This window comes from Tamandua tetradactyla, chromosome 9, assembly GCF_023851605.1.
Source record: "Tamandua tetradactyla isolate mTamTet1 chromosome 9, mTamTet1.pri, whole genome shotgun sequence".
Classification (NCBI taxonomy): domain Eukaryota; kingdom Metazoa; phylum Chordata; class Mammalia; order Pilosa; family Myrmecophagidae; genus Tamandua; species Tamandua tetradactyla.
This window is the reverse complement of record NC_135335.1, coordinates 114,320,682-115,474,114: the sequence shown is the minus strand read 5'-3', so window position 1 is coordinate 115,474,114 and position 1,153,433 is coordinate 114,320,682. Positions and strand designations below refer to the sequence as shown.

The 1,153,433-nt window shown below is 40.5% G+C and overlaps 2 protein-coding genes, 3 long non-coding RNA genes and 1 other non-coding gene across 38 annotated transcripts; 4 read left to right on the top strand and 2 right to left on the bottom strand.

Annotated features, from left to right (window-relative positions):
- Positions 1-157,267: 157,267 nt before the first annotated feature.
- LOC143647394 (uncharacterized) lies at positions 157,268-161,225 on the bottom strand. Its single transcript, XR_013158029.1, has 2 exons — positions 160,921-161,225; positions 157,268-158,553 (listed from the first exon to the last, which is right to left on the bottom strand). It is a non-coding gene; the product is annotated as an uncharacterized LOC143647394 (long non-coding RNA).
- Positions 161,226-191,430: 30,205 nt separating this feature from the next.
- On the top strand, positions 191,431-221,046 carry CD180 (CD180 molecule). Its single transcript, XM_077117396.1, has 3 exons — positions 191,431-191,660; positions 206,476-206,642; positions 218,652-221,046. Exons 1-3 carry the CDS (start codon positions 191,571-191,573, stop codon positions 220,378-220,380), a joined length of 1,986 nt encoding a protein of 661 aa, XP_076973511.1. The 5' UTR covers positions 191,431-191,570; the 3' UTR covers positions 220,381-221,046.
- An 11,522-nt stretch (positions 221,047-232,568) lies between these two features.
- Positions 232,569-865,317, bottom strand: MAST4 (microtubule associated serine/threonine kinase family member 4). Of its 33 annotated transcripts, XM_077117367.1 has the most exons (35): positions 782,412-782,660; positions 741,846-741,975; positions 741,322-741,444; positions 736,870-736,934; positions 735,037-735,730; positions 730,715-730,757; positions 705,757-705,910; positions 668,652-668,776; positions 541,644-541,675; positions 514,551-514,586; positions 346,190-346,278; positions 314,800-314,869; positions 309,624-309,702; positions 303,771-303,928; positions 300,224-300,299; positions 298,626-298,835; positions 292,889-292,990; positions 290,378-290,510; positions 282,489-282,556; positions 280,119-280,204; positions 273,899-274,107; positions 272,360-272,498; positions 270,860-270,992; positions 269,822-269,987; positions 267,872-267,973; positions 260,691-260,813; positions 260,378-260,490; positions 258,270-258,397; positions 257,680-257,915; positions 253,069-253,269; positions 250,517-250,746; positions 249,845-249,967; positions 241,561-241,697; positions 239,381-239,562; positions 232,569-239,038 (listed from the first exon to the last, which is right to left on the bottom strand). In XM_077117367.1, exons 7-35 carry the CDS (start codon positions 705,881-705,883, stop codon positions 235,140-235,142), a joined length of 7,512 nt encoding a protein of 2,503 aa, XP_076973482.1. In that variant the 5' UTR covers positions 705,884-705,910; positions 730,715-730,757; positions 735,037-735,730; positions 736,870-736,934; positions 741,322-741,444; positions 741,846-741,975; positions 782,412-782,660; the 3' UTR covers positions 232,569-235,139. The 33 variants fall into 33 exon arrangements, 32 of the variants coding, with proteins under 32 accessions (XP_076973482.1, XP_076973488.1, XP_076973481.1 ...); XM_077117373.1 differs by lacking the exons at positions 735,037-735,730; positions 782,412-782,660 and adding an exon at positions 862,311-864,255; XM_077117366.1 differs by lacking the exon at positions 735,037-735,730.
- Positions 238,543-240,761, top strand: LOC143647391 (uncharacterized). The gene is made up of 3 exons (XR_013158027.1): positions 238,543-238,625; positions 239,091-239,191; positions 239,296-240,761. It is a non-coding gene; the product is annotated as an uncharacterized LOC143647391 (long non-coding RNA).
- LOC143647392 (uncharacterized) lies at positions 557,574-574,010 on the top strand. The gene is made up of 3 exons (XR_013158028.1): positions 557,574-557,756; positions 568,668-568,734; positions 573,679-574,010. It is a non-coding gene; the product is annotated as an uncharacterized LOC143647392 (long non-coding RNA).
- Positions 622,449-622,519, top strand: TRNAV-CAC (transfer RNA valine (anticodon CAC)). Its single transcript has one exon. It is a non-coding gene; the product is annotated as a tRNA-Val (tRNA).
- Positions 865,318-1,153,433: the final 288,116 nt, after the last annotated feature.

Genomic DNA, 1,153,433 nt, shown 5'->3' with positions numbered 1-1,153,433 from the left:
TCATGTCCATGTTTTCTCTTCAGTACCCAATGTTACTCTGAAGCTCTGGTCTTAACCATCTCTCCACTAGTCTACTGTTATTATTGCCTAGAGAAGTCCCTGCTCTGCATCTCATCCCTGAACATAATTATTTTTACATTTTTCCCAAGTTTACTGAGGTATATTTGACATTAAAAGATAAATTGCACAGTAGACATTCACAGAGTTAGAGTCTAGAATACAGGTTACCAGGGGATAAATTGGGGTTAGAGAATGAGGAATTGATGCTTAATTTTCACAGAATTTCAATTTAGGTTGATGGTAAAGGTTTGGAAATGGACAGTGGTGATGGTGGCACATTACTGTGAGTGTAATTCACAGCACTGATCTATGTATGTGAATGTGGTTGAAAGGGGAAGTTTGGGTGGTGTATGCGGCTAAAATGAAAGTTGGAAGATGAAAATGAGACTGTATAACATAGTAAACCCTTTGGTGAATGACAGACTGCGGTTAATAACACAACTGTAAGATTTTTGTTCCTGCATTATAACAAATTACACACCACTAATACCAGGTCTTAATAATAGGGTAATATATGGGAAAAATACACCTAATATAAATAATGGATAATAATTAATAGTGCTATTTTAATAGTTTTTCACCAATTATAACAAAGGTACCACACTAATGCAAAGTGCCAACCATAGATGAAAATGCTGTATATTTACATTATTTTTCTAGAAACCTACAACTTCTCTAATTAAATAATAATAATTGTAATAGAACAAATTTCACAGCTCTGTATACTGGGTGTTTTAAATGAGGTAATCCATGTAAATTGCTTCACACAGGGACTAGAAACTAGAATCCCTCCATAAATGCTGGCTCCTACTGTAAAAAAAAAATAGTACAATTATAAAAAAAGTGCTACCATCAATTGTAAAAGTGTTCCACACCAAAGTGAACATTTTTGGTGGCGGAGTGGTATATACAAATCCCATAGTTAATGCAGGGTTGTTCATGAAACTCACAACTTCTCTAACAAAAAAATGAAAAAGAAGAGTAAATGAGATAATGCACACAAAGTGCTTAGCTCAAATTCTGGAGCATGGGAAGTACTGAGCACATGATAATTTTCATTATTTTGATTTGTAAATAATTTGATTTCCCCACTCAGCTCTCCCCATGCCAAGATATATCTCAGCTCTAGTCTGAGGCATCTTTCCAGTTCTCAGAAGGAAGTTAATCTTGAATTCCACTGCTCACCTATTTCAGACCTTGGCATCTCACATTCTCTCAGTCTCAGACCCAGGACTCTGTCACCCCCAGACTTCCAAGGCGAGGATGGCTGAAAAGAACTTGGCTCCATGTATTTTCAACCCTCTTCTGTCCTCCACCTGCCCAGGCACATAGTCATTTTTCCCTTCATGATAATCAGCACAATCCTTGAAAGACTTTGCTTGCCTGGAAGAGCTAAAGCCACAGCTCAGACTTGGTCCAGGGTACCAGAGTCACATTTGGGGACGACATTCACTGTGTGCTCAAAGAAAATTACTTCTCCCTAAAATAGTGTCATCCCTAAAATAAAACTGAGGCCGGATAAAAGCCCATCGCCTCTCTCCCAGCCCCCAACTTCAAAAGCAGTGACATCGGAACTCTTAATTTTCCACAGAAAGAGGCTATGAGTTTTGGATGATACAACTCACTAATGTCCCTCTGAGGGTGACAGTTTTCAAACTTTCCCCCCATTATTCTTTCATTTATGATGACCTTCAGGTTTAATCACAGTAAAGTCACAAACAAGGGAAGAGGCTCTGAGCAGACATCTAATCTGCCAGAGAGTACAGAGATGATGGAGAACCCACTTGCTCCAAATCCTTTGTTCTTTACACCAAATTGGAGCTGGCAAACTTCTTCTAGAAAGGGAAAAACAGCAAATATTTTAGGCCTTGTGGGCCACACATGGTGCCTGTCACATATTTGTCTTTATTATGCTTTTTTGCAACCATTTATAAATATCACCAGTTATTTAGCTCACTGGTTGTATACAAATGGGGATGGGTTGGATTTGGTCTACAGGCCATAGTTTGTCAAACCCTGGACCAAAATTTTGATGCGGTGTTATTTGCATTGTAATTTTCACCCTGTTCTGTGAATCTCAAAGAATGAAAAATACCTCCAGCTTTTACAAACTGTTTGTTTCTTTTTTGATTGGGTATTATTTATTTGTTTAATAACAACCATAGGATTTTAGTCTTTGTTTCCATAGTCAGTTCTCTTCCCAAAGGTTTTAAAAATAAATTTAGAATTCATAGGTCCCGCAACTAACAGGCCGTTCTGCTAAAAATACCTACAAAATTTACTATATTTCTATGACATTTCAGTCTAACTCCTTGGATTAAAAAATATCTTATGTAGTCTAAAACTCCCAAGGATTTTGTATGGAGTCCTTACTTCCAAAATTTTCTGGATAGAAAAGGGTAAGAAAATGGGACTTCTGAGCTTTTTAAAGCTAAATGTTATTACTGGTCAGCACTTTGTGTCTTCCTCTGAAAAATTCATCAAGCCATATGAACAACTCACAGAGCAGTCAAAATGAACATAAAGAATGAGTTTCTTTCATCAACATTCACTCATCTGACTAACTTTTATGACTTTTTTAAGGGTTAAAGATCATTTTCCATGTCAATTCAGGGAAAGCAAATAGGAAATCAGTACCATATTAATAATTACAAGGGTCACCTTGGTAAAAAAAAAGTCATTCTTCATGCGTTATTGACCTTAGTCTGTTATGGGAATCGCTCTTCTCCTGTCCGAGGGTTATAGGAAATGAGAAGTTTTAGTAAGCCAGATGCTAAAACGACCTTAATCATAATCTATTCCATATGCTAATTGTTTTGCAAATCCACTCATTTCTATAACCAGGTGAGTCAAATCTTTTTGGCATAGTGTTGATAAAAAATAAAACATCCCATATGCTGTGCATTACACAATTGGCATCTACACAACAGAGGCAGACCACAGAGGGTCCATCCTTCGGAGAAGTAAAGATTGTCTACAGCAAGAAGTTGTATTTTATGTGTTCTCAAACAATTAAAAATCCTACAAGAGCATTTTTAAAACAGGTGCCAGGTTGTTTGCCTGCTCTTTCTTCATCATAGACCTTAGTGTCACTTTCCACTCTCTCTGGCATCTTTTGTACATATCTTTAGTATTTTCCCCATTTCTTCCTAAATGAAAGAATTGCACTTTGGGCTATTTCTGTTGATGTTTGGGAAACCAATTTTAGTCTGTCATATAATCCCACTCAGTAACAACAGCTAGGTCCCATATTTATAAGAAATGAATAACCAATGCATAACACATATTTAGAAGGGCAAACATAGCCCATGTAGAATTTATCATCTAAATAGTTGTGATTCTCACTACTTAAGCCTTCTTCAGCTACTAGTTTGAGTCTTAATTATAATTCTCTTCCCCAACAATTTTACTTTCCAGGCAATATCAGAAACATGGACCATAGAAACCAATGTTTCTCAAACTTTCACATACACAAGATCCAGCAGTTCCAGAAACCTACAACCTCCAGATGGGTCCCTGGACCAGATAAGTTCTGAAACCTAGAGGGCCTAACCTCTCCAGAACATCAGCTAGTTCCATCTCCCTACCCCATATTATTGACAGACCCTTCCAACATGAACAAGTTAGAATGGCCATAGCCCAAACAGCCCTAAAGAGAGGGATAGAAAGATGGTGATGGTGGAGTTATACAGAGAAGATAGGATCTAACAAATGAATATGACTGCTGAATCATTAGATTGATATCTTTTTTAGTGTCTGGTATCTTAGAGCAGCTAAACCAAAAATTGTGGAATTGTAACCCATGTCAAAGTCTGGAATCTGTTCTACAACTAATTGTGGGGCTGTGCTTTGAAATTTTTTTTTTTATATACGTTGCTTTTCACAAAAAAAAAGAAGAAAAAAGTTGATTGTGATGATAAAAAAAAATATTTACTCCTAGCTTCCTATATTCTGGAGCAGCTAGAAGGAAAAATCTGAGAGGATCATATGGTAGCCCATGACAAACTCTGGGATCTGTCCTGTAACTACTTGTTGAAGAGTGCTTTGAAAACTATTGCTTTTTTCTTTCTTTGCTTTGTGAATATGTTATATTATACAATAAAGAAAAGTTAAACAAAAAAAAGAACTTCAGAAGCACATGTCAAAGATACAGATCACAAAGCACCCCCCTCCCCTCACACACACAGAGATTCTGAGTCAGTATGTCTGAGGCACAGCGCGGAAATCTGAACGTTACCAAGCCTCTCAGGTGACTTCAATGCAGGCAGTCCTTGGACAGGTGCATAGTCTAACAGGTAAGGATCATTTAGGAAACACTCTGAAAACCATAGAGTAAAAGTTGGGCTGAGTTTGATTAATGATGCTGCAAGAAAAAAGTAACAAAATGATCATCAATTCATAAAATTATAGGACTAAAATATCGAAGTACCTAGTACAATGGAGTGAAATTCAGGAGCCATGGGTTATAATCCTGTCACCATCTGATTATCTGATGCAACAGTGTTCCAGCTTTAGTGCCATCTCTAGGGTATAACTTCTAATGTAAAATTCCTACCTTTAATATGTACTGATGACTGTTGAGTATTTTAAGCATTTGGGGGCAAATCATATCTAATCACTCAAATTGCCAAGAGTGATGGCAAGCATTTCTAAACAATTCCCTATGGTTAAGAATACCACTAGTGACTTTGAAAAAATGCAATTTCTTCTTCATTTGGGAATCAAAGATCGTGACATCTTTATTTTCATGCTCTAACCAATTGAATAACCTGATTATAAAGAAAAAAAGACTGCAACAGGTTTTGGAAATGGGCATGAGATTTTCACACCACTTTAAAATTATACATCTTAAGTGGAGGATTTGGGGGGCAGTTTTACTTAATTTCGGATACTTTGCCATTCAACCACTTAACCCTTGTTAAGTCACTACAGTGCCTGAAATTTTTGCATGTTGGGCATGTGAACATGGTTAAAACAGTGTCTGACCTTAAGTAGGTGAAAATGTAATGAGAAACAAACATATTATGCAGCAAAAGTTCTCATAACCATTTAATGAATGTCTACTAGGTGCTAGTTACTGGGCTGTATATTATTTATTTTTAACCCTCACAAACTTCTTGTAAGTAGTTGATGGGCAGGTTCATGTGTCACCTTGGTCAGGGGATAGTGCCCAGTTGTCTGGGCAAGCATGCACTGGCCTATCTGTTGCTGTGAGGACATTTCGAGGACTTAAATCATCAGCATGCTGGTTGCATGTATGCCTGATTACGTCTGCAGGCAACTAAGGGGAGTGCCTTTCTCATTTAATCTAATCAATTGAAGCCTTTAAAGGAGAAGTCAGAAGAGAGAATCTCCTCTCTTTTTTTTGCATGGACAGGCACCAGGTGTGGAGCCCGGTCTCCTGCATGGCAGTGAGAACTCTGCCACTGAGCCACAGTGGCCCACCTAAATCTCCCCTCTTCTGACTTGAGCCAGACAGCCTCTCTTGAGGAATTCGTTGGAGACCTTCATCAGAATTGTCAGCACATTACCTGCCCTACAGAATTTGGAGTCATGCATTCCTTCAGTTGTGTGAGACACTTTTATAAAATCTCATATTTACAAATATCTCCTATTGGTTCTGTTTCACTAGAGAACACTGGCTGCTACAGCTCGTGAATCCCATTTTACTTTGAGAGAAAAAACTAGGAGTAGTTAAGTAGCTTGCCTAAGATTTCACAGCCAGTTTCTAAGAGTCTGAGCTATGTATCTAATCCTATATATTTCTAACTTCAAAATCTACATTCTCTTTGTTCTATAGAGCTATTGAAAAATAAGAAGCCAGCAACAGTGTCGTGGTGACAGTGGCAGAGGAAAAGAAACACAACAATGATTAATCGGTCCAGAGGAAATGTCATGAAGAACATAACATTTAAACTGGCCCAAAATGAGCAAAATTTTAGCAAGCTGATATGGTAAGGAAAGTTATTCTAAATAATGTAACAGCTTAAAAAGTTGTATGGTAAAGTGGAAGTGCCTATTTGTAAGTATCTATGGGTAGACTATTATAGTAAAATGAAGTACATGAAGAAGAAAAAAATGAAGAAGATGCTCATGATGTGTAAAATCTTAAATACTGATGTTTCCCTACATATATGGGGTGCTCTGAATTAAGAATTTGCCATTACCAGACTGATAGCCATCCTCCCGTACTGACAATGTCATCCGAACAGCCAGGAATCAACTGTAGGTGTATATAGTTACTGAGTCATTAACGTTTTCCATTCAATCAACATTTACAAGGGGGTGGGGTACATTCTTAACTTAAATATAACAACATTAAAACAAGCGTGCTCTTTAAATACAATGATAGTTGCAAGTTATAAAATGTTAAACACCAGAAAGTTATCATAAAATGTTCAAAATAATTATTGTTTCAATGGAGGAAATCACATAGAAAATGCAAAATTTCATATTTCCATAATAAAATTTTCCTGTTCCTTTAGTGTTTTCAATTATAAATGAATATTTAATTGTTTAACTATACTTTGTTATTGCAATACAAAAATAAATTGTTGAACAAGGCAAATGCTTTCTTGTCAGCCTTCAGTCCACACCCTCAGGTACTCCCCATTCTTTCTGCCATCTCTTCTCTCGTCAGTGTTGCTTGTAATTCCATTATAACCGACAAGGAGAAATGAAAACACAAAGGCCCATTGTTTCACATAATTTAGCCATAACCTGGAGTTCAGAGATGCATTCATTTTGTATAGCCTGGCATTTGATATCTTTGGGTATTAGTGAATAAATGGTATGCATGAACACATCTATGTATATATGAAACAGCAGGTTTATAAATCAGATATAACATATATATTTAGAGCTCTATTTGGCCATATAAATTGAATGAATGGAAGCCATTTGCCCAATCAGAACTTTTTCTTCATAAAATGTTACCAAGGTTTGCCACCCTATTGACTCTGTTCCTCAAAAAAACTTAGTTCTGTCCAAATCTTGATTCGGTGTGTTTCTCTTCTTTCTAGCATAAACTTCTTATGACACAGTTGTCATAAACTTTTATAGGCCTCTCAAGCCTTTGCGTGTGTGATTTTGTTCATATGTGCATTTTTTGCTCTTCCAAACTGCGAAGTGATTCATTTTTGTCTCTTGAAAGCCTGAATAAATTCTGGGATTAAGGCAGTCAAATCAAATTGCCAGTTTCAAATTTTGGCTAAAACACCAGAACAAACACTTTTGTACTTGTGGAAAGTGTCCTGGGGTTATTGGTCAGAACCACTTTGGATGTTGGCTTGGTTTCTCGCATAGCGCCTTGGAAAGGGTCCATGCTTCTTAGGGAAAAAAATCCCTTCAGAGCCATCTACTTTGCTTGTTTTTTAATAGAGAAATTGAAGGTTTACAGAAAAATCATGCATAAAATACAGGCTTCCCATAAATCACCCTAATACTAACATCTTGCCTTAGCGTGGTACATTTGTTACAATTGATGGAAACACAGTTTTGTAATTGTACTATTAGCAATAGCTCATGGTTTCCCTTGGGATTTACTGTATTGTAAAGTCCCATGGATTTAAAAAAAAATTTTAATCTACTAACATATGCAACCTAAACCATCTAGTTTTGAAAAAGTTAAGGGTTTCATGTATATTCTGAAATGGATGATTTGTTTACCCGTTATAAACCTGTTGTACTTAAGGGTAGCAAGCATAAAATTGTCCACTGAACTCTTCTTCGAGCATCTGCTCTCAGTGACTAGGATTCACAGATGAACTGAATGTATTTCTCTCCTTGAAGTACTAAAATCTACTTAAAAGAGACAGGCACATAAACAGATAATTATAGTACCATATAATAAGTACAATAAGGATATGCGAATACAGTGAAATGGGAACCCAAGGACGGGGTGTATGTTTTGGTCTTCCCCTTTATTGGCATTTCTTTCAAGAAAACTCATGAAAAACAAAGAAATTCTGAATATGCATCTGAAAGTATCACTTAGAGATGAGGGCTTCATTGTATTGGGATTGAATAAGGTGATCATTATATAATTGTTACCTGCCTGTGTTGAGCTTTGACTATTTCCAGCACATTGCTAAGAGCAGAGGCTTCTCAGTGGCAATGCCAAAGAAACTGTTGGAGGTTGCCAGTCATTTTAGAGAAATGCCACAATGCCGCATGCCAGATGGCTACTGATGAAAGTGATGAAGTTTCACTCTTGGAAATGAAGTCTAATTCCATACTTGGTCCTTCTTTCCTCCTTTATCTTTTGAATGCTTAAGAGAGCACAAACTCAGCGCTTTATTTTTGCCCTATAAAATCCCATTATCCCTTCTTTTTTAAGTAAGATCCTGGAGAGTTGCAGCCAAGTTAAAGCCGCTTCACGCCCACGCCTCAGAGAAATTGCAAAGACCTGTCTCTTGCTGAGCCAGGTTTTTCCTTTTACCTTTCCTTAATTATGACTGCCAGAAACTATTTTCAATAGGATCCACTCAGTGTTGGCTTGTCCAGGACTCAAGTAAGATTTTTCTATCTCTATGCCTCATGGAAGGGGTGAAAAAGAAATGCCACCATTGAAATGTTTCATGGCATCTCTGCTTTGTGAGAGAACTTCACATTGTTTCTTTTTGGGGTCATCCATTCTGCACAACCACAATCTCATGGTCACCTTTTCTTTCCCTAACCAGTGAGTGAGTAGTAATAGTGCTGAAAGTTTCTTCCTCTAACACCCTAGGTGAAGGGGGTGCCACTGGGGCAGCAATTCTGCTGTCTACTCTCTACCTTTCTCACTCCACTCTGGGGACATGATGTGGTAATGGAAGAATAAACCAAGCCTGCTTCTCTCAACATCTTGCTTCTCTTTCTCTAGGGGCAAAGCCTCCACTGATCCTTCATGCCAGTGCTTGGATGGGTGGGTCTGCTTAGTCTGGGTTCTACATCAGTAGCACATCTTGCCTATAGACATACAACCACCCTCCAAGTAAGGCTTTATCGGTAGTAAAGGTGACATTTCTTTATCTATTATTGGGTCCTTCCAAAGATCCTCTACAGGTGAGAAGTAGTGGTGTGAACTGCACAAAAACTTAGCTTTCACTGTCTCTAAGCACATTCTCTGAGCCAGGTTTTTCCTTTTACCTTTCCTTAATTATGACTGCCAGAAACTATTCTCAATAGGACCCACTCAGTGTTGGCTTGTCCAGGACTCAAGTAAGATTTTTCTATCTCTATGCCTCATGGAAGGGGTAAAAAAGACAAAAACCATTTTATCACTTTCTGTTCTATAGCCTTGCAGTCTGAGGCCTCATCAGGAGAAAGGGAACGGAAGCATATTTCTCAGTCCATCTTGAGGGCTACAGGAAGGGCTTGAATCGGGACAGAACAGGTTAAAAGAATCCCACTTCTTTGATGGCTTTAATTCAGTTCTTGTCTTTTAAGGTGGGTAAATGTATTCTAACGTTTTAGAATGACTGCCTTGCATTACCCCCTTCCTTCCATCTAGCCCCGCGTCCTCATATCTACATCTCTCAAATCCTTCCTAAAGTTTTCCAAAAAGTGTTCCCTGAACTCCACAGTTTTAGTGATGTTTCTTTCTAATTTTCCATTGTACTTGCTTTATAAGGGCATTTGGATGACTAATGAAATGTTCATGCGTAATGATAAAAGCAATGGAGTATCCCTTGCATGCCCATCTGTAAAAGGAGGATAAAAGTTTCCCTGATCATCTTCAGAGTTGCTTTTTCCCTGCTGCTTTAAGCCCCATTAAAATGCCTCAAGGCAACAGGAGCCCAAGAGCCTAATAAAAAGTGTGAAGAACAAAGCAGTTCAAGTGTGTTTTCATCACACTGGACTTTGATTTGCATTGCCTTGGACTTCAGGGTCATCACAGGGAGACATTAGGGCCTGGAGTCTTTCAATTTGGGCCAGGTAACTCTGCAGCCTAGCCTGAGACCAGGTCTCCCCTGGCACAGGATGGTGAGGCAGAGGGCAGTGTTCCAGGTAATTCGAAGGAACAGAAACTGACTTTGGCCAGGAGAGACCTGAGGAAAGCAATTTTGATGCCTGGATAATCGCCCCCATTGCTTGCAACGCTTGCCAGTGGAAACCTGTCTCAGGGGTTCCAAGCTTAGAAAGTAAAGTGATTGAAGCTCAATCCAGAATGAGGGTAGTGAGGCAATTAAGCCAGGGAAACAAGTGGGGCCTTTGCCTAGAGCAACTTCTGTTCCATCAATTGAGAGAATTTACTTGCCCTGGAAGAAAGGTTATTTCAGCACTTGGCACCAGAATTCTCAAAATATAAGCTTTTCAGTGTCCTTTGATCTATACTTAATAGTTCCTGGATTATCAGGCAGTAACCAGGGAAAGGAACATGTTCCCTACCAGCTTTTGGCCCTTGATTTGTGACTATTTCTGAGTTGTGACTATTTCTCACATGGTTAGCCTATTTTAAGTATGAGTTTACTTATCATGGTTGCTTCCAAAAGCCCAAAGTTACTTCTTTAGAAACAGAATTTAGTAACTTCTAAAGTTAGACTATCTCTATGCCATGGGCTGCCTTTGGCTTCTTGCATCTTCCATCTTCTAGCCCTACAATGATGTCCCAGCACATGGTGATTTTCAAAAAGCTGCAAGGTACTATTTTTGGGGGTGGGGGAAGGGTTGTGGTGGGATGAGGGGGATGGGGGGGATGTTGGTTCCAGTGGTCCTGGATTCAAATCCCAGTTGTATTACTCAGAACTTGTCTCACTACTCAATTTCCTCACCTGAAATAATGGAAATAGCAAGACATGTTTCATGGATTTGTTATGAGCACCAAATGACACATTTTTGTCAAGGACCTGAGCAGCGATGGGCATATAGTATTATACGATTAGTGACTGCTCCCTTTCTCAACTCTCTCTTCCAAGCAGGACCTGGAGAGCTGGTTCAGACCAGTGGTTTCAGCAGTGTGCCCATGAGAACCCAATTGTTAAATTTTCAAGAATTTTATAATTTGGTGGATATCATGATGGTAGCTTGAAATTGACCCTGGTAAGAATATTCACCTCACAGAACTCAACAAACACTATAAATCAGGGCTTCCTCCCCCAGGCCACCCACCCATCCAGCCTACCACTAAGTGTGTGGTCCCTGGAATGCCAGCAACAACATCCCCTGGTGGGGGGTAGGATCGTTTGATCCTGCATGTGCCCCAGAAAACCCATTCCTGTGGGTGGGAACTTCTGGTTAGTTTACTTCAATTAAGGAGTGACCCATGGTAGGTCTTAATCCTCTTACTGGAGTCCTTTAAAACAAGATGAATTTGGAGAGAAAGGCAGACAGAGAAAGCCACAGAAGCAAAAGGCTGAAAGAAGGAAACCTAGAAGAGGAGGGAGAGACTAGCAGACGCTGCCCTGGACCTCGCCATGTGACAGAGGAGCCAAGGATCGCCGGCAGCCATTCTTTGGGGAGAAAGCATTCCCTAATTATACCTTGATTTGGATATTTTTCTCAACTTCAAAACTGTAAGCTTATAAGACAATAAGTCCCCATTGTGAAAGTCAACCCATTTCATGCTATCTGCAATTTGGCAGCCTAACAGACTCAAACAGCTGAGGACCTGTTAAAAATGCAAATTATCCAGCCAATCCAGACCTGTATGAATCAGAGACTCTGGGTGTGGGGTCCAGTGGCCCAGCAATCCATATTTAGCAAACTCTTTTAGCGATTCTGATGCACACTCAACTTTAGGGGCCAGTGTCCAATATCACAACACTGTGAGTACATGGCAACACTCAACTAAGGTGAGAGAAAGGAAGTGTTATTTCAGGATGTGATAGCTGAGAAAAGGAAAGAGAAGGATGATTTGGGAAAATAGAGAAGAGTTAGCTCCTAGTCATTTTCCCTGCCCCTTCTTTCCAAGGATGCATTGTTTTCCCGCCCTCATCCCTGGGTCAGAAGCTTGAACAAGCCCCTGGAATCCATAGTCACATAGGGCTATTTACATCTCCTACAGAGTCAAGTGGGCAATTTGGAGCTTCTTTCCCAAAGCTCAGATATGTGAGGGAGAGTAGATGTGACAAAAAAATTCCAGGGGATGATGGGGAAAGCAAAAGCCTAAAAAGATGGAGTAGGAAGTTTCACAAATCACTCTCTCCCACTAGAAAAATGTAATAGCTGGAAAAAGAGACTGGAATTAACTGGGAAACAAAATGGACATTTAGAATAACTGCAGGAGCCAGAAGAGAAGCTGCTGGGAGTTCAACTTTTCTAAGTGACTGCAAGAGCCAACAACAAGCCACCAGTGGTCTGCTCTGTGGCAGTGACAAATAGCCCAGAATCCGGGAGTGGCCAGCTAGACCAGGTCTGGGAGAGGAAACTTCCTCCTTTAAAAGTTGGGGTTGAGGGTCAAGGCTGGTCTGGGTGATCTGTGAGGATCAGCTTGGAAGCATTTTCACCCTTCTGGGTGAGGATAGCTTGGAAGCATTTTCACCCTTTTGGGCAGCAGCACTTCCAGCCTCCCACCAGCATTCACCAGGACTTAAAAAGCAAATTTTGTTCCATTCTGTGTGTGGGCATCTCCTGGTCTGACAGAACCCTAAGGATATAGCATAGACACTGGCCTTGGCTTCTGCCCTCCCTGCAGTAGTGCCTTCTGACCCCACATCACATCCACCAGCACTCTAAGACCCAATGTGCTTTTCCATTGATTGGGTTGCTTCTTTCTCTTTCTTCTGTCCCTTGATCTGGCAGATTCCCTAACAGCTAATCACAGACACTACTCTCAGTTCTCTGAGAAGCAGCATCTTCTATCCTTAAACTATTTATATTTTTGGGTCTGGTGGACCCAAAAAGCAAATTCTTCTGTCCTTAAACTATTTATAGTTTTGGGTCTGGTGGATCCCTGAGGAACGAGATGCAAACCTAGGTTTTGGTCACCAAAGTAGCAACTTCTGGCCTCCTACTGGCACGTAACAAGAGATTTCAAGAGGCAGTGCACTTCACTATTTTTTCCCTTGTTTTGTGTGGATTTTTTTCTGCTTGTTAGTATTTCCCTCCTTTTTTCCTTCTCTTTATCTTTCTTTCATTCCTTAATTTTTTCTTGTTCTTAGTCTAGGGGACTGAAGAGTGAGAGGAATAGATTTCCACAGTGACAACAACATAACACTCAGAAGGTCCAGTTTTCAACAAAGAAATTACAAAACATACAAAGAGACAAGAAAGTATGGCCCTGACTCAGGAAGAAAAGAATGTGATGGAAAATATTCTGGAGGAAGTGCAGTCTCTGGAATTACTAGACAAAGATCTTAGAAAAATTCTCCTAAATAGGATCAATGAACTAAAATAAAACATAGGCAAATAACTGAAGGAAATCAGGAAACATTATAGGAACAAAAAGAGAATTTCTATAATGAGAAATTATAAAGAAGAACCAAATGGAAATTCTGGAATTCAAAATACAATAACTGAAGAAAAATTTTAATGAAGGACTTCAAGAGCAGATTGGAAGATGCAGAAGAAAGGATCATGAAATTCAAAGAAGTAATTGAAGATGTCCCGGTTGAGGAGTATAAAGACCGAGAGTGGAAGAAAATGAAGGGAGCCTGAGGGGCTAGTGGGACTCCATCAAGCAAACCAATATACATCTCCTAGGGTCCCGGAAGGGAAAAAGAGAAAGGGCCAGAAAAAGGTATTTGAAGAAATAATGGCAAAAAACTTCCCAAATCTAATGAAAGATACAAAACTTACAAATCCAGGATGCTCAACAAATGCCAAACGGGCTGAAGGCAAACACATTTATATTAAAACACTTGATCTCTGCCCAATGCCAAGAACAAAGACAGAAACTTAAAAACAATAAGAGAGAAGAGACGTATCATATAGACGGGATCCTTAATAAGATTAGCGTGTGATTTATCAATAGAAACCATGGAAGCCAGAAGGCAGTAGATGGACATACTTAAAATGCTAAAAAAAAAAAAAAAAAAAAAACTGCTACCCAAGAATAATATATTCAGCAAAGTTGTTCTTCAAAAATGAAGGACATTCAGCCTTACAGGAAATGCTAAAGGAAATCCTCCATGTTGAAAGGAAAGGATGCTAGAGAGTTTCCTTTCTTTTTTTTTTTTTTTTTTGCATGGGCAGGCACCAGGAATTGAATCCAGGTCTCTGGCATGGCAGGTGAGAACTCTGCCGCTGTGCCGCCATCACCCGCCCTAGAGAGTTTCTTAATGCTGAATGAAGAAATAAAGATCTCCACTGTAAATAGCATTATGGGTAAATGTATATGCCAGTATCTCTTATAAGGACAGCTGTCAGTGCATTCAGGGCCCACCCTAATCCAGGATGATCTCATTTGAAGATCCTTATCTTAATTATATCTACAAAGACCTCTATTCCAAATAAGTCCTATCATGAGGTTTCAGTCAGATTTTTGGGGGAGTCTCTAGTCAACCCACTACGGACTCACAATATGATATCATCATCTCATTTTCACAAAAGAAGGATCATACTTCACCTCATGCAATTCTGTGAAAATGAATGCCAAAGTAATGTTTTCTACTGCGAATCCAAGATTTGGGTATTACACTCTATTCTCATCTCCAAACAAGCCAGAGAATATCAGTTTGCTGGGTCTGGGCCAAGGCTCAGACCTGATTAGCATGTAGAGACTAAGCCATGTCTTTACTAAAGCTATCATATTGTTTAAATTGCGTTCTGCCTCTGTGTTTGTATCCCCATTTGGCTGTCCAATTCCTCTTCTTAATAATATTAGGTCTTTGTACTCAACCTGTGCTCCATGGACTAGCAGCTTCATCATCATTTGAGAGCTTCTTAGATATGTACTCTAAGGCTTCACCCCATACCTACTGAATAAGAATCAGATTTTACAAGATCCTCAGGTGATTCGAATGCATATCAACTTTAGAAAAGCATCATATTGAATATTTTGTTGGCAGCTGTACAAGGGAAAGTATCAGGGGTCAAGACAGGTCATAATAAAAAGTACTAATATGATTGTAGATCCCAGCACTCCCATGCATATCTGAAACGTTGTTTCTGAATTCACTCATGTGAAGGAGTTCTCCATCACTTCTCCCCCAGCTGCAGCCATGCCTGAGCTCCTTAGCTTCATAATCTGCATTAATTTTTTTTAATTTAGCAGATTAGACATGAGCTAGACTTGCGTTCTCATTCAAATCTGTACTGACTGTTTCCCCAGCCTCTTCTGAGCAATCCACGTTGCAGTAGTTAGAAGATGTCTTTGAAAGTAAGTCCAAGTAAAATTACCATATTTCACACTATTTCAGCCTTGACCCCAGCCCCAAACAAAGAGGCTGCAGGTACCTCAGCCACATGCCTCACCCCTTGCGAAGAGAAGAGCCCTGACCTAACCCCAAGCCTATCTGCATGGAGCATTTATCTAGATGTTTGCACACCACAGGTTAACACTGCCGCAGGCCTGGACTTAGTAATGAGTAAATAGACCAGGACCTTGGCCTCATATGTTCCAACGAGTGACTCCAAAGCAGGTACTGTTCACAGTACATTTCCACCTTTGTGATTCTGTAATCCAAGACTTGGGTGGGTTAGATGCCCTTCACACCTGATCAAACTAGAAATTGTTGCCGCAGTCTCTTGAATTGGGCCGCAAAACCACAAGGGAGAAGGAAACACAGTTTATCCATTATGACTTATCAGTATGGATGTGTTCTTCCTCTGAAGGAACTTTGTCATTATATGCACCAGAGATGGTGCCAGATTTGCCCTTTTAGCTACCTCTCTCTCTCTCTACAGCTTGGGCCCTGGAGAAAGGGAAGCTGTTTGCTGTAGTTATGTTGTAGATATGCCATGAAAACTCTCCTTTTCCCTTTTGCATCTTTAAAACTCTTAAATTGGGCGGGCCGCGGTGGCTCAGCGGGCAAAGTGCTTGCCTGCTATGCCGGAGGACCTCGGTTCGATTCCCGGCCCCACCCCATGTAACAAAAACGGAGAAACAGAATACAAGAAAATGTTTAAAAATGTTTCCCTTTCCTCCTTCCTTCCTTCCTTCTATCCTTCCTTCCTTCTCTCTGTCTTTCCTTTAAAAAAAAAAAAAAAAAAAAAAAAAAAAAAAAACTCTTAAATTATTTCCTCGGTGATTTTCTAAGACCTTGTCTGGAAACACCTACATCCTGAAATTCTGAAGATGGATACCTGTTCAGCCCCAGATTCTCCAGAGAATTCAGCTGACCCTTGGCAGATGTCCTCTTAGATGTTATTGCCCATGCCTCCTAAGGGTCTCGCCATGGAAAGATCTACAAGGTCAGGACCGATAACAAATAACAAGAGCTTTGGATTTAGATGGCCTGGCTTTGGACCCCTGGGAGAGTCACTTTACCTTTCTGAGACCTTCTACACGAATGAGGACACAGTCTTAGAGAGGTAAAGGGACTTTCTGGATTTCATAGCTGGGCTGATAATAGTGTGCAAATTGAGATCATGTATATAATCTGTTTAGCACAGTACCAGGCATATAAAATGCACTTATTCCACAAGTATTTGGGCATCAACCACGTGCTTCACACTGTCCTAGACAGTAGAGATGGCAGTGAACAAAATTCCCTTGTGACGTTTGCTATCAATTGGAGCAGCCAACTATGCATATTTTTGCTTGGTTAATTTACTTTGATGAATAATGATAAGATCTATAGAGAAAATCATTCATGGTAGGAAAGCAGGAAGGGCTGGGGTAGACAAGGAGTAATTTTCAGTGGGAGGACCTGGAAGTTCTTGAGAGTGTGCCTGGCATGTGCAGTGATGAGCGAGCAGAAGAATGTGGCTGGGACGCAGGGAGCCGGAGGGACACTGGTAAGGGCTATGAGCAGAGAGGAAACACGTGGAGGGTGGGAAGTAGATGGCAAGGAGGACTGCCAACCACTGTAAGGGCTCCGATTTCCACTCTGTTTGGTTGGCCAGGACTGCTACAACAAATATCACACACCAGTTGGTTGAGGCAACAGCACTTTGTTGTCTCATTTTGAAGGCTAGAAGTCCGAAATCATGATGTCAGCAGGTCATGCCTTTGGAAGTCCTCTGTCACATGGCCATCTTTGTCCTCTGTCTTCTCTTGTGGATTCATCTGCCGGCCCAAATTTTCTCTCCTTATTAGACCTCTAGTCTTGGGATTTGGTCACACCTGAATAGGACCTTCAAATTCACAAATGGGACTGCACCCTTACTTACTGTAGCTAGTTTGAAACTATTATGGACCCCAGAAAAGCCATGTTCTTTAATCGTCATTCAATATTGATGGGTGGAATCATTTCTATTGTTTCCATGGAGATATGACCCACTCAATTCTGGGTGGTAACTTTTGATTAGATGGTTTCTTGGAGACGTGTCTCCACCCATTCAAAGTGGGACTGCTTATTGGGGCCCTTCAAGAGGGAACCATTTTGGAAAAAGCTTGAAAGCCACCAGAACCGACAGAATCCCCACAGCCAGAAACCTCTGGAGATGAAAAAGGAACACCCCTAGGAGAACATCATGAAACAAAAAGCCAGGAGAGAAAGTTAGCAGACTTTGTTATGTGCTCTCCCAGCTAAGAGAGAAGCCTTGAACTTCATCGGCCTTCCTTTAGTGAAAGCAACCTCTTGTTGATGCCTTAATTTGGACATTTTTATAGCCTTGCTTTAATTTGGACATTTTCATGGCCTTAGAACTTGCAGCTTGATAAATTCCCCTTTTTAAAAGCTGTTCCATTTTTGGCATACTGCATTCCAGCAGCTTACAAGCTAGAATGCTTTTCTTAACATATTCAAAAGTAATATTTACAAACGGGTTTTAAACCCACTCTACTACTCTACTCTACTCTGTACAGTAGCACAGAGTTAGACTTGAACATATCTTTTGTGGGGTACTTGATTCAATCCCAATATGTTCCAATTAATAGGAAAGCCATTGAAGGTTTGTAAGCAACAGAAGAAGATAATCTCTTTTAAATCTCATTTAAAAGGATTTCTCTGCTTCATTGAGAGTGTAACCTGTAGGGCCAAGAGTGGTAAGAGGTGACTGTGACTTGGGCCAGGATGATAGAGGGACATGTGGTAAGAGGTGGTTGACTTCCAGATGTATTTTGGAGATAGAATCAATAGCATTTTCTGATTATTTGATTGTGCAGAATGAGAGAAAGGGGTCAAGGATGACTAAAAAGTTCTTTAGCCTGAGCAACTGGGAAGACAGATTTTACTAGTATATAGGAAAAGTATCCTGATAAAGGTTGATGATTTGGGGATCTGTCCATTTTGGAGTTTAAGAAGTTTAAGATGTCTATTAGCTATCAAAAGGTAATGTCAAGGGGGTCATTAGATATGAGGTTGGAGTTTGAGGTAGAGATTAGGCCGAAGAGATAACTTTGGGAGTCACTTGTTTCTAGATATTACTTAATAACGCAGGTATGATAGCTCCATTTGTGAGTATAGAGAGTAAAATAGGTCCTGGGCCCTGCAAAGCATAGAGTTCTGGCAGATGAAGAAGAACCAGCAAAAGATACAGAGAAGGAAGTACTTTCTCTGAATAGTCTCATAATATTCAATGTATATTATGGAAACACTCAGAGAATTAAAATAATACACTGCAAGTGGTTATATAATCTTAGTTGTTGTTTCCCAGAGCCTCCTGTGTGCTATTTCTTAACCATCTCTTTGCAGCATTGACTCATGGCCTTCCAAGTTAAAGCATTAGATTCTGAAGGCAGTGTTGAATTACATGTAAAGCATAGTCCACTGAGTGATCTATTCTTCCTTCCCTGCTCAGATCCACATGACCCAATTCTCCCTAGGGAGTGGAAGACTCATTACTGCAGCAATCAGCCAGCTGATTCAGACCAGTCTGAAACAATGTTTGTGTTTGCAAATGTTTTTGCTTTGTCAAAAAGAACACATCATTATCTTAAAAATATAATTCCCCATCTTTAACATAAGATGGAACAATCAAACCTCCTTAAACCCAGAGTACTTTTACAAGGACAGTTTATTCAATTACCTTTTGAGTTTTTAAAAATCTCTGACTCACTTGAGCAAGTGGGGGGAAAAGACAAAGAAATATCTCTCTGGAAAAATATTATGGTATTGGCACTAACACAAAAATAATGCTATGACAAAGGCATTGTGTTCCCCAAATCAAGCATACACCTCAAACTTTACCTAAGATACATTCCTGCATTGAGGACTTCATGAATCATGAATTTCTGCAAACCACACTGTGTGGCCTTGGACAAATTCATTTCTTTGCACTTCAGTTCCCTCCTGGGCAAAGTGGGGATAAAAATACCTACACAATAAGTTTATGTGAAGCACTCAACACAAGGCCTGATATTCACTAAATCCCTTCCATTGACCTTAAAACAAACATGGTCATGAGCAGCTTACAGGACTGCTCTGCATGAGTGACTGCTGCTGCTTTCTGTCTACCCATTCCAACCTCATAGCACCTTCCCAATCTGCAAGGCCATAAGATATGTGCTCAGGATTATTCTTACCACAGCAGTACATTTGGACTTGGTGGTTTGGTTATTGAGACTACTGAGGCATAGCCCTAAACAGCCATAAACAAAATGTGAGGTGACTTTAAAAAAATATACGAGGTGATGTGCAAAGCAGACATCACTGACCTTCTAATCCAAAGGAACTCCATCTTTACCTCAACCTCAATCCCTTCCCCAAGAGATGGGTTGATGATGGCTATTTCCCACATTACTTGAGGTTTTCTAAGTTGAAAATTTAGTTGTTGAATTTGTAGCATAGTAGAAACATAGGGTTGCACATCACCTCAAAGTATCATGTACCCATTTTTGTGGTTCTTAGGGGGCTCAGTGATAATCAAGGTAAGCTTTCACAAATGAGACCCCATCAAAGACCAACCCATGCTTAGGGCAGCAGCCATGCTCAAGACTGAAAGCCAATGACGTAAAAGCTGGTTGAGTCTCCTATCCAAGATAGGGCTTCGTATGTGAATCACCATAAGCAAAGCTTTCACCAATTGTTGATATTGCCATATATTAATCACCCCCAAGGGAAATCTTTCATTTTATTTCTCTTTGGCTCCTTCTAGAGATTTCATGAAAGATGAAGAGATAACATACCCAATGACAAGCAATAGGTCGATTACAATCTCTCTCTTCTGGGAGAATGCATCTGAGGTGATCCAGATTTTACCAGCTCTGGAGGAAATCCAAAGGAACTGCTTTTTGGCTGTCTCCCCTCTTGAAGCTCTTCCCCTTTAGCTTCTGTGTCGTGTGTTCTTGTGAAGTCCTTCCTGATTTTCTGGGAGGTCCTTCTCTGTTTTCCCAGTGGGTTCCTCTTTCTCCACGTACCTCTGAAATGTAAGGGCTCCTATGCCTTTCTCATCCTAGACGTACTCATTCTCTGGTTCTCCTTCCCAGACACAGAGATGTACCTAAGTTTCTGCCTGTGCTGGGGTTTCAGTACAATGTAATGGATCCACGAGGGGGAACCTGTTTTGGAAATTTGAAGCAAAGGGGAAGAAGGGCAGAATGGGGGACCCTTGCCTACACTACCAGTTGTAGAGAAAACTAAGAGTCTTTTTTGTTGTTGTTTTTCCCTGATTTCAGTTACCATGTTTATGATGAAGAACACCACATCGCTAGCTCAATATTTCTCGTGAGTTTCACACCTTTATATCCTGAAGGACACATCCACCCGAATATCCACAGGGAACTCAGTCTAAAATTGCATTAATCATATTTCACCTTCAAACCTGCTTTGGGTTATGTTCCCTCTATTCTTTGTGGAATCACCAACTGTCAAGTCATCTAAGCTAGAAACCTACTCCTGCCTCCTCCCTGTTATCCCTCACAACCAATCAGAAGTCCTACAAGCTTTGCATTCCAAATATTTCTTGGGCCCCTCACACCACTCCATCCTTAAGTCAAAACAACAAGGCATTCTAGAAGCTTCCCTGATCCACCCCCAGGCTAGCCCTACTGGTGAAAGCCAGGACACATAGAGTCTTATTCATGGTGGTACCCAGAACGCCAGCTCAAGAGACACATCACCCTCTTACCACACAGAGTTTCTGCTGTCAGTAATTAGTTTTTGTCCCTGTAGGAAAGTGTTGGGTATTTTTAATTTTCCCCCAAATTTTATAATCTTCTCTTTTAGCATCTGTGCCAGTTTGAAAGAATTACATACCCTAGAAAACTTTTAATCCTGACCCGATCTTGTGGGATTATATTTTTTATAATCCGCATTCAATAATGTAGGTTGGAATCTTTTTACTAGATTATGTCCATGGACATGTGACATGCCAAATTGTGGGTATTAACTTTTTGATTAGATGGAGATGTGACTCCATCCATTCCAGGAGAGTCTTGATTAGTTCACTGGAATCCCAAAAAAGGGAAGTATTTTGGAAAGAACAACAGAGCTGCGAGAGAGGAGACCCATGAAAACCATGAGATCCCATGCAGCCAAAGACCTTTGGAGATGAAGAAGCAATTCGCCCCTGGGGGAGCCTGATGAGAAAGCGAGCAGGCATCACCATGTTTGCCATGTGCCTTCACAGTCGAGAGAAACACTGAAGTTCATCAGCCTTTCTTAAATGAAGGTACCTCTTATGAGTGCTTTAATCTGGACTTTTAATACATCCGCTTTAATTGGGACATTTTTATGTCCATAAAGCTGTAAACTTGCAACTTAATAAATTCCCTCTTTTAAAAGCCATTCCATTTCTGGTGTGTCATATTTCGGAAGCTAGCAAACTAGAACGGCATGTAATGAACTCTTGAGAATTCTAGGATTCAGGTCTTTGCTAGGCCAATGCCATGATTACCTTTTAACTATGATGAGGGGCCCACCAAGAGCCGGAATGAGCTGCAGCCTCAGGACTGTGGCAAGTTTCACATGTGGAGGTTTGCCAAGAACGTGGCCATGGGCCCTCTGAGCCCTGGTGGGACACCACCACAGAAGAGATGTGCATATAAACTAGGGTGAAAGCTGGAAGGGTGATTAGGCATTTTTTAATTCCATTGAGGATCTAGAAGTTCAGTCCCTATTTGATTCCCTGAAGATATAAAATGGTGTAGGCAAGGATTATTAGAAAGGAAGGATACAGCACAAGTACATCTCCATCCCAGGCAACAAAAAGAAAACCAGGAAAGGATTGTCAGTTCTCAAAAGTTAAGACATCACTTCATGGTTCTGGATTCTTTTCCAAGCCAACAGCAGAGTAATTTAGAGCTTGTATATCGATACCTATGATAAAAATACAGTCTCTTTAATATCTTTATCGTGCAAAGCAAGTACATGTTATAGAAAAAAGTTTATGCTCTGTTATGAAATTAGTGCTTTTGAAGGGATTACATTTACATCTAGATCACTTTTTGAATTATAAATAGTTTCTTCCTTATTTACAGTCAAGAAGTCATTCAATACAGTAACATTAATTTATCTTGCTTACCTTGCTGTGAGTTTCTAGAGGACAGGTTTTATGAGTGGTTTGTCTTTATATACTTGCACTCAGCCCAAGGCCCAGAGAAGAGTCAGTGTTCAATAATGTTTAAAGAATAAACTAATGTAATCCTGAAAATAAACGTTGCTACTTTAACTGAAATACATTGCCACCCAACATTTAAAATATATATATATGTACATATATAAATTGCTGCAAAAATATAATTTTTGAAAGCCTAAAATAAAAGCCATTGCAAGGGTGCTCTGAGGAATGGGAAGGAAAGAAAGGCTACAAAAGCTCAACTGTGAAGACTATCCATATGTATTTATTGCATATTGCCCAACTCAGCGTTAGCCATGACTTCAAAATAATAGCACACGTTAATGCATTTTCACACCTCAAATAAAGGTTACACTCTTCCTGTCAGCCTGCTGTGCACAATTATAGGAGAGAAACCACAGGGAGTAACCAGTTGCTAAAAAAGTATCCTCCGGAACATCAAAGGATTTTTACCAATACATTCACTCACCAGAGCTGCCCAACACAAATTCAGTCAGACCTGTCGTTTAGAAATTGTGCATCCTGGATGGCAGACTCAGCTCCTGAAGGACCAGATTGCTCCAAGGGATTAAAAGGATGTGGAGGTTTGCATGTTTAAATAACTGGCTGCATTTTTTTCTCCTGCTTGGCTATAATTATGCTTCACGACCGTCTGAAGGCTATTACCAGTCTGCATAAAAGGAGTTAAATTTTGAGCTAACAGATTGGAAGCATGTCCACATAACACGATTTTCTCTCCCCCCGGCACTCATAACAGCAATCTAGAAAAAGGGCCAAGGATCCAATGCATCACGTCTACTTAGTTGCACCCCTACGTGGCACAGCTCCGAGGGGTAAGGCAGACGTCTGATTATGGATGGGTACTTCTTGCATTTACTCACTAGGAAGAAGACCTTCCAGGAGTATTAAATTTATTTCAAAAAGGAAATTGAAAAGCTGGTCTTCTGCACAGAGCATTGCCCAAATAAAACATGGAGATTGCCTTATGACGACCACGTATGAAGACTGGAGTGGTTTCGCTGAGGTATCATGTCAGAAAAATACCCTGCTTCCTTCTGCTCTCATTACTGCTACAAGCTTGTCATTAGCGCTCAGAGTAAGTTAGTACTCTGGTAATCTTTTTCTTCTGCCAAGTTTAAGAGATTTGAGAAGCAAAATTAAAAAGGAAACAAAAAGCAAGGGAAAAAGTGAGGCAATGACACAAAAGGGTAAGTAGATGGGAGTTTTGACATATATGTATGACATCTTTCTTCTGAGGGATTTAAGGCAAAAACATATGAACTCACCTAAATTCCCATGTATATTTATGGCATAAGAATTTATCACCTCATAAAAGTGGAGAAGCCATTGTGTGACATTTTGTCCCAACTTTAGAGTCTCAACTTCTTCATCTGCAAAATGGAAATAATGCGTACTCAGGAGAATTAAATGAGATCACCTAGTCATGTGCTTAGCATAGGACCTAATGATGCAAAAGCATTCCATCAATTATGATGATACTTATGATCAAGCAACGTTGGAATCTTACCTTTAGACTGCAAGATAAACTGCCAAGTTTTCTTGATCTCTGAAGTACAATAAAAGGCTTGGGTGTTGATTCATAGCAGATACCAGAATGGTCTGGTTTTTATTAAACATTGCAAATGATTGGATTATTCTCAATGAAATGGGTCACAGCAAGCTGCAAAATGCAAGAGAACAAAGCGGGCCCCTGTGGCTCAGCAGGCAGAGTTCTTGCCTGCCATGCCAGAGACCTGGATTCAATTCCCGGTTCCTATCCATGCGGGGAAAAAAATATGCAAGAGAATAGGCATCCTCCACCACTCTCTAGGCTCCACCCCAATCCACAAGCGGTTTGGTGAAACCACCCAGTACAGCAGGCCCTATTTGTGTCTCACCCGCATCTCCCCAGCACTAACCAACCTGGCTTCCAACCACAGGTGCCTATGGCTCTTTGCCTGAGGGCTTCCCCTGGCCCACAGAACTGGGTGGAGGAGCAGGAGGAAGTATCAGGCAGAAAGCCTCTCCATCACCCTCACCTCATCTTGGAATCATCGTGGGCATTAGAGAAATTGCCATTTCCATTTTGGATTCCCAATTTAGGGACATCACATACGTTTTCAAAACAAGCTCTACACTGTGGGAAGTAACAGCAGTCAATATTTCCTAAGAACTTACCTTGTACCAAACGTCATATGAATCAATTATCAAGGACTATTTTTAACTGTCACAATAAATTAGGTGTCCTTGTTATCTGAACTTCACAGATGTAGAATGGTAAGTTAAGGGAAGTTAAATCACTTGTCAAAGTCAAACAGCAAGTGAGAGATAGATGCTGGGTTGGAACTCATGTGGCTTTGGTATCAAAGCCCAAAGAAGTTTTAATACTTATGTACCCCATAAAACCTTCAGAGTGGGAATTTTGTGGTCTGCATATTTACAGGGCATGCATCAAGTAACTGACATATTTGGATGTATTGGTACAATTTATTGTTTCTTCCTTCTTTCCCATTTGCAACTGTTGCATACTAGAGAATTTGGTTGGCCTTTGGCCTCAGTTCCTAGAAGATGCCCTCCAAATCCTTGAAATTTCCTGAGTGAAAGCAGTGCCTTTATTATTCATGGTGTCCCGCCACCACACCTGAGCATTTATACTGAGAAGATGACTCAAGGTGGGGCCAGGTCATGCCAGGAGGACCAGCCATGTGATTACAGGGTTGGAGCTTCAAGCTGACTCCTGGGGAGGGGAGGAGGGTTGGAGATTGAGTTCAACCAGTGGACATTGACTCAACCCATCATGTCTACAATATGAAACTCTAATAAAACTTCTGGACACCAAAACTCAGATAAACTTCCCAGGTTGGAAATATACATAGATATGCCAGGTCAGAGACATCCTGACTACAGGCAGAGTACATTGGAAACTTCCTATTTGGACCCCTCCCAGACTTTGTTCTATGTGTCTCTTCTTTTGGCTCCTTATAATTTGCATTCTTATTGCTATAATAAAACCATAATCATAACTATGACACTTTTCTAAGACATTCTAGTGAATTATCAAACCAGAGGGTGTAGGGGAACCCCCAAATTTGCCAATTGGTTGGAAGTAAGGATGGCCCTAGGAACTTGCAGCAGGTGTTTGGCACAGGGCTGTGCTCTGGAAGGCTGGGCCATTAACCTGTGAAGTCAGTACTAATTCTGGGTAGTTAGTTTCTGAATGCATTGCAGCAACATGCAGGCTAACTACTTTATTCCAGTCATCAATCAGTTTCAATCCATAATTTAATAATATGGGCTATGTAACCAAAACTGATTTGTCCCCTCACACCATTCTCTCTTTCCTTCCTTTGAAAATAGAAACCTTTGAGTTTTAACTCATGCCCATGCTCTAGAGGCTTCCTCTCCCAACCTCTCTTGCAGATGGATGTCACCATATGAGTAAATTCTGGCCTAAAGAATGTAAATGAAAGTGCTAAGGGAAATCCCCAGGACCTACCAAATGGTGTTTTGCTTCCACATCTTCCTCTCCCTTCTGTGGGAAACAGTTCACATGTGGTGGGTCATGAAATGTGAACATGAACCGGGAGATGACAGTGACACCTCCAAGGGGTGGCAGGACCAGAGGAGAAGGAGGATGGGTCCCTAGATCCCCACCAGGGCAGACTGGCCCTGTCCTTCTGATCGCCTACCAGCTCACATTTTATGTGAGAGCGAAATAAACTTTTATCTAGGTTTCAGCCACTGTTGCTTGCTCTCTTTTAAAGCCTCCAAACCCAATCCCTTAATTAAAGGAGAGAGAGAGAGAGAGAGAAGGGAAAGAAGGAACTAAGAAGAAAGTCGGCAGGAGAATAGTGTATGATAATAGAGGGGCAAAACATCAGAAAGGACAGCCTGAGTGGGATTGAGTTATGTTTTAATTTGTTTGCTTGTTTTAAAGTTTTGAGAAACACAAAGAAAATGGAGGAAATCAAAGCCAGAGAAGAAGGGAAAAGCAGCGACATTCTCTTTTATCCTGCCTCTTGGGAGGTTGTGGGTGGCAGGAAAATAGAAGAGAAAGGAATCTCCAGCTGTTATCAGAGCCCATAAAAAGCTCAAACTCAAACTTCCGTGAGGGAGCAAAAAAAGTCATTGGCTCAGAAGCACAGGAGTTTCCTGGATTAACTAGGCATCCCGGAGGCCGTTGCACATGCAAAACCCTCAGTTCACCCTGGGGCCCCTTGCACTGGCACTGAGCGAACCATCTCACGTCAGCAAGCTGGTATAGGTCAATCACTACCATTGGGCATGTTTGCCCTTTACCCACAAGTATGATTCTCATACAATGCAAATGTGTGCAAATTCCCAGTTATTTTCTAAGAGGGCCCATGCTTTTAGGCATCTCCTTTCCAGAATCCATTGAGCACAACATTGTCAGTTATTTGCTTAAAAAAAAAAAACAAACTGACTCAATTAAAAATTATGTTTAAATCACATGCACATCGTGCTTGCATGCAGTGTATTATCACGGTCTGTACTTCTGTGTGTGAGCATCAAGAGTCAATTGCAAGACCTGGCAAAGCCACAGTCACACGTAGGTCCCACCAACCGCTGTCAGACCTCGGCAGCTAAGCAGCCCTCTGCTGGGGTGATTGTTGATGTGACACCTCATAAGCAGCACTCAGATCCATCAGTGAAGTGAATGCGCCATGGTCAGGAATAATGATAAGTGAGAAAAAATCTTACAACAGCAGGAAATTTCAATCAGCCATTCTGGAAGAATTTGAATTAGCACTTGAAACCCAGATTCCCTGTTTCTTCAGTTGTCATAAGTCATCTTTGCCTTTAATACCTAGTAGTTTGAGAACCCATCCTGAAGCGTTTCAAGAAACCCAGTCTTTTCCAGGATTTTCCACCCTCAACTATTTCTGGATATCTCTGGAAATAATGACACATCAATAAATCTGTGCTACTGTCACCTGCTACCTCAATCAGCCATCTTCCCTTCCAGTGGGTCATTTTTTTCCAGCTCACATTATATTGTCCAGGCTGCTGTCTTTTTCCCTGACCTACTTCTCTCTGAGCATGACTACCCTAGAGAATGGTTTGGACCAGGGTATAATGTCTAAGAAAAGATCGACTAGCAGATACTCAAGGGAAATGAAGGAAACATTCAAACAGGCCATCCGAGGTACCCATCTAAGGACCAGAGACCCCTCAGGTGGGATGGTCAGTTTGTACCTCAGCTCAGTCAGGCCTGGCAAAATGTTTTGGGGAGGAGAGAGGGGGAGTTCACTGCTCTCTAATTGTACTTCAGGTAGTGTCTAGGACCCCCAAGCATCTCTCCCTAGAACACTGCTTCCTCTTTGTCCTTAGTCTCTGGTCAGTCCTTCCAATCAGCATTCCTCAGAGGCACAACTCTGACCTCATGGAAGGTGGTTCCCATGTCTTCATGCAGAGTCTCTTTTCTCTTCATTGTCCTAAAGCTGATTTTGTCTTTATCTTCCATAAACAAACCCACTGACTTGAGTAATCTACTTAAAATCTGTAGAAACTGTGCACATCTTAGAAAGGGCAGTTCTTCCTCTGCCTCCAACTTTATCCTGATCAAGTTTTCAGAAATATTGTAGTTCAATAGAGACTGAATTTAAACTATTGGGGAACACCAAGAACTTGTTGGTGCCCCAAGTCTATATGTTGATCAAAATAAAAACAGCCCTTAACCATAATAAAAATATAAAGAATTCTAGCTAAATTTTCATATTTCTCATGATGATTTTTGTGCTTTATTTATTTTTTAATTCAAATGTTCTCACCTTTTTTAGCATCCTTCATTGCTGGTGCCCTAAGCCCACTCTTAGCTTATGGGAAGCGCAGCACTGGGCCCCATGTCAGAGCTCCCAGTTACACAGGGGTAGGTTTCGTTCTTCAGTCATGCTAAAGTTACAGCTGCCTCTGCTTTCCTAGAGTAAAGAACAAGTTTTACTCCCCAACATCTTCCTGCTGGAGATTTCCTGAGAACCTTGGGACTTTCTTACTCAGAAACAAAGTTGTGTTGCCCCCTGGATTTTTTGGAACCAAAGGTTGTCCTTCCTTTCTTTTGGTTCTCTATTTCCTCTGAGTTTAAATCTGACGTCCAGAGGAAACCAAGAGCCTCATATGACTCATTCATTCAACAGCATTTGTTAAGCAAATAATCTTTCCTACTCACGGTGCTAAACACTAGATGTGTGATGATGAGGAAGACATGTTCTCATGTAGCTTACATGTTGGTGGAGAAGACAAGCAGTAAACAAGCAATCAAATAAATAAATACGATTACTTCATAAAATGATCACCTCTAAGAAAAAGGGGGGAAAAGCCACAACAGGGTTTCATGGCAGAGACTGAGCAGATTAGGGGCGGGCACTATGACCTATCAGGATGGGATATTTCTGGGATGATTCACACAGAGATGGTTGAAATCTCCAGCTAAAACTCTCTCAAATCCAGCCACTTCTCCCCAGGCAGTGTGCGCCCTTCTACTTAGGTATGTTCTCACTCCAACCACAGAGACCTGAAGTGGTATCTCACTGGGGTCAGGAAGAGATGCCTCATTAGGAAGAGCTCCGTGGGCAAATCTGCTTCTGACAGATCTCTCTGTTTCGGTCCACAGGAGTATGGCTTCCTTTACACACTCCCCAGCTTAAACTGTATTGCATACATCAAAACTGACAAGAATGATGTTTTTCTCCCCATCCGGCTCACACATAATGGATGTCAGTGTATTTCCTCACAATGTAAAGAGAGCAGATCCAATTTGACTCAATTACAGCCAGAGCTCCATACACAGCTGCTAGTTACTGCAGAGAAGAGTATGAGGAGACCACCACAAATGCTGGTAAACTGCACGGGGAAAAATAGCTGAGCTGCCTTTGGCATGCTCATCTTTTAGTACAAATACTTCCATTCGTCAATAGGGACATTTATGAAATCTGACCTACCAAGATAGTATTCTGGGGAGGAAAACCAGAGGCCCACCATGGTCCAAGTGTAATTACGGGGCCATCTCTGCACAGAAGGCTCGTGTCTAGAATAAGATGGTCCCCTGGAGCCAGAATCAGCCAGATGCATGGAACCAGCCGAGGAGTGAATTTCAGTGCAACAGTTCCCTCTACCACCTATCTCGGCTCTCAGGAAGGAGTGTAGACCACAAAGCAAATTAATTCAGCCAGAACTTCCTAAGACAAAAATTTCCACCCAACAGTATGTGGTTTCACAAGATGAGAGATGCCACGCCACCATCCGATAGACTGCAACTTGCAGGATGGGCACAGAGGGGAAAAGTGGAGCGGGAGGAGAGCAGCACCTCCCGAGCGCAGGGCCTCACGGCAAGTGCCGTGGAGAGCCCGATGAAGGGTGTACTCAGAGATCATCATGGAAAGATCTGTGTCGGGGATTTATTTAAACGCAGATTCTGGTTCACTGGGTTCAGAGTGGAGGCCTAGAGTTCTGCATTCTGACAAGCTCCCAGAGACACGGGCGTCACAGGCCACCAGGAGCTAGAGAGTCTGCTTGGTGTGAGGCTGGAGCATGGGGGAGAGGCCACTTAGGAGGCTGCTTCCATTCTGTGAGTCCACACCGCAAGCAATCCTGCACTTCGCCATTCTGCTTCTCGTGCACTACCTGAATTGGGGCAATTTTAAACTTTATTACATGTTACATGCAGTTTATCATTTTCAAAAATCTTTTTTTTTTTGAAGAATGAAGACATTTGGAGAAATGCACATCAAAACTCTAATGAGATGCCACTTCACACCCACTAGAAAGAGTGTTATTTGAAGGACAGAAAGCTAACAGCATTGGTGAGGGCATGGAGGACGTGGAGGAACAGGAGCCCTCATCTACTGCTCGTGGAAAGGCACATGGGGCAGCCTCTGTGAAAAACGGTTTGGTAGCTTCTTACAAAGTTAAGTATAGGGTTACTGTATGACCCAGTAATCCTACTTCTAGGTATATGTCCCAAAGAATTAAAACCAGGGATATGAACAGATATTTGCACACCTATGTTTATAGCCACATTATTGACAATAGCCAAAAGGGGGCAGCAACCCAGTGACCACGAACTGATGAGTGAATAGATAAAATGTGTTAGATACACACAATGAAATATTGTTCAGCCCTAAAAAGGAATGAAGTTCTGAATCATGCTACAACATGGATGAAACTTCATTTCATCATATTAAATAAAGTAAGCCAGACATGAAAGGATAAATATTGTATGATCACACTTACATTATGATGCATTATAGACACTTATAATAATTAGAATATTCAGATCCATAGAGTCAAAATGGAAGAGGGGAATGGGGTGTTAATGTTTAATTGGCAGAGTTTTTGTTTGATGTGATGGAAAAGTTTTGATTATGGAAGGTGTTGATAGTAGCACAGATTGTGAGTGCAATTAAAGCCATTGAAAATGATTAAGATGGGAAACTTTAGATTGTATATATGTTACCACAATAAAAAAAAATTTAAATCCTTACCACTAGTATAACACAGAGAATTAACCTTAATGTAAATTATGACCTTTAGTTAATAATATAATCTAATAATATTGGTTCCTCCATTGTAACAAAGGTAGCACGTTAATGTCACATGATAATAATAGGGAAAACTACGTGTGTTAGGGTAGGGGAGTATATGGGAATTCTACTTTTTGCATGATTTTTCTGTAAACCAATTACTGCTCTAAAGAATAAATAAAAAAATAAAAATGTAATTGGATTTAACAATGTTATGTGCTGAATCAGACAGGATCAAGGATAAATATAGGTTTTTTTTAAAGATGATAATTCAGTGTATTTCAAATCTGTCTGCCTGCCATAGCCATCTGAAAAGCCTTTAAAAGTAACAATAGCTGGTTCCAACCTAGAGCAATTGAATCAGAACCTTTTGGCTTGTGGGGGTTGGTGGCCAGGGGGCGGGGATGGGGGACAGGCGGGCAGGGATGGGAAGAGGCAGTTATCAATAATTTTTTTACACACTGGCCTTAGTTGAAAACCATAAAATAAGTAATCTACATTTATGCTAATAGTGGTGGCCTTTGCTTTTGGCAGCTCATCTGTAATGACCTAGGTTCATGGTGTTATAAATGCAGGAGATAAAGGCAGCCCATGACTTAGCTCAGGAGCTCAGCCGTGTGAGATGTTCCAGGACCACCTGCACTTGACACCAGCCCTGGCCTGGGCTCATGTGCCACTGGGTGAGAAAAGGATATACACCGATGAAAGAGAAGGGAGGAAAGGGGAGCAGAGGGGGAAGTAGAGAAGAAATGGCCTGGGCTGTAGGGAGGAAAAAAATCCACTTCCTGACGCAAGCATGTTTGTCTTGTGCTGCACAGCTCTATTTTGTCTGACTTGCTTTCAGGCATGAGTCTACACTGTCCCAAATAACTGAGCCAAAAACAGCAGATTATATGGTACAGGCTATTTAGTTCCAAGGAGATGGAACTATTAAAAAAATTGTTGCCATGATGTAAAAATGTAAATTATTTCTGTTTTTCTTAAATATTGTATAATGTATTTCTGTGAGAGTTTTGGAAAACCTAAATAACTTTTAACTGTTTAGTTTAATATTGCCCCCCTTCTCCCCTTCTCCCACTGCTGCTGTTCCTTGTTCCCGTTGGTTAGGATCTCCATGACAGTGAGAAAGCTCCCAGAAATACATCCTAGTGCCTGGAGTGGCCTGTACTTTTATTTCTACACATTGGGGATGTACTCCCCAATCCTTTTCCCAGCCCCCTAACAGCCTCCTGGACCATAAAATTGATGCTACGTATCTGGTCCTAAGGTCAATTCTGAAGAGAGGGAAGAGAAAATAATTTTTTTTTTAAGTAGAGGAAGTGCAAGCACTGGAAAAAATAATTAAAGCTATACTTCTCTTCCTTCAATAGTTACTTCTTTCGAATTCCACTTAACACTCCACTTGATAGATTCCCCTTCTCCCCGGTACACTTCTAAACAAAGTGCGGTCCATGGGTCAGCAACACCAGCATCACTGGGAGCTTGTTAGACAGCCAGACTCTCAGGCTTCTCCTGCACCTGCTGGATCAGAATCTAATTTACCAAGCTCCCCAGGTAATGACCATGCAAAATAAAGTCTGAAAGCCCTGCTGTAGGTGGACTGAGACCCGAGCTTTCTTGCACAGACCCATGCAAGTCACAAAGGCACGCAAGAACCCACCTTGGCTCTTTCGGTAGAGCAATGCACACTGCAATCGGTCGCTAGTTAGACCCCAGCCAGGCGGCTGTAAGGAGAAGGTGCCAGAGAACAAGTAATTGATTTACAGCATCATCTGGCTGAAACTTGAGTGAAAGCCAAGTTGTCTCTTTCTCTGTATTGTAATTACTGAGATGAAGGGAAAGCAGGTTTTCTCTTCAGATCAAATAACCTTGCTTTCCCTGTGCTAGCTCCGCTTCTGATTAGCAATTTGTTTGGGGTGACTTTTGAGTGACCCCACTTGGCTGCCATGATTCATTGTGTTTCCCACCAGCTATAACTATTTAGCTCTCTGGGTGATGGAAACGAAAGTGTAGTTCTACGTATTTGCATTATCTGTGTGTTTTTCTATGTTTCTTGCCCAGTTCTACAGACGGAGTGCTACTTCAGGACCATGATTGCTGTCTAACTCCTCACTACATCCAGCAGAGCAGCACTCACTGGAGAATTTGTTGGAGGCTGCAAGGAGGTGCCAGGAACCCTTCTTAACACTGTTCACCTCAATTCTTCATCTCATGAGCTAGAAAAAAATTGTTTTAAAGCTGCAGTGGAGTATACTAAATTCAGCAGCATTTGCCAATTGCTTCTGTGCATCAACTCTATGCTGTAAGTCAATCATAAAAAAGCATAATGCTAAATTACAACCCAAATGTGTTTTCATTCAACTCGATGTCTGTGCCTAAGGAAGAGCTCAAATCAGAATATTATGAGGTAGGAACAGATACTGCAGATTCTGACTTTCGCATATTTGTAAGCGTTCTAAGGAAAGATAGCATTAGTTCTTCATGGCGTCTAGTCCTTATGAACACTTTTTGTATGCATTTCTTGCAGAATAAGTGACCATGCCCCAATTTTTATAAAATTGTGTTAGAGAAGTTGTAAGTTCATAAAAAAATCATGCGGAAAATACAGAGTTCCCATTGACCTTCCCCCATGATTGTATTAATACCTTGCATTAGTATGGCACCTTTGTTACAATTATGAAAAAATATTATTGTAATTGAACTACTAACTACAGTCTTATGGTTTTTTGGAAAAAATATTTGTTCTAGTAACATATATTCAAACTAAAGTTTCTCTTTTAACTACACTCAAATATTCAATTCAGTGGCGTTGATGACATTCGCAATGTTGTGCTACTATCACCACCGTCCACTGCTAAAGCTTTTCCATCACCTGGACAGAAATTCTGCACCAATTAAAATGAACTCCCCATCCCCTACCTCCACTGCAGCCTCCGGAAACCTATACTCCAGTTTCTGACTTTACAAAGTTGCTTCTAATTATTTCATACCAGTAAGATCATATGATATTTGTTCTTTTTGCACAGGGGCATTCTTGACCCCATAGCAAAGCTCTTTATAAATTCACTTTGTCTCCTGACTTTTCTCTTATTTTCTTGTTTTCTGCCTTCTGCTTTTTAGTCCTTCCTTCCTGCAGGCTTCTAGTGGTATGCACTCTGCCCTTCGTCTTTCTCTATAATGGCATATTCTGTGCCCTGTATTAAATTGCTGTTGCTGCTACTAATTCCACAATACTCCTGCCTCCTGAGTGCTTCAATTTTTGCAATTATTGTCCATGAGCATCACCATTCTGTGATGGTGATAGAATAAGAAGAGGTGGAGAAATTGAGAGAGAAAAAAAAGAGGAAGGAAAAATACCCGACCACAAGTCAAACGTGACAGAAGAAATTAAAAGGTTGGTGTGTCAGTTTTTAACTGTCCTGTACCCCAGAGAAGACTTGTTCTTTAATCCTCATTCAGTACTGCTGTGTGGGGTCTTTTTGGTTGTTTTCATGGAGATGTGACCCATCCAACTGTGGGTGGTAGCTATTGACTAGGTGTTTTCCGTGGAGGTGTGTCTCCAGCCACTCCAGGTGGGATGGCTGACTGGAGCCTTTAAGAGGGAACCATTTTGGAAAAAACTCAGAACTTTTTTAGAGCGCAGAGCCCGCACAGCCAGAGACCTTTGGAGATGCGAAGGAAAACACCCCCAGAGAAGACCTATAAAATGAAGAGAGAAAGCTAACAGACGTTACCACAGGCCTTCCCAGCTAAAAGAGGTGTTTCAGACCCACCCACCTTTCTCGAGTGAAGGTAACCTCTTATTCGTGCCTTAATTGGGACATTTTCACAGCTGAAGCTTGCAGCTTAATAATTTCCCTTTTTAAAAGCCATTCCATTTCTGGTATATTGCATTCTGGCTTTACCAAACTCAAATAGCTGGCTATCCATATGAGTGAAGGATTGCTTAAAGGAGATAAAAAATAATTTAATGTCAGACCTGGCAGGAACCATAGTCACAGTCACTACAGTTTCCTAAGGGTCGTGTTTATCAAATTGGGATAACTTTGCCCCACCCCCACCCTGGAGCACTTGGTAATGTCTGAAGACATTTTTGGTTGTCCCAACTTGGGAAGGACTTTTGGCAACTGTCTGTAGAAGTCAGGGAGGCTGCTAAGCATCCTACAATGCAACCTCACAACAACAAATAATGTGGCCCAAAGTGTCAATAATGCCAAGGTTGAGAAACTCTGCCTTGGAGATTAAAAGCAGCAGAATAAGATGGTCATGGGTCTGGGTAAATAGTGAGAGACATTCCTCAAGTTATTCTCCAAAACAGACAGTGAGATAGAGATTTGGAATCTGGCAATCCCAGGTGTAATGTAGTTGGGAAAATGATATTGTACATCAAATACTTAGAATGTGACAAAAATGTAAAAGGAGCAAATTGTGATGTTGGGAAAGTTATGGGTAGGGAAAAACAAGGTGAAAAGAACGGGTCATGAGGAGCAGTTCCAGTCTGGGTGCCAGAATAGTGTCTCTGGGATTGGTGGAGGCGGATAGTGTGATAGCTTGAAAGAGTTCATCCGGCTGGTCAAAAATGCCCTTCATGTCAAGCATGACATCTTGATTGAATTTCAAAGTTGGGAGTGGTGAAGAATGGGCCAGCTACTGTGTAACAATGCATTTATAAAAAGGAAGCGTTATCTGCAAGGAAGATCAGTGTGACTTGCAGTGAATCAGTAGGTAAGATGGCCTCTGACCGCCAATCAATCTCATTGAGATAGAATTTACATATCTGTGCCGGTGACTCCCAAATTTATATCTTTAGCCAGACCTCTTCTCCTCTGAACTCCAGAATCATGCATCAAATGCCAATTTCCATTCTTTACTTAAATATCTAATAGACATTTCAAAGTTAGCAGGGCTAAAATAAATTCTTGCTAATCCCCCTACAGTGTTCCCCATCTCAGCTGCTAAAGCAAAAATCTTGGAATTATTCTTGGTTCTCTTTTTCTTCTCACTAAACATCTAATCAGTCAGAAAATTCTCTGCTTTTAAAATATATCCAGAATGAAAACATTCTGCCAAGTGAAAGAAGCCAGTCACAAAGACCACATACTGTATGACAGCATTTATACAAAATGTCCAGAATAGGCAAATCTATAAAAAAGAACATAAATTAGTGATTTCCTACAGCTGAGGGTGATGTGATCTGAGGGATGATGGCTAAGGAAAAAGAATTTCTCCCTGGGGTGATGAAAGTGTTCTAAATTTGATTGTAATGTTGGTTGCACAGCTCTGTGAATATACTACAAGCCATTTGAATTGTATATGTTAAATGAGTAAATTGCATGTGCACAAATTATATCACAAAGTTGTTACCAAAAAAAGAAAACCACACCACGTTTCCAGAATCTGACCTCTTCTTACCGCTGGCACCATGTCTACCACCCCTCCCTTCCCATCTGAGTTATTATAGCAGCTTTCTGTTTCTATACAGAAAGCTTGGACTCTTCTCCACAAGTAGCCAGAATGGCCCTTTTAAAACATAAAATGGATCATGGCGTTCCTCTTCTTAAAACCTGATGGCTCCCATCTTGCTGCTGTTAGTGCCAAAATGGTCCAGAAGGCCCCACCCAAACTGGTCCTCACGTACCTGGTCTCACCTGCTGTGACTCTGCCGCTCTTACTGTGCCCTGGCCACTGCCATACTCCCTGTGTGTTCTCAAACACACCGGTTCGTGCCTTCTGGAAGCTGGAACTCGACATTTTCTATGCCCTTTCTCCACATCTAAATGCCTTATCCTTCATTTAATCAAATGTTACCTTAGCAGTAAGACCTCCCTTAACCTTCCTATCTAAGCAAAAACTCTTCCACCGCCAACTCCAGCACATCCAAGCCCTGTGTCCCTGTCTTATTTTCTCTTTAACGCTTCTCAGTATCTAATGGAATGTGTATTTTACTTATGTATTTGTATTGTATGGGTGCCTTTAAATGGAAACTTCATAAGGGCAATTTTTTTTGACTATTCATTGACTGCTATATTCTCAGCCATCTGGAGCACAGACTGACATAGTAGATGCTTAACATACATTTATGGAATGAATGATAAAAATGAAACAACAGTGCAAGATAAATTATAATTAAATGTTAAACTATGAGATGTAAATCATACATTACGGAAGTTTTATAGTGAATACATGTCTTATCTCTGCAAACTTCGTTATATTTTAGTATTTTTTAGGTAATCTTTTTATAGCCACAGTGACCTTATTTTCCAAACAAATAATTAGTAAGCAGAGAAAAGGTTATATTGACATAAATCTGTAGAAAACCAAAGCTATAATAAATAAAGGAAAGAAAAAAATCCTTAGTTCCTGGGCAGGCCACGGTGGCTCAGCAGGTAAGAGCGCTTTCCTGCCATGCCCGAGGACCCAGGTTCGATTCCCGGTGCCTGCCCATGTAAAAAAAAAAAAAAAGTCCTTAGTTCCTAATGAGTGACCCTACACATCATATGGAAGAAATGTTCTTGTGACAGACAAAAGACAGTGTTGGGAGGGTCAAGAAAGGGGGAGCAAGAGTTCCTTTCAACCTGGACATCATCCTCTAGCTAACTTCAGCCCTCTCTGTAGATCTTAGCTCTTCCTCCAAGTGAAAAAGCCGTTCCCAGAAAGATCCTGAAACTATTAGAAAGAGGAGAGTTAAATACTCACTTGTGGCAGGGGAAGAATTGTGGCCATTAAGAGCCAATTAATCTCTTTGATTAGCACATTAGTATAGAGTTTCGATACCTCCAGGGGTTGTTTGAAACCCTAGAGTTCCTTGTCTCCCTTCAAATGAGCTTTGGAGGCCGACCCCAATCAAAATGACATTGTGAGATGCCTAAGGTCATCAGGCCCCACAAAAGGTTTGAACAAGCAGGAAGCACAGGCAGAAACATCTTTCTCAAAAGTCCCAGAAAACAGTTAGATGACTGTTATAGCAGGACAAGTGCTGAACCAAGAGAAAGCCACTAAAAAATGGTGCCCTCTTACAGCACCCTGGCTGGCAGGAGCCCCATCCCTTACCAGCTGCACATGGAGCCAGCCTGCACTCTCACTGACCCCTGATCCCGGTTCTGGAAGGAGAAGATAACCCTCTCACACATACAGCGATTGGGATGTCTGGCCCAATCTGCCTGCTGATGGCCTGAGAGACTTGCTGAGCTAGAATTTGCCCTGCATGTAGAAGGAGGATCACCAAGTTTCCTACAGAACACTATGGGAAAGCATTCAAGTAGCTGCCTGGGGCAAGGGATTGCAGGATATAGGATACTCAGTACAGGGCCAGGGACCATAAGGAAACAGTTTCCTAGAGAAGAGGGGACATTTAAATCCACGGAAACAGGGGAACCCTGGGATCACATGTGCATGCCCCAATGAGACACAGCTGTACAGAAAAGATCAGGGAAGCTCCTATGTTTGACCTTGAGCGTTTCTTGAAATTTTTTATAAGAAGAAGCCCAGCAGGATGGCAGCAGCACAGGACAATCTATAAGACCTAAAGAGGGGGAAGGGGGACTTTTTCCTCTTCCTCCTCCTCATCCTTCCTCCTCCTCTCCCTCCTCCTCTTCTTTTTCTTCTTTTTCTTCGTGTAGTTTCCATCGTTCAAGGAGAATTTTGTCACAACACTAGTGGGACACAAGCTTAAGGAACAGATGCCTCAGAGTCTAAATTCTAGTGATGACACATTAAAGTATCAAAATACCTAGGTTTCACAAAAAGATTTTAAAACCTACAAAGAAAGAGAGAGGGATGACCCTGGCAAAGGAGAAAATTAAAGCATTAGAAACCATCAATGAAGAATGCCAGACCTGGGGAATTCCAGACAAAGACTTTTTAAAAGTAGTTCTAAATATGCTCAAAGAACTAAAGGAAAAGATGGACAACAAACTAAAGGAAATCAGGAAAATGATAGATGAATACAAAGAGTATATAGAGGGAAAGACGGAATTTATGAAAACGAACCGAACAGAGCTGAAGACCACAGTGACAGATGTTAAAAATTCCCTAGAGGGGTTCAACACCAGATTGGAGCTGGAACAAGAAAACATCAATGAAGATAAGAACATTGAAATCATCCAGTCTGATGAACAGAAGGAATAAAGAACGAAGAAGCATGAACAGACCCTGAAGAACCTATGGTACATCATCAAACACACAAATATACACATTGCAGGAGTCCCAGAAGGAGAGGAAAGAGAGAAAGGGGCAGAGAGAATAGTCAATGAAATAAAGGCTGAAAATTTCCCAAATTTAAAGAAAGACACCCAAGATGTTCAATGAACTCCAAACAGGATAAACCCAAATAGATCCATGACATGGTGTGCTGGTTTGAAATGATGTCTGTACCCTAGAAAAACCATGTTTTAATCCCAATCCCATTTTGTAAAGGCAGCCATTTCTTCTAATCCCTATTCAGCATTGTATGTTTGAAACTGTAATTGGATCATCTCCCTGGAGATGTGATTTCATCAAGAGTGGTTGTTAAGCTGAACTAGGTGGAGGTGTGTCTCCACCCATTTGGGTGGGTCTTGATTAGTTTCTGAAGTCCTCTAAAAGAGGAAACATTTTGGAGAATGAGAGAGATTTGGAGAGAGCAGAAAGACAGAGCCACAAGAAGCAAAGAGTCCATCAGCCAGCAACCTTTGGAAATGAAAAAAGAAAATACCTCCCAGGAAGCTTCATGAAACCAGAAGCCAGGAGAGAAAGCTAGCAGATGATGCTGTGTTCACCACATGCCTTTCCAGATGAGAAACCCTGACCCTGTTCGCCATGTGCCTTCTCACTTGAAAGAGAAACCCTGAACCTCATTGGCCTTCTTGAACCAGGGTGTCTTTCCCTGGATGCCTTAGATTGGACATTTCTGTAGACTTGCTATAATTGGGACATTTTCTTGGCCTTAGAATAAGTTGTAAACTAACAACTTATTAAATTCCCCCTTTTAAAAGCCATTCTGTTTCTAGTATATTGCATTCCAGCAGCTAGCAAACTAGAACACTTGATACATTATAATGAAACTCTCAAATGACAAAAATAAGGAGAGAATTCTAAAAGCCACAGACAGAAGCAACATTGCACTTACAAGAGAACCTCAATAAAATTAAGAGCTGCTTTCTCATTAAAAACCATGGAGGAATATACAAAACTCAACTCAAAATGGACCAAATACCTAAATATAAGAGACAGCACTATAAAACTACCACAAGAAAATATAGGGAAGAATCTTCAGAACCTTTATGGGGCAATGGTTTCTTAGACTTTACACCCAAAGCACAGAATAAAAATAGATAGATGGGACTTTATCAAACTTTTAAAATTTTAAGTCTCAAATGACATTATCATAAAAGTAAAACAACAACCTATATAATGGGAAAACAATATTTGGAAACCACATATTCAGTAAGATTTTAATGTCCAGAATATATAAAGAAATCATTCAACCCAAAACAAAAGACGAGCAATCCAATTCAAAAATGAGCAAAAGACTTGAATTGACATTTCTCCAAAGAAGGTATACAAATGACCAAATAGCACATGAAAAGATGCTCAATATCATTAGCCATTAATGAAATGCAATCAAAACCACAATGAGGGGCAGACCATGGTGGCTTAGCAGGCAGAGTTCTTGCCTGCAATACCAGAGATCTGGGTTCAATTCCCAGTGCCTGCCCATGCATAATAATAACAATAATAATAATAATAATAAAACCACAATGAGAGACCATTACACATGCCCTTGAATGGCTACAACTGAAAAAATTTTTAAAAAAACAGAAAATCACAAATGTTAGAGAGGATTTGGAGAAATAGGAGCCTTCATGCATGGCCGATGGGAAGGTAAGATGGTGCAGTCACTATGGAAGACAGTTTAGCGTTTCCTCAGGAAGTTAAGTCCAGAAGTACCAAATGACCTGGCAATCTCAAAGGATTGAAAGCTGGAACTCAAAAAGATATTTGCACACTATTTTCCTAGCAACCTTGTTCACAACTGCCAAAAGTGGAAGTAACTCAAGTATCCATCAACTGATGAATGGATAAACAATGTCTGGAATATACACACAATAAAATATCATTCAGTGAAAAAAGGAATGAAGCTCTAATACAGGCAACAATATGGGTGAACCTTGAAGACATCATGTCAAGTGACATAAGCCAGACAGAAAAGGACAAATATTGTTTGAGCTCAATATTTTTGATATGAAAATATATGAAAAAAATATTGTTTGATATGAGATAATTAGAATAAGAAAACTCACAGAATCCGAAATTAGAATATAGGTTACCAGGGGACAGAGTTGGGGTAGGGAATAGGGAGTTATGACTTAAAATGTCCATAGTTTCTATTTTGATAATGGATGATGATGGTGGCCCAACATTGTGAACATAAGTAACAGGACTGATTTACACATTTGGATGTGGTTAAAAGGCAACATTTTAGTTTGTATATAAGGTGCTAGAATAAAAATGTTTAAAAAAATCTATGGAACTGCACAACACAAACAATGAACCCTAAGTTAAGCCTTAGACTATAGTTAATAGTATAATTATTAAAATGTGCTTTAATCAATTGTAACAAATGTATCACACTAATGTAAGGTGTTAATAATAGGGTAATATATGGGAATACTGTATTTTATGCATGATTGGTCTGTAAACCTACAACTTTTCTAGAAAAAAAAGTAATCAAGGGAAGAGAAGCCACAAAACAATGAGAAATGTTTTTTTGAAGTTGTTTTTTTTAAAAAAAATAAACATATATAGGGCTGATGAGTTTATGAATGAAAATTAAGGAAGGAAGGAAGGATGGAAGGAAAGAAGAAAGGAACCATGGAGGCAAGAAGGCAGAGAGGTGACATATTTAAAGTGTTCAGAGCAAAAAAACTGCCAAACAAGAATTGTATACCCAGCAAAATGCCTTTCAAAATTGAGGACAAGATAAGACATTCCCAGATAAACAAAAGCTGAGCATATTCGGTCACCTCTAGACTGACCCTACAAGAAATGCTAAAGAGAATTCTGCAAGTTAAAAGGAAAAGACAACAGACAGCAGATCAAAGCCACATAAAGAAAGAACGATATCTATTAAGGATAACAGCTAGGGTAAATACAAATGCCAGAACTATTATATTTTTAGTTTGTAACTCCACTTTTTTACTTCCTTCAGGATCTAGAAGACAAATGCATAACATGTGTTGGAAATTAATGGGTTTTTAAAATTTATAATGTGCAAACATGTAGTCTGTAATAAGCACTACCTAATGGTGTGGGGCTGGAAGGGTATAGGGGCATAGCTGTGTATGCTATTGAAATTGATTTAGTATCAAAACAAATGAGGTCGCTGTGGATTTAGGATGTTAAACTTAAGACCCATGGCAACTACAAAGAGTATGCAAGCTCAGAGACAGAAAGTAGAGTACAGGGGGAATGAGGAATTAATGCATAATGAGTGCAGAGTTTCTGCCTGGGGAGGTGGGAAAGTTTTAGTGATGGAAGGTGGTGAGGTACTGCAACCCAGTTAATGTGATTAGCCCCATTTAATAATATGCTTCGAGGCGGCTGAAATAAGAAGGTTTGTTTGTATATATGTTCCCACAATTAAAAAGAAAGAGCAATTAAAGGGACAACGACAATTAGTTGCCAGATGAGATCTAACACAGGAGAAGAGAATGCTCAAAAAGACATTATTGGGACATATGAAAAAAATGGAGTATGGACTGTACTCAAGTATTCAGAAAATGGATTGATAAATCAGTAGAGACAGAAGACAGAGAGAAAGATGGATAGATTGATAGATTGTTGAATATATACCTAGAATGATACAACAAATGTGGCAAAATGTTAAAATTTGTGAATTTAGGTATCTGGGATGGATAAGAGTATGTTGGGATTCTTTGTATAGTGTTGGTATTATTTTTGTAACTCTCCCATAAGTTTGAAAGTATTTCAAAATAAAAAGTTTAAAGTTAAAGCAAAAAAAGAGATCTTTTGAATCAGATAAGCAATAGCAGATGAACTACAGAAAACAAACCTAGGAGAAAAATATTACATGATTAATAAATCAATCATCATTAATAAATAACCATTTATTTGTTCCCAGTTGTGCCTATTCTTGAGGATTTCTCTCAGCTGTGCTTTAATTGTATATTTTATTTAAAAAGATTTTTAAAGTAGAATATTTATATTTGGTCTTTGAGTGGAGATCTATGCTAAGTTCTCAGTTAACTGTGCCTTAGAAGCTGGCTGTTGGAGCCACATGGCACCCTAATGTATTTACTGATGGCTGCTTTCAAAGTGGTACCCAAAATACCTAGAGGAAAGGGGAGCAGCCTATGGAAACCCACAACTGGAAATGAGTAACAATATCACATTTCAGAAGAGCTTTTTGAATCAAAGAAAACATCGTGGAAGAAATAGATCATTGAAGGTTGGTTGGTGGATAAAGGGACATTTAGGTAGACAAAAGAGAAGACAACCTATCATTGAGAGAGCAGATAAACCATCTTAAGGAATTTGAAGGAAACTGTGGGCCCCAAGGAAGTCTCTGCAGGAATAGCAGTAGCTGACGTCTTGAGGGCACAGCATTCCAGAGTCCTGGAGGTGGGGGGCAGATTTATAGCCAATAGCCTTGATAGTTTCTCTATTTAATTTTCTGCATAATAGGCCTGCCTCAAATATTTTTAGAGCCTAAAGCAAGAGTTCAAATGGAGGCCCATAGGCCATATGTCTAAATTATAAATCAAGCTAGGAAACTATTAAATAGAATATTTTCTATACACTTGTCTGAACAAATATACCCTCTCAATAACATGTAAGTACTGATTCAAAATTAGAATTTCAAAATTTATACCAGAACATGACATCTGGGAGAACCAACCCAATGTACGGTTTCCTTTCTTCCTGCACCTCTGTCCACACCCAAGAGGACGCCCAGGCTTGCAGAACTGACCTCTATCCCCAGCAGCCATCGATTGTCCCTCAGGCCTAGGAGCATGACATCAGGGGCCCAGCCTGCCTTCTGGAGAACAGATCTGGAGAAGAGAAACATGATGCTCTGGAAGTGGACTCAGGGCCACTCTTGATCTGGAAGGGGCGGCACAGGCTCTAAATGGGCATGACCACTTGGCCCCAGGGGGATCCCATGGGGACGATTATGCCTTGATGTGGGCAAGGGAAGAGCCACTTTGGCCTTGGTGTTACTAAAATGACTAGCCAGAAATTCTTCATTTCTCCTGATGTTCCCAAGGGAACTGGTGGGAAAATATAAATGTATCCTTTCCATTATATAAACATCTCAAAAAATCATTCAGGGGAGAGGGGACAACTCTTACTTGTAGAATTCCAACTACTCTAAGTAGATAGTCTTTCTTCCAGGAGTTAATCCTCCTCCCCTTTAGGTACGGGCTGGGCTTAGTGACTTTCACTAAAAAAAAACAAAAACAGAGAATAGAAAGGGGAAATTAGAGCTCTACAGTGGAGAGACCTGGCAAGCACTATCTTAACTGAATCATCCAGGCTAACCTCATCAAGTGGTCAGTCATGTTGGTGTGATATACCCCTAATATGATGTGATAAGTAGTGAACCTCTCCCTTCCGATATTCTTCCCCAAAACTCATAACACCAATCCAACTATGAGAAAAACACTGGAAAAATTCAAAATGAGGAACATTCTACAAAACACCTGGCCAGGACTCCTCAAAACTATCAAGGTCATAAAAAATAAGGGAGACCATGAAACAGTCGGAGAGCAGAGCTGACAGAGACATGAAAAGTCAGTGCAACCCAGTACACTGGACTGGCTCCTGGAGCATAAAAAGACACTCATGCGAAAACCTGTGAAACACAAATAAAATCTGAAGTTTACTTAAGACCAATGTTGTTTTGTTCACTTTGACAAATGTACCATGATAACGGAGGATGTTAACAATGGGGAAAATTGAGGGAGAAGTCCATGGGAACTCACTGTATTCTCTTTGCAATTTTTATGTAAATCTAACTCCATGCCAAAATAGAAATCTGTTTTAATAATAACTGCTCACCCACAGCATCAGAGAATTATAGTACATTCACCATTCTTCTCACTGAGTCCCACATTTAGTCGTTGGAACATGGAATGGCATTTCCAGATCTGGATGCTCTGAACTGAAGCCTCACTTTCATGAAGTCTCCAAGATGCCAGTTTTCACAGTCAAAACTGTCACAGGTGACAGTTCCACACACACCAAGATGTGCCTGTAAGAATTCCAAAGACAATACGTATTGTTTCAAAGAAGAGGAGAAAGGGAAATTGCCTGTGGCATGTTTACATTTTGGAACAGCATAAAATAGAAAACAAATGACATATACAAAACCCCAGTGATAACTCTGGGGAAGAATTCTAAACCAGACCACAGCAACGGTGATGCTCTGGGAAAGGACAACCAGCCACAGCAGACACTCCACAAAACTGAGTGAAAATTAAAGGAATTGTTTAATTTTCCTTTTACTGATTTCCTTAAATTAAAGGAAAACTAAAGGAATTTTCCTTCTTCATCTCCAAAGGTCGCTGACCGGTTCTCTCTGCTTCTCATGGCCATGTCATTCTACTCTGCTCTTTCCGAATCTCCCTCATTCTCCAAAATGTTTCCTCTTTCATAGGACTTCAGAAACTAATCTAGACCCACCCAAGTGGGTGGAGACACACCTCTATCTAATGCAGTTTAACAGATTAAATCACATCTCCAGGGAGATGATCTAATTACAGATTCAAACATACTGTACTGAATAAAGATTAGAAGAAACAGCTGCCTTTACAAAATGGGATTAGGTTTAAAACATGGCTTTTCTAGGGTACATACATCATTTCAAACCAGCACACAGGGAAACAAAATCTTGTAGAAAAAAACTATAGGATAGCCTTTCAAAATGAAAAACAAATATCAGAAAATTTGCAGTACTTCTTTCAAAAGCCATTTTTCCTCTCTAATTGGACCTTCAATTGTGGAGAAGTTGTTTTGAAAAATGATTAGTTAATTACATGAAATGCTAGGCTTATAAAATTTGGCAGAGATTTAGAAACACCATTTACATTGGATTAACTACTTTTCAAAAAATTTTCAAAATCCATCTAGGGCTTAATTGTTAACGCTTCCTTTGCCAGATTACCAAAGCCAGAGAAAGGGGGCAGATTGATCTTTGTCGAGCCTCTGCATTGCAAACGCCGTATCTTAGTTTTTCCATTCCTCCCTGTCATGGTCAGATTCATATGTCAACCTGGCCAGGTAGTGGTGCCCAGTCATCTGGTTGGTCAAGCACTGGCCTGTCTGTTGAAGGACATTTCATGGACTTCATCCAAAGATGATTGCGTTTGTAATCAACGAAGGGGAGTGTCTTCTGCAGTGAGTGATGCTTAATCTGGTCATCAGAAGGCTTTTAAGGAGGATTCAGAAGAGACAGTCACCTTCTTACTTCAGCTGGTGAGCCTCTCCTGTGGAGTTCATCCAGACCCTTCATTGGAGTTGCCAGCTTCACAGCCTGCCCTGTGGATTTGAACTCTTCCACTCCCATGGATGTCCAGCCAGCCTCTCCTGAGAGTTTGCTGAGGACCTTCATCCGTCGTCAGCTTGCAGCCTGCCCTACAGACCTTGGACACTTGCATCCCCACAGTTCCCAGCCAGCCTCTCCTGAGAATTCATTGAGGACCCTCATCAGAGTTGCCAGCTTGCTGCCTGCCCTACAGTTCCTGGACTCTGCATTCCCACGGTTACATGAGACACTTTTATCAATTTTGTATCTACAGATATCTCCTGCTGACTCCGTTTCTCCAGAGAACCTTAGCTAGTATACTCCTACATCCCTAAGAAGTGGGTATTATCCTTCTTTTACACACAAGGAAACCAAGTCAGTGAGAGTTTAAGTCCTAGAATAGGCCACACTCCTGGGAGTGCTCCATAAGGGATTCAAACTCAGCACCACTTCTTATCAAAGAGAAAGTCACTGCCATGAGCCCAGGCTGCCCTCACAGAAATACTTTGATAGATCAGAGTGGTTAATGAGAAAATGAGAGTTGGGACTAAGACCTGCTGTGGACAAAACGTTGAAAGCAAATAAAATGTATCTGCCCCTGCTCCCAGCTCTTGCCTTATCCTCTTCTTTTCCTTCCAGATTCCAAACTGCCTTGTCTTGGATCTCATCCCCATAGTTTACAGTCAATTCAGTTGCAATTGACAGAAGTCCCAGCTCAAAGTGGTTTAGATAAAGGAAAATTAGTGATATCAATTATAGAAAATTCATAAGTAGGGCAGGTTTGGGGCCAGGCTTGATCCTGGGCTCAAACAATGGGGCTGGGGACCTATTTGGTCTCCCTAAACCTCTTCTCTCCAATTTCTCAGTGTTGTCTGCATTTTCCCAGAGACCTTCCCACATGCAGCAGCCAGGGATACATTTTTTTTCTGATTTGTATCCTGTAGAATAGAAGTGTTAATTCATATGGAATAGACATCATAATTCAATGAACAATATGCCCTTTAATTTCAGGTACATGTAACTAATACTGAAGAACAATAAAGCAGGGTAAAGAAAGAGAGAATGAAAGAGGGAGGGAAGAAGGAAGGAAGGGAAAGAGAGATGCACCATTTGAGAATAGAACGCAGATTAGCAAAAGAGTGTACACCTTACCCCTAACATTTTATGCTTCAGGCTCAGAATTTGTAGGTATTTTCTCAGAAAATAATGTTGGCTAATTCATCAAAAAGGGTAACTCTGTCTCCAATATGTGTTGTCTCTCACGAATTGATGATGGCTACCAGATGAAGGATATCGAGGGAGAGTTTGAAGCCACATGAGGCTTGGCTGAAAACAAGGATATGATCAGTTTTCAATTTGCTATGGATGCAGAATTCAGAAGGTCTTCCTCCAGGAATTTACCTTACACCACACTTTGAGAACCTCTGTTAAACTCAGCAAATTTCTTTAAAAGTGTTTTTTTTTCCCCCTCTGTCAGAAGAGAAACACTTTAGAAGTTTAGATGAGAGAGCCAGAATAATCCAGAAAGGTCCAAATTCTGCTTTGGCTCAGTAAGCTTCCCCTCTCCCCCTTCCCTATTCCCAGTTCCGTAGCTTCCTGGAGTACGTATCTGCACTGGACAATGTGAAAGAAGCCTCCGTTTTGCTGCTTGCCAAGTGCACATTATCAGCAAAATATAGTTCCCTGGTAAATTCCAAATACGTCCTTGACACGGGCTCAAGATCTCAGTATAGCCTTTTCCTTTTAGCCACTGAGTTAAATGTGATGAGAACTCCCCAACACTTAAATGTTTCAGTGAGAAGAAAGAGATCCAGACACGTTCTTAGATCCAACTGGCAACATGGTGAGAGGCGACAAAGAGCGAACAGGTCCAGGGCACCATTGTTTAGACGGAGGAAGCAGCAGAGAGAGCCCATGCATGTGACGTCTCTCACTGGAGAAATGTGGCTTCATCATGCCCTGAACGTAGTTATGCTCAAGTCCTAACCTTCTCTCTGTGAATGTGAGCTTACTGGAAATCGAGTTCTTTGTAGATGTAATCAAATTAAAATGAGGTCATCCTGAAGGAGTGTGGGCCTAATCCCATATGACTGGTGTCTTTATAAGGGGAGGAGAACAGACACCAGGGAAGGGCCACGTGAGGAGGCAGAGACTGGAGTGATGCATCTTTAAGTCAAGGAATGCCCAAGATTGCCAGCAAGTACCAAGTGCTAGTGGGGAAAAGAAGAATCCTCCCTTATGGGTTCTGAGGGAGCATGGTCCTATTGACAATTTGATTTCAGACTTCTGGGCTCCAGAACTATAAGGCTATATGTTTCTGTTGTTATAAACTACCTAACTTATGATATTTTGTTATGGTAGCCATATGAAAATTCTTCTTGGAGAGGGAAATACATTATTATTAGGTACTACCTCCAAGGCTAGTTCCTTCCTAGGAGGGACTTTCTAGCCTCATTGGTGAGATGACTGAAATTTATTATGTCTTATGATACTTCTAGGACATGGGACACACATTAGAACTCTCTGTGGACTTTGCTTTGTATCTCCATTCAAGGAAGACAGCTCTTAAGCAGCAAGTCACCTTCATTTGATTTTTCACAGAGAAGTAAATCTGACAAACTTCATCTGTATTTGTGGTGCAGAAATCTGCCAAGTAGTGTCTTCAAGATAAAGTCTGGTCTTCACATCTGTCTTAGTTTTCCAGGCTTCTATGACAAATACTATGCAATAAGTTGGCTTAAACAATGGGAATTTATTGACTCACAGTCTCAGAGGTGAGGAGGATGCATTCCTTCCATCACATGGCCATGATCTCTCCTTTCTCTTCCCAGTTCCAGGTCCCATTGACTTTTGACTTATGGCTCCTCTCAGTAGCTTTCTCTCTATGTCTGAATTTTTTCTGCTTATAAAGGACTCCAGTAATCAGATTAAGGTCTGTCCAGCACCCTAACTACAACATCTTCAAGAGATCCCACTTATAATAGACTCATACCCACAGAAGCACAAAGACCAAGAATGTGTAGTTTTTGGATTGCAAAGTGCAACCAACCACAATATCCAAGTTACTGAGAGCCTAGAGGCCATCACGTACTGGGTAAGTCTGAAAAAAACACTTCTCTTCTCTCTGCTTCAGTTGTCTCATCTATACACTAAGAGAGGTTGGTGTTGGCTGAACCTTAAGGTTTTCTCAGAACTCGCAGGTATGAAAAGGAAGAACATTTACATATATATAGAGAGAGAGCATATATATATATATATATATATATATATAGAGAGAGAGAGAGAGAGAGAGAGAGAGCTAGAACAAGAGAGAGATTCTAGTATTGTTTGTTAAGAACTAACACTTATTTTTGTGGGGGCCATGGTGGCTCAGCAGGCAGAGTTCTCGCCTGCCATGCCAGAGGACCCGGGTTCGATTCCTGGTGCCTGCCCATGTAAAAAAATAAAACTAAAAAACTGACACTTATTCCTATACTGTCTTGCTTTATAAGAGGCATAAACTTTTATTATATCTTAAGGGCAACAGGAAAGATACCCCTAAAGTAACATTTAGTGCCTTATGTTCAGAAAGTCCTGGTGAATATTTAATAATGGAGCTAATGAGGATGAAATTATTCAGGGATCTGATAAAGAAAAAGATCTTAATCACAAACCAGGTATATAAACTCTCCCTATGCTTGTGTGAATTAACCGACTCAAATACCAAAAATGAATTATAAAAATTGATGTAGTTGAGTCTACAGCAAAGTCCATAATATTTTATGTCCAGGTAGATACGTACAACTTAGCTTGTGGCTTGCCATAGAAGTGGGAATATTTCTTCTTGCTTGCTTTCTCTTTCCTCATAGAGTACACTACTCTTTCTGCCCCAACACAAGCAATTTATTTAATATGTCCTTGATTTTCATGCTTTTTCCTCCATCATTAGTATTTTTAATGGACCATAAAACAATCATCGGTTGTCATGATGAAACAACTATAGTGTCAAAACAACTAGTTTCAGGGCCCAATTTTTCCCCTTAGTAGATATGTGACTTAGGTAAGTGACTTCTCGTATGTAAAAGAAAGATAATGATGACCTCTACCTTAAAGGGTCATTATAAAAAATTTTATTTATTTCTTATGATCTTCCAGAAAGGAGTTAAGGCAATTCACATGAATATTTAATGATAAAAAGACGAAACAAGAAATGGGTCTGGGAAAAATTGAATAAACAATATTTGGGGTATAAAACAAAGTGAAAATAGCTCATCCCATAAAGACCAAAATATTTGCTATAGATATGCCACAGATTGGACAGTTGTGCCCAGTAAATAACGTGATGGCAGAAGAGTGCCTATTAAGTAACAAGCTGTATGCAATTGTTACTTGTTTTTATGGAAAAATAAAACTCTGGCTTTGAAATCATGCCAGTCTCTGTGTTACCACTTTGCTGCATTTTACTTTTCCAACTTCTAAGAACTTCAAATTTTCTAGCCTATACAATAGAGAGAATAACTCCTACTTTGCCAGGTTGTGGAGCTATGAAGTGCCTCATATATAGTTGACACTCAGTGAATACTAGCCCCCGTCTTTCCACCACCCCGCCCACCCACCCCTGCTTCAATATCTCCTCTCTACTTATTTCATGTAGTAAGCACTCTCGTGTGAAGCTCTTTTGTAGTTCACTAAATTACCATCTGTTCATCATCATTTATTTATAATAATTATTAACAGCAATGCAATGCTGATATCAACCTCAAACAGTTGCATACAACTGTATTTGCTAGTAAAAAAATTTATTTCCTCTCAAGGTGTCAATGATAATAACAAAACAGAAAAATGCCTTTAAAAACTTGCCCTGAAACACACAGAGCCATTAGTGTCACATGCAATATAGCAGAGTTGATTTCTTGACAGAAGGTTAATTAGTTCTCTCCCATAGGATAGCATTGCCATAATTAAACCAATAACAACAAGGAAATAAAACACTCCTGGGCAATTTAAGACATTCTGACAATAATGAGACATGACAATGGGTACTGTGTACCAAGGCTATTTTCTAGCTGCTGTTGTTTAATCATCATTGGCACAAGAAAGCAAGTCCTCCAGTGGCAAATAATGTCTGTCCCTGGAAGAGCCCTGTCTTCAACAGAAGGTGGGTATGTCACCCCTATACCAGATCTTCCTTTAAATTCTCTTGGTAATTGAAAGCAAGAAGATTCAGATGTGGATAAATCATTATGCTCATTATTATGCAGAACCATGTATCATTTCCCCTGATAATGATGTGATTAATAGCATCTGTTCTGTTGCCTAATTATAGCCAAATTCATGCATATTCATCTCTAGCCTGTGACAGGGAGGGGTGGAGTGGAGCCTGTACACATTTGGAGCTCACCTGCATGGGCAGGTTCCCTAAAGGCTAAATGAGTGATATAAAGAACACTCATCAGCAGAAATGGCTGGAGAGCATGTATTCTCTCTTCCATTCAGTCATGTGACCAAGAGCCACTTTGCTCAAAACCCTGGAGAGGATCCAGAAAAGCCATGTTAGACAGTTTGGACACCCTGGGATACCCTCAGGAAAGGTAAGGGGGGTGGTTCAAAACTCAAAGAAGAAAAACCATACCATGTCATCGCACATACTTTATGCCACCACCTCAGGAAGCAAGGAAACAGACATATGCTATTTGAATAATTTTGAAATGACGACAAAGACAATAACCTTCCCAGTGTAAAAAGAATGAAAGGTTGGGTATCTCAATAGCAAAGCCCTCCACCTGGTTTACATTCAAGATCCCATCGGTCTGAAGAATGACTGCTGGAATCCAGTCTGACCTTGACCCAAACACCATCCCCTCCAAGACTCAGCTGGAAGCCCAGGGACTCATGGCGCAAAGTAACCTAGGAAAACAGAACCAAACAAAGATGACTCTTCAGAATATGTAAACACTGCTCAAAGGGAATTTAGTCTGAATTCCGGAGCTCTGTCTCTCTGCTGAGCCTTGTCTCTTAACATAACTTTGAAAGAACATTGGTGTTACATGTACAAGACCAAATCAACAATGATACAATCTGAAACTTGGCTCCATGGGAAATTGGATACCTGGTCTTTTTGTGTGTTGATTTTTTTTTTTTTCAGAAGTACTCCTGAGTCTTCCTGTCAGTCCCCCAGGCTCAGCTTGGTTTATAAGGTAACAGATGAACTAGTGTTTGCCAAACAAATAAACGAGTTGGCTCAAAGGAAGTAGATATGTAAGTGGTTATGGTTTCCTTTTGGATCTAGGACATGTGCAGACATAATCAATGGGCCTCGTCATCATGCGCCTTTGGAGAATATCCTCAGTGTCATCCAGAAGTCGTAAGTCAGTGATGCTCACAGATGGTTTCTTGCACATGATATTTTTTAAAAGGTCACTTGCTTGGAATGGATTTATAAGAATCTTTATTGAAAGGTAATTCAAGGCAAGCTGCTACAATGGTTTTTAAAAGCTGCAGAGTTCTGAGGAAACTGAAATATACTCTTAGCTAATCCTACATAACTTACTAGATATATTAGTTCATATACGATTGAGAAGCATGAATTATTAAATTCAAGCCCCTATGAAAGATACAGCAGAGGTTAAGACATAATCACTGATCTCAAGGTGCTTAAAATCTAGGGGAAAAGTGAGTGATGTAAAACAAATAGCTTCAATATGAAGCAAGATGTGACAGACACTACAGGTACTACAGAAAATAAGTACCTATCTTGTCCAGGCAGAGAAATAGAGGAAACTAGCAAAACCCAGTGACCATCTTGATATCTATTATTCCACCTCTAAATAATATGAAATTACCTCTACACATGCAAAAATACTTATTTTCTTATTCTTCATTGATTGAGTCCTAATTGATAAACATTTCAAATCAATAATTCATCTTGTGGCCTAAAGCTATTACCCTATCAAGTAGCCACAGCAATAAATTCCCCAAGATGACCAGGCCAGTTAAAAAGATTACAAATGAGATGCTCTGGTGGCATCATAAACCCAGAAGGCAAACCAAGCCCTCAAGATGGAAAGTGTTTAATATTATTAGAATTAAATCTTGCTATCTTATAACATTATTAGAATTTAATCTTGCTATCTTATATTCAACTGATGGCACCTGTGGGAGAAATGCCAGACATCCTAAGTGGAAAGTGCATTGATTGGATTTAGCCTCAAAGTTTAAAAAAACATATGATCAAGATAAAAACCCCAATCTGGGCCTAAACCAAAGACCATATAAAACTCAATTTAGTACAGAGTAAATATTTTTTGGTGATTGACTGAAAGAATATAATTGTCATTCACATCATATATTTTAATCACTCGGATTTTCTGTAGTCAATTATTATTTATTCCCCCAAACAGCATGGCACCTATGAACTAATATATTAGGGCTGAGGAAGGATATGGATCCCAGTGCCCTTGACTTAGAGACATATCATTTGCTGCTAAAAGCTAAATAATTTGAATGCATAACACCCAATACATGTGCTGAGCCCTCCAAATTTTTATTTCTACATCACTGGTGCGATCACGTGTTTTATTGACTAAAACAAAATCACTACTAAAGATCATTTAAATGATAAGTCCCTATTTATTTTATTTTTCCCCTTTCTGGTTCTTTCTTCTTAATTCAACAAAGGGATTCACTCATAATTTGATCAAGTTGCATGGATTATTAAAGATAAATAGGTTTCGACCGGATAAGCCCTGAAACCTAGAGGGTCCAGCCTCTCCAGAACATCAGCTAGTTCACTCTCTCTATCCCATATTATTGACAGCCTCATCCAACATAAAAAAGTTAGAATGGCCATAGCCCAAATACCCCTAAAGAGTGGGAGAAAGATCAAAGGTGATGGTGGGGTTATACAGAAGGTGAGGTTTAACAAACGAATATGATTGCTGAATTATTAAACTCATATTTCTTTAGTCCCCAGTATCTTAGAGCAGCTACAAGTAAAACTTAAAATTGTGGAATTGTAACCCATACCAAACTCTGAAATCTATTCTACAACTAATTGTGTTATGCCTTGAAATGTATTGCCTGTTTGTATATAGCTATTTTTCACGATAAAAAAGTCAATTGTGATGATAAAAAAACATTTAAGCCTCCTAACCTCCTGTGTTTTGGAGCAACTAAAAGGAAAGATCTGAGAGGATCATTTGGGAGCCCATGACAAACTCTGGGATCTGATCTGTAACTATTTGTTGAAGAATGCTTTGAAAACTATTGCTTTTTTCTTTCTTTGCTTTGTGTATGTGCTATATTATACAATAAAAAAGTTTTGTTTTTTTTAAAGTGTTAATAACACCAAAAAAAATCAGTAGGTCTCATTTTAAAATATTTTCATTAAAGGATTCCAAGCTCCCTTATCAAGAGTGAGTGACTATCTTTCATCTCCTGCCTCTGAAGAGTTCAAGACTTCAAGACTGCCAGCTCAGCACGGAATCAGTTATGGCCATCATCTTCATGGGAAGCAAAACACTAAATCTAAGCACCTGGATCCTCAGATGGATGCTCAGGCCATCTTGGCTGCTGCTGCCACTGCTGGAATCACTGCTCGCTAGTGGTGTTAAGAATAAGTGGTCTTGCAGCTCAGCACAGTCCTCACCAATTGCTGGGGAATAGTGCAGTACGCTAGACACGTCCCTCCAGCCCACTGAAATTGGGCATCCCCAAAAATGTGATGAAATCCTTATTTGCTGAATACAGGCTAGGGAAGCTGTAGCGCCCACCTGACCTGGACTATTCACCCCCAACCAGCTCTGCTCAGACCCACCTCCTCCCCCTTAGGCCTCAGCGATGTGTCTTAGTTCTTAGCCAAAGAAGCCCTAGCAATGGCTCCAGGGTTCCCATTGTTGGAGAGGTGAGATCTCTGCTGGTGCTGGTACTGCTGCCTCCACTGTCACCACCACAAATAAAGGCCCCCATGCCACAACCGACAAGGAGAGTCCGACATCCCGTGAGCTGGCTGGCTGGGCCTCCAGAGGCTGTAGTTTCCCCTGCAGCTTCCCAGAGGAAGCAGGTACACAGCCTGCAAGCACAGAGTTCTATTCTTGTTCTTATGTCTTCGTAAGGCCTTTATGATGGCATCCCGAAAGACTGAGCAGTCCCCTGTGCTGGGTGGGAAGCGGTACTCCCCTCAGTAACACATCCCCTATTTTCTCTCCCTTCTTCCTTACCACGCATCTTTATTTTATCCTCTTTTTTTTTTACCTCTCTGGAATGGTGTCCTTTCCATAAAGTACAGAGGAGCACATAAGCTTTTGCTTTAGGCTGTTTGGTAGTAAACCGTGGCTATGACTCCCCCTTTGCTGATTAAACTGAAGATTCTCAGGTTTCCAGTAAACAGGAAATCTCTTCATCTATACGTTATGCCCAGCTTTATTTACTCTACATCATTTTAGCCAGCCCACCCAAGTCTACTGCAGTTAGCCACACTGTATTTACAACACACACACACACTCTCACACACACAGTCCCATTTTCCCCAAGAAAATGCCACACCCCCGCCTCAGTACCCAAGTAGCTAGGACAGAAGGAGTTTCAGTCCTCTATGCCAGCCAGCTCAGAAATGTCCCCTCCAAACCCAGGATGTTGAAGTCACCTTTGACAGATACAGAGAAAGTATCTCCCTCTTCCAATCTTGAATGCCATGGTTATCTCCTGCCTTAAAAATGATGGGTATTTCTTTCAGGGAAATCTCAGCTTATGATATGTGGATGTGAGAGAATAGCAACCATGCAGAACTCTGTTTCAATTTAACCCCTTGTGTGGCTTTCTATTCCCTGTTGGCTCCCACAGGGCATCAAAAGGGGATGACAACGAGGAGATGTCATTCTCCCCTCATTACTGTTTTGTCAGGGTAAGCCCTCCTGGAAAACCTCTATTCTGCCATCTCCACCATAAAATTTTAATGACAAATAAAGGACTTTCTCACCAAGACCATCCAGTTCCTTTCTCTTCCAGCCCTTTCCTGGCATGTTGTTTTAAATTCCTAGAATTGAATTCATATCTGAAGAACCCCTTGGGTAAACCATTAAGTGGGAGAGGCAGGAAAGTGGAATTGTTATGCATGTCAGCTGGCCAGTACACTGCGAAGATGGGTCAGGCTGGCAGCCCGATCCTAATGCCACAGGTGTCATTCAACAACTTTCCCCTGAAATACACTGAGTGTTGGCTGTGTGCCAGACGCTTGGGAAAAAGAGAAGCAAAAATTTTCCCCACTGGAAAATTGTTAGGGCTTATTTGTTTGCTTTGTTATTACCAACTTTACTATAAAACTTCATGCTTCGTAGTACATAGACTATTAAAACAAGTTTATATCAATGTACATCACTCCAAGTGCATTTTGGGGAGCCATAAGGACACAAAGATGTGTTTTTACAGTTATAATCAATGTGTACTAAATATTTTTCCATAAATACTCTGCCACCCGTCTCATGACCTTGAATGAACCCAAATGTTAATCTTTTCAATCATTGTACCCAGAGATAATCTTTATCCTTCTTTCTGCTCCAATATATCTTATGTAGATGACAACTTCCTATCAATGGCAGTGGCTTGTTTGAGTAACCCCTTGACTCCCACCTCCTGTTCCCGGAGCCACAGACACGAACATCCCATTGGATGATGAGGATCCAATGTTTCCTTACCTATTACCTTGCCGATTATCATTTGTGTGATTGTTCCCTTTGTATGTATTAATTGGTTACTCACTGCTATGATCATTGTTTAATAAATCACTCTTTTTTCCACTTTGGAGCATATTCCTCAAAATTTGTAACTTTCATTAGGCAATGCCAGATCACTGCCTGGAACTGAAACAATAGAGACCCAGTAAGACGCAAACAACATGGGTGCATCCCATATCCATTAGATTTGAGCAGTTACAGTTTCTGCTAACTCAAGTTGTTTTCATTTTCATTCCCTCAATATTTCCAAGGCTGTGTATTTCTTCCATGTGATGTTTTACTTACTATACATCCTTCTATGTAAACCATCTATTCAAATCCTTTGCCACTTGGAACTGGGTTTTTATGACAAGCAGGAGGAGGTAAGAGCAATGTAGGACTGATAGGGTCTGGGAGCCAATCATGGGGCCAAGATCCCACCAGGAAGTGGAGGGGATCAGGGGATTCCTACCTTACATTCTGCCTAGAAAACCACTGACCTCCACCGAAGAAAGAGGAATTCCCTAGCCTTAGTGCCAGCTCCCAAACCATAGAATATAGCCAGTCATTCTATACAAGCTGGCATTTTCAAAGGCTTTTTCAAACATGCCTCACAGCTCCTGAATAAATCCTGACCATTTCCAATTTGCACCGGAAGGAGCTGAGTCACAGAGGGTTTGGCCAACTTACCCAAGAGCCAAAACCCATTTGTGGGAGATCTGGAGGCAAGACGCAAAGGTCCTGAATTCTTGTCCTGGGCTCAGGGAAAAGCGGTCACCCTGCCCTTTATTGTTTCCGTCAAGGAATAGATCACCAATTGTGACTACCCCAATTCCCACAAAGAGCAACACCCTGCTTTGCCAACACTTGGACCTTAACAAACTGACCTTTGTGCTGAGAGAATGCTAGACCCAATCCTCTACACCAGGTCAAGGGCAACTTCAGCATGCTCATCAGCTACATTAAATGCAAATTGATTTCCCCTGGGTGGTGGTAAATCCTCTTGTGTCACTGGAGATGGCTTGGCTATGAATGATGGAGCTGATGGTGACTTTGCCGTGCTCTCTATGATATGGAAACAGAAAATGAAAAAATGCATAATGCCCAAAACCCATGGTTGGTTTTTTTGTTTGTTTGTTTGTTTTTTGCATAAATTAATCTTATTTTCTGAATCAAACATTTGGATTCATTGGCTCTCCTGTGGCACTGAAACACCAGGTCAGTTAAGTTGACCCCCAAGTTGCTCAGCGTTTTGCCCAAATGTCCAGACTGATTGTAAGACTAAATTTTGGTGCCCAACACACCAGACATTTAGCAATAATGGGCATTTTCTTAAAAACTCAGGGCCTTTAAAAACCACTTCTTCTATTTGCTGTTTCCCATTTTTTACATCAGCTGGAGGTGAGAGAAGACAGAACCATTTACTTCCAAATTGACTCTTTCCAACTCAATGAAGGGCAGTTTGGGTGCTACTTAATGAGTGAATGCACTCTCCCACATAGAACCAAATGAGATTCTGTGGTTAGGTTTTTATTTCATGTTTTGGCTTGGGGTCCTATTACTGAATAAGCATATGGGGATAGAAGAGATGATAGCTAACAAAAAGTAGACCAAGACTTCATGAAACCAAGATTCATTCCTCCCCTCAAAAATTCATCACAAAGCATTTACAATGGGAGTCTTGGGAATGAAGATAAATCTTTAAAAGTCCATCCTTCAAAATGTTGCAATCATTCTAAACAAATAAGTAAAGTAGCATTCCCTCCCATCCTCATCTGCAGCTGGTCACAGAGAACCACAAAGAAGGCCAGTGCTACTGTGGTCCCAAGCCAGACCCTCCTGTCTCCCATTTGCTGCCCTGCTCTTCACGTACAAACCCAGACTGTGCATTCTTTGCTGGCAAAGTCCCAAACTCCACCTTGATGGGAATGCATTCCATGGGTTTTATTCTCTGGCTCTAGGAACCACTGGGCTGGGGAGCGGGGGGCAGGGGGGCAGGGAGGTAGGTGTGAAATGCTTCCATTTACTATTAGACTCCCAAGCAACCAGCTCTTGCATCTTGCATGCTTACTCTGTCCAGAAGGGCAGGCACATGGGTGACAGATTGCTTACAGTGACACCCAGGGCTGCTCAAGCATGGCTTGGGCTGCTATTCCATTTGCCCCCACATGCCCTGGCACAGAAAGCCTTAACTCAAATGGAATTAATGGAGTGCCTATGTGTGCAGGGTTTGGTGTAAGTGCTGGGGATTTAGCAGTGAACAAAAGAAGACAAGGTCTTTACTCTAGAAGAAATTATTTCTTGCTAGAGGGATACAGATGATCAGCAAGAAAGGAATAAATGAAAGTGATCACAGTACGGACCTTGGCGAAAATGAAACTGGGTGATGTGAGAGTGAGTCACGTGTGCTACACTGGAAGTCAAGGGAGGTGTGTCTGAAGGGGTGACAGGGGAGCTCCCTGAGACTGAGTGATGAAAGCAGAGAGAATAGTACGTTCAAAGACCTTAACGTTCATTAGAATAGGCAGAGGGCAGAAGCAATTGTAAACGTAGAGAAAGATCCACAAACTCTGGAAAGCGCACTGCCAGAATGGGTCCTAGGAGACAACTTACCACTGAGACCCATAATTTGAGCTCCCACTGTGGCCTGGGGGGTCACTTCCTCCAAGGGCTCTTTTTTAACAGTGAGTGCAAAGGTTCAGACAGGCAGTGATTTGCCCTAAGCCTCTCAGGTAGGTATGACAAACTCAGGGAAAGAGTGGCAGCTATAAGGAGGTGGTGATATTCAAGGCATAAACAATAACCTTTCTAGAACCCTTAAAACCCCAGATAACTGCTCCGCAATAGGAAAAGAAGACTGACCCCTCATGAAAGGTAACCACCTATATTGGTCATGACAAACCAAGTTACACTGCAGTAGCAAAGACTCCAAAATCTTAGCGGGTGAAAGCAATGCAGGTTTGCTCATTATGGGTTAGCAGAAAGGCTCTGTTTATGGTAGTCAACAATGTTACATTTTTCAGTGTTACCAGTTGCCCTAGCAGAAGGAAGGGAGAGTTCTGGAGAGTCTCACCTTGGCAATAAAATACTCTAACTCAGGGATGGCACATGCCCCTTTACTAACAGCTCATTGGCTAGATTTTCTTAAATGCCCCTCTCCCCTATAAGGGGGCTGGGAAATGCAGCCCAGGAGAGAGAACTGAAAGTATTTAGCAAATGACATTTATGAACATACACTGTGTTGCATATTCTACAGGTTGCCCCAACAAAGAGGAAATGCCCCACCCAAAACCAAGCATCAGGGCGGTGCGAAGGTAACGCAGTGGCAGAGTTCTCGCCTGCCATGCTGGAGAGCTGGGTTCGATTCCCAGTGCCTGCCCATGCAAAAAAATAGAAAATACAAAACCAAGCAACAAGACTTTCACTTTGCAGTTAGTAAAGCTTAGGTCCTACCAGGAATGAAGCAACCAGAGAATACCATGAGGAGAGAAATACCCAAAAGGCAATAATAGTGACTTAACGATAGGAGGGAGGGAAAGAGAGTGGCGGGGTCAGGGTGACTGCAATGCTAAACGCTGACAGGCAGATTCCAGGGCTCTCAGGGAGCTGGACCTTGGCTCTGAGTCCCGTACTGTTGTGAATAAGAACGCGGAAAGGCATCTGAACACACAGTAAGTGGCAAGTCTTAATGTTCCCTTAGGAGACAGCTTCAATGAGGACTGACTCCAGCAAGCAACTTGGCTCTGACACAGAATTTGCTCACCTTAAACCTCCTAAAGCTGTTGCCCTGCCAGGTAAGGCCTCTTATTTGTCTGAACAGGTAAATTCAGTCTTACACATCCCCCAGGACAATAAATACTGAAATAAGACCCACCCACTCACCCACATACACACACCAACCCGTCCTTACCTTAAAAATAGGCACATATACCAGCCAGCCTCAGGCACCACCACACTCCCCTGAAGTTTCCATCGACAATCTCTTCTCGCCTTGACAATCTTGGGCAAACAGGTGATTGTTGCATAATTGCTGCATCCTATAAGAGACAGAAATGCAACACACACACACACACACACACCTCTTAAATGACAGCTCATTCTCTCCAATCAAAACTAGTGTGAATATAAGGAATAAGGAATAAAATTATCTTCAGTTCATTTTCCCCCAGCATAAACATGCCCAAAGGAGAGCTAATACCTTGTTTCCAAAAGCCATGGCGAACTGAATTTAGCAACTCCTTCCAAGGACACAACACTTCAAAGAAATGGCACAGTGCAGTTCTAGTCACATGAACCCCAAGAATGCGTTGGCTATTTTCGTATCTACCCACTTTTTCCACATACATTACTCTCTTATAATTCTGAATACAAAAATTTCATCTGCAAGAAAGAGGAACTCTTCCAAAATCATCATGGGTATAAAATTCTTCACCCGTTTTTATCATAGAAATTGGGGGAAGGTTGGGGGAAGCTGTCTCTACAGCCAGATGTCAAAATGGCTTCAGCTTGCCGGCCTCTCTGTGTGAAACACTGGAATCCTTTTTAAGGGAATGCCACCCAATGACCTTTATTTCAGCACATAATTAGAGCGTGAGGCTTTCTTAAGCCTTGTGCTAAGATGTTTCTGGTTTAAACCCACTGGCGATCTGAAATCTCCTGTGATTCCTGGAGCCTGCTGTGCCACTTCTCAGAGTTCAAAAGCCAAGCAGGCAAATACCGCTGAGCCTTGGGGACACACGGCATTGATGTGTTTGCCAAACTTAAACGTTTTCTCATTAGAACTACACAAAATCTGCAATTACTGGCCTGCTGAAGCCTTTTAGAGAATTCATATACATTTTCTTCACCTCACAAAGAAGCTGCAGGAGTTCACAGACCCCCAACCCCAATCACAGCCATGAGGATCAACTTTGTCAAGGCTTGTTTTAATCTTATTAAAATGTCACATCTGGAGATAAACTTCTTCATGGGGCTCACATTTGGCCTTCACGAGGGACTTCTAATGCTGATGCATGACATGTCTGTGGTTGAGTTGTTCTGGTTGTGTTTCAAGCCAATGGTTTTCCATCCCCAGCCCCATTCTCCTTCTTTCTCTCTCCATCTCACTCCTCAACCCCTTTACCACTGAGATTTTGTCTAGAATTTTACCAGTCCACAGCCGGACAGGAAATTTTCACTCCTCTGCTAGGCAGCTTACTTCCCCCACTGAGTAATCCAAGAGCATCCACATCATCAGCTAATAAGTAATTTCTCAGGAGGGCTACACCCTAAACTCCTCCAGGCAGTCTGCCAAAATTCGCTCTTTCTAAGCTCGGCCCCTTCAAAATAACCCCATTTTATTTCAGCGTCGCCCTCCCGGGATTGATATGAGAAATGACTCTTTGCTAATAGGAATATGGGTAGGAGTACAGGATTGGTATTGACTAAACCGTTATCATCCCTGCAGTCGCAGTGAACATTTGTGAAGGCTTCATAATCAATAATCAGGCAATAACCTTGCCCCTTCCTATATTAACTCACGTAATCTGAAAAACTAATCCATATGGCATCAACAATTAATGTCCCCTTTTTAAAGATGTGAATGCTGAGGTTCATGGAGATTAAATAACTTGCCCAAGATCATGCAGCCAGTTAGTTGTGGAGCCAAGATAAAAACTCAGACATTCCAATTCCAGTGCTCATTCTCTTAACAGCAGTCTTTCTAAGAGATAGGTGGAAACACCCACAGGTGTTCCAGAGAAGGATGCTCTCTTGACTTTTGACCTACCCATTTTCTGCTCTCTCCTACTTCTCCCCTGTGGAGCCAAAGAACTCATCCATGTCGCAGAATATAAGGACTCTGACGAGGGAGAAGATGGTCCACCCTTAAACCTGGCCCAGGGCTAGCATTTCATGTTTCCATCTCTCCTGCTATATGAGAACAAAGCAGACACAACCCCCAGCTCTCATGGTTTGGGGCTCCTCCAGGATCTGTGGAGGTCTACAAAATTCAGTACCTGCATCAGAAGAAAAGACCAGTCATCATTTACGGTTATACCATATTGAAAAGCAAAGTCCCCTCTCTGAGGCCAGCTGTAGCCCACTTCCAAAGAGGCATCCAAACAAATCTGGAACCAAATCCTAGTTCCAACATGTACAGAATCAGCATGGATAAGCCCATGTAAATTACTGAACCTCTCTAAGATGTTCACTTGCATGGAGTTAGGGTTGCTATAAGCTTGAGTGAGCCAGTGAGCCTACGGCACAGTGCCTGGTCTACTGCGTCAACACTTTGGGGCTCTTACTCACGCCATCTCTGTGCTGCCCCCCTTTCCTAGCCTTAATGAGCTGCACTATGAGAATCTCCAATTCCACATGCTCCTCAGCTCCTGACTGATCATGATTCTGTGAATTTTGACATTTTCTCTAATTCCACTCTCGCTTTATTTCTTCACTTCTGACCTCTGCTTCACCTCTCTCATTTCTGGCACCACAGTCTTCTTTTCTGATCAATCCTTGCCTTTGGCTCAGCCTCTCCAGCCCCACCACGTATATTGGGAGACTCCAGAGAGCTAGGGTAAAGATTGTCATTGTTTGAGCACCAAACTCATGGTAAGCCCAAGGCAAAATCGCCAACCAGATGCTCTGTTTCAGCACACCTGGCAAAATATACCTAGGGTGTCCCATTCCCGGCTTGTCTCTGAGCAAACCTGGCTCGCTCACTCATACTCAGAGACTATGAGTAATGGTCTATGAGAATTAAGCACAAATTTTTGCTGAGGCATTCCAGCCCACCCCTACCCTTTCGTTTGGTTAGCTTTTATCTTTATTGTTGTTAAATCTTTTCTTGGAAACCCTGCTCCAGCCAAGTACAAGTAACTTCCCCTTTACAACCAGTGACCTTGAGCAAGTTGCTTCATCTCCCTGGACTTCAAGCCCATCTACAAATTGAATAGCAAGTCTGAAGGCCATTCTCAGACTTGAGAAATGGGGACACATTTGACAGCAACGAGGTTAGACAGACGAACATTTCTAAACCTTGGTGGAAGTTATTTTTGAGTCTCCTTTAAAAAAAAAAAAGATGCTGTTTATTTTTGTCTAACCTCAACTTGACCTCTGTTTCAGGACAATAGTCTATCTCAGATCCTGGAGTGGCCACTTCTCCATGGACAGGCTGCTGGGCAATAAAAAGTATCCTCACTCCCTCCAGACCTTGCCAAAGACTCATGATGGTATGGAATGCTCCAGTAATGCTGAAGTAACTGTGAGTGAGAGAAGGTTTATGAATTAGAATTTCCTTACAGCACTAATGTCAGGAAGTGAATCACTCAACCTCCCACTGGACAGAAATTCCTCCCTTTAGATCTACAGAATTCACTATCCAACATTTTTATACCCAGTGGGGGAACAGGAAGATGGGTCTCCCTATGGTGGGTGTTAAAATAAACAGGTTCTGGCAATGTGAAGGACCTCTTGTTTCTCTAAGCTGAAGCAGCGAAGGAAGTGCATGGCTGTAACTGCAGAGTTTTTATACAGTGCCCTGGTGCATAAGCCAAACTCAATTTCCAAACTACAGCGTGAATGTCAGCACCCCTTTCTACACAAAGCCGCAAACCTTTTTCTATTTCTTTAAGAGTTTATGCAACTCTTTCTTACAGGCAAGGAGATAGGGACTGACAAAATAAAATATCATGGAAGTTACAAACTGCAGAAACCACTCAAGTCCCGTTTTTATCAGTTACGCATGTTCTCTCTGCTCAGAGACAGATAGGTCCTGCCTCACTGTCAGCCACTTGCAGGATTTGCTCTCTCCCTTCTTTTGCTCTTTCTTCCCAGAGGTGGAGATCAGAGGACAAATGAACCCCCTCAAACAGTGCCCACACTTTTGTATTTACGTGTGTATGTGCATTTGTTCAGGAAGGTATACTAGGTTGAATAGTGTTGCTCAACAACGCATACCCACCAGAACTGACGGCTGTGACCTTATTTAGAAATACAGTCTTTACAGAAGTAATCAAATCAAGATGAGGTTACACTGGATTAGGGTGGACTTTAAATTCAATTCGGCGTCTTCATAAGAAGAAAATTTGGACACAGAGACACAGACACACAGGGAAGAAGGCCGAAGGAAGACAGTGGCAGAGATTGGAGTCATACCGCCACAAGCCAGGAAATGCCAAGGACTGCCAGCAATCACCAAGAAGCTGGAAGAAGCGAGGAAAGATTCTTCCGTAGAGTCTTAGCGGTGATGTAGCCTGTGGACACATTGATTTTAGACTCTAGCTTCCCAAGCTCTGAAAGAATAACATTCTATTGTTTTAAGTCAACCACTTTGTGGGCATTTGATATGCAGCCCTAAGAAGCTGATACAAAAAAAAGGATCATAACATTCATTAAACACCAAAAAAGATTTAAAAAAAAAACCAACATAGGTCAAGCACCATTCTGATAGGAGGTCCCCATCCATCTTTTAGGGCAGTGGAGTGGGCCAAAAGAGCCCTGATGGATGTCTCTAGACTCCAGGAACTATTTACACCAGGGGAGACTCCAAACAGATATCTACAATTTCTACCCTGTGTTCTAGTTTGCTACTGCCAGAATGCAATATACCAGAAACTGAATGGCTTTTAAAAGGGGGAATTTAATAAGTTGCTAGTTTACAATTTTAAGGCTGAGGAAATGTCCCAATTAAAACATGTCTATAGAAATGTCCAATCTAAGGCATCCAGGGAAAGATATCTTGATTCAAGAAGGCTGATGAAGTTCAGCCATCTCTCTGAAGTGAGATGGCACATGATAAACCAGGTCAGGGTTTCTCTCTCCTTCGGAAAGGCATGTGGTGAACACAGCATCATCTCCTAATTTTAACTCCTGGCTTCTGGTTTCATGATGCTGCCCAGGAGGTGTTTTCCTTCTTCATCTCCAAAGGTCACTGGTTGATGGACTCTCTGCTTCTCTTGGCTATGTCATCCACTCTCTCAGAATCTCTTTTTCTCCAAAATATTTCCTCTTTTATAGGATTCCACTAAACTAATCAAGACCCACCCAAATGGGGGGAGACATCTCCCCTAATCCATTTTAACAACCACTCTTGATTGAGTCACATCTCCAGGGAGATGATCTAATTAGTTTCAAGCATACAGCCCTCAATAGGGATTAGAAGAAATGGCTGCCTTTACAAAATAGAATTAGGATTATAACATGGCTTTTTTAGGGTACATATATCCTTTCAAAACAGCATACCCTCAGTGCTCAATCAGGACCCTAACTTCCTTAGGTTCAAATTATCTGGATTCCATTGAAAAAAAAATGTATTACACACTGACTTGTACCAAGACGATGCTGAAAACTAGTGATGGAATTTAGATCGTATCTATCTCAATTTGATTGCCAGGTAAATGCCTGGCAAGGCAGAGGGCCTCCAGGACTCTCCTCAGTGGTGGCTGTGAGACTGAACCTCTCGGTGTCATCACAGTGGTTAACATTCTGAATATCACCTCAGGATAGAACCATGAGCAGCGACTGACCTGGTTCTTGCCCTCTTTCCACTTAACTGTCTGTATTGGTCAGAATAATTGACAGTGGCTGCTTTGGAAACACTCCCAAATCTCATAAAATTCTTGTCTCATGGTTCTGTGCCATCTGGCATTGTAACTGCCAGGGCTGAGGCTTTGGTGTGGATGGTCTTACTTCCATCACACCCCACTGGCCAGGACCCAATCACAAAGCCTTGATCTCACTGCAAGGGAGGCTGGGAGCTGTCGCGTCCTTCCTGTGTGCCCAAGAAGAGTGAACCAGACTGGTAAGCATTTAGCCAGTGTCTGGTACAGCATCTGAACCTAAGTCTGGTATGGCATAGGGCTACTAACCAAATAATCTTATTAACAAGTGTAAAATTATCCTGGTGACAAGCTTCCCTCTCACCGCCTTGTGAAGAGTTCATTTGGTTGACTCTACATGTCTTAAAGCAGTACTTCTTGAAGATCAGATGCATCAAAAACCTGGAGAACTTGCTAAAACCCAAGATTTTTGGGTCCCCCTTAGCATTTCTGATTCAATAGTTCTGAGATGAAGCCTGAGAATTGATGTGATACTGGGAACCACACTTTGAAAACCAGCACTGTAGAGGAAAGGGTTGAGGGGGCACTAATACCTCATCCCAATTTGATTTCCAAGTCAGAGTCTTCCTAGACGACTCAAGAGAGGCTGAGCCAGAACAAAGACTCGCATCCCATCCCCTGCATGGCATTCCTAGAACTCCTCTCTGGTCTCTTTGATTTTAATTGTTTTGTTTTCTAGGATTTTGGCATTTAAGTGGTATTACTGTATTTCTGAGGGAAGTTAGGAGGATGCTGGAACACGTAAAAGGTCAATACATCTTGGTAATGGCTGTGCTAAATTCCCCTTCTCTCTCTGTCTCTCTGCCCAGGGTCATTGCACAAATCAGATGTCTCCAACCCCAACAGGCCAAGATCCGCTATAAGGATGTTGTCTTCAGTGACCCTTCTTCCCTTTTTATGCTCCTTTCTGTCCGCGACTTCTCGCTCAGCGTCAAGCCCCCGGCCGGCGGGTGAGACAATGAGGAGAGACAGACGCAGACAAATCCGCGCTGGTGAGAAACACAGATCCAAGACACGCAGCAGTTGTGAGCACAGACCTTTACTGGAGTTAAGCTTGCATTCTCTGTTACAGGTTCCACGCGGGCGAAATTTCCCGCGGGGGGACAACCTCTATGCGGCCGTCAGGCACGGCTCCCTGTGGGTCGTCTCCACCCACCCCGTCCGGGTAACCTCTTATATACTGTGCCCAAACCCAATAGGTTAGTGCCACGTATACAGAGGTGATTGGAAGATAGGGTTGGTGGGCGTGTGCGTCATTTGCGGAAGCAGGATGTGAGCGCCATCTTGGCTCACTCGATGGGCGGGGGGAACTCTAGAGCAGGCTGCAGCGTGTCCACTAGGCCAAACCCGGAAAGCGGCTCTCTACATCTCCCCCTTTTTGTTTTTATAAGAGGCATGGTCCGTAGACCGTATTCTTGTACCCAGTGTCTCTATTGATGATGGTGCTCCCGTGGGCCTGAGTGGCTCACAACATAGTTTAGTGCTTTGGGGAGTCTGGACTAGGCTCGCGTCATCACACGACGGAGCCTCTGGCACCGACCAGAATGCTCACCTCATATAGAGACCGGAGAGTCCGTGAACTGGATACCACGTGACTCCTCCCTGCAGTGCTTCGCCTCGCAACTGGGTCAAGCGGGGATTATGAGAGCGACAGCCAGGGCATAGGAAACGCTGCGGAGGCCTCGGTGCAATGGCTAGAGCCAAGCCCAGTCTGGCCAGGACTGCGGCCGCAGCTCCACCGTCGAGGCGGCTAGGCGCGCAAAATTAACAGCCTCTGGTGCCTAGCTAAACACGGGTAGTGGCCAGGGAGCCTGCAACAAACCTTGCTGACAAGAGCTTTGCCCCAGGTGATTCAGACGGGCTATCTATCGAGGAGGGACGCACACCCACATTTGACTGGGAAGACATAGCTAACATGGTAGAAACACGTAGTTGCTGCTGTGTCTGGAACAAGCGTTCTAACAAACATTTAACAGTGACTAAGCCCACTAATAGTCCCACTGCCACGAGAATCCAAGTAGTCAAATTGGGCCAAGAGAACCATGAGGTGACTCGGTTCCACAGACTTTGTACAGTCTCGCCCAGTTTGGAAAGGTCGAAGGCAACGGGGGTTATTAAAACTGGTCCCCCTTCTAAACAATCGAAGGGTGACCGGCGCTTTCGTTGCTATCTCGTCAGTCGCCGCCGTCATCAGCAGAGTTGGAGGCCTGATCTGATGGTTCAGGTTGAAGGCTTGTTGGTTTTTTAGGCAACAGCTCCGTGGCCTCCTCGGGCGATGTCACGGTTCTCACCAGTCTTTCCGGAACCCACACTGGCTGGCGTCCTGGCTCCTGGGGAAAAACACAAACAGAGCCTCTGGCCCAGCTGAGCACTGGGTCAGGGCCTTGCCATTGTCCTGACAGGACATCCTTCCAACGGACTAGACCTCTATGTGGAGGACTCGGAGTGGTGTGCTGTAGGGCAGGTGTCATTCCTTGTGCATTTTCATTTAAAAAATTATATGTAAATAAGGCTACAGACAGTTGAGCCTTCGGGGACAGGCCGTGGCCTATTCCCCCTTTCTGTTTTTTGAGCAAGTCTTTAAGAGACCTGTGTGCTCTTTCAATGATTCCTTGCCCTTGAGGGTTGTAAGGGATACCATGTTTTAATTGCACTTCCATATTTGCACAAAATCTTTGGAAGGCTTTGCTGGTGTAAGCAGGTCCGTTATCTGTTTTTAATATTTTCGGCTTACCCCAAGCTGCCCAAGCGGCAAGGCAGTGTGCAATTACTTGGTGGACTCTTTCTCCTGATTCGGCAGAGGCAAATAAAACTTGAGAACAAGTATCCACTGACACATGCAGGTATTTAACTTTACCATACTCTGAGTGATGGGTGACATCCATTTGCCAAATGTCTCCCGGGATGAGACCTTTAGGGTTAACTCCAACTGAAGGGACTACCCTCTGTTCTGCACAATTATTGCAGGCTCTGACTATATCTCTGGCAGCTGCACGCGGTATGTGAAACTGTCTGACTAAGGTGCTTGCATTGACATGAAATTTAGTATGAAACTCTTGGGCCTGTTGACACGGTGTCAGCGCAGGGAAGATGTGTGGCTGTCGAGTGGCTACATCTACTATGTGATTTCCTTGTGCCATGGGGCCAGGCAGGCCTGTATGCGCTCTAATGTGAGTTATGTAGAAAGGATGTTGTCTGGCACATATTGTCTCTTGAAGTTTGATAAAGAATGGTCTTACTGAGGAGGAATATTTTATAATGCCCACCGTCTCTAAAATATTTACAGAATTTACGACATAAATCGAATCAGATATAATATTTAGGGGATCGGTAATTTCTTTCAGGACTGTAATAATGACCTGTAATTCTACCCATTGAGGTCTCTGTGGTTGGAAGAACACAGTTTTAGGAGAGCCTCCTTCTACGCAATATGCTCCTGAACCGGAGCTGGAACCGTCCGTGTACACGGTGAGGGCGTTCACTAGTGGCTTAGATGAAGTTACCTTAGGAAAGATTACTGGGTGACGGGTGACGAATTGTAAGAGGGGATCTTTTGGGTATTGGTTATCAATTTCTCCCAAAAAGGTACATCGGAGGATGGCCCACTGATCTATACATCCAGTAAGTATCTCAAGTTGCTGAGAAGAGTAAGGTACTCTGAGGTACTTAGGCTGTTGGCCAAAATGCTGTATGGCCTTCTTGATGGCCTCCAATGCCAACTCTGCAATTGCTGTAGGAAAATGCTCTAAACTTTTCTTAGGGGAAATTCCAGGGTGGACCCAGAGTAATGGTCCCTGTTGCCACAGCACCGCCGTGGGCTGTAGTTTTGTTGGCAGTAAGCAGGCTTCGAATGGCTTTTGGGGGTCTATTCTTTTTAAAGCAGCACTACTGAGCGCCTGTTCTACCTGACGTAGTGCTTGCCTCGCCTCTGGGGTGAGACACCGGGGCGAGTGTAGGTCTGAATCTCCTTTTAGCAAATCAAACAAAGGTGTTAATTTGGCATTGGTGATCTTTAAGTACGGACGAACCCAATTGATATCTCCCATAAGTTTTTGCAGATCATTAAGGGTATGTATGTCATCTACTCTGAGAGACACTTTTTGGGGGGAAACATGCTGAGGCATGATTTTTGCCCCCAGGAAGGTGGTAATTTCTGTCATCTGGATTTTTTCAGGGGCCACTTCCAGGTTGGCTTCTCTAAGACTAAGGACTAAATGTGATAAAGCTGTTTTAAGAAGATCTGTGTCTTTATGGGCTAAGAGAATGTCATCCATATAATGGATGATTTTCACTTGGGGGAACTGCTGCCGAGTGCTAGCTAGCTTTGTAGCAACATACAGCTGGCACATGGTGGGACTATTAGTCATGCCCTGGGGCAGGACCGTCCACTCGAAGCGTTGACAGGGCTCCTCTTGGTTAAGAGAGGGCACAGTAAAAGCAAATTTTGGAGTATCTTCAGGGTGAAGTGGGATGGAAAAGAAGCAATCCTTAAGATCTAGGATGATAATGGGCCAGTGTTCTGGCAAAGCTGAGAGGAGGGGTAACCCCATTTGAACAGGTCCTAAAGGCTCCATACAGTTATTGATGGTTCTTAAATCATGTAACAATCTCCATCTGCCTGATTTTTTCTTTATGACAAATACGGGTGTGTTCCAAGGCGATGTGGAGGGAATGATATGGCTCTCTTTTAGCTGTATAGACACTAGAGTATGCAATGCTAACAGTTTTTCCTGTGATAATGGCCACTGAGGCACCCACACCGGGGTACTGGTCTTCCATTTTAGTTTTATAGGTGTGGGTGGGAATCTCCCCTCAGTGGCCCCTAGGAAAAACCCAGGCCTCGTCTGTCAGAATTGGAGACAGCTTGTATAGGCCTTGCGCGCCCGTGCAATGAGGCTCCTAAGCCTTTGCCGGGGACATATCCCATTCCTTTTAACAAGCACTTAGAAGTTGGAGAGCAGCCACTGTAATTACCTGATTCGGCCACCAGAGGGAGCCCGTGGTGAGGGTTTTTGGCGAGATCACCAAAACCATTCACCGGAAGCCGCCGCGCCCCTGCAGCAGGCGCTGGCGGGGCGGAAGGCTGCGTGGGTGAGACAGGGGGCCTCCCCCAATCGATCAGCGGAGGCGCGTCTGCACCCTCGGTCTCATCACCATCTGACTCTGAGTCAGAGGTGTCTGAACTATCGCTTGACTCTGGCGGCTTGCCTTTACGGGAGCCGTCCGCAGACGAAACTGACTGAGTTTCTTGGAGCGCGTGCCGTGCCTGCAGCAGGGCGGAAGACGGACTTAGGCCTGCAGCATTCTCCGCCTCAGGGCAAGCACGGACGGTTTCCCAGATAGGGACTAGGATCGGGTCCATACAAAGGCCCGTCCGGCGCGCCCGTTCTATGTCATTACCAAGTTTCAGCCGAGAAGGCAGGCTGAGGCTCCCGGAGTGGGCGAACCAAAGGGCAAAGGTAACAACATCGTCAAGGAACCGCAGGAGGGAACTCTTCTTAACTGAGATGCCCCACTGCTTCAAAAGGGTTTTTAAAGGGGGTAATAAAGGTGAACTTCCTGACTGCCCCATGCTTGCAGTCGGCACTGTACTTTAATCAATCGGGGAGCTCTCCCGATTCACTGGGGCTACCTGAACGCCCACAGCCCTTAACTCTCACGTAATAAGAAGCACTCACCTTCTCGCGGTGATCAAACGCGGGAAGTCCGCTGCGAGCTCAGGATGCGCGTCCTCACCAGCTCGAGAAAAGGCAGCAGAAGGGTTCCCCGTACGGGCCACCACTTGTCCGCGACTTCTCGCTCAGCGTCAAGCCCCCGGCCGGCGGGTGAGACAATGAGGAGAGACAGACGCAGACAAATCCGCGCTGGTGAGAAACACAGATCCAAGACACGCAGCAGTTGTGAGCACAGACCTTTACTGGAGTTAAGCTTGCATTCTCTGTTACAGGTTCCACGCGGGCGAAATTTCCCGCGGGGGAACAACCTCTATGCGGCCGTCAGGCACGGCTCCCTGTGGGTCGTCTCCACCCACCCCGTCCGGGTAACCTCTTATATACTGTGCCCAAACCCAATAGGTTAGTGCCACGTATACAGAGGTGATTGGAAGATAGGGTTGGTGGGCGTGTGCGTCATACGCGGAAACAGGATGCGGGCGCCATCTTGACTCACTCGATGGGCGGGGGGAACTCTAGAGCAGGCTGCAGCGCGACCACTAGGCCAAACCCGGAAAGCGGCTCTCTACATCTTTCCTTTCTCTACTTATAATAAAACCCCACCTGCAGCAACCCTCACTTTCTTTTAGAAATTAACTCTGGCCAGAAGAAAACACATACTGACAATTTTATCAAAACCAGCATCTAATAAATAAAATTGCATCTGGAATGTTCACCCATTAGTATCTTTTAGAATACTGACTCCTCACATGTCAGTCAACCCACTGCCTGTTGTATCTGTTTCACATCTAGATATTTTTGTTTTTTTTGTGTTCCAGAGGGGGCTTATATAGTGGAGTCAAAGTTGAGTTCAAACCCTAACACTACCTCCAGCTAGGAGTGACCTTGGGTCTCAGCCTTCTCATTTGTGAAATGAGGAGAGCAAGTGCTCACCTCATAAGGCTCTTGTGGTGATGAAGTGAGATGAACCCTGGGGGGGGGGACTGGGCATAAATGAGGCTGAACCCCAGTCTGGGAACTGTGGTGGATTTTCAGGTACCCCATGAACAGAGATTATCACTCACTCGAGATAGGGTACTATTGTCAGGTGCAGACAGCATTAAACTGGGAGAAAGCAGACATGCTTTTACACCCAGATCCCTCCTCTAACTGTGTGACCCTGGGCAAATCACTTAGCCTCTCTGATTCTAAGCCCTTTGTCAGCTGTAAGAAGGAAAATTTAGTTGCCATCTTCTTTCTCCCGAGGGCATTCTGCAAGTAAATAGGAATGAATTTCAATCCTTTGAGCTCCTTGAAAAAGACTATTCTATAAATTCAGTTATGATGGTATACTCCTGCAATGTCAAAAAAAAGTGATTAACAAAATAAGCCAGAAACAAACAAACAAAAAAAAACAATGTATAGTCACCTTTAGAAAATGTTTATAAGAAAACAGGGTCCTAGATTGTAAGCTTTTAGAGCAGACCCATTAAGTCTCAAAATTTCTGGATTTTGAGAGGCTGTTTTATATATATAACCTGACATTTGGAGATAAGAATGAAGCCGAACCGGTTGGGGATAAAGTAATTCAGAGCACAGGGCTAAGGAAGACAGTGTCTATATTTTAGAACCACACATACTCTTTGAGACGCATGTAGGAAAGGTTTATTTGATCTGGAACTGAAATTTTTTGTAGTGCATAATCTAATTCAACCTATCTGTATAACTCATTTGAACAACTGAAACACAGGAAGCATAGAAAAAGAAAGAGGTCCTTTAATCCTGTATAGATTGTTATAATGCCTGGAAATATCCTAGAGTATATTAAGCAGATAATTTAAAAGTATTGGAAAAGTCCCCTGAGGGAGGGGAGAAAGAATATGAGACTATTAAACCTTACCATCAGGGAATCCCCTGAAACTGTGTCAAACTTTAGGGATACCCAAATCAACAGGCCATGCCCTCGATCATGAGGCTTACTCTTGTGAAGCTTATGTAGGTAGTGGAGAAGCTTAGACTACCCATAGGCATGCCTAAGAGTTACTTCTGGAGGACCTCTGTGGTTGCTCAGATGTGGCCTCAGTCTCTCTAAACCCAACTCTGCAAGTGAAATCATTACCCTCCTCCCTACATGGGACATGACATCCAGGGGTGAAAGTCTCCCTGGCAACGTAGGAGATGACTCCCAGGAATGTATCCAGACCTGGCACCATGGGATCAACAATTCCATCCTGAACGAAAGGGGGAAAAGAAGTGTAATTAATAAAATATCAATGGCAGAGAGAGTTCAAATACAGTGGAGAAGCTACTCTGGAGGTTGCTTTTATGCAAACTTCGAGTAGAACTTGTTGCTTATCATAGCCTGCCAACCCCAACCAGGACCATTCCAGCCAATCCTAAAAAAAACACCTAGGGCAATATATAAGATTTCACAAGGGTTCATTGCACTAGAGTAACTTTCCAGAAACCTACAACCTCCAGATGGGTCCCTGGTCCAGACAAGTCCTGACACCTAGCCCAGCCTCTCTAGAACATCAGATGGTTCCACTGCCCTAGCCCATATTTGTGACAGAGCCCTCCAATATAAAAAAAATTTAGAATGGCCATAGCCCAAACAACCCCAATGAGAGGTATGGAAAGATCAAAGGTGATGGTGGAATTATACACAGAAGATAGGAGTTTTAAAATGACTATGAACGCTGAATCATTAAATGGATATCTTTTAGTCTTTGGTATTTTAGAGCAGCTAGAAGTAAAAACTTAAAATTGTGCAATTGTAACCCATGTCAAAGTCAGAAATATGTTCTACAAACAATTGTGGTGTTTTGCTTGGAAATTTATAGCTTTTTTGTATGTATGTTATTGTTCACAAAAGAAGAAGGAAAAAAGTCTATTGCGATGATAAAAAAGTACTTAAGCCCTCTAGCCTCCTATATTCTGGAACAGTTAGAAGGAAAAATAGCAGAGGATCGTATGGTAGCTCTTGACAAACTCTGGGGTCTGTCCTGTAACCACTTGTTGAAGAGTGCTTTGAAAACTATTACTTTTTTATTTCTTTTTTTTTGTATATATGTTATACTATACAATAAAAAATGTTTAAAAAAACTAATAAAATGGACTATTTGGTGCAAATTTTTTAAGGGAAATATTTCTCTCTCAAAAAGGGATTTTCTACAAATGATACAATTAAATTTAAATTCATTTTAGCTGATTATATACTTAGGTGAGCCTGGACACGAAAGTTATAACCTGAGATAACCAATTCAAATCCCTAAATATTTAGAAAAGTTCAATAGCAACTTGAGAATTAAAGGTTGATACATCTTTCAGGAGGAAACAGAGGTCCCTATTTTAACCCAGGACTAGTTAACCTAATGTCCTCTCTCCCTCTTTTTCCCAGGAACACCTGGACCACTCCACATACGCTCCACTAGCCTCCAGAATGTGGACACATCCAAGAGCAGCTGCTGCTGAAAGGTAATTAGGGGAGTTGATGCCATCAGTCAGGAAATTGAGTGTTTAACATAATGTGCTTTTCAAGCTTAAAGAACTGTTGTGAAGGATGTCTTTTTCCCTCTGTTAACGACAGGAAATGAATCATTCCCTGCTTCAGTTGGCTAGTGAAGTTGTATTTTCCAATTCTAGGGAAGTTATCCTGCAGCAGGATTTCTCTCTCTCTCCTGAGGGGTGCCCTGGGAAGGCTTCCCAACACTCAGAATTTCACAGCAGGCCTTGACCATACAGTGTAGCTGATACAACTCAGCAGGTGAGTAACAAATGGGCCGGGCTGGGAATTGGAAAACTTGGTATCCTTTTCCATCAAGCTCAGTGGAGCCATGGATCATTGGAGAATTTTTTCGTATATTTTGGTTGCTCCCTGTCCCTCCCTATACCCCACAAACTGAGAGAATGAGACTTAAATACCCTCGTATCAATCATGATTCATAGAGAAAATGAGAACTTGGTAGCATAGAAACTAGCAAGCAACATTGCATCACCAGCAAGTGAATTCTGTCTTCATCTTCTCCCCTGCATCACCACCAAAACATTCCTCTCCCCGGGAAGCCTGAGCAGGACTTAACTTTGGAGAAGAAAAAGAGTTACGGAGCAGTGAAAAGGGGGAAAGGACATTGGCTAGTGCCTAATACGATAAACCATTTTCTAAGTACCCTGCGGAGCTCATCTCATTTATCAGAGCAAATCAAGCCTAGGGCTGGTCCAGCCCACAAATGAGTGACTTCTTCCATTCCAATATCTTTCCCTAATTCTTGGGAGGAACCCATCCCATAATGTATGCCTTTCAAGAAGGGACACTTAATTGTAGGCATAAATGTAGACCCACAAAGCAATAGGCCAACTGGAAGGAAGGGCGTGGACACCCGTGCACACGTAGTACAAGCCATGGTGGACACGCTTTGGCCACCTTGGCCCGGGAGAGTAGGTCCTCCCCCAGCCATGGCAGGTGGCTGTCCCCAGCACACGTGTCACATAGAACATTGTATGCCATGCAGGTAGTGTGGAGGGAAGCAGACACTCAGATGCCCAGTGGGCCTTCTAGTTGGGTAGAGAACACACAAACACCCAAAACAACCCCAGAACAAATGCAGGGGAACAACAAACTGATAAGGAAGAACAGGTAGGCTAACTGCAGACAACCCATGGGGTAGAAGGGGTAAGAGACAGAGAGAAGGAAAAAACAGGACAAATAAGAAAGATCTGTAGGACATCCTATGCTATATTTGACACAAAAAGACCCTTTTTTTCGTTACTGATGGTTAACCCTAATGCTGAAAGTGAATTTGATTTTATTCTATTCCTTCTGCCTGCTCCTGTCCCACCCCAACACACACACACACACACACACACACACACACACACCACTCATGCACACACATACAGCAGAAAGGTTAGTGATTTTAAGCATGAGGGTTTGGAAAACTCAGACTCCCTGGAGCCTCGGGTTCAAATTCCAGCAGAATAATTACAGCCCCCCCCTCCTACAATAACCGGTGATGGGGATACTTTCATTTTCCTCCTCAGGATCCAAGTTGGTGAATTATCAGTACTGGAAGTTTCTCAGTTACTTAAAGGGTAAGTAGGATAAAGATGTGTGTTATTACCAGAGTAAAAGAGAAACAGATTTAATGTGCACAATGGGGAAAACATTTTTAGCTGATTTGTGACTCAGATCTCCTGTCACCCCTCTTCGTGAGGAGTAATCATTTGCTAACTTAAGTAAGTGTCAGATGAAATGTTTCGATTACAAATATTAATAAAAGAATGTGTTGATAAGGATTGAGTGCCAGCTAGAAGATGCCAGAAGCAGGAAATCCAAACATATCCCTATTTGCTCCTGACCACTAATGATTTTAATGGAGGTGTAACATCTTCTGTAAAAACAAGTGATTAACTGTGACTCTAAGGTGAAATGGAGGCCATCATCAGTGGTCCCAGGGCCCATTCACGGTGACATCATTATCACTGGATCAGGACAGCCTGGGTTCAAGTCCCTGCTCTATCACTTACTAGGTGGTTTGATCTTGGGCAAGTTATTTAAATTCTTTGTGCTTCAATCTCTTCATTTGCAAGCTGGGAAAACTATAGTACCCAGACTGTTGAGTTGTTGAAATAGTTAAATTGAGTTAATGCATGTACAGCAATAAAGACAGGATCTGGTACACAGTAAGAACCAGAAAATGCTAGTCACTGTAATTTCTCACATGCCTACTGGCATGGAGCAGTGATTGCAAGGAATAGGGAAGGAGGAGGGGTAGTGAAAAGGTACCATATGTGCCCTACACAAAATAAGGCAATCGCTACACAAAATAAGAGTTGTCACTAAAGGGACTGGTTTGCCTATATGAAGGTATAAAGGCTAAAAAAAAGAAAGTTAAGAACAACTGAAAACATAGACATTGGTTGGTTTTATATTTAGTCAAACATAGATATACTGGTGAAATAAGTTATTTCATTTCCAACATCACATATTGAGAGTCCTCTGCATCCAGATGCTACTAGCTAAATGGGAGATACAGCACACGATCTTCACAGTTTAGAGAATGGTTTTAGATGATATATTGAAGAAGATGACCTCTATCCTGTAGGAATTGGAAACTCTTCAACAGTTTACTCAGTGAAGTAACACGACCTTATCTGTATTTCAGAAAGATACTTTCATTGGAATGTGGAGGGTAGGTTTGATGACAGACAGATGAGAGAAAGAGGGCCAGACAAAGACTGTCGAAAGAGCCCAAGCATGAAAGTATGAAAGCTGAACTAGGACGAGTTCAATAGAGATGAAGAGATGAAGATGACTGGGAAAGGACAAGTAGAAATATCAGGACATGGTGACTAATTAGATATCAGTTGTGAATTAAGAGTCAAAATGATTTCAAGAGCTCCATCTTGGAATGTAAGGATTCCATCTCGGATCATGGTGTCCCAAGAGCTCCATCTGTGGAATGTAAGAATTCCGTCTTGGATGGTGGTGTCCCAAGCTCTGGAAAAAGTCTATGGAACAGACATCATTTTGTTTTCAGTGTGTGGCAGTGAAGGGAGATACAAGTGAGTCAGGGGAACCTATGGAGGTGATCAAAGTGTCCTTAGGTAGTGGTAACAAGTTCTGGAGTTTAAGCTAAAGGCAGATCTGAAACACTGACATGAAGCTATGTTTGAAGACATAGTCAGGGAAAGCATGTAAAGTGAGAGGAAGGTAAAGGATGGAAGCCTGGGGCACAAGGAGGGAAAGCAGCCAATGGAGCTGTCAGAGAGAAAGGAATGTGGTCAGAGCACTGATAGTCAGAGAGAAGTGTGGTTCTAACCTGGGACCTCAGGCTATACTTCATCTCTCCAAGATTCTCCATTTCATCATATGTAGTGATGAGAAGAGTGCTTACCTCCATTTGCTCTTATGATAAATATCTAAGTAAACATCTGTGAAGTAAATACAGCCAGAGATGGAATGGGACATATCATGTTGTATGATGGGGATACTACTTCTTGTCTTACTATCCTTTCAACAGCATGGATTCTGGCTTAAAGCTAAACCTGTTCTTTGTACAACCTGTCACTGTTGAAGGATCAGCCTTTTCACCTCCTCAGTATTCCGGAGTCAACCTCATTTCTGGCCTTGTGCCAAATCACTTTAGCTGCATCCATTTTCCACATTGCTAAGTGTTAGGCTATATTCTGTTCATAGCTTTCTACAAACTCCTAAAGGAATCTTGCTTCAAATGCACTCTCCTCGTCTGTGCATTTGCAAAGAACACAGGCCAGTTGCATACTTACCTGTATGTATGTTTTACAGATGTGTAATCAGTGGAATTAGATTAATCATGGATTAGAATTTTGTCTCTGACCCTTGCTAGCCACAGGACACCAGCACATTTACTTAAGCCTCTTGATCACCAGTTTCTTTGTCTGAAAAATAGTGATGAGCCTTTTATTGGGTGCCAACCCTGCATCCATTCTTCCTTCTTAATGAAAGCCCAGTTTTGCCAGGTATCCATTTAGCAATGGCTCTCTTGCAGCCATGACTGGCCCTCAGTCTTGGGACAGCTAATTCTACCCTCAACTCCAAGGAATGAATTCATTTGCTTTTCCAAGGATTAGTTCAGAAACAGACAAAGTTATGAACAATAAAATGTAGAGGAAAATCTGCTGCAGACATTTGGGGAAATTTTTCTCACTTCCAAAAGAGAGCCATATGAAGAGATAGTTTCACTCTAGACTTTTCTGTATTTGGCCGTGCTGTCCAGAACTACTGCCACCATCTTGCATCTAGTTTAAGGATGAAGCCAACATTAGGCATAGCGTAACAGAAAGAATCAAGTTTGCACTTGACGGTTTGGGTCACTGGATCAACTAACTCTGCAGAGTGCTCTAATTCTGAACTTCCTGGCATGAAAAAGAACAGATTCTCATACTGTTTGAACTGAAAAAGTAGTAGTATCTACTTCACAGTAATGCAGTGAAAATTAAATGAAACTCTGGGAGGTGTTTGCAACAGAGAAAGTACTAAAGCAGCTATTACTAGTATTGTTTTATACTATTGCTACCACTTCATCACACCCTGGGTGTTGGGCATTGTTTGCAAGAAGTTCCATCCGGTGTGGTTCATTCTGGGAAAATATCACTTGGATACTATACATTACTTTGTCCTACAGTATTGCTACTGATGAACCATTATATTCAAAATTAACTGAGCATTCTCTACAAGCTGTGCATGGTGCTCAGCACATTTCCCGGGCTGTCTCATTGACTCCTTACAACAATCCCCAGTAAAGTACCCACTTTTAATATCCCAGTTAGCACATGATGAGACTGAGGCTAAAGGGAATTAAGTATCCAGGCCATGGGTAGAAATGGACTTGAATCTAAGTACCCTGCCTCCAAAGATTGTCTCTCCATGTTCCCTATTATACTGCTTTGCTTTTTTTTTTTTCTGCTTTGCTTCTAAATGTTGAAATGATCGTTTTCAGTGGCACCTGATAAGGAACGCAAGGTGTCTCCTCTAGCTCATTCATGTGTAAAACCTTTTGTAAATAGGCAGGACTAGCTAGGAATCTCCCATTGGGGCCTGCTGAGGTACAGAATTAACAAAAGGGTCAAGGAAACATCTTGAAAGAAAACAAGCAGGAATGCAAACATCTGGACACACTTGACTACAGTCAGGCAAATTAACAAAATGGTGAGCTCCCTGGAAAGGAGCATAGGTTCTGAGAACATGGTAAGGAGCAGAGAAGGGCCATCAATAAGTTCCTTGTCTCAGATTTATTTATTCTGCTTTGGCCTAAATAGCATTATCAATAATGGACAGAGAGATGCATGATCATTTCCAGTCTGAAATATATGAGGTGTGTGTGTGACAGAGAGACACTGGGAAGTAATATAGCAATATTTCAGCAAAGATTTCCCTTCTAGATGATGAAATTATAGATATTTTTATTTAATTTCCATTGTTTTTTGTTCAAATTGTCTATCCAAAATTACTTTATATGCATTAATTTGATAATTAAAAGAATAATTATACAAATAATTGTGTATGTGTGTGTGTGCACACACTTTATATTAAAGTCTGCAAGGCCAGGACAGCTTTAACCTCTTCCTCCTTTCTTTCCCCAGCTCTCTCCTCTTTTCTCTTGAAACCACTTTCTACCTATGCCCTGCTCTTCCCCCATTGTTTGCTTGTTCCCTGCCTCTCTTTCCCTTAGGGATTTCCCTGCCTTGAAGGGGTGGGGCAGTGGGAAGGTGTTCCTCTGACCCCAACCAGTTGTCCCTCTCAAGCAGCTATGAGCCGGGAGGCCAAGAGAAGGTACTGTTAGTTTGTAAAAGGCTCCACCTGCTGAATACCGGTGTGCAGGGTGTGTTAGATTCGTTAGCAGATCTATTATGCTAAATTGAATTTTAGCACTTTTCTTATGTTAGGAAGGAGGGTGGGAGGAAGGAAAAGGAAGGACAGAAGAAGGAAGGAAGGAAGGAAGGAAGGAAGGAAGGAAGGAAGGAAGGAAGGAAGAAGGAAAGAAGGGAGGGAGGGAGGGAGGGAGGGAGGGAGGGAGGGAAGGAAGGAAGGATCAAAGTCAAGGTGAACATCAAGCAACACTAAAAAGGCTTCCCTTTCTTGAGTCAGTGTAAGAGTTAAAAAAGAAATGACCTTAATAGCCCAGCTCCAGGATTCTTTTTGGGAAACTGTTTCTTCTGGAAAATGTCCTGATTCGGTGGAGTGTAAGACCGAGGGCCTAGCAGGGGACAGAGCCACAACACAAATGACATGAGCAACACGGACTTTTAAGAAAAGAAAGTGCATCAAATTTACAACTGAAATCACATGTTTTGCTGAGCTGTGAAGATTAAATTCCCCTCTGATCCCCTCAAACCCTTGGTAAATCTTTTAGATGCACATACAGACACACATACACAGACAAAGGCCTGGAGAAATAGCAGTAGTCTGGGAAAATCTAAAGAACTGAGTTCTACGTCATGGTTGACATGGGATGGGACACGGGCACCCAAAGATGAAACAATCCATAACTGAATTTACTGAGCAGAGGCAGGAGCTCTAGACCAGAAGTGACATCCATAATACTAATCACCAGACAGGCACCCCCAATACTGCTGTGTGCAAAGGATGCCCCAAACCTCGCATGAGCTAGTTTAATTCTCACGAATAAGAATGGTAGACACTATTCTCATCTCCATGTTACAGGCGAGCAAGGGGAGGCAGGAAGGGGTTAGATGACATTTCCACCGGGGTACAATTCTGTACCACCTGTTTGGGCTTGTTACAGCTAGCAAAATGCAACATACCAGAAATGGACTGGCTTTTAAAATGGAGATTTATTAGTTTACGATACACAGTCCTCAGGTCATGAAGATGTCCAACTCAAGGCACCAGCAGGACAACACCTGGATTCTGAAGACAGACTGCCGGCCCTGGAGCCCCTCTCTCATGGGGGAAGGCACATGGCCGGCATCGGCTGGGCCTTCTCTCCCAGGTTCCATTGCTTTCAGCTGCTGGCTGCTCAATCTCTCAGCTTCTCTGGGTGCTTCTCTGAATTTCATGTCTTAGTGTCTTATCTTCTTATAAAGGACTCCAGCAGGAAGATTAAGATCCACCTTGAATGGGGTGGGTCACATCTCAATTGAAATCGCCTAACCAAAAGATCCCGCCCACAACAGGTCTGTACCCACAGGATGGGTTAAAAGAGCATGGCCTTTTCATGGGTACAAAACAACTTCAAACTACCACACCGTCTTTCCTGAAGATAGGCCACCTCTCAGGAACAAACAAAAGGCTATTGGGTTTTCCCCTTTGGAATGGGCACAGGTTTCAAGGCCATCTTGGCTATCCATATCTGAAGTGGCTGGAAGGGCCCAACTTATGTTTGGGTCAAAGTGATATAACTTAGTAATGGCCTACAGTTGGACACCCCAAGTTTGCTTTCTCCTTTGTAGCTCTCTGACATTGGAAAAAGTATTTCTCTCCTCTGACCCTTGGTTTTCTCCTCAATAAAATGTTGGGCTAGTAAGAAGACCTACCACATAAGAACACATAAGTAATGTTAAAATAAAATATTAGCAAGTTATTATTTATGGCAGTTTGTTTATACTTCATGAATTGGGTAGCATCAAAGCTGCATGTGGAAAGGACTTCCATGGAGGGAGAAGAAGGGGGAAGCTTATATAGGCCAAATTCAGAAGCAACTAAGGAAATGTTCTGATTGACCGACTTTCTTTCCATTATACAGGAGGAGGCCCTACAAGGTGGGGAGCAGATATACATTGATTAGATAACCTACTACAACTTACCCAAAACTGGTTTATCACCAGGTGTTGCTTATATGCAGTTCTGCGGGGCGCATTCCATTGTTCCATTTTCTTGGAATGCTTCTGTAGTCAATCATTTTTGTCTTCTGGAAAATCCTTTCTCAGAAAGGGTCCCTCCTGGCAATGCCCAACGGCTGCTTTAATTTACTTAGTGTAATAAATGTGCAAATGAATCGAGAGCACACAGCACAGGACCTGGCACACGAGTGCTCAGCAAGTGGAGCCTTTTATTTATTCCCTGCTATTAAAATATATAGTGATGCTGGGAGGTGAGCGAACAGCTGGCCACCAGCAAACCTGCTCAGACTCTGTCAGGTGCACCATCTGTAAATGGAAAACATCTGGTTTAACTTCATTTATGCCACTAGGGTTTCAGTCAAATAAAATAAATAGAGGCCTAAAGAAAATTCAGGGGGAATATCCACACATAAGGTCACTTTTATGCATGATCGTGTGAACTGAGTATTAAAATGGAAAGTAAAATGTTCCTGCCCCTGCCTGAATGATTCTGATTAGTCGCATTCAGGAATTTACGCAATACCGTTTTCCCAAGGATTAAAGTTTCTTATTCCAAGTTCAACACACATGTTGAAACTTCACTTGCTTTCTCCCATCAGGATTTTTATAAGGGAGGCTGAACTAAGATTAAACAAACATATAACCAACCCATATCACATTTTCAGCTGGAAAAAAATAGCCTGAGTCAGTCACTGCCCCTCTCTCCTTCCAGCTGGGTTATAAATGTCAGTTGTTCTACTTAAACAGAAACAGGGGGCCTGGCTCAGTGCTCCATGGAGAACCAAGTGAGATGAGAAACGGATGGTAGAATAGAGCCGATTGTTCAAAATGCTGCAGTGCTGGATGTCCTTGGAGCTCTCAAAAAGCAATAATTGCTGAACATCGCATTTTTAGCTCTCAAAGGGCCACTGTTCAAGAATTAAACCTTATCCCACAAGAGGGCTCTGACAACATGTGATGTGAATAGAAATGTTCCTGTACATTTCCTTTCTTAAGATATTCCAGAGAAGATGACTGAAGCTAGTAAAAAAGAATTAGAGTGGAAGGGAAAAGGTTAACTCTCTCAGACCCCAGCTTTCCAAAGTCCTTAAAGTGCAGCCTTCATAGATAGTGAAATGAACGGTGGGGTCATATGTACTTGCACTGACATGTCCAGGAAGCGTTAAGGATAAGTGTAAAATGGGGTTCATGAGTTTGTATCCACAAAATAATTTCTAAAAACTAATCATGGGCTTACTGTGTCCTAGCGGGGAAGAACTTTCGGTTAAAAAAAAAAAAAGGTCATGGTTTACCAGAATTCCAGATGGTTTCGCTTGAATTTTTGTCCTCTGAAAACAAAAATCAAATTGCTTCTGGGAGAACATAGGAAGGTCTCACTTTAGTACCACCCAACTCATGCTTTAGCAACTTTCCCAGGACGTTCACATGCCAACCTTTAAAAGCTACCATCTTTTGTCAGCTCACATCACCCTGTGCCTTAAAAATGAACAACCCCCAGTGCCATCTCAGGGAAATAGTTTTTCCACAATTCAACGAAACCAAAGCTGTCAGTGATATGTAATGAACATGGGAGCTGCTATAGGCAGAATTAACCCCACCCCAGGTGCAGCCCCCAGCCCCATTCCTGTTCTCCTTTTAAGAAGACCCATGCTCCTTCTGTGACCATTTTTGGCCCATGGCATCTTTCTGAGGTCACACTCAGGGCAGAAGATGCAATTCCCAGAATATTCAATAATTCTACTGCTGGGCAGGGCAAAGTATTTGGAAGGAGAAATTTAAAGGAGGAAAAATCACATCGAAAGTGTTCTTGAAACAGTGAATTTTGTGTATGTTGGACGGAAGGTCATTTGATTTCATTTTGTTTGTTTAAATGCCAGTGGGCAGAGTGGTCTGAGGAAGGTAGATGTTCCAAGCAAGTTCATCAAGCAGGAAAATGTGCCCCAGGGGAGTTTTCCCTTCAGAAGGAATGCTTCCCTCCATCTCTGCTCCCTTCCGCATGTGCAGAAGTTAATGATTTAGCAATAGACGCTCCCATGCCAGTGGCAGAGGGGACCCTGGAGGTATTGAAAGTTCTGCCTCCCCAAAGGTCACACCTGACTTAGCTTTTCAATTAAAGTCAGTTGTTTAAAGAAGAGTTTATAGAATAGGTGGAGGGTGGGAATGGTGGAGGGTAGGAAAGGACAGCAGAGGAGGGATTGAGAAGCCTGGTTGGACATCAAGAGGTGGCTGTATGAGACCCCTGCAGAATTGGGATGAACAGATGCAATCAGGATCTAAAAAGATAAAAGGGGCTAAAGATTTGTGTTTCCTACCTCTTAATTATATTTCCCCAGAGAGTCCAGCTGAGAACAGGAAACGAGAGGGAACCAGAGGCATCCATGGAACTGCAACTGTTCTCCCATTACAATGAAAATGACATTTTTGGAGAAAACATCAGCCGCCTTTAGGAAAAAAACAGAATAGCCTTGGAATCACAGATGGGCAACAGCAGAGTCAGAGAGGGAGTTCTAGCCCAGATCTGAACACTTGGTGGTCCAGGGACCACTTCAGGGACTGTGGTAAAGGCAATGGCCCTTGTCTGCAGAAAAATGTCCATACACACCAAAATACAATGTATTGCAAACTATCTCAGACGGTTCACAAGCTCTCTGAAGCCCTGTCAATCATGGGTAAAGGACCTACCACTCGGTTTCCTCCCGCTCACTCCCACCCCATTATAAAATGAGGAAGCACGGTGCCCCACGGGAAAAATAATATATCTATTTTAGATATCCTAGCCAAATTTAATTCCATTTCCCCTGACTCTTAAAGCAGAATTCTTTCTTTGTGAATCAGCAAAACAAATGTATATCCTTTCTGTTTACACCTCACACCCAAGATAACATAAGCATCGGTATTTTCTGCTGCCAACCATCTCTAAAGTTACCACAGGTCAAAATGGAAGAGACTCAGACGCTTAAACAACAGCAGCCTTGTTTTTACATGCAGACTGTTCTTTTTCATTTTAATTCTGAGAAAAGAACATTCTGGTGAATGCTGCCTGGATGGTTAAAATGAGTGTCACATTTAACCCCTGTAAGACTGCTCTGGTGGGGACCTGCTGTAAGCATCCATCGCATACGTGAGTGCACTCTTCTACTGCTGGCAGAACATCTTGCTGGAGCATTTTTGCCTTATTTATCTCTCATTAGCATCCAGCTGAGAACTTTGTCCCCCTTTTCCTCTTTCTGTTCAGAACATGGACTGCTGTTCTTTCCAAATCACAGCAAAGCTTCCAAGTTGTCAAGGGGCCAACCTTCCTCCCTTCCCCCGCTCACCACCTAGCACCACTGACTAATGAATCCTCTTGAAATCCAGGCCTGAAGTGTGAGCTATTTTATTGTGAAGAGCCTCAGCCTGCAGCCTAGGCAATGAAGCAGGGGTTTGGGTGGGCTTTCATAGAATTTCTGAGCATGCATTATATCTTTATCACTTGGCTAGTGGTGCTAATTGAAACTTATTGTGCACCATTATTTTTTGGATCCCTTTCTTCCTAAACGTTGCAAGAGCAAGAAATAGTCTTCAGAGAGGCAAAGATTCTTGGAAAAAGTAGAACACCAAATTACATAATTTTTTTTTAAACCAAGTATGTAGAATGCTAATCTTTCCAAGACTGGTCATCAGTTATACTGGCTATGGTCATTGCCTGATGGGAGAGGCGCATGGGAGAAGAATGCAGGTCCTTCAGACACTGACCCAGGGCCAGCTCAGACCAGTCCAGGCCACCAAGGGTGATCACCACCCTAACCTTTGATGTCACTTCCAAGCCTGTGTCCACTTCACTAGCCCTTTGTCCCCAAAACTTTTCACAGCAGGGTGGGCTACGCACAGAAGAGTCGCTCCTCAGGAACCATGTGTTAGACATGGAGTGGGATTCGGCTCCCCAGTGTTGACTGAATCCCATAAACTGTAGGAAACATGTCCGTCCTTAGCACCCCAGAGCAGCCTCAAGCCCAGAACACTCAGATCCCACCCTTTTCTCACATGGGACTGAACAATCCCAGGGCAACCAACGGGCATTCTGTTGCTGGGCAAGGGCAGAGCTGTGCTCTGCAGGCCCTCACCCCAGAGGGAGAGGGAAGAAGAGCTGCCATGGGTTCCTGAGCGCAGATGCCTGGGTGATGCACATCCTGATGGCTCCTAGAGCAGCTTTCAGGGCCCCCTCTGTGCCAACTGCAACCTCGCTAAGGATTTCAAGTTCTAGTCCTCACCTCTGCAGTTACCAGTTGTCCTTCGAGAACAAGCCCACCCTCTCTCCTTCCCTGCCTTGCCTGGGAGATGGCCTCCATCAGTCTCACTAGGTTCCGTTACTGGATCATCTACCCCCGCTCTTCTCTTTCCAACTTGTTGATACAGTATGAATTGTATGACTGACCCATTCTCCTCAGAACTTTCCCTTTTCATTTTTAAGTCTACTTTTTGAAGCAAAACAAAAACAAAAACTAAACCTGACAGGGACATGTGTGGTGAAGTCATACAATTGAAACTGAGAAATAGAAGCCCCTTCTCCAAGGTTCAGCACGCGTCACTCCCTGCTGTTATAAAGTTGGTCAAGTTATAAAGGTGGTCACTATAAGTAGCATTGGTCATATTTAATGCAAGATTTCAACTCTAAATGTGATGTGAGCTGGACTTATCTCTGTGCCTCGACAGCTGTTCTTAAATTGCTGGTGCCTCCTGGCGGCCTGTGAGGCAGGGACACGGCTCTGGGAGACAGCATCCCTGCAGACCCAGGAAGACACGAGCTTCCCCACACATCTCTGCTGGGTTGATAAGTATTCACAGCGTGACATTCTGAGAAAAAATTACATAAAAGCAATTTTCCTCAGTACTATTTCTGGGCCCTGCATGAGTCACCACTGCCTTCTGAAGTGCTTGCATTGCTAATGAGGGTTTTCAATGTACAGTACAGCAAGAATCCTTCTATAATTCTAGTGGGATGGGGAGTTAAGAAATTGCTGTTTCATTCTTGAGTTCACCCCGAAGGGCTAAATGGAACAGCCAACCGCATATGCTGTGCTATGTTCTTTATCCATAAAGCCGGCCATGCAGAACGTGCTTACTCACTGCATCTAGAATCCTCCATGCAGAGAACTCATTGTGCCAGTTATAAAAAATGCTGGAGACCTCCAGGAGCCACTGGCAACTTGAGAACAGCTGTTGATGCACAAAGATAAATCCAGCTCACATCACGTTTAGAGTTGCAATCCTCCGTTAAATATGACCAAGGCTACTTACAGTGACCACCTTTATAATTGTGATGATATTTAGGGACCTTAAAGTTCAATGCCCCCTAAAGGATCAATTCAAAAGTCCTGGCTGTTCCCAGGACGGGCCATCATCAAAGGATTTGTCCATATCAGTACCTGCGTCCTTTCTATTTACCACCCTCGTGGAGTCATTGTGATGATTAAATAAAGATGATTAAGAAACTCTTTCAAAATTATAAATTATTGCCCAAACAGGAAGAATTCCCAGTAACCCCCCCTTGTAAAAATGAAAACAGAGAGACACATCAAGATTAAACAGTTTGCCCAAGATGGTACGGGAAGCAACTTCAACCCCTTTATAGGCCTTCACTTTTCCTCCTACACTCCACTTCAGTCTAAATTCTCAAAACCCAAGGAGCACCTACATGATGAGGGCTACTTGGTTCCCTTGGTGTATTTAAGGGAGGGGCCGAGTCCAAGGTGGCGGCCAGCAAAGCAGGAGAACTGCCCCTCCCACTGTCCAGTGGAAAGAGGCCTACAAAGGCAGAAGAGCTCCTTATTTGAAAGAAGCAAATGATCTTTTTTTGAGTGAGATCTCCACATCTAGTTAACAACCTTGACAATGGACTGCTCTCTCCTTATACCCAGGTGGGCCTTAATTTACTTACTGCTTCCTTATTCCTTCCTCTGGGTTGTACTGTCCCTGAACAGAGCAGGCTCTCTGATGTCCTTTCCAACACTGGCACCAAAGTGGCCCCTCCCTCCAATTACTAGAGCAAGCAGCGATGATAGAGGGTCTCTGCAACGCCTTCTGTTACAGGTGAGGCAGTCTAGAACCAGAGAAGTTAATTACTTAACTTGTCTGTGGTCACACAGCTAATTAGAACACAGCATGTGCCTTTTGTTCTCATCATTCTATCCCTCATCCTTACCTCAGTGCCTGGCATATGTAGTGACTTAATCAATGTTTGATATAGTCAATGAATACTTTTTGTATCTTACATAAAACTAATCATTCTATTTCTTGATGGGAGTAGGATAGGGAGCAGAAATGCAAACCACTTTTATTCCATGAGTTTGGCCAACAAATGAGAGCAACAGGTGTCCAGAGCTAAAAGCTTTGAGGGTGCGTTTGCTCCATTTAGAATTGAAGATTGCCTTTCCTATCACCTGCACCTCTAGGTGTAATTGTGCTTTGGTCTTACCTGGGGAACTGTGTGCATGTGTATGCACGCATGCCTGTGCCTGTGGGTCTGTATGTGTGGATGATGCGAGACAGAAGTAAAAGCAGAACGACTACCTTTGGCAGGTAGGGACAACAGGTGGTCAGAAAGAACAGGGAGTGTGTCTGAGGCTGCAGTTTCTGTGCTGTCATGTCATTCTTGGCAGGCAGGTTGGCAGAAGGCACCATGTCACATTTGCAGGTAAAAATGGAATTGAAGAAGAGCAAATTCTTGGTTGCTGTTATGAAATCCCATCCATATTCCTTCCCTCTAGGCTGGGAACAACAGGTCTGCACTCAAGGCTGTCTCCACCCACCTGTGAGTACATGGAGCACAGCGAAGCTGCTTTCCTTTTATTGGAAAATGGTCACAAACATTACCAGCGAGGACATCTGGGGGCTGGACCCTTTGGGGCCACTGATGGCCCCATGGCCAAGAGCCGTGCTCAGCTGTATATGTAAGCAGAGTAGGCTAAGGGTTAGGGGCTTGCTTGGTTGCTTGCTGATGTTTTGCTGTGGCTTATAACGCTATGGGTGTTTTCAGAGTCTAGGTGTCATTTAAGTGTGGAATGACACTGACAATGCGATATATGATCTAATTGCACTACAAGCTGCACTCCAAAATCCTTTCCAAACCTCAGTGCATTTAAGAAGGACAACTATTGCTTTCTGTCTGCCTTTGCCAAAGAAAATCAGGGAAGGGACCAGTGTTGGGGCATTCCTATTCTCTGCCAAAGGGATGACAAAATGTTGCAAGCTTATCTTTTGGTTCCTTTGTAGGGACAGAATCAGTGCAGACAAAGGTAAAAGGGGGCCCTTTGTGATCTCTTCTCACTTTCCTTATCCCTATATATTGGTCTTTTATATGAGGTCATGGCTCGTGAAACCCTCTGGACAGAAATAGCAAAATTAAAAGCATGCTGGTTGTGAGGAATGCAACGATATGAATGAACATGTGGGACATTTGGTGAGACAAAATAAGCCACAAGCTAAAAAACAACAATGGTATGGTCTCCTTTAGAAAATGCTTAAAAGAAAACAGGGGCCTAGACTGTAAGCTTTTAGAGCAGACACATTAAGTCCAGAGTGGTGATTATTATTTCTGGATTTTGAGAGGCTGTTTTATAGATAACCTGATATTTAGAAATAAGAACGAAGCTGAACAGGTTGGGGTTAAAGTAATTCAGAACACAGGGGTAAGGAAGACAGTGTCTATGTTTTAGAGCAGCACATACTCTTTGAGACCAATGGAAGAAAGTTTTATTGGGTCTGGAACTGAAATTCTCTATGGTGCATAATCTAATTCAACCTATCTGTATGGCTTATTTGAACAACTGAATCACAGGGAGCTCAGAATAAGAAAGAGGCCCTTTAATCCTGTGTAGATTATTGTAATACCTGGATACATCCTAGAGTATATTAAGCAGATAATCAAGAAGTATTGGCAAAGTCCCCTGAGGGAGGGAAGTAAAACTATGGAACTATTAAACCTAACCATCAGGGAATCCCTTGATACTGTGTCAAACTTTAGGGACATCCAAATCAATAGGCCATGCCCTCGATCATGAGGCTTACTCTTGTGAAGTTTATGTAGGTAGCAGAGAAGCTTAGACTACCTATAGGCATGCCTAAGAGTTACTTCTGGAGGACCTCTGCTGTTGCTCGGATGTGGCCTCACTCTCTCTAAGGTCAACTCTGCAAGTGACACCATGGCCCTCCCCTCTACGTGGGACAAGACATCCGGGGGGTGAAAGTCTCCCTGGTGACATGGGAGATGACTCCCAGGCATGAATTCAGACCTGGCACCACGGGACCAACAATTCCATCCTGAACAAAAAGGGGGAAAAGAAGTATAATTAATAAGGTATCAGTGGCAGAGAGAGTTCAGATAGAGTTGAGAGGTTACTCGGAGGTTTTTCTTACACAAGCTTCAGTTAGGCCTTGCTACCTATCATAACTTACTGAACCCCAACCAGGAGCGTTCTAGCCAATCCTAAAGAATAACTAGGACAATATATAAGATTCCACAACAATATATAAGGTTCCATGCACTAGGGTAATTTTCCAGAAGCCTACAACCTCCAGATGGGTCCTCGGTCCAGGTAAGTCCTGAAACCTAGAGGGCCCAGCCTCTCCAGAACATCAGATAGTTTCATCTCCCTACCCCATATTAGTGACAGACCCTCCCAATAGCAAAAATTTAGAATTGTCATAGCCCAAACAACCCCAAAGAGAGGTATGGAAAGATCAAAGGTGATGGTGGAGTTATACATAGAAGATAGGACTTAACAAATGAATATGAGTGCTGAATCATTAAATTGATATCTCTTTTACTCTCCAGTATTTTAGAGCAGCTAGAAGTAAAAACCTAAAATTGTGAAATTGTAACCCATGTCAAAGTTTGAAATATGTTCTACAGCTATTGTGGTGCTGTGCTTGGAAATTTATACTTTTTTGTATATGTGTTATTGTTCACAAAAAAAGAAGGAAAAGAAGTCGATTGTGATGATAAAAAAAGATTTAAACTCCTTAGCCTCCTATATTCTGGAGCAGCTAGAAAGAAAAATCTGAGCCAGAAAGAAACTCTGGGATCTGTCCTGTAACCACTTATTGAAGAGTGCTTTGAAAACTATTGCTTTTTTATTTCTTTGCTTTGTATATATGTTATACTTTGCAATAAAAAAGTTAAAAAAAAAAAAAGTATGCTAAAGGCTGTTCAGCCCTTGCAGGAAAAAAAAAAATACAAGTTGTGGTTAAACTCTTAACAAAGAATCAAATCCAAAGAGGTTATTATATTTTCCAGTATACAATGTTGCCTGACACATAGGAGATGTTCTAAAGTATTTCTTTCACTGACAACTTCACAAAAGCAATAGTGCAACAACAGAAAGATATCTGAGAATAGGGCTTTTTCTACCCAGAGACTGGAGCAGGCAAATGGACGAGATAAAGCTTTAAAAAGGGCTCCATTAGGCGCTTGGCCTGGCTGAAATAGCACTGGCAGGACCTCAAATGGCCCATCGTCCTGTTGACATTCAAGGACTTTTCACCCGTTCCTTGGCTTAAAAGTCGAAGTGACAAGCTTATCTCATTGAAACCACCGCAATCCTCAAATTTGAATAAAAAAGTTCAAAGCCACAATGAACACTAAAAAAGTGGAAATCAAAAAAAAATCTTTTAAAAGATGCTTAAACTTAAATTCTTGGTTCTTTGAAGACTTTGCAATCATTAATTGATTTTGACATCAGGCTGCTAGGAAGATAAGGGGGGCCCCAGAGAGAGACTCTGAAACAAGGCAACTCTAGCCCTCAGCCAAATTCAATCGGCTGCCTGTTTTAGTATGGCCTGCAAGCTGAGAATTCTTTTCAATTTTTTAAATGGCTGAAAAAAAATCAAAAGAATGTTTTGTCACATGCAAAAAGATTACATCTAATTCAAATATTTCAGCGTCTATAACTAAAGTTTTATTGGAACACCAATAGTGTTCCAAATTCATGTACATAGTTCTGCAGAGCTATGGAGGGCTGTTTTTTGTGCTATAATGACAGGAGCTGAGTAGTTGCAACAGAGAACCATAGAGCTCCCAAAGCCTAAGATTTGGATTGTCTGGCTCTGCAGAAAGGTTGCCCACTCCACTCTAAAATCACTGGAGGGAAAGAGCTAAGGACAGAGAACGTTCCGAAAGCCTCTGCCAGAGATTGGGAGGAAAGGGGTTTGTTTTCCCCACAAAAGATTTCTCCAGAAAGACTGAGAACCCGGAGGCCATGCTGCATAGTGCTAAGGGCTGAAATGAGCTGCACGGTCATGAAATTCTGACCCTTCTGATAATTTCCAAGGTTATGCAGGCATTAAAGTAAAGGATTTGTGCATTTGCAGCTCCCACACTCAAGCTGCCTGGGCCACCCTACCATCTCATGGTAAATAAAAGACTGTAATCATACAACCATGCAATTATACCGCTAAACACCAAAGAGGGAAAAGAGGCAAATGGCCCCCAGTTTGTGTCTTTGGGCTGAGTTATCTGTCAGATATTCCACAAACCCCCCAGGGCGGACTTCTGGACTTGCCTCGTTGATAAAAGGTCTTCCCAAGATGAAAATTGCTTGGATTAAAGGTTTTGATGCTGCCCTATTTTCGTCATGTTTGGATCGAATGTAGAAGTCCCTTAGGGTCCTGGAGAGAGGGTGGTTGGCGTCTATCGCTGACTCTCTCCCAGGGACTTGACACCCAAGGCTTCAGTGCTTCATAGAGCACAGAGAAGGCTGCCCACACGGGGAAGCAAGGGAAGACAATGTTGTATTGTTTACCAACAAGAAATTTGGTTCTTCTCTTTGTTAAAATGGATCTGAAAAAAAAAAAAAAAAGGCTGCATCTGTGTGTGCTGCGAAGTCAGCACAATTGACACTGATTGCAGCCCCATTTGTTGTGGCTGTGCCACGTGCACAACCGCGTTTAGGGAAGAGGATTCCGTCCTAAAGCCAGGCTTCGGGGTGCTTGCCCCGTTGGCCCCCTGGTGACATTAAGCTCTGCCTATCCTGCTCCTGGGCTCGGCAGCCCAGGCTGGAATTTTGGGGGGTGGGAGGGCATGTAGCACAGAAAGCAGACAATGCCTTGAGTCTGAGGATGGACAGGACCTTGAGATGGAGGGAAAAGACCACAAGGGCACCCTGACATGGGAGACACATATAGGCTGGCATAGTTCTATAGTACAGATTGAGTCTTTCCCAAAAAAAAAGATTCTAAAAATGCAGTGCGCACATTGAAAATGATTGAATTCCAAGCATCAGGTAAAAATCTTTCAAATATTTTAAGGAAAGAATGACAGAGAGAAGGCAGGAACGAGAAGAGGGAATGAGGGATGAAGTGCGTTTGAAGGGGGTTAATAATGGTTTCATGATGTGTCCACCTGGCTAGGCTAAGCCATGAGCACAGCAAGGAGGAAAGCAATCATTCTGTAGCACACATACACACCCTCTTCCAGCTATCCAACCCAACACGAATCTAGGTACTGCTGTGAAGAGATTTTGCAGATGTAGTCAAAGTTCTTATTCAGTTGAATTTATGTAAGAGTACCCTGGTAGGCCCGACTTAATCAGAAGAAGCTCTATCAAAAGTTTGGGCATCCCCTAAGCCAGACTTCAAACAGCAGCTGGGTCCACGATTGCTCCCCCTCACTGGATGCGCCCTTCCAGATGGCCTCCCCCCTCACTGGATGCTCCTTCCTGATGGCCTCCCCCTTACTGGATGTTCCCTTCCTGATGGCCTCCCCCTCACTGGATGCTCCCTTCCTGATGGCCTTCCCCCTCACTGGATGCTCCCTTCCTGATGGCCTTCCCCCTCACTGGATGTTCCCTTCCTGATGGCCTTCCCCCTCACTGGATGCTCCTTCCTGATGGCCTCCCCCCTCACTGGATGCTCCTTCCTGATGGCCTCCCCCCTTACTGGATGTTCCCTTCCTGATGGCCTCCCCCTCACTGGATGCTCCCTTCCTGATGGCCTTCCCCCTCACTGGATGCTCCCTTCCTGATGGCCTTCCCCCTCACTGGATGCTCCCTTCCTGATGGCCTCCCCCTCACTGGATGCTCCTTCCTGATGGCCTCCCCCCTCACTGGATGCTCCCTTCCTAATGGCCCAGGAGCAATAACCTCAGCCCGTGCACATGGGGTTCCTGTCTGCTCCTGAGCTTGTTACTGAGCCACTGCCCCATGGATTTCAGACCCCCTTGTCAGCTCCCACAACTCCTTAAGCCAGTTTGTTGTAATACTATCCATCCATCTATCTAATTTTTTTGTTGTTGTATCTATCCATCCATCTATCTAATTCTACTGGCTCTGCTTCTCTGGTTGAGCCCCGACTCATACAGAGCACAGGCTAGTCTAACCATGCAACCAGGCACAAGATCTCAGGCCCATGACATTATGATGTCCACTAGCAAAGTTGTTCTCACCTTTTCTCCATCCCCAACCTACCTAAGGGATGTAACACTTTTCTCTCTAACACATGGCTCTCTAAGGTCGTGATTCTCTACAAAGGAATTAGTTAGCGGCTACAGCAGAAAGTCTGGTATATGGTTCACAAAACCTCCCTGGGGCTCTGCTATTCCTCCTCCTACATCTCATGGTTTTGACAGAGGTAGGTCTAGCCTGTGTTATGTGTAGAGTTGGGATCTTGTGTTGAGTATGACCAATGATATGTACAATGACCACCTTCATAACCGCTGTAAGGTAGAGGGAACTCTAAGAATCCCTGCAGTGAGGGGCCTCTGTAGGGCTGGGAGGAGCCCTTTGGTCTCATTTCTTTCCATGGTATTGCATTCAAGCAGCAGTGTATCCAGGTACAAAAATGCCAGGACCTGGCAATGATAACTGCATCACTGGCCACCGGCTCTTGATTCAGTACAAGCTTCTCTTTGTTCTACCCACTTCCAGCACCTGGAAGCAGGCATTGTTGACTGTTTGCCTGCTCCTTGAGTCATCTACCCATGAACCATCTGTTGATAACCTTTTTTTATTTTCTGTATTTAGATTGTCTGGGTCCTAACCCCCCCACCTGGACTTGGATTACAATCCAAGGAGAGTACAGCTTTGCATGGCGGGTCAAGCTTCTGCATTCCCTAAGGAAGGATGTAGAAGGCCTGAGAGTGGTGGAAAAGAAGAGTGGATACAAGAGGGGAGGAGGGTGGCAGGAATGAGGAAGAACATGATTTCTTTCTGCCTCCTCACTCAATTTCCAGAATCCCCAGCCAGGGAGGCCTCAGAATCCAGGTGCATTTCCCCGAGGCAAGAAACTCCTGTTTTTGACTTTGTGTATGTTTATATCAGTTACACACAAATCAACAGGCCATCAAAAACTCAACTTAGGAGATTTCTGCTTGTTGCTTATTTCAGAAAAGACCAGGAAGAAGTTGACAGGCAAGATATATGATTTTAATGATGCATTCATTTAAAATCTTACATGTGAGATATATGGTGCACATATCCCCAACTCAAATCAGTTTGAATTGTGGCTGTTCTGCATCAGAGAACTCAAAACTGTGGCCACTGCAGCCACTGAGAATAAGGCTCCTTCCTTTTTAGTGTCCCCATTTGTGTGGACAGCAATGAGCTCATCTTGCTGCCCAACTCGACAGTATCAGAGACAAAGTAAAGCAGGATGCAGTTTCTTTGTGAAAATGCTTTCTTTTATAGAACCTTCTCTTCAGCAAAAGTATTTCTTTCAGGATGAGACCAAAGGGTCGTATCAGTTTGAGGGCAAACTTTTGGCTGAGATTGAGGATTCCCGTTTGGCTGGATCAAGTGTCAAGTTACTGAAAAGTTAAGAAAAAAAAAAAAGAAAGAAAGAAAGAAACCATTTGAGACAAGACACTTCTTTGTGCTTAGTTGATTCCAAATCAAATCAACAGGAAAATGAAACAGATCATGTGACTACCATTCCCCAAAGAAAATAAAGCATTTTTTACAATTAAATATATGTATGTATGAATATATATTTACACACACACATATCCTAGGTGTCAGGCTCACTGAAAGCAAAGGGTGTATGACATTCTTACACAATTAAACTTTTTCCATCTCTCAAAGTAAAAAAAACTTATTGCAGAAATAATCCCTAAGCCTATTAACCTTAATGAAATGTATGAACTTTCCTGTAAAACATGTTACATCAGTGATTAATGTATCTCTGAACCAAAACTTGAGATGCACTCTCCAACACTTAGAATTTGTGGGGGGGAGGGTGCACTAGTTCCAGGGAATCTGGGACACATGGTTTCTGTAATGATGACACATGGAGAATATCACCATACTTGGGCGTTCTTCAGTTGTAAGAATTATGTTCTTTATATCCCTTACATCTTCCTTCCCTGACATCCTAGAGGATTAGTGGTCACACAGCAGGGCCCAATATGCTTGGACGATGCTTTAGTGTTTCCAAAATACTTTTTACATGTGTTATTCCGTTTAATTATCAAAAGGACCTAGAAGGATGCTGGAGGTATACAGAGAAGGTGGGGTTTAACAAACGAATACAATTGCTGAATCATTAAACTGATTTTTCTTTTAGTCTCCAGAATTTTAGAGCAACTAGAAATAAAAACCAAAACTTGTAGAATCGTAACTCATACCAAAATTCTGAAATCTGTTCTGCAACTAACTGTTACCATGTGCTTTTTTGTAGACATGTTGTTTTTCACAAAAAAGAGGAAAAAAAAGTTGATTGTGATGATAAATGCACAGCTATATGATGATATTGTGAACCACTCTAGATGATTACATGGCATGGCAATATATAATATATAAAAATAGAAAATAATTAATTAAAAATTAAAAAGCACCTTGAAATGAAAGCAAAGAAGCTTTTTTGGAAGCACTATTAAATTTTCCATTTTACTGTTATACAAAAAGAGGCTCAACACCAAAAGTCATCCTCATAGTAATTAATAGAGCTGAGATGATTAAACATCTATTTATTGATTAATGAATTAATTCAAGAAATTTCTCTGCATTAGCTATGTAGTTGGCAATGATAAAAATAGAACTAATAGAACTAAGTAGGTTACTGATGTGTGGAGATGTACATTCCCCAGTGCCACTGCTGTGAGCATATGTTGAGACCACCTCTCTGTAAAGAAATTTGGCAACACACACCAGAAGTCTTTGAATTATTCCAGTTTTCCCAATAATCCCAATTCTAGGAATCTATCTTATAAGCAATCCAAATGCCCAACAGTGGGGGACTAACTAAATAAATTTTGTTGTCGCTATACAGTGGAATACTCTATAACCACTAATAATTTATTGTCAAATGCTATTTAAAGACACAGGAAAATACTCTTGATAAAATATTAAGTTACAAAAAAACAGGATATAAACTTTGATTATAGAATGCTTTCTTAAAAAGTAAGATAAGAAACAAGTAGGGGGTGCAAGGGTAGTTCAGTGGTAGAATTCTCACCTGCCATGCTGGAGACCCAGGTTCGATTCCCAGTCCATGTACTTCCCAAAAAAAACAAACAAGCAAAGAAAGAGAGAAAAACAAACAAAAATTCAACAAACGGTACTGCAACAGTTGGATACTCACATGGAAAAAGAATGAAATGTGACCCCCTGCCATACACAATACAAAAAAAAAGAAAGATATACAACAAATTACTAGTGCTCTCTAGGTAGAATCTTATGGGTAACTTTTATCTCCATTTTTGTTTTCTTCATTTCCACATTTTCGTGTGGTCCGAAAATAGTCCTTTTCCCCTTCAGAAACAAGGGGAGTGGCTGGCTCTGGCCATTCTAGGAACTTGAGAATCCACAATTTTCAGAACTAAAATTTTTGGCTATTAGGAAACAGTGGGACCAAAAAATGGTAGACATAAATTAAGGTGAGAGGGAATTGGGGGATTTCAGGGTCCAGGACCTCCAGGGCAGCGGGCCTTCCAGGAAAGAGGGAAGCAGGAGGCACTTCTGGAATAGGGGAGAATATTAGCAGGTCCCTGATGCTGCAGGCTCAGAGTAGGAGGGTCTGTGGAAATGTCATTGGAGACAGCAAAAGGGGGTGTGTCCAGGAAGAGGAAGAGATTTTCTCCAGCCTTTCCCAACTCTGAGCTGAACAGGCCTCATGGACATATCAAGTCAGCTTTCAAAAACCAGTGTAGGAGCTGCATATGGGGAGATGGGATGGGAGAGCCTCTCTTTAGTGGTTAAATCTTCTCAGCTTTTCTAATCCCAGCAAATGCCCCACTCCACAGTCTCTGTTTCCTAAATCTTGGCCTTTTCCCAAGAGGTAGCTTCTACCCTTCTCTTCACCTTAGGGTTCCATTACTGAGAAACCCAGTGGGCCCCTCTCATTCTGCCTAGAAAGACACTCCACACCTCCCAGGCCTCAGGGCTACACATTCTACATAAATGAGAAAGGAGACATCAGCATTCCCTCTCACTAATCCCTTTTCCATCAACTCAGCTGCTGCAAATATTTTAGCACTTCATTCTTCCCTCTTCCCATTTCTACCCCTGGTTCTCTGCCCTTAACAGAGACCTAAAATGGGGAGGAGGGGGCAGGAGGGAGAGGCTGGGGGCCTCTGCTAAGCACGTCACAGATCTCTTATGCATGGCGTTTACCAGACCACAGGTATTTCCCTGCTATCAGAAGAGAGCAGTGCCTCCTGTTTCTAGAGGACAGTGGTACTAAAAGGAAAGTGTTGTGACATCTGCTTCACAACTTCTTCATTGCAGGACTTTCAGCCTGTCCCTGCACACCAGAGAAGACAGTGGGGGGACGTAGGGCAGGCTCACTCACGCAGGTCACACGACGCATGGACGAGCACCAGGCAGAGGCAGTGGACACAGACATCAAATGCCGGAGCCCATCTGGAGGCGGTTTGGCATAATGGATAAAGTGAAGGTGGCTTCAAATACCTGCCGGAAGTATCTTTGCCCAAGCTAGTTAATGCCTCTGAATCTCGGTTTCCTCAGCTATGAAACAGACAAGACGCAGACCCCGTGTAAGGATAGTGCACAGAAGAATATGAGGCCAAGTATATAAAGTGAGCCTAGACGCAGTTTCTGGGACACAGAATTCACCCAGGCAGGGGGGGCTAATCGACAAGGACTGAAACCCACAACTCTTGGCATACAAGTATTGCTCTCCCCACTTTACTGTTCTCTCCGCTTGCTGCTGACATTAGTAGAGAAAATAGGATTACACAGATAAGAGGAGAAGTGACGCTTTGTGTTTTCATCATGCTTATTTGTGATATAGGTTTGCTGTTCATGCTACAGTAAAAGGCATCTCCAAAGTTCAAACTGGTCATGGTGGTCCTAGTGGCAACATAAAGGTATCTTGATTTTGGTGGGATTATGTAACTATATACATTTGTCAAAACTCATAGAATTGTCTGCAGTTTGTTGTATGTAAAATATATCTCAATAAATCTGACTGTAAAAGAAAATAATGCACAGGAAAAAAAGATTTACACCAAAAAAAACTGAACAAAAAAATACAAAATCATAGTAGATAATAGGTCAATTTAGCACTAGCTGATGTCTATAATATATGAGAAGGTAAATCTCATATAATTTTGATTACAGCTGTATAATATGTTTTCATATACTTGGGAAAAAAACAACTGGTCTTAGGACTGTCAACAAGGAAAAATGTACACAGATTACAGGCAAAGTAATTTAAGAGTCAAACTATTCCCCATTTATGATGATGTAGTAATACAAGGAGATGGATAAACACACCTTATTTGGGCCCAGAAGTAGGTCCAGTGTTAATTATCCTGATGCTACAGTGACCCAGGCAGCTGGTGGCTTGAGTTGTGTTCCCTGCCCTTACCATCCCCTCAGAGGGCTGGACCTGCCAGCGTGGGAACTGCGGGAGAAGCTGCCATTTGCCCATCCAAGAGCCACTCTGCCATCTTCCTTAGAAATAGACACCGACACTGGTAGGCATGCCGCGTGCTCCACTGCAAATTCTTATTTCTAAGCCTCTCTATCAGATATAGGTAACACATTTAAGCAGAAGTTATTGGTTGATGCTTTGGGGAAAAGTCTGTGAAAAAAGTTGATTTAACTGGGATGCAAATGCCCTTTGTCTTTCTCTTCCTAAATCTGCAAGGCAGAGGTGATGAATAGAGCTCCAGCAGCCAGTTCTTCCCCGTGGGGTGACCTTGAACACAGAAAGTAGGTACTGTCATAGAGCTTCCATACCAGTCCTGGGCTACTTAGCTCTGTTTTAAATGTAAGGGGGAAAAAATGCATTTGCTTTGTTAAAGCCATTGTTATTTCGAATTTATATTGATTTTCTAATGGTAGCAGTTAAAAGCAATTCCTAACAGATTCGGGGATCTAGCTTTAGAGATTGATACTGAAAGCAGGAGAAAAGAAAGCCAAAAATGAGGAAAATTATTGATAACATGGTTTCTACCCTGGTTTAGATTTCAAAGAACAATTTGTTAATCTCATAAAAGATTTCTATTATTTTAATCCCCAATCTTTGCTCCTTTTTTTTTTCAGATAAACTGAAAATGAATGGAAATGTACAAGTTATGTCACACCATTATACATCCCTAGAACCGCATGAAAAGAGTATTCAGCTCAGTTACTTGCTCCAAATCAGGAAATAGTTACCGTAGCAACAAAATTACTAACATCTTCCATCCTCCTGTATTAATATTCCATGTTCTCAAAGAACATTACAATACTTCCTTACTGAAGTATGCCAGCTTTTTTTTTTTCAATTTTTATAGCCTGACTTATTTGGACTCTAAAGAATCCAATTTTCCCCTGATCACTGAAAACATGATTACGTCTGTAATCTGTAGACCCTTTGCTTGTTCGCTGTTTTGGGAAGTGCATGGGCCGGGAATTGAACCCGGGTCTTCCGCGTGGCAGGCAAGAATTCCACCTACCACTGAACTACCCTTGCACCCCCTACTTGTTTCTTATCTTACTTTTTAAGAAAGCATTCTATAATCAAAGTTTATATCCTGTTTTTTTGTAACTTAATATTTTATCAAGAGTATTTTCCTGTCTTTAAATAGCATTTGACAATAAATTATTAGTGGTTATAGAGTATTCCATTGGATAGCGACAACAAAATTTATTTAGTCAGTCCCCCAATGTTGGGCATTTAGATTGCTTATAAGACAGATTCCTAGAATTGGGATTATTGAGAAAATTGGAATAATTCAAAGACTTCTGATGTGTGTTGCCAAATTTCTTTACAGAGAGGTGGTCTCAACATATGCTCATAGCAGTGGCACTGGGGAATGTACATCTCCACACATCAGTAACCTACTTAGTTCTATTAGTTCTAGTTTTACCATTGCCAATTACATAGGTAATGCAGAGAAATTTCTTGAATTAATTCATTAATCAATAAGATGTTTATGCCTGATTACATCTACAAAACAGGTATAGAGGTGTAAGTTCCAAAACCTCAAATGCAAAAAAAAATCAATGAAGCCCCAGATGAGTGGAAAGACTAGGGAAAATTGCTCATTAGAGTGATCAAAGGCAGATTTATGAAAGAATAACCAGAAATAAATTATTTTTAAAAATTAAATAAAAGAGCTTCTTCGAGTCTAAACTGTGAGAGGATCAGCAGCCAGTGTGTCCCATTGTCGATGTGTCTGAAGCTTCTCAGCCTCATTTCTATTTAAAGAGCCCCAATCACGCCACTTTCTAAATCGACCATTAACACCACCTTGCAGACTGTCCTGAGGGAGCAATTTGGGATATGCAGGCACTATAAACAGGAAGCATAATAAACAAGATTGCAAGCACTGCCAGGTACAGGACGTAAGGCAGACAGTTCATCTACTCTGGGTTTATAATATAATTTTACCCTCACTTGAGTTTCCTTCATCCTCTTAATGGCTCTTAAAGGGGGTTGTTCCAACCAGGACAGGGGGTCCCAGCTGAAATCTTTTGTCCCGTGCTCTTTCGGTGGAAAGGAAGCCATGGCACAGACACGGAGGATGGGCTCTGTGGGACGGTGTATGGGGAGCCACCCAGGGAAACATCTCAAACAGTCATGAAAATAACTGTGTTCAGTTGGTTTATACCCCTGGGTATGAGCTGAAAAGAATGAGGATATTGCACTTCAATTTCAGCTCTGAAGAATTCTCTCTGAGGAAAACTGAAAGATTACCCTCGAGAGCAGTGGCCTTGGCTTGGTAAGGTGGAAAGAATAGAGATTTAGGCATCTGAAGAGCTGGGTGCGGATGCCACATCTGCACTTTTCTGGTCTATGATCTCAGACCAGTTACTTAACCTCCCTGAGTTTCAGTTTCCTCATCAAGAGTATTAGGTCAAAAAAGTTTGTATCTGAGGATTAGGTGAAAAACAATAACCCGTATGCACTTGGTACTTGCTGATCCATTTTCCCTTCTATGCCACATTCCTGTAGCCCCAAACTGGCAGCCTGAAGTCCACTGCAGCACTCACGTAAGGGCCATTCCTCTACCCGGACAGTGTCAAGGCCTTTTGCATCCACACTCTCATTCCCAGTCCTCCTGCTACCTCCCAGCTCAAACACTCATCTCCTCGTCCTTAAAACAAAACAAAACAAAAAAAAGCAGGTCTAGATCACGTTTCTGTTCAGCTTGGGTATTGTCATTGTTGTCTTAAGGAGCTAAAATTAAAGAGTTCCTAAAATTCAATTTCAGCTTATCTTGAAAAACTGTAATGTCAACACAGGCCCTGCATTCCTCCACATAAACAGCCACATGACTGCTGGAGTTGACTGTTTTGACAGGGCATGTGATAGTCACCTCATCGGCTTCCTAACCCAAGCAGGTGCACTCACTTGCATTATCTGCCTGACAGCATGTAAACATTTGGATTTGCCAGATCTGCTAGAAATTGCAGAGGAGTCCACTCAAACCACCATTCCCCCACCCGCTGTAAGTTCCTTTGGTGTTCTGCTCTGACACTGAAGTTAAACATGCCATTGGGGCTACTTTATTCATCATAGAGTAATAGGTTAAATGTTAATTCAGTCAATCAGTTACATGAAGCCAAGTTATTGAGGTAGGTATGGAGGAGACACACCCAACCATGTGCTCACATGCAGATGCCCAACCCATGTAGCTTGGTGAGATTCAGTGAGATTCATTTGTTTCCCTCAGTGAATTCAATAAATTGAATTTGTGTAAATGAAGAATAAATCATGCAGTTTGATTTGTCAAGGGTTAACAGTTAAATTTATTCCTTTATTCCAAGAGAATATGTCAACTTCCACTTAAATATGTACAATAAAAGATTTAAGTTAATTGAAATTATCAAATAAACAGGTAATGAAAACAAATTGTTAAAAGACCATGGGGAGAAACAGGCACTCACTTATTTTGCCGATGGGAGATGTTACAACCCTTATGAAGGGGAATCTGGCATTACACTATCCAATTTCAGATGAATTTATGAACTGGACCCCAAAAATTCTTCAGATGAATTTATGAACTGGACCCCAAAAATTCTATCTTGAAGATACAACTTGCATATGTGTATTAGTTATCTATTGCTGCAAAACAAATAAGGTGGCCAACACTCTCACTCTCAGTTTACCCAAGATTTACTAGAAGTCTGGATTTTCAATGCTAAAATTGTTGGCAGAATTTTGTTCCTCAAGGGTTATGCGACTGAGGGCCTCCATTTCTTGTGGTTCCTTGATGGCTATGGGCCTCTGCAACGGACCACTTCCTTCATCAAAGCCACCAGGAAAGAGTCTACTGGCAAGGCACAGTCATTATTTTTCGTACCCTAATCAAGAAAGTTGGAATTATTGGGGGTCATCAACCCCTGATCTAAGGGTTTCAGTTCAAATCCTCTTGACTCCCATCTCTCACCCCAACTACCACTGCGGGAAATGTCCTAAACTGGGGGGATTAAAAGGTAAAAAATTGGGTAGATTGAAATACTGGTGGTCAATGATAGGGAGGGGTACAGGATATTGGATGTATACATTTTTTCTGTATTTTTTCTTTTTCTGGAGTGATGCAAATGTTCTAAAAATGATCATGGTGATGAATGCAGAACTAGGTGATGATACTGTGAGCAACGCGTTGATTGTACACCATGAGTGGACTATATGTGTGTGAAGATTTCTCAATAAAAATATTTTTTTAAATGTACCTGACTTTGGACAGCTTTACACAGGTGCATCTGACAGTGCATTGCCTCAAGCCTGCAGTGCTGCAGCAGTGTCTAGTATAGAGCATAGTGTCCCAAGGGGCAGGAGAGACAGAAAGTTGAGTAGGGTCTATACTAAAGAAAATTTTGAGAGAGTGGAGATAAAGAAAAAAGATAGAGAGCAAGAAGCTGAAGTCAGTTGCTACAAAAGGAAAAACATGATTTTCCACCTTTGCTCCAGGTGTCAAGTCAGTTCATAGACCCAGAGCCCATTGACCTAAAGGAAGGTTGGGTCCCCTTGAGAAAAGGCCCTGAAAATCCATGACAAGTGTATGCAATAAACATACCACCTATCTTTCCCCCCAAGAAATCTCTAGCCATTTTCCAGAGTGGCTGTTTACTGCGGCAAGGGGGAATACCAGATGTTTCATGAAATGTTGCATGTCTAAACTTACACTGATACTAGAAAACCATAAATTCCATGTACTTTTCTACAGTTAGAGCAGAAACTTATGGAGGGCAGGTGATAAATGGAATTATAGCCAACAATCCTCTCACAGTGGAACCAGCAATTATTTCTCTGATGACCGAGCTTATAAATACAATGGATGTACTTAGAACATGGAAAATCCCAACTTTGGTTCTCTATACTGTGAAGTTAGAGCCCATATGGGAAGGAGGGCTGAGTGGAAGGCCAGGGGCAAGTTTTGCAACTTTAATAACTTTGGGTGACGCGTGCATGCAAAGCAGAATCAGATGCCACCCCTTTTCTTCCTGGGTATCATCCAGAATTGGACAGAAAGTCTGAAACGAGAGGATGCCCAATGGATGGGGCAGCAGGCAAATTTCTGGCAGCTTAAATATGTCACCCTTCTTCTGGCACCTTAAATGTGTCACCCTTCCATCAGTCTATCTTTTTAAAAGACATTTACCCCTGAGAGGAGTAGCACATGACAGCTAGTCAGTTACGCCCCTTATAACACCCATCAAGGGGTATTAGAGTCAACTAAGCATCCAGGCTCACAAGACAATCAGAGCTCATAATTGGTCCCAGTTGACTGAGAAGGATGTGGAGCAGGAGCCACAGGTCAGCAGGGATTGAGTCAGTGAAAGTCCATGCTGGAGCCCACACAGCCATCCAGCACAATGGTCTCCCCAGGGACAGCTCAGGTACAAGGGAATGCGACCCACATCAGGCAGGTGTAAGAACTAACCTAACTTCAAGTCATCGTTCCCCAGAGGAGGTAACTCCCTAGTCATGGCTTTCGTGCCTCCAAGGGGCACCCCTTTGCCCAGAGCATGGCACCCCCAGAAGGTATTTACGGTTCATTTATATTTTTCTAATCAACCAGAGATCATATTTATCATCAGCAGTGTTGCCTAGAGATACAGTTTGCATTCAACCTTTGCAACGTTGCCAGAGCAACAGAGCTACACAGTTTCGTACAGGTCAAACTCATGTGCAGAAAGTAAAAGATCATTTACCCTTTATCCTCCCACCCTTAAATGAAAGAGTCTACAGATTCCTCTCTTCTTTAGGAAGGGGCCAACATAGCTGCAGGAGAATTGCAATGTGCTTGGGAGAACTACAAGGGAAAAAGGGAACCCGACAGGACGTTGGTGGGAGAAGAGGAATTCTAAAACCAGCTTTATCTCCTTGCTTTGTATTTCCAGAGCAAGCACTGCTTGAAGCATAGGGGCTGGCTGATATGTTTTTAATAGGGAAGCTAACGTGGCAGTCACCTAGCCAAATCTGAAAGCTAGAGGCTGAAGCTCTTGGGACTATTAAAGCAGAATGTAAATGTCACCTCTTCTCTATTACGCCCTTCATGGAAGAGGGTGAGGTAGTCTTACTAGTGTTTCAGTTTGTTAAAGTTGTTGGAATGCAATATAGGAGAAATGGATTGGCTTTTATATAGCGGATTTACTAAGTTGAAAGTTACAATTCTAAAGGCACGAAAATGTCCAAATTAAGGCACCCAACAAGCAGATACCTTCTTGGAGGAATGGCCGATTTTCTCTGTCTGGGGATTCTCTGTCACGTGGGAAGCCACATGGCAAAGTCTATGGCCCTCCTTCCTGGCTTCTAGTTTCAAACGGCTCTCTCAGCGTCTGGCATCTCCTGTGGCTTCTGGCATCTTCTGCATCTCCAAACGTCTGTTTCTTAGTTTCATTTCTCTGTTCTCCGTGTCAATTCTCCAAGCATCTCCACACATGTGTGCCTGTGGATGTCTCCCCTCTGTGAGCATTTTTAAGGACTCTAGTAAACTGATTAAGACCCCTCTTGAAAGGGCAAGGGTCACATCTCCACGGAAGTAATCTACTCAAAGGGCTACACAATTGGGTGAGTCACATCTCCATGGAAACAACCTAATCAAAAGATCCCATCCTGCAGTGGGTCTGCTCCCAAAAGATTGGATTAGCATTTACAAGCATGACTTTTCTGGGGTACATAATAGTTTCAAACCTACACACCTAGGTTTCAGAAACCAGGCCCTCTCTCGGCGCTCAGGAGCAGTTCTTCTTCACCCAGAGAGCTCTGCTGTCTCCGGGGGGCCCTGCATGCCTTCAGCACCGCAGCCCCCTGCCAGGCCTGCAGGGACCTCTCATCTAGAGCTGCTCCTCACAGGCCCCCGAGCCCATAGGCCCCTCTAACACTGCTCCCTTCCACGGTGTCCCCTCTTCCTCTGTAACTCAGCTCCATTTCTCGTGTGCTGGACTGGAGCTGGGGAAGGTTTAGGGTTCAGGCAGATGAAGGGTAGAATGCAGGTCTGACCTCAGGGTCAAGCACTCACAAAGCAATCTAACAGTTCCCAGAACTAAGAGCAAACACCTCAGTAAAAAACGTCTTCTTTATTACACAGAAAGGGTTGAGTTGCATTAAGAACAGGTCTTCTTCCTTCCTCTTAGCTTGATGCATGCCTTGCCCAAAGGGGTGGGGTAGAGGCAAAGACACATACTACCACATAAACATTTCCAATTTTATAGAAGCTTGCCTTGTTTGTTCAAGAAACTGAATGCCTATGGAAAAAGGTACACCCTAAAAGAAGATCTCATCTTTTCAAAAAAAAAAAAGCACAGATGGCAACCACTTACTGAAGACCCACATTTTCTTCTCTAGGATCCTGCTCTGACAGCCTCATGGTCAAACTCATCCCTTGTAGCTTGGGGGCTGGCACCAGCCCAAGGGAGAAAACTCAAGTTTTTTTCTCCTTCAGCAAGTCCAATAAACTTCTTTAATAATTCCAGTGACACTCTGGTCAACTGGCCAAAGAGCCAAGGGCAGTCTCTAAAGTGAGAGAGACGTGCTGGCATCTGCAGGCCAAGAAAGCATTGTGCAGCAATCCTTGAATTAATTTCTTTAAGGGAGGAGATGAAATATAGGGCAAAGACTGAGAAAGCAGGGAGGGAAAGCTGGGAAAAGACAGCAGATGTTGCAAAAGATACTTTTTCATGTTTCCTGTGCACTAGAAATCTGCAGATGTATGTTGGCTGCAGGCAGAGGACAGAGGAAGGCGAGAGCTGACACATCTGGAAATCATTTGGCAGGGTACAGAGTTCAAACGCGTTCTGCTTCAGCTGGTTTTGGACATGCCTTGTCGGGCAGGCTGTTGTTGAGTGAGGGGCTGGCCGTTTGCTGAGGTGTCTCTCTGGCCTTGCTCCTTGGACCCCCTACCTAAGCTGACTGGTTTTCCTCTGTGCCAGTTCAGTCACACGGAAAAGTGGAAATGATTATGAAAAGAGAAGAGGGGAAAGGGTGGGGTGGGGGGGTGGGGAGGAGGAGAGGGAAGCAGAGAATGCACCACAACTGAGAGAAGCCTGGCTGGAAATCAAGAAACAAAATGTACTTGGCCCAAATCCAGTGCATGAGTTAACTTGAAAGCAAAGAACACCATTCAGGGCAGGGGAAAAAAAAAAAGCCTTCTCTGCTGCTGCATAGTAACACCCAGGGATCATGCTCACATCACATTTACTTTTCTCAGAAATCCCTGTACATTTCGCCTTCATTTATTTCAAGAATGTAAGGGCTCTCTTGATCCCGAGGGAATTACTGACCCCTTTTGGAAAGATTTATGGGGTTCGTAGAGAGAGAGAGCAGGGTCTCCGAGGGACTGGCCATCACCCTCCTGACCCCCAGCCTCCTGCTGCCAAATGTGAGGCGTGGCCCTCTCTCCCAGAAGGGGGTAAGGTCACCTCGGGTATTTAGCTTCCCTCAGAGGAGAAACACATCTCTGGGTTGAAATCGTGTCCCAGCTCAAAGTCCCTGCCCTGTTCAGCAGGGCAGACGATATTGGTTGCAGCTGCTCACAGGCTTAGCTCGCAGAATTCACATCCCCAAGTTCAGCAAGTTGAACTTACAAGGAGTGGTGATGAGTTGGAGGCATGAGGCATACTCAGATCCGTGCATATGATCCGGGACCCCCAAGGGATCACAGTCCACCTGGGGAGAGAGCACAGCACACAAAAAAAGGTGATGAATAAAACACAGCAAAATATAACAAGTGCCAAATAGGGGATAAAATATGTTCAGAGGGATCACTTCATAATTCCCACCCCTAAAACCTGCTTATAGCCTCCAACTTGACAAACGTCTCTGCCATCCATGCAGTTGCCTGAGCCAGCAACGTTGATTTCTCCTGCTCCATTGCCCTGCATGTCCAATCTGGACACCAGATCTTGTTGATTTTACCCCCATAACATCCATTGAATGTGCCCCCACTCCAACCCCACCACCCTCAGCATCTCTAGCCTAAATTAGAGCAGCTTCCTCCAAACTGGTCTCCACGCTGCCAGTTTTGCCCACCAGAATCCATTCTCTGAGTTCTTTTTCTGAACTAGAAATTGGAAATTGGAACCTGTCACTTCTGCTAATGGCTCAATAGTCCTTCACAGATTTCAGAATAGGGTCCTGCCTCCTGAGAATGACATACAAAGTCTTTGGGATCTGGTTTTTGTCTACTTTCCTGAGCTCATCTTCCATGGTGTGCTGGTAAATGTTCAACAACCAGATGTTGGGACACGCCACTGCGTTATATCATGCAACTCACGCAACTCCTGGAACAGCAATGAACTTCTTTTGACTTCCTTCATCGGGGACTTGGCTCATCTTTTCGCCCTACTCAGAAAGACCTTCTCCCCACCTGCCCCCGACCTGTACCTAGTCATTCCCCAAGACCTAGTTCCTCCATGGAGCCTCCCCACAGCACAGTCGGCCTCTGCGGCTCCGGAGATGTGCATTGTAACCGTGTGCTGGCGAGCCAGGCTGCAGTAGTGCTGTGAGCACAGAGACCATCTTTTATCTTTGCATCCACGGTCCCTTACACCCTTCCTAGCACATAGTAGGTTTCCAGTAACAGCTGGATTAAAGAAAACAGTGCTAGTTTTTAATGTACTTGGTTATACTCTACACTCTTGTAAAAACTCCCAAGGCTGTTAGAAGGTACTGGAGTGTGTATAAGTGCTACAGCTCTTCCATGGAGACCAAACTCTAGAAGTTTATAAAGTATTCAGGGAAGACTTCTTGGAGTAGGGTTGTCAGATACAGCAAATAAAAATATAGGATTCCCAGAGAAATACAAATTTCTGATAAACAGTGAATAATTTCTTAGAATAAGCATGTTATATGCAATGTTTGGGACATGCTTACACTAAAAAAAATTATTGGTTCTTGATCTAAAATTCATATTCCTCTGGATGTTTTATATCTTATCTGGCAACTCTATCTTTGTAGAAGTTGCATTCAAGCAAGAACTTGAAGAATGAGTCAGATTTAAAGAAGGCAGAACTTAGGGGGCTGATTCTCCAAACTGGGAACTGATGGGAGGGGCAGTAAACAAAGTGCATGAGCATGGAAACACGCAAGGCATTTTCAGTTTGATCTGTTTAGAGCACAAAGGTTGAGCCCGCTGTAGATGGGAGACATAAAAGAAGAACACTAAGATTGAGAATGCCCAGACATGAGTTTAAAAGTCCTGACCTAGTCCAGAGAGAGTTGGGAAAAAAGGACAGAAAGAATGGACAGATTTCTAAACGTATGAGGGGGTAGGTGAGGGTGGAAGATCTAAGGAATCCTTAGAGACTTAAGACTCAAGAGGAGAAGTCAGGTTGGAAGGGACTGGGGGCGGGGGGGAGATGAGCTTCATTTAGACAGGTTGAATTTGATATGAAATTAGGACTACGAGGGAGAAATGTACAGCAGAGCTGTAGTGCGGTGCTACAGTTTGGTGGCGATGGCAATTGTCGAAATGTCCCTACATACATGACTGCAATCGTTTACAAGGACTCATTCCTTATATGCCTCTGAGGGTGAGAACTGATGTCTATTTTTGTTCATAGCTCGCTCTCCATGCCCCAGTAGTGCTTATTTTTGATTCAATGAATTCACGTTAGTTTTCAGAGAGATGGCTGAGCTTGCATTGATCTATCTTGGTACCAGGAAGTCCCAAAAGACAAATGAGAAAAAAATCTCAGAATCACAACATCCATTGCCGTTTAACTGGCATCAAACTGCCAGTCAGGCCTGTGAGGAGACATTTGTCTGAAGAAACTGATTGTGGTGATTTCTCTACCCTTCCTCACCACAAGCAATTATAAGCCAATGCCTGAGTCCTTCCTGGTAAAGTCATCCTCACATCTCATGACCCTACTGGGCTGAGTGGTTTGATATTTCCCTCCTACCTCAAGATGCCTTCAGAGCTTCGTTTCACTCCAATCTTACTGAAGACTGACTTGATAAAGGCACCTTGTGGACCACACTTTCCCCAGCCTCCCTGGGTATTGTGTTCCCTTCAAAAGCCAGAGAACAGCCACATTTGCATTAAGATTTCAGAGTTCAGCATATCTATTTGAGCCCATGATTTTTTTTTTGGTATAATCCACTCCCATGTTTCTGAAGAAATCCTAACTACCTTAGAGTGCTGCAAATACTTCCTTGCGCATGGGGTTCAGCAAAGTAAATGGCAAAGGAAGGGCTCCTGCTCAATGTTCCAGCCTGGATAGGCATCCCCAAAGTAGACAAACACAAAAAAGCATGTTGCAGCTGCAGTTAAGATGGGTCTTGAAAGGCATCCAGCTGCATTCTTAAGCCCAACTGGTATGTGTCCTGGTTATATAATGGAACAGACTGGCAGGCCTTGGAGAACCCAGTGCTGGAGTCCAAAATGCTGTCATCCCTGAGCATGCTTGGCCCTCCCTGGGAAGCAAAAGGCTGGGGGAGGGGGAGAGGGGATGAAGTAACAGGATGTTAAGGAAGTTGCACTGGTCATAGCCAAAAAGGACACTACTAAATGGCTGAGTCTTTCTCCAAGTCTAATTTCAATGATGTGGATATAAATTGGCCATGATAAGTAGGCCACACAGAGAGCAAACTGAAGTGTCTAAAGAAGTCATGGGCTGTGGTGCATGACGTCCCAACACTATGATGGACGGCCCCCTGCCAATCCTTCACCATTCTCTCCTTTTCTTCTTTTCTGTCTTCTGTGTCTTCTCCTGTGTATCAATCACCTGACCATCCACAAAAAGGTTAGAGAGAAGGCTTTCCTTCTTTCCCCTTCTAAGTTGAGGGACCGTGTTGTGCAAGCACGTCCTTCATCTGTAACAGCATCCTACTTCACAGAGCCTCCCCAGCCTTTCTCTTTTCCATTCTGGTCCTCAGTTGATTTATCACAACACTCCTTTGGCCTCCTAATTACAACCAGACATGAAACTGATGAGTTGGAGTTTACAGATACTATTGCTGTCAGATCGTCTTCCCTTCGTTGTCTGGAAGCCTGCCTCCATTTAAGCCCTAATTCTCTTTGCCGTTTTTGACCCAGGTCCCATTATTTTTTATTTTTCCATATCAAGTTAAACAAAGTTACTGTCAGCTTGCATACATCTGATTGGATCTAGCTCTTCTATTGTGACTCAAATGAATGCCTAAGAGAAAAAAACCCGTATGCCAGTCCCAAGGATTTATCCATTTCTTAACTTAAAGCACTAGATGAGAAATCCCCTTAAAAAATTTAACTAAGCGAAGAGGTGCTATAACTCATTAATATTCTACTCCCTGAAGCTTTCAGATGCAAGAATGTGTTTAAATACATAAAAAAAAAATTATGAAGCAATTGTGGATAAAGTACTCTTTTACAACTGTTAAGCCTACCCATTCCTGGATGAAAAATCGACAGATGTGTTTCACAGATAAGAACAACGAAAAAAACTAAGCAAGAGAAGAAAGAGTGGGTAATCAAGAGCTTGAGCCACAATAATCAGGTACTCACCTGAGCCATAATTTATCCTCCCCCCTTACCTTAAGCCCCAGCTTACTACATGCGCAACTGAACAAAAGCTTAAGATGTACAACTTTGGAAAATATCATTTCTTGCAACGCACATAGCATGACCACAGGTTTTAACAAAGATGTCTTTGATAACAAATAACCCACAGACTGACCCCCCCCACCCCTTCTAGGACCTATTTCAGAGGGAATCATCTGTGCTATGTTTATACCACAAACTATTAGAACAAAACTAAGCTTTCAAAGTCTCTCACTGATGCTTTAATATACTATGTCTTGCTGATTCAGCATTTAGAAGAAGAAACGTTAGCACTACTTCCAGAGTGTTTTCAGGTACTATTCTTAGCCTCGTTTTTCTTGTTCAGGATCAAGTGTTCTATAGCTGACCATCTTACAAGATAGGGCATGTGAGACCCGAGGGGATCACACCTATAAATATTAATGGGGTGGTTTTATAATCCCAGCAACAAGTGGTAACTGTCTTGCCCTGGCTGATAGCAACTCACATTTTGTAATCCAGAGACAATGTCTGACACGGGCAATAAGTAAGAAATATCATCTACAATTTTCCTCCTAAGAAGAGGAGCTTATGGCAATTTTTGCAATTCTCATTGGATCATACAGTCGATTCATTCTATTTTAAAACAATTTATTACTGATAAAATATTAACAACAATAACTTTAACAAACATATGCTATGTCCTCTTTCAGGTAGGTATTATTATTATGTGACATTTTTAGGTCAGAATGAGGTTTAGTAGTAACTTGCACAATGTCATACAGAACTTGGAAGAGTCAGATGGATTATGCACAGCTCCATCTGAACCCAGATGCCAAGTGCTAAACTATCAAGCTATAAGACATGTTCATGACAGAAAATTTGTTAATTAGATAAGTAAAATAGTGAGCAAAAGCAACTATAGCCATATTCACTAAGAAACAAGTTTATAAAACCACTTCTACATACATACTTCCTAGTTCACCCACAATTTAACAGGAGCGGGAGGTGGCAGTCCTGTTCAATATACTGTTGTATAACTTCATGTTTTCTTTTGAAATGTATTGTGTGGGTCTTTTTTTTTTTTTGTATGCTGTTTGGTGGGGTCACATCTCATTATTTTTCCATGTGAGTATCCCGTTACTGCAGCACCGTTTGTTGAATTTTTGTTTGTTTGTCATATTTTGTTTGTTTGTTTGTTTTGTTTGTTTTGTTTTGGGGGAAGTGCACGGACCAGGAGTCGAACCCAGGTCTCCCACAAGGCACACGAGAATTCTACCACTGAACTCCCCTTGGACCTCTATTGTGTGGGTCATTTTACAACAATAAACACATTTCACATCATGTTTAATGACAATTTTTTCCATTGTAAAGATGTACAATAATCTACTTTATTAATCCTTAATGTTGGTCATTATGGTTCCTAGAGTGCTGTGACAAATGTCCTCATAGCTGAATTTTTGCGCACAACTATAATTTTATCTGTAGGATGAATTTTAGAAACAGGAAACACATTTCCAAATTGCCTTGTGAGAAAGATATAATATGAATTTTTCATTCCTGTCATCAGTGAACTAAAGTGGCATTTTCCTCACACCATCACCAACACTGCATGTTAGCATGTTTGCCGACTTAGGAAGGGAAATAATAGGATCTTACTATTTTAATGTGCTCTTCTTTAGTTTTTAGTGGGTATGATGGTTAGGTTTCAGGTGACCAGGTGATGGTGTCCGGTTGTCTGGTTAGGCAAGCACTGGCCTAACGTTACTGAAGGGATATGTCATGGCTGGTTAGTAGACCAGAAGGCTAGTTTATTAAACTATCAATCAATTGATTGCATCTGTGGCTGATTATATGTACAATCAACTAAGGGTGTGTCTCCCACAAATGATATAATTTTACCTGCTGAATTTGATCTAATCAGTTGAAACCTTAAGGGAGGAGAGAGAATTTCCACTGTTTCTTCAATCAACCAGTCTCTCCTGTGGAGTTCGTCAAGACCCTTCATCAGAGCTGCCAGCCTTGTGGCCTGCTCTACGGATTTTGGGCTCTTGCATTCCCACAGTTGCATGAGACACTTTTATAAATCCTATATTTACAGATATTTCTTGTTGGTTCTACTTCTCTAGAGAACCCTGACTAATACAGTGGGGTTGGGCATTTTCCGTATGTTTGTTGACATTTGTATTAGTTTTTTGCAAATTTTTTACTCATATCCATAGTTCATTTTTCATTCATGTCTCACTTTAAATATAATATATAAATACATTATATGTAATTAATATTGTTCAAATTTTATATAACTTATTTATGAAAAAGTTTAATATAAATATATATAACTTGCCAAAATAATGTATCAGATATATTTCCCCCAATTTTTTTCATTTCTTTTAAATTTTTAAATTGCAGGGAACTTTAAATTTTTCTTTTCTTTTCTGGGTACTTTTTCTGGTATTGACATCATCCTTTAAAAAATTCTGTCTCTACTTCAACGTTATATTATAGTCACCTAAATTTTCTTCTTGCACCTTCAAAGTATTTTTACATTTAATTCTTTAATTTGTGTAATATTTCTTGGTGTAAGGTGTATCTTATTTCTTACAATTTATTAAACCAAATATCCCAACACCATTTACTAAGTAATCTGTTAGTTCTTAACTCATTTGAAATTACATATTTTACATCTTTACTTTTATACCAGAAGTTTATATATACTTATGTATATATTTTTGGATTTATTCTTTAGCTTTTTCTCTGGATTCCTGTGTCACTATTATCTATTTTAGTTATATTAACTTTATAAGCCATAGCAATGTCTCAGAAGACAATTTTCTTTCATTATTACTGTTTGCTAATTGAAATGCATTTAAGAACCATTCTGTAAGGTACCCTCCCACCCACCCCCCCCCCCAAAATAGTATTATGGTTACAATTGTGTTATGCCATTCAAACAATTTCAGAAGAATAACAGACTTACAATTTGAGCAAAATGTTCCTTTGAGGAACAAGCAGGGCATGTCTATTCAAGTTTTCTTTGATTTCTCTCAATAGGGTATTCATTTCTTCATATATATTATGATCTGTGTTGTTGTACCAATAGAATTTTCTTTTCCCAGTCATATTTTAGGACTGGTTAGTATTAAATTTAGACTTATACCACTGGAATTCGAATTGTCCTCACATTTACAGAGTCAAGTTAGCATCCAGAGATATCATCATTCAAAAGTCACCCACTTACATTTACGACACAACCTCATCTAGAACCAAGGCATCAGCCAGTCCTGATGATTCCATTTCCAGGACTCATCCTTAAATAAACTGCTTATCCCACCTCCATGATCAGGACATCAAAACTTTGTCTGGATTATTACCATACGTTCTTACTGGTCTTCCCAACTCTATACTTCCCCAATATAATCCAGTCTTTGGATTTCAAAGTTGAACACATCGTATCACCCACCTGCTTAAAACCCTACAATGAAATAAACTCTCAAACTTTTGGCCAGTCGATCTATGGAAAGGGTGCCAAGTCCACTCTGAGGGGAGAGATAGAGCATCTTCAACAAATGGTGATGGGAGAACTGGACCGCCATATGAAAAAGAACTAAACGGAGCCCTACTTCATACCATATACAAAAATTAACTCAAAATGGATCAAAGACTTAAATATAAGAACTAAAACTATAAAAATCCTAAGAGAAAACATAGGGAAGCTTCACCAGGACCCTGTGTTACACAGTGGTTTCTTAGCCTTTACACCAAAAGCCAAAGCAAAAAAGAAAAAAATGATAAATGGGACTTGAAATTTAAAAACTTTGTACATTGAAGGACTTCTTCCATTAAGTAAAAAGACAATGTATAGAATGGGAGAAAATATTGGAAACCACATATCCTATCAGTGTTTAATATCCAGAATATATACAGAATTCCTACAACTCAATAACAAAAGGACAAACACTTCAATTTAAAAACGGCAAAAAAACCTGAATAGACATTTCTCCAAAGAAGATATACAAATGACCAATAAATACAAGGAAAGATGCTCAAAGTCATTAGCCATCAGGGAAATGCACATCAAAACTACAATGAGATACCATCTCACACCTAGGAGAATGGCTACTGCTAAAAACAAAAACCAGAAAACAACAAGTGTTGGAAAAGATGTAGATAAATGGGAACACTTGTGCATTTGTTAGTGGGAATGTGCAACTTGGTGATTGTAATTAACACCTCTGAATTGCATGTTTAAAAAGGATACAAAGGGAACATTAAGATTGTATATTTTATCCCCCTCAAAAAATCCCATAGAACTTTACAACAGAAAGTGAACATAATGTAAACAGTGGACTAAAGTTAATAGCATAATTATGATAATATTTTTCATCAATCGTTAACAAAGGTACCACGCTAATGCGAAATGTTAACAGGGAAAACTGTATGTGTGGGAAGAGGTAGATGGGAATTCAGTACTTTCTGCATTTTTTTTTTTTTGTAAATCTAAAGCTACTCTAATTTAAAAAAAAAAGAAAGAAGAAATATCAAGAATAAAATTTAAAAACCCTACAGTGGGTTCTAAGCTCTAATTGTCTTACTCTGATTTACCAGGCTCTACATGATCTGTCCTCTAAACACCTTTCCAGTCACATCTCTCAGCCTCCTTACATTCTTTCAGTTCCTCACAGAACCATTTCTTCCTTATAGCAATTTCTATGAGCCTCGCCCTCGGCCGGAAAGTCTGTTCTCAAATGGCCACTACGCTGGTCATCCAGAGCTCAGCTTACATGTCACCTGCCCAGCAAGGTCCTCCCTGATCACCCACTCTAGCGTAGACGCCCATCACCCTCTCATCACAAGTCCTGACTTGTTTTCATAAAATATTTATCCTGAAATCTTATTTGTTTTGCTATTTATTGCTCCCCTCAGCCTGTCGACCACTGCCCACATCTTAAAGTCAAGATCCTGGAGCTGTCACAATTTCTGTCTTGTACAGCAATGGATCATCAAGGATGCATGCACACAGAGTAGGTGTTCAGAAAAATCTGTGGAATGAATGAACGACTTAGCTCAGGTCTTGTTAGCAATTGGTTCACATTGTTGGGTGGAAGCTGCATTTGGTAGACAGGCAAAGCTGGTCTTATGCTTTTGGAAAAATACTCAACCTCTTAGAATTTTGCTTTCTTGGGCCATAAAATAGAGCAATTAGTAACTGCTTGATAGTTTCGGTTTGAAAATTAAATAAGAAAATATGTACAATGTACTAACATAATTCCTGACATACAGTAGATACTCAAGAAAATAAATATGTTACGTTTTCCATTTCCTGAGCTCCTTTCACCAACCAACTAGCTAGAACCTTTCAATGTTGCCCTTTATAACTGGTAAAATGTGGGATTTAGTGCCCAAAGTGTCCTGATCTTAGATTGAATGAGACTTTCAAATTAGGAACAAAACAGGAAGTGCTACCACCTGGGATAGGTCTTGGCTGCAATTTGTTTTCTCAAATTCAGAGGGAATAGGCATTTCAGCAAATTATTCCCTACTCTAAACTGGAGCACAGAGTCCAAGACCAGGACAAGTGAACAAGTCAACAAATAACTGCCACTTTGCTACAGATCAACACAATTCGGCTCTCTCATCTTAACACCACATTAGGGAGAAATACACGTTGCTCAGATGTCACATAGTGCATTGGAATTATAAAAGGGAGACGTTAAACATGATCCTCAGAGGAGCATCCAACATTCAAATAAATCGATGATTATGGTTTCTTAGAGCCATTTCACCGAATTTCCATGAGCCTCCAACATCAGGGGAGTACATAAATTATATAAAGCCATAAAGTTTGACACAGTAAAAGTGGTTCATTCTGAAAAAGGAAATGAATTCTTCGACCTTGACTGTCAAAACAGCACTATTGGTTATTCTCTACTTCGGAGCGTACAACAGAGAAGCAGGTTCACTTAGTTTCTTTCTGCTTGTTTGTTTATATTATGGGGGGTTAAACCCATGGATACAAGTTTGCTAAATCTTAGAAAGGGTAGCCTGATCATCAAGGAGGCCAGCAATCTCATTTAGTGACACCCTCTGAATCCTGAACAGTCCTACTTAGGATTGGTGCTCACTCTACTTGAAATAGTATCTAGAAAATAACAGGTGCAAAATTACAGGTCATTTCTATTATGGAGCGGTTGCATGAGCAGTTTTGTTTGAAACAAACACGTAGCATACATTTTCCTAAGAAGGATCAAAGAAGAACCAGTAAGCAACAGGCAGGAGTGCCAGCCGAGAGCAGAATTAAGAACACAGACACAGAGCAGAAAGCTTGTTTGGAGTCCTTGCTCCACATCTTTCTAGCTGTATGACCTCAGGTAAGTCATTTCACCTTCTGTGCCTCAGTTTCCTTGTCTGTGAAATGGGAATAAAAATAATACTACCAGCCTTGTATGGTGGTAATGAGGGTCAAATGAGTTAGGATTTGTAAAGAACTCAGAAAAATTTAGTAAAGCCTTCATATAACTAAAATTATAAGTCAAGGGACATTTTTAATGTTTTTGTTCTGCCTGTGAATTTGTGACCTAAGTGGGAATTCAGAGATAATTGAGATGATGGACAGGGACTTTCGTTACTTTGTCCCACAAAGTAGAAGAGGGAAACCTGAGTCATCCACTCACTTTTATATATGTAAAAATGGGTGCAAGTGAAATAACTAAAAGAAAAAATCCAGTCCAACTCACCTTAAAACTCAAAGGGTGATGCAGAAATTGAACCCTGGTTCTCTAGTTTCCAGACACCCCTGCTATTCTCTGCAAGTGCCACTGCAAATTGTAACCTGTTCTGTTCACAGAGCAACAGTCTATTGCTCAGCAAAGCGCAGGATTATAAAACTCTTCACCTTCATTGGGCCACCACAGAGTCAAGAGAACACATCATTCTTCTGCCCCTGGGAATATAAAGTCTCGGCAGGAAAAAAGAACTCTTAAACATCTTAAATGTAGAATTGATTGTGCCCTGCAAATTACCTACTAGCTGCCTTGTTAGGTCTTACCTTTACCCACTGAGTCCTCTATGGTCTCTGAGATCTGGAAATAAATTTCAATAAAGTCCAGAAAATCAGCTTATCTGCTGAGAAGAAATTTAAGTGAAACTTCTGAATGAACTTCTTTACTATGTGATGGGAAATTTTAAAACTGAGGTCTGTGAATGGGGAGACGCAGTGTAGTCTGTAGACTGAATCCATGGAACTCACAAAACAAGTCTGTTCATGGATTTCAGCCCAGTCCAGAAGAGGTGTGGATTTCCCAACACCCAGAGCAGACTCTCCTAACTAGAGGATAGTTCCAGAGAGAGATCATTCCAGAAAGTGAGAACAGACAACATTGCCCTGTTCATCACAACTATAATAATGAATAGGCATAAGGACCATGGCAGGAGAGAACAGAGAAAATAAAATGTTACAAGATGGAGAGACAGTTAGGAAAACTGCATACTGATTATTTCTCATCCAGACTCACCATTGAGAAAAATTAAGTCTTTAAGCTTTCTGATGACTTCCTGTGGTTAATCCACAGAAACCTAGCTGAGACACTCAGGTTCCACAGAAAACATGTTATTACAAGCCTTTGACTCAATTACTGTAAGAAACAATGAACTGTTACTTATAGCATCATTATATAGACCATATACCCGAATGATGCTTTTCTAATCTTTGTTTACTAGTCTTTTATCATCTGCAGCAAACAGATGAAGGAGGAATCTCGGTGCATTCTATATTCTATTAGTTCTATTTTGTTTTTGCCAAATGCACTTTGCATTTCACTAAGAAAAGACATAAGATTGAGTACTTGTATAACAGATAGAAAACAACTAACTTCTCCTGGAATAGCATTGCAATGATATTGGTATTACAGGGATTCTTTTAATCCTTTAAGTTAGTAAAGATGTTTGAACCACAACAGCTTCTCCCAATTAGGTTTTGCTCATTATATCTGTACATTGTACCTTCTGAGATGATATACATGTATTTTCATTTGATACCCCATTTTTTCATAAAATTTAGCTCCAACAGTATTTACACAGAATAAACTCCAGCCTAGGGCTATATAGAATAAATTGAGCAGAGTTTCACATTCTTTCATTTTCTAGCTTGCAACCGATATAAGCAACTTGAAAACACCAAGCAGGCTTTCAGAGAGGACAAAAAATAGTCTCAGACTTCCGGAGAAGATGGCGGCTTAGTAAGACACGTGGGTCTTAGTTCCTCCTCCAGAACAGCAACTAAAGAAACAGAAACAATATGAAACAGCTCCCGGAGCCACAACAGAGACCAAAAAGGCAGCGTACCCCATTCTGGAATGGCGGAACCAGCTGGGAGAATCCGATGCGGTGAGATCCCCGAGGGGCGCACGCTTCCCCGGGACGTGGTGGCTGGTGGCCGGAGCCCCTCCCTCCCTCCTTCCCGGGCTGGCTGGGAGATTTGGACAGGCGGTCCCCTCAAGCCGTGGTGGCCAGCGTCCCCCCCACGCGCGGATTCCCGGGCCGTCTGGGAGATTCGGATTGGCGCTCCCCAAAGCCGCTTCGGCTGGTGACCCTCCCCCACAGCGAGAGTTTTCCAAAGTTAAAGGACCCACAGCATCTTTTACTGGTGGGAACCGCAGACAGACGAACGCCACGAGCGCCACTTACCGGGCAGGATAAGAAAAACAGAGCCCAGAGATTTCACAGAAAAACCTTTCAACCTCCTGGGTCCCACACCCAGGGAAATCTGATTAAATGCGCAGACGCCAGCAAAAAATAACGGATCATGCCAGGAAAATTGAAGATATGGCTCAGTCAAAGGAACAAACCAATAGTTCAAATGAGATAAGGAGCTGAGACAACTAATTCTGAATATACGAACAGAAATGGAAAACCTCTTCAAAAACCAAATCAATAAATTGAAGAAGGACATGAAAAAGACATGGGCTGAACAAAAAGAAGAAATAGGAAGTCTGAAAAAACAAATCACAGAACTTATGGGATTGAAGGACAAAGTAGAAAAGATGGAAAAAACAATGGATACCTACAATGGTAGATTTAAAGAGACAGAGGCTAGAATTAGTGAACTGAAGGATGGAACATCTGAATGCCAAAAAGAAACAGAAACTATAGGGAAAAGAATGGAAAAATTTGAGCACGGGATCAGGGAACTGAATGATAATATTAAGTGCACAAATATACGTGTTGTGGGTGTCCCAGAAAGAGAAGAGAAGGGAAAAGGAGGAGAAAAACTAATGGAAGAAATTTTCACTGAAAATTTCCCAACTCTTATGAAAGACCTAAAATTACAGATCCAAGAAGTGCAGCGCACCCCAAAGAGAATAGACCCAAATAGGTGTTCTCCAAGACACTTACTAGTTAGAATGTCAGAGGTCAAAGAGAAAGAGAGGATCTTGAAAGCAGCAAGAGAAAAACAATCCATCACATACAAGGGAAACCCAATAAGACTATGTGTAGATTTCTCAGCAGAAACCATGGAAGCTAGAAGATAGTGGGATGATATATTTAAATTACTAAAAGAGAAAAACTGCCAACCAAGACTTCTATATCCAGCAAAATTGCCCTTTCAAAAATGAGGGAGAAATTAAAACATTCTCAGACAAAAAGTCACTGAGAGAATTTGTGACCAAGAGACCAGCTCTGCAAGAAATACTAAAGGGAACACTAGAGTCAGATACAAAAAGACAGAAGAGAGAGATATGGAGAAGAGTGTAGAAAGAAGGAAAATCAGATATGATATATATGATACAAAAGGCAAAATGTTAGAGGAAAATATTATCCAAACAGTAATAACACTAAATGTCAATGGACTGAATTCCCCAATCAAAAGACATAGATTGGCAGAATGGATTAAAAAACAGGATCCTTCTATATGCTGTCTACAGGAAACACATCTTAGACCCAAAGATAAACATAGGTTGAAAGTGAAAGGTTGGGAAAAGATATTTCATGCAAATAACAACCAGAAAAGAGCAGGAGTGGCTATACTAATATCCAACAAATTAGACATCAAATGTATAACAGTTAAAAGAGACAAAGAAGGACACTATCTACTAATAAAAGGAACAATTAAACAAGAAGACATAACAATCATAAATATTTATGCACCGAACCAGAAGGCCCCAAAATACGTGAGGAATACACTGTAATCACTGAAAAGGGAAATAGACACATATACCATAATAGTTGGAGACTTCAATTCACCACTCTCATCAATGGACAGAACATCTAGACAGAGGATCAATAAAGAAATAGAGAATTTGAATATTACAATAGATGAGCTAGACTTAACAGACATTTATAGGACATTACATCCCACAACAGCAGGATACACCTTTTTCTCAAGTGCTCATGAATCATTCTCAAAGATAGACCATATGCTGGGTCACAAAGCAAGTCTTAACAAATTCAAAAAGATTGAAATCATACACAACACTTTCTCAGATCATAAAGGAATGAAGTTGGAAATCAATAATAGGCAGAGTGCCAGAAAATTCACAAATACATGAAGGCTCAACAACACACTCTTAAACAACAAGTGGGTCAAGGAAGAAATTGCAAGAGAAATTAGTAAGTATCTCGAGGCGAATGAAAACAAAAACACAACATATCAAAACCTATGGGACGCAGCAAAGGCAGTGCTAAGAGGGAAATTTATTGCCCTAAATGCCTATATCAGAAAAGAAGAAAAGGCAAAAATTCAGGAATTAACTGTCCACTTGGAAGAACTGGAGAAAAAACAGCAAACTTACCCCAAAGCAAGCAAAAGGAAAAAAATAACAAAGATTAGAGCAGAAATAAATGAAATTGAAAACAATAGAGAAAATCAATAAGACCAGAAGTTGGTTCTATGAGAAAATCAATAAGATTGATGGGCCCTTAACCAGATTGACAAAAAGAAAAAGAGAGAGGATGCAAATAAATAAGATCAGAAATGGAAGAGGAGACATAACCACTGACCTCACAGAAATAAAGGAGGTAATAACAGGATACTATGAACAACTTTATGCTAATAAATACAATTTAGATGAAATGGACGGGTTCCTGGAAAGGCATGAACAACCAAGTTTGACTCAAGAAGAAATAGATGACCTCAACAAACCAATCACAAGTAAAGAAATTGAATCAGTCATTCAAAAGCTTTCCAAAAAGAAAAGTCCAGGACCAGATGGCTTCACATGTGAATCCTACCAAACATTCCAGAAAGAATTAGTACCAACTCTCCTCAAACTCTTCAAAAAAATCGAAGTGGAGGGAAAGCTACCTAATTCATTCTATGAAGCCAACATCACCCTCATACCAAAACCAGGCAAAGATATTACAAGAAAAGAAAACTGCAGACCAATCTCTCTAATGAATATAGATGCAAAAATCCTCAATAAAATTCTAGCAAATTGAATCCAACAACACATTAAAAGAATTATACATCATGACCAAGTAGGATTCACCCCAGGTATGCAAGGATGGTTCAACATAAGAAAATCAATTAATGTAATACACCATATCAACAAATCAAAGCAGAAAAATCACATGATCATCTCAATTGATACAGAGAAGGCATTTGACAAGATTCAACATCCTTTCCTGTTGAAAACACTTCAAAAGATAGGAATACAAGGGAATTTCCTTAAAATGATAGAGGGAATATATGAAAAACCCACAGCTAATATCATCCTCAATGGGGAAAAATTGAAAACTTTCCCCCTAAGATCAGGAACAAGACAAGGATGTCCATTATCACCACTATTATTCAACATCGTGTTGGCAGTTCTAGCCAGAGCAATTAGACAAGAAAAAGAAATACAAAGCATCAAAATTGGAAAGGAAGAAGTAAAACTATCACTGTTTGCAGACGATATGATACTATACGTCGAAAACCCGGAAAAATCCACAACAAAACTACTAGAGTTAATAAATGAGTACGGCAAAGTAGCAGGTTACAAGACCAACATTCAAAAATATGTAGCATTTCTATACACTAGCAATGAACAAGCGGAGGGGGAAATCAAGAAACGAATTCCATTTACAATTGCAACTAAAAGAATAAAATACCTAGGAATAAATTTAACTAAAGAGACAAAAAACCTGTACAAAGAAAACTACAAAAAACTGTTAAAATAAATCACATAAGACCTAAATAGATGGAAAGGCATACAGTGTTCATGGATTGGAAGACTAAATATAGTTAAGATGTCAATCCTACCTAAATTGATTTACAGATTCAACGCAATACCAATCAAAATCCCAACAACTTATTTTTCAGAAATAGAAAAACCAATAAGCAAATTTATCTGGAAGGGAAGGGTACCCCGAATTACTAAAAGTATCTTGAGGAAAAAAACGGAAGCTGGAGGTCTCACACTGCCGGACTTTAAGGCATATTATGAAGCCACAGTGGTCAAAACAGCATGGTATTGGCATAAAGATAGATATATCGACCAATGGAATCAAATAGAGTGCTCAGATATAGACCCTCACATCTATGGACATTTGATCTTTGATAAGGCAGTCAAGCCAACTCACCTGGGACAGAGCAGTCTCTTCAATAAATGGTGCCTAGAGAACTAGATATCCATATGCAAAAGAATGAAAGAGGACCCATATCTCACACCCTATACAAAAGTTAACTCAAAATGGATCAAAGATCTAAACATTAGGTCTAAGACCATAAAACAGTTAGAGAAAAATATAGGGAGATATCTTATGGATCTTACAACTGGAAGCAGTTTTATGGACCTTAAACCTAAAGCAAGAGCACTGAAGAAAGAAATAAATAAATGGGAGCTCCTCAAAATTAAACACTTTTGTGCATCAAAGAACTTCATCAAGAAAGTAGAAAGACAGCCTACACAATGGGAGACAATATTTGGAAATGACATATCAGATAAAGGTCTAGTATCCAGAATTTATAAAAAGATTGTTCAACTCAACAACAAAAAGACAGCCAACCCAATTACAAAATGGGAAAAAGACTTGAACAGACACCTCTCAGAAGAGGAAATACAAATGGCCAAAAGGCACATGAAGAGATGCTCAATGTCCCTGGCCATTAGAGAAATGCAAATCAAAACCACAATGAGATATCATCTCACACCCACCAGAATGGCCATTATCAACAAAATAGGAAATGACAAGTGCTGGAGAGGATGCGGAGAAAGAGGCACACTTATCCACTGTTAGTGGGAATGTCAAATGGTGCAACCATTGTGGAAGGCAGTTTGGCGGTTCCTCAAAAAGCTGAATATAGAATTGCCATACGACCCAGCAATACCATTGCTAGGTATCTACTCAAAGGACTTAAGGGCAAAGACACAAACGGACATTTGCACACCAATGTTTATAGCAGCGTTATTTACAATTGCAAAGAGATGGAAACAGCCAAAATGTCCATCAACAGATGAGTGGCTAAACAAACTGTGGTATATACATATGATGGAATATTATGCAGCTTTAAGACAGAATAAACTTATGAAGCATGTAATAACATGGATGGACCTAGAGAACATTATGCTGAGTGAGTCTAGCCAAAAACTAAAAGACAAATACTGTATGGTCCCACTGATGTGAACCGACATTCGAGAATAAACTTGGAATATGTCATTGGTAACAGAGACCATCAGAAGTTAGAAACAGGGTAAGATAATGGGTAATTGGAGCTGAAGGGATACAGACTGTGCAACAGGACTAGATACTAAAACTCAAAAATGGACAGCACAATACTACCTAATTGTAATGTAATTATGTTAAAACACTGAATGAAGCTGCATCTGAGCTATAGTTTTTGTTTGTTTGTTTGTTTGTGTTTTTTGTTTTTTTCTTTTTCCTTTTTTCTTTTTTATATATTTTTTCTATTTTTTATTTTTATTATTATTTTTATTTTTTTCTCTGTATTATCATTCTATATCTTTTTCTGTTGTTTTGCTAGTTCTTTTCCTAAATCGATGCAAATGTACTAAGAAATGATGATCATACATCTATGTGATGATATTAAGAATTACTGATTGCATATGTAGAATGGAATGATTTCTAAATGTTGTGTTAGTTAATTTTTTTTAATTAATTAAAAAAAAAGAAAAAAAATAGTCTCAGAGGTCTTTAAAGTAGCTATCCCAGTTTGAAATGGTTGTGTACCTCAGAAAAACCATGTTCTTTAGTCCTGATTAGATATTGTTAGGTAGGATCTTTTAGATTAAGTTGTTTCCATGGAGATGTTTATTAAGTTGCAAGTTTACAGCTCTAAGGCTATAAAAAATGTCCAAACTGAGGCATCCGTTGAAAGATACCTTGACTCAAGATAGGTTGATGGGTCTGGAGCACCTCTGTCAGCTGGGAAGGCACTGGCTGGTGTCTACTGGTCCTTTGGCTTCCTAGCTTCTTCAAACAGCTTCCCCAGGGGCATTCTCCAGCTCTAAATGTCTGGGTCTTTTGGTGGCTCTGTCCGCTTTGAAGCTTTTTCCAAAAGGGTTCCCTCTGAAAGGACTCTGGTGGTGGAGACACATCTCCATGGAAAATGGGTGGAGACATGGCATCACTTAATCCAGTTTAACAACCACTCTTGATTAAATCACATCTCCAGGGAGATGATCTGATTACAGTTTCAAACATACAGTATTGAATAGGGATTATTCTGCATTTATGAAATGGGATTTAGATTAAAACTTTTCTAGGGTCCATATATCCTTTCAAACCAGCACAGTTGCTCAAACAACCCCCTTTGCATGGAGCTTTTCTCACACCCATAACTTAGAATTATGGTGCTCTCTCTATCACTCTGCCCCCACCACCCTTGCCACTTCGCATTTGAAATCCATGCACCAAGCTCAGTGCCTTACAAGCAGTATCTGGTGCTTAAGAAATGTTCTCTGAATAAATTAATGGATGAAGGACTTAATCAACCAAAGTGTCTTATTTTGCCAAAGCTGTTATGAAAATACCATACAATCTGTTGACTTAAACAACAAGAATTTGTTGACTCAGCTTGAATTCTAGCTGTCCAAAATCAAGATGTCAGTGGGGCTGTACTTTCTCCCAGAGTCAGTAGTGTCCTGGCCATGGCAGTGCTTGGTCACACAGCATCTATCTCTCCTCCTTGGCTTCTTCTGACTCTTGACTTCTACTTACTCATGGCTTCTTCCTGTGGCTTATCTCTGATTGACTGGGCCCAAACTGCTTCTCTTTATAAGGTTTCCAGTTAAACAGATTAAGACCCACTCTGATTCAATTTGGCCACACCTTAATTAATAATCACATCTTCAGAAAGTCCAATAGACAAATTGTTCACACCCACAGAGATGTGAACTACCACTGAACATGTCTTCATAAGGGACAAGATTCACACTTCTAGCACATGAATTGCAACTCAATGATGAGTAAACCCCAGGAGCACAGGCTGTTTATACCTACTAGGAGTACAGTTTTCTCATTAATGAGCAGTTTAGGCTGCTATATCAAGTAGAGGTGTCCCCAGGGAACATGATCCTTTTTGATAGAACCAAAGTATCAAATGTTGGTCATATTAACTTAATCCTATATGGCGTTGAGCTCTATTTGCAGCCTGCAAAACCTATAGGGGTAACATTTAATATTAATTTTTTTAATTTAACATTTTTTAATATTATATTTTAAAATATATTTTTTAAATCTATCTTAAAATGTTGCTTAGTCACAAGGAAATAATGATGGTAATGATAGTGATGCAACCAGTATGGACAATAAAGTTAATTTACATAAAAAAGTGAAAGTAACAGTAGATTTTGATGATTTCCTTGCTCTGGGGTTGTGCAGTGATTTCACAGCTGTTACATTATTAAAAATATTGAAACCTATATAAGATTATGATCAATGATCAATACAATTTTGTGCACTTACAGGTTAAAAATAAAGAAACCAAATTTTCTTTGATGTATAATCCTCAATCCATCATGAAAAAGCCTATTTACATTTCTTCATAAAATTCTAAATCTGTATAACAGTTTGACTGATATCACTCAGTTCCCTATTCAATTACTGATTTAGATTTTTGTCTGAAATGTAATCAAATTCTCATTAATATTGAAAATAGGAGATACACAAAGCTCTATATCCATAAGAGAGCTGAACGTGTGATAGGAGGCTTTGAGTATAAACAGACACTCTGATTTAGGGGAATTATAGATTCATGACCTATTTGAATGTCCGTAATAATCTACAGTTTAAAAAACCAGGGCTCTACTATATTCAGTCACAAAGCTTACAAGAAAGACTATGAAAACAGAGGGAATCCTTGTTTTCCCTCATCTGTGAGCAATGTTCTTAGGTATCATAAAAAAACCAACCTGGTTAAAGTTCAATTCAGAGGACAGAATTGAATTAACCAATGTCCCAGTAATGACAACAACAATGACAAAGAATAATAAGGCTTGCATAAGGTTTTACTGTTGTCATGACACTTGAACCCAGATTTGTTACCAATGCTAGGATTCACGCAGCAGGCAGCCAGCAGAGAGGGTCCCTCATCAGAGCTGGATAAATAATCCTTGTTGACATTGATTGCATTGATGAGTCCTTCCACAGTGCTCCGCATCATTTACTCAGGAGTCTGAAATTTGACCATAAACACCATGACCCATTAGCAGTAATGAGGTTAGAATCCAAGTAGAGGGAATACTCTACCCTGTGAGGCAGTAATGGTACCTAACAAGAGTTAATTAGCTCCAGGTTGAGAGCTAACCCTGAATACGAGAGGATTTTTAATAATAAAGTCCATGTCATTTTGCTCTGTTATTTGAGGGACCTCTAGACCACAATTTAAACTTGGGCTGTGAAAGAAGATTACTCCTGTTGTCTTTAGAGCAATTATTATAAAGATGGGTCTCTTGCAGATTGCCACCTGTCATGCTCACATCTCCAAGGGAAAGCCACCATGCCAAAGACTATGGGTTCAGGAATGGGATTTACTGGGGAAAATGGAGACTTGCACAACTAGGGTTAGCAAGCGGTGAGGAGGCCCAGGTCTCCTATTATCTCCATGAGTGGTTTGCCAGGGCCAGGCCCCCTGCTGAGAAAACAGCATGGTTTACACAGTTTTACATACCAGTGCAGTGACAACCCATGCCCCTTGTCTCTATACCACTTCCAGAGGCACTTGTGAGAAAGTGGCCTTGTCAGAGAGGTTCAGACTCCCGACTGCTGTGCGGTCTGGGCTTCGATGCCAGCTGTTTACTGGAATTGTCTGGGAAAGCCAGCTTCCCAGCATCTCCTGATCCTGAGGCCCATGAGGGGTTGCAGGCCTCTCAGCTGGGGAGAAAACCGTGCATTCCACGAGAAGCTGAGCTTGGGGGCAGCATCTCCTGCTGGGAGAGGGGAAGGCCCGAGTCGTGGATGAATCATTGTCCAGGCAACTCAGAGTGGGCATCCAAGGTCATTCGTACATGCCTGTGCCTTGCGTCACAACGTGACACAAACATTTTCGAAACTGAAGCAAAATCATGCTAGCCTGAGTCCTTTGCTTTCCTGAGTCTTAGCTTGGCTTTATTAGATAGAACAGTTCTGCTATTGCAGCATAGCAGAAACCGAGGCACACGGGGAGAAGGCCTTGTGATGACAGGTGCAGAGACGGGGGTGAAACAGCTACGCACCTCGGAACAGCAAGGACTGCTGGCCGCCACCAGAACCTGGGGAGAGGCAAGAAAGGATGCTGCCCTGGAGCCATCGGAGAATGCATGGCCTTGCTGACCCCTGGATCCCACACTCATGGGCCTCGGGAACTGTGCGAGATTAAATCTCTGTTGTTTTAAGCAACCATGTTTGTGGTCATTTGTTATGGTAGCCCTAGGAAATTAACCCAAAGTTCATCCCTTGCCCATTTCTTCCTTTTGGCTTAGGAACTGAACATACAGACTTTACTACAAAGCAGTTACAAATTCTTTGGTCCCTGCAACGATTTGGTACCTTCTACACTCGCATCAACTCCAGAGAAAAACGGTGATATGAATCACATGTGTCGCCGAAGCCCCCCTGCTCCACACGGCTGCCTCTCTCCCAGGTGCCAGAGCCTGTGGGTTCCCATCGGGGTTTCAGCTGCAGCACCCAATCCCCACAGTCTGATCTGACCTCCTTCTGCCAAAAACCACCTAACTGCTTCCTGCCCCGTTTCCCAACAGTAAATAGTGATTTGACATATGGATAAATTAACCCCATTAAACTTTTTCACTAGGTAGTGTTCAGTAAAATGAGTGATGAGTGGAGTGATGAAAATTCCAAACACACAGGTGAATTTTTTCCATCCGGGAAAGCCTCTGTGCTCCCTACTTTTTCATCTTGTGCTCCTTTTTGTGCTTGATTTGCTGTCAGATATGGAGCTAGGTTGCATGTGACATACTTGCACTCCTTTTATCAAGCTCTGAACAGCCTTTTATCAAGCTTTGACCCTGACCTGCATCTTTGGATCCTCATCTTTTATCTCATCACTACATTTTTATATGTCATTGTTGCAGACCATTTTCAATCCTTTATAAAAGATGTTTTGTATAAATACATTAGTAATAAATGTATGCCTTGCCACTTGCTCCCTAAGAGTTGTTTTTGGTGTGAGTGGATCTCAAAAATGGAGCCATAATCTCAAGTTCTTGGTTATTTTCTATTAAATATGCTGTGCCATGAAAATTTGATATCAGTCAGGTGATGGAATTCTTCCTCCTATTTATAGTGCCAAAATGGTATGCTGAACTTGGAGCTCAAAAAATCCCATTTTCAGTCTTGACCCTGCATTCTGTAACTTTCCCAAAATTTTCCTTTTTCCCCACTATTTCTCCATACTAGGATGGGGGGGGGGGGGGGGTTGTAATAAAAATAAATGCAAAAGGCACATTCTACCAGAAATCACCAAAGATTCTGTTATACTCTTGGCAACCCTTTACTATGAGGGGAAAAGCTTTATTTTTTAAGAAGGAAAGGAAATGCCATATCAAAATGATTTAATTGATTAAATACCAAGATAAAGTGACCTTTCAATCTCATGAGCAAATCAACTGGTAGCCACTCCTTTAAACATCTTTTATGAGACCTTTAAATATTTCTTAAACTAAAATCTACTAAGGTTTCTAAAACAGATTGCTTGACCTTGAGTCCAAATCAACAAAAAAGTCTCCCAAGAGTACCCCCAAGCCTTCTGCGGTAAGGGCCTGGCAGCTGAATGTGGGCACGACACGGGAAGTACAGTGTGTACTGCCGACATGCCCCAAGGAACGTCTGCAGCCTCAGAGAACAAAGCAGGTACCTGTCTGTGCTTCCTGTGGTCTCGAGGAACTGGAAAATGTGCCAGGCCACACCGTGGTTCAACTGAAGCAAATCATTAGCAAAAAGTGCCATTGGTACGAGCAGGTGGCACTCTTCTCACACCAACACATTGTCCTGAAAACAAAACTAAAAGGCCAGAGCGTATGCAACATGCCTTTCTCATAAGCAAAGAAATCTTGCATCTGGCAGTTGGTTCAAGTCTCCTGCTTCAAAGCAGAAGACTAATTTGTCACATATATATGAACGAGCAAATGAGCAAAAAACCAAATAAATGTGTGCAACGCTTGTCAGTGTTTCAGCACCACTAGAGGACACAACTGGGAACCTCAATGTAAACCCCAGTTCTTCTGCTTCTGTGAAAATGCTTCTGGGCTGCTCTTACTTCAGCATGAATCAGCCTCCAGCTGATCCGCTGTAGAATCAGAATCTTTACATTTATTATCAAATTAGACACTCGATTCCTTTGAGATGCATCTCTCTGGAGACTATAATGACTGTTTTTTCCTCTCAGTTATGTGCCACCTTTGATTCTGATAGCCATTGGATACAACAGATCTTTTCTCACTTTTTCAAAAAATCATTAAAGTGTCTGAATATCTAAAGAATAACTGTGGGATGAACTGTTCTAAATAAATCACTTACATCCCTGATATGCTATGGGACTTGGCACATACAAAGGTCTGTACATGTATCAGAAATAGCCTCACTGCTTTAGTATAAGCTGGGTGGGGTGGGGGGTAAACCAGAAGCCCACTCCCCCCATTACATTCCTTACACACACACACCACCAACCCCCTCCACACACACAATCTTTCCCTCCACATAACTTCCCAGCTAGACTCAGAAAGGTCTCTGCAAAATATAAGATAAAAATAACTACCCCAGGGCAGTGCAATGGTGGCTCAGTGGCAGAGTTCTCGCCTGCCATGCCTGAGACCCAGGTTTGATTCCCAGTGCCTGCCCATGCAAAAAATAAAATAGCTACTCCAAATAGGACTTAATTAGAAAGTTGAATAAATATCTAGTTCTTTCAGTCACCTTGAAAGAAATTTAAAATATTGGGTTTTTTTAATGCTATAGACTTATATTTTGTGAGCATGTTGAGTATCTAGTATATGCCAGGCACAGCCCTTGATTTCAAATATATTATCATTAATGCAATTTTCCTTAAGAAGGAACCAGCTAATTTCTTTATCATGAATTGCATTACCAGTTAGGCGAATGTCTCCACAATATGAATGATCTGGAAGATACAGCAATTACAATTCTCACGAGCAGCTTATATTGCTTTCCCCAGATATGGCAAATCCAGCAATTTCCTTAGGTCGCTGACTTCGTAGATGGTGAAAAATGCTATCATTATGCTGAGACAGAAGCTGAAAAAAATTAAATGAGAAGTAGAAAAATTATAAACATGTGAGATGAGATGTGTCCAGCCCTCCTCTAGTTGGCGGAAGGCACTGGAACATAGCAGATCTGTCCTCTCTTCCAAGGCCATCCACATGGTTCATTTTACCAAGTTGCATCTAAATACACATTACAAGCCAACCTAGATCTTTTTTCTTTCACTATCCTGCATTTTCTTCCTTAGAATAATTTCTGGACTCAACTCTTGCTTTTGCCACTTGGTGGCTTTAGGACAGTTGATAGGTTACTTAACTTCTTGGCGCCTCGCCCTGAGAGTTGCTCTGGGAATGAAATGAGGGCGCATCAGTGTAAAATTCTGGGCACTTCTAATTATTAGTGTTATATCACTTTCCACTCCTGGCCTTTCTTCCAGAGTAAGATTATCTGGACCATTATATCAACACCCCACCATCAATGTAAAAACGTGTGAAACACTAGCTTTTCATCTCCCTGCCTGTTGGTAAATGGATATCCTACGCACATACAGAATGCACAAATGTGGAAATGTTCGCTTTTCATAACAATTGTACCCCCATCAAGGGAGTCACATAACAGACAACATGTTTTAAAGTAAAGAATGATTTTCCACAGAGTATTAATTTACCAAATTTCCACAAGCCGAGTTCCCAGAGCAGCTAAGAACATCTGAGACCCTGCAGGCTTCGTGTTTCCCCTCACAAGATCCTAACTGTGTTCATATAAATGCCCCCAGTGTGCAGCCTCCTCCTGTAGAATCAAAGTGGATTGAAGAACGACACACACTTAAGTCATCACTCTGAGTCTAGAACGTCACACTGGGAGACTCCAGGAAAGGTCTGGTTTGGATTGAGTAGATGTAATATTACGATCTAAACTTTTAATTTTGGAATTACAAGAGTATCAATTGGGAAACTCCTTTTTCAAAAAGAAAAAAAATAATCCTCCCATAACATTTACGTCTTCCTAAAATGATGTCATCTTCAACACATACACACGCCTACACACACCACACACGCACACTCCACTCTTTTTATACCAAGTATTTTCTCTGTGAAAAACTCTTTAATTTTGTTTTCCTTCTTTATTTGTAACCATTTTAGGACATTAAAATGAGGCGTTTTAACACCGCCACCTTGTGGCAATGAGCCATTTCAGACTCATTCACCCAACAGCACTTCTCTTCCTTCTCTTCAACCCCCTGTTCTCACTCTTGTTTTGTGAGCTGTTTTTTAGTTGTATTCATTAGTCATTTCTTGGCATTAATATTACCAAAGAAGATAAGGATTTCATCAAAACAAAATAGGTCATTAAAATTTAACAGAAAAAGCATTAATGTGAATCAAACCGTAGAACCTGTAAGAACCTGTCAACTTTTCTCTTGAGAAGAAAAAAAAAACATAGCTAAAAATCAACCGGGGGGGGTTGCTAAGAAGAAACTAGAGAGAAAGGTAGGAATTCCAAAGTAGGCTTTAAAGGAAAAGCTAACCTGATTTAAAGGGTTTTTTTTTGCTGGGCTTTTCCCCTTCTACCCTCCACGTTTTCTGCCTTGTTACCAGCCTGAGAACAGGCAGCTCAGAACCGCAAGCAAATGCTTCCCAGTCACAAACAATGGGACATTAAAATCATTGATATGCTTCTCACAGCAGCAGAAACCACAGCCAGACGCTAAAGGAACTGGTTGTTTATGAAGAAATAATCAAATATTCCTTCCTTCCTTCCTCTTTGTTTCTGCTGCCTCTCAGACAGCCAGTAGCATCTCTCTCCCAAGGGGACAGAGTACTACTGGGAAAAGATGATAATAGCAGGATTTTTCCCCCCTAAACCACTTCAGCTCCAGGGACTGTCACGAGGAACCTGTGCCTAGTAACATGTCTGACCAGTTAGTTACTCATCAAAACAGGTAAGGTACCTACCTGCTTGTAGATTCGATTTTTAAATCCATTGAAAACTGCATCTAGCCTTTGAAAGTCCTTCTCTCTTTCAACTTTTAAATGGGCCATGATGTGGATTTACATGGTGAAAAATGAGAGAGAAGGAGTGGAGAGACTTGAACATGATAGCCAGAGAAAATCCACTCACAGGGCCAAGAGCCCTGAAGCTGCTGAAGGACCTGCCCAGAAGAGAGGGGCCCAAAGGACAGGTGAGCTCCTGATTTAAAGGTCAAGCTCAACCTTTAGTTGCACGTGCACACACCCATGTGCACACACACACCTACACGTACAAGCAAGCCATCCAGCCCATTGACATAGGCATGGGATTTTAAACCCACATCCTTGAATTAACCTTCCATGGAACAAAGGTTTGTTCCTCTGGGGTCAGACCTGGGACCAGGTCCCAGAGGTGGGGTGCGTGGTTGGAAACCCAAACATGGAGTTCTGAAGCTCTATGGAATGTGAAATTGAGAGAAAACAACCTTTATTTATCTGCTACTTTGATCAGGAACAATAGATTTTCCCTGGCAGATGACAGCTGAGGGTGGAAGAACAGCGGTAGGAGTCTTGTACCTGACTGTGAGGACAGCAGGACAGAAAGGAAGCACGGACTGGACCACAGAAGTCACCAAAACCGAATGTCGTATCCCATGAATGTAGGGCCCTGGAAGCCTGCCAAAGTCAGACATGCCTTGTAACTGACCTTTCCAGGTCCGATTGGTTCCCAACCAGACTGCAAAGACTGTGACTGAGGACTGAATTCCTGTTCCTTCCTGGTGACCCTGCATTACTTTCCAGTAAGTTCTCCCATGATACAATTGTTCCTTTATCTACACAGGAAGGGAATTTGGGATTCCTTCTGGAAACCAGAGTACCGTGGGTGCCAGGCTCACACTCCTGGCTTCTGGCTCAGAGTCTGAGCACACAGGGGCGTGGAAGGAAGCCCAGTCTTACCGGCCATGATGCAACAGCCTGTCTCACCACCAGGCTAGGTGGAGGTTTTAACTCTCTAAGCCCCAGTCATCTTTTGGATGCCACTAGGCAGAAATCACCCAAGTTATCAATGGTTTTAAACAGGGGCTAACAAACTGCAGCCCACAGGACAAATTAGGCTGTCCACCACCGTGCTGGCTTGAAAGGATATATGAACCCTAGAAAAGCCAGGTTTTAATAAAATCCCATTTCATAAAGATAGAATAATCCCTGTTCAATACTGTATGTTTGAAACTGTAATCAGATTATCTCCCTGGAGATGTAATTTAATCAAGAGTGGTCGTTAAATTGGATTAGGTGATGATGTGTCTCCACCCATTTGGGTGGGTCTTGATTAGTTTCTGAAGTCCTATAAAAGAGGAAACATTTTGGAGAATGAAGGAGATTCGAGAGAGCAGAGCAGAATGACATAGCCATGAGAAGCAGAGTCCACGAGCCAGTGACCTTTGGAGATGAAGAAGGAAAATGCCTCCCAGGGAGCTTCATGAAACAGGAAGCCAGGAGAGAAGGCTCGCAGACGACGCTGTATTCACCATGTGCCTTTCCAGATGAGAGAGGAGCCCTGACTGTGTTCGCCATGTGTCTTCTCACTTGAGAGAGCAACCCTGAACTTCATTGGCCTTCTTGAACCAAGGTACATTTCCCTGGATGCCTTTGATTGGACATTTCTATAGACTTGTTAATTGGGACATTTTCCCAGTCTTAGAACTGTAAACTAGCAACTCATTAAATTCCCCTTTTGAAAAGTCATTCCGTTTCTGGTATATTGCATTCTGGCAGCTAGCAACCTAGAACAACCATTTTTATAAATAAAACTTTATTGGCACACAGCCACGCTCATTCATTTAAGTGTTTGTCTGTGGATCCTTTTATACAACAATGTCAGAGTTGAGTGCTTAGGACCGTCTGGCCTGAAAAGCCTTACGTTTTTACCGTCTGGCCCTTTACAGAAAGTTTGTCCACCCCTGGTATAAAAGAGGGATCATCAAAGGAAGGCCATGTGGTCCACTAGAAGGACCTTGAAAAGGAGAATCCAAGGTCGTGGGTTCTAGTCCCGGCTATGTCAGAAACCATCTCAGCCCCAAGTTCTGAGTGCCCTTGAAGGTCTCGTCTAGCTCCAAACGATTCAGAAATTCTGTGATTTAAGCGTTTGATATTGTATAGCATTTCAGATGCCGATCTGTTTCAGATGCCGATTTTACTACTCAGTATTTTCCATTTTCAAAAAAAAATGTCATTTTTATATTTGTAATCCAAAGAACATAATATTTAAAATAAATGAAATTGGAACTCATATCTTCTGCTTATGAAAATACATACACACATACAGAAGCATGCACAGATGCATGCACACACTCACGCACACACACCAGAGCAAGCCATCCGGCCCACTGGCATCAGCACAGGGTTTCACACTCAAACTTCTTGCACTGACCTTCTCATGGGAAGATGTTTGTCTTCTAGGGCCCCACCACTTGCTCAGAGAAAGCTGCTTCTGTCTGGGGCCTCGCCATCTGTAAAGCTGTGATAAAAACATTACTCTTCAGTTACCAGCTAAGACACAGCTGTAGAATTATGGAGAAGAGTTTTTTATAAAACTAAGCAATTGTCTGCACCTGTCTCTGGACAGAATAAAGGAGAATGCTTAATTCACAAAACTTTCTCATGCTTTACATTTATATATAATATAGTTCATGCTTTCCTACTTATTTGTATTCTATACCATCTTTATTTAGTGTCAACTTTATGAGACTTCCAAATAGTTCCCAAACATCTCTCAAGCAAAGAAAAATTTAACCTAAGTGAAGTTGATTTTAAATTAGGGCTTCTGTCTTAGTCTGGTTTCCCCCAAAGAGCAGAGCCTGAGATAAGATAGTTTATTTGGGGAAGTGATTCCAAAGACTAGGAGCGGAAGACTAGGAGGGTTGGCACGGAAAGGGGGAAGCCAATCCAAGGGTCCTTTACTGGGCTCAGCACGGTTAAGGAAATTGAGGCTCCACCCCCGTGGGGGCCTCTGAATTGCCTTGTGGAATGGGCCCGCAGTGTGTCTTCCTGAGCCATGCAGGAAGGAAGTACTTATCCACCAACTCCTGTCATTGCCCCAGCGGATTTGAGCTCACTCCCACTTCCACTTTGTGCCTGCAGCAGCACGACCGGCCTGGCCTCTGCAAGGTCAACCGCAGCAGCAAGGAAGCCTCGGTTCGGAGAACGAGAACCTATGGCGCAGCTGAGACAAGCACCTGGCAGGTACTGACAGCACGAAGTTGCCACAGTAATGGCTGGAGTCAAAGGGGAGACTAAGGGGATGTGAGGAAGGGCCAAAGAAGTGTCCCATTACAGCGTGCAAGGCTTAAATTTTAGTACTGCACCCTCCCAATACCCAACCAATAATGTTCACTAAAACATTATTTTAGTTTTAGTTTAGTGTTTTATTTTAGTTTATTGTTTAGTGACTAAAACATTATTTTTCATCCAATATCAAGTGAGTGCTTGCCAGATGGCATGCACCTGGCATAGAGAGATGAAGAGAATTCTATTATTTTAAAGGAGGATACAGCCCTGTAAATATACCATTATTTTCAAGAAAGACAAAGCCCTGTAAATATAGCATTTTAATGCATTAAGAGCGACACCATCAGTCAAAATGTGGATATACACAAATTCTCTTATCTCCATTGGATGGGTGGTGATGATAGTGGTCAACAAAAGAGAAGTCTTTTGAAAGAGGGAGATGCCTGAGAGGTGTTTCAAAGGATGAATAGGAGTTTTCCAGGGTGTAAAGCAGGAAGAAAGAGTGACTCTGCCTGTGCAGAGTCATGGAAAGTTGGAGAAATCAGAATGTGCGATTATAAGGACCTTAGAATGATTGAAGTAGAGATCCATGTGAGGAAATGGACAGCTGTGAGGTTTTAAGAGGTACGTAGGGTCCCAACCATGAAAATTCTGAATAGCATCCTAACCACCGCAGGGTCCATCCTATTGACAACAGGAAAACATAGAAAGATCATAAAGAAGGCGGGAAGGGATTCAATTTGTTCTGAAGGAAGATAACTCTGATAACATGATGGAAAGGAGTTTATATCATGTGAAAGGAATTTCAGAGGCAAAATAATTTTGAGTAATTTGATGATCCTAAGATCTAAAAAATTCAGCTGTGTCAAACATCTCAATTCATAGAACATACAATAAACTGTTTTTCAAAATGTACAGATCATTAAGGCTAAATTTAACACAATGCCAAATAAAAACTCTAACAAGCCTTCATCAAAGCACAGACTTCTGGGACGCTGTGTGTCTTTTATTTGTTAGTTAGTATACGTAAGTACTTTACATTGCAGACCTAGAAATCATTTAAACCAGTGGTCACTTCTGTAGCTCTTTACTTCTGCAAAGAGATTATAGTGAGACTAATGCTGGGCCCAGTCCAGAAACGTAAGTGTTTCTCACCAGTGTGGAGAGAAAATTAGCAATTTGGGTGTCCTGTTGAGTCAATGAGCAATGAGCACCCAACAAACCAAGTTAATTTTTCCATGTAAGTTCGGCAAAACCAAGTCCTTCTAAAGCTCCTTGTATGAATTTTTGTGTCAAAAGCAAGAAGCAAAGGTTTATCAAGAGAGGAAGATGAAAGTGAAGATATGAAATTATGGCACAAGAGAGAGAAGACACAGAGCCAAAAGAGAAACTTAAAGGACCAAAGGGCTCGCTGTGCCTCAGTTCCCACATCTCCTAGAAAAGGCAAGTGCCTCCATTTCTCCCTTTACCAGACTGGCCACAATAATTGATGCTGATGTTGAGTGGCTGGAAAAATGCCCATTCCCGAAGAGGCAATCTGTGGACCATCAGGCTATGTTCAAGCCCCTCCCTGCCTCTAGCCCAGACCTTCTTCTATTTTGGTGCCAGGGATCCCTTTTGGAAGTCTGGTGAGACTTTTCTGACTAATGTATTTATATGCATAAAATAGCATTATATTGAAACACGATTACCAAAATATTATAAAACAAATTTTGTGGTATACTAATATATGCTTCTTTACTGAAACATCAAATATAAGAATCTAATGACAAATCCAAAATTAGCATAATGTTGATGTAGTGATGTGAAATATCTGCATTATCTCTGATGTGATATGAAAATGTCAGTGGTTACCACTGGTGACAAAGTCACATGTGCTGTCAATACTCTTGTGGTTTGTGACCTACTAATAATTGATGCATATGCTAATTTCAGCTAGAGGTTGGTGCAACTAACGATGTAATTCACAATTCCCAGGTGAGACCTGTTAGCCAAACTTCTGACAGTGCTTCCCTCCATGTTTCATTTATTTCCTGGGAAATGCAATTCCAATTTCAAAGAACTCCTCAATCCCCATTTGATAGAAGTTGTACTTTTCTAATCATTTGATTAAAAACATGCATAATAACTAAAAGCTATCATGAATTTAGAGGCATTTAGAAATATTTGAATTTCATGAATTATACTATCTGCAAATATTAGACTTACGGCAATATCCATTTATCCTTATGAGCAAGATCTTTTATTTATGCAGTCCACAGACAATGCCCTAAGCATATAAGAATTTGGAAATCTGGATTTATACCATAAATGAAGTCTGTTTTGAAAAGAAGTATAATATAAAGTCTAAGCCATGAATTTTGGTGTCTCTGTGGGGCCTTTGGCAAATTACTTAACTCAGTTTTGTCATATGTAAAATGGGTATTAAAATTATATTGACTTCATAAAATGACTTGAAATCTAAAATGAGTTGTAAACATGTTTCCCAAAATTTGGGTTATGACTTCCGGAGAAGATGGCGGCTTAGTAAGACGCGCGGGTCTTAGTTCCACCTCCAGAAAAGCAACTAAAGAAACAGAAACAATACAAAACAGCTCCCGGAGTCACGACAGAGACCAAAAAAGACAGCGTACCCCATTCTGGAACGGCTGAACGGGTAGGGAGAATCCACTGCTGTGAGATACCCGAGGGGTGCACGTTTTCCCGGCTGGGGTGGCTGGCGTCTGGGGTCCCCTCCACGCACGTGGCTCCCCGGTCTGACTGGGAACATTGGATAGCGGGGCCCTCCCGTCACGCTTGGCGTCTGGGGCCAGCTGGGCAATTAGGACCGGCACTCCCCCAAGCCACGGCCAGCGACCCCCGCTTCCACGCGCGGTTTCCCGGGCCGACTGCCCCACAGACAGACGAGCGCCACGAGCGCCACCTACTGGGCAGGAAAAGAAAAACAGAGCCCAGAGATTCCACAGAAAAACCTTTCAACCAGCTGGGTCCCACACCCAGGGAGATCTGATCAAATGCCCAGACACCAGCAGAAAATAATGGATGACGCTCGGAAAATTGAAGATATGGCCCAATCGAAGGAACAAACCAATAGTTCAAATGAGATACAGGAGCTGAGACAACTAATGCTGAATATACGAACAGAAATGGAAAACCTCTTCAAAAACCAAATCAATAAATTGAGGGAGGACATGAAGAAGATATGGGCTGAACAAAAAGAAGAAATAGAAAATCTGAAAAAACAAATCACAGAACTTGTGGGAGTGAAGGACAAAGAAGAAAAAATGGAAAAAACAATGGATACCTACAATGGTAGATCTAAAGAGACAGAAGCTACAATTAGTGAACTGGAGGATGGAACAACTGAATTCCAAAAAGAAAAAGAAACTATAGGGAAAAGAATGGAAAAACTTGAGCAGGGAATCAGGGAACTGAATGACAATATGAAGCGCACAAATATACGTGTTGTGGGTGTCCCAGAAGGAGAAGAGAAGGGAAAAGGAGGAGAAAAACTAATGGAAGAAATTATCACTGAAAATTTCCCAACTCTTATGAAAGACCTAAATATACAGATCCAAGAAGTGCAGCGCACCCCAAAGAGAATAGACCCAAATAGGCGTTCTCCAAGACATTTACTAGTTAGAATGTCAGAGGTCAAAGAGAAAGAGAGGATCTTGAAAGCAGCAAGAGAAAAACAATCCGTCACATACAAGGGAAACCCAATAAGACTATGTGTAGATTTCTCAGCAGAAACCATGGAAGCTAGAAGACAGTGGGATGATATATTTAAATCACTAAAAGAGAAAAACTGCCAACCAAGACTCCTATATCCAGCAAAATTGTCCTTCAAAAATGAAGGAGAAATTAAAACATTTATAGACAAAAAGTCACTGAGAGAATTTGTGACCAAGAGACCAGCTCTGCAAGAAATACTAAAGGGAGCACTAGAGTCAGATACGAAAAGACAGAAGAGAGAGGTATGGAGTAAAGTGTAGAAAGAAGGAAAATCAGATATGATATATATAATACAAAAGCCAAAATGGTAGAGGAAAATATTATCCAAACAGTAATAACACTAAAAGTTAATGGACTGAATTTCCCAATCAAAAGACATAGAATGGCAGAATGGATTACGACCCAGCAATACCACTGCTAGGTATCTACTCAAAGGACTTAAGGGCAAAGACACAGACGGACATTTGCACACCAGTGTTTATAGCAGCATTATCTACAACTTCAAAGAGATGGAAACAGCCAAAATGCCCATCAACAGACGAGTGGCTAAACTGTGGCGTATACCTACGATGGAATATTATGCAGCTTTAAGACAGACTAAACTTATGAAGCATGTAATAACATAGATGGACCTAGAGAACATTATGCTGAGTGAGTCTAGCCAAAAACTAAAGGACAAATACTGTATGGTCCCACTGATGTGAACCGACATTCGAGAATCAGCTTGGACTATATCATTGGTAACAGAGACCAGCAGGAGTTAGAAACAGGGTAAGATAATGGGTAATTGGAGCTGAAGGGGTACAGACTGTGCAACAGGACTAGATACAAAAACTCAAAAATGGACAGCACAATAATACCTAAGTGTAATGTAACTAGGTTGGAACACTGAATGAAGCTGCACCTGAAATATGGTTTTTTGTTTGTTTGTTTGTGTGTTTGTATCTTTTGTTTTTGTTTTTTTCTTTTTCCTTTTTATATATATATATATTATTAGTATTATTATTTTAATTCTCTTCTCTATATTAACATTCTATATCTTTTTCTGCTGTTTTGCTAGTTCTTTTCCTAAATCGATGCAAATGTACTAAGAAATGATGATCATACATCTATGTGATGATACTAAGAATTACTGAGTGCATGTGTAGAATGGAATGATTTCTAAATGTTGTGTTAATTTCTTTTCTTTTTTTTTGATTAATAAAAAAATTTAAAAAAAAAAATTGGGGTTATGAACCATTTAGTAGGACATAAAATCAATATTGCATGTCTCAACCAGCACTTTTTTTAATAAAAGAGAATAAAATGGAAAATAGCAAAGTGCATCCCACATAGTAAGTATAAGCGTTATGTGACATTTTTATTCAAATATTTTATGTATATGTATAACTTAGTCCTACTTTGCAACCCAAATTTTTTTTGTGACTACAAGTCATAAAAAAATGTTTTAAACTAAGATAAAAGTGTGTAACAGAAGACATAGCACTTATGAAGCTATTGTTAGTGACCAACGTAAATTATTGGTGCTCCAAAATCAAGAGTTATAGATTGGGGATCATTCCTCTAAAGAGGCTACTTAGTGACCTGGCTTCCTAGGAATGTAATGTGTAGGACCAGCATCAAATCCTCCAGAGGGAACCAGACCAAACCCTACCATAGAGAGAGGAGGCAATAAAAAGAAGACTCTAGAAAAATAGGATAGCTTAATTTAGCTGACCTCGAGATGGTCTGAACACCATCTTTGTTGATTATTGACCATGTGAGCTTATTGAGTTATTTATCTTCTCTGGGCCTCAGTTTCCTAAAATTGAGGCTAGTAATAGTGTGTTCTCATAGTAAATACTCAGTGAAAAAAAAATATCAACTGTAGTTGAAGTGGTTGCTGCCGTCATTATCGCTGTGCCAAGAGGAGACAAATTTACAAAGAAAACTTCTACTTCTGCCCTTAGTTTCAAGTGATTTTTATCTTTTATTGTTATTTCTACAGCAAAGCAAATGATTTTTTATCAAATGAGAGGCCGTGGGCAATTTTAAGTCTTTAGGGAATCTTTTATATATTTCCACCTATACTCTTCTTTTCTCTAAGATCTAGTTATTTTTCTAGGGCTACCTTTTTTCTCTGTTTTGGCTGGCCGGAACAGGGTGCGTATGTGTATAACATACTAACAAAAGGCTGAAATTTCATCAGGAGATCCAAAGACCTCAGGCCCAGCTTTCTGGAGGTGCTATTTCTCACTTCCACATGGAAAATGCTGTATGGAATTGATCTGATCCACATAAAGGGCAGATGAGCTTTTTTGATATTCACAGACATATTGGCCCCTGGATTGAATTTAGTATTTAATACACCAGACCTCAATCCCCTGACATTGCCTGGTAACCGCCTGGCTGGAAATAGACTTTCTGGATGGCCGCTGAGTTTCTAAATTGTATTACCCTTTTGTCAAGTCACACAGCAGGTAAATAGTGGAATAATTTAGAACCTCGAGATCAGGGCAAAGCATGCACTCCAGAGAGGCATTAGCCTCTCGCAGCTGCATTTTCTTCTGTGCCTTCCCTTGCTCGGAAAGTGTCTTTTAAAGTTGTGAGGAATTCATTATCCTTGGACTCACTCGTGGCCCTGTCCTGCAGGCCCCACCAGTCAAAAGGTCTGGAACGCCAGCTACACCGACATCCTCACCAAATCTCGAAATCCAGGGTCTTCTCCTCCAGAGACAAACATTTTCTGATCCAGGGTGAATAGATTGCGTAGGGGGCTGGGCTGAATCTCATGAGAATGAACAAGAGCAGCGAAAGCGGGGCCAAAGGCAATGGAACAAAGCATAGATGTTTGTCCACCTTTGTAACTTGAAGGTTTTCTAAAACGAAAGTTGAAAAGACTAGTACAACACACATTTGCATACCCACTACCAATGAATAATAAATAACAGTGCCTTCTTCAATAACTGGTCCTGTTTTGGCACATTTACTTTATCTATCCACTTATCCATGTTTGTGTGTGTGTGTGTGTGTACGCATGCCAAACCATTCATTTCAAAGTCAGTTGCAGATATCATGACACTTCACTCCTAAATATTTTTGCAAGTGTCTTCTCAGAATAAGGATGCTCTGCTACCTAACCTTAATACCATTGTCACAATTAAGAAAATTAAAAATATTTCCGATATTAGTCCACATCCCAATTTCCTTCAATATCCTATGAATGTTTTTCTTTGAACCAACCCAATCAAGACTATTGCTATCTCTTTAAACCCTTTTAACATACAGCAGTACTTACAATGATGTTGATTTTTACAAGCATCCAGGCCAGTTCTCTCATGTCCTACATGGGACACTGGTGAGTCCTTTTTAACTTTTCTTTTTTTTTTTTGTATAACATAACATATATACAAAGCAAAGAAAGAAAAAAAAGCAATAATTTTCAAAACACTCTTCAACAAGTAGTTACAGAAAAGATCCCAGAGTTTGTCATGGGCTACTGTACCATCATCTCAGATTTTTCCTTCCAGCTGCTCCAGAATATAGGAGGCTAGAAGGAATAAATGCTTTTTTTATCATCACAATTGACTTTTTTTGCATTTGAAAAATGGCAAATATACAGAAAAGTGTTACATTTCAAAGCACAGCACCACAATTAGTTGTAGAACAAATTTTAGAGCTTGACATATGTTACAATTCCACAATTTTAGGTTTTTACTTCTAGCTGCTCTAAGACACTGGAGACTAAAAGAGATGTCAATTTGATGCTACAGCGCTCATATTCATTTGTTAAACCAGAGCTTCTCTGTATAACTCCACCATCAGCACTGGTGGTTTTCTGCTGGAAGGGCAGGAGAAGGGGAAGGTCCACAGCACAGTATATTAGGGAGAAGGAATTTAACTTCCCATCTCACTCAGAGTGGAAGACAAAGTGTACTCTTCCCTGCACAGGCTGTTTTCACCTCTCCACACCCTCCTCACTTCTCTGCCCTCCTAACATCCATTCCAGCCACATTGGCCTCCTGGCTGCTGCCGCACATGCTAAGCGCTTGCCCAGCTTGAGGTCTTGACCCTGACTCTTCCCTCTGGGGAAGGCATTTCTCCCACCGATCAAAGTGCACACCCCTCCCCTCCAGCAGGTCTTTTCTCAGGGACATCTTCCTTGACCACCTTATTTAAAGTCACAAACCACTTTTTCTTTATGGCATGTTTCACCATCTAACTTTCTATATACATTGCTTCCTTTACGTACTGTTTTTCTCACTACCTGAAAATATATGCTTCCTGAGGACAGGGATTTTTGTGGTTTGGTTCCCTCTTTTATCCCCAGCTCCCATACCAGTGCCTAACTCAATTTGATCAACAGACATCCTACTGTGCTGTAGGCATAAGTAAGCCCGTGTTCTAAATCCAGTGGGAAGAGAGGTCTGAACAGGTAAACTGCAAACACACTGATGTTTATGAATGAGAACAGCAGAGTGCGTTGGAAGCATCACTTAGCTGGCACCTAACCAATCTGCAGCTCTCCGCTGCAGCATTACTTCCTCCTGGAAGCCACTCTGACCTGTCTCCTGCCCACGCGAAGAGTGAGGGGCATGCACATGCCAATAATATGGAAGCACATACCTGGAGGCTGTGAGGTGGTAAAGAACCTGGCCCAATTGAGAAATCTAAGAAAAGTGTCCTGTGGCTTGGTATAAAGTCCAAGGGAGGGAGGGGGCCTGAATGAGGAGGACAAAGGAGGATTGGGCCAGCCAAAAGACTCAGGGCCTGTAGGCACTCATTGCAACCCAAATGTTCGGGACTTTATCAGGCTTGGCGTTCCAAGTAGGATCTGAGCTAGTCTTTCATTGGTCTTCAGGTAGCAAGGATGGCTATGTACCTAGGACGGCTTTCCCTGCCTGATCTGGGAAAGAAGCAGGACATCAGATGCTCCCTCAGAGCCTAGCACACAATCTGGCTATTCAACCCCTACAGCCCCAAAACAGTGGTGGGCCCAAAGCCCAGCACTGAGACTGGTGAAGCCCTGCACATGTCTTACTCCTTAGCCCCATTTCCCTCCTCACAATCCCTGCAGCCACCTGCACAGGTCTCTCACTCTTCACCTGAGCCTCAGTGTCTCCCAGTCAGGGTATCTGCTGCACTGTGGACCTCCGTTTCCCTCACAAGACTAGTTCGACATCCTCCAGTCATCCACCCTTCAACGTCTTCTCCTTAAGGCCATCTCACTGATTTTTCTAATAAGCAAACATGGCCAAATCATTCGCTCTGCTCAAGATATTTCACCAGCATCTCTTTCCCACAGGATAGAATGAAAGCACCATAGCTTGGCATGTGCACATGACACTTCTTGATCTGGCAATCTTCTCCCTCACCCCGCTCCCCCCCAACCCCCATCTCCTGCCTTCTCCACCTCAAGCTTGACAGTACTGAGTTAATTTTAGTAGTTTGTAGAATGTCCATGTTTCTGGCACTTTGCACTTGCTTTTCCTGTGGTCCAGAATGCACCTCCATTCCTACCTCATCACCCACACTTCACGGGGTAAACGTCTCTTCCTTCAAGTTTCACCTCCTCTGGGAACTTTTTCTGACTCCTTAAGTCAACTCAGTCCCTCCCTTCTGTTATGCTTACACAAGGTATTTTGTTTACAATACAGATCACTATAGCAATTATCACTTCACCGTCATTTCTTCTCTGTCTCCCAGCTACACTTCAGCATGGTCCTTGAAGTTATGCCATGTGAAGAGGTTTGGTGTCTTCATCTTTGTATCCACAGAGGCTTTGGCAAAATAGTAGGTGTTTATGAATTTCGAAGACTTGTATGGGACAGCTGGGCAGAGCTGTTTGTTGAGGATCTTAAAGATCAGAGTTAGTGACCCTGAAGGTCTCCATCCCATTTTATGGCTCAGGACTGGAGTAAATGTCCACATGGTTTCAGGTTGCTGAAACATTGTGTAAACCCAAGGTCAGGAGACTGTTTGACTGGCGACAAAGAATTCTGCATTCCAGAGCATGCTGACCTCCTGTGCAGTTTGTTTGGTTTGGTTTTCACTAACAAAGAGACTCTCATTTGAGACTCCAAAAGTTAAACCACTTTCTCTGTCCCCATTTGTCTTCCCTATACAATCGTGTGTGTGTGTATGTGTGTGTGTGCACACATGTGCATGAGAGACACAGAGACAGAAACAGACAGAGAAGATGGCAGAGAATCAGAGAAGGAGGGAGAGAGAGAAACCATAGGATTGGCCTGGCTGTTCGGCTTTAAGTAAACATCTCAAAGGACTGTTTATTGCAGCAGGATTAGGCATTAGGTCCACAGGGCCAGCCATGGTGGGCTGCCACCAGCCTTAGCAGACCACCTGCCACCGGAGTATTGGCAAGCATGGACAAAGCCCTTGCCAATTCTCCCCTCCATTTTATTCCATCTTAGGGGACATTTGTCATTCATTTGGGTCCAGACAATTAATGTGCCTAACATCTGGTCACGGCCAGCACTCAATAAATGGCACCATTTCTCTAGGAAGTTTAGGCTTATTGTCTACAGCCTAAGAATCTCTTGCATTGTAAATATGCTTCTACATATCCACATGGCTACACTTTCACTTAATATGATTCCTTATAAATCTCAACCACTATTCTTTCCCATAAGAGATACCATATCCATAATTCTACATAGCAAGGGAATCCAGAAAGGCTCTTGGACGATGAACTACTTATGCTGAGTCTATAGACTAAACTTTTGGGTTGAAGGTGAGTAAGCATTTCTTGGGTCTGGAGGTTCCTTCCCCAGCTATTAGCATTGTTTTAGTTTGTCTGGTTTGAACCAAAGCCAGTTGAATCTCCTCCAAGTTCCAGTTTTGGTCAGATCTCAGGAGACAGTCTGTCTGGTTGCTCATAAAAACAATTATCTGCCTGGATATCTACCCCAACCTGGAGTCATGGCATATCACGGATGCCTTCTGACCCTGCCAAGTGTCTCCAGGATGGAGATGAGGCTAACAGCATTCAGGCTCCTCACCTCCACATCTGAGGTCACTGAAGCCCAAATAAGTAGTCTAAGAAGCCGACAGGAAGGCTGCAGAGCCTGCTTCCCTCTTGCACAATCAGTCTCTCCCACCAGGCATCGATGTCATCTTCATTTAATCCCCTATTCACTCATAGATGTCTCCTCTCATGAACTCAAAGCACTTTTGCCTGTGTACCAATATCTAATGATAGTTAATGGATCTGATCTGATAAATTCACCAGAAAGATGTGAAAGAACTAGGAGAGGGTCTCTGCTTTCAAGAAGAGTGAAAGAAAAAATGTAGCAACATTAAAAACAATAGAGAAATGTGGTTAGTTTATTGCACACACACACAGGGTAGGACCCTTTTGACCAATAGGTTTTTCTGTGAATGGATGAGATCACCTTCAGATTGGCCTTCAGGACCTATCCATTAGGCAGGCAGGGAGAGGTTGGGATTGGTTTTGGTGCCTTGAAAATCTACTTTTAACATATTAAAATATTTTGAGATTCAATAGGAATGACTGCAAATATTTGTCATTTAATTTAATTTAATTCTGTTATTTTTAATTAAGTGAAAATTACCCATCAAGTTTGCCATTTCAAACATATGTTCAGTGGCTCAGTGGCAGAATTCTTACCTGCCATGCTGGAGACCTGGGTTCAATTCCGGGTGCCTGCCCATGCAAAAAAAAAAAAAACATATGCTTAAATATGTCAGAGTATTTATATTGTATTAACATATGCTTCTCTCTCTCTCTTTCTATCTCTCATTCTTCCCCTTTCTCTTTCTTTCTCTTGTTTTTCTTTTCTACCAGGAAGCTCAGAATAAACTTTAATGCTACTCTCTAAATATCAGCATAACATAGGTGCTTGGTAATTTATATTACAAAATTTTGTGTATGATTTATATTTTTAATTATCTTCTTTGCATGTGGTAGAAAAGCAGGTGGGGGTGGTAGAAAGTAGTTGGCACTGGGGAAAAGGAGCGTGAATTTGAACTTGCTCCTTTCTCATTCTGTGGACTTGAAAAAGAATAACAATCCTTATCTCATGGATTTTTATGAGGAAGTGAATTAACGTACATAAAGTTCCTAGCCCCATCATAAACATGCTGTTTGCAGATGCCTGGTATAGTTTTTGAAACTAGACAGGTGTAAATCATCAAAAACCATGATAACTTCACTCTCTGTTTTTTCAAAGTTAAGCATTTATTAATTAACTGCATTATCTTGAAGCACAAAGTCAAAATCTCAGGTCCCATCTGCAGAGCTGCAGTAACGAGACCACCTGCGACGGGCCAAGTTAATCATAGTCAGGTAAGGCTTAGTTCATAATAGTTTTGAGGAGGAGTTGAGATTTTAACAGAGGTTTAAATTGGGAGGGATGTGTTCAGACAGGAAGGAAGAGGGAGGACATTCTGTATGCAAAGCACACAGAGACAACTAAGAAGTGAATGAGATGGAAGGATAAGAAGAAAGCTAGAGAAAAGAGAAAACAAATCCATCAACTCAATTAGAACCGGCTGAAGCCCTCCGGAGAGACAACCTGGTACAGCGAGTTCCTGATCAGTCTCTGAGAGCTGTGTGTGTCTAAGCCAGACATGTAACCTTTCTGAACCTCCATTTCATCATGACAAAGTTGGCAAAATAATTCCTTCTTAGCATCGAAGACTAGAGATGATTTGTGTGAAGTGCATGATAAAATACTCAGTGCGGGGAGAAGCTTAACCAGCCATCACTAGCTATTAGTCATTACCAGCTATTATAATTCTCTAACATTAGTGTGAAGCAGATCCCCTAACCAAACAAAACCATGAACAAAACAAGCAGAATAAGAGTAAATACTGACGAGCTAGAAATCAAGCGACAACAGACAACGATGTGCTTTAAATTACTAATAAAGCAAAAAAGAAAAAATTCTAGGAAGATCAATCAAGAAAAACATAGAAAATACAAATTACCAATAACAGAATGAAAGAGGGACTAGCCCCGTAATTACCAGAGCAATAGTTAAAAGAAAAATAAAGGAAGGTTAGGAAAAGGTGTTATGACAATAAATTCAGCAACTTAGATGTACAAATTTCTGAAAATGCCACTTATCATAGCACAAGAATAAATAGAAAACCTAAATTGTAACTGTATATCAAATTTTGTTTTATTGAAATTTTCTGTATCTAGTTATTAAAGATTTATTTTCAATTACTTTACCACAAAGAAAACTGCAGGCTCAGAAAACTTAACTAATGAATTCCATCAAACATTCAAGGAAGAAATGACACCAGTCTTACACAAACTCAGAAAATCGGATGCCAGTCTAACAGTGATACAAAAATCTGGCATATTTACAAGAAAAATATAGACTAATATATCCTATGAACATAGTTGCAAACATCTTTAAATGTCAGAAATACACAAAAGAGATAGTTCCTCAAGACCTTATCCTTAGGTCTTATCCTAGGATTGCAAAGTTAGCCCAGCCTTTAAAAACAGCTAGATGTAATTTACCAAATTACAGGAAAAAAAAGAAAAATCATATAATCATCTCCATGATGCAGCAAAACTTTTGCCAAAATTCCACATCTATTCATTATAAAAGCTACAGTGAACCAAGAATGGAAAGGAACCTACTAATTCTAATAAAGATTTTTCTTGGAAAAACCTACAGCTAACATCATTCTGGATGTCGAAATATCGAGCACGTTTCTCCTGTGATCTGGAGTAAGGCAAGGATATTTGCTCACACCATTTGGAGTCAATGTTGCCCTAACCAGTACCTACAACAGGCTAAGTCTGAAAATCATTGCACTCACGACAATATAATGCATAGTCCTGTCAGTCTGTCCAACCTCACTGAACGGGGCTGACACTTCTGAAATGAGACAGCAAATGAGGCTGGTGGGGGTGGAGAAGAGCGCCATAATAATAAAAACACATTGTATTTACAAGTCCCTTCACATAAAGGCAACTTCAATGTACACCTAATTGAAATTCTCTTATTGTTAGATTTAAAAAGGGGGAAGTGGCATCTTTTCCTCAGTTGTGCAGACATATAACCCCAAATCAGAGAGACAAGGGACTTTGCTGAAGGTCATGCAATCAGTAGGTAAGGAAGTAGAAACTGAAGCCCAGGTTTTCCTGGTGCCATGTCTAGTGTGCTTCCATGTCCACAGTGTCCCTGCCTGAATTCTAAAAAGTTATTTACATTTAGATTCAGGGGTCAAAACTGCATGGAATGATTGGGGATGGGCCACGGTGGCTCAGCAGGCAGAGTTCTCGCCTGCCGTGCTGAAGACCCGGGTTCGATTCCCAGTGCCTGCCCAGGCAAAAAAAAAAAAGAAAAAACTGCATGGAATGATTGGGAACCTACAATTACATTAGAAAGTAAAAAGGATGTATCACTTCTAGATATATTTTAATAAAGTCCTCAAAGTACATGCTATAGAAATCCAGCAGCGAGAAGTCCACAATTATGCTGTTACTGTGGATGAGGATAATAATCTTGCTTTTCTGGTTATCGTGGGAGTTATATCATGCATCATAAGCTTGTCAGATAAATAAATAGGCCCTGAGCAGAAAAAAGCAAATGCAGGATTATGAGCCACTGCAATAGCCACCAGTATGATTAATAAAGCAATCAGCAAAAATATAATACAATTGTGTTAAAACCACGCCTTCTAAAACACAATGAAATGGACCCAGGTTCGATTCCCAGACCATGAACCCTAAAAAAAAAAAAAAAAAGAATATTTAGAAAAGAAAGGCAAGGAATAAAACACAATGAAATGATCAAAAGAACAGCTTTCCATAATCTCTCTTTCTTTCTCAGACACATGCACACACACAGAGACACACTTACCTTGTTGTTTATAACTCAACTCAACTGAAGGCCCCGTAACTTCAAAACGTAAACTTTTACATCCCTGGGCACCAGGAGCATTTCAGAGTCTTTAAGTCCAGTCCCACAGAGTCCGAGAGAGAGGATCACGTCGGATCTCTAGTCCTTGCTTCAGGAGGAGAAACCAGCAGTCTGTGCTATGTGGCAATGAAGCAGATGATTAAATGGTAGCATGTTGCGCTATGGGATTCAGACAATGTGCCCACGTAGGATGAGGTTTTAGGAGACCTGGATGACACGTTAAGACATCAGACTTCACTTCTGCTCCTTGTGGTCTTCAGTAAGTGCAACCAGTGAGACACGCTCCAGTGCAGAGCTGCCCAGCAGAAGTACACAGGGAAAAAGCTGGGTGACTGTGCCAGTTCCAAAATATTCTGCACCCCAGAAAAGCCATGTTTTAACCCTGATCCAATCTTGTGGAGGTAGCCATTTCTTTCAATTCTGATTCAACAATGTAAACTGGAAACTTTTGATTCGATTATCTCCACAGAGATGTGGTACGCCCAATTGATTAGACGGAGATATGACTCCACCCATTCCAGGTAGGTCTTGATCAGTTTACCAGAATCCTTTAAAAGAGGAAGTGTTTTGGAGAGAGTCAGAACCAACAGAAACCTCAGAGCTGACAGTGAGAAAACCAGAAGAAACTTCAGAGCTGAGCTGAAATAGATGCCGACATTTAGAGAACAGAGACACAGATGACTGGAGATGCTTGGAGCCCAGCAGACATTGCCACAAAATGTTAAGCACACTAGAGCCTGGAGAGAGCCAAGGGAAGCCAAGAGAGGAAAGCCAGCCCTGGAGAAGCAAAGTGAGGAACCCCACAGGAACAGAGGCCGAAGCAATGGAGCCCAGGAGTAAGGGAGCAGCAGATGCAGCCACATGACCACCCAGCAGAGGTATTCCAGACCTATCGACCTTCCTTGAACTAGGGTGTCTTTCCCTGGATGCCTTAGTTGGACATTTTTCTAGGCTTGGAACTGTAAACTTGTAACTTAGTGAATTCCCTTTATAAAAGCCATTCCAGTTCTGGTGTATCGCATCCTGGCAGCTTGGAAACTACGACAGCAACCAAAACCAAAATACGGATGCCCTGATCAAGAAATACCTTATGTACCTGACAGGACAGCTGCTGGTGATAGCTCTGCATGGATAACATAAATACGCTGATTTGGAAAGTGTGGGGTTCTGGGTTTGGAAAGGGGCATCCAGATGGAGCCAAGTGAGGATTTTTCTCTAGCTTCTCCCATGATGACCCACAGTACAACCTTGATAAGGAGCAGAAGAACGGCGCTTAGAAGCTGACTGCGCCAAAACAGACAGGGAAAATCGGTAAAACTACATCATTGGGACCTGTGACATTCCTTGGGAATTTCTCTAAGAAAGTTTCAGTTCCTGCAGGGGCCCTAGTGTGGGATAATTTCAGGGAAGACACATGCCCTTGACAGACTCTGCATTCTGGACTCCGGGGAGCTGGATCAAACGGCTGCACATCAGAAAACAAGGAGGCAAAACCATAAGCCTCGGGGATCATTTGAAGTGGCGGCACCATGTCCTAAAGCCTAAAATGTAAGAATAAATGCATTGAGCGCATGATTGTACCAGACCTTCCCATGTTCTCTAAACAGCTTGACTTAATTAGCCTAAACATGTACATTCTCGCTATAAACATTAATTGACAATAATTCTCTTCTGGGAAGCCGGAAGAGTTTTTTGAGATAATGACATGAATAGTCTAGCTCTCCTAACAAAAACCCAACACATACAAACCCCAACCCAAGAAGTCTGGGCTGCTTAACTTCATGGCATTCAAACTCAGCCCTTAACTATCACCCTAAGCTCATGTCATCAGACATTGAAAAGGGGTAAGATACTTTAGAGACCCTCTGGCCCATCTCCCTAGGTCTTGGGGAGGTTACCCCCGTGGTGGTGATCATAATGATGTTGGCTTCCATCCCTCTGTGTATACTGACTAAATCATTTTAATAGGACAACTCTGTTCACAAAGGTTGCCGCTACCCTCAGTACGTGTGAGTGGCCAATGCCACCCAGTTACGACTGATGGAAAACTAGAAGGAAAATTAAAGTGACATGGCACATGAGATATCTATTACTTTGAAGGCTGCCACCGGGCACTACAACTTGGATGTTCATTTCAACCAAAGACACTTTGGAAACAGGAAGTGTTTTTAATCACACGAAGCTTTTTGTGACAGCCCTCAGAGCAATTCACACATCATAGAGGAGAGTCTTAAAAGTTACCATTTATTCAACTGCATTTTAAACAGAAACCTTAAAAATATTTCACTGACACAGTGATAATGGCCTGAAATTTTGCAATCTCCTGATTACAGGGTGTCCGCGACTTCTCGCTCAGCGTCAAGCCCCCGGCCGGCGGGTGAGACAATGAGGAGAGACAGAGAGACGCAGACAAATCCGCGCTGGTGAGAAACACAGATCCAAGACACGTAGCAGTTGTAAGCACAGACCTTTACTGGAGTTAAGCTTGCATTCTCTGTTACAGGTTCCACGCGGGCCTAAGCACCCCGCGGGGAGACAACCTCTGTGCGGCCGTCAGGTACGGCTCCCTGTGGGTCGTCTCCACCCACTCCGTCCGGGTAACCTCTTATATACTGTGCCCAAACCCAATAGGTTAGTGCCACGTATACAGAGGTGATTGGAAGATAGGGTTGGTGGGCGTGTGCGTCATTTGCAGAAGCAGGATGTGAGCGCCATCTTGGCTCACTCGATGGGCGGGGGGAACTCTAGAGCAGGCTGCAGCGTGTCCACTAGGCCAAACCCGGAAAGCGGCTCTCTACATCTCCCCCTTTTTGTTTTTATAAGAGGCATGGTCCGTAGACCGTATTCTTGTACCCAGTGTCTCTATTGATGATGGTGCTCCCGTGGGCCTGAGTGGCTCACAACATAGTTTGGTGCTTTGGGGAGTCTGGACTAGGCTCGCGTCATCACACGACGGAGCCTCTGGCACCGACCAGAATGCTCACCTCATATAGAGACCGGAGAGTCCGTGAACTGGATACCACGTGACTCCTCCCTGCAGTGCTTCGCCTCGCAACTGGGTCAAGCGGGGATTATGAGAGCGACAGCCAGGGCATAGGAAACGCTGCGGAGGCCTCGGTGCAATGGCTAGAGCCAAGCCCAGTCTGGCCAGGACTGCGGCCGCAGCTCCACCGTCGAGGCGGCTAGGCGCGCAAAATTAACAGCCTCTGGTGCCTAGCTAAACACGGGTAGTGGCCAGGGAGCCTGCAACAAACCTTGCTGACAAGAGCTTTGCCCCAGGTGATTCAGACGGGCTATCTATCGAGGAGGGACGCACACCCACATTTGACTGGGAAGACATAGCTAACATGGTAGAAACACGTAGTTGCTGTTGTGTCTGGAACAAGCGTTCTAACAAACATTTAACAATGAGCAGAGTTACTAAGAGTCCCACTGCTAAAAGAATCCAAGTGGTCAACCTGGGCCAAGAGAACCATGAGGTGACTTGGTCCCACAGTAGCTCGTAGTGGGAAAAGTGGGGTTAAAGTTAGTCTCTCTTCTACTCGGTCGGAGGGTCACTTGCACTGTTGTTGTCATCTTTTCGGTCGTCGCCATCATCAGCAGAGTTGGAGACCGGATCCGGTGGCTCTGGTTGGAGGCTTATCAATTTTCTGGGCAACAGTTCCTTGGCGTCCTCGGGTGACGTCACGGTTCTCACCAGTCTTTCCGGAACCCACACAGGTTGACGTCCTGGTTCCTGGGGAAAAACACAAACAGAGCCTCTGGCCCAGCTGAGCACTGGGTCAGGGCCTTGCCATTGTCCTGACAGGACATCCTTCCAATGGACTAGACCTCTATGTGGAGGACTCGGAGTAGTGTGCTGAAGAGCAGGTGTCATTCCTTGTGAGTTTTCATTTAAAAAATTATATGTAAATAAGGCTACAGACAGTTGAGCCTTCGGGGACAGGCCGTGGCCTATTCCCCCTTTCTGTTTTTTGAGCAAGTCTTTAAGAGACCTGTGTGCTCTTTCAATGATTCCTTGCCCTTGAGGGTTGTAAGGGATACCATGTTTTAATTGCACTTCCATATTTGCACAAAATCTTTGGAAGGCTTTGCTGGTGCAAGCAGGTCCGTTATCTGTTTTTAATATTTTCGGCTTACCCCAAGCTGCCCAAGCGGCAAGGCAGTGTGCAATTACTTGGTGGACTCTTTCTCCTGATTCGGCAGAGGCAAATAAAACTTGAGAACAAGTATCCACTGACACATGCAGGTATTTAACTTTACCATACTCTGAGTGATGGGTGACATCCATTTGCCAAATGTCTCCCGGGATGAGACCTTTAGGGTTAACTCCAACTGAAGGGACTACCCTCTGTTCTGCACAATTATTGCAGGCTCTGACTATATCTCTGGCAGCTGCACGCGGTATGTGAAACCGTCTGGCTAAGGTGCTTGCATTGACATGAAATTTAGTATGAAACTCTTGGGCCTGTTGATACGGTGTCAGCGCAGGGAAGATATGTGGCTGTCGAGTGGCCACATCCACTACGTGATTTCCCTGTGCCATGGGGCCTGGCAGGCCTGTGTGGGCTCTAATGTGAGTTATGTAAAAAGGATTTTGTCTGGCATATATTATTTCCTGAAGTTTGGCAAAGAATGGTCTAACTGAAGAGGAATGCCTTATGATGCCTACCGTTTCTAAAACTGCAACAGAGTTCACAACATAAAGGGAATCGGATACAATATTTAGCGGATTGGTATATTCCTCTAGGACTGTAATAATGACTTGTAATTCTACCCATTGAGGTCTTTGTGGTTGGTAGAGTACTGTTTTGGGAGTACCCCCTTCTGTACAGTATGCTCCTGAACCGGAGCTGGAACCATCTGTGTACACGGTGAGTGCGTTCACTAGTGGCTTAGATGAAGTCACTTTAGGAAAGATCACTGGGTGTCGGGTAACGAATTGTAAGAGGGGATCTTTTGGGTATTGGTTATCAATATTTCCTGAAAAGGTACATCGGAGAATGGCCCACTGATCTATACATCCAGTAAGTATCTCAAGTTGCTGAGAAGAGTAAGGTACTCTGAGGTACTTAGGCTGTTGGCCAAAATGCTGTATGGCCTTTTTAATTGATTCTAAGGCCAGATCTGCAACAGCTGTAGGATAGTGCTCTAGGACCTTTTTTGGGGAAACTCCAGGGTGAACCCAGAGTAATGGTTCTTGCTGCCATAGCACTGCCGTGGGCTGTAACTCTGTCGGCAGCACGCAGGCTTCAAAAGGCTCACTGGGGTTTATTCTTTTCAGAGTAGCGCTGCTGAGCGCCTGCTCCACTCGGGCGGGGGGCACGGCCGTAACTGCCCCTCCCCTGACCAGCCCGCTGGGGGTTCCGGGTCTCGCAAAGGAGGGCCACTGTAATTACTTGATTCGGCCACCAGAGGGAGCCCGTGGTGAGGGTTTTTGGCGAGATCACCAAAACCATTCACCGGAAACTGTTGCATCCCCGCAGCAGGCGCTGGCGGGGCGGAAGGCTGTGTGGGTGAGACAGGGGGCCTCCCCCAATCGATCAGCGGAGGCGCGTCTGCCCCATTGGTCTCATCGCCATCTGACTCTGAGTCAGAGCTGTCTGAACTGGCGTTTGACTCCGGCGGCTTGCCCTTACAGGAGCCGTCCGCAGACGAAGCTGACTGAGTTTCTTGGAGCGCGTGCCGTGCCTGCAGCAGGGCGGAAGACGGACTTAGGCCTGCAGCATTCTCCGCCTCAGGGCAAGCACGGACGGTTTCCCAGATAGGGACCAGGATCGGGTCCATACAAAGGCCCGTCCGGCGCGCCCGTTCTATGTCATTACCAAGTTTTAACCAAGAGGGCAGACTAAGGCTCCCGGAGTGGGCGAACCAAGGTGCAAAAGCAGCAACATCGTCTAAGAACCGCAGGAGGGAACTCTTCCTAACCGAGATACCCCACTGCTTCAAAAGGGTCTTTAAAGGAGCTAACAAAGGTGAACTTCCTGACTGCCCCATGCTTGCAGTCGGCACTGTACTTTAATCAATCGGGGAGCTCTCCCGATTCACTGGGGCTACCTGAACGCCCACAGCCCTTAACTCTCACGTAATAAGAAGTACTCACCTTCTCGCGGTGATCAAGCGCGGGAAGTCCGCTGCGAGCTCAGGATGCGCGTCCTCACCAGCTCGGGGAAAGGCAGCAGAAGGGTTCCCCGTACGGGCCACCACTTGTCCGCGACTTCTCGCTCAGCGTCAAGCCCCCGGCCGGCGGGTGAGACAATGAGGAGAGACAGAGAGACGCAGACAAATCCGCGCTGGTGAGAAACACAGATCCAAGACACGTAGCAGTTGTAAGCACAGACCTTTACTGGAGTTAAGCTTGCATTCTCTGTTACAGGTTCCGCGCGGGACAAGATACCCCGCGGGGGAGCAACCTCTATGCGGCCGTCAGGCACGGCTCCCTGTGGGTCGTCTCCACCCACTCCGTCCGGGTAACCTCTTATATACTGTGCCCAAACCCAATAGGTTAGTGCCACGTATACAGAGGTGATTGGAAGATAGGGTTGGTGGGCGTGTGCGTCATTTGCAGAAGCAGGATGTGAGCGCCATCTTGGCTCACTCGATGGGCGGGGGGAACTCTAGAGCAGGCTGCAGCGTGTCCACTAGGCCAAACCCGGAAAGCGGCTCTCTACAACAGGGTCCTGTTCTCCCACTCATTTGTTTCATTCATTTCCCCTCCTCCTCAATATCCTTGAAAATTCTCTCGTTCTCTAAGCCACACTCTTCATTCTGGTCCCATTTTCCTGGTAAAAGTGTGCAGGATCCATCCTTTCGACAACGCTCACCCCGCTAAACGTCTTAAAGAAATCATTCTGGTCCCTGTCTCTCTGCCACAGATCAGCCAACCCCTCTCTGAGGTGTCGTCATCCTCTGGTTTACTTGAAGAAACTCCTTTCACACCCTCTCTAATACCTACAGCAAACTGATTCCATATTAAAGCCCAAATCCTATCAAATGCAGAAGAAGGGGTGAGCCAGCTAAACATCTTCTGCAGGAGCCAATTTATCAGGAAGGGACACTCAACCAGGGTGGGAATAAGTCTGAAAGAAGCTGTATAAACTGACAAATATCATCCTACGCCTGGCTCCCGCCAAAGCGTAAATTCAAAAATGTCCCTCATGCCACTGACTTCTCTCTGCAGGGTGTTCCAGTGAGTTGAACTGTCATGGTCAGGTTCACGTGTCAACTTGACCAGGTGGTGGTGCCCAGTTGTCTGGTTGGGCAAGCGCTGGTCTGTCTGTTGCGATGAGGACATTTCATAGAATTAAATCATGATCACATCGGCTGCATCCACAGCTGATTTCATTTGTAATCAGCCAAAGGGAGTGTCTTCTGCAATGTCTGATGCTCAATCTAATCACTGGTAGCCTTTAAAGGAGAATTCAGAAGAGACAGGCTCTCTTCCTGCCTCAGCTGGTGAGCTTCTCCTGTGGAGTTTGTCCAGACCCTCCATTGGAATTGTCAGTTTCACAGCCTGCCCTGCAGATTTTGGACTCTACCTTCCCATGGTTATGTGAGACACTTTTATAAATTTTATATTTATGAATATCTCCTGTTGATTTTGTTTCTCTAGAGAACCCTAACTAATACACCCACTCAACTTGAGAATCATAGATTTTGAGATTAGCTGATAGTAAAACCGAGGTCAACACCAAGGAAACAGCAAAATGCAGAAATCTGGTATTATTACTCGTATTATTTACCTGTAACAAGTGATTCATTTTATTATTTCAATTTGAAACACTCCATCATCCTAGATTGGCTGAAAAAAGTTTCTCGTGAGTTCCCTCCTTTTCTTGACAGAGTTGCCCCTGCTCTTGCCATTTCTCTCTCCATTCCAAAGTTCACTTCTCTCTAAGCTGCCGTATATACTTTTGACTTCATCAATCATCCCTCCCCTCATTGCCTCTTCAGTCTTCTGATTGTTTACTAAAACCTTTGCTCAGAGTTTGTGTCTCCATTATCCTAACACGACCCTTTCCTCCTCTCCTCTGGACCCAGAATCAGCATCCTCTGTCCCTTCTGCCCTTCATCTCCAGACTTTCCCCAGACTAGTCTGTGTAAATAACCTATATTTCCCCCCTTCCTCTACATGCTTTAACCAAAGGTGCAAACAGACAGCAGAAATAAGACAACCAGACTGGAGGAAGCTGTGACAAGCTGCAGCCCTGCCCCATACCTGCCGCCCCACTCTAGAGGGGCTCCAGCCAGCATCTTCCTGGAGAGGAAGGAGGTCCCTGAGCAGCCAAATCTATAGTTCGGAACTATAAATTTTTATGTGAAATCTACCAATTTTTAAATATTAGCAATTAATTTAATTTTTAAAATTTTGAGGATCTGTAGGTTGGATTTGGTATATTGAGTTGAACTTTGCAACCTCTGCTTTAAACCTTTGGCTTCCTTTATCCAACACTCCCTGATGGCAGTTCTGTTAAAGGTCACCAGTGAACACTTAGTTGTCATGAACAATGTTCTGTCTCTTCCAGTTCTCCTCAACTCTCTGAGTCCAGCATTTTATCACAAACTCCTCTGTCAAACTGCCATAACTAAGATTCTATCACTCCAACCTTTCCTCATTTTTCTGTCCTGTCTACTCCCTCTAGAGCTTATTTTGCTATTTTTCTTCCTTGAATATTTTCTTTTTCCTCTTTCAAAAACCTGTGATTGCAAAGATCAGCGATTCTCAGGGTGTGGTAGACTGAATCATATACCTCAACAAAGGGCATGTTCTTAATCTTATCTTAATCCAATTTCCCTCGGGTGTGAACCCATTATAAATAGGATCTTCTGAAGATGAATCAGGGTGGGTCTTAATCCGTATCACTGGAGGACTTGTAAAGAAAGGAAATTCAGACAGAATCAGTGAGTAGAAACCAGGAATCAGAAGAAACCAGACAAGTAAAAGCCAGAAGTCAGAGAGAGACACAAGAAGAATCCAGAAGTCAGCAGAAACTAGGAGAGCACACCCAAGGGGAAAGAGAGAGTTCACCACGAGACAGGAGGCAGAGATGCAAGCCAAGGAGCACCGCGGACTGTGGCAAGCCAGCACCAGAATGCTACAGACATCTGGGAAAAAGCATGGCCTTCCTGAGGCCTCGATTTTGGACCTCTAGCCTCCAAAAGAGGAGCCAAAAAACCTCTGTTGTTTAGGCCAACCCACTGCGTGGTATTTGTGATAGCAGCTTGGCAAACCTAGATAATGTCCTTCGACAATCCTACTCCAGAACTCACTCCAAAAGAAAAAATCTCTAGCTTCTATCCCTAGCTCCCATGTCAGACTTCTACGTATTTTGTGCAAGAACCCCCAGAATACCCTGTGCTGACTCATCATCTCCCTCACCACTACTGCCACCAAACATACTTATTCTATCTCTTTCTTTTTAGTCAATGGGCTCAAAACTTAACCAATTGCTCCCTCTTTCCTGACACCCAATCAGTTGCCACTTCTCTTCTGTGTTCTTTTAAAAATCCACCATGACTATCTCCCTCTCTTCATCCTTCTGCCCTTGTTAAGGCTCAGCTACATTATTAATCCCAAAACCTTCAAGTCCATCTCCCAGGCCTGGCTCTTTGTCTCTTCACTACCACTCTGTCTCCAGAGTCATATTCCTTAAGGGCAGCTCAAGACCTGTCATTCTTTTGCTCAGAAAAATTAATTGATTCGCTATTGCTCATACAAAATGGAACTCAAGATACCCTGCAAGTGACCCTTCCCAACCTTTCTAGTTTATTCTCCCTGCACTCCCTCTCAAGCACCCTGCATTCCAACCAGTCTTAATTATCTGTTCCTTGTTTCTCTTTAAGTCACTCTCTACCTGAAAGATCCTCCCTCCCCTATTCCAAAACCCAAAATGGCAAGTGACTTAGTTTGCCAAGGTTGCTGTGAAAAATGTCACAGAGTGGTTGGCTTAAAAAATAGGAATTTATTGCCTCACAGTTTTGGGGGCTAGAAGTCCAACATCAGTTACTGAGCTGTGCTTTCTCCAGAGTCTATACAGTTCTGGCAACAGCTTGCTGGCAATCCTTGGTATTCCCCAGCTTTAGATGCATCTCTGCCCCCATTGCATGGTGCTCTCCCTCTTCTTCTCTGGCTGTAACCTCTGGCTTCCCTTCACTGGCTATGTCTGAATTTTCTTTGCCTAAAAGGACTTTAGTTATATGAGATTAAGGCCCATCCTGATTCAATTTGACCTGGTCTGCGTTGGATCTGAGAAGGTCCTATTTACAATTGAATCTGCACTTATCGGACCAGAGGTTAGGACTTGGGCATATCTTTTGGGGGACATGATTCTTTCTATTACAGCAAGCAAAGCCAATAATAAACGCTCCGATTGCCTACCGACTAATGCATTCCTTCTCTCCTGAAATCTTATCACCTGCTTCTGTTCCTCTGGTGGCACTTAACACAGTTGACCCATTAGAATTTGGGTGGCTGTGTTACTTCTGTAAGAGCACGGGTTCCTTAAGAGTGTTGGACTTTGGGCTTAATCCATCTTGGCTCCTCCCAGCCCCAGCACGTTGACTTTCATACACACATTTGAAGCTTAGATGCCTGGGACAGTATTCCGCTGGCATGCAGTAATAACAAAGGCATAGGTTTTCATCAGCAGGGTTGAGTCTAGTCGTATGGGAAAGTGAGGTCTGCTTGTCTTTTATTGTAGGGTAAGGACAACTTGGGATCAGAATGATGTACACATAATAGTGCAGCTTCACATCTCTCATTTTAGCTTGGCACTAGTTACATCAAGTGAATTTAACTGCTATTTCTAGTTCTCCTCCTAGAAGAATATTTCCAAGCACCAAGCTGAGACGAATGCTATTGCTAAATTACCAGGATAGCAACTCCTCTGTGTCTACCTCTCTGTCTGAGAACACGACGGTTCTCAGACTTCCCCTTTCTTCTTGTCCCCTTAGATTCTATCTGCGGAATTAAACCTGGACAAGACTTAACCTTCTGCTGGATTAAGCCTCCTGGAGCTGGCTCTCAACTCTGACTTGGCCTATAAAGTTTTCACTTTTTTCACTTTAAAAATATGTGCAATATTTTTATTGAAATAGAAATGCATCCCATGCAATCAAAAATCATTCAAACTAGGAAAAACAGTGTGTGTGTGTGTGTATATATAGGGGAAGTGTATGGAACTCAGTAGTTTCTGCATAATTTTTCAGTAAACTTACAGCAGGTCTAATTTTTTAAAAAGCAAATGCATAAATCAGAACAAATAATGTATTCAGTGAGAAGGCTCCCTATACCAGAGTCCCTCACTTTCTCTCCCTAGACACAACTGCTGTACCATTTTATCACGTACCCGTCCAGAGGTTTCCTATCACTTGCAAATGTATATAATGCAAATATGCTTTTTACTTTTTTATAAGAACAAAAGAACACAATTCACACTCCTGTGCTCCTTGAATATTGAACAACAATATGCAGTACTTATAAGTCTAAATTAACCCTTGCAAAGCTTTTATAACAAAGTCTGGCACATGGTAAATGCTGAATAAACATCCCTTGACATAAGGTACATCAGAGGACACCTAAAGTTCTAGAGTTTATGCCAATTAGAGCCCAGGAACACTCAGGAAGATGATGTGATTCTGCTGAACAGGAGCCCAGAGACACTTCTTTCCACTCACCTTACCAAAGATAATGCTCCCTGCAGGCTTGATTGTCACCTGTCCCCTTGCATGGCGTTTGGGGAAAAACCACAGCTTTTTGAGCTTCTGCCCCTCTTAATGAAGCCGCACACCCTCTCGCCAATTCTTCCCAGTGCTGACAAGACCAGGAACAGCAAAGGCATCAAATCAGGCTGAGCTGCAACCGCTTTTGGAGCACTGACAAAAATGCCATCTTGCACTTAAATTGGATCACATCATAATGAAAGAAAAGTTCACCGAGTTATAACGAGCTCTGTTGATTCAGCATCCCTAACAGTGCTGCTAAAGCTGGCTCAGCTCTGCATTAGGCCACAGGGTGTTTCTGAAAGGTAATGTAGGAAGTCCCTCGCATTTGGCTTCTGTCCCAACCTCTTCAACCCCAGTCGTCTAATTAGATGGTCACTCACAGGAAGAGTCCATTAAGAAGTTAATCAGGTAGGAGGGCAAGGCTACATCAAGGGGCATCGTGAGGAGAGCAAAAGAGTCTGTTTCCCTCATGGGCACTTTTCAGTTCCAATGACTTTGTCCGAAACCTCTGGGGAGCGCGTCCTCTGCTCTAGTCACGTGCAGCTCCCTAATCACGGAGGTCTGCAGCTGCTCCTGCTGTTTCCCGGAATACCTGAGCCCTTTCACTTCCCCTTACCCAGAAGGGACTTTGTCAGACTCTCAACCAAGTCTGAGGGGTGGGGAGGGGAAAAGTTCTTCGAATATTTAAGTATTGGGGTATTTGTGGAAGTTGAGAGAGCTTGTGAGTCGATTTAGAAGAGAAGCTGGTGACTTAAATAAACATTCATAGCTTCCGAACAAAAAGAGTCGGGAGTTCATTCAAATTCACCCTCTCCGAGACTTTTCTTTCTTTCCAAATACGCACATGTGTGTGGACTCACAGAAGACACACACACAGGGTTCACCCGGCAACTGAATGCTGAGAGAAATGCCCTCGCCCTGGCACTCCTGATTCTCACGAGGGGAAGGAATATGAGAGCCCTGACCCTCTCATGGTACTCGCTGAGAGGCTCATGTGTGGTGAGGGACTGGGTCAAAGCAGGGCCAAACCGCCACAGACAACTGTTCCTGCCACTGATTCTCCAAAACATTTCCCAAAGTCCTCTAGCCCCCCATGCACATACCCACATAGCTGCACATACGCATTTGAAAATGAGCCTTGTTTGAGAACAGCTGCAGCTTTTTAATGGAATGGCTTTTCCACTGAGCCTGTCGTACAGCCTATCCCAAAGCTCCTGACAAGGAGAATATGAAAAATACAGGAAGAGATTGAGTCTACAGGGCAAAGTTGCCTCAAGTGGCACTTGGCCAGGCCACTTTGAGATCCAGGGGCTACTGATTGATGTCAACTGTTCAGGACCAGAACAAGCAGACACTTTTGTGAACAAATTAATAATCAGACCAAATTTCTAGAGGCCTGGTGTGAACACAATGCCAGGAGCCAGAAAAGCACCCCAAAGCGTGTCAAGGTTCAGACCGACAGTGACATGAAGGTCAAGGGCACATCACTGCTGATTAACACGGGGAGAACGTGAGCTGTGGGCCCAGCGTTGTATGGGCGCAGAGCTGGACAATGCGCCCATGCGCAGATGTGGGAGAGGAGCCGGGGCATGAGCAGGGAGAAAGGAGCAGACACTCTCCAGGGAAGGATGGATAACAACTCCCTGCAGCTGTCTGGAAAGTTCAGGGCTGTTGAGCCATTCCAGTGACTTTAAGGAATTAAGATGTTTAGGGTAGAAGTTCCAGACAAAACTAGGAATTTAGTCTAGCTTCCAGGTGCTTAAGCCAAAAGTTTCGCACTCATTCTTGACACCTCTCTCTCTCTCACCCCACATCCAATCTGTCAGGAAATCCTATCGGGCCAACTTTCAAAATATATCCAAAATCTGACCATTTTTCACCCCTTCCATGCCTCTCCCCTGACCCAAGCCACTGGCATCTGTCATGTGGATCACCAAAGCAACTTGCCAGTGGTTCCCACCTCGACCCTTGCTCCACTACGATCTGCATAGCAGCCAGAGAGTTCATTTTAAATTGTTACTTCCTGGTTGAAAACCCTCCAAAGTTTCCCCTTCTTACTCATTGGAGAAATCGATGTCCTTCCATAGCCCAGGAGATCCTATACAATCTGCCCCAAATACAGATATACATATATATATTACGCATTTTTACTATGCTTTCTGTCTCCCCCCACACTAAATTGTAAAGCTCCACGAGAAGAAGTAGTTCTGTGCGTCTTGTTCATTGACGGATCCTCTGAGCCCAGTAGACTGCTTGGAATACAGATGACTCTGCATATAAATATTTTAAATGAACATACAAAGTGATTTCCTAAGGGTAAAAGCTGTTAAGACCCTCCCTTCACCAGACTGGGACCTCTTCCATGGCAAGCAATGCACCATCCCTCCATTCACCTGCCCACACCTTTCCGTTCCACACGTAAGGATTTATTGAGCCCCTACTCTGCATCAATCACTATGCTGAGGCCTAAGAGATAATAATGAACTGCCTTTGAGGAGGCAAATGGTCCCTGTCTTCAAAGAGGTTATCATCTAGTGACTAGGAACATAGATTTAAGAAATCACACTAACAAGGAGACAATTACAGTGGACAAGGACAATAGAGTAAAAAATGCCGAATACTGCAGGAACACATGATGAGGGGATCTGGGAGAGTCTTGGAGTCAAGAAGGCGTCTGTAAGGAGCTGATGGACAGCTGGAAACTGTGATGTGTTTGTTCAGTGGAGGGTTGGGCAGGGGGGACATCAGGAGAGAGATGATGATTCCAGGTTGGGGAAACAGTTTATGTGACGGTCCTGGGTGGAAGGGAATTTGGCCCTTTTGCAGAAAAAATAGAAAGTACAAGTTCTAGTTTGCTAGCTGCCACAATGCAATATACCAGAAACAGAACAGCTTCTAAAAAGGAGAATTTAATAGGCTGCTAATTTACAATTTTAAGGCTGAGAAAATGTCCCAGTGAAAGCAAGTCTATAGAAATGTCCAATCTAAGGTATCCAGGGTAAGATACCCTCAGTTCAAGAAGGCCAATGAAGTTCAGGGTTTCTCTCTCAAGTGGAAGGGCACATGGTGAACACAGTCAGGGTCCCTCTCTCATCTGGAAGGGCATGTGGCAAACATGGCCTCATCTGCTAGCTTTTCTCTCCTGGCTTCTGGTTTCATGAAGCTCCCTGGGAGGTGTTTTCCTTCTTCATCTCCAAAGGTCACTGGCTGGTGGACTCTGCTTCTCATGGCTATGTCATTCTGCTCTGCTCTCTCTGAATCTTTTCATTCTCCAAAATGTTTCCTCTTTTATAGGACTTCAGAAACTAATCAAGATCCGTCTAAATGGGTGGAGTCCCACCTCCACCTAATCCAACTTAACAACCACTCTTGATTAAATCACGTCTCCAGGGAGATGATCTAATTACAGTTTCAAACCTACAATACTGAATAGGGATTAGAAGAAACAGCTACCTTTACAAAATGGGATTAGGATTAAAACATGGCTTTTCTAGGGTCCATACATCATTTCAAACCAGCACAGTACATGAGATGTGAGTCATGGAGGGAGAATGTGGCAAAATGAGCAGGAAAGGACAGGGGCCAGCTCATACAACATTTGATTTACAAGTCGTCTTAAAAATATTTGTCATTATCCCAAGAGCAATGGGAGAACACCGTAAGGGCGTTTTTTAAGGAATTAAGCTGGGCGACTGTGAGAAACATAAATAAAGGAAGTGGCAGAAGTGGATACGAAAGAACAAGTGAGAATTATTCAAATAGTCCAGTAAAGACATATATAGTTTGAGCTAGGTTGATGACAGAGGAGAAGGAAAGTGTTGAGCAGATTGACAATTTATTTGGGAGATCAAAAATACAGGAGTTGTCAATGGAATGGATGGAAGTTCAGGAGAATTTTATAACAAAAATGAGTCTTGAACTTCTGGGTTAAGAAACTGGGCAGATTAAAGTGTCATTTGCATGAATTGGTATAGTAGGTGTTCTAGTTTTCTAGCTGCCAGAATACAATATACCAGAAACAGAACAGCTTTTAAAGGGGGGAATTAAGTAAGTTACAAGTTTATACTTCTAAGCTGAGAAAATGTCCCAGATCAAACAAGTCTATAGAAATGTCCAATCTAAGGCATCCAGGGAAAGTTAGGGTTAGGGTTAGGGTTAGGGTTAGGGTTAGGGTTAGGGTTAGGGTTAGGGTTAGGGTTAGGGTTAGGGTTAGGGTTAGGGTTAGGGTTAGGGTTAGGGTTAGGGTTAGGGTTGGCCGTTGACATTAAGTGTTTCTCTCTCAGCTGGAAGGGCACATGGTGAACATGGCAGCCTCTGCTGGCTTTCTCTCCAGGCCTCTTGTTTCATAAAGCTCCCCTGGGAGGTGTTTTTCTTCTTCATTTCCGAAAGTCACTGGCTGGTGGACTCTCTGCTTCATGGTTCTGCCATGTTCTGAAGCTTTCTCCAAAATATCTTCTTTTATAGGATTCCAGTGAACTAATCAAGACCTATGTAGAATGGATGGAGACACATCTCCATCTAACCAAGTTTAATACCCACAATTGATTGAGTCACGTCTCTGTGGAGATAACCTAATCAAGTTTCCAGCCTATAGTACTGAATAGGGATTAGAAGAAACCATTGCTCCCACAAGATTGATTAAGATTAAAACATGGCTTTTCTGTGGTACATAAATTCTTTCAAAAAAGCACAGTAGGTTAAATAATGGGTCCCCAAAAGATATCTATGTCCTAACCCTGGTCCTTATCAACATTAACTTATTTGGAAAAGGGTCTTTGCAGATGTGATTAGGTTAAGGATCTTGAGATGGGAAGGTTACCCTGCTGGATACAGTTATGAGAGAGAGGGATGAGCTGAAGGCTACAGATTTGCAGCTAAAGTGTCATATGGAAAATGTAAAATTCTCTATTTGTGCCCTGAAAGAAATTCTTATTTCCTGTAGTCACAGACCTCAGATTTCTGAAAACCAGACCCAGAGTCTCATGTGCAAGTAGCAAATTTACAAGATGAACTGAATTCTCAACCTTGCAGAGTATCTGCTGTTAAAGTAAGGGCTTTGATTGAAAAGCACGGGATCCTGAAACTTGGAATGGGGACACAGGGGTCAATAATGCTGGAAGTGGGACACAGAAACCCTGGATTCTGATGAATCTTTGCTAGATAGGCCTCGTAATAGTCTGTCCTGAAGAAACGGCCACCCAATCTCCAGCCTGCCCTGAGGAGACAGATTCCCAGTCTCCAGTCTGCCCTGAGGAGTCTGCCATCCAACCTCCACATAAAGAGATCAACGCCTCAGTTCCTGCTAAACCTGTAACCACCTCGCCTGGTGAAACAACCCTCACTCCTCTGTCTGGAGTGATTACCCCTGTTTCACCAGATAAAACTGCAATGGAAGGCCCCGAGGTAACCGGCTTGAAAGACGCTTCTAATTGTTTTCATGATCCACCCTCACCACCCCTCTTTTCTTCAAGCCCTATGACTAGACCAAAGCCCCGGCAGGCTCCCAAGGTGAGGTGCAAAGCGTGGTTCATGAGGAGGTATGCCAAACTCCAAAGAACCGCAAGCATTTTCCAATTTATATGACAGAAATCAGGGGAACATGTGTGGGAATGGATATTAAGGGTGTGGGATAATGGTGGAAGGAATATAAAGTTGGATCAAGCTGAATGTATTGATATAGGTCCACTAAGCAGAGATTCTGCATTCAGTGCTGTGGTTTGAGGAGTTGGGATGGGTATTAGCAGTTTGTTTCTTTAGCTGGCTGAACATGGATCAAAACGTGGCTGACATTACCTGGGGTCGAGATGCCAGAACTGCCTTGATATAATTAATGCAGACGAAGGGATCCAACGGCTTAGAGAGACTGGAATGTTAGAGTGGATTTATCATGGAAGACCTACTCACACATCTCAGGAATGTCCAGAGGACACACCTTTTACCAGGGCTTTGAGGAATTTTGTGAGACTAACTCCACAGTCCCAGAGGAGCTCTGTAGTCACCCTTCTCTGCAGGTCAGATATTCCTCTGGGAACTGCTATGAATGGCTGGAATCCTTATACACAATGGGGATGATTAGATCCTGAGTTGGCAGAAGCCATATGGCAACAGTTATTTGCCATAGACAAGGTGGGCAAGGGTACCATAACAGACAGTAGATTCAAAGCAGCAGTCAACTTAATCTGACTCACAAGAGACTTATGGCACTGACTAGTAGATCACAGAATACATAGAAATAAAATAGGTAGTATTCTAGTTTGCTAGCTGCCAGAATGCAATATACCAAGAACGGAATGGCTTTTAAAAAGGGGAATTTAATAAGTTGCTAGTTTACAGTTCTAAGGCTGAGAAAATGTCCCAATTAAAGCAAGTCCATAGAAATGTCCAATCAAAGACATCCAGAGAAAGATACCTTGGTTCAAGAAGGCCAATGAAGTTCAGGGTTTCTCTCTCAAGTGAGAAGGCTCATGGCGAACACAGTGTCATCTGCTAGCTTTCTCTCCTGGCTTCCCTTCAAGAAGCTCCCCAGGAGGTGTTTTCCTTCTTCATTTCCAAAGGTCACTGGCTGGTGGACTCTCTGCTTCTTGTGACTATGTCGTTCTGCTCTCTCCAAATCTCCTGCTTTCTCCAAAATGTTTCCTCTGTTATAAGATTCCAGTAAACTAATCAAGACCCACCCAAATGGGTGGAGACACGCCTCCACCAAATCCAGTTTAACAACCACTCTTGATTAAATCACTTCTCCAGGGAGATGATCTAATTACAGTTTCAAACATACAATACTGAATAGGGATTAGAAGAAACAACTGCCTTTACAAATGGGATTAGGATTGAAGCATGGTTTTTCTACGGTACATACATCCTTTCAAACCAGCACAGATGGGAAGCTACCAAGTTCTTGTTTGAGCTGTATAAGCCAAAGAATTCTAGATCAAGTGAAGAGAAGTCTAACTTGAATTATAACAATAGAGTTATGGCCCCTTAATCAACTAAGACTTGAGATGGTTTACAGGACCAAAGCACCTTGAATGAAGAGAAAGACAGGTACCCTTGGGGAGGGACCATGACAAATTGCCAAGAATTTACACTGTGAACTGTCCCCCCAGCCTTCTCCAAGAAAACCTATGGCCTTTTTCCAGGGTAACTATATATTGGGGGAAAGGAAAAGAATAGTTCAGGTCCATCTCACATTGGATCCAGTGGGTCTCTGGCCCTTTTCTTTGACTATTTTCCCAGTTCTGGGATACTTAATTAGAATCAGCATATGCAGAAACTGACAGAATCCCTACATTGGTTCCCTGACTCATGGGGCAAGGGCTATTATGGTAAGGAAGGCTTAGGGGAAGCCACTAGCACTGTCCTTATTTTAGCAAAATAGTAAATCAGAAGAAATAGTGGATTTCTGGAGGGATTGCAGAGATTAACGCCATTGTTAAGGACCCGAAGGATGCAGAAGTGGTGATTTCCAACACATCCCTGGTCAACAATTCTATCTGGCCTATGTGGAAAACAGATGCGTCTTAGAGGATGGTGGTTGATTATCGTAAACTTAACCAGGTGGTGACTCCAATTGCAGCCGCTGTTTCAGATGTGGTAACATTGCTTAAGCAAATCAGCACATCCCCTGGTAACTGGTATGCACTATTTGATATGGCAAATGCTTTTCCTCAATAGCTATTAGTAAAGACCACCAGAAACAGTTTGCATTCAACTGACAAGACCAGCAACATACCTTCACTGTTCCACCGTAGGGGTATATCAAATCTCCATCCCAGAGTCATTATCTTGTCCATAGGGAACTTGATTGTTTCTCCCTCCCACAAGACATCACATTGGTCCATTATATTGATGATATCATGGTGATTGGACCTAGAGAGCAAGAAATAGCAACTATTCTGGACTTAATGATCAGACATTTGAGTGTCAGGGGATGGGAGATAAATCCAACAAAAATACAGGGGCTTCTACTTCAGTGAAATTTCTAGGTGTGCAGTGGTGTGGGGCATGCCAAGCTATCTCTTCTAAAGTAAAGGATAAGCTATTACATCTGGCTGCTCCTATGACCAAATATAGGTGCAACACCAAATTGGTCTCTTTGGATTTTGGAGACAACATATTGTTCATTTGGGTGTGCTACTCTGTCCCATTTACCGATTGACGAGAAAAACTGCTAGTTTTCAGTGGGGACCATAAAAAGAGGAGGTTCTGCAACAGATCCAGGCTGCTATGGAAGCTGCTCTGCCACTCAGGCCATGTAATCAAACAAATCCAATGATGCTAAAAGTGAGAGTGGCTGTTCAGAGAGGCTGTCTGCAGCCTTTGTCAGACCCCTATAGGAGAATCAAAATGCAGACCCTTAGGATTTTGGAGTAAAGCCTTACCATCCTCTGTAGAAAACTAGTCTTCTTTTGAGAAACAGCTTTTGGCCTGCTACTGGGCTTTAGTAGAGATTGAACATTTTACCATGGGCCATCAAGTTATCATGAGACTTGAGTTGCCTATCATAAGCTGGATGTTGTTTGACCCACTAAACCATAAAGTTGGGTGTACACAGCAACACTCCATCATAAAATGGAAATGGTATATAAGAGATGGGACTCATACAGGTCCTGAAGGCACAAGTAAGTTAATGTGGAAATGTTGTCCAAATGCCTATGGCTCCCACCCCTGCCACATTACCTTCTCTTTCTTAGCCCAAAGCTATAGCGTTACAGTGAGTTGACTGCAGAAGAAAAAACTTGGGCCTGGTTTACAGATGTTTCTGCGTGATGTGCAGGTACCACCCAGGAGTGGACAGCTGCAGCACTACAGCCCCAAAATGGGAGGTCCCTGAAGGACAGTGGGGAAATCCTCCCAGTATGCAGAACTTTGAGCAGTGCACCTGGTTGTTCATTTTGCTTGGAAGGAGAACTGTCCAAAGGTATGTTTGTATACTGACCCATGGGCTGTTGCTAATGGTTTGGCTGGACAGTCAAGGACTTGGAAGGCACATGATTGGAAAACTGGCAACAAAGAGGTCAGGGAAGAGGTACGTGGACTGACCTTTCTGAGTGGGCAAAAAACATGAAGACATTTGTATCCTACATGAGTGCTCACCAGATGGTGACTTCAGCAGAAGGTTTTAATAATCAAGTAGATAAGATGACCTATTCTGTGGATACAAGTCATCCTCTTTCCCCAATCACTCCTGCCATTGTCCAATGGGCTTATGAACAAAATGGTCATGGTGGTAGGGATGGAGGTTATGCATGGGCTCAGCAACATGGAATTCCACTCACCAAGGCTGACCTGGCTATGGCCACTGGTGAGTGCCCAAACTGCCAGCAGCAGAGACCTACACTCAATCCACGATATGGCACCATTCCCCAGTGATCAGCCTTCTACCTGGTGGCAGGTTGATTATATTGGACCACTTCCATCATGGAAGGGGCAGCGATTTGTTCTAACTGGAATAGATACATACTCCTGATATGGGTTTGCTTTCCCTGCACGCAATACTTCTGCCAAAACTACAATATGTGGACTTACAGAATGCCTTACCCATCATCATGGTATTCCACACAGGATTGCTTCTGATCAAGGAATCTACCTCACAACAAATGAAGTGTGGGAATGCACACGTGCTCATGGAATTCTCTGGTCTTAGCATGTTCCCCATCATCCACAGACGGCTGAGTTGATAGAATGGTGAAACAGCCTTTTGAAGACTCAATTATGGCACCAACTAGATGGCAATACCTAGCAGGACTGTAGTAGTGGTCTCCAGGAGGGTGTGTATGTCCTAAATCAGCATTCACTCTATGGTGCTAATTCTCCCGAAGCCAAGATTCACAGGTCCAGGAATCAAGGGTGGAAATGGGAGTGGAACCATTCGCTATCACCCCTAGTGATCTGCTGGAAAAATTTTTGCTTCCTGTCCCTGAAACCTTAAGTCTGCTGGTCTACAGGGCATAATTCCAAAAGGCGGAGTGCTCTTACCAAGAGACACAACAAAGGTTCCGTTGAAGTGGAAGTTTAAGACAGCCGCCTGGTCACTTTGTTCTCCTCATGCCTCTGAATCAACAGGCAAGGGAGGGAATTACTGTGCTGGGTGGGGTGATTGATCCCTACCATCAAGGGGAAATAGGACTGCAACTACACAATGAAGGTAAAGAAGAGTTTTCCTGGAATACACAAGATCCCCTAGGGCATTGTTTAGTACTACCATGCCCTGTGATTAAATTCAATGGAAAACTGTAACAACCAAATCCAGGCAGGACTACCAAAGGCCCAGGAACTTCAAGAATGAAGGTTTGGGTTGCCCCACCAGGCAAAGAACCACAACCAGCTGCAGTGTTTGCTGAGGGTAAAGGGAACATGGAATGGGGAGTGGAAGAAGGAAGTGATAAATATGAACTGTGACCATGTAACCAGTTACAGAAACAAGGACTGTGATGTATGAATATTTCCTTCTTGTTCTGTTATGAGTATGTTTGTATTTGTACATAAAGCAAATATCTTGCTTTCTTCTTGTCATATGACATAAGTTGCATTGTTCATGTTATAGTATTTAAGTTATAGGATATCGAGTTTAAAAGTGAATGTTACCTAAGGGCTTGCACTTTATTCTGGAGAGATTTAGTGTGTTTCTGTTTCTACACAGGACACCTGGAAAGCACATGTCTATTATTGTGCTCTATTTAGAAATTAAGTGTGGTTTAAGTTGATGTATATAACTGCCAACTTGATGAGGGGTGGATTGTGACAGTTAGGTTTAGGTGTCAACTTAGCCAGGTGATGGTGCCCAGTTGTCTGGTCAGGTAAGCACTGACCTAATCATTACTGCGAGGATATTTCACAGATAGTTAATAAACCAGAAATCTGGTTTATTAAATCATCAGTCAGTTGATTGCATCTGTGACATCTATAATCAACTAAGGACCTACCTGACTTCCACAACAAGAGAATCCAACCAATTGGACTTAATCCAACAGTTGAAGACTTTTAAGGAATAGCAGAGATTTTTCACTACCCCTTCAGCCAGCCCCAATTTCCTGTAGAGTTCCTCAAGGAACTCAATTGGGATTGCCAGCCTCATGGCCTACCCTATGGATTTTGGGCTCTGTTGTATGAAACACTTTTATATTTACAGATTTCTCCTGTAGGTTCTGTTTCTCTAGAGAACCTTGACTAATTCAAGATGTAACTAAAGAATTAGGATTTAGCAAATGATTATGGCTCCTGACTATAGAGATATTTCTTTTTAGTTTCTAGTTTATCAGAGTAGCCAGAACAAACTGCCTGAAATTGTTGAACTGTAATCCAGTGGCCTTGATCTTTGATAATGATTACATAAAAATGTAGCTTTTATCATGTGGCCATGTGATTGCAAAAATCATATGACTGAACCTTCCTTTATCCCATGTATGGGTAGATGAGTAATAAAATAAAGATGCGCATGAAAAGCAGTAACAGGTCAGGAATATGGGGGAAAATACCCCTATGTACACTATGGACAAGAATATAGTACTGCTTTAATAATCCTTCATCAACTGTAACAAATGCATCTACTGTTAAAAAATAGTGGAATTATAAAAAATATCTTATCATGAATTGTAAAAAATTTCCATACCAATGTAAGTGTTGGCGGTGGGATGGTATATGAGAATCCTGTATTTTATGCATGATTGTTCTATAAATCCAAAACTTCTCTCATAAAAATATCAAAAAAATTTTAAAAAGCAGAGGATTCAGAATTTCAGGGAAAAAAAAGAGTAAATGGGTGCTGAGGAAGCAGAGGCAGCCTGTAGGGGACACCTTATTCTCAAAACTTGGAAACAGAGTAAAGAGAGTGGACAGATGCTGCGGATATTGTCCCCAGGGAAGCGCTTTCATTCTTAGTTCCGGGTGATGGAATGTAGGGCATTGTGTGTGGTTTGGAAAATGGCACAGTAGACTGGAAATGGTTGGGAGGGAACGTGAGGGTGGGATAGCTGCTGGAACCCGAGATGGCTGAGAAGAGGGGGAGGCAGAGGGCAAGGTCTCAGTCATGGCCATGGTTTAGGATTTCCTAGCGAGATTTTAAAAATCCCAAGGCCCAACCTGCTCCTGAGAGCAGCGCTACATGATCCTCTGGGGGTAGGACCAGGCTCGGCCATGCTTCCAGCTCCACAGCTGGTCCCGGAGGTCCAGGGACTCGGAGCACACTAGAAGGCGTGGCAGCGGGCCCAAGGAGGATAAAGGTGCAGGCAGGTTTGGAGGTTTGGAGGGTGTAAGTGAGGGAAATCCCAACTTCACCTTTGCTTTTCCAATGCTGAAGGCAAGGTTGTATGCTGAGCATGCAATGAAATAAGGGAGAGACAGAGACCTGAAGCAAAGGAAGGTAAGATGGCCCAGTTCGTATTGGGGGTGGAAAGGAGAAGATGCCCTACCTGGGAAAATGCTGGAAAGGGATGTGAATTTATAGGTATACTATCCATGCATTCATTCAACGGGCATTTGTTGAGGGTTTACCACATGTCAGACGGGGATCAAACTCCGGACAAAGTATAACACTGTTCCTGACCCCACAGCTTTTTCAGTTTACTGGGGGAGGGAGATAAAAGAAGATTGAGGAGTCGTCATCGATAGAGTCACGAAGGATGCCACTAAGTCATGCTCATTGTACTCCAAGCTCCTACTGTTGTGGAGAAATAAAAGGGAAAATGAAAATTCAGTTCTTATTCTCCAAGGGCAGACTAAAGGAGCCCTAAAACTGTAATGACTTAGCAGCAGCAGAGTGTGATATGGAGTGTTTGAGTCAGGGAATGGCTCAGAGCTGTCAGGGAAGGCTGCAGTGCTGAGGTTTTCTACGTGGCACTCTCCTCGTGACATTCAGAAAGTGGGCACTAGGTGGCAGGGTGAACATTTGCAAAAGAACTGCCACCATCCTGCTACTACTCAGCAGCTACTCAAAGCACCTGGGGTGGGACTCCCAAACTTCCCAGCCTGCAGACAGAGTTTTCTGTGCCAACTTCACCAGCAAGGGAAAAGAGGACTCAATAAATGATGCTTTTAGATCGCTGTTTAATCTAGGCCTTTTAATTTAGATGGCTGAGAAGGATGTGGTGTGTTAACCTAGGCAATGACTTCTGCTTACAGAGACAAGAGGACCGGGTGACAGGAACACAAGAAAAATCTGTGGGATTGGACTGGAGTGGGGTTACAGAGCAGCAGGGCGGCATTTATTCACCTTGTTGAGCTTTCGATTATGAAGCCCTGCCCAGGAGGACATTTTTCATTTCTAACCCAAAGGGAAAGTGGATCCAAGTTCTGGGGGAGACAGGGTAAGTGCAAAGGCTCCTAAATTTCAGCCAGAGTCTCCCCCAAACCCAACCCCTCACTTCTGATGCTGGAGCCCTCTCTGTTTCCAGGGACACTGGCCTCAGCACAGACCCTCTCCTGAGAACAAGTTCAGAAGGAGCTGGCAGGGGACAAGGAAAATGGGGTCAAAGATTTCTCAGGGCATTTGTCCAAATGGCTGTTCTGATGACTTTCCCTTTCAGATTCGCCTGTCACCTTCCTTCCCGTTTTAGCTCTGCTGCCAGATTCCTTGGGTTCAAACTCCGCCTCAGCCACATAGCTGAATGACTTGGAGCAATTTACTTCACTTCCTGGTGTTTCTTTACCTAGAAGTGGTTCCTCACGGGGTGGTCACACAGATTAATTGAATTACTGTTTGTAAAATATTTAGACCAGTTCCTGACGATTGTAAGACTAAGCAGTACAAATACAAATTCATAGCATTATTTTCTCAGGAAAAAAAAAAATCACCTCTTCCCCACTTCCTTATTTATGAAGATGGTAAGCATTTTAAGTCAAAACTGAAGGAAAAACAACGTTCCAATCCCAGTGCTGCAGATGAAAATATAAAGAAAAAAAAAGCAATGAGTCAACAAAGGTGCATCTTTTATGGAACGGCAAACCTCGGCCAATTTCTTCTGCAGGTAGAATTCTGGACTCCAGCCCCTGCAGAGACACAGAGCCTGGTGCCTGGAGCCAGCCTATGGGTCGACACCCTGCAGGGCTCAGGTCTGGACGGGCAGGTAGCTCAGTCATTTCCCGTCTTGGCACACCATCGAGAATCGCCACTGACCTCGCCTGACATGACACAGAAAACCCCAGTGTGGGAGACCTCAAAGTCAGTTCCAAGAGTAGTTCTGACATGACTGCCACGTATCAAGCAAGCATTTTTCATTTGTTTGGTTTCTTACCGGTTCTTGACTATTTAAAGGGCGCATGCTTCAAGGCTGCAAATCAGCCTCACTTTGCCCAGCAGTTACATTTTGATACACTGAGTCACAGGAAAACGCACTCGAGTTGGTTATCATTAGAGGAGCTCCATGGTACAGTGCAGTCATAATCTGAAGCCTTGGATAAAAGAAATCATTTTATTTGATCAGTGTTACACATTCAAATTTCTGTGACAGATTTGTTTAAAATGAATTTAACCTGTATTTTAAAAAATGAAAAGGGAATGTAAGAATTTCCTCTTTTTTTTCGGTTTGTTAAATATAGAGTGCAAACGGAACTAGCTGCATTCCGAAGAGGAAGACCATGTTAGAATCTGAAGCCACGTTTTACAATTCTCCCCTACTTGGCCACTGATGAATGCATTACCGTGTAAGGAAATCTTTCTCTACCTTGATGTCCATTTACGGCTGATCTTATACCATATGCTTATTCAGCAATATAAATATTGTTATATTGCTTGTTAAAAATCCCGAAATGCACCAGTTCTTAGCTTCCTATTTTCTTCTTCACGTGTTCTACGTATTTGCATCTCATTATAAAAAAATGCTAAAAACTAGATGTGCTCCATCTTGGAAGGGAGCTGTCCATCACACTGGCCAATGTCAAGTCCATGGGGCAGCTGCCCCCAGATGTTCATGGTCCACCGCTGCCTGACTCACCCTCCAACCAGGCACATCCTAGTGGCTGGGCTCAGCCGCCACCAGGCGCAGGCCCTGAACTGGCAGAAACTCAGAGCTGGGATCTAGGCAGGTTTCCTTGCTAACAGTGCCGACTGCTGCTCAGATCAGGCTTCCAGGCAACCCACAAAGACTCAGAAGAGTGGGGCCCTGTTTCAATTCCCTGGCTGCTCAAACAAAATATCGAGCAATGTGTTAGATTAACAACGGGAATGCATCAGTTCACAGTTTCAGAAGCTGGAAGGTTGCTTCCTCCTGGGGTCAGTACCATCTGGTTGGCCAGCAATCTTTGAGGTTCCTTTGCTTCGCTGGAGTCCACATGGCAATGCGCATGGCAATGTCTTCTCCTTTCCCTTCTGGGGCCAATTGACTTCCAGCTCTGGTCACCCTTCCTGGCTTCTCCTTTTGGGTCCAATTTTCTTTGCTTCTGTGGACTTCAGTCATGTTGGCTTAAGCCTTAAGGCCCACCCTCAGTCATTGTTGGCACACCTCAGCTAATCACATCTTCCAAGGTCCTTTTTATGAACGGGTTCACAACCGACAGGACCAGGGGCTGGGCCCTGAGCATGCTTTTATTGGAGGATGTGGTAGTTAGATTCGATTGTCAACTTGGCCAGGTGAAGACACCTAGTTCTGTTGCTGGGAACATGAGCCAATGTACATGAACCTCACCTGTTGCTGATTACACCTGCAGTCGGCTAGGAGGTGTGCCTGCTGCAATGAAGGATGTTTGACTTAATTGGCTGGTGCTTAAATAAGAGACTCAATGTAGCACAGCCCAAGTAGCTCAGCATTCCTCATCTCAGCACTCCCAGTTCAGCCCAGGCCTTTGGAGATGCAGAAAGAAGTCACCCCGGGGAAAGTTGTTGGAACCCAGAGGCCTGGAGAGAAGACCAGCAGAGATTTCAAGAAAGAACTTAAGAAAGAACCTCAGAGGAAAGTTAGCTGCCTTTCCTCTGAAGAACTAACGAAATAAATCCCCTTTTGTTATAAGCCAATCTGTCTCTGGTGTGTTGCATTCCAGCAGTTAGCAAACTAGAACAGAGGACATGATTCAATTCCCAACAGTCTGGTACAAAACAAAGTTCTTAGCAGAAAAAACAAATGGGTGCTGCCTGAGCCTTCTAGAGAGCAAGAAATATGAGGAGCTCACAGAAACAAAAATCTGGAGAATGAGGAATATTTGGGGTAGTAGGACTATGAAAAGATACAACTGAAGCTGAGGTTGAAAAAAAAAGGAAACGTAAAAGTCTGAGGGGAAGAGAAGTTATAGAGATCAGCACAATTGAAGCAAGAGCCGACTGCTAACAAAACAGAAAAACCTTGTCTGCAGAAAGGAAACACAATACATGGGAAATGGGTGACAAGCAAAAGAATAAATGCAATTTCTAAAAGAGATAAGGAAAAAAATGAAAATGTCTTTTCCTGGGCACCAAGCCCAGAGGGATTGCTAGGTTTTGGTCAGCTCTGCACCTATCTCCAAGTAATAATAAATTCCTATGACTTGGGGTTGGCTTGTGTTTTGTTTTTAAACCAGAAACAATAGTTGGTTCAAGATCTTAGGCTAGAACTGAAACCTTGGTAATCACTTATACATGCAATATTTTTCATTATTTTTACATTTAAAAACTCTGTAGTGTGATTGTCCCAAAGCAACAAATCTTCCCCCTGCCCTCAAAAAAAAAAAAACAAACAAAAAAAAAACAGATTTTATCAGGGCTATCTACAGGAAATGGAATTTCACAAGACTACTTGGAACAAATAATGCTTTTCTCTGAGAGATCATATAGGAGAGAGGTTTGATTCCAGCCCTGCCAATACTGATGGCTCTGGGCATTTAAAATCTGCTTTAAAATAGACAGTTCGCGGCCCATGAGATTCAAGCCATCTCTAGTAATGTGTTTTAAAAGCAGGTCTAAATGTTCAGATGTTGCAATAATAAATATCCTCGGTGCAGAATCTTAGCCTTTTACTTCTAGTGCCTCCGCTTTCCCCCCGCACTCGTTCATCCTTCACCCAGGGCACCTCCACTCAGGTTGACAGCTCAAGATCTTATGCGATTGGAGAGAGCCCCCCCGTCACAGGAGGGGGGAGCAGCGATAAGTGTGGATTCAGTATGCAAACCTGGCAAGCCACTTAATTAGCTTCTTCATATGTGCAAACATTTCCTCTCAACCCTGCTTAATGATCAGCAGTCACCGTGTGCCCCAACTCAGAGATGCTGTATCAAGTGCAAATTGGGCCTGGGGCGGCCACTTCCTGCTCCATCATTAAAGAGTGCTATTGAGAGTGACCTTTGCAGTCAATCCATCTCCTTAGCACTGGAAAGTCACCAGCGTCTCCCTGGCTGTTCCATTATCAACAGCATCAGGCACTCAGCCGCCTCAGCAGTCGCTCAGAGCTACCCGGAACTCAGATTCCGTACAATTAAGAAAATGTGTCTGTGTGAAGCAAGCAGCGGCCCACAATCTTGGGGACCAAGTCAGCATGTCCTTGGCATTTACTAAGTCCAGATGTCTTTATCTTCTGGGCAGGAAGTCAAAGTCTGTCCAGATGGCATCTTGATTGCTTTCGACCCAGCTGATTACATTTCTAAAGCTGAAATCCCTTCCAAATACCCTCTCCGTCCTATGGAAATGTGGTTGTCAAATACATGCCAGGGAGATTCCCTGCAGAGGACTGCAAACTAGGGTGGGGGTGGGGGCGGGGGTGAGTGTGCAACCTGAATGGGGGCCTGAGAGCCTGGGACTTCTACATACTATGCATATCTCCTGCTACATGGCCAAGGTTCTGGGGCTCTTCCTGCAAGCAAGGGGACTTCTTGGGAGGCAAAGTAGGGGGTCAGGGGGCTGGGGTTGGAAAGCATGAGCATAACAAGGACCAGACAGAGCTGAATAGAGTAGAGTATCCTCTACTTTCTGACCTGTGACCTTGCGCAAATTCACGGAGCCACCGTAGCCTCAGTTTACTCGTCCATTAATAAGGGATAAGAGTATCTACCTCAACAAGTCATTCTGAAAATTATATGCGATAATGTACCTCTGTCACATAACCCAGAAAAACCGTGTTCTTTAATCCTAATTCAGTATTGCTGGGTAGGATTTTTTGATTGTTTCCATGGAGATGTGACCCACCCCATTGTGGGTGGTAACTTTTGATTAGATGGTTTCCATGGAAACGTGTCTCCACCCATTCAAGGAGGGGTTGCTTTACTGGAGCCCTTTGAAAGAGAACCATTTTGGGAAAAGCTTGAGAGCCACCAGAACCCACAGAGCCCATGCAGCCAGAGACCTTTGGAGCAGAAGGAAATGCCCCCAGGGGAGCCTCATGAGATGAGAAGAGAAAGCTAGCAGATGTCACCATGAACTCTCCCAGCTGAGAGAGAAACCGCAAACATCACTGGTCCTTATTTTGGAGTCGAGGTATCTTTCCCTTGATGCCTTAATTTGGACATTTTCACGGCCTTAGAACTGTGAACTTGCAACTTAATAAATTCCCTTTGTAAAAGCCGTTCTGTTTCTGGTATATTGCATTCTGCAACTTTTGGAAACTAGAGCAGTTCCCTGCACATATTTTATTAATAGGTTGTTTATTTTTGCCCCAGCTTTACTGTGCCCTCTGAGGAGCTGCTCCTTAAAAATGCAAACCTGAATGAGGGCATAGGACCCTTTGTCCCTCACACACATTTTACATTATATACAACAATAGACAATTCTTCACAGCCTTTTACAGGCCAAGCTTTTTTTCACAAGCGTGCATGGGAGGTACAGAAAAAGGTGAGCCTCTAAGGCTAATGTCTTGTCCAAGGTCTCACAGATAGCCGTGCCTGAAAATGGAACTCATTTTGAACTCCCGTCTGTTGCTGATCCTATCCGTGAGAAGAAGTGAATGCTGCAAATACAGCAAAGGAAGCACAAAATCTCCCCCTACTTGGGGGTTTGTTAGAGTTCTCTGCATCAGGTTTGCATTACTTTTGTAACTGTTCCATAAGTCCGAAAGTATTTTAAAATAAAAAGTTAAAAAAAAAAAACAACCTCCCCTTACACCACCACCACTGATCCCGACAAATGCCCCAGACATGTGAATGGGATGTTTCTGAGGTCCATCAGAAGGAGAAAAGGATGCCGTATTGCCATGTACAGAAAGCATCGCCCACCTTTTGCTAGTTCAGGAAATTCTTTCCTTCCATTCTTTACTATAAAGGGATGTTGGGATTTAATCTAATATGATGCTCACAGTAAAAAGCCTGACAGCAGGCAGAACGTGGAAAGTGTTCCAGAAGGACTAAAAGTAAATGACTTAATAATAATGTGAATAATCTCAACTCTTGGGACCTTTAGACTCATATGTTGTTCTTTTAAATTCTTAAAGGGGAAAAATGGCAGGACTGGATTAGATTGTTTTGAAGCTTACTTTTGGCTTTCAAATTTCTGATTTTAATGCACCTCTTTTAGGATCACTTTATAACAGGGTTGAGAGTTTACCTCAGAATCTTAATTCCCAGTTGTATGTTCTAGTCCCTGTATCCCATTGCCTGTTAATATTATATTCACTTAAAGCTTGAGAGAAAAACCCTAAGGATGCTTTAAGCATTTCTGCCTTTATAAAACACAGCAAATGAAAGAAAAGTTAGTGAATGGAACTGACTTTGTAGTTAAATTGAAGTTAAAGCTTGACAAATATTCTAATATTTTAAACATATTTCCAGGATCATATACGTATAACTGGAAGACCACAGATAATAGTGAAACCCGTATTCGGGAACACATTTCCAACACTAGACGATTTTGAAATTGTTATAGGAGGGCCCAAGAGAACAGATATTTCCAGTATCAATCACCTTAGGAAGAGGTGAATCTTGGGACAGGAAATGGAAACTGTCCCTGCATCAGAACTCTCTCCCTACTCTGTGGACAGAAGCCAAGGGTCAGCTTGGGTTCCAAGATGTGAAAAGGCTTACCGCACTTTTTTGTGATGGGCATGAGCTGGCTAGGCTGTGGGGAGACACTGTCTGCCTCTGCTGGTGGTGGGAGTGGCAGTGCCACAGCAGTAGGGCCAGGGGTGGTAATGCAAAGCCGGAGAGGACACACTGAGCTTGTGATCAAGCAGGAAGAGAACCACGTCCCCTCTCATAGTGGAAGAACAATATCAGCTTTGCTGCTTTGTCTAGCCTGGTGACCTCGCGAGTGTCATCAGTGACAAAACATCAGCATGGCAGGATTGGAGAAACCGAGTGCCGAGTGCTCTGCTTTAATGAGCCCATGAGGCAGTACGCCAGGATAAGTGGGGACAACTTGAAAGACAGCTTTACTTCTGGCCTTCATGGCTCTGAGCCTGGAGTCATTAAAATCTGGTAAATCATAAGTTAATGAACAAGTGTTGGGAAATACAATGGTAAGGTGCACAATAGACTGTGAAATATAATAAAATATTCAAGTTAAGAAGCATTTTGGCTACAAGTAGATTTAACCATCTGGGGTGGAGATTGGGGAACAGATTTGAAACAAAAGCAGAACAAAAACTAGAAGTACAGCAGGAAAAAAAGAAAATATAGGTCAGTTTAACACCAGCCGGTGTCCATAAGATAGTGGAAATTAAACATCTGCTTTGAGAAGCATATTATGGTTTGCACTCCGCTGAAAGAAAGTAAATTAGCGTTTAGGTGATCACCAAGGAAAGCTTGAAGAACCGAGCAAGTTCTCCTAGGACCCCAAGCCACTCCCCAGACTATAATCATGGGGAAACACAGGGAAATGAGAGCCTACACCTCCCCAGATGTAAAATTGGGCAGTACAGTGGGAGCACCCATGGAGTGACAAACTGCATGGAAACCTGGTGAAGTCAAAAGAAGAACCAAAAGATGAACACTTCGGGATCTGTATGAAAATACCTGTAAATATGTGATATAAGGATTCCTACACTTCAGGAGAAATTCAGGGATCAGCAGACCTGTTGTTTTCCCCACTGATGTGTTTGCTGGTCACTGGAAGTAAATGAGTTTCCATTGCCATGCTTTATGCTTCTCCTTTCCCTCTCCCTGTCTCCACAGGGCTGGTCCTTAGAAGGGGAGACAGCAGTTCCATCCCTTGGTGGCACAGTGAGTGAATTTTTTTTACAGCAATCATGATGCTCGTTGCTCCAGCCAAGTCTCCTTCTCTATTTTGCGTGCTTGCCAACAAGGGGCAAGGCCAGTTGGAGTAAGGAAGAAAGAGCAGATTTTCAAAAAAAAAAAAAAAAGCAAGTTTCACTGCATTTTCTTGGCTCAAGCCGATGGCTTTGCTACATAAATGAATAAATTGGAAATCATTCCTTTATGTTTGGCATAAAGCAATGGAATTGTATATAAAGATGGTTCCGTATAGATAGGCCAGTCCAACTCCATCATTTACATCTGAGGAAATTGAGACCAGGGCTGTCTCAATGAAACACACCTAGTTAATTGCAAAACTAAAACTGGAATTCAAATCAGTGCTTCTCTTGGGAGATCTGGAAAATGTTTAGATCAACAGGTCTTCTAATGCATGAACTTCTGATGCAGTTAGAGAAACTAGGGATTTTTAACCTAGAAAGGGGAAGTTTTGGGAACACAGCAACTGTCTTCAAATACCCGAAGAACTGAAAGTAGGAAAGGGCTTGAACCTGTTGTACTGGCTCAAGGAAATGAGGAACAATGTAGGGAAACTGGAGGGAAGATATTTGCAGTTTAATTTAAGAAAGAACACTTTCAATAGTCAAAATTGGCTAAAAGAATTTGGAGGGGAGGGGAAAATAAGTGTTTTGTCACCTGAGATATTTCAGAATAGACTGGAAGATCATTTAGTGTGTATGTGTTTTCTACAGAGAGATAGGGTGGAGAGAATTCAGGCATGGTAGTCATTTGTGTGGGGTGACTTTTTTTAGAGTATGTGAGACTTTACAACCTTTAACCAAATAAGGGTTTCACTCTTGCCTCTGAACTCTAAAACCTATCTTCGCATCTGTTTGAAATAGTTTCAGTTTTAATCTATTTCATATTTCAAGGTATTATACCCCGAATATTTGATGTGAATGCTATGGCACAGGGTCACTCATATTCATTTATTTTCTTTTACTCTTATACACTGGCAGTGAATCTTCTGAATCTATTATGCAAACACATGCAAATCATATGCAAACTGTGTAGCCTCAGAAAATGGCAAAATCTCATGGCCTTAACTGAGCCATCAAACCTTTCCTTAAGAAAAAAAATAATATGCCTTTTCATTGTCTCTGGGGCAGAAGACGGTTTTCCGAGGGTGATATTTACATGAGATTGAAACTGATTCCTCAGAGGAGTCTTTGCCACACATTCTTCATATTTATGTAGAGCTTTAAGGTTGAGAAACATTTTCACATTTTGATCCTGTTTGATCCTCATAATTACCTTGCGATGTAGGCAGAACAGGAATTATACTTCCTGGCGTCAGATGAGGAAATAGAGAAATGCAGTGGCCTACCCAAGGTGGCCTGGCTGACACGTGACGGAGCCGAGGCTAGAACCAGGTCTCCTTCCAGTCCAGAACCTTTCAAACACCGCGACGGATGCCCTCCTTAGGCAAGGCTGGCTGTCACCAGTCGGGGATTGCTAAGACTGCTTTACCAAAAGCATCTTCAGAAGTGCTTTTGTTGTTGAGGATGGCATCTTTAAAAAATTATTTATTTTTTATTGATGTATATTATATATTCCCGTACCATGTAACCATCCAAAGTGTACAATCAGTGGTTCACCATGTCGGCGTATAGCTCTGCACAATTGACTTTCAGTTTTTGTGAAGAACAACATATATACAAAAAAGCAATATATTTCAAAGCACAGCACAACCATTAGTTGTAGAACAGATTTCAGCGTTCATTATGCATTACATGTCCACAATTTTAGGTTTTTACTTCTAGCTGCCCCAAGGTATTGGAGACTAAAAGAAATATCAGTAAAATGATTCAGCAATCAGACATATTTGCTAAACCCTACCTTCTCTTTCTCCCACTCTTTAGGGGATTTTGGACTATGCCCATGCTAACTTTTTCATGTTGGAAGGGGCTGTTGATAGTATGGGATAGGGGGATGGAACCTGTTGATGTTCTGAAGAGGTTGGCCCCTCTGTTTCAGGACTTATCTGGTCCAGGGACCCACCTGAGGGTTGCAAGTTTCTGGAAAGTTACCCTAGTGCATGGAACCTTTGTAGAATCTTAACTAGTGCCCTAGGTGTTCTTTAGGATTGGTTGGAATGGTTTGTTTGGGGTTTGGCAACCTATGATAGGTAGCAGTGTCTAATTGAAGCTTGCTTAAGAGTGACCTCCAGAGTAGCCTCTCCAGTCTATTTGAACTCTCCCAGCCACTGATACCTTATTTGTTATACTTCTTTTCCTCCTTTTGCTTAGGATGGCATTGTTGATCCCATAGTGCCAGGGCAAATCTCACCCCAGAGGATGACATTTTAAGGGTGAACAGAAAATCCTAAATATTCGTGGTAGCCCTACCACAGTGTCACATACATAGGTTTTCACCTCCCACTGCTTTTTAGCATCTACTCTACAATCTCCAGAGAAAAAACATCATTCACCCCATTCACTTTTCAGCTCCTTCCAGAAGCAAAATTTTTTCTTGGAAATTACATTTTGGGAGGGCGGGGGTGGAGGGATGCATGGTCGGGAATTGAACCTGGATCTCCTGCATGGAAGGTGAGCATTCTACCACTGAACCACCCGTGCACCCTTATTGGAGATTAATAGGACAGGCTCTGCAGTGAGATTGTTAAGATCTGAAGCTCTAATTCACCATTTTCTAATAATGTGACCTTGGAGAGTTTGTTTAACTTCTCTAAGATCAGTTTCCACAGCAGTGAAATGGGGGGAATAATAGCACCTTTTTCATGGAATATATAGGTCGGGAACTGTATAAGCAAACAAACAAAAACCTGGCCCAGTGCCTGATGTGTACTAAGTACTCAATAAATGGTAGCTACTATAATTATTTTATTACTGGTAGTAATGTACAAATGGAGGTGGTAGTAGAAGTAATAGTAGTAATATCAGATGTCATTGTGCACTCTGATACAAAAATTGGGTTCTTGGAAATGGAATGGGATCACAGTAGCACCAGTATCTTGTGTATTGCACGTGGTTGGAGCCCAGACAATGTCTGAGGTAGCTATGTTCAACCCATTAAGGAATACTTGAGCCCTGACTTTAATTCACCTTACTCACTGCCACAACTTGCACCGTAATGAGGCAATTGCCGTCTTCCTTCCTAGTTATTTCTAAGAAGAATCAGAGCCAAGGCTGGCGCTCATCTCTCCTCCCTCTTCACCAGCTTCCTCTGTTGATCGCAGGGTACCTCACTTCCCAGTGCTAGGTTGGAAGAGAAAAAGAGGAGGTTCCACCCCAGCTGCTGCAACCTGCTTGAATCACCAGGTTGTGTGATAGGTTTGCTCTCCTCCTCTGCTAAGAACACAGGTGGGGGTGGGTGAGCAGAGGAGCCTAGAGAGCTGCTGAGGCACAAGGACAGGCACAGTCCCTTCCTAAGGATGACCTTGTCCCCTCTCATAGTGCCTGGGGCCAGCCAGTGCCACCACTGGGTTCACTTCTTCTATCTGTCCCCACCGAGTGCTATGCCCTTCCCGCAAACTCCTGCAACTTTCTTAGTCACCCACCTAGGACAGCTAACAAAGTGGCTTCCTTTGTTAGTATGACTTCTTGCTTCCACAGCCTCTCTCACTGAAAGGAACTGGAAGATGTTGGAGTTAGCCAAACACTTAAAAGTGGCCTTAAATCGATAGGAACTGTCAAACTGAGAGGCCACGTGACCAGCCCAAGAGAGCTGCACAATAGATTCATGTTTGCCCGGAAATGATCTGGGCTAATCTAAGACTGGGTCTTCAGCTATTTTTGGCCAGAAAGCGTGGTATGCAAAAGGGACTTCCCCTTTTTTTGCAACGTGGAGACACTGAATGCTGAACAGCCGCTGCATTTCTGTCCTGAGATCACCCTCTGAGCACCTCTCTGGTTGCCAAATTGCTGGGGTCATCATATCATGATTTGACCAAGCTGAGGTTGTCCTAGTCTCAGGATGGCTCTCACTGGCAGCTGCTTCCTTTTGGCTGTGCTGTCTTCTGTGAGCTGTAATGCCCTCGCTTCTTCAGTTCAGACATGCACTGAGGTGAGTCCAAACTCTGTATTTTTCCAGGAAAAACTGCCTGGCAATTTGGAGATTAAGCATGCAGTCCCATCTGAGCTTTGGTGTCCTAATATGCACTGTCTTTCGTAGGGGAATGGGTGTATAAAAGTTTTTCGTTAATATAAGAATTGAGCCAAAGCACTCAGCTGGGGGCTGGTCTGATGGAGTATTAGTAGAAAGAAGTAAGAGTCTTCCTTTTTCTCAAACAACTGCCCCCAAACAATCCCATTTGGAATACAAGATACCAACAGAGTCTCCATGCAGAACTCTCAACCTTACCTGGGGAGAGCTGTTTGTCCAACATGCCCTCACATGGCCACTACCACAAACAGCCCTTTGGTTTCCTGGCTCTCAGGGTGGGGATTAGTAGAGAAATTTGTACCAAGTTAAGTGTATTTAAAAGATTACTCTAAATGAGTTGGATTTCTCCTTGAGTTGGACAACTCTTCATCTGTTTTACTAACCCACAGGAGTAAAATCTAAGAAAAGAGCCATATTACACCTTCTTTTTTTTCTTTTGACCATAACAATATTTGTCAACCTATGGGACGCTCTTGGAGGAGGTAGTGAGAGAAAGAATGGAGAAAAGTCTCAGTCTCTTGCCATCTTCTAAAATACTTTAACCTTCCTTCGCTATATCTGACCCGGGCAAGTGTCCACTTACTCACAACCTGTCTGGCCATGGGCCTCTCTCCAGGTGGTTTGGTGGGCTGCTTTACTGGGCTGGGGCTGGAAGAAGGCCAAAAGTCAGGAGAGGCCACTTCTGAAAAGGCAGAAGATGCCGAGAAAACACTGAGGCAAGGCCCAGAAGCCCTGTTCAGTAAAATTAAAAGACAAGGCAGGTCAAAGATGGACCAAACAAGAGCAAGACTCAAGGTCAGTTCTGGAATTAGGCCTGGAAGCAAAGATGAGCATATGCTTGTTGGTCTTGTGTTAGAGTAAAATCAGGATGGACTCAGGTCAAGAGAAGACACCACTGTTCAGGGAAATTAAGACTGAGAAGGGGAACAGTGGAAGGTTTCTATCAGCCCTGGAAGGCGGTCTCTTCATTTTTCAGGTTGGAATGGCCATTTCACACCAGCATGTAGGTGGTGTGGTAGGAAGTGGGGAGATCACCCCTCAGTGACTGGGCACATGGTCACCCACCTCACGGCCATGAGGTCACAGGTAATACTGTCAACATCAGAGCCCCGCTCTCTGAGAAGCAAGCTATTTTAAATGCCTTCTTTGTAAGCCCGCCAGTCCAACTCTCAAATCCTTACCCAGAGCACAGCATGTGTCGCCGTCCTGCCGCTCTCAGGGGCATCCACGGGAAGGGCCAGGCTGGCTGGGAGATTTTAGAAAGACCGTGGAAATAACAGACCAGTCCAGTTTCCCCCTGAGGATAGCAGGTCCCGGAGTTGCCAGTCCCTTTTAGCGAATGGCTCCTGCTTTGGCAAAGGAAAGACAAGAGCCAGGGACAAGAACCTGGTCCTTTCTTTGCCTGTTCTGGGGACTTCAGCGCTATTCCGGTCTCAGGAATGGGAGGGTGCCAGGTTCTCCAGGCTGGGCCCTGTGCTGCTGGGTGCCAGGTTCTCCAGGCTGGGCCCTGTGCTGCTGGGAGAGATTTCCTTTTTGCATAAGACAGGCAAGACTGGGACCTTCCAAAGCAACAACCTCCCTGCATCCCTCCTACCGAAAGGATTCTGATTTTAAATGGTCTTGTGACCTATTCAATCAACACTGGATCTGTATTTCCTTTTGCCTCTTCTGTCATGTATGAGGAGTTTTCGGCAACAGGACTGTAAGGCTGTTTATGGAGCTCTTACTGTGCAGCAAATGCAAGGGAGGGATCAGGGAGATACAAAAACGAAGGAGGCCTTGTCCTAACCATAAGGAACTTCTAGGCTGCAGGCAAGTGGGAGGAAAGTGGGAGGGGTGGAAAGGCGAACCTTTCCAAAGGCCTGTCTTTGATTTGAGGATTTGACCCCTTTTCTAGTGCAAATTACCCCAGCTCTGCCCACCCCTTTCCTTTGCTTTCCTTTCCTCTTTTCTTCTTCCCCTCAGGTTTAAGCATAATTAACCACAAGACCATGTGACCATCTTTAGTTCATCAGACCCTGTTCTGAAAACCAGATTTTGGTTTTGCTCTGCTTTGTTTGGAGTTTAGTAAACGTTTTATGGAAAGAATGCATGCATACAAAAAAGTTCACATAAAATGGTTGAGAGCTGGGATTTGAACCTAAGAATACCGAGTCTAAGACGAACAGGAAATGAACTGCATAAACCAGAATGACCTTTGCCTGGAGACCTCAGATTGGCAACAAAGGTTTAGGACATGCGCTCTTGGGAGGGTTTTATTTTGTTTTCAGAAAGTAATTATCACTCAGGGATGCAGCTTAGTCAAATTGCTTTCTCTGAGGTAAAAGAGTGATTAATGAGTGAGGGTTGAGGTTCAGCGTCTCAGACATGGGGGAAGCAGGCTGCTGTGTGTGCCAAGTGCAAATGAGACATCCAAAAAGGTAGAAATCAGCACTTGAGTGAAATTCAGAGGGTTCTAAATTAGAAAATGATTCCACCGTTTGCAAGGAGAGAGAAAATACAGTGGGCTGGCAAGGAGTTACAGATACAACAGAAAGAAGCAAAATAAGATCCTGATTGAAAAAATGCAAATGACTACCTGGAGGGAAAAGGGATTGAGAATCCAGATGTAGCACTTGGGAGCCTGGGCTTCCCGGCTCTTGTAAACAGAGCCAAAGGCAGTGCACGGGCCCTACATAAATGGCCTTTGAATTGAATGGGGTGCGTGTTGGGGGGCAGCTGTGAATATCCCGTGGTCATGAACAGTTCACATCAAGAAGGTTCCAGGCTGCAATGGAGCAGCCAAAGCCAGAAGAAATGAGAAGGAGACTTTGGAAATTGACCATACATTGAGCTCTAAAGACAGGAGGATGGGTTCGTGGGAAGTGGTCACGCAGAGCTCAGAGTAACCACAGGGACTGCAGCAGCGGGTGGGTGTGTGCCTGGAGAAGCAACCGAAACACGGGCACCTGGCAGGGGGCTCAGGCCCGGGCCAAATGGCCATGGCCGTGCTCTCAGGTTCCGGTCTCCCCTGTGTCCAGCGTGTCCCTCCGTCCTCTGTGGCGTGTCACTCTCTGTCCTGGAGCCTGATCTCTGCCACCAAAACTTGCTCTCCAAAAGCTTGGATGTGAAGCTTAATGAGAAAGACACAAACCTCACAAAATTGTACAGCCTGAATCAAATCATGAGGAAGCACAACAAACCCAATATGAGGGACCGTCTGCAAAACACGAGTCTGTAACGCTCCAAAAAAAATCAATGTCATGAAAGACAGGGAGAAACTGAGGCACTGTCTCAGATCAAAGGAGGCTAAGGAGACAAGGCAACTGAATGGAATGTGTGAGCCAGGGCTGGAACAACAAAAATTATTATGAAGGAAAATATTGGGACAACTGGCAACAATTGAGTATAGAATGTGGTTTAGATAGTAACATTGCATCAATGTTAAATATTCTGAATTTGATAATGGCACTGTGGTTGCACACCAGAATGAAAGTCCTTCCTCTTAGGAGATACTGGCCAAAGCAGGTAAGGGTGAAAGGTCATAATGTCTATAAATTACTCTCAAATAAAAAAGGAGAATCATGTGTGAGCATAGATATGTATGTATGTGTGTGTGTGTGTGTGTGTATGTATATCCTTCCTGCCTAAAATAATACAACAGATGGAAGGCAAATAAATGCTTCCAGGATGATTACAGATCAGGTCGCATTTTGGCATCATCATTCTCAGTGACAATTTTGGTTGTCCAGGGTTGCACAGGTTGTACAGGAAAGGGGGCCACATGCTGTTGAGCCCAGGACATTCTCTGAAATGTGTTTGGTTTTTAAACTTTCTTACCAGCTGTGTTTCTTGAAATTTGCCTATTTCTCCTCGGACTCAAAGGCAGAAAGTTCATTGCGGTTTCCACCTAACTGCAGGCTATTTACTGTCACGACACAGGCTGGAGATGGGCGTCTAGAGTCTCCTGGGAAGTGTTATCAGCCGGTTCTCATTTTCCCTCTGGGTTGAAATTTGGAGATTTCATTTACCTACCTTACCAGGCCACTGGCTCACTGGAGCAACTTCTCAATTCTCCACTTTCTGAATCACATTACTTCAGTAAAGTGCTTAATAAAGCACACTAGAGGCGGAGGCACGGAATAGTACAGGTTTCAGGCACTTATATATTCAGGAGAAGAGGGAATTGCCAGTGGAGAGCCTTTTGCTCTAAGGTCAGAGTAGAGCAAGACAAATCGAGAAAGCACCTTTTCTCCAAGTGTGTGTGACATCAGTTACGCCAATGGAAACCAGAAAAGAAAACTGTCTCCTTAAAACTAATACCATCCTCAGCAGCTATAGGGGAACCGCTGCACATCCTATTCTCTGTGGGCCTCCATATCCGTGGGCACAAAGGGGGTGTTTGGCAACATGTATCTTTTCCCACCAGTCAGCTAAACCCGAGTTTTAAATGCAAAGTGCGCATTTCAAGGGCATTATGTGGATTTGTTACAGGGCTGGAGGGCTCTGCATCTATAAAACAAAGACTGAATTATGGGGAAATATAAATATGGCATTTTCATCAGTGGCAGTTATAATATTGCCGCAATCTACAAGAAATCTGATGGTTTCCTGTAGATGAGCGTGCTGTCACTACCAAAAAAAAAAAAAAAGAAGTGCATCACTAAGCAGAAATGGGAATGAGTAAAGCAAAAAGCAATTAAAATAGTGACATCTCTACAACATCACACTTCAGAGCAAAGGAGGGTGTGTGCAGTCTTCTGTTTCTAGTTAAGTAGTTCTGCTTGCAGCTCAGCAGGAGGAGAACTGCTCATCTGGAGTGCGATGGAGCACTCTGGGTGAGCAGAGACCTTCCCAGACCTGGAGAGACCACTTAGCATGGTCAAGGTAACGTGGGAAATAGAAGCCTCGGATAAAAGTCTCATGGAGCCAACAAGCAGAGCTTCACTAGCAGCAAAAGAGACACGTGAATTGCTGAAAAGTAGTAAGAGTAGAAATGATAGTAAGAAGCAAAAAGAAGGAGGTCAGTGATGGGAGGAGAAGGGACAGGGAAGTTGAAAAAAGGAACGAGAACAAAATAGGGAGATTCCTAAATTCCTACTATGTACACAGAAAAACTTTAAGCCAAGCCACAATAAAATTTGCCATAAAAATGCTTAAAACTCCCAGCAGCACATATGATAATAGATTCAAAAAAAAGCTAGATTTTTTTTTTTTACATGGGCAGGCACCGGGAATCAAACCCAGGTTCTTGCCTGCTGAGCCTGCCCAAAAGCTAGATTTTTTAAAAAGCAGATGTCATCAAATGATGTGTCACTTTTTTAAAAAAATAAAATTTATCCTGTACATCATACCTTTCAATAAACAAAATATTATTCAAGATGGGCAGTAATTTTCCAAATATTCCCATCTATTGCTCCTTGCCCAAATCTGAACCATTAGTAATTACATAGAAAACACATGCATGCTGATATTTCAAGGGCATAGAGGGGAATAGAACATTTACACGGTAAGGGGAGCTTGCTCCCTGTTTGGGGTCATCATTCAAATCAGCCCACTCATCATGCAGGTTCAAAAGTACCTGTGACAGGTGCTTAGAGTTATGGTTTTTCAATAACATCTCTTCCAGGATGACTTATGGTAGAACATTCACTCACCGTTAGGGAAAGTCCACATAGCTCATAAAAGTAAGCCAAGTAAAAAAATCCTAGGCTATTCTGTGAGCTGCACATTTCCAAAGACCTGGTAATTCAGTCTTGTCCAGCACTCCCTTCTACTGATCTGGCTCTAGCGGGGAGTGTTGTTGACAAGGTCACCAATCCCCAGGAGTAGGGTGTCATTACCTCCATGAAGCCCCAATTGAATTTTATGACACCACAATCTACCATCATCTCCAAAGTCAGGTGACTTTGCATTGAGTCCCCTGTGCATTGAGTCCCCTGATGCCACCTCACACTCTTAGCATCCCATGGAGAGTTCAGCATAAGAGCTTTTGGATTTTCCTTATTCCTCAGTGGTAGACTTTCCTTCTCCATTGCATTCTGCATGAATACACCATGTACTCTGAGTTAGGAGACAATCAGATGAATGACAGATACTGCTGCACTCAGAATCCCATGGCCCTGGGACATCCATGTGCTTGTGTCCCAAGTGCGCTTTCCCTGGGGATCATTTCTTTCTGTCTTAGAAGACTTTTGTGCAAATTATACCCCATCAGATCTTCATATATGCCATACTATCCTTCGTCCCAAAGCATTACCTAGATAAATTGTGGCCCCCACATTCCTACAGGTTTCCAGCCAATTCCTTTCTATTTTATCTAGTTAGGCCAAGATTTATAACTTGAATAATTATGAATCTAAAAAGTAGTGATTGGCAGACTTCGGAATACTCAGATATCTTGGGAGACAGGATGGAAAAATCCTCAACACTTGTGTGCAGAGCTGTGCCCAAATGTGTATGGTTAGGTATCATCGTCTGCACATCTAGAAATTCAAACTTAATTCATGCTTCAAAGTTACAGTAACACATGACATAAAGTCTGTGTAACACGATAGTTTTTAAAAACATTTATTAGTAAAATTTTTAAACATATTCAAAAGTAGTTCAAAGAACCTTCATGGATCTATCACTCAGCATTCAATAACCATCAACATTTTGACACACTAGCTTCCTCTAACTTCTCTTAGATGATATGGCGTAATTATGAATTCATTAGTCTTTATTATCATCTAATATCCTGTTCATATTTAAAGTTCCCTCATAGTCTATAAAATGTCTTCTTGAAACTGCTTTCTTTGAATCAGAGTCTAAACAAAGGCAACTCTCAGTATTTGTTAGCTATACCTTTTAAGTAGTTTTTTGTTATCTCTTTTCTCTTTTAACAAGAAGAGTCTCTTCTTATCTGTCATCTATATTTCATTTTTCTATGTATCTATCTACTCTCCATCTCTGTCATTCCCAGACTGATAAAAATCAAGTTAATGGTTTTATAGAATGTCACACATCCTGAATCTGGCTGATTGTAGCTTGTACTGCTGTTTAACTTAAATCCCCACATTCCTTGTGAACTGGAAGTAAGATCCAAAGGCTTGATTGGATTCAGGTTTTGCCAAGAATGCTCCATCCATAGCTGGTACTTTGTACTTCACATTCTATCACAACAGAAAGTATGCAACATCTGATTGTCTCATGTTAGTGATACTGGTGTTGATCAATAGGAAAAATTGATATTTCCACTGTAAAATTTCCCTCAACTTCTCACCATATGTTTTTGCCAACTATTGATGACAATTGCCTGACTCAGATATTTCATGATGATTTTCAACGTCCAATTTTCCTTCCATATTTATTACCTAGAAATCCTCTGTATCGAACTTTTCTTCATTCACTACAGCTATTTGGTTACCCTGAAAAAAAATTCTTACCAGAAAGGAAAAATAAATGCTTACATTTTTCAGAATAACAATTTTTCAGAATAACAATTGAAGCCATAGCAACCTCCAATGATGGACAATGAGTTTTGTTCTGTGTCTCCTCTCTTTCCTTTGTGTGTGAGTGTGTTTGTATAGGTGTATCATGTTGAACCATGACTTTTTATATATCCAATGTATTTTACACAGTCACTCGTTGGTTGTTTATGATGTTTAAATCATCTTATTTATAGCCAGTGAGAACCGCTCTAAGCTGGTTCCTATGTCCTTTTGTCATTATGCCATTGTCCTTTCACAGATTTTCTTGGCACATCTTGTGTATTTCCTCCTCCATATTTGCAATTTGACATGCAAGGAGCTCTGATTCCCTTTGGAGAAGAATGGTATTTAGAGACCACAACCCAGGCACTTGAGATGCTCATGACTACTAGGTAGTCATTGCTTATAGGCCTTTTCATAAATAAAGCAAATAAATAATCTGTACTACCGCTACAATGCATTTAAAAAAAACACCAATAGATCATATGCAATAGGGAAATAATGTCATTATAAGACAGAAGTCATATAGGTTGATATGTGATTTACCAACGTTTTAATGTTTTGACATGATCAAGAGTAAGATTTGTGACAATTAAATATGATATATTAACAATATATGAAGACCTTAAATAAAAGGTGAAAATCTACAGAAATTTCTACCTTTAGTAATTGCTTTAATGACTTCAACAATTGCTATAGTGTTCAGGATGCTTAACTATCTGGAAATGCTGAAAGTACAAATGAAAAAGATGTTGTCATTTTCCCCCTGTGTGAAAGGAAAGGAAGGAGGGAAGGAAGGAAGGAAGGGAGGGAGGGAGGGAGGGAGGGAGGGAAGGAGGGAAGGAAGGAGGAAGGAGAGAGTTTATGAAGAAGTCTGTATTCCGGATGAAAGCTTCAATTTTGATAAAACTGAGGTGGTTAAAAAGGAAAGCTGGAAGATGGCAGAATGGGATAGGCTAGGATCACCCCTTCTCCTTGGAACAACTAGAGAAGTGACAGAAGTGACTGAGACAGCGGTTCCAGGGTATGAGTAACCACAGAGGGATTTCTACATTACAGGAGAACCTGGGTAAAAAAGCAGAGAAATTATGATGGAGAGGATGAGATGAGTTTTCCCCACCTGGCATGTGCTGCAATGTGCAGTCAGGAGCGAGAATCAAAGGCACACACTCTTGCATTCCCACCGCCATTATCAGCCTGAGAGGTCTTCCCCACCGGGCACTCTGGGTGGGCCGTGAACAGAGGGCCTGAAATACCCAGCCTTACAGCCCGAGGTCACACCACACCGAGGTCACACCACACCGAGGTCACACCACACCGAGGTCACACCACACAGGATCTTAGGGACCGACAGACCCATCGTGCCCACAAATGAGGCGCACTCTGCCCGACCCCCAACCCTGTGGTTGGCGGCTTTAGATGACACAAAGACCTGCAGCCTTGACTGGTTTGGCACCTGGTTGGGTCCTTGCCCAGCCGGCTGACTTAGCTGGGGAGAGGTGGGCCTGAGGGGAAGACATGGCCCAAGGATGCTATCTGCTGAGAAGACACAGAAAGTGCACTCTGGCAAACTATCTTTCTGTTTAGCTTTTAACAGACCTCCAATCCGAATTGCACCTCCTGCTTGAGGTTCCAGCCTTGTCAGTAATTCCCTGCAAACCAAATGCAAAAGAAGACCTTCAATAAAAGTCCAAGCAACTACAAAATCTTACACAAGTGAGGGAAATCAACTTTCAAGATAATCAAATGTCTCGAAGGCAGCAGAAACTCACAAAGCACCTGAAGATGCAAGAAAATAGGGCCCAGCCAAATAACCAAATTAAAACACTTTGAGGAGACACAGAATTTGGAAAAATTGTCCATACAAATTTCCTGAATAAGTTCAATGGGTTGGCTAAAGACATAAAGGATATCAAGAAGACACTAGAAGAGTATAAAGAAGAATTTGAAAGAATAAATAGAAAAGATAATAGATTTTATGGTAATGGAAGATACTGTAGACCAAGTTAAAAATATACGAGAAACACACAATAGCAGATTTGAAGAGGTAGAAGAAAGAATAAGTGAACAAGAGAACAGCACAACTGAATTTGAACAAGAAAAAGAACAGATGACAAAAAAGATGGAAAATTTGTATTGGATCTCAGGGAAATGATGAATATGAAGTACACAAACATAAGACTCATTGGTGTCCCAGAAGGAGAAGAGAAGAGCAAAGGGCTAGGAAGATTATATAAGGACATAATTGGGGAAAACTTCCCAAACCTTATAAAAGACACAAATATGCAAATCAAAAAAGCCCAACTCCAAATAGAATTAGAATAAATCCAAATAGACATACACCAAGACACAGACTGTCAGATATGGAAAAGCAGCAGGCAGTCTTGAAAGCAGCAAGAGAAAAGTGATACACTACATACAAGCAGCGCCACATAAGGTTAAGTTTGCAGAGCTTAACAGGCACCATGGGGGCAAGAAGGCAATGGTATGATAGATTTAAGATTCTGAAAGAGCGAAATTTCCAACCAAGAATTCTGTATCCAGTAAACTTGTTCTTCAGTAGTGAGGGAGAGATTAAAATTTTCACAGACAGGGCGGGCCACAGTGGCTCAGCAGGTAAGAATGCTTGCCTGCCATGCCCGAGGACCTGGGTTCGGTTCCCGGTGCCTGCCCATGTGAAAAAAAAAAAAAAATTTCACAGACAAACAAATGCTGAGAGAATTTGTTAACAAGAGATTGGCCTTGCTAGAAGTACTTAAAAGGAGTTCCGTTAGCTAAAAAAAAAGAGAGAGAGAGAGAGAGAGAGAGAGGTCTGGAGGAGAGCACAGGATTGAAGAATATCGGTAAGGACAACCTAAAAGATTAAGTAAGAGTATTAGTAATGAAAATTTAAAGAAAGAGAGAAAAAAATGTATAGGTCTGACAAAACCCAAAGGATTAGATGGTAGTGTGCCAGTTTAAAAGTATTATGTATCCCAGAAATGCCATGTTTTAATCCTGATCCAATTTTGAGAGGGCAGCTGTTTCTTTTAATTTTGATTCAATACTCTAGGTTGGAAACTTTTGATTAAGTTAATCTCCACAGAGCTGTGACACACCCAATTGTGGGTGTGACCTTTGATTAGATGGAGATTTGACTCCACCCAATCCATGGGTCTTGATTCATTTACTGAAATCCTTTGAAAGTGGAAACATTTTGAAGAGATCCATAAATGACAGAAACCTCAGAGCCAACAGAGAGCCTACAAAAATGACAGGTGTCTACAGAGAGAAAACCGATAGAAACTTCAGAGCAGAGCTGACACAGATATTGGTAACTTGGAGAACAGAGACACAGATGTTTGGAGATGCTTCGAGCCCAGCAGACATCGCTATGAAATGCTAAGAAAATCAGAAACTGGAGAGAGCCAAAGGAAGCCAAGAGGTGAAAGCCAGCCCTGGAGAATCAAAGTGAGGAATTCGCACAGGAACAGAAGCTGACAGCACCAAGCCCAGGAGCAAGGGACCAGCAGATGCCACTCACATGACTTCCAGCTTATAGAGTGTTCTAGGCCATTGGCCAGTTTTGAGAGATGATAACCTCTTGTTGGTGCCTTGATTTGGACACTTTTACTTCCTTAAAACTGTAAACTTGTAGCTTATTATAAAAGCCATTCCATTTCTGGTATACTGCATTCTGGTAGCTTTCAAATGAATACTGGTAGATTCAAGAACTATGTTTATAGTAAGAGCTTTGAAAACTGTTAAAAGATACAGATTGGCAGAATTACCAGTTAATTTTTTTAACTGCTTGTCAGAATGGATTTAAAAATATGACCCATCTATACGCTGTTTACAAGAGATGAATTTTAGACCTAAGGATACAAATAGATAGAAAGTGAAAGGATGCAAAAAGATTTTCTATGCAAGCTGTAACCAAAAGAAAGCAAAAGCCAAGGAAGAATGCTACATATTAATAAAAGGGACAATTCAGCAAGAAGAAATAATCATAAATATTTGTGCACCCAATCAAGTTGCTCCTAAGCACATGAGGCAGACATTAACAAAACTGAAGGGAGCAATAGATGTTTCAAAAATAATAATGGGAGACTTCAATACATCACTCTCTTCTATAGATTGAACAACCAAACAGAGGATCAATGAGGAAATAGAGAACCTAAACAATGTGATAAATGAACTAGACCTAACAGACATTATTTAAAGTACTTTCTCTGACGATAACGGAATGAAGCTGGAAATCAATAACCACCAAAGAACCAGAATTTTCACAAATATTTGGAGATTATATAACACACTCTTGAACAATCAGTGGGTCAAAGAAGAAATTGCAAAAGAAATTGGTAAATATCTGGAGACTAGTTAAAATGAGATTACAACATATCAAAACTTGTAGGATATGGCAAAGATAGTGCTGAGAAGGAAATGTATTGCTCTAAATGCCTATATTTAAAAAGAAGAGCAAAAATCAAAGACTTAACTGCTCACCTGGAGAAACTAGAGAAAGAACAACAAACTAACCCCAAAGCAAACAGAAGAGAAATAACAAAGGTTAAAGCATAAATAAATGAATTTTGGAGAATAACAAAAATAAGAATCAATAAAATCAAAAGTTGGTTCTTTGAGAAAATCAGTAAAATAGATGGACCTTTTCCTAGGGTGACAAAGAAAAACAAGAGAGAGGATACAAATTAATAAAATCAGAAATGAGAGGTCCATTACCATAGACCCTGAAGAAATAAAAAATATCGTAAGAGTATACTATGAACAACTATATGCCAACAAATTCGACAATTTAGATGAAATGGACAAATACCTGGAAACACATGAACAACCTATACCGACTTGAGAAGAGATGGAAGACCTCGGCAAATGAATCACAAGTAAAGAGATTCTATCAGTCATCAAAACCTCCCTACAAAGAAAAGCCCAGGGCCTGACGGCTTCACAGGGGAAGTTTACCAAATATTACAAAAAGAATTAACACCATTCCTGCTTAAACTCTTCCAAAAACTTGATGAATAATGAGCACTACCAAACTCACTTTATGAAGCTAGCAACACTCTAATATCAAAACCGGATAAGAATAACTACAAAAAAGGAAAACCACAGGCCAATCTCCCTAATAAATAAAGATACAAAAATTCTCAACAAAATACTTGCAAATTGAATCCAATGGCACATTGAAAGAATTATACACAATGACCAAGTGGGGTCCATTCTAGGCATGCAAGGTGAATCAACGCAAGAAAATCAATCCATGTAAGAAAACATATGAACAAGTCAAACGGGAAAAATTACGATTATCTCAATTGATGCTGAGAGAGCTTTTGACAAAATTCAGCATCCTTTTCTGATAAAAACACTTCAAAAAGTAGGAATCGAAGGAAACTTCTGCAATATGATAAAGGGCATATCTGGAAAACTACGGCTGGCATCATACTCAATGGTGAGAAACTAAAAGTCTTTCCCCTGAGATCAGGAATGAACAAGGATGCCCGCTGTCACCACTATTATTCAACATAGTGCTGGAAGTTCTAGCCAGAGCAATCAGGCAAGACCAAGAAATAAAAGACATCCAGATATGAAAGGAAGTAGTAAAATTTTCATTGTTTGCAGATGACATGAGCCTGTATTTGGAAAAATCCTGAGAAATCTATAACAAAGCTACTTGAGGTAATAAACAAATTCAGTGAAGTGGCAGGATACAAGTTTAATGTGCAAATGTCAGTAATGTTCCCATAAGCAAGTAATGACTTAACTGAGGAGACAATTTAGAAAAAAATCCATTCACAATAACAACTAAAAGAATCAAGTATCTAGGAATAAACTTAACTAGGGATGTAAGGGACCTGTACATAGAAAACTACAAAACATAGCTAAAAGAAAACAAAGAAGATCTAAATTTTAGGGTGGAAAGACATTCCATGTTCATGGATAGAAAGGCTTAATATTAAGATGTCAATTCTATGCAAATTGATCTACAGCTTCAAGGTAATAATAAAAGTTCCAACAATCTACTCTGAAGACTTGGAAAATCTAGTCATCAAATTTATTTGGAAGGAAAAAGGATCCCAAATGGCTAAAACATCCTAAAAAAGAAGAATGAAGTGGGAAGACTCACACTTCCTGACTTTAAAACTTATTATAAAGCCACAGTGGTCAAAACAGAATGGTATTGGCACAAAAATAGACATATTGACCAATGGAAGTGAATTGAGAGTTCAGAAATAGACCCTCAGATCTATGGTCAATTGATCTTTGACAAGGCCCCCAAATCTACTGAACTGGGGTTAGCATAGTCTTTTCAATAAATAGCGCTGTGAGAACTATGGTCTGTAATGTACATATAACAGTTTCGAAGTAATGATACCAGGATTAAATGAAAATAGAGTGGTTTTGCAATATTTATTCCTCCCTGCATTCCTTGCAGTAGCTCTTTTCCACTTTTCTCCTCCAACTGACGCTTCTGCAGAGTGGGAGAATGTTCCCATCCATAAGAGTATCTCATCTTTACTCACACTAAGGCTGTGTGGTCACAGTGTTGTGTTCTCAGATCGGTTGTAATAAAAATGTTATTTGTGGCTATCTCACAAATGATATACAGTTAGCCTCATTTATTTCAGTTTGCTTTTGAAATTTAGGAATTGCTTTATGTAATTTTTGCTTTTCTATTAGGTAGAATATTAACATGTGTCCAAATTAAAAATGGTAAAGCAAGATACATTCAAAGAAGTCTTGCCTCCAAACCTGTCCTTGGTTAATTCCTTCCCTTCCCTTAAAGACAACCAGTTTTTATTAGTTTTTGGGTTTTCTTCCATGGTTTCTTTTTTCAAAATATAGGAAAATACTTGCATACCTTTCTTAGACAAAAGGTAGCGTAATGTAAAGTATATACTGTATGTTATATACACAAAATATACAGTTATGTGCCTTGCTTTTCTACCGAAGATTAGATACTGGCTAACACTCCGTATTAGAGTCTGGAGATTTTCCTCATTCTTTTTTCAGTTGCAAAGGGCTCCATAATGAGTTCAACTAGTCCTATCCTGATGGATATTTTAGTTATTGCCAACTTTTTGCTATTACAAAATATATCATAATGAATAACCCTGAGTATATGTCATTTTGTGTTTTTGCAAGTGTGTATTTCATAAAGACTCCTAGAAGTGGTATTGCTACTCAAATGGTAGAACATATATATAATGTTGCCATATATTCAATCAAATTATTACAGCCAATATAATTAATATTGCTTCTCTCATCAGAAAGAAGCCAACAGAACATACAACTGCGAAAATTTAGGTCTAAGCAAAATTCCTGACACTCTACCAGACACAACAGAAGTTCTGGAATTCAGTTTTAATTTCTTGCCTACCCTTCAAAATACAACCTTCAGCAGACTCCTAAATCTTATTTTTCTGGATTTAACCAGGTATGTATCTGAGTTCCTTATGCTCCCTGGGTGTTTTACTGGAATAATAACAGAACTTGCATTCAAATTGTTTCCAGAACCTTCTTCTAAATTGCAGTGATAATCTGCTTACTTTGTGTGCTTATCTTTTCCCACAAAAATGTTTTTATGCAGATGAAACATCACTTGAATGAACATCAGTCAATGAAAAGGAGGGTGGATGCTTTTCAAATTCGTTGCAGCAACAGTACTATTTAAAAAGTTCTAAGGACTACAGAAAACAAAATAAAAATAACTATCTTATACTAAATTAGATGCTATATCTTACTACATTTTAACATAGTTGAGCATTATTGGGTGACAACATTTCAAGAAAAATTTATCGGAGAAATACAGACACTCTTCACAAACTTTTCTTCCCTACAAGTTGGGAAAAGTGAGCCAAAGCTCAAAGAGTATTTAAGAACCTCTAGGCAGATGTATTCCCAGGACATAACGGATGAAAACAAAAGGGTTTTGCAGGTTGTGTGTGTGTATGTGGAAGAGGGGAAAGAGCCTTGCATTCCTTGCAGTAGCTCTTTTCCTCCACTTTGCTCCTTCAAATGAAGCTTCTGCAGAGTGGGAGAATGTTCACATCCATTGGACTGTTTCATCTTTAGAACAACCACTGTGAAGTAGCCACGGGGAGAATTATCCCCATCTATGGTTAGATGAGGACACGGAGATTTGAGGAGGTTCTGTGAAGGTGTTTAAGGTCACAGAGCGAGGAAACTAGGACTCTGCTCTCCTGGCTCTCAGTCCAGAATCCATCAAACAAATCCAGGTCACGTTCGCAGCAAAGCTCCAACTATGTGCTTGCCAATGCTTGCCTGGGAGACAGCGTTACTCCTTAAGGTACAGACCAAGTTCAGGCTGTTACCTACTCTTTATTCCCCAAGGAAATTTACTTCCTTCTCCTTTCCGGTTCTTCCTTTTTAAGTAAAATGGCATTTGCTGCAGTTTTAAAGAGCTAGTGCTCTTTACATCCGGATAGGTTTCTGTTTTCAGGGTTTCAGAGTTTCCTCTTCTGTTGTTTCCAAACGTGATAAAAATATGAACTCATATTTTGTAAAACCCTCATCCTCTGTCCTTCTCACTGTTTTTTTTTGTTTGTTTGTTTGTTTGCATGGGCAGGCACTGGGAATGGAACCCAGGTCTCTGGCAAGGCAGGCGAGAACTCTGCCACTGAGCCACTGTGGCCCGCCCTTCACTGTCTTTTATTTGACCAAAAATTGGACTTTATTTTTATTTCTTTAAGCAGTTATCATCTTTAGCTTTACCAGCGCCCTCTATTTCTCTTTGCTCATTTTTCCAGCTTGTTTTTCAGACCTTGCTCTCTGGAATGATTATTATTCTTTAACTTCACATATATCCTTAGAAACTCCTTTAGTGCGGTTCTGTTACCAGACACTTCCTCGGTTTTGCTCTTCTGAAAATGTATATATTTTACTCTGGTTCTTGAAAGATAGTATTTATTGTGTGATGCAGAATTCTACGTTACAGCTGTTTCTTCTCAGCCCTTGGATGCTGCCACCTTCCATGGTGGGTGCTGAGCAGTCTCCTACCCAGTCAATTTCACATGTAGGTAACCCATCCTTTCTCTTCGTATTTTTTTTAATTTATTTTTTATTGTGGTAACATATACACACCATAAAATTCGATATTTTAACTATTTTTAAGTGCACAGTTCCATGCCATTAATTATATGTACAATGTTGTGCTGCTGTCACAAACATCCCTCACCAGCTCTGTGCTCCTGCCGGACTCAGCTGGACTTGGGAAGATTGTGGACTAGGCTAAGCCAAGTTCGGACCTCTACCATGGAACAACGTGAGAAACGGCAGAGAACGACCAGGGACAGCAGTTCGTGGGTTCAGGTGACCAGAGAAGAACTTCCACACTATATCAGGAAGATGTGGATGAAAAAGCCGAGAAACCATGGCCGGGAAGTTGGGGAGCTTGGGACCCACCAAACCTATTGTGGCTACCAGCGGGTTCTAGGCCGAGGTGCACAGCGCCGGCCCCCACGCCCAGAGCCGGCGGCTTCCAGCATGCACGGAGCCCGGTGGCCTTGGCTGTGTTGTTGCCTGGTCAGGCCCCTGCCCAGTGGGCTGCCACAGTCAGGGAAAGTGGGGGAATTACTGACCATCCAAGAGCCAAAGGAGACCTTCACTGCAAACCCAAACAACTACAAAACTGTAGATGAAAAAGGGGAGTCAACTTTCAAATTCACCTTATCGTGCTTTTCCCACTCTGCTCCAGACACACGGACCCTGCTGTTTCTTGTATGCTGATCACTTTGCCGACTTGGAATCTATGCACTTGTTTTCTCCCCTGAACTCTTCTCCCCTTGTGTATATATTCTGTTCCTCCTTCGCTTCCTTCAGGTCTCTGGTCAAATGTTCCTGTCTTAATGAGGACACCTATATAAAATAGCAACCCCCTTCACCCCTTTGGCGATCCCTTACCCCTTCCTTTACCTTATTTTCTCCATAGTCTTTATCTCTATCTGACATATATTTACTTGTGCATTTATATATAAATACTCTATAATACAAACTCTATGTAGGCAGAGTCTGCATTTGTTTTGTTCTAAGCTTTTTATTTAGAACCTGGGTCACACTCAATAAATAAATCTTTTCTGACTGAATGAAAAAATAAATCAATAACCTTATCAAGATGCCAAGAAAAAAATTACAAAGCATATGAAGAAACAAGAAGATATGGCCAAGCCAAATGACCAAATTAAAACACTGGAGGAAACACAGAGTTTGGAATAACTAATCGAAGACGTTCAAACAAATCTCCTAAATAACTTCAATGAGTTGACTAAAGAGATTAAGGTATCAAGAAGACACCAGAAAAGCATAAGAAGAATTTGAAAGAATAAATAGAAAAATAGCAAATCTTATGGAAATGAAAGATACTGTGTATCAAATTAAAAATGTACTAGAGACTCACAACAGCAGATTTCAAGAGGTAGTAGAAATAAGCAAACTAGAGGACAGAGCCAACTGAATGTAAATGCATGAAAGAACAAATGGTGAAAAAATGGAAAGATTTCAATCGGATCTCAGGGGAATGTTTGACAACATGGAGCGCACAACTACAAGAATCACTGGTTTTCCAGAATGAAGAGATGAGTAAAGGGGTAGGAATATTGTTTATTACATAATTGGGGGAAACTTCCCAACCCTTTTAAAAGACATAAATATGAAATAAAAGTAGCCCAATGAACTCCAAATTGGATAAATCCAAATAGACACATGCCAAGACACATACTAATCAGACAGTCAAATTCTGAAGAGAAGGAGAGAGTCCTGAAAGCAGTAAGAGAAAAGTGATTCAACACATACAAGGGAAGCCAAATAAGGCTAAGCATTAACTAATACTGGGCACCACGGAGGCAAGAAGGCAGTGGTATGATATATTTAAGATTCTGAAGGAGAAAAATGGCCAGAGAAGAATTCTTTATCCAGCAATTCTGTCTTTCAAAAGTGAGAGAGAATTTAGAATTTTCACAGGTAAACAAATACTGAGAAAATTTGTTAACAAGGGATCTGCTCTGCAAGAAATCCTAAAGAGAATTTTGTCAGCTGAAAAAAATATATATACAGATAAACAGGAGAGATGTCTGGAGGAGGATACAGAATTGAAGAGTATTAGTAAGGTTGACTTAAAGGATAAAAAGAGAGAGGGAAAATAAATGAGACAAATAAAAACCAAAGGATAGGATGGTTGAATCAAGAATTGCCTTTATAGTAATAACTTTGAATATTAATGGATTAAACTCTCCAATCAAAAGACACAGATTCACAGAATGCAGAATGGATTAAAAAATATAATCCGTCTTTGTGCTGTTTAAAAGAGACTCATCTTAGACCTAAAGATACAAATAGGCTGAAAGTGAAAGGATAGGAAAAGATATTCCATACAAGTATTAACCAAAAGAAAACTGGGGTAACTATGCTAATATCAGACAAAATAGACTTTAAATACAAAGAAGTCATAAGATACAAGGAAGGACACTATTTATTAATAAAAGGGTAATACTAATAATGGTAATTATAATAGTTATAATAATATTAATTGCCGAGGAGTAATAAAAGGGGTAATTCACCAAGAAGAAATAACAATCATAAATGTGTATGTACCCCATCAAGGTTCTCCAAAGTAAATGAGGCAAATATTGGCAAAATTGAAAAGAGCAATAGATGTTTCTACAATAATAGTGGGAGACTTCACCACACCACTCTCTTCTATAGATAGAACAACAGGACAGAGGATAAATAAGCAGATAGAGGACCTAAACATCATGATAAATGAATTAGACTTATTAGACGTACATAGATCATTCCACCCCTCAACACCAGGATACACGTTCTTCTCAAGTGCTCCTGAAACATTCTCTAGGCTACATCATATGCTGGGGCATAAAACAGGTCTTCTAAGTTTAAAAAGATAGAAATTACTCTAAGCATTTTCTCTCATAATAATGAAGTGAAGCTGGAAATCAATAACCACCAAACATCTGGAACTTTCACCAATATATGGAGGTCAAACAATGCACTCTTAACAATCCGTGGTCATAGAATAAATTGCAAGAGAAATCAGTAAATATTTGGAAATGAATGAAAACAAGAAAGAACATAGAGCCTATAGGATGCAGAACAGTCAGTGCTGAGAGGGAAATTTATAGCTCTAAGCACCTACATTAAAAAGGAAGAATGAGCTAAAATCAAAGAATTAACTGAAGAAACTAGAGAAAAAACAGTAAACTAAACCTAAAACAAGTAGAGGAAAAGAAATGAGAGAGATCAAAGTGGAAATAAGTGAATCAGAGAACAACAACAACAAAAAGCAATGGGGAAACAACAAAATTGATTCTTGGTAAAGATCAACAAGATTGATAAACCCTTAGCTAGAATGATAATGTCAAAAAGAGAGAAGATGCAAATAAATAAAATCAGAAGTGAAAGGGGGATCATTACCATGGACTTCAAAAAAATTAAAAAAAAAAAACATGAGGATTCATGTATACCAACAAACTAGACAACTTAGGGGAAACAGACAAATTCCTAGAAACACACAAACAACCTACACTGACTCAAGAAGAAAATAGAAGACCTCAACAATCAATCACAAGAGATTTCATCAGTCATCAAAAACCTCCCTACAAAGAAAAGCACAGGGCCAGATGGCTTCACAGGGGAATTTTACCAAACATTACAAAAAGAACTAGCACCATTCTTTCTCAAACTCTTCCAAAAAATTGAAGCAAAGGGAATACAACCTAACTCATTCTATGAAGTTAATATCACTCTATTAGCAAAACCTGATAAAGACATTACAAGAAAGGAAAACTACAGACCAATTTCTCTAATGAATATAGATGCAAAAATTCTCAACAAAATATTTACAAATTGAATCCAGCAGCACCTTAAAAGAATTATACACCAGATGAAGTGGGTTTATTCCAGGTACACAAGAGTAGTTCAGCACAAGAAAACTGATCAATGTGATAACACACATTAACAAATTGAAAGGGAAAAATCACTTTTCATCTCAACTGATGTTGAAAAGGCATTCAACAAAATAATCAACGAAAACTTACTCAGTATCATAAAGAGCATATATGAAAAACATATAACCAGCATTGTACTCAAAGGTGTGAGACTGAAAGCCTTCCCCCTAAGATCAGGAATGAGACAAGCATGCCCACTGTCACCACTGTTATTTAACATTATGCTAAAACTTCTAACTAGAGCATTTAGGCAAGAAAAAGAAAAAAAAAACATCCAATTCAGAAAGGAAGAAGTAAAACTCTCATTATTTGCAGGTGACATGATTCTGTATTTGGAAAATCCCGAGTAATCAATGACAAATCTACTTGAAACTAATAAACAAATACAGCAAAAAGTCAGGATACAAGATTAATGCACAAAATTCAATAGTATTTCTATACACTAGTAATGAGCTAACTGAAGAGGCAATTAAGAAAAACATTCCATTCACAATAACAACTAAAAGAATCAAGTATCTAGGAATAAACTCAACCTAGTATGTAAAGGAAATGAACACAGAAAACTACAAAACATTGCTAAAAGATATCAAAGATGATCTAAATAGGTGGAAAGACATTCCGTGTTCATAGATAAGAAGGTTAAATGTTGTAAGATGTCAATTCTACCCAAATTAATCTACAAAATCTACAAAATACCAATAAAAATTCCAACAACCTACTGTGAAGACTTGTAAAAGTTATCAAATTGGAAGGGAAAAGGCCCCCAAATAGCCAAGACATACTACAAAAAGAATGATGTGGGAGGACTTACAATTCCTGACTTTAAAGCTTATTATTATAAAGCCTCAGTGGTCAAAACAACACAATATTGGCACAAAGGTAGATATAGTGATCAATGGAACTGAATTGAGAGTTCAGAAATAGACCTTCAGCTCTATGGTCAATTGATTTTAGACAAGAATCCCAAATTCACTGAACTGGGACAGAATAGTCTCTCCAATAAATGGTGCTGGAGAACTGGATATGCATAGTGAGAGGAATGAAAGAGGTCTCCCACCTCATACCCTATTCAAAAATTAACTCCAAGTGGATCAAAGACATATATAAAAGCCAGTACCATAAAACTCCTAGAAGAATATATAGGGAAACGTCTTCAAGACCTAGCAATAGGAGATAGCATCTTAGACTTTACACCCAAAGCACAAGCAAAAAAAGAAAAAATAGATAAATGGCAATTCATCAAGATTGACATTTCTGTGTTTCACACTTTGTCTAACAGGGCGAAGAGGTAGCCAGCTCACTGGGAGAAAATATTTGCTATCCATATATCTGATAAGGGTTTGATATCCAGTATATATAAAGAAACCCTACAACTCAATAGTAGAAGGACAAACAACCCAACTATAAAATGGGTGAAAGAAATGCATAGGCATTTTTCTATAGAGAAAAAAGAAATGGCTAAAAAGCACATGAAAAGATGTTCATCTTCATTAGCTATTAGGGAAATGGAAATCAAAACCACAATGTGGTATCATCTCACACGTAAAAGAATGGCTGCTATTAAACAAGCAGGAAACTACAAATGTTGAAAAGAATGTAGAGAAATAGAAATACTTATTCACTGCTGGTGAGAATGTAAAATGGTAAAGCCACTGTGGAAGACAGTTTGCAGTTCCTCAGAAAACTAAATATTGAGTTGCCCAATGACCCAGCAATTCTGCTACTCAATAAATACCCAGAAGACCTAAATGCAGGGACATGAATGGACATTTGTACAACGTTGTTCATAGTGGTATTATTTACAATTCCCAAAAGATGGAAACAATCCAAGTGTCCATCAATGGATGAGTGGATAAACAAAATATGGGATATCCATGTGATGAAATATTATGAGGCACTAAGAAGGAATGAGGTCCTGAAGCATGCGACAATGTGGATGAACTTTGGGGACATAATGCTGAGGGAAATGTCAGACACAAAAGGGCAGATATTGTATGATTTCACTAGTATGAACTAACTAGAACACTTAAACTCAGAGTCTTAAAACATGGATTATAGGGTACTTAGAAATAGATGCAAGCTAGGGAAAGGGGAGCCGTTACTTAACATGTGCAGAATTGTTGCCAGAATTGAACTAAAATGCTTGGGAATGGATAGAGGTGATGGTAGTTCATTAGTGGGATTATAAGTAATAGTGTCATATAGTAGGTGAATTTGGTTGAAAGGGGCTGTTTAGAATCATGTATATCACTAATAAACCCTACAAGTATAAAGAAGTTCTTGCTTGAACTACTACAAAGGTAGAGCACTTGTACAGTGAGTTAGTAGTAGAGTGGTATAGGAGGGAAAATTACTTATTGTAAGCTATGGACTATAGTTACCAATAATACCTTATTATTTCATCAACAGTAACAGGTGTACCACACCAATACTATGGCTCAATAATAGGAAAGGGAGTTAAGGGATATGGGGTGTTTGACGTTTTCTTGTTTGTGTCTATCTGCTATTTTTCTTTTTGGATCAATGAAAATGGTCTAAAACTGAGTGTGATGATGATGGCACAACCAAGATGTGATACTGTGAGACATTGTTTGTATACTTTGGATGGAATAAATGGTTTGTGAATATGTCTCAATAAAATCTGTAGATAAAAAAACTTCAATTACTAAAAGTTTTTAATTACCCCAAACAGAAACCAAGTACCCATTCAAGCAGTATCAGGGAGAACTTCTTTCTCCTATTCTATAGGTTGTATTTTCATCTTCTATTTAATGTACTTTGATGTGCAAATGTGCTTTTTAATGTGCAAACATGTTTATTTTATTAAAGTCTAGTTTATTTTTTATTTTGTTGCTCACGCTTTGGCATTATATCTAAGAAATCATTTCCAAATTCAAAAATTCTCCCTTAAGTATTCTTCTAAGATTTATGGTTTTAGCTCTTATATTGATACATTTTGAGTGATTTTTATTTTCTTTTTTGGCATATGTTGTGATGTAGTGGTCTTTCTGGATTTTTTTTTTTTTTTTTTTTTAACATGGGCACGCACTGGAAATCGAACCTGGGTCTCCAGCATGGCAGCTGAGAATTCTGCCTGCTGAGCCACTGTGGCCTGCCCTTCAATGTTTTTTAAACTTTATTATTATTACTTTTTTACATGGGCAGACACTGGGAATTGAACCCGGGTCTCCAGCATGGCAGGCAAGAACTCTGCCACTGAGCCCTGGTTGCATGTCCTCTCTGGATGTTTTTATGGCTCTTCTTTGTCTTTGATACTCTGTAATTTCACAGTGATGCATCCGTTGTTGAATTTCTTGAATCGGAGATTGGCATCTTCCATAAATTCAAAGCTATTCCAGCCATTATCTGTTTGAATTTTGACTTGTTCTTGTTCACTCTTTTATCAGCTTCTGGATTTCTGATCAGATTTACATTGGGTCTTCTCATCTATCTTTCATATATCTTAATATATCTTTCCTAGTTTCCATCTCATCTCTGGTTTGTTGGACTATAATCTAGATAATTCCTTAAATCTACTACTAGCCCATCAATGCACTTTTCAGATATGACTAATCTACTATAGAAACTATCCATTGATTTTCAAGTTTTAATTTTTTTCCATTAAGTTTCACTGAGTAGTTTTTTTTACAAATATGACTGGTCTGTTTGACATTTTTTTCCCTTCATCATACTTTTGATTCCTCCTATTTTCTTTAAGCATATTGAACATATTTACCATATATTCTGTTATTATAAATCAGGTATACCAGATAATTCTGGTATCTGCTGTCTCTGTGAGTCTGTAGAATTTTTTTTTTCCTGTTGACTTTGGCTAATGCATTTCCCTTAAGTGTCCAGTGAATTTTTACATGGAGTTCACTTTTCAGAACTTTATTTGTGGAATCTTTCATTCAAGCGAGATGAATGAAGCAAAGAAACAAATATGGCAAAATTTTGATAATTGCTGTGGGTGATAGACATATGAGGGTTCATTGTCTATCCTCTCTACTATTATGTATGTAGGGAAGTGTTCTAGTTTGCTAGCTGCTGGAGTGCAATATACCAGAACAGAATGGCTTTTAAAAAGAGGAATTTAATAAGTTGCTACCTTACAGTTCTAAGGCCTGGAAAATGTTCCAATTAAACAAGTCTATAGAAATGTTCAATCAAAGGCATCCAGGGAAAGATACTGTATTAGTCAGAGTTCTCTAGAGAAACAGAATCAACAGGGAACACTTGCAAATATAAAATTTATGAAAGTGTCTCACGTGACCGTAGGAATGCAGAGTCCAAAATCCACAGGGCAGGCGACGAAGCTGATGACTCCACTGGATGAACTCCACAGGAGAGGCTTACCAGCCAAAGCAGGAATGCAACCTGTCTCCTCTGAGTCCTCCTTAAAAGGCTTCCCATGATTGGATTTAGCATCACTAATTGCAGAAGACACTCCCCTTTGGCTGATTACAAATGGAATCAGCTGTGGATGTAGCTGACGTGATCATGACCTAATCCTATGAAATGTCCTCATTGCAACAGACAGGCCAGCGCTTGCCCAATCAGATGAACAGGTACCACAACTTGGCCAAGTTGACACCTGTCCCTAACCATGACAGATACCTTGGTTCAAGAAGGCCAATGAAGTTCAGGGTTTCTCTCTCAAGTGGAAAGGCACATGGTGAACATGGCGTCATCTGCTAGCTTTCTCTCCTGGCTTCCGGTTTCATGAAGCTCCCCGGGAGGCGTTTTCCTTCTTCTTCTCCAAAGGTTGCTGGCTCGTGGACTCTCTGCTTTGTAGTGCTGCAGCATTCTCTGCTCTCTCCGAATCTCCTTCATTCTCCAAAATGTTTCCTCTTTTATAGGACTCCAGAAAATAATCAATACCCACCCAAATGGGTGGAGACATGCCTCCAGTTAATACAGTTTAACAACCACTCTTGATTAAATCACATCTCCAGGGAGATTGAATTACAGTTCCAAATTTACAGTACTGAATAGGGATTAGAAGAAACAGCTACCTTTACAAAATGGGATTAAGATTAAAACATGGCTTTTCTAGGGTCCATACATCATTTCAAACCAGCACAGGAAGTTTACCTTACAAAACATTAATTAAGTAAACACGCAACTCCAGAAAAGGTTTGTATTTGCTTTTGCCAGCTACCTGAAGTTACTAATAGCCTGTTTCACTTTAAACTAATTTTTAGCTTGGGTTTCTTTGGAGAAGGGCATAGGGTAGTATGAGTTCAGACCACAGTCTGCAGGAGTGGAAGCTCATGGTTAGGTGTCCTCGGAGGAGACTTTGTTGATATTCTCCTACCCGAGCCAGAGTCCGGACCAGTCGCATGTCCTTGAGGTCTCCCTCTGCGAGTATCTTTTGTTTTAAGTTCACCCCCTGAAGACAATGCTGTCGACGTTCCCGGCACTTTGCTTCTGATACAACCTCCTATCCTGCTCAGGCATTTGCTTATTCTAATTATTTCACATCTGAGATCATAAAATAGAATGGGGAGTTGATGTTCAAATTGTGCAGTTTCTATTTGTGATGAATGGTCTTGGTAATGGATGGAGGTGATGCAAGCACAACACTGTGAATATAACTAACAACACTGAATTTTGTGTTTGAATGTTGTAAAAGGGGACATTTTAGGCTGTATATATGTTACTAGAATGAAAATGAGCAACAGCGTAGGGCTGTACATCACAAACGGGGAGCCCTAATGTAAATAACCACGGAGTCTTGTTAATAGTACAATTACAATAATGTTATTTCATCACTTGTAACAGATGTTCCACACTAATCCAAGGTGTTAATAATAGGGAGGATATATGAGGAACTCTGTATTTTCTGCATGACTTTTCAGTAAACCTACAACTTCTCTAATTAAACAAACAAACAAAACAGACTTCGGGCAACTAAGGTTTGGCAGATATTTACCCAGGACAAAGGCTAGTTCCAGTTACTGTCATGCATTTGTGTTTCCTTTTCACTAAATATTTCCAAGGAATTCCCTTAGAATTCCCTCCAGGGGAGCTAAGCATATATATGATATTTGCATATATATAAGCATATATATGATATTTGCATATATATAAGCATATATATGATATATGTATTCCAGTATTTTTAGGTGTGAAATACCCAATGGGTTTCAATATGATATATTAAATAAGGCATATTACGTATTTTTCAAAGCACTAAGTAATAGTTTGGTTTTACCTTTGATCAAGCCACTAATTGTCCCCTTGATTATAAATATAAACCTTTAATGGTTGAGGCTGCAGGTAAGTGATATCTGGAAATAACTCAGGTCATCTGTGAGTAATGAAGAAAGTTGCTTATGTTTGACTTTGAAAATAATGTGTAGCTTTTACTAGATACAAAGGTAGCTTTGTGGCAAAAAAAATTGTGATGGAGTTTTAATTTTTTTTTCAAATTCATTATTGTTGAATATTACTATCTTTTTAAGGTGCCAGATTAACTGGGTACATGAAGACACTTTCCAGAGCCATCATCAACTGAACACAGTCGTGCTGACCGGAAATCCACTGGTATTCATGGCGGAGACCTCACTTCAGGGGCCCAAGTCTCTGAAGCATCTCTTCTTAATCCAAACAGGAATATCCAATCTCGAGTTCATCCCAGTGCACGGTCTGGAGCATTTGGAGAGTTTACATCTTGGAAGCAACCATATTTCCTCCATGAACCTCCCGACGGACTTCCCAACCCAGAATCTGAAAGTCCTGGATTTTCAGAATAACGCCATCCACCACATCACGGGAAAGGACGTGGACACACTGACACGGGCCACCAACCTCAGCCTGAACCTCAACGCCAACGACATCAGAGTTATCGAGCCAGGGGCGTTCCGGTCAAAAGTCTTCAGCAGTCTGAACTTTGGAGGGACCTTTGACTTGTCCGTTATTTTAAGAGGTCTGCAAAATGCTACTCTTCAGTCTCTCTGGCTTGGCACATTTGAGGACCTCGATGACCAAGACCTCAGTGCAGACACGCTTCAGGGACTTTGTGAAATGTCTGTCGAGAGCATCAACTTGCAGAAGCACCACTTTGCTGACTTCTCCTCCGCCACCTTCCAGTGTCTCACCGGGCTCCGGGAATTGGATCTGACGGCTACTTACTTGGAGGAGTTACCCTCTGGGATTAAGGGCATGGATTCACTCAAGAAATTAGTTCTCAATGCAAATAAATTTGACCAGTTGTGTCAAATCAATGCCGCCAATTTCCCCTCCCTTACACACCTCTCCATCAAAGGTAACCTGAAGAGGCTCGACCTCGGTGCTGGCTGTTTGGAAAAACTAACAAATCTTCAGGAACTCGATTTAAGCCACAGTGACATAGAGGCTTCTAACTGCTGCAATCTACAACTTAAAAGCCTGCCTCATTTGCAGTGCCTTAACCTGAGCTACAACCAGCCGCTGGGTCTCCAGAGTCAGGCATTCAAGGAATGCCCTCGGCTAGAACTCCTGGATCTGGCATTCACTCGCTTACAAGTTGATGCTCCACAAAGTCCTTTCCAAAACCTCCGACTGCTGCAGGTTCTCAATCTCTCCTACTGCTTTCTTGATACAAGCAATCAGCACCTCCTAGCAGGCTTGCAGAACCTCAGGCATCTGAACTTGCGGGGGAATCGCTTTCAACATGGGAACATCCCAAAGGCCAACCTACTTCAGACAGTGGGCAGCTTGGAGACCCTGATTTTATCCTCCTGTGACCTCCTCTCCATAGACCAGCAAGCTTTCCTTGGCCTTGGAAAAATGAGTCATGTAGACTTAAGCCGCAACAACCTGACGGGCAACAGCCTTGCTGCTCTCAGCCGTCTGCGGGGGACCTACCTCCACCTGGCTGCTAACAGCATCCGCATCATTCCGCCTCATCTCCTCCCCACCTTGTCCCAGCAGCACACCATTGATTTGAGTGACAACCCCCTGGAATGCTCATGTTCTAATATTCGTTTCTTAACCTGGTTCAAAGAAAACCTGAAAAAATTCGAGAGCTTGGAGGAGACGGTGTGTGCAGACCCCCCCCATTTAAGGGGAGTCAAGCTGTCTGTTGTCAAGCTGTCCTGTGGAATGACAGCCCTGGGCATTTTCTTTCTCATTGTCGTTTTATTCTCACTTGCCATTCTGCTCATTTGCACAGTTAAATTCATTCTTAGGTGGAAATACCAACACATTTAGCACCAAAGATTTCCAGAGGAGGTGAATGTATGTGCTTAGCGAAACCGTCCTAAGTGAAGAAACTGTTGTTTGTTGCTAGCCAGACTTTGCATGGAGCTGGGCAGAGGTTCGCTGTGCTTTTCTGAGCATCTTACCCTTGTGAGTTCCAGAGCTAATGAGTGTCCCTAGTAAGAAATTCGACTGGGTTCAGACACAGCTGGGAAAGTCACAGATCCATTTCTTCACATTGAAGGTGGGTGGAAATTGCGGGGAGGACCCAAGGCAGGGAAAGGCCAGGAGAGGGACACTCTGGGGGTCCCCTCTTCCTCCATCCCCCCCATTCCCTCCCAGCACCCCTCACCCATCCTTAAAAGGAGGTGAACCCACTGAACGTGGTCTTGCTGAAGTTCTCTTGCTCACTCTCACATGCCCGCAGCATGGAAACCGGGCTTGGATTGGGGTTCTCCACAATGGAACCATCTGGAAAACTTAAGTTGTGGCCAGCCTCTCAATGCTTATTTTAAATGGAAAAGGAAATACACAATGACTTAGAAGAAAAGGCTGAGAAAGAAGTTCTGCGATCGGACTCCACTGAACTCCTTAATCCTTAGTTTTCTACAATGCCCCCGGGGTTCAAGTATCTACCAAAATAAAATAAATAAATAAATAAAATAAGGCCACCTTCCCCTACCCCTTGAGGTTTAGGATTTCTGCAACATTTTTTTTTTTTTTTTTTTTTGAGGGAGGAAGGGAAGGAAAGACAGAGAGAAGGAAGGAAGGGAGGAAGAAAGGGAAACATCTTTAAACATTTTCTTGTTTTATTGTATTTTGTTTGTTTGTTTGTTTTTTACATGGGCTGGGGCCGGGAATCGAACCGAGGTCCTCCGGCATAGCAGGCAAGCACTTTGCCCGCTGAGCCACCGCGGCCCGCCCAGGATTTCTGCAACATTTGCCTCATTTATTTGAGAGCAGGGGAGGCTCGCCTCTGCCTGCTGGCGCTCTTGCGCTCAGGTGCCAGGACCTAATTTAGAGGTGCGCCGTGGTTAAAAGGCTTTTCTCCTTTGGGTGTCTGGTCCTAGAAACCTCTTTCCCACGGGAATGGTGAAATAAGTGGCGGTTTGGTTCCCACACTGACCTTCAAAAGCCTATTTATCTCAGAGACCGTTTGAGAGAGCACATCTACAATGAAAACCAGGGGAAGAAAAGGTGACTGTGCATTGGCTGCCAGGAGCACGGAAAGGTAAGCACAGTGAGCAGGGGTTCCAGCTGAGGTTGGGGGTGCCAGCAAAGGTCAGATCAGCGCCAGACAGGGGACAGGACCGCCAAGTGCAGACAGAGAAAGAGGACAGAGATGCTGTCGACATTAAGACTTAGGCCTTCCCAAGGCCCAAGGGATCACCCTCATGCATGCAGGGCTGGGTCTGCTAAAATCTCCTAAGGGCGCCCAGGGCTCTCAGCCTCAGGCGTGGCTCTTGTGTGCAGGTGTCGCATTTATGAAGCCTTAAGCTCTGGACCCAGTTTGAAGTTACAGGTGGTGATTTACAGTTTTGAAATATGATTGAATATTGAAGAAAAAAATTCATGAACTCTGATATTCATTCAGAATTTGTTAACCCTTAGGTTGAGGGCATAATTGTGGGACATAATAGAGTTGAAAATTGGGGGGACAACTCTGTCTCTTTACCCCAGGAAAAGCAGGACAGGCAGGGGAATAGCAGTGAAATGAGACTCTTTCAAGCCTCAGAAATCTCTAGGCCTTAGCACATGTTTCCTTTGCCTGGAAGATGCTGCCACCTTCCATATATTCCTTGACAACCCTGAAATTTAAGAGCTAATATTTTCTACTCAGAGGGGAGCCCTTTCCTGAATATCCATTCTAAACCAACCCCTGTGACCATGCCTAATTCACTTTTTTTTTCTGCTTCGGCAGGCACTGAGACTCGAACCAGACTCTCCGGCATGGCAGGCAAACCCTCTGCCTGCTGAGCTACTGTGGCCCACCCCTTAATTCACTTTTATAGCGTCCTGCTGTATTGTCTTCACATGCCTATCTGTGTTGGAATTATCTTGTTCGCTTGTTTTCATGCATTCATCTCCCTCAAATGTGCTCTGCCTGAAAGCTGGGTCATTGTGCTATTTACCCAATGGTCTCCCAGAACATGCCTGGGATATAGTAAAAACTCAATATATTTTTGTTTAATAATTGCTAACATTTTGCCTGGAGTCTAATTCCAGTCCCACCTCCCCTCAGCCTCCATATCCACCTCGCATTGAGTCCCGGGTCTTGTATTTGCTTGTCACCCGAAATTACCTAGAGAAATCTTTGAAAGATGGATTCCTGGAACCCACCCCTGGATATCAGGAGTCTGTTAAACTGGGTTTGGCCCAGGATTACTCAGACAAATGATTGTATGCAAACACACTCCCGATTTTTGTTTGTTTGTTTTCTTTTGTTTTTGCATGGGCAGGCTCCGGGAATAGAACCCGAGTCTCCGGCACATCAGGTGAGAACTCTGCCCCTGAGCCACCGTGGCACCACCCTCCTTCCCTATTTTTAATGATAATTTTATTCCTCCAGCTTCTCCCACCTCACAGTGTGGAAGGTCCACGCCCCAAGAACTCAGTTTCAGCACCAAGCCACTGAGTTCCCCATGTACTCGTCAAATTTAAGCTCTTTCCTGCCTTAGGGATTTATGGTGAGTTGGGAAATAGTCATTTCTGATCTATCACCCACGGCCGCACATAACATTAAATGTGTAATTTAGAAAAGCAAAAAAAATTCTGTACAAAAGTTCTGATGCAAATTGCGTTACGCTAACGTCGACAGGGTCCGAAGCCTTAGCAAAGCCGAATTGTTCCATCTTGCTTTCTAAGGCACACGCCTCGTTCCACGCAATGCGACTTGCTACTCCATAACTTCTCACTGATTTAAGGCTTTGTGGCGGTTCCTCTGTTTTAAGCAATAGTAAATTCACAGCACAAAGTCAGAAAGGGAGCTTTTTGATGGCTGCTGTCAATTTTATGGCTTTATCATGGTTACTAGGACAGAATCTGCAGACCTGGTGTGTTTATTGGTTTTATGTATCGCATGTTGTTGCTGCTCTGACAGGCTAGTCCTATAAAAATGTGTTATTATTGCACGTTGTAGCTCAGTGAGCTGACCCCGCATTTCAAAGTGTACTGAAGCAAATAGCATTGAAGTCCATAAAAGCTGACTGGCCTCCATCACAGCAGACTCCCTGTGTGAGTTGCAACTCCTACAATCAGGGAGCAAATGCTACCTTTCCCGATGCCAGCAGCCATCACTGATAACTGAATATAGCCGAGAACCAATGCAGGCATTATCCGCAAAATTTCAAGACAAGCAACTGTCGTATCATTCCTACTTGTCCTATTCTCCAATGTGTTGTTTGCAGTTTTGAAGTTTACAAAAGTGTGAAATAAATGACTTTTTAATATTGTTTATTCAACATATTACTATAGGATGCAAGAGGGATGGATGGCATTGGTTTCCCTCTGCCTTGAATGCTGAAGATAAAATTGGTGAGCAGTTGTGTTTGGCTCGAATGAAGTTGCAGGACGAGGTCCTGGTGGGTTAGAGCACTGCCTTGATATTTTAAGTTTGCAAGTCTAACATGACCAGAGTTGGCTGAAGGCTGCTGAGGGGTAGACCAGCTCTATGTGTGGCTCCCAGAAACCCAACCTACATAGGTTTATCACCAGAACCAGCTGGGGGGATTTTTGATAAAATGGATTCTTGAGCCTTACCCCTAGATGTTGGGGTTCTGTTAGAGTCGGGCGGACCTGTACTCCCAGCCAGATGCTTTCATGTAAAATCCTTCCCTAATCTCAATTCCAGCAACAAATAGCAATAGCAGAAGCAGGCGTTAGGCTGCCTGAGTTGAATGAGCTGGAGAACCGTTCCACATGCCTTGAGAAGAGTTTGCCTAACAAACTGGCTGCAAAGGGCAGTGGAACCCTAGATCTAAGGGTGAAAAATTCTGGGCAGGCAGCTTGGTAGTCTCTTCTGCCACCACTGCCAGTCAACATGAATTTGCTCCTAAAACTTCCCTGCTGACCAAAATTTAGAATGGCCATAGCCCAAACAACCCCAAAGAGAGGGATGGAAAGATCAAAGGTGATGGTGGAGTTATAGAGAGAAGATAGGACTTAACAAATGAATAAGAATGCTGAATCATTAAATTGATATCTCTTTTAGTCTCCAGTTTTTTAGAGCAGCTAGAAGTAAAAACCTAAAATTGTGAAATTGTAACCCATGTCAAAGTTTGAATTATGTTCTACAACTAATTGTGGTGCTGTGCTTTGAAATTTATAGCATTTTTGCATATATGTTATTGTTCACAAAAAAAAGAAGGAAAAAAAAAGTCGATTGTGATGATAAAAAAAAAATTAAGCCCTTTAGCCTCCTATATTCTGGAGCAGCTAGAAGGAAAAATAAGAGAGGATCGTATGGTAGCCCATGACAAACTCTGGGATCTGTTCTGCAACTGCTTTTTTGAAGAGTGCTTTGAAAACTATTGCTTTTTTATTTCTTTGCTTTGTATATATGTTATACTATACAATAAAAAAAAAGTTAAAAACAAACAAATAAACCAAAAACACTTCCCTGCTGTCCCACCTAGCTTACCCATTCCCCCCACCTCCATCCCAGCCATTTACAAATTGGTATTATTTGCTGAATAAGATAGCATTTGAACGAACGCAACAACTAATTTTCAGGTAACTTAAAAGCATTACTGATTATGAGAGATTCAGCAGTGACCTGCCTCCTCCCTTTTCCCCCATCTTCAGTGAATATCCTCTAAGCACTTGACTGTGGAGGAAATGGTGCTCAATTCCACAAATGTAAATAGAGGAGATGTGGCCACCAGAGCACCTGGCCTCTCCCTCTCTTCCTTTCATGCTGGTTCAGGGGCTTTCTAATTGGCTTGGGTTTCTCTTTTTCTGTTTTTTTCCTTAGCAGTCTAAACATTCAATAAATATATGATTAAATAAATTAGGGATAATCATAATAAATGGGGAGAAATTCCATGCTGTACAGTGGGATAACTTAATAAGTATGTTAATTCTGTCAGCAGTTAAGAGAAATACATATTGAAATGAGAGAAAAATTTGTATCTATTAGAATGTTAAAAAGAGAAAGCTGGATAGCATTCCATGTGGGTGGGACGTGGGATTATAGGAACTGCATGCGTGGTGTTCTAGTTTGCAAGCTGCCGGAATGCAGTATCCCAGAAACGGAAAAAGGGGAATTTATTAAGTTGCAAGTTTACAGTTCTAAGGCCATGAAAATGTCCAAATTAAGGCAAGACTATAAAGGTGTCCAAATTAATGCATCAACAAGAGGTTACCTTCACTCAAGGAAGGCTGATGAAATTTGGGGTTTCTGTATCATCTAGGAGCACATATGGTTCAAAGCCTGCTGGCATTCTCTCCGGGCTTCCTGTTTCATGGAATCCCCTGGGAGCATTTTCCTTCTTCATTTCCAGACAGCTCTTGCTGTGTGGACTCTTTTGGTTTTCGTGGCTCTGGTGGCTCTAAAGTTTTTTCTACAATGGTCCCCTCTTAGAAGGGTCCAGTAGCAACCTTGCCTTGAATGGGTAGAGACACATTTCCATGGAAACCATCTAATCAAAAGTTACCACCCACAATTGGGTGGGTCACATCTCCACGGAAACTATCTAAAAGATTCCACCCAGCAATACTGAATGAGGATTAAAGAACTTGGCTTTTCTGGGGTACACAACAGATTCAAACCAGCACACACGGCATGGTGCAGCCATTCTAGGACCATCTGGCAATAATGAGCCAAATTAAATATATGACCCACACGTTCTGCTCTGGGTATACATCCCAAGAAAGTTTCACTTCACACAAGAGTATTCACTGTAGCATTATTTATGGAAGGAGAAATGCAAAGCAACTTGAGTGTTCATCAGAAGAAGAGAGGGGAGGTAATGGTGGAAGATTCATACCATGGGGTATCATATAGTGATTAGAGGCGAGGAAATAGACGCTGCCATGAACAGTATAATTGAATCTTAAACATCTAGGGCTTAATGAGAAAAACACCAATATGATATATTAACACGAGCATTTACATAAATTAGAAATGCATGCATACAAAACAATGATGCTTATATTTTACAAGGACACACTCAAAAAGATATCCCATTAATAGTTGCCTGTGGGATGGCGGAAGGAGAAAGAAGGGAGTGCAGGGATAAATGAAATGAACTTGGCATAGGCCAATGTTGGCGCCCCGAGAACTGGAGATTTGGAAGATCTCGCTCGCTGGTCCCTGAGCCTCCCTACCACCTGCACACACAGGGACAGAGCAGGGCGTGTCCACGTGGTGAACGGCCACGTGCGCATCGTAAAACAACCCAGCAGTTCACACTTACAGACATTGAGACATAACTTGTGATTTAGTCTTAAACAAAAGAGGACATTCCCAAAAAGCTTGCTTGCTCTGATTCCAGGTTCTGGAAAAATTTTTTAAATAACATAAATTATAGAATGACAGTGGCAGGTGGGATTGCCGTGATTCAAATATTCTCTTTTTCTGCTTATCTCTATTTTTAATTTGACTTCATTGGCCACTTATTTGGTAATTGAGAGAAACTGAGTGTTTTTTTTCCTTAAAGAAGAGTTTTTTGTTTTGTTTTGTTTTGTTATGCAGAGGTAAAAGAAGAAAAAAGAGGTCATGAGTTGTGAGAATTTACGGATTCTGAAAGAGCACGGGTAGTCTTTTTCTAAGGTTTTGTGTTTTCAAATGCAGCTCAGCAAGCCTGAGTCTTATGGGTTGCATCTTCCTTTTCTGTGAGAAGACTGAGGGAGTCCCACTTGTCTAAGGCCCCCATTTGAATGGGTACAGGACCTGGGACCCTATGACAGTGGGGTGCTGCCCTGACTGCACAGGGGAGCTTCCACAGAAGCCATCTCTGGCCTTAAGTAGATATGACTCCAGCCTGGAAAATCACTTCAGCATAGCACACTGTTTAGCACAGCATATTTATTCCAAAGGGACAGAACTTTTTGGCAAAAAATTTTTATTTAGACCGGTTAGAGCTTCAGGATATGGCAGTGCCAGCCTGACATATGAAGACATTGTAGCTACGACATGCTTGCTTCAGGCTGGGCACACATCTTCATTCTTTACTTGCTGGCTGCTGACAGCCATGTCCCAGCAGTGCCTAATGAAACAATGCATGAATATTTGTTCGAGGCTTTCAGCTTTAAAATATTAATAAACATTTGTAAAACTGTGTGGGATGATAACGAATAACCATATGCAACAGACCTTTATTTTCCCACATCTGAACAGACTTGGGTGATATGTCACGAAATACAGACAATGCCAATCTGGAGAACAGATCCCCTTTTTGAAGAGCTTGCCTGTACTTGGGACTGACAGCCCAACTGTCAGCATGTGACATCAGACAGGGTGACCTTGTCCTCTGGAATACACAGAAATCAGAGAGATCTGCATTTTCTAAGTACCAGTGAGTGCTATGAGGTGGCTGAAACCACAATAGGATTTGAACCTGGGCTAGCCTGATTGGCTATCAATTTGCTAAAAGTAATGGAATCGAAGTTCAGCAAAGCATTGACCATTTCTAGCTTTTCTAGATACGAGATGTATGCAATATTAACCAGAGTTGTAGGTAGTGAAAGAAAGGAATATCACAAAATGATTGCTTTCAGCAATGATTTAAAAACATACTGGAGGAAGGGAAATAAATTTAGAGAACTCAACTCCCGTTGAGTTCCTTAATGTCAGGCCTACACTGAAGGAAGCAAATGTCCGTAGTTAATATAGCTGCACTTTTTCATGTTACATTTGTGTTGTGAACTGAAAATACTAGATGGGAAATTGCATTCTGATTAATTAGAACTAATAAAGGAGTCCTATTAAGGAGAACTATTAGCTTCCTTGGCCCATGGTTTCCCACCAATCATCAAATTTGTAATTTAATGCCAAATGGCTTTTTTAGCATGTCAAGAAAGAAGAAATGAGACGGTTTAGATCATTCACAGAGCGGCCTGGACCTGAATTCAGTTACAGGACACCTGGGAATATCTAGAAAGGTCAAGAACTTTTTAGAACCTGATGAATCTGGGTTCTAATTAAACTTCTCTTTACAGGCTGCACATTAAACAAGTCACATAGCCTAACCAGGCCTTGATTTCCTCATCTGTAAACTGGAGATGCTATGACCACCACCACATGGTTTGAGGGGTGTGCTGAGGCTCAGATGAGAAGGTGGCTGGAAAGCATCTTGTCTAGTGCTAGTAGTATTTATAATAGGTCTCATATAAATGTTTCGGCTGCTTCCTTCCTTCCTGATGCTGTCAATGGTTTTTAAGTAAGAGCTTTCTATGGCCAAGGGCTTATAGTTAAAGAGACACTAATCATCACAGTAGGTTTAGCTGTAGACAAATTTGGGTGCAGATAATTAATGTTCTCTTTAACCATATTTCCCATGACTCCCCAATGACAATTACCTGTCTCTCCCATTCACTTACTAGAAACTTAGTTTCCCAGGACCCTCCTTAGAGATATTTGAAATAGTTGGAGCTAAGATGGGATTTTGTATTTTTAACAAATACCCCAATTAATTCTTATCTTCCAGAAAGCTTGGGAATTAGTGATAAAACAGAGGTTTTCGAACCATTGTACAAACGAGTTACTTGGGGAACTTGTTACAACGCAGAATCTCATTCAGTAGGTCAGGGGTCGGCTGAGGTGGTGAACTCTGAACCAGCTCCCGGGGCATCCGAGGCTGCTGGTCTGAACTCGGAACCAGCTCCCGGGGCATCCGAGGCTGCTGGTCTGAACTCGGAACCAGCTCCCGGGGCATCCGAGGCTGCTGGTCTGAACTCTGAACCAGCTCCCGGGGCATCCGAGGCTGCTGGTCTGAACTCGGAACCAGCTCCCGGGGCATCCGGGGCTGCTGGTCTGAGAACCGTGCTCTGAATTGGCAAGCAGCCTCAGTATACTGGTGCCCCAGATACATGGGAGATTTTTAAAGTTCTGTTCGTGGTGGTTTCACTTCAAGGTAGATAAGAGAGTAAAGCAGAATAAAGTATCAACCTCTGGGTAGGGGATTCCTTCCTATTTTGGTTTCCCAACTTGCTTGGCTGCACACTGGAAACGCCCAAGGAGGAGGTTATTTTGTTTGTTTTTTATTATTGATGCCTGGTGGAGTGGGCAGGGCATTAGAAAAGGCCAAGCATCTGAGTCACCCAAGAGCTTGTTAGACTCCCAGAATCTTTGGCCATACCTTCTAGGTCAGAATGTACTAGACCCCATGTGAATCAGGCACAAACCTCAGAGTTTGAGGAATGCCACTCTGAAGTCAGGCATCTTTCCTTTCTGATGTGAGTACTTGACTGTTGATGCCCAATTTGCCCCATGTGCATGGGTCAGCGCCGGTTTCTGTTTTGCTTTTCAAGAAGTGATTTTCTCCTTATCTTAATTCTGAACTCACCATTTATAAATTCTCTGGTTCTCTGAATAGTCTTGACCCCCCTCTCCACAATTCCATTCCAAAAAGGAAAGATTGACATTTCTGTGGGCTGCACGTCACTGTACTTACATTTGGGCTGTAAACATTTATTTAAAATAATGCATTGGTCTCAAAAGAAAAGACTTTCCCTCACAGCTTGTTGGGAAAATACTACCCCTGCAAACACATATTTAATCACTTTTGCATTAAAATCTATCCCAAGTAATATAACACTGGACAGATGCTAAGAATATTGGATAAGAAATTATGCCTCAGAGTGCACAGAGCACAAGATGATTTGTCCAGAGTCGGCAGGCCCTTTAACAACCTCAGTAGTTTCTCTAGTCTAAACCAGGGGGAACACTTTTAAAACTCCAACATTTGTGCTTGTTTTCATTAAGAAGTTTATCTTTCGCATTCTCTCTGAATTGGTTTCTTATTGAACAGCTATTGCTGTGGCTGTGATCGTTTCTGTGGTAGGCGTGCTCACTATCTTTTGTGGTTGCTTTTTCTTTTATGGTGAAAACTGGTTTTTCTGCACAGCATCATCTAAAGTACCCACGTATATGATCATTTCCATAATTATATTTCAGAATAAAAGTGTATCTTAGCAGAGTGAATTCCCCTCTGCAGGATACAGTATTATGCAAACACTGAAAATCATTATGTCATGGTTCTATCTTCTTTCATCTTGTAACTTATAGCACAGTAGAGGCAAGTCTAGTCTAATGTAGAGATTAAACGTGCATGGCTTTGGAGTCAGGTTGCTTGAATCCACGTCCCAGCCTGGTCAATTACTAGGGTAAGTCACTTAACCACGCTGAGTCTTGGTCTCCTAGACTATAAAATGTGGCAAGAACACATAGGTCAAAGGGTATGGAGCTTACATGAGGTAATGCTTGGTGCATAGTGAACATGTCACAAATGGCATCCACACCAACATTTCCTTTCTCCTTCCATTCTAGTTCACCAAACATTTACTGACATTCCCTATATGCCTGGTCCTAGAAATAAAAGCAAACTGGACATGAAGTCATGGAACTCGGAGTCAATAATTCCATGGAACCTGGAGTCAATAATTCCAAAATAATGCAGCGTCCCATAGGGGAGACACACGGGCCAGCCCAGGCGCCCTCGAGATGCCTGAGTCCAGCAGAGAGGCTGAGCTGGAGTCAGCCAGGCTAAGGTGAGAATTGCAGATTTAAGGAGCTGGGCTTTATTCCCAAGAAAACAGGAAATATTCAAAGGTCTAAAGCAGGGCAGTAAAAGGGGGTGCTTTGCATTTCAGAAATGTCTCTTTGGGAACATTGTGAAGAACAAATGAGAGGGGCACGAGCAGAGGCAGTGAGAACAGTTAGGAGGCTACTGAAGTAATCTGGGAGAGAGAATACGAGGAACTAAGCTAAGGCTGTGGGTAGTAGAATAGTGGGGGGGGATGGGTTGTAGAGATGAGCATTTTGTGAAATTGTGGGGCTGTGGGGACGGTTGATGTGCAGGAGAAAGAGGTTAGGGAGAAGGCTCGGGTGGGGCTGTGGGGACGGTTGATGTGCAGGAGAAAGAAGAGGTCAGGGAGAAGGCTCGGGTGGGGCTGTGGGGACGGTTGATGTGCAGGAGAAAGAGGTCAGGGAGAAGGCTCGGGTGGGGCTGTGGGGACGGTTGATGTGCAGGAGAAAGAGGTCAGGGAGAAGGCTCGGGTGGGGCTGTGGGGACGGTTGATGTGCAGGAGAAAGAAGAGGTCAGGGAGAAGGCTCGGGTGGGGCTGTGGGGACGGTTGATGTGCAGGAGAAAGAAGAGGTCAGGGAGAAGGCTCGGATCTGGCTTGGATGGAAGAAGGAGGGGCACCGAAGACTGTGAGGCCACTTGTGGCCATTTTGAGTTTGAGGTGTTTGAGGAGGAACCAGGTGGGAAATGGCCATGAGGGAATGGAAAGCCCAAGGAGAGTGGGTGGAGAGAAATGCCACAGACCAAGAATGAACTCAGGGAAACATCAAGATTTAAGGGGACAGGTATCCAGAGGGGGAGGAGGAATCCTTAAAAGAGACAAAAAAGAATAGATTAAGGAAGGTAGAGAACTGGGAGAGAGGTCGGTCAAGGAAGACTGAACTTCCAAGGAGATGGCCTACTTTAAGTGATGTCTGGAAAGGTGGGCTTCTGGGGTCCCTGGTGACCCTCACGAGAGCAATGTCAATGTGCCGTGGGCAAAAGCCAGGTTTCAGTGGGGCGAGGAACGCTGAGAACTGTGGGAAATCGCAAATGTAGAGACTATTCTTTCAGGGAGTCAGCTGAGGAGGGAAGGAGGGAAAAGACAAGGTCAAGGAACAGGTGTTCTGAGAGGAAAGAGACAGTAGGGAGGAAGAGAAAGGGTGAGGGCAGAAAACAGTGGTGGATGGAGCAAGATGGCAGGGGAAGCAGAGGAGGTGGTGTCACATAGAAAGGGACTGCAGGGAAGGGCGGTGGGGAAGCTGCTAAGTTCTGAGGGTAAGGAAAAACAGAACAGAGTTAGAGGACTTAATCTTGAAGAATAGACTGTGTATGTGCAAGTTAAAATTAATTAGCAAACCTTTCTAATCAGCAAGAAAAGCAAAAATCCATACTTTCCCTAATAGAGTTATAATCAGTAACGTTTTTGGAGGTGGCATGTAAATGTGCACGTGGGGGAAAAAAACTTATTAGTCATTATCTTTTCATGCTAAATTTTTATTTCAATGTTATGCAACAGCATAAGTATAAATATTTGTTCAATATACAACAATTATGACATCCATAGGGAATTTCTTAAGAGAAAATAAGACTGCAAACACTTTATTGCACAGATCCTAACAAACTTTTAAGCTGGTAAATCTACAGCTGGGAGAACTACCGAGGGGCACATCTTACAATCACACAGAGACTGACCAAGTAGAAACACAGGAGGATTTTTTACCAGCTGATTGGAGAGGTTTAGAACAACAAACAGGTATTACATGAATGCACCCTCAAGTACTCTTTACTCACCCAAAATGCAAAAAAAAAAAAAAGAACACATTTGGCAGAAATGATAATACACTATACAAAATATACATAAAAATATCATTTGTAAACAAGCAGCTAGTTGTGCTTTAAAGGAAACTGGACAGTTAAAAAGCAAAGGCTGTAAACCATGAACTACCTCCCCGACAGACCTGTCCTGATGCCTGAGCACAGAAAGACGGGCTGTGACAACAGCCAAACACAGATATGTATTATAAATGTCGAGACCACTTTTGAAACCCATTTGTGTTCCTGTAAAATGTTTGTTTCTTCTACAGTTTTACAGAGTAGTGACGGGAAATGGCTGGAGCCATATTGGAAACCAAAATGTACGGGCAAGAAGGAGACTTTTTTCCTTTTTCTTGCCATTGCCAACTCATTTTACAATGAAGCACAACCAAAAGAGCTGATAAAATTATGCCTTTGTTTTAGGAGCAGCGTTTACAGCCTTGCTAGATGATTTACAACCCACAGGGCTGTAAGATGATGCTGTGCTCAGACGAACAGTTTTATAGCCTGAAGATACTAAGACATCCCCGAGGGAGTTGGGGTGCTGGATTAGTCGTTGATTAGTTAATTTTCTTTCTCTTCCACCAAAACACAAAACAAAATGAAACGAAAGAGCCTACTATAGATCCCAAGCAACTTATAAATACGTGTCTGTGTGTGTTTTCTCTCAGTGCCTTGGTACTTATGTCAGCAAGTGCCTCTTACAATATACAAAACAAGCCACCAGTAAAACTGCAACAGTTAAAAAAACAAACAAAAAAAGGAAAACCTCAGCACTAAAATGATTTGACAAATTGTACGTATCCCAAGGTATACAAAATTTAAATAAGGCTTAGCAAAAGTAAAAAGGACAGTCACATTCAAGCACCAAATAGCTCCAACAAGTCTCTTTGTTACAAAAATGCTGCTCTTTATTAATCCAGTATTTTTTGCATACAAATAAAGAGATCATGTTATGAAATGTATGGAGCTACTCGATGCATCAGAAATGAATGTGAACCCCAGGAACTTGCTAAAAACAGCAAGCTTCATCTACAACATAAGGCCCCAGCTATGTATTAAAATGTATCTGATGTCCTGATTATTCCTTAATATTTATGCTATGATGCCAAAATCCAACACCCCCCCCCCCCCCCTTTTCCTCAAGAAAGCAAATTTAAAACCTCTTCCAATGCCTGATGCTTATTACTCGACCTAAGTACTCGCGGGTTTGTGTGCGGTCAGTAATTTCTCTTTTTTATTCAAGAGCAGGGCTGGTATAGGCTACTACGAGACACGTGCTTCTTGGACCAGTGGCCCACAGCATAAAGGCCTGAGTTTAAGAGCACAAAAAGAAGGGAAAGGAAGAGCAGAAATAAAGTTGAAGTGTGTCTGTCATCCCCACTCCACCTAGGGCCAAGCCCAGCGTCCACACCCAAGGACAACTAGCCTTGCAGACAGTCGGACCCAGGATGCAAGCAGCCACTGGGATGGGCCGGTCCATGGAAGCAGCTCGCTCCATCAGCCCCTCGATCCCTAACGGAGGACGCCTTCCACATGCAGCGGTTAGGGTAGTTCTTGCTGTATTTAGATCTGCACGCAGCCAGATACAGTACTATCAAACTCTGGTTAGAAACACACAGGAAAAACTCACAATCTAATGTATTCAGGGATTGCTTTCATCTTTAACTCTACTTAGAATGTTTTAACTTATAAAAATGTAGCCTTCAGATGTCCTCTTAACCCACAGACCAGAGCATACGCGTGGACGTGGAGGTACACAGATATGGGTGTGTGTGTGTATATACACACACACACACACACACACACACAGTTTTAACCGTTTCGTCCATTACTATATCATGATAAGTAAATGGCAAAGCAAAAATCTAATAAACAAAACAAAAAAATAAGCTGTGGTAATTGATGTGATCAGCAGCAAGGAATAGACTCTACATTCAAAACCAAACACATTGCTAGTTATCTACAGAGAAGAATCTTTTTTCCTCAGTGACCTCAACCCTAAAGGTACTTCTTATGCAAACACTATATGGTAACAGTTTTACCGGTTACAACTGGGAAGGCATTTGCAAGAAGGTTCCCTCTTTCTGCCCTTCTCTCCCCGCTTCCTTAGTGAGGCTCTGAGCTCTGCCTGGAGGACACGCCCACACAGTGCTGGTTTCGAAAGGTAGTCAAGACACAGTGACACGTTCAGGCTGGGTGTCCAGTCTTGCCCGGCACTCTGCCCCATTACGAGGCCTTCTTGTGGGGGCTGCTACGCAAACTCTCTTTCCCCCGCCTCTGCCGCACCACAGAGTCCTTCTCAGAGGAGAGGGTGATGGGGCGGTCAGCACTGGGAGCTGGGGCTGGCCTGGTCACTTCCCTGCCTGCGTTCTGTCTCCTGGTGGTGGGAGGCTGGCCTGGGGCAGGCTCTTTCCCTTTGGTTTCTCCTGGGGTGGCAGTTACAGAAAGGGCCCTGTCCCGGTGGCCGGAGCCCCCAGCCAGATTTGGGTCGAGATGGTGAGACTGCAGAGCGATAGCGGCGCTCGGAAAAGATGGCAAAGAGTCGCTCTTTGTCATTTGGGTTTTGCCACCTGCCCCTGGCAGGGACTTCCTGGGGTCCCTGGTGCCAGGGACGGCTGGCTCAGCCATGCCCACGCGGGCCTCAGTGGGAGCGGTGTCGCCGCCAGCTGTGGAGATGTCTGGAACTCCTAGCCTGGCTGCAGGGACGCTGGAGGAGGAGCTCAGACACTTCTCTGGGAGGGCAGGGGGCAAGAAAGAACTCTGCCCGGTGGCCGAGGGGGACCGTTTCATGCCTCCAGGCTTGCCTGGCTCGGCCAGTGGCTTCTGGGGACTGCGCCCTTTCCCCTTGGCCTCTGGTAAGCCCTTCCCCATCGCCACCGCTGGCTTCTCTGCACCTTTCGGCCAAGCCTCGCTGTGCGCAGGGGAAAGGCTGGCCTCAAGCTTCCCGCTCTCTGCCAGAGCATAAAGTGCTTCTGTGCATCTTTTCCCTTCCGGCTTCCTGTCTGGGGCGGCGGCCTGCTGGCTTGGGCTCTTGTCTGTCTGCTTACACAGAGGGAGGCAATCTTTCACAGTGGATGGTTTGGGGTGCTTTGGAGACAGGTTCTGTTTGTCACCCACAGGCGGACATTTCTGGTCTACCAGGCCGCTGAAACCCAGCTGTCCTTGCCTTGGCAGCTGCGTGGGCTTCTCCAGCATCTCTGGGACACGCCCACTGTTGGCGGGCTTCAGCTGGGTGTTCTGAGGACCGCCTGGGGTCTGCAGTGGGAGGGGAGACCCACTTCCTCCCTGGCCAGTCCCATCGCTAGCTCTGTTCTGAGAGCCTGAGGCGGCGGGGCACACATCCAACACCCCCTTACAACTGCTCTTTCCCTCTTTGCTGGAGCCGCTCGGGGGCGGAGGGGCGGGCTCTTTGCCCTTGGCAGTTCCAGCGCTTGGTTTCAGTGAGGAGAGGGGCCTGTCTGGGTGCTGAGCCTTTGAAGGGGAGGGGTCGGAGCCAGGCCTGGGCATGTGGCTGCTGCTTTCATGGTGCACAGCAGCGGGCCTGGGAGGGCTCTGGAGGTCCTGGCTGGGGTCAGCAGCAGGGAGCTCAATCCCAGGTTCTCCCCCTGGAGCACGGCTTGGCAGACTGCAATGCTGCTGAGCGGCCAGGCTGGGGAGTTCTTTGGTGGTCGGTGGGAGCTGAGGGCTGCCGTTGAGAGGTCTTTGTAGAGGTGGTTCTTTCCTTTCGGGTTCCTTGGGACTATCTTTCTGCAAGGAAGGGAAACTGGAGAGCTTTGCACTCCTGCCGCTTTCCACACCTGGTGGCTGCAGGCCCCGCCTGGCGGGGAGGGCCTCGGGCTGGGGCTCTGCACCTCCTGCAGCCTTGCTCGGCTGCCTCTCGCAAGGAGCCCCCACTGGGCGCCAAGGGGGGTCCTCTCTGGCTGGGGACCTCATCTCGTCCTGGCCTTCCTTGTGGTTCGTGTTTCCACAGGGCCCCTCAGCTTTCTCCGGGGCTTGGGTCTGGGTACAGCCATCTGGGCAGGCCCTTCCCGCAGAAGGGAGATTTTTGGAGTTGTCGCTGGTTCTAGCAGTTTCTGGAGAATTCAGCTCCTTGGAGGGGTCTCTGCGAGCGTCGGCCCTCATGGTAGGCCGCTCCCTTCTGGCGGAGGAAGGATCCCTCTCAGGTGACTCCCTTGGGCTCGGCTTCTCCCTCCAGGGGCTCCCTTCAGGCTGGAGAGGGCCGCGGGGCGGGGCCAGGGTGGGACCCACAGCACTATGGGGGCTCTGGCCTGGGAAGGGGGGGAGCTTGGTGTCAGGGGTAGGGTCTTGGGGCTTGGAGAGGCCGCCCTCCGTCCTCTGAGGATGGCTTTCTGTGACTGTCACTGGGTTCCTGGCAGCAGAATGAGAAACTTTCCTGTCCCGCTTGATTTCTGGGTCAGGCTGGGGAGCTGCTGGAGAATTCTGGAAAGCCCAGCTGGGAGGCTGGAACCGAGGCTCCAGCAGGTAGGATTTGTTCATTTTTAAGCTGGCAGGGCAAGGCTCCCTCTGACCGGCCGAGAAGCCCTTGTTGGTGCCTCCAGGGAGGGCAGGGGACCCCAAATGCCCCAGGTCACCGCCCAGGCTGGGGCTCTGCACAGGCTCTGGGGAAGGCAGCTCAGTCTTGGAGGCCTGAGGTCCAGACAGGAGAGCAATGTCCAAAGTGCCCTCAATCGGCTTCAGGCATGACACAGACCTACCCTCCAGCTTATACTCTGAGGGGCTTTTCCTGACAGGGGACTCAGGGGCAGCCAAGCCTGCCTTTTCCGCTCCGTTTTCCACCCGGCCGGCTAAGGTCTTGAGTGGAACAAAAGAGGCCACGCTCATCTGAGCCGCGTGGGCGCCGCTGACACAGGCTCGGGTCTCGGGGGCCGGCGGGCTGTCCTGCTGCCCCACCCCAGGCCTGGCTGCGTGCCCCGGCGGGCATTCATGGGGGCCGGGTGTCGCCTTGGGCTTGAGCACGGGGCCGAGGCTGCCGTCCTTGCCTTCGAGTGACACTTTCTTTCGAAGGTGATCGATATTGGCAAGCCTGCCGTCTAACTTCTCGCATCGAGGCAATTCCCTGGCCTGGGCCGCCTTCTCTGGGTTTTCGACCTTCCCGGGGGCCGGCCGGTCGGCAGGGTGCCGGGGTCCCTCCCGGAGGGGGCCGGGCGCGGAGGCTCTTTGGAAGTCGCAGGCGCCCTGGCGGCTGGCTGCGGTCGCGTCCGAGGAGGCCCCGCCGTCGCCGGCCCGCGCGCTGGCCGTTTTGTGCAGAGCGCCCTTCAACAGGCTGCCCGCGGGCTGGGCCTCCGGCACGGGCGCTTTGCCTTCGAAGTGACCTGCCCCGCCTAGAGCCTTCGCGGGCACTTTCTTCCCCCTCTCGTCTGGCCTCGAGGCGGCGAGGTTTTCCAAATCGCTGCCCGAGCCGTGGGCTTTCGATTTCGGGTGGGCGTCGGGTTTCTCCGCGAGGCCGTCCGGCTTCTTCACCAGCGCCTTGGCCGCCGGCTTCTCCCGGTCCACGTCGTCCGCCGACTCCTGCCTCCCCAGCTTCCGCGCCGCGGGGCGCTTCAGGCAGCCCTGCTCCACCGGCCGCGCCCGGCTCAGGGGGGGCGCGTCGCACACGCTCTCCTCCAGGCTCGGCCACGCCGCGTCCCGCGGGGGCTGCTCCCGCGGCACCTCCTCCTGGGTCACCTCCAGGCTGTGCTTGCGGGAGCACAGGTGCTTCTTGTCGCTGCCGTAGGAGGGGGACAGCTTCTCCTCCGACTGCACGCGCTTGAGCAGCGGGGACCGCGGGGGCTCGGCGCTCTTGGGCCTCACGATGTGCCTGACGATGGTGGGCGGGGAGTGCATTTTGCTGGGAAAGGCCTGGGTGATCTTGGAATTGCCCAGGGAGTGGCCCAGCAGGGGGGACGGCGACCGCTGGGGGGAGGTGGGCTGCGGCGTCGGGGAGGGGGTCCGGGCCAGAGGAGAGAGCGGGATGCTGCCGGCCGACTTCCGCCTTCCGGACCGGTACCTCTGCCCCCCGAGCTTGGGGGCCAGACCGTGGAGAGTGCTGGGCCGGATGTGCCCTGACCCCGCCGGAGAGTTCGGGCCACTTGAACTCGGGGAGCTGCTCTGGGAGGAATTAGTACCTGGGGGTGAGAAACAAACACTTGTTTTTCCCTTGTATCGACCCCCCCCCAGCCCAGACGATGTCAGGTTAACAGAGGTAGAGGTCAGCAAACTGGGTCAGCAACTCACTCTGGTGAAATAACCCTGTTCAGAGAAACCTCACCTGCACCAAGGTGAGCCCCAGCTCTTCTTCTCTTACTTAATGGCCAGGATATGTTATGACCTTCCTATAAATCCTGCTCTATGCCACTTACATCCTCTACCTGCTCTCCTACAGATGAAAGAAGCGTCATGGTTTTGGGACCTGAGATGATGCCTCTCACCTGCCCTCCACTCCATCGTCCTCCAGACTGGGGACTCACCAGATGGGAAGTCAGGGGTGGAGCGACAGCTTGGCGTGGGAGACCGGGGAGACAGACTGTGGGTGGGGGAGCCGGGGAGGCTTTCTCCCGATGACAGGGATCGGTTCAGGCAGGAGAAGCTCCGGCTGGTCTGGAGTAAAGGAGAAGGCTGCTTGGCTAGCTTTTTGAAAAGGGATCTCCTCCTAGAGTGAAAACAGGAGAAAGCTGGTCAGAAGACGAACCAAAACAACTCACCGCCCCATCTGCTCTCAGCACGTCTCCCTGGCTCCCATAATACCCATGGATTCGGTTTAGCAACTAACTCTGTGCTGGAGACATTCGTTTGATGGCTGGCACAGTCATTTTCAAGACTAGGATACCACGCTTATATTCAAAAACTGCTTTTATGATTTAGAGTGGAGTATTCTTTGATAACATACAATGGAGGCTTTCTCAATTGCAAACCCTTTAAATAGAGCTGGGAAGATAGAAAATGAGATACTAAAAATACATTTTTTCTTATTTGTTAGGTTTATGAGGAGTATAACCTTTGCCTGAAAGCTTCTGAATACATACCCCTAAATACATGGAAGCTATTTAATTAAGAGATAATGCAAAGCAAGTTTCTTCTGGAGGGAAGACCATTATCTTGGACTATTGTTCTTTAAGGTGATACACTGGGCAGGGGGCTTCATCTACTGAGCTTGTGTGCTGTGCTTATTCCATGAGGATGTAGACTGTACAGTTAAATAGAAACATCCAGACAGGTAAAGGTGAGGCTTTTCATCCTGGCAGGACAGCAGGCAGCATGTAGCAGCCATAAAAGCATGTGTGCATTTAGTCGATGAGCACATCTTGCTGCAAAAAGCACAGCTTATAAGTGCACGTAGCTGCACCAAGTTCTTCTACCATCAGATAAGCCTAACTCACCCCTGGTCAGCTTAAACAGAAAGTTTAGACATTGTTACTCCTTGAAACAATTTATTCTACATGACTTAAAGCGCAATGAAAATAGAAAACACAACATAAAAGAGAAAGATCCCAGAGCTTGTGTATGTGTGTGTGTATAATTTTAACCAAAATAATAAACAGGCTTGGGTTAAAAAGTCAAATAGTTCTATAAACTTATAATGAAAAACAGCAACTCCCTGTGTACTTTTCCCCCACTTCCGAGAGACAGTACTTTCAACTCTTTTGGCTGTTTTTTCCTTCTATTTGTCTGCATATTGCAAAATAATGTGCTTACACTGCTGTTTTCTAGTTTTTCAGTTTTAGAAATAATCTGTCAATATCCTACTATAAAAGATAAGAATTAAGTTCTCTGATACAGCACGCTTCCATCTTCCAACAAAATAAACTTTCCGTTTCCTATTCCTCCCAACACAGTTAGATCACTGGTCTTTTCTTATTTCACATTATAAATACTGTTCACACTCGGGCATGTAAAATACAATTCGATCTCCTTTCTTTTATAACTTTGTTGTCCTGGAGTTAGTGAATCAGTCCTTTTTCATTTGCTATTTTTCCACATTTCTATCAACAAAGATCCTTTTCATATGATCTGAGGCATCATACCTGAGAGGGTTAAAGAAGGAATGCTTTGCTTTGTACAGGTTGCAAGCAATATTCCTACCAGGTTCACACACACCCATCTCACTAGTGCTGGTATAGAGCACAAAAGATATTCACCATTGCTTCCCAGGATGCGAACACTGAATTAGATTTTCATTCAGTAAAATAAAATCCTTTTATTTCTACACTTATCTGAAAGCTTTAAAGAAATAATTATTTTAGAATATCTAGCATTTAAAATAGAGCAACTGTTTGGTTTTAGATAATACAAAGGACAGAACTGAATGTAGATTCAATGTTAAAAAGTGCCTGAAGATCCAGGCCCTCACATCCAACTCCAATGAAATGAGGTCTACGGGCTTAAGCAGAGCAAAGAGCTTCTCATGGTATCCACAAATGGTGAGAGCAATTTAAATCCTTCTCCAGTGTAAATACATAAATCCTATTACTATGAAAAGGAATGCATTTAGGAATATGAACTTTAATGTATAAATACATGTAAACCATACCATAAAATCTCTTACAGAGAAATACATCTTTCTCATATGTAAGCATGCAAATTAAGTAACAAATAACTTTTTTCCAACATGGGTATACACCAAATTTCACAGAACACTGATTTAACTAACCTTTCTAGACTTTCTTTCTTCTTGGATTTCTTACTCCGCCTCACCATCCGGCTCTTATAGCTGTTTTTCCTGGCTGGTCCTGTTTTGATAGATGTGTTTTCAAATGGGGTAGCAGTGATTGACACCTTATTTCCACTCTGTAAAAAAGAGGGAAGTGGTATTAAAGAGAAATGCCTTCATGAAACCAGATCAGAGCAGAGATAAGGGACTCAAAGAGAAGACAGAGGAATATATATATATGGCCCTTCCTTTCCTAAATAGCCGTTCAGTGAAGTCCTGACACTACAGAGACTGGGTGGAAGGAAAAATGTGCAGTTGATTTAAGACGGCAGGCTCTGAAGTCCACAGATCTGAGTTCAAAATCTGAGCTCTGTGACCTTCACAGTTGGCTCACCCTCCCTTGGCCTCCCTTTCCTGTATTACCCAACAATGTAATCATACATGTCTCCCAGGGCTCATCCGGGGATTAAATGAGATCAAGTTTGTAAAGCCTTCAGCACCTAGTATGTGTGACACGTGGAAAAGGCTCTACAAATAACAACTGTCTCCTCCATATGTATTAAGTATAAATGTGCCTGGGGGACTGTCTGCTTTTTGTTGCTTTCTTTTTCTTTTTTCTCTTCTTTTGTGTGTTTTCCTTCGGCCTAGAAATTAATTATAAAGCAGCAAAACTGAATGGAACTTTTACTTTTAATGATATTATCGCCATAAAGCCTGGCAGTATGCAGAGCTGGGAAAAGTTTATGCCAACAAGTATGAAACAGCCCCTCTTTAACCAGGTCACACATGGAGAAATAATTCCTGGTTTCTGGGCCCTTTCGCTCAGTCCTGGCACAGGGCTTGCTCAGCAGGTCCTGGGGATGGGTTTGGGAATGCAACCAGAAGCCAGGCTCTGGGTGCCTGGGCAGGTGGGCACGGCTAAGTTCCATCACCCCAGCATCAAAGACCTCTTCTGCTTGAATTTCTTCATAACCAGGGGAGAAACAGGTGCTTTCAGAGTCAGAGATGGCTTTGATGACCTTGAAAACACTAAACATAAGTAAGGAGAAGGACCATTCTAAAGGACTGTGCCTGGTAGAAACCTAGCAACTTGGCTGGGTCTAAGGGTTCCACATTATGGGGAGTTAAATATGGTTGAGTCCAGAAGCAGAAGAACAGGGAATGACTGTTTGAGGCTAATGCCTCCCTCTTCCTACCTCCCTCACCCCTGATTTTGGAAGTAATACATGCTCATTGTAAGAAGAAAACAGTACAGTATAAATAAAAATATAAAAATCATTGAAAAACCTACTACTTAGCTACCACTGATAATTCAGTATATTTCCTTCTGGGTTTTTTTTTGTGCACATAATATATGTGCACAAATATAGATATACTTTATAAATATAATTTTAATCTTACTATATTTACAGTTTTAGGCTGTTTTTTTATATTTTACCCGATATAATTTGGATGAAATTTCCCTTCATTAAATATTCTTTAAAAACATGATTTTTATTGGCTATATAATATATTCCTTTAGATGAATCAAAATTTATTTAACTATTTCCCTTTTGCTATTACTTTACATTCTTCAATTCTTATAAGATAGAGATAAATTTCCTTATCTATAAATCATTTTCCTTAGGTATGTAATCAGACCTAATAAAATGAATCAAAGGGTCTACGTGAATTTTTTAAAGACGCTGACTACATACTGAAACACTATTTTCCAGCAGGATTGTGTCAATGTATAGTCTTGCTAACAGGACATGAGTCATTTTATCATATAGGCTTATGAGAACTGAATATTAACATTAAACAAGTTACCAATTTTATGGGTAAAATCATAACTTGTTTATATCTCATTTGACTATTGAAAAGACTAGAGGCTATCTCGTTCATTTTAGTAATTTGTATTTCTTTAGAGAATCGTTTGTTCATGTGCTAATTCATTTTAATATTAGCATATTCTTATTGATTATAAAGAGTTCTTTAATATTAAGAATATATAACCTTATACCTAATGTTAAATTTGTAGGAAATATTTTAGGGAAATGGGATTTGAACTTGCACAAGAGGAAAAATATTTTTTAATTCTTTTAAAAGAATAAATTGTACATTTCATGTACAAATGTAAAAGCTTTAAAATAGACCTTTATCTCATAATAGAAATTGACATCCTATTTATTCCTTAAATGGAAAATCCAGCTTCTAAGCACGTAAGGTCTACTAACGAAGGTTCCTTAGCATGGGGTCTTCTCTCACAAACTGAGTAAGGCCATGCTGACATTTTTGTTTTCCTGATATGCCTCAGGTGAACGAAAGGGACAACAACCTTGGTTGGGAGTCTGTCTGTCATTAAAGTACTTTCAATCCTTTTCCAAATTCATGCACAGAGGGGGCATGGAAGGGCAGTAATGACCACTGGAATTGTTCTACTGTGGGAGCCAATTGAGACTGAATTCAGTGCTTTCATATAATCAGCATGAACTTTTTAATCTTTATCTAAGAGGCCAAAAATGCCACCTAGCATTTGAAAACATTCGATTTTCAAAGAATTGTTCACATATATTCTCTTATTTTATTTTCACAATGCTTTGGAAGGATCTGAAAGGTGGGAAGTGATTGCTATCCTTGCTTTATAGATGAGGACACTGAGATCCTCCTCCAGGTGCTGAGCTCAGTGGAAGCCCTACCTTCCTAGGGCTGACTCTCTAGGCCCCCACACCCCAATGCCCTTCCTACCAAACCCACCCTCATTAAGGGCAGGAAATACCCCGACCCTCTCCAAGCTCTCCTGTGCCCAGCAGAATGCACGGCTCAGAGGTACTTTCTAACTAGGTACTTGACAGACATGACAAATGATCAAATTATCAGTCCACCAAAAAGAAAGTGATATAAAGCTATCATAAACATTGCATAAGAAATGCAAACAGTGAACATTTCTCATCAGAAAATAGTGAGGCTAGGGCTTGCTGGATCAGAGCGAATCACTATGTTTTGTACAATTGTACCTTTCCCCTTTAAAAACCAACTCCAGTTTTCTCTTTCTTGTTCCTACATATGACCATTCCAGAGCACAGTTCCTTCGACTTTTGAAAAGAAATGTCAAGGTGACTTCCTTAAAGAGCAATACAGACACAAAGGATACACAGTGCAAAATTTTTTTGGAAACATTAATGATGAAGACAATATTAAATGATTGGAAAAATACCTTTATAAAGAATAGGCAAGAACAGTGAAGCCCGCCACCTGGTGGGTCTATCCAGCTACACGAGGGCAACCTAAACTTGGCTCACTGTGGCTTACTGGGGTCAGGTATATTCCACTGCTTTCAGAGAACGAGTGACCTCCTAGAGCGATTCTGGGGCACTTGTTTTAAAAATAACAAAAACTTGGGGCCAGTAGATTATTAAATGTTCAATAAGTTCTCTTTTACTTTAAACTATTGATGTGATTACTGCATGGTATGAGGGAAATTATTTTAAGCTGTTGAGCTGAATATGATGGCAAAAGTAAGGATACTCAATTTCTTCTCTCTGTCTTGCTATATGACAGCTGATTGGCTGGCCTCAGGCTCCTCACTGAGCTAGACTGTTTTTACATCGCCTTCTCTGTCTACCTGCATCCCAGTCCTAATCCACATCCCTGACAATGCAATCCCAGCTATCTTGAGCATTTTATTCCATATGTGAACTCCATACTGGTCCACTCATGTATCTTCTGCCCTTGCACTTTTACACACCTTCTTCTTTTTGCCTAGACTGCCTTGCACTCCCATCCTGTACACTGAATCTCCACCCATTCTTCCATGCCCTGCTTGGACAACCCTGGATTCTTCGAAGCTACCCTTGTCCACCCTGGTGGACAGCCGTCTTTCCTTCAGAACTTCTGCAGTATTTCCAGACTGCTCCCTGTGTTTAGCACTGTGACTGCAGGCTGGTATTACCACTGTCTTCCTGTGTGAACATCAGACCACCAGCTTTTGGGAGTCGAAGACTCCATGCACGGGGCAGTGTGTTGTTGGAGGTGAAAGCACAGGCTCTGCAGCCACACTGCCTGTGTGGTTCAAATCCTCTTCTCCTTCCTAGCAGCAAAACATGGCTGATTTGTTAACTTCTCCCTGCTTTAGTTTTTTCACCTGTAAATGGGCACATTTACATTTATAGCACCTATCTCACAGGGTAATTGTGAGGATTACATGTGTTTATTTGTGTAAAGTGTTTAGAACAGAGCCTGGCAGGGGGACATATTCCCTCTCTCTAGGCCATTATTCTCATGTGTCATTTGCTGTGCAACCTTGCAGTAGTTAGCCCAATACTCTGCACACATCAGGGGCTCTGCAAATGTGAAGACAGTAAAAACACTGCCGTATGACAGTCTCCATTCTAGAGGCTACCCTGAGTTCATGGAAAGGAACTTCCGAAGCAGGGGCTGGTAGTTTTATGGCTTCTCTTATGGATCGGGAATTTAAACTAGTGCTATACTAAGGAAGAAAGATGACTGATGGAAAGTATCTGGGATTAGCGATGTTAAGTTAGGCAGGTTATCCCATAGAGAAGGAGAGATGACTGGGTCATCATGACCTCTACTCACCACTCTAGTGGGTGAAGTAAGATTTTGGTCCATTTAAGAAATTCTTTTCTAAAGACTGATGCTGCCTAAAAGCTGAACAGAGATGGTTAACTCCTTGTGGCAGGCGAGGTTTGAAGCAAAGCTGAAATAGCACCTTTTAAGGGATTAACATATCCAATGGGGGTTGAACTGGATAACCCTGAGATTCTATAATTCCATGGATAAAAGAGCTGTGTGATTTAGGATGAGTTTCCCTGTCCATGTACATCGGCCCTTCCACGCCAGGTTCACTTTGAAGATGTGAGGGTGCATGAGACCAAATGTGAAGCTGTGAAACATGGAAAATGCTGTCTGTGTTCTTATATTTCAACAGATAAATAATGTGCATGCCTTTCTAAACATATTCACACAGCCCTATTTGATGGGTCTTCCACCTTTTTCTGAAGGTGGCCTGAAATTTTACAAAGTGGTCTGCAAGTATAAACCATGCAAACAGCACCCAAGGGTACTAAAATACAGTCACTACCCTGCTGTTAAGCCAACGATGGCACACAGAAGCCTGGGGTTGGTACTAGTCACTTTATTCATTTTGTCCAAGAATCATTGGTTAAATTTGGAAGATAGCTGCATGATTACACAGTTCACTGAGAAGATAATTAAATCCCTTGTCTCCTCTTTGTTTCATTACCCCTCTTGAGTGTTTCCTTTATGAACCAGAGGCAGGATCTTCTGCTTGGATTTGCGGCAGAGAATGCCATGGCCTCAAAGGGTGCCTAAGGCTCACCAATTAACCACTGACGCAAGGGATTTCAGTAACACGCACTTGACTAGACCCAGGAATAAAGGGTTTAGGTTCTGGAAGGTACTCGGCAACCAGATGAGGGCAAGACGTTGTAAACAGCATTCGATTCTGCTAAGAGACCTTGCTGGCTTTAAAGGAAATGAACACTCAGATTTCACAGAAGCAGGGATAAAGATTTTATAATGCAGAATCACATTAAAATGCTTTAGAAAATAAATAATGAAAATGGTTAATTATGTCTCAGCAAAATAAATGCCTATTTTCTAAATACATACTCTAGTTTATTATTTCACATTCTGACTTTATTTCTCATTCTGATATATGATACAAAGTATGCTGTGGCAAGACATAATACTGTTATAAAGAACGTAAAAAGCAAAACATATATTACTTTTTAAAGCCCCATTGACTTTCTTTTAGTCCCTGCTGCCGAGATTTGGAAAAAGGTTCCAGTTGGATGAATGACAACTAAGTGAAACTCACTTATAACACACGCTTATTTCTAACACAAAGGATCAAGTGAGCTCCTAAGAAAGCTCGAGGAACATTTTTGAGATAGTAGGTACCTCTGTCTGCCTATTTTTAAAATTCATGACCACCTAGAAAGGGATATATAGAAATGGATATAGGGGACAAAGGACAAAAGTGTCTCTGGACTCTTTTGCACTAAGGGTGGATCCACGAACCAGCAATGGGGCAAGCCTGGACAGCAGATCAAGTGTGCTAAGAGATGAAGCTAGTATCTTTGTATCTTTGCTTGAATTTTATCTTAGGCAACTGAGGTCATTTCAGGTGACTTTCACAGTCTAGGAATCTCAAAGTCAGCAGTCCTGTTCCGCCTCCCCTTTCTTGGACACTTACTCTGAAACAGTCGTCTCACCCCAGTTAGACAAAGAATATTATCGGAGGCAGATGGTGAATGAAACTAAAGATTCAGATATTTTCCATGTAGGCGTCAGAAGAGGCATCTGTTTCTAGTCAATAGCCATATAAAAAAATTGTGGGCCAACTCCGGCCATCATAAGGCTTTCACTACCAAATGGAATGGCATATACATCAAGATATGGGTCAGGACACAACAAAAGCAGTTTTGTGTTGCTTGACTCCTCCCATGGCAACTGTTTGACAGCAAGCAAAGGAAATTAGTCCACCCCAATTTCACAAACATTTATCGAGTGCTCCCTGTATACCAGGGACTGAGCTAAAATGGCAGGGTTTTGCAGGAAGCTTGACCATAACTCCACATTTAACATGCAAGGCTGCTGTCAGATTTGCTATGGCCACAGGCTGATGTCCAATGCTGCCTGGAACTCTGTAATGTCTCAAGATTCAATCCTATCCCTCTGTGCTCAGGAGCATGAATTCGTGAGGAAGCTGGCTAGTGTTAGGGGAATATGCATGGGTGCGGCAGACAGCAAAGCCAGTCACCAACTCCCAAGGGGCCTGAGCCCAAGGCCAAAACCTCACCAATGCTGTAATCTAAGTAACAACAGTACTCGCCTGCGACCTACTACTTGACACGGGATCTTTGGATATACCCACTATTTACTACTCCTGAAAACTAGACTGGACCCCAAATCTCCTGAGGAACACACTTGTGTTGCTAGGGGAAAGACAGGGAAAGGGGGGAAAAGCCATTGAAGTGCACTTGCTATTGAAAACTTCTGCATACCCACTTCCCCATAGGGCCTTCCAAATTTCTAATTTTCTTTCAAGTTCCAGCTCAATGTCACTTTCCCGTGACGCCTTTCCCCACTCTTAGAACGTTCTCTCTAAAACTATTTCATTCCTCCCTTGCTATGACCCTAATTACATTGCATTTTATCTGCTTACCTATGTCTCTCATACGTCTCGAGGACAAGGACCACATCTCAATTCCTGCGTTACAAACATCTATGGTACCTGCCTCAGTGCGAGTGCTTCAGAATGCTCTGAATAAGTGCTATTTATATGACGTGTATGTATTTATGCTTTGTCTCCCTAAATGGGCTGTAGGTTCCTTGAAGCTATGGCTCATGTCTCTATGCCTGGTAGCCCCCTTACAGAGTCTAAAGCAGAGTGCTTGAGAAGAGATAAGAGGTCATACACACATTTCTTCATTTGTAAAGTAATTCTATTAGAGATAATGACAAATCACAGGTCATAGATAGTCTTTTCTCACTGAAAAAAATTAAAATCAAACTCAAAGTCATCTTTGTTTTAAGTCAAACCTACCTTTTGGAGTTATGATGTCATATTTTAGATGCCAAAGCAAATAACTCAACAGAATTGTCTGAGATTCAGTATACATACTTCCTCTCTCTCTTTCACTCATATTCATGCTTCCTGTGACTCTCTATCCTCTTACATCATTGGCTTTATTTGTCTTAAATTTTAAATAGAAATTGGTCTTCATTCAAATTCATTTGTCTGGGGGGGGGGCAGGCCTAATAATTAATGGAAACTTTTTTCTATTACCACAGATTTTTCTAATTTTTAGTGCCTGTGTATAGTCACAATTCTGTCTTTCAAAGGAAATGAAATTCTCAGACTCATCCCTCAGATCCACCTCACAGCTCATTACCACTGAGTCCCATTCTACTGAATGTCCCTGAAGGAAATCACCTTTAGGACAGTTAATTTCCAAACAGATTTCACTGTGTGAGGTACACAAAAAGAGGAGAACTCTTACTATGCATAATTTAGAATGAGAATCAAAACTAAATTAGGGAGTTAAGTGTGGACATATAAAAACATTTTTTCATGATATAAAACTAGAAAATTCTTAGTATCTCTGTCTTTCCATTAAACTCTGGGCTACTGAAGACTTCTGCACTGATGACACTGAGGGCACGTGCATGTGCCATAGAGATGTCAATCTCTTGCTACTAGTTCTTTCTGGCAACTGACCTCATCTGCACGACCATGAGGTAAAAGAGACATCACCTTTAGTAGGAGCTCTATGACTTCAGTGTGGACAAGGCCATGCACTGGTTCTCCATTGACGTGTGTGATCAGATCCCCAGCTTTCAGTCCCGCCTGGCAAGCTGGACTTCCTTCCTCCACATTCTAAAGTCAAAGAAGAGAGTATATTTTTGTAAGAAAACAAATGACAACCCCAACACCTACTATTTCTTCTCTACAGAATATTCTGAATTAATTAGCAAATGATCCTAAACTCTTAATGGGAAATCAAAAAGGCATGGTTCCTACTCCAGTTCTGGTATAACTGTAAAGTAGGATAATCCCTGTGGTTCCTAAAAAAAATCCAGGTCAATGGAGAAGGTAGTTTGTAAAAAGGCCAGGAAAAGAACTAAGAAAAGGAGAATGAGGGAAGGATGGAAATAGAACTTCTTTTGACTGTTTCCACCAGGATGGTACACAAGTGTGGACAATCAAATACGGAAATGGACAGAATGATGAGAACGCATTAGTTGTTGCTCAATTCAATTCTACCATATAGGTAAAGAGAAAGAACATTAAAAGAGAAATTAAAGAGGTCCTCAAGGCCAGCCTCAGAGAAAGTGCCTTTGATCCTGCTAGGCCTTTGCCAATAGGTCCATTCTCCAATATGGCGGGAAGTGGAAGCTGACAAGTAAGAGAGGTTGTCGGTCCTACCCAGACGATGTGATGCACTGTGTAGATGTCGCTGTCTCCCACGTACACCCTGATGGCTCGAATGGTGAAGCCATAGTTCTTCCCTGAGCTGTGGATCACAATGGGCTGATGTGGACTGGCAGAAGCTGCTGGAGAATCTCGGCTGGGAGAGGAATCCCGTGAAGAAGAAGGGTCCGAGGACAGGGAGTGGGGAGACATTGGGCTTCCCAGGGGGGACACCGCAAACATATCTGCAACAAGAAGCCCATCATCACAGCCCGTCCGGTTACCCAAATGTCCACGCGGCCACCCTGGCCGCCTTAGCCCTGCCAAGACTGGGAACTCGGTCACACAACAAATCCTTTCATTTGCAGTAGCCAAATAAAGAATCATACCAAAATGTTGTTAACTAGCAGGGACCGTGGAAGAGAAGATGGCCAAGGAAACTCTGAAATTGTTTCTACTTCAATAACTTTTAAATTCATACTCTAAAGCTAAAAGTTTTTAGTTTTTTACATCAATTAAATCATGCACATAGATTAGCTACTTTCTGCCTTTGCTATTTTTAGCTAATACATGTTAATTAAAGAAAGAAGTCATAGGTATGTTTATTTCAAGTGCATCCTCACCCAGAGAGGACTGTGTGGACTATGGTAAAAGGCACTAGGACTCCAAATCTCACACTTGTCTTTAGCCTAGTTCTTTTCATACATGGGTCAGGAAAGCAATTTATCAATCCACCAATAATTTTTACATTATTGAACTAGTATCGATTAGAAAACCTCAATGAAGGTAACACTGAAATAGCAACTTCTCTATAAAGAGTGTCTCCTTATTACTGTAACAACTGGTTCTCTTCACATATTACCTGCCATTTTAATAATTATGTTTCTGAGAGCATTTTAATAATTATGTCATTCAGGTGAGAGCCATAACAGAACTTTTAAGAAAAACTGAGTTCATGTTCCATAACTCCAACTCTAGTCCGTGCTTTCCCTGTCTTATAAGCGAACACATTTTGAATTTGTAGTGCATAATACTGTTCCGTCTGCATGCATCTAAACAGATCTTACATGCCATGTGGCACTATTTGGGTGTGTCAGTGTGTGTATGCATGGGTATTTCTGAGAAAAAAAGACAGCAGAACAGTCTACAAAGGATGCTGAGGTTTAAATGTGAACTCGGGGTAAAAATGCCCAGTGCTGTTGAAGATTCACCAGGTGTGGTGAGCCCCACTGTGGCCACAGTAAGCCAAACGTACTCATACTAACTTCTGTTCCAATTCTTTTGTTTGTCCAGAATGGAACAAAGCCAGATGTATTGTTACCCGTGGTCCTTTGCTCTCTGACTTCATGTGACATCGACATCTTGCTTCTCTTTTGCTGGTTACCTTCTGTCTGATTAAAATGCCAGGTAAAGAAAAGCACATTGATGGGCAGAGAACTTCAAAATATGCCAGTGGGAAGGAGAATGGACACACGTATCCAAACTGCTGAAAATCCAGGCCCCCATTCTTGCTAACAATTTCCCTACTTTACCAAAGTGTGGAATTTTCCACCAGCTTTCCGAACCGGACGGGACCACATCAAACTTACCTTCCTTACTGTGCAGCTGCACTGGGACCATCATCTTTGGAGAGGAATAGTTATTCAAACTAGGGGAACAGGTGTTTGTTTTATGCTGACATGCCCAGAAAACTGGATCCATGAAAGCAAGCACTATCTGCAAATGCGCATTTGTTTACATCAAATTTCCTTCTGCACAAATATGAAATTTTAAAAATTAAGCAGTCTCTTTTAGACAGGGTCTGCATTCTTCCAAATGCAAACCATCTGCAATACAAATCAACTGCTCCTCGCATTCTCTTGTCATTTGAGTGATACGCCTCACCTACAAAGGAGCATATTTCATCTCTGCTGGTGGAATTATTACAGATTTTGCAATCGGCAGAGACAAAACCAGGTTATGGAAAGATACTGCAATTTAACAAAACGATAATTAAACCCAGTTTTCCAGTACAGGGCAGAAAATGATGTGACCACCAGTAGGAGGAAGCACAGCTCAACAGACAGGGATTTCTGTGCTGTCTGTGGTTCTCTGCATCCCCAGGAATGAAAGCTTACGTTCTCTGTGTCTATTTCCTCATTAATTAGATGAGAGAAACTGTACTTAGCTTTCTAACACAGATGCAGTAAAGAGCTCTGTAAAGTATGTGGATACTGCATAGTCTAGGGAAGAAAAATTATTCAGAGGAGGGAAATTTATCACAAGTTATGGTGGGGGAGTGGAAAGAAAACAGCAATAACAAAACTAAGACTTTTGGAAAGAAGGCCTTTCTCATCCCCTAACACAGAAAGAAGTGAGGTGAAAGAAGCCACACATGCTCTTTGGGAGCTTGGCAGGTCCTGTGGGGAGACCTCAGAGGTCTGCAGGCAGAAGCTCTCGAGAGCTGTGCTGGCGATACCACCCATTATTGCTTTAAGCAAGTTTACATCAGTCAGCACCCACAGGGGGGTGGGAGAGGGACGACATGCACACATCACACAATTTCATGCAAGTAGATGTCTCTCTACCTCCTGGGATCATGAGGGACAGAGCACTGGCAGAAAGGGACTTTGTGACTTTCCCCGAGATTTTCTTTTTTTCTGTGCTTTCTAATCGCTGCCGAGCCATGTGAGAAGCGGGTTCACTGGATGGCTTTGAGGAATTATCTGTACTGTCCACACACTCGTTTCGTCCATTTATCTGATCCAAATGCTCTGAAAAACTGCCAACTGTACAAAGAAGAAGGGATAAACATGTTCAGGAAAATCTTTGATAGGAGAGGTGGGGAAAAGAGAGAAAAGGAAGGACAAAAGCTGGGCAGCATACTCCCCCACGGCTAATGAATCCAAATGGAGTCTGGGGAGCACTAGACACACGTGCCTGGTTTGCAAAAGGTGCTGTAAAGGAGGAAGAGAGGAAGAGGTGTCCATTCGGGTCTTGTTTTAATTGCACGCGAGTCTGTCAATTTTCAATCAACAGCTCCATTTAACTAGACAACCAGTAATCCTCCCACAGACAAGAACCACAAATAACTACTCTCCGGAATCCCTATTTTGAAGCCCTTGCAGAATGAACTCTTTCCCAAACCCCAAGGCCCATGAAAGGCTGTGCTTCAAACCAAATACTACCTTATGAACACCATGACCTACCAATTTATACTATGATCATCATCATTAACAGGGTTGTTAATAATAATCATTCACAGGCTTATCCTGTGATATCTCCTAGGCATACCTCATCCTAGGTTCAGACACATCACCTATACATACCTTAAGTATCTCCCTTTTCTTGTCATACCACATACCTCCTTTCTCTCTAAGGCCCTTATAAATTTAATAGAAAAGACAAAGATACTACTCAACATGTTACTCACAAGCTCACTTCATCTTCCTGGCATTTAACCGAGATGGCACATCACAGGCCAAACTTCTCTGATGCAACCCGGCTGTGAGAAAGCCCCTTCCCCTCTAACTCATGCTTCCTTTATTTTGAATGTTAACCCCTGATGCAAACTGGAGTTACTTTTGAATGAAAAATTTAGGACTTCCCTCACAAGTGGACAAAAGATCATAATCATATAGAAGGATGCAGAAATGGAAAATCACTGATGGCAGTTAGTCCGGCGACAGCAGAGGCCAAGCGTAAAGAAAATTCTCAAGTAGGAGTGACATCTTGAGCTGAACAGCCACACCTTTTGGTCCCTCCTGATCTTTCATTCACAGGCTGTCAGTTTTCTTTTTTTTTTCCTACTCACTGATAACACATCTTTGTCCATCTAGAAAAATACAATGCTCACCTGATTTTTACTTCTATATGGTAAATTACAAGTCCCCTGCACTTTAAAAGTCATCAACTCTATTATCATCTTTAGATGTGCAATCTCTGGAGAGAATATAATGCTATTAGAAATGACCCTCTGAATGACCAGCCAGCACATTAAAGTGCTGGCCACATGGCATTCTCTGCCTAGGAAAGAGGTAGGAAAACCAGCATTTGTGTTGCACTGGTTTATATACACCACCTGACTGTACATTCAGGCTTGGCCCTGCTTCACGGGAGGTAGAACAGATGCTACGGATCTGAGCTGAGCACATGGTAGCCCGGGACTGGGGAGAGCAGGTGTGGACACAGCCTACTTCCTGGCCACCCGCTGCATAGTCTATTCAGGTAAACATCATGGACTTCCATGTGACACCCATCTGTCCAATGAAAGAAGCCAGCGTTAAGGTCACTGCCAACAGCCTTTTAACCTGCAAATGCCGAACTCAATCTCACTTAAGAGTATACATATTCCACTCACTCTGAATAAAGCGCTGTCCATTCTTGATAAAAACTGCTTCACAAGTCAAAAATCTCATCTTAATAAACTGAAGCCTACCTTTGGATATGTTACACACTTTCCATTTCCTTTTCTACTTGGGTTTGGATGGGTTCACTGGCAAGTATAAAAGGAAGAGCTGAAGCTCTTCGCATTCAAGGACTACACCTAAGATTTGGGACTCGGACTTTTCCCTGATTCAAATACAATTTAGTCTGATAAAAGAGAAACAGGTGTAAAGTACTTTCCTAAGTGCCATAATGTGAGTATAAAATTTTCTCTCTTCTCATGCCCTTCCTCTTGCCTCCGCCACCTCATTTCACCAGCATCCCTCTTTTCTGCCAATGGTGGATAATGTCATCTTAATGTTCTCTAAATGTCAGGGGTTCTTTCTTTTTGATGGTGGAGCAATATAAAAATCAACAAATTAAATTTTACTACAGTCATGGTTTTCAGATCCCCTAATTACCCTTGGCTATGAGTAAATCAGATCATCTCTCTAGTCTCTATAGCCCCCAAGGTCTTTGGTTATTTTTAGTGTGCATATGGGGGAGAGAGGGGAAGGTGGTTTGAATCTTTTAATCAAAATGCATGGCAGGACCTAAGCAGGTCCGTTTTTAATTATGTAAGTAATCAATCAAATGCTTAGACACGGTTCCTCTTCCTTAACCTCCTACCTTTCTGATAATGAGTAGGCTTAGAGAGTAAACAATTTACAATATAAAGAACACATTTTAAATGGAGGTAAATACACCGTTTACAAAATAAAATAACCAAGAAACAGGCAGAGACTTTTGTAATCAGGAGTACAAAATACTGAGATGTCTACATTTGATTTGAAGATCGATATGAACTAAAAATGGTCAGCAGTTTTCAACTAATTGTGTATCTCGCCTCCACTTCTAAACTGCTACTCTCTTGGCTTTATGGAGATGGACTTAGGAGAAATGGAATTACCAACATGGAAGGAGAACAGAGGTAAAGGAAGAGAAACTGAAAATCCACCATTATTTTTCCCATGACAAACTATAGGGACATGAGAAACTCCACAGAACCAGTTTTTAGTGAAGCTGAAATAAATCCAGCCTGAAAAAAAAATTCTCTTCTTGAGATGCTTTTTAAAAATCAGAAAAGCTCACATCATGAATATTCAGTCAATTAAAAAAGTGTTCACGAAAAATCTTGGAATGAATGGTTTTCACGATAGCACACTGAATATGGCTTTCTGAGAACATTTATTGTAGCAACCCTAAGTTCTATATCCATGGTTTATTTCTCAAAAAAAAAAATAGCACAAATGCATACTGTTCTGTAAAAGGATATGCTTGCATAAAATACTTATAAACCAAATAATAATTTAAATGCATGCACAGGTCTTGCTCTGAGGGAAGCAAGGTTGACTCTCTAGTGAGAACACTCCCATTACTAGGGATAAGCAAGTATCTGTGATACATTAAGCATGTTAAAAACCTCTGAGTAACCAACACCACCCCCCCCCACAAAAAAAATTGAAAACAGGGACTCAAACAAATCCTGTATGCTAACATACATAGCAGCATTTGCCAGAAGGTGGAAACGCCTCTGTGCCCATCAGCAGATGAGTGGATGAACGAAAGGAGATGCTCACCCACAGTGGAATACTATTCAGTCATAAGGAGGAATGAAATGTTTTCAGGGATGGACCTTGGAAACATTATGGTAATTGGAGTATGATAGACACTAAAGGATAAACATTGTATAATTCCATTGACATGAAATATCTAGAATCGTCAAATTCATAGAGACAGAAAGTAGATACAGGTGATCAGGGCTTGGGAGAGGAATGGGGGATGGTTACTGCTTGATGGGTACAGAGTTCCCGTTTGAAGTGATGAAAAATTTTGGAAACAGACAGTGGCAATGGCTACACAGAATTGTAATTAATGCCACTGAATTATATACTTAAAAATGATTAAACTGATAAAATTTACGTTATATAACTTTTACCACAATTTTTTAAAAAAAAGGTACAACTGTGAGGATATTGTTCCTGTTGTGAGGAAGGTTATTTTATGCAAAAATATCGTTGCAAAATGCTTTCAAAGAAAGCACATAAGACCCTTGCCAAGACCACCTCTAAACAGACCGTGATGTCTCAGGACCTTCTCACTCCATTTGCTCACATACTGAAGGGTAACTTCTGTTTGCAGTGCAGTTGCATCACAGGCACACAAATACCAATTTAAATTGTGTATCATCTGTGACGCTTCTACCCAGCCTGTCTGGAAAGTCCATGTCCTAGATGCACGAGACGGCATCTGCGGATCTCACAACATAAACACCCTGCTGTCCTCAGTGTGAGTGAATCTAGTGTGAAAAGCTGTCACTTGGTACAACAGGGCCTCCTAACCGAAATCAACCACCTCAAAGAAACAACCATTCTTTTCAATGCTGGAGGGAAAACTGATTTTAGATGGAACCATAAAGGTGATTCAAAGACATTTCTCACAATTGGACTATTGGCTATTTCCCCTTCTAATTCTGAGTTGGAGGCAACGCCATAAGACTTGCCTTTGTATCAACAACTGAGAACGTGCTCCCTTAGCATGTCCTTACTGACATCAAAAGATCCTAACGAAACCCAGCTGTGAAAGCTAATGACAGTGCTGAGGGATCTAAGGTTGTTCTTAGGGGATCCTTCCCTAAGCCCAAGAGGTGGGGCCATGGTTGGAGCTTTGGGGTTTAAAATACCCACTATTAACCGCCTGGCCTTGGGCAGTCCTGGATCTCAGGGCACAGGGGGTCACTCATCCCATGGCAGGTGCCAGGCCTGGCAGCTCACCTGACAGGGTGGAGCTGCTGATGGTGCTGGCTGGGGTGGTGACCTCGGGCTCCTCCTGAGCACTCTCTTCAGCAGGAAGGACGGGCTTTTCTGGCTCTTCCTCCGGGGCTCTAGGGCAGGGGGCAGCTTCTTCTTGCTCTCCCTCTGTTGAAATAGCCAGTTTGGGGAGTGGGCCAGAACTGAGTTTATGTCTGTTGCTTTCAGTATCTGAAGAGTTGGATGTGGATAACTGTTGCCTTAATTAAAAACAAACAAACAAAAAGTCAGATATACCCACTGGGAAGCTGTGTTAAAGGTGGGTCTTGGAGGGAAGCAGGTAAAAATGGGACTTGGATAGCCTAACCAAAGACAAGTCTAGTGCAGTGGTTCTCAGTGTGGTTCCCAGACCAGGGGCATCTGTATCCCTTGAGGAGTTGCCAAAAAATGCCAATTCTCAGAACCATCCCAGATCTACTGGATCAGAAACTCTGGAGGTGGGGCTCAGCAATTTCAATAAGCCTCCAGGTAATTCTAGGCTCATTACACTTTGAGACTACTGCTCCAACAGCTACTGCTTCTGACATTACTTAAAAGGCATTTAACATACATACATTTCAGAGTATTCTGAACTCCAGCTTAACGTTTCCGTGGATGGCAATGTTGTACTTTTGGTTTTGCCTCCAGAGTCTTCTTTATCTTCTCCTAGATTCTGAGTTATTCGATCTATACTGCTGAAAACCTAGAAGGCAAATAATCAGTGCTTAGTAATACTTTCTTAAAAGAGTCTGTTAGGTAAAAAGCAGAATCTTTGCAGAAAAAACTGAAGGTACGAATGAATTTTGAATTTGGACCATGTATTCAGAAAGTGCTTTCCCATGCTGTTTACTTGAGCTCTGAAATGAAGGGCCAATATATATGTATATATTTGGAGGAGAAAGCTGTGAGTTCATCCTGTTCTCTCATCATATCTCAGCTGCAAGTAAAATCCACACATGCAATGGCATTTCTAGACCTGCAAATCAATGCATATCTTAGATTACTTTTTTTAACCATAAAGTCAATCAGAAAAAAGAAAATTACCAAGAAAAAAATTCAGTGGCCACCAGTCAGAGTAGGAAGGAGAAAAATGAGTTGGAATTGACTGTACAGAGGAGAGTAAGTAACAGTTTCAAGTATTAGCCGGGAAAAGCAATAGATATTTGGTCATAAAAAGTCAGAGATACTTGTTAGCCATAGAAATCACATTGACAGACAGGCCACATCATATGTTGTCCCTGGGATGCCCGAAGAGGATCAGAGGTTAAGCAAACCTAAGGTTTCAGTCTACCTCTGAATCTTACTGTTCCACAAGGAAGATGGAAGGTAAAACAGGAGGCTGCAAAGCCGGGGCAGGCAGCACTCCCTACTGCTTTGGCCATGTGCTGGGCTCATGGCGGTGGCCCTCAGACCACCTACAATCTACCTGCCTGGATCAAGGACCTCGATGGGGAACCTGCACGGGGAGGAAGATGGCTAAAGGACAGGAGACAGAGGGGAAATGAAATACTATCCAGAGGTAGAGGCGGAAGCAGTGGTTAAGGAGGCAGCTTCGATGGCTCAGAGACCAGGGGCTGGTCTGAGCCCATCACCCAGTGTCACTGAATCTTTATCCTTGCCCCAGGACAGATGTGCCACCACAGTTTCCAGGGAAATCTCTGTTTCTCTATGCTATTCTAATCAACAGGGATGGTAGCGGTGGCCAGTTTTACTGGTACACTCCAGGTAGTCACTCAGAAAAGGCTTCAGAACACTTTAAAGTCACTACCTGCTATAGAAAGGCTGAACAATAACCATGCAAAACGCCATGGTAACAGAAAATACGTAGCTACTGAAAACAGCAAAAGGGAGGCAGGCTGCCCTCTATATTCATTCCCAGTTTGTTAGGGTTCTGCCCTGGCTCAGGACTATCAGGTTTTTTAAAATTTGCTTTTTTAAAATCTTACCACTCTAAATAAAAACAAAAACATTGTTCTCAAGTTTCAGTTTTTATTATCTTTCACTGTTTCTATGGTGCTAGCTTCGCTTCCTACTGCCTGTTTAAGATAAATTACAATTTCTAGTACTGGTTACAAGACCTTCTCATTGCACAGTCAGCTATCCCCAAGTGCCGTTATTTATGTGAAGGACCAAGTGCTGTATCCACAGTCACACCTAGTAGAGGCCTCCACACACATTGAAGCTCGACATTTCTGATTAAAAGATGAAAGAAATGGAGGGATGGCTCTACAGCCTGGCACCAAGGGCGTGCAAAGGAAGGTCATCATATAACTGGCTCTCACACATTCGAGAGATCTTGGCCCTGACAGCAAGCCCGTGCTTCCAAGAAAAAAGGGTCTTAATTTGTGGAGTGAAACAGGGAAACATACACTCACAGTGGTGTAGGGACTCAGACTGGGTTATCAAGATATGAAGTCACTTTTCCTACAGCAAAAAGGAATTTTAAGCCCAGACAATTGCTAAAAACCAAAACCGTGGTGGTTTTTACCGTTCTGTTCAACTATTTAGAGGTCCCAATTAATTAGCTTGTAGGAGATTCCATCAGAGAGATTCTGTATATTTATGTCACATGTCACCTTTTTTTTTTGCATGGGCAGGCACTGCGAACTGAACCCGGGTCTCCAGCATGGCAGTGAGAACTCTGTCTGCTGAGCCATCGTGGCCCGCCCCACATTTCACTTACTTTTGAAAACCTATGTGAACACGAGGAAAACTGCCTTATTTCCACATTAAAGTCTTCATCATTTGTATCATCTTCTTCTTCAGTTTCCATATGGTGATACTTTTCTGACCGAGCTGCAGAGAAATGTTTGGGAAAAGCTCCAATTACTCAGAATTTCACTTTTAATTTGGACATTTTGCTATAAGTTTTTATATCAAATCAACATCCTGTTTAAGAACTCATATGTTCTAGATTGGAAGTTTCCATCAAAAGTGTAGATAACGTTGTATAAAGAAAACACCAAATAATGTTTTATATCAGATAACACACATACTATCAAAATAACTTGTGTCGTCTTCTGATTCCAGTTGCGGGATAAATTCTGCCTTCTGTCTCAGCAAACTGTTCCAGTCTAAGGAACGGAAGAACCGGTGCTGTTTGACTTCATAGGCACCACCTGGGGGAGCAGAGGGGGACATAGTGAACTATCCACTCAAGAGAAGGCAGACATCAGTGTTCAAGCATACAACTTACCCGCGGACCAGTAAGGAAGTCATGGAGATCTCACGTTTTCATTCTAACTTACCCGCGGACCAGTAAGGAAGCCATGGAGATCTCACGTTTTCATTCTAACTTACCCGCGGACCAGTAAGGAAGCCATGGAGATCTCACGTTTTCATTCTAACTTACCCGCGGACCAGTAAGGAAGCCATGGAGATCTCACGTTTTCATTCTAACTTACCCGCGGACCAGTAAGGAAGCCATGGAGATCTCACGTTTTCATTCTAACTTACCCGCGGACCAGTAAGGAAGCCATGGAGATCTCACGTTTTCATTCTAACTTACCCGCGGACCAGTAAGGAAGTCATGGAGATCTCACGTTTTCATTCTACAACCCAAACCCCGAAATTCCGCCCCCCCCCCAATTTATCAGCAGGAGATTTGATTTTGCTCACAACAGTTTTATGGCACAGTTTTTCTTTTTTGACTTTTCCATGAGTTCCTCTATTTTTCCAAGTTTAATGATGTGGCCAATTAAATTCATATTATACCGAACCCGGGGATGTGGGCATGGGTTGGCCCAAAGCAGACTCACTCATTCCAGACTCAAAGAAATTCTAAGAAGGTGCAAAAGGTGTTCACTGCAATATTTCCTCTGGAGATAAGGTTAATAACGATGGTTGCCCTAAATATTACGCGACAGTTAACATCACTCGTACTGGACTGCTCATTAACACAGGCAGGAATTAGATCCTATGAATGACAGATTCTTAAGTAAGAAACTGGTGAAAATCAATCACAGTTCTTAAGTTCATGCCAAGTTTGGTAACATAGTTAAATGAAATAAAGTTTTTAATTCTGTTTATGATTTTCAAGAACGATTTTGAAGGACATATCCCATCCAAAATACTACTGCTTGTAAAGAGAAAACAGTACACACACTATGGAGTCACAGCCCTCTCCCTGCCACCAGCACACACACTGCTGATGAGAGAGCTAACAAAGAACCAATCGCGAAAAATACGCTGGGAAGAGGGATTTCTCCCAAGACCACGACCGACCGAGGTCTACCCGGCTTCACTGCCAGGCGATGCTCCTCCAGTTGTGATGCAAACGCCTCTTTATTGTCTTGTCACCCACTCCTCTCATCGTGTCCTCTGTGGGGCACAGAGGGACAAGGACGAAACGCAAGCTGGTTTGAAAATGGGCTATGGATCGGGGAGGGGAGCTCTCCGTGAGCTTCAGAGAAATGTGGGGAGGGCTTGGCCCCCTACAGGCCCCTCTAACACTTGCAATGTTGCTATAGCTCCAAATCCAGCCAAATCCATTGTTCTGAAAACAATGGAAATGGAGAGAAAAGCGGGAAATTGCCAAAGAAAGCGAGAATTATTCTTTTTTACAAAGCATTTGACTGGAATCCTTATTCAGGACTTTATCCAGGCGTTTTCCACATTTATAGCACCATGCTAAAGTCCGAGGGTAGTCACAACCACAAGTGCATCAGAAGCTATGATCTGAGGTCTGTCTGAATTTGTGGCAAACTGCACTAGATGTCCTAGGTACCTCGCTTCCTTTAAGTCGCTGAGGATGAATAACTCCATGGGCTAAGCATAATCAACCCCAATTTGGGATGGAGAAACTAGGGGTAAACAATAAAGGAGACCAGACCAAGTTCACCGAGAGAGGAAGTATCAGGGGGCCAGGGCCAATGCTAGGCTGTCTACAGACACCCACGCCCAACCCCAGTGCCACAGGATTATGGACCACATAAAAGGAGGCATATTTCAATGTGGGCTCCACTCAGCTATCTCTTTTGTATTCCACTGAAAACAGATTCACAACTGCCAACAATGGAGAACCAAATGTTCGCCCAGTTCACGTGGCTGCTCTCACGGCACCTCTGCAGAGTCTGACTCCAGCCCACCTGCATGCCAGCTCCCCGCTAGCTCCAGTCAATGTCCCCAAACACAGGTGTCTGAACCATCTTCTTCTAGAGCCCTTTCCTTGCAAAGAAGCACAAAGGACTTCGATGTTTATCTATCCAACTCCCTCGCTGTGCTTAGACACTCCATCCCTAATTTGTGGCCAAAAGCATATAGACTCTTAGACCAGGGATGGTTCCATAATGACCAACACTTCAGCTGCTGCTCATGGGCCCATATCAAAGGACATGGCTCTGACCCTCCAGGCTGCTCCACTCCACCCAGAAAAACACAGTTTCTCTATAGAGTTAAGGGCACTCCAGACCAAAGTGTCAGGCTTTTCACTCTCCTGACTGCTACCCTTTGGGCCACGAGTTGGTGAGAGCCTTTCCTTCATCTCTATGGATGATGACAAATGGGACCTCCCCAAAGTGTCCCAGCCCATTGCTGATTCAGTTCACATTTCCCATCCTTTGCCCTCTGGACCCCACTGAGAAGCTGGTTATCACTGGATCCTGTTTTTCAAGCCCTTTTGGAAAGACAGGGAAGGAAAGAAAGTTATCAAACTGGGGAAAAATGATCTCTGGGTTCACTATTTGTGAAATACAAATGCTAGCAGTATGAACCAGATAAAAATCACCAGAGACAGGAACTCACGTGAATGAGAACTCTCATTGTAAAAATGCACAATGAATAAAAAAAATAAAAAGAACAATGAAGGGAAGGGAAACTGATATTTCTTAAGCTTCTACTATGCACTAAGCGCATATACTAGATGCCTTCATGAACGTTTTTGCATTTACTGCCCATGACAGTTCTGTGAGATGTATACAAGATGCCTATTTTCACAGCAAAGGACACTGAGACTCAGGGTATCGAAGTGACTACTCAAGACTTCATAGCTGGTACAGGGATGCTAGCCACATCTGAGTAGCTCTAAAGTCCAGTGAGCCCAGGCTGCCACTCAATACACTGAGCTCAAAAGTATAGCTCTAGTAGGACAAGCTCCCAAATGGCAAGTTATGTTTTAGCATTAATGCTCGCCTTTGAGTTTTTCTCTCCTTTTGTGGAAGTTTCTCAAACATCCATTATGTTCTTCACACTCCTTTTCTCAGCCTTTCTAGTCTCTAGGGCAAATGTGCATTTGCACATTTTCACGGTGCATTATTTTGCCTGCTAAATACGCATTAAATACAAATTGCTGTCATTGGAAGAAGCGTGGCAGACCTGTGGGAGTCTCAGCCTCATTCGCTGGGCCCTTCTGGGACCTGTCACGTTGGACCAGCCTGTTTGGCAAGCGCTTCTTGATAATGCTGAGAGCTTGGGGAGGGTCTTTTATATGTCTCTTTTGGGCTTGTTAGGGGATTAGTTCCTCAGGTTGTAAAACCCTTAAATGACCAAAAGTAGCAGTTAAGGGAAACTGCAGAGAAATAACTTGCATTATCTGATACATATACATGGGATGTGCTGACCATTATCTTAGAACCGTCTCATTAAATTAAGCCCAATCAAGAATCCAAGTACCTGAAGGAGGAAAACGGCAGTAAAATATTAACTGAGAAAACTCTTCTCACTGACACTTGAAAACTGAAGTGACTTCTGAGTCTCCTTTTGAAGGAGTATACACATTCTAATATATTTTTAGTGATAATAAAGGACAACGAATTTCTGGGACAGTGGAACCGGATGTATAAATGGATACTTGTTTTATAGCAGTGCAATCTTTAAATGCCTCTGCTTCTCATACTTGGCTCAAGCGGGGAAAAACTGTTCTGCAAAATTCCGCCCCATCCACAAACTTGACACAAATTTTTGACAGCTACATATATTTCTTGAGCCATAAAACAAGCCTGACTGCAGGGCACAGAGAAATAACAAGTTGGCTAGTCACTTCAGATAAGTGGAAAACTACATAGGGTGGGAAGAAATTCAAAGCACTCTTTTCAAAGAGTTTAATCAGCTCAAAAGTAGGGGCCCCGTCAACATTTCTGCACATTATATGTCCCAAAGGGAAAGCATGGATTATACACACAGCAAATTAAAAACAAGAATACAAGCAACAGCAGCAGCATCCTCATTCTTAGCGCCCTACATAGATTAACTCATTTTATCCTCACAGTAATCCTTTGAGATGGTACCGCTAACAGCTCCACTTTACAGATGGGAAATGAGGCACAAAAAGTGAAGTAACTTGCCCATCATCACACAGTCAAGATTTAAACTCAGGCAATCTGACTCTTGGGTTTATATTTTTAACCTCATTGCTATTTTACAGACGTTTGGAGTCAAGTATCCACTTGTTCACTAAAAAAGACAGAAAAGTACATACTCCTTTAGGGAAAGGCTCAACTCAAAGAAGTTTTCCCAGTTGAGCCCTTCTGATGACTGATTCCACATGTCAACTTGGCCTGGTTTTGGTGCCCACTTGTGTGGCCAAGCAAGCACTGGCTTGACTGTTTCTGTGAGGGTATTTCATAGACAGATTTAAATCATTAGTCAGTTGATTGCATCTATGGCTGATTACATCCACAGTCAGTCAACAAAGGAGACTGACTTCAGCAAGGAGAGGAATCTCCTCATGCAATCAGTTGAAGGCCTTAAAGGGAGAATGGATGATTTCGGCAATCAGAAAGAAAAATTTCTATCTCACTTCACCAGCCAGCTTCTCCTAGGCAATTTATTACCACCTTCATTGGCCTTCCCAACTTGTGGCTTCTCCTGGGAAATCTGGTGTCACCACTGACTTCCCAACTTTCAGTCTGCCCTATGGAATTCAGACAAGCCAGTTCCCACAGTCGTCACATGACCCAATTCCTATAAAAATCCTTAACATTTACATTTGCATGTATACATGTGTACACGTGTGTGTATATCCTGTTAGTTCTGTTCTTCTGAAGAACTCTGATTAATACAGTCTTTGCATTAAATCTTCTTGGATTCTCTAACGCAGGGCTGGCAAAATTCTTCTGCAAAGGGTCAGACAGTAAATATTTAGGCTTTGTTGGGCATACAGTCTGTTGTGAAAACTCAATTCTGGCAATGCAGCATAAAGTTGCCATAGACAATATGTAAATGACTGGGCACTACCGTGTTTCAATAAAACTTTATTTGCAAAAATAGGTGGTAGAACAGATTTGACTCAGGGACAGTAGTTTACTGATCCCTGCTTTAATGCATCATCATTAACTCTTGTAATACAGCATTCCAAACTGCAAAAGCAGCCTTTCAAGGAAAGATTCAACATCTCCAGTTGGAGAATTTCTGATATTCTTGCAAGCAATGGGGATGACCAAATCAACAGGCTGGGCCCTCAATCTTGGGGTTTGCCTGAGTGAAACTTATTCCTGCAAAGAAGAGGCTAAGCCTACTTCAAATCATGTCTAACAGTCAACTCCTGAGAACCTATTTTATTGCTCAGATGTGGCTTCTCTAAGCCAACTTGGCAGGTGAACTAACTGCCCTCCCCCCTACATGGGACATGACTTCCAGGACTGTACCCTGGCAATGTAGGACAGAACCCCTGGGATGAGCTGGCACCTGGCATTAAGGCACTGAGAAAACCTTCCTGATCAAAAGGGGGAAGAGAGAAATGAGACAAAATAAAGTTGCAGGGGCTGAGAGATTTCAGAGTCAAAAGGTTATCCTGGAGGTTATTTTTACGTATTATATAGATATCCCTTTTTAGTTTATGGTGTATTGGAGTGGCTGGAGGGAAGTACCTGAAACTGTTGAGCTGTGTTCCAGTAGCCTTGATTCTTGAAGATGATTGTACAGAGATATAACTTACACAATGTGACCATGTAATTGTGTAAACCTTTTGTCTGATGCTCCTTTTATCCAGGGTATGGACAGATGAGTAAAAAAATACGGAAAATAAATAAATAAATAATAGGGAGGACAAGGGGTAAAATAAATTGAGTAAATGGAAATATTAGTGGTTAATGAGAGGGAGGGGTAAAGGGTATGGTATGTATGAGTTTTTTGTTTTTATTTCTTTTTCTGGAGTGATGCAAATGTTCTAAAAAATGATCATGGTGATGAATATACAACTACGTGATGATATTGTGAGCCATTGATTCTACATCATGCATAGGATGTATGTGTGAAGATTTATCAATAAAAATATTAAAGAAAAAAGTAGGACCCTCTGAAAGGGGAATCTACGGGCAAACGTAGAGAACAATGTAAGATAAATATTTGGAACTGTTGCAACTAGGGGAGGGAATTATTTTGTCAATATTTTCTGATACTTCTATTTAAAAAGCTCAAAGTAAAAAAGCTACTAAGGAGTCAAAAACACTTAGGAAAATTAAGGATGCTGGCTAGACTTTATGGGTGTGTGGGTTTCTATGCTTATCATTTAAGTTTAATTTAGATACATTCACATATTGGGGCAGCCTGGACACTGTACTTGGATCTGTAAATCTGTCCGTTCAGAATATAAGAAAGAAAAAGGAAGAGGAGCAGAAACAAGAAGAGACTGGCAAAGCCTAACTGGTAACAGAACAGTCAGAAAAAAATAATCAGTGAGAAACAAATCTACTATCTTCTCAATACTGAAAGGCAGGGGTTTTTAAGTCACCTGTCTGAGCTGTGATGCTGATCACCTTGATGGGTCAGCAGGGTTCAAACCCAGGCAGGCATCGCTAGTAATCAGCTCGAGAACTGATAAGCCATTGCAAAGCCTGTGGATAGTAATTTGCTGGGTCCACATCCTATTATTTAAAAAAAAAAGGACATCCACATCTGAAGTCCCCTATTTCAAATTATTTAAGGTGCATGCTTTCTGAGAAAGAAGATTTGCATGTGGCTTTGAGGAGTGCTTCCAGAGAAGTTGTGTTTATCAAAACAAATTCCAAATAATACCTGCTTTACAAAAACAAAAACAAATAACAACAAACACTCTTCGTGTCCATTCCACTCTAAATCAGAAGAAAACAAAAACATCATTGCTGTAACGTGCTGTGATCATGTTTTACATCAACTAACAGATGTTACCCAAGCAAAAGCAAAACACAAACAAAAGCGTCAGCAAGCTCAACACAGACATTATTTCTTGCATATTAGCAAAATTAAAACACTGTGCTCTAACCTGTTCCTAGCCTCTCCAGGGGATTCTGCCTGAGAAGCAAGGTAATGAGGTCCTGGGCATCTGGTGGTGGCGCCTCCTCCTTTTCAGGCCAGTTGATCTCATCTAGAAGGAAGAAATGTAGTTTACAACTTCACTGCTTAGTAGGTCATCTGCGTTCCAACGGCAGCAGCATCACCTGGGAGCTTATTACAAATGCAGATTCTCAGGCACCACCCCTTGTCTACTAAGTCAAAGTCTACACTCCAACAAGACCATGAGCTGATTATGAAGCACGGTCAAGTTTGAGAAATCCTGTTTTGTGAGACATGGAGCTTTCATAAAGGAGAGAACATTTCAATTAGTGTATCTGAATTTCATTTGCTTTTTCGATTCATTTTTCTTTGGGAGACTTGGTTCCCAACATGTGGACGCTTCTAATTAGTAAGAGGATTTAACACGAAACTAAAAGCTCTTGTGCTTCTGATAGTCACCCATTTAGGGTTCATCTAAGAACAAGACTTTCTCTCCCATCCTCAACTGAGCATTTGGCCATAAGCTATAGAGTTCTTTAGCTCCAAGAAGCAAAATACAAGTTTGCAAAAATAAATATTTCTACAGACAAAGGAAAGCTCAAAATGGTAAGACTGAAGAAGGAAAGAAAACATTCAAAGTGAGCCTAGTAACGGAGGTATTTAAAACCTGCCGTAAATATTAGAACATGCTCTACATTCTAAAGGAGTTTGCCTGAAGATAGGTGTGTATGCTCGTGAGTATGGGAATGCAATAAAAGCATGAGTTATTTCTGTGTGTGCCTGCCTCTGGCTTCCTCCGCTGCAGTTTAAATCTGATTTGGAAAATAAAACATGAATATGCATCTGAGCCGTAAGGCATGGAGAGAGAACAAAGCCAGCATTTGCTGCTTGTGTTAATTAAACAGTTGATTCCCTACCATTCAGGCCTTGGTATATCAGAAAACAGCCTAGTTATAAATCCATAAACTGCTCAGCTACTGTATAAAGGGGTTACACACTGCAGGCAACTCACAAATCTACTCCGTTAAAAGTTTACAAATATGCCTGGCTCGCAACGTCAATGACAGAGAATAATGTGATCAAGAGTCTCCTCGGATGCAAAATGTATGTTTCCCTATTTTCAGGGCTGGACCTTGTAAGCACAGATGAGAACAGACTGGAGGGGCTGATGGGGTGTCAGTGGTGACTGACAAACTTTCAGGAAGAGAAAGGCAGTTCAGATTTATGCTTCTGGGGAATTTATAAAAACAGCAGGTAGGGCAGTGAATAGATTCTACTTAATTATCATTTAGTTTTGCCACAAGCTGCATAACAACAGTTAGGGTCAGCTTGCAGGTTAAGATCTAAAGGTTATTGAATTTTAAATGAAAGATGAACAGCTGCTACAGAAATAACATGACACTATAACAACTACCGATGAAATCATTAACAATCTGTGGATTACATTGGCTTCCTTCTCATTCTCATTATTTATTATTTGGTAGACACTCGTTTTAGGGTTTATTACGTTTTTGTTAATTTCTTCATTGTGCCATTAGCCATTTTTCCCATTTATGTAAATGTAACCCACATTAACCTTTTCTTCCCTGGTGCAACTTCCCTGGAATGAAAAAGGGAGACTGGATGGCAATTAAATCATTTGTAAATCCCACGCCAATTTCTTTCGTGAAAAAAGCACACCATAAAAGTTGGTTACATCGCTAGTGCATTTCCAAATTCCATGTTAACAAAACTTTCTCAGATCAATTTTCAACACAAATTGCCCTCTGGAGGTTGTGAAAGCCCGTTATGTGCTATGATGAGTGAGTTCTTTTAATTTGCTGGCTCAACTGCTTGATAAAGGTTAACATTTCAGTAGCAAAACTGCAACTCTACACAGATTTACCCTGAATAGCTGCTTCCCAACAGTGGCTTAAAAATAATTCCTGATGATATTTACCACTGATGACTTGTCCAAATAGCTCTTCTGGAGTGTCCCCAAAGAACGGCACGCATCCAACCAGAAATTCATAGAGGATCACCCCCATGGCCCACCAGTCCACTGGCTTCCCATAGCCCTGCCGCAGAATCACTTCTGGTGCGATGTACTCAGGTGTGCCGCAGACCTAGAAAATGAGTGAAATATTAGAATAACTGGAATAACACACATGGATTAAGATGAGCAGGAGGGCCAAACGCCAATCACCCTGCCCACACTGCACCTGCTGAAGCACGCAGACCCTCATGGACAAAGAGCTGAAAAACAGCGATTATAACAACAAAGTCTCTAAAATAACAAAGGCCACAGATCACTTCAATACGAAAGAAGGGAAAATTTAAAAGTCTATCTAATGTGAAATGATGTGCAATGTTTTATTTCAAAATTAAAAATAGGACCCTGCTTCGTAATATGACCTGTTTTACCATTTTAAAACATTTATAATCCTTAGATTTAAAATAATAATGCATTTTTATTAGTCACTAGCAAAGATGCTTTAAGCAGTCACATGACCAAAATATATTCGTACCCTGGTTATTTCATAAAAGCCTGACAGTGAGATGGGTTTACCTTAAGTAACTTTACATGAACAGATTGTGGGCACATGGTAATGAGGCATGCTTAAAGGGAAATGGGCCATGGCTCCGATTTTAGCACTCGGGATTGTACACTGCATCACGAGCTTTGCAAGCACTCTACCGAGACTCTCGAATTACTTACAAAAACAGTTCTCCATTTGTCTCTCTCACACTTTCACTCGTGTGCAATTAGATCGTTCATCTTATTAATAGACCATAATGTCGGGGGAAGGATGTGGAGGGACTGGACAGTTCCAAGAGGCCCAGGGAGAGAAATGGGAGCCATTCGCACTTTACTAAAGGTAAAGCTTATACAGTCATCTAAGATGCCAGGAGCAGAGCGAAGATTGCCTGCACAGGTTGATTCATACTTTCCCTGGACCACACTTTGCACGTGTCTCCAGAACAGCATCAAGCTTACCTGTTTATCCAGGAACTCGCGAGCATCCTTCTCAATATGGCCCTCATAAAGGTTGGTAGTCATGCTCATCAGTCCCACCTTTGACAGTCCAAAATCGGTCAGCTTTATGTGTCCCATGGAGGTGACCAACAAGCTATGAATCAGAAGGACATACATTACGACAACTGCTTTGAAGGCTGGTTCTTTCATTTCGGTTCCCCCGACCTTTCCTCATCATCAATTTGTAAGACTATTTAATAACACTGGTATGGTATCAACTTCATTACCAAACCTAGTCTGGAGAGAGATGAAGTCATACAAAGACATCACATACTTGCCTCTGGCAGCTGAATATAATTCACAAGGGAGGGTCAGTGACCAGGCTTAGCTCATTTGTGTTGGAACAGCCACATATGGCATAATTTACAACGCAATGGAACTCCTTGGAAAAATTAAAATATGGACCCCTGACTTCTTTCAATTTTCAGAATAAGGGAACACTTAAGAAGGGGTACCCAGTAATACTTATGCATCAACCACTAATCCATTTGCAAGAAAAATGCAGTATTGTTTTAAATTTCAACTTCCAGCTCTAATTTAAATTTCTACTAATTAGGCAAAAAAAACCTAAATTTTTGAGTACACAAATATTCTCATCTGACAGTTTTATGAATTTACATACTTAAAATTTTCATTTCAAGTGGGACTATCTCATTTTAAACCGTATATACAGTATTACATTAATTTCATTAAAAATTAAAGGAAAAGTGAGGGGCAAACAACTGGAGGGAAATTTGCCAAAATTCTAACAGTGTTTGTCTCTGTGTGGTGATATTACGACTTAAATTTTTTTTCTTTTTTTATGCTTTTCTGCACTTTCCAAATTCTTTGTAATGAACGTGAGTCAATTTTATCATAAAAATTTTAGCACGCTTAAAATCTTAACATATTAACATGTAATGGGTCTAGAGGCATCTCAAATTAGTAAAGAAGGCATGAAACATTTAATAAATGGTGTCAAAATGAACAGCAAGTCATTCTGCCAAAAAAGAGTTCATATCTCAAATCAGACACTAAAATGCACTCCAGATAGATTAAAAATTAAATAAAAAATTAAACCGTGAAGAAAACAGAATATGATACTATGTTTAACATCATGGATTCGGAAGTATTATCCAAGTATGATGCTAAATACAGAAACAACCAAGAAAACAATTAGCAGCATTCCATGTAGCAATATTTAAAAGTTTAGATAGTGAAAAGCAACCTTTTAAATTAACCGTGGCTTTCTATCCACCTTTTTCTCTTGTTTCTTGGAAGTTATTATTATAAGTATCACAGTGTTTAAAAAATACTATATAAAAACTACCATATATACTGTTAAAATAACCCATTCGGCCATTAGGGAGAATTTTTAAATGTACAAGGTAGCATTAAAAGAAAAGATTTTCATAGAAATGAAGAAGAAAGCTTTTTTATTGTGCAACAAAAGAACTGCGTGTGCTTCACCAGTGTACCTACTTGTCCGGTTTCAAATCCCTGTGTACAATTCCGTAATTATGTAGATACTCCAAGGCCAGGACTGTCTCAGCAAAGTACATCCTGGCCATATCAACAGGGAGAGGACCCATGTTTTTCATTAAGGTAGCACAATCTCCCCCTACAAAACATAAGAAAAAGATTTAGCAGGTATGGTATCAGCTACGATTAAAGACCATCAGTGCAGGTTGCAAAATTTCATAGCAAAATCATCCCTGTACACAGATACAGCATATCATATTCATAAATGGACTATGTTTTAAGAAATCATGTTTTTAATTAAGAAGTGATGTGGAGAAAATACACATTTTTATTTGCGGATAGTACCCATAAAAGAGCAGGTTTGTTTCTGAAGTGGAGCTGTGCTTTGAAGAAATGCACACAGTATTAGGAACATGGTGACAACTTAAAATATGCCAGTATAAAAACAGGGTTCTGGAATCAGGCTGCCAAAGTTCAGATCTTATTCTGTCACTTACAGGCTGAGAGGTCACAGGCAAAACTATTTAATCTCTCTGGGTCTTGGTTCCCTCATCTGGAATGTCAGGAGAGTAACAACATCCTTTTAGGATCTTTATGAGGGTTGAAGAAGAAAAGCCAACACACACTGAACATGTGATGATGTTAGTCACCACCGCTGTCGTTGTTAAATGACACAACGAAAGGCTAATAAAGCAAAGCCTTGGCATGGTGGAAATCAAGCAAGCTATGCTTTTGTCTTGTTTTACCACTAAATACCTACTAAGTTTTTCCTTCTTGGGCTTCAGTTCATTTGTCTGCAAAATAAAAAGTTTGAACTAAAGGATATTTAGTGCTTCTCTAGTTTCAGGATTCTGTTTGAACAACAACAATAGCTGAAGTTAGATGCTTTGTAAACTGCTTTGCCTCTGCCTCATCTGCTCATTTTATTAACCTCAAACATGTCAACAAGTCATGGCCACTCAAACACTGAGAAAACTAATGTACGATTGATGAATAAGATTACTTGGAACACTTTAAAAAAGGGAGTGAGTCCACAAACCTTATTTAAAAGACCCAGAATAAAAAAGAGTTGAAAATCGGAAAGACTGGTGGGGTTTCCTTGAATTTATTTCCTTTCCCCTAACCCATTTTTAATTTCATACCATAACGCTAAAGACCAAAAGGATATAGTTTTGAGTTCTTTAAGAAGACCAACTGTAGTGAATGCTTTTATGATATGCGGTAAAAGTAGTAGGAAAATCCCATCACCTATATTAATGATCAATTGCAAAGCAATATTTGGAATTAGAGGCTATTAAAAAAAAAAGAAAAACAGCCTTTTCTCAAATAGCGCTGATTCTCCCAATGTTACTGTAGCATATGCACTTTACGAGCAATTATCAGAAGACAATGACTGGAATTGCAGCCATCTCATTGCCTGGCTCCAGTTCCCAGGTGGATGCAGCCTTCAGGTGACACAAAGACAGAAAGCTTCAACAACACAGAGTGAGGAATCTCTGGGTACAGGTGTGACGTGTCCAACATCAGAGACTGATTTACCTTCCACATATTCCATGACCATGCACAAATGGCGTCTTGTTTCAAAGGAGCAATACATGCTGACAACAAAGGGGTTTTCTGCAAAAGTCAGGATATCCCGTTCCACAAAGGCTTGCTGGATCTGGTTTCGGAGGATGAGGTTCTGTTTATTAATCTTCTTCATGGCAAACCTCTGCCGTGACTCCTTATGCCGAACGAAGTAGACTGCCCTGAAATGGAAAACAGGCGTTGGAAAAGGGACATAAGACAGGAGGTAAGGATGCTCCTGGGAGATAGTAAACCATTTATGCTCACGATGAGCTGAAATTCAGCTCACACAAGCTGTGCCAGCAGCTACCAACATTCCGACCAGGCCAAAGTGCTTTAGCCAGAATTGATTTATTCTGATATTCTTTCACAGGTCATACATATGGCATCAAATTTGTCCCCACTGTTGAAAAAAGGAAATGTACAGTCCCTCAGAGTGAGCTGTTTTTCAATAGCTAGCTGACGTTTTTAGTTTTTCATTAAAACCACAACAAAATCCAACCTATGTCAGAAGAGAAAAGAATTAACAAAATTACATACATATCAGAGCCTATCTAGTGTTAGGTATATATTAGATACTTTCCCTTGACTAACTAAAGCACTGATTTTCTCAATGCTACCCTTAGGACCTGTAAAACAGGAGCACAGTCTCTTAAGGTAGCTGGCTTCCCAACTTGAGAGTAATGCACTTCTCACGAAATTTCTAGATAAATGAGAAGTATGTAATAAGCTACAGGGGGCTCTCCTGCAGCAAAGAGCAGCATATTTTCTCACAAGGAATTGCAGCATCTGACACACCTACTCCTGTTTCAACAGGAAATGCACTTCCCAAAACAGAGGGTCTTTCTGCTCACTCAGACTCCTGGGACAAGGTGTGTTAACTTTACGGTGAAATGACCAGGTTACACCCAAATGCTCTACAGGGCCAATTTTGGCTGGGTAAAGAGAACAGATTCCCTGAGGCTTGGAATGATCTAGGAGAAAAAAAAAAAGGGATTAGGTAGGGATTTAAGGAGGAGTTTTTAAACCCCATCTGAAAATGATAAGCAATAAGAAAAATGTCTTGGATGGGCTTCCATTCTCATAAGCCTGTCCTCAGGTTTAACAGGGTTTGGATTCTCAGTTAGGCTGTGCTCAAATAAGTGACAATTTACCTGAAAAGCTATCAATCATGGTAGTGCATATCAAGTGATCTGCCTCCCCAAAATTAAGGGGTTATCTGAACCGATATGTATTTTGTTCACGAAGCTATTTTCATTGTCCTTTAAAAATGAATCAGTGGCTTAAGGAGAGTGATTAATTTTTCTTTCAAGTATATATACTTTTACTTTTGTCTTTTCATTTAATCTATCTTTTTCCTCCACATACAAAATCATGTATGTCTTTGTCTCTGTATAAAGATTACTTTGTGTGTGTGTTGCTTTATTCCTTTTCTCCTCTCTCATTTCTCTGGTTTTCTAAGTAAAAGCACCATTAACCAAATTCCACATAACCAATTCACTGAATAACATGGTGCAATTATTCCCTGTAAAAGAAACTCACACAGGAGTTGGCCTGGCACGTGCCAAACACTTTCCATATGTGATTGGCATTCCTCTCCAGGATTCCTGAACACTTGGGTACCCACCTGTTTATGCTGGCTGGATCTGATATCACAATTAACTAATTTAAACAAATATTTAAACTGACGAACCATGAGCGTGCAAAGGAAAGGCTTTATTTATAGGAAAACCAAACTGAATGATTTGGAAGGTCTTGGCTGGAAAATATCATAAAAATCTAGAATTCTACATTTAGATGGCTTCAAGTTCTTGCTTTCAGTTCTAGCTTTACCTTTAAAGAGACTACAATCAGAAAACAAAATCAATGTATGGTAAGTATGGTTTATATTGGCTGATAGAAAGAGGCCTGACCTTAAACAAGCAGTAAATTTATATGTACCTATATGTGTTATTAAAATGTTTAAAGTATGTATCTTTTTCATGATTTCCTACTTTGGCCAACTTTTAAAACTAACCATTAAACTACCTGCTCTCTCTGCATCAGATTAAAAGCTCTAACTGTGTTTTTCTTCTTCTAGTTACTGATTGGGTAAAAGCAAGAATCCAAAGAAAACTGAGTTGTCCTTAATCAGATGAGGTGACAGTATAGATAGAGATAAAGAAGAACAGAAATATAACAGTCTCCTCTTAAAAACAAACACTGGTAAACAAATAGTCATAGAGACTTTTTAACATAGAAAATCTATGTATAAAAAATGGACTTTAAAATTCAAAATGTTTAAAAGAAAAAAAACAGTACATTTACAAAATCACTTGTCTATCTTGATAGTTAAGTGGAATAAATTTTATTTTTTATATCTCTCTTTAATATTTCAAATTAAGGAAATTTAGTGCTGAGTATTCTTAGACATATGATATTGTGATTTTCACCTTAGATTATCAGAAGGTTCTCATTCTGATTTTCAACCAAGTATCACTGGTTTTTATATAAATAACTGCTCAGTGATATGTTTGAGGATAATAAAGTGGAGGAAGAACAGAGTTGGACATGGTTTTATGAAAGAGTAAAAGAGAAAGATATCTCAGACACAATTTGACACTCATTCTGACTTGCTCTTTCTGTGACACTATGTAAAAAAGATGGCTTTGGTCTCTATTTTCAGATTTGCAATTCATAAAATGTGATTTGACTTTCTGCTTTCCCTTGCTGTGAGAGATTTAATCAATCCGTCTTTAGGGAAACTTACTTAAACCAACTGCAATTAGTCTTATTCGTAGTCTGAGATATTACTGCCTCCGGACATTTATCTTGATCAAGTTGCAGAAGGAATGTGTTTGCATTTTTCTGTAGCCGAGTTGTTTTTGCTGCTTGTTTGTATGGTTTTATGTTCTTGGGTTTTTTACAATTCTTTTTTGCTTTGGGAATATTATTCTTAATGTTGCAATTTGTTTATTTAGTGATAATTTTCTCTCACATACCTTTTTTTTCTTTTCTGTATGTCAACAGATGTTCTAAAGGTACTTAAGTCAGCAGAGAAACAGAGAGTGAGAGGCAGGGAGAGGAAAAGAAACCAAGGAGGGACAGACAGACAGTGTTGAGAGATAGATGTCTAACAGCATTAGGCAGAACTGTAAACCTTCCCAGGTTATAAAACTGACTGAACTGACCTGGCCCCATACTTCTCTTTCTGGTCCCTTTCTCTGAGCAGATTGCTCAGTCTTGCTTTCTACACTGATCTCCCCAAGAAATAGGAAAAGCCAAGGCTGGGAGGCGATTTGGGGGGAGGGAAAACAGGGATCCGTGTTCTCTCTGGGCTAAGCTTCACTCCTCCCGAGCAGAACTGAGGTGTGGGAGGGTGGGGGGGATATGGCATCCGCTGGTAACAGGATCCAGAGCGGAATGAATCAGCCCTACTGGAAGCCAGAACATCTAATGTATATAAAATTATGCCTGAATCACAGCCAATACATGAATCTACACTTGTGAAACTGCAGGTGGGAAGGAGAGTATGCGTGTGTTAGAGGAAAGCTGAGGGGATCAGGCTTGGGGAGTGTGGTGGAGAGGAACGCACATCAGCTTGCACAGGTGAATCTCTCAGATAAATGCCCCTGTTCCTTGGAGGGGTAAAAGAAAAAGACGTGCATCGATGTCAGAAAGAAAAGCAAAATGGGGAAGAAACCTTGTACCATTCAAATTTAGTTTTTTCACTTTTAAAATTTTAAGTCAATTTAATCTTTTGAAAATATTTACAGCTGTAATTTAAAAATCCAGGAGGAAGCGCTCAATGGAAGGAGGACATCTATACCTCAATTAAGACGGTTAAAAGTTGTAAGAATGGGGTGGAAGGAAGAGGGTCTGTGCTTGGAATCAGAGTACCTGTAACTACGTCTCTGGACCTCCACTTCCTCGCGTGTAAGTGGAAATAACATCAACTACCACACGGGCTCTTTTTTTGCTTTTTTTTTTTTTTCCTATTTTAACATTTGTTCCCCCTTTTATTTATTTTTATTCCATATGTTCTACTCTTCTGTTGATATGGTAGTTAAAAGGAGCATCACACACAAGGTTTTCACAATCACAGAGTCACATTGTGACAGCTGTATCATTGTTCAATCCACACAGGCTCTTGTGAGAAGAGAGCACAATAAGGAAACTAGCACAGGGCCTGGCACACAGTAAATGCTGACTTTCCACAATGGGCTCAGGTGGCATAAAGTGATGTTCGGCTCAGTCAGGGATCTGGAACATGTTAGAGTAGGAAATCTACATTCACCGAATTGGCAAATCACCTTACAACATGGACTGTCACTAAGTACGATGTTGAGAAAACGATGGAATGTGCTTTAGTATAACAAGTAGAAGCGCTTCCAACAAGAGTTAGTCCTCAGCACCACCATGTTTTGAGAAGTGGCCGGCATGACTGTTAGGCTCTGTGACAAGCGTGCCTGAGAAAGTCTCTAATTTCTGAAGTTCATCCACCCACAGAGAGCTTCCTCTGTCCAACCAGCTCACATAAGCCTCCAATCAGCATCCTGAATGGGTGTTCAAGGGGTGTAGCTCCATTCGACTTACAAATGGAAAACAGAGGAAATCAGTTGTAAATGTAATGAGAGACTGACTCTGGGAAGAGCAAAAGGGGGGAAAAAAGGTTTGGCTGAATAGTCGAGTCTCACACAGGCAGCTTGTGAGCCCATTAATGACTTGGCCTGTGTCCTGGGAGTTTACTGATGCACAGCTTGTTTAACTTCTTGTATATTCCCAATCATTCCCCAAAGTGTGATACACCTCATCGGCTATACAGTTGTTTAATTGTACTACAAATTAGTTTGCTCAACCAATTAAAATTCCAAATACTGCTAAGATGTACGCCCAAGTTTCATGTAAGCAGTTTCTCACAGATAATCTTATCCCAGAATTACACTGCTAAAAAATCTAGGCGTGCTCAAACCCATAGACCCATCAAATCAAAGTTCATTCTTCTCCCCAATGAAGGAAGAGATCCTCAGATTATCTCCAAAACTAAATAGAACTAAAAAACAAACAAAAGTCACAAGCAACTGCATGCTAGAAAAATTTTCCTGCATAGGAAAGTTTCAATGAGGTCCTCAAAAGAATTAAAATATTGCAAAAATATTTCATGGGGAAGCATTTATAAACCACGTCAAGAAATATGCCATTTGACATAATCCTGAAAACAAATCAGTGAGTCATGGAAAGCACTCACACATGTTTAAGTTCTTCACTAAGTTAATGGTGTGGAAAATATTACAGGTGAAAAAAAAAAAAAGGAAGGGGGAACATCCCTCGTGGCACAACAAAAATAGCTTTTATCTCATCTGCTCATATGTGTGATAAATGGCAATAAATGTCTGTTGGATTGTTTATGGCTTTTCACATGCAGATGGAACTGGGATTAATATTTAATTAAACTGAAGTTCCATGGCTGTCTAAAATGGGTCAGGAAATAGTTTGTGCATTAATTACCCTTCCAAACTATTTACTAACGACTCAGAATGGTCCTGTCACTCTTGACCCTATGCCATGAGAAAGGAATCATGTCTCTATAAAAACAGATCAAGGAAGGGGCACTACTATTAGGATCATATTATAGCCTATAGTTCACTTTTTAAAAATCCTGGGGTAATAGAAAGAGTAAAAGAAACGTATTACCCTCAGTTTTCCAACCCACCTTCTTATGTAAATGCTTCTCTCACAGAGTCAACTCTGGGGTCAGATGGAGAGTACTGGCCATCATTTCAAATAATATGACACACATTAAATGATATGTTACTTAGTATATATTACATAGAGTAATTATACAACATCATGTATTAAATAAATACATTCAGCATAATACATGTGTTAAACACCCACACAATGCATGCACATACGAAGAAGAGTCAGGTACTTCTGAACCCTAAAGGGCAGAATCAGGGAGTCAGAGGCAGGAGTATATAAAATATTTCCCTTACTTTATAAATTTTTTCTTATCTTCTTCCTCTCCATCCTTCTAAAATAACTCCTTCTAGTCACTGAATATGTTTTCTGATGGGTATCCAATAAGATATCATTTTGGCTTATATGACACCCCTCAAGAAAGGAGTGATGATCTGAAAAATAAAGTTCCTACATAACATATATTTGGCCTAAGATAAAAGTGAAGTTATATTACTTTTCTTAAAGTACTCACCCATAGGCTCCATTGCTAATCAATTTGATCGTTTCAAAATCACTTTCCCTAGGTTTCCTTCGAAGTTTCAGGGAAGCATTAGGGCTCTTGGAAACAAAATATGGAAGTTAAAAGAGAGTTTGGAATTTGAGAAACTCATTTTAATAGCAGATTAAATAATTCATGAATGCTATGCTTTGCTCCTTAATATGCTGAAGTGCAGTGCTCTAGCCAAAGGAACCTGTCAGACTGTGTTAAAGCTCAATCTTTCTTAGTAATGCCGACAAACTGCTCTTCATGACACTGGCTCAGTTTCATTTAAGCAAACCCACATTTCTAGGAGATAAGGATATCAGATTTTAATTTCCTCTGTAAACTATCCAAGCTTGGCCTCAATTTAGTGTTTTAAAGTTTTGAAATTTAAGTGAAACATATCATACCTTCTTCCGGTTTCAGTTAGCCCCAAAAGAGTGGGCTCTGGAGGGGCCACACGTGGGCTGGTGGACGAGAGGCCTTTCTGTCCCTGACCAAGGCATTGACAGAGGCAATGTCTGTGCCATCCCCAAGGCAGCCTCTCGTATTTGAAAAAAGTAGCAGCCAGTGAATGGAATGACCGAAGTTAGAACTCTTGCCTTCCTTTACTTTCATACCATAACTTTTACCATGGTTAAGATAGCAATTCTCAAAAAATCAGCTCTTTAAAAAAATATATAGCTCAAAGGATAGGCTCTAATAAAGTGGTTTTTAGTTTTAATTCTCTCACCACCCAAATGTCTTGACTACTCTTGGCCTCTCTGCATCCTTTTGTTAGAGACTGTGTGGCTCCGAGGCACCTGCTATCTGCATGTGCTGTCATTAGCTGACCCTTCCGTCCCACTCACCTGGGCACCTTCCCACCTTGCCCTCTGCCCGTTTTCTCACTATCCAAGATGACTTCAGGGTCTACCCAGATAACTCATCCAACGCATTGGCCTCTGGGTTTCTTGACTTCTGCAACTCCTCTTCTCTCTCCTCTACTTCCATTGACCGCCAGCCTCATGACCTGGGCCTAGCCACCACCTGCCAATGTCCCATCTCAGAAAACGGGCTTTGAGACTGGAACCGCTGACTTATTCAGCAGCTGCACTATGACTGCTCTCCCATTGCTGTGGACAGCGAGGCTCTGAACCCGTCTCCTGCCTCATGCTCTCTTCCCTAGCCATGATCTCATTCATGCCCACGGATGACTCCTTAAGTCATCTAGGCCTCCACCAAAACCCTTCTTCCATTTGCCAAGGGATACCAGATTTGGATAGTTCTTATTGAACAACCTATTTGGATAGTTCTTACTGAACATTTCAAAGTAACTTCTGTCTCATCACAATCAAAATTACAGCAATTTTAAAAATTCAAATTTAAGGCATTAATAAAAATAACAAAAATAGCTATCATATATTTAACACTTAGTATGTAGTCTGTTCTAATAATTTTACATGACCTACCTCATTAAATCTTTAATCATCCTTGACTATATCTATTTCAATGATGAAACTGAGGCACAAAGAGATCCCCCAGCTGGTAAGAGGTAGAGCCAGGTCTCAAACCCAGGCAATCTAATTCCAGAGTCTGGATTCGTAGCTACCAGGCTACACAGCTGCCCATCCTGGTTCTTCTCCTGTGTTCACAATTAGGGAGAATGGCACCAGCATCCACCACCTCTCACCTATACGACTGGAGCAGTCTCTGAACTGCTTCCCTATGATCATACACCCACTCCATCTGCTTTCTATATTATAGTGATTTTTTTCAAGCCATAACTCTGATTGTCTCTCCCCCAACCCTTTACACACACACATACACATATACTTCCCCCAAAGCTCAACAGTGTCCTATTGCTCTTAAGAAAAAGGAGAAAACTGACAAACATGAGCCACAAGGACTTTATGTCCAGTCCTTCCCCTTATGGCCTCCCTCGCTCTAGGCTCTCAGGTGGACCCTGTTTCTTTGGGTCCTAAGGCCCTACCCATGATGTTCCCTTGTCCTGGAATGTCCCCTCTGCCCCTCCCAGTCTTCTCTTCCTAGGAACTGCGCACATCCTAGCTCAACCACCGTTTACTTGGAAAGTCATTTTGGACCCACTCGACTAAGGTAAACCTCTTTACGTTATGCTTTCATAGCATGTAGTCCTTTTCTTTAATAGACCATATTTACATTGATCACTTTTGCATGTTTTGTGTGATTTCTTTGTATTAATTTCTGTTTCTCTTGGGGGAAGGGACTAAAAATTATATGCCTAGTGTGTTGAAATGGTAGAAGCATCATAAATATTTGTCAAATAAAGTAACAGCCAAAACTTACAGATGCTAATAAATAGAAAAACCAACATCATATTTCATCAAAAACGATACTTACACTGACTGATTCATCTGTTTCTGGTGTTTCTGCTGTCCCACTGTCATAGTTTCCCAACTGTGCCATTTCTAAGTTTACAAAAAATTAAAAAATAAATAAATAAAATAAGACAACTACAATTAGGCAGGCATTTTAAGTAGAAACACAAGAAAATACTTTTCCCAATCTTAAAAACAACACAAAATAATTTCATCCTATATTCCCATGTATCCCTGGGAAAATCTTAAGTGAAAATGACAAGAACCAGCAACTAACATTTTGAAACTGCTCATTACACGAACTTCCTGGGCTTCCATTCCTTATGAATACCTAGACATAGGAGCTCTGCTCCAGCTAGCTGGGATCAGTGGCTATTGCAAATATTACAGCTTGAGAAGGACTTTGAGGAGCAATGACTCTGCTGATAATCAGACAAGAGAGGCAAGTCTTCCCAGATACTGCTGTGCAGCCAAGATAATGACTACAGCTTGGAGATGATTCTCAAGTTGTGGACAGTGAGCCCTCATCTTATAGAGGTCGTCTAGAGCCACTGAGAGATAAACCTCCAAGTAAACTAAGACGTTGTCATCTGACAAAGAGGAAGTAACGGTATTGGTTAAGAGAGAAGCCTGGAGAGGGACCTTCCAGGGCAGATGGTGGAGGAGGGCGCTCCAGGACTCACTCCTCTTCCCAAATGTGAGTAAACAGACAGGAGCTGAGTGAAACAACTACTCTGAAACTGAAAAATTCACAAATATATGGAAGATAAACAACCCATTCTTAAGCAAATCAGTGGGTGAGCCAAAGAAGAAACTACAAGAGAAATGAGTAAATGTCTTGAGAGGGATGAAAATAAGAACACGACATATCAAAACTTATGTGATGCAGCAAAGTTAGTGCTGAGAGGGAAATTTATAGCACTAAATGCTTACATTAAAAAAAGAAGAAACAGCTAAAATCAATGACCTGACTGTATACCTGGAGGAATTAGAGAAAGAACAGCAAACTAATCCCAAAGCAAGCAGAAGAAAAGAAAATAACAAAGATTAGAGCAGAAATAAATGAAATTGAGAATAAGAAATTACAATAGAGGGTATTAACAAAACCAAAAGTTTTTCTTTTTTTTTTGAGAAGACCAATAAAATTGACAAAACGTTAGCTAGACAGCCAAAGACAAGAAATGAAAATCAATAAAATCAGAAATGAGAAGGGGGACAATTACTAATCTCAAAGAAATAAAAAGGGGAGAGCCACGGTGGCTCAGCAGGCAAGAATGCTTGCCTGCCATGCCAGAGGACCCGGGTTCGATTCCTGATGCCTGCCCATGTTAAAAAAAAAAAAGAAAGAAAAAGATTCATAAGAGGATATTTTGAACAACTATACGTCAACAAATTAGACAACGCAGATGAAATGGGATAAATTACTAAAAACGTGAATAACCTATACTGATTCTAGAAGAAACAGATTTCTCCTGATGAGCTACAAAAATAGATTGTGAATCAGTCATCAAGAACCTCCCCAAAAAGAAAAGCCAAGGACCAGATGGCTTCACAGGTGAATTCTATTCAGTTTTCCAAGAAAGAATTAAACCTATCCTGTTCAAACACTTCCATAAAACTGAAGAGGAGAGAACACCACCTAATTCATTCTATTGAGGCCAACATCACCCTAATACCTAAGCCAGAAAAAGATACTACAGGAAAAGAATATTACAGACTGATATCTCTTATGAATATAGATAGTTGAGTATTTTTACTCAACAAAATGCTTACAAATTTAATCCAACAGCACACTGAAAGAATTACATACCATGATTAAGTGGGTTTTAGCTCAGATATGCAAGGGTGGTTCAATGCTAGAAAATCAATTAACATAATATATCACATTAACAAATTGAGGAGGAAAACCACAGGATCATCTCGATTGATGTAGAAAAGGCATTTGACAAAATCCAGTATCCTTTCTTGATAACACTTCAAAACATATAAACAGAAGGAAACTTCTTCCACATGATAAAGGACATATATGAAAAAACATAGAGCTAACATCATTCTTAACAGTGAAAGACTGAAAGCTTTCCTTCTAAGATCTGGAACAAGACAAGAATGCCCACTATTATTCAACATTATGCTAGAAGTTCTAGCTAAAGCAGTGAGGCAAGAAAAAGAAATAAAAAGCATCCAAAATAGAAAGGAAGAAGTAAAACTTTCACTACTTGCAGAAGACATAATCCTATATACAGAAAGTCTTGAAAAATATAAAAAAAAGTTACTAGAGCTAATAAATGAGTTCAGAAAAGTGGCAGGATACAGAATCAACATGCAAAAATTGGTAGTGTTTCTATACACTAGTAATGAGTAACCTAAGGAGGAAATCAAGAAAAAATCCATTTACAATAGCAACTGAAAGAATCAAATATCTAAGAATAAGTTTAAATAAGAATGTAGAGGACTTGTACACAAAATGACTACAAAACATTGATAAAAGAAATCAAAGACATCCTAAATAAATGGAAGGTCATCCCATTTTCATGGATTGCAAGACTAAATGTTGTTGATATCAGTTCTACACAAATTGATTTAAAGATTCAACACAATCCCAATCAAAATTCTAATAGCCTACTTTGCAGAAGTGGAAAAGTCAATTATCAATTTTTTTGGAAGGGTAAGGGGCCCTGAATAGCCAAAAACATCTTGAAAAAGAAGAACAAGCTGGGGGACTGACACTTCCTGACTTTAAAGCACATCACAAAGCTACAGAGGTCAAAACAGTATGGTACTGGCATAAAGCCAAATAGATTGGCCAACGGAATTGAACAGAGATTTCAGAAAAAGACCCTTACATCTATGGCCAATTGGTAGTTGACAAGGCTGCTACAGCCACTCAACTGGGACAGAAGAGTCTCTTTAACAAATGGTGCTGAGAGAAATCAGATATCCATACACAAAAAAATGAAAGAGAACCCTTATCTCACATCTTACATAAAAATTAACTCAAAATGGACCAAAGACCTAAATATAAAACCAGAACCATAAAAATCCTATAAGAAAATACAGGAAAGCATCTTCAATGTCTTGTGGTAGACAATCATTCCTTAGACCTTATATCCAAAGCACAAACAATAAGAGAAAAAAATAGATAAATGGGACATCCTCAAAATTGAAATATTTTGGGCTTCAAAGGAATTTGTTAAGAAAGTGAGAAGGCAACCTATTCAATGGGAGAAAATATTTGGAAACCAATTATCCAATCAAGATTTAATATCCAGAATATATAAAGAAATCCTAAAACTCAACAATAGAAAGACAAACAACCCAATTGAAAAATGGGTAAAAGATTTGATGTACATTTTTCCAAAGAAGAAATACAAATGGCTAAGAAGCACATGAAAAGATGCCCAGGATCACTAGCTATTAGGGAAAGGCAGATTGAAACCACAATGAGACACCATTTTACACCTACTAGAATGGCCACTAGGAAACAACAGAAAACAAAGAGTCTTGGAGAGGATGTGGAGAAATAGGAACACTTATTCATTGCTGGTGGAAATGGAAATGGGACAGCTGCTGTGGAATACAGTTTGGAAGTTCCTCAGGAAGCTAAGTTTAGAACTGCCATATGACCTGGCAATCCTGCTACTTACATACCAAGGAGACTTGAAAGCAGGGGTTTGAACAGAGATTTGTGCACTGATGTTCATAGTGACATTATTCACAATTGGCAACAGATGTAAGTAACCCAAGTGTCCATTCACCAATGAATGGATAAACAAAATGTGGTGTGTGTGTATATATATATATAAAATGGAATTTTGTTATTCAGCTACTAGAAGGAATGAAGTCCTGTTGCATGCAACAGCATAGATGGGCTTGGATGATATTATGTTGAGTGAAATAAGTCAGGCACAAAAGGACAAATATTATATGGTCTCACTGATATGAACTAATTATAATAAGCAAATATAGAGTTAGAATCTATATTCATAGAGTTAGAATCTATAATATAGGTTAACATGGGATAGAATGGGGGTAAAGAATGGGGATCTGATGCTTAATTTGCACAGTATTTCTATTAAGGTTGATGGTAAATGTTTGGAAATGAATGGTGGTGATAGCAGCAAATTATTTTGAGGATAATTAACAACACTGAATTATGTTTATGAATGTAGTTGAAAGGGAAAGTTTTGAGTTTGTTTGTTACTAGAATGAAAGTTAGAAGATAAAACACGGGTTTGTATAATGCAGTGAACCTTATTTTGGACAATGGACTGTGGTTAATGGTACAAGTACAGTTCCTTAATGAATCATAACAAATGTACACTATGACAAGGTGTTAATAATAGTATGGGAAAAATACACCTAATGTAAACCATGGACTACAGTTAGTAATAGTTTAATATTCTTCCATTAACTGTAACAACTAACTAATGCACAGAGTCAACAATAGAGGGGCTATGGGAACACTGTAATTTTTTTTTTTTTTTTTTTTTTTTTTTTTTTTTTTTTTAAAGAGGGAGGAAGGGAAGGAAAGACAGAGAGAAGGAAGGAAGGAAGGAAGAAAGGGAAACATCTTTAAACATTTTCTTGTTTTATTGTATTTTGTTTGTTTGTTTGTTTTTTACATGGGCTGGGGCCGGGAATCGAACCGAGGTCCTCCGGCATGGCAGGCAAGCACTTTGCCCGCTAAGCCACCGCGGCCCGCCCCGGAACACTGTAATTTTTACATGATTTTCTGTAAACCTATAACTTCTCTAATTTAAAAAAAACAATAAGAGAGAGAGAGGGGTTTGGAACTGAAAAGCACTGTGCCCACACCAGTATCAGCACTTATTAGCCAGGTGACCTTTCAACCTGTTTGAGGTCTAGGCTCCTGACCTGACCTGTACACTGGGGACAATATTGTTTATAACTCAGAGCTTTTATGAGTATTACCTGTGACAACACATGGAGAGCACTTAGCATGTTGCCCAATGAAAACTAAGTGCTCATTAAATATTGCCTAGTATGTGTACTATTATTATTAATTATGTCTTTTAAGTAGTTCATCCTGGGTGGGATGCCTCATGGTTGACCCCATTTTAAGCATTGCCATGTGGTCCAGATTAGAGACCCACTGGACAGCATCCCTGAGTTTATATAAATAAATGAGAAAACCAAATTCATTTTACCATTCATTTTCATCTTAAAAAAAAAAAAAGAGCATGAAAGAGTTTGTTCCAAACTTTTGATGGGTTAGGTATCTCTGTGTAGTACAATCATAGGTAATTTGTACTTTCTTTGCATTACCTGCATTTTTCAACTTTTCAAAACTGAACATGCCGAATAAAAAGTTAGAAATTTTAGTTACATGTTTTTTGCCTCTAAAATTATTTATTAGGTTCTTATTTCATGTATTTATGCTCTTATAATATACGCATCTTTTTTAAGAGGGTGATTATGCACAACGGATATGAAAAAAAAACACAGTGGAGTGTTGTCCTTAGATAAAAATCAATTTTCAAGGTTTTGAAGTAACATTTTAAATGATTACAAGTGGATATAAAAATATCCTCAGATCTGAATCAAAAAAATTGGGTCAACACACCAATACTATGGGTCAATGGGTAGGTGGTGGGGGAGGCTTAAAGGGCATGAGAGGATTTGGGTTTTATTTTTTTTTTTTATTTTTATTTCCTTTCTGGAGTAATGAAAATGTTCCAAAATTGATCATGGGGATGTGTGCACAACTTCGTGATGATACTGTGAGCCAGTGATTGTATACTTCAGATGGTTTGTATGGTGTGTGAGTGTATCTCAATAATACTGTATTGAAAAAAAAAAGAAAATTGGGTCAAGAGATTAAAAACACAACTCCCAGTGATAACTTGTACTAGAATAGGGGTTGGCAAGTGTTTCCCCCAAATCATGGCCAACCAGAACCTCAGCATATGACTTCTAGAATAAGGGTCTTTGTGGATACAACTATTTAGGGGATCTTGAGATGAAGTTATTCTGGATGAACCATCCTGAAATCCAATGACTGGTGTCCTTATAAGAAGAGAAGACAGAGACAGAGATATAAGGAGAAAGCAGAGATTGGAATGGTGCATCTAAGAGCCCAAGACTGCCAAGGATTGCCAGCAACTACAAGAAGCTAGGAGGAGAGGAACGGGGTGGTTCTGTCCTTCAAAGCCTTGAGAAGGACCCAACTATGTCAGTACCTTTATTTCAGACTTCTCAACTGCTGAACAGTAAAAGAAAACATTTCTGTTGTTTTAAGCTACCCAGCTTATGTTAATTTGTCATGGCAACTCTAGCAAACTGATACAATTCCTGAAGTCAAAACCTGTCAGTCACTATTATTTTTTTCTTTTAAGTTTCTGTAGGATACATATATGGGCCTCAGATTATTCACCAGAGTTCAGGCTGCAGGGATATTTACTGGCAGGTAAGAAAACTGTAAAGAGCTCACTCAATCTACAATTCAAGCGTTGATATCACCACCTTTACTGTATCAGCATGAAGAGTCACTGTAATATACTTTGACAGCTCCCTTACTCCAATTACTTTAATAAAAAAGCAAATTAAAAGTTCATTCTGTTTTAAATAGAATTTCTGCTAAATAACTATTATCTGGCAAATACATATTATTTGTAAGCAGTGGGTAGTAATGGAATGGAACCAAGAGTGAGCTTTTGAAGCAGAAAGCTAAGGCATCGTTTTGTAATGCCTGAAGAGATTTTTAAAACTCATCTAAATACCATTAAGCATCTGCCCTTTTTATTTCATTGATTTAAACCATTTCTGAAGACTCATGATTCAAAAAGGTAAAGGTGGTAATTTAAAAGCCATGGGGGAAAAATCTCTCCCCAGGGAACTTTTCAGCAAAGCAGCCACCAGTCTCTGATAAGTGATGAATCTGTTGTGGTATTGCTTTCAGTACAGTATAAATTTATCTGGCATTATCTCCCAGTAATGAATGCATCATTTCACTGGAAGCAAAGATACAACGGCCATAAGAGCAAACAAAGCAGGGGAAAATGGGAGAGCAGGGCATCAAGCACCAGGTTTCCTGGCTTTAGAAGGAAAAATTCTCTGTGCCAACATTTACCACCATTACAAACAATTTAGCAAGATAAACACTGTTTGCAAATCCAGTTCAATGAATCAGGAAGACAGTTTTGAATGGAGGATTCTATGATTGGTTTTTGAGTCTTTTTAGGCAGTATATAACCTAAGTGTTTTCAATGACAACCTCAACCAACAATAAACAGAAAAAGGGAGGAGAGAGAGAGGTGGATTACTAATACTAGATTTAAAAAAAAACCTAACAGGGTGATTTCTATTCTCTGTATTTAATATAATTACATCTACATTTCATTTAAATCAAACATAAATGCATTTACAAGCTTCAAAAACACTTCTTTCATTGGCTCTCCTGTATTACTCTTTTTATACTTTATTGGAACAAATAAGCAAAAATATACCCACCGCTATTGCTCCCAGTTTAAAGCAATCTACAATCAGTACTATTTCTCCCAAATTACTTCAAGTTTAAATGTCATTTAAAAATTAATGATAATTAATTTCTTTAGCAACATTTTCAAAGTTAAAAGTGCCCTGGAAAAGAACCCAACTGAGCTTTGCAAGGGGGGAAATTTACCCTGAGAAGATTGAAACCTAAATACTTCTGGGACACTCTGGCATTCTCAGGCAGACAGGCCTCTAGCATTTCTGTCTTTGTACTCTATAGGTAAACACAAAATGGGTCATATTCATTTGTTCCTCCAGACTCAGCTTATGGCTAATTCTTTCAGCTCACAGTTGGCTTCTAAATAGGGAATTATCAATTGAGCCCAAAAAAAAAAAGAAGACTTGCCACTAATTTCTATATGAGTCATGGTATAAGGTCAGCCCAGCGGAGGCACTCACCTTCCAAAGGATCCTTATTGAGCCCCAGCTGGCTAATGATGTACCTGGGAATGTCAGTTTTAATACCCTGTCCTTCTTTTGCATGGCCCTCTGCTGCCTCCAGTAGGTAGTAAAATTCTTCGGGATCAAATTCCTAGCAGAAGACAAACACAGATGGATACTTGTTTGAGCCAAAATTTTCTGAGATTTTATTACACAAATCTCATTCATAACCAAATTGCTGGGTATACATGGTTGTGGGTTATTTATGCATAACAGGAAGCAAACGGTTTTTAAAAAGTTTATAATTCTCACTTCATTTTCCAAGCTTTAGGGAAAAATCAACTCATTTATGCACTTGGACACCCCAAGATAATAAACATTTCATTTTTTAATGCAACTTGGAAGGTACGATGCTCCATTCACATCAATCTACCTGTCTCACTGCAAATGTGCAGGACTGAATTTTTAACTGTGCGTTTTTAGCAGAGTTTTAAAATCTGGGAACCTCATCCAGAAGACTTAGGTTCTTTTCCCGCCCAACTAACCACAAAAGTAGTATTGTCAGGATACATATTTTCTCAAAGGTTTTGAGGAAATCTCTCTTATTTCAAAGGTACCTCAAATTAGTATTTCTTTTTGACAGTGAACACTAAACTTCAGTTATTAATAATATCCACATAATGTGAAGATGTGAAATAAGAAAAATATGAAATTGATATTTCCAATCACTTCTTTAAAACTCTGATCCTACATTTTTCCCACATTATTTTATTTTGGGGGCATGCCTTTGCTGCTAGTATGTAATTAAAATCCTAAGGATCACATCACTCTAGATGGCAATCCATAAAGGTTATGTGTTGTAGACAATATGCTTACAGAGTTAAATCACACTTGCTATTTTCAAGTATTTTTTCCCAAGATTGTTTTGCATTTTGATTAATGCCCAAATTAGGCTACTTTGGAATATCAGTATTTCTCCTAAGAATTACACAAGAGTTTCTAAAGGCCATACAAAACTACTTACTGCAAAGGAAGTAAAATCAAATCAATGTATCTACTCAGTGTTCTTCATACAAATGTATAGTTTGTATGAAGCAAGTTTGGGCATAGTAGCCATTCGACGGGGGAAACACCTCCCTTCACTCTGAAACTCCAGCTTCACTTGACCTTCAAACAGTACTGAAAGCAACCAGATCTTCAAAGCTACTTGAAGATTTCTATCTTTGAGAGGATCTACTTCTAATTTTTCTCTTCTGATTATGTGTTACTGCTATAAAAATTATTCCTTTTCTGTTTTAGGCAACATCTGCTGCTGCCTGGACAAACAGGTTTTTCATGCCAGAGGACATTTTTTCCTAAATTAAACAATTGTAGGAAGTACAAGCATATGGTACAAATTTCAAAAGGTATAATAGGAGAAGCAGTAAATAGTAAGTCTCCCTTTTATCCCATTCACTAGCTTACAGGTCTCCCCAGAGGCATGCACGGTATTTTTTTTTTCCTTATCCTTCCAGAGACACTTAATGCCAAGTAGTAATTTTTAATTCCATGATTCAGTCCAGCATCCTGAGCATTGATGGAAAGTCTGACCTCACCACTCCTGTACCTTTCTACTCAAAATTTTCCCTGTAATATGTCTCAAAATGGATTGGTATACATTTATGGGGTGGTGAACATTTCACTAGTATAAAAAATTATGAATGTTAAAATAAGGGCAAAAATACGAAAGCAATATAACCATTTATGTACATATCTATGCATCTATGGATGTGTGTGTGTGCGTATTTCTGAAAAGCTGTGCTGTGTAAGGTATTATAAACATTCATCAGTAGAACATAAAAGTAAGTTTATGATGCTATATTAAGCACCTTAAAACAATTCTTATGTTCATAGCTTCATATTTATTCACAGTTTTGACTGATATCTCAATCAAAATGAGAAAATAAAAAAAAATCAAAACAGGAGAACGATCACTGGTCAAAGAAAATATAACTGAAAAAATGAACTGATCTCTGAAAGTTCCAACCCACCAAGACTGAAGGAGGCTTTATTGCATTTTCCAAAAGGGGTTCCTAGCTAGCACTTACTTCTAATGTGCTGTATTTCAAAGATAAATAACAACTGTAACCAAAGGTCAGTTTAAAAACATCATTTCTCTGATTTTTCTTCCTCCACATCAAGGCAACCCCCCCAAAGGGAAGCTCAGAAAGGATTTTAAATTAGCTGTTTCAGAAAGTGATTATGAGATAAGCTCAAGCATATTTCATGATCATCTTTTAGGTTTGACCAGAATGTGATATGACTATCACTTAATATCACCCGAGCCCTAGAGTTATGATTTTAAATAGTTAGAGAAAAAGAAATCACTTTTGGATGTCATTAAAACATTCACAAGTTGCAGTGCCTCTCGACTCCTCCTATTCACCGCTGGGTTTGAAGATGAATGAAACTGGAGCTTGCTGATGGTTACTACATTCTGCCTTCCCAGAGTTAATGTTAAATAATAAGCCACTTCCTGGAGCAACTTACCAGGCACTCTAGTAACCGAGCAGGGCGGGCAATGACGATCAGAATCTTTCGGACAAGCTGTTTAATAAATGCCAACTCTCCACTTTCTGAACGATCATGAGCCTATGAGAGAGGAACGAAAAGAAGGATGATACAGAGCGGTTCCTTTAAACGGAAAAGAAAATCAGCAAAGCATACTAATTAGATAGTTAAAAAACAAGTAAAAATTTAAATAATAAAAAAATTATTTTAAGAAATAATAATTTAAAAATATTTAAAAATTAAGTGGTTTAGAAAATACTTTTTAAAGATTGGCACAATTGATAGACACTATTTCTACATAAATGGACACTATTAAATTTCTGTCTCTACAAAGTGACTCTATTAGCTATTTTTTTTGAAAAAAACTTTTCAAAAACCTGTTTTAAAACTCATATGTTTTTAAAAACATAATTTTTCATGAAAGTGAAGCATGAAAGAAGGAGGCAAAACGTTTATGGCACAGTGAGTACACGGTACAAGTAGAGTGGGCAGCTGTTTAGAGGCCTTGATATTCCAGATGAGCATCTTAAATCTATGAAATGACCAACACAGTGAAGGACTGTGTTTGTAATCCTGGGTATTTAACACATACACAAAATATATTTCAAATGTACAATACGATTAATCTATAAATTAGTCATTTCAGAACATGTAAAAAAACATGCGATGCATATTTCAAATATTAGCTGGATAATATTTATATTTGGATATATATATATATATATGCACTGAATTTCACATTTTGAACAATACTTTTCAAAGTATTCAATCAATAAAAGTGAAAGTGAACTGACTTAAATATTTTACATATTGCCTACAAGTGAAATTTACTAGAGTAAAGTTTGGTTTAATAGGCATTTTTATTTCCAATGACATTTTATTGAAAGAAGATAAATCTGTATGAAGGCAGGCATAAAAACCAAAGTTTTAATGTTAAATCTCTACACATACTTAGTTTTAGGCTTTCTTAATTTGTAAATTTTTATGATTTACTTTCCTCTAAAGATTAAAAAAAACATATATTAGGGTGATGCTGGTGCAATAAAATATAATTTCATAGCCACAGTGATAAACATTTACAAGCATTCTTGAAGGTGTTTTATAGTAACAAGAACCAGCCTCGTCCACGAACCACCCCACACAGGCCAATGTGTGAAAAATAATTACACTTAGCAGTACTCTGTCTACTGATTTTAAGCTGTGAAAACAAAGGTAATTTCCCAAAATACAGATTCAGAAACCATACAGGCAAAACCAAAACTGCTAATATTTGAAAGAAACGTAGGGAAAATGACCACTGGTGAATAATGAATGGTAGAACAGAACATGTTCAAAGAAAATCAAGTGGTAAATATAACTATAGACATGAGTAACCAGTAAGAATGCTAGGATACATATGTAAAACTACATATATAAAATACATATACACATAGAAAGATCAAATATTTAAACTATCTTTACAATTTCTTTCCAATTTTTGTCATTAACAAAAACAGATTTTGGATGAGGCAATGAATGCCAAGAAATATAGTTAATATGGCTTATTTATAGTTTAGCAGCAACCAAAACAAAACAGAAAACCTAAAAGATGAAGCACAAATATACCTAACTTCTAGGTTGACAATTTAAGCTGGACAATGAAGTTTATTCTTACTATAATAATTATTGTTTTGTAAATTAATGAACTATAGAAAACTTGAAAATGTCTGAACAACTTTGGATGGTCTCTCCAAAGGGAAAAGAGAACTCTCTACCTTAAATGTAAAAGTCCATTTAGATTATAAAAATTCCATTTAAAAAACTTTAAATTTATGCATTTCATCCCACTTCTTATTTCTAAGAATGATAAGCTACAACAAAGGCCAAGACATGAAACGAGTTAGCTCAATATCTTATCTACAGAAGTTACTGGAAGGTAGAGGTAGGGGTAGCTTTGTAAGAACAATATCAAACAAAATATCACAAAATTAGCATGAGAAGAGAAATTATTTCCTAGTTGTTGGCAGCAATCGCCAATGGATGTCCTGTATGTGTTGTATTATAAGTATTGGCAACTATAAAAAATACTGTGACCCAGATTTGAGAGTAGGTTATAGCTTCCTATGTATTTTATTCTTTGGTCAAATGCACCTAAGTGAAAAAATGGATTGAGACATAAAAGCATTCATCTGGAATTGACTTACACCTCTAGACTTTAAAGAGACATCCGTTAAATCATCTCAGACCTCTTGGGTTAAGCAAAATATTGACAATGGGTAAAGTGGCTGGGAGACTGGCTCACCAGACACTGAATGTCACAGCTGGGAGCTGACAACTGCATCACAGGGAAACCAAAGCGAGTCCCCAAGCTTTGTTCTATCTACGAAGGGCAAATGTTCCCAGTACAGTTTAGTCTTCAACCTCAGAAAGACTTGAAGATAGTTTAATTTTCACAAAAGGACTAAAGGAAAATGTTTATCTGTGAAGATATACAAGAAAGCATTCTTATTCTCATCCAACAATGACCTTTTTATGCTACAAGGATACACGCTTTTCTGTTCCCCCCCAAAAAAAGTTTCTCTAAAAACCAATGATTTTTCATCCATTCTACAGCCAATTCAGATGGTTGCTGAAACCTTACTTTTTTTTTTTTTTCTAGTGCCATGAAACAATCTGCCAAGTCTGACATACAGAGCCATTCCACAAGCCATACAGTTTGTGGAAACTCCTTATGTCTGATGGGCATGATCCGAGGCTACTGCATAGAAAGCCGACGAGAGTGCTGTGGGACCTGTATAGACAGAGCCCCTGCCAGTCTGGACTGGGGGGTTCAGAGAAGGGACACACTGGAGGAAAAATAACCTCAGAGGCAAAACCATGGAGGCTGAGGTCTGGAGTCAAGAAGCCTCGGGCCAGGACAGCGGACCCACCCATGCCCCTGGAGAGGGTGAGTTTGCCCCAAAGGCAGAGGATGGGCCTTAAGTGAGGGATTTCAATGTATTAGGTTTGGATATCAATTCTAACCATTTCAGGGAATGCCTATGAATGAATGATAACACAGAACAAAGCTGGTAATTACGGTGGGATCCTTATAGGGACCGACTACAGAGTTCTTCTCTGATTTGCCTCTTCTGTTCAAAACACACCATTTAACAAATGATGTTTCTCAAGGTATTCTCATAAATAGTAATATGTATAGTGTTTCCAGCACCTTCTGGAAGCTGATTTGATTAAAGGGAACAGCAGAATGAGATTACTTGATGAAAATCATAATAGATTAAATGCTTTGGTATGCATGTAAATGTATATTCTTCTATGCTTCCTTCTTTCTTCCTGTCCTCCTTTCTTTCCTTTCTTCCATAGTTACTGAGGAACTGACAAACACCAGGTGCTGTGCAAGGCACTGGAAATTAGAGATAACTAAGATGTGATTCCTGTTCCTCAAAAAGCCCACTATCTGATGGTGAAGGGAGACCCACAAATGGATCATGACATCGCATTGTGGTTAAATGCACTGAGAAAGAGGGGATGGCTGTGGGCCCCTTGTGCCGTTCTATGGTTTTCACCTGTACACAGAATGGACCCACCGAAGAGTACAAGGCAGATGTTCTGGAAGCTGCACAGAAACAGGGATGTGAGGGTTAGACCTGGAGGGAGGCAGACCCACGAGAATGAAGGCCTGAGCTAGAGAGTGCTTGTAGAGCAGAAGAGAAGAGTTGGAAAAATATTTAAGAAGTAAACTATGACAGCCACGTGGTTGCCTGGTGGGGGGAAAGAGGGAGTTCAGAATGACTCAGAGTTCTAGCCAGTGACTGAGAGATGGTGGGACCAATGATAGAGGCAAAGAATGCAAGGGAAACAGGTTTGGTTGAGAAAATGGTGAGTCCACCTTGACAGGTTGAGTCTGTTGCCTTGTTGGGTTGTCCAGGTGGAAAACATTTAGTGTGCAGGCAGACACCTGAATCTGAAATTTGAGAGCTGCTGATCTGCGATACAGATTGGAAGTTATTAGAGTCCACAGAAGTTTAATCTAAGACAGCCAAGGAGACTACAGGAGAGAGTGGAAGGAGTGGTGGACCAAAGACGAAATAGAGGGAAAATGAACTTTTAGAAAACGTGTTAAAAGAGACAGAGAAGAGGGTGGGTCACAGTGGCTCAGTGGCAGAGTTCTCACCTGCCATATCGGAGACCCAGGTTCGATTCCCAGTGCCTGCCCATGCAAAAAAAGGAAAAAAAAAAAGAGAGAGAGAAGAAAAGGTCAAAGAGGACCAAGAATACGAGTGTCTTGGGGGAAGGCGGGGGGTGAGAGAAAGAAGGTTTTAACACCACCAAATGCAATAATGTTCCAGTAAAACAGGCCTGCTCCAATAAAACGTGCAACGGATCAATGGATGGCTATGACAGTAAGAAATCACCAATGAATTCAGGGATAGGAAGTCAGAAGCCATTTAATCAACAACTATTTATTGAATACTTTGATGTGTCACACACCATTCTCAGCCAACAAAATAGGCAACATCCCTGCCCACATGAAGTTCATACTCAGATTGTGGTCTGAAGACTGGGGGGGCCAGCCCATGAGCCGTTATCACTCGGTGATTAAATACAATTCACACTGCTGCGACACGGTCATTTTCCTAGAAACTTATACACACTTTAGTTTAATTTATAAGAGAATTGGTCGACGACAGATTGGAAATAAACCACCAACAACAAACGAAACTGAAACCCAAACCAGAATGTGCTCGACTATCTTTGGGTCAGTGTTTCAGTGGACTGCAGTAGGCTGGAACGTGAGAAACAGGGACAAAGTCTAGAAAACTCTGTTGGGAAGTTTGGATGCAAAAGGGAAGAAAACAATTGGCTGCTAGCCAGAAAGGAATCTTCTCATCCTGCCAGAGTGAAATTCAGCAGGGGCAAGGACAGATGGATTTCTAGAAAACCAGGATGCTTATTTCCTTTCAGTTCCACACAATTATTTATATATTCATGCTGAGATAAAACCATCTAAATTGTGTTTACATGTGCATAACTTATGCCCTAGGAGACACAGAAACGCAATATATCCAAACGTACAGGTTAAATAGGTTTTACTTGCAGGCTGCGGCTGATCAGTTTCAGTCAGAAGATCAATATTAGGCATGGATTCTGTCCCACCCCACCTGGTGGCTTTCTGTCCTGAGTGTCATCAGGAGCTGCCCTGATACGTTAGTCCTAGACTGGGGCTGTGTTTATCTGTCATTTTGGAAATCGGATATTTTCTTAGAAGAACTGACACTAATGAAAATGTAAGTTGCCATTTACTACCCAGCGCCAAGCAAGTTAATGAATAGGACACATGGTTTGGAAGAAACCAGCAATTTTCCATTGAGCATTTCCCAATATTAGAAACTAAGCAGCGTCATCAAATAACGCACATACCCCCAGGTAATTAATAACTTTATGGTTCAGGGCAGGTGGGGAAACCACTGCTTCCAAATCCTTCACAATATACTTATTCTAGACTCATAGATTATTGGGTCCCAAGGATTCTGTAAAGGTGATCACATTAACTTCCTGCTATTATAAATAATGACCATAATCAATTTAGAGTATGTAGCCATTTTTTTTTTCTTCATTGCTTCCCTGGAATATGAACTCCATATCCTGGTAACAACTTAAGCAAATGTCCTCATAATTTATTTTCAGGGGAAAAACAAAACAGACCAGAAACCTTTACATGGTGGATAGTTCGTACCTCCTGTAGCAGTTTGTCTAATTTGTGCTGTAATTCAAGGAAGTATCGTGAGGTGATGAGACCCTGGTGGGATTTATCCAAGCAGTCTCGAGCCAGTTCAATAATCTGATGGTGAGTGAAACTAAGTACTCCATCTGCTAGGGGAAGGACGTTGTCAGGAGAGTAGCTGGTGATGATTTCCTTTAGACGCTCTTCCATCTGAGCCGTGGCCTATTTAGAGGATACACACACACACATACACAGATGTAATACAAGGAAACACACACATGGACAGCCTAATCACCACACCTATCTAGCATTTTCAGAGAACTCTACAAGTAGTTTAATAAAATTCTAGAAATTAAAGTTAAAAGAAAAAGTATTTGAGGTATATAAGGGAAATTGACTATCCCAAGATGAAAATCACTTTCCTTTTTTCTAGGTTCTGTCAAATGTAAAATGGCCATGTAACCTTCTTCAGATAACTCAAACAATAGCTGTGACTTGGTGTGATTTCCTTTCAGATCTTGGGCTCTTTCAGATGGGTTGGCATAAATACCAAACAGTTCTTTATGTATTTACCTAGTCAAAAATCAGGACTATTGCCACAAGTTCCACACGGCCAGCCAACAGTTTGTTTTCTTGGGTAGGTCTTATTGCAGTGTGAGCAAGCATCTTCTATCACCTTCATCCTTACCTCAAAAACCTATCCCATGTGTAAAATCAAAATTAAGAAGCTCCTTTCCTACTTTTATTTCAGCCTTTGTAATCACCTACTGCCTAATAATCATTACTCCTTTCTGAAATTGATTGTCTACATAGAGAGATTCCCTCTTCCTCCTTCCTGCTTCCCACTAAAATCTTAACCAACGTTAACTAGAGTCAGCATCTGTTTTCCTGGTAAATAAATGCACGTGATAAATAGCTAAAACCACTTTAATCATTGGCATCTATATTGGTTCATTGAAAATAAGAAGTACTGTACTCCTGATCTATGGAACCAAGGCTTTCCTTCTGTTCTCTCGTCCAGGACAGCAAAGGTGGCGAGGGAGGTGCAGGAGTGCCACGGCGAGATCCTCTTCTGACAACCACGGAGAAACACTTTGGTGGGGAAGGCGTGGAAGCGAGGGGATGGGAACGAGGGAACAGACCAGGGTTCTTGGTTGCCAGGGGGTTTGGCAACATCCCTGCACAATTCTTCTCTGGCTCAGTTCAAAAGTAAAGGGGAGGAGGGGGTTAAAAAACCTTTTGTGATGCACTGAATTATAGGCTTCTGAGTGATAAAAAGGGTCTCTGCCTGCGAATACAGCAGCAGGCACTGAATGTGGTACAAGCAGGCCTTTCAAAGCGGATCCTTCGTGAGGCCTGCCCAGTGTGCTTTACACCACCAGGGGATTCGCTTTGGAGCCAGCTCAGCACACAGAGAGAATAGCTAGTTCTCAGTAGTTCTTAGTTTAAAAATTTTAGTTGCTTCCTCTTTCTAAAAAAGCTTTGATGCTGTTTTCTGGAACTCATTACTGGATTGTACCATTACTTTCCACAACAAAACCACCTCACAAACTCCAAACCTATGCTGCCTATTTGTTTAGATACTAGGCATCTTAAATTCAATTCATTACCTTTGGGAACCTTTCTTTGTAGACATGGTTCATCATAATTATTTCATGGTCACAGCAGGCGGGAGAACGTCCAGGACTGCAAGTAAAGCAAATTACCCTTTCAAACTTGTCACAGCATGGAATGAAAATAAGCTTTTTATTTATAAACAACAAGTGGCATGAAAAATACAGTACAACCTTCATAAAAAAAGTATGTTGGGTAATAAACTAAAAAATCAGTCATTAGTACGCATGCACACATACAGACCCACAGACACAGAGATTCCCTGCATGGGATTCAAAAACAAAGCTCAAGAAGAGGAATGTTGCAAAATAATTATAGATACAATACACACTTGCACAGAAAATGTTCTGAAATTAAGATTTCTACTCTGCATTTAGCATGAGATTGTACAGTTCTGTAAGCCAATTAATGAACTGCAATGTAAAACCAAATCGGTAGCTACATTTAAGCAAGCTGAAACATCCTGGACACATCTAACAGTATAATTTCACACTTTTTATCGTACACCTGCGCTCTGCCACGTACCCTGAAGCAGTCTGAGAGCTTCCCACAGCACAGGTATCCTAATTGAAATCAATTTTCTAGCCTATATTTATTTGGGGTGCTGAGGTAGGTATTATGTATAATATGAGACAGAGGCATACAACCGTTGCAGATTTTTCTTTATTTACTTCAATAGTATCATGTTTCTTTCTAGTGGTATATAGTTGTGCAATTTCAGTGTGAATATTATATTTCTGTGAGATCCAGCTTGTAGGGAGATATCCTAGGAACTCCTCTCATAAAACCAAAAATGGCACCCATGTAGAACAGTAGCATACTGCGGTTCTAGAGGAAGTAGTAAAAATTGGTCTTTTATTCCATATTTCTTAATAATGTAACACAATTAGCCAATGTGACTATATTTAGTTATCAGTTTATGATACCAAACAAAGAGGAAAGGAACAAAGGGAAAATCCTTCTCAGTAGACTTTGGTAATTCAACAGAACACCTAACCAACAAGCTATACTCTATACTAAGATCTTACTCCATTCAAATCTCTCAGTTCTGCACCCTCAAGATCTCCTGTTGCATTGGACAAGAAGATGCACTGCTCTGACTCCCGTTCAGAGAAGGACCTGTTGTCTGGGTGCTGGAAGTGCTGTGGGCAGATGCTTCCAGTTTTCAAACACCTTCAGCTATCAGCCCCTTCAGAGATGGTGTCAGGTGCAGAGAACTGCCTGCCAAGGTCATGCCCTTGTCGGTGACCCACATCCAGGGACAATCCCAATGGCTGAGGCTGGGGTATAAAGCCCTGGCCATTTTGCCCCAGAAAATAAACCGTGATGCCTCATAGCTTCTGAGATCTAAACCTCTGGGTGTCAGCTATGGCTGATGGGCCTGGAGGGCAGCTCAATGTCTCCCTCTACCCCATGCTGCCTCCTGTCCTCCCTTCCACATGTGTGCATCCCTAAGACGCTCCCTAATACACCCTGAGTGCTGACAACTGTCTTAAAGTCTGTTTCTTAAAGAATCAAAGTGTGATATACATTATTTTAATTTCTCCCTCATTTTTGAAGGACAATTTGCTGGATATAGAATTCTTGGTCGGCAGTTTTTATCTTTTAGTAATTTAAATATATCATCCCACTGTCTTCTTGCCTCCATGGTTTCTACTGAGAAATCTACACATAGTCTTATTAGGCTTCCCTTGTATGTGATGGATTGTTTTTCTCTTGCTGCTTTCAAGATCCTCTCTTTCTCTTTGACCTCTGACATTCTAACTAGTAAGTGTCTTGGAGAATGCCTATTTGGGTCTATTCTCTTTGGGGTGCGCTGCACTTCTTGGATCTGTAATTTTAGGTCTTTCATAAGAGTTGGGAAATTTTCAGTGATAATTTCTTCCATTAGTTTTTCTCCTCCTTTTCCCTTCTCTTCTCCTTCTGGGACACCCACAACACGTATATTTGTGCGTTTCATATTATCATTCAATTCCCTGAGCCCCTGCTCAAATTTTTCCATTCTTTTCCCTATAGTTTCTGTTTTTTTTTGGATTTCAGATGTTCCATCCTCCAGTTCACTAATTCTAACCTGTCTCTTGAAATCTACCATTGTAGGTTTCCATTGTTTTTTTCATCTCTTCTACTGTATCTTTAATTCCCATAAGTTGTGTGATTTGTTTTTTCAGACTTTCCATTTCTTCTTTTTGTTCATCCCTTGCCTTCTTCATGTCCTCCCTCAATTTATTGATTTGGTTTTTGAAGAGGTTTTCCATTTCTGTTCGTATATTCAAAATTAGATGTCTCAGCTCCTGTATCTCATTTGAACTATTGGTTTGTTCCTTTGACTGGGCCATATCTTCAATTTTCCTGGTGTGATTTGTTATTTTTTGCTGGCATCTGGACATCTAATCAGATTTCCCTGAGTGTGAGACCCAGCAGGTTGAAAGACTTTCCTGTGAAGTCTCTGGGCTCTTTTTTTTTTATCCTGCCCAGTAGGTGGCGCTTGTCTGTCTGTGGGTCCCACCAGCAAAAGATGTTGTGGCTCCTTTATTAATGCCACTATTGATGTTTGGTTGTACCCAGTCCCTGCCACTGTTGGAAACTCCCTCCTCTCCCTCTGGGCAGCCGCTTGTTGGGGAGGGGCGCCGGCCGCTGGCCACCACGGCTTGGGGAACTCACTGATCTGAGACACCGCCGGACCGGGAAGCCGCCTGTGGGGGAGGGGCACCGGCTGCTGGCCGCCGCGGCTTGGGGAACTTGCTTCTCCGAGACTCTCAGCTGGTCCGGGAAGGAGGGAGGGAGGGGCGCCGGCCGCCAGCCGCTGTGGCCTGGGGAAGCGCGTGCCGCTCGGGGAGCTCACCGCAGCGGAGTTTCGCAGCCAGTCCAGCCAGTCCAGACTGGGGTACGCTGTGTGTCCGTTCCCTGCCGTGGCCCCAGGAGCTGTTCTGCACTGTTTCTGGTCACCTAGTAGTTGCTCTGGAGGAGGAACTAAGATGCGTGCATCTTACTAAGCCGCCATCTTGGCCCCGAGCCTCTATACATTATTTTATAAGGTCAAAATTAAACTGGCTCCATGCTACTATGACGTTGACAAAATTCAGCTTTCAGAAATTCCTAAAGATGTGTTCAAAATCCTTGCGAGAGTAAAACTATAACAGGAAGAAAGAATTAAAGAGCTGAGTGGATTTCTATAATGTGAAATCTGAAAAAAAATACTCTTGCTGCTCTTCCTTTTCAACTAAGCCTCTCCCTCTCAGCATAAGAATATTACTGTTCTGGTTCCATAATCTGACTACCCTGAAATTCCTAATAGCTAGAAGATTTTATAGGAGTTCTTTTAAGGCCAATATGTATATTGCCACTACAGTTATTAGCAAATTGTCAGGATTTAAAAGAAATATGTTTTTCAATGATAATTAATAATATGTACAGATGGAAAAATCACACCACATTTATAGTAGTTCACAAATCAATTAGCAAAAGATTTATGAAGCACAGGGCCAAAAAAATCCTTGGAAACAGACAATCCAAACAAGTAAGCTTGTGCTCAGGTCTACCCACCTTAGACTTCGGGAACGGGGACGCATGGGCGTATTCCTACATCTGTTCTCAGCAGCAATACTTTCTGTGGTACAAAAATGTTTCGATAAGAAGTGTAACTCGTCTGGCGTTGGTTGGTATGGTAACTGATGCAATTTCTCTTGGGAGGAACAGGATGACTACAACAAATCAAAGTGCAGTTATGTAAAATTCTTCAAATGAGTTGAGATCAAAGCACTAAACTTGGTGACACCACCATTTTATACTGTTTCTTTTTCATAGTGTAATTGCAGTAACTATTGCCTCAATGGACATCCCGATTGCTCTCTCTGGGAGGTCAACATGCCTTCCAAATTTTATCTCATTTGTTAGAAGGAAAGTTTTCCAAAAGACAGTTTCTTCTCTGGAGAAACCAAGGCTCAGAAAATGGAGAGGGCCCAATTAAAGCCGAAGCAAGGAGGTGACCCCTGGAGTGAGAGTTTGGTGCATCTAAATCACAGATTAGTTCTCAACTGAGTGTGGTTCCCTAGTTTTGACTGTTGCTCATGATCAAGCACTGTGATTTTTAGGTCACATAAAAAAATCATATGATATACTAGTATAGAAAGAAGGTAATCAGAGCTCTTACATGCTGTCCCTTTGATATGGTCACCGTCAACATATGCCCTAAGTATAAAGGGGAAGATACTTTTTCAATAAGGCCACTGTTTTAAAAAATTGGCAGTTTTCCCATTTTCTTTTTTGGCTGAGATTACCACTTTAAAAAATAATAACAGCCACGATGGTAGTGAGTTTTTTTTTTTAATCCCTTATATGTAGATCTGTTTTGAAAATAGCTGCTCAGCACTAGGAGCAAGGTAAGGTAGATAAGGGAAAAAACCCTGCTTTTAGTCAGTCTGACATATATACATATAAAGGAAAGAGACTTTTTTAGTGAGAGGTAAATAATTCTATTAAAAGAGATCAAGAAAATTTTGAATTGCAGAAACATTGTGAGAATGGTTACATTTGAAAGATAACCACTCATTTGGGAATATAAGTTCTAGCAGGCTTTTCTTACTAAAAAATGTCCACAACTGTCATTACATTAAGACCACACTTCATAAATACTAAAGCACTACAATGCAGCAACACTAGAAATTAACGACTAAAGCTTAAAAATAGGGCAGGCCACGGTGGCTCAGTGGCAGAGTTCTCGCCTGCCATGCCGGAGACCCGGGTTCAATTCCCGGTGCCTGCCCATGTTAAAAATATACCAATACCTTGAAAATTTTAGAATGTAATGAGATTATTTAATAAACGATAAAGAGAACACTTCTTGAAAGATGTACAAGATACAACTAAAGCTCTGTTCAGAAAGTATGGGCATAACAGAACACTTTCACTATGAATAAAGAGAATATGTGAGCTAAAGAGTCAACTCAAGAAACCAGGAAAAGGATAATAAAAGCCATGCCAGCAGGAAATAGGTAGTGTTAGTAAAAGCAAAGATAAAGAAATTAGCAAAGAGAAAAACAGAGTTAAGAATCTGTACATATATCTCAAAGGTAAACAGTTGTTTACAGTCCTATATCCAAGATTTCAAAATCCAAAGCTTCAAAACTTAGAAACTTGTCAAGAACTTTGCAATAATCTCTTTTGGTAGCAAAACATCAATGGAAATGATGGGAAGCTATTTAAAATGTTTCTTTACTCCACTAAGTGTGTCACTCAGGTTGCTATAAAAATATCAATAATATATTAATAATATAATATATATCTGTTTGATTATGAGCTGCTGGATTGTTACATACAGTACAGGGATCAAGCTTATTAAAAAAAGTTTATAAAATCTGAAAGTAAATTTTAAAACACACTGGGGCTCAATGGTTTCAGATAAGGGATTATGGATCTGTACTGGTACAGAAACAATACCAAAGGATTTCAGGAAAGTCATTCTCTCTGGGAGGCAAAGGAAGGGGAAGGGGTTGAGTAGGGAGGTGCCTTGGCTGTGTCTTTAACATTTTACTTACTTAAAATTTAAAATGCATTAAAAAACAGTTGAACTAAATTTGGCAAAATGTTAACATCTGTGACACCTAAGAGGAAAATGTTGTGATGACTTCTTTTTAGCATTAGGAATGCGCCTAATATTTCCTGCTGGAGAATAAAACGCACTGAATGATGCAGTGGTGTAAGTAAGTGTTATAGACTACAACAGTGTTACAGGAAGTAGGAAGCAAGGAGTTTCTCTGGGGAGGGAGCCTCCCCTCATTTCAGCTGGAACAAGTAAGATAGTCATGGGATTAAGACGGTACCAGACTGGTCTGAGTGTGGGTAACTGGGAACAACTGCAGGCAAGCACAGTGACGTGGGGTGGATTCACAAGGCACTAAATGGGGCACAAAAAAGTGATGTCAATGTTGAACAACAAAGGGATATGGAGACTTCGAAAGCCAGAGAAAAGGACTGCCAGCCAACAGAGAGGAATGTGCTGCCCCCTAAGACTTATTTTCTTATTGCAAAGATACTTACATTGGTCAAAATGTCCTAGAGTACCACTTCTAGAAGAGCTTCAAGAATTAATATGGGAATTTCACAATAAACCGAGGCTTGTTACGTTTATAGCAGCTTCTCTCAGTGTGGTGCCAGTGAGTCTCAGTACCCAACTAGCTTGCAAAGGTCTTTTGACTGAACCATAAATCAAATCCACTATCAAAGGATGAAGATTTACACAAAATACTGTGCTGCCAGTGTCCAAGGCACTTAAGAGTATTTCAAAAAAATGTTCTGGGTAGTGATATTGTTTCAATAAGTATTTAGTCTCTGAAGATAACCATTTTGCAAAGGACAATATTTATATGCATACCTAAGTCTCTAGCTGTTATTTACTAAAAGCAAGATCATTTTATAGTGATTCCTCATACATATTCTTATTTGCATTCTTTCACTCAGATAATTTTTCTGTTAAGAAATATATTTGGGAATGTCTTTCTACTGGTGCAATTCCATATGAATTTATTTTAAAATTAAAACTATGACTTGAATATTACCATGGAATAGTTCCACATATTAACATTTGCAGCAAAATTTGAACTAAAAAGAAGCTGCAATACTAAGTATTATCTATGAAGACCAAACCAATTAATTTCATATGGCCAAATATTTCCAATTTCACAATATAGCAGTTTAACACCTGCCAGTTATTCAGTTTCCATAATATACAAAGGGTAAAGACATATAATGTTTACATTTCAGCACAAGCATTTCTGGATTTCAGCTAAAAGCATAATTATCTATAAAATTTAAACTATATTGCCAAAGTGTATGTAACTTAATTTGTATATCTTCTATATTTTTGTTTAAAAATTAATTAAAATGTCTTTCTGATAAATGACTGTTAACCTACGGAAAATAAGAGAGATTCAGAGCATATTTAGAAAAGAAAAAAATGCAACTTCTAAGGCAAACAAAAAAATGGAAGAAAATAACAAGTAGCTTTTCTTGTTCTCATTTACCACTTTTATCAATAACCAACAAAGAAAAAAGAAAATGGGGCTTTTGTGCAACAGCATCTTCCACAGATTAAACATTTTCCTACTTCCCTAGACCAAAAAAGTAATATTGAAGGCTAAAATTTCATTTTGAAGAAAAAAATAGCTAACCTGAGATCAACAGTTATATGATACTACCTTCTTCAGTAAAACAAACGAAGAAAAGCTGCCTTGTTCCTGATCAAAAGCTGCTAGAAACACAGAATATGTGTATTTGGCTTAGGAGTCTCCTTTTTAAGACAGATACGGAAGTCAGGGGCAGCAAAGATTAAATTATGCCAGGCAGGCTGGTAAAGTTTATTAATTACAAGGGTTGTTTTAAGAAACATGCATAAATTTCTTAAAAGAGTCAAAAGGTTAGACCACTTACTGTAAGCTTATTGATTAAAAAAAGGGGGTGGGGTGGGATTCATAAACAGCCTCTCAGTTATTTCTCTGCCTCGGATTTCTAATCCATAAAATAAAGAAAGTAATAGCAACTACCTTGCAAGGGTATGCCGCTAGGATTAAATGAGTCAACGCATTTAAGATAAGTTAGATTACGGTTTAGGACATAAATATTTGTAAAAAAATCATTATCTTTTAAAGTAGTCCCAAATGGGGTCTGGTTCTAGCCAGCTCACCCTTTCTTTACAGATTCACTTTAAAAGTTGTGTATGATTTACTAGATAGAGCTGGGAAGAAGGAAGAGCCTACATTAGAGAGATTTCTGAATCAACACCGGTGTAAAAGTTGACTGAAGAGCAATGCAAGGTGATAAAGTTGAAAGAAAAGAGGATTTGGAGTCAGGATACATGAATTCAAATTTCTGGCATGGGGAGGGTTAAATGTGCACGAGTGTGGGAAAGCTTCAGAATTAAGACCCAAACACTACTCTTTTAGTCTTGGCACTGAGGGCCTGGGGAAGAAGAGCGTCTAAAACTTAGAAAATCACTCCCTTTTTGTTAATCAATTTTGGCATTCACTTTTATACTAGGTTTTCTGTTTTTTCAACATTTAAAATGTGGGTCCAAAACCAGTGAAGTTTACTGTCAAAAACTGAGAGGATAGCTCTACCATCACTTAGGGACATCTTTTTCCATGCCATTTGGGATTTCTAAGCATCCTGATAGGAGGCCAATGTGCCACTGAAGGTACTCAAGCTTGTCAGGATGTTTCTCAAAGATGATCTAAATGGACATAAACTCACATGCCGTAACGAAATGGAATAATGGATTGGAAAAGAAATGACCTCTTCTCAATACAATACTGTAACTCCTATATAAGGAGATGGTAAAAAAAAAAAAGCAACTAATAGATTTTAAAAAGTAGGTATTAAAAGTGCTCCAGAATTAGATGACACCTGGGATTCTGGACACAAAATATAAGGCAGGGGTGATATCAGTTGGAGCTTATCTATTTAATTGTAGTTTCTTGTCAATTCAGGTATTATTAAGTGGTTTAATATGTGCTTGGCACAGTGCAGGCTGCTGTCAAAAACACAGTATATAGCTAGTCCTAAAAAGTAAACCACAGATTTTGACAAAACGGAGAAGTAAATTAATCAGAAGAGGCTCTAAAACCCTGGTGTGGTACACAAGTGTCCAAACCACCTCATTAGAGATTTATTGAATACCTACACGTTTTGAAGCCCTCAAATGACCATCTGGTTCCTAAATCTCTGCAGAGACAGTAATCCCACAATATCACTAATTCAAACTGAGAAATCATTTATCTACATTACTGAATCGTTTCCGGTGACTGCCAAGCCTCTTGTCGCAACGTTACGGTCGGAGGCAACAGTATTCTTATATCCTAGTTCCATCTTGTCTCTTCATTTACCTTAACTTTCTCCGAAGAGTAATTCTTTTAATCTATTCCTAAGAGAAAGCTCTTACCTGGAAGGTACAGACTAGTTTAAGACTTACCATTTTTTTTATTTGAAGGAGAAAAAGACAAAACAAAACACACACCTCTATCTAAACCATGCGAGAAAAAGATGCAGGCCATCAAAGTTTAATGGCATTTTTCAGGACTAACATCACTGGCGTGCAACCAAAGCAATAAAACCAGATTGCATTTTTTCCCCCAAACTACACCAAATGGTTTTAAAGCAAAAGCTCCCAATCTTCCCCAAACCTGCAATCCTGTGACTTTCTCAATTTATGCACCACAGTTTAAAAGCTTGCAGCAAAAGTCTGACTTTTTTATGTTTGTCAGCACATCATTTAATGCGTAACCTATTTCGAGCAGCAGATGTGCAGAATTTATCTTCTCCCTCTTACCAGGAAACATCTAGAGAAGACACTGCCTGCGGATACCTCTGTGGTAGCGAGGGAATGGGAAAAAGTCAGGCACTTACAGAAACCGTGGAGCTGGGGGTGTTTGTCCCGTAGCCAGAGGAGGGGAGGGAAGCCAGGGACCAGCGGCGTCCATCAGTCCTGTTGAAAAAGTGAATTTAGTTTAGGCCAACACTGGAGCACTGCTCCACGGAAACTCAGGGAAACCAAGCATTTTTAGTCAAACAAATGACACAAACGTAGTCTGTGAGGGTGTGGAAATGTTCGGCAAGGGTCACGGGAAACAAGCATTTTACAGCAGGTTGACTTTTATTTAAACAGAACCAATACACCCAAACAAGTAGCCAGTGGATGGGCACACTCATATTACTCAACTCTCACTAACACACTTTGACAAAATGAATACCAGGAATAATTACAACTGTCAGACTCAGCAGACGCAAAGGGATAAAAACAGGAGGGAAGAGGAAAACACTCTAATGTGGAAACTGCTAGCCTGTGGTGGACACTCCTGGGAAGGGTCTCCACGACACAGCATCCAGCCTGGAGGGGCTTTTGCTGCAGCCTTAGCCTGCCTATTGTGTTCATGGGAACAGTCCTACTCAGCACACCTAGTGGAGAAGGGGTTGGTGGGGGCTCACGGCTGGCTCGAGCCTGAAGCGGCATTAAGAAAGTGGCTGACCTTTTGCTCGGAATCTCTTAAGAGTTAATGCCTTCTGGCACGACCTGGCTTCACAAAGAGTTGTGGGATGAGGAGGTGCTGAGTGGGACTCCGGGTTATAAATTAGGGTCATTACAAGGGTCTCAGATGAGTTAATGCAGTAGAGGAGACAGCACTGCTGCTAAGAAAAGGGGACACCAGAAAGCAAAGTCTCAGAAATCTCTAGCATTCTGGAGCATTCACATAAGTTGAAGTCAACAAATTGAAGGACGTTAGACTTGAATTTGAGAAATGTCACAATTAAGTATTCATGTAAAAAGCTCACAGTTTAGCCTATATTTACATTCAAGGGAACATATAATAATAGGCTACCATGGTTGTTGCTTCTAATAAATGCGGATGGTCCACAAAGACAAAATGGAGAAATTCAAGTGGACAAGTCACAGAACTACTATGAAGTTAAGATTTTAGTAAACTTTACCTGTCATTTCTGTGCCCATGATTGGAGTACAATTGAGTCAAGTATGTTTTAAAAAACAGAAGCAAAATAAGATGGATGTAAATATACCAGAGAAAAGGAATTGTGAGAATTGAGTTGCATATGTTGCTTAAAAATATTTTTAAACAACTGAAAAAAGATTAGTTAGAGACTTAAGAAAGAATAATTATAACACCATATAAAGACATTTTGACTATGAATTAAATGGACATAAGTTGTTCCTATTTTATTTGGCTACTCATAAAAGACTTAAAAAATTCCATGCCTGTACTTTATACATAAAACCTCATCAATTTTAAAAAGTAAGGAAAGGATAGGATTTAAAAAGAATTATTCAGTTCATTTAAAAGCAATTATCAGAAACTAGTCTCTGGAAAGAGTGAGAGACACAATTTCCCCCCCAACATGATTTTGTTTTGTGATTCATTAACTCTCCTTTCCCTCAGGTATCAATGAACACATTTCAGATGAATGAACAATTCCAAGAGGAGGCATGTTCTTATTATTTCTTAAGCATAAATTATATTTGCTTACTCTGGAAAACACACAAGTAGAAAGATGTTTAAACAAGAGTGCTCTGTGCAGCCATGAACCAGAAATAATTTATGTCTCATAAAGTCACCCACATTGTGTTCAGGTACTCAAAAGGGGCATGTAGGACCATTGCGCTTTCATTACCATGACAACCGCACATGATAAGTTAATATACACAGTAGAGAGAATATGCGCTTTTTTTCCCCAAGAAAGACACCACACAAGTGCACTGCGGGTCGTACTAACAATGTTGTTTTTTCTTTGCAGTAGCTACCAATAAAAGGTAGTCTGAAGGAAAGACTACATACTTGCAAAAGCAACAAGGCTTTTTCAAAAAAAGTCTTTCCATTATTTTGGAAATCTCAAAGTTACTTTTCAATGAAATGTCAGAAGGAAACATCTGATGGGAACACAGGGCACAAAAAGATTACCAAAAACAAAACAACCCAAAACTCTACTATTTCACTAGTAGTTGCAAAAATATAGATTAATATAGTCAACCACCAGGAAAGAATGAAGTCCCAATATCAACCTGGTGATCACAATGACATTTATATTATAACGGTATGAAGAAGCAGCAGATTTCTTCACTTGTTTAATAATTCCAGTTACCTGGGGTGGTGCACTGGTATTCTCGCTGATGTTGGCAAAATAATGCAACTAATTAAAATGCACTTCTGCATTTAGAAGGGCACTTCTGGGGGAGTGACCAGCAGGCTGCTCTGATGACCGGAACTCAGCAGGTAAAGTGAGCCCTAAGTGTAGCTCTTCCAGTCATCGGTTTAAGAAAAAATATTCTGAGATTTAACCTGGTGAGTAACGACTGAGGCACCGAGGAGAGACCCATGCTATTCATACAGGACTCCAGACTTCCAATGGAAGTGAAAGCAATTTACGATACGTAAAACTTCCACAAGTTCTGTGAAAGGCAGGACAAAGCTATTACCTTCATCTCACAACCAAGAAAAAATTTGTCAAATAATGCCAAAATCGGATGAATTATAAATCAGTATCATAATTATTTGAGAAAGTATGTGTCCTTGCTTCAGACAAAAATCTACTTTACTCTGATGCTCATTTTCATCCTTTTATTTTAATCAGTATTTAGCAATTAACTAGGTTATTTTACCCTAAAAGATGTATTAGAAAATACAGAAAGCAAGCATTGTGCCATCATGCTTTCCAATCTGTAAATAGACTTACATCACAGGGGTTATCTACTGGGAGAGCATTACACGTGGTTCAAGTAAGATCAGAAAAGATTAATAAGCCAGTAAACCTTTATTCTCTTACCCAAGTGTAATTTCAAAAACAGAGCAATATTTTTTATATCAATGCTCCATTGAACTAAATTAATAAAATAATGGAATGTGGGCATCTCAAAATGGCATTTATTCTTAAAGGCTCAGAAATGCATACCAAGCGGAATGGAAAGGTAGACTCCTGAGTGGAATATCTGTGTTTCCTGGATGAAATTAACTCTGAATCAGAAGGGAAAGATCCCATATGTAAAATTTTAGAATATATCAATCTGAGTTTTTATAACTAACGTGTGTTTCTCTTTACTGGAATAAAAGTTTAAAAAGATGACCCATCATGCCCTACTTTAAATTAATACATTTTGAAGGGTGCGGAGGGAGCTCCACCCAGAAGTTCATGCGAAATGAACTAGAGGCTTCCCGGAATAATCTTCTGCCACAGTTTAAGGTTTATTTGTCAAAATTAACATGCCTGGGGGTTTGTGTATTTTTTTAATAGCAGAGTAACCAGATTCATCTGTCCTCCAACCACCCACTTAATTATCAGATTCTCTTCATTTTATCAATGTGGCAGGATTAAGAGGCTTGATTTCTGTCATGTTTAAATGCACACTGTAATGAGATGTGTATTCATCTTATTACTTAAAGGAATGAAATGCATCATCCCCTGCCCCACCCGAGTTTTAGAATGTGCTTTAAAGTCTATGGAGGGCTCTTGCCTATCAATTTTTACAAAGATTTTCTTTCACTTGGAATAGTAGTACCATCATGAATTATTCTCATTGGGTGAACATAGGCTTTTTTTTATAGTGCTCAAAGAGTGAAGTCAGAGTGGAGGAAAACGAGAGGTGGGCCTCCGTAAGTTCTGGAGCGTCAAATATTGTTCATTTTGTATCTTCCCCATGTCGGGGGCACCAGCACCATATCCACACAGGCATTTAACACAGGATGGGAAACGAACTAATGAAAGCTTAAATAAATAAATAAACCAACGAATGAAAGAATAAACATTTTTTGTGTGAGCCACTTAAAAGAGAATTGGAATTATAAAGAACTAGGAAGGTGCTGCAAAGGTTCCCTTTCCCTGCATTTAGCACAAGAAAATATATCACAAGTTGACAAAATGTAGTGAGGGTGCTTCAAGTTTTGCTGGTTAGTGAGATGTGTTAGAACAAATATACATTTCCTAACCCATTTACATGTCTTTATTAAGTGCTGCTCTAATCCATGTCAGAGCATGGTTAGGTGTCCGAGGAAAATTTAGCAAATGCTGAGGACATCTGGAGCACAAACCGAATTCACTCTGAGTATTCATCCTGGCTGTTAAGGGCCCTCTGTTTACTGTTTCCCTGGATGCAGGAGGCCAGGATATACATGTGAGAGGGGAGAAAGGGTCCAAAGTACGAGCCTGATAGGCTTAAGTTTCCTAGTGTCACACAGAAACACCTAGGAGATGCCTTGGGTAGATTTCTCTGGTTTGACTAAATCTAAGAACAGTATCTGTGATTAAAAAGATGTGACAGCAAGTGACATGTCCAGCATCCTCTGAGCAACAACATTTCTTTCTGTTTTAATGACATGGATATGAAACATGCATCTTTGCTCTTTGGTGCCCAATTCTAACCATAACGGGAAGGGGAAACAGAAGGCATGCTATATTCCTGCATGGCTTGTTCTCAGAAGACCAATAAATTGCTGGCTTAATGATCTCAAGTAAAGGGTAACTTGGAATGTATACCTGTGATCCCAAGAGACATCATTTTTTTTGTTTTTGCATGGGCAGGTACCTGGAATCAAACCCGGGTCTCTGGCATGGCAGGTGAGAATTGTGCCAATGATCCACTGTTGCACCGCCCAAAAGAGGTCATTCTTGTAAAAACTATTTCAACAACAACTACAAAAACATTGCACTACTGCACATAGATGAATCAAAAACTTATGATATAAATTCAAACAATTCAGTAAAAATCTTTTGAACACCAACCACGTACAACACACTGGACTAGTGATGGGAGAAAAGCTGAAAACGGTAATTCTCTGCCGCCATAAGGAGCTTACCATCTACTAGAGACAACGACAGGTCCACAGAGAAGTATAACTGTAGCATAAGGCACAGACCATTATCAAAACTGTTAAACAGGTGTGTCCTAACAAAGCTTTGGGCTGCTAAAAGACGGACTGGGTTATCTTTGGCTAAAAGAGAGTCAGAGAAGACCTTAGGCTCTCATGAGCAGGACTTCATAAGTAATATAACACTTTATATCCTACTCACAAGACGCTCTTACCTCCGTGCAAATGAAAAATGGGCTGAGGCACTGGGGGAGAAATTTCTTGGACTATCTTGAGGGCTGTTTCCTATAGAGAGAGAAAGAAGAGAATATTTTACAACATGATTTTCCTTTTGTATCATTATTCATTTCCAGAATCTTCTCCCAAGTACTGAGTTTCTTTACATTTTTGTAAATTATTCCTCCTTCCCCCAAATAAAGTTTCAGTTTTACTTGGAGCAGGGGTTACCTGGAGCTCCAGCACAGTTAGCAATTCTGAGTGTGTAAGATATATGTGAAGAAACACATTCACCCACATCACCAATCAGCAGTCCTCCATGTATTTAATAATCCATGTCTTGGGATGTTACCAGATGCTAACATTTTAAACAACAGGACAGATGGTAAAGTATATGCCTGTAATTGGGGGAGGGAGTGCTTTGGGGGACGCAGCCTTAGTCTTTTTTATTTAAGGGAGCACGAATAAAAGTTTAAGCTCTTGAAAACAGACCCTCATGTTCTAAAACACATATTTTAAAGAAGGATGTGTCAGACTCATTGTAAAGTGCTGGGAAGAGTCCAGGAATTTGGTCTTATTTCTAAAACGACACAGCTCCATTGGAGCATCGCCAGAGGGACCCAGCAGGATTTGTCCTTGTCAATATTTTCTTGACAATCCCTCTGCTCTTACACAGCTGGACTGTGACTGGCCATAGCCCCACAAAGCCCAGCAGACCTCACTGTCCCCACCCCGGAAGACAAAGGCTAAGGAGGCGGCTGCCTTCAGAGGTGGTGTGGGGCAGTGAGCGCTCACTGCAGAGAGGGCAGCTCCACCGAGGGCTTGTTACTCCCTCCATCAGACCATTCACCCTGCTGCAGATCATGGAGGCAGCGTGGCAGGCAGCTGGTGAGGGCAAGTTCGGCACACTCCACACCACTCTGCATCCCTCTGTTTGCTTAACCAGACTGGCCGAATTGTCTGAGGACAAGATGGGACTGCAACTGGTTTAAAGAAGGAGAGGAAAGGCTGCAAATTAATTCTGTACCTTCCCGACAAACAGAAAATAAACCAGGAAGATTCCTTAACGGTTGTCATATTACTGGTCTTTTCATGAAAATGACATTTGTAATTAGGTATAAGGAATACAAGGCTTCAGGTTAAAGTCAGGACCTGCTATAAAGATAAGCAATTTATTACCCGTGTGCAAAAAAGAAGAGGCGAGCACATTAAGGAGGATAAATTTAGTGTTACCTTGAGGACTTGCAGCCTGGCTACAGCGCTACTGAAATTTCCCAATTAACTTAAGGCTGCAAATTTTATAGTGATGTTTCAACAGATGCCATTAACTTGATGACAGCACAATCAAAGCCATGTTAACTGGGAAGCGCTGAGATGCCCACTTCTTTATGGATAAAGAATCAAGAAGAATTCCCCCCCTGCTGCAATGAAATGCATCATGCTTTTGCATCTGTTGTTCCTGGGCCCCTGCAGAAATGGGTTCTGCTTGTGCTATCGGTAATCCTGGACCCGATTTCCCCCTTTATCTACACAGCTAAGCTACATTGTTTCAATTCAACAACCTCATCCCCTCCCCTTAGCTTGTACACTGCTTTTCATCTTTAAGAGATCTGGGTCACTTCAAGATGGCTAAGACGTTTCTTTCCTAAAGGGAATAATCTAATGCCAGAAATCTTGATTTTTGGGAACATGCCCACTTTGCTTATACCCACAGAGCAAATTATCTGTAAGTTATTAGGAACAACTACCACAAAAATATCGATTGTTTGAAGACAAGGTATTTGAGAACAATCCTTGCACCCCTACTCACTTAGAATGAAATAATAAGGCCAATAAAACTGTGTTTTTTGTAAAGTAAAGGCTGTACTTGGAGAATCACAGGGACAGAGACTGGAACAACTAAGGGGAGTTTATTAAGTATTTTTAAAAATCAGAAGAAGAGAGTGACAAGGAATGAACTCAAAACCTTTTTCATTTCTAGAGATTTTATGAGTGGTGCCCAGGAAGCCGCGCAACACACCTGGGGATACATGGCAACCCGCAACCTTGTGGGGGAATGGGCAGAGGTGGGCTAATTTAATCGTTATTAAGAAAAAAAAAGAATAACAGCTGCCAATAACCATTTCTGTTCTTTGGAGTTAGCCTTTCCGTCCTGCGCTGTCTTGCTAAGTCCATCGGTAGAAGATATCCTCTTTTTCCTCTCATCTAGTCCTCTGCTACTGAGAAACCAAACTCACATCTTCAAGAATCCAGAGTCATCTGTATTATTTTACTAATCACAAATTTCTTCTTGTTCCTTGTCAGATTGAAGGGATAAATTGGAATGCAAAAACAGAATATGGTGAAGCACCAAAATAAATTATAATAAAGCCTCTGCGTGTCTTGAGAGGTGAGAGAAAAAGGTTACATGAGCTAGAAGACCTGCTTATTCTTTAAGGACAAGAGACTTTAGCTTAATTTGAGAGTCATTTCAGCAGGCAATAGAGAAGCAAAAAACAGACTTCAGGAAGAGAGGTCAGAAATATGACACATACCCAAGGGCAATGTGGTGGAAACAAAGCTTTTTGGCATCAGGGAATTCAGACCAGAAGAGGCTATGAACTTTGAATTGTTGGTTGGTACTCAACATTGCTAGAGGTTTTAGCCTGACTTGGGGGTACTGAGTGAACAAGAAGCGGGGGAGGGAGAGTTTGATTAGGACACGAAAGGTCAACAGAAAAAATGGCTGGACAAACCAAACATAAATGATGATAGATTAGAAATCAGTGATGAAAAAGAGGACAGACTAAAACAGCGACAGAAGTTTCCAGCGTGGGTGGGCTGGGAGAATGAATGCCCAATTAATGTGGGAATTTTGAAAGAGAAATAGGGTAGTAGTGGTGGTGACAGAGGAAAAGGGTAGGTGAGTGATTTATAGAGTTCTGTGTCATGTATTATAGAAAATTCCTCAATTTTCCTAGGGAGAAATTACAAGATTAGCAGATTAGATAGATACAAGTCAATATTTGAAGTCTCTGTTCTTATTTGAACTAAAAATTGATTTCTATGTTATCTACCTAGTCTCTGAAGACTTAGCAACACTATTTCATTATACAGTGATCGAAATACTGTTAATTCGGAAGTCATGAATGAATAAAGTCCACGTTCTATATTCTTAACTCAGAGTGGGGCCACTCTGGGTGCTGGGTGCTGAGAAAGCATGATGAATTGCAACCAGAGTCCTGTGCATGACCCTCACTCCCCCCCAGCACTGCTCTCTGAATTCATCTGCCCATCTGCAAACCAACACCTGAGAGATGCTCAAATGAAAACGGGTGCCAGTTAATTCTCTGCCCATATGTGCAGCACTTGCTTATAACTCAAATCCTGCTGTTCCCAGGGATTTCTTGGTTCTTGGATGTCTGAGTGCTAGGACACTTTGTAGACTGCTGGTATCGCTGCTGATGTTTCTGACCTGGCAAAGCAAACCTTAGCAGTGGTCAGGCATTAGTTAGGTAATTAACTCCACAATCTCTAGGGAGAACTAGGTCGGCAAACCCATAAGCAGTATACCAAAATGCTACTTTATCAAACAGCTGCACAGGGTGCCTCATTTTAGCGGCAGCTATTGTTAAGAAAGTGATTTCCAGATTAACTAAATTGTTTGATTGCTTTGTAATTAGGTTGGAGAAGTCCTGTGTCTTCACCACAGAGAAGTAAGCTGCAAATCTTTTGAAAAGGCATATGCTTTTACCCGCTATAGATTATTAATGCACTTTTAATAGCTGTCTGTTCACAAAATGATAGTTTCTGACACCTTGATTTTCCATCAAGACTGAGGGAAACCAAGAATTAATGATAATTGTCATTTGAAACTCCTGGTGGATCAAAGAGTAAGCCCCCACTTGAATCCTTGCTGTCTTTACTTGATGATCCCCTTAAGTGAGTTGTGACATTTCCACCATAACAATCGATGCTGTGTTTCTTGCTGCTTTGTAGGAAATTCTCAGCAATGTTTAAAAACCCTAGGACCGAACTCTGCAGACTAAAATCCAGAGTCTCCCTGCACGATGAGCACCAGTAGACGAACCAGGCGCTGGGACAGTTATGCAGGAGCCTCAAGCTGCATGAATTTTGTAAAATAATAGCTCAAGTCGCACAGAAGTTTGAGGCTATTCCACTGGACCCAGGGAGGTGATGCAGGAAAGAGAGTCAGAAATCTTCCTTTCAATTCAGACATTTGTCTTGGAAACTGGCTCCTTTCCAGATTTAATTATAGAATATTAATTAAACCTGAACAGCTGTTTAGACTCTTAGTGGCCAAGGAAAAGGCTTGGTTGGCCTCCAGTGGAACTGTCCCTGCATAAGCAGTGAGGGCAATGAACAGAATTAGACTTACACGTTTGGGTTTTCAAGTAGAGAGGGCATTTTATACCAGGAATCAAGGCTGCATCATAATCTGGGCTCCCAGGGTCTCTTTTGCCTTCCCCCTTCCTGCCTGACTGATGTCTCCGTAGCCACACTCCTACTTATGGACATCTCTGACTGACTGATCCATCCATTCGTTCAACAAATATTTATTAAACTTCTACATGGAGGGAATGACATGATTTGGTTTACATTTTAGAAGATTCTTCCGGCTCTTCTGTCGCCGATGGACTATAGGGGGACATGGTAGCTTGAATCATGGCCCCACAAAGATATTTTCAAACCTAAACCCCGTGCTGTGGGTGTGGACGCATTTGTAAGCAGCACCTTTGAAGATCCCATGTGGATGAAGCCAGTGTGCATCAGGGCGGGTGTTAATCCATACAACCGGGTTGCCAGAAGCAGAGGAAATTCAGGTGGAGACATTCAGCGGAAACCAGAGGAGGAGACGCAAGGAGAGGGACTGCTGTGTGCTGGAGGATCCCCGGAAAGCTAGCCACCAGAACGCTGCAGACTCCAGGAGAAAGCATACCTGGTGATACCCCGGCGGTGGCTGCAGCACCCCCAAACCACGAGACAGCCAATGCCTGTTGTTGAAACCAACCCATGAGGGCATTTGCATCGTGGCCCGGCATATTAAGAAGTCAGGCAAGAGCGGAAGCAGGGAGATTGGTTAGGAGGCCACCCACATAGATAAGGGGAGATAGTGGTGGTGTGGAAATGGGGAGTGCAGATCTGAAGTATGCTGTGGCAGTCAAGCCAACAGGATTTGGTGAAAAATTGAAGTAGGTGGAATGATGGGAGAAAGAAAGGAAGAAACAAGGGTGACTACTAGATTATAGGATTGAGCAGAGGGTAGGTGGTGGCAGTCCCTGAAATAGGAAGACTGAGGGAGGAGACGGTTTGGGAGTGTGAGAAAGAATTATGAGCAAAACTTGAAAACCTGGGTAGGCTTTAGATACTTTTACTTACTGAGGCTTCACCTCAAATAATTTCAACTATATAAAACTATACACATAGTCTACGTTGTATACAGTTATATATAATGATGTTACATGTAGCTGCAGTCCTCATATGTCACATTTTAATTACTTAAACATTCAAAATTCTGTTACAGTTTCCTTACTGCACTTTAGAGCAAATAACACATTTTTTCCCCCAGCTCTCACATATTTAGGTCTTAACAGATTCAATAGCCTAATCTATCTCAGACACTCAAACAATTTGATAGCACCAGTAAAGGGTTTGAAGAGAAGGAAAATTCCATAGGATAAATCTTGAAGTCTTGGTAATGATAATTTCATTTGTCTTGTCTTTTGTCTTTATAGGTAAAAATGAATTGAAAATAATGGTATGTGTACAAGTCTCTCTTCCTCTCCTAATTTATAATTCTAAATGCTCAATAGATATGCAAAAAGTATCTACTGAGTTCTTAGTACCTAATCTAGTCCCTGATATACAGTAAACTAGAAATGTATCGATTTTGTTTCTCTAATTAAATAATTATATATTAACTTCCTTTTATTCACAGAGCTCAGAGATATATGGTAGGACAGATTAAATAAATGAACAAAACCCAAAGAGCTAAAAACCTATTGGGGGAAGCAGATCTGTACATCACCAACTCTGGAGTCAGCTTACAGAACTAATTCTGGATTCTTCATTCATGTGAAAAAGAAATTTCTTAAGCATTAGTGAAATTACTTACAAGAAAAACACAAAAATAAATTTTCAATAACTATGGAATATAGAGAATGTAACGTTCCACAATAGACTCTTGACAAAGGCACATTTAATGCTTTCTAAGGAATGACTGACAAGGTTATAGGATGGAAAACATGTAGGGAGTAGAAGAGAATGCCAGTAACAGGTCAATTTCTATGTCATAAGACTCTCAAAGATGCCTGGTGTCTCCATTTCATGAAGCTGTTACTCTGGAATTTGTGTACTGTACTTGAATTGCTGTGGCATTGACACGAATCCCTCAGAGATGTGTTATAATAGGTTCCTGAGAATGTTTTAACTTTTCATTGACCCTTCCTTATTACTTTGAATTGATGTCACATCTCAAGGTGATCCCCAGTAAAGACTTGTGAATGTCAAGAGTGATGAACAAAGTTGATTTTTCGTTGTATATTTTCCTCCCACCTGCAGTAATTCATCTTCCTAGCAATAATAAAGAAGAGATTACTTTTACCCTTTGTTTAAAGTTAGTAACATTTATAAGGTCAAATACAGGGAAGCAAAAAAACAGCCACGTAACAGATAATCTCAAATTTCATGCAAGTTTATGAAACAAGGCAGTTTATTAATCTTAGATAATTAGTTTCTGAACCTGGATAAAGACTGAATTAAAGAATGCAACTTAATGTGCGCATATTATTGTCTTCTATTTTACACGAAGAGATTTTAATTCTTTAACATAATTAGAAAAAAAAGTGTCTCTGTTTTACCTAAAAGAGAGGTGGATTCTATCAGGAAATTGGTTTTTCTCAGACTGCTTCAACTGCTGACTAATTTCTAGTCAAAGAGGAAGTATTTAAATGAAATGCTGCACATCCTATAACTTCCTAAATGTAATCTAAATGTATCCTCTTTTGTACTCCTTTCAGCTCCTTCTAATTAACAAAAATGCATAAAGCTAACGTAGTCCCATTTAACAAATGCCATGGCCTCTGGTACACAGGAATTCTATCTGAAAGAACTAAAATATGTGCAAGTTGTTTTTTTCTTTTAAATAGCTACTCAACCAGTTTTCAGCTTCTAATTCAAGAAATCTGCTCATACTTAAGAGAAGCTAAGACATACAATTTCACTATTTCATAATGAAATCATAAGTTATGTGCCAAGTACCTAACAAATCAGAATTCTGACTTTCAATTCCTATACAACACAAAGGAAATCTTGAAAATTCGCTGGCCCTGAGAATCTTACTGCTCTAATATTGTTCTTTCACTCTCACCTTCCATTTCTTTGGATCAGTAAATAGTTCTCAACCTGCACTGCATATTATAATCACTAGGGAAGCTTTAAAAAAATGCTGAACTCCAGGTCTCACCTTGCCCCAGAGATTCTGAGTGTTTTCTAAGAGCCCCTTTCAAATGAGGTGATTCTAACATGCAAACAGATTTTTTTCACTTCCCCCGCTTCCTTACTCCCTCCTTCTTCACTTCAGGTATGCTAGTTCAATGTCCCTTTTGTACATTCACCTCACTCTGACCTCCAAGTAATCTCAAAACTGAAACTTGAAGTCCCTTCCTTATCAACCCAAACAAACAGAGCATCCTACCATGTCAACACTTCAGAAATCCCATCCATGTCCTTCTAGGTTAATCAGCTAAGTTATGGCACTTTTCCCACCCAAATCCTATTGGTATTCTCCTCAGAGCTCATCTAACTAAACGTACAACCACCTTTTCCTTCCTCTAAAATACAAACACCCAACCTGTATATCATTCCTGGGCTCCTAGGTCAAGACTGCAATCTCTGTAGAAGGAAAATACAAGAAAAAATATTCATGAACCATAATCTTGTTTACACTTTCACTGTTAATCATTTTTTGTACAAAGTCAAAACATCAGTCTTCATTTTAATCAGTATCTAATAATACACGAATGACATATTTGATTTTCTTCAAATCTACATGTTTCATACTTTCATTTACCAGAAGCAGAATACCTATTTGGTCCATGTAATAACATTAGGGCATTCCAGGCATATCTCAAGCCAAAAGCTGATTATCAGAAGCAATATTATGATTATTATTGTAATCATTCTTTCTTGTGGAATACATCAGTTGCACTTATCCCTGAAAGAAAACATGCCTGTTCAGATCCTTATTCTGCATGTGTGTCCATGACTTTTTAACATGAAGTCCTGAAGCAACTGGTGAGTTGGGTAAAGGGAGCTTGTTTCAAACCACCCACAACCCTAAGATTTTGTAAGCATAGATACCTACCTTTAGAGAACTCTACCTTAAGTCATGGTTGCTGCTTAGAATGTGTTGAACCCTTTGGGTATGTTGGGGCATAAAAAAGATAGTTATGATTACTCTCTTAAAGACTGCAGTAGGGTGTTTAAGGTCCTCTTTGAATAACGACCTAAAGAATTAGGTACATAAAATGTGCACATTTGGGGACAATAAATCACTGGTCAAACATTTATCAAGAGCCAATATATGCTAGACACTTCGCTAGGCACAGAGTGAATATGAGGGCTTCCCTTCAAGGGAGGGTGGTAATGACAATGGATGAAACATGGAATCCTGGCAATTCTGGAGACTATGTTAGAACCAGAATTTTGTATTCTAAGAATACTCAAGGGGTCAGAAATGGCCACTTACTTTGGGTGTCAGGTAACATGAGACTGTAAGACAGACTAGAGCCGATAGAGTAATTATATAGGGAATTACTGCCACATTTCCCTCCTTTTTGGCTACAATGGGGCTGACTCCATAGTCTCTGGAGAAAGAAGGATGAGCCAAACCATACCTAACTGCATGGCTCTGTCCCACGAGGCAGGAAGAAAGAGCCAACAAAACATAATGGGACATCGCAATCATGGTGGCCATGTAAGAAAGCGATGACTCGAAAAGATGAGCAATGGATGGTTCCAGAAAGCCATTCTCGAAGAAAGCAGAAGGGAAAGAGGCTTCTGAGGCACAGGAAACTGAATGAGCAAAGGCACAGGGACCCAAAATGGAGGAGCACATTTTTGACGTTTTATTAAAGCAAATAAATGGTTTTAAAAATTTTCAAATACTTCAAAGAAGTACACAATAAAGACTAAAAAAGTTTCTTGACCTGACTCCCACTGCTTGATTCACTCAAATATTTATTACGAACTCATTATGTGCCAGGCCCAGTTCTACTTTTCAGATGTAACTGCTCTTGAAAGGATAATTATCCAGAAACACACACATACTTACATTCACATGTAACACTTTAGTATGCCTATAAAATATCCTCCCCCAAAAAATACCATGCTATATTCTCTGTTTCTTAATACTCTATCTAGAACTTTCTATATGAGTCCATCTGAGTCACCATCATTTCTAAGCACTGAATATTAATATGCTAGCATATCACATACCAAAATTGTATTGGCCTCCAAAGATAGTGCACTAATTTGCGGTCCCATCTGGTGTCATATGGGGTGTCAACTCCCATCAACCTTACCTATAGTGATTTTTTTTCAGATTGTAGGCAATTTGATATTAAATTGTTTTGTTTTGTTTTTGACACAGGCAGGCTCCGGGAATCGAATCCAGGTCTCTGGAATGGCAGGAGAGAACTCTGCCACCAAGCCACTGTTGTACTGCCCAGCATTATATTGTTTTGATATGCCTTTCTTTACATTATGAGTGAATATAATGTGTTTATTGGCCATTTGTATTTATTTCAGTACTAGCTACCTTGTTCATAATTTATTCTGTTGAGTTATTAGTCTTCTTTCCTTATTAATTTCTTTTTTTTGCATGTTGAGGCAATCAATCCTTTCTCTCAACACTGTAAAGATGCCGCTCCCATTTTAATATTGTTTATGGTTTATTTATCAATCATTTACCATATTTATCAATCATTTTCTTTTATGGCTTTTAGGTTTTCTACTTTGTTTAGAAGGGCCTTCCCTAAACCCAAATTATTTTCTAAATATACCCACATTTTCTTCTAGTACTTTTATGGTTTGTTTTAAAATTTAATTTAAAAAATTGTATATGGGATTTAATTATATACAATTTAAATTGTAAAAATACAATTTAATGTCATATAATTAAAAATATAAAAATATATAATATATATATCTATAATTATATGGTGTGAAATAAGTCCAAATAACCTCTTTCTTTAAATGGCTACTCAATTAACTCAAGCTCATTTGTTGACTGAATAATTTACATTTTCACCAGTGATTTAAGCAGGGCATATTTAAGGAGTGCCAAGTAATATGATGGAGGAGTTGTAGGAAATCAAAGCAGGTCAGTAAATGGTGGAAGGCAGAGGATGAAGGAAATCAAATTACAAAAGTCTGAGGGTCAGTTGTAAATATCTCTTAGAACAGTGATTCTAAATTTTGAACCCCTAGGGGCCCTTGGGATCAAAATTGTTATCAAATACTCCAGGTGATTCTTGACACATGAGAGTTTCAGAATCCTAGCTCTAGAGCAGTAATTCTTAATCTTGACGTTATATATAATAGCCTAGGGAACTTTGAAAACCCCAATGCCCAAGCCACACTGCAGACATAAGTCTGTTTTTAAAACTTCCCAGGTAATTCTAATGTGCAATCAAGTTTGAGAACCACTGCTTTAGATCCTGCTAAAGAAAATGAATTTCACTGTTTAAGTTGTTCTCTACCCTTATTATGTATGAAAATCCCATGGGGAGCTTTTAAAAAGATATACACTGATGTCAGGCCAGACACCTGAAGTTTTCTGATTTAATTGGTCTGGGGCTTGGGTATTTTTTTAAGCTCCTCAGGTGCTTCTAACGTGCAGCAGGCTTTAAAACTACACTGCAATACTTCTTAAGCTGTAGAGTACAACAAACCTAGAGGATTTGGTAAACCACAGATTGCTGGGCATTGTCCCCATTGTTATGAATTTACATCCGCAGCGGAGCTTGAGAATTTGTATGTCCAGTTGCCTAGTGATGCGGGATCCTGTTCACCAGGGGAATCACACTTGGGGAACCACTGCTCTCCTGTGTATCGTGATAACCACAAAATGTTTTACTTCAGCCAAAACCATAATTAAATGCATTTCTTTAAAAAAAAATTAGCTTCAACATAGCAGAGGTTAGATGGGGGTGAGACACGGGAAGTGAAAGTGTGCGGAAAGAGAGATCTCAGTTCTCAATCCGGGGCAACAGCCCTGAGCCAGTGGCTGGGGTACTGGGGAGAAGGGATGGATATAAAATGCATTTGAGAGAAGGAGCAAGACCTAGTGAGAGGGAGTGCCAGGAGGTGGCAGTGAGGTTTCCAGTTCAGATGACTAGGTGGGATGATGTTGCTAATAAAGCAGAGAGAATAAACAAAATTGGTGATAATAAGTTTGGTGCCACGGGTGGATTTGAGGGTGGTGGGCCATATTCCAAAGGAGAGAGCTCCAGTACGCAGACACATGCATCTGTGTTCAGGAAAAATGTCCGAGCCCAAGAGAGCTGAGAGAAAAATTAGCACATGAGTAGAGAGCAGAAGACCCTGCCTGGTAAGGGAGAGTGTGTCACAAGTAAGAAGATGGCAGAGAATGTACCCAAGGACAGTTAAAAATGGATGAGGGAGCAAAAAGGAACCAATACAAAGGAAGGAAACACAGAAGAAGGTGTCACAGGAGATAAGGCAAGAGGGATATTCGAGAAGTAGGAAATGACTGCTGGTATCCTGTAATGTGCTCAGAATAATAATTTTTACAAAGAGGTCATAGAATTCGGTGCCTAGAGATCATGGTTTTAGTGGAGCAGTGGTACTGGAGAGGTTTCAAGCCTGAGAACGTCATTAATAATCTTGATGAGATTATACCTGAGCCAACTCATCTGCGTTTGGTTATTAATTTAATCAAGCTGTGATTTTACAAACAAGACATTCCAAATATGTTATAATAGCTAATGGTTTCAGAGTATGATTTAAAAGCTAATAATAAAAATGTGCTAGAAGCTGGAAAGTGATTGATATAATACCTCAGTGAGGAGTTAGTTTTTGCATTTCATGATATGAAGCTATAGCAAACAAAAGTTCAATCCTTCCCTTATAGGGTTAAAGGAATTCAGATTCTGGAATCCTAGCTCAGAACAATTTTACTTAGGGCATTTTAACTAAAAAAGAAAAAAGGAAAACATTCTGCCAAATAATTTCATAGTAGTTTCCAACAGCAATTAAATTAGACCAAAAAAAAAAAAAAAAAAGCGGACATTTCCATTCAGTAAGCAGTACGTGTGATGAAGCAGTTATACTCTGTCATCTTGACTCAGATTCTCTGCTACCCTCTGGCAGATGCACCTTTTCTAGGTGGACGTTAGGTAGAAAGTAGAGTAGCATGCATCCATCTCAACCACAGCGGCTGACTTAGGATGAACGAGATGATGGGATAATTTTAGTACTGCTACTAATATTGGAAAATGCTAAGCATGAAACCATTTAACTGCTTTAAACTAGAGGCAGATGGTAAGGATGAAAGCAATATGTACATGGGCTTTTTCTGGCTAAACACTTAAAATCCTTAGAAAAGGAGTTGATCACCCTTAAAATAATTTATTAAAACCTGATCCTAAAGAGCGAAATGAGACAAAGTGTCAATGGCTGAGAGATTCCAAACAGAGTCGAGAGGTTATCCTGGAGGTTATTCTTATGCATGAACTAGATATCACCTTTTTAGTTAAGGTGTAACAGAGAGGCTGGAGCGAAGTGCCTGAAAATGTAGAGCTGTGTTCCAAGTTATTGGAAGCCATGTTTCTTGATGATGATTGTATAATGATAAAGCTTTCACAATGTGACTGTGAAAACCTTGTGTCTGATGCTCCTTGTATCTACCTTATCAACAAATGAGTAAAACATATGGATTAAAAATTAATTAATTAATTAACAAATGTTAAAATAAATTTAGTAGATTGAAATGCTAGTGATCAACGAAAGGGAGAGGTATGCATGAATCTTTTTCCGTTTTCTTTTCATTTCTTTTTCTGAATTGATGCAAATATTCTTAGAAATGATCATGATGATGAATATATAACTATGTGATGATAGTGTCAGTTATTGATTATATAACAAGAATGGAATGATCATATGGTAAGAATATTTGTGTTTGTAGGTTATGTTTAATAAACTAATTAATTAATTAATTTTAAAAAAAACCTGATCTTAAAGGTAACATGTTTATGGCAGAGGATGTAGAAAATATATTAGAAGATAAAAAAGAAATAGGTAATCCTACCAATGTAATATTGTGGTTATTATTCTCTAACCTATTTTTTTTTTGAGAATATGTATAGTATATACAAATAACTTTTAAATGGAATCATCAATCATACTCAGTTTTGTGTCCTGCTCTTTATATTTTGATTGTAGATATAATTTCCCTATGCTATTAAATATTTTCCAAAAATTTGATGATTTTAATGGCTATAAATTCTTCTATTTTACAGATAACCATTTAACCATAACTCTTCTAACCAATGTTTAAATTGTTTCCAGTTCTATGCTATCATAAATAATGCTGCATTAACATCCTGAAATATATATTTATGAATTCATTTCTGATTGTCTCCTTATATTTCTTGAAGTGCAAATAATAGCTCAAGCAAAATGAACAATTTTCAGGGTTCTTGACATACTTTCAATCCACTCTCTAAAAAGTGCTGTAAATTTATATTTATGTAGTGATTTCACTAACCCATCACCAGAAATGAATATTGCCATGATTTCTTTTTAATATTTGCAAATTGGGTAAAAACTGCTGTTTCATTGTTTTGATTTGTATTTATTTGATTAGTGAGAGGTAAAACTTTTCATTTGCTTACTTGCCATATCTATTTTTCATTTGTGAACTATCTGCTCATGATACTTGCCTATCTATTTACTGGGCATTTCAATTTTTCTTACAGTAATTTAAAATAAGAGTTCCTTATGGCTTAACAATAGTAACCTTCTGCTTATTATATTTGTTGCAGATATGTTCTCAGTTATTAGTGTTTTAATTTTGTTTCTGGAGTTTAATTTACAGAATTTTAAACTTTGGAAACAGTCAAATTATCAGTCTTTTCCTTAGTGGTTTCCTCTACTTTTTCATGCTCAGAAATTATTTCTCCATTCTAACCACATTAAGTGTCCAACTATATATTAATCTTACATTTTAAGATTTTAATTTTTGTATGGGTTTAATTAAAAATCCATACACAAATGATTTCAGTTCATAGTACAAAGAGTATATTTTTCACAGAGGTAACTGATTCTTCCAATACCATGTTGATTAAACTACTCCTTTCTCAATGGTTCATGATGTTTCCCTCATCATACCATCAACAATCTCTCTCAATTTTTACTCCATATACGAACGACATTTGGATTGTTGTCACTTTAAGATATGTTTATTTAATATCTGGAGTCAGGGCCAACTCATCAAATGACCTGGCTAATCACATCTACTCAGTCTTCCAGTTGTACTCGAGATTTATTATGTCAAGTTAGCATGGAGAGCATCTGTCATCTTTACCGTACCCCAGATTTTCAGAGCATCCTCCCTATAAAAAAGGAATTTCCCCTATCATGAATCCGGCCTCTAGCTCACAGCCCCACCCACTTTTCCTGCTTTCTTGGTAGTTAGGGCATGGGCTCTGACAATTACGTCTAACCCTTATATTGGCTTGAAATGGACCATATGAGGAAGTAGGTGCCAAAGGAATCAAGTTTTAATGACAAAAATGGTGGCAGAGACATGCTTCCTGGAGTGGAAGGGAAGCCAGGGTTTCTGAAATACAGGTACCACAGTGGCAGCAGTGCAAAGGCAGTGCTTTCTCCCACAGGCCTGGCACAGTGCCACTGAGAGGTCCACGTGCTTTCCCAGGCTGGGTGGCCTCCATGCTTGCTCTCTGGTCCTCCTGAACATCCCACGAACTACCTAATACACTTTAATAAATTCTCCCTCTATTTAAAGTATATAGAGTGAATTTGGTGTTCACAATGAAAGGAACAGAGTTATAAAAAAACTACCCCACAAATCATTAGGATTCTGATTAGAATTATGGGAGTGCTATAATTTAATTTAGGGAAAATGACAATATTTAGCTTTTTCTCCAAATAACATGGCATGTCTTTCTATTATTCAAAATAGTCTAGCCTAAAAATAAAGTTTTGTTGTTTCTTCATAGTGAACCCTTCCAGGTCTCTCTTGGGTTATTTTTAGGCATGGTATTTTCTGCCCTTTTTTGGGGGAGATGGGAAGGAGATGTGGGGAAAAGGTGTGGAATGTTGTCATGACTGGATTCCTTTCTTCCATTACTATAGTTGGTAATAAACAAAACTATTAATTCTATGTATTTATTCCATGTAAAGTCTATTTAATGAATACACTTTTCAATTTTAAGACTTAATTATCTGGGTTTTTTAAGTTATTTATATCATTTGAATATAACAAATTTTATCTTCTTTGAAATTATAGATTTTTTTCAGTTCTATGTGTTAATTGCAAAAAACCCAGAGAATAAAATTAAATATTAATGACAATAGATATTAATGGAATGCCTCTAGTATTTCATTAGTGAAGGAGGAAATGGCCATTAGTCTAAATTAGATATACCTTACTAAATTATGGAATTCTCCATTCATTTTCATTTTCTAAAGAATTTTTATCAGGAGTGGATGTTTAATTTCATCAGTGCTTTAGCAACATCAGATGAACATTTGACCAATTGCTATGACATATTAATAGTGTTCATAATAGTAAATCAATCAGCATTCTTAGAATAAATCCCAGTAGTTCATTTTCAACAACTTTTATAATGTCTATTACTTTTCTTTGCATGGGCAGACTCTGGGAATTGAATTCAGGTCTCCAGCATGGCAGGAAAGAATTCTGCTACTGAACCCCGTTGCACCACCTATTACATTTTTTAAAAAATTTTCATTAATAAAACCAATCAACATACAATATGAACATTCTTTTTTTCATCACATAGTTGTATATCATCATGATGATCATTTCTTAGAACATTTGCATCAATTCAGAAAAAGAAATAAAAGGAAAAGAGAAAAAAATTCATACATATTATACTCCTTCCCCCTCCCTTTCATTGATCACTAGAATTTCAATCTACTAAATTTATTTTAATATGTCTATTACATTTTAACATTTATTTTTCAAAGTAGGTTGATAGTTCTCTACTCTGTGCCATACGCATATTTTCTTCTGTGACATACATGGAAATAATTTTTTCATGCTAGCAACTTTTCATCATTTTTTGGGGGGGGTGGGGGGTGCATGGTCCAGGAATTCCGGGGTAAGCATTCTACCACTGAACCACTCATGCATCCGTAACTTATTATTTTTAAATGTTTAAAAATATTTTACGTAGTTAATGAATTCAGAAGAAATACAGTATAACTCTAATTCCTCCCTTAATCCCCAAAATAAGTCAAGGAACTCAGCACACGTGTACCTCCGCCACACTGTCTTTTCTAATTTTAATCAATACAACCATAAGTTCTAGATCTATATTGCTATTATTAATGAATCTTTATTTATATTATAACACTTAAAGAATCTTTTCAAACTTTCAATTTTATATCAGTGCTCACCATAGTACTTCTATATCTCCTCTTCCCAGTTTTTGAGTTCTTTAAATTTAATGCTCAGACACCTTGCTTCTATCTTTGAGTTTCTCAAGAAAGACAGTTTATATCTTTGCATTTCTCAAGAAAGACACACGGAATATATAGTTTATGTTTTCTTGACTATATGATTACACATATATATTACTTCAGCATATAGAGTCTTCAGACATGACATGATTTGTGGAAGGGAAGTCTGAGGCCAGCATGGATTGTTTTCCTTTGTAGCAATCGGTTTTTTTGTGTTTTTGTTTTTCTGTTCAGATGTTTCAAATACTGACAGGTGTTTTCTCTTGTTTTAAAATGCATATAACAGTACAGATATCTAGGACAGAATTTCTTGTTTTGTGTGTCTCAATTTTTTTCCAACTTGGGAAAGTTTTCAAAAACCATTGATTATTCCTCTTGGTCCCCCAAGAAAAATATATTAAACATTGTTGAATAAATCCCCAGTTATCTGACATCATATTCATGTTTAATACTAGAAAGTATAGTTTCTCAAATCTATTAGCGTAAGACAAGACTGTTGAGAAGACAATGGATGTCTCTGGCCAGCTCAAAAAGCAGCTTTCTGTTGGTGGGAGGTGACTGCAAGATATTCTGGTCCTCGGCGTAGCTACAATACATCTCTGATGTCTGGTTATGCAGTACAGGAAGGTGAACTTGACCTTCTGTCGCCTTCAATTCTGACTGTCACACTGCTCCATGAGTTGACTGCTGATTGTTTTTCAATCACAAGATTTTAAACTATGCATAGGGGCCAATTCCTCCTAAAGATATGGCCGATCATTGATATATTCTTTGATATTATTGCAATTTTACATTTTCTGGTATTACTGCGATTTTACATTTTAGAGGTAGTGGGGTGTTACGGATATTTCAATGAAAAGCACATTTTGTTATCAAACACACAGTTTGAAGTATATGGATGTCACTGCTTTAAGCTAGTACTGTAACTTCTACTCTGCTAGAGAAGAGAATTTTAGGGAACAAAATTGTAAGGAGGACTCAGGTAGACAGGCACGTTCTCATTACAGAAAGGTTAAGGCCTCACATCACCAGAAGATATGAACGTCTATCATTTATGCCAACCGAAAGGGGAGGGATGAACTAAAACAGCTTCACAGAACCACTGACAAAGCAGACTGTCAACGCTTATGTGAAACTCATTGTCAGGAAAGGTACGCACATCTTTTCATGTTAAAAGAAGTCTGCCTGGTTCTCTGGAGAAGAGAAGAATATGCATTTGGCCCCTTTCTCTTGAAAATCAAAACTCAAATGAAACTTCTAGTGATGAGCTTAAAACCTACATTTCCTACTTGAAATAATGGCACAAAAAGTACTTAATGTGAACTAGTTCACATATTTTTTCTTTCAATTTCAAGAATGCTAGAATGTGTCCATTCCCCAAATTACTGATCCCACAAAGCAGTGGTTTTTCACCAATTAAGGAACTTGTTTCATTTCCTGCATGTGTCCTATTTAAGACCATTTGCATTACTCACCACTGAAGTGAGGCAGGTTATTTGCCTGAGGCTCTCTTACTCACATGTACATAAACAAAATGAAAACATTCAAAACTAAATTATCTCTTCACCCTGGATACCCAGGTACCAACTGCAGAGTTCCAAAATTTTCCCACATGCAAAAACTGGCTTTTAGACCAATTAGGTATTCTAGCTTATAGATATAATTATCGCAAATTCCTATGTATCGCTGGTCCAGATAAACAAGGGAATATCTTTAGAACATGACTGAGAGACCCACTGAAACCCCTTCAGATGGAACACCCATCCTCAGAGGCAGATAAAATGAAAAAAGCGACCACAGTCAGAATGCACTGGGGGTCATGTTTTCCCATCTCAGGTCCACAGAGTTCAATCTGCTGGGTCACCCAAACTCCTTTCCTTAATATTTTAGATGTTGGGAGTCTCTTTGTCATTAGACCCTAGAATATTGAGAACATGTCTCCCATAAAGAACACAAGGCCGACACACATTAACCCTGAAAACACAAGACGAAAGACGTCTCTTTTAAAACCAGAGCACTAGAAATACGGAATTATAGCCTTGAAAATAGTATTTTAAAAAGGGCATATAAGTCAATTTACTCCTTTAACTGAAAAGGGAATTCAGGCCAAGTGAAGGTAATTGTTTGAAGTCATATTTGATTGTTAGCAAACCACCATACATCTTTAAGGAAATTAGCCTGAAACCCAATTTCTTATATCTGAGGAAACAACGAATACAGTTCATGAAGTTAAATGAGAGTCTTTTTTGTTCACTAACATCTGAAATCTTAATAGATGGAACATTTCAATATGTTCATGCACTAAGGAAATACTTAGGTGTACCCAAATTAGCAATTCTCCACCAATGAAGGAGCGATACGCGATTTCGCAGCAGTATATTCAGGGAATGTAGAATTTTTAAAAATGGTCAAGGATTTTCTTTCTCTCAACCCACATGTTTAGCAGGTAAGTGCCACCCCCCGCTGACCATCCTTGGCCTGACTGAGCCACGGGGGACCTGTTAGCAGACTATTCTCAGCTACTTCTTGATTACCAGCTGCTCCATCAAAGTGTCACAGCAATATAGTCCATTCCCAAAACAATACTAGAACTTGTCTATATCGTTTAAATACACTATAAATGATAACTAAAACAACAAAATGCCTATCAGCATATATGTGCTTTTTTAGAAAAGTATAATCTTTTTTTACCCACTTAGGTGGGAGACCCACGTACTGTGACAGAGTAGGACAGGAGAAACAAAAACGAAGAAAATCAAGACCAAGCCACTGTGTGCAGGCCCCAGAGAGGCGAGTGAATCAAAACCCACTCTAGAGACATCCCCGATTTTCTGATCCCTCCAAAGGGGTTCTCAGGCCCAGGTCCCATGGCCTTCCTGGGCAGAGGCAACCACCCAGGAAGCAAGATTCCAAACCTGGCTCTGACACCAACAAGCCGAGATCTCCAACACTTAGCTGTGCTGTCTCTCACTTTCCTAGGGTGGATTTGAAACTTATATATAGGTATGTGTGTATGTGTTTCACCACCAAATTTTTAGCTGAAACAAAAGATTATTCTTTAGTCAAAAATATAACAAAAGCAGAGGCGGGAGGTGTACAAACTCGGCTCCCAGATCACCCTCTCCCCTCCCCGTCACTGAAGGAGCCCCTCTGGAATCCTTGTAGTTCTGATCCCCTGCAGTTTAGTTTTTCAAAATGCTGTAATTTTCCAGATCAGTCCTAAGCCAGAGTAAGTACACCAGCAGAGGCACCTCCAAAACACACTAGAATGAAAATATCACAGTCTCCTGCCAATGCGTCCCAGCAGAGACTTCACATGGAAGCCATATTCCACTGTCAGCCACCCACCTGCACTGCGAAATAAGCCTGTGTTCTTCTAATAAGCTTCGTAGTTACACACTGCAGTATCCTATCCTCTCATTCCTAACCACTTATGAATTCAGATTAGTTACAATAACATTTTAGTTATTTCTTAATGCCCCACTCACACTGTTACAGCACTTTATAATACTGCAAATACTTTCACATTTAAGCTACCATATGAGGTTGCAAGGGCAGGCTTTATTACTTTCATTTTATATATGATAGGGAGGGTTGGAACCCAGAGAGCAATTTGCTCAAAGTATCACTGCTGATAAGTGGTGGAGTTGAGGCTAAAATCTGTACCTTTTTACTGCCAAGGTCCAGTGCTTAATACACCATTTAGCAATTTATCATCTATTAGAGATCTCAAAATTAAAAGGGTTCATGTAAGCAGGACTACTAAATTATACAGCATTTGAGATTTCTACACTAGAGTCCAGTCCCCACTGCCTATTTACCTCACTAACATCACCAGGACATAATGATGTCACTCGGTACAAATTTACAGGAAGTTCGATAGAACTATTGTTTCATGCTGAGAGAACACACTTGAGATGTACTAAGATATGCACAAAATTATTTTGGTGCCAACACAACACATTCTTGATGCTTATTAAATGTCATTGAAGCAGGCATTAAAGAGCATTTCCTGTGGACACAATCTCTGACTCCTAGGGACTCAGAAATCCAAGCCCGACAACAATGGAGCCCAGCAGCACAGACAAAACAATAAAAGGCCAGCACTTAGAAAAATAAACCTAAACACCTTCCCAGATTAGGCTAAGAAACTAACCAGAGTTGATCACAAACACTTACATGTGCTATCCATCACTACACTATTTATAAGAATGAAAACCTGGGGCAGATAAAATGTTCATAAGGGGGAGAAAGGGTGCATTCATGAAGTAGAATACTGTGTATCTATTAAAAAACAAGTATTTGGAAAAAAATTAATGACATAGAAAAATACTTAAAATACAATACCAAAAAGAAAATGATCTTGACACAGAACTATCTGTTTGATCCCATACCTAATACATGCATCTATAATGAATGTATAAGCACATGAATTTATATTACAAATTTCTGTATAAATAGTAAATTAGATATATAAAAATGTACATACTTAGACATATATGTATACTTAATATAAATTAACTAACTAAATTAAAGATGATTAAATTACATATTTAATTCTGGGTAATAAATAAGAATATAGATGGTTTTTATATTCTTCTTTGTACTTCCTTGTATTTTCCAAACTTTCTACAATCAGTATGCACAGCTTTCGTAAACAGATGTTTAAAAATACACTTTAAAACACCCATGTATTTCAATTTTCTTTCAAGCAAAGATCGTCTCTTCCTCTTAAAACTACATGACTTGTCTTGTATTTGTAGTATTCTAAATTTTTTCCACCCTGGTCTGGGGCAAACAGAATCTGCTATTGACTCCAAAGCAGGAGAGATAATGGATTCCTCTTTTCCACAGGTGAACCCTCTAAGCATCTGATGGTTAGTTACCACAGGGTACGGGAACCCTCACGCTCCAGGATAAGCTCTAATTACCCAGTGTTCCTCCTAACATAAAAGGTCCGGACTTGAAGAGCCTGCGATGTACATGGCTTCTGCTCAGAAGTACTTACACATTGCTGCAGTAAATACAACAATCTGCACAGAGCGTCACGAAAGCTGATACTGTGATTATGGCAGAGTAAGTTCCATGACAGAGATGGCATTGCTGTGCATGACATTTAAACATGTCGGGAAAGGAAGATGTTCTTGAGCATACGCACTTGAATTTAAAATACAAACTTTTAAACCTTACTCAGAGGAATGCCAAGTGGGTACAGGCCACGTTGGTTGCGTTGGGCATCTGGCCTTCCTTCTAGGGCACAGGGCACAGAATGAAGACAGCTGTAAAGGGCCCCTGCCTCGAGTTCTTTTCTCTCCATAGAAAAGTTAGTTTTTCTGTGATATAAATCCACACGCTCCATAAGACCAGGAACAGTGGAGCCATAGGTGAAGTCAATGGTTGCCCAGCCTGAGACCATCATGCTCTGAAAACCTCGAGGGTGAGGGGAGCAGTGATTCAGCAAGTATTTTAAATGCACCTTTATTCACTTTGACTCTCTAGGTGATCGTTTATCGTACATGTTAGAATAACTCTGGACATAAGGCACTCTCCTGTTTTCTCAATTAGTAGATTCAAAAAAGTTTTTTTCCACCCCCTTCATCAATTTAAATGTATAAACTCTCAGGGATTTAAAAGAAATAAGTACACGTTATTTATACTACTTAATGCATTAACTTAATTATATGTATAAACATTTTTAAACAATGAAATGTAAAATTATCATCACACAGTATGAGATTTAAATCTGGAAAATGTCTACTCCAAAGAGACAAAGTTGACAAACCAATTATTTCAATTTCTGATATTAATATTTTACAGACATTAAAATTAAAAAAATTTTCTACCAGAAAACTTACACCAGAAAGTCTTAATAATTTTCAAGAAATCTGACTCTCTTGAGGCTAAACTTCTCAAGAACTTTCTTCTCCAAAATTTCTAAGAATCTCTTTACACACACACACACACAAACACACACACACACACATCCCTCGAAGATTCCTAATTGTCTCTTTTTTATCAGAAAGATAAAATTTCAGATGTTTCCTTATTTTACATAAAGCACTACCTGTTTTCTCTTCAGATTTGGGAGGCTGAGTTAACACCTGCTCAACCAAAGTGTAGGAAAGGCCATAGATTGCTCTCCCAACTTTCAGCAATGGTTGAAGCAGATGAGATTATAGACAAGATAAATAAAAGATCTGCTAAAATTACTTTCAAAATAAAGAAATTAAGATAATGGAGTATAAATATGTGAGACTGCATGACTATCTGAATATAAGAGGACATCCTCTTTGGGGGCAAAAGTAAGCCTTACCTCATATTTGGGTATAAACTATATCGTTGGTTATAAAAGTAAAATGATGTGCATTTCTTCATAAACATTGAAGAAATTGTTCAACTGATTATTGTTAAGTGCTTGATAGGCCTTGCCGGCTTGACAATAAAATGTTACCAGTCTCTCTTTGTAGGCATCTCCTCTTCCCTTGTATTTGTATCACCACACTCTCTTATCTGCCCTTCTTGCTCATCTCGGTGTCTTGCTGGCTACTTGTCCTCTAGAGATCTTTAGATACTGGCATTGGTAGGTCCAGACAAGACTCTCTTCCTCAATTGGTTTCATTCCCTCCTGAGGTTTAAAATACCATCTATGTACTACATGGCTCCCTAATTACACTGCCAGCACAGACCCAACCTCCGAGTTTCTGACCCCTTTATCTACAACTGCCTATTTATGTCACTTTAAGTTCTCATGGATAGCTTAAGCCCAATTTGCTGCAAAGAGAACTCTTGAGCATTAGATCAAGTCTGGTTTTCTGGTCTTGTCCCTCCTGGTAAATGGCCCTTCCATCCATCCACATCCTCAGCAAGAACCTTGGAGCCACCTTTGAGCAGTTGCAAATTTGTTTAAAATAAATAAATAACTAAGAATGAAGAAACTTTTCCAATGGATAGGGGGATAAAATCTCACTGGCTGGCTACTAAGGGGGCCCAAGTTTTTAAGAAAATGGGGAGAGAAGTTGACACACCTTTGATAACACTAATGAACTTTAAAATTAAATTTAGGAGTCAGGTTCCCATAGTTCCAATTTATAATGAAAGAGAATAAAAAGCCAAACTGAAGAAGAATTAAATTATTCTACATTTATAGATTAGTGGAATGTGAAAGATACCGGTCATTAACTTATTATTAGGAAGAGCTCATATGTAAACATTGCAGTTTTCTCAGAGGACCAAAATGGTAAACCCAAGTCACAAGGCAAGTTGATTCACATGAAGGAACTAATACCAATCTTATGGGCATAGACCCTCATTAGTAACTCAACAGAAAGCAATAGCAAAATTCAGAAAACACACTGTCTGACGTCAGTTCATCAGATTTTATCATTCTTTTCCTTAAGCAGGAAGGGCAAGATATGTCACAGTCAAACCAACAATTGGCAAATACACAAAGGCCAAGAATTAAAAAGTAAAACTAGAAGTATACCGTGGAACAAGAAAGAAGGCATTCAGAGAAAACTTGAAATCAAAGAACAGACGCATTTGTGAAATTGTATAGCCTGGGCACACACCCTAAACTAACAAAGCTAGCCTACCGAAGGTTTTAATAAAATCAGATGATTCCAAGCTGATGCTCCACCCAAAGTTGACTAAGGAAACCAACCGGATAAAATGTAGTCATATTATTTGACTATCTTAACCAGCACAAAATGAAACTCTAAGAGAACAACATCAAGGTGCTCTGGACTAAACACAAGGCTTTGCAAGTTTATGCATATTTTGTGGAGATCTGCTTATAATCAGAAAAGAATCACAATGGGTGATCAAGTCAGAGATTCCTCTGGGGCGAAAAAAGAAAGTTTCTATCATTTTAAAGAAAGAGTGTTATACAAGGCATCAGGAAACCCAATTTCTATTAAGGCTAACAATGGATTTGCTATAACTCTGCAGGCACAGAATCCTGTTTTGTCCTATTCCCCAGGCATAAACAAGCAAGAGAACGATTCGTCTTCTGCTATCTACACAGGGATGTGTATGGGTGGTTCAGTACCTTGCTGAATGAACATTTAATTAAAGATCTATAAAGAAGGCTCAAATGGTTTGGTAAATAATATTTCACGCATGGAAAACCAGCTGAAGGCTTTTGAATTAAAGTCACGAAGCAAATGGAACCAAGGCTGTGTGCGTTCCCAGCCTCATCTTAACCAAGGAAAAATCTTTCCCCGTACTTAAAAGTCATTCGTCTCTATTGACTAAGCTGTTCCCACTAGCAAACTGAAATTCATGAGTCACAGCTTCCTCTTTGCATGCCTGATGGTACCACAAACATTTGAGCAGAGATGCATAAAAGTATACTCTCCTCTGGGAGCCTGGCAGTTGGCAGAAACTGTTTCAGTGCCTTCACTGCTTTTGCACACTTCCTCTCTTTGTTGACTAACCTATAAAGTTAGGAAGCGTTCAAAAAAAACTGTTGCTCAAAAACTTGCTTAGTCATTGGGAAACTGTCACCCTGTACTGACAGACCTCAGAGCATGAGGCAGTAAAGAAACACGTCACTGATACTAAACATTTCTAGCATTAAGAGGGCAAGGGAGGTGGTGAGATCTGAGAAGGCCTTAGAGCAACACCCGCTTTGTTAAAAAATGAAATCTGACAACAACCACAAAAAATAAGAAGCCAGAGAGAAAGTCTGACAAGACTGGACTATGTGCCAGTTTGAAAGTATTATGTACCCCAGAAAAGCCACGTTTTAATCCTGATTCCATCTTGTGGAGGCAAGATTCAATAACGTAGGATGGAATTGTTTGATGTGACACACTCAATTGTGGGTATTAACTTTGATTAGATGGAGACGTGACTCCATTCATTCCAGGTGGGCCTTAGTTTTCTGGAATCCTTTAAAAGAGGAAATATTTTGGAGAGAGTCAGAAATGACAGAGCTGAGAGAAATGTCAGAAGCCTGAGAGTTGACAGAAACTTCCCAACAGAGATGACACAGATGTGGATATATGTGGAGAGCAGAGACACGGATGTTTGGAGATGCCTGGAGCCCAGCAGAAATCAACATGAGATGTAAAGCAAGACAGAACCTGGAGAGAGCCAAGGGAAGCCCAGAGATGAAAGCCAGCCCCAGAGAAGCAAAGTGAGGAGCCCTCACAGGACAGAGGCTGAAAGCAACGGAGCCCAGGAGCAGGGGCCCAGCAGATGCAGCCACGTGACTTCCCGGAGGACAGAGGTGTTCCTGACCCACTGGCCTTCCTTGAGTGAGGGTGACCTCTTGTGGGTGCCTTAATTTGGACACTTGCACTTCCTTAGAACAGTAAATTTGTAACTTATTAAATTCCCCTTTTGAAAAGCTGTCTCATTTCTGGTATATTGCATTCGGGCAGCTTTCAAACTAACGCAGGGGACAAACAAAATTTAAAATAACAAAAGGAAAACTTTTTGGTTAAAAAACAACAACAAACAAAAACACCGTGCAAAGGCAAGTAGCAAACTGGAAAAGAATCATGGTGGGATTACAAAAGATTAATATCTTTATATCTCAGTTCTTATAAGCCAATAAGAAAAAAATCAAACAAAATACAGGAATGATGGATGAAAATACAAATAACAAAAAGAAGAGATACAAATGGCTAATGAGTATGGGAAATTTAAAAATTTCATAATAAAATACATTAAAAATATTAAGTTACAATGCTGAAACTTAAAAACTATAACATTCAGTGCTGGCAAGAGGAGAGTAAAATAAAAAGGTTTCAGCACATGCATTTCAGTCACATGTATAAATGGACAGGCATGTATATACATACATATATATAAAGAAAAAATGACTTAAGAGAGCAAATAAAATGTTATCAGTGGGATTTATATTTTTTGTGTAATTATTCATATTTTCTATAATCAGCTTTACTGCTGTTACCATCAGAAAATCGCATTTTGATTTTTAACCAAACCAGCCCTGAAGATTAGAGGCGTGAGAACATAGCCTGCAAAATTGCTTGTGAAACTTCACCATATCCTTAAAATTATACCAAGTCACGGGGATATTGGTAAACAGAGTCAGTACTTGGTTGGCATCATAGGCCAAAATTTCAGGTCTTACCAAATCCCTTACTGTCCAACTACACCTCTTCCAAGCTCATGGTCAGGGCAATGGGTTGTTATAAAGTTATAAAGTTCCTTGCTGTGTTATAATACAGTGAAGCTCTGAGGGACTTCTCTGGCACATGGGAATATTTATTTACTCTGCTCTATCCTACATTGCCTTCTTCGAATTCATTAGTCTTCTCTTACTTTTTCCTATCTCTTCCTCACTGTCAGACTATTAACTTGCAATTCGTTGCACAGCAGGCTTGTCTGCAAAACCACTGCCTTTACCCCCATCCAATTTAGTATCACGGCTGATGAATGAGAAGAACTGACAGAGCCCAAATGCGAGGTGAGGAAGTTGTTAAGTGGAAAGACCAATTTTCACATGTGGCTCGTAAAGAGACCCCAAGACAATTCCAAAAGAGGAAGGTCTTCACAATTCTCTGATATAATAACAATTGCTGGCAAAACATGCATGGTGTCTCTAAGTTACTATTTAGAAGCCACCTTAATTTATACACTGGGTTGTGTTTATTAAGCCAAAGGACATGGAGATAATGAAGGGATGTGTATCAAAATGTTCACAGTGATTCACTTTGAATAGTGGGATTTAGGATGGTCTTTCGCCCAACTCCCATGTGCCCGCCCTTATGCTTTTTCCGGGTTTTCCAAATTTCTACTTGGGTACTGTGCTGTTGAATATAATCTCCATTTCTCTGCTTATCTTTGACTCTCTGGGCCACCCTTATAGCTCAATTTTATCTGAGGAGACAGGCTTGGTGAACAGAGCTGTGTCAAATAAAGTGAAAACTAATCCTTCAGAAATGAGGTCCCTTTATAACCCAAATTACATATATATACATATATGTATACATATATAATTTATAAATTATATATTTACATATACATATAAAACTTTAAAACTAAATATACATATATATATATATTTTTAATAATTTACCAAAGTTTTTCCAACTAGACTCTGACCTGACAGTTTATATAGACTTAGAAGTTTAGGGATATTTCCTGTCTTTAATAATTCCTAGGGCTGACCAACAGAAAAGTGAGAGTCCTTATCATCTTTTCTTTTTAGAAACCTCTGAATCAAAGTAGCCACCTGCAAATTCCTGGTAAAAGGATTTTTAAAATCATAGAAGTTAGGTATTTTAGCCAACAGGGTCATATTTGCCACCTTAGGGCTTTAAAAACCTGGCATCATTAGGTCTCAGTTGTTAATCTACACGTAGTCTGTGCCTCATCATCTGTTGCACTCTTAAAACTCATACTTTCTCCCTTTTGAGTTAAAATGCAATGTGAAAGGGATACTGTGACAGGCAAAATTCTAAAGATGGTCTCCCGCTCCTGTCCTGTGGTTATTCAATCAAACGCTAATCTAGATACTGCTGGGAAGGGATTTTGCAGATGTAAACAAAATTCCAAGTCAGCTGACTTTAAAATACAGAGATTATTTGGGTAAGCTAGACTCAGCCAGATGAGCCCTTAAGAATTTTCTCTGACCAGTGGCAGGGGGAGAAGTCAGAGAGATCTGAAGCATGAGAATGGTTTGATGTGCCATTTGCTGACTTGAAGATGGAAGAGGGCAGCTTCTAGAGGCTGAAAGTGGTTCCTGTCTGACGTCAGCAAGAAAGATTTTATCAGTCCCACAACTGCAAGGACCTGAATTCTACCAAAACTCTGAGTGAACCTGGAAGTGGATTCTTTCCCAGAGCCTCTAAATAATAGCCCAGCTCAGTCTGCACCTTTTTTTGACCTTGTGAATTCCCGAACAGAGAACCAGTAGAGTCTGCCTGGATTTCGGAAGTTGTAAGCTTAATAAATGGGTGTTATTTTAAGCCAAATTATGTTACACAGCAATAGAAGACTAATACAAATATTATTGTTTTCTTTTATTGGTTTCATTATTAGAGCCCTATTTTTATCTTAAAATACTAGATGCTAATTTTCTTATCCTATATCCCTGTTACCCAAATATAACATTTCTGAAATTACTTCTGACATATCTACACAGATGAAGGAATGTTCTCATCTCTACTGACTTATTCGTTAAGTAGCAGTTCATGAGTTGGTGATGAGTGGCCTGACCCACATAATTCCTACTAAGCAAAACCAGAAAATGGAACTTTAAATAAGCACCAAGCGGTGGTGATTTTTCTTTCTCCTGTTTATCATGGAGCTAGGAGGAACCCTCATGTGGCATTCTGAGTATCACACACAGCAGAGAATGTGGTAGTTCAAAGGAAGGGGTAAAAGGCATAACAAGTGAAGAGGCATTTCACATTATTGAGACATGAGGGCTGGTCCTTTATTTCATTTACATCTTTTCTTCTTCTTATACAGAAATAGGAATCTAACAGACTGTGATAAATGCCACTTCTCACAAAAAAGTCTGACAGATTTCCTAGTGAGTAACAACCTGAAGGTTCCATAACACAAGGAAAAATAGTTTCAGAACCTGCCCACTCTCCTGATTTAACTCTAAAATTATAGTTAAAGGGGAAAGAATTCAAGCTAAGTCTATATAGAGAAAAGATGCAGCTTCTACAGAATGCTACCAAAAGGAGTAAGATAAAATGTTATTTTTATTCAACACTATTGAATTAAAAATAATAAATAAAATTCACCAATCACTAAGTACCTACAGCAAACTTTCAGGCACTGAGCTGGGTGCTGGAGGGATGCAAAGATAAAAAAATAAATAAATAAATACAATTCCAGGGTGCCCAGGTGGTTCAGCGTTAGAATGCTCACCTTCCATGCAGGAGACCTGGGTTCGATTCTTGGACCATGCAGCTGTCCGCCCCCCCCCCCCCCCAAGAAAAGATACAATTCCAGCAGCGCCAAGTTCTTGGTTTTTGACTCTCTGTAGGCTTTTACTGTTATGGTAAAGATGCACTATAAATGCTTAAAATGGAAAGGGAACTAATGTAAATGATTGGGTGCTCAACACACAGCTTTAAAACTAAAATATTACCAACTTCTTACCCCTCTCTCCAATTATATCACTCTCATTCCTCAGTGGTAACTACTATTATGAAATTGGTCTTTTAAATTACAATGTTTTCCTCTAGACTTTTACCGCAAACATAGACATATTTATAAAAATGAAACAAAATATTGTATGTGGCATGGTTTTACCTTTACATAAGTGGCTTAAATAATACCCTTACAACTTGCTTTTGTTGGCCAATACTACATTTGAGGTTCATCCATGTACATACATGCACCTCCAGCTTCTTTGTTTTCTATGCTGCACTGTTCTGTGCATGATTATGCCATATTTTCCAATCCATTTTCCAGTTGATTTAGGTTGATTAGAAATTATTTGCTATTATAAACAATTCTGCTGAACATTTCTTTCCATGTGTAAGTGTTTCTCTATGGTTTCAGATGGGAAGGGCATCTCTAGACTTCAATGGACTTTCTAAATGTATAGAATTTATTTTTTAACTTTTCACTTGAACTCTAAATTTTTTTTACTATGAGTAAAATAAAACTTCATCCAAAAGATGCAACCCCCTCTTTGTCCCTTCTCCTTCAACATATCACAAATGACTTCTACTCTTAACTCGACAGTCTCTTGGAGCTCAAGCTTTCCTGAGAAGAGTGAATCTTACATTTAAATATAAAAACACCATCTGAGAGTCCGCCAGTGTCAAATGAGAGTTTTCTCAAAAACACCCTATAGGTTTTCATAGGGTTTAACCTGTCACCCTTTCAACTCACCTTCCTCCTCATTGCTGAAGATACCTTTGTAAACACCCATCATCCACCAAGCACTTAAAAGGTGCTCAGAGTAAAAATTCCTTCCACTCTCTGACCCCCATCTGCCTTTCAGTCTTTATTTCATCCTCCTGTACAATCACCCCCCTGCCCCCCACCTCACACGCCAGCCATATACGCAGAATTTCCTTTCTCTCATCCCATTTCTACCTGCTGAAGTCTTGCCCATCTTTCAACATCTTGGGCAAGTTTCCGTCAAGCCCTCCCAGACCTCCCGAAGTGGAATTAAGTTCTCTCCTTTGCACCGTGGATAGCACTTTGTATAAAAAAATAGAATGCTAAAGCCGTCTTCATTGCATGGTCTTTTTAAAAATATGGGTCTATAAAGTACTTAAAGCCAAGAATCTCATTTCTTGAACCTTCATTGTCCCTAGAATGCCTGTTACGATATAATAGAAAAGTTCAATTTTAGGGATAAATAACGGAATAGTTCTAAACTCTAATCCTCTTCACGTGAGCTACAATGTCTGCACTTCTCAAAGGTAATTCTAACATGAACTGCATCATCCACAAATTCGGAAATGGAGAAAGAAATCATTGAAAAAGGACTGAATATTTCAGAGTCCAACCTCTGGAACAGAGTCTAAGGTTTGGGTTAACCTATTTGAAAGAGTAACTCAGTGATAAAAGAATAGGTAAACAAAAATACTAAGATGCAGAGACACTTGAATTTCATAATGCCCGGATTATTTTAAAATTAGCAAAAAGAAATAAAACAAAACTTCAGAAAGGACAATTTGTTACCTGCGTGCGCAGAGAGAGGGGAGTGCGGCCGAGGCAATGCTGGTGGCTGCCCATTGCCTACCAAGCTTTTCCGATTGCTCGTTCGGCAGCTGTCAAAAGGAAAGGAAAAACCAAGTTTAAAAAAGAGGATACAGCACCAGTAAGGTTCGAAATATCCCCTAAGTAGATATACCTTGGGTTAAACAACCTATCCCTCATATTATTGCTAAAATTATTGCAAGTTAATGCACACTCGCTAATATGGGGGGGCTACATCGTGACTATTAGAAAATAGAATGTATTCATGTAGCATAACACCATCAGTATTCCTCACCATCAGTGAAACTGTAATCAAATAACTCCTTCCAGCTCTTGACTTCAAGTGTGTGACATGTCATACACCCAAATGATAAATTAAGAATTCAAATCAGAAAACCACAGGTAGCATCTTTGTTGACATGAATTTTTCTAACGCAAAATTATATGCAGTGAAGCACAATGATATTAATCTTACAATAATGCACTAATTAAAAATCTAATTATTTAGACAAATTTCACGTTTGTGTCTTTTGTCAGCAGAACAACCGATGCCAAAGATAAATGTATTTCACTACTCCTTCATTTTTCATCTTGTATAATGCATCCAAATTCCTTATTAAAGTCAGTGTTTTGGAATCAGAAAACAGATCCCAGTTTGTATTAAAATAAAAGTGGTGTTCTTGTAGGTAGGCAAGCTACCTACTACTGGGGAGCAGAAATAAATTGCTATATATTGACACAGGGCAATTATTCCTTCCTGCTTTTGCTAACAGAATGTTTTAAAATTGCTAATTTGATTTCCAAGTAACTTCCACAAGTTTTAAAGCGTAAAACAAACACAAAACTAGTTCACAGAGAAGAAAATATGCTCTTATCTTCAGTTGCTTTTCTTCAATACAGATAGGAACTTTAATCTCTGTTATCGATTGTCTGGACTGAGGAAAGGGTGATAAAGCCAGCAAGGCACTTCATTGAATTCTCTGCTTATAAGGCTTAGGGCAAAACGACTCCATTCTCCTACATAGACGCTGCCCTCAACAACCAGGAAGGGCTCACAGCAATGTACTCTCAATTCAGAACAGGAATTTTCACCTGACTTCACAATTCTAAATTAGGTAGAGTGAGTGGATATATTTTAGGATTTTTACAAATTATTTGAAAGGAATATTTCTAAATGTTCAAACAATACATTTCGAAAACAACTGTTCTTTCAGCAATACTGACTCAGGAGAGAATCCTTTTTTTTAGATGTTTGCTGCTTATTATCATTTGTCAACATTCCCATATTTATAATTTCTTAAGGTCAGGCTGCATCATTTTATTTTCCTTACTGGAGCTATCAACATCCCCTAATGTCATCTGTGAGTATAATTAAGAGTGTGTTTACTCAGCCTTAAAGAAGTTGCTGAATAAGAATAGACCCTTGATGCTTAATTATGAAGGTGGCTTGAGATAGTATCAACTCATCTATCAAGAACCATATTCAACCTATTAAATTTATAATCATTAAATCAGACAGCCTGTTTAAAAACGATACTGCATAATGTGTTATTCAAATTAATGTCTCTTTTCATTTCATTACAGGACTATAAATATATCAACTTGCTAATATTAATAAACTATAAATGACAGGTTTATATCCCGGAAGTCTCAGGATCTTGAGATAATAAATTGAAATATAGGCCAATTATTATTAAAATGGCTACTTGCATTATATATATATATATTTTTGGGGGGTGTCTGTGTGTGTGTGTGCATGGTCCAGGAATCAAACCTGGGTCTCCTGCATGGAAGGTGGGTATTCTAACCACTGAACTACCCGTGCACCCCAACTTGTATTATATTTCTACATTCAGTATTTGATAACTCATTTATAAAGATTTCCATTTGATATATTTCATTTAATAATTAATGTTTATATAGGTAAATAGAATAAGAAATGTGAATCAGTAAAAATAGTGAACTAATAAATATCTTAAATAGCAGTATCAGTGAAAAATGTTGCTATTTAAAATGAAAATTTATAAAATTATATTTCTTAAATAAAATTTGTAAAATTTGTCTCTTGCCAAGAAACATTTAGAATGACTAACATACAACCTCAACAAGCAAACTCAATAGCCAACAAATAAGATTTAAAATAAATAAACAAAAATACCACAACTGTATCAGTTATTTAAAGTCTCCAGCAAAAGAATGGAAATGTTATTTCAAAGACATGATTAAAACATACACACACAATACACATAAAGAAATGTCTAAATAAAATCTAAAATGTCTAAATAAATAAACTTGTATGACCCACTACTATTTTAAACAGTCCTCTTGTGTTTGCTGCTTCCCTTCAAAGATGTATCATCTTCGAAAACAGATGATTAATTATGAATGCAATTTAGGGTGAATGAAAAGACACAGGCTACTTCATCTATGAATACATCAACAAGTTAAAAGGCGAGAATTTATAAACAAATTGCCTCAGAACTTAAACATAATTTACACTATTTAAAGACTGTGGTATGTTAAACAAAACCTTAAATAACCAGAGGCATGTCTTTTTGAAAAAGTCTATGTACATTCAAAACACACCACATAATTGAAAGTGTCTTCCCTGATGTCCCGCTCGGTCTTCGACATGAAGCTGGAAGCTCAAGATGGCAGGACCAGTCTTTATAAACACAGGTTAAGACAGAGACGAAACTGATTTCACGTCTATACAAAATAAATCTCTATCCTCACCAACCTGGGTTTTGGTCTCGCAAATGAATTTCTTGTCCATATTTTTAATGGTAAAGGGGCATTTTATACTGCACTCAACCCCCAAATACCTGCACCTTGGTGTTTATCAATATTTCTTAAATCCTGGGACCCTACTGAAATTTCTCCTAGATTCCTTTCCAAGGTGGGGGGAATGGTCATCTGATCTCAGTGTGATTGCTCCACTACCCGCTTATTGTTATAGGTTCCTGATTCCCAATAAGTGAATTAACATCTACACTTCACCCTGCAGTAAGAAAATTCCTAGTGGGAAGGACCTGTGAGTATTTAGTACCTAGATTGCCAAAGAACCTGGTACTGCCCACATTAATAATGATGCTGGTGCAAAATGCTGACATCTGTTGTCAGTATTTATTCATCCAGGTATGCATACGTCTCTGCCCACTAAGGGACATGTGAGGAAGGCTCCCCAGGTGTTGGTGACCACATCAATCCATCTAACCCACAAACTGATAAATAATGGGAGCACCTCCTCTCAGGCAAAATAAAGGCCCCTTTCCTTTCACCAGCATAACTACGTAGATTCTGCCTTGCTTTTTCTTAAGCAGAGCCACCCAGAGAAAAGCAGGTGATGTCCTACCAACTGAAACAGGAAGGTAACTTCTATTATGGTGGAAAACTCTTAAACTTTATAATTGACCCCCATCCAAGTATTTGAGTTTGTCATGATTCATCTTCTAGCTTTCAACCTTCACTGCAAAAATGAAACTGAAGAACAGTTACAAGCCCTAGTTTCAGCTATTTCATCTCAAAACACATTCTTTATGTTTCACTCTTCATGAAGAAATGGGAGCCATTCATTCTGCAAGTGTTCAGACTTGAAAGTCCAACATAGGAATGTGTCCACCTGCCACAAAGCCTCCCTTCCTGTTCAGTTCTCCAGGGAAACCACCTCAAGAAAAACTTCCTTTTCCTGTGCATAACATGTTCAGTTCGCCCTCTGAATTTGGAAGGTGACGGCCATCACTCTATTAATGCAGTGGCACAGTGAGATGCTTTGCTTATAAAATATGAATTTGGTCTGAGAAGGCTTGAGACCAGGGCAAAGATAAACAATCGACGAGGGCAGGGTCAGATGGTTCCAGGTAAGCCTTTCCTTTGACCTCATTCATTTGGCTCCTCCCCTGAAACACACACCCATGGATGACAAGGAAGCAAAGAAAGAGGCTCCTACGCTCACATAGGGACGTGCTGCGACAAGTTCTCCACTGCGGACCTGGGATCTGAGAAGAAGGGGGAAGTGGAAAAACAGTGACATTACTTTTGACTAAGTAGGACTGGCTGGTCCCTTGCGGCTGGGAGGTGAGACAGGCAGGGACAGAACCCTCTGTACCGCTGGAAGAGCACCGGTGGAGATGCTTTAGGGTGAAATGAGGCCACCACAAGGAAGATTTTATTGGTCTCAGGCAAGTGAAGCAACAATTGAATAGGACACATCCCTGCCCCCCGAGTTCACTGTTGCCGTTCAAAGCAGACACGCACGGAGCTTCTCTATCTCCCACCTATCAGCAGGACCTTACACATGTAAGGAAGAGAAAGAGATGGACGCTCCATTTCACCATTTCTATCAGGCTTGATTAGGTGGGAGGGACGTAGAGGGATATGGGCTGCTAAGCCAAAGGCGCAGTGGCAGTATATGTATTTTTGGTCCAAATCATCCGTCTTCCATCCCTGCCAAAGTTGTCCTTGTGCTCAGGGTTCTGAGTGAAAGGCGTGGAGGGACCTGCAAACATTTCACATCTGGATCTGCCACGAGCAGCTCCTGGCAAAGGAGCCTGTTAATCGTCCCTTTCTAGGCCTGTAAAGGCTCTGAGGGCTTTTGCAATTGCTCTGGGTAGCTGAAAGCCAGCTTCATTCTAAGTCAACATTCGCTTGGAGATACTGAGACCAAGGAACGTGTCTGATCACGGCAAGACGGCGTGAGCGGGAAAACCCCAACAGGCAGTAATTCTTACATCCACAGCTGATCTGAAAGGCCGATACTCGGGCTGACACATGGCGAACCACCACTGAGAGCAGTAATAAGAGAGTGAATTGAGCAAGAAGGGCTGCGGTAATTCTGGACAGCTAGGTTACAATTTATTAATTCATCGTGATGAAAAATTTCATAAATTTGCACAGGAGACCAATTATAGACCTAAGCTCTACTGTACATGAACATCTGCTAACTCTCTCCTAATACTTTAAAGGAATCTGAACATCTGAATATTCCTTAAACAAAGAGGAAGACTGAGGTGGAGGAAACTGGGCACGACTAAGAGGTAGTGTGGTACTGATGAGTAAATGTTATAAATTAGGCAGGCTTCTGTTTGCACAGCTTAATAATGAAGGGGTCCAACTGGATGATAAAAAAAAACCTCATACGGTTAATTTTTTTAGCCATGGAAATTTTGAAAAGATAGAAAATATTTAAAAATTATCCAAAAAATTCCCACCAGCAAAAATTAATAGCTGTATTATTTTGTTATATTTGTTTTCAACCTTTTAAATATATAGAGAGAGCTAAACCTACCTTGTAAAGACCAAACCAGTTCTGTTTTCTACTTTTCAACCAGGCAGCCACTAAGAGAATTGTGATTTGTAAATTTCCAGTCCATTTTTGGTACTTTAGCATATATGCATGTATACCTATGAACAATATTTGTGTGCATTCTTACATTTTTATTAATGGTATCACATATCAGGAAAAACTGACAGAGACTTGGAATTGTGCAAAAGAGCTTAACTGGTTTCCTTGCAGAAGTTCGCTGGGCTTTGTGAAGTGGACTCCCCTGTGATTTTATGTAAGGGTACATGCCTTTCTTTCTCTGTCTTTCTGTTGACTATGCCATTTCAAAACATTGTATGGGAAGAAAACTCATAGTAATACAAAGTATCTTTCTTTTTGGTAGACATACAATTAATATCCACTTCATAGAAAAGAGGATCTCAAACATTTAAGTCCCTTGATACTACAACACATTAACCAGTTTGGCATCTATTAGCAAATCCACTTCCGCATTCCTGATTACATATGTGTGCATGAATGTGCACACACACACACACATGCACGCACACTTACACAAACATACGTCTGCTTTTCAAAATCTCCTTTGAATCTGTTTTAGCATGTTACTGGTGCTCCCACAAAATTACTGAGTTAAATCCTTGATATGTGCTCATTTTATTTGTATGGCACTCATATTTTAGTCCTCTGGAAAAATTCATTTTCAGACACCCATTATAAGTATCCCACACTTACTTTTTTCACTTAACATCATATTTTTGAGATTTAACCATGGCAACATAAATATGGGTCTAATTCACTCCTTTTTTAGATTATTCACTTGAAGCAAACTTTAGGGTTCTAAAATGCACTAAAATTATATGTCACAGGCATTATTTTTTCCTCTGTGCAACATTAAAAATATAGGCCCTTGTGCAATTTCTGATTGCAAAAATCCTTGGAACTGTTTTAATGAAGAGAATGTATTTGAAAGAAAAATTACATTACCCAACATACAGCAAATCTTCCTTAAAAATCTCTGGATTCCTCTCCCCCAAATCCCACTCATTCCTTCAGATGCAGCCTTTCCCCTCTTCTCATCTTCCACTTCAAACTATTGTCTTCTTCCAGAAATCACTTTCTGCCTTTCTTAAGTAACTCAACGTACCCTTTATCATGGTTTCTTCGGGTCTGCAGCTCCACTCCATTTCCTGAAAAGCATGGCAAGACCAGACCTAGTAACGGGATGGATAAATCCCACTCCTCTACTGGAGACAGAAGGGAAACGAAGCTCTGCACAAACTTCAGTTTTAATATTTCTGTTCTTTTCACACATGCTTTGCTTCTTGTCTGAAATTAAAGCACGGCCAGGGTCTTCCCTGTGGTCTATGAAATCCAGGCTCCTTCCATGCCTTCATTAACTCACTCAACAAAGTACTTTCTGATTGCCTAAAATATGCTCGATATTATGCTAAACGAATGAAAATCCCTGCCTTCGAGGGGCTGACATTCCAGAAGGGAAAGCAGACGATAAAGAAGGTAAATTAGTAAAATGCACAGTGTGTGAGACCACAGCGGAGAAAAACAATGCAGAAGGTAGGATAGGGAATGCAGGTGTGGGAGGTCACATTTTTAAATAAATGTTCAAGAAAGGCCTCATTGGGGAAGTGATACACAGATAAGACCAGAAGGTGAGGGACTGAGTCCTGTAGCTATCTGAGGGGAGGGCCTGGAGTCAGGGCAAAGGCCCTGGGGCAGAAGTATTCAGGGAAGCGGCAGTAGGCCAGTGTGGCAGGAGAAGAGTGAACCGGGGGGAGAGTGGCAGAAAAGATGCCAGGAGGCAGATCAGTGGCCAAATGCAGGCCATTATATGGGGATTGTCTCTAGTCTGGGTCAAAAGAGAAGCTGTGACCTGAGAGGATGGTTTGGTAGCCCAGGACAAACTCTGGGATCTGTCCTATAACTGCTTGTTGAAGAGTACTTTGAAAACTATTGCTTTTTTCTTTCTTTGCTTTGAATATATGTTACACCATGCCATTAAAAAGCTCAAAAAAAAAAAAAGGGAAGCTGTTAGAAAGTTTTGAAGAGGAATGACATCACCTGATTTATGCTGTCAGAGGATTCTTCTGGTTACTAAATTGAAAAGATCAAGAGAAGAAGGGAAACCAGTGTGGAAGTTAAATTGATGTGCATCCCGAATGTACTCTCCTAACCTGTGATTCTGCCTTAAAATATAGTTTATTTTGTAAATTAATTAATGCAAAATTGGCCCTCAAAGCCAGTGCAAGCATTACATTAGCCTATGCTCTTTTGCATCATTACCAAACACTGCAGAAATGGCAAATGGTGATTCTGTGGTGACCAGCAAATCCCTGAGCGCTTCAGGCTGTGCTGTATTGGCATCCATGCCAAGAATCAGCTCACAGATTTCCGGTGTGTAATTAGGAATGCTCACTTTTGATACTATCAGCTTGATACCTGAACATAACTTTTCCTTTAGTAGAAAAACTCTTTCAGTTATAATGGGAATGAATGGTTGCTCATACTGTTTTCACCAAGGAGCAAAAAAATTTAGGCCAATTACACACCAAGAGAAAGAGGTGTTCTAAGCATTCGAAAATTCTGAGGAAAGTCAACAGGAAAATTCCTGATACATATTTCCATATAAAGACTTCTTAGAAACACAGCTATCCATTAAGATACACCTGTAGTGTGGTTTGGCCCAATTTTCTGTCTTCATAGAGGAAGAAGAAATGGTGGACACATGTAGATTTTACCATGGTTAGGAAAAAATGCTGTTCCACAATTCATGGTAAGAAATACTGATTGCCTATACCTATGTGTGAACGACTGTGGGAGAGAAAAAAGTGAAGAGGACATTCCCAAACTGCTTAAAGAACAAAAGAAGAGATAAGACTGATTCACAGATAACTGTATTCTAAGGCAGAATCTGGAAGAGAGGTACAAACAGAAATTTGTTGCTATCTAAAGTGTGGGATAAATTCTAAATCAGTTTTTAAATATGTCTTCATAAATAATAAACACTATAATTGTATAGCATATACTATGCATTGCAAATCATCCTTCAATTTCCTAGGCCTTCTCTAAATTAATCCCTTAATCTCTGTGACCTACCTGTCACAAACAAATTGTTTTAAAACCTGTTTTTCTAAGTCATTCTCCATTCTGTGGTTATTTCGAAGTGTCCATGCCAATACAGCTATTCCTATATGGCTGACTTGGTGAGCTCTGATACCGTTTTATCAGCACATGAGTGGATGACTGGCAGCTGGAATTCACCATATTGTACAACAGTAATCCTGGCAAACAGAGGATCACTCTACGATCATTCATTCCTTCAGTAAACCCAACCAGGGATGACATCATTCATTCCTTTAATAAACACAACCAGGGATTACACATGGAGTTTACAATCCAGGAGGGGAAGGGGGATAAATCCCTTGAGGGCAAAGATTATATTTGATATAAAATTGAATCCCTTTGGATCCCTCTAAAAATACAGAAAATAAAAATGATTCAAATAGAGATTTAATAAATATTTTTGAAAGACTAAATTCGGTTCCTACATTTAAGAAGTTTATAACTTCACTCAGAGGACAATCAAACTTAGTCTAATTAAAGGACTAAACTGATCCAAGATGACATTATAATATAGTCTAATAGTACTGAACTGATCAAGGTAATATACATTACTCAATGGTTAAAGCCATGTATAACCATGAAAACACATGAAGAGCTGACAAGGCTTGTGGTGCTGATGAGGCCTCGACTAAAAGTGAAATATCTCATTGGGAAAACGTACACATACAGCACTCTGAATAAAATTACAACATGATAAACATTCTAACTAAAGTTGGGAGGGGGCATAATACAATGGTCAAAGTTAAGTAGGAGCTAGGAATGAAACGATGGGATTTATAGTAGCTGAGTAAGTTCAACTGCTAAAAATGTTAGAAGTAAAAAGAAGGAATTCAAGTTTCAAAAAGTCAAACACAGAATAACGATATGACCCACAAATGTCATTTCAAGGACTCAGATCCACGTATGCCAGTGCTCATAATGGTATTACTCACAGTAGTCAAAGGTGGAAACAACTCACTTCCATCAGCAGATGAGCGGATAAACAAAATATGGCGCATGACAATGGAATATTATTTGGTCATAAATAGGACTGAAGTTCTTACACATGCTACAACACGGATGAATGCTGAAAACATTATGGAAGTGAAAGCAGCTGGACAAAAAGGACAAACATTATATGATTCCCCACACATGAAATATCTAGAACAGACAAAGTCACAGACAGCAAGTTGATTAGAGGGACAGGAGGGCAGGGAAGGAGGCGTTGCTGCTTCATGGGTACAGAGTTCCTGTTTTGGTAAGGGATGGTGGTGACGGCTGCAACAACACTGCGAATGTAATTAATGCCACTGAACTGTACACTTAAAAGTATGGCACATTTTGTGTTTTATATGTTTACCACAATAAAATTATCTTTTAAAAAAATAAAGTGAGAAGGTCCTATTCCTCCATCCCTGTGAATTTTTTAGTGCAATTTTATCTGCAACTCAAGTCACAAGAAGTGCCTAATCTTCATACCCACTCCAGCAACCCTGAGGCACTGGGGTAGGTCATCTTTTTGTAAGTGACCATTAATGGCTGGGAGATTAAAGGATGAGGATGATTTCTGGACTTCTGATTCATCACTAGGGCCCAACACCTCAAAATTCTGACTAAAGGTCCGTAATGAAGATTGTTTCTACATGGGATGAAGGTGAGAAGAGGGTGCTGGGAAGGCAAGGTCATCAATTCTGATCTGAGAATTGAAATACATGCGCTACACCTTAGGAAACTGCTCCAAGGGATGATGCTGGCCAAAATTCTGTGTGGAGTCATTCAAAACTATGGTCTAATTTGTTTGTCCTTTTGCAAGGGTAAAGAGTGGCCACTAGCTGGCTACATCTATCTATAACTGGGTTAAAGCGGTGATGAGAAGGAGCTGGGGTCAGATGGGGAGATGGCGGACCCAATGGCATAAGTGAGTAAAGGATCAGAGCCAAACATCTCTGAGACTGACACCGAAGGCTTTGGCTGTGCTAAAGGCAGCTGTGATCACAGACCAAAGGAAAGTCTACATGCATTCTGGATAGTTAAGAGAAAACAAATCATAAAACCAATGTTTTCCTAATCCTCCACTTTACAAGTGTGTGGGGGTGTGGGATAAGCATGACATAAACAAGTGTTTTTGAACTTCCACTCCCATGTTTCTTACTCAGTATGGATAAAAGTTACAATTGATCATTTTTTCTAAGAAGCAGAAAACCCAGTTCAAAGTCCATCAAATTATAAAATTTGTTCTTATAATCAATTTTATTTAATAGTATTGCATTATCCTCAGTTGACCAGTGATACAAAAGTAAATCTAAAAAAAGGCCTTAGACAGTGTTTGTAAGCCACAAAGGATGGAGGTGGGCTAAAGGTACAAGGACTGAGGAATGGAAGGGAGCTGTGGTGTATATACACAACGGACGACTGAGTGGCAGCAAGAGGAACAACACTGTGAGGCATGCAACTAGGTGAATAGACCTTAAGAGCTGTATGCTGACTGACATGTCAGAAACAAAAAGACAAATATTTTCTTGCCTCTCTCATATGAACTAATTATAATATAAAAACTCAGGGAACTGAATTCGAGAGTATGGGTTATCAGGTTAAGGCCTATTGTAAAGGGTCTTAGACTGTAAGCTCTCACAGCAATGGCACATATTCACGAGTTGTAATTGTATTTCTAAATTCTGAGATACTGAGCTGTTTGTTTATATCCTGGTTGTTCCCAGAAACTTTGTGTATTTATGTGACACCTGAGACTCAGAATTAGAGCTCTGAAGCTATGAAAGTCAGGCATATCCCATACAGGAAATGTTTAAAAGGTTCAAAAACGGATCTGATTTCAAATAGAGGTATGAATGAAGCTGATTTGGATAGGACTAAGGTAAATCAGAATACAGGGTAAAGGATGATACAATCCTATTTAAAACTTCAACTTCTGTGTGAGACCAAAGAGAGAGAGGTTTATTTGATACAAAATTTATATTTTGGGTAGTATATTTCCTAATTGAACTTGTATGGTCAGTTTGGTTGAACACCGTAAGTAATGGAATCTTGAATAGTGCATGAGAATTTGTTGGTCTGTACAGGTGACTATGATGCCCTGATACATCCCAGAGTAATTTGGGCAATGAATAAAGAAGTATTTGCAAGGTCCCCTTGGGAAAGGAGGAAATATTCAACTTCCTCATTTGGAGAAATTCTGATATTCTCGCAAGCAGTGGAGACAACCAAATCAATAGGCTAAGCTCTCGATTTTGGAGTTCGCACCTATGAAACTTATTCTTACAAAGAATAGGCTAAGCCTACTTAAAATTATGCCTAAGAGTCACCCCCAGAGAACCTCTTTTGTTGCTCAGATGTGGCTTCTCTCTGTAAGGTGACGTGGCAAATGAGCTCCCTGCCCCCCCTCCCTGACCCCACCATATGGGACATAACTTCTAGGGGTGTAAATCTCCCTGGCAAGGCAGGACAAAAATCCTGGGATGAGCTGGGACCTGGCATCAAGGGATTGAGAAAACCTTCTTGACCAAAAGGGGAAAGAGAGATAGGAGAAAAAAGCGTCAGTGGCTGAGAGATTTCAAACAGAGTCGAGAGGTTATCCTGGAGGTTATTCTTATGCATTATATAGACATCCCCTTTTTAGTTTAAGGTGTATTGGAGTGGCTTGAGAGAAGTATCTGAAACTGTGGAGCAGTGTTCCAGTAGCCTTGATTCTTGAAGACGACTGCAGAACTATGTAGCTTTTACAATGTGACTGACTGTGTGATTGTGAAAACCTTGTGTTTGATACTCCTTTTATCTAGGGTATGGATAGATGAGTAAAAAATATGGATAAAAAATAAAGTATGGGGGGACAAAGGTTAAAATAAATCGGGTAGATGGAAATACTAATGGTCAATGAGAGGGAGGGGTGAGGGGTGTGGTATGTATGAGTTTCTTCTATTTTCTTCTGTTTCTTCTGTATTTCTTTTTCTGGAGTGATGCAAATGTACCAAAAAATGATCACGGTGATGAATGCACAGCTATGTGATGAAACTGTGAGCCACTGACTGTACACCATGTATGGAATGTTTGCATGTTGAGATTTATCAACAACAAAAAAATATATATATATTTTAAAAGGCCTTAGAAATTGGCGGCAGCACAAAACCAGAGCGAACACCATGGCTTAAATCTAGCTTTCCAACCTTCCTTTAGGGAAGCCCCATAACGGTGATTTTACTATGAACGTCTTTGCCCTGTCCTCTTCTCCCCCTTTTACTGCTTTTCAGATGGGCTTTAGAACGCTAGAGTCTAAAATCAGATTTTCTGAAGCGATATGATACTGTTTTACCCATTCTACTGCTCCCCACACTGAAATTAAATCTCAGTTTAACTTGCTAAACCTAGAAATTATTAATTTGTCAAATAAATTTTAGTCTACTTGTATAATTTAGCTACATAGTGAAAGACTCCCCATAAAAATAAAAAATGTTCCTTCTTTCTGGATCAGAGAATTCCAGGACCACACCTTCCGGACCCACGAAAGGAAGGGGAATCTGCTTCTGAGACCACTGAACCTCCTTTCACGACACTCAACAGAAATTCATTTCAGGCCTAGAACGAAGAACCCGACTATTTAGCACCTTTCCCGTTCTAAAGCATTTTGCTTTCATTTAACAGTTTGGCATAACACTTTGCCCACTAGCGAAGTGTCCCTGATTCCATGTGTCTCACAATCAGAGCACAAACACAGAAACCTGTAAAGCAGACATCAGCGCTCTGCTTTGTTCTTCTCTGTGAGGAAAAGCGATGTGGCAAACAGCGAGTAAGTTTCTGTCCAGTATTTCCTACTAGCTGCTCCTAATTCAGTCTCGTGCAAAATGACATTCCGTTAATGACATGAATGCCAAAGCTGTGAGAACAAGCAGAAGTAGAAGAAATTTTTTTCTAAATGGAGAAATAGCAGGAATACTGCCAAATGAATATTAAGATTATTTGTATCTTCAGTCCTCAGTCCCCTCCAACTTGTTTCCACCATGAAAGAAAAGAACCTCTTTAAGGAGAAAGGAATAGTAACCCTTGGTGAAAACACAGAAAAAAACCAAAAAACAAAAAACAAGAGGTCAAAGCAATGCTATCCCTTAATTAACTTGACAGATATCTTTTCTTTTTCTCATATGTATCCATTGACGCTTTCTTCTTCAGTCTTAGATTTTGCAAAACATGAATTTGGCCACAAGGCTAAAGAGAGGAGGGGGAGGCAGATAACAGAGGATGCTGGTCTCTACGTTGCTGAGTACTGAGTTTGGGTAATGAAGGCTCCTAGTGCTGTCATTTGCATGCTGTGTAATAGAATTTCAAGCCTGCAAGATGAGGCAGTAACTTGCCAAAGCAGCAGCACTAATCACTGGTAAAACAGGGCACAAGAAGTGAGGTCAGGTGATCCACAGCCAGGACTCATTCCAAGTTAGAAATCTGCATTACATATACAGACACATTCAACTGCTTCTCATGTGAATGTTTAATTTTATACAGAGGAAGAGGTAATTCTGTTTTAGATTATATGGATTGGCTATTTCTTAGGAGAGGACAGTGATGTAACTTAAGGCCTTTGTTATTGGTAGACCTAGCTTCAAATTCCAGCCACTCACAAGCTATAAAACCTCTCTTTAAGCTTCAATTCGCTTATCTGTAGAATGGAGAAAGAACATCAACAAACTCAGACTGTCATGAAGAATAAATGAGATAAAGCATGTAAAGAAATTATCATATGGCTGGGCACAAAGCAAGTGCTTCATAAATATTACATTTGGTCAAAATAAAACATTTGGTCTTTCTTTCTCGCACACGTTTTCATGCATGTAGGTTTTTCACACTTGGAATGCTATACTAAGACTTCCCCTCAAGAACTTGGAACAAGAAGCATAAGACTGCCCATAAAATTAACTTCTAACATCAATATAACGAAACATGCAAAATCTAAAGAGGCTGGATCTATAGCAGCCAGGCATGAGAGTAACCCAAATGAAATATTAACATAAATATAGAAAGAGTATATCAAAGGATGGGTGATGCGTTGTTGGCTTTAGAAACAGAAAAACAAAAGTTTCAGACCCACAATTTTAAAATGTCCATCCAAACACTTAAGGGCTTCAAAGTGGCAAACTCAAGGAGAAGCGACATGCAAGGAAATGAGCCCATCAGACTTCAGTGTTTCAAACCAATTGTCAAGACCATGTGCATCAGCTCACTTTAGCCCAATGCCCTTCATTCTTGAACGTAACTCCGCTGCTACTACACTCCCCAAACAGACTTTCTAGGGATGTCTGCCCAAATGTGAGAGACGAGAACAATGATAACTGCTAATATTGACTAAGTGTTTAATCCATGACAGACAATGGTTTCGTCTTCATACGACAATCCAGTGAAGCGGGATTTATTTTTATCCACATTTTGTAGATGTGAAAACTGGGGAATTGTTGTGCCAAGTAACGCGTCCATGAAGATCACAGGGTCGTTAAGTGGCATAACCATAATGCCAACCTAGGCAGTCTCTCTTCAGAGCCTGGGGCTTTAACCATTCTGTTAGACTGTTTACAAAGTAAAGAGTAAGAATTTTGAGAGGCTTAAGCCCTATAAAGATTTTTTTTTTTACTTGTCAATACAGCACCCCACCATTTGCATAAATCTTGTGAGTATGATTACTATGCGTCCATGCCTAAGAGGTGGAGCTGTTCCCAGGATACCAACCAAACCAGATTTCTGAGCCTGCCGCCGAAGGACCACACGCAGGACGTGGGTTAAGTTATCAAGGCTCCACTGTACTGTGAGGTTTGGGGGCCATGGAGTCTTACCACAGGAACTGACACCCCAACCTCATCAAGTGTTGCAAGCACTGCTCAGGCTGTGGTAGAATAGAAGGACAGGGAAGATGCCAAGATCTAGACAACCTGCTCCACACGGGATTCTCCAGGACCCTCGGACAGCTGGCCCAACACCTGGATTATCCACGGCAAGCAGGCATTTCCTCCTGATCCCTGCCCTAACCGGCTGCTCTAGTCAGACACCACAGGGGAGAGAGCTGTGTTTAAGCATGTGTGCAACAGATTTTCTTGTTTCACTGTTACTAAGTGGATTTCAAAATCAAATCCAAATGCCTGGATTATGTGTCCTTTAATATGGCTTCTTTGCGTCTCTATTTTCAGTTAATCGACCCTTTAAATAATGACAAGAACACAGACATTTTACCTGTGATGTGAAGTGCCTTTGTATGTGCTGGCTCTGAAGGAAAGGACTAATTGACAAATTGTACTATACATTAGGAAGCCTATTTGATCACAGCAGATCTAAAGCTATCATTAGATAAGCTATATTAATGGTATCATTGAGACACTTTTTCAAAAATTCAAGTATTTGAAAAATATATTCCTCAAAATAAAAGAAACTCAACACTGTACGATTAATATATTTACAGCTTCTATAACCTTGTGACCTGAAATCTTGGATTCTTATGTTATAGTTGTTCCTTGAAAATGTCATTCCTCTAGCCTGGTTTCCCCCTTTTGGCTCCCAAAGACCCCCAATTCTAAGAGAGCATGTGTGGGGCTGTGTCTGTGTGTAGAAAGAGGTTAATTGTGTGAATAAGATTATTAATTGTGTGAATTAGATTAAAACTATGGCAGGAGTGCAGACAAAGTAGAGGGTCATGAAGATGTCAGAACTAAAGAAAAGTTTAAATCTGGCTGCACTCACCTTTAAATCTCTGTCTTGCTGATGATGGGCATGGCCACCTGTTTCTCACAGGTCCTGCCTTGTGTTAAAAGAGGTGACCTCATCTGTCCCTAGCCAGGGATCTGGCCCTTATTTGTAAGTTCCCTGAGATCAAGGGTAACACATCAACCCCTCCTCCTCGCTGCATCCACTAGACGCTCAACCTCAACTCATTCTGTACTCACTGCAGTGATTCAGCGAGTTCCTGCTCATTGTGCCCCTGGATTCCTGTTTGTTAAAACTATGGAATCCCTGACCTTCACACGGAAACCATTCTAAGGGGAAGTTCAATGGTATAGAGTGATGACATCCTACTATGTAAACTTCTTCATACTGAAAAGGATCCTGAGCAACTCATTCACACGAAATTAAATTGTAAATCAAGACCAGAATGAGGACAGCTTCACGTATTAAAAACAAATCGTTCTGGCACCGTGGGATCGATAATGCCTACCTGACCAAAAGGGGGAAAAAGAAATATAACAAAATATAGTATCAGTGGCTATGAGATTTCAAATAGAGGAGAGAGGCTATTCTACTCCTACACAAGCTTCAGCTAGTCATTGCTAACTGCCATGACATGCTAAGTCCCAACCTACAGTATTCCTGTAAACCCTAAAGAATACACCCAGGGCTCTATCTGAGACTCTGGGTAAAAGTTTTACTCATTAAGTTTAGACCTCCAGATGGTTCCTAGGACAGATAAGTCCTGAAACCCAGTTACCAGACTCTCCAAGAAAAGCAACCAATTGCATCCTCCTACCCCACAATGTTGACATCCCTTTTCAACACGAAGAAGTTAAAATGGTCATTACCCAAATATTCCTAAAGACTGGGAGAAGGATCGAACGAGGAGGAGTTGTTTTAACAAAAGAATATGACTGCTGAATCATTACATTGATATTTCTTTTTAGTCTCCAACGTCTTAAAGCAGCTAGAAGGAAATATGGAATTATAACTTACACCACACTTTGAAATTTGTTCTATAACTACTTGTAAAAACGTATTTTGAAATTTATTGTTTTTGCATATGTTATATTTCACAATTTAAAACGTTAAAAAAATCATTGAGACTATGAAAGAAATGAATGTAAACTCTTCCGTAGGCTACTTTCGCTCATTATTTTTCCAAATAGACCTTAAATCCTATTGAAAGAGCAAAATATATCTATGAAAACAACAATGGAGTTAACTCACCTTGAAAATAAAATTTGTCAACACCTAACAAGTGAATCACTTCTTTGGATTTGTAGTTGATGTCATATTTTCATTTATAGTATAATCATAAAATTACAGGGCTCACATATAACAAAGAGAATGCTTTCTACATCCGCACATTGACCATTGTCTCTTCAGAGGCCTGGGTCTTTGGATGCTAGCGTCACTGACCATTTATTAGGTGGGACCAATGGTTCTGAGCTCACAAAATTATATACCAAGGAACCAAAACACACTGTGGTTATCAGCTAGTTTGCCTTATGGACAGTAAAACAAAAATTTTATGCTCTGTTCTTCAAACAGAAAGAATCAGTTTCTCATTTTCCTTAAGTGTAAACACACACACAAACTCAGCTATTTATTTTTGCATTTCAAAGATTCAATACTATATAATAATTTAGTAGAAGAAAACAGGCGAACTATAAGCAAAATAGCAACGAGCATACTTTGCTAAACAAGTTTATAGGACCAAGTTAAATCCCACTCCTCTCCCCCAATACAACCATCAACTTGGTTTTCGTGTTTTAACTCTGAACTTGTTTTTCCAAGGTGTTGCCTAATACTCTAACAAAAATCCCCCAACATCTTTTCAGAGCATCTCTGCCCCAGGCAGAAGGAGGACGGGTTCAAAGACCCAAGGAGACGTACTTATGACTTTGCAATCAGGAAATCTGGGGAGGGAGATACTTCCCTGAGTTTTTAAATAGCTCTATTGTTCAGTTAGGAGACATTGTGTAATTGGAAGTACAAAATAAAAGCCTGCCTACCCAAGGTTTGACAGAAACCAGGCAGCCATGTTAAAAATCAAAACTAAAGACAAAAATAAATAAATAAATAAACCAATCCAGAAATAAAAACATCTAAACTAGAAATGTAGTTGTTAGAGAAAGTTTTCAATTTTGGGGTGGGCGAAGCGTTTCCTTCTCAGTCAGGTTAAGGTATTTTCTGAAGTAGAAAGTAAAGATACATCACAAGGGAGTAATTAGATCATTGCGGAATATAAAATAAGAAGTGAGGGGACAGGTCCTAAGAAGATTAACATGTCAATATATATTATTAATGTAAATATATATCATTTAACTTATAAGATAATTTTTAAAATTGCTGTGTTACATCAAACACTGGGAGAACCCATTATTAATGTTTGTGTTCTAGTTCTTAAAACTGTCCTGGCAATGAGTTGGGCACCACTGCTAGGGAGAATTAAACGACAACTCTTCCCCGACTCGTCCTAGCTCTCAGAGCCGCAGTGCTGCTTCAAAGATTAGTTATCTTCTCAGCTGTTAAAACTTCTTACAGAAAGGACTTGGCTTAGTTTTCTACTTCCTCTTCTAAGATACAGCTTTACCTCAAAAAAATTAATCTCTAACTCATCCAAGAGAGTTCATCAATTTGTATAGAAATGAAGAAAAGTGCTTCCCTAATATTTAAAAGGTTTCATTAAAAATGGATACGATCCAGTAATAGAAACAGGGATGGCAACTTCTCATAGAATAATACATCTTTTACTTCTTCTGTCCTCCATATGAAAGCAAATACTTTTATGAACTACATGAAACATGTATTTTTTTTTAATTTTTTTATTAATCAAAAAAAAGAAAAGAAATTAACACAACATTTAGAAATCATTCCATTCTACACATGCACTCAGTAATTCTTAGTATCATCACATAGATGTATGCTCATCATTTCTTAGTACATTTGCATCGATTTAGGAAAAGAACTAGCAAAACAGCAGAAAAAGATATAGAATGTTAATATAGAGAAGAGAATTAAAATAATAATACTAATAATATATATATATATAAAGGAAAAAGAAAAAAACAAAAACAAAAGATACAAACACACAAACAAACAAACAAAAAACCATATTTCAGGTGCAGCTTCATTCAGTGTTCCAACCTAGTTACATTACACTTAGGTATTATTGTGCTGTCCATTTTTGAGTTTTTGTATCTAGTCCTGTTGCACAGTCTGTATCCCTTCAGCTCCAATTACCCATTATCTTACCCTGTTTCTAACTCCTGCTGGTCTCTGTTACCAATGATATATTCCAAGCTGATTCTCGAATGTCGGTTCACATCAGTGGGACCTTACAGTATTTGTCCTTTAGTTTTGGGCTAGACTCACTCAGCATAATGTTCTCTAGGTCCATCCATGTTATTACATGCTTCATAAGTTTAGTCTGTCTTACAGCTGCATAATATTTCATCATAGGTATACGCCACAGTTTGTTTAGCCACTCGTCTGTTGATGAACATTTTGGCTGTTTCCATCTCTTTGCAATTGTAGATAATGCTGCTATAAACACTGGTGTGCAAATGTCTGTCTGTGTCTTTGCCCTTAAGTCCCTTGAGTAGATACCTAGCAGTGGTATTGCTGGGTCGTAATCCATTCTGCCATTCTATGTCTTTTGATTGGGAAATTCAGTCCATTAACTTTTAGTATTATTACTGTTTGGATAATATTTTCCTCTACCATTTTGCCTTTTGTATTATATATATCATATCTGATTTTCCTTCTTTCTACACTTTACTCCATACCTCTCTCTTCTGTCTTTTCGTATCTGACTCTAGTGCTCCCTTTAGTATTTCTTGCAGAGCTGGTCTCTTGGTCACAAATTCTCTCAGTGACTTTTTGTCTATAAATGTTTTAATTTCTCCTTCATTTTTGAAGGACAATTTTGCTGGATATAGGAGTCTTGGTTGGCAGTTTTTCTCTTTTAGTAATTTAAATATATCATCCCACTGTCTTCTAGCTTCCATGGTTTCTGCTGAGAAATCTACACATAGTCTTATTGGGTTTCCCTTGTATGTGACAGATTGTTTTTCTCTTGCTGCTTTCAAGATCCTCTCTTTCTCTTTGACCTCTGACATTCTAACTAGTAAGTGTCTTGGAGAACGCCTATTTGGGTCTATTCTCTTTGGGGTGCGCTGCACTTCTTGGATCTGTAAATTTAGGTCTTTCATAAGAGTTGGGAAATTTTCAGTGATAATTTCTTCCATTAGTTTTTCTCCTCCTTTTCTCTTCTCTTCTCCTTCTGGGACTCCCACAACACGTATATTTGTGCGCTTCATATTGTCATTCAGTTCCCTGATCCCCTGCTCAAGTTTTTCCATTCTTTTCCCTATAGTTTCTGTTTCTTTTTGGAATTCAGATGTTCCATCCTCCAGTTCACTAATTGTAGCTTCTGTCTCTTTAGATCTACCATTGTAGGTATCCATTGTTTTTTCCATTTTTTCTTCTTTGTCCTTCACTCCCATAAGTTCTGTGCTTTGTTTTTTCAGATGTTCTATTTCTTCTTTTTGTTCAGCCCATGTCTTCTTCATGTCCTCCCTCAATTTATTGATTTGGTTTTTGAAGAGTTTTTCCATTTCTGTTTGTATATTCAGCATTAGTTGTCTCAGCTCCTGTATCTCATTTGAACTATTGGTTTGTTCCTTTGACTGGGCCATATCTTCAATTTTCCGAGCGTCATCCATTATTTTCTGCTGGTGTCTGGGCATTTGATCAGATTTCCTTGGGTGTGGGACCCAGCTGGTTGAAAGGTTTTTCTGTGAAATCTCTGGGCTCTGTTTTCTTTTCCTGACCAGTAGGTGGCGCTCGTGGCGCTCGTCTGTCTGCACGGCAGTGGGCCCGGGAAACCGCGCGTGGAGGCCGGGGTCGCTGGCCGCCGCGGCTTGGGAGAGTGCCGGTCCTAATTGCCCAGCTGGCCTGAAACGCCAAGCGTGACGGGAGGGCCCCGCTATCCAACGTTCCCAGTCAGACCGGGGAGCCACGTGCGTGGAGGGGACCCCAGTCGCCAGCCGCCCCGGCTGGGAAAACGCGCGCCCGTCGGGTATCTCACCGCAGCAGATTCTCCCTGCCCGTTCAGCTGTTCCAGAATGGGGTACGCTGTCTTTTTGGTCTCTGTCGTGACTCCGGGAGCTGTTTCGTATTGTTTCTGTTTCTTTAGTTGCTTTTCTGGAGGAGGAACTAAGACCCGCGCGTCTTACTAAGCCGCCATCTTCTCCGGAAGTCCGAAACATGTATTTTAAAACATCTACCCCACAACAAAGACCTAATGTTGTCTGGGTCACACTTGCCTGAAATCAAATGATGAGGAAGTGCAGACTTGAGGAAAGAAAGAGCAGCATGAAGTGTAAGGACTGAGCCTTCTGAGCACGTTCTGAGAATGAAAAGCTGTCCAAGGGTTCAGACAACACCCTCTCCGCCCGACCACTCATTTCTCTCTGTCCTTCCTTGAGGTCATTAACTGCTCTCCAGTTACACTCCTCCACTAAGCGGAAGCGACTGATTCCTAATCAAGAAAATTTAACACACACATACTCATTTTGGGACCTCCTTCTGAGAAGATAGAGAACAAAGGATGATGTAGAACAAATGATAAGCCTTCTTCTCCTAAAAATGCTGAATAAAGTAGTTCAATAAGCTGTGCTACAACTACAAAATGGGATGTTATTTAAAAAAATGGCTGCAAAGGTATAGATGGAAATGTAGCCTCCAAACTCCAATATCAATCCAGCATGGTATGTTAAAAAAACATAGAATGCAGGGGTGCAAGGGTAGTTCAGTGGTAGAATGCTCACCTGCCATGTGGGAGACCTGGGTTTGATCTTGGCCCCTGCACTTTCCAAAACAAACAAACAACAAACAAACAAAAACCCAACCAACCAAACAAAAATCCAACAAATGGTGCTGCAATGGAAAAAGAATGAAATGTGACCCCCACCAAACAGCATACAAATATATATCTATTCTATATATATATATATATAGAGAGAGAGAGAGAGAGAGAATGCAAAGAAAACTAATTGGAAGGAAATGTACATAAACAGTAATAATGTTTACTTCTCAGTGGTGGGAATATATAGGTAAGTGTGTGTATACTTTCATTAAAAAAATTAATCCGGCATATGGTTGCCTGTTAATCTAGAAAAATATGTGCGTATGTTTTACAGAGAAAAGCCAATGTCTTTCTTTGAATGTTGCTAGCTATGATTCCTAAAAGGAAAGGAGGGCGGTACCGAGAAATAACAAGCATATCCAGGGACTGGATAATTTATTGAGATATTATTTTGAGGTATTCTCTCTGATGGAGAAAAATGGAAATTATTTTTTTTCCTTACCACATTCCACGAAGTCTCTGGGCGCAGTCTGGGCTCCTGAGCGCAGTCTGGGCTCCTGAGCATCTTTAATGGCTTTAGGGTTCAGGGTGGAAACCAGAAGCTGAGAAGCTGCCTGAAGGGCAAGGTCTCCTCATCTCCCAATGCTTTAGAGACTGTCAACTGAGAGAGGCCCCAAAGGGGACGGAATGGGTGGAAGAGGGGGCTCCCTTTCTGGAAACAGAAGTGGGGTGTGCGGGGTGGCGGTGTGTCTGCTTGCGAACCTGACTGTGTGAGTAACCACTCTGTCCACTCTGCTCTCACAAAGGATTCCAAGAGACTGGAGACAGAGGTGAAGAGGATCCTGGGAAACACCAATTGATGATGTCTCTGGGCAGTTTAGTCATCCAGGAGCCCCCAAAACAACCTTAGAACAGACCATTCATTCCATGTGCACCTGGATTACAAGCATCTCAGATGACAAGGAAGCCATTCCTGGTTTCCACATCACTTCATTCTATCACAGAAGAGGCTACAGCAAGCAGGTATAGTAGGAAAAAAAACAACACACCAACTCCTCCTTTGGCAGTTGTCAATCAATGCCAAACCTTCAGAACGTGACTTTAAACATGAAAACAGAAATAAAGCACAGGATGCTGACCACACTGTTTACTAATGGAAGGGATTGTTTGCTCCCCTTTAATTACAATCCGATGGCTGATGGCTGGGTAGTCACAGCATTGCTAATCAAAGGCAGGTCAGACCCAATGCTAATAGTTATTAATGATGTAGGGGTGACACAGTCAGATTTTGGCAGGTTTGGTCAACTCAACAAATAAAACGGCCAAAAGTAAAAAGGTCTCCTTGACCTCAAATGCCAATAAAAGCCCCTCTTACAACTCTGGAGCTTTGGAGTGTTGAAAGTGAAAACTTGAAACTAGCAGTCCTTCCTGTTGAACCTTTTTTTGTTTTATTTAAAATAATCCCTGGAGTTACATGAGTGCACTAATAAATGAAGACTTATCTTTTTAGAATATCCACATAGAGACACAATTTATATAGTGCTAGACATAACCAGCTACTGCAAAATAATCAGAACTCTACAGATGCCATCTTTTCCCAGCATTCATTGTCAAATATATTCACTCCTTTTTGGAGCTTTAATTGCTGAATTTATATTCGAATGGTGATTACCATATTGCACTGGAATATAACGTGTCTCACATTCAATTCGCAGAAAACTTACAAAATTGAATCTGCAATGCCGAGTCTCACTAGAATCACACTGTCACATGCTTAAAAAGCATAAAGCTCTGGCACTGGGGTTAGTGAGTCAGAATGGATCACCTATGTTTACAGTGCCTGGGATTTCAGAAAGGCACCTGGTCCACACTACAGAACTTGAAGCCACAGGACTGAAGGGAAAAACCATGTCATCTAGCAGTGAGGAAAATGGAGGAGCTTGTGCTTTGGGAATCATTGTTAGGTATCGCACCCACCCAGCACCACAATGCTTGGCATAGACACCCATCCATTTCCCTCTTGCAGTTTTTCCAAAGGTTGTGGTAATGCTATGCTTTTGTGGAGACCAAGGGCATTTCTGTCAGATTAGGAGCTGAGCCCAGAAAGGATATGTTTTTCAACATATCCACTGAATATAAAGGCAACTGAGCAGAAAACAACCCAACAACCTCTAAGGAATGATTCTAAATTCTTCAGGTGTGGCTTATAATGAACCACAACAAAAGACATAAGCCTTTTAAGTAAATTGCTTTAAATAACAAGATTGCCTAAAGTCAGGTAACACAATTTATACTTAAGTCACTAGCCAGCTGAATTATGCTCTAGTTTCCTGTTTGAAGTGTGGTTTGGTTGTGCAAAATACACTGCATGACTGGCTTCACTGAGAACCAACAGATAAACAGAGTAATACGTATAATGAAATGAAATATAGTTTAAAAACCTGTTCTCAGATTTCATTGTGTATATGCATGACATATACGTAGATGCAAATTCACAATGCCTTATTACTTTATAAGCAATTGATACTTTGCTTCAAAAAAATCTTAAATAGTTTATCACAGAAAGTGGGGCAAAAACAAAACTAAAGGTGACCACTATAAAGAGAAAGTGATCATGGGTGGTTTGTCATCCCACAGTAGAGTCAAAGTCAATCAGTTTCTCATATTACAAATCTAGAACATTCTAACATGACAAGATTCATAGGACACCACACACCATGCTCCAGCACTGTAATGCTGCTTGACTGATGCAAACTAGTTCTCTGTTACTTTAGAATTGGCTGCTTCTCTTATAACTTTGATCAGCAGCTTGTCTCTTGGTCTAAAAGGCCATTTTCTAGAATTTAAACTATGCCTGTGTTGCAATAGACAAAGGCAAACCAGCTCAATCCAGCCCTGAATATTTTTCTCTACTCAGCTTCCCCAAGAGGAGAGAGATCCGTTAATAATCTGAAAAAAAGTGCAAAGAAATTAAGACCCAAATAAAGAAACACTCACAACTATCAGTTAGCAGAGAACAAAATTCCATCGTTATTTTATGTTACTTGTTGCCACTTTTTAAAAAGTGCTATGAAGCCAGCAAGAGGGTTTTTTACGGGTGAGTCGTTCACAGTAAGAACTAATTAACCGTCAAAATTCTATTCATCAAATGCTTTTTCCCATTTAATTCCTTCATATACACTGACTTTAATAAGAATTTTCGTTTCTAATCTGAGAGTCTTTATATGGTTAGACCAGGGCAAAAAGGATAAGAAATAGAAAAAAATATTTATGTCTGTTATTTTTTCTAAGATATATTATAATTGTCTAAATTAATGCTGTATTGAAATTCATCTTGTGTAGTTATAAATATGGAATATCCCTCCTTATACTTTGCTGTCTAAACACTATTGGGTATGAAACAAACAGTAGTAAATCTGACCTGATATGTTATTTGAAGTTGTTATACATATGTGTGCTTGTGTATTTATACTTAATAAAAAAGATACAATATACTTCATTTTCTTGTTTCTAGTGTTTTGAATTATGTTACTCTAAGTATTCTTTTCACTATTTACATAAAGTCCCAAGATAGTAACCATTCTACATACTGACATATATGATTGATCTGGAGAAACAAGTTTTTTTTTGTCTTTGTTTTTTTCTTTTTGAGAAATAAGTTATTGATGCTGAGAAAAGACTGGGCTAGGTAAGAGGTACCCCTTATTTTGATCCCATATAAAAAATGGTGTTTAATACCGGTCTCATGCTAAAGTGATTCCTTGTAGCCCTCCTATTAAAGACCACAAAAACCCTTTGCAGGCAAGCATATATTTTGATTCTTTTTGTGACCCTAGTGCAATACCTGGTCAAAAAAGGGGTGCTCAAGAAAACCTTGTGAAACAAATGAGTTATATATAAGAAAAAGCTAATAAAAATGATAAAAGGAAAGGTTTGCTGAAAATGAGGGAGGGTTGGTAAAAAATTAACCTTGCCCTATTAAAACTTTCTTAAATTAATGAAACTTACCATTGTACAATTTCTCCCCAGAATCCTAGACGCTTCATAGAAAGCAGTGCTATGGTTCAGTTAGGCTGAGAGCTGAATCTGATTTATAGGAAGCCAGATTCTACCCTGCCCTCCAGGGCCTCACTCTAAAACTGATTACCTGGACAATGGGATATTCTTTTGAAAGATTTTGGAAACTGTAACGATCCCAACAGAGTCTACAGATTAAGGAGTTAAAGCAAAAGGGGCAAGAGTTTTGGGAATGGGGGAGATCAGATTGCGTTAGACAAATAAGAGCATCTTCAACGCAAGTGGCAGAAGTAGGTCACGATGAGTAAGTGAATTTTCCACTGACTCATTTCCACATGCATCGTGGACAGCAAAGTCTACCGGTGATCTGGTCATCTACCTGGAAGAGCTGTACAAAGCAGTGTGCTAGAGAAAGAAGCTGGAATTAAAACTGACTCGGCAGGGAGAGCCACCTCCCTGATCTATAAACAGGTCAACAGGCAGTCCTGCCAAGAAGCCTGACCAAAAAATACTCTGGATAAAAATCTTCATGTATTTAAACATTTTAACCACTTAGATTGTGGGTTTGTGGAAGTGATTCCTGCTCTTTCTCCTGCTAAGAGATCCGCGTAATGAGGTTTAATATGGACACACCAATTAACCTTCAGTTGACAAATCTTCACTAGGCCTGCATGCGGTTTTTTAATGTTTAACTTTGGATGCAAAATTACCTCTATTTTAGGTTTGATAGGAAAATAATTGGTAATTTTTTTTGGACAATGACTTCAATACAAATTCATTTATTTTAGTGCAGATGGAGCATAGCATTGCGAATGTCAAACAGTCACCATTCCTTGTAACAGGGCCCGGCCAGTCTTTCCGATCATCCCGAGTTCACCGCATGAATGAACGGAGCCCTCCGTCCCCAGACAGCACTTAAAATATGTCCTTATTTAAAAATTCAAGGGCAATATATGAGGTTAAAGAGGTGTCAAGAGATGACCCTCCTCTGCAATCTACTTGGGGAAGTGCCCTGCACTTGCTGCCGGAGCAGCCAGTGTGCTGGTAGCTTCTCGCCTCTGCAGAGGGCAAGAGAGAGGACTGTGGGGGCTGGGGTCTCCACCCCCAGGAATTTACATTAAAATAAGTCTGCGGAATAAATGCCTACATTTTATACTTCCAGGAGATCATCCACAGATGAAAGGAGACACTTTCCTTCACACAGGAAAAAAACAATCTGCACATTTGGAAGGAGTCCACCCAATGGACATCAGTTTTATTTTTCCAAACCAAGTGAAAGCATCACCCACACTTCTAAGAACAGCAGTCAAATAATCTGAGCTCTGAAGCACCAGGTGAAGCTAAAGGGGGAGAAAATCACTGTACGAACTGGCCTGGCATGGGATCAACGTGATGGCCTCAGCTTCTTTAGCACAATGTTCTACTGGACTAAGATACTGAACCAAAACAACAACAAAGTACAGCTATTGAGATATTCAGTGCTCTAGAAAACGAGACATTGTACGAGTGAAATAAATACCCAAGATAGGAAAGTGCTGAGGTACAGAACTTTGAGAAGGCATTAGGCACTCTAAGTACATAATGCTCATACAGTTTTAATGTTTCAAACTAAAGACTCTTGAAACTATGAAACAGAATGGAGGGGCTTAAATCCACAATCTCATGACTATATACAAAACAGGTCGTATTCCAAATTTCACCCCTGAGTCTCTGACCGATTTGCCTCAGGCCCACTGCGGACCGATTTACAGAAAGGGAGAGGTATTTGCTTTCTGATGATCTATTTCTGACACCAGTGCTATGGTTACTTCTTCAGGAACTAAACTGATGAATATGTCATTTCACAAAAGCTATCCAATAACCATCAGATGGTCATCTCAGAGCTCTCAGTACTAAGCTGACTCAAGCCAGCGTTCAAAAGAAAAACAACCCTAAGTATAGAATACTGCCTCTAAGACTGGAAAAACAAAGAAGATTTGGAATAAAAATATCATACAATGGTAGCACTAAATTTACTTTTATATTGTGTTGTCTTAGGAAATTTTTTATTAAATGAAGATCTCTAAGGAAATGAATGACATTTATCCACATATATCCAAAATATAGATAATAAAAATACATATTTAATTTAGAATTTACAATTCCCTAGAAAACATTTAACATGTACCATGTAAAATCTCGGTAAATTTCAACTTTAAACATGTTTACATTTTTTCATTTAAATGAAAAAATTTCGTTAAATGAAATTTGGCAGTATGTAATTCAGAGAAGTTCAAAGTATCAAAAATAATGTATGAGCTTAGGATGAACTTTATACAGTCCTGTTCATAGCACAAACTTTTCCAGTCCACAGACACAGTCATCTCAATTACGTAGTTAACAGATTATAAATACAAAAGGAAGGAGATTACATTTTTTTCCTTCTTCCTATCCTTTACCCATATGAGGAAATATGCTTTTCTCACAAAACTCCTATGATTCTATTCGCCTAATTTATGCTCTTCATGGAAACAAAAATCACAGAGATTTGCTAAATTGAAAATGTTTTCATTCTCATAAAAAAAAAAAGTAAAAACAACACAAAACCCAATAATCAAAACACTATCTATCAACTGCCATGTAATTTTGCCACTCCGGTTGTCTAGTCAATTCCTATCATCCCTTCTTCTTCCTTATTTCCTTTTTTATCAGAAATAGAAAATACAGGTCAGTGAGATCCCCCAATATACTTTTAACTAAGCACACTGCTGGAAGTACAGAAAAACTTCAGCAGCTATCTGATGTTCCTATTATCAAAGATGCTTACATCCCAAATACTACTGTAAAGCAAAGAAAATGCATATGCCTATGGAAAAGAAATTTTAGGCTCTATGGTTTGCCCTTCATAGAGAACACTACTTACAACCACAGGCAAGTCACCTCCCCACACCTACCTCCATTTCTCTTGGGAATACAGAGTGCCAGAAAGCTCAGAAACTTTCATTCAGTCTCTGGAGTTAAGCAGCCCTTAGTCCTTGAGGCTCCTGGAACAGAAATACTCAACACCGTTGAACTTTGGTACCTTTGATTATTCTTTACATGGATGACTGTTAAACCCTAACCTGGAACTCTTGCCTGCACTCCAGAAGCACACAGCTAGCTGTCAGCAGCACATCTCCAAATGCATGTCTACAGAAGACCACAATTAAGTGGGTCCCACACTGAAGTTACCATCTTCACCTCCACCTGTCCTGCTACCTGTGTCCCCAATTTCAGTGACTGACACCATTATTCAACAACCTAAAGCAGAAACTGAAACACAAACTTCTTTGCTCTTCCTCACTTCAGTCATCCAATTAATCACCACTCTTATAGATTCTATGAACTCATGGGAACCATCACCAACGTTGTGGCATCCTCACCATTTCCAGCCTGGAGGCCCAGGAGGCTTGTTCTACCTGGAACCCCAGCCTCTTCCTTGCCCTCCTCCAGTTCAACCTCCAGTGCCAGGAATCTTTCCAATGGGCAAATGTGATCTTATCATTGCCCTGCGTAAAACTCTTCGAGGCTCTTCCTGCCCTCAAGAGTTGATTCCAAACCTCAGCATAAATTCCAGTCCCCTGTTTATCACTCTAATTGAATCTCTCAACTCTCAATACTCCAAGATCTCTCTGAATAGCTATTTGTACTCTTTGCCTGGAATAGTATCTTCCACTATTCACTGACCCATCTCTCACACACCTGGAAACAATCTAGTTTACTTCCTTGAGAGCCCAATTTTTTGTCATATGTCCCTTGGATGTTCACAAAGCTCTCTACACTCCCCCACCACAGCAAAGACATACAAACAGACATAAACACAATGTCACTTCTTGTTCATCTTCTGTGTCCTTCTCACTCTATGCCCATCCCACACATTCTCCATGAAATGGCAAGATTTCAAGAGGGTGGGAACTATCTATCTCATTTGCCTTGTCTCCCCGGTGATGTCTGATACACAAAAGGTGCTCAACTGATATTTATTGAATCAGAGGATGCAGAGCAGACTGTACTCAGTTCCATAGTCCAAGCTTCATCCCCCAAGTGAAATCTCTCCTGCTTTAGGCAGATATTCTTAGTCTCTATTGAAGTAAAAGTCACTTTGAGAACATTAGAACAGATACAAATGACTGATGAAACTGAGTATCCTAACTCACTCAGAGGTATTTTTATTTCCACAGGGGGGGAAACAGTCATCATCTATTTAGATACAGACATATGTAAAGATCTACACACCCATGTGGCTTCTGACATCAGTGCACCACCAGGAAAGGGACTACCCTCTGCAAATGGTCTTAAACTCAGAGGTGGCCCTAACAACAGATCCTCATAAAGGGTACCTTCCAGGAAGTAAGGATATTTTATACTTCAGTTGTTTGAAATAGACTAGGACCCCCTCAAATTCCTTCTTCACCCAACTCAATCAATTGACAAGCCACAAACCACACAAACCATTTTTTTTTTTTTTAAGTGAAAACCTGTCTGGGGAAAAGGCTAACTATCCTTAGTTTCAACTTTTCCTTCTGGCATATAACGCTTATATTTGAAATACTCAATGGAAGACTAGAAGGAAGTTCTTCTGTCTTTCATGCTGTCCCATAGTCAAAGGCAAGGGTGCATTCAGGCACCATGTCTAAAGCCCGTTACTAAATGGTGTTTCTTTTTGTAGTCGCACCAGCAGGTACCATGAGTCTTCTAGACCCAGACATACACAAGTTGACTTAACAGTCACCTGCTGGCATAGGTAGGGATGCTATGCAGTTAGAGTCAACGCAACTCCCACAGCACAGATGGGACTCTGATGAGAACAAAGCACATTCATATGAGCTACTGGTCAAGACAGACAAAGCCTACTTTGTTTTTGCAATAGTATCTCTTCCTTTTTCTTTAATTGACAAACCAAAACAACACACAGACATGAACATTCTTTTTTTTTTCACATGGGCAGGCACCAGGAATCGAACCTGGGTCCTCGGGCATGGCAGGCGAGCACTCTTACCTGCTGAGCCACCGTGGCCCGCCCAAGAACACACCTAACATAAAACATTCTATACATGGTGTACAATCCATGGCTCACAACACCATCACATAGTAGTAAATAGTATATATTTCAGTGAGTTTTGTACTATAAATTAAAGAGAACAGTGGTCAAACTATCTTAGCACAACATCAAAGTAAAAAACTGCTGTCTTCTATGCTAATTATCTGAATCCTATCATTAAAAATGTAGATAAATATCCCCATATATCTTCTAGCAATAACTGATAATTTACAATAATTATACAGACATTCCTTCCTGATGAAGGTAACTTATTAAGCTCATGCAAAAACATTAAAACAGGACAAATTAGAATTATTCTACCTACCACGTTTAACATGATATATTTTGACTTTCACAAATAACAGGCTCATTAAAAGCTGCTTTCTTTTCAGAGAGAGTTTCACCTTCAATTGCCATCAGAATTAAATAGAAGGTGACGCACAAAGAAAAGGAGGGAAAGAGTCCCTGCCATGCATGTCCACGTCAGTTCCATAAGCCACTCACTAAAAGTGAAGGATTATTTTTTCACGCCTCTTCTGAACAGAATTCTGTGGTCTTAAGTATTACAGGAGGGAAAAATGTGCCTAAAGGGTTATGATTTACAATTATTCTGCTTCATGCTGATTAGCATAAACCACCATGACAGAAAATCATATGCATACTTTAAAAGAGTCAATAAAAGTTATTGACCCAGAGCAGAAACCAAGGGAGGAAAAATTGCTTGTAGCCTATGCATCAAACATCCCATCTAATTTGGTGGAGGATCTTTTAACCTGAAAATAATTCCATGTTTACAAAGCATTTTTCTTATGGTTGATCAATTACCTTTTACAAGACAGACAAATTGAAGCTCTGCATTTTGCTCCACTCTCCACTCTATTAGGCTAAGAGTCTGTACCCAGGTTAACATGGCTAGAGGCACTTGTATAGCACTTGCAAAGTTGGAAAGAATCTTAGAAACTAGTACTGCGAAATGATCTCTAACAGGCAAGCTACATAACATTTGAAATCATTTGTTTTTTTCTCCCTTTTAGAAACAATATCCCCCTAAAATGCAAAAATGATAGGTAATAAGAAGAAATGACTTCCCTTTTCTGAAAGCGCAATAATAATTTTTGCTTCCCACTCTTCTTACTCAGAACATACTCAGACCTCAATCACTAAAAGTCTTATAAACTCCAGGAAAGAAAACTACAGAAAGATGATAAGATGAGACGTATTTTACCATTATTATTACTTAACTTTTTCAAATTTCAAAGACTTTACTTTCTGGCTGGACAATACAATTCAAGCCTGGTAAGCAGGTAAGTGCAATGGGAAGGCAACCTTTGTACATTCATGACTGTGCTTCACTAGGGAAAGCACGTGGTTGTGACAAAGGGATGTGATATTAATGATGGTCATCTGTTAAGAGACACAGGCTCCTTTAATGTTAGTAAAGCACATGACTTAGCTATACATAGAGCAGGGGACACTGCAACATTCTCAATTGGAGGAGATAGCTCCCCTGGCCTTTGGATCCCCCAAAGACAAATATACTGCCTGACCAGGGTGATAACTGTCTACCAATCTCATGGTTTTGTTGTCGTTTTGTTTATTTGTTTGAATAAACTTCCAAGTTTTCCTTGGTGCTAGGCAAAAGTAACTGATGGAAACCCAGCACCCTTCTAACAGCTGCTTACTTCTCAGCCCAGTGAAGCCAAGATCCCTTTCCTCACATCACATCATCTTAGTTAGGTCAGGCCTCAGAATCAGGGTCATGCTCAACTCCAGAGAGCGTCTAGGTTAGCCTTTCTCTACATGACGGCAGTGCCTGAGCTCCCAGGGACTTCACAGAGCTTCGAATTTAGGTGTTCCTAACCTGGGGCCATGCACATACAACAGGTGTGAAAAGAACTCAGTGGGTCTGTGAACCCAGATATTAAAAAAAAAAACTGCATCTTTATTTATACTAACCATAAACAGAAATATATTGCTTCCTTTACTTATGCATGTCCATTTTAAGTAATATAGTCAGTACTAGTGGTTTTGTCACCAACAGATATCGCACATATTTTCATATCATGTTAAAGTTGTTACAGATGTCTTGAAAAATCAGTTAAACTCATTACCACTTGAAAATTATGGCAGCTATTAGATCCACCTCTAGATTTGAATATCTGATGTGTTAATAAAGCACAACATATATCACAAATTTATTGCTTTAATAACTATTACAATATAACTGGTTTCTTTTGGCATTCTTTGGGTTTTATTTATGCCTTTTAAAACCTTATTCTGAAAAGGAGTGACAATGGTCCATCTCGTGTCAACTTGGTTAGGCTGTAGTGTTCAGCCGTCTGATCGAGAAAGCACTGGCCTGAAAAAATCGTTGTGAACAGAATTCCCTATGATATACATTATATAACATATCCACCTGTGTGTGTCTGTATCGATACAGAAATACATATATGCACAGAGACACACACGCACACACACAAAAGGAAAGCTCTGGGCTGATATCGTGAGGGTACTTTGTAGATTTAAATCATTAGTCAGTTGGTTGCATCAATGGCTGATAACATCTATAATTAACAGAGGAGATTGCCTTCAGCGAAGAGAGATGATACTTCATCCAATTATTACAAGAAGGCCTTAAATGGGGAAATGATGTTTTCAACAGTCAGAAAGATGAAGTTCTCTCTCTACTCCAACCAGCCAGCTTCTCCTGGGGAGTTCATCATTACTATCATCGGCATTTCCAACTTGGAGCTTCTCCTGGGAAATTCAATGTCATTTTATCAACTTTCCAGCTGGCAGCTAGCCTCATGGAATATGGACTTGACAATTCCCATGACTCCTATGATAAATTCTTACAATAAATTGCTTTAATATTTATATACATTTACTATCTGTCCTATTTTTTTGGAGAACAGTAACTAATGCAGAGGTCTACAGGCTTTACCATATTGCCAAAGGAATCCATGATTTGGGGGGGGAACATCCAAAACAGTATAAGCAGTGGAGGGTTGAGATAGTCTTGCCAATGTCATACAACTTGTTAGTTGCAGAAATGTGACTAGAAACAAGGTCCTCTGAGTCATACTTCAAAGCTCCTTTCATTACACTGTCTCACTTCAGCTGACCCTACCTATAAACTAAGGGTATCCTGAAAGAGACCGCATGCAATGGAAGCATGCTCTAGGCACAGCATGAGGCTCTGGGTTCTGGATTCCATCATCTCTTCCCTTTTTACATTCAGCAGCAGCAGCACATGTGGAATCAGGAGTTTCTTCTCCTCTTTCAAGGTATAAAACAGCTAGTTTAGACATAGATAAATGGGTAGCAGAATGTAAACATCTAAGAAACAGAAAACCAATTTACCTATTTGCCATCAAAGAGGATTATCTTTAACCACCCCAAATAATATTTAAACATTATTTTGAATGAAGATTTAACATCTTATCTAGAAAATACCTTCAAAAGTCTTTCCCACTGGCCACTAAGAGGTAAGAAGGTACATGTGAGTATATTATAAGCCTTGATTGGAATTATGAAGAGCTAAGCCAATGATAAGACAAAAAAAAAAAGTGGAGAATATAATGAAGTTAAGGAGGCATACTTATTCTACATTTGTTAAAAAGTTTATCAAACACTCAAAATATCACTAGCCATAATCGGTGCACTATGCTGTCCCCCTAATGAGTTTGTGGATAACTCAATAAAAATACTCTTGCACCAAATGAATTAACATTGAGCTACTTGGGTTAAAAGGATCTCTTTGTTGTTTTCCACCATGTTCATTCCCAGCAATAGTTACATCATTGCTGGGTCTGAAAAACAGGACCCAGGGTTTATGGAAAGAGTTGCTCACTTTGATTCTCTACAGGCTACCTATCCATATGGCCTTGAGATGGCAGGGGTCTGAAACACTGCCTTCATTCACCACTGAGTCCTACTCAGCTGCTGTGGCTTGGAATGACCAGCCCACCATCATGTGCTACAACAGGATTATTGGCAGGAGCTTCTCAGAGATTCGCCTAAAAAATGTCTAACTAGGTGTGGTAGTTAAGTTCAGGTGTCAACTTGGCCAGGTGAAGGCACCTAGCTCTGTTGCTGTGGCCATGAGCCAATGGTATGTGAACCTCACCTGTCGCTGATTACACCTTCCAGTCGGCTAGGAGGCATGCCTGCTGCAATGAATGATGTTTGATTTAATTGGCTGGTGCTTAAATGAGAGACTCAACGTAGCACAGCCCAAGCAGCTCAGCATACCTCATCTCAGAACTTGCAGCTCGGCCCAGGCCTTTGGAGATGCAGAAAGGAATCATCCTGGAGAAAGCCGTTGGAACCCAGAGGCCTGGAGAGGAGGCCAGCAGAGATCACCCTGTGCCTTCCCATGTAAGAAAGAACCTCAGTTGAAAGTTAGCTGCCTTTCCTCTGAAGAACTATATGTTTTTAACTAAATAAATCCCCTTTTATTAAAAGCCAGTCCATCTCTGGTGTGTTGCATTCCGGCAGCTTTGGTAGACTCGAAAACTAGGTCAAGGCCCACTGACTCTAGTTCTCTGGAAATATTAGGGACATTTTCTGAGAGCTAGATCTAGCAAGTAGGAAGTTTTTCTAACTCTTTCATCTCACTCTCTTTCCAGTGACATTGCCATGGCATTGAATATGGATTGATGCTAAGCTGAAAGAGAATATAGGTACAGAACAATCATAAATTCCTAAGAATATATGTTCAAGCCTCCAATTCACTGGAATTCTCAATCTTCATAGGATATTTCTAACTGAACTTTCTTTGCTCCATTCAGCTAGGACCCCACAAACTTTGTAAGACATCTGATAAGGTAGTATTTACATAACTCTCTATGTTCATCAATAGCATACTTATTCCAAAAGGTAAGGTAGAGCTATTTATCAGTAGTAATTTATGAGTCTGTCAAATAACTAGGAGATGGGGGAAGGGAAAATATCAAACTCGACAAAAAGTCTCCTTTGTTGCCCAAGGTCACAGCATGGAGGCTCAATCTTATTTCACACAAGACAAATCAGATCAATTCAAGACGGAAATGCATTATACATTAGCCAGTTTCAAACCTTGATAAAAGCAGACCTTGGAATGGGTATTAGCAGCAATTTGCATTTAATAATGTTTCATATTTGAACATTAAATGCTTTGAGGGGAATAAGCAAATAAAAAATACCCAATTGCTTTCTTGAAATATTTATGACAATATAGTAAATGTTCAGAACATAAAAAAAAAAATTCCAAGAGTTATTTGCCCTTAACAGCACCTTTTATCCTACACCTTGCCTCTGCTACCCACCTCCCTACCTGTTTCCCCAAACTCCACACGAGGAAGATTTTTATTCTTTTAGATGTCTTCATTCTAAAGTATATGCACTGTTCATTCCAGACTTGAATTTGGCAATGATGTACCCTAGACTGTCATTTTTTTTTCCCCTAGAGAAAATATGGAACACCAGACTGACAATCTAGCAATAATGTACCATGCGATATGAGAGTCACATACTTGGAAGGAACCTAAAGTAGACATAAATGCTACTTGGCACTATGTACCAAGATTCATCAATATGTTCACGTCACTTTGGCCTAGAAATCTCTATTCTGGGAACTTATTCTAAGGAAATAATCCAAAAGACAGAAAAAGCTATATGCATGAATATGCTCACTGCAGAGTGCATTCATTCAATAAGCTGTTATTAAGTGTCTATTATGGCATTATATCTATTAGGCATTATGTTGGCATAATGCCTCTGTCTCTACCTTGAGGCATTGGCAATCAGCTGGGAATATAGACAACTACACACAGAATCACAATATGGTGAGATAAAGAGAGGGCAGTACAGAAACAACAGCAACACAAAATGTGCTGGGACAGAGGTGAGGAGAGTCAAGGAGGATTTTACAAAATTTTATATATTACTCATGCCTTCTTCATAATATATATTTTTAAAGACACATTGTAATGTTAAAGAATTGAAAATATCTAATTTTATGGGAAAAAAACACCATTCCTCAACACCTACATTTTTTATAATGACAAGCAAACAGAACTGCCCATAGTAGCACTTGGGGGTCCCTCATTTACCTCCCCACTGCACGTGAGATCCACGTGTGGCAAGCACACAGTCCTGATCTACTGCCTTCTACCACCGTCTATTCCTGCCTGAAGTTTTCCTCTAAACACCGGGAGCCCCTAATCAAAACTGCTTAGGCGTTCTCAGTTCACTTTGCTTAAAAAACAAAATAAAATGAAAACAAACCAACCATATCCCTCCTGTGAGAACTCAGCTTCAAAAGGCCCAAAGTTGTTTCAGAAACTCCTGCTATATGATTTCAAAGGTTTCTTTGCTAAATATGGCATTTAAAATTCGGAATTATTTTTTAGTGTGCTTACAGATGAGAAAGTTCCGGAGCTTGAACAGTGGCATCGTGTTGGGAAGCTACTGGACAAGTAAATAGAGTGGGGACACGCAAAGTAATAGAGCGAGAAATAATCTCACAAAAATGGAGTACATTGCTAATCTAAATAGCATGCCCATACTTAAATGTGGATAAGATGAAATTCTATTCCTGCAGCATGTACAGCCCCAATTCAAGACAGGACATGTCATATGTCACGGCGTGGGCGCTGCGGCAATGCGTCTCTCAACAAGCTCCATCCTGCACACAGCTCCAGCATTTGGCCATTGTCCAGAAGTGGGGCAGGAACTTTAGAAGGGTTACCAGAGAAGGCCACACCTTAACTATCTTTCTTGAAAAAATCCCCAGAGAGAATGATGGAAATAACCAATGGGAAGAGAGCAAAATGAACATTTATTGATTACCTATACGTACAAGGCATTGCCGTAGGTGAGGAGTTGCCGGATTTTCTTCCCTAAAGGGTCACATAGTAAATATTTTCAGTTGGTGGGCCATACAGTCTCTGCTGCAACTACTCAATCCTGCCGTTGTAGCACAAGCAGTCACGGGCAATACCTAAAGGAACTGATGTGCTTGGGTTCGAGTAAAACTCCATGTACAAAAAGCAGATAATGGGCCAGGTTGGGTCTGCAGGATGCAGTTTGCCTACCCCTGCCCTAAATGCTTCACATTTATTTTATTTAAGGCAAAAAAATGGTTTGCCAGTTATTTCCCTTACTTAAAGATGAGGAAACCAAGTGCCAGAGGTAAAGCGACAATGTCATACGTCAAGGTCATATGTCTAAAGTGTGGCAGAGTCAGGATTCTAACCAAGCTCTGTCTGAATCCAAAATCTGAGCTTTTTCCATGTGGCAAGGGATTCTTAGGCTGCCTATTGATGAAAAGAGAAGTCAACTCGAGGAAAGAAAGGAATGTCAAGTCTAAATCCTTAGTTTTTTGGCTAGGATTAACTGATCTAAGTCTATTCATAACACAAAATCTGGATGACATAAAAAATGCTGGTAGTCAGGGTGAAACATGAAACATTCATTCCAACAGAAGCTTCTGGAACAGTCCTACTGCACTCCTTTGTACCATAAGGGAAGAGCAACCAAATTCTGTGTTATAATACGTAAGTTTTATGGTGGCAAAGCTATAATGCAGTCACCCTCCTGGAATTCCAGCGTTCCCTGAGGGAATTTTATAGAACAGCCTCACTGATATTCAAACGTATTCAGTAATTCATTCACTTCCTGCCTAGACAGTACTACGCTAACTGCTAAAAAAGGGTGAGTTACTTGTTCTTCAGGAAATTTCAACCGAGTTGAGAGGCAGTGCACAGACATTAAACAGTTAATACCAGGCAGATCTGAATTGTCACTTGAGTGAGAAAACAAACTTTAGAGGAGCTCTTTCAGGTCAGTGATTGAAACTCAAATGACAATAGGCAATACATATACATAGGCATACTTCTGGTGTTTGAACCTTAATCTAGTTAACTACTAAAGTCTTTCTTCCCCTTGAGAGAGCAAAGATTCTACTTGGTTTGTGGCAGTCCTAACTTGGAACCAGGTCAGGTTCCAATCCCATCTCTGTTAATCACCAGCTTGAAATTTTGGTACTACAACTTCAATTTCCCCATGTTACAATGAGGAGACTGCATTAGAAGCTTCAGAAAGTCTCTTTCAGGTTAAGTTTCTTCAACATATGAATCTGTATGCCTAACTTTCAAAAATACATATCCTAGATGAAACTTAGATGGCCACACATTTTAATCTGTAATACAGAGTTCTTTAAGTCATTATAAGTAAAATTAAAAGTTTCCATTATTAAGACTACCTCCCTGAAAAAGCACAAAGTATCATTTAGAGAGTTGCACAATTTATTTCTGGAAATTAAATAATGAATTTCCCCAAAGGACAGAGCGGAAAGGAAGATGTGGAACAGATGGATTCATTGTTCCCCTATGGAGAAAAACCATTTCTACACCTTGCAAAAATATATTAATTGGCCTGCCATCTGGCAAGTCTGCACACATCCAGAAGGAATAAAGTTTAGGTCCTGAGGTTTTACATTTAAGCCTGTGGGGAGATGGTAACTGGAATTTTTCTGAGTTAGCAGTAGTACTTTTAAGGAATCATTTCTTCTTTTTTTTTTCTTTTAATTTTTAAATTTTTTTTAAACATAACAACACATAAAAATGAACATTCTTACCATATGATCATTCCATTCTCGGTATATAATCAATAACTCACAATATCATCACACAGTTGTATATTCATCACCATGATCATTTCTTAGAACATTTGCATCAATTCAGAAAAAGAAATAAAAAGAAAAAAGAAAAAAACTCATACATACCATACCCCTTATCCCTCCCTCTCATTGGTTGCTAGTATTTCCATCTACCCAGTATATTTTAGCCTTCATTTCCCTTTTTTTTCTATACCCCTTATCAGTCCCTTTCATTGATCACTAGCATTTCAATCTACTAAATTTATTTTAACACTTGTTCCCCCTATTTTTAATTTATTTTTAATCCCTATGTTTTACTCATCTGTCCATCATAGATAAAAGGAGCATCAGACACAAGGTTTTCACAATCACAGTCACATTGTGAAAGCTATATTGTTATACAATCATTTTCAAGAAACATGGCTACTGAAACACAGCTCTACATTTTCAGACACTTTCCTCCAGCCTCTCCAACATACCTTAACTAAAAAAGGTGATATCTAGATAATGTGTAGAATAACCTCGACTCTGTTTGGAATCTCTCAACCATTGATACTTTACTTTGTCTCATTTCACTCTTTCCCCTTTTGGTCTAGAAGGTTTTCTCAATCCCGTGATGCCAAGTCTCAGCTCATTCTAGGGGTTTTCTCAATCCCTTGATGCTTATTTTCAGCTCAATCTAGGATTTCTGTCCCACGTTGCCAGGAAGGTCCACACCCCGGAGTCACGTCCCACAAAGAGAAGGGGAGGGTGGTGAGTTTGCTTGTCATGTTGGCTGAGAGAGAGAGAGGCCACATCTGAGCAACAAAAGAGGTTCTCTGGGGGTGACTCTTAGGCCTAATTTTAAGTAGACTTGACCTATCCTTTGTGGGGTTAAGTTTCATACGAACAAACCTCAAGATGGGGGTCTCAGCCTATTGCTTTGGTTGTCCCCCCTGCTTGTGAGAATATCAGGAATTCTCCACATGGGGAAGTTGAATTTTCTGCCTTTCTTGCCATCCTCCCAAGGCGACTTTGCAAATACTTTTTTATTTACTGTTGAAATCACTCTGGGATTTATTCGGGCATCACTGTGGACAAATCTACAAACTCTCATGCCCTGCTCAAGGTTCCATGTACTTGTGGTATTCAATTAAACTGACCCCATAAGTCATATTAGGAAACGCAATAGTCAAATTATAAATTTTGTACCAAATAAACATTTTTTGCTTTAGTCTTACACATATGTTAAAGTTTTAAAATATGAATTACCATTTAAGGAAGCATTTCAAGAGAGATGAATGCAGGTGGAGAAAAGCAGGTTTGAAAATGTGACACCATCCAGGCTGACATCACTAACATCGGTGCCCCATCCTCAGTCTGCACCGGCTGGGGCTGCACCTACAACAGCAGCTTTCAGTTCTTCAGAAACTTTCTGAAGAACAACCTTATGCTTATGATCCTGTGACTTCTTATGTACTACAGATATTTTTCAAGATTTCTGGAAACCACATAGTTGTAAAGCTGGCTTTCTAAAATAATCTCATTAAGAGAAAAGAGCAGATCAAAAAACAGGAGCTAACAACAAGACGTGAGTTTTGTGTTGTATGTACATATATGTACATGTAAATGCACACAGAAAAAAAAAAACCTGAAACAGTAACTCTAAAATGTTAACAGCAAAAAAATAATAAGATATGAAAAAAAAAGAAAGAAAAAAATGACAAATGACAAAAAAAATTTTTTTAATAAAAAATGCTAACAGCAGTTATCTCTGAGTACTAGAGCATTGGGGAAATGCTTTTTTTCATGGCTGTTTATCTTTTTCTAATTCTCTGTCTTGAGCATGTATTACGTTTGTAATTTATTCTAAAAGTTTCACATAAATTCAAATACAGTAAAAATAGTGGAAGAACTTGCTGTAAGTTCTTTTACAAGGCAAATAAGATACCTTGAATTTATCTTTCAGAAAAAAGTATACTTTGTCCAGTCTTCACTTGCATAGAGAAAATCTAAAGATTTATTCTGAATCTCTATACTTACTTTCCAACAGCCATAATCTATGTCAACGACACCCCTTCCAAATCCTTCACTTCATGGGCCGGTTTCTTTCCTAATAAACAAACCCTCATTATTTTTAACCATCTCCTGTTAGTCAAATTGTTTGTATGATTTCTTATAATTTCTTCACTTATGTAGTATTGGAGGGGCTATCATATATTTATAAGGGGCCTCAAATTTAATTAGTTTATGGTTTTCTTTCAATCATCTCATTCTGATTCACTTTCCTGGTACCGTACTTAATGACCAAGTCTGTACTCAAAGTATAATTAAACATCTCATAAAAATGAATTTTAAAAAGCGCGACTAAAGGTAACGTGGTTTCTCGGAGGTGCGCCTGGACTAGAAGAAGTGACATTATGGACAAACTAGTGAAATCCAAATAAAGTATGAAGCATGGAGGTTTTGGTGAGTAAAACAAAACATTGTGTTCTAATTCTCTAGTAACATTGTCAACTATTAAAAAATATTTAAACGCTATTGAAGTAATGGTAATATTCTATATCTTAATTGTGACGGTGGTTATATGACCATGTTTTGACAAAACTCATAGAATTGAACACATAACAAAGATGATTTTACTACATACAAATGATAATCTCAATAAACCTGAGTTAAAAAAAAAAAGTTTAACAACAACTACAAAAACCCTAGCTTTTATGGACTTTCCTTTTTTAATGTGAGCAAATACTAGTGACAAAATCTATTCCTAAACCAGTATGAATCTGAATAAGTCTTGGACCTGGATTAATGTCCATAAAAACAAACAAACAAAAAACCCCCCGCCTTTTAACATTTCAAAAGTATTTAAATGAAAGATTTCTTTCTTTTGCCCCAATCCTTAGGATGGGAGGGTCATTTCTCAGAAGCAGCTCACATATTGTACCAGTGGCCAGGAGCCAAAGGACTGTCATGTTAGGAATTCTGTCATTTAGAGAATTCTGGAGGATACATGTGTCCTTTGCATGTTGTAGAGTATTTATAGTTTATTCTTACACAACCATTTCATGCAGACAAAGAAGTTACGTCTAGTTCTCTAACTACAATTTTCCCCAAAGGAAAAGATGCATTTAAGTGAGTGGCATCAACTCATCTCCTTAAAAAGATAGTTCGCATTGGCATATTTGGGAGGACTTAGCATATTTTAAAAAATAAAGAAGTCTACTCATGTGACCTCACAGGATTTTATAACACAAAGAGAATTCTCAGAAAAATAAGCACGGGAGCAGTGGGGTATTATTTTTTCAAAAAGCCTATAAGATAGCATCTGTTCAGAGCCATGCTATAAGTAAAGCTTCGATTTTAAAAGCCAAAACCCACTGAAATACCATCATAAACTGCGATAATTTTAAGATGAGGAAATTACAGGAGAATACATATACAATTTCCATTAATGGGAAAGAGGTTCAGCAAGTGGTAATTTTAAAACAAAGTAAAACATTTCTATTTTTTACTCTTTTTCCTCAGACTGCAGGTGGCATTTCTATAGCACAGACAGAAATGACAAAAGTACTATACTCCTCCAATAACTTTTGAAATGCCAGTAGGCTACTGTTCAATAAAAATTACGGTACGAAACTGTTACTTTACAACATTATTTATATTAGTCAGAATATTACTGGAGCTACATTTCCTTTGGAGACAGGATAGCATTAGTTAGGTTTGTATCCGGGTTCCCTCCTTACTACTGGTGATAACTGGAGCCAGTTATACAACTTCTCCAAGTCTCACTTTTTTCACCTGTATAACAGATACGATACTACATCCTTCACAGTGTCGTTGTGAGGATTAAATGAGACAACAGCCATCTAACTTCCTCAGCAGGTGTTTGCCCTGTCTCCCTGCTCCTTGGAGCCATCTAACTTCCTCAGCAGGTGTTTGCCCTGTCTCCCTGCTCCTTGGCTGACACGAGCAGAGCTCTGCGTTCTCCTATGCCACTACAATTATCTGGTTACATTACTTTCTAAACCCACCAGATGAGCTACTTGAAGAAAAAGAACATGCCACATTCATCTTTGTTTCCTAGGTGATAATCATAGGCCCCATCCCATAGCAGGTACTTGATGAATGTTCAATACATAAATGAATAAATGAGGTGATGCAATAAATCCCCAAGCTGTCTTCACAGAATTCAAACTTAGTCAAACTAGGTTATTAGGTCATCAGGTTTCCAAAAGGTGATTCTAGATGATGCACAAATTCCCAGTAAAAGGTTCACACAGAAATGCACGATTCACAAATAATCCTCTCCAAGTATTGTCAAATATAAGCAACCTCCTATTTTTCAGAGGTTAATCCTCCAACTCTTGGCTTCTGGTTTTTCTGTCTTTTAGCCCACTTCATAATTATCTGACTCCTCCTTAGTGTCACTAAGACTGCCAAGGAAAAGAAATTAAAAGAGGAGATGCACAGCTTTCAGAATTGAGAGCTAGCTGCTCTGAATCCAATTCCTAAGACATATTAACAAATTCAATCTGTGATTAACAGGCAAAACCAAAACCAAAAACCAAAAAAACAGCCAAAGAACCATCTTAATCTAACAGGCCTTAAGACAGAGTTTTAAGATATATACACACCTGGAACTTCCCAACAAAATCCATAAATGTTGGGCCATGAATTCCCTCCAAACATGTTAGTTTCCCTAATAAATAGATTTGAAACCAAACCTGTTAAGTGGCTGAAGGAACAGCTACAAGCCACTGCCTGCTGGACACACCTATAAGAATGGAAGGTCTGAAAGGCCAAGGCTGTTTCCCCAGCACCAGGCTGGGCCTGCCACTTACATGGGAACTAGAGAACTGGCTTAAAATGAGGACTATAAACTTTCTGGAACAATAGGTCATGACGAGCTTCCTTAATGCCAAAATAAGTATTCAGGGGCGACTTCGCTAACAGAAAGAAGTGTAAAGGGCATATATATTTACTCTGGCATGAGTACAACATTTCTGAATATATCTATCAGTGCCAAGAGTCAGAACTCTTTTTCTCATAGATTTTAAACCTGGAACCCATTTGAATGAATGTCCTTACTTCCTAGGAATGGCACTGAAAAGTTGTATTGTGTTAATATCTAATGAGTTCAAAATCTGTGAGAGGGTAAACTAATGTCAGAGGTCAAATATCAAAAGGTAAGAAAAAGCACAACTGCTCTTATTTAAAGAGTTTCATCCGAGAAGATCTGATAAGAAATCAATTCCAATTCCGTAGAAACCTGAGGCCTATCTGCCCGGAAGGCATCTTGGCAGTGGCTAACCTGGTACGATGGCATCAGAACCAGAACCGGTGAGAATCAAGAACTGTGCTGAAGACAACCGGTTTTTAATCTGAAGCCTGAATTCCTACGCCAAGAAGCCTGTATTTATATGATGATTCATATAAATCAGTACTGATGTTACAGCAGAAAAATCCTTGATTTAAAGGTTAACTCGCCTGACCTAGACAGGAGAGAGGAGGGCATCAACTGGGAAATGACACTACATAAAGGTTTCACAGGTCATGCAGGGAGAAGAGGGGTAATTGTATTCTTCACTAACTGCATTTCTTTACTAACTCCATGCACAGTGTTTGATTTAGGAAATCTATTTGGGAAAGTCTATGGTTCTTGAGATTAGCCAAGTGAAAGTAATATTTTTAAAGGAATTATAGTTCAAGTTCCAAAATCAACAAGCCACCAAATCAGACTTAAGAAATAACATTACATAATAGCCACTTAACGCTATTGTTTTACAATAACAAAGGTTTCTTTTACCGTATTTCCTAGAGTGCCTTATTCAGCTGGCAGATTTTCCCACGACAGACTGCTTTTTCCTTAACCCCTTCATACAGCTGTAAAAGCGAAACATTAAATAACTTCCAATTTAAAAATACCCATCATATAGCATTTTAAAATACACGCACATTAAAGGGTGTAGGTGATTGTTATGCAAGCTATGGGTTCAATGATTTTCTCAGATTTAGTAGCTGTGAAATCCAACAGTGCCTACATAGTATTCAAACAGTGACTGTTAAGGAAGGCAGTAAGGCCAAGCAAGATGAGGGGCCCAAGGCATCAACATGCACTGGAGTATTTAAAATTAGCAGAATAACACATAGCTAAGACAGTTTCAACAAGTACTCATATGGGCAAAATGAGCCTGGTGACTCCATCAGTTTTCTTCCATCTCTAATTCTATGCCCTAGGAGAACTCAGCAAGTTTCACTCATCTTCATGTGACCTGTCACTTCCTCACCTCCACCCGACTGACTCATTCAGAACCTAATGCATTCCCATCAAAAGCTACCTGCAATTTGAACATTTAAGTCAGATTAAAAAGTTTCCAGGGATATGAAGCTGGCTCTTACTTTATAGAGCCAAAACTTCTTCAAGAATAAAAATAGTGTTTGGCCTACCACATATCAAGATTATGCCTGTATTTTTGCCAGCAGTCACAGTTTCCTAAGAGACCCAAAACCCTAACAAAATCAAAGTCACTGTTAAATGTAAGACCGCAAAATCAGTAGAATGTAGAAAAAAACAGGTTCTCAATGGGATGCCCAAAATAAGAGATAAACATTAATGACTGTCTATTCTTCTTTCCAATATTTTTTACCTTCAAGTGGTGATGAAAGGGTACATTCTCTGCTTGGATCCTTCTTCTTTAAAACAAAACAACGTGACTTTTCAGTTTGATATTTTTATAATTACCTTTCTCCAATAAGCATGTCCAACAGCTATTAATTTAGCTAGAACTCCCTCAGGTCCTCTCATTCTATTAACAAGGTCTAAGGTCAAAGGTCAACATTTTCAGGGTTTACAGCCAAGTTCGCGATGGAGCTTTCCTAATTACCAGGCAGACAGAAGAAAAGAAAATAAAGTACCTGGACTACTAGTATTAATAACCATGTGAACTTTTATTTAGAGAGCCCTATAATTACAAAATGTGCCAGGTGCCACAAAAACCAAATTGTTACTACACAGCTAAGACTTGAACTGATAGAGATGGACTATGCACATTTTTAATAAATGGTTTTATGCACACCCTGTGCCTACTTTCATCCGGGTAGCCCCAGGACATTTTAATACCCTGGCTCTACTACTTAACTTTCAAAGGGATTACTCAATTACCATGATGTCAGTCACAAATAACTAGGTTACAAGCAGCGAGGACAGCTCAGATTAAAATAGCTTTGTATACGCTCACTCACACTAGAGATGGGTGTGTACCAGTGGGTGGATGGGGGTTCAGCGTCTCTAGTTCTAATCTCCCCAAGAGACCAGCCTATTTCCATTGCAACCAACAAAATGAGGCAATCTCTCAAATTACTCAGAACAGGCCAGGTTTTCTCCTCTATAGGCAATCCCCACACAGGCACTCAAATGATTTCGCAACCCCAGTACCTGTCAGTTATTAGCTCAGATGGAAGATGTTCTCTACCTTGAAGTTTATATAGGAGTCCCCTATTTTTTAAAGACATTTACTTAGGCTTCTGATAACTGGATTTGTGTGTAAAGAGAAGCAAGCAAAGTCACGAAAGCACATCCTGTTCTACCCTCTCACTGAACTTACCAATCTACTACACAGTTTCTCTCTGTGCTCTGGGAGGGAAGACACACACACACACCACTCACGCTGTCGTCCCATGACAGCAGCGAATAGGCCATGCCTCCCCACGGAGCATGTGCTCCAGATTTTAATAGTTTATTTTTAATGAACTTCTTTTTGAAATCTACTTTTTGCTCCCTCCCTCTCTCTCTCTCTCTTTCTCTCAGACCTACATATTCAAGGAGCAAACATACAATCTGTACTCTCCCTATTGTCAGCTTCACACTAGACGCTAAAAGCAATATTTTTGAAATGTGCCTATTCTTGCTCCTGTCCTTTGTATTACACATGCTTTACCAGGGTACATGATGCCTGCTGAGTCTGTGAGAACACACTGCTATGGAGGGAGGCCACCAGGCTCTCGAGAGAAATCACTCAGGGAAATAGCTAACTGCCTGAGGCCCGCTGAAAGCTCTTGGCTTGGGGTGCTGGCCTTCTCCTCTCCTCCAGGATATCCTTTGAAGGTTGGGGGGAGGGAGGTTCATGAATGAGGGCAGATGAGGCTGCTGGATGCCTTCGTGGACTATTACCAATGTTAGGAGATAACTAGAGATGAGAGAAGGACTGAAGGGCAAGCCCTGAGTGATATGCAAACCTGTCCCAGCTGCAGAAAACACAGGTTGGAGCATGAAGGAAGGAGAAGGATGAAAGGGAGCAATTATGAAACAGGCCTGGGCAAAGCAAGGAATGGGAGGAAATGTGCACAGAGACTCTGGGAGGGGCAGAGCCTGCAGGTCAGGTGTGGAGAGGATGAGAGGAGGAGCAAAAAGCATAGGTGAGTTTCAGGAATCTCCAGACTAGGCTAGAGGGAAAAGGGTGAGTGACAGAAGATCTCAGGAGGAGAGAAATTAGCAGCAGATGGGAGCTGGAGTCGCTCAGAGCCAGAGTTCAAGAGAGAGACTGCAAAACATGGTAGAAATGAGATACTCATAAGACTGTGGAAAGAGCTTGAGCTTCCCAAGAGAAGGTGAAAAGGAAACTGTCATTGCCAATTTGGGCGATGAAGCCAACAGACAATAAAGTGAGCAAGAGTGAGTAAAGGGATATGAGTCAGGGAAGACGAGCCCACAGGCCAGCGGGGATGTGCACGGGCTGGGGCAGGATGATGTGTGGCTGCTGTACTTACCCTTACCTCCTGCAGAGAGCTGCTACCACCCATGGTCTCCAGTTCTTCACTTTGCTGCTGTTTCCTGGTTGGTCATCACGCCACCCTCCCCCACCTCTCTGCTGAGACCGCTCATGCGGAAGTCATTGACGATTTCCCAGCTGCCAGAACCAGACTTGTTTCATCTCTCCGGAAGGGCAGCGCTGACCGTTCCCTCATACCCCAGGGTGGCTCTGACCGTGCTCTTGTGGTCCCCTTCCCTCTCCTGGCACTCCCCTCCCTCATCTTCTTTCCTGTACCTATGCAGATCCCTGCCCAACTCCTAGAGGGTGGTGCTCTTAGTTCTCCCACAGATTAGTTTGGAGTACTCCTCTGGGGTCTTACCAGTGACTCCCAGGCCTGTCATTTCCGGCCCAGCCCTCTCTGAGTGGCCTGGACCTTACTCACATTCACCTGCCAACCCAGGGCACGCATTCTTTCCTGCTTCAAAACCTTCGCCGTGCCCCATACCTGTCCCCAACTCTTCTCATGGATGGCTCTTTCTCAGCTTGAGGTCTTCCCTTAAATAGCGTCTCCTAGAAAGAGCTCCTCCAGCATTACGATACCTTCTTCTCAGTTCTTGCTCAAAGCCTTCAAAACACTGGCCACATCTGGCAACTAGCTTATTTAGACGATGGTTTGGATGCGAGGCAGAAGCCCTCTGTACGTCTTTGTTCACCACTGAATCTCTAGCCCAGCACCATGTACACGATGTGGATGTTGGCTTGATGAAGGAATGAATAGCCCCCCATGAAACCAGCACATAATAGGTATTCAATAAACATGGATTTCTGAGCTTAGGTCCATAAAAGGGGCAAAGACAAGTCCAAGTACTTGGGGCTCCCCTTCCCCTGCTCTGATGTTTACAGGCGGTTCCTCTATCTCTCTGTCCTCCAAGTCAAAAACCCCAGGGCCATCATGGAACCTTTCTTCATTCCTCAGAGCCAACGACTCACCAGCTTCTATCAATTTTGGATCCTTGGGCATAATCTCACCACATTCTTTATTCAGGCTTGCATAAACTTTCAGATGGGCGATTGCAATTACTTATTAATTGGTTTCTAGGTCTCACTGTGGCCCAGCCCTCCACCTCCAACCCTAACACCTAAACTCCCCAATGTCACTAGACATGCAATGTCTCTCACCCATAAAGGCCCACCTCCCCGTAAAACCAAATGGTTCTCCTCCCAAGTTTCATTGCCTGTTATTCATCCCCTTGCTTTAATGATAGCAGCAATAGCAAAAGTTAAGATTTATTGAGAGTTTTTATGTGCCAGTCACTGAATTAACATTTTGCATATATGAACACACTTCAATTTTCACAACGCTGTGTGATAAGTGATTTAATCATACTCATCTCACAGATGGGGCAACTGAAGTCCAATGAAATTAACTTACCCAGTTTCAAAGTGTCAAGACCCTAGATTTCAGATGAGGTGAAGTGCCTTCAGTCTGTCCTAGCCACTATGCTCTATCACCTCACCAAACTTGATGCTTCTGGCTCTTTACGCTCCAGTAATACTGAGCTATGAATAGTTTCTTGATCTCTATGTCACCAAGGCGTCCATAACTCATTCCAACCTATCTTTCAAAACCTCCCCCAGGTGGTACCTCCTCTCTCGAGTACTCTCCTGGTTCCCTGAAACCAAAGTCTCCCTTTCCCATTAACTACTTCTATGGCTTGTATGTACCTTGTATATAGTTCTTTAATTGTGCTGGTTTGCGATGATTCACCTACAAGTTTTACTTCCTCCAAGACTGTGAGCTCACTGAAGTCATGCCTATGAATTTTGTTTCTGAGTCACAGTCCCCAGCACAGAACAGATGCTCAGTGGATGTACATTTAACTGAGCTTCACGGTGTGACAAAGGCAAGTTCAATAACACCCAGAATGCCAGGACAGGAGAAACGTCTACTTCCCGTATGCTTTTAAGATGTATATTCATGAGCAGAACAAAAGGAAAAAGAAACTCACCAAACACTATAGATGTTTCTGAAGGAAAGAATGCAGTGGCATAAAAATGCAATACATTCTGACAATTTACAGAAGTTAAAGATCCCTGAATATACCTGTGGTTCATAGCGACTGCTGAGTAATATGAATTCAGAAAAACAAACAAACAACAACAAAAAAAATTTCTTTGTCCCATGGGTCCTCAGAATTTTCAGTTTTCAGAAAAATACAATTGGGAATCTCCTCAAAGTGATTACCTGATTACAAACTGCCCATCTGCATGGATAAATACTATTGATTTAGGTGTCATTGAGGTTTGAAGATTATCATTGAAGCCAAATGAAAACATGGCACATGCTGAACATTAGGATTAAACATCAAGGATCTTCTAGAGTCTCTAGATTGTACTTCAGTAAAATTACAGGCCTACCTCAAACTTAGCAGCAACATTTAGAAATCAACTGCTGCCCTGTACATACACTGTGACAGAGAAGAGATAAAAGTGAGAGAGAAGCGGGATACTTGCCCTCTTCCTACACCAAAAGTTTTTAATCTAATGGGAAAAGAAAAGATGTTTTAAACACGGGTGGAAACATATAAATGTAGGCAAAACAATTTCCATTCTAAGTTGTGGAAGATGCTCAAGTGAATGGAATATTCACAGAACCGTGCAATTTCAAGTTGCTAAAGCATGCAATTATGACTTTAGTTTAAAACAGCAAGAACAAAACCTTTTTATCGATACGGATCTGTCCGTTCAGTCTAGATAGATGTCCCTCAAAGTAAGAGGTGAATAGCTGTACTAGACTACTGTGAGGAAACGAGGAAGGGGAGAAAAAGGTGAAACCCATCATTAAAAAAAATGAATAATTTCCAATGGAACATGCAAGCTTTCCAGCAAAACAGCAGACAAGAGTAACCATGCATCCAGACAACCCAATGTCTGCTCAGTCAAGGCTGAAAAAGATGGAAAGGCACAATTACCATCTTTGGGATGAGGAACAGCAAACTTTCAATTAGGTCTGTGTAGTCTTAGAGTCCTGGCCTGAGAGGAAGCCTGCAGGTTCATTTTCCCAGAACTCTGTAGTTATGGGCCCAAGTAGGGCTCTGATTTGGGGGAGAAACCTTAAAAGCTTTCTTATGAGAGAATAAACCAACAAACCAGGTGTCAGGCTAAACTGGCAAGGCAGATGTGATGTAGCAAATCGAAAGGTTTCCGTGATGATCATAATAAAGGTTTAAGGTTAAGGAGTCTGAAACCATTCAACTTCGCTTTCTTTGGTTTAAGTGTACAAACCCCTATCCCTACGAGCTCTGAGACGCTCGTTCACAGGCTCAGCGCAGGATTTTACTATGTGGTAGAGTCAAGAAGCTGAAATTAAAGAAAAGGAAGCCCTGTGGATTACAAAGTTAGGCAGAACAAGCAGCGAGGATAAAATACGCAAACTGAATGATCTGTCAAAGTCAGAGAGTGTGCAGAAAAGAAGCTGGGTCTCCGCAGCATCAACAGTCAAAGGGCCACTGCAGATCTGCCGAGGGTGACAGCGCGGCCTCATGAAGGCTGGCGACTTGGGAATGGAGAGGTCTTTTTAAGAATGGATCTGATCAGCCAGGTAAGGAATAGGGTGATGCGTGGGGCTTGGAAGAGACAGGATTTACAGCAGTTAGGAAGGTCACAGAAGCGGGGAGAGCCACCATCTAAGCACATGTTGCACAGCCTTAAGGGAAGGACGCACAGCTAGAACTGATCACCTTGCACAGAATGCAACAAGCACAGGGCCCTGAGATACCTGCCCTTTCTCTTTCTGAATCTCCATAACAGTAAATATAAAGTAGTGCCAGCCCTTTGGAACAAATGACTAGATGGATGTAGAAATGATCTTTGGGACACAGATTTCCAAATTCCATGGATACTGTAACTCCCCAGTCACAAACAGGCTGCAGCAACCTCAGCGCTTCGAGGGGAGGGGAGAAAATCTGCCTCCTCCTTTGTTTCGCCAGGCCAGATGACATGGATCCTTGACACTGGGAATGGAAATGGCCCTCCCACTCTCTCCCACTTTGCTGGGAAGAATCCAGGTCAGTTTGAGACACAGGTTCTCTGACAGTATGAGCTGCTGAATGGGCTGGTTCCAGGCTGAACAGATATCGACTTAATGCCAGGGTTAGAGCAGCCTAGAATTCTTCATCTAGTTTGCCCTCTCAGGAATGTTATCAACAGGTAGGCAGAGAGAAGAAAAGCTCCAACAGTTTTTAGGTTCAGACCGGCGGGGTGCCAGAACAGACTCATTTCTCCAAGAACAGGCTGCCCCACAGCCAGGACCACTCCACCCAAATATTTCAGGGGTCCTGATCAACTGAAAGTGTATGAAGTTACAGGAGTCACCCACTATGAGGACGAAAGACCCTCTTCATATACAGAACATGGACCTGTTCAGCTTTATTAAGTGCTTTGGGGCTTGCGTATGGCTGACACATCTCTAATAAAATGACCAATACTGAGACAGTGTTTGTATGTATAATATGGCAGCATAAGAGAAATATATTGAAAGCATATTTGAACGGCACAGCATTAGAATGTAGCATGGTTTAATGGCACCAACATTTGAAGTTGCATTAAAAGGTAAGCATGGCTTGTCATACATACACACACATGCCACATACGCACAAACTATTTATATAGATAGTGCATGTGAAAGTATTCAAAGATGTTTCTGAACTGTAAGAAATACCATGGGGAATTTCAAAAGGAAAAACTATTAAATTACCCAAAATGTTACATGCTACAAAAAGATACAGGTGTAACAAAACAGAAAGGACCACTGACACTGGCACACAGACGATGAAGTTCCAGATGTGATAGTTTGTATTCTGTTTTCTTGCTTGCACCACTGCTCTCATGCAGGCTCACACTTTGCAAGGCAAGTTTGTGAGAAAAACAAAAATCTGCAATCACACAACTCGGAAGGTGTGCCTCTCTAAACTCATGAAAATGCCACCTTTCTCTGTGAGACACAGATGTGGGGAGAGGAGAAACACCTCCTTTAAAATCGTATTCACTCAACCCAAATGTCAGTAAGTAACTCGGAACCTGTCCTACCCACTTCATCTTGAATGCAAAGTTCTTTTTCCGCCCACCCATTCTGTCAAATATGTGTTACAGAATGAATGAAAAGGCCAGCTCTGTATTAGTAATAAATGTCATCAAACCAGTAGAAACCAAAATGGCAAAGTTAGGCAGACTGTCTCCTTACGCCGGCAATATGCAATGGGCTAACAGGCTGTCTTTCCATCATACATCTGCATCCTAAAAAGGCCAACATCGTATAAAGGGGAACCGGCCCACGTGGGAAAGGTTCTACAAAGAGAACCCGAAGCCCCGCGCGGGCGCCTGGAGAATGAAATGCATCAACAGGATCAGATCAAAGGGGCAGACTTACACTGAGTATCTCCTCCCCCTTTCCCTTCTTCTCTGACCACCACTTACAACTGAAACTCTCTTATTACCCACGTTTCAAAAGGAGAGCACTCAGACGCACACTGCTCGGGTTCCGCCCGGGCACCCACAAGGACCATGAAACACCCGAGACAGTGCCGCCCCCTGCATGGCCCCCGGTAGGGTACAAACTTTGTAAAGAGTCACCCAACAAACAGGAGCCCAGCTGCCGGCGCGCGCGGGGAGGGCGCCAGGGAAGCAGAAGCGTTCCCTCTGCACGCACAGCCGCGCCGCCTCCTTACCTCTGCGTTCGCCGAAGCCTGTTCCCGCTCCTCAAATGGGGCAAAGTAAAGTTGGAGAGGACAGTCCAAAAATTGGGGTCAGACATATCCATTTCTTTCTCTCTTCAATTCACGGGAGGTTCAAGGCCATAAGACCAAAACGGGGGCTGGGCAGGGGCGGGGAGGAGGGGTGGGAGAACAGAAAAAAAGGCAAAAGAAAAAATAAAATAAAAAATAAATACAAACAAAAAAATCCCAGTGATCTCCTCACTCCCTCCAGGGAAAACGAGGCGCGAACTGCGATCTCAGGAGCACCTCGGGGCCTGTCTGAGCGGCCCGGTGTCCGGACCTGACTTAGCGCGCGCACTTCCCCGCGGCTCGGGGACTCCTGGGCACTGGCGCGCCGAGCCTCGGCCGGGCGCTGTCCTCCCCGGCGGCTTCCACTCGCCGCGCCCGCGGGGGGGGCTGCTATTCTAAGCCTTGTTTCCGGCAGGCTGCTGCTTATCTGCACAGCCGTCCGCATCTCCGCAGGCCCGGGGCTGACTTCCTTTTGCTATCTGTATCCAGTGAAAAGAATTTAAATAGGAAAAAAATAAACAAAAATAAACCCAAATCTCCTCTTCCCCTCCCCTCCTGGAAAAAAAGAGCACTTACAAGCACTTTCAGAGCTTGGCCTCTCGGAGGCCCTGAACCCGACCCCTCTGTCTCAACGTCCCGGCGTCTGGCTGCAGCTTGCACCGCGCCTTCCAAGCGGAGCCCGGCGCCCCCCACCCCACCCCCAGTTCCCCCGAGGCGCGGGGGCCAGCGGCACCCAGGCATCTTCCGCCGCCTCTACCCCCCCCCAACACCCCCCTCCCAGGGCCCCGAATGGATCCTTCCTCCAAAATAAATAAATAAAGTGGAGCTGCTGCCGGGGAGCAAGTTGCAACGCGCTGCATGCACACACCTGGAGGTGACTCACGTCAGAATGTCCCAATTACAGCACAGCGAGGGAAGTCGGTAATCACTCTACACCCAGACGCAGTGTGTCCGACAGGAAAGCCACACAAATGGGATGCCACACTCGCCTAAAATCTCCGTAAACCCAATTTATGAGTTTGCATTCGGATAAATTACCACGCTGCCGTCTGCGTCACGGACTGCAAACTACCTATCTGGGTAAGTAATGGTCAACTCACTACACGTAAAGACATTATCTGGCATTTATTGAACAAAATGCCAGATTTATTTTCCTTCCAAGTATGTTCGAGGAAGGAAGGAAGCTGGTGTGAATTAATGTTATGGTCATTTACTTTCAAGAAAGGCATGGTATCCAAATAACTTCCAACATCCCCAAAATACTTGTTAAAACTATAAAGACAAAAAAACACGAGTTAAATTAGCTGTCTTAAATCTGGTGTAATATAGTAAGAGAAGTCAAATTTTTAAAAAATGAAAGCAAAAATAACTTCTAAAACATGGTTTAGTCCACCCAGTAAATACTGGGAGCAAACTGGTCATAGAAATATGAGGGTGAAGAGAAGGCGTGAAGGGTAAACAGCAAACAGGAGTCTGCTGTGGAGATCCTCCTTAACCTAGTTTTTGTGACCCACAAATGTTTTCTCACCAAGGACTCAGAGTTTCTGATAATTCTTGGGCAGGGTGTGTTCTATTTGTTTTCTCCTCACATTCTCGTAGAGCCTCCTCAAATCCCTGAAACCCAGCCAGGTAGGCAAAGAAGGGAATGCTTCCATTTCACATTTGAGAAACTGAGGCTTAGAGAACTGAAGTGACAAACACACTTGGCTGGCTTTTTAGGAGCCTGGTCCAGAACTATTATTATTCTTATTTTTATCCCATACTAAGCCATCTCTTCTTAAAAAAAAAATTTTAAGCATTAAAAAAAGTTTTGTTTTGTTTTTTAAGGGCTGACACTAAGAGCATCCTCGTGTTCTAGAACAGAGTTTCCTGACCTTGGCACTAACGACATTTCAGACTGGATAGTTCTTTGTAACTGGGGGAGGACATGGGGCATTTTTGCACATCTGGAGGATGTTTCAAAAGCATCCCAGGCCTCTACCTAGCAGAAGCCAGCACAGATGATCAAAAATGTCTCCAGATATTACCAAATATCCTTCAGAGGACAAAATTACTCCCACGTGGGAACCACTGTGCTGGATAGAGGCCCCTTCTAAGAAAGGTGGTATAAAGCACTTGTTAAAAAGCAAATATCTTGGGTTTGAATTCCTGATCCAACACTTACTGTGACTTTAAGCAAGTCACAGAATTTCTGCCAATTTTCCCCAATTGCAAAATGGGTCAAAAATAGGACCAACATCTCTAAGAGGATTAAATGAGACGATGAACTTACAGCCCTTCACGGTGTAAAATATGCATTGCACATAAATGCTGATGATGTGCAGAAGCTGAAAGAATCCCGTCCCGAGAGATGGCAGGCAGGGGTCCCCACCCCAGGCCCTTGGCTCTGATGTGCCCTGAACACGCATGCATAGAGGTGTTGAGCACACAGTGTTACAACTGAGTCTGTTCACTGCCGTCCTCCCTATTGGTCTGTGAGTCCCCAGGGCCAGCCCTGTTTTATTAATACGTGTGTTTCTAGAACCTGACAGCTTGTGGTTAATATGGGTATATAAGAAATGCTTTTTGAATGCAAGTAACTTTAGATGCCTAGGCATCTATTATTTCTTACAGTGTCCTAAAATTTTCAGGATTCACAGGTCAATTGATTTTCTCAAAAAATCCTGAATTGCTTAAAAGCCTATGAAGATTTGTTTTCTTAATTCTAAAGACTTTCTCTTATTGACTCTTTTATCTCTATACAGTAACTGGAAAGATAGTGCTAATATTTCTCAAGTCTTAACATGGCTCTAAAAAATGTCATGACCAAATTCAAGGGAAATTCCCTTTGAATACACTCCTCCCAGCCCCCAAACATGAGCCCAGGGAAAAACTTTTGTGCTCACTTTTAGGTATCTGCTTTTAAGAAGGAAAATTACATAGTAGAGAAGAAGCAATGCTGTCCTCATACATCAAAAGACTATTTGGTGGAAAAGGGTTTGGATCCAAAGATGAAAAAGGCTGAAACAAAAGGGCGCGACTTCCTACGGGGCCTGATCAGAGGTTACATGAGCACATGAAGGAGACACTGTGGGTGGGACTTGAGCTCTGGATGGGATCAAGTTCTGATGACTTCTGTACCTCCCAACTCTAATGGTCCTTACTGTCCTTGTAGAAGAGCCCACAGATTTGGGCAGCCTTCATCAAGATGACAGCAACTAAAATGGACACATCGGCGACATTAAAGATTATTCTCTTGATTGAATGATGCATATCCTGGACTGTGGGCAGCAGATCCATTACTATCTCAGCTCTGTGCATTTTGTGAAATGCAACATGTCAATTCTCAGAAGCATGACAGAAGACAGCAGTGTTTTTAACCACATGTATTTTAATTTTTCTTCTATTTTTACATTTAAAAGGCTTGGAAGAATCTGACTTGTATTCAAGTTGAAAAAAAATTTAAGAGGTAAAGTGCATGAGGAGGTGAAAAATGACTTAGCTGATCTGGTGAAAGCGGTTGATACAGTCCCACATTCATTTAAGAGAAGAGTAGGTGTGACACTTTTGTGACATGTCTTCTAACCTGTTTGACTTGACTTGGGAACCTGTGATTCAGAAGGTAATACAGACAGTAAACACAGAATTATAATTGTCAGAACTACTGACATTTTCTTACAGATGAAATAATTATATGGGCTGAAACTAGAATATAGTTTAGTTGCAAATTGTGGTAAAACCCCTGCTGCAGAACTACGAGGGAACTGAGATCACTGGAAAGCTTTGTCTGGGTTAACGTACAGATATTCAGCAAGATTTTCCACTCACTGCACAACAACTGAGCCTACACAGCAATGGAGCAACTTTATGACCCAGAATGCTCATTCGTTCAATCGGATGACATCAGCCATTGTTTTTATGAGAAAGGTAAATAAGATACTGAAATATGCTACTGTCACGCTACTGAGATGCTAGTTTGAGATGGAATGAGTATTTAAGAAAGAGTCAAATCCTTCATTATTCACCTCCCTCCAACCTACAAAAAAAAAAAGCCTGGTCCTTTTTACTGACCCAAATCCTTCTAATTACCACCACTACCTCATGCCCATTCAGTTGGGTTTTCTTTCCTTTTTCTGCAAAGAATGTGTTATGGATAAGTCCCTTCAACCTTGTCTTAGACTCCAGACACTATCAGAGACTAAGCTATGGGACGTAAGGCCTGGAAAGCGCTCAGCAGCCTGCACAGGACGCTGACCACGAGGCCACGTCCAGTGAGAAGACACTCGGGAACCAAGAGCTGAAACCAAATTCCCAGAAGTCTTCCACCTGACCCTAGCCTGATTCTGCTATAGCCTGTTACTTCTCCCCCACCTCCATCTTCAGAACACCTGGAAGCGACTGCTTCCCCAGAGCTGACTGCACCTGTAGCCCCACTTCAGTTACACTTTTAGATGCTGTCTTGGGAACAGGGGGCTAGAGCAGGAATAACAAACTGCCCGTTATGAATGAACAATCTTTGAAACCACTTTGCACATCCTAGGAAACAAAGCTTAGGAACTAGGCTAGAAATGTGTGGTAAGTTTTATCACTGGGGGAGCAGGCTGAAAGAAAAGCTCTTCCAGTGTTATTCAATAAATTTGTGCTAGACTGTTCAAATATAGAGGAATACAAAAAGGTAAAAGAGAATTAACTTGTAAGCTAAACAGTAGAGATAGATGTGAATGCTGAATACCAGGAGTCCATAAGTAGGGTTACAGCATCCCAGGAAGATTAAAGAAATTAACAAACAAAAACTGCACCAAATAATGTCACAAGGTTAAAGAGATTCAGATTGACAAAGCAAAGAATACAAGATAAAATTGATTTCTCTTTCCGGATAGGTTGAGCTGGAATTATATGGTCTGAAAGGGTAGGGAAAAGGATTAAGGCCTGAGAGGGAAAAAGAGAGGCTTAAGACTTTCCAGAATGAGAGAAGTATGCAATATTTTCCTTACGTAGCCCCTGGGTCCCAGGAGAATCACAGGCTTAGAAAAGATAGAAAATAACCAATAACTTTACAAAATCTTTCTAAGAGGGGAAAATAGGTAGATGCTATAATCAGCCAGGTGCTGAAATACAACAGATCAGAAATGGTCTGGCTTTTAACAATGGGAATTTATTAGTTTACAAGCTTACAGTTCTGAGACCATGAAAATATCAAATTGAGCTATCATCACTGAATTGATACCTTCTTCCAGAAGGCAGGCTGCTGGTGCTCCTGAACTCCTGTCACACGGCAGGCACATGGTGGTACCTCCTCTCGCATGCTCTTCCAGGTTTCCTTGCTTCCAGCTTCTTGCTTCCCCAGCTTTCTCTTTGTATGTGAATTTCATTATCTTATAAAGGTCTCCAGGAAGTGGATTAGGGCCTACCCTGGATGACGTGGGTCATGTCTTAAGCCTACCAAGAGGTCCTACTGTCAATAGGTCCACTGCCACAGGAATGGATTAACATTAAGAACATACTTTTCTGGGGTCCATAAAGCCTCTAAACCATCACAGTAGATATGGGAAATGAAGTGCTTTCTCCCCAAACTGGTGACTCCTTGATTTGTATGATCTATAAGAAGAGAGTAGAATGCACAGTTGCAGTCCAGCACAGAGGGCTGTGTATGGTTTCAGAATCACTGCTGTTAGCTACTAGCCTAGGACCATCCTCTGACTTCTAGTGGGGAAGATCCCAGGAGAAGCCCCATTGCCAAGTATGGAAGAGCTCCGTCACGTGGGCGAGGAGCTGGACAGGCTGCCTCGAAAGATATGGCATCTTTACAGCACTGGTGGGCCGTGCTGTAGGACAGAGGCTACAGGGAGAGACCCAGAGATGTGTGCCTCCGTTCCTAAATCAGCTGTCCAGACGATCAAGCCACACAGAACAGGGCCTCTAAATGTGCTCGGAATCCCGATTATGGAGCTGAGAACAACAGCCCTCACCTGAAACCTAGGAAGGCTAACTCCTACCTTGCTTTAAGACTGAATTTAGGTGCTCCTTAGTCGGGACAGCCTTCCTGAGAGCCCCCCACCCAACTGGGTGAGGTACCCCTCTATTGGGCTCTGCTCCAGAGAGCTTGTGCTGGAAACAGTTCTCACACTGTATCAGAATCAAAACCCATTTGTGTGCAGATCTGCCCTCCTTAGAGTATGGGCTCCTGCAGGGCAGGGGCTGTTTCTCATTCGTCTTTAAATCCTTTATACCCATTGGGATGAATGTTAAGAGGAGGGGGACAAGGGAGGGAGGGAAGAGGGAGAGACTGGAGAAAGGAGAGAAGGAGGGAAAATGGATTTGCTCAGGGTTAAAAAGATATCTTACAGGGAAATTAGGGCTAGAATTTGATATCTTGAGGACTGACCCTGTCTTTATTCCTATTTGCATTTCATGAGTCCATTCTATTATCTATATATTCTGTACTCATTGGGAAGTATCACTATTGTCTCAGATTTCAAAATCCCAGAAAACAGACGGTGCATATGTTTGCGTGTATTCATACATATATATATTATAACTAGTTATGCATGAAATGTCCCATGCTTTTTGTGGTTACCAGTGAACCTCAGTGACTAATCATTACAACTAATCCAATCCCAATCCAGAGTTAACCTCAAGGACATGATATTTCTTGATCCAGAAGCTGGGGTCTAAGGCACATCGTTTCTCTTACAGGTCCTGAGCATAAAGTACAGTGCAATTATAAGAAGTGTCAATTGGGTTTAAGTGGGTCAGTGTGGTTATATTTAGCCATTTAGTAGCTGACACTAAGACCTTTCTGTAATATAAGATTAAGGTTAATTTATCAGTTCTTTTTTTTTTGAATATTTTTTCCAGGTCAGACATCCAAGGCTAAGGAAAATTGTCCTATTAATAGGAGAAGTAAGAGTTTCCATTAAAGTATCACACAGGAACCATATATAGATATAAGTGGAAACCATGTGCTTTTGTAACAAATCAGAAATTTATTGTTATCATTACAGTTGATACAAATTATTCTCCTGATCAGAAGGCAATGTAAGTGAAGACATGGAAAGTTTTTAACCAAGGAATTCTCAAGCAAACTTCAGTACTTCTATAAATTAAGCTCTATCATTTTTATACTAACAAATTTTTTTAAAGAATTAATTCGTAGAATAAATATAATGCCAGGTATGACAAGTATTCACTCTAGTTTTCATAGAACTGCAATTAAAACATTAATCAGATGTTTTTGCCTGTTAAACTGGTAAGAAAAAAAAGAGAGATAATATTCAATGCTGGTGAGAGTGTGGAGAGATACTCTACCAATTTTCTGGAAGGCAATTTAGAGAATGAAAAGAAAGTACGTGTGTGTGTATATATATATATATATATATATATATACATGTTTATTATATATGCATGTGTATATAGTCTATATACATATGCAAACAAATACACGTATGAACAACTGATTCCACATTCTAGAATTATACAAAGAATATTAACAAATGAACAATTATTCAAAGATTTATGCATATGGGAAACTAATCTCAAAATTCCTTATAATTTTATGTTATACTAATTCCTTATTAATACAACATAATACTAGGAGGGAGAAAACCAAAGATACAAGGGAAAAGCAACAGTTAATAAATCCTAAAACAGCCAAACAATGCAGTAACATAAAACAAAGTCCATTGTGGGAGGGCTGAATAATAGTCCCCAAATATATCCAAGTTATAATAATTGGAACTTGTGAATATACTGCCTTAAATGACAAAAGGAACTTTGCAGATGTGGTTAATTTAAGAATCTTGAGACTGGGGGGTGGGGAAAAGGAGCACGGGAAGAGATAATTTTGGATTATCCTGTTGGGCAAATGTAATTACAGGTGTCCTTAAGAGTGGGAAGCAAAAGGAGATTTGACACTGAAGCAAGAAGCTATGCTATGCTGCTGACTCTGCAGATGAAGGAAGCTGCCATGAGCCAAGGAATACAACTTTAGAAGCTGGAAATGGCAGGGAAATAGATTTTCCCTCTAGAGTCTCCAAAGGGAGCTCAGTCCAGCTGACACTGACATCATTCCAGTGAAAGTGATTTTGGACTTCTGGCCTCCAAATATCTAAGAAAATAAATGTATCTTGATTTTAGTGACCAAGATTGTAGTAATTTGTTATAGCAGCCAGAGGAAACCAACATAAGGACACTTTCAAAAGAATATGTAATAAATGGGAAGTGCTCCAGAAATGATGTAGAAAAAGAATCGGAAAAAAATGAAGCATGTGTATGATATAAATTTTGTTTGAAATATAATGTATATGAATGTATTTGAATTTTAAATGATGGAAATAAACACAAATTATTTCTAGTAGGCATCTATGAGTGTGGGATTATGGTTGATTTTATTCTTCTTTATATTTTTAATATTTTTATGAGTCCAAATTATTTTTTATAATTTTTTTTTTTAATTTCCAGAAGTCCCACATTTGACGGAGACTCTTGTTGTCACAGCCTTAGAGGATGAGTTTCTGAGAATATTAGAATACTTTGAAGAGTTTACAAACTTAAGAACACGCACTTTTGCTCAGACATATTCATAAAATTTGACTGCTCTGGCATGTAAAAAATAACATACAGGAGGTGTAATGGTGGTTCAGTGGTAGAATTCCCACCTGCCATGCAGGAGACCTGGGTTCGATTCCCGGCCCATGCAGTTCCCCAAAACAAACTAACTAAAAAACAGACAAAAATTCAACAAATAGTACTGCATATTCACATGGAAAAAGAATGAAATGTGACCCCACCATACAGCGTACAAAAAAAAAAAAAACATACGAAATTAAGTAAGTAAAATTTCTGCAAGCCTTGGAAATAAATACTAAAATTGCTTTTAAAAAGAAGTCTTTCCTACTCCCATGAATTTTATAACATAAAAATGAAAAATATCTCTGTTTCCTGGACATAAATCCTTACGTGTCTGTGGCAAGTGGGCAATGGATATTTTCAAAGCTGACTGGGGTATAAATCCAGACAGGTTTTGGTTTGGGCTGAAAATACGCATTATTATTTGCAGATGGATCAGGCTGTACATTCTATGCAAGCAGTTTTGAATTCCAGACCAGCTTCCCTCCCTTGTGCTTTATTCCTTCACTGCTCAGAAATATCATATACTCTTAGAAAGCAAATTCATTTTATCAGGCAGACATGTATTCCGCAAAAAGATGATATTCCTAATTTCAAAGAATTGTATTAACTATAATTCGAGATTACCAGTCTTCCATCCCACTAACTTGTTATTTTTTATGAGTCTAGGTAATTCAGATTTTACTTAGCTACCATGAGGATCTTGAAGGAAAGGACCAAATTTCTGGTACCTACCATAGAAACGTTCTTTGAATCAATGTATTGTCACATACGCTGTAGAAGACAAATCATATTAAAGTGTGGTTATCAAATAACTATCAAAAAGGAGTTTTCCCTGTTAACAAGGGTTATAGCAACAGTCAGTCAAGTCACCCAGGACAGAGACAGATGGATGAATATTGATCAGCGTGAACCGTCATCTCCAGTAGCGGCTCTAGTAAATGGAGGGCACACAGAATTTTAAAGGACATTGATACAACAGGAATAAACGAAAAACCTGGCCAGATGACATGCACATGGAAGATACAGAAAATGGATGAGAACAGAGCAAATCCCATCAAAAGTGGCAGAAAAACATACTTGTTTGGGAAATTGGAAAATGGGAGAAAAATAAATTGGGTAGAAGTTTTCTTCCCATTCCTTGGTTGTGGCCTCCATTATCTCTTGTGTGGATTAGTGCCAGCCACTTTCTGCCTCTCGGTGTTCCCCACTCCAAACCATTCTTCGAAAGCCACCCAGCTCTAATGCAACCACGCTGCTACGTTACAATTCAACACTCCTCACTGGTCACTGAGGAGCAATATTTCTCCAAGTGTATTTTTTGTCATCCCATCATCAAATTGGCTGGAATGCTTGTTAGACATGCAGACTGGGGTCTTCTCCTCTATCTACTGGCTCAGGATTTCTGTGCGTGATGCCTAGGAGTCTGCATTTTACCAGAGTGGCCTGGTGATTCTCATGTAGGTTTGAGAAGCACTGCACAGGAAAATCAAAACCTCTCTAAGTGGAATACTTTATGATGCAGTCCCTTGTTATCTCTCCCACTTCATCCCCTGACACTTGTCCCCTCATGGTTTATGCTCCAGTAATAGTAAAATATGTACTTGTCAGAAATATTGAATTACTTGAAGCTCCCCAGACACAGCAAGCTCTGCCACATCTCATTGCCTTTGCACCTCCTGTTCCCTGTACCTAGAATTTCTACCTCCTTTGCCTGGAAAACTTCTGCTCATCTTTCAATTGTGAGCTATAAGGTCACCTCTCCGGCAAAGTTCGCCTGATGTTCTCTTGCAGACATAAAGTACTTTTTTCCTCCTGGATCCCCAATGAGTTTTATGCATATCCATGCCACTATTTACAGCAATCATTCCATTGCAGCATGATTACGTGTCTACAGGTATAATTTTCCACAAGGGTTTTAAGCTCTCTAAGTTTCTCTAGTAGAAACAAGGACAATTTCTATTTATCTGTGAATGCCTCAAAGTATACAGTAGATGCTCAGGAGTATGAATGGGTGCAAACCCATTTTTTCTAAAGTTAGTTTTTTTAAAAAAACGGTTATTTCTCCATCTTCTCCATTTTTCCAATGTCTACACACAAACTTACAAAAACATGTTGCTTTTTGCCAATTAGTTGGATAGTTTTTCCTTGAAAGCACTGTTGCTAAAAATAAAAAATTAATGTTCTTTAGGCAAATTTAATGTAAATTAAGAAACAAACCAAAATAACAACAACAACATTATTAGCTTTTTACTTTCCTTTAAAAGTATGGCTGAAGTAGAGTGTTACTTTGTCTCCCCTGTGAACCTTCTTCCAAGGTCAGAAACTCCGTCCTGCGGGGACATGACCAACATACACTACCCACCCAGTGGGCACCCCGTGGAGACATGTGAAATGAGAGTGCAACATCAGTAGTGCTCGAGGTTTGCAATCCTTAGCTACCAACTCACAGATCAGGCTCCTGGCCCAGATATGCCAACTCTTAACAGCAAGGGACAGCATCCCATTTAGGAGGAGGCAGGAAGTTGAACAAGCATAGCTAATCAATTGTCAACATGCAGGGAGAATTCCACAGATGTCACCTTTAAAGAAAAGACATACATGGTCCTGGGAAGTAGAACATGCTTGGATGCCTGGGTAGCATATCATGAAACCTTGAGCCAAGAGCGGTGAAAGCTAAGCAATGTTTTTTTTACAATATATATTTTTGAACAAGGCAACATGTGTGCAGCATAAAAACGTCAAAAAGCACAAAAGCATACAGTGAAAAAATCCATCTCCCTTACAGCAACAGTTCTAAGCCTCTCAGTTGTCCTCTGGGCAGAAAAGAGGTGACATAGCAGGTCTGAGTCTGCTATCCATCAAAAACCAGCTTGCAAGGTTTGACCATGGCTGGCCTGCAGGAACTTGGATGCCGGGAGTGTTCTGACGAGGTCCTACCAGAGAAGGATGGTTTACTGTGCCCGAACTGTACAATGGGCTGTGTGCTGTGCCCTGCTCTGTGAGTCTGGAATTTGGATAGTGCTAGGCAGAGGCTACCTACATGACAAGTCCCCAGTAAAAACCTTGGTCACCGAATCTCCAATAGCTTTCCTTGCAGGCAACACCTCACCCAAGGCTCACCTCCCAGTGCGTTCACACATACACTCGTGACTGCACTGGGAGGGGAGTCTTGGAAGATTGTGTCAGGTTTCCTCTCAATTTGGCCCCATGCACCTTTTCTCTTTGTTGATTTTGTTTTATATCCTTTCACTGCAATAAATCTTAGCTGTGAGTACCACTGAATCTGGTGGTGGCACTGGGAACCCTCAACACAACCTACTCAGAAGCAATTTCTGAAGACAAATTCTTATTAGAGCTTTCAGAGATATTCTATGCATATATAAAACAAATATGCATTTATTCTGCTATTTCTAAGGGTATAGTTTGAATAAATAACCTAGTCAAAATGCTGCTTTGGGACGAAGAAATGCTTTTACCAATACTGTGTCAACCCCCCATTTGCCAAGAATACAGTCCACCATATCTCTGCAGAAAGAATAAAAATAACATTTTTCAATAAAATACCGTAGAAGCAATGCTGATAAGAGTTAGAATCGTCATAGGTTGTAACAGCAGAGAGAACCCCAGGGCAAGCTTTGCTTATATATGATTAGAAGACGTCTTTGATAGTAATACCAGATCTGAGCGACATCTGACAATCATGTCTCTTCTCCTAGCAACTCTTCCTCTTTGACAAATGCCCATCCCTATGCCTTGTTCTTGCTTTTATTCTTGAGTCAACCAATCCCCCCTAAAGTCTTAACTGAGAATTAACATTTCAGTGGATAGTGCTGAAGATGTGACCATGAAGCTGTGCTTGCATTTTAAAGGGGATTGAAAAGTCTGAGAAAGAAATAGGTATAGATGAAGTGGGGAGTCCACCCCACAACTGAAGGGGTCTGAGGTTTAGTGGATGATGCTTCTGGTCAAAATCTGCCAAGAGGCTTCCGAAAGAGAGGGGCCACCACACCATCCCTCCATCACTCCACCCTTTTCATTTGATAGGAAAAGGAGTGAAGACGCATTGGAAAGACTATCAATCTTTGGCTTAGTTGGAAACTTCTGCCTCTTATTTTCCACATATGTATTAAGGGTAGATGACTTCTTTACTAATGATGCAGCCACCAGATATGACCAATATGAAGACTATATAGCAACATGGTGATACATTACATGAAAAAGAACACTGGAACTTAAAAGGCAAACCATGGTATGATCACAATCGCATGAAATCACATATGCATATGGAAAAGGATTGGTAGACAACCTGGAAGACTGAAAACAGTTCATCCCAAGGGATTATTTTATTCTTTTCCTTCTGCTTTTGTTGTTTCAATACATCATATCTTTAAAAATATATATTTTATATTACATATTTTAAATTATTTCCTAGTCTTTAAGAACTTGCTCTAAGATTATATCAATTTGCCCTGTTGCCAACTCATTTTCCTGAAGCCAATGAACTAACCTCTAATGTTACAAAAAATTGATGCAAAAATACAAGGGCCCAGGGTGTCCCTTACATCGGGGGCTCACAGTATCACTGTTCAAAAATGCCAACCTATAAATCTCCAAGGGCTAAAAAAGGTAAACACAATCATCATTTAACATCTTTAAGTGCATCTTGTACTATCCAAGTCCTTTTCCTCCCCTTCAAAATGATCACGTCTTCTATTTACCCTTGGTGCCTAGTGCTACAGCTTTAAAATCATCAATCCATAAAAAAAATAAAATAATAAAATAAAAACATCCATCCAGTGGTTCAGTCCCAGAAATAGGATTGAATCCACATCAGTGAGCTGCCAGGCCTCTACAGAGCACCTAACACCTGAGGTTTTGGTACTTTTGGCTTTACTGGGGAGCAAAGTCTGCACATAACTTTCCTAATGGGAAAACTGTGGCCCAGTTCCTCAAATCACAAAGGATATTTTAGTATATGCTTCAAAAAAACCAGAGAGGAAATTGAAGCTCTGTGTGGGTCTAATGCCCATTGGTCAACAAGTGGCAAAAAAGTTGAACATATTATTTAACTTGTAAGTATCCAAACAAGGAAAATTTGGGAGGTTATTTTAGTTTATAAAAGCTGCTGGAATGCAATATACCAGAACTGGAATGGCTTTTTAAAAGAGGATATAATAAGTTACAAGTTTACAGCTCTAAGCCTATAAAAATGTCCAAACTCAGGTATCCAGGGAAAGATACTTTAATTCAAAGAAGACAGATGGGTACAGAACACCTTTGTCAGCTGGGAAGGCACAGGACTGGCATCTGCTGGTCCCTTGCTCCTGGGCTCTGTTGCTTTCAGACTCTGTTCCTGTGGGGGTTCTTCACTTTGCTTCTCCCGGCCTAGCTTTCATCTCTTGGCTTCCTTGGGCTCTCTCCAAGTTCTGCCTTGCTTAACAGCTTATTGGTGACATCTGCTGGGCTCCAAGAGTCTCCAGACATCTGTGTCTCTGTTCTACAAGTGTCAGCATCTATGTCAGCTCTGCTTTGAAGTTTCCACTGGCTGTGTCATTTTCTGAGGTTTCTCCAAAATGTCTCCCCTTTTAAAGACTCTAGTAAACTAATCAAAACCCAAGTGGAATGGATGGAGTCACATCTCCATCTAATCAAAAGGGTCACATCCACAATTGGGATAATCTAATCAAAAGTTTCCAACCTACAGTGTTGGATCAGGATCAAATGAAATAGGTGCTTCTACACGATGGAATCAGGATTAAAACATGCCTTTTCTGGGGTACATAATACTTTCAAACCAGCACAGAGGTGAAGGAGAAAAGAAGTACTGGTGGCATCTCATAAATGTGGACCATGTCATAAGTGAAAGTTTTTAAGTACCACTCAACAAGTGATGTAAATGAAAGAATAAGTGAGAAAAAGTGAACAGATGAACAGGACAGAGTACAATCCAGACAGCCAGTTTTTATAACATACAGTATCAGAAAAATGTCTCATGTCTAGAGTCTCTGTAGCATGCCTTTTCACATCCCTCTTCCTACCTCAGAGTAGATTAGAGCATAATTGCTCTTTTAGTGAAGTAGCAATTTGAGGTCTTGTATTTCAGAGCCATTATGTCTCAAGAAGCTTTCATTAAAACAAGTCTGGACAAAGAAAAATGCGGTACATATGAGAAACAGAATAGTTTTAGAGTTGAGTATGTTTGAATGGAAGTCAGGGAAAAGGTGTTGAAAAGGTTCACTTTTGAAAGTATTTAAATACCATACTCAGTAGTTTGAATTTTATTCTGCAGACAGTACATAATCATTGAAAGTTTTTGAGGAGGTAGAACTATTAAAATTTTACTTTGTGTATAACTATGTATATAAATCTGAAGGCTAACTGAAACTTTGGTGTTATTTAAAAATTTGTAAAACCATTATCAGACATATTCCAGCAGGTTGAATCTGAGATTTTTTTTACCTTTTACACTACTATATATTTAGGTTTGTTGGACGTTTACTATAGTATGATGTGCTTTGTTTTTTTTTCTTTTAACTTTTTATTGTATCGTATAACATACATACAAAAGAAAGAAATAAAAAAGCAATAGTTTTCAAAGCAAAAAAAAAAAAACAAGTCTGGATCTTGTTTTCTTTTCTCATCCAAAAAATCAGCATTTCAGGAGGCAATAACTCAAATCATAAAAATGTTATTCTCCTAGAAATTGAACAGTAAATAAAACAGTAATAACATATTTCTCCTATGAAATCAGATCTAATCAACCTGCCAGTTTCCAGGAAACTCTAGAGTAGAGATTCATACCTAAAAGTTTAAAGTTCAATTAAGTAAGTTAAAAAATATATCTCATAGAGAAAACGTGAACAGATAAATTTATCATCAATCTAAACGCAAATTAATAAAGAATGGTTGTAGTTATACATCTATTATGCCATTGACTCTAAACTGAAAACAATAAGTTTAATGAAATTAAATAAAAATATCCTTAAAAACACAGTTAAAATAGATGGCCTAAAAATTCTTTAATAGTTTGTTAACTTCAAATTTTTCTATCTTACCTTTCTGTAGAAAATTTTTTCCTATTCCTTTGATTCAAGAACATTTTTTTTTTTTTGGCCTACTGTGATTATGCTTTTAATTGTATTTTCTTGGGAATGCCTTTAAAAAGTTTATCTCAAATTATATTTCTTTTCTTATGGGAGCTGCTTTTCAAAATGTCAGTAGAAAAGACAAGTAACACTTTACCATATAAGTAGTATCTTCACAGGGCTGCACTGGTGTGCCCAAGTGATCAAACCCACACCCCTGTATAATTACCCTACCTCCTTTCCCAAATACCACAGACCCTGCCCAATTTGCTTGAATAATTCTGGGCTGTCACATACTTCACTGAAATATCGAGAACTTCACAGGATCAATTACTGGGCAAAACCACTCTGAAGATAGGACGTTCGCCAGATGATAAACACTGTCGCTATTTTTGAAATCTTAATGAGAATAACTGGATTCCTAAAGGGAATATTAGGAGCCTAAAACCAGATTATGATCACAGAGGAACAGGGAGAGGCTGACACGATGTAAATAAAGGCCAAGAGACAGGCAAGAGGCCCAATTCAGAGAATGAAGCATTTCCTCTTTCCCAGAATAAATGCTAGAGTCACTTCCCTCTCGTGGCCGAGAGATGCAATCACAACGCCCCCAGGCAACTGTACTTCTTCAGACCTGCTGTAATGGAAATAATTCTGAGGATGGGAAACTGGAGCGAAAAGTCAAATTTTAAGCTAGAGGGGAACAAGGCACACACTAACAAACCACTGAATTGGTTTTTTCTTCACATAGAAACATTTGCACCATGTCCTAACTACTGACCTATGCATCACAAAAAGAGCAACTTTAATTAAATGTAACCCCATTGTAAGTATTTAATATCTTAGTGTCCTCTAAATAGAGTCAGTGCAATCCACATGATAAATAGCTCTTTTGTCCCCTAAGTTTTTAATGGATGGGACTCATTAGTTTACATAATCATCCCTCAAACTAGGACAGCACTCCCACTGTCACTCTGCAGTAAAATATTAATCCTACCAAACCAAATATTTGACAAGATCCATTGAGCTTGGATTATTTTCCTTAAACCATTAACTTCCCGGGTTAGGGGAAGAAAGAGACAAAAAAAAAAGTACCACACCTATTACTACAGTTATATTACATAAGGACTGTGGTACAGAGGGGAACAGATTTTCTTTTAGAGAGTGGAAATTATTTTTTAGCACTTTATGTCCTAAGCTATTTTAGCCAGTCGGGCACCCAGATCTTCTTCAAGGTTCTGATTTTAAAAACACATTGCACATGATTAATCAGCACATACTCTGTGTACTGAAGAAGGAAGGTTACAGCCAAATAAGCTGTAAAATTGTAACTCATTTTTCATTTATAAATTCACTGAAGAAGGCTGAAAATCTCACCTAAAAGACATAGAAATTCTTCTTAAAACAAGCCACACAACATATAAACACACATGCATTAAAATACCTCTGACTGAAAATAGCTATAAAGATTGTAATTTATTTTTTATACTATTAAACATACAGGAATCGAGAATTATTTGCTTTAGCCAGTACCATACTGTATTAGTCACAGTAGTCCATAGAAACAGAAATGGCATATACCTCATAATATTATGTGTGGTGAGATAAATTATAAGAGTTGGTTCACATAACCTTAGGGATTGGTGATCCTAGGGCAGGCTACAATTTGGGAACTCCAATGAGGGTGCTGATAAAATTCCCAGGAGAAGCTGGCTGACTGAAGTAGAAAATTTTTCTTTCCAACTGTTGAAATCATCAGTTCTCCCTTTCAGACCATCAAATGAAGTTGCCAAAGACAATCTTCTTTGTTGACTGTAGATATCATCAGCCACAGATACAATCAACTGATAATTAAAATTCATGAAATATCCTCACAGTAACAATCAGGTGAGTTCTTCCTTGACCACACAACTGACAGCATCACGTGGCCAAGCTGACATGTTTCATATGACCAGACACATTTCTGCATCTGGCCATATGAACGGACCTTGTATTTATAGGTACCTTCTTCCACTACCCATCCTATATTTCCTTTACTCTCAGCAAGTACCACAGCTAGTTGTGGTTCTTCGCCTGGTGGGGTGACCCAAACCCTCATTCCTGAAGTTTCTGAGCCATTAATCGTCCTGTCTGGATTGGGTTGTTGCAGTTTTCCATCTTTAATCACAGGGCATGGTAGTACTAAGAGACATCCTAAGGAATCTCCTGTATTCCAGGCAAATGCTTCTTTATCTCAATGTAGTGGCAGTCCTATTTTCCCCTTGGTAATCAGGATCAACCATCCTAGCCAGTACAGGAATTCCATTCCTTGCCTGTTGATTCATAGGCATGAAGAGCCCATAGGGGCCAGGTATCAGAATTAACTTCCAGTTTCACGGAGTCATTGTTGTGTCTCCTGGTGGAAGCACTCCTCCTTGCAACTAAGACTTGTAGAACAGCAGAGCTTAAGGTCACAGGGACAGGAAAAACAATTTTTTTTGTAGTGGGTCACTAAAGACAATGATGAATGGCACCAATCCCATTTCCAACCCTTGATTCCTGGACCTGTGAACCCTGGCTGTGGGAAAAGAAGCACCAAGGAGTGGATGCTGATGTAAAGAATATATAGTCTCCTGATTGCCCCAGTTCTGAAAGGTATTGCTAACTAGTTGGTACCATAACTGAGTCTTCAAAAGGCTATTCTACTATTCTATCAATCCAGCTGCTTCAGGATAATGCGGCACCAGGAAAGACTAGTTCCATGTGTCCATTCCCACACTTCATTTGTTGTGAGGTGGGCTTCTGGATCAGAAAGAGGCGAAGCTATATGAAATCCCATGGTGGTGGATAAGGCACTCTGTAAGCCCATGGATGGTAGTTTTGGCAGAAACATCACAAGTAGGGAAGGCAAAAAACAGCTCCTTCAACAAATGGAAGTAGTTGAATGCAATCAACCCATCCCCAAGTAGCAGGGTGATCAGCTGGAGAATGGTGCTCTATCGGGGACTGAGTATGGGTCTCTACTGCTGGAAGGCTAAGCACTCAGTAGCAGCTGTAGCCAGGTGGGCCTTAGGGAGTAGAAGTCCATGTTGCTGAGCCCATGCATAACCTCTACCCTTATCACCATGGCCACATTGTTCATGGCCCATTGGGCAATGACAGGTGTGGCTAGGGAAAGAGGCCTACTGATAAATAAAAATGAGTTGTCTTATTCTTTTTTTTTAGTCATCCTATCCTTTCGGTTATTAAAATCCTCCTCTGTTGAAGTCATGCTCTGGAGAGCATTCAAATGGGAACACAAATATGTTCATGTGTTTCATCCACTCAGAAAGGTCTATCCACATATTTTTCCCCCAGACTTCTTGTCACCAATTCTCCAAACATATTCCTTCAAAATCTCTGACCACCCAGCGTAATCATTGACCATACAGCCCATGAATCAATATATATGGTGGTTTGAAGCTGTTTGTACCCTATAGGAAACATGTTCTTAAATCTAACACCGAATGGAATTCGAATGTAAGTAGGAACTTTTGATGAGGTTACTTCAGGTAAGCTGTGATCTACTTCATTTAAGATTGGTCTAAACCCTATTAGTGGAATGCTTTATAAACAGAATGAAAGCAGAGAGAAGGAAGAGAGAGCCATAGAAGCAAGAAGCTGAAAGCAATGAAACTGGGAGAAAAGGGAGAGATCAACATGGTAGGGGAGCCAAGAATTGCCAATAGATAGTTGGTCTTCAAGAAGAAAGCATCACCTTGATGATGCCTTGATCTGGACATTTTCACAGCTGCAAAACTGCAAGCTAATCAAATCCCCTTTGATTAAACCAACCCATTTCATGGTATTTGCTTGGAGCAGCCTAGGAAACTAACATAGTATACAAACACACCTCTGGCCATTTCTCCTTCCAGCCATGTGCTTGATTGGTCTACTGCACACTGGGAGGCTTTCCCTTCCTTCAGGGATGGCCCAGAAAGAGGCCGTACTACTGTACCAGTCCACTTTCATGTGGTACCTGTATATCATGCAGAACCATTGTAAACCAGGCTTGAGTCTTCTCCTCCTCAAACAACTGATTGTAGGGAATTCCCCAAGAGGCCATAATTGTGGGCTGGGAAATAGAAGGTGGCAGAGTGGGGGCCATAGGCATTTGGGCCACTTCGTTGCATAACTTACTTATCCCTTCAGGGCCTGCTAGAACCTGACCACTTCCATTTGATGATGGAGCACTTCTATGCATGCCCAACTTCATGGCTTGGTAGGTCAAACAGCACCCAGTTCATGATGGGCAACTCAGGTCTCATGGTAACTTGGTGGCCCATGGTTAAGCATCTGGTCTCTACAAAGCCCAGTAGCAGGTCAAAATCTGTTTCTCAAAAGAAGAGTAGTTATCTGCAGAAGATGGCATGGCTTTGCTTCAGAATCCTAAAGGTCTGCATTGTGATTTTCCTTTAGGAGCCTGCCAAAGTGCTAAACAGCATTTCTCTTTGCCACTGGCACTTCTAACACCATCAGATCTGCTGGATCATATGGCCCAAGTGGCAGAGCAGCTTAAATGGTAGCTTGGAACTGTTGCTTAGCCTATTCTTGTTCCAGCCCTCACTCAAAACTAGCAAATTTTCAGGTCGCTCAATAGCACACCCAAATGAAGAATATGCTGCTTCCAAAATCCAAAGAGACCAACCAGACATTGTACCTCTTTTGTGGTTGTAGGATAGGCCAGATGCAACATCTTATCCTTCACCTTAGAAGGGATATCTTGACATGCTCCACACCACTGGTTGCCTAGAAATGTCACTGAGGTGAAAGACTTCTGGATTTTTGTTGGATTTATCTCCAATCCTCTGACATGCAGATTTCTTACCAATAAGTCTACAGTAATTGCTACCTCTTACTCACAAGGTCCAATCAGCACAGTCATCAATATAATGGATCACTGTGTTATCTTGTGGAAGGGACAGTCAATCAAAGTCCCTGTGGACTAGTTTATGACACAGGACTGAAGAGTTGATATGTTCTTGAAGTAGGACAGTGAAAATGTATTGCTGGCCTTGCCAGCTGAAAGCAAACTATTTTTCATGGTCTTTTCTAACAGGTATTGAAAAAAAGCTTTTATCAGATTGATAGCAGGTATCAGGCGATATGTTGATTTGCTCAAACTATGCCATTACATCTGGAACAGCAGCTACAATTGGAGTCACTTCCTGGTTAACTTCATGATAACCCACTGTCATCCCCCAAGATCCATCTTTTCCTTTAGAGGCCAAATAGGAAAGTTGAATGGGGATGTGCTGGGAACCACCACCCCTGCTTCCTTCAAGCCCTTGAGAGTGGCATTAATTTCTGCAATCCCTCCAGAAATGCAGTATTGCTTTCCAGTTACTCTTCTGTTAGGTAGGGCAGTTCCAGTGGCTTCCACTTGGCCTTTCCTGCCACAATAGCCTTTGCTCCTCAAAACATAAGGCCACGTAGGGATTCTGCCAGTTGGTGAGTATGTGTGTTCCAGTGATGCACTCTGGAACCGGGGTAACCATCACAGAAAGGCTCTGGGGACCCACTCAACCCACTGAGAGAAACGGCCCTGATCTAAACTGCACTGACCACCTGCCCTCCATAAGCCCCTCCTCTGACTGGCCGACCACAGTGATATTTTGGGTCTCCTGGAATTAATGTCAGTTCTGAGCCAATATCTGATAATCTCCGGTATGTCTGATCATTTTCTTTTACCCAATGCACAGTCACCCTAGCAAAAGGCCTAAGGTTCCTCTGGGGGAAGCCGGGAGGAAGAACAAATAAATAGCACACATTTGTAGTAATGTAGCCAGGTCCTTCCCTTCATTCTAGGGGTCCTGGAGCTGTAAACTATTTCAAGTCTGGGAATTGACTAAGGGACCGTGATTCTCCATGTTTTGACTCAAGTGATATTTTGTTCCCTAGACCTAGAACTCTTCTGCATATACAGATCAAGTATGACTGACCATCTATTTCATTTCTAGTCATATGTCTCTGTGAGTCACACTATGGGATTACTGCTTTGACTCTCCTGCCCATTACTGTGGCCAGGCCCGTTTTGTCTGTGGTAATTAGGTGCTGCCACCTGGCTTCTGCCAACCTGGGATCCCATCATCCCCATTGTGTTTAAGGACCCAAGTTCAGTGGCAGCAGTTCCCACAGTAATATCTGACCTTCAGAGAAGAGTGAAAACAGCTCTTCAGGGATGATGCAGCTGTTCTCAGAAACGACTCCTCACAGTCCCAGTGGAAGATGTGTTGTCTGGATATCCGTGGGGCGGGTAGGCAGGTCTTACAGGATGCATTCACTCTCACATTCCAGTCTCTCCAAGCCTTTGGAGCCCCTCATCTACATTATACCAGGACAGTTCTACCATTTCAACATCAGTTAATATAGGCCACATTTTGGACCAACCACCCAAACAAACCATTAGAGCCCCTTTTAACCCCTTAAGCTGTGACATTGAGCCAGAATCTCTGCTTAGTGGACACATATCAAGAAATTCAGCCTGATCCAACTTCATGTTCCTTCTTCTATAACTCACTTCCTTCAAATCCATTTCCACACATATTCTTTTGCTTTTTATCTATATAAATTGGAAAAATCATGCCATTCTTTTCAAGTATGGCATCCCTCCTCATGGGTCTCCTTCCCGGGCCTGTTGGGACTTTAGTTTAGTTATAGGTCTGGAAGAAAATCAAGGTGGTGGGGGTGCATTATGAGAGGAATTAGCAGTCTTATAAGCTAACTATCTCAGGGTATTTCATGAAGGTTTCATTTGCTGAAACAGGGTTCATCTCTTCAGAAGGTGGTGTGAGGGCTGTTTCCTCATTACAGGTTTATCAGGCACAGCAGGGCAAATCTCTTATTGTGGAGATGGGATGGCTGATTCCTCAGGGTAGATCCTTACAGGTTTATCTGGCAAAGAAGACTTAGCAGACTCTGGGCTTTTAATGTTATCAGCCCATACATTCCCACTTTAAATTTCAACACCCCATTTCTTCCCCGTCAGTGCCCTCACTTTAATAGCAGAAACCCTACAAGGCCAGGATTCAATTTTACACCGTAATTCAGCCACTCGCAAAATGGGCTTTCAAGTCCTTCGTGTGGCATTTGAAATGAGAATGTCAAGTCCTGTGCGCATCGTCCCTTTCTTTAATATCATCACACCTTTAACTCTACAGAACTCTGGTGAGTTATCAAACACACGACAGCCCACAGCCTTGCCTCCTATAAGCATTTGAGTAGCAGTAACAAATCATGATATCTTGCACATCTGCAGTGCCAACTCATATCAGGGATTGTCAGTGCCGTAACGGTCATGGGAAAGAGAGTCATTAGTGGCTTTTAATCTAATCAGATTAGAGAACCAATTTCCAATCTCTAATCTAATCAGATTAGAGAACTCAGAAACCTCATCCTTAAGATTCTCTTTCTCAAGAACCAATCTTGGTACCAAAATCTATATTAGCCAGGGTTTTTCAAAGAAATATAACCAACATAGAAAAACATATATATGAGTATGTAAATATTATAAGATTTATTGTAGGAATTGGCTTATGTGACTATGGGGATTGGCAAATCCAAATTTCATAGGGAAGGCCACAAGTTGGGAATTTTGAATAAGCCAGGAGAAGCTGACTGACTGAAGTAGAGATGTACATTTTTCTTTCTGACTGCTGAAATCATCAGTTCTCTCTTTAAGGTGATCATCTGACTGCATAAGACTTCTTTCATTGCTGAAGACAATCTCCTTTGCTGGTTGTAGATGCACTCTTCTTCCATTGTTGAAGGCAATTTCCTTTGTTGGTTGTAGATGCATTCAACTAACTAATGATTTATATCCATGAAACACCCCCCAGTAACAATCAGGCCAAACAACTAGGCGCCTAAGCCAGGATGACACATGAACTTAACCATCACAAGTACCATCAAAAATGTAATGAATCTACATAATATCATGCTCACTGAAGATACTGAGTGATACATAAGAGTACACAGATATGTAACCATATTTGTATGAAACAAAATATAAATGGTATTGGAGAGGGAAGAAAATGAGTATGAAAACAGATTTCATTTGATGTGCTGGCAATTCATCTGAGTGGTAATGTACTCAGCATTAGGAAACATGGGTCTAGAAATAATCTGGGGGAAGGACATAATGATATGATACACATTTACAAATTCTCTTTGTAGAAAAAAGATGAATTATTTCACTGCTTAAAACCCTGTATATTCTTACTGCCTATAAAATAAAGTCCTGGTAGGTCTCAATTGTCCTTCTTAGCCTCAGCTCTTTGCTTTTCTAACCTACCCTTCTCCACCACTTGTGCTCACCAGGAATCATGGCTGACTACGCTGTAACCACAACACATGCTCACAACCCCCAGCCCGTCCCCCTACACTGCTCCTGCTGTTCCCTCCACCTGGGACGGGTTTTCCTGTGAACTTTTCTTCTCTTCCTAATCGGCAGCTTTTCATTCTTCTACAGTCAAATAGCATCTCCTGTGGGAGCTCCCTACTGAAATAGAATCAGACAGTACTAATCTCGTCTCTGCTTGTCCATTATTATATGACAATGAACTGCTTTTCGGTCTCTCTTCCTTGAGGGAGGGTCATGGGCTGCTTGTCTTGGCAGTCTCAGCCTCTATTGTGGGGTCCTTATGAGCAATCAATAAGCGTTTGTAGGATGAATGAGGGGTTCTACAATGGGCATCTATGAGTTAGCTACTTCAAATCCTTTTTAGAGGGAGCTAGAATGCAAATAATAAATGAAGCTGAGCATCCCATTGTTCCTTGGAATTTTCATGATGAAGTTAAATACGCTGCTGATTTTTTTTTTTTTTTTGCCTATTTCAATGATAAAGAGTGGCCCCACATTTGGAAAACAACTTTTGTCTCTCTGCCTTTATATTTATCTCTTTCTCCATCCCACACATTCTCATTCCACCTACCAAAGCTTATCCATCCTCCAAGCCTGGGCTACTATTTTAACTATTCCAAATGTCTTTCTTTAACTACACAGGCACAGGAGGCAGGTTAGAGGCTGAAGGAAAGGAAACTGGTAAATTGTAAAATCACCTCAGGCCTATATGGCTGGTACTAAAGATAAAACTGATTTGATAAAAGAGAAGGGAAAGGCATCAAATAGGATCATTTCCAGGCATCCTGCAAGGGCCAAGAGTCCAATTTTCCCAGATGAAAAATCTAGCACCTCTTAACCTGCTAGTACAAGAAGAACCTTTGTCCTTTGTTGAAGGGTTTCTCCTCATACCCGTATCTACCTTCCATCCCACAATAGGCCCCTTAATTCCAAGCCCTATGCACAGATCAGCCTGGCCAGTCTACTTAGGGAACCACTCTCTCACCTGAAACCCCTTCATTTTGCAAACCACTCTCCTGGATTTCCTCCTACTTTCCTCCTCCACCCATGTCTCCTCCAGCTCCTTGGCCTTGCATCTAAATCTGCGAAGTCTCAGACTGGAAATGTTTCTCGCTAGTTGACTTCATCCAGTCCCATGGCCTTATATACCACTTACTTGTCTAAAAGCCTCAAATTAATTTCTCCAGAATGAACCTCTCCTCGGAATTCTAGACTCTACAAGGTCATCACAAAAGCATCTCAGATTTAACATGGGCAAAATAAACTTATTGATTTTTTGCCACAAGTATGCTTCTCTCTACGTCTTCCCCACCTGGTAAATCTGTCAGGCCATCTAGGAACCATCCTTGATCTATCTTTTCCTCAAACCACCCCCAACCCATCCCACTCATCCAGACAAGCCAATGCATCCTCTCTCCAGAACACAGCCCCAATTCATTCCCTTCCATCATTACTACTAACCACCCTACTCTAAGCCACATTATCGTTTGCCTAGACAACTTCTTATGCCTCTAAATGGAGCTCAATAATACATCCTCCAGGAAGGAGCGAGAAGAAACTTCACAAAGGCAAATCATGTCATGTCACTTTCCTAATTCAAAACCTTCAGTGTTTCTTATCATGCTTAGAGGACACCAGTCTCCTTTCTCCGACCAAGGAGCCCTCTGGATACGGTCTCTCCTGACTCATCCACACCAGCCACGCTGCAGCCACGCTGGTCTTCATCAGGCTGCCCTTATCCCAGCTGGTGTGCATCCCTTCTGCTCAGGGATTCTACAGCTGTTGTCTTCTGGTCACTCAGTCCCAGCTTATGTGTCACACCCAGAGAGAAAGATGTCCCCTGACCACACTTCTTATTTTTCCTCTGCAGATCACCTGCCACTCCCCAGGGTTCTCTGGTTGGTTTGTTTACGGTGGGTCCTCTTCCCTCCCTCACCCTCCCTCCATGCTCCTATAGGATGGAAGGTCTGCATGAGCAGAGACCTTCTCTGTCCTGTTTACTGACTTATCCCCAGAGCTAGAACACAGCCTGGCCAGCAGTAGATGCTCAATCGTCTTTGATGACATGAATGAGGCACGGATGAAAGTCAAGCCCATGCTTCCTCGTCACCCCCAATCAGTGCTAAACCTTTTCAGCCAAGCGACTCTCAGGCACAAGGGCCAGGATTTCTCTTTCGATCGTACCCCGTTTATACTTAACGATATTCCACACTCCAACCGCCATTACCTAATGTCCTAGGTGTGACATCTTTGTACCTCTCCAGGACTTCCACCTCTAACAAGGCTTTGCAGAAGACATATAACTGGAGTATACCCCATCAATGAATCACAACCCTACATAAGGAAACAATCCCAAGCCCCCCTCTCCTGATCAGTTTCATAGCTACAATGTATGAAGTACCTTCTCTGTACCAGACACTTAATCACCTTCAAACATGGAAAGGTATTTCCTATTACACAGATGAGAAAACTGGGACTCAGGGAAACTATGTAACTATACCAAAGTCCCTTAGAGAAACTACATAACTATCCCAAAGTCCCTTAGAGCAAGTGACAAAGCTATCTGTGCCTTGCAAATGGCAAGTTAAAAAGTCTCAGAGGGAGACTCAGATATACTGAACTGAATAACTTTTGTTCACCTTTAAATTAGTGTCCCAAATCCCAGCTTCTGATAAAAATCACAAGAACGATCAGCTCCAGAGTCACACATTCAGATTTCTGGAATAAAGCTAACTCGCCACCATCTGTGACCACAGAGAAGCACCACGCAAACAAGAGACATGGACTAATGTCTCCGAGACAAAGCCTACACACTGGCTTTACCTTGGGGCTAACTCAAAAATACTGCCAAGGAGCAGAAATTGACCACTTATGGCATTTCAAATCCTCCTAATGAAGAAGCTGCACACAGGCGGTCAGAGCATGAAAACAGCACACTGAACAGAGGGGATGGAAACTTAAACTGCATATTACTCCCATGAAATGAAGTCAGCTACATGGTCAAAATAATACTCACCACTGCCGTCTAAAAAATAATGCTATGTAAATGCTACATACTAAATAACTCCCTGGTTTATGAGGCAGCATTCCTAGATATATATGTTAGTGCACTTTAAATTGATATAAAAATTAAACTATACAATGAACCTGAGTAATTGAGCAAACTAATAACCAGCAAAAGGGTACAACACTCCAACATTGGTTGTAGGCTGGAAACCTCCTTTGAACAAATTGCAGAGAGGCATTTTAATGAGGGCAAAGATATGGGCTAACATAGCTGTAGTCAAACCAGTTCCTCCAGGAGGGAAAGCACGTGAGCTGATGCACTGATTTGCACGGCCAAAACATCAGCTAGGAAGAGCCAAGGCTGTGAGAGCGAGAGTCTGTTACTAAGCCAAGACGGCTCAGAGTTTGGGCTTATGCTGCAATACGACATTCTCAGACTGAACATGAGTTTGGTTCCTATGTCAGCTTTGTTAGCGGTTTTGATTGATGTTGTATTATTAGGACCCAGCGGCTCCCTCTGATTACTAACAGGAGATTCCAGTAGATTGTCATGATGCTTTCAGGTATACACAACTTTGAAAAGTAATAAAATTCTCCTTTTATCCTTACTCTTTCATGACATAGTTTTCCCACTTCTGCAGAAACTGTGTTCAGACCCGTTCGCATAACTACTACATCACTGAGTGACCCCCAACTCAAGTGAGACACTTTGCCAAATCCTTCTTAACTCAACTTGTCTCCTTAAAAAAAGAAAAACATGAAGATGTTAAATGCAAGCACACACTCTCTCACACACACACAGATACCCACGGTTCAGATGGGGACATGGCTTCTGATTTTAAAGGAAAAAGAACATGTACCCATACAAAGCTGAGATGAGTAAGGCCATTACGCAAGGAGGGGCAAGTCCCAGCCCCGCTGCCACCTTCTAGCTTGCGATACTATGAACAAGTTACTTAAATTCTGCAAAGCCCAAGTTCCTCACTCATAAAATGGGAATAACACTACTGAATAACTCCACCTGTTCTACCTATCCTCACGAAGTTGAGGCTTCGGATGTTTGGGGGTTGCATTAAATACTATAAAGATATAAATGATGTAATAAAGTTCAAATAAATAAATAGTAAGAACGACTGCATTGAGATTTTATGAGTGTGTGTATGAGAGGGGTCCTTAAATTTTACAGTTACTGAGCCAAATTTATCCTGGCAGAGAAACTGAGTTTTTAATGCTCCAGAATCAGTACCACAGTATGGCTACCAAAATCAAAGCTGGTCAGAAGAGTCTCTTGAAAAATGAAATCCCAAATTAAAACAGGACAAAAATAAGTCTGGCACTAGCCCTCCTTATCTCTCAACAACAAAGTCAATTTATAGGGTGATGGAATGAATGTACACTCTCCAAGCACAAAAAACTAGGAGGAAGCATTCGAATCTTCTGACCAAATTCTTTCAAAATGAATTCACTTCCAACTATACCAAAATTGGAACACAATTTCCACTGGTAAATCTATGGTACGTGTGCTGCCACTCCCCCCCCCCACCGCCACTACCATCACAGTAACTACTGATTACATACCTCTAGCCACTAAGTTCCAGAGGCAACCTCAGAATCCTTCTCAGCACACAGTTCTGAGCAGATCTTAAAAATTTTCGTTTTGGAAAGCAATTTGACTATAAGGAAATCGCTTTATTCTAGGATGGCTAATAGTAGGTTCTTCTTTCTGACAATGTTTTTGAACCTTGGACAGATAATTTCCAATAAATAAAAATATCCATACCAATTTCATTCATCAACACATTTAGCAATTATAGGTAATATGTGCATGTAATTCATATTAGGAGGGTTAAAAACAACCAACATTACCCAAATGACACAAGCTCTACTGTATTTATGTTGTTTATTCCATGGGACAGACGGTTAATAAATTTCACCTTTAAAATTTTGGGGCCCAAATGACCTCCCCCAAATTTCACTGCACAGAACTCTAGTGTCTCAATCTGGCATTACTCTTTTTTAATGGCCTAGCTGGCAGACATCCCTGAAGTCCACCTGCACATGTAAGACTTACGCTAATGCTAGAGTTCATCAGGAGCCTCACTGGAATCAAAAGCAGAAGGATCTTTTGTCAAAGCCACAGTATGTTGACAAGAGTGATACTTGAAAGATAATGAAACATGCCACATATACATTTTTCTAAGTTCTAGCACTAGATTAATGAAACACAGCTGGAAAGCAATGTTCTTGCAATAAATGTAGAATTTATACTCTTTGCTGAACCACAATAAAAAATATTCATTAAAAACATACTTTGACTTTGGACATTATACATGATGCCCAATGAATGGAGGTGGCTGAAGGATGCATTGACTGAGAAGCAGACTGGTGAACAACACTGTATACATGTGATAGAACAATTTGCTGCTACAAAAAGAACTGAAGTTGTGAGGCATGCAACACTGGGAATGAACCTGTGGAACATTTGGTGAGGCAAAATAAACCAGAAACAAAAGAGCAATTATTGTACCATTTCATTTAGAAAATGTTTACATAAGAGAACAGGGGTCTTATAGCGGTCACATTTAGTCTGGAGCGGTAACTGTTATTTCTCGGTTTTGAGAGCCTGTTTTATATATGCATAACCTGGCATTTAGAGAAAAGAATGAAGCCAATCAGGTTGGGATGAAGGTAATTCAGAATACAGGGTAAGGAAGACATTGTCTGTATTTTAGAACTTCATCTACTCCTTGAGACCAAAGGAAGAAAGATTTATTTCATCCAGAAATTTCTATGGCACATAATCTAATTCAACCTGTCTGTATAGATCATTTAAACAATTCCAACACAGGATAAGAAAGAGGTACTTTAATCCTGTATAGCTTAATGTAATGTCTGGATACATCCCAAGTATATTAAGCAGATGATAAGAAAATCCCTTGAGAGATGGGAGAAAAAATATGGAAGTATTAAACTTTACCACCAGGGAAACCCCTGATACTGTGTCAAACATTAGGACACCCAAATCAATAGGTCAAACCCTTGATCTTGAAGCTTGCTCTTGTGAAGCTTATGTAGCTTAGCCTACCTATAAGTATACCTAAGAGTTACTTCTGGAGAACCTCTTCTGTTGCTCAGATGTGGCCTCAGTTTCTCTAAACCCAACTCTGCAAGTGAAATCATTGCCCTCCCCTCTACGTGGGACATGACATCCAGGGGTGAAAGTCTCTCTGGAAGTATGGGAGATGACTCCTAGGGATGAGCTTGGCCCTGGCACCATGGGATCAACAATTCCATCCTGACCAGAAGGTGGAAAAGAAATGCAACAAATAAGGTATCAATGGCTGAGAGAGTTCAAATAGAGTCGAGAAGTTACTCTGGAGGTCGCTCTTACACAAGCTTCAGTTAGACATTGCTACCTATCATAGCTTGCCAAACCCCAACCAAAACCATTCCCACCAATCCTAAAGAACACCTAGGGCATTATATAAGACTCTACAAAGGTTCATGAACTAGGGTAACTTTACAGAAACCTACAACTTCCAAATCGGCCCCTGGACTAGATGAATCCTGAAACGCAGAGTAGCCAGCCTCTCTAAAATATCAACTAGTTCTATCCCCCAAACCCGTGTTATCGACAACCCCTTCCAGCATGAATAAGTTAGAAGAGGCAAAGCCCAAATGCCCCTAAAGAGTGGGAGAAAGATCAAAGGTGATGGTGGAGCTATACAGAGAAGGTAGGGTTTAAAAAATGTGACTGCTGAAGCATCATATTGATATTTCTTTTAGTCTCCAGTATCTTAGAGCAGCTAGAAGTAAAAACCTAAAACTGTGGAATTGTAACCCATACCAAAATCTGAAATCTGTTCTACAATTAATTGTTGTGATGTGCTTTTTTTTTTTTTCGCATGGGCAGGCACCGGGAAATGAAGCGATGCACTTTGAAATTTATTGTTTTGTATATATGTTATTTTTCACATGCAAAAAGAAATAAAATGTCAATTGTGATGACTGTACAGCTATATGATATTATGAATCATTGAACACTGGATGATTAAATGGTATGTTAATATATATCAATAAAAATAATTTTAAAAAAGATTGTGGGGAACTGGGGAAGTCAAGAGATTTTTAAATAAAGGATCACAGGTAGAGATGAAATAGGTATGGGAGAACTCAAGGAGCTTTCATCTTTGGCCATGTGTATGAAGAGAAAAACAGAAAGAAAGCATGTGAAAGCAGAATTAGGGCTCGCTGCAGGGTATGAATTGTCCTAGTTTTTTTGAATGATATTTAGTTTTACTATGCAAAAGTAATAACGTTCCTATTTCTGAGGAACAAAATAGGAGAAATGAATTTGTAAAAGATACTTTGACTCTTTTTGATGAATTGTCAAGGTCACTTGCCATTAGCTTGAAGAATTCTTGTAAAATTCTATGTGGGGAAAAGGCACACAGCTCCAAAAAACTAATGCTTTTCTTTTGTTAGACAGTAGGATCAATCCTGTTGCCCTTTTTGCCTTGATTACCAGGAAACTCTCAGTTCAATTTTAGATCTCAATTATAGTAGTTATCTCACTTAAGTGTCACAGCAAAGTATCTCACATCAAGTTCTTGCTTATCTGTATTTTAGCAACTTTGAGAATGTCTGTTTCCACTGTAAATGAGCTCAATCATTTTTCAAAGAGGTGGGTAATAAATTATCAATGAACAGATGACTGTGAGGTGAAATGCATTCAGCTTCCTGGCTGTAGCTCCCTATACTTACCAGGCCACATTTGACACTTGGGGCTTTAGGTCTGGCAGAAGGACACGTCAGAGCATGTTAGAGACAGTCATTTAAGTCTGGTCACCCAGATGTTCAGAACTGATGAGCATTTCCTTACATCCAAATGTAATTTTGTGTCCAACAAACAGCTTGAAGTTAAAAAGGCAGGTGATTCCTGCTTTGGCTGGTGAGCCTCTCCTATGGAGTTCATCCAGGCCATCCATCGGAGTCATCAGCTTCGCAGCCTGCCCTGTGGATTTTGGATGCTGCATTCCTACGGTCACGTGGCAACAGTGAGGTTTCTCCTCCCTCAGGCTCCCCCCTCCCAGTCGGGTGCAGCCGATCTGCATTTACTGCATCTGGTTAGCAGGTTAGCAGATGCTGCAATGAATCCTGTTCTTGACTCATCTCAGAGAATCCTCACACTAGCCCTGTGTGTTTAGAGTCCTGGTATCAACCCTTCTGGCACCTATGGAGATGGAGGCACCCTGAGAGTACACCCATCATTCATTCAATTCTACTCAGCCTCATTAAGAATATATGACTGGGACTTCCTGGAAGATGGCGGCTTAGTAAGACGCGCGGATCTTAGTTTCTTCTCCAGGACAGCTACTAGGGGAGTAGAAACGATACAGAAAGCGCCCAAAGCCACAACAGAGATAAAAAAGACAGTGTACCCCATCCTGGAACGGCTGGCTGGCTGAGAGAAGCAGCTCGGATGAGAGCACCGAGGCGCGCGGGCCTCACCGGGTGGGGTGGCAAGCGGCCGGAGTTACTCCCTTCCCCCTTCCCAGGCCGGCTGGGAGAATTGGAGAGGCGGTCCCCTGAAACCAAGGCAGCTGGCGCCCACACCACGCGCAGCCCCCCGGACCAACTGAGAGAATTGGATCGGAAATCCCCAGGCTGCGGAGAACGGTGATGGGTGGGGGAGGCCCCTTCCAAACCCGTGACTCCCGGGGAACGTGCACTCTCTCGGGCGGGCCGCTGCCGCTGGCGCCCTCCCGCCATGCTTGTCGCCCTGACGACTAGGAAATTCGGACGGGCTCTTTCCCGGGCTGCGGCGACCAGCAACCCTCCCTGCGTTCGGACCCCGGGCCGGCTCAAGCCGCTTCGGCTAGCGAACCCCCCGGACGGTGAGAGTTTTCCAAAGTTTAAGGTCCCACAGCACCTTTTACTGGTGGGACCCGCAGACAAACGTGTGCCACGAGCGCCACCTACTGGGCAGGATAAGAAAAACAGAACCCAGAGATTTCACAGGAAAAACTTCTAAACCTTTGGATCCAATACCCAGGGAAATCTGTCTAAATGCGCAGACGCCAACAGAAGATAACGGATCACGCTCAAATAATTGAAAATATGGCCCAGTCAAAGGAACAAACCAATAGTTCAAATGAGATACAGGAGCTGAGACAACTAATGCTAAATATACGAACAGAAATGGAAAACCTCTTCAAAAACGAAATCGATAAATTGAGGGAGGACATGAAGAAGACATGGGCTGAACATAAAGAAGAAATAGAAAAACTGAAAAAACAAATCACAGAACTTATGGAAGTGAAGGACAAAGTAGAAAAGATAGAAAAAACAATGGATACCTACAATGATAGATTCAAAGAGACAGAAGATGAATTAGTGATTTGGAGGACGGAACATCTGAATTCCAAAAACAAACAGAAACTATCGGGAAAAGAATGGAAAAATTTGAACAGGGTATCAGGGAACTCAAGGACAATATGAACCGCACAAATATACGTGTTGTGGGTGTCCCAGAAGGAGAAGAGAAGGGAAAAGGAGGAGAAAAACTAATGGAAGAAATTTTCACTGAAAATTTCCCAACTCTTATGAAAGACCTAAAATTACAGATCCAAGAAGTGCAGCATACCCCAAAGAGATTAGACCCAAATAGGCGTTCTCCAAGACACTTACTAGTTAGAATGTCAGAGGTCAAAGAGAAAGAGAGGATCTTGAAAGCAGCAAGAGAAAAACAATCCATCACATACAAGGGAAACCCAATAAGACTGTGTAGATTTCTCAGCAGAAACCAGGGAGGCTAGAAGACAGTGGGATGATATATTTAAATTACTAAAAGAGAAAAACTGCCAACCAAGACTCCTATATCCAGCAAAATTGTCCTTCAAAAATGAGGGAGAAATTAAAACATTCTCAGACAAAAAGTCACTGAGAGAATTTGTGACCAAGAGACCAGCTCTGCAAGAAATACTAAAGGGAGCACTAGAGTCAGAACCGAAAAGACAGAAGAGAGAGGTATGGAGAAGAGTGTAGAAAGAAGGAAAGTCAGATATGATATATATAATACAAAAGGCAAAATGGCAGAGGAAAATATTATCCAAACAGTAATAACACTAAATGTTAATGGACTGAATTCCCCAATCAAAAGACATAGATTGGCAGAATGGATTAAAAAACAGGATCCTTCTATATGCTGTCTACAGGAAACACATCTTAGACCCAAAGATAAACATAGGTTGAAAGTGAAAGTTGGGAAAAGATATTTCATGCAAATAACAACCAGAAAAGAGCAGGAGTGGCTATACTAATATCCAACAAGTTAGACTTCAAATGTAAAACAGTTAAAAGAGACAAAGAAGGACACTATATACTAATAAAAGGAACAATTAAACAAGAAGACATAACAATCATAAATATTTATGCACCGAACCAGAATGCCCCAAAATACGTGAGGAATACACTGCAAACACTGAAAAGGGAAATAGACACAAATACCATAATAGTTGGAGACTTCAATTCCCCACTCTCATCAATGGACAGAACATCTAGACAGAGGATCAATAAAGAAATAGAGAATCTGAATATTACTATAAAGGAGCTAGACTTAACAGACATTTATAGAACATTACATCCCACAACAGCAGGATACACCTTTTTCTCAAGTGCTCATGGATCATTCTCAAAGATAGACCATATGCTGGGTCACAAAGCAAGTCTTAACAAATTTAAAAAGATTGAAATCATACACAACACTTTCTCGGATCATAAAGGAATGAAGTTGGAAATCAATAATAGGCGGAATGCCAGAAAATTCACAAATACCTGGAGGCTCAACAACACACTCTTAAACAACGAGTGGGTCAAAGAAGAAATTGCAAGAGAAATTAGTAAATACCTCGAGGCAAATGAAAATGAAAACACAACATATCAAAACCTATGGGATGCAGCAAAGGCAGTGCTAAGAGGGAAATTTATTGCCCTAAATGCCTATATCAGAAAAGAAGAAAAGGCAAAAATGCAGGAATTAACTGTTCAATTGGAAGAACTGGAGAAAGAACAGCAAACTAATCCCAAAGCAAGCAAAAGGAAAGAAATAACAAAGATCAGAGCAGAAATAAATGAAATTGAAAATATGAAAACAGTAGAGAAAATCAATAAGACCAGAAGTTGGTTCTATGAGAAAATCAATAAGATTGATGGGCCCCTATCAAGATTGACAAAAAGAAGAAGAGAGAGGATGCAAATAAATAAGATCAGAAATGGAAGAGGAGACATAACTACTGACCTCACAGAAATAAAGGAGGTAATAACAGGATACTATGAACAACTTTACGCTAATAAATACAACAATTTAGATGAAATGGACGGGTTCCTGGAAAGACATGAACAACCAACTTTGACTCAAGAAGACATAGATGACCTCAACAAACCAATCACAAGTAAAGAAATTGAATGTCATTCAAAAGCTTCCTAAAAAGAAAAGTCCAGGACCAGATGGCTTCACATGTGAATTCTACCAAACGTTCCAGAAAGAATTAGTACCAATTCTCCTCAAACTCTTCAAAAAAATCGAAGTGGAGGGAAAACTGCCTAATTCAATCTATGAAGCCAACATCACCCTCATACCAAAACCAGGCAAAGATATTACAAAAAAAGAAAACTACAGACCAATCTCTCTAATGAATACAGATGCAAAAATCCTCAATAAAATTCTAGCAAATCGTATCCAACAACACATTAAAAGAATTATACATCATGACCAAGTAGGATTCATCCCAGGTATGCAAGGATGGTTCAACATAAGAAAATCAATTAATGTAATACACCATATCAACAAATCAAAGCAGAAAAATCACATGATTATCTCAATTGATGCAGAGAAGGCATTCGACAAGATTCAACATCCTTTCCTGTTGAAAACACTTCAAAAGATAGGAATACAAGGGAACTTCCTTAAAATGATAGAGGGAATATATGAAAAACCCACAGCTAATATCATCCTCAATGGGGAAAAATTGAAAACTTTCCCCCTAAGATCAGGAACAAGACAAGGATGTCCACTATCACCACTATTATTCAACATTGTGTTGGAGGTTCTAGCCAGAGCAATTAGACAAGAAAAAGCAATACAAGGCATCAAAATTGGAAAGGAAGAAGTAAAACTATCACTGTTTGCAGACGATATGATACTATACGTCGAAAACCCGGAAAAATCCACAACAAAACTACTAGAGCTAATAAATGAGTACAGCAAAGTAGCAGGTTACAAGATCAACATTCAAAAATCTGTAGCATTTCTATACACTAGTAATGAACAAGCTGAGGGGGAAATCAAGAAACGAATCCCATTTACAATTGCAACTAAAAGAATAAAATACCTAGGAATAAATTTAACTAAAGAGACAAAAAACCTATATAAAGAAAACTACAAAAAACTGCTAAAAGAAATCACAGAAGACCTAAATAGATGGAAGGGCATACCGTGTTCATGGATTGGAAGACTAAATATAGTTAAGATGGCAATCCTACCTAAATTGATTTACAGATTCAATGCAATACCAATCAAAATCCCAACAACTTATTTTTCAGAAATAGAAAAACCAATAAGCAAATTTATCTGGAAGGGCAGGGTGCCCCGAATTGGTAAAAGCATCTTGAGGAAAAAAAACGAAGCTGGAGGTCTTGCGCTGCCTGACTTTAAGGCATATTATGAAGCCACAGTGGTCAAAACAGCATGGTATTGGCATAAAGATAGATACATCGAGCAATGGAATCGAATAGAGTGCTCAGATATAGACCCTCTCATCTATGGACATTTGATCTTTGATAAGGCAGTCAAGCCAACTCACCTGGGACAAAGAAGTCTCTTCAATAAACGGTGCCTAGAGAACTGGATATCCATATGCAAAAGAATGAAAGAAGACCCATCTCTCACACCCTATACAAAAGTTAACTCAAAATGGATCAAAGATCTAAACATTAGGTCTAAGACCATAAAACAGTTAGAGGAAAATGTTGGGAGATATCTTATGGATCTTACAACTGGAGGCGGTTTTATGGACCTTAAACCTAAAGCAAGAGCACTGAAGAAGGAAATAAATAAATGGGAACTCCTCAAAATTAAACACTTTTGTGCATCAAAGAACTTCATCAAGAAAGTAGAAAGACAGCCTTCACAATGGGAGACAATATTTGGAAATGATATATCAGATAAAGGTCTAGTATCCAGAATTTATAAAGAGATTGTTCATCTCAACAACAAAAAGACAGCCAACCCAATTACAAAATGGGAAAAAGACTTGAACAGACACCTATCAGAAGAGGAAATACAAATGGCCAAAAGGCACATGAAGAGATGCTCAATGTCCCTGGCCATTAGAGAAATGCAAATCAAAACCACAATGAGATATCATCTCACACCCACCAGAATGGCCATTATCAACAAAACAGAAAATGACAAGTGCTGGAGAGGATGCGGAGAAAGAGGCACACTTATCCACTGTTGGTGGGAATGTCAAATGGTGCAACCACTGTGGAAGGCAGTTTGGCGGTTCCTCAAAAAGCTGAATATAGAATTGCCATATGACCCAGCAATACCATTGCTAGGTATCTACACAAAGGACCTAAGGGCAAAGACACAAACGGACATTTGCACACCAATGTTTATAGCAGCGTTATTTACAATTGCAAAGAGATGGAAACAGCCGAAATCTCCATCAACAGAAGAGTGGCTAAACAAACTGTGGTATATACATACGATGGAATACTATGCAGCTTTAAGACAGGATAAACTTATGAAGCATGTAATAACATGGATGGACCTAGAGAATATTATGCTGAGTGAGTCTAGCCAAAAACTAAAGGACAAATACTGTATGGTCCCACTGATGTGAACAGACATTCGAGAATAAATTTGGAATATGTCCTTGATAACAGAGTCCAGCAGGAGGTAGAAACAGGGTAAGATAATGGCCAATTGGAGTTGAAGGGATACAGACGGTTTAACAGGACTAGATACAAAAACTCAAAAATGGACAGCACAATAATACCTAATTGTAAAGTAATCATGTTAAAACACTGAATGAAGCTGCATCTGAGCTATAGGTTTTTGTTTTGTTTTGTTTTGTTCTTACTATTATTACTTTTATTTTTTTCTCTATATTAACAGTCTATATCTTTCTCGGTTATGTTGCTAGTTCTTCTAAACCAATGCATATGTACTAAGAAATGATGATCATGCATCTATGTGATGATGTTAAGAATTAATGATTGCATATGTAGAATGGTATGATCTCTAAATGTTGGGTTAATTTCTTTTTTTCCGTTAATAAAAAAAAAAAAAAAGAGAAGGGATAATTGGAGCTGAAGGGATACAGACTGTACAACGGGACTGGATATAAAAACTCAGAAATGGACAGCACAATACTACCCAATTGTAATGCAATTATGTTAAAACACTGAATGAAGCTGCATGTGAGGTATAGGTTTTTTTTGTTTGTTTGTTCGTTTTCTTTCTATTATTGTTTTAATTCTTATTCTGTTGTCTTTTTATTTCTTTTTCTAAATCGATGCAAATGTACTAAGAAATTATGAATATGCAACTATGTGATGTTATTAAGAATTACTGATTGTACATGTAGATTGGAATGATTTCTAATTGTTTTGTTAATTCTTTTTTTAATTAATAAAAAAAAAATGTAAAAAAAAAAAAAAAGGCAGGTGACCTCCTCACATGATTTTTACACCCAGAAAGCTTAACATCCATGGTTTTCCCTTGACAAATTAAATATGACAGCATTCAGAATTACTCTGCACAACTCATCTGGATGCATAATGACTGACTTCACTCACGATCTGCAAACAGCTCTGCACTGAATTTATTCTTATATACCCACACTCTCATGCAAACTTAATGACTGACAGCTACAAGTCTGGCAGAGCTTTGGTGGCTAGTCTCTCAAAAAGTTCAATGACATTCTCTAACATTGTCTGTAGAGCATCTGAAAGGTGGCCAGATTATTGCCCAAAAGCTCAATAACTCAGATATGTCAAGGATCTGAAAGAAAAGCTTGTTTGGGCTCTTGACACTGAGCTTGATATATGTTAACCCTCAATGCTGTGTGGTCCAGCCTGCCCCAGCAGCCTGAACCTAGTGGTAGGAAATGCAGATAAAAGTGTCCCTCCTCCACACCCTAGAGCATGTGGGCCCAAACTGGAGCATTAATTAGCTCATTCAGGTGTTTCTCCAAACGGGAGCACTAGGTTTACTCCCTAGCGAACTGGCTACAAGAAATCTCAGTTGCAGGTTGCAGCTGAACACAGCTCCAGGGCTGCTCCCTGCTCCCTGGAGCACCACTGGCTTTGCTGAGTCCAGACCCAACTTGCAGGAACAGGAGTAAGATGGATTTTGCAGAATATCCGCCTCTCCTAAAAGAGGCCTCAGCATTTCTGTGGATAAATGCCAACCTTCACCCACTCTATACCTGAAGTCCTGAAAACCCCAGCGGTACCTTTCTGGTGTAGCTACTCCTTTCCTGCACTTTCCCAGGGTAGATACTGATCTACCACGTTCATCATTCCATTTCCTGGGTTTAAAATCTTCAGGCACATTCTCCACCGAAAAGAAAAAAAAAAAACAAAAGGGAAGGCTTCTACCCTGGTGTTTGAGACACTCTAGCCTGACTTCACCTTCCTTTCTCATGAAAACCCCTCTCCTTCCACTCTAGCATCACTTAAGCTCTCAGGCAAACTGGCTGATTGCTCACCCCTGAACATGTCACAGCCATTCTTTCAATTCGTACCCCTCTGCTCATCTCTGATGACCTGTACTCTTTCTTCCCTAATCAACTTTCACATCCCAGTTCAAATTCTATTCTAAAACAAATTCCTACATCTGGCTGCACTACTCATGTGGCATTCATACCATAAACCTTTGAAAAATGTTATTTTTTTCAGGTGTCCAGGCTTGGCTAAATCATTACTTGCAACCAAAATAAGTTTCTAGAAAATAAATATACCTTATCTTCTTGGTATTTCCTATGGCATTAGTGGAGCAACCTAACCAGAGTCAGTTATATTCGCTGATTAATGTGATGCAACTTACAAATAGTTTGAAGATGACTTCCTGATTTTAAAACACAGATAAACAACAAAGGGCCATTTTTGGTCTTGATTCCTTCAGTAAACCCTACTCTTATTATTATAACTCACTCAAGGATCACCTAAACCTTAGAAGCACCTAAGAAATTGTATAATTTTTGGAGGTGAGGGGAGAAACGTAATTTCAGTTATCAAATATAATTTCATTTACTTCTCTATGATCATTTACAGTCTTTTTTCCTTTTGGAATGGTTCATTTTACTTTACTGGAAAGATTATTTCTGATTTTATTACCATGTTAAAATGATCACAACAATTTCACAGTAGATTGTCTCTCATGTTCATTCATAATCAAACTTAGAAACTTATGTATGGAATACAGCAGGGTCTCAAAATAAGCAAACAACATAAAAATTTATGTGTGTGATTTTACAGCAGCACTACTTTAGGCAACTGACTCTATACCGAAAAAGAAATTCAACTTGAAGCGCCAAAGAGGCCCAGAATAAAAATGAAAATGCCTTAGAAAACAAGATAATCACAGGGTTCCAAATACTGAGTTCAAATCCTCAGCAGTCACTACCATCTTACCAAGACACCACTCAGAAAACACAAAAGTATGCAGGAAATTGACAAAACAATAAAATATATTTTCTCTCAAACCCTGTTTCTCTCAAACAGTTCTGTTTTCACCAAAGCGTATGGTGTCAAATGTAATTTCAATTATTTCTATAAGCACGGTAACTTACAATATATTATTTTTCCTTTTGGAAAAGAAGCAATGGCCCATGTGAACTCAGAGTACAACCTGACAGGGACATCAAGGTGAAAAAAACTGATTTACTCCTGTGAGGCTGTCATGAGGGGTCTCTGAACCCAAACACCGCCAGTCAACTGAACAGAGAGCGTCCCACTTAGCAGAGGCATGACTACTTTCTTTTTTAAATGTCTAGAGCTGCTGTTGTGTTCAATAAAATATATATTTTTTAATGTTCTGTAATTCACAGTCACTTTCTTCTTTCTGTATTTTCTCAATCAAGAGATGTATCGGCTTTCATTTCATGATTTCTAAAAACCACCTAACATTTAAAAGAATCTCTATAGTCACAAAGGTGAGACCACCTACATCAGAGCCCCGGTGCCAACCCCACAACAAACACCCAATGCCACGCAGGCCTGTTGCTTCAAGGTTTGAGGCTCCTGATTTCTGTTCAATGCCTATAAAAATTAGCTCCTTTGATGCTTTCGACCATTATCTATAAATAAATATATATGTGAAGGAATGGAGGATGGGGGTCAGTGGCTAATTTTAAAAGAAATGAAAGGTGGGTGCAATTACTGATACTGTTCCATCTCAGCCTCAGCTAAACAGGCAGCCCATTCAATCCAGGCTTCCAGACAGCGCCCTGGTTTCTAGAAAGCTAAGGGGTGAAGGATGGATAAACCCAAAGCACATTGTAATCACACCCAAAATGTCCTTATCTATGCTGGGGGGTGCTACTGTCCAGCTCCTCCTGTCAGATGCCACAGTCCAGGGATTTTCTCCCACATCCTGGCTCCAGTGTGACCCTGCAAAGACCCTTTATTAAACACAACTTTTCTTTCCTCTTCTCGTAATGTCTGGGCAGAGGGTACAGCCTGAAATTAATCTATTCTTCTGCTATTACACTCCAGTCAGGCTGTTAGCTGTTTCCCTGCTGGTTCTCCGCACGCGTCCGAGAGCTCCCTGAGGGGAGACACTGAATCCCATTTATCGTCACCTCCCGCACAGTACCGGCTCACAAAAGTAGAGTTACTGTGGGCTACAACAGGAGTTTGGCGCTCCCATCACTGGGTAGCAGCAGTGCAGGCCATGCGGCCTAGAGCAGACCTGTAGCAAAAGTTGAATTACTGACAGGGAGAGAGATTGAGCCACACTGAGAGCTTTCTGGGATGGAGTAAGGGCTCAGAGGACTGCTGTTCATTGCGTGGTTTTAATCTGGCCCCTTTCGTTTGGGTTACCCATAACCCGCTGCTTGTCCCGTGCCACACAGCTGCCATGCACGTGGAAACTAAAGAGGCAATGACACCAGGTGAGGGGGCTAAAATTTAGCATCAACTAGACTGTGGGGCATTCTCCCCTCCATGACATACAGACATACACATCAGTGAATGCACATACCCTCAATGGCATCCAAAACCTGGAAGGCTAAAACAGCATGTGAAATAAGAATAAGTCTCCTGGACAATGGGAAACAGGGCTGGTCAACTTCTGATTCTTTAAATATCTTCATTCTTTAAGGATGCCCTTGCATTCCCACCTCTCACATGTTTGTCTGGGTCTCTCCTCCCACAGTCGTTTTCTTTTATGAAATATGCTGGGTCTGTGCTGTTTCACTGGCTCCGATTATTAGAAGAAGGCAGATGCCACAGTGAAGGGAGCCCTGGAGTACGACTCAGAAAAGCTGGTGCATACTCACATGGCTCATTCAGTCCTCGCCTCTTTTACTGTTAAATAGGGGTAAAGATACTCGCCAAACCTCCCTTACAGGGTCATTTGATGGTCAAAACAGAGATGAGGAAATGTACAGTTAACTGCTGTATTATAGTTTCCTACAGCTACTGTAAGAAATTACTTGGTGGCTGTAAAACAATAGAAATTCATTCCCTTCCAGTACCAGGGGCCCAAAGCCTGAACTCAGCAGTATCCAAAGGCTCTAGGGGAGAATGCTTCCTTGCCTCTTCCAACTTCTCCATGTGCGTCAAACCCCCTCTGAGTCTCTCTTATAAAGGCCACTTGTGATTGGATTTGGGATCACCCAGATAAGCCAAGAAACTCTCTCCATCCCCAAATCCTTAACTAAATCACATCTGCAAAGACTCTATTTTGCAATTAAGGTAATATTTACAGAATCCAAGGATTAGGAACTGCTGTATTTTGGATCACCACTCAGCTCACAATACCCATCACCACGTTAAGTGTTAAAGTACAATTCTTGGTTCACATTTTTTTCTTAATTCTCATCATTTCAGATTATACATTCTTTGAGAAGAAGAACCAACTCTTATACTTCGCCAAACTCATTCAGGATTTTAAGGTATTAGGTTCAGAATAAATCATTATTTGTTCATATAGGAATTAAATTATTCTACTCATTATTTTAGTTCCCAGCATTAGATTCCATTAAAAAAATTCTAGCCTGTTAAGTGTTTCATTTTTTACTTCTAAAATAGCCAGACCTTCTGTTCAGAGAAGCTGGAGAAGAAGGAACTGCATCAAAAATGCTTCTGCTATCATTGCCAGGTGCCTTGGAGTGCCATTTGCAAGGCACTGTTAGTTATAATTTAGAATGCCACCAGAATCCAAGGATAGAAAAACTATGAGATGCAAAATTACAACGAAGGCCAGGTGAATAATATCCTGAAGTGTGAATCATCTCAGTGACAAGAAATAAAACAGTTAACAGCGAACCTGGAAAAGCTGGACAAGAGCTGAAGAGGGGAATAAATTCATTCATTTCCTCAATAAATATTTATTAAGCATGTACTAGGGAACCAGTGATGCATACCATAGGCAAAATCTCTACCAATTTACAGGTTGTATTCTAGTTGGGTAAGATAAACAGTAGACAAAAAATCGTTACATATCAGGTGGGGCTATGCTCCCTGGTGAGTATCATGAAGCAGGGTGCCCTCCGCTGCAGTACTATTTGGATACAAATGTTACATATCAGGTGGGGATATGCTCCCTGGTGAGTATCATGAAGCAGGGCGTCCTCTGCTGCAGTACTATTTGAATACAAACGTTAAGGGTGGGAAGGAGAGAACCACTGGGGTATCAGGAAGAAAAATGTTCCTCTAGCTCCAGAGCAGCTAGAACCTCTTATTGTGCTGCTGTGATGGTTGGGTTCTGGTATCAGCTTGGCCATGTGATAACACCCAGTTGTCTGGTCAAGCAAGCACTGGTCTGACCATTGCTGCAAGGAGATTTTGTGGCTGGTTGATACACCAGAAGGCTGGTGTATTAAATCATCAGTCAGTTGACTGCATCTGTAGCTGATTACATCTGAGATCAACTAAAACATCTTACCCACAATGAGATAATCCAAACAGTTAGAGGCCTTTAAAGAAGAGAGACTCTTTCACTGCTTCTTCAGCCAGCGAGCCTCTCCTGTCGAGTTCGTCCAGACCCTTCATCGGAGTGCCAACTTGCAGTCAGCCCTACAAATTTTGGACTCCTCCATTCTTGTAGTTGTGTGAGACACACTTTATAAACCTCATATTTACAGATCTCTCCTGATGGTTCTGTTTCTCTAGAGAACTCTAATACAGCCAAAAAGTGAGGAACTACTAAGACTAACAGGGTTATGTCAAAAGGACCCAGGAGCTGGCTTGAGGAGCTCCCCGTGTCCAAATTTAGGGACAACCTGACCGACAAAAAAGGAGTAATGGCAATGAATTAAACATTTGTTTTTTTTATTTTATTCTTTTTTAAAATTGCATCAGTCTCGTAGTAATACTCCTAAGAATTCTTTTATAATTGAAAACTGCCAGCTAATGGTAGAATTAGAAAACTGCCATTTGATCAACAGCAAAGGACTAACTCATTCAAGCAAGGGTCATCAATGATGCTAAAATCACTGGGAGTGAGAGTGTTGGAAAAGGATATTCACTGTTTCAAAATATCAGCCCAGAGATTACTTGATAAAGCAAAAGGGACATCACTATGATGAAAAAAATCTCACAGACACAAGATCCAGGGCTTCTTGATTACGATGCAGTGGGTTGGGGGGTGGGGGGAACAGCCTCATCTGTTCTCACCAAATAGACTTAAGCTGAAACTAATAACAAAAAGTCCATCAGCCAGATTGAGATTGTGGTATAGCAAAAAAACAGTTGTCCCGTATGCCTCAAAAATGTTAACATTATGAAAAGACACAAAAAGATGTGGTGGACTGTTCTAAATTAAAGGAAACTAAAGAGATACAGCAATTAAATGGAATATGTGATCTTTAATTGGATTCTGAAGTTTTAAAAAACTCTAAAGAGCTTTCTGGGGACATTTGGGGGAAGTTGATATGAACCCTATATCAGATACTACTATTGCAATAATGTTCAGTTTTGAGGGTGCAACCAGAACATTGTGCTTATGTTCTTATCTGTGTTCTTAGGAGTCACAGTGCTTAGGGGAGAATTTCTGAATGTCTGAAACTTAATCTCAAATGGTTCTTCAAAATTGAAATAATAATAAGAAGAAGAAGGATATATATGGGGGAGGTGGGGAGGCAGCAGGAAGCCCAGCCATGGAAGATGCATGGGCAGCCTCTGGAAGGTTCTGAGCCAGAGCAGTAATTTACATCCTCTCCACTCTGGAGAGGGAACAGACTATGGAAGGGAAAAGGCTAAAACAGGAGGATAAGTGTGGAGGCTAGTTCAAAGATACAAGGGAGAGAGGACAGGGATTCAGACCAAAGTAGTATATTAGGAGCAGTGAGAAAAGTATATTGCAAAGGTAGACTCAAAGGATTTCCTGATGGATGACCTAAACGAACAAATATGCACAAACAGAAACAAAAGAAGAACAATAAAAAATGACTTTTGATTCAGAACCTCATTAAGATTGAACCAAATTCCTATTTTACATAAAAAGGAGGGGAAAAGAAAACAATTCCGATAACACTGCAGGAAAATAAATGTTCTTCTCACTTGGTGTATCTCCATAATGTTTTATTAAGTGGAGCCAGTAATAATTCAGCTGAGCAAACTGTCATGGGAAAAAAAGTAGAAAAGCCTAAGAACTCAAATAATAGGGGGAAGAAATGTTAAAATAAATTTACTAGATTGAAATGCTAGTGATCAGTGAAAGGGGGGGGTAAGGGGTATGGTATGTATCAGTATTTTTTTCTGTTTTCTTTTTATTTCTTTTTCTGAATTGATGCAAATGTTCTGAGAAATGATCATGATGATGAATATACAACTATGTGATGATTTTGTGAGTTATTGATTATATAAGAAGAATGGAGTGATCATATGGTAAGATTGTGTTTGTATGTGATTATGTTTCATAAAAAATGATTATGGTGAAGAATATACAACTATGTCATGATATTGTGAGCCACTGATTGTATACCATGTATGGACTGTATGTTTGTGAAGATTTTGAAGATTTGTCAATAAAAATGTTAAAAAAAAAAAAAAAACTCATGAAATTTAGCTCATATCCTTTTTACCCAGGACCATTCGCACAGCCATCCCAGTTTCATAATATCTCATCATTCACTGTCACATTCAATTAGAACATGCAATATCCTTGATAAAAAAGCTTCAGGTTTTGTAGATTATTTTGAAAGCTCGCTTCCAAGAACAATATGAAGCTAATAATAATAAAATAGAGCACTCATTTTGAAACGTTTAACAAATGTTACCTAATTAATTCTTATAACGCCTCTAAGAGATATTATTGTCCCCATGTTACTGCTGGAGAAACTTGAGAAAAATTTTTTTTCTGATTCCGCACTTGTATCACTCCTCTTACTGAGACACCTCTGCTTCACATTATCATCACCACCTTATGCTTTCAAGGAATATCACAACTTAATTCTTTTATCAACAGGGTGGGTGTTAATGGCTGTATCCTCATTTTAAATGTAGGAAACAGGTTTTGAGAAATGATGTCAAGTGTCTTTTTCTCTAGTTGCAAAGTAAGACAGTAACAAAATGGAATGGAATGCAGAACTTTCCACCCTGCCCAGCCCCTCCCTCTCTCAAAGAAGACCTAATAAAAAATAAGAGACAACCATTAAGGTTAGGTTTTCAAACCAAAATTCAAAACATGGATTAATTAGGAAAACAGTTTGGCAGTGCCTTAAAAGAGTTAAACTTACCACGTATCCAGCAATCCAAGTCTTAGGTATGTACTCACAAGACCTGAAAACCAGGAACCCAGACAGACACATGGACGCACGTGTCCATAGGAGCGCTGTGTGCAAGACCCAAAAGGTGGAAACAACCCCCTGATCCATCAATAGATGAATGGATCAACAAGCGTGGTATATCCAGGCGACAAAATATCATTCAGCCATGAAAAGGAATGAAGTTCTGAAACACATGCCAACGCTGAGGAATCACAAACAAATTCTGCTAAGTGCGAGAAGTCAGACACCAGGATTAAACATCGCACACTTCCATTTTATGCAGTATCCAGAACAGGTGAATTCATTGAGACAAAAAGCAGACCGGTGGGTGCTAGGGGCGGAGGAGAGCGGGGGAGGGGCGTGGGGGAGGAGCAGTTCGCAGGTACAGAGTTTTATTCCGGAGTGATAGAAATCTTATTGCGAATGTCCTAAATGCCCTTGAATTGTTCGCTTTAGGATGGTTTCATTTCATGGTGTGTGAATTTCGCCTCAATACCTTTTTTAGAACACTGCATTAAAATAAGAAAGATGGTTAAGTAGAATAGTCAGAAAGACCCAGAAAGACTAGATAGCAATGGGCACTCCAGGTTACGGGCCAAAGGGTTTTTTTTTTTAATCTTGCAAAGGGGCTTTAATGTCGGGTGGTTCAAAGGAAGTATTGTGGCTCGTCCTTCAGACTGAAGAGGCTCGAAGGGCACCTGCAGGCAGGTCACCCCAGGGGAGCTGAGTCCGCCAGGTGCAGGGGCTTGGCTTAGAGAACCTGCGGGGAGCAGGGGCCACTGCAGCCCACGGCCCGGGTTCCAAAGTGAAGCAAACTCCACCCCCATGTATCAACTATGCTCTGTCCCAAAATGAGGATGTAAATCAGAAAGACAGGATACCACAACTCTAACCGTGTCGCCGCCCCCACTAGCTTGCTCGCAATGGAGGGCTGAAAGATTCAAGTTCACAGTGAACCAAGCACAGGTGCTCCAGACACGTGACGAAACCAGCTCTCCTGCAAATGGAACAGGATGTCCGGAATGAAAATTTAAAGTGACTGTAAATTGTGGAAGTACGTGAGAGAAAATGTAGGCAGCAGCAGCTTCTTGCCACAGAAGAAGAGTGTGGGCTCTCCGGCCAAACGCTTGACTCTGAACTGGACGTGGTCACTTTCTCGACACTGGAAAGTGGATATAATTTGCTGTCCAAACTAGGGGGGTTTGAGAGTGAAAGGAGGGCACTATCAATAAGTCAGACCACCCCTGGGCAAACTTATTTACATGGTCACCCTAGATACGTCCGTCTCTCCGTGTCTCAGTTTTTGCATCTATAAAATGAAGACAGTAGCAGTACCTTAGGAGAACTAAGCCAGTTAATACAGGTGAAGCACTAAGGCCAGCACCGGGCAAGTAACAAGCTCTCTATAAAGCTGGAAACTGAGTCACTGCGCATGCAAATAGCTAGGTTAGTAAGTTTGCCCTTTAAACCAAGTCAGCAGACTGAACCAATACGTTCCTAACAGAAGAAATAAGAATCGTCAGGAGAAACAAGGCCCCGGGATGGGCCTCAGACCCAGCAGGTACAGGTACCTATGGATGCTAGAGAGGACGCTCCGAAAGGACCACCACATTCCGGGGACGCGCGCAGCCTTCAGAGCTGTGCTCACCATCTGATTTCACAGGACCCCTCCCCCCCGGCCTCTGCCAAGCCTTAGCAGGAAAGCTTATGATATCAGTTTCAATAATGTGCTCCCGTAGACTCTAAGGAAAGCACCTACGCACCAGGGGTCTTCTGCCGTAAGTTTATTTTACTCCCCCTCCACCATGACCGCTAACCACCGGAAGTCTGTGCCCAACCCCACCCTCTCACCCTGCGGGCTCCTGCAAAGCCATCATCCCCTTCTCCCTTCTTTAGGTTCTCACAAGCAGCACAACCACACAGTGGTGGGATCAGCAGAGACCGAGGAAAGGGAGGGTCCATGCCCCCAGTCAGCACCCCAGCGGGGTTCCCCGTCTCAGACCAGCCCCACACCCACAGGTCAGCAAACCCCTCACACCAGGCTCATCTCTGCTCAGCACAGCCACTCCCGGGAGTGTCTGCAGAAAACCGATCCAGTCCTACCTAACAATTCAGAAGGAAATTCAGAGATGCAAAAGGCAATCTGTTAAACCACCACATTCATAAAGGCATAGGAACTGGGGTCTGCAGAATACATAAAAAAATCTCTACCTGGTACTCAATTCTTCCGATTCTTTCAATGTTCTCCACAAAGTGAAAGGGAGAAAAGAGAGAATGAAAAGGACACATGGCCCTGCTCATTCTAAAAAGGAAATGAAACGAAAAGGGTTCGGCAGTCAGGTGATTTTTGGACACCTCCCGGTTCCCTGTGAATAAGCGATACACAATAACAACACGTTGGGACGGGTTTGGTAGATGCTTGTCTGCCCCTCACCATGGCAACAAGTAACAGAAGGGGATCAAGGCAGCCACGGATACCCACTCACCTTCCCAGCAATGACAGGACAAAAGAATGAGCACGTGGCAAAACCAAGTTGGGGGACAACTGTCCCTGACAAGCACTGTCTCCTTTCCTGCCCATGACCTTAGGACCATCATACATCATATTCTTGCCAATACAAAGTTAGGCACAAAATACCTAGAAGCTCTTATTCATGTGCTTTTGGTGAGGCAGGGCATTCAGAGACACAGGCGATGAGGGTCCAGGCAGGGAATGACCAGTCCAAGATCCCAAAGACTGGAAGGCGGAGGGGCAGTGACAAGACTCAGGGACTCTGCCCTAGGCCATGCGAGTCACAAACCCAAATGCCTCCAAGGCGGGTAAGGAGAAGTGAACGAATGAAGGGAGCTGGGTGGGGTCTGCAGTGAACTGAAGAAGAGAATCACAGAAAAAAGGGCAGCAGTGACCCAGCTGTAGAGAGGACATCACCACAAGGACTGCGGGCTCTCAGAAGAGGCTGGTTTTTCAAAAGGAGCCCCAACCTTGATTTTTATGTGCGATCTCTCAATTCAGAACAACTCTCTTAAAGCTGGAAAACACATTTATTGACAACAACGAATTCATTTATTAAGTATGTACTATAAACCAAATACTGAAACAGGTGCTAGGGAAATAGCAATAAGCAGGTTAGACAGGCTTTGGCCCCTGTGGAGCTTAGAGTCTCTCCCCTTTCCTTACAGGAACCTTCCCTGTTCAGGGTGTGATTTGCCAAGACAACTAGATTATTTTCTCCTGTTTCTCACCTTAGCCAGGTTTAGTCTCTTATGTATTGTTCTAGTTTGCTAGCTGCTGGAATGCAACACACCAGAGATGGATTGGCTTTTAATAAAAGGGGATTTATTTTGTTAGTTCTTCAGAGGAAAGGCAGCTAACTTTCAACTGAGGTTCTTTCCTATGTGGGAAGGCACAGGATGGTCTCTGCTGGTCTTCTCTCCAGCCCTCTGGGTTCCAACAACTTTCCCCAGGGTGATTCCTTTCTGCATCTCCAAAGGCCTGGGCTGAGCTGTGAGTGCTGAGATGAGGTATGCTGAGCTGCTGGGGCTGTGCTACGTTGAGCTCTCTCATTTAAGCACCAGCCGATTAAGTCAAACATCATTCACTGCAGCAGGCACAACTCCTAGCCGACTGCGGATGTAATGAACAACAGATGAGGTTCATGTACCATTGGCTCATGTCCACAGCAATAGAACTTTACCTGGCCAAGTTGACAACTGACTCTTAACTATCACATGTCCTGTGGGGATTACTTTTCTTTAATAATTTCTTTCTACTTTGTCCTTGAATCTTGCCCTGTTTAGAACTGATGTCTGGACAGTTTTTACTTCTTTTTGGGTGGGTGCATGGTTCGGGAATCAAATCTGGGTCTCCTGCATACAAGGCGAGCATTCTACCACTCGACAACCCAGGCACCCAGTTTTTACATTTCGACTGCTGTAATTTAATATTTAAGGAAGACTCAGCATCTCTGCCCTATTTCTCAAGGTGTCAGCACCACTCTGAAAGAATACCTATTGTATGTCTCTATGTTTGTCATGTTTTGAGCTCAGATAAAAATATCAAAACAGGTCGGTCCCAGGAAATAACAGTTATTCATTCAATCAATACATATGTATGGAGCCCCTATTCCTTGTATCAGGCATTATTTTAGGTTTCGTGGGTACATTTGTTAAGAAAAAAAAAGGACAAGAATTGCTGTCACCCTGGATTTTATAGCATGTGACACCACTCTTCTCCAAAACCAGTACTGTGTTCTACCAGCAATGCGGCATGCACGCTTTCAGTTATACTGGGGAAAGATAAGAAGAAATGGGATAACCTCACTCTTCACTCTGCCCATATCTGACCGTGCATCTACTACCTTAAGACTCAAGAAGCCTAAAGGAAAGGCAAAGAAAAGGATGAACAAAGTAAAAGAGAAGGAGCTCAGGAAGTACAACAGGTACCCTAATGACTGCCACCCACTCAGAAGTCAGCAAATGAAAGCGAAATAGGAAAGAACATCACTACATCATGGCAGGTGTGTGGTCACTCCGTAAAGGTAGCCAGCTACCAGCTACTCACTGGGTCCCTATCGATGGCAAGCTAGGTGCCAAAAAAGATGCACTGAATGTAAACAGAGCAACTTCCTTTACAAGCCTGCAATTTCACCACAGTCCAGATTACAAGATGACACAGGTTACATCTAAATTACACACAAGGCACTGTTATCACCATTGCAGACAGCTCTTAAATGGTAATCAGTTTATTAGGTGCTGGGTTTTATGAGAAATTCTGAGGGCCTTGGAAAGGGTAAAAGGAAGGCAAACATAATGCCACTTAAGGTCTTAAAGACGCTCTCTATCACACAGCAGCTGAGCAACTGATATTTGGGCCACATTGTTTTTCAGTTTGTGAGAAACTATGTATTTTGCCTCTGTCTCTAGCCCTGCTCAAAGATAAAAACGTGTCAGAATTTCAGGATGGAAGGGCCTTTGGGAATCATGTATTCCAGCTAATTGAGTACCTTACCTCCCTGGAGACTTTTAATGGCATGAAACACCATGGTCTGGTGAGACAGTCCATTCCATATTCAGAACACTTTATTAGGAAGTTCTTCCTTCCATACAGAGCCAAAATAATGCTCGCTCTAACTTCCATGGAACAGTTCAAAATTTCATTCCCCAAACAAAGCAAACCAAACGAATTTCAATTAACAACGGAGCCATCCCAGAAGCTGCAGCGCTCTCCTTTCTGGGCAGCCTTCAGGAAGTCTGAGCTAGAGAGGCCCACGGAGCCCGCTGGGGACGGAGAGCCAACCCACGCCTCAGCACAGCCTGCCTCCAGTGCCGTACTTAGAAATTCCGAGTGTCAGCACCTCAAGAGGCACAGACACTGTTAATGATCACCGCCATCACTCGCCCCCAACCTTCAACCTCCATTCATAAGGAACAAAGAAATCTGATTGATCCATCACAGTCAATAGAAGAGGCACCAAATAATTTCTGTGCAGGGAACAATACTGCTTTTTTGTGGTTAACAGTGTGAGCATATCTGGAATCTCTAAAATGTATAGAATTAGACCAACGTTTTCAGGCACACTGTCAGAGACCCTCAATTCCAAGGTGCCAACTGGATATCTTAATCTACAGCTGTCTCAGTATGTTCAAGACCAGACTCATCATTGTTATAGCTTTCTCCATTCCCAACTTGTTCCTCTTGAATTCCATTCAAGCCATCCAAAGCTAGAAATCTCGAGGGCAGTCATTCATTCACCTATGTCTACTAAGTACCTTCTATGGGCACCTTACTTTCATTGCCTTCTGAGCCAGAAGTCAATTTTCTCCTTTTCCCAGCTGCAATTAAGTTACATTTCGCAGCCTCTCCTGTAGTTAGAACACTACATCTAGGCAGTGGAATGTGAGCAGAAGTGGGGTGTGCCATGCTCAAGTCTGGCAGTGAGCCATCCTCCAAGTGCCTCCCTTTTCTACCAGCTGGATGGTGATGCCCGGAGCCACCTGGAAGCCCTATAGGGATCTCCCTGGATCCCTGGGTGACTGCGTGGAGGAGAGATCCTGCTCTATCCCCTTTGTCTGTAAGTGAGAAATACAATTTTACTGTATTTAAGCCTTTGTACATTTGGGGATCGATTTGTTAGTAGTACTTTAACCACTCACTACACCTTTGGTTTCTAACGTATTCATTCATTCACCCTTTAGTAAGCATTTCTCGAACATTTACTAAGTTCTAGGCACTGAGAGTCGCACCAGGTGTATAGAAGTGACTCAAGGAGGTCACAAGGTCTATCTAAACCAGATAACTAAAATTCAACACATGCTATCATCGGAAAAGCGAATGTCTCAAGTTAATCTCAATGGAAAGATGCAAGACTGCATTTTGAGTCCTAGGCTAGGTAAGCTATTTAATCTCTATGTATGTCAGCATCTTCACGTGTAGTCAGAAGCAATATTCCTTTCTGTCTCAGAGTAGTGGCAGGAGGATTAAATTGAATGTGGTAATGTATAGGAAAGCATTTGGTCAGCTATAAAGTACTTTTCAAATGTTAATTTAACTCATTGCAGTTATCCTTATCCACCACCTATTACTTATGACATAGTGTCCCAGCGTCCTCATTGGAGTTTCAGTCTAAAATTCAATCTCGTCTTAATATCTGTGAGGGTCAATTTTCTCAGCTAGGTCATTTCCTTATTCAAAAACATCTTCTATGACTCCTGAATACATACAAAATGAAATTCAAACTTCTTATTAGCTCAGTAATCAACTAGTCTTTAAGTCCACATCAATCTCTATATAACTCCACGCTTCCCTCCTACTTCACCCCCCACGTTGCAGTGACGCACATCATTTCTATAGCAGATCACCTTTTCTCACCTCCTTACTTTTGTTTATTCTCTGTCTGATTTTGTCCTCCACCTCCATCCATCCTTCTCCATTGAAACCTCAAGAGTTTTTCAAGATCTGGCTCAAATGTCATCAGTTCCATAGAGCTTTCTCCAAAACGCTCTTCAGAACATCACCCTCCTCTACACACCATAGCATTTATCTGAGTAACTTGTGTTCTTCCTAAAGTGATGGCGCCTTCATCCTTGAATAGCCTTTTGTCTTTTGGTAGGAAAAAAGAAAAGGAACTGTGAGCATTTAATGAAGAAATATTACAATGAAGAAAATAAAGTTCAAGAGACGATTCAGTTTCTATGGTTGCATCAACAAAAATACACACATTACAAGTGCAATGAGATTTTCCAGATGGACAGAAAACTCCTCCTGCACTTTAGGATCTATTCTATTCAGAGGATACTTTGTAAAAGCTATTCCATGGGACATGCATGTTGAAAGTCAATTTTACAGTAATAAATATAATCCTAACAGAAGAATAGAACCAAAATCCACAGCCCTTAATCCATTTTCCTAGTCAGTGCTTCCTCACAGGTTTCAGTTCCGCCTTATTTTATGAGAGAAACAAATTTGCTAAATTTGTCTCATTGATATCATCTAAGCATTAAGTTTATACATATTGGTATTTTTAAGTTGCTTGTCATGACTGGCAATTTTTTTTTGTACATTTGAGCATATGAAGGAAACAGTGTTTGTGAATAGAAAGTAATTTAAGTTCAGAGAGTTAGATGTGACTAGGGATAAAGAAAAACTATGCTGAGTACTCTATGTACATCTTTTGGTTAAGAAAAGGGGAAACCCACTATATTCACAGATGCGAATTCATGAAAAGTCTATCAGAACATGTGTAGTCTACATTTAATCCTAGCAGTATTTTCTATTGTTTTTCTTGTCATCAATTAGGATAAAATCCAAGAAGACTTCCTGGGGGATTTTTCCCTAAAGAACAAAGATCACATTTAAATCAGCCTATGAGTAAGGGAGTAAGGTAAGAATATATAACTGGGGAGTCTAAAAAGATTGAAAAATACGAATCCTTTGTGGTGATCTAAATGCTTTCACCTATGTAAATAATAACATATAAAATAATCTGTGGCACCAGATATTATGATACTACAGCACAGATTGGGAATTGTTTTCTAAAAGTTGGAATAAATTGTATCACAATAAAAGATTAATCAAAATTTATGGAATTTAGTGCAGATCATCTCCTCAGGAAACAATATGAAAACCTGTAATGTAGACACAGGGGTCAAACAACTAATCCCCAACCCTGAGCGAAATATTAGTAAGATACGCTAAATGGAACAAGCACAATACATTTTCTTGGTGTTTCTGTCAGTCATCAAGTAATTTCCTCACCCTATATTTTAACCCTATGGTAACAATTAAGTAAAAAGAAAATAAAAATTATTGCATATTACAGAGTCCATAGTGTTCAAATACTCATAACGAGAACTGGAGGGAGGGGGAGCAAAAGCAAAGCAGCTCTGGGCAGGCGGTGCAGAATGCTTACCTCCAAAAGTGGAACGCGAGGAGAGGGCTACAAGGGCTGCCCGGGCTGGATGGCGCTGGACTCAGGCTTCTTGGAGTGAGACTGAAAGTTAGAACGACGTCATTCCAAGTGGGGAAAATGATTGCAGTAAAGACAGCATGGCTCATTTAAGGGACTGTGCTCCCTTCAGAGCAGAATCACTATGGCATGCTTATCAATATCACTAGGTAATCAATCATCGAATGGGCGGTCCCCGTTCAGTTCTAAAAGACAGAATAAGTAAAATGCTTCTTGTCGAAATTTACGTTTTAAAAACCACAGCTGCCATTTTTATTTGTGCCTTATCAATGTGACAAAGCAATGTGAAAGAGATCTTCAAAATCTGATTTTTGCATCGAAGAATATCCAATGCCCTTTTTTTTCCCCAATGCCCTTTTTATATTGAATATATTATTTTCCTGATTAAGAATCAATGATAAATCTTCAGCATAGCTGACAAGTATTTATCAAACAATGCAAATGAAAATTCAGGTTAAATAGTGTAGTTTTTTTGTTTTTGTTTTTGTTTTTCTTTGGCATGGGCAGGCACCGGGAATCAAACCCGGGTCTCTGGCATGGCAGGTGAGAACTCTGCCACTGAGCCACCAGGGCCTGCCCAATACTGTAGTTTTTAAAAAGCAAAACAACAAACATTTCTATATGGGAAGATAAGTTTTTAAGCACTTTGCAGTGAAAAGTAAGTAAGGGAAAACACATTTTCTCTAATCCTCAGGGGCAATGATAAAAGGTGTTCCTAAACATATATTCAAGGCAAGTAATTTTAAAAGTTCTTAAATATAGCTACAAATTATATTACTTTCTACAGAGGTTTTCTCAACTTCAACTGCCAATGGACCATTATAGTTCCCATCTCCCCCCCAACCCACCCAAACCACCACTGTTATCCACCAGCCAACTCCCAAATACCCATCACAGGGCAGACAGCTTACAGTCTGGTTATCGTTTTACTTTTGGGCTTCTTATCTCTTCAATTTAAGCAAGGAAGTGAAGCGCATTAGTCAAATATCTTCTAGGAATTTTATAAACAGATCTATCAAACAATGAAGTTGATACTGCATAGTTTCCAAATTAGTTTTATAAGGCAAAGTCAACTTAAGAATTAGTTGGGTATTCTGGTACCAACTCTTAGGACTGAAGTGAGTTACAAACTCCGGCTATACTGCAATCAGTTCCTTAAAGAACATTCTTCTGCCTTGCCATTGGACCAGGGCTCTAAACTATATCATGTTTTCCTACCTTAGAGAATGGGGTCTTGGAATGGAGCTACGTATTTATACATAGCTGATTCAAGTTGTTTGTGCCCTTCATTGGTATAAAGAAGTTGGTAACAGCAGCCGGAACCAGATTTCAACTTAATATTATGGTTTGCAAATTCTTAATGCCACTCTTAAATCCCATTAAATGGATAGTTGAAACTTGGCTGAACTTGTCTTAAACTAAAATATAAAACCATTGCTCAAAATGCTCCAGTCAATTTCATAAAAGATCTTCCAAAACCTGCTTCTGGTTTGGTGTCAGTACTTGGTAAGCTAAGAATGGTCTGCTGCTCTGAAACATACTGTGCCTAACTTAGCAGCTCATTGGGAAATTCTCAGGAATGTCCGCTGATGTAGCCATCATTTTATCTAAGTACAGTCTTACCTATTCCTTCCAGTCCTAAAATAGGCATGTATGACGTCACTCCCTGCCTCCAGGCAGAGACGCATATGATGTGTGCTAAGAAATGACTATTAGCCTAATTCCATACTTAAAAAAAAAAAATGAAAACACCTTATCTTCTTTCTCAAAAATTAGAAATCTAGTCATAACATTCTGAATACATTAATGACCCACTAATTTCTGAAACACGTATCTATTTTGGTATCTTATATCCAGGATTCCAATTTCTGATATAGGGATTAGAATCTGTGCCATGTTATTGATAACTGAAAAGGAAAATTCTGGATTGCTTCTACAGAGTATAAAATACGGAAGCATGGATGCAGTGCCTACAGAATAACTATTCTAAAAGATAAGCAGTAATGTCTGATGACAGAACATCCCCAAACTATCCTCCATACATTCGGTCTGTGAGATAGGACCCTGTTATGGGCTACTCAAATAGTTAAAATTATATATACATTAAATCTACTCAGTAAAATCAGTAACAGAGAACTTTTCAATATAACATTTCTCTGCAGTGGTTATAAGCAGGATATACTCAAAGACTGCAGGATTCACTTTCTCTGTGAATGAATATAAAAATTAGCGATATCTACCTAAGAGTAATTTTGTATCTGAAGGTAAACAAAATGTTCAAAGTAAATTACATACTAATACCATAATGATATTTATACATGATCCCCGAATCTACTGTCTAAAGCTCTATAGCTGAGTTTATTTTCAATGCACAGTGACACTTAACCAGGGTACAAGGCTGAAGGAGTACCGCCTGACACCACAATAAAAAGCCAGGAACCCATCGTAACCTGCACTATCTCTGGTAAACTCATAAAACTTGTGGGATACCACAAGTCTTTCAGATTATAAAATGAAATAACTGATACTACTGAGGGTGTGTTTTAAAAAGTTATCCTTTTAATGAAATGTCTCCTTTGAATGTGAACAAGATACTAAAAATGCAAAAAAAAAAAAAAACCAAAAAGCAGCTTGATGTGAAATGATACATACTAAGTTTAAAATAAACAACAAAAAAGTGGCACAATCAAAAGCAGGAGTAAAACAAAACTGGGGGTTAATGCTCCTTGTTTTGGTCAGAGTTATGTGCAGCTTAACTGTACATTTCCAGAAAATTAAAGAGAGAAGGGTTAGAATGAGTGCAGGCCATTCAAATATTTCCACATAGATGGTGAGGGTAAACTATCGGGGAGTGGAGACAGGGACAGCATATGAGGGCAATAGATAAATATTGTCTGCATCTCTATTTGGAAGAATGCCACATCTAGCACAAAGGTTTTAAGAGCCCTCTAACTTTTTATAAGTGAGGTACTCATTAGTATAAAATTAGTGTACTATTTTTAGAGCAAGGACTGATTAGGAAAGTATTCAAATCACTTCAAAAATGTTATTTTAATTAATTAATTAATTAATTAACTAGGGAAATAATTTATTTTGCATGACGCAGCTAAAGAATTCAAGAGGAATAATGAATACTCAGAATTGGGCATAGGTCTTCCTCTTTCCGGAGATGGTCTAGTACAAGAAAACTGGGATTGTACAGCTTTCACCAATGTGTAATTTTATATCTGTACTGCAAGTTTCAAAAGGGGATATCTACATTTTCCTGTCAGATTTATATTTTAATGTTTATTATTTTAAGTGTGCCAGCACAGACCGACTCACAGATTCTGCATCTTTGACTAATAGATTTAAAATAAAAATTTGCTGACACTTCCTGCACAGCAGATGTTTAACTTCTGCGCCACACATTAAATGTGGACATTTTGATGTAGCTACATCAAATCAAAAGGCAGTCAAATGAGTCAAATGGGTTAAAAATAAAAAATAAATTAAGAAAAAAAACAAACAAAAAAAAAACCCAGCTGAACTAGGTAAACAAATTGCATGCAGTGGCCGGAGACTCTGCAGAGAGGATTCAAAATGCACTACAGTTCATTAATATTCTGTTGCCCAGATAAAACATGGATCATAGCTAACGAATGCCACAAATAACCCTTCTCTTGCAATCTAATCCAATGTAATGTCTTCTATTATTCAATGCAGAGAGAGGCCTTCCTTCAGAAAAAGGCAGCATGGGGACAAACAAACAGTGAGAGAGGAGAAAGACAGATACACCGTGGCCTACTGATACATTCTTTCACAATGAGCTGTTAAGATGTTTCCAGAACTGAGGCTCAGTAACTTTAAATATGCAGCAATGTTTTTCCTCCAACTGCAATGCAAAATCCTGGGTCTGGGTTTCCACATTAAGCTGAAACCAAATGCCATGCATTTAAGACGTGTTCTTGCACCTCACACTGCGGTGCTCTGAAGCTGTCAGTACAAACAAATGCTAAATAGCTATTGGTCGCAGGAAAGCGAGTGCCATGCAGAAAGCATTAAAATATTAAAGACAGACAATACTTACTCCAAGGTCAGCCCCGGAATCTGCAGCCTTTCCCGCTGGGCTTTCATGGTTGTTATATGTTACCACACTCTATTGTAACCATGACACACATTCGCTGCCAGAATCCCGGTGATGACAGAGAGCCAAAACAAACCTCTATAAAGGACTGGACTAACAATCTCTCAAGGGGGAGGGGGGATCCTGCAAGTTTGGGTCCTTCCACCTCTAGCCGTAATCAAGAGATGTCAGCTGCTTTCTTCAGGTTAGCGGCAGTGCACACTGCACTGATTTCCTTAAGGGAATGGGGCTTTCAGCGCTGCATATCAAGTAATTGGTTTCTGATTTTTTTTTTTTTAAAGAAAGTCGCTCCACTCACAGACCCACTTTTCACCTCAGCGAAATGAAGTCTTTTTTCACCATGCATACTGGAAAAAAATTAAAATGAAGCATGAGCACCATACTTGTAACAGAGCTCATCTCCACAGATGGCAATTATCCCCACCTCCCTGCAATGCACTCAGATAGAATTCGGCCACCCTGAGTAAGTTATGGTTATTCTTTCCCTTGGTGGACTTAACAGTCATTCACATTCCACCAGAAAAAGATGGGGAATGGTGCCAGATTGAGAAAAAAAAATTCTTTTCTATATATGGTAAACATCTGAAAAAGGAATAAACTATTAACTTGGGGGAAGTTGAGCTGTTTCGAAGCAGAGACTTCTGTGACTAGGCAATACTTCACGATGGGAAAATACCACGTGGATGCACAAGAGCTCAAATTTAACTTTTTTGGAAAAGCTGATTTTAAAAAAGCATTTCAGTGCTATATACTTTACCAAACAATCTAACAGGAATAAAAAAGGAAAAGGAGAAAGTAAATTTTTAAAGCCTGAAAATTTCATTCTGTCTTCATCCTGTATTTTATTCCGAGAACACAATTTTTCACAGTATTCATGACTTGGAACTAAGTGTACTTCCATCGTAGTGGCTGAAGGACGTATTTGACTCACTTCCTCTAATGAATTTTAAAATGTTTCAAAATTTGGCAACCACTGGTTTGAGAAGAAACAACAGCACAAATCAGAATTTTAGGAAGAATTATGATTTTCAAGCACTACAACCCTCCAGCCCCCCACCTCCACACAGCCTTACTGTGGCCACATGGTCACTGCACTCAGAATTACATTTAAAAGGCTATTGCAGGTATGATGGAATATTATTCAGTCATAAAAAGGAAAGAAGTTCTGATACATGCTACAGTAAGGATGAACCTTGAAGACATCAAGCTAGGTCAAAATGCCAGACACAAAAGGACGAATAGAGTACGACTCCACCTACAGGAAATATTTAGAAAAAGCAAATGCACAGAGACAGAAAGTAGACTAGAGAGTACCCAGGGGTGGGAGGGACAGGGACTTACTGTTCAATACGCACAGGATCTGTTCTGGGCTGATGTAAAAGTTCTGTTCATGGGCTTTGGCGATGGTAGTAGCATAAAAATTGTAAATGCAATTAATGCCACTGAATTGTATACTTAAAAATGGCTAAAATGACAAGTTTTGTTGTATGTATTACCACAACTAAAAATAAAAAGGCCATTGAGTTGAAAGCTATCGTCTGGCAGGTGAAGAAACCGAGTGTCGCACCGTTGGTGGCAGTGTCAGGATAAGGTCCTGGTGGGCTCCCTCCCACCCCAGGAGCCTTCCCATCAGGACAACGTGCAGCTGTTGAAGCTGCACCCTGCACGCGGTGCTAGGCAAGGAGGGAACTGGGAGTTAGAATCCAGCCTGCTTCCCACTTTGCCAGGCTGGCACCCTGATTTTCAGCTCTGTGTCTGTCTACAGGGCTACCCGAGGGCCACCTGTGTGCAACTCTGCAAAGCTGCAAGGTCAGCTAGTGGAGGTTCAGATGATATGCCCCAAAACCTCCTGCAAAAGCTCTAACTTCCGATGGGGCACTTATTGTCAACTAGCTACCATCTTCCTCTTTAGTGTGGACTCACAGAACTAACAAATCCTCCTACGTTTTGGAGACAATAAACCCACACTCGGATCTATCCAATGATTACTGATGATAGTGAGGCACACAGAAATGTGGACAAATGAGCATCAGTTAGGAGAAGGAGAAGAATGGAACCCAAATTCTGCCTATGAAAATCAGGGAAGGCTTGAAAGCACAAGTGGCATCAGCCATGTTATGATTAAATTAGAAAAAGATAAGAAAAGAAAATATCAATTCCCACTTTATACCATAAAAAGAAAGCCAAGTTCTCTAATTCTTTAAACCTTTAAGGTAGACCCCATCTTAAGAAAGCACATTAAATTTTATTCAGTAGGCTTCTAAATACAGATCTTCTTAAATGAATTTATTCCTTATTGCCTACTGATATGGGCTAATAGTCATGTTCACTTGGATTTCCTTTTTTTGGAGGGGGAGAATTTCCTTGTAATTTTCCTAATTTAACATGTCTAAAACCAACTATCTGCTGAAATAGGCCTCCTTTCAATATTCAAATATTCAGAATTTCATCATTCTTTTCACATAAACCACCCTTATCCAAGCTACATCACCTCTTGGTGAGGTTACTCCAGTGTCCTCCCAAATGATCTACCTACTTCTTCCCTGGTGACCTCTACACTTTGTTGGCCACACAAGTTCTGATCTTTACCAGAATATGTCTCTCATCTGTTCAAAGCCCTCCAATGGCTTCCCCCTCACTCAGAATAAAAGCCAACATCCTAACCAATTTGACCAAAGATGGGGTGACTGAACATCAATAGGGGGATACTGGCAACATATTAAATGACATATCAAGTGTTTAAATCCCTTGAGGTCAAGAAGATACAAAAGGAAGGAAGGAGCCATCCAGGTCACCTCTGGAGGAAGCTCGGGAAATATCCCATCACCTTGGAAAAGTGGTTTAAGTAAAGGGAAAGAATCAAGCATCTCTCCTGCTTTCCTTACGAGCGGTGCCTCATACGCGAGGGAATGAATCACTGTATAGAATTATTCCAACTAATAAGTGAAGAAGGAATGACAGAAGTGGATTTTTCAAACTAGAGAATCAATGGGTCAAGGCAATGATATCAATGGATCGAGACAATGGTCATCAATGAGTCGAGGCAATAGAGAACAAAGGAAAATGAGGCACACTAAGGTGGGCATTTACCTCTCCTCTTTCCCTGTTTAAACTCTGTTTGTCCTTTAAGGCTCACCAAAGGAGCCACTTCCTCTTGGGAGCATTCTGTGATCAAGTCTTACACTTGAAAGACCATTCTGTGTCTAGGGCATCTGGTTTCCAGTTGTTTGATCCAACACTACTCTAGATATTGCCATGCAGGTATTTCAGAGACATGCTTAGCGTCTATAATCAGTTGACTGTAAGTAAGAGAGATTACATAAAATAACATGATGGGCCTCGTCCAATCAGCTGAAGGCCTTAAGAACAAAAAAACTGAAGTTTCCTGGAAAAGAAGAAATTCTGCATCAAAATCACTATATCAACTCTTGTCTCAATTTCCAGCCTGACCTACAGATTTTAGACTTGCCAGCCCCTATAACCATGTGAGCCAATTCCTTAAAATAAATCTTTGAATACCAATATGCATATATCCTATCGGTTTTGTTTCTCTGCAGAACCCTGTCTGGTGCAGATGTTGGTATCTACTTGTGACTCTCCCCTTGTACTGAATTCAGTGAGAACAGAAACTGGGTGCTGCTGCTTTGCATCCCCAGAGCCTGGCACTGTGCCTGGCCTAAAGTGTCCTCATCCCCATGTGGAAGGAAGGATCTGGCAGTGAGGAAACTGACCATGACAGAGGGTGTTTTTGCAGAATGGTTCATTTATGGGGCTCCTTCTTATACAAAAATAGGTTAAAAAAAATGGTAGGCTATTGTTAGTTATAAAAAAGCTAACTTGGTAAGGTAAATCCTGTCTCTTAATTATGTTAAACAGACAGATACATAATATATAAAAAGAAGTAAACTGGAAATTGAGAAGTGAGCTACTGGGGTCTTTGATGTTAAAGCTACCTTGGTTATCAATCCAGTTTTGTCTGGAGGTCATTTGTTTAATAAAGTTTTAGAAGACAAACATGAATAGAGTGAAAGTGCTATGGTGAGACAGCTAGAAATGTGCATGGTATGCTAAAAGTATGACTGATTTCAAAACTTACTTCAAAGGAATAATCCATTTGGGATTTGCTTAAATTTATTGGTTTTAAGAGATGTTTTTAAATGAAAAGCACTTGGCAGTATAAGACATTAGGCATATTTGGGTAGATTAGAGTAGAAAGTTCCCATCTTAAATTCCAAGAAAAAAATAAAACCAGACTCCTTACAGTTCACACCTTCCCAATGGTAGGTAATATTCCTTATTCTTGGGATTGGTGATGTCAATTATCAAATTCAGGTATGTGAAGTTCCAAGTGAGAAAACAACAAAAGCAAATGCCATGAGAGGACAGTCTCACGCATAAGGGCTAAGCAACTTTCAAGAGATACATGTGAGTCAAATAGGGGGAGAAAGGAAGAAAGCTAGCAGGGCTACATTCACCTGCCAGATTCATGTTATGAATTTCCATTCCTCAACACTCCACCTCTTCTCAACCCACGGGTAGAACCTCACTGCTTGAGGAGCCAGCCTCTCCAAGCACATCAACTATTCCATAGTATCAACACCCCTTTCCAACATGAAAACTCAGAAAGGACAAAACCCAAATACCCCTAAAATTTGGGGGAAGGATCAAAACAGAAGGAGGAGTTGTAACAGAGAAGACAGAATTCAACAAATGAGTAGGACTGCTGAATCAGTATAGTGATATCTCTTTTGGTCTCCAGTGTCTTGGAGCAGCTAGAAGGAAAAACCTAAAATTGGGCAACTGTAACCCATATCAAACTCTGAAATATGTCCTACAACTTGTTGTAATGTGCTTTGAAATTTATTGTTTTTTGTATTTATATTTCATAAGAAAAAATGTTAAAAAAAAAAAAGAAAGAAAGAAAACACCTTACCTCCTACTCGATGCAGAAAATAAAGGTGGGTGACTAAAAGTTCCCTCAAGTTTGCTTCTCTTGTCCAAAATAATTCCTCTCCCCTCTGAGTACTGGCTCTTTGATTAAATTAATGCAATAAACATTAACTGATCGTTGATCTTTGTGCAAGATATTGGGGGATATGTCTGGGAACGATGAGACATGGTGCCTATGTTCCTTTTATTTGCTCCATACTTATGTCATAGGCTAAAACAGAAAATGTTGCATTTGTCAATTTAAAACACAGGTTTGGGTTAGAGTGAGGAGACTGAAGAAAGAGGGACAATGACAGGCACAAGATAAAAAAGAACATGATATGTGTGCCAGGCTGTGTGATTTAAGAGCAACAGTGTGCTTTGGGGGCCATCCCTGTGCCCGGGGCTCGAGGCAGGGCCAACGGAGCACGCTGAAAGGAGATTGGCTCGCCATTTACCGCATGTGTATAAATGTCCTCCCTTGGAGTTTCACTTTCTTGGGCAAATTACCTGACCTCTCTCTAAATCTCAGATTCTTCTTCTATAAAATGGAGATAATGAAAGACTGTGCTAATAAAACCAAACTACTAAAACTATAGTCCTTTGCAGTGTCAGAACAACGAGCTCAGAGAGTGGCTTCCAAGGAACTCCAAGGAACTGAGACATGTTCAAGTACCACGTGAAGACCCGGAGAGGACCCCATCATGGATGTTTGCAAACACGTGCATGCATGCAGAAGGGCAGCCTAAGCATTATACCAGAGCAGAGTGCTATGTTTTGACAGGGGTCGGTGGGAGGGAGGACACTGGTTTAAACTGGGTATGACTAAGAAAACCCGTGTATAGGGTTCAAGTAGCTCCTGTTCTTATAAGAAAAGGGCATCACTGTCTCATCAATGGTAGAAATGTGTGTTTTGAACAAGCCAAGGGTATGATTTAAGATAGGTCAATTCATGAATTCTCTGGAGCAGGGTTCTCCACCAGGGGTGGTTGTATTCCTCAAGAGACATCAGTAACACCTGGAGATGTTTTTGGTTGACTCACCTGGGGTAAGATGTTAGTGGTATCGAGTGAGTCGAGTCCAGGGATGCTGCTAAACATCCTACAATGCACAAGGCAAGCCCTCCTCAACCAAGAATCATCTAGCCCCAAACTGGTAGTGCTGAGACTGAGAAACCATGCTCTGGAGACAATTTCTGTAGGACCCTCTGCATATTTATCCAGTTTTAAGCATTTGGTTCTGATTTCATTGCACCCTTAAACAAAAACAACAGAAGCAAAATCTTATTGTTTCAGTTCTCATTCTACATTTCCTCTCTCAGCAACATTACTAACCTAAATCTAAATGCTTCTGTCCTATTTTCAAGGAAATGCCTTTTAAAATAAGAAGCATCTCTAAGTCACAGAAACCCAGTTACCAGGGTTTCCATGCTATACAAGAGCAGCAACCTAGAAATGGGATTCTGCAAAGCAAGACGCCTCACACTATATAGAAAATAAGCTGCACTGCTTCTCTGGGGCCACCGTTCAGGGCTCTGATGCAAAAGCAGAGTCAGGTATATGGAACTGAGGCAGATGGGCAGATGGGATTGAAACATAGGAGTTTTGGCTTCTCAGATGAAATTCAAGGGACAGATCTCCCCGATATGATATTTTTTCTTTTTTACTCTTTCTCACAAGTTTCAAGACTTCCACAAGAGTATATGAAACTCAAAGGCAAGAGTGAAAATTAGCATCACTCTCCCTGAATGTTCAATTTATATAATCTTAATAAGTATGCACCGTTGAGGAAGTTTTTCAAAAAAGGTGCATGTGTGTGCATGTGTTCTCCTCTTTTATCACTCCCATAACCCACTTGAGTTTAGACAAAGTCATTCATTGTCTCAGTAACTGATATCATTCAATAAATTTTTTTCAGCAGTCCCTGTTCTAGGAGTGAGAACTATAGCATGGATGAAGCAGAAAGGCCCATTTAAATGAGGGAATGAAAATAAGGAAATAAATAATTTCTGATAGCAATAGGCAATGTGTGGATGTGCCATCACAGATGGTTTGAAGGTCTGAGGCTCGGTGAGCAAACAATGCCTTTAGATCCAGGAATACGAGGTGACACGCAAGCTTCATTTGCAGGAAGAGAAGAAGTCAGCTCATGATGAGTTGGGAAAAGAGTGCTGCAGGCAGACAGAACAGCAATTGGACAGTCTCTGAGGCTGGCTCATTTAATGAACATAAAGAAGAACATGGGTTTGATGTGTGATGTTTCACCCAATATTTCCTGAGCATTTATATAATGCATGGCACTACTGGGGATGCAAAGACAAATTCGACACCAGTTCAGATTTTAAGAACTATACCATTTGGTGAAGCAGAGGGAAACAGCATGAAAGTTAAAGAGGGAATTAGATTTATCATTTATATGCCAAAGATATTTAAGAAAACAGTTTGATTTGAGTGGCACTTTGGAATGACTGGAGTTAACTTTTTCCAGTATGCCATTTAAGAAGCTGGTTAATGGCCTCTAAGGGCTCTTCATTACTGCACAGAGCAGATAACACGTGAATGAGGCTACCTTCCTGTGTTTGACCATCAAAGAATATATGACATGCTTCCTGTGTGCAAGGCCGTAGAGAAAACAGGTGACCAAGTCATGTTCCTGCCCTAGAGGGCTGTCATGAGGAAGAAGCATCCTCCCCCTTTCTGTCCTTGCCCTCTCCTCCCCTGTCTTGTTCTTCTTCCTTCTAGAAAAACTATGAGGCCCTTTCTCCTCCAGGCAGGAAGTGCTTATCAAAGGATCTACACAGTCTGCTAAAGATATTTTAAGATATGTAAGGTATTAAAGTTACCACTCATGCATCTTTTCTCAGGAAGTTCCTGAAGGATATGCCCCATCAAGACAATGAAGTAAACCATTTAAGAGAAATACATGAGACCAAAGAAAGGGCAGAGCATGGGGGAGAGGTGAAGGGGGTTACCTGGATGATGGTAATGGGGGTGAAGGGAAATCCCAAGAAAACAGTCATACAGCAGAACTAACGAGCCCCCAGTCCAATTTGGAACAGAAAGAAGGAGGGATCAGGAAGAGACTTTAAGAAAAAAAAAAAAAAAAGACTATCCGATAATGTAGAAGATGTTAACCAAGGTCTTGAAGTTGGAGAGTAGGGAAACAAGGTGTGATAGCTGCAGGAAAAACAGGAAGAGGAGGAACAACACAGTTATTAGCTCCAGGAAAATCACAAGGTGAAAAGGAGAGGGAACACAATCACTGGCTCATCGGTGAACAAGGAAATAGAGAGAGTAGTAGTAGGAAAAATAATGACCCTTCATAGATGCCCTAATCCTCAGAATTTTTTAATGCATCACTTCATATAGCAAAAGGGATTTTGTAGATGTGATTGAGTTTATAATCTTGAGATAAGGGGATAATCTGGTGGGCTCAAGGTAACCACAAGAGTTCCTACAAGAAGAGGCAAGAGAGTCAGAGTCGAAGAAGGAGATGTGACAGATGCAGAGCTCAAGAGTGATGTGGTCCCGAGCCAGGGAATGTGGGCAGCTTTTAGAAAATACAGAGGGCACAGAACAGATCTTTCCCTCCAAAAGTAATGCAGCCTCTGATTTCAGCTAAGATCCGTTTCAGACTTTTTTTTTGGGGGGGGGGGTGAATGGTCTGGGAATCAAACCTGGGTCTCTCGCATGGAAGGTGGGCATGCATTCTGCCACTGAACCACCTGTCCATCCCATTTCAGAGTTCTGAGCTCCAGAAGTTAAGATAATACATTTGTCTTGTTTTAAGTCACTAAATTGGTGGTAACTTGTAATAGCAGCAGAAGGAAGCAACAACTGACATAAACAGCATAATATAAATGTGAATATTGACTTAACTAAAAATGGTCCTATAACAGTATTATAACTATTTTGAGAAGTTGATGAATGGAAAAATGAGACAGAGGATGTAGTACTATGAGTTAAGTCCTCAAGTAAAATAATAGGAAGTCAATATAGTGTACGAAATTAACAAAAAAGAGCAGCAGGCATGATGCATCACTGAGGAAGACGGAGAAATTTTAAAAGAAAGCACTTTTCTCTGGGAAGCAGGAGAAGGAGGGGAAGAGTAATGCAGGATTCTTTCATTTTCACAAGTCGGAACAACTGGATAAGTATTATCCAGTTTTTAAAAACTATGTACATATTTTGCTTTATAAGAATATAAATTTATTTTAAAAGAAAGGAAAAATTAGCTGCTAGAGATAACAGTAATTGTTTGCTATACCTCTAAATTGTATTGTACTCACTTTTATTGAAAAATCATCTAATTTTCATGCACTCATTGTCTACCATATTCAGTTAGATGCACTAGATTTTAAAAATGGGAGAGAGGGGGACAGTTTCCCTCTAAGATTTAGTGCTTTTTTTTCCTCACCACAGTATCTCCCATATAATCTACATAACTCAGAAACTCTGTAGACAGAAAGAAAATGGACAACAGACCAAAAAATCCACACTTACACCCACATTCGGTACAGTCTCCAGGACACAATGCTATATACAGCTGGTTAAGACACTTCTCCAATGTGGCTGCCTTTCGATCCCAAGTTCCAATTTGGGACTATGACTACTGATTGGTTTCAATTTTCACTCTAGAGTGAGGCTTTATGTCACTCACCAGGCCTGCAATAAAATTCTTTTTTTCTCCTACTAGCTGAAGGCCAAGAGTGTGAACTATTTCTATGATGCTGACCCCAGCTCCCCTGAGGTATTCCTGGAACTCAAAAGCATGGGGACTACTCTACATTCTTGCAGCAACTACACTCTATTTTGCTTTGGAGATATCACTCCCGCCCCCACATCCCAAAGGATTTGGGTGAAACTGACCCCACTCACAAGTTTCACACTAACCCTGTAGCATAATCCATTCCCTGGGTTTAGAAATGTGCATATCATATAAGTCAGATGGAAGATGAGATATCAAAGAAACAGATTCTTTTCCAGTTATATTTGGAGTGATCTTACATATCAACAACCATGGTGGTCCATACGGACAGCTAAAAGTTCCTTAATGGAACCCACATGAACAAGAGAAGAGTTGGGTAGTAATAAAATTGTTCATGCCATGGGTCAGGCCATGCCTGAAGCCAAACACCTAAAGTTTTCATTTATATGATCTAACAAGTCCCTTTCCTTATGCCAACTTGGTTTAGATTTTCTGCCACTTGTGATACTAAAAATTATCAAATGATGTAATCAGAAAGCTTTTTCAGTTGTGAAATAATTTCTTCAATTTATATTAGGAAATGTACTTTTCCATAATATAAGAAAATAAAACAACTAAACAAAGCAATAGTATCTTTGGACCTCATTTTAAAATGCATTGCAATAGCAGCACTACCTGTAATAGCCCCAAGCTGGAAATTATCCAAATGTCCATCAACAATAGAATGAATGACACACTGTGGCCCATTCATATAATGAAATGCTAGCCAACAATGAAAATGAATGACCTACAACTGTGGGCAGTCATGTGGATGGATTTCACAAATGTAGCACAGAGTGAAAGAAAGTACATGTATCATAACTCCGCTTTCATGAAGTTCAAAATGAGGAAAAACAAATCTATCCTATTAGAAATTAGGGGTGGAATAGCAGTGATAGAAAGTATGAAGAGGGCTTCTGAGGTATAAGCAATGTTCTCTTTCTTGACCCCAAATACTGGTTATATGGATGTGCCTGGTCTGTGAAAATTCCTTGAGGTTATGAGTTTGAGAATTCTTTAAACTCTCAAGTTGCATTTCTCACAAAAGTCGTGTCTATTTTAGAGGTTTTCCAGCTGATTAGACATTTCTCAAATATACTTCTTCCATTTAAAAGGTTATTTATACTCTGTTATCATACCATGTAGGATTTGAGGCAATACAAAAGAATTCATATATAAACTACTCAACAACTATCTGCTAAATTATCAAAAGCGGTGCAGTAGAAAAATAAAAGTAAATGAAATCAGCACCAGGGAAAATAAAAAATGGAATAAAATTACTATTCCATTGTGTTGGTTTGAAACGATGGATGTACCCTAGAAAAGCCATGTTTAAATCTTAATCCCATTTTATAAAGGCAACAGTTTCTTCTAATCCCTATTCAGTATTGTATGTTTGAAACTGTAATTAGATCAACTTCCTGGAGATGTGATTTAATCAAGAGTGGTTGTAAAACAGGATTAGGTTGAGGTGTGTCTCCACCCATTTGGGTGGGTCTTGATTAGTTTCTGAAGTTCTATAAAAGAGGAAACATTTTGGAGAACGAGAGAGATTCAGAGAGAGCAAAGAAGAATAACACAGCCATGAGAAGCAGAGTCCACCAGCCAGCAATTTTTAGAGATGAAGAAGGAAAATGCCTCCCAGGGAACTTCATGAAACAGGAAGCCAGGAGAAGCTAGCAGATGAGGCTGTGTTCGACATGTGCCCTTTCAGATGAGAGAGGAGCCCTGACTGTGTTCACCATGTGCCTTCTCACTTGAGAGAGAAACCCTGAACTTCATTGGCCTTCTTGAACCAAGGTATCTCTCCCTGGATGCCTTAGATTGGACATTTCTATAGACTTGCTTTGATTGGGACAATTTCTCGGCCTTAGAATTGTAAACTAGTAACTTATTAAGTTCCCTTTTTAAAAGTCATTCCATTTCTGCTATGTTGCATTCTGGAAGCTAGCAAACTAGAACATCCATGTAAAAATATAGAACCCAGATGTATGGAAAATAGGGAATTCTAAAGTAAAGAGGGAAATTTTATTGAGCAATCTATGACCAAATGTGCCAGTTTGCATCTGTCATGTACCCCAGAAAAGCCATGTTCTTTAATCCTAATTCAATATTGTTGGGTGGGATATTTTTTAGAGATATGACCTACCCAATTGTGGGTGCTAATTTTTGATTAGGTGGCTTCCATGGAGATGTGCCTCCACCAATTCAAGGTGGGGTTGCTTACTAGAGCCCTTTAAGAGGGAACTATTTTGGAAAAGCCCTCAGAGCCAACAGAGCCCATACAGCCAGAGACTGTTGGAGATATAGAAAAAAAACCACCCCCGGTAAGTGGTTAAAGAATCCTAGAGAGAAAGCTAGCAGACATAGCCATGTGCCTTTCCAGCTGAGAGAGAAACCCAGCATGTCAGTGGCCTTCTTGAGCCATTGTTTCTTTCCCTGGATGCATTAGTTTGGACATTTTTATAGCCTTGTCTTAATTTGGACATTTTCATGGCCTTCGAACTGTAAACTTGCAACTTAATATATTCCCTTTTTAAAAAAAGATTCTATTTCTCGTATATTGCATTCCAGCAGCTTACAAACTAAAACACCAAAATAATTAACTACTGTCCAACACTAATCAGTTAGTAAGTGATTACAGCAGGACTTGATAGAAGGTATTCAGACTTCAACTGCTGGGTTCTGTCTTCCATGTTACAATACATTTTTCTGTATTGTAGAGTACAGACAATTAATTGTTGGTAAAGTATTTCCAAGTAAAATTTTTCTAGGTAGTGTACTCAACATATTTAATTCACACCAAAAATAATGATATTTAATGGCATTTATGAAAACATATTGCATCAATTCAGATAAGGATCAGGTATATGACTCAAAAGTAAGGTGGAGACACTTGTTGAAGAATTTTATATGCCAAAATGACCAGTAGACAAAAATATAAATGAAACAACATAGGTCATGTGGAAAAACTTCAAATATACCACAAAGCACTCTCTACAGGATATAACTGATAAAATAAGAGCTCTTCTATTTCCATACTTAGTGACATCAGGTCGTCACCTGCTCAGACGGATCTTCACAGGTATGAATGCAGCAACGGCCTTACTGTTCTGCATTGTTGCTGAACGCTTAGTTACATGTTATGACTTAGTTGTAAGGCCATCCTCTTGCGAAGCGCTCAGCCCACATTAGCCTGTTCGAGCTCCGCCCTCTTTCACGGGCCGCCCCAATGCTGCCTGACTTTTAACGATTTTTTAGTTTTCAAGTTGTGAATTATACAGCTTCAGCACTTTTCACAGCTGAAATACTGCATGAATAAGTTGCAAACCCTCTCATTTCAGGACTACGGTGAGCTCAGGCAGGGCGGTGCCTGCTACGCCCTCATTGTCCACGCAGGAGCGCGGCCGCCTTCCCGGCAGACTTCCCGGGGTCAGAGCAGAGCAGAGGCGGGAGGGGTCAGCGCACGGTTCTTACGGAGAGTTATTCTAAACCCTCCACTTACGAGACACCTATGAAGTGGACGAGAGATGAGAGCTATCCTTTTTCGCCTTCAAAGACAGAAAGGAGAAAAAGGAGACAACGTTTCTGAGGTCAGGGAGTGAAAAGATTTCTTCATTGATCCAAAGCACAGGATTTTAAGAAATAATTCACAGAAGAGGGTTTTTTAAAAGGATTAAAGGCCAAGAGAGGCCAGGTGAGTCGGGATCACAGAAACCTATAAGGAGTATGGTTAAGATTTAAAATAAATTTTTTAAAAACCCTTTCCTTTTAAATGGGTGGAGAAAACTGGTAAACTTACAATAGTGGAAAGAAGAAAGGAAAAATTCAGATGTCTACCAGTGAATTTTAAACATAAAAAGTTTTTGAAAACAAAGATTTTGAAAAATGTTATCAAAATTTTTGGACACGAGGTTTTAAAAAACCTGGGGAAGACTATGTGTAAAGAAGAGGTGAAGTGTCTGCCTCCCCAGAGGAGAGCTATATTCTTCTTTTTTAAATGTTCATGTTTCTGAAATTTCTCCAGTGCATCACTGCAAGTCAAGCACAGCCCCTTAGTTATTATGAAATTCTATGGCGCCCTAAAACTGATCATCAATTACTCATCCACAAGTACGCAAAGCCACGGTAACCAAAACGACCGGATTCACGTGGCTGGGGTAGCCTGCAACGTGGCGCTTCCAGGGTGATGGAAACTCAAATGCCATTTCTTCACACTGCCCGCCTGCTGACTACCAGTCGATCGGCAAACAAACTTCTAATAAAATGCTTTCTTGGCTAATAAAATAAAAGACTTTATGGCTGCATTCTGGGTGAAGGAAAAGAAGGAAAGGAGGTTGGGCCGGTTGGAGAGAAGGAGGGAAGGAGAACAGGAAGGATGAAGGATAAATTGGCCCAAATTTATTTGCCATGATAGCATCTTTATATTAACTTTCATTCTGATGTCATTCAAATATTAACGGAAGTAAGTCCTACTATACAGTAATATTTGGGAAACAAGAATAGAAAGATTAAAATTTTCTTTGTGGTCACAACATTTGCTTGAACTTCAGGCATTTTATGAGAACACAACAGAAAATGAGTTATTCCCGTCTAACTGCAGTGCACAGAGATTTACATGCTCTTGTCAACATATTTTCACACCTGTCAACAGATATTTTTGAAAGGTTTTATAGTGTTTTCTGCCTCACCTCCCTCACAGTTAACTATTTCTTTGCAGCTTCCAAGAACTTCTCCCACCACTTGCCCCCCAAGAAGTAAGGCACATTTGGCATCAACTGTCCACAGAAAAAAAAACGAAAACAAAAAGAGAATGCAATCCAGAAAACACACATCTGTTTTTTTGGTAACATGGAAAGTCTTGTCCAATTCCTATCTTTTCAAGAAATAGCTGATTAAAATTATAAACATTCATTACAAAGTAGCACCTTTCCTTTTAAATAGGCAGAAGAAATTCCAAGAACTCTAGGAATTGCTAAAACATGCACCTTATAAAAATCTAGAGACCAATGAACTTCCCAAGCTGTTAGCAACATGGTGAGAACATGAAGCAATCACTAAGATGGATGAGGAGACTGGTGGTCTGCAAACACAAAGTGCATTCTATAGAAACACACTGAAAAACAAATACAAGATTATGGATTTTCTTCAGAGCAGAACTTGACTGAATTTTAAAATCTGTAAGATTTGGGATTATCATTACTATTCTCTTTAGAGTAACTGAAGTTTTGGACAGGCCACGGTGGCTCAGTGGCAGAGTTCTCGCCTGCCATGCTGGAGACCTCGGTTCGATTCCCAGTGCCTGCCCATGTTTAAAAAAAAAAAAAAAAGAGTAATTGACATTTTAACTTTTTTCTTTCAGCCAAAATTTATTTAGGAGAATATTATTTCCAATACTTAAAAATATTTTTAACATTATCAATTTCTAGCATTGTATCAGAAATAATATCTAACTTGCAGCACTTCTTTGACAGTTTGGTATATCCAACCTATTATCATTATCCCATTTTATAGTTGAGGAAAGGGAGGCAGAGAGATGGTAATCAACTTGCCCAAGCATACCTAGCTAGGAAAAGAACAGAATTTTTAAAAAATATTCTTTGGATCATTTATTTAGGACTGCTTTATGTAGCCAAGTAAAACACAAATTTGATGATGTTCCTTAAGTATCGGAAAGTGGGAGGGGAAGATACAATCTCCATTTATATATATATAACAAGGAGTATAGATCCATTCAAATATGCATTAGCTTTATTTTTATTAACTTGACTAATACTGATAAAATTGTATTAATATCTGCCCCCCAGTATACACAAGTATATCGTAGAATAAGATGCTGAATGCTTTTGGTTTTTAGGATTGTTGGAGGATAATAATCTCGTTTTTGAACTAACCTGCACATTTGCAGAAGGCTAAAACCATGTTTTATTCATCTCCTAGAACACTCTCTGACACATAATACTTCCTCAATGTCTGTTGCATTTTCCATACTCAACCATTTTTTTGCCCTTCCCCTATATTATTCCCCTTAATGTGAATTGTTATTATAAAGATTTTATATATTTTAACTTATTTCATTTATATTATTGGTAGCATCTAAATGTTACTGCTTGCTCAGTACTGTAAGATTAAAATACATATGTATAAGGATCTATTATTTCAACTGCTTGCAGAACCCTATGATGAAATCAAACTCCCCAAATTTTATCTTAAAAAATATCTTTTACTTTGTCAAATTAAAATATTTACCCATGCTTAACTATCACTGTGATACTCTGATCTAAATTAGATGCACTGTGATCCTTACCTATAGTAGCCTGTTCATTTCTTACAAAGAATCTATCACATTTAACATAAATTTTAAATATGTGTGTGTGTGTATAAAAACCCCATGAGGGCAGGAGTATGCCCTTTCCAGTCATGGCTTATAATAAGTGCTCATACACAGTAGGTACTAAATAAATGCCTGACAAAGCAAATTAATTACTAAAAGTGGTTATTAGTAATCATTAGTAATTACTACTAAATGTATAGTGACATGGAGTGGAAATGTCAGATTCAACTAGGATATTACTTCTAGATGGTTTAGCTACCATTCTTGACTGTAGAAGTCAGAATTACTCCAGGATGGCTTAAGAAGTCCAGTTGCCATGTTTTATTCCGCTCCATCTTAGCCAGCAGTGCAGATGGCATTTTAAAGCCCAAGGACATCTTGCTGAGTACCAATAACACTAATGCAGCTTGCAAACTGCTTTGGAAGAAAGCTGAGAGCTACCTTGAGAGGTGGAGGCTGAAGTGCTCTGCCCTTCCAGGAGGAGCAACAAAAAGATTTTGGGTCAGGAGGTGGACAGTAGAAGTGTAAAACCACAAATTATAATAATTCTGTAGTTATGCCCTGGGTGTAAGTGGTAGCTGCTTCTGATTGCCAAGCAGCAGAGAACTACTCAAGAGGAATCTCTGGTCACTTTACACAGAATGTAGCTGTGAACCAGTAAAGCCTTAACCTTCCCCAGACAAGGAGCCAGATTGAGCATATATCTTAGCATCCCAACACTCCAGTAGAATTCAGTCTTTACTTCCATCAATTGGCCAGTGCTGCTAAGAAAAATACCACATGCTGGTTGGTTAAAAAAAAAGAAAAGAAAAGAAAAGAAAACAACCAGGAATTAACTGTCTCATGTTTTTAGAGGCTAGAAGTCCAATATCAGTTATCGGCAGGGCTTGATTTTGGCCAGAGTCTAGCATTCCAGTAATCTTCCATCACACGGTGATTTCTCTTTCCCTGTGTCTGCTCCTCTGATTTCCACTGTCTTCTGGCTTCTCCTGACTAACTTTATCTGAAATTCTTTTGCTTTTAAGGACTCCAAACATATGGATTAAGATGTATCCTGATTTGGCCTCACTAAAATAGGATATTTGGAGCTCTAATTCGCAAATGATCCACACCCTAATAATAACAACTTCAAAAGTCCTATTTTTAAAAATCAGTTTTATTTACACACCATACAATCCATGCAAACTGTACCATCATTGGCTCTTGGTATAATCACAGAGTTGTGCATTCATCACCACAATCAATTTGAGAACATTTTCACTGCTTCAAAAAGAAAAATCCCACAGCCCTTATATGCCCCTATTATTGACACTTAGCATTGGTATGGTACCGTTAGTACCACTGATGAGAGAATATGTATGCTGTTAACCGGAGCCCATAGCTCGCATTAGTTTTTTTCCATATTCCACCCAGTCCCTAACACCTTGTAATAGTGATGCACATTTGTTCTAGGTCATGGAAGAATGGTCGTGCACTGGTACTGTTAACTAAAAGGTCCTATTCACAAATGGATTCATACCCACAGGAATGCAAATTGAGATTTGAACATAGTTTTGTGAGAGACATGACTCAATCCCCAACAGGTTCCATAATAGGTAATACAGCTCAGAATATGACATGGATTCTCGTTTTTGCCTTTCTTTTTCTATCTCCTCAGCCAACTTGACAACTCAGTCCTTTGAACATCTTTAAGTCTTATAAGTCATCAGGCTCCTTCCTCAGTACCCCCACCCTTTACAAATTTACTCAAGATGGGAAGGGCCTGTCAACACCTGACTAACGCGTAAGAGGGACAGTCACTACATACGCAAAGCCTGTCATCTAGATACTCGATTTTCTTTCTTATCTTGCAGTGGAGAAAAATCGAATCTTAAAAAAAAAGTCCCCCGGCTACATAAGATCATTAAATAAATGTCAATAATCCTTTATCAGCTTCTGTCCCATGCTGCCTCCTCCTTACAGGTTACTGGCTCTAAGAGCAGGGGATTCTTGAGATCCAACATGAAGAACTGAAATGTATCTATGATCTCAAATCTAGGTTAAAATTCAAAGAGGGGGCCTATGACAAGCTGTCCAACCGGACTTTGCTAACATGCATAGAAGCTTTAATGGCTATTCTGTCTCTTGTCAAAGAAAAAGCTTTGCAGGTTGGGCAAGGGTTAGGGCAGGAAAGAGACTGCCTGACAGATATTTCATGATAACAAATCTTCTAGAATGAAGAGGCTGCAGGGAAAGTAACGTGGAGTAGTCAAGTGAGTGGAGGCTGGGTTCCACATCTAAACAGCAGAGGAGAAAAATGCAAAATATTTGAAATCTCTAGTACTCAGAGAATAGGGTTAACCCAAGACTCTGTGATTTCCATACAAGTGCAGACTTGAAATTAGACTGGCTTTATAAGAAAAGGAAGAAGAAAGAAACGTTAATATTTTTTCTATATGGGGAGATGGATATGGCATAGGAAGGAAAAAGAAAAGCTGTTCTCTTTTATTTCAGTGGTCCCTTGACAGGTCAGGATCAGGCAGCAACTCAGGTCTGGCCCATTCCCTACAGGGACCATAAACGTCATCCAGAAAAAATACATCTCTTTTCCAAGGTCCTACTTCTTCAAGGGAAGAAACAACAATAAAGAATTCAGAGGTGAAAAGAATTAGTACATCATAAAAAATAGGAAAGAAAAATAAAATATGCTCACATTGACCGTCCCCAAGAGAATTTACTCTCATACTTAAATTTATGCAGCAAGTTACCAAGAGCTTCATAAATACTGGACCCATAATCAAGCTGTAATCATTCATTTTATTTACATTTCATTAGGGGGCACTAAGGTAATGATCTTCTAAAGATTTCCCGGCAGCCAAGGAAAAAGGAAGTGGATGTCCTAAAAAGGGAGGGCATAAAAAGAGAAGGCCGTTTGTCCCAAAGGCACAGAATTATTAAAAACAATCTGTTTTTAAAGTTACTATATGCTTTTTATGTGTTCCCCACTAATGTAATTGCATTCTAAATTGTTTTTAACTTCACACGTTACAGGTGAGGTAAGAACCTGCATCTATCTAAAGAACTCAGCCTGAACTCAGTATTACGCAGGAGACAAACTTCCGTGAAATAGAGGCTGCAGTAGTAATCTCCAGTACACCTAGAACACTCACCATACATATTGCCACTTGTCATTTACTGTTGGCAAAACCCATGACCACCTTTCTGCTACTTCCGTAGCAATTTGAATAACTGGACAAAAGGGCAGAGCTGTAATACACCAAATAAACTGTCCAAGGCCAGCATTGTTCCTTTGAAGGCTGTCAGCCAGACATTTCAAATAACCCAAAATGAAGATCAAAAGAGAACAGAACTCATTTATTTATTTATTCTACCTGAGATACTGAATGAAAAGTAAGTTAAATTTTGCATTTTTTGAAAAAAAAGTCTATATTTAGACAAACATCAGTATCTTGTTGCTAAGATTCATAAAGAAAATAATTTCTACCCAAGTTACAAAGCTCGACTCTGAGGTCTAAAACTGGGGCCAAGGCAACAGAAAGAGTTAAAGAAAAAGAAAGCTGATGTCTCCCTCTCATTTCTTCTTCCTTAGTCACCTTCTAGCTGATCTTCCACAGACAGCTTTTCCCACATTCTAGGCATGCTTACCATCGTGACTACAATTCTCTTCAATCATTTCAGCCTGAGAGAAAGTTCTCTTCCTGTGGGGATTCCCCGGGAATCGTTCGTGTTTCTGCCTCTTTTCTCAAGCTCTTTTTAAAAGCAGAAAGAATGTGATGGGACTCAAGATGGGGAGAAGAGAAAGAGACTGGCGGCATTACTTGAAACTACACCACCTAACAAGGACATGCAGGTTTGATATAACCCTTAGAAACCATCTCTTTACACAGATTTAAAAGAACTTGGTTAAAAAAGACGAGAATAGAAATGGCTGCTGAATGGCTAAGCACGCAGCACTGCGAGTTAACACTCACCACCGCAGACTGAGTCATGTGCCCACAAGGACATGTTCAAGGGCTAACCCTGGCCGTGCGGATGTGAATCTATTTGTAAATAAGATCTTTGAGGATCCTATGAAGACGAGGCCACCCTATAGCAGGACGGGGCTGAATTCAATATGGCTGGAGACCTCATAAGCAGAAGAAATGTAGACACGGTACTAAATAAGGAGACGTTGTCACGTGGCAGAGGCAGACGGAGGTTGAACTGTGATAACTGGCAAGTCACCAGTAGAAGGCTTCAGCCTTCAGAGAAAGCATGGCCTGCCAATACCTTGATTTTGGATTTTTAGCAGCCCTAGCAAACTAAGACAGATACCATGTAAAAACCTGGTATCCCTGGGTAACTGATTCTATATAAAAGATAATTCATCTAATAGAGTCTCTATATAAAGTATCAAATAACTACCTCACTGATAAACGAAATATGTTCCTCATCCTCAATGCTGGGAGCTTTCCCTCCCATAGCTGAAGCCAATGCTGCAGCTGTCCCCACCTACTGCCTGGACAGAGCAAGGGGCAGCACCCACACTTCCCGTCCAGGGGTGGCCCTGACCTTCAGACTCTCACCTTCACAGAGATGCCCCACCCTAGGCAGCAGCAGCAGCTGCCCAGCAGCAGTGCTTCCACCACCTCCACAGCGTTCAGAGCCAGGACCTAAGAAGACAACACTTTTCCCAAGAATACATGTTAGCTGCATTTTGTGGAGGAGCCTGCCAACTTATCCACCCTTTATGGTGTAGCTTCACTGAGGAAATGCGTTTATGGTTTTAAAACCACCATGAGCCCAGGATGTGGCAGGCAGAAATGCAGGCTGATCCCCAGTGACTCACATCCTTGTACTGAGTGTGGGCAGAGCCTCCAAATATGAGGGAACACGGTTCCCATAATTAGGTCATTAATCGGCTGACTTTGAATCAAAAGGGAGATTATCCTAATCTGATAGGTCCTTTAAAGAAGGTGAAGCACGAGAGAGACACTTCTGGTGGCCTGGAAGAAGACAGAAGCTGCCATGAATTCTGTTCTGGCAAGGAACCGAACTCTGCCAACCACAATGGGAGCTGAGAAAAGACCCCAACTAAGCTCTGTCCAGACTCTGGGTCTACATAACTATGTGGTAATAAACAGATATTGTTTTAAGCCACTAAATTTATGGCAATTTGTTGCACAGCAGTATAAAACTAATGCAGATCATAGCTACATATGTATGTGTTTCCATAACTATAAGGAAAGGAGGCATCAGAAGTAACATATAATACACATACTATAAAGAAAAAGGAAGAGGAAGGGGAGACATAAAGATTTATTGTGTCAGACACCCTGGCAAATGCTTTACAAATGTTATCTCCTATAAAGAAAAATTCTAAAAAAAAATTTTAAAAAGTCCTAGCATCCTCTACTACTCTGATACAGAAAAACTTGATTTAAAACCAAATTACCAGGGGTGTAAGGGTAGTTCAGTGGCAGAATTCTTGCCTGCAATGAGGAAGACCTGGGTTTGATGTCCAATCCATGAAAAACTTGATTTAAAACCAAATTACCAGGGGTGTAAGGGTAGTTCAGTGGCAGAATTCTTGCCTGCAATGAGGAAGACCTGGGTTTGATGTCCAATCCATGCACTTCCCAAAAAACAAACAAGCAAAGAACAAAGAAACAAACAAAAATTCAACAAATGGTGCTGCAATAACAGGATAGTCACATAGGAAAATAATGAAATGTGATCCCGCCATGCAGCATACACACACAAAAAAATTACTGCCAAAAAAAGTTTTAACTTCATCATTATGATAGAAATGTTTTAACTAGCAAAAGACAGTGTCATCCAAAGATGGATTTGGAGATTTTTATTTTAAAAACACTCAGAATAATAACCAAAGGGTAGGTGATTGTGACCTTTGTAACAACCATAGAAAGCTATTGGTTTATTAGAAAGACTAGTCACAGACGATTTTTTTCTAATAATGGGGAAATAAGCATGATTTTAGGAACAAATCCACAAGATCTGTGCAGTAATACAGAAAGTAATTAGCTGCACCAAAGAAATTCAGAAGAAAATATTAATTGTGAATTATTTTTAAAAAAACATCAAAAATCAGAATATACCTCCAATAATTTTTAAAAAGAGAAATAGAGCATAGTACTTCCTACAAATCATTCTTAAAAAAAGGAGAAGAGATCACCAGTTTTTAAAAAGTCTTGACCCACCTGTAAGATATAACTTTAACATTACAAGAGACTTTGAGATCCCTTGAAAACAGAAATGGAATTACTGGAAAAGATGGGTGACAAAACATGCCTCTACTACTTTGGAGTTATTTTGAAATTTCTACCTTTCATCGTTGTCTTGAGTTTGATTCTTTAAAAAAACAAAAAGCTTTAAAACATTTCAGAATGCTACCATGGTGTGTCAGCTTGAAAGGATATATGTACCCTAGAAAAGACATGTTTTAATCTTAATCCCATTTTGTAAAGGCAGCTATTTCTTCTAATTCCTATTCAGTACTGTATGTTTGAAATTTCAATTAGATCATTTCCCTGGAGACATGACTCAATCAAATGTAGGCATTAAACTTGATTAGATGGAGACCTGTCTCCACCCATTCCAGGTGAGTCTTGATTAGTTTACTGGAATTCTATAAAAGAGGAAACATTTCGGAGAAAGTGGGAAATTCAGAGTGAGCAGAAAAGAACGACTGAGTCACGAGAAAGGCACAACAGAACGCTGCAGAACCACAAAGCAGAGAGCCCACCAGCCAGCGACTTCTGGAGATGCAGAAGGAAAACTCTTTCCGGGGAGCTGGAAAGGAAGCTAGCAGATGATGCCGTGTTCACCATGTGTCCTTCCAGCCGATAGAGAAGCCCTAACCATAGTCGCCATGCGCCTTTCCACATGAGAGAGAAACCCTGAACTTCATCGGCCTTGTTGAACCAAGGTATCTTTCCCTGGATGCCTTAGATTGGACATTTCTATAGGTTTGCTTTAACTGGGACATTTCCATGGCCTAAAAACTGTTAACTTGCAACTTATTAAATTCCCCTTTCTAAAAGCCGTTCCATTTCTGGTATACTGCATTCCAGCAGCTAGCAGACTAGAACATATGGGGAAAAGGTAGCACTTTTTTTCTTTAAGCATATATGTGTTAGCTGCTATACCTAATAGCCCAGTGCTTAAGAGGATAGAATGAAATATTCAAATAAGTCCACAAATAAATAAATACTTTTTAACACTATCAGTAATAATTTTTGCTTAAAGACAAAACTCGAGGAAATTAATTCACCACACAATCTCAGGGTCTCTGGGAACCTGTTATCTTAATTTTACATAAATATATTTCTGTTGTTATGCTAGAGATTACACAAGATAGTGACAATGACAGTTAAGGCACCTCAGACTTCCCCACAGTCACTGTTCACACTTTAAAAGCAGTACCCACTTTACAGAAACATGGAAGAATCTTCAAATACTCCTGAATCTCAGAGCCTGACCTCTAGATTTTTTCCTTTGACAATGGTTTGTTCAACATTTTGCTTTCTAACCACAATGTGACCCGGTACATTTTACTAGACAGTTCACCACAGCTTCCATCCATGAATGGGCTTGCTCTGGGATGTAGTATCACGTTTAAGCCCATGAGGAAGATGCCATAAGCAACCTCATTTCACTGGTACTGAGACTGAGACCAGGAAAAGTCACTCATCTAAGGTGATATGGCAAGTAGTAGAGTTGGGGTGATTAGCTTCCAAGCCAACATAAGTAATCTTTTTGTGAAACGGTCTTCATGACATCACTACCTTTATGAAACATTAGAGACATGGCATCTTCATACATTATGATGATAAGATGAAATGAATGGAATTTTTCATTCCATTTATATCGGCTAATCACACAGTTTAAGATCTGGAAGGGAACCTTCCTCTCTCACCTTCACATATAGACACACGGACACACTCATACTAATATCATAGAGAACTACTGAAAACCACTAGCTATTTAATTATACCTAAGTAACAGGTTTAATTTGCAATTCAGATAGTGGTTTAATTTCTTAGCAAAACAATAACAAAACATAAGTAATCTGACATAATTAATCCAAAAACCAAGAGGGAAGTCATTAAGACATTTAAATAAGAACATGAAATTATTTCCAGCAGCTTTTGTCATGCAAGCGAAATTACCATGGGTAAATATGAAGTATATGCACATACAAATGTGTCTGTATGACAGTGTGGGATACAGAAAATAATGACAATATTCCTATGAAAGCAGTTTAGAGTCATGCGGTAAACGTGAATCTTTTATCATCTCATGTATATTTCCAGTATAAATCTCAGGACACAAACAGACCCAAATTTCTTTGCTGCAAAATATAACAGCATATTAATCACAAATGTTATATATATAATATCACACTTTCATTTATTGGCAGGCACTAAGGATTTAAATGTAGGCACGGGCTTGTTAAGTTAAATACAGTAACAAAAAAATATGTATGCCAGACACTGATCAAGGGACTTGAATATGAACGAATTTAAAATGAACAGACATATGGACCTTAATATATGAACCTTTGAGCAGTTTTTGCCTGAGGACCCAGTTCTGAAACTATTTGGTTCAAGACTCTCACCATCCATGGAAAAGTCAGAGTTCCAACACCCTGTCCTCCCATCTACACTTTTTATCTATATTTTTGACACCTACCAGGTATTCAATAAACATATTTCATCATCTGTAATACAGAAAATAAAAGGTTATCTCATATACAAAACACATATAAATTGATACAAATATAAACGATCCCAGAGACATAAGGGCAAATGGGATAAACATATTTCTCAGAAGGAAGACTATAAATTAGCAAAAATATAGGAAAACATGATAAAATGTTTTGTTAATGAGGGAAATACAAATTAAAATAACAATAAGAAATCATTTTACACAACTGGCAAAATATAAACAGCCTTAAAATGCCCATTACTGGCAACATACCAGTCAATGCTTATTTAACATATTAACCGATACTTACTTTTATTTATTTTTATTGTGGTAACATATGTGTAACAAAAGTTGCTATTTTAACCATTATTTAGTGGCATTCATTATTTTTGCAATATTGTGCTACCATCACCACTTTCCAAAACGAAAACTTTGTCATTATCCAAAACAGAACTCTTTATCTATTAAGAAGTAACCTCCTATGCCACCTCCCCCAGATCCTGGTAACTTCTAATCCACTTTCTGTCTCTGTAAATTGGTTTCTTCTAGATATCTGAAATAAGTGGACTCATACAATATTTGTCCTTTGGTGTCTGGCTTCTTTCACTCAGCATGATGTTTTCAAGGTCTATCCATATTGTAGCATGAATCAGAATTTCATTTTTTTTCATAGCTGAATAGTATCCCATTGTACAGACATACCATGCTTATTTATCAGTTACTTGGCTTTGCACTAATTACATACATTCACAATATTCTCCTGCCATAACAGCCATCCCCTTCCAAAATGCTTCCATCACCCCAAGCAGAAACTCTGTACCTATTAAGCACTGACTCCCCATTTCTTCTCTCCTAGTAACAGGTTACTTTATTCAACATGATGTCTTCAAAGTTCATCCATGTGGTAGCCTTCTTTAGGGCTGAATAATATTCTACTGTATGGATATACCACATTTTATCTATTGCATCTGTTGACAGACACTTGAGTTGCTTCTGCCTTTTGACTATTGTGAATCCAATGCCACTATGAACGTTAGCACGCGAACATCTGTTCTAGTTCCTGCTTTCAGTTCTTCTGTGTATAAACCTAGAAGTGGGATTGCCAAGTCATATGCTAATCTTCAGTTTAACTTTTGAGGAATTGTCAAACTACTTTCCACAGCAGCCACATCATTTTACATTCCTTCTAACAATGTACAAGGGTTTCTATTCCTCTGCACCCTGGTCAATATTGTTTTCTGTTTTTGTTTTAATATTACTCATTCTATGGGTGAATCAGTGGTGATTTTTAAGTTCGTGTCTGCTAACTCCAATGTCTGGAGCAGATACAGGACTGTTTATGCTTTCTTTTTTCTTGTCTTTTCATCAGGTGTGGTTCTAGGAGTCTCTTAGCATACCTATAAATTCTAATTGATTATCAGGTACTGTGTTTAAAAAACTAAAGAGGCTCTAAAGCAGTGTTTCTTAGCCTTTTTTTTCCCATTATTTTCCTTAGAACGAATTTTTTAAGAATTTTTTCTAATTGCCCCTTCCACCATTGAAATTAATAACACAGATAAACTGTATATATTTCTGTATACACATAAAGAGTTTCAAAGGGCCACAAACCACTGTAAGTTCTAATATAATATTTTTCCATTCTTCAAGAATCAATTTTTCATGCTGACTAAATGGGGGAAAAGAAATGTAATTAATAAAGTATCAGTGGCCGAGAGAGTTCACATAGAATCAGGAGGCTCCTCTGGGGGTTGCTCTTACACAAGCTTCAGGTAGACCTTGCTACCTATCATAAACTGCCAATCCCCAACCAGGACCATTCCAGCCAATCCTAAAGAACACCTAGGGCAATATATAAGATTCCACAAGGGTCCCAGGCATGAGAGTAACTTTCCAGAAACCTACAACCTCCAGATGTATTACTGGTCCAGAGAAGTCCTGACACCTAGCCCAGCCTCTCCAGAGCATCAGATAGTTCTATCTCCGTACCCCATATTAGTGACAGACCCTTCCAATATCAAAAATTTAGAACTGCCATAACCCAAACACCCCTAAAGAGAGGTATGGAAAGATCAAAGGTGATGGTGGAATTATGCATAGAAGATATAACTTAACAAGTGAATATGAATGCTGAATCATTAAATTGATATCTCTTTTAATCTCCAGTATTTTAGAGCAACTAGAAGTAAAAACCTAAAATTGTGAAATTGTAACCCATGTCAGAGTCTGAAATACATTCTACAACTTATTGTGGTGCTGTGCTTGGAAATTTATAGCTTTTTTGTATATATGCTATTGTTCACCAAAAAAAAAGGAAAAAAAGTTGATTGTGGTGATAAAAAAAATATTTAAGCCCTCTAGCTTCCTATATTCTGGAGCAGCTAGAAGGAAAAATAGGAGAGGATGGTATGGTAGCCCATGACAAACTCTGGGATCTGCCCTGTAACCACTTGTTGAAGAGCGCTTTGAAAACGATTACTTTTTTATTTCTTTGCTTTCTATATATGTTATACTACACAATAAAAAAAGTTTTTAAAAAAAGACTCAATTTTCACTCCATTGAAACATCATTGTCCCCTATTAAGAATATATGTTTTAAATGATGCTATTTCATTTAATCAGAGAGGGTTACCTTATCTTTTTCTAGGCAGACAGAATAGAGAATTAATCACTTTAATTCAATCACAGCCTGAGTGCAGTCGAGGCAAGGCTACAATTTTGGTATAATTTGGCATACCTTTGATTTTTCCCCTATTTTTAGAGTGTATATCCACTGGGGCTTTCGACTGACAGCCTGGTAGGTTTTTGCTCAACTCCTCTCTAAGCTCAAGAGCAGAACATAGTAATTCTCATTCTCATTGTAGAACTAACCAAGACAGGGTTCTGATGGAAAGGGAGGGACCTATTATACTCGGGCAATTTACTAATCATCTTGAAAGCATTTTTTCTGTCTGGATAGCAAACAATTCTCAATTAAACATGAACAAGACACTGTGCAAAATTGCTACATAACTTTAAAAAAAGTTCAGTTATATGGTCCAAAATCATAGTATTTCTTACAGTAGAGAACATATTTCACACTAACAGTTTACATTTATTTTAATAAGGCACTTGAAGCATTCCAGGAGAAATCACCCACCACCATTATTTTTTACTGCTGAATTAGGAATGGGGTATAATAAAGTTTGGCAATTAGAATGGTGGTTAAAAACACTGGATGAGATGAATAAAAATTAGCTTATTTGTACATAATATAATTTTATAGTAGAAAATCAAACAATCAATTAAAAACTATTGGACTTAATAAGAGTTAAGTAGCCAAGACAAATTCCAGAAAAATATGCAAAATTTAATAGTTTTCTACTGGTGACAAAAAAAAGTGTGGGTTTAGAAAAGATCTTATTCACAAATTATTCACAAACAAAAATAAAAATACTTCAGGTACGTATAATCTTAATGAGAAACATTTGTGATCCATAAGAAAAAAACAAACTAGAAAGAGAAACTGTCAGTGTCATTAAATTGAATATAATAAATGTTCTTCGAAGGAAAAGTTAGATACCAGGATAACATTTCCTTCTAAATGGAATGTATAGTTTTAATGGTATTCTACTTAGGAAAACATGACACAGTAGATGAAAGAGTAATACAATTCTAAAATTTTCCTAGAAAAAAATTAACAGATGACAAAAAGTACATAGATAGACCCAAATCTGTCACACAAAATCTAGAGAAAGAAGAGCAAATATGAAAACATAGTATGTCTACAATTGTTAACAGCAGTTTAGTACTGGATAAAAGAAAAGGACATAAATTAAATATAATGAGACATAACAAATTAGTGGGGAGAGGAGAATTATTCAGTACTAGGGGGAGGGAAATGGCTAGCAAAATGGGAAGGAAATTATATTCTATTATGTACCAAAATAAAAATAGATAACAAAGCCTTTTAATCAACAAACCTTTATTTTGCATGTAGCATGTATAAGACCATGTGTTAGCAACTGGAGAGTCAAAGATGAGAAGACAACCCAGTAAGATGGTGAATGAAGTAACACATGTAAGAGTACACTCAAGTTCCCCTAAATCCCTTCTAGTGGGAAATTTTTGCTATCCTAATTTGAAGGAGCACTTAACCTGAGAGAGAAGGAGCCAGGTTCGTCCCATTCATTGCATCTCTGCAAAATGCACACTGCCAACACACAGTAGGTGCTAACATATTTGCTGAATAATGAATGACATATGTCTTTAAATAACATGCTGCTCTTCCGTGCCCTTTTTTTCCTCGTAGACAAGCATGAGTTCTTACATTACAGCTCCAGTGAACGATTTACTATATAATTTGTCATCTGCAAAATGATTAGGGAGAAATAAAACAACAGGAGGTTTCATTAAGGGAAAAAAATTAATATGTATTTTTTTGTACTTTAGACCAAGTGAGGAGAAAAGAGAGGATCCAGGCAAAGGAACTGAGTAAATAAGAAACGGATGAAAGTAACAAAGAAGATATTGCTAAGATCAAGAGCATAAAACCAAGGACCCAAACACTTCACACTTTCTAAGAACAGGAATTGGCAGCACAGGAGCTCAGAGCTGAAGACATTGCTGGGAAAATAAATTTCTAAAAGACTTTTTTATGGACTTACATTGTGAAGTCTTTTTTTTTTTTTTTGTATTTGTTTAACAAGCACTTAAGTAATGCTTAATATATGCCAGGAACTACTCAAGGTACTTTCACAAACATAAATCATTTGAATTTTATAAGAATCCCATGATTCCAGGTGCCATTTTACAGGTGAGGAAACTGCGGATTAGAGATTTTAAGGTGTTTGCCCAAGATTAGGTAGTTAATTAGTGGCAAAGCTGGAATTTAAATCAGGCTGTTATAAATGTGTTTCCCATCGGTGCAATTCATTCCAAACACATGAGCCCACAGTTAACAGTTAACCCCCTAAAGAGGAGAATGAAGGGGGCAGAGAAGGAGTGGTCAAGACCAGAGTTTGAATCCTCTATCAAGTCTGTGCTGTGAGACTCCGGGCAATTTAAGTGACCTTTCTGAGCCTCGGTTTTCAGATGAATTAAATAGAGATAATACAACCTAACCTCAAAATTAAGGTCTGAGAGAAAAACGGTATGTGGGCTCCAACTGAGGAACACCAAGCTCAAGCAGTGGCAACGAAGGCAGTTCCAACTGCATTGGTGTGAAGTGCCAAACCCACCGAGTACAGAGTGGCAAAGCTGGTCTTGGCGTCCCGGAAGTCAGAGAGGGAAGAAAGGACAGAACTAGAAAGGTAAGAGCTGAGGGATAACTAGGTTGGAAAAAGCAAAGGGCTGATTCAGTGGATAGCACAGGATATGTTCATTTCTATGCTAAAAACATCATACTGCTTAGTACCACAATCAAGCAATTAATAACAAGTTGAGAAATGAGGAAGCCATATCTCAGAGCTTTACTTGTCCTGTGTATAAAATGAATTCAGCACTAGTTACTTTGATTACTTTCTCTGAAGGACCAGCAGTAACATTAGAGCCCGTGAAGATTTGTGGATATTTAGTACAGGCTGAGCACTCTAGAGCATGTCACATGCACCGTCTCACTGGATTCTCAAAACAGTCCATCTCCATCATTTCTGTTTTAAAAGAGACTCAATTACACAGCCACCGAGTGGGAGCCTGGAGTGGAAGACGGCCTTCCTGCCCGAGGCGGCACCTCTGCAGTGGCCCTGGCTTTCACACACAGAGTCTTGGTCAAGGACAGAATCACCAAGTGGGGAGCAGCAGCGTCCACCTACTGCAGGGGGCACCTCTGTGCTCGCCGGCATGCGCTTTGCCAGGACACCCACCCTTTGGGTCCTTCCTTCGCTGCCAGGCGTGCAGCCGCTGAGACAGCTACACTCAGGCAGGTTTTCAAATAAAAAACAACGAAGAAAAAAACAACAACCCCAAAACACAAAGCTTAGATACAAATACTTATTTCCACAGAAGACAAGGGCCAATTAAGCCAAGGCTCACCTATATCAAGTTCATATATGAAATCACCCTATCTATAAACCAAGTCACATCCAGTTAATATACTAAAATTAATTTGTAGCAGTTCTGGTCTGTAGTATATTTTATGCCATCTTTCCTCAAACTAGACTCTAACAAGGGATTCTTTCAGATATATGAACAGTTATATAAAGTTTTAAAAATGTGCGGGGCCATTTCATTGATAGTCTTAAAGAATATGAACTGTGTGATAGCCCCATGATTATCAGAACACCCCATGACTTCAGTGCCAAATTTCCAGTTTGTGCTAATGATCAAGTTGGCCAAGTATTGCACCATCAACTGCTCTGAGGTAACAAGAAAATATCAGAGGCCTAATACACAAATGAAGAGAAAGCCAAAGGAAAAAACGGAGTACTGTGGAACCATCACCAAAGGCATTTTCACCAAAAAGGTCACAGGAGAGTTGAGCTTCACATGATAAATACGGCAGCTCAAACAAGCAAACAAATGCAGAAAGCCTGTGCCATGGCGGGTCAATGGATATTCAAATTGTGAAGGGACGTTCAACAAGGTTTCCTTACTAACATGGTATTAAACTGATTTTAGGGATTAAAATGCTACTCCTTCTGCAGTTTTGTTGGTATCTGACTTAGTTTTAACCGTTAAACACTAAAGGTGTTACCTGACTTTTTTTCAGCGTGCATAAGTAAGTAGCATTAAAATAAAATTATTTCTCAACATGAGTGTGCAGAAAACGTTTATTCTTTTAAAGATGTTCATATATTATTCAGATTTGAACAGCCCCTGTAAGTGGAAGGTAGCTCTCAAGCACAGTGGTTTGTGAGGCCCTGAAACCAATCAGCTATGTTACTTCCTACACCACAAGCCTAAGGCAAAATCCCTTCCCACAAGAAGCCCTCAACTTAGGTAGCAAGAAAAGATAACTGAGGGAAACAAAATGATCCTTCTTAACTTTAGAGATTCAGATGAAACACAGAAAATGCACACACAAATAAAAGTTTATGTATAATTTCAAGGAGTTCATAGACTTCAGAAATCTGCCCCTGGGTCCCAGGATAAGAATATCTAAAATATTAGAGAATAAGAGTAGTTTACAAGAGGTGAAATCATCCCAATTGATCAATAAGTGGAAATGAAAAGATGATATGCAGTCAGAGAAGAAATTTTAAAAAATAACATGCCAGAACAATAAAAGAAATTGGACTACTATTAATAGGCTTGGCTGAATAAACTGAAATATATGTAAACACCAACCTAAATAAATGAACATGTATACACAATTCCAAATCTCATGCTCTCATTTAAAGAGTGAAACAACAAAGATATGTCATCATCACTGAAATAATGGTCAGAAATTTTTCTAAATAAGGGGGTCATATAAGCATAATGTAAGCATAGAGAGTTATCAGAAATACATGTACTTAGTTTGCTTCAACTAAAGAGAAATGGAAAGAATCCATGGATGGTTAAATGTAGTAATAAATTAAAATAAACTTGAGAATATGCTAAAGGTCAGTCATATTAGGCCTTCGAAGGGCCAAAGAAATCTCTGGCTCTCACTGCATAAGGGTTTAAAACTATGATTCCTGTTTGATGAGAATTAAAGGATATAACTATCAAAAAATCAAATAATTACAAAGGGCTACATTTACTGCTTGCCAAACAGCCACTACGGAATATTTGGAAAAACCCAACACAATGTTTTGTGGGGATTTATTTTAACCAAGTGCAGGCTTTGAATAAGTGAAAAGATTTAATGGCTAAATTTCATGGTTTGTCACAGAGAAAATATCAAATTTCACTCTGCCAAAGATTAATAGAAAAATCAAAATAAAAACTGTGTAAATTATTTACATAGTTTAAGTAGATATCAAAGATTGCAGACATGCTCAAAGGAACAAAACTAATCATCAACCCCTGAGCCACACATAGCTAATTACCAATCCCAATATGGAAAAAACTTCATCATCTCTTCAGTTTATATTGCAGCTTTCAAGATTTCATCACTCTCATCTTAAATAAGAACCAGCCATGCAGGGAATTTAATTTAAAGTGCAAGCACAATTTCAACACAAGTTTATTTCACCTCCTTTTTTCTCTACTTTTTCCTTTTTATTTTCACGAGAAAACATACTGTGTTAATTCTTAAATTACAAACTGTGTGGGATGGCCTAGAGCTCTCAGTTACCTCCATTTTTGAAATCATACAATCCAACTTTAATAATATAATGACAATAAAGTCTTCCATGGAGAAGGCAACTTAGGAAATCACTATCTGAATAAGCAAACGAGGTTAAAACGCAACATCCCCTTCTAAGATTGAAGCCCCAGAAAATCCCTATGACAAGACAAACCTCATATAGCCTGGTGAGGTGTTGGCAGCTTTTCCCATCAGTCTTCCTAATGAAGAATTCTCACCTATTCCCCTTCAGGACCTCTCAAATTGTTTATAAATTGCAGTTTGACAGACTTATCTATAAAAGGCCTTGAGTGGTTAAGATTTTATGTGCGACAATTCAGAAGGGGTGGCTAACTGAAGAAGTCAATATGTTTTATTTCTTATCAACTAGGCTATTTTTTTAAAAAACCCTCCCCACTCCTACCCCAACCCGTGGAAAAAAATTGCTGGATATTAACTCTTTTGATAGTATTGCCATAATTCCCGGAAGACAATATGGCTTCAGGAACCTTTAAAACTTTGGTGATAGCATCTCAACAGGATCACCAGATATCAGTATCCCACATGGGTCGGTATTTCAATGGGAAAGTATTATGGTCCCGAGTTTGAGAAATTGGATGTTGTCCCTTTTCTATAGTCCTTAATATACACATACCTCTCTGGTAATCACACTGCCTTTGATATAATCTGAATGTTTGGGGACAGAGGGCAGGGATAGCAGAGATAAATAAAACCCAAATAATTTTCAAACTTGGCAGACTACTGCAGAATAATAAATGGTGATTAGTAAATGAAATCCGGTGTAATATCTTGCCTAATCTTGTTTTACCTATAAATGACAACCATAATAACTTCCTCAGGAATGTATTAAGAAAAGCATTTGGATCAGAGAAGGCTGGGCTCCTTTTACCTCTCCCTATCTCTCTCTCTCTCTGTCTCTCTCTCTCACACACACATACACACACACCCGCACGTGACTATAAGAAAGGAAGACATTTATCCAAAGCCAGAACAGAAATTCCTCCCTTACCACAAAGAATTAGGCTGCTAATAAGCACCAAGTTAGAACTCACAATTGATAAAATTAAGAATTTGGGGGGGGGGGGGAAACAGGGTGATAGGAACTGAGGTTAGGAGTAAACCTTTAAAAGGCCTTATAAGGGTGCACGGTGGTTCAGTGGTTAGAACGCCTGCCTTCCATGCGGGAGACCTGGGTTCGATTTCTGGACCATGCACCCCCCCAAAAAATCCTTATAAGTATTTATAACTTGAAAAAATAAAATAAGGGAAACACACTCAACGAGAAAATATGAAATTTTATATAGTTTTAAGCAAGAAGTCAGGTTGCTGTGATCCCCTGGTCGTGGACAGCTCCATTTCCCCATCTCACTACTGTACAAGGCTGTGCACTGTGGGAGTATCTATAAGTTAAAGGTGCCAAAACACATTCTCAGAAGGTGGGGCTTTATCCACAAAGGCCTATTTAACAGGGAATGTAGTAGAGTAGTATTCCTTTGCTATCATCCAGACTGGAATTGGTTGTATTTCATTAGGTTCATCTTTGCTCTGATAAGGAGAAATATGTGGATAGAAAAAGAAGCAGTGACAAGGAACTTCGATTTCATCCTGGCTGTGTTCTCTGACAACCCATCCACTTTAGAACTTTCAACTGCTCTTTCCCTGGCAAGTAACCTGTCTTAGTGCTGTGCTTTTCAAAAATCCTACCACTCTCTATTGGTCGGGCGATGGAGCCCATTTTGAGAAATTTAGTGAGAAAAGGAAGGGACATTCCCCAGCCCACAATGAGGTCCGGCTGAGGAAGGTGAAATCTGACCCCAGCACCGGGGATGAGGATGGAGGCATGAAAGTAGCATGTCCACCTACTTTCCTAGGTCAGGCGCAGGCTTCCCTTTCTCTTGAGTGTCGGCATCCTGGGTGCACTTCTTCCCTTACTCATTGTCTCGGCCTCAAGTTACTTCATAAGCCCCACAATTTTCAGTCCCATCATCCGCACACTCACAGCTCCAGCCATGCAGTTACCAGCAGTGGTTCCAGAAACATGAGTTGATGGTCTGGGTGAGAGTGAGGGGACGCCAAAAGGGCCCTCCACCCCAACAAGGGCCCTCCACTGTGGCCAGCAAATTAGACGTCTGTCAGACACTGCTGAATCAAAGTCTGTGTGCATGATGCAACTGCACAGATGTGGAGCTGTTAGAGATTTTGTATAAATTGAAATAATCTGAGTGAGAGAAGAGTAAATGATTATGTATCAGGAGGTTTTATAATTGCTTCCTTTTGGTGATTCAGGTTCAAACACCTTAGTGTGTTCTGTTCCCGAGTGTCTCTAAACCAAGATTCTGGGCTTCCATAATAATTCCCTTTCCTTTTTTCCTCTTCCTGGCCAACTTGCCACTGGGCTTCCTTGGAAGATGTGGAAATGGCAAAGGCTGTTGAAGCAAGCCAAACCCTGTAACCATATAGTGGACTGAACTGTGTATCTTGGTTTGGACATGTTCTTGGACAGCATTTTGGTGGGAGTGAACCCATTGTTAATAAGATCTCTCCACGATGTAGCTTCAGTTAAGGTATGGCCCCACCGCATCAGGCTGGGTTTTCATCAGATTACTGGAGTCCTTTATGAACAGGATGAAAGTCAGAAAGAGAAAGAAGCCATGGGTAACAGCCAAAAATGGAAGTCAACGGAACCCAGAAGAGAAAGGAAAGGATGTCATCATGTGCACTGCCATGTGACAGAACAGCCAAGAATGAAGGTCTGCCAGCAGTCAGTTCCACGATGCCACAGTCTTCTGAAAGAAAGCATCACCTTGCTGATGCCTCAATTCTGGACTTATGCTAGTCCCAAACTATGAAAGAATAAATTCCCATTGTTTAAGCCTACCCACTGTATGGTGTGATGGTCAGGTTCAGGTGAAACTTGGCCAGGTGATGGTGCCCACGTGTCGTCAGGCAAGTAAAAGCCTGAGCATTACTGCAAGGATATTCATAGCAGTTTATTAAGTCAGCCAATTGATTGCATTTGTGACTGAGTACATCTATGATCAACTAATGATGTGTTTTCTGCAAGGAGAGAACCCCAATCAGCTGAAGACTTTCAAGGGAGAAGAGAGAATTTTCAGTTTTTCTTCACCCAACCCTCAGCATCTCCTGTGGAGTGTGTCAAAGATCTTTAATGGAATTGTTTGCCTCACAGCCTGCCCCATGGACTCTGGACCAGGCACCTCCTTGTTTGCGTGAAACACTTTCATAAACCTCATATTTTACAGATATCTCCTGTTGGTTCTGTTTCTCTAGAGAACCCTGACCAAAGCATGTTGGTACCAGGAGTGGTTCTTGAGACACAGAATTAAATGGTTTTTTGCAACTGGTTTTCCACTCTGACTAGATTCAAAGGCACTGATGACTCTGTTTCCAATAATCAAGATGGCACTGACAGCCACAGCATGAGATGGCAATACAGACACACAAAATATCACCGCTTGATTCTCCTAATCAGTTTTATACAAGGCAAGGCTCTGGGTGGCAATGTTTATGACACCTTAACAGAATTTTGTGGACTTAAGAAGTATAATGATTTTGCTTGGTTGTTCTTAGAAACAATGGACACAGTTATGAGAGAAAGGGATGAGCTGAATACTTGAAGTTGCAACTTTAACACTATATGAAACATGTAAAATTTCTATGTGTGCCCTAAAAGAAAATCTTATTTCCTGTGGTGGCAGACTTTCAGATCTCTGAAAACCAGACCCAGAGTCTCACTGTGCAAGTAGCAGATTTACAATGTAAATATAAATACATAAATTCTCAACCTTGCAGGGTGTCTGCTGTTAAAGTAAAGACTTTGATTGGAAAAGACAGGATCCCAAAACTTGGGATGGGGACATAGGGATTGATAATGGGGGCAATGAGGATATGGAAACAATGGATTCTGCTGAGTCTTGGCTAGACAGACCCTTAACGGTCTGTCCTGAGGAAACAGTCACCCCACCTCCAGCCAGCCCTGAAGAGACTACCTGACCTCCAGCGTGCCCTGAACAGCCACCCAATCCCCAGCCTTCCCTGAGGAAATAGCTTCCCGACTTCCAGTCTGCCATGAGGAAACAACTTCTTGGCTTCTGTCTGCCTTAAGGAGTCTGCCTTCCAACCCGCACCGAAAGAGGCACTTCAGTGCCTGCTAAACCTGTAACCACCTCCCGTAGGACAACAGCCCTCATTTCTCTATCTGGAATGATTAATCCTGTTTCACTAGATGAAACTGCAACAGAACGCCTTGAGGCAGCTGGCTTAAAAGACACTTCTAAAATTCTTTTTATGACCCACCCCACTACCCCTCTTTTCTTCAAGACTGAAGTCCCAGGAGGCCCTGAAAGATGAGCTCCGAAGTATGATCCATGAAGAGGTATGCTCTACTCCAAAAGAACTGCATGAGTTTTCCAATTTATACAGACAGAAATCAGGAAATGGATATTAAGGGTGTGGGATAATACTGGAAGGAACATAAAATTGGGTCAGGGTGAATATACTGATATGACCCACTAAGCAGAGATTCTGCATTCAATGTTGTAGTTCAAGGGGTTAACACTTGGAGTGATTGGCTGAAACAGAGATCAAAAAGTGGGTGATGTTACCTGAAGCAGAAATGCCAGAACTACCCTGGTATAATGTACATGAGGGAATCCAAAGGCTTAGAGAGACTGGAATGTTAGAGTGGATGTATCATGGAAGACCTGTTCATACACTCCAGGAATATCAAGAGAATACACCTTTTACCAGGGCTTTGAGAAGTAAATTTGTTAGACTAGCTGCATCATCCCTGAAGAGCTCTGTGGTCACCCTTCTCTATGGGATATTACTAGGGAACTGCTATGACTGAGCAGGAATGCTTAAATACAATGGGAAGGATCAGATCCCAAGTTGGCAGAAGCCATGTGGCAACAGTTAATCACCACAGACAAGGTGGGCGTGGCTACCATAAAGGACAGCAGACTCAAAGCAGCAGTCAAAATAATCTTACTCACAGAGACTTGTTGCTAGTAGATCATGGCATAACTAGAAGCAAAATATAGTTGGGTTCTTGTTTGAGTTGTATAAGCAGAAGAGTTCTAGGTCAAGTGAACAGGAGTCTGACTTGAATTACAAAAACCGAGTCATGGTCTCTTAATCAATTCCCACACTTGACACAGTTTACAGACCCAGAGCCCCTCGAATGATAAAAAGGCGAGGCACCCTTAGAGAAGAACCCTGTTAAAATACCAAACATTTACAGTTAACCTTCCTCAGAGCCTTCCCCAAGGAGACTTAAAGCCTTTTACAGGGTTACTGTGCATTGGGGAAAAGGAAATAATAAGATATTTCATGGATTACTAGACACTGACTCAGAAGTGACCCTACTTCCAAGAGACCCAAAACATCACTCTGGCCCACCAATCAGAGTAGGGGCTTATAGAGGTCAGGTGATCAATGGAGTTTTAGCTCAGAGTAAGGGCTTATAGAGGTCAGGTTGATCAATGGAGTTTTAGCTCAGGTCCAACTCACAGTGGGTTCAGTGGGTCCCTGGACCCATTCTGTGGTTATTTCCCCAGTTCTAGAATGCATATCTGGAATCTACATATTCAGCAACTGGCAGAATCCCCACATTGGTTCACAGACTCATGGAGTGAGGGTTGTTATGGTAGGAAAGGCCAAAGGCCAAGTGGAAGCCATTAGAACTGCCCCTACTTAGCAAAATAGTAAGTCAGAAGCAATACTGGATTCCTGGAAGGACTGCAGAGATTAGTGCCACTGTTAAGGACTTGAAGGATGGACAGGCAGTGATTCCAACCACATCCCCATTGAACTCTCCTAATTAGCCTCTGTAGAAAACAAATACACCTTAAAGGACGACAGTGGATTATTGTAAACTTAACCAGGTGGTGACTCCAACTGTAGCTGCTGTTCCAGATGTGGCATCAATGCTTGAGCAAATCTACACATCTCCTTGACCTTGTATGCAGCTACTGATCTGGCAAATGTTTTTATCTCAATAGCTGTTAATAAGGACCTCCAGAAACAGTTAGCTTTCAGCTGACAAGGCCAGCAGTATACCTTCACTGACCTACCTCAGACCTTGATCATTTCTCCCTCCCACAAGACATCACACTGGTCCATAATATTGATGATATCATGTTGACTGGACCTAGTGAGCAAGACATAGCAACTACTCTAGACTTATTGGTAAGGCATTTGCATGTGAGGGCATGGGAGATAAATCCCTCAAAAATACAGGGGCCTTCCACCTCAGTGAAACTTCTAGGCATCCAGTGGCATGGGCATGTTGAGCTGTACCTTCAAGGGTAAAGGATAAGCTGTTGTATGTGGCCCCTCTTATGACCAAAAAAGAGGCACACTGCCTAGTTGGCCTCTTTTGTATTTTTGAGACAACATATTCCTCATTTGGGTGTGCTACTCTAGCTCATTTACTGAGTGACCAGAAAAGCTGCTGGTTTTGAGTGGGGATCAGAACAAGGAGAGGTTCTACCCCAGGTCCAGGCTGCTGTGCCACTAGGGCCCTATTATACAGCAGATCCAGTGGTGCTGGAAGTGTCAGTGACCAACAGAGGTGCTGTCTAGAGCCTCTGGCAGGCCCTTATAGGAGAATCACAACACAGGTCCTTAGGATTTTGGAGTAAAGCTTTACCATCCTCTGCACATAAGTACTCTCCTTTTGAGAAATAGCTTTTGGCCTGCTACTGGGCCTTAGAAGAGTCTGAACGCTTAACCATAGGCCACCAGGTTACCATGAGACCTGAGTTGCCTATCATGAGCTGGGTGTTGTCTGACCCACTAAGCCATAAAGTTGGGAGTGCACAGCAGCACTCCATCATAAAACGACAACAAATATAAGACATGGCTTGAGCAGGTCCTGAAGGCATAAGTAAGTTACATCAGGAAGTGGCCCAAATGCCCATGGCCCCCACACCTGCCATATTACCACCTCCTTCCCAGCCCAGAGCTATGACCTCTTGAAGACTTCCTTATTATCAGTTAACTAAGGAAGAGAAAACTCAGGCCCAGTTCACTGATGGTTCTGCCTGATATACAGGTACTACCTATAAACGGACAACTGCAGCACTGCAGTACCATTCTGGGATATCCCTGGAGGACAGTGGTGATAGGGAAATCCTCCCAAGGGGCAGAAGTTTGACAGTGCACTGGTTGTTCATTTTGCTTAGAAGGAGAACTGGCCAGAGGTGCATTTGTATATTGACTCTTGGGCTGTTGCTAATGATTTGGCTGGATGATCCGGGACTTGGAAAGAGCATGATTGGAAAATTGGAGACAAAGAGGTCTGGGGAAGACCAGTGAGCAAAAAATATGAAGATATTTGTGTACCATGTGAATGCTCACCAGAGGGTGACTTCAGCAGAGGAAGGTTTTAATAATCAAGTGGATAAGATGACCCGTTCTGTGGATACAAGCCATCCTCTTTCCCCAGCCACTCTTGTCATTACCCAGTGTGCTCATGAACAAAGTGGTCATGGTGGTAGGGACAGAGGTTATGAATTGGCTCAGCAACATGGACTTCCATTCACCAAAGCTGATCTGGCTATGGCTACTGCTGAGTGCCCAATTTGCCAGCAGCAGAGACCCACACTCAGTCCGCGATAGGTCACCATCCCCTGAGGTGAACAGCCTGCTACCTGGTGGCAGGTTGATTACATTGGACCACTTCCATTATGGAAGAGGCAGTGATTTATTTTAGCTGGAATAGACACATATTCCAGATAGGGGTTTGCCTTCCCTCCATGCCATGCTTCTGCCAAAACTACACCCATGGACTTAAAGAATACCTTATCCAACGTCATGGTATTCCACACAGCATTACTTCTGATGAAGGAACCCACATCTCAGCAAATGAAGTTTAAGAATGGGCACTTGCTCATGGAATTCTCTGATCTTAGCATGTTCCCCATCATCCAGAGGCAGCTGGGTTGATAGAATGGTGGAATGGCCTTTTGAAAACTCAATTATAGCACCAAATAGGTGGTAATACTTTACAGGACTGGGCAATGTTCTCCAGGAAGCTGTGTATGCTATATGAATCAGTGTCCACTGTATGGTGCTGTTTCTCCGATAGCCAGGATTCATGCATTCAGGAATCTGGGGTGGAAATGGGAGTGGCACCATTCACTACCACCTTTAGTGATTCACTAGAAAAAGTTTTGCTTCCTGTCTTTGCAACATTAAGCTCTGCTAGTCTATAGGTCTTAGTTACAGAAAGAGGAGTGCTCCTACCAGCAGACACAATAAAGATTCTACTGAAATGGAAGTTAAGACTCTCTGGCCACTTTGGGCTCCTCATACCTCTGAAGCAACAGGCAAGGAAGGGGATTACTGTACTGCATGGGTGATCCTGACTATCAAGGGGAAATAGGAATGCAGTTACAATGGAGGTAAAGAAGAGTTTTCCTGTTATACAGGAGATCCCCTAGGGCATCACATAGTACTACCATGCCCTGTGAATTAAAGTCAATGGAGAATTGCAGCAACCCAATCCATGCAAGGACTACCAATGGCCCAGAAACATCAGGAATGAAGGTTTGGGTCACCCCACCAAGCAAAGAACCATGGCCAGCTAAAGTGCTTGCTGAGGGTAAAGGGAACATGGAATGGGTAGAGGAAGTAGGTAGTGATCAATATGAACTATGACCATATAACCAGTTATAGAAACAAGGACTGTGATGTATGAATATTTCCTCCTTGTTTTGTTATGAATATGTTTGTATTTGCAAATAAAGCAAATATCTTATTTTCTTATCATATGACATAAGTTGTATTTTTCATGTTATAGTATTTAAGTTATAGGATATCAAGTTTAAGAATGAATGTTATCTAAGGACTTGCACCTATTTGGGACAGATACAGTGTGTTTCCAGTTGTAAGAAGGCAGTTAAGTATTGTTAGGAAAGACATAAGTCTGTTACTGGTTCTATTTAAAGATTCAGTATGGTTTAAGTTGATGTGTATAGCTGCCAAGTTGACAAGGGTTAGACTGTGATGGTTAAGCTCAGGTGTCAACTTGGCCAGGTAAGGGTACCCGTTGTCTGGTCAGGCAACTAGTGGCCTAACTGTTACTGCAAGGATATTTCATGTCTGGTTAATACACCAGAGGCTGGTTTATTAAATCATTGGTCAGTTGACTACATCTGTGGTTGATTACATCTATGGCCAACTAAGGGTATGCCTTCTGCAAGGAGAGAATCCAATCAGTTGGATGTAATCCAATCAGTTGGAGACTTTCAAGGGGGAAGAGAGAATTTTCATTCTTTCTTCAAGCAGCCTGCCTATCCTGTGGAATCTGCTGAGGACTCTCATCAGAGCTGCCAGCCTTGTGGCCTGCCCTACAGACTCTGGACTCTTGCATCCCCAAGGTAGCATGAGACACTTTCATAAATCTCATACTTACAGGTATCTCCTACTGCTTCTGCTTCTCTAGAGGATCCTAATATATATAGCATTTTTTTAGTATCTAGGAAAATAAAGCAAACAAAAAATATGAAAAGGTGACTCAATTCTACGTGGATCGTTTCTTCCTTTTGGTGTTTATTATTCACACACACACCTTTCTATTTTTACTTTAAAGACTGCCCACCCCAAAATTATCTGCTCCTTGGCACAGTCACATCATTTATATATATATATATTTTCTTGTTTTTCTAACTGTTTCCTTTCTTTCCCTCATCTAGCATAAGAATAAATAGCTGATCAGACCAACATACTTAAGCCATAGAAGAAGTAACTGAAAATAGCTTGATTTAATATCATCAGCTAATATCTTTTTTTTTCCACCTATGCTACCACCCAATAAAACATAAGGAATTCAAGCTGGGCCAATGGGAAAGAAACTTTGCATAGGTACCTATTTATGGCACTACTCCATTCAGATTAGTAACTGAAAGTGCACATTACCCATGGTGAAAACTCTTAAACTTTGAAAACTAAAAACAAGATAGAAAAAATAGAATTTATGACAATATTAAATTAAATTGCACTCCTTTATATAGAAGACAGAGGACTGAAAAATATTAATCTGCAATTACTCCATCACTCTTATCTGTTCTCATTAAACACAAATAAAGATAAAATAAAACAGAAATTTCACTACACAGCTAATTTGTACGGGAAGGAGCCAATATCCACCATTATAGCAGAAGCATAACAAGTTCTTATTCAAAGTTTGACTAACATAATATAAAATTTCAATTAATTATTTAACCAATTAATGGATTCGTTCATGAAAGTGATGAGCAGTAAGGGAGGTGATAATTTTAAATCACACAGAACAATAATCTACAATTATTTATGATCACCTGTTACATGCCAGGTATGGTTCAAGGCACTGAAGGTAGAGCAGGGAACAAAATTCCCTGTCCCTAGGCAGCCTCCATTCCTGCAGGACAAAATATACCAAATCACACTCATGACAAAGCCTGAGAAATTTAGGAAACCCTCCATGATCAATCAATCACTCTACAAATTAAAACTTGGCTGGGAAATTCTACAGTGCTGGTTTCTGGGGAAACTTTATAAAGTCCCAATTGTTAAAGCAAGACAAAGAAAATCTGTTCTGTTCCCTAAGTGAACACAGGATCTCTTTGTTGATTCTTGGAACCTATTAGAATGTATTGTTCAGAGTGTTTTTGTACACATAAAAAGTAAAAGCTTCCCTGAACTTCAACAAATAATGCCACAAGCTATAGGAAAAATGTTAACATTTGGAATTTCATAAAACAAATTAGTGAAAAGAAGGAAAGGCTTCAGTACCGTAAAAACTGTACATGGCTCTTAGAAATAGACTGGCAATTTGTTCTCCTCACTATTTCTGTTTGAAGATATAGGAAATTTTGTGGGCAAACAAGGCCCTCAACTCATGTATAACTGGTCAATTCCAGAAAGTACTTCTCAGATGGAAAAGGAACACAAGCCAAAAATCGATCATCATCAACTAGCGAGAATTCAGAAAAAAGCCTGGGAAGAAATAGACTAAAATATAAATGTGGGCTGTCTGTACATGGTGAAATTACAGTGAAATTACAGTGGGTCAATGGCCCACTTTTAATTTTTTACTTTCATTTATTTTACTTATCTTTGCATTTTATTTTTCTACAATGGAAATAATTTTCAGGGATTAACGTTTTATGATTTAAGAATTTTCACAGTATAATAAAATGTCATCTCATCTTCTGAAATGATAGAAGAGCTTTTTAAGCTCCTTTTTCAATAAATAAATGGTAAGATATGGTTGTAAATTTGAATACCTATTTTTCCTATTTCTGTTTTCTACAATTATCACATTATTATCTATGTGATTAAACTGGAACTATTACTTTAACTATTATTTTCTACTAAGGTCAGTTAGCTCTAACTTACACAATTACTACAAATTCTACTCTAAAGGTAGACCACAACACTACCTTCGTGGGATGCACACATCAGTTCATTCTCTAAAACGTTCTTGGAAATGCCTCCAGATTTGAATTACTTCCCTCTTTGAAACGATCCATAGAAGTTCACAGAGGTCAAAATGTACAAACTCTTCTGAAATTAGCTATTTCAACAGAACACACACGCCACAATCCTTTGCCACCTTTACTCTGCAAGCAAATCAGCACCAAATCTGATGAGCCAGGGAGAGGAGGTGGCAATGGGGAAAAACTGGAAGAGTGAGGGAGTTTGCTTTTTAAACCCCAAGGTATGTCACGCAGGGCAAGATTAAAGATTTTCCCATTATGGAAAAGCAACTGAACCCAGGGCCAGCTAACTCTTTTATGACAGATTTTTAAAGCTCATCCCAAGAAGAGCTTTCTTTCAATTTGTTCCCAAACCCATTTCCCAATAACCTATTGATAGGTTATGAAGCCTAAGGACTGTTTGTCACATCTATGAATCCTTCTACCTGCAAGGCCAAGTTTCATCAGTACCTCCCTAAGCAACTTTGAAATATATGACTGTGTTCTCAGGTTAAGGTCAGTGTAAAGGGTTACACACACACAATGAATTCTAAGCCAGCAACAAAAAAGAAGGAGCTCCAGCATGCACAATACAAGTCACGTATAGAGGAAAAGAGGTGTGAGTTAGAATTGCCCTTCTGCATAAGAAAATGGAAGCTTCGAGGTTTAAAGACGATGCATTTCTAGCAACACAATTAAAAGAAGCCAAACAGGAGAAGAAAACTTGAAGCATGTAAGCCACAACTTCAGAAAGTATCTACAACCCTCAAAGCACTTCCCTCACTGGCCAGTTCAACTACTTTTTTGAAGCAGTTTACTTATAGTGGTTGGCTAGAGTTATTTTTTCAGCCTTCATTTTGAAGGCTCCTGCTTCCAACATCTGTCTCAATTGTCTTTGGCTGACCTCTGGAGATGGGAGAGTGAGATTCCCCAACATTAATACACCCTAAGAGAACAATTCTTTCTGCCAAGCTCACACTGGGTATGAGAGCCTTCATCTACCTGGCATTTCTTTTAATCAGTTTTACTGCTTTGGGGCTCCCTTTCCAAAGCCATCTGGCTTTGTAGACATCAATGCAAGGACTATGAAAGACCCCACTTTTCATTGTGGTAGCTTCACCATAGGGAGCAATCCACTTCAAAGTTTGTTAAACTCCCAGGGTTCTGGTGCAGAAATGGCTCCGCTAGCTCAGATTCTTCATTATTCAGATATCCAAGGAGCCTGGCCATCCAGAAGATAAAAGGATTCTTCTGAAACACCATGTAAAAGAAAATGTTTGTTCAATCACAATGTCCCTACAAATGTGATCTCACGCTCCACAGCCAGACACTTAAGAAGAAGAAAATGAAGGGGCCTTAACAGATCCAGTGGAGATCTGGTCAGATAAACTGAAGGTTAGAGGACATGTGTGGCCTAATTTGGAGAACACTGAGGTGCCACCTGCTTCCTGTGAATACCCTATTCATTCTTACAAAATGTTCCACAACCCAGGGCGGCATTAAGTAGACATGCTTTAACTTTTTTTTTTTTTTTGCACTTTTGAATACAACTGCAATTATTTTTAAAATATCTTTACTTTCAATTGCTTTGGCAGGTTCGTTTTTGAAGTTCTCTGTTCACTGTATTTCAATATTCCTACTCTTTCTGAGAGATATCAAGGTGGGGTCTTTTTTCACATTTTTATTCACACATCATACAGTCCATCCTAAGTGTACAGTCATTGGTTCTTGGCATAAACACATAGTTACACATTCATCATTACTGTCAATATGAGAGCACTGTCATTTCTTCCAAAGAAAATAGATCCCACACCATTTATACCCCTCTATTTTTGGTACAGTGTCTTTGCTATGGTTAACCAAAGAATATTACAATGTTACTGTCAACCGCAGATCTTAGTGTACTAAGGTGGGGCCTTTACATAAGAAGATCCAATATTAGGATTAAGTACCAATGGTAGTTTTTTCTTTATTTGGCAGGCAGTTTTTTTCATACATTGTAATTTGAATGTTAGAGAAATGGCAGCAGAAAAACTCATAGAGGATTGACATTTAAACGTTAAGATGTATAAAAATGTTGTGGGAATTAATAGCTGGGGGCCAAATATAACGTCATTTTAAAAGGTAATTAGGATGGCTAATTTCAAGTGTCAACTTGATTAGGTTATGTGCTCAGTAGCTTTGCCAAGTCAGCACTGACCTCTTACTGTTAGTGGCAGGATATCTGGGGATTTAGTCAGTTGAATGCATTGAAGACTAATTTCATCCACAGCCAACAATTGCCCTCAGGGTAACAGAAGTCTCATTCAGACTGATTGTAAAAATTCAGAAATGGATAGCACAATACTACCTAACTGTAATACAATTATGTTAAAACACTGAATGAAGCTGAATGTGAGAATGATAGAGGGAGGAGGGCTGGGAGCACAAGTGAAATCAGAAAGAATGAGAGACAATAAAGACTGAGATAGTATAATCTAGGAATGCCTAGAGTGCATAATGATAGTGACTAAATGTACAAATTTAAAAAACATTTTTGCATGAGGAATAACAAAGGAATGTCATTACTAAAGGGTGTTGAAAATAGATGGCAACTGATATTTTAAAATTTTAACTTATGTATGGAATAAAGCAAAAAATGCTTATTTGGTACAAAATTTATATTTTGACTAGCGTATTTCCTAATATAACTTATGTAGACAGCTTAACTGAACACCGTAAGTACATGGAACCTTGAGTAGGGCATGAGATTTCGTTGGTTTGTTCAGAGTGATGCCCCGATAAATCCCAGAGTGATTTGAACAGTGAATAAAAAAGTATTTGCAAAGTCCCCTTTGGGGAATGGTGAGAAAGGGGGAAAATTCAATTTCCCCAAGTTGAATTCTTGATATTCTCACAAGCAGTGGGGACAACCAAAGGTATAGGCCGAGCCCCCGATCTTGGGGTTTGTTCATATGAAACTTAACCCCAAAAAGGATAGGTCAAGCCTACTTAAAATTAGGCCTAAGAATCACCCCCTAAAAGAACCTCTTTTGTTGCTCAGATGTGGCCTCTCTCTTTCAGCCAACACAACAAGCAAACTCACCACCCTCCCCCTGTCTATGTGGGACATGACTCCCAGGGGTGTGGACCTTCCTGGCAATGTGGGACAGAAATCCTAGAATGAGCTGAGACTCAGCATGAAGGGATTGAAAAAACCTTCTCGACCAAAAGGGGGAAGAGAGAAATGAGACAAAATAAAGTGTCAATGGCTGAGAGATTCCACACAGAGTTGAGAGGTTATCCTGGAGGTTATTCTTACACATTAAATAGATATCACCTTGTTAGTCAAGATGTAATAGAGAGGCTGGAGGGAACTGCCTGAAAATGTAGAGCTGTGTTCCAGTAGCCATGTTTCTTGAAGATGATTGTATAATGATATAGCTTTCACAACGTGACTGTGTGATTGTGAAACTCGTGTCTGATGCTTCTTTTATCTACCTCATGGACAGATGAGTAAAACATATGGAATAAAAATAAATAATAGGGGGAACAAATGTTAAAAAAAAAAAAAGAAGTCTCATCCAATCAGTTGATGACATTAAAGGGAGAACTGATTATTTCAGCAACCAGAAAGAAGAATTTTCATCTCTTCTTCAGCTAGTCAGCTTCTCTGGGAGAATTAATCAAACCACTGGAGTTTCCATCTTACAGCCTGCTCTATGAAATGTGGACTCGTCAATCCCCAAGGTCACATGAGTCAACTCCTATAATCTTCTAATATTTACACACACACACATACACGCACATATTCTCTTGGTTCTCTTTCTCTGAAGAACACTGATTAATACAGATTTTGGTACCAAGAATGGTTCTTGAGAAACAGAATCTTAAGGCTGAGATTTCTGAGCTGGTTCTGGGGGTTTTGAAATTGGTTCTTGAGTCTCATTTGATTAATAATCACTAATGACACTACATCAAGTGCCCCAGATGGCAGTAGGCATAGAGATATGCAAATTATCACCACTGGATGCTGATACGCAAATGCTTATAAGAGGCAAAGCTATGTATAGGTGAGAGTGTATTTGATACCTTATTATGAGTTTTGTGCAGTTAAAATATATAATTGTTCCTAATTATGCTGGATACAGTTGTTAAAGCAAGGGAGAAGCTCAAGGCTTTAAATTCTCATTTCAAACGCCATATGAAAGTTTCTATGTGTGCCCTGAAAGAAATTCATTGTTTCTTGTAGCCACAGACTTGAGATTTCTGTGCAAGTGGTTGAACTGCAATGTAACTAAACTTCCGATTTTGCAGGGTGTCTGCTGTAAGAGGCACCACTGATTAAGAAGGAATGGGATCCTGCAAATTGGAACGGGGACATATGGGCTGATGATGATGGTGGGGTCACTGAAACCCTAGATTTTGCTGAGTCTTCTCTGTAATGGCCTGCACTGAGGAAACAGTTACCCCATCTCCACCTGAAGAGATTACATTTCTGTGCTTCATAACTGCCTGATAACCTGAGGAAACAGCCCTCACACTTCTGTCGGAAGAAAGTAACCCTGCTTCACCAGATGAAATTATAATGGAATGCCCTGGTGTAGTCGGCCTGCAAAACTGCTAATTCCTCTCACAACCAACCCACATCATCTTTCTTTACTTCTAGAGCTATAACTAGATTAAAATTTCAACAGGCCCCAAAGTGTGGCCCCTAAAGAGGTGTGCTAAACTCTAAAAGAATTTACTGAGTGACCCAAATTGGCGCTAAACTCTAAAAGAATTTACTGAGTGACCCAAATTGTTGCTAGTTTTGATGGGGAGGGGACTAGAAATGGACTAGAACTGTAACAGTTCCAAGTGCCATGCACGCTGCTCTGCCACTTGGACCACATGTTCCAGCAGATCCAACGGTGTGGAAGTGCCAGTGGCAACCAGAGATGCTGTTTGGTGCCTCTGGTATTTCCCTAAGGGATAATCACTGTGTAGACCCTTAGGATTTTGGAGCAATGCCCTGTCATTCTCTGTAGATAACTATTCTCCTTTTGAGAAAGCGCTCCTGGTTTGTTACTGGGCTTAGCAGAGACTGAACGCTTAACCATGGGCCATAAAATTACTCTAAGACCTGAGTTGCCCACCATGAACTGGGTATTGTCTGTCCTACCAACCATAAAGTCAAGCATACACAGCACACTCCATCATCAAACGGAAGTGGTATATACAAGGCCAGGCTTGATTAAGCCCTAAAGGCCCAAGTAAATCACACAAGGAAGTGGCCAAAATTTCTCAGCTTGTAGCAACAGCCTCTTGGAGTTCCCTATGATCAGGTCACTGTGGAAGAGAAAACTTGAACCTGGTTTACAGATAGTTCTGCATGATATACAGGTACCACCCAAAGGTGGACAGGGTGAAGGGAAATCCTCACAGGTGGCAGAACTTTGAGCAAGCACCTGGTTGTTCATTTTGCCTGGAAGGAGAAATGGTTGGGGATGCATTTACTCACTGATTCATGGTCTGTGACAAATCGTTTGGCTGTCTGGTCAGGGATTGGGAAGGAAATGACCAGAGAATTGGTGACTAAGAGGTATGGGAGAGAGTTATAAGGAAAGTTCCTTCTGAGGGTGAACTCCATGAAGATACTCACGTGCCATGCGAATGGTCATCAGAATGTAACATCGGCAGAAGGAGATTTTAATAATCAAGAGGATAGAATGACCTGTTCTGCGCATACTGGTCATCCTCTTTCCCAAGCCATTCTTGTCACTGCCGAATGGGCTCATGAACAAAGTGGTCATGGTGGTAGACAGGGAGGCGATGCCTCGGCTCAGCAACATGAATTTCCACTTATCCAGGCCGACCTGGCTATAGCTACTGCTGAGTGCCCAATCTGCTACTAGCAGAAACCAACACTCAGGCCCCAATAGAACACTATTCTCCAAGGTGATCAGCCTGCTACCTGGTGGCAGATTGATTACACTGGACCACTTCCATCATGGAAGTGGCAGCAATTTGTTCTTACTGGAATAGATACATACTTCAGATACGGATTTGCCTTTCCTGCACAACAATGCTCTCACAAAACTACAGAGCTTACAGAATGCCTTACCTACCATCATGTTAATCCACATAGCTTTGCTTCTGATCAAGGAGTCCATATTCCGCCATCTTTAAGCAGCTGGATTAACAGACAGCTAGAATGGCCTTTTGAAGACATTCTAGCTGTCTGTTAATCCAGCTGCTTAAAGATGGCGGAACATGGTAAGACTGAGTTGCATGTGCCCATTCCTGGACTTCACTTGCTATAAAGTGGACTCCTGTTTCATTCACTTCCCCTGGAGAAGCTGACTAGCTGAAATAGAAATAGAAGTTCTTTCTGAATGCTGAAATCATCAGTTATTCCTTTAAGGCCTTTCAACTCATTGGATGAGATGTCTCTCACTGTTGAAGGTGGTCTCCTTTGTGGATTGTAGATGGAATCAGCCAGAGATGCAGTCAACTGATGATTTAATCCACGAAATACCTTTAGAGTAACAACCAGCCCAGTGCCTGCTTGACCAAACAACTGGGTACCATAACCTATCCGAGTTGAGACATGACCTTCACTATCACAGCCCAATAGAAAATTGCTTTGAACAAAACACCTGGAAATGTTTTTGGAGGTGTCATTTTTTGGTTACATGGTAATGCCATCACTTGTTCACATGGTGGCCTTGGAAGGCCTGTAACACAACCTTAGTTCATTCATTTAAATCAATACATATGATACTTTTCGCCCAGTGTTGCCATTTTGGCCTCCACCCCCACCCCATCCCATTGTTAAGTCCTGTGGACATGATTTTAATTACTTGAGTGCTGATCTAGTTCCCAATTTATCACATCAAGCCCTCTGGCCATAAGTGGCTTTTTGAATATCTTGGTCAGGCCGCAGCAACTCAGATTTTCTCACCTCAAGAATAATAAACCCCACAACCACAGTTTTGCCTTTAGGCTGCTACAGTCAATTCAACCTCTGACTGTGGTCAGAGGTGGTTGTTTTTGTTTATTTTATAAAAATAGAGAGATTCTCTGTCCTAATCTATACAATTCTATCCTCCGAGACTCCAAATCTTTAGGGATTAGGCAGCTCTGGAGCAATTTAAAGGCTTAAATATCTGACAGTATTATATAAGAAATATTCTTTGCTGATCTTATGATGACTGCTGTTTTGTTTTTCATCCATTGTATATATCTGATATTTTTATTGGTCTTAACTGTGGTTTTAAGTTTCCAGGATAACCAACATCTAATTTAAAATAATTTTACTTCAAGATTAACCATATAGAATTTATATTCACAAACATTTAAAATACAGGCTAAATATATCTTCTTACATTTATGTTTATTAGTTGTGTCATTTCTGAGGATGATTAAAACTTGAGAGCAGAACATACAATTTGGGTTGATTGGAATATACCTTATCTGGAAACACTGGAAACATGATATGACTTTTTTTTTAGTTTATATGGTCACCTTTGTGTATATCATGATTCACTCTTGGCTTTTGTTTGGCTCAACTTATAATCACTTATAAGTGTTCTAATCACTTACCATTACCATTTCCTTTTTGTCATGTAAATATTCTGCTGTCCAGCAGAAGTCCTTTCAATTTGGTTCATCTGTCCTTGATGGCACACCCTCCCTGCATTGCTGAAAGCATCTGTGCTCTTTAGTAAAAAACTGTTTTCAAACCAACGCAATTTTCCCTATTCCAATCATGCCATTCAGATATGTTCCAAATAAAAAATCCTGACTCCTTTTAGTGGAAAGTGACATTAGAGAACAAATGTGAAACATCCAAGGGTTTCATATAACTGAGCAGGAAAACCATATTTGGCTTCAATTTAAAAAAGATTATGAGTTAATAATGAAGATTTCAGTTTAACTCTAACTTTAGCAAGTCCTTCTTTTGATCTTCATGGGAATGATTTAAATTAATTTCCCTCTCTTTTTTTAAACTACTCTTTTAACATTTATATACCATGCAAAAATGCCATACAACCCATTTGTTTGAATTATAATACTACTAAAAGTCTTAGGAATCTTCATTTTAAAGCGTAATTGCATTTTATCCAAGTACATCATTCAACAATAATCACAACACATTCATTACTTCACTATTACTTAGCTTAGAACAAAATGTTTTCTTTCCCTTATCCAGGTAAACACAAGTACACCTTACATGGGGATATCCCTCTTACTTCCATAAACAAAATGCAGTCTTTGGGTCAATTTATGTATGTGTTTATTTATAAATCAGTATTATTATTTTTTAAACTCCAGGGAGCTTGTGTTGAGCTTCGATTTTTCGAAGGCCTTTAGAAAAATGCAAATATTTTATTACTTCACCATTTAACCAGGTAAGATTTCCAAAAAGCAATTAAGATGTCAGGGAATACAATTAAAATAATATTATACTAATATTAGATTACAAATTAAGAACTGTCAGAAAATATATTAAATATTAGACAACGTCACCCAAGTTTCAAATGGGACAATTTCTATAAATCCACGTAAAATTCAATATTGCATAAGTTTAAAAAGAACCAAATCATTAAAAGATCCCAACATACATACTTTATTATGCATTTCAGTTGTAGTTTTTGTGCACATCATTGCATTTGTATATCTCTCCACCAATTCAGGAATGGGTACACTTTATATTTTGGTATATAACAATAAATGCAAGTTATTTATAAAATTATAGTCACTAAAAGCTTTAATCACTTTACTGCAATAAACAGATCTTTCTAAGGTAAATAATGTTATATCTGTGTCCCAGTTTTTGGATCTTGTGGTAATTGTACAATTAACACAGAGATAAAAATAAAATCTCATTTAAAAAATTGAAATCCACAATAGAAATAATCCTTAATATGCCATTATTTATTTTTCCAACTAGCAGTATCAGGTAAAGAGATCCTGTATTGAGAAATGTTAATTATTAGGTTCCATTTACTATAATATTATATTGCCATCTATTAAAAACACTTAAGGTCTGCCATGCCAGAGAACTGGGTTCGATTCCTGGTGCCTGCCCATAAAAAAAGAAACAAAAAACACTTACAGTAGCACTCTCCCAATTTTAACTTTTTAAATTTAATTTAACCAGAATATGTAAAAATAAATGGATAAAAACAGTTATGAATATGTATGGGGAACAAAAGGCTAGTGAAGGAGAACTTACCAGATCGTACAACTCACTAGAAAGGGACTGCATTCAAAACAGAATGATGTTGGCACAGAAACAGACAGATAGGGATCAGAACAGAGAGTCCAGAAATAGATCCAAATATATATGGCATCTTTATATTTGACAAGGGTCACTTTCCAATCCCATGGAAAATAAATGCTCTTGTAATAACTAGAACTTAAGTAACCAGTTATCCATCTAGGAAAAAAAAAAGAAAGATAAAATCCTACCTCACAACATGCACAAAACTTAAAAATGGAATTGGATTTCAATGTTAAAAAAATGGGGGAGAAAATTTGAATGGCCTTGGCATGGGAGATACCACCTTGAGGAAAACAGATAACTCAGAAGCAATAAAGAAAAAGACAAGCATATTTGACTGCATAATACTTAGCATTAGCAATTTTCCTTGAACAAAAGGCATCCTAAACAGAGACGAAATTTGTGAAGATACATTTGCACACATGAAACAAAGGATGAATATTGGTAATACACAAGAGCTCCTAAAAATTGAAAAAGGAAAACACTACCAAATAGAAAAGTGAATGGTGGAAAATGAACATGAAATGAGAAAAAGAGAAATTCAAATGGGTAATTCTCTTGTGAAAATATATTCAACATCAACAGTAGTAAAGGAAATGCAAATTAGAGTAATGATCACAGCAATACTGGCAAAAACTAAAAAAAAGAGCAGAAGCATCCAATGCTGGTGAGAATGTACCAAATGGGCACTCTTATACATTGTAGGTGTGAAGGTGATTTGCTTTTCCTTTGGGGAAATTAATGTAGCAATATCTATTAAATTTAAAAATGCACATACCGTTTGACCAAGCAATTCCACTTCTGGGAATCTATCCTATAGGGAAAAAAAGGACCAGTATGTAAGGATATAGGCACAAAGATGTTTATTGCAGTATTACTCTTGGGGGGAGGGAGGGAGGTTGGGAAATTTTACATCAATGACTATCAATGGGGAAATGACTAAATGAAATGTGGCATATCTATAATATATATAATGTATATAATTTTTTAAAAGAATGGGTTAAGTCTATATTTATCGATCTAGAATAGTGATAAGGTGAGGAAAACAAACTGAAGAGTGAACACTAGAATCCCATTCTTGTTAACACAAGCAACACAACAACTGCAACAGAACAATGCATGCAAACGCAGTTTTACACATGAAATATGGAATGGAAGAATGCACATCAGTCTGACAATGGTTCACCAGTTTGACAATGGCTTCCTAGGGCTGTGAGTGGAGGCAGGAATTGGAGGGGTTGGAGGTTATTCAGTTTTTGTATAACTTTGCACTATTTTACTGGTTACTGTGAGCACCGCATTAATTTTATAATTTTCAAAAAATATACTTAAAAATCTTTTAGCTTTTATTAGTGGCAGTAGAGCTGTAGTGCTTTCAAATATTCATCTTTAGTAAAGTAGTAACAAATGAACAAACATTCCTTCTTTGCTTATCTCAGTCTCAGCATAAGGTTTTTACTTTTGTTTGCCTCCCCAGTATCCATTCCATCTCTTCCCTCAATACGTGCATCAGTCTTTCGGTTTAGGAGGCGCTGCCTCCCAACCCCATTTCCAAGGATTCCTGTGAGGTCTAAGCCAGGGCTGTCCAACAGAAATACAATGTGAACCATTTATGTATTTTTAAATTTTCTAGTAGACACATTAACTTTCGTAATTTCACCTATCCCAATATATCCAAAATCTCATTCAACATGTGATTAACATAAAAATCATTGAGAGATTTCAAATTCTCTTTTGGTATCTCAATTCAGACAGGATTAATAAATACATGAGGTTAATGGCTACTATTTTGGATAGCAGAGATCTAAGTTAAAACACATGACCATCCTCATGGGTGGACACATAATTTAAGGTGGCCCCATCAAAGAGAAAGCCATCACGGTAGGAGGAGATCCCCTCCTCAGGAGGGCAAAGAAGGAAAAGAAAAGTAAGTCTGGGAACTGCTTGCAGTGATCTTGGACCCACTAGAAGGGAGCCAGAAGCAGGCTAGCAGAGGAGCTGAGTCGGGGTGAGAACACTGAATCTTGGATCAAGCCCTGAATGAAGTCTGGAATTTTAGTTATGTGGGCATAAAATTTCTTTATGTTTTCAACACAATTTCACCAGTTATCTGAGCTGGGAAAATTTCTTTATTTTAAATTGACAAATAAAATCATCCTTTTAAGTGAATTAACTTAAATGTTCAAATTTTTTCCATTTATTGGTAGTCAATCTATATTTTTATTAAACTAGCACCATTTGATAACATTTTTAGGCACCTTCCCAGAAACATCCTCAAAGATTCCCACAGACTAATTTCTGATCATCTAGAATAACTTTCCACAGTCCCCACACAATAGAGTATTTCTTAAGGCACACATGCATGAGATCTCAGAGTAACTGTCAGTTTCCAAATTTCACCTTCTTTTTGGTCCTCCTTGTCTACACAATTGTTTCTCAATCTGGGTAAGACATCTGGCATCCTGGGGAAGACACTTCTTTGTTGCTGGGGGCTGTCCTGAGCATATCAAGATGTTTAGCTGCATCCACGGCCTCAACACACCGGATGCTAGAAGCATTCCTTTCCTAATCATGACAACCAAAAATGTCTCGAGACATTGTCAAATGTCCCCTTGTGGGGACAAAATTTCCCTGACTGGGAACCACTGCTGCAGATCATCAATCAGTTCAAAAGCACAACTGACCTTCATTGTCTTATAGGACTCTTCATTCCAGTATTCATTAAGGAAGGACAGCACCTTCCACATGCCCTCTGCATCACAATCTTTCCAGACCTCACAGCCCTCTCCTCTGGCCCCAGAACCTCATCTGCTCAGGCTCCATATAGTCCTTATTTCCTGAAGAAATGGGGCTGGATCCTCTGCCCTCGGTTGAAATCACTCCCAAAGCTGCTCCAAGAGCAACTCAGCCCACCGTTGCCCTCGGGCTTCTCTGAGGAGAATTCCTGACAACACATTTGCTCACTTTTGGTCACTCATGGCTTAGCTCAGTCTCCACAGGCTGGGCCAATTCATCCCAGTCTCCTCACTGATGTCAACTCGCACATCATCACCATAATCACCCCCAAATCTGGGGGTTTCATTAAAATCACTGGGAAACTCTCAACAGCAATCTAAACTGATCTACAGAATCAACACAATTCTAATAAAATCACAAAAGGTTTCTCTTTTTTTTTTGTAGAAACTGACAAACGGATTCTAAAGTTAATATAGGAGTACAAAGGACCTAGAATAGCCAAAACAACTTCGGAAAAATAAGAACCAAATTGGGAGACTTACACTATCTGTGCTGGTTTGAATCTGTAGTGGACCCCAGAAAAGCCATGTCCTTTAATCCTATTCAATATTGCTGGCTGGAAGCATTTTGATTGTTCCCATGGAGATGTGACCCACCAGAAAGTGGTACCTTTGGATTAGATGGGTTCCATGGAGCTGTGACTCCACCCATTCCAGGTGGGTCTTGATTATGCTACTGGAATCCTCTAAAAAAGGAAACATTTTGGAGAGAGTCCCTTTTAGAGCCAGGACAGAGCCTGCACAGCCAAAGACCTTTTGAGATGAAGAAGGAAAATGCCCCCAGGGGAGCTTCATGAAACAAGAGGCCAGGAGAGAAAGCTAGCAGATGTAACCAAGTTCACCATTTGCTTTTCCAGTTGAGAGAGAAACCCTGAACTTCATTGGCCTTTCTTGAATGAAAGTAACCTCTTTTTGGTACTTTAATTTGGATATTTTTTAGACTTGCTTTAAATGGGACAATTTCATGGCCTTAGGACTGTATACTTATAACTTAATAAATTCCCCCTGTTAAAAGCCATTCCATTTCGGGTATATCACATTCCAGCATCTAGCAAACTAGAATACTATCTAAGCTCAAGAATTATTATAAAGCTGGAGTAACCAAGACAGTGCAGTATTGGTGAAAGGACAGACAAACAGATCAACAGAACAAAACAGAAAGTCCGGAAATAGATTCATACATGGACAACTGATTTCAACAAAGGTGCAAAGGCAATTTAACAGAGAAGGGATAGTCTGTTCAACAAACGATAGTGGAGCAATTAAATAACTATATACAAAAACATGGATCTCAATTCATACTGCTCTCCATATACAAAAATTAACTCAAAATGGACAACAGTGTTAAATGTAAAATCTAAAACTACAAGACTTCCAGAAGAATACAGAGGAGAAAATTTTTGTAACCTTGGATTAAGCAAGATAACACCAAAAGCATGATCATATAAAAATCAAATTGGTAAATAAGAATTCCTCAAAATTATGAACATCTGCTCTTCAACAGATACTATAAAGAAAATGAAAAAACAAGCCACGGGCTGGAAGAAAATATTTTCAGATCATGTATCTAATAAAGCTCTTATACCGAGACTATAATGTAAAAACTCTCAGAACTCAATAAGAAAATAAACCAATTATTAAAAATGAGCACACCACAGAACATATTCAAATGGTAAATAAGCACATAAAAATGTGCTCAACATCACAAATCATTAAAGGAAGACAAATTAAAACCAAAAGGAGATCTAATCTAATAGATTATACATCTATTATAATGCCTAATACTCTAAAAATAAAAAGAATCGACTGTAACAAATGTAAGGATGCAGAAGAACGAGAGCTCAGACACACTGCTAGTAGGAATGTAAAACTTCGGAAAAGATTTGGCAGATCCTTATAAAGTTAAAAATGTACCCTTCATATAATCCAGTGATTCCGCTCCTATGTGGTTACCCAAGGAAAAGCAAAAGCATGTGTCTGCACAAAGATTTATACATGAATATGCACAGCAACTTTACTTGTAATAGCCAAAAATATAAAGAACCCAAATGGCATCAATAAGTAAATGGATATATAAACTGTGGTGTGCTGGTTCAATGGGATCTTCCTTAGCAATAAAAAGTAATGAACTATTAACATATGGTACAATATGGATGAATCTCAACATAATTATGCTGAGTGATACAAATCAGACAATACAAAGAAGATTACAGCATGATTCCATTTAAATAACATTTCAGAAAATAAAAACTAATAGTGGCAGAAGGCATCAGTGGTTGCCTAATTAGGGGGCTGGGATGAAGGGAGGTATCATACAGAGAGCAAAAGTATTTTGGGGATAGAAGTGTATTTCGTTATCTTGATGGTGGTTGTAACTGAGAAATGGGGATTTAGAGAAGATTTTGAGTACTGAATTATTGCATAGATGTTTACTTTTGCTTTTTGGTGTGTTAGAGTACACAGAGGGAAATACCTGATATCTTTGAATTGTAATCCAGCTGCCTTGATCTTTGATAATGATTGTATAGCCTTATCTTGTGCCCTTGTGAATGTAAAAACCTTATAAATAACTTTCACTTGTACCTATTTATCCAGTTTTTCAACTTTAGAGTCTTGTAATCACTAAAGACAGCCCCTAATGTTTACTAACGAAGGGTCTTGGGTCAGCCCAGAACTAACCCAGCCCAAGTCAAAAGTTATCCTGACAGCCAAAACTGGATCTAGCCAAAATGGGCCCGCCTGTCACACAACTAGCTTAGACTTTAACCTATAAGACACCTATACCTCATTTTAATACAAAAAAACCACACCCATCATCATATTAAGGTTGCCATTTTCTTACATATGTTCTGTAATAAACCTGCACATGCTCAATAATTAAATTGCCTCTAATTACATTATCTGGTGCCATTGTGCTCATTACCCTAAAACCTGTCTGTGCAGGTTTGAAACCGTTATTCATCCCAGAAAAGCCATGTCCTTTTACCTAATCCAATCTTGTGGAGCAGCCATGTTTCTTTTAATCCTAAATCAACATTGTGGAGTGAAAACTTTGATTGGATTATTTCCATGGAGATGTGGGGCGAAGCTGTGGGTATGACATTTTGATTAAAAGATGTGACTCCACCCACTTTAAGGTGTGTCATTATTAGTTTACTGGAGTCCTTTATAAAGGGTAGCATTTTGGAAAAAGTTCAGAGCCAACCTGAGACCCAGACGTTTGTATATGCAAAAAGAGTATGCCCTAGGGAGGCTGCTGGAAACCAGAAGCCAAAGGTCCAGCAGACACCAGCAATGTGCCTTCCAAGCTGACAGAGCTGTTCCAGATCCACTGGCCTTTCTTGATCAAGGTATCTTTCCATAGATGCCCTAGTTTGGACATTTTTATGGCCCCAGAACTGTAAACTTGTAACTTAATAAATTCCCCTTTTAAAAGCTGTTCCACTTTCCGATATATTGCATTCCGGCAGCTTTAACAAACCAAAACACTGCCCATCTTTTAGTGGTATAAAACTATCAGAATTACTGCAATTTGGGGAGCCCAAATAGACAAGAATCTACCATCCTTGTCTGGGAACAACTTGGTTACTCTGGTGGGATGAAAAAGACCCAAAGGAACAAGGAGGCCACCTGCCCGAGGTGCTGGGGCCCTGGTAGAACAGGCAAGCATGGAAATCCAGCCTTTTGTGGCTGCTGGACACTCTTTGGTCTAGGGGCTCGGCAACCGAACTTCCTCTGTTCTGCCGGCACTCCAGACCCTTTGGTACCTCAAGAGCCTTCGAAGACAGAAATCATTTCCAGTTCCAAGCCCGGATATCTGACTAGGTGAGTGGGTCACCAGGGTAAATGTGGGTTGGGGAGTTAAGACAGTGGTTTGAGTCCCCTAGGACCTGGCTTTAAGGGCTGGCCCTACTTCCAGAACGCGCCCCTTAACTCTGACCTCCCCACCTTTCTGGTTTCTGGGTACCATGCTGTACAAGGTTGGAAGCCCTGACCTAAATTCGCCTACTGAGAATACTCCTGGAAAATGGGTCATCCGACAATTAACTGGTATTTAATGAAATTAAGTAGGGCTGTTTAAGTGCTACTGGCGCGTTACCTAGGCATAGTAAGTGTTTAATGCTTGTTTAATTGGGAATTGGTATGTTAAGCATTTAATGCCTTTTTAATCGTTAGTTGGAATGTTCGGTCTAGTTATTAATTGGTGTGTTACTTAAATATAATCTGTGTCAAGTGTTTGTTTAAATTTGTTAGCTGGTGTCTTACTGCATTTATATTGGTCAGGTGTTCCTAATTAGTTGTTGATGATGGAAAGTCTTTAAAAAGGGAACCTTTGGGCTGTTTTGAAAATTGACAAGATTTCGTTATGAGCCTATAGGAAAAAGGTTTATTTCTGCAACATAATCTGGCCTCAATATGATTTAGGATGAGAAACACAACATTACAGTTTAAATTAGATATTGTTTTGTGACAATCAGAGAAGCTGGCAGTGATTCCTAAGTCCAAGACAGTCCCCATGGGCATTGATGAGACGATCGACAAGTTGAAGAGGACGGCGGGCAGGAGCGCCAGCATTCGAAGGCCACGCGGTCTCTGTGCCATGAACCACCTGAGCCAGGGACAGCTGGTCAGCGACCACAGCGACCTCAGTGACACTGAGTAGCCCCTCGGCCCGAGGGGCCCCTCCTGTCCTGTCCATCCTGTCCACAGCCTGTACCTCTGTGCACATGGTTCAAAACTTAACTTATTCTGGATTTCAGCCAAAGGTCTTTCATTCTTTTTTCTCTTGCAGAGGGGGAGGTTTTATTTCCATGTTTTCTCTGTGTAGCATCACCCAGCTCCGTGGGCTTCAGCACATGGGCCTGTCTGCGGAGACCCTCACCACGCCAGACTGTGCTGCCATCTCATGTTCTGGGATCAGTAGCTTTTTGAAAAAAGACTTTTGAATGTTTTCAAAAGTAAATCTTACTCTTTATATAGAGTGCCACTTATTTAATAGGATGGGTGTGCAGTGACAAATGTGTATTTTAAGAAAGAAATGATATTATTTTGAATGGTATTCTGTGCAAAGAGATGGAGAATAAATTGATGTTGTGTACATCACCTGAAAATCACCAAAAACCCTCCGCCGGCCATCGGGCAGAGCTGCCAGGGATTTGAGTCCGGGTTCATCTCAGTCCTTCTGTTGACCCACTGTCCCCAAGCGTCCACCTCAGATCACATGGGTGCAACCTCCCAGCAGATTATTTATTGCAGAAAATATATTCATTTGCTTTATGATGGAAAATAAACTTGCAAAAGTATATTGCATACATTTTTATACAGGCACATAAAATCCAATTTGCTTTGGGAAAAAGATGTCTCAGCATCACTGTATAAATGATTGGATGACTTTGCGTACTCTGATTTTATAACTTGTAATCTGTTTACAAGGAGGGACTTTCCTTAACTTGTTTTAATTTAAAACACATTGGTAACAGTAGAGACTTCGGATACATTTTTGTATGGTTCATGTGATGTACATAGAATTAGTACCTCATTTTTTATTAAAGAGATAAAGCATTATGCTTGGAGGGAAAGAGCAGGGTGGGTTTTCAGAATTGCATTTTATATTAAAAAAATAAAGTCAAGATTTGGGGAAAGAAGTTAACGATATTACAGTCAAAATTGTTCTGCAAAAAGGCAGAAATGGGATAAGATATTCAATTCTTTATTTGTCCCTCTCAAAAATATTTGTGTTTCTGTTTCTGTGTAACTAACTTTCTATTTGTGTCTGTCTATTCAATGTATATTCTCATATGTATGGATGATAAATAGCAAATTAGCAAAAAATTCTTAAAGGGCCCTATGTGAATTGCTTAGAAATAAACAGACGCCTTTATATAAATATGCAAATACATAAAATGATACTTTTGAAAAAAACCTCTCTTGGCAGCAAAATTCAAAACCTTGGTTTTGTAAGCATTGTAAACAAACTTGGGCATTACAAACACCCCCCACCCCACCCCCAGGAATTTCCTTAAGGCATCAGAAATCTGCCAAAAGGCTGCCTCTGGAAAAAGCAAAGACCTTTTCCAATTGTTCTGGTCACAACTTTTAATGAAAAGGATCTAATCACTGAAAATAGTTTTAAAAAGTGTGTAAGTATAACTTCCAGAGGGTTCCTAAGCCAAATAAATCTTGAAACCTAGAGAGACCAGCCTCTTCAAAATCATCAACTACTGACATCACCCTATCCTTTACTGTCAATGCCTCTCCTCAGCCTGAAAAAGTCAGAATGGGCATTTCCCAAAGACCCTATGGATTGGGAGAAGGATCAAAGGAGAAGGAGGAGTTCTAGCAGAGAAAACAGAATTTAGCAAATAAGTATGACTGCTGAATCACGACATCAATACTCCTTTTAGCCTCTAGTGTTTTGGAGCAAGTAGAAGGAAAAATGTCAAATAGTGGAATGGTAACTCATAACACACTCTGATATCTGCACTAGAACTACTTGTTGAAGTGTACTTTGACAATTAATGATTTTTCTTTCTCTTCTTTGTCTCTATATTATATTTCACAATACACAATATTTTTTTTAAATGGCCACTAATTATAGCTGTTAAGCTGGGTGACAGGGACAAGGCTTTCAATTATATTAATTCCTACACTTCTAAAGATATTTGAAATTTTCCATAATAAATATTTTTTAAAGGTTAAAAAAAAAAAGGCATAGGAACTCTTAAATCTCACCCCCACCCCAGACCTAAAATTTTCAAATCCAAGCTCAACAAGCCAGGCTTCTTTTTTCTATTCCAGCTATGCCTGCCTCAGGGCCTAAGCACCTAAGGCAGCCATGAGGGTGGTGGGGGAGGTGGGGTTCATAATTTGGGTAGCTGTATCACTGGGTTTGGAGATTAGAAATGGTAAGCACAGAAAATGCTACAGAGTAGGGCATGTCTGCTAATACCTTTGCAATAGTAACCGTGATAATCAGACCATTATTAAACTATGAGTAGCTCAGGGATAGGAATAACTGAATAAAATCTAACTTCCAAATTTCAGTACGTAAAATGAATCCTAATCCCATTTTGTAATAGCAGCCATTTCTTCTAATCCCTATTCAGTACTGTATGTTGGAAACTTTAAATTATCTCCATGGAGATATGATTTAATCAAGTGTGGTTATTAATCTTTATTAGGCAGAGATGTGTCTCCACCCATTACAGGTCGGTCTTGATTAGTTCACTGGAATCTTTTAAAAGAAGAAGCATTTTGGAGAAAGCTCCAGATCGCCGTAGAACCATGAAGCAGAGAGTCCACACGCCAGCGACTTTTGGAGACGAAGAAGGAAAACGCCTCCCGGAGAGTTTCAAGAAGAAAAAGGCCTGGAGAGGAAGCTAGCAGACTTTGCCATGTGCCCTTCCAGTTGAAAGAGAAACCCTAAACATCACTGGCATTGTTGAGCCAAGGTATCTTTCCCTGGATGCCTTAGATTGGACATTTCTATAGACTTGTTTTAATAGGGACATTTTCTCGGCCTTAGAACTGTAAACTAGCAACTTTTTAAATTCCCCTTTTTAAAAGCCATTCTGTTTCTGACATATTGCATTCTGGCAGGCAGCAAATTAGAACACCTGGCTTTCAAAGAATCTGACTTTTCAGTTAGTTTACCATTTGTTACTTCAGTATGTGGAAGAATTTGAATTTGTAGTGGCTCTGTTAATGTCAATCAGTGTATTTTTGTTCATAAATAATGTCATGAATAAAGAAGACTTAATTCTTAGTTTCAAACAGTTTATATTCTAGTTTAGACTATACAGGTACTAGGGTATAAATAAGACAATAGTAATAAAGAAATAAAAATGCTGGAAGGGTTTAAAAAGCAGATAGATAAAGAATAATGAAAGAATACTTCATAGAAGAGATGATATTTATAAGAGCTTTAAATAAGAAAGTAGTACTTCAATAAATAGTGCTCTGAACTAGTTTTTTTTAAGAAGTCATAATTTTGTGAACTAACACATTCCTGGTATTATTTAGCATTTAGGAATAATGTTAAAAAAATTTGAGTCTCTTTCTGTATGTAAATACCTTAAATATTGAAAAACTGATTATATTTTAAACTTGGGGCTTTCTGACCATTGAAAGTGGTGCTGGAATGGACTGAGAAATTTTAAGCATATTATAAAGTAATCATTTGTGTGTTGTGAATATAAAGTATGTAAATGCCTGGCTGTGTTCCAAACCCAAGCATAAATTTCTTTCTTCTTCCATTAATTTATACTATCTCTGTCTCTTCTCTCCTTCGTGAATACTTTTATTAGAAGGAAGCATGCAAGTTCAAAAAGCTTTGTGAATTTGTTATCAATTTTATTTCTGATTATCTGCCATCTGAATAAATTAAAACTATAGATGGGATACATAGTACCTTTATTATTTTCCACACTAAGATGACCTGATTAAGAGTGAATTCTGTTTGCACAATAACTACAAGCCCTGAATAAATATAGAAAGTTATAGAAGGTTTATAGAAGTGAATTCTGTCATAGTCAATGCTGACCAAAAATTTAACAAGCCTGTTTATCATATATTAAAAAAAAAATTTGTGTCAAACCATGATTTCATACAAAACTAAAGTTTAGTTTTCTCCCTGTTAAAATAATGAGGATTGGGTGGGCCATGGCGGCTCAGCAGGCAACCCGAATCCTGATGCCACCCCAGGAAAAAGAAAGAAAGAAAGAGAGAAAGAGAGAGAGAGATTGTTAGTCTGCTCTAAATGAATAAATAAATAATAAGGATTATTAGTCTGCTCTTAATATAAAGTTTTAAAGAGTCTGTCTAGAAAACAAAGATTTTATACCAGAATAATATCTTGTTAATGTTTATATTACCCTTATCCTTTATTTCAGAAGACAAGTCTCCTCAAGTTTAAGTGAAAAACTGTTCCAGTGATTTTTTTTCTTTCAACTTATAAAAGTAAGACACTGAAACAGTTTAACATATTGCATGGGAGGTGTCTGGGAACTATTACAGGTATTAAGTGGTTAAAAAAGATTTTCTATCCTGTTCACTAAATAAACTATGAGTAGTCGTCATGAGATATCCCTCATGATTGAGAGATAATTATCAAATGAGAGGGAAGAATTATAACCAAGAAACTGGGATTTAAGGGATCATTTTGATTACTGAATTATTGTATAGATGATCTCTTTTGCTTTCTGGTTTGTCAGAGTAGACAGAGGGAAATATCTGAAGTCTCTGAATTGTAATCCAGGTGCCTTGATCTTTGATAATGATTGTATAACCTTTGTCTTGTGCCCTTGAGAATGTAAAAACCTTATAAATAACCTTCACTTGTAACCTGTTTATCCAGGTTTTCAACTTTAGGGTTTTGCAATCACTAAAGTCAGCCCCTAATGTTTACTAATGATAATGCAGGGTCTTGGGTCGGCCCAGAACTAACCCACTCCGAATCCAAAGTTATTTTGATTACCAAAATTAATCAAAGTGGGCCCACCTGACATGCACAGTAGCTTAGAGTTTAACCTTTAAGCCACTTATACCTCATTTTAATACTAAAAATCATACCCATCAACGTATTAAGGCCGACATTTTCTTACACAAACACTGTGATTAAGCATGGAATGACTCGGTGCATGCTCAATAATCAGGTCACCTCTGATTACATCACCTGGGGCCATCATGCCCATTATCCTAAAACCTGACCATCTTTTGATGCTATAAAACCATCACAATTACTGCAGTTTGGAGACATGGATTTGGGGGCTGATTGGGCATCTGTTCTCCTACTACGTGCCTAGTAACAAAACTTTTTCTCTCTCAGAAACCCCAGTGCGCCCCGGGAATTGGTCATGATGTGAGCCATGGGCAAAAATGCACTGCCTTTGTCCAAAAACATGTGTTGGCTGCACAGGAGCAGGCAAATGCCAAAATTCATGAAACTCTGCACTTTATGTGCAGTCTACTATATTTCAATTATACCTCAATAAAACTTTTTTTAAAAGTTTTGTTAAACTAATTAGGGAAAACCGTAACTGCTACACCATGCAGAGTATCCTGCTTTTGAGACAAGTGTTAAGTGGTTTATGCTGCACTGGATTTCATGAGACAAAATGGTTTTTGAGGTTTTGTTTTGTTGTTCTGAATGCTGCTGTGGGTTAATTAAAACATAATTCGCAGTGTCTGGGAGGCTTAACATAATACAGCCTAGGCAATGTCAAACAGCAGATAAAGTTGCATGCTAGGGTTAGGGAAAGACTAAAGTTTTATGAAGTAGCACTTTGAACTCTGTTTTAATTCTCCTTTTAAACACCTGTAAAGACAATAACTGCCACCACTATACCTAATGTGGTATTAAAGGTATGTCAGACCAACATTTTTCAACAACAAGAAATCAGAATAGAGCTAAGAGGCCTGGATTCTCAAAGAAAATAATTATCATACTTTTAACCAGATGTTTGATGACAATGTTTCTCCCTGTGATTCTATGAAAATTAACTGTATTTACATACAAATTGATAATACTATAAAATTCCACCTAAAAAAAGCCACTACTGTACCCCTAAGACATGAAACCTTGTGTACAGATCTATTAATTTCATTTCAGTATATGATGCCAAGCGCATTTTAAAAATATACTCTATTGCTTCCAAGTGCTTCTTTAATCCACAAGGAGTGGTTTTAGCATTTAAACTCATTTATCCCAGACATAAAAAACCTTTTGCTTATCCTACCCGATAACTGATTCTTGATTTGTTAAGATGTTAACAGGACGCTTTACACCCTGAATTAAAAAACCCCTGGTGAGCTCATACATGTGCCCCATGCAGAGCAAACACTAATGTTTACTGCCAGAGGCCAAGGGAACTGAGGAAAGGAATAAAATTCTCCCTCCTTCTGTCCTGCTTCCAGCCCAGGGGGAAAGTCCACCATCCCTGGACATGCTCCACAGCAGCTACATTCTGATGCTGTTAAATTAAACAGAGGAGCCCATTAGACTGATATGACCAGCCTTGGTCAGTCCCTAACTAATAAACCCAAGGAACAGGCCAGAACCTGGGGGAGGCAGCCATCCGTAAAGCCCTGCTGTACCATGAGATGGAGCTTTAATGCCAACCAGTGAGAAACAGCTCAGGAAGGGACTTTCCACAAGAAGCAACCCAAGTAAAGCAATGCAGCTTAGCCATCCAATCAGAAAATGCAGTGCCCTTGCTTGCTCATTTGCCCTGTATAAACTTGCCCTTTTCACCCTCTCTGTAGAGTTTCCTACCACTTCTGGTTTGGTGCTGCCCAACTGGGCAATTGTTTGTTTTCCACATAAACTTTAACAAAAATTTGAAATTGCCCCGATCTTTTACAGCGTCCACTTCTCAAAGCAAATGCTTTTCTCAATTAAAGAAAAAAAAATCCAAATGATAATCTCTGCCTCCAGACTGACCTTTCTAAGTTAAAGGACACCATCAACAGCCATAAAGGACTGCACTGGAAAATCAGAGTTTAGGAAAAGGTAGGCACTACGTACTGATGTCACAAGGTAATCCCACTGATCTAGACAACACACCAAAAGTCCGTTTTCTCCTGCACTATAGAGAGCAAAAAGCATATGCCAAATTAGTATTTTCTAAGAGTAAGGATACATTCATATAAACATCTATATAAGATTTGCAAATACTTCTTGAAAGATTAATTTATATTTCTAGAATACAGATTTACAAATCTTTCCCTCAATACAACTGCATTAGTTTGCTGATGCTGCCAGAAAGCAATATACCAGAAAATAAATAAAAACAAATTAAAAAAAGGAAAGTAATATACCAGAAATGGATCGGCCTTTATAAAGGGAATTTATTCCTTTATAAATTTACAGGTCTAAGGCCATGAAGTGTCAAACTTAAGGCACCAACAAGAGGTCACCTTCGGTCCAGGAAGGCTGATGCCATCTGGAACACCTCTGTCAGCTGCGAAGGCATGTGGTCAGTGTCTGCTGGTCCTTGTTTCTGGTTCCTGGTTCTGTTGCTTCCAGCTTCTGGTATCAGTGGTTTCCTCTCTAAGCATCTGTGGGCCTTCACTTAGCGCCTGTGGGACACAACACTGGGTTCTGTCTTGCTTAGTGTCTCACGGGAAGGTACATGGCGACGTCAGCTGGGCTTTACCCATTCTTAGACATTTACTCTCTGTCAGCACTCCAAGCATCTCTAAATATTCATTGTCTCTGTCAGCTCTGAAGCAACAGTTCTCCAAGCGTCTACATCTGAGGTTTCTTCAAAATGTCTCCCTTTTTAAAGGACTCCAGTAAACTAATCAAGACCCACCTTGAATGGAGGGAGTCCTGTTTCCATCTAACCAGAAGGCCACACCCACAACTGGGCTTGCCACATTTCTGTGGTGATAATCTACTCAAAACGGCACAGCCACCTCTCTGCAGAGATAATCTAATCAAAAGGGGTCCTACCCTATGATGTTGAATCAGCTTTAAAGGACATGGTTTTTCTGGGGTACACAACACTTTCAAACTAGCACAACTATATACATGTGACATTATTACAAATACTAGAGTTTTTCTGTTCATTCTTTTATAAAAAGGATTAAAATTAATCCTTCCATGCTAGACCAAATTCATGTCACCCATTTCCACACGCAAATCAAATTCACAGAGTATTCTCAATAAGACTGTTTCCTCTCATGCAGTCTGTTTGCAGAGACATCTCCAGTAAACCTGCACTACACAGACTTATCACCATGCAAGTAGGTAAAGCTGTGGGATCTCCCAGGTAACAGGTTCTCCTCAACTTCCTACAGCAAGAGGGGACTTTAGCAAACATTTTAAAAGACAATGCATGTGTATTCAGATGAAAGAAATGACCTTCAAAATTCTCAGAGGGCAAGGCTTTTATTGCAGAAAAAACAGAGAGAGGATTTCAAAAATTCATTTGTTTTTCCCTCCAGTTGCTTAGGGTCTGACAGTCTGCTGCCACAGAGAGTAAAAGAGAAGGGAGTTGAATTCTCAAGAGTCAGGATGGCAGCAGATTCTAAGGGGAAATTGCAAGAAACAAGTTCAGTCCTCCAGCTGCCACTCACCTCTTCCGGGTTCCCCAGCAGGGACACAGAGGTCCCGACTCAGGACCGCACAACAGGGTAAAGACAGGACAGTACAGAATGCAGCTGCTCTGCTCCTGTGCCCAACTGGATAATGGACCCACACCCAGGCCCTGCAGCTGGGTGGTTACCTCAAGTGGAGCTCACACTCCTGTCTTTATTAGTTTGGGGTAAAGTTAGCCTCCTGTCGGGCTCGGTGTGTGACTTCAGGTCTCTCTTTGGTTTTCCTCTGGGTGCTTTTAAGCAGTCCATGCTCTGAAATACTACCTGCTTTCCAAAATATTCAAAGACACCATGACAAGGACAGGCACTCCATGAACTCTACCCCACAGATAGTTCACACTGTGGGTGTCAATGCTAAAAGTCTTGTCTTTACGGGACAAAACGTACCCAAGCCCCTCCGGACACCCGCCCCTCCAAAAGAAGCATACTGGCCTCAAAAAAGGAATTATCTGCTGCAAGTTGACAGCAAAGCGCCCCTTATATGTAGACTTGCCCCTCAGGTTTTAAGTGATATAAAATAGTCATAATATTTTTTTTTTCAAATCACAAAACATCCTGCTTAAACTGAGCTTCAGAAAATTTTTAAAAGGGACTTTTGCTCAGAACTCAGAAAATCAATTTATTAGGAGCCATATTCTTAAAAAAAAAATTAACACATTTCAGTTCTTTACAAGCCAAATAAATGTGTAAATGTTTCTAGTATTTTAAAGAAAAGATTATGAGAAGTTGTTCAATGTGATGTAATATGTTCTAACTGGTTAAGTAGCTTAGTGATCAGACAAACTAGATGAAAGGATGGGGGCTACCACACTGCATATCTGCGTATGTGACACACGCACAACCACACACGCACACAGATGTGGGGTATGCGGATCTTCAGAGCCCAGAAGAATAGAATCACATTTTCTGGCTAGCAGAAAAGGAAATTGTCTTTATCTTTTTTTTTTTTTTTTCTTTATTTGAGAGTGTACAGTAAAAAGGATTCTTCAGAATATTTTTATATTATTTTAGCTTTAATTGTGCTGTCGTTCATGAAACTGAGTTGCTCTGCTTTTCTGTCAGAGATGACACGGGCTTCTCGGCATCTCATTTAAAAAGAATGAAGTTTAATTCCATTCAAAAAAAAAAGGAAGGACTGGTTGCTTTCCAGTTAAAAACCCTAAATTCTGGTCTCAGTCTAGGTACTATATATACAAAAACACATCTCAACGGCGATACTTGGGTGGCTCAGTGTAGGAATTCTTGCCTGTCATGCCGGAGACCAGGTTCCAACTTCAGAGCCTGCATATGCCAAAAAAAAAAATCCTTAAAAAAAAAAAACACATCTAAAATAAATTGGGTAGAGGGAAATACTAGTGGTCAGTGAGAGGGAGGGGTAAGGAGTATGGTATGTATGAGTTTTTCCTTTTTTCTTTTTATTTCTTTTTCTGGAGTGATGCAAATGTTCTGAGAAATGATCATGGTGATGAATACACAACTATGTGATGATATTGTGAGCAATTGATTGCACACCAAGTATGAAATGTTCATACGTTAAGAATGTTCATGTTGTATGTTGATTGGTTTTATTAACAAAAAATTTTTTAAAAATTATATTGAACGTAAAAAAAAAACCCTCATCTTTTCTGAGAAATTCCTTATTTATCAAACAAAGGTGCTAAATCAGATTTCTCAAGCTCTGAAATACTGTGATTAAATTTTTTTTTCATATGAATAATATCTCACATCGTTTCCCTAAATATTTGCATGGCCCCAAACACGATTTCAAGGCATGACCTGCATACCATGATGAGAAGAAGGATGGGCACGTCTAAAGTGACGGATTATTCTGGAACAGGAGCCACAGCACAGGTGTGACACAGAACAGGACATGTCCATCCTGTGGGGTCTACCCCCACAGCACACGGGGAAACTTGTCACCTGGGTTGGCTATCACATGCTCCAAGTGAAGGATCTGCAGAGGACATGGGGTCAACTGTCCCGTTAGGACTTTTCTATTGATGGGAGAGTTGGCAACCAAAACAGCCCGCAGAAAACATTATCCAAATGAGGAGGCTTCAAAGGAACTTTCCCAGCCTACCTTGTGGTCGTTGTCTGACAAAAGAAACCAAAGGAAGGTCAAAACAAGTGATTCAGTAGGAAGAGCGGGAAGCAGAATGATTTGCAATATGTTTTATTTCATTAATAAAACACATAATACTTACTGCGCTTCATATATTATTACAAGTACTTTACAAATATTAACTAATATAATACTCAAAACCATCCGAGGATACAGCAGTACTCCCATTTTACAGATGAGGAATGTAAGTCACAAAGAGGTTAAGTAACTTTCTGAAGGTCACACGGCTAATTAAATGGTAGACAGGATTCAGACCTAGGCAGGGTGGCTCCTGGGGCCATGCTCTGAAATACCATGCCAAGAGGTTGCTTCTAGCGAGAAAACACCGGCATCTGCCTGCCTCAGTGGGCCACTCTACACAAGCCTTGATGAAAAGGATTGCTTGTGGGAAGACCCTACCCCAAAGCCTGTTTGATTCAGATTGGCTAAAAAGCTATTCTAGTGAGCATGAAATGGACATCCATAAGCCAACACCACACACACATCCTGATGCTCTCCTAAGAACAGCAGGGCTCAGCTGCGGGTGGCATTTTAGAGTCACCTTGAGAATTGGGTAAAAGTACACAAGCCTCAGTCCTTCCCTTATTCCACCCCCAGCAAAGATGCACGGGGATTCTGATTTGCGCTCTGAGGATGTTTGGAAAGGCACACATTTTTATAAGCCTTTCCAAGTGACCTCACTCTCTCCACTGGGGGAAAATTAAGGTCTTCCTGTATTTTCCAAAGGTAAGAAGATCAATCGTACATTGTTTCTATCTCGCAGATCTATTCCCCCACCTGCTTCACAAAGACAAATGCTTGCAACATAAGGACTACTGCAAATACATACCAAATACCAAGGTGGCTATTCAATGAATATATAAATGCAATTGACATTCTTTCACAGTCTGAAATCTTCTCTTTACTCTCAGGATATATTACACCATTCCCTTTTTATATAAACACGCCACTTTAAATGCTAATTCAGATGCAACCCAATTTTTTCTTCTTTTTGTTTTTGGGTTTCTAACAGTCAAAATGGTACTAGACTTCCTTTTTAGCTTCAACAACAGATATTTTGAATTCTTGCTTCAGTATTTGTGGAGGTGAAAGGGTATGGAAGCACTAAGAAGAAAACTAAATTTATTTTAAAACGTATCCAAATAAGATTCACATCTTTTATTTTGCTGGAATTAAATTCATTCCCTCCCTTTCAGGAAATGTTGCCTTGACCTTGCTGAAAATCTCATAAATCTAATTCAACTCAGTTGTAAAACAAGGTGATTCTCTCTCCTTGCGTTCTAGAAATAACCTCATTCTATTTAAACTACTTTTCTAAATAGCCAGTCAAAGTAGTAGGTGCTGACTGAAACACAACAGGCCTGAATGTTAGTCTTAAAAAAATAATAGTAATATACAAACTTATAAAGAAAACCAATGACATCTACCCAAGCCTACTCAATTACACAGAAGGTCACTTCCTATCTTGCTTCAAAAGAAGAAATTCTAACTTTACTAATTTCTAACTCCAATCTGTTCAGTGCAATAAGACAAACTCTACCTTCTTTTTCTACCAGACCCACCTCTACCCACAAGCTTCCAGTAACCATTAGGTGTCCTCTCCCTTTAGTCTTAACCACTCTTTAACCATCCTCTCTCCCTCTGCGGCTCAATCTTACCTTCCATCCCATCCTTGAACTCCCTCCTCTGCCTCACTACCCAGGAGAGGAAAAATTAGAAAGAGATGAAATAAGTTTATGACATTTTCACCACACTTTTTAAACTTTTTATTTTGAAATATTTTCAAACTTGCAGGACAGCTACAAAAATAATACAAACCTCGTATAGGTCATTCGAACACACCCCTTCCCCCTACCGAGATCAGCCGATTTGAACATTCTGTTACACTTGTCCTATCAGTCTCTCTGTCCTTCTATCCATCCAGCCAATTAGCTAGCTGGCTGTCTGCCTACTTGTCAACCCATTTTATAAACACATGCGTATTTTATACATGTAGGTTGCATACATCTTGCTCCTTAAACAACACTGCTATGTAAATTTCCTAAAAACAGGGTCATTTACTTATGTTCCCAGCTTAAATGCAGTTAGCAAGTTCAAACATATTTAACATTGATATGAAGCTTACAGTCTGTAGTCCATTTTTTTGATACTTCCCAATAATGTACCTTTAAGGCTTTTCTCTTCCCTTGTTAGATCCCATCCAGGATCATGCACTGCATTTAACTGTCATTGTTTCTTTAATTGCCTATTTTATTTTTTTAATTGTGGGAACATATATACAACATACCTTCCAATCTCAACCACTCCTAGGCATTCCGGTCACTGGGACTAAGCACATTCACAATACTATGACACGCTCACCACCTTCCATCACTAAAACTTTCCGTCTCCCCAAATGGAAACCCTACACCCATCGTGCATTAACTCCTCACCCCCTGCCCCCGACTCCTGGAAACCTGTAATCAAATTTGTGTATGAACTTGCATGTTCTCTGACACTGTCTTTGTAGTCACCATGGGACTTAAATATAACATGTTAAATCTACGACAGCCTAGTTTGCTTTGGTATCAACTTAACTTCAAAAGTATATACAAACTGTGTTCCTATACCCCTCCGTGTCCCCCTATCTTTATGGAGTTATTGTCACAAATTACCTGTTTATACATCCAGTCCCAAACTACCAATTTATGATTACATTTTCAGCATATGCCTTTTAGATCCTGTAGGAAGTAAAAAGTGGCTTTACACATCTAAAATACAACAGAACTAGCATTTATATTTACCCATGTCATTACCCCTCACTGGAGATCCTTATATTTTCATGCAGTTTCAATCTGTTGTCTGTTTTCTTTCCTTTAAACATGCAGAACTACCTTCAGCATTTCTTATAGGGCTTGTCTGTAGTGACAAATTCCCTCAGCTTTTGTTTATGGGCGAATGTCTTAATCTCACCTTCATTTTCAAAACAGAGTTTTGCCGGGTATAGAAACCTTGGGTGCTAATTTTTTTGTCTTTAAATATGTTATCCCACTTTCCTGCCTCCATGGTTTCTGGTGAGAAATCAATGCTTCATCTTATTGAGGCTCCCTTGAATATGACACATTGCTTCTCTCCTGCAGCTTTCAGAATTCTCTGTTTTTCATTATAATATGGTACAGCTGAGACTGTTTGGGTGCATCCTGTTTGAAGTTAGTTCAGCCTCTGGAAAGTGCATATTACTCTTTTTCTTTAAATTTAAGAAGTTTTCAGGCATTATTTCTGTATCTTTTCTCTACCCCTTTCTTAATTCTCCTTCTGGGATTTCTACAATGCATATATTGGTACAATGGATGGTGTCCCCAAAATTCACTTTTCTTTATTTTCTCCTTTTTCTGCTCCTCAGACTGAATGAATAATTTAAATAGTCTTATGTTTAAGCTCACTGATTCTCTCTCCTGCCAGCTCCAACGTATTGTTGAACCACTTTAAAGGATTTTAAATTTTTGGTAGTGTGGTCTTCAGCTCTGTTTATCTCCTTTTCATAATTTCCATCTCTCTATTGATATTCTCTTTATGTGCATTTATCATTTTCCTGATTTCCTTTAGTTCTTTGTCCATGTTTTCCTTTAGCTCTCTGAACACATTTAGAAACATTTTGTTCAAGTCTTTGGCTGATATGTCCAGATCTGGTCATTCTCATTGGTGGTTTCTAATGTTTTAATCTTTTTTTTTGCCTGGGCTATCCCTTCCTGTTGCTTTGTATGTTTTGTAATCTTTTGCAGAAACCTAGATGTTCTGATATTTTAAAGTATTATCGCTGGAATCTGGACTCTGAGGTAACTATTCCTTAAGCTTGAATGCCAGGAGCTAATGAAAAAGAAGGAGAAGGAAAAGCAAAAGGAGGAAGAGGAAAAGGAAGTGGTGGTAAAGAAGAAGAAAACACATTTTCTAGCCTGTGCAGACTGACCTGTACAAATGCTCTCCTTCAGGACTTACCCATGCAGAGATTTTAGAGAACAGCTCAAAGCCAAGCCATAGGCAGGCACTGCCCTGATCCTTTTATGCCCAACATGTGTCTTGTCTTGGGCATGTGCATGTGGCCCTGAAAACTCCCCCATTTACATGGATATGCAGTCCCAGATACTGCACCATGTGTGCTACAGCCAGCATTCCCCAGTCAGCTACTTGACTGCTTGCCCGGTGTTCTGTAGGAGACTTCTCTGAGATGCCTTGTACACGCAGAGCAAGTTCTGGGGTGGAGAGTCCCTCAGACCATCACCAGGCACACTGGGCCAGACGTAAAAGGTCCCAGTATGTGCACAACGGTTACTCTTCTCCTTCTAGTAACAAGACCAGTGATCCACATCCATGAGGGCTGGGGCAGGGGCCAGCCAGGGCATATGAAATCCTACCACTTTTAAGTGGTCTTTTTCTTGATTTGGCACTTGCCCCATTACTGCAGTCTTTTAACTATTTTCTGGAGCCTTGAGAAAGATGTTTCTGCCAGGTCTTGCTGGTCGTTCAAAGCTTCTGCGTCTTACTCTGCCATCTCGATCAAGGTCCTCACCACCCTTTTAGGGCATTTACTCATTTAATTATGTGGCAAAATGGTTCTTGACACCTGCTCCCCTATCCTGGTCTCTTGCCAACCCACCAAAGACATCCTGCTAATGAACGAATCCCCATATGATGTACTGGTTGAACGTCTGAGGGTTCATTTCAATACGGCACTGAGAAGATCCTTCAAGATCCAACTAAACGAACTTCTAATGCAGGATGTCTGGCACCATGGGAGGTGTGTCTGAGATGAAGGCCTTGGTGGGGGATGTGGAGTGGGCTTCCCAGTACACATGAAACTATTCAGTAGGTATGTTTATCCCATCATCAGCCCAACTAATCAGATAATGAATAACAATGAAAGTCTAGGATGAATGGAGAAGGAATGTTAAAAATATCAATAAAGAAGATTATTGTTACTAGATATTAGTATCATTGCTAGATCAAGAAATCAAAACAAGCCAAAATAACCCTTAAATTGCCTCTCCCACTTGTATCAGGTAATTCCCATGCACTTTTCTGGGACTTCTGTGTACACAGGACCTGATTCTGCATTGGGTTCCTGCTGCCAGGTACCTCTTAAAAAGCCTGTGTAAGGCTTGTATGGTCAAAGAAAATAAAGCTAAGAAACTGCCCAAGTGTCAGTCATGGTTTCTATTAAAATAAAGTAATAATTGCATATGACTTTATGGATCTCAGATTTATAGGACTCCATGAAACAATGCACTAATTTAAAAAGTTAGAGGAAGGACCATTAACAGTACCAGAAAGTATTTATTTGCTAAGAATAGATAATACAGTTGCCACTTTCTTCTGTGTGGAGAAATCTGAAAGACATTATAAAGCAAGATTGGAGGATACAAGGGAGTGAATTCCAGCTGGCTTCCTAGTCTTCTCTCTGGGGTCTAATCAGGACTGAGGTAGCATAGGGAATTCCATGAAAAAGCAGTTTTCTGTCCTGGAGAGCTGTTTATTTGCGCAATTAACAAAACACAAAGGGGTTCCCAGCTTTTCTCTTAACCATTCATTAGTTTAGAACTCCAAGGTCACATCTTGGGTTTTACCCTTTTTCCACACTCCTTATCTGAAAACACCTCCCAGAGAGTTTTTACACATAGAAATATCACTTCAGGACTTAAGTCCTAAACACGGGACACTAGGTAAGAGGCCCAGAAATCTAACGGCACTTTCACAAACATAGCAGACTAGGTTCATTGTTATTAGAATCATCAAAATAACATCAAAAGTGTCTATATATTTCATAGTGAATTTAAGCCATGAAGGATTTTAACATCAACCATCCAGCCCCCCAATAAATGCTTGTCATCATGTAGCAGGCCCTGTAATGGGAACCAGAGATAAAAAGCAGGGCATGTTCACTCTGCTGGAGCGTCACAGCTAAGTGAGAAGAGACAGACTTGTGTGCATTCTGCAAACAGCTACGCCCTGTAAGCTACTGAACTGGACGCCACACTGAATACAAAGAACAGCTGGAGTCACTTCTTTCAAGACGGCCAAAAATCAACGCAACAAATCCAGCTCTTACGTTAAATGTTATAATGCACCATTATATCACTTCATTTGCTTTCCTCTCCTCCCCCTCTCCCCAACCAGCCTCGAGCATTTCAGGAATATCAAAGTTTATTGTCACAATTTTCTTTATGATGATTCTGCATTAACCAATTAGGTGCCTGACAGAGAAGACATCCTGAACATTGTAAAACCTTACTCTTTGGGGCCAGTCTTCATCATGGGGCCAAAAAAAATTTTTTTCAGCTCTTATATATTCTTCTTCAAATAGATTAATATTTATATATTTTTCTTCAAATTTTTGAGTACACATAAATATTTGGTTAAAATACTTTGAATTTTTATACAATTACTGAGCATTAAAAAAAATACTTAGGAATACCAAAATGTAGAGGGAATATTATAAACACTCGCGTACACACCACAATAATGGCAGAACGAACTTCCTATGGAACTCCCTCCGGTCCCATTCTCCACACTCCCTCCATCCTAGTTAGTAACCTGTATCTGAAATTTGCTTCAATTTCATGATTTTATACTTCTACTGTATCCAGAAATAATATATTGCTTTGTACATTTAAAAAATTTTCATGCAAATGGTATCCTGCACCTAGAATTTACTTTTATCTTTTGCTCCACATTATACTTTTATAATTACACCTGTTGATACATATAGTTCATTTACCTGCTAAATAGTATTTCATTGTATACCTATATCATGATTTATTCAAAGGAGATTTTGATAGGTGGCTGGGAGAAGGGGGAACAGAGAATACAAGAACTTTAGTTCCAAGGCAAAAGAGATGGAAAGCACGAGAAGAACCTGGGATCAAGAACCTTGAAGGAATGGCTACTCTTTGAAAGGAGGCAGACTTGTTGGGAAGAATGGAGAGAAGGAGCTGAAATCGGCTACGCGGGGAGTTTAGAATAAAGACGGGATCTGGGCCTTGGAAAAGACAGTAAGAAGACTAATAAAGTCTCTGAAAATCAATCTGGGGTCACTTGGGTATTTAGTAACATCGTATCTGGAAGTCAGACTTTTCTTGTGTACTGCCCATTACACCATTTTAAAAAAAGGCACCGTGATCTCATCACTGCCTTTGAAACCTTTTAAAACATATACGAAACAATGTTCAAGTTAATTCTTGTCAAAATGGCCGTAAATTATAAATTAGTGAAGATCTGAATTTATTTTTTCTCTAGACAGATTAGAGGTTGCTTTCAATAAAAAGAAAAGAATATTGGCTATGTTCTTCCATTATGAAAGGTTTGCCTTTCATATATTTTTAAGTATGGTTTTGGACATAAATATTATCTTTAAGTTTATTTAAAACAACACTCAAATTTTTTAAAAATCTGATAAACCCAAAGGTTTCAGATTAATGTACATGCATTTTCTAATATTATCTATCAAGATATACTAATTAGAAGCAGTGGATATACTAAAGTGCCTTCTTCCAAAGCCCAGCTCTCTGAAAGGACATCCCTCTGACAAGTCAATCACACGGCTGCATCACCAAAACAAGGAAGAATAAATCAGACTCTGTGAGGTGGTTTATCGTCAACATGGAAAAAAGTCATCAAATTCTCCATCTTTCTGGAAAGAAGGTATACAAAGACTTGAAAGCAATATCAGAGGAATTTATGTGGTAAATAAACTAAAGTGTTAACATGTTTAGTAATCGGATACCATTAGGTTGGCTTACACTAATACCTAATAAAGACACATTTGTGCCCTTCGTCATTAGATTTGTATTAAAATCAGTCTAGCATTTTTTAAAAAAAGTATTTCTTTAACTGAAAGTCACAAAAGAGCCTTGGATGAGGAGAGCAATTGCCGGTATTCTTATAGTGGTTGACTGAAAATACTAAGCAATGTTGAGTTACAAAACATCTATATCAGGCATCATTAATCCTTTTGGGAATATCTGTATTTAACAGAAAATTCAAATATCATATTTATTTTCATTTGGCTTCACTGGGAAGTATTAATTTTACTAAAATTCACAAAAAAGTTATATTCATGCTGATATATATAGTGTGCTATATTCCCATCATCTGATTGATACATCAATTGATTTTTACAGGGAGGGAATTATAAATGGCTCCGATGTCATTCTGTCTTTCTCTTCCTACATATTCAAAGCATGGGCTCCAAACAAACTTATGTCATCATCCTTTTCTCATTAAAAATTCTATTCTCTCAAGTAGAGAAATTTAAATAATTTCTTTGCCATGTATTTCCTCATCAACTCATGGCTATCAGATACATTAATAGACTTGAGAATTACTCAGGTGCAAAGGAGAAATAGTCCTTAAATGGATATGAGGGATCTAATTTTGCTAACTAGTATTACCTGTTAATTCATAGGAATAGTACTAACGTGATAACTCAGAAATGGGGCGGGGGCAGGGACTAAGGTGAAAGGAACATCTGACTCAAATTCTAAAATTTCCAATTAAAATACAAAAGAAAAACCTAGGGTGCCTTAAGCTTTAAATAAAACTATAAAGTAAATGAGGTTTATTTTTCTATGAAGACATTTTGTGTAGTTTTACTTGGTTTTTTTGTTTGTTCGGCTTTTTATTTTTATTTGCCATTATTATGGGAGATGTCAAAAAGTTTGCAATTTTCAAGTCTAGGTAAGAGTACCAATCACGATGCAAAAAAAAGGGGGGGGGGATTTTTTTGTCTAAGAGCATTTCCTGGTAAACTATTAAGCCATTAGCCTCTAGCACACAGAAATAGAAGCTTGGAGCTAGCAACAGTTTATCTCGGCACATACTCCAAGAGTGATCCAGTGTCCTCCTGGCAGCCTGACTTGTATAAAAAACAGGAAGCAAAATGGACAGTAATGAAATGTTCACAGCTGATGCAGTTTTGGTTCATTGAAGCAAAGGCTGAAATTTTCCAAAATTTAGCCAAAAGAATGCATCTGATCTTTCAAGAGCCTATATATATATAAAATCCTCCAAGGTGGGACTAGCATAGCTTATCTTAACTATTATACTTAGTATTTTTTTAAAAAGGAGGATATCCAATCCCCTAACTTCTTCAACATAAATCAGACCAAACCTAAATATTTCTAGACCAGCCCTTACCCATAAATAGTTGATAATAAATCTACCTTAATTTTAATGGAATATGAGGGGTGTAATGGTAACCAATTTCATTCTGCCACTTACTAATGGCAAAAGCTATAATTTATACAAATATACCACAGGCCTAAAAAAAGTAAAAAGTTGAAGCATACTATAAAGAAATCAAGTCAAGGTCCATATATCTGCTATTTTAATCATACAAGAGCATTACATGACTCAGTTTACTAAAACCTGGATATAACAGCAGAAAGCTTAGCTGACTCAAAGTCTCCATCAATTTAAATTCAGAAGCATATAATTTACTCTCCATAAAATTTACAATATAAAGAACAATTGTGGGTTTCCAAAACATACAAAAGAGCAATAATTCTTGATTCAGACCATTTTATACTATCTGCAGACCAAATAATATTTTCTCTGGGTTATATAATAATAATTTTTTTTTTAAATTGTTTTAGGAATAAATATTCATTGTGATTTATAAAGTCCATAGAGAAAAAACCCTGGAAATATCTTCAAATCATTAAAAATTTGATTTTATAAATAAAGTCAAGGCTTTTAATTTTCTTTATTCAGCTGATTATCATTAAACTTCCATTTGCCACTAAAAACCTAACAAGTAAGAGAACAGTCACATCACAAACTGTATAGAAAGAAAATAAGGGAAAAAAATTATATTACTTACAAACTTCCTCTTCTGGGGAGACTCAGCTCCTTCTGCAAAAGAAAAAAATATGTATCTATATATATATCTGTATATATGAAATACTATATTAACTTTAGATTATTAGGACAGCAAATGGATAGCATAAAATGTAATCAACCTTCACTGTGTTTGATTCAGCATTTCCTACAGTGAAAAGACTTTAATGCTATAATTTTATTCTGGACTCCTTCTTACATTGTTCTCTTTATAAATTGTGCTTAAGGTGCTAAAACAGTTTATCTGAATTCTGAGGCAAAAAGGCCACCAATCTTGCCAGAACAACTACAGTAAAATACAGTGAAAAGCCCTATAATGAACATAAGGAAAATCTGATGAACAAAGGATTTTCCAAAAAAGAATTTTACCAAAAGAGAAACAGACGGCAGAAGTATGAGGAATCTTTTAGGATTATAATTAAATGTGAAGTAAAATGAAAAGGACAATTCAGTCAACTATTTGCCCCCAACAAAAATAAATTCATGCAAAACTGTGCATAGTAAAAACTATCCTGTACTATTATTTTTTTAAAATAGATAATGCAAAATGTTTCATTCTGGTACTACTTCTTTTTTTTAAAAATCTGATTTATTACTTAAGATATTTAAAAGTAATTTAATGAATCTCTAAAATGGGAACCAGACAGCTAGAACAATTAGTAGAGTACATAATAAAATTTAAAGGGTGCTCTCACACTTACATTAAACTAACATCATTATCTACCCAAATGAAGAGAGGTTGGGGAAAACCAAAAAACCAAGCAAGCAAGAAAGCAAACAAGTCAGCCAAACAAATAAAACTGAATTCAGAAATACCTCCATTCACTGATGAATTTTTCAATAGCCTGAGTACTCAGGAATGATTACTTAATGAAATAATTTAAAAAACCAAACAAACAAACAAAAAAAACCAACAAAGCAATGAGTCATCTGGCCTATTTAGACTCGAAATAAGCATATTTCAAATTATAAAAATTAGGCTAAATTTGGTTCTTCATTCCCATAATTCTCATTTATATTTTGCCTTCCAGGAGGAGCATGAGCACCATCTATTTGGGGGGGGGGGTATGCTATGGGGTGGGGTCTTTTCCATGTGAATAGCCCTTATCACAACACCATTTGTTGATTGTTTTGTTTTGTTTTGTTTTTTGAGTGCATGGGCTGGAAATGGAACCCAGGTCTCCCGCATGGCGGGCAAGAATTCTACTCGGGAACTATCTGTGCACTTGAGCATTACCTTTTGAAAGCTGTTTCTCCTTAGATTCAAACTCACCTTTCCTGTCTCCTATTTTCACTGGATCCTTACACATTTGTCATGTACAGCAGCCTCAGATACCTTTTCTAAAACAGTGCAATTTACACCAGAGACAGCATCAGACCAGGAGGGAGGAAGGCTCGGTGACACGGTTCTTTAAATGAAGATGTTTCACTTCGTAATAAACATATTTTGATGTGAGATATAATAGTCATATCAATTTTAGCAGCTGAGTGTCATCTTTTTTCTCCCAATAGTTTATATTTTCTTTCCGAGGGCTGAAGGGTTCAATGACTAATGGCTTTATTTTTTGTTTTGTTTTGTGTTTTTCCTTTAATACTTAATTAGACCCCAAGAAATTATAGTGTTTGCTGGGTTTAGCTCCCTGAGTCTGAACCATAGATATGCCTTCATTTATTAAAATTCCTAATGAGAAGGGGATAGTTTCTGTCCAGAACAATTTTCCTGGGAACTGAAATGCATATAAAAAAAGAAATCGGTGAATAGTTTTCTATCATTATGACAAGCACCAAATTTGTTTTGTATTCAATTTAAAAAAAGAGAGAGAGAAAGAAAGTCCCTAGAAGTAATCTAGAAGTAATATCATATCAGATTGTTTTTTAGAAAGGAACTGCTGAAACCCACTGTATTGCAAAAGGTGTAGGGCTCAAATAGTAAATACTGTTGTCTAGTAAGTCGATCTGAGAGCAGTACGAAAAGAAAACGAGGGGTACCTGAGATGTTATAATTAATGCTTTAAAAAGCCAGATATTTCAACTCTATATGCAAACAGATCACTCAGAAGATTTAAGAGAGCAAGGGCCATACGAGTAAGCTCAAATAGTTCAATCCATCATATTCCAATGCCCTGACCATAAGCTGGCTGCTTTGTGCTGAAAAAAAAAAAAAAACTGCTGAAACAGCAAGATAAGCGATAAAAACCAACTCTGTTTTTAATCAGAAGTCCATCCTGTAGGTCTAGAATTATGAGTTCTAAACAAGAGAAAGGTTATAGTGGGCAGTGCAGCACTGCAGCTCAACGGGACAGCAACTGAAATTCCAAGATGAGGAGCAAAGGACATTTTACAGGCCACTGTCAACTGACCTGAAGCCCCACGCTTAACCAAGCTGAAGGCGCTAATCCACCTGACGGCTTGAATGTCAGGCTCGGACTGGAAACTCAATTTGGTAGCAAATTGGAATCAGATGTGATGGTAATAAAATGAGAGGAATGAATGTGCTATAGTCAAGACCTTGTGAACAGTAGCTGGAAAAGGCTGCAAATGCCAGGAGGGCTAAGCAACTGCAAGCTGAATAAGGAATGCCTACTCTCTTAAAGCATGGGGACCACAGGCTGATACATCTGCACCAGTCAGACCTAAATGAACAGCATCAAGTTATTCTACAGACAAATCTCCTGCAGTACTTTGTGTATGTGTTCTCATTTCATTTGCTTAATGTCAGGATAAGGCCACTAACACATGCTTAAAATAGTTATATTAGACATGGGGTATTGGTCCAGGTTATAAACCAAGGCTTGTGCTCAGTATATGCAGAACATGTGTCTAAAATCTAGTGCCAGGTAAGAACTGGAGGAGACAAGAAGAGCTGGCAAAAAAAAAAAAAAAAAAAAAAAAAGGGCAAGAAGCATCCATCTGAACTAAACAATACATTAATTATTAACCATCACAGAATTGAAGAAGTTCACAGGATATTTAAGAAGGTTAAATTTTTTTTTAACATTTTCATTAATATCAATTAGACAGTGACTTTCAATACTTTTTTGGAGTAGCTTTTTACCATTATTTGCTTGGTATTACATCTTTTGCTCCCCTTTCTAAATGTGCTAACTTGCAACTATTTACGATGAAAACTCAGGTGGAATAAAATTAATCATATTTGAGAACCCTCTTATTTACTTGAGATTCCTTGAGGACACTCAAGGGATCCTCAAATCCAGGAAGAGAAGTCATGGAGAGCCAGAGATCAAAAGACACAGAATGTACATTCTGCCCCTTTCTCCCTGGGAAAGCTCTGCCTCAAAAGGAGGAAATAACTTCTTTCATTCATGAAGACAGTAGAGAAACACTGCAGTCATTTTACATGGATAAGCAATTTCCATAATGATAAGTTAAAAATAATCATAGTATTTAATAAGCATTTAACAGTGACAGATATACAATGGGGGATTATACAGGAGCTGTATTTTCTGCATGATTTTAATATAAACCTACAAATGCTGTAATAGAAAAAATAAAAAAAAACAAACATATGCTGAACTTGTCATATGTGTTCAGAGAGTCTTTGAACTGCTCTTTTAAACTGAGAGGTAAGGTCATCATTTGAGAGAGAAAGAAGAGAATCAGAAGAATTCCAAACAGTATATGTAGACATTCCCCTCCTCCAGGAAATGAAGAGTGATTTCCCTTCCCCACTGAATGTGGGCTGGACTTGATTTACTTCTGAAGAATAGTCTGGGGAGAGGGAAGACAGTGACTGCACGGTGGAGAAAGCTGGCGGGACACCGCCTTAACCAAGCCATTGAGGCCAGAGCCACCAGTGGCACGGCACGCTGAGACCACGTAGCCCCGATATATGATAAAAAAGCACTTCCCTGTGACAGTCTTCCTCAAAACATCAGTAACTCCAGTCTAATCATGAAAAAAAACATCCAGACAAAACCAAAGGGAGGAACAGTCTACAAAAACACCTGACCAGTACCTTTGAAAACTGTCAAGGCTGTGAAAAACAAGGAAAAATGGAAAAACTGTCACAGAGCCGAGGGGCCTAAGGAGACATCATGACCAAATGCGATGTGGGCTCTCGGCCCGGTTCCTGGAACAGGGAGAGGACATTAGTGGCAAAGCTGGTGACATCCAAATAAAGCCTGTGGCTTAGTAATTAGTGATGCACCAATGCAAATTTAACAGTTTTGACAGATGCTCCAAGATTATTTAAGATGATAATGAGGGGTAACTGGGTGAAAGATATACAGGAACTCTCTGAAATATCTTACAAATTTTCTATAAATCTAAAATTATACCAAAATTAGAGTGTATTACAAAAGAGGGAGAGGGGAAGGAAGACTGGAGGGAGGGGGAGGACTGAGAATGGAAGGGATCAACAATAATTATCTAAATATTCTAAGCTTAGTATAATATTTAATCCCAACTTTTTAGGAGGCTATTGAAACAGTCTAGGTGATAGAATAGTGTATCCAGGAACACCAGTGGAGACGGTGAGAAGGGGTCTGATTGGAGGTATGGTTTTAGAGATTTACAGAACAGGGGGAAGAGTGAGTGAGAAGCCAAGGGGGACCTAAAAGTTTCTGGCCTGAGTAAATGGAGTTCTCACTTCAGTTAAGGGGAAAGGCTGGGGCAAGAGTTCTGTATGGACAGGTCATGTTCAAGAGGCCAGTAAGAAATCTAAGTAGGCAGCTGGACATATGAATCTGGGTGCAGGAGAGTTTCTGGAGTCATCAGCACATAAATGATTATGTACAGCTGCAGGAATGGATACAGGCCATGGGCACTAACATTTATAATCTGGAAGTGGGGAAGACTATGCTATACATTTTAAATGATGTGTTGCACAATGCTGCAGCTGAGGGCTGTTAAAAACAATAGAAACAGAATGAGGCTAAGAAGTTGAAAACTTGTCTATGGGGTGCTTGTGCAGGGCATGGGGTGGTTGGGCAGCTCAGGGCAGAAAATGGGAAGGAACCAGGAATTTAATCCTCAGAGAAGACAGGTGGAGTCCCACTTGAGGCACGGCCCAGTTGGAATCCAGTTGGACCCCTGTGCGGCCGAATTCTCACCTCCAGCTCAGCCTCCAGGAAGCAACTCCCCATGTCCCCATCATCGCCCCTGGCTTGTTCCCCTTTCCGGGGGGATCTCACTCAGATCTTTGCTCCAGCTGCCAAGGGGGCAGAAAGGAAGAACATTGGGCCCCCTTCAGAGTTCAGTGGGAAGTGAGGCCAAGTCTCCCAAGACTCCATTCTGGGAGCTCCCCCATGAAAGGATTTGGAAGCAGGGCAGCCTGCTGTCCCTCCCCAACCCCAGGCACACACAAAAGGAATAGCAACGCCCAGCACACATCATTTCCTCACCCCTTTCCAAAAACCCTTAATAAACGTAAATAAAGTCCAGGTGCTTTCCCATTACTACCACCTCTTAATTAGTCACTGACAGCCTCATCCTATCACGGAGGGTCACTGCAGTGCGCTGAGCTGACAGACAAGCCGTCACTTTGGGAAGCGAGTTCAGGGAGCACTGATGGGAAGCCTGGGTGTGCAAGGCAGAGTGTCAGGCACGGTCAGGGACACATGGGGAAGGAACAATCCAACACTGAAAATCTATCCGGGGAAACACACACATATCACAGCACACGTGTAAAACAAGGGCGAGAGCTCCAGGTCAGGATTACACAGTGTAACTCGAATGTGCAAATGCTCACTGGGAGAGAGAACAAGGAGGGATCAGGGTGGAAACCTGGCTCCACATAGTGTCACCCGAGGAGCTTTTAAAACGCCAATGCCTGAGGCCCCTCTAGAGAACTACACTGAGAGTTGTTTACACATGTTAATTATTAGGGATTAGTACGCTTAATTCCCCGTAAGGACTCTTAGGTTGTAAAGCCTGTTTGATTCTGATTTTTTCTTTATGGAACATTAATTTTCTAAGCTGTCCTTACAGTCGTAAAATTTCAGGATTTTTGTAATTTCCGTGGCAAGTGGGGAGTTGTGTAGAGTAAGGAAAGGTACCCAAAATGGAACTCTCCCTAACTGAGAGAGTATAAAATAAGCTAGGGATATAGGCTCCTCCCCGGATGGGCTCTCCTAAAGAAATATTCATGGTCCCATTTCTTTGGCCTTGATTTCTGAGTCACTTGTGGGCAGAAACAGTGGACAGAAAAGCTCATACTGTGGAAGAAGCTCTGACATAAAGGCTTGGATCTGACTCAGAGCAGAAGGCAAAAATGGCTTATGTGCAAACAACCCTCAAAAATTCCAGGAAACTGTTCAGAGTACATAGGAAAGCTGGAAAACCAGCAGGCATCTCTCTACAGAGATGCCTGGACATTCAAACCATTCAGCTGCTAAAATAACAGTAAAATCCCGAGGAGAGAATGTGAGATGAGTGCAGAATTCTAAAGAGCTCCCCTTTTCACAGGTTTCGTTTCATTCTATTTTAATATCTGCAATCATAATGCACATAAATATATTTAATTGTGGAAGCGAAGTTACACAAAATAAACCATAAAAAGTACACCACAAAAATGTATGCTGGGTTTTTGTACAAACTTTTACGTGATCAAAATCACACATATTTCCTTTGAAAAAGCGAGAAGTAGCCAACTTTTTCCTTTCTCTCCAAGTTGGCTTTTTCTGTGGGGAACCTAAATTTTAACAGCTGTCATCCTCAAGCCTTTGTTTGGCCCATAAGCTTCTTCCATAGACAGAGTTTCTGAGTTACAAAATAGGTGTCTATTTTCATTGTGTAAGACTTCATCGTACAATAAATAATGGGGAAGTTAAAATACAGGGAAATACACGTAATCTCGCCAAGTCAAAAGGTATTTAGCTGAGTATTCCAATATTCTTCACACAGTAAGACAATAAACACTTGCACATAATGCAAACGAGACTGTATTTGGTACTGAAATTTGAAATGGAGTATAACATGTGAATTAAATGTTTATACTGCCCAATTCTTGAAACCCAACATTTTAGATTCAGACAATACATTCCACATATATAAACAAATGCCTGCAATCTGAAGGTGATTGTAGTCAAAGTATGAAACTTGGGCTATATTCATAATAGGATATTAGAAAGAAATACTTTTGATTTAAAATAAAACAACTTCCTCATAAACGGTGTCTACGGGCTTCATAACAAAGCCAACTGATCGAGAGGGCAGAACATTCAGCCTCCCCAAGGAAAGCGAGAGGAAGTTAGTGACTCTCCAGGATTACAAAACCATGAGATAATGGAATCAAAATTTAAATCGAGGTCATCCAATCTCATTCCCCCCCACACACTCCACTGTGAAAATGCCAGAAAGGAACAGGGTAGATATGAAGCTCCAGGAGAAAAGGTCTGAATGAATACACAAGTGGGGAGGGGTGGCAGTGATACTAAAAAATGAGCACAGCTTTGCCACTAAACAGGAAGAAGGGTATAATGAAAACAAGTACTCTCTGAAGAAGGCCAAGTAAAACTGAGGCAATTCACGCTGAGTTCTACAATTCCAGTAACAAAGAAGGTAAAATCATCCACCAAAGGTGAGGGCAAAGGGCATACATGTATGGGGAATTAAAACAAGCAAAATGAGTTTCCTTTATTTAATCACACAGTTTTTAGTAAAGGCCGATATGGCAGATACTGTGCCCGGCACAGGGGATAAGGAACTCGTGCACTCTAAAGTATAATGTGAAAAGCCCTGGAATAGATGTCTTTTCCAAGTGTGCCATAATATAAGGGTGGGGGCACAGCTTTCTTTGAGGAGGGTCAGGACTATTCCTTGCCCAGCAATGTTCCTAGCGATGTCAGTTCTGGTGGAGCAGGGCTAAGATCTGCCTAAACTGAGCTAATGACAAACCACCTGGACAAAGTGATTGGTTCAAAGGTGACAAGTGACCCCATCTGGGCAAATGAGAAGGGTGAGAAATAACTCCTCCCTCCCACCACCCCCTTCTCCAAGAGAGCTCCCGGGAAAGAAGCAGCACATGACCCCACTGAGCTAATGGCAGTCAAAAAGGCAGAAACCAATGACAGCAGAGAAAAAAAACAGAAACTGGGTACAGGGTGATACGTTGGAGTCACTGGATCTAGCCTTGCCTAAAATCTGCCCTATATCTGGACTTCTCAGTTACGTCAGCTAAAAAAGTCCCTTTATTGTCCAAACCAGTTTAACTTGTGTGTTTTTGTTCCTTGCAATTCAAAAATTCCTAAATGATGCAATACTTGAGCCTGATCTTTCTTTAGCAACGCCTGCGAATTAGCCAGGCAGCATCACAAGTGGGTGAGGAATAGGGCATTCCAGAAAGAGGAATAGACATGCTAAGGGAGGACAGAGTGAGACAGTACATAACTCCTAGAAAACTAGGCTGGCTGGAACACAGTAAAAAGAAAAATCAACAGGACATAGAATGGAACAAAGAGAGGGCCAAATCATAAGGACCCTGATGGTTTTTGGAAGAGTCTGCCTTTACCTTATAGGCAATGGCGTAACCGAGAAATCAGGATTTAAGGGATGACTTCGATTACTGAATCATTATGTAGATATTCCTTTTTTGCTTCCTGGTATATTGGAGGAGAAGAAAATTCCTGAAATCTCTGAATTGCAATCCAGCTGCCCTGATCTCTGATAATGATGGTATAAGCCTATAAACCCTTATCTTCTGCCCCTGAGATTGTAAAAACCTTGTGACTAACCTCATTTGTACCCAATTATCCAGTTTTCCAACTTGTGTCTTTTAGTCACTGACGACAGCCCCCAATGTTTATTAATGAAGGGTCTTGGGTCAGCCCGGTACTAATGCACCCCAAATCTCAAGTGCTCTTGATAACCGAGACTGGATCTAACCAAAATGGGCCCTCCTGACATGTGCAGTAGCTTAGACTCTAACCTACAAGTTGCATATACCTTTCTGCCATTTTCTTACACGCGTTTTGTGACTAAGCATGTAATCAATCTGTGCATGCTCAATAATCAGATCCCCTCCAATTACATCATCCGGGGCCACTGTGCTCATTATCCTAAAACCTGCCCATATTTTCCTGTAATAAAACTACCAAAAGAACTGCAGTTCAGGGAGATAGATTTTGGGCCGCGAGGCCATCTGCTCTCCCACTACGTGCCTAGTGATAAACTCTTTCTCTCTTTGAAACCCAGGTGTCTCAGGAATTGGTCACTGCACATGATGGGTAAAAGAATCCACAGCCTTTGTCTGGTACCAATGGGGAGCTCATGGAACATTTTAAATAAGGGAATAAGATGGTCAGATAGACATGTTTTTAAAAGATCATCCTGACATCATCAGGGTGTCATGAATTACCAAGAAGGGAGAGGAGCCAGGAGGCTTATTTCAATTGTCCGGTCAAGCACGGCTGAGTGCCAGCGCCAAGGAAGAGGAAGTGGGGAGGGAAAGCAGGCATGGTCTTGGGAGAGAAGGCTGTATGTGGCCTACAGGAGTGGAGAAGAAATACTGAGCTTCTGAGAAGGCTCAGAACAGCAGTGGTGAGCTAAGGGCAGAGCGTCATCCAAAGATCAAGAAAAGGGCTCCAAAGCGCAGAGGCCCTTTCAGAGGTTCAATAATGGAAATCCGAGTGTGGATGAGGGGGTGGCAAGAACGGTGAAGCTGGACCAGAGAGTCCCTGCAGGGCAGGGCCTCGGCATTAAAGTTGCAAACTGTGGCATCCCAGGTCTTGCTTTCCACGGCAGTTGAAAGTTAAATACCAATCATCACGAACCCATTTTCCACTGTGAATATTTACACACGTGCTGAGAATTGTTTTCTTTTCTAAGCTCCTCTACCTTCACCAGCATAATCTTAGTATCTAAAATTTACCGATTGCTGACATACATTGTCTTCTTTAATAATCTGCACTAACATTCTATGAATAAGGTATTACTATCATCCCCATTTCACAGAAGAGGAAACCGAGGCACAGACAGGTTAAGAAATTCATACAAGGTCTCATAGCTGGTTACTAACTGAGCTTGTCCTTGAATCCATGTCTGCCTAACCCCACAGAATTTTAATTATTAGTTTTCATCACCAAGTAATGACTGGTCTGGGAGACAGTGTTTACACCCTGGTTCTCTCAGGTAGGCTATCAAGCTGCACTCACAGTTACAACACACTGGCTATTCCTCTTAAAAAGGAGAGATGCAGGCCAGATCTTGGCAACTCCTTCTTAGCAAATTTCACACTTAAATTATTTTTACAGACTCTGATTTTATTTGAAGTAAAGCCCTGCAAATACACTACTTTTAACATGGACCTTTTAGAGTAGAAAAAGCGTAACAAGTCAAATAATCCGCTAACCCCAAGTAAATGAGCAAATGAAACGAGCTTCCTTTCCAGGCAATTACTATGGTTCTTACACTTCCTACCACGTTATACCCTTAACGTAAAAAAATCAAACCTGGGAATCCGACATTTGTAAGCAACCTGCCTTCCAATTCTGTATGCCAGAAAGGAAAGCTGCCCTCTAAGTCGAAGTTCACCAGCTTCTCTGCAGGGTTTTCCCAAGTAATAACAAGTACTTATATTAATAATAGCTTCAGTTTATTGAGTGTTTATTATACACTAAGGAAAGTACATTTATTACTTCAAGGTTAATAGCTTCCAGCCCACAGTAATACTGTATTTTACCAGTTCATTTTCCACTCAAAGAACAAAAGAATTCTCAGCAAAAGTATCTGTCATTTCTAAAATCGAAGAAACTAGTTTTGATCAAAACAAAGAAGCCAGTCCTTCACTGAAAAAAAAAAAAACTAAACAAGAAAATACAGATTAGATCAATTTAACTTCAAGCTAAAAAAAAAAATCTCCTATTTAAATCAATTATACATCTCCCAGTGATCAAATGACCAGGATCCGGAATCAGACATGCACATTCTAACTTAAGTTTAGCTAGAAAGCGTCCTAGAGAAAGTTGATTAATTTCTCTAAGACTCAGTTTCCCCAACTACAAAATGGGGACAATACAAATGATGTCATAGGTTGTTGAGAGGATTAATGATAACACGTCCTGAATTTAGCACAGTTCCTAAACATGAGAGCATCCTAAATGTCAGCTATTACTATTTACGTGCACTCAAATTGGATGAGGCATCCAGGGCACAGCCGGAGAGCTCTGACAGTGAACAGGGGTTAAATGACGGAGCAAGTGTGAATGACCTCTGCCTTCTCCTCGACTGAATTCTGAAGCTGGGTCCAGTTTCTGCAAAACAATTTGAAGACTCAAAGCAAATCAACCTTCAGTGAAATCACACACCCTGTTACTAATCAATAGGAAAATTCCTTTAACAGAAGGGGATCAAACACAAATACTGGATATTTAGAATTTTAATTGCATTTAAAACAGTGCAAGTTTAGAGGTCCTCCAGGTCTATAAAAATCAAGGTCACTGTGGACAAGTTTTGTTATTTTCTTTTTTCCTTGAGAACAGACTTATGAAGGCTCTTGATAAATACCCGTATCAGCCCTGCCACTTAACTATGCTCCTCGCTACCCAGGAAAGCCTATGACCTACAGTGAGCTTGGATAAAAAGGCAACAGCGCACAGCTGTGCCCCACAAGGCTCTGCAATTTTTTCAGTTCTTCCATCCATTACCAGCAAATTACAGTAAATTCAAAATATTGATCTGCACACCCTTATATAGAAAGAAAGTTACCATCGACTTTTATCGCTTATTGTTGGGTTCAATTCTCTGGAATCGATAAAAGCTACAATGTTCATAAGCTCCTAAAAAGCTAGTTAATATAGTGGATATGAGACACCTTTTAGAATCACTATAAATCTATAGGATTCTTCAACAGAACACTGGCAAGCACCTTCCAACGCTCGAAAGCCTTATTTGATTTTAGAATCTTATCATTCAGGAAAATATCTTGGGAAAGAAGTGAATATCAATGACTGGGATAAAAATTCAGGAACGAGGAAAAACCTACTTAACAGATTTTCACTTTCACCTTTTTGGTTCCCTTGCATTTATTTCCACATCAACTTCACTGTCCAATCCACAGTCAATCAGTAAGAGTTGTGGTCATTAAAAAAGAAGTTCGTCTTAATAAAAACAAGTTTTCCTGACAGTGGTTTCCAGGACCCGTGACCAAGTTGGCCATAAACCAGGTTTCAAACGCCCCAAGTTTAAAGAATCAATATCCCTTTTATGAACTAATTTTTAAATATCAGATAATAACTCAGAGGGTTCATTGAAAATAACAGACAACTTCAATACAAAAAGAAAAAGCCTTTTTAAAGAACCAGGAAACAGAATTGGATGAGACAATTTAACCTGTGATAGTGAGCTTACACAGCTGGCATTAATCACTTTTATTTACTAAGGAAACCTCGTAGTTTATCTAGCAGTCTCTATTCTGAAAGCCTATTCTAATACAGAAATTTACTAGCAAATCTGCCTAGGGAGCTCTTGGAGGGCTAATATGAAGCTAATACCCACGCGTCTACTTTCTCCTGCACATTTCTCTCCATCTAAATGCAAAAGACGACACTTAAAATGTATATATAATATGTATTAGGGCGGTGGAAGATTAATGACACATATATTCAAATAATCAATAATGTGAACTTAAGCCTCTAATGGTACTGAAATTTATTGTAAAGAGGCCACAGGATAAAATAAACAATTGGCTTGCAGAGGATATATTTTCCTTAGTAAGTAATAGGTCCTACTTGTCAAAGGGTATGGTCACAACTTTGTTTTTTGGGGGGCGGGGGGAGTGCATGGACCTGGAATCGAACCTGGGTCTCCTGCATGGCAGGTGACAATCCTACCACTGAACTATCCTTGCACCCTCCACCCACGCACCCCGGTCACGACTTTTTTGTTTTTGTTTTTCGCATAGGCAGGCACCAGGAATTGAATCCAGGTCTCTGGCATGGCAGGTGAGAACTCTGCCACTGAGCCACTGAGCCGCTGTCACACGGCCCACAACTCTTTTAAGTATCTTTTTTTCCCAACGTGCTCAGTAGTACCAGCTAGAATGGAAGCCAAAAAGACTGAAGCACGTGGGTTAAGACAGGATCCTCTGTTTCCCCCTTTGCCCTTTCCATTCCACTGCCACGGTGACACCTAGTGCTTCCGCAGCTGCTGCTGCAGGACTGGGATTCGCCCTTGCTCCAGAAAGCGCGGAGCACTGCGCTGCACTTTTTTCTCATAAAGCACTTAGCTGGCGCCTTTCTACTGTGCTACAGCTACAGAAAGGGTTATCACCATTTTTTCAGATGGGGAAATTGAGTCTGGGAACAGTTACATGGTGATGTACCCACAGTCAGACGCCCCATGTGAAGGAAAGCAGAGACAACAGGAGCCTCCGTTCCTATGACACTGTGATACTACACAGCCTGGGACATTCTTCCTCCAAATGTTATGTGAGAAAAATAAATCCCTATTTATTTAAGCCACTCTCAGTTGTGTTTTCTGCTATTTGTAGCTAACCACATTCCTAACTGCTCTAAAAACAGTTAGCACTGAACTTTGCAAGCTGGCTTTGGAACAGTGTAGCCAAATGCCTGCCAGAGAGAGACCACTTTGGCACCATCAATTCTGAGCAATGAAAGAGACTGTGCATGGTACCCAAAGAAAATGACAAAATGCTCCTTAAATTACGATTCGATCCTATGAGAAACAGGAAGCCTTAGAGATCTGTCCATTTGTTTCTTTTTTTTTTTTCAAAATATATTTGGGCGGGCTGCACAGTTGGTATTAATGACTTTGAAGTAAACCAAAGGGACTCCAACTTTAATGGCATCACATTTGTGACAGTTAATTAGCAGAAAATATTTCAGCACAGCGAAGTTTTTGCCTCTTTTTCTAAATAAGCATCAAAAGCAATAAAAGGCTTTGGGGTTTTAATTGCTTTTTCTCCCCCAAGACTGAATTCTGTTCTCACTGCACAGACAAAACCCTTTCCTCCAAGTCAAAATATGACCCTTCTGATTTTTTGGATCACAAGAGCTACAATAGAGGTGAATGTTTTAATTTTAGACCTAAGAAAATTTTCAGAAGCTGCCCTCTTCTCGTTGTTAACTAAAAAGACAGACATAAAAACACGCACAAAAAAACACTGATTTCCAAGCAGGAATATCTTCCTCTGATCACATGTGATTGCTCCCACCTGCAATTTCAAGTGTGCTTAGGTGGTTTTCATGTTAGTTTCTATTACAGTAATCAGACTTCTCCTTGGAAAACAAAAAGCACACTAGACCGTATTATACTGACATGATTACTGATTTACACAGAAGTTAAACTAGAAGTACCTGGAAAACTGAAATTCATAGTTGCCTCTGGACTCACTTTCTATAGAATAAAATTTTTTTTAAAAAATAAAGCAATGATGATAATATGATAGCATAAAATAATATGAATAAAGGGGGAAATCAACTTTAGAACAAGAGAACTTTGAATACAAAGTTTTAGTTAGGCAGCCTAAACTATCATTCAAAGCCACACTGATCAGACAAGCTGATGAATTTGCACTAATGCTTTTAAATGGTTCTGTCACTTTAAATGCTAGTAGACAAAGGAAAGAAAAAGTACAGTGAATTATGCTGAATTAGACTGCAAATCAATCAGAAACAAAGCAATAGCCAATAAAAGAGTCAGTTGAGGAATTATATGCCTCTTTTAAAGAACCTAAATATAAAAGTCCCATATGCTAAATCTTAATTGAATTAAGCTGCTAACCCACAAATCCTGAAGCGGCTGAGGTGGCAGACCCTCAGGGAGGTGGTCAGGCAGAGCGTGACCAAGAGGGCTGGCGCGGGAGCCTGCGTGCCTCAGTTGGACTACCAGCCTTTCTCAGCCACGTGGCCTTTGGCAGATCACTTACCCTGTCTGTCGCTTTCTTCCCTCACTGAAAATCACAAATAAGAAGAGTTTGTAGTTTTGTTGTATAACATGCCTAGAAACGTGACTGGCAGACACTAAGCCTGCTATTATTGGGTTAATATATCGCAAATGTTCATGCGCAATCTGATATCAGAACCCTGAGGTTTTACAATTTGAAAGTATAAAGTAGTCATCTAATAACAGGTAGTCATGCTCATGTATTTTTATATAATAGTTATTTATGCTGATGTATTTTCAGTGCACCAATGGACAGATAAAAACTTACAATAAATTTAAGTATTCCCTAAGCCCACTTCAATAAAAGTTTAGCAAATCTTTTCTTTGAATTTACTATTGTTAGTCCCAGGTGTTCTCCAAATGAACTCTGTTACTTTAAGTCTAAATGGACTACCTGGGTTGTTGCAATTGCCATTAATCAAGCATGCAGCCCATTTCTTAATGAAAAACAAACTTCTTAAAAAGTCAGATTCCATTTTTATCCACACACATGCTAAACATACTGGCATATGTTCCAAGAATCCTTAGCTGTAAATTTTAAGCAGACCCTTTTTATCTCCATAACTTTCACTAAATTACAGGAGAAAAAGTATTCCTTGCTATGACCAGGAATTATAAACTAGATTTGTTGCCTTCTTTGCATTCTATATTTTTCTCAGTCTATCTTTCATCAATAAATAACAGTGTTGCTTTAACTAAAAAGTGTGGAAAATTCTGATTGAACTTTCCACTTCAAAGTACACAAAATCATTTCATCTAACATGCTGTGTTAGAAAATCCATGCTCCATCCTGACCTCATCTTGCGGTCTATTCCAAGTACTGATGGCGTACCCCATCACACTGCACGGCTGGTCAAGTACAGTAAATATATTAACGAAAAATGTCTTGAAAACCCCTATTCCACATAGATCCAAGCTACTGTCAAGAAATCACAAAACGTTTGCATTTTGTTTGTACAAGAGCATGACAGACCTCTAGGAACAATTCCCACAATAAGTAAAACCAGCTACTTGCGTAACTCTCCATCTAAGGAAAACTGAATTGCAGGGAGCTGGAAGAAGATGGGCACAAGATTCAGCTCAAAAAAAATCTGCTATAGGTGTATTGGAAAAGATATTAACTGTGCCTGTCCTTGAACCTATTTGCAAGGTTAAAGTAAAATTTAGCAGAAGAGATTACCACTAGCAAGAAGGTACAACTGAGCTGGTGGACAAGGAACACATGGAAAGAAAGGTAATATATTGATTGACCTTTTCTTCCACTTGCAGTCTAGGCAGTTAGCTGTCTTTTTTCATTTGGGGGTGGGGGAAGGGGTGGGATATGTCAGCTGATCTAGTTTGTTTTCTCGGACTAGCAAAATGGTACGGTCCTTGGAATAGTTAGGCAGTATTGTAGTATACTCCCACAATAGTCTAATAGCACCACATAAACCCGAAATGAATTGTTCATATTTTCTGCTATAAAGAACAACAGGGTTCATTTAACTCAACATTTCCCAGAGTGTGCTTTGAGGTTTGTTAATAGGTATTCTTTGAAAAGAAAAACTTAGTTACCTGGCCAAAAGTTCTGTATTCAAGTAAGTTTGAGAAAGTCTTGTTAATAAAACACCAGACTCACTTACTGCAGGATTTCCCCAAGACTTTTACAATTTTACAATTATTAGCCTTTCTCCAAGAGGTGTGGTCGGCAGTATTCTCCAAACTAATTTGGCCAAGGAATATTATAGGGCATGTGGGGGTGGGAATGTTTGTCACATGTACCACAGAATATACTTTGAGTAATGTAGGCCTAATTGAGCCCTAATTTTAGTACATTGTATAGTGACCATAGGGAAAGCAGAGACCAAATCATTGCCAGACAATAGACCAGTTACTGCATTTAATAACTTTGCATTTCAGCCGTGTATTGCACTAATGATGAAAGAGGTAGGTAGTCTACACTGTAATTCAACGAAGTGTCCCCTTGTACATCTTGTAAAATGGCAGCAGCAAATCCCAAGGGAGTCTGCAAACAACAGCTGCACAAACAAATTTCTTGTGCATTAGAGTGATCAACCCTGAAGAAAAATGCACGTGTTGGCTTAAACACATGACAGCCATCCTAGAGACCTAGAGCTCATATAAAAGATGAATCCAGAAGACAAGGACAGCTACATTCATGTGTATATAACACTGACAAGATCACATGCTGTGCCCCCATTCGTCGTGGCCATGGCATATTTTGGTTACCTTTTCCCTATATGCAAAGTTTCTGATTCCCTCAGACAAATTTGCTTTTACTGAGACTTCCACTTCCAGTTAGCACACAATCACGAAGACCACTGGTCTTCTCCTGATAATCAAAACATGCTGGATGACTTACAAAATCATGGCTTAAAAAAATCAACAAAATCTAAGGATATAATAAACCTAAATATAGTATATTCCAGAAAGTGATAGGCAAGGGGGGAGAGGAATTCCACGGCAGCCCTCATCGTTGGTGGAGTGACAGGAAGAAGGAATGTGGGAAGGGCAAGGAGGAACCAGCCAAACTTACAACCTCTTTAGCGGCTGGGAGCTGGCTGGCATGACAGATTAGAATTCTGAATAAAGCCTGCCATGCAGCGTTTTTTACAGCACTAAAAAAAAATTCTTAAAAACAAGAGAGTTTGGGTTGTAACAATTCACTTAGGTACACTCAACCTCTGCCAGCTGAAAAAAAAGGAGGGGGGTGGGTTTGCTGCAAAGAGAACAGGCCAAGGCGAATATTTTTTCCTTCCCCACTGTTTATGATCACAGCATTCAAGCAGACTCAAAATAGAAATTCCAGCACTTGAAATATTAAAAGCTATAGCAATTGTGGCCTTTATACATGTTCTTTGTTTTACTTGCAGTTTAAAGCCCAACTCTATTCTTTACTTAAAAACAAAGGAAAGCAAAAACTCTGTCTAATTTTTTACTGGACACTAAATGATGATGTTGGAAAATAATATGCAAAACATATGACTTTGCAAACAAAAATGACAGAAATTAAAAACATTCTGAGAATTGTTAAAGGGTAGCACAGAGGGTCCTGGGTTTCTGGCAATGCTGTTTCATGGCCTTGGTGCTGGTTACATGGATCAGACAATTTGGGGGTGCTCACTGACACCTACACTTTTCTGGATACGTGTCACACTTAGAGTAAAAAAAAAAACAGAACGTCTAAGATCGATGGGACAATATCAAACTAAGATATCTGCACTTCTCTGTATATGTGTCATACCTCAGTGAAAATATTTTTTAAAAAAGAACAGCGCATGATTCTTTGAAAGGCAGCTGCATGTACTCACCATCAAGTCTAGGCACTAAATGCCCAGCACTTAGCACAGTGTCTGGCCACACACTGGATGTGTTTTATTATATATATATATCAGTAAAGCTGAATTCCCAAGATGTTTTTTAACCCTGAAATTGTGACTGCTTTAACACGCTTTGTTGATAACATCATGGAAAATACAAGTAGAACCCACTTTTCTTAGAATTTCTTGTATGTGTCTGAGTAGAAATACGTAAGGTGGAAAAAAAGAGTGGTAAGACCTACGGCCTTTAACTTCCTGCCCTAGACTGTGCCGCCTTTTTTGTAATGAACGTTGAAGAATGGTGCACGTGCGCAGTCAGCTTCTGAGGGGCAGCAGGCAATTGGTAGAATCCAGTAGAAGACAGAGATGGCCAGGTGGGCAGGAAGGTTTAGGAGGGGTCTCACATTGAAAAGGAAAACTCTAGGTCAGAAGTGTTCTGGATTTCTTTATGTTGTTATTTATTTTTCAATGGATGATATATTGAGGTAGTTCAAAACCCATAAAGCCTAAAGAAGTATTTAGTTAATAAAAAAATAGTCCCTTCTGTCCTTGACCCCATACCCCTTTCCCAAAGAAAACCACTGCTCATGGTTTTATATGGACTCCTCCAGAATTTACGTATCTACAAGTAAATATGAGCATAGGTTCTTATTTCCCTTGTCCTTCCTTTACAGAAAAGGAAACACATTCAGCTCACTGTTATAGCTCAAACTAAATGTCCCCAAAGAGACATTTTCAAGCCCTAAACACCAGTCCTGTAGGTAATAACCCATCTGTATATAGGATCTTTGAAGATGGTATTAAAGTGAGGCCAAGCTGTGTCAGGGCGAACCTGAATCCAGTATGACTAGAGCCCTTAGAAGCTGAGAGCATTTGGACACAGGACAGGAGACAGGAGGAGAGAGAGAAGAGAGGGAGCCGGCCACGGGAAGGATGCAGAGATGTTATTGCTTGCTGGGAAGCCACACCAGAGCACTGCAAACTTGAGAGAAAGCACAATCTGGATGACACCCTGATTTTGGACTTCTAGCCTCAAAAACTGAGAAACAATAAATTCCTGTCATTTACGCCAACTAGTCTGCAGTACTTAGTCTCAGCAATCCTGGCAAACTAAGACACCTACTATTTTGCCTTTTGATTTGCCCACTTAATATCAAGAGATCTTTCTACATCAGTACAAAGAGAGCTTTCTTATTATTTTATATAGCTGCATAGTGTTCCTTGAGCAACGTAGCACAATTTGTTTATCCAGCTAACCACTAACAGATATTTGGGTTGCTTCCTAACTCGTCCTATTAAAAATGATGCTGTAGATTCCTGGTGCCTGCCCATGAAAAAAAAAAAGATGCTGTAATCAATAATCTTTCTCATGACATATTTTATAACTTATTTATAAAAAATAAGTTTATTTTTTATAAATGCTGGTGAATGTCAGTTTTATTCCCCAAAGAGGAATTGTTGGCTCAAAAGGTACATGTAAACGGACTTTTGATGGATATTGTCAAATCACCCTCTGCAGAGGTTGTACAAATTTATACTCTTGCCAGCAATGTAAGAAAGTGATTTCCCCACAAAGCATCATCAAACTTTTGGATGTCTGCCCATCTGATAGGTGAAAAGGTACCTCAAAAGTGCTTTTAATTTGCATTTCCCTTATGAGAGCACTTGGGCATCATTCCTTACGCTTAAAAGCTATTTATTTTTGCTTTTCTGTAAACTGTCTATTCATGTCACCCATTTTTCAACTGGATTGTTAGGGCCTGGGAAATCTTGATAAAGCCAACACAGACATAAGTTCCTGTAAACTGGGGTAAACAGAAGAAGGAAGTAAAAGGAGAACAAACAGTTTTCTTGCAGTTTTATCAAGTCCACAGTTAAGTGGAGCCAGGTGGTAGGAGAGCTGATGGAGGTCAAAAGATCTCTCTGGCCTTTGAGATGGAAAGAGCAGCACGTTGGGTGTAGTGGCTGCCCTACTCTTGAATCTTGAGAAACCCTACACTGCCTGATACAGTCTGTGGCCTGGGAAAGAGTCCTCGCCCCTGCCGATGGCCGCAGCAAAGCATCCGGCACTGTGGCTAAGCTCAGGGTCAGAGCCCACCTCTGACCAGCTGTGTGGCCGATGTCACCATGCCGTGTTGCACACTGAGGCAGTGGACTATGACGGGCAGGCGCACCGGGTCGGTACCTGACGCTATGAGAGGAGCCCAAAACTGTAACATGAAACTGCTCCCGGACATGGAGAGAGGGAGTCAATCACCCGGAGGGTGGGAAAACAGTCTTCTAAGCGTGACGCACTTTGCCATAGCTTTGCCCTGGCAAATGTGACCCACAGGGGTGGAAATTTAACATTAAAGACAGTTGTCCCACTGAGTTAAAGAATGACCAGAGAAGAGATGAAAACACCGTTTATCAGCCCATTGCAAAGGGCTTCCTTATGATCTAAACCATGAAAGGTATTTAGCTACTTGTTTATTTATGTCTAATGCTTGCAGTTCAATTTGTTTTATCCGCTGATAACAGGGTGCTGCCTTTAAAATCACTGAGAGATTTTTCTGCTTTCCTTCATGAGTTGCCTATGCCCCTCGGCCAGTCAAAACTGAAGCAACTGTCTGTGCTAAAAATCAATGAAAAGGTATAGGGTTCTTTCTTTACCTTAGAAAATGCCCAATACCTGTAGCAATTTTCAGCGTGTTTATACTTCTACAGCTTTTGCTTTTAAAGTCTGTGTTTCTCATAATGTTGTTCTCTAGCATGGTAATTTAGTGCCCAATAAAAATGACAGAAGTTTTTGTTTTCATCCTCTTTATCCTCTTTTCAGGGTTGCCTGTAGTGTTTTGTTTGCTTTTTGATCTAGGTGTTAGTAGCAAGGCATGATTCAGTTTGTGGAGATTCTTCAAGCTGTACACTGCTGAATATGTATTTCACAGCCATAAAAAGTTTCATATATAGTTTTGTTTTCTTTTTAAACAAACTTGCAAGCCTCCACAAAAAGGAAGCTGTTGTGGCTGCCAGGCATATGCCAATGAGTTCCAAGGTGCTCATTTCCCTGTCGCTGCCCCAGGGTCAGGTGTTTCCACCGGGAGGCAGCAGGCAGGAGGGGCAGGGACAGGGACTTGGAGGGCAGGCCTTAACTGGGTTTGAATCCTGGCCTCACCTTTTACTAGCGTGACCTTGTGCAAATTATTTACCACACCATCCCTGTGCTCCAGTTCCTCACCGGCAGAACTGCAATGGAGACAGTACCCACCTCCTAAGGCTGCAGCGAGGACTGGGAGCTCAGGTGTATGTAAAGTACCTGGAACAACACGGGGCTAGAGTGAGCACCGCACCAGTGTAAGCTGTTCTCTTCCTCACGTAGCAACATGACCTTCACACACGGCTTCTCCCATTTCTGAACCATTTAAGAGCCAGATTTCCTCCTGATCCCCCTGACATTATACTTCTTTGACTAGTGAACTACTTATTTTTGCTTAGAGGGATTCAAGTGTAGAGGATGAGGCTGCTCATACTTCTCAACTCACGGCTTTTCTCCGTTTTCCACTGCTGTGTCCTCCCACCCTCACCCCACCATCAAGCAACCTTTCTAATGGGTCTTATGGATAGTCAATTATTTTTATGTGCTTGCTCTTGTCAAATGTGTATTGTTTGGTGTGCATGTATTTTTTTTTTTTTTTTTTTGCAGGGGGTGGGGGGGCATGGTCAGGCACCAGGAATCGAACCCGGGTCTCTGGCATGGCAGGCAAGAACTCTGCCACCATTGCCTGCCCGTGTGCCACTACTGCCCGCCCTGGTGTGCACTGGCATTAAAAGGGTGGTAATGTAGACACGGTTCGCACTCAGTGATGTGTTTTAGGCTCTATCCTCCTTGCGGTGTGTTCCTAAAGGCTCTTGCTTCACCCACCCTATTCTCCCAACCACCTTGGTAACTCTGAACCCACAATACCCCCCACTCTGGCACAAGAGCGCTGCAAGGAGCATCTGCTATCGGTCTGATTCAGAGATGACTTCTCTAGGGGTGAAACTTCTGGGTCAGAGGACAGACAATGTTGAATTTAACTCAGCACCGACAGCGTACTGCCCAAACGGCCTGGTTACAGAAGGGCTAGTGCACACCACTGAAGTATTACAGCATTCCTAAGAAGACAGTGGGTGCTGCTCCTCATTGCACTGAGGAGGAAACGGGAGACTCTCCCACGGTCACGAGCTAGAGCACAGGACTTGAGAACAGGCTTCCATGGCGTCCCAGCCTGCACTCACTGGAGGGCCACGACAACAGCTTACTTCCATCTCCACCTTGTGCTCCTCCCCGCTGGGTAACTGCGCTGCATGGACTCATGCAATGCTCATGGCTGCACTCATGCTGCTTAGAAAGTCCCTCCCAGCCTTCAAGGCTCAGACAAAATACCACCACCTCCGTGCAGTCTTTTCTGACTGCTGCTCACAGAAGTCTTCCACTCAAAATCGATGCTTTACCCATGTTGTACACCATACCGCCTATTATTGTGTCCGCTCTATGAGCATTATTTCATTCCCAGTTAAATTCCCTTCTACTTGAAGGTACGAATCAAATTCTGCAAGTTTTAGTCTCCCGAGTCTACTGCATTGCTGAGTGTATGGAACATATTCAAGAATAAGTAGAATAATATTACACCTTAAAGACCAACTTACTTTTACAAAATGGGAGAAAATCCCAGAAAAATTAAATAACAATTTGTTGAATAACCATATGATGATAGAAATCATAATTAAAATTAATTAATTAATCCTTTTTTCTGGTACTCACTAAATATTTGGCTTTGTAGTAAAAACTTTTCATGTTCACAACAACCTGATGAGATGGATATTATTTTGTCCCCCACTTGTCAGATGAGGGAACTGAGGCTTTCTCAGAGTGATTAAATAATTGGCCCAAAGTCCCAGCTAATAAGCTTTGGAAATGAAATTCATACCCATTTTGGCTACAACCACAGGTAACCTGTAATTTGATATAAAAGCAAACAAACAATAAAATACCATGAGCTGCCTTAAAAATTCCTACCACAAATTTTATCATTCCTAAATGCCTTTGTAAACAAATTTACATAATACATTTTATTTGACTAAAATATTCCAAGTATGATTATGGCAATCAATTTTCCCAATAGCTTCTCCATCTTCTTGCTCCCTTAAATATAGTTACAAGTACCACAGCCTCCAAAAAAGAATAAATTGTTCTTTTAATATTTGAAATTCTTAGGACTAGGAAGTTCTTAGTTACCATTCCAAACTCAAAGGATAATAAGGCATAAATACGTAGATATTGTAAAGCCTATCACTGCTTAAAATTCAGTTAATATTCTTTCAATATTACAGACAGAAACACAATTCCATGGTTTCCACTGCCTTTATTTTACATCATCTATGCAGCTGTGAATTCTGGTCAAGGTAGCTTCGAGTCCCCTCTGAACAGTGGATTTCTAAGGTCTCAAAGACATTTACTCTTCAGATAGGTAAAAATGAAAAAAAAAAAATGATCAATCCTAAAAGGTTTACAGTGGTGAGAATAGAAGACCATCTGCTCTGAGACAGCTCTGAGCTGATTTTACCAGCAGGAGAGCCCAGGTTTTATAAACCTTGTTCTTATTAGAAAAAGGTAAAGAAATTGCTGTGAATTCGTATAAAGGATTTTCAAGCCATATAAGAGAATTAAATAATGTGTCTTAGAATTATATGCAGGTGTTGGGTAGTTGGATTGTCTGTGTATTTGGGGAGTTTTGTCTGTTATTTTTTTTAAGGGGGGGATAGAATGTTATCACATTTTCTGGTGCTGAAATTTATTAGATGCTGTACCTACAGCTATTTACTTTCACATGCTCAAAATTTCAGGGCAGCATTTATGAACCTATTTATTCCGGATCAGCAAAGCTTCCAATGTAAAATGACAGCTCATCTAGAAATGCATCTTCATCATCTTTCCGTGCTGAAAGGCCAGGAGATTTGAAAACTAATCCTCTGTACACTCTCACGTTCTGTCCTGTCCACCTCCTGTCTCCCCTGATCCCGTCCTCAACGCTCCCACATCAAATTGATTTTTATTTAACACCAGCCTTTACCAGCTCCACAAATCACTGTGCTGTGGTCTTTGAACTATTATTTCTATTGCCTGTTTTGCTTCACTCTTTGTTCGTTTGCTGTGTTAAAGCATTCAGATGGGCGGCCAGACAGGTAAGCATATTCTCAAAGTGAAAGATACTTTAGAAATTCCCAGGGGACAAGATTAGCCAAATCAGAAGCACATCACTAACCTTTGATTCCCCCTAGCCCTTTGCTCTTATTCAAATAAAACAAATTTAAAAGCTTGTTTTCCTACACTCAAAGCACAAAAGGCTTTCTAAGACTAGGAGAAAGAAGTCAGGTTAAAAACAAAAGGCAGCTCCTTGCGCAGAAAATGAGCCCCTTATTTCTAGTCCTTGTTTTCCCTACTGCTTTTAAGTCATTTCTCTTTTAAAAATTAACTCAAGGAGGGTGGGCCATGGTGGCTCAGCAGGCAGAGTTCTCACCTGCCCATGCAAAAAAATAAAAATAGAAATAAATAAAATAAAATAAAATAACTGAAGGCACAGATAGAAGATTGCCTAATAATAATGCTTTGTAGGAAATGGGAAATTATGCCATTGTAGAGGGAGTTTAGAATTCAGAAATGTTAATCAAAATCTCAGGCTAAATGCTTACCTATCTGGTCATAAACAGCTTTGATGGAACAGAAAAGTGATTTCATAATTTGATGAAGAGAACGTTTCATCGACGCTCCTCATTTTACAGATGAGGAGACCTAGATTCGGGATCAGAGTCACCCCATGCCACAAGCCGGTTTCCGACAGAGTCTAGTGTACAGCCCAGCCCAGGAGGTTCTTTCTATCACATCCTATTGCTACTGGGAAGCTAAACTTTTCTGACCACACTTCTCAGATTACAGAATGCAAAATCACCGCGGTCTCAAAAAATTTGGCAACCAGTTTACCACAAATTGTTACCGAGCCCCAGAGCATGGGCTCCTGTAATCTGCGAGAGTTCTTTGCTACAACTCAGGTTATTGAGTTGAAAACGATACACTATAGATTCTAAACCAAGTGTACTTATAGTGAAAGGTCACTGGCTCCATGGAAGCACATTTCCATTTCTTATTTATTGTTCAAGTAACATATCTGTGCAGCAAACAGTAGCTTTCCCCAGCTTCTCAATGCTGGAAAAGACTTTTTGGTCGTCTCAAATTTCTACCCTGCAGTATTTTTCGGAGGAAAGGAGCTGACCTTTTAAACCTATTTGGTAACAAGATTGAACCAATTCGCAGCCGCATTAAGACCCACCAGCTTCTTTATAGTAGTTTAATGAGTTCCTCTTGAAGTTTCTTTGGAAAAAACAGCCATGATTCTCTCAGTACAAAGCAGAACAACAAACAGACTCTCACCATGGATGGAAGACAACCAGCTAATTCACAGTATAATACACAACACATTACATGGTGGGACAGACATGATTTCTGAAAATGCCAAGATGAAATGAACAGAGGACAAAAGAAAGAAGGGAAATGAAAGAACATGCTGGTTCCTTAAACACCACTCACTGACCAAGAGAAAAATGCTGCTTGTAACAGCGGATGTGCTAAATTCATGTGCTATAGTAAAGTTTCACTGCTTAAAACTCTTAGGTGGGGCCCCAAAAGGCCTGCTTTCTTCTGAGCAATCTCGATTTGAGGAAAACTTACACCTTACATGATCAGACATTCCAAGCTAGTTTGCTTTTCACTCTCACACCGATGGACCCTCCATGGATTCACGGAGGGAAGAGAGTTGTCTGGTGCTGGGAGGGGATAGGGGGGTGAGAGGCAGGAGAGAGGGGCACACCAGGCACTTGATGAGTGTGACAGCTGCTCAGATGCCTGTCGTTCACTTCAAATACTTTCATGCAGACAATGCAACATTATGTATGGGATACAATTATACCCCACGCACAGGCAGTGGCCCGAGCTAGAACCCACGCTCCAGGTAGTCGACTTGCATTGTTTCAGAGGTGTCTGTAACTCAGGGAACACCAGAGATCTCGCTAATTGGTCAGCAAAATAGATGCTAAATACAGGCTGCTGGTGAAACAAGTAGTATTTAAAATAAGTGATTTGGGAAAACCATTTTAGAGACCTTCTCCACTCTCACACGAACAAGACACAAGGATCTAGTCAGGCCTGTGAACATTAGGCATGACACTGAGGTTGGACTGCTGCACGGCCTCATGTCCAGCAACAGGGTCAGAGGTTACTTAATGACCACTACAGAGGGGAGAGAATCCTGCCTCTGGAAAGTTCTCAGGGCCACCTTGAACGGAACTTTCCAAAAAAGACATGGCTGGAGCACCTGAAAGGAAAGAGAGCTGGGACTTCACTGGAAAGGCTGCATGAATGTTTTGTACCTATTTGCTAATAAGTGTTTCTTTAATAAAAACCTGCGTGTGCAGCAGAATTGGTCTAAGCCTTACTTGAGCTGTTTGGGATTATCAAACCCTCACCAACCTCAAACTTTTCTGAGATTGGTGCTGTCTGTCAAGAAGAACGTAAGAGTTGGGCATGACCAAACTGGCTTATATTCTCAACACATTCATAACAGGTACCACTGGCACTGTGGAGCCGACCCACACCAACTTGTTAAAATTTTAGGAATTTTACGACCCGATTGTTAAACACAGCCATTATTGTAAGTTAAGAATAAATAAATTTACAATTAAATTATATTTAAAACACAGGTAATAGATGCTCAAAACTGATGCACTCCCTCATTGTTTTGTTACATTTATAGGTATCTCTGTTCTTCAAGCTCATGTCGAGGCAGTGGAAAAACCACCTAACAGCATGCCAGCTCTGAGGTCAGTGATGTCATACTGTACTTGAAATTGGCTGTGGTGGTAGTATGTACACCATGGAAACCAGCAGAATGCTACAAATTAGGGTTTGGTTTGGTTTTCAGATCTGCGTGTTAAACATTTACCGGAATACCAAAGGTCTTGAAATAATAGGGGAGGCTTTTTCCCACTCAACATCCATATTCTAAGGCCTTCGAATACCCAAGCATGCTATAAACCCCACAACCCCATTCACCGCACGGGGCCATGGCACGCACACCCCTGCGGGGTGAGGGGGACACACTCACTTTGGAAGCAGCCGGGTCCACCAGTCTCTGGCGCTGTCGGGCCGAGTTGAAATTGCTCTTCGGAGGCTGCCCTTCCTGACAGTGAATGGAGGGGGAATGAACGAGGAGGGGGAGAGAGTGGGGCGTGGGATGGGGGGAATGGTCAGAAAAGGGAGAGGGACAGCATTTAACGGCACTGTATTGTGTCTGTTTTAACTACAATCTAATAACAAAAACATACCACCCTTTCTCCCCCACAGAAGCACATGCCACATGCAAGTCATTTTATTAAAAAACAGCCTTGTATATGCCCAGGTGTAATACAGTCATGGGGACAGCCCAGGATGAAGACATTCACCATCAAATTTTCATTTTTCTATTACCCAATATCGTCTGTCTCTATTGATACTTCAAGGATACGAAGGAAACCATGAAGGCGCGTTCATAGAAAACAAAGTCAATGTTCCTAGAATAACAGAGAGTGTTTCAGGGTATCCTCAGGGTTAGACCTGGAGCCCATCTGGGTATCACTAAAATGATATGGAAATCACTGGCTTCCTCAAAATCGTGAAGAATCTCTTGCTTTGGAAGCTCCTCTCTCCATCATCTTTGATCTCTGGCAGCCACCAAAAATTCCGCTCCTAAATGCAACTATATTTTATCAGCTCAAATAATGGTTAGCATTAGATTTATGACTTAGACCAACTTAGAAGGATGATGTTTCCTTAGATCAAACCTGCTAATGTGAATGTATGTGCATGCATATGCATATGTAGTGTGCATGTACGACAAATGGAACACGTAGACATAGCACCTTCCATTAATCATTCTATGCCAAACATACACATACACAAAACCCAAGGTACCATATTTTAAGGGGGAAATTTGGAGTAGGGGCCTGCATAAATGATAGAGTTTCACTTCTCCATCTCTGAAAGTCAGTCGATTTTAAATAAGAGTTGAAGAGCTGAGTCTTATCCCAGTGAGAGCATCAAGTCCAGGGATGCGGAGAAGAAAGCAACAAGGTGGTCTCATAAAATCCCTGCACTTACCACCACTGGTACAGTGAGAGAGTACCCTGAGATGAGAGTTAGCATTTGCTCAGCTCTGTTGACAGAAAATGGTGAAAAGACCTAGTTAGGTTAAAGATGCAATGTCTGTATTACAGCACTTCAGATTTCCTCTTCTTCTAAAAATAACAGCTCTTATTACTTTTAAGACATGTATCAGTCACACCTGCTTGAATTGCCAATAATCACCGCTTCAGCATCCACACTTGATAATGCTTACCTTTCAAAAAGGAAATGGCATAAGTAGCAGATTACAAATCAGGATTATGTTTTTCCTAGAAGTCCTCTTTTAACATGCATTGTTACCCTACTCTCTTCTGAAAGATGCAAGGAAAATAGTCTTGAAACTCTTAGCTGACCTAGAAAATGTACTAAAGCTTTAACAACAGATTACCTCACAGACTATTTGGGGCAAAAAAAAAAAAAAAAAAAAAAAAAGCAAGACTTCCCAGTTCAATAAAGTCAATATTGTTTTTACATGAGGAACAGTTTCTTTTAAAATTTTGCACGTATTATTTAATTAGCTTGATTTGAAAGTTCTCTTAAAGTTAATGGATTATTGAAGGGTGGTTTTAGTGCTTTTTTTCCCCCCTAAAAAAGTTATCAAATGTAAATAAATAATCATCTTCATTAATGTATTTAGAGAACTATCCGCCCTTTTCATTCTCCCTATCAACTAAGAATTCCAATACACGGTGTCAGGCTCCCACTCATCAGGAATAAAATTAATCTCAGCGTTAAATACACAATTACAGTCAATGTGCAAATTCACTGAGTTCTGGGCCTGTGGTTTATCGCTCTTCTCCTGACTCCAAGGTGAAAACGTTATTTTATTTTAATTAGCTAATTGCACCATGAACTCAGCAGGGGGCAGATGTTGATAATGTTAAACCTAGAATCTGAATCTTAAACTCACAGTCTGTGGAATGCTGGTATGAAGAGACTTCACCCTTCTTGGGGCTGGCAGGGGGAGGAGGTACAGGTCTTCAAACCCGGTTTCCATCTTACCTAATTTATTATCAAGTACAACGAACCAACCTGTAACAACAGTCTGCTCGCAATTAAGAAATAGGTCTATGAAATAATCAATGCATTTATACAGAAATTTCAGTAATGCATCTTAATAGAAAACAAGGAGCAGCCTGGAGGATTCATGTCATTTTAATGAATTACATATGGAGTGAAAATGAAGGAATTGTGAGCAGCTCAGAGTTTTCCTCCAAATGACTCATATCTTAAACTAGCCTTAATTTTCAGTAAAATAGTCATGTTTGTTCTTTTGGTTATACGGGCTAGTGGCTGACACTCCGGAGTGAGTTTGGTGATGCTGTGACTTGGTGGAAAGGGATCCATAGCTCAGTCCGGATGAGAACCTGTGAGAAGGATTTAATTCTTTTGAAGCTAGACATGCCTGTGTCATCATCTCAGGGAGACTAACTTAAAAGCGTTTTCTTTCCCTATTTTCAGTCATCCAGGGAATGTACACACAATGCATCTTTGAACTTAATAAGTACAGCCATAATCATTTAAATTACGAAATATTTTAAATTAGAAGACACACACACACGACTCAAAAAATGCACTGCAGGAAACCAAGGTCCCTATAAAACAAATCTATACACATAGTTTTCCATGTTCAAGAAAAACAGTAAATTCTATCACTCATGTCAATATTAAAGGCAAAATGTATGACAACTTTTTTCCCCAAATTTTAAGTGCCAAGAATCCTTTTCTTCTCCTAGATGGCAGCCTTCATTCCAGACAGATGTCAGTCTCCTGGTGCCATTTACCTCCTGGCTAATGCCCATCAACATCAGCAAAACACCAGATTGGAAGGCAGGGGTGCAGGAAAGGGGGGTACAGGCCTCTCAACTGAATGGCTTATGTGCATCCTCACAGGGGGCTCAGAAAGCACAGGAAGTGGCTGGGGGCTTGGGGGGCCAATAGTTTTATGGAAATAGAAGTGCATTACATTGCTTAGGTAGACTCAACCCAAATCATTTAGCGGTGATAACCAACACTCATAAATGCAGCAGCCCTCAGTTATGTAAATAAACTATTAGAGAGTGACAAAAGAAGTGTTGACGTGTGTATAATCTTGACACGTAATGACATCTAGTTCATCTCTATGCTAAATGCTTTCACCAGCCCTTCTCCTGTTAAGTCATATTAGAAATTATAAACATCCCTTAACACAGCAGACCATACTTTTTAAAGAAATTATTGTTCCCTAAACATTACAGATCTGATAGCTTAGTACTTTAGCCTAATTTGCATCATGCAAACATAGTTACAAGAATGCTCAGTGGAAAACAATACATCCAACATGAAATAATGGGTATCCAAAGAATTTGGTGGCTGACATCAGGTTATTTAAAAGCCTAATTTTTGAAAGCGGGTATAAATTACTCTACCTCAAAAGCAGAGTCACTAGGAAAATTTAGAACTAACTGTATCTATAATTTTGGCATTAGTCTTATTCCTATTTTTTAAATCTACTTTTAACATTTCTTGCCTAGAGATTTTATTACAGGGAAAAACAAAATAAAAAAAAAATTATGCAATGAAAAAGATGGCCATTCAAACTAGTTTGAGTTCTGAAAAGAATCACTAGCACTCTCAGATGAGAAGAATCAACTTTTCCACTCAGCCCTGAGACATCCCTCTGATGCAGTGAGATAGGGAAGGAGGCAGGGTGAGTGACCATGAGACAGTCCTCACTTTGGTCTGTGCCAGAAAAGAACCATTGAAATATGTAGCTCATCTATTCCTCACTAGCATAACCCAAAGCAGAGGGCCCCTCCGAGACCTTATAATACAGGAATCCCAGTACCAGGAGCACTTCTCCTCCCTTGGAGAACATCTGCGCTCACACCTCTGAGCACATATTTTCCCTACACGTTAAACCTTTTTTGGCTGTACACACTGATAGCGCTTGAACCCTTTCCTGCGGCTGGTGGGGAACCCTCACATTGTCAGCCCCTGGCAGAGGTCTCCACCTCTCAGAGAAGCCCCACGCGCTCTCCTGCGTCCCCTTTCTCTGTGGTAAATAATGCTTCAGCCCCAATGAAAGCTCTTACTGAACACTACCACAAACAGGACACAGGCATTGAAAACAGGCACTATCAAAGGGGCCCCCGAACATCTACAAAGCAATCTAGGACCATGCACAGTCAAAAAAGTTGACAACAATAAATTGACTTACAGAATTCGCAAGCAGGGGAGACTTAACAATTACCATGCATATCAAAATAGGGATCAGCAACCCAAATGAACATTGAAGAAATGTGTCGTTTAGAAGATAGAACACATTTTTGATTATGACATCATAAGCTTCTCAAACCCATGGAACTAATCCTACATTAATTTATGAAAACCTCCTATAATTAATAACATTGTAAAGATGAAAGCGGATCACAATTGTCCCCATCTCCTCTCACAGACCCTCACACTGTGGCTTTCCAACTTTTTTTCTCTGTGACATTCAGTAAGAAACATCAAACATTATCAATACTACCAGCCAAACACTCAGTCTTTACCTACTAGAAAGATGATGTGATCTGCAGTTTAAAACTCCCTCTAAGTGGTTCTTGTCTTTTTTTCCATGGCAGGAGCCAGGAATGGAACCCGGGTCTCCAGCATGGCAGGTGAGACCTCTGCCACTAGCCACGGCTGCACTGCCCCTAAGTGGTTCTTAAGTTGGGATGACACAGGAATCACTCAGAGAGCTCCACTTTTGCTTGTGTTCCAAATACCATTCTTTCCCCCTGCATCCACGTACGATGGGTACTATTATTATCTAATCGTTTTATTTAAATAGACTGTACCTTTTATTTTTTAACTTAAACACTTCAATTTTAACAATGACTTACGCAATCACATCTTGAAACCATGGCATTGTTGTGCTGGTACATTTTTTTCTAACATACATTAAATAAATGTGTTAAACACTAAAAACATAAATATTTGTGCACTGCCTAATATCAGCCGGTGCAACCAGCGGCGGTCACACGACACTGGGAAAGCGCGTTCTACAGCGTGGCAGTCAGTGGAAGCGAGCAGCCTCCCAGAGCACCGATGGCCCCACCTGCATCTCTCCTTCAACTCCAACCGCCTACTCCACGATGTCGACCAGGGACTGCGTGTTTCATGTGCCGATGACCCACCACGAGGTCTGGGCCCCAGCCTCCAAATCTGAACTTGCCCAGTGTCCCCATCTCTGGGCAGAGCACCACCATCCACCCTGTGGTTCTGCCCAGCGAGCTCAGAGGCAGCACTGCCGTCTCCTTCTTCCTCTCCGTGTCCCTCCACCTTGGGCCAATCCCACCCTACTGCCCCCACGTAACCCATCTGCACGTCCTCCTGGTTCCAGCTTCATAATGCATTTCAAATCCAGCCATTTCATAGCACCTCTGTTGTTACTGAGCTCATCCAAGGCCTTCAAGTCTTCTCCTCTGGACTCCAGCAGAGCCTCATCTTTGTCTTGTTCTAACTTTTGCTCCCCCGTCTGTTTTCCCAACAGCAGACAAACCATCCTAACTAAAACATAAATGAAATCATGTCACTTTCTGCAAACCCTCCAGCATTTTCCCCTTCCACTCACCTCAGTCCTTCCATGGCCCATCATGCCCTGTGTTGCTCAACCCTGGCTACCTGTCTGAATTTCTACGGCTCCTCCCTTCCTTACTTCAATCAGGCCACACCAGCCTTAGTGCTGTTTCTAGAGCTCTTAGAGAACACTCCTACCTCTGAGGCACCATGAATCCCTTAGAAGGAAAGCTCTCCCTTTAAGTATTTTTGCATAGCCTGCCTTGCCACTTCATTCAGGAATGCTCAAATGTCATCCCCCACATATGAAAGGAGCTCCCCCATCACTCCCCTTGTACCCTGCAGGATCCATGTGGCATGCTCACATTGGTGATTTGAGAAGTTGATGAAGAGATTACTTACAAAGGAGTGGGTCTCTTAACCACCCCTTGACCCGAAGAGCAAAGGGAGGGGGCTGCTTCTAGAACCTGAAACAGAATGCTAGGTCAGAAGACTCACCTGACAGGTGTCCTGTCTTTCATGGAGCTATGCAACCAGCTTATGCTAATGCTACAGGGAAGATGCATTAGCATCCAGATTCTCTATTCCCTTGCCTTCCCACCAATCTCCAGAGGGTACCCTCTATTGGCCCAACTCAATCAGCCATCAGATAGTAAGGGGCTCCTTGAGGCAGGTCAGCAGAGGAGAGAGAGAGGAGAATAGGAAGAAAAGAGAAGAGGGGAGAAGAGGAAAAGGAGGAAGAGGAGGAAAGAGGAGGAGACGGAGAAGAGGAGAAGAGGGATGAAGAGGAGGGGAGAGAGAGTGGGTGAAGGGAAAGAAAGAGGGAAAAGGAGAAAGAGCAAGAGAAAGAGGGGAGAAGGGCGGAGTGGAGGAAGGAGGGAGAGAGGGAGAGCAAAAGGTCCTACACGATCTGGCAGTCAAAGAAAAGGTACAAAGTACCCAAACCATCCAGAGTAAAGTTACCAACAACCCAAGGGACAGCTCTCCCTTCTCCCTTTGTTTCTGGACAAAGGCAGTGGATTCTTTTGCCTGATGAGCTCAAATGACCAATTCCTGAGACACTGGGTTGCAAAGAGAGAAAAAGTTTATTACTAGGCACATAGTAGGAAATGAGATGGCCTACTGGCCTAAAAATCTGTCTCCTCAAACTGTAGTAATTCTGATATTTTATAGCATTAAAAGATGGCAAGCTCTAGGATAAGGAGTTCAATGACCCCAGATGATGTAATTAGAGCATGCAGAGATTCATTACATGCTTAGTCACAAAACGTACCTAAAAAAATATGATGCCTTAATATGATGACGGCATGATTTTTAGTATTATAGTGAGGTGTAGGTGACTTGTAGGTTAAAGTTTAAGCTACTGTGCATATCAGGCGGGCCCATTTTGGTTAGATCCAGTCTTGGTTATCAAGATAACTTTGGATTTGGGCTGGGTTAGTTCTGGGCTGACCCAGGCCCCTTCAGTAAAAGGGGCTGTCTTTAGTGATCATAAACTCTAAAGTCGAAAAAGTGGATAAATGGGTACAAGTTTACAATCACAAGGGCACATGATAAAGACTATACAACCATTATTAGAGATCAAGGCAGCTGGATTGCAATGTAAAGATTTCATGTATTTCCTTCTGCCTACTCTAATATACCAGAAAGCAAAAAGGAGTATCTATATAATAATTCAGCAAACAAAATCATCCCTTAAATCCTAATTTCTCAGTTACAATTACTCCCTTTCATTTGATAATAACCTCTCAATCTTAAGGGATAGCTGGGTGATGACACTTCTAAATACAAGGCTGAAAAGGGGTGTTGTGATTAAAGGGTAAACGATGATGTGATTATGGGATGAAATAACGAAACTCCTCGTTGCCCTTGGAGATTTTCGTATTTCTGGGTTCCAGAGATTATCAGGCACTGGTAACCTGGAGGGTTTAAGTGTCTGAAAAACAAACTTAATAAGTAAAATTTCATAGACCCCAGGACATCTTTCAGGGTTCCACGAATACTGCTGGTTGGGATTTGCCATACTGTGGCAGAGCTTGAAATATCTAGCTGAAACCTGCATAAAAGTAACCTCTTGACTTGATTTGAAATCTCTTAGCCATTGAAACTCTATTTCTTTTCCCCCTTATGGTCCCACAATGCCAGGGCCAGGCTCATCCCTGGGAGTCGTATCTCAAGGTAACAGTGCCAGGTTAACCCCTGAGATTCATGTTCCATGATGTCATCTGTCTCCTGCTACATACATAATAATGTACTTTTTCTCTCTTTGAAACCCCGGCATCTCAGAAATCGGTCATTTGAGCACATCAGTAAAAAAATCCACCGCCTTTGTCTGGTACCACCTTGATGCCCAGTCCAAGCTCCTTAATCAAGGGTGTTTCACCTTCAAAATTGCTCATGTTGTTTGTTTCACCCATTTTTAAAACACCGATGTGCTTTCATACCTGACGGGGAGGAGAGGCAGGCGATTTGAACACAGAAACCACACAGTACTTTCCTTCTAGGGCTCTCACTTCGCAGAATTGCTGAAGGGGTGAATTACATATCTGTGAAGCAACATATATCTAATCACAGGGATTTCTCTTTTGTCAAGGTGTCACATTCATGTAATTTTTGAAGGTCTGCAGTCCCAAGTCAGAAGAAAATCCTGGGATAGGATTGCTGATGAAATTCCTACTTTGAATTCAAATACGCTTCCCAATCGTGGTACCTTCAATTTGCCTTTCAAAATTATTCAGCATCAGAAAAGTAAAAAGCCAGCCTGCCCAGATTCTGCTAAGATTCCCTGGCATTCCCTGGGGTACAGTGGGAAAAGGAAGCCTGGGGGCTACTCTCCACCCTGCCATAGTCCAAGTCACTTAACCTTCCTGGACCTCAGCGTCCACTTCTGTAACTAGGCCTGCTGCACTTAAGATCTGAAAATCCAAGACCCTCTCTGAAAGTTCTCAAGGCAGAAAAGATGGAAAATATGTGGAATATCTTGTTTTATAAATAAGTAAATTCAACTGTTGGGCATATTTATAGTTCAAATACCTTGTCAGCCTCCAAATATGCGTGTTTGGGAATCATCGTATTTAATTGCTACTTTAAAAAGGTTTAAGTTTGCTGATGATAGAAGAGAAAAGTTTGAGTCTTAGATTACACCCATCAGTCAATGATCCTTTGTTAGAGCATTTCAAAACATTATATATTGATTCAAATTAATGGACTCCATATCAAAGGCCAGTGAACATAGTTTGGCACAGTCTGAGAGCTTATGGACACAATTACCGACTTGAGCTCCAAAAATACAGCACAATTACACTGCAACACATGCGTCAAGTCACTTGTCACTTCGATTAAGAAAAAATCTAATGATATCACACGGCACACATTTTTTAATGAGAAAAATTACAAGATACCTAAAGTATGAGAGACTCCATTTTCCACGGGGAAATTTGGAAAAAGAATTAAGGTAAAACAACTTTCCAAAGGCAAAATAAAATTTTCAGCATAGCTCTGAGTTGTACCCAAAGCAAATTATTGCCAGAAAGTAATATGGCTCTGATAATTAGACCTGATTGGGGTTTAAATTAAGCAGGGGATACACGAGATTCTTCAGAGCGGTTTTGATTTGTTTCGTCTGCTCTGGCAGACTTGGGGAAAATGGTCAGGGTCCTGGGAAAGGGGAAACAGCCTGGCATTGCAGGCTGGGATAGGATGCTTTTAACATCTTGCCATCTTGCAGTTGCTTATCACATAGATGCATTTGTGAAACAGATGAAGGAGCTATACACATGCTCCAGTCACAACTACATAATCACAATTACAACACTGCACAACTGAAATAAGGCTGCTAGCCCATAACACAATGGTGACCACGTCTTCTACCGCAGATGTCATCACTGTTCATCGCTGAGTGAGATGCAGAGATGAAAGGTCATCTCGCCATCGCTCCCTCTTATTAATAAAGCCCTGATGCTGAGAAGATGTCAGCTTGGTACACCTTAAACATTACAGGTAAAATCATATTCAGGTCACATTGCCCTAAATTTAGTCTCTACTCTAACCAAAACTTACTTTTACCTGGAAAATGTAAAAAAAAATTTATTTTGGTTTCTCCGCAGTAGTTCCCTCGCGGGCTGTGGCCCTGTGGGGCACAGGCTGAATGTATGGAAGACATGGGACCAAAACGGAACTGTCCGAGAGACCCGGGACATCTGCGTTCTGGCCCCACTGCCTAGCAGAGCCTCAGTTTCCCCATGTGTAAGATGGCAATGACAGCAGCTGCCTTCATACGGGTAAAATAAGGTCGCGTACATGCCATATTCAGCATGTGCCAGGGACAAGTAAGCACTTAACAAGTATTGCCGATTAGTGGTGTAAATGTTTCCCATTAACTCTTGATTTATGGTGTCTCTTGCATTGAACCAAAATTCACTTCTAGTTGTGAATGCCCCATAACTGATTTTGTGAGGTCTGGGGGCATTTTCCATAATTGTTTTGAATGAACAGTAACAGTGCTTACATAGTGGCTTTGGGCTCTGCGTGAGCTCTGGGCTTTTAGGGAAGCACTGCGGGCTCAGACCCCCATGTTCATATAAAGAAACCCCACAGAGAAGGATACAGTTGATATTTCCAATTACCCAATTTAAAGGCAAATCCTGGGTGGGCCATGGTGGCTCAGGGGCAGAGTTCTTGCCTGCCGTGCCAGAGACCCGGGTTCAATTCCGGGTGCCTGTCCATGTAATAATAATAACAATAATAATAACAACAACAGTAATAATAATAAGGCAAATCCTATGCTGGCCTCTTTGAGAATAACTGCACAATGACCACAGACTAGAAACAGGTCAGACTGCCTCATAGCCTTCGGAGCAGCAGACTCTGGCACTGCTTTTTGTTAGCCCCCAAGTCATGTATACTGATTGTGTTATGAAAAAGTCATCTGTCCACAGTGGCTCCCCATGCTGCCAGCGCACTTCCACTCCGATTGTCCCAGACGCCCGGTGGAATGCAAAATAGGAAGGAAACACGCTCAACAATCAATGAACCATGTATTTTTTGGCTTTTGGTTTTTTTTTAAGTTAGAGGATGGGAAGTGGTGGGAGAGTGAGGCTGAAGCACGGGTGGGGGGAAGTGGTGGGAGGGTGAGGCTGAAGCGCGGGTGGGGGGACAGAATGAGGGCAGATGGCAGAAGGAAGTGCTGAGTAAGTAAGGAGAACAAGAAAGTCTGTGGATGAAAAAGGACCCCAGCGAAAGAAGGAAAAGGTGCTCTGTGCCAAGAAAAACGTACTAGCCTTATGCAGCTGAAACAGATATTTAAGGAAATAATGGTAAGACTTTTGTCTTTAACTCCTGAATACTTAATCCTGAAATAATGATTTCTAAAAGAATAAGGGATGTATTCCAAGACTTACAGCTGGAAGCAGCACTTCTCTCAGTACGAACTTCTCTTCTTGTACAACAGTAAAAGCCAGGATAGCATATCTTATTGCTTCTATCACACTGCAGGGCCCATAAAAGAGGGCAAATATTCTACAGGATGCACGAAATTTTAACTTAATTTAGCACACTTACTATGTGCTAGCTCTCTCGTTCTCTGCACGCATAAACTAACTGAACTCCCCATCACAGTGGGCTCTGTGATTAGCCTCATTTTATGGATGAGAAGATAGAGGTATAGAGAGGTTAAAAATTTGCCTTAGGTCACAGAGCTAGTAAGAAGTGGAGGCAGAATTCAAATCAAGGCAAACTGGCCACAGAGTCTCTACTCTCCAGCAGTACTTCATACAGCCTTCCACTGGTCATAACTGATCAATAATAAAATACATCACACCTCTTACTCATTTATCCATTTGGTCTTTGGACTTCAGTAACCTAACACATGCTAAGATGTTCTGAAAGGACATACAAACCTTGCTGCTCTATTAACCCAAGTCCAATTCTAAGAGAGCCACAGAGGTGACCTTCAGTCACAGTCACGTCCCAGCTTCCGGGAGCAAGAGTCCTTATGCAGCAGGCACACTAACCGCTGCCCCCAGTGTCACCCACACCCCAAGGGGTGTGAGATGCTCAGGGACTCTGCGGTCCTCATTAGGTGACTCTTCTCTTTGTATTTTAATCACTCATTTCCTGTGACACTGCACTCAGTGACAGCCTTCACACAGCTTCCTGGAAACCAGCAGTCATACTTTCATTCACTCCTCAGTTACTTTTGCCTTTGGATTACTACTGAATTTAATTTAAAAAAAAAAAAAAAACAGCACATGGTAAAACAGAAAATGCTCCTTGGAAAACTGTTACATGATCTAAATAGATCAAGTTGAAGAGTCAGCCAAAACAAAGTTTTCCAACTCAGGTCTCGTCATTGTTGGTCCAGGAGAAAGGACCCTAGAACCACAAATAGTGTCTCAAAAAAAGAAATGCAGAAAATAATGGTCAACTCTGAATTCAGAGGTCTGGCACCCGAGTCCTGTACAACACACGGGTACACAGCCCCATTGTCAGGACAAACCCACAGTTTTAAATAATTCTAAAAACCCCTGTGACTCCCACATTCGTATCTCTTCTGCAAATCTGTATTTTCAAAGCCTGTTGGATATCCGCCCTCTCTCTTTAATCTGTCAAAATTCAAGCTTCCCACCTTCCCTCTCTCCCAGAAACCTGCCTCCTCTGGCAGCCAGGCTTTTATCAGTTTCCATTCACAAATTAGGACCCTGGGTCTCTGCATCCAACCATCAGACCCTACCCATTCTTCCTTCAGAACCATCTCTAGACTCAATCTGCCCCAATTCCAAGCTACAGTCCAAGTTTTAGGCCTCCTTATCTCTCACTAGGACTCCTGCAGTAACTTACTAACAGGATTTCCTGCCTGACCTCCCCCTGCTTCTAACCCAGCCTCCACCATGCTGCCACAGCCAGCTGCCTAAAATACAGAGCTGCCTGTTGCCTTCAGAGAAAAGCCCAAACTACCTAGTATGATATTCATTTAAACTTAATCCCAAATTCATTTTTTGTGCCAACTATTGTCATTTTCCCTCCTTTCTGCTACAAACAAATCAACCCTACAGCCATATTAGACTATATACCACTCTCCCAACATACTCCTTTATGACTCTTAACTTGCCTTCTGCTTAAAATGTCCTCCTCTCTCTCTCTGGCTGGTACAACTCTACTCACTTTTCAAGATCTAAGTCAAATATCAAATTCTGTTTCTGAGACCTCTCAATTCCCTGCCTACAGGAGGAATAATTCCATCCTCTGTGTTCTCATGGCACTGGATGCAAACCAAGAATGAAGTCTGGAGTATGTTTTAGTATAGTTAATTGTTTACATAGGATTCTCCTTTTTTATTGAGTCACGCTGAGAGCAATATCCATGTGTACTCACCTTTGTAGCTCCAACCTTCAGTACAGTGCTTCATGCCTAAATTGTTTACATCTTCAAGGAACTAACAATCTACTATGAAAGGTAAAACATGCATAAATAGCCAAGACAAGGGAGGAAATGATAAAGGCAGAAGAAAATGTGCAGACAATAGGCTATGAAAATTCTCCCTTTTTCTGAGAAGGCTCATCATCTGACCACATTTCAAGTTTTCAAGTTCAAGGTGAGGGTTTAGATCACCAAAGTTATTCTGCCACTAGCCCCAGAACCAGCAGCCAGTGCAGAGGGCTAAGTTCCTTTTTATTAAGACAAACTCAGCCCCAGAGCTAACACAAGTGGCAACCTATCTCTCAGGGTGACTTGGGGTCCACAAAGACCCCGAGGATTCAGAAGATGCCCAAAGTCTCCATAGATTCTGGATGCATTCCAGAACTCCCTAATTCTTACCACTGTTCTCAATGGCATGATTGGAAAAGTATCAAGAGACAAAAGTATGTAACTTTTACATGACTTCAGAAGTAGCCAAACTTCTTGAAATGCATCATTTCATCTGGTCTTCACAAGGTACCTCTGAAAACCATCTATCGTTGTCAAGTCACAAACGAGGTTTAAAGCTAAGCACACTGCTCCAGTATCTCAGGGGTGACTTTATGGTAGTTCTCAAGAAGATAAACAAGGTCCTTTAATTCCTGCCTCAGCTTCAGAACTACAGGGACTGATTTACTGTCTCTGAGAGGCCATTTAAATTCTGCAGAGCAGAGAGAAAAGTGCCTGGACACATACAAGCCAAAGAGCCCCTTACCCAAGTTCTAAATGGACACCATACGCCCGTCCTCTTACAACGTCAGATACAGAGTTAAAAGGGCACACATGGGGCTGTGGGTGGAAAAATGGAGAAGAGGAATAATAGAGAGCATCCTGACGTTCCACTTGAGACATCCAAGAGACAATGCAGTAAAAAAAAAGTAGATTTAAGAATTCTAATCAAAACGGCAGATTGAGCTGATGACTATCCTCATTCTATACTCTCTCTTTCCTAAAAAAAAAAAGCGCAAAAATAGAAATATAGCATAAAGTATAACAAAATCCTCAGGTACTGGAAAGGAAGAGAGAATTTCAAGTTAGGACAGCGAGTGAGAGTTGACACTTACTAGGCTCTCAGAATACAGGAATGAGATACGGGTTTTAATAGCAGAGAGCCCATGTTCTAATGGGGCAAGGAACCCAGATCACAGGTGCTGTGCACACAGCCAGCCACAGCTAAGCTACCTGCATGGGGCAAATATCAGGAAGGCCTTTTATCACCCATCACAAGGAAACTAGAAAATGTCACCCTAGGATCATGGATTGAAAACCTGCCATCTATAAGAAACTGAAGCAGAAGGCTACACCACACAAAGACGTGGGGGTCTAAATTGAATTCCCATAGTTCCCACTCTGAGAAAGTTATCAAAAGCAAGAAATTAATCTAAAGCTAGGCCCAGAAATAGAGAAACCTCCATTACAGCAGCAAGAGCCAAACCACACTGTCAGACTCAGAAGCTGGAGCAACCAAGTCTCCCCTAGAAAGTGACCCTGCTAAAGACGAGTTTATAGTCACAAACTGCACCTCATAGGAAATAAACTGCCTTAGGAAAGTAATCCGAGGGATTTACCAGGACAACTATCTGAAGGATATGTAAAGTTGGTACGTTTGAAATGTTCAAAAAGCTAAAGGGAGTGAAATGTAAAATGATGAGAGAATGAAGTAGAGAGATTTTTAAATATAGCCAAATAGAAAGTCTGAGAATACATAACATAGTAATTGAAATTAAAGAGTTCCAAGTATGAGTTGAACCACAGACTAGAAAAAAGGGAAGTTATTAGTAAACTGGAAGCTGAATATACAGAAAACAACCAAAATGAAACATAACGAGATGCAAAGTAAGAAAAATAAGTACAGACGTGGGAGAACATCTACCATACTACAACAACATTATAAAACAGGTTTTTTAAAATGTTTACAATAGAGGAGATTTTAAAATAATCAACAAAATAGCAAATACATTTTAAATGTTAAAAATATAAACATTTCAAAATTGTTTTTTCTTTAACATTTTAGTGTGGAAAATTTCAAATATGTTCAAAGAAAAGAGAACATAAATATACTGAAATTCCATAAACCTACTACTCAGCTTCAAAAATTATCAACTATTCTTTTTTTATCTTTATCTCTATATTACCTACTCTAACTAAATTACTTTATTATTTCAATAATAATATACATAAATGTATCCATAGCTTTATCAAAATATACATTTCACTAATGCCAGAAAGTTCTCGCATGATTCCTTCCCAATCATTCATACACATGCACTCCACACAAGGCAACCACTGTTTCGATTGTTTATTTTTCGCATGGGCAGGCACTGGGAATTGAACCCGAGTCTCTGGTATGGCAGGCGAGAACTCTGCCTGCTGAGCCACCGTGGCCCGCCTGGACTGTTTTTACCTTAGATTATTTTCTGCCTGTTCTAGAACATACAGCATAAAATCTCTAGTGTCCAGTTTCCTTTGCTCAGTATAGTATCTGTGAGATTCATCCACGCTGTTGTGTATATCAGGAGTTAGTTCAGGTAATAGCTAGGGATTCCAGTACAATATTTAGATAGAAATATTGCCTAGGGGGAAAATGTTAAGCCTTTCACTATTGAGAGTATAATATTTACAGTCAGTTCCTTTGTAGATTTCATTTATCAGGCTGAAGAATTTTCCTTCTATTCCCAGTTTGATGAGCATTTTTATCATAAATAGTTTTGAATTTTGCCAAATACTTTTCCCGCATCTTTTAAGATGATCATATGGTAATAACATTTACTACTTTTGAATGTCAAACCATTCTTGAATTCTTAGAATAAACACTACTTGGTCATACTGTGTTACCTTTTTACTTTATTGCTAGATTCTATTTGATAACACAATAAGAATAATGGGCAAAAGATATGACCCAACAAACGAGAGAAGATGAAACCCAAATGCCTACTAACCATAAAACGATATAAAACTTTTTTAGTATAATACAAAGTGAAATAGCAAAATAATTACTTTATACCGTTCAGAATAGCAAAAATTTAAAAAAGTCTCAAACATAACGTGTTCAAATCCCATGTGAAAGAAAACAGCAACTGTTGGTGGAAATACACTATGTTTCAACCACTCTGACAAGTCATTTGGCACTATTCGTTAAGGCTAGAAATAGGTATATCATACAACCCAAGAAGCAATTCTGCTTCTTGGCACATATTCTAGAATAATCCTTACAAAGGGGAAACAAGAAATCCATACATGGATATCCACTGAAGCACTGCTTAAAATAGTGAAAAACTAGAAACAACAAACATGTTTAGTATTAGAAGAAAAAATAAAGATAATGTGGAATGTGCATAAAATGAAATACTAACTAGCATTTAAAATGAATGAATTAGAACCATGTGAATCAGCACAGACATATATAAAAACAATTCTGAGTAAAAACAAACAAATTACAAAGCATATATGAGAGCATAAAAACACAAACAGAATATACAACATCAAATTTATGACGGTGGTTGCTTCTGGGGGCAGGGGGTAAGGAGAGAAGGAGGAAGGGGCTGCGATGGGTTTCCCGGCAGTTCTATTTCTTCTGTGTTTTACGGTCGTTTTTGTTCTTCTTGTAATGTCCAATGCTTTCATTAAAAATATTATCTGAAGAAAAATGACCAAAATGTAAAAATCTCATAATTCTAGGTGACTGGTACGAAGACTTTGTTATATCATTCTCAACACTTTTCCGTACTTCACAGACTTTTCAAATTTTTTCAAGACCACAATTAACAGCTGGTCATATCATCATAATACTTGTCTAGGTCAATATTTAAAACCAGGACACTGCACTTTCATAAAAAATACAATCAAAAGATCTTCCTACAAAAAGCGGTACATAAAGGTTGTCTTTGGGCAAATGCACAGTATTTGATTCAAGACCAGATAAAAACGAAATCAGATTTAAAACGAAAGGCAATCAGGCAGTGTGTCCTCCTGATAAAGACGACAGTCAGGAAATTTCTGATCTTTTCCTCCAGATAACATTGACATTGATGGCACATGTGAGGGCAATGAAAAACTCTTCAAAACTAAGACCGAGACCTCATTTTAATTTGTTCAAGTGGAAAGAGGAACTAAAATAAAATAGCATAAAACTTTCAGTAATTACTATGCAAACAGATTTATCTTTTCAAGTTCCAGACGAGGCCTCACCTGCCTTCGACCTTCCTCACTCTCCCTTCCTGATCATCATGGTCTAAGGCCCTCCCTGGGGGCGAACCTCAGCCCCACTCTGCAAGCAGAGCAGACACTTCATGGGAATGAATCTTATCCCTCAGTCACCCTCTGGTACAGCCCCAGCTGCAGAGGTAAGTTCAAGTAAGCTCACACTTTGGCTGTACTAACGGCGTCCTCCTTCAAACACCAACATCACAACTTTTCTCCCTCCACACCAGGCCTTCTTTAAGACGATGGGAATCTTCCACGTCCAGAAGTGAGCAGAGTGGAAGAATTCTATCTCTAGGACAAGCATCAACCAACGAGGATGTACAAAGACTCAAACTTCCTTTAGAAGACCTTCCATTGGACAGTATGGGAAGTTTTCTTTCAAGGTACCTCTCAGGAGCTCCTGGTGGAAGCAGATTCCCATTGCCCATTCCAGCAACCTTCATAATGCAACCTGTTAGTGCCTTTTCTTCTTTCATAATTCTTCTCTCTCACCCCTGCTTCCTGATATCACTTCCCAAGCTACCTGCCCTCAAACCCTCAACTCCAACTCAGCTTTCAGGGGAACACAAATTCAAAGAACAAGCACTATCCAATCCATCTCTAAATGCATCTTTTCTAAATCACATATTAGACAATTTATCAAATATTTAAGTGCCAAAGAGCATACATACTGCAGACATAAAACTAAACAAGACAAGTCATTGTCATCAAGCAGCTCACAAATATAGTAAGGAAGAATTCACATACACACACACTTGTAACAGTGTGACGCAAGCTAATGCCCAAGGCATGTAAAAGGCATAGCAATTTGCTGAAGGGGAGGATGCTTACTTCTGCCAGTGGAGAGGTTCCCAGAGCACAATCTTTCCTTTCTGACTGTGGTAGACCGCACTGAGGATAATTCCCAGTGATTCCTGGCTCCTGGTGAAACCCCCTTGAGTGTGGACAGACTTAGTGATTTGCTTCTAAAGATGAGCAATATTACAAAAGTGATGAGATGACACTTCTAAGATTAGGTTATGAAAGACCGACTTCCATCTTGCTTGCCATCTCTTATTCTCTCACTTTCTCACTCTGATGGAAGCCAGCTGCCATTCTGTGAGGCTCACATTATTATAAGGAACTGAGGGCAGTCTCCAGAAAATAGCCAGCAAGAAACTGAGAGCCTTGGTCCAACACCTTCAAAGAACTGAATCCTGCCAATAGCCACTCAATTGAGCCTGGAAGCAAATCCTTCCCCAGCCCATGCGCTGAGATGAATGCAGCCCCAGCCACACTGGACTGGGGAAGATCTCAAGTCTGAGGGCCCAGTTAAGCTCCACCCAGATTCCTGATCCACAAAAACTGTGACATAATAAATGCTGTTTTAAGCCACTAAGTTTTGAAATATTGTTATGCAGTCATAGATAACCAACACACACACTAATCATGAATAAAAGTCACCCTTGATACAGAGGATAGTCAGGCAAAGCATGTTTGCTGTCTAATTCTTGCTCTTTCACTTGTTATCAGTCAATAACACTGAATAAACATTTACTATATGCCAGGCACTGTCGACACAAAAGTTAATTTCCAAAAAGCAGTCTCTGCCTTTTTGGACAAAGGCAAGCTCACAAAATTTATGGTGCACATATTTATGCAGCTTCACTAACTTATTTTAAACTATGACTTATAAATGTTTAATTTCTGCTGACTGTACAAGTAATTTATTAAATATATAATTAAAATGTCTTTGCTATATTAATGGACTTTATGTTTGATGCAAAATACCTAAAGGCTTATTCCATCTGTTCAAGATATGCTATATATTTAGAAAAGTATCTGATTTTTCTTCTCCACAAAAATTCTTACAGGAATTAGGCCTTTTCCTTCCATTCATTGAAAACACTATTCACACAGGCAGAAAACCAGTGGAGAAGTGAGTTGGAAAACTTCATGTCCAATCATGCTGTAATATTTTCCATATCAAATACTGGGAAGTCTATGTTCTCCTCCTCTTATTCTCTGGTGAGATTCTGTAATCTCTGTACAAACTCAGGATAAATATTTAAACATTACTCAATAATACTGCGTATTTGAGACTTCCATCTTTTGTGATAGAAATTTTTTCCTTCATAGGATACTAACTAAAAAGGACAAATGGGGAAAAAAATAGGAGAGTTTTTTGGTACTTATTCATTCAATTTTTTCTTTAGTCCTATACTTTTTTTTTTCCTTTTTTTTTTTGGCATAGGCAGGTTCCGGGAATTGAACCCAGAGCTCCGGCGTGGCAGATGAGAATTCTGCCCCTGAGCCACCACTGCACCGTCCCCTATGTATTTATTTTTTTAAGTGCCATCATTTTCCCACAGCATCATAAGCTTTGGGACTACTTAAAGAAATATGACCATTTGGAATAATTAGAAGAAGAAAGATATGGGGAAATGAGTTTTCAGTGATGAGTTTAAACACACACACACATTTCCCTATCAAATCCCTACGTCTATACAAATTAAACTATCTAAGTAGGTCTTTCGGAATACTAAGATGGCATACTGGTTTTGCAGGCTTTTTTAACTTGTCTCTATTACCTTCCCACTAGTACATTCTACTTTGACCCAGCATGGTTCAAGAAAATGTTAAATTTCACTAGATGCAATACTTTGACCCTCTACCAGACATGGATTAAGGCCAAACACCAAGGAATATCAAAACCAGTGCAGAGAAAAACAACCATCTTGAGATTTATTGACTTCCCATCTCTGAGAGTCACTCTGGGTTTCAATCAAGGTTATTAAGGAGCGTTTGCCATTCAATTCTCTTTCCTAATTTCGGATGGGATGACATTGTGCTTGTTTAGGTTTGCTAAAGCTGCCAGAGTGTAAAATATCAGAAATGGGTTGGCTTTTTAGATGGGGGTTTATTAGGTTACAAAATGATCATTTCAAGGCCATGAAAATGTCCAAATTAAGGTATCAAGAGGAAGATACCTTCTCAGAGGAAAAAGGCTGCTGGCATCGGGGTTCCTCTGTCACACAGGAAGGCACATGGTGCTATTTGCTGGTCCTTCTCTCCTGGATTCTGGTTTTAAAATGGCTCTCTCAAGCTCCTGTGGGGACTTCTTGCTTCTCCTGGGGCTTTTTCACTCTAAACCCTCTCTCAGTTTCATCCATCCTTTATCCTCTCATAAAGGACTCCAGCAGGAGATTAAGACCCACCTGGAAAGGGCTGGGTCACCCCTCCATGGAAACAATCTATCCAAACAGTTCCACCCACAATAGGGACCTCTGTCCTCACAGGGATGGATTAATAGAATAGGGGCTTTTCTGGGGTGCAAAACTGATTCAAACCAGCACAGCACTCTTCCTATCCAACCTATCCTATTTTCTGCATACCTCTTTCCTTAGTCACTAAAAAGATTATTGCAGGAATTCTACTTAGGCAGGGAAGGTACTTTATACTTTATTAGGATAGGATTTGAAGATTACTGACATGCAACCACTGCACACAATTGCGCTTTGTGAACTTGCAAACACATTTTCTGTAACAAACATTCACCTGTGCTTCTAATTTTGGTTAAAAATAATGCTTTCCAAATTACAATCTAAATAATTTCAGCTGTGCAAAATGTCTTTCCGTTCAAATCCTCCTCTCCAAATCACTTTGGAATAAGAAAAAGCTGGACTAGGTTATGGGGAGGTAAGTATAGGCTGTGAAGCCAAAGAATTACAAGTTTGTTTCCAAAAGACAAGCACTATGATGTCAATTTGCTGAATATCTCTAAGCCTCAGTTTCCTCTTCTATAAACTAGGGTTAACAATGCCTCACTAAATTTCCTTGAGGATTAAAGCTAACATACATAAAGTGTCTAGCACAGCATCTAACATTTAGTAAACATCCACTAAAAACTATGGTAGGTTATTATAATGTGTTTTCAAAATATTTCACTGGACTGAGCCCAATACTAGAACTGTTAAGAGAAACTATTCAATAAAAATAATGGGGGTTTGACTAGTGTTAGATAACCTCACCGGGCTGTAAAATGAGAGAACCAGACTAGATAATCCTTCAGAAATTTTCTAACTCTAGCATAAATAATATAATAAAAATGACGATACTTCTTAGAGAGTATGAAAGCAGTCAGAAGGAAAAGTATACACGGCAATGTTCTCAAAAAGAATTATCCCACAATTAGTTACCGCTCCCCTTCAGAAGGAAATCTGAACAAAGGTAACGTAGATACAAGGACTCACCAGAGAGAGCGAGTACACACACTATAATAACCCAGTGATTTGTGGCACTAATAAAAATAAAAACGGTTTTCTATATGTTGCAGAGGTTTTTAAAAACATTAAGAAAACTGTTACTCTAAAGAGTCATTTCCCAAGGAATGAAAGTGACAGCAGGCTAGGACAGTATCTCACGCAAATTAAACTGTTCTGTAAGAGCAATGATGCATCTGAGGCTACTTGCAACACCCTCATGGTTCCTGCCACGGGTATTAAATTTTGTGAAACAAAAATATGAAACTTAGGTGTCAGCCAAACTTGCCTGGCAGCCTAATCAATTAGGCTGCTGCCCCTGCCCACAGTCCGACTAAGTCCTGGTTAAGAAGATACCGCACAGATTCTTTTTCTCTTCTCCCAGGGTTTCTGCAGAGCCTTTGGATGGGTGGGCGTGTGGGTGGGTGGGTGGGTGGGTGTGTGGGTGGATGCGTGGGTGGATGCGTGGGTGGGTGGATGGGACGTGGGTGGGTGGATGGATGCGTGGGTGGGTGGGTGGGTGCGTGGGTGGGTGGATGGGGACGTGGGTGGGTGGGTGGATGGGGCGTGGGTGGATGCGTGGGTGGGTGGGTGGATGGGTGCGTGGGTGCGTGGGTGGGTGGATGCGTGGATGTGTGGGTGGATGGACGGACAAATGGACCGACAAGTAGATAAGATTGTGTTTCTTACACACACACAAGGGCCCAAAACTGGGTCAAGATCCATGTTGGCCTAAAATCCCGTTGTTTTCAGAATGATTTTAAGCCACTCTAAATTATAAGACAGAGATTACCATCTACGGGGAATTGTTTTCTGGCATGCAGTGAATATAAATACTGCCTAAACAGCCTCTACTGGTGGGAGAAATCGTTGGCCCATTCCAAGAGAAGCTTCTTCCCAGTTGGAAGCAATTTTGCAGGGTTTTTTTTTTCCTTAAAAGCACTTAAAACAGATTCTTTGTAAATGTTTTTTTCTTAGTGCCTAGATTTGAAAGGAATTACAAACTCAAGGTTCAAAAGTTAGTTCTGGTTTCCAGATATGTTTTGTTTGGGCTTAATGTTTCCATCTGAAAATGGACTTTGAATGCCTTTCAGCAGGGCAAATGCTCTTCAGTTCGAAGACCCCAATATCCCCTGTTGGCTCTGTGGGTCTTGCACTCATACCTTATCTGTCTAGCCCTACAAGGCATTTTAGTATACCTACATCACAAAATTAAACAATAAAGAAAAACACATACATTCAAATTCTAGAAAGCACAGGGTGGGACAGGCATTTGGAATTACCAAGTTAAATCAGAGACTCAAACAAGGATATGAACAAACTTCGTAAAACAGGATCAACTGTGTTAGACAAGGACTAGCCTCATATTTAAACTATAATGGTCTGATGTGGCCAAGGGAAGCAGAAACCCAAAATAAGCCCATGGCCCATGCAGGAAGACACAGATACAGGGGAAAGGAGGGTTCAACTAGGAAAACACCTAGATTCTGATATTTACTATTTAGGTAACTCCAGTTCAGTCACCTTAGTTCTCTGAAACGCAATGAAGGAATGAAGGTGAAGTCTATGGTTTCTCTGCTGGACTTAAAATTCTATGACTTTCTATATTTAAGTACATCAAAGTTCAGCTGTTTTAGAAAAAGGGACACTTTTTTTTTTTTTTAACAGAAAAGCTCTAAACCCAGACCCTGAAAGAGCAACAGAGAAACTCAACAGCAAATCAGGCCATTTCTTTACCTGGCTTCCTGCAGCAAGTCACAGGATATGCAGGAATAAGAGTGCAGAATTTATCATTTTATTCTGGCTGATGTAACCACTATAAATGATTGCCTTACGTCTGTGAGGTAATATGCTTTTGCCAAGGATCTCATTAACATCTGCACAGACATTGAGAAATTCTCCTTTGTTTCACACATAGCCTTTGTCCAGTTATATCTCTTTTAGAACTTTCTGTTCTGTAAGATATAGTACAGATTCACAATAGAACGGCTCAACAATCACAAGGAATTTAAATCATCTGTGCCCCTAGCCCTTGAAAATAAGCATTTATTGATATTTACCACACATCTGACCGTGTATTGGGGATATAACTGCAACAAGACTACTTTCTTGGTCTCAGTTCGTTTACATACTAATGAGGGCAGAGAGACAACAGAACAGGCAATTTTACCATCAAGTCTGACAACAGCTCAGATAGCTGCAAAAAGGACAGTTTACCCTGGTTTGGAGGTTTAGAGAGAAAAATTGCTTCTTTGGGTAAAAAGCGTCCAAGTGAATTCTCACAGGAAGCTGGGTAAATCAAAAAGGAGAGGAGAAAAGGGGGCGAGGGGAGGGGAAGGGGGAACAGAGAAGAGGGGCGGGGGGGGAGGAAGAGGAGGATGGAGAGGGCAGAGAAGGGAGAAAGAGAAGGGTGAGAGGAGAAACGCAGGATACCCTCAAATGGGAGGGTAGACCCACTCTGCACAGAGGGCAGAGGTGTTTTCTTGGGGATGAGTTCCTAGAGACTAAGGGTTTTGCTGCTTCCTCAGCCTGACACTGGGCTATGAACAGAATGCAGCACATGGAGCAAAACTAAAAAAAAAAAAAAAGGCTCAAAGTCTCCATCGACTACAAAAAATACTCCAGGGCCAACTTCTAGGCCATGCAATCCAGGTTTGGCTGGTACATCTTCATCACAATTTAAAGGAACCCCAAAAGCAACAAGGGAGCCCAGGAAGACAAACATCCTCAGTACTCCCCAATACTTTACAGAGTCCAAAGAGATTTTCTATCTCCCAGAGGCTCTGATCTTCAACAAAATGTGACCACGACTCTGATGAGGATGTGAGAAGAGTGACTCTGGGGTACGCAGCATAAAAGCAAACCACCTCCATGGGCCTGGTGTCGTTTTCTAATATAAGTATACCAGCCATCCAAGCTGCAGGCGCCATGAGTATAAATGGGCAGCCACACGCATGGGGCTTTGCAAGAGCGTCTATGAAATTGGATCCTAAATCATGAGCATAACACACCATAAACTTGAGAAAATTTCATAAAGTAAATGCACAGAAAAGAAAACTGGAAAGAAAAGAAGGAAATGAAATAGAGGATAAAAAAGATCACTAGGTAGAATTTCCTGTTCTACACATCCTAATCTTCACCCAGTTGCATCTAACAGCTGACAGATGTGAACAATCCTTTAGAGCAGAAGTGATAAAAGGCAGTAACGCTTTATGCTGACTTGCCACATCAGCCATTTATCACCATCAAATCTTTTAGGATAAAAATCATAACATAGGTTGAATGATCATTGATGAAGTCATGCCAAGTAATTCATTTCTTACTAAACAAACAAGCAAAAACTCTGCCTTCCTTTAAGAGGTTAGAAAAGTGAGAATACAAACATACTCACCCTTTAAAGAAGAAAAATATTTCTATGACAAATAACACTGAAACAAATTTGCATTCCGTAAGTTTCACTTTTGTGAACAAATTATTCATATATAAAATATATTTACATTGTCTAGTAAATAAAAGACATCCTTGTAGAAGGAAAAAAAGCAAGACGTTGGTGAGGGGGTGGGATCCACACTAACTTTACTTAGAAAATTAATATTTCTAACTTCTCAGAAAGTTAAGCTTCTATCTTCTGCAAATGACAACCCCAAAACTGTGAGAATGTGTTTTGTTCCAAGTAACAGACAATCCCAGTTTAAAGTGGCTTAAGCAATAAAGGTGATTTACCCACCAGTGTAACTGAAAATCCCACTGAAAGGTGCTACCTTAGCCAAGGCTTGACTCAGCAGCCTTGTTGAGTCGCCATCGCCGCTGCCACCACGACCCTGGTTTCTCTGCATCTCTCGGCCTTATGTTTCATTGTGTTGCCTCTTCCTACGGCAGCTTTCTTCAGAGGCCCAACACTACTTCCATTCCAATCTTGAGACTGCATATCTCCTCCTCAATGTCCAGTAAGGAAGAGCATCTTTGCCTCAGCACTCCCAGTAAAGGAGAAGTGTGCTCTGATGGATGCAGTTTAGGTACCAGGCCATGCTTGCAATCACTTTGGTTCTGGAGGGTGGCAAACACTGATCTGGACCAAAGTCAGCTTTTCTAAATCCACATGGATTCCCCAAATGGAAATCAGAGACTGCTAAGAAGGAACAAGGAGGGAATAGATGCATGGAAGGTTTCAGATTCACATCTTCTTACTCAATAAGATCTCAATTTGGTTAATCCATGATAAAGCATAAACTCCAACTCACAATCAGTTTCCATAATAAAATTAATTTAAATGCTTCTGAACACCATCTTATCTCCATGAGTCCCTTAGAATGTCTTTTATATTATTTTACAAGAACAAAAATGATCTTAAATAGCAACTTAAATTTTAAAATCTGTCTTCTTACTTTATTTACTGTCTCTACTGTGTACCAGCATGGTTCTTCATACACCAACTAGTTCATGAAATCTTTCCAGGAGAATGTTCCAAAGATTTTATACCATAATACCTCTTCTGGGGCAATTATATAATTTATACTTTACAATTATGAATCATCTCTTTTTTCTCTAGGATCCTAGTCATTAATCCCTAACAACAAACTAACTGCCCTTATATAGCAGGAGAGCCTATTTGTAACAACGGAGGGCATTTTATTCTACTTCCCATGGATAAAATATCCAGAGCTGATATCCTTCTCTAAGCTTACAGGTGTGGAAATGCAGCTTTAGCTCCTCGAGGCCAGAGGAGAAGTATGGATGAGTGAAAATCACTATTTTTCTATCCACTTTACCAGCACACATGGATACCTACCACACCTATCCCTAGACTTCCATGTGATTCTGCACACAGCGTCTCCTGAACTTGTCCACATAGATAAAATTCATCAGTTTGACTGTCTCATTCACCCGAGAGGCAAAATAAAACAGCACAAAGGGCTAAGAGTGTGGTTAAACTACCTGGGTTTGAAGCCAGGCTCTATCATTTACTAACTATGAATTCTGAGATTCAAAACGGTTAGGCAATTCTCCAGTTTCCTCCTCTGAAAATGGAGGTAACAGCACCACCCACAAGGGGTCGTTGTAAAAATGAAATGCCATGACACATTTAATGGACTCAGAACAGCACCTGGCACACAGAGGTTCAATAAACGTTTTGTCTGTAATAATGGCCATTTCTATTCTCAAGAGCTTCCCTGAATTCCAGGATAGACTAGAGATTCAAGAAATATACTGCTGAATGAATGAATCACTCTTTTTTTTTAAGATATGCATTTGGTCTTTAACAAAAGGTTTCTAGAGATTAGTGACCCTGAGAAACCAGCTTTCCTTCCTAGACCCCCACATTCTCACCCATGGGTTCATCAGCACCCGCCTGATCATGCCAGCTGGATCACCACAGCCACACTGCTTTTGTGCTTCTCTCTCCAAGTGCACATAGACCTTCCTTGTCTGTTAGACATCCATCTCCCCTCAAACCTCAAAGGGACCTGAAGCGTAATACGATCAGAACAACCTCCACCGTCAACCCTTGCATCTCAGAGCTCCATCCCGGAGCTCACACCTCTTCCAGGCTTGCACAGCATCCCACACTCATCCCATCCCGATAGCCTTACACTCATCTTTCCACTTATTGAGCACCTACTACATGGCAGGCAAACCAGTATAGAACTTATCACTCTAGATTTAACTGTCCAGTTGCTAGCCTGTCTTCCTCACATGCTTGTCACAAGTTCCCAGAAGGCAACAGAGACTGGGTCTTGTTCAGCCTTGTATCACCAGCCTGGCGCAAACACACGGCAAACATCTATTGGGTAAAAATAAATGTCCACATGAGACTGGTCGAATGATGTTCCCATATAGCTAAAGCACTTGCCATAGAAGGTAAGGTAATAATTCCCAGGAAGAGGTAAAGGTACTTGGGAAAAGAATGTAGCCAATCACTGTTTTCAGCAAAGAGCTGTCCCATCTAAAGATGCTTCCTCAAATCAAATCAACAGTCTTATGCTACACCTAAGTTACGCCGCTCTTAATGCAGATGGAAGGAAAACCATAACAGCATGCTTCTGAAGGTTTAAATGGGCTTAGGCATCCATAATTGAGAAAACTGGGGGTGGGGGGAAATTGTGGAGCGTGGAAACCAACAGCCCACAGCCCCACACTCAACACACACATGGGACCGGGATCAGATGTTAAAGACGGACACCAGACTTCACACCAGCTTTCAAGGTGGGACTTAAGGAAAGCATCTGACAAAGACAGGAAGGACTGCTGTTGTGAGAGACACCATCCTAGTGTGGGGAGGCAGGAAATGGCGCAGCCAGTGTCCACGACATGACCCACCCTGGCATGTCCATTCTCACCAGTCGGAGGGCTTGGTAATACACAGACAGAAAACCAGGATATCTCACAAATGTAAGAAAACTTACCAAATCACAATACTTTAATCCCTTTCCACTTGAAGCATAGGCACGGAGGTACCCTGGCCCAAGTAACAAAATCCCCATGGACATTTGTTATTTTCTCAAAACAAGTGAACCAACCTAGAAATTATAGAGCTTTCAGGAATGCAAAGAGAACTTATAAAGCCTTTCCCCGTACGGCTTCCAGAAAATGACAGAAAGCTGAATTCACACCATCATCAACATTCACTGTGGGGACACACAGCTTAACAAGGGACCCCACTTAAGTCTGTATTCCTTCTTCCAAACGCAATGCCGGACAGCCCGTTCCATCACACACTGAAGACGTGGTCAGGAAACGTCAGTGCCAGCACCACACGGCTTTAGGCAGGAAGCTAAGCAGGGAAGGCTCTGGTTCTGGTTGAGAAAATTACTCTTATTTTGGATGAGATGACCACAGCTTAGGAAAAAAGGGATTCCTGAAGACATACACAGCAGATCAAACGATACAGACTGTTCTGATAAAGTACCTGGCAGATGAAAAGTGGTAGCTGACTGCCTTGAAAATACAGGTGAATGGACAGCAAAGGAGAGAGCACACTGGTCCAGGACCTCTCAAGTGTTAACTACTGAACTAAGAAAAAGTGTTTTGGCATCAATGCTTTGTCCCATGGAAGCCTCATAAGTTCCACATCCTAACAGGCTCAGGTTTTTCTGGGACAAAACTGCAAAAGGAGGTTTTGAATGCCTACTCATTTTACACAGAGTAGATTTAATAAAGGTCATGGACAAGTCAATGACCTAGGTGCATATGTAAACGTATATAAACAGACACACAGGAGAACTCATTTCAGGTGCTGCATTTCAAATTATTTTGATTGGTTAAAGTTGTCGAGGCTAGTGTAGCATTAAAGATGCAAAATTTCATTCATGAAATTTTAAATAATGGTGGTAAGATTTATCTAGACATGCAAGCAGAACCTAAATATAAAGCACATGCATAATAGAATGTGCATAAATTTTGAATGCTTATTTTTCAGAACAAAACAAAGGAGTGAATGTGTGAATTCTTGGAGTCTCTAAGTGTAGTCTGGATTTGCATTTCAATAGCTTGCAAGATAAGCTCTGTGAAATTGGTCAAATGTATAGGCTCTCATCTCACCTCTACCCTAAATCAGTCAATTAGCTTCTAGAGAAAATGACATACAGAAGTTAATATCCAGCAGCTCAAACTCTATTCCAGTTGACACAGATCAAAATAATTTCAAAGCAAGTGTGTTGAGGACACAGGGTTTTTATGAAACAAATTCTGGATAGTAAGCACCCAAGATCAGGAGCTAATAGCTCCTGTGGTGAGTGAACCCACATGCGGAAAAGAAAGAGACAAGGCAGTGCACAAAAGGGAAGAACACAAACATGAGATAAAAGGCTGAGAGTCAAATATTTTTTTCAGCAGGTGAAAAAATGAGTTTGTGTCAATATCTGTCTACTTAAAATAAAGCCTTCGATGCTTGCTCTGCTGTGTTGATTAATACAAACATGTTGTGAATAGGAGCTCCCTTTCCCCAGTCAACATGCACTCTGATGCTGAATGTCTCTGAACCAGAATGTATCAGTCTTTACTATATCCATATTTGCTACTCTTTGCCCTTTAGGAATCCCCTTACTTCAAGGCAGTTACTTCTTTAATGCCCGCCTGACCAAAGCATTAATACTCAATGTTACATATCTGAATGAAGTTATCACTATATCGTGCCTTTCCAGTTGTCGTTCTTTTGCCCTGAGTATAATAAAATGCTATAGCTTGGCTTAGGGCCATTTCAGGAGAACTGTCCGTATAATCTGCTTACAGCAGTGAACATTTACTCTCACATTTGCAGGTTGCAGGAAGGGACAACAAGCCTGCTCAAGGCTTGGCTCCAGATTTAGTTTAGGCATTTGTTCTGGAACCCAGGCTTTCGCAGTGGCTGCACAGGGACGTTACTCTCACAGTAGATCACCAAAGTGCAAGGTGGCAAATTCAGCTGCACAAGCATATTCCAAGCCTCTGCTCACGACATATTTACTAACAGCTCACTGGCCAAAGCACATCACCGGCCCAAGCCCAAAATCAAGGGGGGAGGGGCAAGGAAATGAACTTTACTTACAAGGGAGTGAAAAATTAGGAAAATAATTGACTCTGTCACATTCAAACCCGTATCTTATTGGATTGCTAAATCTCAGATAATGGGGAAAGAATATATGAGCTTAATCTATACAGGAAATGAAGTTTTAATGGAAGAGTGTAAATAGTCAAATCAATGGGATTATTTCAACTTCACCTTCATCACAATGCAAAAATGGAGAGCACAGGTAATTAGAAGACATAAAACTATAAATATGTCATCATGGAAACTATCACTATGATGAAAATCATAAAAAATGAAACATCTCCAGATCTAATTGATATCTCACTAACTTTGAGCACCAAGCTAAAACAAAATCCATTAAAAATATTTAAATGTCTTCCATAATCCCACTTGGAGCTCAGTGCAATAGATGCTCACTCTAATTACCCACTGTTTTCCTCGGGTTTTGCATGTTCTTAACATACTAAACTACTAGACAGGAACTCAGATTGTAGGTGTTGCAGCTAGTAAAGTTAAGATTTGGCCCCTCATTAGCTGCAAAACAAATAATGGGTTCAGATGTTTATGACTTAATGGATTTGTGTAGACACACACACGAGGAAATTGGAAATTGTCAGAAAAACAATAAAATTATATAATGTCATCTGCCTTTCTTGGTTGGATCTCCTGTCTTCCATTACAGATACTCCATTCAAATGAAACAAAAATCTTGGCTGAATTTGTTGTAATCTTGCTCAGACTTTACATCTACTGACTGTTTCGAGCAATATGGTACTAACCTCATCATCTACATTTAAGAAAGAATTGCTTTTTCCATTATAATCTCTAGTTTGAGGTGTTTCGTTCAGCCTTTCCAAAACTGTATTGGAATGAGACTCACAGGCACACTGTCAAAGTCGCAAGCAATTTGCAAAATAATAATAATAATAATAAATAAACATCTTCAAAATTGGATAACATTATTTTCAAGGCCTGACACTAAACCACAAAAATACTTTGCTTTCTATGTAATTTTAACCAGTCCTGAAAAATAAGTGTTAAAATACACTTTTTTTTTTATCCTGGAGGTTATTCTTTTTTTTTTTCCATTTTTTTAAATTTATTAAACACACCAACATACAAACACAAAAATTCTTACCATATGATCATTCCATTCTTGATATATAATCAATAATTCACAATATCACCACATAGTTGTATATTCATCATCATGATCATTTCTTAGAACATTTGCATCAATTCAGAAAAAGAAATAAAAAGAAAACAGAAAAAATTCATACATACCATACCCCTTACCCCTCTCTTTCATTGATCACTAGCATTTCAATCTACTAAATTATTTTAACATTTGTCCCCCCTATTATTTATTTATTTTTAATCCAAATATTTTACTCATCTGTCCGTACTGTGGATAAAAGGAGCATCAGACATAAGGTTTTCACAATCATACAATCACATTGAAAAAGCTATATCATTAAATCATCTTCAAGAAACATGGCTACTGGAACACAGCTCTACATTTTCAGGCAGTTCCCTCCAGCCTCTCCATTACACCTTAACTAAAAAGGTGATATCTATTTAATACGTAAGAATAACCTCCAGGATAACCTCTCGACTCTGTTTGGAATCTCTCAGCCATTGACACTTTATTTTGTCTCATTTCTCTCTTCCCCTTTTTGGTTGAGAAGGTTTTCTCAATCCCTTGATGCTGAATCCCAGCTCATCTTAGGGGTTTTCTCAATCCCTTGGTGCTGAGTCTCAGCTCATTCTAGGATTTCTGTCCCACGTTGCCAGGAAGGTCCACACCCCCAGGAATCATGCCCCATGTAGGGAGGGGGAGGGCAGTGAGTCTGCTTGTCGTGTTGGCTGGAGAGAGAGAAGCCACATCAGAGCAACAAAAGAGGTTCTCTTGGGGGTGACTCTTAGGTCCAATTTTAAGTAGTCCTAGCCTATCTTTTACAGGGTTAAGTTTCATATGAACAAACCCCAAGATTGGGGGTTCAGCCTATTGCTTTGGTTGTCCACACTGCTTGTGAGAATATCAAGAATTCTCCACTTGGGGAAGTTGAATTTTTCCCCTTTCTCACCATTCCCTGAAGGGGACTTTGCAAATACTTTTTTTATTCACTGTTCAAATCACTCTGGGATTTATTGGGGCATCACTCTGGACAAACCTACAAAATCTCATGCCCTACTCAAGTTTCCATGTACAGTGGTGTTCAATTAAGCTGTCCACATAAGTTATATTAGGAAATGCACTAACCAAAATTTAAATTTTTACCAAATAAACATTTTTTGCTTTAGTCTCACACATAAGTTTTAAAATAAAACATAAGCTTAAAAACATAAGCTTTTAAAATATTAATAATTATCATCTATTTTCAATACCCTGTAGTATTGACATTCCTTTGTTCTTCCTCATGCAAAACATTTTTAAATTTGTTCATTTAGTCATGATCATTATACACTCTAGGCATTCCTAGATTATACCATCTCAGTCTTAATCATCTGTTTTTCTTCTGATTTCATTTGAGCCCCCAGCCCTCCTCCCTTTATCATTCTCACATCCAGCTTCAGTGTTCCAACATTGCTGTATTACAGCTACGTAGTATTGTGCTGTCCATTTCTGAAGTTTTAAAATCAGTCCTGTTGCACAATCTGTATTCCTTCAGCTCCAGTTACGCAATATATTCTCTTTTTATTCACAGGTTATTCAATTAATTATTTAAGGCTGGTGCTTTCATAACCTACATCTAGACCTGCCCTCTCTTTGGAAGTCTAAAGCCTTATCTTCAGCTGCTTACTGGACATCTCTATCTACATGGCTTCCACAGGCAATTCAAATGTAAGAATCATAGAACCAATTAATTATCATCTCACAACACAAGCCACTCTAACATCTTGCTCTTATTTGTTTCTAGTCACTAAAGCCTGAAGTGGAGTCACCACCAGCATCTTCTTTTTCCCAACCACCAAGAGGCCACCAACTCCTGTTAATTCTATGTTGGTTGCCTTTTCTCTATTCCCACTGTCAGCACCTCAGCCCAGCAGCACCATCTCATGTCTTACCTCCTACCTGCTGGTCCTCCTTCTGTCTTGACCTCTTTCCAGACATTCTCCCTTAATAGTTGAAAGAATAGGTGATAGTTGGTAAAACAGTATTTCTACACCTGCTTAAACCCTTCAATGGCTTCTGTTCTAGTTTGCTAGCTGCTGGAATGCAATATACCAGAAATGGAATGGCTTTTAAAAAGGGGAATTTAATAAGTTGCTAGTTTACAGTTCTAAGGCCATGAAAATGTCTTAATTAAAGCAAGTCTATAGAAATGTCCAATCTAAGGTATCCAGGGAAAGATACCTTGGTTAAAGAAGGCTGATGAAGTTCAGGGTTTCTCTCTCATCTGGAAAGGCAAATGGTGAACACGGCATCATCTGCTAGCTTTCTCTCCAGGCCTCTTGTTTTATGAAGCTCCCCAGGAGGTGTTTTTCTTCTTCATCTCCAAAGGTCGCTGGCTGGTGGATGCTCTGCTTCTTGTGGCTATGTCGTTCTGAAGCTTTCTCCAAGCTTTTAAAGGATTCCAGTAAAGTAATCAAGACCCATCTGGAATGGGTGGAGACAGGTCTCCCCCTAAGCAAGTTTGATACCCACACTTGATTGAGTCACATCTCCATTGAGATAATCTAATTAAAGTTTCTAACACAGAGTACTGAGTAGGGATTAGAAGAATTGGCTGTCTTTACAAAATGGGATTAGGATTAAAACATGGCTTTTCTAGGATACATACATCCTTTCAAACGAGCACAGCATCTTATGGTTAAAATTCCTCAAGATAGCCTCATGACCCTGCTCATTCTCTGTTGCCTCTCGCACTATTTGCAATTCCTAGAAAAAAGGTGCACCTGTCTGGCCAGCACACATTTGCACACAGAGTGGTTTGCCCTACTGGGAATGTCCCTCTTTCTTAATCAGCTTCTGGTCATCCTACACCACCCAGCAGAAATGTCCTCACTTACAGTAAGCCTTCTTCTCCCACACTCTTCCTCCACAGAGCTGACACTACTGGGCTGTGACACTTTCTGTTGAAGAAATTTTACTGTCTTCCCCAGCAGACTATAAACCCCTTGGACATTGATACCATATGCCAGTCATTTTCATACTACTAGGGCTTGGGATAAAATGCAATGATGTATATTTGAGGCATGGGGTTCTATCACTGACTGCCTGAATCAAGAGTACATGCATTTGCAATCTAAGCAGAAAAGCAAATGTCTTAAGAACTCAAACATGTATGTTACTGAAGATCATCTGTGATAAGGGTTCCAAATCTCAGACAAGGATTACCTCTGGCATTAAGAGAATGCATCAAGGCGCAGAGTGGTGCACCATGTCCTCGCAATCGTTTCCTGATGTAAACCACTGGGCAGGGGGCAGCAGTTTTAAACATGTAAAACTGTACCTGGATATCGCCACTGCCTTGGGCCCCTCCGGGGTAACTGCCTAGGGCTGCCTCCAGCTACCCCACTAACAAAACTGTCGGCAGGTTTGTGGATCTCCCTGCTCCCCAAAGTGGGTTGGTTAATGGTTTGAGCTCTCATGTTATTTACCCATCGCCTCGGAACTCAAGAAACAAATACAACGAGTCCATCCACCCTCCAACCACCCCTCAAAAAAAAACTCAGGTCTTACAGGCCAAAGGGAGGCCAAAACTCAGAAACACCTTTCAAGGCTGCCCCACCTTACATTTGGAGATACAGAAATTGTGTTATTTCCTCACCTGGGGGCTGCTGGATAGTTAACACCCTAGGAGCAGTAGGTTTTAACCTTGGCTGCACATTAAAACAATCTAGAATGTTTTAAAAAAAAATAGTGCCTGGGCACTGTCTCCAGAAATGCTTATTTAATTGATTCAGATGTACCTAGGCTTTAGAAGTTTAAACAGCTCTCCAGGTGGTTCAAAAGGGCAGCCCAGTTTATAGACATGCATCACATTAGAGTGGATTTACTTTTCCCAATTACAAAAAGACACACATAACAAAAAAGTCTTTTAAGAGCATTCCATTGTAAGGAGTATTAAAAGCTTCTTTGTGACAAATGAAATTTTAAAAATTAAAAACAGCCCCCCTAAAACCCACTTTTTGACTGATTATAAAAGCAATACATGCTTACTATAGAACAGTTCAAGGACAAAAAGTTCTTGTAATCCTGTCACCAAGATATAACATTTTAATCTATCCCTCCCTATTATTTTAGATGATAAGGAAGAAAAGCAAAGACGTTCTTAGTAAATGTTAACTATAACACATATTTTTATACCTAATTTTCATTCATTCTTTTTTTTTCATTCATTCTTAATGCTGCAAATAAACGGTTAGTATTTTATTGGTGAGGAATTAAATAGCCTGGCACCACACAGCTAATAAGTAACAGAGGAGGCCCTGAATATGCCAAAGCGCATGCATGCTCTTTCCTTCCCTACCACTTAGCCCTAATACACACACACACTCTTTCTCTGCCTCAGCCCTGAGACATGTGCATGTGTGTATATGTACACACTGCTACAGAATTGCAAATACATTATGTACACAGTTTCATGACCTGTTCTTCATTCATTTGAATTATTATCGTCAGCCTTTCCCAAATCATTAAATATTTGTCAAAAGTATCGTTTTAAAGGCAATGCTGTCACCTAATGTGTGTCTCATAGGCTATTTGCCAATCTCCATGCTTTGGGTTGCTTCCAAGAAAAACGTGATTTCTAAGACATTTTCAAAGCTTAAAACCTAAGTTTCAAGTAAAATCAACAAGCTCTTCGATTTCATTAGTTTCTGACACCCACAATAAAATGCTTACTTGCTGTATGCATATTGATCTTTGTCACTCAGGCAATTCTCAATTTCATAGTTTATCTAGTTCATTGATTAGCTCATCTTTCAGCCTTTTTGTTTTCTGTCCATTCTTTTCAATAATTTTGCTGTTTTTAATTTAACATTATAAAATTTTAGGTCTTACATACTTTGAGAAATCTTTTTCTTACATTTTTTTTTATTAGAGAAGTTGTGGGTTACAAAACAATCTTTCACAAAATGCAGGATTCCCATACACTTGCATGGGTGTGGAATTTTTGTTACAACTGATGGTAGCACATTTTTATAACTATTAATTAAACTCTGTGGTTTAACTTATGGTTCACTGTATAGTTTCATGGATTTAAACTTTTTTTTTTAACTTTCCCATCACTATATGTACAACCTAATATCCCCCCCCTTTAACCACATTCAGATTATATTTCCATGCTGTTAATTTTGAGGCAAGATTTCGAAAATATATAACAAACACACAACTCTTAAAAACAAGAAACCAAGAACTATTTAATAAAGAGCTAATTTCATTGAAAAAGTTATTACAACTGAGCATGAAATGCAGTTCTGAGTATCCCGCAAAGGCAAAAATAGAGAAACACAAGCTAGGTCACAGGGCACCCATTATCTGATTACAGGAAGCGGGTCCACCTGTGATTGGTATTGGTTGGGGGGGTTCCTTTTGAGTCCTTAACTGAGAGAATTCATCACGTGGGCCCATTATAAGAGACAGCGCAGGACAAAATGGATGGGGCTTCAATGGGAGTTCTTCAAAAAGTGCCAAGATGTTCTCTGACAGCCATTTCTTTCAGCAGCCCTCAATAAAAGCCAAGGCCGTCTGTGAAGTTGTAATTCTGTGAAAGGATTTCTAGGGGAGCCCGAGGTAGCTGGTCAGGGTGCAGGTGTGCTGGTGGCAGGCGCCGCTGCTGGGCGGAGATGAAAGGTGGCAGAGCTGTTGGGGGATTTCTCTCATACTTCACTTCTCCCAGCCAGGCTGTGACGGGACCTGCACGGCAGAGCCATTCAAAATTGAGACTGCTTGTGGCAGTAGGTGCAGAGGCCCTGAATTGTGGATTCACAGCAGAGCCATGTGCTTCAGACACTGAAGTGGAGGGACCAGCTACGACTTTCCTGTGAGGTGTAAGGGCGTCACTGGGGACACTGTGTCATCCTCAAACAAAGGCTTCTGCCTAGGTTGGCCAATGATGGGCACGTGCCACAGCTCAGCAGGGAGGACAGTCAGGTTGGGATATCCCCTGGCACCTCCTTCCAGAGTCGCAAAGGGCTGGCTGGCTGTAACTGTCCACCTAAAGTCACAGCTCCTGCCTGGGGATGGCTCTGCCCCAGGCTCTGGACAGACTCCCTCCCCTCACCCTTTCAGACCTACGGATAGCAACAGTTCTCTGCTGCTTCTAGCCCTGGTACTGTACCACCCCTCTATGTCCTGCCCACACCTTTTAAACAGTCCCTCGATTAAACTCTCCTCAAATTACCCAATTCATGCACACTATCTTTTTATTGCCTGGACCCTGACTGACACCCATCTTTAATTATTTAAATTCACACCGTGCTAGGCCTGTGGCAATGGAGAGGGAAGAGAACTGAGGTTAACTGAGTAAGTACTATGTGCCTTAATCACTGTGCTAAGAGGGTTCAGATCCCTCAAGCCTTAAAACACTTTATCCCCACTTTACAGATGTGGACACAGAGGTTCAGAGTGGTTACAAACTTGTCTAAAGTCACAGAGCTTTGCAGTATTACTGAATGCATATTCAACTCCAAAATTACCAATGACCCTCAATGTGTTTGTAGTAAGATGAACATAAACTGAATAATTTCAGGACAACACATTGTGTTATAGGATTAGTCTGCAAATACGTCAAATAGACAATGACTGTTACAAATTCAGAATGGAACTCAGGATGTATGGAAAATTCTACCACAGAATCAGAATTTACTTTTGTCCCTGATAAGCAGGCAGAATTCGAACAAAATAAAGAAAGGACATTATAGATAAAGGGGAAGGCTAGGACTCCCAAAGGCATGCTGGGAGATGGGATGACACAACAGGGTTTGGGATGGCAAAGAGTTGGAGATAAGACCAGAAAGACAGACTAGGGCTAAATTACAGAGAAGATTTTTCCTCTATCATGCCATAATGGAAACTCATGCAGGGATATGCAGCCCGGGGAGCAAGAGGTACCAGGCTGACAACCAGATGGAGCAAAGGGACTGGACACAGAGGACGAGACTGGACCTTGTGGGCATCCAGATCTGTAGCTTACACTCCAGACACATTTGTGTGGTGGAGCCGACAAGGCTTGGTGACAGAGGGAAAGAGATGGGGAACTCAGAGTTGCCAGGATGACATGGAGAACTATTATTTCATTGGTAGAAATACAGAGACGTCAATTTTCTGGTTCATTAACAACTATACCAGAGCATAAGAAGGCGCAAAAGAGGTGCACAAAATCGAAACCTGACAGGACATGAGATTTTGAGGGCATATCTTCCTCATCTCCTGTGAAGCAGGTAGATAAAACTACAGCAGTATTATCTATTTCTCAGACGCAAAATTCAAACTCCTTCAATGGATAAGAAACACCACTCAGATACGGTCTGGATTTGTCTAATTAATCAGGCACCCCATAACCACCAAAAGTCCTTTTACCATCTTAATTTTCCTTGTTCCAAAAAAGTTTCTGGGCCTTTCTGGAATTTCTAGAGAACAAAAGTACCTTATTCCAAAGAGGAATTAATATTAATTTTAACTGTTTCTATTAAAATCTTCTCACTAGACTTCTTCCTTATAATCACCCAGAGTCTTCAAATGAATATGGAACCAGCAATACCCCCACGTAATGATCCTGCTGGCAGACTCCACGTAGAATGTAAACACATCCGCAATCGCATTAAAGCTGACACAGACAAAACATTGCGATGTTATAACTTGAATGACCTACATTCAAATACTGCGAAACAGAGGTAGTTTGATACTCAGAACTGAATAGTCCACCTGCTTCTTTGCTTTCTAAAAGCACAGAGCAAGGCCAGTGGAAAATCAGCATCTAAGCCAAGGCAAAAATCTTATTTTTGTTGCTATTGTTGTTTTAAATAATATCAGAGGTGGCAGGCTTTGCTATCAAGGATAGGGAAAGAGGCACAGACAAAACAAAAAACCTACAAATACTCTCAAATGCAGGAGTCTAAAGTTTAAGAATTGAGCTTTTGTTCTAGTTTAACTAGATCCTATCAGTGAGAAGATTTGGGGAAAAAACGTTTTTCACATTCTGCAGACATGTGACAGCCTGGAAGGGAACTGAAATGGCAACATCTATTGGGGAAGGCATCGGCAGAAGGTGACAAAGCAAGCACAGGAGGACTGGAGGGAAGGAGATGGTGCGAGCCCCGCTGGGGGCTCCTCTCTTTTCGTGACACCTTCCGGCCTTCCTGGTGCCTGGTGTCCATTCTTCTCTGGACTTGGAATCTACCGCTAAAGGATAGGAACACTTTCATTGAAGCAAATAAAAAAGAAACATATAACAGAAGTCACTGAAACAATTCATTTCCCTGACAGTTAAAAAATATCATCCGTGTATGAGGGCTATCAGGCCCGAAAGGAGCCAGTTATCCTTTGACGAATTAGACCTGTCGACAAATTCACATTGCCCCAAGTCCAAGGTCTGCCCAAGCCCATCCGTCCATCAGAATTCCCCACGTCTGCAGATGCAATCTGAAAAGTTTCCCAGATTCTAACAGTGGAAGCCATGGAAGCCTCTTTCTCACTCTCATTTCAAAGGCAGTGACTGAAGTGCTATCCGTAGTACTGGAAATATTAATCCGGACCACAGAAAAGATGAAAAAGGACAGTCACTTTAAGATGTACATCTCAGTTGTGCTGCCATTCTATGAGGTAGTCATGCTCTGAGAAATGATGTGTTTTGGCTAAAAATAATTTTCCCAAGTCCAAAATTTAAAAACACCACTGGTAAGTCTGTGTTTTCAGACTAGAGGTGCAGAAATTTTAAGGGTACATTCACTTTATACTACACACATGCCAAATTAATGCAAAATTAAATTTTAGAGAATTAGAATAATTGCATGCTCTGGATTTTTGACATTAAGCTTTGAATGTATTTGAAAGAACTGATCAGTTCCACAAACTATGCATCTGTTCAGAATGACAGACCATCAGACTCTAATTCTTAATATTACATGAAATCTTATATACTAGCCTATTGTAATGAACCCTTTAAATAAATGTTTACTATCTTTACTGATAACTGTTCTAACTTAAAGACAAATTCAAGAGGGATCCTAGGGAAGCCAAAGATGGACAGTCACCAAAGGAAAGACTGGAGAAATCAAAATTGGGTACCAGGGATGACATGGAAAATTATAAGCCCACTGGCAGAAATACACAGCTATAACTGTTCTGGGTTATTAACAATTATACTAGGGGATAAGAAGGTGTAACTATTCCATTTCCTCAGTAATGCTATGGAAAGTTATAAAGAACTATAAATCATCCCTTGCTTTTCAACAACATAATATATACTGGGAATCTACTGTATGCTAGTGTATGTATTATATGGTCTTTAACTTTAAAATGCTCAATTATAACTATCTCCTTATTTAAGATACTAAAAATCATACGCTATGAGTGTTTTTTACAGAAGAATAGAGGGTATGTGACTGGCGCAGGTGGACCTCATTTGCATGTTGAAATATCCATATAGTGCGTTATTTGTAAACTAACAAATTCAGTAGGTGACGTTACTCTCGTGACTCCACAGCGACGTCTTTTCTAATACAAACACAGACTTAAACTTTGTAGTTTGTAAATAGTTTTCTTATATTGGAACCTCTTAAAATAGCTATTCTGTATATGTGAATCCTTTTTTAAATGTTAGATATAATTAGTGGAATAAAAGCAAAATAGACTTTTTAAAGCCAACGCAGGGCTGTAGCTATGAGGTGGCAGAACTTTTAAGCACTTTTACACTGTTGTTTCTCACAGCATGTAGATTGTTCTCTCATTCATAACAGAAAGCAGATATTCTTTATCCATTCTGTTGTGGTTCATTGCAGGTGTAGTGAAAACAAGTTAAGTACAATAAAGATCGAGCACTTGAAGTACTATTTTACCATGTTTCCTTTGTTTTCCTGCAAATCTTTTAAACACAAATAATTCTATTATTTTAAATAGCCACATAATGATTCCTTTATTTCTAAAATTAAAATATTCATGAAATCCATATCCTTCAGAAGCATTGTACATTTCAGCTATCTTCTCTGAAGTTATGGTTTTGTATATATATACTTACATTTATATTTATAGGCATGTATTTCAGAAAAGGACAAAAACACATGAAAGAATTGATTCTCAAAAACTATATTTTAAAATTAGCTCGTGGATTAACTGAAAGCAAAAACTCTCGACAGAACTGCTCTTAGTTTACTAGAGTTATCATCTTTTTCACAAAGAGCCTTTCCATATGTAACCGGTGACCCCAGAGAGGACGCAGACACACACAAACAGCTGTGCGTTACCAGAACTTTATAGGTGTGATGGAAACAAAGAAGAGGAAGTCCAGAGCAGTGACTAACCACACTGCACATTCAAACACAATGACCACACTGAGAGTCACTAAGGAGCCAGGCTGTTTACTTAGGCTTGGAACAATGGATGACATTTAACCTCGACTTCTTAAAGCTCTCTTTTGTTTACTTGCAAATAATCTTTCAGTTTGACTATAGTATAATATCTTATTAATGTGAATATCAGTATTAGTGATTGACATCCAGAGCGAAAATCAGGCAGCGAGGCTGGCTTTACACATCTGTGACTCAACGACCATAAAGGACGATCTGGAAGCATTTTTAAACATGCTACATTATCATCTACTCTGAACTTTTAAACATACAGTTTTTTTTCTTAATTCCAAAAATAAGGAATAAGAGTTCTACAACTGCTAATGATTAGATTAATGCACAAAGGAAGATGCCTCTTCTACCCAGGATAAAAGAGTTATCAAGGAGTTAAATATACTAATTTTGAACATACTTATGTTTTGGCTTCCTTAAACTTACAAACTGCCAAGCAGATGTTTTTTTAAGTTTCTCATTTGCCAGGTTCTAACTTGGAATACATTTGTACACTTAAATCAGAATAATTTAATTAGAGAAACTTGGACACAAAAAGCAAGGCAGGAAGATACATCTCTTTCCTCATCTCAACATAAACAAATTACAGTGAGCTTTGATTGAGCTGCAGAAACTTTCATTTTACTGACGGGGGAAGCTCTCAGCAGCTGTACACATCTGCAGCACCACCGGACAGATGCTGCCGGGTGGAGGCTGGACCTGACACAAAACTGAGTCCTGTGCTTCCAGAACTGAACAAGTTGCTACCCTCGACAGACTTCCCAGACGCTTTGGTCGAATGCCCAATCGGCTCATCAGCTGTCACTGCCATCCACAATTTAACTATTCTTGAGCAACCAGCAAAAAAACAAACCACCCACAAAGTATCCAGCTAAAAGTGGTATCTATTGTCTCTGACAAAAGAACCCTCTCGGTGAACCCCACGGCGTCTCATACCTGTAACCAGAGACTCCGCTATCACATTGCCAAGCAGGTACTAAAAGCTGTGCACACGCCTGTGCCCAGTACAGGGATGAAAAGGGAACTTTGAGATCCTCAGTGGCTAGCCACCGACGATGCTACATTTCAAGAACGGAAAGACCTCCTACCTGGAGCCCTCTTCTTCTAAGGATGCTGGACTCATCCATCTTTCCCTCTGTTTTCTCTGAGCCTCTCACAACAGTCTAGCCATGCTGTAGCACCTTGTACTTGGGCACGTTAATTCAGAGCCCGGCAGCTGCTAAACACTTACATCACGCTCACGCTGATTGGAGCCCGAAGTCAGCTGGTCCCGCTCAGTTCTTCACTCCAGCAACTTCGGAGGTCAGGGCTGCTGGCAGTCCGCGGGGAGAGAGCAGCAAGTGGGCTCCAGACACCGAGAGCAGTTATCCAGGCAGAGGCTCTTGGTATTGGACAGGAAATCGTGGGATGCCTGTTTTTCCTTCTTCGAAATGCTGGCTGAGGCATTTTCCTGGAGACCGGGCAATGGCCTTAGGGCCGAGGCTTCGGGTCAAGCCCCTTCTGAAGCAAGTCTCAGGTCAAAGTGCCCAAGTAAACTGGCAGTGTCTGACACCTCTGTAAAAGGCAGTTGCCGAGTGGGGGACGGCGAGAAACTGGGGCACAGCTGGCCAGCCAAGCAGCACCGAGTCTGGCGCTCATCTCTTTTGATGGCATCAAAGTAACAAAATGTAGCGGACACGCTTTCTAGGACTGCAGGCGGAGGGCTCAGGGCGACCTCTGGCTCTCCAGCCACTGCCGAGCTCTTTACACCTCCCCAGTGAAAGTTCATTTACATAAATCCCTTACCAGTCAATTCCTAGCCCAAAGACAGGAGCGGTTTAGATTTTAATTTCCCGCATGATATTAACTTAGTTCTGTTGAAACCTGACCAAAATGTAAACAGGGGAAGAAATTCTAAGAGTCATATTAGTTGGAATATTAACCTATTTATACCCTATAAGTAGCTAAAGAAAAAAAAAAAAGATTCCCATTATGTGCAATTTCACAGTCTGTTTCAGCTTGTTTACTTCGCTCATCCTCACCTTATTTCAATGCAAAGCAACCAGGAGATGAATATTAAGTTTTCATTACTGGCATGGCACAGGAGTAACAATACAGAAAAACTACCAATTTATAATAAATTATTCCTCCTTGATTTTTATTCTAAAGATATTTAAATTGAGAAAATAGTTCATCCTGAGAGACAGATACATGTACCGCCTGCAGTGTATCTGAAGATCTCCTCCTTCAATCTGTCCACTAGACAAATTCTTTTTTCCTGAGAGAAAGATAGGCAAAGAGGCACAAAATTTAGAAGAAAAAAAATTCTGTGTATCATTCTCAGATTTTGCCTAATCCAGAGAGTCTAGTGATTTCTCGATGTGGGTGGGGAAATATCCAGCCTTTCCTTACCCATCCACTGCTGTTACACCAGCCTCCCCTTTCTCTGGCTGTCAACACACTATTAGGTTTCCCGTCAATTGATTAGATTATGCCATTAAAAATAGCTCAGGGATTTATGAATCTAACCACTGAGGAAAACTGATTGCATTTTATGTTCCCCAACAGCCTCTGCATACGTCTCCAGACATACAAACCCTGTCAAGAACTGCCACCACTAGCAGAGGCTTCAGCAGAGAGGTGTGCCGGGGTGTTTTTCCACTTAGACGTGTTCATTTGATACCACTTAAGGAAGAAAACCCCAGAGAGTTTCTTTAGTTCTTGTTCATATGTGAAGGAGTAATGCCATTTCTAAAAGCAAAGCAATAAAAACCAACCATCGCCCAAAACAAAATGTACTACCAAATTCTAGCACAAAAGATTTTTTAGCAAATTTTTTAAGCTATAAATTTTGTTTAAAGGAAAGAACAAATGAAAAAAAAAATGCCAGGGGTGGGATGGGAAGTCGAGAGAGATCAGTTTGCTATCTCTCAGTGGTAATCTGCAAAGCTGGTTGAAAACAGATCCCCACTCTTCACCGGCAGTTTAATTCTTGCAAGCGGGTGGTCCCGGTTGCTCAATGAAAACAAAAGCAATGACAGTTGTTGCCCCTTCTCCCTCAAGTCTCATCAAAAGTTCCCTGCATTTAAAGTGGGGTCTTAGACAAAGTAGTTCAGGATGGTTTACCAACTTAAAATATTATTGTTATCTACCCACAGAAGTATTGGGAAGTGCTGATTTTTTTTAAAAAAAATCTTGACACAAGAAGATGGACTTTTAAAAGCAAAAGTCAGGGCAGTGCAATGGTGGCTCAGTGGCAGAATTCTTGCTTGCCACACCGGAGACCTGGGTTCAACTCCCCGGGCCTGCCCATGCCAAAAAAAAAAAAAAAAAGAAAAGAAAAAAGCAAAAGCCAAGCACGGTATCTTTGCATATGCTTCTGCTGATCCTCCTTGAAAAAGAAGGGTCTAATGGAGTGTTCCAAGACCTCTCTAGAGAGAGCAAGAAGGTTCCCCTTGAACTAAAGATCACAGGTTACAAAAATAAAAAAAGTACAGTCCAGAAGTATCTTTCCTATGACAAATAGAAGAGGCTAGCTGGAAGGGCTACAGGGAGACATTTCGAGGACATGTCCAAAGTCAGGCGGTGTGGAGCTCAGAGGAAAACACTTGACGCATCTGAGGTGCTCTGCAGCTAAGTCATTTGCTAGTTGAGAGCAAGAAAAGGGAATGTGGCTGAAAATGAAAAGTGTGCTTCTTAACAAAGGAATATTTTGAGGTAAAAATCTAGGCTAATGTCCAACCATTAACTAAGTCTAAGACTATGACGATGGCCATCCCGCCATCAAATCCAGTATGAAAAATATCGATTACCTGTCAAAATGCATCACTTTGCGAGGTGATACACATACATTTTAAAGAAATAAAACCAGCCAGAGGCAAAAACATTTGGGACAAAAATGAAAGGCTGCTGAAAAATAACATCAAGCAATAATGGCTTAGCGGAGGGAATAGTAAAAGGAAAATTGCTACATTTACCCTTTGCTATATATTTCCTCATCAAGATAAACCATGTGTTAAAATGCAATAAAAACTTCAAATGACGACACTATTCACAGGTAGTAATTAGGGTCTAGCCTAATTTCCATTAATAAACTCATTTTTTTCCTGTGATTTTATACCTCCATGGAATACGTTCACAACATCGGGAGTTAATTCACAGCATCCCAATCTCAATGTGTATTGCTTTTACATGTGTATTTGAATAATAAAATACGGTAGGTTTTGTCACTAATCGTAATCTAAAGCCAGCGGCTTCTTGATGGCTATTTATTTGCACAGATGCAACCACATGTCCCTCTATTGTACGCATAATTTACTTCATGGAATACTAAAAATCCGCAGGCACTAAAACAGGAGTCAAATTTAAACTTTAATAATTATGACAATAATTGGTTCACAGAAACAAATAATATTTCCAAACCCCAACTGAGCAGAGAAAATCGGGGGGCAGGAAGGGGTGCTTGGTTGCACACACTTTCACAAAGGGGTAGACTGGGCACTGCGGTTACTGTCCAGAATAATGTCTGGTATAAGACTACGGCTTGGTCACCTGATTTACATGGTCAGATATTTTTCACACATTTAGAAACAAGTTAGCTCACTTCACGAATTCCATGCCATATCTTCTCGTTTCAGCAACTGAATGTTCACTGAGGAACATTGTGAGGACTTAGGGGAAAGGTGCGAAGTTTGCAACCTAACCTTCCCCAGTACTCCACTGGCCTAGCCCAGCCCCAGCCCGGCCGCTCCTACCCTCTGGCTGCTGAACTGTCTGTCCAGAAGCCAAGAGAGCTGGAGTTTGAGTGGCGTAGAGAAGACGGTTTCCTGGTGGAGGAGGTTACCCCTTCTCATCAGCCCGAACTGGAGTGAGAAGGGCTTCTTGGTTCCCTTTCCTTCCAGAGTTCTAAGTGAGCTAGAAGTGCGTTCTCTCGTGCCATCCCCACAGCCTGTGCGAGAATGGCCCCTTACGGTAAAGTCCTAATATTCCATTGTCTATGCCTGGCATACACTGCTGCTTCTTAATGAACAGTAGCTGCCACGGAATCATTAACAACACCTCCTCTTGGAAGAGAGCTTCACCCACGAGGTAGGTCAATACGGCCAAGAGGATATATCTCTCCACTCATCCCACCCACTGTATAAATGTCCCTGGCCAATCAGTGTGATGTGTGTGTGTTATATTTACGTATGTGAGATAGATACATAGACAGATACATACATACATATATACGTACACAGACAGACAAAGGTAATGTAAATGCCCTAAAAGGTACAAAGGAGAAACAGACCATTCATGGGAAGGCATGAACGATCCATTATTATGAAAGAATCATACCACCGTGTCAACTGAAGTGGTACAGAGAGTCATCAACACAAATGACCAACGCAGCTGCATGATTTTTTTCAAACATACATTTCATTGTTTACATTTAAATTCTTCATATTTCTTTTTCACTTTGTTTCTTCCATGTTTCACTTCTACAGTTCTCTAAGAAACAACAAAAGCTAACACTCATTGATCACACACCACATGCCAATCACTGCTCTAAGAACCCGAGACATCCCATGTATTTCTCACCACCTCCCCATGAGTTGGGCATAATTAATATGCCCATTTTCCTGCTTAGGAAACTGAGACCCAAAGAGGTTAAATAACTTCCTAAAATGATGGAAGGCAGAGCTGGGATGCCAACCCTGACAGTCTGGCTCGTCTTTGAGCTCTTAACTGCCATACTGTCCTGCCTCTGTGTTTAAACAAAGGAGAGAAAAGTGCTTTCAAACACGTGAAAGGTGTCAGCTTCATCTCCTAAGAAAAAAATCACGGCATTCTTACATGTCTCGGGGCCTCCAGAGGCTCTGCTCTCACTTTGAACAATTCCTCTTCCTTCTGGCTCCAAAATTATACAGCTCTAAACATAACATTTATTTCCAAGCAGGTGAATTCCACAATATCGAGGCACCCTCTCATGTGTGTCCAGAAGGGAAGGCACAAGCCAGGTGTGATAACACGTGGGGCTTTTGGTACCTCTTCATGGACACTCTCCACCTTTCCTGGAATTTACCACTGGAATGCACCATTGAAGGCAGCTCCTTGAATCACCCTTTCCTTTCAGGTGAAATGACTCACGGCATGGCTGCTGCCATTTTCCTTCCTAGCTGGCTGTGCTCACCATATTCTGAGCAGTGCTGGGAAGAAGAAAGAAGGGGAAATCCCAAGCCTCATTTCTCCCTTCCCCTTCCGAAAGCCATGGTTCTCCAGTCTATTTACAAGAAAGGACTCTGCCCTGAGAGCCAGACCCTGTTCAGGCTCTACCAGTGAGTGGCCCATAGTCTGGGGCAAGTCCCTCTGCTTCCTTGAGGTCTGGTTTCTCATCAGTAAAGTGAAGGTAGCATTACGGGATCGTGGTCAGGAAGCCAGGGAAGGGCTAGAAGGTGAGCCAGTGGGAAACTCATCCCACTACCCTATAGGTGAAAGCAGCCCCTGCTCCTCACAGGACACTTGGTCCCTCCCAGCTGATTCCCCACAGCCATATCTCCCACTTCTCCTTGCTCCTCCAGGTAAAGGTTCACACGCCCACGTCTGGCTTCCAGGCTCCTTCTTTCTGCTCAGGAACATGAGTGAGGCCAAGGGCTTCCCACAGCCCCTCCTCATTTCTCTCTCAACTCTCCAGGCAGAGCTCTGAAGCCAGGGATGAGGAGAAGCACGCCAGCCTAAACACACCCTGGAGTGGTGACGCTAACCCTGAGAACAGGTTCCATACTTGGATAAGGTTGACATTGATACTACCAAATTTATAAGTATTTAATGTTTATTAATGTTACTTCCAAATGAGACAGCATCATCCATGTTCAAAAGTAGAAAGACACCTGGAAATAGAGTCCATTCTATTTAAAATACCAGGAGATATTATACTGAAACCATGAATTATCTTCTCCTATATTTTTAGATAATCATTTGAATTCTTACAATACAGATCTAATCACTAAGGTTAACACAGATAAAGAAATTGCAATTCCTATTCTATGTGTCATTTTCTCCCTAAAGAAAAAAAAAACAATAATAATAAGACCTGTCAAGGAGAAAACTAAAACAAAAGAGAGGCTGCCTTCCAGGGAAAAGCAGCATTTTCCTCTTCAATAGAAAAGAGAGATCTAACACTCTCCCACTGACAATACACCAAAGTCTGTATGTATCTGAAGAGTAGCATTTTATAAAACACGTTTCATTTAGTAAAACTTGCAGGTGGGGTCACTAGCAAGCATATGCCTATGTAATATGCTACATCCCACGCTTCCTGCATTTTAATTCCATTTTCCATCCGGCCTGTAATCCTGAAGACTTTTTAAATGTATGCTGTTGGTCCTTGCTACCATGTAACACGCATGATTTCACTTAAGACTTTTCACAGGAAAGCTATATTGTCTTGACGTTTGCATCACCTTTTTTATCTAATTATTTCTGGCATATTAGCCATCAAATCACTACTGACAATATGACAAGAATCATGGTATTGAAAAAATTACATCCTGGGAGGAAATAATAAAATATAAATCACATACATAATTTTCTTTTGAACATTTTAACAATGACACCCTCATATACATATGAAATATGGCATACTATCCTCATAAATACCCTAACATCCATCACAGCTGGGAAATTCTCCACTTTGCTAACACACAGATCCAACAAAACACAGCATTTCTAATAAAACTGGGTAATACAACTTCATTTTTTTTTCATACAACAGCATTTATGAAGATCTGACAATTGGAAATAGCTCTGATTTTTTTTTTCAATTGTGCCCTTCATCTCTAAATGATACACAGCTAACACTGGGACCATGAACCAACATTTAGCAAAATCTAATTTTCTATACTAACATATAGCTTAAGCTAGGAGTAGATGAGGGAAGTGATTCTGGCAGTATTGCCACCAGGATCAATTCCACATGCTTTAGAAATGCGCCCTCTGAAGTACGTATGCTGGCAATACTACTACTGGTATCAAGTTAGTATTTTGTGATCTTCTGGAACAGGGAGATGTTCCTAAAGTGACAAGATTTATCTAGAGATAAAAAAGTCAAAAAAAAAAGAAGAATTTTTTTTTTAAATTTAAAACTCTATCCTACATACTCCAAGTACAGCTGCAGAATCAGAGACTATGAAGTGCTTTTGGGCTACACACACATGAAACTCTTTTTTCTTATTCCTACATCGACAAGAAGAGCAGTTCTAGGTTAAATGCACTGCTACCTAGCTAAACTTTTTGAAAAAAAAAGTGGGAAACAATCTGGAAAATTTTCTAAGGAGAAAAACCAAGTTAATCACCTCAGAATTTAAAATCCAATTGATCACAGCAAGTCTAAAGACAGTATGATAAATATAATTAGGATGTGACTCCATCCATAAATTAATCAATCCTTTTTTCTTATGTCCATGTTCTTACATTGACATGCATTACAAAATAGATCTGAACCAGCCTTGTGCAAGCAACTGGTTTAAAGCTTAAGATCCCATCTTGAGCCTTATCCTACCTAGAGGCAGCAAGCTAAAGGAATCCTGAGGTTTGGGCTAGGAACTTCGTTCTGATCTTGTTTTCATTATGCACATATAGCTAAGCTCTTTTAGGCACGTGTCTACAAATACCAAACAGCCAGACGAATGTAAATAGTATACAAAAAAATGACAAATAATAACTAGGTTTCTTTTAGGCAAGCATACAGAGTCCAGATATTCCCCCCCAATTCCTGCATGCCGTTCAGTGACTCCCCGTACTGGGTCTGACTTTCTTTCACACCATCCTGCGCAAATACGCCATCCAGTCCTAAAAGCAACTAGAAACAGGACTGCCACCCACCACTCGTTTACAGTTACGGAGGGTGTGTGCCCCTCGGGACTCTTATCATTCGCCAGGGTGAAAATGCAGCTCACTTCTCCATGATGTGAACTCTGTCTGCGAGCTTCCCTTAAATGCATTCTTTGGAGAAACAAAAAATGTGCTCCAGATACTGCCTCATTAATCCTCATCAGTCTGTTGTGAAGTAGAAAAGGAAGAGAGTGGTCCAATTTGCCAATGAAGAAAGTGAGACAACAAGGTTAAATGAAAAGTCCAAGGTCATGAAAACAGTAAAAAGGCAGAGTGAGCAAGAGAGCTCAGGCTTCTCAGGCTCCAGTCCCACATGCCGGAGAGAGCTGCCACGTTCCGAAACACTTCCCTTTCATTGTCCAGTTTCACTGTCCATCCATCACCACCACCACCACTCCAATAGTAATTCAAGGGCAGAGGCTGCCCTACGAAGCTTTCAAATAGACACAAGTATTCATAACTTCACGAAGATTTTAAAAACAAACGTGTATTCACACACATATGCGTGTATAGAGGAGGAAAGCATTAAATGAAGGTCAGACCAAGATTGTATGCTTATAAAGAAGTCATAATAAGCAATGCCTTGACGACACAGGGTTTGCAAATATCTACTTAAGCAAGAGGATGTTCAAAACAGGGCGCCTAAATTTTCCATGGTGCATGGACCATGGGGAAACCTGCTTTGTGTTGGTTTTGGTGGAAAAACAAAACGACAAAAGCATAAACTCATGCATCAAAACTCAAAATGCCACAAGATTCTGGGCATCTCATATATTTAGTCCAAGGCCCTTCCCTAAGACCTTGACGAGCAGCCTCTCTCTCTGTTCTTCCTCGCTCCTTCTCTTAGCTCAAAAAAAACAAACATTTGCCTGGTTTTTTTAATAACATTTAAAAATTTTTAATGAAATGGATGCCTATTGTAGAACATCTGGAATACACAAGAACACCATAAAGTCCTATTTAATTTTAATGAACAATGATGTTTATCCTTATATTTTATTTAAATACCAAAATTTACACCCACTTTACACATACAGCACCTGGAAGTTTACACTAAAAGCTGTCTTTAAGGCAGCCTTTAAATTAAAATGAATGGATGGCTCTTCTTTAACTGAAATCAATCATTTTAGTCTTCCCCCTAAAATGATAATAAAATATTTTCTTAAAAAATTTTGATCATCTTTTTGATCCTCCTAGGAGCTGATTTAATTTCCTAGGTTTATTTCCTTTCTCGTCTATATAAAAATTCAGCAGGGGCTCTAGCATATTATCCTTTAAAATCAGAGAAATCTATCTTACATTTCACAAACTGAGGTCAAGTCACTATGTTCTGTTTGAAATCCCCAGGTCATGTATTTGTATTCATTAATCTTAATGATATCATTAATATACAATGTGCTTCACAGAAACTAATTGCATCTTGCCAGAATCAAACATTAACAATTATGCCTCCCATTACCTTCTAATAAAATACAATAAAATTTTTAAAAATCTCAAGCACATCAGTGAACATTTGCGTATGGTAACTGATTAGCATTTTTAATGCTGTAATAAATTGAACAGATTATCATCAATTAGATAAATTAATATTCTTTAAGTAAGGCAATGGGAAATTATATCCTCTTGGAAATCGACCACACGTTACACTCACTTCTTTGAGCTTTATTGAATACAGGCTTAGTGCGCCTTTGTCCCCTTATCTAGAGCTGGCTTTTGTGACTCAAGCTAATACCATACATCAGAACATATTCCTCTTTAATTTTATATACTTATCACTGCTTTAAGAAAAGACAAGAGATTAGGAAATCTATGCTCTTCAAGTAAAAGAGAAATATCTACCTAGGCAATAAAAATGCCCTGAGTCAGAAGTCCATGAATCAATTTGTTTTAATCACTGTATTACTACATATTTTTATCCTCTTGATTCAAAAACCAATTACTAACCACCTACTATGAGTCAGGCATCATGACAGCTGTTCAGAATAGAGAGAGAAAAACAAATCTGCCCCAGCAGTACATGGTCTGGGGCCCAACACACAGGAAAAAACAAACAAAATACGGTGAGATCCGCGAAGACGCCAGGATGTACAAAGAAGGTGCAGTGGAAATACCGAGGAAGGGAGTATAAACCCAGGGGTGAGTGGGGACTATGGGAGGCCTCTGCAGAGGAGGCAAAGCGTGAAACAAGGGCTCCCAAATTCGCCTGCACATCAGAATCACCAGAGGATCGTTTTTAAATTCTAAAGCCCAGGCCACACCCAAGCAGATGTGGGGTGAGAACAGGCATCAGTAGTTTTTTAAAACTCCCCAGATGATTCCAATGTGCAGACAAATTGGGCAGCCCCTGGTCTAAAAGAGGAAGGAATTCTAAGTGGGGAAGAGCGTGAATGGATGGAGTCGAGAGAAATCTACCAAGCAAGAGAACAGCACGTGCAGAGACAAACACGTGTAGAGAAAGCAGGGCACGTCTGGGGAAATGACAATGGCATGGCAGGGGGTGACTGCGGCCACGGCCTGGTGTCCACTGTCTCTAACCACAAACAATCTTGGAGCTGGACTACAAAACCAGACCCCCGAAATTCTGTCCTTTACCTCTTTCCATATTCACAGAGTGTATTTTCCTTTTACTTATTACAGTCTTACATAAAGTAGTTTACATACCTAAAACGCTAATTTTAGAGACCTTCTTACTGTTAAGTGCCTGCAGTCTTTCCTATAAATGATCATAAAACTTGAGAAAAAGGAGGGAAAAACTGGTGATGGGAAATAGAAGGGGAAAGGAAGGATTGTTTCCTGTGGCCACAAAAGACACTTTTATCTCTTTTACCAAAGGATAGATTTTCAAGGAAAGCCAAGGCACTTTTTCTTTTCTTTCCTTTTTTGCATGGGCAGGCACCAGGAATCGAACCCGGGTCTCTGGCATAGCATGCTGGTGAGAACTCCGTCTGGTGAGCCATCCTGGCTCTTGCTATAAATTCTTCCCTTAAAATTTGAATTTCCATGAGCTGAATAAGTCCTGTGTGTCCTGGCCTTACTAAAAACATTGCAGGGTGCACGGGTGGTTCAGTGGTAGAATACCCGCCTCACACGCAGGAGGCTCGGGTTCGATTCCCGGACCATGCACCCCACTCCAAAAAAAAACAAAAACAAACATTACACGACTCAATTATTAAAAGCAAACAGGATCCTTCATCTTTTCCTTCTTGAGGCTCTTCCAATGTCACAAGAACTCTGGCGATGATGTCATACCTCACCTGACAACCCAAATGCCTGTCAGCACTCTTCTGGGAGACGGTGGGAAAGGAATTCTGTGAGGAGCCCGTTAATTGTATTCCTGAACCATCACTAAAGAAAACTGGATACAACAACATGTACGAACCCTGTTTTACCTATGTACAAAATTAATAGATTAAACCTGATTACATTTTATAAAATAAAACACGGATTCCATCCTAAAGAATGAGGAGAAGTAGAGATTTCTTTAGGAGGAAAAACAGAATTATATCCTAATACTTTACTGGAAAACAGAGTTTTATTTCTTTTTCTAAAAAAGTCTTATTTATCTTCTGAAAGGCATATTTTAGGTTTTACCAGCTCGACTTCACTATTCAGTTTTCCGAAGGGCTACTCATCGTAACCTGTAAAGACGTTGCTTCCTTTGTGTGCATGCTTTATCATCTTCAAATATAAAAGCTGCAACTAATACACCGTCAGCATGGAGTTACACATTTAGCTGTGGCATCTCATTGCACATGTAATAAGAGTTACTAATGTTGCATTCCAGCAACACAAATCTACACGTTCAAAAAGAAGTTATACCTAACACTTTCCAGTAATGTTCTTTAAATGCTACTTGTAATTTCTCCAGCTCAAGTATTTATCATTTTCTGTACATAATTCAAATAGATAAACCTAGGACATCAAAACATTTTTCTCTTAAAACCCCAAATGCTATCAAGATTAACAGTATTCTCTTACTTGCAGCAGTGATCTGCACTCCAACAGTTGTTTTAAAATCTCCACGTGATGTTATAAAGCATTTTCAACCAGTCTGCTGTTAGCTTTTTAAAAGTTCTTTCTGACAGTTTTCATATCTTGAGAGAATGAGTTTGGAACGGTCTGTAATTTTTTCACCCTGTTGACTTAGTGAAACACCTTGCACAAAAGGTATATCTTTCTCTCACATGCATGATGGATGCATCTTTTTAAAAATCCTTAACATACTTCTACCCCTTGCAAAAGAGATTGGCTGATGTGCCACCTAGTGGCCAAACATCGCAGGCATCAATGAGTTTCATCTCCTTACTTCCAGCTTTTTAAACTCTCAATCATCTGAACTTTGATGAAAAAAAATCACGAAAAGACTTCATCGGAAGAGGACACGCTAACAAGAAAAACAGAGTTCGTCCCATCAAGGGTACGGAGCAGGTGATGTGTTGAATGATGCCTATGGGAGAGCTTCCTTTTTGTAACTGCAGCCTGTTCCACGTATCTGTGGTGGCTTCTCAGCTTGATTCGGCAGAAGGATGGCCACCAGTGCCCAGGAAACACCCACCGCCGGACACTGCGTGCTCGCGGTCAGGAGGGCGCGTGGGAGCGCACCGTGAACAGAGACATAGCGCAGCCTGTCGCAAACGCCGCATCTGCAGTGAGGCGCGCGCGATCATACTCAGATATTTTCATTTCATAATTTGTTACTAGACCAGGTAAAATTACTCTGAAAAATACCTGGGTTCCTCCTTCCCTGAGTTCTCAGGAGAGAGGTGAGATTGGGAAAGGAGTCAGGGAAATCTCACCGTCTGTTGATGTAAAGTTGCCCCTGGAGACCCGTCTTTCCTCTTAACCTAATTGGCCGGGGTCAGGTGGAGCACTGAGAGAGGATCCAACTTCTCTCTCCTAACTAGAGAAACACAAGAGGATGATTAAAGGTAGTCTCAGGCTCAGCTGAGTGTTCACAGCGCCTTCTGATGAAGGACTCAATTCTGAAGCAAGGTAAGCACCCATCCATTCTTATTTTTCTTTCCCCTTCAGAGTATCAGATTTGTATTTAATATTCCTTACCATACACTCCTTTTTCTGTTTAAAACTGTTCAGAAGTGAGATTCTAGGCTCAGAATTAAAACCACCAATATCTGCCTAATGGCATTCAATCACCAGCTTTGTAAAACTGACAGCTATCAAACTCCTACTGTCCCACCTGGATAATTTAGAGGTGGAAATTCACAGCAAGTTCGCAGAGATCAGAGACTTTCTGTTCAGAAGCAGTACCTGTAGGATACTCCCTCCCACACCTGTCTTTCCTTTAGGGAGGTGATGTGGCCTAAAAGGTGCAAGAATGGCGACTGTACAACTAGGACCTACCAGGTCCTTCCACTTAATTCTTGTACGCCCTTGGGGAAGCCATTTAGTAAACTGCTTCCTCTAATCTGTCTTCCTTTCCTTAAAGGAGGAAAACACACAGTGGCCCTTTATTATCTCCCAATGTTTTATTCTGAAAAATTAAAAACTTACAAAACAGTTGGAAGAATAGAACAGTGAATACTCTTATGTCCTTCACCTAGATTCAGCAGTTGCAGATATAGCTCCATATTTGTTTTATTTGCTATAAATATTTGTGAAAATGCATTGCAGACAAAAATGTTGTTTTCACCGAACTTAACAGGAAAACAACCCAAGTCTTGATGAAAAGCTCCCCACAAGTGGATGATAAATGGTCAATTGCTATATTTCAGCAAGAGTTCCTAAGACTATTTTGTTAGGAATTAGATAACTGCTTCTTTAAAAACACTTAGAACCTATAAAAGTTCTTTTATGAACATTTTCCAGGAAATGTTTCCATAAGGATGGTCAGTACTGGATGAATCCTAGAGTTATTCTATTTCAGAGTTGGAAGAATCCAATTTGAACTCTTAATTTTTTTAGAACCTTTAATTTTATAAATGTGAAAACTGAGATGCAGTGATGCTATTTTTGATCATCAACTTATCTTTATATGGAGTTTTATTTAAAAATTGAAGTAATATATGTATTACACAAAATTTCCCATTTTAACCAGTTTTAAGTGAACAGTTCAGTGGCACTAAATGCATTTACAGAACTGTGCTACCACCTCCACTATCCGTTATCGAAAGTTCTTTATCATTCCAAACAGAAACTCTGTACCCATTAAGCAAAAACTCCCTATTTCTCCCTTCCCCCAATCCCTGCTAACCTCCAATCTACCTTCTGTCTCCACGGAGTTTGCTTATTCTAGATATTTCATACAAGTAGAATCACACACCATTTGTCCTTTTGTGTCTGGCATATTTCATGCAATATAATGTCTTTGAGATTCATCCATGTTGTCACATCTATCAGAACTTTATTTCTTTTTACAGCTGAATAATATTCCATTGGGCATAAGTGCCACATTCTGTTTATCCATTCATCTATTGATGAATGCTGCGGCTGTTTCAACTTTTTGGCTGCTGGGAATAATACTGCTATGAACACTGACTCAAGTGTGGGTTCAAGTCCCTGTTTCCAATTCCTTTGGGTACAGGGCTCACAGTGGAATTGTCAAGTCATGTGGTAATAGTATGTTTAACTTTTTGAAGAATCAGCAAACTCGTTTTCCACAGCAGCTGCACCATATCACCATTAGCGTTTTATCTGCTTTTAACAATACACTTCTCCACTACTAGAGAGATGGGGCCTCCAGAAGGAAAAGGAGAGAACTGGGAGCGCGGGAACTGAAGGGCGGGTTAGCAGGTGGTCAGGTGTGGCCAAGGGCAGCAGCTGCCCACGCCCCCCACACTCACCCTCAGCAGCATGGCATCACCGAACAAGGGCACTGCAGGAGAGCTGCCTTTCAGAGAAACTGGAATCTTCTACTCCCAAACTCTCAGCATGTCCTTTCTACCCTTGCCTTTACGTCCTCCAAAGTCAAAGGTCTGACCCCACTTCATAGACCACAAAGCGTTTCTGTTTCTCCCTTTTGTGGGCTGTGCTGGTAAGGTTTCTTCTGACTAATCATTGAGCACAGTTTCTATGAGAGTAAAGATTTGACCTCTGCAAACAAAGCTTTACCAAATTTAAAGATGACCACCTCTCTAAGCCAGTGTCGGCAGGGGACCTCGTGAGATTACACAAGGCAAGTCTTAGGTTTCCTGAGCCACACTTCAAGTTCCTGTGCGAGAAATGGATTTCCTCGGCTGTGCTGCTCTTCTGTCCAAAGAGTACAAATGCTTTTGGTCAAAAGGGCACTTTCAAAATCCCTGAACCAATAAAAATAACTCAGCCACAGAATATTAGTTTTCGGTGGTACATCTTCACTGGCTGTGTCGCCGGTACACTTCCTACTCTGGTACGGCCCAGCAGTCAGCTCCACACGCAGTGACTTTATTGCCATGACACTTATCAGAATCTTCTCATACGTAAGATCACACATTGTCCAATAAGCTCGCTGCAGCCTTCTGTTTTGTTGTTTGCTGTCCTCTGTCTCACGACCCAAACGCAGACATGGGATTGGACAAGGAGCAGTTTACGGGCCATCATCAACTGCTTCATCGGTGAAACCAGGGCACCCCTGCACAGCTCCGTAAGATACTGTGAGGTGCCTTGATAAATAATAGCACAGGGATACAACCACAGCATTGACTCCTAAAGTCGTCAGATTCACCCTCACTCCCTGCACATTTGTAAGCATCTTTTTAATATCTTTTCTCCTTTCTGAGAAAACTGTCCAAAAATCTGGCAGGTCCCATTATTTAAAGAGTGTGCAAAGACATCACCATTTAAGAGTAGCCCAATAGGTCTTTTTATTCCCTGTAACGTGTCCATCTGCTCCCTTTACAAACTACTGCACCAAGACCCTACAGATGAGCAAATCAAGATGCCCACCAGAACATACGTGCTTGACGTGAATCACCAGTAAAATGTTTAGGCGTAACAGATGTTAACCTACCCAGAATGTACTGTCTTCTATCAAGACATGCGAAATCCTGAGGCTTCCCGAAGCTCTGAAATCTATCAACTTACTTGAAAAAAAAAAAAAAAAAACACACAAGGAAAATAAGCAAAGGAAGGATACAAGTAGGGGGACAAAGCAACTAATTTTCAACATTTGCAGGACCATTTTCTCAGTTAAAGTCCTAAAGTGCTTAGACGAGCCTTTCGAGTAATTGCTTCTCACACTGAAAACAGATCCATATGTAACACAAGCACACATGCTTTTTATTCTTCACTTTCACCCTAAAAAAGAGTGCTAATATACAACAATATATTATCTTTACTAACTCCCAATTGATCAGGCTGCACATGTAAACTGTTTATTCCTGCTCCATCCAGGCTCAGGGTCCACAGCAGCAGAGCCAAGGGGCAGCCGAGCGTTACTGACATCTCTCTCCAGCGTGCAGGGACCGACTCTGAGGAAGCCCAGGTGGCCGCATAAAGAGGCCAGCACAAGTGCTTCTGCCTGGCAGATTCTCTGGGCCTCTGCCCAGCCCCTCTGCATGCTTGGCCCTCCTGTATTCCAGGAAGTCATCCCCTGAAAAGGCTCCAGGGATGTTTTTCCTGCAACTAGTCACAGACCTCGGACAGAAGGAAGAGCCACAAGGTGGTACTATGAAGCGACAGCAGGAGTCCTATACCATGCTATCCCAGGAAAGTCCTTTAGGGGACTCAGCAACTACCCTGCCATCCCACTTGGCTGCCTCCTTCCTCTTCTCACATTCAGCCACATATCTGCATTAAGATCTCAGCATATAGCTAATATCCTATCACTGCCATTAAAGAACTATGAGGCTGGAGAGGAAAAAGGCAGAAAGAATGGCAGAGCAGAGAGGTCAGCATCCTTTCTGTAATTAATTGGCAATGGACCTGGTACCACAACATCAGTGGAGGAAACAGGCACCAGCTGTACCACTCCGGGTGAAAACTGATGTTTCCCTGATTCTCCCACTCATGCTTTTGGCAGAGACTAGCTACTCACTTGCTCATTAGGCCCAGCTCCCTTTGTTCCTGAGTACCCAGCTAGAATATACTTCCCAGCCTCCCTTACAGTTGATGTGGTCACACTGAAGTGATGTGCACTCCTCTTCCAGATCTGGCCCACCGACACCTCCCAGGACCCCGCCACACACACACACACGCCATCTGGGCATCAACATCTAGGGGGACCTTGGAAGTGATGTGAAGATGGCAGAACTTCTGTCAGCCTGAGTCCCCAAGTAGCTGCACAGAGCAGAACACTCCTCTGTCAATCAGTCGGTATGTGAAGGCGAAATAAACAACTATTATGTTAAGCCAGTGAAAATTCTGAGAGTATTTGTGGTGGCAGCCAACATTTCTTTAACATAGTGCTGAGCCCTCTAAGTTATCCTGATAAAAACGCTGGGAGAAGATCTGCCCCATGTTCTAGTTTGCTAGCTGCCAGAATGCAGAAACGGAATGGCTTTTAAAAAGGGGAATTTAATAAGTTGCTAGTTTACAGCTCTAAGGCCAAGAAAATGTCCCAATTAAAACAAGTCTATAGAAATGTCCAATCTAAGGCATTCAGGAAAGATACCTTGGCTCAGGAAGGCCAATGAAGTTCAGGGTTTGTCTCTCAAGTGGAAGGGCACATGATGAACACGGTCAGGGCTTCTCTCTCATCTGGAAGGGCACATGGAGAACATGGCATCATCTGCTAGCTTCTTCTCCTGGCTTCTTGTTTCATGAAGCTCCTCAGGAGGCATTTTCCTTCTTCATCTCCAAAGGTCACTGGCTGGTGGACTCTCTGCTTCGTGGTGCTGCAGCCTTCTCTGCTCTTTCCAAATCTCCTTCATTCTCCAAAACGTTTCCTCTTTTATAGGACTCCAGAAGCTTATCAAGACCCACCCAAATGAGTGGAGACATGTTGTCACCTAATCCAGTTTAACAACCACTCTTGATTAAATCACATCTCCAGGGAGATGATCTGATTACAGTTTCAAACATACAGTATTGAATAGGGATTATTCTGCCTTTATGAAATGGGATTTAGATTCAAACATGGCTTTTCTAGAAGACATACATCCTTTTGAACCAGCACAGCCCACCAACAACAACTACAAATCATCCTACAAGTAAAAATAATGACAACTAAAGTGTTCTCAAAGCAGACGTCATGGGGGCGGAGCTGCAGGGCTTAAAACTGTTGTTTGAGAGTTCCGCCCCCGGGCACTGCCAGGCACATTCTGTGATGGTGTGTGTCCGTGCAATTAAACACTGCACCACAGGTAAAATGAATGGTAGAGTTGGATAGGCTAGCATGAAAGAGCTTCACATTAAATTAAAAAGCAAGGTTCAGTGTAAAAAATTTTTAATTATATATATAAACATAATGTACATATTTTTATATAGTGTATATTTAATATATAAATAATTTATATATTTATATATAATTATTCATATATAATTAAACATTATATATATATATGGAGTTATAAATAAATTTTTTTCTGCAACATAAAACAGTTAACAGTGACTACCTTTGGGGAGAAGGGCAGGGGGTAGACTGATGGTTTTACTGTTTATTTCATACCTTCTGGATTCTTGGAATGTTCTAATATGATGTATGTACTACATTTTTAAAAACTTTTAAAATTGTATAATACATACACAAAGCAAAAAAATAATTTTCAAAGCACTCTGCAACACACAGCTTATATATGTATTACTTTTTATGAAAAGTATCAACAAGGGCAGTGACACTGTGGGTTGTGCTGGTTTGAAAGTTTATTATGTACCCCCCAGAAAAAGCTGTATTTTAATCCTGATTTAAAATTATAGGTCAGAAACTTTTTATTAGATTATCTTTGTGGAGATGTGGCATGGCCAATCGTGGGTGGGACCTTTGATTAGATGGAGATGTGACTCCACCCATTCCAGGTGGGTCTTGATTAGTCTACTGGGGTCCTTTAAAAGAGGAAACATTCTAGAGAGAGTGCAGAACAGAAACATGGATGTTTGGAGATGCTTGGAGCCCAGCAGACATCAACATGAGATGTAAAGCAAGCCAGCACCTGGACAGAGCCAAGGGAAGTCAAGAGATGAGCCCTGGAGAAGCAAAGTGAGGAACCCCCCAGGAACAGGAGGTGAAAGCAAAAGAGCTCAGGAGCAAGGGACCAGCAGATGCCAGCCACATGCCTACCCAGCTGACAGAGGTTTCCTTTCACCTTTCCTAAGGGAAAGTAACCTCTTGTTGGTGCCTGAGTTTGGACATTTTCTCAGTGCTAGAACTGTGAACTTCCAACTTATTAAATTCCCTTTTCAAAAGCCATTTCTCTTTCTGGTAGATTGCATTCCAGCAGCTTGACAAACAAATACATGGGTCACTTAATTTTTTTCTTTTACAGAAATTGCTGTATTTTCTGAAAGTGTAAAGTATCAGAAGGGATGAATGAGGAAACACATAAGTAGAATGACTGAGCTTTTTATGAACCCTTGTAAAGTCAGCTGACGCCCCAAATAAGGACAGGGTAAGGTCGTTTCTGATGGAGTGCCAGTCAGGGTGGCACAGTTCTGAATTGGGATGGGTGCCACAGGTAGCCACAAGGCAAACCTAGAGTTCCCCATTTGTTCTTGGGAACAGTAACACATGGCAAGAGCATCATCGTCCAGTGATCACTGTAGAAACGCTTTAATAGCCAGCTCCATGTGCCTTCCCAGAAGAATTAATACGTTTTTCCTTCTGAGTCCACAGCTATTTGTCTAAACAGCACACTGTGTGTGTGTGTGTGCATGAGCATATGTGTGTGGGGGGTAGTTTCAGACTCTACTGAGGAAGGCACCCCAAAAGTGAAATACAGGATAAGGGGAGCATTTGTTCGCACACAAGCAAGTTTTAGAGGGTGTATATTTAGAAACAATCTTCCCTAATCCCAGAAGAAGTTCTGGGTCTACGTTTAAATAGAGATCCTTCGTTTATTCGTGCAATTCCAATAAAATGTACATTTCCTGATAAAGTACAAAACGATGTTATAATTCAGAGTCTAGTTCATCTCTTTGCTCGGGTTTAATTTCCACAGCCAGGGAGGAAAGGCTGAGCTGAAGCACACCGGAGGTGCTGGCTGAGCTGTGGGTGATTTTGTTTAAATCAGCTGAACAGAATTGCACCGGAACACAAAAGTTAAAGCAGAGAAAATGTGCATATAAATATTCTGAGATAAGTGGTTTATCCTACAGTATCGGGCGTTATTCAGTGCAGGGCAAAGAGGGTGCTGCTACTGCAAGGGCATTTCCAGAGCACACGAAGGACAGCCACCCTGCCGGGCCTCCAGGAGAGCACAGGTTCACGGGGACCGGACCCCAGAGAAATTACAACTAGCCGAACATTCCAACATTTCGTATATTTTATGTATACTCACACACACACACACATTTAGGCTGAATACTCTTCTGCACTTGATTTCAACTCTGCATTATCCATCCTTAAAGTGTTCGGAACCGGAAACAACATAATCATTTGATTTTAGGCTGGCATTGGACATCAGTGTTACACTGAGTCAGTCAGTAATGGAAACAGCTTTACAAATCAGAGGGCCTGCCCAGTACCGTACATAACTACGAGAACGGAGCCTACCAGTTAGCATTTAGTTTTCTGAGTCGTCCCATCATTGCCCACAGCCCTCGTCAAAGCATTCCTTAAAATAACAACTTACTAACAAAACCACCTTTTAAAGCAATGTCTTTCACAGCAAAATTCCGCTGGACAGAGCATGACTAAGTAATGAGGTATGTCTCTGACTTGGCAAAGTGAAACCATGACAGGAAACCCAGGTAAAGTATGCACTGGCTATTCCTGCGTCGTGATGTCTGCCGAGTCTGCACCATCCCTGGGAAGGGAGGAGAGGGGAAGGGAAGCTGTGCGAGGTGAAGGGCGGGGAGCCACATCAAACATCATCCTTGGGCTGCAGCTGACCGTTCTTTCCTAGTCTCACCTCGAGGCAGGGAGAGGTCAATGCTGCCACCTAGAGCTACCTAAGGAAATGGGCTGTGACATCAAGGCAGGCCAACAAAAGGGCTGGCGGCGTGCACGCAGGGACTCCAGGTGTGCGGCACCTGCCCCAGGGACCGGGCCTTTCAGGAACCACGGCCCTGACTTATTTGGGGAGAGGAAGGGCAAGGAGGATGCGTCCAGCCACACAGGTGCCTTCCGCCCCACAGCTCCTGAGAGCATCAGCACGTGAGCTACTCTGTGAGCACAGAGCATGCCACCAGGAATGGAAGGATGAAGGGGAAGAGGGCAAAAGAACAAATGATTACTAGAAATTAAAAACAAAACAAGACGACGGGTAGCACCAGCCAGGCGAAGGATGAGATCTGGTGAGCAGCTGCAGTTCGGAAAGCTGTTGGGATCACATTCCCAAGTTATGGCCCACAGAAAATGAAAACGGAATTAGAGAGAATGACGAAAGGAGAAATTAAAATCAGACAGGTAAGAAAACTGAGAAGATATGAAAACTCAGCCAAAGTCCAGCATCTTGGGGAAAATAAGAAATGTAAGCAATGAAAACTTATTTGCTCTTACAAGTTATTAAGCTGCACAAAAAGAAAAAAAAATACATTTAGAAAAAAGATGTTAAGAATAGTTCATTATTATGCATGTGCTTTATGCCTACCAGTTAAGAAAATTGTCTAAAGCTTCTATAAGGATTTATTTTTATAATAGAAAATAAACTTTTTTCCTAAGTTATTTGGACACAGAAATTATTGAATCCTCAATGTCTCAAGTGATCAACTAGATCTAAGAGTCCTGAGATGGGGCGCTCAGTAAAGCTCTACCTGATTAAAGGAGTGATGGTATTTGTCTTGACACTGGAGTCCAGTTTCTTCCTCCCGATGAAGAGGTTTTACATGCCACGACCCGGGCATGGTTATCCTTCAGAGACAAGTTTGTGACACACGTTAGCCTTGTGGGACAGGTTCTAAGTTCACGGCATTAGTGAGAACTGTTACCACCAGCAACTTCAGCTACATCTAGTTAATTTCATATAAATTCAGATTTGTTTAAAATGCAAGACAAGTGGGGGCCCTGCAATCCTGCTGAAGCCTCCCCTGCCCTGCCAGGCTGGGTGTCCAGGGGCTGGGAGACTTGCTGGGTGAGGGGAAGTGCTCCCGTGTGCTCTCAGCTCTCTCCCTCGTGGAGCACTCCTTTGTATCAAGATGCAAGGATGTCCTGGATAACTTAGAATAAAGATAGTCTGGGTCCTTAACTTTTTACCTCTTCTTTTGGTGGTTCCTGAAACACTACCAGCTTTAAAATTTTGTGGTCAAAGAGAATGGCAAGAGAAAGTTTTTATAGCTGGGGGCATGACAGCAAGCTTGGAGACTGGTGGCATTTGTGATTTCAGAACATTATAACTATAAGAAACTTAGCCACTCCCTTCATAAAACCAAAGCAGGAGGGCCAGAGGCTGGGAAATGAGGCAATTCCCCAGGATGGAGGAAGTGGCGGGCCTCACAATCCCAACTCTTGTCTCATAAAATACTCCCAGCCTCAGGAGACCTGCTACTACCAAGCCCCGGTTTTTAAGGGTGACGGCCAAAGTTGTCAGGAGACCTGCTCCAGGGGGGCCCCGGCTACAAGGGCTGCACTGCACAGCTCCATGAGAACTCACCCCATTCTTTGGCACCCCAAAGCTGTGCAGGGCACAGGCTGGAGGCTGACTATGGCAGACCTCTCCCCACTGACAACTCAAAAGAACTATGATTTTATGAAAATCACTGATGTATAACATCTTCACAAGGGATTTTTCTTTCTCACTGGTCTTCAAAGAAAGTGGGCGGTTATCGCCAGAGATAAAAAAAAAAAAACTTAAAATGAGGGACTTTAAAATGTAACTAAAAATAAATTTAACTACAAGAGCTCTGAGGCTCCCTTATCATCCGAGCTAGATGTTAAGCATACTATGAAACATTAACTAGGATATGTGATAAAAATAAAGAAAAAGACAATCTGATCAAAGGAGCAGAACAGAGTTAAGAAATAGATCCATAACATATTTGGGAATTTAGTATATGCTAAAAGTAGAATTATGAATCAATGGAAAAAAGATAAATTGTTCAGTAATAGTGCCAGAATAATTGACTAGCTACTTGGAGAAAAAAATAAGCTAAACTGCTCTTTCAGTCCTTGTACTAAAATAAGGGTAAGACAGATTAAAGGTCTGAAAAATTAAACCATAAAGATATAAGATGAAAATATGAGACAATATTATTAGAATCTAAGAAAGAAAAATATTTTCTAAGCATAACATGAAACCTAGGAGCCATTCAAGATCAATAAAATAGACCTCTGGCAAAATTAATCAGGAAAAAAAGAGAAAACAAACAATATTAGGAATGAAGAAGGGGTAAAAACTGCAGATGTCATGTAGAATAAACAGAAAATAAAAATACTGTAAGCAACTTTAAACAAAATTTTCAAACTCAGATTAAATAAACAATCACACACAAAGTTACAAAATGCCAAACCAACCCAAGAAGAAATACCTTGGTTGTACAGACCTACAACCATTGTTCTAGTTTGCTAGCTGCCAGAATGCAATAGAACAATAACAGAACAGCTGTTTAAAAAGGGGAATTTAATGAGTTGCTAGTTTACAGTTCTAAGGCCGAGAAAATGTCCCAATTAAAACAAGTCTATAGAAACGTCCAATCTAAGGCATCCAGGGAAATGATACCTTGCTTCAAGAAGGCCAATGAAGTTCAGGGATTCTCTCTCAGCTGGAAGGGCACGTGGCAAAGTCTGCTAGCTTTCTCTTCCAGCTTCTTGTTTCATGAAGCTCCCCAGAAGGCGTTTTCCTTCTTCATCTCCAAAGGTCACCAGCTGGCGAACGCTCTGCTCCACTGTTGTGCGGCATTCTGTAGTTCTTTTCCCTCCTCATCTCCAAAGGTCACCGGCTGGCGAACGCTCTGCTCCACTGTTGTGCGGCATTCTGTAGTTCTTTTCCTTCTTCATCTCCAAAGGTCACCAGCTGGCGAACGCTCTGTTCCACTGTTGTGCGGCATTCTGTAGTTCTTTTCCTTCCTCATCTCCAAAGGTCACCAGCTGGTGAACGCTCTGCTCCACTGTTGTGCGGCATTCTGTAGTTCTCTTCCTTCTTCATCTCCAAAGGTCACCAGCTGGCGAACGCTCTGCTCCACTGTTGTGCGGCATTCTGTAGTTCTTTTCCTTCCTCATCTCCAAAGGTCACCGGCTGGCGAACGCTCTGCTCCACTGTTGTGCGGCATTCTGTAGTTCTTTTCCTTCTTCATCTCCAAAGGTCACCAGCTGGCGAATGCTCTGCTCCACTGTTGTGTGGCATTCTGTAGTTCTTTTCCTTCCTCATCTCCAAAGGTCACCAGCTGGCGAACGCTCTGCTCCACTGTTGTGCGGCATTCTGTAGTTCTTTTCCTTCTTCATCTCCAAAGGTCACCAGCTGATGAACGCTCTGCTCCACTGTTGTGCGGCATTCTGTAGTTCTTTTCCTTCTTCATCTCCAAAGGTCACCAGCTGATGAACGCTCTGCTCCACTGTTGTGCGGCATTCTGTAGTTCTTTTCCTTCCTCATCTCCAAAGGTCACCAGCTGGCGAACACTCTGCTCCACTGTTGTGCGGCATTCTGTAGTTCTTTTCCTTCTTCATCTCCAAAGGTCACCAGCTGATGAACGCTCTGCTCCACTGTTGTGCGGCATTCTGTAGTTCTTTTCCTTCTTCATCTCCAAAGGTCACCAGCTGGCGAACGCTCTGCTCCACTGTTGTGCGGCATTCTGTAGTTCTCTGCTCTCCCAGAATCTCCAAAGGCCGCTGGCTAGTAGACTCTGTGGTTCTCTCGGCCTTGGGGCTCTGCTCAGCTCTGCTGTGTCCCTCTTGTCGTGCTCAAAGACATTCTCTACAAAACTGTCTCCTCTTTTACAGGATCCCAGCAAACTAATCAAGACCCACCTGGAAGTGTAGAGGCACGAATCAAGTGTAATACCCACCCTTGATTGAGTCACATCTCCAGGGAGATGATCTAATTAAAGTTTCCAACGTACAGTACTGAATAGGGATTAGAAGAAACAGCTGCCCTTACAAAATGGGATTAGGATTAAAGCATAACTTTTCTAGGGTACACAAATCCTTTCAAACCAGCACAACCATTTTTAAAAACTGAATGAGTCAACAGTCCCCCACAAAGAAATGATCACGTTCAGACGAGTTTATAGACAACACTCAGAAAACTCAAGAAAGAGATCAACACATTCTGACACAAACTCTTCCAGAGATCATAAAAAAGAGGGATTTTTTTTCTTATCCAGAGATGATAATAAGAAGAACTTTTCCTGTTGGTAGATAAAATTATTGTTTAGCAAATACTCCCTCCCTCCCACTTTCCACCCCCACAGGAAGAGTTTACTTTCCCACCCCACTGAAGTTCAGACTTTGCCATATGGCTTGCTTTGGCCTGGGAAGAAGTGATATTGTGTCAGTTCCAAACCTAGCTCTTAGTAGTCAGTTTCTGCTCAACCCTCTATACATTTCCAAACTCCAATGTGAGAAGAACAGACGGCAGGTAAGTGTAGCCCCTGCCCTGTGGATTTCAAAGTAAGACATGTGGAGCCAACAGGGCTCTGACCTAAGGTCCAGATATACTCTGAGCCCACCCACCATATCCATAACCAAAGCAAAATTACTCCAGCAACTCACAGACCTACGGCAAGAAATAAATGCCCATCAAGGTATGCCACTGAGAAATTATGGTTTATTATGCAGCACTATTGCAGCAATAGTTGACTGATACATTCTTAATGCATTTTGTTCAGCATAACTATGATATTAAAATCAGACAAACAATTGAAGAAAGGAAAACTGCAAGCTAATGCCACTTTAAACAGAGGTGATAAAATCCTAAACAAATATCAGTAAACTAAACGCAGAAATGTATTTTTTGAAGTTCTTTATCATGACAATGTTGCATTTTTTCCAAACTGTAAGACTGATGATTATCACTTAAGCATTTGATATTTGATATTTTTAAAAAATGATCTAAGCAAATAGGAAAGAGACACTCCTTTACTTGATAGAGAGCTTCAAAAAACAAAACCCATAGCAATCATCATACTTAATGGGAAATGTTGAAAGTATTCCCTTTTTGAATAAGACAAGGAACTGTGGTATCACCATTACTATTCAACATAATCCTGGAAGTCCTAGCTAGGAAAGTAAGATAAGACAAAAGAAATAAGTCCTACAAAGATTGGAGACAAAACTGTTGTTATTTGCAGATCAACAATGTCCACATTGCCTACAAAGAACCCCTTTCAAACCTGCAGAAAAGGAGTAACCAGTAGGAGCAAGGTTGAATAATTAGAAAGATTAATATAGGAAAGCCAACTGAGTTTTCCTACATCACCAAACAAAATGAGAAGTGCTTATTTTTAAAGAATGATATCTAAAGTTTCTAGCAACAAATCTAACAAAAACCATACAAATTCTTTCTGCAGAAAATAATAAAAACCTTATTGAAAAACATTAAAGAAGTCCTAAATAAATGGAATAATATACCATGTTCTATGACAGTAAAACTTAACATCATAAAAATGTCAATTTTCCCCAAATTGGTCTACAGATTTAAGAAAGTCTCATCAAAATTTCAAACAGCTTGTGGAACTTCACAAGCAAATTTATATGGGAGAACAATGTGCCAAAAATATCCAATACTCTTGAAGAACAATAATGACATATGGGAACTTTCTTGACAGATAATAGGACTTCTGGAAAAGTTACGGTCATTAAGGCAATATGTCACTGGCACAGAGAATAAGAAGTTGGTCAATTATCATACAGAGAGCCCAGAAACAGACTCATATATATAGAAAAACATACAAAGGGCACCTATCTGCATTATTTTCTTTAATAGTTATGGCAATGCTGTTAGGATCAACCATTTCCATCTTACTAAAGAAGATACCAGGGCTCCAGGAGGCTGTGATAATAGCCCATGATTACAGAGCCAAGAAATGTCAGAACCAGAATTCAGTCCTCCACTTTCCAACTCCAAACACACTGGCCTTTTCTGTCACCTGCTACGTTGTGAAGCACAATTAATAAAGAAAAAGAAAAGAAAAGGCAAGACAAAGGCTTGTATGTTAAGTATGACAACAGCCTCAAACACTGAATAAAAGTCTCAGCAGAAAAAGAGGCAAAGCCCGGCAACTGCCAGCAGCATTAAGCAGTGACCTCTGTAAAAGGAGCTGTGAGGACGTGTTCTTCCCCTCTGAGCACATTACTCTACAGCCAGGCCATGAGCCCACTGAACTGAGGAAGGTATGATGCAAGTCCTAGAGAATTAAGGTCACCGCGCTTTTGCTGTTGGGCTGATTTATATGGGTCATGATCAGAAGAAGGAGGGAGAATGCACTCACATCAAAACTCTGGATAGAATATAAAATATCCTCATAATCTAAAAAGCTAGAGACCAAACTCTGTCTTCAAATAGAGACACCCCCAAATTCCTCAGGCTGAGACATACCAAACACTCTGCATATGCAAGATGCGGTAAGGATTTAAGTCAGTGATAGAAATGCAATTTTTTAAAAGATATAACAGAGGATAAATTGAGAACACCATGTCCCATAAAATTTGTTTCCAAAGAGCCATAATTCTTTGGTTGGGCTCTCAAATACTTAGTTTAGTTATGTGAAATTCCTATTAAAATGTTTTATGTTCTCAACTCACTTAATAGCTTGATTTTGCTAGTAGTTTGTTTATGCCTAGCTTCCGAAGAACAAATACAGAGAGAATCATGCTTTAAATAAAAATGAAATACAAGAAAAATGGCATTTTAAAGAATGGAAATCAAATTAAAATCTAAATTGCAAATCATCTAACATGTATAAGAATGCTAAATTAGAACTTCAAGTAGTGCTGAAAGGGAATATATTTTTAAGGCTCATAAACCAAACGATAATATTAATTGCAATAAGAAGGCCTATTTAAATGAAAAGCCCAAAACTAAAGATCTCATAAGCCATGTTCCTAATTTATACGCTTAACATGCTAACATTTGTTTCTGTCTTCTACATAGCTAGCCAATTAGAGTGTATTTCTAAAGAACTAATTTTATTTGTTGGCAATATATTTGTTATCTTAGCTATAATTCTATAGCTTTTCAAGCAACAAATGAAAGTCTTACATCTGGAGAAGAAAACACAAAAAGTGATGGTATAATGTTTGAATACATGCAATTACTGGTATGTTACATTCTAATTAACATAATTAGCTTTCAAACAGTTCTCACAATAACTGTCAACATTTGTGTCAATTTAGTGGCAGCTAATGACATGTGTAGCGAAGAGCTGCTATTCTTTCCACTTAGTTTAAAAAAATAAAGTAAAAAATTCTTTTGAGAATAGTTGAAAGACAGCCTTGATGAATATGCAAAACTCTTTTTAATCAATAAAGCTCTACTCCAGTTTAGAAAGCAGACCTTATAGCTTATTGGGGCTGGGGGAGTGGGAGAGGACAATATAATCAGCTGGGATTTAGGAAGAAAATGTTAGAACCTTAGAAATATTAGTTCTAATATTTCTTTAGGAAGAAAATATTAGAACCTTAGTTTCCATTTTGTATATCTCCTTTGTTTTGTTAGTTTTAGCATATTTGATAAGTTAAAATGTGGGGCTGATACTCAGCTGATATGCACTAGTATTGATTGTTTAAATATTGAATATTTTCTAACAGGTTGGTAAATAGCCATTGCCCCAAGCCCTCCAAGCGTACTTGACCCCTTCACTCCTCTCCCCTAGGACTCCCCGGATCTCCCCATGATATCACACTAAATGGTTAAAACCTAGCAAAGTGGGCAGCCTGCCAGCCCCTACTTACACAACCACAGACAGAATCCTTTATCAGTTTCCTCTTGGAAGGTCACAGGCCTGTTACATGGTTATAATGCCACCCTCACGTACAGAAGCAAATGTCAGCATGTAAGCATATAAATTAGGAACACAGCTTATGAGATCCTTAGTTTTGGGCTTTTCATTTAAATAGGTGAATTAAATAAATTCACCTATTGGAGATACATACTCAAAAATATTTTATTGATGGTGAGCAGTAAAAATATTTGAGGCCCAACAGGCAACTTCTAACTTTTCTGTTACAAAAGGAACAAACAACAGCAAAATCTGGCAAGGTCAAAAAAAAAAAAGATGGCAATATTAATATTTGTGGTAAAGAGATGTTAATATTCTAAAGGTCCAAATATACAGACACTTCTGGTAAACGGTATACAAAAAATTAATTTAAAAGAAAGCAAAACCACCCTCCAATCATATTTTTTTATACGAAAAGAACACTCATGAAGACAGGTGTCCGGATAAGTCTTTTTTATAATCCAGTAAGAGAATGAAAAATAAGGAAGTAGGGTTTCTTTTTTCTGGTTCCCTTTTTATTTTTCAGTGAAATCATCCCTGGAAGTTTACTTCATGTTGATAAAGTCACATTGTCCTTTCTCAACACTTATGGTTTCAAATATGCTTCATGCCTTACAAATTATCCTGCAGCAAACATAGTGGACCTGTAGCTATCTGAAAATAACCATATGAGAAACTTATCTTTACGAGGTCAGCTTCATCAGTCTTTAAACCATAACTTCAGAGCTGCATTTGGTACAAATTAAATCCCCTAGTCTAACAAAGAACTACATAAGTTGAGTCCTCTTTTACAAGACGGTATTAGATAGGTAACACCTATTGTGCTCTTTCTGTTTTCCATGCGGCTAACGTGCACGAACTTGCTTGATTCCACCAACCACTGTGCAACACAAGTATGATTAATATTCCCATTTTACAGATGCAAAGAAGGTTACATTCCTCAGTCACAGTCACGTATCTAGAAAGTGATAAAGTCAGGATCCAGCCTAGGCAATCTGGCTCTGGAGCCCAAGCACGTCAACATTACTCTAAATTGTCTACAATAATTAAGTTCTAAATTAAGTGCTTATAAAAATGAACTTAATGTAGATAAAGGTCGCTGCAGAGCACAATCTCTCTGGGTAGCATAAAAGTTGGTGACCCAAGGTCTATTCCATCCACGAAATTCTCCATTCCCAGGATTCATTTCAAAAGCAAAGATCTCAAAGGTTAATTAAAATGTAAAGAGGTGCTATTGGGCACAATCTAATATAAGTCCATGACATTTTATCTGGTGTCATTTCTGAGACTCATCCAATGACATATTCTAGACTCATGTCTTCATCAGCTATAGCTCATTTTCCTGGGCTCTTTAAGCAATCAACCCTTTGGAAGTGAGGAGGGAAAGGGGAAAGGCAAATAAAGATACTCTTCTAGTCCTTCATGAGAAATGCTTTAGTTCAGATACGTACAACTTGGAGGAAGCTCGTGTAACCCAGGTTAGGGAGGGAGGTCAGGGAAGATTTCCTAGAAAGAGCGCAGGAGACAAATTTTAAAGTCCAGACAGGCAGCAAAGGGGGAGCTGGGTAGAGAGGAGTTTTCTTTCCAGAACAAAGAAGGACAGGGGAAGAGGTGCCTGGTGCCTTTGGGAAATACAATGTGGCTTGCTACTGCCAGTTACTTTATCAAACTTCAGAAGCACTTCAAGATAACAAAACCGACTGGAGATCCAAGATGGCGTCTTAGTAAGGTACATGCGTCTTAGTTCCTCAGACTCCAAATCAACTAATAGGTGAACAGAAACAGTACAAAACAACTCCCGGGGCTACAGCAGGGAATGGACACACAGCGTAACCAAGTCTGGGCTTGCTAGTCTGACTGCGAAACTCAGCTGCGGTGAGTGAGATCCCCGAGCGGCGGGCGATTTCCCGAGCAGCCGCAGCTGCGGCGGTCCGAGCTAATCCCTCCCTCCTTCCGGGGCTGGCTGAGAGACTCGGAGAGACAAGCTTCCCAGCCAAGGCGGCCGGCGCCACACTTTTGCGGGCGGCTTCGAGTCCGCAACTACAAGTCTCGGATCAGAGGGCTATCCAAAGTCTGGGCTGGCAAGTCTGATTGCGAGACTTGGCTGCGGCGAGACCCCCGAGCGGCCGCAGCTGCGGCGGTCCGAGCTAATCCCTCCCTCCTTCCGGGCTGGCTGAGAGACTCGGAGAGACAAGCTTCCCAGCCAAGGCGGCCGGCGCCACACTTTTGCGGGCGGCTTCGAGTCCACGACTACAAGTCTCGGATCAGAGGGCTATCCAAAGTCTGGGCTGGCAAGTCTGATTGCGAGTCTTGGCTGCGGCGAGACCCCCGAGCGGCCGCAGCTGCGGCGATCCAAGCTAATCCCTCCCTCCTTCCCGGGCCGGCTGAGAGACTCAGAGAGACAAGCTTCCCAGCCAAGGCGGCCGGCGCCACACTTTTGCGGGCGGCTGCGAGTCTCGGCTTCGAGTCCGCAGCTACGAGTCTCGGATCAGAGGGCTATCCAAAGTCTGGGCTGGCAAGTCTGATTGCGAGACTTGGCTGCGGCGAGACCCCCGAGCAGCGCATGATTTGCCGAGCAGCCGCAGCTGCGGCGGTCCGAGCTAATCCCTCCCTCCTTCCCGGGCCGGCTGAGAGTATCAGAAAAGTAAGTTCCCCAAGCCGAGGCAGGTGGCGCCCTTCTTTTGCGGGCGGCTTCGAGTCTCGGCTTTAAGTCCGCGGCTACAAGTCCCGGATCAGAGGGCTATCCAAAGTCTGGGCTGGCTAGACTGACTGCGAGACTCGGCTGCAGTGAGACCCCCGAGCGGCGTGCGATTTCCCGATCAGCAGCAGCTGCGGTGGTCCGAGCTACTCCCTCCCCCCTTTCCGGGCCGGCTGAGAGTATTGGAGAAGCAAGTTTCCCAAGCCGAGGCAGGTGGCACCCCTCTTTTGCGGGCGGCTTCGAGTCTCTGCTTCGAATCCTCGGATACGAGTCTCAGATAGGAGGGCTATCCAAGCCGCGGAAGCCCCCCCCCCACGGGAGGCTTCCTGGTCCGGTGGGGAATCCCCCAGGCCCGCTGCGGCCCGCAACCAGCCACAGGGTCACCTCAAGCCGCGGCAGCTGACGCCCCCACCACACGCGGCCCCTGAACCAACGGAGAGATTTGGATCCAAAATCCCCAGGCCAAGGAGATCGGTGACTGGGGGAGACCCATTCCAAACACTTGAGACAAACGTGCGCCACGTGCGCCACGTACTGGGCAAGATAAGAAAAACAGATCCCAGAGATTTCACAGAAAAATCTTACAACCTTGCTGGGTCCAAAACCCAGAGAAATCTGAATAAATGCCCAGACACCAGCAGCAGAAGATAACTGTCCACGCTCAAAAGATTGAGAATATGGCCCAGTCAAAGGAACAAACCAATAGCTCAAATGAGACACAAGAGCTGAGACAACTAATCCTGAATATACGAACAGAAATGGAAAACCTCTTCAAAAATGAAATCGATAAATTGAGGGAGGACATGAAGAGGACATGGGCTGAACATAAAGAAGAAATAGAAAAACTGAAAAAACAAATCGCAGAACTTATAGAAGTGAAGGATAAAGTAGCAAACACAGAAAAAATAATGGATAGTTACAATGATAGATTTAAAGAGACAGAAGATAGAATTAGTGATTTGGAGGATGGAACATCTGAATTCCAAAAAGAAACAGAAACTATAGGGAAAAGAATGGAGAAATTTGAACAGGGTATCAGGGAACTCAAGGACAATATGAACCGCACAAATATACGTGTTGTGGGTGTCCCAGAAGGAGAAGAGAAGGGAAAAGGAGGAGAAAAACTAATGGAAGAAATTTTCACTGAAAATTTCCCAACTCTTATGAAAGACCTAAAATTACAGATCCAAGAAGTGCAGCGCACCCCAAAGAGATTAGACCCAAATAGGCGTTCTCCAAGACACTTACTAGTTAGAATGTCAGAGGTCAATGAGAAAGAGAGGATCTTGAAAGCAGCAAGAGAAAAACAATCCATCACATACAAGGGAAACCCAATAAGACTATGTGTAGATTTCTCAGCAGAAACCATGGAAGCTAGAAGACAGTGGGGTGATATATTTAAAATACTAAAAGAGAAAAACTGCCAACCAAGACTCCTATATCCAGCAAAATTATCCTTCAAAAATGAGGGAGAAATTAAAACATTCTCAGACAAAAAGTCACTGAAAGAATTCGTGACCAAGAGACCAGCTCTGCAAGAAATACTAAAGGGAGCACTAGAGTCAGATACAAAAAGACAGAAGAGAGAGATATGGAAAAGAGTGTAGAAAGAAGGAAAATCAGATATGATATATATAATACAAAAGGCAAAATGTTAGAGGAAAATATTATCCAAACAGTAATAACACTAAATGTCAATGGACTGAATTCCCCAATCAAAAGACATAGATTGGCAGAATGGATTAAAAAACAGGATCCTTCTATATGCTGTCTACAGGAAACACATCTTAGACCCAAAGATAAACATAGGTTGAAAGTGAAAGGTTGGGAAAAGATATTTCATGCAAATAACAACCAGAAAAGAGCAGGAGTGGCTATACTAATATCCAACAAGTTAGACTTCAAATGTAAAACAGTTAAAAGAGACAAAGAAGGACACTATATACTAATAAAAGGAACAATTAAACAAGAAGACATAACAATCATAAATATTTACGCACCGAACCAGAATGCCCCAAAATACGTGAGGAATACACTGCAAACACTGAAAAGGGAAATAGACTCATATACTATAATAGTTGGAGACTTCAACTCACCACTCTCATCAAGGGACAGAACATCTAGACAGAAGATCAACAAAGAAATAGAGAATCTGAATATTACTATAAATGAACTAGACTTAATAGACATTTATAGGACATTACATCCCACAACAGCAGGATACACCTTTTTCTCAAGTGCTCATGGATCATTCTCAAAAATAGACCATATGCTGGGTCACAAAGCAAGTCTTAACAAATTTAAAAAGATTGAAATCTTACACAACACTTTCTCGGACCATAAAGGAATGATGTTGGAAATCAATAATAGGCAGAGTGCCAGAAAATTCACAAATACGTGGAGGCTCAACAACACACTCCTAAACAACGAGTGGGTCAAAGAAGAAATTGCTAGAGAAATTAGCAAATACCTCGAGGCGAATGAAAATGAAAACACAACATATCAAAACTTATGGGACGCAGCAAAGGCAGTGCTAAGAGGGAAATTTATTGCTCTAAATGCCTATATCAGAAAAGAAGAAAAGGCAAAAATTCAGGAATTAACTATCCATTTGGAAGAACTGGAGAAAGAACAGCAAGCTAACCCCAAAGCAAGCAAAAGGAAAGAAATAACAAAGATTAGAGCACAAATAAATGAAATTGAAAACATGAAAACAATAGAGAAAATCAATAAGGCCAGAAGTTGGTTCTATGAGAAAATCAATAAGATTGATGGGCCCTTAGCAAGATTGACAAAAAGAAGAAGAGAGAGGATGCAAATAAATAAGATCAGAAATGGAAGAGGAGACATAACTACTGACCTCACAGAAATAAAGGAGGTAATAACAGGATACTATGAACAACTTTACGCTAATAAATACAACAATTTAGAGGAAATGGACAGGTTCCTGGAAAGACATGAACAACCAACTTTGACTCAAGAAGAGATAGATGATCTCAACAAACCAATCACAAGTAAAGAAATCGAAGCAGTCATTCAAAAGCTTCCTAAAAAGAAAAGTCCAGGACCAGACGGCTTCACATGTGAATTCTATCAAACATTCCAGAAAGAATTAGTACGAACTCTCCTCAAACTCTTCAAAAAAATCGAAGTGGAGGGAAAACTACCTAACTCATTCTATGAAGCCAACATTACCCTCATACCAAAACCAGGCAAAGATATTACAAGAAAAGAAAACTACAGGCCGATCTCTCTAATGAATATTGATGCAAAAATCCTCAATAAAATTCTAGCAAATCGTATCCAACAACACATTAAAAGAATTATTCATCATGACCAAGTAGGATTCATCCCAGGTATGCAAGGATGGTTCAACATAAGAAAATCAATTAATGTAATACACCATATCAACAAATCAAAGCATAAAAATCACATGATCATCTCAATTGATGCAGAGAAGGCATTTGACAAGATTCAACATCCTTTCCTGTTGAAAACACTTCAAAGGATAGGAATACAAGGGAACTTCCTTAAAATGATAGAGGGAATATATGAAAAACCCACAGCTAATATCATCCTTAATGGGGAAAAATTGAAAACGTTCCCCCTAAGATCAGGAACAAGACAAGGATGTCCACTATCACCACTATTATTCAACATTGTGTTGGAGGTTCTAGCCAGAGCAATTAGACAAGAAAAAGAAATACAAGGCATCAAAATTGGAAAGGAAGAAGTAAAACTATCACTGTTTGCAGACGATATGATACTATACGTCGAAAACCCGGAAAAATCCACAACAAAACTACTAGAGCTAATAAATGAGTACAGCAAAGTAGCAGGTTACAAGATCAACATTCAAAAATCTGTAGCATTTCTATACACTAGCAATGAACAAGCGGAGGGGGAAATCAAGAAACGAATCCCATTTACAATTGCAACTAAAAGAATAAAATACCTAGGAATAAATTTAACTGAAGAGACAAAAGACCTATACAAAGAAAACTACAAAAAACTGCTAAAAGAAATCACAGAAGACCTAAACAGATGGAAGGGCATACCGTGTTCATGGATTGGAAGACTAAATATAGTTAAGATGTCAATTCTACCTAAATTGATTTACAGATTCAATGCAATACCAATCAAAATCCCAACAACTTATTTTTCAGAAATAGAAAAACCAATAAGCAAATTTATCTGGAAGGGCAGGGTGCCCCGAATTGCTAAAAACATCTTGAGGAAAAAAAACGAAGCTGGAGGTCTTGCGCTGCCAGACTTTAAGGCATATTATGAAGCCACAGTGGTCAAAACAGCATGGTATTGGCATAAAGATAGATATATCGACCAATGGAATCGAATAGAGTGCTCAGATATAGACCCTCTCATCTATGGTCATTTGATCTTTGATAAGGGAGTCAAGCCAACTCACCTGGGACAGAACAGTCTCTTCAATAAATGGTGCCTAGAGAACTGGATATCCATATGCAAAAGAATGAAAGAAGACCCATATCTCACACCCTATACAAAAGTTAACTCAAAATGGATCAAAGATCTAAACATTAGGTCTAAGACCATAGAACAGTTAGAGGAAAATGTAGGGAGATATCTTATGAATCTTACAATTGGAGGCGGTTTTATGGACCTTACACCTAAAGCAAGAGCACTGAAGAAGGAAATAAATAAATGGGAACTCCTCAAAATTAAACACTTTTGTGCATCAAAGAACTTCATCAAGAAAGTAGAAAGACAGCCTACACAATGGGAATCAATATTTGGAAACGACATATCAGATAAAGGTCTAGTATCCAGAATTTATAATGAGATTGTTCAAATCAACAACAAAAAGATAGCCAACCCAATTACAAAATGGGAAAAAGACTTGAATAGACACCTCTCAGAGGAGGAAATACAAATGGCCAAAAGACACATGAAGAAATGCTCAATGTCCCTGGCCATTAGAGAAATGCAAATCAAAACCACAATGAGATATCATCTCACACCCACCAGAATGGCCATTATCAACAAAACAGAAAATGACAACTGCTGGAGAGGATGCGGAGAAAGAGGCACACTTATCCACTGTTGGTGGGAATGTCAAATGGTGCAACCACTGTGGAAAGCAGTTTGGCGGTTCCTCAAAAAGCTGAATATAGAATTGCCATACGATCCAGCAATACCATTGCTGGGAATCTACTCAAAGGAATTAAGGGCAAAAACTCAAACAGACATTTGCACACCAATGTTTATAGCAGCGTTATTTACAATTGCAAAGAGATGGAAACAGCCAAAATGTCCATCAACAGACGAGTGGCTAAACAAACTGTGGTATATACATACGATGGAATATTATGCAGCGTTAAGACAGGATAAACTTATGAAGCATGTAATAACATGGATGGACCTAGAAAACATTATGCTGAGTGAGTCTAGCCAAAAGCTAAAAGACAAATACTGTATGGTCCCAATGATGTGAATCGACACTCGAGAATAAACTTGGAATATGTCATTGTTAACAGAGTTCAGCAGGAGTTAGAAACAGGGTAAGATAATGGGTAATCGGAGCTGATGGAATACAGACGGTGCAATAGGACTAGATACAAAAACTCAAAAATGGACAGTACAATAATACCTAATTGTAAAGTAATCATGTTAAAATACTGAACGAAGCTGCATCCGAGCTATAGGTTTTTGTTTTGTTTTGTTTTGTTTGTTTTGTTCTTATTATTATTACTTTTATTTTTTTTCTCTATATTAACATTCTATATCTTTTTCTGTTATACTGCTAGTTCTTCTAAACCGATGCAAATGTACTAAGAAACGATGATCATGCACCTATGTGATGATGTTAAGAATTACTGACTGCATATGTAGAATGGTATGATGTCTAAAGAAAAAAAAAATGGTCAGCACAATACTGCCTAATTGTAATGTAATTATCTTGGAACGCTGAATGAAGCTGCATCTGATCTATAGTTTTTTTTTGTTTGTTTAGGTTTTTTTTTTTCTTCTCTTATATATTTTTGTACTTTTTATTTTTATTTGTGTTTTCTCTCTGTGTTATCACTTTATTTCTTTTTCTGTTGTAGTGCTATTTCTTTCTCTAAATCGATGCATATGTACTGAGAAATGATGACCATACACCTATGTGATGATATTAAGAATTACTGATTGCGTATGTAGAATGGATTGATTTCTATTGTTGTGTTAGTTAATTTTTTTAATTAATAAAAAAAATTAAAAAAAAAAAAAAAGATAACAAAACCTCCACTCCATCAGGTGACTCTATTAAGAGGATGGATGTTTTCCAGGAAATGGGGAAAAACAATGAATTCCTTTAAAGTCAATAATTTTTTTAATGGATAAGACACCACCTTAATTTATAGATTTATTGAAATATATCCAAGACTAGGTGATTAAATCCCCTTAGCATGACAAGAGATGGTGACATCATGCCTTCAAAGTCATTTGACAGGTCATTTTTCCATATTTCTAGTCATTTCATAATGGACTCAACTTCCCAGCCTGTTTCATCTGAATTTCTCTTGTAGATTATCACCATTACCTGGAGATTTCGTAAAACAGAAGGAACTTTCTCCCTCGAAATCTTTAAATTATTTCTGCACCCAGTGGTTTAGGTAGGAAGATGATGGAAAGTAAGTTCCCCCACTACTGTTTTGATCTCAAAACAGTTTGAACTCAATTTTCTGCTCAACTTCCTTTGCAACAACTGTAAAAGGAAAAAGAATCTAAGTTCATTGCTGAGTGTTCTAGTTTGCAAGCTGCCAGAATGTGATATACCAGAACTGAAACAGCTTCTAAAAGGGGAATTTATTAAGTTGCAAGTTTATAGTTCTAAGGCTGTGCAAATGTTCAAATTAAGCCACCAAGAGGTTACCTTAACTCAAGAAAGGTGAATGGTGTTCAAGCCTTCTCTCTCAGCTGGGAGGGCGCATGGTGACAGCTAGCTTTCTCTCCTGGCTTCTCATTTTGTGAAGTTTCCATGGGAGTGTTTTCCATCTTCTTCTCCAAAGATCCCTGGCTGTGGGGACTCTGTTGGTTCTGGTTGCTCCCAAGCTTTTTTCCAAAATGGTTCCATCTTAAAGGGCTCCAGTAGGCAACTCCACCTTGAATGGGTGGAGACACATCTCCATGGAAATCATTTAATCAAAAGTTACCACCCACAATTGGGTATGTCATATCTCCATGGAAACAATAAAAAAAATTCCACCTAGCAATACTGAATGAAGATTAAAGGACATGGCTTCTCAGGGGTCCATAACAGTTTCAAACCAGACACTGAGCATAGTGGGGTAGCTTATTAATTCTAATAATAATCTCATGTGATCTTTAATAGACTTTGATGCTTTAGACCCAGGAATGCGGGACAAACACATTTGGTAACTATTATAGTCTGTGAAATTCATGAGGTCATCCTGGATACTTGTAATTTCTTCATGTATCAGACTGTAAAACTCTTGAATCAGTATTTCAAGTATTCTAGCTTGATAAGGTACTGCTAATGGATTAGTTCTTTAGGTAACTTAAGTTTTTTTTCTTTACAAGAACTTCTTCAACTGTTCTCATATATCCAATTTGACTTTTAAAGGGGAACCAGTTTTAAAGGATGACAACTTAGGGTCCCAGGGGTTAAATATACTGAATATTTCTGAAATCAGTGACTTTTTAATCAAAGTTATGTAAACAAAGGGGGAACAAAATTATATTACTAGTTCACATTACTTAGGCTGAAATTTATCACTGCATATGGGTAGGAGCCAAAAAAAAAAGTAACTGATTTACACTTAGACAAACAAGGAATAAAATAAACATACCTATAAGTAAAGCATGGTGAATCTATAAAGAAATAAAAACAAGATGGTTTCATGTGATGAAGAGATATTTCATAGTTAGGATGTTAAATACTCCTGTTTTTTGGGGGATATGTATAAATATGTGACATGTTAGAGGTCAGTTATTTCTTAGTAAATGCAGAATTCTACAGTGAAAACAATAATGTAGTTTTGGTTCTTACATTGTTTAGGTTACACACCATCCAGAGAAAATTCAAGTTTTAATGGTGGATCATCTTGAATAGAAAGAAAGGTACAAAGACAAAGAAAAATAGGTAAAAGAGAAATAGAAAGAACAGAAGTCAAAGCTCTGAGGGAGGAGATTTTCAGAAGTACTAGGGCTTGCGACAACTACCAGTTCTAATTTATGGTCAGACTTATAAAAATTTTAGTAAGGATGCTATGCCTTTGAGTGCTATCTAGAAAAGTTTTCTCCTCCAGCTTAGCAACCACAGTTTCAAATTTTAAAAGCAAAATGGTGACTGATGCACCCTACACAATAAAAGAAACAGTAAATGTCACCAATATTAAATATCAACTGGCCCCATTTTTCACTTAAAAACAAGTGATCTCTAATAGAGTCAAGAGTCTATTCTGGAGGATGCTCTTACACAAGCTTTAGGTAGATCTTGCTACCTATCAGAACCTGCCAACCCCCACCCAGGACCACTCCAGCCAATCCTAAAGAACACCTAGGGCAATTTATAAGATTCCACAAGGGTTCCAGGCACTAGAGTAACTTTCCAGAAACCTACAATCTCCAGATGGGTCCCTGGTCCAGTTAAGTCCTGAAACATAGCCCAGCCTCTCCAGAACATCAGACAGTTCCATTTCCCTACCCCATATCAGTGACAGACCCTTCCAATAACAAAAATTTAGAATGGCCACAGCCCAAACAACCCGAATGAGAGGTATGGAAAGATCAAAGGTGATGGTGGAATCATACATAGAAGATAGGACTTAACAAATAAATTATGAATGCTGAATCATTAAATTGATATCTCTTTTAGTCTCCAGTATTTTAGAGCATCTAGAAGTAAAAACCTAAAATTGTAAAATTATAACCAATGTCAAAGTCTGAAATATGTTCTACAACTAATTGTGGTGGTGTGCTTGGAAATTTATAGCTTTTTTGTATATGTTATTGTTCACAAAAAGAGAAGGAAAGAAAAGTGGACTGTGATGGTAAAAAAATATTTAAGCCCTCCAGCCTCCTATATTCTGGAGCACCCAGAAGGAAAAATCTGAGAGAATCATATGGTAGCCCATTACAAACTCTGGAATCGGTCCTGTAACTACTTGTTGAGAGTGCTTTGAAAACTACTGCTTTTTAATTTTTTTTGTTTTGTATATATATTATACTATACAATAAAAAAGTTTAAAAAATCTAATTGGAATATAAATAAATATTTCTATAAGTAAAAAAAATTATCATAGATGGAAATACTAGTGGTCAGTGAGAGGGAGGGGTAACGGGTATGGTATGTATATGTTTTTTATTTCTCTTTCTTTTTCTGGAGTGATGCAAATGTTCAAAAAAATGATCATGATGATGACTACACAACTATGTGATGAGCTTGTGAGCCACTGATTATACACCATGTATGGAATGCTCGCATGTTAAGTTATATCAATAAAAATATTTTTAAAAGATTATCATAGTGTCAGATCACAAAGAAAAGAAATCACAACCCAGTAGTCCATTAGTAACATCTAGTCATTGAACCTAATAAAAATAAGGATTTCCTTTTAGCTGAAATTTTTGGAGATATTTTTAGTACCAGCCTTCTTTCCACCTTGGAGATGTCCTGAGTAGGAAGGAACCACTTCGCCGGAGGGTGGCAAGCTGCCCATCCAGCTGTTATTGATGGCTGCAGTAGACTTGCAGGATTCAAGTCATCAGAAATCATCCTATCACTGATATTCATGAGCCTCTGAGTTTTCCTGTGGGTCTTTGCCTTCCTGACCATACATATATTTCAGTATATATGGAAACAGTATATATATATCACTGTCCACACCCTGACCCCCTTTGTCTGCCACCACCTTCCATCCACCATGTTCACGGCTCTGCTACAGGGCCTCGGAGCTTGCCTAATACAACCCAGTTGGCCTTTAACACTCAAAGCCTTTCCAGAAACTTGCAACCCATGTTATTCTTTTGATTCTCTGAATTCTCCCAGCTGAACACTATCCAGCATGATATTCATTTCTTTGCTCTCTGATTTCTCAGGAGTTTTATTTTAATTAGCTTATAAGCAAGCAAAACCATGTGTCACATCACTGCTGCACAGGATTTAATACTAATTGTGTAACAGGAACTCCATTAATAGTTGATTAATTGATAAATGAGAATAAAGATTATATACTGATTCAGAATCTAACACTAGATTTATATTTCAAGTACCAAAACAAAGAACAAGTATAACTGCCAATGCTACTGATTATACCAACTACCGAACTGTATCTGTAGGGATAAGGCAGGAAAGACACTGAAGAACATTGACTTTTCCAGGGCCACAATAACCAGGAATTTCCTGAGAAGGATATGAAGTAAAATGATTTTTAATTTTTCCCCTTTCCCCAGACATGAAGTGCTACATTCCCAACACCTCCTGTCCTACAAACCACTGTCTAATTACTATGGGTTTCTTGGTTTCTTCCAAGCTGCAGAATTCTTTTGACAATAAGATGGTCTAAAGCTTCTGAAATGCAACATACCAGAAATGGACTGGCTTTTACACAGTGGATTTATTAGGTTACAAATTTACAGTTCCAAGGCTGGGAAAATGTTCAAATCAAGGTATCCAGAGAAAGATTCCTTGACTTTGAAGAAAGGCTGCCAGCATCTGGAACACCTCTGTCGGCTGGAAAGGCACATGACTGGCATCTACTGGTCCTTGCTCCTGGTTCATTGCTTTCAGCTTCTGATTCCAATGGCTTTCCTTCTAAGTCATCTGTGGGTCCTAACTTCGCTATTCCCGGACAAATCCTAAGTTTCACTCTTAGCTTAGTGTTTCCAAACATCTCTGTCTCTTAGTTTCACCTTTCTGCCCTCTGTGTTGGCTCTCAGCTCTCTGTGTGTTTTCTGTCTTTTATTCTCTTTATGAAGACTCCAGTAAAAGGATTAAGACCCACCTTGAACTGGGTGGGTCACATCTCAATGGAAATAACCTAATCAAAGGGTCCCAACTCAAACAATAGCTCTGCCCCCACATGACTGGATTAGAACATGTCTTTTCTGGGTACATAACACTTTCAAACCAGCACTGACAGCAAATGGCCACGTGCTACTATTGTTCTACTACAGGGACAATAGGACACCAGAAAGAACAAGCTGTGTCACACCAAGAGTCCACCGGAGCATATTCCTTGTCCAAGACTGCACAGCTCCTGATGGGAGCTCTGAGTGTTTTTCCACCTTTATCTCAGTCATCCCCTCAGATACAGAGGAGATGTCCTGGATAGTCCAACCAATCTCCTAGTCCCAGTTCCAGAAGCCTTGGGAACTACCAAAACTTACAACTGAGACCTCTTCACCATCCAATAATCAACAAGCATTTTTTAAGTGCCAAGTGAGTCCCAAGCACTGACCTTGGTTCTAAAGATACCGCCAAAAGTAAGACAGCTGAGACACCAGCACCAGTGATCATCTCTTCACGCTTGGCAGACAAGTGGGCAGCTCCCACATAGCTACACCAACCAGGTGAGCAGGTGAAACGGAAGCCTTCATATGTGTGCATTTTATTGCTGTTATAAATTTGTTTTCTCTCTCTTTGTTATGGTAAGCAATTAAAAGAGATGCATATTTATGTCCTTTAAATCCCATGGAATATGTATTGACATCATTCACCTCACTGACTCTCAAATGTCTTTGAGAACAAGAAGTCCGGACTTGCCTGGTGTGTCTACTACACTCATGCAGGGAGCCACTCTGGCAGGTGTCATACCCTTTACCAAGAAGGGTGAGGCATACACAAGGTAATGAATATTTTTAAATCTTTGTAAAAAGCAAAGAAGAGAAAACTAAGATATGGGAAGTGCTAAGTGATTTCTGGGTAGAATTTCATTTTAGAAAAATGCTCTCCCCTATCCCCCCAATATATGTAGCTCTTTAGTCATTTATGGACTGAATCCCAAGCCCCTTCACACACTATGCTGTCTGCTAATCATACTCAGGACCACCAAGCATGGGTACTGTAGGGAGGCGCAGTCAGAGTATCTCTTCACAGAGGCAGTAGTCTGATTATAACAAGGATTTTAACATTCTTTTTTTTTTTTAACATGGGCAGGCACCGGGACTCGAACCCGGGTCCTCGGGCTTGGCAGGCAAGAATTCTTACCTGCTGAGCCACCATGGCCCGCCCTTTTATCATTCATCAAAGCTGATCTTTGATTTACAGACTCATGTCAAACCAGCTACTCTTGTGGATGGGTCCAAGTGAGCCTATAATGAGATTTATCTTCATGGATTAAACCTGACCTATAATAATCTCCTCAGGGCTCCCTATTGCTATTTCAGCACTGAGTTATGAAAATTCATCCCTCCACTATAAACAGAACCTAGCTCAGAGGGTAATAACTATGAGATGTATTACTCCTGGAATACAAGCACTCCTGAGACTCTGATTATAATGTCCACAGCTGAAGGCACTATTTCACAATTGAGGTTACTAGTTTCCAGATGAAAAAAAAATCTGAACTGTGGAATAACGCCTCCAGCTATGTACGCTGTAATCACACTCAGCAGTTCTTGTATCCCAAGAACAATACAGGTTACCAAGAGTTGGTTCGGCAAGCTGACTTAGGGAATGGGGGGAGAAGTCACGGGGGGATGCATGAGCAACCCTAATTTCATAGTTACTTTTATCTTCTGGCTTTCGCATAAGATATCAATGTGTCCAACAGCCACATCAACTTCACTCAAAATCAAACATAAATATCAGAGAGTAATTATCTTTCATCTAACAGGCCCGCAAACAACAGAGGTTGTTGCCTTTTGTTTTGTTTTGTTTTTAAGGAAACAATATTGACTGCTGGCTAGAGTACAGGTAGATACACTTTCTCGATAAATGAATCTATAAATCTGTGCAGCATTCCTAGAAACAATCTGGTCAGCGCTCTGGAGAACCTCAACATGGCTCACATCCTTTGTCCCCATAGCACCACCCTAAGAATCTACCCTAAAGAAATAACGAGGTAAACAGGGATTTATTAGAAGCCTACTCTTCACAGCATTATTTATAATAGGAGAAACCTGAAAATGAACTAGAGGAGGAAACAGTTTAATAAATTATGATCAATCCATTCACTGGAATATTATGTAGCCTTTAAATTGAGTCATAATCACTATGGAGAAATGCTAATTCACAGTTGTAGTCTACAACCTTTGTTAAGCAATTTATCCAAGGGCATTCAAACTGTTCCTACATCAATATTTAAGAGATATTCTCTCAGCGTTAACTAATTGGACTTCAGATCAGATTTTTTGCTTTTGAAATATAAGGCTAATGAAGTATTGATACAATGCTAAAGGAGTTCAAGTAAAACCTGTACCCTAAATAAATGCTGACACTATGTCAGTATATTCTGAATGAATTAAAAACGAAAAATGTACTTTTGCATACATTTAGTGAATTTTCCCCAAGTCCTCATAGTGCATTTTTGCAAATGGGAAAGATGAATATTCATCAAGGTCCTTTGAATATATTAGTTTAAATTGTTTGCTTTTAATATTTATAGTACATCATGAAATATAATTTTTCCATTAAAAGAAATGGAAGCAATGTCAAAGGAGAGCCACTGAAGAAACATAAAATTATACGATTTAACCCAGATATTAAAAGCTGAAAAGCAATTTGAAAGCACCTTCCGAAAAAAGTTAAGTATTCTGGAAAGCTACCTTCCAGTTTGTTCAGTCTCTGAATTTTGAGCAAAGATGAGGAAGAAAGGAATAAGGTGGTCCACCATCATGCAATGTAAGGACAAAACAGTTAAAATACCACCCCAAATCAAATGACCTGAGGGCAAGTGCTGGTTTTCTTTCCGTTTTATAATATCAGCCAAGTCTGGCTGACAAAATCCAATGAACATTTTTCTGACTACCCACAGAAACACTGACACTAGCACTGCTTGAGCGCCAGGCACTGGGCGAAGCCCCTTGCAAGAGTTCTCTCATTTAATCCTCATGATAACCTTACAACCATTAGCCCCAGTTCACAGACGAACAGAGGCTTCCACAGCTAGTGGGTGGTAGAAACTGGATTTAATCTCGGACACCCCATGCTCAAAACCACTGCTCTTTCCCCTCAATCCCATTTTCCAACTGAACAATGACAGTTTAATTTCTGAATACAGTTCCACAGTGAACCCTTTGGTTTGAAGAACAGCTTCCTGATTAGGCTAAATAATATAAACCTAAATAAACAAACAAACAAATCTGAGTCAGTCCTGGAGTACTAAAAGGGAAAAAGGAAATTCGTTCGTTTGCTCATTTAACAAGTCTTCAACTGAGAATATACTAGATGTCAGGGCTCTACCCTAGGCATCGGGGAAATAGCTTTGAAAACAGAAAAACATAACCCTGCCCCCACAGAACTTACCGTTAGAGAAATAAATGATACACAACAAACAAAATAAATAAACACACTGCATATTAGAAGATGATAAAGCTATGGAGACCAATGAATCTAGGATGTGGGGTGTGAGGCACGCTGTGTGGGGAACAGTTTCCAGTAGGATGGTCAGGGAAGACCACAGCAAGATAGATTGGGAATGTGCAGTTCAAACAAATAAAAGAGACGAGGCCCATGCATCAAAGCAAAAGTGAAAATTGAAAAAAAATATCAGAAACTAGCGTTCACTGTTTTTCTGCCAACCATCCATTACTAAAATATATGAAGGTCATGAATATTTCTTAGGATGGCCACATATACCATTTCTAAGCTTAGGTCATCATGGTTTTCAACCTTATTTTCCTACAGAGAAATCAGTCATCAATGGTCTTGCCTCTGCCTCCTGCGATTCCCACCTTTTTTTGCCAGAAAGCAGCGTCTATAAAACGCCCCCTGCTTTTGATGACGACAACTTCTTTGATAAAGTACCCATGTGTAAGGGGAGGGACAGAGAGATGGAGAAAGCAAATGGGGAAATGAGCTTTCCCCCTTTCAGATTAATGCATATGAAGTATACATCTGACACCTCATTAGCAGTCCCCGCTGGTGTCCCAGCAGGTGGACCTTGGCTGAGCATGTATTCTGCCAGCTACCAGGCTACTTAGGACGATTGGCAACACACCATTTATCTGAAATGCCCAAAATGTCTGGAAGAGGGAGCACAAGTACATTTAGCATTGCCAGGGAAAACTAGATTCTTCAGGCTAGGAATTAATCTCCTCCCTGAGAAGGTAGTTAGCATTACCTCCCAGCTTGCCTATGGCATCAGAATCACTACAGAATTCATACCTACCAAACACGGGGAACTTCACTTACATATTTCTAGCATGTATCAATATCTCTCACGCTGAGGGTCTATACTTCTCCAGAATGTATGCTGCTGTGATTGAGCAAGAAATGTGATTATGTCCATTGTATCACTGTCATCTAGACATATGCAACTGTGATTCTTGATTCTCCCACTCCCTCCACACTTAAGCGTGACATCACTTCAGCTTAATTGTTTAATCAGTTCACACATACATGTAAAAAGATTGAGCCAGTGTGACGACATCACCGCTGGAAAGCAGATTAATGAAATTTCCTTGAATGTGGACACTTCCATAGTTTCCATGATTTTGTCACCATATTGTCTGAGCAGCGATGTGGAAGCAGACAGAACCTGGCCTATTATTACATGCACTTTAGGGCTAATCATGATTGTAGGATACACACTGAACAGCAAAACTATAGAGATTGTAGATGGCTAGTCCTGTTAGGAGACTCGTTCCAGCATACCGAATAACACCATCATTTTCACCCTGCAACTAGACCAATCTTTCAGTTTCCCGTGAATACTTATTCTTTCCTTCAACATTATTTATTAAATGACCGCTATGTGCATGGCATTGTGTTAGAAGCAGTGAGGAGTACAAAATAAAATCAGATGGGATTTTGCCCTCAAGGAGATTGCAATCTAGTAGGGGGATAGTAGGCATATACACAAAGAACTAAAATAAAGGTGCACGGTGATAAATTCAGGGGAGTCAGAAGGAAGGATGACTTCTAGCTTCGTGGCAGAGGGGATAGGAGCGGGGTTGCCATCGAAAAGGAGATCAGAGTGAAGTCTGTCTATTGTACTAGGCAACTCCAGAAACATCAGCTAGTTTGAAAGATAAGGAAAAGGAAACAGAAGGAAGAGAGGGAAATTGTGGGTGCTAACAATGTAGATTTCTATTCTTTCAGTATCATTCTCTATCAAATCTACCAGTTCATTTAAATTTCCGAGCTGGGCTCAAGATGAGTCAGATGTAGTCCAATGTAAAGGTAGAAACATGAAACAGATTAACTTTCATGCCCCTGTAGCCAAGTGGTTCTGCAAAGGGTACCCAAAGCAGGAAAAGGAATTACTATGTACTTGCGTGATATACTGAAACAGACAGTGTGGCACAGAAATCTGGGTGGACCAGAGTAGAACAATATGGAAATCAAAACGATGGTCTGCCTGGCTTCTCTCCCCCTGCTGCTGCTACAGCTTGTAACGCGGCAGAAGGCGGGGAAAGAAGACTTGGTCAAAGAGCCGGCAAATACTCTTTCCTACACTACCATATAGGAATCAGTAAAACCTCAGGAGGGAAAGATACCATGAGGGTTAAATTTTAAAGCTTCGAGTTATAAATGGTTAAAATCATATTCTGGCTTCCCCATGTCCAAAAGGTACCAAAGATCTATCAACCTAACAACAGAAATGTTAATGAGGTTAACATTTATTGAGACTTGCTATGTGCCAAGGACTATTCTAAATCTTCTCTTCATGGTATTTCAGAGTTTTTCCTGTTGTGGTATTAAGCAAATATTAGGAATACAAAATTTGCAGGTAAATAGCTTCATAATCTAACTTATTCTTTGACAGGAATGTGATCAGACAGATTATAGAGAGTACTCTTCTCATGTTTTCTATTAATATTTCTCCTTATTTTTTATGCTATTACCAAATATTTTAGGTCACAGAATAGGTATTTCATCAATGAAAAAATCGATTTCTGCATCTGGTTACATGACTGAAAGTATTAAACAGTATATTACTTCACGATAGTATTGTTTTAATCAGAATGTGTTAGTTGATGTCATGGTTAGGTACATGTGTCAATTTGGTCAAGTTGTGGTAGCTGTTTATCTGATCGGGCAAGCACTGGACTGTCTGTTGCAATGAGGACATTTCATAGGATTAGGTCATGATCACGTCAGCTGCATCCACAGCTGATTCCATTTGTAATCAGCCAAAAGGGAGTGTCTTCTACAATGAGTGATGCTAAATCTAATCACGGGAAGCCTTTTAAGGAGGACTCAGAGGAGACAGGCCCCATTGCTGCTTTGGCTGGTGAGCCTCTCCTGTGGAGTTCATCCAGACCCTCCATCGGAGTCGGCGGCTTCACAGCCTACCCTGTGGATTTTGGACTCTGCGTTCCTACGGTCACGTGAGACACTTTCATAAATTTTATATTTGCAAGTGTTCCCTGTTGATTCTGTTTCTCTAGAGAACCCTAACTAATACATCTTGGTACCGGGAGTGGTTCTTAAGGAACAGAGTCTTAAAAATGGGTTTTTATGAATGGTTTTCTACTCTGACTGGACTCAGAGACACTAAGGACTCTGATTCCCGTAATCAGAATGACATTCCCAATCCATGGAGTGAGCTGGCAAAAGAGATAGTCAAAATATCATCATTCGATTCTCCTAATGCTTCACTTGTATGAAGCAAGACTCTGGGGGATAATGTTTTTGACACCTTTACAGAGCTTTGTAGAAATAAGAGTTATAGAGATGTTGGTTGGTTGTTGTTAGATACACTGTCTACATTAAAGGGTGAAAGGGATGGGCTTAAGGCTTCAAACGAGAAGCTTAAGCACCGTCTGAAAGATGTAGACGTTTCTATGAGTATCCTGAAGGAAAATTTTATTTCCTGTAGCCGTAGACTTGAGATCTCTGAAAATCAGACTCAGAATCTTATTGTTAGAGTAGCAACTTTACATCGTAAACTGAAATCTCAGTCTTGCACGGTGTCTGCCATTAAACGGAGGACATTGATTGGAAAGGAGTGGGACCCTGAAAAATGGGATGGTGACATATGGATTGATAATGATGTTGGGGCGAGGTTGAAACCCTAGGCCATGCTGAGTCTTCTCTAGATAACCCTGTAATAGTCTGCCCCGAGGACATAGATGCCCCACCTCCAGCCTGCCTCGAGGAATTGGCCACCCAACCTCCTCCTGAAGGGATTAACCCTAGAGTGATTAATCCTGTTTCACCAGATGAAACTGCAAATGAAGGCCCTGAAGCAAATGGCTTGGAAGATGTGTCTAATTCTTTTCATGGCCCACCCCACCACCCCTCATTTCTTCCAGACCTATAACTAGACTAAAGTCCCAACAGGCCCCTAAAGGTGAGGTACAAAGTATCACACATGAGGAGGTATGCTATACTCCAAAAGAACTGTGTGAGTTTTCCAATTTATATAGACAGAAATCAGGGGAATATGTGTGACAATGGATTTTAAGAGTGTGGGATAATGTTGGAAGGAATATAAGGCTGGATCAGGTTGAATTTATTGATATGGGCCCGCTAAGCAGAGATTCTGCATTCAATGTTATAGCTCAAGCGGTTAGAAAAGGTGTTAACAGCTTGTTTGGGTGGTTGGTTGAAACATGGATCAAAAGGTGGCCAACATTACCTGAGGTTGAAATGCCAGAACAGCCCTGGTGTAATGTAGATGAGGGGATCCAGAGGCTTAGAGAGATTGGAATGTTAGAGTGGATTTATCATGCAAAGCCTGCTCTTACACCCCAGGAATGTCCAGAGGATGCACCTTTTACCAGAACAGTAAGAAATAAATTTGTTAGACTAGCACCATCATCCCTGAAGAGCTCTGTGGTTGCACTTCTCTGTAGGTCAGATATTACTGTGGGAACTGCTGTCACTGAGCTGGAATCCTTAAACACAATGGGGATGACAGGATCCCGAGTTGGCAGAAGCCAGGTGGCAGCACTTAATCACCAAAGACAGGGTAGACGTGGCTATTATAATAGACAGCAAACTCAAAGGAGGCGTCAAAATTATATGACATGCAGAGATTTGTGGCATTGGCTAGTAAATCATGGGGTACATAGAAATACAATAGAAGGGCAGTCTACTAAATTCTTGTTGGAGCTGTATAAACAAAAAGAGTTCTAGGTCAAGGGAACAGAAGTCTAACCTGAATTACAAAAACAAAGAGTCACGTCCCCTTAATCAGTTTCCAGACTTGAAACAGTTTACAGACCCAGAGCCCCTTGAATGAAGGGGAGGCCAGGTCCCTATGGGGGAGAAACCTGCTACACTGCCACAAATTTATACTGTTAAGTCTTCCCCAAGGAGACCGATGGCCTTTTACCAGGGTAACTGTGCATTGGGGAAAAGGAAATGATCAGATATTTCAGGGATTATTAGACACTGGTTCAGAAGTGACATTAATTCCAGGGGACCCAACATGTCACTCTGGACCACCAGTCAGAGTGGGGGCTTATGGAGGCCAGGTGATCAATGGAGTTTTAGCTCAGGTTCGTCTCACAGTGGGTCCAGTGGGCCCCCGGACCCATCCTGTAGTTATTTCCCCAGTTCTGGAATGTATAATTGGCATAGACATACTGAGCAACTGGCAGAATCCCCACGCTGGCTCTCTAACTTGTGCAGCGAGGGCTATTATGGTGGGAAAGGCCAAGTGGAGGCCACTAGAACTGCCCCTACCAAGCAAAATAGTAAATCAAAAGCAATACCGTATTCCTGGAGGGATTGCAGAGATTACTGCCACTCTTAAGGACTTGAAAGATGCAGGGGTGGTGATTCCCACCACATCCCCATTCAACTCTCCTATTTGGCCTGTGCAAAAACAGATGGGTCTTGGAGAATGACAGTGGATTATCGTAAGCTCAACCAGGTGGTAACTCCAATTGCAGCTGCTATTCCAGATGTAGTATCATTGCTTGAGCAAATCAACACATCCCCTGGTACCTGGTATGCAACCATTGATCTGGCAAATGCTTTTTTCTCAATAGCGATTAGTAAGGACCACCAGAAACAGTTTGCTTTCAGCTGGCAAGGTCAGCAATATACTTTCACTGTCCTACCTCAGGGGTATATCAACTCTCCAGCCCTATGTCATAATCTTGTTCGCAGAGACCTTGATCGTTTCTGCCTCCCACAAGACATCACACTGGTCCATTATATTGATGATATCATGCTGATTGGACCTAGTGAGTAAGAAGTAGCAACTACTCTAGATTTACTGGTAAGGCATTTGCGTGTCAGAGGATGGAAAATAAATCCAACAAAAATACAGGGGCCTTCCACCTCAGTAAAATTTCTAGGTGTCTAGTAGTGTGCAGCATGTCGAGATATCCCTTCTAAGGTGAAGAATAAGTTGCTGCATCAGGCCCCTCCCAGAACCAAAAAAGAGGCACAACGCCTAGTTGGTCTCTTTGGATTTGGGCGACAACATATCCTTCATTTAGGTGTGCTACTCCGGCCCATTTATCGAGTGACCAGAAAAGCTGCTAATTTTGAGTGGGGACCTGAACAAGAGGAGGCTCTGTGACAGGTCCAGGCTGCTGTACAAGCTGCTCTCCCACTTGGGCCGTATGATCCAGCAGATCCAATGGTGCTGGAAGTGTCAGTGGCAAATAGAGATGCTGTCTGGAGCCTTTGGCAGGCCCCTATAGGAGAATCACAACGCAGATCCTTAGGATTTTGGAGCAAAGCCTTACCATTTGCTGCTGATAACTACTCTCCTTTTGAGAAACAGCTTTTGGCCTGCTACTGGGCCTTAGTAGAGACTGAACGCTTAACCATGGGCCACCAAGTTACCATGAGACCTGAGTTGCCTATCATGAGTTGGGTGTTGTCTGACCCACCAAGCCATAAAGTTGGGCGTGCACAGCAGCACTCTATTGTAAAATGGAAATGGTATATACGAGAAAGGGCCAGAGCAAGTGCTGAAGGCACAAGTAAGTTACATGAAGAAGTGGCACAAACGCCCATGGTTTCTACTCCTGACACATTACCTTCTCTTTCCCAGACCAGAGCTATGGCCTCTTGGGGAGTTCCTTACAGTGAACCGACTGAGGAAGAGAAAACTTGGGCCTGGTTTACAGATGGTTCAGCATGATATGCAGGTACCACCCGAAAGTGGACAGTTGCAGCATTACAACCCCTTTCTGGGGTGTCCTTGAAGGACAGTGGTGAGGGGAAATCCTCCCAGTGGGCAGAACTTCGAGCAGTGCACCTGGTTGTTCATTTTGCATGGAAGGAAAACTGGCCAGAGGTGCGTTTGTATACTGACTCATGGGCTGTTGCTAATGGTTTGGCTGGATGGTCAGGGACTTGAAAAGACCATAATTGGAAAATTGGTGACAGAGAGGTCTGGGGAAGAAGTATGTGGATAGACCTTTCTGAGTGGGCTAAAAACATGAAGATATTTGTGTCCCATGTGAATGCACACCAGAGGGTGACTTCAGCAGAGGAAGATTTTAATAATCAAGGGGATATGATGACCCATTCTGTGGATACTAGTCAGCCTCTTTCCCCAGTAACTCCTGTTATTGCCCAATGGGCTCATGAACAAAGTGGTCATGGTGGTAGGGATGGAGGTTATGCATGGACTCAGCAACATGGACTTCCACTCACCAAGGCTGACCTGGCTACAGCCACTGCTGACTGCCCAATCTGCCAGCAACAGAGACCCACACTCAGCCCCCGATATGGCACCATTCCTCAAGGTGACCAGCCAGCTACATGGTGGCAGGTTGATTACATTGAACCACTCCCTTCATGGAAGGGGCAGCGATTTGTTCTAACTGAAATAGACACATACTCCGGATATGGGTTTGCTTTCCCTACATGCAATGCTTCTGCCAAAACTACCATCCGTGGGCTTACAGAATGCCTTATCCATTGTCGTGGTATTCCACATAGCATTGCTTCGGATCAAGGAACACACTTCACAGCAAATGAAGTGCGGGAATGGGCACATGCTCATGGAATTCTCTGGTCTTACCATGTTCCCCATCATCCAGAAGCAGCTGGATTGATAGAACGGTGGAATGGCCTTTTGAAAACTCAATTACTGTGCCAAATAGGTGGCAAAAACTTGAAAGGCTGGGGTAATGTTCTCCAGGAAGCTGTGTATGCTCTGAATCAGCATCTGCTGTATGGTGCTGTTTCTCCCATAGCCAGGATCCATGGGTCCAGGAACCAAGGGGTGGAAATGGGTGTGGTACCACTCACTATTACCCCTAGTGACCCACTAGGAAAATTTTTGCTTCCTGTCCCTGCTACCCTGAGTTCTGCTGGTCTACAGGTTTTAGTTCCAAAACGGGGTGTGCTTTCTCCAGGAGAAACAACAACGATACCACTGAAGTGGAAGTTAAGATTGCCACCTGGTCACTTTGGGCTACTTATGCCTCTGGATCAACACGCCAAGAAGGGGATTACATTATTGTCTGGGGTAACTGACCCTGACTATCAGAAAGAAGTAGGACTGCAACTACATAATGGAGGTAAAGAAGAGTTTTCTTGGAATACAGGAGATCCCCTAGGGCATCTATTAGTACTACCATGCCCTGTGATTAAAATCAATGGAAAACTGCAACAACACAATCCAGGCAGGACCACTAATGGCTCTGAGACTTCAGGAATGAAGGTTTGGGTCACCCCACCAGGCAAAGAACCACGGCCAGCTGAAGTGCTTGCTGAGGATAAAGGGAACATGGAATGGGTAGTGGAAGAAGGTAGTGATAAATATGAACTTCGACCACGTGATCAGTTACAGAAACGAGGACTGTAATGCTGTTTTGTTCATGTTATACTGTTTAAGTTGTAAGATATGAAGTTTAAGAATGAATGTTGCCTAAGGATTTGCACCCTATTCTGGAGAGATTTAATGTGTTTCCAGTTATATGCAGGACAGTTGAGTATTGTCAGGTAAAAGGAAAAATGTGTGCTTATTTGTTTTCATTTGGAAATTAAGTATGGTTTAAGGTGATATATATATAGGTGCCAAGTTGACAAGGGGTGGACTGTCATGGTTAGGCACATGTGTCAACTCGGCCAAGTTGTGGTAGCTGTTCATCTGATTGGGCAAGCGCTGGCCTGTCTGTTGCAATGAGGACATTTCATAGGATTGGGTCATGATCACGTCAGCTGCATCCACAGCTGATTCCATTTGTAATCAGCCAAAAGGGAGTGTCTTCTGCAATTAGTGATGCTAAATCTAATCACCGGAAGCCTTTTAAGGAGGACTCAGAGGAGACAGGCCCCACTGCTGCTTTGGCTGGTGAGCCTCTCCTGTGGAGTTCATCCAGGCCATCCATTGGAGTCATCGGCTACGCAGCCTGCCATGAGGATTTTGGACTCTGCGTTCCTACGGTCACGTGAGACACTTTTATAAATTTTATATTTGCGAGTGTTCCCTGTTGGTTCTGTTTCTCTAGAGAACCCTAACTAATATAGTCGGCAGTAAATAGAATTACTACTTAAGAAGAATACTATTCAAGTGGTTGAAAAGCACTTTCATTTTCTTTAAAACCACTAATTGGAGGGAATTACCCTCTTTCCTTATAAAAGTAAGCACTTATGGTAAAATAAGATTTCATTACAATTCCCCAAGAAGAAAAAGCTACTTTGGACTTGGGACTGGGGTGGTGAAAGATGTTATCTACCATTTGCTTTATTTGTTTCTGTTTTTTTTTTCCACCATTTGCTTTAACTATGTCTTTAAAAATAAGTCCCAATATTTTCATATGAGGAAAAAGATTAATTTTGGCTTAAAGTAGTAGTTGATTTTGAAGTCATAAAATATCTTAAAAGAAACTTCTTCAGGAACACCTAATTAAGTAGATTCAGAATCTTAATCATTCTGTTACATAGCATCAGGGAATTCCAGAGCATAAAGGAACTTCATAGACCTTTGAATACCTGCCTTCCCCTTGCAGTGAATGTGATGTGATAAAATTTGAGAGACTAGGTGACTTGCCCAAGTTCACAGTTGCAAAAACATGACTAGAGGCTTGACTTAAATTCTCTGTATACTGCTGTATGATTTCCAATTATCCAACAAAATTTATTATCAATGCATAAAATCATAATGCACCAATTTGCATCTTCATCAGTAACAGATGTTTTGAAACAAATATTCCTACCACCAATGTATGCCATACATGCATACAACCCTACCACCAATGCAAAAGTCACTTCTACAATGCAGAAATAATTTCTAAGTCAAAGGTTAAAGAAGAAAAATAAAGGGCCCACTAAGAAACAAAAGTCGAGTAAGCATCTTGATTAAAAATAAAGGTCTACATTGGAAAAAAATACAAGAATGTACAAATCCATGCTGCTAACAAATAAACAAATAAATATTTTTGCTGTGTGCCAACCAGAATATGTGGAGAGAGTGCTAGAGCTGGAAACAAAACTGCCAGCCATTTTCAATCAACATAATAATGAATGTTTCAGACAAGAATCATCAATTGTAACTCCAGGGGGAAATTTTGATGAGGAGAAAGATGTTTACATGGCCTTAACATGTCTCCCCACAGACTGCTTATTCATCACAAGAGAAGCAATCAAAATCACCTCTGTGGGCAGCTGGACATCGTGGGTCTGCAGATGTGATGCCAGGAAAAAGACCTGGTGCTAATGCTGGATTCTGGCTGGGAATGAAAAAATCTGAATCTACCCATGAAGAAGTATCGCAAAGATGTAATATTGAGGAACATTCCAATTAAAGGTGGGGGTGGGTGCATATTCTTCAAAACTGTCAATGTCATAATAAAGAAAAAAAAAGCAGCAAAGAAAAGCTGTGGAAATGTTCCAGATTAAAGGAGACTAAAGAAACGTAAAACAGATGTAACGATTAAATGCAATACAGGTCCCTAGACCGGGTCCTATTCTGGTGCAGCAAAATGGTGCAGTAAAATATAAAGTATATTATTAGGTCAATTGATAAAACTGAAGTGAAGTTGGCAGAGTAGATAAGTAGATTGCATCAGCCAGAAATTTACTGAAGTTGATAACTGTTATAACCAGGGACATGATAAAAACAACTTACTCCCAAATAGTTCAAAATTCATGTGTGTACATATATAGGTGCATCTATTGATACTATTAGATGCACATACCCATATACACAGGGAGAGAAGAACACAAGTGATAAAACAAAAAAATTGGGAAAAATGTAAACAGGTGGATGTAAGTACAGGATAAACCAAACATCTACATACTTTTACTTTTGCTACTTTTCTGTGAATTTGGAATGATTTTCAAATAAAAATTTAAAAAAAATGCCTAGAAACATTCTCATTTCTTTCGGGGGGCGGGTGGGCAACCAGTGCAATAGTGAGGAAAGCAGAGGAGACAGGAATAAATGTACAGAGGCAAGTTCAGAGAAAGAACCCCAAATTTCAGGGCAGGGTTGGGGAGGACTCGGGAAAACGAGCACACCGAAAAGTCTGTTTCACACCGCTGAATCCGTAATTAAGATTAAATGGGGAGAGGCAAGCCAGAGCCCCGCCCCGCCCCCACGCCTCGCCCCGCCCCGCGCCCAGGGCCCCGCCCACACTCACCGGGCTGGCTGTGAGCGATGGTGCCGACTGTCCCAGGGCCTGGCTGCGCATGCGCAGAAGGCTGGACGTCTCGGCCGCGTTCGGCCAGGCCGGGCCGGCCTTGGGGTTCGGGAGTAGGTAGCGGCCTGTTGGAGTGAAGACAGGACAGTGTGAGCGGGACGGTGGAGGGCCCGACCCCCAGGACCCGGCCGTGGGTTCCGACGGGGTCCTCCCACTTCAGCCCGAGGTGCGCCGGGAGAGGAGTGGCGGGGGCCCCGTCTGCCTGCAGGACCGTGCAGCGGTCACCGCTCCGTGCGCCTCTGTGCATCGCCGCCTCAGCACGATGGACGCACGATGGACGCACGATGGACGCACGATGGACGCAACGCACGCGGGCGCTGCGGAAAACGCCTCAAACGTCTCCTGTCCACGGCGACTGGAACCAGATAGAAGCGCGCGGACAGAGTGCACGAAGCGCAGCTCATGGTCGGCGAGGGAGGCGCAGGCCCCTCTCCCCACCCGCTTCTCGGCCGCACAGGCGTTCTGTCTGGCCGTGTCCGTGGGGTCAGGACGGCCTCCACGGGCATGGATCGCTGCGCAGCGCCCACCAGCCTCGAATGCGGAGAGCGCGCGTATGCTCTACAGCCGAGCCGCCGGCCGGCCGGCCGCCCCGTCCAACATCTTGGCGCGCGGCCTAGGCTCGCGTGGACACTCAGGCGAGCGAGGTGGACGTGAAACAGTTACGAACTCGGCGAAAGCACGGCCTGGGCTGGAATTTTATCTGCTTTGTCCCAATATTAGCACAACTGGCCAAAGTAGGTGCCCAGTAAGAATGTGATGAATTAATGAGGATGCACAGGGACAACGAAGAGATGTTGGCAACCCACAGAATCTCATCAGAGAATCACGACCGTCACACTCCAGCTCCAACCTGCGCCAGTCATGAGGGTCTGCAAGCATGCGTGGCTCCTTCTGGGCAGACCTGGTACTTGTGAAAGACACGGACCCTCTTCCCTCAGGGAATGCACCTCGCAAGCATGTCCACTGGTTAACAACTGTCCTGAGATATTAATTAGTATACCATTACCGCCCATGCGACTCCCAGGACTATCCTAGCACATGAGCTTGAGGCTTCTCCGATCAGTTCTCCTCCTTAGGTGGTCTAAGGCTTTCATCCAAATGCATTTGGAGATGTATATCCAATTGCAGAGGAAAAAATGTTCTTATTTTGCTAAAATTGCTCTCTCAGTCTCACATTATATAGTGAAACACAGGCTCTAGATTTGATTTTTTTTTAACATTTTTTAATTGTGAAATATATATTTTAAAAAACAATAAATTTCAAAGTACGTTTTAACAAGTAGCTGTAGGACAAATTTCAAAGTTTGGTACATAAAATTTTAGGGTTTTCCTTCTAGATGCACCAAGACACTGGAGACTAAAAAGAAATATCAAAATAATGATTCAGTAGTTGTACTCATTTGTTAGATCCTAACTTCTCTGTTATAACTCCTTCCTTTCATCCTTCTCGCAATATTTAGGGATATTTGGGTTTCTAGATCTGATTTTGAGATCCTACCCGTGGCTGAATGACCCTGAGAAAGGAGGTTATTCAATTTTTCTTGGCTTTGATTTTTCCATCTCTAAAATGGAGTTGATAGACTCTATCATATAATTTGTTAGGAGATTCAAGAGTTTTATAAGTAAAGTTCTCAGTAGAGTTCCTAGAACCTACAAAAGCACTCAATTAAGGTTAGCTATTAAACCATAACAGTAATAAAATTGAAAAGTACCGTTTTTGCTTAGGTGTGGTTTCTTTTTACTCACAAGTAGAAAATGCAAACACATATAAAGAAAAAACAAATCCTCCATAATCACAACCAGGGGTGATCACTAGCAACATTTCAATGATTTCCCTCCAGACCTTCCTTTTGTAACTTGTGTCTTCTTACAAAATGGGGTCATGCTGGTTTTAGGCAACTGCTATGCCCTCCACATAATCGATTATGACCTCTTCCAGGCAAATAAGTACATCACATATCTACTTGAGGTGTACACACTATCACTGAAAATACAAATATAGTTATCTGTGTGGTTCTGGTCATCATCTCAGAAACATCCAAGGACATTTTTGTGTAGGGTATGTTACCTTTAACGTCTAGACTTTTTATTTTTCCACCTTGCCTTATTTTGAAACACAGATTAAAAAGTAGGCTGTGAGAGGCTTCGCGAAATCTACCCCTTTCTTAGGCTTGAAGGTAAGATGTTAGTGAGGAAGGGCAGGAAGACTGTGGAGTGCATTTACGAATACAGGCATCAATATTATATGAATAAATTATTTATTTAGCATAGAAATCACACTCACTGTTTGAAAAAATCACTTGTTAAAAAAACATCAATTGTGAGACATATAAATTCATAGATTTTTTTTTGATCCTCCTGTGTCCTTTCCTACATTTTATGTTCTATATTTTTCTTTGTTCATGTTTCAGAGAAAAGCATGATAGGAGGCATAGAAACAACATGATGTCAGGGCTTATGTGATGGAGAGAATCTATTCCAGCCTTGCCACTGTTCTGCCTCAGGTGTGTTGTTTTAAAGAAGGCTAAGGATTGGTATACACACAAAATTTAATGCAATAATGGAAAATTTAAAGGGCAACCATTTTACTGAAGTTCACTAAAGAATTCTATACATCAGTTTTATTTTTCTTTTATGAGAAGATAATTTATAGACTACCTATAATCCCCTGAAGGTAAAGAAATAGGTTTATTCATTTCTGTATCCCCAGTATTTCCAGTATTCCCAGGACTCTGGCACTTAGTAAATGCTCAGTAAACATTTGTTGAATAGCATGCAGTGGAGTAAATGTATTTCAACAGCATTTGATCAAGAAGACAGGAAGAATACAACCGAATAGATGACTTTCTTAAATTTCATTTGTAATATATAACACAATAGCTAAAATATATCAAGCCCTTACTATATGCCAGGCCTGTCACTTCCTAACAATCCTAGAGGGGAGGTTATCTCTAAAGCCAGGAAAGGTTATGGCATTAGGCAACATCAAGTAGGCAAAACCAGGATTCTGACTCCAAAGCCCACATTCAATCACAGGAAAATATTAATCACATATGCTTAGGTGAAAAATCAAGTTATAAGGTAAAACAGGATGATTGTATATTTATAAAAAAATAGTATTGATTTTACATAGAGAGAAAATAGTCTAAAAAGATAGCAACAGAGTGATTAAGGCTTGGAATCAGTCAGGTATGGGTCTGAAGCTGGATATCTTACCTAACTTCTAAACATCAGTATTCCCCTCCATAAAGTGTGGATAATGCCTTACAAGGTGGCAGATGTGATAATACACTTAAGTCACTCACCTTAGAGCACGGCAGGCCGTCAATTTACTATTACTATGTGCATTAGCCTAGGAACTTTACAACTCTGTAGATCATTCCCCAACAACACCACCAAAGCAACAAAGCAAAAGATGGCAACTGGATTTCTCGGCCAGATCTCAAAAGAAATAAAGACTAACACCAAATAACGTTGAAATAAAGAATATTTCTTTGTAGAAATGATAACAAATGAAGAATTGTAGCTTTCTTTGGGCAGAGAAAATGGGGACTGGTTCCTAGGAGGTACACTGGATCTGTAATGTTTTATTATGTTGAAAAGTATATGCAGATATAGACTAACTCGAGCTTAGCCCTGCTCCGTGGAAAAGTTAGAGAGGGGACAGGAGGGCGACTGAGGTAGCAATTCGGGAGTGCGGCTGACCTGGAAGAGCCTTCTGAACCTCATGGAACAGCCCTGGTGGCAGAGGCCGAGAACTGAGTGGTAGAAAGCTGGAGCCTTACGCGGGGACGGACGCACGCAGCGGCAGAGCCCGCGGAAGTGCGGGACAGAAGCAGGGCCCTAGGAAGTAAGCCGGCCCAGGTTCCTTAGGCGCCACCCTCACCAGCACAGTCCCGTGACCAGGGGCTCACCCCACACTCCAAGCACCTGAACCCCATCACCCACCCCCACTCCCTGCACTCCAGATGCCCCCACCCCACCAGCCCCCAGTGCATGTACCTGCCCCCCACCCCCACCCCAGGTACAGCCCAACCCACCTCTCCTGCACCCCCCGGGGGCACTACCTCCCCCTCCCTGTTCCCTGCAGGCTGTTGCCCGCGCATAAAGGTTGCCAGCACCAACCTCCATACCCAAGGTACACCCGCCCCCCCACCCACAGTGTCGCATAGCCTCACCCCGCCCCCTTGAGCTCAGCACATCCGTTTATGGCACTCCCAGGCCCACACATGCACACAGGCCCCAACCACATCATTCACCTCTGGGAACAGCACGTTACAGCAGTCCTAGAACCACACATGTGCACGGCCCTCAGCCTCACTTCCCAGCTCTGAGAAAGTGCCAACCTGCACAGCCAGGTCACATCTGCCCCCAATCCACTAAGGTGTAAGGCTGACCTGCTGCCACAGTTCTACACATGCACACAAAAGGCCCTGTGCCTTAGACCAGCGCACACCAGTGTTACCTCCCCCAGACTGGTGCACCGACATAGCTACATCTGCCCTGGCTGCTGGGTGCCCACGTTCACAAGCATCAGTGTAACATCCCCAACCTGCGTCCACACCTGCCCTAAAACAAATCACCAGACTGAGCGCTCCACCCGTGCCCTGCTCCCTGCTGTACAACCATCTTGCAAGCACAAGGCCTTGGACAACTGAAAGAAATCAACTCCCAAAGTAAATCAATCAAGATAATTACATGCGACAAAGACAGTAGAAGATCATTAAGCATATCACAATGCAGACAGATACAGACCTGCCTCACAACCAAATTAAAACAGCAGAGGAGACACAAATGTTGGAACAACTAATCAAAGATGTTCATATAACTTACTTAATAAAATAAGTGGGATAGCAAATGCCATAACGGAGATCAAGAAGACAGTAGAAGAGCATAAAGAGGATTTTGAAAGAATAATAAGAACATTAGCAGATATCACAGAGATTAAAGACTGTTGACCAAACAAAACACATACTACAGGCACACAACACCAGATCTGAAGAGACTGAAGAAAGAATAAGTGATACAGAGGACAGGATAATTGACTTCAAAGACTCAAAACAGTAAATGGCAAAAAAGCTGGAAAAAATTGAATGGGAACTCAGGGAAATGATAGACAAAACAAAGCGCACAAATATAATAATCATTGTCCCAGAAGGAGAAGAGAGGATTAAAGAGTGAGGAAGAGTAGTTGAGGATATAATGGGGGAAAACTTCCCAACCTTCATAAAAGACATAAATATACAAGTCAAAGAAACCCAAAGAACTCCAAACAGAATAAATCCAAATAGGCCTTCCCCAAGGCACATACTAATCAGTCTGTCAAATGTTGAAGAGAAGCAGAAAATCCTGAAAGCAGCAAGACAAAAACAATCTACTAGGGCGGGCCGCAGTGGCTCAGCGGGCAAGAGTGCTTGCCTGCCATGCCGGAGGACCCCGGTTCGATTCCCGGCCCCAGCCCATGTAAAAAAAACAAACAAACAAACAAAATATAATAAAACAAGAAAATGTTTAAAGATGTTTCCCTTTCTTCCTCCCTTCCTTCCTTCCATCCTTCCTTCCTTCTCTGTCTTTCCTTCCCTTCCTCCCTCTCTCTTTAAAAAAAAAAAAAAAAAAAAAAAAAAAAAACAATCTACTATATACAAGGGAAATCAAATAAGACTGAGTTCAGACTACTCAACTAGCACCCTGGAGGCGAGAAGGCAGTGCTATGATATATTCAAGATCCTGAAAGAGAAAGAATTCCAGCCAAGAATTCTGTACCCTGCCAAATTGATCTTCAAAATTGAGGGAGAAATTAAAGCTTTCACAGACAAAGAAGTCCTGAAAGAATTTGTCAACAAGAGACCAGTCCTACAAGAAATACTAAAAGGATTTCTACCAGCTGAAAAAAAAAAAAAGACAGGAGAGGGAGGTCTGGAGGAGGGCACAGAATTAAAGAGCTTTAAAAAGTCAATTGTGATGATAAAAAATATTTAAGCCCTCCAGCCTCCTATATTCTGGAGCTAGAAGGAAAAATATGAGAAAATCATATGGTAGCCCATGACAAACTCTGGGATCTGTCCTGTAACCACTTGTTGAAGAGTGCTTTGAAACCTATTGCTTCCTATCTCCTGATACATCCCGAGCCATGTTCGACCATGTCAACTTTCTTAGCTCTCCCAGGGCACACAGGTAAGCAGAGCCCATGGTACCTGTTGAGGAGACATGGATGCCATCTGTCCTCATCTGAAATCAGTCAATGCAACACTATCACACACACTTTATTGCTACCTCATGTGTAAATCCAATCTTGGTAACAAGATCAAAGGTGTGCCTTCAGTTCTTCTGTTACCTCAACAGTTCCTACCCCAAATGAAGACACTACATGTTCATAACTGATTTGTCCTTACCTCATATACTTATCTTATACCCTCTTCAAATTCAACAGATCATAAAGGTCCTTGCCAGTAACTAAAAAATTAATTGCTCTAGCTGGGGTTGACTCCAGAGATAGTTTACAACCGTAATTGTAAATGAGTTACAATTTTCAGCCCCAAAATGGATTATTTCTCTTACATCATGAACTTCTCCAAGCCTCAGGTTCTCAGCTGTAGAACAGGGGTAAACTTATGGGTTGAAAAATTTTAAAAAGAAAACACAACATAGAAGGAACACTCAATAAATATAAGCATCAGACATAGGAAAATACAGTGAGCCATCCAACACACATTGGAGTATAAGGTGAACAAGAAAAAAATGTGTTAAACGACTGGACAAAAATAAATTAGTAACAATTATTCACACACATAATGAAATGCTTAAAATCCTGGGATGGGTTAGACTTTCGATGTCATTATTCTTGCACTGAATCCTGTCCTTAGGAATTACATGAATGTTACAAATTGTAGGGTCTGTTAGCAACTCATGGGATATGTTATTCCTGCCTAGACTCCCATTAGTGCTAATAGGGGAAAGAGGACAGCAGATGGATTTAAGGCAGTCATTAGAAGGCACTGATATTGTGCCATAGTCGGTAGTGATTACATCAAACTTTACAGAAATTCGCTTTCTGATGACTACCAAGAGCCTCGACAAAAGTGTGTTGCTGTTGTAGTCGTGCATCATTTGCTGCCTACAATTTAAGAACATTAGCATCTGTCAACTGCATGGTTCAGCTGCACAGGGTAGAAATTAATGTATAATACCATTTCCAATTTGTTGTATGAGAGGTGAGCTTGCCTAGCAATCTGGATGCCAAATTTTAATACTGACTCAAAGCTTGTTACAACTAGAACTATGATGAGCTCTGTGATCTTCAAAAATGTATTTCTAAAATTCCAACATGTTTTTTTTTTTTTATTTTTTTTTATTTTTTTAAGAGAGAGGGAGGAAGGGAAGGAAAGACAGAGAGAAGGAAGGAAGGATGGAAGGAAGGAAGGGAGGAAGAAAGAGAAACATCTTTAAACATTTTCTTGTTTTTTTTTATTATATTTTGTTTGTTTGTTTGTTTTTTACATGGGCTGGGGCCGGGAATCGAACCGAGGTCCTCCGGCATGGCAGGCAAGCACTCTTGCCCGCTGAGCCACCGCGGCCCGCCCCCAACATGTTTTTTAAAACGCATGTTAAATATTTTCTATTGACATAACTAGAAATTTAGAAGCAATAAATAAGAGAGTCATACTAAAGCTGGAGTAGCTGCAAGACTGATTCAAGGACTTATCAGGTTGCAACCATAAGGGTGTGGGCTATTTTGTTTACTTTTACTGGTTATTGTTACTGTTTTGGCCATGGAGCCTCTACTTAGGATACCGGAAGTGGGAAGGTATACAGCTTTTTAAGGTTATATATTAGAATTAATACATTACTGAGCCTAGACCCACATTGGTGAATTGGTTCCATCTAGGCTACAAATGGCCTCTTAAGTGGGACAATATACCTGTGCCCTTCCTTACCATCCTGAATTCCAAAAAACAAGTAGCAGGAACTCCATAAAATGCTTGCTTTCAAGCTTGAGATACATGCTTTCAAAGCACCCCAAAGCTTGAAGTACCCCCTCTGAAGGAGGAAAGTACCAGGTCAGCAATAATTTTGGCAGAATGACTATCTAAAGAATTAAATATAGCCTCTAGAGACCTACTGTATCACCAAGGAATAGTGGTCACTGACTAGATTTAAAAGTTTCCAGTAAAACACTTTTACTGGAGTACCACACAGATATACCAGTCAGTCCACAGTCTTTACCTTTTGGGTTATTTCCTTTAGACTAAAGACAAGGCCATGAGAGGGAAAAATAAGACTTAGTAACCACCTAACAAAGCACTCCTTAGATATGGCTTCTGGTGATCAATCATATACAAGGACTCTGAGAAAGTTAGTTCATCCCTCTAAGGTAGCAGCCAAGGACAAAGGGAAACTGGAGTGATCAATGTGTGGAGCCCAAGGGTTTGGGGGAGTTAGGGGAGCCACGCGAGGAAAGCAGAGTGGGGGCAGCATTGCCGGGGTAAAAGTGAGCAGTAGTAAGCTGGTTTGTCACCGGCGCCCAGAGCAGGCAGACGGGCCCCATCCTCTGTGAGGAGACCGCACTCCCCCGTCCTCCACGTGCGCTGTCTGGCTGACCTGAGAGCCCTCCTGAAGTTCTCACAGTAGCTCCCAGAAAGTCAAGTGGGAGGGGGGCACTCCCACCATCTCACCCTCCCCGCTGCCCACTAAAACTTTCCCTGCTTAGCCCAAACCACTGCTCCTTCTAGAGGAAACATTCAGGCATTTACTTTGTCGTCCCCAAGGAAGTATCTACGTTCAACATTATCAGCACCTGCTTTTGCCAATTACACTTAATAACGTGGGCCCTTAGAATTGTTCACAAGTCAGAGGAACCAAGTTCACCAAGAATCTTCCAAATTTTGAAATGAAGAAAGGTTAAAGACCATGCTAAGTCACTGCATGAATCGGGGCAGAATCTGTGAGTCAGCAGCCACTGTCCACTAAAATGCACTCCATCATCGCGAGCTATTCTTCTTCTATGCCCCAGTGCACACTCCTAAACATTTGTTCCCTCGTCAGTAGTGACTTTCACACTCACAGGCAATTACAGCCTCCCTTCATTCATCCTCAGCTGTGCTACTACAACACAGAGACATGGTTCTTTTCATCTTCTCTCTCGCATGGGTGACTGACTTCCAATTCCTTGTCCCCACCTCAAAAGAAAGACTGTACCTGACAGCATCATCGCTGCTGCTAACTAAATCACTCTTCTTAATGGCATAAACAAATATAATTTGAAAAACCAACAGACCTGTGACCAGAAAGTGCTGGAGTTCACAGACTCTCCTACTGAGCTGCTGTTCTACCCGTAAAAAAAAAAAAGTTTTAATATATGGTGTGTGTTTATCCACACAAGACAAGTCTAAAGCCTTGATGCTGAGTCCTTGAAGACATTAACTGCCTACAACCCAGCGGCTGCTAATTGACAAGGAAACTGAAAGCTGAATGAAAAGAGTCTTTTGGGAGGCTGGGAGTTGGACAACAATGATGCCAATGGGACAACATGGTCTTAACCTATTAATTAACTTCCCCAATGCAGCCACCACTAGCCTACGGTTCTGCTGCAATGTTCAAACTGGCCAGAGCTGCCCGGTTAACGTCTTGGAATACTAGCACCAACGTTCTACAGCTAACATAGCATGGCAAGTCAAAGTCACTACCTACAGGGGCCTGGTGACAAAGGAGAATGCTGGGGGGAAGGGGAGTCTGTATCAGAAGGTAACGATTTCTTTAGGGCCACACTGGCACATGACAAATGTTTGAAGGTGCAAATAAAGCTCAGTTCCGTAGTGTCAGAGAGCTGGGGGCTGTTGAAGAATAGAAGAGCACATGACTGCGACCTAGAAATCAGAGCTTTCTCCTGGAACAGCATTTCAAGTTGCCACTGACAATGTCAACAGTCGTTGCAGAGTTAAATAAAAAATAACTTTTGGGGTGTGTAATCAGGCCTGGTGATTCAAACATACAGTGGCCTTTTGCCTCAGTCACAGCCACCACTGCCACTTGCATCATTTTAATGGAAAAAGGCAGCAATGCCAAGACATGGTATATTTTTTTTTTTTTTTTTTTTTTTTTTTTTTTTTTTAAAGGAAAGACAGAGAGAAGGAAGGAAGGATAGAAGGAAGGAAAGGAGGAAGAAAGGGAAACATTTTCTTGTTTTTATTGTATTTTTTTGTTTCTCCGTTTTTGTTACATGGGCTGGGGCCGGGAATCGAACCGAGGTCCTCCGGCATAGCAGGCAAGCACTTTGCCCGCTGAGCCACCGCGGCCCGCCCAAGACATGGTATATTTTAAACAGAAACAATTCAAAGCCATACTTCGAAGGAATGTATCTGGCCTTTCCTTCCATTTGCTTTCTCTTAACTTGTTCTTCAGTAATATCTTCTCTCATCCACCAAGTCAAATTCTAAGAAGGGCCGATATTAAGATCAAATTAGTTAATGGATGAGACAGAGCTTGGTAAGCTGGAATGCTCCTATTATCCTAAGTATTCACGACACTGCCTTCAAGTGCACCCACAGTCAGCAAATTCTCCCCTTCTGCAGCGAGGCCCACCCAGCCAGTGACACTCCCAAACCAAGCTGTCCTTCTGCGGGCGCCGGTTATCTGCACATAAAAGTCTTACCAAAAAATAAAGAATGCTTTGGCCTTAAACCCCAGTTGCATAGACCAGAGGCTAATGCAACAACTTAAATGGACTTTTTTAAGGATGTAGGAAATAGAGCCTGTCCTAATGAGTCCATGGTAACCAGAATCCAACACCCAGCCCCGTGCCTGGCATGCCTGGAGGATGAGGCACCCACGGCGCTGAGCGGCAGCTCTAAGCGGGTCCAGGCACAGGCCAGAGTTGGTACCTGCAGTCTCCTCCCTCCATCCACGTATTGAAATATAATTCAGCAGAATGAATTGCTAGACATGTCTAAACCCCTTGGGAAATGACAGATATGGATGACTGTTGCTAGCAAGATGGATGGAAGGAAACGGCAAATAAATAGAACCATTTTTTCTCAGTCGGTTTGTGGCTATGTGGAGCAGCTGCTAAACTGTCTGTCAGCTCTCTTCCTCCTCGTCCCTCCTCTCCCCACTTGCCTTCTCCTCCAATCTCTAAAACATCCCCAAGGGCTAGTGTCCTGCCCTTTTCAAAATAATAGTCAGATGGATAAGAGTAACCTCGTCATCCTGCCTATCAGACTCTCTCTTCTCTACCCAATGAGTGCACTTTCATCCCAAATATCACTCCATCTGACCTGCTCACTGCCCCCTCTGGATCCTTGAAAGTGCCCTCAATTCCTAAACTCCTGAAACCCAAAAAGCTGAACCCTGTCACAAGGTTCAAATCCCAACTTCAAACCCTAATACTAACATGTACTAGCTGTGGGACCTTGATCAAACTTCTTAACTTTCTAAGCCTGTTTCCTGTAAATGTTCTGTGAAACGGGGTGATTTTGAGGACTAATGTAAAATGCATACAAAGAGCCTAGAATATCGCCCAGCAAACTGAAGGCCCTCAGTAAACAATAACTTAGTACCCCCTCGACTTCCCATCGCTAAACAACTCCTCCTGCCAAGGTCACCACTCCTGGGGTCATTTTTAAACTGGATCAAATTATCTCAGGCACTGGAAACTTAGGAATGACTGGTTCTCTTTCCGTTCCCCAGGTAGACTCAGGAGCATCGAGTGGGAAACCAGTCAGACACAGGTTTGCATCCTGGTTTCACCATTAATTTGCTGGGAAACCCTGGATAGATTACTTTACCTCTCTGAGCTTCCATCTCATCACCTCTAGTGAAACGATAGTAGTTAACACATGTAAAGTGCCCCATGCAGGCACCTCCACAATATAAGGTGTATTTTCAAAGTTGATCAACCTCAATACAGAGGCCAAGCTTGCACTCAGTATCTTACTTTTAGATAAAATTGTAACTCCTACTCAATGACATTCTTTTGCATATGAAGATGCTTTGGTTGAAACACCTAAATATCACTGGCAGTCCTGAGATGCTAAACATTTCTTACAACTACCCTACATCCAAACAGTTAGTGCAGAGGCCCAGGGCTAATTGGGAACCAGGAGCTTTATGACCGAAACAAAAAGAATGAAAAGCAGCTAAGAGGAGATAACGCAAACCCCGTGTTATATTATAAGCATTAATTTTCAGACAAGTCCAAATTTCCTACTTTTACAAGAAAATTCCTATATGCAGTGTATTTCACATAATTGTGTGTTTCCACATATATTTCACTGGAATAGTTCCTCGTTCTATGCTGGGTGTGTTCCAAACAGGTCTCCAGTTCTTCCTCCTCAACAACGACCTCTCTGCACACTCTCTAGAGCATGCAATATTTTTGTCACAGGAACTGCTTGTTGAAATTGATTAATGAATAAGGAAGAAATATAGAACATAATAATAAAATATTCCTTAGAAATACCACATAGGGGACTTCTGGGAAGATGGCTGTATAGAGTAGCTCAAGTTCAGCCCTGCTCCACGGTAAATTAGAGAAGGGACAGGAGGACAATGAGATGGTAATTCAAGAGTACAACAGACCCAGGAGAGCCTCCCGCACCACACAGGGCAGCCCTGGTTGCAGAGGCCGAGGAACTCACAGGCAGAACGCTGCAGCCTGGCCTGGAAGTGCGGGGTCCACAGGAGTGCACGGACGGGAACACAGGACTAGGAAATAAACCAGGCCACGTTCCTTGGGTGCACGACCCTCACCAGCACAGCTCCGTGACCGGGGACTCACCTCACACCCCACGCACCTGAACCCCGTCCCCTGATCCCACTCCCTGCGCTCCAGAAGCCCCCACCCCGCCAGTCCCCAGTGCACATACCTGCCCCACACCCCCACCCCAAGTGCAGCCCAACCCACCTCTCCTGCACCCTCCTGAACACTACCTCCCCCTCCCTGTTCCCTGCAGGTTGCTGACAGTGCATAAAGGCTGCGGACGCCAACCTCCATACATAGGCTGCAGCAATGCACCACCCATAGTGTCGCACAGCCTCACCCCGCCCCCCTGAGCTCTGCGCATCAGTTTATGGCACTTCGAGTTCTGCATGTGTGAGCAAACCCCCAATCACGTCATTCAGCTCTGAGAACCGCACTTTACAGCAGTCCTAGAACTGCGCATGTGCAGGGCCCTCACCCACACTTCCCAGCTCTGAGAAAGTGCCGACCCGCATGGCCGGGTCACATCTGCCCCCAACCCACAAAGGCATAGTGCTGACCTGTTGCCACAGCTCTACATATGCACACAAAGGACCCCGTGCCTTAGACCAGCGTACACTGGGGTTACGACCCCCAGACCGGTGCACCTGCACAGCTACTTCCTCCCTGGCTGCCTGGCACCCACGTTCACAAGCATCAGCTTAACATCCACAACCTGTGCTTATTCCAGCCCTGAAACAAATCACCACACTGAGCGCTCCACCCTGCGCCCTGCTTGCTGCTGTACAACCTTCCCACAAGCACAAGGCCTTAGACAATTGAAAGAAATCAATTCCCAAAGTAAACCAATCAAGATATCTACATGCGACGAAGACAGCAGAAGATCACTAAGCATATCACAATGCAGGCAGATCTAGCCCTGCCTCACAACCAAATTAAAGCACCAGAGGAGACACAGACATTGGAACAACTAATCAAAAATGTTCACACAACTTAATTAATAAAATAAGCGGGACAGCAAATGACATAAAGGAGATCAAGAAGACAAGAGAAGAGCACAAAGAGGAATTTGAAAGAATAAACAGAAAAATAGCAGAAATCACAGAGATTAAAGACTCAATTGACCAAATAAATAACATACTAGAGACATTCAACACCAGATTGGAAGAGACAGAAGAAAGAATAAGTGATATAAAGGACAGGATAATTGACTTCAAAGATTCAAAACAGCAAATGGCAAAAGAGATGAAAAAATCTGAATCGGATCTCAGGGATCCAAGACAAAGTACACAAATAGAAGAATCACTGGCAGCCCAGAAGGAGAAGAGAGGAGTAAAGGGCTAGGAAGAGTAGTTGTAGATACAATGAGGGAAAACTTCCCAACCTTTATAAAGGACATAAATATAAAGGTCAAAGAAGGGTAGGCCCTGGTGGCTCAGCAGGCAAGAATGCTCGCCTGCCATGCCAGAGGACCCGGGTTCAATTCCTAGTGCCTGCCCATGTCAAAAAAAAAAAAAAAAAAAAAAGTCAAAGAATCCCAAAGAACTCCAAACAGAATAAATCCATTTAGGCCTTCCCCAAGGCACATACTAATCAGTCTGTCAAATCTTAAAAGAAGCAGAAAATTCTGAAAGCAGCAAGAGAAAAACAATCTACTACATACAAGGGAAACCATATAAGACTGAGTTCGGACTACTCAACTAGCACCCTGGAGGTGAGAACGCAGGGTATGATCCTGAAAGAGAAAGACTTTCAGCCAAGAATTCTGTACCTAGCCAAACTGTCCTTCAAAACTGAGGGAGAGAATAAAGTTTTCACAGACAAAGAAGTCCTGAAAGAATCTGTCAACAAGAGATTGGCACTACAAGAAATACTAAAAGGAGTTCTGCCAGCTGAATAAAAAAGACAGGAGAGGGAGTCTGGAGAAGGGTACAGAATTGAAGAGTACCACTAAGGGTAATTTAAAGGATAAAAAGAGAAAGAGGGAAAATAATATATAGATCTGACAAATAAAATAGAAAAGATAAGATGGTGGATTCAAGAAAGGCCTTTTCAATAATAATAACTTTGAATGTTAATGGACTAAACTTACCAATTAAAAGATTCAGACTGGCAGAATGGATTAAGAAACACAATCCAGCTTCATGCTGCTTATAAGAGACTCGTCTTAGACACAAGGATACAAATAGACTGAAAGTGAAAGGATAGAAAAAGATCTTCCATGCGAGTTGTAACCAAAAGAAAGCAGTAGTAGCTATACTAATATCAGACAAAATTGACTTTAAATGTAAAGACATCAAAAGAGACAAAGAAGGGCACTACATACTAATTAAAGGGTCAATTCACCAAGAAGACATAACAATCGTAAATGCTTATGCTCCCAATCAAGGAGCTCCAAAGTACGTGAGACAGACACTGGCAAAACTGATAGATGTTTCAACAATAATAGTAGGAGACTTCAATGCACCACTTTCCTCTATAGATAGAACAACCAGACAGAAGATGAACAAGGAAACAGAGAAGTTAAATAACTTGATAAATGAATTAGACCTAACAGATATATATCGGTCATTGCACTGCAAAACACAAGGACATATATTATTCTCTAGTACTCATAGATCATATGCTGGGGCACAGAACAGGTCTTTATAAATTTAAACACATTGAAATTGTTCAAAGCACTTTCTCTGATCACAATGGGATGAAGCTGGATCTCAATAACCACCAAAAAACAAGAACATTCACAAATATGGAGATTAAATAATGCACTCTTAAACAACCAGTGGGTCAAAGAAGAAATTGCTAGAGAAATCAGTAGCTATCTGGAGACAAATGAAAATAAGAATATAACTTATACGAACTTATGGGATGCAGCAAAGGCTGTGCTAAGATGGAAATTTATTGCACTAAAGGCCTATATTTAAAAAAAAGAGAGAGAGCAAAAGTCGATGACTTAATAACACCCCTGGAGGAACTTGAGAAAGAACAGCAAACTAACCCCAAGGCAAACAGAAAGAGAAATAACAAAGAATAAAGCAGAGATAAATGAATGGGAGAGCAAAATAACAGTAGAAAGTATCAATAAAACCAAAACTTGGTTCTGTGAAAAAATCAATAAAACTGATGGGCCACTAGCAAGACTGACAAAGAAGAAGAGAGAGAGAGGATGCATTTAAACAAAATCAGAAATGAGAAGGGATGCATCACCACAGACCCTGAAGAAATGAAAGAAATCATAAGAGGAAACTATGAACAACTATACGCCAACAAACTAGACAACTTGGATGAAATGGACAAATTCCTGGAAATACACAAACAAGCTACCCTGACTAAGGAAGAAATAGAAGACCTCAACAAACCAATCATGAATAAAAAGATTCAGTCATGAAAAATCTTCCTACAAAGACAAGCCCAGGGTGAGATGGCTTCACAAGAGAATTTTATCAAACATTCTAAAAAGAACTAACACCAATCCTGCTCAAACTTTTCCAAAAAAATTGAAGAAAAAGGAACTTTACCTAACTCATTTTATGAAACTAATACCATTTTTTAAACTTTTTTATTGTATAGTATAACATATATACAAAGCAAAGAAATAAGCAATAATTTTCAAAGCACTCTTCAAAAAGTGGTTACAGGACAGATCCCAGAGCTTGTCATGAGCTACCATACGATCCTTTCACATTTTTCCTTCTAGCTGCTCCAGAATATAGGCGGCTAGAAGGCTTAAATATTTTTTTATCATCACAATCGACTTTTTTCCTTCTTTTTTTGTGAAAAATAACATACGTACAAAACAGCTATAAATTTCAAAGCACAGTACCACAATTAGTTATAGAACATATTTCAGAGGTTGACATGGGTTACAATTTTTCAATTTTAGGCTTTTACTTGTAGTTGCTCTAAAATAATGGAAGAAGCTAATATCATTTTAATACCCAAACTGGGTAAAGATACTGTAAGAAAGGAATACTATAGACCAATATCCCCAATGAACATAGATGCAAAAATTCTCAATAAAACATTAGCAAATCAAATCCAACAACACATTAAAAGAATTATACATCATGACCAAGTGAGATAAAGAAAATCAATTAATATAGTACAGCACATTAACAAAGCAAAGGGAAAAATCACATGATCATCTCGATTGGTGTTGAAAAAGCATTCAACAAAATTCAACATCCTTTTCTGATAAAAACACTCCAAAAGACAGGAATCAAAGGTAACTACCTCGGTATGATAAAGGGAATATATGAAAAACCAGTACTCAATGGATAGAGACTGAACGCCTTCCCCCTAAGATCAGGAATGAGACAAGGATGCCCACTGTCACCACTGTAATTCAACATTGTGCTAGAAGTTCTAGCTAGAGCAATCAGGCAGGACAAAGAAATAAAAGGCATGTAAATTGGAAAGGAAGAAGTAAAACTCTCATTATTTGCAGATGAAATGATACTATACTTAGAAGATCCTGAGAGATCTACAGCGAAGTTACTTGAGCTAAAAAATAAATTCAGCATGGTGGCAAGATATAAAATTAATGTGCAAAAATCAGTAACATTTCTATACACAAGCAATGACCTAGCTGAGGAGTCAGTTAAGGAAAATATTCCATTCAAAATAGCAACTAAAAGAATCAAGTACTTAGGAATGAACTTAACTAGGGATGTAAAGGACTTGTACACAGAAAACGATATAACATTGCTAAAAGAAATCACAGGAGATCTAAATACATGGAAAGACATTTCTTGCTCATGGATAGGAAGGCTAAATATAGTTAAGATGTCAATTCTCCCTAAATTGATCTATAGAGTCAACACAGTACCAATCAAAATTCTAACAACATACTTTGAAGACTTGGAAAAGCTAATTACCAAATTCACCTGGAAGGGAAAGAGACCCCGAATAGCTAAAAGCATCCTAAGAAACAACTAGTGGGAGGATGAACACTCCTGACTTTAAAACCTATTATAAAGCCACAGTGGTCAAAGCATAACGGTACTGGCACAAAGACAGACGCAGTGACCAATGGAATTGAATCGAGAGTGCACAAATAGACCAGCAAATCTATGGTCAAATGGTTTTTGACAAAGCAGCCAAATCCTGTGAACTGGGACAAAAATTAACTCAAAGTGGATCAAACACCTAAATATAAGAACTAGCACTATAAAACTTCTAGAAGAAAATGTAGGGAAACATCTTTAAGACCTAATAATAGGAAGTAGCTTCCTAAACTTTACACCCAAAGCACAAGCAATTTAAGATAAAAATAGATAAATGGGAACTCCTCAAAATCAAATGCTTCTGCACCTCAAAAGACTTCGTCAAAAAGGTGAAGAGGCAGCCAACTCAAAGGGAGAAAATATTTGGGAATCATATATATCAACAAAGGTTTGATTTCCTGTATTTACAAAGAAATCACACAACTCAACAACAAAAGAATAAACAACCCCATTATAAAATGGGCTAAAGATATGAATAGGCATTTTTCTGAAGAGCAGGCATTTTTCTGAAGAGCAAATACAGATGGCTCAAAAGTGCATGAAGAGATGCTCATTCTCATTAGCTATAAGGGAAATGCTGATCAAGAACACAATGAGATACCACCTCACACCTATAAGAATGGCTGAATACTAAACAAACAGGAAACTATAAATGTTGGAGATGATTTGGAGAAACTGGGACACTTATGCACTACTGGTGGAAATGTATAATGGTACAGCCACTATGGAAGACTGTATGGCAGTTCGTTAGGAAACTAAATATCAAGTTGTCCTATGACCCAGCAATAGCACTATTTGTTATATACCCAGAAGAGCTGAAAGCAATGACAAAAACAGACATTTTCACACTGATGTTTATAGCAGCATTATTCACAATCACCAAAAGTTGGAAACAAACCAAATGCCCATCAACAGAAGAGTAGATCAACAAAATATGGCACATACATATGATGGAATATTATGCAGCAGTAAGACAAAATGACATCCTCAAGCACATGACAAGATGGATGAGCCCTGAGGACATAATGCTGAGTGAAACAAGCCATACACAAAAGGATAGATACTGTGTGATTTCACTTTTATGACCTTTTATAAAGGTATAAGCAAAGGCTTATAACACAGAATATAGGGGACTTAAAGATACATACAAGATAGAGATGGAGGAACCATTAGCTAACGAGGTTGAACTCCAGTGTAAGGGAATAGATAGGAGTGAAGGTGATTCTCTAGTGGGTCTATAAGTAATATTACCATATTGAAGATGAACAAGATTGAAAGGGGTTGTATAGACCTATGTGTCCCACTGATTAACACTAGAAATATGAATTAGTTCTTGCAAGAATTACTTCAAAGGCGTGATTCTTATACAAAGAATGTTTAAGTCCAGGGTATGGGCGAAAACTGTTATTGCATGCTATGAGCTATGTTCAAAAGGAAACCATCAGCACTACCACAGCAAAAGCAGAGGTAAATATGAGGGGAAGAGACAAGAGTTAAGAGGAGGTTTTAGATTTCCTATTTAGCAAGGGTGTGTTTATTGGTTTCCGTTCTCTTTGGAACAATGAAATTATCTAAAATTGAGAATGTTGATGGACTGTGGACTTTGGGCACTATACATGATGCCTGATGAACACAGGTGGCTGAAGGATGCACTGACTGAGAAGTAGATTGGCAAACAATGGTGTATACTTATGAACAAAGGTTGTGCTGCTACGAAAAGGAACAAAGTTGTGAGACATGCAATGATGTGAATGAACATATGGGACATTTGGTGAAATAAAATAAGCCAGAAACAAGAGAACAACAATGGTATGGTCACCTTTAGAAAATGCTTATAAGAAAACAGGGGCCCAGATTGTAAGCATTTAGAGCAGACACATTAAGTCCAGAGTGAAATGGATTTCAAGAGGCTGTTTTATATACATATACATATACATATATAACCTGATATTTAGAGAAAAGAACAAAGTCAATCAGGTTGGGTTTAAACTAATTCAGAACGCAGGTGTAAGGAAGACAGTGCTGCATTTTAGAACCACACATACTGTTTGAGACCAAAGGAAGAAAGGTTTATTTGGTCTGGAACTGAAACTTTCTATAGCGCATAATCTAACTCAAACTATCTGTATAGCTTATTTGAACAACTGAACCACAGGGAGCACAGAATAGGAAAGAGGTCCTTTAATCCTGTATGGATTATTGCAATACCTGGATACATTCTAGAATATATTAAGCAGATAATCAAAAGGTACTGGCAAAGTCCCTTGAGGGTGGGAGAAAGAATATGGAGCTACTAAACTTTACTGTCAAGAGAATCCCCTGATACTGTATCAAACATTAGGGACACCCAAATCAATAGGCCATGCCCTCGATCCTGAGGCTTACTACTGAGCTTATATCAGGTAGCAGAGAAGCTTAGACTACCTATAGGCATGCCTAAGAGTTACTTCTGGAGGACCTCTGTTGTGCTCAGATGTGGCCTCACTCTCTCTAAGTGCAACTCTGCAAGTGAAATCATTGCCCTCCTCCCTACATGGGACATGACATCCAGGGGTGAAAGTCTCTCTGGTGATGTGAGAGATGACTCCCAGGGATAAATTTGGCCCTAGCACTGTGGGATCAACAATTCTATCCTGATTAAAAGGGGGGAAAAGAAGTATAACTAATAAAGTATCAGGCAGAGAGACTTCAAATAGAGTCGAAAGGCTACTCTGGAGGTTGTTCTTACGAAAGCTTCAGTTAGACCTTGCTACCCATCATAACCTGCCAACCCCAAACCTGGACCATTCCAGCCAATCCTAAAGAACACCTAGGACAATATATAAGATTTCACAAGGATTCCATGCACCAGTGTAAGTTTCCAGAAACCTACAACCTCCCGATGGGTTCCTGGTCCAGATAAGTCCTCACACCTAGAGGGCCCAGCCTCTCCAGAACATCAGCTAGTTTCATCCCCCTACCCCATATTATGGACAGCCCTTCCAGCACGAAAAACTTAGAATGGCCATAGCCAAAATACCCCTAAAGATTGGGAGAAAGATCAAAGGTGATAGTAGAGTTAAATAGAGAAAGTAGGGTCTAACAAATGAGCATGATTGCTGAATCATTATACTGATATTTCTATTAGTCTCCAGTATCTTAGAGCAGCTAAAAGTAAAAACCTAAATGGTAGAACTCTGAAATTTGTTCTACAACTAATTGTTGTGTTGTGCTTTGAAATTTATTGCTTTTTAATATATATGTTATTTTTCACACACATAATATATATATACACTTCTTCTAGCCTCTAGTGTTTTGGAGCAACTAGAAGGAAAAATCTGAAATAGTAGAATTTGGTAACCCATAACAAACTCTGAAATCTGTTCTGTTTCTACTTATCGAAGTGTTCTTTGAAAATCATTGCTTTTTTTCTCCTTTTCTTTGTATAGATGTTATATTTAACAAAAAAAGTTTTTTTAAAAAAGCAGCAGCAAACATAATTGCTAGAGAGTAATTCAGTGGGAAAATGCAGGCACATCCTACGTTATGAGACACTAAAAATCCAGGGCACAATGCAGTATGTACATGCACACATGTACTACAGTATTCATGTATGTCCCTCAACATGTATATGCCCTTCCTATACAGGGAGCTGGAAGCTGGGAGCTTTTCTACCATAAGCAAAAGCCTTCTAAAGTTAAGCATCTACAGTGATCACGATTCCACTGTGTTCTTATGCAGAAAAAACGGAAACAGATATTTTCTTTTTTAAAAATTCTTTCTTTTCAATGGTTCTCTCTGTTTTACCCAGTGAGTAAGCCAGCAATGGGTTAAAAGCAAAGGGTGAGACCTATCCTTGGTTCTCACTTCAGACCCTAGCATGAGGCAGGAACCTGAGACAGCTCTGTCAAAGAACAGAGAAATTATCTGGCCAGGGCAGACACAAGAGAATAAATTTAGCTCTGACGATATGCGTTGATTAAGTACTTGAATGACAATGGAACATGACAATGACTAATGCAGGCTACTACCACCAGAGTCATTAATATATCAGAAACGCTAACTTTTATAAATCTTTAAACTTCCTGGTTGGTGGCATTTGCATTTCTTTGCATAATTTTTTTTTTTCCTGTGGAGTTGACATAAAATCAGCTTCATTTGAAGTTTCCATCCAGGAAGTTTGAGAAAAAAAAAAAACCTCTATACCCCCGATCTTTGATCAGCCACTGAAAATGAGTGTCAAGCATGAGATGAATGGCCTGGCATGCTCAGCTTCAGAGGACTGTGGCACGACACCCCCCAGGCTGTAGGGAGGTGGTGGGCTTCCCTGAACAGCAATGGGGAGAGTGTGTGCCTGGGCAGGGTAAGGCCAGGTTTAGAAAGTGAAGAAAATGAAGGAAAGCCAGTCTCCCAAAGACTTCTCCTCCTTGTCACCTTGGTAGCGAAAATGATTGATTACTCAGGCTCAAAAGGGCTTTGAGAGTTTCAGGTGCAACCCACTCGTTTTATAGCTGAGGAAATCAAGAACCCGAAGTGAAGGCATGGCCATATAGAAGTGATTTGAGACTAGAACCTGGGGCTCTGACTTGCATTTCATGTCCTTCCTATTCCACCTTGAAATGATGGTGTAAGGAATACCAACATACTATCTCCACTCAGCCCAGCCATCTGCTTTCTATCTATAAACTCCATTCAATTTAACTCAAGCACCCCATTCTCCCCATGATCTGCATCTCCCATAATCACTACTCTACTCACTGCGCCTCTCGTGTCTGAAGGACCTCCCTGTGCAGCTCAAGCAACCAACGGTAGCCCAGAAGCAGTTGGCACCCTGCGTGTACCACGAAACAGTTGCAGTGCCATTTGACTGCACATGAGAAAATGCACCAGGAAAGCCAGAGCCACATATGTCAATTGCGTCCAGGGTTCCAATGTGGCATGAAATGGCACCACCCACCATGCTCCTTCTCTTGCTCAATTTCATTCCCCCATCCCAAATAATTCAAGGAGTATTGTATGTGGGATTTAATAGGAACTACTGATGCTTTTCTATCATGCACATGTATATTTCACGCTTTTAATTTTAGTATAGTTGATTCAGCTTTTGTGGTTCCCGCATATATTGTAGAGTTGCACAGGGAGCTAAAACCACTTCATCTCTTATAGGCCACACAAGAATGAACTGAGAAGATGAGCTCTGAATCAGCAGGCTTTTAAGAAACCAAAAGTACATCGGGCATGAAGCATAGGAAAAACATGGCCAGCTGCGCCCAAGCCTCACTGCATCCTATCAAAATGAAACAGGTTTTCAGGAAGGTACTAAAAAAATAATAAATTTTAAAGAAAATCAGTGGAAAGCAAAAGTGAAACATGATTATACCCTTTCAAAGAATTCAACCTCTTGACGAAATGCTAAAAAAAAACAACTGAAATAAAAAATCACATAACTTGCCTCTGGATCACTGAAGAATTTCCCAGTCTGAAGGAATTTTCAAATAAACAAGTTGAATTTTTTTTGGGGGGGGGGTACATGGTCTGAGAATCAAACCTGGGTCTCTAGCATGGAAGGTGAGCATCCTACCACCGAATCACCCATGCACTCAAGTTGAATTTTTTTATACATAGATTCAGGAAGTTTTTTTCTCTCTCAGGAAGGACCAAAGCTTATTGAGTCACATGAGAAGACAAGAAATAAGCCATAGGGGAAGACAGAGAAGCCTACAGCTTTGTAGGTCCAAACAGTTCACACATCTTTGGTTTGCTTCTGCCACATTTCTTCATTAGCCTACTGGTATACAGCACCTCTTCACAGAAATAGATTTAGACACAACTTTTAAAACAATGCTGGCAAAATCTTTAAATGATAGTGAGACACTATCTTCTAGGTGTACACTGAATAATTTCAGTTACTGGATAGGGTATGCCACTTCCAATATATCTACCCAGCTAAAGGTCAGGAAAGCCAACCTATTTTGCAGCTGATATTGGTTTAGGTGTATCTGAAGATATACCTGATTTTCCTGCCTGGCAATCTTGAAATTCTATGTCAACAGTGACTTTAGACCAAGTTACTTTTTGTTCCACAAAAGGAGCTTCAAGACACTTCAGAGAAGCCAGGTTGCCTATCAACTGACATGAAGAATCAAGTGCTGTCGGGTACAGATTGTTACAGAGATTTCTGAATAACCAGATTTGCTGCTCAATCTCAACTCCCAGCCATCTTTGGAGTTCATACACACATCAAAGCAAGCAGCCAGTCTTTCATCTGACTCTGAGTTGAAGAGAAATGCACTTGATTCTTCAAGTCCTCATTTAGTCCTTTTCTTTAATTAATTCTTCCATCATCCATGACATCATCACCTCTTGGGATGGTTTTGTTGGGGCAAAGTGCCTGAAGGAGAAGTGTGGGCTTCAAAGAAGACTCTGCAGCCTGGCTCTGAACAAGGTAGACACTTGGCAATTCCTAAGCAGCAGGTGACCCGGGCCTGGGAACCACGTGAGCCTGTGGGCGAGAGCAGTGACTTCTCAGCTAGACCATCTGCACGCGTGCCGGGGCACAGCGGAGGGCATCCTGACAGCAAAGCCTCTGGGAGGCAGCATCTGCCCGAGGAACTGGTCATTACATTTAGATCCCATGAGGTCCACCTCCAAGGAAAACTGCAGACATTTATGAAAATATGCCAAAATATTCATCTGCTAACCAGAACACCTAGATGGCAAACAAAATATTCATGACATCAACTGACACAGGAGCCGGGAACACAGTAAATAGCTTTAAGGCCTTTTAAAACCATGCACTCGCACCAGGAAGAAGATGGTAATAGAGTTGTTTTTGTTGCTTAGTGACTCAAAAAAATAGGCAGAGACATTCTCCAGCTTCATAAGTACACATTGGATGAACTACAGATTTTTACAAGTTCTAAGGCAAAATGCTAAGCCAATTTTAAAAGAATTCTGGCCTCCAGTCATGTGCCTTTCATGTAAAGATTTTATAATTATTAAGAAATAGTAAAATAAATTGAAGCAGGATGCTTTTAAGTCAATAAAATCTTAAGTGTGAACTACCTGTGGATATGTTGCTTTGCTTGTTTTTAATCTATTGGCCAAGAGCCAGGAACCCAAATGGAGAAGCATCATAGGGCAGCTCTATTTATACAAAATTGTAAAGATCTTTGCCCTTTAAAAGTTTCAAAATGGTCAGATTTCAAAATGTCAGTCTTTTAGTCAGCATTCAGAGGCTGGCTGACCAAGCTGACCCACTCCCCAAGCCCACCACAGGCCCACCTCCTTCCAGGCCTCTCCCATGGGCCCTGAAAAATCCCACTCTGGATACCACACCTTCCTCTCATCCCTACAGAATTGAATTGCACTTTCCCCACACACACCTCTTCACTTCTCATCACATTCTATGTAATCAATGTCCCCAGGCCACAAACTTCCCTTCACCTCCCCCTCAAATGCTGTAGGCAACCTCCACTCTGAATTCAGGATCTCGGACCTTAACGGGGCTGTCAATGCCTCCAAGAAACCCGACTACATTTATGGCTGGCACGCTTCCTTCTCTTCTCCATTCCCATATAACCTTCCCAAACCCCTCCCCAGGTGCCTCATAATGCTCTGAGGAAAATAAAGCCACGGAATCCATTAAGCTACCCTGTTCCTTTCCTCCAAAGTGCTTCACTTCTTTGGCTGTACCATCTCTTTCTTCTCAGCTACCATCCTCAGAACACCCTACAAGCATGTTCTTGTGACTCTCACGCTAAGATGGCCCTCCCCTGACCGCTGACACCCTCCCAGCTGGCACCCTCTTTCTCTCCTTTCCACAGCAATACTTCTCGAAAGAGCTAATGACTCAAGCTGCCTCTAATTCCTTAATTATCATTTGCTCTTGACCCACTCCACTCTAACTTCCATCCACACCTCACTGCTTTTCCCAACCAATGGCCCCATTGTTGATGCTGACACTTTCCTGCCCTCATCCTACTTACACTCACAAACGTAGCCAATGCGATCAGTCATTCTTTCCTTCTCAAAATACGGCTATCCCCACTCCTGTGATCCCCAACATAGCCCTACCTGACATACCTATTTAGTATGTCTCATAGGCTTTTTGAATATTGAATTAATCACACCTCCTTTCTTTATTAAAATCTATTTCTCTCCAGTGTCCCTAGATTGAGTAGGTGTCAGGCTCCCCCTGCCATCTTGTGAGCTGTTACTCAGAGGCAATGGCTGAGTTAAAGACCACATTTCCTAGTGCCCTGCTCGACTGCCACCGGCCTTGATTTCAGCTGGTGACTGGATCGTGCCAAAAGAACCTGAATGGAAATGAAGCCGGTCTCTTCCAGGCTGGGACTTTTAAGAAGTGAGGAGGGCTTCTCCTCTCTCTTTCCACACCCGCCAGCTGCAAGCCTGGCACCCTGAATCTATAAGGAGCAGCAAAACAGGAGATGGAAGGAATATGAGTCCCTGAATCGCCATGCGGGACAGAGCCACCTGCTGATCCAAAATACACACTTTGGATTCTTATAGGAGCAAAAAGTAAACAACTATTGTGTTAAACCGTTGCTATTTTTTGGTTTGTCATAGAATCTAGCATTATCCTAACACATAGAATTTTTATATGTGCGTTCCCTTAATGACACTGCAGAGATAAGAAAGGAAATCTAGAGCTCTCAGGTAGTACTCAGGTGCAATATTTATTAAATGCCAAGGTTATTTATAAAATAGCTAGGTTTTATGTAATTTTTTTTTCTTTTTTTTTTTTTTTTTTTGCATGGACAGGCACTGGAAATCAAAACCTGGATTCTGGCATGGCAGGCGAGAACTCTGCCACTGAGCCACCACCGCAGTGCCCTTTATGTAAATTATTTTTAATCTGAATTCTTTCAGACTTGCCCACTAAACTAAAGTGCCTTTAAAATGATTAGCTCATTAAGTGGTGTTACAGAATCCTCAAAGACACTGACCTACAGGTGGATTTTAAAGAAAAGAATGCTTTCTGCGATAGTTTTTTATTTTTATTTTTTCCTCTCCCCTTAAAGGGAAAATTCCTCTTTAAAAAAAAAAAATCTTAGGATGTTATTCCAAATTTATTTCCACAGTTCAAGAAAGAAAAATCTCTTTTTTTTTTTTTACATGAAACAGAACATCATAATTCCAACCACATTTTAAAAATTCTAGTTTATACTGTCTACAAACTTGACTTCTCATCATAATGGGCATGTTATACACATACATGGATTCCTCTTTCTTTTACGTTCCAAACAATTCAAATACCCTCTGAAAAACTTTCAAAACACAACTTCCTTCAGGAGCAGCCTTTACATTCTGACGGGCAAAGCTGCAACAGACATGGCAGCTGTGGCCGCGGGCAGGACCAGGGTGTGGGGCATGCATTAGCAAAGCAAGAAGCCAGGGCGGAAGAATCCGAGGTTCTGCCCCTCATTCTGCAGCTTTCTCACTGCGGACCGTCAGGCACGCCTCCAAGCCCAGACTTTCAGGTCTGTATAATGATTAGAATGATGCTCCTTTTCCTCAACAGGGGGCTTCAGAGCTCAGCCAATGTTTTCAGGATGCTTCTAGGTACCTACTTAGCAAACTGCAGGCTGAAGACAGAAAATACTTTCAGCCTCCCAAAATCCCCATACAGTGAGGGGCACAGCAAGCTCTGGGTCTGGTATTTAGATGCCAATCCTGCAAAAAAAAAAAAGGCACTGTTGCCTTTGCTTTAATCTAAATATCTAAATATCCTTAGTGATTCCTGACTTTAGTTTGGAAAGGAAATACCAAAATGTTACACAGAAATAGGTGTCTATGCTTGATGAAATTATGGGCTTTTGACTTTTTTCCTTTATAGTCTTTAAATTGCATTTTCCAAATGGTCTAAGTTGAATGTACATGACTTTAGTAGTTAAAATCTAGGTAAACATAAATATTTTTAGTGTAAAAGTTGCTTGTTTTTTAAAAGGAGACTCTAACTATGACAGACCAAATTCTTGGTTCCAATTCTTCACTCTCTTCTGAAAGTGCCAGGCATCTCCATCCTGCCCACACGTCTCGGAGGGTGGAGTGAACTTCTTGCTCCCTGACACTGGGGTTCACCATGTGACTTGCTCTGGCCAACAGAAAGTTAGTGGACGTGACGCCACAGAGGCTTGAAATGTGCCCATGCAGGGAGGGGGACTTGCACTTCCATGCTCCCGCCTTCTACCACAAGAAGAGGACACCCTGGGTCGCTGCCAGTCCAGGAAAGAAGACAGGCAGGTGGGGCATACCTGGACCCACACTGCTGGAACCAAGCCCAGGCTAAATGGCCCAATCCCCAACCAAGCTGCAGCCACAGGCGCAAGTAAGAAACGGGTATTGCTGTCTCCCACTGAGATGTTGTGGGGACACAGAATCATTGTCATCGACTGATCCACCACCAAATGCCACAGAAAAAATGAGAGGCAAAAAAAAAGGATTGAATTGCAGTAGTTCAGGCCATCAATACACCTTCCCTAGTCAGGGCCCCCCGTCAACCATCATACCAGTTTGACAAAACAGCTCTGTAAAGAATAATGGATTTCCTCCCGCCAATTAACTATACAATTATTCAGTTATACTTACAGTCAGTCTTATGAACAAGTATGGAATACCTACATGAGATCCTTCAACAACTGGACCACACATTAAAAATATATTTGAGTCTCTCTCAATGTTGAAACATACTCTTTTCAACAGGATTTTTAATGCTTACCATTATTTCCCACTTCACATGTATAACACAATATGGTTAATCAATATTATTTTGCCAGATATTTACATGATGTATAATTTTAATTATTATAAACGGTGCTGCTGCAAATATAACTAGAGTTAATTCATTGCACATATTCATGATTATATCCTTGTGATGAATTCTGAGAAGTAAAGTTGCTGGGTTAATCGGTGCATAAATTTTAAAGTTTTTAATATTATTAATTGCCTAGATTTAATTTGCTTTTGTAATTTAAGGGACCGGGACCTGTACAGATCGAGTCACCCCAGATTTCAACTGAGCAAATATCCCCTCCCCGCTAGGATTCACTCCCACGAATCCAGCCGGAATTTAGAGCTTGTCTAGAATCTACTGGGGACTACAACGCGAGGAACAGTGAAGGGTTACAAACACGAATGACAGCGCCACAATGCCTGGGCTCACATTCTGGCTGTGCTGTGGACTAACACCAGGTAGGACCTTGTGCAAATTATGTAACCTGTCTGTGCCTCAAGTGTTCTCATCTGTAAAATGGGGATGAGTGACTTCTCTCATAGGTACCTATGAGTTGCCATAAGTCAATACACATAAATCCCTAAACCAGTGCCTGCCACATAGTAAGCTCTTAAGGTTAGCTGTTGACATCATTAGTAAAAAATAAATGTATATATAATGGAGTCTCCTCTAAAGGAGCTGAGTTTTGTAAAAACTATCAAGGATAAGTGAGTTGCAAAATTTTCAAACTATAAATGAGATCTCAAAAAATGATTTGTTTCAAGGAAAACAGTAAAATACTGCCAAAGACAAGTTCCTTGGAATAAAATAAAGTTAAGCAATGTGAAGCAGCAAAACCAGTTTAACCTAATTTAACTTTAGGGACAGAGTATACCACATGTGATTATGATAGCTCCCTAAAAATAGCAGAAACCATGTTCCTCAAGTATCGGGATCATGCATCTACTCTCTGCTCCAACACCTGTCGCTTACGCAGTGCCTGAGAGGCACAGAACAGAACTGAGAGATTCAGTCTATCCGGGAACCACACCATTTTCACAAGGCCGTATTGTCTAACTATTCCAAATCTCCCAAGTTGAATTATTTAAACACAAAATACTAAAAGCCAGACACCACTGGACTTAGTGCTTTGGATACATTATTCATTTAATTCTCATCTTAACTATCTAGAGAGCCAAATCTTGGAATGTTTTCTTCATGTTCCAATAAAACTTTCAACTATTTTCATTAGTCTTTGCTGAAAGCTGGAAAATAGTTTCAAAAGTTAAAGACAAAACTTTTTAAAGACGGACTGGCCTTCCAGAGATTTGTAAAGTTCTTCTAATTTTTTAATACTAACTGACCAAAGATTTCAGTACCTAAAATAACTGTTCAGCAAGCCAATTGTGTAAAGCTAAGATTGCTGATGCTCTTACAATGAAATGGGGATAAAGCGTAGCTGCTTTTTTTAAAAGTGAAGGCCGAATTTCATGTTTAGGGTTATATACCTGTGTCAAGAACTATATAGTTAATATTATTATTATTATTATTATTATATTGTATGCTGTATGGTAGGAGTCATGTTTCATTCTTTTTCCATGTGACTATCTTGTTATTGCAGCACCATTTGTTGAATTTGGGGGGTGGGGGAGGTGCATAGACCACGAATCAAACCCGGGTCTCCCATATGGCAGGCAAGAATTCTACCACTGAACTACCCTTGCACGCCCTAGTTATGTTATTTTAAAGCTTTAACTGCTTTAGCAAAAACGCAGAGAAACATGACTGCCCCTCTCATTGGTCAAAAATAGTTTAATCAAACTAAGTATATTTCCTAATTGAAATGAACAAGCAAGGTGTGAGCCTTTTCACCCTTACGATTTAATTTGCCTACCTACCAATTACGTAACCATTAGGATTACCCACTTAGAAAAGCAACTAGTCTGCATCTATAGGAGGAAAGCAACGAAAATCGCCCTAACAACCCCTGGAAGGACACAGTAAAGTCAGGTGTGGACGCGTGTCTTAAAGTCAAGGAAGAGCAGCGGTTTTCTGATGAACTTCTTCCCCTCCTGGTCTGTTTTACCCTCTTATTGAGCAGTGAGCCACACTGGATACAATGTTCCAGACGGGACTGACCATGCAGAAGAAGCATTTCTGTTCCCAGAAACTTCACCTCCAAAAAGTCAAAATCCATGATTCTCCAAAGATGTGAATAACTCAACTTATTTTCTGGGTCATTTGTGAACTAGCGGACAAGACTGATATGTACAGAAAACATTGCTTTGGAGTATAATAAACAAGAAAGTTCAGCAAAAAATACTTATATTTAGAAGAAAAAGCACACAAAATGAAATAAAAGAAAACTAACCTTTAGTGATTTAAAAACAAGTTTAATAACATGAGATTTCATAAATGATAAATTATTTTTAAAAAGCCATGCTTTGTGGGGACAGGAATGGACATTTGCACACTGGTGTTTGTGGTGACAGTGCTCCCAATCCACAATGACTGGAGGTGGACTAAGGGTACAATGACTTAGGAATGGAAGGGGGAACGATGGTGTATATATACAATGGACTACTGAGCGGCTGCAAGAATGAATGAAGTTGTGAGGCATGCAACTAGGCGAATGAACCTTAAGAGCTTTATGTTGAATGAAATGTCAAGAACAAAAACACTAATATCATGCCTCAGTCATATGGACTAATTATAATATAAAAATTCGGTGAACTAAAGTCAAGAGCATGCGTTATCAGGTAGAGGCTTATTGTAAAGGGTCCTAGGTTGAAAGCTCTTACAGCAGTCACATACATTCAGGAGATATAACTATTAATCCAAATTCTGCGATACTGGGTTGTTTGTATCTAACATGGGCTTTCCCAGAAAATTCAGGTACATATACAACTCAGAGTTAAAGCTATGAAGCTATGAAAGTCAGCAGTACCCCATTCAGGAACTGTTTAAAAAGTTGAAAAAGTGATCAGACATTGAGTGAGTAAAGATATGAATGAAGCTGATCTGGATAGGACTAAGGTAAATCAGAATACAGGGTAAAGGATGAGAGCATTCATATTTTAAAACTTCAACTTCTGTGTGAGACTAAAGGGAGAGATGTTTATTTGGTGCAAAATTTATATTTTAGGTAAACTAAATTTCCTAATTTAACTTGTATGGTCACTTTAGTTGAACACTGTAAGTACATGGAATCTTAAATAGGAGGTGAGATTTTGTCAATTTGTCTAGGTTAGTGTGACACTCCGATAAATCCCAGAGTGATGTGGGCAGTGAATAAAGAAGTATTTCCAAAGTTCCCTTGGGGGAATGGGGAGAAAGAAGGAAATATTCAGCTTCCCCATTTGGGGAATTTCTGTTTTCTCACAAGCAGTGGAGACAACCAAATAAATAGGCTGAGCCCTTTGTCTTGGGGTTGGTGCCTACGAAACTTATTCCTGCAGAGGATAGGCTAAACCCACTTACAATTAGGCCTACAAGTCACCCTGGAGAACCTCTTTTGTTGCTCAGATGTGGTCTTTCTCTAAGTCAACTCAGCAGGCGAACTCACTGCCCTGCCTCCTACATGGGACATCACTACCAGGGGTGTAAATCTCCCTGGTAATGTGGGACAGAAAGGTCAGGATAAGTTGGGACCCAGTATTAAGAGATTGAGAAAACCTTCTTGACAAAAAGGGGGAGGAGAGAAATGAGACAAAATAAAGTTTCATCTAGCCTGCCATGTCAGAGACGCAGGTTCAGTTCTGGAGCCTGCCCATTCAAAATAAATAAATAAAGTGTCAGTAGCTGAGAGATTTCAAATAGAGTTGAGAAGTTATCCTGAAGGCTATTCTTATGCATTCTACAGATAACCCTTTTTAGTTTATGGTGTATTAGAGTGGTTTGGAGGGAAGTATCTGAGACTGTTGAGTAGCCTAGATTCTTGAAGAAGACTATATAAAGTTATAACATTTACAGTGTGACTGCAATTGTGAAAACCCTGCATCTGATGCTCCTTAAATCCAGAGTATGGACACATGGGTAAAAAATATGGATTAAATAAATAAATAATATGGGGGACAAACAGCAAAACAAATTGGGTAGATGGGAACACAAGTGGTCAATGAAAGGGAGGTGTAAGGTGTTTCTCTTCTTCTTTTCAGTTTTTTTTTCTGGAGTGATGCAAACGTTTTTAAAAAAATGATTACGGTATTGAATATACAACTATGTGATGATATTGTGAGCCATCAATTTTATACCATGTATAGAATGAATGTGTATGAAGATTTCTCAATTAAAAGAAAAGCCATGCTTTGATTTAATCTTAATTTGGCTATTTTTTTAAACTAATAAAAGTGATTTTTGATCAAGAGAGCAATGCAAAACCTCCCTTGGAAAATCTCCCCTCTACAACCATAACAACTAATAAAAGGATAAATTCCACTTACTCAAAACTCTGGACAACAATAGAGACCAGAGAAGGACTACACAAATGCTGAATCATAGAAAATATTTAAGAAGAGTAGATCTAAACCCAGACCTACCACTCCCAACACCCTCCCTAACTCAGTTCCCGAAAGCTGAGTTACACAGGGCAGCTCAGTCCAGAACCTCCTGCCACGGAAGCAGACTACAGAGAAGCTCACAGTAGCAAGGGAGAGCTCCACACTCTCCAGGGACCAAAGTCTACAGAGACCGAGGCCAACACAAGAGCCTGGCAAGCATTTACATACAAAAGAGCCTCCAGTAAATAAAAAAGACCACAGCATAACTGTTGGCAAGAAGTACACACATTCAGCCCTTCTCTGATTGTCAGAGCACCTAAACTCAAAAACAGTCCTTTCTGAACACTGAACCCATCTGGCACCTTTTCCCTAAGGGGAAAGTAACCCTGGTGGGGGTGGGGGGCTGGGGAAAGAATGAACTACTATGCAGAACAAGTCCCAGAACTGAATAACGTAATGGAAAAGGGGCACCGAGGGAGGGATAGAAGTTAATCATAGGTGCTGGGGAGACAATTCTGCACATGAACTAAGAGAAGAGATAAGGCTTCTCAGAGAAGGAACAGAGGAAAGAAACCATTCTCCTAGAGGTAAAATAATTGCACATAAAATGTCAATCTTAAGAGTTGTACCACATACTCAGGACAAGAATCGGTGCAGAGGCACTGAGAAAATCTGAGCACTTAAACACAGGCTACTCTAAGGATCTGTTATAAGTTGGGCCAGGAGTCAATGAAGAGCCTTATCTCCAATCTACAGTAAAATAAAACAACCAATCTACTATAAAACCCTAGAAGAAGAAGGAGAAACTGACCTTCAGAATTAACACATCACAATAAAAAGATACCCAGACAGCAGCAAAAAATTAGAAGCCATACAAAGAAACAGGAATATATGGCTCAGGCAAGGGAACACACTGAAACTTTGGAGGAGACACAAACTTTGGAACAATTAATCAAAGATGTTCAAGCCCATCTCCTATGTCAATTCAAGAAAATGAAGGAAAATATGGATAGAAATAAACTAATGGTTGATATAGAGCTTAATAACACTGAGAAGGCAATGTGTGATCAAAATGAAGTAAAAAGTTTTTTAAAAAAAACATAAAATTATGGGGTTGAAAGGAAAAAGAATGGAGATTAAAAATACACTAGGAACATAAAACAGCAGACATGAACAGGCAGAAGAAAGAATCAGTGAACTGGAAGACAAAAATTGAAATCACATAGAAGAACAGACAGAGGAAAAAAAGAAAAAATTGAGCAGTGTCTAAGAAAGTTGAGTGAATGGATAAAGCATATCAGCATAAACATCATGGGAGTCTCAGAAGGAGAAGAGTAGGCAAAAAGGATAGAAAGAATATTTGAGGAAATATAATCAAGAATTTCCCAACTCTTATGGAAACACATAAAAATGTGTCAAAGAAACTTAAAGTTCTTCAAACAGGATAAATCCTATCCTGCTCCCAGATACATCCCAATCAGAATGTCAAATACCAAAGATGGAAAATTCTGAAAGCAGCAAAAGAAAAGCAATTCATCACATATAAAGGATCCTCAATAATACTAAGTGCCAATTTCTCAGCAGAAACCATGGAGGCAAGAAGGAAGTGGTATGATATATTTAATCAGCATTGTTTCTATATGCTAGTAATAAGCAATCTAAGGGAGGAAATCAAGAAAAAAATTCCATTTGCAATAGCAACTAGAAGAATCAAATAGCTTAGGAATAAATTTTTTTAAATAAATTTTTAAATTTAAAATAAATTTAAAAATAAATTTTACCAAGGATGTAAAGGACTTATACATGTGAAGATACAAAGTTTACCAAAAGAAATCAAAGAAGATCTAAAGAAAAGGAAGGACATTCCATGCTCATGGATTGGAAAACTAAATATTGTTAATATGTCAATTCTATGCAAAACAATTTACAGATTCAACGCAATACCCACAAAAATTCAAACAGCCTACTTTGTAGAAATGGAAAAGCCATTTATATAATTTATTTGGTAGGGTAAGGGACCCTGAATAGCCAAAAACATCTTGAAAAAGAGCCAATTTGGAAGGCTCACACTTTCTGACTTTAAAACTTATTACAAACCAGAATGGTCAAAACAGCATGGTACTGTCACAAGGATAGACATTTGGATCAATGGAATTAAACTGAGAATTCAGAAACAGACCTTATATCTATGGCCAATTGATTTTTTGATAAGGTTGACAAGTCCACTCAATTGGGAATGAATAGTGTCTTCAACAAATGGTGCTGAGAGAACAGATATCTATAAATAAAACCATGAGAGAACAGATATCTATAAGCAAAACCACTTTTTCACACCATATATAAAAATTAACTCAAAATGGGTCAAAGACCTAAATATAAGAACCAGAAGTATAAAACTCCTGGAAGAAAATGTAGGAAAGCATTTTCAGGATCTTGTGTTAGGAAATGGGTTTTTAGACTTTACATCCAAAGCACAACTAAAGAAAAAAACAGATATGGGACCTCATCAAAATTAAAGACTTTTGTACATCAAAGGGCTTTATCATCAACATGAAAAAGACAACCTACGCAATGGGAGAAAATATTTGGAAACCACACACCTGATAAGAGTTTAACATCCAAAATATATAAAGAAGTGGTACAGTCACTGTGGAAGGCAGCATTATTTATAATTGCTGAAGGGTGGAAGTAATGGAAGAGTCCATCAACGATGAATGGCTAAATAAAATGTGGTATATACGCACATCAGAATATTATCAGCCATAAAAAGGAATGAAGCTCTGATACGTGTGACAACATGGATGAACCTTGAAGACATCGTGTTGGGTGAAATAAGCCAGATACAAAAGGACAACTACTGTGTGATCTTAATGATATGAATTAATTAGAATCAGCACACTTCATGGAGTCAGAATCTAGAATTGAGCTCACCGGTAGCCAGGGTAGAGGGAGGGAATGAGAAGTTAATGCTTAAAATGTAGAGTCTCTATTTGGGTTAATCGTAAATTTTCACAAAAAATGGTGGTGATGATAGCACAACACTGTGAATATAATTAATAGCACTGAATTATATATATGTGAATGTGGTTGAAAGGAGACATTTTAGGTTGTACATATGTTACTAGAATAAAATTTTTTTAAAAAGCAAATATAGGACTGCACAACACAAATAGTAAGCCCTAATGTAAATGATGGGCTATACTTACCAGTACAATTACAAAAATGTTCTTTTATAAATGTAACAAATGTACCATGCTAATGCAAGATGTTAATAGTAAGGGGTATATGTAAACTCTGTATTTTATGCAGATTTTTCTAGAAACACACTTCTCTAATTAAAAAAAATAACAAGATCTGTAGGTTTTCTGGATTTGAAGAGTTGAAGAGTTAACCAAGTTAATCACAACAGTGCAATTAAAAAAATAAGTGAATGATCTGAACAGGCACTTCACAAAAGAAGATGTGTGAATGTCCAATAAGTAACATGAAAAGATGTTCAACATGATTTAGTCATCAAGAAAACACAAATTAAAACTACAATGTAAAATCATCATATACCATTAAAATGGTTAAAATTAAAAAGACTGGCAATACTACATGTTGGCAAGGATGTAGAGCAATTGGGAATGTAAAATGGCACAACAATTTTGGAAAACAGTTTGGCAGTTTCTTATAAAGTCAAACATATACTGCACAACAGGGATGGATCTCAAAACATTATGCTGGGTGTAAGAAGCCAGACACAAAAGAGTATGTACCATACGACTCCATTAATATAAAACTCTCAGAAAAACAAACCAAAGCTATAGTGACAGAAAGCAGATCTGTGTTTGCCTGGGGCCAAAAATGGCAGGGTGTAGGCAACTAGGAAGGGATACAGGAACTTTCAATATCTGGATCATGGTTATACTTACACTAGTGTGCAAATTTGCCCAAACCCATCAAAATGTACATTTAAAATGGGTACAATTTATTGCACATAAATTATATTTGTTGTACTGCTTTCCAGATTGGAATAGATTTTTACCAACTGGTCTGCAGATGGGCAGACCCATTCTTAAGCTGAACACTGTTTACATCCTAAGAGAAGAAACACAAGCCCTTCTCTTCGGATCAAGAACTCACAACCCACCAGTCAGAGCTCCTCCCAGGCTCCCTCTCCGCAGCTGTCTTCCATCCTCGCTCAGCTGTCTTTTAAACTTCAGTGACTTTCCAGGGCCAGAAGCCACATCTGGGTTGCTGCACTTCCGACATGGCATGGGTGGAGGGGACAATATGTGATCAAGCTGCAGAGAGAAGGACAGAGGCATCACTTTCTGGGGACACTCTGTCAACACAACCCAGAACACAAGGCCAACCAGTCACACTTTCTTCCTTTTCTTTCCCTTTGCTAAGTCCCTCTCTCCCCACCAGAGGTACTCATTGTTGTGGTGTCCTAAGAGAGTCTAACTTGCTGTAGAATCTCAAGAGCAGTGTGTTTTAAGAGACAGATCATGACATATTTGTAGGTCATGAAATCCAATTTGGTAGCTTATGACCAGTGTGTTTTTCTTTTTAATGGAATAGAATAAAACTTACGTGAGTCCACAGAAAGAAGGGTAAATATTGTTTTATGAGATTTTTTTAATTTAGTTATATTTGGTGTGTGTCCTGGGTCACTATGTAAAAGATGTATCTTTTCGTGGATACTTGTTCCCAAAAGAAAATTCACAAGCTTTTGGTGCTCATAAACATATGTAGGGGAGGGAAATTTCTAAGCACCAGAGACTTTAATGGAAATCAATACATCCCTACATCACTACATAGCGTTTTAAAAGAGAACCTGTCACAAGAATCAAAGAAACCGAAGTCACTGCAAGACTCACTTTCTTAGTATGAAAGAATCCCTTGTGTCACAACACATCTCGAGATCTGTCTGCTTTCATAAGAAAACCTTTCACACTTGAATAAGATCACACTTTCTAAAATGTTCACCTTCAAGTGAATTCACATGCATACAAACGTGTTTAATAGTTATGAAGGACAAAAATATTCTTGTGCAGATACATGTATCCAGACAGTTATATAGGACAGAAATTAAACATAAATGTGTTCAAACATTCATGAAAATTCCAACTGCCCTCAGCCAAGGGCCAACTTCGTAGAAATTCAGAAACAGAAAAGATTTCGGTAATATTGCTCAAAGCCAAATATTTTGGGGGATGCTTCTCCAAGATTTGTTTTGTTTATTTTGTTTTCATAGGTAGAAAGGCGGTCACTTCTTTATAGCTGTGTGAACTTTTTCAGATTAAAGCCACCATGGATTATTTATAGGAAAAAGAAATTCGGGGACTGGGTCATCCATTTGGCTGCCTATGTACTGCAGCATATTCAAAATCACTGCTCAAGGAGAAATGTGACCCTGCCTACGAGTAACTCCTCCAAAAGCAGTTGGGCTGGAACAGTCCGCATTGGCTCAGCTTTCAGGAGATGTCAACCTTCTCTCAAGCACAACTGCGTTTCATTAGTAATGCGGGATTTCAGGCACTTGTCAGTAAGTACCATCTCCACCTCACTGGCAATCAGGGCTTCTTGTAAGGAAACATTTAAGTGAGAAGTCCTTAAAGAACTAGCAATACATCCAACCCAGAATCAAGAGAGTTCAGTAGGGAAAAGGGATTCCTGATGGCTCTTTTAAAAACCCAAAGAAAAACAAGGAAGTGTACTTATTATAAGGTATCTGAGAAGCTGCTGCTCATTACATGAGTGTCTTATTTAGGACAGCCTCCAGGAGGAGTTATTTTAGTCTTAGACATTTTGCACTTAAATCACATGCACAGTGAATTGTAACAATGCAAACCTGGACTGTTCACACATCAGCTCCTAGAAAATACAGAGCCAAATTCATGGTTCGACTGAGTAAGATCGTTACACAATGTGGAGGCTTTTCACCTCTTTCTTGGGTATATTTTATGTCTTTCTCCCAATTTTTTTTAATCAACTGTATTTCAAATTTAAGAAGAAAATTTGCAACTACGGAAAAGTACAATTACAGAATAGTTCAATGAACACCCATATTCCCTTTGCCAATTGGTGAATGCTAACCTTTTACCACATTGCTTTCCACTCTCTGCTCCTTTTCCCTCTCTCTCTGCACACACACACACACAGCGAGAGTTAGTTGCAGACATGGATGTCTATATCCCTAAATACTTAAGCATGCATCTTCTAAGAGCAAGGACATTTTCTTAAATCTCTTCCTGTCCTGGGTTCAACACATCCTTATAAGATGTCTCAAATTCTTTGTGAACAAAGTGAAGCAAAAATATTAGAAAAAAATAAAATAAATAATGCTGTCAGATAGTGTTAAAATAAAATTTTCTTTTCTGTTAAAAGAAACACTTGCAGCCACAAGGTGGCAATGTGCCATAGACATTCAACAAAACTTTCCATACTCATAAATGCACCCGTAATGGGTGACCTCCCTCAGAGCAATCAGGCAAGTTAGGGTCCATTCCATTTATAGTGATTTTGTCTTAATTACTAGTGGCAGCTGCATAAAAGAAAAATATTTACTGTTTAAGGTTCATCAACTTCTCCTACTTATTCTTCACCTGAAGTTCAATTTCTTAGCTTGCAGAAGTATAATCAATTACTGTAAGGAAGACTGTTATACCACAAATTAACAGAGGGTAGAAAAATAAGCAGAGGAAAGAAGATAACTCCTAAATAGTAATTATATGTGATTTCCTTACATATTTTCCAGCAAAGCCACAAAAGACATGAAACAAATGGGAGGAGAAAGTATAGCAAAAAAAAGAGAAATCTATTTTATTACACACATTTAGTCATAAGCTATTAGTTCATAAGCCAGGGTTTTTAATCAGAATCATAAGCCCAAGAGGGGCATATTATTTTAACTCTGAGAAAACAGAAGCAGTGAACTATAAGGGCTACAAATGTTTCAAATACAATTTAAGTAGAAAAACCTATAAGCATAAGTTATTTTTTGCATCTATCAGCCCTGCCCATTATTTGCTGTTTTACAAATTATCAGGCTGAGAATAGAATTCCTTTACCCCACTGCATTAAAATCAATGATGATGAATTAACAGTAAACATAAAGGCGGATCACTTAGGAGGCTTGATCCAACTTTGTTTAGTATATTCACAACCATCATTTCCTCCACCACTGGCACTGTCTCCAAACGTGGACCATGGTTTTCTTTTCCTCCTGCTGCATCTCCCTAATGTTATTATCTATCTATCTATCTCTGAAAAGGCACACTGTAACTTTCGATGAAGACCATGAACTTCATCCTTAAATGGCACTATTCTCCAACCTCATCTCCAAACATTTTCATGCCCATGTGAATGAGTTCTCTGTAGTTTCCAACTATTAATAATGATCATATGAATGTACGAAGAGAGATTTTTCCCATTTCAATAAATGGCCACTCCTTTTTCTAGTTACTCAGATCAGAAGGCTTACAGAAATTCTTAACTTCGCAGTCTCACGTCAGAGTCAATAGGCAAACCTCTCTTCTCTAGCTTCACCCTCAGAGCACATCCAGGACTTGACCACTTCACCATCTCGTCCATTAGCACCCCTGTCCTGTCAGCCTGAATCTCCATTACAGTAACCTCCCAACACAGGTCTCTCTGCTTCCATTCCAGTCTCAACACAGCAGCCAGCGACTCTTCTAAACTGTAAACCCAACTCCAAATATATGCTCCAATTCCTCTGCTCAGGTCCCAACAGAAAACATTCACCCAGAATAACATCCAACATCTTGACAATGGCTGGCAACATCTTACCACCTCTACAGGTCATCCCTCTGACCCCACCTCCTGGACTTTATTCGTCACTCGGACCTCCCTGCTGGTCCCTGGAGGTCCCAGACATCTTCCCAGGCAGGGCTCCACAGTTAGCAAACATTCCCTCCGCTGTGGACATGCTCCAGATATTAGCTAGCGTGCTCCCTCAGTCCTCCTGGTGTTTATTCGAATGCCACTTTCTCAGCGAGACCTTCTCTAACCGCCCTACATAAAACAGAAGACCCCCCAGTTTCTTCCTTTCTGTTCGCATGGGCAGGCACCGGGAACCAAACCCGGGTCTCCGGCACGGCAGGCGAGAACTCTACCACTGAGCCCCATCGCACCGCCCCCCCAACTTTATTTCTTTATCTTATTTTTCTTCACAGCACCTCTTAGTACATGACAAAGCAGATATTTTACATTTACTTATTGACTTTCTTCTTCCACTTGAATGTAAGTTATATGAAAGTATGTACATTGCCAACTGCACAAAAGGCATCCTGTAAATATCTCTTGAAAGAACAAATAGACTGTAAATCTCCAGTATCCAGTTGAAAATATAGCATGAGGCGAAAAATAGAAAACACATACAACAAAGGGCTTTTATTATTTAAACAAAAGAACAAAATTATATTAACTTTTACTCTAAGGTGAAAATGTTAAAGTGAGTCGCTATCGCTTTTATAGAATTGAACACTTCATGTATGAAGAACATTCTTAGCTTATATAGCAAACAGTGCCTTTCAAAAATCTTTGATACATCAAGCTAATATCCTAATTTTTGAACTCAGCTACCTGTAAAGGTGATTTCTAAGATATAAATTACTGGACCTTTTAATTGTATCATAACTAGTATATTCACTTCTGTATTCTATCAATCCATGCTTTTCCCCATCCCCATTCCTCTCTCCGTTTCTATCCTTATTCATTCCCAAGATGTGGCATCGGCATTTCAAAGACCCATCCAGAATCCTTGTGCCCCGAAGCCAAGGTTCATTAGTTAAAGGACTCAAGATGTCACCTACATACCTAATGGGGAGCTCACCAGTAAATTCTTCATGCTTATAAAAAAGAGAGAGGCTGGCTGGGAGCACAGGGTTATGGAGACATTGTTCTGTTATTCTGTTTCTTGATATTAATATTCTAAGAAACCAGATATATGAAAAATTATAAAATCACACACATATTGCTTATAATCCAAATTAACTGCGGTATCACCATGAGTAGGATAAAGGTGGCCAACTGAAATGACATGACTGTAACTCACAATTGGATTTTATTTATTTTTAAACCAAGGCCTAAAGTTAGTATTTTGAAAATTTCTAGAACATATTTTTATCAGTAGAGTACATTTAAGACAGTCATTATCGGATTCGTACTAACCCTGCAGTGGTTAGGAGTTCCAACTAGCTCCACCACTGATTGCTTCTGCTATCCTTTTTAAGACACTACACTATTCCTGCGCCTCAATTTACTCATCCACAAAGTATCAGCAATAACAGTACCTACCTGCTGAGGATTAAAAGAGTTCATATACGTAAAGCACTTGAAACCATGCTTGGCACACAATAATGGCACAAACACCTCTGCATGTACTATATGAAAAATGGTAACACGTTAAACTGATTGCAATTTTACTGGCATTTTATTTTTATGGCTGAAAGGAGAATCTGGTTAAAATTGCGTTAAAATTATTTCAGGTTGAAATTAGCACAGCCAGGCTCTGGAGCAAAGAACTTTGGGGCATGATTCCTCATTGTTAGTAGATTTTCAGTATAGGTGAGACAGAGAGTGACAGAGGGGTGAGGAATCTCAGCTCTGGATTCGAATCACCGGGGACAGAGTTCCAAGTCCATCCCTTGGGCAAGCTACTTAGGTTTCTCTGAAGTACAGACACAGAGGGATGAGAGATGAAAAGGGCTTGCTATATACAAGCACTCAATAACTCACAAGGTTGGTAATAATTGTCACTCTGATCTTGGGCTGTCCCGAGTCTCCCCTCCCCTTAGCCTGTTGAATGGTAAAGCATTTGTTTCTTTATTTACCTGGCCCCTCCCAGGCACCCTTTCAGGATCTCTTAACTCACCACTACTCAAAGAAGGTAGAAAAAAGAAAACATTGGATATTCTGAGCACTGCTTGAAGAATATACAACCTCTTTCCCCAGCATCTTGAAATCTAGCCATAAATTTAGCCAGACCACTGAGAGAGCTATACTCCTGGAACACACTGTACTGAGATCCATTTCATTGATTTTCCTGACATTCATTTTGGAGTAGGCCATCCAGAACGCATGCTTCCACTTAATGATGTTGTAAGAACCCCTATAAAATCTTGCCACTCTGTTCTATAAACTTATAATAAAGGTCCTCTATTAGGCAGTGTCCTCCTTATCAAGACCCATCATTTTAAAAAAATATTTATTAAGCAGCTACTGTGTCCCAGGTATCATCAGGACACAGCAGTCCTGATTATCGTTCATTATCGTTCAGTGGATGAAACAATAATGAACACACCTAAAAACCTCTCCCCTTTCAGTTCCCTGCTCTAGAAATAATAGTTGTGCTTCTGAAGAGTTATGGGCTCTTTTTATCCTGGAAACCCAGGAACTATCTACCTAACAAATCACCTTTCTCTATTTAAACCACTAGAAATCACAAGGCAAAACTGCTGACCTGTCCCCGGCAAGTGTGGCATGTCCCGTCTCCATCAAGATTTAATGGATGTGTCTGCTGCACCAACTTCACTCCTGATTTCACCATGTCCGCTATGCCAATGGGTCTCAGCTGGTGGGAATTCTGCCCTTTCAGAGACATTCGGGAGCCTGGAGACATTTTGGTCACAGCATTGCAGGGGGGCATGTATGCTGCTGGTATCTATCAGTTAGAGGCCAGAGATGCAATTAAACATCCCACAGTGGGTAGGAAAGACCCTACAACAAAGAATCATCTGGGCCAAAACTCAGTAACGCCACTGCTGAGAAACCCTGCCCTATACTTTCGTCTATCTTCCTCTGTCTTCAGCTAGTCATCTTGCTGAGTTACGTGTATTATGCACGACCTTCCTGGGGTCTTTTTAGAGAACGAGGAGGAGGAGGGAGGCAGAACATTCATAGAGTCTTAGCAAAATCGCTCACATCAACAGCATTCGGTAAGCAAGTCATTTCCTAGGCAGAATTAATTCACTCAAGCTATTTAGCAGCTTATTACAATTCACTTTCTCAGTGAACATTCATGTTTTGAAAAACTAATACATCAAATAAGAATATCTTTAAGCTGGAAGATGTTCAAGACACCAATGTATCATTTTTCCATCTTTGGCTTTGTAATTAATTCTTTGAAACACAAATTTCAATTAGTGGCACAAAACTTGTTTCAGAAACATCCTAAAATGCATTATTAGATCAAACTATGATGCATTCACCTAAACAGAGCTGTACCACTAATTTCATCTATTTAAAGAATTACTTTTCTTTCCTTCCTTCCAAGAGAATTACATAAATTATCACTTTGATACCACTATCTCACTTTTGTCCATTAGTTCAACTTCAAAAAAGTCAATTCCTTTGCTTGTAATCATCTGTCCCCCCCCACACACACACACAATGACCACCAGTAATACAATTTCACCACAGCCTGGAGAGCACCACACAGCAGCACATAAATGTAACCGACTGTGGTTTACATGAAACAATAAATTCAACAGTCAAAATGTGTAAAAGAAAAACAATTTCAAGCTAACACCATATTACAGTTGTTGTTTTTTTTTAATGGCATCTGTGTGTTTAGTTATCTGTGAATCACTTCTCAAAGTTTAGCTGAGGAACATGACACTGAGGAAAACATCACACGGAATAAAATAACTTGAACTTTGCTAATATATCATCTGTTTTCCTGTCACTTTAATATTCTAGATGTTTCCCTGACCTTTATTTAGGGCTCTGATTTATGCCTGAGGTTGTTTACTTACCCAGAGTCATTAAATTCCCCTGGTACCTACCATCACTTCCTCGGCTAGGGAGCTAATGATTCTGGCTGCAGTTAACAAGCATTAAGAGCAGACAGTCCTCGGCAGCCATCGTCCCTTCACTTAAGGTGGGGGAAATTCTTACAAAATCCCCGAAACTTGAAAATACACCCCCAATCCCAAAGTATTACGAGTCCCATTTTACCAGTGAGGAAACACATTCAGAAAGATTAGATTCTCCAAAGTGACCATCAAAATAGGAGGGACGGGGCGGGCCGCGGTGGCTCAGCGGGCAAAGTGCTTGCCTGCCATGCCGGAGGACCTCGGTTCGATTCCCGGCCCCAGCCCATGTAAAAAACAAACAAACAAACAAAATACAATAAAACAAGAAAATGTTTAAAAATGTTTCCCTTCCTTCCTTCCATCCTTCCTTCCTTCTCTCTGTCTTTCCTTCCCTTCCTCCCTCTCTTAAAAAAAAAAAAAAAATAGGAGGGACAACAAGGATTCAACCCCAAGATGCCTAACTCCAAAGCCCACGCTCCTTCCACTATCCTAAACTGTCTCCCAAAGAGGGAGGGACTCATGTGACACAGACACGAAAACCCCAGAAAGTTAAGCTTGACTTTCTCTTCCACCCCTGGCCCAGGAAGAATCCTCAGAGAAGATTCGTTACTTAAGACTCAGGTGTCAGCCAATCTGAAGGCCGGTCCTAACTGATCGCCCACACAAGTGATTTCTCCAGCTTCTATAGCGGAAACCCCTAACTCAGAATATCGAATCACAAAATAGTAGCAGTGGAAGAGACCTAAAACATCCTCAGTCGTCTAATTTCCTGGTTATCCTGGACAACTGAGTTTGGACCAGTCAAGCAGACTATTCAGGTTTACCAAGGTAGCCCGTGCACAAACCCAGAGCCGAGCCCAAACGCCCTGACTTGCCAAGGAGCCTGTCACACCATTCTTCCTTACCACTGGGCTCCCAGCAACCCCATGGCATTCATCACTCTATCATAATCTACTTGTACAACTTTCTATGATTTTTATATTCATACATGCTCTGTCACCCCAGAGTCACTAAAAAAAATATTTTTCAGCCAAGTGTCTCCTGAGCCAGGCACACTTACAACCAGCATTAATGCACCGGTAGGAAGTGGTTGGCCTGTATTTGCTCACACATATTATGTTTTTCTCAGGTGCCCAGACACCAGTCAGGGAGGAGTACAGGGTGGCAGTGTTTTAGCACTGGTTAGTTTTCCCTCTGGCTTGGGCTTGTCACCTCGCCCCCTCCTCCACATCCTGAGGGGTGGGAGAGACAGAGCAGCACCCCAAGACCACGTATCATGGCAGAGGCCTTTAGGATCCTAAATTATCTTCTTTAGAGCCAGCTGCTCTGCCGTATGACAGGGGCTAAAAGGATCCAGTCAGGGCAGCACATCCCAGCTCTGGAAGAGATCAGGAAACTGGAGAAGAGGAATGGCATGTGCCACATGAAGCAGTGGTTTGAGGCAGGACCCCAGGTGGGGCTGCATTCGGTAGAGCATCAGTCACCTAAAAATAGGAAAGTTATGATTTCAGCTATAAAAAAAGGGAAAATCCTCCTCGCACTGTTTTTGCAGATTAAGTTCATTGACCAATGTAACGCTCCTATTACCTGGCAAAGACAAGGCACTCAGATTTGGATTCTCGTTCTCCTTCCTACCACAGTCTATTTCATCAGACCCACACAGAGAAAACCATCACGCACTGGACTCCTATTCCACAACATCCACGGAAGTTCAGAATAAACTCTACCAATTTCTGGGGAAAAAACTTCAACATGAACTCTTCCTATAAAATGATGTGTGAGCGCTTTAACTGGACAAACACCAAAAATTTATATTCATTCCACGATCTTAGATTAAGAGGAAAAATGGACTGTTTGAACAAGTCCACAGTGGACAGCAGTTGCAAAGTAAACTCTGACCCAAGAGGCAAAACAAACATTATTAAGAAAAACATATTTAAAAATCACAAGTCACAAGTTCTCAGCAGCCTAGGGGCCTCACCTGGTTAAAATGGAAATAATTTAGAAAGATTCAGAAAAACAAGACTTCAGAAATTGGCAAATGATCAGAGAACTGATAGGAGAGTAAAATGGTCCTGGGAGATGGGAGGGGGAGTGGATGTGGGGCCAGGTAAGCTATTTTTATCAGCTTAATTTCTTCTTAAAGGGGAAAAAATAAGCACAGAATATAAAGGGAATTGTACAAGAAAAAGAAGGAAAGGACTGAAGAAATAAGAAGAGGGAGAGGGAGAGGAAGAGAGACGGAGTGGGTGGTAGAGTAAGGATGTGTGGAAACTACAATGCCCACCTGGGCTCTCTGCCCCAGTTCCCTAAAGCGGGGTCACATCACCACCCGTCAGCTCTAGGGCGTCCCACCAGAGAATCTAAAACCAATCTTCTTTCTCTTTGGGTAAAAATAAAAAAATAAATAAGACGTTAAGACCTAAGGAAACAACATTCCAAGACCTTAAGATGTCAATAGGTCCCTGGTTCATACTCCTGATTTCTATCTGGTCTTGATATCCCACAGCCAGGTTCCTGCCTCTCCCTCCCTAGTATTCCCAAAACTCTAAGTCTGGGGGCCGGCCTTGGGTCCCAGGGTCTCGCTCTGACTAGCTCCCCGACTCTGAAATACAGGGGACGAGATCCCAACGTGGTTGCCAGGCCTCCGTGCTGCCCACCTGCCCAACAAACACCGCCAAACCCTTGCCCCATTTCTGCTGCGAGACCTCCCCAGGACTTAGGGCTGGCTGCAGAACTCTGCATGATGGTGCTAGGGTCCTTCGTCCAGTTCCTGTCCTGCGCTCCGAGGACTGATGCCCAGAGCTGGGTCCCAAGCTGCTCTCCACCACATTAGCGGACCTGCCTCAACACGGCACCCCCAGCAGTCCAGACCCGGCCAAACCTGCAGCCCCTCCAGGGGCACCAACAAGAGAAGCATGGGAAGGGGGAAATGACAGAAAGACATTTAAGAGGGAAGAAGGAGAGAAAATGCAATGAGGGAGAAAGAAGAGCAATTAAGATTTAGCAGATTGTGCAAACAATGAATCCATCTTGTCTTCACACTCTGCCACTCACTTGGGTAATGAGTAAGCGAGGAACTTCATCACACTGATGACTCTGTCCTCTGAAATTGTGATTGGCTGACCAACCATTATTTCTAGCTCTGTGCATGTTTTTAGCTATTCTTCATGAAAAGATCTACTTGCCATGAAGAAAATTCTTCTCCAGGTTGCAATAGCAAAGGACAAATCGCGATGTTTCCAGCAACCATGCGAAATCAGGTAAGGAAAAGACTTTTGCCTTTGGGTATAGGTTCATAACTCCAGCTAACAGAAGCATGCCTCAGAAGCCACCGGGTGGTAAAAACAGGCAGAAGCTAATTTGCTGTCAAGAATGCCCTGGATTCCTAAAGCAACCTGCCAAGACTGCACTGACCTGCATAACTACGACCAGTGCAGCAACCAGAAATGAGCGAAGAGGTTGAAGAGTTTTAGCATATTCTTCATTTACCACATCTGCAAATAATAATTCTAAGACCACTATTAAAATTACTAATTTTAGCCGAAAAGAATCGGCAAGACTGTTTCCCTTTCCCCTACAAATAAAAGAAAAATGAAAACCATACCTAAGAACCTCAATCAACAACCTGACAAGCTAAAGAACCAGACCGACCGCCTCTAGCTCCGAAGGCAGGAATACACAGACATCCGAGGATGCCTGAAAACAGACTTGGGCAGACGAACAAGCAGCTCTACAGTCAGCAGCTGACCCAGCGCCGTCTCCCACGCTCCAGGCCTTAATTCCGTCTTCTTGCCTGCCCTCGTGGTGAAAGGGCTCTGCCTTGACATGGATCTAAAGACTGCATCGAAATGATAACACTGGGCAGAAAGTTGCAATCTGCCCGAGAATAAGCACGCCCCATCTACGCAGGTATAGACAGTCTGCCTCTCCAGAAACCTCGTGTATCATACATGAACGTGAGACAGATAAATTGGGCTTCCTCTCCTTAAATGGGGACATTAAACAGTGAGCTCCTCAGCCACGTAAGTGTTTATCTAAAGAGTAACAAAACCCATTTCACAACACATGAAAGCATAGCACTGACTTGACTGGTTTGGGTGGGGAAGTCCAAGGATCCCCCTTCCATTTGTCCCGTCACAGCGAGGGGAAGCGGCAGTGCCTCTCTGCAGGGCTCCACGCTTTCCTTCGTCCTCTGACTCCACAGGTTCCATCACAGCTTACTGCCAGCAGCCTCAGCCTCCCCACCACCGCCAGGCCCCTTTCCTGCCAAGCTCCCTTCCAGTCACAGGAAAGGGCACGCCCCAGAGCCCTGAAGCAGAAGTAAGCTCAGCACGTTTGAGAAACAAAGAGCAAGCACGGCGGATGGGAACCCCCTTTGCCCCATCATCACAATCTGCCAACTCTGCCCCCAGCTGGGTACACCGCACTCTCTTTGTGCCAGGTACCATCCTGGGTGCTGTAAGGTCCTTATCTCGCTTCATCTTTAAAACCGCCCTCCGAAGTGGTCCTATTTTTATCCCTATTCTACAGAGGAGGAAATGAGGCTCTGAGAGCTTAAGTAACTTGACCAAGGTATCAGAGGGAGTGGCAGGTAATACTGAGACCCAAGACCAGCCGCACACTCATGCTCTTAATATCCTGTTTCCATCCCATTCTCGTGCACGGGCCTCAGCACCCTGTCAGCCACCTAGAGACCAGCGGTGGGAAGTGCCTATGCCTGGTCCATGTTGGCACAGGCCAGCTGGACAGGTGGAAGAGAGCTTCACAGCCTGCTTCCTTTCTGCTCTCAATTTTTCTCACTGAACTTCTCTACTTCCTCCACCCCTAATATGTGATATATCTCCTAAGCCTGTGTCCACAAACAACAACCAAACTGTGAAAGACTCACTGAGCAAGGAAACTGCTTGCAAAAAAAGGAAGGAGAAAGGGAATTAACGTTTACAGAATGCCTTCTGTGTGCCAGGCCCTGATAGAAACACTCTCCGAACTTTATTTCAGGGAGATGATACTTCCTGAGAATATCACAGTAGAAAAACCTGACATGTTCCATTTGGATTTCTGCATTCCACAGTGCAGACACTGACTGAGATGTCTACAGCAGATACAGTATAAATTTAGGAGATAGCACCTACTACTCTGCTGTGTTCCTCAAGACCAATCATCATCCTAAGTCCCCTGAGCCGAGATAGAATTTTCTACCCTTTCGCACCTCAGAGCACGTTCTCTGAAGCCTCCCACTCTGCTTCCTCTGTCTGGTAAGAGCTTCCATCAGCCTTTAAAGCTTGGCTCCTAAGTGTGAAGACTTCATCCTGGGACCCTCTGATTAGTCCTAAAGCAACCATCTCTACACACACACACTTAGTCCCTCCAAGAGGCTCAGGCGCCCTCGGGCAATTAAGTCATGGTGGCTTACCACGACTTCCCAGGGTGCCAGGGCAGGTGTGTGGCCTAGTCCCCCAGTGCAGCCTTCAATACACAAGGACACTCAGACACCTGGACAGCATTCACAACAAAAGCTCACAGCAACACGTATTAGAGAGGGAAGAGCACACCTCAACAAATGTCACCTAGAAGAAATGGAACGGGAAAAACCGCAAGAGTGATGGTGGGGGGAAAAATTACAAAAACTTAGCACTTACACAAGAAAACATAATCCCATTTTCAGCACATACGTCCACTGCCCCCTCTGAACACTAATCTCTTCAAAGGCAAGACTACTTCATTCATCTTAGCGAAAGTCCCGACAGAGTCCACACTTCGTGTATGTGTTGCGTGAATAAACGACTGTCTGTGCTCAAGGGTATTAGTAGGGGATGCCCACCTCAAGGAATTAGAGATGCACCATTGGGCGGAAATGCACAGAAGTCTAAAGCTTAAAATGCCTCTATACATGGGAAAGGAGAGAAGGATTAGCTACATTTTTAAAAAGTCCCTGGAACTGGGTTAAGTGGGGGTCCATTCATTCTCCACCACCTAAAAATTCTATTGCTACTTCTTTGTAATTAATTGAAGCAAACCAATTTTACCCATCTCATCTTTTTCTCACAGGAATTCCTGCCACAAGGAAGGTCAAGGCAAAGTAAACAAGAATGCAGCCTGCAAGACTAGAGAAAGATGTGGCTTAAAAGCTGTGTGTCCTCTACGGGGGGATGAGGGTAAAAGGATTATCTCTACGTACAAAATAATTTTACATTTTATGTCTCAGAAATTATATTTCACTAAAATTGGGCACTGTGGGGCATTTCTCTATTTAGGATTAAATGAGAATTAGGGAAAGGTGGAAAAGTCAACTCTTGAGAATTTCTGAAAATTTAGACATGACTTAAATAATTCAGGCAAATATAATTAAATGACAGCTTTTTAATTTTTTTTATTGTGAATAAGGCTCTCTTTACCCTGCAGCTAATTAAAACAAAACAAAAAGTTCTACAGGAAAATGACAATGAAAATATCAATAATTCAAGACTTCGATAACTGCTGTAAAAACCTTTTAAGGATTCTTACATTTCAGAATCTCACATGGTTACGATATCTCACAACCAAAATTTAATCACCCACAATGGCACACAAGCTAATTTGAAATAAAAAGACCAAACAAACCAGGTGAAAAGAATCTATTTATCAGCAGCCCAGGAGTATTACATGGCTCATGGTACAGAGGACCTAACCACAGCAGGATCAAAAATAAAGCACACGAGTCACAGCTTCTCCAAACTAGCGCAATGTCAGGGCCACCTACTCTGGCCTGCCACGAAATACTTACATGACCCAGCCCCATGCACACAGCACAGTCTTTACCTCCCCTGAGTTTTACTTCCCTCCATAGTCATTATCACGATCTAACATCATATATATTTTACTTATTTGCTTACTGCCCTGTCCCACATTGGAGTATAAGCTTCAGGAAGACAGAGATCAGGGTCACTTTTGCTCCCTGGTCAATCACCATTATTAGGACAGTGCCTGGCACTAACAGATGCAGCTGCCATTAGTGCTATTCATTGGCATTTTGGGATCTCCCCTTTCCAAGCAAACAATGATACTGTACTTTCTGGCCCCTTTGTGGTTGGATGAGGCTTCTTGACAAGTCCTGACCAGTGGTATGGGCAAAAGTGGTGTGTGTCCCTTCTAAGCCAAAGTGTTTCATTCTTGGAGTGAGCCCTGCTACAAGGGACCAGTTGTGCCAGGTGGGGGTTGTTCTTGTCAGCCAGAGTGAAGACATCCCAGACAGAGCCCCCAGTCAACCCACAATGAATGTGGAGCATAAGTAAAAAATAAATCTTTATATTTTAAACACTGAGGTAGGGCTGGGAGGTTGCAATTGCCCTTCCTAACTGATGGAATGGCCATTCAACCATATTCATGGTTGAATGAGTCATCTCCCCTCATACAGCTCATATAGCATAATGAGCTCTGTCTAAGGGGAACCCATTTACTCATAATGCAGACCATTCTAATTTGGAACAAGTGATAGGTTCTTCCTGATATTGAGTCAAAAACTCTGTTCTTAGAAGATTGCATATGGCAGGACAGGGTTTTCTATCTGCCTGTCTTTTCACATCTCCCTCAAGCATTCCTACAAAGAATGATTTGATTGATCAGAATGAAGAGAGACTTAGAAGCGATGCTGTGAGAAGTGATCAATATTAACAGAAGAAAGATTTGTTAGTCTTATAAATGTTTTGCTGGGGAAGCCTCTGAAGAGCTGAGAGCCCCCTCCCAGCCAAGCACAGGGCCTCAAGGATGAAACAGCCTCTCCAAGATGGACCAGAGATCTGGGAAGAGCACAGAGGAAGAAGGATGTTAGGCCAAGAAGAGATTCTCAGCTGCCCAGGTGCAGTGGTTTTATAGAATATCCACAAATATTTGATGCACCCCCCTTCAAGAGGAAGAACTTAAAGCCCCTAGCCCTTGAGCATAGGGCTACACATGGCGACTTGCTTACAAGGAAGAGAATGCAGCAGAAGTGATGGTGTGCGACTTCTGAGGCTTGACCATAAAAGGCATTGAGGCTTCCTCCATGCTGTCTCCCTCCTGGAGCACTCTGTCTGGGGAAAGCAAGCTACAACATCTGGAGGACACTCATTGAGGTCCACCCTGATGAGAGTTGAGGTCTCCTGCCAACAGCCAGCACCACCCTGCCAGCCCTGTGGGTGAATCACACTCGGAGTGGATCCTCCAGCCCCAGGCAAGCTTCAGATGACTGCAGCCCTGGCTACAACCCCACGAGAGATTTTAAGCCAGAGCCACCCAGCTAAGCTGCCCCTGAATGTCTTGACTAAGAAAATTCTGGGGTAGAAAATCTTTGTGCAGTTTTTTAATCTAATTTTTTGGAGGGGGTGCTGGGGAGAAAGGAGGCAATTACTTACTAAGCTAAAAAAAAAAAATTAATATACCAAGCATCCTGGAGCCTGGGTGTGTGCGTGTATGCTAATGTGAAGGATGAGTGCATCAGTTACTTCACGAACTGACTCAGATGACTCAGACCCAGCTGAGTGGATATGAACATGCTCTACCAAGTGCAGCATTCCCTGGTCCCTAATCCTACGTTTTCTTAGTCTTCATATTTAAGTGAAGAACAGTGATTCCTCTCCTTGCTGCCTTGATCTTTCTGTTGTTGGTCACCTAGTGGTTGACACTGAACCTGGCACACAATCATGTGCAGCAGCTGCTTGTGCAGTTATTTAACCTGGTGTAGAACCAGCTGTGCCAGGCTCCAGGGCTTCTGAGGAGTGTCTCACAGTTTAGAACGATGACTACTTTTTGTTTCCAAATGGTCCCCCACCCTCCCTCTTCCTTTATTCCCTGGTAACCTCTCATCCACTTTCTATCTCTGCAAATTTGCTATTTCTAGTCATCTCTCATAAGTAATATCATACAGTATTTGTCCTTATTTGCCTTATTTATTTCACCGAGCATAAAGTTTTCAAAGTTATTCTATGTGGCAGCATGACTCAGAATTTCATTCTTTCTTATGGCCTAAATAATATTCCATTGTGTGTATGTAACACATTTGGTTTATCCATTCATTTGTTGACGGACACTTGGGTTGTTTCTCTCTTTTGTTTATTGTGTATAACAAATAATACATATTGCTGTGGAATTCTGTTTGAGACCCTGTTTCCACTTTCTCTGGGTATACCGAGAAGTGGAATTGCTGGGTCATATGGTAATTCCATACTTACCTTTTTGAGGACGTACCATACTGCTTTCCAGAACGGCTGCACCATTTCCCTCTCTCACCAACAGTGTACTAGAGTCCCACTTCTCCATGTCCTCTCCAGCACTTATTATTTTCTGCTTTTTAAATAACAGCTATCCATAGGTGCATGAAGTAGTATCTCGCTGTGGTTTTGATTTTCAATTTCCTAATGGTTAATGACATTGAACATCTTCTCATGTTCTTGTTCTTATTGGCCATTTGTATATATTCTTTGGAGAAATGTCTACTCAAGTCCCTTGCCCATTTTTCAATCGGGGTTGTCTATCTTTTTGTTGTTGCATTGTAAAGTTCTTTATATATTATGGATATTGAGCCGTTATCCAATATATGCAACTTTTTCCTCCCGTTCTGTTGGCAATCTTTTCACTTTTTTGATAATCTCCTTTTATGCACAAAATCTTTAATTTTGGTGAAGTCAAATTTATCCATTGTTTTTTGTTGTTGCTGCTGGTATTTTTTTGGTGTCCTATCTAAGAATCCATGGGCAAATCCCAGGTCATGAATATTTGTCACTATGTCATCTTCTAAGAGCTTCATAGTTTTTTTCTTATATTTGGGTCCTTAATGCATTTTGAGTTGATTTTTGTATGCAGTGAGAGGTAGTTAGGGCTCTAATTTCATTTATTTTCATGTAGATATCCAATTTGCCTAACACCATATGTCGAAGAGATTATTCTTTCCCCATGGCATGTACTTAGCCTTTTTGTCAAAAATCTACCTTGATCTAAGTACAGCCTTCCACATATCACACGTAAAAGCCAGTTTTATTTCTTTAAATCACACCAGTTATGATAGGCCTTTAACGTAACATGACTCAGATCATTCTGAAGTACTGAAAACTGCAAAGAAAGGAGTGGGCCACTGTTGAAAGTACCTGAATGCAGAACAATGGAATGACTACTTCATTTTAATTTATTCATACTAAACCTTGTTCCAAAAATGATTTAAAGAACCTAGGAGAATAAGCCTCATGAGAATGACTGTTGTTGACACTGACCCACTGCCATCTTCAGCTGTGGCTGCCTTTCTTATCTTTCCTTAGAACTTGAGCTTGATTTTCTGGGTAATGCAATATATTATTAAACAGAAATTCAGTGGCTGCCATATTTGCCTTGTATAAAGAGTGTAAAGCTACAGCTCCAACTGTATGCACGCCAGCAAGCTAGGAAACACGTAGGTAACGCACAAACACAAAAGAAAAAAAATACTACATGCTGCAAAAGGTTTTCTCATCTCATTTCACCATCTTCTACCTCTTTTCTAATTGGTGTATTAAGTGTTAGCGGGAAAATGATCAATAAACAATCCAAGGTTTGACTTCTGTAGAAAGGTTTATGGAGTTACTAATCATCCTGGATGAGGACAGGAAAGAAGGGAACATGGTACGAGGTTAAGATAAGGCTAAAAACAAGACGGTGCAAAGCTTTGCCAGGGAGTCAGCTTCAACAGAAAACAGGACTTTGAAAACAAGCAGTGGAAAGGGGAAAATTAACTTCTTTAGATCCCCCGAATCCCATAGGCATTTCCTCTAAGATTAATGTCCCATACCACTTCTACCATGGAGCAACAATGGAAACCTAACATCCGAAGCATCAAAAAAATAAAGGTCATCATAGATTCTTTTTGCCTCCATAAAAAAAAAACAGGGTGTCGCCTATGAAAGAAATGCTGGTTTTCAATTCAATTCCAAGAGCATTTATGGAGTGTTTACTCTGTGTTAAGGCACTAAAACAGGAAGGGGGGGAGGGTGCTAAGCACCCGGGGTCCTTGTGATCAGGAGTATTACAATCTGAAAAGTGACTCGACCTTTGAAAGTCTCAGATCCGTTTGTGAATCCTATAAAAAGTATAGATCTTGATAAGCAAATATAGAGATAAATACAAAACTTTGCGATTTCAGGGTAAGCATAGGTCCTCAAGGCCCACGGGTGCAGGGTAAGTACACCTGATCACAAAAGTGGAAACAACACATGCAGAGTTTTATTTAATAAGATGTTACAAAGTATGTAACATTAGATATTTGCCTAGCCTCTCTTCTGTGCCACTGAAAATATCATCTCCGATCTCATCAAATATCAGGTATCACAGAGAGGGCCAAATATGCACATTTATGTAAAATTAACATTTACTAATATTTCTGGTATCACCTTTTACAGGTAACAATAATTGAACTTAAGTGAAAGTCGCACAAAACCTAACTTTATAGGACCTGCATTTTAAACCTCATCCTTACGCTAGGTATAGTTATTTTGTATGATTAATTCTGAAAATAAAATATTTCTGCCGCTCTAGGATAGTAAGCCAAGCATTTTGCATTAGTTTCAATGGTTTAAAAAACTTCGGCAATAATATTGGTAAAAAATATATATATTCACTTGAATTTTGCATTTTTTTTTAAAAAGCCCAGCTTTTCTACATATAGAAACTATATTTATGCTGCCAAAAAGAAAATATGATTGACAAGTGAATTAGGCACCAGGGATAAAAGAGAAAAAAACAATCCTCTATCACAGTTGCTACAGTATCTTCCAGGAGATAAGCTCTTGGATACACTGCATGGGATGTTCTCAGGGTCTGGCTAGCAGGTTGTGTGAGGCTGAGGGGTAGCAAGAGCAGAGAGGCGGAAAAGAATGACACTGTAAGGGCTGAGAGTAAGGACACAGCTAGAAAACAGGAGAAATGGGAAACAAGAGTTGAAATACTTTCAAGCTTCCAGGACAGCAATGCTTAATATGATACCCACTAACCACCTGTGGGTGTTTACATTTAAATTTAAATGAAATTGCATTAAAAATTCAGTTGTACTAAACCTCATTTCAGGAACTCAAAAGCCACATTTTGACTAATGACTACCTACATAATATAGTATCTTTCCGTCATCTCAGAAAGTTCTTTTGGATAGAATTATTCTAGAAAGTGAGAACCCAGGAAACACTAAGGATCTGCTTAGACTTCAAAAAAATACACAGAATCCATAGATACATTGTCTACAGCTAAGTTCTTCTATTTATAAAGGAACATCGATTGATACAAAAGAGATGGAAATCAGTCGTGATTAAGAACTGTGAGTGCAAAAGAGACACGGGCACATTTCACACAGTATAACCTGTGACACCACGGACCCCAGCTGAGACTCAAGGGGCTCAGGAGCTACCTAACGATGGGTTATTCCTTCTCGCCCACCAATAAAACCAGTTACTGAGAGTTTGAAAGGATGTGTGTCCCCTAGAAAAGCCATGTTTTAATCTTAATCCCATTCTGTAAAGGCAGCCGTTTCTTCTAATCCCTATTCAGCATTGTATGTTTGAAACTGTAATCAGATCATCTCCTTGGAGATGTGATTTAATCGAGAGTGGTTGTTAAATTGGATTAGGTAGAGACGTGTCTCCACCCATTTGGGTGGGTCTTGATAAATTTCTGGAATCCTATAAAAAAGGAAACATTTTGGAGAATAGGAGATTCAGAGAGAGCCAGAGAAGAACTACACAGCCATGAGAAGCAGAGTCCACCAACCAGCAACCCTTGGAGATGAAGAAGGAAAACGCCTCCCAGGGAGCTTCATGAAACAGGAAGCCAGGAGAAGAAGCTAGCAGATGATGCCGTGTTCGCCATGTGCCCTTTCAGCCAAGAGAGAAACTGTGACTGTGTTCGCCATTTGCCTTCTCACTTGAGAGAGAAACCCTGAACTTCATCAGCCTTCTTGAACCAAGGTATCTTTCCCTGGATGCCTTTGATTGGACATTTCTATAGACTTGTTTTAATTGGACATTTTCTCAGCCTTAGAACTGTAAACTAACAACTTATTAAATTCCCCTTTTTAAAACCCATTCTGATTCTAGTATATTGCATTCCAGCAGCTAGCAAGCTAGGACACTGAGTATCTCTGTAACTCTTCTGAGAAAGAAGGTTCCCAAATAATAAGACATCTTTTAGCACCTAAGAATTCAGTGGATTAGGAAAAAAAGGAGGAAGAGAGGGAACGAGGAAAGACTCATATATCTATCTATTTTAAATATTATTTATATTTTGGGCCAATATTTTCTACAGATACATATCAAAATCAGAGTGCATTTAGTCACAAGCATCTTAGGGAAAGGCATAACATCACTGCTATGAGATATAATTTCAACTGTCATTCAAATATTATTTTCCTGAGATTGACTTCCATTCCATGCTTCCTCATTTCTTTTTGCTCACGTCTGTAAATTGGCCTATTTGGAAATAGTGTTGTTCTGGAAAGCCTCAAGTCTTGTCACCTGATTAATTAAGGACTTGGATGAATCATCTAAGTATATTTCTTCTTCTGGTTCGCTAAGGTTTCTGATTCAGTTTGTGCTCAGACTATTCCAGAAGCCCCAAAAAACTGTCATCTAATTGGGGAATTTAAAAGTGTCACAGAGGAATTACTGGATAATTTAAAGCACGTGACTAAATATAAGGTAACAGTGATAGCTTCTCATAAAAATACAAAGGTGATATAGAAATGAGAAAAGCAAAGCTTGAAATATTTTCCTTTAAATACGATTTGGTAAAAAGAAAGGAATTAACAGTACTTGAATGAAGCGGTGATATAGCTTATTATTTTGCCACAAACAGATTCATACAGAAGTAAGCCTTTTGCTGAATATTGAAGGAACTGATTGTTTTGTATCATTATAGGTGAGTAACTTTAAAATTATTTGGTCAAAAACCACACTAAGAAAGATATTTTCTATTGTTATCCAGAAGGGAAATATACAATTGAAGCAAATATTTTACAAAGCAATAACAAGTGATTCTATTTCAATTATATTACTTCAATGTATATTTTCTACTTCAATTATTCTTACTTCAGTTCTACTTACTTCAATTATGTTAGTGTATGTTTTCTGATATTCTCTGTTATACTTTCATTTTCTAAAAAATACAAGCTGCAACCCATTAAACTAATTTTATGACCCAAACATGGGGTCCAACCTACCGGATGAAAATACTGCTGTAAGGAATAAGAAATTCTATGGTAAGAATTGGTAAAACACAGTGGAAACCATAACTAGAAGCATCTAGCTGAAGAAAAGGAACCAACCATTTATGTAGAAACAGGAGTAGAATACTATGCGTGCGTGCGTGCATGTGTGTGTGTGTGTGTGTGTGTGTGTGAGAGAGAGAGAGAGAGAGAGAGAGAGAGAGAGAGAAATGGGAGGGAGCAGTGGGGAGGGAGGTATCTAATGTGAAATCTTATATGTGGACTTTCTAGGTTTGCCAGACAAGAGGGAATGAGCTTTTGTTGAAAACAAACGTTGAGGCAGATCTGCCTGGCAGCAGTGTAAAAGTGGGTGTGAGGTACTACCAATCTGGACCTAGAAGGCGCGCCATGGCTGATGAAGCATAAAGCACATAAACATGATGAAATGAGAACCTGAATTACGGTGGTGAAAAAACAGAGAGGGAGGGACAGTCGGGAAACAACACGACTTCCCAATGGGAAGAGAAAAAATGATTCTCACATCTCCAGAAACACTAAACACAATAAAAAGAAAAACTATGTCAACACTTTGAAGAGCAGGAGAGTATTTTAAAGTTCAAAAGCAAGAGGTGCTTTGGAAGTCAAATGGCATAAATACCAGGGAAAGAAAACTAAAGGAAAGATGCACCTGCAGAGAAGGAGGCAGAAGGAAGATCTGTCACTCTACAAACCAGTCTGGTTCAGTGATCCACTGTCTTCCAGCTGAGCTACAACGGGCCATGGCTAACCTTCCAGATGGAAAAGGGGCAGCTCCTGAGCCCATGCCCAGATTCGGTGAGCATCCTTTCAGCTTTTCATTCAGTGAAGCGGATGCTGACTACCTACCATGTGCCAGGCACCACAGGCAGAGCACTCACAGAACACAGTGCCTGCCTGTCCCTAAGAAACCACGGTCAAAAAACAGCTTCCTAAATAAATAACTACAATGCAGAGTAAAAAGTACTGGAAAAGAGAAGTGCAGAAAGTGCTTTAGGGTCACAAAAGATGCTGTGATTAATTGTTCCTGGGTGAGCAGAAGGCTTCTAGAAGAAAGAGGCAAGTAGAAAAAGTATTTCTGTGAGAAGCAACAGCGTTTATGAGGTGGGGGAGCCTGAAAGTGCACTTGCCCTTAAAGGAAGAACAAGTCTAATAGAGGCCGAAAATGAAGGAGAAGGGGATTGAGAAGCCTGGAGAAAGGGAGAAGGGAGTTCTGCTGGAAGGGATATGGGGACTTCAATGCAGTGTCTGCAAGTACAAGCTGTATCTCAAGGCTGCAGAGGAACCCAGGTGTTTTAAAGCAGGAAACAGCACAAATTAGGCACATACTTTAGAAAGACAACACAAACAGTTGGTCTAGAAGGTGTACCAGACAGAGGAGAGATGCCGAGAGAGAGGACAGTCAGGAAGCCTGCTGAGAAATATGAGCCTGAGTGAGGGCAGGTGCAACAGGACAGGGTTGGAGGAGTTAGGCAGAAATTTTGAAAGCAAAGTGACAAAACTTTGTATGCAACTGGGGAGAAGGTGAAGGAGCACAGAAAGTAATGGATCACTGGGGGTTCTTTAGGAGAGCAGGGACAGGTTGGGCTTGGGAGTACAAAGATAAAATAATTGGTCTTAAGTTGAATTGAGGTGGCCTTTGGGATCCAACGGATATGTCAAAAAAGCAGCTGCAGAAAGTAGGAAAGAAATCAAGCAGAAGCAATCATTTTGGGAATCAGCAACATAGCAATGATAAGAGAAATGAGACTACAGACTAAGAAGGTGCCACTAATATTTAAGGAGGGAGAGTTGATAAAAGATTATAAAACAGAGGAAAAGACTGCTTTTTCTTAGTAAGAAAAGTCAGAAGAGAAACAGGAAGAAGTTTCAAAGAGCAAGATTAAATGTCATTGGGAAGCTGAGTAGAGCAATGATCACATTTTTTTGTTTTTTTTTTTTTTGAAAAATGTTCTAGAAATGAGCAGATATAACCTAACTACACAATAACAAGTGAAGCCTTTTAAGACAGAAAAATTGACAGGTTGCTGCCTCATTGGATACTCTTGTATCAGAAATCAAGCAAAAATCCCAAGAAAGGTGATGTAATTAAACTATCATGACACATTAACGGAAACACCTTGTTCTATATGCAAACCCTGACAGATATACCCTGGTGTCTCTGCAGATAACAGCTGCTCTGATCTTTGGATAGTGTTATGCTTCACCCAATGCTGCTTTATCATAAAGCGTGTCAGGATGAAATCGAAGTGTTATTATACAATTGTGCAGTTCTTTGTAAGTTCCAAAATGCTTCTAAACAACAATTATTCACCTATGGCACATCTATGACATTAATGAAAACATAACCATTCAAATAATTTTCATAGGTGAGTTAGTGCTTATTTTGAATAGTACAGCTAGGTGAAACTACTAGAGACATACTTGACTGAAGTTCAAATACCTATTTGGATTAGGATTTTATATTTATTTCTATTGCCAATATCTAGAAAACCTTGAGATTCTATTCCCAGTTTTTTGTTTTCTAAAATATATTTTAAAAATACTTTGCTCTCTTTTTTTGAGGGGGTGTATGTGGGTCCAAAGCAAAATACGTTGTTAACCGACGTTGTCTTTCATGCTAAGTCAGGTTAGCAGGGGAATAAAAACACAGCAGATAAGCATTAAGGCATATGTCCAGTCACATGATGCCCAGCTTTCAAAATCCACATTTCACTTACAGACTCTGAAAGCTGTCTGTAATTTAGGTGATCCTGATCCTAACTGAGCAATGTGAGGGAAATGCTCTAGTGTAACTACTGCTCAGAACCCCTTTAAATGACCACCGCGGGCAATCCGTCATCAGCAATTATACTCATGTCAAATGTTCTTATAATGAGCTATCACATTTTCAAACATTTTCCTCCACTACCTAACCAGAGGAGCTTTACACAATGCTTTCAACCTAAAAAGAAGAGAGGAAATGAATTATTGGATCTTGGTTTAAAATGAGCAAACCTCATCCTGAAAAGCAGGGGGGAGGGGGGGGGTGAGAATGTATAAATTGAGAAAAGAATTACCTATTCATCTTCATCAATAGTTGACACCATCATCATTTGGCCTCTGAAAAAAAAGGATGTTTTAATTTGCTGGGAAGAACACTTCTCTTCAAGGAGGAGATCTGGGGATTTGACCATGAATAATGATGAAGTGAGCAGAGTTTTCTTCATATGTAAAATCTACCTCTACTTTTCAATCCAAATGAGATTCTAAACTGCAGGTGGAGGTCAGGGGATTCCATTTATTTATTCAAGTCTGTGTGGGTATCCTTCATCCTCATCAACCAAATCTATTATACTTCCTCTCACTGAATAACATTGAGACAAAGGAAAAGCGACACAACATTCCCATTTCTACTAGCAGGCTTGTAGCAACAACCTTGGGTTCCAAGTATACTTGCTGTTCACCAGGCTAAGCACAGCCCTGCCTGGAAGGCTCCCCTTTGCAGGAAATTCGGGCACAGACTGACAGAGTCCTCTCTTTATTACTCCACCCCTTTGGTAAATGCAAAACATTCTCTTGGCATCACCAGTTTGTAATAAATCATTCAAGCTCATGCTTGAAACTCAGCATTTATTAATTTCAAATAAGTTCTGATACCCATTCTCAGTCACAGACAATGAAAATATTTCTCTGGCCCATTATTTGCTCTGTGCACCTCAGAAAGCTGAGAGAATGCAATAATACATCTGACCTTTTTTGGCTTCCTAATCATGACTGCTTCCTACAAGAAAAAAAAAAAGTTTTTAAGAGAGTCCCAAAACATTACGCAAGTCAGGTAAGAGAGAATAAGAATCCCAGAGTAAAGCAGACTTAGAATGAAAGGTCCTCAATATGCAGTACTGAAGTGATGTATAAATCAATAGAGAATGATTAAAACACTGCTCTATGAAGGGCCTGCATTGTTAATGTACATTTCATTATGGAAAAAGGATGCTGTAGTCAGAGCAAATGCCATGCGTGCAGTGTAATAGAAGCAAAATGTGTACCAAACCGTTTAAACATACAGAATTCCAAGGAACACAGCTAATCAACACCAACATTCTTTAATTACACTTAAATAAAGCTCATTCAAATATTTCGTTGGAAATTTAAATGTCCAGGTTAGAACACTCACATACATATGAAAACACCTGGTTTCAAGTGTACTCAGTTATTTCATAGATAACACCTCCCTCCTTCAACAAAGCCCAGCATTAATAATGCTGTTCTTACTCAGACTGCAACACAAAATCTATAACTAAATATCCTTAATTGTGTGATCACTGCATTCACAGGAATAAAAACACACTTATCTAATCCTTCCTTTTAAATGGGTCAATTAAGTGCTGTGCCACTCCCTTTCCATTAACCAAACAACAAATTTAAAACCTAAACATTATGTGTTCTCTCTTCAATTGACTTCACCTGAAACAGAGACCTGTGTTTACAAAACAATATAAACTCCCAAAAAGCTACGGTACCACGGAAACCCAGGTCAGCTGACTCTGAACCAAAGTGTGTTCAACAATAACACCTCCTACCACCTCTCTTATTTTAACCTTCCATCTACTACCTTAGACCCAAATACAAGGGACTGACCCCCAGGGATTACCTCTGGAGGAGATTATATTTAGCATCTGCCAAGGTAAAGACAGCCTTCCCCACATTTTATTAAGGAGTGTTTGCCATTACTTTTTCAAAAGGAAATCAGGTTCATTCATTCTCCTTTAACAGTAAAGTAAAAATTAGTCGCAGCAAAATCCTTCTTAAGGAGGTATCTTCTGCCTGTCACTGCTTTCCGTGGACTTCTAACAATGACTTCTTTAAGCAAAATTGTAACTTTCATTCTTTGAACAGTAGTCAGTCGCCTATGACCATGGCTTTCTTATCATTGGTCAAAAAAATCTCATATTAAATGCAAGCTTAATCACCTGAAGCGTACTGGAAAGCTATGCAATGGATGATAGCAAAGGTAAAATATTTAAAATTAGACCTATTTATATTTCACTTGAGGCCATAAAGACAGTACTGTTGAACAGCTTTGTTTACCCCACACCAATTGAAGGATACTAGTCCAAAAAACAAAGGTTATAAAACCATCTCAACTTGGATAATTTTTAACATTTATCCCTTCTGAATTCAAATACTCTGTTTTTTCATAAGAATTTCTACACTCTGCAAAAGAATTTGGCACATACCAACAAAACATCAATTTTAGTTTGGTCTATCTGTGAAACTCAGAGATTCCACATTTCTCCTAGCAATAATTATGACAAGCAAAGTAGTGAGTCAATACTAACTTAGTGACATGAAGAAAACCACTAGCCATTTATTTTACATGTTTTCTGTGCTGCAGCCACTGTGCTTTCTACATGGTATCTCATTCAGCCCTCATGAAACAACTAAACCAGGTAGATGGTATTATCCCCATCTGGTTGTTGAAAAGCTGGAAACATTTACTTGGTCAGGGAAAACCAACTGTGGCTCCCCACGTGGGCCCCACCCAGCATCCTCTGGAGAAGCAATACAACCAGGGGGGATGGTTTGTCCTGGAGCTTCCCAGGCAACCTACAAAAAGAGATCCAAGGGAACCATATGAATTTAACATTGGCCCGTGATGCTCTCAGGCAACACGGAGTAGTTACTAATTTGGGGTTAAAAAAAAGCTGTGGACCCTGACCTTCAAGGTCTTCTCAGCTCCCAAAACTCTGCAATTCTGTATTCTTATGAGGACATGTATTTTAGCAGCAAAGGGAGTAGAAAAAGAAAGATGAAATCCCCTCTTTCCTACCCCACCCCCCAAAAAACACCACCCCAGATGGACAATGCTTCTAACATAATTAAACACCCCCAGGCAGTCACCTATGATGTATCATTGCCCGCAGCTCTTTATATGCCCTACTAATAAGAGGCCGTGGGTTGCTCACCCAGTGGTCACGGATTTACTCAAATGAATGTCTCTGTAGGGCAGTAACTTGAAAACAATACTTTCATTGACCTCACGCTCTTCTACCCTCCACCGAGTGGAATGTATCTAGAGTCAAAGACAGTAAGAAACCTCAGAGAGGGAGAAGCATCCTATCCAATAGAGGAAAATCCAAAGGAGGATGACAGACAGTTTCTAGAACTGTGGGTCACAATCCATTGGTGGACTCGATTACTGAGTCAGGACAAGCATTTCAAAGAATGTGAAATAGAATATGATAGAAAATATCAGTGTGTTACACACAGTAAAGTACACTTTCATGAAACTTTTTTCAGTAACATATTCTATTATCAGTTGTGGTCATGATATAAAATATATTTCTTACCATAGGTTTAAAACATTACTTGACTCCTCTCACCATCACCTTATGCAACTATTTACTGAGTGCTGTTCTGAATTTACATCCTAAAAATAACACTAACCTCCCTCCCTCCCTAGGCGTACCATTTCCCTAGTTAAAGTCAGTACCTCTCACAGGAACCATCAGAACAACCCCCAAACCGGTCTTCATTACATTGTCACGTTCCTATTCAATCGGCCTCCACCCCTTTGCCCAAACTGGCTGTTCAACAAGCAGATCTGACCCTGCCAATCCCCACCTTAAAACCCTTCAGCGCCCACCTACACAATCAGATGGAAGCGCCCGTGGCATGGCACACAGGGCGCTCCATAAACCAGCCCCAAGTAACTTCCACATCCATCTCCCAAAACTCCAGCCTCAATCATAGTTACTGTTCTGCACAAAAGCTGCATCTCACCTCCATGCCTCTGCCCATGCTATCCCTGCTTGTCCTTTGAGACTGCACACGGGAGTCTTTTCCTCCTAGGAGTCTTCCCAGGACGTTTGGGTGTGCTCTGGGCCCCCAGTGTTCCCTAAACCTCCTTCTTCCATCCGATTCCTTGCTCCATGGACATTAGATTATCTAGTAACTGTCCACTCTGCTACACAGAAAGGTTTCCACTTCCTCCAAGTCGTTACTCAAACGTCACCTCCTCAGTGAGCCCTGCCTTTCTGCACCATCTACCTTAACCTTATTTAAAACTTCAACTTGGCATCACTACCCGCACCCCTTCCCAACCCCCCTCCCTGATCTCTTTATCCTCCCTATCACTTACCACTACCAAATATTTGTGTACACACACACGCAGGCATACGCATATATAATGTTAAATAAGTACATGTATAGGTATGTATTTTTAACTTATGTATCTTGTTTATTGTCTGGCTCCACAACTAGGCATGCCAGCTCACATATTTTTCTGTTTTACTACTGCTGTACCCCAGTGCCTGGCACATTAGAGGCACTCAGTAAATACTTGCTTAATGAATAAACGAGTGAATACTGTCAGGATCAATGACTGCGACTAAGTCACCTTTAAGATTCCAAATATCACAGTGCCTGCTGCATAGTTGGTCCGCAATAAATGTGTGTACTTAAAAGATGAAACTCAGAAATTCACATGGGCACAATACTCTTCTCCTTTCAGCAGACACAAGGTCAAAAGGACAGAAAAAACATATAAGTTAAACAGACCAATCAGCTGATCAATAAAAAAGCAAAATGTTAGCACATCACTCTATCTGGGGTGTGGGAAGGCCACCTGGTGTCTTTTGGCATCTGGTATCTTTTAGAAATGAATGTGAGAATAACAGACCTTCTCTTATTTGGCAGGAAGGTATAAAGGTTAGGCGCTTTTTCTTTTCTTTATTAGAGAAGCTGTGGGTTTACAGAACAATCATCTATAAAATACAGAATTCCCATATACCACTGTGCCAGTTTGAAGCTATTATGTACCCCAGAAAAGCCATGTCCTTGATTACTCATTTAATATTGCTGTGTGGGATCTTTTTTATTGTTTCCATAGAGACACAGAGATAGGACCCACCCAATTGTGGGACGTAACTTTAGATTAGTTGGTTTCCATGGAGATGAGTCTTTACCCATTCAAGTTGGGGTTGCTTACCTGAGCGCTTTAAGAAGGAACCATTTCGGAAAAAGCTTTAGAACCAACAGAGCCCAACAGCCAGACCTTTGGAGATGGAGAAGGAAAGCGTCCCTGGGGAAGCCTTATGAAATGAGAAGAGAAAGCTAGCAGCCATCACATGGGCCTTCTCACCTGACAGAGGTGTTCTGGACCCATCTGCCTTTCTTGATCAAAGTATCTTCCCCTGGGCACCTTAGTTTGGATATTTTCATGGCCCTAGAACTGTAAACTAGCAACTTAACAAATCCCTGTTTTTTAAAGCCATTCCGTTTCAGGTATATTGCATTCTGGCAGCTTTTACAAACTAAAATAACCACCCTATTATTAACATCTTGCATTGATGTGAAATATGTGTTACAATTGATAAAAGCGCATTTTTATAATTGGACTATTAACTATAGTCCACAGTTCAAGTTAGAAGAGCTTTAATATCCATATTTTCATATTTGTTGATAAAATAACCATAAAGCTCCGAAGGCAGTTGAAGCAAATGAACCACTAGGCATCTTATTCTTTGGGGGAAGGAAGCTTTTACTCAGTAATAAGTCATGGGCACATCCAATACTTACAATCATTTAAAAAATCAGATTAAGAATGTAAGGAGAATAATATGTATATGCTCTTGATGCCTAAAACTAAACCTCATACATGTGCTTTAGCAATTACTGTTAAAATGCAAATTTGTGAACAATACCTCAAACTGGAAAAGAAATGTAAAGCCATTTTAAAATTTTCCCTTTGATCAAATAAAAGATTAATATAGATATTCTTAAAAAAAAATAAGTGTATCACTTTGTCCTGAAGATATAAATTAAACAAAACTGGTAGAAACTTTTTTTAAATGGCACATTTAAAGAGAAACAAATGGAGGGTTATGGTCTACAAAGGTAACCTAATACCTGAAGACATCAACTCATCAATTAGTTAAATACTTTAATCACAACATCTTGAAAAAGGCTCCCAAATATAAATGACCTCATACTCTAGGACAGAACTATTTCAAAGAATTCTACATTTTATAATACATAAATACATTCTACAGCTCCCAAGTCAGGGCAAAAATGACCCAAATCCATACCTCATCACCAGCAGCCAGAATCCCACCTGGATAGTTTCCTGTTTTTGAGTTTAAAACTTGCTCTACAGTGGCATGGTGGTTAATGTGTACTGGGTTCAATACACAAAATCCTCCCCTGTATTACTCTGGGCTCTACCACTTACACATAAACTTCTAAATCAGCAGCCACTATAACCACACGATGAAGAATCAAATCCTGTTACAAGTGCTGTAAAAAGGAAAGAGAAAGGAGTTAACCAGACCTGAGCTATTTCCTCTGCCAGCAAGATGAGCCAAAGCAGAATCACCATGTTTGTGTGGAAATAAAATGAGAATAATTCCACTAAAAGTGACAATTTTATATTTTATATCCTTGAGCCAAAATTTCAAAGTATCTTCCTTGGTTCCCTTCAGCCCACCATCCCCAGAAATATCCTAGCCTTGCAGTTGGCAAAGGAAGAGAGAGGGAGGTGTCCAGCAATTGCTTAGGGAAGAATTTTCCTGTTGTCAATTTCATCACCACTAAATGTTCTCCCTAAAGTATTTCTGGTAAAAAAAGAAAAGGAGACAAGCCAAGAGAGGCCATCTACATAATGCATAAGAAAGTATTTTAATAAAAATGTGATTTAGTTTTAAGTAATTTGGTCTTTCCTTCTAAGCGGCCTGGCTAAGTATGAAAAATATTATATAATAATCATTCATTAAAAAGTAAAAAGAAAACAATTTAATATAATTCTTGAAAAGCACCTAAGTATTATCTCCAAAGAGTCCCATTTTTCTGTATTTACATAACCACAAAGAAAGCTCAAAGTTTCATAAGGGGACAGGCACTTCTTAATTTATCCAATTCTTTACATCTCTATGTGATATCAAAAATGAAATATTATCAACATTTTTCTTATCATTAAGGTTCTATGTCACCATTACAAAATTCTAGAAGGATTTAAATAGGGTGGACAGTGTAAGCCTCATTAAGATTATATTTGGTCGTTAAAATAGAGTAGATTGAAATCCTAGTGATCAGTGAAAGGGAGTGGTAAGGGGTATAGGAAAAAAATAAGGGGAACAAAGGTTAAAATATATTGGGTAGATGGAAATATTAGTGGTCAATGAGAGAGGTTTAGGGGTATGGCATGTATGAGTTTTTATTTCTTTTTCTGGAGTGATGCAAATGTTCTAAGAAATGATCATGGTGATGAATATATAACTATGTGATGATATTGTGAGTTACTGATTGTACACCACGTACGGAATGTACATATGTTAAGAATGTTCATGTTTGTATGTTGTTTTGTCAATAAATACATATGTAAAAAAAAAAAAAGATTATATTTGGTGAAGACTTAAAGGAGTTGAGGGAATTAGCTTCCTGGATGTCCAGGGTAAGAACTTCTAGATGGAGGGAACAGCTGTAACTGGGGTGCTGGGACAACATGTCTGGCACATTAAAAGAACAAGGAAGTCACAAGGCTGGAATGCAATGAGTGAGGGGAAAAGTAGGAGTTGGTACGGTCTGAGAAGTAGTAGGAGTCAAATTATGTGTTAAGACTTTGGCTTTTACTCTGAGTGCAAAGTGGAATGACAGAGTTCTGAGCTGAAGAATGGATTGATCTGGCTGATGTTTTGAAAGGATCACTGCTCTCAAATGGCTGTTGAGTACATATGGGTGGGAGGGTAGCAGAGATGAAGGCAGACTGAGCACATAGGATACTACAGCCGTACTTGAGATGAGAGGCTGTGGTGACCCAGACCAGTGCAGCAGCTATGGAGAAGGTGTGAAGTGACCATATATGTTTGAAGACAGACCCAAGAGCACTGTCCAGTGGCCTGGATATGGAGTGTGCGAGGCTAAAAATTCAAGGATGATTCCAATGTGGACTGAGAAACTGGAAAGATATACGGCCATTAACCCAGATGGACTGTCTAGTACATCAAGGCTGGGAGGCAGATGAGAAGTGTAGCTTGTGCCATTAAACTCAGCCAAGTAGAGGGACTGCATAGACTGTTGGTATACTAGGCTGGAGTTCAGGAGAGAGGTCTGGGCTACAGACCATGAGTGGTCTAAAAGCAATCACAAAGGAGAGGATAAAAATATACAAGAGAAGAGGATTAAGACTACACAGTAGGACGTTTCAACCTCAAGAATCAGGGAGAAAAGAGGATCCAGCAAAAGGGAGTGAGACTGCCCTCCCACTCTCTATGTGGGACATGACTCCCAGAGGTGTGGACCTTCCTGGCAACATGGAACAGAAATTCTAGAATGAGCTGAGACTCAGCATCAAGGGATTGAGAAAACCTTCTCAACCAAAAGGGAGAAGAGCGAAATGAGACAAAACTGTTAATGGCTGAGAGATTTCAAACAGAGTCGAGAGGTTATCCTGGAATTTTTTTATTCTTATGTATTAAATAGATATCACCTTTTTAGTTAAGGCATTACAGAGAGGCTGGAGGGAACTGCCTGAAAATGTAGAGCTGTGTTCCAGTAGCCATGTTTCTTGAAGATGATTGTATAATGATATAGCTTTCACAATGTGACTGTGTGATTGTGAAAACATTGTGTCCGATGCTTCTTTTATCTACCTTATGGACAGATGAGTAAAACATATGGATTAAAAATAAATAAATACTAGGCGGAGCAAATGTTAATATAAATTTAGTAGATTGAAATTATAGCGATCAATGAAAGTGAGGGGTAAAGGGTATGGTATGTACAAATTTTTTTTGTTTTCTTTTTATTTCTTTTCTGAATTGATGCAAATGTTCCGAGAAATGATCATGATGATGAATATACAACTATGTGAAGAAAAAAAGAATGTTCATATTGTCTCTTGATTGATTTTATTAATAAAAATTAAAAAAAAAAAAAAAGAGAGGAGTGAGAAGGAGCACCTAGTGAGGCAGGAAAACAACCAAGAGTTTGAAATGTCCTGGAGGCCAAATGAGGATCATGTGTGAAGAGAAAGGGAGGACCAACTCTGTCATATTAGGGTGAAATCTGAGAATTGGTCATGGGAGTTCAATGGTCAGTGGAGGTCATGAATGACTTTGACATGAGTGGTCACTACGGAGTGAAGGGATGAAGGCCTTATAGACTGGGTTTAAGGAAGATTACAGGTAGATGAACTGGAGAACCGAAGTAGAAATAACTCTTCAGAGGAACTGACTGCACAGCAGAACAACTGAACTTGGGTATCTGGTGGGAAATTGAGAACAAGAGAAGCTTTATAGAAGATGGAGCTACAACAGCATGTTTGTGTACAGACAAGAATAATCCAGTAGAAAGGGAAGTTTTGGTGATAATAAGAAAGGTAAAAAAATGCCTGAGTCATTTCTTCTGTCTGTATGAAAGAAGCCAAGACCAAGGTACAAGTGGAAGGATGGCCTCAGAGAGGAGGACAAATGTCTATGGTAACAAGCAGAAAGAGAGGGGAGGTGAGTGGAGATGCTGGTAGTGGGGAGATAAGGTGGGGCAGTCTCTGGAAACTCTTCTGACAGTTTCAGTTTTCTCCGCAAGATAGGAATCAAACTGATCAGCTACAAGTGACAATGGAGGAAGAGATGTCTGAAGTTGGAGGAGAGAGGAAGTGAGAAAAAAAATTTTTTAAAGGGGTTTTCATTATTAAACAATAAAACAACAAATATGAAATTATTCAACTCAGCAAGCTAAAACATATACACACATACACACACACACTCCCAAATAAATCTAAGGGGAGCAAAAGAAAAAGTCATTAATGAGATAAAAGTAGAAATTAAGGGATTAGAATATGAACAGTAGAACAGCTGGTTCTTTGAAAAGATCAATAAAATATACAAACTTCTTGCAAAGCTCATCAAGAAAGAGAGAAAATACAATTACACAACATCAGAAATAAGAGGAAATTTAATACAAATATAAAGGAATATATACAATCATATGCTGAAAATTATGAAATTCTGGACAAAAAAGACGATTCCTAGAAAAATTTAAAGTTTCAAAATTGATTCAAGAAGTAGACTCTCAGCAATTCATTAACCCAGAGACAGAAAATGATTTTACAGAGGAAAATGATTTACTGTTAAACCTTTAAAAAACACAGAGTTTTTATGCTATTTTAAGTGCTACATGGTATACAAAGTGAAGGAAAGTTTAGCATTTCATTTCATAAAAGCACAACCTCAATGCTAGTACTTCATAATACAGGATAAAAATATAAATCTATCTTTATATAGCTGTAAATGAAAAAATTCTAAAACGAGTATCAAACCACATATAGCTCTCATGTAATCATATTGATAGATGCCAAAACTGCATTTGAAAAAATAATCAGTCAAACCTGATAAATGTTTTAGTAAACTGATATTCAACAATATATCTCCTAACCAATATCTGAGATCCTATTTCACAATGAACAAAGGCCTTTTTATTAACCTCAGAAAAACATAATTGCTCAATAAATGCCAGCTGCCATACTATTATTACTTTTCTTTGGGGGGGGGGTGGGTAGGTGGGCCAGGGTACATGGTCCAGGAATCGAACCCGGGTCTCCTGCATAGAAGGTGAGCATTCTACCACCAAACCATTCATGCACCCTATTATTACTTTTATTACATTAAAACAAGATGACTGTTCCTACCAAGGATACGTAACATCTGTATAAAGGTAATTCTTCCCTGTCCTCACGAAGTAATGATCCAATGACTGGCCAATACTTGAAAAAAGCTTGAGCATAAATTCGGAAAGCTGATCACAAACATTTCTGAAATACGACACAAAGTACAAATACTTTAAAGAAAAAGAAAAAGGTCCGTCAGGTTTTTTTATGTGTGTTTTAACAAGGCAGATCTCAGTGTTTGCCCAAATCTCAATGAGATTAGAAAAGCAAATCTGTAAAGTACCCACCAATAAGGTTAAAACATTTTATTTCCCCTCATTTTGTAAAAAATTCTGGATAATGTATAACTCATTAAACATTTGGTCTTAATATTTACTCAGCTGACAGTTTACAACACAGAAAATTCTTCAATTTAAGAAGGAAAAGGCTCTTCGTTCGTGTTGCCAGCCTTATTCCACTGTGATTTCCCACTGGGAAAAAAGTCTCATTAGGAGGTGCATTAGTTGGTTTATATCTGTTCAGAAAAGAATAAGCTACATCCTTACTTGTAACTCTTTTAGGTTTGAGAAAGCGTCTAAGATCTCCCAGCATCGAGAATCCAAGACAGCGCTCCATGCCTGTAGCTAGCCCTGGTGCCAGGCAACCAGCCCCCGCTGCAGCTGGGTACCTAAGTTCCTGCAGGAAAAACACAAGTAGTTCACTTATGTGACTTAAAGATGTGCTCTCTCTCCTCCAGGAAACTCAGGAAATCAACGTTTCTTAGTAAATGCCAGGATTTAACTCTACTTGGTGTTAAAGATCAAGAGAAAAAAAGTGTCGACAGTGAAGTACATGAACATATGAAGGAATTACTACGAATGACACAAGGTCACTCTCTCACAACACAAAACTTCATTGAAGAAACTTTCTGGAAGGCAAGGAAGAGGCACGGAAGACAAGTTAAATGGTATACATAGCGACTAGGAGGGAACAGGACCTAAAAATGAAGGCTACAGATGTGGAGGAAGATTAAAGGAGAATAAGGAAGCATTACATAACAGGGCACAGTCCACATAAACTTGAGGAAATTACGCATTGGTGAAAAATGACAAAGATTAGTATTTCTCGAGCCAATTAAGTTGTATTATTCTGAAAGATGCACAACCATCCTGTAGTAAATATATGTGAGGTTGTGTGCAGATAGCCCTCAGCCTCCTTTCCGAAAATCACCATGTTTGGTAGGACTGGGCAGCAGCGTTTGCACAACACGACCTTGCCAGAGCTGAGTGGGCCTGAGGAGGACGCGGCCATAAACTGAGGCAACCACAGGCCCTCACTTGCCAGCCTCTGCTGGGCACCAGAACTGGTCCCAGGTCATCATGAGGCCAATGGGTTCAGGAGATACCAAGAGTCTTCACTAAGAAAAGCCCCTACTAAACTAATAGAATAGCAGCACAAAGAAGAGGTCCTGGGTCTGGTTTAATGAGAAGACTCATTGTAACTTAATATCATATATGAAAGGAAGGCCCTAAAGGGTGCTTTTTATCAAATGCGGTGGGCCTCTAGTGGGCCCCAAAAGATATGCTCATGTTCTGACTCCTGGTGCCTGTGCATGGGAACTCATTTGGAAATCAGGCCTCAACTTCTTGTAACCAAGTTAAGATACGAGATTAGAGTGGGCCCTAAATTCAATACCGAGCCTCTGTAAGAGAAAGGAGAGATTCAGACACAGACACACAGATACACAGGGAAGTTGTCCATGTAAAGACGGAGGCAGAGGCTGGAATTAAGCTTCAATAAGCCGAGGCACACCAAGTACTGCCTGCACCCACCAGAAGCCAGGAGAGATGCATGGAACAGATTCTCACTCTGAGCCTCCAGAAGGAATCAACCTGGCCAACACTTCGATTTTGGCCTTCTGGTCTCCTAAACTGTGAAGGAATAAATTCCTGTTGTTTTAAACCACCCCGTTTGTGATCATTTGCTACGACAGCCCTGGGAAATGAACAGAATGCCTTTCATTTTGCTGATGCTTTATTTCCTTAGCCAAGCTAACAAAACACTGGTTTTAAATACATATTCTATCTCTGTGCCTGTCTCACAGCCTCTAAACACCCATAGATACTGAAAAGAGTCTTTGAAAGAAGGACAGTTTTAAAAGCACACAGGATGTGAGCTTCTGTGCAGTGGCCAACAGCAACAAAACACTGTCCCAAGCTGAAACCAAGTCCCCTGTGTTTCAGAGCTCGGAGACCGAGGCCGCGTAACAGCTGTGCCCAGGTGATGGCAAGCAGACCCTAAGCCCAGCAGTCAGATCACCCCCACCCTCCTTCAGTCGGTGAGCAAGGCTATCCCTAAGCGGGAGTGAGGGAAACAGTTGTTTACATGAGGAGTATACAAATAATCGTCTGGATACATTCATAAATGTAAACCTAAAAGAGATTAGATGCAGCCTCTATGACACAAAACTGAGGCCAAAAGGGGGGAAAACCACCTTTACACTGAATGCTAAGAAGAATTTTCCTAACATGGAGATCTATTAAATGCCTAGCAACCTCCCCAGGGAAATAGCAGCAGAGTCACTCAGAGTGCAGACAGAAATTCATTTCCGCAAGCCTCTTTTCCAACGTGGGAAATTTAACTCTATGCTTTTGTAACCCCCAGAGGTTTCTCAGCTGAGTCTGCACTGGGTGCAGCCATATGTCAAAATTAACACATTGGGGGCAGGCCCCGGTGGCTCAGCAGCAGAATTCTCGCCTGCCACACCATAGATCCGGGTTCGATTCCCGGTGCCTGCCCATGCAAAAAAAAAATTACTACATTGGATTTGCTACTTGCCCCTACTTTGCTAGAAAGGAGTTAAAAATAAAAGTGCCAAAGGAGTCTTTTCTCATGGATAACTGCATAATCAGCAACCTTATAATGAAAATGTTAAAAATAAGCAGGCCTGGTTATCTAGTGGAGAGCTATGTTGGAATTCTCTATATGGGGTTTGGACTGTGTTTTGTAATTATGCTGTAAGTTGTAAAGTACTGAGAAACAGAAAGTTTTTTGTTTTAATTTTTTTTAAACCCACTTTGGCCTTTACCTAAGTAAAAAAATAATTTAAGGAAGAAATTTTTTAAGGGTCATAGAAAAAGGCACCTGACTTGTTTTTTGGGGAGGGAAAATGTTGCCAGTCTTTCCATCTTAATAGCATTTTTACCAGAAGCGAATCTTTCCTCTCCATTGTCCAGACATCAGAGAACAGCGTGGCCTCCTCCCTCACCCGCTGAAGGGCCTGCTGCACGCTGGCCTGGCCCTCACCCTCCGGCCCCAGCGCAGGACCAAGTCCAAGCTCCTGAGGACACTCTCCTCTGCAGGGGCCAGGGCCCCCGCGGACACTGCCTGGGCGCCGGCAGCTGGCTTCAAAATGGCCAGTGTCACCCCAGGCCAGGCTCCTCTGGGCGAGCACTCCATCCTCCGCATCTGAGAGACCCAGGCTTAGGCCACTGGAACGCGCGAGTTTGGGAAATTCATGCTGACTTACTGGGAAATGAGTAAAAACAGAAGGGAGAGATTTAACAAATTAAGGTGAGCTCGGCTGTGGCCATGGGCCCCTCCAACGCTGAGTCCCGTGGTCACGGTGAAGGCTCAGGAAGACAGAACAAGGGATGTCAGGAAACCTTCCTGTCAAGGCCAGGTTCTCCTCAGAAGTGGCCATCAAACGTGTTTGCTTCCAAATGCCTTCACACAATTTTGAAAAACTAAGTAGCCCTTAACGCATTTCAAAGTCCACGTCTACAATTGTTCACATTAAGTTTAAACAGCGGCATGGATTGTAATTTCTGACATTTTGAAAATATTGATATTTCACAGTGAAACTGCTTTTATTCAAGCTTTTAAATCTATGCATCATACTTTAAATACCATAGTGATTTGATATCCATGATCCATATAAAAAACACATGAACAACCTTTTCTTTTCCTCGCTCAAATTTTTAAGGTTCCTTTTTTCCCTTAAGTTGGTATTGCTATTCCACTTTCCCTACAGAGCTTTATCCTAATATATTTTTATGCTTTATGTTTTTTATTGATCACATTTCCATATGTCACGAAAACAAAAATAATTAGAAAAATTAAAATTTATTTTTATTTCTTGGGTCCAAATGCCTCTAATTGTTACAAATTTCATCTGGTTTCAAGTATATTACTATGATCAGTTGAATGCAATTTAGCAAAATCAATGCATAATTTAATAATAATTAAAAATAAACTAAATAAAGCAGGCATAAAAGGAAATTTTCATTGGAAATACATTTCTCAGTGAGCTGGATGGGGGTGGTTTTTTTTTTTCATTTGGTTTATATATACATTGATGAACTTTTTTTACTGCTAGAATAAGAAATATTTCAACAACAATTATATTACAATTTTTATATTACAAATATGAAGTAAAAAACCTTGTTCTTGTAAATCAGTTGATAGGAATGGGAGAAGTTTTGCTATGAAAACGGCACTTGATTACTTGAATTCCTCCTGAGATTTATGACCCCCAAAATCATAGATAATGAAATGTAATTTTCTATGATAATCATCCTTCCCTGACAACCCATTAGGGTTACCTTCTATTTTGTTTAAAAAAAAAAAAAATGGGAAGCCGCCTGATGTATAAAAGGAGTACTTCCCAGGTCACTGGACTCATTCTCTTTATGAACATCACACCCATACGCCCTTTGCCCATTTGTTTGCCACCAAGGGGGCCAGAAGGAGTTACAGCCATAATCAATTCTACACCTTGGCAGACTCCGAGGTGTGCCTTTATTTTGGAGAGTGTGAGAAGGGAGAGGAAGCCAGGCACCCCATCAATACAGGTGAGGACCAGGGCAGATCATTTTAGGAGAGTGCACAGGGAAGGTGAAGATCTGAAATGGTAAATGGTTTCCTTGTGACTTTTCCTGGGCCCAACAGCCCTTGGACATCCTTCATGTACCCTCCCTGCGGTATCACACATCCTAGTTTACCACCTCCGAGGCCCAGGATGCCTGAGGCCTCAGGTGGAGGAAGCAGATTCAAATACCAGACGAAGGGGAGGATGCAAAGCGGAGAAGCCAACCCTCCCGAGAAGCAGATGACAAAGGCAGCCCAGCAGAGAAGCAGAAGGTCCGGCAGGCAGGTGAGGGCACTTCTCCACTGACCGAGCCTAAGCAGGGGCACTGGCTCGGCGTGCGCCAAAGCGAGACTGCACCACCTAAGAAACAATATGAAAAACAGCAGTGCAGTGGTGGCTCAGTGGCAGAATTCTTGCCTGCCATGCCTGAGACCTGGGTTCGATTCCTAGTGCCTGCCCATGCAAAAAAAAAAAAAAGCAAAGAGCAGCCACACAGAAGGAGCAATGGTAGAAAGTGCAGGGCATTATATTTAATATATATATTCATTTAATATATATATTAAATATTTATTTCTCATATAAATTTATATTTATATGAGAAATACATTTCTTAATATTTATTAAGAATTAATAAATTCTTCATTTAAGATTTAGGAAAATGTAGAGGGAAAGCAAGAAACCACTTTCAGTGAAGAGACAGGGTTGCCTGACAAAAGACAGTGCCCCCCACCTGCCAAGGACAAACACAGGACCAAGAGAAAAACAGTGCAAAACTGAAAGCTCAAAAACAAAAACTGAGAAGCACAACGTTGCGTTTTTAAAGGAGAAACCAGAACCTCGACAGACCATCCTGATCGCTGGCCAACATGCTGGTGCACAGAGACTATGCACCACAGGGTCCCCCAGCCTGAGACTAGCAAAGGCCTGTGCACCCGTGGCGACTGGGTCTCTGCACACGCAAGCAGCTGGCACAGAGCAGGCTCACAGAGAACGACATCTTGAACGGGCTGCCTCCGGCCCGAGAGGCAGTCTAGTGTAGGGGTTAAGACCATGGACTCAGGACCCAGACTGCATGAACCCGGCTCCTCCACTCAGCAGCGGGGTGATCTCAAAGAAGGCTGTGTCTCTGTTTTTCTACCTATAATATGGGGATAACGAAAGTCCCTTCCTTATAAGATTATCATGAGGATTAAATAAATTAAGCTAGGTAAAGCTCTCAAAAGACTATTAGCGACGGAGGAGGCGCCCATAACTCATGGAGTACTTAGGCCACGTGCAATTTACTAGAGACTTTCGGAGAAGATGGCGGCTTAGTAAGACGCGCGGGTCTTAGTTCCTTCTCCAGAACAGCTACTAGGGAAGTAGAAACGATACAGAACAGCTCCCAGAGCCACGACAGAGACCAAGAAGACAGCGTACCCCATTCTGGAAGGGCTGACTGGCTGGGAGAACCCGCTCTGGTGAGATCGCCGAGGGGCGCGGGCTTCACCAGGCGGGGCAGCAGGCGGCCGGAGTCCCTGCCTCACTCCTTCCTGGGCCGGCTGGGAGAATTGGACAGGCGATCCCCTCAAGCCGTGGCGGCTGGCGCCCCCACCCCCCGCGTGCGGCCCCCGGGACCAGCTGGGAGAATTGGATCGGAGATCCCCCAAGCCGCGGAGACCGGCGACCAGGGTCCTTTCCAAACACGTGGCTTCCCAGTCCGGCTGGGAATGGTGGATAGGAACTCCCCCAATCCGCAGCGGCTGGCGCCCCCCCACCATGCTTGGCGACCCTCCCCACACGCAGACTTCCAGGCCAGCTGGGAGATTCGGATTGGCGCTCCCCAAAGCCGCTTCGGCTGGCAACCCTCCCCCACAGCGAGAGTTTTCCAAAGTTAAGGAGCCACAGCATCTTTTACTGGTGGGACCCGCAGAGAGACGAGCACCACGAGCGCCACCTACTGGGCAGGATAAGAAAAACAGAGCCCAGAGATTTCACAGAAAAATCTTTCAACCTGCTGGGTTCCACACCCAGGGAAATCTGATTAAATGCCAAGACGCCAGCAGAAGATAAGGGATCACGCTTGGAAAATTGAAGATATAACCCAGGCAAAGTAACAAACCAATAGTTCAAATGAGATACAGGAGCTGAGACAACTAATGCTGAATATACGAACAGAAATGGAAAACCTCTTCAAAAACCAAATCAATAAATTGACGGAGGACATGAAGAAGACATGGGCTGAACAAAAGTAAGAAATAGAAAAACTGAAAAAACAAATCACAGAACTTATGGGAGTGAAGGACAAAGTAGAAAAAATGGAAAAAACAATGGATACCTACAATGGTAGATTTAAAGAGACAGAAGCTAGAATTAGTGAATTGGAGGATGGAACATCTGAACTCCAAAAAGAAACAGAAACTATAGGGAAAAGAATGGAAAAACTTGAGCAGGGGATCAGGGAACTGAATGACAATATGAAGTGCACAAATATACGTGTTGTGGGTGTCCCAGAAGGAGAAGAGAAGGGAAAAGGAGGAGAAAAACTAATGGAAGAAATTATCACTGAAAATTTCCCAACTCTTATGAAAGACCTAAAATTACAGATCCAAGAAGTGCAGCGCACCCCAAAAAGAATAGACCCAAATAGGCGTTCTCCAAGACACTTCCTAGTTAGAATGTCAGAGGTCAAAGAGAAAGAGAGGATCTTGAAAGCAGCAAGAGAAAAACAATCCATCACATACAAGGGAAACCCAATAAGACTATGTGTAGATTTCTCAGCAGAAACCATGGAAGCTAGAAGACAGTGGGATGATATATTTAAATTACCAAAAGAGAAAAACTACCAATCAAGACTTCTATATCCAGCAAAATTGTCCTTCAAAAATGAGGGAGAAATTAAAACATTTTCAGACAAAAAGTCACTGAGAGAATTTGTGACCAAGAGACCAGCTCTGCAAGAAATACTAAAGGGAGCACTAGAGTCAGATACGAAAAGACAGAAGAGAGAAGTATGGAGAAGAGTGTAGAAAGAAGGAAAATCAGATATGACATATATAATACAAAAGGCAAAATGGTAGAGGAAAATATTATCCAAACAGTAATAACACTAAATGTTAATGGACTGAATTCCCCAATCAAAAGACATAGACTGGCAGAATGGATTAAAAAACAGGATCCTTCTATATGCTGTCTACAGGAAACACATCTTAGACCCAAAGATAAACATAGGTTGAAAGTGAAAGGTTGGGAAAAGATATTTCATGCAAATAACAACCAGAACAGAGCAGGAGTAGCTATACTAATATCCAACAAAGTAGACTTCAAATGTAAAGCAGTTAAAAGAGACAAAGAAGGATACTATCTACTAATAAAAGGAACAATTAAACAAGAAGACATAACAATCATAAATATTTATGCAACGAACCAGAATGCCCCAAAATACGTGAGGAATACACTGCAAACACTGAAAAGGGAAATAGACACATATACCATAATAGTTGGAGACTTCAATTCACCACTCTCATCAATGGACAGAACATCTAGACAGAGGATCAATAAAGAAATTGAGAATTTGAATATTACTATAAATGAGCTAGACTTAACAGACATTTATAGGACATTACATCCCACAACAGCAGGATACACCTTTTTCTCAAGTGCTCATGAATCATTCTCAAAGATAGACCATATCTATCTTTGAGATAGCAAGTCTTAACAAATTTAAAAAGATTGAAATCATACACAACACTTTCTCAGATCATAAAGGAATGAAGTTGGAAATCAATAATAGGCGGAGTGCCAGAAAATTCACAAATACGTGGAGGCTCAACAACACACTCTTAAACAATGAGTGGGTCAAGGAAGAAATTGCAAGAGAAATTAGTAAATACCTCGAGGCGAATGAAAATGAAAACACAACATATCAAAACCTATGGGACACAGCAAAGGCAGTGCTAAGAGGGAAATTTATTGCCCTAAATGCCTATATCAGAAAAGAAGAAAAGGCAAAAATTCAGGAATTAACTGTCCACTTGGAAGAACTGGAGAAAAAAACAGCAAACTAACCCCAAAGCAAGCAAAAGGAAAGAAATAACAAAGATTAGAGCAGAAATAAATGAAATTGAAACATGAAAACAATAGAGAAAATCAATAAGACCAGAAGTTGGTTCTATGAGAAAATCAACAAGATTGATGGGCCCTTAGCAAGACTGACAAAAAGAAGAAGAGACAGGATGCAAATAAATAAGATCAGAAATGGAAGAGGAGACATAACCACTGACCTCACAGAAATAAAAGAGGTAATAACAGGATACTATGAACAAATTTACGCTAATAAATACAACAATTTAGATGAAATGGACAGGTTCCTGGAAAGACATGAACAACCAACTTTGACTCAAGAAGAAATAGATGACCGCAACAAACCAATCACAAGTAAAGAAATTGAATCAGTCATTCAAAAGCTTCCTAAAAAGAAAAGTCCAGGACCAGATGGCTTCACATCTGGTTAGGTGAATTCTACCAAACATTCCAGAAAGAATTAGTACCAACTCTCCTCAAACTCTTCAAAAACACCGAAGTGGAGGGAAAGCTACTTAATTCATTCTATGAAGCCAACATCACCCTCATACCAAAACCAGGCAAAAATATTACAAAAAAAGAAAACTACAGACCAACCTCTCTAATGAATATAGATGCAAAAATCCTCTACAAAATTCTAGCAAATTGAAACCAACAACACATTAAAAGAATTATACATCATGACCAAGTAGGATTCATCCCAGGTATGCAAGGATGGTTCAACATAAGAAAATCAATTAATGTAATACACCATATCAACAAATTAAAGCAGAAAAATCACATGATCATCTCAATTGATGCAGAGAAGGCATTTGACAAGAGTCAACATCCTTCCCTGTTGAAAACACTTCAAAATATAGGAATACAAGGGAACTTCCTTAAAACGATAGAGGGAATATATGAAAAACCCACAGCTAATACCATCCTCAATGGGGAAAAACTGAAAACTTTCCCCCTAAGATCAGGAACAAGACAAGGATGTCCATTATCAGCACTATTATTCAACATTGTGTTGGAGGTTCTAGCTAGAGCAATTAGACAAGAAAAAGAAATACAAGGCATCAAAATTGGAAAGGAAGAAGTAAAACTATCACTGTTTGCAGACGATATGATACTATACCTCGAAAATCCGGAAAAATCCACAACAAAACTACTAGAGCTAATAAATGAGTACAGCAAAGTAGCAGGTTACAAGATCAACATTCAAAAATCTGTAGCATTTCCATACACTAGTAATGAACAAGCTGAGGGGGAAATCAAGAAACAAATTCCATTAACAATTGCAACTAAAAGAATAAAATACCTAGGAATAAACTTAACTAAAGAGACAAAAAACCTATACAAAGAAAACTACAAAAAACTGTCAAAAGAAATCACAGAAGACCTAAATGGATGGAAGGGCATACCGTGTTCATGGATTGGAAGACTAAATATAGTTAAGATGTCAATCCTACCTAAATTGATTTACAGATTCAATGCAATACCAATCAAAATCCCAACAACTTATTTTTCAGAAATAGAAAAACCAATAAGCAAATTTATCTGGAAGGGCAGGGTGCCCCGAATTGCTAAAAGTATCTTGAGGAAAAAAAACAAAGCTGGAGGTCTCACACTGCGGACTTTAAGGCATATTATGAAGCCACAGTGGTCAAAACAGCATGGTATTGGCATAAAGATAGATACATCGAGCAATGGAATCAAATAGAGTGCTCAGATATAGACCCTCTCATCTATGGACATTTGATCTTTGATAAGGCAGTCAAGCCAACTCATCCTGGACAGAACAGTCTCTTCAATAAATGGTGCCTAGAGAACTGGATATCCATACGCAAAAGAATGAAAGAAGACCCGTATCTCACACCCTATACAAAAGTTAACTCAAAATGGATCAAAGATCTAAACATTAGGTCTAAGACCATAAAACAGTTAGAGGAAAATGTAGGGAGATATCTTATGAAACTTACAATTGGAGGCGATTTTATGGACCTTAAACCTAAAGCAAGAGCACTGAAGAAAGAAATAAATAAATGGGAGCTCCTCAAAATTAAACACTTTTGTGCATCAAAGAACTTCATCAAGAAAGTAGAAAGACAGCCTACACAATGGGAGACAATATTTGGAAACGACATATCAGATAAAGGTCTAGCATCCAGAATTTATAAAGAGATTGTTCAACTCAACAACAAAAAGACAGCCAACCCAATTACAAAATGGGAAAAAGACTTGAACAGACACCTTATCAGAAGAGGAAATACAAATGGCCAAAAGGCACATGAAGAGATGCTCAATGTCCCTGGCCATTAGAGAAATGCAAATCAAAACCACAATGAGATATCATCTCACACCCACCAGAATGGCCATTATCAACAAAACAGAAAATGACAAGTGCTGGAGAGGATGCAGAGAAAGAGGCACACTTATCCACTGTTGGTGGGAATGTCAAATGGTGCAACCACTGTGGAAGGCAGTTTGGCGGTTCCTCAAAAAACTGAATATAGAATTGCCATACGACCCAGCAATACCACTGCTAGGTATCTACACAAAGGACTTAAGGGCAAAGACACAAACGGACATTTGCACACCAATGTTTATAGCAGCATTATTTACAATTGCAAAGAGATGGAAACAGCCAAAACGTCCATCAACAGACGAGTGGCTAAACAAACTGTGGTATATACATACGACAGAATATTATGCAGCTTTAAGACAGAATAAACTTATGAAGCATGTAATAACATGGATGGACCTAGAGAACATTATGCTGAGTCAGTCTAGCCAAAAACTAAAGGACAATTACTGTGTGGTCCCACTGATGTGAACCAACATTCGAGAATAAACTTGGAATATGTCATTGGTAACAGAGTCCAGCAGGAGTTAGAAACAGGGTAAGATAATGGGTAATTGGAGCTGAAGGGATACAGACTGTGCAACAGGACTAGATACAAAAACTCAAAAATGGACAGCACAATAATACCTAATTGTAATGTAATTATGTTAAAACACTGAATGAAGCTGCATCTAAGTTATAGTTTTTTTGTTTGTTTGTTTGTTTGTGTCTTTTGTTTTTTTTTTTCCTTTTCTTTTTTTTATTATTATTATTTTTATTTTTTTCTCTATATTAGCATTCTATATCTTTTTCTGTTGTTTTCCTAGTTCTTTTCCTAAATCGATGCAAATGTACTAAGAAATGATGATCATGCATCTAGGTGATGATGTTAAGAATTACTGATTGCATATGTAAAATGGAATGATTTCTAAATGTTGTGTTAATTTCTTTTTTTTCTTTAATTAATAAAGAAAAAAAAAAAGACTATTAGCAACAAATGGAAATCATCACCAAGAAAGAGAACTAGGTAACTGCAAGAAAGAAGTGACGCAAGAGGTCAACTGGTCCAGGCCCAAACTCCAAGACAATGAATCCAAAACTGACATCACTAACTGTGAAGAGAGAAATACTGACAACTGATCCACTAAAAAAAAATCATAAAAGATCCCCAAGAGGGCCATTTCTTCCATGATCACAAAAAGACTACAATAAGTAACACAAAAACTAAAACATTAAAAAAAAAAGTTTTAATAAATATCTTGATCAAGAAGACATACAAAGGAAATGGAAAGGGGAAGGAATTAACCCCAAATATGCAATACTGAGTAGTTTATTCCATATCATATCTAGTTGGATACTCAATGTCCAGGGGGATGAAATATTATGGAAAGAAAGCTTAGGGGTATACACTAGTCATTTTAACTTAATTTTAGCCACTGTGGGTGCTTCTCCTACCCATATTCCACGGTTCCATCATTCCCATCACTAACAAAATCCCCTACTTTTCCACTAGATCAACGTGAACAGGAGATTAATTTATAAACAAGGGAAGGTTTAGCACTTTAGGAGAGCTGGTAGCTTTTGGGTGGGCCGTTTGCCCCAGAGCAGGGTCCCTGTCTTTGTGATGGTGCATGGAGAGCCAAGTGCAAACCAGACAAGAACGGAAAAAGCAGACCAAGAGAAAGAAGAAAGGAAAAGCCGAATGCTCCCTCTGTTCCAGGCTGATTTAGAGAAGGAAAAAGCTGGTGGCAAGGGTAGGGTGGGGGTGTATGGAGAGGCTTAGATGGAGACAAAGGACATCAGGGCTTAACCCTTTTGGATTAATCACACCAACACTTCCCCTGGTTAGCAGAAATTATATTTTATACTGGGCTTTTTTCCTCTTCGTCTCTTTTTAAGAAAACTATGTTGTTGTTTCTTTTCAATCATTATCAGATGCAAATGACTCATAAAATAAATCCCTTTTAGGGAAGCAATGCCTGGGAGCAATCCCAGAGCTTGGCAGTTCTCACCCGGTGAGGGAAAAGAAACGGAGATAAGGAGGATACAGACTACACCCAGTCGATAAGAAAAGAGGAAAATTAGGTTTCTGGCAAACAAAAATAAACAATGTTTCTAACAGAAGTTTTTTCAAATAAAAAGACTCCAGAACCTGCAATTAGTTTTCCCAAAATAACAACTTATTATTTTATACTAATAAAAATAGAGTAAGAATTAAAAATTAAAAATAAAACAAAATGAGACAAAAAAATGTTTTAAAAAAGAAAAACAGAGCAAAAATTTAGTATAGACATTCCAGCAAATACCCTAAGCTCAAAAAAATACATGTGTGCCTCTGTAAATTCACATCTGAAAAGCACGAAGGAGAAAGAAAATGATTAGAAAAACTGCTCATCATTAATAGTCAAGATGAAACCACCGTATCCTTCTATTTTTCTCTCTTATCAAGCAAAAGAATGAGTTGACCTTGACATGGCATATATTGTAAACATAATGCCAGATATCACAGATGGAATTTAAAACAAACATACAATATTATTCTGCCTTGGAAAAAAATCAAACATTCTTTCTTGTGACAGATCAGAATGAATTTGAATGCAAAATCATATCATTTCTATAACAAAAAATTAATAAATCCATAAAAGAGATGGAAGAAGCTAAACATGAAGCACTAGCGGCTGGACTAAAGCAGAGATGGGTCACACAAATTCCACTGATAGCCAAGTCCTGACTTCCAGGAAAGTAAAAAAGAGATAGCAGAGATCTTGTTATTTATTAATTATTATTAAAACCAAGAGAATCAAGCCACACAGTGGGCAACTAGAAAAAGCCGACTTAAAAAGGAAAGAATCTGAAAGCTGAATCCATTCACAGGGCATATGCCTGTAGGGAACCAAATTTTGGTGGAACACTTCAATTTCTAAAGCTTAAAATCTCTTTGCTGCTACGTCTACAGGCTAGGAATGACAAAGCAGTAAGACACGATGCAAGGATGCAGACAGTCTGGGAATCTTTGTTTCACATTTGGCCTCTGGTGAAGCAGCACCAGGCCTTAATACATGGATTGGGGCTGTGCTTAAAGTTATACTCACACTCAAAATTCAGATATAAAGTGATTGCTATACAACTGAATTCATATACTTGAACATAAAGTCAATTTTATAATAATTTTAAAGAGAACTCTGTAGAGAGATAAATAGTTAGAGTGTCAATTTGACCTTCAAACTTCATTTTGTTGCTTCATCATCAAGCCCAAAATATACATTCTCTGGTGTATGTAAGGTAAAGCAGGGAGCAATTTTTAAGTTCAGAAAACTGAAAATTTAAAAAAAAAATGGAAACAAGGCAAAATGTCAACACTAGGTAAGTCTGGGTGGTGTCTGTAATATTACTAGTGCTTTTCTGGAAATGTGGAATATTTCACAATTTTAACAGGAGAGGGAAAAATTAAAGAATGTCACAGGAATTTCTGCCAAAATGTTTTGGGAACCTCGGAATAAAGAAGTAACAGACATAAAAGAAGAACCTTAACTCTGAAAAACAACTGAAGTTCTAATAAAGAAAATAATATGCTTTCTGCTATGCACAGTCCGTAATTATCTCTCAGTATAAATTCTTATTAGTATCTACACATTTTCTCGTTGTTTTGGTATTTCAGCACTTTTTACTGCTGTGTTTTTTTCAATGTTCATATATATTTTCTGAAACACTGCCACTACCCACAGGAATTAAATTCATTTATGGTCAAAGGAAATGCATGGAAAAATGCAACTCAAGGTTTTGGATGTTGTTACTGTTGTTGTGTTAAACAACAAATGTTTAATGAGTGGGTTGGCAACAGGTTGCCCATCTAAAATTTAACCATCATCAACTGTATAGCTCGTCACCAAGGGAAAAGGAATGTTTCCCACAGTAACAGAAAACAGCAGGCCAAGTGTAGACAAAGGGTGAAACCAATAGCAAACACAGTCCTGATAAGGAAGTGGAACAGCTTTATTGGCTACTATATGCCAGGCACAATTTTCCTTTTAAAGAAAAGCCAACCAATGCTCAGAGTTCATGGCTCACCCAAAGCCAGTTACCTGTGATGGGCTCCTACAACAGATCTTTTGCATAGTTATGTGATTCTGCCTTTCCAAATACAATTCAGAATGACTGAGAGCTTGTTGAGATTTGTAAGATGCCTATTCACACTCCCATTTAATTCTTACACTATGCAGTGACAGCCAGCGATATTATTACCAAGGCCTCTTGACTCATCAAGATACTGAAGTTCAGACAAGGTAAGTTTGACCCCAGGAGGTAAAATTATGTTGGTTAAGCCAAGATGCTAACCTCACCTGCCAACTCCAAGTCTGGCACTCTTTCCACAAATAATAAAAGCAAGCATGCTATAGAGGCTGCACAGCAGAGTAAACTTTGCAGAGATAGGGTTGACTCTTACTCAGTAGTTGTGTGAACTCAGAAAAAACGCCCAATTTCCTTGGACTTCAGGTTTCTCGTGTGTACACTGGATCTATCAGTGCCACGAGGACCAGAGTCGATGTGTGAAGGGCCTGGTACACATAGTTCTTGCAATATCCTGTCATAAAGTACTCTGCTGAGCACATGCTACCCCCCAAAATCAACCTGACGACAAAAGGGTTCCATTGCTTAAACACGTTTGAAAGGCACTGTTCTCGGGCTCCCAGGGTGAGTTCTGATGACTCTGCTGCCACAGCATGTGCCTTGTCCTCATTCTCCATCACTCCAGGAGCCAACATTCTTTCTGCAAGTGGCATCTTCTCCCAAACTTGAGTGTGAGGAACAGTCTCTGCTGGAAAGCCGACTGGGCCAACAGCCAAACACTGACAAATGAGTGGCAAACTAGAGTCTGCTGTGTACAGGTCATTCAGGTATTTCCAGTCCACAAGAAGACCAACGTTTTCCAGCACCTGCAGCATGCGTGGCCATTTCATGGAAGTCTTGAGGAGGGACTGGAATCTGGGACCAGAAGTCCTGCCTTCTTCGTAGTGGTGTCTAACAAGACACGGGGCTCTGCTCAGCTGGACGGCCTCCCTGGGGGAAAGCAAGTTAAGGCACAGGAAACGGGGCCTCTGAGTGTCCAGGAGAACCACAAAGCTCTCAGAGCCGCTGTGGGTGTCATTACTATCAACAATTACAATAACTCTTTAAAGCGCCACATTTGGAGTTTCTAGGCTTACATCAGAGCATGAAGATTTTTATTATTAGTATTATTATTATATATTCAAGTGAGTTCCAACAGCAAAGTTCTAATGGTCAAAACATTTACAGTCAGACAATGAGTAATTCAGCTATGGCTATTTATAAACCTAAGTCAGACCCTGCTTGATCATCGCCAGAGAACTAAACCCCTTTTTTACATAATGGAAATCATTCAGAAATGCCAGGTCTGATAAATGAAATGGACTAGACAAAGAAGAACGCTTTTGAATCATTAGTTTGAGGGCTTTATCTGATCATTTTAAAGAAGAAAAAATATTTCTGTTTCATCATTCCTCAGATAGAAATATTTTCCTGGAAAAGTCTATATTTTGGCAAAATATCATTCAGTTCAAGGAAGCTATAGACAGTATTTGTTCTAATAACCAACAAACGTTCCTTAAAAGAACATATAGGAAACTAAATGATAAATACAAATATAAAAATTTTGTAGAATGCAAACGATGCAAACCATAAAAGGAAATATATAAAATTGTGGAACTGTAACCCTTACCACGCTTTGAAATTTGTTCTATAAGTACTTCTTAAATGTACTTTGAAATGTACTACCTTTAAAACACAAAAGTGTTTTAAAAATTCACCTGTGGAGAATTTTCTACCTGGGGGGTGTCAGGTTTTAGACGGTAGCCGACTGAGAAATCAGAGAAACTGAGTCCGAGTTTAAAATTTTACTGTCCTGGGACGAGGTTCCTGGTCCGGGTGCTCAGGGTGCGGGTGCTCAGGGTGCGGGCTGGGGAAGTTGCACCCCCCCCCCAGGAGTGGTGGGGTTAGATATAGGCCAGCTAGTGGGGTGCTGACGATGCCTACGGGGCCTCCTGTGGTAGGTTAGGATTTTCGCCCGCTTTAGGGCCAGGGGCATAGCTACGGGCCATGTGCAGTGGGGGGGGGGGGTTGCGGGTGTGTGGAGGGGGTGGTGTGCATAACTACGGGCCATGTGCAGTGGGGGGGGGGGGGGTTGCGGGTGTGTGGAGGGGGTGGTGTGCATAATTACAGGCCGTGTGCAGTGGGCACAGCTACAGGCCGTGTGCAGTGGAGGTGGGGGGGGGGTCGATCCTTTGTTGGTCAGGGCAGGTCCTCATTGGCTGAGTTTGCACAGCTGTATGTCCGGATGTTCACGGGTTTAGTCCGGGTGGGGGCCTTCCAGCCAGAGGCTACCAGGCCAGGCTTTACAGGGGAAAGGAAATATATAATTTTAAATCAAGTTACCTTGGAATCTAAAAGATTAATTATAAACAAGTTACAAAAAAAAAGAAAGAAAGAAAAAGGACAGACTGGATAATGTATCTTATTAAAGCTCAAACGCTATTCCCTCTTCCCTTGAATTTAAATTAAATATCAAATTATAAGGCGCTCTTCCATTTCCCACGGTTTATGGAGAAGGGCTGGGTTCAGACTTGGCTCTGCCCCCCAGCTCACCCTGTGGGAGTGACTTGAGTCCTCTCTGCCCCTGGCATGGACTACTCACCATCACATGCGTGCCTTAGAAAACATCGGAGGACTGCTTCTCTCTAAAGTTCTTTATGCTATTGAGGATTAAAAAGACTGGGAGAAGCAGAACAGTATTTCTCAAAGATAAGTCCCTGGATCACTGTAGTTCGAGTCCCGTGGGAGCTGGTTAAAATGCAGATGCCTGGGCTACATCTAGAGTTAAATATTTACTCTCAGGACAGAGCCCAGGAATCTGCGTGTTAATCACTCCTCAGATGATCCTTACACTGAAACAGTAGGAGACCCAAAGCCACACAGAGTTGTATGTGCTAATGCCAGGGGGTTTGGAATCTGACACTGCCCTTTATAGCATGTGTGACCGAGGGAGGGTCACTTTATCTGACCAAGTCTAGATTTTCTAACTATCCATTAAAGTAGGAATGTATACCTTTACCTGCCTCTGAGAGGATGGATGACACAAAACTATCTTCCTAAACCCTCAGCTCATTGCCCAACACACAGAAAGTACTCAAAACGTTAGCTATTATTATTATTACTATATGCAAAAGGACAATTGAATTTATTGGTTAATTTTCATTGAGTAACTGAGTAATGTTTCATTATCACACAATGAATATATTCTATGGAACCATGGAAACATGTCTTCTCATTAAAAATCAAGAAGCTCTGAATGCTCAGGATTTTAAGTAACACGTAATAGTAAATGCTAGGCATATGGCTATAAAAACACATTCTGAAAATGCAGTTCTGTAGTCAACTAGGCTTTCATTTCACAAATCTTAAATGGAGGTGTCAAAGCTGGCTCAGGGGAACCCGAAACTGTTCCTGAGAAACATAATTTGACTTTGCTGTCCAAAATAACCACCACAGCATTCATCTGTTTAATTATGTATCTGGCTCAGATTTTATTTTTATCATTTATATCTTTTGTTTTTTATATATATATTTTAAAAATCCCTATTTACTAGTAAAGCAGAGATTAGAAATACATTAGGGACTTTGGCAGAACTGAAGCAGCACATGTATTTCATTATGGTGAGGTTTATGGAGTTAGCATTCTGAACATGCTCATGCTATACCTATTAAAATCAGTAAAAAGAAACTACAGGGAAATTCAAGTAAGTTGAATCTTTAGATGGTCTCAAATGAATTTGTGTATGCAGAATTTCAAATTGCTGCATGTAAATAAAAAGCAAAGGCTCTGTCCCTTGAATTTCTGCTCTGCAGAGACAGCTTCAAGAGCATTTCTGGAATGAATCTACATACAGGAACTAGTTCCCCAAAGGAACCATAACTCCAAAGAGGCAACTTCCACGGCTTGGGGAGCACTAACCTTTCACTGCTTGAGCCAGGATCCGGAAGCTCTAGCATCCTCATGCTGAGTTGAGTGGCCCCCCTCTTCCAGCGACCAACCCCCTGCACCCAGTGCCCCTCTTCCTAGAATATAGGAAATTCTTTCTGGCTGTCCTCCTGGGAGATGGTGAGCTCAGGACTCTTACATTTGGGAAGACAAAACAAAAGACAAGAAAGGAGAAAAGCGTATGAGCAGAACAAGGATGATAAGCAGAGACTATTAACAATGGGAGAAGGGAACAAGCATCCGACTGGATGAAGGGGAGAGTTCCTAAAAGAGACAAAGGATGGAACAGCAGCTCCAGGGTCAGCAAAGTCTGGCCTGTATGCACCTTAAACCTAGAGCACAGAACTACATACAGAATTAGCAGTTGTTAATTATAATAACAGCTGTCAATTACTAAACAGTTATTTCTTCATTGCCATGATATTAAGTGTTTTGTATACCTATCAAATATAGTCTTTGTAACAACCCCCAAGGTGGAGAGGTATTAGAATTCCCAGTCACCCATGACAAAAATGAGGTTGAACACTTGGCACTTAGTAAGTACTCAACAAACTAATGCTATTTTTCTGATGAGCAAATGATTTGGCTCAACTGAGTATACTTTTAGAAGGAAGTCTGGCATTCTAAAGAGATTATAGTATAAGGAAACAAGATATAAATGGTGAGGGGGGGAAGCGGGTACTCAAAAAGTCTGTATTTTAATCATAAAACTCTACAACATACTAACTCAGGAATAAAATTATAATTTTGATGAAAATTAACTTATTTGAACCCTTTTGCCTTCTTCTAAGCTGGAAATCACTAAAAATACACTGACCAATCTCATCCACCTGCAACATTCTTGTACATTTACAAACAATAGGGACAAACTGATGATGTTTGCAAGTGTTAAAACTCCAGGCTCCTTTAAGTTTGTGACTCAAAATATTATGATCCTTGTGTTTCCGTGACAGCTCACAGTTTCTGACTGCCTAAAGAGTTCAAACAAAAGCACTTAATAAACCCATCTTATTTTCTGATTTGATTTTTTGGACACCAGAATAAATTATTACTTCTGAACCACTAGCATTCCTGAGAATAATAAAGCTCTCCATTGGATGGAACAGGGAGTGACTGCAAATGGGCTTTAGGGATCTTGTTGGTTGATGGAAATTATCCCAAATTAGATTGTGGTGACAGCTGTACAACTCTACATATTTGCTAAAAATAATCAAATTGCACGCTTTAAACACAAGCCACAGTCCATTTCCAGATATGCAGAGTTCACCCTGGCAGAAAAAAACAAAAGCTCTCCTCTTGCTATTCCAATTTCCTTACCCCTAAGCCATTACTCCCCATAACTCATTCAAACAATGAATGCTAGGTATTAACTCAAAAAAAAAAAAAAAGAGGACTTTTATGGAAATGATCATCCTTTTTTCAGATACCATGTAAGATCTTCAATATTATCATGACTCTTTCTTTACATGACTTTTTAAAAGATTTTTTTTTGTATGCTGTGTGGTGGGATCACATTTCATTCTTTTACCATGTGCATATCCTGTTACTGATTTTTGAGCAGCACCATTTATTGAATTTTTGGTTTGTTTTTTCTTTATTTCTTTGCTTGTTTGTTTGTTTTGGGAAGTGCATGGCCAGTAATCGAACCCAGGTTTCCCACACAGCAGGTGAGAATTCTACCAATGAACTACCCTTACATCTCCTTAAAAGATAATTTTAAAGTTGCTTATACCATAAATTCTGTGCAAAGTAAGTTTAGAAATTAAAAACTCGTGTGTCAATGTGTTCCAGTTTGCTAGATACCAGAATGCAATATAACAGAAACAAAATGGTTTTCAAAAGGGGGAATTTAATAAGTTGCTAGCTTACAGTTCTAAGGCCGAGAAAACATCCCAATTAAAACAAGTCTAGAGAAATGTCCAATCTAAGGCATCCAGGGAAACATACTTGGTTCAAGAAGGCCAATGAAGTTCAGGGTTTCTCTCTCAAGTGGAAGGGCACATGGCGAACACGGCCATCATCTGCTAGCTTTCTCTCCTAGCTTCCTGTTTCATGAAGCTCCCCGGGAGGCATTTTCCTTCTTCATCTCCAAAGGTTGCTGGCTGGTGGACTATGCTTCTCATGGCCATGTCATTCTGCTCTGCTCTCTCCGAATCTCTCCTATTCTTCAAAATGTTTGCTCTTTTATAGGACTCCAGAAACTAATCAAGACCCACCCAAATGGGTGGAGACACAACTCTACCTAATGCAGTTTAACAGATTAAATCACATCTCCAGGGAGATGATCTAATTACAGATTCAAACATACAGTACTGAAAAGGGATTAGAAGAAAGGGCTGCCTTTACAAAATGGGATTAGGATTAAAACATGGCTTTTCTAGGGTACATACATCCTTTCAAACCAGCACACAATGTGATTCTCTCTCCAAATCTGTTTTCTGGGAATCAAGCCTTCCTAAGCATCAAGGGAATTCTTTCAAGGCGGAGAACCTACCCACCCTCCCTCATGTTCCACTCCCTCCTAGAGGAAGTGTGCTAAAGAAACCCCTCCCATGGGAAGTGTGTGGGAAGGTGGGAGGGCGGAGCTGACAAGCACTCTGCTCCCAAGTCGTCCAGGAGGAATCAGCCACAAGGACATGGATTCAACCCACAGCACAGGATTTACCCTCAAAAGACACCCAAATTCTAGCCACAAAGCACAACCTCCTGGTCAAAGCCTTGGCCATTCTCTTCTGAACTGCTGCAACAGCCTCTTCACTGATGTCCCGCTTTCATGCATCTTCCCTGTAGTCTGTTCTCAATACAGCAGCCAGAATCCTCTAAAAGTATTCTCAACACTAAAAGTAAATCAAATCATGTCTCCACTCTGCTGAAAACCCTGCAGTGGCTTCTCATCCACAGGGCACCAAAGTCTGAGTTCCAATAACAGCCTCAAGGCGCTCCCTCACCAGTCCCTCATGTCTCTCCCATCTCTTCCCTACCTCCCCTGCCCTCCTTGCTCACACCTCTCCACAAAGCTAACTTCTGTTTCTGCAAACACCTCAAACTCAACCCCACTTGTGGGCCTTTGCAGGTGCTGTCCCCAATGCCTGGAAGGCTCTTGCCATAAGCTACCCTAAAAGCTGACTCCCTCACTTCATTCTGGCCTCCACTCAAAAGTCACCCTACCTGAAAGGCCTTCCCAGACCCACTTAGGCAAAACATGACCCCACACGCACTTACACACTGTGTCCCGTCCTCGGCCTCTCGGCTTTATTTTACTTCTTAGCACTTATGCTCCCTAAGCGTGGACACGTAATCCATGGCCTGTGTATTGCGTCCCTGGGATCTCCACATCCCCCAGCCCCACCGTCAGCACACTTTTCAGGGGAAGGCTATCCCCCAACCTGGGGTGGAGCATGACCCACAGAAAGTTCTTAATGAATAGCTGGTGGGGGGAGGCGGTGAACAAAACAAGAGGGAACCCTGTGTCAGCGGCGGGATCATGGGGCTGAGGAAAGCGGCACGCACACTTGCACACTGACACACTCTCAGGGGGCACACAGTCCTCCTGGCCTCCCTAAGGCCAAAGAGCAAAGCAGCACTAAAGGCTTTTGTTGCTCATGAAAATGCAAAGCCTGCTCCTGGGAGTCGTGCTCATTCAGCTCTGGGACCCACAATTACCTACACCCCAGTCTTCCCTGGAGCTAACAATTTAGCACTTTTCAATATTGGCTAGTTACAAGAAAAAAGTGTAGCTCATTTTAATCAGCTGATTATGAATGACCTTTATTAAATTTTGTTTTGGCGAGGTACATGTCATATTTTAGCAAATTTTTATGGAAGTCAAGTCCTGGCACTTAAACAGCCAACTGGGGCACACAGTCATCCTTCAAAACATTTCCATGATAAAAAATACATTTCCAGTAACAGAAGTAGGAATTAAGATAAAAGTGAATATAAATAATCTGGAACATCCTGAATTGTATATGAATTTAATTTTTTAAAAAAATTTAGCTTCAGAATGCTCATGTCTTAGGTAAAGCAGAGTCCTCTGAAAGGTGATTATTAATATTTGTAGGGCATTTTCACATCTTTTCTTTTTTTTTTTTTTAACAACCTATATGGTAGATATGCTGACTTTCTTTTCCATTTAGTACAAGAGGGGACAGAGGCTAAGAAACGTTAAGTGACTTGCTCAAGGCTGTGAAATCCCAGCATCAGAATTTGACCTTAATTCCTTCCATTTCAAAGCCAGTACTTTCTCCATTATTTACATTGTGTTTATTGAAAACCAAGAAGGGAGAGAAGGAGGGAAGGTTTTGAAATGAGGATCTAACTAGAAACACCTAAATTCAAATAGTGGCGCCCTTGAGCCCCTTGATTAGAAAACAAGGCCTACAGTATTGCAAGAAACTAGAGACTTAAATATACTAGGCTTATCTATCAAGAGATACAGACTAGCAGGAAAAATCATTAACTGAAACATAAAATTAGATATCAAGAGGTAAAGACCTCTATAAGGAGAGGTCCTGGGATACTCCTACAAATTACAAAGGGGACAGATAGAGTCAGAGCAACACAAAAGAAAACCACCGGTACTACCGACCAGCCGTGCCACAATTCCTCACAATGCACTAAAGATAAACTTTTAGAAAAGCAAGTTTATAATTTATGTCAACAGTAACGAGACTCATAAACTACACATCAACCTGTAGGGAAACAGCCAACCTTTGGCCATTTACTGAAATTCAAAACTTAAGTCAGTCACTATTTGCTGAAACAAATAAATATGTTCAAAATGTACACTAGTAGTGACTTCAACCAGAACAATATCGGTGCAAACAGCATTTTTACAATGCAGCACAAAAAAGTGAAAGCATACTTATTAATCACAGTCAAAAATCATTCCCACATTCTTCTTCTCAGAGTGTTAACATTAATATTTAAAGTCAAAAGGGCCATAAATTAAGCAATCCATTTTATACAAATAAAAGGATACAAACATATTGTCCAGAAATTTGAACACAACAATATAATCATATCTATTTCATAACCTCATTTCCATACAGGGAAATCACTTGCTCACAGTCAGTTTTGCTTCACACCAAAAGAGATGACTATCCAGAAGTGAAAGACCACTTAGAGACACACTTCTGTCCAGAGAATCTTGTATCTGGGAAGAACTGACAAGAAAGGCATATTTCTGTTGCTAAAAGGTCGACACAAGCATTGCATTGAGAAATTTAAAAGGAAATAAAAATTCATTTAATTATTGATAAAGTCATCCAATAAGCAATTTTTTCTGCCTCTGCATGATCTTCTAGGCTATACAATTTAGATAGACTGTCAATTTCAGTAAGTTCTAACAAGAGTAATACAAAACTCAAACATTTATGCATATCATATCACTATCCAAGGCTTAAGGGATTTCACCAAGATTGAAGACAATCTGAATACTGAAAAAGAAAGCAAGATAGAGAACAAAGCTTTGCATGGGGTGGACAGAGAAAAATCCTAAATTTCTATCATGAAATAGTAGAAAATTTCTATAGAATATCTTAATGCCATGAAATGCAATGGTAATAAAAGTCTGCTTTCTAAACTACAAGTAATTATTCTCTTTGCTCCCAAAAGAGGAAACATAAAACCAGCAGCTTCTGTTTTAGACCCAACAGCCTTAAACTACAAAGAAAGAAGGGAAGGGAAAGAACTGAAAGTTACAGGGCAAACAAGAATCCAGGCACAGGTTATACCAAAAACTGCTGCTACAGTCACAGTATAGCACCCATCACGTCTCCAGTTTCACAATCACAGCTGCATACTGACAATTGATATATTCATGAAAAAATGTGTTGAGCATCTACCAAGCACAAGTGGTTACTAGACCAAAGTTGCTCTACTCTCCAAGCTTATGTTCAAATAAAGGGAGATGGGTGAGTATCAATAAATACAGTTCCATCTCAGAGGGTGTGTGGGGTTATAACCGAGAAATTAAGAACTAACAAATAATTATGGTGAATGAATCATTACATAGGTGCCTTTTTCTTATATTCTAGAATGTTGCAGAATCGCCAAAAGAAAATTCCTGAAAAATAACTAAAACCCTTTGAACTGTAACCCAGATATCTTGATCTTGCATAATGATTATATAACTATATAACCTTTACCTGTGATTGTAAAAAAACCTCATGACTAGCCCCACTTGTATCCCGTATCCTGTTTTACAACTTTAGAGCCTTATGATCACAAAGCAACCCCCTAATATTACTGACGAACTTGAGGCAGCCCAAAACTAACCCACCCCAACCCCTAAACTATGTTACCAGGTGAAGCTAAATGTAACAAAATTGGTCCACCTGACATGCACAGTAGATTAAACTTTAAACTATAAGTGACATATACCTCATTATAATATTAAGAATCACACCATCATCGTAGTAAAGCTGCCATTTTCTTACATTCTGTGACTAAACATGTAATCAATCTGCGATCGATCAATAATTAGATCATCTCTGACTTTATCATCTACAGCCAGTATGCTTGTTATGCTAAAACCTGCCCAATTTTGGATACTATGAAACTATTAGGGAGACAGACTCTAAGCTAAGAGGACATCCATTCTCCTTGCTTCAGGCACTCTCTGTCCTTGTGAAACCACAGAGGCTGGCATGCACACCAGACATCGCTGCCTGCTCTGCCCATGTTGGTCGGTATCAGTTTGGGGACGCTGGTGGGACAAGAGAACATAAGGAATAGGAGTCCGACTGCCCGGAGGTAAGACGGGTAAGACTGGGAACCGAGTCTTTGGGGGCCACCCGGGTCCTGCTGGTCTCGAGGCGCAGCAATCTCATTTTTCCTACCCCAGGCTCACTGGCACCAGGAAGTTTCAAAGCGAGAATCAGCGTCACAGCTCCAGGTCTGGATGTCTGGCGGGGTGAGCAGAACATAAGGCGGAGGTGGGGTGGTAAGTTAGTCCAGGGGTTCACTGTCCCAGGGCCAGGATTTGAGGTCCTGGGCCCAGTTTCCTGAGTGAACCCCCTTGCTCTGACTTCTACACCTTTCTGAGCACCGTTCTGCATAGGGTTCAAGGCCCGGAGCTGACTCTCTCTATTGAGTATGCTCCTAATATATATATATATATTATAAAACGAGTAACAATATTTAATGAAATGAAGGGTTGAGTGTCTGTTTGTTAATTGGTGTGTTGCTGAGATATATACTAAGTGTTGAGTGTCTGTTTAAATCCATTGGTGTGTCACTGCATTTATATTGCTCGAGTGCTCTTGATTAGTTACTGAATACTGAAATTCTTTTAAATGGGAAATTCTAAGTTTAATAGCATTCCTAATGTAACCCCTCAGGCTGTATTCTGAAAAATTAAACCGATTTTAGTTATGCGCCTATGAAAAGGGGAAAAAAACTTTATTTCTGTAACACAGTCTGGCCTCAATATGATTTAGAATCAGTAGAGATACGACCTAAGAATGGTTCTATAGAAAAAAACACTGTATTAGAGTTATACAGTTTTTCTGCAAAGGAGAGCAGAAATGAGATGAGATGATGGATATTCAATCCTTTGTCATCTCTCAGAAATCAATAGTAATGAGAACATATAAAATTTTACCTGTAAAGACCAGCAGAGAAAATAAAAAGGTTCTCCCTAATTCAAGTCCAGGGGCTCCTACGGAGTCTTTGTTAACTCCTCCCTTGTATTCCCCTGACCAGAGATGAAAAGCCTCCCATAGGTGTCAGGTACTTAATTCATCCGGGACTGCTCTCTAAGACCAGCAGCTGAGCCGCTGGGGAAACTTCTACCCCACCGGTAAGTGCATAGAGAAGCAGACAAAACGGGGGTACCCAAGATTTTTATATGTATGTGAATACCCCACTCTCCACATCAAATTTATATAACTGGGGAAACAGTACCCCATTCTGCACAGAAAACCAAAAGAAAACAGCTTAGCTGCTTCACTGTTAACAACCTACAACCCAAATTGGGCCAACACAGGCCTGATTAAATATCTTATTAACAGGAAAAGAGCAGTGAATAGTAATAGTAGAAAAAGCAAAGCAGGAAAAAGTTGTTTTTGTTTTTGTTTTTTTAAAAAAGAGAGAAACAGATGTGGCCTCAGTCTCTCTCAGCCAAACTCTGCAAATGAAATTATTGCCCTCCCCTCTCTGTGGGACATGACATCCAGGGTTGAGAGGACTCCCGGGGATGAATCCAGACCTGGTAACATGGGATCAACAATGCCATCCCAACCAAAAAGGGGAAAAGAAGTGTAATTCATAAAGTATCAGAGAGAGTTCAGAGTCGAGAGGCTACTCTGGATTTTGCTCTTACACAAGCTTCAGGTAGACCTTGCTACCTATCAAAACCTGCCAACCCCCAACCAGGACCATTCCAGCCAATCCTAAAGAACACCTAGGGCAATTTATAAGATTCCACAAGGGTCCCAGGCACTAGAGTAACTTTTCAGAAACCTACAATCTCTAGATGGGTCCCTGGTCCAGAGAAGTCCTGAAACCTAGCCCAGCTAGAACATGAGATAGTTCCATCTCCCTACCCCATATTAGCAATAGACCCTCCCAACATGAAAAAGTTAGAATGGCCATAGCCCAAACACTCCTAAAGAGAGGGATGGAAAGATCAAAGGTGATGATGGAGTTATACAGAGAAGACAGGATTTAACAAATGAATATGAATGCTGAATCATTAAATTGACATCTCTTCTAGTCTCTAGTATTTTAGAGCAACTAAAGGCATTAAACTGACATCTCTTCTAATCTCTAGTATTTTAGAGGAACTAAAGGTGAAAACCTAAAATTGTGAAATTGTAACTCAAGCCAAACTCTGAAATATGTTCTACAAATAATTGTGGTGCTGAGTTTTGAAATTTATAGCTTTTTGTATGTTATTTTTCACAAAAAAAAAAGAAAAAAAGTTGATTGTGATGATAAAAAAATATTTAAGCCCTTGAGCCTCCTATATTCTGGAGCAGCTAGAATGAAAAATATGAGCGGATTGTATGGTAGCCCATGACAAACTCTGGGATCTGTCCTGTAACTACTTGTTGAAGAATGCCTTGAAAACTCTTGCTTTCTTATTCCTTGCTTTGCATATATGTTATACTATGCAATCAAAAAGTTAAAAATAAAAAAATAAGGAAGAGAAAATCCTGACAACTCAGCATACGCTAAAGTAAGTTTAACAGCACGAGTAAAGGAACCTGAACAAAATCCAAATAATAAATGACTAGGCTAAATTAAAGTATTATAAAAAGTATATTATTGCAAGTCTAACAAAAAGGAATCCTTAAATATAAAAAACTAATAAAACAGCATAAGTATCAAGGAAAGTACCTCAACTTTCCCTGAAAGATTTATTACTTACCAGTAATACGCTAATACAGATCCAAAAATTCAGAGAATGCCAGAGTTTTAAATAGAACCTTTATTATTCAGAATTTTCCTGATATAAGGAGTTACAGAAAAAAGATGGAGAACTAAGATTACCTATGTCTAAGTTGGTTAAAATTACCTCTAAAATTTATCACAACAGTGATCAAGCTTAAAAAAACACTAGTACTTCAAAAAGGCAGACAGACAGCACTCCCAGGGGCTCTGTGAGAGGAAACACCACTTCTCTCAATCTCCAACCAGGTGCCTCAGGTGACAATACAGGTGGGAAAACAGTTTTCTTGTTGAGACAGGAGCCACATATTCAGTGTCAAATAAAAAACCTATTTGGTGCCCCACCAATCAGCTACTATAACGGAGGATCCAGTAAAAGGGTGAATAAACCCTATTTTTGCAGTTGCTAGATTGCCTAATTGGAGCCAGAAATTTAAAGCATAGCTTCCTGTATGTACCAGAATGTCCAGTATATTTGCTGGGAAGAGATCTGTTAAGCAAGAAGAATGCCAAGATAAACTGTTCTCCAGATTGTTTGTCAATAGAATTGCCTCTAGGACAAATAAGCTTGTGCGTTGCAAGCTGCACTGCTCTTTCTCAGGCAGGGGATTGGGGGAGGGGGTGCAGATCATCCTTCTCTCAGAAAAAATTTTGAAACCTGTGTAAAACCACAGGTGTGGGCTGACGGAAAACCAGGACATGCAAAAACAGTCAGACCAGCTCAAGTGAAACTCCAAAAGTCAGGCACTCTGTCATGTTAAACAGTAGCCACTTAAACTCGAATCCAGAGAAGGAATCATTCCATTAATACAGTATGTGAATGAGATCTTATTTACAAGTCATATAAGAAAAAAAAAAAAAGAGTTGTGCTTCAATTAGTGAGTTTTATATTTCTGTATTTCTGTTTTTGTGTCTGTTTGTGTCATCTGTTTGTTCAATGTATATTTTCCTGCCCCAGATGGCAATACAAAATAATAAATTCTTTAAAAAGAGCTCTATTCAAATTGGTTAAAGTTAAGTGCTTATTATGTATCAGTTATCCTTGGAGTCCCCAAAATTAAGAAAATCAAGTTTCTAGTACTCTTTAAACTCCTCTTGCCTTCTGCCACTGCCTTCCTTGACTTACGCTAACTCCCAAATCCTACTGAAGATTCAGCAGATTAAAAAAAGAAATCACCCTGTTATTCAGACCCATACACCTGAATACGGAGATCTTTCCACTCCAAGCCAGGAAGATTTGGGACTACACATACTGTGCAGAAGTTTTTAAGAGCCCAGGTTCTGAAATCCAAAGCCCAGCTCTGCAAGGATTGCTAGTGAAGGTCATGTAGAAATCTACATAAGCAAAAGTATTTAAAAGAAAAAATGAAGAAAAGGAAATACTGCACATTCTTTCTATGTCACCTATTCCTGCCCCAAGGCCTTCTCCTGAACCTTGACCAAATTCAAGACAAAATAATAAAAAGTAAGCCAGTCTAGGCAGCTCTGGGGAAAGGGCTGGGAGCAGACAAATGGGGGAGGTATAAATTTGGCTTAAAAATTCTTTCTACTGGCCTGGAGATTAAGAGTGTTAAGTACAGAAAGACTATTATGAAATAGGCCATGTTTTGCATAGTTTTCCTTGTATTTCCAAAAACTAAAATTATTTTTTTCTAACACCTTTGCAACATTAGCCACAAAAGAAAAATCATTATTAAAACATATTCATAGCTTTAGGATAATGGAATATAATCCAATGGCCAAATGTAAAAGCTCCAGTAAGTAAAGTAAAACGTCCTTCAAAGCTATGAAAATTTTTCTTAAATTATGCTTGGAACAAATTAAACAATTATATTTTCCAAAGCCTGACAATCAATATGCTTTTAACATTTTTTATTGTGAATTATAACACATATGCAGCAAAGTGATACATTTCAAGGTGCAGTTTAGCAAGCAGTCATAGAACAAAGTTCAAAGTATAGTATGTGTTGCAGTTTCACAATTTCAGATATTTCCTTCTGGCTGTTCTAGTACACTAGAAACTAAAAATAAATATCTATATAATGATTTGGTAGTCATAATCATTTGTTAAATCCTAACTTCTTTGTTACAACTCCTCCCTCTCTTTAGATCTCTCAATCTTCAGGGATATTTGGGCAATGGTTGTTCTAACTTCATGTTGAAAAGGGGTGTTGACTCTATGAGGTGAAGGAATATAACTGGTTAATGTTCTGGGAGAGACTGGTACCTCTAAGTTTCAAAGCTTATCTTGTATAGGAACAATCTGGAGGTTTTAGGTTTCCGAAAATTAAATGTAATAAGTAAAACTTTCATAGAGTCCTAGAGCCCTGGATTTTAGTTTTCAGGAATACTGTTGGTTGGGGTTTGGCACATCATGGCAAGTTGTAATATCTGGCTGAAGTTTGCATAAGAGTAATCCCCAGAATGACCTCTCGACTCGATTTGGAATCCCTTAGCCACTGCAACCTTATTTAGTTTGATTTCTATTCCCCGTTTTGGTCAAGCAGGCATTCTCGATTTCACAACGTCAGGGACAGGGACAGGTCCTCCCATGTTGCCCAGCAGACTTACATCCGTGAGAGTCAGTCCCACGTAGGGGGAACATAATGAGTTTATTTGCAGGCTCTGGCTTAGAGCCACAAGAGGTTCTCTGGGGGTGACTCTTAGGTGTGTATATAAGTAGGCTTAGCTTCACCATCACAGAAATAAGTTCATAAGGGCCAGCCTCAAAGTCAGGGGCTTGGTTTATTAAATTGGGAGTCCCCAGTGCTTGAGAGAATATCAGGAATTTCCCAGGTGGGGAAGTTTAATGGTACCACACTTCTTCTCCAGTTCTTCAAGGGATTTTGCTATTTTTTTTATTATCTGCCCAAAATACTCTGGAAGGTATCATGGTATTACATCAAGATACACATAATCATCAGATCTGATTTCCTATTCTGTGTCGCCATATATTTAGGTTGTTTAAATAAACTAGCCAGACAAGTTAAGTTAGTGTGCTACAGAAAATTTAAAATTGGGGCAAAATAAACATCTCTTCCCGGTCTCACACAGAAGTTGAAGTTTTAAAATACAGACCAAATCATCTTTTACCCAGTATTCTGATTTACCTTAGTTCCAACCAGATCAGCTTCATTCATATCTCCAATTGAAATCTGATCTCTTATTCATCTTCTTTAATATTTGCTGTATGGAGTAATGCAGACTTTCAGAGCTGTAGAACACTAACTCTGAGTCTTAATTGTCACACAGGTATCCATAGATACACACCAAGTTAAACACATATAGCACAGCATCTCAGAATTTAGAAATGAGACTTAAAACTTAGGAATAAATATGACTAATGTAAGAGCTTACAATTTAGGCCCTGGTCTTCTTATGACTATTTTCTAAATAAGACCATACGATATTTGTCCTTTTGTTTCTGGCCTATTTTGCTCAACACAATGCCCTCAAGGTTCATTCACCTCGTTGCCTGCCTCATGACATCATTCCTTTCTTGTATATCTTGCAGCCACACAATATTCCATCATATGTAGACACCTCTGCTCACCCTTCTGCTCCTTAGTCAGTGGACCCTTCGGCCACCTCAACCCACTGGCTAATATTCAACATGTTCATAATTTTAGGATATTATGAAAACAAAGAGGTGTTTAACCTCTAATAGAAGAGAAGGGAAAAACTTTTTTGCATTATTGATACTATACTATTATCAACAGACCTATTTCAGAAATTATACATAATATATTTCACTAAAATACTGATAATACAGCAAATGGAAAAATGCAGTATTTCTGGAAACCATTCCCCATGAACTATCAAGAATACAATTCTATTCTACTTAAGTATATTCTCCCTAAACTTATACAAGTTTAATGATATAAACTAGAATTACATCTACTAAATCTTTAAGATAGTGAAAAATATGTGTTGAGATTGTTAGACAAACTTTATTTTAAGAGTAATTATATTTTGTAAAATGTTAAAGACAGTTCCAAAAATCTTTTTAGTAACTTAAAGTATGCAATTACTATATAAAGAATAGTAAAATAAAGAATGCAAAATATGCTTTGTTAAAGAAAAAGTTTAATTTTATCCTAAAATAACTAGTTTTCACAAAGTAAGCAAAATGTATAAGACAAAATCAGAATGAATACAGAGAGTTGGAAAAGATTTATAAAAAATAAACTTGGTTTATTTGCTGTTGTCAATGCTAACTAAAATTTAATAAGCTTATTTAAGGGTATGATTTTGTCCTAAGGGGAAATAACTAGTTTTCACAAAATATAAAGCAGAAATGCAAAAGACAAAATCTAAATTACTATAGTCCATATTGACTAAGATTTAATAAAAAGCTTTTATATCAAACATTATATTCATGCAAAACTAAAATTTAGTTTACTTAAATTGTTAGTTTGTTCTCAGTGAAAAGTTACAAAAAGTTTTTCTTAACCATCTAAGTATTCTACCTACAAGACAAATATTCTATGTGTTGACATTTTAATTTTTAATTTTTTTTGTATTTTTAAATTTCTTTCTATGTGTTAACATTTTGAATCAAACCCTAAAGGATATCTTTTTTATTTCAAGAGTTTATTGGTTCACCTTATAAAAAGTGAGGTGCTGACAATAGTTTCATTTAATATATTATGAGTTGCATAAGAAGTGTTCAGGAAGTATTGTAAAGTAAAAAGCAATTTTCTAACCTGTTAGCTAAATTTGTGTAGGTGAAATGTTCTTCATATATATAAAAATTGTACACGATTCTTAAAGACTTTAACCATGTTCTCACTGTCCATGTTATACCCTGATACTGAGCGGCATAATATTAAACAACAGAATAATGATACTAATATTAGTAGTATTTCATTTTTAAAAATGTTATGTCACAAAAACAACCAAATTTCCTTATAGGTTACACTGTTTTACTCAAACGCTCCTCTAAAAATGCATGCAGTCAACTATAAGTCTTCTTCTTTCAGTGCTATTTCTTTTTTTTTTTATTTTTTTATTTTTTTATTTTTTACATGGGCAGGCACCAGGAATCAGACCCGGGTCCTCTGGCATGGCAGGCAAGCGTTCTTGCCTGCTGAGCCACCATGGCCCACCCTCAATGCTATTTCTGATGATTCAGATGATTCTTCTTGAAAACCACAGTTGGTGAAACACATGCTAAACTCCTAAGCCTGAGGCATCCCTCAATTTTTCAAGACAACTTAAATACAGCTTGAATTTTCCCTCAAGTATAGGCATATACCATTTCCCTTATCTAGAATATTCTATCCCTAATCTATCTAAATCTTACTCAAACTGCAAGATTGGAGCAAATCCCCCCTACTCTATCCCCCTTATTTAAAGCTTTTTTTTTCCTTCTTTTTTGGGGGGGTGCATGGTCCAGGAATCAAACCTGGGTCTCCCACATGGAGGGCGCGCATTCTACCACTGAACCACCCATGTACCTAAAGCTTTTTGTAATCACAACCTTGGATGAGAACCTATTCTCCTAAATATTTGCTAGCGTGTGACTCTTGGACCAGTTATACATCTATAAGCATGTGTGCTATCTCTAAATGTCTTATGGCCCCAAGGCCACTCGTGCCCATCTAGAATGAAAGTTCCTAGAGAGCAGGGGCTACATCTTAAGAGATTTGACAGCATCTAGCATTGTGCTTTATAATAACAGGCATTAAGTAAATCTTAAAAATTATACTTTGCTTACATGGTTAATGATTGTGGCAAATGTACTTCTTTCATGCTCTTATAATGGAGTGAAAATAAAATAAAGCAAAATACACATTTAATAGTTCAACAATTTCATTTCCATATCAGAGTTTTCCTAAAGGAGCTTACCTTACTAAAAGAGTATGAAACAGAATCATAAAGGCTTTATATTATAACCTTCTCTATCCATAAAATTCTCACAAACTTTAAAATACTCTAATCTCGAATTGCTTTTTAGATGCTCTCAAACTGTAAAATTACATGCAGTGAACAATGAAAAACTTTTATTAATTCATATGACTATGGTATATAGCTTTAAAGACTTGCAAAAAGAAAGGCAAAGCAGAGAACAAGAAACATTAGTAAGAAGGTTCCAGGTGGTTAGCTGTTGAATCCACAACAGAGACCTTAAAACTTTCAGTCCTTAGAACATCTTAAATTGAGCAAAAGACCCAGTGGTCCTTAAAAAAATCTTGTTAAATCTTGTAACCTTTATATTGTAGTGGTTATCACTGTTATAATTCATCTACGGGGCTTCTTAATGCTGCAAAAAGGAAACACACAGTGAAGCTTTAGAATCAGAGAAAAACACTTTTGCATTCACGGGGACTACAGAATTCTTATTATTCAGTTTACAGACAAAACTACCTAACTAAATCCTGACTCTTTTCTTCTTAGCTGACTGACAGTTGACTATTTCAAAGTGTACTGGGATAGTTACTGCAGAACAGTAAGGGAATAAAAAAAGGTGTTAAGTGAAATGCAAACAAGTTTATTGCATTATATATTAGAACCTTTAGCAAAATGGTTTGGGGTGCACTATCCCCAAAGGAGTCAGTGAAAGACCTGTTTACAGTATTCTGATGGCAGAACACCTACCATCAGAATACTGTACATCCCTTGTCTCTATGTACAAGGGAACACCCACCAGGATGGAAAGTGAGCATGGCTTTGGGGCCAGCCAGGTCTAGCCTACAGAATTCAGGACAGCCCTGAAGACCAGAATGGAGACCCATCAAAAGAGAGGCGGCCTTGAACAAAGAATGGAATATAAGCACAGAAGAGCTTATTTAGGGATACAGAGTACCTGGAAATGCAATGAGAAGAGTTAAGATGCCCCCATGTTTCAAATCCAATGACAGTTAAATTAGAATTAAGGTTAAATTTTCTTATAACTCTTTAGCAAGTTTCTCCTACCACAGGACTGAGTACTTAACTGAGTGACTATGAGAGAAAGAGAATCCACTTCCTTATTGTATATCTATGTATGAAGCACAACATTCAGCATCTTTCAAGGCTACATAAAAATAAAACAAGTCTTCCACCAGGGATCTACCATATATGTCCTTTGGTTCCTTATGTATAAAATTCCTCCCCAGATGTGAATCAAGATACAACAGGGTACCATTCATTGCACATTATTAACAAACCTTCAGTCTGTGATATTCACAGTCATCACCATAAACAACTAAGAGATGGCCGTCACAAAGCTCATATTCTTTGTAACTTTTTGTTTTTATTTATTATAACCCATCTACTCTAGAGAGGTTTTTTTTTCTTTTTTACTCAACTTTTGCACATTAAAAATGTCCTTCATATCCTATGAGATAATTCTTTGGAGTTAGCAAAAACCTTACGGGAGCCAAGGCACTTAAAAAAGCAAAGAGATCTGAAATTCCCTATTTTTTCCCAGTAAAACTTCTTATTCAAACTTTCTTAGGATACATAATTTGTGTAAGAAGCGATCTATACAATGATAATGTTCAACAATAACAACAAAAATCCCTGCTCCATCACTTACCTGGTTTTTAACTAGGTAAGTTGCTAACCTAACTTCTTTCTAAGTCTCTTTCACTGCTAACGAGCTGTTGGGAGTATTAAATAAAGTCAGTGAGGTAATGTTATGTAAGTCATTTAGCACAATGCACTCTAATAGTCACACAATAAGTATGCTGAAATAAAAACACCCAATTCTTACTTACCAGCCTAAAGTGAGAGCAACTGTTTCTCACAAAGCCAAAGAAAGAGTAGGTGACCCATATACAGGTTTCCGCAGCACCACCAGTGGGTACTTTCACTTCCAGAACGGCATTAATAATAAGATTATTAGAGTGGAGACAACACCTTCACCAAAAGTTCTACTGCACCTCCCCAAGCTTTCAACAGTTAAGTCCTCCACATCACTGAGTTTTCTTCAGTAAATAACTGGAGAAGCCAAGCAAGTAAACAATGAAGGTCCATAAGGGTCAACCTCTTTGATGAACTGGTCATAATCAAGAAAAGGGAGGGGAGCTATGAGGCATCATTTGGAACAGCCTAATTTCTGAAAGGAAGACAAGAGAGTTGAACATCACCTAAAAATCTGACAGCTTATGTTATCTGAGGTTTTTGCTCAAAGGTGAGAAACAATAACAGGCAGAAAAAATGCAGCCAATACTTTCTAATTCTGAGCAATGAATAAACACGAATTACACAATTCCTCGTAAGGGTCATGTGGTTTTTAAAGCAAGAGAAAAATCAAAGCAAAGCTCCTTCCCACATGTCAGACTCCTATAATTAATATTTACTAAACAGCAACACTAAATATCTTACACTAGAAAAAAATTCCAAAGTTCTCCAAATGCTTCTCTGTTTATTATCTGCCCCTCAAATTAATTAATGACATTTTCAGGCAGACAAGGCAGGAATTATGGCTCCCATTTTACAAAGGAAGAAACTGAGAAAGGGGGAAATGGGAACAGAGCTTTCTTAAACCAGAGCCTTTTCCATCATGCCACACGGATTAATTACTTATGATGATTAATGCAACTACAAGGATTCTAACTGCTTGAAAATGTTTCAACGCCACAGGCCTATAATATACTTGAATCTTTCCAACAGAGGAAGTGAATGCTGGGAGTAGCTAAATAATGTGACGGGGGGAACCCTGCAAGATCTACCTCACTACTCAGTAGGATTTTGAACATATAATCTGAGATCCCATCACCCTCTTGAACTGCTTTTCATAAGCAGGCACTGTATATTTTAATGATTTTTTAGAATCAAAAGTCCTATTTAATCAGAAATGCAGAACTAAGGTCACAAGAGTCAACTAGAGATATTACTCAACAACGTGAAGAACAGACAAATACCTGAACGTAACTACCATACACTGGACAAAGGCAGGCTTAGAATTCCAATGACCTGGAAGCCATTGGATATTTAAGATCAAGGAGGACAAAAAAAAAAAAAAGCATGGTACGGGGCTGAAGCTTATCAGAGATAACAAGAGCAGCACTAGGTTTAGAAGCCAAAGAAAGAGGAGCATCTGGGAAGGGAAATTCTCAATAAAAAGAATATGAAGACTGAGAATACACGGGTGACTGGAATCGCCAATGGGGGCTCAGTTAAATGGGTACTAGCTGAAGAATGATCTCTCTCTCCCTGGGATGGCAGAAGCCTTGATTAGGGTCCAGGGCAAACTGGACTTTGCCTTGGTCTTTCTCTTCTAAGAGTTCACAAGACATTTCAGAGGAGACCTAAGATAAAATAATAGAGCAACATGAGATCAGATAGCCTGAAGAAAAGAATACTGTCACAATTAATCATCTTCAAGAACATGAAGAAGTCTTATAAAGATCAAAGTAACCAACTGCCTTCATTTTCACTAAAGCTTAAATTGCAAAAAGAGAAACTGTTTAAACAGAGCAGTTACTGACTTAAGACAATGTTAGTAAAAGATCCTCAAATCCTCCTTTAAAATTATTTTCCCCAAGGACAGAATAAATGTTGAAAAGTTTAGAAGAGGCCTTTTTGTGGTTCCATTCTGATGAGGGGAGGTCAGGGACATACATTTAAATTTAGGGTTTTTAAGCCAAATTTTACAGAACATTCCTTTTCATTAGCTGCGTGTTCCTGCAGGGGCTGTCATGAGAAGACCATCAGTGGATCTGTATTACTGGCCTCAGTGGCTAGTTCTGGTCCAAAGGAAAGTCGTTCCCCCATCTCTCCCACAGACTAGATATGAGTCCAGAGAGTCATCCTAAGTTCTCAGCCCCTGAAACCACTGAACCTAGAACCAGAATCATTTCTCCATAAATCAATCCCATCCAATACAGCAATCTTGCTTTCTGTCTCATTCCAGAAATGCTAAAAAAGATACCACTTACTCACCAACTATACAAGAGAGTCTGTGGAAAGACAGAAACTTTTCTTGGCAGAAGAAATAGAAGAAGAGGGATAAAGAGGCAGCACCTTTTCGTCCTTACCCTCTCACTGCAGCACAGGGTTCCTGCCATCCACTGGCTTTTCTGAATTCAGCCCTACCCAATGGCAGTGGTGGGCACTAGCCTGGCCAGTGAGGCTCAGCTCAACCAAACTCAGTCTAAAATCATGAGCATTATCAGATCCAGACCACTTCAAGAGGTACGACTGCCAGAACATTCTTAAGGTTGCATTATACCCACTTGAGTGGGCAAGTCAAACCTTCAAGCACCCTTACTTATATGCCCAGTGTCACCGATGGAGTAGGGTAGTACTGGAAAACAGACCATCCCCTTTGGTCTACCTGGCACAGCCCCGCGCTAGGGCAGAGGTTCTGCAGTTACTGAGGAGTGTGCTAAAAAGCCGAATCTAAAGGCTAGCATGACCTCAGATGGATAATGGGTCATGCTGCTTTTTTATTCAACCAAGCCAAAAGTTTACCGAATGGTGAAACTGTTCGATTATTCTCATGAATGCAAAATTTAGACATAAGGACAGTTCAAGTCCTTATGCAGTATAATCATGAGGTACCACACCTCCTTACCTGAAAAACTGCATCATCTTCAGATATGACAGAAACACCAAAGAAACTCAGAATCAATGTCTTTTATAAAGTCAATTCATCCTTTAATAACACAGCTGCCACAAACAAGAAAGCTAACAGAATCAAACAACTAAGAGCAGGTCTTTTAAAGTTAGGATTTCCACTAGTTTCGTAAATAAAATTTTTTTAAAGAACATTCTCTGCACACGACTTCCAGTCTTACCCAGGGCAACTCAATTCAAAAACCCTAGAAATAAAATAAAACAATTAAACACGGCTAGGATATGACAGCGATGCTTCTGAATCTGTAATTTCACATAAAGGCCTCCCTGGACAAGGCACCAAATTCAGCATCTGAAGATCCTGAGGTGCCCGGTTACAATCCCTGCCCGCTGCCCACAAGCTGAGGGGCCGGAGGGAAGGCAGGCTGGGCCCCGGAACAAACGGGGCAGTCAAAATAAGTTTTTGAAGGAGCATAAAGCCGAGGGCTGAAGGTGAGGAAGAGGCCAGGGAAAAGGCTGATCACCGGCCCAGCGCGGAGGGAAGGAAGGGCTGACCACGGGCCAAGCACGGAGGGAGGAACAGGGCTGACAAACGGCCCAGCACGGCGGAAGGGGAAGGGATGACCACTGGCCGAGCGCAGAGGGAGGGACAGGGCTGACCACAGGCCTAGCACAGAGGGAGGGAAGGGCTGACCACAGGCCGAGCGCGGAGGGAGGAACAGGGCTGACCACAGGCCTAGGGCAGAGGGAGGGAAGGGCTGACCACAGGCCAAGCACGGAGGGAGGGACAGGGCTGACCACAGGCCTAGGGCAGAGGGAGGGAAGGGCTGACTACAGGCCGAGCGCGGAGGGAGGGACAGGGCTGACTACAGGCCTAGCGCGGAGAAAGGGAAGGGCTGACTACAGGCCGAGCGTGGAGGGAGGGACAGGGCCGACCACTGGCCTAGCGCAGAGGGAGGGAAGGGCCGACCACAGGCCGAGCGCGGAGGGAGGGACAGGGCTGACCACAGGCCTAGGGCAGAGGGAGGGAAGGGCTGACCACAGGCCGAGCGCGGAGGGAGGGACAGGGCTGACCACAGGCCTAGGGCAGAGGGAGGGAAGGGCTGACTACAGGCCGAGCGCGGAGAAAGGGAAGGGCTGACCACAGGCCTAGCGCGGAGGGAGGGAAGGGCTGACCACAGGCCAAGCACGGAGGGAGGGACAGGACTGACCACCGGCCGAGCGCGGAGGGAGGGAAGGGCTGACTACAGGCCGAGCGTGGAGGGAGGGACAGGGCCGACCACTGGCCTAGCGCAGAGGGAGGGAAGAGGTGACCACCGGCCGAGCACGGAGGGAGGGACAGGGCTGACCACAGGCCGAGCGCGGAGGGAGGGACAGGGCTGACCACTGGCCGAGCGCGGAGGGACAGGGCTGACCACAGGCCAAGCACGGAGAGAGGGACAGGGCTGACCACCGGCCGAGCGCGGAGGGAGGGACAGGGCTGACCACAGCCCGAGCGCGGAGGGAAGGGCTGACCACCGGCCGAGCACGGAGGGAGGGACAGGGCTGACCACTGGCCGAGCGCGGAGGGAAGGGCTGACCACAGGCTGAGCGCGGAGGGAAGGACAGGGCTGACCACAGGCTGAGTGCGGAGGGAAGGACAGGGCTGACCACTGGCCGAGCGCGGAGGGAAGGGCTGACCACCGGCCGAGCGCGGAGGGAGGGAAGGGCTGACCACAGGCCGAGCGCGGAGGGAGGGACAGGGCTGACCACTGGCCGAGCGCGGAGGGAGGGAAGGGCTGACCACCGGCCGAGCGCGGAGGGAGGGACAGGGCTGACCACTGGCCGAGCGCGGAGGGAAGGGCTGACCACCGGCCGAGCGCGGAGGGAGGGAAGGGCTGACCACAGGCCGAGAGCGGAGGGAAGGAAGGGCTGACCACTGGCCGAGCGCGGAGGATCCAAGCTGAGACACCGGCCGTAATTCCGACACTGATGAACGCAGCACTTTCAAATTCCGTCCCACAAAGGAAGATGCGGCCCCAGCAGGGCACAGCTGGAAAACTCAGAGGACCTGCTCTCAGATCTCAGTAAGATGCTCCGCGGGAACCCGGGCCGGCCCGGCCCTCCACTCCAAGAGCAGGCCACACGGCCGCGCCCGGACACGCCGTCAAGGCCAACGACGGCAGACCGCCCGCCGCGAACACCCAGATCTCACGAGAGTCCGCGGAAACGGGCGCAGCCAAATCTCGCGGGACTCTGCCGGCCTTTATAAGGCGCCGTCTCGCGCGTCCCCCTCTCGCTCCGGGCGGCGTGCGCGGGGCCACTGCAGAGGACGACCGCCCTGTCCGCAACGCCCGCGGGAGAATGCAGGGCTGGTTTCCGTCTGGCATGCGCTGTGGTCGGGGTTGTGCTGGGCTGGAACAGCTGCAGTCGCACAACAATATTTCCATCTATTTTTAAATCTTCAAATTAGTAGGTTCGATACAGCTCTTAAGCTTGCTTACTCAGAAAAAGGCTTTTGTGTAAGAGTCTCCTATGCCTTTGAAAACGTGCACAGTGTAAGAACCACACACTAACAGCACGAGTAGTCACGGCTCCTGAGGTTAACACGCGCTGAATGCGGACTGCTGCGCTGGGTACTACTGCAAGTCCTGAAATGTATTAACCCATTTAATTTGGAACTACCGTACAAGGTACGTGATGTCAGTGTCCTCGCTTCACTGGAAAGGAAACTGAGGCTTCGGGAGGTAAACAGCGACCCCCTGAAGTCACCCAGCTGAGTTGAGACTCTAACCCCAGAGGTCTGACCCCAGAGCCCGCATTTGGGTCCCACGGCAGAGTGAGGCTTCACTCCTCCTTTAAAGCCGGTGAAGATCTCCCTTCTGCCGAGACAGGCGCAGTGACAGTAATAAACGTGGGTCCCTGGTCAGAACTCAACTACGGCGATTCTACTTGCTTCTTCGCGAACAGCCGTGGGAGATAGCTTTCTGTGGGAAATTTTTCTACCCTGACTTATCGACTCTCTTACTTTATCCGTGATTTCTTTAAAAAAAAATTTCCCCAGAAGTAAGAAAAGCCAAGTAGGTCCAACGGCGTTTTGTCTCCTTTGAAACAACTATGCAAGCTTGGTGTTTCTTAACACTTAGGCCCTTCTGCTTTATCTCCTCCAAGCCTTTAGAACTAGCTTAATTATCTTTGTAAAAGGAATTGGGCTGCCTGTTTAGCGATCCTTCTGTTAAATACACATGCCCAAGGCCACAGGCACAGGTTGGCCTCTGAGCAGCAGGTAGTGACTAAATACTGGCAACTGCACTGTTAAACCATCCACAACGCAGCCTTCTTCATTACTTTTCCTCCTCCCACTCTTATACTCAAGCCCTCCAAAATTTCCAGCCCTCACTCTTTCTAGGAACACTGAGATGAAAATGAAAATGAAAATCCCTCCTTATAACAAAGCAATTGTTACATTTCTTATGCATGACTGATTAGACATGTGGCTGGCAGCAAGCCCTTTGAGCAATTTTTCAGCCTTGACTTTTAGCCAAATGTGTATTATAAAATATATAGATGCACCTACACCCACATTCACATGCATATATACAAATATTCAAATTTCTTCCAGAGCAATTTATGCACCTGATTTCAAAAACACATTTAATTGAACCTACTGTCGCTTCAAATGAAATTTCTACTTAATTGATAACTGCAAGTGTATTATTAACCAGTGCTCTTTGAGAATAAACCATAAAGAGAAGAAAGCTCTTGGTAAAGCTGGAAGATAAACTACTACTCTTTCCCCTGATGGACTGACTACCTCCCTTTCCTCCAGGTTCATGTTCTGCCTGCACGTGGTGCTGGCAGGCTAGGCCAGATGACTGTGCAGGAAGAGATCACTCACATCTATGCCAGTTTGGATGGAAAGATGTTGAGACAGGCTCTACAACCCACTGGCCTGCCTGAAACATCCACTCACCTTTCTGCAGGCAGCCCCGTTGGTCAGGAGAAAAGCAAATACAGACTCGTGTGTTCTGATACCACGACTCTTGAGGCACAATATTTACCTTTACAGCACAAATCCCTGCCCTGCACTCCATTGTTTTCTTTCATTACAACAATGCGAATTTTTGACACAATTCAGTGTGAATACCAGTGCCTGCAAGTGTTTCAGCCCACCTCCCAGGGCCAAGGGGAACATGACATTTAGCTTTAGGCCACAATCTCAGAAGTTGGGAAGGGACCTAGAGGATATGTCCCAGCTTTTTTATGTGTCCTTAGCTTATTTATGCAGTTATTTACCCTCCCCCCACCTCTTCAAATAACGAGGTTAGTACCGGTGGCACTCCTTCTGGGGTAACGGAAATAATACATAGCATATTTACTCGCTGGTTACTCTGCCAGGTAGAGTACTAAATGTATCTATGCATTATCTAATTAACAATCCCAAGAGATAGGCCCTACTCTCGTCCTCTTTTCCCCAGGTATAATACTTAATTCTCAAACAACAAGCTTGGAATTCAAACCACGTCTGATTCCAAACCCCCCTAAGAAAAGTGAACCCACCTTTATTTTTAGCTTATCTCGACGCAATTCTCTGCTATCAGCACCGACGTAACATCTTTCATGTGTGAAAACATTTAAAGTCTAGGTGATGCCTCGCGTCGTGTTTCCGGAACTCACAAGCTTATGAAGGCACCAACTGGGATGAATGAAAATGCTGGGGAAAGCAACCTCAGTGCCCCCACAATCCAGGGACGTGCACTCAAAGCCAGGTCCTAACACGGTCTACTCCACCTGTGGGGCGTGGTCCAGCCTCGACTGCTCCTGGGCCCTGACCTTAGGGGGGGCCTCATAACCTCTGTGCATGAACTCGTTTCACCACCGTGAGTGGCAGCAAGCCCGTCCCAGCCGGGCCCTCCACAGAGGTCAGGGACCAAGGATGTTTATGACCTGAAACAAAGTCTGGACGCCCGGCTCCATACAGAAGCAGCTAAAAGTGTGTGTACATGTGTGCACACACACACACAACAGAGACGGCCAGGTCCTGCCTAATCCAGAGGAACCAGCCACCTTAACGGATGCTGCAGCCATCACCCAGCCCCGGAAGGATTACAAATTGAGGCATTTGTGATGGGGGGTTTTTGGGAGGGGGGGCTGCCAGTGAGAGAAGAGGCGTGTCAGAACAGTGACAATTGAGGATAAGGTGGTGGTAGCTGCTGTTTCATGAAGAGGCCATCTGGAAGAACAGAGATGACAGGGGTCCAGGTGGGTCACGCTCACGAGCCGCCCTGCCGCCACTGCAGTTCTGAGGTGCCGGGTTCCCCTGCAATCCCTCTTGTCAGCCGAGCCGTGCCCTTGGTGTGGGAAGCACCGACGTAAAGCAGTTAGGTCCTAGGAAGCACGTCCAGGGTCAAGCCTGCGGTTGAACCAGGCAAAGCCAAACTGAAGTTCTGAGGACTTCCCTGGGCAGTTTTCAGAAGTCCCCGAGGCGAGACCAGCCCGGAGCGCGTTCCAAATGTGGGTGGCTTCGTCCCGCCCCCCCAATACTGCCCAGTCACTCGGGTGGCGACCAGGAATCTGCATCGCCAGTGGGGCCCCAGGGATCTGGTGCAGGGGGTATAGGCATCTGAATTATTAACACTGACTAATTATTAATTTTAATTAATTTTATTAATTAAAATTAACACTGACTTAATTTCTCCAGGTCCAGCAGTGGGGGAGACAGTTCTAGATTAAGTGTCGGGAGACCTTCAGGAGACCTGAGTTCAAGTCCTGTGTCAAACTTAGAAGTTACAGGACCTGGGGCAAGTCATTTAATCTCTCTGGGTCTTTCTTTATCTGTTAAATGAGGGGACTGGAAATGATCTCTAAAAGTCCCTCTTAGCTCTGAAATACTGTCATTGTGAAAAGTGCTTTTTGGTAGCAAACTTTACCACGTAATACATTTTTGCCTCATGAACTCTCAAAGATACCACTTTTGGTGTACTTAAAGATGGGTCCAGGTATGTATGGTAAGGCAAAGCTGGATTCAAGAGCAATTATCATATCATGTTGGGGGTACACAACAACATCAAATACATACTCTGCCCTGGACCCCCCTGCAGCCAAAGGCACGCATTATCATTGGGAAGCCAGAGGTGCAGGTAGCCACACCCAAAGGAACTGACCCCGATGGCTGAGCCACGTGCCTGCCTACACACTCACTCCTGCTCAAGGGAAGGCCCTCCCTAGTGTGGGCTCCTGAGGATATTCCCAGGACGAAGAACTTTTATCAAAGCCACCAAGATGTGGCTGCAGACTTCATTTTTCTACTTCAGGTTTGCTTTTAGGAGAGGCATCACAAAGAACGAAGGGAACATGCTTCAGCACAAGCATATCAGCACACGGTTTTATTCTCCCTGCAGAAGTATTGCAACTTGTTCACTGCTCTCTGTGAAATCACAGCTTGTTTGTTCAGTAAATAAAGCATCTGAATTAATAAGGGATTTAAGGAAGCAAGAGGGGAAAGGCCTTGCCCTAAAATAAGATCTGTGGTTAGCGCCAACTCTCAGCGAGAAGTTGAACTGACATTCTCATTCCCTCTTTAATTATTAAGGGAGGGGGTGCTGGCAGCAGGCGCAGAGGGGACTGACAATGAGGCTAGGAAGGACCCTGGAGGACAAAGGGAGTCAGAGCTAGACAATGAGTGACAGCAGATACAGGTTTAGCAACTGCTGCTTGGTCCTTCCCTTATTTTCTTCTAAGAAAACTAAATAAATTAGATTACAAGCCAGTGAATCTTATAAAAACAAAGTCAATGGAACTCGGCCTCAATCTAGTATACTTTTCCAGTATGAAATGAGCCAGCTGAGAGTGGTCCAGGTTTAGAACAAAGCACATTTCTAGCCTTCCCTGGTTTGCCCTCCAACTCAGAAGCACTGTTTCAGATTCAGATGCACTGTTTCAGATTTATACCAGGACCTGACCCAAATGATTAAAACTGGGCTCTCTGTTAAGGATATAAAGTTCTCCTTCCTTCTTCAAGGTATATATGATCACTCCTTACCCAAGGGGGACATTAGGACCTAATTTACCCCCAGGAAGTTAAAAATGTACATGTAATAGAAAAATAGTTTATAGGTAATATCAACCGTAACATAAAGAAAATGTCTAAACTGAGCTTCGTGGTCCAGAATATGAGCTTTGGAGGGCGATGAATTCCAGCCTCAGCCCAGTGGCACTGGTCAAGGTTAGGACAAATGGCAGTCCCAAGCACTTCGCTGCAGGGGACATAAGGAAAGTACAGAAGTGCGGAGTTAACCCCTTCCCTAGCCCTGAAGAGCCTGCAATCCCACCAAGAAACCTACAGCTTCCTCCTGTTTAGAATCACTGGAAAAAGTGTAACTGTGGATGTTTTTCAGACAAGAGTTTTACTTTTGGGACTGCCAAGTGTGGTAGTTAGGTTTAGGTGACAACTTGGCCAAATGAAGAAGCCTAGTTCTGTTGCTGTGGACAGGAGCCAATGGCATGTGAAGCTCATCTGTCACTGATTACATCTCAGTCGGCTAGGAGGCATGCCTGCTGCAATGAATAATGTTTGATTTAATTGGCTAGAAGCTTAAATGAGAGAGCTCAACCTCGCACAGCCCAAGCAGCTCAGCATACCTCATTTCAGCACTTGCAGCTCAGCCCAGGCCTTTGGAGATGCAAAAAGAAATCACCCTGGGGAAAGTTGTTGGAACCCAGAGGCCTGGAGAGGCCAGCAGAGATCACCGTGTGCCTTCCCATGTAAGAAAGAACCTCAGTTGAAAGTTGGCTGCCTTTCCTTTGAAGAACTATACATTTTTAACTAAATAAATCCCCTTTTATTAATCCATCTCTGGTGTGTTACATTCTGGCAGCTTTGCCAGACTAGAACACCAAGTCATCAAACTCAATGCTGAAAGAAGAGGAATAAGAAATTATGGCAATTAGGAAGAGAAATCTTCCCAGGCTCTCCAGTGGGATCTACCGACGAAGGCTTCTAATCGTCTTCTCTGCAGTGTAAACAGTCAGCGAGGAAACCAGGGACAGTAGCACCATGACACCAAGACCAAAACAGAAACTGCTCCAAGCCTATACCAAGGGGACTTCCACGGCAGCACTACTGAAGCAGCTTCCTGGACACAAAGCATCCTTGGTTTCTACTGCAAACCCAGAAATGATCCCCATTCAGCCACATCCAACTGATCACTAGGTCTGGTCAATGCCATCTCCTAAATATGGCTTAGATCCACACTTTCTCCCTTGCCTACCCAACTCCCAGTCCAGCTTTAATCCCTATATCTCCCCCCTGAAATACCACAGCACCCGGTCTGCCTCTAGTCTCACACCCTTTCCATCTGTCTTCACTGTCAGAGCAATCATTCTAAAACCTAATCTGATCATGCCATTCCCCAGCTTAAAGTTGTTCAGGGCTCTCAATTCCCAGTGAAGTGTTTTCTCAAACTGCCATGCATCACAATCACAGATATCTGGTCCCACCCCAGAAAATCTTCTCTGAAGGAGGCAGGGATTAGTTGGGAACAGGAATCTGTACTTTTTCAACAGGTTCTTAGGTGATTCTGATCGAGCCACATCACAAGAAACTTTACACCGCAATCTAAACTTTCATCTTTCCCAGTTGCATCTCCTGGCCCTTCGTCCTTCTCCATAGCTTTGCAAGATGCTGTTCTCATCTCTCCACTTGATTCACCATTCCAGAAGTGTGCCTGGCTCACTTCTACTCACCTTTCCAGATTCAACTCAAACATCAATTCTTCAGGGACATCCCCCCAGACACACACCCTTACTCTGGGGTATCCCAAGCTTCTCTTGCAGAGTGGATATTACAGAGATTGGTTTTCTTTTTTTTTTTTTTTTTTAAAGGAAAGACAGAGAGAAGGAAGGAAGGATAGAAGGGAAACATTTTTAAACATTTTCTTGTATTCTGTTTCTCCGTTTTTGTTACATGGGCTGGGGCCGGGAATCGAACCGAGGTCCTCCGGCATAGCAGGCAAGCACTTTGCCCGCTGAGCCACCGCGGCCCGCCCCTGGTTTTCTTTTTTTAACTCCCCTAATAACCTCTAAGCTTCAGGAAAGATATTCTTCTCTTTTTTTTAATCACCCCTGCAACCCTGGCACATAGTAGGCACTCAAAAATTGATGCTGATCAAATTATGAATAAATGAACAAATGTATAACTTTGGAAAAATACAAAATGGATAGCTAGTGGTATGTATCCTGAGAGAGTCTTTTATTATCACAGAACAATAAACTAAAAGACAGGTTAGTTAGAGAGTGGGGAGGAGAAACCCCAGAGGAATGAAATTAGTCCAGGGACCAGCAGAGACTTTTACTAGGCAGCCTCTGGTGATTGCATGTTTCCAACCCTTGTAACTTGGGGATCCTTTTACAAGGCTGTAATTTTCAAATCATGCTGCAAGCTAACTACTTTTATGCTAATCTCCCTCAATAAATTCTCTTGCTGGAGAAGACACATGTACTTCTTTGCATTGTAAAGGCCAAAAGCCTTGAAAACGCCACTTTTGAAACTTTTAATTTTCCATTCTGGGTATTTGTGCAAGAACTCTGCTCAGCTGCAGTAATGGCTGCAGGAGGCACTCAATATATGTCCTCTGAGAAGGATAGAGATCAATGCAGGCTACAAAATATACAAAACCCTAAAAGCCTCCCCTCCACTAAATGACCTTCAAAAAGGAGATGTTTTATGAACAAACCCTTTAGCCCAACTCCCAATTCCGAAGGATCAATATGTAATTTTCTTGACAGACAATTATTCTGCAACTTGTTTATATTTTTAAAAGTATGAAAGAGACTTCTCTAAGTCTTTGGCAACTTAAACTCCCCAAAGAATTACCTTTGGTACTTACTTGATCAGTACTAATATACTGACATCTTGAGGATGAAGTAAGTTTAAAATAAAATGCCTTTCAGTGCAAACTGCAAACCTCCTGAAGAGCAGGCAATTGCACTAGGGCAGCCTGGTGCCAATTAAGAAATGACTTCCTTCTCAGCAAGTGCTCTGCTGATTGGTTTAGGAGCCCATCTTTTCAAATCAAACATTTATTCTCTCATGTTGCTCTCTATTAAGAGCATCTCTTCCAGCTTTATGACCAATTAATAGTCCCAGGTCTGAAAGCTATTCTGGGTTTTTCACTAACCTCCTGCAAATATTAAATTTTCAATAGCCTTGTGAGGAAGAGCGCTGTGGAGAACTTCACCAATCAGGAAATCTCAAGGCCTGTGGCAGTAATATGGTCAAATATGCTCATGAAATGGCTGGATTTCCCTAACAGCCAAGGTAGTCACAGCTAGTGGTCACAAGTGATGCACAACTTACAACTTCTTGCAAGGTGTACCCAACTCTAGTTATTAGAAACTAACAACTCTGCACATGTACCCAGTGGTTCTGGCTTTGTCGTCTACAGTCTCAGGACCATCCCATGCTTCCAGACACCTGGACTTGTGAGTGGCTATTATGCCTCCTGGTCTTAAGGGAACACATTTCCTTTCACTGCACTGCACATGCTATGCTTTTACATCCACCTGCATTTTGGTCACTCTCTTCAAAAAAAAAAAAAAAAAAGTATTACTGAGTTGTGTCCAGAACCACTGAATTCTTAATATGGGACCCGATCCACAGAGAACAAAATAGGGAAAATCTGTCTCTTGCGATGAATATTGGATTTTCACTAGAAATGTAAGTTCGTCTTAGAAGTTTTGTTGTTTTATTATGTTTTTAAAGACATCAAACTATTTACTCATGTAGATCATTCATTCAGCTAAAATATCAAAGGCATTTTCACATGTGATGCTATAATGGAGTGCCTTCTTTATTCATTGCACATATGCAGCTGGATTCTCTACCACATTTCATTCTGATGGATTCAGCTCTTTGTTCCAGGTCACAGGGATCTTTTTGGATCCAAATTCTGTTCGCTGGTGTACTCACTATCCCTTCCAGCTTAACTTCAAAAGCAGATTGGATGAGCATCCCCCTGAGGTCTTCAGTCAGTCATTAAAAGCGCAGGCACACGCCCGCCCTTGAGATTCCTCAGGGCATCAACCACGTTACCCAACGCTCCTTGCGTTCAATCAATTATGACTCCAGCTTGCACACGAGGATTTTGCAGGAGAGTTTAGCAAAGGCTTTTCTAAAATTCAGAATAACTGTTTTTTACATCATTCCAATTGAGGAATCTTATCAAAAAGGACGTGTTGAATCTGATACGAATGGCTCATAGCTAAACCACACCAGTTCCCAGGGGTTATCTCTTTCCTGTCCTCAAGCTACTACAGTGAATATTTGCTGTTCCTTTTAGCTTTCCAATTTCTGAACACCATTCCTGAGTGTGCCAGTTTGAAAGGATGTATATACCCTAGAAAAGCCATGTTTTAATCCTAATCCCATTTTGTAAGGGCAGCCGTTCCTTCTAATCCCTACTCAGTACTGTATGTTTGAAACTGTAATTAGAGCATCTCCCTGGAGATGTGACTCAATCAAGAGTAGTCATTAAACTGGATTAGGTGGAGGCATGTCTCCACCCATTCAGGTGGGTCTTGATTAGCTTACTGGAATCCTATAAAAGAGAACGACAAGAGAGAAAGCCAGGAGATTCTGAGAGAGCAGAGAATGGCATAGCCACAAGAAGCAGAGAGTCCACCAGCCAGCACCCTTTAGAGATGAAGAGGGAAAATGCCTCCCAGGGAGCTTCATAAAACAGGAAGCCAGGAGAGAAAGCTAGCAGATGACGCTGTGTTCACCATGTGCCTTTCCACTTGAGAGAGATACCCTGAACTTGATCAGCTTTCTTGAACCAAGGTATCTTTTCCTGGATGCCTTAGAGTGGGCATTTCTATAGACTTGCTTTAATTAGGACATTTCCATGGCCTATAAGCTGTTAACTTGCAACTTATTAAATTCCCCCCTTTAAAAGCCATTCTGTTTCTGGTATATTGCATTCTGACAGCTAGCGAATTAGAACACTGGGTCTGAGGATGCTGCCAATGAGAGATCCTTGGTTGGGACTTCATCTTCTACTAAGAAAGCTGAAAAGGAAGCTAAATATATCCATAGACTCCCAGAACTGAGGCAGCTCGTGTGTGGACAAATCGCCCTAAGCTTAGCCAATAGTTGCACTGTTAGGGCTCTAAGTTTGGAATGAAAGGCAGAGAAGGGCAGGGGCAGTTCAGAATGCATTCTACTGCACAGTCAAGAGTCCAGCAGGCAGCAGCAAATATCCAACAGCAGGAGTCCCAGGGGCAGCTTTCTAACCACAGCTTTCCCTCGGCTTGGCTTGCTGTATTTTTAGCTGTCTGGCCTCTCCTAGTGCCTGCAATTTTCCAAAACTACCTCTCCAGCCTTCCCATCAAGATACCCAATATCCTTCTGATAAGCCCACTCTTATTAAGGTTATTCAGAGTTGGTTTCATTTGCATGCACCCAAGGACTCTGGCTGATGACAGCCTCAAAATCTGTTGATTCATAAGCCTAGAATACTGCCTAGAGCCCCTATCAACCTGGCCAGAACCCACGTACTACCCTTTTGGAAACTAGGCACAACCACCTCTACTGCTGGTACCATTCTCATTCTCCACGAGTTCTGAGTTCAGCAGTTATTCCATCTGCAGGTTTTCTCAGGACATTGGGATGAGAGAGATCCAAAACAGAGATTCTGAACTCATTTGGACCACAAGGTGCTTTTGTTCAATCTTTTCACCATCACTGGGTTTCGAATCTACCTTACCAAGGCTTGTTCTCAGCATTTCCATCTTATTCTCTTTTAAGAGGAAGCAAAGGCAAAACAGAAATTTTTAATTCTGCTCCCTGTAATTTATCCCAGTACTCCAAGAAGTAAGTAGTCTTGTATTTCCTTGTTTTTTCATTGAAAAAACAAAAAACTATGCGGTCTTTGCCCACCAGCATGCAGAAATTCTCTCACAAGAAGCCGAGCAGACAGGTGGGCTGTGGGTGTATTTAAGACGAAGCCTGTTACTCTCTCAAGACCTACTCCCTTCCCCCTCCCTGAATCATTACACTTTGTTCCAGCACAGGTCAATAAAACATGCAATTCCCAAGTCATTCTTCCCAAGTGCAGACTCAAAGTTCCCATGCCGTATATTCATTCTTATTTTTAATGGAACATCAGATTCTATGAGTCAATGATTAGCCACATTTTCGTCAAGTTTTAATTTTCACATTATATATATATATGTTGTTTTTTAGGAAAACAAAGCTGAGTAAGTAGACTTTCCTTGTCTCATGACTTTTTTCAGACTTTGTAATCTGGAGAACTTCATAACCACATACTGCTGTTTTTTAATTTTTAACTGAACAAAAAAATGCAAGGTAGGGTTTCATGTAATGACCACTTTATTATGCTAATGAAAGAGGAAGGCTCAAGAGCCAAGAAGGAAGCTTAAAGTTTCAACTTCTATTTCTATTAGGTTAGAACTACTCTGCCTACAGATTTTTTTTTAAATCTAAACTATTGTAATTTCAATACATAAAATGATAGCACTTTATTTCAGAAAGGCAAAGTGATTCCATAAGATAATAAGTAAAAATGAAGTTTCTTCAAAATTAAGATACAATAAATGCTTGTAGAAAACCTCACATCGAAATAGAAATGAGCCAGCTTAGCAGCCTAAGAATCTGCAAAAACAAAAACAAACAATAAAAAGATGAATATGAAAACATCAAAATATTCTTTAGAATAACTCTCTAAAGAAGAATGCCGGGCGGGCCGCGGTGGCTCAGCGGGCAAAGTGCTTGCCTGCTATGCCGGAGGACCTCGGTTCGATTCCCGGCCCCAGCCCATGTAACAAAAAACGGAAAAACAAAATACAATAAAACAAGAAAATGTTTAAAGATGTTTCCCTTCCTTCCTTCCTTCCTTCCTTCTATCCTTCCTTCCTTCTCTCTGTCTTTCAAAAAAAAAAAAAAAAAAAAAAAAAAAAAAAAAAAAAGAAGAATGCCAAGAAATAAGTTAATTAACAGGTGAGAAATGTATACAAGATATTTAAAATGAAAAAACTGATAAAGGATTTCAGACTATACAAGAATCCCTACTAGTCAACAAAAGAATAACAGCTGCAATAGTCAAAAGAGCAAAGGAGGTGAACAGGTAGTTTACTGAAGAAAGAAATACAAAAAACAAAACAAAGAAAAAAACATTTAGTGACACGCTTAAACACACTGGAAGTTGGAGAAAAGCTAATCGAAAGGAAAGAGTTCCTACTTTACACCAATCAGTTTGGAAAATATTAAGAAGCTGTTAGGTGCCAAGTGCTGGCAGGGATGTGGCCACTAGAGAAGAAATCAGGCACCATTTAATAAAATGAGGTATATGTTTATCCCAGGACATAACAGTACTGTCACCGACATTAAATCCCATGAAAATTCTCACACAAGTCCATAAAGCAATGTAAACAGGAATGATCATTGGAGCTTGTGGTGGTGAGAAATTCAGGGTAACCTAAGTGTCCATCAGTTAGGGGATGGATAAGTAACGTGGTGGATGCACACAAGGCAGCAGTGAGAGACAAAGACTACATGACACACAGAGCAGCATAGAACGGATCTTTAAAAAACATTGTGTGGAGTGGAAAAGAGCAGAAAAGATTTATATCATATGCATTTAAAATATTACATACCCGCTCTCTCCCCTACAATATAATATAAAACATAATATATATAAATACACTTAAATAAAATAACACTTATTTTGCAGTAGCTTATTCAAATACAGAAGATGCACATAAAAGTAACTGCCTATGGGGAATGCAAGACGATAAAAATTGACAATGGAGATAAAAGGATAGAGAGGGAAACAGGAAGGACAAATCATCTAATAAAACTATGACAAAAAGAACATCATAGTTTTCAGGTATCAATGGTTTGGGACAATTTTTCTTTGGGAATGGAAAAGGGCGCTAGAGAGGGCTATGCGCAAATGCATACGTGATCTGAGTAAGCTTGGCAGGCTAAATCCGATCTATATGGGCATAAGTCAATTACATTTCATTATTAGTATCTAAATGATTGAACGTGGTTTGGATTCACAGCAGCACCAGGTATTACATTAAACATGCTATGTTTGTGCCTGTCTATGCAAAAAAAAAAACAATTTGTTCTTCCTTTGGGTGGGCCATGGTGGCTCAGTGCAGAGTTCTCGCCTGCCATGCTGGAGAGGTGCCTGCCCATGTTTTAAAAATTGCTGTGTGTTTAAATTAAACAGAATAAAGGCACTTACAAGGTTTAGAAGAACTAGAATATCTGTGCACTTCCTAGGTGGTTTCTACCCTAAGTAAATATGGAGAAATAAAAATCAGTTTGCCAAAGTAAGAGATTTAGCATTATAATGTGCTTTTCAAAATCAAATAGAACATTTTTCCAAAATTCTAGTGACATTAAGTACCTTGCAAAGTTAGTCATCCTTAACGCAATCTATGCTCGTGACTCGCACACTCCTGAAACACTTGGTTAATCAGTAAGCTTTATTTTACAGAATTATAATAGGTCAAAAATTAACTTGGATATTGCATAAGATCCACTGCACCTCACTTGCTCAGATTAATCTCTCATTCTTGGGGATGTATATTAAATGCTTTTGTGGTGTTGGTAGCCGTGGTTAACTCTTGAAAAACAAATTATTGTTCCAAAAACTGTACTTTTTCTATCAATAAAAGAATTTTTTGCATCTGTGGCAGGCTATATGCACTGACTACCAAAGAGCCATTCACATCTCTTCGTCCTTGACATCTCCTAATGCAGGTGAACATTTTTCCAGGCACTCTCGCAGCTAGGGCTAAGCGTGGGACCCAGTTCTGACCAACAAGACATTCACAGAAATTACTAGATAGGTATTAGGAAAAATTTTCTACTAAAGGTCAGATTTAACCCTTTTTCCCCAATTAACCTGTCCTCCATTTCCTCGTTGGAATATAGGTATAATGCCTGAAAGTGCAGCAAAAGGAGAAAAGCCATATCCTAAAAATGGTAGAAAAGGCAGGGGTCTAGATTTTTAATAACACCTTTCATACACAAGAAGAAGATCTACTTCTAGTTTTTCTTGTCAAGTGAAATAAATTCCTTATTGTTAGCTGGAATTTAGCTTAATGCATTCCTAACTGGGATAGCGGCAATTAAAAAACACAAAAACTGTACGGCAATGCAGAAAAAAATGTATGTTAAGTGGACTAATTATACAATGGTATGTATACTGTTATAGCAAGTATACAAAAAGAATGAATGCATTTTGCTCAAAAATTAAATAGCAACCAAAAAAAAGGATAAATAGTTACGTTAGAGAGGTAGGCCTATGGGTTACATAACAAAATAATTTATCTTTATCTTTCCAAACTGGATACTTAAGAGTAAAAGGGGGCACTATTAATAATTGTGCTAAGACAAGTGTAAATGGGGACTGCCAGGCAAGCCGGAACATAGGAGCACTGTTTTGTGGTTTGTTAAAAATTTTCAAATATCATGTTTATCTCACCAATTAGAAAAGAGCAAAAAAAATCATACCTACTTTTTCTAACCAGCCTCCTAATTGCAACCTTTTATCTCCTTCGTAACAAATGCTGTCCTTGTCCTTCTTAGGAACTCAGGGCAAAATTGTCCTTTCCATTGAAAGGAAATCTCTTAATATTTGTCTATCATCTTTCAATTAAAAATGGCTTTTCTGGGGCCTTCTCCAGCCAAAACTTCTTTGCAAACTAGCATATTTTATCCCCCCAAAATGATAATCCAGTCCATGTTCACCAGGTAGTGTGATTAAATGGCTTTCAGAATCCCAATTTATAACAAACTCTGGAAGGAGTTGATCTATTCGAGAGAAAAGCATATCAAAGATCAAGGGTGGGTGAATTATTACAAATTAGTGTGGCTGAATTGGAAGTTAAAATATCTAATTATATGTTTCTTAGAACTGAAACCCACACAAAAACAAGCAGTGGTTATTTGTACCAGTGGAGAGGAGCCGATACAGCTATGACTCATCCAAAATACCACAGACTCCAGAAGCCATTTATATTTGGCCTTGAGTGTTTTTCCTTACACTTACTTTTGAATAAAATGAGGACGTATAGGAATGTCACTTCCGTAACAGCCTCACAAAAATTATAACCACGTAGTGCATAAGGTTAATTGCCATACCTTTGCTCAGAATCACCCCAATTCTGCAGCGTAAACTACCAAATCCTCAGCAAGGCATTACAAAGCCCTGCACGTCCCAGCTCTCACCTGGCTTCTCAAGCTCATCTCTGGATACTTTTCCCCTACTCTCGGAATACTGAATAGACACCCAACTTCACTCATGGGAGATGAGCTTTGTCCTCTGACTCTGCCTTTGACCCTTTCCTCCTAGCAAACTTCTATTCCTCATTCAAGGCTCCATTCAAATGTCACCTTCTTTCCAATGCCTACATCGCATGACCCGGACCAAATGCATCATTTCCTTCTGTAGCGTTCCCCACTGTTCTAGTTTGCTAGCTGCCGGAATGCAACACACCAGAGACAAGCTGGCTTTTAATAAAAGGGGATTTATTTCATTAGCTCTTCAGAGAAAAGGCAGCTAACTCTCATCTGAGGTTCTTTCTTGCATGGGAAGTCTCAGGGTGATCTCTGCTGGCCTTCTCGCCAGGTCTCTAGGCAACAGAGCTAGATGCCTTCACCTGACCAAGTGGACAACTGAATTTAACTACCACACCCCACTGAACTCCTAGCCCTCTCGTTGCAGAAACTGTTCCCCTCGGCCCTTGCAGGGCTCTCCAGGTCCTCAAAAGTGTCTTTTTCTCCAGCCCGGGCGCTGTGGAGAACCACTTCAGACACTTCTGGGGCCAGAAGCTTCAAATCCATACTCTCCTCACTCTTCCAACTTCCCTGCTCAGGAGCGGCCAGCCTTGGCTCCGTCCCACTTTCCTGGGCGTGGCTCCACACCCACCACCCACCCCGCCACTGGGCGCACTCTCAGGGATTTCCAGGCCTCTGCAACATGCTACAGCCTTTTGTGTGTCCCTCAGCATCTCCCTCCAGTGGCAACCATCCCCAACTCTGACCTCAGGCCCAATAGCCCTGCTTTAGCCATGCAGTCTTTCAGAGAAAAAAGAGCTAGAGGAAAAGGAAAACTTCCGCTATGCCAAGTGACTTCTTCACATTTTAATTAAGTAAGAACTGGTCCCCACCCCACCTCACCCCACCAGTAGCACCCACTCTGTAGAAGTGCCCACGTTTGTAGACGTGGTAGATGCGAGATGAAGGAAAAATTCTCTCATGCTGGTTCTGTAAGAGAATTTTCAAACAGGCACTGGACTGAGACTTAGAAATGGGAACATGGACTAGAGATGCAGGGACTAAAAAAACACCCACTAACTTCCTTATTCATAGAGCACTGAATGTCTCTTGAGTTCTGTTTTCCTCAGCAAGTCAAGATCATCTTTAGATTTCTTTTGCTGTATTCCTCTCTCTCTGCCACAACAGTTCGGCTAAATCCCACTGTATCTAATCTCTGAGTGCCAGCAGCTGCCCATCAGAACTGGCCACGGCTAGGTCTCCTTTTACCCCCAGCTTCTTTCTTCGACTTTGTATAAATATGAAAGCAAATTATATTTTACGAACATAGACAATTTTCTTGAGACAGTAGGTATGATGTCCTGAGGACTCTCAAATGAAAGGACACCAAACCACTCAGCAGCTAACATTTCAGTACATATTATGTGCCAAGCGCCATTCTCAGCACTTCACCATTTTACAGAGAAGGAAGATCCTTGTCTTGGGGACCTAACAAGAATGAGCGGGAAAGCTGCTTATTTGCTCTAGAACAACCCCTTGGTTCTGCATCTTCCCACAGCCCACTCCAGTCCTTTCTTGAAAACCCATGGGGCAAAGCCATCCTTCCGACCCTTCGTAAAGCAGGGGGACTAAGCCTGGAGACTGGGTTCTGTACCTGCCACAAACAAGAACTGAAATGGCAAAGCAAGTAGTTAAGCAGAGGAGAGACGAAATCTTAAAAAAAGTAAAATAAGCCAGACACAAAGGGACAAACATGGTGCGATCTCACTGATTTGAAACAATTAGAATAAGCAAACCCAGAGACCCAGAATCTAGGATACAGGTTACCAAGAATGGGGTAGGAAAAGGGAATGAATGAGAAGTTAAGGCATCAAATGGACAGGGCTCTACTTGGAACGATGGAAATGTTTTGGTAATGGGGGGGTGATGGCAGCACAACATTGCAACTACAATTAGCAGCACTGGAATATATCTCTGAATATGAGTGAAAGAGGAAATGTCAGACTTATTTATGGTAACAGAGTAAAATTTTTTTAAGAAATCCATGGAGCTACACTACACAAACAGTGAACCCTAAGTTAAAGCACAAACTCTACTTAATAGTACAATTATAAAATGTGCCATCATCCGTTGTAACAAATATTCCACACCACGGCAAGGTATTGGCAGTGGGGCGGTGTACAGAAATCCTGTATTTTATGCATGATTGTGCTGTGAACCCACAACTTCTCTAATAAAGAAAAAAAATGGAACCTTAAAAACAGTGTATAAAATCCACTCAAAAATGAGAATTACCACATTAAGCTTCATGACCGTGGCTATGATGTCTAACTATAGACTAGAAAGCCACAGATAGACATTTTAACTCTGATTCTTTCTTTGCATCTCAAATTGTGATCTCACAAAACAACACTGTTCCAAGTTAGCATGACTTTACCCTATATGGCCTGGCATTTGGTGCGAGCCACGGGCAATGCAGAGCCCATGGAACCACGTCCCTCTCGTTTGAATACGAAGTGATCCAGTGAAGGAAGCAATCCAAAGTCTAATGCATGCAGGAAAAAATTAAGTCGTTAACTGTTAAAGCAAACTCTAAAATGCTACTCTTTTAACAGCTAATCTCACTGTTGATAAAAAGGGAATGACACTTCTAATTTAGAATGCTTAAGGAAAACAGGAATTACATTTTGACAATGTGAAATCATCTATTGGCGCAGCCACGTTCCACAGACTGCAATGCCAAGCAAATAAGTTGTGTGTCCACGATTTCAGTCTGTCCATAGTGATCAGGAACAGGATAAAATTCACTGACAAGGTGACAAGTGGTGGGGTGGGAACTCAGCATCAATGAGGACAGAGAATAACTAGGTGAGAAGGTAGGATATACCATGAATTTGGGGCTGCTCTGGATAAAGCTCCAGCAGCATCTGGAGATCAAGTTCAGGTCACATGACTATAGGAAAGAAGAGGGGACAAGACCATGGGATTAAGAGAAATGTGATAAGAAGCAAAGATCATCATATAGCCTAAAAGGGGACTGAGTTTCATGGAAGACAATGAAAGGAAAATAAAACCAACAAAATTTTTTAAAGGAATGCTTGCCCAGAGGAACAAGTATATCAGTATATCTCACATAACCCACTATTTCTAAGTGGACTAATGTGCCAAGTGGAGAGACAGGCCACTGAAAGAACAGCAAATGAATCAACTCTTACACATTTTCTTGTGTCATTCCTTTGTACAAGTCTTAACCATGGGAAGGGAGACTGTATATTTAACAATGTCCAAATCAGCTCACTTGTGCAGGTAAGAAGGTGTGCTACAAGGTTTTATTCAGGATGTCAGGCACACGCAGGACGGTCAGACTTCCATAGGTGCACTACTCCATGCCCTCGCATATGCTGTCCTCTCAAATATAATGCTCCCCTTGAAATGGAAACCTCTATGAACGTACAGAAGTCGGAGCTTATGCAGCACATCTCTGATGACTGCTGAATCATATGTGACTTCAATTTAAAAAACTGCATAATAAAAAAAAAGAAAGAAACATGGTGCTCTCCTCTTTACCTCCTCCCCACCTTTGCACCTGGCTACTCTTATGCACCCTCTCAGAGTACACACCACCTCCTTTCCTGTACTACTTTGGCAAAACTGGGTGAAGTCCCCACCACATGCTTTCACACCGCCCAATACTTACATTCCAGAACTTGACACACATGCCTGCATTATGAATGCCCATATACTCATCTGTAACCTTCACTGGCTGTGTCAAAAGTCTATTCCTAAACTTCATTTGCATGCTGTGATTTTAAAATGGCCTCACTTCTCTCCGTATTCTTATTTTATGGGAAAATAATATTTAAAACTATAAAGTGCCAGACATATGAGTTATTGCAGCTTCTGTATCAATCTGCAGGCTTGTAAATTTTATGAAAACAGCAGTCCTTGAAAAGAAGACACAGTAAAGTGGTTTTGTGTTTATTTCTATTAGACAAGACACTCCAGCCAATTTCTCTACTAAATTAGCTTTCCTTGCCATAATGGAGTCAATGTGATAACAACTATCCCAAAGGCTGTACATTTTAAGTCACATAAAAAGCAAATGTGCAGGAATGAATATTCCACTTTATTTTTGGCATGCCACACAATTCATTTGGTGTGATTTGTGCAATTTCTCCCAGACTACAAAGTACCATGAGAGAAAAATCATACAGCAGAAGATAGGTAACCAGATATGACATGGGAAAGAAGAATGATATACACTTTTTCCAGCTGGTAGAGGGTCTGGAGAGATAAACATCATTACCATCACAGGCATTTCAAAGTCATCCAAAATAAAAATGTGAGCCAAGTTTCAAAGGCTCAACAAAAGCACACTTGTAAGCATGCGCTTTGCCAACTTAAGGCTAGTATGAAGCTCCTCAGTGCAGGGATATGTTGAATGACAGAATTTTAATCATCTTCTCAGGCCAGTGCAATGCTGGCCACAAGTCAGAATCATTGAAGTGCCTTTATTTTCAATAAAAGACTAATGCCTGGACCTGACAGCAGAACAATTAAGGTAAGACATCAAGGGGTAGGGTCTAGGCATTGATATCCTTTCAAAAGCCCCCATGGGACTCTAACACTCTGCCAACCTGAGAAGAATATGTACTGGGTGTTTTCTACATGCTAGGCACTGCTCTTAAAAGGTGTCTGTATTAACTCATTCAACACTCAAAATAACTCCATGAAGTAGGTACTAATATACCATCCCACCGTATTTTACCAACAAGGAAATATTTAAATATTCCTTCTCTTCTGTTTCCCATTTTTCTATTCGTTTAGACGTGAGTTACATGAATGTCAGGTATTTCTACCATACCCCACATATCTCTTCAGCTCGTCTCAGTCTGTTTCAGTCTAAAGATTTTCTTCTGGCTTATTTTCCAGTTAACTAATTCTCTCTTCAAATGAGTCTACCACTAAACCTAGGCATTAATTTTTTATTTTAATTATTATATTTTTCAGTTATAATACTGCTATTTGTTTGTTTTTGGGTTTTTTTTCTATTGGGGGGTTGGCATGGGAAGGCTTTTGGACTCAAACATGAGTCTGGCATGGCGGGCAAGAATTCTGTCACTGAGCCGCTGTTGCACCACCCTCCGTTTGTTTTTATAGTTTTTCAGTTTTCTGACAAAATTCTCTATCTCATCTTTTAAAAATATTTTTATTGATAAATCTTAACACACAAACATTCGTAACATATAAGCATCCCATACATAGTGTACAATTGATATGCAATATGTCATCACATAGCCATGTGTCTATCACCATGATCATCGTTTAGAGCATTCACATCTCTCCAGGAAAAGAAATAAAAAGGAAAAATGAAAACACTCACACATACCATACTCTTTACCCCTCCCTCTTATTGACCACTAGTATTTCCATCTACTCATTTTAACCTTTTCCCCCCATTGTTTATTTTCTATCCATATTTTTCACTCATTTGTCCATTCTCTAGATAGAAGGAGCATCAGACAAGGTTCTCACAATCACACAGTCACATTGCAAAAGCTATATCATTATACAATCATCTTCAAGAAACAAGGCTACTGGAACACAGCTCTACATTTTCAGGCAGTTCCCTCCAGCCTCTCCAATACACCATAAACTAAAAAGGGATATCTATATAATGCATGAGAATAACCTCCAGGATAACCTCTCAATATATGTTTGAAATCTCTCAGCCACTGACACTTAAATTTTTCTCACTTCTCTCTTCCCCCTTTTGGTCATGAAGGTTTTCTCAATCCCTTGATGCCAGGTCCCAGCTCATCCCAGGATTTCTGTTCCATGCTGCCCAGGAGAGTCATGCCCCACGTCGGGGGGAAGCAGTGAGTTCACCTGCCACATCTGCTCAGATTAAGCTCATCTTTTAATTCTTTGAATATTTTTTAAAGTTTGTGTCCATTTTCTGAATTTCCTGTGAGTCTATTTCTATTCTCCTTGGGGTTTTTTTTTTTTCCCTCTTCATTTTTAGACAAGTCTTATCTTCTAGTAACTAGTTACCGTGGACTGAGACAAACTGGAGAGCTAATTTGAGGCCCTGAGTGGTTTAAATTCTCCAAACAGGATTTACTTTCACTTCTGGCGGGCAGCTTGACTGGGGTCACTAGCATCCTATGCTACATTAATCCAATCAGTAAGTGGCATGACTAGCCTTCAGTTTCTACAGAATGACTAGGCTTCAGTGTCTGTCTGTGGAGGTTCTTCTCACTCCAGTTCGTCTCTGCTCCAAGAGCTGGGCTCTTCTAGGTTCCACCCAGAGGACTGAGGATTCAACAAGGGCTTTTTTGGCAAGACTTAAATTCCACAACTTGTTGCCCTGATTCAGCAAGTCTAAATAAACATCTTCTCAGCTTCTCAGTCATGACTTGTTACAGAGGGAAAAGGTGGTCTCAAATGCCAGGCTCACGTTTCTGGACTTCTCTCTACTCTGAGACCTCAAGCCCACAATTTCTCACTGCGCTGACAGTTTCTGATACATACAATGAGATTTTTAAAATATTTTATACAGCTTTTCTAGTTGTTTTCAATGAAATGGAGGCTGAGAAAAAACTTCACTCTGAATAGCTATTCCATTCTTTCCCAACCGTAGTCTAGTCAGGTTTTCACTCCCAGGTCAGTAGAATTGCTTGCTAAATTTCATTGACAACCTCAGAACTGCTAAACACATAGTCAGTTCTCAGTCTTCAGGTTACCTAACCTATCAGCACCAATTCACAGAGATAAAATTGCTCCCAAGTCCTCTGAAACATTTTTTCCCCTCTGGTTTCCGACACTATTCTCTAGGTTCTCCTCTAACCTCACAGCCCAGTACTCCTTCCTCTCCTTCATGGGTTCCTCTTCATTTCCCCAACAATAAAACACTGACGCCCCATGGGGCTGAATCCTGTTGTTCTTCTTCTCTCCCCTACCCCCACTCTCTTCCAGTGACCTCATCCAGTCCCATAGTTTTAAATACCTCCACAATGTTGATGACTTTCAAATTACTATTTCCAGCCCTGACCTCCCTCCCTGCCTTCACATTCTTAGATATCCATACTTAGCTGTCTCATGATCATGTCATGAAACTTAATATGTCCAAACTCCTGATTTTCATCACCTTCTTCTCCCACAGTCTTCCCATCTCAGCAAATGGAAACCCTGTTCTTCTCATTCCTCAGGCCAGAAACTTTACAGTCACCCTTGTCTGCTCTCTCTTCCTTCTACCCCACATCCAGTCAATCGGCAAACCTTGGCTCTACCTTTAAAATGTGCGCAGACGGGCAGACCACGGAGGCTCAGCCGCAAGAATGCTTGCCTGCCATGCCAGAGGAACCCGGGTTCGATTCCCGGTACCTGCCCATGTAAAAAAAAAAAAAAAAAAAAAAAAATGTGCGCAGAATGCAACTGCTTCTCACCCCCTCTGCCGCCGCCCTGGCCCAAGCACCATCCCCTCTAATCCTGTATTACTGCAGTAACTTCCAAGCTGACCTCCTCCTGCTTCATCCATAATATATTTTCAACACAAAAGCCAGAGTGATGCTGTTAAAATCTAAAAAACATTCATTCACTCCTTTGTTTAAAACCCCCTCCTGCCATCTCTTCTCAACCACAGGACTCGACCTGATTTGCCCCCTGCGTGTCTCCAAGCTTATTCCCTGCTTCCTTGATCGTTCGTTTGCTCTGTTTCAGCCAGAACAGCCGCCTCGATGATCCCTGAACAAGTCAGACATGCTCGTTTTAGGATTTTGCACCTTATTTTCCCTCTGTCTTAAGCACCATTTTCTCAGCCAGCATGTGACTCACTCCCTCACCTCCTTCAGGCCTTTATTCAAATCTCACCTTCTCAAGGAAGCTGCCCATAGACCAACCAATGCAAATATAAGCAACTCTTCCCATCACTTCCCATCACCCCTGTAACCAAGAAACTAAGAATTAACAAATAATTAAGATGACTGAATCATTACATAAATGCCTTTTCCATACTTTCTAGTATATTGTAGAATAGCCAAAATAAAATTACTGAAATCCTCTGAACTGTCACTGAAACGTCTTGCTCTTCGACAACTATTATATAACTATACAACCTTTACCTGAGATTGTAAAAACCTTGTGACTGGTCCCACTTGTACCTCTTATCCTGTTTTATACCATTAGAGTCTCATGATCACAAAAGACTGCCCCTAATGTCTACAAATGAAGGAATCTGAGGCAGCCCAGAACTAATCTTCCCCAATTCCTAAGTTAGTTTACTAGACAGAGCTAGAGCTAATCACAACAGCTCAGCTCACATGCGCAGCAGTTTAAAATTTGACCTAGAAATGACCTGTATTCATTATAATACCAAAAATAGCATCCATCATCATATTAAGGCCAGTGTTTTCGTAAATACATTCTGTGACCAGGCAGGCAAGCATTATAATTAGCTCAATAATAATGCTAATTTTGATCAAGTGACCAGACATCGCACACGCTCACTGAGGAGGTCACCTCAACACAATCATCTGGCCTCACTGTACTAATTATCCTGAAACCTGCCTATCTTTTGATACTATAAAACTATCAGTCACTACAGTTCAGAGAGACACATTTAGGCAGATAGGCCATCCGTTCTCCTCGCTTAGCGTAGCAATAAACTCTTTCTCCTTTGAAACCCCAGTGTCGCATATCAGCTGTGATGCACTTTGGGCAGGGAACCCCACATCTGACTGGCATCACCCTCACCATGTTTTATTTTTCTTCATAGCGTTTATTACCATTTGACATTAACTATGTGTTTAGTGACTTGAACGATCTCCTCCTTCTAGATTTCCAGCTCCACGAGAGCAGGCATAGTGCCCCATTTGCTCACTGCTGAAATATCAGGCCCTGGCACATGGTAAGTACTCAAATAATTCTGGAAGGAAGGAAGGAATGATGAAAAACCAACTGAACTGATACATCTCTACCTGTCTGACTCACATGAACAGATGAAGACTATCCCTAAAAATGTATACCTTTATGATTTATGTTTGAGATACAAAAAAACTCACAACCCTGGCCAAAAATTGCATACAACACAAGTACATAATATGGGGGGTCTAGCAAAGAAAGATGAAAGTTACCAAAGTATCTATAACTGAATGAATATCTTCAAGGGATCATCCAAATATTTAGAAGGAACATTGTGAAGCTAACAATCTAGAGTCTCCTAGAAGATTGTTTTGCAACTTCTTTTTTTCATTATCTTTAAACAGATGGGGGCAATAAACAGCATCCAGCATGGTCAGCATTCTAATTACCAGACTATAGCTCTTTTAAAATATCACTGTCCCTTTAACTTTAAAATAAACTGTCTACATGTCCAAAGTTCAGAATATTAAGTGTTTTTGAACACATTAAGAAGTGCCTAAAGAACTAAAATCCTCAACTGTATTACAATGTTTAATTAGGAAAAGAAAAGGATTCTGTAATTAATGTACTTTGCATGATAGATGTAAAATGAAGAGCTTAAAATGAAATTATTTGACAAACTTTAAAGGGGAGTAAAACTGCTTTACTCCTTTGAAATTGAACACTACAGCTTAATTAATTAACCATTATGACTCACATGCAGCCAACAAAAGTTTCTAAGCTAGAAAAGCAATATGGAAGATAAGAAGAATCTAAAAAGTGTTGTTTTTTTAAACCCTGTGATGGTTAAGTTCTGGTGTCAACTTGGTCAAGTGGTTATGCCCAGCTGTCTGGTCAGGTAAGCCCTGGTCTGATCGTTCTGCAAGGATATTTCGTGGTTGGATGATAAACCAGAAGGCTGGTGTATTAAGTCATCACTCAGTTGACTGTATCTGTGGCTCATTACATCTGTGACCTCTACAGTGTGTCTCCCACCAATGAGTTAATCCAATCAGTTGAAGGCTTTTAAGGAAGAAGAGAGACCCTTTCACTGCTTCTTCAGCCAATGAGCCCCTCCTTTGAGTTTGTCCAGACCTTTCATCGGAGCTGCCAGTTTCACAGCCTGCCCTACAGATTTTGGACTCTTCCATTCCCATGATTGCATGAAACACCTTTATAAATCTCATATTTACAGGTCCCTCCTGTTGGTTCTGTTTCTCTAGAGAACCCTGACCAACACAAACTCCAATTATTAGATTGTGAAGAATTCATTTAACATTCTAGGTTACAAGAATTCATTTAACCACCCCTATGAGGGCAGGGATTTGTGTTTGCTTTCTTCACAGCTATACTGCCAGAGCCTGGAACAGTGCCTGATACCTATCAAGTGTTCATAATGAAAACCTGACTGATTAAACAGTACACCAAATACTGGGCACAGTATAGGCCAAACATATACTATTGCCACTACCACTGAAGAAATATTACAATTTCAATGGTAGGTTCAATTACAATTTCAACCTACAATGCATGGTTCCCTTTTGGTTTGGCTAGCATCCAAAAAGTGTATTTTAAGGGGGAAAAAAGTAAGCTTAGAGAATATTATTACATGCTGTCTTTTCTTTAAAGAGAAAAGCTTGGGTGGACACAACTGACCATAGCACTAAGAGTTCAAACTGCCCTAAATACTTGAGAACACATTCTTCAGTTAAAAGTATGATGGAATTATTTTGTAGTCTATTATATTTGTCAATAATTAAGGGTAAATATGGGTGACTATCTTGGCTCTATTTAAATTTTCTTTTTCAGTACATCCTCTAATAATAAATTTCTAAAGGTGATGCACAAAACTCATGAGATGTCCAGGCTCCAGACAGGCATTTTTAAAGACGCTCAGGTTGGGTAATGTGACAGATACTATAATTGCCCACCACAGAGCCTCTCTCCTTTGGTCTTGCTAGCAGATTCCAGATCTGTTCAGAGCATCTGAAAGGTGAGTGTGTGTCCACCTAAAGAGATGAAAAGAAAAACCGACATTCCCTGGGATTCACTGCAACCAGGACTGGCCTTGTAACCGCTCTGGCCCTGGGGGCTTCTGTGCAGGCAGAGCCTTTTCCCTTCATCCCGCCTGAAATGCTGATGCAGTATCAGAAGCAGAACTGCCACCGCTCCATGAGCTGACAAACCCACCCAGGATGGGTGACCGTAAGGAGAAAAAGGGTCTTGGTCCCCAAAGGAACCCAGAGCCACCATGCCAGCCGTGACTTACCTCCAGACTCCTCGTTCAAAAAGAAAAACAGACCCTCTACTATATTATAGCCACTGTTTTCAGGTTGTGTTTCTTACAGCTGAGTCCAGTGCTCAGTGATATGGGTAAATAGTGATGACTAGAGGATCTGAGGAGCTAAGAGCTTTTGCTAATGCTTTCTATGAACTTATTAACTCAGCATGTTAATAAAGATCAAGACAGGCTGCATGTTAACATATGGTTTTTTATCTTTTAGCAAGGCAAAAGTATTGAGAGCCTGACTATAGTTGTCTGGCACTAAGAGAGATTAAGCTTTTAAGCAGGCACATTCTATTTTATTAAATAGGATTAATTTTAAAAATTCATAAAGGCATTGGGTCATCTAAGCACCATTAATGAAAAGTCTGAATTATAGAATTTAACTGTATTATTTTTATTTTGGTAATTAGTAAGATAATTGTTTGAATAAATAATATGTTTCTAAAATATTTGCTACCATCGGAAGTTAGTTTAGTCCCAAATATGAAGATCCCTCCCAAAGCACACAAAAATCTTCGACTTGCAATATGAGGACAGCATTTCCTGTGCTGTGTTCAGGGAAGCTGGACCAACCCTATTGTCTGTATCACACATTTCAAGTTACTACAGGCACATAATGAAGCTGTACTAAAGATTCACAGACGTTCCTTAACTAAACCCAGACGGATGTCAAGTGGGCAATGATGTTGCCCACTTTTACAATTTCAATTCCCTCTGATTTTGCAGAATTGTGAGGCTGTTTCTCAGGCTGCACATCCCATTTCTCACTGATTCCCAAACCCTGGGCATTGCACATTGGTGAACCACTTCTACGCTCTCACAAGTATGTTCCACATGCCCAGAAGTCCTTTCACCTCTTTTCCACCCAGCAAACTCCTACTGATCCTACAAGACAAATGCCTCATCCCCTTTGTAAAGGTTATCCCCTCAAGACTTTTCACAAATGCTAGAGCATGTTCTACAGAATATCTGTTTATAAATCTCCCATTGTTTTATCTGGTTATATAAACTGCTCATGAAAACCACACTTTCTTCATCCTTGCATTCCTACAGTCTATGGAAGACAAGGAAAAATATCAATGTTTGCTGAATTACTAAACATATGACTTGAACACATGCAATGGCATTCACTATTGTCAATATCACAGAAAAAGTCATCATAATTTAAATTGCAATTTACAGGGCATGCATAACCAAACAGACTTTAAAGAGACTCTTTAAAGGAAAATTAAAGGTTGATTTGCTCACAATTTGGCCTACACATCATTTAATCCAGGACATCAAAGTCACCTTACAAATGAAAATTACATTAGCATTTGTTTTCACACATACTGTCTCTTTAAGACACAGCATCCAGGGAGGGCTATGGGGGCCCAGTGACAGGGTTCTCGCCTGCCATGCTGGAGACCCGGGTTCGATTCCCGGTGCCTGCCCGTGCGAACATAAATAAATAAATAAAGACACAGCATCCAGATGAGGTGGACTGTGCATGGCAACGTGGTATATCAGAGATAACCGATCAGGCATCGGAAGACCCAAGTTCAAGTCCTGGCCCCGCTACTTCCCAGCTATCCAACAGTAACTGCTTTTTCACCTACCTAGTAGGCTCTACGAGGACTGATTCCTCGTTTGGTTCTGCACCCCTGAACCACAACACAGTGTCGGACACTGAATAAATAAACCAGTGAAGAGACAGTGTTTGGACGCAAAGACCCAGCCTTTTCCCACCGCACCTCATGTGCTCGTAACACCCACCTTACAAAATACCAAGTTTTGACAAGGGCAGTTGGACAGTACTGCTACTTGTCCTCTTCTCAGTGCAGTGTTTTTCTTGAAAGACTAGATGCCCGTTGTTGCCGTGACGATTCTACTTGCCTAGGCTTAATTTGATATTGATTTAAAAGAAAGAGAGGAAAATATAACACATTTTACAATTAACTGTTACGCATTCATGAAGCGTGATTGGAAACAGGTCGGTCTTTGTGACATTTTGTTTTCTCTAGCACAGAACTACCTTCTCCTTAACAGGCCAAACCTTGAACGTCTGGCTGGGGAATAAAGGGTACGTTTGCAATGGCACCTAAAAACAAACTACTAAATCTATGTGCTTTTGTGATGCAAATAAAAAGCAGAATACTGCAGCCTGATCCACCTCTGCCTACGCCTTGCTCTCTTTGTACACTGGGATATTTTCCAATAATGCTTCTCTGAAGAGGCGGTCAGCTGGTTTTAGACACTACCAACAGTTAAGTTGTACTAAAAAATGTAAACTGAGATCCAAAGCTCACCAATATCCATAAAATAAATGTTTTATGCACACAATAAAATCTGTATACAGTCATTCTTCATATCGTTTAACATAAACATTTCCCCCCACATAAGAACACTATAGAGAATTTTAAGAAAGTGCTTCAGCTTTTGACTTTCCTCCTTCATTGTGTATTTTGATGTCGCCTCTGTAGGTAGATTCCATTTTTTAATTGTTTCTGTATTGTAACATGTTGGACTAAAATGATAACACCTGAACACCCATCAATAACCAAGGCACATTTTCCAGTCATCGTCATGGCTAACAAGGAGAATGACAGGCAGCAAAGCAGGAAGAAAGAACATATAGAAATAAGCAGAACTCAAGCTGAATGGAAATTAAACTTCCCTTGCTGATAGTATTCACATGTACATCTTTCATTCAGGCCATACATTTTCAAAAGCAAAATTCGATTAACTGGAAATGTATACTGGGAATTACACTACAAATAACGATTTCACTTTTAGCTGTAAAACGTGGAAGAAAAATATTGCTACTGAATCAGGGTAGAGGAGGGATGGGATATCAGCGCATTTATATAGAATACACAATTTCTTCTCCAAGCAATAATAGGGTAGCATTATATTTATTTTATGAGGACACAATTAGAATGTAAAAGTGTCTCTGGGCATTGTCCAATTATGATCAGTTTATAGATGGCTCAGCTATTAGGGACCCTGAAAATATTCCCCTTGGTGAATGGACAGTGTCCTCTGTTGAAACAATGATAATTTTTATCTATACTTGTCACCCTGTAAACTAGATAGGTTATTGATTTAGGCTGGACATCCAAATGTCCAAACAACAATGAATGGTGAACAGATTCACTCATTAGGAGAAGGCAAAGATAGATGCTATTCTATATGGCTGATCAGCAATAAGTCTATAAAATAGAAAAAATTTATAAAACCTCCTGAGTAAACACTTTTTCTTCTAAGTTTCTTACTTTTACTGAACCCTCTCCACAGCATGGTGAATAACATTTATTCTCTAACTGCAAAAATAAATAAAAGAGAGAGATTTGATACTACTGGGTAAAGTAAGACATATGGGCTCTCAGAACACAATTGTGCTTGCAAAAAATGAAACTGACATATCCAATATTTGAACTTACATGAATTATACACCAAAGAATTATGTCTTGCTGGTAGAAACAAAGGTATTTTCCCTTCCAAGGCTCTAGAGAAGGAAAGCATTTCATTTAGTAATTTGTAAAATGTATGCGTGCCCAATCCTTGAACATGCTTCCAAATTGGGCGCTATTCTCATTCCAGAAAGTCACAAAAGGAAGAAGGCGCACCGGCACTGCCGAAAGCGTCATAGAGACACACAAGGAAGAAGGTGCACTGGCATTGCTGAAAAGCATCATAGAGACACACAAGGAAGAAGGCGCACTGGCATTGCCGAAAAGCATTCTTTAAGCCAATAAAGCAAGCTACCTTAGAATTGTCTCTCCCTTACATGGAAAAACCGGTGAACCTAATCAGGTGAGGTTATCAGAGCTTCTTTAATCAAATCTAGAGGCCCACCCACATTGTTTTCTCATCAATGCTCCTCCACCTTTCCTGTCCCCCAACTACAAAAGACCAGATAACCCTGTGACGGATGAGCACACGCAAGCCTATTTTCCACTGCTAAATGCAGTTAACATACCCAGGGAAGCTATTTCAATTACTGAATAAATGGAAAAGGGTTAAATGCAGAATTTAATGGAACAGGATTGAACAAAGTTCCAACCTCACCAGCAAGCAAACAGGCAATTTCTGAGGAAAATATGCTAGAGAGGACAAATCTCATGAAAGATAACATACAGACAGCATTCACATTTCAGAATTATGTTTAAAAAAAAAAAAACCTCAGCAATATTTGATATGTCAATTGCCCATTATTGTGACAAACACAAAGACAAAAAGCCTCACATACCCCCTCTGCGCAGAGTTCCCACCTCCAGACCTTTGGTTCCCAGGCCACTGTCTGCAGGAAGAGTGCCTCTACCTCCCTTATAAGCCAAATGCAGAGCTTTCTCCATTTCCAGGTTCTTGGCTCATCCTTCAGGATCCATCCCCAAGGTTTTTTTTGGCATGGGCAGGCACCAGGACTCGAACCCAGGTCTCTGGCATGGCAGGAGAGAACTCTGCCACTGAGCCACTGTTGCACTGCCCCATTCCCAATTTTTATACACCTTTACTGAATTTTTAAAACAAATAAATGTTTAAAACAGCTCAAATTTTCAACAAATATTTTCAAGGTTCAAGAAAAGGAGGAGACATTACTAATAGTTTGAGGATTTGATTTTTTTTTTAACACGCCAAAAGTTCCAAATCATGCCATTCTTAGCACTCAAAATAGGTACGCCCTTCCACACTTCAGCTGGGTCTGCTACTTAATTAATCGACCAATTTTCCACTTACCATGTATTATGATGCGTGAGTAAGTGGAAAGTAATTACAAAGGGATACACCTTGTTTCCCAAATTGGACTGTAAACTTCCCTCAGGGAAAAACAGGGAGTGTACTTTCTTCTCAAGCATCCTAGGTCTGAGTATTTGCTGCAGGGCAAGCTGAACGCATCCTAAGATTAGGCTGCTACAAAAACTCAGCATCAAGATCATTGGTCTTTGGCAAATTCACTCCTAGAGCTAACTGCCAAATAACTGCTTTTTTTTTCAGTCACTCCCAGTTTCTAAAATTGGCTCTTTGCCTTCTTTTATTGCTGGCTGGGAACCAAATACCTGGGTTCTAGTTCCAGCTCTGCTACCACTAGACATGAAACAAGTAAATTAATTTTACTCCTCGAACTTTAAGCTCCCTTGTTTATAAAATGCTTAAGCCTATTCTTCTATGAAAATTATGTGATTCTAAATTTGAAAAAAAATGTAATGTTTAACAATCTCCTAACACTAAAGACAGTCATGAAGCATTTAACAACAAAATTCTAAGACTCCAATCACAACTGCAGTGTGTCTGGTGAGATAAAATGGACTAAAAACAGCCCATCTCCCAGTGTTGCTGCTTATGGTGACGATTAAATCAAGCAGTAAATGTAAAGCATTTAGTTCAATGTCTGGTATTAAGTAGAGGACTCAATAAATATTAACTACTATTATTAATATTGAAACAAATGTACTTGGAACTAGTTGCACACAGAATTTCATCAAAGCCCACAACTTCAGTGTAAGTAAGTTGACAGAACTGAGTTTATTCAGAAATTCCTTAAACAAAGGAACTCATGATGTATTAACTTTTTGGCCACTCGTCCATCATATAATCATAGAAAGCACATCCCAGCAACACAGAATTTCCATGTTTAATTTTGTGGGATGCTCTCATTTTTGAGATGATTCTTGTTTCTTTTCTGGTTAAAAATAATCTGAACATAGTTCTTTCTGGGTAACGCCACCTACCAATGAAGTGAAAAATTGCTCATCTGTTCTACTAAAACGAGTTTTCAGTGCAGTGATTAAATTTTTCCTCTAATCTCATTTCCTCCTTTGCTACTTGATTTGTACCCCAGAAAGTCCTCGGCAGTAGTTCAAACTTCAATTTCCCCTCTCTAACCTGTCCACCGAACTCTTCCCTCATCTTCCCATCTCTTCTCTGAATCAGGAATCCCAAGGCGGCTATTTCTGCAGCTCTGACCCCTTCCAGCCACCTCTCTGACCACCCCACGACCTACTCCGGGTGCCTAATCCCTTCACAACTCCCCAAGAGATCTATCTCCTCCCCAGAATCACAGCCTCAGGACCAAACCCCCTCTGACTGCCTTAGAAAAAGGACCCAGAGTGTGGGGTGTTTGATGAACGTGACTCTCCATTCTGGATGCCTAATGGAAAACTATCCTGTACTTCTTCCTATTTTTCAGCCACAAAGTTTCAACACGAGTACTTTATTAAACACCACCCCCCAGAGAGAACATCTCTGACCATCCTGACTAAAGTCCCCTACTCTCCTTTAACATGGTACAGTTTCCTTTATAGCACTTACCATGAAACACTGTTATTTATATTTGTCACCCTCATTAGTCTGTAAGCCCCACGAAGGCAGGGACTTTATTTGATTCATTTATCAATGGAAACTGAATGTTTGGCATGGTGGCTCAAAAAACAACACAAACCAAAAATTCAGTAAATATCTAATAAGTTAAGGAAATCCAGGATACTTATGTGGAAGCAATTCGGGCGGTGGAGGGACAAGACACATTAACTTGAGGAAAATGCAAAAGGTATGATGTACCTAATAAGCACTCAATAGAGAAGAGGAAAGAAAAGGTAGAAAGCGATGAATGAACAACATCTATCAAAAGGCTACACAGAAGAGGGGGGACTTTCGATGGCCTTTGCTGGGAGAAAAAAATAAGGATTGGAGGAAAGTCCAGGTGGCACTCCACAATGAGAAAAGCTGGCAGAGCACATGCCAGGAAAGGAGAGGAGAGTAAACCTTGCCTGTGTGGAAGCAATAAACAAACACAAGACTCACAGAAGCGGTCAGAGAGAACTCACCAGGCTGCCTGCAAGCAGGTTAGAAAGGGCCAAATTAGGAAGAGCCTTGAATGCAAGCCTGAAGCTTTTACATTTGACCCCACGGTTAAAAGAAAACCTCCATGAGCAATGGGGAGTGTCATGCTAGCCTGAGGAGAGGGTTAGCCTAGCAGTTACAAGGCCAACCAGACAAGACTGAAGGAACGGAGACAACAAAGATGTGGCTATTAGGGAAATGAGAGTGGAACCAAGAAGTGACATACACTGCAAGTATCATGCAAGTTGCCATCACCGCCGCCATTGGAAGAGAAGAAAAGCAGAAAGAAAGAAATGATATGACTTCAGTGAGAATAAGAATTAACACATATATGATGAATGTACACATCATATTCTGGGAGACGAGAACTATATACTGTTATCAATGACAAGCAGTTAAGCCTTTATGCCAACTGGTACGTTATTCTGAATCAACATTAAGACAAGTTAAATGAGGTTGATCAAAACCTGAACTGAAAATCGATAGCGCATCTAGAGGAAAAGTTCTGCCCCTCTGAATAAGCTGCAACATCACAGGCTACTTTTTTAGTTATTCCCTAAAGATGCACAAAAGAACAATGTCACAAGGTCTCGCAATGGCATCGGGGTCCATACTCATGAGGCAAAGCTCAGAATCACACACACCGCCTCAGAAGTTCAAGTTCAAGGCTGGTACTGAGTGGAGAGAAGCAATAGGAATACTTGCCTGAAATAGAACAGGTTTTTTTTCCTTAAATAAAAAAGGAACCCAAGGAAAATTAAACATAAAGTTAACTTATTCCAAAAACAATAACCAAAGGCAAGCATATTATTAAAATAGAAACACAAACCCACTGGATTCTTAAGGACCTACTCTGACCAAGAACTATCTGTCAAGAAAGGGGATAACTATGTTATTATCACTCAGCTTAAAGACTGGATGGTATTTCTTAGGCAACATGGATATTTAGATAGATAAATGGATATTGTGGACATTTATGATGCTGTTATTTATATCTTATTCTAAAATAGAGACAAAAACCTCTTTGTAACTGCTTTGTTGACAGATTAGTTATATTACTTTAGCCTTGAGAATCAGGCAATGTAGAACAGACAACATGTGTAAACAGATTAGAACAATATAAATAATCCAAGGTGATGAATTCTTTTCTTCAGGCTTGAAAAGTACTTAATTGTGTTTGTTATGTTGTAGTAAATCTTTGTCTGTAGTCAAGGAAATAAACACAAGAAAACTAGAGGAACAGGATCAGCTAGAAATGCATGCTGTCATGGTCTTTTAGTCACTCCTTCAATGCGAATATTCATGGATACTTCAATGCGTCCCTGGTGCTGTGCAGGGGGAGACGGCTGCAATGAACACCTGCTTCACGGACCTACCATTCATGTGCGCTCTGGCCTGAGAGTTTCAAATGGTCCTCTGGGAAAGAGGAGATTTCAAGTCGAGGGAGCAGTCACATTGTACGCTAGCATCCTGGCACTGAAACAAATAATTTAACCTCCCCAATACTTACTTTCTAACTTGTACAACAGAAATAACTTGACAGGTTGCCAGCACACAACAGTATAATTGTGGTAGGCAGCCTCCAAGAGGGCACCTCATAACCCCTCCCAGTAATCCCTACCTCCTAGTGTCCAGACTCCTATGTGATTCCCCTACATGGGGGCCGGACCTTGTGACTCACTTCTAACGAACACAACGCAGAAGTTCTGTCTGTGTCACTTCCGAGGCTGAGTTACTAAAAGACTGTGACTTCTGCTTTGTTCACACTGTGGAGACGTCCACACAGTAAGGTACAGAGGGAGGCCCCAGACAACAGCAGTGAGGAACCAGCCTTCAGTCCAACAGCTGTAGAAGCTAAAGCCCGCCGACAACTAACTGTGTGAGTGAGCTAGGAGATGGGTCCTTCCCCAGCTGAGCCTTCAGATGAGGCTGCAGGCCCGGCCGAACACATGGACTACAGACGTATGCAGGGCTCTGAGGTCATCCAGCTAAGACACCCCAGATGCCTGACCAATAGAACCTATAGGACAACAAATATTTATTGCTTTAAGCTGTTAAACTTGGGGAGGGATTTCTTACACAGCAATAGATAATTAATACAATAATACAAATGATGTAAACTGTAAAATATAATACACTATAAAAGTTTTTTTTTTATTTTCCATGGGCAGGCACCGGGAATCGAAACCAGGTCTCCAGTATGGCTGGTGAGAACTCTGCCTGCTGAGCCACAGTGGCCCACCCACTATAAAAAGTTTTTAAAGGTTATTTATACCAAGGACAATAATAAATAGCAGGAAAAATCCTTTGAGGCCTTCCTTGTCTTAAATAAACGTAATCTACTTTTCATCCAGTGTCATCTAGCACAGCTGAGGTTTATTTAGTTAATTGGCCAATGAAACCAATCACTCTTATTACCATTCTAAATTAGACTTTAGTTGGCAACCATCAAAACAAAAATTTTGACAAATTTTAGGAAGATAATCAATGCTATTTAGGATAGATAAGCCTAAAGCATAATGGGAGAGAAAGACTGAAAAAAAAATTTTAAGGCATGGAAAAAGATGTTGAGTAAATACTAACCAATGAAACTACATAAATATCAGGCAAAAGTCTGTAAGGCAAAAAAAAAAAATGATAAAGTAGCAATCTAATAGGAAATAATCCTGCTTCTATATGTATACAGTCTTATAAAACACAGACGAAAAATCCAGACTTCACTTTTTACCCCTAAAATCTTTCCTGAAGTGTAGCTATTACACTGTATGAGACATATTTTTAAAAAAAGGATTATTTAAGCAGATCTGCTAACAGAGCTTATATCCATGAGCATTCCCTTAAAAGGTGTGATTTAAAGATTTCAAAATGGGTTTAAGTACAGTTAACATACTAAAAAGCCTGTCCAAAGTATGTAACCCAACGCAGCAAGTGCATCATCACGTGTGACAGACTGAACTCTCGGGTCAGGTTCTTCACCTTCCTGGTAGCCACATCCTTTGCCATGTGACTCCACCGTTCCCCCTCCGGAAGCAGAGTGTGCCACTCTATCCTTCACTCTGAGCTCAGCCATGAGTCCCACTTCGGCTGAGAGGTGAGCAGAAGTGATGGTACGCCAGTTCTGAGCACATGCTTTTGGACACAGCATGTGTTCAGACTTACCCAGTGACGTGCTTTAACCAGGCTGTGCCAGCTCACGAGTCACTGTTCAATTTTCACGAGCTTACAAGCTGGTTGTTAAACACAGCCATTATTAAAAATTATATTATATAAACTGAAATTGCAATTGTAAACTACAATTGCATTTTGGTGGGGGGGGCAGGGTACAAGAGTGGCTCAGTGGTAGAATTCTCGCCTGCCACATGGGAGACCCAGGTTCAATTCCTGGTCCACGCATTTCCCAAAAAAAAACAAAACAAGCAAGCAAAAAAACCAACCAAACAAACAAAAATTCAACAAACAGTGCTGCAGTAATGGGATACTCACAAGGAAAAATAATGAAATGTGACCCTGACATAAAAAAAAGAAAACTAAATAAATTGCATTTTTTTAAAAAGGTAATACTAAAAAGTCATAACTGCCTAGTTGTTTTACTGCATTTTACTATCATCTATGCTTTTGAGGTTGTCTACCATATTGGTATGGTAAAAATCCTATATAATTGCGTGTCCCTGTGCATCTCTTCCCAATGAGGGCTTGAAATTGGCACTGCGTGGGATGAGTGAGGAAAAAAACAAAAAAAAAATCGGGGGTGTGGGGGTCATGGGATGTTTTGGGTGTTCTTTTTCACTCTTATATTTATTTTTATTCTCATTTAAAAAAAAGTTTTTTGGAGTAATGAAACTGTTCAAAAACTGATAGTGATGATGAATGCACAGTTATGATGACACCGTGAACCACTTATTGTGCACGTTAGACAACTATGTAGTATGTGAATACATAATATACCTCAATAAAAAGAAAAAAATTTCATAAGGCTGTTTTGTCCAGAGACTTGTGTTTAAAAAAAATTGGGAGGGTATAACGCAGACAAGACAGAATCATGTAACTTAAGGGAGGAAAATAAGTTAAATCGCCAAGTCATCACTGTCACTGCCTGCTACCTTTAAATACACACCTAAGGTATTTCTGGAATAAAGGCCAAAATATGAACTGTGGAAGAGACAGAGACAAGCACCGTCTTCTGTTGTCCTACCCCTGCTGGACTTTACTCTTGAGCATTCTGTACATTTGACTCTTTTTTCACCAAATATTTTTTCCACTCAGCTGCATCTCTGCCATGCCAAGTTAAACTTTCCCAAATCTTCTTGTTCTAATCATAGTACAGCAAACTCTGGCAAAAATAACCGAGTAAGGCTTCCTTAAACGACAGGCATCTATAGCAAAAAAGCAGTTTCAGAATCAAGATTTTTTTTTATATGTGGCCGAAGTGACCACATTGCCACAAGGCCCGAAATAGCAGGGAAATACTAAATGCAGAACACACGGAGGGGATTACCCTCACCACTCAGATGAAGTGAGGGAGTTCTCGTTAGTTAGGGAACACTAACACGTGTGTAAATCATCAGGCTGTAATTAAAGTATAGTTAGTAAGGTTAGGTCTAATTCCCCACATTTCTAAAGTCCAACTCAGAAACTCGGCCTTTCCCTTTGTGTTTAAGACCACAAAGGCAGGCGTGTGGAAATCGAGCGGTCCACTGAATTCTCAAGCAGCAGTCGTGGCCCGCCAGTGGCAAAGGCGGAAGAGTGAGGCAGGTACACGCCAGGACGTTACGTCCTGTGCTGCATCCAGGGAGCCTGGAAACCCCCCACCCCGCACCCCTTGCTCCCATGCCACAGGAATTCTGGTCGGTGATACAAGACTCTAAGTCTTCCATCGAGCTACAAACCATCTAGGCTCCAGTTAGACTATTTACAACATTTTAGCTTCTTGCTTTTCCTTATTTGAAATAATTCAGATAATTCTAGGTAAAACATTCTTTAGGACTCTTTTTTTAACGTAAAATATCGGATTCTAATTTTCAACCTTTAGGGTATAACAAACTGAAGCTTTTGCTCCTATTGATTTTTTATTCATTATCCAAGTTCATTTGTATGAAAACAACTGCCAAGATATTTTCAAATTAAAAGAAATGCTGAGATGCTGCGCTCAATGACACAGGGCTGTCACTGGGGAGTGGGATGGGCAGTCACTCAGAGAACTGGTCAGCCACTGTTGAAGAGGGCTCTTCTAACACCATTTCTTTCAAAGATTTTAAGTGATCAAACCAGCCTCTCATTATGGAAGTACAAAATATTTAAATGACATCCTGGTCAGGGAGCCTGGAGCCAAACTTTCTTGAAAAACATCCAAAATTTCTCAGAAGAGAATGGGGACACAGGTTATGAGCAGACAGTTTACTTGGCTGGGGACTTAGTACAGGAAGGTCATTTCAAAATCTGTTTATGAAGCCCTGACACTCCTAACCACAAGTCTTAGTCCTACTGTGGCAGTTTAGTGCACTACAAAAACCAATCTATGCTTAACTACATTTGGAAACAAGTTTGAAATTAAGAGGAATGATTTAGATTAATTAATCAATTAAAGATTATCTTTCAAGTAATTTAACTTTTCAATCATTTTTTTTTTTTTTTTTTTGCATGGCAGCCACTGGGAATCGAATCCACGTCTCCAGCACGGCAGGCAAGAACTCTGCCTGCTGAGCCACCATGGCCCGCCCAGTAAGCTTTTAAAAGTTATCATCGGTGTCACAAAGAAACACGATGTCAATTCTGCGGCCGACATTTGCTTCCATCAGCAAGGGTAGCTGCTTGAGCTAGCATTCTTGAATTATTTGGTCTGTTTTCACAGCCCTGATAAATCGTTTCATAAACTGCTTGTGACACTTCTGACGCCATCTGCGGAGGTGGAGAAATAGTGAAACATAAATTAGAGTTCAATGGGAGATAAAGGATGCGATGGGTTTCTAATATTTGGTGTTATGACAGATTAATAAAGAAATTAATAGCCTCTCTATGAATATAGGGTAAGAACGGCTTACTCTTCCCTCAGGTTAATACTATTATCTTTCTGGAAAAAAAAGATTTGCACTTTGTCACCGTGTTTTCGTTATTGCTACATAAGCTAAAATGACAAATTTAAGTAGTGACAAAATGTCACATTTTTAAAGCTAGCAACTGAAGAGAATTTTTAGCATTTAGAGAATGTTTTTCATTCAGTGTTTCAGCAAGAAGTAAAGGATTAAAATCAGAGGCTATAATTGGAATTTAAAATAAATGTTTCTGTCACAATGCAAGTTTTGATGTCTGCTTATAGTTAGTGGCATCCTTCAAAAATCGGGGGCTCTAAAACACACTCAAAATGATTTACCACAAAACATTTTTAAAAGTATGTCCTTTTAAGGTGGTGCAACGGTGGTGCAGTGGCAGAGTTCTCACTTGCCATACCAAAGACCTCAGTCCGATTCTTGGAGTCTGCCCATGCCAAAAACTAGAATGTATGTCCTTTAAGGGCGCGTGGGTAGTTCAGTGGTAGAATGCTTGCCTTTTTCCCAGACCACGCACCTCAAAAAAAATTTTTTAAGTATAAAAGTATGTCCTTTATCAATGATTAATGGCAAAAAATAGTCCCCTCATCCAGATATATGATTAAATGGCAAAAAGAAGTTTTGTAACATTTAACTCAGTGCATGTTATAAAGAGAATGAATACAAAATAAAGAGACAAGAGGTGGGGGGAAGATTTAACCAAAAAAAAAAAAAAAAAAAAAAGAAGGCGTATTGTTTCAGTTGCTAGCAAATACCCTATAATTTCCTATGCTATCTATCAACCTCAATTCAGAACATTTTGCCACTTGGATTTTAACCTGATAAAGTAAAATCAGAACATCAGCAATAGAACAAAAGATATAACGATTTAAAGTCAGACATGAATGAAAAAAAATTTTTCTCTTAAGTGTTTTAAAAGTGAAGATGGAAAAACATTTAAATCTGGCAAGAACATTCTCCCTAAAGGCGGAGGTTAGGGGAAGGAAGGTGGAATAGATTAGAATTTGAATAACAAAAATTTTCAACATTTAAAACTGAAAATTCAAAGTAAAACTGAATCAATATTGAATTGTGGAAAGAGATTTCTAAGCAATTCAAAGTAAGTTATTATAAAAACACATAACTTTTGACCTAATTTACCTGTAATTATTAATAATAAAAGAAAAACTAAGTGACTGGTTTCAAGACGTGTAACTATTGGGGAGGAAAAAAAGTATTCCAGTCTCTCTTTGTATACAGGCCCTTCTAAGGTAATTACAGCATAAAAACAGTCTCTCTAACCAGGTTCACTGGATAGGAACAGTCAATATATGCATTTGAAAAAATTAAAACTGCAATAAATACTCCATAACCCTAAATTGCCCAAGACCATTATCACCTCCCCAAAGTCCCAGGCTGAGCTTTCATCATATTAAAAGAACACTGGCCCAGACATAGTCTTTGTTGGTAATTCTGAGACAAGAACTGGATTACTTTTTCCCTTGCACTTCACAGTCTGAGAGAACTAAATTAAGGTTGCACCATTTTAGTTAAGTAAATAATGTTATGTAAAATCAGCACACCTGAAAAAACAATGGACAAGACTTAGATCAGATCTTTCTGATAACTCAGAAAAATAACATGAAGTATGGCTCATCTCCCTAGTTTCATAACCTGCAAAATGAAAGAGCAGGGTTTATAGAGTTTCTAATCTTTTTCTGGTCATGAGAACCACATTCAGATTAAGTGTCAGGGTCCTCCCCTTCCCCCCCTAAAAAAAACAGAACCCCCTTCACAACGCTCTCTGTGACTGTGGGGACAAAGGACACCATCTCTCATCTTGAAGATTCATCCATGGACCCTCCTCTCATACTGTAGGGTTTCTAAGGTTCCACCTAATTCTGATTCTCAGACACTGTCATCAGGTTGCTACTCCTTGATAGATTATCTCCCAAGATTAAAATATTAGATCATCCACCTATTGATAAGATGTTAGAACCTGGCTATGACAATGGACATGTGCTTTTCAAGGAAATAGGAAATGTCCTATACATGAAATCTTATCCAATCAGTTCTAAAAAGAAAACAAAATATCCAACTACTTCAAATGTAGCTCTCAAAAAAACAAAAAGTCATAACTCATTAAAGCTGTGCCCAGGTGCCCATATCTTCCAGACAACTGTTTGGGAGATTACACAGTGTTGGTTTGGATCCCAGCTTCCTTAAGCTTGACCATCCTTATCTGTAGCCCTTGAAAACCAGCACTAACAGATGGAAGACGCCCATTTTGAAGCAATAATAACCTCACAAGGTAAAGAAAGGTAACTCTCTCAAGGGGCCAAACATGCACCCACCTGGGCCAATTCAAACTCAACTATTTGAATTAAAAAGAAAGCAGTTATGGTAAAATGGTGGTAATGTATGCACCCATTACTCAGGGTTTTAGTTTGCTAATGCTGCTAGATTGCAATATACCAGAATGGGTTGGATTTTATAAAGGGGATTTAATAAGGGAAAAGTTTCCAGTTCTAATGCCATAAAAATGTCCAAATTAAGGCTTCCAGAGAAAGATACCTTGACTCTAGAAAGGCCAATGCACCTGGAACACTTCCATCATCAGGTGGCTCGCATCTGCGGGGCTTTTGGCTTTTGGTTTCAAATAGCTTCCCCAGGGGTGTTTTCTTTCTGCATCTCCAAACATCTCTGTGTTGGCTCTCAGCTTTTCCTAAAATGATTCCCTCTTAAAGGACTCCAGCAAGTGGATTAAGACCCATCTTGAATGGGTAGTGAGACATCTCCACGGAAACCACCTAATCAAAAGGCTCCACCCACAATTGGGTGGGTCACATCTCCACGGAAACCACCTAATCAAAAGGCTCCACCCACAACTGGGTGGGTCACATCTCCACGGAAACAACCTAATCAAGAGGCTCCACCCACAACTGGGTGGGTCACATCTCCACGGAAACAACCTAATCAAAAGGCTCCACCCACAACTGGGTGGGTCACATCTCCACGGAAACAACCTAATCAAGAGGCTCCACCCACAACTGGGTGGGTCACATCTCCACGGAAACCACCTAATCAAAGGTCCCACCCTAAACAATAGGTCTGCCCCCGTGAGATTGGATTAGGAAAAACAAGGCTTTTCTGGGGTACATAAGCCTCCAAACAGCACACTTAAGGGCATAAAATTTGACTGACACAGTAAGTTTTTGTAATAACTATGCCATCCATTCTGCTGCTTAGATGCAAACTGGCAATTAGGCCAATAGCCTCCCAAATGCCCTCAAATACGATTCCTGCAGAAATGGGGTTCCGGTCAGCAGACCCCTAAGACCTAAAGCCGTTTGTCACTACTCTAAGAATTTAAGGTTTGACAAGTTATTGGCATTGTTTGTATATAGACCTCAATAGAATCTTAATATTTTCTTTTAAATCTGAAACAAGAGGAAAAGCTAAAACCAAACTTTCCCCAGTTTATTAGCTCCAAATATTTGTGTACTAAAAATCAAGTGGCAAAGTTAAAAAAAACTTTTTTAAAGAAACCGTTTTATTTATATGAAAGACTCAAGAATATAAGACACAATAACTCATATAGCAAATAATCACTATTACAACTCTTGATCAAAATTCATTTTCTATTTCTGAACGCTATTTCGGTCACTTCAATGTGATAAAGATCAAGACTTGCTCTCATTTCCTTCCCAATAAATCCCTTAGAATTAGAAACTGCAGCAGCAATTTAGGAATGCAAATGGATTTTCCATTTGCATTTGTACTTAATGACAACTTGAACAGAAGGAATACAGTTTAATTTTTTGGAGGTAGATTGAGCCCAGAGGAATAAGTTGCTTAAAAAAAAAAAAAACATTTAGCTAGCAAAACAAGAAGAATGTCAAAAGGGAAAACCTGGCAGCTGAAGTCAAAAAGAAATTTCAAAATACAGTCTGAAGCCCAGTTTAAGGGTGTTGAAATATGGGGTACTTATTCCCTGGACAACAACAAACTAATTACTCAAGACTACCACTCACTAAAACCCCACAAATATCCCATTTAATTTAGTTTCAATTTTAGATTCCAAACCCTTTTAATTTCTTTTGCTACTTGAACTACTACAGCTGTAACTAATACTGAAAACAAATGGTTTTAAATTAGAATATATGTGGACATCATTAATACAATACGCATTCTCACACAGGGACACATCAATAGCTTAAACAGATGATACCTCAATAATAAGTGAAATTCCGCACAGACTTCCTAAAGTCAGTGCTCACAGAATCCAAATAGTCCTTTCTGATTAAAAAAAAGATCAAGTGGATTTTTCCTGAGGCTATCCTGCAAGTACTTTTCATATTTAACTTCGTAATGACTGAAATAACTGACCCAACCAGAAACTATTTCCGTCCTAGAAAACAGATCTGAGCATAAGCACAAAGCCTTATATATTTCTTTAAACAATCATTCAGTCCATTGAAAAAGAAATTAAATGGCACATGCACTGAAATTCAGATTTAAGTGATGGCTTCTAATCAAAAGCTGTGGAATCAGTTTATAACACCCTTCCCATTTTTCTAGCTACATGAGCAGTAACAACGTATAAACTGCAGCAGATGATGCACCAAGGTGTCCTCCATGCCATTTGCTTCCTCAACTCCAAGAAGAAAAACACCAGGCACTGTAATCAGGGCAATGTGACAACTTCAGAACCAATAATCGCTAAAGGGATCAACCATTAATTTTGTTTGCATATTCTCAAAAGTGATATTCTCAGCATGTATAATTATTGGTCATAACACCATAATTATATTTTGTGATTCTTGTTGGAGGTAAGAATAAAAGAGTCATTTTTAAAAGAAATTGAAAATCTCAAACCCTGACCCAAGTAGAATAGTAAAATGAACCCCTATGTAACCATCACCCAGCTTCTATTTTCAACTGTGGCCACTCTTGTTTCATTTATCCCTGACCACTTCCCCACCTTCCCAGATACCATTTCATTACATTCATAAAAGGTTCTGTATACATCTTTAAAAGACAACTCTTTTCAAACACAATTACATCATTATTTCACCTAAAAAAAAAAAAAAGAATAGTAATTCCTTAATATCAAATATCCAGTCAGCATTCAATTTCCATTTTTTTAGTTTGCTCAAATTAAGATGCAAATAGGGTTAATACATGGAAATTGAATATTTGATCCATGTACTTTCCCACTGTTCAGATTTTGCTGACTGCATCCCTATGGTGCCATTTAACATGTTCCTCTTGCCCCTGTATTTCTGTATTTCCTATAACTTGGCAGCTAGATCCAGAGGCTTTAACAGATTTAGGTTCTTTCTTTTCTTTTTTTTTTTTTTTGCGAGAATATTTCCTAGGTGGTGTTGCCTACTTCTATGAAGAGTCTTGTTGTCTAGTAGACTAGTTGTCTAGTATCTAGTTTGTCTCTCTTTGTGTAATATTAGAAGCAACCAATGGTCATATTCTATCATTTCTTCATTTATTTGTTAAAATACTTGTATAAAGAGAAACTTATAGAAACTCATAGAAAGTATTTTATAGAAGTATTCCATAGAAACTATGGAAAGAGAAACTTTCCATAGAAAGAGAAACTTAAAGAAGAAACTCATAGAAGAACTTAAAGAACTTACAGAATTTACAGAAGAAAATAATCCTATAAAGAGAAACTTCTCCTCGGATTAAGAATAAATGGTTATTCTTTGTTTTTCAAAGCAATGAGTTAATGTTCTAACATCCTTCAAAGGCAACTAATCTGGTTGTTTTTGTATCATTATGAATTCACAGACCTGAACATAATTGATGCTTTAACTCACAGTAGTTATTTTTACTGGACCCTGAGTCACACCATGACAAGTAGGAGATTCTGCAAGTTAACTCCTGAATTATTTTAATAAATTCTGCCTATTCTCTGATACCTTCCTTGTTTTCTGGTATGTTAAGATGGCTCAGATTCATCTTAGATATTTCTTATGCCAAACACAGACTCAGATATTTCTCCTAGGACCCCCATCTCCTCTTGGTGGAAAGTGGTATTTAGAAACCACATTCTGAGCACTAGGAATGCTCATTGCCACTGGATTGGTCCTTATTTCTAGGCCTTTTTAGTGAGAGAACAAGGAAACACATTTCATATATATGCCATGAATTCATACTGATATTTCTGATTTAAATTCAAGGCTACAGGATTTTTACTTAACTTCAGTCAATCTTACATTTGTATCTCCTTTCACAACGACATCAAACTCCCAGTTCTGAAGGATGCCAACACCAAAATACTCATCTGCTTCTATCCCATAACGCATGCAAAACACAGTCTCAAAATAATAATACTACAGCTATCACCAATATTATGATTAGTAAAAGCATTTGAAACTTCAGGCGGCAGTTTTTTGTCCTTAGGATAAAGTCTGTTTGCAATCAGGGATGTGCAACCAAAATACGATGATTAAAATATGGTTTCACTCTATGTGGTTAAACCACTTCCTCAATATACAGTTTCGTGCATTTGTTTCCATTTGCTTTTGACTTGTAAGGATTTCAATTTTTTAAATTTTGCTTTATAATTATGCAAACTATCTGTTTAATTTTAAAGTCAAATCTATAAAATAAGGTGTAAACTCTACTATCTTCCCTTCCCCTTCATAGTAATTTTTTCAGTTTTTGGTTTTTCTTCCATTACTAAAATTGATGGGAAGGGATCAATATTCTTACAAATAAATAAGAAAAAGACTGCCTAAAAGAAAAGTGTCAAAAAACACAAACATGCGAGTTGGAGAAAAAACTAAACTGCTCACAAACATATGACAATTTTCAACTTCACTAGTAATCAAAGGACTGCAAAGTGAAACAATGGGATAACATTTCCTCCCAGCAGATTAACAAGGGAAGAAAGGATAAAACCACTTAATACAAATAAAAGCATGGGAAAAAATGCCAATAAACATTATATTACTTTTCTAAAGGATAAAATGGTAAAACATATCAAAAGTCTTAAAAACTTATCTACTCCTTGTCCCGGCAATTCAACTTACCTGACTATAACCTAAGAGGAAGATCAAAGAAGTACGCAAACATTTATGTAAGAAATGTTTCAACTTGTAAAGCATGATTTGCAACTGTAATAGAAAAATGAATCAAAATAATCCACATCCAACAGAAAATAGGTTAAATTAACATACCTCTATACAATATGGTATCATTTTTTAAATGTATGGTTTTTCTAAAACAGAAGAAATGTTTCAAGATGTATTTAGTGGGGAAAAATTAGATTACTAAATAAGATATCTTTTATGAACCATATCTTGGTTTTTAAAAATGTACACGTGTGCTAGTTTGAAGCAATTACGCACCCCAGAAAAGCCATATTTTAATCCTGTTCCAATCTTGTGGGGGAAGCCACTTCTCTTAATCCTAATTCAATATCGTAGGGCAGAAAACTGTTGATTAGATCACACCCACAGAGGTGTAACAGGCCCAATTATAGGTGACCTTTTGATTAGATGGAGATGTGACTCTACCCATTCCAGGTGAGTCTTGATTAGTTTACTGGAGTCCTTTAAAAGAGGGAACATTTTGGAGAGAGCTGACACAGATGCCGACACTTGGAGAACAGAGACACGGATGTCTGGAGATGCTTAGAGCCCAGCAGACATTGTCATGTGCCTTCCCAGGAGACGTTAAGGAAGCCAGAACCTGGAGAGAGCATGGGAAGCCAAGAGATGAAAACCATCCCCAGAGAAGCAAACTGAGAAACCATCACAAGAAAAGAGGCCGAAAGCAATATTACAGCCCAGGAGCAAGGGATGAGCAGATGCCAGCCACACGCCCTCCCCGCTGACATGGGTGTTCAGAAAAGCCATTAGCCTTTCTTGAATGTAGGTAATCTCTTGTTATTTCCTTAAATTGACACTTTCACTTTCTCAGAACTGTAACTTATTAAATGCCCTTTGTAAAAGCCATTCATTTGTGATATATTGCATTCCGGCAGCTTAACAAGCCAGTACAAGGTGTGTGCACACAAAACCAAGAAAGAGACTCACATTGCCACAGTGGAGTTACCCCTAGGTTATGGGTTTACACAACGGGTTTTTTATTTATTTTTTTAATTTTCTGAAATTTTAATATATTCCTTTTATATTTAAAAATATTTCCCTATAGAGAAAAAAAAATGTCCATGTTTAAAATGTTCTAGGACACAGAAAAAGATGGAAGCGAGATGATTTCTGAGGCTAATCTTATTACTTTCCCTGGACACGCCTTCAGCTCCCCTCCAAGTAGAGTCAGAATGGCTCTCTTTAGGTATAAATTCTGGCCATATGATAACGCACAGGGAAGCTAGATGCCATGTGCTATTAGTAATTACAGCCTCAATGTTGGTGCCACCAAATACTTTCAAAAGCTGGGTGAGGAGAACAAAGTCTAGGAATCAGAACCTGAAGGAGAGGGAATCCACCTTTTCTTCTCAATGCTGCCTCTGGATTAGCCAAATGAACACAGAAGCAGCTTCAGTTTCATATCCTACTGCTCAAAAAACCACCACCAGTGGGTATCAACAGTCCCTCTCCCGGGAGCCTACACCCTGGCTTTTACTGAATTAGCTTTCACGTGATTCCATCAGCCTACATGTGGAGTGCTGTCATAATCATGATTATGAAATGCATCATGGTGTCTACTGGAAGTGGGGGGATGCCTGTTACAGCTCCTGTTCCAAAATTACCCCTGGGAGGAGCCCCTACTGGGGCTCAGCCTCAGAATTCTGTGGGGCATCCTCTGCCTAAAGGGTTTACATTTATCTTAGGGAAGGGATTTTTAACTTTTGCTGGGCAATATGATTACACACGCCTCTGAGAATCCGATAAAATCTGTGACTCCTCTCTCAATATGCACATTTCACATAAAATGTCAGGGACTTCTCAGACATTCCCCCCTTCGGAGCCCATACATGGGTCTGAGGTTAAGGACCTTCATCTCACAGGCCAAGTTCATTTTCACATGGGCTCCTAGAAAGTTCAGCTTCCAATGCCCACCTTCAACAAATACACAGTTCCTACCGGCACGCATTGTTTATGAGACATAATGCTATTGCACACTTAATACACTACAGTATAGTGTAGATATGAGAGATGATGAAATTATATTTAGAAATTTAGAGCACATATTGAAGTATCAGTCATGTATTAATTACATGCCATTTCTTTCTAAAGATTCCAAAATACTCTACTTGGCAAACCTCATCAATTAATTTTTAATCCCAGTGTGTATAGCTAAACTTGGACAATCTGAATCTCTCCAAGCAATATGGTTTATTCCAGTTCCTCAAATAGCTAAGAGTTTGCCCCAATGGATAGCAACAGAACTTAAAAAAAAAGAGAGATGGTTCCATGGAATAATTTCTTTGAATCTTTACTGCTTAGAGTTTCCTAAAGATAATTACACTATATATATAAAATATTTATGTTTGTCTGTATATACACACATATGTATATGCACACATATATACAGTCATAAGACAGACTATGTAAAATATGCATGGATCTTAAAAGTAGAAGACTTCAAAGATAATTCTGCCACTTCTAGGTATGTTGCCAACCTCCAGGGATTAGCACTGATCACCACTACAATTCAGGATACCTGAATAAACCACAAAGAAAATTAATATAAATTATTGGTTAGCAAATAGAAAAATATTCAACTCACTTTTATTAATAAATGCAAATAGAGAGACAGAGAGAAATAGTGCACTTTGCTTTATATTTAAAATTGCTGACGGCACCTGAATTGTATAAGAAACACTTCCGTATAGCAAGGGCAGAACAATTTTTCGCCTGGAAAATATTTTATACTGAGTCTTACCAACCACCTATCTTAGCCATTAAAAATATATGCACACTACTTCAGCAAAATAACTTAGGTAAAGCAATAGAACTTCTTAATCAACTACCTGGAGAAACTGTTTGGAAAAGGGATTCCTAGCTTGTGGACCACAGGCTCAGGGCTGTTAAGGATGAGCCAAACAAATGCAGAGGTGGGCAACGGCGAGCGCCCTCCATTCAGCAAGTCCTCACAAACATCATGTGACACAGACATCGTCACCCCCTTTTACAGTTCTGGATCTTAACCCAGGTGTGTTCGCTCCAAAGCCCTTGCTCAACCACAATGTTGGCCCTTGATAATGTCAACATTATTTGCATTAATAATATTAATGCCATCATCAGGACCGGCGTTTAAAAAATACTCCAGGTTCTCGACCATCCCAGTGGAGTTTCCTTACAAAAGAAATGGCGCTACTACTTCCAAAACCTACTTCAGCAGGTGGTCAACATGAGAACTACCGAGCACAGCAGAGCCGTGCCTCAATCCTGCCTGCTCCTTGGCAGGAGCCTGAGAAGCCCAAGTTTACAACCTAGAAATGAGGGAACTACCACACTTTTCAGACGGTAAAGACAGAACTTTAATTGGGTGGGAACAGGACAGTAAATCCCCAGGGTAGAGGGAGCCAGTGGACCTGCTGTCATTTCTAACTTTATCTATGTGCGCTCTGTGGGAAGAGTGCAGATTTAAATTTAAAACCAAACTGTAGCGCATATATCCAAGCAGACAAATCATGCACACTTTCCCGAAGGAATATAAATGCTACGGAAATCACATCCACCCCCTGAGACTAATTTCAAGGACTGGGAGTGAAAGAAAAGAGTCGTGGGGGATATTTATTTTGAAAATGCTCTGCAGGTGGGCACCTCTGTTAAAAACCACTTGACCATCAGGAAACTCTAAGTCACCACCTGTTCCCAAGGTCAGGACAGGGTACTGGGCGGACAGCACGTGACCAAAGGTAAATCCCCCCCACCAGTCTTTCTCAATTCTGCTCTGCCCCCACTGCTACGCTTGCGCCAACAGAAAGCATAGTTTCTAAAACATGCAACTCCTCCTAGAAGACAAACAAATTTAAGTTGAAAATGAGATGGAATGGAAATGAGAAATAGAAATGAGGTTCTTTCTATACCTTCATATGGAAATAAGAACCAATGCCTTCAGGAGAATGATTCTGTAGATCTCCTAAGTCAAACCCAGACTTGCAAGATAAACAACAAGCTATTAAAAGACAAACGGTTAATAGACTACAACAATTAATACCAATTAGTGGTTAGCACATATTAAAAAATTAAATTTTGTGTACTGAAAGAAATATATATTTAGAAAAATACACTTTATTTTACACTTAAAATTACCAACAAGTTTTTAAAATTTTGTTACTCATTGCTGGCGAGATTGCAGGGAAACAGTTATGCTTAAACACTGTAGGACAGACCCCTTTTAGAAAATCAGTTCAGCAATACACATCAGAGCCATAGGGAGCTGGGGCATCTCAAAGACAAGAGACAAGTCCGTCAACACAACTCTAGGGAGACCAACAGGAAGTGGGTCAGACACACGGCTCTCTGATGGCTGGGACAGGTTTGAGAGTTTCTAGAGAAGCACACCTACCTGCTCTTCAAGCAAACTTCTATTCACTATTTCCCTGTTTTAGTTAGGGCTCATTCGTTTGCAAGAATTCAAACCCACTTAAGCCTTCTTACCAGGTATGCAGTAAAAGGAAATAGGGGCATCTCCTGAAGTCCAAAAGCAGTGAGGATGGCTGGCCATTAAGAACAATTCAAACCACAAACTGGTCCACCGTGAGAAACCAAGACCCCAGCTCTCCCGCTCTCAGGCCACACGGACTCTGTTGTGGCCCCACTTCCGCTTCATTCTCTTCTCACTGTTGACTCCAGCTTCTCTCTGTCCGTTCTCCCTCTTCTCAGTGACCTCTCTGGGGCTGCCCCCCAAACAGGGGCCTTAATTCCCGAGCTCTCATGACCTTTCAGTCCAGCTCCCTATCAACTCTTCAGGTTCCAAACTCTCTAGAACAGCCAGAGTGACAGGTAAGCCTGAGTCCAGGTCTCCAGCCTTGCCCAAAGCTGCTGCAGAGGAAGACTGCACAGTAAACAAAGCTGTGCCTATCAGAGTACAGAAGGGAAGGTGAACCAGGAATGACATGGGCCAGGAGGAAATGACAGGCACCTTTGCTACAATCTCTCAACCAGGCCTTCTAATAGATGGTGAATAAGCGGGGAATTTGTGATTATTCTTTTGACCCAGAATACGGCTTCTGGTAATTTTTTCCCAGGAAACTTTTTTTCCAGAAGAAAGAAGACCGAGTTTACTCATGGAAAGTTTCAGTACATTGTTTCGTAATGAAAAATCAGAATCAGAACTAATGCACAGAGCACAGCACCTCAGCGTAGCACAGCCTGGAAGGGCGCGGGGTCTCACGCCAAGCTGCTCAGGTTCAGTTCGATCCCTGCTTGGCCCATTACTAGCTGAGAAACTCTGGGCAAGTTACTTAACTTCTCTGTGCTTCAGTTTCCCTCTCTTTACAATTGGGATAGCAGTTATCATTTACCTCACTGGTTGTTTCAATCGTTAAATGAATTAATGCAGTAAAATCTCACCACAATACGAAATATGAAATACAATCCAAACTATTAAATCATGTAAAATACAAAATCCTGTTATTGTGAAACCTGCCATTAGCCAGGCTCCAATAATGCCCTTAAATTACCAATAGCTACATATCTGAAGACAATATTTAGGGGACTATTAGGGGCCCCTATTACACATGCAAAGCGTTAGAGACACCACCTAGCCCATCCAAGGTATTAAATACATGCTCAGGTTCATGCTTTTGAATCTGGTTTCCCACCACTTGCCGCGACACTGTCCTATTTCGGCTTCTCTCATTCACGTGTGTACATGTGTCATACTCCTTGGCAAGATCACATATTGAAATACAGGCCTCAGACTTGGCGATAAAAGCTGATATAAAACATAGAAACTCCAAATTCCAGACCTTCCTCATTTAAGACCCCACTTCACTGCTTTACAGTGCTCTCTACTCCTTACTCCTGTCTCAAAATTATCCATCAAGCTCACCTTCCCAGGACATAGATGCAGAGGTAAAGCCCTCCACAAAAAAAAAAAAAAAAGTCAGTTAAGTCCATTCACTGCAATCCACAGAAGAGGTCTTAGGGCCTAACAGTGCATTTATTCTTGTGTGACCCACAGTTCTACATCATTTGACCACCTGGTTTCCAGATCCAAGGCAGATTAGAAGCAACAAATTAAAGTGGGGGGGGGGGGACACTAAATGGGAACTACTACAGAAAAACTCAAAATAAGAATTCTAAGCACAGCAGTCTGAGGGCACTCGGGGAATGCACAAATAGCCTTACACACCTTTCCAACTGCTCCTGAATGCACCACCTTAATGGACCAGCAATGGCAATTACGTCTGTAATGAGTTAGTATTAAATGCTGTAATTTTCTTTAGGAATCTCTAAGGCAGTAGAGATTCAAAGAAATTATTCCATGGAACCACCTTTTTTTTCTCTTTTTTTTTCTATGTTCTGGTGCTCTCTTTTGGGGCAAACTCTTAGCTATTTGAGAAACTGGAATAAACCATATTGTTCAGAGAGATCCAGACTGTCCAAGTTTAACTATACACACTGTGATTAAAAATTAATTGATGAGGTTTGCCAGGTAGAGTCTTTTGGAATCTTTAGAAAAAAATGGCACGTAACTAATACATGAAAAATACTTCAATATGTGCTCTAAATTTCTAAATGTAATTTCATCATATCTCCTAAAGTGCTTGTAAGTTTGTTTTAACCTCTTAAAACCTCGTTAATTGCTGCTTATTCTATAAATCTCTTTTTCAAGGAAGAACAGGGATAAACTTCAGTGGAGATACTATCCAAAATCAACTCCCAAATTTCAAAATCCAAATCACTAATATCACCCACTGCGTTTGTAGAGCAGTTACGCTTTTCCTCAGATCATACATGAAAACGCTAGAGAACAGAAGTGATCAAGTTGTAGGGGCCGCTGCCTGGTGACAGGGGAGACTGTCACCCCCGGGGGCAGTGGCTTCCCACCCTGGCTTCACACAGAGTCACTCAGGGAATGTGCTATTCAGGCCCCAGGTAGGGCAGCCAGATTTCACTGGTCTGGGGTGAGGAAGGAGGTTTTGTTTTGTTTTGTTTTCCAAGCTCCTCAAATGATTCTAATGTGCAACAAGGGATAAGAAGTACTGTCTTAGGCTGCTCCTTTCTCATCAATAAAGATCAGACCTAGTGAGTGAAAACTGGGCTGAAAACCTTCTCCCCCATTCCACAAAACCCCATCACTCAGCAGGCAGAGTTCTCGCCTGCCAAGCCGGAGACCCGGGTTCGATTCCCGGTGCCTGACTATGCAAAAAAAAACCCATCATGCCATCCTTGTTACTTGCCAGTTAATAAAGAGTTAGCTCAAATATTTCAAAGTTCAAACGGAAAAATACATTCCTACTCAAATTTGAATATTAACAACTCATAGCCAATCTTTACAGTTGATTAAAATTCTTAAGAACTAGCTTTTTAATAAGTTATTTTTATGTTAGTCCACACGTTCTCAGCCACTCAGACACTCGCCTCCAGCAGCCAGGGCAAATGAACAGACAATTCTTTGTGGTCTGATGGTACCTCAAAGTGCTCCATTAAATAATGAGTTATACCAAAAGAAATGAATGGGAGACAGGCAGGCAGCAGCTGCTGTATACGCTGGAAAACAGACTAAAGCTTTATTTGAAATTCTTCCACTGGGATAAATAGAGATAGGTATGGGCCCAGGTGGAGATAGTTCATCATATTAAATATGAAATGCTCGAAGTAATTTGCTGAAACTTGAACAGAGTAAGACAGCTGGGAATGGAAAGAAAAAGGCTTCCAAAGGGAGAGGCAATCCACAGGAAGGTGTAGGAGACAGAACTTCCACCAGGCTCAAGGCAGAGCTCTCCACGCATGTCGCAGACAAAGGTCCCTGCTGGAAATATTCCTTCAAATCTTTACTTTTTCTGGTTTTCAGTAATACTGTCAGTGTCAAAATGAGAACATATATCAGGGCCTCTTCAGGAATCTGGGGGCAGTAGAGCAGATTCCGATAGGCCAAGTACGTTTTTCTTTATCTAAAGGGATTCCAGTAAAGAAGCATGGTCCTCTCAGCTCCCCTCCCGGTGTTGACAGTCACCCACTCAGCACAGAAACCCACCAGGCTTCTGGATTTCCAGAAGAAGTTCTCCGCCTGTCCCCAACTCATTCAACTGTCAAAATGCATGGACAGGATCTAAATTGATGACAACAAATATCTGTAGTACAAGCTTTCTCCAGAAGATGAGAGCATTGTTTTGGTGCCTTGATATAATCTTGCTTTAGCAATATCCTTCAATATAAGAGACAAATCCTAGGTAATTCTGGATTATCTATTTTAGGAACATTTTTGAGCACATTCATCATACATTTCCTGTGTGTGGAAAATGTCTCAGACTTCAATGCTAAGTAAAGCTCTGCTTCTCCTGAGTAATTGGCTTCTTTGTGCCTTCAGGACTCTCAATCACATGATAATCATGTTTCCATCTCAGCCTGGGCTGCTATGCAGTTTGTGCTGGTTTGAAAGGAAGTATGCCCCCTAGAAAAGCCATGTTTTAATCTAAATCCCATTTCAAAAAGGTAGAATAATCCCTATTCAATACTGTATGTTTGAAACTGTAATCAGATCATCTCCCTGGATGATGGATTTAGTCAAGAGTGGTTGTTAAACTGGATTAGGTGACGACCTGTCTCCACCCATTTGGGTGGGTCTTGAGAAGTTTCTGGAGTCCTGTAAAAGAGGAAACATTTTGGAGAATGGGAGATTCAGAGAGAGCAGAGCAGAATGACATAGCCACGAGAAGCAGAGTCCACCAGCCAGCGACCTGTGGAGATGAAGAAGGAAAACGCCTCCAGGGGAGCTTCATGAAACCGGAAGCCAGGAGAGAAAGCTAGCAGATGATGTCATGTTTGCCACATGCCTTTCCAGATGAGAGAGGAACCCTGACCGTGTTCACCATGTGCCCTTCCACTTGAGAGAGAAACCCTGAACCTCATCAGCCTTCTTGAACCAAGGTATCCTTCCCTGGATGCCTTTGATTGGACATTTCTATAGACTTGTTTTAATTAGGACGTTTTCTCGGCCTTAGACCTATAAACTAGCAATTTATTAAATTCCTCTTGTTAAAAGCCATTCTGTTTCTGGCGTATTGCATTCTGGCAGCTAGCAGACTAGAACACAATTCAAAATCAAGTTTGGGCCCTCTTTCAGCAACTCTACAAGGCCTGCTCCCATACATTCCTGCACACTAACCTCGCCACAACTTCATTTCTCCCCCGCTCCTTTTAATTCTGCCTTCGCTCCAATTTCCTGGTGTATTAGTCTTATCCTCCATGCACAAGTAAAAAGTCTCTCTATGATCTACCGAAGTATTTCAACCTGACCGCGTTAGGTAAAATAACTGCAATTAATCAGCTTGTAATCTATTTTGGCCAAATAGATGGGCCACAATGTCTTCCTACCCTTTTGTTCCATTGGCAAGAATCCTCCTCCTTTCACAGCTCTGTGCCCTACTTACAAATAAAATAAAATAAAATTTAAGGACGCACAGATAAAGATGTTATAGTGTTCAGAGGAACTGAAGGGTTATTAAATAAATCTGCCCAAACTGGACACACTAAAAATGTGGTGACAACAGGGCGGGTAACAGTGGCTCAGTGGCAGAATTCTCACCTGCCATGCCGGAGACCGGGTTCAATTCCTGGAGCCTGCCCACGCAAAAAAATAAATTTTTAAATTTCAAAAATGTGATAACAAACAAGCACCCAAGTCACATGGCCTAACTGGGAAAGGCTAATGAAAATTTTGTAAAAGAGGCTTTATATTTTCCTATTTCAGTGTTTTTTAATAGATACACTCTGAACTTCACTACAGAAAGTTGTGTCTTTTTACTTTAGCTAGTAATTCTAAAATAATGATGATGGTGATAAGTGATTAGGATAGACCAAAGGCGGAAGTGAGTGAGCACAGGTCACAGTACCCAATTACACCTGCTGACTTTAATCACTTGCAGCCATTGATTCGAACATTCTCTCATGAACACACCAGGCCACTCACACGGCTCCAAACAAGGCCATCACTGACCTCCTTCCTGGTGGAGACTTAAGGCTCCCACTCAACGTCCTTGGCCTTTCAGCAGCATTGAACATGGTCGATTGCATCCTCAGGTTTTATCTGGCTTCCAGGGCACCAGCGGCTTTCCACTGAAATCTCCTATCTTTGGCCATTCATCTTCGTCTCCTTTTCTGAGTTGCTCCTCATCTCTCTGACATAGAGACTCTGGAGTGTCCCTAAGTGCGGATGTCTTCTGTCTCTGCTACCTCCCTCAGGGAGTTACAGACCCCGGTGACTCCCCAGATCTCTGTCTCAAGCTCGGATGTCTCTCCTGATCTCCAGACTTGTGTATCCAACAAGCTTCCTCACAGGCCCCTTGGGTAGGAAGCATTTCCCACCTTGTGAGCGGGTCTAATACTTTCTAGACCACAAAGCGTGGCCCTTAGCCAAAAGACCAGGAAGCATCAGCATGGCATTTCTTTTTTTTTTTTTTTTTTTTTTTTATAGATTTAAAACAAAGAGCAGAAGATGAGAAGCAGTTTAGAATGGGGGGACTAGGGTAGAGGAATGGAATGCCCATTTCTTGAATTTAATCATTCATTTTGCAAGAATCACTAAGAATAGCTACATTAACAAAACAATAGATGGCATTTCAAACGCTGGCATTCAGCTCCCTAATGAGATAAACTAAGATCAAAGTATCTGCATTATCAGAACACCACTTACACTCCTCAAGTCATTAGAGTGCTTTAACTGCCCTGAATTTGGCAATACGTTCATGAAAAAAATATACGCTGACTTTTTAGCAGACAATTTCTAAATTACTGAATGCTTTCAGCAGACTCGATTGCCCAAAACTATATACTGACACTGAATTTTACCTCTTACAAGCACAGTAACAGTGGAGCTGGACAGCACTATACCTTCTCCAGGTAGCACAATAAAAACCACCAGCTGCATGTGGAACCCATGAGTTCTACAAGGCCAAGGCCCTTTTGGCCACTGGATGTGAGCCCCACATCTTCCTGCAATGGGACATCGCTTGATGACCCACTAGGTCTCAGAATTCCTCTTGATAACTTTATGGGGCGAGTCAAAAAGGATTCATTGTGAGAATGTGTAGGGGAACCTTCACCATCCCCATAAGAGTTCAGGACACTCAGGGGATCCACAGCAGCACAAAGCACAGACCTCAGCAACAGACTAGCTCAGACGGTTATGCCTTAGACTTGGGCACACAAATCCCAGAGATGACACAACCCTGTTCAGCCTTGCATCTCAGTCTGTGTGCTTTCCTGGGCCAGGCTGGGCAGGGCTCTGTGCATTGCATATTGCTCACTGTTTGGGCAGCAAGTTACCTGGAGGTGCTTTAAAGCACATCATACTTCAAAGGCCAGGAGTGTCTATCTTAGCATGTCAAAATGGAGCAGGTGCCGTTCATTCCAAAACCAGCTCCCCCCACGTCTTCCCCACTTAGTCCCATTCATCCTTCAGACTGATCTGGCCCAAAACTGTGGAGTCATCTTTGACTCCTCTAAGGTCTCATCACCCACCTCCACGCTGGGAGCAAATTCTGCTGAGTCTATGGTCAATCAATACACATCCACAACCCAGCTGCTACTCTCCACCTCCTCCAACACCAGCCTGGTCCAAGAGCCACCGTTTCTCACCTGATTACTGCCAGTAACCTCTTAGCTGGTTTCTTCAACCACCAACTTTGCCCTCCTCTAGTCTAGTATCCACGCAGAAACCAATGATGCTGTAAAATTTAATGCCACTCTTCTTCTCAAAACTCTCCAACGACTATCCATCTGACATATTTACAAGTCTTTTTGTTTTTTGTTTTTTAATTCTTACAAGGACCTATAAGGTGGCATGTTTTGGCCTTACCCCATTCCCAGCCTTTGCCTCCAATCCAATCTCCTACCACTCCCCTCCTCACCCACTCTATTCCCAACACCCTGGACTTCTTGCCATTCCTTGAATTCTCCAGGGCTGTTCTAGTGCAGAGCCTTAGCACGTGCTGTTCTCTCTATATGGATCATTCTTCTCCCAGATAAACACACAGCTGAACACATCATCTTGTTCAGATCTCCACCCGTCACCTTCTCAACAAGGCATTCCCTGAGCAACCTATCAAACACTGCAACATCGACCTCACCCCAGGCCCTGACACCCCATAGCCCCTTCATCGTCTTTTGTCCTGAGGATATTTTACAACCTAACACAGGGTCTGCAAACTATGGGTAATGGGCTAAAAATCCAGTCTACCATTTGTAGATAATGTTTTACTGGAATACAGTTGCCATTTATTTATCTATGGCTGCCTTCACACTACAACAATAAAGTTAAAAATTGCAACAGAGACCATCTAAAGACTAAAATATTTATGTTCTGGTCCATTACAGGTCATGTTTACTGACCCCTGCCCTAATAAATTGTCTATAGAATATAAGCCCCAGAAGATCAGAGACTTTATTTTCATTTGCTGCTACATTCCCAGTACAAATAACAGCGCCTAGCGCACAGTAGGTGCTTGAGGACATTTGTTGAGTGCTGGGTGGAGGAATGAAGGAATGAATGATGAACTAATTGAGTCAGAAGATCTAAGCCACAATAATGATCTTTCTTTTTTAAAAACCATTTTTATTGTGAAATATATAGAAAAATATCCAAAACACAAAAGTGTAGGGTAATGAACAATTATAGAGTAAATATTCATGAAACTATCACCTAATTTAAAAAAAAATGGATATGGCTAATCCTGCTTCAGTCAAAACTTTGTGTTTCTGTAAAATCCAAAATGAACTAAAATGCAAAGTAGAATTATACCTGGCACAAAGGTTTTATCCATGTAACAGAAGTGCCCTGGTTGTCTCTGCATGTCTGGGTGCTTCGAGGCACTACTCAAATGTTTTCTGCCTCCTCGTCACACGTAGAATCCTTCAAGACAAAGTCAGGACAGGACAAATTCTAGAACCTCACTACAAACCCACCCGTGAGGCACATGCCATTTACGTTACATTGCCCTACAACAGGGCTTTAGACATTTTAAGTCTATATAATTATTTACTCTATAATTGTTCATTACCCTACACTTTCGTATTTTGGATATTTTTCTATATATTTCACAATAAAAATGGTTTTTAAGACTCATCCCCTCTTATTTGAGGTCCCCATTATCAAATTTCACTCTCAAATGCACGCTATACTACTGAGGTCACCATGAATTTATGTCAAGTTTCTGACTTCATGTTTCTTAAGTATCACTGATCCCTCAGAGTGAAAAATTAAGACAGTCAATCTCAACTTCTCTTCTTCCATATTTCTCTTTCATAATTAACAAGACACTGCTCTTGGTGCCCGGAGAATTCTGAACAAACAATCTACTTAGAAACAATTCCGACTTAACTGCTGTGTCATTTCCTAGACATGTCTCCCGTCCTCCAAATTAGGGGGGACACTTGCATTAAAACAGTATCTCTCCTACAGAAAGCTCCTGCTCAGGCTGATTAAGCCCCAGCTGAAGTTATAATCTTCCACTTCTAACAAAATGAGTTATCACCTCTGATGAGACCTAAGAGAAAAAGCGGGACAGGTTTTCTCTGACCAGAAATGTTATGTATTGTTTCATTTTACTACAGCTGTGCATTGTTTTATGTTAAAGGCCATCAGTTAGGTTTGACTGCTGTGTCAAGTATAACAGATGACCTGCTCATACTAATTTCACACAGCGATAACTTCTTTATTGGTAATAATAAAAAGTGAGTGCTACATAACTTTCTTCAAAATTCAAAATTTTGTACTGAATTTTATAACGTGTTAATGTGCAGGCATAATTCCATAAGGTTTCAATGTGGAGGAAAAAATCTTAAGAAGTACTTTAGAGTTCCACATATCTTCCCCATCCACAAACTTATACAAACATAGTACAATCACTTTCTTATAAAAGAACTGGAGAAAAAGACAAGCATCTACTTTGTCCAATATCAAGATTTCATCTTTCTTAGTTAAGCTTAAAGGAACTTGATTTTCCCTATAGAATATCTCGGTAATTGAAGACATACTCTATTTTACCTGGAAAACATGTAGAAAGGTGTATTATATTGGAAGGTAATGGAAGGTGCTTACATTTTAACTGGAAAAAAGTTATTTTTAAACATTGCCCCTCTCCTCACTGTATGAAAAAAAAAAAGTGACCTAAATCTTTCACTCAGTTTAAGACCTGTATTTAAAATACTAAATTTCTGATATATTGGGCTGACATCATACTTTTTTTTAAGGGTGCAAGAATATACATAGTGTTGGTAAGAATTCACCAATCTGTGGTTTCTAACAACATAGAATGTGACCTTGCTAAAAGTATTTCACTGCCAATATGCTAAATACATTAATTAAATCCACTAATTAGTGTCATTTATTTTCATATACACAAGAAATCAAAGCACTGTTATGGCAATAAAATAAACAGGTATGATGAAAAGGTATCCAGCAAAATATATGCACGGTTAATGAAATTTAAAATACTCCTCGGTGGCGTCTTCTGAGAACATGGACAGAAATATCTTAGTCACATTTGAACCAGTGGGAGGAAAAATTAGTTTATTTCATTTCCTTTAGCAAACCTACTCTGGCATATACATGAGCCTCCTGCATAGATGCACATATACACATTTGTACCTGAGTACATGGGGAGAATGAAATATCTATTAAGAGAAAAGGGTATAAGCAGCTCAGTAAAATTCTACAGGATCCTGCAGGCACTGATAAAACAATCTGAATTTTCAGAGAGAAAAAAAATTCCTAACTAAAGGTTGATAAGACCTGACAGTTGCCAGTAAATGAAGTATATATACCCCCGGGCTGTCGCTTACTGAGCTCCGCCTCCCAGGTGGCACAGGCATAACTCAATACCCAGGAAGCCCCGTTGTGTTTAGGGCTCCAAAGCTCAGGAACAGGAAGCCTGCCAAGTCCCAAATGTAATGCCATCCACCATACTTACCTATTCCTATAAAAGTTACTCAGGCATAATGGCCATACTTCCATTTGATGATCAATAAATAGCCAAGGACGAGAATAAAAATGTATTAGACAATTGTTCATCTCTTCATTTACTGTCTTCATGTCACTTATTTTCACTAACTGTATCATCTTCCACAAAGGTTATATCCCTACCTTGCAGAGTCAAGCTGGCACTTCGAAACATAGTATGAAAAGATAATGTTCATAAATGGCATTTTTAATGGAAAATATCCTTTTGCTCACTTAAAGACTACAGAGAGACACTGATTCCCAGGAAAGGGAAACAGGCAAGTTACCTTTGGTTTCCTCTCTCCTTACATTCCCAAATATCCATTAGTTTAGCAAAATTAAAGCCAGAAAAAGAAATCCTTCTCATTTTGGAAAATGTGGACCTGCCATCTTCAGACTACTTAAAGGAAACAAAAAAGCACAGCACCCCTAATGGGAATGACCCTTCTTAATAGTTGCCTTGCTATTTGAGGATACGCTCAGAAGTGTTCAGGGTAAACATCACAAGTTGCATCAATTAATGGGAAGCCTTTTAAACCAGGGTGTCTGCAGTGCCTCAATATTGAGAAGTGCTTGCTCTTGTGTTAAGACATTACTGCTTCTCTAAAAGTCAGACTGTGATGAGGACATCAATTCACAAAGAAGCAAGCTTTCAAACACACGCAGACAACAGAAACCTTGGAGTCTTCTACAAGTACAAACTATTCACCAGCAATCAAAGAAGTAGAGCCAAGTGTGCAAAATCCCTTCTCACCCTGAGGATACCAGTGTCTCTTTACATAAAGTAGACAGGTCAAAGCTGAAGGTCAGGAAAAACCTGAGTGCAAAGAAGTCACACATTTGAGAGGCGAACACTTGAGTTCCAATTCCACCTCTGTTACTACCTGGGAGACCCAATATAAACTCTTCGAGTTGAAACCCCTGTGTCTTCTCCTATCAGCTGGGGCTTCACCCCTCCATGCCACAGACTCAATGGTGAGGATGAAATGGCTGGGCAATGCAACATGCCTAGCGCAGCTCATGCTCAGAAAAGGCACTCAACAAATGGCACTGGGCAGTAAGCAGTCTCTTTCCCCACAAGCCAATGGGAGTGAAGCCAATGCTTCTACAGCTCACAGAATCATCTGGCAGGCCTGTAACGCACTCAAACCCTGATATGTGTACACTGTCAAAGCTGTACGGGTGATTCACATGTGGTCAAAGCTGAGACCAAAAATACTGCCTAGCCACATAGTTCCCTATTCAACCCCAGCTGCCAGGGAGGAAGGCTAAATATTTTGCATATTACATTCCTGGCTTTCCCAAGCATCGTCCTTCTCCCTCTATTACTTGGCTATGTTATTTTATTTTGTTAATGGTCAGTAGCTTTCTGTACGTGTGCTTACATGATACGCTCCCTCACGGTAGTCCTGGAGGGAGAGGGGGATATGGGGTACGGAATCTGTCCCCAAACTTAGAAACTTATAACAACTACCACTTAATTATATCTCCCAATTCTGTGATCATGAATGCAGGTAGGGGTCAACAATTCTTCTGCTCTACATTTTTGTTTTTTACATTTTTTAAAGAGACTATCAAAATAAATTGATCTATCCATTCATGAGCAACTTCAAAAGAAAATCAAGCCATCACTGGCCAATATAATATAGCAGGAAAAGCAATGGCTTTGAAATCAAAACTCTGAGCAAATAACTCTGAAAGCGCCTCCACGAGTTTCATTTTTCTTAAGTGTGAAACGGGGATATTCCCACACTGCCTTGAAAATCACAGCCAGAATTAAATGAAATAATGTACGTAAATCACTAGTGATGGGCCTAGCACATAGCAGACCTTCAGTAAATAGTAGAAATTATGCTGAAACACATTATCAACATTTCAAAAGCTAACTAGCCACAGAGACTCACTTCTGACAGCATGAGAATGCCCAAATATTTTAATGAGATACTGCTTTTGGCTGCATTTGTAGTTAATTTGAGTGTCTCATACTCAATTTTAATATTTTCCTTCACCATTCTGGTGAAGAAGAAATACAGTCGGTTAAATCATTAATAACAGACTTACTGTTCTCCTTTTGGTCCAGAGTGAATGTACAAGGTGTCTAATTTTCAAGGTTCAGCCATTTTGGTGAAAACCATTTTTTCCTGGCTTTATATGTTTTTATAGCATGTTATTACACAGATAATTGAGCACTGCAATTCAGCAACCAATTGTGGAGAAGAGCTGCCAGCAGCACTGTTGGGGAAATTAATTAGTAAAAGAGAAGAAAGGAGCAGTACTTACCGGCCATTTACACAAAGAAGACTTACTGCTCTCACCCAGAATTTGCTTTTGCAAACATTTTTAAACGTGTGCCTGTTCAGAGAATGAAATATGCAGTATCCACACCCACCCCTGAGCTGTCCCCTCACACCAAGGCTCCTGCCAGCCGCTGGTCCTGGAAACTTGACAAAATAAAGCTCTGGTTTCCTGGTACCTTACAGAACCTGTTAATCCAAAAAATAAATCTTCGCCTTCCAGGAGCCATGTCTACTTCCCCCTCTGCTGGGTCAGCAGGCCCCTGAGAAGGGTTAGGGAAGAGAGGCAGGAGCCCCAAGTTGTCTCACAGGTGCCCAGGCAGCCTGAACTGGTCTTCTTCCAGGTAGTTCTGGCCACAACTGGCCAGACAGTAATTAGTGCCACTTGACTGGCTAAACAGACCTCTAGAAACTAATTCTTACATATAAATTGAATGCTTAATTCTCAAAATTGAAAAAAAAAAATCCTTAAAATCATCTTGTCATCGAATGTAACTCTGAATTGCTCACCTGACAGGGGACCTGAGCTGATTGTGAAAAACTTCATGACTCGCAGCAGGGCATGGATGGCTCATGAGGACAAGCGGGTTAAACCCTGCACTTGAGCTCTTCCTGTACCAGTCCTTCGCCATCTTTCAGTGGCCAGCACTCATTTCAGGACTTCAACTTCCCCTAAGAACCCTCTGTGCATTTCTTTAGTCAACAAAGCTTTACTGCATACTGGGAGGCAGCTGCTGTGGATGTAAAGACGAGTCAGACAAGGTCTCTGTCCTTACGTAGCTTACAGTCTGGCAAGGGGGGAAGATGTCACAGCCCAGGGAAGTGTATTCACAGACCTGTGCGAGATGCCACTAACTTGCTGGGGCAGGAAAAGGGAAGGAAGCACATGACCTTGGAGCTAAGAGAAACCAAGCTCTCGGTACCTTCTTCCCATTTGTTTCTGGATCTCAACACTTTCTTTAATTTTTAGGAAAATTACACAGAGGGGCAGGAGCGAGCCTTTACCTCTCTGGGGCTATATACATTCTCTCGGCATCTTTAGCAACCCAGGTTTTGATCACAGATGCAACAGGTATAATATCTCAGGTATGCAAAAACTGTCACTCTTTTCTCTACATCAAATTAAATTCTGACTCCCAGGCCCACGGTGGGAAGCGAATTTCTCAGTCATTCTAGGATGTCACACAAGGAAAGGGTCTCCAGTCTGTGGAGCTCACTGTTCAAATCTTCATGGTCAAACCAGCACGGCCCCCTGAAATTCAGCATGTCTATGCTCTGTGCCCAACACAGGCACTCCAGGCCACCCAGTGGTCTATCGTCTCCTCCCTTGCCTCATGCTGCCACTGACAGGCTGACGGAATCCAAACCCCTGTACCCCAGGATGCACCAACCCTGACCCCCTTTCCAGTCTGGGGAATCTGCTTTCTCTCCCCCTGTTCATAAAGGGAAACTGCCTTTCATGCCAGGATATACAGCATTCTCTCTTCTTCAGTAAGACTTTTTACAGATACTGAGAGGAGCCTCAACTTCAAGTTCTTTCAGTTTTCTGCCAGGCGAATATCCCCGGAGCAAGGAATTACATGACTCCCAGTTCCGCTGGAAATACCAAAGAAGAAAGAATGACAACAAGTAAGCCGCAGGTTTAATAGCTCAAAAAAGATTATTCTGCCACACGTGTCTCCCAAACCCGGCATCAGAAAAGATGCCTTGTCTTTAGCTGCAGATAAACACATCTCTGGTGGAAGCACCTCTACCACCTCCCAACACGAGAGGGCTCCCAGGACCTTTCCCCGCTTGCAGGACCTGAGGTCCCTGCTCTGCCAAACCATTGTCTGAGCATCCCTCCACGTGCGAAATACCATGTCTTCCTGGCACAAAAGAAATCTGTCATTTCAAAGAACGGTAAAGAACTTAACTCTTCAAAGAATGGGAAAATTGGAGTCCCTTGAATGGTCTTCTGTTTTGCAACAAGAAAAATCTCCAATAAGGTTTTTTTTAAGCTTAATCTAAGACTGGGAGCTCAATGCCCTCATCAAATGTTAAAGAATTCTGGAGATTCTGAAATACCATTTTAATAAGAGCTAACAAACTCCCTGACATGCCAGAAGATTGAAGGGACAACTTCTACTCTGCCATTTCACCCGTTAACCAGTTGTCTAAAACCCTACATAGAAAGAGTAATACTGAGTTCTCAGAGTTAAGATTAACAGCATAGCTGTGGTAGCAAGTTTCAAAAGTCTGATGATAACTCTGGCTATAATAAAAATAACTGGGCAGAGAATCTTTGAAGAAATAGCAGCACTGGCAAGATACTCACACATTGGCCTCACAGATTGCTTTTTTATTTTCCCAGAGGAAAGGGTGATGGATAAGATGATGTTTGGGTGCAGGAGACAGAAGGTGGGCTAAAGGTAAGTTCATTTGGGGGCTTAATGGTAATTATAAAAACAGAACTGCTCTAACTACTACTACACCTTGACTCGGACATTTATAAGCAATACCTCCTCTAAGTGTCCCCTCTCATGCTTTAAGGTCATTTCTATCAGTCCCACCCGCTGCTTTGCTTTGAGATTTTGTGTGGGTTTTGGAAGCAGCCACTATGTAGCACAAATCCCCACAAGAGCAGTTCATGAATGGCATTCACGAACTCTTCAGTGAAGGAATTTTCCTCATGCTTTCAGAATATTGAAGAAGACAGATAAAGTGCAGAGAGGTCTTTTAGAGATTAGGTTTTATCCTTAGTAGGATCAAAACAAGGGAGTGCTTCCTTCCCCATCTGCAAATGCCAAGGATCAGCTACCCAGGCAGGTCTGAGGCCCGGAGAAGCCACCTTCTCCAGTCACAGACTCCAGCTCTCCTGCTGCAAAGGCCGAGCAAGCCCGCATGGCTCAGAGGTCTCGGAAAGCTGTCGGGGTCAGGGGACACTGTGGCCACAGGGGCACCAAGCCCTCAAGCCCTCAGCAGTGCAGGGGTGCACGACAATGGGGGTGGCAATTTCCACTAAAGGGCCAGGATGTGAGAGCTTCAATCTGAAGGAGTTTCTCAAGGGCACTTTGAGAAGTTGGAAAAAAAGACTTAGGGGGTGTTTAAAACTCTGACTAAGCCAAACACATCAACTGCTCTACTACTGGCAATTTTCTAGTAAGGAGTAACCAAAAGATTATATTATATCCCAAAGCAAGAAAAGTGTTATCCCAAAGACATATTATAGAAAATGGGTTACTGGTAAATTCTTACCAAAAACACTTTCTCCCTAAACTATGCCCCACAACAAGCAGAAAGTTCCTTAAGACAATGGCTAAAAACTGTTGGGCATGAACATTGCTTAATTACCTAAGGAAAAAGAAATCTTAAAAAAAAAAAATACTTGATTAGAAAGCTATGAAGCCATAAATACACCGGTAATCGGGAAAACACTATAATCCTGGCAGTATATTTTAAATTACAAAAGCACAAAAAGTTCATCATAAACATGTAGAACAGAAAAACCAACCTGTCAGTTACTATCCCTTCTAAAACGTATTACTTTTAAAGAGAAATACAGAAGACTTTTCTAAGACTATAACTGTACATGGCAAACAAATCTGGTAGATTAAATAATCTAATCTGTTAAAACCTCCTCTCCTATTCAATTCTCAAATCTTCAAGACACAACGGAAAACCCACTCCCCAATGCATCTCGTCGGGTTGACTGCTCTTTACTCGGACTCCTCTCCCTCCGCGGCTTCAGGGTCAGTCACACTGCCCCCTTGTCGAACGTGCCCCACACGTCGGGTCCCTCCATGCCCGGCGTGCCCTAACCCGACGGAATGCTGCATTAGGCGCTGACCCCATCTTTTATTTCTTTTACATCCCTTCCCTCCCCAGCCACCAATACCTACAGCGCTCTGCAAGCAGCAAGGATCGATCATGCCTTTTGACCATTAGAGAACAACGTGCGCTTTCACACCAGCTTTACCCCCACGGCAAGAAGGGGCAGCAGCCGCCTGGGGCCAGGACAAGTCCTTCTCCCCACCTCTGAGAAGGATGTCTTCACGAGTGCCTACTCCTGAGGCACAGTGTGTGATGGATGTGTCCTCATTTTCACCCACCCAGTACTCTGATAATTCATCCAAAACGCAAGTCAACAGACAAGAAGGAAAAGGGGCATTGCAAAAAGAGAAACCCAAGAAGGAAGAAGTCAACTTGGCTGAGCTCACCCACTGCCCCTGGACTTTAAAAACAAAGTATCACTCATGCCTGCAACTTCAGGTTACAATGAGATACAATCCATTCTACCAAAGCCCTCGTTTTGTAGACAACCATAAGCAAACAGCTGTGTTGACCACACCAATCCAAAAGCTACACCACCCCCTTCAAACGTCAGAATACTTTGTCCAAAACCTAAGGCTTTAAAAGTCATTTATCTGCATTATATGCACAGAAAACTTTGAGCACCTGTGAAACTTAACGTTTAAAAAAAACTACATCTTAGTGGCAATTTTGTTACATAATCCACTGCTTTTCCTCAAAGCCCACAAAGATAGAAGCAGCAGTAATTAAATTTACATCCTTAGATGTCCGTAAGTATCAGAATACATTTCTAAAAACTGAAGGTCGTGGTCCCTTAACAATTCAGCACAGTGCCCATCTGATTACAGCTTTTCCAGGAGCACAAAATGAGCAGCCCCAATGTTTTCCAGCAGGGTGTACACTGTCATTACAAAATCACTTAGTAAAGCTGTATTTATCATTTTTAAAAAATCTTTATTTCACTGCTCTTTTAATTACTGCAGAAGGTCTCTGAGGGGATACTGAGAGGCTCTGGGGGACTCATCCTCACTGCTAGAGCTTAGGCATCTACTATTTTGATGGGGCCCTTGCCATCTCTTTAAAAGAACAAATTACACTAATCCCACAACTCGGCTTTGACTCTCCTATAACAGGGGAAGGAGAACATGCATCCTATGGCATAACAAATAAAAATATCTCCTACATAAAGTGATATGACCATCCTTCCTCAAACTCTGTGACTCCAGCTCAGAAAAGAAAGATGTTCCTAGAAACACACATTTAAATGTAATGTCCCATTTAAATAATCACATGCGGTGATTACTTAAAGCCTCATCTACACGCTTTTTTATCTGAGTTAATGCTATCATCTGAGTCAAGCTTCAAAAAAATATATAAAAGCAGGGAAAATGTAATGTTCACTGGTGAGGAGAACATAGGCCATGAAAATCAGAATCATTCTCTACAGAGAAAAACATCATAATACAAGAAGAAGAAAAAAACCAAAACGTTTTGGACAAATGACCCTCAATTATTATTATTAATAGCACTTGGCTTATTTCACAAGATCTTCTGATGGGTTTTCTCAAGTGACCCCTTTCTACCTTAAAATTCTGAGCCTTCATAGGTCTACCTCAGCAGGACTGAACTGAAAAGTGGCAGGAGATAGTTTTATTTGTGGTAAAGCAGCTTGCCCCCATATGGGAAGGGTTCCTGGGCAGTCATGAAGGTGTCCTAAAGACCCAATCACTGCCGTGTGTCCAGGTGGGTCCCCAGAGCCACCACAGGAAGGGCGCGGATGCTGAGTGGGCTGAGGGTCCGTCCCCCGGCCTCCAGCTCACCTGTCCCCTACCGCAGAACACCTGGGAGGATGGGCCTGCGCCTACAGGTAAGCAGGTGCTGAGAATTAACAGCAGTGGGATACCTGGGCCACCCCCAGGAGCTGCGGTGCTGCCCCCAGCGCACAGAGAAGAAAGAACCTGCCCCCCCCCCCCGCCCAGAACCCCATGGGAAAACCTCAGTAGAACCAGCAAGACCCGATGCAGAGAGGCTGGGAAAGTCCAAGCACTGGTCTCTGGCCCCAGGATTCACTTCATCTCTCTGGACAGGGTGTCAAGTAGCCTTTAACCTTTCAGATCCAAAATCCCACTGTCTTCACCATTTCTAGCACTATTATCCCATTCCTAGAACTATATCATCCCTTTCTGGGGGCGAAATAGGCTTTTGTGGACTGATCTGCAAACCAAATCACCTCTTAAAATTACTTTTCTATGGGTCTACATACTCCAAGTTCTAAAAAAACAAAACTGAGTTTCTAATAAACAGTTCACCAAGAGCTTAGGCTGGAGCACAGTGGTTAAAAAAAATAACCTCAACTGATAGATACTGGTTTCATTTTTTTGTTTTTGTATGCTGGATGGTGGGGGACACATTTCATTGTGAGCATCCCATTATTGCAGCACCATTTGTTGAATTTCTGTTTGTTTCCTGTTTGCTTGTTTGTTTCTGTGATGCACATGGGCAGGGAATCGAACCCGGGTCTCCAGCATGGCAGACGGGAATTCTACCACTGAGCCACCCCTGCACCCCCGATACCAGCTTCATTTTGAAAACAGTGTTTAGGCCGCTTCAGAGGCTGGGCAGCTAGAGTGCAGAGCAGAAAAGGAGAGCCCTGGCTGCCTGCAGATCTCTGCAAATCTTTAAATGAAAGAATGATTTTAAAAAATCCTTGTCTAGGATATGGGGATGACAGCTTGCGTCACTCAGCCTAAGGAAAGTAACTCTGGACAGCAACCAAAAAAAAAAAAAAAGAAAGAAAGAAAAAATCCGAGTCTGTCCTGTTTTCAGCCTGTGGTGAAAAAGCAGATTCAGCCACTGATCTCAGGATTTATAGATGTATCTAAGGAAGAAAGACCCAACTCTGCAGGCAGAATCTCCAGGAGCGAGGACAATAAAAGAAAAGCATTCTTTATAATTACACCTAGAACAATAATTTCTGGTGTTGAAAGGTATTACTTTGTTTTTTATTTATTACTCAATAAAAGGAGATACCACAGCATTTCCTAGAGGACCTCCCTGGTGGGCACAGTAAGACCCTCAAGTTACCCTGCACTGAAAAGGGGCACATTCCATGCCCTCTCTCCCTTGCTGGGCAAACCAGCCAAACAAGACGTACTCGAAAACTGAGGCTTCACGTTCTAAGTGACTACGTAAAGAAACTAAGTATTTCAAAAATTCTCAGAAGCCCGTGAACTTGAATGGGAAAATAACACAGCAGGATGCTCCTGCATCAAAGGAAACACAAAAGTGACTTTATTATCCAGAATTAAACCCCTTTGCAGGAATCTGAAGGTCAGACACCGCGCCCTCAACATTTATTAATGGTGACTGACAGCAGCATACCAAATATTTTTAAAGATGAATAAAGGGAGAAGTAAGCCTTGTTTTTGCCACATGTATAAGCACCATCTGAAAGGAGGAATCCATAATTAAGTGTCCTTGTGAGAGTTCCTTCCAGGAATATATGCCCTTTCACAAATCAGAACTCAGCAAAACTGATCAAGTTTGCCAAAAGAAAAATATGAACGAACAATTCCAGAACAAGTTATACACTGATGAAAAATGTAAATTGATATTTCTATAGTGAGGAATAAACAGAATAAATTTCTATAAATAGAAATCAACATTCCTATAAATGAAAATTAATATTTCTATAAATAGAAATTAACATTTCTATAGTGAGGAGCTGAAAGGATCTCTTATTTCATCACAGAGAAGACCAGGTAAGCTACGACTTTCCTAGCAGGAGCCAATGCAAACGCCTCAGAACTTCCATTTCTCACAGCAACATTCTTCCATTACCTATGAAATTATCAGAATTCCTGAAACCCATTTTCACTTTCAGAGAGCATTTTGATCCTGAGAACTAATGAGTATAGCTCAGTATTGCTGGTAATATTTTAAGGCTAGTTGTCAATATTTCATCCTTTAAACACATGGTCAAACATAGCTTACTGCTACAAGTGGGATTGTAATAAATAACCAAAAACTATCTTACCAGAATCAATTTCCAAAGCCAACAGGAAAATAAGAATTGGTTTATAATCAGACCCAATCATTAAATCATAGAAACCCAATCATCCCATTAACTGCCGATGATCTAAACCCAGGATCAAAGCTCTAAATCTTAGCGCTCTCCTAAAGAAAAGTTACGCAGACAGAACACTTAATATCAGCTATTAAGGAATTCACAGTATTCCTCAAATGGGCTCCACAAACCTGCTCTTCTCGGAATCCCCGCATCTCAGCTAATGGCACCACCTCTCTTCTCCCTCTGGTCACTCAGCTGACACTGTTAGTATGGAAATGATTATCAATTTAATTTCAAAATGAGTTTTGTAATATTTAAACCAGTAAATATATGTAAAGCACTTGGAGTGGTGTCAGAACGGTAGCATTTTTTTCAGTGCATTAGTATTATTATCCACTATTTGCCATGCACTCCTCACACTGCAAGGATGTTGAGTTGGTAAGACATTGTTTCACCCCAAGGAGACTGCATCCAGTGTGAGAGAATGAACTACGAAAGCAACTCCAATAATACGAGAAAGGGCCATGCAAACTTAAGTACCCTACAAATATTAACAGTATATATGAGACCTTGCATAGTGCAGAGAGCAAAAATAATGTGGCAGAACCCTGAGAAAACATAACTTGTTTTGCAATCTTCAACTTTTAAAATACAAAAAGCAAGATATCTACTTTCATTAACAGCGCACGCAATGTTATACTCACTTTCTAGCTCTCCTTATATATTTTTAGGCCTTCAGCAGTTTTCAAAGATGACTGGTGCCCAGAGTGAGAGCCCTCAAGCCCTACAAGATGTCCAATATATATATATTTTTAATCTAACTTGTTCAGCACAGAATAATAAGGTGGGAAAATGCACCATGATATTATGGAAAATAAAGTAAGCAATGAGATGAGAACAAAAAAGAGCTCTCAAATGAGTCTTTAGTGAATCATAAAATTCAGGTAACAAAAAAAGGCCTTTCCCCCAAACATGCTGTCAGGGTCAGGTTCACGTGTCAACTTGGCCAGGTGGTGGGACCTGTTTGTCTGGTTGGGCAAGTGCTCCCCATCTTGTGCGATGAGGACATTTCATAGAATTAAATCATGATCACGTCGGCTTCATCCACAGCTGATTCCATTTGTAATCAGCCAAGGGGTGTGGCTTCTGCAATGACTGATGTTCAATCTAAGCACTGGAAGCCTTTTAAGGAGGATTCAGAGGAGACAGGCTCCCTTCCTGCTTTGGCTGGCGAGTCTCTCCTGTGGAGTTCATCCAGACCCTCCATTGGAATCGTCAGCTTCACAGCTTGCCCTGAGGATTTTGGACTCTGTATTCCCACAGTCACATGAGACACTTTTATAAATTTTATATTTATGAATATTTCCTGTTGATTCTGTTGCTCTAGAGAATCCTAACTAATACACATTCTACTTAACAAATGTTAAAGAGTCTGCAACATTCTTTTTAAAATTTGAAGACCAAGCTATAGATAGGAAGGGGGATGGGGAAGCAAAAATGAAAATAGAAAAATTAGAAAAAGGAACGAGAGATAACCTATTAAGCAGAAAGTGATGAATCAGAAATAATTTTAAAGGAACTTAAGAGAGTACAACTTGTCATATTGTTACTCCAGTGTTACAAGTGACAACTCTACCTAATGGGTTTTATTCCATAATTTAAAAACTCAAGCAGCTCACACATGTAAGCTAAGCTTTGTTCAGGTAGAAATGCTTTCATTTCAAAGGAGAAATCATGAAAACAAAAGTGATATTGATATTTTTATGAAGAAATCAAGAGTTCAAAGTTGCAATTTCCAGTTTTGTCTCTTGTTCTCTTATAGAATATGCTTCCTGGCTAAACCTCACCCATCACTGTGGATTAAAAGAAGTCCTAAGAGGTCTTATGGGCACTTTTCCCCAACAGTGAACTGGGGCATCTCATTAGGAAACTTCACCAATGCCTAAAGAACAGCTATACAAGAAATTGCAAGGAAATGAAGTGGTACATTAAATAAAGTTTACAAAAGTAATATTTCAAAGAATAGATAAGTAATTTAAAGCACCAAAATATAGGGCTAAGAGAAGACAGTCTTTCCTTCTTGGCAATAATTTCCTAATCCTTTTTCTTCCTTGCTCTTTCACGCTCACATATACTCAATTTTTTCATTTTGCTTTGGTTTATTTATTTATTTATTTTGGCATGGGCAGACTCCAGGAATCAAGAAAGTTCTCCAGCATGGCAGGCGAGAACTCTGCCACTGAGCCTCCTTTGCACTGCCCCATGTCAGCTTTTAAACCAATGGTCGCGCTGACCTCACACACTGCTTCTACCTGGTACCCTAGTAAAATGCACAAGAAAGGGAAGGTCAGCATTTTCGCATTTTCTTGGATTTCCTGATGTCTACTTCACTCGTTTGGGATGAGTCTGAAGTTCATCTCCTGAAGTAAAACTTTCAGTGGTTCTGCCGCATGAGTCAGGCATCTAGGACTGCCCTTTTCTCTACAGAAGTTCACCCCTCTTTGGCTATGTCAGTATCCTCAAAACTGCCCCTGTAAAATAAGAAGTCTGGAACAAGGGCTCAGAGTATTTCAATGAAGCTCCCCAGCTAAACTAGGCATGAAGAAGCAAACTGCATGTTTGTGTTTTGTGTGTGTAGGAGGTACAGATATCTCAATGGAACCAATTTATTCATAAAGAATCTATTTATAAAATCAATCATTTAACCTTTATACACAGCATGGATTTCACCACAACTGCACTCCATTTTAATGTCTTAATGTACATTTAGCTAACTGTGGTTGCCCTAAGAAGCAATTTTAAATTTATGACTTCTGTGAATATAAATACCAATGAGTAAACAGCAACATAAGATCTTAACTCCATTTCTAGCCCAATTTAACTTTTGTTTCCTACTAATGATGAGCCTCTTCCTGTATTGCAAAGATGCAAAGACCGATGTTAAGACCAGAAGTCCTTGAAATGATTCGATTATTTTTAAAATATACTATTACAAACAGTCACAGTCGTTAGCCAAAAGAAAGCTACACAACTAATTTATAACTTATTTAAAAAGCAGCTGACAAAGTTCTGAGACAGAAGTCAAGAGAACCACATCGGATATTAGTTTAACATACTCTCACCTACCAAAACTAAACTGGGCGCTCCTGTGAGCTTGCCATCCACGGAAAATACAGCTAAACGACAAAGTCAAGAACATTAAAATCAAATGTTCACTTTCCACACGATAGCCTATGAAATCCGTTTTAAAAAAGTGGGCCAAAATGTCAGTATTTCCATTCTTCCTCCTCTCCTCTCCCTCCCAATACCACTACAAAGCATTCGGGCTGCAAGGTCCAGTGGAAGGAAGTACCGTGGTCAAAATTACATTGACCGTGTTCAAGAGAATTGGTGGGCTAGCAAAAGAGTACAGCCCTACGGTACAAAATTACAAATTGCCCCACAGAAACACACATGTCTAGTTATGACCTCAAATCGTTAAATGAGCAGTGAATGTTTTTCATTAAGAGAAGGTGGAGGATCCACCAGAAATTTCACAGACGACCTATACGCTCAAATGTGACTTCCGTGTCCGTATACCGCTGACCACGGTCCTGAACCAACATTTCGCTCTTAGGGCACGGCTTTCTGCGCTACCCCTGGAAGCACAGGTGACTCCTACCCAGTCTATCGCAGGAATTCCGAACCAGGTGAGAGAGCACGAGACAGAAAGGCAAAGAAAGGGAGAGAAGCAAATACACAGAAGCTGTTGGAGACAGACTTCTGCTTAGTCCTATTTTATGCTATGCATTAATATAAAACACAGACAAAATATTAGCCTCGTGAAGAAGAACAAGGATTTTTTAACTAAATGATGCAAAGTTGTGTAAACGTCAATCTGAGCACATTCATAGGTCAGAGTTAGGTGGCAGGGAAGTGATCTGCAGTCACCACGCCAGCAGGTGAGGTCTACCAAAGGTGCTCGTCGATTATGTGTATTATTTGTATTTTTGTCTTTAAAACTGAAATGCTGGGTGGTGTGATGGTGGCTCAGCATCAGAGTTCTTGCCTGCCATGCCGGAGACCTGGGTTCATTTCCCAGTGCCTGCCCATGTTAAAAAAATTAAAATTAAAAAAATTTTGAAATGTTAACATTGTCCTAGAAGGACAAAACAGAATTTTTGTTAGATAGTTTACATACATGAGTTCTTGCATTTTTAACAGTTAATGATATTTCCACTCTGAGTAGCTGGAAGTGTCCCTGGACCACCTCCCTCACCCTCCAATGCTATAGGAACAAAAGTTGGCATCTAGATAATCAGTTGATTTCCTCCTTCTCCCTTCTCAGCTCATGAACATCGCCTGGGAAGTTTAAAGTACACAGTCATCTTGCCAACCTCATCACACTGCTGACGGAAACCCTGGGTGCCTCTAGCAATTAAAAACATGCTCCTAGAGTCTTTTAGGAGATTATTTAATAAATGATCACTAAAAGGAGGTTCCACGAGAGAGTGTATTAATAGAAGAGTTAATGAACCACACATCATAAAGCTTTGCTATTCCTACATCATAAGAAATGCTCTGTGCGTGAAATTGTAAGTAATGACTATGTCACACATCTACCCAGTCAAGAACAGCAGGGCCTCCCAGAGGCCAGCAAACATGCTGGGAACATCATTCACTGCACAAGGGGCCTAAAGAATTCTGCTTATTCCTGGCTACGGCACTGATATTCTGCATAAACCAGCTTTTCCACAGACAATGACACCAGCAAACATCATTTATGGGGAGCTTACTATGTGCCGGGCATCTGTGCGCTGGGTACACTGCATAAAATATCTCGTCATTCCCATGACGCCCTCTGCAAGAAGTACTGGCACCCCCATCTGAGAGAGGTGGAAACAGGCTCAGCATTAACAACCTGTCTGATACACCCAGCAGTGGCTGAGCCAGCCTCAGGAGTCCATGCCCTGAGGCACTGAAGACCCTGACAAAGCAGGGAAATACTGGCTGCTGCTCCGAAGAAATGAAAGGAAAGCAACACAACCCTACCAGGAAACACCAAACAACGTAAAAACATGATAATAAACAACAGAGGGTGTCTTTCACCTAAAAAAGTGCCATCATCTCCTCTAAGATGCACACACACTCACCTTTCTCTAATGTCAGGCCACCTGGTTGCTGGACCCTTTCTTGAACAGAAATGCTTTACCTGGAGTCCTTCTACAGTTTGTCATCACTGCAACCCACACTCGTCGCACTTTCGTACCCAGGGGCAAACGGGTCCACACACTGCCCGCTGAGTGTCCACTGGCCTGCTCTAAAACACTGGCAATGTATAAATATTTGACCTGCCCCGGACTTACCTCACACCAGTGGTGGAAAGGGTACAACAGCCTCCGTTCCTTAGGCTGACCCTTCCTTCTCTAGGAAAACCCACGCAGATGGGCTACACTCCCCTAATGTGTGTGAGCTCCCAAACACCACACTTCCTATAAACGGAGCACTGCACATCAGGACGATTCCCCTCACATTCACTGGGGAAAACGCCTCCCTGCAGCTCACGGTAGAAACGAGCATTCACAAGCCCTATTCCCAGTTTCTAGTCAAGCTAATAAAGTTTATCCTTCAAGAAAATATGAGGCTCAAGAAAATGTCACAGTGAAAAGCAGGAAATAATCACACTAAGATATTCTCTTGAATAAATTCTAAATTCTTTCCTATTATATTTCATATGTATTTATCTGGCGTACCTGACCTTCTAGGAATGCCACACACACACAAGATTCCATCTTATTGGGTTATGCTCCAGCATTCATACATTTAAACAGGTTATACCAGTAATTACCAAAATGGACTTCATGCTACTTTGGCCTCCCCAAAATGCAAATCTGCTCGTGTCCCTTCCTTGCTTAAAATCCTTTGGTGCCTCCTAATGCCCTTAGAATAAAGTCCAAAAGGATGTGTATGAGCTGGCCCCTGCTTCTCTCTCCATTTCCCCCAATACCATGCTATCTGCTTCTCCCCTCCAGACACCCAGGATTCCTCTCAGTGCTACAGACCCTGCCATGCTCTCTCCTGCTCTGGGGTCTCCATACCTGCAATTCCCCCTCCCTGGGCCACTCAGAGCCTTGTGGTCCCCCAACTAACTCCTGCTCATCCTTTCGGTCTCAGCTCAAACATCACTCCCTAAGTGGGGCAGTCCTTACTTCACAGACTGAGTTACCCAGTGTGATCGCACACTCCCTCACAGCCTGTCCTGTATACATTTGCCACACTTGCTGCCAGTTAATTAATAATCATGAGTATCATGACTCTCTGCCCCGCTGGCTTATAAACTGAATGAGGTCAAAACTATCTTGCCTTGCCTGCCTTCGTTTCCTCAGTAGACAGGACAATGCTCCATACAGAGCTGGGGCTCAGTCTATACTGGTTGACTAATGAATTTCTTGATCACCTGACTCTTACTGAACTAGCGAGTTGAGAAGTAGACTAAATAATCAATGTGCCAAGATTTACCCACTACTTTTTTTCAAATTTTGTAGCACTGTGATTCATAAAGTATAAACTCAGTGAAAAGCTTTTGCGGAATTCATGATTGCTTTTTGCTATTTATTCTAATCAGTGACCACTAGAAATTCATCTATGGCACAACTATCAAGTGGGGGACACCCCCCACACACAAACACACAAAAAAATTATGAGCAGCAGTCTTCACACTCATTACCATTTCACAAAGAGTTTAAAGATATCCCATAATTATGCTTATTTTTAATAAAGGAAACTCCCAATTTTGCCAATAAAACGGGTCCCTTAATATATCAGAGTATAAACAGGCTGCTTCATATTGAGTTGAAAATTCTTTTAACTCTAAGCCCTTTTCTGCCATTCTAAGAACCCCTGAAAGTTTCTGAAAAGCAGAGTTAATACACAAATCATTTTAAAGGTGTTCTGTGTGGGCCCTCAGTGGTTTTACTCTGTTCAGATCTTACCTGGAAAAACTGCTCATAAGATTTTTCACCATGACTGCACATGTTTTCCTTGTTGAGAAATCTGGAGGTTTGTGCATCATAATTCACAACAGACAAAATAAAGAAATATACAAACAGCCACCCTTCAATCAAATGTACAGCTATTTCAAAGGAGCTACTTTTTCTCGTTCATTCAACATACATTCACTGAGCCTTTCCGACTATATGACAGGCACAGCGCTAAGCAAATACAAACAAAAACTCCTGCTCTCAGTTCACACAGTTACAAAACAGCACAGGCGTGCGTTATTAGGGGTAACACAGGTGTTTGGGGCAAGGGACAAGCAGTGTGCCAAAGGGCAAATCTCAGAAATGTTGTCTGGGAACAGTCCTCCAATCTAGATTGTCTTAATCACCAAAAATGCAGCCCACTACCCCTGCTCATGCACAGACCACAAGTCAGGGAACAAGCGGCAGAGGCTATGTGCAGTTTATTTAAAGAAGAAGTTACATGCCACCCCTAACTCCCATGTGTTTGATACAAAGTACAGCAAGAGGAGAATCAAGGCCACATTCCAATGAAGTATTGTTCTAAGATACCATAGCTTAAAGAACAGATTTAAGTGTATGAGACTTGGCAAGTTGATGTAAGTTTACACAAATACTGACAATTCACATAAAATATGAAATAAGATAAAATAAAACACTGACATTACTAGATAAATTCAAAACGGCTTTAATAAGGAGGGCAAAAAGCACAATAATGCACTAGAAACTTGAGTTTCACTGCTTTTAAAAACTGACGCAGTAATGGTTAAGAGTTTTGGGAAAGAGTCCCCCAAGATAGACCGAACAATTTTTTTATCTAAATGAACCTCTTTCCATGTTACGGGCTGCACTTAAGTCTTGCCTTGCTACGGTGTAACTCACACTACACAAAGAGTGCCTTGCCATAATGCAACTGGATGCGTGTAAAAACGGTTTCCCAGTTTATACTAATGAAATTAGAATAAATTGACCAGACACAGCCTCAAGTTCTCTGAAAGTACGCAGCATATAAGTTATACATAAATAAACTAACAGGCCAGACCAAGCTGTACTCCCATTTCACAAATTTTATCACAAATGAACTTAACAAATAAATATTTACTTAGCATTCAAAGCTCTATGTATCAGATACTGTGCTAGGATAAAACTGGATGGTGTGTGTGTAAAATGCCTAACAACTCTATCACTAGCTTTCCCATTTAAGAGGTGAAAAAACAGGGGCTTACCGAAGTCGAATGGCCCACGACCCCATTCCTGGTTGAGATGGCAGAGATACGAATCAAACCGAGATCTTTCCACTGACCTGAGTGTTCTAACCCAGCATTGCTGAAATCTCTGGAATAATTGTGTGCATTTTCTAAGGAGAACGTCCATAGCTTTCATTAGACCCTCAAAGAGGCCCACAACTTCCCATTAGGTTAACAACCTCTGCACATAGCATCACCGGTGTAAGAACTAGAAACTGGGCTCAAACTGGACCTGAACTTCTGTCACTAAGACTCTCATTTCTCTCCTACTGTGTGGAGAGGAGGAGGCAAGAAGTTTAGTTTCACTTTAAAATTCTCAGAGCAAGTCAGGATTTCCACTCTTGAACAATTTTCAGCATTCCTTGCCAGGGGTTAAGATACACAATAAATTGCAATCCTGGGTTAAGACACACAATAAGTTGCAATACTGTATCAATTTACATCCAATTCTGAGGTTTCACAAATACTGACCAACTTTAGTTAGTCATTCCACTTTTCAAATTGTCTTTCAATCAACCAATCCTCACCACACTGCCTGGGAAATAAGCTATCATTATAACTGTTTCTGAGAAAGTAAAACACTGTCACCCTAAAGCCAGGCAATAAATCAGTTATGGAATTGGGATAAAGGGGAGAAATTTCCTACAGCCACCTCCAAATCTGCAAGACCAACCACTTACCACAGAGCATGCTCCTCACTAAATGGAAAATGGAGCAATTAATTCTATCATAATTTCCACCAACAACAACATTAAATCAGGATCTAGCAGTATGTCAGTAAATTAAGGTATAATCCCAGCTTCCCAGTGGCGTGTGCTCATCTCTGGAAGTTGAGGCAGATGTCTCAGAGCATCACCTGGCACCTGCCTGGCATTTTCAAAAGGAGATATAACCAACTGGTACAGCACAGCATCCAGTCATCTCTCTGCCTGGCCCTAGCTCTCTGGTGGATATGGCAGTCAGCTAACACCAGCATTCCACCACTAAAGGAAAAGTTGCAGATTCGTCTGGAACTTTAGGCCCATCTTAAAGTGCTAAATAGAGAATGTTAGAGTGGAAAGGAACTTCAGAGTGAAGTTCAACTGATTCAAACTCCTTACGTTACAGATTGTAGAAACTGAACCTCAGAGGAGTGACATGACTCATACAAAGGTCTTAAAATCTGGAAAGCAGAGACAATTCTAGAGAAGAGGTCTGGAAACACCTGCTCAGGTCCTTGCAATCCCCCCAAGCATTCAGTAGTGGGTCCTGGTTATTGCCTGAGGCTTGGCCAAGGACCACCTAAGGTCTGTTCTGTCTCTGCCAGGCTGAGACTTGCTTCCCTTAACCTTGTGCCAGATCCAAACTTTGCCTCCAGGATGGCGTCACAAGGGGCTCCTGCCAGGGCACCGGTCTCAGCTTGCTTCTTCTGAGGGACAAAGCCAATAACTTAAGAAAGCTAACCCCATCAGAACTGCAGAAAATACCACCCTGGCACCAAGGGATTCCGAAAGCAGGCTATGTCAGCGTGATGTTTTATTTATGGCCCAGCCTGATGAAGACGACTTCCCTAGAAAAATCTTCCAAAGTAAACATTCTTTTCTTTTGGGGGGTGCAGGGGTGGGGGTAGGGGTGCATGGTCCGGGAATCCAACCCTGGTCTCCCGCATGAAAGGCGGGCATTCTAACCACTGAGCTACCCGCGCACCCCAAAGTGAACATTCTTAATGTTCATAAGGTTATTCATGAATAACCTTATGCTTCCTACGGTCCTCCAGAGGCCAGGGGAGGAGGAGGGGCCAGCGATAACAGCCGGGAGAACACCAAAGCCGTACGTTCAGCGTGTCCGAACGTGATTGACCTGTTTTGGATGAACATCCTTCGAGCAAACCAGGGCAGGCGCAGAGTCCCGAACGAGGCGGGGCGTCCCACTTAGGCTGTGGCGACCAGCGCGCGGGCAGATACCCTGGAAACAAGTCCAAGAGGGAGCTGCAGTAGCGCACGCCCGCGCAATGGCCCGGGAACCGCGTGTCCTCTCCTGGGGGGGGGGGGGGGGGAGGACCGACACTGCCGGAACCCGCCAGGCCACCCCGCCATCCCGGGGACCACTGAAACCCCTCTGCTCCACTCTGCGGGTACCGCACCCTGCCCCCCACCCCACCCCAAAGCACCACTTCTCCTGCCCAATCACACGCGCCCTCGTCCAAGACTTCAGTGGGAAACAACGCGCACTGAGACCGACGAACGGATTAGGAGTTTACCGGCAGGCAATAGAGACCTTAGGAGTTTACTGTCTTGACCTTTCAAAAGCGCACTATCCGGCATCACATGCAAGCGCACACACGCACACACGCGCACACACACGCGCGCGCGCGCGGAGCTAACAGCCACGGGGAACTCGGCGATTCACAAGGGGGCTCCAAACTGTCATTACCCCGCGCCCCGGACGGCGCGCTGCGGGGTCCCTGTCCGCCTTCCCGCCCAGGCGTGGCCCTCCTCACCGCATGAGCGCAGAGTGGGGAGCTGGGGGTGCCCGGCAGCCGGAACCTGGAGGGGACAAAGTGGGGGAAGGTGGGACCCACCTCCTCGTCCTGCTCCTCCTGGGACGCGGCGCTGTCCCCCGGCGCCTGCTGCGCGGCTCCTCCCGGGAGCGGTGGCGGCGGCGCGGCGGCTCCGCGCTCGGGCACCGCGCGCGCGGGAACCCACACGGCGGGCTGGGGGACACTCAGGGCGCCGCCCGGCGGCTGCTGCGGCCGCTGCTCGCGGGAGAAGCCCCTGGGCTCCCCTTCCTCCGAGAGAGTTTCTGAGCCCGACGAGGACCCGGCGGCCGCCGCCTCAGGGACAGGGGTCCGGGCGTCACGGCCGCTGAGACTGCGGGGCACCGGCTCCCGCGCCTCCGAAACTTTCTCCCCCATTTCTCTCACGCGGCCCAAAGTGCTTGCGGGCGCGGCGCGCGCTCGGCGCCTCCGGGGGAACCGCGGGCGGCTCGGCTCCGGGTCGCTCTGGCTACCGCTCCCGGGCTGCGGAGAGCCCCGCCGGCGACTACGTGGCCGCGGCGGGGCTGCAGGAGCTCGCCGCCAAGTTAGCAGCCGCCTGGGCCCGCTGGCCGGCGGGGGCTGCCGCGCGTGGGCACATGACGACCGGGCTCTTGCGCTCGGAGCTCCACGGTCTGCCCCAGCTGCGCCCAGACCGCCGGGACTGCGGCTTCTCTGGCTAAACCTGCCTCCGGGCCCGCGCGGGGCCGGCGGCAGAGACGGGCAGCCCGGGGAGCCAATGGCAGGGCGGGCCCGCGGGTGGGCGGGGGCTGCGGCGGCCCCGGCCGCGCGCGCCGGGCGGGAGGGGAGGGGCTGAGGCGCCCGTGGCCCGGGTCCGCACGAGCGTTGAGGCCCCGGCGCCGCACCCGGGTCCTGCAGTGACCGCGGAGACCGCTGTCAGAGCCAAGGCCTAGGACTCCACGCTAGGCTGGGGAGCAACTGGCTGTCCTTGGGACGCCGCGGGGAGGAGGCCGAGGGAGCCGGTGAGACCTTGGAGAAGAACTGGACCAACTCGGAAAAGTGGACTAGAAGAAACTGACCGGAAGGAGAAGTAGCCGGGCTTTGTGAAAAAGGAGAAGCGGTCACGCACCCAGACGCACCCACCGGTGTGCTGGAGGAGGAGGTGGGTAGCTGCGTGGTATCTGGAAGCTAGATGGAGTTGAGTTGCAATCCCTGATTTTTTTTTTTTGCATGGGCAGGCACTGGGAATTGAACCCGGGTCTTCTGCATGGCAGGCGAGAACTCTGCAGCTGAGCCACAGTGGCCCACTATAGGTCCCTGATTCTTGATTTAAGTTCCCTGGACCTCAGCTGACTCAATGATGAGCGAAGATGTTAATACCTAACTGGCCGCGTTGGCAGCGTTTGAGCAAATAATTTATATAAAGCGTCATCAGAGTGTCTAGCTTGGACACATATGTTTTCAAAAGCCTAATTTCTGCCTTTGTTTCTGTTTAGAATCTAAAAAATTAAGACCACGAGGTATGTACCTTCTGATGGAGAGGAAAATAAACTATGTTTAATGAGGACCGGGAATATGCTGAGTCCTGCACCATAGGCTAGGCAGACAGAGCGGAATTAGAAGAGCCGTGTGCGGTGTCCGCTGTCTTTCCGTGTCATCTAAGTAGCCAATCAAAAGTGTTCACCTTTCCGGTTTACCTTCTCCTTAGCCCAGGACTGGAAACCTGCAAGGCGCCACTGGGGGCTTCATTTTCCTTACCTCTAGGAACTTAGAGAATTTCATCCAGAGAAACCAATAGAATCATCTGAAGGTTCCCCCTTGGGCTGGAAGAGGCAGCCTTGGGGTGATGAGGTGCTTTGAATTTCCACCGAAGCCAGTGCTGAGCTCAGCAGTGGAAAATGAATGATCCCCCCACTTGCCTTCAGCTCCAGTCCCATTCTGAGCTCTGGCACTGTGACCTGAGACATAAATTCAACCAGACTCAATTCCACAGGCGTTGATTGAGATGTGTGCCAGAAGCTTGGGGTGGGGGGTGGGGGGATACAAAGATGAATAAGGCAGATCCCCTGCCTTTAGGAGCTTTTGGTCAAAGAAGAAATTGATGCTGCATAATATAGCTCCATTATTAATTTTTAAAAGCTGTGGCAAGTGCTACAGGAAAGGAGATGCGTGGGAGAAGAGGAGAGAGTTACAGAATAACCATGGCACGTCTTCAAACTCAAGGAGTCCTCAAGAATTCTAGGTTACCCTTTGTCAGAACGGCTCTGCCAAAGGCTCTTAAGAACTGAAGGATTCACGTTGAAGGCCCCTTCAGCTAATGAGCCCTTTGATGCTATCTCTCTATTTATAAGTGATACAGCATCCAGAGCGCTTCATCGTATTGGACAGCAAGCTTTGTCCTGACCAGTTTCCTCCCCACAAGATGAAGAGGAAGGAAATATGACGCAACCCCTTTGCCATAGAAAGCCATGCTGCAAAACGGGCTATGCCATCAGGCTTCATTGTGACACCTTAGAATTATCCACGGGGATGTGAAGACCTGCTGAGGCAAAAGGGCAATTCTAGTGACTTAGCTAAACTGTGAAGAGGCAGGCTGAAGAGAAAGCACAGTGGGACTGTCTGAATTGGACACTGGGTCTCACAATTACTTTTCTAGTCAAGAGTGTTGGTCTTTGTCTGAGCCCCTATGTGGTTGATTCGCCACAGCTGAAGTGAAATGATGACTTAAGCAAGCCATTCACATGAAAGGGGAGGGGGGCTGGTTTTAGTACATTGGGAAAGAAGAAACAATGGCAGGTCTGAGTCTCTAACAATATGAATATAATAGCTGTTATCAGTTGAGCTCTAAGCGTCTTCTATAGATGGTCTCATTTATCCCTGGCAATAGCCTTTTAAGATCCGTTCTATTAGCCTCACTTTACATATTAAGAGGACCTGCAAGGGCAGATAACTTGCCAAAGGTCAACAGCAAGTCAGTGATGGAGCTGTAGTTTGATCTCAGGCAGTCTGTTCCTAAACATTCCAGTGTAATGCCACTCAGAACAGACAACTTCTTCAATTGCATATGTATATATTAGATTATAAATGCCCATAGGGTAGGGACTTTGTTGTCTTGAATCAATATGCAAAAGGATGCATTTGGTGGGAAGATGTTTCCTGCCCTTCTACACATACTTATAAGGGACTTACATGTGCCAAGCACTTTACAATTGTTAATTTACCTACCTCTCATATCAACCCTATGAGATAGCTACTACTGTTATTATTCTCATCATATCTGTGAAATGATGTGAAAACTGTGGCACAGAGCAGTTAAGTAACTTGCCCAAGGACACACAGCTACCAAGTGATGAGGCCAGGATTCAAATTCGAACAGTTTGGCCCCAGCATCCATATCCTACATGTCTACAGATCAAAGACAAGTACTTTATCAGTGTTTCTTGAACTTTTTAGACCTTAACCACTTCCCAAAATAAATATATTTTACATCGCAACTCATGACATGTACATACATATAAATGCAAAAAAAGTTTCATGAAACCATACTTAAACTTCGTATAAGCAATGCAGTCTGAAATTTTAATTATATTTCATTGAAAATAAAAGTGCCATTGTAAGGCACTAAAAGGATTTTACAATCCACTCTAAAACCTACCGTTGAAACTAATTCCCTTAATCATCCCTACCTGCTACCCAGGAAGGGAAAATGAGTGTGGTTCAAACTAAGAGTTTCCAGACCTAACTGGGCAAACTCAAATGATAATTCTGTAAATAGAAGATGATCAGAAGGTCAGAATAGTTTCCCCAGAAGCATCCCCATTATACCTATAGACAAATCCTAGCATGTGGCCAAACCGCTGACCAAAATCAGTTTTAATTTAACCAAATGCCGTAGGTGTCTTTCCTGTCTTATGAATTAAATTGCACACATCTTCCTTGATACCAGGAAACTACCCCTTCTAAGAGAACCTCTCATAAATGTCCCTAATATTGGAGACCTTAGAACCAGAGATGGGTGTAGACATGTGACTTTTTCCCTGAAGTATCACTATTAGCAGAAGACAAAAAAATAAAAAGGTGTTAGTCATAATCCAGCTCCGGGTACCTCAGGGTGCCCTACAGCTACCAACAGTGTACCTTCACGTAATAGAGCCAGGCTATCCTACTGCACGGGAGGGACAAGGTCAGACTTACTCCAGAGTAATCAGATAATATGATCTGCTGAACATGCCCCCAAGTTTCCTGTTCAAGGACAAGCACCAACCGGCACTCAATAAGTGTTCACCGTGTTTTGTAATTGAACGTTTGCCTCAGTTTCCTATATTGTCCTCTTGAACAATGGGTAGCCCTTGCCCCTGGGAATCTCTTCTTTCTACCTGTCTCTGCTGCGTGGGTGGGGCCAGGTGTGAATGTCAAGCTCTGTCTCTATAGGATGAAAGAGGTCCTAGGATCAGCCACCATACCCTTAGTCTATCCCAGTTTCCTGAACTTTATTGGAATCATGTGTCTTTCTTACATACATGAAATCAGGACATCATGAACTCAGCATGAACATTATTTGCAAAATTATAAGTAAATGTATTTGCAATATTTAAACAAACTAAAAAATTCTAAATATTTGATTATTTTTGGATTATAAGGATGATCATTATCTGCCTTCGGTGGGTTATTAGCATTATTAATGATGGATTTGCCTGCTACCCCTGTGGCCAATGAATGCAGTTTTGAGACAGAGAAAGATAGCATTAATAAGACGGTGGCTGTTGAAGTAGCCTAGATCAGAGATTCTGATACAGACCAGAGCCGTTTCTTCCCTCTCCTGTCAGAAGGAAGAGCCCTCATATCCTCTCCAGCTTTTGTTTGTGTTCAAGGCCCTGAGAAAGGAAGAGTTAGAGTACGAGTTCCAGAAGATAAGTACACAAAATTTTTAATGATGGTTGAAAAGACAGGGGAGGAAAAGCAATAGTGAATCACAGCTGTTGGATTCTCCAACCCAGAAGTCAAGAAGGATGGGAAACTAAACTATACTAATAAATTTAAACAAGCCTGGGATGGGCAAACGGGAGGCTGCTTCTGCTCTGACCCCTTCGGTCAATATTTCTCAACAAGTGGTGCGTGGATCCCTTGCCTCCGATCCATCAGGAAGCAGGGGATGCTGGTTCCAAAGGTCTTGGAATCTGCTTATTTTACCCACCACCACAAACGAGTATCCTAAGGCTTGAGAATTACTGAAGATGATTATAATTTGGAGATCAAAGAGCCATTTTGTGGGGCAAATATCCCCAGCTCTGGAGAAGGTAGTTAGAATGAATTGGACTGCCTGTGGTTCATGTCCTTTTGGATACTTTGTTCTTAGTCTCCTAGTGTCTTCTCAAGGAGGTTTCCGTGAGACCAAGGCAGCTTAGCAGCTGGTCAGGAATATGTTTGCTTATGAAAACAGCTGGAAAAACTGAGCTGAGACACAGAAAAAACTGATGATAATGTTCCCTAGAGGATTCTGTTTAAATAAAACTCAAAACGGTGACCTCTTTCCCCAGAAGATTCCAGTCTTTTGCATTTGGTCTTTCCAAGGTGGATATTCCCATCTGAGATTTTTCTGTTATGCCTTCCACATGACATGTTCTTATCACTCTTCATTTTTCAAGAAGATTTATTCAGTTCTCTTTGCCTGTTTAGGAAAAAGAAGGCAGACAAACACATTGACTAGCTTTTTTCCTTATAGAGGTTTGCTTTCAGAGTCAGACAATTCCATTTTCTACTTTCACTTCATAGGGCATTCTCCTTTGCCTCTGTCCAAACTGCGTGGCACCACGGGCTCCCAATGAATTAGAAAATATAATGATGAGGAATAATAACCTAGGGAAGAGTGACGTTTCCCACAGCCTTGAGCCAGTTTGCAACCCTAGGGCTTTTTGCACTTGAGGAAATAGTATCTTCTAACCCCTTTCCCCTCAAAGTGTTTTCTGCCAATAGGTAGACCTGATTGCTTGTAAAAATGCAGACGCTCAGTCCCAGCCTCACACTTAATCAGAATCTTAACAAGAGTTCCAGGATCGGTTACAGGTGCATTAAAGTTAGAAAAGTGCTGCTCTGGCCCACTGGTTCCCAAACTTGGCTGCACATTGGAATTACCTGTGGGACTTGACAAACCACTGACACCTGGGTCCCACCCTGAGCCCATTCTGATCCAATTGGATTTGGGTGGGGCCTGGACATGAAGATTCTGAAAATTCCCAGGATGAGAAGTGTTTGATTTTAGTGTTACAGAGGGAAGAATATACAATGATCCAGGAACAACTTGTGGTGCCACAAATTAAGTAAATGCTCAAAAAATGGTGGTAACTAGTTGGAAGAATCCAGGAGCCAACCTACAGGGGCTCCCAATGGTCAAATCTGGAACAATCTGGACGAAAAAATAATAATGTTGGATTTAACCCGTAGACTATAATAAACATCCATGAGTCGATACTGATACAAATATTTAATCAAATAAATTTTAAAAATAAATGGGAGGAACAGATGTGGGCTTACTCTTTCTAAGCCCAACCCTGTAAGGGAAAGCATTGCCATCCCTCCTACATGGGACATGACATGCAGGGGTGAAAGTCTCCCTGGTGGTGTGGGAGATGACTCCCAGGGATGAGTCTGGCCTTGGCACTGTGGGATCAACAATGCCATCCTGACCAAAAGGGGAAAAAGAAGTGTAATTAATAAAATATCAGTGGCAGAGAGAGTTCAAATAGAGTCAAGAGGCTACACTGGAGTTTCCTCTTACACAAGCTTCAGTTAGACATTGCTACCTATCATAGCTTGCCAAACCCCAACCAAAACCATTCCAGCCAATCCTAAACAACACCTAGGGCAATATATAAGATTCTACAAAGGTTCCATGCACTAGGATAACTTTCCAGAAACCTACAACCTCCAGATGGGTCCCTGGTCCAGATAAGTCCTGAAACCTAGAGGGCCCAGCCTCTCCAGAACATCAGATAGTTCCGTCTCCCTACCCATATTAATGACAGCCCCTTCCAACATGAAGAAGTTAGAATGGCCATAGCCCAAATACCCCTAAAGAGTGGAATAGAAAGATCAAAGGTGATGGTGGAGTTATTCAGAGAAGGTAGGTTTAGACAAACGAAAATGATTACTGAATCATTGATATTTCTTTTATTCTCCAGTATCTTATAGCAGCTAGAAGTAAAAACCGAAAATTGTGGAATTGTAACCCATACCAAATCTGAAATTTGTCCTACAACTAATTGTTGTGCTGTGCTTTGAAATTTATTGCATTTTTGTATGCATGTTATTGTTCCCAAAAAAGAAGAAAAAGTTTATTGTGATGATAAAGAAATATTTATCCCTTCTAGTCTTCTATATTCTGGAGCAGCTAGAAGGAAAAATCTGAGATGATGAGATGGTAGCCCATGACAAACTCTGGGATCTGTCCTGTGACTTCTTGTTGGAGAGTGCTTTGAAAACTATTGCTTTTATCTTTCTTTGCTTTGTATATATGTACTATTATACAGTTTAAAAAGTTAAAAATATATATATATATAGCAATCACATAAAGTCGAAAGTCTACTCTGGAGGTCACTCTTACGCAAGCTTCAGTTAGACATTGCTATCTATCATAACTTGCCAAACCACAACCAAAGCTGTTCCTGCCAATCCTAAAGACCACCTAGGGTGTTATATAAGGTTCTACAAAGGTTTCGTGCATTAGAGTAACTTTCCAGAAACCTACAACCTCCAGATAGGTCCCTGGACCAGATAAGTCCTGAAACCCAGAGGGCCCAGCCTCTCCAGAACATCAGATAGTTCCATCTCCCTACACCACCTTATTGACAGTCCCTTACACCATGAAAAAGTTAGAATGGGCATAGCCCAAATACCCCTAAAGAATGGGGTAAAGATCAAAGGTGATGGTGGAATTATACAAGAGAAGGTAGGGTTCAACAAATGAGTATGACTGCTGAATCATTAAATGGGAACTTCTTTTAGTCTCTAGTATCTTAGAGCAGCTAGAAGAAAAAAACCTAAAATTGTGGAAGTTTAATGCATGTCAAACTCTGAAATATGTTCGCAGCTAATTGTGGTGCTATGCATTGAAATTTTTCTATATATGTCATTTTTCACAAAAAAAAGAAGGAAAAAAGTCGATTGTGATGATAAAAAAATATTTAAGCCTTCTAGCTTCCTATATTCCGGAGATACTGGAAGGAAAAATCTGAGAGGATCGTATGGTAGCCCGTGATAAACTCTGGGATCAGTCCTGTAACTACTTGTTGAAGAGTGCTTTGAAAACTATTGCTTTTTTCTTTCTTTGCTTTGTATATATGTCATGTTATGTAATTTAAAAAGTTAAAAACAGAACAAAAAACATATCAGTAAAAAATAAATAATGGGAGGACAAAGGGTAAAATAAGTTGTGTAGATGGAAATGCTAGTGGTCAATGAGAGGGAGTAGTAAGGGGTATGGTACATATGAGTTTTTTCTTTTTCTGGAGTGATGCATATGTTCTAGAAAATGATCATGATGATTAATATACTAATATGCGATGATATTGTGAGCCATTGATTGTACACCATGGAATGTATGTGTGTGAAGGTGTGTCAATAAAAATTTTTTTGGAAAGTATATTGACTTTTTAAAACAAAATCATAATGTCTTATGGAATTTAAAATTAACTGAAATAAAGTTAAAAAGTAAATGAAAGTGAATAAACAGATATTCCTTGCAATAGAATTCCAATTAATAAATGTAGAAAGGAAGAGGGAAGTAGAGAATCATCATTAGGCAAACAACACAGGGATAATTGTTTCAGAGAGACCCAAAAATGGGCACTAAAATTAATGAGCAGGAAAGGAATTTGCATAGTCTTATGGACATCTCCCAAGATATTTATCTTTCCAAAGCGAAGGAGAGTAACTTGACAATGCAGAAGCCACCTCAACCAAGTGATCAAGATAAGCATCACTAACTTATAGTTATATATAAGTTATATATATAGTTATATATATAATATATATTATATACATATAATAATATGTATCAACATCCCAAGCCCCTTGATACGATGCACAACATTATTTTTGTGATAATCTTGCCGAAAATGCTAAAACCCATTCCAGTCATAGGAAAACATCAAACCCAGATTGAGGGATGCTGTACAGTTACTGATTAGTACTCTTCAGAAGTATCAAGCTCATGAAAGGAAAGGCTGAGGAATGGTTACAGAGACTTAGAAATAACAACTAAATGCAACATGGGACCCCATATTCTAGGATTGGATCCTAGAACACAAAAAGGACATTTGCAGAAAAATTGAATCAATTTCTGTATTATAGTTAATATTGCACTAATAGTAATTCTCTGTTCTTGATGTTTATAGTATGGTTATGTAAGAAGTTATCATTAGTGGAAGCAGGGTGAGGGATATAAGGGAATTCTTCGTACAATTTTTGCAACTTTTCTATAAGTCTATAATTTCAAAACAGAAATTTAAAGTACGTAAGTTTCCTAGGTGTTTCTAATGGTAGACAAGGTTGAGAATTACTACTTTAGCCGTCAAAGTCCCAATTCCTCCTTTTCTCTTTACCCTCAAACCATATTTTTTTCCTATTTTCCTCTCTTCAAGTGGGCTAGCTTGGAGTAGTTGGGAGAAAGTGATCCAACACTAAGCAGAGTATCAATGCAACTACCCACCATCCACTCGTTGTAAATTTCGTGGGAGCTGTCCACTTGGAGTGTGGCATCATTGTAGACGTTTTTTGGACTCTGGCTGCTTATATCCATTCTGCTTTCTGTTGGTAACAGCATCCCAATATCCTTTTAAGGAACCACCTACCCCTCGAGCAGTCTTGATGGCCGTATCAATCAAGAGGTGGGCTCTCCTTGGACTTTGAATCTTGAGAAAAGCAACTCGGGCCTAACGGTATCCAGACAAGACTATCAATTAGTTCCCAGTAACTAGACCCAGCCTGCTGTGATTCCAGCACTTTTCCAAGTCTTATTCTCCAGCTTTCCCTTTGAATTTCTGAGCTATCAATAAACCTCTATCTAATTCAATTAGCCAAAGTCAGATATTGCTTGCTACCAAGAAATAGAGGTGTGTTGATCTGAATTCACTGAGTCATGGTAAGTATAAGACGTCTGAAAGCCACTCAGAGGCTATTATTAATACTTAAATATTCCTGACCCCCATGGAAGGTGTTGCTTTCACCAAATTTTAGGAAAACATCAGTGTTTCATGTATAAGAAGGGTTCTCACTTACTGGAGATTAAAATCTGTAAGAGAAAGACACACTGGTAGAAAAAAAAATTTGCAGTTATGACAGAGACAGATCCTAGTGCCATATTACGGTGGACTTGTCTGTCTATCTTCCTACTTTGTTATGAGTGTCTCGACAGCAAAAGGGTTGTTGTAAATTGAATTATGCATTTTAACATAGACATGTTTTTAGTCTTATTTCCCATTCTGGTGGATGTGAACCCACTGTAAATAGGGCCTCTTGCAGATGTTATTTAGGTGTGGCCCAAGTAAACAATGATGGGTCCTAATAATATTACTAGAGGCCTTAAAAGAGAAGAAGCAGGAAGTCACAAGTTGGAGGGCACAGGGAGGAGCCAGAAAGCAGAAACCAGAAGACCTAGCACAAGGAGAGAGAGGGCGTGCAATGGGTGGCAGAGATGCAAGCCAAAGAGCCCCAAGAATGCAGCAAGCCAGCACCACAATACCACACACTTCGAAGAGAAAGCAAGTCTGCCAAAACCTTGATTTGGGACTTCTAGCCTTCCCAATCATAAGCCAATAAATTCCATCTCTTAAGTCAACCCATTCTGTGTGATTTGTCACAGCAGCCTGACAAACTAAGACAAGGGTACTGCATCTTCATTATCTAACACCTTATTCGGGCTAACACCTAGCACAATATCTGGCATAATATTTATCGAATGAATGGATGTGACTATTGTCACCATTGTCTTAAAAAAAAACTTTTTATTTTGAAGTAATTTCAAATTTATAGGACCATTGCAAAACTAATGCAAAACCAATGCAGAGAACTCCAATACAGCCCCTATCCAGATCCCTAGATTTGCCAGCGTTAATGTGCCACATTTGTTACATCATTCTAGCTAGCATCTCTCCATCCTCATGTGACTTTAAACCAGTTTTATTAAAATTCTATGTTTGTCCAAAAAGAGTTTGCTCAATCTAAGACCTATATAGGTTGTTCAAAAGAACCCAAAATATTTTAGGAGAAAAAAAAATCGGCTTATGTGATAATGTGGCTTCACTCCTGAAATGTTCATTATTTTAATTTTTAAAAATTACATAAAAATCTTCCATTAATCCACTATTGTTCCATCATGCTCAGAAATTTCTTTCCAACTATTCCTTTGCTTTTCTAATATAGCCAAATTAATGAGAACTGATTGCATGTGATGCAAATAGGGTGGAAGAAACTCTTAAGGAACCCTTGAGACTACTGTTCCAACCTTGCCAAGTCAGGGAAGGCTATTATAAGCTACGAGTACTTCCTCACGGGCAGCCCAAGGACACCATCCCAACCCTTAGATGGGAAGAGTCAATGCCCCTTGTCCATAGCCCCATGCTTATGCAAGTCCCATTATTATATAATAATATTGGACACCTTTATTGCACTTAGCCATGTTGCAAAACTAACGCAAGGGGCTTTGTTGTGGCCAGGAGAAGGGTGAAATGAAATGGTGGGACATTTCAGCAATCTGAAAGTCAGTGTTCTTAGTCGCCAAAAGTAAATTCTATTCTATCTGCTTTAAGTAGGCAGTGATTTATTTTAAAATATTAGAATGCCCATAGAGTCTCTGGAAGAACTGACGAAGCTACCTTCAGACAGAGCTTTCCAGAGCAATCCCAAGAGCCTCAGAGCACATCGGGCCGGGAAGAGCACGGCGCTTCTGGTGAGTCCAGAATCACACTGCCTCTCGCACCATCTGTGCCTGCGGAATGGATGCCCCGTGCCCCACCTGCTTCCTCGCATGAATCACTTCCGGATCTCTATCTCTGTGTGTACATCTGAGCAGGATAGTCTAAGTCACACGACTACACCCTGGGAGCCAAAGAAACCAAGGAAGGTATGCTATCTAGGGAAGGTGGTGGGATTTATGCCACAGGGAACCATCACAGCATAGAGAGGCTAACAGTATAAACAGGGATGACTTACACTTTGTAGGACTTCAGTCCTTGATTAATCGCACCAATCTGTCCCCTGGCATAATATTTCCAGCCATCAGGTAATATGGCTGGGCATCAGCTTTGGAATGCCTGCACCGAGCACCAGAGTCATTTCTCAGCTAGATTATTTCATAAGGGAAAAGAATTGTCACATTCTATGTGCCAGACTGTGCCAAATGCTTTATATGCATTATGTATTTAATCCCTGAAATAATTCCAATTCAAGGGGATAATTCTAAAGAAAAGAAATTAGTGCCGAGGCAAGATCCTCTCTCTTGGAAAGAAGAATACATGTCTGAACAGGAACAAGCAAGGGTTAAAACCAATGAGAAAGGTTCGCTCTGCAAGATGACAAAGGGCTGAACAAACCAGTAACATATTTTTCATTTAACCACTAACGTCCTAGCTGTACATCAGAAGGCCTGGCATCTATTTGTGACTTTGCCACTGGCTCCATTTATCAGCACTGCCATCACTTGTATGATGGGGTAATATAAAACCTGCCATCATTTCCTCCATCATAATGTTATAAGATTGTTTTGAAAGTACTTTCATTTATATATATATATACACACACACCTATTGTGACTTATTTGGGGGAAAGAAAAGCACCTTAGAGAAGACTTCAAGAACTAGGTGATTTCAGAGCCTGGCCGGCACACATAAGTAGGATGTTGTTTGTGATGAAGTGAATTGTTTATTTCTTGGTTTTTTGTTTCTAGTGGGTTGCTTCTTCCCCTCTTCTAATTTCAGTATAAATAAACCTCTCAAATTATGTTAGCTAACTAGAGTATTGCTTTCGATGGTTCATTATTCTTGTCTTGTTGTCAACATGCATAATATTTTACAGAACACAAAAGCTTTACTCGCGAAAGAAGATATATTGTGTTAAAACTGAAAGCTGCAAAGAAACCCAGGAGAGTCAGCCTTGCCCGCTAGGAGAAGTAGCACTAGGCACCATAAATATAGAACTTCCGACCATGGCATTTATGAACAGGGTCAACCATCTGAATGTGAAATGTTCCCTTTTATTCCATCTAGTCCCCAAGCAATCAGTTGCTTAAATGACATTTTGGAAAGGTAATGAATATCTACTTACACCTAGATGTAAACTTAATTTCAAAGCTGTGGAATGAGCCATAAATAATAGCAGTGAATGATTTCCATAGTTCAGCCGGTTCATAGCCACAGATACGGATCGTCAGCAGAGGAAGCCAAAAGCTCTTCCCCGATAGGGTAAAAAGCCAAGCAGCATGAAGTATAATGGTTGCTTGTGCTTGTTCTTGCTGTTATTGTCGTGGGGTCTTTTTCAGAAATGGTTTTCATAAAGAAAAAATATGAAAAAACTCACAACCATGCTAGTATCTAATCCAAGGACTCAACATTTGCTATATTATTTATTAAACAGGTGGTAGGCAAGGGACGCAAGAGAGAAATTTTGTAAACAAGATCCGCTCAAAGTTTTCTTCCAAGTATTGTAGCTCTTAATTTCAAACTATAATCTTACATATTACATTGCTTAGATGAAATTTAACTGTATTTATTCAATTTGATGCTTAATGTAAGAGTAAAAGCTACTTTCTGAGGAGTTGAAGAATTCTTCCGATTGGCACCAGCACAGAGAAGCTGAGCTATATTCTTTTACCCCCATCAGATGTTCCTCTGTGAAAGGCAGATAATGCTCCAGGTCTCATGGTTCCTTCCATAGCCAATTGGTCATCAAGTCTTGTTGATTTTTCCTTCACATAACTCTCCCATCCATTCCTTCTTTTCCAGGTTAAGTGCCACTTCCCTGGGTCAGATCCCCATGACTTCTAAGATTACTGAAATAGCCTACTAACTGATTTCCTCACTTATAGTCCAGCCCTTCCAATTTATCTTGTACCTCCATGACAGATTAATCTTCCAGAAATACTGCTTTGATCATGCCACTCTCCTGAGGGTAAAAGGCTACCCGCTGCCAACAGGATAAAGGCCAAAATTTTCCCGCTGACTTTCAAGGCCCTCTATCTTTCAGAGTTCACCTCCCAGGCTTCCCTCCACAAAACTTATACTCCTGCCAAATGAGATTATTCATTATTTATGACTCAGGCATTACTCCAGCCCTATCTCCCTTAAGTATCTCTGCACTTGAAGACTACTTTCCGCTTTTCTCCACCCATTCAAATCTGTTTACTTTAATCCAATTGTGTGTTTATAAATGCCAAAACTCAAGTAAAACCAGGTTTCCCAGTGGCCTAATTGCACTATTAAAACATGTCCTGCAGTGGATTGAATTTTGTACCCCATGTGGACATGACCCTGGTCTTGGACTGCTTTCTGGTGGGTGGCTCCATTGTAAATGGATCACTTAAGGATTTTACTTGAGTTAAAGTATGGCCCAACTGAATCAAGCTAGGCTTTAATCAAGATTACCAGAGTCCTGTATAAGCAGAATGAAATTCAGAAACAGAGAGAGAAAGCTATGAAGCTGGAGGCCAGTGGAACCCAGGGGAGAAAGGAGAAGACATTGCCTTGTTCATTGTCACATGACAGAAAAGCCAAGGACCAAGGATCACCAGCAGTTGGCCCCAGAATGCCACAATCTTCTGGGAGAAAACACAACCTTGCAGATTCCTCCATTTCGGACATCTCCTGGCCTCAAAACCATGAGCCAATAATTTTCCATCATTTAAGCCAAACTACTGTATGATATTTGTTTCAGCAGCCCAGAAACTAAAACAGCTTTTGGTACTGGAAGATGAAGTGCTACTATGATAAATAAATCTTTAAAATCTTATATAGCTTTGGAATTGGGTAATGGTAGAGGCTAGGAGAATTGTAAGGTGCTTGACAGTAAATGACTAGATTGCTTTGAAGAGACTATTGGGAGACATTAAAGTTACTCCCAGTGAGGCCTTAGAAGGAAATGACAAATTTGTTATTGGGAAACAGAAGTAAAAAGGTCCTTGTCAGAAAGTGGGCAAAACTTGGCAAAATTGTGTTCTGATGTTGGATGGAAGACAGAACTTGAAAGCAATGCACTTGGATATTGAGTTAAGGAGATTTCCAAGCTAAGTGTAGACAGTGCAATCTGGTTTCTCCTTGCATCTTATAGTAAGGTGTGAGAGGAAAGGGATAAACTGAGAATTAAATTCCTAGGCACAAATGAACCAGAAATTGATCATTAAAAAAATTCTCATTCTGTCTACTAGGCTGCTTTGAGAGTAGAGCCAAAAGTGGATCTATCAGGGAACTCCTTGAGCTTTTAGGAAATGAGTCCCCAGAGAACAGGGCTCCAAGTGGGTTTAACCAAACAACCCTTTGCTAAAGACGGTGTGGCTAATCATGGATCCAGTCAGCCATTTCAGTGGAAGTCAAGATGAGAAGTGCAGTTATCCATGGCAGATCTCTGGAAAGTTCTTTTGTCTGATGCTTTGGGCCCCTTCAACTGCACTTAAAGCTGACAAGTGTTTTGCAAAATTTATATAAGCAGAACCACTGCTGGCCTGGACTGAAAGGGACAGAGAAGGCATGAATTGAAGGGAGCGTGACTTCAAGGGCAGAACCAGGGGAACGAAGGTCTGGACAGAATAAATTTCCTCAGGCTCAGAGAGGGGGCCTGCCCCTGCGTAGAAAGGGTGGGTCCACCTGCGCTTGGAAGGGTCTTTTCCCCCTGTATGTGCACCCTAATATTCAGAGACAGTGAATATCAGCATCATTCCAGTGCGCATTTGTACTCTACCACCCGAGGGCCAAGTTACATATCGGGGTTCTTTAGAATGGAATGTGATCCACGAAGCCAGACTTTCAGAAACTGTCCCCAGACTTACTCTCTCTTGAGTCTTGTGCTGGTTTGAAACTGTTGTGTGCCCCAGAAAAGCCACGTTCTTTAATCCTCATTCAGTATTGCTTGGGGTGGGGATGGGGGTCTCTCTGATTGTTTCCATGGAGATGTGACCCACTTAATTGTGGATGGTAACTTTTTATTAGTTAGTTTTCATGGAGATGCATCTCTACCCATTCAAGGTAGGGTTGCTTACTGGAGCCTTTTAAGAGGCATTCTGGAAAAAGCTTTAGGGCCAACAGAGCTCACACAGCCAGAGACCTTTGGAGACGAAGAAAGAAAACACCCCTGGGGAAGCAGTTTAAAGCAAGAGGCCAAAGGCCCCAGCAGATACCACCCTCATGTCTTCCCAGCTGACAGAGGCACTCCAGACCCATCAGCCTTTCTTGAATTAAGCTATCTTTCCCTGGATGCCTTAGTTTGGACATTTTTGTGGCCTTAGAACTATAAACTTGCAACTTAATACACGCCCTTTACAAAAGCCAACCCAATTCCAATATATTGCATTTCAGCAGCATTTAACAAACTAAAACAAGCCTGATTCTTGAAAACCAAAATTGTTTTGGCTTTCAGACTACTGTCTCCGCTACGGCTTTTAAAGACTTTCTTGAAAAAGAAACTTACTTTATTTTCTTTCTATTCACCGTGTACTGACCAATAGATGTCATCAATACAATGGGGGAGAAAATGGGACAACTAGGATATTCCAGGAAGAAAAAATATATAAAATAATTATTTCAAAAATACTATCCAATTACATTGGTTGTGCACATAATAAGTGCTCAAATCATATAATTTAAAATGTTATTTGCAGAAAGTTATTTGTTAGGAGAAAGGCAAATTAGAAAGATGGTTTAGTTGGCCTGACATTTGCTGTCAATTTATAGATTTTGGCTTTCCAGACCAGTCCTTAAAGGGTTCTTTATCCCATCACTACAATTTAAACTCCAAACTTTTAAACTATAAATAGTGCATGCTGTCATAGTGTTGGGGGTGGTTTGACTTTGCTGTCTCCCAAAATGATGTTCCATAGACATTACTGCATGTGAAATAAAGATTAGTTGTTTCCCCTGTAATTATACATCTGCACATGAAAGTAAAATTATTTAATAAAAAAGTCGCACAAATATTTATCAATATTATGAATGTCTCTGATTAAATAGGACATGTGATTAGGCTATGATTTAAAGAAATGTAAGATTCCTGAAACAATTACCTACTCTTTTCTCATAATCTTTGTTGTTTATTGCTGCTTTCCTTAATCCTGGATTTATTCTAGGGTTTAAATAGAATTAACTTACCTTTTATCTTCCCAACAATCAAACCTCAAATTCTCAACACTTTTCCCGATTGGCCCACCTTTGGCTATTTCCAATAAAGGAATATTCCTATAGCTACTTATTTTTCCAGACAACTTCTAATGCAATTCTCCATGGATTGTGGGTCTCTTCTTTTTAGAATTCATCCTTTTTTCTTATTCAGAAATCTTAGTGCAAATACAGGGAGAGGAAAACAGACATGTAATTCTCCTACAATGCCAATTCATGTGCCTTGGGAACTTCTCTTCCCCAAACTAGAAGAAAATTCGCCATTTTACCACCTCTTCTGCTCTCTGTCTTTTCCTCTTTTGAGGAAATTTGACTCTCCCATCTTCCAGCAATCAGTTCTGACTCTTGATTTCACAGGTAAAACTTCTTTCAAAAGGAGACGGGGTTACAAACAAAGCTTATCAAAAGTTACCATCAAAATAGTTAGAGCTTGGGATTTTTAAAAAAGAGATATAAAATAATGTCACCACAGTTGTGTTAACTGTCCACTAACGGAAAAGCAAGGCAGTTGTTTTAGGGGTGAATCAATTGCCTTGACAGTGTGTTTTTACAAGGAAGAGAAAGCACAGAAGTGGATAAGAAACCATGAGCCAATCAAATCTTATGTGACAGCCTGAAAATATGACAAAGCTAGGAGAATGAAGAAGTTGAACATAAGATAAAAGAATGGTGGGAGAAATAAATAAGAAAACAAAGACCACTAAAGAAAATCAGGGATGGAAAACAAGAAAAAAAAAAAGAAAAGAAAACCTGACTGCTTCAAAGAGAGAGTGAAGTGCTTAAACTCAGGGAGCATAGAAAAGCAGCAGGCTTATGGATGGCTTCAAAAACAGAACTAAGGAAATGCTGGTCCTGTGGTAAGAAACAGGACAATTTGGTTGTGATATTTAGGGCAAGTGAAAGGATTTAAAAGCAATGCCCAATATCTTCCTGGGTCTCCTCTGAGTAATGAATAGACACTTGCTGACTAACCAAACCTAGGGAAGGAGGTTGGGTGAGAAAGCTGCAGTGTGTGGTTGAGGAAGGAGCTGCCAATTTTCTGTGCAGAAATAACGTGGCTGCATAATAAGAAAGGAGCACGTTCGTTACTGATACCTGATATATGGCGTACTTAGATATTTTATGGATGTGTTTACAGCTTTAGTCTTCCTCACACGGCTCAAAAATGGGTGGCTGTGTGGCACAACACACCCTGGAAAGCCTGTTAGGGCATTTCCAGAGGCTGATATTAAACGATTTCTCTCGTCAGATGAACCATACCTTCACTTTTTCCTTTCTCCTTTTAGTGGGAGCAGCATAAAATGATGTTACAAAAAATTCACATGCATTTTAAAGTAAATATGTCTTCTAGTTATTTGTTAAGCCTTCTCTTTCCACCATTTATAGGAATTCAGAAGAAGATACTTGTTTATCTAAGAAGAGGCAGCACTCACTTCCTCTATTTCAAACAGTGTTTGGCCAGAGTTTCCAAATGATAACTCCTCTACCCTCAGTCAGGCATAATCTAAAGTTTACTAAAATAAGATTAGTAACAAAATAGATAATATAGAAAGTGTATGAAATATAAATTAGTAACAAAATATCAAATTGAAAGTCACATTTTCAACAATGTTTCTTTCTATTCACTAGTCTAGTGAATCTTCTAATACCTTTTATAACAAATTGAGTTAAAAGTTTTCAGAAATGGTCAACAAAAAGATTCTGCACTGTTGCTATCTACCACAAGTGATCATTTTTCCATTGTGCCTTATGAAGCAAAACTATCTTGGATCACTTGCTTTAAAATTATCCCCTGGGGAGTGGGTATTTGGGAGTTACAGATAAAACAGGACTGGCTGTTTGTTGACAATTGCTGAAGATGGATGAAGGTATGTAAAAAATCATTATTCTATTCTGTTTTCTTAATTTAAACAAAATAAATATACAAGAATGTTCATGGTGGCAATATATATAACACCAAAATCATATGAACAACCTGATTATTTAATAATAGAATGGCTAAAAAATAATACATTATGACATATTCAAAAGGTAAAGACCTCTGACATTCTACTACTAACATGCTTTTAGAAAACAAAAAGAATTTGAGAAATTGAAGTTTTTCCGGTCTCCTGGGAGGCATGTGTGTGCGTGTGTGTGTGTTTACTAAGTAAGATTTTCTAGGTCTGCAGCTAAAGCCAGTTATCCCTGATAGCGATGGTTCATCCCGATGGTTCAGAAGCTTGTCCCGCCAAGTGTGTGAGTGACCAGTTTGTCCGTAAAGCATTCCAGGTCTCTGTCACGCCAATGTGAAAGAGGTGGTTGCCCGAGTTACTCTGGTTACCAGTTTTGAAAAGGCACTAACACAACAATTTATGGGGACAACAAAACCTTTGAAGCTGGACTGACTAAATGTTCATGCTATTACTATCTGAAAATGAATCAAGGTCAATCTCCCTCCAAATGTGTGGGTATAGATTATTTGAGGCTTTGATTTCCTACTTCTTATAGCTTCTACTAAGTTTGATTCAGGAATCACTTATTTTGGTATTTCTACACAAAACTGAACACTTGCTCAGGTGCCACAAATGACAGAAGAGCCAAAAAAAAAAAAAAAAAGTATTTTAAGAACAAAGAAAACAAAGGAGCAGGATAAAGAGAGATATGTCTCAGGATGAAAAAGAAAAGACATTTAGATGAAATAACCGTCTTAAGCCATTGACAGTTTGAGTCTACCCTCGAGTCACAAACTCAAACCTCCTTATAATAGTCACTATGAGAGCAGCACTCAGCCTCCTGCTCACCCCAGCCCACCCCAAGGCAAGGCAGCCCACCTCCCTCTAGACTCCTCCAGCCCTTCACTGCCCAGCCTCCCAAACTTCTGCAGGTTTACTCCGAGATCAGTCATGGACTGGAACTGGGGAGTCTATGCGGCCTGCCAGCAGGGGCCCAGCATGTCCTAGGAAGTACAAGGCAGATGCCTGGTCCCTCCTGAAAGCTCAGTCTTGGGACAGCTGGCAGCATGCTTTACCTTTGGAATGAAACAACCCCCTGTGATCATATCTGGCTCCACTCTAAAAATTCTGAATGCTTATGACTGCTCCTGAATTGGCTGCTGCAGTTTTGAATTATAATAGTCTCTATAATCCAGATAATAGTATCATGAAATAGGGAAGGCACTTTCATGAGTGCGTGGGGGGAAGCAGTTCAAGCCCTTCACTCAGATTAGTGAGCTTAGCAACTTTCTTGTACTTTCTATGTCACTCTTCTTAAGATTTATGAAGTATGTTTGCAATACCTTATTGAAAGGCAATATTGACAGCCTTAAAATAAAAATAAAAAGGTTATAACTTTGATCTAGATAATGCCTTCAGAAAATCATTCTAAGGAAAAAATTACTGCCCAGTTATTTATGTACAAGGGTGTCCACCAAAGTGTCATGGTCAGGTTCATGTGTCAACTTGGCCACGTGGTGGGACCTGTTTGTCTGGTTGGGCAAGAAGTGCTGGCCTGTCTGGTGTGATGAGGACATTTCAGAGACTTAAATCGTGATTATGTCGGCTACATTCATAGCTGATTCCATTTGCAACCAGCCAAGGGGCGTGTCTTCTGTAAGGGGCGTGTCTTCTGTAAGGGGCGTGTCTTCTGTAAGGGGCGTGTCTTCTGTAAGGGGCATGTCTTCTGTAAGGGGCGTGTCCTCTGCAAGGGGCATGTCTTCTGTAAGGGGCGTGTCCTCTGCAAGGGGCATGTCCTCTGTAAGGGGTGTGTCTTCTGTAAGGGGCATGTCTTCTGTAAGGGGCGTGTCTTCTGTAAGGGACATGTCTTCTGCAAGGGGCGTATCCTCTGCAAGGGGCGTGTCCTCTTCAAGGGGCGTGTCTTCTGCAAGGGGCATGTCTTCTGTAAGGGGCATGTCTTCTGCAAGGGGCGTGTCTTCTGCAAGGGGCGTATCTTCTGTAAGGGGCATGTCTTCTGTAAGGGGCGTGTCCTCTGCAAGGGGCGTGTCTTCTGTAAGGGGCGTGTCCTCTGCAAGGGGCATGTCTTCTGTAAGGGGTGTGTCTTCTGTAAGGGGCATGTCTTCTGTAAGGGGCATGTCTTCTGTAAGGGACATGTCTTCTGTAAGGGGCGTGTCTTCTGTAAGGGACGTGTCTTCTGCAAGGGGCGTATCCTCTGCAAGGGGCGTGTCCTCTTCAAGGGGCGTGTCTTCTGCAAGGGGCATGTCTTCTGTAAGGGGCATGTCTTCTGTAAGGGGCGTGTCTTCTGCAAGGGGCGTGTCTTCTGCAAGGGGCGTATCCTCTGCAAGGGGCGTGTCTTCTGCAAGGGGCGTGTCTTCTGCAAGGGGCATGTCTTCTGTAAGGGGCATGTCTTCTGTAAGGGGCGTGTCTTCTGCAAAGGGCGTGTCTTCTGTAAGCGGCATGTCTTCTGCAATGAGTGATGCTTAGTCTAATTACTAGGAGCCTTTTAAGGAGGATTCAGAAGAGACAGGCTGTCTTCCTGCTTTGGCTGGCGAGTCTCTCCTGTGGAGTTTGTCTAGATCCTCCATCGGAGTCGTGAGCTTCACAGCCTGCCCTGAGGATTTTGGACTCTGTGTTCCCCTGGTTACATGAGACACTTTTATAGATTTTATATTTATGAGTATTTCCTGTTAATTCTGATTCTCTAGAGAACCCTAACTAATACACAAAGTATGAGAAACAACCTATGCATCCAACATGGAGCGTGATTAAATAAGTGATGGCATATACACACAGTAGAATAGTTTTGATTCATATAATACTAAATGCAGATTCGTACTTATTAATAGAAAGGTCTAAATTATGTTAAATGAAAAAATAGACTAAAAACAGGATGCATGGTATGACCCCATTAAATTTAAATGTATACATAGAAAACAGTCTAGAAGCTTCTATACCAAAATATTAGCAGCATTTATCTCTGGCGGAAGATTACAGATCATTTTCTTTATATCTTTTGTATTAACTGACCAAAGCATAAAATCAAGCAAATAAGAATAATTCACCCCTGCCTTTAGGACCCAAGTATATTTTTATTAGAATGATAATTTGAAATGCCTACTATCCTCTTTTCCTATGTAGCATCCTGTTTGTGTCTGCACTGGACACACCGTTGCCCCTGGTTAAAGCTTGAACTGACTGGTAGGCGTCCGGCCACGACATGCCTTATTTCCTAACCTGCTGACTCTGACAAGTCAGGAAATCATTATGGCTAGGAGTTAAATAAAACCATTCCAAACAGCCTTAGCATCTTATCTCCATGCGGTCAGAATATGTCCAAAATCTTTGCAATCTGGCAACCTCACGGATGAATAATTCTCTTTGTCAGAAGATTTTTATTCAGGGGTTAAAATGACATGGCATGGCTACCGCCTACCACCTCTCACAGCCATGGCAGGCTCCATTAATCACACTTTGTCCTGTGAACCCAGGTGTGGCCTCAAAATCCATTCCAACCAGCTGGACTCCAGGCAGCCCCTATCTATCATTTGTTTCAACCAAGTTGAAACCGATTAGCCATATCTGCTCTGATTATTCTAGCTGGAACATTATTATTCCTTTGACTGGGTCTCAGGACTGTGAGGTTGAGTGGCATGGCCACTTTCTTTCTTTAATGATCTCTCCACCCCTTAAAACGCTTAGAACTTATGAAGGTGTTGCTGATTTAGGTTAACTCACAGGAGCCCAAAGGGCATTTTTTTTTTGAACAGCCCCTCTCCCTCCAGCCATGAGCCACATAAACGGGCCATCTTTTCAGAAGAATTTCATAAATTACAAAATGGAAATTTAAACCCTATTTTCCTATGATAACTGCATTTATATTCCATATCAAATATAGAATATTAGGGACCACTCACAAATATTAACAGAAAGTAGAACTATGAATGGGAAAACCCAAAAGAAATGCAACAGACTAGAATGGAAAAGGTTGGGATACATGGAATCAGAACTATAAAGGAACAATTTTCATATTCTACATTCAGAGAAATCTTACTTCTTCCAAATTTTGTCTGAGGAAGACGTGAAATCCCACACACAGAACTTCCACATGCGGGGCAGGCAGGCTCCAGCTTTACAGAAATGAGCACTCTGAAACCTAAATCCACAGGGCAGATTAATCACTTATTTCTAACTCTCTTCCAGCCTCAGTTTCCCAAGAACACACACACACACAGGCTCTGGAAAAGAAGAAATATCGAAAATTTTAAAGGAATCCTGGGAGATATAAAGCAGATGTGATCACATTGGCAGAGGGCACCGTAGACCAACTCATGTAGAAAAAAATATTACTAAAGGAGTGGGAATGGTGCAAAAGGAGCTCCAGAATTGAAGAATATTAAAATTTGGCAGGGCTTAAAAAAACAATCAAAGAAATAATATAAGAAAAATTCCCAGAGCTGAACAATGACACATGTTTTTAGATTGAAAGGGCTCAGAGAATGCGATGCACATTGGAATAGACACATCTTGATGAAATTTCAGAATGGAAGAGAAAGAGCAAGTTTCCATTTAAGGAGTGAGAGAAGAAAGCGTTCTTAAAATGGATGAGAATCAATTTGGCATCAGGCATCTCATCAGCAATGCTTAGGCAACCACTTCAAAATTTTGAGGGGAAAGTATTTTGAACAGAGTATTTTGTTCTTTGACAAACTAATACTTATATTAGAGGGCAACAAGAAAAAATGACAAGTCCTAGAAAATCTTGTTGCATTACAGAGATTACAAGGAAATTAGTGTTTTAAAATATTGAGCCAGCTGAGAAGTAGTATTTTAACCTGAGAGAAAGAAGAATTTTTATTGCTTTTGAAACAATTCTCAAGAGGTCATTGATTAAGTTGCTGAAGGTGTACTTTTAAAGAACAAAAAGAAGTATCTTAGAGCAGCTTGAAGTAAAAACTTAAAATTGTGGGATTGTAATCCATACCAAACTCTGAAATCTGTTCTACAACTAATTGTTGTGGTGTGTTTTGAAATTTATTGCTTTTTCATATATGTTATTTTTCACACAAAAAAGTCGATTTTGATGATAAACTTATGGACAATTTTTTTAAAAAGTCATTAGAGTTAAAATCAAGAGTGTAAAAAAGAAGAGAGAGAAAGAAAAGTTGGGAGACAAGTTCTTATTCAGCAGCTTAGTGAAGTTGCAGCTGTTATTGCTCTCTAATGTCCATATAATGACTTATATGAAGTGAGCCAGTATTTCAGTTCAATTTCCTATATGTGGAATTTTGGGTTTTATACTCTCAGCAAAAAAGACAAGTGCTCCCTCCTTTGCCCTTTTCCATAGCAAGGGCAGGGGACAAACAAACAGCTCTACCTCCCTGCAGATTCCTTATTGTTACTAGAAGAATAGCTGGGCCTCCTATGAGGCTATATGAGGTTCTTTTTCACTTATGGAATTAGAGGACAGGAAACTGCAGCGTTTGTCCTCATATAACCACACAGAATGGTTGTTTGCAAGCTCTTACCTTGGTGTGCATGCCCTGCACAATTCAGTTATTCATCGGCAGTACTTTCCTGACCCTGAAATATGTAAACAGAAGGATGGTCCAAAAAATTATGAGGCAATCTTCTCATAAAAAATAACAACAGCTAGCTTTGTGTACAGAGTGCTTTCCCATAATTCTGATTCAAGCCTCACAAACAGCCCACTGAGGTGGGAAGGACAGATTCAATTATTAGTTTTTATTTTACAGAAGAATAATTTAAGGCTCAGAGCATTCAATGAAGCATCCAGGAACATTCAGCAAGTTAGTCAGGCAGTCTGGTTTACTGAATGCCTCCCCTGTGTGTCAGCATGTACTGCCTGGGTACTGTTAAAAAGGCAGTAAGTCCCTGCAACAGGGAACAAATGGACGAGCTGGGGGGATATAGGTGGCAGGATCACATCCATGGGTAAGATCATTTCAGTTCCTGGCATTGCCATGAAGAGGATAAAAATAAGCTGAACACTTTTGTGCATCAAAGAACTTCATCAAGAAAGTAGAAAGACAGCCTACACAATGGGAGACAATATTTGGAAATGATATATCAGATAAAGGTCTAGTATCCAGAATTTATAAAGAGACTGTTCAACTCACCAACAAAAAGACAGCCAACACAATTACAAAATGGGAAAAAGACTTGAACAGACACCTCTCAGAAGAGGAAATACAAATGGCCAAAAGGCACATGAAGAGATGCTCAATGTCCCTGGCCATTAGAGAAATGCAGATCAAAACCACAATGAGATATCATCTCACACCCACCAGAATGGCCATTATCAACAAAACAGAAAATGACAAGTGCTGGAGAGGATGCGGAGAAAGAGGCACACTTATCCACTGTTGGTGGGAATGTCAAATGGTGCAACCACTGTGGAAGACAGTTTGGCGGTTCCTCAAAAAGCTGAATATAGAATTGTCATACGACCCAGCAATACCATTGCTGGGAATATACTCAAAGGACTTAAGGGCAAAGACACAAACGGACATTTGCACACCAATGTTTATAGCAGCGTTATTTACAATTGCAAAGAGATGGAAACAGCCAAAACGTCCATCAACAGACGAGTGGCTAAACAAACTGTGGTATATACATACGATGGAATATTATGCAGCTTTAAGACAGGATAAACTTATGAAGCATGTAATAACATGGATGGACCTAGAGAACATTATGCTGAGTGAGTCTAGCCAAAAACTAAAGGACAAATACTGTATGGTCCCACTGATGTGAACAGACATTCGAGAATAAACCTGGAATATGTCATTGGTAACAGAGACCAGCAGGAGTTAGAAACAGGGTAAGATAATGGGTAATTGGAGCTGAAGGGATACAGACTGTGCAACAGGACTAGATACAAAAACTCAAAAATGGACAGCACAATAATACCTAATTGTAAAGTAATCATGTTAAAACACTGAATGAAGCTGCATCTGAGCTAGTTTTTTTGTTTGTTTGTTTGTTTGTGTCTTTTGTTTTTTTTCTTTTTCCTTTTCTTTTTTTATTATTATTATTTTTTCTCTATATTAGAATTCTATATCTTTTTCTGTTGTTTTGCTAGTTCTTTTCCTAAATCGATGCAAATGTACTAAGAAATGATGATCTTACATCTATGTGATGATATTAAGAATTACTGATTGCATATGTAGAATGGAATGAATTCTAAATGTTGGGTTAATTTCTTTTTTTTTAATTAATAAAAATAAAATAAGCTGAGTTGTCAAGAATGACTTGGACTGCGTGGGTTGGGGGTTGCTGCTTTAGGTAGAGCAGAATTGGGGATGGTCTCTGAATTTAGACATGAATTTTGAGAAGGAGGTTTGCAAGTGAAAATCTGGGGGGAAAGGAGGCCTTGTGGTGAAATAAAACCTGTGAGGTAGGAATGAACTTGGAGTGCTACAAGGGTAGAACAAAAGGCTAATGCAGCCAGAGTACACTGAACAAACAACGAGACTTGCAGGAAACGAGTTCCCAGAGGTAGGGAGGGGCCAATCATGTGAAGCATTGTGGTCCAGGATAAGGAGTTTGGATGTTATTCTAAGAGCAATAGGAGGTTTTGTTTGTTTGTTTAAAACTTTATTGAGGTACATTTTATAGAGAATAAGATTCACCTTTTTTTCAAGTGTGGGATTCAATGATTTGAATAACTTCACTGAGGGGTACATCATCATAAACCAATTTTAGAACATTTCCACCACCCACCCAGTAAATTCTCTTCTGGTCATTTAAAGTTAGTCCCCATTTCCACCTCTAGCCCCATGCAACCACTAATGTATTTTCTGACTCTAGAAAGTTGCCTTTTCTGTACATTTCATATAAATGAAATCATATAATTTGTAGTCTCATGTCTGGTTCCTTTCACTTCACATAGTATTTCTGAGGTTTCTTTGTGATGTAACATTTCAGTAGTTCATTCCCTTTTATTGCTCCATTATGTGGATACACTAGATTTGTTTATCCATTCACCTATTGATGGAAATATAGATGTTTCCAGTTTGGGGCCATTATGAATAATGTTGCAATGAATATTTGCATACAAGTCTTTCTGTGGACATACATTTTCATTCCTCTTGGATAGATACCTAAGAGTGAAATTGCTGGACTGTCCAGTAGTTTTATGATTAACTTTTTGAGAAACTGCCAAATTGCTTTCCAAAGTGGTGATGCAATTTTACATTCCCACTAGGAATATATGAGAGTTCTCCACATTCTTGCCAACATTTGCTATTGTCTGTCTTCTTTTAGCCATTCCAGCAAGTGTGAAATGGCATCTCATGGAGGGTTTAAGTTGCATATCTTAATGACTAATGACTTTGAGCATCTTTTCATGTGTTTATTAGCAATGAAACAGTTGTCAGCAGGGGAGAGATATAACATGATGTCTTAAAAAAGACATCATTGGTTGATGAATGGTGACTAGAGGGTGGGTAGGAGACTGGTTAGGAGGTGGTTGCAGTAATCCAGGGAGAGAGGATGGTGTCTTGTACCAGGATTATAACTGCAGATGCGGTGAAAAGAAGTTTAAATGGGGAACTGTTAGGGAGGCACAGCAAACAGAGTTGGCCCATGGATTGGATGCTTGGTGTGTAAACATGGGGAAGAGATATTTAGCTGAACCATTGGGTAGATAGTGGTGCTACTTACTGTGGGATGGGGAAAACTTATAGGGGAACATGTGGTGGTGAGGGTAGGGATGGGTAATCGATACATATTTTGGTCGCACATTTTGGGTGTCTATTAGCATCTGTGCTGGTTTGAAACTGTTGTGTATCCCAGAAAAGCCATGTTCTTTAATCCTCATTCAATATCGTTGAGTAGGATCTTTTTGATTAAGTTGTTTCCATGGAGATGTGATCCACCCAATTGTGGGTGGTACATTTTGATTCACTGGTTTCCATAGACATGTGTCTCCACCTTTTCAAGGTGGAGTTGCTTACTGGAGTCCTTTAAGAGGAGACCAATTTTAAATTAGAAGAAAAGATAGACGACAAAGACTGAGATGGTATAATCTAGGAATGCCTAGAGTGCACAATGATAGTGACTAAATGCACAAATTAAAAAAATGTTTTTGCTTGAGGAAGAACAAAGGAATGTCAATATTGCAGGGTGTTGAAAATAGATGGTAATTCATATTTTAAAACTTTAACTTATGTGTAAGACTAAAGCAAAAAATGTTTATTTGGTACAATTTATAATTTAACTAGTGCATTTCCTAATGTAACTTATGTGAACAGTTTAACTGAACACCATAAGTACATTGAACCTTGAGTAGGGCATGAGATTTTGTAGGTTTGTCCAGAGTAATGCCCCGATAAACCCAGAGTGATTTGAATGGTGAATAAAATGTATTTGCAAAGTCCCCTTAGGGGAATAATGAGAAAGGGGGAAAATTCAACATCCCCATGTGGAGAATTCCTGATATTCTCATAAGCAGTGGGGACAACAAAAGCAATAGGCCAAGCCCTCAGTTTTGTTCATATGAAACTTATCCCCACAAAGGATAGGTTAAGCCTACTTAAAATTAGGCCTAAGAGTCAGCCCCAGAAAACCTCTTTTGTTGCTCACATATGGCCTCTCTCTCTCAGCCAACATGACAAGCAAACTCACTGCCCTCCCCCTCTCTATATGGGCATGACTCCAGGCATGGAGTAAACCTTCCAGGCAACGTGGCACAGAAATCCTAGAATAAGCTGGGACTCAGCATCAAGGGATTGAGAAAAACCCTAGAATGAGCTGAGACTCAGCATCAAGGAAATGAGAAAACCTTCTCAACCAAAAGAGGGAAGAGAGAAATGAAACAAAATAAATTGTCAATGGCTGAGAGATTTCAAACAGAGTTGAGAGGTTATCCTAGAGGTTATTCTTAGGCATTATATAGATATTACCTTTTTAGTTAAGGTTTATTGGAGAGGCTGGAGGGAACTGCCTGAAAATGTAGAGCTGTGCTCCAGTAGCCATGTTTCTTGAGGATGATTGTATAATGATATAGCTTTTGCAATGTGACTGTGTGATTGTGAAAACCTTATGTCTGATGCTCCTTTCATCCACGGTATGAACAGATGAGTAAAACATACGGAATAAAAATAAATAAATAATAGGGGAACAAATGTTAAAATAAATTTAGTAGATTGAAATGCTAGTGATCAATGAAAGGGAGTGAAAAGAAGTATAGAAAAAATAGGGGAAACAAAGACTAAAATATATTGGGTAAATGGAAATATTAGCAATCAATGAGAGGGAGAGGTAAGGGGTGTTCTAGTTTGCTAGCTGTCAGAATGCAATATACCAGAAACAGAATGGCTTTTAAAAAGGGGAATTTAATAAATTGCTAGTTTACACTTCTAAAGCCGAGAAAATGTCCCAATTACAACAAATCTATAGAAATGTTCAATCAAAGGCATCCAGGGAAAGATACCTTGGTTCAAGAAGGCTGATGAAGCTCAGGGTTTCTCTCTCAAGTGAGAAGGCACATGGTAAACACAGTAATGGTTTCTCTCTTGGCTGGAAGAGCACATGGCGAGTATGGCGTCATCTGCTAACTTTCTCTCCTGGCTTCCTGTTTCATGAAGCTCCCAGGGAGGCATTTTCCTTCTTCATCTCCAAAGTGCTGGCTAGTAGACCCTCTGCTTCATGGTGCTGCAGCATTCTCTGCTCTCTCTGAATCTCTCATTCTCCAAAATGTTTCCTCTTTTATAGGACTCCAGTAAACCAATCAAGACCCACCCAAATGGGTGGAGACGCATCTCCCCTAATCCAGCTTAACAACCACTCTTGATTGGGTTATGTCTCCAGGAAGATGATCTAATTACAGATTCAAACATATAGTTTTGAATAGGGATTATTCTGCCTTTACAAAATGGGATTTTGATTAAAACATGGCTTTTCTAGGGTCCATACATCCTTTCAAACCAGCACAAGGGGTATGGTATGTATGAGTTATTTTTCTGAAATGATGCAAATGTTCTAAGAAATGATCACGGTGATAAATATACAACTATGTGATGATATTATGAGTTGTTGATTATATACCAAGAATGGAATGATCATATGGTAAGAATGTTCGTGTTTGTATGTTATGTTTAAAAAAATAAAAAAAGAAGGGAACAGTTTTGGAAAATGTTTCAGAGCCCATACATCCAGAGATCTTTGGAAATGAAGAGAGAAAATGCCCCTGGAGTAGATATTTGAAATGAGAAGCCAAAGACCCCAGCAGATGCCAGCCACCTGCCTTCCCACCTGACACAGGCGTTTGAGACCCATTGGCCTTCCCAGCTGACAGAGGTGTTTGAGACCCATTTGCCTTTCTTGAATCAAAGTATCTTTCCCAGGATGCCTTAGTCTGGACATTTTTATAGCCTTAGAACTGTAAGCTTGCAACCTAATAAATTCCTCTTTAAAAAGCCATTTTTAAATTTCTGGTATATTGCATTCCAGCAGCTTTAACAAACCACAACAACATCTGAGAGGAAATTTTGCGTATGCATTCGGATATAAGGATCTGGAGGTCAGGAGAGAGGTCTGTGCTGAAGAGCTAAGTTTGAGAATTAGCAGCACTTGGATGGTATTTAAAGTCTTAGAACGTGGGGATAGAATACAGAGTGAAAGGCGGACAGGGTGGGGAATGGAATGCCAGAAGGCACGGAAGAGGAGTTGATTTTAAAGATGAGAGTTTAGGACTGACAATTTGAAACTGCAGATTAGAATGAAGGTGGGTTAAGAGAAGCATCTAGAAATTGTTTAGTTGGCAGGTAAATTGATGTCTATGCAGTTCAGTACTGTAGCCATTAGTCAAAGGTATAGGACTGCCCAGTTTTAGATATTGGTATATGACCAGAGAGTTGGGAAGAATTTTATTCAGAACACTGTAAGATATTTGATATCTCAGCATAGATCTTTCCTCATTCCTCCTGATTAAAATATTGACTAATCCAGAGCTATAGTAACAGCTCATTCATCCAGTTCATTGATGGCTAGGCTGCTATTCCACACAGGTGAACGTTTCTTAGTTGCTGAGCTTTGCATAGGTTGCTTCTTGTCAGGCCACGTCTTCTTTTCTGAAATATGCTGTTCAATAGTTTGCTTGGCTGAATTGGCAAAGGATGTTAAACACACCTTTGTCTTTACTAGATATCTCAGAGAAGTGACTTCTTGTGTTGAACGACCATTGAACTTGGTCTGGAGTTTAGGAGTACTGGTCCTGCTATGCCATTAACTTGTCGTGTACTTATGGCATGATACTTAACCTCTGGACTTCACTTTCCTTGCCTGTAGAATGAAGGTGTCTGTGCTGGTTTGAAAGGAAGTATGCCCCCTAAGAAAAGCCATGTTTTAATATAAATCCCATTTCATAAAGGTAGAATAATCTCTATTCAATGCTGTGTGTTTGAAACTGTAATGAGATCATCTCCCTGGATGATGTGATATAGTTAAGAATGGTTGTTAAACTGGATTAGGGGATGACATGTCTCCACCCATTTGAGTGGGTCTTGATTAGTTTCTGAAGTCCTATAAAAGAGGAAACATTTTGGAGAATGAGAGATTCAGAGATAGCAGAGAATGCTGCAGCACCATGAAGCAGAGAGTCCACGAGCCAGCGACCCTTGGAGATGAAGAAGGAAATTGCCTCCCGGGGAGCTTCATGAAACAGGAAGCTGGGAGAGAAAGTTAGCAGATGATGCCTTGCTCACCATGTGAAGGGCAATTGCCCTTCCAGCCGAGAGAGAAACTGTGACTGTGTTCGCCATGTGCCTTTCCAGATGAGAGAGAAACCCTGAACTTCATCGGCCTTCTTGAACCAAGGTATCTTTCCCCGGATGCCTTTGTTTGGACATTTCTATAGACTTGTTTTAACTGGGACATTTTCTCAGCCTTAGAACTGTAAACTAGCAACTCATTAAATTCCCCTTGTTAAAAGCTATTCCGTTTCTGGTATATTGCATTCCAGCAGCTAGCAAACTAGAACAGTGTCCCTCAAGATCAGTAGTTCTAAAACTTAAGCTTGTATCAGAATCAATCTTTTAAAACTCAAATTGTCAAGCCCCAGCCTCGAGCTTCTGACCCTTGGGTCTGTGGTAAGCCCCAGGAATTTGTATTTCTGAACAGTTCCAAGGTGATGCTGACACTGCTGGTTTAGGGGCCACCCTAAGAAACACTGATCTTCTGGGTCCCTTCTAGCTCAGCCTTCTGTGATTTTGTACATGCTAAATGAATCCCTGTGATTGGTCGGCTCACTCGATAAAGAAGTTCCCTAAATATCTAAGACAGTCTGATAAGTCTAAAATAAGCATCCCTAAAGCAAAACTGGTTGTCAGATATCCATTTGTCTCTAAGTTTGATAAATGGAAACTATATCATTTTATTAGCATTCTGAGATTGCATATAAAAATGCATTTTGCAGTTTTGAGAGAAGGTAAGTTGGTATTAAATTATTTTCTTGATGTGCAAATTACTGCTTATCCATCTAAGCATTGCATGTCAGCTGAAATTCAAATTTGGGAAAAACGTACAGCATAGACTGTTTAATTACTCCCTGCACAGAATTCTCTGATGTGAGAGGTTTTCTCCTTGGGTCATTTCAGCATTACACAATCGTGTTTTATTTTCATATCTGTCACAGTAAACCTAAGAGTCAAGAAGATTATTTAAAATTGTATGCTATAAAACTATCCTTATTAATTCAAATATTTTGCAGAGCATCAGCCAAGTAGTATGTTTCAGTGTTTCAACAATAAACCAAAGATTATGCCTGTCCTTTGCTTGTTGCAGAATCTAGGTCTTGGTATAATGTATATGCTTTGAAATGTCTTAAATCATGATTGAAAATGCATGACTGAAAACTTCAGGAAATTAAACAATTGTTACTCTGCTAGGGATTTGCTAGTTTTACCCAAGGAAGTCACTTGCTCTCTTTTTATTTCTAGTTCTCTATTTGTGAAATAACAATAGCAGTTTTCCTTGTGCACAAGTGTTTATTGAGGACATATTTAATTTTTAAATCATAATCATGGCTTTTAACAAAAATATTCTGGTTTCTCTATCCGAGCTGGATGTCCCTTTTCAGCAAGATTGCAGGTCTAAGCATGCAGCACCCAAAGAGAAGGGAAGGAGTCACCAGCCAGCCAGAGAGGACCGCTGCAGGCAGCTCACCTCCCATTCAGATGTTGAGTGATAATGATCTGCAGAATAAGGAATAGTCAAGAAGTGCATCTTTGAAAGGATTTAAAACATAATATTCAATGCTGGCCAGGGCCCAGTGTTAATAGGGATGAAAGCTGATACATCACTTCTGTAAAGCAGTTTGGCAGGAATCATCAGGGTCCTTGGAAATTCACTTCCTTTAATTCAGCAATCCTCATTCTAGGAATCCCTTCTCAGGAAATATCAGATAAACTGACAAAGTTTTCATGTTTATTGCAGCACCATTTGTGATACAGAAAAATGGAAAACATCTTAAATTATCAATAACAGGGGGACGGTTAAATAATTAGTGGCTTGTCCTGATGATGAACCATTATGCAACCAAAATCTTAGTTTGGGAGAATAGTCAATGATACGTGAAAATGTTCTTACCGTAATGTTAAATGAAAAGCAAAAGCCAGATTTTGTTTTTTAAATAGCATGAGCCTATGTTGGAAAGTGTTGTTTTGACTTGGTTAAACTGAGAACAGTGGGTCCCAGAATTCTGCTCCCTCTATGTTTTAGAGTTGGTCAAATGAGGAACCTGCGTGAGATTTGGAAGGCACCGGTGACAGAGCAGCCATTGCTTTCTGAAGGTGTTTCTGATCAGTTGTGAAGGACAGATAAGGAGGGGTCCAGAAGGTTCTAGCTTTTCTCCACTCTGCATCCAGCACTTCTTTCTTCTGACCTTGTTGACCAAATGCTTCTCCTAGATCCGCCGAGGCTGAAGCTACACAAAGACAAGAGCTTTCAATAGACTTCTTCAGGAGAGCTCCCTTAGTGGCCTCCCTTTGTGACTACACATGTGCATTCATTTCCTCTGGCTGCTGTAGCACATTACCACAAACTTAGTGTACGATACAAATTTATTCTCTTGTACTCTGGGAGGCCAGAAATCCAAAATCAGGATAATTGGGCTAAAGTCAGGGTGTTTGGCAGGGCTGGTTCCTTTTGGAGCCTCTTGGGGGATCCCTACCGTTTTTAGCTTCAGGAGACCACCTGCACCCCTTCCTCACAGCACTCCTATGGCCATCACACCTCCTACTACTGTAGTCAAATCTTCTTTGGCCTCCCTTGAATAAGAACACTTTTGACTATATTGGACCCACCTAGATATTCCAGGAAAAGGAGCATGACTTCTAAGTTGACTGGTTAATGACTTCTCTCTACCTCCAGCAGCCACATTTTGGAGCTTCATTTCTCTCCTCCCAAAACTATGTAAGGTACAATTCCTATAATAAAGCCTACAATATTGATGGTGAGTCTGCTTCCCTGTTTGAACCCTAACTGATAAAGACCGCAATGCTGTATAAAACGTACGCTTGTTTGTGTATAGAAAAAAAAGACTGAAATGAAATATGTCAATATGTCAATAATGGTTATCTCTGGATATTAGGAATATAATTGTGGAGAGGGAGAGACTGATGATACAGAAGATGTGGGGATGGTTGAAAGAGAAAGACAGGAGGGCATGAGCTCCAGAGCACCTGAGAAGAGAATGTCTTAGCTAGAGAGAAACAGTGTTATAGAAGGGAAGCAGGAAACAATGGGTGTGGAAGCAGTTAGAGTTTTGGTGACAGCAAGTTAAGGGTCCTCTCTCTCATAGCTTCTATTTTCTGTTTGAATTGGAACTTAAGTTCATATGTTGAAGTGAAGCAGGAGGTGGCTGTGTCTGAGGTTTTAGGAGAGAGATTGGACCTTTGGAATTGTCTTTGTGGAGGCTGAGAGGCAGAACTGACCGAAGGAGCCCAGTAATCCTTTGCACAGTGCTGAGAGCCCCGTGTGAACAGCACCAGTCTGTCTGGCGCCATGATTTTCTCCAGTCACCTTCAATATCCTGTGTATAGGGCAAAGAAGGCAGATAGTGGGGTCATCCAGAGTTGGAGTTTTCCAGGCAGGTGAGAAGGAGTGACAATGGGCATAGAGAATTTAAGACCTCTGGTGCAATTTTCCTCCCTGTTCCCCATGTTTTAGATAGAACTAGAAGCCCAGGGATTAAATTGACTTACCCAAAGCCATGGGACTGGTTGAGACTGAGCTGGAACTACATCTAGATCTCCTCACCTCAGAACAGTGCTTGCTCCGCCACCAGAGTGTGGGGTTTCTCCAAATCAGAATCACCTGAGGAGGAAAAAAAAAAAGATTATTAAAATGTAGATTCCTAGGCCCTAATTTAGATCCCCCAAGTCAAAAACACAGAATTTAACAAGCATGTCCAAGGATTCTGAAGCACAGTAAGATTTATGAATTATTGGAATAAGGCAGTGTGCCTGTCTTGTGGATAGAAGACAACAGCAGAATTATGGTAGGGGAGAGCAAAGGGGGGAAGGAATAAACACAGTTCAATGTTGAGAGGCAAAGTGAATGAAACCCTGGGGCAGAGGGGTGGGGAAGGCAGCTTGGGGCATAATGAAGGTCAGTCGGTACCAGGTGACGGGCAGGTCTGTGGAGTGGCATGAGGTTATGTGAAACATGGGCTGGGACCCGAAGAGAACCAAAGACTCACGCCTTTTGCTAGAACGTTTTCTTTTTCTTTCAGTGAAAGTTCAAGAGTATTCATAATTCAAGGAACCTCTGTGCTCCTAAATAAGAGTTACTGAAGCTCATTATTCCCTCTGTTTTCCAAATGACCAAATATCAAAAGCAATTGGAGCTACCAGAGATTCGACAGCCTATAACTGTAGACCTGGAATAGGTAGGACTCTGGAACTCCAACAAGTAATGAGGTCTTGTGTGCCCCCAGCTGCAACAGGGAGACCATAACTCTTTCAAAAGTTGCCAATGTCCAAGCCATACCAATTGGTAGGAAGAACACGTACACCAATTGGGGTAACTCATGAGATTTGCATTTCTAGAAATTGATTCCATGCAGGAGAAATTTGAAGAGAAAATTATCTTGGTTCTATAGTAAAGTTATTTAAAATGTATATAATCAGGGCGGGTCACAGTGGCTCAGCAGGCAGAGTTCTTGCCTGCCATGCCAGAACCTGGGTTCGTTTCCCGGTGCCTGCCCATGCAAAAAAAAAAAAAATGTGTAATCAGATGCATTTATCTAAAACTAGTTCCTACTTGTAAAATATCCAAAGCTCAATACAGGATTTCTTAGAAAATTATTTCTGTTTGTTTTGATTAAGACATGATTTTAAAAGTACTAGCATGGTAAGCCTACTTAAAATTAGGCCCTAGGGTCACCCCCAGAGAACCTCTTTTGTTGTTCAGATGTGGCCTATCTCTCCCAGCCACCATGACAAGCAAACTCACTGCCCTCCCCCTCTCTACATGGGACATGACTCCCAGGGGTGTGGACCTTCCTGGGAACATGGGACAGAAATCCTAGAATGAGCTGAGACTCAGCATCAAGGAATTGAGAAAACCTTCTAGACCAAAAGGGGGAAGAGAGAAATGAGACAAAATAAAGTCTCACTTCATCAGTGGCTGAGAGATTTCAAAGAGAGTGAGAGGTTATCCTGGAGGTTATTCTTACGCATTATATAAATATCACCTTTTTGGTTAAGGTATATTGGAGAGGCTGGAGGGAAGTGCCTGAAAATGTAGAGCTGTGCTCCAGTAGCCATGTTTCTTGAAGATGATTGTATAATGATACAGCTTTTGCAATGTGACTGTGTGATTGTGAAAACCTTGTGTCTGATGCTCCTTTTATCTACAGTATGAACAAATGAGTAAAAAAAATAGGGATTAAAATAAATAAATAATGGGAGGAACAAATGTTAAAACAAATTTAGTAGATTGAAATGATCATTGAAGTGATCAATGAAAGGGAGTGGTAAGGGGTATAGAAAAAAATAGGGGAAACAAAGGCTAAAATATATTGGGTAGATGGAAATACTAGCAGTCACTGAGAGGGAGGGGTAAGGGGTATGGTATGTACAAGTTTTTTTCTTTTTATTAATTTTTCTGCAATGATGTAAATGTTCTAAGAAATGATCATGGTGATGAATATACAACTACGTGATGATATTGTGAGTTATTGATTATATATACATTCTTGATATATATCAAGAATGGAATGATCATATGGTAAGAAGGTTCATGTTTGTATGTTATGCTTAAAAAAGAAAAAAGTACTAACATGGACAGTCTTGAGATATTCAACATGTAATGAATGAATCTCCTGCTGCCCATGACCTGCCAGCACCAAAGACATAGTATCTATTAGAAAGTTGGGCATTTTTAGGACTATAAGGAGAAAATCATAAAATAATTACTTAAATTTCCTATTTATTGGTAAAAGAAAAATGGAAGCTCAGTGACTCCAAGCTCCGGTTTTGTGGTGTCCTGGATCTCCCAGGGTGCCTTCAGGTGTGTTATAAAACTGCCACCTTAGTATACCACATGTGCTGCTTTAGGGCTAATAAAATTGAACATTAACAGGATGCTACCCTGTCAAACAAAATGCAAAACTTACCAGTTTGTAATTTAACATATAAACTGCAGAGTCTTGAAGAGCGTTTCCAGATTGTTTCAGTGATCAACTTTTTAAAAAATCTGCTATCATGTTCGTAAATGCTTTTCTCCCTTTGATATGTCAGTCCCATGTCCACAGATATACATGCCCATATGAAAAGATGAATGTATATGATACTCATTGTAGCATTTTTCATAGGAGCAAAAGATTGGAAACAATCCAGCAGGAAACTCATTTAATTAACTTTGCCACATCTGCAGCATGGACTACTATGCAGCTGTAAACTTAAAAACAAGGAAGTAGTTCTCCACGTTATTATATGGAAAGCTATCTGGGTATATTCTTAGGTTAAATATGGATCAAAGCAAAACAAAATAAAAATCAAAGTAAAGAAGAGTGTATAAATATGTGGTTGCCTTTTGTGGAAAAAGGGAGTAATATGCAATTGCATTTATTTGTATCTTTATAAAGACTGTGGAAGGACACATAAGAAACAAGTAAAAGTGGTTACTGGCAGTACAGGGAGGACTGAAGAAGCCATGTAGCGGGAAGGAGACTTCCCAATGTATACCTTGTGTTTTAGTCTGCCAAAGCTGCCAGAATGCAACACACCAGAGATGGATTGGCTTTTAATAAAAGGGGATTTATTTAGGTAAAAGTGTATAGTTCTTCAGAGGAAAGGCAGCTAACTTTCAACTGAGGTTCTCTCTCACACGGGAAGGCACAGGATGATCTCTGCTGGCCTTCTCTCCAGGCCTCTGGGTTCCAACAACCCCCTGGGGGGATTTCTTTCTGCATCTCCAAAGGCCTGGGCTGAGCTGCAAGTGCTGAGATAAGTTATGCTGAGCTGCTTGGGCTGTGCTGCATTGCACTCTCTCATTTAAGCACCAGCCAATTAAATCAAACATCATTCATTGCAGCAGGCATGCCTCCTAGCCGACTGCAGAAGTAATGAGCAACAGACGAGGTTCACATGCCATTGGCTCATGTCCACAGCAGTAGAACTAGGTGCCTTCACCTGGCCAAGAAGACACCTGAACCTAACTACCACATCTTGCTAAGGTTTTTGTATTTTGAACTATCTGAATTATTACTTGTTCAAAACAAAAATTGCTTTTAAGTAGAGATAAAACGTGTTATTCATGATAAAGGAAGAGCACATATATGCTCATTTGTCTGTTATAATTTGTTTCCTACAGGTGGAAGCTTACTCTTCTTCTACTTAGGTTCAGCGCCCACAGTGTGATGGCCAAGGTGGAATAGGATTCTCCCCTCTCCCTTACCCTTCATTGGCCAATCGTCAAGTCCAATCCATGAGGCTCTCTGTCTACAATCGTCAAGTCCAATCCACGAGGCTCTCTGTCTACAATCGTCAAGTCCAATCCACGAGGCTCTCTGTCTACAATCGTCAAGTCCAATCCATGAGGCTCTCTGTCTACAATCGTCAAGTCCAATCCGCGAGGCTCTCTGTCTAGTCCATCTGCTTCCTCTTATCCTCCACTACTCTTGCTGAAGTTGAGGTTAGCATCCTCTTCCAGGAGCCTCCTTCTGGCTTTCCTGCCTCCAGTCTTTTCCCTCCAATTCATCCCTCAAGTGCATGCAGAGTCTTATTTAACGTGCAGATCTGATCGTGTTCCCTCCGTGTTCAAAGGCCTTTTCATTCCCCCTTCTACCTAACCTAAGTCAACATATACGGCTCTCCCTGGTCACTCCCTTGCTTATTTTCCAGCATCATTCCTTCCCAGTTTACCTCTCCCTGCCCCGCCTTAAAACCACACCAAATGCACTCACCCAACTTTGCCATCCCCTCACCTCTTGTTTCTCAGTCTTTGCAAGTGCTGTTTCCACTAAACAGCCCCTTCCAGGATTTCTCTCAATGACTGTCCTTTATTCTCTAGGCCCCAGCTGGGGTGGGATCTTTATGGGAAATCATCTCTGGCTCCTCCCTAATATATCTCACAGGTCATTTTAAGGGTTAATAAAATTGAACAATAGCTGGAGGTTACCCAAACAGAGTACAAGCGATATCAGTTTCTATTTTGATATAGAATTACCAAATATCTTGGAATAAATATCTCAGATTATTTTGGAATGATTAACTTTCTAAAAATTGTGCTCTTTAGCAAAACTGTAAATGCTTTTACTCTTTCTGGGTTAGTAACCTTTCTCATTGGTCCCTGTTACCCCCATCTGCATACCTCTACCCTAGTACCCATCACGTGCTTTTATGATAATCTGACTCGATCATCACACTGATCTCCTTGGGAATACGACATTGCTTGCTAGTCATTGCATCTCAGTGCCTAGCACAGCTCCTCCTGTAACCTACGTGATACTGGGCAAGATGTGCTTACAATGCAATGCTCCTGATTTACTCCCAACCTACTCCTTCCCGGGATGAAGTTAGACAGTTGCACGGCAGTTTTCACGGACTCCCTATTGTGGAGCGATGACAAGGGCTTTGCGGTGAGACCTCCGAACAGGAAATGACTCCTGTGCGTCAAAGGCTATTTAAAACACACCCAACCAAAGCCATAGGGCTGAGAAAGTAAATCCCTCAGAGAGAACATTTGGAAAGCTCTCATAAACAAGGTCTAGAGCAGTCCTTCCCAGAGTTAAGAAACAGCATCTGATAACTCTCTGGGGTAAGTAGTAAGGAGCCTGCTACCAGGAGGGACATCTCTGTAGAACACATCAGGGGAGAGAACAAGCTGGATACACAATTACAGAGGAAGAGAATAAACCCAGTCTGAGCCAGAATTCCTCTCTTCATTTTAAGAGTTAAAGAATGTTTACCAATTTCTTTGGTGAGGAGAAATTAGAGGCTGGTATCAGGATTACTGTGGAGCCTTTATTATTTGTGTTCTGCAGGACGGATGACTAAATATACAGTTCTCACTTATAGACTCCATTATTCTCAACAAAGTCACACATAAAAGGACCTCTAGGTAGTGTTAGGATACGCACCTAGGCCCAAGGGATCCAACCAAATAATGAGAATCAAAGTTCATCTTCAGAATGAGCAAAACCAGGCAAATAGAGCCCCCGCCACCCTGGCGCCATCCCGTGCAGCCTCCCCCCCCCCCCCTTTTAGGACGGGGACTGCCGCAGGGTCCCATCCCCGAGGAATTGTCCGGTGATCAATCAGACCATCGTAAGGCTGTGTGATTAGTGCTGGGCCAGTGGTAAATAGGCAGGCTTATTTCTGGCTCAGTGTACAAGAATGCACTTGATCGATGTTCAAGATTTGTTGAATGAACAAAGGAATGAATGAATAATTAAAATTTACCCGCCACCTGCCATTTCAGGTTCTATATCTTAACATTCTATAACTTGTACCACTTTTTCTACCACACGCATAAATCTTATAAATGGATTTCGTGTACTTCTGCTCTGTTATATTAACAGCTAGATGTAGCTATAATGCCAAAGACTGTATTTTCCTCTACGATTAGTCTTTCTCCAGCTTGTGAGCTGGAAAATCATAATGATGGGAGCTGTCATAATGAGCCCCAAACAGTAATTGTAATAAGAAAATGGAGAAAGAAAATTGAAAAGGAAAATGTCTCTCCCACAGCAGCACAGATAAATGACCCTGTTCTCTCCTGATTCCAAACCCACAAGGTTGTATTTGTTCTTGTCAAGATCATTAGGTGCCAAAAGACCATTTGACATTAGCAGAAATGATATTTGTAATAAGAGTGATAACCTGATGTTAAAAGAGCATACCTCTTCCTTCTGTAGGTTCCTCTCTAATTTACATAGAGCTGCATATAAGAGTTAAAATGCATTTAAAATACTTAATATAAAGTTTATATAAATGAGACAAGAAAGTGAGTAACCTGTCTTAGCCAATCTTTTTAAACCCAGATAAGCAATTCCTTCTAATAAAGCAATCAAGGGCCTGGATGAGCACTGGGTTTAGAGCTAACTTAGGGAAATAGTAATTGGGGGATTTAAAAGAATTCCCATAGCTGCTCTTTTCTCCTTTTTTCATTTTTTTAAAAAAGATGTTTTCAAAGTCATCCCCATTTTGATAAGTTACCTCTTCCAGTCGTTTCAAAGCATTTAACGTACGATGAAAATTACTAGAGAATATGGAAAAATTTATAAGACTGCTAAATCATCCTGACACTGCACTGGGTCTTGATGAATTTAGTAATGAATTCCACAATGAGAACCCAGACAAATTAAGTAATTAAGCACTTAATTTGGAGGAAAAAGTGTGGCTTCTTCTGAAGTGCCAAGAATTTAGCTTGGAATGATTGCTCTTAACCACTCTGGCTGTTCAGCAGTGTAGCTGTAAGAGAGCACTACTGACATTCAGCTGGGCATTTCATGTTTTCTCCTCCCAGACCGCCTGTGTCCTTCCTCCAGTCCTCGCCCTACCTCCAGGTCAACTTAATGACAAAGAGCCCTGATCTTGCCCCGATAATTATGCTTTATTCTCGAAGAATGAAATAGACTTTTTTACAATAGAGAAATTATTTTGCCTCCAATATCTCTCTTTACTCTTCTAACTTCATTAAAGTAGCTATTTTACATTCAACACAACCCTTGGATAAAAATATGAAACCAAAGAAGTCCTTTTTAAGCCAGCGATTGTCCATCCTGGCTGCATATTGGGGACACCTAGGGAGCTCTTTAAAAATTCCAATGCCAGACCCCACCCCAGACCATTCATGTCAAAATTTGGGGGGCTAGTGGGCGGGCCGCGGTGGCTCAGCGGGCAAAGTGCTTGCCTGCTATGCCGGAGGACCTCGGTTCGATTCCCGGCCCCAGCCCATGTAACAAAAACGGAGAAACAGAATACAATAAAACAAGAAAATGTTTAAAAATGTTTCCCTTTCTTCCTTCCTTCCTTCCTTCCTTCTATCCTTCCTTCCTTCTCTCTGTCTTTCCTTTTTAAAAAAAAAAAAAATTTGGGGGGCTAGAGCCAGTATCAGTATTTCTTTTAAACTCTTTAATTGTATAGTATAACACATACACAAAGCAAAGAAATAAAAAAGCAATAGTTTTCAAAGCATTTTTCAACAAGTAGTTGCAGGATAGATCCCAGAGTTTGTTCATGGGCTACCATACGATCCTCTCACATTTTTCCTTCTTGCTGCTCCAGAATATAGGAGGCTAGAAGGCTTAAATATTTTTTATCATCACAAACTACTTTTTTCCTTCTTTTTTTTGTGAAAAATAATATATATAAAAAAAGCAATAAATTTCAAAGCACAGCACCACAATTAGTTGTAGAACACATTTCAGAGTTTGACATGGGTTACAATTCCACAATTTTAGGTTTTTACTTCTAATTGCTCTAAGATAATCATGACAAAAAGAGATATCAGTTTAACAATTTAACAGTCATATTCATTTGTTAATCCTATCTTCTCTGTATAACTCCATTATCACCTTTGATCTTTCCATCCCTCTCTTTAGGGGTGTTTAGGCTATAGCGAGTCTAACTTTTTCATGTTGGAAGGGTCTGTCACTAATATGGGGTAGGGAGATGGAACTATCTGATGTTATGGAGAGGCTGGGCCCTCTAGGTTTCAGGACTTAATCTGGACCAGGGACCCATCTGGAGGTTGTAGGTTTCTGAAAAGTTACTCTAGTGCATGAAACCCTCATGAAATCTTACATATTGCCCTAGGAATTCTTTAGGATTGGCTGGAATGGTCCTGGTTGGGGTTTGGCAAGTTATGATAGATAGCAATGTCTAACTGAAGCTTGCATAAGAGTGACCTCCAGAGTAGCCTTTCGACTCTATTTGAAGTCTCTCTGCCACTAATACTTTATTAGTTACACTTGTTTTCCCCCTTTTGGTCAGGATGGAATTGTTGACCCCATGGTGCCAGATCTGGATTCATTCCTGGGAGTCATCTCCCACGTCGCCAGGGAGACTTTCACCCCTGGATGTCATGTCCCATGTAGAGGGAGGGCAGTGATTTCACTTGCAGAGTTGGGCTTAGAGAGAGTGAGGCCACATCTGAGCAACAAAAGAGGTTCTCCAGAAGTAACTCTTAGGCATGCCTATTGGTAGTTTAAGCTTCTCTGCTACATACATGAGCTTCACAAGAGTAAACCTCATGATTGAGGGCATGGCTTATTGGTTTGGGTGTCCCTGAAGTTTGACACAGTATCAGGGAGTTCCCTGATGGTAATGTTTAAGAGTTCCATATTTTTTCTTCTATCCCTCAAGGGACTTTAGCCAATACTTTTTTTTTTTTTTTTTTTTTGCATGGGCAGGCATCAGGAATCAAACCCAGGTCTCTGACATGGCAGGCAAGAACTCTGCCTGCTGAGCCACGGTGACCCACCCTTGCTAATACTTTTTGATTATCTGCTTACTATAGTCTAGGATGTATCCAGGCATTACATTAATCTATACAGAATTAAGGACCTCTTTCTTATTCTAGGTTCCCTGTGTTTCAATTGTTCAAGAGAGCTATACAGATAGGTTGAGTTGGATTATGCATTGCAGAAAATTTCAGTTCCTGACCAAATAAACCATTCTATCTATGGTCTCAAAGAATATGTGTGGTTCTTAAATATGGACAATGTCTTCCTTACCCCTGTGTTCTGATTTGCATTAACCCCAACCTGGTCAGCTTCGTTCTTATCTCTAAATATCAGATAAGACAGGCTCTCGAAATCCAGAAATAATAAGCTTACAATCCAGGCCCCTGTTTCCTTATAAGCATTTTCTAAAGGTGACCACACCATTGTTGTTCTCTTGTTTCTGGCTTATTTTGCCTCACTAAATGTCCCATATGTTCATTCACATCATTTTATGCCTCATGACTTCGTTCCTTTTTGTAGCAGCACGACATTCATTCATAAGTATACACCATCGTTCACCAATCTACTTCTCAGTCAGTGCATCCTTCAGCCACCTGCATTCATCAGGCATCATGTATAAGGCCCAAAGTCTACAGTCCATCAACATTCTCAATTTTAGATCATTTCATTGTTCCCAAGAAAAAGAAAACCAATGAACACACCCTCACCAAATAGACAATCTAAAGCTCCTCTTAACTCTTGTCGCTTCCCCTGTTACTTACCTCTGCTGTTGCCGTGGTAGTGCTGATGTTTTCCTTTTAAATATAGCCCATAGCATGCAATAGCAGTTTTCCCCCTATACCCTGGACTTAACACTCTTTGTACATAAATCACACCTTTGAAGTAAGCACTAATTCATATTTCTAGTGTTTATCAGTGGGACACATAAGTCTATACAACCCCTTTTAATCTTGTTCATCTTCAATATGGCAATATTACTTATAGACTCACTAGAAAACCACCTTCACTTCTATCTATTCCCTTACATTGATGTTCAACCTCATTAGCTAACAGTTCACCCATCTCTAGCTTGTATGTATCTCTAAGTCCCCATATTCTGTATTATAAGCCTCTGATTATACCTTTATGATGGTCATAAAAGTGGAATCACACAGCATATATGCTTTTACGTCTGGCTAATTTCACTCAGCATTATGTCCTCAAGGCTCATCCATCTTGCTATGTGCTTCAGGACATCATTTGGTCTTACTGCTGCATAATATTCCATCGTATGTATAGACCACATTTTGTTGATCCACCCATCTATTGATGGGCATTTGGTTTGTTTCCATCTTTTGGCGATCGTGAATAATGCTGCTATGAACATCGTTGTGAAAATGTCTGTTTGTGTCTTTGCTTTCAGTTCTTCTGGGTATATACCAAGTAGTGCTATTGCTGTGTCATGGGGCAACTTGATATTTAGTTTTCTAAGGAACTGCCAAGCAGTCTTCTATAGTGGCTATAACATTATACATTCCCACCCAGTGCATAAGTGTCTCAATTTCTCCACATCCTCTCCAAAATTTATAGTTTCCTGTTTGTTTAATAGCAGCCATTCTTATTGGTGTAAGTTGGTATCTCATTGTAGTCTTGATCTGCATTTCACTTATAGCCAATGAAAATGAGCATCTCTTAATGTGCTTTTGAGCCATCTGTATTTGCTTTGCAGAAGAATGCCTATTCATATCTTTAGCCCATTTTATAATTGGGTTGTTTGTTCTTTTGTTGTTGAGTCATATGATTTCTTTGTGTATACAGTATATCAAACCTTTGTCCGATATGTGATTTCCAAACATTTTCTCCCTTTGAGTCGGTTGTGTCTTCACCTTTTTGACAAAGTCTTTTGAGGAATTCTGATGCATCTATTTTTTTCTTTTGTTTCTTGTGCTTTGAGCGTAAAGTTTAGGAAGCTACCTCTTATTTCTAGGTCTTGAAGATGTTTCCCTACATTTTCTTCTGGAAGTTTTATGGTGCTAGTTTTTAATTTTAGGTGTCTGACCCACTTTGAGTTAATTTTTGCTAGGGTGTAAAATGGGGTCCTTTTTCATTCTTTTGGCTATTGATATCCAGCTCTTCCATGCCCAATTATTGAAAAGACTATTTTGTCTCAGTTCAGAGGATTTGGAGGGCTTATAAAAAATCAGTTGGCCACAGATTTGGTGGTCTATTTCTGCACCCTTGATTCGATTCCATTGGTCAATGCTTCTATCTTTGTGCCAGTTCCATGTTGTTTTGAACACTGTGGCTTTATAAAATAGGTTTTAAAGTCAGGGAGCATTAATCCTCCCACTTTGTACTTCTTTTGTAGGATGCTTTTAACTATTCAGGGTCTCTTTCTCTTCCAGTTGACTTTGGTAACTAGCTTTTCCAAGTCCTCAAAGTTGATTGTTGGAATTTTGATTGGTATTCTGTTGACTCTGTAGATCAATTTGTGTAGAATGGACATCTTAACAATATTTAGCTTCCCTATCTATAAGCAGGGAATGTCTTTCTACCTATTTAGATCTCCTTCGATTTCTTTAAGCAATGTTATGTAGTTTTTATGTACAAGTCCTTTACATCCCTAGTTAAGTAGCATTGGTATTTTTGAAGCTCTCCAAGGACTTCCAATGTGCAAAAGACTCTGGGAGAGTTGAGTCAAGTTGACCAAGTGCACTTTGGATTTTCAAAAAAGCAATGTAGCATTGGGACTGGAGATGGGAGTCTCTAGTAATCTATGGCATAAAGAAGATGCAGGATGATCTATGTCTTCAGAAATTAACTGTGGTAAGATTTTTTACTTAGGACAGTATTTAAAGGTCATTTAAGACCTTTCAAATTCAGGCCCAATGCCATCTTAGAGATCTGCTAGAACAGGAAAAATAAAATAAGAAAGTAAAGCATTACTATGTACCCAAGTTTCCCACCACCAACATTTTTATCAAGTTAGTTTCTTTCTGTTGCAATCTCACTGACTTAAAAAGATAGATACCTACTGCAGAGAACACAGGAAACTCCTGGGGAAATTAAGCAAATTATTTCTTCTTTATGAGCAAAAAGGGCAAAAAAGTCCTATGGAACTTGAAGGAAATGATATTACAACTCTACATCACCCATGACTGCTTACCCTCAACCCCCAAGTGTGACATTACTGATACCATAACATCTCTGAGGGCTGGTGATGTGCAAATAACCGGGACATGGCTGACAGGCAGCCCCCTTGGCCAGCTGGAAATGATCTCATGGAGGGACCGATGGCTTTTTCAAGGACTCTCAATTACAATGAAGTGAGACCACTAAACTGATGGGACCAGTGCCTGGTCAGCCAAACATATGAACATCACGTGTGAAATTGTACAGTGTGGTTTTTTGAGGTTGTATCTGTGGACCATCACTGGCCTGTTGAAGTTGCTAACATTGATAGGGCCACTTTGACTCTTCTGGATTCTTACTTTGAGTGTTTGCTATGTCAGACCTTGCCATAAGCCCATTTTGCAAGGTTGAACAGGATTTTCTCCACATTCTTTTCTCTTTATTCATTTTAAAATACAAGCTCTTTGCTTTCAAGTTCTCTGCAAACATTAAAGAACAAAACACTTTGGGGGACAGTTTCGTCTCTCTTCCTCTATTTATTTGATGGTAACTGGTATATATTCGAAATGTTCTGGTTTTGCCATTGACAATGCATTTGGTCAAGATTTTATTTTTAAGGAAAATACTTAGGGTTAATATATTAATTTGTACAGACTTCCTAAAGACAACCTTTCTAGTATTGATTTTTTTTTTAAAGCTTAAAATATGGACATTCTTTGACTTGGAAATCCTGCTTCTAAAAATCACAACTTAAGGAAATAAATATATAAATAAGCATATGTGCCAAGATTAGGTAAAGAAGGTGCTGTTTATAACAGGAAAACTTTAGAAATAACCTAAATGAAGAGAGATTTGTTAAATGTATTACAGCATATCTGTCAGGACCACTGGGACCCAGGGTTCTTTGGTGGTGCCTCAAGGGCCCCGCGTGAAGGGAGGGGAGGACAGGCCAGTGGGGACCTGAGCTGGTGTAGTGCTGGGGTTCACATTCCTTCCCCACCCTCAAAAGTTCAGCTTTATCTGTTTTATGTAGGGTGGTTTCTCCTGGAAAATTAGTTCTGCTGCCAAAAATTGTTAGAAAAGGGCTGAAGATTATTGAAATGGAATGATGTTTATAATACTTTTATATGGAGAGGAAAAGCAGACCTGAAACAGTACTTCAGTGTTATCATATTTTTGTTCATATGTGTATCTTTATATAGAGACACAATGACTCTCTCTAGAGACATAAACAAATAATGTATATAACTATGAGGGTGCTATTTTGGGGGATAATTAGGAAAAGATTATTTTTAACTTTAAAAATGTGTTTTCTACATGAGTCTCAATCACAGTTCAAGTTTTTCAACCATTATGATGCCTAAATCAAGTCAATCTGACCAATTCTTCAAGTAATTGTTGTTCTATCCACCTAAAAAGCAGTACTGTGAGCTACTGCAAAATTGAGAAATAGTCCAAACCCTTTATATAGTCTCCACTCCTCTTTAAATTACGTTTCAAGTGTTACCCCAGAATCCTTCAGTTTCTCAAAGCTGGATAAATCAGTAGGTAGAGGAAAAGCATGCTTTCACAGTAAAAACATAAAATCCCTATATATTTTGAACTCATTGGAATTACAACAGCCAAAGGATGCTGATGAGGAATGAATGAAACTAGAGACAGAGGGCAAGGAAGGTGGAAACTGCTGAGCAGGCTGAGGTGTGGCAGCTGGGAAAAGCTGATGATGACAGAGAGGAGTGGAGAGTAGTTTTATCAGCGAGTCACGTACGTTGGTGGCATTGCATTCGGGTCCGGATGATGCTGGCAATGATGATGTTGGCCATGGTTTTGGTGATGGTGATGACGATGATGACAACAGTTAACATTTATTGAGTGCTGACATTGTGCCAGGCACTGTTCTAAGCATTTTGCATATATTAGGTCTCAATCCTTACAAGTTTTTTTTTAAAAAAGGAGTTAAGGTTTAAATGAACTGAGTTTCTATTTGGAACAATGGAAATGCTTAGGTGGAAGTGCAGCATGGAGAATGTAATAACAGCAATGAGATATATATCTGAATGTGGCTAAAAGAGAAGGGCTGTATGTATGGCAGTAGGATATTTTTTTAAATAATCTATGGAACTGCACAACACAGTGAATTCTAAGTTAAACCATGGACTAGAGTTCATAGTTCACTTATAAAAGTGTGCTTTCATCAGTTTTAACAAATGTACTACACCAATGCAAGGTATTAATAATAGGGTGGTTTCATTTTGCTAAAACTGCTGAAATGCAACATCAAAGGGATTGGCTTTTCCAATGGGAATTTATTAGTTTACAAATTTACAGTTCTAAGGCCATGAAAATGTCCAAATTAAGGCATTAAGAGGAAGACGCCTTTTCTGAGGGAAGTCTGCTGGCATCTGGGGTTCCTCTGTCACATGGAAGACATGTGGGGACACCTGCTAGTCCTTCTTTCCTGGCTCTGTTTTCAGTGGCTGTCTTCAAGTGTCTCTGGACAGCTCTCTCTCTCTCCCAGCTTCTCTGCCTTTTATCTTCTCGTAAGGGTCTTCAGGATTAAGACCCACCTTGAATGGACTGTCTTATATTTCAATTGATGTAGCCTAACCAAAAGGTCCCCCCCACAAGAATGGACCGAAAAACATGGTCTCGGGCGGCCACAGTGGCTCCGCAGGCAGAGTTCTCACCTGCCATGCCTGGGTTCGATTCCCGGTGCCTGCCCATGAGAGAAAAAAGAACATGGTCTTTTATGGGGTACATAACAGCTTCAAACCAGCACAGGTAGCATATAGGAATCCTGGGTTTTATGTATGATTGACCTGTAAACCCATAACTTCTCTAGTGAAAAAAGAACTCTATGGAATAGGAACTATCATTAGCCCCCCTTGCCTGACATGAAGACTGAGGCACAGAGAGAATACACAATGGGTATTGTGGCCAGGATTTGAAGAGTTTCATTAATCTCATTATTGATATTCAGAATCTAAAAGTACAGATGAGACAGCTTACATTTTCCTGAAGGTGAAGTGTTTTTTTATTTTATTTTATTTTATTTTTTAACACAGAGAGGCACAATAGCAAAAGATTTCCAACACCAACAGATCTAGGTTCAAATTCTACACCTATTACATTTTCCTAAAGAGTTTCAAGTCCTCGTCTGTAAAGGGGCCAGGGATACTGACCTTGCCAAAGTGCCGTGAATGAAATTTCGTGTATAAAACCATTGCCCAAGGTGGGCTTCAAGAGGGTGCAGAACGAATGGAAGCTAAGGCAAGAAAAGGAAATAGGTAAGGGGATTTAATTGAACAATATTTTAAACTCTTTTGCTACCTGAGAAAGCAAACATGGACTTAGGAATAAGTATGCTCTATGGTGGCTGTATAATTTAATGTCTAAGCTGGAACATTTTAGTGAGGAAAAGGCTCCTATTAATGATTATTCTGGGATAACAGGTGTAAATAGGCTCTGTCCCAGGCAAATGGACACTTGCTCACCTACTGATAAGCAATGACTCTGGGCCCATAGCTACAGTACCTTTTCTGGCCTCTTACCCGGCCCATCTGCCCCCACTTCAAGCTGGTTATTAGGTTGGAAATGAAGAAAAAATCAAAGAAGAAACTCCTTAGTTTCAACATTAACAACCCACAGGAAATTGTGTATCTGTGTTACATCCTGCTTAGGTAAACTCTTTTCTTACAAATTATCTGGGAAAAAACAATCCTCATCTAGAACACATGCCCTGATACCATATCTTGTATGATAACCCACTCCTTCACAGGCTTTGGAAGGAAAGACTTACCTAGATAAGCTGACCATAAAATTCTTTTTTTGTTGTTCGGCAATCTTATTAATTTTATATTCACATAGCATATAATCATCCAAAGTATGCAATCAGTGGTTCTCATTATCATCATATAGTTGTGCATTCCTTAACATGATCAATCCTAGAACATTTTCATGACTCCAAAAAAAAAAAAAAAATCCAAAACATCCCATACCTCTTCCCCCCTATTATTTATTCACTTTTTTGTCTCTATTTTCTTACTCATCTGCCCATACCCTGGATCAAGGGAGTGTCAATCACAAGGTTTTCACAATCACACAGTCACACCACAAAAGCTATGTCACTATATCATCATCTTCCAGAATCCAGTCTACTTACTGGATCACAGTTCAACAGTTTCAGGTATTTCCTTCTGGCTCTTCTGATGCATGAGAAAGGAATATCTGTAAGCGCATAAGAGTAACTTCAAGAATGACCTCTCCACTCTATTTGAAATCTCTAAACCACTGAAACTTTATTTTGTGTCATTACTCTTCCCCCTTTTGGTCAAGAAATCTTTTTCAATACCAGGGAATCATATCCCACATTGCCAGTGAAATTTATGCTCCGAGAGTCATGTCCCATGTAGGGGGATGGGTAGTAAGTTTATTTGCAGAGTTGGCTCGGAGAGAGGTGGCCATGGGAGTCTGACTGAAGCCCGCCATGTGTGCTCTCTGAAAGCTATATATCTTGGCTATGATATGGTACTTGACTTGCACAGAGCACCTCTCATTCACAGGCTCACAAGTTGTCAGAGTTCACAAAGGTCTTTAGCCTTTCGCAGAAGGTGCAGGGACCTCGCGTGGAATAACGTGGCCAAGGCCACCCAGCTGGCGAACTGCAGAACAAGAACCAGAGCTCAGGACTCGTGCATGTGGCACACTTCTCTTCCCACCATTTCACAGTTGCTTCCTGAAAAATAGTCCTGCCAGCTCAAAGTGCTATATAGTAATTCCAAAAATAACATTTGATTTCAGGCTGGTCAGGGTTATTAGCAGGAATTGAATATTTTCCCATTGTAGTCTATAGCATCCTTATAATTAGACATATTTCTCAGTTCTTATTGGGAGAAAATTAAAATTAGATTTATGTTGACACTTTAAATGCTCCACATTGGAAGATAAATAGCACATATGCAGCAAAAGCCAGATGATTAACATAATCTCCCGTTTGGGACATTTATTTCCCAATGTTGGCATTTATGGTGATAAAAGAGGCAAAAAAATAATAATAATAATCACTAATCTGGTGCTTGAGGGAAGCCAGTCCAAGTAAGCACTTAGGGAAAACAACCTAAACTCATTGGTTTCTTTTGTTTAAAATATATATTTTCTTGTCTTTTGCACCCAGTATAGTTGTTTAAGATAGGACAGGGAGTTGGGGGTTAACAAGACCTGGATTAATGCTAGTCCCTGGAACATTCAACAATTTTCAAGAACACAGCTTTTTAAAAAATAAATTAAAAAAAAAAGAACTCTGCCTCAATTACACACTCCTTCCTGAATGGAGTAATCAGAGATGAGGTAGGGCTCATTCACAGATTGAAGGAATAAGAACATCAGCAAATAGATTAATTTGCAAGTAGTGGGTTCCTGGATATTCTTGGCCTTAACTTTCCTGATCTTTTCTAACAAAAGAAATTCTAAATTCTACACAGTCTCCTTAAGTTGGGTTTAAAAATCTCATCAAGCAAGAGTAATCAGGCAAGGAAAAGAAATAAGATGAATCCGTATTAGAAAGGAAGAAGTAGAACTATCTCTATTCACAGATGACATGATCTTATATAGAGAAAATCCTGAAGAATTCACCAAAAACACTATTAGAACTAAGTTTAGTGAGATTACAGGATACAAGATCAATATTCAAAACTCAGCTGTACTTTTATACACTAGCAATGAACAATCTACAATTGAAATTTTAAAAATAACATTTAAAATAGCATCAAAAAAGAATAAAATACTTAGGAAAAAATTTAACAAAAGAAGTGCAAGACATACACTGAAAACTACAAAACAAAGCTGAAAGAAATTAAAGATGGTCTAACTAAATAGAGATGTATCCCATCAACATAATATTGTTAAGATGACAATACTACCCAAACTGATATACAAATTTAATTCAATCCCTATCAAAATTTCAGCTGCCTTTTATTTTTCCTGAAAATTTGAGGAACCCAGAATAACCAAATCAATCTTGAAAAACAAGACAAGAATTGTAGTGCTGGTGTTTCCCTATTTCAGAATGATTACAAAGCTAAAGTAACCAAAACAGTATGGTACTGATATAGGATAGATGTATAGATCAATAGATTAGAACTGAAAGTCCAGATATAAACCCATGCATTTACGGTCAACTGATTTTTGTAAAATTACCAGGCAATTCAATGGGGAGAAAATAGTATTTTCAACAAATGGTGCTAAGATAATTGGACATCCCCCACATGCAAAAGAATGAATCCCTACCTCACACCATATATATAAATTAACTAAAAATGGTCAATTACCTAAATGTAAGAGAGAAACTTTAAAACTCTTTTGGGAACAAAGATAAATTTTTGCAACTTTAGGTTAGGCAATGATTTCTCACATATGACACAAAAAGCACAAGAGACAAAACCAAAAATAGATATATGGGACTTCATCAAAATGATAAACTTTTTTCCTTCAAAGGAGACCACCAAGAAAGTGAAAAGACAACCCACAGAATAGGAAAAAATATTTGCAAGTCATTTGTCTGATAAAGGAATTGTAATCAGACTATATAAAAAGCTCTTACAACTCAACAATAAACAGACAAATAAACCAATTTAAAAATGGGCTAAGGATTTGAACAGACCTTTCTCCAAAGAAGACTTGCAAGTGGCCAGTAAGCACATGAAAAGATGCTAACATCATTAGCCATTAGAAAAACACACATCAAAGCTATAATGAGCTACTATGTCACATCTGCTGCGATGGCTATAATAAAAAAGACAGATATAAAAAAGTGTTGGCAAGGTTGTGGAGAAACTGGAACCCTCATACATTTCTCATGGGAATGTAAAATGGTGCAGCCACTTTGGAAAACAGACTGGCAGTTCTTCAAAAGGTTAGACATAGAATTACTATATGACCCAACAATTCCATTCCTATGTTTATACCCAAGAAAACTGAAAACATATCCACACAAAAATATGGAAATGAATGTTCATTGCAATATTATTCATAGGAGCCCAAAGTGGAAACAACTCAAATGTACTGAACTGTTGAATGGATAAACAAAATGTGGCATATTCATTTTATGTGATATTAGTCAGCAATAAAAAAGAACCAAGATACAGGCTGTGACATGAATGAACCTTGAAACTCTTACGCTAAGTGAAAGAAGCCAGTTACAAAAGGCCACATATATGAAATGTCCAGAATAGGCAAATACATAGAGACAAAAAGTAGATTAGCAGTTGCCAGGGACTGGGAGAAAGGGGAATGAGGAATGGGCACAGGGTTTCTCACTGGGGTGATGAAAACATTCTAAAATTAGGTAATGGTGATGGTTGTACAACCTAATGAATATACTAAAAACCACTGAATTGTACACTTCAACAGGGTTACATATTTTCATAGAGCCTTTTTTTTTTAAGATCATCCAATGGAGTGCTGAGTAGGCATGACACTTCCAAGGGTTTAACAACCTATAATTATAATCCTGCTAAGTGCATTGAAAGCAAATATTTTAGGGCTGGAAAAGCCACACACTTGACATACCCCTTTCCTTGCCAGAAGACTTTGTTCATTGTTTCCAAGTGATTCACTTCTCGTAGTGAAGCAGACCTTTTCCCCCTTCACCTGACCCCACCCCTCTGCTCTCATCATTCTTCGTAAGGAGGATCAGCTGAAAGAGAGGAAACATGTAAGAGTCGCTAGGTTCCTTGTAAAATGCCTTGAAAACAATGAGGAGCATGTGTGTGAGTCACTGCATCACCCGCCCCTGGGCTTGGCAAATGCAAAGAGCTGTACACTGGTGAAAAAAAGCCAAGTACTCATAATTAAGAATAAGCACCACTGGGCCAGAGAGAAGCTGCCCATGTCACACTTGGGCAGCGCATGACTCTCTGCATTCCTAGGGCAACTACAGAAAACTGTGGGGAAAGGATCCTTCTTGCAGGAACAAAGACAGTGCTGCAGAGATTCAAATTATAAGCAACTCGGCACCTAGCAATAGCCTCCACCAAACACCAAGATGCAGCTGTTGTGTATATGTGTACAAAAGACAGTAAAATTCAGCTTATTACATTAAGCACATCTTGGTGTAAGATGAAGTGGCAAGAGTGAATGAAAGTTCTGTACCACTTTGTTAGAAATTGTGACTTTTTAAGCATTTTAAGAAATACTTTTAAAGGCATTTTTCCTTAATAACATCTAAAATTTATAATCATCTAAGAATGTGCTGGGTTATTGAAATGAGGTAATGTAAAATGTACTGGCCCAGTTCAAGAGTTTCATACCCCAGCACCTCTTCTCCTAACTATAACTTTGTGCAAATTATTTAAACTCTCTAAGGCTCAGTTCCTATTGACAACATGAGAATCACAATGGTATTTATATCATAGGGTTATTGAGAGGATTCAAGCAGGTATAGTCAAGTAAAGAACTTAGCATTGGTGCCCAGCAGACAATAACCACTTACTAAATGAATTCTCTTGAGAGGCAGCTAGCCAGCTGACATGCTCTCTACCAGTATCCTTTTGCTCCAAGTAAGTCAGTTGCACTCTCCATTAGATTTTGGTTCTTCCTGCAACAGCAATAAATTGTACTTCGCAGGTACTTCCTTCTTTTCTTCCCACAAATTTTCTTCTCTTTCAGATTTCCTTCAATGTTCCTTCACATTTGAAAGCTTGAAATTATCTTTGACTCTTACCCCCCGTCCCCCGTATCCAGTAAGTCCCTGATTCTTTTGGGCCATTCCTTTATAACCTGTCTCTGCTCTATGACTTTCGCTGTGTCACTATTGCCTTCCCAACAACCTAAACCCATCATTGTCTCCGATGGACCTGTTAACCCATGTATCTCTAAGGAAAAATACTGTTATATACTGGATCAAAGCCCAGTGTAAGTCCCAGAATTAAGGCTCAAACATTTTACCTGTGCAGTTTCATCTTCCACCATTTTCCAATATAAACTATTTTATTTAATTTTTACAAATTGAAGTATGCAAGTAAAAGAGGTTAATTTTTCATCAAATTAATTTCTTATTGTCTGTCACAAATATCTGGCTATTTCAGACCCTAGTTGTTTTTCTTTCAATTTCATTTTTGAAATTATCATGCAGAGAAATTGAATTTTTCTTTTAGTGCACAGTTCTATAAATGTTAACACTATAGACTTTGTAACCACCATCACAATCAAGACACAGAATAGTTCCATTCACCCCAAAAATCTCCCCTGACAGTGTTGTGTCTTTATAGTCCCCCTTCCCCTCCACCCAAAACCTATGACAACCTGACCAAGCTTTTGTTTATGTTGATCTGACTGCCTAGAAAGGCCATGGTCTCCTCTCTTCCAAGACATCTCTTTCAAGATCTCATGGGCGATTTTCTCTGATTATGCTCGTTCATTATCTGGGCTACCCAGCTATTCATCCATTCATCTAGTTATGCGTGTATTCAAGATATATTTATTAAGCCCTTATGTATTGGGAATAAAAAGATGGATTCAAACAGTCTCCTGCCCTAAAGAAGTCCACAGAGGGTGGTGACAAGTGATTTTTTGTTCCGTTACATGCACAGGTACAGTGACAGCCCAGGAAAGGGAATGGTCAGGTCTGCCAGGGCAGACAGAGGACTTTGGAGAAGACCATGTTTAAACCATGTCCTTAGAGAAAAGAAGTGTCCTATAAAGAGGGAGCAGCATGTGTGATACAGGGGCAGATGCAGGTTTAAGGGGCCTGAAGTTTATGCGATGTGAGGTCTTTGTTTAAAAAGAAGGCAACAGGGCAGGCCACAGTGGCTCAGCAGGCAGAGTTCTCACCTGCCATGCCAGAGACCAGCGTTCAGTTCCTGGTTCCTGCCCATGCAAAAAGAAAGAAAAAAAAAAAAAGAATGAAACATGACAAATATAAAATTAGGTAAAATGGCAAATTTTCAAAAGCTGATAAATACAAGCCTCACGAATTCCAGAAAAGCAGCATGTTATTGCTGTTATTGCTTTTGTTAGTGAATTAATTAACTCCCCGAACCACCTCGATAATACTTTCCTCTCCTACATTTTGGCCTCTACTCTTTGATTGCCTCTTCATAAGACATGATTGTATAATAGTATCTTCTATAGAGAGACTGGAAAGAAAATTCAGGCTTTCCTTTGGTATGAGTGTGAGAAATCTGATTTTGGTTGTTGATGAGTTTAGAAGTTTCTTTTGGTTTCAAGACTTTGTTATTGGTCATGCCTCACCTGTAACTTCCTCTGCAGTTTCTTGCTCAGGTAAAGTGTATGCCCAAATACAGCGCTGAGAGGCTCCCCATGCCTTGTTGGTGGCCCTGAATGGGGACTGGGGACATGAGGAGGCTATGGAGCCTGAGTCATAGTGACCCTCAACAGCCAAGAGCAGTCTCCAGTTCAGGACTTCCCCCAGGGGTCAGACACAGTCTTTTGGTTTGTTAATGCTGCCAGAAATGTAATATACCAGAAATGAGTTGGCTTTTATAAACGGAATTTATTAAGTTATAAGTTCTTAGGCCATAAAAATGTTCAAACTAAGGCATCCAGATAAAGATACCTTGAATCAAGAGAGGCAGATCTGGGAAGGCACGTGGCTGGCATCTGCTGGTCCTTTGGCTTCTGGTTTCAAATATCTTCCCCAGGGGTGTTTTCTTTCTGCTTCTCTAAATGTCTCTGTCTGTGTTGGCTCTGAGCTTTTTCCAAAACGGTTCCCTCTTAAAGGACTCCAGTATGTGCATTAAGATCCACCTTGAATGGGTAGAGACACATCTCCATGGAAACCACCTAATCAAAGGATCTCACCCATAATTGGGTGGGTCCCATCTCTATGGAAACAACTTAATCAAAAAGATCCCACTCAGATAATAAATCTGACCCTACAAGATTGGATTAGGAAGAAGAACATGGCTTTTTGGGGGTACACAACAGCCTCAAACCAGTACAGATAGTATCTGGATGATTAAAGAGGTTACTAAGGGCAGATTGTCATGGACTTCTGGGCAAGCGGGGAGATAGTACTAAGATAGTACTCTAGGATCACCACCCCAGGGTGTGACTGTATTCCTTGGCTCAGGGTCTCCGTGGCGCCATTGCTTCCTCCCCCAGTCCTGGAGAACACACTTTGAAAGGTGCACGTGCAAACAAGGGCCATGGAGCAATAAGCATCATAGCAGCATTGCAAATTTGCCTCTGTGCCAAGCAAGGGTGTTTAAATAGCAGGGCATATTATCCAGTATTGCTGGAGGAATGCTGAGGACTTTGAACTTGATTCTGAATGGGACGACAAAGAAGGTTTCAAAGCATGTGGAAGAGATGGTCAGATTTGTCCTTTGGAACGGGCTCTCTGGTGAAAGTTGCAGGATGAATTAGAGGAAAATTGTCTTGAGGAGATGACTGTCATGATCAGGGAAAGGAATGTCAAAGGCTGACACAAATGCAGTGAGAGAAGAGCTGGAATCGTGGTAACAACCGTGACACAATGAGCATCAGTAGAAACTAACACTCGTTGAGCATTCCCATGAATCAAGCACTGTGCTAAGTGCTTTTTAGGTGGTTTAAATGATTTAAACCTCTCACACCCTCAAGAAAACAGATGAGAAAATTGAGACTTTCCAAGGTTTAGTAATTGTAGGAGCTCAACTAGTGGCCAGGTTTAGAATTCAAAGGGCCTGTTTCCACAGCCATAGAAAATACTGACAGATGAGAGTTGGGAATGGAAGGAAACAGAAAGAAATGATGGAAAGGGAAGAATTTAAGGCGAATAAGATGTTATTGACTGAATCAAGACATTTTTTCCTTCTCTTGAGTCTTATAACAAATAATTTCTATTGTTCTCCAGAATGTTCACAGATGAAAGGATCATCTTTCCAACCAGACTATAGGCTACCTGAGTGCAGCATTATTTATGCCTTATTCATCTATGTATCATATACTCAATGAACAATTGCAGGGCATCTACTGTGAGCCAGACCCTGGGTGAGCAAGAGGAATACAAAGATGAATAAGACAAACTGCCGTCCCTGCCCTTAGAGATTTATAGACCAGTAGGAGAGCTCTATGAAAAACCTTGATGCAATGTTACAGTGCAACCCTAGTGTTATAAATGCTGTGATCTCGGGGCACATAGGTGAGAGCTCATTCAGATGTCCCTGAGGAGGTCCTGAAGGGATTCCACACCAGATGTTTGAGTTGGGAATTAGCATATATGTAGGAGCTTATTGGATAATCAGCTGCAGAAAGGCCTTGCAGCCTGAAGGAACTAACTATATATAAACAGACCTGAGATACGTGGTGCCTTTGGTAAATGACAAGAGCAGCTTAGATGAAGTTGACTCTAGGGGTGTGTCGCTGGAAACTGAGAGCAAATAATTTTGAAAATTACCATTAGTGGTTCTACATGGGGTGATATATAAGGTGATTTAACCTGGGTATTGAGAATGGAGAAAGCAAGATGTGGCTCTGATAGATTGCAATTACATGTCCTTTTGCAACATAACTTTGCTGCTTTTCCCATCAAGAGGTGGGGTCTATTTTTCTGTCACTTGAATCTGAGCTTAGCCATGTCAACAGCTCTGACCAATGAGACATTAGCAAATCTGATGCAAGTGGAAGCTTGAAAAGTGCTTGCACATTGGGGCTTGCCACGTGTGGTTGTTCTCTGGGAACTTTTCCACCACTGTGTAAACAAGCCTGGGCTAGCCTTCTGGAGGATGAGAGACTTCATGGAGAGAGGACCCATCCCAGCCATTGCTAGAGCATGCGGACATTTGAGTGATGCCATTCTAAATCATCTAGCCTTAGGTAAGCTGGCCTAGATAGGATGTTCTCATCAAACCCACAAAATATGGAGATATAGTAAATGTTTATGATTTTAAGTTTTGGGGTGATTTGTTGCACAACAAAAGTTAACTAATACACTGTCCTACTTACTCTCCCCATTATCACCCTCAGAATTGTGAGTACTAAATAGTAATTATTACTTGGATTTTTTCCTTAGACTTTGGGAGGGTAAACCAGAGTGACCTCACAGTTGAAAGAAAATAATCTTCCAAACTTGGATGCCAAACCTCTTACTTTTTGCTTCTAAGATCCCAATGCCCTTATAATTTATGAGTAGGGGCAAGGGTTTTGCTAGACTACTTCTCAGCTGTCTTGCATCTCTCTAATTGCACTTTTTCCAAAGATGCTGAACTGAGGTTAGGTGTAGTGTGTAGTGACAGCAAAGGAACCTCATGTCCTACTAAATGGGATGATCCAGTTTTGCTCTCTTCTCCGATCTTAATTGGGAAATTGTAGAGAGGTAACGAGGGGCTGGTTTTTCTATCACAAGGGGTAGACTCTGGGCTCTTGTTGGTTCATGAGCCTGTATCGCACCAGTTGCTCCAGTTGCTCTACAAAGGCAGCCGACAGTCTGTTACTTCTTATCCCAACAGAAGTAAAGCTTAAATTTTCTTGCTTTGTTTTCTTTATAGATAAATTCATCTGTTACTTTCCTTAGTTAATCTGGAACTGTTTAGGAGGTTGTTGATAGGTCTCACAACATATAATTCTCCTCCAGGGAAAAATCAGGAACTCTGCTATGGAGAAAATAAACGTGAAACACGCCATTGTCTGGCAGCCTCCTGTCTTCTGAGAAATGAGCAGAGATAAAAATGAAAGGTGGCAATTTTTGACAGTTGAAAGGTTGCTGTGATAAAACTAACTTGAGGCTAAAGTTAAAAAGATATTAGATTTGTTTGCTTAAGCAGAGAGGGTGCAAACAGTGAGGGGTAGAGTAGGAGCTGATTTGCATGCTCCTGAGTGTGGTGAGTCTGCAGGGCGGACCAGCAGGAAGCCAATTTGCATCAGAGCAAACAGTACTCAGAGCGGGGGGTGGGGGTGGGGGGAGGGCCTCAAAATCCAGGCCTGAGACACGAAGATTAAGGCTCCAGCAGCGAGGGGAAGCAAGGAAGCACATGTTCCAGGAATTCACAATCTCAGAGTCCTGCTCTCCCCTTCATATCTCCACATGTAACCCAAACATCACTTCTTCTAGAAGTCTTCCTGACCGCTGCACCCTTGAATAGGGTTCAGGATTAATGCGTGCTTCTATTTTTGCACTTATCACCCTGCATTATAATGTACTTGCCCGCATCTCTGCTTTTTCCACTAGACTGAGAATGGCTCCAGATTACAGGGGACTGGGGGTCTAGTCTCGCTCATCTGGCAAAGAGGTTGGGATACAGAAGATATAAAATAAATGTTTGTCTGGTGAATAAATTAATGAATGAGACATCAGTTATTGAGGAGCGGTATTTCTGAAGATACAGGTAGAGTTACTCAAACATCCTTTGTTACAAACCCTAAGAAACTTGGAACAAGTTTATTAATTTCTTATTAATGTTTATTAATAAGGAACAGAAGACACCCTATAATCTAAGTTCTTGTTCCTCAAAGTGTGGTCCAGAGCCAGCATCATCAGCATCCTATCTGGGAGGTTGCTGGGAGTGCAGGGTCCCAGGTTCAAAGACCCACTGATTCAGAATGTCCATTTTAACAAAACTACAGGTGATTCACATGTACATTAAAAGTTAGGAAGCACTGGTCTAACTTCATGGTTTCATAGCTGGCTAGATATTGCAGTCACCTGGAAAGTTTTTCAAACTACTGACGGCTGTGTCCCACCTACAGAGATTCTAATTTAAATGGTCTGGGACTACTTTCTGATGAATATAGGGAAACAGGTACTTCATTTATCGTGCCTCAAACAACTAGAAAATCAGACCCATCAGGAAAAAAAAAATCATTTACAAATTTCCAATATCAGGAATGATATTAAAAAGATAATAAGGAAATACAAGCAATTTTATGCCAATGAATTCAACAATTTAGATTAATTAGATAAATTCTTTAAAAGATATAAATAATCAAAGCTCACCCAAGAAGTAGATAACTTGAATAGTCCTATACTTAATTGAATTTGTGGTTTAAAAGCTTCCCACAAAGAAAATGCCAAATCCAGGTGGTTTCACTGGTGAATTCTGCCAATCATTAAAGGAAGAAATAATACCAGTTCTATACATGTACTTCCAGAGGAGAGAACACTTCTCAAATCATTTTAAGAGGCAAGCATTGCCCAGATTAAAAAACTGAAAAAAAAAAGTCACAAGAAAAGAAAACTACAGACCAATATCCCTTCTGAACATAAATGAAAAGATCCGTAACAAGATTTCAGCAAACTGAACCCAGATATATATAAAATGGATAAAATACCATGTCCAAATAGAGATCATTTCAGGAATGCAGGGTTGATTTAACATTTGAATATCAATTCATGTAATTCAGCATATTAGCAGACTATAAACAAAACCTGGTAAAGGACGTTTACAAAAACCCACAGGGAATATGTCCAAGTAGAGATCGTTCCATGAATGCAGGGTTGATTTAACATTTAAAAGTCAGTTAATGTAATTCACTGTATTAGCAGACTAGAAACAAAACCTGATAAAGGCCATGTACAAAAACCTACAGGTGACATCATACGTGATGGTGAAAGACTGATGATTGCTTTTCCTCTGAGACCAGCAACAGGCAAGAATGTGTGTTTTCACCACTCCTTTTCAACATGTTAGTGGAGGTCCTTGCTAGTGCAAAAGACTAGAAAAGAAACAAAAGGCACATAGATTGGAAAGGAAGTAAAACTGCAATAAGATAATAGAAAGAAATGAAAGGCATATGTATTGGGAAGGAAGCTGTCTTTATTAGCAGATAATATGATTGTTTAAGTGGAGAATTCTAAAGAATATAAAAATAAAAAGAAGCTACTATAATATGCAAGTTTGACAAGTTTACAGAATACAAGGCTAATAAGCAAAATTAATTGTAATTCTATATACTATTGAGGAACAATTGGAAATTAAAAAATTTAAATATTTATGATAGCACTAAAAAACCATGAGACATGGGGTCAAATTTAACAAAATATGTGCAATATCTGTACACTGAAAACTATGAAACATTGCAGAGGGATATTTAAGAAGACGTAAAATGCAAAGATATACCATGTTCATGTATTTCAACATTCAATTTTGTTCAGATGTCAATTCTCCCCAATTTTTTCTATAGATTCAATGTATCCCAATCAAAAACACAGAAGTCTTTCTGTACAGATTTGTGAGCTCTTTCTAAAAACTTTAAGGAAATGCAAATGACTTGTCATAGCCAACACATTTTGTAAAAGAAGAACAATGTTAGCTGAAGAATTTACCTGATTTCAAGACTTACTATACAGCTATACTAATTGAGTAAGTATAATATTTATTTAAGAATAGATATTTAGATCAATGCAACAGAACAGAGTCCATAAATAGACGTACTTATATAGAGTCAACTGATTTTCCATAAAAATATCAAGGTAATTTAGTGGACAAATAATAATCTTTTCAACAATTGGTGCTGGAATATTTATAAACAAAGAAATAGAACATTGAGAATTCACATTATACATAAAATTAGCTAAAAATGGATCATACATCTTAAAATAAGAGATAAAGCTATACAATTCTAAAAGAAAATTTGAGAGAAAATATTTGTGATTTTAGGTTAGTAAAAAATGCTTTATATAAGACATATAAATACAAACCATAGAGGAAAAAGATATATATTAGTCTTCATTAAAATTAAAAACTATTCTTTGAAAGACACTGGTAAGCAAATGAAAAGGTGAGCCACACAGGAATCATAGGAAACTTACTCAACATCCTATAGGGCATGAAGGAAAAACTCATAATCAGCATCATTCTCAATGGTGAGATGTTGAAAGCATTCCCCTTAAGATTGGGAATGAAACAAGAATGCCCATTGTCACCACTAGTATTCAACATTGTACTAGGAGTCCTAACTAGAGAAATCAGTAAGGAGAAAGAAATAAAAGGCATCCAAATAGGTAAGGAAGAAGTAAAACTTTCATTATTTGCAGATGACATGATCCTATACTTGGAAAAATCCTGAGAAACCTATGACAAAGCTACTTGAGTTAATAAACAAATTTATTATCGTGGCAGAATATAAGATAAATCTGCAAAAATCAGAAATGTTTCTATATACAAATAATAACTTACATATGGAGTCAATTAAGGAAAAAAATCTATTCAAAAAGGATAAAATATTTAGGAATAAGCTTAACCAGGGAAGTAAAGGACCTGTAAACAGAAAACTACAAAATATTGTTTAAAGACATTAAAGAAGATCTAAACAGATGGCAAAATAGTTCAGGCTCATGGATAGGAAGGTTGAATGTTGTTAAAATGTCAGTCTTGCCTAAACTGATCTATAGATTCATGCAACCAATAAAAAAATCTAACAACCTATTTTGAAGCCTTGGAAAAACTAGTTATCAAATTCATTTGGAAAGGAAAGAAATGTTGAACAGCTAAAGATATTCTAACAAAGAATAGTGAAGTGGGAGGATTAACACTTTCTGACTTTAAAGCTTACTACAAAGCCAGAGTTGTCAAAACAGCATGCTATTGGCACAAAGACAGAATTACTGATCAATGGAACTTGAATATATGGCCAACTGATCTTTGACAAGACTCCCAGAATAGTTTTTTCAATGAATGGGGTTGGGAAAACTGGATATCAATAGTCAAAAGAATGAAAGAGGACATGTATCTTACACCTTATACAAAAATTAATTCAAAATGGATTAAAGGCCCAAACATAAGAGCCAGTACTATAAAACTCCTGGAAGAAAATATAGGGAAACATCTTCAAGACCTAGTAATAGGAGGTAGTTTCCTGAATGTTATACCCAAAGCACAAGCAATGAAAGAAAAACATAGATAAATGGAAGCTCCTCAGAATCAAAAGCTTCTGCACCTCAAAGGAATTTGTCAAAAAGGTGAAGAGACAGTGAACTCAATGGAAAAAAATATTTGGAAATCATACATCAGATAAAATTTGATATCCCATGTACATAAAGAAATTATACAATTCAACAACAAAAGAATAAACAACCCAGTTATAAAATAAGCCAAAGATATGAACAGACATTTTTCTGAGGAGTAAATACAAATGGCTAAAAGAGCACATGAAGAGATGCTCATCAAATAAGGGAAACGCAAATTAAAACTACAGTGAGCTATTATCTTACACCTACAAAAATGACTGCCATTGAACAAACAGGAAACTGCAAATCTTGGAGAGGATGTGGAGAAATTAGAACATGTATTCACTGCTGGCGGGAATATATAATGGTAGAGCCACATTGGAAGACTGTTTGGAGGTTCCTCAAAAAACTAAACATTGAGTTGTACAATCCAACAAAACCACTACTTGGTAGTTTTTTTTAGGAACCCAGACGAGCTGAAAGAAGTGATACAAACAGACAGTTACACATCGATGTTCATAGCAGCACTATTCAGAATAGCTAAAAGATGGAAAGCAATTCAAGTGCCCATCAACAGATGAGTGGATAAACAAAATGTGGTATATATATATACACAAAGGAAAATTATCAGTAGTGAGACAAATGAGGTCCTGAAGCTTATGACAACATCATAGATGAGCCTTGAGAACATAATCCTGAGTGAAATAAGCCAGACACAAAAGGACAGATACTATTTAGTCTTGATATTATGACCCTGGAAAAGATGGCAATGTCGAGGCTTAGATGAGCCAAATGAGTTGCTCTGAATAATAGGCCGAGAAATGATAAGCTTAACTGATGGAAAGTCAATGCAACTTCCTCTGATATTTTGCTCTGGTATGATCTGGATGAAGATTTTGGGGACAGATGGGGAATGTGGTACTCTCCTACTCACATTACCTTCCCTTCTTCCCCCCTTTTCTTTCTCCTCTCTTTCCTTCTCCTTTCCTCTCTTTTTCTTTCTCCCTTTCTCTATTTCTATTTCTTTTCCCTCCTTTCTTCCCTTAACTTTAAATTAAAATATTAAATTAAAAGAAAAGAAGGAAAAGGTGAGCCATAGGTGTGGAAAACATACATCTGCTTAAGGGCTTGTATCCAGAATATATTAAAAACTCTTACAACACAATAAGATGACAAACAAAGCTGTGTTTAAGAATGGACAAAAGATTTGAATATATACTTCACCAAAGATGTTTAAATGGTAAAAAAAAAAACCCATGAAATATGAAAAGCTACTCAACATTTCTAGTCATCAAGGAAATGCAAATTAAAAATACAATGAGCTATCATTTCACACCCATTAGAATGGCAAAGATGAAAAAACCTATCTAGTGTTGGTAAGGATATGGAGCATCTGTAACTCACAAACCTTGCTGGTCTTAATACCTGTTGGGTGGTTTCATGTGAAGTTACATATATGCTTACCGTATGATCCTACAGTCCTATTTCTGGTATTTATGGAAAAGAAATGAAAACATGTTCACTCAAAGATTTGTGTGACATTCTTAGCAGCATTATTTATAAGAGCCAAAAACTAGAAACAATCCAAATGTCCATCCACTGACTTATTTATGGGTAAACAAATTGTGGTATCTCCATTCAATGAGATATTTTAGCAATAAGAAAGGAACAAACTACAGCTTCATACAACAGCATAGAAGAATCTTGAAAGTATTCTGTTAAGTTAAAAAACAAACCCTACCTAAATGAAATTCTAGAAAAGGTAAAACTATAGTGATTGAAAGTATATCCATATTACCAGGAACCAGAGTGGGAGAGGGAATTAACTACAAAAGGGCACAAGAGAACTCTCTGGGTTGATGGAAATAATCTATGTCCTGATAGTGGTGTGAAACTAACATAATCCTTTTATCATAGAGTGGAGAAGGCCATGTGATAATGGAGGCAGACCTTAAAGGTGCAAGTTGAGGACAAGAAGGATTGTCAGCAAACCCCAGAAACTAGGAAGAGGCAAGGAAGGATTCTCCACTAGAGGTTTCAGAGGAACCATGTCCCTGCCCACACTTTGGATTGGGACATTTGGTCTCTAGAACTGTGAGGCAATAAACGTCTGTTGTTTTAAGCGACCGAGTTTGTGTTAATTTGTTACGGCAGCCCTACGCAGCCTTAAGTGATAATATTATTTGAATGGTCTGCAGCCCTACGCAGCCTTAAGTGATAATATTATTTGAATGGTCTGGGGTGGAGCCTGGACATGGGTTTTTGAAAGCCCCCAGGTGAGTCCAGTGTGCAGCTGTGGTAGGCAGACTTCCAAAATGACCCCCAGTGGCCCCTGCCCCTTGAATGTGGGCCGGACCTAGTGACTTTCTTGTAACAAAAGAGAAATGGGTAAAAGTGATGGGATGTCAGTTCTGTGATTACGGTAGGAAAGACTAACTTCCATCTGGCCCTCTCTTGCCCTCTCACTTGCTCACTCATGACACAGCCTGCCATGTTGGAAGATGACCCATGGAGAGGTCCATGTGGTAAGGAACCAAGAGAGACCTGAGGCCAAAAGTTCAGGGCGAGCTGAGACCTCGGATCCCAGCCCACCAGGAGCTGAATTCCGCCAGCGGCTCCCTGTGTGAGCAGACCCTTTCCAGTGCCTCTAGCCTTCTGGGAGACCCAAGCTGGAGGGCCCAGACAAGCCCGGGCCAAAGTTTTTTATTGTAGTAACATATATATCACATAAAGTTGGCCATTTTAATTATTTTTAAATTAAAATTTAGTGGCATTAATTACTTTTACAGTTCGTGCTACCATCACCCTTCCATCACTAAAAATTATTCATCACCCAGAGCAGAAACTCTACACCCATTAAGTGGTACGCTCCCCTTTCCCTCCCTGCAGTCCTTGGTTGCTTCTAATCTACTTTCTGTCTCTATGAATTTGCTTATTATATATATTTCATATATGTGGAATTATACAATATTTATCCTTTTCTGGCTTATTTCACTTAGCATAATTTTTTCAAGGTTCGTTCATGTTATAGCATGCATCAGAACTTCATTCCTTTTTTACTAGATGAATAGTATGCCATTAGTATGTATATGCCACATTTTTTTTAATCTATTCATCTGTCAGTAGGCACTGTTGCTTCCACCTTTTGGCAGCTGTGAATAATGCTGCCATGAATATTGACGTACAAGTATCTGAGTCCCTGCTTTCCATTCTTTACAGCATACACTTAAGAATGGAACCCAGGTCACATGGTAATTCTATATGTACCTTTTTGAGGAACTACCAAACTGTTTTCCGTAGCAGCTGCATGAGAGCACCATTTTTTCATATCCTTGTCAACAGTTATTATTTTCTATCTTTTTGATAGTCGCCATCCTAGTGGGTATGAAGTGATACCTCATAGTGGCAATTTGCATTTATTTGCATGGGTAATGATGTTGAGCATCTTTGCATTTGTATATCTTCTTTGGAGAAATATCTATTCAAGTCCTTGGTCCATTTTTAAACTGAGTAGCTTGTCTTTTGTTGTTGAGTTCCACTCAGATTCTGGACCAACAAAAATGTGAGATGATAAATGATTTCAAAAGCCATTAAGTTTTGGGTATCAGCTATGCCGCAGCCGGTAACTACTATAGCAGCCATGTGTGGTAACGGCTGAAATAAGTGTAACTAATGAGGAGAGATCTCTTTTTCATTCTCATGTATCATAACTAGGAGGAGGATGAAAAAATGGTAATGGCTGTTAAGGAAATTGACATACATAGAACCTACCGGCAAAAAGGAGGCTGTAGAGCCCCAGGCCTTGGTAACCAGTAGGGTTGACACTGCAGTTGGCTCAGAACTCAGCACCTAAGGAGAAATAGCACCACAATGGTTACCCATATCATCATTTTTCCTAGGAGAACCCTAGAGTAACAGGTTTCTCCCCATTAAAAAGCAATTATTATTTTCATCACAGACCCATGACAGCTATCTTGACTTCGTTTTTTTTATTTGTTTTAAAATAAATCAAATTGAATTCCAAATCAAAATGAACCATATTTACATTAATTAATTGAACCCAATATTAATTTTACTTCATTGTGAACTGAATCAATTTGTGTAAATCTAATGGCTTCTTTGAATCCATGTATCTCTAAATAGGAATTATTAAAAACAAAATGCTGCAACATCGACACATTTCTCCAACCTGATGAGATGTGGATGTGATGTTATACCCCTGCACAGATACGGACTACTGGAGCAAGGCTACGGTACCCAGGAATCGCTGGGGTTCCTTCAGGCCAGGACCTAGAGGTTCTCGGCCCCTGCTTTTCACATCCGTGAGGAGCCAGGGAGTCACAATTTGAGGCCCGGAAAATCCAGGATTAGAGAACAGTAGTACACAATTAAGGGGGCTGGTTTGAGGCTCTATAAAGGAAACTTAAAAGAGATTGGAGGTAATTTTGCATGGAAAAGAGGGACTAGCTGTCTTCTAGTAAATTAAGAGTAAAATTACAAACAGATAATTAATAGTATTGATCATTCACTCTATACAAGACAGAAAAATGGAGAAACAAGTTTAAATTGCAACAGTGAAGTTTGGTTACACGGAAAGCAGAATTTATTGATCAGAAGAGTGATTAAGTACAGAGAAAATCAAGATTGCTAAAACATTTCATGTGAAGCTGTGTTTTCCTGACAGCAAAACATCTGGTGAGAGTAAAAATTTCATCCAGCTGACTGCTGGAAGTCATGTGGATAAAACAGGTGTGTGATAACTGGATTTTTTTTAATGGATTAATTGAACTGAGTAAATGCTTCATGGCTTTTGGGAGATTTCATCTTAATCATGAAAAGCAAAAGAGTCATGTTATCTTACCTTGTTCTGGAGTAATTTATATCATGTAATTAGAATAACAATCTCCGTCCAACAGTGGACCGATTCCTTTGGGTTCGTGCTCTAGACAGAGCTCCACCTAATTAAAACCTACAATGAGATTATCGTGAGTGTTACTTAATTACTCAATTCTGTGCCTCCCCAGTGAATCCCTGCTCTCTGCCACCTATAAACCAAGCAGCCCGAGAGCGTATAGAAACCCTCCACAAACTGGTAATTTCTCAAAACTGAGATTGAAGGTATTAGGGATTGTCATCATATTTCAAGCTTGGGTCTTGACGAGAAATCACGTTGTCTCCTTCGGATTCAGGCAGGAAATGCCTTTACCAAGTAATGTTTTAGGACATGAGAAAATTACAATGAAAGTGAAGTTGGACTGTAATGCATCTGCAAGCTGCTTTCCCAGAAAGCTAGTCCCCAAATGATTAAGGTAGTTGCTTTCTGAGTGTTTCCCAGACCAGTGGGAACTTCACCTGGGAACTTGTTGGGAATGTAAAGTAGTAGTCCCCCCTCCAAAGACCTCAGAGACCCCGGGGGTGGGGCCCAGCAAGCTGAGGTTTAACAAGCCCTCCATGTGATTCTAATATGCACTAAATTTAACCACCTTGGGATTACAAGGGTAATTTGTAATTATTCCTAGAGAGACCAGCCTGGATTTCAGTGTCTGGAGATCCTTATAGATCTCTACTTGAGTGAACTGAGATGCACAGGTGTTTCAGGTTTTCTAGGTGAAAGAAAGGGATGTGGAAAATGGGAATGTGGCAAGATGTCTGAAATGTTATGAAATGTTATGGTGTGTATTCAATCAATATATGTGTATATTGACTGAAAAACAAGGGAAATTTCACACATAGTAGAAGCTACAGGTGTTGAGTTTTCGATTCAGCCTAGTCCTGATGAGCTGGTTTTGATTTCCCCAAAGGAGAAGGGTGAGCCAGAAGTTGAAAGGTCTATGTTCATTAAAGCAAAACAAAACAAAAGAATTATAATGAGATTCACAGCATAAGCAACTATTTCAGGGCTCCAATAACAAAGGGAACCTCGGCACAGAGGAGGGAGCAGTTTCTTCACACCCACTGAAGGCCACATTGAAGACTGGGTACTTTGAGGGCTGCAGCAGCATCTGGACGTAGGCAGCTGAGCCTGGTTGGAGGTTGTCCTCATATAAAGCATCAGAAGTAGAAATAATGGTGAACATCATGGGAAAGACTTAAAGAGGAGCTGCAGTCTCGAATTGTTTAGATGTGAATAGCAATATAACCTTCTCTCTTTTTCAAAAGATTGGTAAAATTTGGTAAATCAGGTTACAAAAAATAGTATAAAATAACACTAAATTAGGAGAAGCAGAAAAGCATGTTACCCAAGTTCCCTTCAGTATGTTAGAGAGAAAGTTAAAGATTGGCAAGCCTGGTCCAAAGTGCTTTCAGATTCAAAGCACTACAGTGATTGTCAGGCCTTGTAGCCAGCTGTCTGTTGATGCCCATGGTTTGGGAATTATAGGCCCTTAGACAAACCAATTCCTGTAGAGTTTTTTAAACGAAGAAAGCTGCATTATCTTCTCTATGATCAGAAGAACAGAGAAGATTGAAGCTGAGAAATTTAAGGCCTATCTTGAACCAGAGATCAACATATATTTATTGCTTTTATTATGTGCAAGGCATTAATTCATCCCACAGATATTTTTGAGTGCATACTGTGAATCAAGAATGGTGCTAGACACTGATAGTCAATGGAACCAGACAGACTGGTCAAGCACTCTAGAGCTGCTCTGTCCAGTACATTAAGTAGCCACTAGCCACATGTGGCTACTTCAGTTGAATACCTCATTCCTAATAGCTACATTCCAAGGGCTCAATCGCCACATGTGGCGAGGGGCTACCATATTGGACAGCATAGATAAAAGGATACACTGTAGGAGAGAGGAATTTCCCGTTGCCTGTCTTGTCTGAGTATTAGCACTGGGGTTTCCCTAAAAACTGAGATATCAAAGCCCTCAACCCTCTTTGGGAGTTGGTGTTGTCACAGGGTCCTGGGTCATAGTGTTAGCAGGAGATGTCCACATGGGCATTTTGAATAGGTCTCAGGAAAACCTTGAGGCAGATGCAGGTATTCTTCAGCCAGATGGGCATAGAAAATGGGCAGGCTTTTGTGAGGCCACATTCTGTTTCCAATTCTATCCCATGGTACAAACTCTTGGTATGCTAAAAAAAACCCTCAGACTTTCTCTTTTGATTCTCTAAAATCTGTTTGGGAAGATAGAAAAAAAATCCTGGAACACTGACAGTTTCTTCCTTTTCTCACGCTCCCATTTTCTCCCTGAGACACTGCGGATGCCTCTGCCTAAGGAGGGGGATGTCACAAGTATAAGAGAAAAACAAAAGCACAAAGATTAACATTGCAAGATATTATCTTGCTACATCAAAATAGGATAAAACATGGTTCTTGCCTCCAAGCTGCCTATGTAACTAGGGAAACATGAAAAATGGGGGAATTCATGAAATGTTAATAACCATAAAGAGCGAAGTAACAATATTAAACAGAAACAGAAAGAGTTGTCACTGATCTACACATGATAAATAGTCGGGGGCTAGTGGAGACCCTAAGCATGGCTTTTTATAGGAGGTGAGACCTGAGCTGCCTAGATTTAGATCCAGCAAAGGAGAGGTAGGATTTCAGGTGAGAAGCAGAAGCCTGAATATGGAGTAAAAGTGTTGTTCCAGGCACAAAGATAAGAGTTTAATTGTCATGCAAGGAAAGGAAAATTCAGGCTAAAAAAGCAGGAAGAGGAGGCGATATCATGAAAGACATTCAACATCAGACTAAGTTTGGTCAGTATCCTGTAGAGAGGGGTGTCACTCAATGATTTCAATAGGGGAGTCACATGGCAAAAGCAATTTTACGGCATGAATCTAGCATTGAACCCTGGCAGCAATATTTGGATATGTGGATATACTGAAGTTGAGGCAGGCTGGAATGGGAGGGTGTTAGGAGGATATTACAGGGCTGTGGATGGATAGGAAGATGAAACTGGGCTGGGGTAGAGTAGCAGTAAGAATGAGAGGGAACAATCAATGTGAGCAGCATGTTGAAGGAAAAATCAACAGGATTTTGATTTTTTGGAGATGAGGGAGAGAGAGAAGTCAAAAATACTATTAACTTGGGTAAATTACTTAGCAATAAAAAATAGTGATAATAGCACCTGTTTTACAGGTCTACCACGTGAATTAATAAAGAGACCTTTGTAAAATGCAAGAAGTCTCTTGCATACAAATGCTATTTAAGTCAGTTGTTTGAAACTCAGATGGCTTAGAGCTGCGCAGCCATCCCCCATGACAGCAGTCAGGGCCCTAGAGAAGCAGACCCAGCTGATAGATCAAGACAAATGTACCCTCCTCATTATGGCTGGGGAGAGGTCATGCTTGCAACATATCACAATTCTGATTGCTTCTTGCTCAGGCAGGGTTTATATCTCCTTAGTCTCACCCTCAGTAGTGGTCTCAGACCAGAACCTACTGGGATTTAATAGGACTTGCTGGAACATTCTGGGGCTCTTTGCTCCATTTTCAAGTACCTGCTGGGTTTCAGGTCTCCAGTATTTCCCAGGCCCTTCCCATAAGAAATAAAGAACTGCAGCTCAAAAGCCTGATGTGCTTTGCTTCTGTCATTTATTGCCCCAAACCTCTAGTCTCATTCTGCAAACCACTTCACCACCTGCTTTCCCTCTATTTCTCGTCTTTCTCAACAATATAGTGCTTATGTTTCCACATAGTCCACAAAAACTTATTTCACACGCAATATTGCCACACATGCCTTAGATTTACACGGAAAAATAGAAAAAGGTGCTGCTCCAATGCTGGCTATCATTTAAAAAAAAGGAAAAAGGGAAACAAGAAAAAATGAGTAGGAAATTATTTCCTTCTGTTTGTGCTGAATACAAGTGCTTGAGGAAAAACTGGTTAAATTAATGGAGGCTAAAGAGGCAGCCGGAGGTTTTTGTGAAGATAGTGAAAGAAATCTGAGCACTCTCAAGGGCTCTAGAAATTGTAGGTCCTGGATCTTTATTATGTTTAATTTAACTTCAAATCTCTGCCTCCCTTTTATCCCTTGAAACAGGTGAACTTAATAGGCAGGCTGTGAGAATATAGATAAATATACACACACGTATATGAATGTATATACTCATAAAAGAAACAGAGAAAGGGAAAGAGAGGACAGTATGGCAAAAAGAAAGAATTTCCTGAGATAATCAGAGGTAATGGAGAAGTGGGAAGGAAGTTTAAAAAAACATACTAGTATAGAGTGGAGAACTAATTGATCTGTGAGTGGTAAAAACAGGGAAAAAAGAAAATAAGATAAAGAGATGTAAGCCCAGCAACAGGAGACATTTCTGACCCAGCACAGTGTGACAGTGGTCTAATAAATGGGACTCAAATGTTGGGGAAGAGTTGTAGTGGCAAAAGGGAAAACAGTGTCCAGGTAACCACATGAATGTTCAAAGTGAAGGGGGGGTGACTTGGAGTGTCTCTGCTCTGGAACATAAAGAAGACTCAACACACCCCATGTCGGAGTGTAAATAACTGGTCCCTTTGTGCTCTCACAAGGGACCAGTGTCTCTTACAGCCCTGACTGGCCAGAATATGCCACTGAGATACCCCCAGGACACCTCTCCTAGATATTTACTGCTTGCCCTTACCCTATCAAAACATTCCCATTTGCTGCCCTCTAACTTAATTAGTCTCTGGAAACACATATATAAAAGTGGTTTTCTAGCAATACTTATTTAGGCTTCTAAGGTCTCTTGGCCACATTAACAGGTTGCAGGGAAGAGAATTTTGGATAGAGGAGTTGATTGGGTCCAACTTCTTATGCCATAACATATAGACCTCGATCCAGTCTTTACCAAGGGTCAGCCAGAATAGGGCAGGTAGGACGAGAAATTCCCCCTGTCCTTCCAAAAATCATTGCCAACAGGCATGGCCAGAAGGACAAGAGAGTTGCTGGGCCTACTTTGCACTTTTTTGGATTTAGTTCTCAGAGAATCCAATGGAGGCTGCCAGCAACTCTCAGGCTAGGCTGACCAACTGTCCCAGTTTGCCCAGGATGGAGGAGTTACTGGGATATGGGACAAATCCAAGCTCAAACTGGGACAGTATTGGGAAAGCTGGGACAGTTGGCGTTCTAGTTCTGACAGAATGCAATATACCAGAAGTGGAACTGCTTTTAAAAGGGGGAATTTATTATATTGCAAGTTTACAATTCTGAGGCTGAGAACATGTCCCAAGTGTATAGAAGTGTCCAATCTAAGGCATCCAGGTAAAGATACCTTAATTCAAGAAGGCCCATGAAGTTCAGAGTTTCTCTCTCATCTGGAATGCAATATACCAGAAATGGAACAGTTTTTAAAAAAGGGGAATTTATTAAGTTGTAAGTTTACAGTTCTAAAGTTGTGAAAATGTCCAAATTAAGGCAAGACTATGAAAACATCCAGTCTAAGGCATCCAGGGAAGAATACTATGGTTCAAGAAGGCCAACGACCTTCTCTCAGCTGGAAAGTCACATGGCAAGATTTGCTAGCTTTCTCTTCAACTGCTTTCCTGGGGCTCTGTCCATTCTATTGGCTCTGTCGGTTCTGGTGGCTCTAAAGCTTTTCCCAAAATGGTTTCTCTTAAGGGGCTACAGTAAGCAACCCCACCCTGAATGGGTGGAGACACATCTGCATGGAAACCATCTAATCAAAAGTTACCACCCACAATTGGGTGGGTCACATCTTCATGGAAACAATAAAGAAGATACCACCCAGCATTACTGAATGAGGATTAAAGAACTTGGCTTTTATGGGGTACATGACAGATTCAAACCAGCACATTCCACTCTTCGGACCCCCCAAAAGACATGTTTTCTCCATATTCAAAATACATTCATTCCCTAACAATATCAGAAAGCCTCAAACCATTTCAGTAACAATGCAAATACAATACAAAGTTAGAAATGTACAAAATCTCATCGAAGTCAGCTACAGGCATGGTCTGTCCTAAGGCAAAATTCTCCTCTGGCTCTGGATCTGTAAAACTCAGAACAAGTTTTTTGTTGCTAATATACAAGGGAGAAACAGTCATAGGATACATATTCCCATTTCCGTAGGGAGGAGGTGAAAGGAACACAGGGATCATCAGACCCAAGCAGTTCTGGGTACTTGCAGTATAAATGCTATTAGATTTTAAATCTGAGAGTCATTTATCCTTCCGGTTTTGGAAAGCTTCAGTCCCACCTTTTCCAAGGGCCTGTGCAGCAGCCTGCCTCTCTCCAAATGTAATCTTGAGGACATTGGGGAGATAACTTTTTCTAGGCTCCACCCTCTCCAGGGCACACACTCACCTCCCCATGACAATGTGGTGGCAGCCAGACTCACCAATCCCCAAGGAACATGTTCCATCCTTTCTAAGTCCTGAGGCGGTGTCACATCTCTTCCACTGCAACAAGATGGAAGGGCCACCTTCTGCCTTCTCGGCAAACTCACCGTCTGCAAGTACTTAAGTTGGTCTGCTCTCCTGGCCTGACTTTATATCTTAGTCTCCATGGTTCTGCCTCTGAAGACGTTTTACCTTCACTTTGTCCCTTTTCTGAGACTTTCAGTCCAGATTGGTGAAAGTTCCATTTATACAGATCCTACAACACTCTTGTTGGTTTTCTATGCAATATGCTGGATCATGCCCATCAGCAAAAGGAGATTCCACAAGTCCATCCTAGATAACTCCATCTCCAATCCTGGCTTTTTCTGAAACGACTGACTGGTTCCGCATTTGGTTAAATCCTTGTGCGGCAATACTGGGGTCTCCTTTTCTGGAGGCCCAGAATTTCCCCGACTATCAATTTCTGGTTTCTTTATACCCAAGAGTTCACGTCTTAGCTTATCTCTTTCTTCTCACATTTCCCTAAAAGCTGCAACGAGAAACCAGCCTACATTCTCCACATTTAATTTGGAAATCTTCTCAGCTAAGTATCCTAGGTTGTCACCTTTAAATTCTAAATTCCATCCAACAGCAGTGTACAACTTTGCAAGACTCCATGCCACTTTAAAACAACAGTCACCTTCTTTCAAGTTTGCAATGGCACATTCTTCATTTCTGTCTAAAGCCTCATCATACATATCTTTAGAGACCACATTTCTATCAACAGTCTCTTCAAAGCTGTCTAGGCTTTCTCTATCTAGCTCCTCACAATTATTTCAAAATTTACCCCTTATCCATTTAAAAAGCCACTCCAACATGTTTGGTATTTGCAAACAACAGCAGCACCCCACTTCTCTGGTACCAAATTCTGTTCTAGTTTGCAAGTTGCTGGAGTGCGATATACCTGAAACAAAACAGCTTTCAAAAAGGGGAATTTATTAAGTTGCAAATTTACAGCTCTAAGGCTACAAAAATGTCCAAATTAAGGCAAGGCTATGAAAATGTCCAATCTAAGGCATTCAGGGAAAGATACCTTGGTTCATAAAGGCTCTCTCAGCTGGAAAGGTACATGGTGAGATATGCTAGCTTTCTCTTCAATTGTTTCCCCAGGGTTCTGCCAGTTCTGGTGGCTCTTGTGACTCTAATGCTTTTTCCCAAATGGTTCCCTCTGAAAGGGCTCCAGTAAGCAACCTGGAGATGGGTGGGGACCCATCTCTATGGAAACCATTTAATCCAAAGTTACCACCCACAATAAGGTGGGTCACATCTCCATGCAAACAATAAAAAAAGATACCACCCAGCAATATTGAATGATGATTAAAGAACTTGGCTTTTCTGGGGTCCACCACAGATTCAAACCAGCACAGTTGGTCACCTTGATTTTCCTTCCCACCTAGTTTAGACCCTCACATGAGTGAAGGACACAGGAGAGGACATTGCTCTACCATCTATACTCTACAAGCTCTTTAGCAAAGAAGGTGTAGAGTGTAATACCGATAATCACTATTCAGTCTTTGCTATTTCCCAAAACTCCAACCCCAAAAACATTTCTGTAGTAACATTAAAGACAAGTCCTGTTGGTAGCACAAGACCAAGCCAAAGAGACAAGTACAAGTCAGAAATTATAAGAGGCCATAAGATGTATCCATACATTTTAGTGCAGAATCTATGGGCCCTACAAGTTTCAAGTCTCTACGGTAAGTTATATCACTAATTGTCTGGGTATATAAATTCCAAGTCTGTACCTGAACAAAATTTTAATGTGCATTGCACCTATTTTTGTGTCCCAAACCCATCACTATCTCCTGTCAAACAGGACTGGAATGCTTCCCGCCCCCTCTTCCTCATAGTAAATCCTATTCCCAGTGAAATATCTAATACCAGTCATTTACTCATTAGTGTGAATGAAATGGTATCTTCCCCAGGCTAATTTAACTTGTTGTCTTATTTTTAATTATATTCTTTCATTCCTTCTACTGATAAATATTCACTGTTGGCCTTCAACACATTAAGTTGGGAATACAGTAAATGAAAGTGGCAGAGAACCTGCTCCCAAAGAACTTAAAAATTTGGACTCCATTAATTGCAAGCATCAGCTAGCAGGTAGGAAAAGAGTGGTTGCAGTGAGAATGACCCTCCTAATTGCCCCTGAGAAATTCTTAGGTTGCTGCTGATAGAGGTTGTTGTGACAGCCATAAACTCTCTATAGGAATGAATTTGAATATTAAAGATTTAAGTCTCAGAGTCTTGTCTCATGCCTCTTTGTATTATACTTGTTCTGAATTGAAAAATGATGTTATAAGCAAAGGGGCAGGGGGATTAGAGATTTGGTCCCACAAAAGTATGAACCAGAAATAAAATTTAAAAGCATGAGATTTAAAATAGAGAAACATAGAACCATGATTTGGGTTCTAAACATCATTTGATCTCAAGAACTATATTAAACCCCTCTACAAGGAAACATTTTATGCACAAAGATTGAACTTCAATATCTGAGACACGGAATGATTGAGTCTTATTATGGAATTCAATGTAGTTATTATAAAGTATAATTAAAAAATTAATGTAGTAGCTTGGGAAAATGTTAATGTGGTAGACTTTACACTCAGAACTTGAAAAGTTATCTAGGTTATGATGAAAATGATATAGAATTTATATAAGAATATGAGCTAGGACTAGAAAAGAACATGACAATTGGAAATTATTTATGTTGGGGTAGTAAGATTCTAAGATTCACAAATTCATTTTATCTATCTTTTTATAATATTGCTCATGCAATAAACATAATAAATCAACTAGATGGGTAAGGATGGAGGAGAAACAAAATTTTGTTTACAAAGAACCTGGGGCTCTGGTTGACTGCAAGTGCAGAATAAGTCAAATTACAGTGTTTTGTAAATACTTAAAAAAGCAAAAAAAATGCAATCAAACTTCATCAATGGAAGTACAGTGTCCAAATCTAACTGAGGTAACTGTTTCAGCATAGGGTTTAATAATCCAACCACATCATATTCTGGAATATTCTGTTTGGCTCTGGGTGATGCATTTGAGAAGGGGGGGCATTGATAAGCCCGAGTATAACAAGCACAGGATGATTAGAAGATTAGGAAAGATCTGAAAAGAATATTAAATGACAAAAGGTTTTAAGAGACTCTGGAATTCTAACAGAAGAGAACAGTAAGGTGGGTAGAGTCATAGGGTTGTTGTATGAAAATGGTATTAGGTTTCTATAAGTTTAGAGGAAAGAATTAAGATCACAAAATTAGAGATTTTAAGGAAGCAGTTTCTTTGGTTAAAAATATGGAAACTTTCTAATAAGAACTGATCAACAGCTAATGAATTATTTCAAAAAATAGTGAACTCATCATGGAAAGTGTTGAAGCAAAGACAAAGTAAAGAGCATGCTCACATTTGTTGAGAAGGTATTTGGATGGCACCTAAAGTCCTCCTATATCCTAAGATCCTATGTTTCCATGAAATTTGGGGAATGGGAGAAATTTCATTTGGTTTCTATAATTCCTCAGGTATGAAAGAGGTGAAGTCTTCCCTTACACATTTTCACTTAATCTAGAAGCATAAATTGTATTAGACTAAAGCCCTCTGAGAAGAAATAGATTTTTTCCATTCCCATTGGATTGTGAGGGTGCATCCTCTAAGTTTGTTTTAAAATTCCATTGCTCAACATCTATTTGATACCTCAACTTAATTACTTTTGGCCACTCTATAATGATATTCTTGACCTTTAGTCTGTTCATTAAGGAAGGAGGTAAGAGAAATAATTTTAATGAAACATCTTCTATGTGCTGGGCACTGTACTAGGCTTATTACGTACCTAAATTTGTTTAATCTTTGAATTCTAAGAGAGAAGAACTATTATCCCCATTTTATAGTTAAACAAACAGAAGCTTTCTTATGTAAAAGTCCCAAAGTCCCAAAGCAAGTGCCAGAGCTGTGCTTTAAATCCTGGTTTCTTTTGAAGTTCTTCCTGACCATAGCACTGTTCCAGCTTCTTCCAAACCAAACCACTGTTGGATTGAAATTTTCCCAGAAATATTATAATCCTATCTCTATGCAAAACACTGCCCATGCATCTATAAATTTTTGCTTTTCGAAGCTAAGCTCATTTCCACCAGAGGACCTAAGGCTGTTTTTTCATTTGAATAAGGATGTTCAATACAGCAACTTGCTTCCGGGACCACTAGCTTCCCAGCTGTGGTAGACAGAATAAAGGCTCCCCTGCCCATGGAGATGTCCATGAAGCCTCAGAACCCCTAATCTCTGAAACTCATGGATATTTTATGTCACATGACAAAAGGGACTTTGCGGGCGTGATTAAGTTAAGGAGTTTGTGTTGAGGATATTATCCTGGGTTGTCTGGGTGGGCCCACCCGATGTAATCATGACAGTCCTTATAAGAGGAAGGCAGGAGGGTCAAAATCAGAGAAGGAGCTGTGACAATGGACACAGAGTTCAGAAAGAAAGAAAGAGTTGAAGAAATGACATTGCTGACTTTGAAGATGGAGGAAGGGGCCTCGATCCAAGGAATGCAGGCAGCTGCTAGCAGCTGGAAAGGCCTTACCGACACCTAGATTTTAGCTGGCCTCCAGAATCATAAGATAGCAAATGTATGTTGTTTTAAGCCATTGTTTGTGGTAATTTGTTCTAGCAGCAATGGGAAACTCATACAACAGCCTTGAATATTCTCTGTGTTGGCGTAAAGAAATTCTCCTATTGAAGAACATCTTTAGAACTGTGCCATTGAGAGGGCGGGGACACTGCGCAGCCTGCCTGCTAATGAAAGAACTCAGCAATCAATGACGGTGGTGTCCCTGGCATCCTTAAGACCCTGGCAAAGGAATAAGAGAAAGAAAGAGAGAGAGGGAAGAAAGGAGGTAGGAAGGAAGAAAGAAAGGAAGGAGGGAAGGAGAACCAAGAGAAAAGGATTGGATAAAAGAGTGAAGGTGGGGAATGGAGAGACCAAGAATAAAATATAGGTGGCAATGAGCAGCACTTTTCCGTAATCTCTGTTTCACTAAGAGTATTTCCAGGTAGTCTACTCCTGAGTGAACCCCCAATGTCAAAGTTATTATGTGTATACTGCAGTGCCCAGAGACAGTATTAACATGGTTCAAATTTTTGGGAAGGGATTTTAATTTGTTTCTAAACCACCTGACTTCACTCCAGCATTAGTTTCTTACCACGTGCACAGCCTAGGAGGAGAGGAGGTCAGAAAGCCATCCTAAGGGCAAGGATGACCTTGAGCCCTGTTCTAGTTTGCTAGCTGCTGGAATGTAAAATACCAGAAATGGAATGGCTTTTTAAAAAGAGGACTATAGTAAGTTGTAAGTTTACAGTTCTAAGGCTGAGAAAATGTCCCAATTAAAGTAAGTCTATAGAAATGTCCAATCTAAGGCATCCAGAAAAAGATACTTTGGTTCAAGAAGGCTGATGATGTTCAGAGTTTCTCTCTCCACTGGAAAGGCACATGAGGAGCATGGTGCAGTCCGCTAGCTTCCTCTCCAGGCCTCTTGCTTCATGAACTACCCCAGGGGCATTCTCCTTCATCTCCGAAGGTCGCTGGCTGGGGGACTCTGTAGTTCTCGTATCTCTGCTGCTCTCATCATTCTGAAGCTTTCTCCAAATAGGCTTCCTCCTTTAAAGGATTCCGATAAAATAATCAAGACCCACCTGGAGTGGGTGGAGTTACATTTCCCTCCATTCACAAGTTCATACCCACAATTGGGCGAGTCACATCTCCATGGAGATAATCTAATCAAGTTTCCAACCTACATTATTGAATAGGGGTTAAGAAAAACCATTGCTCCCACAAGGTTGATTGGGATTAAAACATGGCTTTTCTAGGGTCCATAATCCTTTCAAATCAGCACCAGCCCTGACTAGGGAATGAGAGCGTTACCCTTAGTTCAAAGCCCACACAGGTGAAATGCGCAGCATTTCTGCCCTGCTCCTTACTGAGGAGCAGCCCGCAAGCTGTCCATCCGGTAGCAAATCCCTGATTCTCTCCCTGCTCAGCATTTCAAAAGTCACAAAGATCAGGCGCCTCCATGGATTAGTAGTGTCCTCACAGGCCCTAGGCAATTCTAAGTATAACTGAAACAGATTGATGTATAACCTGGGTGCTCTGTAAAACTGGGAACTTCTGTCGTCCTGTAAGGGTTGCCTCACTTAACTAAACCAAGGTACAACCTGGTTTGAGCTGATACAACCAGAAGGTGTACAAAATGCTGAGCTTGATTCTACATGATCAATAACTAAAAATAGCTAAAATACTTTTTCAATTCGAGAAGCCATGGAAGCTTACAGGGTGTAGGCTTCCAATAGATTTTTAAAAAAATAAATACTTTTAAATATTATTCAGTATACTGCATTGACAGGAAGTCAGCTCAGACATTATTTAGCTGTGGGACTCAGAGTAAATTATTTCATCTCCCTGAGCCCAAGTTTCCTCGGCTATGGTGTCTTTTAGGTCCTGCCTGTGTTGGGATTCTATGGGTTTCAGGAAACACACAGCACTTTATCCCTTATATCCTTTTAGTGCACTTTTTCTTAGCCCCTCTATTATGACGTATATTTTTCCATGTCATTTGATGTGAAAAAACTTTCTTCAATGCCAGAGAATACATTTTCTCTAATAAAAAATTCAGCTTATTTTTCTCTGCCTTCCTTCACATATTCTCCATTTAAAACGGGCTCACCATTTTGTAAAAAAGTCATCAGTTATGATCATTTGCTAGGATGCTCTGAGAGCAGTGAAAAAAAAAAAAGCATCCGAGCAAAGTAACTGGAGAATCCACCCCTAATAATCAATAACAACAAAAATATAATCCATGCATTTGCTGAGCTTCTCCTATAAGCATTAGTTCTTTCCTTCGGTGAATATTTCTTGTTCTAGGCACTGAATATGCCACAATGAACAAAACAGAAAAAGTCCCTGTCTTTAAGGAAGAAACAGTCTAGTGGGGAGGAGACACAATAAGCAATGAGTACAAGTTGGGAAAATAAGGCCAAGTAAAAGGATAGAGAGGGATGAGGTTGGTGGAGGTGGGTGTGCATTGTGCTGTGCTAGGAATGCTTAAGTAAATGACAAAAATCATAATTTAACATCCTGTGTTAACAAATTTATAATTTGGGTGAAGAGACTGGACACCACAGGTCAGCATTTGGGGGACCAAACGTGATAGTCTCCAGGTTAGAACAAAATTCTAAAGCATTTGGAGACACCCTAAGGAGCCAAGGGAACTGGGGTAGAAGAGGAGGACAGAGAATAAGCTTCTACCAGAAGATACTTTGGGTGGAGTGTGTGGATGAGAGGTGGGTGCTCTAAATAAAGGAGCTCGTCTTTTGATGGTTTCCCAGGAGCCCACCTTCCTTTCTGAACTGCAGCCCACACCTTTGAGTTGTATTCGTAAGAGAGAAACTTCGTTTCTGCTTTCTCTTCCTTAACACACCGGACCCCATCTCTTGTGAAGGACCATGGCAAGGCTTGAAGAAGTTAGTGCTCTGCTGACTTTTTTGGTAAAATGCAAATGATAATCAGGTGTTCTAGTTTACAAGCTGCTGGAATGCAGTATACCAGAAATGGAATGACTTTTGAAAAGGGGAGTTTATTAAGTTGCAAGTTTACATGTTCTAAGGCCATGAAAATGTCAGAATTAAAGCAAGACTATTACAATGTCCAATCTAAGGCAAGGAAAAGATACCTTGGTTCAAGAAGGCCAGTGACGTTCAGGGTTTCTCTCTCAGCTGGAAGGGCACATGGTGGCATCTGCTAGCTTTCTCTCCCAGCTTCTTGTTCCATGAAGCTCCCTTGAGAGCATTTTCCTTCTTCTCCAAAGGTCTCTCTCTGTGTGGGCTCTGAAGCCTTTTCCAAAATAGTTCCCTCTTAAAGGGCTAAAATAAGCAACCCCACCTTGAATGGGTAGAGACACATCGCCATGGAACTCATCCAATCAAAAGTTACCACCCATAATTGGGTGGGTCGCATATCCATGGATAATCAAAAAGTTCCCACCGGCAATACTGAATGAGGATTAAAGTACATGGCTTTTCTAGAGTCCCCAACAGATTCAGGTGAAATCACACATTTAAATGGAACTCCTGGAGTTAAAATTTTCTAAACATAACACTGACTAAATAATCCTTCCCTAATCAGTTCAGAGTACATATGATGTGGCAAATTTTCTTCTGTCCATACCATTTGTAACACCCTGAGATTGGCTGGTGGTTTGTGGGTTTTGGGATGCAGTGTGGAAAAAGTATGACTGATTGCTTGTGAGCTATGGAATGGTGTTCCAAAGTAAATCAGGGCATATATATTTCAGGCATGTTCATTTCCTTGGCTCTATGTTTGGCCAAATGATGTCAATACTCAGTTTGCTGTAATTCTAGTTCCAGCTGGCAAGCTATGTCTGTACGAGTTATAGAATTTTGAGGACTGACAGAAGCAGCATCAACTAGAAGATGAAGTATAGGACAGTGAGATAGGAAAATTCCACATTCATCAAAAACTCAGTGAATCAGCTTATCCTGAAACTTCAATTCATCATTTAAGTGAAAGTTTCTTCTAGGGCTGTGGGGAGTCTTATTTAGTAGGTGCTTTCAAAGTGCATTTCCAATATGGAATTCTATGACAACACCACACAGTACAAATACACCCCTTCACTCTTCTTTTTAAATGTGCTGCCTTATGCATCTGAAGTCCACGGTATTGTTGCAAATGGCAGAGGTAAACACGGAATGAAAAGAAAAAAAGAATATCTGTTATCTTTTCTGATAATAAATCTTCATTTTTGAAGCTTTAGAAAATGTAGAGAAATATGCAAAACAAAATTAGTACCATCCATAACGTCAACGCTCTGAGATAATTGCAGAAATAATTTGGTAAATAGTATCCCATATTTTTGGAGACACATGTTCACATTTTTAGCAAACTTAAGATCGTATTTTCTATGTTCCATAACTGGCTTTTTGCTATAACTTTTGAATTGGAATAGAAATTATATGTGATGTGACTGGTTCCTCAAAAAGGCAACCCAAATTCTACCTCCTAAAATGTATTTTCAAATGTTAATTTAATGAATGCTTAGGAGAAGCAGTGAAAGTTCATTTTTCATTGCCACAATAGTGGCTCTAAATATTTTCTAGCTTATATAGAATTGTACCAATGAAGAGAATACATTGTTGGGCTAAGAAGAGTCATTCAGTCTCTTTGCACATTTCACTTGTGTTGGTTCAGTGAGATTTCTCATAGTATTTATCTCATTTCTATACTTCTACTTTCTAATTAGGGAATATTAGTCATGAATCTACCCAAAGGTGACACAGGTCGGTGACGGCAGATAACAATAACCAACACATAGGCACTCTTTCCAGATCAAAGTAACTTGCAGATATTTATTATCATCTATTTCAACTTAATTTATTATCACAACATGCTATGGAACGTGTGAGGTGGCAAAGCAGGTGAAAGATTTTTACTCTTATTTTACAAATTAGCAACATATGGCCACAAAAATTAGATACAGAATTTATCCAGAGTCATCGAGTCATTGTAGCGGAATCTTAAATAGGGACTCAGCCTCCCCAGTGACTACACGGATTTCTCTGTGCCCTTACCTAACACTAAAGACTCCGTAATTCTTTAAGGAAAGTGTTCCTGTACTAAATAATATATTTTCTCTATTTTTCCCTTACCAAGCTTTAATTTTTATGAGTACTTAAAATGATGCATTTGGCTTTAAGAGTTCATCAGCTTCTGCCAGACACTTCACTGCAGGGCTAATGTCCTTTTAATGTTAGCCTATATGTGAGTGGAGTCAGGAACACGGATGTAAGAAATGAGTTTTATAATTCAATCACTAATTCCTATTTTCCCATGTAACTCTCTTTTTCTCTATCCTGCGCTTCCAGCTGGACCCCGTTAGTTATTGATTCCTCTAAGGTGGACTCCTATCGCAGCCGGAAACATCTGCTCGGCAGCCTCCAAAGTGGTCTGCAGTGGTTTTCCTCTGAACACTACGATCGAGTGGGGTGCTGGCAAACTGGCTCTCGGGTATGGTCGGATGGGAGCCTGAATTTGGCATTTGCCCATTTCCATGGCATACGTATTCCCACTGTGGTCGATTTCAAGCCACCGACAGGATGTAACAGAACACCAAGTTCGGAAGAGGTGCTTGCAGTCTGCTCAGGTGTGAGCCAGCGCCAGCACACCCCTGCACTGGGGCCAGCACACCCCTGCACTGGGGCCTTTACGAGGAACATATGCAGCTTCTTCTCGGTTGGCAATAGGTAAGCAAGGTCTCATTGTGCCGCACAGCGCTGTGTCCCTTCTCTCCTCCTCAGTATTTCTTTGCTAGATGTGTATGAATCCAGGAAGTGCTCTGGGCCAAGAGTGAGCTCTCAGATGCCTTCCGCAAAGTTGCTCCTGTGCAGAGCCTCATACTCCTATCTGCTACGTCTGAGCCCTGCTACTGCAAGCATAGTCCGAGGACCAGCATGTTGGCTGCCCCTGGGAACTTGTCAGAAATGCACAGTGTCAGGTCTTCCCCAGACGTTCTGAATCTGCATTTCACTAGATTCCCAGATGGAGAAGTCCCGAAAAGCTACGATGCAAATTAAGATACAGGAACACCTCTGGAGAGCCTGTAATTCTCCAAGGTAGATATTAGGTAGAACTCTAAAAGTGACCAAACATTGCAGATGAAAATGAGCCACCTGAAATTAAAATAAGCTTGTAAGCAAATGGATTAGGACAGGGGATTTTAGTATCCACAATTGTAAAGGTAGAAAATCTTTATTAGAGTTAAAGAATTTTTTTCCTACAAGAGCCATCTATGTATTTCAGGGGAAATAAATAGTCAACAGAAAGCCACTTCCTTTATCTGATTTTGTTGACTTACTTTTAGGTACTGTGCTGTATTTAAAATATTCTATTACCTTATTTTTATTAGAAAAAGGAATTGAAAGCTCTTTCTAAGCTGCTGTATGTACATTTAGTTTGTTCATATTCCATTGTCTGCTTATGACATACTATAGGGTTTCAGTTCTCTAGTAAGGCACATGTACACTGCTTCCTATTCTTTGCTACTTTACGCAATAGTTGTGTGGATATCTGTATACGTGAACTCTCTTGGATCTGTATGAAAGTTATTCTGAATATAAATCTATAAGTGGAATCACTGGGGTTGAAGGATATATGCAGATTTAATTTCACCAGTTACTTCCAGATGTCTCTCCAGACTTGCTGCACCAATTTGTACCCCCACCAGCAGGGCCTGGGGGTCTTCACTGCCTCACTTCCTTCATATTTTATAACTTTTGAATTTTTGACATTCTGATAGATGTAGAATGTTAATGCATGCTTCTTTTCATTTGCATTTTCTGATGTGAGATTAACCAACTCTTCATATATTTATCAGCCTATTTCCATTCTGGGACTTGCCTACTCAAATCCTTTACCTGTTTATCTATGGAATCTCTCTCTTTTTAATGTCCATTTGCAGGTGTTTGTTCATTCATGCCTTTAACAAATTTTTATTGAGTATCTACTATGTGCCAGGCGCTGTTCTAGGTGCTAAGACAGTAAATAGAGAAAAAACAGACAAAAAGCCCTGCCATCAGAGAGCTTATAATTTAATGAGTTGAAAGGGCTATGAACAAATAATCACATGTGATATAGCAGGTTTTCATAGGTGTCATGAAGAAAAACAAGATTACAGGATGGATAGTAAGGTGGGAGTGGTATTTTGGATTGAAGGTCAGGGAAGTCTCTCTGAGATGGTAATATTTGAGTAGAGATCTAAATGGGGAGTGACTTGTATAAACTGCTCCTTTGCTGATTTTAGAAAGTCACTCATCTGTTAATTTTATCTATGGTTCCCTTTGTTATTTAGAACTCTTCAATATCGATATAATCAACCCTGTCAATTTTTCATTATGGTTTGTGCTTTTTTTAGAGCACTTGAAGGTTTACGGAAAAATCCTGTAGAAAGCAGGGTTCTCGTATCTCTATTTCACGTGCCACTTTCTATATTATTAACATTTTAAATCAATGTGGAACTTTTGTTACCATTGATGAAGCAATATTATTATAATTATGTTATTAACTTTAGCCCACCATTTACATCAGGGTTCACTCTGTGTTGTACAGTTCTATGATTTTTGTGTGTATGTGTGGTAACTTGAATGCAATCTAAAATTTCCCTTTTTCTCTCTTTTCAAATACACAGTTTAGGGTGGGGGTCCATTCACAAAGCTAAGTACATTCACAAAACTGTGTCTCCCTCACATCATCATCCATTGCCCAAACTTTCCATTCTCCTGAGCAGAAACTCCATACCAATTAAACATGAACTCCTATTCTCTTCCCCAACCCATGCCTTGGTAACCTGTATTCTAGTTTCTGATTTTATGAATTTGCATGTTCTGCTTATTTCATATAAATGGATCAAACAGTATTTGTCCTTTCGTGTCTGGCTTTTTCACTCAACATGATGTCTTCAATAGTCATCCATGTCAGACATGTATCATAGCTTTATTTCTTTATACAGCTGAATAATAGTATCCCGTTGTATGTATATACCACATTTTGTTTATCCATTCATCTGTGATGGACAGTTGGGGAGCTCCCATCCTTTGGCAATTGTGAAAAATGATGCTATGAACATTGGTGTGCAAATATCTTTTTGGGTCACCAGTTTCAATTATTTTGGGTAAATACCTCAATATGGGATTGTTGGGTCATATGTTAATTCTATACCTAATTTTCTAAAGAATTGCCAGCAACAATAGCAACAGTAGCAGTAACATTTTGCATTTCTACCATGTGAGTGTTCTCATTTCTCCATAACCTCTCCAGCACTTATTTTCTTTTTTTTTTTCATGTAGCCATTCTAGTGGTTTGAAATGGTATCTCATGGTTTTGCATTTCCCTGATGGCTAATGGTATTGAGCATCTTTTTTGTATTTTTTGGCCATTTGTGTATCTTCTTTGGAGAAATGTCTATTTAAGTCTTTGGCCCATTTTTCAGTTGGATTGCTTGTCTTTTTGTTGTTGAGTTGTAGGAGGTTATTTATATATTAAATCCTTATTAGATATATGGTTTCCAAGTATTTTTTCCCATTCTGTGGGTTGTCCTTTTGTTTTTTAATAAAGTCCTTTAATGTGCAAAAATTTTTAATTTTTACAGTGTCCCATTTATTTATTTATTTATTTTGTTGCTCATCATTTTTGTGTAAAGTCTAAGAAATCATTGCATAGCACAAGGTTCTGAAGATGTTTTCCTCTAGGAGTTTTATGGTTGTAATTCTTATATTTGGGGTTTGAAGCCATTTGGAGTTGATTTTTGTATATGGTGTGAAGTTGGGGTCCACCTTTATTCCTTTTCCATCTACTTCTCCCAGCACCATTTGTTGAAAAGACTATTCTTTCCCCACTGAGTAGATTTTTCATCCTTATCAAAGATCAGTTGACCAAAGACATGAAGACTTATTTTTGAGTTCTCAAATTGATTCCATTGGTTTATATTTCTGTCCTTGGTCAGTACCATGCTGTTTTGATTATTGTAGCTTTGCAATAAGTTTGAAAATCAGGAAGTGTGAGTACTCTAACCTTGGTCTTTTTCAAGATGGTTTTGGATTTTTGGGGCTGCTTACCCTTACACATAAAATTGATAATTGTTTTTTCCATTTCTTCAAAGAAGGTTGTTGGAGTTTTTACTGGAATTGCATTGAATCTGTATATCACTTTGGGTAAAATTGAAATCATAACAATATTTAGTCTACCATCCATGAACATGGAATGCCATTCCATTTATTTAGGGCTTTTAAAATATTTTCCAGCAATATTTTATAGTTTTCTATGTATAAAATATTTACATCCAGAGTTAAATTTATTCCTAGATTTTTTTTTAGTTATTATTTTAAATGGAACTTTTCCTTGATTTTCTTTTTAGATTGTTCATTACTAGTGTATGGAAACACCACTGGTTTTTATATAGCAATCTTGTAACCTGTCACTTTGCTGGATTCATTTATTAGCTCCAGCAGCTTTGCTGTGGAAAATCAGGATTTTCTGTAAAAAGGATTATGTCATTTGCAAATCAGAGTTTTATTTCTTCCTTTCCTATTTAGATGCCTTTTATTTCTTTTTCTTGCCTAATTGCTTTGGCAAGATCTTCAAGTACAATTTTGAATAACAGTGGTGACAGTGGGCATCTTTGTTTTGTTCCTGTTATTAGGAGGAAAACTTTCAAACTTTCACCATTGAGTCTGATGTTAGTTGTGGTTTTATTCATATACACTCTTTATCATGGCAATGCTGTTTCCTTTTATTCCTAGTTTATGAGTATTTTTTATCAGGGAGGAGTGCTGAATTTTATCAAATGTCTTTCCTGCATCAATTTGAGAGCAACATATTTTCCCCCTTCATTCTATTAATGTGATGTATTACATTAACTGATTTTCTTATATTGAACAACACTTGCATACTTCAAGAAAAATCTCACTTGATCATATTGTATAATTTTTAAAATATGCTGTTAGATTCTATTTCTTTCTATTTTTTTTGAAGATTTTTGCATCTATATTCATGAGGGATATTAATCTGTAATTTTCTTTTCTTGTGATATCTTTATCTAGCCTTGGTATAAGAGTAAGGCTGGGCTTACAGAATGAGCTGGGAAGAATTCCTTCCTCTTCATTTTTGGGGAAGAGTTTGAGCAGGGCTGGTGTTTATTCTTCTTGGAATGTTTGGCAAAATTCCTCTGTAAAGCTGTCTGGTCCTGGGCTTTTTTGTGTTGGGGGATTTTTGATTATTGATTCAATTCCTTTACTCATAATGGCCTGTCAAGGTCTATTTCTTCTTGCATCAGTATAGGTCATTTGTGAGTTTCTAATAATTTGTCCATTTCATCTAAGTTATCTAATTTATTGGCATACAGTTGTTCATAGGATGCTCTTACAATACTTTTTTATTTATTGGGATCAGTAGTAATGTTCCCCTTTCATTTCTGATTTTAGTGATTTGCATCCCTCTTTTTTTCTTTTTTTTAAGCCTAGCTAAAGATTTGTTGATTTTACTGATCTTTAAAAATAAACAGTTGATTTCATTAATTCTCTCTTTTCTATATTTCATTTATCTCAATATTTGTTATTTTCTTACTTCTACTCACTTTGGGTTTAGTCTGCTCTTCTTTTGTAAGTTTAGGTCACTGATTTAAAAACTTTCTTCTTTTTTAACATAAGCACTTAGAGCTATAAATTTTCCTTGAGCACTGCCTTTGTTGTGTCTCATAAATTTGATATGTTTTGTTTTCATTTCCATTTATCTCAAAATATTTCCTGATTTCCCTTGTGATTACTTCTTTGAAGGAATTTAAGAGTGTGATATTTAACATTCATATATTTGTGGAATTTCCTGTTCTCCTTCTGTTATTGATATCTGGCTTCATTCCACTTTAGTCAGAGAAGATGGTTTGTATAATTTCAGTCTTTGAAAGTTTATCGAGACTTGTTTTGTGACCTAACATGTGGTCTATCCTGGAGAATGATATCAGTGCCCCTGGAAAGAATGTATATTTTGCTGTATTGGGGTGCAGTGTCTGTATATATTGGTTAAAGCTAGTTCCGTTATGGTATTGTTCAATTTCTCCATTCCCTTATTGATCTTCTATGTAGATTCTCTCCACTGATAAAAGTGGTATATTGAAGTCTCCAGCTACTATTGTAGAGGTTTCTATCTCTCCCTTCTGTTTTGTCTATAACATGGAAATATGATTATTTATTATTCAATTGTATTCTAAATCTTATAGTAGAGTTACGTACTGAGGATACTGGACTATTGGATTTTGCACTTACTGGAGAGCTTTACCTCTTCGTGTTACTCCAGGCTACCATCCCTTGTCCTTTCCTTTCAACCTGAAGATATCCCTGAAGTATTTCTAGTAATGCAAGTCCTTTGTTGATGAACTCTCTAAGTTTTTTGTTTATCTATAGATGTCATAAATTCTTCCTCATTTTTAAAGGACAGTTTTTGTCTAGATAAATAATTTGTGGCTGGTAGTTTTTTTCTCTCAGTACCTTAAATATGTCATATCACTGCCTTCTTGCCTACATGGTTTCTGATGAGAATTGGCACTTAGTATTATTGAAGATCCGTTGTATGGGATGAATTGCTTTTTCTCTTGCTATTTTTGGAACTCTATGTCTTTGGCATTTGACATTTTGATTAGTATGACTTTTGGAGTGGGTCTATTAGGATTTATCCTCTTTGGAATTCAGCGTGTTTCTTGGACATGTATATTTTTGTCTTTCATAAGATTTGGGAGATTTTCAGCCATTACTTTATCAAATATTCATTCTGCTTCTTTTCCATCTTCTCTTCTTCTGGAGCTCTCATAGTGTGAAAGTAGTACACTTCATGCTTTCCCACAGGGCCCTTAGGCTCAGATCACTTTTTTCATTTCTTTATTTGTTCTTTCAGCTTTGTGATTTTGATTGTCCTGTCTTCCAGTTCACTATTTTTTTCTTTTTTTCCTGTTAAAATTCAGTGTTGCTGATGTGAACCGACATTCAAGAATAAACTTGGAATATGTCATTGGTAACAGAGTCCAGCAGGAGTTAGAAACAGGGTAAGATAATGGGTAATTGAAGCTGAAGGGATACAGACTGTGCAACAGGACTAGATACAAAAACTCAAAAATGGACAGCACGATAATACCTAATTGTAAAGTAATCATGTTAAAACACTGAATGAAGCTGCATCTGAGCTATAGGTTTTTGTTTTTTGTTTGTTTGTTTTTGGTTTTTTTGTTTGTTTTTGTTTTTGTCCGTCTGGTTATTTGTCTTTTTTTTTTTTTTTTACTATTGTTATTACTTTTATTTCTTTTCTCTATATTAACATTCTATATCTTTTTCTGTTGTGTTGTTAGTTCTTCTAAACCGATGCAAATGTACTAAGAAACGATGATCATGCATCTATGTGATGATGTTAAGAATTACTGATTGCATATGTAGAATGGTATGATTTCTAAATGTTGGGTTAATTTCTTTTTTTCCGTTAATTAATAAAAAAAAAAATTCAGTGTTGAACACCTCTAGTATACTTTTAATCTCTACTATTGTATTTTTCGACCCATAAATTATTTTATGTTCCTTTTTACACTTTCTAATTCTTCTTTTTGTCCACACATTGTCTTCTTTAGATCCTTTTGTGCCATATCCATGTTAATTTCTTTCTATACATATTTTCTTTTAGCTCCTTGAATTGATTTAGGAGATTTGACTAAACGTCTTTGATTAGTAGTTGTTCCACTGTCTGTGTTTCCTCTGATTTTTTAATTTGTTCCATTGAATGAGCCATCTTTTCCTTTTTATTGGTATGACTTGTGATCTTTAGTTGATGTCTGAACATCTGACTGCTTTTATATACTAACTCTGGAAAGAATTTTTCCCACTAGCCTTGGGTTTATTGTTGAATGGCTATATATTAAGGTTCTTCTTCAATGGTTGGTGAGTTTATACTGAACCATTAGAGTAGCCCAAGTTTAACACTTTGAATTTTTTCTGGTTTTCTGCACCCACCTCTTGCCCTGGACATTCTCAGTAACTTTTAAGATTATTCTATTTTATATGATTTTTTTCCTATCCAGGAGGGAATTTCCTTTCCTCTGTTCAACTTCCAGAAGTCCTGGATGGTTCTCTTTACTTTGATACCTATTTTTCTCCCAAGCACCTATGATTAGCTCATCTCTTCTCCTCCACTTTGAGCTGGCCTTTCATTCTAGCTTTCAGCCCTGCATCTGTCCCTCCTTATAACCATTCATGGTTTTGTGTGTGTGTGTGTGTGTCTTTTCTGCCTCTGTAACTTCTACATTAGGGAATACTGACTTACAGAGTCAGATAGTCTCATAGTTTAAAATATCTGTTTTTTTTGTTTTTTGTTTTTTGTTTAGGTGCACCAGAAATTATGGACCATCCCATCACTGTGCACAGCTTGCAATAGTTCTGCTGTAGGTCACTCTGGGTTCTGGGGGACCTCTTTGTATATGTGTGCATGCTGACCAGTAGGGGCCTACCTGGTATCTATGTGGCCTTGGGTCCCCATGCTTGATTGTGCATTGGACTTCAAGGTGCTATTGTGGGTGCCTCTGTGGTACTGGTCATGGCAAGATGTGCCTAGGCTGGAGCACTGCCACTGCGTGTCTCTTAACCATGTGGGGCTGTGCATAGGAAAGGATCTGGACTGAAAAATCTGCACAGGTCTCCTATCTCTCTCTTTCTCTCTGTTTATGTGTGTGTGTGCATGCACGTGTGTGTTTTTTTGTTTTTTCCTTTGAGTCAGCATTTTTGGAATCTTCTGCCAGGCTCTGTCATCTTCCAGAGTTCCAAGTAAATTGAATTTTCCCTTTTATTTAGATGTCTCTAAGAGGAGACATTCCCAGGGGTGCCTTTCATTGCCACCTTGTTCTATGGTTTCTGCTTTTGTCGGTCATCTAAGAAATTGTCATTCAAAATCTCAAGGATATTCTTCTCCACTTTCTTCCATGTGCTTTACAATTTTACCTTTTACATTTAGGTTCTTACTCCATCTGATGTAGATGACCAATTCATTTTTCAAATGGAAAGCAATTTGCACCAGCATTATTTATTAACCAACCCATTCTTTCTACATTGATTTGGGATGTCATCCCATTTCTCAAGTTTTCAGGTACTCATGAGTCTTCTTCTTTTTTATAGAACATTTGCATCACATTTTATTGTATCGTATAACATATATACAAAGCAAAGAAATAAAAAAACAATAGTTTTCAAATTACTCTTCACAAGTGGTTACAGGACAGATCCCAGGGTTTGTCATGGGCTACCATAAGTTCCTTTTGTATTTTCCCTTCTGGCTGCTCCAGAATATATGAGGCTAGAGGGCTTAAATACTTTATCATCACAATCAACTTTTTTTTCCTCCTATTTTTGTGAACAATAACATATATACAAAAAAGCTATATGTGTCCAAGCACAGCACCACAATTAGTTGTAGAACATATTTCAGACTTTGACATGAGTTACATTTTTCACAATATTAGGTTTTTACTTCTAGTTGCTCTACAATACTGGAGATTAAAAGGGTTATCAGTTTAATGATACAGCATTCATAGTCATTTGTTACTCCTACCTTCTATGCATAATTCCACCATCACCTTTGATTTTTGCATACCTCTCTTTGGGGTTGTTTGGTCTATGGAAATTCTAGATTTTTTATATTGGAAGGGTCTGTCACTAATATGGGGTACGGAGATGGAACTATCTGATATTCCGGAGAGGCTGGGCTAGGTTTCAGGAGTTATGTGGACCAGGGACCCATCTGGAGGTTGTAGGTTTCTGGCAAGTAACTCTAGTGCCTGGAACCCTTGTGGAATCTTATATATTGCCCTAGGTGTTCTTTAGAATTGGCTGGAATGGTCCTGGTTGGGGGTTGGCAGGTTATGATAGGTAGTAATATCTAAAAGCAACCTCCAAGGTAGCCTCTCAACTCTATTTGAACTTACTCTGCCACTGATACTTTATTAGTTACACTTTTTTCCCCCATTAGGTCAGGATGGAATTGTTGATCCCACAGTACCAGGTCTGGATTCATCCCTGGGAGTCATCTCCCGTGTAGCCAGGGAGACTTTCACCCCTGGATGTCATGTCCCATGGAGGGAAGAAGGCAATGATTTCACTTGCAGAGTTGGGCTTAGAGAGAGTGAGGCCACATCTGAGCAACAGCAGAGGTCCTCCAGAAGTAACTCTTAGGCATGACTATAGATAGTCTAAGCTTCTCTGTTACCTACATAAGCTTCACAAGAGTAAACCTCATGATCGAAGGTATGGCCTGTTGATTTGGGTGTCCCTAAAGTTTGACACAGTATCAGGGGATTCCCTGATGGTCAAGTTTAACAGTTCCATAGTGTTTCTCCTCTCCCTCAGGGGACTTTGCCAGTACTTTTTGATTATCTGCTTAATGTACTCTAGGATGTTTCCAGGCATTACAATAATCTATACAGGACTAAAGGACCTCTTTCTCATTCTGTGCTCTCTGTTTCAGTTGTTCAAATGAGCTATACAGGTAAGTTGAATTAGATTATGCACTATAGAACATTTCAGTTCCAGATCAAATAAACCTTTCTTCCATTGGTCTCAAAGAGTATGTATGGTTTAAAATATAGACACTGTCTTCCTTACCCCTGTGTTCTGAATTACTTTAACCCCAGCCTGTTCAGCTTCGTTCTTATCTCTAAATATCAGATTATATATACATAACAGCTTCTCAAAATCCAAAAATAATAATCACCACTCCGGACTTAATGTGTCTGCTCTAAAAGCTTACAATCTAGGCTCCTGTTTTCTTATAAGCATTTTCTAAATGTGACCATCCCATTGTTGCTTTTTTTGTTTGTTTCTGGCTTATTTTGTCTCACCAAATGTCCCACATGTTCATTCACATCATTGCATGCCTTATGACATTTGTTCCTTTTTATAGCAGCACAATCTTCATTCATAAGTATACACCATCATTCGCTAATCTACTTCTCCGTCAGTGCATCCTTCAGCCAACTGCATATATTGGGCATCATGTAGAGGGCCCAAAGTACAATGTTCATCAACATTCTCAATTTTAGATAATTTCATTGTTCCGAAAAGACAGAAAACCAATAAACACACCCTCACCAAATAGGAAATCTAAACCTCCTCTTAACTTTTGTCCCTCCCTCCATTATTTACCTCTGCTATTGCTGAGGTAGTGTTGATGGTTTCCTTTTGAACATAGCTCATAGCATATGGTATCAGTTTTATCCTTATACTCTGGACTTAAACACTCTTTATACAAGAATCATATCTTTGAAGTAATTCTTGCGAGAACTCATTCATATTTCTAGCGTGAGTCAGTGGAACACGTAGGTCTATACAACTCTTTTCAATATCTTGTTCACCTTCAATACGGTAATTTTTCTTCTAGACCCACTAGAGAACCACCTTCCCTCCAATCTATTCCCTTACATTGGAGTTCAACCTCATAGCTAACGGTTCACCCATGTCTAGCTTCTATGTTTCTCTAAGTCTCCTATAGTCTATACTATAGGCCTCCAATTCTATCTTTATGCTGGCCATAAAAGTGGAATAATACAGTAGCTATCATTTTATGTCTGGCTAACTTTACTCAGCATTTGTGTCCTCAAGGCTCATTCATCTTCTCATGTGCTTCAGAACATCATTTTCTCTTACTGCTGCATAATATTCCATTGTATGTATATGCCACATTTTGTTGATCCACTCATCTTTTGATGGGCATTTGGTTTGTTTCCATCTTCTGGCAATTGTGAATAATGCTGCTATGAACATCAGTGTGTAAATGTCTGTTTGTGTCGTTGCGTTCAGCTGTTCTGGATATATACCAAGTAGTGCTATTGCTGGGTCATAGGGACTCATGAGTCTTTTGGTGGGCTTCTTTTTGATTCACAGGGTCATCTCTCTGTTCCTGACAAGTGTTAGATTTTTTCTTGTCTTGTTCTATTGCAAATTTGTAAATGTGTATCTTGATATAAAGTAGGACAAACATCCATTTCCCTCTCCTTTTTCATAATTGTTTTAGCTAATTGTGAACTTCCATATAAATGTTTGAATTAGTATATTAATTTTCCTAAAAACTCTGCTCAAATTTTGTTCAGAATTGAAATGAAATTAAAGATTGCTCAGGCTGAAAGTATATCTTTATATTGTCAAGTCATCTCATTGTGAAAATGGTATATATCTTTATTCAGGCCTTATTGATTTTATTAGCTTACCAGTTTAATTTCTAGGATTTTTAATTAAATAAATATATTATATATAAATAATGATAATTTTATCTCTTTCTTCCATATCCTCATACCTCTTATATTTGTTTCTTGACTATATCATTGCTTAGGTTTTCCTTACTATATTATACATACAGGTTGAGTCTCTTCCTTGTTTGCTTGTTTTTTTCTAACTTAAAAAGAGAGCATTTAAATTTTCTCCATCAAGTATGGGGTTTGCTCAACAAACAGTATTTATCTGTTTTGTAATCTTGGGAGCTGCTTGAAGAACTGACACAAGGCACTTGCCTTTGTTTTGCCTAACTCAGAAGTTTCTCAGGGAGCAAGAGTGGCTGTGCTTGAAAACGCCAAAAGGTAAATGAGCAACCCACTTTAATCAAGGTCAAAAATAACAGTTGAGGTCAGGCCACGGTGGCTCAGCAGGCAGAGTTCTCGCCTGCCATGCCAGAGACCTGGGTTTGGTTCTGGTGCCTGTCCATGCAAAAATAAATTGATAAATAAATAAATAAATCTGAATAGCTCTTTAAAAAAAATAATAACAGTTGAGGTAAACAATAGACACTCTAAAAGCTTGGGAAGAAAAGTCAGGTAGAGAGATTCTCTGAAAAATTAGGGTATGGAAAAGCTCCCATACGTGAAGAAGAATTTACAAATTCACCTGCATGTCCAGGGAAGGACACATGCTCAGAAAATAGCTGAGAAGACCTTAGGCTTCCACTTATGTATCATCTTTATACTCAGTGAAGCAGAAAATGAAGGCTAATGTGGGGTTATAAATGGAGACCCAGAAGGAGAGGAAAAAAGGGGCAGAAACAAGATTTGAAAAAATAATGGACCAAATCTTCCCAAATTTGATGAAAGCTGTAAAATTACACACCCCAAAAAGTTCAGTGATCTCCAAGATAGATAAATGCAAAAAGGTCTACACCAAGATTAATTATAATCAAACTGTAGAAAAACAAAGACACAGAGAGAATCTTGAAATCTGCCAGAGAAAAGCAACTCATCACATATAGGGGATCTTGGATAAGATTATCTTCTGATTTTTCCTCCAAAACAGGGGAGGCCAGAAGGCAGTGTGATGACATATTTAAAAAGCAGAAAGAAAATAACTGCCAATCAATAATCTTATTTCCATCATACTATCCTTCAAAAATGGCCAACAGTGAGATACTTCAGCACTCCATCCCCCACAGAAGCTTTGAACAACTAGCAATAACTAGAAGAAACATCTTTGTAAAAGCTCCAGAAAACAAAGGACTGCTTTAACAAGGTAAGTGCTGAATCAAAGAAAAGACTGTCTTCTCACGGCACCCTGCTGGCCCCTCCCTTACCCATCACTGGCTTTGCATGGAGCTGGCCCCAGTCCCAATGCAGAACCCTGGCCCATGTTCTAGAGGGAGCAGAGTTACCCTCTTGCACATACTGAGAGTGCGAATATCTAGCTCAACTTATTTGGTGATGGCCTGAGGGACTCACTATCCCAGAAGTTGCCTTAGGTATAGAAGGCAGCTCGCTGAGCTTTCCTACAGAACAATATGGGAAAAGCAGTCAAGTTGTACTGTCTGGAGTAAGGGATTGTTGACTGTGGAACATATTGTACAGTAACAAGGCAGTTAGGAAACTGTTTCCTAGGGAAGAGGGGGCATTAAGAACCATGTAAATGGAGGAATTTCCAAGGCGACATGTGCATCCCCAAGACAAGACACATGCACAGAAAGGATCACTGAGGCCCCTATGCTCTGGCCAAGAGCTATCCCTCAAACACGTTGTATGGACAAGTCCTGAAGGACAGCGGTCACACAGGTCACTCTGCAAGGACTGGGAAAGATGTTCTTCCCTTCTTTTATTTGTATTAACTCCTGGCATTCAAGGAAATCTCTGTCACAACATTAGCTGGACATAAGCTTAAGTAACAGATATCTGAGTCTAAATTCCAGTGATAACCCATTTCAATATCAAAATTTCCATGTTCAATAAAAGGTTACAAAGCATACAGAGGAAAACGTCCAGACATAGGAGAAGATGACAACATGAGAAAGCATTAATGAAGAGGATCAGACTTGGAACTTTCCAGACAAGGACTTTCAAAAAACAGTTCTAAATAGGCTCAAAGAAGACCATGGAGGAAAATATGCACAAACAACTAAAGGAAATCAGAAAAACAATAGATTGACACAGAGAATATCAATAGAAAGAGGGAAGTTATGAAAAGGAACCAATCAGAGCTGAAGATCACAGTTAACAGAAATAAAAAAATTCTCTAGAGTGGTTCAGGCAGACGGGAGCTGGCAGAATAATCAGTGAATATGAAGATATGATGACTGGCATCATCCACTCTAAGCAGCAGAAAGACAAAAGAATGAAGAAAATTAACAGAACCTAAGGAACCTGTGGGACACGATAAAGTAAACTAATATGCACATTGTGGGAGTCCCAGAAGAAGGAAGAAAGGGGCAGAGAGAATGTTCGAAACAATAATGGCTGAAAACTTCCCAAATTTAACTAAGGACACGAATAAGCACATCCAAGGAATTCAATGAGCTCCAAACAGGATTAACCCAAATGTACCTTTGCCATGGCATATTTAATCAAACTGTTGGATGCCAAAGAGAAACATGTCACATACAAGGCAGCTCTGACAAGTTTATGTGACAATTTCTCATCCAAAACTGTGGAGGCAAGAAGGCAGTGGGATGACACATTTAAAATGCTGTAAGCAAAAAAATTGCCAACCAAGAATTCTCTATCTGACAAAACTGTGTTTCATAAATGAGGGAGAGATTAAGATATTCTCAGATAAACAAAAGCTTAGGGAGTTTTTCACCAGTCGTCTGGCCCTACCATAGATACTAAAAAGAGTTCTGCAGGTTAAAAGGAAAGGCCAATATACAATAGACTGAAGAAGCATGAAGAAACACAATCTCCAGTGGAGGTAATGACATGGGTAAACATAAATGCCAGTACTATTGTATTTTGGGTTTGCTACTTACTTTTTTAGCTGCTACAGGATATAAAAGGTGAATGCATAATATATAATGCCAAATCAGTGGTTTTAAACAATGTATACACATATATTTTGCATGAAGAACTGCATAAATCTGGTGGGAGGGAAGGGTATAGGAACATAACTCATGTATACTATTGAAATTAAGTTGGCATCAAAGCAAATGAGACTGTTATAGATTTAGGATGTTAAATTTAAACCCCATGGCAACTACAAAGAAAATATCAGAGACTACACGAGCTCAAAGGGAAAGAAATTAGAATACACATTGCCAGGTGTGGTGGGGGGCTGGGAGAATGGGGAGTGAATGCATAATGGATGTAGGGTTTCTGTTTGGGGAGATGGGAAAGCTTTAGTAATGAAAGGTGGTGAGGTACTGCAAAACCATGAGTGTGATTAATCCCATTGAAAGGTATGCTTGGAAGTGGTTGCGACGGAAAAGTTTCTGTTGCATATATGTTGCAACAATTTCTTAAAAAAAAAGAAAGAGTAACTAAAGAGGCAATGACATTTAAATTCCATATGTCATCCAGGATGGGATATAACAAGGGGGGAGAGAAGCCTCAAAAGAACATTATTGGGACATATGAAGACATCTAAATATAGACAGTTAGCTTTATATCCATTTTTAATGTCTTGAACTTGATAACTGCACTTAAAGAAGTTACATATGTGAATATCCTTGTTCTTAGGAAATGTGCATGGCAGTATTAATTGTTCAAGGAGGGTGATGTAAACAACCAACTCTTAAATGGTCAGAAAATGAATTGATAGACAGAAAGTTACATAGATAGATAGATAGATAGATAGATAGATAGATAGATAGATAGATAGATAGAGATAAAATGATGCAACAAATGTAGCAAAATATTACAATTGGTGGATCTGGGTATCTGGAAGAGAGGATGGGTATGTTGGAGTGTGCTGTATGGAGTTTATTTAATTTTGTAACTGTCTTGTAAGTTTGAAAGTATCTAAAAGTTATTTTTTAAATGGAAGAGAAATAAAATCATTCCCAGATAAATAAAAGCTGAGGAACTTCATATCAAGCTGAGTTGCTTTATAAGAAATGCTAAATAGAGTTCTTTAGCTATAAATGAAGACACTAGACAGTAACTTGAAGCCATATGAATAAACAAAGAACACTGGTGTAGATAACTGTATAAGTGAAAACAAAAGCCAGTATTTTAATACATTGGTCTATAGAGTTTTTTTTAATCCCATATGTTTTAAAATACAATTATATGAGAATAACCATAAATCTAAATTGATGGGCACACAATGTGTAAACATGTAATTTGTGAGAACTGCAATGTAAAGAGGGAGGGATGGAGCTATACAGGAACAGAGATTTTGCATGCTATTGAAGGAGAAGTGAATTGTTATAAGCAAAAGAGGTTAACTGTAATTCCAAGAATATTCAACAAGAAAATAACTAAAGTAGTATACAAAACTGGAAATGCGAAAAATCAATGCCAAAATTCTACATTTCAAAAAAATCAAACACAAAAGAAGGCAATAATAGAGGGATTGCCCCCTCAAAAGAAAGATATGAGACATATGGCAAACAAATAGCAAAATGGCAGAAGTAATTCCCTCCTTACCATTAATGTAAATGGATTAAAATCTCCAATTAAAAGCAGAGATTAGCAGAATGGATACAAAACACATGACCTAACCATAGGCTATCTACAATAGACTTACTTAAGATCCAAAGATATAAATAGGATGAAAGGGTAAGGATGATGTGCCAGTTTGAAATGATTACATACCCTAGAAAAGCCATGTTTTAATCCTGATCCATCTTATGGGGGCAGCCATTTCTTTAAATCCCTATTCAGTACTTGGAAACTGAATAGATTGGAAACTTGGTTAGATTATCTCCACAGAGTTGTGACTCACCCAGCTGTGGGTATTGACTTTTGATTAGAGGGAGATGTGGCTCCACCCATTCCAGGTGGGTCTGGATTAGTTTACTGGACTCCTTTAAAAGAGGAAGCATTTTGGAGAGAGCTCCAGAACCACGGCAGAGCCACAAGAACACAAGAGCACAGCAGAGACCTTTGGAGATGAAGAAGGAAAACACCCTGGGGGAGCTTCATGAAACAAGAAGCCTGGAGAGAAAGCTAGCAGATGTCACCATGTACCTTTCCAGTTGAGAGAGAAACCCTGGACTTCATCACTTTTCTTGAATGAAGGCAACCTCTTGTTGGTGCCTTAAACCATTTCTATAGCCTAGCTTTAATTTGGATATTTTTCACAGCCTTAGAACTGTAAACTTGCAACTTATTAAATTCCTCCTTTTTATAAGCCATTCTGCTTCTGGTATATCGCATTCCAGCAGCTAGCAAACTAGAAGAGATGGGAAAAGATATTCCATGCAAATAATAACCAATAGAGCTGTGGTGGGTCCACTATTATCAGGCAAAGTAGAGTTTAAGTAAAATATTGTTACAAGAGACAAGGAATGACATGATAAAGGATCAGGTTATCAAGAAGATATAGGAGTTATAAAAATATGATTTTTTTTACATATGAGCTCTATAAATATATATAGAGAGAGATAAAGTAAAGAAGATGATACCCCTGTTCCCTCTCTTCCCTTCCACAACCTCTGGGTCTAAACTTTTCCCTAAAAATAAAAGACAAACAAATGAAAAATGTGGTCACTATGATAATGTGCTCCTAATAACAGAGACTCAAAATATATGAAGCAAATTTTGACAGATTTGATGGATAAATAGACAACTCTACAGTAATAGTTGAAATCTTCAATAACCCAGTTTCAATAATGTATAGAACACATAGACCAAAGGTTGATAAAGAACTAGAGGACTAGGACAACACTGTAACCCATCTAGATCTAAATACTGCAAACTAACTAGACCTCACAGACATATAGAGAGCATTCCATTCAAAACAGCAGAAAATTCACATTTCTCAAGGGGAAATGGAACATAGTCCAAGGTAGACCACATGTTAGGTCACAAAAATCTCAATAAATTTTAAAAGATTGAAATCATACAATATATCTTCTTCCGCCACAATGGAATGAAACTAGAAATCAAAAGAAAAAAACTAGAGAATTTTAAAATATGTGGAAATTAATCAGCACACTCTAACAACCAATGTGTCAAAGAACAATTACAAGGAAAATTAGAAAATACTTTGAGACAAATGAAAACAAAAATACAACATACCAAAACTTATGGGATGCAGCAAATGGCACTCTGAAGGAACTTTACAGCTGTAAATGTCTACATTTAAAAAGAAGAAAGATCTCAAATCAATAACCTAATTTTACCTCATAAGGAATTAGAAAAAGAATAGAAAAATAAACCAAAAGCCAGCAGAAGAATGAAAGAAATAATAAAGATCAAGGCACGGATAAATGAATTAGAGTTGAGAAACCAATAGAGAAGTCAACAAATCCAAAAGTTGACTCTTTGAAAAGAGCAACAAAACTGACAAATTTTTTTTACCAAGATTGACTAAGAATAAAAAAAGACTAGAATTACTAAATGGGAAATGAAAGTGAAGATTACTACCAACCTACAGAAATAAAAAAGGATTATAAGAGAATAGTATGAATAATTGGATGCCAACAGATTTGATAAATGGACAAATTCCTAGAAACACAAAACTTCTAAAATTGACCCAAGTATACATAGAAAATCAAAATAAACCTATAACGCTGAAGAGATTAAACCAGTAATAAAAAACCTCACAACAAAGAAAAAATCAGATCACTTCACTGGTGAATTCTACCAATCATTTAAATGAGAATTAACACTAATCCTTTTCAAACACTTTTCAGCTTTTTTTGAACATTGGAAGAAAAGGAAACATGTCCTCACTAATTCTAGGGAGCCCACATTACTCTGATACCAAAGTCATTTCAAGAAACAAAAAATATAGAACAGTATCTTTATGAATAGGTATATACCTAAAATAATTTTAAAAAGTATTCAAACAAATTTCTGTACATGGATATTCATAGCAGCACTGTTCACAATGGCTAAAAGGTGGGGAAAGAAGCCAAATGTACATCAACAGCTGACTAGATAGACAAAGTGTGGTATACCCATATGAGAGAATATGATTGAGCTACAAAAGGAATGAAGTTCTAGTACACACTAAAACATGGATGAAAGTATAATATAAAATATTATACTTAGTGAAAGAAGCCAGACACAAAGGCCACTTATTGTACAATTTTATTTATAGGAAATATTCAGAATAGAAAATTCCATAGATACAGAAAGCAGATTAGTTGTTTCTAGGGGTTAGTGCTGGGGAGGAGGTAATGTGATCTGACTGCTTAATGGGTGCAGAATTTTATTTGGGGATGATGAAATTGTCTTGTCTGAAATTAGATAGATGTGTAATTGCACAACATTGTGAATGTACTAAATATGTACTAAATGTTAGGAATTGTACACTTTAAAATAGTTAATTTTATACTATGTGAATTTAATCTGAAAAATAGAGTTTTATGAAAATATAAAAGGAGTAGACTAGAGTGAAAAAGAAGTCATTGCATATATTTAATAGTATATTAGAAACAGTTGAAGAGAGTATTAGTGACCTGGAAAAAGAAAATAAACAAAGTGAAACACAGAAGACAAAACTATGGAAAATACAGGGAAAGAGTGTCAGACACAACAAGGTTCAGTGGAAAAGGTCTAACATGTATATAAAAGAACAGGGAAGAGAGAGAATGAGAGAGAGAGAAATATTTAAAGATATAATGGCTGAAAATTTTCAAAAAAAAAAAAAAGGTGAAGGCATGTAGACACCTTTTCAAAAATCCCAAAATGTCAAGCAGAATTTGAAAACATGAAATCACAATGAGGTTTGGAAAGACAGCAGAATGGGATAGACTGAGTCACCACTGCTCCATGGAACAATACAGAAGGGACAGGAAAATTGCTGGAACAGCAGTTCCAGGGTATGAATGACCAGAGAGGTCGTCTACACTATATTGGGAAAAATTGGATGAAAAAGCAGAGAAATTGGGATGGAGAGAATGGAGTCTGTGTGGTCAGTCATGACTCCACCTGTGTCAGGTGAAGGTGTGTAGGAAGGGGCAGATTCTTAAGGACTGGGAACAGTCTTGGCAGCTAGCTTGGGAGACCTTACCTCTCTGTCCCACAGCTGGGAGCTCTCATGGGGAACCCAGAACAAGCAGACATGGTTTGCCTGCACACAGAGGCCTTCCAGCCAGTGCACAGTGCCTGTGCTTCACCCCTGAGACAGGTCACTGTGGGTACCTGGATTTTGGCAGAGCTGTGGGGCTTCCTTTTGGGAGGAGAGGGAGATGGAAAGTGGAGCCAGTCTGACAATTGGCCAGTGAAAGAGACTCATTAAATCCCACTACTGCTTCCCTTTCCCCATGGAGGCCTGGAGCCCTCAGGTGTGCATAGGTGGAGAGGTGTGGCCTGGAACCTTCAGGCATGTACAGGTAGAGAGGCATGGCTGAGGAAGTGAGCAGAGTTGAGCTGCACCAACAGGCTTTTCTGGGTACACTGAAGCCAGGGGCAATGGAAATAGTCTCACAGCCGAAGGTCATTCCCAGAGGAGCCTGGTGCCACAATACCCATTGGGCCCACAAATGAATTCTTCACTGAGGTACAAACTACCCACTTCCCAGGGTTGGCAGCTTTCAGTGTGCACCAAGACTAGTGGCCTTGGCTGGAATTGCACTGGATCTCTGTTTTTCTCAGCCAGCACCTGCAATTGGGGAGGAGTAGGCCTGAGGGGAAGTGGTGGCTGGGGAGAGACAGAACGGGCCTATCTGCCTATCTATCAGCAGATCTTCAAGTAGGGCTTCAGCTCCTGCATGAGATCTGGGCCTTGGTTTGGTGGGGTATTACTGACAAACCAAGAAAAAAGGAGACCTTCAACACAAACCCAAGTAAATACAAAATCTTAGACAAGTGAGGGAAATCAGCTTTCAAAATAACCTTATCAAGACAATAAAATGCCTCAAAGCCAACAGAAGATCACAAAGCACATGAAGATGAAGGAAGATATGGCCCAGCCAAATGATCAAATTAAAGCACTGCAGGAGAAACCGAATTTGGAACAACTAATAAAAGACATTCATAAAAATCTCCTCAATAAATTCAGTGGGTTGACTAATGACATAATAGAAATCAAGAAGACACCAGAAGAGCATAAAGAAGAATTTGAAAGAATAAATAGAAAAATAATGGATCTCACAGAGATGAAAGTTACTGTAGGCCAAATTAAAAATACACTAGAGACACCCAACAGCAGATGTGAAGAGGCAGAAGCAAAAATAAGTGAACTAGAGGACAGGACAGCTTAGTTCGAAATTACAAAAGAATAAATGGCAAAAAAAGATGGAAAATTTTGAATTCGATCTCAGAGAAATGATGGACAACATGAAGCATACAAGTATCAAATCATCAGTGAAGAGAAAGAAAAAGAAAGAGAAGAGTAAAAGGTTAACAAGGTTAGTTGAGGAGGTAATGGTAGAAAATTTCCCAACCCTTATAAAATACATAAATATGCAAATCAAGGAAGCCCAATGAACCTCAAATACAATAAATCCAAATATAGCCACCCTAAGACACATACTAGTCAGATTCTCAAATGTTGAAGAGAAGAAAGTCCTGAAAGCACCAGGAGAAAAGTGATTCACCACATACAAGGAAAACCATGTAAGATCAAGTTCAGACTACTCAACAGGCATCACAGCGGCAAGAAGGCAGTAGCATGATATATTTAAGATTCTGAAACAGAAAGACTTCCAGCCAGAAATTCTTTATCAAACATAGCTGTCCATCAAATGTGAGGGAGAGATTAAAAGTTTCACAGACAAGCAAATGCTGAGAGAATTTGCTAACAAAAGACTTGCCATACAAGGAATTCTAAAGGGCGTCCTGTTAGCTGAACAAAAAAAGACAGGGGAGGAATACCTGCTGGAGGACACAGAATTGAAGAGTGTCATTAAGGGTAACTTAAAGGATGAAAAGAGAGAGGGGGGAAAAGAATATTGAGATCTGACAAATAAAATGAAAATGAGAAGATAGTAGGTTCAAGAACTGCCTTTACAGTAACAACTTTGACTGTTAATAGACTAAACTCATCAATTAAAAGATACAGATTGGCAGGATGGATTTAAAAATACTATCCATCTGTATGCTGCCTAAAAGACACTCATCTTAGACCCAAGGATACAAATAAATTAAAAGTAAAGGATGGAATGCAATGGTGGCTCAGTGGCAGAGTTCTTGCCTGCCATGTCAGAGACTTGGGTTCAATTCTTGGAGCCTGCCAATGCCAAAAAAAAAAAAAAGTAAAGGATGGAAAAAGATGTTTCATGGAAGCTGTAACAAAATGAAGCAGGAGACGCTATACTCATATCAGACAGAATAGACTTTAAATGTAAAGACATCATAAGAGACAAGGAAGGAAACTATATATTAATAAAGGGACAATTCAATAAGAAGAAATAAATATTTATGCTCCCAATCAAGGAACTCCAAAAAACATGCAGCAAACACTGGCAAAACTGAAGGAAGCAATAGACATTTTAAAAATAACACTAGGAGATATCAATACACCACTCTCCACTCTAGACAGAACAACCAGACAGAGAATCCACAAGGAAACAGAGAACCTAAACAAATTGATAAATGAATTAGACACAATAGGCATACGTAGACTGTTACATCCCAAAACACCAGTATATACATTCTTCTCAAGTGCTCTCGGAATCTTGTCCAGGAGAGATCATGTGCTGGGGCACAAAATAGGTCTTAATAAATTTAAACAACTGGAATTATCCAAAACGCTTTGACCACAATGGAAATCAATAACCACCAAAGAACCAGAACTTTCACAAATATTTGGAGAATAGCACACTCTTAAACAATCATTCAGTCAAAGAAGAAATTGCAAGAAAATCAGTAAATATCTGGAGATGAAAGAAAATGAGAACACAACATGTCAGAGCTTATGGGATGTGGCAAAGGCAGTCCTGAAAGGCAACTTTATTGCCCTAAATGCCTATATTTAAAAAGAAGAAAGAGCAAATAAAAAAAAGAATAAAATAAAAAAGAAGAGCAGGACTTCCGGGAAGATGGCCAACTCAGGCAGCTTGAGATTAGCCCTGCTCCACAGAAAAGTTAGAGAAGGGACAGGAGGGCAACTGAGTGATTCGGGGGTGCGGCTGACCTGGGAGAGCCTTCTGCACCACATGGGCAGCCCTGGTTGCAGAAGCCGAGAGCTGAGAGGCAGAAAGCTGGAGCCTGGCGTGGAGGTGTGGAGCCCGCGGAAGGCACATGGGACTAGGACGTAAACCAGGCTGTGTTCCTTAGGCGCGCTACCCTCACCGGCACAGCCCTGTGACCAGGGACTCACCCCATACCCCATGTACCTGAATCCTGTCACCCGCTCCCACTCCCTGCACTCCAGGCACCCCCACCCCACCAGCCCCCAGTGCACATACCTACCCCACACCCCCACCCCAAGGGCAGCCCAACCCACCTCTCCTGCACCCCTCCCAAGCTGTTGCCAGCGCATAAAGGTGGCAGGCACTGACCTCCACACCTAGACTACCCCCGCCCCACCCACAGTGTCACACAGCCTCACCCCACCTTCCCTGAGCTCAGCATGTCCATTTACGGCACTCCCAGGCCCATGCATGTGCATGGGCCCCAATCACATCATTCACCTCTGGGAACAGCACGTTACAGCAGTCCTAGAACCACACATGTGCACGGCCCTCAGCCTCACTTCCCAGTTCTGAGAAAGTGCAGACCTGTACAGCCAGGTCACATCTGCCCCCAATCCATGAAGGCATAATGCTGACCTGCTACCACAGCTCTACGCATGCACACAAAGGGCCCCGTGCCTTAGACCAGTGCACACCAGGATTACGCCCCCCAGACCGGAGCACCCACACAGCTACATCCTCCCTGGCTGTCTGGCATCCACGTTCACAAGCATCAGTGTAACATCCCCAACCTGCGTCCACACCTGTCCTAAAACAAATCACCCGACCGAGCGCTCCACCCGTGCCCTGCTCCCTGCTGCATGACCATCCCACAAGCACAAGGCCTTAGACAACTGAAAGAAATCAACTCCCAAAGTAAATCAATCAAGGTAATTACATGCCACAAAGCCAGCAGAGGATCACTAAGCATATCACAATGCAGACAGATACAGCCCTGCCTCACGACCAAATTAAAACACCAGAGGAGACACAGACATTGAAACAACTAATCAAAGACGTTCATGCAACTCCACTTAATAAAATAAGCAGGATAGCAAGTGACATAAAGGAGATCAAGAAGAGAGTAAAAGAGCATAAAGAGGAGTTTGAAAGAATAAACAGAAAAATAGTGGATATCACAGAGATTAAAGATTCTGTTGACCAAATAAAAAGTGTCCTAGAGGCACACAACACCAGATCTGAGAAGACTGAAGAAAGACTGTGATATAAAGGACAGGATAATTGACTTCAAAGACTCAAAACAGCAAATGGCAAAAAAAGTGGAAAAAAATTGAATGGAAACTCAGGGAAATGATAGACAAAACAAACTGCACAAATATAATAATTACTGGTGTCCCAGAAGAAGAGAGGAGTAAAGGGCTAGGAAGAGTAGTTGAGGATTTGTGGGGGAAAACTTCCCAACCTTCATAAAGGACATAAATATACAAGTCAAAGAGGCCCAAAGAACTCCAAACAGAATAAATCCAAATAGGCCTTCCCCAAGGCACATACTAATCAGTGTATCAGATGATGAAGAGAAGCAGAAAATCCTGAAAGCAGCAAGAGAAAAACAATCTACCATACAAGGGAAATCAAATAAGACTGAGTTCAGACTACTCAACTAGCACCCTTGAGGCAAGAAGGCAGTGGTATGATATATTCAAGATTCTAAAAGAAAAAGACTTCCAGCCAAGAATTCTGTACCCAGCCGAATTGTTCTTCAAAATTGAGGGAGAGATTAAAGCTTTCACAGACAAAGAAGTCCTGAACAAATTTGTCAACAAGAGACTGGCCCTACAAAAAATACTAAAAGGAATTCTGCCAGATGAAAAAAAAAAGACAGGAGAGGGAAGTCTGGAGGAGGACACAGAATTGAAGCGTACCAGTAAGCGTAATTTAAAGAATACAAAGAGAAAGAAGGAAAAGAATATATAGATCTGTCAAATAAAATTAAAAACATGAGATGGTGGAATCAAGAAACATGCTTTCAGTAATAAATTTTGAATGTTAATGGGCTAAACTTACCAATTAAAAGATACAGTTGGCAGAATGGATTAAGAAACATAATCCAGCTATATGCTGCTTACAAGAGACTCATCTTAGACACAAGGATACAAATAGATTGGATAGAAAAAGATCTTCCATGCAAGTCGAAACCAAAAGAAACCAGGAGCAGTTATACTAATATCAGACAAAATAGACTTTAAATGTAAAGGTATCATAAGAGACAAAGAAGGACACTATATACTAATTAAAAGGTCAATTCACCAAGAGATATAACAATGATATATGTTTATGCTCCCAATTAAGGAGCTCCAAAGTACATGAGACAGACATGGGCAAAACTGAAAGGAGTGATATATGCTTCAACAACAATAGTGGGAGACTTCAATACACCACTTTCCTCTATAGATACAACAACCAGACAGAAGATCAACAAAGAAAAAGAGCCTATTTGATGATGGTGTGCTTATTGGTTTTCTGTCTCCTGGGAACAATGAAAGTATCTAAAATTGAGAATGTTGATGGACTGCGGACTTTGGGCCCTCTACATGATGCCTGATGAGTGCAGGTGGCTGAAGGATGCACTGACTGAGAAGTAGATTGGCAAACATTGGTGTATACTTATGAACAAAGGTTCTGCTGCTACAAAAGGAACAAGGTCGTGAGGCATGCAACGATGTGAATGAACATGGGGGGCATTTGGTGAGACAAAAAAAGCCAGAAACAAAAAAACGACAACAATGGCATGGTCACCTTTAGGAAACGCTCATAAGAAAACAGGGGTCTAGACGGTAAGCTTTTAGAGCAGATACATTAAGTCCGGAGTGGTGATTATTATTTCTGGATTTTGAGAGGCTGTTTTATATACATATGCATATATAACCTGATATTCAGAGGTAAGAACAAAGCCACACAGTTTGGGGTTAAAGTAACTCAGAACACAGGGGTAAGGAAGACACTGTCTATATTTTAGAACCACATATACTCTTTGAGACCAAAAGGAAGAAAGGTTTATCTGGTCTGGAACTAAAATTTTCTGTAGTGCATAATCTAATACAACCTATCTGTATAGCTCATTTGAACAACTGAAACACAGAGAGCACAGAATGACACAGAGGTCCTTTAATCCTGTATAGATTACTGTAATACCTGGAAACATCCTAGAGTACATTAAGCAGATAATCAAAACATATTGGCAAAGTCCCCCGAGGGAGAGGAGAAACACTATGGAACTGTTAAACTTGACCATCAGGGAATCCCCTGATACTGTGTCAAAATTTAGAGACACCCAAATCAATAGGCCATGCCCTCAATCATGAGGCTTACTCTTGTGAAGCTTATGTAGGTAGCAGAAAAGCTTAGACTATCTATAGGCATGCCTAAGAGTTACTTCTGGAGGACCTCTGCTGTTGCTCCGATGTGGCCCCAGTCTCTCTAAGCCCAACTCTGCAAGTGAAATCACTACCCTCCCCTCTATGTGGGACATGACATCCAGGGGTAAAAGTCTCCCTGGTGATGTAGGAGATAACTCCCAGGGATGAATCCAGACTGGCACTGTGGGATCAACAATTCCATCCTGACCTAATGGGGGAAAAGAAGTGTAATTAATAAAGTATCAGTATCAGAGAGAGTTCAAATAGAGTCGTGAAGCTACTCTGGAGGTTGCTCTTACGCAAGCTTGAGGTAGACCTTGCTACCTATCATAACCTGCCAACCCCCAACCTGGACCATTCCAGCCAGTCCTAAAGAACACCTAAGGCAATATATAAGATTCCACAAGGGTTCCAGGCACTAGAAACAGAAACCTACAACCTCCAGATGGGTCCCTGGTCCAGATAAGTCCTGAAACCTAGCCCAGCCTCTCCAGAACATGAGCTAGTTCCATCTCCCTACCCCATATTAGTGACAGACCCTTCCAATATAAAAAATTTAGAATGGCCATAGCCCAAACAACCCCATTGAGAGGTATGGAAAGATCAAAGGTGATAGTGGAATTATACATAGAAGATAGGCGCTAACAAATGACTATGAATGCTGAATCATTAAATTGATATCTCTTATAGTCCCCAGTAATTTAGAGCACCTAGAAGTAAAAACTTAAAATTGTGGAATTGTAACCCATGTCAAAGTCTGAAATATGTTCTACAACTAGTTGTGGTACTGTGCTTGGAAATGTACAGCTTTTTTGTATATATGCTATTGTTCACAAAAAAAGAAGGAAAAAAAGTCGATTGTGATGATAAAAAAGTATTTAAGTCCTCTAACCTCCTATATTCTGGAGCAGCTAGAAAGAAATACAATAGAGATTTATATGGCAGCCCATGACAAACTCTGGGATCTGTCCTATAACCACTATTTGAAGAGTGCTTTGGAAACTATTGTTTTTTATTTCTTTGCTTTGTATATATGTTATTATATAGAATAAAAAATGTTCAAAAAAAAATAAGAAGAAAGAGCAAAAATCAAAGACTTAGCTGCTCAGCTGGAGGAACTGAAAAGAACAGCAAACTAACACCAAAGCAAATAGAATAAGAGAAATAACAAAGAACAAAGCAGAATTAATGATTTGGAGAACAGCAATAACAAAAAACAATATAAAGAATAAATAAAACCAAAAGTTGTTTCTTTGAGAAAATCGATACAATCGATGGATGCCTGTCTAGACTGGCAAAGAAAGGAAGAGAGGATGCAAATAAATAAAATCAGAAATTAGAAGGGCGTTGTTACCATGGGCCCTGAAGAAATTTTAAAAAAAATCATAAGAGGATATTATAAACAACTATATCCCAACAAACTAGACAACTTAGATGAAGTGGACAAATTCCTAGAAACACTAACACCTACACTGACTTGAGAAGAAATAGAACATTTCAACAAACCAGTCACAAAAAATAGATTCAATTGGTCATCAAAAATCTTCCTCCAAAGAAAAGCCCAGGGCCAGCATGCTTCACAAGGGAATTGTACCAAACATTCCAAATAGAACTAACATCAGTCCTGCTGAAACTCTTCCACAATTGTGAGGAAAAAGGAACTCTACCTAACTCATTTTATGAAGGTAACATCACTCTAATGCCAAAACCAGATAAAGATGATACAAGAAAGTAAAACTACAGGCCAATCCCCACAATGAATATAAATGCAAAAATTCTCAACAAAATACTTGCAAATCAAATCCAATGACACATTAAAATAATTATAAGACCATGACCAAGTGGGGCTTATACTAGTCATGCAGGGGTATTTCAACACAAGAAAATCAATCAATGTAGTACAACACATTAACAAATTGAAAGGGAAAAATCACATGATCATCTGACTGGTGCTAAAAAAGCGGTCAACAAAAATCAGTATTCTTTTCTAATAAAAACATTTCAAAAGGTAGGAATCAAAGGAAACTTCCTTAATATGATAAAGGGCATATATAAAAAACCCACAACCAGCATCATACTTAATGATAAGAGACTGAAACAATTTCACCTAAGATCAGGAACAAGAAAAGGAGTCCTTCTATCACTACATTGTGCTAGCAGTTCTAGCTAGAGCAATCAGGCAAGAGAAATAAATAAAAGTCATCTGAATGTGAAAGGAAGTAGTAAAACTTTCATTATTTGCCAATGACATGATCCTATACTTCAAAAATCCTGAAAAATCTACTATAAAGCTACTTGAGCTAAAAACAAATTCAACAAAGGGGTGGGATACAAGATTAATGTGCAAAAATCAGGAATATTTCCATACACAAATAATGACCTAGCTGAGGAGACAATTAGGGGGGAAAATCCATCCAAAATAGCAACTAAAGCATCAAGCATTTGGGAATGAGCTTAGTTAGTGACGTTAAAGGACCTGTACATAGAAAAATACAAAAAATTATATTTGCTAGGGTTCTCTAGAGAAATAGAGTCAGCAGGAAATATCTGTAGATATAAAACTTACAGAAGTGTCTCACATAACTTTTGAGGAACGTAGAGTTCAAAATCTGTAGGGCAGGCTGTGAAGTTGACAACTCCGAGGGAGGGTCTGGATGAACTCCACAGGAGAGGTTTGCTGCCTGAAGCAGGAGCCTGTCTCTTCTGAATCCTCCTTAAAAACCTTCCAGTGATTAGATTAAACATTATTCATTGCAGAAGACACTCCCTTGGCTGATTACAAATGCAATCAGCTGTGGATGCAGCCAACATGATCATGATTTAATTCTAAGAAATGTCCTCATAATAACAGACAGGCCAACACTTGCCCAACCAGACAAATGGGCACCACCACTTGGCCATGCTGACACATGAATCTGATCATGACACATTGCTAAAAGAAATCAAATATCTAAACAGGTAGAAAGACAGCCCATGTTCACAGATAAGAAGACTAAATGTCATTAAGATGTCAGTTCTACCCAAATTAATCTACAGATTCAATGAATACCATCAAAATTCCAGTAACTTACTTTGAAAACTTGGAATAGCTAGTTATCGAATTTATTTAGGGGGTGAAGTCATCAACATGGTGACAGAAACAGTTACTGAAAATCTCTCCTCAGAAATTCAGAAGTACAAGTCTGACAGTAGTAAGGAAGACATTATCTGTATTTTAGAACTTCACCTACTCTATGAGACCAAAGGAAGAGAGATTTATTTTGTCCAGAACTTAGATTTTCTGTGGCACATAATCTGAACTCAACTTGTCTAGATAGATCATTTAAACAACCCAAACACATGGAGCCCAGAATGGGCATGAGGGCTTGTAATTTTGGATTACAGATCTAACCCAGAGTATGTTGAACAGATAATTTAATTGCTTTGACTATTAGAATATGACAGAAGTGATGATCTGCCAATTCCAGGCAAGCCATGAACTAGCGTAACAGCTTCCACTTCTGCTGCCTTCATCTAAGTATGTGTATTCTGAATCACTAGCAAGTGGATGCATAAGCCAAGTGGAGAGGCTGTAAGGATGAGACTCCATAAAGAGAGAGAAAGAAAGGCCAAAGAACCAAGACTCCATATAAGAGTAAAGAAGCGACCTTAGAAGTTGAACTTCCAGCATGCCATGTGGATCAGAAATGAACTACTTGGCCAAGTCCTTCCTGAGTTCCTGACTCACAAAATTTTGAGCAAAATAAAATAGTTGTTACAAGTCACTATGTTTTAGGGTGGTTTATTATGCAACAATAGATAAGCAGAACTGCTACCAAACTAATGGTGGGGCAGGTGGAGAATGAAATAATAAAAATTAATCAATCCAAAAGATGGCAAAAAAGTTTTGAAAGATTGAAATAACATAATAATAGGATTGATTTAAACTCCAATATACAAGCAATTAAATGGACCAAATGTTTCCATTAAAAGACAAAGATCATCAGCCTGGATTTTAAAAACACACACACTACTGTATGATGCTTACAAAAACATACCTAAAATACAAGGACACAGAACAATAGAAAGTAAAACAATGGAAAATATATACCTTTGAAACATTAACCAAAAGAAAAATAATGTGGCTATTTTAACACCAGACCATATAAAATGTAAGGCAAAAGCACTAAAACAGAGAGAATAAAATGTTCAGTCCTCCAGAAAGAGAAAGCCATTTAAAATTTGTATGCGTAGAATAATATAGTCTTAAAATACATAAATCAAAACTTGAAAAGCACTTCATGCAGTTCCCAATCAGACTGGGAGATTTAAAATATTTCGGGAATAAGTTAGCTCATGTATTAATTTAATCTCTGTTTCATATCTTTATTCAACAAGTAAGAACTTGCTGGATGCTTGGCCGTGGGTGGAATGCATTCTCTATTGAAGAAATTTTTTAAGCGATGATTCACCATTCTCTCTTTGTTAAGCCAAGGAAATTAAGGTGAGGCCCAGCTTAATCTCAAATCTTGGTTTTTTCACCTATCCTCTGCCTTACCTCTATCAACCAAAAGATTTTTGGAGGGATGAGAAGAGAGCCAGCTATCTAGAGTCTCATGGAAACAATTCTCTACATCAGTCCAATGGTTGACTTAGAGGACTGGTTGTCTCTGTCCAGAAACGAAGTTTACTAACATGGACATAGCAGTGGTAAGGAACTATGTTATAATGAGCTAATCAATGGCTCAGAACTAGTTAACCCTCCATGACACACGAGTCCTGTTTGTAGAGCAGATGGGCTGAACTCTTATTCCTCTGTGGCTCAGTTTTCTCATGGGGATAGTAATTGGCTTCCCAGTAATGATCCTTACAGAGCTTACACAAATATTCAATTCACAGCCCAACTGACCCATTTTTCCAATTTCCTCTATTCCACTAGTTGACAACCACTATATGACGGTGCAGTTGTATTTTGACTCATCTGCTGATCATTTATGTTTTTCTTGACGTTTCACCTCTGTTCCTTAACCTCAACACCATTCTGTTCCTTAGGAACTAGGGTTATTTTACAGTTAACCATAGGCATCAGGTATGTGGGTCTTTGCTGTATCTTGGTAGGAGAGCACCCTTTCTAACTTAACCAAAAAGATAAATATTCAGAAGAGTTCAAGTTTACAGCCTTATTCAGGAAACTTTCACTTTTTCTAAGTATGTGTGTCGCTTGCTCTGCATTAACACTATAGTTCATTCTGAGCATTGTTTCAAGTGTTCCAGCAATGAGGTGACTATAGACTCCTGGTAGCTAGACAGAGCACTGACAGTCTACCGCCCCCATCTCATGAGGATCTCTAAATAGAGTTTGGACAAATCTGTTCAGTTGCTCCTGCCAAGTCCTTCTACCACAACTGTTACCATCACTTCATGGTCCTGACCCTCAGCCAACAATTCATTTATTTAAGTCTGCTAAATTTAAATTGAAGAGCAAGGTTTTATTTATTTAAGTCTGCTAAGTTAAAATTGAAGAGCAGGGAGTTTTTTTGTTTTTTGGGTTTTTTTTGCCAATCTGCCAGATACACAACAAGGGTCACTCATTGACGCACAGTCAGTAGAAATCTTTCTACAAAGTACTGCCAATGGGATGTACATATAATAGCTCTTCTAGCAGGAGAGCTGACCTTAGCTTCTAACATTTCTAGCACCAAAGCTGTCTACAACACCTTTCAATAACTAATTTACCTTTTCCTCAGTTTGTAAATCCAACCTTATGGATACATTATCTGCTTTGCTCCATCTGGCTGATCTTTACCCAAAAACAAGTTTGATCACCATAGAGAAGCAAAGTTTCTATTTCACTCTAGTAAGTAGGATGCATCTCCCTTGACAGTTAACCCTCTTCACTTTGCCAAGTCTTCCCTTTGATCTGCTGACACGACTGGTCTTGAATATCTTTTGATTCTGATGCATCTTGTTTTGAGATGTCTCTCATGTGGCTTTGTTTAAATCTCCTTGCTTGTCATTTTATGTCTGGCCTTAACCCCCCAAGGGGCTTGATTCCTAGCCCCATCCTCTTTTTACTGTTTTTTTCTAATCTTTTAAAGCTGATTTAGCAAGATCGTCATGTAGTGTTTTAGAAATAATGTGGGGTAGAGGTGAAAGCCCATTGGTAAAGAAACAGTTGTGTATTCACAACTCAGTTGTGCTTTAAAAGGTATCATAACCTCTGGGAGTCTTTGGAATGCGTCTATTTAAGACACTCATGTACTTCTTACATCTTGAGAATGAGCAAATTAAATAGTCACTTAATGCTGGTGTTTACTTCTCTCACTTTTATCATAGTTGCCTGAGATTCAAAGAAGCCAGCTCTCAGTCCTTGGTTCTATCCAAAATCTAAGACAGGGGCATCCTACAAAGTAAAATACCTTAATTTTTACAATACTTGGAAATTTGAGGTCCACATTGACACTCACACGAGTCTCAGCACAATCCTGCATATTCACAGGACAAGAATAGACATGGAGACAGTGATAACGTGGACAAGTCAATAGCAGTCCTTCTAGGAGGCCAAGCCTTCTGCCCTTCATCCTCCAGCCCCAGCAGAAATGGATGATCAGCTGTCCCCTTTGGCTAAAAGAATCTAAGGCCAAGTGAAATGAAGATGCCAAAGTGAGAAAACGCCTGTCTGGGGCACAGTCTGGTGTCTTCAGTTTACAAACTACCTTCCCCTAATGGGGAGCAGAAAGGTGAGCCCCTTCCCTTGCTTCAGTAATCAAATAATGATGAGGAGGAGACTAGTTAGAGGCACATTTCCAGTTCCTTGATGGGCTATTAGCCAAGTGACTATCATTAAGCTTGATAGACTTCCCATAGTTAAATTCTCTTCTATTTAATAGTATTGAAAATAGATCCTTGGAATCAGTGAAGCTATTTTAGGGTCTCTGCTGTTATCCTAAATGCACAATCCCATGGCCCACCTCTGGCTTGGCTTAACTAATGGGTTAGCAACAGCTTCTAAATTACTCAGACTTGAATCCATTTCTTGGACCAGCATGTCAAAATCAAGCACTAAGGAGAATTCATCAATAAAGCAAGTAGATAGCCTGAAAGGAGATACCATGCAGTGGTGCACATAAGATCAGTTTCTGGAAACAACAGGTAGGGAAGTGGAGCCATTTATAGAGGGGAAAGCAACTCAGAAAGATGCCATGAAAAATCACCTGTCTGCTAAAATTACAGCAAAGCAGCATGCTGGGGAATTTAAGAAGATTTTTATGCAGATGAGGATCTACTGTTTTTTTTTCCGCACCTGCTGTCAGTAAGCATTAGACCATAAACATCAGCAAACATTGATTAAGCATATTGCCTTGATGAAACTTCAGGCGAAAGGAGAAAGTGGTTCAGCAACTCCAAACCCCAGAAGACAAATTACTCTTGGTATAGCAATTAGAATGGGGGAAAATTGCTGCACCTTCTTTGAAAAAGCCCTCTGAGCTTGGTTCTGTAGATGATCTAATAGTAGCTGATATGACTTGAGAGAAAGCACTAGCATTTCCCATTACGGTTTTGGAATTTTTTTTTTAAGTACTTCAGGTATATAAAATGCTGTATGACCCAAACTATAAAGGTCAGTCTATTTCTAAGCCATACCTCAGACTGGATGTTTAAACTAGTTTGCTTCAAGAAATATGTGATATATTAAATGAAATGAGAAAGACTTTAGGGACCGAGCGTGCCTGCACTTCCTGGAGTAATGCCCATCCTGTGCAAGGTTTTCTGTCAATTTTCCTCCGGCAGGTCGATAACATGAATGTTTCACAAGCAACTTTAAAATGCATTCATCATTTTGGATTCATTTCTTCAGTGTTCTTGCTGTTCTCTTTGATCACGCAGCTGCAGTTTGGCTATGAGCACATAATAGTAACATTCTCAATTGAGACGACCTATGGATGTTGTGCAGAAGTGCATGTTGGCAAAAGTGAATTCTAGCTCATTTCTAGTTCAGACACAGCAAGCCGAATCTGAGTGTGAATGCGGGTAAGTTAGGTAAGTTTATCTGGATGTGTATGTGTGTGTTTTGTGTGCTCAGCCAAAATAAATGAGTTTATGCTTATGTGTGCTATTGTTTCTTTCTTTCTTTCTTTCTTTTTTTTGCTTTTTGCATGGGCAGGCACCAGGAATGGAACCCGGGTCTCCTGGCATGGCAGGCGAGGACTCTGCCACTGCGCCACCCTCACCCACCCTGGTACTGCTTCTTTCTACCACACAGGAAGAAAATAAAATTCATGGGTATTATAGGTTGATTATGGGTGAGGCTCTGTGCTGGGTGCTCCATATTGTTCTAATTAGGGCTGCTAATGCTTAGGCATGTGAGTTCTGGAGTCAAATCCTGGCTCTGCCATTGCTAGATTTGTAGCAGCAAACAAGTTTCTAATCTCTTAGCTTTGGTTTTCTCATCTGTGAAACAGGAAACTTAATAGAACTTACTTTACAGGGTTATTGGGATGGTTCTATGAAACAATTATAAAGCACTTAGTTCAGGGACTGCCCATGGTAATACTCAATACCTAAGATACTCTAATATTTAATTTAGTATTGACAAAAATCCAATGAGATACAGAGCACTAGTCCCATTTTATAGATATGAAAACAGAGGCCAAGGAAAATGCATTAAGTTATCCACAGTTTCAAAACTTGTTATGATCTCATCTATGATAAAATAAAACTTCAGATGAATAAGCAACTATATTTCTTAGGGGAATGTTAGCTGCTTAACAAATAGACCTCAAGTTTTTAAAGGCTCAAACACAACAGAAGTGTCTTTCTCCAGTGTAACATTGCAAGGTGGATGTTTCTAGTTGGTACATGGTTCTCCTCCCTACCATGACTCAGACATCCAGGTTTCTTCCATCTACGAGTTCTGGCATCCCCTGGGACCTTGAAGTAATCTATGTCCAGCTAGTACAAGGGGAAAGAGAGCATGGAAAAAACATAAATACTTCTTCAAAGCCTTAGCTCAGAGTAACACACATCACTTCCCCTGATATTGCACTGGTAACCACCCGTCATGCAGCCACACCTAGATGCAGAGGGGGCTGGAAAATAGAGTCTCTGCTGAGCAGCTGCTTTCTAATCACAACTCTATTCTGTGTAAAGGGAAGTACAATGTCAGCATAATGCAGGGTTTATTCCAGGAGGCCAAATGAGAGCATCTTTAAATGTACTGGGCAATATTACTCCATTCTGAATTATTCATTTTTACATTCTTTGTATTTCTCTCATTATTTAATGACATTACTCCAAATTAGAGCTTCATTCCTTTTCTTCTACCTTTCATTGTCCTCATTCTTGCAGGGGAATTTCAGATCCATCTCTTTCAGAGCCTCAGACAATGATCTTCATTGACCAAGGTAACTGTGTTGTGCTAAGACTGATGAGAAAAGAACAGGAATGATCTTGCTAATTCAATTTACACCCTGAAGCTTGTGGTTTTATGTGCCTACTTCTCTGGGCTTAAAATATTTATAAGGGCCATCAAATAAGTCCATCTTTTTAAAAATCAAAGCCCTGTCTGATTGTGAAAGAGAGGGCTTCTGCATTGAATAGTTAATATTAACCCACAGAAAAACACTAAATGCCAGAAACAGAGTTCAGTTTAAAGAATAACTAAACACTACCACACACAGCCAATACAATCAGTGATCCCTATTTCAGTTATCTATCACCATATAACAAGCCACTCCAAAACTTAGTGGTTTTAAACAATAGCCATTTTATTATCCTCATGATTCGGTGGTTGACTGAGCTCATTTGCGCAGTTCTGCTCTACATGATGTCAGCTGGACTTCAGTCATCTGATGGCTTGATTGGACTCGTATGTCCAAGTTGGCTCATTCATATGTCTGGTGCTTTGCTGGAGACAGCTGGAATATTAGGTACAGCTGAGATACTGAGAGAGTTGATCTTCTCTCTCTCCCCATATGGTCTCAATCCTCTTCTTTCCATGTGTTCTATCCATGAGAACTCTCCATGGGCTTTCTCCCCATACGGTCTCAATCCTCTTCTTTCCATGTGTTCTATCCATGAGAACTCTCCATGGGCTTTCTCCCCATACAGTCTCAATCCTCTTCTTTCCATGTGTTCTATCCATGAGAACTCTCCATGGGCTTTCTCCCCATATGGTCTCAATCCTCTTCTTTCCATGTGTTCTATCCATGAGAACTCTCCATGGGCTTTCTCCCCATATGGTCTCAATCCTCTTCTTTCCATGTGTTCTATCCATGAGAACTCTCCATGGGCTCTCTCCCCATATGGTCTCAATCCTCTTCTTTCCATGTGTTCTATCCATGAGAACTCTCCATGGGCTCTCTCCCCATATGGTCTCAATCCTCTTCTTTCCATGTGTTCTATCCATGAGAACTCTCCATGGGCTTTCTCCCCATATGGTCTCAATCCTCTTCTTTCCATGTGTTCTATCCATGAGAACTCTCCATGGGCTCTCTCCAGCAAGGTAGCCCAACTCCTAACATGGCAGTTCAGGGATCCCAGATGCACAAGAGGAGAAGCTGCCAGGTCTTCTCAAGGCTTAATCCTGGGACAAGCAATAGGCAATATTGCCAAATTCTATTGGTTAAAGTGAGTGTCTTGGCCTGACCAGGTTCAATATGAGAGGGAACCTAAAAAAGCACATGTACTGGGAAGCGTAGTCCACTGAGGGCCAGTTACAAGACCACCTACTATACTCCTAACTCAGCAGTATGAACAAGCCCATGCCGTGTTCAAGGTCTAGGGAAGTCAGCATCACCTGCTTAGAACTTTAGTGTACTTGAGTGCTCATCTATTTGCTTTCGGTTCACATTTCTAGGATTCAGTTTTTTAAGGGATCAATGCAACTTCATAGCATTACTGATCTTGTGGAAAGAAAAAGCAGAAATTATAATCTGAGATTGTGATGACACACCTTAGTTCCATTTACACAGAGGTGGTCTCTCATTGCTCTACTTTTAGACACATGGAAAAGATGGTATTAAAAGGGGGGAAGAAAGTGGAACAAGAGGATGTAGAAGGGCAGAGAATGGGGAAGGGCAGACATTTAAATAATCCCATAAGAAATGTAATGGCAGCTGTGACAAGTACCAGGGAGCAATGCTGCAGACTGGGAGAATAGAGGTCTCCTGTGGTGATCTAGGCAAAAATGTATGAGTTTTTGATCTTCAGAAAAGGCAGTGGGCTTTTGGAAAACGGTGATATATTTGAGACACATTTATAAGGTCTAATAGATAGGATTTGATAACTATCGACTTTAAGAAGGGAACAAGTTTTGAGGGCTTGTGTGACTAGATGAACGGGGATCTCAATCAGATACCAAGAAAGGAAAGATATGAGGAAGAGCAAGAGCAGTTTGGGGACGAGTACAGTAGAAGATGGAAATTTCACTTCAGAACACATCAAATTCGGGGTCTTTGTAGGAGATCTAAATGAAATTGTATAGTAGGCAATCAACTGGAAAATGTATCTTTGATGGATATTTGTTTTTCCTTTCCTTTCCTTTCTTTCCTTTTCATTTCTCCTTCTTTATTTCTATTGCTCAATGTCTCCTGCTTTTCATAGGTGGGAAAATACCCACTGTGTAAGTCTTGGTGAGAGACAGAGACCACTTCTCACTATAAAATCTCAGAAGGCTGGGTTTTTGCTTTCCCAGCCCATTTTCAGCCAGGATATGTATACATAACCTAAATTTGGTCAATCAGAGCACCTGTTTGAAACTGTAAAATAGGAATGAGTGGCATAAAGAAGCAAGGACAGTGGAGAATTACTAAAAAACCTGGAAGAACAAGACTCATAAAATGGGCTAGAAGAGAGGCCAAAGATAAGCCACAACCTTAGTCCAAGGAAGTCCTGCTGTCCCAAACATTGGACACTGAAATTTGCACTGCCAGTGTTGCTCCTTGGAAAATGAGTGTTTGAAGAACAGCAACGAACAGGAGGAAGAGAGAAGGGCAGAGAGGTTATAATGAATGGCTTTTGTTCTAGTTTGCTAGCTGCCAGAAGGCAATATACCAGAAACAGAATGGTTTTTAAAAAGGGGAATTTAATAAATTGGTAGTTTACAGTTCTAAGGCCGAGAAAATGTCACAATCAAAAAAGTCCATAGAAATGTCCAATCTAAGGCATCCAAGGAAAGATACCGTGGTTCAAGAAGGCTGATGAAGTTCAGGGTTTCTCTCTCAAATGCAAAGGCACATGGCGAACACAGTCAGGGCTTCTCTCTCAGCTGGAAGGACACATGGCAAACAAGGCATCATCTGCTAGCTTCCTCTCCAGCTCCCCGGCAGGCATTCTCCCTCTTCATCTCCAAAAGTCACTGGTGGTGAGCACTCTGCTTCGTGGTGCTGTGGAATTCTCTGCTCTCTCAGACTCTCAAGCTTTCTCCAGAATGTTTCCTCTTTTATAGAATTCCAGGAAAGTAATCAAGACTCACCTAGAAAGAGTAGAGACATGTCTCTACCTAATCCTGTTTAACAACCACTCTTGATGGAGTCACATCTCCAGGGAGATGATCTAATTACAGTTTCAAACACAAAGTACTGAATAGGGATTAGAAGAAATGGCTGCCTTTATGAAATGGGATTAAGATTAAAACTTGGCTTTTCTAGGGGACATACTTTCAAACCAGCACAGCCTTGTAGGTTTTCCTTTTATTCTTCATGAAATGAGCTTTTATAAGATTCTGACAAGAGAAGTAACATGATCTGGCTCTTGTTTGAATATGTCACTTGGGTGGCTGTGTTTGAAAATAAAATGCAGGGGGAGGCCTGGAAGCAGGGAGACCGATTGAGGACTAGTGCAGCGATCCACGCAACAGATCAAGATGCCTTGGACCAGGATAGTCGTAATATCAGCGGTAAGAGAAGTTTGTGAAGGTACAACCAACAGGATTTGAGGTTTGAAAGAAAGAAAGCAGCTAAAGAAGATACCAAGATCTCAGCTACTAAGGATGGGATTACCATCGATGGAGATGGGTAAGGCTACAGGTGGAGCCGGTCTAAAGGAAAAGATGAGCAGCTCATCTTCTGTCATGTTATTCTTAAGATATCAAGAAGGTGGTTGGATAAATGAATGTGGAGTTTGGGAGGGAGGTTCAAGCTAGAGATAGAAACCTGGGAGTAATCAACCTGGCATTAAAATGGTATTTAAAGCCATGGATTTGGATGAAATCCCTTAAGGAGTAAGGACAGATGAAGGAGAAAAGACTAAGGGTTGAGCCTTAGGGCACTCCAACTCTGAGAGGTGAAGGAGAAGAGGAGGACCAGCAAAGGAGCTTGCAAAAGAACAATCAGTAAGGTAAGAAGTAAAACATTCACGGGTGATGTCCTAGAAGCCAAGTAAAGAAAGTGTGTCTACAGGAGGAAATAATTAACTGTGTCAAATGTTACCATGGGGCAAGTATCAGGAGAACTGAGTATTGACTGCTGAGTTTGACACTGTGGAAGTCGTTGGTATGACTTTCATAGGAGAACTGATGCCTGTGCCCCTGCTCTGAGCGATCTAGAAGCATTCTACTGTGTTCTAGGCTATCCCTTGTTTGTGACAATCTTTTGTCTCACCAAATAATGCCAGCACTGTACTTCTGCAGGTAGTCACTTAAAGATTATTTTGCTATGCCCAGTCCAGTGGATTCAGGATTCAGCGTGGCAGGGTCCAACCAGCTTGAGAGATCTGCTGTTATTACAAGTCCAAGAAACTCGGAAACACAGCAAGGGAGGTGGACGGGATTGGAAGCAGGATCTCAGCAGTCAGGCAAATAGCATCTAGAGAATAGGCAAGGCCGAAAGGATCAGTCACAGCTGAGCGGTCTAGGCGTGGAGAGGTCTGGAGTCCAGAGCTGGGACAGCAGTGGCACGAAGGATGGATCGAGGTCTGGGCTGCTCCTAGGGCAGAGGCCATCTGCCGTCGTGCAGGTTCACACTTTGTACCGTCAACGCGAAGATGCCAGGCCCAGCCTTACAGGTCGGCACTTACAGCCAGTGAGTGATTCAAGGTCGCACGACCCTGGCATTTCTGATTGAAGCAGGGGCAGAAGTATAGGTCTCCTACAAAGTTCTTACTCCAGGCAACAAAAATGACTGAGTGATTCAAGTTACACAAGGTTTTATCCAAGTTAGAACCAAATAAAACATAATTCATCTCCAGATCTGAGTTCATTCCTGGTGTTAAAAGCTGCTGAGGGTGGGGTGACCTAAACGGGCCAGGTCTTGTAATTCCCTGAATCTGCTGCAGTCACTGCCTCTCGCCTCTAATTGATGCTCGGTCGTGGAGAATGTGTTTAACTCGTTCATAGTTGGTGCTACATGATTTAGCACTGCAATGTACTGTGTTTTGGACTTTAATTGCCATGTGTCTAAATCTTTTCTTTTCAATAGTATGAGGCATCTCATAGTATTTACTACCTCCTTTCCCCTTCTCCAGAGTACCAAATATTAATAATTGCAAACATTAGTGTATTCAATAGGTACTTAACCTAAATAGTGTGGAACCAAATGTGTGTAGAACCAACACTAAGTTTTCATCCTTAAAATTTCAGAGCAGTCCCTTAGCACAGTATACCTCTCCTACCATACCCTTCTTTTTGGGCTCTAGTGCTGCTGAGAAAAAAATGAAAACTTTTGAAATTTGAAAACTAAATGGAGTTTGGTGCGTTTACTTATGTGATGTCTGTGAAGTCTGACCAGCCTATTTCCCGTCTTTAAGATCATACAGAAGCTTCACTGACAAACTCCTACTTGGCTAATGATTTTATGATCCTGTTACCTCTATTGCAATCACTTTAATGGCTTTTTAATTAGCTGTCTAAATTACCGTGCTTTTTACGAAAAGCAGTGTGTGTTTTAGTCTAAAATGTGGTCACTGGTGAGCCTTTCTAAAAGACAACTGTGCTTAGCACAAGGGGAAACAAATCATTTCTGTAGCTCAGGTTGATTTCTGGAATATGAATAGTTTTGTGCATTCATGGTGTTATACCAAGGTTTATTACATTAATCCTGGTTTTTAAGTATTGTTAATTCCTTCATGGGATTTCCCTAGTTCCAATTTATATCTGGCATCTGCAACAAATCAGTGGTTGTGTTTATGCTTACATACAAATTTAGAAATCTACTCAGGAGAAAAAGAGAAAAGGTGATAGGATTATCTCTTGGTGGCTTTCACGGGGGTTTTAGTTAAGAGGGTGTAGTAAAAGAGATTGGCAGACTTCTGGTTTTGGCAACGAGGCAGGCTGACTAACTGGCCCACACCCCTGACGCACATACATAGCAATGCTGCGCAAACTATAACAGAAAAATTAATACAGTTTTGAACATTAAAAAATAAAAAGACATCTCTAGCTGCCAGAAATAATGAGTGTACTGAATTAGAATAACACAGGGGTGTTTGCACAGCATCATGCTGTCTCAGCCTCTCTGAGGTCGGAAATAACAGACGGACTCTGCACGGTCATGATGCCTCAGCTTCTTAGACATACTCCTGGGGCCTCTCATTGGCCACCCCTGGTACGTGCTCATCCTAGATAAGCAGCTTCTCTCTCTTCTCCTCACTTCCTACCTAGGGTCACACCCCTACAAACCAAATACAAACTTCCCAACCCCCACTTCTGCTTGACCAGCTGCTACTGTCCCTCCCCCACATAAAGGTCCACTGTGTACCTCTTGCTGTCCGGCCTGCTTGAGCCTACCTGCCCATGTGTTTCCCTGTGAGACCCCGCCAGGCATGGCCCTCTTCTCTCTTCCAGGACCTGTGAGTACCAGCAAACTTTTCCTTGTCACATTATTGATCTAAAGAACCTTTCAATACCATGAGGAACTTTGGGGTGATAGAGTTTGTTCCATATTCTGATGAGGGTGGCAGTCACACAAATCTCTACACGTGTTAAAATTCATAGATCTAGACACCAAAAAACAATAATTTTACCATATTATATTAATTTTTCATAAAAGGGAAATGATGAGGAACTGAAGCCAGAGTTTTTCTGCCTGAGAACAGACTCTGTGTTAGATAGAATGGATAGGAACTGGACCTATCCCAAAATAGTCATCAGAGTAGAGAAGAGAAAAAGTGGTCTTGGACTCCCCAAGCTGGAAAGATGAAAATAAGATTCCAGCCCAAATCAGAATCCTGAGAGGCAACCGAGTGTTGCCTCCTTGGTGAAAAGGTCACCCCAGAACTCTAAACCTCTTGCCACAGGTCCAGGAAAGTAAAAGCAATTTTGACTTTGCTGAAGGTTTTGGGTAGAAGAATAAAGATCTTTGATTAAAAACCCCCAAATCCCAAGTGTGTATGATGTGCTAATGTGCAGTCCAAGTTTTCACTACTCACATGTGCAGGAATCATTAAGCCAAGAAGTTAATGTAAGTTCACTGGTCCCAGAGTAGTGACTCCCTGAGGAGTCTGGAAAAAGCAAATTTAAAACTTCTTTATCGGGGCATGTCCAGAAACCAGGACACACTGAAATATTAGAGGAAATAAAATCAGTCTTCACTGAAGCTGAGCTCCTATGCAAAAATAATGAACCCCTAAAGGAAATGATGCTCCATAACAAGTGTCAGAAGACATACAAATAGGAAGATAATTGTCACAAAAACTTGAGGTGATGGAATTCTTGGGGAAAGATTAGGTAGATGAGGTAAAGAATAGGGGCCACGATGAAAAAGAACAGACTTGAAAAAAAAAGTCTTTTGAGAAATGAAAAATAAAATTGAAATAAAAATTCTATAGCTGGACGAAAACAGATTATATATAATTTAGAGAGAATTTATTAACTAAAAAATACTCCTGTGAAAATTATAGAATGTTGCACAGATACACAAAAATCCAGGAAATTAGAACACGAGATTAACAGATACAGACAAGATATAGAATGAGAGATGTGCTTGCATCTATTAGACGTTCCAGAATGAGAGTCCAGAGCAGAGATCAGCACATATTTACTGTAAAGAACTGGGTAATAAATTTTTTAGGTTTTTCAAGACATATAATCTCCGTCCTAAATAATTCTGCATCATAATGCAAAAGCAACCACAGACTATGTGCTAACAAATGGGCATGGCTGAGTTCCAATGAAACTTTATTTGCAAAAATAGGCAGGGGCTGTAATTGACCAACAGACCTCATTCACTGTCCTCCTGTACAGAAATAATGGAGGAAAGACGATATTTGAGCAAATGGCACAGGATTTTCCTGAATTGTTAAATTCTTGATCATTAGGCTAAAGATGTAGCCTGAACCCAAAGAAAGGTCAATGTAAATAAATCCACCAAGGCTCGTTGTCAAGAAACTTCAAATGCAAGATTCAAAAGAAAATCTTATAGAGAGAATAGAGTATCTACAAAGGAGTGGCTGTTAGTACCTGTCTCATCAGCAGTAAATAGAACCCCAGACAAAACAATAGAATCAAATCTCAACAGGGCTGAGGGAAAATGACAGGCAACCTACAATTCTGTACTCTGAGAAATTATAATTCAAGAGTGAAGCCAAAATCAACATATTTTGTGACAAATATTTAAAGGGTGCACAATGCACATAGCCTCACTGAAGGACTAGCATAAGGTGTCCTTGAGAAAGAAGGAAATTAAATATGAAAGGAAAGAGTTGGGTGCAATGCTGAGCAAAGATGCATTTGCTGTGTATAATATGAATAAGATTTAATAATAATAATAACTAATGTTGAGGGCTTAAAGGTAATACAGGAAGTCAGTTGTGATGATGAAAGTATTTAAGTCCCCTAACCTCCTATATTCTGGAGCAGCTAGAAGGAAAAATATGAGAGGATCGTATGGTAGCCCATGACAAACTCTGGGATCTGTCCTGTAACCACTTGCTGAAGAGTGCTTTGAAAATTATTGCTTTTTTATTTCTTTGCTTTGTATATATGTTGTACTATACAATAAAAAAAGTTAAAAAAAAAAAAAAAAGAAGTACAGGGGTGGGCCACAGCGGCTCAGCAGGCAGAGTTCTCACCTGCCATGCTGGAGACTTGAATTGGATTCCCAGTGTCTACCCAAGCAGGAAAAAAAAAAAGAAAAATGGCAATACAGAACCCAGTAGCCTTGATTCTTGATGAAGACTATATAATGATATAGCTTTTACAGTGTAACTTTGTGATTGCAAAAACCCTGTGTCCAATGCTCCTTTTATCCAGGGTATGGATGGATGAGTTAAAAAAAAAAAAAGGACAAAAGTTAGGGGCAGATAAAGGGTAAAGATTGAGTAGATTGAAATTTGGTGGTTCAATGAGAAGGAGGGGTAAGGGATATGGGATGTGTGAGGGTTTTTTTTAATTTCTTTTTCTGGAGTGATGAAAATGTTCTAAAAATGATCATGGTGAAGAATACACAAGTATATGTTGATATTGAGAGCCACGGATTTTATGGTATGGTTGGACTGCATGTGTGTGGGTATTTTTCAATAAAAATATTTTAAATGTCAGCTTCAGGGCCCAAGCCAACATCAACTCAAGAGACAGAGCCACCTAAGACAACAGCTCCTGCTCCAGTCTCAGAGCGGTGTAAGTGCCAGCACAGAGGCCAACCCCTGGGCCGGTTCCAGAGCTACAGTCCATGGCAGCTCTAGGACCACCTTCGCAGTCAGAGCCCGCTCCGGTCCCTGGTTCACAGAGAAGGCAGCCATAGCACCAACTCCAGAGCTGCAGCTGTCTCCAGCACCAGTTCATGGTAAGCTCTCCCTTCTGCTCCAGCACCAGTGCCTGAGCAAGCAGTAATTTGAGAACTAGAACATCTTAAAGGCACCAGTGCTTGCACCAGCTCTGGGGCCAGGGACAACTGCATTGCCAGGTCTATGGCCAACCCTTGAGCTGGCACCAGCCGCAGAGGGGATTTGGAGTCTAAGGACAACGCACTGCCAGGTCTATGGCCAACCCTTGAGCTGGCACCAGCCACAGAGGGGATTTGGAGTCTAAGGACAATTGCACTGCCAGGTCTATGGCCAACCCTTGAGCTGGCACCAGCCACAGAGGGGATTTGGAGTCATATCTGCAGTCAAATCCAGTGGACCTGGATTTGGATCCTGCGACTACCCTAGTCCAGACACAAAACTGCACAGAAAGTCAACCCTGATGCCAGCATCACCAACCCAGGGAGAGCCAGCTGCAGAGCTCACACCACCCCAGGTGACAAATGAAGCTCCAGCTCCCCAAAGCCAGAAGGACCCCCCCTTCCCCTCTCTGGACAGAACATCTTTTTTTCCTGTTTGTTACTTTTTTTCCTTCATATTTTACTTTTCATGTGGTTTTATTTAGTTTTTGGTTTTAAAATGCACTTTATATTAAATTTTCTTACTATTAAAAAAGTGATATGGAACTAAAATACTAGGAAACAAAAATTGTGATTTTAAGTTATGTGTGCATGTTAAAAATTTTAAAGAATAAAACCCCAAAAGAATAGAAATAAAATGGTTAACTATCAAACCAGTGAAAGGATTAAAAGGTACTTTTTAAAAAACAAAATGTGCTTATATTTATTCAATAGAATACTCAAAAGTCGTTATAAATAATTAAGTAGGTCTATACATAGCAACAAACCCAGAGCCTTCTACTTGAGTATGGTCAGACTCATGTCTCGTTTCTTTTAACCAATAAAACATGGCAAAGGCTTTATTTTTTTTACAAAAGAAAAGAAAAAGTAATATGTAATAGAATTCATAAAAAGAAACAAAATTAAAAAGTATAAGAATGACACATGAAAAACACGACATAAAAGTCAGAAATATATTCAAATATATCAGAAATCACATCAAATGTAGATGGATTAAATTCTCCTTTTAGAATAAAGGGGATCTCAGGTTGTATTTTAAAAATATAACAACTAAATTAATTTATAAGCCCTTTGCTAGAGTAACACCTAAAATATAACAACACAGAAAGTTTAAAAGTAAAGAGGTAGAACTGATATAGGAAGAAAATACTAATCAAAAAGTTCTGTGATGATATTAATATCATAAAAAATAAAATGTATGATAATATTAGGGATATTGTGCTATTTTTTCAGGCTTCTGGGTTCAGATCACTATTCTTGTTTTGTTTTATTTGTAATACATCAACACCCAAAGACTGAGCTGTATGAGGACATCATGTATATTTAGGTCATATTTATAAGCAATGGGGAACTAGTTAATAGTGGACAAGGCTAAAACTCATGAATGAGGAACTGATTGAGGGAGGGATAAAGGCCCACTCTGATTTCATTTGGCCCCACCTTGACTAATAACATCTTCAATATTTTATCTACAGGTGGGACGATATCCATAGGCCTGGGTGATAGGACTTGAACATGGTTTTTGGTAGGGTGGGGGCATGAGTCAATCCATACCAACGCACATAGTCATCATTTATTCACCCAACAAATATTTGCAGGGCTCCTCCTATGTGCTGGGTCCTCAGGATGGAGTAACGAGGAAGACATACAACACTCCTGCCCTCACAGTTACAATTACTTATTTTTTAATTAATTATTTTTTATTAGAGAAGTTCTGGGTTTACAAAACAATCATGCATAAAATACAGGATTCCTGTCTACACCAGCACCTTGCACAGGTGTGGGACATTGTCACACTATTTCTAATGTGCATCTCAAAAGATGATTTTTCTTTTTTGACCTTGTCAGAAAGAAATACCCGATTTTGGGTTGTAAAGTTGTTTACATTTGCTAATGCTGCCAGAATGCACTCTATCAGAAACAAGATGGCTTTTATAAAGGGGGGTTATTAAGTTACAGATTTACAGTTCTAAGGCTATAAAAATGTCCAAACTAAGACATTCAGAGAAAGATACCTTAATTCTGAAGAAAGGCCAGATGGCATCCAGAGTTTCTCTGTCAGCTGGGAAGGTCCGTGGCTGCCATCTGATCTCCTTGCTCCTGGTTCATTGCTTTGTGCTTCTGACTCCAGTAACTTCCTCTCCAAGCATCTGTGGGCCCTCACCTGGCTGCTCAGGGGCAAAATCCTGGGTTTAACCTCTTCGTTTAGCAGCTCCCATGGCAGGAGATTTCTTCTCTTCAAGTTTTGGCTTTATCTGTGAGTCCCTGCTTAGCACCCAACCTTTAGTAAGGTAAAGCACTAAACCTTTAGTAAGTAGACTACTAGAAACAGATTTTTCTGTCTTGATCTCCAAAAGTCTGGTTTGGGTCAGCTCTCCAAGCCATCTCTTATATGTCTGCATCTGATTTTTCTCCAAAATGTTTCCCCTTTTAAAGGACTCCAGTATAGTAATTAAGACCCACCTTGATTGGGCAGGGTCATACCTCCGTGGAAGTAATCTGACCAAAAGGTCACACCCAAGACTGGGTTACTTCTCCTTGAACGCAACCTAATCAAAATGTTCTGCCCTATTGGTCTACCCCCATAAGATTGGATCAGGGTCAAAAGAATATGGGTTTTCTGGGGTACACTACAGTTTCAAACCAGCACAGAAGTATTGAAGGTTTATGTTCTAACACATTTTCATTTGTTTCTTTTCTCTCATACCTTAAGAAGTCTAGTTCACCATTATTGCCCAAGGCCAATTTTCATATTTTAATTATTTTCCTGTAATACTCAACTTTTTGCAAAATTTAGATAATTCTCTAATAGAATACCCTAATTCTAACACATCAGAAGAAGATATGAAATTTTACAATTCTAAGGGAAGTTGCTATTTTTTATTCACATACAAAGGATATATAACTGGGAATTTGTTAAGAAACCTTTAGTAAGTAGACTATTAGAAACAGATTTTATTATTTTTCAAAAAATCACTTTAGTTTTTGATTAGTAGCTGTTCTACTTTGCTAGCTGCAAGAATGCAGTATACCAGAAATGGAATTGCTTTCAAAAAGGGGAATTTAATAAGTTGCAATTTTACAGATCTAAAGCCAATTAAAGTCTATAGAAATGTCCAGTTTAAGGCATCCAAGGAAAGATGCCTTGGTTCAAGAAGGCTGATGACATTCAAGGTTTCTCTCTCAGCTGGAAGGGCATGTGGTGAAGTCTGCTAGCTTTCTCTTTCAGCTTTTGCTCCATGAAACTCCCCCAGGTGGCATTTTCCTTCTTCATCTCCAAAAGTTGCTGGCTGGTGGACTCTCTGCTTTGTGGTTCTGCAGCGTTCTGCTGTGGCTTTCTTATGGCTCTAAAAAGGGACTCTCTCCAAAATATTTCCTCTTTTAAAGGATTAATGGATGGAGTCACATGTCCATGGAAGCTATCTGATCAAAAGTTACCGCCCACAATTGTGTGGGTCACATCTCCAGGGGAACAATCAAAATGCTCCTAGCTAGCAATATTGAATGAGGATTGAAAAGGTGGCTTTTCTGGGGTCCACCACAGATTCAAACCCACACAGCACCTGTGCCCTCTCAATATTAACAGCAGAATGAATTTGGGTAAATGGTATTGTCCTCTTCAAAATACACATAGATAGCAAATAACAGGGATGAAAATCAAAATAGCTCAAGGAAACAAAAAAAGGGAAGCATTGTCTCATGTATCTAAAATGTCTTGAGATTATGTCAATACCCTGATTTATCCTCAAGGTAGGCTATCTCCATGTGGTGGGAAAGGTATTCTAAGTAACTTCAGGTTAATGCCGTCTTTTGGCATCCAGTTTTTGAAAAAAGAAAGATACTCTCTTGGGTCATATGGTCTCCCCAAACAAATCATTAAGTCCAGGGGTTTAGAGTACTCTGATTGGCCCACTGGAGTCCCCACTGTCTCCCCACCCTTCTTGATGGACAAAAGATCCTGAGCAAACAAAAACAGCAATATGTATTAACCTCATTATTTGCAAAAGCGTCTTATTTCAAGGGATCTATAGTCAACAGACCTTCACCGCTTATTAGCTTGGGCAAGTTATCTAACCCCTTTGAGTCTCATTTTTTCTCATTGCTATGGAGCTGGCAGAGTTGATGTGAGGTTGCAGTTCATGACTTTTAAATACTGTTTAGCTACTGCCCTGCCTGCCTTATGTCTGCCTCTGTTCCTGCCTGAGAACTGTGACTCCACATGGATCCCCTCCAACTCAGACCTTCCACTTGCAGTGAAGGACACAGTGTTCATCTACACTGCCCATTTCCAAGCTGCAACCCCAAATCTTAGAGCTGTCCCCTAGTTGCCTGGAAATCTCCCCTACTGTGCCCTCACAGACTTGTCTTCCCCCTTAAACTGCAGAGTTCTCTGTTGCCTTCATAGTCATTGATCTGCTAGTCTACGCTGTACTAATGCTCACCTCCTCTCACCCCACCCTCTTTCCAGAGCCAACACATGACCCCCATGAGCTGGTTGTGTTCTCTGGAAACAGATGCCAAGATGGATTAGGAGTACAAAGACTTACTAGGAAGTAACACCTATGCAAGGAAAAGAGAGGAAACAGGATTGGGCCGGGGTTACTGTCAGGCTGTGATGCAGACATGACAGTCTGTCATCCCAACAGGAAACTACAGATTGGACGGAAATTGTTAGACCCTTGCACCACCATCTTGTCTGATCCCAAGCTGGGGGGCCACCCAGAAAAACAGTGTTCCCTTAGCTACCCTTGCCTTGCTTAGGCATTGGTTAGGGGATGTTTCTGGAAGAGTATGAACCTGGCTTGAAAGCTGAGGACCTACTGCTGCCAGTAAGTAACCCTCAAAGGGGGATCTGAATGGTGTCTTACCATATCTACACACTCTCCAAGATCTTGTATAACAGGAATTTCTAGAGAATCAATGTCTGACCCCAAAGGAGGCATCCTGATTATGGTAGGTAGATGGGTAAGAGAGGAGGCAGAGAATCATCCCAATCACATCATATTGATGCTCCCTACTCAGCCCCCAGAGCTAACCCTACCCAAACCTACGCCATTTTCCTCTTGTCCTCCTCAAACCAGGGGTCCTTCCAGTGTGGTCCAGTGTATTCCTCTACTCTCTGTGTGTCCCTTCCAGGTGAAACGTAGGTGTTTGCCCAGGTCAAGTCTCTCTAAGATCGGAAGATTGGAGCCAGGACGGTGGTCCACAGGAAGCCTGTAGAGGCGAGGAGGTACTATAATGTGGTACAACTAACCAATATGAATCAAATGCTTACTATATAGTCCAACTGTACCCATTTTACAGATTAAGACACTAGGGCTCAGTAGAGGTAATTAAAATACCCAAGGATGGGTGCATGGGTGGTTCAGTGGTAGAATGCTTGCCTTCCATGCAGGAGACCTGGGTTTGATTCCCAGACAATGCACCCAAAAAAAGAAGAAAAAGAAAAAAAATACCCAAGGACACTCAATCAGCCAATGTGGCTGTGCGTATTCTAGCTCTCTTGGCCTCCAAAGTCTGCATTCTTTCTATTGGCCATTCAGGAGAGTATGTAAAACATTTTCCAGAAAGTTTTTTTTTTTTTTTTGCCCAACATGGTTTTAAAAATACCTCATGCTTAATTAGATGGATTTCTGGCTATTCGGAACACTTGGCTCTCTGAACGACCCATTCCTCAAGATTACTTAAAAAGCTGAGGTTTTACTCTCCCACAAATTTTGTGCAAGAGTTCAGCATGAAAATTATTCAAAGCAAGCTCTCTTTTATAAGAATAGCTAATGCATGCTGGCTAACCCTTGCCGGCTAATCCCTTCTGAACTTTCAAGGCTCTTTTTCTGTCTCTTCTCCCTCTGCCAAGGGGTGTTACAGTTTCACTTGATCTTGGCTGTGACATTGAACAGTGCTCATGTGTGGATGCCCTGTCGACCCGAAGCATCTGATCCTTGATTTGTTATTCACGCCATATACTACCTGCCTTTGTGTGGGGAGTTAATATACATACCAGGACAGCAAGATTCAAATCTTACTCATTGAAACGAACAAGTCAGAATAGCTTTGGGGACCAGTATTAAAAGCATCACCCACACGAGAACTGTCCTTAGTTACTTTTGCTTGTTTATATTTAAGAGCGGCTGACAGCCTTTTCTATGGGAAAGCACTCTTCAAGACATACTGCTTCAGTACTGCCAGAGAAAGAACAGATGGGGAAGCAAAATGCTTGGCTAATAAGGACAGAGATGTCTGCATTAACCGTTAGAAGACAAGGAGAATTGGGAACATATTTGTTTAACCATATTACTTATTATTGCTTTATTATTATTCCTGCTTAAGGTCAGTCTGTACTTAATGTACACACATTGCTGGAACCCACAATCTGAGATGCTTAACTTCCTACTGCAGAACAAACATGTGTGACTGTCTCAGGAACCGGGAGATGTGATCTGAAATTCAATACCCAGGCCTGCACGATGCATAGTTTATTGGTAAAAGGCACAGGCATGGGAGGATTTCCGGCACATGCTATTCTGCAACCCCTGCTCCAGGCTCACATTGATTTCCATCTTAAAAGGCAAACTGAAGAGTAAACTATACACTTTAGGCCAAGTTACCTAAAATTGAAAGTTACCCAACCAGGGTAGGATACAAAGACCTGAGGCGTGCTAGCAAGGAGAACCTAGGGTAATGGGTCTAATCTGCCTGTTTATTTGTTTGCTTTTTCATACAAGTCGCTGCTTTTGCAAAGCCAGGTCATGGGGACCGACGTTCATTAGGCAGGTCGCACTGGACCTCCAGTTCCATACTCTGAGCAGTGGGGCTGAGGCACAGCCGACCTCTGCCGCAGTAAGGGGGCTCCGTCTTTTGGGTCAAAATCATCCTGGTTCCATTAAGAAGGAGCTGGGATTTGGCTCCAGCACAATCTCTGTCCACAGCTGACACCCCTTTCACCTGAAAGCCAGTTCACTCCTGGAAACCTTTATTCAGTGTTTTATTTTTACAACTCTTTATGCAGAATATAGAAAACCTCACAAAACAAGTCTACACTTTAACGGCTAAGGCAAACACCCTTAGAACCACCCTTCAGGTCAAGGAATAGGACTCTTGTCAATAACCCCAGAAACCCCTTCCGGTGCCCTCCCCCCCCTCACCCCACAAAGTAATGACCATTCTGAGCGTTGTACAAGTCTCTTTCTTGTGTATATTTTTTTCAACCAAGTGATAAAAACTAAAGTTTAGTCTTGCCCATTAGAAAAAAAAGATGTATTTGAAGTCTCTTTTAACCCACAGATTCTCTGTCAACCCTTTTCCTTTCCTTACAATGTATCTGTCGAAGACCCAGCTGTGTCACAGCTAAGATTTTGCTGATGGCACACGTGACGGGCCAACATGGTTCCCTGTCCTCAGGATTTCCTGCAAATTAGGAGCTGGGTCCATGGTACTCCTTGATCTTCAACAAGCCGAAAGGCCAGAATTTCTTCCCTCTTTCTCCTGGGCCCTGAAGAGAGAGGCCTTGCATGGCTCTGTGATTCCTTCCCAGCTTGTCCTACTGCCTAAAATGCCCTTCCCACCTCCTCTACCTAGAAAACCGCTGCACAGTCTGCAAGATCCAACTCAAAAGTCAAATGTCACTCAGCAGCTCTGTGAGTCTTTCCAATGTCCTGCAGCCAGAGCATGTCACCGGGTCCCAGTCGCGTTCTCTCGCCCCCACCCCAGCGCTTGCTACACGTTGGGGTGTCTCCCACCGGCCACGCCCCCACCCCACCCCACTCCTTGAGGGCAGGATTCCTCGTATCTGAGCAGAGCAGGTACCCAACACCCGGTCAGTGCAGCTACACACTCCGGCCCTGCCTTGTCCTGGACACCTGGATTCCTTTCACTCCGTCACACCCTGTGGTCCACAAAGGAGACCTGTCCCCCGGCTGCACCCTCCTTCCTGTCTCCTCCTCAGGGCCTCTAAGTTCAGCTCTTCTCTTAAGCAACTGTTGTTGCAGAATGGATGACTTTTTCTGCCCTCAGTTGACTCTTTTCTCAAGCAGTGTCTGAACCTGATCTGATCTGATGTGAGGGAGCCTCACTAGCTGGCGGGGGCGGCTGGCTTGGAACTCGGCATTCAAAGAGAGGGATCACCTGCCAGCACCCGGCCCCCGCCTCCCCCATAGCACAGCGCATAGCGTCCTGGGGGCTTGCTCCAGACATACCATTACCAATGGAACAAATAACATTGGCTTTTCAAGCCCCAAATGGCACCCACTCTCGAGGGGGCGTGAGCAAGCACTGAGGGATGCATCCTCTCACACCATTTCATTCAACTCTCTCACCTTCCGAGCATGGCTTCAAAGTCACACCAAAAGAATTTTCCCTGCTTAACTCGACCTAATTCTCTTAATTCCTCTACTCAATAGCCTTCATTAATTATGTACCCAGAGATTTTCCTTTATTCACATGCTCTCACCATATGCGTCTATGAATATGCTTTTCATAGGCAGTTTCTTGCGAGAAAGAGCCGGGTCTTGCAGTTCTTCTGAATCTCTCTCACCGTGTCAGCTCACATTTCCGCACAGAGTACAGGCCCGGTAAATGTCACTGACTGACAAACCTATGTGACTACAAATGTCCCTGGACCCTTGTAATTCTCTAGTACAAGAACTGAAAGAGCTGAGGAAGAAAAGATGCTAACATTTTTAACCTCTCTGAAGAACATTTTCTCCAAAATGTCTGTTTTTCTTTTCTTGAAGGGGACTTTCCCCCCTTAATCTGCAGAAATTTGCTAACCTGCTGATCTCTTGAACTCTTTAAATAAAGATTTGCTAAGCAAGTTGAGACTTCTGAAAGAAGGTTTCAGAACCCAGTGTGAAATCCCAAATAGGATACAGTGTATTGCTTTGAGCGTTGCTACAGCTATTTTTATACATTGTAAATAAGCGCCATTGGGTCAGTGTTTTTTCATCAACCTGCAGAGTTTTAACTAATTCTTCCCTTAGTCTCTAGACCTAGTAATGGTTTATCTGAGGCAATGAGCCCTGGGAATAATGTTACGAGTCAAAATTTGAATTATTTAAATACCTTTTACTTCTAACATTGCAAATGAAGTATTCTTTCAGGTCCTGGACTTATAGATCTATGATAATTTAGAGTAAATGTCAGTACTTTGCTCAAGACAAAAGGCATTTGAGCAAATTCAGACCAAAGAAAATTGATATTTCTTCCGAAAGAAATGAAGCCCCCAGAAGATTCAGATAATCTATTCAGTTACACCCAGAGTTCTATGAAAAAACTAAGCAGGGCTTTTTTTTTTCTTCTGTGTCAAAAATGTTTAAGTTGTGTAATGTCGTCAGTGCTCCCTATTGCCAAGCTGAGGGAAGGAGGTCATGCATTCCAGAGAGATGGCTGGAAGTTCCTTAGGGCCTTTGTTCATATCGTCCAGTCAAAGAATCAAGGAAGGATTTAGAGAATTTGCAGAAGAGGTGTGAGGTACGATAGCACGTGTGTACACGTGTGCAATGGCGTACATCTTGGTATTTAAATAGATGATTAGTAAATGCACGCATCAGACTTCATTATTTTTAAAGGAGTTACTGTCTTGATAATATACACCAAACTGAAATACATTTTCATTCACTCATGGTAATTTAAGTGTATAAATGGGAAGATATTACTTCAACAAGTGGTTAATTTTGATAAAATGAATAAAAAGAGGGTGCACGGGTTGTTCAGTGGTAGAATGCTCGCCTCTCATGTGGGAGACCTGGGTTTGATTCCCAGAACATGCACCCCCAAAAATAAATAAATAAAATATAAATAAATAAATAATAAATACAAAGGATTGGTTGCCCACGGGGGCAGAGAATCTCCAGGTCACCTGTCAGCCCTCGGGCTCGGGCACTAGTCCCTGACCAGTTTTCGGTGCCGGCTTTCTTTCTTTCTGTCTCTCTTCGTCCTTCCTGCCTTTCTTCTTTTCTCCCTCCCTTCCTCTCTTTACACGATGATGACCATATAAATATTGTGTATTGCCGAACAAAGTAATGTGTTATGATTTCTTTTCATTGATCTCATTGTTTTTCATTAGCTTCATTTTTCATGTACTTCTCTGGTTCTTCCTAAAGTTCCCACAGCTCTATAAAACCCCTCTCAATTCTCTTTTCCATAAGGTCAGACATCACGTAATCTACGGGTCCCCTTTCTTTCTTGGATACTTCCCTGCTGGCACCTCTGTTCTGCTCCGGGCTGAGCTGATTTACCCGTTTTCCTGTGACTTCTCTTCACTACTCTCACGAGGTCCATTTCACTAGAGAACACTCCCAGTCACTTTCAAAGAAAGGATGCAAGAGAGGCAAGTGTCCGAAAATGTCTATATTCTCCCCTCACATTTGATTGATAGCTTGACTGGATTAAGAATTTTAGATTGTAAATCACTTTTCCTTAGATTTTGAAGGCCCTGCTCCACGGTCTTGGATCTTTCTGTGGTGCCAATGAGAAGCCTGATGTCATTTTGATTTCTGATCTCATATATGTGCCTTGCTTTTGTCCCCTTTAATGTACATTAGTGTGGATCTTCTTAAAAATGTTATTATCTCTTGTGCAACGAATTTGACAGAACTTCATGTCTGGAGGTGTAAATCCTTCAGTCCTAGAAATGTTTACATACATTCTTTAATAATTCCCTCTCCATTTAACTGGTTTTATCTTTCTAAAATTCTTTTTTAGCTATGTGTCTCCTCAAGCCAATTTCTAATTCTATTTTTCTATTTTCTATTCCTTTTTCTCTCCCACTACTTGGAGGAGATTTCCTTAACCTTATCTTCCAAATGTGCTTCTGAAACTTCTTTGTCTTTTGTTTCCAACATATTTATGACTCCTTTTGTTTCATGGATGCAATATTTTCTCTATGTCTCTGCGGGTACTACTTAAGAGTAAATCTGAAGTTTGCATTTTGTCATGGTCTTAGTTTCCTTGAGGTTCCCTTTTTTCCATTGGTTTGTGTCAGCCTTTGTCTTTCAGGCGTAATGCTTCCCTCAAACTCTGGTGATATTTGGTTGACAATTCATACATAAGAATGAAGGCCCTACAGCATTCACGGAAAATTCGGTCTGGACAGAACTTATGGACTGGGTTTCACTGTCAGTATGTGTAGGTATTTTTTGTGGGTTTTCCCATCTCCGCAAGAAAGAATCTTCTAATCTTCTGCCTCAGGAAGTATAAACCTGATTGCTGACATTCTGGAAGAGGGATGGGGCAAAGGGACTGAGGCTCCCAAATTCAGTATTTACAATATTGGTTGTTTAGGGGGGCAGAGAGAGAAAGGTTTAAGCACTGATGCTCTGAGGCATCCAGATTAGGTAAGGAAGAAACTTCTCTCCTATGCATCATGAATGGCGATAACTTTGTACTATGCTTGGGAGAATTAAGAGAAGTGTCACTTAGTCCTCTTTCTGTGGGGTTTAGTTCTTTTACAGAAACCAGAATGAGAAAGACCAGTCACAGTTTCATGCCCAGACTCTCAGACTTGTTTTTATCCCCATCCTCACCCCACCTTCTATAGTACATGGTTCCTACAAGTTCTGAAGCTGTTGGCATTTGTAGGTCGTTCGGCTTCCTCCTCTGTAGAAACCCCTAAGTTGCAGCCTCCTGATTCCACTTACACAGTTACCACCATCCATTTACCTTAATTTTTACAGAAATTTGCTGCCATCTTGTATTGTTTGCTATCTCTATGCCTCTACTCTTTTGCTTTATGGACTTTTTTTTTATTCCTTTGTAGTCATTTGGGTGAGTTCTATAAGAGAAGAGATAAATGGATGTATAAGTCACCATGATCACCCAGAAGTCCAAGTATTTTTAGTGTGTAGAAATAACTGTAACCAGGGTTGTGTAATATATCATGCAAACCAGGAAGCCATTGAGAGGAAAAGGGACTTTAAAAATATTACACTTAAATTATTTTCCAAACATGTTTTATTACCTAACAAATTGGTATATTATTAGTGGACCTGCAAAAAAGTTCTAGTTAAAGTATTTTCAAAAATAAAACATTTTCAACATTTTAAATATATCCATAAATAAAATGACATATCCATATATATAAAAGCCAATTTTTTGAAAATTCCTTAAATTTATTTTCTGAATCTTAAAAATGATCATAACAGAAAACAATTCTTAGAACATATTCATGTACTTTAATCTGTTTCTAATAGCATTTTTCTGAACACCTTTTTTTAGTATAATTATTATTAATTTTTTTATAGAGGATATCAATGGATTTCATGGAGAATATTCTCAATTATATTTTTTAAATTGAAATTTATAAATATTTCAGCTCAGTAGATTCACAAATATGCCTTTTGCTTCTATTCAGAGTACTTTTCTTTGACAATTATTTTCATAGGGCAAAATTAATCAAATATGTTATCCTGTTTATTTTAAGTATTTTTTATTGTAAACAACAAATAAAACATACAAACATTCTTTTTTTTTTGCATGGGCAGGCACTGGGAATCGAACCCGGGTCTCCAGCACAGCAGGCAGGAACTCTACCTGCTGAGCCACTGTGGCCCACCCATATACAAACATTCTTTACATGGTTACAATCAATGGCTCATAATATCGTCACATAGTTGTGTATTCATCACCATGATCGTTTTTTTGAACATTTACGTCTCTCCAGAAAAAGAAATAAAGAAGAAAAACACTCATACATGCCATACCCCTCACCCTCCCTCTCATTAGTGTTCCACTTGTATTTCAGTCCACTCAATTTACTTTAACATTTGTTCCCCCATTATTTGTTTTTTTCTTATCCATATGTTTTACTCATCTGTTCATACCATAGATTAAAGGAGCATCAGACACAAGGTTTTCACAATCACACAGTCACATAGTAAAAGTTATATCACTATACAATCATCTTTAAGAAACAAGGCTATTGGAACACAGCTCTAGTTTCAGGTACTTCCCTCTAGCTACTCCAATACACCACAAACTAAAAAGGGGTTACCTCTATAATGTGTAAAATAACCTCCAAGATAACCTGTCGACTTTGTTTGAAATCTCTCAGCCATTGACACTTTATTTTGTCTCATTTCTCTCTTCCCCCTTTCAGTTGAGAAGGTTTCCTCAATCCGTTGATGCCGAGTCCCAGCTCATCCTAGGATTTCTGTCCCACATTGCCAAGGACATTTACACCCCTGGAAGTCATGTCCCACGTAGAGGAGGGAGGACAGTGAGTTCATTCGCCATGTACGCTGAGAGAGAGGCCACTTCTGAGCAACCAAAGAGGGTCTCTGGGGGGTGACTCTTAGGCCTAATTTTTAGTAGGCTTAAATTATCCTTTCAGGGAGAAGTTTCATAGGGGCAAACCCCAAGACTGAGGGCTCAGCCCATTGATTTGGTTGTCCCCACTGCTTGCAAGAATATGAGGAATTTTCCAGATGGGGAAGTTGAATTTTTCCCCTTTATGGCCCATTCCCCCAAGGGGACCTTGCAAATACTTCTTTATTCACTGTTCAAATCACTCTGGAATTTATCGGGTCATCACACTCATCTGGAGAACCAACAAAATCTTACACCCTATTCAAGGTTCCATGTACTAATGGTGTTCAATTAAACTGTCCATATAAGTTAAATTAGGAAACACACTAGTCAAAATATAAATTTTGCACCAAATAAACATTTCTTGCTTTAGTGTCACATGGAATTTGAAGTTTTAAAATATGAATGACCATCTATTTTTCCTGTTTATTTTTAATGCTGTAGTTTTGAACAAAATGCAAAAAAGACTTAAAGGACTTGCTAACAAAACAATGTAATACCACTATAGGTATTGCAATTATCATGTAGGTGGATTTACGAAGCATGTCTCCAAAAACTCAAAATGTTTTAAATAGCATTTGATGATGGACAATGAAGACAAAAAACACATATAGGCAGGATGAAATATCTTTATGTATTCAACATCAGCTTGGTTACAGAAATTTTGTAGTCAGTTACTCTGCATTTATGAAAATATTTTTAAATCTTAACAGCCACAATTTCTATTTTGATTGGTAGGTACCTTATGTTGTTTCAGTACAGATTTATGAGTTATGTGTGCACAGAACCAATTCCAAATACATTTGTGCTCCATAGTTTCCTAATTTAGTAAAAACATTGCTATTGCTATGAGGCCATGCCCCACACAATTTGTACTTGTATTATCACTATAAAAATAGGTCATTTTATCTTCATTGTTGAACTTTTGAACTGTATTTACAATAGAATTCACAATAGTGTCAGATGTTTCTAATTCAACACAGTGAAGTTGCAAAAGCTTCACTTTGAGCACATGAGTTTGATAGGAAAATAAAAACTATTATTGGCATTAACTTGACTTATTTTCTGTCTGAAGCATCTACTATTAAGGATATAAAATACACATTATTTCTCTTTTTGCAAATTTCTTCCTCTGCTAATGGAGCCAACACATTGACATTTGTAACTTCATTTTTTGACCATGCACAAGAGAATTAGGGATTAAAAATGAAAGAAATTAATTTAGAAAGAGTCATTAGATCCAAAGAAAAGTCATATTCCACAGAGTGATGTATACAAACACTCTTTTCTGCAGCTGTACATGTTAAATTGTATTTAGACACAGTCTTCTTAAAATAACTATTAACTTTTACAAAGAGACATCATCAACCTGGCAACGTAAGACATTCTCTGAAAATACCTCCCTAGAGATTTAGCAGATAAAAGAACAAATCCAACCTACTTAGAAATCTGAAGGACAGAAGAGACTAGAAAAAGGACTCCACAAATGCTGAATTGAAGAAAAAGAAAAACATCAGATAGGAAATCTCCATCCCAGACCACCGGCCACTTCCCTCCTTGCACACGGTCTTTGTGCAGGTTGGGAGCCCCTCGGAAGGAGTGGCCCGGGGTCCCCCCAAACAAGACAGAGACTACGGAGCAACTTGCAGCAGTGGATTAGAGCACCAGGCATGCCTGGGCACAGGGAGCCAAGCCCACAAAGGCCCAGCGTAGAGCACAAGCCACTGAGGTGTGCTTCATCAAAAGGGCACCAAGGGGGAAAACAAGTAGACCTGTGTGCAAGAACTGTGCTATGCCCTCACTCGGTCCAGTTTCTGTTGGCTGGACCACCCAAATGCAAAACAGATTTTCTGAAGTGACCCACCGTTCTGAATTGACCCCATCTGGCTCCCCAGAGTGGGATACCCAAACAGGGAAGAAAGAGGAGGCAAAAAGCTCTCATGGGTCAAAAGGAGGAGAGGGGTGTTAAGTTAAACTGCTATAAGATAAGACAGGTACCAGAACTGAAAATTATAAGGAAAGCAGGGCACTGAATGAGGGAGAAAATTTTAACAAATCATAGAGCTGGGGAGAAAATTCTGCACAAAAATAAACAGAACAGATCAAGATTCCCAGAGAAATGACAGAAGAAAGGAAGCTTTCTCCTAGAGGTGAAGCAATTACACAAAAAGTAGAATCTTAAAAAAAAAGTATCGTCGGTGCCACGGTGGCTCAGTGGCAGAATTTTCACCTGCCATGCTGGAGACCAGGGTTCATTTCTCGGAGCCTGCCTGTGCAAAAAAAAAAAAAAAAAAAAAAAAAAAAGCACCATATATCCAATGCAGGAATCAGATGAAGATGAGCTGAGAAAATCTGAACAGTTAAACACAGGCTGTTTTAAAGGTCTAGAATAAGTTGGGCCAAGCATCAAGAAAAATGATAAAACCTAGACAAGAGACAGATCTTCAGAGTTAATTCATAAAGATAATCAGATGCCTAGACATCAGAAAAGAAATATGAGCCATGCTAAGAAACAGGAAGATATGGCTCAGTCAAGGGAACAAATTAAATTTCAGAGGAGACTCAGAAGTTGGAACGACTAATCAAAGATGTTTAAATAAATCTCATAAGTCAATTCAAGAAGATGAAGGAAAATAAGGATAAGGAGCTAAAGTATATAAGGAAACAATGTGTGAGCATAAAGAAGAATTTGAAAGTATAAAAAAAAGTATAACAGAAATTATGGGTTAAAAGGTGTCATCATAGAGATTCAAAATAGACCTAGAGACACACAACAGCAGATTTGAACAGGCAGGAAAAAAAATCAGTGAACTAGAAGTCAGGACAATCAAAATCATGTGGTCAGAAGAACAGATAAAGCAAAGAACAGAAAACAATGAGCAGTGTCTCAGGGATTTGAGTGACAGCATGAAGTGCAAAACATACATGATGTGGTTGTCCCAGAAGGAGAAAGGGGGCAGAAAGAGTATTTGAGGAAATAATGGCTGAAAATTTCTTAACTCTTATGAAAAACATAAATATCCATGTCTGAGGAGTGCAATATGCTCCAAACAGAATATGCTCCTTTTAGACCAACTCTGAGACACATACTAATCAGTATTTCAAATACCAAAGATAAAGAGAGAGTTCTGAAAGCAGCAAGAGGAAAGCAAGAAGGTAATGATATAGTACATTTAGGGTACTGAAAGAGAAAAACTGCCAGCCAAAAATTCTTTATCTGGAAAAACTGTCCTTCAAATATGAGGGAGAGATTCAAATATTCACAAAGAAACAGAAACTGAGAGAGTTCATTAACAAGACCTGCCCTAAGGGGAGTACTGCAGGTTGAAAGGAAAAGACGAGAGAGTGGCTTGGAGTAGTGTGAGGAAATGAAGATCAACAATAACGGTACTAAAAAAGTAAAGGCAAAACCTGGTAGTCCTGGATCTTCAATATACAACTCTACTCTTCAATTCCTGTAAGAGTCTGAAGACAATGGAACAAGAAAAAGGCATATTTCCTGATAATAGACATACAAAACAGAAAGTGATAAAGTGGGACAAAAACAACATAAAGAGGGATGTTCTGGTTTGCAAGCCACAGGAATGGAATATACCAGAACTGGAATAGCTTTTAAAAAGGGGAATTTCTTGAGTTGACAGTTTACAGTTCTTAAGCTATGAAAATGTCCCAAATAAAGCAAGTCTATGAAATTGTCCAAATTAAGGTACCAAGAAGAGGTTATCTTCATTCAAGAAAGGCTGATGAAGTTCAGGGTTTCTCTCTCAACTGGAAAGGCACATGGTGAACATGGTGGCATCTGCTAGCTTTCTCTCCAGGCTTCTTGTTTCATGACGCACCCCTGGGGGTATATTTCTTCTTCATCTCCAAAGGCCTCTGGTTGCATGGGCGCTGTGGTTCTTGCGGCGCTAAAGCTTTTTCCAAAGTCTTTCCTCTTTTTAAAGGACTCCAGGAAACTAAACAAGACCCACCTGGAATGGGTGAAGTTACATCTCCCTCTAACAAAAGTTAATACCTACAATTGGGTATGTCACATCTCCATGGAGATAATCTGATCAATTTTTCAATCTACAGTACTGAATAGGATTAAAAGAAACAGCTGCCTCTACAAGATAGATCAGGATTAAAACATGGCTTTTCTAGGGTATGTAATCTTTTCAAACTGGCACAGCATCCTTTCAACTTAATAGGATATAGGTGTAGCTTGTGTAATATAAATCCCAGGTAATGACAAAGAAAGCATTTTAAAAGATGCAGAAACAGAAATGAGAATGCGGTCACTCAGTACATCACAAAGTATTAACTATACAGAGAAGGAAGCTGCAAAAAAGAAAAAGAGACAAAAAAAATGTGACATAAAAACTTAAGGACAAAATGTCTATAATGCCTTTACAGTAATGACACTGAATGTTAATGGATTAAGCTACCAATCAAAAGACACAGATTGGAAGAATGGATTAAATAAAAGCATGCCCTAACTCTATGTTGTTTATAAGAGACTCATCTTACACCCAAAGACACAAATAGGTTGAAAATCAAAATATGGAGAAACATATTCCATGCAAATAGTAACCATAAAAGAACTGGGGTAACTATACTAATATCAGACAAAATGACTTTCTTTAAGAGACAAAGAAGGATGCTACATATTAATTAAAGGGGTAATCCACTAAGAAGAAATAACCATCATAAATATTTAAATACCTAACTGCAGTGCCCCAAAATACATGAGACAGACACTGGCAAAGCTGAAGGGAGAAATTGACACCTCTACATTAATACTGGGAGACTTCAGTACACCACTCTCATCAATAGACAGAACGTCTAGAAAGAAGATCAATAAGGAGACAGGGAAATTAAATATGATAAATGAGCTAGAACTAACATTTATACAGACCATTCTGCCCCCAAAAGGTAGGACACACATTCTTCTCAAGTACTTGTGGAGCATTCTCCAGGATAGACCATATGTTGGGTCACAAAACAAAATCTCATGCCCTATTCAAGGTTCCATGTACTTATGGTGTTCAGTTAACTTGTCCATGTAAGTTATATTTGGAAATGCACTAGTCAAAATATAATTTTTGTACCAAATAAACATCTTTTACTTTAGTCTCACACAGAAGCTGAAGTTCTAAAATATGAATGACCAACTGTTTCAACACCCTACAATATTGATATTCCTTTGTTCTTCCTCATGCAAAAACATTTTTGTAATTTGTACATTTAGTCACAATCATTGTACACTCTAGACATTCCTAGGTTATACCATCTCAGTCTTTATTGTCTCTCTTTCTGGTTTCATATGTGCCCCAGCCCTCCTCTCTCTATCATTCTCACATTCAGCTTCATTCAGTGAACTTATATTATTGCCCTACAATCAGGTAGTATTGTGCTATCCATTTCTGGGTTTTTACAATCAGTCCTGTTGCACAGCTCCAATTACCTAGTCTCTACCCTATTTCTAGCTCATGATAATCTTTGTTCTTAACTGAAATTCTCCAAGTTCTTTCATTAATGTTAGTTCATATCAGTGAGACCGTACAGTATTTGTCCTCTTGTTTCTGGCTAATCTCACTCCGCATAATGTCCTCAAGGTGCACCCACATTTTTACATGCTTCATGACTTTATTCTGTCTTACAGCTGTGTATTATCCCATCATATGTTTATACCACAGCTTGTTTAACCATTCATCTGTTGATGGACATTTTGGCTGTTTCCATCTCTTGGCAATTGTAAATAATGCTGCTATAAACATTGGTGTGCAAATGTCCATTTGTGTCCTTGCCCTTCTGTTCTCTGAATAGATACCTAGCAATGGTATTGCTGGATCATATGGCAATTCTATCCTTAGCTTCCTGAGGAACCGCCAAACTGCCTTGCACTGCGGTTGTGCTATTTTACATAAATGTGCCTCTTTCTCCACATCCTCTCAAGCACTTGTTTTCTGTTTTATTGATAATATTGCCATTCTGGTAGGTGTGAGATAATATCTCAATGTGGTTTTGATTTGCATTTCCCTAATAGCCAGGGAAGTTGAGCATCTTTTCATGTGCTTTTTAGCTGTTTGTATTTTCTATTCTAGGAAGTGTCTGTTCATGTCTTTTGCTCATTTGGTAATTGGGTTGTTTGTCTTTTTGTTGTTGAGTTGAACAATCTCCTTGTATATTCTGGATACTAGACCCTTACCTGATATGTCATTTCCAAATATTGTCTCCCATTGTGTAGGCTGTCTTTTTACTTTCTTGACAAAGTTCTTTGGTGCACAAAAGTGTTCAATTTTGAGGAGTTCCCATTTATCTTTCTTTCTTCAATGCTTGTGCTTTGGGTGTAAGATCTAGGAAATCACCTCTTATTACAAGTTTTATAAGATATTTCCCTACATTTTCTTCTAAAAGTTTTCTGGTCTTAGCTCTAATATTTAGGTCTTTGGTCCATTTTAAGTTAATTTTTATATAAGATGTGAGATATGAATCCTCTTTCATTCTTTTGTATGTGGATATCCAATTCTTCAAGCACCATTTTTTGAAGAGACTGTTAAGTTTCAGGTGAGTTGGCTTGACTGCCTTATCAAAGATTAATTGTCCATAGATGAGAGGGCCTATATCTGAACACTCTATTCTATTCCATTGATCAGTGTATCTATCTTTATGCTAGTACCATGATGTTTTGACCACTGTAGCTCATAATACGCCTTTATGTCAGGTAGTGTGAGATCTCTGACTTCAGTTTTCTTTCTGAGAATGTTTTTAGCTATTCAGGAAACCCTGCCCTTCCAGATGACTTGGTTATTGGTTTTTCTATTTCTGCAAAGTAAGTTTTTGGGATTTTGATTGGTATTGCATTGAATCTGTAAATCAATTTAGGTAGAATTGACATCTCAACTTTATTTAGTCTTCTAATCTATGAACATGGTATGCCCGTCCATTTATTTAGGTCTTCTGTGATTTCTTTTAGAAATTTCTTGTAGTTTTCTTTGTATAGGTCTTTTGTATCATTAGTTAAATTTATTCCTAAATATTTTATTCTTTTGTTTGCAACTGTAAATGGGATTTTTGTTTTCATTTCCCCCTCAGATTGCTCATTACTAGTGTATAGAAACAATACAGATTTTTGAATGTTGATCTTGTAACCTGCCACTTTGCCATGCTCATTTACTAGCTCTAGTAGTTCTGCTGTGGATTTTTCAGGGTTTTCGACATATAGTATTATATCATCTGCAAACAGTGAGTTTTACTTCTTCCTTTCCAATTTTGATGCCTTGTATTTCTAGCCATCTGATACTGGACTTTCATTTTTTGGAAACTCCTTAAAGACTGATTCAATTTTTTCACTAGTGATTGGTTTGTTGAAGTCATCTATCTCTTCTCGAGTCAGTGTTGGTTATTCATGTCTTTCTAAGAAGTTGTCCATTTCATCTACATTGTCTAGTTTATTAGTATTAGTATAAAGTTGTTCATAGTATCCTCTCATTACATACTTTATTTTTGCATTGTCAGTGGTTATATTTCATTTCTGATGTTATTTACTTGCATCCTCTCTCTTCTTCTTTTGTCAACCTTGCTAAGGGTCCATCAATTTTATTGATTTTCTCATAGAACCAACTTCTGGTTTTATTGATTTTCTCAATTGTTTTCATGTTCTCAATTTCATTTATTTCTGCTCTCATCTTTATTATTCCTTTCCTCTTGCTTGCTTTAGGGTTGGTTTGCTGTTCTTTCTCTAGGTCTTTCAAGTAAACAGTTAACCCTTTGATTTTTGCTCTTTCTTCTTTTTTGATATAGGCATTTAGGGTAATACATTTCCCTCTTAGCACTGCCTTTGCTGCATCCCATAAATTTTGATATTTTGTATTTTCATTTTCATTTGCCATGAGATATTTACTGATTTCTCTTGTAATTTCTTCCTTGACCCACTGGTTTTTTAAGAGTGTGTTGTTGAGCCTCCATGTATTTGTGAGTTTTCTGACCCTCTGCTTGTTATTGCTTTCCAATTTCAATCCTTTATGATCTCAGAAAGTGTTTTGTATGATTTGAATCTTATTAAAGTTATTGAAATTTGCTTTGTGACCCAGCATATGGTCTATCCTTGAGAATGATCCATGAGCACTTGAGAAAAAAGTAATACCTGCTGTTGTGGAGTGTAATGTTCAAAAATATCCGTTAAGTCTAGTTCATTTATTGTATTATTCAAATTCTCTGTTTCTTTACTGATCCTCTGTCTAAATGGTCTGACCATTGATGAGAGTGGGGAATTGAAGTCTCGAACTATTATGGTAGATGTGTCTATTTCTCTTTTCAGTATTTTCCTCATGTGTTTTGGATCACTCTGGCTCAGTGTATAAATATTTATCATTGTTATGTTTTCTGGGTGAATTGTTCCTTGTATTAATACATAGTGTCCTTCTTCGTGTCTTTTAATTGTTTTACATTTGAAGTCTAATTTGTTGGATAATAGTATAGCTACTCCTGCTCTTTTCTGAATATTGTTTGAATGAAATATCTTTTCCTAACCTTTCACTTTCAATCTATGCTTGTCTTTGGGTCTAAAATGTGTCTCCTGTAGATGACATATAGATAGGTCCTGTTTTTCAATCCATTCTGCCAGTCTTTTCCTAACCTTTCACTTTCAATCTATGTTTCTCTTTGGATCTAAAATGTGTCTTCTGTAGACGGCATATAGATAGGTCCTGTTTTTAAATCCAATCTGCCAGTCTATGTCTTTTGATTGAGGAATTTAACCAATTAACATTTAGTTTTATTATTAAGTACCCTTAGGCAGTACTTGCTTCTACTATTTTGCCTTTGGATTTCATGTCATATCCAGTTTTTCTTCTTTTTACCTTTACTGACAGCCTTCATTTTTACTCTCTTCTCTACATCTCTCTCTGCTGTCTTTTCCTATCTGTCTCTAGTTCTCCCTTTAGTATTTCTTGCAGAGCCAGTCTCTTGGTCTCAAATTCTCTCAGTGATTTTTTTCATCTGAAAATGTTTTAATTTCCCCCTCATTTTTGAAGGACAATTTTGCTGGAAATAGAATTCTTGGTTGGCAGTTTTTTTCTTTTAGAATCTTAAATATATCATACCACTATCTTCTCGCCTCAATGGTTTCTGCTAAGAAACCTACACATAGTCTTACTGGGCTTCCCTTTTATGTGATAGATTACTTTTCTCTTGCTGCTTTCAAAATTCTTTCTCTTTGACATCTAACATTCTGATTAGTAAGTGTCTTGGAGTACATCTATTTGGATCTATTCTGTTTGGGGTATGCTGCACTTCTTGGATCTGCAATTTTAAGTCTTTCATAAGAGTTGGGAAATTTTCAGTGATAATTTCCTCCATTAGTCTTTCTCCTTATTCTCCCTTCTCTTCTCCTTTGGGATACCCACAACATGTACATTCATGCACTTCATGTTGTCATTCAATTCCCTGTATCCTTGCTCATATTTTTCCATTTTTTCATATATTTTCTTTTGCATCTCAGATTTCAGATGTCCCACCCTCCAGTTCACTAATCCTTCTTCTGCCTCTTGAAATCTAACATTGTAGGTTTTTTATTTTGTTTTTTTATTTCCCATTGGTTTTTCTTTTTCATCTCTTCTACTGTGCTTTTCATTTCCATAATTTTTGTGGTTTATTTTTTCAGACTTTCAATTTTTTCTTTTTGTTCACCCATTGCCTTCTTTATATCCTCCCTCAATTTGTTGATTTGATTTTTGATGAGATTTTCCATGTCTGTTCTAACATCTTGAATTAATTGTTTCACCTCCTGTGTCTCATTTGAATTGTTGGTTTGTTCCTTTGACTGGGCCTATCTTCCATTTTCCTAGTATGACTCATTTTTTGCTGACATCTAGGCATTTAATTTCCTTAATTAGTTTATTCTGGAGATTGTTTTAACTCTTTTACCTGGGATTTTCACGCTGGATGGTTTGACATTCAGTTCAGCTTATTCTAGACCTCTAGCATAGGTTTTACTTAATGGATCAGAATTTACAGTTCTTGTTTTCTTGTTTCTTGCCCTCCCTGTATGGTGCCTTTTTTTTTTAACTTAGGAAGGTCTACTTAGGTATTATAGACCCCAGTCAGATTTTCCCAGATCAGACTGGCCTCCTCTCAGGAAGAAAGAGTCACCTCCATCAGTTTTCCCTGAGGGTGGGACCCAACAGTTTGAAGGACTTTCTTATGAAGCCTCTGGACTCTGTATTTTTCCTATCCTGCCCAGTATGTGGTGCTGGTCTGCCTGAGGGTCCCACCAGCATAAGGTGATGTGGTGTCTTTAACTTCAGCAGACTCTCCTTGCTGGGGGCTTGTTGAGACAGAGAAGAGGTTATAGGCTGGCTTTAATCGCTTCAGTTTCCAGTCCCTGGGGTCTGAATTCCTTGACAGAGGGATTCCCCCTGAGCTGGGTCCCACCCCTCTCCTGGGGAAGACACAGGCTCCAGGGAATTACCTCCTTTCACCGGACCAGCCTCTTTGTCTCTCAGACAAACTTAATTCCACCCTTGCCTGGGGCAGTTGGAACCTGAGAAGCCTTGTATCTTCTGTGGTTGTATCTAAAGAGCGGTTAAGCAGCAGAAACAGAAAAAAGGAAAAAATCCTTTTCAGAGCAGGACCCTAATTACTTGGGTTTGTGAATCAACAGCTTAAGTTGGTACATTGCTCTAGGTATCTTCAGGTCCTATGCGCCCCCTCTTTATTTTTAGGGTCCAGACCTTTTCAAGTATTTTGTGCTGTTGGATCCAGAAAACCTCTGTCCTGTCCTTCCGTCCCATGTGCAGTACCCCCCCCCCTTCCCCCGTCAGCCCTGCGCCCTCTGTGCCTGGTTAAAAGCTAGTAACTTTAGCTTTTATTCGAGGTTTAGATGAGCTGGGGCCCGTTTTCAGTGGTCTGAATTTGTTAATTAATTTCACAATTGGAGCTTGGTTGAGCTCATTCATTGCTGTTGGTTAAGTCCCTTTCCTTTCCCTTCTGAGAACCAGCCTGTGGGGTTGGTGCTGGCCACCATGGTTTGGGGAACTCATGGTGCTAGGTGGGATCGCAGGCCATCCAACTTGTCCAGACCGGTGCACACTGTGTGTCCGGGCACTGATGTGGCCCCAGCAGTGGTTCTGTACTGTTCCTGGCTATTTACTAGCTTCTCTGGAGGATGAACTAAATTCCATGCCTCACTAAACTGCCATCTTGGAACCAGGAAACACTTCTTAACTCATTCTTTGAAGTAAGCATTTCCCTCATATCAGAACCAGACAAAGACATCATAAGAAAAGAAAACTATTGAGCAATAGCCCTTATGAATATTGAAGCAAAAATCCTCAAAACTGTCAGAAAAATAGAATCCAGTAGCATATCAATAGGATTATACACCATAACTAAGTGGAGTTTCCTTCAAGAATAAAGATTGGTTCAACATACACCATCAATAGATGTAATATGCATGTTAATAGAACCAAGGACAAACATATTCATCTCAACAAAAACAGAAAAAAACAGCTAACAATATCTAACACTCTTTCATGATAAAACATACCACAGACTAGGAATAGGAGGGAACTTTTTCAACGTAATAATTGCCATCTATAAAAAACCTACACCTAAGATCATATTCAATGTGAGACTGAAAGTCTTTCCCTAAGATCAGGAGCAAGACATGGATGTCTACTCTTGCTGCTTCTGTTCAACATTGTACTGGAAATTCCAGAAAGAAAAAGAAATAAAAGGTATACAAATTGGAAAGGAAGAAGTGAAACTCCCTCCATTTTCAGAAGGCATACTATATGCAAACACCCTGAAGAATCCACCAAAAAACTACTAGAACTAATAAATGAGATCAGCAAATTTGCAGGATATAAAATCCATATATAAAAGTTAATTTTATTTTTGTACACTAGCAATGAACCATCTGAAAATGAAATTAAGAAAATTTAATTTGTAAAGGGGCATCAAAAAGAGTAAAATATTTAGGAATAAATTTAATCAAGAAGGTGCAAGACATTAACCCTGAAAACTACAGAACATTATTGGAAGAAATTAAAAATAACCTAAATAAATGAAAAGGCTTCCTGTGTTCATGGAGTGAAAGACTTAGCGTTGATAAGGTGGCAATGCTCTGCAAATCAATCTGCACATTCATTGTAATCCCTATCAAAATTCCGACCACTTTTTTTGCAGAAAGGAACAAGCTGATCATAAAATTCATACAAAAATTCAAGGAATGCTGAAAAGCCAAAACAATCATGAAAAAGAAGAATACAATCTGATTTCTTTCAAAACATACTTCAAAGTAAAATAATCAAAACACTGATGTTCCAGCATAGGAATGGATACACTGATCAATGGAATAGAATCTAGAGTGCAGAAGTAAACCCTTACATCCAAGGGTGCCTATACCGTTCTTTGGGGAAAGAATACTCTTTCAACAAATGGTGCTGGGCCAGCTGGAAATCCATATGCAAAAGAATAAATTTGGACTCCTACCTCACAATGTATATAAAAATGAACTCAAAATAGATAAAAGATCTGCATGTAAGAGCTAAAAGTACCTTGAATCTTTATGACCTTGCATTAGGCAATGGTTTCTTAAATATGACACCAAAAGCATAAATAAGATTTAAAAAACAGATTAAATTTCATCAACATTAAAAACACTGTATGTCAAAGGACACTATTTAAAAAGTGGAAACAACCCATAGCACAGGAAAAAATATTTGCAAATCATATATATGATAATGATCTAGTATACAGAGTACAGAATTAACTCTTACAACTCAACAATAAAAAGACAAATAGTGAAATTTTTAAAGTGGGCAAAAGATTCAAATAGACATTTCTCCAAAGGAGATATACAAATGATCAATAAGCACATGAAAAATGTTCAACAATCATTAGTTATTGAAATGAAAATCAAAACTAAAATAAGATACCACTACAAACTTTGCTTAAGATAGCTAAATTTAAAATAGAGACAACAGCAAGTGTTAACAAAAATGTGGAAGAATTAGAACCTTCATACATTGCCGGTGTGAATGTAAAATGGTAAATCTGTAATGGAAACAGATCAGCAGATCTTCAAAAAGTTAAACATAGAGTTACCAGGAACAGCAATAACCCAGCAATTCTACTCCTAGTTACATACAAGATAATTAAGTACATATGTACACACAAAAACTTGTACGTAAATGTTCATAACAGCATTATTCATAATAGCCCAAAAGTAGAAACAACCTGAATGTCCTCAACTAATGACTTGACAAACAAGGTGTGGTATAATCATACAATAGAATATTATTCAGCCATAAGGAAGGAGCTACTGATAAAAGCTACTTAAACCTCATGCAGAGTGTAAGAAGCTGGACACAAGAAGCCTCACAGTCTGTTATTCCTTTTATATCTGAAATGTCTGGAATAGGCAAATCCATAAAGATAGAAAATAGATTGCTGGTTCCCAGGGGATGGGGTGATAAGGAAATTGAGAGTGACTGCTAACAAGTATAGGATTTCTTTTGTAGGTAATGGAAATATTTTGAAATTAAATAGTGGTGACGGTTGCAAAACCACTGAAGTAAAAATCACTGAGTTCAAAATGGGGGCTTTTATCTCAATAATGACATAAAACTTCATTGCCAATGAATTACCTTCCAAAATAAAAAAAATACAAAACAATTCACATTGGTTTGCATTACACAGTAAATGAGAAAACCGCTGCCGCAAAAGCTTTCTGGTGCTCTTCTCTCTGTGCCCTCCAGCAGGACTATTCAGCCTCTATTTTTAGGACATACTTCATGTACCAACCTATAATTTCCCTGATTTCCCACTGACCCTCATGAGGGAGCATGGTGGCCTCACTCCTTTTGCAGTCCGTAGCACAGGCTCTGACGTGACAGGCTAGTACACCCAGTGTCCAGCTGGGGTAACAGTGTCTCGCATTTCTCCCACCCACCCCCAAGGCTGGCAGGAATAAGCTGTGTTCCCAAGCATTCACGTTTATCAGTGGGTGCCCTGCCTGCGGTCCTTGAAACGGAAGTGCTAGCTAACATCGCGTCTTAAAAACATCAGGAAAAGAGAGACGTGCTTGCTGACCATCTTTGAATTAATGCTTTAAAGTGCGAACTCGGTTCAGGGCATATATTTCTCATCCACTCCAAGTCCGAGCAGAAGATGAAAGAGCCAAACGGAGGTCTACCATATCCATCCTAGCTTATTGTAATGTCATGATTGGTAACAACATCTTGTAAAAAAAAATCTGAGACAAATGCTAAACAAGTAGGGACGCCAGAACAAAAGGTAAATCTGCACTGCTCCCACATATCAGGATGTATTTAATGTCAATTCTAATGCAAGTCATCGCAGGTAAGTGCTAAATGCCTGCGATGGAAATTGGATGCTACAGAGATCAGACTTGGAGCTCACGTCTGGCCTTATAAAGGATCATATTTTGTGCTGGGCCTCAAATAACAGGTAGTAATATCAACAGGGAGAAAAGACAACTTGGAAGGAATGGAAAAGGAGCAGAAAAACAAAAGGCCTGTTTAGAAGGGAACCAACAGAACAGAATGTTCCGACAGGATTCATCTATCATTGAATATTTATTTACATAGGTAATGTTTTTGATTGATGACCTGTATTTCTCAAATTTTTTTTCAGGTTATCAATATCAAACCATGCCTAGATATTGTCCACATTATCTATTTTCTGGCATAGTGCCTCTTTTTTGTGATGATAAGCACAAGAGGATAAACAGGAAAAAGGAGAACTAAAATGTTACAAAAGCAGGGACACTTTCCCCATCTCCTGTATTTAATATATACACCGAAAGTTCGCTGACATGTTTGCCTGGATATCGTTTATTACTCCTGTTAAAACATAGAGGTTTACTTTTTAAAGAATTCCATTGGAGTTCATTAAAGATGAAGCATAATAATGAGAGAGGCTCAGACTGAGTTTATTTTGCGTGTTTTCCACTCCCCCGGAGTTAACAGTTTCTGCCTTTCTAAACGATGGTGCAGAGCCAGGGATCCATCTGGAAAGCACCAAGTGCCCAGAGCCCTTCATCTTTTTCCATCCTGCAGATTTCTCCAGATCCTTTGCTGCCACAGAGACAAATAGCTCTTGTGCTTACCAAACACATTTATTTGACCATGCTTTTAGCCTGATGTCCTAACTGCTGTAATTTGGCATTTCCAACATTTTTCCAGAGATGCGTGCAAACAACTAATATTCATAATTTGGGTAATCTTTTTCATTTTCCAAGGTAGGAATAGTTACATAGAGCCAAACACAGACTCCTTAATCTATCTTGTGTCCTCTAAATCAACCCGTCCTTCTGGAATGTTGTTCTTTGAGAAAGGCAGTTTGCTGGGAAATGAAATTGTTTTAGCAACCACCGTATTTTTTTTTAAGAAATTCGACAGAATGGTAGTGTCTGTTTATATTTTAGATAAAATTTATATTCTATTCAGTTGATGGAGTGAACACATTAGTCAGATTTTCCTGGAAATTACAATTTTAGTATGTTGAGTTTAGAGTATAGGTTAAGCTTCATAATTTCAAAATCTGAACTGAAATCAGTATTATTAAATGTATTAGACACTGATATGAAATTTTTCAATAGGAAAAGTAGAGGGGCAAAATGCTATGTCTATACAGTCTCAAAACACCCACTTAAGCCATTTCTGAGGGAGGAGAATTCTTTTAAATCGATTTCTTTTATTTGCACAGAGCAGAACATGAAAATAGAAGTTCTTTTTCCAGGAAAGAAACAAAATTTGGAGTTTTATTGTCAGGAAAATTCAGATGTCAGCAATGGAGATAAAAAATGAAAAGACAAATGCTTATTTTAAAATTTAGAAATAATCCCCAATAAAACAGTTTAGAGCTGGTAAAGCTTTATGTTTAGCCCAGGATACCTGGAATTTCTTATTAGATTTATGTCTCAGTTAGTGAGTAGGCAGCTGGCTAGGGAGAAGTAGGAAACCAGTTAGCTCAGAGAACAACTTTTTTGTTTTGTTTTGTTTTAATAAAAATTTAATTTAAAAATTAGATTTATGAGACAGGGTCATGAAAAGTTGAGCAGTTTCTCCCAAGAGAAGACAGGATGGTTGTTAATAAGAACAAGTCAAATATCAACAAGGCCGCAACCTGGAATTATGCATGAGGTCAGGTCTGCGGCTGGCTGTACTCGGAGTAACTAATTGGCCTTGAGGCAGGGTCAGGCAGAGAGGGAAGTTCTGCAAACCAGCGCCTTGAGTTAGAACTTGTTCTACAGGAAATTGAGGGACTGATGATTTTAAAGTGGTGTTTCCTGAAAGACGCAGGAGATATTTTTCGCAAAAAATTAAATCCAAAGGAAACATTATCCCCTATGACATAGGTATATTGACAACTAGATTTTTCCAAGAATATATTTCTCCTCCTTTCTTATTCATTCCCCCCAACACCAGCCCCACCCCTTTGGCATGGCTGCCTGAGGTGAAGAGCCCAGCAAGGTTGCTGCAACTCTTCCTTAGGAGTCACCAAAGACAGGGTGATTATTTTGATGCCATTTGATGCTGTTCGGTCCTCTAAAGTTTTGTTAAAGCTAGAGCCTGACTCACTTTGGTATGAAGATTCAGCCCTAGACAAATCTTATTATTTTGTGCTTTATCAAAATTTTTTCAATTTTTGCATTTAAAATGGGGAGAATTAAGCCTCCTTTAAACCTACAAAGCACTTCTGCCTGGACACTGGAGGTGGATTTCTAATTAAGTCTACCAGATTTAACTCCATTTCACTGCTGGGTTGGCAGCTGTGATTGGGGATGAATTGGCGCCGGTGCCGCACAACTGCCCCAGCCCCTGAATTGATACTGAACATCTTTTCCTTACGCAAACAGGCTGGAGAAGACAGGTATACTCCCTTGTGGCTTCCTCTCCACCTCGATACCTAGGGTAGCCCATCTTGAGAAAGGCATAGCAATTTGAAAAGGTGAGATTACATAGGCAAAAATGCAAATTAGAACCATATGGTGAAGAGCCTTTGTTTTTATTCCTGAACCAGATGCTTCTATCCCCTCCATTATATTTGCAATCAATCATTTCTTAGCTCTTTTTCTTGAGCAATGTTAATTTAATAAAAGAACTGTGTTTCCTTTTTTCCTTCATGACTATGAAAGCTCTCATGGCCAAATCACTTTTTCATCTCAGAAAGGTTCCCTTTGGAATTAATTACTTTAAAATCAAAGTATCCCTGAATTCACAACTCCTTTAAAAAGCATCATTGGCCTTTCTTCCCAAGATAGATTATCTTTCATGATTGAATGTGATTTTTCAACATAATATCACAGAAAAGTTTTAGAGCAATAAAAATCCATAGTGTACCATTACAAATTAACCTGCACAATAGTTTCATGCTAGTTTCCAAGTGATATTAGTATTTTACATTGTAAAATGGATGAAATGTCCTACTGTGGAATTAAGTCAGATTTGAATGTGGACAAATGGGACCCATGAAATTCTGCCTTGAGAGTAACCTGTCTCAGCAACATTGTGCAAATGTATTACCTCTCACTAAAAAAAAAACAATGGATACAGACATTATACATGTTTTGCTGTTTTGAAAGTTTAGAGGTAATGTTACACACACAAACAAGATGACCCTCAAGTAATGACATCCGCAAGCTGCCCGACAACCTCGCTCCCGTTATTTTATTTTCCGCCTATTTAGATCTTTCTTTCTCCACAGTCCACCAAGGCACCTACGTCTTTCACTATTTCCTGATGAAAACCCATCTCTTCTGTTTTCTCGGGTTTTAATTCCTTCTCCTCACCTTACTTTGTCTGGGCAACAAATGTGGCCACTTTCCATATTCTCTTTCTCCTCGACCTATACATACTCTTTCCATTTTGTTCTTCACCCTAGATGCTTATGCACATGTGTGTTCCTTGTCTTATAGAGTGCAGGCTCCTCAAAGGAAACAAAAGACTTTTATGATTCTCCTCTTAGAATACCTATAACTATGGCCTTTCAGGAAAACACACACACACACAACCACAAGACTGTACAACACAGTGAACTCTATTGTAAATGATGGACTATAGTTAACAGTGAAGTTAGAAAAAATGGTCTTTAATGAGTTGCACCAAACGTACCACACTAATGCAAGGAGTTAATAACAGAGTTGTACATGGTTTTCCTGTAAACCTACAACTTCTCTTAAAACACAACAACAGAGGCTTTGGGTTGTATGAGAAAGTCTCAATTCTTTCTTAAAATATTCACAGAATCCCATGCCGGGAAACAATGCAAGATTGTTCTATCAGCCACCAAGCAATGAAAGAAGAAAACATCCCAACACTCAGACACTTCCTTTCAAAGTGACCTCAACGACCTGACTGGACTCAGTGAGTAAAAATAGTAATGATGCTGTCAGATTTTTTTTTTGTTTTTTTTCTCTGTGGTTGTTTGGACAACATTTCAGAGCACCTGTCAGGATCCTCTGCTACCTCACCCCCCTGGCTTTCTCAGATTTCAGCTGCCAATCCCAGCGAAGGCTCTCGCTCCTAGAAGAGAGTGTCCCAGCTGTCTTGTCCCCACGCTCAGGAAATGTTGCAGCTGTTGACTTGGGGTTTTCCCTGATTCCACCAAGCCCTCCTAAGAAGCTGCCTGCCGCCTGGGAGCCCAGGGCTCTGAGCTCTTGCCTGGGACCAAACAGGAGCTCCCTGTTTGGTGAAGAATAGTTGACCATCTCCCAGATCACTTCCAAGCAGAAGCCACAGCCTGCTGGGAAAGAAAAAAAGCCAAAATAACAAAAGGTAAGGCACCAGGCTGTGTATCTTATTCCCGAGTTCTCTCATTAACTCATGTAAATGACCCTGTGAGTTGGAGAATATTGTTTTAATTTTATAGAATAAGAAACAGATTTCAGGAAGAGTTTTTTTTTTTTTTAATGAGGGTGAGATAAGGACATTTTCAAATACATAAAAGTCAAAAATAAAAGCAAACCTACGCTGCAACACAATCAACGGCTGCTGGGCTTGCTGAGGAAATCTTCCTTCCCCGCCACTTCCCTGCCATGTGCTCGGTGGCCACAGCAGGGCCTTTTGCCTCTGAGGGTCTCCCCTCCCCTCCCACCTTCTCTGTCTTCTGGTTCCCCTCTGCGGCTCCTCATCTGACCTTACAGTAATTTCTCTTTATTTACAAGGGATTCTTAATTCCCCCTTTAATTTTTTCTTTAAACATGGAATATGCTTTTTAATTTTCATATCTGAGCTCACTGGTTACCTAAATAAATGTACTGTTCCTTGTAAATAAATTTTTAAAAACCCTAGGCTTTTTCTTCGTCAACGCTTTATAATCATGCTGATGGTTTTAGTCAAGGTGCAGTCGCGGAAAACAGAAACCATTCTAACCATTTTAAGTTAGAACAGATTTAATACAGGGCTATAGGTGCTTGTAAATTCATTGGAAGGGCTGGAGGCCGGGGCAGGCTGGGCTCCTAGAACAACCCTGTAGAACTTTCCAGCAGGGGAGTTGCTATTTGTCCAGAAGGTGGCAAACTCATGAGACTTCCACTGGAAATGCTGACTTCTCAAACAGCATCCTAGCTGTGTTCCAGGGATCAGGAAGTCACTGGAAGCTCGGATCACACCCATGCCTGCTAGATCTGCATCTGCAAAAACTGGACTGTCCCCCTCCTACCTCTCCATACCAGTAAGTGGACAGTGGAATGTTACTGCCGAAAGATAGTGTCTCTACAGCTGTGCTTGCCAGCGAAACATTGCAGAAGCAGCAGAAAGATATCCAATACCTCATTTCTGCTTTTTCAGGTCTCACTGAGGTGCATCTTGTTGAAAAACCCTGAATCCCACCAAAAACCCTAGTGGAAAGTGGTCTAGGAAATGCCTTTCAACCTCCGAAGAATAGAGAGGCATACTAGAACATTGAAAGAGACGTTAACTGCCAACCTTCCACCTCCCCACCATGTTTGCCACTATGATCACAATGGTGATGGTGGTGAAAACAAAGTGGAAGAAAAAATATAAAGCTTAGCACATGTCACCATCATATAAAAGATCTGGAAGCTTCGGAGCCATTTCAGGTGCGGCTTTACAATTTTATGCTTCCTCTTAGATTGTTACTGGGAGGTAGACTATAGACTAAGTAGATCCAAGTCCCTGGAAAAACCATGAAGTCAGAGAAATAACTTTCTCTGCAGTCCTCAAATCACACCCAGAGTCAGCCACCCTCACTGACTCCTCAGGCTGTTCTCAGTAACCAAGCCCTCGATTCTTCTGCTTCGAGTAATATTTCACTTTTTTTTTTTATCTCTTTCTTTGTCAAAACAGCAAGCATTTTGGATGAAAGAGGGAGTCTCTATTCCATTCTAAAACTTCACATTAAGATCCTTCAGGATTGTTTATTACTTCCTATTATTTTGCATTCTTACTTCATGTCAGGTCACTCATAGAGAAAGTCAATTCACTGAAAAAAAAAACCAAACAAAACAGAAGCAGCATTGGATACTGGGGTCATGCAGTTGGAAACCCTGACTGTGTTTTTCATTTTTCATCCAGTTAGGTCAGCATAATCCTGAAAATGAAGAGCACATACAGAAAGGAAAGAATCCAACCACTCCCTTCTCCCGTAAATATTGTTCTGTTTCTTTTATTTTCTTTCTACGAGCCTACGCTTTCTTGACCCTGAGTTGACTTAGGGTGAAGACAGACTTAGCTCAGTCCTTTAGCTAACTAGATGCACTTAGTGTTTCACCCTAAGCTGTGAATTAAGTCGGGTGTTGGGTTAGAAGGCATAAGCCTATAGGACTGGCTTCAGGTGCAATTAGATTTAGGGTTCAAGCAACTGCTTTTCACCATCTGATGGCCGAGCCTTCTGCTACTTAGGTGTAATGTTTAAATCCTATAGTGTGAGCTCTCTCTTGGTAGTGGTAAAATGCCTGTAGCAGGTAAAATCCCTCTATTGGATGAAAAAGCAAGAGTCTTTTGGAAATTTCCCTTAAAAGTCAGAAACCACTCTGAGCAGACTGGCTTAGGTCACATGGCTCCCCTTGAACCAATCACTATGGCCAGGTAAATGTGATACAGTAACTGGTTTAAACCAGAATCACATGTCCCATCCCTAAATCTTGGAGTGAAGACTCATGGTGACTGCATAGAGTCACCATGGTGGGGGCGGGGGATATAGTTCCCACCCCTTAAATCAGAGACCATTATCAAGAAAGGGGGATAGAGCTGGGGAGGTAAATGATTGGTATTTCTGCCTCATCTGCACAGCCCCAGCACCTAACACAGTGCATGGCATAGCATAGAGGGTTTAATGAAAGAATAAAATATGTGGAATATGAGTATTACTGCACCCTCATTGTTTTCTTTCCATGCTCCTGCATAACAATTTTTGTAGTACAGAATGGTGTCTGATAGATTCTTATTTGATATACACTGAGTATTCCTTTAACCATATGTTCTTCATTTTCATACAACTGAGCTCTGCCTGAAAAGCCGAGAATCAGTTCAGTCACTCAGGAGCACTCGAATCATTCCTGAAGAAATTGTATGGATTTGAGTTACCTATTGATAATCTTCAGGAGCAATTAAATAGTATCTGATAGAGTTTGGAGCAACTCAATTGCATTTGAAAATTTCTTCGCATTATTTAATTGAGCTTAAAAATGATTACGTCATGATTCCATGACATATAACAATTGTACTCCGCATAGAAGCCAGCCCAGTGGAGAAACTTAAACAAAAAACAACCAATAATGTTAATCTTTTTTCTAGCCATCAGAAATAAACCTGAATGTTTCTTAATGGCTGTGAAGAAAGCTAGAGAGGTTTTCTATACTGATAGTTCTTTAAATAGATAGGTGTTTCGTAGAAGTGGTCAAAACAATAAAAATAATTTGAGGGTACAAATCACAACTCTAAGGTTGAAGAAAGAAGCTCCCAGAGAGGAATGATGAACTTATAGAAGGGTTACTATGATGTGCTGCTTCTGGTCGACCAAATAGTAGGTATGGAGTGTGATTTTCAGGATTTCTCCTCCAGTGCATTTCAACATAGAGAATTTTAGTTTAATGTATCATGTGGTTGAGAATGAATTTGACATAACACGAATTAGATAAATTCACATAAATGGATTTTTATTTCTTTTGTCTCATTATTTTTGTTTGTTAAAGATGCCAGAAAGCAATATCCAAAAATGGAATGACTTTTAAAAAGGGGATTTATTAAGTTGCAAGTTTCCAGTTCCAAGGCTATAAAAATGTCCAAACTAAGACATCCAGGGAAAGATACATTAACACCAAAGAAAGGGCTGATGAAGTTTGGGGTTTTTCTGTCAGCTGGAAAGGTGCATGGCCTTTCTCTTCTCACTTCATAAGGCTTCCCCAGGAGCATTTTCCTTCTGCAGCTCCAAAGATCTCTGGCTGTGTGGGCTCTGTCAGCACTAAAGCTTTTCCCAAAATGGTTCCCTCTTAAAGGGCTCCAGTAAGTGACCCCACCTTGAATGGGTAGAGACACATCTCCATGGAAACCATCTAATCAAAAGTTACCAACCACAACTAGATGGGTCACATCTCCATGGAAACAATAAAAAGAAATCCCACCCAGCAGTACTGAATGAGGTTTAAAGAGTATGGCTTTTCTAGGGTACATGACAGTTTCAAACCAGCACACTCATCTACCCTGACTTTGAAGACTTCATGAGCTTAATCCTAACTTTTATTCCTGTTGTTATTATTTCAGACCCTTTTAAATTTTATGACAAATAACAGAATCCAAACAGGGAACAGAAGTTTGGGGGCAATCTTAGAACCCTATTTACATTCAAGAGGCTGTCCTTTGCAAAATGTCAACATTTGGACCTCCATCCAGCCATGCTCAGAACCCTCCATGCCTTGGGTAAATCTTCACCTCTAAATTGTCCTGTGGCACATGCTCCACCTCCCCTTCTTTTGTTAAACTGTGCTTTATAAATCCTTCACACACACTGAGCTGTACAAAAGTGGCAATGGCTTCAAGTGTTACTCCACCTAGGATATTTGAATTTTGATAAGAATCGGGCCTTAAAGTCATTAGACATCAGCAGTGGCATTTCAGTGGAATTGAGGAGGCAAGGCTTTGATGTGGTTCCAGCAATACTGTGTTTTTTGATCTGGCTGTTGGTCACATGGCTGTGCTCGGTTGTATTTATGATTTGTGCATTTTTTCTATTTGCATATTGTACTTCAACTCAAACCTCTAAAATTCCAGGCCAGAGATAAGGAGATAGGCATTAGTGCAGAAACAGAGTGGAGATGCCAGATTTGAGAGCTGCCAGAAGTACAGGCAATAGGATTTGACAATAGAATGAGAGTAAGGGTGACAGGGAGTCGTAGTGCGTGGAATGCCAGGTTGATAATGTTGGCACTAACCAAGACAGAGTTTATGGAAGAGGGATATTAAATGGAAGTGTAATTAGGGGTGAGGGAGGGGTGGAAATGGGGGTTTTCTTTTTGGATTCATTGAGCTTGAGCTTTTGAGACAACAGACCACTTGAACCTGGGGTCTGTACCTTGGGATAGAAGGGAGAACTGGAAATAGGGATCATTGATATGTGGGTGGTAAATGAAGCAATGTCAGTTAACAACCAGAAGAATGTATTCTTTGAAAAGAGAAGTGGGCTGAGTTTGGGCTCCTGGGGAGCATCAATGTGTGTGTGTGTGTGTGTGTGTGTGTGTGTGTGTGTGTGTGTGTGTGTAGAGAGAGAGAGAGAGAATGAAGGTGCACAGGAGACTACAAAAGAGTGATCAGAGATCTGGCAGTAAGACCAGGGAGGGCGGTTTCATGGAAATCACCCATTCTGGCAGAATCTCAAGATGTTTTTATGGGATATCACATAGTGAAAACATTTCCCCCATCTATGCTTCTGAGCATCCCTGAGGCCATAGTCCACGGAAGGAATCAAGGAAAGAAGGAGTATGCAGTGTGAGATCTGGTGTTCAGCATACATCGGTTTTAGACAAAGCTGAGTGAGTCTGGGGACCTCTTTCACATTTATAGGCCTCAGTTTTCTCATCATTGAATTAGTAGGTTGAAATAGCCCATCTTTAAGCAATGCAGAAAACATGCTTAGCTTTCTGTACTGTGCTTCTGCCACAACTGAACAGCAAAACCCCGCCCTGTTGGCCTCTGTAGTAAATGAGATACAAGACATGGCACAAAGCCTGGAGATGAAGGAAATGAAGTAAAGCTGCCATGGGAATGTAAATATTTAACTATTAGTATACGGCACGCCACCCATGAATCAGAATAAGCCACCAACCAGTTAGAGGGGTGCCAGCACCTCTGAGGCCACGCCTGCAGGTACTGCCTGACTACACACCTCCTGAGCCCTTCATCAATTCCTGTTAAGAGGTGGTATAAGGTAGAGGTTAAAAAGGTGTTTCTAAATACAGTTTGCCTGGATTTTAATATTGAATATGCCACATTCTAGCTGTATGATATTGGGAAGGCTACTAAACTTCTCTGTGTCTCAATTTCCTTATCTGTAGAATGAGGATAATTACAGAGTTGTAAGAAATGACTTTCAAAAAATGTAAAGTGCTTTAGAACACTGGCTGGTACATGGAGAGCCTAATAAATAATAAAGTTGTTATTATTTCTGTAGAATGACTTAGGCTTTGGAAAAATCTGACTTAAACTACAGAGAGAACTGAGACACTTGCTTAGACATGCTGAATTCTGGAATGGGCAGGCAATGTTGCATTCATGCAACCATGATCTTCTCTTGGAAAAACTAAGTTCAATTAGCATCTTCAGTTCAACTAAACAAACTGTGGAAAAATCCTGACTGCTTCAGATAAATTCATTTAGATTATTTCAGTAAGGAGAGAAAAACCCTTTGAAAGGAAACCAAGAACTCTCAATAGACACATTTTGTGGCTGGAACTATAAGAATTTCAAAGGCACTTTCATTTTTGGAGGACGGTTTGGGAGATTTGACTACAGAGTTATTTGAAAAGTGGGATTCGGAAGGAAGACACGTTATTTGTGTTATAATTGCTTCATCTCTACGTCCTGGCACAGATTTTTGCCTGAACACTTCCTTAAGTTCTGTGAACAATAGCCATTATTTTGCAGGAAAAAATAAAAGAAGCTCTGAAATCACAAATGAAATAAAGGACCAGAGAAGATGTGTTTGAATGAAAAAAGAAGAATCGTGAAATGTTTTCTGAAAAATCTGCTCATTTATACCAGGTTCTACCATTTGCAAAAACCCACAGCAATGAAATATTTGAGAAGGAGCATTGGTATTTTAGCCCATAGGTGGTCTCTTGCAGAATATAGGTAGATTATTTAAAAACTAACATTTTTCATACTATCACCCAAAAGGAGGCTGGTGAAAAGAGGGGAAAAGTCCAACACAATGGGTTCACCACATCTAAAGTTGGGTGGTTCAAATGTCTCCTTCATAGGCAAGCGCTCCTCATCCCCCACTATGAAATGACCCTCTTCAGTATTCTCAGCACCTGACTTTCTTTGCTTTGGAGCATGTCTCTGTCAGAAATTACTATATAGATTGTTTACTTTCCTGCTTAGTGTCTATTTTCCAATAAAGTGAGATTCTGTGAGGTCAGGGGGCTTGGTCGGTTTTGATCCTTGTATCTCCAGTTCCTAGAACACCTAGAATAGTAAGATACTCAACAAAAATGTGTTGGATGAAAAAAATAAATGAATACAGTTGCTGTATTGACTATTTTGGATAAACTGTTGGGTCGATTCAGTGCCATATATACATTATCAAAGTGCTTACCTGACCAAATTATAGGTATTTTGACCAAATACCCTTTACAGTCAAATCAGAATGATCAGCTCAAGAATTTCAATAGTGTAGACTTATTCCAACTGCAATTCAAATTTGTCAGAGAGATTTAAAAGTGTCCCCTAGTACACCTATTCAATAATTTCCTTCTCTAATTAGTTGCTTCCACAGTCATAACTAATAATAGAAAACAAGCAACATACTAAATTGCAGAACAATTAATTCATTGAGGCAAAATGGTCAACTAGACAACTGCAAATCAAATCAAGGACTTAGCAATTATGGAGTAATTGACCTGCACATGTTATGTTGACCATTGAATTGGAGCTTGGACAAGACTCAACACTAGACCATAACTCCCAGCATCCTTAGTTAAATTAGTAAGAAGGACTTTCTAGAGTTTAATAGGTGCTGAGTCTTACTAAGTATTTGAGAAACATCTACATATTGGTCATTTGGTGAAGACTTAAGAAGTGATAGAGAGAAAAGAGGACAGGAGGGAAGGAAGGAAGAGGGCAGCTGGTCTGGCAGGCAGTAAAACATACCCATACCCACAAACATCCATATCTAAAATAAATCAAAACAGAAGTCAATTCCCTAAAACCCAAAACTCTTAAATGAAAATAAATGGTACTTCCAAAGTCTATTACCAGCAGAAACATATACGTGGAAGGACCAAAGCCATGTCCCAAGTGCTTTTATTAGGAAGAAGTATAAACCATCTAGCAGCTGGTTCCATTGTCGGAAAAACATTTCTCAAAAAATGTATTTTGCCAAATGCACTAAGTTAGATAAGTGAGGGTAGGTCTTTCAGTGTGCAAAAGAAAAGACATGAACTATTTTATTTGCTTGATGCCAACTCTAATGTAAATGTAAATTTACTTGTTGTAAATGTAAAATTTGTTGTAAATGTAAAAATAGAGCATTCCAAAGCCATACAGACAAAGTTCTCCCCAAGAGCCATGACAGGGCTTTTATTCATATCATAACCATGATTACTATGACTCTTAACTGGCAGAAAAAAATTTTGTTTAGAAAAAAGATGTTTTCTTCCAAGGGTTGGATCACAGAGAGTCAATGTTAGCTCTATCCAATGTGCTGGAAAATATCAGCTTTCAGAGTCAAAAATGAAAGCTGGGGATGGGGAAAAGAGAATTGATTTTAAATTGACTAGCTGTTGGGGATTGAATCATGTCCCCCATAAAGACATGTTTATGTCTGAAGCCCTGGAACTCTGGGTGTAAATTTATTTGTAAATACAATCTTCCAATATCCTATTACGATGAGGCCAAAGTGAATCAAGGGGAGCCTTAATCCTTTATGACTAGAGTCCTTACAAGCAAAGAGAATTTGGACAACAAAGTACAAACAGGAGGAAACCTTAAAAGACAGATTGACAGAGCCAGAGATTGATTATCAGCACATCAGCACCAGAATGCTCCAGGCTTCAGAGAAAGAGTGACCTACCAATATCTGGAGTTTGTACATCTAACCTCCCAAACTGTGAGACAATACATTCCCATTGTTTGAGCCAACCAGTCTGTGGTATTTGTCACAGCAACCCTAGCAAACTGAAACACCAATTCAGAACATTCAGTACAGAGGGATAAAGGGCTGCGAGGAAGGAGGAGGGTACAGAAAGCTATTGTTAGCTCACGAATGAAACTCTCCATGATAAAGCATGATATGCATATGATGAATGAAAGAATTAATATATACCCCGTTCAAAATCCATGCCAGGGTCTATTCTAGATATTTTACATGAGCTACTTCTTTTTAACCTCACAACAATACCCTATGGTAGGTATCATCGTTCCCGTTTTCCCGGTGGGGTACTGAAGCCCAAGGCTTCCAGTCATGGAGAGGTGGAGCTGGCATTTGAACTGTGGTATTCACTGGGCAGCCAACAGCCTGAGAAGATCTCCCTAGAAAGAGGCAGATTCTGCCCTGGCGTAAAGAGTGCACCATCCTGAACTTTGGAGTAAGCCAAGCCCCCGGGGCCACAACGTCTTACTCCCCGGAGAGGGCAAGGAGGAAACAGGGGAGAAGACAGCACCCGTCAATTTAGGCAGAACCTCTTCTTGACTGTAAGCCTTGAGCTTCAGTACCCTACCAGTAAAACAGGAAAGATATCTACCATAGGGTATTGTTGTGAGGCTAAAAAGAAGTAGTTCATGTAAAATATTTAGAATAGACCCTGGCATTGATTTTGAAAGGGGTATTTATTAATTCTTTCATTCATCATATGCATAAGGAAAGTGTGAGACTGTCCCAGACACAAAGTAAGGCTTTGGAAGAAGGAAAAGAGAGGGAAGGGAGGGGGAAATAGGGAATCTAAAGAAGGGGTGCTGAGCTAACGCATGAGAGAAGTGGACCAGATCAGGCATGCCAGCCTCAGGAGGGGTCTCTGCAGGAGGAGTGAATAATTAGATTGAGGGGCCACTTGGAGAATCATGAACCCTGTCTGCCATTTCATCTTTACATGAAAATGAAAGATTATCTGCTTGGCAGGAAAAGAAAAACCAGAAACCCTTCTAGGTCTCTTAGTGAGTTTGGATTTGTGCAGCCCTGCCCCAGCTCTAATAAATGATTTCTGAGTCCACAGCCTTGTCACAAGCAATGTGAAGCCATAATTTTGTAATGCATGCAGCAAGGGAACGAATGAAAATCAAATGGGAAAAGACAGGAGAACTCCATGCTGTGTGTCAAGAGACAGGGGAAGCAAAAACATAACCTTGAAATGAAGTGACTGAAAGATTAAGACATTCCATGTACAAGATAAATCATCGTCTCAATGGCATGATTGCCTGATTCCCTGGCAGAAAATACTGCCAGGTGAACTTGTCCTTTTCTGAACAAAGCAATCTTTCCCTAAAACAAGAGCAGTTTCTCTGCATATTGCAGAGGAACTGAGAAGTGGCACTTTGGATAAGGACTTGAAAGTGCCTGTTGGATGTGTTCTCACAGCCTGCCGTCTTTCCATCTTTCCTGGGGTCTGGGCGCTTGCCTGGAGAATTCCTTCCTGCTATTCCAGCAAATCCAGCCCCTCAGTCTGACGGTGGGAATGTAGCTGTGCCTGCACCTCATTAAAAGATTTCCTATCCTTAGGGAAACAAATAAGCGTTAGGGTTCCATTGCAGCAGTTTGCATCCGGGTGCATCTGCTAGAGTTGTCCAGTTTTCGGCAGTTTCTGCACAGAAAACAAGCCGTGTGCTACTGGCTGCGTTGGTGATGTGGAATTCTCTCCACGGAAATGCAAAAGGCTGTGTCTTGGCACTTACCTAGGGTTTGACTGATGGTGAAATTGAGTGTGAATTTGAAGCAGGCCATTTCTTCGACTACTTCAGGGAAATGCTGTCATGAGGAGAGGTTTTTAAAACCAAGGAGAAGGAAAGCTGATCATTAAAGCCTAATGAGTTGCTGAATACCATAGAAGGCATTCACAGATTTTGGCCATAATTATATTATTATTTATGCCTTTCCATATTAAGAGCTTATTTCCAAGGGAGCTCAAATTGTTTTATAAATGCAAGTTCTTTAATCCTTGCACCATCTTTACACTGCACATTGGGGATTGGTTTTATTGCTCCATTCAGGGATAAAGAAAATGAAGGTCTAGAAAGGTTAAGCTTCTAGCTTCTGGTCACTAAGCAAATGAAGAAATACATTATGCAACTCAAGCCCTGACTTCTAAGCCAAGACTTTCCATTACACTAGTACAAATGAGAGAGGCACAAAAGTGCCTCCTACGGGGCTAGAAGATGCGGTCTAAGAGAAGAGTTTTAGTGGGTGGTTGGGGCTGTGATGTGAACAGCTTCGAGCAGCTGCCTTTCACATGCTCACAGCCGCCCACCCCTGCCCGCGGTCACGGAGGCAGGAAAGGGTGGGGTGCGTGGTTGTGGGCGCACGTCTGGAATGGCAGAAAGGTCTTCACTGCAGTTTGGAACTGAGCATCACAATGGAAATACTGGAAATCTCTTCCCCTGCCTGTGCCCTGGGTTAACAGGGAGCGAAAGGTAGCCAGAGCAGATTTACCTTTGGTTGGACGGTCAAAAAGTTTGGGTTGGACCATGGGGAGCAGGCTGCTTGGAGCCAGGGGACTAGGCCATGTCTATTAAGTAAATCATGTATGACTTCCTGGAGGTGGTCAGAAGCTTGGAGGAACCCCAAACACGCCGTGTAGCAGCAGCATCAACACCACCTGGGAGCCCATTAGAAACTCAGAATCCCAGACCCCATCTCGGCTCTATGGAATCCATTTCTGCTCTGTATCTGCACATTAAAGGTTGAGACTCATTCGTGCAGGGTTGAGTGTAGAGGCTAGACGTATAGCACCGGAGTTAGAATCCCTGGTCTTCCCTTACACAGCCTTGTGACCCCGGATAAGTTATTTAACCTCCATTCACTCATCTGTGAAGTTGGGGATCAAAAGGGTGTCTGCATCAAAGAATTATTATGAGGATTAAATGAGACAATTCATTGTATTCATTGTAATAAGGACTTAGAGGTATAATCCATACAATATATTATGTCTAGCACATAGCAAGTGCTCACTACTACATGGACTTGATCCCCTCTTGTAATTCATTCGAATGTGACATTACGTAGTAAAATATTTGGGAAGGGGGATAACGTACCAATCTGCTCTGGAGCCCCATTGCCTTAGGGATGCCCTCCTTTTCATAGCCCACATACTGTTACGGATCTTTCCTAACCAAGCTTCCACCCCCATATATGCATAATTTTGTTTGGGAGGAGCAGTTTCCACACCAGGGATGGCTGTGGGTCCTGCCGCATGCTTCAGCTGCAGTCCCACCCACCCCAGCTCCCACCGGGGGCTCTGCTGCCGCCCAGGAAAAGGAGTGGAAATAGACGGGTCGGTGGCCCTGCCCCCCAGAGCTCTGGGGCAAAGCCTTGCATTGGCAGGAAGGTTTGCAGGCTCAACGAGCCTGAGATGAGACAGTGACATAATAGGATGAAACAGGCTGCCTATGGTTCCATTGACCTTTATTTTGCACACAGAGGCTTTGTGTAAAAAACACACCCGCTACCAGAATGAATTCTGCCAGCTAGATAAAGGCCAATCCAGACTGGTATATCCAGAAAAGATGGCCCTTTCTTTAACTGCCAGTGAGAGTTTATAGGAATAGGCCCACTTTCATCCATAAACCCAGAATTTACTTTTTACAAGTTCTCAACGCATTTCAATTAAGCCGTGGATCAAGCACCAGTTTCTCGTTTGGCCCTGAATGCCCAAGCAAGTAGAAATGAAAGGAGAAACGTGAGAAAACCTCCCTGGCCCCTTTCCAGCTAGAGGGAACCATTTATCAAATCCTTAAAGTTAATTTTTTAATGAGAACATGTTTTCATGACCTTGTGATTAGAATTTCTGGACATAACATCTAAATATGGTGGTTTTTTTCCCCTTCCCTCTCTCTTTCCTTCAGAACAAGGGAATATGAACAGAGATTTCAGGGTTAAGGTCTGAAATCAGCTGCCACCAATGAAATGATAAACAGAGCAGTTAACCATCTGCTCGCCAGAGTGCCTAAACAAGAAACTTCAGAGCCGACAGAGACTGTTTTTTAAGCAGGTGAGATCCAGTAGTGTGAGTGAAGTCTCCCTAAATCACAAGCCCTTCACAATTATGGAGGTGTTTCTACAGGACTCCTGGTGCAAATTTAGGTCCTTCTTTTCTTCCACCCCACTCTTCAGCATCCCTGTCCCTCTCAGCAGCCTGAGTTTATTTATCCCAGCTACCGTAAACATACTGGAAATATAAACAAAAAGTGGATGGGATCAAATGCTGCTGTGGAGGGGCGTCTTTAGGCTTGAAATTCAGCTGTCCCTCATCCTCAGGCTCCCACTGGAATGCGAGCCAGCCCCTTAGCTTCCAGGTGTGGAGTCTGCAAATGTTGCTTGTCATTAGTGAGCACACATTTATAGCTGGGATAGGATATAACAGGAAGAAATAGGCTTCCTGCCGTGCTCTTGACATTTATTCAGTTGGAGTGGGGTACATGTTTATATCAATGTAAAACAGCTGTCACATAAACACAACCTGTCATAAAGAAGGAAAGCAAGAAACAAGTGACAAAAGGAGAGGGAAATGACTGAGATGGAAATATTTACAAGATGAAGGGTGCACACACATGAGGCAGAGAATTTGTTATTTCAGTTATTGAACATTTAATCGGGTAAAGTTCTAGTAATATGAATTTATATGAGACGAATCATATAAAAGGTTGGGCTTTGGCTTTCTCAAGTAAAACTGGAGCTGGCAAAAGTGCCGTGTTGACAGCTTTGTAGGTAGAAATATGCAAAAAGCAGCTGGTTTGTGGGTCCTGGCACAGTTTCTGCAAACTGAATTGCTGTTCATGGTTCATCACAGGTATGCTGACATCTCCATTTATGTAAAATCTGGGTGCCACTTAAACCTTGGCAGGGCCACAGGGAGCCAAACAGAGAGTATCTAACAGCAGTTTCTATTTACTGCTCTATATTCCAGGAAATCCCAGACAAACCCTGTAGATTATTGATGCAGAGAGATAGTCCATTAGCACTGTTTGTGGGAGAGAGAGGCTGGGTGGTGAAGGTTGGACATCAACCAGCCGAACTCAAATTACTCTCCCTAAACCTGAAGTCTTGCAGGTACTAGCTCTCAAACTCTAGTATCCCTGGGGGTGAGGGGTGCTTGCTAAAACACAAATTGCTGAGCTCACCTTCCAAACCACATCCCCCACCAGAGTTTGTGATTCAGTGTCTCTGGGGGTGGGGTGGGGTGGGGGTGTGTAGACTGAAATTTTTCAAATTCCCAAGCAGTGTGGATGCTGCTGATCTAGAAATCACCCTTTGAGAACTAATGTATCAGGGAAATGGGGGGCACTGGGGAAACCCATGAAATACTTGCTGTGGCATCAATATTTAACTCTGAACCGCCCTGGTAGTCTGGAGAAAAAGGAGAGTGGCTGACTATGAAAAACTGCCATTAGCTCTAAAACTGATGGGATAGGCATGTTCCTTAAAGGGAAAGGTAGAAGAAACACGGCCTCGGTGCTTGTACTGTGGGACTATATTATGAGCCAGTACACAGTCTCCTGGTGGCCGCGTAGACCTGCAGGAAAGTCACATACCGAAATGCCTTTGTGCAATTCCTCCTCCATGCTTCTTACCTAAACTATAGATGTGATTGGGGTCCTCCTTCCTCACAGCCAATGTCGTCCAAATTATTTGAGACAAAAGTTCAACAAAGACTGTGTAACATGGTTGAATTACAAAAATACTCTTTTTCTTCTTGAACATTCCTCAAAACACCCCTGTGGCAGATTGGGGAAGGGATGGAGCACTCAATGAAACCATTGCACATCTCACATCCATGTCACAATGAATATAGTGTGCCGCCCTAACTGATCCAAAACTTCATGCTCTAGATTAGAACCTTCAGTCTCTCGGAGACTTTTACTTGTTTTCATCACTGTAAGCATCAAGTCCTTTTGATAACAAAACAAAAAATAATTGTGATACATTGCAAGAATTGCTGGGTACACCACAAGTATAGAACTTTAAAGTCCATTTGGGTTGTGCATATATACTCACCAGCTCAGGGACACACTCCTCATGTTAGACTTTTGACAGGTCTTCATCAAAATTACAAATAACGGAATATCACGGAACCTTGGGTTTAAAGAGTAAAAGATAAATCATTGTCTGCCCAGGATAGACTAGCTTTCATTCTAGATGCCAAGCCAGCCCTCCACGAACTTACCCAGGTCATTAAATCTTTCGGGGACCCATCTTCCTTATCTGTGTACCAGCAGTTCCCTTGACCAGCCGAAAGATCACGGTTTTGCAAGGCAGTGCATTCCTTTGCTGGTCAACTCATGAAGTCAGAAGATTCTTTTGTAATTTATGCCCAAATCTGACTTGCTTTATCATCTACTCACTTTCCCTAGTTCTGTGCTCTGGAAAAACACAGATAAGCCTACTCGCTCTTGAAAACAACTGTCATGTCCCCTTAAAATAATCTTTTTTGGCAGTACATCTGAAGTCCTCACAACTGTTTCTCAGACTAGATTACCCAAGAACATATTATAGCTCTTGGTAATTAGATGATGTTCGATAAATTTAAGTTAAATAAATGTATAAGTGTCTGGATAGATACATGGATGGGTGGATACGTGGATGAATGGATGAAGATATTAACCTTTCTAGGTAGCCAATAATCCTCTTCAAGTGAGGCGTCCAGGCTTAGATTCAGTACCGTTGATTTTTGACAATCACCAGGTTAAGATTCTCATTTTCAATTACTTGTGAGAAATTCTAAAGCTCCACATCAAGTAGTAATTTGTTGTTTGGTAACGGCAAAAACAAAAGCTGAACTGATGCCACCAGGCTGGTGTGATGGTCAAGTCAGCTAGTCAGTGAGTGAGTCTAGACTCTCCAGCATCCAAATCTCAACTTGACTTTTTATTCTGCATGTATTTTACAGTGCAAATGATATTGTACAGTGGTATCAGAAATTCTGGGAATTTGCAAAGGTCTTGGGTCATATTCCTCTGAACTGATAATAAGTGAAACATTTTCCAAATGGCCCCACAAAGAATCTGGTGGGATGGTGATTTTCCATTATCTGGTCCGTGTGATGTGTGAATACTGACCTTGCATCATCCTTTTTAGTTGATCATGCCATCAGACGATCTAGAGCAGTTTCATATGAACTGTTGTTCAACGCGCTTTCCCTTTTCTTTACTTATGTGCATTGCCTTTGAAAAAAAAACTAAACTGTCCGAGAGAGTTGGGCTGGCTCCTCCCCTAGGCCTCCATGGGAGATAGGACCCTCCATGGATTGTGTAGGGTCTTCAATTTGTGTATCAGGAAACACCATCATACTAGAGCACTATCTCTGTTCAGGCTCTTGGGCCTTATTCACACAAATAAAACTCCTAAAAGATTGATGTTTGAACTAAAGCGCCCTTTCACAAGTTTTAATGGGGTCTCTGTTTCTTTACAGAAAATAGGTTGTAAGAACTTAGGGAATCTTTGTTAGTAATTATAAGTGTATTTGGTTGAGCACAGAATCTAAACAAAGAGAACGAAATGTTTTTGAGTCATATAATGTATACTTCTCTAGCACCAAATTGCTCATGTCTGCTAGATACTGCCTTTCTCCCTTGGTCTGGGGTAAACATCGACAAATCCTTACTATCTAATTTCCCTTCATCTAGACTTTAAGCAGATCGTGCACCTCCTATACCTCAATTTTTAAAATCTAAACAAAAGAAAATACAATGGCTTAAGTTATGACTTTCTTAAGTTACATTCCAAACCTGAAAATGTTCTTCTAGCTACCATGATTGCAGTAGAAGTCTTTCTGGTTCTACATCAGCAACACATTTAGAAACTCCTTCTTAATGTGGGTGACTTTTAATCTATTTTAGTTTTCCAACTACTTAATTTTTTTTTTGAATAAGTAATACCTGTACATGGTGAAAATTTTTTTCAAAAGGTATTTAAAAATGTATATAATGAGGGCAGGCAATGGTGGCTCATGGCAGAGTTCTCGTCTGTCATGCTGGAGACCCGGGTCCGATTTCCAGAGCCTGCCCATTCCAAAACACACACACACACACACACACACACACACACACACACACACACGATGTATGTTGTGAAAGTTCCTTCCCATGCCTGATGCCATCCCTTCCACTATTATCATTCTCTCATATGTCCTTCCAAAGCTAAGTTGAACATATCCTTTCCTTTCACAATACAAAATGCACATTGTTTTGTTCCTTGTTTATAGAATTGCATTATTCTTTTTAACAGCTGCATAAAATTCCATCATGTGGATGTGACATAATTTATTTAACTAATCCCAGTAATGATATACATTTAGATTGTTTCCAGCCTTTTGCTCTTATAAGCAATGCTGCAATATGTAACACTGCTTAATTGACATTTCACACCCACGCGAGTATATCTTTGGATATATTTCTAGATGTGGAATTGCATTTTTTTACTGTGATAGATATTGCCTAATATATTTCCTTAGCATTTGATTCAATTTATCTTTCTACCAGCAATTTAAGAGGGTGCCTATTCTCACACCCTCACCACAGAGTAAGTTTATTAGTTATCTATTGTTGTGTAATAAATTACTACATTTTCAACTTGAAACAACATGTATTATCTCACAGCTTCTGTGAGTCAGGAACTTGAGAGTTGCTTGGCTGGGTGGCTCAGCTTTACTGCCTCTCAGGAGGTTGGCCAATGCTGCAGTCATCTGAAAGTTTGACTGTGGCTGGAGGACCAACTTCCAAAATGTTTCACTCATGTGGCTACTGGCAGAAGACTTGAGTTCCTTGCTGGCTGTTGGGGCAGGATGCATCATTTCCTCATCATGTTGCTTTCTCCACAGGACTCCTTGAGAGTCCCCATGAAATAACTGGCTTTCCCCAGGGTATGTGATTGAAAATGGAAGGGAAGGAGGAAACAGCAATGTCTCTCATAACGTAGTCTCAGTAGTCACAGACCATCCCTTCTGCTATATGTATTCATTAGAAGCAAGGGCTAAGACCAGTCACACTCAGCAGGAGGAAAATTAAGCTCCACCACTTGGAGGGGAGAAGTACCCAAGAATTTTGCAGACATATTTTAATACTACCACGTTGAGTTATCAGACTCTTTTGTCTTTGCCAATCTGTTGTGTCTCTTGTGATTTTATTATGCATTTCCTCATTATAAGAACCGTTTGTATTTCCTTTCTATAAACTTTCTTTCTGTGGCCTTTGCTGATTTTTCCATTGGGGCTTTGGTCTTCGTGGAAATCCATGGCTAATATTGTTCCAGGTTGTCTGTTAACTGCCTTTGTGATAGGATTCTTCTTTTTTTTTGGTTGTGCCAATTTTGTTGAATGAAATTTGATTTTTCAAATGTTTATAGTATTGGGGGCATCTGTATTCGGAAATTATCTTTTAAACTCAACCATGTTTTCTTCTGTATTTTTCTGGTATATTCCTTTTACATTTCATTAAAATCCAATCTTTGATTTATATAAAATGTATTTGGGCATAAAATGTGAGACAAAGGATTAAGCCTTTTTTTAATCTCCAGAGGTTGACTACCTGATCACACCAACATCATTTATTGAATAGTTGCCATTTCCTCCTTATATCAGTTAATGTCCTATCAGGAAACCTGAAAGGAATCTAGGTATTTCAGACGGCCTGATGATGTCTTGATTTGAAATCTCCCTTAGTCTCAAAACCATAGGCAGAGAAATTCCTATTGTTTACACCAGCCTCCTGCACGGTATTTCCTGAGCAGCCTGGAAAACTAAAACAGTAAGCTAAATTTTAACATAATTTAAATTATGTTAAAATAATTATGTTAAAATATAATAATTATGTAAAATAAATAATTATGTTAAAATAATTCCTTGCATCAAATTATTTGATGCAAGGAATTAGTTGCAAAGACACTGCAAGGGCCAGAGAAGCAAAAGGGAGAAAGGAATATTACTCAGCAATCATGAAGCTGCCAGTGTCCCTGGGGCATGAAAACCACCCATTCTCCGCTAGAAACATGGTCATTGCTTTTTTTGTAATCTCACTGTGGTCACTGAGCAAGAACATGGGACCTTGCACTTTGATGATATGCTAAACCCACTACCATACTTGCTAATTGTGCTGGAGCCCAAATTGCCTGCCACTGATACTACTGCTACTGCCAAAGGGATCGCAGAAGCAGAAATATGGCTCCTCTATACATCATGGTCCTCAGTCCCAACAGATGCCTCCCATCCCTGAACAGGACAAAGGCACCTGACAAGGGGATCTGGAAATGCAGCGCACTGGCTTCCAGCCAGCCCCTTTGCAACAGAAGAGAGAATGGAAGTTTGGGAAGGGAGCTATGTGCTAACAAATAATCAGCCCACCCACTGATATGAAAAGCCATGTGTATCACGTAATAAATTCCTCCATGTTGGAGCATCTATTTCTAGACTTCCTATTTTTTTTCCATTAGTCTATTTTTCTATTTAAGCACCAGTGTTCCATTGCTATTTTGTTTTTCTATATAATAGAGGACAGTCCTCTCACATTGCTTTTCCTTTGTGGAATTTTTCTAGCTTTCCTGGATTGTTTATTTTTCCATATAGATTTTAGAGTCAGCTTTCCTCATTCCAAAAAAAGAAAGTCAAGTTTGCATTTTATTGACATTATGTTAAAATTTAGCTTACTGTTTTAGTTTCCCAGGCTGCTCAGGAAATACTGGGCAGGGGGCTGGTGTAAACAATAAGAATTTATCTGCTTATGGTTTTGAGACTAAGGGAAATTTCAAATCAAGGCATCATCAAGGCCACAGTTTCTCCCTGAAGACTGTGGTTCTCTGGGGCTGGCTGCTGGGAAACAACCAGAAGGAATTTTCTAAGTGTATATATTGGTCCTTAGCTTATCACAGGGAAAGGCATGTGGCAGCATCTCCCTGTCTCTCCCTTCTCTTCCGGGTTCCATTGATGTTCAGATTCTGCGGCTCCCTCTACGGCTCTCTCTCTCTCTCTCTCTCTGTCTGAATTTCATTCCATTTATAGAGGATTCCAGTAATTGGATTAAGACCCATCCTGACTGGTCTGGGCCATACTTTAACTGAAGTTACCTCACCAAAAGGTCCTACTTAAAATGGGTTCATACCCACAGGAATGAATTAAGTTTAAGAACATGTTTTGCTGGGGGTACATACAGCTTCTAACCACCACACTTACCTTAGGGAGAATTCATACCTTTATGATAGCACAATTTCCTATAAAATAATTCGGTATACATTTCACTTGTTCAAGCCTCTTTTTTTGATCCTCTTTAGTGTTTTAAAGTTTCTTCTCTATAAATCTTGCACATTGCTTGTTAATTTTTTTCATCAGTATTTCATGTATTTTATGTTTGCTTTTGGGACTTCTGATTGATTGTAGTTTGGATATTATGAAGACTATTGAATTCCACATATGGCTTGTGTTCAGTCACTTATTGAATTCCCTATTTATAACATTGTTTCAACTTATTCTTATGTTTTTGAGGCAAATAATGATATTGTCTGCTGATCATTTTCATTTTTATCCCCTTAGTTCCAACTTTTAAACCATTCATTACTTTCTCTTCTCAAATTGTGCTGAAAAACATCACTAGAACATTATAAATAATACTAGTCACAATATGTCCTCTCTTACTTCCCTGTTAGGTACATGCTGGGTTGTTTTTTTTGCAAGATGGGACAACATCTACTGATTCCTCTTTCATTAACACTTTTTTTTAAAATCAAGAACAGCTGTTAAATTTTCTCCAAAGCCTTTTTAGCATTCATGGAAATAATCATGATTTTTCTATTTGAATCCAGTAATGTGGTGAAACATATTAATAAATTTGCAGACATTGAAAGACCTTTGCATATAAGGAACAAATTCCTTTGGCCATACAATATTAGTCTTTTAATATGCTTGCACATATTTGCACACTTTTAATATACTTGCACATATTTGATTTAGGGTTGTTGCACTGATTGTCACGAGTGAGATCCGTCTATAGGATTGTGTCTGTATGTGAGTACCCTTTGCCCTCATCCCTTTTGTGTTGATTTTGACTGTTTCACTCTCAGATAGTGACCTTACTTCCAATTTCTTCAGAGTTCCTCCCAGTGGCCTCTGATAGGATTATTACAAAGCAACTGATCTTGACACAACCTGGGCTTGACGCAACCTGGGTTTGATGATCATTCCTCATAATTTAATCTCATGATTTTTTTTGAATGCAGCAATTTGCCAACATCTTTTTGACTCTTGACTTCTCTCCATTGATTCTAATATATGAAACAATTAGTTGGCAACTCGGTCAAAAGTCAGTCTGATAGACTGACTTTTAACTTCTCCCTCACCTTGTAAGGAAACGCAGAAGGAATCTACATGCAGGTGGTGACTCTCATCCAAACAAAGAAGGAGAATCAGGACAGGCCCTTCAGTGGCATGTCAGGCTGAGCCACCATTGAGGACTCCTGCCTCCAATACTGAGAAGCCACCGAGGCTGGGAGCCCATGATTTGTGTTCCAGAAGTATCTTTTTCATTGCGTTGGAAGGCAGAGCACATACTGTAAGATGGAACTGAGGGAAGTAAGTAGAGAATTATCATTAGCATATGAGATTATTTATGATTACACACTGCAGGCCCGAGTTATATCTTTAAACACTCATACCTGTTACAGTCAGAAATCGGGAACCAGCCTATCAGAAGCCATTTGCTGTTTTGGCTCAGGTCTCCTTCCCTGTATGATGGCAAAAGAATACGCTGGTTCAGGGAATATTGGGTTGACTCACCAAGAAGACACACAATTCTCAGTGTATATTCAAGATGTGTTATAGCTTGACAAAATAACTAGTTGGCTACTTGCTTTGTTTGTTTGTTTTAACAGCTTACTTTGACATTCTAGGCAGATCCTAGTAAGCACAAAAGTTTTTAATTCTGAGGAGGTCCCATATATCTATTTTTTTCTTTCATTGCTTGCACTTTGGATGTAAAGCCTAAGAAACCATTGCCAACCATAAAATTTTGAAGATGCTCCCTTACATTTTCTTCTAGGAAAAAAATGGTCTGGGTTCTTTTATTAATTCTTAGATCTATTTTGAGTTCATTTTTGTGTAAGTGGTGAGATAGGGGTCCTTTTTCATTCTTTTGCATATGGATAATCAGTTCTTCCAGAACCATTTGTTGGAGAGACTATTCTTTCCCAATTGAGTGGATGTAATGACCTCACCAAAGATCTACTGGCCATAGATGTGAGGGTCTGTTTCTGGACTCTCAACTTCGATCCCATTGGTCAATACTTTTAACTTTGTGTGAGTAACATGCTGTTTTTTACCACTGTAGCTTCAATAATATGCTTTAGAGTCAGGAGGTGTGAGTCTTCCAACTTTGTTCTTCTTTTTCAATTTGTTTTTTTGGCTATTCAGGGCCCTTACCCTTCTACATAAATTTAATAATTGGTTTTCCATTTCTGCAAAGTAGACTGATATCATTTTTATTGGAATTACATTGAATCTGTAAATCAACTTCGGTAGAATTGACCTCACTGGTATTTATCCATCCATTTATTAGGTCTTCTTTGATTTTTTTTTTTTTTTTTTGCAATTTTCTGTAGTTTTCTATGTACAAGTTCTTTACATCCTTGGTTAGATTTCTTCTTAGATATTTGAATCTTTTAGTTGCTATTGAAAATGGAATTTTTACCTTGGTTGCCTCATCACTTTGTTCATTAGTGGTGTATAGAAACACTACCGATCTTTCCATATTGCCCACCACTTTGCTTAACTTATTTTTTAACTCTAGTAGTTTTGCTGTAGATTTTTCAGCATTTTCTATATATATAAGATCATGTCAGGTTTCAGTGGCAAAATTCTCACCTGCCATGCCAGAGACTTGGGTTCAATTCCCAGATCCTGCCCATGACAAAAAAAAAAAAAAAGGAAAGGAAAAAAAAAAGGTAGAATCATGTCATATGTAAATAGTGAAAGTTTTTCTTTCTGCTTTCCAAATTGGGTGCCTTTTATTTCTTTTTCTTTCCTAACCGTTCTAGCTAGAACTTCTGGCACAATATTGAATAACAGTGGTGGCAATGGGCTTCCTTGACTAGTTCCAGATCTTAGAGGAAAAGCTCTCGGTCTTTTGCCATTGAGTATGATGTTAGCTGTGGGTTTTTCATACATGACCTTTATCATGTTGAAGAAGTTTCCTTCTATTTCAATCATTCAAAGTGTTATTCTCAAGAAAGGGTGCTGGTTTTGTCAAATACTTTTTCTACATCAACTGAGATGATAATGTATTTTTTTCCTTTCATTTTGCTAATGTGGTGTATTGCATTAATTGATTTTCTTATGCTGAACCACCCTTGTATAATTGGGCTAAAACCCATTTGATCATGGTATATAATTCTTTTAATGTGCTGTTGGACTCTATTTGCATGTATTTTCTTAAGGATTTTTGCACCGATATTCAGTAGAGAAATTGGTCTGTAATTTTATTTTCTTGTATCTTTGTCTGACTTTGGTATTAGGGTGCTATTGGCCTCATAGAAGGAGTTAGATAGTGTTCCCTCCTCTTCCGTTTGTTGGAAGAGTTTGAGAAGGATTGGTATTAATTCTTCTTGGAATGCTTTGGTAGAATTCACCTGTGAATGGCTTCTGGTCCTTGGCTTTTGTTTGTTGAGAGGTTTTTAATGGCTGATTCCATCTCTTTACTTTTAATTGTCTGTTGAGGTCTTCTGCTGCTTCTAGAGTCAGTGTGGGTTGTTTGAGTGTTTCTAGGTATTCATCCATTTCATCTAAGTTGTCTAATTGGTTGGTATACAGTTGTTCATGATATCCTCTTCTGATCCTTTTAATTTCTGTGGGGTCAACTCTGATTTTATTTATTTGCATCTTCTCTCCTTTTTTCTTTGTCAGTCTAGCTAAGTGTTTGTCAATTTTATTGATATTCTCAAAGAATCAACTTTTGGTTTTGTTAATTCTTTCTAGTGTTTCTTTTTTTATTGTCAATTTTATTTATTTATGCTCTAATCTTTGTTATTTCTTTCCTTCTACTTGCCTTGGGATTAGTTTGCTATTCTTTTTCTAGTTTCCAGCTGTGTAGTTATGTCTTCAATTTTAGCTTTTTCCTCTTTTTAAATCTAGGTGTTTTTAGGGCTATAAATTTCCCTCTTAGCACTGCTTTTGCTGCATCCTATACCTTTTGATATGTTGTGTTCCTGTTTTTATTCATCTTGACATTTTTACTGATTTCTCTTGAAATTTTTTCTTTGACCACTGCTTGTTTAAGAAGATGTTGTTTAACTTTTGTATCCTTTTGAAATTTCCAGTTCTCTGCATATTATTGATTTCCAATTTCATTCTATTATAGCCAGAGAAAGTGCTTTGTATCATTTCAATCTCTTTAAATTTATTGAGATTTGTGACAAAGTATGTGATCTAAACTGGAAAATGATCCATGAGCACTTGAGAAGAATGTATATTCTTCATTAATTATACATAATAATTAATTATAATTAACTATATATTATATAATTATAATTAACTAATAATTATAATTAATTATTCTTCAGAATGTGTATACTGCTGTTTAGGGGTGCAATGTTCTGTATATGTCAGTTAGGTCTAGTTCATTTATCATAATATTCAAGTTATCTAGTTCCTTATTGATCCTCTTTCTAAATGTTCTATCTATTGATGAGAGTGGTGTATTGAATCTCATACTATTATCACAGAGATGTCGATTTCTCCCTCCTATGTTGCCAGTGTTTGCCTCATGTATTTTGGGGCACCATTTATGATCATTATTTCTTCTTAGTGGATTGCCCTTTTTATTAATAGATAGTGTCCTTTTTTGTCTCTTTTAACAGTTTTGCAATTAAAGTCTATTTTGTCCTATATTACTATAGGTACCCCAGGTCTTTTTTGATTAATGTTTGCATGTAATCACTTTTTCCAATTTTTCACTTTCAACCAGTTGGGTCTTTGGATCTAAGGTGATAGCAAATAGTTGTATCATACATTTTTTTTATCCATTCTGCCCATGTGTGTCTTTTGATAGGGTAGTTTGATCTATTAAAATTCAATGTTATTACTGTAAAGGTAGTACTTACTTCAACCATTTATCCTTTGGCTTTTTTGTGTCATATCTTATTTTTGCTCTTTTTACCCTTTCAGTTACTCTTATGGTAAAATTCATTTCGGCTAACCTGAGACTTGAGCAAGGGTTTGAATCTTAGTGCAATACACAAAGACTTTGCTAGACTGCTTTGGTTCTGTTGACACATATACAGCTCAGGGTTGAGCCAAGAACTTGTATGGATTCATACATAGAATTAGGTTCAAATGCAGGATCCTCTCCAGGATTCCTTCCATATCCTCTGGCACTCAGAGGTCCCTCTTCCCAGTTTCTGGCCAGAAAAAATGGAGTTTCCCTTGGATTTTCAGCCACACACTACACCGCTGCCTCATAACTCCTGAGACTCACCCTTAGGGCAAAGCCACTAAAGAATAAACAACAAAGTTTTGAAAATCTCCCCTCCATATTGCCATTTTCCCAGGTTTTGATGCCCTCTTTATCTACTTGCTTTTGTTTACTTTTCAGAGCCCTCGGCTGGTTGTTTTTTGTATTTGTCCAGAGTTTTGGGTTGTCATCAGCAGGAGAGATAAAGCTATGGTAGACTTGCTCCATGTTGGCCAGAGCCAGAATTCATATCCAGAATAAATTAGTCATTTAGGTTTTTGAAAATAAACCTTTATTCTTTGAGATAATCATAAATTCACAAGCAGTTGGAAGACTAATACAGAGAGCCTATGAACCTTTTACCCAGTTTCCCCCAATGCTATCATTTTGCAAAATTATATAATACATTTTAGTATAATTAATAAAACATCTGGGATATTGACATTGATACAGCGAAGATTACCAAACATTTCCATCACCATAAGAATCCCTCATGTTGCTCTCTTATAGCCAAATTCACTTCTCCCACACCTCTACCCCACCATAACCCCTCACAACTAATCTGTTATCCATTGCTATAATTTTATCACTTCAAGAATGTCGTGTAAATGAAATCACACCATATGTAACCTTTGGGGGTTTACTTTCATTTCACTTACAATAACTCTCTGGAGAGTCATCATGGTTGTTGCATGCGTGAATAGCACATGCCCTTTTAGTGCTGAGTAGTAAGTAGTCCATGATATGGGACCACTACAGTTTATTTAACCATTCACTCATTGACATCTGAGCTGTTCCACTTTTCAGCTATTACAAATGAAGTTGTTATAAATATTAATGCACAGATTTATATGTGTACTTGTTTTCATTTCTCTGGGATAAATGCCAAGAAGGGCAATTGCTGGGTAATCTGATTGTTGCATGTTTCATTTTTTTAAAAAGACAGACAAACTGTTTTCCAGAATGGCTATACCATTTTACACCCCTACCAGCAATGTATGAGTGACCCAGTTTCTCTGCATCCTTTCCAGCATTTGGTGTGATCACTTTTTAATTTACTTCATTTTAGCCATTTTAATAGTTGTGTGGATATATATATATATATGTATATATATATATATACACATAGTATATATATTAAATGTGTGTAAATACATATCATATGTATAAATATATATATATATATATATGCCTAGGGAAACCACTAAAACAGCTACACAAAGAGATACACTCATATATACATACATATGATGATACTGAGCAGATGGAGAGAAGTAATTAATTGTATTTTGAAGAGGAAATGAAAGGGAAGGAGACAGGATGAATCCCAGTTTTCTGGCTTAAGGTGCTGCATGGACAATAATGCCATATATTGAGGGAAGGAATTACAGTGGGGAAAGTGAGTTTGATATTGAATATATTGAGTTTGAAGCAGGTTATCATATATACGATTCTGAAGGTCAGGAAAGAGACTTGGTCAGAAGATTTAGATTAGGTATTCATCATTATATAGAAGCTAAAGGAATAGATGAAACATCCCAGGACAAGTATGTAGAGTGAGAAGTGATGAGTCTCTAGGATAGAACCCTGATAGCACCAACACCAAGGAAAAGCTGCAGCCAAAGAGAATCACAAGGACAACCAGAGAGGCAAGAGGGAAAACACGATGAGTGGTGTCAGGGAAGCCAGAGTAGGGGACTGTTTCAAGTATGAGGAAATGGCCAAGGTGTTAATGTTATAACATTATAATGTTATATATATATCTTATAATGTTATAAGATAAGGAAGGGGGAGTTTCCACTGACTTTATCAACAAAAAGGTGACTAGTATGTAAGAGCTTCAGAGGAGTGGCAGATGAGCAGCCAGATTGCAGGGAGCTGCAGAGTACGTCGGGGGCAAGGACAAGGAGACCGTCAGCAGAACTCACTGTGCGCACCTCGAGGCCATTAGAGTCGCCTGCAGAACTTCTCAGCATCACTGAGGGCTGGGCACCACCTCTCAGAATTCTGGTCTAATTGGATTTGGAGTAAATTCATGGGTATATTCATTTCCTAGTTTTGCTCCAACAAATTATCACAAATTTAGTGGCTTAAAACCACACACATTTATTATCTTACAGCTGTGTAAAACAGAAGTCTGGTATGGGTCTCAATGGGCTAAAATCAAGATGTCAGCAGGGCTGAGTTCCTTTCCAGAGGCTTTAGGGGATGATAGGTTTTCTGCCTTCCAGCTTCTGGACGACTCTTCTTCCAATTTCAAAGCCAGAAGTATTGCGTCTCTCCGTGCCTCTCTCTGTGCTCACATCTCCCTCTGAGTCTCTTCTTCTAGTCTCTTCTTCTCACTTCTAAGGACCGTTGTAGTTATATTGAGCCCACCCAGGTAATCCAGGGTAATTTCCCCATCTCCAGATACTTGCTTCTTCAAATCTTCAAATTCACTTTTGCCGTGGGAGGTAACGCCTGCACAGGTTCCAGGGATCTGGCGGTGGTAATCTTTCAGAGGCCATTATTCTGCCGACATGCCCGGGTAGCTTTGTAACGCCCCAGGTGACTCTTAAGAGCAGCCAGGGCTGAGCAACTCTGGGAGAGAGGGTGATAACGGGGTTGGGGGACAGGTTTTGTTTTGTTTTGCTTTAAAACATGTGGCATGCAATAGTGGAAATGAAGATAATTATTTCAATACCTAGCCTTTTTTTTCCAGTGGAATCTCAATAGTGAAATTATGTTAGAGGACAATTTTTATTTGATACTTTTGAAAGTCTGCCCAGAGGTGACTCTTTTCCCCGTTACTCAAAACATGACACATTGTACAAAGCTTCCAAACCCATAGCTTTAAGTAAAAAGACAAGCAAAAAATATGCAGTCAGATGTTCAAGGTGAGCCCAAACATATCCAAACTGAGATTTATCGAAAGTGAGCTTTTCAGAGGCAGGAACTAAAGAGGCTAATCTGAAATGAAACTGAATCTTCTCCAACACTGCAGCCGGAGGTTACTTGAGACCAGCCTTTTGTCAAGCACTTGGGGACTCAGGAATCAAAGCACGCAGAGATGATCAAATGCCAAGATTGCCATATTGTGCAGGGAAGGCAAGCATGTGTTTTGGTTGGAAGGGGGTAGAGTGTTCGATCACTCCTGAAATGTTTACAAAATCAAATGATGGGCCAAAGGAAAACTCCATTTGAAAGGAGTGTGATTCCTGATGAAAGAACCATCGCTACCAGCCTGGCAGCCACGAAATAAAAACGTCAGCCTGCCGGGCCAGAGCACGGGTAATTAGGAGTGAGTAGCAGCACATGGACAGTTTTCATTAAAACCAAGGCAGCGTAGCAGATGGGAAGGCCTTGGTGGTCGGCTCTCATGGGCTGGGGGGAGGCCGGGCACGCTTGGCTTGGTCTTTGGAGAGCCCAGGGACCAGCCTCTTTAGAACACAAGGACCAGCTACCGGGAAACACTGGACCAGAGAGTAATTAAGCCCCTCGAGGCACCCCACAAGCCTGCCAAAATGGAATGTTTCCTCCCTGCTCTTCAAGCGCTTTCCCTGGCTGGGCAGTCCCAGCATTGCATAGGGTTTGAGGTTGCTTTGCCTTTGTTTGATCCCTTAAATACAGGGGAGAAAGAGCCACAAGAATATATATATATATTTTAAGCAACTGCCCCATTGTTTATATATATATACACAAAGGTTATATATGTATAAATTAATTTGTTATATATATACATTATTTTATTTTATATAAATTCTTATTATTTTCTATAGAGAGATTATTTATTTATTTGTTTGTTTATGTAGATCGATGATGGCAGAGGGCTGATCTGCACAGAACAAAGACTGGGGATTGAGGCTCCTCCATTACTGCCCGCCTGGTCGGGTCTGGGGCATGAAATAACCACGTCTTTGTGGGCGGACTTGTGGCTGCTTGACAGGAAAGCTTCACTTTGACAACAGTGATGCCTCCCTCCCCTCAAGGCAGCTCCCTAACTGACTGCTCTGCATCGACCCAACAGAATATTTGATTTGTGTCTCTGTAAAAGGCACTGGCAACTGTCAGACTGAGGTGCAATTCTTGCCACTGACACAGGCCAATATAAGGAGGGCCAAAATATTTAAGGCTTCCATGTCCCCCTCCCCAGCCCCCCCATGCCTCCGGGTCTCCTTCCCCAACCCTTTCTCGGGAACACATTGGCTGGGATGGGCCCGACTGGTAGGTGCTACCGGCCCCTGTCAGCGCTCACCGGTGCTCCCAGCCTGTGCTCCCAGCCTGTGCTCCCGTGAGACCCCCTCCTCCCCGCTCTGCTTTGCTCTGTGCCTATGGCTGTGCCAGCACTGCTGCTCTACCCTGAGCGCCTCGGGCAGAGCTGGGCGGGTTGTCACGGACCAACCCTGACTGCAGAGCTCAGACCCTGCTCACTGTTTCTCTTCTGCTGACTCCATCCACCTGTGAGAGCCTGTCTCCCCCTCCGCTCCCCAGGGAAGCTCTCCTCGAAGGCAGCAACCACTTCAGGGCGAGGGGCTGTATCTCGGGCCCTCCGTAGAGATGCCGTCTACGTGTCGGCTGCCCTGGGACTCAAAGCCAGCCCGACTGAAAAAAGTGCAGGCCTGGGGCGCATTCCTGTGTGGAAAGTGAGGGCCAACAGGACCAACGACAACTGGGCAATGATGCAGACAGTGGGGCGAGTATTTAATATAGAGACCGGAGGAGATCAGCTAGAAAGGAGAATGGCCGCTTCGGTTTTGCCGAACGGAGTTGGCCGTGTCTGCAGGACGTTGCACAGAGATGTGCAGGAAGGTTCATCCTAGGACCCGCGAGAGAGCTCGGAGGTAAAGACGGACATTGGAGAATCATCTGCATTTGTCTTAAGCTCAATTGAGTCTGAAATCACCAGCTTTCTTTTGAGTAGTATACACTCCTTCAGCCTTTGTGTGCGTATGCATGGGTCCCTCTTGTATGTGACATACAACTGCTTTTCGTGTTTTTAAAATCCAGTCAGATAATCTATCTTTTAATCAGTGAATTTAATCTTTCTATATTTGTTCTGGTTACTGATACAGTGGAGCTGATTTTTGCCACTATGTTTTGTGTTTTCTGCTTTCCTTCCTTTGTCTTTGCTTCTTCTTATCTCTTTTATGCCTTCTACTGGACTGATACCATTTTTCTCTATTTCTTCCCTGCCTTGCAATCTATAAATTCTGTCTATGTTCTTTATTTGGTTATCATTAAATTTTTAATGTAAACACTTAACCATAAACTCTTCAACAAAGTCTAAGATTTTTCATTATTTCTTTCCTCCCAATTATAAAAGGACTCACCACCCTTTAACAGAACATTGACCATCTCTTTCCCCCATCTTGTTATTTATTCTTTTATTGACCCTGACATTTCAGATTTACCACTTTTCAACACACAAAAAATAATTTTAAACAAATTTTCACTTAAGTTTACCAGCTTTTTAAAAAGTTGATTGGTATGCTCACAGTTGTGTCTTGAAGCCCAGTCTTCCCTCTTGGTTTACTTTTCATCTTGCAGAAGTTATTTTCAACAGCTGATTTCTGAAGATGGTAATCTCTTTTAGAGTGGGAGTCTCTAGGAAGCATGAGTTCCGCGGGCTTCTGCTCTCTATGTGCAGCCTCCGGGGATCCTGCCATGTGCTGGAGAGGAGTCCCTGGGAGGTCAGCAGGGAGCTTGTCCTCTCTCACGCCCTCTCAGACACTGACCTTCCAAATGTCCAGAAGAATGCACAGCTGCTTGTCACTGTCATGGCTTCTCCCTCGGGGGCAAGACAGACCCTTTATAACCATTAGGCTCAACAGGCATAATGCTATGGGATTTTTAAGGACCTCTGAAAATATCCTTGACCTGAGAAAAAGTATTAATGCTAAACTAAAAAGAGAAATCTGACAACATTAGTAAAGATTTATTTAATTACATACAGACCCTAACATTAGAATAATTAGTCAGTCATAACCCAACTACATCCCTATCTAATTATATAGTTATTAGATATTTCTGTTCCCCTTTTCTGCCTGGAAAATTCCTGCTCATGCCTCAAAACCCAACCTGAATCTGCCTAATCTGTGATACATTCATTGATGTATGGGAGCTCTAAAGACAACATAGTTCTCTTCACTGCGGTATTTTAATACTTTGTACGTACCTCAAATATTTATTGGTGTTACACTTATGACTTTGTTCCTCTCTCAACTCCCCCCTCCAAAATATAACTTCCTTGCAGGTAGCAGGGACTATGCATTGTCTTTCCAATGTCTAACTATATGCCATTTGTTAGTGTATACCATGTTTATTTTTATTTTTTTAATTAGTAATTTGTTGTTGAAGTATGTGTTTCTACACTTTTTCTATGCATTATACTTGCCTACAACGATGAGTATAGGTCAACGCTTCTTTTTCCTGGAGAAGCAGTCTATCCTCCCCTGTCTGAGGGAACTAGTCTTCCCTTGCTTAAACTCTCTGTTATACTCCTGCCTTATGCAGTTTTCTTGCAAAAGAATGCTATTCTCCTCAAGACCCATTCCTACAAGTTCTCGTTGCCTCTAGACCCATAAATAGACTCAGATCCCACTGCGCCCTGGGGGATGACTGCAAGGTCTGTTTTGGGAAACGATGTCTAATGCACCATAGGAAACGTAAGATCTTGCTAATTCATATGAGCAGGAACCTGGAGAACAGCTTGTAAGTGGATTTTAGAATCTAAGAAGAACAGAATATAACATTAGGAGGCTGAATTTATCAGTCAGCTTTCACTTACTCAAGATTCCAGACTTAATGTTCTCATTCAAGTAGCTAGAAACAGTTCCAATGGTTTCCTTGATCAGTTGAACTGATTTTGAGTTCAAATGCCTACATTCAGTTACGTGAAGATGCCAAGACTTTCCAGATATAGTCAGCACCACTCTGTACATAGAAGATGCCTCATTCATCATCCTGGTTATCATACAGAACATTCTGAGCAAATAGCACATTTTATAGTAAAAAAGTGCAGCAATGGCTTCACACCGATGGAATTCACTGACTTAACCATATCCCCCAATTGCCCAAAGAAGCTGGCCTAATACAGTTGTAGACTCAGTTACAGTGTCAATAAGAGGCAACAACTTGTGATGTTGGGATACTGCCCCATAGGATGCAATATATGGTGGGTGCTCTCTGGCCATACCCAGAACACATGGGGTCTGGGACCAAGAGGTGAAGACTGGCCTCGTTCACTATTTTTTTAATGTATTGAAATATATTCACAAACCATCTAATCATCCAAAGTGTACAATCAGTGGTTCAGAATATCATCATATAGTTGTACATTCATCATCACAATCATTTTTGAACATTATCCTTATTCCAAAAAATTTAAAATGAAAGACTACCCAAAACAGCCCATACCCTTTTATCCTCCTACTATTTATTTATTTATTGTCTTCATTTTCTTACTCATCTGTCCATACAGATAAAGAAAGTGTCAGTCACAAGGTTTCCACAACACATGGTCACACTGTGAAAGCTCTATAGTTATACACTCATCTTCAAGAATCATGTACTGGATTACAGTTCAACAGTTTCAGGCATTTCTTTCTAGCTATTCTAATCCATGAAAAACTAAAAAGGGATATCTATATAATGCATAAGAATAGCCTCTAACCTCCTGACTGAAATCTCTCAGCCACTGACTTTGTTTCATTTCTGTCCCCCTTTTGGTAATGAAGGCTTTCTCAACCCCACAATGCCGGGTCTAGGCCCATTCCGGGGAGTCATGTCCCATGTTGCCAGGGAGATTTACACCCCTGGGAGTCATGTCCCACGTAGCAGGGCAGGGCAGTGAACTTCCCTGCAGAGTCGGCTTAGAGAGAGAGGTCACATCTGAGCAATAAAAGAGGTTCTCCGGGGATGACTCTTAGGCATAATTATAAGTAGGTTAAGCTTCTCCTTTGCAGGAATAAGTTTCATAAGGAGAAGTCCCAAGATTGAGGACTTAACCTATTAAAACGGTAGCCCCCAATGCTTGAGAGAATATCAGGAACTTCCCAGGTGAGGAAGTTTCATATTTCCACTTTTGTCCTCACTCCCTTAAGGGGACTTTGCACATACTTCTTTTATTTTCTGCCCAGATTACACTAGGAAGATTACACTGGGCACCATAAACCAACAATATCTCACTCCCTAGTCAAGTTTCCATGTAATGGTGTTTGAATATACTGACCATACAAGTTAGATTAGATAGTGTATGGCAGAAGATATAAATTTTGCACCAAATAGACAATATCATCCTTTACCCTTCAGTCTGATTTACCTTAGCCCTATCCAGATCACCTTCACTCATACCTCTAATTGAAGTCTGATCTCTTTTTTTCAGCTTTTTTAGCAGTTTCTGTACCAGGTAATGCTGACTTTCATAGCTGCAGATTAGCTCTGAGTCTCAGGTGTCACACAAATATCTGAAGTTCCAGGGGACAACCAGTTTTTACACAAAATGCTCAGCATCTCAGAATTTAGAGATAATAGTCACAACTCAGGAATAGATGTAGCTGCTGTAAGAGCTCACATTCAGTCTAAGAACCTTTACAACAACCCTTCCCCTGATAACCTGTGCTCTCGAATTCAGTTCTCAGAGTTTGTGCACTGTAGTTAGTTCGTATTAGTGAGGTGTTATAATGTTTGTCTTTTCATTTCTGGCTTATTTCACTCAACATACTGTTCTCATCTAGTTGCATACCTCACAACCCCATTTACTATTACACCCACTCTCAGACACTTACTTCCTATCCCTGCCTTGGGATTTGCTGCCAAGGGAAGGCTGCATCCAGATGGAAGTGGAAGGTAGGACTGTCATCTAGCCATTTGGATTTCTTTGTGTCATTGGACCATCAGACAGAGAATGGAACTGATTACAATTATCAAAGGGAAACTGGGTTGCTGTTACACACTGGGGCAAAGAAGGCCATCCCTGGAGTCCAGAGGATGATCTGAGATGACCCTTAGTACCTCCGAGTAAAGATCAGTAGAAGAACACAGCCGTACAATAAAGAGAGCATCACTAATGTCTCAGAGACCCTGGGGATTGTGATCTCAGTCACCCCACCTGGTCAAGAACCCCTGCCACGTGGAGGGCTGGCTAATGTCTAAGGATGGGGAGTGGGTGGTGGAGGGAAAAATGATAAATGTCAACTGTGACCTCATGACCAGATTCAGAAAGGCTGACTCTCACAACTATGAATATGTTTATACTCCTATTATATAATTCTTTTTCTTCCTTCTCTTATTTTTTATGGTGAGTGCTTAGCTTATACTTAAGTTTGCAGTTCACCAGACCATGAAAAGCCATATCCAGGCCATTCAGAAGGGTCATATCAGCTTGAAATCCTATGAATGAGATGGACATGACAAGCCCTGGGACTCTGGGTCTCCTCTTGTTGGAAGAGGGTGAGAATATTTTTGTTTGTTTGACACATAGTTGCCTCATGTCAGATAAGAATGAATGTCAACTTGCAAAAGCGTCTACTGTTCAGTCAACTGCCTGTTTGTCTTTTTTTGTTTGTCTTTGTTGTTTTTTATCATCACAATCAACTCTTTCTTTTTTGTGAAAAATAGCATAAATACAAAAAAGCAATAAATTTCAAAGCACATCACAACAATTAGTTGTAGAACAGACTTCAGAGTTAGGTATGGGTGACAATTCCACAATTTTAGCTTTTTACTTCTAGCTGCTCTAAGATATTGGAGACTAAAAGAAGTATCAATTTAATGATTCAGTAAGCATACTCATTTGTTAAACCCAACCTTCTCTGTGTAACTCTACCATCACCTTTGATCTTTCGCCCACTCTTGAGTGGTATTTGGGCTATGGCCATTCTAACTTTTTCATGTTTGAAGGAGCTGTCAATAATATGGGGTAGGGGGATAGAACTAGCTGATGTTCTGGAGAGGCTAATCTCTCTGCATTTCAGGACATATCTGGTCCAGGGACCTATCTGGAGGTTGTAGGTTTCTGGAAAGTTACCCTAGTACATAGAACCCTTATAGAATCTTATATAACACCCGAGCTATTCTTTAGGATTGGCTGGAATGACTTTGGTTGGGGTTTGGCAAGCTATGATAGGTAGCAATGTCTAACTGAAGCTTGCATAAGAGTGACCTCCAGATTAGCCTCTATTTGAACTCTCTCAGCCACTGATTCCTTATTTGTTACACTTCTTTTCCCCCTTTTGGTCAGAGTGGAATTGTTGATCCCACGGTGCCAAGGCCAGACTCATCCCTGGGAGTCATCTCCCATTTCACCAGGGAGTCTTTTACCCCTGGATGTCATGTTCCAGGTAGGGGGAAGGGCACTGATTTTACTTGCAGGGTTGGGTTGGAGAGAGAGAGAGGCCACCTCTGAGCAACAAGAGAGGTCCTCTGGGGGTGACGCTTATCAGGTAACTGCTGTTTGCTCTTTTATCTGAACTCTGCTCTTCTTCTTTTACTCTACTTTAGGTAACCACATTTTCCAGGCTTCCTTCTCCCCTGCTTCTGAATAGATACGACCAATGGGAGGTGATGAGGGAAGATTGGAGGGGGAGAAGGCAGAGGTATTTGTCCGCCTCCCCTGTTTCCTGTGGCTTCTCTAGTAATGGTTGCAATTCCTCTGTGGCTTCAGTATCCATCTGATAGACCTCCCATGGTTCCTGCTCACGGGATGACCCTCATATGGGGTGATCCCAAATATTATGCAAAAAAGTAGTGCAACCACCAACACTATGTAATTCCAGAGTATATTGTTCATCACCCCAGAAAAGAGATTCTGTACCCATTATCAATCACCCCCCATTCCACTTCCCCCAGCCCCTGGAAACTACCATTCTACTTTCTATCTTTTATGTGGCCTTTTATGTCTGGCTTCTTTCAGTTAGCATGTTTTCAGGGTTCACCCATGTTGTAATATACATCAATACTTCATTCCTTTTTATGGCTGGATAATATTCCATTTTATGGATATACCACATTTTGCTCAGCCATTCATCAGTTGTTGGGTATTTGGGTTGTTTCCACTTTTTGACTATTGGGAATAACATAGCTATGAACATTTGTGTGCAAGCTTTTGTGTGGACATATAGTTTCAATTCATATTTGAATTGAAGTGGAATTGCTGGGTTATGTGGTAACTCTATGTTTAACTTTTTGAGGAACTGCCTACTGTTTTCCAAAGTGGCTATACCATTTTACATTTTTTACTCATTCTTTTTTAATAGGTGCACAAAATTCCATAATGTGGTTAGTATGAATATTGTACAATTAATTTAACACTTCCTCTATTGAAATATACTTAGGTTTTCTACATTGTTTCCATGATTACAATTAATCCTGACCATTCATGAACAAATCTCTGTGCCCCTCCATCAACACGTCTGTAGAAGGGATTCTTGGAAATAAACTGTTATGCCAAAGGACATTTAAATTTTTGCTTTTAAATGTGCCAAAGTGACCCCCCAAAAGGTTGTTACTAATTTATACTCATACAACGCCATATGAGAGAGCTAATTTTCCCATGTTCCTGCTATCAGGAATATGTTTTAGGGTGGTGCAATGGTGGCTCAGTGGCAGAATTCTCGCCCGCCATGCTGGAGACCCAGGTTTGATTTTTGGTGCCCAACCATGCAAAAACAAACAAACAAAAAACCTAAAAAAAAAAAGAATATGTTTAGTTTTTACTAATCTGGCAGGGAAAAACTTTGTCTCCCTGTTTTAATTACATTGCTTTTATCACTAGTGGGGTTGAGTGTCTTTTCACACACTCATATACTTATTACCCAAATGTAAACAGCTAGATTGGCTGATTTCTAAAATCCTTTGCAGCTGTAAAATTTGACTCATGTGATTTATGCTTTGGCAAGAAGTGATAATTATGACAAGGCTGGCTGAAGCCAGAAGAGGCTTTAGGGAGTATGTGATAGTCCGGTTGTCATGATTTCATAGGTTCTCCTGGAACAGGCCTGCACACTCACCAATATCCTCCCACAGGATGCCGAGAAACAGAGCCACAGCTCTTAGATTTAACCTAGAAAAAAAATATCAATCCTTCTAGGAGAGGTGATAATAGCTTAGTACAACTAAGAGAATGAGAACAGGTTTTGACTGAAATTGAGGAGCTTACACCTAAGAGGCAAAAGAGCACAGAAAAGAGAACCTGGGAGATAAAAGGGCAAATTTGACCTATTACTCATTTTTACCTAAAACCAGCTGTTTCCTGGAGGGGAGATTGTAATGGAATGGAGTGGGCCTTGGATGTAGCGTCATTAGTCCCAACTCAGACACTTATGTGTCTTTTGTCACTTCCATGTCTCACTTCCTAATCTTTTAAATGATTAAATCCCGTATTTTTCCAAATTATGATATAGACTAGATAAGAGAACAGGAGAAAATACAATGAAAAAATTGGGGGTTTTACCCATCCAGGAGTTACAATCTCAGAGAGATAGCATAATCTGACCAGCAGTCCAAAGAGAAGTGCCTGACAACCTTACTTCTCTACTTGGCTGGAACCCCAAAAGGATTCTTCTTAGAAGCACGTAGAGTAGCAGAGCCCTACTCCATCCATGCTTCCCCATCCCAGAATTCAGCATACCTGGGCTCCAGTACTTGTACTAGGACTTTCTTCATTGCTAAAAAGCTAGAGACGAATTTAAGGACCCAGATGGTCTTTATGTATGTTTCAATTATTTCTCAATTCATCTTATCCTACTGTAATTTACCCTGTTCTTTCCATTGTTTCCCAAATGGCTCCACATTTCCTTGTAAGTCAAATTGAGTGGAGGCTAAACTTGGTTCACAGCTTGGCTTGTGGACTGGCTCTAGAAGTGTGGCAGAGAAAGGTAGCCATCCACCAAGAATGCAGGCTCTCGCAACCATAATGAAGGATCCTGATGGAACTATCTAGGGATTGCATTTCCCTAGTGGTGGCTGGGACTGGTATGCAGCCATGGACTATAAGTTGGAATTGTCTGTCATTTCTTGGCCAAATAATAGTGAGCACTAAAGATCTCTGCCACGGCAACCTATGTACCACCGACTTAGAAGTCCTCTGGGTCACTGCTTGAAAACTGCCCCAAGGACAGGACTGGGTGGCTCAGAATTGAAAGTCCAAATACATCTGCTGAACTGGGTAGGTATTTTATTAAAATGGTCATGAAGGAATTCAAGCAGCCAAGCCCAGCATCCATTCTCTCCATGTCCCCATTGTCATTGTTAAAAGCAAAAACAAGCTTATAGGGTGGCCCCGGTGGCTCAGTGGCAGAGTTCTCACCTGCCATGCTGGAGACCAGGGTCGGTTCCCAGTGCCTGCTCATGCAAAAAAAAGAGGTTTATAGTCTTTGCCCATTTTCATTTCATTCTCACCACCCCCCATCTCTAGATTGGAGTTTAAAATAGAATCTGTATCTGTTTTCTATGGTCACTGTAACAAATTACCACAAACTTAGTGACGTAAAACAACACAAAATTATTATTTTTCAATTCTGTAGTAGGTATGAGTGGATCTCACTGGCCTAAGCTCAAGGTGTCATCAGTGCTGTGCTCCTTTCTGGAGAGTATAGGGAGAATTTGTTTCCTTTTCCTTTCCAGCTTCTAGAGGCCACCCACATGCCTTGGCTTGTGACCCTTCCTCCATCTTGAAAACCAGCGATGTCAGGCTGAGCTTTTCTCCCAATGCATCACTCTGATACTAACCCTTCTGCCTCACGCGTCAACTTTTAAGGACTCTTGTGGTTACATTGGGCCCACTCTGATAATCCAGGATAATCCTTCAATCTCAAGGTCAGTAACCTTAAATCCATCTGTGACCTTAATTCTTCTTAATTCACAGGTTATGGAGACCAGGATGTCGATATTTTTGGACATCTCATCCAGGCCATGGACATGCTTTGTTTAATCAGCCTGGTATTTTCCTTCCAAAAAAAATTAATATTAAAAAAAAAAGATTTAAGTTAAATGTTTTCAAATAAGGAGACTATATATATATATATAATTTCCATATCTAGCTTCTCTTGAAACCTCAGGAGATCCAGAAACAAGAACCTGGATTCTCTCATCCGCACAATTTGTTGATACCACTCAGCAGCTGCCCCCTTTGAATGGGACACTGAGCCCTCAAGCTTGCCAAGGTCTCCACCCATGCCTAATGTGACTTAACCCCTGACCCAAAGGTCTCCACCCATGCCTAATGTGACTTAACTCCTGACCCAGTCTGCAACCCGCACTGCTCCTGTAAATTTGCAAACTTTAATCAGATATCTTAATAATATCTGGATCCCAAAGTATCATTGTACTGTCTGGCACTGGACTTTAGAACCCTCATCTCTGATTCAGAATTCTGACACATCAAATTAAGACAATGATATCCTTTGTCTTAAGTCTCTAGCAAGGATGTGTTTCCTGGGCCAAGGGGCTGGGTGGGTGGGAGGAGAGAGCCAGGCCGTCACAGGACTTCGGGGCCATTCACAGCATCCTCTTAGACTCTGCGTTGTAAGTCTCCTTGAAAAGTAGGAACTTGAGTGCATCCTGGAGCAAGGGACAGAGTTTTAATTTGCTGTCGCTCACTCAACACTCACAACCCACCCCCACCCCCACCCTCCCCTGGTTTTATTTTTATTTTTTCCTCTTCAGCCCTTGATATGAGATCTCCTCTAATGAATTTCTCTACGCTGACAACAGGCCCCGTTCTGGCTCTCATCCAAGTCGCACACTTGCTCTCATTGTCCTCCTGGGCTTGAGTGAAGGGCATATCACTTTGTTTCACTTGCAGATGCTCACGGATCTGGCGCTGACATTAATGACACTGCAGTCCTGGGCATTGCATCTTCATCAGTGGCCGTGTATCACACACCACGCCGCAGACGAGAACCCACCTCCGCTGCCAGGAAAAGACTTCTTCATTACCCAAGTCAGGCCAGGAACCTCCACACCAAATATCCGAAAACCACATTAACCAGGCAAAATCTCTCCTGCCATGATGCCTTTCAACCCTGACAGTGGGTGAAAGAAAGGGACCTTAAAGGTCTAGATTACGCTGAAACTATAACACAGGTCTTGGAAGCATAGACGGGGTTGGGGAGGTGGGGAGAGGAAGTGGGTTCAGGGTGGGAGTGGGGAGCTCTGTCACTGAATCCAGTTTCCACGGCCACTGTCATCTGAGCAGCGCTTTTGTGATTCTTGCCATTTCCACATAATATCTGTAATTTTGTGCATTTGATTTTTTCCTTAAATCAAGTGTGCTTTAATTTAGCCCCATCCTAAGAAGTAATAGCCATAAAATTAGAGCTTAGATATGCTACCTTTTTTTCTAAGACACATTAAACTTAGGATATAAATATTAAAATAAGAAATGTTGATTCCCATACCATCTAAAATTATTTTATGCACTAGTCATTGAGCCCGTATCATACCACATTTTGGAAAATACAGATCTAATCTATCCACCCACATCAGAACAGAATCATGCTGAACAAACTGTACAGATTTCTCCTGTGCTATTCTTAAGGCTCTCTGGATAGAATTCCAAAATAATCTTAGGTTACTGATGCCTGTAGTTACCAGTACCATAAAGAAGTTTTCTCTTACATCTCACTTAAATCTCTCAGCTTTCTCTAAACCTGTTGTCTCATATTTCAATCTATAGTTAATAGCAGCCTAACTAGAAATTCTAGGCCTCCCAGAAAATGGTTTTAGAAATGGCCCATCTCTTCTGAAGTAGTGCTTCCTGGGCAATACAGCAGGGACTGGTATGGAGCCAGAGGCTATAAGTTCAGACATGGACAACATTTAAAGAAACACAGTAAAGAAAAGAAGCTAATCAAAAAAGAGAGAAGAAATATGAGTTTAGTGGGATAGACTGAACAACCATATCCTAGAGAAGAGTCAGCAATTTTTTTTCTAAAAAGAGCCAGAGAGTAAATATTTTAGGCTTTGTAGGCTAGCTGGCCTCTGCCACAAATACTCAATTTGTCCTTACAGCATGAACGGGTATGGCTGTGTTCCACTAAAACTTCATTTACAAAAACAGGCCCTGGGCCGAAGTTTGTCAGCTTTTGCCCAAGTGTGCTGATGGATGAGTCTCGGTCCACGTCAATAGCATCCTCTCCTGGCAAGGTTGTTAGATAAGGATGAAAGCCCAGATTTGCAGCGATGGAGCAGAAAGACAAGTCTGGTATGAGTGATTTTTTTAATACTTGAAAGACTCTAAAGTATGCACACAAACTTTTGAAATATGTGACTTAGAGCTGGACAAGATCACAAAGTCCTTGAAGGTCACAGAGCAAAATTCTTTGTTTTTCTGATAAGAAAGCTAAAGTTCAGGGAGGTCTCAAATGAAATGGCGTGAAGGGTAAATGTGAAATTAAACACCACAAGTTTTATTAACCTGTCGCTGAAGGCACAGAGCAGGAAAGACCTGGCTTAACTGTATGCAGCTCATATGCAAATTAATCCTGGAATTTAGTTTATGGCAGATCTATATAGGAAAGTATGACATCGGTTCCAACAATGGCTTTGCAGCCCCAGCATGCTTTTGTGGAAGAAGAGTGCTCCCATTAAGGGAAATAATATAATTATATTTCCATGTTGCTTTGCCCAAATGAACCACTTCTGAAGTTCTGCTGTCCTCTCTGTGCCACACACTTTACCAGGGTCAGAATTACCATTACTGAGGATAATGGCTGTCACGCATTGAGCGTCTTCCATGGCCAGGTGCGTGCCGGCCATTTCTGACACGATGCTGCTGAACCCATGGCCAGGCGCGTGCCGGCCATTTCTGACACGATGCTGCTGAACCCATAATAACCGTCTAAGGTAGTTGTGGACGGTGATGAAGGCTCAGATTATGTTAATATAGGAACTCAGCGACTCTCTTTTTCTTCCCTTTTGTTATTGCCCTGGGAAGGTTTGAAGTTTAGGCCCCACTCACCTCACTCCTTGAGGGAAGGGGAGCTAGCTTTCCATGGGTTTGAGCTCTTGTGCCAGGTAGCCCAGGAGTTGATCAAAGGGGAGTTGCCCAAAAAGACCAAGGGGACTTTATCTACGAAGATGGAGGGACGGAGCTCCGTGAAGGGCATCCTTTGAGCATGAGTGGGAGCCCCCACGTGAAAGAGCAGCACCCACCACTGTCCTCTTAGACAACGCCCACTGTGCCTTGGGAGAGACCCCACAGGAACTCATTTCGCCCGAGACCAACCAGGGTGTGGTCAAGGTTTTCTCGGGTTCACCCTGGACCCCATCGGGGTGGAGTAAAGCGATAAGGGACGCCCTGAAGCAGCCAGGAAAGCCCGCCTGAGCTGGGGCAATCATGACACCCTCATGATGGTGTCGTGGCCCCATTTTTCAGATGGTCACTCTGAGGTTCTGAGGCTAGTTAGCCGGCGGAGCCCAGATTTGAACCCTGGTTTGACTTCCAGGCCTATGCTTTGTTCACTACATAATTCTGTCTTGAGAAGTGGAATGTCTCCAAATGAGAGTGTCTAGGAAGCTAAAGATGCAGAGCCTCGCAGAAGCTTCAGGGGTGGGGGCAGAAAGGAAGGAACCTGTTTTCTCCTTTTGAACATTTAAGGAATTATCAACTGGAAAAGAAATTGAACTCTTCTGTATTACTCATAAATCAATAAGAAGTCACAAGGAGGGAAATTATAGCTCATAGCTGTGCAAGGTATCCAAAATGGAATGGACTTCCTTCCAAGGTAGTAAGATCTCTATCGTTGGCAGTATGCAAGCAGGTGCTGAGTGAGCAGGTGAGAGACTCGAACACTGAGTAGGAGAGTGGGTCTTGCCTTCACAGACTTTCCCTATGTTAAGAGTGTCATGATTTTTTTTTACATGGGCAGGCACCGGGAAACGAACCCGGGTCTCTGGCATGGCAGGTGAGAACTCTGCCTGCTGAACAACCATGGCCTGCCCCCATGTTAAGAATTTTTGTCACTAAAAAGATAAGAATTTGGCAACCCCTCTGAATGTTGGCCTCGTTCCCAGCTCCACATTTCTGCTCACCCAAATTAGCCAAAGCTCCCATGTCCCTCTGCCTGGTCTGCCGGACTACAAGAAGCTGCTTCCACAAGAGCTTTCTCTTGAACCCACAAGCTTCCAGCATGGACCCTTGAACACTGGTGCCATGGAAAAGCAGGTGTCTTGGAGCAGGAGGTCACAGGCACACTTGCAGGACCCTATGAAGCTCATGGCACTTATTGTTCATCCAACCTCATTGCCCCCTTTAAAAAAAAATGAAATAAACCGCCCTCCCCTATTAACACTTTGCATTACTCTGGTACCTTTGTTACAGTTGAAAAGACTAGTATTATAATTGTACTATCAGTCATAGTCTGTACATTAGGGTTCACTGTTTGGTTATATAGTCTTACATGTTTATTGTTTTTTCATTTTATTCTAGTAACATAAATTTCCCCTTTCCAATTTCAACCGTATTCAAATATACAATTCAGGGGTATTAATCACCATGCATTACTTCATTGTCTTTTGTTTTTTTATAGGCAGCACTGGGAATCGAACCCAGGTCTCTGGCATGGCAAGTGAGAATTCTGCCACTGCACCACTGTTGCCCATCCACTTCATTGTCTTTTCAAGTACAGCTTGCCTGTCCCTTGAAGCAGGTTAGGAAGAGAAGATAGACACGCATGAAATTTACCAACATGTTGAGTTTGCATATGAAAAGGGCCTCAGAAGCAGTGGAGGCTGGAGGGGGCTTTGGAGGAACATCTGAGAGAGAGAGAGAGAGAAAGAGAGAGAGATCCTGGGCCTCATGGGGCCATGAGGACGATGTATGGGTGTGGGAGGGTGAAGTGATGAGTGGTGGTCCCGGGCACTGGGGTGCCCTCAGATAAGAGTGTGGAGACAGCTGGAGCCCTCAGGGCCAGCTCAGAGTCAACATCCTTGAGCCTGATTCCTGCGGGCCTCTCCTGTCACCAAAGAATGGAGGAAAAACCAGGTGGAGCCTCTCCCTTTTCCTTCGAAAACCAGCCTCCCCCAGGCATCCACACACCCGTTCATGGTATCTAAGCAATATGGGGAAGCTGCGCCTGTGGAGTCAAGAAAATGGGCTTGGGGTTCACCTGTGCTGGGACCAGCTGCACAGCTCAGAAGGCGCGTTAACCTCTGGAGCTCGGGGCCCTGGTGTGCAGAGCGGAGTGAGGCTCCCACCACACCTTCTGGTTCTTGCACGTGGATGCCAGGATGCGGGAGACATCCCTGGGCCCCCAGCACCAACGTCCTCACTGCAGCGCTTCCCTTTCCAGGTGAGATGAGAAACGGAAGAGGATTCAGGAATGGACCGGGTTTAAGCAGATGTGACTACACATCTCTCCGTCTGAGGGAAGGGCCTACGAGGCCCCAGGATCTGTCCCTCAAGAACGGAAAACAGCTTCTCTGCTGTGAGGGGCCTCAGTGATGGGAGATGAGCCCCTGAGGGCAGCTGAGACAAGGAGAGGAAGAAAGCAGGATCCATGGTGGGACACAGGGGCCTGGGTGGGGAGATTTGCAGGAAAATAGCTTGGGATTCGGGGAAGGCTTATGGAGCCAGGCACTGGGCAGTGTGGGGGTTACAGTTCCTTTCTAGAAAGACACATCAACATTCCATGTCCTCTGCTTTAAAAGGCTCCATTTAATGATCATAAATGAGACTATTCTAAACAGCCCATCTGTTGCCCACCTTTTACAAATATTTAATTCTGTCCACACTCTACCCACAAGGGAAATGGTAGCACAGAACTGCTTGCCTACTATTAATTTATCCCACTGAATAATTAATGAAACCTAAATGTCAGGCAGGGATCTGCCCTCTCAGAGAAGCTGCTGAGGTCCAATGAAGAGCCAGAGCTTTTTCCGCATTCTAGTCTTCCTCTCATCATCTCCAAAGATGTGTGATGGGACAGCAGCACCTTCAATTGGGAGGTCTCCCTTTTGAGAGAAAGTCGGAGGGAAAAACAAGAAACAAACAAGGAAAACTGCCCTCCACTCTGCTGCATGGAGGCCAAGGTCTCTGACTCAGCTCTCCACCGCCCCTCCCTACTCCCCTACCCACTTGGGTTTCGGCTGAATTTTGAATTCCTTCTGCTTTCCTCAGACTCCTTCCAGAGGAAGAGTAAGAACAGCCCCTCACACTCCTGATTTAAACCCCTGCCTATCTCAGCCATTTTAAGGACCGTTGAAACAAAGTTGAATACAGAGATGTATATTATTATAAGGAGTCGATTTGTCTTTTAGATTCACCCTAGGAGCATACTGTGTGAATTGAGGGATTCTCACCTAGCACATGCTTTCCAATGCTTATGAAGAAGAAACATTTTTCTTTCTTTTTTTTTATCTCTCTCATGGCCTATCCAAATAGTAACGTCATATACATATATTGAATTTTCTCATTTAGCAATACATGTTGGCATTTTTATCCACCGTAAGGATATACTATAATTTATTCCATCAGTCCCTCATTCATTAGCATTTAGGTTGTTTCCAGGTTTTGTTATTTATACAAAGCTACAGAGAATATCTATCTTTCAGCACATGTCCAAGTGTATCTATAAGGATAAGTTCCTAGAAGTAGAATTTCTGGTTCAAAGCATATACCCACTGTGCTGGTTTGAAGCTATTATATATCCAAGAAAAGCCATGTCCTTTAATCCTCAATCAGAATTGCTGGATGGGATCTTGTTGATTGTTTCCATGGAGATGTGACCCACCCATTCAAGGTGCGGTTGCCTACTGGAACCATTTGAGAGGGAATCATTTTGGAAAAAGCGTCAGAGCCACCAGAGCCCACACAGCTAGGGACCTTTGGAGATGAAGAAGGAAAATACCCCCAGGGATGAACCAAGAAGCCAGGAGAGAAAGCTAGCAGATGTCACCATGTGCCTTCCCAGCTGAGAGAGAAACCCTGAACTTCATCAGCTCTTTCTTTGGAGTTAAGGTATCTTTTTCTGGATGCCTTAGTTTGGACATTTTCATGGCCCTAGAACCATAAACTTGCAACTTAATAAATTCCCCTTTTTAAAATCCCTGCCATGTCTGGTATATTGCATTCTGGCAGCTTTTACAAACTAAAACACCCACTTAACATTTTTATAGATAAATATAAGTAGGTAGTATATAAATCATGTATATAAATATCATAAAACAGCTTGTAGAATTGAACACTAGTAATTAACAAGTGAAAGTTATCGATCTTCTGGGAAGATATATTAATATATACATATACATAAATGACTCACACCTTTAAACTTTCCCGACATTTTGGTTTACAGATCATTTGTGTTTGGGATGTTCTCTATTCTGGAGGTTGAACAGAGCTTTCCGGAATAATTGGCATATTTGAGATAGTCAAGATTACAGACTGATGGACGGACAAAAGAGCACTGAGAGATCAGCTTCCATCCAGCTAGTCGCAATTACCTTCTTCCCACTCAATCTGTGTATTCTAGGCATTCAAGAAGTATTTGATGACGTGGTACAACGGTGGCTCAGTAGCAAAATTCTCATCTGCCATGCTGGAGACCTGGGTTCAATTCTCGGTGCCTGCCCATGCCAAAAAATAAAAAATAAAAAGAAGCATTTGATGAATGAATGAATAACATAATCATGGAGAATTGTTCAAAGATCCAAGACCAGTGTTCTAGGTTTTGCCGTGGGCATCTTCTTTTAGCCGTACCTGATGAATCAGTACCCTTTAAATCTGTTAGACTCAGCTTTGCCACTTTGTGTGTGGATTTAATCTACAGGCTTTTGCCTTTCATTTCCAAAGCCAATTATATGTTGCCAATCTCAGCAGCTGAGAATGATAGTTTGAGATCCATGTACTGGTATGCTTTAGAGTCAGATCAAGATCACTCAGTTTGTAAACTTCTAGCAGAGAGAAACTTGGAATTTGGAGAGGATCTGAAATAAGTTCTGGAGTTGGATCCACTGCCCAATACTGAACACACATTAACAGGTAAACTGTGGCTGTGGCAACAACCTAGTCCTTCAACTACTGAATCAAAGCTGAGTGAGCCTCAAACCTAACATGTGTTAGATATAGAAATACTAATGTAAACACAATTAATAGCCAGGTGACTTTAAAGAACTACTTGAAGCTTCAGTTTCCTCATGTGTGAAATGGGTGGGAAAATGTTCTTGGCTAAATCAGGCCTAGCAGACCTTATCTGTTGACTGGCTCCAGCTGGGCCCTTGCTGGAATTATGAATCCCTGAAAACTAATGGTGAATCTCATTCAATTCCCAGACTAAACAGGCAGCCCTGTAGCCCTTAGCCACAGTGTCACTTCATTCCAACCACTGTAAACCCATCTCCTCACTCCCACCTGTCCCCACAGTTTCTCCTGCCTCTCAGTGGACTCTGTATATTCCTTAGCCTTATATTTAGCTATAGATAACTAAGATAGGATTTTAACAATGAGGTTTAAATGAGTTTAAACCACAAGGTTTAATTCTTTCAATTGAAAAAACCTAGAGGTAGGTAGACCAGGTAGCTCCATGAATTGTCACCTCTCCAGACTTTCTGTATGTTAGTGCTTTGCTAGGCATGTGTTCTATCCCCAAGTTCACCTCATGTTACATTATGGCAGCTAGAGCTCCAGCCATTATGTCCAGCTTCCACACGATAAGAGATTTAAAAAAAAAAAAGGAGGTGTAATGTCTCCCTGCTGGGTGAACTACCTTTAAGAGACCTTCCCAGAAGTTCTACTCAAATTTTTGCTTACATTTTACTGATCGTAACCTTTTAATATGGCCATGTCTAGCTACAGTGGTGACCAGGAAATGTAGTCTTTCAGTTGGGTGAACTACTCCCCTCAAATTTTTAGAAAGACAAAGGAATGACCAGTAGGGGGTTATACGTCTTATGTGACCCACAAGAACTTCTGCATTCATGTCTAACTCAGTTTTTCTGTCTGCTTCACAACATCGCTGCATTAGGTTTGGTTCACTCTGCAAGGCAGTCTTTGCCCTATGTACCAAATAGGGTATCTCGCCAAGATCTTTTCTGTTTTCAACTTGTACCTCAGTCGAATAAGGGCTGTATCCCCAAACCATAAATACACGTTTGCACATTCTCCTGAACTTGAGCGAGAGGAAGCAAGGTTAGGACTCACTGGTTCTATCACTCCTTCCCTATTTTATCCCATTCTTCTCTCCACCACCCACCGGAGATGGATGGACTAGGATTTCCATTTTCTCTTCCTTTCTACCTTGATCTTCCCATGCCACGTCCGACAATGCCACCTTCCTTTCCTAGGGATAAAATGGTAGAGGGAGGTGGTGTGACAGTGGCTCAGTGGCAGAATTCTTGCCTGCCATGCCAGAGACCCAGGTTGGATTCCCAGTGCCTGCCCAGGCAAAAAGAAATGGTAGAGGGGCTGCCAAGGGCTATCAGGAAGAGACATAAAAATTCATTAGCTTTTGCTTTGAAAATAATATCCCTGTCACACGTATATCCTTTTTTGATTTATCAAGCACTCAGTATAGGCCTTTTTAATGAATGATAGGCTTGTGATGGAAATCAAAATGAGATTAAAAAACACAACTCTAGACACAATGTGTGGCATATAGAATATGCTTAACAAATATTAGTCATCATTGTTATTATTATTATATTACACAGTCTGCCTCAGGCTTTCCCTGTTTTTATCAATCCCAGACAAACAGGCTGACGTACAAACACAGACTCCATTTCCAGTGGGGCACCATTATGCTCTGTCGTAACCTTTTTTGTTTTGTTTTGTTTTGTTTTAAACCTTAATTTCTAGAAACAGGAGAAATTTTTTTCCTAAGGGATGGAGGAACTACTCAGAGACCAAACTTCTAATTAACTTTGTTACTGGATGCTATGTAACTGTGGGTGAGTTACTGTGATTTAGGGGAGGGGCTAATTGGATGAAGAAAGATTGATGAAGGTCAGGGTGGAAGGTGGCATAGAATTAGGGCTGGAGGCTGGGTCAGCAGTAAGTCAGGTCTTTCCAAACTGTACCTCATCATATGGTTCCAAATTATTTCTTATCCCTCCTGAGCACCCACACTTTGTGTTGTTTGTGCAAAGGAGCTCAGTAGAGTACGCATGATAAATAAAGCCAGACAAGATTTGAGCTATTAACAGTCAATCAGAAGGTTTGGCTCAGTGAATTTGATAGGGAGCTGCCAGGGACTCTGAACTGGAATTGTGATTAAATAAATTTGAAAAAGAGTTAGGAGGAAAACCAGGATGTACAACCATCTTACTCAGGTACATTTTGGCCTCAGAACCCATCAGGTACATAGAATTTCCTAGGGTTGAGTAGGAACCCTGCAGATATTTGGAGCTGTGAACAAATAGGTCATTTTCACTTTACTCATTCACTTTCAAGAACAGCACATAGAAACCCAATAAAATGAAAACAAATACTTTAAATAGCCTCACAAAATTACAAGGGCCCATTGCTGTGCAGGGATTTCCCAGCTCTAGCAACCAGAGAGAATTCTAGGTTGGAGAGGTGACGAGCGAAGTTGAGGCAAGAGGTTATGGGCAGTGGTTTGGGAAAACAGGAGAGCAGCACTGTGGAGTTCAGCCTGGGAATAGGGTTCTCTGAAGAGTCTTGAGGTGAATTTCTGCTGGTCTCCCACACACAGGAGCTCCAGGAGGTGAAGTTAGCCTGTCTGGACTTTGCATTTGACCAGCGGGCTATGGACCTGGTGGCAGAGGACTCGCAAAGTAATGCCGGAAATTATTTCCTACTGGGAAAAGAAAAGGAGGGATTTAATGTGGATGGAACAGGAACCAAACTAGGGATGGACCAGGGACATGGATCTGGGAAATGTCAGATGAAGGTCTTAGTTTCCTAGTTGATGCTAATGTATGTTTATTAATAGCCAATATAGAATGTATCATCTCAATTCACAAAGCAAGCATATGAGGCAGGCAATATTATTATCTCCATTGTACAGATGAGGAAATTGAGACACAGAGAAGTTAAGACATTGTACTGATTTGAAAGGATTGGTGGGCTCTAGAAAAGCCATGTTTTAACCCTAATCAATCTTGTGGGAGCAACGGTTTCTTCTAATCCCTACTCAGTACTGTAGGTTGGAAGCCTGATTAGGTTATCTTCACAGAGATGTGACTCAATCAGTTGTAGGTATTAAACTTGATTAGATGGAGACATGTTCTCTACCCATTCTACATGGGTCTTGATTAGTTTACTGGAACTCTATAAAAGGAGTATTTTGGAGAACACTTCAGAACGCTGCAGAACCACAAAGCATTTCACCAGCCAGCAACCTTTGGAGAGGAAGAAAGAAAATGCCTCCCAGGGAGCTTCATGAATCAAGTGACCTAGAGAGGAAGCTAGCAGACACTGCCACATCCACCATGTGCATTTCCAGCTGACAGAGAAACACTGAACATCATCAGCCTTCTTGAACCAAGGTATCTTTCCCTGGATGCCTTAGATTGTACATTTCTATAGACTTGCTTTAATTGGGACATTTTCTTGGCCTTAGCACTGTAAACTTGCAACTTATTAAATTCTTATTTTTAAAAGCCATTCCATTTCTGGTATATTGCATTCTGGCAGCTAGCAAACTAGAATAGACATTTACCTAAAATTCCAGATTTTATAAGGGAGAAATTAAGTTTTGGATTTGAAGAGTCTGACTTCAGAGACCCAAGCCATTACAAGAATATATCATAATACCAATATTTGTAGCACCAAAAGCCTCAGCCATAAAGCTTATAAATGAGGAAACTAAACCTTTTAACATTAACCGAGAAGTTTCACATTAGCATAAAATTCTGTAAGGTCATTTTCAGTTAGTTACTTTATAGAATTTTCACTTCTGCCCAGAGCTGTCCTTCACTAAGCAAGTTTATTATTTCTACTTTTTAAAAACTGCCTCTGAGGCAGGCCATAGTGGCTCAGCAGGCAGAGTTCTCGCCTGCCATGCTGGGGAGCTGGGTTCGATTTCCAGTGCCTGCCTATGCAAAAAAAGCTGCCTCTGATTTGTGTCTTTGGCTCAGGTCTACCTTTTCATTTTTAAAAGACAGTGTCCAAGAAATAAGTTCAGAACACCTAGAGAGTGATGTGCTGTATTGAAATTGCATCTTGAGCTCTAGCTGTATCTCGAGATTGCACTCTGTCTACCTGCATTCAGTACCTCCACAGTGCCTCATGCAGAGCCTGCCTGGCGCCTGCTCAGGAATACAGGCTGAAGGGTTGAATAGGTTCTGCATGAATTTCAGACTAATATCTTCACTCATTGATTCTGAAAACTACGTGCTAGAAGTTGTTTTCACTAAGAAAATTTAGCTTTATTGCTGGAGGTAAAAATAGCCTAGGCCTTTTGTGTTCATATTTTACAACTCATTTTGAGAATTAATATTTTATAAGAAAAATTATTTTGATTCAAAATGTGACTTTTAAAAGGTTTATGGTATTCTTAAGTGTAACTTTTAGTATGCCTTGGGGCCAGCAGTTTTTCTGGGGGAATATACTGTAGTTATTGATGTCTTGTACCCCCTGTGAATTTCCTTTCATGTTCAGAGGCTGAAACAAGAGAAATTATTTTCTGTACATAATTCACTCCCTTCTTTCCACTCCTCCTCCTTTTTCCTGGCTTCTTTTTCTTTCAGTGCAAAATAAATAAAATAACCACCATTACCAGTGGAAGCATTTTTGTGTTGACAGATCATGTTTTAACCAGGCCAAAGTAACACTAAAAGAATGTGCAGCTTCTTGTCAAGGGCAGGCTAAATGTAAAAAAAGCATTCTGATGTGAAAAGCCAGTCTGAGGTCCTTCCCCCCTTACCATTATTTTTCTTCTACATTCCCTGGTCTGTGTTGAATGATGGGTTTCCTCTTCCACCTTCAACATGATGGAGACAGATTCAGCGATCTGCAGCTGAAGTAGCTGCCTGATACTCTTTGCAAGGATCTGCAAGGCTAAAATCCCCAAATTGAAACTGGAGATGCTCAAGTCCCTGAATCAGTTAGTTCTTGATGCATTATAAACCACCCCAAAACCTAAGGGCTTTCAGCAAAACCTGGTGATTATTTCTCAGGGTCTGTGGATCAGGTTGGGGGTTCAGCTGATCCGAACCAAGTTTGGCTGACCTTAGCTGGGCTCATTCCTGCATCTGTGGCCAGAGGGCTGGCTCTAATCTAGAATGACCTCATGTGGGACAACTCTGCTCTCCTCTACATGCCTCTCACACCCCTCTTGCAGACTAACTTGACATGTTCTCATGACAATGGCAGGGGTCCAAAAGAGAAAGAGGAAATGCACATGTGCTTTTCAAGCTTCTGTTTGCCCAAAGTTTGTTAACATCCCGTTGGCCAACCCAAGACATGTGGCCAATGCAGTGAAAGGAATAATAGCCATGAAGACATACAATCCTACTGTGTGGAACCTGAAAGTATTACCTTATTTGGATAAGGGGTCTTTGCATATGTGATTAAGTAAGGATCTTGAGATGGGAAGATTATCCTAGATTATTTGGGTGAGCCCTAAATGCTATCACATGTAACCTTGTAAAAGGGAGACAGAGGGAACTCTACACAGACACGGGGAGGAGAAGGCAATGTGAAGATGGAGGCAGAGACTGGGCTGGTGCAGCCAGAAACCAAGGAATGCAGCCACCAGGAGAAGAGGCAAGAACAAATTTTCCCAGGCAGCTTCAAATGGCAGTGTGGCCCTTTTGACACCTTGGTTTTGACTCAGTGATACTGATTTCAGATTTCTGACCTCTAGAATTGTGAGAAAATACATTTCAATTGTTTTAAGCCACAGACTTAAATACCAGGCTTTCCTGGTCACTTGTTAGAGCATCCACGGAAAGCTAATGCAGCCGAGTTTAGAATTAAGGTGGGAGGGCTTTGGAAATTACAGGGCAGACAGTATGATACTAGACCACTACTGATGCCATTAATGCAATTACTCTACAAAATTCCCCAAATCAAAACTTAAAGCTGAGTAAAAAGGGACATTTTGAAAGTAAAATACTTCCATTTATTTTGAGCCCTATCTTCTAGAAAAGTTTTGAAATAACAAAAGGTGTATGTTTATCTCTAGATATAATTGAACACCTCTGAAAAGCAAAACAAAACCAACTTTCTCACATAGACACCCACCTGGTTGTACATAAAACAGTCTTATTGTCCTAAGTCACACTTTTTAGGAAAGCAATAACTCATCAGGAAAGGGAGACAATTCGGTAATTGGTGACATTCAGTCACCAATTACTGAGCTCCTCCTATGAATAACTCCTGCTTCTCTAGGAAAAGGATGGAAACTGGAAAAATAATAAAGACACCAGAGAGTAAGCTAGGATTCAAATGTGTTTCTCATTCTTGGATGACATATTGAACAAGCAAGAATAATTTTACAGCCATAAAATTATTCATATAATAAAGCCAAGGAAAAATGAGACTCAGCATGAACACAGTTTTTGAGGACGTACCTCTTATATGAGGAAGACATCACATCTTGTTCCAGAGCCGCAGAGGGGTGATATTGGATGTGCTGAAGATGTCGTCCAATGGCATGTTTCAAATCTCAGCCTCTGGAGTCAGCCAGCCCAGAGTCTTGGTCAGGGTCCCACTTTACTGGTTAGGTGACATGGCTTAATGGTACCCCCTCCATGGGCCTCAGTTTCTCCATTTGCTAAGTGGAGGTAATAAGAATTGTTCTAGTTTGCTAGCTGCCGGAATACAACACACTATCCAGGTGGACTGGATTTGACTAAAATGAGATTTATTTAGTTAAAAGTGTATAGTTCTTCAGAGGAAAGGCAGCTAGCTTTCAACTGAGGTTCTTTCTTACACAGGAAGGCACAGGGCGATCTCTGCTGGCCTTCTCTCCAGCTCTCTGGGTTCCAACAACTTTCCCTGGGGTGATTCCCTTCTGCATCTCCAAAGGCCTGGACTGAGCTGCAAGTGCCAAGATGAGGTATGCTGAGCTGCTTGGGCTGTGCTGCATTGAACTCTCTCATTTAAGCATCCAGCCAATTAAATCAAACATCATTCATTGCAGCAGGCATGCCTCCTAGCCGACTGCAGATGTAATCAGTGACAAAGATGAGCTTCACATGCCACTGGCTTATGTCCACAGCAATAGAACTAGGTGCCTTCACCTGGCCAAGTTGATACCTGAACCTAACTACCACAAGAGTCATAAGAGGAACACCAGCAGACATCTTATGAGTGTTGACTGGGTGCCAGGTGCCATGCTTTCCATGCATCACCTCACTTAGTCCTCCCGTACCTAGGAGCAGGAGGCTATTACTATCCCCACCTTATTAAGGAGAAAGCCAAGGCAGAGAGAAGTTAAACAACCTCCACGAATAATTAGAGTTGGCAGAGTAAGAATTCAATAGCAGGCCTCTGAGTCTACCTACCTCACTGGTAGCAGATATTATAATTTTTTTAAATAAACTTTTTAAAAAGAGTGCCCTGCCCCCACTCCCACTATAACCAAGAGAGCTACAACAGTTACCCTGGTGACTTTGAGGGTTTATGTGGGGACTCTGTTTATGCGAATTCTACTCCAGTCAAAAGCACCATAGGAAAGACTCTTACTTTACCAGGAAAAGCCTTCCAAATAAACCCCTAGAGAAACTACTACTTATCTTCAGAAATGAGGATAATAGATATAAATTGGGAAATCATTCACAAGATTTCTCTCTTGTTGAGGTTTAAACTTCCCATGATTTATCTCAGTTCAGGTATTATTAACCAATTTTTTTTTCAATCCCAGATATTGCTACATTATTTAAAAAACAATCATATTGAGACATGTTCACGTACCATACAAACCATCCAAAGTATACAATCCATGGCTTTTGGAATAATCACAGAGCTGTGCATTCATCACCACAAGGAATTTTGGATATTTTCGTTATTCCAAAAAGAAATACCCAGTATCCCTTAGCAGTCACCTCTCAACCCCTCCATCCTTCCCCAGTCCTACAGAATCACTATCTAATTCTGTCTCTGTAGACTTATTTATAGTAACATTTTCTATGAATAGACTCATACAATAGGTAGTACTTTGTGTCTGGTCTCTTTTACATAGCATAACAGTTTTTTTAATAATCATCTTGTTTTAATTAGAGAAGTTGTAGGTTTACAGAGAAGTCCTGTAAAGAATACAGCATTCCTATTTACTTCCCCATTGTTGACACTTTGCGTTAGTGTAGTGCCTTTGTTACAATGGTGAAAGAATATTATAATATTACTGTTAACTATAGTCCATACTTTGTATTGGGTGTATTTTCCACATATACCACCTTGCTAGTAACACTTGTGATAGTCTCGTAGATTTGCTTTAATTCATGAAAGAACAACCTTGCATCCTTGCTTCTGTCCTGTCAACCGCAGTCATCATGCACAACAAGGTTCATTGTGTCATGCAGTCCCAGGCATTAGCTTCTAACTTTCCTTCTAGAACATGCATGACCCCCCAAACATTCCTGTTCAACCACACTCACATACATAGTTCAGCACTGACGATAATGTCCTCGCATCACCACCACCCATTTCCAAACATTTACAATCAACCTAAATGGAAATTCAGCACAAATTAGCATTAGCCCCCTATTCTCTACACCTATTCTAGCCCCTGGTAACCTAAATTCTAGATTCTAACTCTACAAGTTTGCTTATTATAATTAGTTCCTATCACTGAAGTCATAACAATGTTTTCCCTTTCGCGTCTGACTCATTTCACCCAGCAGAACACCCTCAAGCTTCCTCCATGCTGCTGCATCCATCTGACTTCATTCCTTCCTACAGCTGAAAATTTCCCATCATATGCATATACAGCGTACAGCTTATCCATTCATTGGCTGGTAGATATTTGAGTTGCTTCCATCTTTTGGCAATTGTGAATAGTGCTTCTATGAACATTGGTGTGCAAAAGTCTATTCAGATCCCTGCTTTCAATTCTTCTGAGTATAGACCGAGTAGTGAGATTGCTGGATCATATGCCAATTCTACACTCAGCTTCCTGAGGAACCACCAAAGACTTCTGCAGCAGCTGCCCAATTTTACATTCCCACCAGCAGTGAATGAGTGTTCTTATTTCTCCACATCCTCTCCAATATTTGTAGTTTTCTGTTGTTTTCCTAGCAGCCATTCTAGTAGGTGTGAAATGGTATCTCATTTTGATTTTTGATTTGCATTTCCGTAATAGCTAGTAATGTTGAGCATCTTTTTGTGTGCTTTTTAGCCACTAGTACTTCCTCTTTGGAAAATGTCTATTCAATTCCTTTGCCCATTTTCAAATTGTGATATTTGTCTTTTTATCATCCAGTTGTGGGATTTCTTTATAGATTCTGGATATTAACCCTTTATTGGATATGTGGTTTCCAAATACTTTATCATTGTGTAGGTTGCCTTTTCACTTTCTTGACAGTCTAAGTTTTTAATTTTGAGGAGTTTCTATCTGTTTTTTTCTTTCATTGCTTGTGCTTTGGGTAAAGTCTAAGAAACCATTGCCTACCTAACACAAGATCTTGAAGATGCTTCCCTACATTTTCTTCTAGGAGTTTTATGGTTCTTGTTTTTGTATGTAGTACATTAACCCATTTTGAGTTAATTTATGGCGAAGATGTGAGAAAAAGGTCTTCTTTCATTCTTTTGCATATGGATAGCCAGTTAGTCCAGCACCATTTGTTGAAAAGACTGTTCTGATCCATTTAAGTGGACTAGGCAACCCTGTCAAATATCAATTGGCCATAGATGTCAGGGTCTATTTCTGAAATCTCAATTTGATTACATTATCAATACATCTAACTTTATGCCAGTTCTGTGCTGATTTGATTACTGAAGGTTTGTCACATGCTTTAAAGTCAGGAAGTGTGAATACTCCAACTTCATTCTTTTTCAAGATGTTTTTTAGCTATTGGGGACCACTCACACTTTCAAAAGCTTTGATAATTGGATTTTCTATTTCTGCAAAGAAGGCTGTTGCAATTTTGACTGGGATTGCAGTGAATTTGTAAATCAATTTGAGTAGAACTGACCCATTAAAAATGTTTAGATTTCCGGGCCGCGGTGGCTCAGCGGGCAAGAGTGCTTGCCTGCCATGCCGGAGGACCCCGGTTCGATTCCCGGCCCCAGCCCATGTAAAAAACAAACAAACAAACAAAATATAATAAAACAAGAAAATGTTTAAAAGATGTTTCCCTTTCTTCCTCCCTTCCTTCCTTCCATCCTTCCTTCCTTCTCTGTCTTTCCTTCCTTTCCTCCCTCTCTCTTTAAAAAAAAAAAAAAAAAAAAAAAAAAAAAAAAGTTTAGATTTCCAATCATGAGCACAGAATATCCTACCATCTATTACATCTCTGATTTCTTTTAAGAATATTTTGTGGTTTTCAATGTACAAGTCCTTTACATCCTGGGTTAAAGGACTTTAGATATTTGAATTGTTAGTTGCTATTTTTAATGGAATTTTTTCCTTGATTTCCTCCTCACTTTGCTCTAGTATAGAAACACTACTGATTTTTATGTGTTGTTCTTGTATCCTGCCACTTTTCTGAACTCATGTATTAGCTCTAGTAGTTTTGCTGTAGATTTGGGGGGACTTTCTACATATAGGATCATATCATCCGCAAATGGTAAAAGTTTTACTTCCTCCTTTCAAGTTTGGATGTGTTTTCTTTCAAAGTGTTTTTATCAAGAGAGGATGCTGGATTTTGCCTTTTCTGCATCAATCAATTAAAGTAGTATAACACATGTTTTAGTATGCTGAAATGCAGTATACCAGAAATGGGCTGGCTTTTAACAATGAAGATTTAAGTTACAACTTATGATTCGGAGGCCATGGAAATGTTGAAATTCCATGGGGTGGAACTTTTGGTTAGATTGTTTCCACGGAGATGAAACCCAACCCATTTAAGGTTGCTCTTAATCCCTTTGCTGGAGTCCTTTATTAGAGGATAAAAGACAAATGGAACTGAGAGAAACACCCCAGGATAACAAGCAAGGACCCACAGAAGCCCAGAGATGTTTTGGAGAGGAGGACTAGCAGACATCATCATGTATCTTCCCACGTGAATAAGGGTCCCAGATGCCATCAGCCTTACTTCACTGAAGGTATCCTCTTGATGCCCTCAGGAATTTCAACATTTCCATGGCCTCCGAATCGTAAGTTGTAACTTAAATCTTCATTGTTAAAAGCCAGCCCATTTCTGGTATACTGCATTTCAGCATACTAAAACATGTGTTATACTACTTTAATTGATTTTCTTATGTTGAACCACCTTTGCATTCCTGTGATAAAACATCCTCGTGGTGTATAATTCCTTTAATGTGCTGTTGTACTCGATTTGCAAGTATTTTGTCAAGGATTTTTGCATCTATTTCATTAAAGACACTGGTCTCTCATTTTCTTCTCTTGTAATATCTTTACCTACCTTTGGTATTAGGGTGATGTTGGCTTCATAGAATGAGTTAAGTAGTTTTCCCTCCTCTTTCACTTTTTTGGGAGAGTTTGAGCAGAATTGATATTAATTCTTCTTGAAATGATTGGCAGGCTCATTATGAAGTGGTCTAATCCTGGCCTTTTTTTGTTGGGATATTTTCATTGACTGATGTGATCTCTTTTCATATAATTGGCCTGATGAGGTCTTTTTTTTCTAAAGACTGTATAGGTTGTGTGTTTCCAGAAATTTGTCCATTTCATCTAAGTTGTCTAAATTGTTGGCATAGAGTTGTTCATATTATCCTTTTTCTTTCAGTGGGGTCAGTAATTTCTGATTTTATTTATTTGCATCTTTTCTCTTTTTCTATTGTCAGTCTAGCTATGGATTTGTCCATTTTTATGGTCTTTTTAAAAAACAACTTTTGGTTTTATTATTTCTCTCTATTGTTTCTTTATTCTCAATTTCATTGATTTTTACTCTAAAATTTGTTATTTTGTTCCTTCTGCTTGCTTTAGATTAGTTTCCTGTTCTTTTTCTACAGGTGTGCAGTTAGAGCTTTGATTTTAGCTTTTTACTCTTTTTAATGCAGACATTTAGGGCTATAAATTTCCCTTTCACCACTGCCTTCACTGCATCCTATAAGTTTTGATATGTTGTATTCTTGTTTTCCTCATGTCAAGGTATTTACTGATTTCTCTAGCAATTTCTTCTTTGATCCACTGATTCTTGAAAAGTGTTTTGTTTAACTTCCATATATTTGTGAATTTTCCAGTTCTCTGCTGGTAATTGACTTCCAGCTTTGTTCCATTACACTCAGAGAAGACACTTTATATTATTTCAGTATTTTTAAATCTACTGAGACTTGTTTTTTGATCCTGCATGTGGCCCACCCTGGCTATCCTACTGTTTGGGTGTGATGTTCTGTATATGCCTGTTAGGTCTAGGTTATTTGTCACATTGATTAAGTTCTTTGTTTCCTTATTGATCCTCTGTCTAGATGCTTTATCTATTGATTAAAGTGGTATATTGCTGACTCCCAATATTATTGTAGAGATGTCTATTTCTCCCCTCAGTTTTGTCATGTTGACCTTATGTGTTTTGTGGCACCATGTCTAAGTGCATAAAATTTGTGATTGTTATTTTCTCTGGGCATATTGCCCTTTAATATTAATACATGTTTTTTTTTAAATTTCTTATAATAATTTTGAATTCAAAATCTATTTTGTCATATGAGTACAGCTACTCTAGTTCTTTTTTGGTTTCTGTATCTGTGGAATATCTTTTTCCAGCCTTTCACTTAAAACTTTTCATGTCTGAATTTAAGGTATGTCTCTTCTAGACAGCATATAGTTGCATCACACTTTTTTTTATTCATTCTGCCAATATGTGTCTTTTGATTGGTGAGTTTAATCCATTGCTATTCAATGTTATATTACTGTAAAGGCAGTGCTTACTTCAACCACTTTATCCTTTGCTTTTTGTATGTCATATCTTATTTTTGTCTCTCTTTTTATCCTTTTAATTACCCTTAATGATAATCTTCATTCCTACACACTCCTCCAAGCATCTTTCTTTTGTGTTTTCTTTTCATCCTGTGGAACTCCCTTACTATTTCTTACAGGGCAGGTCTCTTTTTGAAGAACTCTTTCAGGTTCTGTTTATCTGTGAATAATTTAAAGTTTCCCTCATTTTTGAAGGACAGATTTGCTGGATAAAGAATTCTTGGCTGGCAGTTTTTCTCTTTTAGTACCTAAAATATATCATACCATTGTCTTCTTGCCTCCATGGTTTCTGATGAGAAATCTGCACTTAGTTTTATTGCAGTTCCCTTGTATGTGATGAATCACTTCTCTCTTGCTGTTTTTGGGATTCTCTCTTTATTTTTGGCATTTAACACTCTGATCAGTATGTGGCTCAAAGTAGATCTATTAGAATTTATTCTGTTTGTAGTTTGTTGCACTTTTTGGACAGGTATTTTTATGCCTTTCATAAGACCTGTGAAATTTCCAGCCATTATTTCCTGAAATATTATTTTCCCTTCTTTTCTCCTTCGGGAATGCCCCTTATGTGTATGTTCATGCACTTGATGCTGTTATTCAAAAGCAGATCCCTGGCTGCTTTTGACTGGAGAGCAAATTTTTGGAGGAGGGTCATCCCAGAGACCACTTTCCCAAGTCAGTGTTTCCCAGCCAAAACAGGATCAGGGACCCACAAAGGTAGTTCAGGCCAGTTCCAAAGAGTCCATGGGAGAGGCTCAGGATAGAGGCAAAAAAAGCTTTTTGAGAACTTCCTGAAGGTGCACTTTTGCGGTCTTCCCAGCAGATGGTGCATTTCAGCAAACTGTTCCCCGAAGCCCTAGGGAGGCCCTAAGTTTTGAATCTCCACTGCTTCCACCCTCTTGGGGGTGGGGTTGAAACAGTCGCCTGGCCATCCCTGTCCAGGGCACGCTGAAACAGCAGCTCAAAGCTGGGACCCAGCAAACTGAATTCACTGATCAAAACCCACGATCAGTCCTCAGCTGTACCTCCACCGCTATTTGGGGAGAAGAAGATTTCCACATCCTTCTCCATCTGCAGCAGCCAGCCACCTCAAGAGTGGGGCATGGGTACTAGCAGCGACCGCTTAGTGAGCTACGTACAGTTCTTTACCACCGTTTCTCAGCCTCTTCTTCCCACTCGTCCCTGAATGCTTCCAGTGTCCCTTGGCATCCAGAGCCCCAGAAGAGTTGTTTCAGACAGTTCCTGCCTGCCCAGGAGTTGTTTTGGAGGAGTAAGTCTTGGAACTCCCCACTCTACCGTCTTACCTAGAAGTTCCTCTTGCTGTATTATTGTGATGCAAACCATTTTAGGTACAGAGTGAAGCCAGCTGAATAAGTCAACCATGCATGGGCTTAAACATAATATGTTTTAGTATTTTCAGGGTTTTCAACCCCTATTACAGAAAATGAAGATAAATAAAGGGCCATATTTAGTTACATAACCTTCTTTCCCGTTTTAATATCTGTTATCATAAAGTTTCTCCTAATTCTGCGTTTGAAAGTTGGACAGACAGAGATATGCAGGGGTTATTGATTGTCCTTCACCCTCAACCAACAAGATCTCTCCTGGCCCTGTCCCCTGGCCTTTTCTAGAACTTCAAGGGACTCTAAGAACATCAGCAGCCCATGAGGTAGAAGAATATACGGAGGGAATAAAAGGAAAGAAAGTAGTTCCTTTTCACAATTATTAGAAACATGCTAGCTGAGAAAGCCTGAAGCTGTATAGCACGCCCTAAGTAAATCTAAAAGAACGTTCTTCAGCTATATACAAAACTAAAGTAGATTGATATATGTGAATGTGGAACAATTGTCAGCACATACTGGTGAGAAAATTCAAGCATGTGTACACTATGCTATTTGAATAGTAGAGTTGTACATGCATAAACTCTTGATTCAGAGGCATACACAAGAAACTACTCATAGTGGTAACCTCAGGAGAAGGGGTTAAGTCTGGACATAGTCTCATTGTTCAATTTGCATCCTTTTATGCTGTTTGAATTTTTAGTATAAAGGATGTTTAAGCAAATACTTATAAGCCAGAGGCTCCACTGAGAAACACAGTGAATGCCCATCTTGGTAATCTTCTCTTCTTGACTGAGGAACAGCAGAAAACTGAAAAGAAGCTACCATCAGATCAGAGGAAGAGAAATCTGGAAAGATTGCCCTGCATGACTTCTACAGATCACTGTCTTCCCACTCCCCTTACTGTTTTTTGTTCTTGAATAACTAACAGTCCAATAACTTGTCCCTTTTACATCTGAGCAGAAAGAATGCAAACTGGAATCATGTAAAGCTAGTTCCTAAAAAGTAGGGAACAAATCTTCCAAATAACAAGCTGAAACAGGAAGCCAGGAGAAGAAGCTAGCAGATGACACCATGTTCGCCATGTACCCTTCCAGATGAGAGAGGAACCCTGACTGTGTTCACCATGTGCCTTTCCAGAAGAAAGAAAAACTCAGACCGCATTCACTGTGTGCCCTTATACTTGAGACGGAAACCCTGACCTTCATGAGCCCTCTTGAACCAAGGTACGTTTCCCTGGATGCCTTTGATTGGACATTTCTATAGACTTGTTTAATTGGGACATTTTCCCAGTCTTAGAACTGTAAACTAGCAACCTATTAAATTCCCCTTTTTCAAAGCCATTCCATTTCTGGTATATTGCTCTCTGGCAGCTAGCAAATGAGAACAGATTTTGGAACTGGAGAGGGGTGCTGCTGCTGCGGCTTGCAAATATCAAACATGTTGGAACGGCTTTTTAAATGGATAAGGGGAAGATTTTGGAGGAGTTATCAGGCGCTTGATAGAGAAAGCTTGGAATGCTTTGAGGAGACCCTTGGTGGAAATGTGGACTCTAAAGATACCTCTGACCAGGCTCTAGACAGAAATGAAGCATGTGTCATTACAGACTGGAAAGAAGGCAATCCTTGTTTTAAAATTGCAGATAATCTGGCAAAGTTGACTAGTGGCTTTGGCTGAAAGGCAGATTTTCAAAGCCATGAACTTGGGTATTTAGCAGAAGAGTTCTCCAAATTAAATGTCGAAAGTGTAGCCTGCTTTCTCCTCACAGCTTATAGTGAAATGTGACAGGAGAGAGAGAAGCTGAAAATTGAACTCTTGGGTACAAAGAAACCAGAAATTGATGTCCTGGAAAATTCTGGACCTCCAGAAAGGGAGACCCCAGAGAATAGAGCCCTGTGTAAGGATTTAACCAAATGTGGAACCACTCAGCCATTTCAGAGAAAGCCAGGATCGGACATGGAGTTATCCAGGAAGGATCTGTGGAAACTCCTTATGTCTGATGGGCATGATCCAAGGCTACTGCATAGAAAGCCAGTGAGAGTGCTGTGGGTCCTGTATAAACACAGCCGCTGCCAGTCTGGACTGGGAGGTTCAGAGAAGGGACACATTGGAGGAAAAATAACTTCAGAGGCAAAACCATGGAGGCTGAGGTCTGAAGTCAAGAAGCCTTGGGCCAGGAGAGTGGACCCACCCAAGTCCATGGAGGGGGTGAGTTTGCCCTGAAGGCAGAGGATGGACCTTCCACCTCATTGCAGTGGAAAAGTCATGTTGCCTCAGGCCTGGGAGAGGGTGAAACACATTCTTCGGGGGTTGGGGAGAGCCTGGCTGCCAACACGTGGAGGGGTTGAGCGTGTGCCCCAGAGATGACAGAGAGCCCAGGTGCAGCCTCAATGCTTGGAGAGGGTGGAGTCCAGAAAAAGGTGGTCTCCCCAATGTCCCCCAAGGTTGCATTTGGAGAGAGACAGGCCTCTGCATAGGCCCTTGGAAAAGGTGGGACTACCGCTTTCTAAATACCCGAAGATAAATGATTCTCAGACTTTGAAATCTAATGGACTTTGCCCTGTGGGTTTTTGAAACTGCTTGGGTCTGGTGACCCCTGTGTTCTTTCCTCCCTATGGAACTGTGTATATGTATCCCATGACTGTTCCTCCTTAGTATGTGGGCAGCAAATAACTTGTTATGAGTTTTCAAATGTCCAGAGACAGAGGAGAATTTTGCCTTAGGACAGACCATGCTTGTAATTAACTTTGAGATTTTGTACTGGTTTTAACCTTGTATTATATTTGTAATGTTACTGAAATGGTTTAAGGTTCTCTGATATTGTTATGGAATGAATGTATTTTGTATATGAGGAAAACTTGTCTTTTTTAGGGTCCAGAGGGTGGAATGTGCTGGTTTGAAAGGATATATGTCCCCTAGGCAAGCCATGTTTTAATCTAAATCCCATTTCATAAAAGCAGAATAATCCCTATTTAATACTGTACGTTTGGTAATCAGATCATCTCCCTGGAGATGTGATTCAATCAAGAGTGGTTGTTACACTGGATTAAGTGACGACATGTCTCCACCCATTTGGGTGGGTCTTGATAAGTTTCTGGAGTCCTGTAAAAGAAGAAACATCATGGAGAATAGGAGATTCAGAGAGAGAAAAGCAGAATGACGTAGCCACGAGAAGCAGAGTCCACCAACCCATGACCTATGGAAATGAAAAGGAAAATGCCTCGCGGGGAGCTTCATGAAACAGGAAGCTGGGAGAAGAAGATGGCAGATGACGCTGTGTTCACCATGTGCCTTTCCAGATGAGAGAGAATCTTGGACTGCATTGGTCATATGCCCTTCTACATGAGAGAGAAACCCTGAACTTCATCGGCCTTCTTGAACCAAGGTATCTTTCCCTGGATGCCTTAGATTGGACATTTCTATAAACTTGCTTTAACTGGGACATTTTCTCAGCCTTAGAACTATAAACTAGCAACCTATTAAATTCCCCTTTTTAAAAGCCATTCCATTTCTGGTATATTGCATTTTGACAGGTAGCAAACTAGAACACGAGCAAATTTTTTTTAAAAACCTCATTAGAAAAAGAATTATTTCAAAGAAAAGAAGAAAATTTCATGCATTTAATTCTGTGTTCAAAGAAAAAGGACTTGGGCTCTGTCATGGTTAGTTTTATGTGTCAAGTTGGCTAGGGAATAGACCCCAGTTATTTAATCAAGCATAAGTGTTGGTGTGAAGATATTTTGTAGGTAACGTTAACAAATTGGCTTTAAGTAAAGGAAATTACCTTTAATAATGGGAATGGGCTTCATCCAATCAGTTGAAGCCCTTAATAGCAAAACTGAGGTTTCCAGAGAAGAAGAAATTCTGCCTCAGGACTGGCACATCAATGCCTTCCTGAGTTTTCAGCCTGTCGACCAGCCCTATTGATTGCAGACTCCAGGTGGCAATATCAATTCCTGCATGAGTTTCTAGCTGAGCTGCAGATTTCAGACTTAGCAGCCCCCACAATTATGTGAGCCAATTATTTAAAATAAATCATATATATATATATATAAATCATATATATATAAATAAATAAATTTATATATATAAAATAAATCAATTATATATATATATATCAATTTTATATATATATATATAATTGATTCTGTTTCTCTGGAGAACCCTGACTGATACAGACTTTGTTACCAGAAGTAGGGTTTAGGGGTAAAAGAGAAAGGAAAGAGAGAGGAAAGAGACAGAGAGAGCATACTCAGAGAAAAGACACGAGAGCATCAAAATTAGAATATGAAACAATAAAATAAATAAAATGTGAGCTAGAGGAGTGTTGGAAGAAATGTAAGATAATAAAAACATTATAAAAATAAATATCACATGAGAGGCACAAGAAGAACAGATAATACTGAAAACAGTCAGGGACAGGGAGGCCTTAAAGTCACACAAAATGGAATGGAAAAGGCCCTGATCAAGATGGAGAAGTGAGACACTTAAGGCCCCACAGAAGCTTCGAAACATCTCTCTCAAAGCTCCCCAAACAGTTAGAAGACCACGGTAACAGGCCGAGTGCCAAGTCAAGAAAAGGGCTACTTAAAAGTGGAAGGTCTTGTGGCGCCCCAGCCGCCCCTCCGTCTGCCCTCTGCAGCCCAGAGTGCAGCTGGCCAGGCTCCCAGCACGGATTCCTCCTTCCTGGTCTGGAAGGAACTGGGCAACCCTACGTACACCCTGGGAGCATGTGTGTCTGGTCCAGTCTGCCTGGTAGTGGCCTGAGGGACTCACCATCCCAGAAGTAGCCCTGAGTGTAGAAGTGGACTCAAGGAACTCTCTTCTAAGACACTGTGAGAGAGCAGTCAGGTCAAGCTGCCTGGGGCAAGGGACTGCTGGCCGCAGGACATATAGTGCAATGCCCAAGTCTATAACGAAGCTATTTCCTAGGGAAAAGGGAACATTCATATTCATGTAAACAGGGGAATTCCTAGGGTTGCAAGTGCATGCCTAAGACAAAAGGCATTCGCAGAAAGGATCAGGGACGCCTCTGTGCTTTGGCCTGGAGCTATTCTCTAGATCCATTGCAGAGATAAGCCCTAAGGGGAGCTCTGGCACAGGACAATCTGCAAAGATACTGAACAAATGAATGGTTGTTTGAGATGTTTTCCTTTTCCCTTCTTTTTTAGCTCCTGGTATTCAAGGGAAACACTGACATAACACTAGCTGGACACAAGTTTAAGGAACCGATGCCTCAGAGCCTAAATATGAGCAATAGCATTAAAATTTCAAAATGTCCACATTTCAACAAAAGATAACAAAGTATACAAAGAAACAAGAAGTTGAGATCCAGGAAAAGAAGATGAAAGCACTAGAAACCATCAGTGAGCAGGATTAGACCTGGGCTATTCCAGACAAAGACTTAAAAAATAGCTCTGCATATACTCAAGGAATTTAACATTTATATGAAGTTTACATTTTGTATTCTGATTTTTTATTATGTCCCAAGAAAGTCCATTGGAGTCTTTTATCCTCCATGCTGGATCTCATCCAGTATCATGTATTATGTTTAATTGTCATTATCTTTTTAGCTTTTCTTTCTTTTTTAATTTATTTTAATTGTGGAAACATGTATACAACATAAATCTTCCCACCTAATAGCTCCCAAGCATACCATCCAGTGGCATTAATCACATTCGCTATATCGCGTCATCCATTACTATCCCTTTCCCTGCACTCCAAACATAAACCCTACATTCATTCTGCCTTAACTCGCAAATGCTCCTGCCCCCCCCCCCCCGCCAACCCCGTCCCTTATAAACTGTACTCTACTTTCTATCCCTGAGGGCACATATTCTCTGATACTTTCTTTGTGGTTATCATGCGGCTTAAATTTAACATCTTAAATCTATAATGCTCATTAGTTAGTACACCTTGGGTTATGTGCTGCTTTGAAGATTTTGTGTACCCCAGAAAAACCAATTTTTAACCCTGATCTAATCTCGTGGGGGCAGCTGTTTCTTTAATCTTCATTCAGTATTGCTGGCTGGTATCTTTTTTATTATTTCCATGGAGATGTGCCTCCACCCATTCACTGTGGCATTGCTTACTGGAGCCCTTTAAAAGGGAAACATTATAGGAAAAGTTTTAGAGCCAACAGAGACCACAGTACTGACAGAGCCCACACAACCAGAGACCTTTGAAGATGAAGAAAGAAAATACCCCCAGGGAAAATGTTTGAAACGAGAAGCCGGAGACCCCAGCAGAAGCCAGCCACGCGTCTCCCCAGCTGACAGGAGCTCCAGACCCGTTGACCTTTCTTGACCCACATATGTACCTCTGGGTACCTTAGTTTGGACGTTTTTATAACCTTAGAACTGTAAACTTGCAGCCTAATAAATTTCCTTTTTAAAAGCCATTCCATTTCTGGTCTGTTACATTCTGGCAACTTACAAGCTAAAACAGACTTGTAGTGCTTATATGAAATAAAAAAAACCACACTAGTTCACCCATGTTCCAATACCTAGCCCAGTGTCTGGCACAAAGCTAGCATTCAACAATTGTTTGTTTGGAAAAATTAATAATTTTATTGGTAAGAGAAGCTTTTCCTAGCAGCAAAATTCAGGAAGAGTTACATGAATAGTATAATGAATAATATTTTCAAGAATGAACTTATGAAACGTACAAAGACAGTTACAAATGACCCATCACGATATCAGCTCTTAGAAATTACAAATGCATAACATTATCTCTTAACTTCTGTGAGGCCTTTCTTTAGGCAACTCAACAGCCTTAGTGTGCTGCTTCCTGAAAGCTTGAATTAATACACAGATGGCGCTTGGAGGATGCAGTGAGAGTGACATGAAGCATGTCCCATAGACTGTCTCTTTCAAGTGACACATGTCTCAGGTGGTGTTTAGCAATTGCAAGTTTGCAGGTAATTTCCAGTTGAGCCTCTCACAAGTACATGGTGCGCTCTGTTTTTTGTTACTGTCAAAAGAGGCATCTATTCCTTTTAGATACTTTGGTAGTCAGATTCAGTTGTCATCTTGACCAGGTGAAAGCACCTAGTTCTATTGCTGTGAACTTGAGCCAATGGTACGTGAACCTCATCTGTTGCTGATTACATCTGCAGTCGGCTGGGAGGTGCACCTGCTGCAATGAATGACATTTGACTTAATTGGCTGGTGCTTAAATGAGAGCACGCAACGTAACACAGCCTAAGCAGCTCGGCATTCCTCATCTCAGCACTTGCAGCTCAGCCCAGGCCTTTGGAGATGCAGAAAGAAGTCACCCCGGGGGAAAGCTGTTGGAACCCAGGGGCCTGGAGAGAAGACCAGCAGAGACCATCCTGTGCCTTCCACGTAAGAAAGAACCTCAGTGGAAAGTTAGCTGCCTTTCCTCTGAAGAATTAAGGAGATAAATCCCCTTTTATTAAAAGCCAATCCGTCTCTGGTGTGTTGCATTCTGGCAGCTAGCAAACTAGAACAGATACCTAGTGAGCTTGTGGCAGAGTTGATGTTGCATTTGTCTGTTTAAGAACTAATTTAACTTATTCCTGGTGTAGAATTAAAGTGATTTATTTTTCTACTATGTTAATAGGCTTTTACAGAGATAGCCAGACTCACAGTGTGGGTAAAACCAAAGCCAGCTTTCATTCTCTCTCCCATTCTCCCCAGACCGGGTAGAGAGGAGAAGGAACCCCCCACCACCCCACACACACACACACACACACACATCAGATGAAGGTGAGGGTTCAGGGTTAGGGGTTCTCACCACAAGAGACAGCAGGGACATGGCTCTGAGTTCCTGCTCACTTAGATTGACCGTGAGTTGGGCATTGGGCTTCCCCCCAAATTGGACCAACCGGGTATGTTCTGACTTTTGCTGAGTGACACTTTGAAATGCAGGCTTACAAAACATGCTCTCAGCTTGAAGACAGCCACGCAGTCTCATGTCCCTTAACAGAACTGACCCAAAGTCCAACTGCAGGACCCCAGTCAGGGGGCATCAGCTGGCTCACCTCTAAGGCCACATACTTTTCCTGCTCTAGAGAACAGACTTTGACAAAGAAAGCACATCTCGTTCCAGAGTTGCGTGTTCTTGAAGGAACCAGAACAGGAGATTCTTCCAGGGATCTGTACCATCAGAATTCTCTATTATGGACATTCATGGACGTCTATTCAGATACAGAATTAGTGGAGGCTGGCCATTGAAGTGATGGCAAAAAGAACCACATTTCTGTCCCAAAAAGGAACTTTAAACCTATTCATACATTTGGAAACACTCTTACCTTTCAGGGCTCTGCGTCCAGATAAGCTTCCCCGTCACCCACTCACCCTCCCCCGCCCCCTGTGCTCTTCTTGCAGGGACCATGGAGTGCTCTGGGGGAGCAAGAAGGGATTTCAGGACATGACTAAGTCACATTTACTAATAAGGTATGAGGTCACAGCGTGTTCAAAGTTCCTATACACGAATGTTGTTCTCTGCATGTGCAGAGGTCATCAAAGGGCATGGGAGAAGGTCTCGTCTTCTGACTCACTCTCTTCTCTTTCTCTCCATGCTCTTTCATTTGTTTCATTTTTCCATGCTCTGATGTGATAGATGAGTAGTAGGGGGCTTGGGTTTCAGGGGAAGGAGAGGTTCCCATTAGACCTCCAGCCTAAGCCATAGACTTTCTGACTGGGGTTTTGGGAACAACATCATGTCATAGCAAATGGAGCTTTGCTTTCTTTTGGCTTCGTCCTTAGTAAATGTACCTCCCTTGGTAATTTCACAGCAAAAGAAGCTGCTCAGCAGTAGGGCTATGCGTGTACCACCCACTGTACTTCACAGAGCACCTTGCATGTAGTAAGCACTCAAATATTTGTTGAATTGAAGGGAGTTTGTGTTCTCTGTCATTTGTGAAGAGCTAAATATTCTGGTGAGAGCATCCAGTTTCCCACAATGACAAAATCAGCAGAAATAGCTACATCAAGGAGACTCCTTTGCCTGGAGGTGAATCAGTTGAATGGGATGGATCCTGGGATGTAAAAGGAATTCCAAACCCTTAAAACTCCTCCGTGGCTGTGTTTTTCAAATTGCCTACAGTGAGTATGTGTCCCACTGTAGGCATGCAAGATGATTTGTACACAGAAACATTTTTTATTATTATAATTCTAAATAATTTAATGTGAAATAGGAAAAAACAATACATTGAAAATATGATTTCACAGATACTATTGATTAGGAGAAGGCCGAAATGGGTATTTGTTATAATATTTGCAATTGATTTAAATGAAAGGTTACTAAACAATAGTCCAGATGAGATGAAGACAAATTCAAAATGATGAAAACGAGCATATGAAAAACTGAATGGGGGAGTTCTACCTCTCCGTTCATAATATATGCTGCATTGGCAGACCTGGCTGATATCAGAAGATCAAAGACCTTGTATTATGGTCAACAAATGCACTAACAAATTAACTGAATGACCTTTAAAATGGCACCAATGTCAGTAGCCCTAAAGGTAAATTTGGGGTTAGGCTTTGCACCCTTCTTCAGCTCTGCAGTGTCCTTGGGTGTGGGAGAAATAGTGGACTTTCCCCAGAGGGTCAGCTTCGTGAACAAAGAGACCTTCGCGAAACAGGCAGGAGATGGTATTAGGACATTGTACCGGGGTCTCACCATCTCCAGGGGCTAGGCTGCCTTGTTTCAGTCTGGGATAGCTACTGGGCTGGACCCCTAACCCGGAGGCTTCCAGTTTCTCATATTAAAAAAGAAAAACAATGAAAATGAGTGGTATGAAGCAAAAGGAATATATTTTAAAGAAATATAATCTAGCACTATTACAAGTAAAGTGACAGGAGCATAATGAAGTCTCCCAAGGCAAAAGAAGCACTTAAACAGCAAATAAATGACCTGAGCGTCCAAGAAGGCAAAGCTGAGGTGGTAGACTGGCAGGCTGAGAGCCACTGAGGCAAGGCTCCCCAGTCCCGTAACCCTAGGCATAAAATAGCCCTCTTGGTCCACCCTAAGGCAAAGTTCCATGACAATCCAATCACTTGGAGAATCCAAGGGGTGTGTTATCACAGGGTTTCCATTACATTTTCAAGTTTAGCTCATGCTTGTGAATGCTTTGGAAGTAACTGATGATGCATGAAGAAGGCTGCCTTTTGTCAAATCCGATTTTACCCCTTTGCTCTCTCAGCATGACACTCCTTTCTCGATCCCCATGAAGCTCCACCCCCCTCTCATTTGACACCATCATCTACTTGATAGGAATAACGTCCTCTAGAAAATGCAACGACTAATTACATCAATGAGAAAAATCTAGATCTCCCGATAAAGGCTGAGATGAAATAATCTAGGAATGCCTAGAGTATATAATGATAGTGGCTAAATGTACAAATTAAAAAATGTTTTTGCATGAGGAAGAACAAAGGAATGTCATTACTACAGGCTGCTGAAAATAGATGGTAATTAATATTTTAAATTTTCAACTTATGTGTGAGACTAAAGTAAGAAATGTTTGTTTGGTACAAAAGTTATATCTTGACTAGTGCATATCTTAATATAACTTATGTAGACAGCTTAACTGAACCCCATAAATACATGGAACCTTGAGTAGGGCATGACATTTTGTTGGTTTGTCCAGTGATGCCCCAATAAATCCCAGAGTGATTTGAAAAGTGAATAAAGAAGTCCCCATCGGGGAAATGGTGAAAAAGGGGGAAAATTCAACTTCCCCAAGTTGAATTCTTGATATTCTCACAAGTAGTGCAGACAACCAAAGCTATAGGCTGAGCCCCCAATCTTGGGGTTTGTTCATATGAAACTTAACCCCACAAAGGATAGGTCAAGCCTACTTAAAATTAGGCCTAAGAGTCAGCCCCAAAAGAACCTCTTTTGTTGCTCAGATGTGGCCTCTCTCTCCAGCCAACACAACAAGCAAACTCACTGCCCTCCCCTTGTCTACATGGGAAATGACTCCCAGGGGTGTGGACCTTCCTGGCAACGTGGGACAGAAATCCTAGAATGAGCTGAGACTCAGCATCAAGGGATTGAGAAAATCTTCTCAACCAAAACGGGGAAGAGTGAAATGAGACAAAATAAAGTGTCACTGACTGAGAGATTCCAAACAGAGTCGAGAGGTTATCCTGGAGGTTATTCTTACGCATTAAATAGATATCATCTTGTTAGTCAAGATGTAATGGGGAGTGTGCTGGTTTGAAAGGAAGTATGCCCCCTAAGAAAAGCCATGTTTTAATATAAATCTCATTTCTTAAAGGTAGAATAATCCCTATTCAATACTGTATATTTGAAACTGTAATGAGATCATCTCCCTGGTTGATGTGATTTAGTTAAGAATGGTTGTTAAACTGGATTAGGGGATGACATGTCTCCACCCATTTGAGTGGGTCTTGATTAGTTTCTGACTCAGAGAGAGAGCAGAGAATGCTGCAGCACCATGAAGCAGAGAGTCCACCAGCCAGCGACCTTTGGAGATGAAGAAGGAAAACGCCTCCCGGGGAGCTTCATGAAACAGGAAGCCAGGAGACCAAGCTAGCAGATGACACCGTATTCGCCATGTGCCTGTCCAGCCGAGAGAGAAGCCCTGACTGTGTTTGCCATGTGCCTTCTCACTTGAGAGAGAAACCCTGAACTTCATCAGCCTTCTCGAACCAAGGTATCTTTCCCTGGATGCCTTTGATTAGACATTTCTATAGACTTGTTTTAATTGGGACATTTTCTCAGCCTTAGAACTGTAAACGAGCAACTTATTAAATTCCCCTTTTGAAAAGCCATTCCATTTCTGGTATATTGCATTCTGGCAGCTAGCAAACTAGAACAGGGAGGTTGGCAGGAACTGCCTAAAAATGAAGAGCTGTGTTCCACTAGCCATGTTTCTTGAATATGATTGTATAATGATATAGCTTTCGCAATGTGACTGTGTGATTGTGAAAACCTTGTATCTGATGCTCCTTTTATCTACCTTATCAACAGATGAGTAAAACATATGGAATAAAAATAAATAATAGGGGGAACAAATGTTAAAATAAATTTAGATTGAAATGCTAGTGATCAATGAAAGGGAGGGGTAAGGGGCATGGTATGTATGAATATTTTTCTGTTGTCTTTTTATTTCTTTTTCTGAATTGATGCAAATGTTCTAAGAAATTATCATGATGATGAATATGCAACTATGTGATGATATTGTGAATTACTAATTATATATGTAGAATGGAATGATCAAAAGTTAAGAATGTTTGCGTTTGTTTGTTGTTATATTTTTTTTAAAAATTAATTAAAAAAAAAAAAAGAAGGAACCATTTTGGAAAAAGCTTTAGAGTCACCAGAACTGATAGAGCCCCAGGGAAGCCATTGAAGAAAAAGCTAGCAGATCGTGCCATGTGCCTTCTGAGCTGAGAGAGAAACCCACAGAACATCATTGGCCTTCTTGAACCAAGGTATCTTTCCCTGGATGCCTTAGAGTGGACATTTGTATAGCCTTGTTTTAATTCAGACATTTTCACAGCCTTGGAACTGTAGACTTGAAACTAAATAAATTCCCCCTTTTTAAAAGCCAAAAAAAAAAAAATCTAGCTCTCAGATACGGAATGACTAACCACAGAAAAACCATTTTTCAATAATTATTATCCAATCTTTTATTTTCAGATAAAGTTGATCTTATGCCTGTAGAGTAGATTTTCCCTGTGCCCTTAACACGTTTACCCAGCCACAGTTTACAGTAAAAATCCTCTACCAAGGTCGGCACTCTGTATTAGAAAAATACTTGACTGAATGTCAACTAACCGAATTGCTCTCTTTGATCTTGCTTCCAGGTAAACAACTTCCTTCTAAAACCAATCACTTTAAGCTGTTGAGTTTCCTTGGCCTCTAAACTCAAGATTTTCCTCAATCCCAGCCCCCCCATCTCTGCCCTCTGAGATTTCCCCACCTGTTCGCAGGCTCACGTGCAGGCCAGTCATGCTTCAGAACCTGTATTCCTGTCCTGAACATGCCTGGACCCTCATGTGTTGCTGGGGGTCGGCATGAGTGTGGCAGGAGGATGGCCCTCCCGGGTTCCAGAGAATGTCCTCCTGGGCTCATCGTCCCCGCATTCTGCAGACAGGTATGGAGCCCCTGCTGGGGGGCCCTGCCTGTGCTGACCCTGAAGTGAGTGCAAAGACCAATCATAGGCATGAGCTATTGAGCCTCTGGGTCGCCACCTGCTGAGTGCCTTTCCAGTCAAGCCCCAGCTCAAGTGTTACCTCCTTGTGAAGGCATTCTTACCTAGCTCTTCCTCCTCTCTGATCCCACAGTTCTCTCTTCATATTTCTGTGATAGGGCCTATCCTATGTTAGAATATAAGGGAAGCAATAAATTACACCTCGCCTCTCTAAATTTGGAAATATATATGAATCTATGAGAGGGGATCACAATATCAGCTTTATGAATGATGAAGCCAAGTGAGAAAAAACAACGCGCCTGCAGCCAAATGGGTGGGCTTCCTTATATGCCTGACGTACACACACACGCAGTGAACTATCCACCCGGCCACCGTGAGCAGCTGGAGAACTTCAGCCTTCCCCAACAGGGCAGGTCTCTTACTGCACAGTGGAGAATGCACACATGCACACCTGCTAAGAGGAGGCTGCTTAAAAAGAGAAGAAAAGGGGGAGGCCACTTGAGCTCAGAGACCTGTAAGTTAATACATCCTCCTTCCAATAGAGTAATGTGTAACAACAGGTGACAGATTCTCTCCATTGCAGCAAACAGATGAGTCACTCTGCTCTCTTTCAAGGGAGGAACAATTGGGAGACACAGGGAGGGATTAAACCACATTTCCAATGGTATAGAGGAGAGTAAGGCACAGGCATGAGAAAAGTAAGAAAATGGTTAATACACACACACCCAGCCTATGGACTTTATTTATCAGCGCACAATTCTGTCTTCTCCACCAGACTTTGAGCTTCTCAAGGGCAAGGATTATCTATCTCATTTATCTTTGTATAACAAGAAAAAGAAACTCCCTGGCTTGCCACATAGAATTTAGTCAATAGATGTTGACTGAATAAATAAATGCGTAACTCAGGTGTGGCAGGGAGTTAAACCCTCCCTTTAAGGTTATTTGCCAACCCAGGGAAGGGAGATAAATCAGGGCATTTAGTCTTAGTGAGTTCTCAATGGGCAAAGTCCATAGATTCCTCAACATCTGCTGGCAACCAATGGGGAGCAGGGTCCTTCCACCTATGTCTTGGCTGGAGCCTCATTAGGTGACTGGGAAGCCCTCATCATCCTCGCCACCAGGATTTCTTCTTTTCTCTAGAGACCAAACACACAACAGCTAAGCCAGAGTTGGAGATCTCAGAACTGCACAATGTAGAGAGACCAGAACTGATGACTTGTCTTCCTTCCATTATCAGAGTCTTAGACCTTAGGCAGGAAATGTCTCTGAAACTTTCATTTCACCATTTCTTTTAAATTCCACAACCCTCAACCACCTGCAGTGCTCCCTCTTTGAAGTTCCTTGGGTCCAGGGCCCAATCTTTCCTTCAGGAAACACCACATTCCTCGGGTGAGGAAAAAGCCCCAGCATCCCCAGTCCCTTCTTATATCTTGTAATCTCCAGTACTGCAGATTTTGCAGGCTCCAAATGGGGAAGTTGAGGCTCTAGTCCTGAGACGGCTGGGGCGGGGGGCAGAACATAGCTGTTTCTCCCCAACATCTAGAGCTGCAGTCCAGTGGTTTGCTGGTCACCTCCTAAGGAGGCATTCCTAAACAAAGGGAATGTAGCTGCATAGTATTTTGAGGTATTACTCTACAATTTTTTTTCTTGGTTGCTCCTCTTTATCTCTCCTCCACCTTCATTTCCCTGCATTTAAATAGTTGTTAGGAAACACGTGGCAGACTAAAAAACAGAAGTAACCTGCAAATATTTCTGGCTTAGGATTAAAATCCTAAGTCCCTAGGGAAGGAGTGTTTGGTAAGCGCAGAGTTTCTGGAAGAACTTCCAGAAGTTTCTGGAAGTTTCTGGAAGAACATGAAGGAGAATAATTTCCTCCAACCTAGAAACCATTTTCCTTCAGATTTGGGGGAGGGTTAGAAAGGAGAAAGAAAGAGTGAAAAAGAAGGAGGAATTTGGGGAGAAGAAAGAGAAAGAAAGAAAGGAGAGAGAGAAGGAAGGAGGAAAGATAGGAAGTAAAAAGAGAGAAGAAAAAGAAAGGAGAGAAATCAATTTTCTGTGAGAAAGGAAAAGTCGAATCCTGGCAGCAACACTGGAAAAGCAGAAATATTCCTGAGAACAATTACTGTATGTGGCATCATGGCAGATTGGATTAGAATCAGCCCGCAAAAGGTGTCCATGTGACAAGTCCAGCACAGAAGCAGCAGAGAATCACTATGAGAACCAAGCAGACTGGGGTCTCACAACAAGCCACACCTGAGAACCAATCTCCACGGACCAAATGAGCCCCTTCCTTGGTTCTGGGTAACTCTCAGAATTGGGACATACGCTCCAGGGGAGGAACTGCAGGAAAGATGATGCTTCAGCTAAGCTAAAGGGTGGGGTAGAGGATAGAGGAGGCTCAGAAATAGAAATTAAGCTAAGTTATAAAAATTTTAAGTTCTATTTATTGAGCACCTGAATTTAAGCATAGAGGGCTGCGCCTACTGAATGAGGATTAATTTTCCTCCAAAGACAACGTTATCTGACTTCACACAAAGGAGGAAGGCACCTTCTATTAACTTGACTTGACATTGCTCCTTGTGGAAACAATAACCCTGGCATGACTGTGTAAAGGAATACTTGAACACTCTCGGGGCTCCTCCTTAACTGTGAATTGTGCCACCTAATACTAGCTCCTAAGAGATCTTCTGAACACCCAACTGTCACCCCAATGAGAGAGAAGGGTCATCCTGCAGAATTACTGAATGATGAGTCTGTCCCTAGAGCTGTCTGGGAGCTCATGGGAGCTGTCAGAGCCCTAATCTTTGGGACTGGACCCTTGCAGAAGGAGTGGCCGGGAACTTTTAAGTGGTGTGGTCTCCACAGCTCTCAATCAAGATTAAGACCACTCTCACCAATGGTAAAACAAGTCAACAACTACAAAACAGAGGAAGCTGTTGGGTGGCAAATTGTTCTGAAGCCTGACACACCTTGAAGATTACAAGAAAGGAAATGGTACAAGTTAGCCGAAAAGTTTGGGCCATAGCTCAGTAACCAAGAACGATGAGTGCCTTCAGCCAGCAGCATGACCAGGCTTTCCCTTCTCTGCCCTCTCCAGCGGTGCCCTTTCTGCACAGCTCTAGTTCCACACGGAGGTTGTCAGGGCCTTTCCTGGCATGGCGGTGTCAGTGTCCAGTGAGACCAGCGACAGCTGCAATAGATACCAGTGATCCAGTGAAACCATCCAGGATAATGTGTCATTTAGGGTGTGCTTGGCTACAAGTAAGAGAATACCAGACTAAAAGTGGCTTATCTCTCTCTCTTTTTTTTTACAGTACACAAAATCCAGATGTAGGCGGTTCCAGTTCAACAACATGACCATGGATGCAGACCTTTCCTGTCTCCCCTGGTTCTGTGCTCAGCTTTTATTCTATGTCTTATTCCTCATTGTCACAAGGTTGCTTCCATGGCTCCAGGCATCACACAATAAAATCAAAGCAGAAAGAAAGGGATAGCAAGAGAGTTGTCCTCAATGTCTCCTTCTTTTTATGCTGGAGAGAAATCTTTCCAGCAGACTTTCCCTAACATCTCGCTGGCTGTGACTGTCTCCTGTAGTTACTTTTAGCTTCAAGGGAATGAAGTGAGGCTCAGGCATTTTGGCATTTGCTGTGGGTGGAGGGCTTTGACAGTTAATGGATGCAGGATAAAATGTCCTGGGCACACAGGACATGCCCATGGTGTGCACAGTGAACGAGATCTGCCCACTCCTGCCTCTGATAATTACTGGGCATCTCTGTGTCCGCATCCGGCTTGACCTTGGAATGCTGACCCCCGTTGGACTGATCCTTTGTGCATATTCAAACCTTCTGCTCCCTGCTTTGGTACCATGTCCCAGCTGACAGGCTCAGCCTGATTTTGAATTGGGTATAACCAATACTGACCAGCACTGCTCAGTCTCTGTTCATCCCCTCTGTCAGAAGACCTGCTGAGAGAGAAAGAGACCAGGACTTGTGGCCTGGGGAAGGGACTGACAGCTGAGCAAGATGATGGCAGCACAGCAGCTTGTTAGTACCCAGCCCTCCTTCATCCCTCTCAAGAGAACAAGCTCACATAATCACGGAAGGTCTTTATTATGGAGGCCAATATCGAAAGTTAATGTTGTAAAGCAGAAAGAGCATGAGTTCTGGAGCTGTAGACATGAATTTCAGTCTCAACCCGGCCACGTTTTAGCTATGAGATGTAAGGCAAATTACTTGGCCCCTTTAAGCCCGGGTTCCCCCAACTATACAATGGGGTTCCGACAGCCCCTACCTCATAGGCTGGTGGAGAGAACTGAGTAAGCCAAAGCCCATGAGGCCCCAGCAGAGTGCTTGCACAGTCAGGCCAGGGTTCAGCAAATGGCCAAGGTGGGCGTTGTTGACACTGCCATGTGTGTGCCATTGTGCAGCAGTTCAGAACTCTTGGTTGTTCTTACAGGTTGAATGCACCCTGTAAAAAAAGAAAAAAGATATGATGACGTCCTAATCCCTAGAACTCAGAATATGATCTTATTTGGAAATAAGGTGGTTATGGATAGAATTAGACAAGTTAAAATGAGGTCACCCTGGAGTAGGATGGGCCCTTAATCCAATAGGACCAGGGGCCTTATAAGATAGGGGAGAAGAACTGCAGGGGAGAATGCCATGGAAAGGCTGAGGTGGAGATCCAAGTCCGCAGGGTTGCTGCTGAAACACCGAGAGTTAGAGGAGGCAAAGAAAGATTCTTCCCTCCAGATTGCAGACATCTAGTCTCCAGGACCGTGAGACAACACATCTCTGTTGTTTTAGGCCATCCCATTTATGGTACTCTATTAAAACCACCCCGGAAAACCAAAATAGTCCTTAAGATCACATGCCCTGCAGTCAGACTGCCTGAGTCCAAACCCGGGCTCAGGCCTGGCTTCGTGACTCAGGTCCAGTTACTTCACCTCTCTTGCCTCAGTTTTATCATCAGAAAAAGAAGTCTCATTGGTGAGTAGGAATCTGAACCGCAGTCATGCAGGTAAAGCAGTAGGAACAACTTTGGCACACAAGAAAGCACATTAGGGTAAATAGGTTATGTACATTCGTTGTTTTTTTGGTGTGCTCTAACACTAGAGGAAAGAGAGATGTTTATGGAAAGATTTCAGCAAATGGCTAAAATTAGATTTAAAGTCTTATAAAGTTTCCCTTATCAAGAAAATTCCTTTTTTCAGAATCACTTCATTCTGCATCTGCACCAGAGGAAAGTATTGTTAGGATCAGATGACCTGATGTCAGACTGTCTGGACCCAAATCCTGTCCCTGTACTTCCTACCCAAGTGACCTTAGGCAAGGTAGTTAACTTCCCTTTGCCTCAGTTTCCTCCACCTGTAAATCAGAAACAAAAGACCTACCTCCTAAGGTTGATATGAAGAAGAGTGTTCCAGGTACATCATGTTCAAAAACAACCATGAGTTACCACTATTTGGAGTTCAGTTAACTAACAGCGATTACAGCTGGGGTTGTTGTCTCTATTTTACAAACAAGGAAACCAAGGCAGCAAGTCGTTCTGTAGTTGGGTCCAGACTTCAACCATCTAGTTTACTGCTTATTCCATTTAACTCCACTCTGAATCCAAAACTGCTCTTTGGTGTACGGGTACTACTAGTGTGTGTTTTATTCCCCCCGGTGCATTTTGGAAACAAGAAGGTCAGTATTTCTTGCCAACTCACCTACCGTTTCAAATCTGCTAGACTCCTCTCAGTTTCCTCTGTAAAAATAAAAGTCCTGTGCTTAGAATAGAACCACACATGGAAAATTTCTCTGACAAAGTGAGGCCTAATTATGGAAAACAGGAGCAGGACTTCCACTTGGCGTCTAGTCAACCCAGAGACAGAAGACAGTGATATCACCCCTTCTCCACCCCACCCTAGCTCTTCTGGCCATAATTGGAAAATAGAACAACAGAAAGAGAAGGTAGCAAGATCCTGGTTTTATTACAGTGTTTTATTACAGTGGTTAGAACATTTGACCAATGTTCCTTAGAGCAGCACACACCCTAAGTCCCCAAAGGAAGCCCTGCCAGGGAAGTACATCTCCTTCCCCTGTCTAGAATCTTCTGACCTCTCTCTGCTGCTTCTGCAATTTGAAATGAAACCCAGCTCCATCTCCTGGCCCCTTGTAGAAAAAAAGAGAAGATTATTATTTTTCAACCCCAGTGACTCTGTCCTCCTTCCAGCTGATGTGCTAGCATCAAACCCAGTGTCCATTGCTGTGAACATATCATAGACGCATCAGCCAGGGATGCTTTCAGAGCCTCCTTTCCAGAGCCTGTGATAGCTCACCCTGATCAACCCAACTCAACTGCTGACCAAGTGTGGATTTGGAGCATCGCAGCATTAGTCCTTCCTTCAGAGCTCACAGTAATCATTTTACCTGCAAGCTCTGAAGGATTCACAGAAGCTAAAGAAGGCACAATAATAGTAAAAGCAACTATTTAGAGGGCATGTAGGCAGCAGAAAGCATGCTAAGTGCTTTATATACATTATCTAATTTACTCCAAATCCTAATCTATGGTATAGTTTCCCACCTATGTCAGAAAGCTAAAGGTGGAATTGTGGGAAGATGATAGAATAGGAAGCTCCAGGAGTCAGTGCCTCTACCAAAACAACTATTGCACTAGCAGGAGCTGTCAGAATCAACAATTTTGAAATTCTGGAGACAAGTAGAGCAATGTGCAGTATACAGGGAGGAGGGAGAGGAATAGACTGGTAAATTGCAAGAAATACTGATGAGTTTCACTCTCCCTGCAGTGGCTACCACCCTCCTTCCCCCAGCTTCCTGGTGAGCAGCAGTGGGGACTGGAGCTCAGATACCTGGTGCACCTAGCTGGTGCCAAGCTGGGACATAAAGACCTAGTCCTGCCAACTCCAGGGGTGTGTGGTCTGATCGCTTATCACTATTTTTGATAAGCTACTTCAGATCACTGCGGCCAGCTCTGAGGGCAGCTACTGTCGGAACTACCCTTAGGCAAAAACAGCAGAGACATCTTACGGAGAGCAACCTTTCTCAAAACTGTTAAAGGTCTGCATCAGAAAACACAGCTTGAAAAGTCATAGAAGAAGATCCTGGTGCCCTTGTTGGCCTCTCTCTCACCTCCTCCACAACATGGAGTGCTCCCGTTTTGGGTCCCTGGTCCTTTCCCAGGGTGGGCAGGTGGTTCCTGTGTGCATACTCGAGTGCTTGTATATCAGTGCCAGTCGATAGGACAGTATCAGGGACTGAGCCGGGGAACTTGTCTTGGACTCACCGACCCAGAAGGTGGAGAAGCACCTTGTAGACAGGTGGGCTAGTGTGAGAAACAATCACATTGGAACAGCCTGGGGCAAAAGACTACATTTATTAAGTCATTCAAGAGAGCACGTAGGAGGAATTGAAAATCTATTTCAAAGGGAGCGGAAGAGGTATTCACCAGAACTCCAGTAAACTATAAATAGAGAACTCCTAAGGCTTTTAGTAAGCAAAAACCCAAGACAACAGGCAGCTCCACAGCTCCACAGACCCTCAAATAAGACAGAGACATCTGGTACTTGGCATTTGCCTTGAGCTGAACTTCTTGATGGGAGGACTAAGCTCTTAAGGACACCACTAGGCAAAGCAGAGCCAATCTGCAAAGACAGTGAAGGTCCTTTTGCTTTGGTTTATTTTCACAATCTCTTGGCAGTCAAGAAGATCTCTATCTGGATACAAATTGTGGAACAGAAAGCTCTGGAATTAAATCCCAGTGTTAACAGTTTAATCTTGGTATCATACAACCAAAGATTATAAGACAAACAAGAAAACAGGAAATGAACCATCCAAAGAAACAAGATGAGAATTGAGAAACCCTCAGTGAAGGGGACCAAACTTTGGACTTGCCAGCCAAGACTTTATAAAAAGGATCCTCTGTATGCTCAGGGAAATACTGGAAAACATAAAGAAAGAACTAAAGGATATGAGGAAAATAATGAATTAACAATATGGGCATCTCTTAGAGATTCTCAAAAGGAACCAAACAGAAATAATAAAGTTGAAGACCACAATAACTAAAATGAAAAATTCTCTAGACAGTTTCAACAGCAGACTAGAGGTAACAAGAAATAATCAGTGATCTAGAAGACAGGACAATTGAAAAGAATCAGGCTGAGGAGCATACAGACAAAAAATAAACAGAGTCTTGTTTGTGGGACACCATTAATGGTACCAATATAGACATTATGGGAGTCCCAGAAGGAGAAAAAAAGAGGAAGGGGCTGAAAGAATATTCAAAGAAATAATGGTAGAAAATTTCCCAAATTTAGCGAAAGATATAAATATGAACATTCAAGAATCCAATGAACCCAAAACAGGATACATTCAAACAGAACCACGCCCAGACACATAGTAATCAAATTGTTCAATGCCAAGGACAAGGAGAGAGTTCTGAGAGCTGCAAAGGGAAAAAAAAAAAGAGAGTTATGTACTAGGGAATCACAATAAGTGCTGATTTCCCATCAGAAACCATGGAAGGAAGAAGGCAGTGGTATGAAATATTTAAAATGCTGAAAGAAAACAATTGCTAACCAAGAGTTTTATATCTGGAAAGTCTTTCTTTCAAAAATGAGGGAATGAATAAGATATTCCCAGACAAACAAAATCTGAGAGTTCATCACCACTAGATCTGCCCTACAAGAAATGCTGAAAGGAGTTCTTCAGACTGAAAGGAAAGGACACTAGATAGTGAATAAAGATAGCATAAAGATAAGTCTGGAATGTGGGGCAAGATGGCAGCATAGTGAGGTATAGAATATAGTTCATCCTACAAAGCAGCTAGTAAATAGCCAGGAACAGTACAGAACAACTGCTGGGGGGACATCAGTGACCGGACACACAGCATACACCTGTGTGGAGCAGGTGGAACGGCTGAGACCCCATATGGAACTGTAAGTGCCCAAGCCACAGAGGCCAGTGCCCCTCCCCCTGGGGCATAGCACACTGGTTTCCTGAGGGGAAAGGAAACAGGCTTAGCTCAACAAAGCTCCAATTGTGGAATTAATTAGCAAATTCTGACTACTGAAAGCAGGCCCCCAGCACAGAAAACCTGGAATAAGTACTAAAAGAACTAGGAGTTTGTTCTAGTTTGCTAGCTGCCAGAATGCAATATACCAGAAACAGAATGGGTTTTTAAAAGGGGAATTTAATAAGTTGCTAGTTTACAGTTCTAAGGCTGAGAAAATATCCTAATTAGAACAAGTCAATAGAACTGTCCAATCAAAGTTATCCATCCAGGGAAAGATACCTTGGTTCAAGAAGGCCGATGAAGTTCAGGGTTTCTCTCTCAAGTGAGAAGGCACATGGTGAACAGTCAGAGCTTCTCTCTCGGTTGGAAGGGCACATGGTGAGCACAGTATCATCTGCTAGCTTTTTCTCCTGGCTTTGTGTTTCATGAAGCTCCCCGGGAGGCATTTTCCTTCTTCATCTCCAAAGGTCACTGGCTTGTGGGCTCTCTGCTTCTCGTGGCTATGTTGTTCTTCTCTGCTCTCTCTGAATCACCCTTTCTCCAAAACGTTTCCTCTTTTATAGGACTCCAATAAACCAATCAAGACCCACCCAAATGGGTGGAGACATGTCGTCACCTAATCCAGTGTAACAACCACTCTTGACTAAATGACATCATCCAGGGAGATGATCTAAATACAGTTTCAAACATACAGTATTGAATAGGGATTATTCTACCTTTATGAAATGGGATTTTGATTAAAACATGGCTTTTCTAAGTGGCACACATACTTTCAAACCACCACAGAGTTTTTGCCCCAGCAAAGAGGGGGCAGAGTTGATGCAGAAAACAAAACAAAATAGAGGCTTTTCAGGCTGGACAGCACAAAATCCTGGACCCCAAGAAAAGGGGGGCACATACAGAGTGGAAATATATAGAGGCATGTACCAACTCAAGCCCTTGGGGGTGGGTAGTGTCTGGCTCTGAAAAGGCTTTTTTCATTTTTTCTGTTTTTGTTTTTTACTACTTAAACAGCTCATTAGGTAGAACTGGAAGCACTCTCAGGCTCCAGCACAGCTCCAAGCAAGAGTGGAATTAAGCTTGTCTGAGAGACAAAGTAACTAGTCAAGTGAAAGGGGTTAATTCCCTAAAGGATGTATCTTCCCCAAGAAAAGGGGAGCAGGGGCCAACTCAAGTGGAATCCCTTCTTCAAATAATTCATGCCCTGGGGACTGGAAAACAGAGCAATCAAAGCCATTCTATAATGCCACCTCAATTTCCACATGCCCCAGCGAGGAGAATCTGCTGAAATTAAAGGCACCACATCACTTTAAGCTGGCAGGAAGCTGTGGGCAGACAAATACCACATGCTGGGCAGGATAGGAAAAGCACAGAGTCTAAAGGCTTCATAGGACAATCTTCAGAACTGCTGGATCTCATGCTTAAAGAAAAATGATGCTAGCTACTTTTTCCTCCCTAGACATGGGCCTGTCTGGTCTGGGAAAATCTGACTGGGGTCTATAAGATCTGAGGAGACCCTTCTCAAAGGGGGGGGGGGGCGCTCCATAAAAGCAGGAAAAGAAACAGGAAAAACAAGAACTGAAATCTAATCAGTTAAACAGGACCCATGCAAGAGGACTAGAATAAGTTGAACTGAATGTCAAAGAACAGATAGAGAACAAAGCCAACCAGTCAGAAAGCACTAGGTAAAGGAGTGAAAACAACTTCCAGAATAAACCAATTAAAGAAATCAAATGCCTAGATGCCAGCAAAAAATAATGAACCATATTAGGAAAATTGAAGACATAACCCAGTGAAAGGAACAAACCAACACTTCAAATGAGATACAGGAGTTGAAACAACTAATTCAGGATGTTCAAAAAGACATGGAAAATCTCTTCAAAAATCAAATCAACAAGTTGAGGGAGGATATAAAGGAGACATGGGTGAACAAAAAAGAAGAATTTGAAAGACTGAAAAAACAATCACAGAACTTATGGGAATGAAAGGCACAATAGAAGAGATGAAAAAACAATGGAAACTTACAATAGATTTGAAGAAGCAGAAGAAAGGACTAGTGAACTGGAGGACTTGACATCTGAAATCTGACACACTAAAGAAAGTACAGGGAAAAGAATGGGAAAGCATTAGCAGGGACTCAGGGAATTGAATCACAACACGAAACACAGGATTATACATGCTGTGGATGTCCCAGAAAGAGAAGAGAAAGGAAAAACTAGTGGAAGAAATAATCACGGAAAATTTCTCATCTCTTATGAAAGACATAAAGTTATAAATCCAAGAAGTGCAGCTTCCCCCTAACAGAAAAGATCCAAATAGACATACACTAAGACATGTAATGTACTACAAAATGTCAAATGACAAAGACAAAGAGAGAATTTTGAAAGCAGCCATAGAAAAGCAATCCATCACATACCAGGGAAGCTCAATAAGACTATGTGTGAATTTTTCAGCAGAAACCATGGAGGTAAGAAGGCAGTGGTATGATATAGTTAAGAGTCTAAAACAGAAAAATTGCCAACCAAGAATTCTATGCCCAGAAAAATTGTCCTTCAAAATGAGGTGGAGATTTAAAATATTTTCAAACAAACAATCACTGAGAGAATTTGTGACAAAAAGAGACTAGCTCTGCAAGAAATACTAAAGCAGCACAAAAGGCAGATAGGAAAAGGTAGGAGAGAGAGGTCTGGAGAAGAGTGTAGAAATGAAGACAACAGTAAGCATAAAAAGAGAAAGAAATTACATATGGCACATAAAATCCAAAAGACAAAATGGTAGGAGAAAGTGCTGCCTTTACAGTAATAACATTAAATGTTAATGGATTAAACTCCCCAATCAAAAGACATAGACTGTCAGAATGGATAAAAACAGGACCCATCCATATGCTATCTACAGGAGACACATTTTAGACAAAAGGACAAAAATAGGTTGAAAGTGAAAGGTTGGGAAAAGATATTTCATGCAAACAACAATCAGAAAAGAGCAGAAGTAGCTATACTAATATCCAATGAATTAGATTTCAAATGTAAAACAATTAAAAGAGACAAAGAAGGGCAATATGTATTAATAAAAGGAACTATTCAATAAGAAACAATCATAAATATTTACGCACCAAGCCAGGGTGCTCCAAAATACATGAGGCAAACAGTGACAATACTGAAAGGAGAAATAGACACCCTTACCATAATAGTTGGAGATTAAATTTCACACTCTCATCAATGGGTAGAATATCTAGAAAGAGGATCAATAAGGAAACAGAGATTTTGAACAATATGATAAATGAATTAGATTTAACAGATATTTACACAACATTACACCCCACAACAGAAGGATACTCATTTTTCTCAAGTGCTCATAGGTCACTCTCAGAGATAGATTACATGCTGGGTCACAAAGCAAGTCTCAATAAATTTAAAAAGATTGAAAAAATTGAAAACATTTTCTCAGATCATAATGGAATGAAGTTGGAAAATAATAACAGGCAGAGGGCCAGAAAATTCACAATATATGCAGGCTAAACAAATACTTTCAAACCACCAGTGGATCAAAAAGAAATTACAAGAGAAAATTAGTAAATATCTCGAGGCAAATGAAGATGAAAACACAACATATCAAAATCTATGAGATGTAGCAAAGGCGGTGCTGAGAGGGAAATTTATTGCCTTAAATGCCTATATTAAAAAGAAGAAAGAGCAAAAATGGAGGAATTAACTGTTTACATGGAAGAACTAGAAAAGGAGCAGAAAACTAACCCCAAAGCAAGCAAAAATAAAGAATGAACAAAGATTAGAGCAGAAATAAATGAAATAGAGAACATGAAAAAAATCAAGAAAATCAACAAACCCGGAAGTTGGTTCTTTGAGAAAATCAGTAAAATCGATGGATCTTTAGCAGAGTTGGAAAGAGAGAGAGAGAGAGAAGTTGCAAATAAATAAAATAAAAAATCGAAGAGGAGACATAACCACTGACCCCACAAAAATAAAGGAGGCAATAAGAGGATATTAAGAGCAATTATATGCTAATAAACTAGAAAACATAGATGAAATGGACAACTTCCTAGAAAGGCATGAACAACATTGACATGAGAAGAAATAGATTACCTCAACAAACCAATCACTAGTAAAGTGACTGAATCAGACATCAAGAAGTTCCCAGAAAAGAAAAGTCCAGGACCAGATGTATTCACATGTGAATTCTACCAACCACTCAAGAAAGAATTAGTATCAATCTTGCTCAAATTTTCCAAAAAATTGAAGAGGAGAGGAACTAACTTGTTCCATGAAGCCAACATCATCCTAATACCAAAGACAAACAAAGATGCTACAAGAAAAGAAAATTACAGACCAATCTCTCTAATGAACATAGATGCAAAAATCCTCAACAAAATTCTTGCAAATTGAATCCACTGGTACATTAAAAGTGTTATACACCATGACCAAGTGGGATTTATTCTAGGTATGCAAGGATGGTTCAACATAAGAAAATCAATTAATGTAATACACCATATCAACAAATCAAAGCAGAAAACCACACGATCATCTAAATTGATGCAGAAAAGACATTTGACAAAATTCAACATCCTTTCTTAATGAAAACACTTCAAAGAATAGGAATAGAAAGGGACTTCATCAACATGATAAAGGGAATATATTAAAAACCCACAGCTAACAACATCTTCAAAATCAGGAGTAAGACAAGGATGCCCACTGTCACCATTGTATTCAACATTGTGTTGGAAGTTCTAGCCAGAGTAATTAGCCAAGAAAAAGAAATAAAAGGCATCCAAATTGGAAAGGAAGACATAAAACTTTCACTGTTCGCAGATGACATGACACTATAAGTTGAAAATCCAAAAAAAATCTACACAAAGCTACTAGAGTTAGTAAATGAGAACAGCAAAGTGGCAGGGTACAAGATCAATGCTCAAAAATCAGTAGTGTTTCCACTAGTAATGAGCAATCTGAGGGGAAAATCAAGAAAAAATTCCATTTACAATTGCAACCAAAAGAATAAAATAATTAGGAATAAATTTAACTAAGGATACAAAAGACCTATATACAGAAAACTACAAGAAATTGCTAAAAGAAATCATGAAAGACCTAAATAAATGGAAGGGCATACCGTGTTCATGGGTTGGAAGACTAAATATAGTTACAATTCAATTCTACCCAAATTGATTTATAGGTTCACTGCAATACCAATAAAATTCCAACAACTTACTTTGAAGAAATAGAAAAACCAATAACCAAATTATTTGGAAGGGCAGGGTGCCCTGAATAGCAAAAAATATCTTGAGAAGGAAAAACGAGTGGAAAGTCTCACTTTAAAGCATATTGCAAAGCTACAGTGATCAAAACAGCATGGTAATGGCATAAAAATAGGTATAATGACCAATGGAATTGAATTGGGTATTCAGAAAGAGACCCTTTCATCTATGGATAATTGATCTTTGATAAGGCAGTCAAGCCAACCCACCTGGGACAGAGTAGCCTCTTCAATAAATGATGTTTGCAGAGCTAGATATCCAAATGAAAAACAATGAAAGAGGATCCACATCTCACACCCTATACAAAAATTAACCTGAAATGGATCAAAGATCTACACAGTAGAGTTAAGATATAAAATTTTTAGGAAAAAATGTAGGGAAATATCTTATAAATATTGTAAGGAGGTGGTTTCCTAGACCTTACACCCAAAGCATAAACATTGAAAAAAGAAATAGATAAATGCATCTCCTCAAAATTAAACACTTTTGTGCATCAAAGAACTTTGTCAGGAAAATAAAAAGGCAGCTTATGCAATAAGACACAATATTTGAAAACCACATATCAGATAAGTGTTCAGTATCCAGACTATATAAAGAAATTCTTCAACTCCACAACAAATGACAAACAACCTAATTTTAAAAGGGGCAAAAGACATGAACAGACACTTCTCAGAAGATGAAATATATGGCTAAAAGGCATATGAAAAGATGCTCAACTTCACTGGCTATTAGGGAAATGCAAATCAAACCCACAATGAGATGTCATCTCACACCCACTAGAATGGCCATTATCCAAAAAACAGAAAACGACTAGTGCTGGAGAGGATGTGGAGAAGAGGCACACTTCTCCACTGTTGGTGGGAATGTCAAATGGTAAAACCACTGTGGAAGGCAGTTTGGCAGTTCCACAGGAAGTTAAGAATAGAATTGCCATATGATCCAGCAATCCCATTGCTAGGGATATATTCAGAGGAACTGAAGGCAAGGACACAAGTGGACATTTGCACACCATATTTATAGTAGCATTAACTTACAATTGCCAAGAGATGGAAACAGCCCAAAAGTCCATCAATGAACCAGTGGCTAAACAAGCTGTGATATATACATACAATGTAATATTACACAACCATAAGACAGAATAAAATCATGAAGCATGTAACAACATGGATGAATGTTGAGGACATTATGCTGGGTGAAATTAGCCAGAAACCAAAGGACAAATACTGTATGGTCTCATTGATATGAACTAATATTAGTGATTGGACTTTGAGAGTTGAAGTTAAGAACACAGGTTATCAGGAGCTAGAAATAGACTTGAGATTGGGCATTGGGTGCTGAAGGAAATGGTACAACAGGATTTACTGTAAAAATTCAGAAATGGATAGCACAATACTACCTGATTGTAGCACTATAACATCAGTACCCTGAATGGAGCTGAATGTGAGTATGGTTGAGGGAGAAGGGCTGGGGGGCACATATGAAACCAGAAGGAAAAATAGAGGATAAACACTGAGATGGTATAACTGAAGAATGCCTAGAGTGGACAATGATGGTGATTAAATATACAAATAAAAAAACATTTTTGCATGAAAGAGAACAAATGAATATCAACATTACAAGGTATTGAAAATGGATGGTATACAGGAAAATGTAAATTCAATGCAAGCTAGAGTCTATAGGTAACAGTAAAATTGTAATATGCTTCCACTGAATGTATCAGAGGCATTATGCCAAAACTAAATGTCAACAAGTAGGGGGGGGGTATGGGGGAGGGTTATGGATTCTATGTGGAAGAACAGGAAATGTCTTCATATAGATTATGATGGCAAAGGCATATCTATTTACTTAGGTTGGATTGTGTGATGTGTGAATGAAACTGTTTAAAAATGGAGAGAAACAAGTGCTAGAGGAAATGCAGAGGAAGAGATGCCCCTATTCACTGTCAGTGGGGAAGCTGAGAGGTGCAGCCTCTCTGGAGGGCAGTGTGGTGGTTCCACAGGAGGCTAGGGGTGGGGTTGCAATAAGACCCTGCAACCCTGTTGCATTTGTACACTGGTGTTTATGGAGGCAGTGCTTGTGATTACAATGGATGGAGGTGGCAATGACTTAGGAATGGAAGGGGGAACTGGTGTATACATACAAGGGACTTCTCAGCTGCCGCAAGAAGAAATGCAGTTGTGAGACATGCAACTAGGTGAATGAAACTGAAGGTCTGTATGTTGAATGTAATGTCAGAAACAAAAAGACAAATATTATCATGCCTCACTCAGACTAACGGCAATATAAGACTCAATAAACTGAAGTCTAGAGCACGGGCTATCAGGTTGGGGCCTATTGTAAAGATCCTAGATTGTCAGTTCTTACAGCAGCCACATATCTTCAGGAGTTGTGACCATTACTCCCAAATTCTAGAATACTGAGCTGTTGACCTCATCTTCCCCAGAAATTTCAGGTATTTATGTGACATCTGAGATTCAGGATTAGAGATCTGAAGCTATAAAAGTCAAGAACTGTTTAAAAAGTTGAAAAAGGAAGCAGACTTCAACTAGAGGTATGAATGAAGCTGATCTGGATAGGACTGCAGTAGATCAGGATGCAGAGTAAAAGATGATATCAACACGTTTTAAAATATCAATGTCTGTGTGAGACCAAAGGGAAAGACGTCTACTTGGTGTAGAATTTATATTGGGTAGCACATTACTTAATTTAACTCTTATAGTCAGTTTAGTTGAACACCGTAAGTATACAGAATCTTAAATAGGGTGTGAAAACTTGTTGGTTTTTCCAAGTTAGTGTGATACCACAATGTGTCCCAGATTAATTTGGGCAGTGAATAAAGAAATATTTACAGTAATGTGAAGAAAGGAGGAAATATTCAGCTTCCCCATTTGGAGAATTTCTGATATTCTCCCAAGCAGTGGGAACAACCAAATCAACCCTCAGTCTTAGGGCTTGCCCCTATGAAGCTTATTCCTGCAAAGGAGAAGCTAAGCCTACTTATGATTATTCCTAAGAGTCACCCCCCGAGAACCTCTCTTGTTGCTCAGATGTGGTCTCTCTCTCTAAGCCAGTTTGGCAGGTGAACTCACTGCCCTGCCCCCTACATGGGACATGACTCCCAGGGGTGTAAATCTCACTGGCCATGTGGGAAAGAACTCCCAGGATTCACTGGAACCTGGCATCATAGGATTGAGAGAGCCTGTTGACAAAAGAGGGGAAAAGAGAAATGAGACAAAATAAAGTTTCAGTGGCTGAGGGATCTCAAACAGAGTCAAGAAGTTTTTCAGGAGGTTTTTTTTTTTCGTTTTCAAAGCACTCTTCAGCAAGTAGTTAAAAGACAGATCTCAGAGTTTGTCATGGGCTACCATAACATCATGTCAGATCTTTCCTTCAGGCTGCTCCAGAATATAGGAGGCCAGAAGAAATATTTTTTATTATCACAATCGACTTTTTTTTCTTTTTTGTGAAAAATAGCATATATACAAAAAACAATAAATTTCAAAGTACGTCACAACAGTTAGTTGGAGAATAGATTTCAGAATTTGGTATGGATTACAATTCCACAATTTTAGGTTCTTACTTCTAGCTGCTCTAAGATACTGGAGACTAAAGGAAATATCAATTTAATGATTCAACAATTATACTTGATTGTTAAATCCAACCTTCTCTGAATGACTTCACCATTTTTATCTTTCTATCCCACTCTTTAGGGGTATGTGGGCTATGACCATTGTAACTTTTTCAGGTTGAAAGGGGCTGTTAATAATATGGGGTAGGGAGATGGAACCGGCTGATGTTCTGGAGAGGCTGGGCCCTCTAGGTTTTAGGACTTAACTGGTCCAGGGACCCATATGGAAATTGTAGGTTTCTGGAGAGTTACCTTAGTGCATGGAACTTTTGTAGACTCTTATATAACGACCCAGGTATTCTTTAGAATTGGCTGGAATGGTTTTGGTTGGGGTTTGGCAGGTTATGATAGGTAGCAATGTCTAATTGAAGTTTGCATGAGAGAGACCTCCAGAGTAGCCTCCCAATTCTATTTGAACTTTCTCAGCCACTGATACCTTATTAGTTACATTTCTTTTCCCCACTTTGGTCAGGGTGGAATTGTTGATCCCATGGTGCCAGGGCTGGACTCATACCTGGGAGTCATCTCCCATGTCACCAGGGAGACTTTCACCCCTGGTTGTCATGTCCCATATAGGGGGTAGGGAAATGATTTTACTAGCAGGGTTGGGCTTAGAGAGAGTGAGGCCGCATCTGAGCAACAAAAGACGTCCTGGAGGTTGTTTTTATGCATTATATAGGTATCCCTTTTTAGTTTATGACGTATAGGAGTGGTTGAAGGGAAGTGCCTGAAACTGTTGAGCTGTGTTCCAGTAGCCTTGATTCTTGAAGACAATTGTATAATGATGTAAGTTTTACAATGTGACTGTGTGATTGTGAAAACCTTGTGTCTGATGCTCCTTTTGTCTAGGGTATAGACAGATGAGCAAAAAATGTGATTAAAAAATAAACGAATAATAGGGGAAATAAAGGGTAAAAAATTGGGTAGGTTGAAATACTAATGGTCAAAGAGGGTGTGGTAAGGGGTAGGGGGTGTATGAGTTTTTTCTTTTTTCTTTTCATCTCTTTTCCTAGAGTGATACAAATGTTCTAAAAATGACCATGGGATTGATACAAAACTATGTGATGATATTGAGCCAATGACTATATATCATGCATGGACTGTTATGTATGTGAAGATTTCTCAATAAAAATATCTTTTAAAAAACAGTAGGAGACTTCAAGAAACAACTTTCCATAACAGATAGAGCTTTGAGACAGAAGATCAATAAGAAAATAGAGGACTTGGACAATATAATATACCTACTAGATCTAACAGACATTTACAGAACACTTTACACAGTATCAGCAAGATACACATTTTTCTCCAGTACATATGGGTCATTCTCCAGGATAGACCATATGTTAGGTCACAAATCAAGTCTCAATCAATTAAAGAATATTGAAATAATACAATGTATCCTCCCAATCACGATGGAATGAAGCTAGACATCAATAACAGAGGGAGAACTGGAAAGTCAATAGATATGTGGATATTAAACAATGTATTCTTATACAACCAATGGATCAAAGAAGAGATCGTAAGGGAAATTGGGAAATATCTTGAAGTGAGTAAAAATCAAAACACAGCATATTTATCTGATGCAACAAAGGCAGTGCTGAGAGGGAAGTTTATAGCTCTAAATGCCTTTGTTTAAAAAGAAGAAAGATCTCAAATGAGACCTGACCCCAAAACAGGAGGCTGTAGAAAAGAAGAGCAAAATGAACACAATGTGGGCAGAAAGATAAAATAAAGATTAGAGAAGGTATTAATGCAACTGGAAATAAAAAAAAAACTATAGAGACCAGTGAGTGTATACTTTGGATGGATTGTATGTGATTGTGTCTCGATAAAATTGCATTAAAAGGAAAAACAATAGAGAGAATCAACAAAACCAAAAGTTGATTCTTTGAAAAAGTCATTAAAATTGACAAACATTTGGTTATTTTGACAAAGAAAAAAGAAAACACAAAAAGTTAAAATCAGAAACAAAAAGGGGAACGTTACTACCAACCCCACAAAAATAAAAAGGACTATAAGAGCAGACTATGAACAATTACAGCTTAGATGAGATGGAGAACTTCCTAGAAATAAACTACCGACGCTGAATCAAAATAGAAAATCTCAAAAACACAATAACTATTCCATTGTGATTGGGAGGATACATTATATAATTTCAATATTCTTTCATTTATTGAGACTAGTCAAGAGATTGAATCATTAATCAAAAACCTCCCAACAAAGAAAAGGCTGGGATGTGATAGCTTCACAGTGAAATTTAACCGAACATTCCAAGAAGAATTAGTAACAATACTGCTCAAACTTTGCCAAAACATTGAAGCAGAGGGATCACTACCTAACTCATTTTATGAGTCCAACAGCACCCCATTACAAAAGCCACATAAAGATTCCACAAGGAGTGAAAATTACAGGCCAATTTCTTTGGCAATGGTTTCTCAGTGTTTGCATCCCAAAGCACAAGCAACAAAAGAAAAAATGAATAAATGGGGCTTAATTAAAACTAAAAATTTTTATCTGGGCTGACTTGAAAGTATTAAGTACCCCAGAAAAGCCATGTTTTAATCCTGATTCAATCTTGTGGGGGGTGGGGGGGAGCCATTTCTTTTCATCCTAATTCAATACTGTACATTGAAATCTTTTGATTTGATTATCACCACACAGACGTGACATACCCAATTGTGGGTGTGAACCTTTGATTAGAAGGAGATGTGGCTCTACCCATTCAAGGTGGGTCTTTATTAGGTTACTGGAGTCTTTTAAAAGGAAAACATTTAGGAGAAACAATAGGAATCTCAGAGGGGACAGAGAGCCAGTAGAAACTTCAGAGCAGAGCGGACACTTGGATAACGAGATATGGATGTATGAAGATGCTGGGAGTCCAGTAGATGCCACCACGAGTTGTTAAACAGCCCAGAACCTGGAAAGAGCCAAGGGAAGCCCCGAGATGAAAACCAGCCCCAGAGAAGAAAAGTGAGAAACCCCAAAACGGAACAAATACTTAAAGCAACAGAGCCCAAGAGCAAGGAAGGAGCAGAAGCCAGCCACACGACTACCCAGCTGAGAGAGGGCTTCCTGACCCATAGGGCTTCCTTGAGTTAAAGTATCTTTTCCTGAATACCTTGGTTTGGACAATTTTATAGGCTTAGAACTGTAAACCTGTAACTTATTAAATTCCCTTTTGTAAAAGTTATTCCAGTTCTGGTAAATCACATTCCGGTAGCTATCAAACTAACACAGTGTCTCATAGGGCTTTATCATAAAAATAAAACAACTGACAAATTGAGAGAAAATATTTGGAAATCACATATCTAATAAGGATTTTATATCCAGAATATATTTAAAAATCTGTCAACTCAACAACAAAAAGACGAAGAATTCAATTAAAAATGGTCAATAACTTTAACAGACATTTCTCCAAAGAATATATATACAAATGGCCACAAAGCACAAGAAAAAATGCTCAACATCATTAGCCATTAAGGAAATGCCAATCAAAACCACAATGAGATACCGTTTCACACCCACTAGAATGACTACTATTAAAAAAGTGGAAAATTACAAGTGTTTGATAGTATGTGGAAGATGCGAAAATTCATTCATCACTGGTGGCAATGTAAAATGGTACAGCTGCTGTGGAAGACAATTCAGCATATCCTTAGAAAATTAACTATATAATTACCACAGCACCCTGAAATCTCACTTCTAGGGAATATACCCCAAAATATTAACAGCAAAGACTCAACCAGATATTTGCACCCAAGGGTCATTATAGCATCATTCACAACTGCCAAAAGATGGAAGCAACCCAAGTGTCAATCAGCTGATAAATGGATAAATCAAGTGTGGTATAGCATCCAGTGGCATATTATTCTAACATAAAAAGGAATAAAATTCTGGTACATGAATGAACCTTGAAAGCATCATACTGAATGAAATAAGTCATATACAAAAGCACAAATATTAGATGATATGAAATCATTAGAATAAGCAAATTCATAGAGTAAGAAACTGAAATTAGCAAATTCATAGAGTAAGAAACTGGAATATAGGTTATCAGGGCCTGCTGTGGGGGCAGGGAATAGGGAATGAATGCTTAAAGTATACAAAGTTTCTACGTGGGTTGCTGGAAAAGTTTTGGTAATGGATAGTAGTGATGGTAGCACAACTTCGTGTACATAATTAACAGCACTGAATTATATATCTAAAAGTGGTTAAAAGAGAGAATTTTAGGTTTTATATATGTTACTAGAATAAAAAATTTTTAAAAATCAACAACATAGGAGTATACAACACAAATTGTGCACCCTAATGTAAACCATGAACTATAGTTAATAGCACAATTGTAAAATCTACAACACTAATGCATGGTATTGGTAATAGGGTAGCATTATTTTATGTATTTTGTGCATGATTTTTCTGTAAACCTACATCTCTAATACAGAAACTAAAAATTATTAAAAATTTTGAAAGCTAAGCTTATAGAACCACAGCTAGAAAATGGCAGAGCTGGGATCCGAAGGAAGCTCTGATCTCCTCCAAAGCCCATGATTTCTCAATTACATTCCAATTCCTAACACACATCATTTACCGTAACTGTCATAAATGTCACTGAAAAATCATTCATTCAACAGACATTTTGTTGAGAACCTACAGTGTGTCAGCCACTATGTTCAGTACAAGGACTACAAAGGTAAACAGGAAGTTCACAGCCTAGAAAAGACAGACAAATAAGTCATAGTCAATAACCATGCTTCTTGTGAAAACAGACAATTGGCCACTCTGACTTTTCACCTGGAGCTCTGGGACACTGGCAAAACCTGCAGAGCAACCCACAGAGAGCCCACTGTGCTATTCAAAGTGCCCAAGCCAATGAGCCAGAGGGCAGCCTTCTGGCCCTGACTGTCCCAGCAGTTGTGAGAGAGCAACCACATCTACCCATGTTCCAGGGAAAGAGCCTGGCACAGCCTGCTGGGCATGACAATGATCTGAAGCTATGAATGGCAGCATGGTCCCCAGGACATAGGTCCAGTCTAGCTCCATGAATACCAAAGGGGCATCTTTACCAGGCACTGATGTCCAAGACCAGGCAGGACCTCAGAATACGGACACCAGCCAGGATGACGACCAATCCAGGTGCCTTCTCGGTGCCACCACACTGGATGTCCCCCCAATGAGATCAATCATCTTGCCATCCCAAGGAGAGCTCGGGAGGAAGAAATCCCTGCATATGACTGAGCTTAAGCTTAAATAAATAGAAATCACCAAATTTAACCAAGTGAACTGGGCATGACTAGATTAAGTCTCCTGCATCAGTCGCCATGGTGATTGGAAAAAGAAATTCAATAGTTAAAGGAAAAGAAAGAAAGCTACATTTCGGCAGAGGAGAACCATGACCCAGCTACATAGACTGAAGCCTATGGAGTGAGTGTTGGTGGCCAGGACAAAGCAGTGGAAGTGGAGCTAAAGAAAAGTGGGTTGCTACAAGTCATATTTCAGAGGGTACATTTATGAGACATCCTGATAGGTTGGATTTTTTGAGAAGATGGGGAAGTTACATTTTTATTCATTCATTACACATTTCTTAGGCAACTAGGAGCTAAGTAAAGCATAAAGTGTTCCGAGGGAGACAAAGCTTGATATTGCCTGTGACGATTATCTTGATTGCAGGGACTGCAATCTCACAAGCAGTCTCTCAGTCACTGATGGCTGCTGGTTGGAATCACTTGCTCGTGGGTTTAAGCTCCTTCTAGGAGCCCTGAGTCCTTCCCAGGCTACTGAAGGTGGACTATGCTTTACAAAGCCGTAGCCTTGATCCCTGTCCAAGACGTAAGTCCCTCTGATTCGCTTTCCTCTCACCTACCTTGTGCTTCGTTTCTCCTGACCCAATCTTCTCCCACGACACTAACTCCCAAGCTTTCCCAAGCATGCATTTCATGAAAAACAAATGCCCCCATCCTTCCATCCTTTACTTTCTTCCCTATTAACCTGTTCTGCCTCCGTGGTTTAACTGAAACCTAACTGCCCTTTGGACGCCTCCTTTTCAATGGGATCCTGTCCTTTTCTCCACACGCTGGTACCTCATGGTGCAAGGGATACACAAGGGGACTAGCATTTCCACTGACTGAAAACCAAGCCCCATTCTTTGCTCTCCACCCCTTACCCCAACCAAACACACTCCCTTTTCTGGAAACCAGGGACTCATACTATTCTGTGAGGTGTCATGAGGGCAGCCCTCCCTTCCCCGCTGTTTTCACAGCCTGGGAAACACCTACCTAATCTCGAAGGGTGGAGAAAGCTTTTTCTGACCCACTTTCTTTGCCTGTTATTGAGCCCAGGATCCTAGCTCGTAAATGTTCACAACATATTTTTCTTTCAAGACATTGTCATTGCCTTGACATTTGATATCAATATCAGTTGAGTAACTGATATTATGTTGATGCTCAAAAGCAGAACCTGGTAATTAAATGTACAAATTAGAACATGTTTTTGCATGAGGAAGAACAAAGAAAGGTCAGTATTGCAGGGTGGTCATCCATATTTTAAAACTTCAACTTCTGTGTGAGACTAAAGAGAGAAATGTTTATTTGGTGCAAAATTTATGTTTTGGACCTAATTTACCTTGTATGGTCAGTTGAGTTGCACACCATAAGTACATGGAAAAATGGGGCATGAGATTTTATTGGTTTGTTGATGTTAGTGTGATACCCTGATAAATCCCAGAGTGATCTGAACAATAAATAAAGAAGCATTTGCAAAGTCCCCTTGGGGAAATGGGGAAAAGGGGGGAAATATTAAACTTACCCATTTGGAGAATTCCTCATATTCTCACAAGCAGTGGGAACAACCAAATCAATAGGCCAAGACCTCGATCTTGGGGTTTGTTCATAGGAAACTTATTCCCACAAAGGATAGGCTAAGCCTACTTACAATTAAGCCTGAGTCACCCCCAGAGAACCTCTTTTGTTGCTCAGATGTGGCCTCTCTCTCTAAGATGACATGGCAAGTGGACTCACTGCCCTCCCCCTCTCTACATGGGACATAACTCCCAGGGGTGTGGACCTTCCTGGCAATGTGGGACAGAAATCATAAAATGATCTGGGACTCCGCATCAAGGGATTGAGAATGAGACAAAATAGAGTATCAGTGGCTGAGAGATTTCAAACAGAGTAGAGAGGTTATCCTGGAGGTTATTCTTATGCATTATATAGATATCCTCCCCTTTTAGTTTTGGTATATTAGAGTGGCTAGAGGGAAGGAAGTACCTGAAATTGTGGAGTTGTGTTCCAATAGCCTTGTTTCTTGAAAACGATTGTATAATGACATAGGTTTTACAATGTGACTATGTGATTGTGAAAACCTTGTGTCTGATGCTCCTTTTATCCAGGGTATGGACAGATGAGTAAAAAATAAACAAATAATAGGAGGAAGAAAGGTTAAAATAAATTGAGTAGATTGAAATACTAGTGGTCAATGAGAGGGAGGGGTAAGGGGTATGGGATGTATTAAAAAAAAAAAGTTTTTTTTTTTTTAATTTCTTTTGCTGGATTGATGCAAATGTTCAAAAAAAGATCATGGTGATGAACACACAACTATGTGATGATATTGTGAGCCATTGATTGTTACCATGTATAGAATGTTTTTTATGTCAAGAATGTTGGTATGCTTGTTAAGGTTTACAGTAAAAAAATTAAAGAAAAGCAGAACCTGAGCAGCTTCTTTCTCAGCATTCCTGACATAAAGTCCTAATCTTCCCTGATAGCTGCCTCTGAGGAACACTTCATGAATCCACAAAAAGGATATATTCACTATTTCTCTGCCCCAGTTCCCTGCTGCTGGACAACGGAGTGGGAGTTTGGGGGTGAGGGAGGGATTTGGAGTGGGGGCATAAGAAGATATTCAAAGTTTTATATAGGAAAAAAATGTAGAGGGATAAAATTTGGAACAAGCATTCAGTTCTTGTTGTTTTTTTAATTATTATTTTGTTTTCCCCTCCCCTAAGTTTCTTTCTCCCCCCGCCTACCTCCATTCTCCCATCCCTGGGCCCAAAGTACCAACAGCATTCATTCATTGCTTCAATTTGAATTGCATTTGCACCTTGGTGAAGAGGAAAGACAGAATTCAACTGTCTTTTTTAGATGTAAAAAAATTCACGGTAGAGTTAATGGTCTCAATAGCCAAGGTACTTTTGATTTGCAAGAACCTAGCAAGAGAGAGAAAAGATGTCTGAAGTCCAGCTGGGTCTATTCATTCTTCTGAAGGAAGCCTCCAGGTACAGGGACTGACAGTGTTCATGGAGCGGACTCCAGCCCCAGCTGTGAGGGTGGGTAAATGCACCCCAGAAACTAGTCCACCCCCCAGGGAAAAGGGAAAGTGGAGTGGGGCAGATCCTGAAATGATGAAAGAAACACTGAATTTTCTAGAGTCCAAAAAATCTAGACTATAGATAAAGTCTCCACTACCCAGAGGAAGGGGGTCTTGAAAACTAAATTGTTATAGAAAAAAATATTTGAAGTTACATTTCTGAAACATACTTGAGGTCTAACTCACACTCACATTACCTACTAACAGTCTCCCCAGTTTCCATGCTTGCCCCCTGCGCCCATTTGTCCCATTGTGTCCTCTCCCTGCCCTTCAATGACTTCTTGCTGCACCTAAGATAAAGCCCTGCTTCTTTATCGTGGCTTACGTTGTCTCTACCTTCCTCTCCACCTGCACACTGAGCCTCCCTCCCTTTTGCTCACCACTCTCCATCTTTCAATTCTCAAGTTTACCAAGCCCTTTCCTTGCTCTTTCCAACACTGTGCCATGGAGAGCAGAGCAAAGCTCTACCAACGCTCCCCTCCTAAAGTTTCTCGTCCTCCAGATCAGGCTGAAATGTCCCTCTTCAGAGGAGCCTTCCTTGACCAGTAGGCTCCATCCCACCTCACCCCCGCAGTTCTCTATCTCAGCCCTGAGAAAGTTTCTTCCTTTGCTGGTATCATCTGTATCATCTTGTTGTCTTTCATCACAGTCGGGTGTAAACTCCATGAAGACAAGGTCCACATCCATTGCATTTAACCTTTTATCTCCAGGGACTAACCCAGTGCCTGGCACTCAATAAATATTTGTTAAATGTAGGAATGAGTGAGCCACGGCTCATGTAATACCCATGTAACTCCACTGATGGAGCAAGAAAAAGAGCGAAGTTTTAACTGTTGTTGTGGGTAATGTCTCCATAGCATCTGTTTATAAGACCCTAGGGGAGCATTTTGCTTTAACAAGCCTGAGAATTTACATCTCCAAGAAGCACATGTGGTGACTAGTGACATTAAACTGGTGGTGAGCAACTTTTTCTGTTTGAGAGTCAATTGAGGAAAAATGCAAATGTTTATTATTAGCAGTTTAAAACTTCATAGGAAAGTCGTGTTATTGAACCCTACAGAAGGGGGAATGCTGTGTATTCTTGCAAATGAGGTGATATGCTTTACTGATCAGCCAAATATCAATGAGAAAATGCGCATGACCTTTTTGCCACTAAACAATCCATAGACGTCTTAACTTTTCCCCTTTATGTGTGTATCAGAATTTAGAGCAAAGTAATATGAACACACCCAGGGATGCAGATATGAGTCATTGGGTTATAGGAAGAATATATTAAAGCTTCTATTTATTTTTTGAAGACTTCTATTTATTTGAGAACCTCATCCTTTAAAAATCTCTGCATAAATATACAATAGAATAAGTGTAATTTTAAAATAAATAAATATTCATATATTGGGATATACATTTAAAGCTTCCCACTGATGGGAGAACATGCTGAAGAAAAATTGGAGGCCAGTGACGTAGCATTCCAATATCCACTTATATGCATTAAATATTTCATCCTTGAAACAGCCTAATGAGGGTGACTATGATCAACACTTAGATGGGAAACTGAGGCTCAGAAGTGAATTGGCTAGTGCAATATCACACGGGGCATTAGGGACACAGCCTAGGATAGGATGTGTTCATGCCGTTCCACCAACATTTACTGCCTGCTTGTTTATGTTGGTCTCTGTGATTGGTGCTAGGCACAAAAAGAGACAAGTCAGATACGTTCACAAAGATAGGCACCTCAACTTGGGCCACCCTCTCCCACTGTGGTAGAATCTCTTCTCCCGTTAGGGTGTGGGACCTCAAACCAACCCTGTGGCCACTGCCAACTTCCTGGGAACTCTCCTCTCTGCTCTCCTTCCATCTCCCTGCCGTCTTCTCACCCCTACCCTCTCTGCACACCGTCCTTCCCAGAGTCCAAGGATCTGAGGATAAGAGTCTCAGTCTGAGGCCATGCTGAGGACATCCTAGACTGGCTGGGCCTTCCTGGAGCTCAGCAGCACATTAGCATGGGCACTTGCACAGGGAAGGGTGCGAGGTCTCAGAGACTGGAGACCCATGGGACACAGCCGCTGAATGAAATGGCCCAGCAGGAAGCAAGACAGAGAGTGTTGAGTCTGGGCTCAAACCACATGCAGATGTCCAAGAATGGGTTAAAGACAGAATTGCATCAGGAGAATAGGTCAAGACTGGCAAGGAGTCATCCAAGAGGCTCACTGCAGAGCTCATGTCCCCTGGTTTATTATTTCATCAGCTCCTATTTAGCGTGTCTTTCAATTCCCTTTTCTCTGAACAGGACTCCTTCAAGAGACTAGAGTGAGGGCAAAACTAGAAATAGTGGATCAGACGCATGTAACTACATCACCTTCATCCATTCAACAAATATTTACTGAGTTCCCACAATGTGTGGGTCACTGAGCTACTAGGTACAAGGCACAAAGTGAAGAGGGCAGCAGGCACTTTACCCGCAGAGCTTCACATTTAGAGGTATGCAAGCAAGTGAGGACATGACAGGATATATCAAGTGCTGAGAAGGAGTTCTGGAAGCAATCAAGGGATTGTGGGTTTCTTTTATCAAGATGAAAAGATGAAAGGATATTCAAGTATTATTGGAGCCTGGAAGAGGCAGATGTAAAATATATACAAGGAGAGAGGATAACTAATGAATCAAGGTCTGAAGAGAATCAGGAAAGGAGCAGGATGTAGAGCCTTCTAACTTGGTGTACTTCTCTGTTTACTAATAGGAAGAATAGATGTATTGCAAGTGCTAATATCCAAATAAATAATGATATGCTTCTAAAAAGGTTGTGAATTTTTTGTGAAGTATTGCCTCATGGAAAAGCTTTGGAGTTGATGAACTGGTTTTGAGGTTTTATATTCCAGCTGTACATTTTCCAAGCCAAGTGAGTTTGGGCAAATAATTTAACATCTTTCAGCTTTGGGTTTGTTTGTTTATTTAGTTATCCTCTAGGAGCTCAGATAGACAGAATTTTGTTCATCATAGTCATGACACACTCTCATCATGAGTTCTCCATATTGCAAAGATTCATTCATACTGTTGCATGTGACTGTAGGTGATCTGTTTTAATTAAACTACTGTAGAATATCTCATTATGTGAATCCATATTAGATCGTTGATATGTGTCAGGCTTAGTAAGACATAACTGCGGGAAAAGGAGAAACTGTTAAATAAACAAAGTTGGAAAATAAAGCAATTGTCCATATGGAATGAGATAAAAGGGAATTCCTGAATGATCCCATTTGTAAAAATCAACTCCAGATGAATTAAAGTTTTACATGTCAAACACAAAACATTAAAACTTTTAGAAGAAAATGGAGGTGAACGTATTTCGGACCTTGGAGTAAGGAAAGATCTCTTAAAGATATATACAACATTGATGATGTACAAAAAGATTGATAAATTTTACTAGATTAAAATTAAGAACATTTTTCCACAAAGACAGCCTCAATATCCTCATTTATAAAACAGAAGTAATAATGCCCACCATATAGACATCTAAGATAAAATGAAAAAATACATATAATGCACTTAATTCAGGTTTCAACACCTAGAAAACAATGCATAGTAACTATAATTATTATTCTCAAACAACAATGTTATTACTTATCAAGCTACTCTGAGTAATATCATGAGGCATATGTAAAGCAGACAAGCCTTGTGGAGACCAAATATTTAATATCGTGCAGATAGAGATGATAACGTGTGCTTGATTTACCAGAGGTGTATAGTCTGACAGCCGACAAATATTTATTGAACATCCAATTAGGCACTGTGCCAGGTGCTGGTTAACTTTTATCAGACACTGTGACTTTTTCTGCCAAAATCAAATACACATACAGCTTACTTACATGATCCATACATTTAGTTGTAATCAGAGCTAAGAAAGAACCTCTACTTATGGTGATCATTTGTATACAGCACTACAGCAGAACTCTGGTACTGCCAGGGACAGAAATCTCAGAAATATCCAATTCTCAACTATTTACACTAATGGAGAATACAGTAAAAATGGTAACTAATTGTGCTGGTTTGAAAGGATGTATGCCCCCTACAAAAGCCATGTTTTAATCAAAATCTCATTTCATAAAGGTAGAATAATCCCTATTCAGTACTATATATTTGAAACTGTAATCAGATCATCTCCCTGGATGATGTGATTTAGTCAAGAGTGGTTGTTAAACTGGATTAGGTGATGACATGTCCCCACCCATTTGGGTGGGTCTTGAGAAGTTTCTGGAGTCCTGTAAAAGAGGAAACGTTTTGGAGAATGGGAGATTCAGAGAGAGCAGAGCAGAATGACATAGCCACAAGCGCCCACAAGCCAGCGACCTTTGGAGATGAAGAAGGAAAATTCCTCCCTGGGAGCTTCATGAAACAGGAAGCCAGGAGAGAAAGCTAGCAGATGATGCTGTGCTCACCATGTGCCCCTCTAGATGAGGGAGAAACCATGACTGTGTTCACCATGTGCCTTCTCGGATGAGAGAGAAACCCTGAACTTCATTGGCCTTCTTGAACCAAGGTATCTTTCCCTGGATGCCTTTGATTGGACATTTCTATAGACTTGTTTTAATTGGGACATTATCTCGGCTTTAGAACTGTAAACTTGCAACTTTTAAATTCCCCTTTTTAAAAGTCATTCTGTTTCTGGTACATTGCATTCCAGCAGCTAGCAAACTAGAACACTATTCTCTCATTTAAAGGTTTTTCTCCCCCAAATAATCAGAAATCTCAAATCAACTTGGCTCCATGGTAAGGAAGCAAATCCAGAAGTGGGGCAGCCTTCAGGAGCTGTATGTCAGCAGCTCCATCATGTCGTAAAGGCCCTAGTTCTCTCCATTGCTCTGCCCCGTGGCTCTGGATGCTGGAGCACAGGGCAGTTCACGATGACTGACTTGTTCTGGGAGCTACAATGCATTGAATAAAAGAAAATGAAGCTGCAATAATGAAAACCTGATTCAGGGAGTGCTGGAAAGCAAGTCAAGCAATCTTGTTTCACTTTCTCAACTGCTAAAGCAAATTCCAGACAATGGGATGGCTTAAAAACAGGAATTTCTTGGCTCACGGTTTTGAGGCAAGAAGTCCAAAATTAAGGTGTCAGCATTTTTTCCCTGAAGATTGTGGTGATCTGGTACTGGCTGCCAGAGAGCCTTGGGGTTCCTTGGCTTTTCTATCACATGGCAATGCACACGTCAGTGTCTTCTTTCTCTTCTGGGTCCCATCGGCATGCGGCTTCTGACTACTACCCATTGCTTTTCCATCTGTGTCCAGTTTCTTTCGCTTATAAGACTTCGGCCGTAACATCTTCAGAAGTCCTATTCACAGGGTGCATGGGTGGTTCTGTGGTAGAATGCTCACCTCCCATGCAGGAGACCTGAGTTTGATTCCCAGACCATGCACCCAAAATAAACAAACAAACTAAAAATTATTTTTAAAAAAAAGTCCTATTTACAAATAGGCTCACACCCACAGAACCCTGGTTTGGGACTTGAACAGGCCTTTTGTGGGGGACATGAAAGCAATTCGGTGTCTGTTCTGACTCTTTGATTTCTAGGGTTATATAACTACTTTGTATAGTCATGTTCCACATCTTCTTGATTGGATTTTCTCCTACCGGCAAGAATAAACATAAACTAAGAAATAGTGAGTTTTGTCAAAACAGACTTTATTATATAATTTGCCTTATTATCAACATTCAGTAAATACTTTTTAAGCTCTGGAGTATCAACAATTCCTCAGCTTTCACAAATAATATTTGCTTAAAAATCTGCCCATGAATAGGGTAATGACCTTCATAAAACAAGAATTCACATCTGGCTAACCTGAAAAAAAGCTTACTGCTCTTTGGAGTACAATCCTCCTAAAAAACCATCCCAATCTGATTTACTGAGGCTAACATAGGTTCAAACACTGCCCTTTAAGTGGAAAGATAAAGAGGAAAGTTACTCCCTGCCTCAACATATTCTCTTCCCCACAGCTGATAAGTATCCCCTGTACATAAAATCAATCCAATAATTTTCAAAATCCTATTTTCTTTTTGTGAGAATTTACTTAGAGGGGAAACAACACATTCCATGTGGCTCTATAGGACAGTAGGCAAGGGATTAGACCAGGTTCAAAAGCCCCAGATTCTAGTTCTGACCTATCACTTAATAGCTGTGAGATTCTGGATTAGTGACTTATTAGCTCTGAGTTTCTACTTTGTCATTCTTTAAGTCAGATCATCATCTGCTTTTCCTACTTCACAAGGTGTTGTAAGGACTATGTAGTATATTGTTTTTAAAAGCACTTTGGAGGACATAGCACAACCTTATATTTATTTTCTACTAGATCATGAGCTCCTTGAGAGCTGGTACCATATCTTAGTCATATTTGTATTCTCCACCCTTCCTAGCCCAGAGCTATCATTAGGTGCTCAATGATGTTGACTTTAAATTACAGCTGTCATAAAATAGAAGGAAAACAAAAGCCAGCACCAAAGGTTCAAGTGTCTGCTGGTTGCCTTGTGATATTCAACATCTAAAGAAGGATGTTGGCCGTTGAAGAGCAAAAGGATCCATTCTATGAAACTATCTAAGCAGTGAAACATTGGAAATCATGAGACCTCCTTTTGGCCACTGTTCTAGATTTATACACGAAAAGCTAGACAGGCTATCCAATGTTCTGGAGCAGCTGGAAGGAAAAATCTGAGATAATGGTATGGTAACCCATGACAAACTGTGGTTTCTGTCCTGTAACTGCTTGTTGAAGAGTGCTTTGAAAACTATCACTTTTTCCTTTCTTTTCTTTGTATATATGTTATATTATACAATTTTAAAAAGTTTTTGAGGAAAAAAAAAAAGACAGCCAGACTAGATTGAAAATAGAGAATGATGGGAATCCATCTGGCTTCTCTCTACCCTGGAATTCTCCTCTCCTCCTGGGAGTCATTCTTTCCAAATGTATCCCATGGTTGGGGCTCACCTTCTCTCCATCTTCCTCCCAAGAGTCAGTGTCCAAAGGTGACCTGCAAAGGAGGGGTGAAGAAGTTAAGGAGAGGGAAAAGAGAGATGTGAGGAACGAGAAGGAAAGTGGAGATGGTGGTGGTGGGGTCGTGTGGGAAAAGATGGCCAGTGAAAATGAAGGCGTTCCAGCAGGGAAGAAAAACATTCCGGTTTATTCTGATTTTGTGGACATTGTCTGGTATGTGATATGACAGTGTGGACAGCACTGGAACCCATGGTCCTTCAGTAAACTCTGCCACACCTTAGCCTCGTGTGAGTGTTGCCCTGGGGAAGGACAGGGGCCTGTGCTCATGGGGGGAAGGTGATGTGCAGGAAATGACGTGTGGCAGGGGGAAGACAAGGAGCAGAATCAAGAAATAATTCACCAGAATTTTAGGCTGTATATATGTTAGTAGAATAAAAGAATTCAAAAATTTTAAAAACCAACATAGGACCATACAACACAAACATGAATCCTATTGTAAACCAAGGGCTATAGTTATAGTACAATTATAAAAATGTTCTTTCATGAGTTGTAACAAACCTACAACACTAACACAAGGTGTCCATAACAGGGTGGTAGACAGGAACTCTGTAATTTATAAACCTATAACTTCACTAAATTAAAAAAAAGAAAGAATTCACCGTAAGAAGGAACTTGGAGCTAGAAAAAAAACAAAAGGCTATCCATAATTTCTGGAGATATTGGGGGACCACTGGACTTTCCAATAAGGAGGAAGGGCTCAAGTCCTTTTAATGGACTGCCAACTGGAAGGATGCTCCCCCAAATCTGGAGAAATTGGAGGCACTGGGGTAGTGGACAGCTGGGTTACAGGTTTCTACCACCTTATTATTCTAGCCTAAGTGTACGGATGAGGCTGGAAAAGGCAGAAGACAGAAAACAAGAGAGGAAGGCAGGTACAGTGAAGAGTTCTTTCCTTATCTTCTCTTCTTTCAGTGTCTGGAGGTGAGGCCAGAGAGCTGGCTGTTCCTACCAGCCAGAAGGCAGGGGGTGTACAGTCTGTGTCTGGCCCAGATGCCAATGGTCAAACTATTCTTCCCTCAGAGTGAAGCAGGGTAGGGAGCAATTTCCCAGAAATCTGAATTTTAAAAGGTCATCTTGGACTGAATTATTGCCCCACCTCTCTTGCATCTGTGGATTCATACCACAGAATAATTCCCTGAGCCTAGGCCCACAAGTGCTTCCACTTACTTGAATCAGGGAATACTTAATATGTAACAGCATTGTTTGTTGTGCTTTAAAAAGATCCTGAAGGCTTGAAAACCTTAACATATTAAACAGAAATTAAGCAGGCCCTGTGCGGCACAATCCCATGATGTTGCTTTGATAATGTACCAGGTGCTGGAGATGAAAGCTGCATAAAGGTCAAACGCGGCGGCAGAGAGGAAGGCAGGGGAGGAGGCCATCAGGTGAGTAAATCATTGCACTGTACAAGCAGGACGTGCTGAGTGGCTCAGACGGAGCAAAACTGCCATGCCCAGGTCCATGTCTCAGACTGACCCTTCCCCTCCCGGCAGCAGTGCAGACTGCCTGGTAAGTCTGCAGTTCCTCTCCCTCCTCAGTAAAGAGGGGCTACAAGGTGCAGTTCTTCTCCTACCCAGGTTCCCCTAGCTTCTGTTTTTAGCCTGCCTCATCTTCCCCTGGTCTTGTTCAATTTTTCTGCAAGCTTTTCTATCTGTCTCACTTATCTCTCTTGAGCCCTCAAAACCATCTTCCATAATTCCGTTGGCTGGCAGGGACATTTTTCCATTCAGAGTGCAGAGCTAAGCAGCCACAGCTTGCTGCCCCACCTCTGCTCTACAGCATCTCTGACCCCAGTGGGAGGTCCACTGGTTTTTTAGGTCATTCAGAACTTTACCTGATTTCCCGTTAGTTTTTTCATTTCTGGCTGCCAGGCTTTCTTTTCTTAATTATACTTGGAACTACATTTCACACAGCAAAGCCAAGGAGTGGGTGAGACAGGATTCTGTCGGGGAATCCCATCATTTTGATTCCCTTATGAGAACTAGGTTTAACCCACCATAAATAAGGATAGTGAAATGGTCTCATGCCTGCAGCACTGTGGAAAAAATACTGAACTAGACACATACCCTGACCCCACAACTCATTCTGCCATATGATCTTAGGAAAGTCACTTAACCTAGTTCCAAAAATTGTGTCTCTCTGGCTTCCTAATGACAGAGGTAACAGAATTGAATACGTTCATTTCTATAAATGTGCCATATAAACTGTAAAGTGCTGTTCAGTCAAATATTATTCTCAAAGACTCAGGTCAAACTTTGGGGCACATGGGCAATGTGCCCTTCTGAATAAAAAGGTATGATCCATGAGGAAGGGGGCTGGGGGCAGGCTCTTGTTCATCCTGTATTCACCCTCTCCATCTCATCTGCTTAGACATTAAATGAACAAATGAAGGAATGAACAAACAAAAGTATGTATCCAGAAGGTGTGGAATGTCAGGTACTTTCATAAATTTGTGAAGCCCATCTCCTGCTGGTGAGAGTAACTGAAATACCACCCATGTCTCTCTGGAATTTGCATTTATGAATTGAGTCTCGTTTGCATGAAGAGTGGAAAAACTAAACTAGATCAGAGATGCTTCTACTTATAGGTCAATGGCAAAAGTCCTGACCTCCTGTGACCTAAGAGAGATTGTGCATTAAGACAAACTAATGTTATAATAGCGGTAACTTATAATTACAGTACTCGTAGTTAGTCAAGCATTTTCAAGTATCCAACCTCACTCTGATCTTCAAAATATCATGTAGGGCAAATTATTCCCATTTTCCAGATGAGGAAAATGGAGCTCAGAGGAACTCAGAAATGTGGGTACCAAGTCGCAAGGCCAGTAAGTGGCAGAGCTGGGATTTGGACCTAACTCTCTTGACTCTTTGAACCTTTCAGCCACAACTGAAGACGGTAAGAAGGGTGTTTCCACTATGAAACTGACAGCATCTGTAGCAGCCAAAACAAATTATACAACTTCCTCTTTATTTTGCGAGAATTACTTTTTTCCTGAAGCCCTGGAAAGTAGAGTAGGTCCTCTCCTGATAAAATAAGGACCAAAAAAAAAAATCCATTTGCAAGTAAAATCTACAATTTCAACACACACTAAATACATTTTATAATATTGGCTTTGTTAATAACCAAGCAATTGCAAACAACTGCAGTGACATGCCATTTTTCCTCCATCAACTTAAAAACAATAAAATTGATGATAAGGATGCAATTAAACTGGTGTTTATATTCAAAGCTAGTGGCCTCGTATACTGCTGCCGCCCTTTTAAAAGCTATTTGGCTCCACCCATCAAGAGCCATGAAATTATTCACACTGTCTGACCCAGTAACCCAACTTCTGGGAATCTATCCTAAGGAAATAATACATAACGCAGAGAGAGAAAAAAATTAGCTTCCTGAGACCTGGTTGTTGAATTCTGTCTTGGATAGCAATGAGATATTGTGTACCTTTTCAATAAATTTCTCTTTGTTGAAGCTGGCTGAAGTTGGTTTCTGATACCCGAAACCCGGAACTGTCATTATTACAAATACACTCACACATAAAGATAGCTAACATAAATATTAATATCCTCTCCTTCCTTCCTTCTTAATCAGCCCTAGTTGACTTTTCCAGCCTCATATACTGGCACCCCACCCCCATATGTCCCTCACTCTCAAAGTTCTGGTCGACTCAAGCTTCTGGCAGTGGACCAGAGGGGCCGTGAGTGCACACAATGAATAGTTTTGTTTATTTAGTAGGCATCAGAATCACCTGGAAAGCAGGTTAAATCACAGATTGTGTGTGTTAAATCACACACACTCCCTCCCAGTGAATTTCGGGTTCAGTAGCTGCAGTGGAAGGCCTGAGAATCTACATTTCTAACAAGTTCCAGCTGGCGCTGCCCATCTACAGCCACTCTGAGAGCCACTGCTTCAAGCAATAGTTGCCTGGCATGACTCTTTCTTCTCCTGGCAAAATCTCTCTAGTCGTTATGGCCTGGCCCCTTCCTATTTTTGAAAAGCAACGCTAATCCCTCCAGACTGAACTAATTATTTGTCCCCTGCGCTTCTTTGGAGTGAATAGACGCTGTCTATTGAGAGTTAGTTACATAGTCCCACCTCCCCTGTTCATCATGTTTCTGGAAGGCTGGCCCATAGCCTTGGCATCTCTGAACCCCAAAAGCTGGATTGATCCTTAGCACATAGTAGGATACATACGTGTAAGATTGAATTATCCCATGCTACCTCCCTTTATAGGAAGTTACAGTTGACTCCTACTCTCACTAGGCTCCATTAGCCTATCAAATGGCTGTTTTTATAAAAACAATGATTAGCCATGATAACACAAGAAGAAACAGGAGCAGGGTTTATTAGTTTGGCAGTCTAGTAAACATCTTCTTTTGCTTCGCTATCTAAGCTCCCTAATGAAGACAGCAGCTCTCAGGCAAATAAATAAAAGATGAAGTTGATGACACACAGCACATCATAATTCAATTCACTAATTTGCTCATTGCTGAAGGACACTAGTCTCCTTGGGGGCAAACTTCATAAACAAACTGCCCAGTCACCTTTTCTCCATAGGTAAATTGTATCGAACTAAGATTTGAACATTTTTCAATGTCATATATGTATTTAATCTCAACAACTATTTTTCAATAGCAAGATACCCATCTTAATCAAAGGAAAATTATTTTTCAGTAACTGTCCTAAAAGCCAGTTCTCACGTGGCTGGGCCGAACAGTGTTCTCAGAATATTAATGTACACTGAAGCTATTAAAATGTCATCATTAACCTTTTTAAAACCTAATTAAATTAAAATAATAATATGTGGAACAGTTTTACTGGAAGAAAAGGTTCTTTTTCAAAGAACCTGTTCCAAGTCTCAGAGCAAACAACTAGAAGCCATGGTTGGAAAGAGGTTTCGCATGCAGACCAAGGGAGTCTGGCTTTGTGTGTGTTGTGATTAATTTTCGGTTTTTAGTATCAGAGTTAATTATTGTAGCATGCTGGAGGGCAGGGACAATTTACTTGCCTGATCACACCTAATACGATGTATTTGCAGATGCCAGCACCTCCTGGACTTAATCAACAAATTATCAAGACAATCAATGCTGTTAGGCCCCATGTCCTTGCAATCTTTTTTCCCAAAAAAGAAAAGATAAAAATCCAAGGGCAGCATGCTAGGGATGTAAGCAAGCTAAGCAGAGAGTCTCCTGTAACTAGTGTCAGACTTATCTCCCTCCTGGGCTGGAGGCATTGTGCAGAAAGTACTGGTTCACCCGAAGGCCTGATTCTCTTGAGAGCAAAGTTCAATCCAGCCAAGGTACAAGGAAATTAACTTCAGAGAACTCCAGCGTTTCTTGGTAACCAGACTGTGGGAGGCTTAAAATGGGATCTTGCCTAGTCTATCTTGTGTGGAAAAGGGCCATTATTCCCATGACATTGTACTAACCTCTTGCTACACAAGAAAACTGTTTCTGTTGCTTTATTTGATCACTTAAGCTTAGGTCCACAAAATAAATTTCAAAAGGAAAGAACCTTAACATTTTGAAGAACTACCAAACTGCCTTCCACAGCAGCTGCTCCATTTAACATTCTCCCTAGCCATGAATGAATGGTCCTATTTCTCCACATATTCTATAATGCTTGTTATTTTCTGTTTTTAATGGCACCCATGCTAATGGGTGTGAAATGGTATCTCATTGTGGCTTTGATTTGTAGTTCCCTAATTGCTACTGATATTGAGCATCTTTTCATGTCCTTTGTGGCCATTTGTATATATTCTTTGGAGAAACGTCTATTAAAATCTTTTGGCCATTTTTTAATTGACTTATTTCTCTTTTTGTTACTAAGTTGACAGATTTTTTAATATTCTGGATCTTAAATCTTTGCAGATATGCGATTCCCAAATATTTTCTCCCATTGTGTCAGTTGCTTTATTTTTATGATAAGGTCCTTTGAGACTCAAAAGTTTTTAGTTTTAATGAAATCCCACTTATGTATTTTTTCTTTTGTTGCTTATGCTTTGGATATAAGCACTAAGAAACCGTTGTCTAACACAAGGTCCTGAAGATGCTTCCCTATGTTTTATTCTCGTAGTCCTATGGTTCTGACTCTTATATTTAGGTCTTTGGTCCATTTTGAGTTGATTTTTGTACATGGTGTGAGTAAAGGGTGGTGCCATTTTGAAACTATCATGTACCCCAGAAAAGCCATACTCTTTAATCCTCATTCAATATTGGGGGTGGGATCTTTTTTATAGTTTCCATGGAGACGTGACCCATATAATTGTGGATGGTAACTTTTGATTAAATGGTTTCCATGAGCTGTGTCTCTGCCCATTCAAAGTGGGGTTGCTTATTGGAGCCCTTTAAGAGGGAAACATTTTGGAAAAAGCTAGAGAGCCAACAGAGACCACACAGCCAGAGATCTTTGGAGATGAAAAAGGAAAACGTCCCTGGGGGAGCTTCATGAAACAAGAAGCCAAGACAGAAAGGTAACAGACATCCCCATGTGCCCTCCTGGCAGAGAGAGAAACCCCAAACCTCAATGGCCCCTTTCTTTGGAGTTAAGGTATCTTTCTCTGGATGCCATAGTTTGGACAATTTCATGGCCATAGAGATATAAACTTGCAACTTAATACATTTCCCTTTTTAACAGCCATTCTGTTTCTGGTATATTGCATCCCAGCAGCTTTAACAAACTGAAACAATGAGATGAAAGAAAAGAAAATCCATATGTAAATATATCTACTTCATGTTATGTCAGATTCACTCTGAGCCACATGATATATCAAATTATTTTAGTTTGCCAGAATGCAATATGGAATGGCTTTTAAAAAGGGAATTTATTAAGTTGCAAGTTTACAGTTCTAAAGCCATGAAAATCTCCAAATTAAGGCACCAGCAAGAGGTTACCTTCACTCAAGAAAGGCTTATACCATCCAAAACAACTCTGTCAGCTGGGAAGGCACGTAGCTGGCATCTGCTGGGGTTTCTAACTTCTGGACACTTCTCTCATCTGGGAAGGCACATGGTGTAATCTACTAGCTTTCTCTCCTCATTTTATAAGGCTTCCTGAGAGGTGTTTTCCTTCTGCGTTTCCAAAGATCTCTGGCTGTGTGGACTCTGTCGGCAACAAAGATTTTCCAAAATGTTTCCTTCTTAAAGGACTCCAGTAAGCAACACCATATTGAATGAGTGGAGACACATCTCCATGGAAACCATCTAATCAAAAGTTACCACCCATAATTGGGTAGGTCACATCTCCATAGAAACAATCAAAAGGATCCCACCCAGCGATATTAGTAAGAGTTTAAAAACATGGCTTTTCTGGTGTACACAACAGTTTCAAACCAGCACATTCCACCCTTTGGAACCCAAAATGCTATGTTCTTTCCAAATGCAAAATACATTCATTCTATCACAATGCCACAAAGCCTTAAACCATTTTAGTAAAAATACGAATACAATACAAAGTGAGAAACAGTACAAAATCTCATCAAAGTCAGCTACAGGCATGGTCTGTCCTAAGGCAAAATTTTCTTCAGCCTCTGGATCTGTAAACTCAGAACAAGTTATCTGCTGCCAACATACAAAGGAGGGACAGTAGAAGGATACATGTCTCCATTTCCTTAGGGAGAAATTGAAAGGAACATAGGGGTCACTGGACCCAAACAGTTCTAAAAACCTGCAGGGCAAACCCCATTCGATTTCAAAGTCTGAGAGTCAGTTATCCTTGGGGCTTTAGAAAATGGCAGTTTCACCTTTCCAAAGGCCTATGCAGCAGCCCAGCTCTCTCCAAATGCTCAGGTGAGTATTGCAACCTTGAAGTGCATTGGGAAGATCACCTTTTTCTCAGCTCCACCCTCTTCAAGCATTAGGGCAGCACCCAGACTGTCTGTCATCTCCAGGGCACAGCCTCAAACCCCCCGGAACCATATGTGGCAGCCAGTGCTCCACCCTCTCTGAGACCTGAGGCACTGAAACTCCTGTCCTCCGCCTTTGGGGCAAACTCAGCCTCTCCAAGTGCAAGGGAGGGTCTGCACTCCTTGCTCAAGGTTTCTTGGCTTCAGACCTAAGTTTCCATAGTTTTGCCTTTGAAGTTATTTTTCCTTCAGTTTGTCCCTTTTCCGTCCCTTTTAGTCCAGACTGGCAGTGGTTCCTCTTATACAGATCTCACAATACTCTTGTTGGTTTTCTATGTAATAGGCAGGAATCATAACCATCAGACAATATGACTTTCCACAAATCCTTCCTGGATAACTCCATATCCAATCCTGGCTTTTTCTAAAATGGCTGACTGGATCCATTTTCTGTTAAATCCTCACATGAGCACTATTCTTTGGGGTCTCCCTCTCTGGAAGCCCAGAATTTTCAGACCATCAATTTCTGGTTTCTTTGTACCCAAGAGTTCAGTTCTTAGCTCATCTCTTTCCTGTCACATTTTGCTATAAACTACAAGGAGAAACCAGGTCACACTTTCCACATTTAATCTGGAAATCTCTTCTACTAAATATCCAAATTCATGTGTTTTAAAATCTGCCTTTCACCCAAAACCAGTAGTCAATCTTGCTAAATTTTCTACTGCTTTGAAACAAGGATTGCCTTTCTTCCAGTTTGCAATAACACATGCCTCATTTCTGTCTAAGGCCTTATCAGAAGTATTTTTAGAGCCCGCACTTCTATCAACAGTCTAAACCATTTTAGGCCTTTGCTATGAAGCTCCTCACAACTCTTCCAGAATCTTCCCCTTATCCATTTAAAAAACCATTCCAACATGTTTGATATTTGCAAACTGCAGCAGCACCCCACTTCTCCAGGACCGAAATCTGTTCTAGTTTGCTAGCTGCTGGAATGCAATATGCCAGAAATGGAACAGCTTTTAAAAAGGGAATTTATTAGGTCGCAAGTTTACAGTTCTAAGGACATGAAAATGCCTAAATTAAGGCACCTTCACTCAAGAGAGGCTGATACCATCCGGAACACCTGTCGGTTGCGAAGGCACATGGTGACATCAGCTAGTTTTCTCTCCTTATTTTATATGGCTTTCCCAGAGGCATTTTCTTTCTACATCTCCAAAGATCTCTGGGTGTGTGGGCTCTGTCAGCTCTAAAGCTTTTTCCAAAATGGTTCCCTCTTAAAGGACTCCAGTAAGCAACCTTACCACGAATGGGTGGACACTCCATGGAAACCAACTAACGAAAAGTTACTACCCATCACTGGGTAGGTCTCATCTCCATGAAACAATAAAAAAGATCCCATCCAGAAATATAGAATGAAGATTAAAGAACATGGCTTTTCTGGTGTACACGACAGTTTCAAACCAGCACAGTGGGGTTGGTTTCTGAACTCTTGGTCTATATACCTGTCCTTGTGCCAGTTCCATGCTGTTTTAATTACAGTGGCTTTGTACTAAGTTTTAAGATCTGGAAGTGTGAGTCCTCCACCCTCATTTTCTTTCAAGATGGTTTTGACTATTCAAGGCCTTTACCCTTCCATATAAATTTGATAATTGGCTTTTCTTTTTCTGCAAAGAAGATTTGGAATTTTATTAGGATTGTGTTGAATCTGTCAATTAGATTTTGGTAGAATTGACATCTTAACAATATTTAGTCTGCAAAACCATGAACAGAAAATGTTCTTCCATTTATTTAGGTCTTCGGTTTCTCTTAGCAATATTTTGCAGTTTCCTGGTTATAATTCCTTTACATCCTTGGTTAGACTTATTCCTAGATATTTGATTCTTTTAGTTGCTATCATAAATGGAATTTATTCTTGATTTCTTCTTCATATTTTTCATTGCTAGTGTACAGAAACACTATTGATTTTTGCATGTTGCTCTTGTACCTCATCACTTTGTTGAATTCATTTATTTGCTTTAGGAGTTTTGTTATGGATTTTTCAGGACTTCCTGTACATAGAAACATATCTACAAATAGGGGAACTTTTATTTCTTCCTTTCCAATTTGGATGTCTTTTATTTGATTTTCTTGTCTAATTGCTCTGGCTAGAACTTCCAATAAAATGTTGAATAATAGTGGTGACAGGGGACATCCTTGTCTTGCTCCTGATATTAGACAGAAAGCTTTCAGTCTTTCACCATTAATTATGTTAGCTGTGGATTTTTAAATATGCCCTTTATCATTTTGAGGAAATTTCCTTCTCTTCCTAGTTTTCTACGTGTTTTTATCAAGAAATTGTGCTGGATTTTGTTAAACACCTTTTCTGCATCAATTGACATAACCATGTGGGGTTTTTCCTTCATTCTATTAATGTGATAAAGTGCATTAATTGATATTCTTATGTAGAACCACCCTTACATACCAGGGACAAATCCCAGTTGACCATGATTTATAAATCTTTTAATAAGATTTGTTTTGCTAATATCTTGTTGAAGACCTTTGCATCTATATTCATAACAGAAGTTCTGCTGTAATTTTTTTCTTGTGATATCTTCATCTGGCTTTGTATGAAAGTGATGTTGGCCTCATAGAATAAATTTGGGAGTATTCCCATTCCCTCAATATTTTGGAAGAATTTGAGCAGGACTGACGTTAATTCTTCCTGGAATGTTTGGTAAAATTTCCCCATGAAACCATCTGGTCCTGGGCTTTTCTTTGTTGGAAGGTTTTGGATTCCATCTCTTTACTAGTTAATGGTTTGTTGTGATCTTCCATTTCTTTCTGAGTCAGTATCTGTCGTTTGTGGGTTTCTACAAATTGTCCATTTCATCTAGGTTATCTAATTTGTTGGCATACAGTTGTTCATAGTATAGTTCTTTGTTTTATACTCCTTTTTTTCAGTAGGATCAATAGTAATATCCCCCTTTTCATTTTTGGTTTTAGTCATTTGTGTCCTTACTGTTTTCATCTTCATCAGCCTAGCTAGAGGTTTGTTAATTTTATTAATTTTTTTTCAAAGAACCAACTTTTGGGTTTTTAAAAATTCTCTCTATTGTTTTTTGATTCTTTATTTCATTTATTTCCACTCATTTTTATTTCCTTCCTTCTGCTTATATTGGGTTTAATTTGCTCTCCTTTTTATAATTCTTCTAGTCTTGAGATTACATCTTTGATTTGGAATCTTTCTTTTTTTTTAATATAAGTATTTAGAGCTATAAATTTTCTTTTCAGCTCTTCTTTTGCTGTATCCTATAAGTTTTTAGGTATACACTGAAAAGAATTGAAAGCAGGGACTTGAACAAATATTTGCACATTAATGTTCATAGCAGCATTATTCACAATTGCCAAAAGATGGAAGCAGCCCAAGTGTCCATCAACTGATCACTGGATAAACAAAATACAGCATATATATACACAGAGCAATATTATTCTACTATAAAAAGCAATGAAGCTCTGATGCATGCAACAACATGGATGAATCCTGAAGACATTGTGTTAGCTGAAATAAGCCAGACACAAAGGACAAATACTGGATAATCTCACTAATATGAAATAATTGGAACAAGTTAATTCATAGAATCTAGATTATGGGATATTGGGGGATAGATTGGGATAGGAAATAGGAGTTAAGGCTTAAACTGTACAGAGATTCTATTTGAAACAATGGAAAAGTCTTCATAATGGTGATGGTAGCTTATTGTGAATGTAATTAATAGCACTGACTTAAATATATTTGAATGTGGTTAAAAAAGGAAATTTTATGTTGTAAATACGTTGCTAGAATAAAATTTTTTTTAAAAAAATCATGGAACTACATGATGCGAACATTGAACCCTAAATTAAACCATGGAAAATAGTTAATAGTACAATTATAAAAATGTTCTTTCATCAATGCTGACAAATGTACCACATCAAGGCAAAATGTTAATAGTAGTTGGTATATGGGAGCCCTCTATTTTATGCATGATTATTCTATAAGGCCACAACTTCTCTAATTAAAAATATATATGTCAGGGGGTTAATCTAGATTTAAAAGAAATTAAACAGACATAACAACAAAATAAACAAATAAAAGAGTGAAAGAGACAAGGTTTATTGTCGCGATATTTCAGGGTAGTCTTGAACAGGGCCAAGGCCTCATTATTCACAGAAGGACTCAAATTTAGATACTGACAATATTGCCAAGTGAGAGTGACAATACCTAAATTGTGCATGCTAATAGGTCACCTTCAAAGCTTTAAAATACCCCATTATATATATATATATAAAATAGAGGTAAAGCACAACACAAGATTTCAAAGAAAAATAGAAAGAAAGAAAGCGGTTGTGACCTAGAATAGGTTGGTAACTTCTGCAAAGTAGAATGACTTGATTTCAACCCTGATTTTTGACGGGTCCCAAAAGAACCAGGAGGAGGTAGGAGAGGAAGTCTTTCATGGGCACAGAAAATTGGAGAGTACTGCTATGACTACTCGAAAAGGTTCTGGTATAGGTAATGGGGAAGGGCAGGTGAAATCTGGGCCACTGGAAGCTGAACTAAGACCATCTTTGGCTCATAAGTCATCTGTCCAAAATAATAAAAGGTGACCACCATTCAGAATGAACACCTAGATCTCTAGGTAATGCAATCATTTTTCATCCATTCAGTCACTCCACATATTTGTTGAGCACCTTCTATGTGCCAGGCACTGAGCTATACCTGTTCCTGATCTCACTAAAAGTGAGGTGTGCAACCTCAAGCTCTTGATAGTTTGCATGGGGCTCATCTTGGGCAAAACCTCTTACATGACAATGTTGGGTATTTCTGTTGACTTTCTGGTTTCTATAAGATATCACCACTCTGAAAGTGACACACACTGCTTCCATTCACCCTCCATTGGTGAGAACTAGTCACATGGCCATGGCTATCTGCAAGCAAGGCTAGGAGATGTAATCTTCATTCCATGCACAGCTAAAATTCAGAGGTTCTATTACCATGTGAAAGAAGGGGAAAACCAATAGTGATGTCTTTGCTATAGTCAGATATTTGCTTGCTAACAAAGACTTAGGTGCCTTAAACTGAGGAGGCGAGAATGTTGGGCACTTCCATAGACCAGAGAGAAGGAGGGAGGCAAATATAAGGCAGATTTCTCAACTGGAATCAAACCCCACTTCAAGTCCGTGACGGTTAATTTCACGTGTCAACTTGTCTAGGCTATGTGTCCTGTTCTTTGGTTAAGCAAGCACTGGCCTGACTGTTACTGAGGGACCATTTGGTGGACAAATTTAAATCCTCAGTCAGTGGATTGTCTATCTGGCTGAAAGTAACCAACAAAGGAGATTGCCTTGAGCAGAGAGCAACATTTCCTCATCCAATCAGTTGATGTCCTTAGAGGGAAACATGATGATTTCAGTAGTCAGAAAGAAGAATGTCTATCTCTACCTCAGCCAGCCAGCTTCTCCTGGTCACCTTCGCTGGAGTTCTCAATTTGCACACTGCCCTACAGAATTTAGACTTGCCAATCCCTATGATCACTTGAGCCAATACCTACAATAAATTTCTTAATATTTAAAAGAACTCTAATTAATACAAGGGCCATGGACTCAGAATTAGGTGCTGACCTCTGAACCCTAGAGGACTAACAGGTATGCTGACGTCACCATTCATGCAAACTTCAGAAAAGACTGTGCTCTATCTGGCTCGGGCACAGTTGAATCTTTTTTAAATTGGGGAAACAAGGCACACTCTGCAGAATTATCCATGATTTACATTTTCCTGGTAGAACATTTCTCAGTCATGCACAACTTCTATAAAATCAATTTCTTTGAAAGAAAAAAAGAAAGAAGGCAGTGCTGCAGGCATTGGTTATGATATAGTATTTTTCAGGTGATTTGTAAATTTACATTCCCAAAACTTGATGCATCATTTTTCACAAACATTTGTGGGAAAATTCTTAAGTTACATTCCAGATTCAATGGGTAGGACCTCAGACATGATGTGAGCCATTCTCTGCTTGAGTGCTTGCCTGGAACGCTTTTCCACAGCCTTGTATAATTTATGCTGATTTATTTTCTTAGTGTTGTATGAGTCCATGAAAATTTGATACAGTGTTGAGGAAAAACTTGGAAAAGGAAGTAACGAGAGTGAAAAACAATGACACTGGAAGAGAAGAAGTTACTGCACGCAATGCCGTTGTTTGTTATCAATCACATTAACAGTTGGGGATCAGGAATGGATGTTTTAAGAATTTTTACAATCTAATATGAGAGTCTCTCAGTTATATATAGGTATTCAACTATGTTTCAGTTATGTTTTAAGAAATCTTAGTTTTTCCCATGTAAATAATGGGGAATAAGCTCCCAATTAACATTTTCATGCAGAACATCTGATTTTTAAGAGCAACTTACTGATATTAAATGGGAGGTGCCTGCATTTTAGAAACTGGGTAGAAATGGATGCTTGGAGCTCATAACTTATTCAACACCTATTCAGCAAACATTCACTCAGTATAACGGTGGGCCAGACATGATGCCGCTTAGAAAAGACATCATCTCCTTCCCGAAGGACCTCAGCTTCTGAGGAACAAGCACATGGACACAGTGAGAGCTATACGAAGGATTGCAAGGCGGGGGTGGGGTACCCTAATCCAGCTGGGTGGGGGGGGTGAGTAAAAGTGAGCATGCTGAAAGGAGGAGAAAGAGTGTACCCGGCAGTGGACACTACTTGTGTGAAAACCCAGAGACAGAGACAGCAAGGTGGCTAAATAAGAAGGGTTGGTGTGCCTAGAGGGCAGATCGTGTACTCTTCCTACCTGCACATCCCCACTGCGCTCCCCTGAAAGAAACTGTCCATGTGCTCCTGGCCCCCCATCTTCATCATCTATAATACGGGACGAGAAAGCTTCATCTCATAGAGATATTATGAGTATTAAATGGGTTAATTCAGATGAAGTGCTTAGACCAGCATTGAGCCCATTTTCAGTGCAACACAGTAGCTTTTAATATTAGCTCGAGACTCCGTAAATGTGTCACAGTAGAGACAGAGGGTCCCTGAGGTCAGGCTGGGGAAGTTAAGACCCAGGTTTTCTTCCCCGCCCCTCTTCTTCCAGACAAGGCAAATGGAAATTTTTTTAACCACAGGTATTTAACTTAAGTAAACTCAAGAATGCCCACCTGTTTGCATGAGACTAAGACCCATCCTTCGGAGCACATGCCCCAGAATGAGCCTGAGAGGAGAGGGAGATGTGTGCCTGCCCCACAGCCACCTCCCCCCCAGCCTTCCATGGTCTGAGCATCTTGAAGCATACTTTGCAGACAAATTAAGTGACTTTTCAGGCACAGTTTTGACTACATACAATTTCACCCTCCATGCTGACTTTAGAACCCAGCCCTTGCAAAAAGGAAACACCCCGATACCTCCGCTGGTTTAAGACTGAGTGAATTCTAATCAAACTAGAGATCTTTAAGGCTTTCTGAGAGCTGATCTTTACTTTGAGCAGTTTATATCACACCTAAGCTTAGCCTGAGGAGTTGGATTAAAGCTCCCTAGCTGTAGAAAAAAGAGGGGGCTATGATTTATTATCTGAACCACCACTCTCTTAACTGCCCCCACAGAAGGTAAAAATCTGCTTCCTCCACCTCAAGTACGGCTAAAAAGAAATCACCAATCCTGTCACATGGAAGCTACAGCAGGGCAGGCACAAAGCTCCAAAGCTTAAAAAATAGATGCTTTCAGCGCAAAAGCTCGCAAGCCCACCACCTCTTCAAAGCTCAGGCAGGTACATTCTCCCCGCTGGGTTTAATTTCAAAATCCAGTGCAATCACTGAAAAATGAGAGCGATTTGCTCTTTCAGCTATGCACAATTTTCATCACCAGTGTCTGGTGGCTACAATCTCGGGCAGACTTTTCCCATCTTTTCTTCCTCCTCCCGATGTGGGCATGTACTCTGGAGAAATCGTTTTCCTGGTGGCCTGTGGAAGTTGCCTGTGTTCTGAGGCATTGTGTGAGCCCCGAGTCCAGCACGTAGGATTCCCCTTCCACAGTCAGGCACTGCTGCGGCTCAGATTTCAGTTTGCTCCTGTCTTCCTTCCCACATCTGAAATCTGATGATTCCCTTTTGTCTTCGACCATAATTATGTATTGAAAGATAAGCATGATGATGCGACTGTATGCCTGGACATGTGTAACTGATTCTCAGCAAGTGATAGATAGAGGTTGTAATTATAATTATAGCTGACAGCAGCACCTTTTGGAGGAAAGAAAAGAAAAGGGGAAATAGTCTTTACAAAATGTTCTTGTCTTTATTTTTAGCTCCACATTCACATCTCACTTTCTAACACACACGGAAGCAAGTGTACACACAAAAATGCTCATACGTGCACACGTACACAGAGAGCAGAGCAATATGAGAGAGCAGACAGCAGAGACATTTGGTCCTTGATTTTGTCCTTTTCTGCAAATTAACAATTAGCCTCAATGGCCACATAAACATCAGAAGAGCAGGGTTATTCTCTTCTGACTGCTACCAAATACAGAAACAGAGATGAGCAAAACAGCACGAAACCTGAACCAGCTCACACAGAAGGACTCAAGAGAACAGGATCTTCCAAATGGAAACTCCAGTTAGCTGCAGTGTTCTCAGAATCTCATCACTTAGATTGTGGTTCCAAAGGGGAAATCCCCTATGGCCCAGCAGGCATATATAATCAATTTTTCACATTATTTATGTAAAAATCTGTCCTGTTGAATATTCTGGACATAGAAGTGACAGTTCCAAATGAGATTTGTCAACACAACCCCCTTTTCCCCAAACAGTAAGACTCAGCAGAATTTCCCTATCAGTCTTCCCAATTTATTCTTCATCATAACCCAGTGGGAAAGGAACTCAGCTAAGCATGATCCCAAATTGAACAAAGGCACCAACCTAGTCCCATCCAAAGGAAAACAAAGCAGGGGGGAGAGTTGGAACCAGGGACTCTTAAATTAGCCAGCGAACTCAGCGACTCGGGAGATTATGAATGGTCAGGGTCACAGCCAGATCAAAGTTAGAGAGAGAGAGAGATGCCTAATGAAGTATCCGGGCCGTGGGGC

Bases quoted from the DNA above. Each gene is read 5' to 3' on its own strand.
- CD180 (XM_077117396.1), top strand. From the start codon at position 191,571: ATGGCTCTCACTGGCAGCTGCTTCCTTTTGGCTGTGCTGTCTTCTGTG. The intron at 191,661-206,475 runs GTGAGTCCAAAC...TTCTCTCATCAG, and splicing joins CAGTTCAGACATGCACTGAG to AAAGAAGCCAACAGAACATA. The intron at 206,643-218,651 runs GTATGTATCTGA...TATCTTTTTAAG, and splicing joins ATTTTTCTGGATTTAACCAG to GTGCCAGATTAACTGGGTAC.
- MAST4 (XM_077117360.1), bottom strand. From the start codon at position 865,224: ATGGGGGAGAAAGTTTCGGAGGCGCGGGAGCCGGTGCCCCGCAGTCTC. The intron at 314,870-346,189 runs GTAACAAATTGT...CTCTCTCTATAG, and splicing joins CCCTCTCTCTGCGCACGCAG to GAAACAGCCCTCAAGATAGT. The intron at 241,698-249,844 runs GTGATGTCTCTT...TCTTTTTTACAG, and splicing joins TCATAGAGCTCCTACTAAAG to AGTGGAAATAAGGTGTCAAT.